Source organism: Pleurodeles waltl, chromosome 1_2, assembly GCF_031143425.1.
Source record: "Pleurodeles waltl isolate 20211129_DDA chromosome 1_2, aPleWal1.hap1.20221129, whole genome shotgun sequence".
Taxonomy (NCBI): Eukaryota; Metazoa; Chordata; class Amphibia; order Caudata; family Salamandridae; genus Pleurodeles; species Pleurodeles waltl.
In genome coordinates, this window is record NC_090437.1 from 316,596,257 (window position 1) to 317,749,689 (window position 1,153,433).

Consider the following 1,153,433-nt stretch of genomic DNA (forward strand, 5'->3'; position numbering starts at 1 on the left):
TTGCAATTTTGTTTGTTCCACTGGGCACGTTTTTTCAATTCATGTGCCTTCTGTTTACAGGGCACTAGAAGTTAAAATAAAAAAATAGTACCACAATCACATCGGGAAAAGCAACGGGCGCTAATTAAGTTGAATCAGTCACTGCTTGGTCCCTGCTCCATGGATGGGAATGATGATATGGCCTCTAGTGACGAATTACGGGGCTCTAAAGTAGAGTACCATGCAAGCCAACAAATGGTAAGCCATGGGTGGGCTACAAGCCCTTTTCTAACAACAACATTTCGCTATTGATACACGTGCACTAGAGCATGCTGTTGCAGGCCCGACCCTAAACAGTTAAATTGCTGATTCCTAGCCAATTCACATCTTCCTTATTCCTACTAGTCTTTTGAAAGGTATTATGCCATTTTTAACTAACATTCAGGTTATGGTATTGCAACTAAACATTCAAGTTACAATACTGGAATTCATAAGGCTTCGGTCAAAAAAAAAAGGACAACTGCTCATCAATAACGTGAAAAACAAAACACACTCCTCTTTTCAAATGTGGTGGAGTTTATATACCTGTCCCCAGCCCAGATAATGTTCAGAAAGGACTGCATGGATACCGTTTCTTCTGTCACTGTAGATTTTGAGCAGTGTGTCCTCTCACACAATAAAATAATCCAAAACTTGCTATTATCTTTTGTGCTCTGTAAATCTAGGACGCAGCTAGTGGCAAATGCCTCTGCTTTTAGTTGCCACATGATGCAAGTGTACGCCAAGTAACACATTTACGGAAAAGCAGATGCGCCTTCGCCGTGAGCATTTATTTTTTAGGACTTCCAGGTTCCAGTGCCCTAGTTCCTCAGTAAACGCAAGTAAGCCTTTTAAGAAACCTTTAACAATCGAAGGTGGCAGGTACAATCAGTCTTCAAGTCACTGTCTGCCATTTTCATATAGCTGTGGCACACCATCTGACCATGTTCTGTTTCGTTGAACAAATCCTGTTGAAATGTCATAATAAATTTCAAAATCGTTCCATTCCTCGTTTTTACAAAACAAGAAAATTAGGTCAACTATAAGATTCAGTGTGGCTCACAAATACACAGAAAAAAACAATAAATAAATACTCGTCAAGATGCAGTCTGATCTCCAGAACACCAGGAGAGCCTCTGGCTGCAGCACAGTACTCAATTCGGATCTCAGTTTTGGTCTTTTTTAACGGCAGGAAATGATCTACTCGAAGCATGTCCATCAGGTCGAGCAACAGCAGCCACCCTGAGGAACCACAGTCTCTCACATCTGTCTGCTGGAACCTCCCACTGAACTCCAACCATCAAATACAAAAAATCCAAGCTTGGATAAAGCCTTGTGAAGTGCTCAGTTAAAAGTCCCAGGGTCGAGGTAAGGGTAACATAGGAAATCGCCGAGTTTGTTGCCCTCCCCATCGTAATGGAGCATACGGAAGCAAGCATCACAGAACAGGCATGGGTCTTCCGGTGCAAGGCTGTCCTCGTTTGTTACCCACCTGTAAGCAAAATATGGACCATTATTTTAACAGGATCACAACAAAAGCTTATATACTTTACTCACACAGTATTTCAAAGATTCACGGTAAGCAACATATAATGTGACAGAAACAAAAAGAGCACAGTAATGGTAGGAAAGTGGGGCAACACTCGATGGCAAATGGCAACAAGCATTTGCAATTCAATAGGTGTTGCATTTTCTTGAGTTAGAGCTATAGGCATTGTAAATTCATAACTGGACTTTTCTTGCCAAATAATTTGGTCAACCCTGCCTCATAATTTTGACTTTTCCTGCCATATAATTCCAGTGGCCCAGAATTTAACTAAAGCACTTCCATTTACCTTCTTCCTCTATCTTAAAACATATACAATCATCATATAAACCTTTAGCAGAAATAAACCTTTGGCATCAGAGTGTAATGCTCAAAACACCATAACAAAAATATCATTTGGGACGGACTGGAGGGTGAAAGTAAAGAGGAAGTCTGGAGTAAAGATGGAGAGGGCAGGTGACCTAGTAACAGTGTCATGAGCCTTGGAGTAAGAAAGGAAAATGTCTGACTTCAATTTCGGTAGGAAAATGCAGCAGTAATTTGAGTTGAGTGAGGTCCATAGGTCTCTGGGCCCCGGTGCCACTGCACCTGTTGCTCCATTGATAACTAAGCCTTAGGAGAGAAAGCAGATGGGGCGGAAAAAGAGAAGTGAAAGGAATACAACAGACAAAAGGAAAAAAGAGGAGGGGTCACAAAGAAATAAAATAAAGAAGAGAAACAAAGAACAAGAAAATGAAAACACAACTAAGAGAGGAAATAGAGCAAATGTGTGAGACAAAAGAAAAAAGGGAAGGGAGCCAGCGAATGAAAAATAATGAGGAAAAAGTAATTAAAAAAAAGTGTAAAAAGAAAGAGAAAATGAACATTAGAGAAAAAAAGAGAGATGGTGAGAGAAACAAGCAGCAGGAGAACCAGGACATGTATGTACTGACAATTCCCACAGACACAGAATGGGAAAACCACTTTGACATTTTGGGTCCTGACAAGTAACTTGTGGCTTCCACATGGAGATGGAAAAAAGAGGGATTTATAGTAAAACGTGAATTGACAGATAAAAATACAGAAAAGAAAAAGAGAGAAGAGGAAAAAATAGTGCAAGAACGAACGCCTGATGAAAAAAAAAAAAAGAGAGGCTGAAAAAAGGAATGAAATATGTTTTTGCAAGTTTGAAAGGGGGGGTAGCAAGACGAACAGGGAAATATAAAAAGGGGCAGGAGATAAAATAAACTGCTGACAGAAAGAGAAAAACTGTTAACATGTGGATTTTAAAAGCTGGAAAGAGAAAAGTGGGGGAGAAAGAAAAAAAACATTGAGAGTACACAGATCAAAGGAAAGAACGGAGTGAGATAGGTGAAACAGACCCTCCCAAATAAAGATGGCAGCTAAGAATAAATGTAATTGGCTCCCCCACGTCCTCAAACAGAAGTCAGAGTGTGGAGCATGCAGGGGGCACAGCAGAACAGCAGGAGGTGCATTAGCAGAGTTGTATGTGAACCCCAATACAGCAATATTGGGGTGCTTCAGATCAGGATTGGGTGTGTAGACAGAGCTGTGTCCCCGCCTAGTGGTGGAATAACAGAAAGGCAGCGGGTGAGGGATGGGAAATGGAGCGCCGTGTAATTCCTGGTAATGGGGCGCTGCAGGTTAGGGTTGAGGTGCACTGACAGTTGTATGTGGGCTGCTGTACTGGAATAGTAATGGGCACACAAGGTCAGAAGTAAGGTATGTTAATGGAGCCGTGAGTGGAACTAGTAATGGCGTGCCAGGGAAGCAGTGTGTAAGCCTGGAGGTGCCCTGGCGAAGCTGCGAGTGGGACCCAGTGTGGGAGTGGCATTGCCTCTGAGCCACAGAAGCGAGGAGTCCTGAAGGACATGTGTGTGAGCCTTACTACTGAGAAGAAACGTGCACTAAATGTTAGACTTGATGGATTCTGGCGGAGATGTGGTGGTAACCATCAACAGTAGCGTTGGATGTTAGACTTGAGGTGCACTGGCTGAGCTGTGTTTTGCTCTTTTGGGTTGAGTATTGGCTTGGCAGTGGGACTGAATATTAGAATTAAGTTGCTGTAATGGAACTGTATATGAGCGGGGTCACAGTATAGGAAAGGAAGTGACCTCGCTGTGGTAGAACTGAGGTGTACTGATGGAGCTACACCCCAGATCCCAGTACTGGAACAGCAGTGTGTACTGACTGTAATAACTGAGGTGCTCTGGCAGAGAGCATGTGTGGGGTTCTGGCACGGGCAGGGCTGAAGGTCTTGGAGTGTGTGAACTGAGGTGCACTGGTGGATCTGCAAGTGGGATACCAGTATGGAGCAGAAGTGGGCACTGTCTCGAAGGATTTCAGAGCCCTAGTAGAGCTGAGTGATGGGTCCTGGCAGTGGAACAGCAGTGGGCACTGAGTGCTTGAAAGGAGCTGCTTTGGCTGAGCTTTATGTGGGTAGCAGAGCAGAAAGAGCAGGGACGCCACACAAAGGTTTCCAAGGTGACATCAGGTTACATCTGGGGACGGGCCTCTGGATGGGGGAATGTTCGTGTATGCTTGTTGGGACAAAAGTGGAGGTACCATTTTAATTTTCAACGCAACTGAATTACTTAATTAGGAAAGGTCAGACATCTGACTAAGAAAACAGGAAATGTTAAGCAGTCTGTTTACTCCAAAGTTCATGTAAGTGATTTGGTGGTGTGCAGATAGCACTGCAAATTTTGTTGCAGACCCTGATGTAAGAAGCCCTGGGTGACTTGGCCATATGAAATTACAAGCCATCCTCCCTTGCTCTCAGCACCAGGGACCACAGGCAGGCAGACCAAGATAACAGCCTGGTTTATAGCCTTGTTGACAGCTAAGTTCAGAAACTGAGGTGTTCTGGCAGACAGCATGTGTGGGGTTTCTGGCACTGGCACGGCTGGCGGCTTGCAGTGTATGAACTGAAGCTGTGCATGAGGTCCCTGTACTGGAGCAGCAGAGTGAACTGTCTGCGAGAACTTAGGTGCTCTGGCAGACAGTGTGTGTGGTTGCTGGCACTGACACGGCTGAGGGCTTGGAGTGTGTGAAATGCGGTGCACTCATGGAGCTGCACCCGAGGTCCAACTACTGGAGCAGCAGAGTGTACTGACTGAAAGAACTGAGGTGCTCCAGCAGACAGCGTGTGTGGGGTTTTGGCACTGGCACAGCTAAGGGCTTGGAGTGTGGAAACTGAGGTGCACTGACGGACCTGCGCCCATGTTCCCAGTACTGGAGCAGCAGAGTGTACTGACTGCAAGAACTGAGGTGATCTGGCAGACTGAGTGTGTGGGGTTCCTGGCACTGGCACGGCTGAGGGCTTGGAGTGTGTGAGCTGAGGTGCATTGATGGAGCTGTGAGTGGGATTCCAGTATGGAGCAGAAGTCGGCACTTTCTCTAAGGATTATGGAGCCCTGGAAGAGCTGTGTGCCTAGGCTATAAGTAATTACAAGCGAACCTCAGCTCTTGCCCTCAGCACATAGGCAGGCAAACATGGTAAAGAAAACCCAAGCCAAGGAAGGGTGGGAGGCACAGCACCAAGACCGCCCTCATCGCCTGCACCGACGACATCAGGACCAGGCTCGACAAGGGTGAAACCGTTGCCCTCATCCTTCTAGACCTCTCCGCAGCCTTCGACACCGTATGCCACCAAACCCTTCCCACACGCCTCTTCAACGCCGGAATTCGCCACAAAGCCCTGGACTGGCTCACCTCCTTCCTCTCCTAAAGAACCCAAAGAGTTTGTCTCCCCCCTTTCCGGTCTAAAGCCACCAAGATCATATGCGGAGTCCCCCAGGGATCCTAACTCAGACCCACCCTCTTCAATATCTACATGGCTCCGCTTGTCAGCATCGTCCGACCCCACAGCCTCACCTTTGTTTCCTACGCCGACGACACCCAGCTCATCCTCTTCCTCACGAGGAACCCCTCAACTGCCAAGAACAACCTCCACACCGGACTTCTCGCCATTGCTAATTGGATGACAGCTAGCCACCTCAAGTTGAACTCAGAAAAAAACGAGATCATCATCTTCGGACCCAACAAGTCTGCATGGAACTACTCATGGTGGCTGGCCACCCTGGGACCACCCCCGACAAACACCACCCACGCATGCAACCTCGGCTTCATACTAGACTCTTCTCTCTCCATGACCCAGCAAGTCAATGCCATATCATCCTCTTGCTTCAGCACCCTCTGTATGCTCCGCAAGACCTTCAGGTGGATTCCCATAAAAGAAGAACAGTCACTCACGCCTTCGTCAGCAGCAGATTGGACTATGGCAACGCCCTTTACGCGGGAACTACAGCCAAGCTCCAGTGAAAACTCCAGCGCATCCAGAACACCTCAGCACGTCTCATGCTCAACCTCCCTCGCCACAAACACATCGGCGCCCACCTGAGAACCCTACACTAGCTACCCATCAACAAAAGGATTGTCTTCAAAATACTAATCCACGCTCACAAAGCCCTCCACGACACCGGACCGGCCTACCTTTAACGACTGACTCAACTTCCACATCCCGACACGACAGCTCCGCTCCGCCGACCTCGCCCTTGCAACAGTCCCTCGCATCCAACTCACCACGTCCGGCGGCAAGTGTTTCTCCCACCTCGCCGCCAAAACCCGGAACTCCCTCCCCACCAACCTACGCAAGACCCGGGACCTCCTGTCCTTCAGAAAGCACCTCAAGACATGGCTCTTCGAGCAGTAGCACTCCCCCCCCCCCCTTTCTCAGTGCCTTGAGATCCTACCAGGTGAGTAGCGCTCAACAAATTTATTGATTGATTGATTGAGGCAGGCAGCTGAGAGGTAGGGCAGAGAGACCACAAAGACCAAATGTGACCAAGATAACAGTCTGATTTATAGCCTTGTTTACAGCTATGCTCAGAAGAAGGATGCTCTGCAAATGAAAAGGGAAGCTTCCCTGGACAGGAGCAGGAAACAAAGTAAAAAGAAAAGTCACCTACAGACCAAATAAACAGGACAAAGTGTAATTATACAGTAGTTGGTCCCTGCTCCCACACAGAAGGAGGGAGAAAGAGGCATGACTGACCACTAGCAAGCAAGGATTTTTAAACAACACTGAAACTAACACATAAAATAGCTGGAAGTATGCAGAAGAAGTATACTTAAAAGTATTTTCTTGTCAAACTGAAAAAAAAGTAAAATAGTTGACATAATATAGCCGATTCAATGCGCCACTGCCGTCATGAGCGTGAGCACCAGGGAGAGACTCAAAAGGAAAAAGAAGTTTGCTTGAAACTAAAGTTATCAGCAAAAGTGCAACTATCCATGTAACTGTGTCGATGGGCAAGGAGGTAATAAAACCGCCCCAAGGAGGGACAAACGTAAAGCATTTACCGATGAAGACAAAGGAGTTTTCAAAGGCAATTGATAGTGATGGGCGTGCGGTGGGCGTGGTTAAAAGTCCATATACAAACCAACACGTCGAAAAAGCAGCCCTTGCATGCTGCTATGCTCGATCTAAAAAACTTGAGGGAGCCTGCTCTGATTGTTCATGTATCTGTGAACCTCTACAGAGAAGGCATTCCTACCTAGAGTTGAGGATATACAGAATGTTAACAATTGATAGACAACTAAGTTTATAAATGTATGGTAAGATGGAGGGTTGGGGTAAGAGAGAAGTGGATTTTTCTGTTTGGTTTTACTAGGCACCTGTTGACTACAGATGATGGCAGCCTTGTGAAAGAAGGGATACCATCTTGAGCAGCATATACAAATACACCACTCAAACATCATGGAAACCACACACAACACGTACATACAGAAAACTTCATGTTTGTCACTCAAATGATTAAAGTAAGGGGCAACAATTATGGGGAATAGACAAACATTTAAACAGAAAGAGCTAGTAATTTTTTTGTCAGGTAAAAAGCATTTGCCCCGTGGCTATCAATTCGCTGACACCACCATCAGTCACAGCATTGCCTGAATGAGGGGAGGTACACAACGACTTTACATTAGCGCCCGCAGCGAAGACCTGAATAACTGCAAGGCCGCGCTGAGCACCAAGATGGCAGACGCTGCAACAGGAGATTGAGCGGCAGCTCAGCTGGGCCCATCAAGACTCATGGGTCTGGGTAAATCCTGTCCAGGGCCTTCAGCGACACCCCTGACTGGGCCAATAAGCCTTTGTGCTGGCTGCTGCAGACCCATCTCCTAGACTGACACCACTTCCCAAGGGTCCCATGGCATGAAGGATGCTGGCCTTGGGTCCATTGCCGCGACCAGAGAAAATGGTAGGTGCGTGGCACCACCAGGGATTCCTCCTGTCAGCCAAGGGAAGGGAGGCAGAGAGGAACCCCACCCCCTCTCACTTGTTATTTCCTCTGCCTCTGGCCAGATCCCCATCAGACTCGTGGGTCTGGGTGATTCTTGCCCAGGGCCTTCAGCCCAGCCCATGACTGGGCCAAGAAGCCTTTGTGCTACCCACCACGGGCCCATCTCTTGGACTGACACTGTTTCATCGTGGACCTGTGGCATGAGGGGAGCCGACCTCAGGACCCCCGCCACGACTGGAGGTGTGCTGCACCAACAGGGACTCCTCCTGCCAGCTGGGGGGAGGGGAAAAGGAGGAGAGGCAGGGGACTGGGAAGAGCCCCTAACCCCCTAATTTACCATCATTCCTGCCACCTCTGGCCCGATCCCAATTGTTAGAAATGGGGTCTCTACTTGGTAGTGGTTTGCACCCAGTCCATGTAGGGGCCCTCACTCTAGTCAGGGTAAGGGAGCCACACAGCTAAGATGATCCCTGCTCAACCCCTTGGCAGCTTAGCACGAGCAGTCAGGCTCATCTCAGAGGCAATATGTTAAGTATTTGTGCACACAGGGAGTAACATAGTGAAAACACTACAAATGAACACCACACCAGTATAGAAAAATAGCCATGATTTATCTAAGTAAAAGCAAGACCAAATCCAACATACACAAGCAAAGATATTATTTTTTAAAAGATTAAATCCCAATAAAGGGCTTTGAAACACAAAAGCTCCAACTGGGGCTATGATGATGTTGATGGAGTTGTTCCCAACAGTCCGACGCTACTCGCGAGGGAGAGTGGCACCAGTCACAGAGTCGCACGCATCCCCCAGTACAGTACCTTTGAAACAATGAAACAAAGATGTTGCATGGAGTCGGGGAAGTGAGGCGTCGCTGGAGTTGGTGCAACGTGGGTTCCTTACTGCCACTGGGGAGGTGAGGTTTGGGTTCCTTACTGCGAGGCAGGGGAGCTGAGACGTGGGTTCCTTACTACGAGGCAGGGGAGCTGAGGCATTGGTTCCTTACGGTTGCAGAGGAGGTGATGCAGAGTTAATTCCTCATGATCTGGCAGTGTCGAGGAATCCATTGGATCAATGGATGGGGCGATCTCTCAGCGTCAAGGTCACACAACTGGGCCAAAGGTGCCACAGCGGTGTAGGGTTTCACAGACATCAGTGACACGGCACTCAGGCCTCTCGGGGTCACGGTCACACAACAGGGCCACAGGTGCTACAGCGGATTAGGGTTTCACGGAAGTCAGAGACACAGCACTCGGGACTCATTTAGTTGCGGGACTTCAAAGGTGCAGCAGTAGCGTTGGGCCTGAGGGGTCAGTTGCGGTCTTTGCACTCCTGTGGGGACCATGGCTTCGGTACAGGCAGTGGTGTGGAGTTGGTCAGTGGGGCTGATTCTGGAGTTGTCCGGCGTCGATGTGTCTGGATCTTCTTGTTTTCACCAGAACTCACTTCCAAGGGACCAGGAACTGGATTTCACACCACTCGGCAAGTCAGGGCTCTGAGCAAGGAAGCACAGGTGCTGACAGATGAAGTATTTTATGTCCCTGAGACATCTAACAGGATGCAAGCTCAGTTCAAGCCCTTGGAGAACCTTGGAAAGCAGGATGTAGAAAGCAAAGTCTAGGCCTTTCACTCCCAGGGCAGAAGTAGCAGCAGCAGGCCAGCATAGTAAAGCAACAGGCAGAGTCGCAGGTCCTCATCAAGCATCCAGCTCTTCTCCCTGGCAGAATATCCTTAACCAAGAAGTGTTCTGAAATTGTGGGGTCAGCAGTCCAATACTTATACTCATTTCTGCCTCTGAAGTAGACAAACTTCAAAGGAATGTCCTTGTAGTGCACAAGACCCTGCCGCTCGCTGTCCTGGCTCCAGACACACACCAGGGGGTTGGAGACTGCTTTGTGTAAGGACAGACACAGCCCTATTCAGGTGCAATCGTTTGTTCCTCCCTCCACTCTAGCCCAGAAAGACCCATCAGGATATGCAGGACACACCTCAGCTCCCTTTGTGTTACTGTCTACAGTGAATTCACAAACAGCCTAAGGGCCTGATTACAACTTTGGCGGAGGGGGTTAATCCGTCCCAAATGTGACGGATATCCCGCCCACCGTATTACGAGTCCATTATATCCTATGGAACTCGTAATACGGTGGGCGGGATATCCGTCACATTTGGGATGGATTAACCCCTCCACCAAAGTTGTAATCAGGCCCTAACTATCAGTTTAACCCAGACGTGCATTCAGCAGCCAGGCAGAGGCACAAAACGGTTAAGCAAGAAAATGTCCACTTGCTAAAAGTGGCATTTTCAAACTTGCAATCTAAAAACCAACTTTACCAAAAGATGTACTTTTAAATTGTGAGTTCAGAGACCCCAAATGCCGTATTTGCATTTGCTCCCAATGGGAAATTAAACTTAAAGGCTATTTTAAGGCAATTCCCATGTTATCTTATGGAGAGATGGTCCTTGCAATAGTGAAAACTGAATTTAGCAGTACTTTACTACCAGGATACGTAAAACACACTAGTATATGTCTTACCTGTTAAATACACTGCACCGTGCCCATGGGGCTACCTTGGGCCTACATTAGGGGGTGACCTACAAATAGTAAAAGGGAATGTTTGGGCCTGGCAAGTGGGTGCACTTGCCAGGTCGACATGGCAGTTTAAAACTGCACACACAGACACTGCAGTGGCAGGTGTCTGAGACATGCTTACAGGGCTACTCATGTGGGTGGAACTATTAGTGCTGCAGGTCCAGTAGCAGCATTTGATTTACGTGCCCTGGGTACTTTTGGTGCACTTTACTAGGGACTTGCTAGTAAATCAAATATGCCAATTATGGATAAACCAATTACCAATCCAATTTAGACAGAGAGCACTTGCACGTTACCACTGGTCAGAAGTGGTAAAGTGCCTAGAGTCTTAAAGCCAGCAAAAACGTTCAACACAGGATCATGACAGGAGGTCAGAAGCCAAAAATACAGTGGAAACCATGCCAAGAACTGACAAGGTTAACACCAATCAAGCCGTGTGGACGCCGCGAAGCAGAGACTAAACTCCCCCCCAGCCCACCAAACCAGGACGGGGGGGGTCCAGTCCTTCCGAGACTAGAACTGCGCCAACCATCAACCCCTGAGGGCCTGGCATAGTGGAGTTCCACATACCCATACCTTGTTCACCGCCTGCACTGGGCTCTGACCCGACTCCCCCGGAGGGGCACAGGTCAACAATGGGCTACCCTCCTAGGAGCTTCGGATCAGTACATTTTCTGCACTCAACATGAGACGTGCCTTTCCTGCATAATCTGCAAGGGCACTTAGTCCCCTCACAATATGCAACCACCGTAATCATCCACACAAGACCCTAGGAGCTTAGCAGGACTGTGGCAGTTACTTGGGTCCCGGAAAAGAACAATGCACCTTTATCCCACTGGCTGGGACATACGCTCCTGGAGGACAGAGCCTGGGAGGTACCCTCCCCATCCCTTCCAGTGCACAGCATCACTCTGGGGATCCGGAAGGCCCCGTGAAGGACTGTTATAACTACCCGCAGCCATACTACTGGTTGCCCGCTTTTATGCTAATGGCTCCAGACTCCCCCCCATGTCCACTGCCAGTGACATGCTTGCCAAACCCACCGGGCTTACAGGTGAAAAGCAAACCACTTACACACGGCATGGATCGCCCAGGCAAAGCAGAAGATGGGGAAGGCCTGGTGACAAGGTCCTTCTTAGAGGCTTTTTTCACATCTCTCTGAGACTACCTGCAAGCAGTGAAAAAATACCTCTCCGCTGACCTACGTTGGTGAGACGTAATTTGGAAGAGGTGGGCGATAGGGTCTCTGCTATAGAAGATCAAGAGTTTGGATGAGATGACAAGGTCGAGTGGCTACAACAAGAGGTTCTGTACTCACCAGAAAAAGCGTTACCAAAGATAACAAACTTGTTCTTCTGATGCATACAACTACCTGTGGATTCCTCACCTTATGAAGAGTCCCAAAGCAGTACCACACTCGGAGGTGGGTGCCTGACCGGTCACACCAAGAAATCCTGCAACACAGAACGTGTAAAATGGCCGTCCCTCCTTACTTCTGAATCCAAGCAATAATGCTTCGTGAAAGTGTGGAGGGAAGCCCAAGTTGCTGCTTTACAAATATCCACCACTGGTACACCTCTAGCCAAGGCCGAAATGGCAGACTTAGCTCAGGTGGAATGGGCTCTAATACCCTCAGGAGGAACCTTCTTTGCCAGTGAATAACAGATCTTTATGCAAAGAATGACCCACCTAGATATGGTTCTCTTGTGGACAGCTTTGCCCTTTATCTTGTCCACATATCCAACGAAGAGTTGGTCATCAACACAAAAGTCTTTTGTCCTTTCAATATAAAAACTCAGAGCTCTTCTCGGGTCTTTGCGATGAAGTCTTTCTCAACTCAAATAACATCCACCAATTCTGGAGGGAGAGAAAAAGAACTGATTGCCCGTTCAATCTCCAAGCATGTAGGTGCAGGCTCTGTAGGTGTAGGTGTAGAACCTGCCCCAGCGACTGCAAGAGGAGGTCTGCCCTGTGAGTGAGACGGAGCGGAGGGCACAATGAGAGTTGGAGAAGGTCTGAGTATCACACCCTTCTCGGCCAAATCGGAGCTATTAAAATGACTTGGGCCTGGTCTTGGCGAATCTTCCTCAGAACACGAGGAATCAAGGGTATGGGGGCAAACGCGTAAAGTAACTGGCCGCACCAAGACATCTGAAACGCGTCCCCTAATGCTCCTTGCACAGGATACTGGTGGCTGCAGAATGACGGGCAGTGCACGTTCTCCCAAGTAGCAAACAGGTCTATCTGTGGAAAACCCCACATCCAGAAGATGTGAAGAACCAGGTCTGGATAGAGACACCACTCGTGATTGGCCAAGAAATGCCGACTGAGACTCTCCGCACGTGCGTTGAGAACTCCAGCTAGATGGTTTGCTACTATGCAAATCTGATGGTCCTGAGCCCAGGACCAGAGCAGCAGAGCCTCTATGCAGAGAAGGTACGACCCTACTCCTCCCTGCTTGTTGATGTATCACATTGCGGTAGTGTTGTCCGTCAAGACCTGAAATGACTGACCGCGAAGGGACGGGAGGAAGGCCTTGAGAGCCAGACATACCGCCTGCAATTCTAACAGACTGATGTGAAACATCTGTTCCACTGGAGACCAATGACCTTTGACCTTCAGGTACCCCACTTGAGCTCCCCACCCTAGAGTGGAAGCATCCGTTATGACCATGGCCACTGGAGGTGGTAGACAAAACGGCCTTCCTTGGGAAAGGTTGCCGTCCACAGCCCACCATCGTAGATCCGTTGCAGCGTCTCTGGAGATCATTATTGACTCTTTGAGATCCCCTTTGTGTTGAAACCACTGCTTGCGGAGGCACCATTGGAGAGCCTTCATGTGTTAACGTGCATGAGTGACCAACAGAACGCAAGAAGCGAACAAACCGAGCAGACGTAGGACCTTGAGGACTGGAACAACCGCTCCATTTTGAAACATTGGAATCAACGCCAGTTCAATGTTGTATCCTGTTGTATCCTCTACTGCCCCTATGAACAGGAGTCGTTGAGAGGGCTCCAGGTGAAACTTGGGCATGTTTACCATAAAGCCCAGGTTGAACAACAACTGTGTTGTCATTTGCAGGTGATGCAGCACAAGCTCTGGGGACTTGGCTTTTATCAGCCAATCATCCAGGTAAGGAAATACAGATACTCTCCTTCCATCTGAGGTCTGCTGCAACCACCGCCATCACCTTCGTGAAGACTTGAGGTGCGGAAGTAAGACCAAAAGGAAGGATCGCAAACTGGTAGTGTTGCGACCCTACCACAAACCGGAGATACTTCCTGTGTGACTTCAGAATGGGGATATAAAAATAAGCATCCTGCAAGTCAACACACACCATCCAATCTTCCTTGTTCAACGCCAGAAGCACCTGCGCTAGAGTCAGCATTTTGCATTTCTTCTGCTTGAGGAACCAATTCAAAATCCTCAGGTCCAGGATAGGTCTCAATCGACCATCCTTCTTGGGAATCAGGAAATATTTCGAATAGAATCCCTGACCCCTTTCCTGCTCTGGAACCAACTCCACTGCACCTTTTGATAAAAGGACTTAAACCTCCTGCTGCAGCAACAGGAGATGATCTTAAGAACAAAATGAATGACGGTGAGGGATGGGAGGGGGAAACTCCTGAAAATGAATGGCATAACCTTTCCCTACAATACATAGTACCCAAGAGTCCGATGTGACTAACTCCCACTTGTGGAGAAAATGAAATATCCTGCCCCCTACGGGAGAAGAATGATTTCAGATGGATGGAAAACTAGGGCTGCTTCCTTGTTGTACTCCCCCAGAGGAAGAGGATGAGGCAGAGTGCTGCTGGGTGGCTTCTCGTGTCCTAACCCTCCCCCACTCTCTAAAAGATCTATAGAGAGGGTTGGCAGGTTGTTGAGTGCTGGACTGAGGCCTTCCACGATAAGTGGATCCATGGCCAAACCCCCTAAGTCTCCGAAAGGATCTGAAGGGAGTAGATGCAGAAGCCTGTAGCCCCATAGTTCTCGCAGTGGCCCTGCTGTCTTTGAAATGTTCTAAAGCAGAGTCCGCCTTGGACCCAAACAACTTATCGCCTTCAAACAGGAGGTCCAATAAAGTTGCTTGGATGTCTGTTGAAAACCCAGAAGACCTTAGCCACGCATGTCTACCGGTGGCCAACGAAGTACCCATTGCCCTGGGTACGGAGTCCGCTGTATCCAGACCAGACTGGATGATCTGCTTAGCCACTGCTTGGGTATCCAAAAGGAGCTCATCAAACTGCCCCTGCATATCCTGAGGCAAGTTATGCACCAGAGCTCTAGCCGTGTCCATCAGAGCATGAACATATATACCCAGCAAACAGGTAGCATTGATTGATTTTAGTGCCATACTACAAGAGGAGAAAGTCTTCTTGGCTGCTTGTTCCATTTTCTTGGGCTCCCTGTCTGATGGAGTAACAGGAAGCCAGGTGCAGAACGAGCAGAACAAGAAGCCTTGACCACCAAGCTCTCAGGAGTCGGATGTTGGGATAAAAATCTGGGATCCCCAGGATCCAACACAAGTAAAAAGTGAGTCGGAGGACTCACCGGGGACTCAACCACCTCTATCAGTGATGGCACCTGAGAAGCTTGAGGACTCTGAGGTTGGGGAGTAACAGTCGGACTGACCTCCCACGTCGTAGTCTCGAAGAAGACCGAGATCGAGAATGATCTCTAGAAGAACGGTGTCGAGAATCATGCCGGCGCTGCTGCTTTTGTGATCTCGACGACTTATGAGATGAAGAGTCCCTTGTCTTGGACCTCCGATGACTCTTGTGTCCTCTCTTCGCTTTTGCTAAGAAAAGCTTAGCCTCTCTTTCTTTTAACACCTTTGGATTCATCCTTTGGCAAGACACGCACCCTTCCAAGTTGTTGTCTGAACTCAGACACTACAAACAGTCTTCATGAGGGTCTGTGACTGACATACTACCCCGCACTCACGACAAGTTTTAAAACCTGATTTCTTAGGCAGAGACATTGTAACAAGTACAATAAGACATCTTCGAAACAGTAGCTGTTCAAGAGCTAGGAAAAAAACGTTAGCGTCGAAGGCATGGAAAAAAGGGAACTGACGTCAGCACGCCGGCGAGGACCTCTTATTGTCACAATGATGTCAGACGGAGTCACGTGTGGAGCCGTGCAATTGTGACGTCCTCGTCAACGTGAAGAGCTGGGAAGAAAGTTTCTGTCTAATGCTGGCGCACTGGGAGAATTCATAAGGTGAGGAGTCCACAGGTAGTTGTATCAATCAGAATGACCTTCCCCACTTACTTGAAACTCCTATGCTTGCTACCTGCTCCAGATTCCCCAACAGCCCATCTCCCCTCACCGTCCATCTGAAATACCGCTGCTGTCCCCAGTTCACCTTAAACAAGACTGACTACAATGCCCACTAGTTCCACATACTTTCAGAAGGAATAGGAGGAGGGGGTTCGTTTTTGGGGTTTCTATCGTTCACATTGTTTGCTTGACTTAACGATGTAGCCCACCCCAGGGTCTTAAACATCAGCCGTGTACACCTTCCTCCTTAGTGACAATACGCTGCTGGCGCCTCGGGGTTGTAGGCTTATAGCTGTGTACCCTCCTACTTGCTTTGTGACTCTCTTAATAAAAAAAAATTGATCCTTAAAAAAGAAACAAAGGAAACATATCTTGAAAAAAGAGAGAGGTATACTACACAATATAGTACAGCACTGTTTGCTATCAGTAACTGCTGCAGCAAACATTTCCTAGAGGCAATGGTAACTCATATTGTTTCCGAATTGTGCTATATAAACAGGTCCCAACCACTGATCATCAATAAACATAGCAATCTTCATAGGGGCATGTTTCCTTTTTATGAAACAGTTTTAAAAATCCTTAAACATCTAAATGCATATATGAACTTGTCAATATAATTGATGGGAGGCTTTTCATAATGAAAATGACTTCCAAAGATAAAACATCCCAATTAACACTTCCCAAAGTGCCTGTGCCCAAAATATACTGAAGGGCCATGTGAAAGGGGTGAAGGGCATAAAGTTAGGTGTTTCAATAAGAGTATTAAAGGTTAGGGGTTGGGTTCAGGGTTAAATGTATACATTAAAGAGTTAAAGGTTAAGGGTACAGAGATCTAGAACATGGGTTAGGGATTAAGGGTATAGGGTTAAGAGGTTTGCATATAAGGTATAGAGTACAGCGGTATGAAGTTCTGGTTGACAGGTTAAGGGTACACTGTTAAAAAGTACATTTTAAGGGGTTAAGCAATGAGGTTAAACCTATAGGGTACAATGATTAGGGCTAAGACGTTAAAGCTACAGAGTTAAGGATTAGGACACAGGTAAAATAGCTTAATGAAATGGATTTAAGCGTCATGGCTTTAGGGTATAGGGTATACGGTTAAGGGGTTGGGTTATAGGGTTAAGGGAGTATGATGTAGAGGTTATGAGAAAGGGATAACAAGTTGGGGTTAACGGTCTAGGTTAAGGATTTGTTTAGAGTTAGGGGTAGGGTTAAGCATTTGGGAGATAGTGTAATGAGGTACAGGGATTAAGGTTTTAGGACTATAGGTATATGGTTAAGGGACATTGGTTTAGTTACAGGGTTATGGTTGAGGGTAAAACAGTTAAGAATGCAGGGCTAACGGTTTGTTGTTATAAGGTTAAGGGGTTAGGGTAAATAAATCTAATTAACAGGGTACAACCATTCAAAACAACTGGGTTTAAACTCCATATAAAGTGGAAATACCTGGCTATGTACATCTTGCAAACAAAGCATTTTCTGGTCAATATCCAGGGTTTCTTGGTGACCAAGGGATACATGTTCCGGTCCAGGCAGTCATCCTTATGAATAAGCCTTGCAAGAAGAAAAGAACCAAGGACATTACTTTTGTTTGCTCCTAAGATTCACTAACAAACCAACTACAAGATATGTACTGGAAAGACGATATTAGGTCATGTTTTAGAGGGTGAAAGTTACAATAAAATTTGAAACCCCCCCCGTCTTGTTCTTGCGGCACATGAGTGTTGAAATGGCTGTAGAGGTCAGAAGGCAGATGTACACATTAAGTAGAATCTAAGCATTGACTCTTTAGGGATATGCAACATGTGGAGCTTTTGTACCTATATCATCACTGTCCTTCTGGCTGCTCGGCCGAACAACAGTGGAGTGGGCATTTTAGGCAGCCCTCCCTCCCCAACTAGGGCCTGAGAGCTGCTGGACAAGAGAAGAAACCCAACAGTACCCACAAGGGCAATGCATGGCTGACCCCAGGCGAGCTCTTCTCTAAGAGTTTGACTAACAGCTCTGGCCAACTGCGTACAAGCCATGAATCCTAGAGTGCACATGTTGATGCCTGGTGAAGGCACAAACAGAAGACAGACTGCAGTATCGCACTCGTCTGTTAACACAGAACATTTTTACTGGAAAGCAGAAGGTGCTGTCTTTGTATTTCCAGTTAGCGAATCTGTGGTAATTTCAAATCTTTAAACCTGTTTGTAACCCAGGATATTTATTTCAAGATTGAAAAAACACTTTATGAATCAAACAAGATGTCTTTAAATTGTACAAATGTAAGGGGAAGTTTTGGCAGACATTTTTAGATCCCTTTACAAAGCCAACAAGGAAGCAAGGAAGCATGTGCACAAATAGACTGTGACCATAATCCAATGGCTCTTCTGCCTGAAACTCACAGTCATATAAATAAGATCAGGCAAAAAAGTCCTTGAATGTGATCTGTAAGTTTAAATGAAACACAAGAGCTTTATTGCGGGAACAAGGAGTTCAACCAGATTTAGTGTTGAGGAATGTTGTCAAACTAGCTAAGCGAGAACTCACAATTATAGTGACTGATCAAGCAGCCTATAAAACGATGAGATAAAGCTCACTAATGTATATAGAACCATGGTATGTCCACAACACAAGCAAGCAGCACAGTATGATAGCAACTGTAACAAATAAAAGAGGGAGCCGTTAGTCATGCTGGCACCATTCTTGCAGGACCAAAAGTGTGGTGGCGATGGTATGAGCTGAGCAGCTCATTTCACTTTCACTGCTTTGGTGCTTGGACGCCTGTCTCAGGCAAAACGATTTTCTGGCCCTCCCCTCCCTGGGATGAGCAGGGGGGTGGAGAAGGCTCACTAGACACCAAGGATTTGTAGTAGGGACATAAATGGGTGGGGGCAGCCTACCCAGGCATCGGGCCTAGCCCCCACCCTTCTAAGATTACCCCCAGGAGTCTTTCTGCCCTCCGTTGGGGGCAGATTTGAGGTGTTTTCCTCCAACATGTACCCCACTGGACCACTAGGGGGTGGAGCGGCACCGTTGCAATGGGCTAGTGCCCCTCAGGCCCGAAAGTCTTTCTGCCCCTCTTGGGGATAGAGACTGGCAGTTGCTACCTCCAATCTCCCCTGGGGGGGGCAGAAAGCCCACTATACCCCAAGGATTTTTAATAGGGGCATGAATTGGTGGAGGCGGCGGCCCACCCAGACATTGGATCTAGACCCCACCCTCTAAAGTAACCCCCAGAAAGTCCACTAGCCACCAGAGTTTTTTCCATACCATATAAAGAAGGGGTTTGAGGGTGTTCACTAACAATCTGTCCCAGAGGGTCCGAAAAACTGTTGTGCCCTCTGTGGACTCGGGGCAAGATGGCTGAGCTGCCATACCCCTTTTTATTTTTAGGATTATATTTCCCCTGATGTCTAGTGGTCTTTCTGTCCCCTGAAGGAAAATTTGGGGTAAACCCCCCTCAATCCACCTTTTCTGGGGTCAGGGCAAGGCATGATGACGAGGTGAGCTGCCCCATCCTCTTTGCGTTTATTTTTGGGAATACTTGTCTCCTGGTGTCTCGTGGCCTTTCTGTAACCCGGAATAAGATTTTAAGTAAACACCCTTCATCCACCCCAGGGGGCAGAAAGACTGTTGATGCAGGGCAAAAAAAAAAAAAAAAGATGAAAGGGGCGGGTCACACAGGAATCACAGCTTCCTCCCACGCCAGAATAGGTGCATCATTCTTTCTGCCTTCTGTCCCTGCCATTTCCCTAGGCTGGTTGAGGGAGTTTACCCAAAATCTTCCTACAGGGCACAGAAATGCATCGCGCCATGCTCCCACCCCAGAATAGGTGCATCAGTCTTCCTGAAACTAAACTTGCATTTCAGTGACATAAACTTCTGGAAACCACAGGAATCCACAAAATGCCTACCACTCTGACATCCCCCACGTGTCCCGATAAAAAAATTACCCCACTTGTGTTGCCGGGCCTAGAGTCTGTAATACAAATATGTCCCTTAACACAATGTGGAGAAATCGGCAATTAGGGCAGTTCCTGTGTTTGGATCCAGGCTTGGGGGCCACACGGGGAAACCTACCAAACCAAGACATTTCTGAAAACTAGACACCCGGGAAAGTCCAGGGTGGTGTGCCTTGTGTGCAAATCTCAAACTTTGACTAAAATCACACGTTTTTCTTGCAATTCTGTGACTAAAATGTCTGGAAATCTCAGGGAACCACAAAATTCCTACTACGCAGCGTTCTCCCACTTTCACGATAAAAATGCTACCCCACTTGTGTGGCTGGGCCTCATACCCCCAAAAGGCACAAATCAAACCAGGGTCAATGAGAGTTGTTCCATGAGACTCCCGTTGACCTTGGTTTGATATGTACTTGTCGCGGGCACTACAGTCAGCCACACATGTGGAGTAGCATTTTTATCGGGACAAGTGGTTGAACCCTGGGTGGAAGGAACTTTGTGGATTACTGCCCTCTGAATCACCTCCTGGTATGGGTACACACAAATTCAAAGATGTACAAATAACCACTGCTTCTAAACTCCATATCCAATGTCTATTTCAGAAATACATACTCTCACTTGATACCCAATTTTCACTCTATATTTTACATATGAATTGCTTTGTACTCGGTGCAGAATGAAAAACCATTGTAAGATGCAGTTCAGATATTGGCTCTAGCTACCTCGGGTTCTTGAAAAACCTACAAACACTACACATCTCTGCATCCATAAGGGTCTAGTAAACATAATGGTATATTGCTTTTGTAAATCAGCCATCCATTGTGACAAGAAGTTATACATGAAAACGTTGTTACAAATCAACTTTTTTTCCTACTAATTTCAATCTTTTTATTTCAAGTGAGTTTCTTTGTTAAAACCTTGAGAGCTCTACAGAAATGACACCTTGGTGAACCCACAATTTTGTCTACTTTTGAAATGTCTATAGCTTTCAGGGATCACCCAAGGGTTTTACCCGGATTCCACCACATACTGGAAGAAGGCTGAAAGCATAAAAATTAGGAAAATTGGTCTACTTCTTTGAAAAATGCCAAAACTGTGGTACAAAACAGGTTTTCTGATTCAGCTCTGCATGTTCTTGAAAGCCGAGAAGATAATGACTTGAGCACAGTAAAACATTAGTTAATGGAATTTTTTGCAGAAAAACTGTCACATTTTTGTGGAGCACTTTTTCCTATTCTTCCCAACCGCCCCTCCCCCGCACAAACTTTAGTTGTATTCTGCATATTTTCTCAGTCCCCACCAGGGGTATCTAAAACCCCTGAGAACCTTTAGAATCACCAGAATGCTGGAAGAAAAGGCTGAAAGTTTGGTGTGGATATCTTATGTGGAACAAACGTTAAGGAGGCCTAAGTGTGAACAACCCCAATTAGCCAAAAAAGGGCTTAGCATTTTAGGGAGAAAAGGCCTAGCAGTGAAAGGGTTAGGCAACACTGCCAAGGATTGATTATACAAATGTTGTTTGAATTGTTATGAATGAGCAGTTAAAATGAATTGCCCTATATTAAACTGTTCACTGATAGCTTAAATTTGATATTTTGAGGAGAAATAGATGCTAAAGCTAAGATACTGTTGGAGAGTAAAATTCTTATGTATACTTAATGGGGACTATGAGTGCAGTGAAAGATTAGGGTATCTGAGAGGATAAAGTGTTAAATATATTTGCTTTATAGTTTTCACATTACCACGGCTTTTGCTGGCACCCCCTTGTAATCACTGGAAATATCTGAAGGCAATGTACTTTCACAGCAGCGCAAGCACACGTTTTTTTCTGTCTCAAGGATACTTTTCTTATTTTTACTTGTATTCTTCTAAATTGTCTTACATATCTTCTTGAGTATTCATGTGAATTATTGCGCTTGTGTCAGAGGGTGAACGCAGGAATGAGTCAGTGTTTGGATGAATGCATGCGTGCAAACATGGGTATGATGACTTAAGTGCTTAAACTGATCTATGGCACACAAGACACTTCCCTTCATAAGCTAGCACTACTGGCATTGCCAATGCTTGTAGCGGATGAAGCCACACCAATGTCCATACCTGCATGAGCATTGCATAGTCCTTCTATGGCATTACAGCAGAACAAAAGCATTTGGGGATAAAGCCTGCTACATCTAAACATACGGTAAGGGACAAATTTTACCCTGACACCCAACCCTAGTTTGGAACAGGAACTACAGAAAATCTCCTATGGGCCAGCTAGGGATTGTATTTGCAGCTAAAGGCACTTGGAAAGCTTTGAAGCAGACAGTAGATGGAGAATGTAGATTAGATGGTGAAAGTGGACCTCTTTGTACTCCAGAGTAAAACAATGGGTGCATAGCAATTTGCAACAGAAATCTGGGGATCGGGTTGGGGCCATCGTTTAGCAGAACAAGATAAAATACCTTTCAAAAACATCTTTAAGGTGTGAATCGGTAGACCCTGGGTATGATTACTTGCTTAAGGGGAGCCCCCCTTAAATCCCTAAGATATTTTGCCTGGACTATGCAGGTTAGATAGTGAGAGAGGACCTCTTCGTACTCCAGAGTAAACTGGGTGCAAAGCAACTTGGGACAGAAATCTGGGGATCAGGCTGGGGCCATTGGTTAGAAGAACCAGATAAGATACCTTTAAGAAGCATCTTGTATGTAGGAATGGGTTGGCCCAGGGTACAATTACTTGCTTAAGGGGAACCCCCTTAAGTCTCTAAGACGTTCTGTGCAATAGTAATGCCGAACACAAGGCCTCTCATTATAGACAGTGATGTACGATGTGAATAGACTCCATAAAACAGAGGAACAGGGGTTGGGCAAAATTAAAGCAGGTTCTGCAAAGTTTGTCTGTGTGGTACTCAAGCAAGAGTGAACCGAAATTGGCAGGCCATACTACAGAGAACAAAAAGAAATGGCTAAGGCATGCAACCATGTGCATGCCCTAGCATCCCGTTGGCAACCATTGTACTAATGGGGCTGCTGGATTTGGGCCGCAGCATCACCTGAATTGTGGAGGAACTGAGTCCAATCCCACACCATGTGACAACTGTCGGCCTAATCCGTTTCCAACCAGCTAGCAGAGCCTCATCTCTGCCCTAGAGCAGGGACGATTTGTGGCAATCGGGCACATGACATTGTAACTTCTCAGGGAAATTGTGGTGGATCAGATCTCATCCTTTTCGCTCAGTTACATTAGTCTCACACATGCAAAGACAAACAGAGGCAGGAAATGGTTCAATAAGATTAAATAAATCAGCTGCATCTTAGATAAAATGGCACGAAATATGTGTGTTTCTGTGAATGTCAGATACGCAGTGTACCACTTGTGTCGACAATCCTATTTCAAGGCAGTCTTGAGGAAAGCACATAGTGAAAGATTGTCAAGCTAAGAAATGTAATGCTTTCCTAAGCGAAAGGACAACAAGATAAAGAAAAAAAAACACCATCGCAAATGTGGCTGATTCTAAAAGAATAAAATGAAATACAATAAAACGTTACTAGGCTAGAGGGCTAAAGCAGCAGGCCTAGTTGCTAAAATAACATGCCCACAGACGACATTAAAATGGCTCTACAACACTAGTTAAGGTGAAAGCCTACATTCTGGACAACCTTATTTTGAAGCAAAAGAGAAATTTGGCTTTGAAGAGTATCCAGACAAGATATCCCCAAAATTCCTGGTGGTTGTACTCAATAGGTGTGCAACTTCCTATGGTGGCCATGATGAAGGGAAATGTGATGCTGATGTAAAGAAAGTGAAGAGAAGAGAAGAGGTGAGCAAGCATATAGATCACATCTTTCAATTCAGCTCCTCTTATGGCTTACACAGAATGAATTTATTAATGCCCTTTTAAAGGGTGGCACAGTTTCTGAGGAGAAACTAAGCAACAACGAATTTAAGATGTTTGGGGAAAAACAGCAACTCCAAAATCTGCATAAAGGGGCCAGTAAGTACAAGCGTAGAATTTAGTCGGTGAAGAGAATTATTTTTTCAAATATTAATGTGATATCTTTAAGATAATTCTAATAGGTAAAGTGTTAATTTAAGGTTTTAATATTGTTATTTACTCTATACTGCTCGTAGAATTAAAATGTCCTTCTAAACAATGCTGTTGTTGACCAACATGATAACCTAAATGCAGTTACAGGCTTCAGTTATGTCGTTGGAGTGTTTGAAAAACAGAATACACAGCACTCAAATGTGGGATAACAAGATGAGGCTTGACCTTCAGTGTACCAAAATGGGGCACAGGCAGTATATATAAAAGGCCATCTATTTCTCAGCTTGAATCAGTGTCATAGAGGGAACACTGACATGCCGGATTAAAACATGTGATTGCAACAGCTCCATGTTTAGAAGGCAGATTGCTTTATGACCAGTCACTGGAATTCTCACATGATATCCCTTGGCATTATCCGCAAGCATGACATTGATTTAACTGTCTCCAAATCCACATCGTCAAGGCTCAATAGCATTCTCTTGATGTCTAAGATTAGAATTGGGCTATCCATGTGAATCAGCACATGTTGTCGTTTTACCCTAAGGCTGACATCCTGAGGAAGAACAAGATATATTACCCATGGCATGAGCAATTACACACACAGTATCTGTTCACTGGGAGAAAAAAGACAACTGATAGGAACATTTAATATGAATTTGTCATCACAGACTACTGTGCCCTAGAATTTTATGGTATTTCCAAGAATGGAATCCAGAGAGTTGATGAGGTAGTACGGCTGATGCTAAGCTGTGGAATCTTCTCCCTTATTCACTTGATCATATGTCCACTTTGTCCAAAACGTAAAGGTTAGGCAACATCAGTTTTATGGCTGCTTAACCTTAAGACATTATGGTATTTCCAAAAACTGTTTTATTTCTTTGCTGGCGTTTTATGCCTGAGATGTTAAATATCTAGCGTCTTCAAGCCAGACAGTTTCCAGCATTTGTGCACGACATCAAATGGATAAATATAAATACACAATAGAAGATAAACTGTGGATTGCAAATTTTGTAAAGCAGAATCTCTCCACATTTGAAGGACAGGCACCAACTGAGAAGAAACTCTTCTCTGAGCTTGCAGGAAATCTTCTGCCTGAACTCCAGAGGAACCAATGGACTGAACACATCATCCATGTTGCACAACCAAATACCCAATGCAAGAACTCTCAGAACTAGGGATTACAAGGAAGGCCCCTGTAGGTAACAACACTTTATGTTGTGCCAGAAACCACGTAGGAGTCAGTGTGCTAGATTTATTCCCAGTCATAACAATATCCACACATACAGTCTAATCTGTTCAGGAAAGAGGTTTTTTTGTCAAATTCTAACTAAAAACCTTTATTATTTTATAGGTTAATTGGGACAATATCATACTCTTCTGTTAATCAAATAGCTCAATATTTGTGTACAGGATATTCTTTGATATTTGATATTTAATAGAGTCCTCACTCACCCCTACTCTGAGTTCCTAGTGTCCAGGTGCCAGGTTCTCTCCTGTAATACTTCCTACCCTGAGGGAAATAATGGAGTGGAATAAAGTTGGTGAGTATCTCCTGCAACCTGCCCTAGTGTAGAAGTGATGGCCTTACGTAAGGGACAGGTAGCCCAACTACTTCCTGGCTGGACCTTAAAAAGACCTGATTGATCTGAGGAAGGCCCGACATGCCCTTGCAGTGATGTGGCCATTCTGGATTGGTCCCTAGTCTGGAGAAGCCCACCCTCCTCGCTTCCATTTATTCTGCAGAATGACTACTGAAAGGCTGCAAGACTGAAGAAAGTAGCCTACATGTAGGAATCCCAAAAAGGATTCCTAGAAGTCAGTGTATTCATTTTTCCAGAGAGGAAACATTCTCCCTGGGTCAAGGATATGAGGTGAGAGTATGGCAATGGAATGGGGAATAAAAAAAAAAAAGCTATTTGGCGAACTCATACCAAACCAGCAAGACCCACCCTACCTTCTGTCAAGGTCACCTGGCATCTTATCAGGGTCAACACCATGTCAGGTAGAAATGGGCCACTGCAGTACAGAGAACTAGTCCTAGATGCACAAAATGGGGCCACACATACATCAGCGAACAGGTTCACCTGTTCACAGTTAAAAACCAGTCAATATTTGACTAAAATGGTAAGAGAGTCTGAGTGTTTTGTAACTTAGATTTTAGTGGTTTGCAGACAATCTAGAAGAAACACCAATATACAAAGTCAACTGAAGGATTTTAGAGGGATTTTTTTAATTAACAAAAAGCTACTATACCTAAGAAGGACTGCATTACAACTTGAGATGACCAACAGTCATAGCCTCTGCATCTATACTATCCAGCATGAACATAAATGTTGTGGGGCACAGTGATGGGGTCTTGACTACAGGGTGCTGTCCATTAACCTTATCACATCACTACCCCCTCTTGGCAGAGTGTTAAAGTTTGACTGAATGGGATGAGGCCAGCAATCAAGCATTCTTAAACATTTGAAGATGGGCCAGTACCCAGGAGAGGAAGGGCAAAGTTATCCAGGAAACCAGTTAATAAGACAGCGGCGTTTACCGAAGGAACCCAAAAGACTGAAGCTTTGAGACCATGAGTCACTGAATCCCAGAAGCAACACCACCAGGGCTCAAGTCTCAGCAGAAACCAAATAAAATGTCTTTGTTACTGCAGACCTTATCCTAAGTTAAGTGTTAAGGAGCAGGTGTTGTCAAGCTATTCTTATCTTTTTCTATTCCAAACTATAATTAAACAACCTCTCCAACACACGTATCAATGTCCTGAAGACGAATCTAGGGAATCATTGTTAGTCAAAAGAGATGCCACGTGGTGACTGGTGAAGGGTTTGGTTATGACAATACCACCCTAATCTTGTTACCTTTTTCTAATTGGCTTCCATATCTCTGACCATTCTCCAACTTGGAACCTGTCTGTGAAGACCCGAAGAGTCCATTCTGTATGCCTTCAGATGGTGTCAGAAGTTGGCTCTTGAGGACTCCAAAAGAACATCCGTAATATGGATCAACTCATATTAACTATCACTATTGACCACAAGAAGCTGTAACCCAGGGATACCTTCAACTGAGATTTAAACGCCAGATGGAACTTGCACAACAGGAAATAAAGATATTCCAGGATGCTATTAAGTGTTAAGCTGCACAGGTATCACCATTCAACAAATGCAGGACATGGCCACCCCATACCTCACTGATCTGAATGCTACGTCTATGGTTCACCCTTAAGTACCACCCTCTGTATCGGGAAAATACTCTGTGGGATCATGATCACTTCTTCACAAATTTTTAAAGAGTTGCAATGAATGAGGCTTGGACTGGGGGGGGGGGACATGGGGTCAGTACACTGCCCCTCAAACAGCAGGGGAATAGACTAGGCAGGATGACTCCCTTCTGCCGACATCAAAAGGGCGATCTTAGAGAAACTTGCCCCTGATGAAGAGACTTACAAGACCTGGTTCAGGAACGAGAATGGATACCTGTGGAGAACCATCTAATGCCACAAACAAGACTGAGTTATCAAAGTAGCTGCAGCCTGAGATGTTCTTCTCCATAATGGATCTTGTGACTGAACTCCTTGCCCATGAACACCCAGAACTGGGTGATATGATAATTCAAATCACTTTTGTCTGATTAGGTAGAGCGTGCTATTGCATACCAGTGAGCTTTTGACTCACACAACCATCATGTCCTGCATTGGTCGTAACACTGAAGAAATAGAGTCACCCGAAGGACACCTGACAAAATCATGGTACAGAAACCCTGAGGCTCCCCTGCTCTAATGTTTTTCCTCAAGTATCCCAAGGACCCTAGTGCTACAGCGGTAGAGAGCGGGGACACACTGCTACAGCAGGTCCCTGAAGAATCGAAGCAGACCCAGTGGAAATGGGGTATGCCTGAAAGGCTATCTGGTATGTGGGCAGTGAAGGTCAAACCTTTAAACACCCACTCAAGAATCTATGATGTGGAGGCACTCTTAGATACCTGATGCCACTACACTACATAATCCATCCTCTGCTGTGAATTCAAGGATAAGGGTATTGATCACCTGTGTTTACAGTGATTGTAAATATTATCTCACTGCCAATTTAAAGATATAAATAAAGTAAGATATGTACATAATGAGGACTGGAGTAGTGCCCGCTTTGCCTGACGATTTACTTGTGAGTACAAATAAACCAAACTGCTCACTTGGGGCCATATGTACAAAAGCCTTTTTCCATAGACACAGAATGGGTAAAATCCTTTGGTACATCTGGCCCATGGTTATGTGAACACATGAGCCAACCCCCTAGATGACCAATGGCTACAAGAGGTGTCTGCCTTTTTGCCAAGAGGGCAGTAACATGGAACCTTCAAAGACGCAAGAGACACAAGAGACCAGAAAGAAGAGAAACAGCTAGAGAAAGACGTATTAGCTGGGAAGTTATTGGAGACAATGAGGACAGAACACCCAGTAAACTTTAGAACTGCATAAGAAAAGGAAGCTAATTTGCCATATGTTTTGCACTAGGTTGACAATCCTAATCCCTCAAGGATACTTTTGAAAAAAATAAAGGACTGTGGTAGAGGATAGGCAATTGCACAGGAAAAGGACAGTAGCTGGTTCTAGAACAATTTAGGTTGTTTGTGTTATGGCTGTCTATACCCAACCCACTGGTTGTCACTTAGGAAGTGAGAGTACCTAAATTACAAATTCTTCTGACCTGGATTTTGTACATAAATACTCATATCCATAAATATTATCAAGACTTCCCTGAGTGTTTATTATACAATACTTTGACTGATCTCAAGGCTGCCCTCCAACAACTCCATCTCATCAGTGTCCCCCAGGGGGACATAGTAAGCCCTCTACCTCCATTCACCAAGGGATATAGACAGATTCTGATTTTAGTGGTTTGCAAAACTAGATACCAAGAGATTGTTCCACTCAGAAACACCCCACGTTTCACAATAGTTAAGGTTGGTTAGTATAGACATTTTCTTGGTGGTGGGATTCCCAAAAGAAATCCTTACTGATCAAGGCATTCCTTTTATGTCCAAGATGATGGTCCACATATACAAGATATTAGACATGCAGCAGATTAGGGCTGCAGCTTTTCACCCTCAGACAGGTATGTTGGTAGATCACTTCAACTGCATCATTAAGATCTTGCTTAAGAAAACACTAGAGGGAGATAGGGGGAAAACTGGGTTGCGATGATACCTTTAGTGCGGTTTGCCGTTTGATGTAATTCCCAAAGTTGAACAAGGTTTTCCCTATTTGAGCTTTTGTTTGAAAGACTCAAATCCTGTTGGATATGGCAATGGGAGGAACAACAAGAAGAAAACACCCCATAGTAGAGTACGTTCAACAACTCCTAAGAAAAATGAATACAGAATGTCAGCCAGTTAAACAAAACAACAAAATATGTCAGGAACAAAAGAGGGAAAACACAAAAAAGGAGCTGCTATGACAAGGGGATTTTTGCATCAACAAAAGGTACTGTTACTACTCACTTCTGAAAACAAAATATTTGGCCATAGGCAAAGTGCCTTCATACAGTGGTAAAGAAAGCCACTCTTGTTACAAGAGGAAGACCCTTATGGAAAAAAGGGAAGTACAAACAAACTGTCTATGTCAATCTCTTAAAGAGATGGCTAGAACTCAGGATACAGGAGTGAAGTTCATACATTCTAATTTGTCGATACAGTGTTGCTCTCCTTCTGATGTTGTTCTTCCCTTATATTACACTATTATTACTGTTAGTTCACTTAATTAACACAATGTTATCTAGGAAGAGTGTCCTGGCACTACAAAGGACAGTATGCTAAAATAAGTGTAGAAAATACGGTACTTCAAAGAAGAGTGAATATTTAAATGGTATTATAAAATCAGCCAGGCTTTGAGCTGCTTTGTTAAGGGCAGCAATTTATTTGGCACAACTGTGTAGGAAGCTTGTTCCAGCAAACGACTACCTGAAATGTAAAAGAGTGATGCAGGGAAGTTGGAAAAGATGAACCGAGCAAAGTGCTTAGTGGGTTGATAAAAAGTGAGAATGTTTATATGATAGGTAGTGCAAGTTTTACATAAGGCTTTGTGAACGAGTCTTGCTGTTGGTTGCTTTCATGGAGTCAAAACAATTTGTTTAGGTGCTCTGAGATGTCTGCAGAGCTCAGAACTATCTGCAGATGTTTTGTAAGGTAGACAGGAATGGCCACAAACAATCCAAACAAGTGATTATTAATGCTTGGATTATGGTTTTGCTGATGTTCTGAGTGAGTCATATAAAGGGTTTCCTCACCATTTTCTAGGTGTCAACGTCAGTTGCTGCTACCTGAAAGATCTGTGAGGACATAGTTAAATCCTGGTTTAGTTAACCCCTAAGATTTGTAACAGATTCAGAGGCAATGAGCCTATCTCCCAGAATTTTCAGCCACCATAACAGGCCTCAAAGGAGTTGCCAAATTTAACTACTTCCATCTTACCCACTTTTAGTTTAAGGCATTTTGAGGAAATCCATCTGGCATCATCCACTATGCAGGGGTGAACTCTGGGTTGAATCTCTGTCAAATTCTATATGACGGACACAAATATGTGAGCATTGTCTGCATAACATAACACATTGAAGCAATGAGATCTTACAATTTCAGCTAAGGGAGTCAACAGATGTTGAACAAGATTGGACTCGGGGAGGATCCAGCAGGTACACAACAAGACAATGCTACAGAGGATGAACAATGTTGAGACAAATGTATGGATTGTTTCCTATCCGCAAGGATATTCTGCAACTATGTTAGTGGATTGAGAAAGATTTCTGTATCATGTAGGAGTTACAGAACAACGTGCAACATGTCAAAAGCTGCAGATATATCAAGGGGTATGAGAATTACTATTCCTCACTGACCTATTGTCATCCTGTAATCTGACCTATTGTCATCCTGTAATCAATGGCAGACAACCAGGAAGTCTCCATTCTGTGAGATGTCTGAAATCCCAAATGAAATGGGCCCCAGGAGTGAATTAGCTTCCAGATATTGCAAACACTGATTTTTTAACTTTCTCCAGCAACTGGGCTGAAAGAGAGAGAAGTGAGCTTGGGCAGTAGTGAGTAATTACCTTGGGATCTGCTTAAGGCTTCTTTAGTAAGGGATGAACCGAAGCATGTTACCAGGAAGAGAGGACAGGAGTATTTCAAGAGATAATTCACATAGTGATCCAAGAACAGTGGCTAGAGATTTAATAGCCATATAGAAAATAGTAAGGATAATGGTGATCCTAAGTGGATTGAGAGTGCAAGTCGGTGTACGTGTTGCAAGTCGGGGGGCTGGAACTCGATTAGAGATGCACCACTGGGGACATATGATCTACCTAAGTGAACCAAAAGCAAAAAGAACAGATGAAGGACAGATTGCTGAACAATGAAAACATTCACCCCAGTCACAAAGATCTGGGGTTAATCCATTGTTTTTTTGCCCACCATGCCACCCCAGTTTGGACCTAGCCATATGCATACCAGTCCTGACCCTACTCCCAATAGGAACAGTCCAGCCCAAACTGCCAAGCCAGGTCCTCCCTGGACCAGAAACAAGCATCCTGGAACCAGTTTCGGGGTATCACCCCATATCATCCAGTCTAGCTTGAATCCAGTGGCAAAGTAAGCACGGGACCCACATCTGCGCATACACTTCCCTCCTAGGGCGACAAAAGCAGAACAGATGATGAACGGAATGCTAAACAATGCAAACATTCACCCCCAGTCACAAAGACCTAGATTTAATCCATCTTTTTTTGCCCACCACACCACCCCAGTTTGGACCCAACCATATGCAAATCAGTGCTGACCCTGCTGTCAGTGGGTACAGTCCAGCCCAAAATGCCAATCCAGGTCCTCCCTGGACTGGAAAAAAGCATCCTGGGACCGGTTTCGGGGTATCACCCCTCATCAGCTAGGCTAGCATAAATCCAGTGGTGCAGTGAGCCCCAGACCAATGTCTGGACATACCCTTCCCACTTAGGGTGACAAAAGCAAAACATGAAACTGCAATTTTTTTCCCATTGTTGTGCCCTCAAAATTAGGTTTGTCCTCTTGATCTTCTCAATCAAATGATCTGGTAGAGAAGTGAGGAGGTGAAATGTAGGGTGGATAGCTTTCCAATAAGATCCGGGCTGAGCTAAATTATTTATGTCAACCAGTTGGTGAGAAGACTTACAGAAATAAGAGAAAATATTTAAGATACTTGCAATGCACTAATTTCAATTGTTTAAGGTAATGTCTCAATGTGGATTTCCTGCTGTTTTATGAGAACTGTTACAGAACTTTCCCCAGGATATTTTTAAGTTTTTACTTTGCCAACTTCAAACCCCTTAATTTCTCCAAATTCCAGGCTGGTGATGGTCTCTTTTTTTTGCGTTTGTGAGTTTTTAGTGAGGCAAGGTTGTCTAAAACTTTCTGCTCCACATCGCCTTCCTCTCCCTGTTTTGAGTTATCCTAGATTTCTGACTTATTCAAAGACGAGGAGAAAAACATCCAAACCCTTATCACTACTTTCCCAATTTGATTTGTGGAAGCAGCTGGCCTCAATTATTCACTGCAACGTCACATACTAAAAACTCTAGGTAGTGTCACATGTTTAAGACTATTGCATGCCAGAGGCCAGGAGATAATCCCTAGAGAAAGTGATAGAAAACATGCTTCAGGAAGGGTATCAACTCAAACAATTTTTCTGGTTGCTAAACTAGACTATAGTATTTGTCTCTGTATACATTTTAGTCAAGTAAACTTCATCGCCCAATTCTTCGCATACTCAATGCCACTAGTCAAGGTGCTGATCACATAATTAGACAATGCCCAGTATTACACCACCCTAGACCTCAAAACAGACCAAGAGAAAACAGCCTTTTCTACAGTTTCTGAGCCTCAGCCAATTTTTCAAAGACTGATGTATCATGTGTTATGTCCTTGCCAGTTTTAGTCTGATGCCTACCTCGACAATAACATTGTCTATAGTCCTGACTGGGATATGTATCTGACTCAACTACATGCCATTTTCCTGGCCTTACAACAACCCCGCTTAAAGCCAGTCTCAAAAAAGTGTCATAATAATGGACACGACAGGTCCTTGCTTCAGAGTCCGGGAAAGAGCTCAATCAAACCTGAAATATCATAATTTGAGGTAAGCTCTTCCTTTACCTTCCCAAGGGCCAAGAAGGCTTTGAGATAATTTTTAGTACCCATATAATACAAGCAAATGTTTGTTCTGAATGTTGCCATCTTAGACAGCTCTCCTGCAAAACTGTGTGCCACTTACTCTGCCTACGCCAAGAGAAGGTGCTTTGTTCTCATTTACCACTCTACAGCAATTTGCTTGCTCAGCCCCTGTTCTATGATAACAAGATTTTACCAAACCCTTCCACTTAAAGATGCTCCAGGCATAGTGGTAGGGGCAGTCACCTCCCACCATGATCCAAGGTGAGGGCACCACTCTATTTTCTAAGGTTCAAACTGTTCCCAAGAGGACCACATTATTCTACGACTGAACAATAGTGTTCAGCCATCAAATGGCCCACTGATGCCTTATGTATTATTTTTTGGTACAAACTTTGAAACTCTTTACTGATCATGCTCCTCCTGTCTGACTTTCACAGTAAAATGATACCAACCCCTGCATTATATGATGGTTCCTGGTCCTACAACCATTGTAGTTTAATGCTTGAACATCAAAGGAACTAATTGAGAAAGACATTCCTTAAACATGGTTTAGGTCCAACCATACTTACAGACAACATTTGGGGAGAATATCTTAGGAGTTTATTTCTCTTAATGTCAGTGCATCATTCGGATAAAATCTGTTACTCAGGGCATCACTGTACTTCCGACTTTGGGAGAAAGATGCCAGCACTTTACCCTTTTTTAGGTCCATCAGACTCTACACAGGACAAGGTAAAGGTGGGAAAATACACCAGTGTTTATCAGCAGGATCGCTTATCTTATTCATAATGTTTTATATTATAGTAGAGGATGAAGGGTTTTTGTTCTAACATCTACTAGGACAATCTGGATCAGTATGGACAACATTGGTCAAGATCTTCGCTCACAGGTAAGATCAAATACCCATACCTGTATTTTAAGGATTCGCATTCCATGTGTTGCTGACTTGCAATACAATGAATTGAAATGCAAAAGCACTTTGTAAGGCAATAGTCCTCTAAGTGGGGATATGTTGGGGTTAGATATTGGAGACTGTGAATCAGATGTAACTAGAAGAGTAGTTGTATGCTTGCGGGTTTCATGATGATCGGAATGATAAGTTTCAGAATTCTCAATGGGTGACTGAATCTTTTTTTTTTGTAAATAATGTGATACATTATGTTCAAATTCACATGTAGGTACTCTTGTACAGTTTCAGTCTTTATGGTGTATACTTATGTATGGCTTTTCAGTCTCCATCTCCCAATAGGATGTAGGTTGTTTATCTATGGAATGACACTCAATAAGAATATTAGTGGCACTCCTCATAGGGGATCTAACCACTGGCTGGCCTTCTTCCTGTAAGAGAGAGAAGGACTGATCAGGACACTCCTGTATTGCTCTGGCTAGTTCCCTGGTAAGTGGGTTATGTACCACCCAGTTCCTCTTGTCTCCTACCTCTCTACATTGATTAGTTCTAACTTTGGAGGACCTGCTCCCTTTATAGGCATGCTGTGCCCCCTGTTTTTGGGACAAAACCGTCATGGCACGCAATGGCCCAGCCAGCCTCAGCCTATGAAGCTGCTTATTTCTGGCAAACAGTCTAGGTAATTGTGGGTCGTGGAATGACACCCGGACCTGCTGTAACTCTACATCACACTGCTCACAGATGTCAGCATTCTACAGAGCATACCAGAAAGCGATGAAAGGGAAACACTACTTAGGGAAAGAATGTGATCAGCCACCTGCAGACTCCCAGCCCACCCACTGATCTTGCTTCCCAAATGTGGCAGTGAGACTAAGAAGACAATCATCAACATTAGTTCCTCTCAGTGGTGGTGCACAAAGCTGAAAAGCTGTCTGCCTTGGACAGTCTCTGTCCAGACGGTGCGGCCCTAGTCTACAGGGCTGTTCCCACTGACAAAGAAGCTAGAACATTCCAGCCTCCTTGAGTGAAAACACCCTGGAAATACATCAAGTTGTTGAGGGTGTGTGACCAGTAAAGCAGGAACAGCAGCATCAACAATAGGGCAGACATGGAATTCATGACTGCAATCACTGTGAAAACCATATGCAACAATGGTGTAGGAGACTCCTAGGGAGTAAAACCAGAACAACTGACTCAAAATTTCATAAGCTGGTTCTCTTTGGGAGGTGGCGGGGGTGGAGGGGAGGACAGACATTGGCCCCATGCTGACAAAACAAACTTCTTATCATAGACAACTAAGGATTAGGGACCGACAGGGAATCTGATTATGGAGTTCTCATCTCCCTCTTACTCCGTACGGTTCTAATTATAGTTGCAGAGGACAAACAGAGAAATTGTACTTCGTATCTTGCTACAAGTGCAGTGAACTCTTGCACCTAAACCGTTCATTTGATTTTGTGGTCAAGATGCTCCAAAAAAATTAATCAGAGCTGAGTCACAGAAGAAGAGACTTGATATCCCACCCACTCCCATGCTTGGTGCATTTTTTATTTAATTCATTTTAAATCCTAAGTATCCTTGGGGTGTTTCAAGTGTCTGAATGCCCTATACCAGGACCCTATACCAATGGTATTTTCTGCATGTAATTTGCTCACAGAACATCTGGTCAGCATCAGTAGACTCTTTATTTACATGCACAATAATAGTGTTAGGCTTCATTACTTACAGGACTCTACCTGTAATGACATTCATGGGGCATTTTTGGAATGCTCAAGGTGGTAGGGTCTCACACATCCTGAGGTCAAATAGGTAGACTTAAAATGCATCTCAGCTTTACTCTCAGTATTGCATATGGAAAATGTGTGTGGTCTGCTGTTCACGGAGCACCAATCACTTAAGTGTCCAGAAACCTTAGGGAAGCGAGATTACATGAGATGAGACCTTTTAATTACCAAGGAGCTAACAAACATTCCTAGTGTAGACAACAATGGGCTGGTACTACCCGTTAAATCTGAAACAAAGACTATAATTTCAGAAGTTGGCACCTGACCTGGAAATGGAGTTCAGAGTTTACAAGAAAAGAATGTACACTGTGGCCATTATATAGGGGAAATTCATTATGGGCAATTGCTACAAGGACTCAAAGGTCCTTAAACGTCAAGTGCTGTAACAAGGGAAGTGCTGCGGTGAAGACCCGGAGATCTTCAAAAGGAACGTTCTGAAGGAACAAGAAACAATAAAAAAAAATTACAACAAATTACAACAGGAAATCACTGTAGTATTAAAAAACTATCAAGAACAAAAGAAATCCTGCATCATGCAGTAGAGAGATTCAAAAGGTGCAAAGTCTCTTTGTTCATATTTATGTACCCTGCTGCTTTGTTTGTGCTGTAGCACTAACAACGTCCTTATTAGGAAAGAGGTTGCCTTACATGCATGAATCAATGAGCCAAGGGAATTAAACCTAGGTAAATATTTTAGGCTAGAGAAAGGTCAAACCAGATACCATGAGTACCTAACGTGTCAGAGACAACTCAGCACAGCCAGAACACTGAAGCAAGCAGAAAATTAAATATATTGTGTAGTGGGGAAGTATAGTGAGGAGGAGTACAGTGGGTTCTGCCACAAGGCAGTGGACACATTAAACATGCTCAGCCAATAATGCAAAGGGGACTGAGGAGGGAATATAACTGGCCTTTAGATATTAGATGTACTTCCACTCTTCCTTTGCACAGCCGCTAGGCCATAAGCTGCACTCAATGCAGTTTCCTCATAGACCAAGACAACTTTCACATTTTAATATAGCACTGAAACACAAGGTTACAAACAATACAAGTTAATATTTTCTAGTAGTATTGAAACAAGTGACAAAAATAAACCATGGTTTCCTATATTGTTGCAGAAAATAGGGGATCATGACAATAAGTGCGACAACTATGAAAAAAATCTTGTCCTACCAGCATGTAATCGGCTGCGATCTAAGTACTTTTAAAATTATAGTTTACCTATAGCAACCTTTGTATTTCTTTCACAGTTATGTGTACCCTAGAGAACACTTGACCAACTTCCCCAACCTAGCAGAAACTGTTTTAGTATAAATGGATTTAATGTCACTTGCAGGGGCAGCTCCTCCATATGGGCAGAGGAGCATTGCCCCTCCCGCTAGCTGCAGAAGCAGCAAACCTTTTAGAACGAGAGGATGATAAACTGTTTATCATCCTTTCGTTCTGAAAGGGGCGGGTATTGGGGGGTGACGTGCACTAAGGGAAAGTGCTTAGCACTCTCCCTCAGAGAGCACGTGCATTTGGCCGGCTGTCTTGGGCCAGCCTAACACACATGCGCAGTAGGCTGTCTCCAGCCCGGCAACCATGTGCCTGCAGCAGAAAGCAGCAGAGATGGAGGAGCGGCAAGTTAAGGTAAGTTTTTTAGTTTTTTAATAATTTAATGTATCCCCCGCTCCCACCTCTCCCTGTTCCCCCCTTCCCATTCCTATCGTGCCGCACCCGCCCTGCCCCTTTTAGGAGCTGCGAGCCACGACTGGTCGCTAGGACAGCCTTGAAATGGTCCAATCTTTTTCAAAAGAGAAAAGGTATGGACATTATTTATTTTGTCCTATATTAATCGGCAGAGTGCTTTTCACTCCATTGCAGTAACTGCATATTGGTATTTCTTGATATTGGTATTTCTTGAAGATTTTACTTTACCTTATATCTGTGATAAGAACAAGGTGCTCACAATCTCCTTGGTGACAGTACAGGTATGGGAAGCCAACTTTAATGTTCAAGTGGTTAAATGTGTGGTCCTCCATGCTTGCAGTTTGGAATTTTCCATAGCCTCGATAAAGAGATTCAGACCATTCGATTACTGTTCTGGAGGTTAGGAACAAAACAAATGTTATTTCTTATTGCTTTGAGAAATCCCACAACATTTTGTTTGAACCATTACTGGACGCCTCTTTACTGATATAATTTATTTCCACATTTCTCAACTATAAAATCATCCATCTGCAACCATGTATTTGTCCAGATAGCAATAACATCCATTTAGGAAAAACATCTACAATTTTAAGTGTTTCATTTATGCTATCAAGTTAAATAACTGAATGGTAATTATTGTATGGATCATAAATTCCCAAGAAGAACTTACATGGTAATGATTAGTTAGAACATAAAATATAGGGTGATTCCAACAGACACCCTGCATTGAAACCTCTGTCCAGGAGCCGAGCACAGTGACTGTGATGGGGGATAGGAACTCAGTGTCTTGTGGTAGGGCTTGGGGATGCATACCGGGACTCGCAGAAATGGTAAAGATCAGGGAGAGTTGTCGGTCAAGAAGGTCTGGTGGCAGACACCAAAAAGAAAACTATGGTGCGCTTGTTTTAACAGAGGAAGTATGTAGATCAACTGAATGACCACAATTAGATAGAGATTACTATTCTCAACAGGATTTTAATAGGAAAATAAAGCAATTTTTCAAGGAAATAAATCAGAATTGTGCGAGGGAACACAAACTTTAAACATTTCAAAAAACAATTCAGTTTAAAACAATAGGCTGCAGCTCTTCTGCCAGAGCGCCACACAAAGAATGTTTGAGGCAACAAATATTTTGAGGACTGGTCCAAAATAGGCATTTATGTTTTTTTAAACCAATGTTATTGTTTTCTTTAATACAAACATTCCACACCATTGAGAACAGAAGACCCACACGCAGGAGGGCTGAGACTCTGCAAGTAGGAGCATTAGTAAACAGAGTACAAGTACATGGGATATGGATACATGACAACAGTCATAACTTTGAGAGTTGTTCAGTGGAAGATAGAAGACAATGGTTAAGCAATTTCTCCCTCCCCCCTGCGGTGGCATAGGTGTCAGTGGCAGGCCTGGACCAGCTCTGCAGAGGAACCAGATCTTTTCTTATTGGTGTGGGCACCTTCGTGCTTCATACACAAGTCACTCCATCATGGCACAGAAGTCATTGCCCCTCTACCACTGACTTGGAGGCAGGGGGCTTCCGAGAATGCCACCTACACACAATGTGTCTCTTTGCTATTATACAGACAAGAACCACAAAGATGTGGCTGTGTCTGCAACCCGCCTTCTTCTCCAGTATCCCCAGGAGGGTGTCCTTGGCTGCAGCTTGGCCAGATCTCCCAGGACCTCCTGAAGGGCACCCTCAACTCTGCGCCAGAATCTTTCAATCAAAGGGCCGGACCAGACCATATATAAGAAAGTACCCCACTCCTTAACCTCACCTAATGCGCTGTACCCCATTGTCCATGGGCTGTGTAGTGTAAGGTATGTCCTGTGTAGATAAAATTGAGTTCGGTCAACCACAGTCAGGCTGAAATGGCCAACTCATGGCCAACTCCGAGTGCTATGCATGCCTTCCTCCAATCATCATCACCTAGGTCGCCATTGTCCTCCTGCCATCTGGCCCTCAGTGGGGCCATAGGATCAGGTGTGTTTAGTATAAGAGCTTGGTACAGCTGGGAAATGCCCCGTTTACCAAGCCTCCTATATTCGTTCAGAACCATAACAAAGTGGCGCCAGAAGACTACGCAGCTACAGGTTCCTGTAGAACTGCGAGTTCTGGAGTTCATATTCCGTTTTGAGGTCAGCAAGAAATGTCAGTGTGCTTCCTGCCCGTAAGGTAACCTAATGTAATCCTATGGGATAGATAATCCTTGCAATAGTGAAAAACAAACTTAGAGGTTTTTCACTACCAGAGCCTGTAAAACGTAAAAGGACATGTCCAACTTTTTTAAATACAATGCAACCCGCCCTAAGGGCTGTTTGAGGCCTATCTAAGGGGTGGATTATATGTACGAAAAAGGAAGGTTTGGGCCTGGCAAAAGGTTTCAGACCATTTGCACACTTTTGTAGATGCTATGATGAGGAAGAAATAAAGAAGAAATTTGGCAGCTTGTGGGACACACCCTTGATATGCTTGAACTCTTGGTTCTGTGTTGCAATGTTTGGCTGCCGGAGTCTAAATCTGTCCAAAAGGTACTCAACTTCAGAGACGAAAACTTCAACTTTGGGATTTCTACACTTTCAGCCAGTAACCACCTCTTTGACATCACTTGAAGGAATTGAGTCGAAGTTATCTAGCCATCCGGAAAGAGGGACGACAACCTGCAATCCATTTACTTTCATACTTGCCTGTGGCACAATGGATTATCAGTCATCATACTGACAACCATAGCCTTCAGTAGACACTGTGTGAAGGGTAGCAAGGAAGTTGATTGGAGTAGCTCTCTCGTTAGGTAATACACAGTGGTTGCAGGTGTATACCTGCGCTGATCTGTAGCCATCCTTCAGTCTCTAGGTTACTACAGCTTTTTTAATGCTACACTTAGCAGAGACACTCAGGATCACTGTGCGACCCACATAGGATATCCGAAAACAGAATATTACACTACCTGCTTAAATCTCTGCATTCAGGGTATCTCATGTCGTTGTAGAACACGCCGTTGAAATAAAAGAATGCCGATTTGAACAGGTCCTTGAAGAAAAGAAGACCAAGATAATTATTCAATAGGATGTCAAAGAACGTCGAGCTCATCCTCAACTCTTGTGCACCGAAGATTTGACTGCCATAATCGACAACAATGACTGACTTATAATCAAATATATCTCTTAAAAATCAAATGTCAAGCATTTAGGGTTTTCACTTCTGCTGTAAGTTTCTGTAATGAGACAAATTGGAATTTGCCAACTACTAACTTCTTCTAAATCTTTCATAACCTGCTTTAGAAGAATGCTTGGAAAATAATCAATTAACACTAGTGAACAAAAAAGAAAGTCCTTCGATGCTAACATTTAAACAGAATGAAATATGCAAAAGTAATTTTAAGTTACTTTTCAGATACTTGAGTAGTAACTATGTTACTCTAATACAATCATTTAAATGGGCAGGTACAGTTAGGTACCGAGAGCCTGCACTTCTTACATTTGAAAGAAAGAGTACAAGCACTTCTCAACAGCTAAGCAGCACACAAGTACTCTGGAAAAATGAGTAAAGGTCTTCTAGATTTCCAGTTCACACAATGCTATAAAAAGAGGTTGATGTTTTTATTTTTTTACAGTGGCTAGATCTTAGCCACTATTTAACTGCACTGAATTTAGCAACCTCTGAAAGATTCTGTTGATATACTCAAACTTGTGAATAGTAGGTTACCATGGATCATAGCAAGATCAACTAATTTAACAGAATTCTGTCACATGCAGTAATAACACTGTAGGCAAAGTAAGCACCTTTCATCACTTCATAAGCAGACTGCACCCTTCAACTTCAAGGCACACAAAATAAAGGCCTACCTATGCGCATGTGTGTGGACACATTGCCCCCGCTGCGCCCAACAGATTTCCTCAAAATGGCAGTTCTTCAACTATCCACTGTCAAGACACGTACAGAAACAGATTGGATGATAGACCACTTATGTGAAGGTAGCTCAAGACAACTGGCATTACTGCAGTGTGTCTTAGTCTCTATCCCTTCATATGTCTGAGGTTTCCAAGCACTGGAACTGCTAGACAGAGGTTGAGAAGCCCAGATATGGTCAAGCTGAAACTGTTGTTTAGCAAGGATGACCAAACTGTGCATTGATTATACAAAAGATGGTCAAAACGTTCATGGAAGCTGCAGAGAGATAACAGCAATAAAAACACGTCTCTGAAAGGCCGCTCAAGCAACCTGGCACCCAACTTCATGCACTTAGACTCATGAAGGAGATCCAAGACAGAGAAATGCCACTCTGGGACACAGGATACAATCTAACAGGTAGGAGATGCTTTTAACAGGCCCTAACTAATGTAAGGACCATTTGAAGCAACAAAATTGTCTATTAAGATTACATGATATATGTAAGACATCCATCATAAGCCTTCTAATTCCATGCTATCAAGACAAAAGTAGCACAAAGCTCTGAAGATCTGAAATTCAAAGAAGACCTTTACCATAAAAGTGAGAGAATGGATGAAAATGCCTTATCCTTACATAAAAAATATTTTAAAGTTCACAAGGTGGCTGATCCAGTATTGCACAGATCCTGAAGGCTAGGCCAAAATCTGCTGAAAATACCTGTTACCAAGTTAGCATCCCTGGGAGTCATGGGTTCAAATTACTTGTCAGACAACACAATCTCAAAAAAATGTAAATCCCATATTGGGCAGAAAAACCCAGGTCAACGTGTTTCAGGGCCCTATCAAACACTGCACACAATTAACCAATATTGAGATTTCTACACCTGTTAATAAAACATTCAAGTAAATTCTACATACACCAACATAATGCATAACAAATTACAAATCAAATTTCTGTATTTCGATTGGTTCATATCCAGTTATTAGCTCCTGAGGAGAATCATGGCCAGCACCTGAGACAAGCCTCATTACCATATAAACCTATCTATTGTTACACCTTCTTCCTCTAAAAGTTGCTTGTGGAAATCGAACTCTTCTGCTAAACAACTAGAGCGTTTACTTAGGCCACATAGTCTGACTGCACTGGAAAACACACTGCTAGAGAAAAATGCTTTCAAATTACTCACTTTCCTGTGCAGAAGACTGAATACGTACATGAAGATTGTTCTGATATCTCCTACAATTTCCGGAAACAAACAGATCTTCCTGTATGTTTGTACGGTACATTTATTGTTTTCCCTATCTTTGAAACCCAGCCATGCAGGACAGTTTGCACTGTTTTAAAACAGCAGCCTCGATGTTCTGTCCGATTTAATGTTACTTATTTGAAAATATCTTTTAATCAAATAACCTTGAATGCATTCCGAGTCATTCCGAGGGTCTTAGCACCTGCTGTAAGACAAGTCTATTCATTCAAATTTGTTTTATATCTGCAAATAGCACCTGCACCTCTAAAATATCTCCTCCCATGCATTTAAATTACAGATTAAAAAACCTTTGTCTACCAAAATATTGTCATTACTAATTAAAACACGTATAAAGCGTCAGACAGGCTAGATAGAGAAAACGGTGTGGAAGGGGGATGCTGGACTTGGGTAGGGAGATCAATTATTAACTAATTTTCATCAACTAGCTCTTTAAAATACATTTCGCCATAAAGGACTAAAGACCCATCATTCTCCTCACATATTTATCCAACTGCGTTCATATCTGCATTGACACCTCAATGCTCCTTTACTTCAGCCTCCTCCATAGGAAAGGCTTTAGATGCAACAGCCCCTATTCTGCCTCAGAGCAATTCAGGGATGCCTCATAATTGTTTGAATACAGAATGTTAACACAGCGCTACATTACAGCACTAGGGAATTCCAGACTTCTGCTGGTAGTACATGTTTTACTGAGTATGCCAACGTTTTTGCCGACATGGATGAGAAGATATATGTATTCGTTTTAACTTTTAAGAGCATTAGTCATCATTTCTATTGCTTAATTTACACCAGCCTCTTTCATAGGAAATGTTTTCTGTTCCACAGCCCCTATTCCTACAACATGACACTCATCTGTGCCTCAGATCGGTCATGGAAATAAAATGTAAGCTTTTTAGTTTTGTATTAATACTCTGCAGTGAGGTTCAATAGAAAAATGAGAAGCCAACAGGCAGGCTTATACTGCTTTCAAAGTACAGGCTATACTCAGAACGTCAGACTTTTCTCACACAGCCAAGAAAGATAGTCGGAAATTTATAAAAAAGGTGAGATTTTATGTTCTGGGGAATGTACCATAATTTCCATGAAAAAATCATGAGAGAAACCCTCTTTGTCTCACACATGGTTCATCAAATCTTAATAGAGGAACAGCATATTTCAAGGGGGATATAAGCTTAAAACTAATCACAATTCATAAAACAGGTTTAGCATGGCTGAGAAATGATTTCTATGGTCACTAAAACGTGTCATCACCTTTTCTCTATGCTACTTTTAGTTACAGCTAAACCCAGGTATCCACTATAGTGTATTGCAACAAAAAGACAAAGCCTTCTATAAAAACACACATGCGCCAAGTATGCTTTTTTTAAGATTCCATATAAGTAGATCAGTGAAACACATATCATCTAACAAACAATGTTGGGAATTTTATTCTATGATTTTAGAGCTCTGATTTACAATAGCAATATTCTCCACATTTTAGGGCACTCCCATGTAGACCCTGACCAGGATGTGGCCGGGGCCCTTGATTTTGGGCTGGGCCTCTGACTCCACCCTGCTCAATAACTGCCTGGAAGAAACCTCACCCTTAGAAAATATTGCCTAAATGTATAACTGTGTTTATCTAATAAAATGAATCCAAACCCCAATAAGATCTCATGTTATGTGCAGAATTCATAGTGAATCTATTAACATCCAAAACGTACCTTGCTAATGTTTTCTGGCACCAAGTCAGGGGTGTTGCTGAATTCTCCTCCTACCTGGAGGTCGCTGACACATGCAATAAAATCTCGAAGCTCTGTAAGTTTTTGACTGCCCAACACCATCACTCTCTGATATGGTTTGTGCTCTTTATGCTACAATACAAATATATAGGAACACCAACGATTATGGCATCAGGTTAAAACAACTGTGGGCTTTACATAGGCAGCTTTGGAAAATATAACCCATGGACAACATAACACAGTAAAACATTTCCCAGCAGTTCCTTTCTCAAAAGTAACATCTTTTACTAAGGCACGAGTGAGAGGTGCTCTGAAATGTCATATTCAGCACGAAGCGGGCTCCTCAATGTAAACATTATGATTTAAAAATATTCAATGTTTCTTAAGACAGTGTTGGAACACAGTCGAATCATGAAAAAGCTTTCAATACAGCAGAGTGGAATACAAAATAATAATTGCCTTACATACAAATATATTATTTTCCTGTCTGATACTGGGTTTTTAAAAACTTTTTGCAATTGGCCCAAAATTACAGATCCTTGATGCTATACTTTCTTCTGCTCTACTTGAATAGCATCATATTTTGCAACTTTTAAGTTTCATCTAACATTTCGTGATAAAACATTGTATTTTAATCTTCAAGAGAACATTAGCTGAAAAAGTGCTGTAGAATATGTCGAGTGTGGAGGCTGTGAGAATGTGATGATGCATGGGAAGTTGGTGCCAGTGTTCTGGGTGAAGCCTGGGAGTTGATTAGAGGTGGAAGGAAAAAGGAGCCTTTAAAAGACCTACCTGAAGTGACTTAACCTAAAGGCCTACCATGGAACAAGCTAGGATATAACACATCTTCTAATAAACAGAAACCGAACATGAATCCTCAGAACAAAACAAAACTCATAAAAACATGAAGTTGAGACACTATGAGCACCTAACACACAAGGCAATACAGATGATAAGAAGAACAATACTAAGCGAAGACATGACAAAATATGTAAAATGTGCTGATAACTTAAAAAATCGTACCAGATCCCAACCTGTGAATATCCGCACTTTGGTATCCAATTTCCCCCATGTGATCCTTCCATTTTCTTAGCATTTCCAGTTACACTGGTAGCTTGTTCTAAGTCTCACAACAGTCCATTCACAAACTTAACAGCATTTTTAATACTTCCACAACAACCATTTTCCTCCCATATCTCACTATTTCATTAGTGACCTTGAATGACTCTTGACACAAAAGATATTCCCATCTACACGAGAGCTATAAACACACTTCAATTTTCATACTTTTTGCTACATTTAACAATGCTCTAACAGTTTGACAGTGTGCTTAGGAACAATTAATTAGCAATATGCTTGATACTTACCTTTTCAAATATGATGGGATAAATAATATTTAGTGTCAAGACGAGTTCTCCTTCTTTCACTAAATCAGATGGATTCTGTGGTCTCTTTCCATCGGCATGTGACTCCTGAGGATTAAACAGTTTACATCATGAATGGCATTCAGACTAGGTTAAGAAGTATTATTTCGTGATACAGGCCCCTGTCCGTTCATATTCCAAGGGACACAATGTTCAAAAGGTGTTGCAGACCAGGATAAGAGAGAGCTTGTGTAACATCTTTGTAATCTATAATGAACATCAAGCTGGCTCATAAAAGGAAAGGCAGATCAATGTCTATGAACAATTAGGTCCCTGCGATTTGTGCCCAAGCTCCCTTCTGGGACACCACGCTAACTGATTTGGTCTCCTACCTGACAGGATCGTATTCTGGCCACCAATCTACAGTATACATGCTAAACGTTGACTATACAAAAACATAATATTAATCAGTGATGGGTAGAACCAACTGCAACTAATTTTCATCTCACTTCAACCAAACAGAATTAGAAATAAGATATTGCCATTCTACCCAAAGCAGGCTATGATGCTAGATTTTTGTGTGAGAAAGGGTTACACAATAGATCTCTAGGTTCTAGAAAGTGGAAACATCCACCATTTTATTGTAGAGCCAAACATGTTGTTGATGTAATACTGCATAAAAGTTCTTAGCAGTAACTAGAGATGGGCATACAAGTTTGTGCAAACTCAGAACTATATAATAAACTCCAGATCACATGAAATTTGGGCGAATTGCCATTAGCTGGAATTCTCTGATTATTAACGGCACAGTGAAAAACTCAGATGACACTGTCCACCTCACCATTTCGTAAGCTGTGGATTGAAAAATCAAAGCTGTTTATGCATGGAACTATTACCATCGTCAATTTTATATATAAAAAATTAGAATTAATTGTGCGCACTTAAGCCCTAATTCCGAACAGATCAAACCTGCTGCAATTTAGAGTAAAAAAATGGATGTTAAATTCCAAAACAAGTACAGTTTGGTGCGAAAAGTATTAATTCTGCATGTCTTGCACTTTTTAACAAAGAGTATTTGGAATCAAAGTTAATTATTACCTGTTAAATTCTGTATCCCATCCCTAGCCCTCTGGTATTAGATTGCAAACTGTGTGATAATTACATCAGTCTCATCTAAGGCACTCGTAATTAGGCCTTGTCTTAAGACTGTTTCGATAGGCGGCCTACAAAATAATTATTTGCAGATAGTATGAAACAATGCTACCATTAGAAGAAAAAAAAAACCTAGAGGGTTAAATACACACAAGGAAACTGTTTTATGACATGTAAGTCACCAATAGGATTCCTGGCTGTGCCACAGAATTATCTCTTTAGGCTTCAAATAAATAAATGTTAACAGCTAGTTGCGCAAGTTAGTTAATAGCTGTTGATTGCCCTTCATAGAAGTACGCGTTTAAAAAAACAATAAGGACATAAATAGTGGAAAGGTCAATTAATAATGATAATAATAATATTAACCATAGACACATACCTATTGTCCCCAGTTGTGTAAGGTGCCTGTTCTACAATTTAAATACACGAGAAGGCATGAAAACACTTAGGTCCTCATTAGGAGGGGATCACTCGGTCACAAACGTAATGGATATCCTGTCTGCCGTATTCCAAGTTCCATTATATCCTATGGAATTTGTAATATGGCTGACGGAATACCAGTCACGTTTGTGACAGAGTAATCCCGTCTGCTAAACTCGGAATGAGACCCTTAATGTCCATCTTCTAGGCCTTCTGCTGAGACAATAGCAGCATGCCACACACCGTATCTATCTATGTCAATAGCACCCATCAACATTACTCATTTTAAAATCTTTATATGCCTGGATGATGTGTCTTCCCTATTAAGGGAACCTTTAAAGTGCAGAAAGCCCTCGCAGAGATCACTCTAACCAAAGAACAGCTAGAGCTAGAGGAAGAGGTGGAAGAAACCTTGAGGTGATGCACTACAAAGTTGGTTGCCTCTTGGCTTCTTTAATATTTGTTATATCCATGCGTAATGCTTTTGATATATTTTGCCTTTATAAGGATGAAAGGCTAAGCAGTCCCTGCCCATATTTATAACTGTGACACACACAGATCTCTGAAGTAGGAGCCTCACCCCGCTACCCAATCGAACTGCAGAGGTTAACATTATGTGCCACATATTGCACTGCATGAGGCAGAGAGCTAAGAAACTATGCTTTCCGTGATTGTTCATTTGAAGGGATCCCATAGAACAACGTGACTGCACAGATGAAGGCTATCAGGAATCAAACCCCAACAAAATGCTCTGGTGGTTTTACATTTACATTTCGAACTTATACTGCTTTGCAAGAGTGTACCCAAAATGGAGGAGGAAGAATTTTTTTCAGTCCATTTACGTGGATGTAAATTATTTGTAGGACTTCATTACACCCATATAGGGGCAGTGCTTTATAAATAACAGGAACCAGAAGAAGCAAAACAGCAGAGGAAGTTAGAAGAGGGGTAGGTAAAAAGAACACAAGAAGGAATTGGTCCTTGAAAAGGTTCTGAAGAAGAGAAGTTTTTGAGGAATTTTCCAAAAGACGTCAAGTTGTGTATTAAGTATTGTAATAAAGGAGCTCGGGGTATGTTGTAACACTGCCTCGGTCTGGTTTACTCAGAGATCTAACTCGTGGATAAGTGCATTCATAGAGCCATTGTTTAGGGTCCATAAGCCCACATAACAATAATAATAATAGATGAGTGCACCACCCCACGCATTTATAGCACAAAATCTATAACAATATTTAGGTTTCCATGTAATGGGCATTAACACATTCCCTTTCTTCATTTTCATAGTAGAGGTTTATTAGCTATGTTTTTTGTTTATCCAGCCTCCTGTTTCCAGGTGTTGGAGGTTCAACAGCCAACACATGTTACACCCCACAATGGTACAGAGGCCTGAGGCTTTTTCGAGGTTGCAATTAAATTATTAAACACGTGTTCAGACAGGTCAAGAAATACTGTGCAACTGAGTGAGCACATTAGTGTAGCACTGCACTTGCGAAATTTCACACATTAAGAGGTGATTTTACACATGCACATAATGAGCAGTAAATACCTAGGCAACTAGGTCAGTCCAAATAGGTGTCTGGCTAATCCCCTTGACCTACTCATGTGATGACTATAGAAGGGAACAAAACCAGGTGTGTGGAATTTAATAAAATATCTACTTGTCCATGGGACAGGTTGCTTCTTAAATCTAAAGTGCCTGTAAAAAATCTACTTGTCCCTATGGTGCCATATAGTGTGGCAATCTCATTATGTAATAGCTCCGATAATAGCCGCTCTGATTATGCCAGGGCTACTACTTTAGTAGGGCTTGTATACTTGCAAATTCAATCCGTACTATAGCAATTTCCATATTTTGCCACCTTTCCGCAGATCTACATACTGGGGCTGGAGGAAGTAGCAAGCAATAGTTCCAGGGCTGGAATGCATTTGAGTCTGCAAACGTGCATGTTTTAAGGATTTTCACCAGCTCTTCTCTAATCTTTTCCCATAATGAGAAAGGTTGGAAATTTACTCCTAACAATGGCAAAAGCAGAAGCTCCTCCAAGATTGGGAAAAAAGGGGTTGGAGGGAAAGTGAATTAGCAAACGCTCAATAGATTTTCACATGAACAAATCTAAACATGCTTATTCGATCATGCTTAAATACAGTTCACAAATATTTTCTAGGAGTAAGATTTCCTAGTCTATTTCTGTAAGTTATTGTGAATTCATGATAGCCACTAATTCAAAGACATATTTCATGGGTGCACATTTGTGACTTTCTTTAATAATTGGGTCCCTAATTAGGTCTGGCATTAACAAAAACATTTTTTTTTTAATTAAACTTCTATTTCTCTCTCTATCTATTGGCTGGCTTTACTGGGTGTGATCACATTTTGCTCTTCCACAAGGAGCATATTGGCACACAAAGTAGTTTTGTTGGTGCCAGGAACTACTCTGGCAATCAGTGGCTTATCAAAGCTGGAGGGAGATCCCTTGCAAAGAACATGGTCCTTCCACCCCAGACTCACTCAGGGCAGGTGCTGTGCTGAGGGGGCCCCCTGGAGGGGGGCTGAGGGGCCTTTATTAGGCCACTGATGACAATGTGTGCTTTTTGAGATCAAAAACGTTTTTCTTTTCTTTTTGATAGTGTTTGTTACAATGGTGAGGGCCTGGCAGCTCCCACAACAATAAAGTATTTCAAAAGCCATGTCAAAACAAGATGAGCACTGACGAAACCAAAAGACTCACAAAATATGTCGGATTGGTTGGCTTTGCCAGTGCTTGTTTACTGTCATGCTTCCCATAATCTTATTAAAAACTGCTACATTGATTTTCCATTAGGGATAGTTTTTGGAAATACTAGCATGCATCAACATATTTTACTAAATGACGCTTAAAAAAAAATAAAAAAATAGCACATACAATTTCATAGTAGTGAAACATTTTTTTTCCTACTTGCATTTTTTTATTTCCATTTTGAAAGCAAAGAACCATTACTCTTGCTTGCAAGCTTCTGCAAACATTTGCAAGTAATCAGAGAGCATTCTGGGAGCATTATACGTAGCCTCATACTGTTAAACTTGTCAAATGTGTGTTCACATTTTTTATTTGTGTTTTTTTTTTTTTTGTTACTGGAACCACTATCAGTAGTGCAGTGTGAACTTAAAATGTTTACTTACAGTGCTCACCCTAATAATGAAGGTTTTTCATTAATGAACCATAAATACAGGTTCGAACAGCATTAACATATGGACACACATTACCTGAAATGCAGACAGTTCTCTTTTCTGTAAACTGGCAGCCAAAGGGTTTGTGCTGCAGGGGGTTAGGACTACTTGTCCCAAGGACAAAATAAACATGAAAACTAATTGCCCTTGACCCCAAACAATATGTTCCAGGCTTCGGGCGATAAGAATGCCCGGGTAAGGTAAGTCCATCGAGGGGGTGGGGATTAAAGTAAGTTATAATGCGTGGAAAATATAGAACTAAGAAAAATACCTTCACAAGATGCTGTGCCGAGCTGTGAACTGACGTTTTGAAGAGGGTCAAGAACTCTAGGTGCTAAGGTAAATCAGGAGTCCAAAAGTGGCAGAAGGCCAAGTTCGTCGTAATCCTAGAGTGAAGGTCCGGTTGGCAGGACTGAACTATCACACCTGTCAGCAATTCAATAAGAAAAGGGGTTTGCTATCGGCCCATAGTGTGTTCTGTAACTGCAGGACATGGAGGGACATGAAGTATTTATAATGAGTAATCAAGCATTAAGACAGCATATGTAAGTTGGAGTGCTTAGTCACGTGATAGCCATATTGGTTTAGTTATGTTTTAACAGCCATTGTGGAAAGGTGTATAGCTACAGAGTCTTACACTGAAGGGGAATAAAACAGACAATTGAGGAAACTGTCATAGTAATGTGGAAATAATGGGATGAGATGATGTGTTCCATATGGCAAAGAAAAGGATTAAGAATTTATATAGGGCAATGTGGGGACAGCTATAGGTTGGAGCAGATGGAGGCAGCCACATTAGTATTACTTTAAACCAAGGTGACAGTCATAAGGGCGAGGGAATGTTGTTTAATGTGGTAATTATAGGGATAGATAGAGTAGTGGTAATTATAAAATAAATAGGTAGCTGAGCATTCATTTAAAATGTAGGATTACTGTCTCTTGACATACATGTAAACAAACATTTTTCAAAGAGAACATTTTGAAATACTAGGAAGAAAAAGAGTTTCCTGAAATATTAAAGTAACCATTATACATTGCTGGCTATATTACAGGAATTTGGTTAATGCGTATTTTTTAAAGATATTATTTATAGAAAAAAATAGAAAAGTTGGAAAAAAGTGTGTTTCCTGAATATTAAGGTAACTTTTATACATTTCAGGCTATGTTATAGCAAATTGGCTCCTGGGCAACCACTGAGTAGATTATGTTAGTAAATAAAAGCAATTGAGAAGGGCATGGGGGTATAAAAAAAAATCAAAAGCAAATTAATGGAGGTACAAGTGTTAAATATAAGGGCCGTACGTGAGAGAATGTGAGCATGTTTCAAACTAGCACATATAGTTGGTGGCATAGCATTAGGACGGAGAAACTGGGCTATTTCATCTCTATTATTTGTCTAGAAATTGGATGAGGTAGTGTGTCTTAAGAAATGGCTACAGTTGTGTTACTGCCAATGGTGCATCTCTGCCTCTTTGTTAATTCTATATCGTATGAAGGCCAATTGTAAGACTTATTCACTCTCTCTTTGTTAGGGGTTTGTGTTTTCAGTTGCCCCCATTAGATTTTTAGGTCTATGTTCCAAGATGACAAATTTAAATTATCCTGCATGCTCATAATATTGAAGGTAGAACTCTATTCGTAGCATTTTTGCATCTGTTTTGTGGATGTTTCCATAGTGTTCTTGGGTACTGGTTTGGGACTGCTTTTAAATAAAGCTTTTTTTTTTAAATGATGACATCTACTGATGGAAGTAAAGAATTATTAAAGTAGATGTGGAAGAATTATTTCTCAGTTTAAAGAATAACGCAGTTATCCAATGTAATTTTAAAGGAAGTGTTTCAGAGTTTAATGTTAGTGAGTTTAGAGACTGGGTAAATTTGGATGTAATTGGCGTACTGATTAATGCAGATATCATCTTGAAGCATGGTGCCTAGTAGTTCCATGTAGATGTTGAAAAAGGTGTGGAAAGTAAATTGATCCTTCTGGTAGCCTGTGGTTTATAGGTAGTCTTCACAGTCCATTTTTACAAACACTTATTTTGAGGAGAGAAAGGACTGAAACTAATTCAAGGCTTTGTTTTGCATTCCCATGAGAATGATTCAGCAGGTTGTTGTGTTAAATTGTGTTGAGGGTTCCAGAGAGTTCGAGCTGTACGAAAAGGCATGCATCACTTTAATGCAGAATGTGAAGAACAATGCTGAGTATCTAGATTGTTACCAGTGTGGTGCTGCCTTTGGGATAGAACACGTGTTTAATAAGTCACTGCAAACATGAGCCAAAAGTTGTGTTAAGACTGTCAGTCAGTCAAATTTCTTTATTCGGCATATTGCCATAAAAGTACAAATTCATTATACACAGAAAAGAAAAGGTTAAAACACAGTTCATTAACTCCGGAGAAGAATTAACAAAGCATAACTCACATGACCAAAATACAGAGCTAAATTCAAATTAGTACATCAAAATTCCCATAATATTACCTAAAAGCAATAACAATATCATAATCAAGTAAAAAACTTATACTATTCCATCTTAAGTTAATATACAACTGCTTCCACCAGTTCATATCTGATAGCAATAGCTAATCTAAAAAAAAATTTAAACAGAGTAACAAATTTGAATTGACGGCAGTTTTTGGACATACATCAATGCATCCTTATAGGAAGTAATTTGTGCTTTCCGTAAAAAGGGCAATATAAAAGTACGTCTGGGGCAGAATAAAGTGAACAGAATAAAAGAAAGCTACATATGCTTTGCTTAGAAGAAGTATCACACGGACAGTTTGGGAGCACTTTTTGCCAAGTGCTTTGCTTTGGGAAGGCCACTCTAAAATGAATCAGATTTAGTCTAAGTAAGACAAGGAGGGAATATGACGAAGAGCTCGGGAACCAAGTTGAATAAGGTTCCATCAGAATTGTGGTTGAGATCTGGACATAGGGATCAAAACTTTTCAAATTCGAGGCTCCCTGTAATCTCAGATTCGAAATATACTCGATATAACGTATTTTATCCAGTGTCTTAGCATTTGAAGGCAAGGACTCTGGATGAGTGAACATGTTCTCCAGGCCTAAATTCCGGAAAAAATTTGCAAATATGTGAACCATGGGATTCTATTAAAATTGGCTAGTTGGATACAATTGGTTATACATTCTTGTACCAAACAAGCCGCAGGGTTTGACCAGGATTTCAACCACAGTAAGAGTGGGACAACACCAATCAGATCCTCAATATGCTGTAATCACAGCTCTTCCTAACAGATGATGTTTGCTACATTGTTGGGTACCAGCAATAGTCTATGCACAAATTTATTCTCAACACGTTAGAGAGAGTCTACTTTAGTCTGGCCCCACAGACCCGCCCCATAAATAGCTGCTGATACACATTTTGATTTATAAAGTCTTACTATTTGGGGAACTGGTCTATGGCCTAGTTTGCGAGTGAAGCGGAATATCGCCTCCAAGTTTCTCACCATTTGTTGGATCTTAATAGTGAGATGGGAATTCCATAGCATGGTGGAACATACATGCAAGCCTAGATAACAGAAATCTTTAACTTTATTTATATTATTTCCACCCATAGTAAAACGTTTGGATCTTGTATTTCGGGGCCACAAGTCATAACATACGTCTTCGTAAAATTTACTTTCAGGTCTAGGTCCTGCATGAAAATTTAAAAAGGTCTAACAAACTTTGGAGACTGTTAGCTGTACGGGCAATTAAAACCACATCATCAGCATACAGAAGGAAAGGGAGCCGTCTCACACCCATTCTGGGAAAATCCTTCCCATTTTTTACTAAGAAATCATAAAGTCCATTGATATATAACAAGAATAAAAACGGTGCTAAAATACAGCCCTGTCTAACTCCTCTCGTGGAGGGAAAAGGGGAAGATCTCTCACCATGGAAACCATACTGAATTGAAACCGTTAAATCGGTACATAAACGTTTGATTAACTCCAGAAGGTTCCAATCAACCCCAAAGATTCAAACATTTGCCAGAGCTTTGCTCTGTTCACCAGATCAAAAGCACTTGACAAATCAATAAAAGCCAGATGAATAGATTCTTTCCTAACAGTGACATATTTACTGAGGATAAAATGCAAGTTTAACGCTTGTTCAACTGTACCTAAACCGTGTCTAAAACCATACTGGATTGGGGAGAGGACCTTTGCCTCCACTGCCCACTCCAGTCAGGTCAGAATCACGCTCCCCAGTATCTTAGTCGTGGAGTCTATAAGAGAAATTGGCCTGTAGCAAGTTGGATCTTGCATATTACCCTTTTTGAAATGCCAAGTTTCCATGAGGGGGGAATATTGCTCTTTATTACACTTCTTAATACATTAGTAACTAAAGGACACCAAGAATCCGGCATACACTTAAAAAGATCAACAGGGACTCCATCCGGGCAGGGTGCTTTCCCTGATCTTGATCGCTTAATTGCTGTGATAACCTCATGTAACTGAAAGGACAAGTCTATTACAATCAGGTTAGATTCCACTGATCTCTGGTTATTACTTTCACCCCCCTCTAGTACAATGTCACCATCAGGCTGAAAAACCCTCGTGAAGTGGTTCACCCAAACCGCTTCAGGTATAAAACAATCGCCCTCCTTATTATCCTGACCCATAAACTAAGGGTGATTTACCACCCCCCAAAATTGTGTTCTATCCTTCAATACGGTGGCTGCCAAAAGCTCATCCCATGCTCTAGTTCTGAGTTCATTTTTCCGCTCTGTTCCCTTACCTTCCTAACTAGATCACCGGAAAAAGGAGTAGATCTGAGGGCTGTTTTTAGATCTTTATGGGCCGTTGTGCAAGCGGAGTTGAACCAACGACATACCGCTGGGCCCCGGGTGGTCCTGTCACTCACCAGAGCCTCAGAGATAGCATGACTTAATTGCTCATATTCCTCTACTAAACATTCATGGGTTAGTTGTTGCAGCAAGCATGAATTAATGGAATCCAATTTGTGTTCAATGATTTTCTGATGAAAACTTTTAGTGTCTACCCTTTCCCAAGAAAGTCGTTAAGACTGATTTCTCAATGGTCGTAGACTCTGGATGTCTCTAGCTCCTAAAAAAAAATTTCCTGAGGAGAGGAGCTATCTGAACGGATTTTAGTGTGTAGTGGGATCTGTGGTCTTCTATAGAAGAGCTATCACTTCTTAGAACTAATGTAGTAATGTGTTGCAAACAGGATTTTATTAGGATGACAGGGACTGGATTATTGGCAAAGGAGGAGTGACTGGTGTAGTTATTGATTTTGAGGAGTGTGTATCCAATTAACAGGATTACCATTTTAGGGTGGGTCGTTTCAGTATGTGAACAGGAAATGTTGTTTGAGAGTTACTGTTGACGTCCTTATGGAGTTTTTGAATCTCCAGGAGAAGAAGCTGGCAATGTCATTTTCAACAATGGGTAAGCTGGGTATTCTGTACTTTTGGGAAGGATTGGTGCAGTGTTTTGATAGAGAAATCATAGGCGGTTCACGATTTCATTTTCACGTTGTTTAAAAGTTCACTTTGGTAAGGAAAGTTAAGACTCTGGACTTTTTTAAACTAAAATTATGTGCATAAACATAAATGTAGACTTTTTAAAGAAAACATATTTTTAAGTGTTTATTTGTATTTACATTATTCTGAATTGATTTCGAATAAACCTCAATTTAATAGCATTAGTCCCTCTTCATCATCGTTTAGACACTTCTGTTATTGAAATTATTTCCGAACTTTGAGTTCTGGGAGGATTTAAAGTGATCTATTTTTACATCTGCAGAGTTTGACCTCTTCAGATGTGAAAACACCTAATTTGCACTCCAATATTCTCAAACTGTCACTTTTAATCCCTTGTTCATATTCTGTTTACTTTGCCCTCTTCTTCCAAATCTGACAGCTATTCCAGATTTTCCTGGACTTTGATTTCTTGCTTCCTCGTGTACCTCTCTTTGTCTTGTGGCTCAAGGTATTTCAAAGTCACCTCTCCATGGCCCCTCCTTTTCTTGCATGGTTTTCTTCTTTCAGGTCTACATCCACTATTCTTACTTCCAAACTCTCTTGGGGCAAACTATTTCTCTATTTCTTTGTTCCTTTACAAGCCCACAAGCTTGCTGTTGTCAAGGAAGCTTGCTTTTGCTACTATTTATCATAAAACCAGTTCTCGCAAACCATGTTTGCAACAGTACTAGCAAAACAATTAGTGCAACTTCAGAACACGTGCACTAGGCAACTAGCCAAAAAACATACAATTAGTGCTGGGGGCATAGCATAATTCCTTAGGCTTGATACACAGGTCCTTGGGATAATATAAATACCAATGACATTGAAATCTGTGAGAGCTCACAGAGTACTGTGGTCCCTGTCCTACTTACAAGCTTCCACCCAAGAACAAGCATTGGCATAGCCAACAGGTCTCGACTTTGGGGCCTTGCAAGTATTTAGCCATGCATTACATTATCCTGGATTCTCCAACATCTACTCTTCTTTAATGTGTAAACTTTGACACTAATAGGCACATTATAGCACTGCACTGTGAAGTACTGATTTAAAATGTTATTTTTGTACAACTGGTAGTCTGAACGGGCATATCTGGAAGTGCATTCATGCGCAATAATGAAGATGTTAGGGTGTAGTGGAAGCACTGCTGTGTGTGGTCAAGGGGTGGGAAGGCCTGGATGCTGATAAGGGGGCTGGGCACTGGGCCATGATGCATTTGCTGCAAGAATGAGCTCCCGCACTGCGAAAGCTGAAGAATCAGCAAATGTTCTGAGAAGCAGATAGCTGAGGGGAGCAAGAGGGTGAGAGAGGAAGGGAAGGAGCCTGCACAAGTACTGGCCACAGAAAAATACTAATACAATGCCGTGACAGCTGAGAGGAGCGGGAGAGTGAGAGAGAGATAGAGAGGGTCAGAGGCAGAGGAAGGGATGGATGGATGAAGGAGGCTGCACAAGGGCTAGCCACAATCAAGAAAAAAATACTTAATGTCGCAACAGAACAAAATGTGGATCGGAAACTAAATAAACAAGTGGGAGGAGGGTGTTTGGGGGACAGGAGAAGAAATGAGATAAGGACATGATTTACAGACATGAGTGTATTTGCTTTGGTAAGCCAACAAGCACAACATTTCTTGAACAAGAGCTAAGGCAACCAATAAAAGTAGTGCGCCAAAAGTAACTTAAATGGCCAGAAGTTAATTGAAACATGTAACAGGACCAGTCTTCATGGATTCACCACTAAAAAGCAAGGTATTTCTAAAGGCACACGAAAGAACAAATGAAAAGCATTGGGTGTGGTAAAAGCCCACAAAGCAAATATACATGTCTCAAAGAGACAGCGCATGCACAGCCTAGGCAAGACCTAAATATGACCAGTCCTAATGCCATCAAGATCTCCAATCACCATGAGCATATTTAGTAGATTATATGATCCAAAAGATGGACGCTTCTTATATGCCTCAAAACAAAAAAGGTCACAATGTTATGTGGAATCTAACCTGATGTATAATTATTCGGTCAATTTGCACAGTATCACTTTAAAGATTTGGGTGCAAATCATTGCTGCACCGAGCAGCCGGTAAGTGCAGGAACAAGGGAAGGACGTAAACATTAAGCGTTGATAGCAATTAAGAAAGAAGGCTTACCCAAGCATAGTTAAATTTTTCTTGTCTGCATATACGATCAATCATTATAGTTTCATCTCGCCGCTCCTGCATCTTCTTCCTAATTCTAATAGAAGATAAGTGAGATTAGAATTTAGCAATATTCCAGTATTTAGCAACATTTCTTGTACAGTGACTTAATTACTTCTGGACAGTTATCTATCACCGGTAGCTCGCAGGAACACTGCTACCTAGTACTGGTACCAGAAACTGCTTCTCAAGGCAGTCACCATAAAGCCAACTTCACTCTACTCATATGAGCTGGCTCTCTCGTCCTACAGATACGATGCACAATAAAATATATGAGATAAGCAAGTTAAGAAAGGTGACATCAGAAGTCAAGGACTGAAGTAAAAATATTTTTAAAGACCTTTTAGCTAACAACAAGAGGCACTGAGTGCAGTATGGGTACAGGGTACTCCATGTTGGCACCTTGAATGCCTCGGACAGATACATACCATGAGAGTTTAGCGCCTTCAGACCGGAACTGGTGATTAGCCGCGCTCTACAAGAACCCTGATTGATTGAGGGTTGGGTGGACCCAAGCCTTCTGGGGGCCCCCAACCCTTCAGAGAGGCCCATTTAGCCAAAAGCCAATAAATATATTTGAAGTATGAGACTCAGGGATTCTGCAGGGCGGCCCCATCATTTTGCATTACACCACTGAATGAGCACACATATTTAATAGAACAACATAGCATACTTGGAGTGTTAAATTTAAAATGAGGTGATACATTGAACCAGTGTGGTTATGGATGTGCGTTGACTGCAGCTACACTACCAAATATGACAAAAAGCTGGTCAGAAGAATGGAGTCCCTGGATTTTGTCCAGACAACATTGAGGAGTGTGTCAGACATTAGGGTGCATGAGGAAGCTGAAAGTCAAAAAGAAAAACATTGGTCGATTTCTACAGGCTTTAATCACTGCAAAATAAGATTTACAAGTTTGAAATTGTGTGCCTCACTCTGCCAAGTACCGGTGAATGAGAAGATGCTGTGTACACAGTAAATTAATGTGTTGTTCTTGGGGAAAGCCCAGTGACAGAATCCTCTTACTGGCTCCTAGAGTTTGTGGCGGATAGGCAGGTAGCTCCTTCAACAATTAAGTTATCAGAGGAAAGAAAGGTGAAAACTTGACACAAACTAGCTGCAGAGTAATAGGTGCTCAAGCTGAGAGACTGTAGGTATGGGCGGAGGACCCTACCCTAGTCCAGCAGCAGATCTTGCATTGGATCATGGGTGTTCAATGTAGATCCAAGAGGGCCAGATTCACGCCACATTTTCTGGATATTCATACAAGATAAATCTCCATTCGTTAATCTAAATAGAACCAGTATACATAATTGGTAGTGAGTATGAAAATCTCACATGGTCCCACAGTCCTTCTGGGCCTACACTGAATACCCCATCCTGAAGGAGATATGGACTGTCCGAGACCTGACCAACATGGCCAAGCTAGGGTTACTTGGATTACGACCAGCTTGGGATGTATTTGATTTTCTGAAGGATCCTCAGAACCCGACGACTTGGGGCAAGGCATACAGGGTCCACCCAACCCGTTTAGGTTTAAATCTGTCTATTCAGGAAGCACAGTTGTCACTTGGTGACCTCCTTGCTGGAGGACTACTGTATTGGTGAAGCTGAAGTGGTGCTGTGTATGGGTTCCGTGCTTACCTCTTGACTTAAATAAATCCCTTAAAACTGTGGTATGGGGTCGCCATTGCTCTGCGTGAACATAAGAAATGAAAATTCACTTGCAGACCAGTAAAGTACCGAGTGTTTGTGCTAAGGCGAAATACACAAAAATGCAGATCCACTGCTACAATCTGCGTTTGAGACAATGTTTATGGCTAGACCCTCGAGCCCTGAAGCATCGGCTGCCCGAACAGAGGGTGGAATAGGAGGAGAACAGAAATAAAAATGTAAAAGAAGGCAAGGCAGAAGCCATGTTCAACGGAATCAATGAGCATGAGAAGAGCAGCTATTTACAAGACTGGGAATATGCACTGGCAAAGCCAATAGGTCTGGCCTCGGCAAGGGTGATGTTTTGTTTTTAATGTATTATTTTCAAACATATGCAACGTGTAGAAAAAAGTCAAACATGTACAAATTAAGTAAAAACTATAGCACTATAGTAGACGTTCAAAAGCTCAGGTAAGCCAGGCTTGTCACTTAAGTGTACTACTTTTCAGGCAGCTCTGCGGCAGTGTTCAGGAAAAACGCCATCCCTCACAGTGCAAGCCAGCCAATGCTGTACATCACAGAATGTAGTAACAAAATGTCAATGGCACTTGAACAGATCAATATATGAAATGGGCGGAGCTATAACCCCTGCATGTATGTATGTACATATTTATGGATTTTTATGGAAAGCATGAAGCTAGCTAACTAATATCGTCACCTTCAGACCAGGCCTAATAAGGGAAGGTGCAAAGACGTGCATCTGCATAGACGGGAAGGGCGTGGACGCACATGATGTGTGTGATCGGGTGTCACACAGCTCACACAGGATTCAGTATTAATAACTTTGACCCGCAGTTTCCAGTCCTACCACAGGGTGGCAGGGTACGCACACAGATTAGGAATAGAAATTAACCAACATACAGGAGTAATAACACTTCGGGCAAAAACTGAAAATGTATTAGCTCAATTGAGTATAAGAAACAGTTAAAAAGTGCACGACATCTGCTGTCAGAAAAATTCTAGTGATGATTTTCACACAGTAAGTGAAGACATCCAGATTAAAAAGTCTTGGAAAATGTACTTTATCTTCCAACAGTAATTAAAAAATGGGTACTTTCCAAAATTTGCATGATAGACAGGTGTAGATTTCTACTTTCACCCTAGTTTGACAGCGCAACGAGCATCTAAGGGAATAAACACCAGGGCCGTGCATCAACAAACAGAAAAGAATAGTTCATGTTTGCGTTACTCTCGTGTGTACGCCGTATCAGGCAAGTAGTGTTACAGCAACCTACAAAATTTAGGCCCATATTTATACTTTTTGAAGCAAAACTGCGCCAACGCAGTTTTGCGTCAAAAAAATTAGCGCCGGCTAACGCCATTCTGAAGCGCCATGCGGGCGCCGTATTTATTGAATGACGTTAGCCGGCGTTAGCCGCCGGCGCTGTCTGGTGTGCGTTAAAAAAAACGACGTACAGGGGGAAAATGGCGTATGGGCGTCCAGAAATGGTGCAAGTCAGGCTGAGGCAAAAAAATCGCCACAACCCGCTTTGCGCCATTTTTTTACGACGCCCATCCCCCATTGAAATGACTCCTGTCTTAGCAAAGACAGGAGTCATGCCCCCTTGCCCAAGCCCAGGGGACTTCTGTCTCCTGGGCATGGTCATTGGGCATAGTGGCATGTAGGGGGGCACAAATCAGGCCCCCCTATGCCACAAAAAAAAAAAAAAAAAATACTTACCTGGACTTACCTTAATGTCCCTGGGGTGGGTCCCTCCATCCTTGGGTGTCTTCCTGGGGTGGGCAAGGGTGGCAGGGGGTGTCCCTGGGGGCAGGGGAGGGCACCTCTGGGCTCATTCTGAGCCCACAGGTCCCTTAACGCCTGCCCTGACCCAGGCGCTAAAATCCGGCGCTAATGCGTGTTTTTTAGTCCCGCCTACTCCCGGGCGTCATTTTTGCCCGGGAGTATAAATACGACGCATATGCATCGCAGTCATTTTTTAAGACGGGAACGCCTACCTTGCATATCATTAACGCAAGGAAGGTGTTCACGCAAAAAAATGACGCTAACTCCATGAACTTTGGCGCTAGACGCGTCTAACGCCAAAGTATAAATATGGAGTTAGTTTTGCGTCGAATTTGCGTCGAAAAAAACAACGCAAATTCGGCGCAAACGGAGTATAAATATGCCCCTTAGTCTTTTTGAAGGTCTTTAAGGTGATGCTATTTATTTGAGGTTTTTGTAGTTTATTCCATAGTGTTAACCTAGTCCACAAGGTCACCTGAATGTTTTACAAGATTGGGTGAGAGAAATGTTAACAATTTGTTAAAACAAACCTCTAGAAGTGTAACTGGGACAGAGGGTAGAATAGTAAATATTCTGAAGCAACAAACTAGGACCACACGTAAATATCCATTGGTATACTTGGGACAGCCTATGTGAGAGAGGGAGACGTGCAGCACTAGTTGGGGTACTCATGATATTAACAGAAGTGCTAGTCACAGTGTAGGGTTTCAAGTGCTGTATGGGGGATATGACAGCTTTATGACAGCTTGATGGCAGCTAGCAGGATAGAGCGACCAGGAAGAGAGGAAAGGGGAAAGATTATAAAAACAGGAAGAGGGGCATCGCGGGTGAAATTGGGACAAGGGGATGAGGGCTGGAAGGTAACAAGAGGAGGTGTCGAGAAGATGGACGGTCAGCGGAAATCCTAGACAGACAGCTAATCAGGCTTTTTGATATTTCGGGGTAACTGATCGAGAGCTATCCTGTCATTTGTTCGGACATGAGAGTGCATGTACCATCTGCGAGAAGACAGCTGAAATCGCAGGGGATTTCAAGTTTCATGGCGGACTGTAGTGAATGCAGGCAGTGACCGTGGGAAGATGATTATTGCACTAGACACTAGCCCCTTAAGCAGCTTCGAACCATCCTGCTATTTTAAAATTACGATTTTCACACATTGCCATGCCACAAAATTATGACAGCCAGGGTCAACGACCACGGCTGGCGGTGCTTCCTCTGTTATTCTGACCGCGGCTGTTTCCCGCCGGATTTCCCCCGGCTGGGCTGAATCAAGCAGCGCCGCCATGGAGATTCTGACCCCCTTCCCGCCATCCTGTTCCTGGCGGTAAAACCCGCCAGGAACAGGATGGCGGGAACGGGTTTCGCGGGGCCCCTGGGGGCCCCTGCACTGCCCATGCCACTGGCATGGGCAGTGCAGGGGCCCCCTAACAGGGCCCCAGCAGGATTTTCACTGTCTGCTTTGCAGACAGTGAAAATCACGACGGGTGCAACTGCACCCGTCGCACCCCTGCAACTCTGCCAGCTCCATTCGGAGCCGGCTTCCTCGTTGCAGGGCCTTTCCCGCTGGGCCGGCGGGTGCTCCTTTGGCGGGCGCCCGCCGGCCCAGCGGGAAAGCCAGAATGGCCTCCGCGGTCTTTTGACCGCGGAGCGGCCAAGTGGTGTTTCCCGCCCGGCGGGCGGCGCCCGCCGGAATCGGAATGAGGCCCTATGTGTTGACTTTTGCAAGCAAGATAACCCACCTGCTATATGTATAGCAGAGGCACACTGGCAATAGAAGATATTCATCTGACTTCGGCAAGCCACCATCTTAAAGGGAACTCCATTCACATACCTATTTGGGTGCAGGAATCTTGCCTGTTACCTGACCTCTTCATGTTGAAGTTGGAGAGCCACGTGTTTATACAAGAATCTGGAGCCACTCGCGTAGGATGCACGTTCTGTATTCCATGATAGGCCCTTAGGTTATAGCAACTGCAGGTAGGGCCTGTCAGGGCTCCATTCTCCCTCCAACTGTCCCCCTCTCTTAGCTTTTTGTCCACACCAACATTTTATTACATCATTCACTCCCCGCAGTCTAGACACCAGCTCCAGCACACAAGGAATGGGGCCACCCGGGGGACTACACACCCTCCTTTCTGACAAACAACACAAAGAAAGAAAAGACACTAATTTGCATGTATAAAGTACCGGACAATCATTCATAATCACTCAATCTCCAACATGTTTAGTTTACACATTCACCGACCTACAACCTGCTAAACTCTCCAATAACCAAGCAGATACAAAGACAACAAACAGCAGTCATAGAAACTCTGCAACAGGTCAAGACATCAAGCTCCCCACACCTCACGTCAAACAAAGAAACAAAACAAGAGCTAGGTTGTGACTACTTTTGCACAACGAACCAAGAAGTGCAAGTCTTGTAATCTCTTGGTCATGAGGCCCTACCAGCATGTGTCTGCACACATACACTGTTAGACCTGGCCCAATCAGCAGGGACACTCCCCAAACGTTTTGCCTTTTACCTTCCACTTTTTGCTGAATTCGTTTTTGTTGGCCTTGGCACTCTGCACTTTATCACTGAAAATCAGTGCTAAAGTGCTTGCGCTCTCTCCCTCCAAAACATGGCTAAATTGGCTTATACTGAATTGTCATACTGAATAAACTTATACGTCTCTTGTAGAGTGGTATAACATATACACACGGGCCTGTAAATTAAATGCTACCAGTGGCCCTACAGAACCTATTGTGCCACCCTCCTAAGTAGCATCTTAAAACATGCCCAGACCTGCCATTGCAACTTGAATGCAGTGTTAAACTGACAAGTCGACTTGGCGTTAAAGCCAACTTGCAAAATTGTAAACTCCCCTTTTATTAAATATAAGTCACCACCAAGATAGGCTCTAGGTTTCCCATATGGCAGGGTGGGTTCTAACTAAAAGGTTGGGTGTGAACTTTTAAGTTTAGTGTCCTGTTATTGAAAAACTCCTAAATTTGTTTATCACTACTGTGAGGCCTACCCCTCCCATAGGAGAACGTTGTGGATTTCTTATTAAATTTAATAAGCTGGAGTTAACAATTGGGAGCAGGTGGCTATGTCATGCTTGGTGTTTATGAAATTGTAAGGATAAACTCTTGATGGTGAAGTCATATTTTTCATTACAATTTTGAAAGTGTCACTTTTAGAAAGTTGCCATTTTCCTGCCCTTAGCCCTTATGTGCCTGGAGTCTGGCCTGGGTCAGACGACTGGGTGCAACTGACAGCTGGACTTTCTGATCTCCTCCTAGACTGTCACACAACAGAGGGATTAGATGTGCCTGAACGGGGCAGTTGCAGTCAGAATGTGGGGGGCGGAGCGGAGAACAGCCCCACTTGCAACTGAATAGCCTGTACTCTGCCTCCACACAAATGGCTAAGCAATCTCACATTATCATTGCAGCTAGCTTGGAGCCAGGGCAGGGAAGGCAGGAAATGTCATATTCTTCAAAGCTACTGCCTAGAAACTTCTCCCCTCGACTTCAAGAACCAGGGCACCAGGGTATAAAAAAAGGACCTCAAACACCAACTCTTCAGTACACTTATGCATGTGAGGATATTCTGCTAGGAAAAAGGATGCTGTGCTGCTGAAAAGACTGCCACACTACTGGCCTGTTGGCCACTGCCCTCTTTCCTGGGGAAGAACTAGACCTGCAACTTCACCCTTGAATACTTAAATCCAGAACACCAGAGTGGCTCAGAGGGCTAGACTGCTGGCCTCCTGATCTGAGCCTCAGGGACATAAAGACTCCTCAAAATCCTGCACCAGCCCCTGGACCCAGGTGAAGTGAGTTCCTGCCCCTAAGTGGTGCCCCTCAAGTCCTGGGACCTTGGTGTGGCTCTGGGAGCTGTATTAAAATCTATGGGCTTCTTGCGACTGCGAACGGGCCCATTCCTACTGAGACCTCACCACTCATGTCACAATTCAACACCAAGCTCTGGCAGCAGATTTCACACTACAGTATTGACCACTAGTGAAGACCACTAAGAAGAAGCTCCAGCATTGGCTTCCGCGATGCCTGGCCTTTTCTTCAAGCTCCCTGTTCCTCGTGGCCCCCTCCACTGCAAATGGGACCACTGCCACGAATTTGAGAAGCTAAAACTTCAGGTTGACTAACTTGGTGGCTGTAGCCAACTTGAGCTTCATTGCAGTCGGCCTGAACTTGTTACTTTCGTAGCCAAGGCATTTGACACCCTGGTATGGGATTGCCTTTGAGATGCCCTCGAGAGGATGGTGTTTGGTCCTAATTATATAGGGTGGATCAAGCTGCTGCTCTATTGTGAACCATTGGCACAGGTCAAAGTCAACTGAGTGTGCTCCAATCCGTTTAAGTTACACCTGGGCATCAGGCAGGGCTGCCCATTGTCGCTGATGCTCTTCACCCTAGTCTCGGAGCCCCTAGTGTGTTGGGTATGGGCGGACCCACTGGTGAGCGACTGGAATGGGGAGGGGCTGGGAGGACAGAATATCCCTGTATGCTGACGATATCTTCCTGTATGTGACCAGATCTGAGTCTACTCTCCCCAGCTACTTCATATATTCCATTTTAGTGGGACCCACTCAGGGGTTCGGATCAACTGAGGGAAATCCTTTCCTCTACCTCTTATGTGCGTTGAGTTACCGGTTGGCACCTCCCGGAAGGACTAGTGGTGGAGCACATGGGCTTTAAAATTCTTGGCCTTTAAGTTACAAGGCGCCCTGATCTCTCAGTCTAGGCCAATCTGCACTCTGTATTGGAATGCATTAGAGATGATGTGCAGCACTGGCGGAGGCTCCTGTTATCACTTCTTGACAGGGCAGCTATGTATAAAATGATGACCTTGCCAAAGTAAATGTATGTCCTACAGAATTCACAATGTCGGGTTCCGCCCGAGTTCTTTGGATGGGTCAACCAGACGGTTCATCAGCTTCTATGGGACAAGGGAACAGCAAGAATAGCACTCCTCAAACTCCTGAGCATGTGGTATGATGAAGGCATTGCTCTCCCTGATGTAGAAAAATATTACTGGGCTTCCCGATTGGTCCTTATTGACAGGTGGGTTTTCGCCCCTCAGGAGGAGCCCTCCGTTAGGGCAGATCGTAGAGCACTGGGCCCTCAGGGCTCTGGGAGAGCACTCTACTTTAAGGGAGGTTACAGGTCACTCACTCCCCTGATGAGTGTCATGGAGTCAGTGTGGTGGACAGCTACTAGATTTCTTAGCTGGCAGGGGAATCCCACAGGGATGACAACACTCTGGGACAGTGATATGCTGACAAAGGTGGGGAGGCTCAAAGGATTTGCTAGGTGGGACTTAATTGGGATTTCCGCTCTTAGAGGTGTGTATGGGAGGGACTGGTTGACTGGGAGATATTGTGGGAGGAGTATGACATGACACCTAGAGAGTTTGTCCAATACTATCAGATGATACATGCCCTGTTAGCTCATCTGGAGAAGAACATGCTATTGGATGATGCGTCACCTCTAGAGGTTAGGCTGTTGACTGAACGACTGCACAGGAGTGCAATATGCCTTACCTACAGTAAATTTATAAACAACGCCCATGATCCCCTGATGAGGCTTCAGGAGGCCTGGGAGGAAGATGTAGGAACTATGGAGGATGATGAATGGGGAGGAAGTCATTTGTTCACCCATGGAGGTGGCCATAAGATTGATCTTTCGATTAGTGCTATCGCGCTTTTAGCACAGGTCCTACTGTACGAGGATGCTTATGCATTGGATAGGATGGGCTCCCACCAACAGATGCAATAGGGGGTGTGGGTTGCAAGGTGGCTTCATATGCACTCTTTGGGACTGTCTGAGGCTGAGGGACTTCTGGGCTGGGGTCCCAGAAAGGCTTAGGCACGGGGCTGGTCTCTGTACCGAGACCACAGATAAAAAATGTATCGTTCTGAACATATGGGGGAAGAAAACCCAGGCAAGTTCCCACAGAAAAAAAAGATCTTTCTGAATATATGGAGGAAGAAAACCCAGGCAAGTTCCTCCTGGACTACTGTCCACTCTGAGATTTACAGTGGTGAAACACAAAGTTTGTGCACCTATGGGGGGACGCCGAACCACCAAGTGTGGAACAATGGCAAATGGATATGGGCTGGTGTAAGTGTAGGGCTGTGGAACGCCAGATGTTTGAGGGTAGGGGATGCCCCCGACAGTGGGAAAAATATGGCAAATGTGGGGAAGCTATAGGGGCCTCAGTGACAAATCGGTGGGGACAGAATGAGGGTATGTATTGCTCTTGCACATTGTGGATATAGAAAATCCTTTATATGTGGGGAAGAGGGGTTTTGAGGGGCTGGGCGGGCACATTCGGGGAACTGGCCAGATATAATGTTGTGGTATCCTGTGTGATTCACAGTGCCAACATGGGGTTTTGGGTGTGTTTTTTTGACAAAACAAAAATAGTTTAACAAAAAAAAAAACTTGTGACTTCAACCCGGTCCTACACGACCAGATATCAATAGTTGGAGCTTTGCCCTTTTTGGTGCTATTTTCACTAAAATCTTTTAAAATCCGATTCTGCTGGTTGGGTTTTTGTTGTTTCTGTGTCAAATAATGTATTAACATTTACTCTGTTGCTCTAAATTGGTTTGGATTTTTTTTTGTGTTGTGTTTCCACCTTATTACTGTTTAGATGCTGCATAAGTACATTACACATTGCCTCTAAGTTAAGCCTGGCTGCTTTTTGTGCCAATCTACCCAGGTTAAGCATAGGTTAATTTAGTAACTTTGTGGTTCACCCTGCAAGGGACTGTGGCTGGTGCTTGACTAGGGCTCACACCCCAGTCAACTAATGCGCCAACTTCTCACATATACCAAAACCATACAGCAATTATACATGCAGGACATGTAGTCACAGATGCTTAGTCACACAGCAAGCAGGGCTCTGGAGTATTCTTTTGATTGAAACGGACTCATAAATGTTAATATTATCTAGATATACTGGAAAATCTTCCATCTTTAATTATGTCTCAGACTTATGACTATCACGTCTTTAGCCCCAGAGGTTCATCTTTAAGTAGACATACCCAGTCCTAGTAATCACCAAACATAGAGACGCACAAAAGATGGATTTTCTCTCTGCTATGCGATAGGAAAAATAATACACTATGTTGAGACTTTAAGGCACACAATGTTTTTTGGGCCTTTTTTTATTATTTGGTCTTCATACTCTAAGGAATAGGTGGAAATATTTCTAAAAATAGTACATTTTGAAACATACTGGACCAATAACTTTGTTCACCCCTAAAGCAGGGGTGTTCGAAGTTGCAAAGCCAACTGCCTCATAATTTTGCATACTGTTTTGTAAATTCTGAAAACTTCGTGAAATGCAAAGCTTGTAAAGTTTTCCTTTGGAAAAAGGAGTTATTTTAGCAGCGATTTGTGATGGTGTAAACATTCTTGCTTGGGCTGTGGGGGACTAATGCTGCTCACCAACTGCACTCTAAATGGGGAGATTTGCATCACTGGAAGATTAAATGGCATGAATTTCAACAAAGGCATGGTCAAAAAACTTTTTCTACTTTTGCTGAGGGTGAAGTTTTCCATCTCGGGCTAACTTCATGGGCAAAGTTCTAACTTCACTCATCCCTACTTTAGAGACAACTTTACAGTTAGGTGGATCGCCATCATAGACATTTGGATTTAGTCTGTGGCAAACGCTGTGTTGACAGCTTTAAGCTTGATCAAAGCATCACTTAGAACTACATGGATTTCAAAAGCTTTTTGAAACAAGGGGTACTGACAAGGGTCCTCCTTACAAGGGCTAAATTTCGATTTCAAAGCACACAGAATTATGCACACGGGTCGGTATAAGGAGCTGTCTGCTAATTACGACACCATCGTGATTTTCCCTTGAAAGATTCTGGCAGGTAAAACTTTATGATATTTATTGGGGGGAAAGGCCCATAAAGTAAGAGAAAACATGATGAATTCAGTGTGTTAAATAGCAATTCTGCATGGTATGCCTCATTTGAAGTTGTAAACCAAGAAGAAGGTATTTACCCACAAGTGGCAGATAGCTTACTCTTGGGTAATGGTACTTACCACTTGTGGTAAGTAGACACACCCTATTCCGTCCAACCTGTAATGAAGACCATAATCATTTACTCTTCAAAATTACAGGCAGGCATGATTTAAAGAGTGCATGGATGTGCGAGCCTTCGCGTTAGGTCTACTTGACTCATTGGACTGGCTGGGGACTCTAGCTCCATTTCCATCCTTTAATTGGTTTTGCAGCAACCAGTGCACGGCGCTTCCGTTGTTTGGACCGAGGATCATGTCTTATGCTGACATCTCTCGTTGGTGGTGCTTCTACTGTCTCTGTCTTGTGGCTGCTGGAGAGGACTTAATCATCCATAAAGAATAGACATACTTCTCTCCTTACGTGCAGCGGGTATGTTGCGTAGACTCCTCAAGGTGGTACTCAATAGATAGCTAATGTTAGATGCACAGTCATGTATTCCTCTGAATGGTAACTTTAAAAGCCTGAGAGGTTTCCTTGTGTACTGAAAACTGAAAATGTTTATTTACAGAGGGACTGCTGAGCAGCACTGGGGGTGTAGCTAAAACTCAGCTTTACAATACGAGGTACCTTGTGGATGGTCAAGTGTAAATAAACGCTACACACGTATCATATCACCTCCATGTTAGAATGAGTACCTGCAACAGGTAAGCTATCCTTTTGAACAACAGTACAAACACTTCTAGGAAGGACTGAAATGCATTTATAGAGAAAGTTACAGCACTTCTTAACAAAAGCATGTAGTAACAAGCAACTAGGAGGGGTGGGGCAGAATTACATTGTTAGTAGAGTTACTAAACAGCAATATGGCAGAAATAACACTATACAGGTCTAAATAGAACTGTAAAACCTCCTTTGCAGACGGGTTCATGTTCTAGATTAAGGGCATTTTTAGAAAATAAGTGTAACATTGGGTATCAGAATGAACAGTAACATTGGTCAAAGGACAATGAGCTGCCAATTACTCTGAAAGACTCCCAGACTGTTGTTCCTGCTCATTTCACTCCTGTGGTCTCTTTCCGTTTCCTCTGTACCTCATAATCTCTGTCAAAAGGAGAGAGTGGTCTCCCTGGAAAGTTATTTTCTAAACTACATGACTATCATGTTATGTGTAGCCATATCTCCTATATTTCCATGATTACCACTACATTCCATACACACGCAGAGCTCGGCCGTCTTGAAAGTATACACAATGACAATTCAAGACCGCTAGCTGGTTGCCAATATAGGCCTTGCCAATGCTTGTGTTGATCTAACAAAAACAATACTAGCAACTATCAAGCATTGGCAAAGCATGAGCGACTGCCTTTGCCAAAGTTGATTTCTTTTTGTGTTTGTTTAACATGTAAAAGAACTTCTAAAAATCTAACAAATACACATTGGGAAAACAAGCAATATAACTTTGGCAAATTCACACCCGCGCTGCTTCGTAAAACTTACCCGAGTGTTACCAGGCTGGTATCATCAGGGATGATCTCTGGTTCTGCTTTGTCTTCATTTTCATATTTTAATGTGTCAATGCTGAAAAATGAATAAGAGGGTAATTGTTACTAAACTGTTTTTAGTCCCAATCACCATTTAATACATGTGAAATCCTGAAAAAAACATTTTTATTGTTTCAGATTCAGAGAAGAAAAGTGTGCAACGGCACAGGACTGCAGACTGAACAGATGGGAGAACTGGAGACTCAAACAACAGGAGACTTAGCTAGTAGACAAATAGGGTGAAACAGAAAGAGGGGCAACAGCTTATAGAATATAAATGGAAGGAAGAAAACAAGTGGGAGAGACTTTGGTACCACTGGAGAGCAGAAAACAGAAAGGAGGGCGAGAAACTGAATGCCAAAATAACATTTGCCAGACCCTCCCCTTAGCCTCCACTACTGGTTTCAATACTGAAATACCTACTCCCCGTTATGCCCCAGATTCATTGCTCCTTTGTAAGAACTACTGTGATGCTTATAATAGGGGACTGGGTGGTATAAAATGTATACGGTTCACCTCTACTATGTGGCCAGGACGGCTGTATATTATTATAGATGGTGTTAGGTTCTGATTCTATCAGATCCCTTTTTGCCTAGAAAGAACACCCCTTGTTTCCCTTGGAAATGTGTTCCACAAACTGAGTTTAGGGGGAATGACAACTGGAGCACCTAACAGTACACATAATATATACATATTACCAATTGGCGATCACCACTAGGTAGTTATAGTTAAGACCTAGTTTCTATGTAACAAGTGTTTTTTTTCTTTTTCTTCCTTAAATCTTTGTCACTGCTTGACGAATCTTCACAAACCTTTCCAAAAAAATGTGCCAGTCCTGTCAGCTGCTGCCAGGAAAGTTTCTGGGGGAGAGAGGAGGGCTGGCAAAAAGGGGGAGGTCCCAAAAGATGTTCTCCCCATTCATTTTTCGACAGGGATTTTGAACAGCAAAGGCGCAAAAACTACTGGACAGAATACACCGAACTTGGCAAAAAGGTAGGTCCAGAAAGCAAACCTTTCAGTTTTGGTGTAAATCTAGTCAGTAGTTTCTGAGAAATTAACGGGAAAACGAATGTGTATATCTATGGATGCGAAGGATTCACAACCCCTCCCGATCTCGTGCAGAGATCTGATTGGCTGATAACACTTCAACAACGGAAGTTGTTGAAGTGTTGTCAGCCATCTTGGGACTTAGCAGAAGCCAAGTCCCCCCCAAAAAAAAGTTAAAAAATAAAGAGGCCAGGGTTCGAACACCCTGACCCTTACCCCAACCCTTCCCGGATTAAAAAGCATTTTTTTATTTTACGAGCGGAGATTGGGTGGAGCCGCAGATCCGCCATAAAAAATAATAATAAAATGAAGTGCGGGCTCCAGCACTTCATTACTGTAAAGCCCCCGGGTGGGCCAAGTCCCGAGGGCTTATGTGTATAAAAACGAGTGGTGCTTCCTGGCCCCCTCCCGCTGCCCCAGGGACCGCCACCTCCCAGAAGCTTATTAGTTGTAGGTGGGGGGGGGGGCTGTGCCCCCCGCTGCCCTGGGGACCACCACCTTGCCAGGGCTTTTTTCTGTTATGCAGGAACAACCACCTCTCTGGGGAATTCACATATGTGGAGGGCCTGTGGTCACCTTGCACTTCGGGGACCACCACTCCCAGGACAAAATGTAATTTATTTGTGGAGGGGCACATGCCCCCCCCCCCACTGCCCCAGGGACCCCCCACAAGGCAAATCTCTAAAAAAAGAAAGGGGGCCCCTATGGTACCTCCGAGGGCCACCCCCCCTAGGGTATCAATACTCTTGGAGCCACAGATGGCCCTGGGGACCACCTCCCCCCAGAGTCGGCTCCTGCTATGTCACGGGGTGCCCACCCCTGGGACATAGCGGGTTGCTGTGGCTTGTCTGTAGTCAAACCACAGCAAACACTCTGGTTTTTGGTAGCAGGACCTGTAAAGTAGGTCCACCTGTCAAAAAACAGAGCTTTCACCAAGAAAGGCTCTCTTCCGCAAGCACAAAGCTGCTTTTCAAAGCAACTCCGTGCTTGCTGAAGCAATGGCAGTGAGGGGGAAGCCTTTAGGTTTCCCCTGCAGTGTCAGGTAGCCCGTAAGGGCTTTTGATTATTATTATTTTTTAATATATAAATAAAAATAAAAAAAATAGGGACCGCGCGGTAGCCCTGGAGGGCTCCCTTGTGGACCCAGAAAGACCATAAAGGGGAAAAAAATATATAAACCCCCACTGACACCCTCAGGCACCCACTCACAGACCCGTGCACACAATAGCACATCCACTAAAACGTTGATCTATGCACTTTCACACCCAGACAGGCAATCTGACTGCTACTCTCACCCTCAGATACACCCTCTCACACCTATTCTCACAACCAGAGAACCTGTGGCCAACTCCCGCACACATGGCCAAAGGGCTGGTCACAGTGTGGATTTCGGTCGTTACAGGGTGTTGGTCGCAGAGTCTTGCTGCAGGCCTGGACTTACGGGCAACCTCCCCAGCGCACGGGTGAAGGTTGGGTGCTTATAGGGTGTTGGCCTCAGGGCCTGGCCTTGCGGCGGTGGTTGGATTACCGTATAGTAATTAAAATTACTTTAAAAAAAAAAGAAATTCACTGAAAAAAACAAGGATTACAGGGACATTATAGTTAGGGAATAGAATTTTTCTTAAAAACATAGAAATTCACTTACAAAAACCAAAGGTTACAGGGACGTTTTAGTTAGGCTTACATTTTAAATATACAAAACCATAGAAATTCACCAGTTATAGTTAGAGTTACCTCAAGTAACTATAAGTTGTGCCCTAAGGTAACTATAACTCGCGCCCTTGCAGAGGTACACTATTTTCCCTAATTTTTGCGCTCTGAACCTATTTCCAGTGTGTGGTGGAAACCATTATAAAACCCATGGGTGAACCAGAAAAGCTTTAGATTTCTGAAAAGTAGACAAAATTCAGAATTTACCAAGAGGTCCTACGTGTAGAACTTTGTAGATTTTCCCCCAAAAAATAACTGTTGACATTTTGAAAATGACTGGGAAAAATCAGGCATTTGCGACTACATTTTCATCTGTAACTTTCTGCCACAGTGGCAGATTGACAAAAGGAGCATATCATTATGTCCACTAGAACATTCTGGTTGTGGGGATATATAGGGTTTGTACATTCTACAAGAACCCACGCTATCCAAACAAACAACTGAGCTGCAGCACACAAAGGCTTTTCATTGAGTACTGAGTACAGACCAAATCTTATTTCGAAATAGGCAGAGTGAAAATGGGTATCAAGGAAATGTATGTATTTCTGAAATGGGCACACGATATAGACTTTAGGAGCAGTGGTTATTTCTACATCTCTGAATTTGTAGGTACCCGTACTAGCGTTTTGTTTTGAATGGTATTTTTCAAAATGCCATTTTTCTTACACACTGGCTTACATTTGAAAGGCACAAATGCAACAAAATCCAACTGGTAATAACAAATGTGCTATCACTCTATGCTCCTACTAGTCTCCTGATAAAATGGCACCTCACTTGTGTGGGTAGGCCTAGTGTCTGTGACAGGAAACAGCCAAAACCCAATATGGACGCAGCACGTTTTTCCACCCAAACCTGACCCTCTTTTTGCCGATGTGGGTAGCTCTAGATTGTGGACCCTAGCTCAGCCGGCACCTAGGGAAACCTAGCCAACCTGTACATTTTATTTTTTAAACTAGACACCTACCAACCCTAGCACAGGAGGGAGGGTTAGGGAGGGGGAGGTCTGGGAATCCGTTCAGCAATAATACAAGACAACTCATCTTAGGTATCTGGTGGAGTGGTCCAGACCAGACTCGGACAAGCGCTGGCACCCCCCTCTGGAGGATCCCATTCCTATGGCACCGCCATTGACCGTGGGGCCTGTACTTGTCCCCCGTCACTAGAGCTACTATGGGGATATGGGACCAAACAGAGTTAACAAGCAACTTAACCTCCTTTCCCTCCCCCCGACACCCATAGTAGGGAACCAGGATTTCACACCAGGCCTGGATGACGGTGCCTACCGCTCTTGGACATCTCCCTCATGTCACTGTATTGGACATCTGTTTGACGCAGAGGGAATACTGCCCTTTGAAAACTTAAGAAGGACCCACTTTCTTCAGGAAACGGAGAGAATGCATTATCTTCAGATCTTCCACTGGGTAACGCAACCCTCAATTACAGAGAAGGCATGTAGACCTCTCACACAATATGAAAGCTGGCTGATGACAAATATGACAGACAAACATGGCATTTTAGAGCTCTATGATCCGCTCCAAAAGGCGGTCCAGATACCCAAAATCCCGAGTCAGGCACGCTGGATGACAGAGTTGGGAAGATCCATGACACCCGGGGATTGGGAGGCGATCTACTACTGGACGCGCCAAACAGCATGCTGCGCAACCACCACAGAAACTGCACTGAAGATCGCCACCTACTGGTATCTCACCCTGACCCGGCTCCATACAGCGGTCCGCTCACGATCACCCCTCTGTTTGAGGGGTTGCAGCGACCTAGGTACCCTGATTCATATTCTATGGGAATGCCTGAAGCTGTCTTCATATTGGGAGGGAATCTTAAATCTTGGGGATGGAAAAGCTCACTCTCACCCTCAAGATACGGAGGCAATCCTATAGGGAGCTATGGCACCCTTTCCTGTCCTTACTTTCTGGAGAATTTAGAGAACTTACCTGCCCTAAATACCTGCGTGTTCTCCGCTTACAAGACAGGGAGAGCCCCTAGAGTGAGGACCGGAGGGTAGCCCTGTCAGAGATCATACTCCTAACCACGCTGATGCGACAATACACTGGTGCAACTGGGGGCCAGCATAGGGGGGTTGGGAGGAGGGGGTGACGATGGCTGGTTGCCTGTTTGTCCTTATAGGTTTGGTCGGTGCTGCGACACCCCTTGAGTTTTCTTTTTTTTCTTCTTTTTTACATTGAAAACTAATAAAGAAATTTGAACCTTAAACTAGACACCTAGGGATATCCAGGGTGGGCTGACTTGAGTGGCTCTCACCACATTTTTATACCTTGAATCCCTTGCAAACCGAAAACTTTCACACACACACACAAATGTCCTCATATTTTTGTAATGAAAAGTTCTGAAATCTGTGGGAAGCCACAAGCTTCCTTCCACCCGGCACCCCCCCCCCCCCACCAATTCTCCTGATAAAAATGGTACCTCACCTATGTGGGTATACCTAGTGCCCACAACAGGAAATGGCTCAAAATGCAAAATGGACACAGGTCATTTTTCCAAATCTAACTGATTCTATTTTTCCGATGTGGGTAGCTCTAGATTTTGGACCCTAACTCAGCCGGTGCCTAGGAAAACCTAGCCAACTTGTAAAAATTTTTAAAAACTAGATACGTAGGGGAATCCAGGATGGTGTGACGTGCATGGATCCCATTAGGTTTTTTCACAGACTACGCCCTGCAAACCTAGACCACACACTCAAAAAAATAACTTGAGACTAATTTACCAAAATACTTCCAATGTTTAAAACCAAGATCATCAAAATTGGGTAACTACTTTTTAAGTTATGAATTTTTGAAATTTTTATAAAAATAGTCTTTTTGTGCGTAATTACGCACCATAGGAATCAATGGGGAAATACTTTAAAAAGGCATGTAATATCAGGCAATGCATTTACCAATGTCTTGTTTTGCAGGAATGCTGAGGTTCTTCAGTGGGCACTAGGGACTAGCTCCCGGTTTCACTGGGAGCAGCTGCAGAAAGTCATTGGTGCTGGTGCCAGGCCACTGCGGGGGACCACTAGGAAAAGCAGTGCAAACATAGACTTGAAAGCAAGTCCGGTGGGTCACCTTGGAGTGTCGATGTAGCAAGGGGTGGGGGACCCTTGAGGCACAGCTGGATTTTCGGTGCAGGGCACAGGGCGGCCAGGTGCACAGAAAATCAGTGAGCCAGGAGCTGTGCGCAAAGGTGACCTTAGAAGCAGGAGGTATGTCTCTTTGAGGGTCAAATGCAGGTCAGCGGGGGTACTCTGGTGGGAGGTCCAGATGGCTTCTGAAGTCCCTTGACTGGGGCTTCCTCCTGGTCCTTTTTCATTCCAGAGTGGACTGTCCTTCTTGGTGTCTGACGTGAGATGACCAGTACTTAGGGCTATTGCTCGGTTTGGCCACTGGAGTGCGCATGCCACCAACCTTGGCACACTTACAGAGTTTATCCTTGTGGTCATTCAGGTGAAGCTTGGTCCAGCTGTGGCGTCCGGTTTCTTGGTCAGCAGCCAGTCAGAGAAGTGGCCTTCAGTGTTAGGTTTATAGGAGAATGCTACCTTCACACTTGATGGAGATCTTTGGTGATTATCAAAGCATGGAGATCCAGTGGGGGTAAGTAGAGTCCGTCCGACATCTAAGCAACCCCTCAGCCGCGACTGTTGAGTCCTGGGTGCAGCAGGCAGGTTTTGGCACCTTTTCTTGGTGCAGCAGGACTTCAGTTTTCTAGCCTTAAGTCTTCTTTGTTGCTGGTCTTCTTTTGTCCTTAGAATCTGATTTTTTGGTCAAGGGATGTCCATTAAATACTGTATTTAGTGGGCATTTAGGTGAGTACCTAGGGGTGACCAATTGGTCATCTATCTTAGGGTGGCTACACCCACTAAGCGACCACTTCCTGTGAGCAGGGGTCACTTCCCTACACCTGATTGGCTATTTTCCTTCCATGCAAGATGGAGGAAAATTAAATGAAGGGGTCACCTCGCATGCAACACCTTTGGGGTGGTGCAAGCTGGGGCTGACCAATCCTCCCATCCTTTGTGCGTTTTCCCGCCGGTGTTCCACCCAAAAGTGGGGTTTTGCAAAGGGATTGACCATCTTCCTCGAGGAGTAGGCTTGGGGGTCGAGATTCAAAGACGGTAAGCCCTTCGAAGCTCATTAGCCGGGCAGTGCACATTCCTGGAGGGGGGGTGATAGCACTTCTGCCCAGGAAGGGCTTTGGTCTGGGACCCAGAGAACAGTATCTCTCACGCCAGGATTCCAGAATCTTGTCTGAAGGTGACAGTCTGATTGTGACCAGCCAGTAACCATGCCAGAGTAGTTAGCTTTTGCAAGGGGCACCTCTAAGCTGACCCCAGGGTACATTTTGGGATAAATCCAATGCCACTACCATCTTGAATTTATCGTTCTGATTTAGTTTGATATCAAACAACCCAGGGTTCAGAGTGGCCATCATGTAGCTGTGAAACTCGTACCGACCAGTGTCCAGCACATGTAATAACATGACTGCCCTGTTCACTCACTATGTCCCAGGTTTGGCAGGGACACAGTAGGGGCATATTGCTCATGCATCTATGCCCATATATACATTATAGTGCACCCTGCCTTACGGCTGATAGGCCTGCCAGAGGGGTGACTTACCTATATTGCATGGAGTGTGTAGTGGACAGGGCACACAGGCTGTGCATCCCGTGTTGAGTTTGCATTTTAGGATTGTAACAGAACACAGCCTGCAATGGCAGTGCTGGGTGCTTCTGGATGCATGGCCCTAGAGGGTGGCACAATCTGTGCTGCTGGCCTCAGGGGCCTATCCTTGGTACCCTGGGTACCTAAGCACCATTTACTAGGGACTTACAGAGGCAGCTAAAGGTGTTTCCAATTTTATCAATACCATCGCAGTTTTTAGGGAAGGAACATTGGCACTAGGGACCTGGTTAGCAGGATCCCAGTGCACTTCAGGCCAAGTTGCATCCTGAAACCAGGCAAAAAGTGGGGGAGGGGGGTACTGCCACAGAGTGTCACTTCACCACAGGCCACGTAGTATCAAGACTTACTGTCCTCTACTAATGATTTTTTACTTGACTGTGACCTCTTCTTTGAACCACAACAGGATAACTACCACCCGAGTACCATTCCCGAATTGCAACCCAAAATAGAACACTGTTGATCTGCGTGATCGCCATCCTTCTACAGCTCTACTCCTAATCATGCACAGAAAAATTCAACAGAAAGTGCATTACAGCTCTACGCATATCAAAGAAAATTTGAAGACATGTTTGGCTCCAACTTCAAACCAACAGAACACGTTCAGCCTAAGCTGTGATCACTTTATTGGCTTCCAGCAATGGCCATAAAGAGGTTTAAAGGAATATTTTTGACACAATTGTCTTACAGGCACCAAAGGCCATGCTTCCAAGCCTAAACCAAGGTGTGCTTTGAAATCGGCTTTCACAGAAACAACTCTGCATCTAAAGTACTGCAGGCAACAGCATAAGTGATGCAGAGGAGGGGAAGATCTAGTGTTGCACCTATATGTGATCAAGAATGATGCACTATTCAGACATTCTGAACCATACTGGTTTCAATAAGCTGAAGATCAACACTTGAGCCACTGATGTTGCATCAAAGGCATATGTTCATTGGATATCCTGTGAAAAGAAAAGTTTACCCTTTTACACACGCTTACATCATCAACATTTACCAACCACAAAGGTTTCAGAATGTCCCTTTGACGTCTGGGTGGCTTGTAAAGCCTATCATCCTATTACTCACTAGGCAGCCCCTTTGAAGTTTACACTTATGACAATATTTGAAATAAAAGTACAAAAATGTCATATTAGGTAACCAGTTTACAAAACAAATTAAAAAACTGACTGCTACTCTATCAAAAGGAATTAATCTTAAAAGAGATTTTAAACGCTTAAATCAGATTACTGCAAACTATTAACCAAAGACAAACGCAGGCCTTTGTTGGCTGAAACCCCTTTCACCGCAACACACCATGGGACTGAGTTAATCAGCATGGGAAATGCAGAACAACAAGTTGGATAACTACACACTGCACCAGCAGCGTAAACACTTTGTTTTTGACAGCTGTAAAACAAGATTGTGATTTTGAAATAGACGTCACCCACTGAAGAAAACTAAAAACATTCGAAAGAAAAGACATTACTAACCGGCAACCAAAACTCCACATCTGAAAAATTCGATGACTGTCGAGTAAACTTGCACATGCCATTATTGCACCTCAACTAACACCTTTCTGTGATGTGGGTGGCACTAAGTGGAAACCTGACATCAAGTCTTATGTGAGAAGGCTAATCACGTTGACTCATCCAATATAACTGTAGTTTTCAACTATTTAAAAATGTTGCTTCTGCAACAGTAGTTGTCACCGACAAACACTGCTACGGGAATTAAATGTGTGACTATGTCAAAAAATTGTACTGGCTCTAACTTGGCTCAAAGACAACCATCTGCTTGGTCAGTCCTTATCAATCAATCAATCAATCAATCATTAAATTTATAAAGCGCGCTATGTACCCGTTAGGGTTTCGAGGCGCTTGGGGGGGTAGCTGCTATCGTTCGAAGAGCCATGTCTTGAGGAGTCTCCTGAAGGTGAGGAGGTCCTGGGTCTGGCGTAGTGAGGTCGGGAGTGAGTTCCAGGTCTTGGCGGCGAGGTAGGAGAAGGATCTGCCGCCAGAGGTCTTGCGCTGGATTCGGGGGACGATGGCGAGGGCAAGGTTGGCAGAGCGTAGTTGGCGTGAGGGAACGTAGAAGTTGAGTCTGGTGTTCAGGTAGGTGGGTCCGGTGTTGTGTAGTGCCTTGTGTGCGTGGGTGAGGAGTTTAAAGGTGATTCTCTTGTCCACGGGGAGCCAGTGGAGGTCCTTCAGGTGGTGGGAGATGTGACATCGGCGGGGTATGTCGAGGATCAGGCGGGCGGATGAGTTCTGGATGCGTTGAAGTCGTTTGATGTCTTTTGTTGGGATGCCTGTGTAGAGTGCGTTGCCGTAGTCGAGTCTGCTACTGACGAGGGCTTGGGTCACCATCTTTCTGGTTCCTGTTGGAATCCACTTGAAGATCCTGCGGAGCATGCGGAGTGTGTTAAAACAGGAAGAGGATACAGCGTTGACCTGTTTGGACATGGTGAGAGCGGAGTCGAGGATGAAGCCGAGGTTTCGTGCGTGGTTGGCTGGGGTGGGTGGGGGGCCCAGGGTGGTGGGCCACCAAGAGTCGTTCCAGGCCGAGGGGGTGCGACCGAGGATGAGGACTTCCGTCTTGTCGGAGTTAAGTTTCAGGCGGCTGTTGCTCATCCATTCGGCGATGGATTTCAGTCCCTTGTGGAGGTTGGCTTTGGCGGTGAGAGGATCTTTGGTCAGGGAGAGGACGAGCTGGGTGTCGTCGGCGTAGGAGAGGATGCTGAGGTTGTGCTGGCGGGCCAGTTGTGCGAGGGGGGCCATGTAGATGTTGAACAGCGTTGGGCTTAGTGAGGAGCCTTGGGGGACGCCGCAGATGAGGTTGGTGGCTTCGGAGCGGAAGGGTGAGAGTCGGACTCTCTGGGTTCTGTCGGAGAGAAAAGAGGAGATCCAGTTGAGGGCTTTGTCTTGGATACCGGCTTCGTGGAGGCGATTTAGTAGGGTGCGGTGGCAGACCGTGTCGAAGGCAGCGGAGAGGTCTAGGAGGATGAGGGCTCAGGTTTCGCCGTTCTCCATTTGTTGTCTGATGTCATCTGTGGCGGCGAGGAGTGCAGTCTCTGTGCTGTGGTTGCATCTGAAACCGGATTGGGAAGGGTCTAGGATGGAGTTGTCTTCGAGGTAGTGGGAGAGCTGTGCGTTGACGATCTTCTCAATGACTTTCGCTGGGAAAGGGAGGAGGGAGATCGGACAGAAGTTTTTGAGGTTGTTGAGGTCAGCCTTAGGTTTCTTAAGGAGGGGTTGGATTTCTGCGTGCTTCCAGCTGTCTGGGAAGGTAGCGGTGTTGAAGGAAAGGTTGATGATCTTGCAGAGTTTGGGGGCGATGGTGACGTCGGCTTTGTTGAAAACGTGATGTGGGCAGGGGTCAGAGGGAGATCCTGAGTGGATGGAGTTCATGGTCTTTAGGGTTTCGGCGTCATCTACTTGGGTCCAGGTGGTGATGCGGTCGCCGTGGGAGGAGTTGTTGGGGGGGGGTCTGGCGGAGGTGTGGTGTTGAAGCTGTCGTGGATGGCTGCGATTTTCTGGTAGAAGAAGGTGGAGAGATCGTCGCAGACTTTCTGGGATGGAGGGACGTCGTTGACGTTGGCGTTGGGGTTGGAGAGTTCCTTCACGATGCAGAAGAGTTCCTTGCAGTCGTGAGCGTTGTTGTTAAGGCGTTCTGTGAAGTGGGAGCGTTTGGCGAGTCGGATCCGTTGGTGGTGTTCGCGGTTGCCTTCCTTGAGGGTAGCAAGGTTGTCGGTGTGCGCTCGAGGATCCATTTTTTCTTGAGTTTCTGGCAGGTGCGTTTGGAGGTGGTCAGTTCATCTGTGAACCAGGCTGTTTTTTTCTTTTCTTGGTTGACGGTGGGTCTCTTGAGTGGTGCTAGGATGTTGGCGCAGTTGAGGATCCATTGTTGGAGGTTGATAGCGGCGGAGTCCGGGTCGGTGGGGTCGGGTGGTGGGTTTTTGGCGAGGGTGCTGGCTAGTTGATCTTCGGTGACTTTTCCCCAGCGGCGGTAAGGCGGTAGAGGGGTGCGGTGGTGTTCGGTGTTTTTCTTGAACGTGAAGTGGACGCATGGTGGTGGTCGGTCCAGTGGAGTTCGGAGGTGTGGCTGAATGAGATGTGGTTGCTTGCAGTGAAGAGTGGGTCAAGGGTGTGGCCGGCGATGTGGGTGGGTGTGTTGACCAGTTGACGGAGTCCGAGGTTGGAGAGGTTGGTGGTCAGTGATGCGGTGTTGGCGTCATTGTTGTTCTCCAGGTGGAAGTTAAGGTCTCCCAGGAGGATGTAGTCTGAAGAGGCGAGGGCGTGGGTGCTTGCGAGGTCGGAGATGGTGTCGCTGAAGGGGGCTCTTGGTCCTGGAGGGCGGTATATGCGGGTTCCTCTGAGGGTAGTGTTGGGGTCCGTGTGAATCTGGAAGTGGAGGTGTTCGGCTGTCTTGAGGGTGTCGTCCGTGTGGGTGTGGATCTTGAGGATAGATTTGTGGGCGATGGCTATTCCCAAATTGGAGTGGGACAAGTGCGGCGGTTATGGCAGAGGCCGCCCCCAAAGGGGGCATCAGGGGCCGGCGCATTAACAGCCGCCAAGGACCCGGAAATTACTGGATCAAGCCACCTCAGTGGCAAAACAATAAAGGGATGGGCATCCCGCTCCCCCCCTCGGGGATAAGAAAAGCGCGCCAAGACATTGGGCCAATGATGGCCCCAGTAAGGACAAGGATTCTTTTAAATGCCCCAATGGGGGGACAACACCGCACCCTCAGCCGGGGAACGGGGGGTTAAAAGGACTGCACTGCCCCTACAGAAGGTACTTTGCGGATCAGGGGCAGCGCACAGGAGTTTCGAGACCCACACCAGAACAGCAGCAGTGTCGCAGGGCTGAAACAGCAAGCGAGCGGCGGTGAAAGGGGTACGTTGGTTGGTAAAGGAGGCACACCAGAGGGCGGTGTGCCGGAGAAAGGCCATTTACCTTGGGATGCCTTACGGCAGGGTAAGTAGGCCGATGGGGGAGTAAGCGGAGCACGGCACTCGCAGCCCAGACCCGCCGGTTGGCAGGGCACAAAATGGACAGACAAGGTAGCGAGTTGGGCCTAACAGCAGTAAGCGGCTACCCCCCTCACGATCAGAGAAAGAACCAACAAAAATGGATGACCCCAAAAGCGGCATGGAGGATGGCCTCAACAACAAAAGGGTCAGAATTATGACAAGCAAATTACAAGGACTTGATTGATTTATAGCAGAGATGATTTAGCATCATGCATGCAACTTGCACATCCCAATCCGTAAGGAGAAACAGTGTAAGTTGGTCTCAGCAAATATAGAATGTTACAAAAACACAGATGGGCAAAAAGTGCCAAATTCACAGAGGTATATTTGCAGCTGGAGTGCCCACATGGAAAAAGTTATGTTTATGCTTGGCTACATTCACAACATTAATTTGTAGTGGGCAAACCGATGAAGGTGTGCTAAATATCAAATGTGCAAGCACAGATTGACCATTCTCCCTCTGATCCACCATGACTTGGCCCATAAGTTCTGGAAAGGAAAGAACAATTTAGAGAGGGAAAAACGTATTGTGCTGGTGATGAATATAAGTATTAGGACCCAGGATCTGAGAATTTCCAGAAATCAGGTTTATGAACTAAATCTCAGATGTTTCACTGGTTAGGTCCTTTGCCCAGTGGTGTGCTCAGGGTGCTATGGAAATGTCCCGAGCACTGTGTCTGAGGTGAGGAGCAGAGGGGGAAATGGCCGTCCTCCTGGCACAGAGTTGGACCTATGCCAACCCCATCTTTTCAACACGTTTTTCAGCTCTCGATATTCAGCTGAAGGGCTGCCCCGGCACAAACACAGGACAAAATTCACCTAGGATATGGGGTAAGGAATGCACAGAACTGTGGATATGTTCAGAACGGTTAGCTAATATCAACCAGGAACTAGCACAATATTGCTTGACTAGAGGAGTCCTGCACCCAGTGAAACCTGGCAACACCATGCATTTCTGAAAAGTAGACAAACTGGGGAATCCAAGGTAAGCTGATTACGCAGATACTGTAAGGTCTCCCTATCCACAATGTACGTCCAAGGACAGAAAAACAGAAAATATTGCCGCTCTAGCTATACAATCAATAAAAACCAAAACAAACAAAAATATCAACTGTTCCCTCGAATCTACTAATAACAAGCACTGGCAAAGCCAGTAGGTCTGGTTTATGAATGAAACATCATTTTCTGCCATTGATGGGTTTGGGCACTCAATAAGGCTTCATGCATGCTCTCTGTCACTCATCCTTGCAATTATGAATCCATTTAACCATCCACTGACTCTTTCTTGTATTCACGCTCAGTTCTTTATAACGGCTGGTGCCATGTGTTGAAAATCAATTAAAAATCATCTAACTCCAAATTAATAGAGTGGCCAGGAGACATACATAAACGTGAATAAGAACGCACATGACTTCTCCATTAATTTGCTTTTGAAATGTAGTGGCCAAATGACACTTTTCACTCCTTTTAACACTTCGCACCGCAGGCCTATTGAACATTTACATAATCGTCAATCGCTCAAACTGTAAACCGAAGAAATTATGCTGCATCTTAAACTTTCCACTGAAAAGTATTTTACTGTGATGTTTATTAGAAATGAGGGTGAAATTAGGGTCAGCGCCTCCAAATGAAACCACAAAGTTTAAGATTGGTGAAATATATGCCAATATATGCTCATTTCTTATAAAGCATCAGTGTTTTTTTTTTATCACAGTATTCTGCCAGCTGCTTGATAAAATTAACCCGATTCCTCTGTGTTGCTTTATTGTGGTAGTCATCTAGGAGCTAATTTGCAGACTATGACAATGGGCGTACGGGGTTCTTAATCCCAGCTTCCTCATTTTATTTTAATATATATCAGTGGTTCCCAACCTGTGGTCCGGGACCCTGGAGGTCCAGGAAGCCTCCTCAGGGGGTCCGCGACTGCTTAGAAAAATTTATAATTTGAACATATCAGGTACCCAACTTTCAGTAATGACTCAGTGGGGGATCCCCAGAATCCAATAACGATTCAGTTGGGGTCCCTGGGTTCCAGTATTGATAAAGTGGGGGTCACAGAAGTCAAAAGGTTGGGAGCCACTGCATTATATGATCCTCGAGTAGTTTGTTTATATTGCTGTTTCTCACGTAGAACATCTGTTAAAAATATTAGTGCCTACAGGTAACTCATGTTTACTAGATGTGCTATACACAATAATTTGCTCAGTAGACGTATTGGCTGTCGGCATCCCACAGTGCTAACATTGGTTCATCAGTGATGCAGAACCAAACTGAACCATTGGTTCTCTATTACAACACACCCTGATGTAGCGTTGGCAAGAGCAATCCTCTTTTCTCCGATTGGTGCCCCTAAATGGATGGGAGAGATTGCATTAGCCTACCCCACGTGCCCGTTTGGAATTGCTTTAGTTTTCCTCTTTATTACTATGATTTACCTTTTCCAAGTGCAATAATCTTTCCTCATGCTGTATGCTTGTATGGACTGCACAGCAGTGTAACTGTAATTGTATTTATATAGCACTTACTACCCCTGACGAGGCATCAAATCGCGTTTCGGCGAGTAGCAAGCTACTCTGGAGCCCAAAAGGATTAGCGATGGATTAGTTTAGGGAAGTATGAGTATAGTATTAGTATAGAGAAATATGGGTGAACTTGAGTGCTGGACAAGTTAGTCGGATTGAATAGAATAATGGAGGGATAGAGGAGGGAAGAATCCAGAAAGTGTTAATTGGGAGATCATAGTAGTAACATGAGGTTCAGGATGAGTATAAGAGAGCTGGGGGATGAAAGAGTTTGAAGAAAGGGATTATAGAGATTATGGGAAAAAAAGTAGGTTTGGGATGAGTCAAAGGAAAGATACATGAAGGAGAATTTCGTAGGATTGCTCGGGATATCATGGTAGTAAGCTGAGGTTTGGGGTGAGCCAGGTGAGATAGAGGTGGGAAGAGTCTAGGGAGGTTTTTTTTGGGAGATCATAGTAGTAGAATTAGGTTTGGGATGCGTCAGAGAGTGAAGACAGAGAACAGACAGAGAGGTATAGGGTGAGACAGAGTAGTACATTGGAGATAGTGTTTTTTTCTTACTTTTTTCCTCTTATACAGTAGGACTAAAGTACTACATATTTAGATATATGATTACATAGAAAGGGAATATATGTATAAGGAAGATAAGTTATTGCAATCTAAAGCTGTATTGTATAAACACAGACTTTCAATGGTTGCTGTATTTGAAGGTAATTTATTTGTGTACTTTTTACAACATTATTTCTTACCTTATACTCAATATTTCAATAGTGAAATGTTTGTAGCTAAATAGTTAAGATTATATTTACCTATTGTGATAGATAAATTAAACATAGACTCATAAGTATCTAATCAAACAACTTACATAGAAACTATGCATTTATCTATGAACATGTTAAGCACACATATTATAAATATATATACACCTGTGAACAAGGTCTGGTGAGACCGAAACGCGTCAGGGGATTCCTGTTTGTTTGTTTATGATCTCACTAATGTATTAAAAGTTAAGGTATTTTTGGCACAACGACAGAGTGCGGTTTTCTCTTGCTAAAACAGAAAGAGAATCTTGTTTTTTGAAAATATGGTTGTCCTGCCTCAAACCAGCACCACCGGAGAATTAAGTGCGCCGTAACACGCAGATCAGGACATCTTTTCTTTCATATATATATATATATATATATATTTATATATATATATATATATATATTCACTTACACAAAGGTTACAGGGACGTTATAGTGACGCTCACATTTTAAATGTACAAAACCACACAACTTCACCAGTTATAGTTATAGTTATTTGAAGTAACTATAACTTGTGCCTGTAGGAAAGTACCATCTTGCCTGGCATGTTACCCCCATATTTCATTGTATATATGTTCTTTTAATTGTATGTGTCACTGGGACCCTGCCAGCCAGGGCACCAGTGCTCATAGGTGTGCCCTGTATGTGTTCCCTGTGTGATGACTAACTGTCTCACTGAGGCTCTGCTAATCAGAACCTCAGTGGTTATGCTCTCTCTTACTTTCTAAATTGTCACTAACAGGCTAGTGACCAATTTCACCAATTCACATTGGCATACTGGAACACCCTTATATTCCCCTAGTATATGGTACTGAGGTACCCAGGGTATTGGGGTTCCAGGAGATCTCTATGGGCTGCAGCATTTCTTTTGCCACCCATAGGGAGCTCTGACAATTCTTACGCAGGCCTGCCACTGCAGCCTGAGTGAAATAACGTCCACGTTATTTCACAGCCATTTGCCACTGCACTTAAGTAACTTATAAGTCACCTATATGTCTAACCTTTACCTGGTAAAGGTTGGGTGCTAAATTACTTAGTGTGTGGGCACCCTGGCACTAGCCAAGGTGCCCCCACATTGTTCAGGGTAAATTCCCCGGACTTTGTGAGTGCGGGGACACCATTACACGCATGCACTATACATAGGTCACTACCTATGTATAGCGTCACAATGGTAACTCCGAACATGGCCATGTAACATGTCTAAGATCATAGAATTGTCACCCCAATGCCATTCTGGCATTGGGGAGACAATTCCATGATCCCCCGAGTCTCTAGCACAGACCCGGGTTCTGCGAAACTACCTTTCCCGGGGTTTCACTGCAGCTGCTGCTGCTGCCAACCCCTCAGACAGGTTTCTGCCCTCCTGGGGTCCAGCCAGGCTTGGCCCAGGAAGGCAGAACAAAGGACTTCCTCAGAGAGAGGGTGTTACACCCTCTCCCTTTGGAAAAAAGGTGTCAGGGCTGGGGAGGAGTAGCCTCCCCCAGCCTCTGGAAATGCTTTGATGGGCACAGATGGTGCCCATCTCTGCATAAGCCAGTCTACACCGGTTCAGGGATCCCCCAGCCCTACTCTGGCGCGAAACTGGACAAAGGAAAGGGGAGTGACCACTCCCCTGACCTGCACCTCCCCTGGGAGGTGCCCAGAGCTCCTCCAGTGTGCTCCAGACCTCTGCCATCTTGGAAACAGAGGTGCTGCTGGCACACTGGACTGCTCTGAGTGGCCAGTGCCAGCAGGTGACGTCAGAGACTCCTTCTGATAGGCTCTTACCTGTGTTGCTAGCCTATCCTCCTTCCTAGGTAGCCAAACCTCCTTTCTGGCTATTTAGGGTCTCTGCTTTGGGGAATTCTTTAGATAACGAATGCAAGAGCTCATCAGAGTTCCTCTGCATCTCTCTCTTCACCTTCTGCCAAGGAATCGACTGCTGACTGCTCTGGACACCTGCAAAACCGCAACAAAGTAGCAAAGACGACTACTGCAACCTTGTATCGCTGATCCGGCCGCCTTCTCGACTGTTTACCTGGTGGTGCATGCTGTGGGGGTAGTCTGCCTCCTCTATGCACTAGAAGCTCCGAAGAAATCTCCCGTGGGTGGACGGAATCTTCCCCCTGCAACCGCAGGCAACAAAAGACTGCATCACCGGCCCTTTGGGTCCCCTCTCAGCACGATGAGCGTGGTCCCTGGAATTCAGCAACTCTGTCCAAGTGACTCCCACAGTCCAGTGACTCTTCAGTCCAAGTTTGGTGGAGGTAAGTCCTTGGCTCACCACGCTAGACTGCATTGCTGGGTACCGCGTGATTTGCAGCTGCTCCGGCTCCTGTACACTCTTCCAGGATTTCCTTTGTGCACAGCCAAACCTGGGTCCCCGACACTCTAACCTGCAGTGCACAACCTTCTGAGTTGTCCTCCGGCGTCGTGGGATCTTCTTTTGTGACTTCGGGTGTGCTCCGGTTCACTCCTCTTCGTAGTGCCTGTTCCGGCACTTCTGCAGGAGCTGCTTGCTTCTGAGAGGGCTCCTTGTCTTGCTGGGCACCCCCTCTGTCTCCTCACGCAAGTGGCGACATCCTGGTCCCTCCTGGGCCACAGCAGCATCCAAAAACCCTAACCGCGAACCTTGCAGCTAGCAAGGCTTGTTTGCGGTCTTTCTGCGTGGGAACACCTCTGCAAGCTTCTTCACAATGTGGGACATCCATCCTCCAAAGGGGAAGTTTCTAGCCCTCTTCGTTCTTGCAGAATCCACAGCTTCTACCATCTGGTTGCAGCTTCTTTGCACCCTCAGCTGGCATTTCCTGGGCATCTGCCCAATCTCGACTTTGTCGCTACTCTTGGACTTGGTCCCCTTGTTCCACAGGTACTCTCGTCCGGAAATCCATAGTTGTTGCATTGCTGGTGTTGGTCTTCCTTGCAGAATTCCCCTATCACGACTTCTGTGCTCTCTGGGGAACTTAGGTGCACTTTACAGCTACTTTTCAGGGTCTTGGGGTGGGCTATTTTTCTAACCCTCACTGTTTTCTTACAGTCCCAGCGACCCTCTACAAGCTCACATAGGTTTGGGGTCCATTCGTGGTTCGCATTCCACTTTTGGAGTATATGGTTTGTGTTGCCCCCATACCTATGTGCTCTCATTGCAATCTATTGTGACTGTACATTGCTATCATTGCTCTCTATTGCTATTACTGCATATTTTTGGTATCGTGTACATATATCTTGTGTATATTTGCTATCCTCATACTGAGGGTACTCACTGAGATACTTTTGGCATATTGTCATAAAAATAAAGTACCTTTATTTTTAGAATATCTGTGTATTGTGTTTTCTTATGATATTGTGCATATGACACTAGTGGTATAGTGGGAGCTTTGCATGTCTCCTAGTTCAGCCTAAGCTGCTCTGCTAAGCTACCCTTTTCTATCAGCCTAAGCTGATAGACACCTCTTCTACACTAATAAGGGATACCTGGTGCAGAGTGTAAGTACCCCTTGGTACCCACTACAAACCAGGCCAGCCTCCTACAGTACCCTAAGGTAACTATAACTCACACCCTTGCCTCACATCTTTAAAGGAGGGAAATGACTCCGGATACAGCTAGAGTCAAACCCTGAACTGTCAATGTGAAGATCTGTTACCTTCACCATTACTCTACTTTTTTTTTTTTTTAAGGATTATGTTCTTTGTCCTTCACCTAATTTTTTTTATTTTGTATAATGTTTGGTGGCCTTTTATGGACTATCTGGGTCTGGGGGTGGCAGGAAGCCTCAAGGCCTCGAACGTGGTCCCATTGCTCCAGCAACCAAGGAGCTGCTTCAAGTAGCAGCTCCATGGTTGCTGGAGCAATGCTTTCATCTCTGTTCCCTACACGTACGTCTGCATGCAGGGAACAGAGATGAAAACTCTGCTTTCTGACAGAGGGACCTGTTTGACAGCAGAGTCCCAGTAACAAAGTAAAAAATAAAAATAAAAGGGGCCACAGTAGAGACATCCTGACCCCTTAGCACTGGTGGGGGATGTCCCAAATGGAACACCCCCTCCCCAGAGCAAAAAAGCATCTTTTAAAATTAGCAAAAAATTCAGGAATTTGCGGCAACATTTTTTTTTTAAAGTGCTTGTTTTTTTTTTTTAAATAGGCCGGGGTTTTACCAGGTCCCGGGGGCATTGCTAATTTTGTGAGGGGGTCCTACCGGCCCCCACACAGCCCCAGGGACAACCATCTCCCAAGGCTTTCAATTTAATATATGCAGGGAGGAGGTGGGCTGTGGACCCTTTGTGCCCCGGGAACCACCACCTCCCCAAGGCATCCATTTAAAAATATGCCGGGGGCGTGCCCCCCTCCCACTGGCGCCCAGAGGACCACCACTCCCCGGGGCAAAGCTTTAAAAAAGTGAAGGGGGTCCCTATGGGACTCCCGCTGCCCTGGGACCGCTCCACCACGGCTTCTCGTTAAATATACGCCCAGGGACCACCACCTCCCTGGGCATTAATGAGCGTATATCCAGGGAGCACCACCCCCGGGCATTTTAAATAAAAACATGCGGGGGCCTCGGCTCCCCTGCGCCATGGGGACCACCACCAACCGGGGCAAAGCTTGAAAAAGGTGCTGCCTTGGGGGCCACCCCCCCGGACTTCTAGTTAGATATATGTGGAGGGGCACATTGCCCCCGCACCCTGGGGACCACCACCCCCCCAGGGCAAAGCTTGAAAAAAGTACCTCTGCCCTGGGGCCTGCCAACCCCCCAGGTCTTCTAGTTAAATGTATGAAGAGGGGGCCATGGCCGCCCCATGCCCTGGGGTCCACCACCTCCCTGGGAACTAATGAAAGTGTATCTGGGGGGAGGGGGTGTGACCCCCTGTGCCCTGGGGACAACCACCCCCTGAAGCTGCTAATTTAATACATGCAGGGGGCAACTGCCCCCGCGTCCTGGGGACAACCACCCATGGGACTTTGCTTTAAATATATGTGGGGGGGGACCTTGGCGCCCCGTGCCCACCCCGGGACAAAGCTTGAAAAAAGGGACCGGCACCCCCCCCAGGGCTTCTAGTTAAATATATAGTTAAAACGGCCGGGGACCACCACACTACCCCTACCCCCCCCCCCAGAGAAAAGACTGAAAAAAGTAAGAAATCTCACACCATAAGGTAACTATAATTTGTGCCTTTGGCATGCACATATTATATCACTGATGACATATTCTATGCCATCTTTCATATTCTCACTGCAACATTTGCAATAAAATTATTGATGAGACAACTGTGCATGGCGAAGGCACGAGGTAGAGATACCTTAAGGTGCACGTTTTCGTTACTTGAAAGAACTCTAACTATAACTGCTGAATTTCTATGGTTTTGAACAAGTATTTTCAGAACCTAACTATAACATTCTGTAACCTTTGTTTTTTTCGGTGTATTATATATATATATTTAACCTTAAGTAATGTATACATTTGTTAAGCAGGCCTAAAAAAGTATGTATATATTTGAGCAAAACATAGTTATTATACATATTTGTACAAAGAAATACACATACCTAGATATGTACAGATAATAAATTATAAATGTTTACATACACAAGGATATGAAGTACTTTGCTATTTAAGTATAGTGGTTATGTAGGAAAGAGCCAACTCTTGAGTAGTCTTCTGAAGATAAAAGAGTTATCATTGGATCTCATATTTGGGGCTAATAAATTCCATAGTTTGGTCGCTTGAATAGAGAAAGCTGTACCATCTATTGTCTTTTTCTTGAATGTTGGGGTTTTGAGACGGGGTGCCAATCTTGAGCGGAGGTTCCTTTGTTGAATGTATTAGGCGATATTTCATTGTGGATGATACAAAGCAGTTTGAAGGTGAATCTTCTGGCAACCGGTAATCAATGTATGGACTTCAAGGCAGGGGAGATGTGGGCTTGTGGCTTTTTATCTAGTATTAGTCTGGCAGCAGAGCTCTAACTCTGTTGTCGTCTTTTCATAGTAGATAGAGATGATCCATGGTAGAGGCCATCAGCGTAATCCAGTTTTGAGAGTACAAGGGAGATAATAGCCTGGACCTTGTGTGGAAAGCCCAGGTGGGGGAAGATGCATTGCAGAGTTTTCATGGTGCTGAAGCTTGATCTTGCTAATTTATCTACTTGGGCATTTATTGTTAACTTGGAGCCCATGGTAACTACAAGGTTTCTTACTTCCCTAGATACTTTAGGAGGTGGTCCCAGATCATCAGGCCAGGCTCAGAGTGGGTCATAATTTTTCCCAATCGCCATATGTTATTATTTCCATTTTGGAAGCATTCGGTTTGAGATGGCTCCATGCCATCCACTGATCAATGTGTTTCCAATGTCTTTGGGGCTTTCCACTTTTATGGTATCAGTTCTAACATGTGAGCTGAAATTAATTGATCATTGCCGGTAATGACTTCATGTAGATGTTGAAAAACATGGGTGAGAGGATTGAGCCTTGAGGGACTGCTACTTTTATGAAGTGCTGTTTGGATGACAAAGGGGGAGGATGAATGACATTTGTTCTGTTTTGAAGGTAGGATGTGATCCAGTCCAAAGCAGTCCCTTCTATGCCGGCTTCATAGAGTCTTTGTATTAGGGCTTCATCGTCCACTGTGTCAAAGCAGCTGAGAGGTCCAAGAGAAGTAGAGCAGCAACTCCACTGTGGTCTACTGTATTTTAAAGGTCATCCCAGATGGGGATGAGGGTAGATTCTATGTCTCTTCCTAGGTGGAATCATGTTTGGTAGTCTGAAAGTATGGAGTTATCTCCAATGAACTGACACATCTGGGCAAATGCTGCTCTTTCTATCAATCTGCCCAGGAAAGGTCCTTTTGTAATCAGTCTGTAGTTGTTGGGGTCATGCGGCTCTGGGTTTGTTTTCTTTAATAATGGGCATATGTATTACATTTTTAGGTTTTCTGGCAAGATTACCATAGTTAAAGAATTATTGATGGTTCTTCTTACTGGTTTGGCAGCAGAGGTAGATAAAAGAATGTTCTTGAAAATGTGTGGTCGACAAGGGTCTAAAGGGCAGCCAGAAGGCCTGCTTGCTTTGACCAGATCCATAAATTCACATTGTGATATTTGTTTGAAGAAATGCAGAGGCTGGGTTGGCTTACTCTTGAAAGGGATTTTTGGAAATGGGTTAGTGCTGGTGTTTTTCCTCTGTTTTAAATAGGAGTCCACCGTGTCTGATTTGGTTGTGTATTGGTTTGCCAGTTTGTCTGAATTCTTGAAAAATGTGACCTAATATTGTCTGACAGAAATATTGGGTCCTAAATATTGTTTGCAAAAAGATTGCCCCATTGGAGCCAAAGGCTTAGCAACTGTGCCAAAAGCCCTATTGCAAGCAATAACAGTGGGTCACTCAGCCCCTGATTTGGTAGAAGAAAACAGCTATATTTAGGGTGCAGTAAGCCTTTTAGACTACTGGGCCCAAGTGTCATACATTTGATGCACCATTGATAGCTATGCTCCTGATTGGAGTTAATTATAGGAAGTCTACACCCAATCAATCAATATTTTTGTAATTATATTTAAGCCATGATATTTATGTCAGATGATGATTTTGTTATTGATAGCTTGCCATCCTTAAAAAAAATAAATGGGTATGCTTGCGGCAATCAACATGCTGAAAATCCAGATTTCCCCATGCATGGACAGGCAAGCATTAATTTTGTTAAAGACAGAGATTAACTAATAATAATATAATAATAATTTATCATTTCAATTCAGTTTTATCTCATGTTCTAGCAAAAGTGACCTTGTTTAACCTTCCATTCGAGGCAGGCAAATGCTAACGGACTATTTTCATTTTTCATTCAGCCATCAAGGTTAGGCTAGTCCCTACCTCTTAAAGGAGGTGCTCTTGGGCTAGGTACCCCGGTCTGCAGGCTCTTCAAGAGCATGAGGCCGTTAGAACGTTTGAGTTCTGCTTTAACTCCTTTCGGGTCTTCAAATTGGGCTTTATGTTCCAGGGCTCCCAAAGGTGATTTAGAACTGAGAAGGTGTTTCTGTGTTTGGTTCATCATCTTAGACAACAATCCTCTGGACAGGTCTTTTGTGGGGTTTTTCCCTTATTAGGGACAGTGCTTCTCCCTGCTGGCAATGCCTAGGGGCTTCATTTATAGTTTGATGGGAACAGAAAATCTTACAATATCTGGAGACAGTGAAAAGCGTAATACAATCCACCAGACAAAATCCCTCCACAGTAATATCCTTGTGGTGGGGGAAATTCAACTGGTGGATTATACTTTGTATTTAGAGTGGACTCTGGAACTTGGAGGACTTTATGTTCCCTGAAAACTCTAAATGAGGACCTAAGACTCTTTCTCATACAGTCTTCGCCTCAATGTACTTCGTTAAATCAAACAGCAAAGACTCCTCACTCAGGTGCTCCTCAGCTTCTTCAGCATTCAAACCTACCTAATTCACCTTTTACTGCTGAAGGATATCGGGAATCAATCACTTCGCCTTCAGGTTTTAAACAAACTAATGTTGAGAAGAATCAACCTGACAAAAGGCTCAATTCTAGTCTCATAATGCAGTATTGCTAGACCATAACAGACAGAGAACATTCAAAATACCTGGCTTACAGAAATTCCTCATGATTTTGTTTCACAATGTTCTTGTCTATCCTGCCCAAGCAAAGTCTGCATTCCACAGGCCTGTGCCACCAAAAGACAGGTGCATGACTTACGTTAGGCAGGTCAACTTTGTTTAGTGACGCCAAGAGAGGTATTTCCTGATTTTACTTTCTTCCTTCTGCTTACCATAAAGGCACTGCTCGCCTACTGCTTCTGACCAGAGTCACCATCTGTTTACTCCTCCTCTGGAAGTTCCCCTCCAGTGCCCTCAACGGGCACATGCACTGAGAAACCATAATCATCTGTATTTCTCCCAGACTTCTGACAGCACTAGGGAATGCTGGTATTTCATGTTTAATACCATATGTAAACAGTTATCCTGGCTGATCTTCAGAATGTATCAGGATTTTTAATGTCTGGTCCCAGGTACCGACATGCACACTGTACTCTTATGCTGTCACTTTGTGCACTGTAGCAGAGCTGGCCATGAAAAGAACACCAAACTCTATGGGTTCTGCTCCAACAGCATCCTATAGCACCAGCCCAAGGGGTACGAGAAACTACAGTGGAATTACAGAAGGGACAACTGTCCAGGGTGCCCCCACTACAGCTGTACCACTTCATTTAACATATTTGTCTTGGGGAGGTGAAAGTGTGGCCACTGTTGCCCAGGGGAATGTGGATTAGCAGCATTGGAATCAGGTGGGACAGCAGGTGTGGCAGAAGCTCCTTAAAAAGAGTTGCATAGGTACCATTCATCTTAAGAAGCTTGCTGTCACACCCTAGCCCACCCACTTTGATTAACCTTTCACTGACTGGTGGGCTTTCACCGACTACCCTTCACAACAACCTAGCAGTTACATGGCACCAATCGATGTAAAAACAATGTTAAGGCTATGTCGTCTATCTTCCTCTATGACCTACCCTCCCCACCTATACATCTATCTACCAAACTTTTCTCTTCCATATTGCCTTCCTTTTCATCATCTAGATATTGTTCACCCAGTACCACTCTCCAGCACCACCCACCTGTCTCTAAAACACTTATCTTCTCTTCTAATGCCTGTTCTTTACACTAGCTTTTTCCTATCCTTCCCTCTACGGCTGCCACTTTCACACATCAATCCTGTTCGAGGCCAACAATGTGCCCAGGTTCACCCACTCCTTAATTCAGGGTCTGATAATATAGAGCAGCCAGACTGCACACCTACCCCGGTTCTTCCATCTAGATTAGCTCTCTATATTTGCTTGTCATGCCTTGCTTTATTGCTAACTAGCTAGCCACTTTCCCTGAGGGGGCTTGTCTGGGCTCTGCTCCTGGAGTGCTTCTTTAGCTCAGGGCACTCTATGCTTAGACGTGCTGGTATTGCTCCAATGCAGATTTACCTTAAATAAATGAAAGACAAAAGACGTTTGGCAAAGCAGAAACAATCTGTTTAATTAAATGCAACGGTGGGGTGAGTGCAGTACAGAGTCGGGGTCTGATGAAGGTCTCTCACAGTTACAGAGTTTTGAGTGTCTTTATACATTGTCTTGAAATGCAATAAAAAGATTGAATACATTTGTTGAAAAAAGGAATCCTGGACTAGTCACAAGGCCATAAATCCGACAATGTGATAAAGTGTGCAGGTGGGTCTCGACCTTGCGTGGACATAGTGTGGGTCAGAAGGTAACATGTCCAGATGTCCAGCATGGGGAGCAGGTGATCAGTGTGCGTAGTGTGAATGCTGTGTTCTGATCGGCTGTGGGTTCCTAACCTCATGTGACTTCGAACTTTATGGTGTTTTGGGAACGTGTACTCCTCTGGCCAAACGTGTTTAGGGGCCAATTTCCTAGGACCTTTGTGGTATTGCTGCTTGTCTGGGGAATCGATCTGGGTCTTTTCTGTTTTGCATGTTTATCTACTGGCTAAGTGTCACCCTACCTATGCTCTTTCAATCAGCTGATTCAGGCCTAGGTCGCAGGGCCTGCCTGACCACATATTTCTGGCTCGGGGTTGACGGGGCGGTCATGTCGGGTGGAATCAATAATAGCAAAGCAAGTTCACTGTTATGCCGACACATATTCATTTACATTGTTTTTACGCATATCAACACTGGCTTGCCTGGCTCTAAAGGTGGAGGCTACTTTTGGAGTATCTGGAGTTCACCTTAGTGCCACAAGGTCTCTGGCTGCTGCTCAATCTCCCTTCCAACAACCTGCCAGTCCATGCAGCATACCAAGTCCATGAGGAGAATGCTGATTCACAGAATGGTCTCTCAAGTCTCTGGAATTAATATTGAAATTGTGTTTCATTTTGCAAGACTGAATGTGTCAGACAAAAAAGAAGAATAAAAATGAACAGGGGGGTGCAAATTGTGCATTTAACCTTTGCAAGACAAATGTGAATTGATGTTAGTGCAGAGAACCAATGAATCAAAGCTCTATAGATGGAAATATAAACTAGAAATTCCGCCCGTCACATTCATCAGTAAAAACATGGCGTGATTAAAATAAAAGCTTTGCTTGAGCATTAAGGTCTGTTCTAGATGGACTAAACCAGAGGGGAAAAAATGGGCAAGTCAGGGCCTCTCTCTAAAAGCCCTTACGAACTACAGCCAACAGTTTAACTCCACGTGCTCTCTGATGGGAAACCAATGAATTTGCTTATACCATTTGCACAGTGCATACTCTAGGAATGGGACTGGTCACTGCATTTTGCAGGATATTAAGCCTGTTAAGAAAACAAGAAGAACTGAGTGAACGGGCTTATATTTACCTTTAATAGGGAGAATTAGAATACAAGACCAGGGGGCCACATTACAAGTATAAAAATATCTATGCCCAATGGTATGACTTTTCATAATCTTGTATATGTGTTTTGTCTATTACCTTTGTTGACTGGTTTGCAGAAGCTGTGCATTATTTGCTATAATTATGTTGTGAGCATTGTGTGTATCAGTACCTTTTTTATATTCCACTAGGTTTAACACATAAAACAATACAAATGTTTTTAAAAAGACACATCGGTAAGAACCACAACAATCAACCAGAAGATTTCACATAAAATGAACTTGATTTCTCAGAAAATTATTTGTAACAAATGTTACAAAGTCAATATTTATTTACCACACAGAGGGCTAAGATGTACATGCTGTAGAAGACTCAGAAGGATACAGGGCACTTGAAGATGGATGATAAACAGAGGATGAGAAGCAACGGTAAGGCTGATAACAAAACAGAATCGAAATACTTGGGCATGGATTTCTGTGTGGCTATGACAAAGGAGGGCTTCTGAGGTAACTACCAGAAAATTGTGATAAGAGGTTATTATAGGAAGCAAATACAGAAAATAAGAAAAATAGGGTCAGATAAAAGGCTGGCTGGTATAGAATGGGTCAACAGTATAAAAACAAGCTTCCTCTTAGAACAAGCAATGCTAAGTCAATAGGTCTCACCTATATGAGAGCTATTTGCTTTGCCTATGTGTTTTAGCCATGTGTACACCAGCTGGTTGTTGGTCAGAATGGCTAAAAGTGAGTGGTGAGAGGGGCGTGGAGTAGTAGAGTGGTGTGGAGCATAATGGCATAGAGTTGAGTCGAGTGGCACAGAGTGGGGTAGAGTGGCACAGCCAGAGTGGAGAGGAACAGAGTGGAGCGGAGCAGAGTGTAGGAGACTGGAATGGAGCAGAGTGTGGTGTCATACAGTGTCAGAGTAGAGTGTCGTACGCTAGAGTGGCATAAAGTGGAGAGGTGTAGAGTTATGTGGCGTGGAGTGGCATATAGTGGTGCAGAGTAGAGTGGAGTGGATTAGAGTGCTGTGAAGTTGAGTGGAGTGGTGTAGAGTGGACAGGTTTAGAGTGTCAGAGTAGAGTAGTGTCGTGGAGTGGCATATAATACGAATAGTGGGGTAGAGTGTCAGAGTGGAGTATTGTAAAGTGGTGTAGAGTGAATCAGAGTGTCACAGAGTGGATTAGAGTGCCATAAAGCAATGACGCATCATGGATTAGAGTGTTGAGTAGTGGAGTAGTGTGTCTTGGAGCAGAGTAGAGTGTTGTGGAGTGGTATAGAGGTGAGCAGCATACAGTGGAATGGAGAAGAGTGTCAAAGAGTGTCGTAGAGTGGGGTGGAGTGGAGAGTCAGAGAGCTGAGTGGTATAGAGAAGTGACATAGATGCCACAGCAGAGTGTAGTAAAGTGTTTGTGGAGTAAACTGGAGTGGTGTAGAGTGACAGAGCGGAGTAGAGTGTCATAGGATTGAATGGAGTATCATAGAATAGAGCAAAGTGGTATAAAGTGGGGTAAAGTGTCGCAGAGTGCAGTACAGTAGAGTGACCTGGAGTACAGCAGAGTGTTAATTAGTGGTATAGAGGGGAGCGGCATACAGTGGAAGGGAGTAGAGTTTCAGAGTGCAGTGGAGTGTAGTAGAGTATGTTGTGGAATGGTATTGGGGGATGCAGAATACAGTGGAATAGGGAAGAGTGTCAGAGTAGGGTGGAGTGTCTGAACGGAGTGGACTAGAGTAGAGAGCAGTTGAGTGGAGTATCACTGAGGGAAGTGGTGTAGAGTGAAATAGACTGTCATAAAGTGGAGGGCCATAGAGTGCCACAGAGTGGTGTGGAGTGTCAAAGTGGAGTGCCGTGGACTGGAGTGGAATAGAATGGAGTGGGTATCACAGAATAGAGTGGGGTAGAGTGGAGTGTTGTAGAGTGTAGCAGAGTGAAATGGCGTAGAGTGGAATGGAGTGGAGCTGTCCAGAGTGAAGTGGCATTAAGTGTCATTGCTGAGGGGCATAGAGCAGCATGGAGTGGAGTACACAGTTGCAGAGTGAAGTGGTGTGCAGTGGCGCAGAGTGTTTTGGAGTGGCATTGCGTATGATATAGTGGAGTGGAGTATGCATGGTATGGAAGCACACTGCCATTACAGACAACATATTTTCAATTGAAATGACCATTACATTTTCAAACATACAGTTTAATTGATAAAATTATACAGCACACAAATGATGATGTGTGGAAATCGTCATTATCTAGTGTATTAATTTGTTTTTACTGTATAACAATATTTGTTTCCAGAGTTTCAAGAATATGTTTAATTTGTGCTTTCCTAAGTCTGATATATTTTTAAACAATACAGTTCCTTTACTGGCATATAATGTTCTTGTGTGCTGGAAAAACATTCTAAAGCCTTTTTTTCACATCTCCATCAAGATTGTCACATAAAACCTCTCACTTTGCAGTCAAAGGAAGAAAAGTAAACAACAAGCACCCTGGAAGACCACATTTGACCTCTCTCTTTGCATAGTGAATGCAACAAGATAAAAACAAAATGTAAAGGTCTGAACTGCAGCATGGTGGCTTTGGGGATGCTTCAGCGCCCACTCACTCCCCTACTTCTGGTGCATATGGCATGGCCTGAAACTGACAAAGAGGATTGTTTAAGTTATGCTATTATATCAACAGAGGTCACTCCCCATCGCGCTGGAAGCACAATATTTTTAGGCATTTTCTGCTCTCCCTGGGGGCAGATCGGCCTATTATAATTAGGCATATCTGCCCCCGGGGGGGGGGGGCAGAAACTCCTAGACACCCGGGATTTTTTTTTGTTTACTTATGTTTTTATGTATGGGGAGTGACCCATTAGGCAAGGGTCGCTCACCTGAGGGGCGGGGGAATTGTATTTAGGCCATTTCTGCCCCCCTTGGGGACAGATCGGCCTATTTTTATTAGGCCAATCTGCCCCCAAGGGGGACAGAAACCACTAGACACAAGGGATTTTTTTGTTTTTAATACCTGCGCATAAGGGGAGCCTCCCCTTGCGAAAGGCTGCTCCCCAAATATTTTAGGCCTTTTCTGCCCCCCCTGGGGGCAGAAACCCCTAGACACCAAGGATATATATTTTTTTATTTACTTTATGTTTTTATGTATGTGGAGCGACCCCTTAGGCAAGGGTCGCTCCCCTGGGGGGCAAATTGTATTTAGGCCGATCTGCCCCCAGGGGGAGGGGGGCAGAAACCACTTAGGCACCAGGGATTGGTGTGTGTGTATGTGTGTGTTTTGTTTGGGGGGGCAGCCCCTTGGGCAAGGGTCGCTCCCCATGGGGCACATGGACGCTGCCATGTAGAAAAATCCACAAGACCTAGACACGTCTGAAAACTAAACATCTGGGTGAGTCCAGGGTGGTGTGCCTCACATGTACCCCGCACCATTTTCTTACCCACAATGCCCTGCAAGCCTCAAACTTTGCTGGAAATCACACATTTTTCCCACATTTTTGTGATGGAATCTCCAGGAATCCACAAATTTCCTGCCACCCAGCATTGTCTCATCTATACTGATAAAAATTCTGCAGCACTTGTCAGCCTAAAAATGTTTTTTTTCAAACTGCTCTTTGTGACCTGCTTTGGTTCCCCACAATTTTGACATGTTTTTGGCTCTTCCCTATCACAGACACTTGGCCCACCTACACAAGTGAGGTATCATTTTTACCGGGAGAGTAAAGGGAACGTTGGGTAGTAGGAAATTTGTCCCGGTACGGTGATCCCACACAGAAATGTGGGAGAATTTTGATTTTTAGCTAAATTTGAGGTTTGCTGAGGATTCTGGGTAAGTAAACATTGTGGGATCCACGCAAGTCACACCTCCCTGGATTCCCTCAGGTGTCTAGTTTTCAGAAATGTTTGGGTTTGGTAGGTTTCCCTGTATGGCTGCTGAGCCCAGGACCACAAACGCAGCCCCCCCTCGGCAAAAACAGGTAGTTTAGTATTTGATCATTTTGATGTGTCCACATAATGTTTTGTGGCATTTCCTTTCGCGGGTACTACGCCTACCCACACAAGAGAGGTACCATTTTTATCGGGAGTCTTGGGGGAACGCTGGGTGGAAGGAAATGTGTGGCTCCTCTCAGATTCCAGAACTTTCTGTCACCAAAATTTGAGGAAAAAGTGTTTTTTAGCCCAATTTTGAGGTTTGAAAGGATTCTGGGTAACAAAACCTGGTGAGAGCCCAACAAGTCAACCCATCCTGGATTCCCCGAGGTGTCTAGTTTTAAAAAATGCACAGGTTTGGTAGGTTTCCCTAGGTGAGAGCTGAGCTAGAGGCCAATATCTACAGCTACTCACTTTGCAAAAAAACACGTCAGATTTCAATGTAAAAATGTGGTGTGTCCATGTTGCGTTTCCTGTCACGAGCATTAGACCTACCCACACAAGTGAAGTACCATTTTTCTCGCGAGACTTGGGACAAACATAGAATAGCAAAACTGTGTGTAAAAAAGACGCCTATTTGAGAAATGTCCTGTAATTCAAATGCTAGTATGGGCACCCCGGAATTCAGAGATGTGCAAATAACCACTGCTTCTCAACACATTATCTTGTGCCCATTTTGGAAATACAAACGTTTTCTTGATACCTATTTTTCACTCTTTATATTTCAGCAAATGAATTTCTGTATACCCGGTATAGAATGAAATCCCATTGCAAGGTGCAGTTAATTTATTGGATCTGGGTACCTAGGGTTCTTGATGAACCTACAAGCCCTATATATCCCTGCAACCAGAGGAGTCCAGCAGACATAGCGGTATATTGCTTTAAAAAATCTGACATGGCAGAAAAAAGTTAGAGTAACACGTGGAGAAAATCTTAACGTCAATTTCAATATTTTTTTATCTCAGCTGTTATTTTCTGCAGGAAAACCTTGTAGGATCTACACAAATTACCCCTTGCTGAATTCAGAATTTTGTCTTTCTGGGATCCAGCATTGGTTTCATACCCATAACTGTAACTAACTGGAAGGAGGCTGAAAGCACACAAAAAATAGTAAAAATGGGGTATGTCCCAGTAAAATGCCAAAATTGTGTTGAAAAATTGGTATTTCTGATTCAAGTCTGTCTGTTCCTGAAAGCTGGGAAGATGGTGATTTTAGCACCGCAAACCATTTTTTTATGCCATTTTCAGGGGAAAAAACGCAAGCCTTCTTCTGCAGCCCTTCTATCAACTTTTCGGGAACAAAACAAAATGTTTGCTGTATTTAGGCTAATTTCTTGGTCTCCTTCAAGGGAACCCGCAAACTCTGGGTACCTCTAGAATCCCTAGGATGCTGGGAAAAAAGGTCCGCAAATTTGGCATGGGTGGCTCATGTGGACAAAAAGTTATGAGTGCCTAAGCGCGAACTGCCCCAAATAGCCAAAGAAAGGCCTGGCACCTGAGGGAGGAAAAGGCCTAGGAGCAAAGGGGTTAAAGAGCACTGATCAAAATAAACAAAGACAATAACAGAAAATGGTTCCACAAAGGCATGAGAGATTGATGTATTGTCAGTAGAATCAGTCAAGTAGAAAGATAGGCGGCAGAAAACCTTTTCAACGACATACAGCATGTTTACTGCTGTGAACTTGCAGCACACATGAGAAAAGTGAAAACACGTGTACTCTCCTGCCCATCCTCACAAAAAAAGAAGAAAGAGTTCCCAGAAAACAAGCACTTTGGAAGAATTCAAGAGGCTATTCAGAGAGGTGGTAAATGGGTTATGCTCTACAGGAGGGAATAAAGAATTCAGGACAGCCTAATTCAAATAAAAATAGTGAATAGAAAACAGTTACAAAACACCAAGCCAACTGTAAGCAATGGCTGGAATGTATTCTTAGGGAAGCTTTTAGCATGTCCCCAATATGTTTCTGCAACCCGACAGCTGTGCTATCTGGTAGGCTTCAACCTAAAAAGTGGTATCGATGGTATGTGGAGTAGGTGGCAAATCCCGGAAAATAAACTGTGTGCGTGGGACAAGACTTCTGGAGAGGTGAGGGGCAGCAGTAAATATAATAGAAAATATTTGGTGCATATAATATTGACAAATATAATTGTGGGAGTTATGAATCTGGAACATTTTATTTTCTATAAACTGCAAAAGCTTCATGAATAAAATAAAAATCCAAAAAGGCTAAAAAATATTTTTGGAGCATTTCAATGAAATCCTGCTTTAATTTGTTCACTGTCCAAGTAGTTTTATTTAAACGCCAACTGTATAAGTCTGCACTGTGTTCCCCAAGGGCTTGATATAAAGACGGAGGTCATTAGCAACAGTTGCAATCTCACCCCGTTATGGTATAGTGGGAGAGGAAAACAGTGGCCTCCTGGAACACTCTTTAAAAGCAATTGCGAGGACTAAGACTTGCAACCTCCAAAACCTTTTATTTTTAACTGAACATTTTATTGCATTTTTTCAACAAGGACTAATATAACCCATCATATAGCAGATAAGGTTTTGAGATTAGATTCTTTTGCTACACCCCCATATTTCTACTCCTGTTCTTTTTTTCAAGAACACGGTCACATCAAGGAGCGTTCACATAAAGTAGTTCCCTGAATGGTTCAGTGTTTGGCTTTGCTACAGAATGTGAAGCTGGTCCTTCAAATAGAATACTCCACCCCAAGGAGATTTCTCCTTACATAATCAACACACAAAAGGACCCCGGCCTAACAATGTGCCACCTTAGTGTTACACGATGTCAATTTGCTTCTCAATTTATTTAATTAATTCCAGGCTGCAGGGGCTTAGCACAATACGAAGCATAAACTATGTGCAACGAACAGTCGTGCAAATCAGAGGAACGGTACGGATCATGATTGATGAGAGTAACTACGCATTTGAAAGAATAATTACATCACACGACTGAGAAATAATCTACCATGAAGCCGTGCAGAGTCAGGTCGCACGCGTTAGGGCGTGGTGTTCTGTCTGCATCAAATAAGGCGATCAGCTAACATGCTCTTCTTGGTATTTATCCACGGGATTCAATTACCATGCTGTGGTTACAACTTCCGCATCTGATTCACGCGCACACTTAAGGAATGCATGAAGGCTACGGGAAACGACTGAAGACGTTTTTATACGTTTCATTGCTCTTCTGAAAGTAGGGAAAGAAACTACGCACGTCAGGGCCTGAAGCGTGTTCGCTAAGCTACCACTTACACTTTCAGGGCTTTCCTTTGATATATATTTCACTTAGTTTAATTAATGCCCGGTTAATCATGTCAAAAGCCTAAGTTAAACCATGGTCATCCATGGCTGGGCATGGATAAACCAAATATAACCTTGGTATGTGAATGGCAGCCCCTCTCGATACCATGGTGGATTTAATGGAAAGTTCATGAAACCATATTTCATTGAAAAATATAACCACTTACCTCCTCCTAAAACGCTCAACTTTGGTCAAGTTTTTACTTTTCATGTGGGCACATATGAATGTCAATAAAGGAATTTGGGAAATTGTTCTCTCACTAACTCAAGTAGTTCCAGCATAACAATACCAAATGTGTGCACTATGTCATGATAAAAAGACAACAAATGGTCCCACTGATCACACTGCACTTCAGAATCATAGAATGAATCATAGAATGGTCTTCAAGAAGTGGTAAGTGAGGCGGACTACTGGAATAAAGAGAAGAAAAATATTTTGGGGCCAATTCATATAGCTATTTACGCATGCAGTCTCAATCTACACATTAAATCACCCTTTTCAGAGTCCAAATCTATTCAGTTTTGCTATTCACCATACATGGTGTCAAAAGTAAAAAACAGTCAATTAAACATTTTTGCACAAGTACATTTTCTCTCAATGGCGGGAAGCAGAGGTTGCAGGTACGGAACGCGGTGGAAGGTTATATACACTTTTCCCCCTGTCCTTTTACAAACTGGCATTGGTCGGAAATGTAGTTCTATCCAGGACAGGAGTGAGTCTGTCTCAGACTGGGAAGTGGAAGGAAATATTACCAAAACTGGTGGACAGCTAGGGAAAAATATTCTGTCAGTAAAGAAAAGGAAACTCCAAAGTGTAATTGCACTCATGCAAGACACCTGTGTTTGTGTAGTGGTACACTATGTAAAATTACAGCTGTGGAAATGACTTGCCATTAGAATAAATGGATACATTTAAATGGAAATCCAAGAATGCTTCGTTAGGGTTGGATCGCACAGATTTGTGAAAATATGTACTGAGGTAATTTGTAGAGCCTGCTGAGCTTTACAGTAATGTTCTGCTCAGGCCAACATGTTGGCCACACCTGTAGACTTCAGACTTCGATTTGGAAATGCTTATAACATGAACTAATCGTTTGGGGATGTGGGGGCTGGCAAAGGGGGCTCTCTTTTAGACTAAAAGTGGACTTCAATCTCGTGTCATACCCCTCGAACCATACATGAAACAATGAAGTGACAAGAGCTCAAAGTCATATAATTCATATTCATTAAGTCAATGAAAAAAACTAACATGTTTCAAGTGATATTAATTCGAATGCATCAGATTTTTTCCATAAAGTTCACAACACTTTATTTAAGGTTAAAAAAAAATCCAATAATTATTTCTTTGGATACAATGAGAATCTAACTAGGCCATGTTAGAGATTCTATGTCAGGACAGGCGGCGAGGATACCAACAGTTCAAAGAACTAATATTCCTATGAACACTTGGTAAATTTCAAAAACAGTATTAAGCCAATAGCAGTCTTTGACGCTGTCTAATATTCCTCTTTCTTTGCTGCTGCAGCAGCTGACAGCTAAGTTCCTGTACTTTGTGAGCTATTGGTTGGTTTCACTTTGCGGGACCGAAGAAATGCCAAGCATGCCCCTTACGCGGCGGTAGCTTTAATTTTATATAGACGGGACCACGGGGTGTGATGCAGTCTGCCGACCCCACAGGGGTGGTCTGGCTTCGCGGGCAGCATTGTCCTCAGCTGTCCCCGATCGGCGCACGAGCTTCTCTCAGGGGAAAAAAAAGAGAAGTGCGCAGATCGCAGAGTCTACATTGCCCCGTTTCACCTGGAGTCCAACGTCTCTGGCAGTGGTCTGTATGTATACAAGCACCACGCCCGCAGGGGCTGTAATATTCTGATCTTTCTGTTGGGATACTGACCCAGGAGCATCCCTTGAAATATATGCAGGTCATATGTGTCCCCTGGGCATAGGACCTGATCAACGCCTTGGGCTTTCTTTAATGTGGCTGGCTCTTCCAGGTGCATTCAATTGGCCCTATCATGCAAGACTCAGTGGAGTCATATACAGAGGAGGAGATTCTCTCCTACTTAGGCTGGGGGGCGGTGACTTCTCTGAGGCAGGGGAAGCCTCCATACACAAGGTGGTATCACATGCTCTGGCCGCATGGAAAAGAAGCTCCTGCAACTGGAGAAAAAGGGCAGTCAACCCTTTAATGATAAGGAAGAGGGCCAACCAAAAGAGAATCCCTCCCACAAGGCTAAGGGTAAAAGTGGGTACCACAACAGTGAGCTAATAAGCTACAGCAGGCACTTCTGGCCAACCAACTACATGGTCAAGAGGACAGTTGCCCTGCAAAATGTCTGGATGCAGACAGAGGCGCACTGGAGAACTCAAACTCACACTCCCCAGTCCCTGGATGAAGGGGATACTTCCGGGGCTTTGGAGGACAGATGAGGCAGAGAATGGCCGTGGCGTTCTGACCCAGATGCCTCATCCCATCCCAAGGAGTGAGCCCCTGACAAGCCAGAGGGAAATCAGACAATAGACTTCAGGCTGAACCTGGACTATATCCTACATATCCCTGTTCCTCCAAGTGGGCCTCCGTGGACAAGATTTCAGCCTACGTTGCTGGTAGGCTTCGCAAGCCCTTGAATTAGCAGATCCTCAACCGCCTACAGTTGGAGTACCCCACCCCTCTTTAGAAGGAAAGGGTGCCCTTTCTCAGCAGAGGCCAGATGGTGAAACATGAACAATGGCAGGATCTCCCTAGATTCGGTGGCTTCTTCCAGTCCAGAATCTAGCCACAGCAGAGTGGTGCCAGAGGACACTTACGTGGTTCCGAGTGTGGGCAACGGTAAGTGTACTCCATTCTTCCCCGCTAAAGGTGGGAGGAAGGTTGGTTTTGCTAACAACAAGGGGGAGTTACTCTCGGATGCATGAATACTGTGACAATCCAAGGCTTCAAAATACAGTTTTAGGGGTCCCTGGTCTTTTCTGGTCAGAATGCCACCCTTAATAAAAAAGGAAATAGAATCCCTGCTAAGGATAAGGGCTATTCTCCCGTCCGTGTTGCCCCCCAAGGGTTTCCTAAGCAACATATTCCTGGAGGAGAAACGGGATGGAGAATTAAATCAGGTAATCAACCTCTGGGAATTTAACAAGAGGCTAATAGTCAGACACTTCAAGGTGGAGGGCATACACCTTCTGAGGGATTTATACCAACAAGTGACTGGATGGTGTAGCTGGATAGCAAGGATGCGTATCTCACGGTCCCCGTATTCCACCCCTCCACCACTGGTTACTTTAGTTCGAATGGAGAACTCAAATCTATGAGATCTTCACTCTTCCTTTCTGTCTCTCATCAGCGCCTTGGTACTTTACCAAGCTGCCAAGACCAGTGATGGAATACCTCCAGTTGCAAAGAGCATGTCTCATTATCTACCTGGATGACATCCTGATGACTGACCAATGCCAGGCAAACCTACTGAGACATCTTCAGAGGGCTTTCCCTGCTAGAACACCTGAGCTTCACTATCAACGTGGAGAAATCGCCTCTCAAACCCTTGGAACAAATCACATTTCTGGATTTTGTGGTAGATTCCGGTGGTGGTGATGCTCAGCCTCCACTCTAGGAAAATATTGGCGATCCGACAGGAGTACTGTAAAACGCTGGCTTGACAAACCATCGCATTGCAGCAGCTCGCCCAGTTGGTAGGCCTCATCTCATCGTTCATTCAGGCCATCTTCACAGACCCTCTTCATTACAGAGTCTTACAGAAACTGAAGGCCTGTCATCTGCACAGGGGACTCATGTAGTTGCAAAAGGTCTCTATATCACATGATTTCAAGGAGGTGAAAGGTTGGTGAATTTCCCATATGGAAGCACTGAACGGGAGGGAAATCTTTGGTTCCAACCTGGACGTGGTCATCAAGTCCAATGCCAATCATTTAGCTTGGGAAGCGTGCTATGGGGAGTTCTCTACTGGAGGAGAACAATCCACTCTCACGAGGCACCTACTCATCAACTGTATGGAAGTCTTGGCAGACTCCTTTGCGATCCAGTGCTGGACCAAAGAAGGGATCCAATGCAAAATCATCCCGAAAATGGACAACAAGGCAGCAGTGTGCTATATAATCCATCTAGGGGGGCACCAGGCTAAAGGACCAATCATGTATCATGAGAGCGGAGTATCTTCTTGGTGCATCCAACACTGTGGCAGACTGGAACTCCCAGCACTTGCATGACTCGAGCTGTCAGAAACTGAAGCAAAATGTCTTCAGGTACATAGCGATTCAGTGTGGTCCATTCACAGGGGACCTTTTTTCTTCAAGGTTGGACCATCAACTTCCCTAGTTCTTCAGCTGGAGATCAGACCTGGGTGCAGTTGTAATGGTTGCCTTTCTCCTGGACTGGACTAACGAACAGGGGTACACATTTTCTTTTCCCTTCTCAATGATTATGCATCTGACAGCAGGCGTGCGATGCCAGCTAGCATACATGGTGAGGGTGTCCCCAATTGAGAAATCTCAAGTCTGGTAACTGGTTTTGATGGAACTTTTCGGGGATTTTCCAGACTATCTCTTCTCCTGTATTCGTCAGGGTTCTTGCATCACCTGGTAATGGAGGGCACACTTTGTGTTATGGTGTGGCGGATTACCGGGAATGAAGGTCAGATCCCTGGGGTTTCGGGACACAAGCAAATATTCCTCTCCAAGGTGTGGGCAGAAGGAACAGTCAAATGCTACAGGACAGGTGAGATGGTTGGGTTGGTGCCTGCAGAGGGACCTATATCCTCTAGGGGCATAAGTTGTTCATATTCAGAACTTCCTAATGAGTATGGCAGAAAATGGCAAGGCATAATGGCCAGTTAACACCTTCACATCAGCACTCTCCTATTGAGGTCTACCAGCGGGAGAGAACAGGCTAGTACAGAAACTCTTTGGGCGTCCGTTCCTCCATCCCCTTGGAACCTTGTTATTCAACACTCTGGGTAATTAATGTCATAATTAATTTCCTGCGTTCTTGGAGGTCCAATAAACACCTCTCCATGAAGGAGATCTCTTGTAAGTTGGCAATCTTACTATGCCCGATATCCCAAGGGTGAGTCTCAGACATCAGATCACTGGATATTACAGGTAGCTTACCCCAGATGGGGTTACATTTTATCTTTCCCGGATGACAATGCATGGATCAAGGTGGGTGCTGTACCTGGCTTTTCAGGCAGACCCGAAGTTATGTCTGATACGGAGCCTTAAAGCATATGAATCCATGGCAGAGGAGCTACATACAGCAGGTGGGAGACAGATGTTGATTTAATTGAACAAACAGCATGGAGCAGTATAATCCTCAACCAATACTTGTTGGGTTCACTGGATTATGCAAGAGGAAGGTAATGACGGCAGAGGTTTTGGCACTGACTTCGTCAGAGGGGCCATGGCATCTTAGGTCTTCTCTTTAGGGGCCAGTTTGGAGAACATTTTGAATGTAGTGGATTGATTTGTGGACTCCACGTTTAAGAGGTTCTACTTCAAGATATGTTAGATATCGCCTTTTGGTGGCGAGTAAGTTTTAAGCAAGCATAATCCTCACGTCTTGTCCTGACACATAATGAAACATTTCCTAGCTAGTCTAACAGAAAGTTTAAATTCTATTAAGAACACAGATGTGAGGATTATCCCACTCAGGGGACAAGTTATGTCCAAACCCTCCCGCCTACACAGGAGAGAAATCCTGTGTGCCAATGTCACAGTTATGATACAGTGTAATTTATGGGCATACATTCTTAATTTTTTTGATGGCTTTGACGGTTGTTGAATACCTGTTTATGAAGCGGTGTTCTGTGTCACGATTTCCTCAACACGCATAGATGTCTGCTAATGCTTTTGTTCAGTTGATGTCCAATAGATCATCTGGTCCTTTTGCTATAGGAAACAAGGCGTAAAAACAGGAGGGACGGGGACCAAATGGACAATTCTTGTCACAGGAAGAAAGAGGAGTGGTGGACAGAACCCAAGGGCTACTGTACCAACCCAGGTGTTACTATTGGCTGAATACTTGTTCTGAAAGTTGCCAAGTATTCATGGGAATGTTAGTTTTTTAAACAATTGTTATATGGAGATGCTGGAGAGTTGCAATAAACAAAGATGAGCATATTCCTCACATGTGTGTCCTTACTGGAACTGAAACTTTCTGTTACGTTAGCTACGAAATGTTTCATTCTCATTATACTGAATTAAGTAAATATAAATTATATGAACCCAAGCTCTTTTTGTCTTTTTATGGATAGGCATGTGCATATTTTCTATTTTGATTCAGGGTGTGTTCGAGCTCACTTCATGAGAGTGTTGAATGTGTGCGAATGTCATGACATTACTAAATTCAAAGATCTCACGGACTCCTCAATTTCTATTTTCTAGCAGAGGGTAATTGGAGGATAGGAATGGGGCAGTATATCAAGCACTAGGTCTTATAAGCTACAGTTATGCACCAACTTAGCATGAAAGTTAGGGTACGACAGGGAAGTTTGTGTCTACTGAATGTGTCAACCTAGAAGCATAACCAACTTTTTTTTAAACAAAAATGTTAACAAGCAGGAATACTTACTAAAATAGAAGCCCAATGCACAGTGCACCCACTTTTAAAATCAAATGAGGACTTTTCTACAGCAGCTTTTATCCACAATTTTTGCCAGTATTTAGATAAGTTTATATTAGGAATGTCACACAACATTTATTCATCTCATAAAACAGACACCATTTTGTACCTTGTCAGAGGACTTTCTGTTTTACATAGCTACATGTTGTCACCCACAGTCAAGTATTAAGGGGTACCACTGACTGATCTCAGAATTACTATGAATGAAAGAATGAATCAAAGATTTATACAGCAGCACTGTTACCAAGCAGGATGCCCTAGTTCTGAGGTCTAAACTGAAAGACGGTCACAACTAGAACAGCATGGGTCTACAGGCTGAATAATAAAGTTTTTAGCTTTTTCTTAAGGCTGTTTCTGAATCTGATGGGTGAAGAGCAAGAGGAGGTGAATTCTAGATTTTGGGAGCTAAAATTGAGACTGTCCGCCCATAGGGGTATGCTTAACTTTGGAGTTACAGGTCAGGTATGTGTATGCAGATCTCCAAGACCTGGAAGGCAAATAAGGTTTTATCAGCTTTTGAATGCTCAAGGTACCCTTTTTTGGCTAGTGCTTTGAAGACTAAGCAACAGGCCTTAAATATGCATCTTTTATGAATGGCCCACCAATGTTGATTATTTATATTTACAGATACCAATTCATGGTGGAGACAAATTCAAGATTACACGTGCAGCCGGGTTTTGAACCATTTGAGGTCTGTGAACTAGGTAGGTGGTGAGGCCTAAGTAGAAAGAAGTACAGTAGTCTAGTCTCAAAATAAATAGGACATCTACTACTGTTTTCCTACTAGCAGGGTGTGGGGTTAGTAGGAATTCTTTAGAGTTCAGCAATGAAAACAAAGAAGCTTTTGTCGAGGACATCTCCAAACAAGAGGCTTTGAAACAGAAACCAAGGTTCCTGGCAAATGATGTAATCTGAGGGAGCTGACCTAGATCAGAGACCATCACAGGTTAGACCAGATGGAAGGCTGTTCCCCAAATAACAGAATTTCCATCTTGTCTCAGTACAATTTCAGCTATTGCTCATCCAATTCGCTACAAATGAGAGCCATGTACGGAAGTTATCTAAGGAGTCTAGCTGTATCCTACTTAAACATTATTATTATATCTCAATTTAATTGGGTGCTTCCCCAGGCAATGTGCTCTCTTCTTCACTGCATCAACTGGTGCAAACTTGGAGGCTTCTGTTTGTGAAGGTGATAGTTGTTGCTGCTGTCCAACTGGTAGAAAGTCAAAGGGCTCAATGCCTTGAAACTCTCAATGAAGAGGGACAGATCATTGGCAAAGGGGATTTAGCTGCCCACTGACTGATTACTATGAGAGGGTGATGACATATTCAGAAGACAAATAAAGTGACTTGTGAATAGTGCTGGTAAGCAGTTAGCATGCTTCCGACAATATATGCAATACATACTCAAATACAAGACTACATTTAATTTACATGCATTTCTTTGTGGGTGTAATAAGTAAGAAGGAGGATTATTGTAAGAACTTTCACCCACATTTGGGGACTACACATTTTGTGAACCCTCCTGCCATATAAACTGGAGACACCTAGTTATCCAACCTAGGTTTGAGCAATAATATAACCCATGCAGTAACATCACAAGGAGAAACAATGTATGGCTTTTGGAGCCGACGTTCACAGAAGTGGCATTATTAGGTATCAAATAGCTACATCGAGTGGATACAATGGATATAAATGAATGAAACCACTGAATTTACTAAAATAGCTTGAGGAGCTCTCCAAAATAGGTACCAATACTAAAATGTTTCTGATGTTAGTGCAAATCACAGCAAGTTTCATGATCAGTTATTAAAAGAATTAAGCCTTTTATTGTAGCCATTTAGAAATCAATGCAATTACCTTACAATTCAATTAATCCAATTCTGTAGCATAAAATCAATTTTGCCTAAAACTGCCATTTACCCTTCCTCACTTTCTCAAACGGAAATACAACTAATCCAAAAAGTGTTCCCGCATATAATGGGAGGGTAGGGGCCTGGAATAAAGTGTCAAAACATAAAGGCTGCTCAAACGTACCAGACCATAGTAAATAAGCTGCCAAACATCCCAGTGACCTGACAGTATACAGTCGATGTTCACAGTGCCACATATTTTCAGATTAACAGTGTAATAATGTTCAAGTTGACTGTGCCATATGATGCACCATTAACGCAAGTTTAAAGTGCCACAAAGTGCAGGTCCCTTATCTCCCAGCCAACCCAGGAGAGGGTCACTTTCATCCTCTATGCTAACTAGACAAACATCAAACCAGTCCAATGCTCTTTCCAAGCCAAGTATCACACCTCCCTCCAGCTGAAGCACATGCAGGCATTGGTCACTTCTCTCCCTCAACATCTTGTCTTTCTTCTATGCATGAGTGAAGTCTACAAAGCTGTTCCCTGGACTGAGACTGTTCTGTATGAGGGGGAAGCTTGCTCTGCTACTGCAAAGAGAGTACTTGGCCGTCTCCAGTAGAAGCATGAGCTCCTGACAGTGGTATTCTGGATCACAATGTTTGAAATACTGCTGCCACCGCATACTATTAGCCTTTCAGGGAATCTGTGTAGGAGGCTGTCCTGGCTTATAGTGGGTAACTTGTGGTACTTACACCCTGTGCCAGGTCCAGTTATCCCTTATTAGTAGAATAGAGGTGTTTCTGGCAGCTTAGGCTGATAGAAGGTAGCTATGGCAAAGCAGCTTAGGCTGAACTAGGAGACATGCAAAGCTCCTACTATACCACTTATATCATATAGCACAATATCATAAGAAAACACAATACTCAGAGTTACTAAAAATAAAGGTACTTTATTTTTATGACAATATGCCACAAGTATCTCAGTGAGTACCCTCAGTAAGAAGGTAAGTAATATACACAAGTTATATGTACACAAACCCAAAACAGGTAAGTAAGAGTAAGAAAAGTAATGCAAACAGTGTAGAATTACAATAGGATGCAATAGGTGAACATAGGTCTAGGGGCAACACAAAGCATATACTCCAAAAGTGGAATGTGAATCACGAATGGATCCCAGACCTATGGGAGCTTGTAGAGGGTCGCTGGGACTGTAAGAAAACAGTCAGGGTGTCCAAGATACCCCACCCCAAGACCCTGAAAAGTAGGAGTAAAGTACACCTACTACCCCAAAAGGACACAATAGTCGTGATAGGGGGATTCTGCAAGAACCACAAACACCAGCAAAGCACTGAAGACGGATTCCTGGACCTGAGGACCTGCACGGCAAGAGGATCAAGTCCAAGAGTCGCGATAGTGTCCGGGGGGGGGGGGGGGGAGCAGGAGCCCAGGAAACCCCAGACGAAGGTGCAAGGAAGCTGCCTCCGGATGGAAGAAGCTTAGGATTTTGCAACAACGAAGAGAGCTAGGAACTCCTCCTTTGGACTGAAGATGTCCCACGGCGTGCTGAAGGTTTCAGAAGTGTTCCCACGCAGAAATACCGCAAACAAGCCTTGCTAGCTGCAAGGGTCGCAATATAGGTGTTTGGGTGCTGCTGGGGACCAGGAAGGACCAGGATGTCGCCCCTTGGAGGAGGAGACACAGGGGGCGCTCAGCAACTCAGAGAGCCCCCACAGAAGCAGGCAGCACCTGCAGAAGTACCCGAACAGGCATTTAGAAGATATGTGAACAGGAGCTGGCTCAGAGTCACAAAGGAGGGTCCCACGACGCCGGAGTCCAACTCAGAGGGTTGAGCACTGCAGGACGGAGTGCTGGGGACCCAGGCTAGGCTGTGCACGAAGGAAATCCTGGAAGAGTGCACAGGAGCCGGAGCAGCTGCAAATCACGCAGTACACAGGTTTGCAGTCTAGCGTGGGGAGGCAAGGACTTACCTCCACCAAGCTTGGACTGAAGGATCACTGGACTGTGGGAGTCACTTGGATAGAGTTCCTTTGTTCCAGGGACCACGCTCTTCAGGATGAGAGGGGACCCAGAGGACCGGTGATGAAGTCTTTTGGTGCCTGCGTTAGCAGGGGAAGATTCCGTCGAACACGGGAGATTTCTTCTTGGCTTCCAGTGCAGGGTAAAGGCAGGTGACCCTCAGAGCATGCACCACTAGGAAACAGTCGAGAAAGCCGGCAGGATGAGGCGCTACAATGTTGCTGGTAGTCGTCTTGCTACTTTGTTGCGGTTTTGCAGGTGTCCTGGAGCAGTCAGCGGTCGATCCTTGGCAGAAGTCGAAGAGGGAAGTGCCGAGGAGCTCTGGGGAGCTCTTGTATTCATTATCTGAAGAATTCCCCAGAGGAGAGACCCTAAATAGCCAGAAAAGGAGGTTTGGCTACCAAGAAAGGAGAATTGGCTACCAAGAGAGGTAAGAGCCTATCAGAGGGAGTCTCTGACGTCACCTGCTGTCACAGGCCACTCAGAGCAGTCCAGTGTTTCAAATAGCTGAAGGTAAAGGTATAATCCAGTTTTGTTAACAAAAGATCAAAATGGGAAGTGCCCCGTTTATTTCCCATAGAAAAGTCATTTCTCAACTATGGTTGTAAGGCGTGAAATTATATTTATGAGGTCAGTCGAGACACGTTTATAGAGAGGAAATGCATTTATGCACATACATATTGGGACCTGTATAGTGCAAACATAGAGCTGTGATAGGTACCTAAATGTATCTTCATGTAGTATGTGGCATTCTTTTCTGAAGGCAGAAGAAACCACATTAAATTATGTTATTTTACATTAGAAGATAAATGTCGATTTTAAACTAGATTCGGAAACCTAATTTAGATGTGTTAAAGACTGTTGAAACTGTGCATGCAGAATTAGTAAAACAGATGCAGTTCTTAATAGTGGATGTCTCTAGCATGTGCTAACTAAGAAGTGCAGCAATATAGAGGGTTGTAGGATTAGTCAGTTAAAATACATCAAAAGATACTGCTGGACAGATTAATTCTAAAATAGGAAGTTCATTCCCACAAGCCATTAAAACACTTTTTGAAAACTACTATTGCTCAGTTAAAGATTCTGGAATTAGGTAAGTCAGAATTAAGAATCAAATCGCAGAAGGTAGCTTAAACCTACTTTTTTCCTAGCAGCTTGAAGAGAATGCATGTATGACATAAGGGATAAAGTACCCCCTGCTGTACGTTATAAGGCTACTGCAAGTCACAGAGGAGTTCCATAACCATTTAGAGAAACGAGGTTGAAGACCAAGGGCCATATGTACGAACACTTTTTCCCACAGACACAGAATGGGTAAAAACCTTTGCTACATCTGGCCCCAAGTTCCTTTACAAGGTTATGGAACTCCATGGTGACTCCCAATATACCTATCATGTATGCCAGGGGGTACTTTATCCCATATAATATATGGCCACACCAACACCTTTCCACAAACCACTTAAAACCTTGGTGCGTTGCTCTCTCATGTCAAAGAGTGAGCGTATTTGCGAACATGAGGAATAAAAATAAAAATCTCTAGTGCAGAATTAAATACATGGAAAACACTGCCATATTTGTTGCAAACATATATTAGAAACAATCTAATACAAGTCAGTTAAAAAAAAAGCTGTAGTAGTTACAATGTGTAGAAACATGCAGAAAGATTTTAACTTTTCTCTATCTGAAGAGTGCAAAAAATAAACATGCTCTGTCTGCTTCGTATTGTAAGCTATTAATATAGAGCAAGAGAAAGAAAAGCAATGTTCCATTTTTACTGCTTTACACAGCTGTTTCAGTTAGGCTCCTGTGACCTGACTTGCCTTTCACCTTGGCTACAGGTCCTGGCAGCAGGCATTGTGAAGTCAGAACTCAGCTGTAGTAACTTCTAATAGTCAAGTTGTGACGCCTTTTCTTTATAATTGGCGACTAGGTGTGTTACAAGTCGACGACTATAAAGAAATTAGAGACTGACGTTTATACAGGGATTACAGAATCCAATGGATAACAATGCAGTAAGGAAAAACTACAGGGAAACATACTTTGATTATTGTCAGTGTCCAAAGGCCGAGAGAGCTTGAGCTGCCTTTTAAAAGTCTCTCCTCTGTTTTGTTAGTAACACACCAGGGTAGCAATCTAGCAACAAGATAGTCCAGGCGTACATCTAATTAATGTTGTTCAATTTTCCTGTATTTTAATGCACCTCAAAAACAGTATTCACGTTTTTTGTTTGATGTTTGACACACTGATTGGAGTAGCTGTTTTAAAAAAAAGTATCTACTTTATGTCATTTTATCACTTCGAATTTCCACTTTCCACTTTCCATTTCATTGTATCGATTGTGAAACTAGAGGATGTTTTCACCAGACTAAACATGATTTACCATCAAAACATTCTAATCGCCGCTTTCCAAATTTCTGTTTGGTCCCTCAAGTATTTCCTTGTATGACTAACTACCTGTCCTAACACAACCATAGTGGTCCAGGGGGCTACTGTCTGCTTTCCGCAAACGTTTCCCAAATGGGAGTCCTTGTTTTTTTTACTTAAGCTGTACTCGCTCTTGTGAGGAACAAGAGCTGCAAGTTTGTTGTTTGGGGATGCAAACACAAGGATGGTGGTCTGGTGTTCCTTAGCATGTTTCAATGGTTTGCAGACACAATTCCAATCGCAAACCATCGATCAGTTACCAACATTTCAAAGGAGATAGTCACTGATTCACAAAGAGAAAAGTATTCTCCTGGGAGACTGTACCTTTTTTAAATGAGGCTAGCAGCCACGGGGTGAATAGGCAGTGGTACATGTAAGCACTGCCTGCTCCTCCTGAAGTTTTCCTAAGTGGAAAACATGTTTGAGTAGCATCGATTCCATTAAGGAATACAGGCTGCTAAAAAAAAAAAAAAAAACATGAGTTTTCCGTTTTGGAATGCAAAGATAGGGACTGTAGTCTGCTGTTCATTGCAGGTCACTGCCCCTGTGGTTGTAGCCAATCACAGGGGATATACAAATAGCAAACTGCCTAATTAATCTTCAAGTGGCAGGTCATTTTGGAACACTCTTGGACTGGACAAGTAGCAATGAGACCTATTAGTACATGAGATGCATTACAAAATTAAAGACTAGTTGTGAAATGTTGGGTCAATATGTGACCACGTTTCTCAAGAGGTCATTTGATACAATAGGCCCCACATACTTACTTTATTTTTTGTTATTGGGTTTCATTTTAAAGTTTGATTTATGAATAGTTATAGTTTCTTTTCAAAAGGGGAGTCCTGGGTGCATTCAGGATTGCTTGGAATTTTTAGGTCGAGCCTCCCGATAGCCGCAAGCTGTCTGGTTGCTAAAGACCTACTGTCAGCTTATCAGATCTCACAGGGGCATAAAGCATTCATCTTGCTTATCACTGGTTGGTGGTATTGTCACTCTCATTTGTTTTCTTCCTATTTGATGGCTTGCCTTGGCCATATAGCTTCTGCGTCTACCCTGAAACATAGCCTTCACTTGTTTTCTTCTACTGATCACTTTTAGGGAACTCCTTTTTTCCTTTTGCTTAAGCACTCCACAAAAGTGCATGTGTTTTCCAGCTGTCTGTCTCCTGTACTCCTCTGCTTCCTTCCTGTTCTGTTACTCTCGCACTCATTTGTGTGCTTTTTACCTCCCCCACAAAAACCCTAAATTCCATGTTGCTCTTTGTCTTGTGTGCGTTTCACACCTGTGACCCATATTCTTTTCTTCCTCATGTGCTTTTTTTTACCCCCAAGCCATGCCAGCTCCCTCTATGCTATGTTTCACATTCTCTCGTGTAGTTTTCACCACACTGCTTCCCATTGATTGGCTTCATTATCACTCATTTATATGCTTCATATTTGATGGTTTTGATGGGGTTTCCGTCCTTTTCATGTATTTATTTCTCTGCTGAAGCATGGATACATTACTGTGTCCTCCCACTGCTCCCTTTTCGGGTGCTACTTTTTTCTTTTTGCTAAAACACTCTACGTGAGTGCATGTGTTTCCCAGAACGGTCCCTAGTGCTTCCCTGTTACACACTGCTCTCTCTCATCGTGCTTCACACTCCTTTCCATGATGCACTTGACCTCGAGTTCTCCCCCACCCTCACTGCTTTCTTGCTCCTGTGTTTCTACCCTCACCCCGCTCTGTCGCTCTCCTTCTTGCCCGTTTGTTCTCCCTGCAACCTCTGTGTTGCTTCTGCCCCCACCTGCTTTCTTTTTCTTCTTCTGATTTGCTCATTTTGAGTTGGATTGGCAAATAAAAGGGATAACCACACTGGTGCTTTTTTGTAAGCACATGCATGTTTGATGAACGCGCCTACAAAATAACGCATTCGCCATTTATTTGTTATTTAGCCATGCTGCGCAGCTTTGGGGTTGTTGTACTGCACAGGTAAAAACATTTGACAAAGCCAATAGGTCCCAAAGGCAAGGCCTACTGGCTTTCCTAATGCACGTTTCCATTTCTTTTCTTGCAGCAGGTGGACCAGAGGATATGTGCCCCGTTTGCCTTATCCTTTCTCCTCTGCACCAAATGCAAGCTAGACTGTACGCGGGACAAGATGAAGGATTTTCTTCGTATTTAAGAGTTCTTGCATGGAAGATAGCTTCTTTTTTTTTTTTTTTTTTTTAAACAAGTAGAGGTTTAGGGAATCTCCTCCCAGCTGACAACTGGAAAAAGTGCCTACACACCTGGTCAGACTGAGCTCTCTTTAAAAGAACTACAGATCTCATCTGCTTTGACCAGTGCTTAATTTGTAAATAAAAACGTGCCGGTGCTCAAAGTCCTCCTCTTAAACCCGCGGCTGCTGCAATTAAATGTGGGAACACGGAATACCGAGGCAGCGTAATCTTGAAGCCATCTCGGGCCTCTTCAATCCATTTACAGCCTCTCTCTGCCCCTTCAGCTCACTCTAGCAGCTTTCTACTTTCTCCCTGTGTGACGCTTTTTCGTTTTTCCCTTCCTCAATCTTTCCCATATGTGTCTTTTGGTTGCAGTAAGTGCTTGAGGCAGAATAATAAGCCCCGGCCCTCAAAAATAAGAGCCGGTGCACAAAATAAGCACTGGCTTTGACAAAGGCAATGTTGGTGAATGAACCTGCGATAGGTGAACATGCTTTCATAAAACACAAGCTCCTTCTTGACACTACTTAATCATTCTATCACAAATGCAGTAATCGCTGAAGAGATTCATTGTGGATGTTAACGTTTTCTAGCTGAATGCCCTTCCTCGATGTGAGAATGGGACCTGGCCAGTCACCCAGATCTCCTTGCTCATTGTAGTTATCTATTGACTACCTGACTCCTACAAGACCTGCAATTTAGAATCTCCTGTGTCCTCAGATATCGTCTTGGAGCAAGTAATAGTGCATGTTGACATTAATCTTTAGGTGGATAGCCATATGAGCCAAATGGCCCTGCATGTTGCCTGCTATGTAGAAATTCGTAGGTACAAAAATGAACAATTGACCCGACTCACACTGCAGGCCGCACACGTGATGTGATTTTCGTCCCTTTAAAGGGCCAATGGGTGTACTATTTCCTTGCATACCATTTTGAAGTGTACCACTACTAAATTTGACATGCTTACTGCATACATAGTGTTATAAAACCTTCAAAGTGGGTCATAGGCTACCTATGATCACCTATCCCGGGTGATCACAGAGATTAATGGCTGCTTCAAGGCAGGTGCTCACTCTCATGGTCCCTCTCTTTCTGGGACCTAGTGTGTTCCAATAGGTGCAGTAGGGATTTAAGAGGAGTCTGAGAACTGCAAAGGACCAAAAGTAAATGGAGTCAGACATCATTAGGCACTGCTGCTTTTTACTCCATTAATTGAACGAAATTACAGAGAAAACATCTTTATGTGGGCCACAAACAAGGAAAAGCCACTTTGGGAGAGGGGTCTCAATGGATTGTGGACTTGAGCCTTCTTTTGCTTTCCAGATGCACTAGTTGGTCCATTACGATAAGTGTTGGCATTTACGACTGCCAGAGTTAGTGATCATATCAAATAAACATATCTGCGTGGTAGGATTTGCAGTTTTATACAAAAAAGCTACTGTTTGCATTTATTTTTTGCACTAAATGTTACTTATGATTTCTCTAGTACTGCTTTTATTTTGGGAAATGTTTGTGTTAGTGCCAGCTCCAAAAAAAAAAAAGAGCTGTGAGCATGAAAGACTTTTATACATAACAGTGGTTATAATTTTAAATGACATGACGTTCATACTCAGGCAAGAAAACCTAAAAACATGCATGACAATCTTTTATAGCAACGGCGTGAACCCAATAAAACCATCACTGGTGTATGCAAAAGTAGCCTCAACCGCACACTGGGCTGTTCACTTAATCATACAAACAAGCATTTGTACAGATTTTAATTCTTCATTTTTCTGCCTAACCTTGAAGTATTTTTGGCATCACTCAATCCACAAGGTATGTAAGTGCATGCCAAATACTGCACTGCAGCTCAAAACAAGTAAAGGACAAGAGATGTAAACAGCAACAATAACTGTCAGCCACCATCATTCATATATGTTGTGCCATGACATTAGCAAGGTGACCATATAGCTCATTCTAACATTTCCACGATAGTTTAAGTGGATTATGTGTTGGAAATTTGGGAACAGTTTACTCCATTTGTTTTGTAGACTGCATAAATGATTATAGGTACATACGCTTTTGTTCTTGTAATAGCAAGAAAACAGCATTCTGAACACTTCATACACTCTTTAATTCAGAGTTATGTACTTCGATCTTCATGGAGACACCAAAAACTGATGGGGTTTCTCAATTGTATAAAGAATACCAGAGGGTAATTAGATAAAAAAAAAGGTAATGAGCTGTAACTCAAGGAAAAAGGAAACCACACACCGATTTAGCAGCGCCTCCCAATGAATGGCTTGACAGCTAACCCAACCGGCATTAGAAGAGCTAATAGGGCTTGCATTTGAGACCTATTGACTCTGCCAATGCATTTTGTTCATGCTGTACAGCACTGGTAAAAGTTTGGCCAAGTTCCCTAGGAAGGTCATGGACTCCAAAGTGACATGCATGCAGAGGGTATTTTATTCCTTATAAAACATGGTCACGCCTTCACCATTCCCACAAGTCATTTAAATCCTTGTTGTCTTTCTCCTTCATATGAAAGAGATAATAGATATGCAGACAGATGGGATAAAGTACTCCCTACCACACATTATAAGGATCTTACAAGTCACCAAGCAGTTGCAAGGCCATATCGAAAAATGAGGCAGAAGTTGAGTTATTTTATACAGTCATGGACATCCAAGATGAAGTACAATACCCTTTTAATGTACGGCAGAAGGTATTTTTTTTCTCATGCCACATGGTCACACCATCATCCTTCCCACAAATCACTTAAATCTTTGGAATCTTGATTTTCCATGTTCACTAAAAACATGAAGAATAAAAGCAGAACCTGTCCTGTAAAATTTAACACAACAAAAAAGCAGTTAACATTTTTTACAAAAAGACATTAAAAAGAGTTTCATGTAAATCAAATTTAAAAATGTTTCGGCGCAGACTGTTTCTATTTACATATCAGGAGAAGTACAAGCCAGTTCTTTCATTTAGACTTCAGCTGTAATGATGTTCTGTGTAGTGCCTTTCACCTTGGCTGCTGGTAATAATTTATTACAGATGAGCAACTGTGTCATTTTTTTTTTTTTTAACTACCGGTGAATAGAGACATCACAACTCAACTGTAATAATGAAATTAAAAATGGACTTTTATATACAATTTGCAGGCTCCCGTTTATTAAATGAAGATTATACTTAGAACCTCCAGTACGAAATTAAAAACATCAAAAAGCACTTACTATCTAGTTGCAAAAAGATATTGAAACCAGTTTAATGTAAATCATATTAAATCAGATTAAAAATTGCGGTTGCTCAGAATGTGTAGAACCATGCAGAGATTTAGGCCTTCATTACGACCCGCCAATGTGGCGGTTGGGCCGCCGCCAATGTGACGGTCCGACATCCACAATTACGACAGTGGCGGTTATGCCACGGTCGGACCGCCGGCACCGCCACTTTTCAGCCATCCGACGGCCTGGTGGTGCTTGCGGTCCCAATCCAGCAGGGCAGCGCTGCCCTGAGGATTACGACCTCCCTCTCTGCCGACGTTTACATGGCGGTTGCCACGCCATGTAAAGGCTGGTGGGGATGGAGCTCAAGGGCCCCCATGGTCAGCCCCCTTACACTTTTCAAAGACCGCTTTGCAGACAGTGAAAAGCGTTATGGGTGCTGGTGCATCCTACGCACCGCAACATTGCAGCTGCTCAATTGCGAGCCGGCGTCAATGTTGTGGGATGTTTCCTGCTGGGCCAGCAAGAGGGAAACTCTTAATAGGGGCTGCGGGAAGGGGATCACACTGGCAGTAACCCGACCGCTGGAGTTTGGCGGGCCGCCTTTTCCGCCCGTGGAACTCATAACACGGGGCTTTATCTTTCCTGTAATGACCTACAGCATGGAAAAAATAAACATGTTGCCATAAATACTGCCTTACTCTTCAATAACAAAATAAAAATAAAAAACATTTAACAAAAAAAACAAAATCACAAGGACAAAAAGCCAGTTGTCGTTTTCCATGTTTAAACTGCAGCTTTGTAACCTGCTTTCACCTTGACTGCTGGCTCTTGCAGAAGCCATTATAAGGTAAAAGCTCCACTGTACTAAGTTATTACAAGTGACTACAGCAGTCACAACCCAAAAGTAACAAGGAAATTAGAGACAAGCTTTTATACAGGGATTACAGGCTCCCGCAGATTAGAACAGTTATTATTAGGTATTTAAACTGTACTGTAACAGTTATTATATGTACCCCATAATTTCCCATTTAAACAAATATACTTTATCCGACATGTAAATTCAAATTTTATCTAAAATTAGCTGTTGCTAATCGCACGTTTAAAAAGGCAATTTTTCAAACAAAAAGTAACGTTCAGTGTCAAAGAAATGTTATTTCCATACTTCAACCAATTATCCCTCTCACATAAAATACAGTATGTCATTCCCACTGAAAACATTTACAGTGCAAAAAAACGGGGGAATTTATTTTCCCTATTGACTTCAATTAAACAGGAGCAATTTCGGGCAAAACTGAGCTGAAATAAAGCCATTTTTGGCTTCGAAAATCAGGAGTCTTCTGTATGAAAATTGTCTTTTGGCCTGTATGATAAAGTATTTAAACATGTAGAGTAAACATCTCTTTTCATGCTGCTGATAGTGAAAACGACATGGGTTGATGGTCTGCATTCTGTTGTGTTCGCCTGTGGTAATGCGATGTAATACACACACGTACAAAATGAAAGTTCACTCAGTTTTTGGTATTTGTTATTGTCTACTCTACTGGATTTGTATAGCTTTATTATAAATGGCTGATAAGCATGTTTTATGAAATGAATCTCTGGCCGCTCATATGGCAGTGGTTCCTGCACTCATCGCTACCCTTTTGCAATTATGAGTCGAGACTTTTCTAAGAAAATTATTTAGACACTGATTTGTGGCACTACTTCCACTTACTAGTGTGAAATAGTAGCCGAATTTGGTAGAAATGCAGTTTAATCTACTGGGCCGATATGACCAATTAATGGCATGAGGTTCACGGTTGATGACTGTAAGAAACCGGACTAATTAAACTAAAAATGTTCATAAATTTGTTTTGAGTTTTTGTATTAAAAGTTGACCCCCTTCCTATAAAATAAATACATCAGTCTTAATGATCTTTTATTGTTTCACTTTGAATCAAGTATTACGATGTCATATGCAGTTCTTGTTCAGATTCTGCCAAAAAGTGTTTTATTCTATATATAGATTTATGTAAATGTTCATATGTTCCTTACTTTACCTATCATTTAATTAGATAAATTAACTTAAGACACACTTGCAAGGCTCCTATACCACCAGCCACTGGAAACACAAGGCATGGCCAGCCAGAACTCAGAATTTTCTCCATTAAGGAGTTTGTTTCTTTTGCCTTTTGGAAACGTAGTAACGCTTTTCTTTTTGTTAAAATGTTAGACAAAGGGGGGAGTTGGGGGTTGGGGATTATTTTGAAAATGTTGCCTTCTAAGAAACTGCCACTAAGGACCATGCAAACAGATTTCGTTTAAATGCGGCTATTTTCCAAAATTACCAAAAGTATATGCACACAAATGTTTTGCACATTAAGCAAAAGTGTAGCTGTGTCATACAGAAATGTGCATTAAATAAAAAAAAATCTGCTACGCTGAAAAACATAAATGTCACTCTTGCCTAAAAATAAGAAACTGGCAAACAGGTAAGCATAAAGGAGACAGCACTAAGACACTAACAGGGGCATCTTTAGCAAGGTTTTGTGTCTCCCTTGCACCACGGAAGGGAACGCAAGGACGACACAAAACCTAAATGCAATTTATCAGGCCACCTTGCGTGGCCTTGAGTGGCTTGATAAATCTAGAATAACACAAAGAATGGCAACTTGCCACCTTGCATTATTCTGCGGAAGGAAGGTGTACCATTGGTGGCGCGTGTATTCCTGTGCATCCACCCATGAATTATAACACACTCCCAGATTTATCAACATTGGTAGACATGGGAATGCGTCAGAACTGTACGCTTCCCCACAAGAACTGCAATTAGGAGAGATATCTTTATTTCTCCTTGTCCTTTCCTCTTTCCTTTCTAGAAAGAGGAACATGCCTTTGAGGATTGTTTTTGTGCAGGAAGGTCTCCCTTCCTGCACAAAAACAATCCTGCCTTCAATGCAGGCACCCTTGCAACATGACACAAGAGTGCCTATGTTGGCGCTGCACAGCAAAAGTGCACCAGTGCTAGGAAAGAAAGGTAATGCGCAGTATAATGGTAAATATGTCACATTCCTGCCTTTCACGCAGCACTACAAGATGGCTTATTGTGTTGCATGATTTTCTTTTATAAATATGGCCCTATTAGTCTTCAAGCATAAATATCCTATATGCAGTATGACAAGCATTAGCAAAGCCATTAGGTCTCGCCTATGCAATAGCTACTGGCTTTGCCAATGCATTTTGGCACTGTTGTTCACTAACGTGGCTGCTGTGCAGCATTGCTAAACATTACTGGAATAAAGGAGAGTGGCATGGGGTGTCACAGAGTGGAATGGTGAAGAGGTGGAGTACAGTGTTGTAGAATGGAGTGGCAAAGAGTGTTGTGTATTGTAATGGCGTAAGCTGGAGTCGCTTGGAGTGGCAAACACTGGAGTGGCATAGAGTAGATTGGAATGGTGTAGAGTGCATTGATGTAGGGTATTGCAGAGTATAGTGGTGTAGAGTGCAGTGGCATTTAATTCAGCAGCATACAATGAAGTGGAGTAGAAGGAAGTGGTGCAGAGTGGAGTGGCGCAGATCAGCGTGCAGTGGCACAGAGTGGAGTGGTACAGAGTACACTGGCATAGAGCAAGTAGCGTGGAGTGGCGAAGAGTTGAGCCATACAGAGGGCAGTGAGTAGAGTCAAGTGGCATAGAGTGCAGCAGCGTAGAGTGGTGCAGAGTTGAGTATAGTGTGATAGGGTGCAGGGGTGTAGAGTGCGGTGGCGTAGAGTGGAGTACTGCAGAGTGACAGAGATCAGTGTCGGAGAGTGCAGTGTTGCAGAGTAGAGTGTAAGACTGGAGTAGAGCGGCATAAAGAGCAGTGGCCTAGAGTACAGTGATGCAGAGTAGAGTTCATTGGTGTAGAGTGCAGTTGTTAAGAGTAGAGTGGCGTGGAGTGGAGTGGTGCAGAGGAGTGCAGTGGCGTAGTCAATTGTTTCAAAGCAGAGTGAAGTGGCATAGAGTGGAGTAGTGCAGGATAGAGTGCAGTTGCACAGAGTGGCATAAAGGGTAATGGCGTAAAGTGGTGTAGAGTGCAGTGTAGATTAGAGTTGGCATAGAGTGCAGGGGCATAAAGTTGAGTATTACAGAGTTAAGTTCATTGATGTAGAGTGTATTCGCATAGAGTGCAATGGCGTAGAGTGCAATGTTGCACAGTGGCATAGAGTGCAGTAGCCTAGAGTGAAGTTGTGTGGAGTGGATTGGTGTGGCCTAGACTGGAGTGGTGTACAGTGCAGCAGCAAAGAGTGCAGTGGTGCAAATTAGAGTGACAAAGAGTGCTTTGGCGCACAGTGTACAGGATAGGGTAGAGAGGCACAACGTGAAGTGGGGTAAAGTGCAGTGGCATATAGTGGAGTGCTGCAGAGTGCAGTGGATTGGAGTGGTGTTAAGTGGAGTGGTGCACAGTAGTGTGAAGTGGCGCAGAGATTTGTATTCACGGTGTGGTAGCACACTGCCTTTACAGACAACACATTTTAATTGAAATGACCGTTACATTTGCACAGACATACTACATGGCTTTAATAATAAAACTATACAGTGCACAGACAGAGCGCAGTTCTGCTTAATTTTGTCTTTTGTGTACCTCACCACTGCCCATTTACTGTATTTATATCCTCAGTGAGTTAGCCAGCTCATTTTTACCCTTATTTTTGCATTTTTCAAACTAACTTTGCTGCCCACTCCTTTCCTGCCCAATTTGCCACTCCTGCCACCCAGCACAGGGAGTTACTTAATGGAGGCCACAGTGTGACCCCATTAAGCAGATCTCCGATCAGCTCCCCTAGCGCTGCAGGTCTCCTCGGGTTTGCCCCACATTTCTGCTGCCAGCGAGCTGCTTTGTGCAGTTTTATCTGTTATCTGTGTCCTCGGTGAGTTAGACAGTCGTTTTAATCTTAGCCACATTGGTGCGAACTTTTCCTTTACTGTACCTCATCACTGCCCATTTACTGTTTTTGTGTCCTCAGAAAGATAGCCAGCATATTTGTACCCATATTTGTGCACTTTTGATTAACTTTTTCCTTTCCTGTAAAGCGCCTTTTCTTTAGGGAGTATTTGCTGACCCGCCTCTCTAGCCCAATTTGCCACTCCACCACCTAGCGCCATGCACCTCTCCCAGGACCTACGGCGGCACAGCGGGGCACACGCAACCGGCGCATCAAAGGCAAGTACATCTGCACCAATCTGAGCCCAGTGCCAGGAACCCTGGTCCTCTTGTCACCCACAGATATTCTGACGAAGAGATCTGAGCCCTGGACCCCAGGCGCAACAACAACTGCTGCTGCGCATCTCCGTGATCAACAGTCGGACCTTTTCCCTGCCACCGCTGTCTCTTCACCTGCAACTCAACACCTCCTGCTCTCACGTAAACACACACCAACCTCACTGACTGCGACTGCCACGGAACCACTCCACTGCCTCCTGCTCAATCACTCTGCAAACATACCACCGAAACCTGGGACACCATGACCATGCTCACTCTGACACTGTCTCCATTACAGAAACCTGACTCTCCTCTGTCACCCCCGACATCGCCACCACAGCGCCCAACAAGATGATACACAGGAACTGCACCAACCACATCGCCGTCATCTACAGAGAAACCATCCATGGCACCACCGCCGAAGATGATACCAGACCAATCATGGAGCACCTCAACTTTCAACTACAAACCGACAGCGGAACAACCATCAGAGACACTAACAAATACAGACCCAAAGGCCCACAGCCCGCCTTCTGCAACGCCCACACCCTCACTTCTGCAGCACCATTCCTGGATTCATCGCCCCACTCGCCATCGACTCTGAACGTTACATCTTCCTCAGTCACCTCAAATTCCACCTTGGGACACTAACACCCCCAACCTCCCGGAAAGCATGAACAACATCGGCCTCAACCTATTAGTCACCAACCCCACACACAGCGCAGGACACGGACACACGCTTGACCCAATCTTCACTGACAGTGACAGATTCAAGTACAGACATGTCACCAAACTCACCTGGACTAACCACACCATTGTTCATGCACTATCGCATGTGCCCCATGCATGGCCTGCAAGATCCCAAACCCCACACACCGCAGCTGGAACAAAGTGACAGAGACCCAATGGAAAGGTGCTCTCAACATCACCCATCCCGACCCCACAACCATCCCTGAACAGGCCATCAAGAACCTCTCCACCTGGATCACCACATGCGCCAACAAAGTCACACCTGTCACACCGTCCAAGACCAGAAGTTCTTCCAAACAAGCCAACTGCTACACACCAGAACTCAGGACCACGAAATGCAATTGCAAACACCTAAAGAGAATATGGTGTACCAGCAAAGATCCCATAGACAGAGCCACCTTCAAATCAGCCCTCAAAAAATACCATCAACACCTAAAAGATACACAAAAACACACCCTGGCAGACTGAATCAAAGCATGCTCCAACCCCAGCAAGGAACTCTTCGACATCGTCATAGGGTTTTCATGCTCGCCAGCAATCGAGAATACAATCCCCCCATCCCAGGAAATCTGCTACACCCTGGTGGACTACTTCCACAAGATATCCTCAATCTACAACAACTTTGAACCTCAACCAACTGACCTCTACAACTTCCGCATGCAATTGATGCCACTCTGCTCATCTCATGGGGACAGCTCACTACAAAGAGCACCACAGCCATCATGAAATCCATTCACTCTGGAACACCCATATGCCCCCACCAACCTCAGAAGCAAGGAAATCAGCAGCAAACGCACCTCCATTCTCAACTCATCCATCACCATAGCCACCCTCCCCAACTGAACTAATTTACCACATTTCTCATTTTTATTTCTATGTATAAATTATTTTGTTATTTAAAAAAAATAAGTCTATACTTATACATATTCTTATTGATACTGCCTCTGATGTAGTTTTTGGAACTGTGTTACAGGTGTGCTCCACTAGTTACTTTTTTTTTTTTTTACATTGTCAGAGATGGCCGCCATGTTAGGTGTGGGCATCCAGCAACGTAGCTGACTGGCGGAAGTGTTGCCTCCAAAACGTAACTTACTCTACATACGCTGCTCCCGTTCTCCTGTAAGGATTTCTTTCTACGTAGTAACCTTACCTGCACACCGCGCGAAGCTCCGCTGCAATTTCCATGCTGCATCCCAGCTCTTCTACCACTGCGATCTCTTCCTCCTCCGCCGCCTCCTCCTCCTCCTCTTCCTCCAAGGCGAAGTCCCGGGGTAGCAGCACCTCTCGCCACAGGCTACCCAGATATTCCACGTGGAAAGTTTTGCTACTAATATCCTTGACCTCATATTCGGGCACGGTGCACCATTCTCCGCGGGAATTCTCCTCCCCGCGGAAGATCTCTTCCATGTTGCTCTGCATTTCGATTCTAAGCCTCTGAGATAGGGGATCTCTGCGTCAACGGAAAGCCAGGCGCTTTGCATTGTGGGGATTATAGTTTACAAGTTTGATGGTTTGGCTATACATTTTAATGGCTGCCGAGGAAGTGACTAGAAACTGATCTGTATTTATTGAAACTGTTTTCTTCTTTTGATCATTGCCCATAAGTTTAATTGCTTATGAAACTTCCAAATGAACTGCAGTTCCCAAAGAGCACAGTGGGGCGTGACCGGGGAAGGGGGCTGGTTGTCGGAGAGAGAGAGGGAACCTAAGGAGTTGGCAAGAAAAGATCACGAAATCATACCCAGTTAACTCCGGTACCTGTTTAAAATGGTTTGTACCATCAGGGGGAAATCTTCCTGTTGGCAATAATGCTGACGTTAGCCCCTTATTCGGATAAATCTTCTTTGCAGGCTGAAGTTAACATCTTATTCACAGGCAACATTTCACACATAACATATTATTTTTACTGATCGTTAAATATGTAAACCAAGTCAGTTTAATCAGGATTTACTTTGCCATACTATGTTTTTCCAAACTGATTTAGCCTGTCATGCAATTTTCAAACAAATCGTAGGCCACCTCTACCATAATCAATATTTACATGAATCTTATTAAATGGAGCATCCCTGTATATTACCCGTATATGTAGTGTATGAACTTGTCAAAATATGTGCCACAAACCCTATAGTTTCATCTCAATGCATTCCAATGCTTGTCCGATAAGATCCAATTGGCTCACGTATATATTTTTTTCAAACCACATCCACCTTCAAGATCCATGAGGACTTAAACTGAGCCAAGCAACATTTCCACCTACCTAAACATGGGCCCACTGTGCCATCCTCCAGCCAATAAAGTCCTATGGAGTTAGATATAAATAGGTAATCATGAGTTCTCTCATGAAGCTCAACTTGGTTCACCAATATTCATAATAATCCTAAGAAATGGGCCATCCCTCCATACTACCTAAATGTAAATTGCCTAAGCCATTCAATATTTCTCACGACAGGTGGCACCAAACAGTTCACCCTTGCTTCAAAGCATTCCTATGCAGTTTATCCAAATAAGCAACCATCCTTTCTCACATGAAGATCAGCAATATTCATATTGATCATAATAAATGGAGCAACCCTCTACACTACCTGTTTGTAAATTGCTTGAGCCAATCAGACGTTGTCAGAACAAATGGCACCAGTAGGTAGCTCTCACCTCTATGCATTCATATGTAGTTACACTGGAATAAGTAACCATATTTGTCGTAGAGGAAAGCCACTTCGGCTTACAAATATTTATGTTGTTTTTCAAACACATTACATCCCATTACAGTACATGACGATTTAGCCGAGGATGTTTTCTGACCAAACATGGGCCAACCATGCAACCCTTCAGCCAATGTATTCCTTTGGGTTTACACACAAAGCCTTTCTGAAATGAAGACCAAATTGACTCACAAATTTTCATAATAATCTGAATAAATGGAGCATCCCACTACACTACCCATGAATAAATCGTCTGAGCCGAGTAAAACTTGTCACATGTGGTACCAAACAGGTCATTCACCGCAATGCATACCTATGAATTTACATCAGAATAAGTAATCATAATAGTCCTATATGAAAAGCACATTGGCTCAGAAATATATATGTTGTTTTTCAAGCATACCACATCCCCCCTACGAGGGAGGATGTGGTATGAGGATATAGTGTGAGCAATGCAATTTTCCCACCAAATCATGGGCCACCTGTGCCACCCTCCAGTCAATAAATTCTTACTGAGTTTTTAACCATCCTTTCTCACATGACGATCAACATTGCTTACATATTCATTGATATTGATACATGGAAAACCCTTCTACAATAAGTACCTTGCGTAAATTACTGTGCCAAGCAGGATTTGTTGCTTGGCAAAGGTGCCACCTAACGGGTGACACTCATTTCAATACCACTCTATCCATTGAAGTTATAATAAGTAACTGCTTTTCGTACATGAAAGCGACGTTGGTTAACAGATTTCTATATTGCATTCTTACTCACCACATTTTCTTACAAACTCCATGTGTTGGTGTGTGATGTTATGTAATGTGTTCTATGAATGTGATGTTCATTGTGTTTGCGTGGTATGTTTGTGTTGGCGTATGATGTTGCTTGTGTGGACATATGAAGGTAAGAGAGTTGGTGAATGTTGTCAGCATACAACGGTGTGTTCATTGGCAGTAAAACATATGTTGTTGGATGAGTTGTCATATGATGGATTTGTTGGGCCCTACCACCATTTCCTCTGTGTTCACTGCCTTCACTGCAGCACCTTTGTGCCTCTTCCACCTTTGCGGGCCCTTTTACGCCCCTATGCCCCCTGCAGATTTTCTGCCTCCCATGCATGCATTTTTTTGTTTTTTAGCCCACGAAAGGAGGTACGTTCCAAAGTAGTTCTGAAAGTGTAGACACCCCCTCTCTGCTTTTTCTGTATAAAAGAGGGAGATGCTGACCACTTTTTCTTACAGTTCCAAGAGCTCTATGGCCAAGGAAAGGGATGCTTCGCAGAGTACCCAGGGGACTTCTGTGCAGCCAGAGCTGGTGTTTACTTGTCAGCGAGCATCCTAAAAGAGAGGGGACATCACCTGCTGTCTAACCTTGATGAGAATTGTCTCCCTGTGCTGAAATTCCTGGAAGCTAACCTGTCTGAGAAGAAGAGAGAAGGAGTGAGCCAACTCTTCAGGAAGTGCTGACTACCATGGTGAGCTTGTAGCAGCTGATCCCCGACCTGTGGGTCTGTCCACTCAGAAGAGACTTGAGAGAGAGTGACAGGCGTGTTCCTGAACTGAAGCATTGCCTCTTTTGCCTGCACTGGCCTTTGCAGTTGCCCTATCCTGAAGCATGCCAGAAGCAGACTTCACCACTGTGATTCCAAATCAGCAGACCGTGGCACTGCCAAAGTGTGCCTAAGTGGTCTGCACCACTTTGTTAATGAACATTGTGCCCCAAAACGGACCAAGCGGCTGTAGCACCATAGAGAGTGTAGTAAGAGCATCCCTGCCACCAACGTTATGTTGCAGTAGTGCTCCTGTGACCTTTGGCCCTGCTGACTCACCACATGCCTGGAATAGAATCTGCCAATTAAGAACCATATGCGATTCTGGAGCCTGGCCACATTTGATCCCTGGGTAGCAGACCCGCAGAAGCTACTTCCAAGATCGGAACTGGAGTGCGGTTACATTCACTCTTCCACAATAGAAAATATATCAGACACATACTACATACCCACTACAGCTAACAGAGGATTATAATACTTTGATTGGGGAGATTGACATTGGGTTGAGAAACTATAAATCTGAGCACACTCCCTCTGAATGCCAGACAAGTAGCATTGCACCTGTACATGAAACCTACCACACTATCTTTACACAGAGTTAAAGAGAAGGTGGGGAAAATGGGTACCTTAAATCCAGAGTACAGTGGCCCCCGCCAGTGAGTTACTGCCTGTATACTGTAGTGTGCAGTATCTTGATTTTGAGTGTATTAAGGGTATTTTTTTCTAAAGGGATAAACACTGGCTTGAACAATCAGATATTGCACTGCTGGGTGATTGTTGAGTCCTAAAAATTATTCACCCCCACACTACCTCCTTGGGAAGCCCGTGATGACTCACCATCACTACCACTGTGAGTTGAGTGTGGAAGGGGTTGTACTTGCCCCAGTTTGCAAAGCCATAGTAAAAATTACCCCAGGACATCAGAGGCAAAGGACCCCAGGCCCTGCGGCTGAGGCCCAGTATCCTCTCCTTGCCCCATGACCCCAAATGGCATCTGACATAAGATCACACACCTCCCCAGTAGTGGGGCTTATATTAACCCCTTCTACCACTACTCCCATGTTTTTTTACTCTCTCTTCATGTTCAGAAATATTGGGAGAGGTTTGAAGAAACGTGAATCCAGGAATAATAGGACTGTTACTCTAACACAGGCTTCTCCAGCGAGTAAGTCATAAGCTCCTGGTAGCTCTCCAGATACCTGGAAGTAGCTTTCTTGTGGGCGGCCCGGCATGCCTAATTAGAAGCATTTGCTTGGCTATATATATATATGTATGTGTGTGTATATATATATATATATATATATATATATATATATATATATGTGTGTGTGTGTAAGAAAATTGAAAAACATATTTTCAAGCTGAATTGTGAGTATTTTAAGAACTGTTTTCAGAAGCTGATTCTTGGAAAAATGTTTGAATTTGTAAATTGTATTTAAAGCTGGTATGAGTAAATCATGTAGTGAGTAGGAAACTTTTTATTCATAATATTTCCTCTGTGACTAGGGCTTTGCAGCTCTGGCTCTTATGAATTACCCATTTGGAGGCATTCCAAATTAATAAAGTATTTTTTATTTACTGCTGCCAACCCTCCCTGATGCACTGAGGTGATCACTGCTGACAATCTTGAATGAGTAGTCACTAATGTAATCATGTTTAATATGGTCAGTTTTACAGTGCTAATAATATTAGTTGCTCAGGATGATTTTTATTGAACATAAGTAACTCTTATTATCAAAAAAGTTTGAGACCCTGCTCTAACACCACCCCAATTCCCTTAGCCTGTTTTGGTTGAATCTCTCCTGATATCAATGGGCATTGGACGAGATTAAAAACAGTGCAGTATGGTTTGAAATCAATCTCTTCCCCTGGGGGAACACTGAAGGTATTTCCCCCTCCCCCACATTGCCCAAGTGTGAGGTGTTATTTGATAAATTGTTCTCTCGACTTCCCCAAGGATGGTGTTAGTATTTATGATACCCCACCCCTTGTCCAATGGCGCTACAGATTTAAATTACCCTCTCCAAGTCCCAGGATCTGGTAGCCAGTGTGTGTGTGTCTGCCCGCAATTCGAGATAGGAATAGGCTAAAACTTTGAACGTGAGAAGACCACAGTGACAGTAATCTGAATTCACAGATTTATAGTTTTGGCCTATTACTTGCCTTTACTATAGACCCGCCCGCATATGTGAGATACTGATTTTATCAGTAGAAGTGAAGAAGCACTAGTGGATGGAACCTTTGCAGTTCCTTACAAATTCCAGAATTTTCAGTCACAGCAATATGGGGAAATTCTGTGTTTTGAAGTTTGCAGGATATTCTGAGCAAAAAAAAAAAATGGGTGGCGTTAACACAAGCACACCACCCAGGACTAGCCCGGGTCTGTAGTTTTCTGAAATGTCTGGCCAAGGTAGTTTTCTTTCTGTCTCATCGACCCAGGTGCCAAACACTGCAACTAGCAACATACTTAAAAATCAACCCAACTCCAAGCTTCCTTCTTGCAATATCCATGATTGCACTCTTGTACTTTTCACGTCCCAGAGGATAGGTCAAACACAGTTTGAATTTTTTCTTAGTCTTAAAAAATATGGGCCATTAGGGGAGCCAAGAAGTTACATCCTCGTCCTTTTTAGACACTGCCCTTCAGTATTTGATGATGAATTGTTCAGTGATGATAGTGGAACCGCCTCACTGCTATCAACAGTGACTAAGGTGGAGTACTATGAAGATGATCAAACCTAACTATGGAAAAAGGAGTAGAAGTTCCACAAAAGTTTACTTATGTAAACCTGAAGAAGGATTGGTAATGGTGGTGCCACCCAAACAACAGTTCGTGGCTACCCTCAGTCCCCTCCTAATTGCAACCACAAACAGGGACTGGCCATCCTCTTGCATGCGGCCTGTCACCATTGAAGTCATCACTACTAGCAGGTGCTTGGAAATCGGCACAAGGAAAACTCCACTACTGCCCCCCCCCCAAAAAAAACAAATCCTACCAAGCTGCACAAAACCCAGGGGCCAAGCCACATGCTTGGGGCTCTTCGTCTGGTGTAATATAGAAGCTTTCAAAGCAGTCTGTCTGCAGGGGTCCTCAGAGGGGAATCTCAGAGTGGAGTCCAGTCTAGGAACAGAATGGGGCTAGTCCCCCAATGGGAAAAATACTTTTTGTATTGAAGTGCATTACTGAGCGAAGCCTGAGAGGCCCAACCACTTACACCCTCTGTGTCCGAGCCTGGATTCCATCCAGACAGTATACTGTTGATTAAGAGAAATCATAGATGGAAAGCTTCTGGGTCAATGTGGGAGGAAAGTGACACTGTGTGGCGTGAAACTTTCGGGCAAGAAGCCCATAAGTGGTTTTCCGGGATGCCCATCCTCACTGTTTTTTATGCGGGTACATTTGGTTGCCAGGGAAGGACACGTAAGAGTAAAAACACTTAACAAACGTTTATCTGGGGCACTCTCTTCGAAGTTGATACCGGGAGTGTTACTCTTTGGTTATTTACCTGCATACATCTAATATAGCTCCAAGCCCCAACACACACACACACACACACACATATATATATATATATATATATATATATATATATATATATATATATATATATATATATATATATATATATATATATATATATGGGTATCTTTAGGGTTTAGGGAGGGTATGGGTTTTAGGTTGGCAAGGGACTTTTAGGCTTTACGGTGAGTATGGGTTTTTGGGTTGTTGGTTAATAAGCTAATATATATTTATATATGTGTGTGTCTATTTTAAAAATTATGTTTAAATATATATATATATATATACATATATATATATATATATACACACACACACTCATTTATATATGTGTGTATACACACACGCGCACACACAGGTTTATACTTACCTGTAAAATGTTTACTACACATATGCCTCTACCATTTACGCCTTTACAACGAAAATTCGGTGTAACGACATGTATGGTAATGGCAATGCATGGTAAAGGCAATTTGTGGTAAAGGTCACGTTGTAAAGGAATGTGTGGTAATGGCATGTGTAGTTCCATCATACAACCCCCTCTGTAAGCATTAGGAGCAAAAACAAGGTCGGCTGTGGAAAAAAAAACAAGGGGGACTGAAGCTCACAAACATCTAAGTGTTGTAGTTGGATGGGGAAGAGATTTGAAAACAACCTTGTGACTGAAGCAGAGTGCTTTGAATAGTGAGTAATAATGAAGTGGAAGCTAGTGTGTTGAGTTTGGGTGTGAGGAGATGCTGACCCTTTTAGGTAAATGCAACACAAGCCTGGCAGTGGTAGGTTGGAGATTATGGATCAAGCAGAAAAGGCGTCAAAGAAAGTGCATTGCAGTAATCAAGCACACCCAGGAATGCGTGCACTGGTGACTTGAGAGGGACAGGCGCCTATGCCTGATGGCTGGCAGTCTGTGGAACCAAGCAGGGGTCACCAAACACTAAAGTCTCAATCTTGTCAGAGTTATGTCTGAGGGATCTACCTAGCAATTGACTCCAGACAACTTTGGACTTTGCTTGAATAGGATTGGTGTTTTTGGTCTAGTCTGAGGATAACCTGTTTGTCATCAGCATATACATAAAAAAATTGAAAGCCAAAAGAGGCAATCAGGTCAGCCAGGGGGGCAGTTTAGAGGTTTAGAAATGTAGGGCTCAGTGCAGAGCCATGTGGCAGTCCACGGGAAAGACCCGTAAAAACAGAGTGAAAGGAGGATGATAACTGAAGGGACTGTGATCTAGGGGTAAGGAAAGAGGGGAACCAGGCTAGAACAAGGCCTCCAATCGCAGCAGCTACAGAAAGTCTGTTTGGAAGGATTTGGTGTGAGGCCCTGTCGAAGGCTGTTGATAAATGAATGGGGATGAGAGCCGAAGAGCCTCCAGTATCTAGTATTATACATATGTCATTGGCCGCATCAATAAACAAACTCTCAGTGTTTCTCACGGGGTGAAAACATAACTGAACGACATTCAGCAGAGAGTTATTTTCAGTGTGCTGAGAGTTAACACAGCTCTATAAGACTTTGGAGACAAAGAGCACACGAGAGGTGTGCCGATAGTTGGATACGATCCCTGAGTCAAGAGACGGTTTCTTCAGAAGTGGGGTGACATATAGCAAAAGTCAAACTAGTTATAAGTCCTAATACATTAGAACCAGACAGCATCTAGTCCTCTCTAGTACAACAGACCGAGCTACCTCCTCCCCAAGTAGCATCTCTTTGTAATGCTTCAGACACAGACGGCACACAATTTCATAGCATGTTTTTATGTAGAAAGACGGCACTAAAATGTTACTTGTGCATTAAACCAATAAGGCTGTTTATTTCCAAACCACCTGCTTGCAAATAATTTTCAACATACGAACTAACAAGAAATTAAGTAATAAATAAACAAAATAATCAAGAAATTAAACTTTCCAAAAATGACTTTTTCTGCGTATCTATACCAACGTAGCAACGGAGATCTCAGCGCATAAACTTGTAATGTTGGATTGGCTGAGGAAGTTAATGAAAAATGTTAATTCACGTACAGAGACAGTCTGTGGCTGGAGCTGAATTTCAAAGATTTTCTAAAAAGCTAAATAAAAATATTGCTTGTGCACAAAATATTAACATTCAGTTTTCATAATGTGGCCGAGGGCCAAACCTATACCTATGTTAAACATTTTTTTTTTAATGAAAATATTATTTCTTGTGCAAGCACGCCTGATCCATAGTAAGTAAACTTACAAGGGGACGCGTATAGGTCGATGAATGTTTTGAATCGCATGGAGTATCCTAGTCATGCAGTGACCACTGGAACAATAGGTAACATCAATAATTGAAAAACATTCTATGTAAAAGAACTCTAAACCATCATACTCAAGAATAACCACTACTCAGGAAAGAGGTAACAATTTTTATTCCCTATTGATTACAATTCTAATCATCTGTTAATTCAATCTCTATTAATAAAGCTTTATTAATCCATTAATAGCAAAACATTATTTTTAAAGGAAACATATGCGAAAATGTAATACCATAAGCTATGAATACCAGCAATTGATAATGTAATTCAGCAATTAAGTTAGTCAGTCATTTGTCACTGTCAACGTCACCCCTAACAGCCTTACCAACCAAGATTAGCATCAGCATGGGGGTCTTCATGCCAAAAATAATTTAGAGAAAACATCAATTTGGAAAAATTCTACCTAGTGAGGATCTCTAACAACAGTGCAGTTGGTACCTAGAAGAAAAGACACAAAATCGTCAGTCACATTTTCATAGCTACCTATCGAAGATGGAGCAGAAGCAATTCAGTCTTCGTCTTCTGGTCATCAATCAGTCAGCTACGGATCAGGCTCACAGAGTATGAACCCGATATCAGCACCTTGGACAGTGTCTCATGACGTCATCAATTTCTCCTCGAATTCTGAAGTCTTAGCCCTTTGTCATGACTTTTTATTAGGGTCTTCCGGTCCATCCCACTAATTGCTAGTTGGTCAGTCAGTAATCAGATATGACTTTAACCTATAGTTTTTGTTTACCGAATCTCCTAATTTTCCTACATTTCAAATCACAGAAAGCGGATTGGTTCTTCATGCGATGCCCTCACCATCCGGCTCTTCAGGTATCAAAATTGTTGCATATGGTTCTCCAGTCAGTGCCTCTATTGTTCAAGTCCTGGGAAAGTACATTTATCCTGCTCTACACATAATTGTATCAAATTGTCTTCATCATCTCCTGTCCGCCGGTACATTGCAGAATGTTCTAGCTAAGTAACTTGAACTTTGAGCGGTTCACGGTTGCAGTCCCTGGTTACCAGTCCTTTGCAAGACATTTGGTTTCTCCATGTTCAGAGTGTGCAAGGCCCAGTGGAACTAGGCCTCTAGTTCAGCTAGCTTAATAATACAAAACAGAGGTTATGCGTCTCATTATGACATATTACTACATTTTTCTTGTATATTTTCATTATTTTGCACATTTTAGTCGTTTTCGTACACATGGTGATTACTCCCCGAGGGCACATATTCAAACGTGCACATTATTTTCTGCACTTAATTTCTCTACACATTTTTCTAATTAGTAAATGTACATATATCATCAATAATATTCTTAATTAGCATATCTGCTTCAACAGTCCCTCCTCTGATGACTAAATATGTCATCACACCTTTTTAACATCACTTTTACAATTCTGTTTCAGATGTACTTAGCTTTCTCTGAGTTTTCCCTGTAAATTCATCTCCTAGGTGGTTCTTCCCTCCTCTGATCATTCTTAGATTTCCTTAATTTTATCTTTTGCCATAATTTGCATGTACCCCATAATCCTAATATAGAAACAATCACAATTAATATTCCCTGGACGATTTTCCATAATACCCCATTCCAAAATTAACTAAACTAATTACCCACAGAAGCAAATCCATTTCCAACCTTTTCCCAAACTCCTGGTTCCTTCAGTTCCTTCGAGTTCTTACTTGAATTAGTTAAATTAGTAAGTGAGGGCCAGATGTAGGTAGCCTTTTGCACCTCGCAAACGGCAAAAAACGCTGTTTGCAAGGCGCAAATGGCCTCACGTGATGCAGAATCACATTTTGCGAGTGTGATTCCGACTCGCAAATAGGAAGGGGTGTTCCCTTCCTATTTGCGACCGCATCGCGATGTAGAGTTGATTTGTGACCGCGAAAGCGGTCGCAAATCAACTCGCAGTTACCATCCACTTGAAGTGGATGGTAACTCATTCGCAAACGGGAAGGGGTCCTCATGGGACCCCTTCCCCTTTGTGAATGCCCAAAAAAAAAAAAATTCAGAGCAGGCAGTGGTCCTGTGGACCACTGCCTACTCTGAAAAAACCATAACAAAAAGGTTTCGGTATTTTTTCTATTTGCAGCTCGTTTTCCTTTAAGCAAAGAGAAAAAAAAAACGGCTTTATTTAAAAGCAGTCACGGACATGGTGGTCTGCTGTCTCCAGCAGGCCACCATCCCCGTGAGTGCCTAGACTTGCTATGGGGTCGCAAACTGCAGCCCACCTCATAAATATTCATGAGGTGGGTCTTTGCGACCCCATAGCGAGTCGCAGAAGGTGTCTGAGACACCTTTCTGCATTTCCTTTTGCGAGTTGCAAATTGCGAGTCGCTGGGACTCGCAATTTGCAACTCGCAAAAGGAAACCTACCTACATCTGTCCCTAAGTCTCTTATCTTCTCATCACGATCGGGTATGAATGAGCAACAATGCCTAGCATTAATCATTTTACATACTCTGTAATCTTTTGCTAAAAGTATGTCTAAAGCAAGCCTATTTTGAAGCGTCACAGCTCTATCCGCAGCCAATTCAGTATCTAACAGGAGTATTGCCCCTGTAAAGTTTGTCAGCATGTTACCCACAATAGTATACAACTTTCATATATTGATTGCGTTCAGAATTACTCCTACTGAAGGAATTACTGCATCAAAAATATCTCCCACAATTGCAAAAGAGGTCTCTCTCCTCTGTCGCTTATGATGTAATTCAGTCACTTTCGGGAATTTCTTTAAATCATCCATCTGATAAATTTTATGGAAAACTATCCCCAAATAGCAAGTCCCATACCATCCTGTAGGAAGACGGTAATAATCATTAAGTCCACAAACATAATAGATTCCAGGAATCGAAGGGTGCTGACCATTCAGCATAAAAGTCCATTTACTCTGGAACAAAAACACATGCCTACCTTCACTAGTTCCCACAAAATTGGTGTCAGTGCGTGATTTCGGCCTATATATACAAAGCTTCCCTACATGTAATGCATCTAAAGCTAATTTCCCTTGCGTTTTAATAGCAGTGTAAGCATAATCATTTTTATAAGTCCTTTACTCCAATCCTTTCTCTAACTTCTCCTTCAATGTCTTCCTTCTATCATCAGTATGCCCTATGAAGCTCTTCTCTAATGGGGTTAGTAAGCAGGTTAGATTATTCTTGTGAGCGTACGCTGTGCCAAATGTTAATGTCGGTTCAAAGAAGCCTCTAACTAATACTATATCATGCTCTTTAGCTACTTTACTCAAATATCTAATAACCGTAACAAAGGAAAACACGAGGTCATAGTTAGAATAAAAGTACTGGATATACTCTTGGTTATAGAATCTGGTTAGTAGTAAACTACAAGTTATGTCATAAGTTAAAGGCAAGCTATGGTACGTAACCCCTTCTTCCACAGAGGAAGGAATTTGCGTACACACAAGACAATTCCTTGCATCCATCGTCTCAACATACTCACTCTACAACCGATAGAACACATTAGAAGAAAGCTCTCCTTGAGCATGAGTATAGTCATGCAAGTATTTTTCATCTAACTTAAACCTCTCTAAAGCTGTTTGTGTAACAGTCTCAGGAACAGAAGCAATAGTAGCCTCCCTCATTTCATGAACAGACATACCCACAATCTTTATTATAAACTTTATTCCACACATAATTGCTATTCAAACACTCAAATCCCTACAATATCTAATATTTTTAACGCAGTCATTTAATTCAGCCATGATCTGTAAAGAATCAGAAAGTAGAATCAACTCTTAGATAAAGTGCAACAGAAAAAATAAAAAATGAAGAAAAGAAAAATATTTCTTTCTCACAGTTCAATTTCACACGCAGGAACCCTTTTCTCCCTTGTAAGAAAAAAACAGTTAGCAGCTTGTTACATCTGAGTTTTCAATTTGTCACATCAGGTTATCAAAGTCTTTTCCGGTTTTATTTCAACAATCTCTTTTCAGGTTTCTTCAGATTAGCTCAACAACCCAGTCTATTGATTCCCTTCAGGTTGCATCAAAATACTGATTCAGAACTTCTCTATCAAAACAAAAGGACATAAACTCATTTTGCCATTCACTTGTTGCCGCATATGCCCACTCAGGACCTGCGTATCGTCGACTTGCCACTCTTTTTCTTTTCAACCTTTGTTCTCCACTTAATTCTCTGTCACTCAGCTCCTCTTTTCTCGTAGCTCCACTTCCTCCTCTATTGGTTCATTTCTAACCAATTCCTTCTTCTTTCCAATTCGCGATTCAGGCCATTTGTCTCCTTTTCTCGTTCATTCAGTCAATATTCTTCTTAGAATTGGACTCTTCTCTTTTTCTTTTTCTATGCTGTTTTCTCTTGAGGGACCTGCAACGGGTTCAGGAGGAGTCGGACCACTTTGACTTTGATCCACCTAAACTCTTTCACCCTCTGGATCTGGCACTTGTTCTGCTTCTCTTTCAGCACTGTCTGCTTCTGGGAGAGCCCCTGCTGTACTTGGTTCTCCTGCTGTATCTATTGAGTTAGACTCTTGCTCACCGTCCTGTAATTCTGCACTCTGGTCTCTTACAGGGGTGATTGACCCATCTTCCACCAGCTCAGGATCAATCTCAGGTTCAACTTGTTCTTGTTCTGGCTCAGGTACAGCCACCTGTTGCATTGCTGTTGGTGCTCTCAGCAACACTTCTTCATGTTCTTGCGGACTCACCACTCTCTTTGTATGGCTCGCATGTATCCAATTCGGCAGTCCTGCACACTTCACAGCTGTCGTAGTTGCTAGCACCACCTGGTATGGACCCTTCCAACATGGTTCTAAACAAGTCTTTCGAACATGCATTTTGATGACGACCCAATGTCCAGCTCTCGGATTTGTGACCTGGGTCATGGATCGGTGGTAGGGTAACAGTCTGCACCTGCTGAGAGAAAGAGCGAACCACATCAGCCAGACCCTTGCAGTAGTCCAACACCATATCATCTGTAATATTGGCAAGAGCATTGGCTGGAATTGCTGGCAACCTCATTGCTTTGCCCATGAGAATCTCATGGGGCTACAGTCCTGTCTTCATGTCAGGAATATTTCGCATTGACATCAATACCAAAGGAAATGCGTCTGGCCATTTCAGATTAGTTGCGGCACATATCTTGGCAATTCTTGATTTCAATGTACCATTCATTTGCTCCACCAGCCCTGATTCTTCAGGACGATAACTGCAATGTAACTTCTGCTCTATGTTTAATGCTGCACACAAGAGTTTGATCACTTCTTTATTGAAGTGTGTCCCCTATCTGAGTCTAAAGAGATCGGAGATCCGAACTGTGGTATTAACTCTCTAAGCAACAGCTTTGCTACTGTGAGACTGTAATTTCTTTGGGTGGGGTATGCCTCAATCCAATGGCTAATACACACACAATCACTAACACGTACAAGGGTATCCCATGACTACCCCCTCACATTGGGAAAGACTTTGTCCAACTGCGGCTACTGCGCGCAGGCAACCTGGTAAAGCTGCTGCGACCGGGTCCAAGGTTGCTGAAAAATAGACTACTGGGCGAGAAGCACCTCCATGGACCTGTGTCAAAACAGAGAAAGAACAAGCACCACATTCAAGACAAAACAATGTGAAAGGCTTTGTGTAATCAGGCATTCCCAACGCTGGAGCTCTGCACAAACTCTCTCTCAGTTCAGTGAATGCTTTCATCTGATCTTCATCTAGGGTAATGAGATCTGTAACTTCCTTATGTGTCAACTGCTGCAAAGGTTTAGCAATTTCAGCAAAATTTGGAATCAACTGTCTGCAGTACCTGACCATTCCCAGAAACATCCTGACATCTCTCTGTGAAGTCGGGGGACTTCTCTGCAGAATCATGGTAATTCTCTCCCTGGAGATTCTCCTCAATCCCTTCTCAATCTGGTGTCCCAGGTATTTTACTGATTTTTGGCAATACTGCAGTTTCACAGGTGAAACCTTGTGTCCGAATTCTCTCAAATGATTCAACAGGGCAATTGAGTCATGTTTACACTCGTCCCTTGTTCTGGATGCGACCAACAAATCATCAATATACTGCTTTAGAGTCGATTGGTATGGCAATTCTCATGACTCCAGGTTCTTTTTCAAGATCTGATTAAACAGTGATGGTGACTCCGTATACCTTTGTGGAAGCCTGCACCAGCTGTAGACTCTGTATAGGAATTTGAAACTAAAAAGAAACTGACTATCCTCATGAAGTGGCACGGAAAAGAAAGCTTGTGACAGATCTACCACTGTGAACCACTCTGCATCGCAAGGAATCTGAAACTGTATCACTGCTGGATTGGGCACTACCGGACAACATTTAACCACCAAATTATTCACTTTTCGCAAGTCTTGAACAACACGCACTTTCCCACATGGCTTTTTCAAGCCCATTATTGGTGAATTACATGGTCTGCTCAACACTTCCTTCAGAGCTCCTTGTTTTAAAAAGTCTCCAATTATTTGTGCCACCTTCATCAAAACATCTTGTGGCATGTTATACTGTGTGCAAGGCCCAGTGGAACTATGCCTCTAGTTCAGCTAACTTAATAATACAAAACAGAGATTATGCGTCTCATTATGACATATTACTATATTTTTCTCGTATATTTTCATTATTTTGCACATTTTAGTCGTTTTAGTACACATGGTGATCACTCCCCGAGGGCACATATTCAAAAGTGCACAGTATGTTCTGCAATTAATTTCTCTACACATTTTTCTCATTAGTAAATGCACATATTGTAGGAGGCTAGCCTGGCTTGTAGTGGGTACCTGAGGTACTTACACCTTGTGCCTGGTCCAGTTATCCCTTATTAGTGCAGAAGAGGTGTTTCTAGCAGCTTAGGCTGATAGAAGGTAGCTATGGCAAAGCAGCTTAGGCTGAACTAGGAGACATGTAAAGCTCCTACTATACCACTTATATCATATGCACAATATCATAAGAAAACACAATACACAGAGTTACTAAAAATAAAGGTACTTTATTTTTATGACAATATGCCAAAAGAATCTCAGTGAGTACCCTCAGTAAGAAGGTAATGTATATACACAAGTTATATGTACACAAACCAAAATTAGGTAAGTAATAGCAAGAAAAGTAATGCAAACAGTGTAGAATTACAATAGATTGCAATAGGAGCACATAGGTATAGGGGCATCACAAACCATATACTCCAAAAGTGGAATGCGAACCACGAATGGACCCCAAACCTATGTGAGCTTGTAGAGAGTCGCTGGGACTGTAAGAAAACAGTGAGGGTCAGAAAAATACCCCAACCCAAGGCCCTGAAAAGTAGGAGTAAAGTGCACCTACTACTCCCAGAGAGCACAGAAGTTGTGATAGGGGGATTCTGCAGGAAGAACACATACCAGCAGTGCACTGACAACGGATTTCCGGACCGGAGTACCTGTAAGACAAGGGAACCAAGTCCAATAGTTGCGACAGTGTCGAGAGGGGGCAGGAGCCCAGGAAATGCCAGCTGAAGGTGCAAGGAAGCTGCCACCAGTTGGAAGAAGCTTGAAGTTCTGCAAAGAAGAAGAGGACTAGGAACTTCTCCTTTGGAAGACGGATGTCCCACGTCGCGATGAAGCTTGCAGAGGTGTTCCCACGCAAAAAAGACCGCAAACAAGCCTTGCTAGCTGCAAGGGTTGTGGTAAAGGTTTTTGGATGCTGCAGGGGCCCAGGAGGGACCAGGATGTTGCCACTTGGAGGAGGAGACAGAGGGGGCACTCAGCAACTCAGAGAGCCCTCAAAGAAGCAGGCAGCACCCGCAGAAGTACCCCAACAGGCACTTGGAAGTAAAGTGAACCGGAGTCCACGGGAAGTCACAAAAGGGAGTCCCACGACGCTAGAGGACAACTCAGAAGGTTGTGCACTGCAGGACGGAGTGCTGGGGACCCAGGCTTGGCTGTGCACGAAGGAAATCCTGGAAGAGTGCACAGGAGCCGGAGCAGCTGCAAATCATGAGTTACACAGCTTTGCAGTCTAGCATGGGGACGCAAGGACTTACCTCCACCAAACCTGGACTGAAGAGTCACTGGACTGTGGGAGTCACTTGGACATAGTTGCTGTGTTCCAGGGACCAGGCTCGTCAGGATGAGAGGGGACCCAGAGGACCAGAGATGCAGTCTTTTGGTGCCTGCGTTAGCAGGGGGAAGATTCCGTCGACCCACAGGAGATTTCTTCGGAGCTTCTGGTGCAGGGTGAAGGCAGGCTACCCCCAGAGCATGCACCACCTGGAAACAGTCGAGAAAGCCGGCAGGATTAGGTACTACAATGTTGCTGGTAGTCGTCTTGCTACTTTGTTGCGGTTTTGCAGGCGTCCTGGAGCAGTCAGCGGTCGATCCTTTGGTAGAAGGTGAAGAGGGAGATGCAGAGGAACTCTGGGGAGCTCTTGCATTCGTTATCTAAAGAATTCCCCAAAGCAGAGACCCTAAATAGCCAGAAAAGGAGGTTTGGTTATCAAGGAAGGAGGATTGGCTACCAATAGAGGTAAGAGCCTATCAGAAGGAGCCTCTGATGTCACCTGCTGGCACTGGCCACTCAGAGCAGTCCAGTGTGCCCCCAACACCTCTGTTTCCAAGATGGCAGAGGTCTGGGACACACTGAAGGAGTTCTGGGCACCTCCCCTGGGAGGTATAGGTCAAGGGAGTGGTCACTCCCCTTTCCTTTGTCCAGTTTCGCGCCAGAGCAGGTCTGGGGGATCCCTGAACCAGTGTAAACTGGCTTATGCAGAGATGGGCACCACCTGTTCCCATCAAAGCATTTCCAGAGGCTGGGGGAGGCTACTCCTCCCCAGCCCTTCACACCTATTTCCAAAGGGAGAGAGTGTAACACCCTCTCTCAGAGGAAATCCTTTGTTCTGCCTTCCTGGGCCAAGGCTGCCTGGACCCCAAGAGGGCAGAAACCTGTCTGAGGGGTTGGCAGCAGCAGCAGCTGCAGTGGAGACCCCGGAAAGGCAGTTTGGCAGTACCCGGGTTCTGTGCTAGAGACCCGGGGGATCATGGAATTGTCACCCCCAATACCAGAATGGTATTGGGGTGACAATTCCATGATCTTAAACATGTTACATGGCCATGTTCGGAGTTACCATTGTGACGCTATACATAGGTAGTGACCTATGTATAGTGCACGCGTGTAATGGTGTCCCCGCACTCACAAAGTCTGGGGAATTTGCCCTGAATGATGTGGGGGCACCTTGGCTAGTGCCACGGTGCCCACACACTAAGTAACTTTGCACCCAAACTTCACCAGGTGAAGGTTAGACATATAGGTGACTTATAAGTTACTTATGTGCAGTGGTAAATGGCTGTGGAATAACGTGGACGTTATTTCACGCAGGCTGCAGTGGCAGGCCTGTGTAAGAATTGTCAGAGCTCCCATTGGGTGGCAAAAGAAAGGCTGCAGCCCATAGGGATCTCCAGGAACCCCAATACCCTGGGTACCTTAGTACCATATACAAGGGAATTATATGGGTGTACCAGTATGCCTGTAGTGACAAATTTGGAAAGCAGAGAGAGCATAACCACTGAGGTTCTGGTTAGCAGAGCCTCAGTGAGACAGTTAGGCACCACACAGGGAACACATACAGGCCACAAACTTATGAGCACTGGGCTCCTTGCTAGCAGGATCCCCGTGACACATAACAAACACACTGACAACATAGGGTTTTCACTATGAGCACTGGGCCCTGGCTAGCAGGATCCCAGTGAGACAGTGAAAACACCCCGACATTTACTCACAAACAGGCCAAAAGTGGGGGTAACAAGGCTAGAAAGAGGCTACCTTCCTACACATATATCATCATTAATATTCTTAATTAGCATATCTGCTTCAACATTTGCAGTGGCAATACTTTTTAGATCTGGACCTACACTATGCCAGTGAAAATACTGTCATATCAATTTCAGTTCGAAGTATCTGTGATCCATTTTGAAGACATTAACCAACATTGTGCGGCTGGTGCACCAGTAGGACAGTTGAAGCTAAGTCATCTGCCACCCCTCCTGGAAGTTGACATATTTTTTACTTTCTCTAGAAATCAAAGCCAGGACATGCACAAACGTTCGAGGATGGAGTGATTTACTGTTATGCCAGTATTGGAATATTTGGCTAAAGTGTATTTTCAGGTACTGTGCTTTAGTGTTTTCAAGATCGAGTAAACAAACAGGCATTTACATGTGAATGCATATAATGGGTTACATGTTCAGTAGATGTGGTAGGCTATGGAAAGATGGAGCGCTTAAACCTACAAAGCCCTACATGATATCACCCTTTGAGAGGTTAGTTTCTGTGAAACTTACCTTGGGTTCCAGTTGAGATGGACCTGCAAAATCTTGGTGCACTTTCTGCTAGTGTTTTGCATTAAATTTGAATATGGAACATGAAGAACTGGGATTACAAATGAAGTCTGAAGAATGAATGATGTTGTGGCAGCTAAAAGTTTAGATGTGATTTTACTCTTACCACCTGGTAAAATAACCTCAGTACTGCACAATTACAAGAATGACCTCCTAGAAAGGGGAATTGTTGCACGAGGCTAATTGTTTTGGTTTTGGGTTCAAAACCAAACAAAATCCACAATTTTATGTTGTTTTACTGTCTACTTTCATTGCAAGCTCAGCGGTGGTAAATGTGTGCAACATGCCTGTGGGTGGGGCGGGAGGAAGGGAAGGGTTGTAGAGAGTAGGGTACCGTACGGGAAGCTTTTTTTTTTATAACATGCATTGCTGAATTCCTGTTACACAAAAAGCTCAGAAGGAGTCTCGGCTGGTGATGCAGCCAAAGTCTCAAGCAATTTTTACCAGCCGGAAAAATAGTGTTTGGTTCTCCCACTCCTGGTTAAACGAGGTGAGGAATAAACAAATATCTCATAATTATGTAAGATGAAATTAACGTGTTATTTAATTTCATATAACTTGAAATCAGGCCTTTACGGTCCTTGGGCACGGAAAGCTGAGCTCTAATTTTATAGTCTGCCAAATGGTTCTTACTTGGCTATTTTGTTGTTGTTGCTCTTTTCTAGATCCACTGGAACCATTTATAAAAGCCTTTCCGAATCTGTTAAGGTTGCAGATCACCTCGGTAATACCTTCCCTAGTGCCTATTCACACGTGTTTTCTAATCTACCTTTTTCCTTCATCTTCAGGGTCGGTCTGCCTTGTAGATCAGTCAGGCAGTGCCCAACATGCTGGTCTGAAAGGTCAGTGTGTGGGCCGGCTTTTTGGGTGTTTGTGGGCCTGTTATGGTCTGCCGAGACCGTTTTTACTGTTCATTTCCTGATATTAAAACAAATGTTGCGAGCAGCAAGCTTACATTCATGCAGTCTTCAATACCTTGCAAAACACTTATAAAGAGTGTCTTTATAGTTCAAAATTGCCCCAGTTTGCAAACATGGGTCACTTTTTTAGCCATCTAATTCACTAATGGAGTCTACTTTTATCATGATGCCCGGTTGTTTTTCTGTTCTAGTTCTAACCTGCTCATCTCAATTTGTTGGAAACCATGATTCCAGTTTCCCAGGCTCTTCAGCATTTACAGAGTATTAATGGTCTAGAATTTGGGCTCGGGTCTAGCAGCCATCAACGTCAACCCAGACTGGTTACTTCCCACATTTACTATTGGTAACATGAAATTTGATTTATTTTTAACTAGAACTCGAACTCATGCAACCAAGAAACGCCAAATAGAAGGAGGTGCAGTTGTGCTCCAGTTTTGAATCTGGAGTAGCGCTTAATGATCTCTAGCGCATACTGATATGCCCTTGTACCAGGCAGCTAAACCTAACCACATGCAAACTTTGCTGCACACATGTCCGATGGAGCATCTCTGACTACTCTGCCCTTCACTAGTCTGGCACTACGAAGACGCCTTGGTGGCTGGGCAGGCGGGTGGTGCTAAATAGCCGTGGCTGGGGACCTCTTCCTTCTTCAATGAACTGCTCAGTCTGAGTGGTGTGGATTTACCCTGAAAAGTCGGCGAGCCAATGGCATGTTCGGCCATGATGGAGATTCTCAAAAAGTAGTTAATATGTCACTAAGCCCAGCAAGCAGGATGCCGTACATGGTGTTTGAGTGTTGCAAGAGTTTGTCTTGGACCAGTCTGAGGGATGGCAATAAAATCAAGATCATAAACATGCAGTGCCTTCTTAAAGCAACAGTGACTACAGAATGACTTGAATGACGGGAATCAGCACACAAAGTCTGATTCTTGCAAGTGGTGGGGCAATCTTTGCACCAGATAAGCAACACTAAAATGATATGATATCAGACCTCAGAGGATGCACTGCCCCCAGGAGTAGCAGGAAAGCAGCACATAGTTATTAATAACAGTCAGAACTCCAATAAAAGGGCAACAATCAAAGGTAAAGGGAATTTCTTTGCCTACAGGCAGAGACAAAGAGGGAGATAAAGTGAAGGAGACGGAGAGGAAGGAAGAGAGAGACCAAGATGTGCAGCTAGATATACATATAAAGGGAATTATTGTAACTTGTTTAACACTCAGTGGTTCATACCACCCTTCTAGCGTTTCTACGTCATGTAAATAACAAGCACTGCTACTCCTCACTTTAATTTGTATCTGCATCATTGTCTCTTTCCTATTGCATTTTCACCCTCTAGAAAAGATGCAACAGAGTATTTTCTTTTAGAAAATAGTGAGATTAACAAGACAGGGGTATGTAAAAATAGACATCCTGTACATCATCATCAAACATCTTTATTCGGCTGACAAAGTTAGTCATTACAGTACACACAGTACAATCTATCCTCATCAACCTGTTTAATTGTGCCCTAAAACTGGAATGGCGGGCGAATGCAGAAGAGCATAAACCCACAGTGCTACTGATGAAGTCACTGAAGCTGTGCAATGAGTTTAAAGAGTTCTGACTTCGAAGGGATGGGTGTTAAAGTGTGAAAGAGACTGCATGCTTTTCCATACGTACTAATCCCGTTGTATGATTTGGCAACGTTTTCAGGACTCCTAAAACGGGATTTGGAATGGATACCGATTAGGTAACTGGAAGGAGCATCTTGTAGGTGCACCTTTCCAAGTAGCAAATCGATATCTAATGTATCAATGTATTGCAACAGAAATCCGGTTGCAAAACATTGATATTTAGCAGCACCTCAAAGGAGGTGGTAACACATTTGCTAAAGGTAAGGGACCCTAGGGGGAGGTAGGTCTGATTTTGACCCACTATGATTCGGATTTTTAAGAACGGAATTGTTAGTAAATAGCTTGGTTGTTAAAAATCTTTAGTGGTCACAAAAATACTGGTCATATTTTTTTACAATTATTTTGCAACCGGGTACTTGTGCATCTGGCCCTTAGGCCCTGAGTTTGAAGGGTTTCAGAAGTTGCTAAGCCTGAGAATCAGTCAGTTAATCAGCACGTTTGTGAATGCTAAAACCCCTTTTCCAATGTACTAATACCATTTAGCGCTTTGGAAAATGTGTTTTGAATTACCAAATGGGCTTAGACCAACTGTAATCTGCTCACAAAACTTTGAAAAGTTACAGACTCCCAAACTGGGTTCATAACTTATTCACAAATGAGAACGGGTATGCTTTGGACCCCTTTCCCTTCATGATGTTTGAAAAACGTTTCAAGGAGAGTTGTCACGTCTGGCCCATGTGTCCGCTCTGTGTTCTGTTCCACGAGGAAATAGCTTCCCAGCACGCTCTCTGCACTCTCTTAGGTGCTCAGCACAGGATGGGACCAGGGGCATTGTGTCCAGCTCATCATATGACATTGCACATGTAGAAAGCATGTCACTCCATAGGGGAACTTTGCGTCAAAAGTAGACTCCACCGGCACACTGTAATATTTGTTTCTCTAGTTTGCATCAACTATTACACCAAGTGTGAATTTTCCCAAAGGCAATGCTGTCAATAGCTTAACTTAGCATAGCTTTAAGTCATGCATAGTGTTATTGAACCTTATCAATAAAGATTCTAACCTTATTTAAAAATTACTTTGCCAAAGAAACAGTACCGTGCTGAATTAAATATAAATTTGTAGTCTAGAATTCTAATACACAACATAGGTACTCATCAAATGCATAGTCTATTAAATATATATAAACCAGAGCACATACCTTTGGGCCTGATTTAGAGTTCCGCAGATGGGTTAATCCGTCATGAATGTGACGGCTGTCCCGACTGCCTTATTACAAGTGCCAGGTAACCAGAACTCTAAATCAGGCTCTTTTTCTGAATATCATCTGATTAATGGTACTTGACACCAAGTTACCATACACATTCATTATTGGCAAAACTAATGTTAATGCACTACACCTCTTTATTCAGATTGCATTACAAACCTAAATAACTTGATTCACATAAGAAACATACATAACCCATATATTTGCCTTGTTTATACGCAACTACTAACCTCACTACATAGGCTTGTTGATTAAAACATTTTAATATATCCACAGTAGAACATATTAATTGCTGCATTTTCAAAATATGTAACTCACAAACATGGACACCAACCTAATAGAAATAATTCTGTTAATACTTTATGCTACTTTACTCCTAAATGAAGTACTGCAGGCGCACCAAGCTTGCTACTTGGCTTCTTGCCACAGACTACAGTTAATGCTTGCATAAAACCAAAAAGACAGCATTTTCTATATTTCTTTTCAAAGCTAAACATCTGTTCATGTCACTTTTCAAAACAAAACGTTGGCTTTGTTTTCGATCCTGAAGTTTATACTGTTTATCTTGGCACAGATTAAAACCTCATTTAATTTGAAGTGCTTTTATGTTGACCTTGCAATCCACACACATGCCTCATTTTCTGCTGCTCCCAAAACTATCTGCATTCAGTTTATTTGAACACATAAAATAACATTTTATTTTCAGCAGTGCTCCTTCAAATACGTGAAAAACAAAAAACCTTTTATTATTTAGCATTGCATGTTATCAAAATAAGAAACATTTTAATCTAAATGGCCTGTGGAGCTTTATGCACCTATTAGCGACCTAAGGAATCCTACTTGTGGAACGGTAATTGATTCAAATTAGTGATCAACAAATTAGCAACTCTGCTCTGCATGACCATGGTGGAATGTAATTAATCAGAAGACACTGACCGTATGGAGACACCTGTGCATCCAGGTTTAAAGGGGCTGATCATGAGTGGCAGAGCATTTGGTTTGTATATTTCTCCATTAATTGAAGGGTCATATGCCCAGTCGCTAAAGGATTTGTTGATAATTTAATGAGGCCACTTATGACTGGGGTTTTGCTTCTGATCTCTGACAACCATTAGTTTGAAGTTCCTTGCCCAGATCCCAGTCATTCTATCTCATTTGGAAGAACTGGCTGGAATCTCATCTGAGTTCCAAGTCCACCCTCAATGGTTTGTCCTCTCTCTTCTCTTGGTCAGTGCCTCTAGGTGAATTAGCTTCTAGCTTAACTCCTGCCATCCAGATAGTATGGGTTCTTTTCTCCAGATAAGGACCATTTCTCCAGCAAAAGACAACAGGATTTCGAGCTAGAGCCCAAAAAGCCCAATTCCTTCGCTCATTCCAGAACCAAAGAATTCCAGTTAAGAAACCAAAGACAACTTTCCAGCCTCAAAGACCAGAGCCCTCCTCTCTGCTTGCAAATTCTTATTTTTCTGCTATTTCCAACAATTCTTTGTCAATGGTAATCCCTATTCAAGTCTAGTTATTAAAGTGCATACCCCCTCTAGTGCATCAGGATTGTAGTCTGGAATATCACAGAAGGAATATCGAGTGGTCACAATATCATGACAAAAACATCGAAACGCAAAATATTGAGAATGTAAGTGGGCAGAGGGAGTGTAGGTTTACTATTCTTAACGCACATCTATATGTACCATGAAGCAATATATAATATATATATATAGTCAAGGTAAATATATTTGGAGTTATGTGCAGAAAATCTATACATACTTACCTGTCTGTATTTTGGGTTTTGATATTCTGGCGATGATGCCATGACCACTTGATATTCCTGTTTGGATATTCAGGTCCCACTTTAGGTTGCCGCCTGGCTGGTATTTTATTGTCCTACCCGGTACAAAAATGAGCAAAATCACCTAAAGCTGGTATTTTTACCCCTCATATAAACAGAAAGCACTTTTAAATATGTTCTTAACCAGCGTTAATGATCTCTGACTAATAATTAAAGTAAACAAAGACAGAAAAGTCATGTTGGAAAGAATACCTGCGACCTTCTTTAAAGTCTCATTTAGTATCACGTCTGGGCCTCTGCAGACTCCTAAAACGACAACAAATAGCCTGTACTTTTCTTTTGGAACGATGGCAGCCCTAATCCCACACCTTTATCAGCCAAGTCGAAACAGTTAATAAGTGATGTCAAAATTCTGCATTCTGTTCGTGAACAGATATGTCGCCCTTATTGGCAAAATATCAAAGCACCTGGCTTTAATTGTGAGCCTAACTTCACTACTTGCAGTCACATAGTTCATGTTGGTTTGACCCAGCTAGACCTCTCCAGGCTAGGAACAGGTGATGATGAATCCAGAAACTGTGAGGTGACGCTTGCTCGTTTACATCAAGCTTCTTGTTAGTTTACAATTTTACACTAAACAAAGTGACCGAATTGTGTTTATTGATGCTAGATTTGCAGATCAAGTCATTTTAATTGCAAGGAAATGTTTTGAGAACATCAGCCGCAGCGGCAGAAGTTTTCCGCAGTTAGGTCGTTACAGGAGTGACGTATACAGAATTCCAGGGGCTGCTTGGCAGATTCTAATTTACACTGTTTTTGAGTTCATGCAAATGTAATCCTTGGCATGATTTACACTGCCGGTCAGTAGGGCACTGTTTGGAAAAAAAAAGGTTCAGGCTTTGTCCTGATAAAAAACGCTTATTGAACCGTTAAATAAGACAAATTGTGTTCACTGTTTAAATCTGAAATATTATTCCGAAGTATTGTATCTGAAAGAACACTCCAAACATGGTTCACACCCCTAATTTGCATTTTAATTTGCTAGAACTTGTAAACGCTCAATGTCATTGTTGCGTTGGAAAACTACTTGCCCTGCTGTAGCTAAGGTACGGGTCCAGTCCAGTGAAGCCGTTTTAATAAATTGTTCAGGCTACAAAATAAAAGCTTTTGCGTGGAATACATTTTAGTTAATTCTAGGCAAGTTAGCCTGATACCATCCCGAAACCAAGTGAGAAAGAGCACCCACAACTGTAATACCACCTCCGTGGTTATTTTAAACGGGACTGTGGGCTTGAAATGAGAAACTTTCCATGAGACCCACAGGGACACGTTTGGATTCAGTTGAATTGATTCCGTATTCCAACAATGTGTGGTACAATGTCTGTATAATGCTTTCTTTCATTCCAGCAGTGCTAAAAGTATGTTTTCAGCAGAGTGATAGCTTATGGCTTTCCCCCATCCGAAAGGAATTCTTCTATTGTTGTTTGCTAGACCTATTCTCATAGCTAGTGGTTCTTTCACCAAAACATATAGTAGTGGCAGGAGAAAGTAGCTCTTTCTCACAACTTAACTCACTTGAAACCTGTAGTAATGAAGTCGCAAAACGTAAGTAGATTTCATCCAGGTTTATTTATCTGTAGAAACCACCGTGGCAACATATATGAAGGAAGCTCCTTAATCCAGCTTCTTCCGACGCTCTCAACCCCTTTTCTCCAACGAATTTGTTCGGCACGGAGCGTTGAAAGAACGCGTCTCGTGCCGAACTGGTTCACGAGAGCGGCGCGCGGATCAAAGAAAACACCGCGCGCCGTTGCCGCAAGCCACAACACTACATGGGTTTTCTTCCAAAAAAAACAAAAAGGAAGAAAAAAGATATAACTACACATTGAAAAACTATACGGAATACAGCACTAGTTCCATATGTAGTTATACTAACAACACTATTTATACAATTACAATGAAATATAAGTATTGACAAAAAAAAATATAGAACAACGAGAGGCAAAGTACAATTGAATTTATAACAACAACATTCCAAAGGAATACAAAAAAAATAATAATACATATATTCATCTAAATCTGTGAGGCTTACGTCTTATACGAGTACTTCTGCGTACCATGGAGAAATCATCTCGAACCTTGCCTGCATCCACACGCTCATTCGAACAATCATCCTGAAAATCACAATTTTTATGACGCTCAGCTTCACCAACTAACAGGCTCATATTGGCTGGACAAGGAACATTCACAACCTTAGACTTGTTCCACCAATGACCCCCCTCAACTCTGACAGCATTTCCACATAGTTTGTTGACTAAAACCGGTGACGAAAACTTAGAGTCACCTTTCTTGATGAAACCCCCAAATTTAATTTTCACGAAATCTCCCGCATTCACCTCCAAATCAGACACTTTCCTCCTTTCATCATAATGGAGTTTTTGTGAAATTTGAGCCCTTGCTACATTCCTTCTCACAAAATGATCTAAGCTTTGGACACACACCTCTTGTTTCAATAACTTGAACATCCACGCAGGCTTAAACTCAGTGGCTGGTTTCCTACCTCGTAATAATTCGAAAGGAGAAACCATAGTGGAAGACTGAGGTGTAGTCCTATAGAACCACAACATTGATTGAGTAGCAGAGTGAATGTCAACTTTGTTCTGTATGGCCCACTTAATACAATCACCCAGGACCCGATTAAAGCGTTCTACAAGGCCATTAGTTTGAGGGTGAAACAAAGAACTTTTTAGGTGTTTAATACTACTACTCCTGAAAAACTGTTCCACTTCATTGGAAACGAATTGCACTCCGTTATCAGAAACAATGTATTCGGGGAAACCCTCCCTCATGCACACATCTCTAATAAATTTCACCACCGCTTTTGAATTTGGTTCACTAATAAATCTGACCTCTGGCCATTTTGAGTAATAATCTAACAGAACTAAAGCAAACTTAGCATTTGACGGCAAGGTATAAAAAGGACCAATCAAATCAACACCTAGTTTCACCCAGGGTCGCTCCGGCAACTCAATGGGCATTAAGGGAGGTACACATGTTTTAAGAACTTTATCGCTAGATGAGCAAATAACACAACCCTTGACTAGGTTATCTATTTCCGTATCCATTTGGGGCCACCAGAAAAAAGAACGTACCCTACGTTTAGTGAAAGTCGAACCTAGGTGTCCCTCATGGGCTTTTGTTATTATTTGTTGTTTGAAAATATGAGGAGGTATCAACTTGTCCGATCTCATAACCAATCCACCCTCCAATGATAATTCTTCATTAATTTTAAAAAAAGGCTGAATACCCGGTTCCAAAGATTTCTCTTTAGGCCACCCCTCACTGATAAATTTAGAAACGGTTTTCAAGACAGGATCATTATCTGTAGCCGAAATCCATTCTGCTTCAGAAAATGGACCAGCATCATCCAATTCAAGAGAAGCTATAATACAGCTCTCATCGTCACATTCATCTTTTAAGACCTGTGATGGGGAAACCGCAGGGAACCTGGACAGAAAATCAGCTCGTGCATTTTTCCCTCCAGAAATATGCTGAATATCAAATTGAAATTGAAGGAGGCGAGCTGAGAATCTTGCAATCCTAGGTGAACAATTTTTCACATTCTTCCCACTTAATATAAAAATGAGAGGTTTGTGGTCTGTCTGGAGCAAAAACTTAGTACCCCAGAGATAAGTGCGGAATTTCTCTATCGCCCACCAGCAGGCTAAGAGCTCCTTTTCAATAACAGAATACAGGCATTCCGAATCTCTTAGGACTCTGGAAGCAAAACCCACAGTGTTTTCTCCATCAGGAGTTTGTTGCGTAAGAACTGCACCTAAACCCACATTACTGGCATCAACAGTGAGCACAGATTTGAGCTCAGGATTAAACGGTTTCAGTCCCACACATTTGGAAAGCTGAAGTTTAATCCATTCAAATGCTTCACTGCAATCATTATTCCAATTAAAATCTACTTTCGCTTTCAGTAAGTTTGAAAAAGGTCTAACTCTGGAAGCAAAATCTTTTATAAACCGAGAATAGAATTCACAAAGGCCTAAAAAACTTTTAACACCACTTTTATCAGAGGGAGGAGCCGCATAGAGAATGTTCTGAACCAAACCAGGTTTTGGTTTGACACCTGAACTAGAAATCATATGACCCAGATATTCTACCTCGTCTTTGAGGAATTCACACTTTTCCCTTTTTAACACAACTCCTCGTTGCTGAAAAATAGACAGAACTTGTCTGAGTGTGGCATCATGAGAATGACGATCAGGCCCAAAAATCAACACATCGTCTTGGAATATGGCTACTCTATCAATGCCCTTGAGTAAACTTTCCATTACTCTTTGGAACACAGACGCAGCTGATGCTAAACCGAAAGGTAACCTGCAATACTGATAGGTACCCCACGGTGAAACAAAAGCGGTGAAATGTCGGGAATCAGGTTCCAATTCAATTTGGTGGTAAGCAGATGCTAAATCTAATTTAGTAAAAAACTTAGCACCAGCGACAAGAGCTAACAAATCATTTATTTTCGGTAAAGGATGAGAATCTACCCAAATCTCTTTGTTCAGAGCACGTAAGTCTATGCATACCCTAAGCTCACCATTTTTTTTTTTAGCAACGACCAAAGGAGAAAGCCAAAGTGAAGATTCAATTTGTTCAATAATACCTGCCTTGGTCAAAGAAATCAATTCCTTCTCCAAATCATTCCGTGCACTAAAAGGTACTCCCCTCATCTTGAGTTTAATGACCAGGGCACCTTCTTTCACTTTAATTCTGTGCTTAAAACCTTTAATTTTCCCTAATTCTCCAGAAAAGACTTTGGGAAAATCGTTTAATAGATCTTCCACCATATCTGAATCCCTCACGGCGAGCACTTGCTCGCGTGTACCTGGTCTTAATATCATACCGAACAATCCTTGATGAAACCAACCAAGAATATTAAGACCCTTTACAGCTACATAAATTTTTCCATAAATAACTCTCCCTTTGAATTTCAGAACATCTTCAAAATATCCCAACAAGTAAATTTTCCGTCCTTCGTATGACACAGGAGATCTGTCTGGAGGATGAAGAAGTCTATCATTCCATGTATCTTGAAAAAGTTCTTTAGTGATCATTGTAATTCGTGCACCAGAATCAACTAACAGACGAATAACTTTGTCTCCAACGCCCAATTCCACATACAGATCAACACAGTCTGAAGGATCACGCCACTTGACAACATCATCATTAACAACTAACACCATGTCTTGTAAATCAGAGACGAGATCACTTTCTTGAAAATCCTGAGTTTCATCTTTGATAGCACCAACATTAATTTTATTACCATTGGTGCTTTGACAAACCTTAGCAAAATGGCCAACTTTGTTGCACAATCTGCAAGTAACAAACTTTGCTGGACAAGGTTTACTCCCTTTCTTGTGAAAATTATTTCCACATCTGAAACAAAAATTGGATTGAGAAAAAAACGATTTGGAGTTGGTGTTTTTCAAAGAATCTCCTTTTTTTTTAAAGACTGAGGTCTCTTTATAATATACAGGGCAGACATGTTCTTGAGGCTTGTCTTCAAGTTCCTTCACAGATCGTACAGAAGTTTCAATGCTTTTAGCAATTCTGATACACTCATTAAGGCTAGGATTCCCCAAAGTCAAGAGCTTCTGACGAATATTTTTGTCCAAACAGTGGCAAATCAAATTGGTCTCTTATAAGCTGATCTCTAAAATTATCAAATTCGCATTCAGCTACCAAAGATCTTAAAGCTGATATGTAGGTATCAATGTCTTCATTAGATTTCTGTATTCGTTTGAAGAATTTGTGTCTTAAAACGACTAAACTCGGGGGCTCATTGAACCTCAATTCCAGTTTGTTAACTGCTTCTTGGAATTCATCAAGTTCTTCATCTTGATGTGTTTCTATATTTGGTAGATGTTTAAACGTAGATCTCCCTTCAAAGCCAAGCGAGTGTAATAAAAGACATTTCTTTCTTTCTGGTCTAAATCTAGTAGCTCCTAACGCTCCTAAATATGTTTCAAAAGCATCAAACCAACGTTTCCACGTGATAGGTGGTTCACCAGGAGTTTCTAAGAAAGGTGGTGGAGGTGTAACAGCCTGCATACTGATTCCTGCGCAAATACTTTATGTAGGTAACAAACACCACTTTAAAAAATAAATCTTCTGCTTTAAACAAATAAAAGTTCAGAAATCTTTAGTAGAAGAAAAAAAAATGGCGTTTGTTCAGTTCCACATCAAATTCACAAAAAGAAGTTAGCGCTCTAGTTGTAACATGAGGCTTTGTTGGGGAGACCACAAATAATACTGAATTAAAGTCTCACAGTTAGCTGTCTAGTTGTAGGGGCAGAGTTTAGACTCACAGCACTGCTCCAGACGAAAGGAAAACACCTCCAAATCTTGACTTGTGGGTTCGCTGGGTGGTTTCTTACTCCTCGTCGCCACAAAATGTAGTAATGAAGTCACAAAACATAAGTAGATTTCATCCAGGTTTATTTATCTGTAGAAACCACCCTGGCAACATATATGAAGGAAGCTCCTTAATCCAGCTTCTTCCGACGCTCTCAACCCCTTTTCTCCAACGAATTTGTTCGGCACGGAGCGTTGAAAGAACGCGTCTCGTGCCGAACTGGTTCACGAGAGCGGCGCGCGGATCAAAGAAAACACCGCGCGCCGTTGCCGCAAGCCACAACACTACACAACCCTTGTAGACAAAACCACCCATTGTGATGTCTGTATAAATGTGTTTTTCAGTCCAAATTGAGCAGTCACCTCCTTCAAGTATAGCCAGTCCACACCATTGAAGGCTTTTTCAGCACTGTGGCCCTCATTATGACATTGGCAGTAAATCCCACTTACCGCCACGGTGACGGCTGCCAACATACCGCCACGGTGGCAAATATCTGTTCGCCATATTATGACACACACACACACACACCAATCCGACAGAATACTGCCACATGCACAAGTCCGCCAGCCCAAAGGTCAGTGGTAAAGTTTCGGTACCAACACCCATACCGTTATGCTAACAAAACAACGCCCACTACATCATGACCCACAAATCACCACGGCGGACATTCAACGGCGGTAAACCATTGGTGGTACACACTGGCGTGCTCAGAATGGACACCCAAATACTAAACTGCACAACATTGGACAATACCAAAAACACACACCTTACACTCATACAACACCACACCCACCCACCCACAGCCCTATAAAACACACACCCACATCACCCACAACCCTTTACGAATACAAATAATTGTCACCAGACGGACACCAAGACCACTGTGACAACTAGACACACACACCACATACACGCATACATCCCTCACGCACCCCATTATGCACACCCAACCACAGTACCCAGCACCCACACACTTACACACACCACACAACACCCATGTCCCCACAAAGGCACCCCCATTTCACAGATGAGGAGTTGTGGGTCATGGTGGAGGAAATAGTCAGGGTAGAGTCACAGCTGTTTGGAGTATAGGTACAGCAAATATCCATTGCCAGGAAGATGGACCTATGTCGGAGAATCGTGGACAGGATGAACACCGTGGGACAGCATCCAAGAACAAGGGACGACATCAGGAAGAGGTGGAACGACCTTCGGGGGAAGGTACGTTCCATAGAAGCAAGGCACCAGCTCGCCATACAGAGGACTTCCGGTGGACCCCCATCTACCCCCCCCCCCACAGCTCACAGCATGGGAGGAACAAGTCTTGGCAATACTGCATCCTGAGGGACTCACTGGAGTTGCTGGACGACTGGACACTGGTGAGTCAATATTTATCATTTATCAACCCCATACTTGCATGCCATCTCACCCTCACTTTCATCATTCCACTCCATCCCACACACTGTACCTACATATATGACTAACCCCAATTCCCAGCCCTGCATGCAATACCAATGCATGGACAGCCTTCCCAGCCCTGCATGGACACCCATCACTAAAGCATGCACAGCACAGAGGAACTAACAATACAGCAGCATACACAAACCAAGGTGGCAGTGCAACAGCTGCGATAGAGAGGAAGCTAGGGATGTACAATATGTCATAGCCATGAATCATAATTCATCACTTACATCCCGCAGGTGCTCCAGCCAATGTCAGCGGAGAGGAGGTGCCACCAGTCCCCCAACAGAAGATGCCCCCAGTGATGACAGAAACTGGACTTCTGGATCTGGATCAACAACCTGGCCCATCAGGGACCACTGGACAGTCGGTCACCCCAGCCCGTTCACAGTCCACCACAGAGCCTCCCCCATCAGTATCCAACACCACAGAACCCACCCAGCATCCCCACACCTCTGTCCCCAGTACACGTCAATCAGCAGTGTGCCCACCTGTACAGGGACCCCAGTCCACACCTCACACCCAAGACAATCAGGGACCTGGGGTCAGTGGCAGTGGGCACACAGTTCAGGGGACAGAGGCACAGGGGAACAGAGACACTGGGAGGACCACTGTGCGCCAGGGGAGGACAGGCCCAGGGAACCGACACTCCAGAAGGCACTCACCAAGATCCTGGGTGCCTACCAACAATCCCAGGACACGATGGGCCAGATCCTTGACAACATGCAGGAGAACAAGCGGCTTCCAGAGGAACACCATTAGGAGATCAGGGAGGTCTTGCAGGCTATCAACACCACCATGATGTCCATAGCAGGGGTGCTGGCAGACATTGACAACACACCAGCGGTCCCCTACCACTAGCCAGTCTATTGACCAGCCCACCACATCTGCTGCAGCTAATGGCCAGGAGGTCCAGCCACAGGACTCACAGGGCACCAGCACCCCTCCCCCTGCAGAAGGTGAACCACCCCATAAACGTTCCCTGGGACACAGACCCTTGCCAAGACCAAAACCACCATCAGGAAATTAGACTCTCCTGAATGTCCCCCTTGTGTCCCACCCTGTCACCTTGTCCATTTTGAACTGCCTTTGCTCCCCTTCCTATGGCCCCTGGGACACTGGACCTGTGCTACAAACAGACTGGAACAATACCCTGGACTTTCCTCTACCATCACCCCGTTCCATTGCACTTTACCCTCAATTTTATAGCACTACAATAAACGCCCTTGAACACAACTTGACTGATAGTATTTTATGTGTTGAGAATGTGCATTCAGGGGAACATCTGGTGCAAATGATATGAACACTGTGATAGCATACAATTAATGACCTGTGACTGTCTGTAGTAATCACATCAGGAGACTGTTGTCACATCACTAACATCTGTAAAATGACCAGCCATAGGTGACAGTAAGTTGAGATGCAAAGGAAGCAAATGTCATCATGCTACAGTCACACAGATGAACGCAATATTCAGAGAAATGATCAGTTCCACTGTCTCACCTGTGTCACTGGAAGTATTGACATATAACTAATGTTCTCCTGTCCACATCCTCATCCTCTGCCTCCTCATCCTCACTGTCCTCAAGGTCCACTGCTGCCACAGGGGCATCTCCAGTCTCCTTCTCCTGCAGAAAAGGCACATGTCATCTGAGGGCCAGGTGGTGCAACATGCATCATGCCATTACTGCCTGGCAGACCTTCTCAGGTTGAGTAGCACAGGGATCCACCTGTCAGATGAAGGCACCTGAACCTGGCCTTCAGGAGGTCAAAGGTCCTTTCGATTATTCTTCTGGTTCGCCCATGTGCCTCATTATAACGGTTCCCAGCCCCTGTCCTGGCATTCCTCACAGGGGTCAGGAGCCACAACAAGTTTGGGTAGCCGGAATCACCTGCAAGTATTCAGGGACAAACATTAGCCTAACACAATGCTATGGGGATAACACCTGAAGGCATACACTTGCATACAGTGGGTGGGGACTCTGGCTCACCTATTAGCTACACCCCGTGCCTCTGTAGTTGGGCCATCACATTTGGGATGCTGCTATTCCTCAAGACTAAGGCGTCATGCACTGACCCAGGATACTTGGCAGTGATGTGGGAAATATACTGGTCTGCCAGGCACACCATTTGCACATTCATTGAATGGAAACTCTTCAGATTCCTGAACACCTGTTCATTCTGGCAGGTGGGGGGCCGAACGCAATATGTGTTCATTCAGTCGCCCCAATAATATAGAGATATGCCCCATTGCATAGAATCCTGCCTTCAAAGTGGCCAAATCTTCCACCTGGGGAAAACAATGTAGCTGCATATGTGTTTCACCAGGGCAGACAAAACCCTTGCCAGCACGATAGAGAACATTGGCTGTGACACTCCTGCTGCCAAGCCCACTGTCACTTGGAAAGAACCCGTTGCCAGGAAATGGAGCACTGATAGCACTTGCACAAGATGGGGGATCCCAGTGGGATGACGGATGGCTGATATCAGGTCAGGCTCCAATTTGGCACATAGCTCTGTGATTGTGGCCCTGTTCAGTCTATAGGTGTTTATAATGTGCCTGTCCTCCAGTTTAGCCAAGTCCACAAGGGGTCTGTACACTGGGGGTTGTCTCCTCCTCCTATTCATCCACAGCGGTGGGTATCTAAGGGACACAAGAGTGAGTAGGCTGTCACAATTTGAACAATGGAACCACAACCTCAGTGTACATATTACATCAATGTGATGGGACAGTGGGAATGGCAATGTATGTCCAATTTTAGGCAATGACGCAGTTATGGTTTATTTGATCGCTGTCCACCACCATGAAATGGTGACCCCCTGTCCTGAAGCTGGGGACAGGTGGAAGTGAGGTAACTCCACCGACGTTAGGCGTCGTGGCGGAAGGCGGTCTTGCACCGCTGTGCAATTCCTCATTGGCTAATATGGGGCTCTATGGAGTACAGTGGGATCAGCGGCGGCAGTGATGATGTTCACCGCCGTGGACGAGACCGCCATTTTCTATCTAAATCCTCACTTGTTTCCTGACTTTCCACAGGACAACACCTACACTGTGCGTGCTGCTGGCACCTGTGTCTGGAACCTACCATGGCCTATGTTACCGGGGAAAGGGCCCCTGCCTTCACTTCGGAGGAGTTGGAGCGACTGGTGGATGGGGTCCTACCCCAGTATGGACTTCTGTGTGGCCTCCAGGCCAACAGGAGAGTACACCTTGGGCACGATGCATGTGGAAAGGATGCATGGAGATATGTGTGCAAGCATCGTGTCATCGGGGGGTGAATGTCTGGTGGTAGTGTACATGGTGGGCGCAGGACGATGTGTGTGCCAATGGTGATGGAAATGGAATTGGTGGGCCATATGTGTGGCAGGCTGGATTGTATGTATAATAGTGTCCTCCTGTCTACATTCCCTCTGCAGGTCAGTGCCCATCAAAAAAAAGGATTGTGGCGTGCCATCACCAAGGACGTGTGGACCCTGGGGGTCTACAGCAGGCAGAGCACCCACTGCAGGAAACGGTGGGAGGACCTGAAACACTGGGCATGGAAGACCGTGGAGGCCCATCTGGGGATGGACTTCTAACGAGGAGGAGGTGCACGTGGGAACTTGACCCCCCTGATGGCCTGCATACTGGTGGTGGCCTACCCAGAGCTGGATGGGCGCTTGAGGGCATCATAGCAGCCATAAGAGGGTGAGTACAGTGGGCGTTACTACAAAACTTTGTAGGTGGCATGGGATCCGGGTGGCGCGTGTGAGTTAGTGGGTGCCCCTTAATGCCAGATTAGACATTGCAGCGTGATCCAGCTCAAGGGTAATGTGTATATGGCAAATGCAGGTAACCTAGCTTGTTTGCATTCCATGTCAGTCAGGGCTTTGTGGGTCCCAGGAGGTGTGCAGTTGGTGGTGTTTGGCCCTCATCTTGCTGTGGCGTCTAGCCAAATTAATGCCAGTGCAATGCATAGTGCTCCATCCTGATCCCTGTGTGTGACGGTGCTGTGTATGCCAACTGTGGCGTTGGTGCGTAATTGACCCAGGGTTCCCTTTCCCTCTCTCCCCCCCTTTTTTTCTGTCATCTTGTCCATGTGTGCATCAGCATTATCTGGCGGAGGAGCAGGGGCACCGGCTACAGAGGGTGCTGCATCCCACAGGACCCAGGAGGCATGTGTGCATTAGCATCATCTGGCGGAGGAGCAGGGGCACCGGCTACAGAGGGTGCTGCATCCCACAGGACCCAGGAGGCAGAGTACACCAACGCCGAGGGAAACAGTGGGACGGAGGGCGAGGGGAGCACCACGGCAGAGACAGGAGGTGACAACACTGACTCAGATACCTCCTCCGATGGAAGCTCCCTGGTGGTGGCGGACACCTCTGTGACCACCCCAAATGAAGGTACAGCTGCGACCCCCATACCAGCACCGCCCTCCCAGTAGACCCTCAGCGAGTTGCCTGTGCCCGCTCACCCAGGAGGGTGGGCATCTCCTATGCCCCAGGCGTCCCAGGCCCTGCCCCAGTGAGCCCTGCTGCCCTGAGTGAGGAGGCTATTGACCTCCTGAGTTCCATCTCTGTAGGGCAGTCAACCATTGTGAACGCCATCCAGGGGCTGGCATCCCAGATGCAGCAATGCAATGTATTCCTGGAGGGCATCCACAGTGGATTGGCAGCCTAACAGAGATCTATTCAGGCTCTGGCATCCTCTCTGATAGCAGCCATTGTCCCTGTTCCTACCGTCCCCCCCTCCAACTACCACTTTCCAGTCCCAGTCTCCTCAACCCCAACCCATCCCAGGCACACATACAGATGAGCACGCACCCAAGACAACACACAAGAGTGGCACAGTCAAACACATGCACCACACTTCAGCCCACAAGCACTCATGCAAACACCAGACAGTTGCATACACAACCACATCCACTGCCTCCCTCTCCACCTCCCTCACAGTCACGTCCACACTCACACCTGCATGCACTGCTTCAACAGCCACCACCAGCACTACCACACCAAGCAGCACACACACCTCACTAGCAGACACCTCCACAACATCCATCCACGTGGCCCCGGTGTCCTCTCCAACCCTTTCTGCCCCCCCAAAGGACACAAACGCAGACACTTAGACACCCAACAGCCATCCACCTCACATCAGCACACAACCCATGCACCTGCACCCAAGTCCAGCAGTCGTACTCCTCCAACAACCAATCCCTCCTCCCTCATCCCACCCCACCGTCCCTAAAAAGCTTTTCCTTGCCCAACTTGACCTCTTCTTTCCCCCTCCGTCCCCCCGTCCTGCTCGTAAGAGCAGGGTCCCAACGACCCAGCCCAGCACCTCAGCCTGTCACGTAGGATCTCATTATTCTAATGAGACTACTGGATTTTGAGCAGCAAGATTGTCCATGGTGTGGGAGACTGAGTCTGACCCACTGCAGGTGACACTTGTCGCTCTAAATCCGGCTTTTGCTCCGGCTAACTAGCAGTGCCTCATCTCTACCAGGAGATAGGGATGATTGGGCAGCCAAGGGCATGAAATATTGAAGTTGTGGTCACTCAGGTCGCATCCGGTTCTCTCATTCACACTTCGGTCTCATATATAAATAACAATAAGAGGCAGTATAAGTTTTAATGACTGGTTTAATAAAACGACTGCATTTTAGATAGCAAAGCGTGAGCTGCAATAACCAGGACGACACAACATGACAATATTAAAATGGTGACGAGGAGAGTGAAGCATAAGAATAACGCTATCATCTCGTCACTAAAATTTATGGACTATTTCTTATCTAGGTCATAATCTGAGAACAGCATATTAAGCTCTAATTCTGCCTTTCAGGATCCCCCGGGAGGACATCAACCCTCATACCTGAGCAAAGGCCTGTAGTCTGCGTTAGCATCTGCAGCGAAGCATTCAGTTGTGGTTCCCTGGCTGGAATCTCCCTCTTAACGTGTAATGGGACTAGGAAGTGTTTTTATAATAATACAGCTGATGTTCCAAGAAAATGTCCCTACGTACGGATGTGTATTTTCTACGAATGTTGGAGACTAAACTTCTATCACGTTCACTGGCAATGTACTGAACTGTAGCCTTGACTGAAGCACAAAGTGATCAAGAATGTCTTGTTTGAGAAGACAGTCCTGGGCTAAGAAAAAACAGTTAGATAATAAAAAATAAAATAAGAACGTAAAACTGGTTATTTTAAAAATATCAATGCGAAGCCGAATAAAATATATCTAGGTCAAAGTGCACAGCGGCCTAGTGTGTTAACTAACGTGCATGGAGCTATAACTAAAATGGCTACACAACACCCTCCCCTTGTCGGTTGAAAGTGGTTCAAAGCCAAAACTAAAATTTCATTGCTAGAAGCTCAACCTAAGATATATATAAAACCCAGGTCAATTTTGACAAGTTAAAAGGACACACAAGCATGCTACGTGACAATTTAAAACATGAGCATGTGACTTATAACCGACTGGACGCATTAAATATTCGTCCCACGAGTTCACCAATGTGTCTCGGAAAGTTCGTATTTAACAGGAACTGTATTTCTGCTGATGACCTTGCCACTTGAAGTGCGTAGGTCTCGCGCGCAGATGTAAGAGCCACATGCTTTTGAAACAATAAAGCCTTGAGTCTACTTAACTTGTCAAAATTCACGTTTGAAGTAGCAATGTAAGGCCAAATATCAGCCACCTCCTTAAATTTAGTGGGGGGAAACAGTACGTTCCCGGAGCATGTAACGACCTTAGAGATCGAAACAACGTAAACTATTCCGGCCCCCATGCCACAACAACCTTCATTATTGAGAAGGACGTAGCTGCCGTTTGAAAGCACCTGGAACGAAGGTCTAATCAAGGGAACTGGAACTCCCTTAAGGTAACAAGCCAAGTTTGCAGCTGAGGTGTTACATGCCCCATGCAAGGACAGCTGTTTACAAATCATCGAATGGCTGACTGAAGTCTCGCATTCACTACCGCTAAGAAAGACCTCTTTTATGCCATTGAAGCATTTGTACGAGAAGGGAAGCTACCACACCTCATGAATGTAACTATCTCCCAGTTTTTAATTTCTGCCTACCGGAATGTGTTTTAATTAGGAGGTGAATTGTAGCGTGGAAATAGGCAGATTAATAACCCCATGTACTAACCAATCAGCCGATGGTATTTCGGCCACGGTAAAAGGCAACTTTTCTAATTTCTCGATGTTAAGCATGACATAAGTCGCTTCCTTCTTAGCCATTAGTTGTTGTTGTCGCGTTAAATTAAAAGAAGAAAATATCTCCCTTGCACTGACGTGCTGCCATGGAACGCGAACCGCCTTCAATGTTTGAAGCGTCCAACCCAACTGCATAATGGACCTGATCAGACTTTGTCCATGATGTAAGGAAGGCATATCGGATTGTATAATGTCTATAGCAGAAGAGACAATATTATTAATGGTATATATCTGGTCAGACAAAGTGTTAATCCCATTATCCACAACAGCTAATGCCTTTTTTAAATTTTCCTGGTCTATTTGCCTTAACCGGGCAGCAGCATCTTGTTGAGAAAGTTTCCAAATATAATTGTATACTGCATATAAAAAACACTTTTTACGTGGTGTTCTGGGGCCTGACAAGAAATCTTGTAAGTCAGTGGAGTTAGACAGGAGGTTCAGGTGTTCTCTAACCGCGTTCAGTGAGGATGATTTTAGCCACTGTTGGCATAATTTACCCACACTATGGTGGTCATTACAACCCTGGCGGACGGTGTTAAAGCGGCGGTAAGACCGCAAACAGGCTGGCGGAAAAAAAAGGGAATTATGACCGTGGCGGAAACCGCCAACAAAGACAGCCACTTTAACACTCCGACCGCCACGGCGGTAGAAACAAACAGCGCGGCGGTCACCGCCAACAGACAGGCGGGAGACAAAGTACAGCCCACAGTATCACAACCTACCAATCCGCCACCTTTTCCGGAGCGGATTCACTGTGGATTAAAAACACGGCGGAAACAGCCATTTCAATGGGAAAACGCTCACCTCTACACACTCCACGAGGAAGGAGGACACCATGGAACCGGAACTCCAAATACTCCCTGCGATAGTCTTCCTGCTCCTGTACGATCATCAGCAACGCCGGCGCCGAAGACAACGGTGAGTACTGCACCTACGACATAAGGGAGGGGGAGGCAAAAGTCAGGGACACACACACGCAACACCCCCACCCCCACCCCCACCCTCACCCACTACAACACACACACCAATGCATATCCAAACATCACAGTAACAACCCCCAAATCCCCCGGAGAATGCAAAGTCAAAAGGAAATGAGTGGAACCATTGTAATATATCAAAAATCAGTTAGCAAATATATACATATGTACTCTATTAACAAAATATACATCACAAATAGTATTCCAGGTAATGCACCATTCAATGTCCGTGGACCACTGGGCCCAAAATGCATGGGCGAGGCCCACACATGATACCTGAGCAAAACGGAGAGAACACTCCTGGGGCATCAGATAGAAATACAACAGGCACCTCAGGGGTAAGGGGGGGCACCTCAGCCGGATGACAGCACCACGCCAGATCCACGAGGGGGCTCCATGCCCATTGATGTATCCTGGGGAGTGCAAAGCCACAGTCTCTCAAGTCTCTACAGTGGGTGGCTTGCCCACTGCCATATCCTGGGGAGTGCAAAGCCACAGTCTCTCAAGTCTCTACAGTGGGTGGCTTGCCCACTGCCATATCCTGAGGAGTGCAAAGCCACAGTCTCTCAAGTCTCTACAGTGGGTGGCTTGCCCACTGTTCAATCCGGGGGAGAGCAAAGCCACAGTCTCTCAAGTCGATAACAGTCTCCACTGGTTCTGGAGGGGGACTGGTGCCCAGAGTGCTTCATCCTGTTAAGGACAGACGGAGTGGATGCTGTTCTCCACTGGTTCTGGAGGGGGACTGGTGCCCAGAGTGCTTCATCCTGTGAAGGACAGACGGAGTGGATGCTGTTCTCCACTGGTTCTGGAGTGGGACTGGTGCCCAGAGTGCTTCATCCTGTTAAGGACAGACGGAGTGGATGATATTCTCGACTGGTGCCCAGAGTGCTTCATCCTGTTAAGGACAGACGGCGTAGATGCTGTTCTCCACTGGTTCTGGAGAGGGACTGGTGCCCAGAGTGCATCACTCTCCCCGTGACGGTCCCAGTTCCGTCACTGCCCCTGCTGCACATGGGCTAGCGGTGCTTGAGTTGGCGGTGCTTGCCCTGTTCAGCAGTGCTTGCCCTGTTCAGCGGTGCTTGCCATGGCGGTCTTTGCCCTGTTCAGCGGTGCTTGCCCTGTTCAGCGGTGCATGCCATGGCGGTCTTTGCCCTGTTCAGCGGTGCCTGCCCTGTTCAGCGGTGCTTGACTTTGCTGTCTCTGACCTGTTCAGCGGTGCATGCCATGGCGGTCTTTGCCCTGTTCAGCGGTGCTTTCCCTGTTCAGCGGTGCTTGACTTAACTGTCTCTGACCTGTGCAGCGGGGTTTGCCATGGCGGTCCCTCATTGCCCAGCGGGGCTGTGGCTGCCGGGGCCCTCCTGGGCACTGACTCTGGCGGTGGCCTCCTGGCCACTGACGATGGGAAAGCCCTCCTGCCCTCCTGGGCACTGACTCTGGCGGTGGCCTCCTGGCCAGTGACGATGGGACTGCCCTCCTGGGCACTGACTCTGGCGGTGGCCTCCTGGCCAGTGACGATGGGACTGCCCTTCTGGGCACTGACTCTGGCGGTGGCCTCCTGGTCAGTGACAATGGGGCTGGCGGTGGCGTCCTGGGCAGCGGGGATGATGGTGGGCTTCTCTGCCGTGCTGCTCTTCCCAGACTTTGGTGCTTTCTTCTGCCCCTTCCCCACCTTGGGAGTAGTCACGGCTGAGTGGACAGTCCCCCCGGGACCCTTGTGAGCGGCTTTGCTGGCTGGAGTCTTCCCCCTATCCCGTCGGGCACTGTCCAACTTCTGGTGCTTCACAGGGGGGGGGGACTGGCTGTGCTGTGGCTCCGTGTCACACTGGCTGCCCAGGTGCCCGGTGCACTCCACATACCTCTAACAGGCACCACTGGTACTGGAGATGTTTTGGCTGAGGTGCTAGTACGGGACCTATAAATTGGAGGGGGGGGGGTGGTGGGAAAGAGGTCAAGGTTGCTCAGGAAAAGTTTCTGACGAACACTGGGACAGGTAGCTGGAGGGGGTCTGGGAGTGGAGGAAGAGGAGGTGGTTGTAGGAGGTGTAACTTTTGTTGATTTGGGTGCAGGTGCATGCGCTGGAGGCTGTCGTGAGGTGGATGGATGTTGGGTGGGTGTGTGGCCGCGTTTGTGTACTTTGGGAGGGGGCGTCACAGACACACTGGGAGAGGACATGGAGGACGTGTAAATGGTAGTGGGGGTGGTGAGTGCAGGTGAGCGGGGTGTGCTGGTGGGTGTGCTGGTGCAGGACATAGTGGCTGTAGTGGTAGTGCATGCAGGTGAGAGTGTAGACGACACTGGGAGAGAGGAGGGAGACGAGGAGGAGGGGGACACAGTGGAGGCAGTGGATGTTGGTGTGTCTGTATGTGTGTGATGCTTGCGTGAGTGCCTGTGGGATGTGTGTTGCTTATGCTTGCCTGAGCTTCCCTTGTGTGTTGACGTGTGTGCAGGCTGGTCTGATGGTGTGCTTGGGATAGGCTGGGGTACAGGGGATTGGGTCTGCGTGGAGGAAGTTGGAGGGGGGAGGCTAGAGACAGGGACAATGGCTGCCATCAGTGCTGAGGCCAGAGATTGCAGGGTTCGATGAAGGGCAGCCTGACCAGAATGAATGCCCTCCAGGAATGCATTACTGTGTTGCAACTCTCTTTCTACACCGGGATGGCATTCACAATGGTAGACTGCCCAACAGTGAGTGACCTGAGGAGGTCAATGGCCTCCTCACTGAGGGCAGCAGAGGTGACAGGGGCAGGGGCTGAGGTGCCTGGGGCGAAGGTGATGCTCACCCTCCTGGGTGAGAAGGCACGGGCGAAGGCTGAGGGGCTGGTGGGAGGGGGGTGCTGGTAGGGGGGTGGCAGCTGTACCTGTAGAAGTGGGGGGCACACATTTTGCCGCCACCACAAGGGAGCTCCCATCGGAGGACGAGTCCGTGTTGCTGGTTGCTGATCCTGTCCCCGCCGTGAAGCTCCTCTCGCCCTCCGTCCCACTGGTGTTTTCAGAGTCCATGTTGTGGCCCTCCATGGCCATGTGGGATGCAGCTCCCTCGTGCTCCGGTGCCACTGTACCTCCGCCTGATGATGCTGATGCACAAAAGAACAGGGAGAGCACAAAAAGGGGGGACGGGGACGACAGAAGAAAGACAGGTTGAGTGCATGGCTTACCGCTACCGTTGGCGGACAATACAGACACAGCAGCCCCCTGCACTACGCCGCGCTGTTGGGCTCTACTGATGCAGTTCCTGGGATACGGCCTACATGGCTATGGTGGATATCAGCACACATAGATGACACAGGGGCATGTATACCTGTACTTGGCACTCTACAGAGGTGGGGTGGAGTGCCACATGGCCTGCATTACGGAGGGGCCTAGCCTTCGTAACTCGCCCTGGCCTAGGGAAACCCACAGCCCTCCTCCCCCACCTAGACACCTTCACTGTGCGCAAAGTCCGCTGAATGATGTTGTACTCACCCCCTTTTGTCTGCTGTGATGGCCTCAAGCGCCCATCCAACTCAGGGTAGGACACCACCAGGATCCGGAACATCAGGGGGGTCATGGTTCGACGGGCACCCCTCCCACGTTGGGAGGCCATCCCCAGCTGAGCCTCCGCCGTCTTCTTGCTCCAGCGGCGAATGTCCTCCCATCTTTTCCGGCAGTGGGTGCTCCGTCTCTGGTGGACCCCCAGGGTCCGGACGTCCTTGGCGATGGCACGCCAAATATCCTTCTTCTGGTGGGCGCTGACCTACATGACATGTACAGGGGGAGAAGATAAGTCATTAGCAACTGCACCGTCGAGGTGAGTGGCCCACATCCCTACCCTTGCCATGTGGCACATGCATTCACAGTCCTTCATGCTCGCCGAACTCTGCCCCTTCCTTCTTACAACCAGCCCTCTCCACCCAGGCATAGCCCATACAACTTGCTCCCAGTGTACTCACCTGTTGGTCTGGAGGACCGTAGAGTAGCGTGTACTGGGGGAGGACCCCGTCCACGAACTTCTCCAACTCCTGTGCAGTGAAGGCAGGGGCCCTTTCCCCAGAATCACGAGCCATTGTCTCTTCCAGACCGAGGTCACAGCAGCACTTGCAGTATAGGTCCTCTCCTGTCGAAGATCAGGTATCGAGTGATTCAACAGATAGAAAATGGCGGTGACGTCCGCGGCGGTGACGTCGCCGGCGGTGCGTATCATCACCGCCCGCGCACTTCGTCATTGGCTTCTGGGACCCATAGGGTCCAATGTTAACCAATGCAGCATTGCGCAGCGGTCTTCGACCGCCTACCGCGACGGTGTACAACGCCAGCGCAGTTACCTCACATCCCATTGTCCCACTTTGGAGGTCAGGCAGCCGCCATTTCAGGGGCCCACATGGCTTCATTTTCAACTGCGTCACACATACCTAGGCCTGGACTCAACACACATACAGACTACTTTTTGGATTATGTTTCGTGTTCTGTGTAGCTATGGGTACACACCTCTGAGTTGCTTGACTCTGTGGTCACTGCTGGCCTTCCTAGGCACCGTCAGCTGGGTCATGTGAGGAGATGGTGGAATCCTCCGGTGTACCGACCGCTGGTCAACCTGGTGACAATCGAGGAGCGACATTTAATCATCACCTACAGGTTTGACTGTGCCACAATCCAGGAACTGTGTACCCAGTTGGAGCCTGACCTGATGTCAGCTATCCGCCATCCCACAGGGATCCCCCCTCAAGTGCAGGTGCTATCAGTGCTCCATTTCCTGGCAAGTGGGTCTTTTCAAACAACAGTGGCCATGGCATCAGGGATGTCCCAGCCTATGTTTTCCAACGTGTTTTCCAGAGTGTTGGCTGCCCTGCTGAAACACATGAGGAGCTACATTGTTTTCCCTCAGGTGGAGGATTTGGCTACTGTTAAAGGTGACTTCTATGCCCTTGGACATATCCCTAACATCATAGGTGCCATTGATGGGACCCATGTGGCTTTGGTCCCCCCCACAGGAGTGAACAGGTGTACAGGAACCGGAAGAGTTATCATTCGATGAATATACAGATGGTATGTTTGGCAGACCAGTACATCTCCCAGGTAAATGCTATGTTCCCTGGCTCAGTGCATGATGCCTACATCCTGCGGAATAGCAGCATCCCTTATGTGATGGGTCAACTCCAGAGGCACCAGGTGTGGCTATTAGGGGACTCTGGTTACCCCAACCTGTCATGGCTACTGACCCCAGTGAGGAATCCCAGGACCAGGGCAGAGGAACACTACAATGAGGCCCATGGGCGGACTAGGAGGGTGATCGAACGCACCTTCAGCCTCCTGACAGGTGGTTCCCTATTCTACTCACCAAGGAAGGTGTGCCAGATCATCATCGCCTGCTGTATGCTTCACAATCTTGCTTTGCGACGCCAGGTGCCTTTTCTGCAGGAGGATGGTCCAGATGACGGTGTTGTGGCAGCTGTGGAGCCTGTGGACAGTGATGAGGATGAAGCAGAGGAAGAAGACATTGACAACAGAGACTCAGTCATCCAGCAATATTTCTAGTGACACACAGGTGAGAACACTTTCTTGCCTACTACAAGTACTTTCACACTTCTACCTCTATCCTGTCTGACAATTTCAAGCAGTATTTGGTAACTGAGTTGTACATTTCCATTACGGTTTCACAGGTGTGGTTACCAACGTGTGTCATCTGCTTGCATTCTTCATGGACTTGTGATGTGTGACATAGGTATGTTGACATTACATTTGAGAACGGATTTTGTCACTGTCATAGCTAATACACATTTTCAAAACCACAGACTGACTCCAGATTGTTCTGTGCTTCAAGGGTGTTTATTGAAGTGCTCAATATTGGAGGGGGTGGTAAAATGGTGAGGGGTGATGGTGGAGGAATGTCCATGGCAGAGTCCAGTCTATTAGTCTCACAGGTGCACTGCCCATATGGGCATAGGAAGTGGAGCTGGGGCAGTTCCAATATGGACAGGGTTACAAAGTGGGACAGTGGGATGACAATCAGGGTGGTCTCATTTCTTGGCGGGGGTCTTGCCATTGTGCTCTGTCCTGTTCCTGGATCTCAGGGACCGCTTGTGGGGTGGTTCTCCATCTGCAAGGGGGGGGGGGTGCTGGTGTGGTGGTCCTGTGGCGGGGCGTCCTGTGCACTAGCGCCGGCGGAGGTGGTGGGCTGTTCATCGTCCATGCTAGTGTCAGGGGCCCCTTGGAGTGCCACGGTGTCCCTCATGGTGTTCAGTATGTCCTTCAGCACCCCTACGATGGTGCCCAGGGCAGAGCTGATGGTTCTGAGTTCCTCCCTGAACCCTGAATACTGTTCCTCCTGCATGCGCGGGGTCTCCTGAAACTTGGCCAGGACCGTAGCCATCGTCTCCTGGGAGTGGTGGTATGCTCCCATGATGGAGGAGAGAGCCTCGTGGAGAGTGGGTTCCCTTGGCCTGTCGCCCCCTGTCGCACAGCAGCCCTCCCAGTTCCCCTGTGTTCCTGGGCCTCCGTCCCCTGGACCGTGTGCCCACTACCACTGCCCCCAGGTCCCTGTTGTTGTTGGGGTGGTGGGTTATCCTGGGTTCCCTGTAGTGGTGGACACACAGCTGATTGACGTGTCCTGGGTACGGAGGTATGGGCCCGCTGGGTGGGTGCTGTGCTGGTGTTTCCAGAGGGTGGAAGGTCTGTGTTGGGCTGTGCCTGTGCGAGGGGAACCGACTGTCCCGAGGCCCACGATGGTCCGGGCTGGTCATCTGGATCCAGTTGGCCAGAGCTGCTGTCATCACTGTGGGCCTCTTCTGTGGGTGGGGTAGAGATGTCTGAACCCTCCTGTCTGGTGACGTTGGGTAGTGGTCCTGCAGGGGTGTAAAAGCATGATTATTGCATGTTTGTGTGTCATGGTGTGCAATGGGTGGGTGAGCGTGTACCCCGGTGCTAGCATTCCTGTGTGGGGGCTTTTGTGATGATGGTTGGGGGGGTGTTATGGGTATGTGCAGTGGGCATGCTTTAGTGAGGGGTGTCCATGCTTTGTAGTGTCATGCAGGGCTTGGTGTTGGGATGTGTGGTTTGTGTTATTAGTACATTAGTGAGGAGTTGGAGTGATAGGGGAGGGGTGAGGGTGGGGGTCTGTGATAGCATGCAGGTAAGGTGGGGGATATGATAGTTAAGATTTGACTTACCAGAGTCCATTCCTCCACCGACTCCTCCGAGGCCCTCAGGATGCATAATGGTCAAGACCTGCTCCTCCCATGTTGTTAGTTGTGGGAGGAGGTGGGGGTCCGCCGCCAGTCCGCTGTACCGCAATGTTGTGTCTTGAGACCACGGAACGCACCTTCCACCGTACGTCATTCCACCTCTTCCTGATGTCCTCCCGATTTCTTGGGTGCTGTCCCACTGCGTTCACCCTGTCGACTATTCTTCGCCATAGCTCCATCTTCCTAGCTATGGAGGTGTGCTGCACCTGTGATCCAAATAGCTGTGGCTCTACCCGTACGATTTCCTCCACCATGACCCTGAGCTCCTCCTCCGAGAACCTGGGGTGTCTTTGCCGTGCCATGGGGTGGTGTAGGTGACGTGTGGGGTGGTGTATGTGGTGATGAGTGTGGTGATGTGTAGTGATGTGTGGTGTTTTGTGCATGGATGTTGTGTGGGTGATGGTGTTGTGTGCCTCTGTGTGGTGGGGTTGTCTATGCTGTGCAGTCTCTCTGGCCTTCGTCAATAATTTTTGGTCGTAGGATTTTTTTGGGTGATGTGGGTGTGTGTTTTATATTGTGTTGGGTGTGTGGGAGTGGTGTTTGTATGTGTATCAGGTGTGTGTATTTGGAATTGTCCAATGTGGCGGTATTTTGGAGATGTGTGTGTATTTTGAGCGCGGCGGTGTGTACTGCCAATGAAATACCGCGTGGATTCGTGGGTCGTGATAGCATGGGCGTGTTTCTGTTGGCGTGACGGTATAGTTTTTTTTTCCGCCAGTTTATCACTGACCTTTGGTGTGGCGGACTTGTGTGGGTGTCTGAATTTCGCCGGATTCAGAGATGTGGGTCATAATAGCTGCGGCTGATTTTCACGGCCGCGGCGGTGTATTGGCGGTCTTCTGCACGGCGGTAAGCGGCTTTTACCGCCAGTGTTGTAATGACACCCTATATGTTCTAATTATATCTGCATGCTCTGGTGATATATAGCGAGGGTCTGGCCTACTCATCTTAAAACCCCCCGAGGAGCTAATAAAACGTTGATGGGACCCATTGGTATCTATTGGCCACAACAACCACCCGCCTGGACGTGTCAGTTAAGCATTAAACTTACCATTCTGGACCCACCCATCGAGCTCATCTTCAGTGACATTCGTATATTTTTGTCATTTGTAAAATTTTGCTGGGGCAGGTATACTAGGCATGTTTAATTCCCTGATTGTTGCTAAGACTAAACAACTTGTTTGTTGCACTGTTTCATTTAAAAAATAATTTGTACAGGAATGAGGCATGCTTTAAACAATGTTTCTTTTCACTTAATTTGCCAGTTTTTTGTTCCCCAGACACTTTTCAGATCAATTGATTTGGACCAATATTCATAGCCTTCTATCGATAACCAGGAAACAAAGGATTCCGAATATCTAAATTTCGTATTGGTCAATAACATATGTATATTCTTAGTAGGTGGTACCTTAAAATAATAGAACTCAGCATTCTTTTGGTTATGCCCAGAAAAATATGCAAACTTTTCAGAATAAGTTTTGGAACTCCCTTGCGGTGGAGTGGGACAATGTTCCCATTGTGTGTAATTAAATACAGTGTTTGGACTGCTCGCTCTATGTATGAAATGGTGCCCATAGTAATTATAACAAAACATATCACCATACTTTTCTTTGAATTGGTAAACATCTTCGTTTTCAAAGACAGTATAATATTGCAATTCAGTCATCATAGAATCAACTGTTTTCACATCCCAATCATCAGAAACAATGCCTGGTATCACTATATCATTCATTGATAATTTGAACACATACGGTATTTGAATAACTTCAGTGGGACCATATATATCAAACATTACTTTGTCCCACACAATCCCATCAGGAATTGGCACTGCGGAAATGTTCACAAAAGATAAGTCTCTTCGGACTTTATGTGAAGAAAAATGTGGTTTCAAAACCTCCTCCACCAGTTCAACTGTCGATCTTTCAGGTAAAAAATGACCATGTATTAATAGGAAAAAGGTAGTAACAAAACCAATCCATAGTAGAAAGGCTAGGACAGTCAAAGAGAGCCATAGATAATTCCATGGAAAAATAAAATACGTTTCTTGAAGCCAGTTTGTTAGCTTACGTGTACTTGACAGATTAGCTGACGAAGAGGCGAATGAGTCTGAGAGATCATCGTTAAAGTCGGCAAAATAACCAGAGGCAGTTCGTGCAAATGGTGGAGCCATTGTTAGTGGTGGAGTTGGTGTTTCCTGCGGTGGTACACTATAGACAGCACCATCCGTTTGGCTTGAAGTCGAGTTGACCTCGTCAAATGTTTCTAAATTAGTTGACGTTAGTGGAACTAATGCAAGATTATCTTCCACCCTCCCCAAGTTTGGAGAGGTGTTGGTGTTGGTGTAAACAACTTGTAAAGGAACTTCTTCGCCAGTAGTGAGAGGGATTCAGGAACTACTGAATGTTCCTCTTGGTCGGCTGTGCAGATCGGCCACATGGTGTAGTTTGACATTGTCAATGGAGGTTAAAACGATTTTCTTTGGCACCTTCCAACGGTGGCAGAATAACAGTTCTGGTACCGTGTATCCCTAGTACAGGGACTGGTGCTCGATAAGAAGGGCCAAATTCCTTTTTTACTGCGACTTTTCCATGTACAAGATCCCCAACTCTGGGAATCCAGCTGGTAGATGTTCCAGGCACATCCTTAATTCCTGTGGAGGCGGCACTTTTGGAAGAATTATCATCACTGAACTGTTGCAATTCCTGTAAGACAGTGACACGTTAATTTATGTCAAAAGATGTTTCTGCTGCCTCCACACCAGGGTCATCAAGATCCGGAACATACATTCGAGTTCCGAACAGGCACTCATAGTGAAGTATGACCCCCCAGGGACCTTCTAGGCAGGTTATTTAGTGCTCTCTGGACTCCAAACAGGTGATTAAGCCAACTACGACCCGTACCTAAGAGTAAGACTGGTGTTAAGGATTGCTTTAAATCACGGTTTAATCGCTCCACAATACTATTTCCCTCAGGATGAAATGGAGACGAGTACTGGAGTTGGACCCCTAACAAAGCCATGGCGTCCCTGAATGCCCTTGAAGCAAAAGCAGGGCCCTGGTCCGAATGGAAGGCCGCAACTGCATATGTACCGATAAAGACTCGCAAATCTTTAATAACAGTCCAAGCGTCAGCCGAGCGTTATGGCCACACCCATACAAATCTGGAGCATGAATCAACAGCAACTAAAATATATTTGTATGCACTATCAGGTGTTAAAGGACCACAGTGGCCCAAGTACACACATTGTAGTGGTTTGTTTGAAATTAAGAGGGGTGTCTGCGGCAGGCGCTTTGCAGTGGAAACTTTGATTTGTTGACAGATGTCACAACAAAGGACGTACTGCTTAGTCTCTTTGTAGAGACCTGGCCACCAATAACGGGCCTGCAAGATCAAAATTGTAGCCGCCACACCAGCATGGGCAGACGCCATCCCCTCATGTGATGCTTTAATCAATTGTGATCTTATGTCTTTGTTTGGGATGTCTCGTACACCTACGCCTGGTATCTTAACCTCAGTGTTCAGCATACCTCCCATACGATATTTGTTAGGAAATCCTTTAGGATAGGGCGTACCATTAGCCGTAGCTGTCACGGCAGCCCAGATGTCTGCATCCGGTTTTGAACTCAAACGAGTCACTGCAGCTACAGCGGCCACAGCCACTGCTGACTTTGCTGCTTCATCAGCCAGTGTATTTCCAGCAACGTGTATTCCAACGCACTGGTGTCCAAGTGTGTGTACAACATGGACATTCAGAAGCGTCTCTTTCAGGTCAGCTACTTTTCCCCCACAGTAGTCTGTGTTTAATGGTGTTGCCTTTGGAATCTCTGAACCCATTCTGGCGCCAATAATGCAGGTATTCATTAAAGGACTAGATACAGTAATACGAATTACAAACAATCAGCGTAGGCTGTGCCGGATTCTTGTATTCTAGTGCCATCAGCAGTGCTTTTAGCTCAGCCAATTGTGCTGTGCAATCCCCTAGGGTCTGTGTAAAGGTATGTAGAGGGCAACATTTATCGCCCTCCATATAGCCACTTACGACTGCGCAAGCAGCAGAATATTGATGTTTAGTTTTAATTGCAGGTTGTGAAGAGCCATTGGTGTACATGACTCTATGCTACTGATCAATGGGCAAAGTATTTGCTGGAACTGGATATTCTATTTCATATTGTAAGAATTCCTGAGTTTGTAGCTTTGGGTCAAAAATGAAGTCTACATCAGTGGCTGTCAGAGACGTAGCCCATTGTATCCAACGTGGATGTAATGCCTTTGCGTTTGGAATGCTAGCTTTAGTAACAGTCTATAGGGCTGGGATTGGAGAAACGACAATAATGCGTTTTCCTTGGGCAAGAGGTCTTTCTTTAAGGACAGCCATCTGTACAGCAGTGAGAATTTTCTCAGTGGGAGCAAAGCGTTGTTCTGCCGTTGAGTACAAGTGCGATTTATATGCAATCGGGACTGTGTCCCCTTCATTAAATGTCACATAGGTGAAACCGATGGCCCCAGCTATTACTCTGATGACCAAATGTGTTTTGTTGTCCCTTGCGTGTAAATGTTGTGCTGCAAGCATGTCTGTCTGCAACTCTCGAAGAATGCGTGTATGTTCAATTGTCCAGAATTTACTTGAAAAATCAGGACGTATTAAGTCATATAAAGGTTTTATGCGTGTAGCATAATCTGGAATGTAGGTTCTGCCAAAATTTTAAAAACCCAATAATAATTCAGAGTTTTTTTATCGTATTCAGTGGTTGTAACTGTGCGCACTTCTCTAAGAATTGCGGCGCTAGGCTCCTCCCTTCACTTGACAGCTCATATCCTAGGAACAGGATGCTGAGGAAGGCTATTTTTGTTTTTTTTAAGTTAAATTTGTAGCCAAATTCGGCAAACCCTACAACAATGCGGGCTAACCCTCTTAAATATTGTAGTAGTTCATCATCCGTGAGGTATATATCATCTACATAGGACAATGCTTCAGGGTCAATCTCATGCAATATAGCAGTGACACGAGCTGCGAACAGTCCTTGGCTGTTCTTATACCCCTGAAGTAAACAACCAAATTTTTTATGAGCGCCTAGTACGCTGAAACTTGTTAAGTCTCTAATCTCAGGTGCTATATTCTGGCAGAAAAACCCATTGGAAATATCTAGTGTTGTTTTGTGATTTTTACGTACTATGTTGCTCATTAATGCTGTGCTATGCAAATTTTGGATAGCATAGGTATGTGTATGACTGTTTAAATGTCTGGAGTCTAAGACTATTCTGTCTGAATGGTCTGGTTTAGCTACGGGGAATAATGGGTTATTCATTGGTGAGACACAGGGTTCAATCACCCCCTGGTACTCTAATTGCGTTAGTTTATCTCTCACTGGTGCTTTTGCTTCATGTTTTATGGGATACTGCGGTTGTGGCTGAGGTTCGTTTTTAATTGGTATTACATGGTAGAGGGATTCTTTATCCCATCCCATGTGATTTCTGTATAATGCAGGTGCTTGTGCCAAAGCCCATTCAATGGAATAGGATTCAGCGAGTTCCTCGGGAACAAGGAACTAGAAAGAAGGCTTAATGACATCATCTCCATATGGGGAGGTACGGACAAAGTCAGGCAGCCAATATTGTTCGGCCAACAAGACATCATATACTATTACTATGCGATCCCAAAAGATTGCGTCTATTGTGCGTTCAATGTCTCCTTCTAACTGTAGCGTTACTTTTTTACACCCTATCAGGCATGGAGACACGCATGTCCGCAGTTTCTACTTGTATAAAATCATCAGTTGCTTTCACCTCCAGATGCTCTAGAAGATTTCGGCGAACTATTGTGACCTCAGCCGCACTGTCTAGCAAGGCTAGAGCCCAATTCTTGTTCTTAAAGAGGACCCTCTTCCTGTGTGGCATGTCAAACTGCGACTGCTGCCACTTTTTTCTTTTTAAATTGTTGTTTTTGTTGGGCGGGTTTCTCTTCCTTTTTAACAGAAACCTCCGAAGAGCCTTGTGATTCCTGTCTCAGTTTCACGTACTCTGTTCTTCGCTCTGATCGCCCACCTCTCTCATTTCTTTTTTCCATTGAGTCCTGAAAGGAACGAGAATGGCGTGTATCAGTATAATGATATCTATCAGGCATTTTTATATTATCTCTGTTTCTGAGATTATACCTATTTTGTGGGGTCTCCATACGTGGAGATTTTCCCCTCTCTTTCTTAGGAGTTTTTTTTTTTTTATCCCAGCATTTCTTATTACCCTTAGGTGCCTGCTTGGGGGTATCTGTGTTTGATTTACCCTGAAATTGTGGTTTTGTGGTCTGGCCCCTAAGCTATCTCGACCAATACTTGAGTAGGTCTATGCTATTATTTTAGATAGCTCTTGTTCCTGATCCTGCTGTGGAACGTCACAAAGCAGCATGCGCACTGCAAGGGCGACTGCTTACCCTTTAAGGTTACTTAAAATGATTGAGGATACTGTGGCAAAATTGCCCATCAGTTGCATCCCCAAATCTAGGGCCGGGGCAGCCCCATATTCATCTTGAATTTGTTTCAACACTTCAGGTAAATTGGCAAGTGTTGGTGTACCGTGTGCGGTTGTGTAGAGCGCGGCAAATACCGTGCCCCAAGTATTACAGTTTTCTACTGCAGGGACCATCCCAAAGGGAAAGAACATCATTAATATTCTATGTTTATCCTGAGGTCCCGTATGGGGAAACACTGCCTCCAGCGTGTTAATTTTCTCTGCTAACCAAAACGGAGTTTCCTCTTGTTTGGCGGGTACTTTACCCATAATCGAATGTACAGTCGCAGGATTTATACCTGGCGTTACTGCATGTGGATGTGCTGGAGCAGCACGTGCTGGGTTTGTATTTAGTGTTTGCATCACAAATTGTACTAATCGTATATATATTGCTTTTAATTCAATATATAAGCGCCGAACCTCAGCTACTGCTAAATTTGCAACTGCAGGATGTGGTGTATAGGTGGGCAATAAAGGCCAAGTAGGACCGTCATTACTTAATGGACCTAACCTTACTGGTAATATTGTGTGGGGTAGGGCGCCATCAAGCCAATTATTATGTTCTTGATAAGATAGAGGTATCTCTAAATATGCGTATGCTCTGTATTGTCCAGACGCATTCGCAGGTGTATATTGATGAAATGTATTTGTGTTCCCATCAACTGCTGGAAATGTGACCCAAGAATAAAAAAGTTCTGTTCTATAAGCTGCATGGGTGTCCATCACGAATGTGACTGGACCTCCCTGGGCCGTTAGGCCATTTGCTAGTAAGTGTGCTGTTAGAGGTTGTCTCATATTAACAGCTATTTGTACCTGTTGGGGATTCGCCATGATAGTAACACTATGAGTTCAGAGAAGGCACACCAAAATAGGGTTTCCTTTTAAAGTTCAAGCTTGAACAACTGCCAGTTGTAGTAGGATTACCTACACAGCTGTGGTGGAACTCCTCAGCACCACGGACGTCTCCGCATACGGCATTGCGGTGTCATTATATATAATGAGACGGAGATACTCCGGAGTACCCGAAAATTAGAGCCTGACCAAACGTTGGTGGCGCCATGTCACGTAGGCTCTCATTATTCTAATGAGACTACTGGATTTTGAGCCGCAAGATCATCCACAGTGTGGGAGACTGAGTCTGACCCACTGCGGGTGACATCTGTCGCTCTAAATCCGGGTTTTGCTCCGGCTAACTAGCAGTGCCTCATCTCTACCAGGAGATAGGGATGATTGGGCAGCCGAGCACATGACATATTATACTTCTCAGGGAAGTCGTGGTCACTCAGGTCACATCCGGTTCTCTCATTCACACTTCGGTCTCATATATAAATGACAATAAGAGGCAGTATACGTTTTAATGACTGGTTTAATAAAACAACTGCACTTTAGACAGCAAAGCGTGAGCTGCAATAACCAGGACGACACAGCATGACAATATTAAAATGGTGACGAGGAGAGTGAAGCATAAGAATAACGCTAACATCTTGTCACTAAGATTTATGGACTATTTCTTATCTAAGTCATAATCTGAGCACAGCATGTTAAGCTCTAATTCTCCCTTTCAGGTTCCCCCGGGAGGACATCAACCCTCATACCTGAGCAAAGGCCTGTAGTCTGCGTTAGCATCTGCAGCGAAGCATTCAGTCGTGGTTCCCTGGCTGGAATCTCCCTCTTAACGTGTAATGGGACTAGGAAGTGTTTTTATAATAACACAGCTGATGTCCCAAGATAATGTCCCTACGTATGGATGTGTATTTTCTACGAATGTTGGAGACTAAACTTCTACCACGTTCACCGGCAATGTACTGAACTGTAGCCTTGACTGAAGCACAAAGTGATCAAGAATGTCTTGTTTGAGAAGACAGTGCTGGGCTAAGCAAAAACAGTTAGATAGATGAAAATAAAACAAGACTGTAAAACGGGTTATTGTTAAAATAACAATGCAAAGCCGAATAAAATATATCTAGGTCAAAGTGCACAGCGGCCTAGTGTGTTAACTAACGTGCATGGAGCTATAACTAAAATGACTACACAACAAGCCAAACAGTCCACAGGGACAGTGGAGGCACCTCCTAGTCGTGGAGGCAAGACAGTGAAGCATCCCACTCCACCAGCCAGGAAGGGTAATGATCCCACTCCACCAGCCAGGAAGGGGAAGGATCCCACTCCACCAGCCAGGAAGGGGAAGGAACCCTTACCTCCTGCCAGGAAAGGGAAGAAGCCCTCACCTCCTGCCATGAAAGGGCAGAAGTGCTCACCTCCTGCCATGAAAGGGCAGAAGTGCTCACCTCCTACCATGAAAGGGAAGAAGCCCTCACCTCCAGCTGAGACACAGCAGCCCTCGCCTCCAACAGAGGCTGCCTAGGAGGCCCCTTCCCCTGCTGAGACACAGCAGCCCACACCTTCAGCAGAGGCTGGCAGGGTACCACCACCACCACCAGTGGTCACGGAGCCCTCACCTTCACCTGAGACACAGTAGCCCTCACCTCCTGCAGAGGCTGCCGGGAGGCACCTTCACCAGCTGAGACACTGCAGCCCTCACCTCCAGCAGAGGCTGGCAGGGTACCACCACCACCACCAGTGGTCACGGAGCCCTCACCTCCAGCTGAGGCAGTGCAGCCCTCACCTCCAGCAGCGGGCATGTAGGCCACCCCCAGGGACTGCTGTACAAGGAGCCCCCTCCAGAACCAGTGGGCAAGTTCCCCACCTGAGAGACTGTCACCTTGCACTCCCCAGCACTGGGAAACGGGCATGGAGCCCCCCCCCCCAGAACCAGTGGGCAAGTTCCCCACCTAAGAGACTTTGACCTTGCACACCCCAACATTGGGAAATGGGCATGGAGCCCCCTCCAGAACCAGTGGGCAAGTCTCCCACCTCAGAGACTGTGACCTCGTACTCCCCAGCATTGGGACATGGGCATGGAGCCCCTTCCAGAACCAGTGGGAAGTCCCCCACCTCTGAGACTGTGACCTCGCACTCCCCAGCATTGGGAAATGGGCATGGAGCAAGTTCCTGACTTCGTCTGAGGTGCCCCCGACCCCCCTTCCCCCTGAGGTGCCTGCCCACTTCAATAATGATGCCTCTGCACAGTTCTGTGCTGATGCTGTCAGGAAACAAGTTGGGCCTTGGACTGTGCCCTGTGGTCATTTGAGCCCTTAGTACTTTGGACTGGGCATTGGCCCTTTGTGGACAATTGTACATATCTCTTTGTTTTCCAATTGGTTCTTATGGTGGCTTTTGCCTTTCAAATACATTTTCAATACTTCCTAACTCTAGTCCTTGTATTATTCTGCTGTGTGTCGTGTGCCATTGTTTTTCGTCTGCAGCTGCTTGTGTGTATGGTGTGTGTGTGTGTGTGTGCTGTGTGTTGTGCATGTGTGTGTCACTCTCCTTTTCCTCCCTCCCTCGCTTCTGTGCTAGGTGGCTGTACTCACTGTCGTCGTCTTCATCAGCGTTGGTGTTTCAGGTGGAGCATGGTGTAGAAGAGCATCAGGAAGACTTGCAGTTCCGGTTCCATGGCAGCGTTGTTCTTCTCCGTGTCCCTGATGGTGAGTCTTGGTCTTCAGTGCAATGTTTCTGCCAGGCTTTTGATGGCGTTGGTACCGACCCAGAAATAGCGGTGGATTGCAGTGTCATGATATGGTGGGAAGTACCTTGTCTTCCGCCTGGCTGTTGGTGGCTATCGCTGTGATGCATGGTGTTAACGCCCTGGTGGATGGTGTGATACATTGGCTGTCTATGGGAGTTATCACCACCATGGTTTAAATTTGGCGGTAATTACCCCCAGCCTGTTGGTGGTATTTCCACCACTTTATCACTCACCGCCAATGTCATAATGACCACCTAAGTGCCAAAAAACTGCTTTAGTTTCTCTTTTTTTGATAAAGTGAGCCATCCTTCATATGCTATCAAAAGTCTGTCCGCCTCCCACGAATCCTGATTGGTCCAGTGATGGAAAAAAAGGTGGCAGAATGAAAGAGTGATCAGTCTGTAGGCCAAGCATGCTTTGTGGTCGTTCCCTGGTTTGGGTATCACCATGATTGTGGCATCCTCTATCGATGGAGTGATTCTACCGGCAACTCTGAAGGACTGGAACATTTCTTTTAGTATTGGCTCTAGTTTGACAGCATTTTGGGGCTGATTACGAGTTTGGCGGTGCTGTGACTGCCACGTTGGCGGCCCGACCGCCAACAGTCTTGGTGTAGTGGCCGCAATATGAGTTTGGCGGGCGAGGAAATTGAAGTCCACCAGCAGTCCGCCACCACCGCCAGGCAGCACAGACCGCGACTGTCTCCTGGAGACACAAGCAGGCCGGCGGAGACCATGTTTCTGCGGGACTCATTACGAGGTTGCACACTGCCAATGTGACCACTGTGGGCCAACCACTACGGGTCAGCAGGTGAAAACAATCAGTATAAAGGGAGACACTCACCTGCACACAGCAATACACTTCTGGAGCTGCCATGGGGCCATTCGAGAACGTCATAACGCTGCTCCTACTTGCTGAAAGACAACGAATCCAAGGCCGACGTGGAGGTCACCAAGTACTGACACCTACCTCTATTATTAACATGGATAACAAAACCGTACCGCCACAAAACACATAATAGGGGTGGAGCGCCAAGGACAGCAGCTACACCTATCATACCTGACACACACTCACATTCTGAAACACAGACACCCACACATTCACAACACGCACTTATCAGCCAGCACACACACAATGCACAGCAGTACAACACACATATGCATGGCTACACAACACAGGATCAGGGATACTGAAGGCCACACAACATACACACACACAGCAACAAGAACAGAACTACTGCACATATACAAATACTTTCCACAATCTCATACCCAACAGTAGCCAGGAACTGCCCACACATAAAACACACAAATACATCCATCTACCATGGCACACCCACAATACCACCAAAAAACAACACTGCAATCAACACACATCACACACAGTCACAGCACAATAGACCAACAATGCCATGCCCAATGCACACAGACACAAATAGAGAAAAGACACAAAGTGCACCACCACAACAACACCTGCACAGCTGCGATAGGAGCAGCAGGACCATAATTGGGAGGAGACTGCATTGGGACACATATCATGTTGAACAAGGCCACAAACAACATGAACAGAGCAGTTGACCACAATTGATCATCCGGGACAATAATTACCTATATCAATTATCATGCACAGGCATACAAGTGAGGAAGGGCAAAGCAACAAAGCACACACATCTCATGCCCCATGGGACATACCTCTACAATAACCAGCTGTGAGGGACACACACCTAAATGGGCACATGTGCACACAAATGCTAAGCGAACTACCACAACTCAACACACTCCAGGTCTGCACAGAAAAAACTCAATAACACACACACCACATGTAGACAATAGCCATATCAGGGTGCAAGTCAGACACCATACATACCCTCAACACACCACACAAAAAGAAACACATATCACTACAAACACAACACAATGCCATGACACCAACATACAATCTACATACACATACCCATCACACAACATACACCATACCCTTAGGGGACACAGCACTGCACACAAACTCCCATACTTCTAAAAACACCACATGGAGCAGCAAGCAGCACAAACACACACAACTACAGGCACACAAGCAATGTCAGCCAGGAAGAACTGTAACCTAGGAAAGGAAAAGCAGGACAAAGGTGTATCCAAAACACCAACAAGAGGTAGGTTTTTATTAAATATATATAAAATGTGGAGAAATGCAAAGTCAAGGCCATAGGCCAGTCCTTACAGTCCAAGGGTCTAAAGGCACATTCCAGAGACCCAAACATAACTCCTGACTGCTAAGTAACCTCCACAGGTAGGGGCATCAAGGAGGCAGGGAAGCACGCCAGGGATGATCTGGGGGCAGGTGGTGTGGGAGGGGGGGTTTGGGCTGGGGGAACCTTCTTGGGAGGTGTAGACTCCTTGGCAGCAGAAAGGGCATGGGTGCTTGCAGGGGGCAGGGAAAGTCTTGGAGGTGGAAGGGATGGCCTTGAGGCGGGAAATGGACCTTTTGTGGGTGGTTCGGTGGTGGAAAGAACATGGGTAAGGTCATGGGCACAAAGGAAAACTTTTTTTGACACACGGGCCGTCACCAGAAGGGTGACAGGATATGGAGGTTGAGGGAATGGTTGTATGATATGTAGGTGAGAATGGCTTGGGTGCGTGTTTGTGGAGGTGTGTTTGTGTGTGGTTTGTATCTGGGTGGGTGAATGAGGGCGTTTGTGTTTTGGGTTGATGAGGGTGGAGGTGTGGGGGATGCTGTGGTGTGTGGGTGGGTGTCTGTTGCGGTGGTGACTGCAGATATGGTGGATGTTCTGCATGTAGGTGTGTCTGTGGTTGTGGTGTCTGCGGGTGTGGTGACTGGGGGATGTCTGAAGGCTGCTGGGGTGGTGACTGTGGGTATGATAGGTTCGGTGGCTGGATCAGTGACTGTTGATGCGGTGTCTGTAGGTGTGCCAGATGTCATGTGTGTGATGCTGGGGCTGGGGAGTGTCAGAGGAAGTCGTGACTGCTGCTGCAGGTGGATGTTGTTTGTGTGCATGCCAGTGGTGTGTCTTGTGGTGCTTATGTTTGTGTGCGCTAGCCTTGTCTGCTGAGGTGGATGTATGCAAGTCTGTCTCTGTGCTTTAGGTGGGTTCGGGAAGGGGGGATTTGGACTGGGAAGAGGAAGGCGGAGGGAGGACTAAAGACACAGGGGGACTGGCTGCCATAAGTGTGGAGGCCAGAGCCTGAAAAGATCTCTGTAGGCCATAAATTGCACTGTGAATTCCCTCCAGCAACACATTGCTTTGCTGGACTTGGGTTGTCAGTCCCTGGATGGCATTCACAATGGCAGTCTGACCCACAGAGATCAACCCCAGGAGGTCAATAGCCTCCTCACTGAGGGCAGCACGGCTAACAGGGGCTGGGGCAGAGGTGCCTGTGGCAAAGGAAACACCTCTCCTTGAGCTGGCCTGGCCAACTGGGTGGGGAGCACCAGGGAGGGTGTTGATAGAACAGGGGTTGCGAACAAAGATGGTACTGGGGGGGGTCCCTGATGCGTCCACCACCACTAGGGAGCTGCCACTGGAGGAGGAATCCGATGATGTAAAGCCAGATCCATTCTCCCTGTAGCACTTTCTTCCCCCTCGGGGCAAACTGTGGATGGTCTCGTGACCTGAGGTCCCGTGGCCCGATGCTTCCCCACTTGGCTCGGCCCTGTCTCCTTCACCTGCCAGTGCTGATGCTGCAAAAAAAAGTGGAGTAAGGTCATAACATGTACATGATGACACATCAATCATAACTTTGAGTCCCAACCTACCATCATGTCAAGTCGCCCACCGCATGAGCTGACAGCAAAGTATGGCACAATCATGTGCCAATACAAAACCATGCATGCCATCTGGAATCAAAAAGGTAACACATGAGCAAATAATGTCCTCAGATAACCACAACAGCATGGATGAATTCAGGGTACCACACTAAGCATAACACAACTAGGTGACCTCTCCACCTCAAAACTGTGCCACATACAGCACACCCCTGTGAACCAACACCGAAGAATTGGATCCCTCAGGAAATTACCCTACCGATTACACTGATACAAGCCCAGTCACACATCTAACATGCACCAAAATGATGTCTCAACAACAAGTGATGTTGGTAAGTAAAAGCAGACAACACTGGTTCAAATTTGCTATACCTGGAATAGGTGAAATGGGAACCCATGTCACACTGGACACCTCACAACAATGTACTGCTCCACAAGTCACACTTTTCCAAAATGAGTCAAGGAGGTAGAAGCAAGGTCACCCAGATTTGCACCACATGCGGCTATGTGTGGAACAACAATGAAGTCAGGTCCCAAACCTCATGGAGAGATGTATCCAGATTACACACATGAATGGTCCTGTTAGGCCCAGGATATCCCCCACCAATGTCTCACACCCATTTCCATGTTTACTTATGAGCGTGGTTGTAGTGTTGCGTAGGCTCTCATTATCCTAATGAGACTACTGGATTTGGGCGGCAGAATCACTTGCACTGTGGGAGACTGAGTCTGAAACCACTACAGGAGACACCTGTTGGCCTAATCCGTGTTTTACTCCGGCTAACTAGCAGTGCCTCATCTCCACCCCAGAGCAGGGATGATTGGGCAGCTGAGCGCACAACACAATTGACCCCTCAGGGGAATCGTGGTCACTCAGATCGCATCAGGTTTCTCTCAGTTACATTAGTCTCACATATACAAGGACAGTCAGAGGCAGAATATATTTCAATAAGGTTTTATTGAACTAACTGCATCTTAGATAATAAAGCAAGTACTGCAATAACAAGGGTGATAAAGCATGACAGGATTAAAATTGTGACAAGGAGAGTGAAGCATAACAATGACGCTACCATATTGTCACTAGAATCATTGAAATAATTCCTACCTAGGCTATGTTAGAGCACAGAATGTTAAGCTCTAATTGTGCCCTTCAGGTTCCCCTGGGAACATCATCCCTCATTCCTGAGCAAGAGGCCTGTAGTCTACATAAGCAGCTGCAGCTGCAGCGAAGCACTCAGAAATAAGCATATAGTCGTGGTCATCTGGCTGGAATCTCCCTCTAACGTACATGAGTCAAAGTAGTGTTTTAATAATAAAACAGCTGATGTTCCAAGAAAGGATCCCTACGTAAGAGTGTGTATGTTTCTATGAACATTAAAGACAAAGCGTTACCACGTTTGCCGGCAACCTCTTGTACTGCAGCCTTGAGAAAAGCACAGAGTGAAAGAAATGTCTTGTTTAAGAACGCAGTGCTGGCCTAGGCAAAGAAAAGCTAGATAGAGAAAATAAAACAGGACCTCAAATGTGGCAGTTGTTAAAATAATAAAACTAAGCTGAATAAAATATGTCTAGGTTAAAGTGCACACCGGCAGACCTAGTTGGCTAAAATACCGTGTATGAAGCTATAACTAAAATGGCTACACAACAGTAGTATACAACTGTACCGTGCAGGAAGGAGGGACACAGACCTTGCTATCACTATCAAGAGGATACCAAATTGTTGCTCAGTGAAAAACAACATCACTGCCCACATTTCAGATATGACAAGCATGTCATCTGTCTGTAGATGAATCCTTGACCCCAAACACATGTCATGCAAACATCACTGCAAGGCAATCCGTGATGCATCCATGCAATCAGGGTACCACTCCCAAACAACACACAGGTGCTGTGTTCCTTCAACCATCATACCACATCAAGGGTAAAAATCATCATCAAGTGAATCGATACCCTGCCAATACCTGTCATATCCATCATAGCTACTTCCGTTACACATGACTAATGACATACCATGAGGCATGAATGTTTCTAACTGTACAACCATTGTATAACAACAACATGGCCTCATGAACATATATGTATGAGTTTCTCATCATCAACCCATCTGCATGGCTAGCACAGGTCTACATCTGCCTCATAGATATGTATCCTAGTGGGAAAGGACCACATGCAGACAAGGTGGCACAAGGTATGTTTGCTACACTGATGACAAATCACCCATGCCAATGCACATTTCTTAATTAACAAGGGAAAGTGGTATGCTACAGCTGCTAAGCCTTAGCAATGTAAGTCATGTCACATCTATGATGGACACTAATGCATCACAAGCTGGTGTGAGGCACCAGCACCAGCACCCAGAACACAATGGAGAAAACTTGCACCTGGTTTGCTGACGTCAACCTACACATATCCCCAGACACATGTCAGAGGACACTGACCCATATCCTACTTACCTTTGGACTGTAACATTTGTCAGGAGTGATCTGTTGGTGGAACTTAATAACCACCAGGGCAGTTAAAACAGTTGATCTGTACACTAAACACAGTAATTTCTGCTCCATGCTGGGCAATTCGACTGAGGATTCACCTTAGTTTAGAACTAGGTCTCATCTCCAAATGGATAAGCATGACATTTGGAAACACATGGCCTGTCTACAACAATTTGATCCCAGAAGATATGTGACAGATGACACATGCCACATTGTCAGGAGGAACAGTCTGTCCCCCTCTCAATCACCTGCTCAAGGTCCAATCATGATTTTGCCATGTATTCACCCCCTTGTGGCTGCTGTGCTGGCCTCAAACGCACATCCAAGGTTGGGTAGGCCATTAGGGGGGTCATTGTCTGATGGGCACCCCGTCCTCGTTGGGAGGACATCCCCAGCTGGGCCTCTTCGGTCTTCCGGGCACAGCGTGCCATGGTCCTCCCACCTGTACTGACAGTGGGCGCTCCACAGGCTGTGGACCTCCAGGGTCCACACCTTCTTGGCGATGGCTCTCCAACTCCCCTTCTTCTGATGAGCTTTGACCCGCCTGGATGCAAAGGCAAGACAGATTATTATGTCCACAAGTCCCATACGAAATGGCTGAGTCACATACTTGTCAAAGCACCTAGCTAATGACATCCTGTCCTGACCATCCTGTCTACCAGTGGACATGACTGCAAACGCTTCCTATTAGGGTGCACTATATACCCCCCAGCTCAGGCCCTGCACTGACTAGGTAGAAAAGCTCTGACTTTGGTGGGACATGAGCCAATCACATGACATTGACTAGGAACACAATGGCACACATCTCACAAAGTGGAAGGTGACAGGTAAAGCACACTACGTACAATGGACAGAAACATCCACCACCTCTAAATGTCACCACTCCATACAGTTCTGACATGTCACAGCAGTACTACTTAGAGACCCATTCTGCTTCTAACACATTGAAGGAAGTGACATGTTGAGCACACAAAGAGGCAAGCCTGTCCATGTGTGGACAAGTGCAGATACATATGCAGGGACCTGCTACTTCTTGTGGAGGTGGTCTGCGTGTCACATCAACATTGAAGTACACACATCCACACATGTGTGTTCACAAAACCTATGGTACTGAAAGAGAAACCTGGCCATGCATTGTACACGTTCAGCTTCATTACCATAAGCACTGAGTCCAAACTCATGGCACATCACTCATCAGCACACTGCCTGCAGGTGTACATAATCAAAATTAAAAGGAGCTGGATGAAAGAGACAACAGGGCTGTGGGATCAAGGGATCTGTCAAGGCTATGTGACACACATTGTCAGAGGTGATATGAGCACATTAGTCACAGATTATGAGCCTGCCCCAAAGCAATTCCCATAGTAATCATTGGACCTGGGCTCCAAAAGTTGCATAATGGCAGTGAGGCATGATGCGGCACCATCACATGCTGTCCAGGGATCCAGGGTGTGGGCACAGTGTCACACTTGTGGTGGAAAAGGCAATCAGTACAAGGCCAGATGTCCAGTAATGGGGTGAGTAACAATATACAGTTCCCTTTCTATGGAGGCTAATCAGACATACCTACACAATACACCATGCCCATAAAATCTATTGCATCACTGTACATAATGCAGCCTACAGCCAATTAACAGTGGCCGTCTACATGCAGAGCTGAGAGGCATAGTGAGTCATTACCTGACTTCACAACAACAGTCCAACAAGGCCAGATGTAGCCAGAGATCACTGTGCAAACACAGGAATGGCTCAAATGGTGGCCAACCAACACATACAACATGTTTTCAACCCTCCTGCTGTCATGCAACCACATGTGACTACACATTACCCATTACAAACATCTAGGGGCAAGATTATGCTGGGGATGGTTGACTCAACACCTCACCTAACCATGTGCATCAAATGCAGGTTGGTTCTGGGAACACTCAATCACTCAATGCACACTCGCCACATTTTCTCAGGACTACATACCTGTCACATGACATTGATACATGCCATTTGACTCAACCATTAATGCACACTAACAGCACCTACAGAGCTTTGCAGACACAACCAAAAAACTGGGTTAAATCCTCGGCTGACTAAGCTAAGATAAGTAGAGGCACATAGTAGAGTGTGCACATGGTCACTTACCTCCTCCTCTGGTGAGAAGTCAGGGGCCCTATGAACTGTAGGACACGGCATGATAGCTCCCAGAGGCGGTACACAACAGCTCAGGTTGTGGAGGTCTTGCTGGCTGCAGTGTCAGGAGTCAAGTGAGAATTCTGTAGAAAATGGCGGTCACGTCTGCTACGTAAGCAACCATTACCGCTGGTGGACACTGCAACTGGGCCAAGAGCGCCACAGGCACCAGTGTTATCCTATGCCAGTGTCTGCCGCGGTGGCATCTGCCTACTGCTATGACGACTTCCTCAGGTGGTCGTGGGCGGTTCCAAGTGCCCAGGAGAGTAGATCAGACAGAAGCCATTTTAGAGACATACAATGCTATAAAAATTAAATATTTGAAAGTGTCAAAATAACACAAATGATGTCCTGGCGAAAATTGAGGGCTGGCCTTGTCCTGTCATGTAGGTCAATCATATTTGTCATCATGCAGTTATGTGGTTCATCAGACGTGACAGCATTATTAGGGGTACAGCCACCACCCCGTCCCCCATGTGTAATCCAGGATTTGGGCCATTGATTCACAGGCAGAATATGGAGTTAATTTGACATGAACTTGCTGTCCAAATAGAGGTTTTGTACACATATGTAGATAAGCAACACCTTAACCTTTCACAATGGTGCATGTGTTAGCCCTGGTGTGTTGTGTGTCATTTCAACATTGACATGTATAATTTAAATTGCCAGGGACACATTGAGTGACTGCCCTTGTTTCTTTTGGCCCACATAGTTCTTCTGGGAGGAGAAGGATCAGACACCCTCCTGTGTACCATCCACTAACAGACTTGCAGAGCATGGAGAACCGACAAGTCATTCCATCTGCCACCTGGATAGGCAGACAATCATGGATCTATGTCATCAGTTGGAGCCAGATCTGATACCAGCCATATGTCATCCATATAGCATACCACCCATAGTACAAGTCGTGTCAGTGTTGCACTTCCTGGCCACAGGGTCCTCCAGTAGCCCTGGCTGCTCGGATATCCCAGCCTATGTTCAGTTTGGTGTTGAAGGATGTTCTTTCAGCACTGTTGAAATACCCAGACACCTACATTTGTTTTCCTCAGCGTGAGGATTTTGCCCATGTGAAAGCAGAGCAAAATGGTTTGGCACACATCCCACATGTTGTGGGAGCCACTGATGGTATCCATGTAGCCCTAGTTCCACCGCATGGGAATGAACAGGTCTATCGGAAAAGGAAGAACTTCCATTTATTCAATGTCCAAGTAGTGTGTTTGGTGGACCTCTACATTTCCCAAGTATGTGCCCGATACCTGGGTTCAGTCCATGATGCCTTCATCACGCAGAACAGTGCTATTCCCCAGCTGATAACACAACTGTACCCAGAGAGGGCCTGGCTGGTTGGTAAGCCACATATGTCATGTGTGTTTGTATGCTATGTCTGCTGCTAGTGAAATGTTGCTCTGGACTGATGGTTGCACGCATGTCGCTTTTCCTTACAGGGGATTCTGCCTACCCAAATCGTCCCTGGTTGTTGACACCAGTGAGGAACCCAACTATGCCAGGGGAAGTCTGCTCAAATGAGGCACATGGAAGAACATGCCGTGCTGTGAAGTGGGCTTTTGGGCTCCTGAAGGTAAGATTCTGCAGCATAGACAAATCAGGTGGAGCCTTCCGCTACTCACCCGCAAAAGTGTGTAAGATCATTGTTGCCTGCTGCATGCTCCACAACCTTGCCCTGAGGAGAAACATCCCATAAATCCCTGATGAGTACCACTGTATTAGAATCCTGAAATGCCAAGTGAGGATGACAGTGATGAGGATGAAGGGGAAGACATGTGGGCAGATCTCATCAATCAGTACTTCACCCGAATGTAAGTATGTGATGTTCTGTGATTACTGTGACTGCATGGGGTACTGTAGGGGTCAGGATTTGTTGAGAAGGGTATCTCTGTCACCATGAGACAAGGCATCCCATGCTACACATCATACAGCCATGGTTTTCTGGCTACATCAGACTTGAAGGTGTGACTGTCTTGAGGATCTCCTTTATTTGGGGCAATCACGCTGCACTGTAAAAGAAAAAAACAGAAGCGTAAAATTAGTTTAGTGTCTCATTTGCCTGCCTATCCTCCTTGCATTTCACTGTTTAATTCCAGGTCTCTACACCATGCCATCCTCATGTGGCATGTCAGAGTTGTGTCATTGGCAGGTGGCTGTAGCTGGTCTGACATGTGAAGGGGACTTGAAATGAATTGATCCAGGGACTGTTTGCCACAAATTTGGGTTGTGTGAGTTCTATGCCCAGGCTGTCTGGACAGTGGGAAGGCAGTAATCTGAGCTACAGATCTGAACTGTTTGCCATGGTTTATTGGTCCAGTGGCTTCATGTGTGTGATCGTGTGGCTTAGTAACCTAACCCTGTGCAGTCCAGCCATTCTCCCTTCACGCTGTGTTGATAATGATCCTGTATGCCCTGTATGTAGCTGTTGATGTGTTTTCTCATTGGAGGCCATAGTGCCTGTGCCACAACTCTGACATAGGTGTGTAACATGCCAGTAGATGCCTAACGATTGTGATAGGATGGGCCTCTGACTTGGGACTGTTGTACTGTCCTCTGTCTGTGTCAGGTGGTATGTAAACTTGGATGGACCTTGTTTTGGTGTGATAAGGGTCAAGCTGGTAACAACATCCACCAATCTGTTTGCCTGTGCTATGGGACAGGGTCTGTCTAAGGCCTTTCTTTTGTCATCAGGAGGATGGTACTTTGAGATATCTAGCCATAAGCAACAATGTTTTCTCATTCTTGGCAACGACAGTCCATACATTGTTGCTGCCTATGGTCTGTACAGTATAAATAAACATTTTGCTGCGAGTGACCACATGTGTTGTTGTGTTGCTAGTAATCCTCAGCCTGACACTGCCTGTGACATATCCCTCCTTACATTACCATCTTAGTAGTACCTCATTTGCATCACATGATTTTCACATTGTACATCCCACAGTGATGAGTAATCAAATGTAGGCATGGATTGTGTGCTAGTTGTGTTTATTCACATGTGCTCAGAGCATAAAGGTGGAAGTTAAATCAAAAAGAGAAGTCAAACATTGAAGGGATCAGTCATGGTGGGTGTAATCATTAGAGTAGCTGTCACAACATTTGAAGTCCAAAGTCCAGTGTCCTCCTATCCTGGAAATGGTTAGTGTTTGAAGAACAGTCACCAGAATGAATCTGTGGCACACAAAGGGGGTCCACTAGGAAGAGGTCACTTCCTAGCAGTGGTTGAGGTCTTGGCATCGGCACCTCCTAGATGTTTGGGTGGACAGATGTTGGGGGGGTTTCTGCAGCTACAGAGGCAGGGGTGTCTGAGGCAGGCCCTTCCCCTGGCAGGGCCTCCTTTCTACTGGCTGCCACAGAGGTTGAAGGGGCTGATGTTACATGGCCAATGGGAAGGGTCTGGTGTTGTTCTCAATCCCTACTCAGGGTGGAGTTGATGTACCTCAGCATCCCTGTTAGGGACGGCCAAGGTGGCAGTGTGGGTCTCCCACTGTAGCAATATTTCATGGTGGTTATCCCTCAGCAGCTGCTTGATCTCCCTGAGTTCAGTGAGTACCTGGCCCATCACACCTTGGGATTGTTGGTAGGCTCCCAAGACTTGGGTGATGGTGTCCTGGCCAGACCCATCTCCATCAGCTTCATGCTGATGGCCCACAGCATCCCTCCCACGTACCCTACCCCCTCGTGCCTGCACCCTTGGCACAGTTTGGCCCCTACCACTGGGTCCAGATCCATCATTGTCAGAGGTGTCTAGATGTGACTCAGGTACCTGGACTAGGGGGCACAAGATTGTTGAATCTGTCCTCGGGCACAGGTTTGTGGGCAACTGGTTATCAGAGATGTTGATGCAACAGGGCTGGGAGGAGTCAATGTGGTCAGGGTGAGGCTGACAGATGTCGTCTGACCAGGTTCCCCAGATGGGCCAGTGCCGTCCTCAACGTCCACACATCCAGGAGTGATATCCTCACTGAGGGCTTCATCCATGGGGGAGGACTGGCAGTCTCTTGAGTGGTGTCTGTGTACTCAGTGGCAGGTAGACCTGTGGAAGTGAGAGACAGAATGTTACAGGTTGTATTGTGACATATACCACAAACAGTTTACTGAGACATTTGACTAGGGCAATGTAAACATTGGCATTGCATTTTTCACCTATGTGAGAGGCACACCTGCTATCAACTTTATGGACCTGACATTTGTGGAACAGACCAATTCCATTTCAAGTCAGCTTACTACAGGATGCCTGAGTATCTTGGCACCTGGATGTCTGTTCATAGACTCATACCTTTCCAGCAGTGCAGTCAAAACAGTGGCTGGGCATGATGTGGCTTAGGTCATCTCAAGACCTACTAGACTATTATGTGGGCAGTCCCGGATCTTTGTTGTTGTGTATATTAGTTGTCATCATGTGGTCAGTGCATTGTGTATATGTGTTTTGCCACAAGCATTTAGCTGAAGCATCTTGTTACCTTTGAGTTGTCCTTCATTCATTGAGTACAAAGGTTGGGCTGTCCTTGCTGTCCACATTACTTTCCTATTGGCATAGCTGTTCAAGATGGATCTAGTTGATGAGGCACATCACAGAGTGTACTATGATCTGTTTGTTGGTCTCTCCCAGAAAGGTGACCTGCATTCGTGATTTAACAGACAGCAGCACAATGTCAGTGTGGACAGTGTCCTGGAATTGGATTTGGAGGGACAGTGGCACTACTAGCAGAGAACACAATATTGGCTGGTAGTAGTGATAGTCCGAGTGCCTGCTGACCTTGGCATTGCTGTCTTTGCCTGTCCCACCCACACAAAATACAGTTGATATCCCCATAGATGAGTACCTGGCAAAGGCTGAGTAGAGGGGGAATGGTCCTAGTAGTAGAGAACATAGTATTGGCTGGTTGTAGTGACATTACCAGAGCGTGCTGACCTTGGCATTGCTGTCTTTGCCTGTCCCACTCATACACTGTGCAGTTTAAATCCCCTCAGGTGGATACACTCCAGTGTGGAGTTGACAAAGGGTGTCATTTAGATTGGCCTACACTATTATGGTACTGGTGATTGTAGGACAGTGCCTGCTGGGATTTGTAGTGCTGTCAACCCCTGTACTTCACTCACTATACAGAGTTGTTGTTCCCCCAGGTGTGTTTGATTGGCATATTGGAGGCCAGACAGTGGTTTATGGACAGGTGGACACTGGACTGTTGAGTGGGGTGACATTGTAGATGGGGAAAGGTGCTCAGTGAGCATGCATGCCAAGACAAATTCATGAGCTAATTTTGTTGCCGTGACTGACCTGATTCAACTCCCCCAGGTTTTTTGACTAACTTGTTTTCGCATGAAGACCCACATGCTGATGCTAATCTGAGATAGGTAGGCTGACAAAGGGTGACTATAGGGTGACTTTGACATAAGACTGATTGGCTCACATTGCTGAATTATTCAATAATTATGAATTTGCCACGCCTAGGTTAATGTTGATTTGCTTATTAATAAAATCTTGATGAATTATTGCTCACGATGCTAATAAAGTTTGAATAATCGTGGATTCATTGAATAAAGGTTTTGATTAGAATTGTAATTATTAGGGAATAAAACAAACTAACTTTTTGTGAGTGATGGTATTTTCTTAGTAGTCTAGTTTTTGGTATTGTATTATTGGTTGGAAATGTTTGTTGATGTTTCCCACTGGTCACCACTTGGCTAGGATACTCTATGCGATCCAAAAGATTCATCGACCTATACGCGTCCCCTTGTAAGTTTACTTACTAAGGACAAGTTGCGCTAGTAGTTTTTGGTAGCAGCTTGATGGTTAGTTTCCTTAGGGAACTAGTTAAGTGGTGAGTAGTGGTTATGGTACTAGTTTAAAGTTGAGTACAGTTGTTTGATTTTTATGAGGTTTGAATTTTGTTTTTCTGAAATGACAATGGTAGCAAAGATGATGACCACTTAAATCCAGAAATTACTTTCCCAGATCCTGGATCCCGTTGGTAAAATTGAGTATGTTCCCGGTGTGTTTTGAAAAAGTATGAGAGTAGTAGATTGCGCTTGCCTAGGCTGAAGGAGACCGCAGGTGAATTGTGATGTATGTGAGGTAAAAGTAGGGAGTCTGCGTACTCTGGTTAAGGGTTAGTAGGAGTGTGCGTACTCCAAAGTATGAGAGCAGGGAATTCGTCGAACTTCATTAGTGTGTGGCGCTTTATGCTCGAAAATTGTCCACATGGTTGTTGGTGATGTATGGACCCTGTGTGGTCTAAGACTCCGGAGTATATTGACAAGTGCAGGAGACACTTGGGTATATGTTGTAATCTGTCTGGTTTAGTAGGTTGATCGGGCGTGGTCAACAAGTCAGAGAGAATGTTAAATTAATAAAAGAAGCTTCGACTGAGATTTGGTGATTCCTATGTGCACCAGGACAGATCCAAAGACCAGTTGAGAGTAAAGTTTGCGGGTCGAATTTTACTTGCGAATGTGGGGGACTGAGAAAGTGGAATAGCTAGGGAATTAGAAAAAGCCATTAGTGAAAATCTGTAAGGTCCCTGAAGCGATTGTGTCCTTTTCCTGTAGAAAATCAGCAGGTTTGTTTTTGTTATTATTTGGTGAAGACGCTCGCAATTAATTGCAATAGTTGAGTGAAATTGAGTCAAGGAGGACAAGCCGCAAGACTTTGTCAGCCGCTGTGAGTCAGTGTGACGTCAGTGTGTACTGCGCTGGGATAGGTCGATTACTGAGAAGAGCCGCAACCGGATTGGCAGCCGTCCGTGAGAGGCAATTGGTTGAGAAAACGGGTGAAGGGAATCTTGGGAGTGAAAGTCATTTCATTTATTGAATTCAAAGTACATAACACAGGCAAAAATGAAGTTTTTCAAGGCATTAAGGAGTGCAATGAAGGGTGAATCTTACATTAAAGCATCAGTGGAGGAACCAACCCCTCCTGAGGACAGTCTAGCACATCTCATAATGACAGAGAAGGGCATAGCTTTGTGTCTTTGGTTAAAGCAATGGAGTGCATTGACTAAGAATCAAGGGACCTTAGCTTTTCCAGAGCATGGAACATTAAATTTGAGGGTTTTGGATCAGTTGCGATTATCATTGTATGACATGAGACCACTACCGAGACCGGCACAGTTTGAGGCTTTAGCAGTTTGGGAGCTAGTGGCAGACAGCAGCATGAGCTAAAAACCAACAGAAGGATAAAGAAGATAGAAAAGTCACTAGCTGAGGCTAGGTGGGATTGGGAACAAAAGAGATGGAGAATGGCAACCATGAAAGAGATTAAGAAGTTCCTTGCAATCACAGAAGGTGATGATTCAGATAAGGGGGATGATAGCAAGGAAGGGAAGAGCGAGGAAAGGAAGAAAAGGAAAAAGTCCTATGTGGATGATGACGATTCTGATGTTGAGGATTATATTACGCAGTTACTAAGAGATAGACCTCCACCTATGATGACTTATGCAGGGGGTCTAGGGACTAGTGCTGCAGCCCCTCCTGCTACTCCTGGGACATCCCAGGGAACCGCGGGTGCTGTTCAAGCAGAAGGAGGACAGATACCAGGGGCAGTGCAGAGTACACCAGTTGCAGGACGAGAGCGGAAGCTCAAGTGCAGGTACCTACACCTTCAGCACCGAGAATTTACCCAGACGTACCAACTCTTGAGACTGTTTCAAATATTGTGGTGCCGAGGGAGCAGGTGCATCCGCAGCCAATGCTAGTTCAGACTGACCCGACTCCAATGTTCCTGCCACCAGCACAGATGCAGAGTATGTCGGGGTTTAACCAATTAACAGGGACATCAGTGGATCTCACACCAGTTATGAATCAGGCAATGGGAGTACCACTTACACAAAGTACAGGTTCCAGAGCAGCCCCAGATGCAATATCACTACCGATCACTGTTGGTCCGGCGGTACCATTATATGCCCAGAAGAAGACAGAAGCCGGGGGACAGGTTGAGACATCACAGAATTTGGTAAGAAGGGGAGTGGGAGATTCAGTACAGATGACTTCATCCTCAAGTACTTGTCTGGGCGAGCTTAAATCTCCTGTGGGATTTAGTCCTCTAGTAGCATTACCAGATGCAAATCAGAGACTGAGACTTTTAACACCACAAGCTTTGGGAACAGGGGTACAACAGCTGCCAGCGACTAATGCGAGTAACATCTCATTACAAGGGTTAACAGCAGTTAACTAGTTGGCTAGATAGTTTAAATTCTTCACAAGGAGCCTCAAAAGGGGAAGAGCAACTGAATTGAGTAGGATTAAATATCGAGGCAAATTAATTAGTTGAGGGGACAATGAGATTGAACAGGTTGGAATCCTATCCTGAAGAAGAGCTGAGGTATTTGTGTCTGAGGATTACAAAAGAAGTAGGGAAAATACATCAGAAATTAGCAGAAGTAGCAGAGAAGCATGACATTGATCTTAAGTCAACAAAAAATGTAAGACAAAGCTACAGATTAGATTTTGAGGCAAAAGATTTTGAACACATGAGATCAGCAGGAATGAAAGCACATTTGAGGGACTTGCTGCAGAGTGCGCAGATTTGGGGAGCACTAGAAAAATGGGAAGGCAGATGGGCCAGAAAAAAAGAGAAACGAAAACGAGATTCAGAAAGAGAAACAGAGGGAGCTGAGAAAGGAGAAGCAGTTAAAATGCTACTGATTAGAGAAATTCCAGGAGGGCAGATTGTTCATGTCCCATGGCATCGAAGCAATATATTGTCTTTTACAAATGATTATCCCAAATTGAGAGAGAAGCCAGTTGAATGGTATTAGCAAACTGAGAGGTTCGTGAAACTTTCCAAGTGTTTGTGGGAAGACTTGAACACTTTGTTTGAGATAGTTGTGCCAGCTGATTTATGGGTCGAATGCAAAAGGGTAGTGGATTGGCCAACAAGTGAACGTGAGAGGAATAAGATTACAGGTGCACCGTCACCTGAGATAATGAAAAATTATTATAAGGTGATTGAGTTTCTGAAAACTAGAATTTCTCCCAAAAACATTGATTGGCAGAGAATTGACAGGACAGTCCAAGAAACTAAGGAGTCAATACATACTTATTATGAGAGATTGTTGAAGGCTTTTAAGGAGTACAGTGGCAAGGAAGCAGTTGAGCCTAAAGACATGCTGCATTTTGTGTTCAGATTTGTTGAAGGGCTGAGACCTGAAGTAGGGCAGATGATCAAGAATCATTTGATTTGTTGGCAGGCAAAGCCAATTGATGAGGTGTTGCAATTTGCTAAATATTGTAGCAATGAGATTGAATTAAAACAAAAGAAGTTGAAGGAAAAGGCAGTGGTGATGCAGATTAAGGCAGCACAATCAGGAGTGCAAGGAGCTTTAGTGCCGCCGATGCCACCGCAACAGAGAGCTATTGCGTTTCAGCCTCAAGTGAGGGGTAGAGGACGTGGTATGGATGTGATGCATGGTTCAGATCTGAGTACTGTAGTTGTTCAAAATGACATGCAGGGCATGAAAAGGATGTTGCCATGTCACCTGTGCGGAAACGTGGGACACTGGAAGCGGGAGTGCCCGTTGATGGTGCAGGAAGGAATGGTTTAGCAAGGTGATGTCAGTACAGTTCAGACTGTAAGAGTCACCAGAATGAGGGGCCAAATTCCGAATGTTGAAAACCGAGGTCAGAATTTCTTGCCGTACAACAGATGCAGGTGCCTCGAGCACAATTTACTTCCTTAACACCAGTACAGCAGCAGACTCCTATGGTGCCTAGACAGCAAATGCACTTACCCCAAGCCCCGATGGAGCAGCAACAAGTTATGCTTACTCAATAGGTTAATGGCCAGAGACCAGATAACAGTAGTAATACAGTACACCAAGTTCCATTTCACAGTGAGGATGTAATAAACGATGAATGGATGAGTGACATTTCGCATGAAGGAGCTTGCATTCTTGCCACATCCCTAGAAGTAGATCAGAGAGGGCCCTTTGTAAAAGGAAAGGTAATGGGACACAAGGTCTCGTTCCTGGTTGATACTGGAGCTACGCGCTCCACAATAAGGAGTGTGGAAGTACCAGATTTACCCCTTTCCGGAAGAACAGTGCAGGTTGTGGGAGTGGAGAATTGTCACGGTTTTCAATGGGCTTACCGTCGAAGTTGAGAAGAGTTGGGGAATGACCCCGGTTCCGGCAGGTTGTGCTCTGGCCGAGGTAGGGGTGACCCCTTCCGGTAGCCACGGTGCTGTTTGACAATAGCAAGCCACTACAGTCCGTGCCCTCCAGAAGGAGTCCCAGAGGAAAAACCCCAGTAGGGTAAAAAACCTCCAACAGGAACTCCCTGAAACAGAAGGAGGACACCATGGCGTTAGAGCTGAAGATCCGGAGTACAGGAAGACTGGAAACGAAGACAGGTCAGGAAATACTGGATTCACAGGAAGAAACCAGTCAGAGCGTGACTACCACCAAGGAGTGTTGTCCAATAAGGCCAAGGTTCTTTCTTCCCGGCCATCAGTTAAATGAAGGATAACTGGTAAAAGAAAAAGAGCAGTTCCTTCCTCCCTGGAAGAACAAATGGAAGGTATTTCACGATATCCCGTCCTCACCCTTCTAACTGAGGACGGGAGTTGGTGTTTCCCAAGGGTTTGGTTGGACGAATGGGGCAGGTGCGAATTAGGTGACCAGCTGCACCACAATATAGACAAAGCCCCTTCCTTCATCTATGTTCTCTTTCACTAGCTGATAAAGGTCCTCGAGCCGTGTCAATTTGCATTGGCTCTTCCTCGGTATTCCCCTTAGGTTCAGGACGGACTTCCTCGGTACGATGAGAGAAGGTGCGAGACGTCACTGAGTGAGATGGCAAACGACTCTTCTTTTTCTCCATTCTTCGTTCGTTCAACCGATATTCTATCGTCAGAGTCTGATCCATCAATCCTTTAAGGTTCTCTATTCTAGCAGAGTGCACCAGTTCGTCCTTAATGTCCTCTCTGAGACCTCTACGGAACAGTGTCACCAAGGTACGTTCCACCCAGGATGTTTCTGCTGCTAATTGTCTGAAACGGGTGATGTATTGTAATACATCTTGATTCCCTTGTTGGATTTCGCAAAGAGCTTCTTCTGCCGACGCCTCGAGTCCAGGGCGTTCAAACATCTGTTTAAAAGTAGTGATAAAGGTGGAATAATTAGATAGGCAAGGATCATTTCTTGTCACTAAAAGAGTGGCCCAAGCCAATGCTGGCCCCGATAAGGCGCTAATCAAATACCCCACCTTGGTCTTGTCTTGTACAAATTGCGAGGGGCGAAAGGCAAAATACACCGTCAAGGCATCCAGGAATTCTTTTAATTTGTTAGGATCCCCGGAGAAACAAGGTGTAGTGGCAGCTACTGAGGGTACATCTGTGGTCCTGGATGCAAAGGCTTGTCGATAGACGGTATTTTCAGTACGTAGCTGTTGGAGTTCTTGAGCCTGTTGTTGTATTGTCATAAGCATGGTCTGGCTCGTAGGTTCCGTATTTGCCACTGGATTATCCATGGTTCCTGACTGCAACTGGATTTTTGGGCGTTGCAATCTGTCACGGTTTTCAATGGGCTTACCGTCGAAGTTGAGAAGAGTTGGGGAACGACCCCGGTTCCGGCAGGTTCTGATCTGGCCGAGGTAGGGGCGACCCCTTCCGGTAGCCACGGTGCTGTTTGACAATAGCAAGCCACTACAGTCCGTGCCCTCCAGAAGGAGTCCCAGAGGAAAAACCCCAGTAGGGTAAAAAACCTCCAACAGGAACTCCCTGAAACAGAAGGAGGACACCAAGGCGTTAGAGCTGAAGATCCAGAGTACAGGAAGACTGGAAACGAAGACAGGTCAGGAAATACTGGATTCACAGGAAGAAACCAGTCAGAGCGTGACTACCACCAAGGAGTGTTGCAACGCAATGAACAAGCAGCTGAATTCCCCTTATATACCTCTAGACAGGAAGTAGAAACACCACCATCTTGGATTGGGGAAAAGAGTATAATAGTGAATCAGGTACATGAGTCTAAACAAAGAAAAACAATGCATGCTGGGAAGAGAGGAAGTGGGCAGCATGCTGGGAAAGGAAAAGGCAGGCATAAAAACACCACCATGTGCAAGGGTTCGGCTTTTGCCTGGAGACATTGGTAAGTGGTGAGCAGATGTTTAATTCATTAGTACAGGAAGACTTGATGTAAAGCGCACTAAATGCGCTATGCGCGGTCAGGCCTGAAACCCACTCGGGGTCTCAAGCCCTGCCGCGTCTGCCTTTGCGGCAGAACTTAAAGAAAGGGGCGCGGCGAGTGCCACGACCCCTGACCAGGCCTCTTGATCTTCCCGCGGCTTGCGCGCAAGCCGCGGCTTCTCCCGCGGCCTGTGCGCCAGCCGCGGCTTCTCCCGAAGCTCGCACACAGGCCGCGGCATGAAGGGAATGCCGCGCTGCGGCGACCCGAGCCCGTGGCCGCCGTAGGAGCCGCGGCGGCCGCAGCGTGACAAGAATAGGCAGTTAACGAACCCTATCACAGAACCAGTGCAGATCGAAATTAGAAATTATATGGGATTGCATCGATTTGTGGTATACGACTCAAGTCCTGTATCCTTGTTAGGCAGAGACTTATTGTGCAAAACCAAATGTTCCATAAATTGTACAGATGCAGGGATAGAAGTCCAGACAAACAGTGATGATGAGGAAGAGCAGGCTTCAGACATGGTTCTTAATGACGCGTTTGAAGAGTATCCTTTGATCGAGATTTTTCCAATGTTTACACTGAAGGAGTTGCATGCAGATTTGCAGGGAACAGTGAAAGAGAGAGTCTGGGATTTGACAGGGAAAGAAGTGGGGTTGATCAAAGGAGTGGAACCAGTTAAAATCACATTGAAGCCAAATGTTGAGTTTCTGAAACTTCCACAATATAATATGCCACAGAATGTGATGATGAAGGTGGCGCAAATAATTGGGGATTTCCTGAAACAGGGTGTTCTAAAAGAGGTGTTGAGCAGTCCATGTAACTCACCGATAATGGGATTGAAAAAGCCTTGTGGGAAAGTGCGAGTTGTGCAGGATTTGCAAAAAGTGAATGACATGGTAGTTAAGTGTTGTCCAATTGTGCCCAATCCAGCAGTGATACTGTTTAAGATTCCATGTGAGGCAGAGTGGTTCACAGTAGTCGATCCGTCACAATCTTTCTTTTCAGTGCCACTTCATGAGGATAGTCAGTTTCTTTTCAGTTTCAAATTCCTAGATAAAGTCTACAGCTGGTGCAGGCTTCCAGAAGGGTATATGGAGTCACCATCCTTGTTTAATCAGATTCTGAAAAATAACCTGGAGTCATTAGAATTACCTTGCCAATCAACTCTTGTGCAGTACATTGAAGACTTATTGATTGCATCCAGAACAAAGGACGAGTGTAAACATGATTCGATTGCCATGTTGAATCATTTGGGAGACTTTGGTCACAAGGTCTCACCTACAAAGTTGCAATACTGTCAGAAGTCTGTCAAATATTTGAGTCATGAAATTGAGAAAGGGCTGGGGAGAATTTCCCAAGAAAGAATTACAATGATTTTGCAGAGAAATCCACCAACTTCCCAGAAGGATGTGTGCATGTTCCTGGGAATGGTAGGATACTGTAGACAATGGATTCTGACTTTTGCTGAGATTGCCAAGCCTTTACAACAATTGACACATAAGGGAGTTACAGACCCCATTACTCTAGATGAAAATAAGATGAGGGCTTTCACTGAATTGAGAGAGAGTTTGTGCAGAGCTCCAGCATTGGGAATGCCTGACTACACAAAGTCTTTCACATTGTTTTGTCATGAACGTGATGCTTGTTCTTTGTCTATTTTGGCACAGGTCCATGGAGGTGCTTATCGCCCAGTAGCCTATTTTTCAGTACCTTGGACCCGGTCGCAGCAGCTTTACCAGGTTGTTTGCAAGCAGTAGCCGCAGTTGGTCAAAGTCTTTCCCAATGTGAAGGGGTGGTCATGGGATACCCAGTGATGGTAATGGTGCCACATTCTGTTGAAATTTTACTGACAAGAACAAAAACACAACATTTGACAGGGGCCCGACTGACAAGGTATGAGACGGGCATATTGGGAGATCCAAATGTTACTTTGAAAAGATGTACAGTGTTGAATCCAGCAACGTTATTACCGACTGATACTGCTGAAGTTGAAAAAGAGGAAGATATAGAGCATGATTGTCTTGAAGTGACAGACCTTTGCACAAAGCCTAGACCTGATATCAGAGACACCCGACTAAAAGAAAATGATCAAATTGTTTTTGTTGATGGTTCATGCCTCAGAGATGGAACAGGCACATTGAGAGCAGGATATGCTGTATGTACTATTACAGGAACCCTAGAAGCATCTTGGCTTCCTGGTGTATATTCAGCAAAGTGGCAGAATTGGTAGCTCTTACTAGAGCATTATGTCTCTACCAGACTGCAAGTGACAATATACACAGATAGTCAATATGGATTTGGAATTGTTCATGATTTTGGTCAATTGTGGTCACAAAGAGGGTTCATGACTTCCAGTGGAACCCCAGTACGAAATGGTGACTGAATAAAAGATTTATTGTATGCAATACAGTTACCGAAGAGATTGCTGTAGTAAAATGCAGTGCACACCAGAAAACACCAGACTACATTTCCTTGGGAAATGGTTATGCGGATCAGTTAGCAAGGTTTTGCGCCCTGAACTGTATATCATTCAAGAATAAGTGGGAACTAATGCAAAATGAAAAAAACAGTTGTGCAAATTTCGCTTTAAAAGTAATTGACACCCTAGAGGAATTAAAAACATTGCAAGAAAATACAGACCAGGAAGAGAAGAAATTGTGGATCAAGCTGAAATGTGTACAAAGACCAGATGAGATCTGGGTATCCGAGGAGGGCCAGATCGTATTACAGAATTGTCTATTGTCCCAGATGGCTCGGTATTACCATGGTCAGGCACTTATTGGAAGGGATGCCATGATTAGATTGTTCAAGGTTGACTGGTTCAATCCGAAATTTAGGCAAGCAGCTGAGGCAGTCTGTCACAGGTGTGTGATCTGTCAGCAACTAAATGTGGGAAAAGGGACAGTGGTAAATTTGAGCCACATTGGAAGAGCAGGAGGACCATTCAGCAGAATGCAATTGGATTTCATTGAGATGCCTGCATGCGGTGGACTGAAGTACGTGTTGGTGATTGTGTGTGTGTTTAGTCATTGGATTGAAGCATACCCCACACGTAGAAATGATAGTCTCACAGTTGCAAAACTGCTCCTCAGAGAACTGATACCAAGATTCGGATTCCCAATCTCTTTAGCATCAGATAGGGGAACACACTTCAATAACGAAGTGATTAAACTCTTATGTGCAGCACTGAACATTGAACAGAAGCTCCACTGTAGCTATTGTCCAGAGGCATCAGGATTGGTAGAGCAAATTAATGGTACCCTGAAATCAAGAATTGCCAAAATGTGCGCTGCCACAAATCTGAAATGGCCGGAAGCATTGCCTTTAGTGTTGATGTCAATGAGAAATGTACCTGACAGGAAAACAGGATTGTACCCACACAAGATTTTTATGGGGAGAGCAATAAGATTACCAGCAATACCAGCCAATGCTCTTGTCAATATTACAGATGATATGGTGTTGGACGTCTGCAAGGGTCTAGCTGATGAGGTTCGATCTTTTTCTCAGCAGGTACAAGCTGTTACCCTGCCACCTATCCACAATCTAAGAGCGGGAGATTGGGTTGTGATCAAAAAGCATGTGTGCAAGACTTGCCTAGAGCCACGTTGGAGAGGTTCATACTAAGTGGTGTTGACGACTACCACAGCTGTGAAGTGTGCAGGATTGCCTAATTGGATACATGCAAGCCATACAAAAAAGGTGGTGAGTCCTCAGGATCATGAAGAGGTGTTGCTGAGGACACCAGCAGCAGCAAAATGAATAATTCTACCTGAACCAGAGCCAGAACAAGTTGAGCCCGAATGGAATCCAGAGCTGGCGGAAGAAGGATCAATCACCCCGGTGAGAGACGAGGATGTGGAAAATCAAGAGGCAGAACGAGAAAGCAATGCAGCAGAAGTGACAAGAGATCCATGTATAGGAGAGGCGCTAGCACAAACAAAAGGGACTGAGACACAAAAAGATCCAGTGCCAGAGCATGAGGGGGAAAGAGTTGAGGCAGGTCAAGGCAAAAGTGTTCTGACTCCTCCTGAACCCGTTGCAGGGCCATCAAGAGAGGGCACATCAGACAAGGTGAAAGAGAAAAGTCCGATCTTGAAGAGATTGTTGACAGAAAGAGTAGGAAAGGGAGATCTTTGGCCTGAGACTCAAATAGGCAAGAAAAAGGACTTGGTAATAAATGAAACAATAGAAGAAGAACAAGACACTACAAAGAAAGATGAATTGAGCGATGGAGAACTACCAGGGGAAAGGAGGTTGTCAAGTCAAAAATACGCGGGACCAGAGTGGGCATATGCCACAACAAGTGATTGGCAGAGCAAATTTATGTCCTTTTGTTCTGAGAGAGAAGTTCCAAACCAGTATTTTGATGCAACTTGAAGGAGAGAAACACTAGACTGTGTTGTCGAACAAAAGAACAGAGATTGAGATTACTGATTCTACTGGAAAAGACATTAAAAGCCTTATGTGACACTTAGAAACCTGGAGATGACCAGCTGCCACCCGATTTTGACTATGGAAGTAAAAGGGTCCTGTTGTGTGAAGTTGAAACGTGAAGAGAAGAAGTGTATTTTTTTATTTTATTATTTTTCTATTTTTTATGTTGCATATTAACTAAGAGTTATAATTCTGCTTTCTGATTCTTTACAGATCATGGCTAGTTTAGATAATAACGTTAGGAACATTAGGTATTGTAGATATTTGAGTGTAGGAATGTCAATTGTGTGTGGAATATTGTTTATAATAATGAATGGGGGAATGTCAATTCATGAGGTGAGAGAAGCAAAGGTTACATCTGTTTATGAAACTACTACACTAACAGCTATAGAGAAGTTTAAACTAGATGAGCAATATTTGCATGATTATACTAACGCAAAGGGAGAGCTGTCTTCTAACATCTTTTATCGTCTATTGAGTGAGTATGTGGAAACGATAGATGCTAAGGATTGTCTCGTGTGTACGCAAATACCTTCCTATGTGGAGGAAGGGGTCACTTATCATAGTCGACCTCTGACTTACGGTATAATTGTTGTAGTTTGCTACTAACTCGCTTCTATAGCCAGGAGTATATTCAGTACTTTTATTCTAATTATGACCTAGTGTTTTCCTTTGTCCCTATAATTAGATACTTGAGTAAGATAGCTAAGGATCATGATATAGAATTAGTTAGAGGATTCTTTGAGCCTACACTAACCTTTGGTATAGCTTATGCGCATCGTAAGAATTTGACTTGCTTATTAACACCTATGGAAAAGAGCTTTATTGGGCATAATGACGACAGAAGAAAAGCACTTAAAGAAAAATTAGAAAAAGGGTTGGAAAAAAAAACCTTACAAGAATGATTATGCTTACACTGCTATTAAAACACAAGGAAATTTAGCTTTAGATGCATTACATGTAGGGAATCTTTGTGTATATATAGGCCAAAGTCACGCAGTGACACTTTATTTGTGGGAACGAGTGAATGTAGGCATGTGTTTTTGTTTCAGAGTAAGTGGACGTTCATGTTGAATGGGGCCGACCCTGTGATTCCTGGGATCTATTATATTTGTGGACTTAATGCTTATTACCGTCTCCCTAAGGGATGGTATGGGACATGTTACTTGGGAATAGTGTTCCCTAAGATTTATCAAATAGATGATTTAAAGAAAATACCGAAAATGACTGAGTTTCACAGAGTGAGACAAAGAAGAGAAAGAGCCTCTGCAATAGTAGGGGATATTTTTGGAGCAGTAGTTCCTTCAGTAGGAGTTATAATTAACGCAAACCAGATTCGAAAGTTGTCAGCTATAGTAGATAATATGTTTACTAATTTTACAGGAGCTATACTATTACTAAACACTGAGTTAGCTGCAGATAGAGCTATGACACTTCAAAACAGGCTTGCTTTAGACATAATATTGGCGAAAGACAGAGGAGTCTGCAAAATGATTAATGAAAGGCACTGTTGTTCATACATGCCTGCAAATGAGAAGGAAGTAAAATAACTACTTACTAATTTAACTAATGCAAGTAAGGATTTAAAGGAGTTGAAAGAACCAGGAGTTTGGAAAAAATGTAGGAAATGGATTTGTCACACTAGGCAATTGGTTTAGTCAAATTTAGGGTGGGATATTGTGGAAAAAATGTCAAGGATATTAATTGTGATCATTGTTATATTAGGATTATGGGGGGTATGTAAATTATGGCACAAAATTCAATTAAAAAGAGCTAAAAATAATCAGAGGAGGGAAGAACCACCCAGAAGAAGAATCTATAGGGAAAACAGAAACAGAAGAAATCAAACTGTAACTGAAAGTAATTTATGATTGACAGAAGAAAGGTGTGATAATATATTTAGCAACACAAAAGGATGATGGACGGAGTGTTGAACAATGCAAACACTCACCCCCAATCACAGATCTGGGTTTAATCCATAGTTCTTTTGCTCACCATGCCACCCCAGTTTGAACCTAGCCATATACAAATCAATCTTGACCCTGTCCCACATGGGAACAGTCCAGCCCGAACTGCAAAGCCAGGTCCTCCCTGGACCGGAAACAAGCATCCTGGGACCGGTTTCAGGGTATCACCCTTCATCAGCCAGGCTAGCTTGAATCCAGTGGCACAGTGAGCAAGGGACCCACGTCTGGGCATACCCTTCCCACTTAGGGCAACTTTAGCAACACAAAAGGATGATGGACGGAGTGTTGAACAATGCAAACACTCACTCCCAGTCACAGATCTGGGTTTAATGCATCGTTCTTTTGCTCACCATGCCACCCCAGTTTGGACCCAGCCATATGCAAATCAGTCTTGACCCTGTTCCATATGGGAACAGTCCAGCCTGAACTGCCAGGCCAGGTCCTCCCTGGACCGGAAACAAGCATCCGGGGACCGGTTTCAGGGTCCAAACTGGAATGGCATGGGCAACAAAAAAACGATGGATTTAGGCCCAGATCTCTGTACTGGGGTGAATGTTTGACATTGTTCAGCATTCCGTCCATCACTTGTTCTTTTTGCACTTGTCGCCCTAAGTGGGAAGGGTATGCCCAGACGTGGGTCCCGTGCTTCCCATGCCACTGGATTCAAGCTAGCCTGGCTGATGAGGGGTGAAACCCCGAAACCGGACCCAGGATGCTTGTTTCCAGTCCAGGGAAGACCTGGCCTGGCAGTTCGGGCTGGACTGTTCCCATGGGGAACAGGGTCAAGACTGATTTGCATATGGCTGGGTCCAAACTGGAATGGCATGGGCAACAAAAAAAACGATGGATTTAGGCCCAGATCTCTGTACTGGGGGGTGAATGTTTGACATTGTTCAGCATTCCGTCCATCACTTGTTCTTTTTGCACTTGTCGCCCTAAGTGGGAAGGGTATGCCCAGACGTGGGTCCCGTGCTTCCCATGCCACTGGATTCAAGCTAGCCTGGCTGCTGAGGGGTGAAACCCCGAAACCGGTCCCAGGATGCTTGTTTCCAGGCCAGGGAAGACCTGGCCTGGCAGTTCGGGCTGGACTGTTCCCATGGGGAACAGGGTCAAGACTGATTTGCATATGGCTGGGTCCAAACTGGAATGGCATGGGCAGCAAAAAAACGATGGATTTAGGCCCAGATCTCTGTACTGGGTCTGAATGTTTGACATTGTTCAGCATTCCGTCCATCACTTGTTCTTTTTGTGATGACATATTTAGTCATCAGAGGAGGGACTGTTGCAGCAGATATGCTAATATGAGAATATTCTAATGATTTGCGTATACATACTAATGAGAAAAATGACATTTGGATACCAATAATTTAGAATAACGTGTAATGTGCAAAATGTGCCCACAGGGAGTGGTCACCATATGTGTTAACAGTACTAAATAATGTGAAAGTTTTAATATTATGTATTAATATGTCATAATTAATGGTATAAATCTATGTTTTGTGATGCTTCGTATTCTTAACTTAGCTGAACTAGAGGGCTGGTCAGCGCTGGGCCTTGCTTGCCTTGAACGTGGAGATGCGATGATCTGCCGAGGATTGGAACTGGAGAAAAGGACCTTGAACTGTACAGAGTTCAGTGATGAGCTCTGCTAGAGAAATCTGCAAACTCACCAGCGGACAGGAGACAATCAGAACAAATTGATACAATTATGTGTAGAGTAGGCTAAATGTACTTTCCTAGGACTTGAACCATGGAGCTACTGACTAAGAGCTGGGGGCAACAATTTCGTTACCTGAAGAGCCGGATAATGTTCTCATCGACAGAAGGACCAATCATGTTAATGGAACTTGATGCTTGAAATAACGCAGACAAGTGGTAAACAAAAACTATAGTTTAGAGTCATAACCCCTGATAAGGTTGACCAATTAGCAATTTGTGGGACGGACTGAGAGACCCTAATAAAAGTCATGACATGAGAGGAGAAATCAGGACGGAGAGGCAAAAGTTGATGACGCAAGGAGACGCTGTCTGAAATGCTGAAATTTGGGCTTGCTCCCTGTGAGCCCGAGCCTAGCTGATGACTGAGGACCTGGATCCGAAGATTGACTCGTTGCTGATCTATCTTGGATAGGTAGCTATAACTTGACTGACTAATGTGTGCGTTTTCCTTCTAGGTACCAACTGCGCTGCTTAAAAAAATGTTTTTCTCTTTTAGTTAGATTTTTCCGAATTATTGTTTTTTTGACTAAATTGTTTTCGCATGAAGACCCACATGCTGATGCTAATCTGAGATAGGTAGGCTGACAAAGGGTAACTATAGGGTGACTTTGACATGAGACTGACTGGCTCACATTGCTGAATTATTCAATATTTATGAATTTGCCACGCCTAGGTTAATGTTGATTTGCTTATTAATAAAATCTTGATGAATTATTGCTCACGCTGTTAATAAAGTTTAATTAATCATGGATTCATTGAATAAAGGTTTTGATTAGAATTGTAATTAATAGGGAATAAGACAAACTAACTTTTTGTGAGTGATGGTATTTTCTTAGTAGTCTAGTTTTTGGTATTGTATTATTGGTTGGAATTGTTTGTTGATGTTTCCCACTGGTCACCACTTGGCTAGGATACTCTATGCGATCCAAAAGATTCATTGACCTATACGCGTCCCCTTGTAAGTCTGCTTACTAAGGACAAGGCGCGCTAGAAGTATCATGATAGCCTTCTGAGCCCTAGGTTTTAGGTTATTAGCTGACACGTGATGGGCTTTATCTCACATCTCAGTCACTTTTCTTTTTTAGAGTTAGCAGCGCTCTTTCAAGGCTCGCCCGATGGCCTCTTATTGCTCTGAAGGATTTTATGTCTGCCTTAGTGCCTGATTGTTGTGCTTGTTTTATGCAGCTTGTAATTCATTTTAGAGTTGAGTTTGTTTGATTGTGCTTTCCCTTTTGCCCCTCGCTCCCATGGTTATTAGTTTGCCTCTAATTACTGCTTTTAGAGCATCCAGTACATGTTAGGAAAGGTATCCACTATATTGTTTTTGTCCCTATAGTGATCTAAGGCATTAGAGATCTCCGCACTGTTCACTACTTTCTGGAGCAGACACTTCCCCAGCCTCCTTGTTGTATCTGTAAGTCTTTGCATAATGGGCATGATCAGAAACTGCTATGACACCTTTACCTATATCTGACTCAGGGTGCATCGATGTACTAGGCTTGAGGATCATGTCTATTCTAGAATAGGACTGGTGAATGTGTGACTGAAAAGTGTAATCCCTGTCTCCTGGATGTGTCACCCTCTACATATCAACCAACCCCAACACCCAAAGTTGTTATTAAACCTCTTTGGACATTTCCCTATTAGTGGACCTGTTAGGTGTGGAGCTATTGATTGCTCTGTTTAGGATTGTGTTAAATATTCCCATTAGTATTAGTAGCCTTTCTACAACTCTGGTGATTTCCATAGTAACTTCTCTAGGATCCTAACGACCTTGAATTGGTGTGCATAGGGTCACTATTGTAATCCTTTCCCCTTTATATGTGCCTATTATCATCATGTACCTCCCATCTTTATCTGCCAGTGCCTCGTGCATTATCACCTCAAAAGATGTGGTTAAGAGAATAGCCACTCCCCCTCTCTTGGTGGATGCATTCAAGTCTAATTGTCGGGTCTGATGTGGTTTCATCCGGTGGTTGTAATCGTAATGTGCTTTCTATTTAACATGTTTCAGTCTTGAGGTCTTACCTTCTTCACCACTCATGGGGTCTTGCATTTCCTGTCAGTCAAATTGTTCTGATGGGCTTTAGATGATGCATTGTAAAGGTGAATGTTGGACCTGGCCCTTTTTGCAGAGTCATCCCCAAACTTTCTGCCTTCCGTCTCCCGTTTTTCTGAACTCTTTTTGTTGGCTCTAGGACTCTGGGGACTTTATCACTGCTGATCTGATCACAGCTAAAGTGCATGTGCTCTCCCTTCTAAACTTAGTATGATTGGCTTACACCTGATTGGCACATTTAATTTACCTGCAAGTCCCTTGTACAGTGATATCCCTTATTCCCAGGGCCAGTAAATTAAATGCTACTAGTGGGCCTGTGGCGCAGCGTGCGCCACCCGCTGAAGTAGCCTTTCAAACCTGTGTCAGTCTACTGCCACAGTGGCTTGGCATCTAAATTTACTTGCTAGGCCTCCCCTTTTACTACATAAAGGTCACCCCTAAGGTAGGCCCTAGGTAGCCCTATGAGCAGTGTGCGGTGTAGGGAAAAGGTAGGGCATGTGCCTTATTGTGTGGCATATCCTGGTTGTGACCAACAGCCTATTTGGTTTCTCGCTGCTCTGAGTGCTGCCTCTCCCATAGGGTTGCATTAGGAAATGCCCTTGCCTAAGTCTAAGTGGTATCTTCTGACCTATGAAGAGCAGCATGGGCATGTTTGATATGGTTGTTATGGTAGTGCGAAATGCTGCATATTGGTGTTAGTGGATTTTTTATTACAATTTCAGAAATGCCACTTTTAGAAAGTGTGAGTTTCTCTGTGCTTATGACTTGTGCTAGGCAGCTTGACTCCAATCCACATCTAGGGAAGAGTGACAGCTGGGATTTCTGCTTACTTTCCAGACAGCCAGTACACAGGGAGGGTGGAGGTGTAACAGGTTTACATCTGCATACTGAATGGTTCCCCTGGGCTGGGAGAGGAAGAGATGGGGTGCACTTGCATTTTTATCGGCTGTGTCCTTCCCTCACACAAAGGGCATGTTTACCCCCTACTGATGTCTAGAGCCAGGGCTGATAATGAAGGGGGTGTTGTGCCCTTCTGAGGTTCCTTTGAAGTGTCCCCTGGGATCGAAGAGCACATGAGTATTAGTATAGGGAGTGTTCCCCATGTTGTTAGACACTGCATGGACCTGCCAGAGGAGCCTGTTATGCCGCTATGAGGACCCGCCATTAGAACTGACCTGCTTGTTGCACGTACCTGTGGCCTGCTGGGTCATAGGAAGAACTGTTGCTTTGCCCCAAGAACCCTTATGTGCTGGTCCACTGCTTGCTTGAAATTTATTTTCCTTTAGCCTTTCCTCAGTGATCTCCAGGGGCAGGGTGGTGTGTTCCCCACCCCCGTCCTGCTAAGACATGAACTTGCCAGTGTGTGCTTCTCCCTCTGGTCATCAGCGCCTGGTGAGTGCTGTAACCTGCCCGAGAGGGGCTTGCAGGGGTAGCTTTCCAAAAAAGAGGAGTCGCCGAGAATCCACCTGGGCTAACCGGCGTTTTGGCTCCTGGAGCGCAACGTTGTCAAGTGCGGATGAAGCATGCATCAGTGGGTGCCCCTGGGGCACAGACGGGCACTTATTTAGGACAATTCACCGCCGTGACCCGGGCAAGAGCATCAGAGGAGCCGGCCCACTGCTCAATATGCCGAGAGGCTTTACCGGGCTGGGTGGGCCCCCGAATAGCAAGGTATCAGTCCAGGGGCCCTGGAGGGCTCTGGACTTGCTCTTGGGACCTGTGTAAGGTGAAGAGTGAGCCGTCTGTGAAAGGCAGCTGCACGGCATGTTCGTAGGCAGCTGCTTTGGACTGCTGCCTATGCGGGGAGACTGGGAGAGTTCTCCCCGCTGACAAGGAAGGTGTGTGGGCTTTCTTTCTCCATTCACAGTGGGATTATCTGTGGACACGGGGCCTTGTTTGCGTGGAGGCTCACCACGGAAGCATATCTGGGGACTCTGGCTTGATGCAGCCTCGTGGGGGGTAGACCTTGAGGGAGGCTTGACCAGGGTTACCAGTTTATTTCTAAAAGGCGAGCAGCACCATCTGCTTTCGGACGTGGAGGGCCCTTCATGATCTGGTGACCTTATTTTAGTTGTGATAGATATGACCCTAATGATTACCTAAGGTTCTACAATCCTGTGATATGTCTCATGCCCTCGTAGCCCTGGTATGCTGTGTGTTATGACCTGGAGTAATTTATTGTGCCCTTTTGCGGTGTGGCAATAAGGAGTAGTTCAGAGTCTACAGTATATTTACACTTGGAGGGAGGATTTCATAATGACATAGGCAGTGGGAGGGTAATGTTCTGTTTATGACCTATGCAATATGGAAATGTTTCTCCTGGTTTTGCATTCATACTGATGACGGTCTGACCACTAGTTGCTTAGCAGGGTATTACTGATTTATTTAGTTTTTGGTCTAATGATGTTTTATGCAATACAGTTTATATCTATATAACTTGTTGTGGAGTTTTCTTTGTGGTATATTTATTGTGTCTCTGGGTTGTGTGTGTTATGCAAACACTTTACATATTGCCTCTGGGATTAGCCTAACTGCTCGTGCCAAACTACCAAGGGGGTGAGCAGGGGTTATCTTGGGTTTGTAACTCCCTTGCCCTGCCTAGAGTGATGGTTACTGCTTCGCTGGGGTGCCTACCCTAGCCAACCCGAAACCCTATTTCTAACAGTAAGATTATCATAGCTGATCTAATTTCTTTTTTCCTCTCACATTGGGGTTTTTTGTCGACCTCCATTGCACTGGTGGGGGAGCTGCCTCTGCTGTCTTCCCCATTCCCCCCTCCATAATGCTGTGACTGACTGTGTTGATGCCTTTGCTGAGTAGCTTGAGACTTTCCTCTGTCAGTATCCTTCACTCCAGCCATCTGGTGGCACTACTTGAAGACCTTATGTGAGCCTACTTCCACCATGAATGCTAGTTGTGAGCCTGTGCAGCACTTCAGTGTTCATTCATAGACTTTACAAGTCCTCATGGAAATCAGATCCAGTCTAGATTCCATTCCAGACTTTACTTAACTCCTAATGCATTATGGTACTTATATTCCTCACCAAGTGTGAGAGGAGGAGAGGTGCTTTTTTGTGAATCTTATTGTATTTGGAACTCTGTCTTACTGTTTCCAGCATGCCCATGTGCTCTCTTGCATCAATTCCTGCTATCTTCTGTAACACGACCCGATCCTTGTTCCACTCTGGATGTTTTTTTCTGCCCACTGGTTGTTTCCTATAACTTGAGTGCACTCCTTTAGGTGGACAGCTGTAGGAGGGACTTAAGCTGTAACCTCCACTGTGCTCCAGGTAGCTCACACCTCTTCTGAGTTCCAATCACCGTGTGTTGCTGTGACTGGGAGGAGGAATATAAGATTGAGCTCTGCATTTAGAGTTTGTATTTCAACTGCAGTTGCTAGGAGCTCCTATTTTCTTCTCGTTGCTTGCACTGCTGAACCTTTAAAATCCTGAGAGGAGTCCTGATTCTCAGTACTACATTTTGCAGTGTCCTGCTTTCCTGTGGTGTCCCTTGCAGTATTGTGCTTATGGGCTTTCCTTGCTTTACAGTCTCACTTTTCTTTCTGCCTATTATTTCTATCCTGATTTCATTGCTATCACTGTTGGGCTTCTGACCACGTATTCATTGAGGTGGCAGCGGTTTCCTTGAACTGATTTACTGTTCTGACCTTGCTATGAATTCCTATTTTTACTCTGTGTACCAGGGGTACATTACTTGTTCCATTGCCTGCTAGACACATTCTTGAATTCCTTGATCTGAATTCTAATTCTAGTTTTCCTGTACCAAGAGGGCATAATTCTTCTTCATTTACTGTCTAACATTATGCTGGATAAGGCACGGAAATCAAGTTCCAAATCAGCAGTCAAAGAGGCCAGGTCCTACCCATACTAATTTGCTGCTTCATTTTAGTAGTTTCCATAATGCATAACCCATCCGTCCTCAGTTTGGTGCTTCTGGTCGTTAGTGGCCTTCAAGAAAAGCTGCAAGGCTCCTATTTCATTAATGATTTTGCCTGGCATAGGGTTGTGGGTGAAGAGATGGGAGCAGGAGGATAATTCCTAAAATGTTTTGAATTACCACTAGAGCATGCCGGATGGTGTTTTAGCCTGGAAATGGATTCCAAGGGAACATTCATGCTGTGAGTTTTGGTATTAAGAGAAGTAAAGATAACCCTGCAGCTTCTTGTTAAGTGAAGGTGTAAAAAATGGAGGTTGTGCATACTTGGAACAAAACACCTTAATTAAAGTGGTCTATTTGGTTGGCAGGCAAAAGACAGAGGATGTCTACAACAATAGGTTGTTGAATGTAAAGACACTAAAAATCACAACTTGTGAAGTTCATCTAATGGTAAACTTGCTGTTAGGAGCAAGAAATGTGGGAGGGTCATGCCTGTGAACTTTGTTAGGGAATTATCTTGACCGCACTACCTGGAAGGAAGTGGACCTCAGGTCTGTTGGAAAGTGGGTTATTCGTAGTGGTAAGTATGAACCTACCACTGGCAATAAGGCCACTAACCAAATATAGGTTGAGTAAAGGTCTCAGTAAATTAGCCCCTTGCTCATCCCTTGGTAGATGTAAACGAGCAGGCAGGCCTAACTTAGGAGACAATGCTGTAAAGCATTCAAAAACACCAGTTCAGTAAATAAGTTAGACACAACACACAATAAAGATCCCAAACCAATTTATAAAAATAGGTAATATTTTTATGAGTAAATATACACCAAAACAACACAAATCCAATGTGGGGATCCGGGACATGACTTTTTAAAGAATAAACATCTTCTAGTGCTTAGAAACACAAAGCACCAGCTTTACCAAAATTCTCCAAACTTCAGGAGGTGTTTCCTGAAGTCCTCCTTGCAGGTACAGAGGGTCCAAAACACAAATCCAAGGGTCTGGAATCTCCTGGATAGTCCTTCGAAAGCTGGACCACAGTTATTTCAATGCACCTTGCCAAATCCTTAAAGGTACACCAGATGCACTCCAGGCTGGGGGCTCTTGCTTGAAATGATGCAGGTGAAGCTCTGTTAGCCAGTAGCTACAGGAAGTCCACTCCTGAGTCCTTCTTGAATCAAGGCACTGTTTCCAGGGCTGTAGTCCCAGTGTGCAGCAGGCGCAGTTCACTTAGAAGTGCAGGCCAAGGGTGCAGATCCAGATTTTAGCAGGGCAGTCCTTCTTTCTCTTGTAGCTTCAGGCTGCAGATGTGAAAGGCTATGCACCTCTTACATATTTATTCCCAGCTACTCGGCATAAGGAAAGGGTTACCCCAACCAATAGAATGCAGAGTGACACCCAGTTGAATGATTACTTTCTCCAAAGTGTGGCGTACTCCTGTCCCAGAAAGCACCACTCTTCCAAAATCCATGATGGCTAAAACTTCAGTAGAGCAGTAAGACCTGACTAACCAACCCCCAGTGTGTTCATTTTCATAGCTCTCCTCCTTCTAACACCCTTAAGCCTGGTATCTGGCTCAGGGATCCAGAAGGTGGGGGTTAGGTGATCTGGCATCCTCCACTGTCCTGCTCTCCTTTGAAGCTGTAGGTTTTATTACCCCTCCCCCTGCTCTGGCATTCCTGTGTAGCCCCAGAGCTGCCCTTCACCAGACAGGCTCTCTTCCCTAGACAGTGACTTATCGCTTAATCAAGCAGCTCTGCTAATCCTCTTAGCACTTACCAATCAGGAGATCTTCAGAGGACTGGATTTTGGATCACAGAAAGAAAAGCCTTATAACTTATTTTCTGTACAAGTTGTGATCAATTCACAAATGTCAATTTGCTGGATTTATCAAAACAAATCTTTCAAGTCCTTCAATGACTTTTCCAAGCTTTTCCTTTCCATATTTACAATAAAATACAATATTGCACTGAAAGCCTATGGAGCCCAGTATCTACAATGGGCGGAAAAATGAAACGATCAGTTTCAGCTAGCAGAGCCCAGGGCACAGTCAGACTCAGTTACCATCAGCACCAGTCAGCTACAAAAACAATGGGGGTGAACAGGGCAAAAAGATGACTTTGCAACATGGTCACATCTGGAAATGCTAGGGTTGCCAGAGTGAGTTAGTGGAACCATAGCTACCCTGAAAGGGAGTCAAAGCAGTCTGGAGCAATGAAAAATAACCCAGACAACTGCGAAGAGAGGAAAGGGCAAGGGACATGGGAAACCAGCCCCTAAATGTCTCATAGTTGAGGTGGATGTGGTGCCAGAAGGGATTGCCCTGGAGCCCATTGAGGTGGGCATTATCTCCCTTGGTCACCTGCCTGGACTTGTTGGATGGCAAGTAGAGGGGGACTTACCAGGGAGTTGATATGTAAAGCACAGAAAAAGTACCCAACCCTGAAGGGCATGAGGTGATAGGCCAAAGCCCAGTCAGCTGATAATTCCTCAGGCAGTCATCGCATTTATTGGGAGGATGACCTATACTGTGAGCTTAAAGCGGATGTGTGTGTGGCAACAAGAGTCTGGTGGTCACCCAATGCTACAGGGTTTTCCTACTGGGTCTGGTTCACACAATATACCCCTGGCAGGACATAATGGGCCATGACAAGACCTTTACAAGGCTTGCCCTCCACTTTTTCTGGTCCCAGATGAGGATTTCCTCTGATGCTTTCTATAGGATATGCTTGTCCTGACAGGCCAGTGAGAAGATAAGGCAGAAGCTGAAAGCTCCCCTGAATCAATTACCTGCTGTTGGAACCCCCTTCAAAAGGGTGGGCATCAACATTCTTGGGCCCATGGATCCCCAGGCAGTCTCTGGCCACAAGTTGATCCTGGTTCTGGTGGACAATGCCTCGAGGTATCCCCAGGCCATCATTCTGAGAACTGCACCTGCAGTGCCTAAGGCCCTGGTGGGGATTTTTACCAGAGTGGGTTTCCCAAAAGAAGTAGTGTCTGACAGGGGCACCAACTTTATGTCTGCTTGTATGCAGTCAATGTGGAGGGAGTGTGGAGTTCTTATAAGTTTTCCATACCCTATCATCCATAAACCTATGGTCTTGAGAGATTAAACAAGACCCTCGAGGGCATGGTCAAGGGTCTACTAGAACCTATGAGGCATAAGTGGGTTGTCCTCTTGCCATGGCTGTTCTTTGCTGACAGAGAGGTGCCACAGAAGGGGTTTGGTTTTAGCAACTTTGAATTGCTGTATGGACACCTTGAATGGGGACTTCTCGGCCTGGTTAGGGAGTAGTGGGAACAAGCTCCCAGGAAAACTCCCCCGGATGGGTTTAGCTACATTCTAGCCCTCTGGAGCCAGATGGACAAGTTTTGGAAGCAAACTTCTGAAAACTTAAAGGCAAGCCAGGAAGTAATGAAGCATTGGTACAACCAGGTGGCTACCCCTCTGGAATTCCAGTCTGGACAGAAAGTGTGGGTGATGGAGCCAGTGGAGCCTAGAGCCCTACAAGACCATTGGACTGGGCCTTATGAGGTGGTTGAGAGGAAGGTGGATGTCATCTAATCAGTGGACCTCAAGACCCTCAAACACCCCCTAAGGGTCCTCCATATCAACCGCCCCAAACCCCACTTTCAGAGGTCTGGGACCACCATGCTGTTGGTGACAGATGGTGGGCAGAAAGAGAAGAGTAAACCTCTCCCTGACTTCCTAACCTCCAAAGAGAAGTATGGGTCAGTAGAAATTGTAAAGTGCTCCCCTACCCTGGTTTCAGAACAGCACAGGTACTGTCACCAATTCCTGGCACAGTTCTCCTCTCTTTTTCCCATACTCCTGTGGTTACACATCTGTGTACCCACGACACTCATAAAGGAGACGGTCTCCCCCATCAAAAACAAAATATACAGGCTGTCAGACAAAGTGAGGGCAAGCATCAAGGAGGAAGTCTCCAAGATGTTGGACTAAGGTGTGACTCAGCCTTTCAGTAGCCACTGGTCCAGTCCTATTGAGCTGCTACCCCCGGACTTAGGTTCTGTGTGGATTACAGGGGGCTCAGTTCAGTCACCAAGGCTGATGCCTATCCCATACCCCTGGCGGATGAGCTGATTGACAGGTTAGGGGCTGTCCACCTCCTTAGTATCTCTGATATGACTTTAGGATAATGACAGATCGCCCTGACTGAAAAAGACAAGGAGAGGTCAGTGTTCTGCACTCCAGAGGGCCTCTACCAATTCAGAGTGATGCCCTTTGGAATAAACAATTCCCCTGCCACCTGCCAGCGGCTGGTGAACCAAGTCTTGACTGTTATTGAGGTCTTCAGTGGTGCTTACTTGGATGACATAGCTGTCCTCAGTAGCAGATGGAAGGACCACCTGTTTCACCTGCAGGAACTGCTTCAGGTTCCTCGAAATGTAGTCCTCACTATCAAGGCCAGTAAGTTCCAGACAGGGCAGAAGTCTGTAGTGTACTTGGGACACCTGGTGGGCAGGGGTAAGGTGCAGTCCCTCCAGGCCAAGAAAAAGACTGGAATGGCCTGGGAGTCCCCGAAAACTCAAACAGAATTGAGAGCCTTCCTGGGCCTCACAGGATATTACAGGAGATTTTGTCGAGGGATATGGCATCATTGTTGCCCCCTTGACTGAGCTGACTTCTAAGAACTGGTGCAGAAATGTGATTTGGACTAAGGCTTGCCAGAATACATTTGACTCCCTTAAACAGGTCATGTGCATAGCCCCTGTGCTCAAGGCCACTGACTTTTCTAAGGAATTTGCTGTTCAGACTGATGCCTCACAACATGGCATGGGTGCAGTGCTTTCACAGCTTAATTGTTAGGGTCTAGATCAACCTGCAGCTTTCATCTCTACGCAGTGACTTCCCAGGGAACAGAGGTGGAATGTTATTGAGAGGGAAGCCTTTGCTGTGGTCTGGGCACTGAAGAAGTTGAGATCATCCCCATTTGGAACTCACTTCCGGATTCAGACAGACCTCAGATCCCTCATGTGGCTATTACAAATGAGAGGTCAGAATCCAAAATTGTTGAGGTGGCCCATCTCCCTACAGGGATTGGACTTTACAGTGGACACTTACCTGGGTCAAACCATGCCAATGCTGATTGTCTGTCTAGGTTCCTATGCCTTAGTGATGAGACGTCCGAGGAGGCTGAGTAGTTCTCCTCACTTTCAGCTGTGGGGACAAGTGTTACACCTGACAGCCTTAGGGTGGTATTCCCACATACGTTTTGCCTCCTTACCTCCAATTTTCCTGAATTAATTTTTGTTGGCCTTGGGACTCTGTGCACTTAACCACTGCTAACCAGAGCTAAAGTGTTTGTGCTGTCTCCCTAAAACATAATTTGCATGGTATATACCTTATTGCCAAATTTATCTTACTTATACGTCCCTAGTAAAGTGCACTACATGTCCCCAGGGCCTGTAAATTGCAGGCTACTAGGGGCCTGCAGTACTGCTTGTGCCACCCTAATTAGGTAGCGATTTAAAACACGTCCCAGTCCTGCCATTGCAGCCTGAATGCAGTCTTACACTGCCATGTTGACTTGGCATTTAAAACCCATTGCCAAGCCTTAAACTCTCCTTTTATTACATATATGTCACCCCTAAGGTAGGTCCTAGATAGCCCACTGGGCAAGAGCTGTGTGAATAAAAGGAAGGATATGTAGTTGCAGGTTTTACATGTCCTGGTAGAGAAAAACTCCCAAATGTGTTTTTCACTACTGTGAGGCCTTCCCCTCTCTTATGATAACATTGAGGATTCCTTATTACATTAAACCAGCTGTAATTCCTGACTGAGAGAAGGTAAATTTGCCATGTTTAATACCTACAGAATTGTAATGATAAATCCTCTTTAATGGTAAAGTTGGATTTATTGTTATAATTTTGAAACTGCTACTTTTAGAAAGTTATTTTGAAAAAATGGGGCAACCCAGTACCCTGGGACCTGGGTAGATGAATAATGTAACAGAAAAAATGTTTTGGTCCCTCTGGGGGAAGGATATGAATTAACTTCCACGATAGTGGTTGTACCATAAAGAACTTTCTGTAACAATGAAGTTTGTGAGTAATATATCACATTTATTAGAAACTTAATCTCCACAATTTGGAGTAAAGTAATCAAGGTGCTCCTGTATAATGGTGCAGTGTGAGTGAATTATGTGTTAGTATAAGTGTTGCAGTGCTATTTACATGAAAACTAAAACCAAACTGTGGTTAAAAGCCTGAGGTCTCAGATAAGCACCTAGAACAATAGGTACTGTGAGCCTGCTGAATTTTTCAAAAGCCAATCCACATTTTCAAATGACTATGACATGCTGGTTGAGATGGGCAATAGCTTTGTCTTACAGCTTGAAAAGATTGAGTTGAGTGCCCTTGAGGTTCTAGCCATCCTCAAAATTACTGACTGAAAAAAAAAACAGTTCTTTGTTTTTCTAATGCAGAATTGCCTTACTTGCAGGAAATTTTATTTAGGCATAAGCATGCAGGGCGATTTATGAGTTTTTAGAGTACTCTATAACCTAGTTGGAAAAGTGGTTTGATTTATTTTGCTTCAGGTCCCATCATTAGTGTTAATTGGGCAGGTGTGCAAAATCTTGTTGCAACTGTCCCTAAAATCGGTTGTCAAATTTTGCTTTGTGTGCATATGTCTGCCAGGTTTTAATATTCAACTAAACTCGGTTACATATGAATGTTTGCTCGGAACTGTCATATGTTATACAAACCAAAGAAAAGAACCCCATTTAGACCTGTACTTGTGTTGGACATCTAATTACTTAAGTTATAAATAGCTTGACCTCTTCCAACTTTTTCCCTGCATTTTGACTTTTTTGTTCCGAATTTATAGTCACTGCCCAGAATTTGCTTTCGTGCTACGGGGTCACTCACCCTACTGATGTACCTCCCACAACTGAACAGATATAGAAGTCCAAGTGCATGGAAACAAATACCAAGCGCTCGAGTATTGAGCTCGTCTGTATGCAGCACAGTTAATGCTCACGCGCTGCCTGATGAGCGTGAAGTGAAGCAGGCACCTCCCATCTTGTAACGAAGGCCGGTTTGCGTGTGTCGCTGCCTTTTTCAAAGCCTGTTCCTTCTGTCGTGTCTCGGTTCTCCCCTCCCTGAAGGGAAGGAAGCGTGAGTGAATGAGAAGGTAGTGACAGGAGCACCGCCCTCCGCCTTGCCCCGGGGAGGGAGCAGGGCCGCGGGGAGTGCGTGAGTGAACGAGCAGGGAGCGGAGGAGGTGCTCTGCTGTCAGTGCCCTAGGGGAGGTGACGGCAGCGAGAGGCTTAGCGCTGCTCCTCATTCGGCGCAGACGGTGGCGCTAGCAGCAGCACTAGAACGAGAGGAAGAGGGTCCAGGGCAGCATCAGTAGTTGCTGGAGAGGGCAACGAACGATGGCGTTTGTTGGAAATGGGGAGATGGCGGAGCACGACGCCGACGAGGTAAGAGAGACGGGGGGGAGTGCTTGGAAGAAAGGCGCGCGGATGGGGGCACAGGTGGCTGGGTGTGGTGGAGCGACGGTACCTGGGGGCGCCTGGCGCCCAGGAGCCAGGGAGAGAGGAGCCTCCAGTGCCGACGAGGGAGGTCACCGGTGAGGACAGGTGCACGACTGTGTCCGATAGTGACCTCTCCCGTGAAGGCTCCTTCACCTCTAGGTGTGGCGCGGCTCAGGCGCCCGAGCGGTTCCTTTAAATGGCATCTCCGGCGCCCTGGGGAATGCAGGGTTTTCACTGCGGGGTGAGGGCTGACGGTGCCTGGACTCTCCTTGCCGGACGCCCCCGTAGAGGCGCTCAGGTTTCTTGCTCACCCAGTGTCATTTCCGTAAGCTGCCTCTTAGGGAAGCAGGGGGCGGAGGGTAATTCTCTGCCCTACAGCCCTCCGCGCCGTCAGGAGCGCATCCTTGGGCTGCGATAGACTAAGCAGCCTCTCACTATCACCTCGCGCCCCTTTGAATCAGTGTGACCCTCTGCAACCAGAAGGCTCTGCCAGCTTGCAGGCGGTGCGAACATTTTTTTGTTACGTGAAGTGAAACAGAAAGCGAACGACCTTGCAAAGGTGATGTATGCGGTTGCTAGGTTTCATGATTACATCTTGTATTTCCGTAACCGTTTCAGGAAGTTTATAATGTCTAGTAGTTTGGCTTGTGGTTCCTTCGTGAGGAGAGACGTTAGGAACGCTGTGACCTGGGCTTAAGTGATCTGCAAGCACAAGCTAACGTCCCTCCTATCATCCCCCCTTGAATTGACTTCATCATTTATTTTACCCCGACACAAAATACCCTTTCTAATGGCTGCAGTGCACACTGTATTGTTACACTTGCAGAACAGTGTGTTTTCAGATGGTGGACTGGTTGCGTCTCGCCCAACACTTTAATCCTATTTATTTCAGTTTTTGTATAGCATGAACTTGGCCCAACGATGTTAAAGTGCTTTACACGAGTACCAGATTATATAATGGAAGGTCACATTTTTTGTCGGTACAGGGGATCAAGGGATTTGTATCAGAAGCACAAGATGTTGAGCCGACGCAGAGGCTCGAACCTCGTTTCACAGATTCAAAGTCGGCGGCATTTGGCCACAACCCCTTCACCTTGATCCTCTGATAATACATCAAGATAAAAACGTTTACTCTCCAATTACATTAATTTACCTTGTTGAAAATAATAGTGATTTGGAGTGAAAATCTATTTTTAGTGAAGTTATTGAATCAATTCGTTTCTGACTACAACTAGGGCGGCTAGAGAGTGTTGTTTTCAAGTGACTTCTGAGAGCACCACAAATAATTGCTGTTTTCTGTATTTGCACAACTTGAAGTTCTGTTTGAAAGTTCGCTTTTAAAATTACACTTGCTTGCCTTCCTTCTTTTTTTGTGTTGTATACAGATTACTACTGTGTGCTTTATTTATGCTTACATCTCAGTTCTCTGAGTGGTGTATATTATTTCAGTTGGAGTGCCAACACAGAAGCTTACTCTGCTTAATATTCTAGTCAACCACGTGTCCCCCCTTCAAAAGGTAATAAAAAAATTTGAGCTAGACATTTTTGTTGAAATCTGCACGTTATCTGGAGATTGTGGCAAGTGTGGTAAATTTGTAATTATTCGGTAAACACTGCTTTTGCAGAATCACATAATTTAATTTGCCTTGACTATAGACTGCCTATTCTTGAGCTGATGCTAAAGTATTTGCTGGCCTAGATGAAAAGGCTCATGTGCACTGCCTACACAGAGCTTCATTTGTTAAAATGAATAAAAACCATTCTTTGCTCAAGGTTTATTTTTTTAAAGCTCATTAGTATGGTTGCCGTTCCTGAAAACCAGGGCTATATAGTTTTGATTTCACTTCATGCCTCAATCTTCCACTGTCTGTCTTTTATTCCATTGTTGCAAGCACTAATATATCCCTGCTGTCTTCCTTTGTCACTGTTTTCCTATCTTCATTTCTCCATTGTCCGCCCTTATCTCTTGTCCCGGATCAAGTTACCTTGGTGAAAAATAACCCTGATGCCCAAAAATGAGTGCTGGTGCCCATGGTCTGCAACCACTGGCATACATTACGTACATCTGTTACACCTATCCTGTCATTGTGCATGGGCAAGCACCCAGGAACACACAGAATGAGGAAACCCACAGATAATTATTCATATATGTATCATTAATCACTACATGGACTTTCACTCCAATGTGTGCACCCTGGCAATAGTGCAGCTAGGATAGGATGAAAGGGCTGTCTGTGATTAAATAAGTTTGATGGCCCTTCTCTCGTGCCAGCACAGGCATGTTAAAGGGGTAGGACCACGTTACTTGTTTGTGAGCCTTGACCTAATTTGTTTTTTAGGTTTTGTCACAGCAGTGCACTCTCTTGAGTGGCCTATATATAGTGCATCAGCTTTTGTTTGTGAGGACTGCTTTGTGTAGCTGTTCTGGCCTTGCCTCAGCAGTATTAGTTTTATTCATGGAACTGCTATAACGAGGGATGTAGCTTCAGTGGGGGTGTTTGGGGTGTGCTCCCTCCCTAATAAATATTTCCTCTAATAAGTCTTTGGGTTTTAGGTGCTTGCAGTGAGTGAGGTCTCTGTTGGATTTCAGATAATTTTTACACGCATGCACGCTGACAAGAACACACAGTCTGTTTCTCTCTCTTTTTCTGTTTTGAAGGTGTTCAAGAAAGTTGTTAATTTTGCAAAAGGTTGCTTCCAACTTAGTACCCCTAACAACTCACACGCCTCTGGCTTTCCACTGCCGCCTAAGCCCCCCTCATGCCCCACTTATCGCATAATATATTTTAATAGGCTGTGCCAAGGTGATTGTTGGAAAATCTGAAGCCCCCAGCCCAAACTCCACAGTCTTACCGACCAAAATTCGCCACTCGGTAAGACTTGTCCTTCATGTGAGACTGTCTACTTGAGTAGTGCCCAATCAGAAGGTAAGTCTTTGATCTATGTGTTGCTTGAAACTTGGTTGGCTTGTTTTATCCCCCAGTAATATAATGGGGTCTTCAATCTGGTTACTATGAAGGTTCTTACAATAAATTATCATACTTTATAGAGTTATGATTTCGGCTTTTCGGACATTCAGTACTGTGGTATTTTTATGGTGTGAACCTAGTCAGGAGGCGGCCCAGCGCTGTATAGGTTCAAAGGAAAAGATACAGTAAACAAGCAACTGGAGGGGAACTGGGTTCTGAGAAGGTAGGTGGACTGCAACAACATAATGAAATGGTGCTCTTGTGGCTCTTTCCCAAACATTTGGTGCAGGGTTGAGACATTCCTTACAGATACAGGGATCCAGTTCTGGGTGCATAGATGGGGAACGCTTGTTGATTTTCTTTTCTTTTTTCCTTTTTTTTAATACTTTTGTCTCCAGCCTGATGGTGTCCTGGCTGTTGGAGTACCAAGAGCCACTGGAGGTGGTGAGCTTCTCAGCATGATTTGTTGGGGTGCCAGACATGTGAGCTTTGTAGATGCTATTTCGACTGCTACAACAACACATTATATGTGTAGTCTAGCATGATGTGACCTCACTTAGAATATGCTTTTGAATGCAGCTTTTATTTGTATATAGTTTGAGTAATAACTGAAACCTACAGCGAGACAGCCTTTGCCACAGATGTTCATGTTTCCAATTCCTTGCTTGGAAAAGGTATGGCTGAAGTTTTCCTTTCACCCTCCGTGGTATCTTAGAGTAGCCCTTTTGTGAGGTCTCAAATTTGTTCATATGAAATCAGAGGGTGCGAGTTTTAACGAGACCAGATTGTTTGCGCTTTGCTGGCACCAGTAAACAGTATTCTGTAGAACGGGGGTGGGAGGCGAGGGTGTACACCTGTTGCTCATTTAGTAGCTATACTTGAGCTGAGCACGTGCATCGAGTCAAGGAGGTGTTTGATGTCTTGTCGGGCTCCAGGTGTTCAATTGAATTCACTGAGACCTTAGTGCAAGTTTGGTCGTGCTCCACTCGAGTTCTGGTTTATCTGGCTGCCGGGCCCCTATATGACGTCAAAGGAATGCAAAGAATTGTCTTCTCAGACTTATAATGGCAAATGTGCTTCAGACGCCATCAGGGTCGATAATGCGGAAGATGCTTCAGACGCTATCAGGGTCGGTCTGGCTCACATTGCATTCTGGCAGTGCCAGATGGACAGTCTGACAGGCCAGAGTGTCAGGGACATCTTAAGGATTTTGGCGGCCCTGGGACAAACGTCTTTTGCCCCCACCTCCTTTCGGACAGCTTTGAATTTATGATACAGTTTCAGCCCTTTCATGTCCTTTTTGGTCAGGTCACCGACAGTGACACACTTGTCCGAATTCTTAATGTGTTTACAGCTAATTTTCAGGGATATCGACGTGTGTTTTCAATAGTAACACGGCAGCAGCTCACCAATACTCCAACAAATAATCTGTGACATCCTTCCTTACATGTGAGGTCCCGTTTTGATCTAAAATAAATTTCATTTTATGGGTGTTGCATGAAACATACACACATTTTTCTCCAGAATATCTGTAGTACACTCTAACACATCACCCACATTGAGAATAGATTAAAGGAAAACGCGTAAGAATGTTTCAAGGTCACCAGGGCAAGACTGCAGTAAAGAGAAGGTGCGATCAGGTGGCTGCCTGGAAGGCTGGGGCCCTGGGGCAGAGCCTACTTTGCCCATGCCTTAAAATGTCTCTGCAGTGTGTAGGCCAAATTGGTCACTATTTGTGGGCTGCTGTTGTAATCATCCTTGTATAACGAGTAGGATGCAGGTGTACACAATGTGCAGGCAATGGTAGGTTGCTCTGGGTACACAGTGCAGCACTGGGTGGGCGTCTCGTATGGAGGGAGCTGCATCATGCACCGTGGGTGTGCCACAGCAGGTGGTGCAGTTCCAATTTCAAATAAATCAACTGCCCCCTGACCCATGGAAGCTGCAGCAAAGGTACCTTCCTCAAGTTACTCCTGCTCCTTTTCTATCCTTCCTGTACTGATGAGATAGCTAAATGCACTACCAAACAATGGCTATTGCCAAATTCCCCTTGAAACGCTAGCAGTGGCTAAATGACTGTGTATGGTTTTAATTCCTTTGGTGTAGGAGTCCCACACACGAGACATACTGGAGGAACCATACTGGGGGCTTTACAAATGTGGACCACCTTTTTAATCTTCTTTTTTTTAACTGCATTTGCAAATGGCGGGACCACTTTTTTTTATTTTGGTGTCCAGAGCTATTTCCTGTCCTAGTCCTACCCTGGTTGCTATTGAGGCAGTCATTTTATAGGCAGTGGTTCTCAGCCTTTTGACTCCTGTGGACCCCCACTTCATCATTGCTGGGACCTAAGGACCCCCAATGAATCACTAGTGGAATCCGGGGACCTCCCCAGCTGTGTCATTACTTGAAGCAGGAGATCAACCTAAGCATTTTTGATGATTGGAACCGCGAAACAATACACAAAATACACCAAATATTTAATCATTTTATTTAATTCACAAATATATATATATAATAATGGGAAGGTTGGACATGTCTCAATTCAATTGAGGCCACTAGTCGTCCATACTACAATCTGTTGGATGCACTTGCACTGCTTCTACAAATAAAAATGAGGACACCAGCTTAACTTTTATCCTCCCAGTTTTAAATTCCTTCACTTTTTATAGAACATTTTAAAATGTTCATAGTTACATTTTGAAATTATTAAATTTATATACCCTTTATTAATCTGTTAATATTATTTAATTTTCTAAGCAGTCACGGACCCCCTGAGTAGGCTTCACAGACCCCCAGGGTTGGGAACCACTGTTTTATAGCATGATGCTAGAAAGAACAGGCATTACCTACCCAAGACTGCAATTGAAGACAAGTGACACAAGCAGCTGACTCCTTCCTAAGTCACAAAAAGAGGTTTTTACTTGTTTGCCATGTGAAGAAGAGAAAGGTTTGTGCCTAAATAATGGCTCACCCCTGTAGGCCATGACCCAGGATCCCAAAATTAGGCTATTTGTGCCACTCGGGTGGCGGCAGGGTGTGATAGGTTCTAACTTGTAGTGGATAAGCAGTTCACACAGGTAAGTCAGTAGCAAAGCGGAGGTCATAGCATCCTGCTTGATCCCAGCCTAGCTAGATGGCCAGCCTGTCGCTCTAGGCATCAAGGATGGTTCCAAGGCAGGTCCACTTAGATCTTGTGTGGGGGAGGTTCTTCAATTAGCTGGATGTAAGCCCCAGCGTTTAGTCCAAGCCCTCTTCATTTGGGTAACAGCCCTCATTCCAGTGGAGCAAATTATATTTTCAAAGTTGTTTGTACAATCTATACATGATGGATTGAATGACTACACTGCTTCCTGCTCAGGGCAGCAGATGTGTATAAAAAGGCTGCTTCTCAGTCACCCTGGAGTGGAGGGGGGTTGTTTCTAGGCATAGGAGACTTCCCTGGCTTTTAGCGAGTGCTGTGGCCCTCACAAATCCATTCCATTGCCAGTCGCATATCTAGGGAATCTGTTCTGCATATTCAAACCAGGTAGTTCTCCTGAGGAATGTGTTTGAGATGGGCTCATCACGTTCCCTCCAAATCTGTTGATCTCTGTCCCTCTCTATCTAATATGTGTATACACTCGCAGTCGTCATGACTGTGGATGTATGGTTCAGCTGCACATTCCTTTGAACATTTTTAATTTGCCTGTAATTTTGCTCCCCCCCAACTGATTTGCATCAAATTTGGCGCTCACTTAGCATATTCAACTAAGGTTTACAAGGGGAAAAAGTTAAGAGCTCGGTCAAAAAGGATATGCTTCCCAATTTTAGCTCCCACAGGACATTTTACTTGTACCCACAGTCAAAACCACTAAACAGACTTACTCCAAACTTGAAATCAGTGTAGGTTTCCTTCCGAAAGCATGCTTTTGTTGGTTACATGTAAATTCATTCTGAACAATTTGATACATTAGTATTGGAAAAAGGTGCCCTGTGGGCTTGAAAGGGTTAAAATGTCTGTATATTTTGTCAGCCATTTGTTGATTTACTTAAACCTTTGCCACTGTTTGATCAATATGCATTAACATTGCCCGGCAGTATGTTTAGACTCATCTTGGTATTGTCAAACTCCTATAGATCTATCAGGGGAAGCAGAGTTAAAAAAAATAGGTTGTGGGAGAACACAAATGTTTTTTTGCTCAAAAGTAGGGTCCTGTGTGATGAATGTGAACTTAATTTTCCAGTAGATTGAAAGGATTCATTTTCCTCTTGTTACTGCAAATTTTGTAGCAATCCATTAAAGGGTCAATATTAAAAAGGGGGAAGAGTTAATAACTTTTTAATTTGCTTATATATTTGACTAGATGAATCTGCATTAAATGTGCCAAGCAGTTAGCAAGTTACACCCGGTGCGTTTTCGGTGTTGCAGAGAATCTCCCCAGAAGTTCCTGCGGTGGCGGCCTTACTCGATGCAGAGGAGGCCCTTGACTCACTGGAGCGGTCTTTCCTGTGCGCCATGCTTTTAAAAACTGGGATTACATAGATGGGTAATTCTCCCTTATAATGCTTCTATACTCCCAACCAATGGCCGGGATATGGTACCCTTACTGCTCCATTTGATATCACCAGAGGGGCAAGACAGGGCTGCCCCCATCCCTGTTACTCTTTATCATAGCCATGGACCCCCTCGTCTACCATCTGCAGGAGAAACATCTTCACCGTGACTTGCAATCTAAGCCCAGTCCTCCGCTGGTGTTCTTCTATGCGGATGACATTCTGCTATTTGTGCATCCCCCTGTGGAAAACTTGGACCCAATAATGTGCAAGATTTTACGATTCTGTCAGTTCTCTGGCCTAAATATCAATTGGGACAAATCTGAGCTATTCCCACCACTCCACAAGCAGGTGAATTCCCCCTAAAGCGGTCCCCTGATTCGGTTAAATACCTGGGTGTTTACATTCATCACAAGAAGGAACAGATCATTCAGCTGAACTACGGCCCTGCCATAGACACAGGTCGAGCGGTGGATCCGGCTGCCACTTTCCATGATAAGCCAGATCACCATCATCAAGATGGTAGTCCTTCCCCATTTTTTAATATTTCTTTTTACACGTACCCACCCCCTCACAATTTTTTTTTTTTGCTACACTGATATGGGCGGGCCACAGACCCTGAGTCGACTAGAACACATTGGTGTCCCCTATGAGTGAGGAGGTTTCAGTGTGCTGCATTTCCATCTCTATTACCTGGTGGCGCAGTGTCAATTTGCATACCATTGGTATCACAGGGATACGCGGCTACAGTATAATAAGCCTGAGTGTAACCAGGCGGAAGTGGTGCCCTTACACGCCATACTACCGCAAGGAATACTGCTAGACCCAACTGATATCCAACACTCTCAACCACCAGTTGGGCATGGTGCAGTTACTAGGCATCTAGTGCAGCTTCTAGGCAAAGATGTGCTGTACTCTCTCCCCCCTTAGCCCCTCGTTGACAACCAGTGCTTAGCCTCTGCACATGATTTGTGAGTCATGCACACACTGTCCCGTCATACATTGCACACGCTGGGCGATCTTTTCTCTGACGGGCACGTCATAACACATACTGCTGATGTTTGGTTTGCCAATGTCACCCTATGGACCACTTTGTACTAGGTCGTATTCATAGTGCCCTTGGCGCCCAGATCTCCACTTATCCTCTGGCTCCTGAAGAGTTTATCCCATTGACATCAATAGTAACTGACCCGGCCAGTAGGCGTGTGGTTTCCAAACTATATCATCTGGAGTTGCAATGTCCGCTTACGGACAAACTCTAGTACTGCTGTTGCTAACAACAGAGATCATATCTCCAAACCACAAACATAAGTTCATACATTTTAATTTTCTATGATGTGCATACACTACATCCTGCACCATGGCTAAGCTTGACCCCTCCAGATCTTCACATTGCCCTCAGTGCCAAGTAAAAGAAGCTGACTTTGCGCACCTAACTTGGACTTGCACTTACGTGGGAGATTTCTAGAGGTACGTCTTTTCCCATCTCTCCTGTATAATAGGAACTGCTCTGGAAGCTGACCCTCTTATTGCCCTGCTGAGGTATGTATGGGAAGTGCCACAGGGGTTCCGTAGGTTTACAGCAATGGCATTATTTTTAACGAAGTAGGAAATCGCCTTGCATGGGGGTAGCCAGAGACCCCCAACTGTCCTGACTTGGCTTAAAAGCTTGACCCACTGTGATAATCAGTCGTGAAATATATGCCACAATGGTGCCTCCCACGGCCAGACCAAAAGATATCTGGAGCCACTCGGGCATTAACTGTTGCAGCTAGAATCCCAAGAATCTGATTAAATTGCTATGTATAAACCGGGCTATTGCTTCCTGTCCTCTGCTCTATATTGTCAGATGGGGTGTGTGTAGGTATCAACAGTAATGCCTGTTATTGCACTGTTTATTTTTATACCATTGTCGACATGTCTTTTGCTCTCTATTAAAAATGTGGATTAAGCACGGCACACTCTATCACAGACTTTTCCTTCCTCCATCCTTTTGTTAATTGATGTTTTTGTTTCCACAATCCCTGTATTGGGCTGATGTTCTGTTTCTTAAATGTGTTATAAAAATAATACATAACATTTTTAAAAACAAAGTTGCACCCAATGCAAATATTTGGGGTTTATTGGAGATCCAGTGGGGGAAGTGGTCAATAATATTTTTGACTTACTAATAACTGTGGCACTATTTGATTGCTCTTCATGAAATGTGGCCGAGACTAAGCATGTTTAGCATTCTCTTAGCATTCTTACGTTTGTGCACATCCATTAAGGATGGGGCATTTAAAAAGGGGCAATGAGTTTGTTGGCTCATAACATTGGCACTCTGTGACTAATCTGCTCAACATTAGGCGGAAGCTTGGAAGTTTTTTTATTTTTTTATTATTACTATGTCAAGCTATGCGCCAACTCATAAAGGGGGATGGAAAGTTAAAGGAGGGGGGGGAGGATAACAATTCCTTTGTTTTACTTTAGTGCTGTTTAATGAATCTGATTTAAATGTGACAGGTAGTTAGCAAGTTACCCCCAGTGCGGTATCACTGGTTTAGTGCGTGGAGGAGGAATGGGGAGTAGAGGAAAGGGGTCAAAATATCTTTAATTTGATCATAATTTCGGCACCGTTTGGTGGATCAGCATGAAACGTTGCATAGACTTAGCATTTTTAGCCTATTCTTGGATTTCTCTATTTCTTGGCCCTGTTTGATGAACCTACATGAAATGTGACAACTAGCAGATTAAGCCCAGTGAAAAGGCAAGAAAGCCCTGCGACCAACTTCTGCTGCACACAGATGAAGCAGGCTGAGTTCGGTACCTGGCTGGATACCTTGCAGGTGAATGCAGTACATCTTGAAATTAAATGGAAAATCTGTTTATAAAGGTCAATTATGTTTTAGCTAACACAAAACCATGAAAGCCTTTATATTGTCCAGTTGTTATATTCACCATAACTCAACCCCCTCCCTATATTTTGCACATTTCAGGTCTTTATTTGGTTTGTTTTTGGCTGATACCTAGCTTACCTTTCTTTTTCAGTAGCTAATTTGCATTTTGAGTGCTGGAAGGGTCACTGAGTGCTGGGATCTGTTGGCCTTAGATTGGAGATGGTAGGTCTCTCAACTTCTTGGATGAAGGCATACTACAAAATGAGTGATCACTATCCCGAGTTAACAACACTGTGGGTTGAGGTAGACAACTCCCTTCACAGCAAAAGGACTCTTCCTCCTTTTCTAGAGGCACCTAGGCTTTCCTTTTGAAAAACTGAGTTGGTGTTAAGAAACTTCCTTATATTAGATATCACTTGAACACAAACAAAAAATAAGGGGCAACCTTTGGGAACATCTTGAAAAAAAAGCTTCCTTGAACAAATAGTTCCAACAACTACAGATGTTAGTTTTTAAATCTGAATACATTCTCCCCATTACCTTTTAGTATTGACCGTAGGTTGAACATATCTTCAAGGGGTGGTGGGATCATGGCCTTGTAAGCCAGTTATACCAAGTGAAGCTGACAAAACAATTACTAAAATGATAGCAAAATATAGATTAGGTTAAATGATCGTGTGTTGCATGTGCTTTTATGTGCCAGGATCTGCGTACCTGGTCTGCTTAGATGGTCGAGTGTGCGCAGGCCTCTGGTGGCTTCAATTTGAAAACGGAAGTATCAGCATAAAAAGTCTATTTAAAATGGGCACCAACTAAAGTACAACCTTAACTGGGTAGGATTGCACAAAATAGCTGAGTGAGCTGATCTGGTTCTTTTTGCACAAGACTGCATTCATTTGCAGTCCTCCACCCATGTGGATATTGTTGTAAAATGCACATACAAAGTGCCTACAAATTCTACAACTTGAAAGGATTTCAGAGTGGCGATTACATCACGAAGTTGAAAGTCTCACAAAAAGTTCGAGAAATGCAGATGAATGGATGGAGTCTGAAAAAAAGGAGTATAGTATGTTCCTGAAAACAATAAATAAGATTGTTGTTGGTCTTTGAAGAATCTGTTTAGAGCAAGGATTCTTCTTTTGTGGAAATCTTCACTTCTCTACAAATCACCGTAGATAGAAATAAATATAAATTTTCTTTAAATCTCAGTAAAGGCTCTCGTTTTTGCTGTCACGTTAGTTTAGTGTAAGCATTAACTTCCGTGCAGCTGTGATTGAAAGCTTATGCATGCTTTTGTAGCAGGGTAGGTGGAGTTTGTGCCATGGGGTCAAGGTTGGGAGATGTCTCACTGAACGGGAGCAAAAGATTTGTTGGAGAGCCCTAGGAAGCACATTTTAGGTCTCTCTTTTTGCTGTCTCGCCAGGCTATTGTTGGTTAGAACACTCATAAGAGTATATACATACATTAAGTGGCTTTTGGTCAGTATCCATTGGTCTGGTAAGTTGTCAGTCACACTTTACTCCTGCCCACCACGGAATGGGAAGATGAGCCATTGGCTGCCATCTGTCTGAGTGACTGGCCTTTGGTTGTCCACAGCGTGGTTATCACATCATAAAATAGTACACTTCAGTGCCAGGGATTGCAAGAGTTCTAATCATGACAGCTTGCAAGAGTCCTGAATTGGCCTTGCTGGTTCGTGTGACGTTTCATTAGTTCTCCAGAGTTTGCAGAATCCAACCGGGCTTTCATCATGCGAGGCACTGTTTATTTAAAAAAAAAAATGTGGGTGGTGTGGCATGTGTTCCAGGAGCTGCACGCTAATATTTACAGCACGTCCCCCACCCGGAGATGACAGTCTCCAAATATTGGCTTTTGTTAAGACCAGGGAAACACTAGCAGTCACGGGACTCCAGAGTACAGTGTTTGTTTATTTTCTCTGTGACAGGTCTAGCTTGCTAGGAAAGGTACATTCTCGCCCCTTAGTAAGGTCCCGTGCTTCCTTGTCGTAATCCCTGAAGCAGAACAGTCGTCATTCACAGACATTTGGACGTTTCACTTCAGGGTAGTAAAGCACTCACCTAATTTCTCTGTTGTACCCTCCTCCCACTACCAATGGCCTGAAACTTAAGACATACAACATGTGGATTCGGAGAGTCACTGGAGTGTTACAAGAACACAAAATGTAAGTATCGAGATTTGAACAGGACAATTTTTTCTCTGTTTTAAGGAGCGAGTATTTTTTTGTAAAAGTTCTTGAATATCAATTACAGTGATCTTGTGCCTCACGCTGCTGCTGTCCCTGCTGGTCCCCACCACGTACTGCACACATAAAACAAGCATTGGCAAAGCCAAGAGATCTGCGATCTGCCAAGAGATAATAAACTGTGTTTATTATCGTTTTTTGGGGGAAAGGGGCGGGGCCTCGGGGTGACAAGCAGTGAGGGGGAGTGCACTGTGTAGTCCTCCTCAAAGCGCTTGTATATTTGGCCGTCCGCCTTGGGCTGGCCAAACACACATGCGCAGTGTGCTCTATCCAGTTGGAGAGAGCCTGCACAGGCTGGGTGTTCCCAGCCAGTCCTAACGCGGCTCCAAGCAGCGTCAGGATTGGTGCAGGGCAGGCTGGGAGCCTGTGCCTGCAGAGGAGTGGGAGGAGCGGATGGAGTGGAGATAAGTTTTTATTTTTATTTTTTATTCTTTAATTAATTTAAATGTCATTCCCCCAGCGCCACCTGCCTCTTTTGCATGCCGTGAGCCGCGACTGGTTACAATAAATACAGAAATGCAGTTAAGAATGCAATTGATTCTGTTATAAAAAGAGAATTACTTTATAAAGAATTGATTCAAATGGAAATAAATTGGTATACACTGAAATAGCAGCAATCAGACAAAAAAGGCAGCTCCAAAAACATCATTAGCAAGAGTCAGGAACTGATAAAGCTGGAATGTGCCATGCGCTGTGAAGAACTGGTAGAAAGCATCCTGCTATTACATCAAGTTGTAAACACAGAAGCAGCACTAAAATGATAATTAAATACAAACAACTCTGCCACTGAAAGGAGCTGCCTTTTTGTATCGATGTGCTCCTTGTGAAAGAGCACAATGCAGTCACTCAGAATAAAGTTAGCCAGTGGCTGAAGTAGGCTGACCCATTTGTCCTTGTTGTGTGGGGTAGTGGGCGTAAGCCAAATGTAGATGACACAACAACAGACCAATGAAAGAAGAGAGCTGGCTGAAAGCCCTTTTAAGTATGTATACTATACATATAATGTTTGTAAAATCAAAATGTCCTGGCTAATGCCAAATATAAAAACGTGTGAAACGGTATAATCGTATGCAGTATAAATATATATCTCACTGCCTTCCTATTATATTATACGTTCATAATGTCTTTTTAATGGAACAGTTATGTTAGGAGTCATTGCAATATTTTTTTAAGTAACCCTTTGACTTAGTTACATTTAATCAGTTCTTTTATGCCCCTTGTTGTTCCTCATGCACACGAAGTGTAGTCTTTCTGGTTATGTTATATGTACAGGTTGCATATCAGCTATGTCTGTCAATGTATTAATATGTGCATATTGTGTGTGGTCATAATTATCAGTTGGCCATTTATAGAGCTACATTTTCTCTAATTGGTTCTAAATGCTATTGTCTGGGGTGACTCTTCGTCTAGCAGTGTTTTACTGTGTTGATATATTGCATGTTGTGTTTTTGTAATGATGAGTCATTGTATTATTTTAGACCAAAACACAAGCACCTGTGATATATACATGTATGAGGCATATTTATAAATGAGCTGAGTCATGCTTGCACCACGCAATGTGGTACATGGGTTGTGCAAACCACTAAGTCATATTTTTGAAGCCACAAAAAGCCACTTTGTGTGGCTTTGAATGGCTTCAAAAATATGGAGTAAGGCAGCAGCGCAAATTGCTGCATTGTTTTACTCTGCCCCAGAGAGGCGTTCTGTGGGCCTTGCGTGGGTGTTCCCACGCAACTCCAGTGATTTGTGGTGCATTCCCAGATTTACCAACCCAGGCAAAACTGAGAATGCATCAAAATCCTATGCCTCCAGAGGTGAGGCTTAACCAGGAGAAATATCTTAATTTCTCCTTTTCTCCCTCTTTCTATGTGTGCTGCATTCTGCACTGAAAAAGCCTCTCGTGATTGTTTTTGTGCAGGAAGATACACCTTCCAGCACAAAAACAATCCTACATACAACGCAGGAACCCTTGCACCATGGTGCAAGGGTGCCTGTGTTGGCACTAGGCAGCCAAAAGGGCACCAGGTGCAGGAGGGAAAGGATAGGAATGCACCGTATTGAATAAATACAGCACATTCCTGCCCTTTCCCCGTGGCACAGGGCAGCACAGCAAGGTAACTTGCTGTGCTGCCCTGCGCCACAAAGGCCATATAGTAATATGGGCCAAAGTATCGATGCTTACATATTTTTAGTGGAATGATGTAAAAGTTGTCTGCTGTGCTATAGACAATTAAAAATCCTCAATTCACTTTATAGACTGTGACACATATTGTACAAACTAAAAATAATACACTAAGGGTTCGTTTATGCGTATGTAATCTTCACTTCATTCACGATATCGTGCATGTAAGAAACTGGGTTATTGGTTGTCAGGGTGAACCACAAGTCTCTAAGTTAACCTGTGCTTAACCCACTGGTAGGTTGGTACAATAAAAGTTAGGCTTAACTCAGAGGCAATGTGTAAAGTGTTTATGCAGCACACAAACAGCAATAAAGTAAAATCATAACATCAGTAAAATCCCAAACCATTTGAGAAACAGAGTAAATTTTATTAAATGAAATGAAATCCAAATGACATACAAACGGTAGACCTGGAGAAGTGCAATTTTAAAGTTTTAGGTAGGCATGCTGCCTAAAAGAACAAAGCTCCACTCACGGTCATCTACTCATGCTAGACTAGGAGAACGTTATAAGTTCAGACTGGCCATGATGGAGAGCAAAATGTCCAGAACATAAGGATTTCTTTTTTTCTTGTAGAAGAGTGCATTCTGATGCCAGCCAAGTGTTGGGGGCCTTGGGAGGCACCAGTTGGGGATGAAAGACTCATTCTAGCTGGGTTCAGGCAGGTCTATTTGCATGTCCATTTGCAGCAGGGCTGCTGGGCAGTTGCAGTGAGGCCTGTGGAGCTTGTTATGTCCCCATAGCTCAGAACAGGAGGTTAGCCAACTGACCATTGGAGCCCCTTAGGTAGCTTGGGGTGAAGCTACCTAAGTAGAACTTTTCTTCTCAGAGAGCAAGGTAGCACTCAAGCAGCAGTTCAGTTCTTTGAAATACAAGGCAAGCAGCAGAGCAGACCTCTGGGCAGCAAGGCAATCTTTCCTCTGTAATATCTACAGGTCTAGGAATATACTGAGGGGTAGCTCAGGAGGTCCAATATTTATTCCTGGTGTTATCCTTTGAAGTGGGGGAATTTTCTAGGCTACCGCACATCTGGTTCTGGAAATTTCTTCCTTTCCACTGCCAAGGCTCCAAGAAGTCTGAGGTGACATAAGACTAGTGCCAGGTTCCTTGGTGTGTGCTAGAGGCAAGCCTTTGAAATGTAGGTGGGGCAGGGAACAGCTATGCTCCCAACAAACCTGGTAGGATGACCCATCCTGCCCACACTTAGTCATCTGGTAATCACTGTCTGGGACCTATAAATATTTTTAATGGCAGAGCCATTAACAGGTCCAGGTAGATGGAAACCCCTAGAAGGCCTTAGAAGCTTTTGGGCAGGAAAATGCCAACTTGCTAAAAGTGGCATTTTCAAACTTGTGATCTAAAATATGACTTTACGATTAAAAGGATTTTAAATTACAAGTAATTTAAGTCCAAGAATTACAGTTTTACCTGCTCCCAGTCACAAGTTAGCACTTATTAAATGTAACAAGGTAGCCCAGTGTTATCCAATGGGAGTCTAAAACTGCAATACCGGCTGCAATGGCGGACCTGAGCCATGCTTTGATGGGCTCCTGAAGTGGGTAGCACACTCAGTGTTGCAGGCCCACTAAAGCATTTAATTTGCAATTACATGAAGTGCCATATTCTAGGGACTTATAAGTAAATTGTGTGGGCCAATTAGAAGTAAGCTAATTTTACCATGTTTTAGGGAGCACGAGCACTATACCTGTGAAGTGCTCAGAGTCCTAATACAAGCCAAATCGAAATTCAGAAAACAGGAGGGGTGAAGACAATAAGTTTGGGGTTGACCTGCAGAAAGGGCCAAGTCCAACAGCGCACTCAACAAAGAATTGTATAGAAGGCAGCTAAGGGCCAAATTTAAGGTTTGGCGGATGTCTTACTCTTTCATAAACATTTTGGTTATCCCCCCTGCCTTATTACAAGTGTATTACATCCTATGGCTCTTGTAATAAGGTGGATGAGATATCTGGTATGTTTGTGATGAAGTACTCGTCTGGTAAAACTGTAAATAAGGCCCTTAGTCACTTTTTTCTATGAAGGCAGTAAAGGGATTGTTTATCAACAGTTGCTTTGCTTTATTAAAATAGGAGACATGCCTTGCATGTTGATCTCAAGAAGTATGATGGGGAGCCTACAAATTACTTTGGTTGCGCAGATGCCTTAAGAGAGGTTGCCCGCGCACCCACATTTCTTCATCATCTCCTTCTTCCTAGGTTTGGGTATCTAAGCAGGTGGTCTAGAAAAGGTAGATGGGTATGAAAGGTTTGCCATTCAAGTTCTGCCCAGTCTTTTCAAGTGCATCTTTGCTCTTACATAGTAAATAAAATTAAAGTGTGGGCTGAAGACTCTGATCATCACTTTCTCTCACCACTCACTCACAACCAATCAATACTACTCTCAAGCTCATCCTTCACCCAACAGCACCCCCTGCAGTGTCTTAAATGATTGATCATTCACAGCCACTTATCCTCGTACCTAGACACACCACTGTCACAACATTTGTTAGCCCATACCACTCAGTCACAACATTGAGTCACTTACACAATAGTCTTAGCATCAACTAAATATACTACTCAGCACCATATGCTTACATTGATTCATCCTGGCCTACTGCATCAACCAATGATACTTGCAACATGGCTCTCCACTTGACCCACTTCATATTCACTCACAGCCACTCGTATTGCAACTTAGCTGATGAAATCAGTCAGCTACTTGAAACATAGTCCTTAACAACAACACTCACCCATATATTCCCGTCATCACCTACTGTGTCAAAGCCAATTTCTAACTACCCTCACTCACAACCACTGTTTTACAACATCCCTCACTTTCAACATCAATCACATATTGCTCATCCATTTACCACACCACACCACAAAGTAACACATAGCCATTTACATAATTTATTTGTTCCTCAACACTTTGACTCAGCCACCCATATGCTTACATCTTCTCTTACTCATATTCAGGTCTGTGTGTCCTTTTCTGCTGAATGATTGGCTCTGCTGGTGTGGGACCTACACCAGTGAGGTTTGCAGTATATTGGATATATCTCTGCTGCTCATGAAGTGACGCTTCTAGATATACATAACTTAAAAATGTTTTGATATGGACCAACAGCCTATTGTAATGTTAGATAAGGCCAGAAGGGGCAGTTATACGGTCTAAAGACAATACCACTTTATCTGTTTGTCCTGGAGATATTCAGCAGTTTAGGGTGTCAGACTGTCAGATGTGAGTTACATTACTTATAGAATGCAACTGTGTGGCATGTGTATGGAAGGCAACTAAGGGCCTGATTTTAAAGTCCAGTGTCAAAAATTAAATAATGTTTGTATATGTGCCTCTTTAGGATTTGTCCATTTGCCTGGGTACCTATATGTGTGTCGTATGTTTGTGCATGCACTCATATAACACAACATAAAACACATTCACCTGAAATAAACCAGACCTTTTGGCTTTGCCAGTAGCTTATTTTTCCCGCAGGGGCCCACCATGCAGGCTGCACTTTCGCCTTAATGTGGGTGGTATCCCATACATACCTTATTTTTATTTTACAGTTCAGAATAGTAATTTACCACCTATATCAGTAACATAATAATCTGACAAAATAATTTAAGAATGGGCACCTGTGCATGTGCACCCACAGACAGCTATTGTAGGAAAGTGCCGTTGTTGCATGGTTACCCCCCACTTTTTTGCTTATTATTGATGCCATCTTTGATTGAGAGTGTACTGGGATCCTGCTAACCAGGCCCCAACACCAGTGTTCTTTCCCGAATTCTATGCCTTTGTTTCCACAATTGGCACACCCATGGCCCACAGTTGAGTCCCTTGTGAAAGGTACCCATGGAACCAAGGACCCTGTGACCAGGGGAGGTTTCCAAGGACTGCAGCATGTATTATGCCACCCTGGGGGACTCCTCACCAAGCACATGCACACTTCCATTGCAGCCTGTGTGTGTTTACCGTCTCACTGTGCCATGCCCTCAAATCACTGCCTGTGGCATAGGTAAGCCACGCCTCTAGCAGGCCTTACAGCCCTAAGGCAGGGTGCACTATACCACAGGTGAGGGCATGAGCAATATGCCCCTAGAGTGTCTAAGTCCATTCTTAGACATTATAAGTGCAGTGTAGCCATATTGAGTATATGGTCTGGGAGTTTGTCATTACAAACTCCACCGCTCCATAATGGCTTCACTGAATACTGGGAAGTTTGGTATCAAACTTCTCTGCACAATAAACCCACACTGATGCCAGTGTGGGATGTATTGAAAAATGCACCCAGAGGGCATCTTAGAGATGCCCCTTGTATGTTAGCCGAACTGCTAGTGCAGGACTGACTGGTCTGTGCCAGCCTGGCACTTCCAGATGAGTTCTGACCACATGGGTTGAGAGCCTTTGTGCTCTCTGTGGCCAGAAATAAAACCTATCCTGGGTGGAGGTACTTCACACCTCCCTCCTGCAGGAACTGCAAAGCCTGGTGGTGAGCCTCAAAGGCTAAGGCCTCTTGTTACAGTGCCCCAGGGCACCCCAGCTAGTGGAGTTGCCCACCCCACCTGTTGGTGGCAAGTCTGGCCGGAAAATTAGGGAAAGCAGGAAGGAGTGACCACCCCAGCTAGGACCCCCCTAAGGAGTCTAGAGCTGAGGTGAACCCCTCCCTGCAGAATCCTCCATCTTAATTTGGAGGTCAGGGGCCAATAGGGTTAGGTTTGTGTCCCCCTTCCCAAAGGGAGTTGACACAAGAAGGGTATGGCCCCCCTCAGGGAAAGTAACCATTGGCTACTGCCTTCTGACTCCTGTAACACACCTACATCAGGATTTAAGGGCTCTCCTGAACCCAGATCGTCAGATTCCTGGCGAGCACACAAGAAAGAAGGAGGACTGCTAAGCTGAACCCCCAGCAGAGAAGAAGAAAGACGGAAACTGACTTGGTCCCAGCCCTACCTGCCAGTCTCCTGCTTCAGAGAACCTGCAACAAGAAAGCGACCCATCCTGTGGGACCATCGACCTCTGCCAAGCTTCAGAGGACTGCCCTGCATCACAAAGGACCAAGAACTCCGATGGACAGCGGCCCTGCCCAAGAAGAAATGACCACTAAGGACTCCAGAGCCTTCCCAGATCATCGAGTCCTGACCACTGTGCAACTGGTGCCCACAGCTCGTGTCCAGGTGGCCCAACCAGCTGGAGGCGATTCTGAGCAAGTACCCACCCTGGATCAATCTCTCCTGCCCCTCACGACGACGCCTGCAGTGTGAATCCAGAGGACCCCCCCCACCAACCGCTAAAGCTCCGGACGAAGATATCCAATGCCTAAAGGTGCACCCGCAGCCCCCAGGCCTTGAAGAACCCGAACACCAGTGCAGCAATGTTCAGCAGACAGCCCTCCTACTTGTCCAGCCTGTAGTTTTCCCGAACCGACCACCTGGACCTAGCCTGCAGCATCTAAGTGACCTCTGGGGTCCCCTCATAGAAAATTATTGGGAGCCTGACACTCTGTTTGCACCCTGCACCTGGCTGCCCCTGTGCAGCTGAGGGTGTGTGTTTGGTGCCTACTTGTGGCCCCCCCTGGTGCTCCTCTAACCCCCCCCGAGGTCCGACCTCCGAAGATGCGGGTACTTACCTGCCAGCAGATCTGAAACCGAGTGCCTCCAGTCTCTATAGGAGCCCATGTTAAATTTGCCTCAGGTTTGACCTCTGCACCCGGCTGGCCCTGTGTTGCTGGTGGTGGGTGTTTGGGGTTAACTTGAACCCCAACCTGTGGACTTCCTAACCCACAATGACTGGAACTGTAAGTCAAATACTTACCTGTAAATGGTACTAACTTTTATTCCTCCCAGGAACTGTTTCTGAAAAGTGCAAGGTCAACTTTTTAAAACAGATAATTGCCAATATTTCAAAAACTGTATAATTTACCGAATTCAAACCAACTATTATTGATATATGTGTGACATACAAATGTATTGAAGTACTTACCTGTAACTTTAATGTTGTGGTTCTAGAAATAAATTAACAAAAGATATTTCTGCTATATAAAAAGCATTGGTCTGAAGTTGTCATGGAGTGTGTGCCTCTTCTATTGTCTGTGTGTGTACTACAAATGCTTTGTACTACTCTCTGATAAGCCTAACTGCTTGACCACACTACCACAAAAAGAGTGCATTAGTATTATCTACTTTAGCCTCTGGGAAATCCCTGGACTCTGTGCACACTATATCTCATTTTGATATACTATATACAGAGACCGCTTCCTACAGCCATCTTTGAACTTTTTTTGCAAAATCTATTACGAAATCATTCCAAAATGACTGCCCATACTTGTGCATACATTAGGGTCATCTTAGAATATTTTTCAATACGTTATTTTTCTTCCGCGTTCCAGGAAACCCAGCTCTTTCAGTGGATGACTACCTTGGAACAATGGACAAAGCAAAAGGCTATGGCGTAGCTTGGTCAGTAAGATTGGGGGGGAAGATGAGCTTCAGATATCCCAACAATGGCGCTGGCATAGAATGTTAACATACATTACTGTTCAAATCTGATGGACACTTCACCATACCCGACAGAAAGCACCTGTACCCAACGTTTTAGCAGAAAATGCATTTATTTGCGGGCGGGTGTAACTCCCCAAACAACCCCCTTGAAGCTACGCCCCTGGCAAAAGGATTTCAGAAACGTTCAAACATGGCTGTCCGTGCATGAGCACGCATTGGGGCTATCTTTGAATAATTTTGGAATATTTGACTAATCACTACTTCCCTCCAGCATTACAAGCACTGGCAGAGCCATGACCAGACCACTTGGCTTTGCTAACACTTGTTTAGATTTGGCTTGACAGTTCAGCTTTCCGGACGACTTAGGAATCTTTCACCTGATGCTATAGATTGTTTTGTGTATCATTCCACCTCCTATTGAGTGCTTCTGTTATAATGCATGAGGAAGTGCTTTAAATCTTAAAAATACTCCGTCACAACACGTTAAATTCTTCATCTCAGAAAAAAGGATTCTTTTCACTGAAGCAATGTTTTTTTTTTTTTGTATATATTTTAGTCAGAGCTCAAAATGCAAAACATACATATTGGCTTGTATCAGTGCCCCTCACCCCCTCTTTCCCTCACTCTCCCTCCCCCTCTATCTGCACCAGGGGTCTTCAAACTGGGGGGGGCAGGCCCCCCTAGAGGGGCCTCAAGTGATCCCAGGTGGGAGGGAGCTGTGGGGGGGGGGGGGTGCATCAGGGTCGGGCCAAAAGAAGCATTACGCAGATAAGTGTTTTGTTTTAAGCAGAAACCTGTTATTGCATTTTTTTAAAAAGGTAACAGTACTTAACTGCAGTGTTTAAATACATCTAGACATATTTAACCATTGCCATCTTTATAAAATATTTGTGAAAAAATTCTGAAGGGGGGCAATGATTTTTATTTTTCAACTGGGAGGGTGCGGCATTAAAATGTTTGGAGACCACTGATCTACACCGTCATGCCCCCCCCCCCTCCTACTTTCTCCCCATTCACCTCCCCCGACCCGTCCCCTGTCCCTCCCATACTAGCTATCATTTTACAAGGATAAGATTGGCCCTATTGAGGATCAGTTTGTAATTTTTAAACTCTGCTCGGATTTAATAACCCCGTGATCTCAGGTTCAGTTTCAGTACCTTTGTTATTAACTTCTGTACATGAGAAAAAGGTGGTCTGACCATATATGCCTATGTACACCCGATAGCGTGCACAGATTTACCTCTCCAGCGTTTCTCAGATAGGTGAGAGATGTGCAGTCCTTTTAACCAGAATGCCTTTCACCTTTTTTTGGTACGTCTTGGTTCACTATTAGTGATGTAACATTACATATCATGTAGAACAGACGCCGAGGCGATCACGTTACGAGTGCTTGCTCCGGGGCAGCCACGCCTCAACAGGCTCTTGAGCGATTTTAACGCAGGCTTCCATTTACAGAGGATTACAGAGATTCTAATGAAGAGGAATCTAGAGTTGTGCCTCTTGCAGAGATGGTAAGGGAGACTGGGATCTGCGTAAAAGGTGCACTCTACAGAATGGCTTAAAGTGCCAGGTGAATAAGAACTGAGAAAAGCTTCGAGTGTCCCAGTTTATATTTTATGAAGCAAAATAGCATTTCCTTTCCTAAAACGCACTGGCTTTGCTTCTGCCCTATTATTGTCTTCTGCAATATACGATATCTTTAATTTCCATATGTTGTCTGTAAATATCCGTTTTGGAGGTCCTCTATCTGCCTTAGCTCTACTTAAGTGCTTTTACTGTTGCTGTTTGGCAGGAATACACGTTTCTTGGTACATAGGTCCTATTTTATCAACTCCTTTAAAATTTTCTTGTAAATCTAATAATGTGGACTATGACAGCATGTGTATTTATTCCACTTTTTATTTGAATATGAAAATGAAATAGCGATATCTTAGATTTATTAAGGGGTTTTATATATATTTGTAAAGGTGTGAGGCATTTAGACTTACTATAAGGAAACGTGTTTTTTTACCGTGTGTCGTGCTTGCACTAGAATTAGCAGGAGGTCTCTCTATTTTCACATGTATTATTTTTTTCTGTTTCTATGAGTGTTGCCTTCTTTTTCCTTGAGCTGATGTATCTTGCACCTCTCCCACTTTACTAAGGAGATGATGGGTGTACATAGGGGAGACCGTAGTCCTTTGTTTATGTTTGGTATGCGCAGGATCAACAAACCAGTACTTTGAAACAACCGACCCACTTGTATTTTCTAAAGCTTATTCTGGGATGTCATGGAGAAACTGGTAAGATATTAGTGAGAATAAATTATCCCAATAAATATGACTACACATGTACCACTGATTAGTTATTCAACATTTAGTTAGTTTACAGCATTTATTGGTTGTCAGCATTGAGTGATTATTCGCTGAGACTGTCTTATAGGTATATTGCTTAATAATCATTCAAATCTTTGCTATGAATGTCTCTCTTCTAAGCCACTGGTGCGAAAGCCTATCTGTAGTCGCGTATTTGTGTCCATCTACATCATAGCTTGTTTTATGTCAATACAATAATTCTAATTCAAAGTTATTACGTAAGGCTCCTTATAAATGATGGAAGGGTCTATACACCTTTCCTTGACCATATATAGTGTGGGTCAGACTTAGCTGTCTGGGTGGATGGAGGGAACAGAGAGTTGGATGCTAGGGCTGAAGGAAGGAGGATAATCGGGAAGTGCCAAGCTGGGGTATATCAGTGGTGGTTATCGCTCTGGTGCATTGCAGTTGGCATTGTAGAGATGAAGCACCCTTGCTGAAGAGTCCTCTGACTTTAACTCCGATAAAGCAACAGGGATGAGAAATAAAGTTCACATGAGGTTTGGAGAGATTGTTATGAAAGCTGATGTGAAGAAAGCCGAGATGAGGATTGGGTTTCAGAGGATAAACAGGCCAAAGAGCACGATGAGCAAACAGGCTTTTGACGGCCAAAAGATGATGGCGGGTTTTGTGGTGGAGTGCAAGTGTCTTCAAAGATTGTGTGGTTGAGGTCTATCTACTGCAATTCTGGCAGTAGGTGTCAAGATTAGATTTAGACAGGAGGCAGAAAGATGCAAAGTTTGACTTGAGGGGAATTGCAGCAGCTTTGTGGTCCTATTGATGCAGAGCCAATGAAAAGGTAAGAGCACAGGCAGCCAACGAAGAAGAAAGTGTGGCATTTGGTTAAATGATGATCTCCTTTCAGCAACAATATCCTTCACAAAACTCTGTTTAAGACACTGTTTAAATGGCTCGGCTGCCTACCACAGTATTCAAATACCCTAAGTATGTGTTTGCTTTTCCAAAGTGTGCTCATCCATTTAACGCAAGCAAGCTCCCTGAGCTGGCCAATGATTCCACAAGCTGTATGATCAGGATACTCCTGACTTACATAACAGCAGTTTTTTTTATACTGTATAATGTTCAGGAAATGCAGAAGCAAGGAACACCCATTTATAAAAATGTGTTGTTGGTTATTTGCTCAAAACTGGCCCAGACTGGTAATCATTGAATGTATTTCCATTCTAACGGATAGGTTCATTTGCTCAATTAACTTCTGCATGAGCAGGAGTCTTCACTGATTTCAGCTCACACAAAACAGTCCATTTCATGACAAGTGTTATCAAATGCAAAAGGTCTAACTCTATCTGACCATTGCTCCAGAACATGTGGCTTTTGTATTGAGGGTCGGCTAAGCATATGCATTAGATCATACAAGTTAGATCTTTTCATTTGCGTCGCAGGAGGGTTCTGTAAATACTCTGTGTATGTGTCTTATGTACGTAAAACCTTCAGTCTCCTTCATCTCTCTTGACGCATCCTGTTCAACCCATGGAGTTGAAGGAGATCTGGTTTGGTTCCCATGCAGAATATTTTGATAGTGGGAATGCTTACCTGACTAACTCTTTAACAATCCATGAAGCATTGTCTCAGAAAAAGGCTTGTGTGAGCATCCCCAGGGGCACTCCCTATCTCCATTTGTACCCCTCTCTATCACCCCATTAACGTTTCTCATCTCCAGCCCTCCCATTAACACCACTAATGCAGCTAAGGTTCTCCAGAGCCCCTCGTACCCATCATCCTCATCAGGAACCACTTAATCCATGGAAATACTCTAAACTATTTTCCACCGGTGCTGCTCACTTCTTTTTAGCCCCCTCAGTTTCCTGTGCCCTGACCTATTCTCCTCAAGTGTTAAGGGTACTAGATGACTCTACCTGTCCAAGAACAGCATATTCCAGTTGAGTGTTACCTTCTAACAACTGTTATAATTTACAAACGTTAGTACAATTGGGTCGATGTACGTGCACTTCGTGTTGTTTTGCGCCCCTTAGTTATTTATTGCTGTGCAGGCCCTGTTTCAACTGGGCCTCCAAAGCCAAATAACAATAATTTAAGCTACATATCCAACCCATAAGGTAGTCCTTGGAGTAACTTCAAAACCTTCACATAACTGCTTCCACTCCCACTTCTCACACCCTTGCCACTCTTCTCCCACAACAGCCTCCGATTGCCAAACAGCAGCAGCCTTGTATCCTGTGCTCCTTTAAGGAGTTGCTGCTTCCTCCCCATTAAAAGACCAAACAAAACACTGACATGCGACTTTAAAAATATCGTTACAATCGAAATTCTTTTGCGCTTGCTGTATTTTATGCTGAAACCTACGCACATCTCAGTTCAGTCTGCACCAGCAGTCCTCCACTTCCCCAGTTCTCCCACAGTGCACTAACCCAGCTTCCCATTCTCTGAGAAACTAGGGCAGCCTCTCTCTTTCCCTGGGACCAGGAACCACCTGACAGCAGGAGAAGCAGGGACTGCAAATGGATCCTTTTTTTAAATATGCTGACTGAGAGAATAGTATTTAAACCATGCATGGCTAAGCTACTTTGTTTTCCCTGACAACATCCTAGATCAGCTGTTTGGTTTTCTCTAAGTCATTTCAGGAAACACAACCACATGAAGTGTACCTCTAAAGCACTGCCCACTGCTAAGGCCAGATCTAACAGTTCAAGTTTTTTCACTGCGGACACACTGTATCTTGTTCAGTGTCAACAGCCTTCTCTTCTGGCCTCATCCCAGCAATGACACACAGGGAAAATGGGCAAAAACAGTTAGCTTCCACTGTTTTCACAATCGCCCCCCCTAATGGCAATGGTAGCCAGGAGACTGGTAGCCAGCCTCGCCTTTTCTGAATTCCAGTCCTTTGAATGTTATTCCCAAGATTTGTTAACTTCTAACATTTCCTACCTACCAGGTTCTCCTATGATCTCAAAAATATAAGTAAATCACGGAGTCAGCTCCGTGCTGTCTGTATCAAATGAAAGGCCATCCAATCTTTCCTAAAAGTATTTACATATTATGTATTGCTTTGGTGCCTGTGCACAAACCAAGCATTTGAAAACCTACATAATTGAAATCTCAACACTTGAGATCTAGCGAAAGTACATAGATGATTTAATTTATAACGATGGCGAGGAATGTCTTCCTGCTAATTACCCCACAAACTACGGCACTTATGAGATCTTTGATAACATTATTGATAATATGAATGTAGTATTTGCAGTAAAATATGACAAAAAAACGATGCATGGCAGGGCACGAGTTATAGTTACTTGAAGTAACTCGAACTATAACAGGTGAATTTCTAGGGTTTTGTACATTTAAAATGTCAGCCTAACTTTATTGTCCATGTAACCTTTGTTTTTTAAGTGAATTTCAGGTTTTTGAAAATTCTATTTCCTAACTATAACATCCCTGTAATCTTTGTTTTTTTCAGTGAAAATATATATATATTTAAATTTTCAGACCTTCGGTGGTTGCAGGCGTGCACCAAACCGTCAATGGTACTTGGCCACAGCGATCATGCTAGCGCGTCTGAATATCGCAAACCTTGTTGAAATAACCACAAGACCAGCACTCCATTTGAGGTGCTTTATTTTCAATGGCTGAACGTTAGCATCTACATGTTTAGGGTGCACTCGCAAGCCTTGATCACGTGACCAAGGCCAGGTACAGCCAACACACAAATGCTAGCCTTAAGCCACTGCCATTGAAAATAAAGCATCTTTTGTAGCAATTAGAGTGTCGGTCTCGTGGTTATTTCAACAATGTTAAAAACAAAGGTTACAGGGAAGTAATAGTTGGGTTACTAATTTGTAAATTTACTTGCACAAAACCATAGAAATTTAGCAGTTATAGGTAGTTATTTCAAGTAACTACAACTCACGCCCTAAGGTAACTATAACCCGCGCCCCCGCCATGCACAGTTTTTTCTTCAATAATTTGACTGCTGATGTTTCATTGCTATTTTTATTGACATTATAAAAATTGTCCTGAGTCCTGTAATATCTGGGATAATTAGCAATGCATGGTGCGAGTTATAGTCAATGTAGGGTGCGGGGTTCGCACAAAATATCTACCCACGTGGAGTTCTTTCTGCCTCCTTGGGTAAATGTTCACTACGTAATCTACAATACATCTTCGTAGTGGACCATGAGGAAATCTCTCCAGCGACCTTGTGTGCGTTTGCCAATGTGATTGTGATTAGTGCATCTTTCCCGAAAATTCTGTGATAACAAGAGTCCTCCTATAGGGGTTGGGGGGTTGGCAGTAAGGTCCGGCTGCAGGCTAGGTCTTGCGAGCAACTTCCACTGTGCACAGGTGAAGGCCGTGCAAGGTTGGGTGCTTATAGAGGTTTGGTCTCAGGCCCTGGCCAGAGGCCAGACCCTGTGGCCAACTGCCGCCGCGGATGGCCATCTGCTGTGCATGGCGGTGGTTGGATTAACGTTTAGTAATGAAAATGACTATATGTTTAAAAAAAACATAGAAATTCACTAAAAAAAAAAAAGGTTAAAGGGACGTTATAGTTAGGCTCACATTTTAAACCTACGAAACCATAGAAATTCACCAGTTATAGTTAGAATCACTTTAAGTAACTATAACTCGTGCCCTAAGGTAACTATAATTGGCACCATCGCCGTGCACTGCTAATGACCCCACAAATTACGGCACTCATGACATCTTTGATACATCATTGGTAATATTAATGTAATATTTGCAGTACAATGTTTGACAAAAAACTGTGCATGGCGAGGCGGTGAGTTATAGTTGCCTTAGGGCACAAGTTATAGTTATGTGAGGTAATTATAACTGGTGAATTTCTCTGGTTTCGTATGTTTAAAATGTGAGTCTAGCTATAACGTCCTTGTAACCTTTCGTTTTTTTTATCAAATGTATATCTATATATATATATATATATATATATATATATATATATATAGTGTGTGTGTGTGCATATATGTTTTTGTGTGTGTGCATATATGTGTGTGTGTATATATATATATATATATATATATATATATATATATACATATTCTATTGACTTCACAAGTACGAAGATAAACCGGCCCTTCAAAATTGCTTTCGTACAGAAATTTATTTCAAACAGTTACAGGCGTAACATGTTTCGGCATAGACGCCTTTGTCTCTCAAGCCAGAGCTCCCCACCACTCCATAGAAATAAATATGGCTCCATTAACATAGAGAACCTTTCATTCAATATTGGTAGCCACAGTACAAAGGTGTAATATTTACATTACACAAAAAAGTATAAATCAGTAACAATGTCCTGACCACCACTTCATACAGCCTATGTAATTCATCGATTCATATTAATTCCTTCAATTTAAATAAAAAAGAAAATACACTGATTGCATCACATGGTCAAATACTCCAAAATAATACATTCAAAATACAGCCCCAGTGGGTGACATGCCCTTGTAATGTCACTATTGTCTGTAAACTTATTCCCAATCCATAACCTGAATGGAGGAGTATGTTACCATTTTTAAATTAATATATTGAAATATCTCAAGTTCATTGTGGGTGCACAATTTTTAATTAATATACATGTTCACAATATTTTTCATTAAAATCATAATGCACAATTGGGGAATTAGTGGTACTGAACTCCTAACAATCAATAAGTGTTACAAGGAAAAAAAGACACAAGAAGATAGGCCAAAATGAAATGCAGCCAAAAAAACTAAACAAAAATATAAACAGTGTCTTGAGCTGTTTGACCATACAGTTTTTAACCATCCATCAATCTGTTGAAATTAAATCCGAAAACAGAACTGTCAAATATGAAACAACAATACATCAGAAAGTCAGAGGAAAAAAGTGTATACTGATAGTTTCTCAACTGCATTATGACCCTTCGGGTACTTTGTATCGAGATCCAGACTCTATCTGTACTCCAGCTGTCTCAGGGTTTTCTCTCTATTATCTCCTCCTGTCATTCGCTGTACCGTGTCAATGCCAAAAAATTGGAAACGGTCAGGGTTCCGGTTGTGCTCCCTGCCAAAATGTCTTACTACATTGTATGCATTAACCTAATTAATTATGACGTGCAAGTGTTCTAAAATCTGTTTATGTACCAGATAGATTTGGCTTCTTATGTAAATGCAGCAACAGAGGCATTTTATCACGTATACACAATAATTACTAGGACATGTGATATGCTGCTAATTCTCTTTGGGTTTACCTGTAGATAACTTGAAAGCTTTGCAATTCATACAGAACCTACAGGCCTTACAATTATTACACTACAACCCTTCATTGGATGTACCCAATTAGTGCCATTGCTGGATTGTAAATAAGTAGATGTCATGATGACCTTCAGTGCTCTAACTTTGTGGTAAGTAATTCTAGAATTACTCAGTACGTCTGTATCCAAAAATTGAATCTGTTTTAACTAGATGCCAATGTTTTCTCATAATTTTACTGATCTCTTTACTCACCTTGTTGTATGTACAGATAAAACAGAGAGTGCCTTCTTCCGAATTCCCAGTCTTACCATGAGAGAATAAACATTGTTCCCTTGTGACCTTAGATATCTTTAATATCTCTCTCTCTCTATATATATATATATATATATATTATAACCAGATACATTCATATAAATGTACATATAGGTGCATATTTAGGAGTTCATGCCTGCTTCTAAAGCTGTAGGGAATGACATGAAAGCTTTTGCATAACTGGGCATTTCCGAGCATGTAAATATTATTGCTTCTGTGCACATATGGGTGTTTATGTAGAGGCGTTTCTCCAGCAAACACAAACTTACCAAATGTCATGTGCATATGTGTATGCATGGATTAATTTCAGGTTTTTTATACAGAAAAATACTAATTTCAACCTTTGTCCCATCCCTCCTCTCTCTTGCTCATCCCAAACCTTTCTGTCTACTCTGAACTCACAAACATCCTTCTACAGTTTCCCCTCGTTTTCTTTTTCTAGCCATGTCACCAAACTAACATGAACACATGATCACTATTTACCAAACCAATTTACTACTTCCTCTCTAAAATCCATTCCCATCATTTTATCCTTAGTCTAAACTACTAAACACAAAAGAAATGAAGAACACAAACCTAACACAACCACTGCAGAACCGAAAGAAACTAAAATTACTAATCTACTAACCTCTAATCTTGGGAAACAGAACAGCGAGCTACTTGCTGCAAAGTGCTTCAGTGCCTCGTCAGGGGTTAAAAGTGCTACATAAATACAATTACAATATGCATTGTTTCGCCTAATCAGCATATTTAAGGCAGTGGGATGGTGTTTAGCTCTGGGGTTAACTTAGACTTTTTGATGATACTAAAACTATATGTATACAAATATACATATAGGGGCATTCAGCTGCAGTCTCCAGCCATTAGTCTGTTGTGTCATTAACATATTTCTTCTGTCCACTGCAGCATACAGCATGGTCAGTGGATCAGCTCACTTAAGTCATCATTGGCTAACTTCTTTGTGAGTGATGACCTTTTGCTCCTTGACAAGGAGCAGATCCGCATTTAAAGCAGTTCCCTTTAGCGCCGTGGCTGCTGAAGCAATATGTGCTTTTTGTGACTGAATATTTTTGCCTTAAGCATATGTTTTTTTTATTCATTTATCTATTTTCTTTAATTGACGAGGGCCCTGTGGGTGTGCCAACAAAGATGTTTTGGAAAAACCATGACAAAACCACCATTTCACAGCCAGAAGGCTGGCAGACGACTATATACCTATATGCTTTTTCAGTGCTTATTCTAGGATTCTGTTGGGTAGATGACAACAGAAACTGGACCCAAGTCATGTAGCAATACTGTATAAAGAACTTTAACAAACTGGAACTGCATTCGAAGCCAATGTGCACCAAGTGTAGTGGTTACAAAATGGTGGTGCTATGTTCAAACCCATTTTACGTAGAGCTGCTCGCATTCCACTTTATGCCTACTATAGACCTGCTGCTATGTTTGGTCCAGTCGCATTAATGTAAGTTATTTATAGTTTGTGCCTTTTGTAAAATACTCTAGTCTTCCCTCTGTGCTGGTGAGTTAACTTCAGTGTTAATTGTAAAACATAAATGTACATTGTTCTTGTACGAGTCAGGCAAATATAGGCTTGGGCATATTATTTCACCCCAGAATTTGCATGGGGTGGAGGATGGTGAGGAGCCTGCCCCATGCATATGTCAGCATGCTGCTCTGTAATGCCCAGCTGTACTATGTACATCAGCTCATTTGGTTCTATGAAAGGGTGCATCCTATTACGCTGATCTAACCTGGGCACAGTAAAGATTACATACCTTGTTGCACACCTTTTGCAGCACTCCGTTGATTATGTTTTATTCTGTAGGGCACTTTCCCGTGGCTGCTTTCATGTTGATCCCTCTAGTTTATTTTTTGGTATTTGGTTTTGTGTGAAAGCACGAATTCACTGACTGTCTCTGTAGGCTCAGCAGAAATGAATATTCTGCATTCAAAGGTTAAGCGGTTTATGTATGCGTTTTATGTATTGTTGTACAACTGTAGCTGAATAATTTCTATAGCCCACCTGGACCAAAGGGCCTCAAGGCACATTACATGAAACCGAAGGGTTACGTCACTTTGTGCGGTAAATAATCAAACGAATCAACACAAGCAATAAACTTAGCACATTGTGGCCTTTTTCGGAAGAAACGCAATTTTGATAACCCTATGTATTTATCTTATGTCTAGGACAGGGATTGTCTGAACATGTGTGCTCGAGGTGTTTCTGAAGGCGATCAGTGGTGCTAATTTCAAGTTTTGGTGATGAGAGTTCTATGCTGCGGTGCGGTCTTCTAGAGAGATTGTTTTGAACAACTTTAGGTCCGGAGTCCTTTTGCACCACCATAAATGCAATTGTGTTACAGGATGGGGTCCAGGTCCCAGCTCTACATTTGTCCACCAACTCCCCCAAACCTCACCCAATCCCACCAAAGCTGTTGAATGTGCCAAGAGGCAACACAGAAAAAACACAATGGGGCATCTTCCCACATACATTTTTCGTTCATCTACCTTTCACTACAAAGCAGTGCATGTTTGAAGCAGTACACAAGCCTGCATTTTTGCTTTCAGTGTTTAAATTGGATTTTATATGTTTGTGTGTTTGAGCGTATTTATATATACACATATAGTTAAAGCTATATAAACATATCCATACAACGTCAGATTAAAATATATTACGCAAACACAGCCACCCTTTACAATCACCCTTTGCAGGTGGCCCACAAGTTTTATTTGTGGCAGTGTGTGCTCCACCTAAATATCACTTCTAGAAACGCAGCTACATAAATGTATGGTAATGCACTGGTGTATTAAGGGCAGGTGTTTTGGGCAGATTTTGAATTGTATTCTTACTACAACGGGGACACGATAGAGATCTCCCAGTAGGGGAGTGTATTGAAATAGCAATATTGTAATAGGCCCCATTCCTCAGTTATCTGAACTGTAGCGTTAATACTCTGGTAATAGCTCCCGTGAGACATTGTCTTATCCCTGTCGTTTCTTTATTTTTTAGCTTAAAAACTGTGTGTTAGAGACTGAACAGCTCTTGAAGCTATCATATGCTTTTGTTGCAATGCCCATTTACACACAGTGCAGCATGTGCTCGAATTTAGTATCCTTACTGAAAATCTTTAGTGTACTTCCGTTAATTTGGACTTTTCTTGGAAAACTCAGATTTTGTTTTTCCAGACTAGCTTTATGTGCCCCACGTTTAGCTAAACACCAGTAGTTAGCAAAGATTGTTCGAAATAGGGGACTTTCTGAGTGTGGCACAGAGTGAGTATCCCCTGTAGGTGCACATGGCAGGCACTGTATCTGTTTTGTAGATGAAGAATTGATTGTGCTGGTGATACTCTATGTAGAGGTGTAGTTGCATCACTGCCTTGCTCTTAGTTATAGCTGTTGTATGATGCCACCAGTTTCACCAGGTATTTCAGACTGTAAAATTGGAAGTCTAGCAAAAGCCAAATATTTGTAAATGTTAAGTTTTATTGTCGTGCCATTGCTCATAGTGTGTGTTTTCAGCGTTATAGTATGTTGGCAAGATTGGTTTATGTCTTTGTTTTTTTATTTATTCGTATTGGACAAAAGTTACATTATGTATTTCTAAAAGTTAAGAAGGTGTTCTCATAGTTCTGCTGCCACCTACTCCTTGTCCGAGGCTATGAAAAAAAGGTGTGATGAAATCATCAGCCCACATAGCCGTAAGTGCCCGGTTTAATGAGCCGCGTTCGACAGTTTCAGAAAGCTTTTTCGGCTGTGCAGTGCTCTGTTTTCGCATTTTAACCTTCTCTCTGCCCCCCCGACATTTATATATTTTAGGTTTTAGGCGTTGTCTTTTAATTTACTGTGCAGATGCAGTGCTATTGAAGGTTGTTTACAATCGATAGTGGCAGTTTTGGTTAGTAAGCCTTTTTTATTCTGTCTTTTCATATAACACGTACTCTTATGGTGCAGGAAGACCCGCCTCCTCTATTGTCCTTGGCTGATTGTGGCTATTATTATGATTCTGCCTCATATTTAGGTCTAGTCCGAGACTGCTTTAGTTGTCTCCCCAGGCTCATGTTATCTAAAAAAAATAGATCATATTTATAGTGGTAAACCAACATAAAAGAGCTTTAAGCCAGCTTCTTACAGCCATTTGTCTGTTGTAGTGCCATTCAAATGTTGGTTCACCCCAGAGGATAACATAAATACTGTGGACATTGAGTCGTCTCACCCCACCCCACACACACAAAAAATAAATGGCTTTATGGCCAAGGTCATTCACTATTTTGACTCAGCCCCTCAGGACAGCCATTAGGCATCTGTTGTGTCAGTCACTGTGAGTGATTACATTTTGCCTATTTGCTCTTCGAGTCCACATGTGGAGGCGTGTACTTCCAAAAAACTGAGACAATTCCAAACACTAGTTCTCTATTGAACTGTTATTTGCACATGGGGGGTGGGGAGACAGCAGCCTGCAGCGCTGCCTTCCCCCATCCACAGCATCCATGTTGGTACATATTGGCTCTGTAGCAGAAAATGGCAGCATACGTTTCATTTTGTGTAATTCTTTATCACCCAATCCAAAATGTCCATCATAGTCTTGTAACTTGTATTGCACGGCTACAGGGGACACAGGGACACGGGGATACAGGGGCCGTGAGCCTAAGAGGAAGTAAGCTACGGTTACTTGCTGTTGTAGAACATCTCAGACCAACCTGGGAGCCTGAGAAATCTCATCTCTTTGTTAATATGTTGCTCTTGAAGTATAGTACTTTATTTTAATACATTTCTTTAAGATACCACTAAATAAATAAGCAATCCACTACCAAAGCACACTATTAGAAAAGATTTTCAAATCTTCCTCTAACCTTGCCTCTCTAAATCGTTGTAATATAGTGATGGGCTTTCTACTTTAATATGGCCGTTATACAAGCAGTATTGAGGGCTGCTTTTTCCCATGCCCTAGATGGCACTAGATTAGTTAGCTGGGTGCCATGGGAGGGTGTGTTAGTGGTAGTTATGGACTTGGATGGGCGGTTGGTGATGGAGACATAGAGTGCTATGATCATGCTAGGTAGGAGAATTATGGATTTCATTTGCTCTTTTGCTGGGATAAAGTGAAAACTGTGTTTTCATTGGAGAGCTTTGGTTTAATTGAGACTGCTTATTATTATGGTAAAGGACTGTGAGGTGGTGAGGGAGGCGTTGAAGATGCTAGTGGATGCAGGTTGATTAAGGCAAGGGGTCTTGTCGCAGGCCTGGGTTGGCCTTAAGAAACCTAGAAGAGAAGTTGCAAGTGGGGTAGCGGGCGCCATTTTGGCATGCCCTCCCTCCCAAATGAAAAATTAAGGTAAAAAATTAAAGTGACGGGAGGAGTGATGTGGCAGTTGTCATGCCCTAGCGGCATGGTGCGATCCATGGTAAGGAGAGCTTACATGTTATATGCTCAGCGGTGGCGCAGGTTGTGGCTGTACATGGATGGGCTCGAAATTCTACTGGGAAGGGGAAGCAGATGTCCAGCATGGGCAGAGCAGAGACAGGAGGTGGCCGCGGGTGATTCCGTGGTAGGGATGGGTCGACCATCTGCATTAGCCACGGTGATGCAAGTTGGCCACAAGAGGGAACGTGCTCAAGTGAGAGCATGTTTGAACATATAACACACCAGGTGGCACTAGAGAGGTTATTTGAGAGAGCGTGCATTCACTACAAGAGATGCTGGGCAGATAATGAAATACAAAGAAGCCTTGGTGTATGTAAAACAGCAGGCAGCTGTGGGGGAAGAGATGTCCCCAGTATTTGCGAACCAGTGAAGTTGGGCAGATAAAATGTATATTCCATACAGCAAGAAAGGGAAGAAAGTGAAGGCTGAACCAGAAGTTAGGCTCAAGACAGTTTTTGAGAGATATGGTTCGGAGATTAACAAAGGGAAACCTGTTACAAAGATGCAGACTAGTAAGAATGTTGAGATTATTGAAGGTCAACTGGGGAGATGGATTTGGGTACCTATGTCAGGTGTGTTATTTCAGGGTGACCAAGGGAATATAGAAGGGTGAAGCAGTATCACAGTTTCCTCAGGTTGGAGCTACCTGGAGGGTGCTTCTGGGCCAGTCCTGGAAGCTGAGTCCACCGGACTGAAGAGAGGAAGAGGCTCAGAGCAGCCATCGTGACATTATGGGAAGAGAAGACACAACACACAAGTAAGAACCTCAAAGATTAATTGAGGCTATTTTGATTGTGGTGTGGGTGACTGAGAATGTCGGAGTGAAAGCATGGCTGAGTTGAGGCAAAATGATATGGATGAGGTGGTTGAGTTGGATTATGAGGATGAATTGTGAGGTCAGATTATGTACTGGCATGATGTGATTACTACAGGGAGGCCTATGGGATTGGAGAAAGGCAGGGTTACTAATGTGTCCCAGAGTACTAATATACTGCAGATATTGAAATTTACAGAACACTGTACAGTGACAACAACACAATCATGGTGTCGTGAGGTTCGGTAAAACAAAAATATTGAACTCAGGTGAGGTGGTGGCATTACTGGGGAGTGGAGAGAAACGTAAAGGTGTATCTGTGGTTGAAAACGGTGTGGGTATGGCTATAGCAGACAAAGGGGTTGAAACTTATGTCGAATTTCAGAATAAGTATTCTGACAGTGGGCCAGAGGATACTAAAGAGAACGAGGACAGGGGTAAGTTACATAAGGAGAGAAATACTAAGGATTATGAAGTACAGGTTAAAGATGGTGAAAGTAAGAGTAAGTTTGGAGGGTTTAAGAAGTTGCCTTTCATGGGGGTGGCTGTGACACTGGGGGCACACCTTTCTACGGCCACGAAAAAGTATGGAAGGGAGAACTTGTAGATGTCTACAAGCTACTTCACAGAGAATTACAATCAAAGGAGGAGGGTCTAAGGAAGAACATGAGTGTTTCCCTAGAGACCTAGTGTCCCCACCACAATTGACACATGGACATCAATGTTTTTGATTTACAAAAGTTTCTGTTGTGAAAACTTTCCAGACTGCTCACTGTCCATTTTTAAATACATGGACACGATCAGGAAGGCAAGAATGGACTTCAGGAGTTTGGCTTAGTTGCATTATGATGAAGAGTTTAGAGTTTTTCTAGGATTGAAACCGGGCAAACCTTGGGTGGCGGGGGTAGTGGACAATGGATGTACCAGTTGCTCCCATCCTCAACTTTACTTACAGCAAGTGGTTTGACAGTTCAACACTGGCTCTTTGTTGGATGACCACACTTGGAGGGATGGGGACATGGGATAGAACCCAGGAACATGCTGGAGTTTAAACAGAGGATGTTACCTAAGAAATCCCTGTAGTACAAGCAGTAATATGCTAAATGAGGAGGCCTTGCAGTAGGCATGTTTCCAGATTAGTGGACAAGGCAAAAGGTGGGAGGTGAGGGGGATATCACCACAGCCTGGGAACAAGGGCTTTTACACCAATTAAAATGTATGTATTGATTAAATAGTCTACATTTTATCCCAACAGAGAGGGGGCATTGACGTTTGATTTCTGGAAGGTTTTTAGTTGGGTTTCCAGGTGCAGAGACATAATAGGTTTGTGGACAGTTTGACATCTGATAGAAAACAGCTGGTGAGGGAAAACTTTTGTAAAAAAGTAGCAGAAGGGAGAACGGCTAGCCCATTTGATTTTGGCCAATGCAGGACCTAATGGCCATACCTCTAGGTGTTGTGCCTAAGAAAACGGCTGGTAAATTTAAGATGATCCGTTACTTGCCATTGCTCGAGGGTTCCTCAATAAACAACTTCATTACAAAAGAAGACACCGCTGTTCAATTTGCATCAGTGGATGTGGCAAATGTGAATTCAAGTGAGCCCTTCGGCTCCCTCCCCCTTGGTCCACCCTCTTGACCTATCTGTTTGTGTTTACTATTTTATTTTCTATACTATGTACACAAGGGACTACCCATGGATTGCACTGTATCTTGCAAATTATTTCAGACTTTTTAGAACAGTCATTCAACGGTGCTTTAGTATAAACAGGTCATGAATTGGTGACACAGTATTTGGATGATTTATTTGGTGTTGGTAGTACAGGAGAATGTGGTCTCACACTGCAGGGTTTTCAGCAGATGTCTGCAGAATTCAGGGCCACTGACAGGGGAGAAAACAGAAGGTTCAACTACCATCTTGGTTTTCTTGGACACAGTCCTGAAGGAGGCTAGATTGTGTCAGGCTGAAATTGAGATGTTGTAGTTATTGGATTAAGCAATTGTAGTGCCGAAATTACGGCTTCAGAAGGTGCAGAGGCTACTGGGTTACCCGAACTCTGCATGTTGCTTGGTGCGAGCAGACTCGACTTATTGTCGTGGACTTGGTTTTGCATTAGCTGACGCAGCCATGCCTCATCACTGCATATGAATATCGGCGGCAGTGAGGGCAGACGTAGAGGTTTGCCATATGTTTCTGTGGTGCTTCAGTGGAGTAACAGTGTGATCGTTGGAGGAGGATTTAGTGTGGCAGTTTCAGATTTTCTCAGGCGCAGCAGGACAAGAATTTTGTTTTTGTGTGAAGGTTGACGGTAATCAGAGTGGTGGCTGGTAAAATGATAAAAAAAAGGGAAGAGCATTGCCTTCAAATTTGTTCTGCTTCTGGTGGAAATTGCTTTATGGGACAAAGAACTGGTCAACAGGACTGGAACTTTTAATGTGGACAACAGCACAGTGGTGGCGTTGGTGAATGGTCAGAAAGCAAAGAAACTTCTGAAATTGTTGCAGCGTTTCATGCTCGGTGTTTAATGTTTAGGATTGTGTTTAGAGCCAAACACATTCCAGGTGTGGGCAGTATCATTGCAGATGCCTTGCCTTATTCACAGCTGCAGAAATTCCATGGTTTGGTGCCCAGAGCACATCTGTGGGAGACAGAGGTATCGAGGGAGATCTGGGAATTGGAAGAGTGAGGATTCTGCAACTTGTAAGCTCAGTTTCATCATAAATATTATTGACAGGGTAATTTCAGCAGTGAGTATCACTAAGAAGCTGGTTGGGATACGTTTGTATGGAAGTTTGTTCTGGGGATACATGCCAACGGCCAGGAAAAGGCGAAGGAGGCTATTGCAGGGGTGGTCAAAAAATAGGGTAAGGGAAAAGAGCAAACAGATGGCAAACTGAGGTTGATGGGTTTGGCCAAAGGTCTGATTGAAATATGTTCATCTACCTTTGAGACACAGTTATTTAAGACATACATGTTATATGGTTGTTTTATGGAGCATTCAGGATCCCTGAACTGAAGGATAAAGATGGGGTTTGAGGGTGGTGAATGTTGAGGTGAAGTCGGAACAATTGTGTTTGTATTTGAAGACATCTCAGGCAGATCAAACAAGGAAGGGATTGACAATTGTTGTGAACAGTATACAAAGTAGTGTGTTCCCACTTGAATTATGGCAGAGGTTTACAGCTGTAAGGGGAGCTCAGTTTGGTTGAGTTTTCTGCCATGAGGATGAGAGAAAGTTATTGGCATTGCATAAAAGTGCTGGCAGTTATAAGGAAGGGAAAGGAGACTTACACATAAAATGTTGCAAAACGAACAAAAAGAAGACCAAAGTGCAAAAATAAATGTCTTTTCAATGGTTGTGCCAATAGGGAGCTTTGGCTTTCGGCTGATTTTTCATGTCCTTTTTTCTGAATGTTTAACCCGGTACCGGCTGGTCTCGTCCTCGGTTCCTGTGTGCAGAGGACGAGACCAGCTCGTCCTGCACCTGGCCAGCGCTCCCCCTATGGGCCTCCCATCTACCCCCCCTTTCAAGGATGGAAGGGGAATTGCTTCCCCTTCCACCTCTTCACCCCCCAGTAACGTCTGATGACGTCAGCACGCAAATCGCACGCTGAACTCATCAGAGGTCACCTCCCATTGCGCTGGAAGCCGAGCTTCCAGAGCGATCCAGAAGATAAATTTTAATTAGGCCGATCTGTCCCCGAGGGGAACAGAAATCACTAGGCACTAGGGATTTTTTTGTTTTGTTTTACAGATCGGGAGTAACCCATGACGTAAGGGTCACTCCCCCTGGGGGGCAAATTTATTTTAGGCCTATTTCTATTAGGCTGATCTGCCCCCCGAGGAGCAGAAACCACATAGGCACCAGGGATTGGGGGGCGGGGGGTGTTTAGTTTGGGGGGGGTAGCCCACTGGGCAAGGATCGCTCCCATGTGGGCACATTACTGTTGGCCATTTCTGCCTTCCTTGGGGGCAGATCAGCCTAATTTTGTAAGGCCCATCTACCCCCAAGGGGGGCAGAAATCCCATTAGAGATCAGGTTAGATTTTTTTTCTCCAAAAAAGAGGGTGGGGGCATGGCCATACCCCCACTCCAAATAAATGGGGACAGAGTAGTTCCACTCACCAATTTTGATGTGTCCACATAGGGGGTGATTCTAACCCTGGCGGTCGGTGATAAAGCGGCGGCCAACCCGCCAACAGGCCGGCGGTCTAAAAAATGGAATTCTGACCCTGGCGGGAACCGCCAACACAGCCCGCCACATTAACACTCCTACCGCCGCGGCGGTGCAGACAAACAGTGTGGCGGTCACCGCCAACAGGCAGGCGGCAGACAATGTACCGCCCACAGTATCACAACTCACCAATCCGCCACCTTTTCCGGGGCGGGAGCCCCGCCGATGAAAACACGGCGGAAACAGACTACGAACGGGAAAACGCGCACCAAAACACACTCACGAGGAAGGAGGACAGCATGGAACCCGAATTAAACATCCTACCTGCTCTCGTCTACCTTCTCATCTACCACGAGTACGAACTCCGGCGCAGACGACAACGGTGAGTACTGCACCTACGACACACAGGAGGGGGGAGGAGGGAAGCTTACGGCACACACATATGCGACCCCCAAACTATGTACACACTAATGCAGAGCAACAATGCACAGTGACACCACCCAAACCCCCCTTAAGAATGCAAAGACAGAAATAAATTGGGCCGAAAAATTTATATAGAAAATAGACTCTGATATGGAGCGGTCAACTATGCAAAATATCCATAACAAAATGATACTATATACACTGCCATGGAGAACCGAGGCAATTAGTCCTGTACATGAAAGTTAAATGGAACAGTCCGTGGGCTACAGTGTAGCGACACAAGGGCAAAGCCCACACAGGAGACCTGAGTCCTTTGGAGAGAACACTGCAGGGGCATCTGATGAAAAAATTACAGGCACCTCAGGGGGAAGGGAAGGGGCAGGCACCACAGCCACATGAGTCCACGACGCCAGATCCACGAAGGGGCCACCATGCCCATTGATGTATCCTGGGGAGTGCAAAGCCACAGTCTCTCAAGTCTCTACAGTGGGTGGGTTGCCCACTTCACCATCCTGGGGAGTGCAAAGCCACAGTCTCTCAAGTCTCTACAGTGGGTGGGTTGCCCACTTCACCATCCTGGGGAGTGCAAAGCCACAGTCTCTCAAGTCTCTACAGTGGGTGGGTTGCCCACTTCACCATCCTGGGGAGTGCAAAGCCACAGTCCATCTGGTGGATGACAGTGTCCACTGCTCAAGGAGGAGGCATGGTGGGCACAGTGAACCATAAACAGTGCTTGAGAGGAAGGGCCCAGCGGAGCGGTGCTTGACAGGAAGGGCCCAGCGGAGCGGTGCTTGAGACGGCGGGGCCCAGCGGAGCGGTGCTTGACAGGAAGGGCCCAGCGGAGTGGTGCTTGAGACGGCGGGGCCCAGCGGAGCGGTGCTTGAGACGGCGGGGCCCAGCGGAGCGGTGCTTGGGACGGCGGGGCCCAGCGGAGCGGTGCTTGACAGGAAGGGCCCAGCGGAGCGGTGCTTGAGACGGCGGGGCCCAGCGGAGCGGTGCTTGAGACGGCGGGGCCCAGCGGAGCGGTGCTTGAGACGGCGGGGCCCAGCGGAGCGGTGCTTGACAGGAAGGGCCCAGCGGAGCGGTGCTTGAGACGGCGGGGCCCAGCGGAGCGGTGCTTGACAGGAAGGGCCCAGCGGAGCGGTGCTTGAGACGGCGGGGCCCAGCGGAGCGGTGCTTGACAGGAAGGGCCCAGCGGAGCGGTGCTTGAGACGGCGGGGCCCAGGGGAGCGGTGCTTGACAGGAAGGGCCCAGCGGAGCGGTGCTTGAGACGGCGCGGCCCAGCGGAGCAGTGCTTGAGACGGCGGGGCCCAGCGGAGCGGTGCTTGACAGGAAGGGCCCAGCGGAGCGGTGCTTGAGGCGGCGGGGCCCAGCGGAGCGGTGCTTGACAGGAAGGGCCCAGCGGAGCGGTGCTTGAGACGGCGGGGCCCAGCGGAGCGGTGCTTGAGACGGCGGGGCCCAGCGGAGCGGTGCTTGACAGGAAGGGCCCAGCGGAGCGGTGCTTGAGACGGCGGGGCCCAGCGGAGCGGTGCTTGGATGGCGGGGCCCAGCGGAGCGGTGCTTGACAGGAGGGGCCCAGCGGAGCGGTGCTTGAGACGGCGGGGCCCAGCGGAGCGGTGCTTGACAGGAAGGGCCCAGCAGAGCGGAGCTTGAGACGGCGGGGCCCAGCGGAGCGGTGCTTGACAGGAAGGGCCCAGCGGAGCGGTGCTTGAGACGGCGGGGCCCAGCGGAGCGGTGCTTGACAGGAAGGGCCCAGCGGAGTGGTGCTTGAGACGGCGGGGCCCAGCGGAGCGGTGCTTGAGACGGCGGGGTCCAGCGGAACGGTGCTTGAGACGGCGGGGCCCAGTGGAGCGGTGCTTGGACGGCGGGGCCCAGCGGAGCGGTGCTTGAGACGGCGGGGCCCAGCGGAGCGGTGCTTGACAGGAAGGGCCCAGCGGAGCGGTGCTTGAGACGGCGGGGCCCAGCGGAGCGGTGCTTGACAGGAAGGGCCCAGCGGAGCGGTGCTTGACAGGAAGGGCCCAGCGGAGCGGTGCTTGAGACGGCGGGGCCCAGCGGAGCGGTGCTTGGATGGCGGGGCCCAGCGGAGCGGTGCTTGACAGGAAGGGCCCAGCGGAGCGGTGCTTGGACGGCGGGGCCCAGCGGAGCGGTGCTTGACAGGAAGGGCCCAGCGGAGCGGTGCTTGACAGGAAGGGCCCAGCGGAGCGGTGCTTGAGACAGCAGGGCCCAGCGGAGCGGTGCTTGACAGGAAGGGCCCAGCGGAGCGGTGCTTGAGACGGCGGGGCCCAGCGGAGCGGTGCTTGACAGGAAGGGCCCAGCGGAGCGGTGCTTGACAGGAAGGGCCCAGCGGAGCGGTGCTTGAGACGGCGGGGCCCAGCGGAGCGGTGCTTGAGACGGCGGGGCCCAGCGGAGCGGTGCTTGACAGGAAGGGCCCAGCGGAGCGGTGCTTGACAGGAAGGGCCCAGCGGAGCGGTGCTTGAGACGGCGGGGCCCAGCGGAGCGGTGCTTGACAGGAAGGGCCCAGCGGAGCGGTGCTTGAGACGGCGAGGCCCAGCGGAGTGGTGCTTGACAGGAAGGGCCCAGCGGAGCGGTGCTTGGACGGCGGGGCCCAGCGGAGCGGTGCTTGACAGGAAGGGCCCAGCGGAGCGGTGCTTGAGACGGCGGGGCCCAGCGGAGCGGTGCTTGGATGGCGGGGCCCAGCGGAGCGGTGCTTGACAGGAAGGGCCCAGCGGAGCGGTGCTTGGACGGCGGGGCCCAGCGGAGCGGTGCTTGACAGGAAGGGCCCAGCGGAGCGGTGCTTGACAGGAAGGGCCCAGCGGAGCGGTGCTTGAGACAGCGGGGCCCAGCGGAGCGGTGCTTGACAGGAAGGGCCCAGCGGAGCGGTGCTTGAGACGGCGGGGCCCAGCGGAGCGGTGCTTGACAGGAAGGGCCCAGCGGAGCGGTGCTTGACAGGAAGGGCCCAGCGGAGCGGTGCTTGAGACGGCGGGGCCCAGCGGAGCGGTGCTTGAGACGGCGGGGCCCAGCGGAGCGGTGCTTGACAGGAAGGGCCCAGCGGAGCGGTGCTTGACAGGAAGGGCCCAGCGGAGCGGTGCTTGAGACGGCGGGGCCCAGCGGAGCGGTGCTTGACAGGAAGGGCCCAGCGGAGCGGTGCTTGAGACGGCGAGGCCCAGCGGAGTGGTGCTTGACAGGAAGGGCCCAGCGGAGCGGTGCTTGGACGGCGGGGCCCAGCGGAGCGGTGCTTGAGAGGGCGGGGCCCTGTTCAGCAGTGCTCTTCTCCACGGCGGGCCCTGTTCAGCGGTGCCCTTCTCCACGGCAGGCCCTGTTCAGCGGTGCTCTTCTCCACGGCGGGCCCTGTTCAGCGGTGCCCTTCTCCACGGCGGGCCCTGTTCAGCGGTGCTCTTCTCCACGGCGGGCCCTGTTCAGCGGTGCTCTTCTCCACGGCAGGCCCTGTTCAGCGGTGCACATCCAGTAGGTCAAGGGAGCCAGACCTGGCCTGGACTCCCTGCTCAGTCGCCCTCCGACCGTGATGCTTCTGGACCCTTCGGGGACGGAGTCCTGGGCCCTTTGGTGTCCTCCTTTCCAGCTGGGATGTGGCATGTGGGGCCCACCTGCTCCGCGCTCCTGCTGCCTGACTTCTCCGCCCTTGCCCTTACGCTCCTTAGATGGGGCTCTCGGGCCCTTGCCTCCCCTAGATGATGTGGCTGGTGAAGTGGGCGAACTTTGCTCCTTGGGGGCAGCCGTGTCAGTCCTCGCACGGCGGCCCTTGTGTTTCCTGGTCCTCTTGCTGGGGGGGGGCTGGATGTGTCCTTGCTGCTGATTGAGGTGTCACTGCTGGCAAAGGGTGGACTCCAGAACCCATGCACAACAGTGACACCCGAAGCTGGGCTGGTGGTGGCTGTGGTGCTCTTGGGACTCTTTGCAGATGGAGGGGGTAGGTCATCGGAGGGAAAGAGGTCAAGATTAGCCAGGAAAAGTTTTTTAGGGCCAAGGTAAAGGGTAGGAGAAGTGGTGATGGGAGTGGAGGAAGAGGATGTGGTTGTAGGAGAGTCAGGTGTGCTGTCATTGGGTGAAGGTGCTGGTGCTGTAGGCTGTCGTGAGGTGGATGGCTGTTGGGTGGGTGGCTGCCTGTGTTTGTGTGTCTTGGAAGAGGGGGTGACAGACACAGTGGGAGAGGACACAGGGGACGTGTAAATGGCAGTGGGGGTGGTGACTGCACGCGTGCGGACTGTACAGGAGGGTGTGGTGGTGATGGAAGCACTGGCTGATGTTGGTGTGCATGCAGGTGTGAGTGTAGACGTCACAGGGAGGGAGGAGGGAGACGAGGAGGAGGGGGACACAGGGGTGGCAGTGACTGTTGGAATGTCTGCATCTGGGTGTTGCTTGGGTGAGTGTTTGTGGGATCTGTGGTGCTTGTGTCTGGATGAGCTGCCCTTGGGTGTTGAGGTGTGTGCAGGCTGGTCATATGGTGTGGATGGGATAGGCTGAGGAACAGGAGACAGAGACAGGCTGGAGGCAGTCAGAAGAGGGAGGCTGGAAACAGGGACAATGGCTGCCGTCAGTGCTGAGGCCAGAGAAGTGAACGATCGTTGATGGGCAGCCTGACCCGAATGAATGCCCTCCAGGTAGGCATTGCTCCGATGCACCTCCCTTTCTACCCCCTGGATGGCATTCAAAAGGGTAGTCTGCCCAACAATGAGCGTCCTCACAAGGTCAATGAGCTCCGCACTGAGGGCAGCCGGGGTGACAGGGGCAGGGGCTGAGGTGCCTGGGGCGAAGGAGACGCCCGCCTTCCTGGGCGAGCGGGCACGGAGCGTAGGCTGAGGGGCTGCAGGGAGGGCGGGGCTGGTGCGCTGGGTGGCAGCTGTACCTGTAGAGGCGGGGGTCCCGGATGTTTCCGCCACCGCTAGGGAGCACCCATCCGAGGACGTGTCTGTGTCGCTGCTCTCACCACCGGTCCCCGTTGTGGTGCTCTCCTCACCCTCCGGATCACTGGTGCCCTCGGTGTCTGTTCCTGGGCCCACCGGGGCCTTGTGACTTGCAGCCCCCTCGTGCTCCAAAGCCAAATCTCCTCCGCCTGATGATGCTAATGCACACATGCACAAGAAGATGAAGAAGAAGGGTGGGGGGAGAAAAAAGAAGACCAGGTTGAGTGCATGCAATGTCAACACCGTTGGCGGAGAGGACAGACACAGGAGCCTCATGCACTAAGCCGCGCATTCAGGGTACACTACTCAGTACTTCTGACTAAGATAACAGGTCAAGAGACGACAAACGCGCAGATGTGTGAGGCTGGACCATCAATAGCTGTACTTGTCACCCTACAGAGGTGGGGGCCGGGAGCACAGGGCCATGCCTAAGGGAGAGGACTACACTACAGAAAGCGCCCTGGCCTAATGTCACCCACAACCCTCCTCCCCCACCCAGACACCTCCACTGCGCAGAAAGATAGCAGAATGTGCTGATACTCACCCCCTTGTGTCTGCTGTGATGCTCTCAAGCGCCCATCCAAATCAGGGTAGGCCACCGCCAGGATCCGGGACATCAGGGGGGTCAGGGTACGACTGGCACCCCTCCTAGGTTGGGAGGCCATCCCCAGCAGTGACTCGGCGGTCTTCCTGGTTCCGCGGCGGATGTCCTCCCACCTCTTGCGGCAGTGGGTGCCCCGTCTGACGTGGACCCCCAGGGCCCGGACTCCCTTGGCGATGGCACGCCAAATCTCGACTTTCTGATGGGCGCTGACCTATGTGACATGTACAGGGTGGGAAGGAAACATTCATCAACTTACTGCATGTTAGATGTGATTGGCCCCCCCTCCCCAACCTTGCCATATGGCACATGCTCTCATCTGTCGTGCGTTGCACTCCTCATTCGCCCCCCACCCCACCAACTTACATCCACCCCACTCCACACAGGCATCGCCCATTCCATGTGCACCCGGTGTACTCACCTGTTGGTCTGGAGGACCGTAGAGTAACGCATACTGGGGGAGGACCCCATCCACGAGCTTCTCCAACTCTTCAGAAGTGATGGCAGGGGCCCTTTCCCCAGTCGCAGCAGCCATTGTCACTTCCAGACCGAGGTCACAGCAGCACTTGCAGTATAGGTCCTCTCCTGTGGATGATCAGGTCTCGAGTGATTAGGCAGGCGGTGCGTACCGCGGCGGTGCGTACCGCTACCGCCGGCGCACCTCGTCATTGGCTCCTGAAACCCATAGGCTTCAATGTTAACCAATGCGGCTCTGTGTAGCGGTCTTCAACCGCCTACCGCCACGGTGTGCTCCGCCAGCACATTGACCTCACATCCCATTGTCCCACTTCACAGGTCAGGCAGCCGCCATTTCAAGGGCCCACATGGCATAATTTCTACTGCGACACACAGGCCTAGGCCTTGCATTGCCACACATACACGCCTTTCAAAACATAGATAACCGTGTGCTATGCAAGCTGTGGTGAACGTACCAGTGATTGGCTTGACTCTGTGCTCCATGTTGTCATTCCTAGGCACCGTCCGCTGGGACTTGCGAGGAGAAGGATGAATCCTCGCGTGTACCGACCGCTGGTGGACCTGTCGACAATGGAAGAATGCCACATCATACTACGATACCGACTGGACCGTGCCACTATCTATGAACTGTGTGCCCAGCTGGAGCCAGCCCTGATGTCCCCCATCCGCCAACCCACAGGAATTCCCCCTCTGGTGCAGGTTCTGTCAGTCCTCCATTTTCTTGCAAGTGGCTCATTCCAGGCAACAGTGGCCATGTCATCTGGAATGTCTCAGCCTATGTTTTCCAAAGTTTTGTCTAGAGTGTTGTCTGCCCTGACGAAACACATGCGGAGTTACATTATATTCCCTGAGGAGGTTGATTTGGCCACTGTGAAGGGTGATTTTTATGCCCTTGTACATATTCCCAACATCATTGGTGCCATTGATGAGACCCATGTAGCCTTAGTCCCCCCAAAAGACGATGAGCAGGTGTACAGAAACAGGAAAAGTTACCATTCTATGAACGTCCAGGTGGTCTGTTTGGCTGACCAGTACATCTCCCATGTGAATGCCATGTTCCCTGGGTCAGTGCATGACGCGTATGTGATGCATAATAGCAGCATCCCTTATGTGATGGTACATGATATAAACACGGTGATGGGTGGGGGTGGAGTAATGGCCATGGCAGAGTCCAGTTCTCAGTCTCACAGGTGCATTGTCCATATGCCTGTGGAAGGATGGAGCAGGGGCAGTTCAAGGTTGGACAGGGTGGCAATGTGGGACAGTGGGATGACTTCAGGGGGTGTCTCATGCTGGCGGGGGTCTTGACATCCTACTCTGTCGATTTTCTTGATCTCAGGCTCCTCTTGCAGGGTGGTTGTTCTTCAGCAGGAGGTGGGGTTCTGGTGGCCTGTCGTTGTGGTGGGGCCTCCTGTCCACTAGCGCCGGCGGAGGTGGTAGGCTGTTCCTGGCTAGTGACAGGGGCCCTGTGTGGTGCCACATGGTCCCGCAACGTGTCTTCTATCCAGTTGAGGGCCTGGACTATGCTCCCCATAGCGGTAGAGATGTTGGTGAGTTGATTGGTGAACCCCATGTAGCGTTCCTCCTGCTGTGCCTGGATCTCCTGGAACCTGGCCAGTACCGTCGCCATCGTCTCTTGGGAGTGGTGGTAGGCTGCCATGATTGTGGTGAGAGCCTCTTGGAGAGTGGGTTCCCTGGGCCTCTCCTCCCCCCCCTGTCGCACAGCAGCCCTCCGAGTTGCCCTGTTTCCCCCGGCCTCTGTCCCCTGGACGGTGTGCCCACTACCACTGCCCCCAGGTCCCTGTTGTTGTTGGGGTGGTGGGTTAGCCTGGGTGCCCTGTAGTGGCAGACACACCGCTGATTGACCTGTCCTAGAGACAGAGGCATGGGCCCGCTGGGTGGGAGCTGTGCTGTTGGTCCCAGAGGGGGTTGGGTCTGCTGTGGCCTGTGTGTGGGGAACCAACTGTCCAGAGGTCCCCGATGGTCCGGGCTGGTCATCAGGTTCCAGGTCGACAGAGCTGCTGTCATCACTGGGGGCCTCTTCCGGGGTGGGGATGGACATTTCTGGACCCTCCTGGCCGGTGTGTTGGCGTTCGGGTCCTGCATGGGGTAAGAGAGTATGGTTATTGTTTCTGTGTGTGCTATTGCGTGCCATTGATTGGTGCCCTTGTCCCCCAGTGCTGCCATTCCCTTGGGGGAGGTGTTGTGGGGGTGTTTTGGGGGGGGGGGTATGTGCAGTGGTCATGCTTGGGTGATGGGTGTCCATAGTTTGTGGTGGCATGCAGGGGTTGGTGTTGGGTGGGTTGTGCTGGAGAGACATTCTCAGGGAGGATGTGTGATGTGGTGGTGGGGGTTAGCATGCTGGGTGGGGGTGAAGTAGTTGAGATTGTACTTACCAGAGTCCATTCCTCCGTGTACTCCAGCGAGGCCATCAGGATGCAGGATGTTTAGTACCTCTTGCTCCCATGCTGTGAATTCGGGTGGAGTGGGTGGGGGTCCCCCGCCAGTCTTCTGCACTGCGATGTTGTGTCGCGAGACCATCGAGCGCACCTTTCCCCTTAAGTCGTTCCAGCGTTTGCGGATGTCGTCTCGATTTCTGGGATGCTGTCCCACCGCGTTGACCCTGTCCACGATCCGCTGCCATAGCTCCGCCTTCCTGGCTATAGTGGTGTGCTGCACCTGTGAGCCGAAGAGCTGGGGTTCAACTCTTATGATTTCCTCCACCATGACCCGGAGTTCTTGGTCCGAAAAGCGTGGGTGCCTTTGGGGTGCCATGGGGTGGTGTGGATGAGGTGTGGGGTGGTGTATATGGTGATGAGTGTGTTGGTGTGTGGTGCTTTGTGCTTCTATGTGGTGTGTGTGATGGTGTAGTGTGCCTCTGTGTGATGTAGCTCTCTATTCTGTGATGTGTCTCTCTCTCCTTCGTCTCTGATCTTCGGTCGTAGGGGTTTGTGGGTGATGTGGGTGTGTGTTTTATAGTTGTATGGATGTGTGGGAGTGTTGTTGGTATGTGTGTCAGGTGTGTGTATTTCAAATTGCCCAATGTGGCAGTGTTTTGGAGCTGTGTGTGTATTTTGACCGGTGCAGTGTGTACCGCCAATGGAATACCGCGGTTGAAAGACCGCCGCGTGGATTGGTGGGTCAGAATGGCATGGGCGTGTTTGTGTTGGTGTGGCGGTGGAGGTTTGGTCATCTCCAGTTTTCCGCGGCCCGCTGATGAGGCGGCCTTCCTTGGATGTCGGGTTTTTGGCGGATTCACAGTTGGTGGTCAGAATGACCGTGGCGGTTTACCGCGGCCGCGGCGGTAGTATGGCGGAGTTCTGACCGGCGGTATAGGCCTTTTACCGCCAAGGTCAGAATGACCCCCATAGTGTTTTGGGGCATTTCCTATTGCGGGCACTAGGCCTACCCACACAAGTGAGGTACCATTTTTATCGGGAGACTTGGGGAAATGCTGGGTCGAAGGAAATTTGTGGCTCCTCTCAGATTCCAAAACTTTCTGTCACCGAAATGTGAGGGAAAAGTGTTTTTTTTTTTCCGCCCCATTTTGAGCTTTGCAAAGGTTTCTGGGTAGCACAACCTGGGGGAGAGCCCCACAAGTCACCCCATCCTGGATTCCCTTAGGGGTCTAGTTTTAAAAAATTCACAGGTTTGGTAGGTTTCGCTAGGTGCCGGCTGAGCTAGAGGCCAAAATCCACAATTGGGCACTTCGCAAAAAACACGTCAGATTTCAATGTAAAAATGTGATGTGCCCATGTTGCGTTTTCTGTTGCGGGCACTAGGCCTACCCATGCAAGTGAGGTACCATTTTTATTGGGAGACTTGGGGAACACAGAATAGCAAAACAAGTGTTATTGCCCCTTGTCTTTCTCTACATTCTTTCCTCCCAAATTTAAGACAGTGTGTAAAAAAGACATCTTTTTGAGAAATGCCCCATAATTCACATGCTAGTATGGAGACCCTGGAATTCGGAGATGTGCAAATAACCACTGTTGCTCAACACATTTTGGAAATACAAAGGTTTCCTTGATACCTATTTTTCACTCTTTAGATGTCACCAAATGAATTGCTGTAGATCCGGTAAACAATAAAACCCATTGCAAGGTCCAGCTCATTATTGGCTTTGGTTACCTAGGGTTCATGATGAACCTACAAGCTCTATATATCCACGTAACCAGAAGAGTCCAGCAGACGTAACGGTATATTGCTTTTGAAAATCTGACATTGCAGGAAAACTTTATAGTAAAATGTGGAAAAAAATAGCTGTTTTTTTTCACCTCAATTTCAATATATTTTTATTTCAGCTGTTATTTTCTTTAGGAAAACCTTGTAGGATCTACAAAAGTGACTCCACTACTCAATTTAGAATTTTTTCTACTATCAGAAATGTTTAGCGTTCTGGGATCCAGCAGTGGTTTCGCACCCATTTCTGTCACTAACTGAAAGGAGGCTAAAAGCACAAAAAAATAGTAATAATGGGGTATGTCCCAGTAAAATGCCAAAATTGTGTTGAAAAATTTGTTTTTCTAATTCAAGTCTGCCTGTTCCTGAAAGCTGAGAAGATGGTTATTTTAGCACCGCAAACCCTTTGTTAATGCCATTTGCAGGGAAAAAACACATGCCTTCTTCTGCAGCCCTTTTTCTCATTTTATTTTTAAACTACATTTTTGCTATATTTTGGCTAATTTCTTTGTCTCCCCCAGGGGAACTCACAAAGTCTGGGTACCTCTAGAATCCCTAGGATGTTGGCATAAAAAGGGCGCAAATTTGGCATGGGTAGCTTATGTGGACAAAAAGTTACGAGGGCCTAAGTGCAAACTGCCCCAAATAGCCAAAAAAGGCCTGGCATCTGAGGGGGAAAAGGCCTGCCAGCGGAGGGGTTAAGGTATAATTCAGGACTTTGTGGCATCCTTGAGATTGAATTTAATAAAAATGGGTAACAAATTCAAATGTTGTTCTCAACATGAGCCTCAAAATGTGTCTTGCCTGAAACCCCTAAAATCCTTAAGATGGCACTGCTTCATCTTTCTTGTGCCAGTGTCACTTCTTTCCTTGGTTCCTTCCAATCTTTTCGGTCCCTGACTATTTACCTTAAATACCTCATGCACTTAGACTCTTGATGCCAAAGAAAAACTACTGGTTCAGCTCTGCGCATAGGTTTTCTGACCTGCCCACTGCATGTGCTATTTAACCTAAATGATCAGCTCTGAGAACTTGCCAATACAGTTCTGCTTATGTGCTCTGAATGAAAGCTGAAAGCACAGCTGCAGAAGGGGGAAGGAATGCCATCAAGGTGGCCGGGGTTGGTTAGGGATTGCAAGTAAGGTTATTTTACAATTTGGGACAGGGAGGATAGGCTATGTTAGGTAGAACTGCCTCATTAATCCTCTGCCCCTGTACAGCAGTTGAAAGCAGGGGAAGATGATACTGGTGGTGGACATCGAGAAGGCATTTGACAGCCTCGAATGGGATTACCTTTACGCGGTTCTTCTCCGCATGGGACTGGGCGAGGGCTTCGTCCGCTGGACAAAGCTCCTATACACAAACCCAAAGGCGAGAGTTAGAACTGGGGCTACTTTATCAGACCAATACCCAGTGGAAAGGGGTACTAGGCAGGGATGCCCCCTCTCTCCACTTTTATTTGCGCTGGCGATGGAGCCATTGGCGGCTCAGGCTAGGACTGGTATCAGGGGCTACAGCAGGGCGCATACCATTGCACTAAATGCAGATGATCTTTTGCTCTTTCTACAGAATGCTGGTAGTGAATTGAAGGGAGCCCAGTCCCTTTTAGCATTATTTGGCCGACTGACAGGATTAAAGGTCAATTGGCAGATGTCGTTCCTGTTCCCCCTTTCTCCACGTGATGACCTACCGGAAGGGCTGGAGAGTGTGCAATGGGAGCCACGATGTATGCCATACCTGGGGGTTAAAATATATCACTCCAGCTCCGACCTATTTGATGGCAACATCGGCAACGCCATAAGGCCTTGAAGATCCAGCATGGCTTTCTGGAGCACACTCCCGCTCTCAGTAGCGGGGAGAGTGGCGGTCATTAAGATGGTGGCACTCCCATGCCTGCTCTATTACTTTGCGACCCTGCTGGTCTGGGTCCCTGCAGCAATATTCAGAGAGCTGCACTCAATGCTTACGACATTTATTTGGGGGAAGGGGAGATGCACAGTGGCACTTGCTAAGCTTAAGCAACCCCAAGCGGCAGGAGGCTTGGCGGTTCCTGATTCTGAGTCCTATTATTTGGCTGCTCAGCTGCAATGGTTGACCCGATGGGAGGCAGCAAGAGGGGCCGGAGAGGGGGGCAAGGACACCTTTGCACCTCCTGAATCCTCGTTGGCGGGGATGTTTCTGGGCTGCGCTGCTCTGGGACTTGGGCTCTCCCCTTAGGCTGGAGTGCTGGCTCGATGCTGGAGGCGCTGTCTCTGGTGCTCCGGATTGGTGGTGCCTTTCGCGCCGGAGATCCCGATGACTTGGCTTCGATGGCAACCTAGGGCTGGGGACTGGAGAGGACTGCTGGCGTGGGAGGAAGCGGGAGCCCTGGAGATGGGGGACCTTTATAGAGAGGGTACCCTGTTGCCCTTTGTGGACTTGCGACAGGAACATGGCCTATCGCAGGGCCAGTTCTTATTACACCGGGCGATCACTCAAGGGGTTCGGGCATATTGGCGGATGGGGGCAGAAGAACCTGCCCTCCATCGCCTGAGCACCTACATTATAACTTTGAACAGCACGCGAAGGGCGATTACCAACCTATGCAGAGCAATTACTGCTGGGTCACAGGGACCTCTAGTGGATCTGAAGCACAAATGGGAAACAGACCTGGGGACCCAGATCCCGGAAGATGACTGGGAACAGGTCCTGGGAACAGGTCCTGGGGAGGGTCCCGAAGATATCCAGGAACTCATGATTTCAGCTCATCCAATTTTACATCATACACAGAGCATACCTCACCCCGCGGAGGCTCCGAGATCATTTTCAGATCCTAGATGCGAAAGGCCCTCATTGTGGGACAGAGGCAGCAGACTTTTTCCATATACTCTGGTCTTGCCCGAAGCTGGGGGCATACTGGAGCTCAGTGGTGAATGAAGTGGCAGTGGTTATAGACCGCGAGGTCCCTGTTGACTGCTTATTACACTGGTTTCCCCACATCCCCAAAAACAGAGCAGCTAGTAGATTTCAAGATCTAGCATTCATACTGGCCAATCGAGAATTGACAAAGAACTGGAAGAGCGTGGCTGGCCCCCACCTTCCTGGTTGGGGAAGGGAGCTTCGAAAGTGGTTGGAGAGCGAGGGCATGGCTATACACACAGACCTTAGGAGGGGTGGAGGTTCCCAAGAGTTGAAGGAGGCCTGGGACCAGCTCTTGATTAAGCTGCAGGAGGGACCCGGACCCCCCTCCGCGGGGGATGCAGAATTAGCTCCCACATCCAATGACTAACAAGACACCGCAGCTCCTGAGAGGGTCACTGATCACAGCAAGGAGCACACCTGATCATCCCACTCTGAGGGATCATTGAGACACAGGGGCAGTTTGGGGAGAGATTGCAGACTGTTCCTACTAGGGTGCAGGGAGGGGGAGTTTGCGGGGAAATAGAGGGGTGTTTAGAGTTAGGTAGCATGGCAGTTATACACCAAACACCAGACAACACCTCAACTGCATTAACTAGCACATTTGATTATTAATACTTGACAACTAGTGTGTGCGAAGAGAAGCAGTGGAGGTAGGCCAGCTTACAGGCCACGCGACCTGATCTTGACTTATGTAAATTGAGATGAATACCAATATTAGGATGTTTCCATTAATGGGTGTGATTAAACTGTCATTATTTTAGAATATTTTGCATCAACCTGAATATACGAGAAATTAATAAAATTTGTTTTAGAAAAAAAAAGAAAGCAGGGGAAGATGATTTTGAAGGCATACATAACATAAAATTGTAGATGGGTAAAATATGAATAATCAAGGTTTGTGTTTCACCTCTGAATTGTGATGTACCATTAAAGAGGATTTTGAATTATAATTCCTTAGACACCAGACATGACATTTCTACCTGCTCCTGAACCAAAATCATCACTTAAATGTAATAAGGTAAACCAATGTTATCCTATGCATGAGGCAGGCCTCACAGTAGTGAAACACAAAATTGTGAGTTTTTCACTACCAGGACATGTCAAACTTAAAAGCACAGTCCACTTTTTTAATACTGCACACCCTGTCCAATGGCCTGTAATGGGCCTATCTTAGGGTTGACATATGTATTAAAAAGGGAGTTTTAAGCCTGGCGAGAAGTTTGCTTTGCCAGGTCAAATTGTCTATGACAACATCATAGACAACTGGGGGTACACGTGTGTTGCCTATTTAATGTCACTCCAAACCCCTTGTTGAAAAACATCCCTGTTATTCATTGTTACCCATTTATAACTCTGAATATAATATAGCAGAACTCTGAAGTGAGTTGCAAATTTTTGTATGGCAGGGGAGTATTGAATTCCTTGCAGTTAACGGTCACACATACGTACCATCACCGTCCCAATAATCTAATGAGAAACATTCTCTGGGTGCAGGTATGTAGAAAAAAAATAAGAAATCTGTACTGTGTAAAAAAACTACGAAAAAACACCAATATGTAGTTTGTAATATGCCACACACGCTTATGTTAAAACAATTTAATGAAAGTCCTTTTCAATACGTGTGGTAATTTGCAGAAACAACTCCTGCTTTCTTTTACTGAACTCTAGAAAGCAATCAATAAACAAGCAACCATAAATTAATCTCTATGAACAACGTCCAGAAGAAAGCTCCTAAAGATAGCACTCCCTTTTGCTCTTCTGCTCTTTTGCTCTTTGACCTCCCGTTCATATTGTCTGCTTGCTCTGGAGCAGCAGGTGCTGTGACATCACAGCTCCATTATCAATGTTTACAGTTGAGTAGATATGCCATTCTCTTGTGACGCTCGACTCAACTCTAATAGGGAAACTGGAGACGTGTTGTAGAGAGATTGCATTCCATGTATTCTAAGATCATCATAGACAGGCTTTTAAACACTCATTGCAAACTTCCATGTATTATAGCTAGATCTGTGAACTATTCTGATTGAGTACCATGTTTAACCCATCAATATTTTCTTTCCTCCAAAAATTGAGTTGCAAGCATTGCATGTTTCACTTAGTCATGCCAGTAGCTGTAATAATTATTTTGAGGTGACCAGATGAATTCAACCTAAAACATGCAATAAATTGCTGTGCCCCTGTCGACATTGTAAAATGCAAATATCTATTTATTTGCAGCAGAGTAGTAATGCTGATACTGACAATGCAGAGTGTACAGGTCAACAGATTTACATTTTAGTGACAATCAGTAGATTTGTGTTGCAGCCCGTTTTCTGTGTTGAATAGATCATTGTTAATACTTTAATTTTCTCATGGTGAGTTTCTTAATGGTCTGTACAGTGATTTTACATGAAGTTTGTCTGCCCATCACTCTGTGTCCCCTTCCCTTTATAACTTTTATCTTCCTATCTGCCACTTTCCCAGTATGCCTGTCTGTGCATCTTTCTGCCTGTGTGAACATTTATACATAAGAGTATTTGCGTTGCTCTGTAGGTGTGTATGTGTCTGCATGTACATTCATTGGGTCTGTGTCTGTGTTATGCAACTAACTTATCTGCGTGCATGTGTGCTAGTCTTTGGAACAGGATGTGTGTGTCTGTGGTTGTGTGTGGTCATCTAAGACTATTCATAGCTGTGTCAGCTTGTATATCTGTGTGTCTATCCATTTTTGCTTTAGTCCATGTGTGTGAGCCTGCCTCTCTCTCTCTCTCTCTCAGTGGTTCTGGAACAGGTGTGCTGGCTATCAACCTCATTTATCTTGTAATAAGAGCTGTGAAAAATTCAACTGCTATTAGAAGATTGGGTGTACCAAAGAAGTCATCCCAGTTCAGTGGGATGGTAAGAGGGGTAATACAAAGTACAGTGGTTTGTTGTGGAGCATATGTTGATGAATATATGGCCAAACTTGATGTTGCGTTACTGTCATTTGTAGAGCACACACTCAAAATGTTTTGAGCCAGTTAGGCTTTGGGTGGTCTTCTTCCAAACGTTTTACCTTTTCTTCTCCTGTTTAGCTGAATTTGTTTTTGTTGACCTTGCGACTCCGTGCACTTTACCAGTTCTAAAGTGCTTGTTCTTATTCCCTAAAACCTGGTAAAAGTGCCTTACACCTGATTGGCATATTAAATTTACTGAAGTCCCTTAAGCCTGTGTGCAGTTTAAAAATCCCAATTTGACCTGGCAAAGCAAACTTCTCGCCAGGCTTAAAACTCCCTTTTTAATACATATCTCAATCCTAAAATAGGCCCATAACAGGCCATTGGACGGGGTGTGAAGTATTTAAAAAGTGGGCTGTGCTTTGAAGTTTAACATGTCCTGGTAGTGAAAAACTCACAATTTTGTGTTTCACTACTGTGAGGCCTGCCTCATGCATAGGATAACATTGGTTTACTTTCTTACATTTAATAAAGTGATGATTTTGGTTCAGGACCAGGTAGAAAAGTAATGTCTGGTGTCTAAGGAATTATAATTCAAAATCCTCTTTAATGGTAAAATAAGATTTACATACCAATTCTGAAATTACCACTTTCAGAAAGTAGGACTTTTCTTCTCCTAATCATTTGGTGCATGCAATCTGTCCCTCGCTTACATGATTAGGTGTAGTTGGCAGTTGGCCTTTGTGTATTGCTCCCAGAGAGCCACACAAAAGGGGGACAGGGTGTTGGCAGGATGACCTATTCTGGCAGGATGATGGGCAGAGCTCTGCACAAACTCACCTGCACTTCAAAGACACTGCCTTAGTTCATACACTTCAAACTTCACACTAGACGTTTGTGACTCCAGACCTCTTGCAACCAGAGCAAGGAGGAAGGAAATTCCAGACACTTATTTGGGGAAGACTCCAGAAATGTCATCCACTTCAAAGCTGGCACCAGGTAAAAAACTAAGACCCTCCAGACCCACTTTTCAGTTCACTTCTGGACCTGCGGAAGGACTGTCAGAGGACTGCTCTGCTGCCTGTTCCCTGCTCTGTACTTCAGAGAACTGCCTTACTGCACCAAGAGGACTGCCCTGCTGTCTGAAGCCTGCCTTGTACCCTCAGAGGACTGGCCTGCTGCTTGAGACATATTATTCTGCTTGCATACAGGAATTCCATAGTGACTCCAAGGGCTAGTGGGCTGGACTTCTGATGAGAGCCTCAGAGACAAAAAAAGACTCCAACCATCTTGACTTGCACCGGAACCCAACCTCAGTGAGTCCTGACTCTCCCAGTCCTGGACCCTTGGAGGTGATGTTAAAGGTGCCCAGTTAGCCCAAATCCAAAACTTGAAACTTAGATAAGTTTCAGCCAAAAAGTGCTCTGAGAACTGAGAGGAGACTGGGACCCCCCTGCTCACCAACCCACCTGAGGGGCATCACCAGTTGGTCTCAGTTAGCTGAAGCTCCCTCTACCTTCTTCTGTGTAGCAGCAAATCCTGTTCAGTGGCTCCTCGCAGAAGGGGTATCTGGCCTCGTGGAGCCCTTGTCAGCTACATCCTGCAGCTTCCTCCCGCTGGAGATTTTCGACTTCAGTACAAAAGACTAAGGGCCTCATTACAAGGCTGGCAGTCCTAGGATTGCCAGCCTTGCAGTGGCAGTGAGAGTGCCGCAGGTGTGGTGGTCTGATTGCCAAAATACAACTTTGGCAAGCAGACTCACCTAAAGACCACCATCCCCACCAGGATAATAGATCCTGATAGGGTGACGGAGGTTGGGCTTGTAATCAGCCATGGCGGTGCCGCCTGGCTGATTACAACGCCACCTTTCACCAGCCTTTCCATGGCAGGTACCCCGTCATGAAAAGGCTGGTGGAAAGCCAGTGCTGGGACTCACAGGGGGGCCCCTGTACTGCCCATGCCCAGCACCGTAGAAATACACACTATCTGCTTTGCAGACAGTGTGCTTTCTGAGGGTGCTGGATGGCTCCCTCCGTGCTATGATACAGGACTCCGCTCCCTTAAGGGAGCGGAGTCCCATATTGTGGCACAGTTCCCGAAGGACTGACTGGCGGGAACACGTATTACAATGTTCTGGCTGGTCAACATTGTAATACGCATGTGGAGACATCACTGCCATGGCTATTGATTGGTATACTTAAAGTAAATTAAATGAGTACAGTGGCCTCAGGAAGAATACTGGTTGATGTGCTTTGCCTGTTTGGAGTAGTGGTCTCATCCATGAAAAATTGTTACCAGTCAAGCATATACAGAAAGTTTATTCATTGTACCTCAGAGGGGCTGCTGTGCAATTATAGGTCTGTTAAAGCAGTTTCCTCTTTCCTGTTAATGAACCTTTCCATTGCAGTTTTCATGTATGTTTAGTATAACCACAATAGTACTACTAACATACAGCAAAATGCTATTCATAAACTATATGTGGCTATCTCTGCCCTGACTGCAGGGTCTATGTGCACTTAAGTATACGTTCTAGGAGTAAATATGGGAGAGACAGAGAGGAGTGATTGGAAAATAGTGAATACTTATGACTAAAGGGAAGAGGATTAGGGAGGATTAATGGGGGCTTAGAGAGGCCTGGTTAGGGTCTTATGGAGGGATGTGCATCCACCCACAAAAGAGTAAGCCTATTGCTTTTCACAGACTGCACTTATAAAAGTATTACAATCAAAAAGGGAATCCAAAACAGGAGTAAATTACTCCAGCTCAGAGTTGAAGTAAGTCCAACACCACACATCGCCATCCACTTTACTGCAATACTCTTCAATAGAAAATAACGAAGCTAGGAACTAAAAATAAACCCCCTAGGAAATAATGTTAATTAAATTAAATAGTTAAAAATAGAAATGCATATAATGTAATGTAATATATATATATATATATATATATGTCTTAAAATATTTTAATAGTTTTTCTAATCAATGAAACATTTTTTATTAAAATGTAATTGAACTAGTTTTAATTATTTATATACATCACTTAATAATTATTAATGCACAATAAAACAAATATTTATTTCCTCTAGGTGTGAACTTTTTATACATTAAACTGCTGCTAAATCATTTTTATTCTTTACATAAAATTTAGCGTTTTTTTTCTTTTGCTGTTCATTTAAAATAAATATATAAAATTATTTTACAGTAATTTGTAACATACAAATAACTTTACTCACATTTTTTCTAGTTAAAAACAGTTTTTTACTTTTCCCTGTACTTGACTATAGGGAGATGTTTGAGTCTTCCTATGGTAAATTATAGGGAAAATGAAAAAAGTCTGATCTTTTATCTTGTTCAAAGTGGTCGGTTGTCCGTTTTTGATATTCTCTCCATGATAGTGTCCCAGTCATTTAATGAAGTACCAACCCCTTGTTATTTCTGTTATGTTGTGATGACCCCCATCTTCTCCAACCATCTCATGACATCAGGTGCTTTGGGTGGCCTCCAATCCATAGAACGGTTGCATTTCCATGTGACCGAGGTTAGATGAATAAACGTGCATGCATTCCTGGCTCATTCAGTCTACCGAACATATCTATCTAATAGGTGGTTGAGCTGGCCTCAATACATGTCTAGTCAACTTCGAAAGGAAGAATATAATTGATGGCCAGTATTGTTGGATATCGGGGCAGTCCCAGACATATAGGAAAAAATCTTATAGGATTTCTCCACACCTGGGGCAAGAATGAGATCCTCCCAGGTAACTTTTTGCTTTGTTTCCATAGAGAAAGGTAGGTGTTATGCAAGTAGTTGAATTCAGTAAATTGCAAACCTGTGTTTCTGTTTATATGTCCCTTCTGTGTCAGTGAGTTCCTTACCTAATCTGTTCCCAGTCGTCTTCTTTGCAGCCCTAGGCAAATGTAATGTGGGAGTTAAGATATTACGATATCCTCTCTTTATTAACAGAAAATCAACACTCACTCCTCCATCAATTGGCCTCATGGCTTCCTCATTTGATAATCATTTCTTGTGTGTATCCCATGTTCAGATCTACAATAGAGGCTGGGTGTCTAAAAATAGGTTATTTCAAGGTTCAGAGGTAATGCCGTGAAGATGTAAAGCAGTCTAGGTAGTATTATCATTTTTTGCAATCGTTACCCTTCCTACTGGTGACAATGAAAGCCAACCCTAAAATGGCATTGTCTGCCTAATATTCCAAATAACTTTAGCCAAGTTACCTCCACCATGCATGCAATATATCGCTACTCCTAAGTTTTTGAAATTACTGGATTCCCATCTTAACAGACTCATTGTATCTGGTATCTGTTCCATTGGAGCCATTGGTGTCACGGAAAAGGCAGGATTTATCCCATTTTATTTTGAAACCTTATGCGACTCTGAAGTCCATCAGAACTGAAATTACTGTGATCAAATTAGCACCAGGGCCAACATGTATTCCCTTTTCATGTAAGCGAACACCTCAGGTCTTCACTAGAGTTCACAGTAGGGAAGCCAGTGGTTCCATAGCTGATAAAAATTAAATCATGGACAAGGGACATTCCTGTCTTGGACCTCTTCTAATTTGCTATCTAAATGAAAAAAACACAGTAACTCTAGCTAATCTCTCCCATCCTTGTCAGCACCACAAAAAAATAGGGCCACAATAAGGTGCCAGTGCCTTCTCTGTGAATAGATAAGCTACTGCTGGTAGTCTGTGCATTGTGCATGATTGATCTGTAATGTGAAATAGTAGTTGTAAGTTAATGTGTATATTTCTACCAGACACAAAACCACATTGCAAAATTTGTGAAAATTCACAGGCCCAGCACTCCCACTCCCATCCCACTAGGCCTTTTAGTTGCTTTTGCCTTCTATTCGTTGTTTTCTTTTATGTTGGAAAACACCGGCAAAACTCCTGGAGGTTTTTTGTTCGGCTCACTATCCATCTTAGGTAACTTGTGTATCTTTAATGAGTGTCTTATTTTCCAAAACTAATGGGGCGTACTGTCTCCCTTTCTCACGGCTCAAAGTTACACTCTTTTGAAATACATTGTCTTCAAGGTATAGTGAATTCCTGCCAAAAACTTCATAGTATAATACGTTATAGCTTATTCCGTGTGAGGAGAGGGAGAGGTAAAGTATCTGTGGTCAGTACTGGTGTTCGCAGAGACTTAACCTTACCCTCTCCTGACGTGGAATTGTAATTGGGCGAAACACGTGTTGGCTGGATTCACCTGGATTGAATAAATTCTGTAAATACCATGGCAATAAATAAAAGCGACTTCAAAAAAATATTACTGCCCCATTAGTGGTTCTTTTTCTCATACATTTGGGATACATAAGAGGAAACAAGAAAACATCAGGGGATTTAGCACCCCATAAATTTGGAAAACCAGACACCCATTAACCCCTTCACTGCCAGGCCTTTTCCCCCTCAGATGCCAGGCCTTTTTTTGGCTATTTGTGGCAGTTCGTTCTTAGGCCCTCATAACCTTTTATCCACATAAGCTACCCGTGCCAAATTTGCATCCTTTTTTTCGAACATCCTAGGGATTCTAGAGGTACCCAGAGTTTGTGGGCTCCCCTGAAGGAGAACAAGAAATTAGCTAAAATACAGCGAAAATGTTGTTTTAAAAAAAAAAAGGGAAAAAAGGGCTGCAGAAGAAGGCTTGTGGTCTTTCCCCTGAAAATGGCATCAACAGAGGGTTTGCAGTGCTAAAATCACCATCTTCCCAGCTTTCAGAAACCGGCAGACTTGAATCAGAAAACACAATTTTGGCATTTTACTAGAACATACCCCATTTTTACTCTTTTTTTGGTGCTTTCAGCCTCCTTTCAGTTAGTGACAGAAATGGGTGTGAAACCAATGCTGGATCTCGGAAAGCTAAACATTTCTGAAAAGTAGACAAAATTCTGAATTCAGCAAGGTGTAATTTGTGTAGATCCTACAAGGTTTTCCTGCAGAAAATAACAGCTTAAATAAAATATTGAAATTGAGGTAAAAAAACTGCCATTTGTCTCCACGTTTTACTCTAACTTTTTCCTGCGATGTCAGAATTTATTTTGAAAGCAATATACTGTTAGGTCTGCTGGACTCTTCTGGTTGCGGGAATATATAGGACTTGTGGGTTTTCATTCTATACTGGGTATACAGCAATTCCTTTGGTGAAATATAAAAAGTATCAAGAAAACCTTTGTATTTCCAAAATGGGCACAAGATAAGGTGTTGAGAAGCAGTGGTTATTTGCACATCTCTGAATTGCGGGTTGCCCATACTAGCATGTGAATTACAGGGCATTTCTCAAATAGACATGTTTTTTACACACTTCCTTACATTTGGAAGGAAAAAAATGTAGAGAAAGACACGAGGGCAATAACACTTGTTCTGCTCTTCTGTGTACCCCCAAGTCTCCCGATAAAAATGGTACCTCCCTCGCGTGGGTAGGCCTAATGCCAGCGACAGGAAACGCAACAAAGACACATCACATTTGAAAATTGAAAACTGACGTGTTTTTTGGAAAGTGCCTAGCTGTGGGTTTTGGCCTCTAGCTCAGCCGGCACCTAGGGAAACCTACCAAACCTGTGCATTTCTGAAAACTAGACACCTAGGGGAATCCAAGATGGGGTGACTTGTGGGGCTCTGACCAGGTTCTGTTACCCAGAATCCTTTGTAAACCTCAATTTGTAAAAAAAAAACAGTGTTCCTCCAGGTCTCACCATAAAAATGATACCTCACTTGTGTCTGTGGACCAAGTGCCTGCAACAGGAAAAGGCCAATAACGTGTAGAGATTGAGGGGATAGCACAGCGAGTTGAAAAGCACAATTTGTTCTTTTATACATTTTTAGACTGAGTCTGCTTTGGGGACCCACACAAGTGAGGTATCATTTTACTTGGGAGACTGGGGGGAACGCTGGGTGGTAGGAAATGTGTGCCGGCACGGTGATCCTAGAAAGAAAAGTGAGGAAAATATGCTTTTTTTAAAGCAAATTTTGAGGTTTGCAGAGGAATCTGGGTAAGAAAATGTTGGGGGATCCACGCAAACCACACCTCCCTGGACTCCTCTGGGTGTCTAGTTTTTTAAAATGTCTAAGTTTGGTAGGTTTCTCTAGATGACCGCTGCACCCGCGACCAAAAACACAGGTGACCCCACCTCCCCCTTGAAAAAAAGGTAGTGTTGCAATACATCATTTTGATGTGTCCACGTCCTTCTGTGATGTTCCAAACACTAAAAATGTGAAAAGAAACACACTTAGGTTATATTAAGAAAACCCCTCACCCACCAACACAGTTGGTGGCATGCTTCATCATCGGGGTCCCACCCGAGACACCTAGCATGTCACGGGTGTGCTCCGACACCTGATTACAGCGGAGCAGGTTTTGTCATTTTTACCACATAAAACTGGTTGGATTTGGCATGAGGGTGAGTGATGGTTCAGCAGATCATATTTTGTTGCTAAGAGATTTCACAAAAATGAAATTCACTGTTAATAATGGAAAGGCCAAAAAACTGAACCAATGACTCACAGCTCGTGAGCTGTAAAGCCGGGTCAAGGCATCAACCGCTTTACTTCCATTCACACACCTTTCTTGGATGACAAGCACAAGACCATTCACACCGCCATCCGCGGGCCCAGCACATTACAAGACTTGCATCAGCAGACAGCGCCATTCAAGGGCCCATCACTTACATACGCCCACATGCCTGATAAAGCGATCACACCAGCTAATGGGAGTGCGTGTACTGGTGTTTGGCTGGCAGTGTGTTACAATGGTGAACAGCAAGTCACTATTTATACTGCCGGCCAAGCGCCACTCTACGCACACCGCCATCACTTTTTTGTAAACAAAAAAGACCACTAGCTAATTACAAATAAGTACAAAACTACACACTCAAAAGCTCTAACTAAATGCATGACAGTAATGCCAACCATGAAACTGAAAAAAATATATAAAACAAAATAGAACAGACAGTTTTCACTCATGGTAGCTCCCAATAATTATTTTGGGTCTGGTAACTTTTAAAACAGCCGGCCACACACAGCCCAGGCTTAGAAGGACAATCAGGGCAGTAGTTCCGAGTCTCTCTCCGGATACCTCTTTGGGCACAGACTATACATTTCTTAGTGGGTAAGTCTTTTTTGGGAGTGGGAGGAATGTGATCAGGAAAGTGGCAATCTTTCAATCTGGTAGCAGTGGTGGAGGATGCGGCTATAGGAACTCTTGCCTGTTCCGCCACAATAAGGCTCTCTATCACCGACTCCTGAAATTTAACAAATTTCATCCTTGACTCAGGGAAACAATCCCTGAACACAATAAAAGCATAAAAAGTTGCTTAATAAAACAAATGGATGGCCAACTTTCTATACCAAACGTAAGACTTACGAATAGCAGTGTAAGGTTCCTACCTCTGGTCTACTCTATCAGCACCACCCATGTGCTTATTGTAGTCTAAAATGCACACAGGTTTGCGCACTTCAGCAACTTGACCCCAAACAGCCACAGGTGAAGTACTCTCATCATGTATGGTAGTTAACATGTAGACATCCCTTCTGTCTGCAAATTTCAGAGCCAGCAGCTCATCTTTCCGCAAGGCACTGCACTGTCTCCTCTCAGGTGTTTTACAAACAAGCTCCCTTGGATAGCCTTTCCGGTTAGAGCAAATTGTGCCACACGCAACAGTGTCCACTCTGAACAATTCTTTGAACAACTGCACTCCAGTGTAGAAGTTATCTACATACAAATGGTGACCTTTGTTAAATAGTCGTCTATTAAGTTCCCACACAATTTTCTTAGTAACTCCAAAAGTGGGCGGACAACCAGGGGGGGTCAACACTGGAATCCCTACCAGTGTAGACCTGGAAATTATACAAATATCCTGTATTACTTTCTGACAGCATATACAATTTAATTCCATACCGTGCCCTCTTGCTAGGAATGTACTGCTTAAAAACCAAACGCCCCCCCTTGAACAGGACCAAAGACTCATCTACAGATATTACTTTCCTGGAACATAAACCTCTGAAAACCAATCTACAAAATGATCAAGGACAGGCCTAATCTTAAAAAGACTGTCACAGGCAGGGTGTCTCGTGGCAAGGCTAAAGCATTGTCAACAAAATGCAGCATCCGAAGAAGAAGAAAATACCAATTACGAGCCATATTTGCAGGAAATATAGCCGTTGCCATCAAGGGACTAGTAGACCAATAAGAAGCCAGTGATGGCTTCCTTATCAACCCCATCAAAAAAGTAAAACCTAGGAACTTTTTCAACTCTTCCAGATTTGTGGAAATCCACTGGGTAACTCTAGACTGAGGCATAAGACTGGCAGCGTTGTCCCTCAAATACTGCTCCGCATACATATTAGTCTGCTTAACAATCTCTTCCAAAAATACGTTGTCCATAAACAACTGAAAGAAATTGACAAGCAAAAAGTTTCCCGTAGTGACTCTACACCCTGGGAGACCAGTAAATGCAGGTAATTGTGGCTGCTCCATGTTTGGGACAATCCAGGTGTCAGGTCTTCCAATGGGAAACCCTTCAGCCCCAGGCTGCTGCACTATTGGCACATCAGTGTCCTACTCTAAAACAGACCCTTCATCTGCACTAAGAATGGCTTCCTCATCAGAAGAATCCTCTCGGACAGAAAACTCACTGCCAGAAACTCTCACTTCCTCCTCTGCCGCAGATGCAGAGTCAGTCTCATAATCATGGTCAGAAGATGACTCAAAAAGCATGCCAACAACCTGCTAAGTGGTCGTTCTGCGGCTAGCCATGATCCTTTCTAAGAAGTGTACAATTACAAATGTGCCTACAACAACCAGCACTGTCTAAAATAAGTTATAAACAAAGTGTGGCTTTATCAAAAGAGTTATATACTCAGAAACTATACCAGTCACTTGCGTGAAAAAGCTAGACTCACCAGCAACTACTCTGCACAGACACAGCAATCACCAACGATATCCCACTAAAAAGAAAAAAGAAAAGCAAATTAAACCTAATACAACACAAATAGAATTGTGCAAAAATCTAAGGACAATTTCACACACAAACCTGCACTGAGTACACCACCTACAAAGATGTCATTCATGTGCGTCAACAATCGTTTGGAGTAAGTTGCTTTTACTTACCTAAAACATGCACTTATGCAAACCGCAGGTCAACTACTGCCAAAACAGCAAGGATCCACAGGAAAAAAAGCAAAAGCTTGGAACTAGAACAAAAAGGAGAAATAAACTGTTTTAATCTCAAATACTTCGACAGTTGACAAACACCCCGCTACCAAGCATTTCCAAATTTCCCTGGTGCTTAAGTGGATTTTGCCCCCCCTTTGGGGGCAGATGGGTCTACAGAAAATAAGCCTAACTGCCCCCAACGGGGGCAGAAATGGCCATCAGTCATGTGCCCCCTTTGGGGGGTGACCCTTGCCAAAGGGGACGGCCCCCCACAGAAAACACACACATACACAAGATCCCTGGTGCCTAAGTGGATTCTGCCTCCTTTGGGGCAGATGGCCCTGAAAAAATAGGCTGATCTGTCCCCAAGGGAGTCAGAAATGGCCAACAGTTCTGTGCCCCCTTTGGGGTGGGGGGGTGACCCTTGCCAAAAGCCCCCCCCCCCCAGCTCAAAAACAACAAAGGGGAACAAAAAAAGAAATCCCTGGCGTCTTGGTGGATGATGGGTCTACAGAAAATCGGCCGATGGGGCAGATGTGGCCATCAGTCATGTGCCACCTTTTGGGGGAGGGGGGGACACCCTTGCCAAAGGGGACGTCTCCCCGCACACAACACATACACAAGATCCCTGGTGCCTAAGTGGATTCTGCCACCTTTAGGGGCAGATGGCCCTAAAGAAATAGGCCGATCTGCCCCAAGAGGGACAAAAATGGCCAACAATTCTGTCCCCCTTTGGAGGGCAGCCCTTGCCAAAGGGGGTGCCCCCTGCCCAAAAAAAAACAAAGGGGGATAAAAAAAAAATGTCCTTCGTGTCTTGGATTCTGCCCCTGTTGGGGGCAGATGGGCCTAAATAAAATTGGCTGATCTGTCCCCAAGGGAGGTCAGAAATGGCCAACACTATTGTCCCCCTTTTGGGGGGGGGGTGACCATTGCCCAAGGGGTGCCCCAACACACAAAACACACAAACACACACTCACACAACACAATCCCTGGGGCCTAGTGGGCTTCAATTCCCCTCCCCCCGGGGGCAAGATCAGCCAGAAACTAAAACATTATAATACATATAATCCCTCGCCCGCGTTCGTGGAGCAGGAATCCATTGAAAACAGGCACAGGGGGAAAGGAACAACTCTTTCCTTTCCCCCTGTGTCTGTTCCCCCAACCACCCCCCGGTAGAAGGACTCGCCTTAATCATGTCCTCTCCCCTAACTATTTGCTTCCAGCTCGTCCCCGGCAGCATTTGATGACGTCGTGGCTCTGAGCACGCTGATGTCATCAGATTGCTGGGGGTGGGTCGGGGTGGAAGGGGAAGTGATTCCCCTTCCATCCCCGATGGGGGGGTGTGTGGGTAGGAGGCCCACAGGGCGAGCGCTGGCGCTCCCCCCATGGGCCGGGTGCAGGACGAGCTGGGCTTGTCCTCGGCACATGGCAACTGTGGCTGAGCCCAGCTCGTCGATGGCACCCGAGGGGCTAAAGATGCACAAAACCACATTAGTCCTGGTGTATCAAACCTGTGAGGTATGGAATTAGAAGAATGGCAATAATCTTAACCAATATTTTGCACTTGGTGTTCATCAGTGACACCAAGGATTTCGTCCTTGTTTAGATACTACAGCTAACATGACTTCCCTAGTCAACTCACGTAACATCCCTACATTAAAGACATTGATATACATGATGTGAAGCTCAGTACCAATATTTGCAATGTATGCAGTGCTTAATTTGAGCCGTTGATTTTCGGTGCGGGGCATCTGCACTTATTTTTTAGGGCTATCGCTTATTTTTCTGCCTCAAGCATTTACTGCGAGCAAAAGACACATATGGGAAAGATGGAGGAAGAGAAAAACGAAAAAGCTTCACAAAGGGAGAAAGCAGGAAGCTGCAAAAGAGAGCTGAAGGGGCAGGGAGTGGCTGTAAATGAGTTAAAGAGGCCCGAGATGGCTTTAGGATTACGCTGCCTCAGTATTCCGTACTCGTACATTTAATTGCTGCATGTTTCAGTGGAGCGTTTTGGGCACTGGCACGTTTGTATTTACAAACTAAGCACTGATTGTATGTGGTGTAAAATTCAAGGGGGTAACCCATCTACCCCTGGTGTTCTCCCTTTTTCCAGTTTATTAATTGTATTTTTAACCTCCTGAGGTACCAGAGCCAACTCTAATGCTAATGTTCCTTCAGTAATTAACTTAGTAAAAAGGCTCCTGTCTAAATTAGAAATTCCTCTATATTTTGAACTGACATGTTGCTGATGAGTCATTTACTTTGTGGTAATATGTAGCAAATGCTGCGTTTATTTGTGCCATGCATACTCAATCAGGAGTGGTAGTACACTTCCAGTCTGAAATAGGCAGTCAGGGGACCTCCGATTTGATTCGCCAGGCAATCAAGCTGCTTGCTTCATTGCTTTCTGGATGCTGCCTGTCAACATACTCGTAGTCAAGACAGTGCAGGGAATCTTAGAGCACATTATGGTTCTTTCTGCTCTCCAAAACCTCTTTCTTGGTCTTGCCATTAAAAACTGTACTCTTTTCAAGTGTGTAGGAAGATTGTTCAGCTGCAGTATGTCGTCAGTTCAAAATCCCTCTCATCCCATAAGTTGTTTTATTGCAAATATCCCTGATTATGACCTTGAATGTGTCCTACTCTATGGCTGAATCAGAAGACGTACTCTTGTTTTCTCTGAAACATAGGTCAAGATATTCCCTGATCATAGCTGTAAAATTGGGAATGAGCACAGTATTAGAATGGAGCCTGTATCTGGGTATAGCTGGCACCACCTTACGCTTCAGTGAGAGAAGCTTATAAGAGGAATCTGTACAATATAAATATTCTGTGCTGCATACCTTATGTACTGTTCCTACATTTTCCATAAACAGGTCTAGTCTGGTGTATATTCTGAGTACTTGGAGTATTCATGATCCTCTGGCTTGCATTTCCCTTCAAATGTCTAGCAACCCCAATCGTCTTGAGCATTGTTGAAATCTGTAAGACAGTGCCCTACATGATGTACTTCCCAGAGGGGAATTGATCAATCCTTATCATGATTGGAAACTACATTGTAATCATCACCTGAAGACTCTGGGTATCTATGTCCTAGTAGGGTGTGGCAACAGTGCATCTAGAAATTGCTCTACCCCATGTGTACGCTTGCAACGTTTAGGTGACTGCTATCCAAGGACCAAGGGGCCTCCTATGACTAAAAGCATGGATTCGGTATAATTTCTTGGGGTATCTCTAGTGATGCATTGATAAAGCAAAGCAGTCATGGGTGGTTGGAGGGTGTGAAGGGGTTATGCAAAGTCAGGTAACGTGTATTTCTATGACAGTACATGGACGAACAATGTAAGCTGGGAAATGCTAAATATCTAGCTATATCATATTGCATTGCATTTTCCATGGTTACAAAATAGTTTATGGTCAGGTAAAAAAATAAATACATTATCCCAAGTAATTGCTAAACACGCTTTGACCACCATAAAACAACTGTCATAAAAAGGAAACAGATATTGATTTGACCTATTTTTCAAAAATGAAATGATGAGGTTGACCTGCCATAACATACTGGTGCCTGTCCTACATGCCTGCATCCAACATGTATCATGGGGAGCTACATATGGAACCACTCCTGCTGTACTTGTCACTAAGTCCTTGACTACCAGGATCTACTTCAACTCCGAGGTCCATTTACCCTGGCAGTGCTAGTATTGAATGATATCTTTATCTGTTAGGGGTAACCAAAGGGCACCTCGTAGGGCCCGTTGTGCCTTCTGATGAGGAACTATTTGACCTACCCCTTCCAGAGTTTCCTAGTCACTGTTAGTGTGTTTTTGATTTGGACAACTCATGTTCTGGATATCTACCACAAAGCTGACCCATTCATTAGACACTTGTTCCTTATTTAGGCCTCTTGGCAGGTGGCGGGAGATGAGAACCTGAATACTTATTGTGATTCCTCAGCCTCCCATGGTAGTGTTTCTACATGTGAATCGTGTCCTCTGCTATCCAGCCATGTCCATGTATCCTCAGGACAGGTAGCAAGTGTTTTGTTCTCTGTGATGACATGAAGCTTTGCTGGGTATATCTTTCCAAATGTGATGTCAAGTGTCCTTATTGCCTGTTTAACTTTCAGAGGGCTGTTCTGTTTTCATTGCACCATGGCAGTATGCTCTGGAAAGTTATGCACCTTCTGTCCATCAATTTACCAAGGGCCGTATTTCCTCACCACGTGCAATATATTATCTCTATCATGACAGTTGAGCAGATGAGCCACAATCGGTCTGGGGGGGGACTTTGAGGCAGGAGAGCAACCCGACACTCGGGGCACCCTTTCTATTGGAACATTCACCATCACTTTTACCCTTTTTGCCATGAATTGATAGGGCTCCCCGAGCGCTGTTTCAGAGGCACATTTGCTATGAAAAATTACTTATGACCCCAGTAATGCAGGTCATATCTTCATAGTCCAGAGTGGGGACCGAGCAATTTCAACTGCTGAACAGCAGATCTCTATAGTAGTAGGTGCAGATAAAGGAGAGCACACTGGATTCACATGTATCTTGTTGCCCCCCGGTTGTGGTAATTATATGCCACCCTCCTCTTCCACCTCACAACTGAAGAGTATTGTATGCTCCCCTGTTGGCACTCACTCACTCACACCATCCACAACAACGATATGGTCTGGGAATAGAGACCGCTGCATTCTTCAACTTCTATGCTCCGTCTTCTGGGACTCTAAAATGCGAGCTTCCTCCTCCTCAAATTCTGCATAAGTTTCCTCTCACTCGATGGAGACCCAGCAGGCCAGTTACGATGGAGCCGCCGAGTAGATCAGGTAGAATACATGTGGATGGTGGGCGGTGGGGCAGGAGCTCCAGAATCTGCCTTCTGCCATTTTCCATAGCTGGCCACGCCTCCATAAGGTCCTAAGTCTAAAGGAAAACTATAGTGCTCTTATAGATCAGAGCAACAAATGAATGGTAAATTCTCATAGGAGAAGTAAATTTGCCTAATTCGTAATTAGGTAAGAATGAGACATGGAAAGATATTGCACTGGTACTGCATGGTTTTGTACATCTTTACGTTTATATTTACCACCAGCAGGTTTCTGGTGGTAAAGTGGCACTTTCTTGCATAAAAGCTGAAAGCGGCACCACGCTAGTGGGTTTACGACAAACTCAAAATGCACAAGGATGGCAACAGATGCAAATCCGGTTTCTGCCCATACTAAAATAATGTGGAAGGTAAATGGCATCATATATCAATAATGAATCACACGTAATTCTCATGTCACAACATGCACGTGTTTAGGGATTTGTGAAAGTAAGGCTTACGTTAAAGTGGAAAATAGATCAAAGCAGTTTTTAATTTGTGTGCGTCACGCAAAGTATAGCGATTGGGTCTTAGTTTGTTTTGAACCTGCTACAATATTTGTTACCTCACGTTTCAGGGCTAAGGCAGTCGTTTTGTTTGTATGTGTTAGAAAGCCTACCATGTTATTGCCTTCTCTTTTCACAGACTATTGTACCCTAGTTAAACTGTTATTTGATTCAGCATAGACATCGATACTAATTTGCAGGCAGAGAAGGGAAACCTAAAGGAAGATATCTGTGCCACAATAATTACCAGCTGTTTGCCCGAAACTGCTTAAAATTTGAAAATTTCTTTTGACAGATATCAAATACTGCCAGAGGAAAAAAAATGTAAATAGTTATTTGTTGTTTATTTCCTATTCCTGCCTCCGCAGGCTTATTTGGGGCGCTGCAGCATGCCCCACACCATTCATTAACTCTAGAGCACCTGGGCCCTGCTCGTTTTTGCCCAATTCTGGGGTGCCCATACTAGCATGTGAATTACAGGGCATTTCTCAAATAGACGTCTTTTTTACACACTGTCTTATATTTGGAAGGACAAAATGTAGAGAAAGACTAGGGGCAATAATACTTGTTTTGCTATTTATGTTCCCCCAGGTCTCCCGATAAAAATGGTACCTCACTTGTGTGGGTTGGCCTAGCGCCAGCGACAGGAAGTGCCCCAAAACACAACGTGGACACATCACATTTTCTCAAAGAAAACAGAGGTATTTTTTGCAAAGTTGCCTACCTGTGGATTTTGGCCTTTAGCTCAGCTGCCACCTAGGGAAACCTACCAAACCTGTGCATGTTTTTAAACTAGAGACCTAGGGGAATCCAAGATGGGGTGACTTGTGGGGCTCTCACCAGGCTCTGTTGCCCAGAATCCTTTGCAAACCTCAAAATGTGGCGAAAAAATACACTTTTTCCTCACATTTCGGTGACAGAAAGTTCTGGAATCTGAGGAGCCACAAATTTCCTTCCACCCAGTGTTCCCCCAAGTCTCCCGATAAAAATGGTACCTCACTTGGGTGGGTAGGCCTTCTGCTTGCAACAGGAAATGCCCCAAAACACTATCTGGACACATCAAAATTATCAAATAGAAAAGTACATGTTTTTTTGGGGGGGGGGCACCTAAGTTTTTGGTCCTGGGCTCAGCAGCCATCTAGGGAAACCTACCAAACCCAGACATTTCTGAAAACTAGACACCTGAGGGATTCAAGGGAGGTGTGACTTGCGTGGATCCCCCAATGTTTTCTTACCCAGAATCCTCACCAAACCTCATATTTAGCTAAAAAATCACATTTTCCCCACATTTCTGTGTGGGATCACTGCACCGTGACAAATTTACTACCACCCAATGTTCCCCTTAGTCTCCTGGTAAAAATGATACCTCACTTGTGTAGGTGAGCCAAGTGTTTGTGACAGGGAAGAGCCAAAAACACCTTGAAATTGAGGGGGAACCAAAGTGGGTCCAAAAGGGCAGTTTGAAAGAAAACATTTTTAGGCTGACAAGTGCAGCAGAAATTTTATCGGTATAGATGAGACAATGCTGGGTGGTAGGAATTTTGTGGATTCCTGCAGATTCCGTAAGGTTCCATCACAAAAATGTGGAAAAATGTGTGCTTTCCAGCAAAGTTGCAGGTTTGCAGGGTATTGTGGGTAAGGAAATGGTGTGGGGTGCATGTGAAGCACACCAACCTGGAATCAACTAGATGTTTAGCTTTCAGATGTGTCTAGGTCTTGTGGATTTTTCTACATGGCAGCGTCCCAAAGTAAAAAAAAGTGCAGCCCTCACCATTCCAATTGGGACGATTTTGAGAGTTACCAAGCTCTCATGGCCCAAATGTAAAACAAAAAAACAAAAAATCAAATGTCTTCTTGCTTGCCATGGGATAAGATGTTTTAGTGTGCGGGGAGAGCTGAATGACTGTTAGCCCCTCCAGTTCGGTGAGGGCATAACCAGGCCCATACTGGTTGGTAGTCACCACCCCACTATTTTTTTTTTTTTAATTTCATAGCAAATAGTAGACTTTCTTCCCCCGGGGTGTGGATCGGGGTAATTGCCCCATCTGCCCACTGGTGGGCAGAACAACTTTGACCCCATTTATTTGGGGTGGGGGTATGACCATAACCCCACCCTCTTATTTTGAAAAAAAAAATCTTCCCTGGTCTCTGGTGAGCTTTCTGCCCCCCTTGGGCTTTGTTGTTGGGGGGGGGGGGGTGGTGGTGGTGTTGTAAGTGTGTAAGTTCATGTTTGAAAGCTGTCACTTTTAAAGGGTGTCATTCAGTGCAGTGATATAATCTAATATGCCAAAGTGAAACCCTTCTGCATGTTAAAAAAACAATTTTTCCGAATTATGAAGAGACTATTATTTTTATAGGATGTTTCTGGTATGATGTACACAAGGCTTGTGCATTGGCTCTTAGAGCTAAGCCAGACACTTGGCTCCACGCTGGGTCGGCCCTCCACCGCTAGTCTCCCCTGACAGTACTTAATCTGTAAATAAAAACATGCTGATGCCCAAAGATCTCCCCTGAAACGTGGCTGCTGCAAATAAATTTGCGAGCACGGAATACAGAGGCAGCTAAATCCTGAAGCCATCTCGGGCCTATTTAATCCAATTACAGCCGCTCCCTGCCCCTTCAGCTCACTCTTGCAGCTTTCTGCTTTCTCCTTTTGTGACACTTTTTCATTTTTTCTCTTCCTCCGTCTTTCCCATATGTGTCTTTTTCTTGCAGTAAATGTGTGAGGCAGGAAATAAGGGATGGTGCTCATACCGGAAACCACCGGCTTAAACTAAACACTGGTGGGTGATCGTAGGAAGATGAATGACCAATGTCATGTTCCATCACCATAGTTCATTTTTTCATGTCTGTGAACACTGAAAAGGAGTGTTTGCTTTTTTGTTCTCTGGGAATGAGGGTAGGTCTGATTTTCTGGGTGGGACATGACTGTTGTAGGAAAGTGCCCCTTTTGGCATGGTTACCCCCCGCTTTGTGCCTGATGTTGATGCTGACTTGACTGAAAGTGTGCTGGATCCTGCTAACTAGGTCCCAGCACCAGTGTTATTTCCCTAAAACTGTACCATTGTTCCCACAATTGGCACACCCCTGGCACACAGCTAAGTCCTTTGTAAAAGGTACCTGTGGTACCAAGGTCGCTGTGACCAGGGAGGGTGCCTAAGGGCTGCAGTATGTAATGTGCAACCCTAAGGGACCCTCACCAAGCACATGCACACTGTCATTGTAGATTGTGTGTGCTGGTGGAGAGAAAAAGGTAAAGTCGACCTTGCATCCCTCCCAGGGTGCCATGCCCACCAACCACTGCCTGTGGCATAGGTAAGTGGCCCCTCTAGCAGGCCTTACAGCCCTAAGGCAGGGTGCACTATACCACAAGTGAGGGTATAGCTGCATGAGCAATATACCCCTACAGTGTCTAAGTCAATTCTTAGACATTGCAACTGCAGTGTGGATATATTAAGTACATGGGCTGGGAGTTGTCATTATGAACTCCACAGCTCCATGATGCCTTCACTGAAGGCTATGAAGTTTGGTTTCAAACCTCTGGGCACACTAAACCCACACTGATGCCAGTGTTGGATTTATTGTACAATGCACCCAGAGTGCAACTTAGAGAGGCCTCCTGTATTTTAACCAACCCTTTATTGTAAGGCTGACTAGTTTGTGCCAGCCTCCTACTAAAAGACGAGTTTCTGAACCGATGGGGTGAGGGCCTTTGTGCCATTTGGAGTCAGAAACAAAGCCTGCTCTCGGTGGAGGTGCTTCACACCTCCTCCCTGCAGGAACTGTAACACTTGGCGGTGTTAGTGGAGACGCCCCCGCCCCCCCCAGATGAAGCCCCACTTTTGGCAGCAGGTCTGACGGAAAAATTAGGAAAAAACACCCCTAACGTGTCCAGAGCTAAAGTGACCCCCCCACCACCCATGCAAAATCCTTGTTTTTGGTTTGGAGGACAGGGAATTTAGGGGCACTGTTTTGCTCCACTAAGGACCGAGCTGAAACATTCAAGCACTGACAAAAATCTCTGGAATGTGCTTCTTAGTCGAAAGAAGACATTTATTATTTCACTACGCAAGGTCCATAAAATGAGATTAGCATGTTGAAAGCACACGTTTAAAAATGGTCACAGCAATAATGTAAAAATAATTCTCCCCTGCAATATACACAGCAAATATATGTATCTATATAATAATGCAAAGCAAAAAATGAATTAAAAAGTATGCATCACCATGAGGCAAGGGCAACACTCCTTCATCTCTCTCCTAATCAGCATCAAATCACCAGATCCCAGAATTGATCGAGGAGAGAGAGAGATCAATTATCCTCACGGGAAGGATGGCACACTCCAGCGTCCTGGATGTGCCTGAGACCTGCAAACCCTCTCTGGCCTCTTATACTTTGAACAAACAAGAGAGGAAGATTCTAGAAATTCCCCCTCCCTGCATAAGTTTATTATTTAAAAAATTCTGATTGCTTTAGGCCTTCTTTGAAATTAACACGTTGGGACGTGGCCACAATTCCAAGGTGATAATCCAAAACAAGTCAGTTCCCTGCCGTCTGAGTACATTCTTATCAGCCTATGCTCTTGGTGGGAAAAAATACACAAAAACAAGATAGAGCACATTGTACAATGTGGAAAATCACTTGCAGCTGTTAACATGGCAGTGTCTAATGCGAAGATAAAGTCAATAGGCAGAATGAAGCTGGTGGTCACTAATGTGAGAATCTGATCTCACACTACAGCAACGTTTAGCAGGCGACCCCCCTCCTTGTCCAACCCGTGGTTTTTTGGAACTGACACCCCTGGACTCCGCCTGCACCCTACTTGTGAGTCCCAGGGTCCCCATATTGAAAAGCATTGGGAGCCCAACGCTGCGCTTGCACCCTGCTCCCGGCCACCCCTGTGCCGTGGAGGGTGTGTGTTTGGTGCTGACCTGTGGCTCCCCGTGGTGCTTCGCTAAACCCCCAAGGCCTGCCTTCTGAAGTCGCTAGTACATACCTGCTGGCAGATCTATTACCAAGTGCCCCAGTTTCCATAGGTTCCCATTTAAAATTTAACTTCAACTTTGACCTCTGCACCCTGCCCGCCCCGTGTTGCTGGTGGTGTAAGTTTGGGGTCATCCTGGACCCCAACCTGTAGACATCCTAACCCCTGGAGACTGGAACTGTAAGTTGAGTACTTATCTCAAAACTGCACTAAAACTAACCCCTCCCCACCCCCACAAGGACTGTTCTGAAAAATGGCACTATCAATTTCTAAAACTGAAAAGTGTTACTTGCCTGTAAATCGTTTAATGTGGCAATTCTAAACAAAGTGCTATTGATACATATGTTCGATACCTACTTGCAAATATACTTACCTGCAAAAAGATCCTTTTGTTTCTCGAAATAAAGTAACAAAGTATATTTGTTCAATATAAACACATTTGCCTGGAGTTAATCATTGAGTGTTTATCTCATTTATTGACTGTGTGTGTACAACAAATGCTTTGCACTATCCTCTGATAAGCCTACCTTCTCAACCACACTACCACAAAATAGAGCATTAGTATTATCTACTTTAGCCTCTGTTAAGCCTCTGGGGAACCCCTGAACTCTGTGCACACTATATCTCATTTTGATATAGTATAAACAGAGCCGGCTTCCTACAACTGTGAACAAAGATTGTCTGACATCCAGCCATACCACCCTTGGGAGAGGCCTCTGCCAGGTCATCAAGGTTTTCCAAGAGGCCTAAGAGTGTCCTATGTATGTGCACTCTTAAAAGCTAGTTTTTCATGAACATTTCATGTATTCTGAAGGATGGTATGAAATGACACTCCTGTTTTTTCATCTATTGGTGTTTGTGATCATGATGACCTTCTAACCGCCATTATTTTATTCTGCTTTTAAATGTTGTCAGGAGTATAGTAGGAGTAACACAATTTTTCCTAAGAACACGTTTTGGCCACAATTTTGATCCATAGCTTCCTGAAACCATGTCCGAATTAATTTCTTCCCATGCTTTATTGATTGAATGTCCCACGTCCCCTTTGTATGTGTGTTTGTTGTGTAGTTAAATTTCACTTAGGTGCTGCCGTTCATGGCTTGAGGCTGTGTGCACATCATTATGCCACTTTACTGCAAAGCAGTCCGTCATTATGACACTTGAATGCCTTCAGGTGCTCTTATGAGGTACACATCAAACAGAGGTCTCTGCTGAAATTGTTTGTTGATCCGCATATATAATGTAGGAGTTGCTTTTCCCTGTAAGGCCTGTTAGGAATCCTGTATGTCCTGGAAGATAAGCCCAACAGGACATGGTAATGGTGACATGCTCTTTGAAAAAAGCTGGCTAGATTATAAGGGACTGTGCACAAGAGACATTGGTGCCTTTGGGGCTTGTATACATGATGCTGAAATTTTATGTACCATGAGTATTGGTGCTGAAATGTCAGTGTTAGCGGCTTTAATATTGTACTTTTTTTACTGTAGTATATCGTATGTTATTTTTGCAGTGCAGATTCTGGTCAGTTGGCGTCCGGTGGTAGCTAGACAGGCTTGGATGAGATTCTCTCTGGTTGTCTGTATCTGTCATAATTTAATTAAAGTACTTGCTGATTAAACCGCACCTGTGTGGATTTGTAAGGTGCATTTCCAGTTTCTGTGCAGAGTGGGGTCTGTATGGGAGCTTAAAGTGTGGCCGCATTTTAAACCAGGAAGCCCCCTCTCTGGACAGCCCCTGGTCTGTAATATGTCCAGTCAAAGCCAGACGACTGAGAAGCTGAAGTGTCACTATGCTTGCGGCGATTCATATTAATTAGCTTTCCCTGTGAGTCAAATTTATTCTATCTTGTGTTTTTGTTTATATTACCGAGATGGTTAAACACAGGGGCGGCTCCTCCATGTGGGTGGAGGAGCGTTGTCCCCCAGCAGGCAGCAGCAGCTGCAAAACATTTACAAGGAAACGTTAACAAACAGTGTTTGTTATTGTTTCCTTGTAAAGGTGCAGGGCCACCGGGTGATGTGCTCTGAGGGAGAGTGCTGGGGGACTGCTCAGCACTCTCCCAGCACTCCCCCTCCGAGCGCATGTGTGTTTGGCCCACCAACACTGTTGCTGGGCTGGGCAGCGCCTGCAGAGGCTCCCAGCATGCATGGGGGGCGACCTGGCTAAGCGCTTCCAGCCAATCCTGAAGCTGTTTTGAGCAGCATCAGGACTGGCTGCAGGGCAGGCTGGGAGCCTGTGCCTGCAGCCATCAGTGGAGCGGCGCGGGAGCCAAGGTAAGTTTATTTATTTGTTTTTTTATTTATTTTTTAAATTGTATTACTGTTCCCCGCGTGCGCCACACCACCCTGCCCCCTTTCACACCTGTGAGCCGCGACTGGTTAAACACGCGTTTTATGTTTCTGCTGAAGTTCGGGTGTGACACCATAAAGGATGTCGTGGCAAGAAACAGGAGCTGCACTGAGAAGTGAAAATTACAAGCATTTTCAATGCAATAGGTCTCTCATATTTTGAATAATTTAATTTTCATCTTTTGACAACAGCGCCCACGAGTAAAAACAAACGAAAACATGAGACGAAATTAAGAAAAGACGACTTAGCAAAATAACAGAATGTTAGCTTTACAAACTAAAACTTTGCAATTTTGTGCCTGCTGGGCACGTTTTTGCCAGTCATAAGCCTTCGGTTTGTGGGGCACTAGAAGTTAAAAAGAACAAATAGTACCTCGATCACGTCGGGAGCAGCGGACTGGCACTAATTAAGTTGCATCAATTAGTGCTGGATCCCTGCTCCACACAGAGAAATGGAAATGATGCCAGGCATGCCTTCACAAATTACGAGGCTCTAAAGAAGAGTGCCACGCAAACCAAGAAATGGTGAGCGACAGGCAGGCTCCAAGCCCTGTACTGAACACAGCAGTCTTGCAAGTGAGACACATAGGCTAGCGCATGCACTCGCAGGCTAGATCCTAAAAACTGATGTTGCATATTTCTTTCTTAACCCCTTACCCAGCAGGAAGTGAATAAACTGTCTTGTTCTAAGAACAAGGGTCACTGTTGTAACTTATTTCAGTTATTCACTTTTATTCATGTTGTGAGAAGTTACTTAATTTTGTATATCTCTTTACCCTTACTAGATTTTTTATTTTGTCTGGGTCATTGTTCTTATTTTAATTAATGTTGGCACAACTCAAAATGATTTACGTGGCCAGCCTAGATTTTGACACACACACACTACCTTGGATCACTTCGTTCTTGTTATATTTTGTGTTAAACTCACTCTTTTCAAAATACTCTGTCACAATTGTTGCATCGTGGTATAAAAGATAGACCTGTTGCAGCAGTCTGTGTTCACTTTCGGCATGCTGCAGCATCCTTTAGTGTCTGCATCGCAATCGATCAATCAAAGTTCTTGTAGAGCGTGGCTAATGGACCGTTCAGTTCTCAAATCGCTGGGGTTGGGGGGGTTCTGTGGCTTAGTCAAATTGCTGGATGGTTGGTTCAGTTGAAGAGCCAGGTCTTGATGAACATTTCGACCATGCCATTTGCTTTTGGCCACAGTGGAGTTACCATTAGACTGATTTTGGAAGTCTAAGTGCCTCACCAAATCAGCAAAGTCCTGCCCTTTGAACGGGAAGGGGATGTCCTTTGTCTTTCTTGAGAAGTTCTGGAACTCCACATTCTGCGACTGTCTAGTCTTGGTTTGGGAGTACCATTCTTGCACTTGAGGATGCGGTCTGTTTGGCGATCAGGAACCATGAGTATTCATCCATCAAAATCAGTTTATATGTGACAGACTGTAACAGGGAGATGAATTGGATGGCAATGTTGCGGAGACATTTGTAGTAGTGTGGTTTGGGTTTTTCACTGACTAGTAGGCATTGATGACAGTACCACAGTGTTTCCTCCACCTCGTGATCTAGTCTTGGGTACAATATTCGTTCTTGCTTGGAGGCACTGCTCTACAATGTCCCTCATGGGCCGGGTCAACCACCTGCTTGTGGAGTGTCATTGGTACCAATGTGCGGGTGTCCCGTCATAGGATGCTTTGAGTGGTTGATGTGAATTATTCATAAATTTATGGAAGTGCCTTAAGCTATTTATGGTTCATTCCCATTGGGAGTATGGCTTCACTAGCATGACACCATACACCTTGCTGTGCTCTTATTTGGTTTCAATCAGTGTGGTGTCTGCATCTATATCTACTTTCTTGGAGCGCAGTGACATTGACAGCGTTACAGCGTGGCTTGTAATGAAGTTGAGATATTCTTCCACTGGTGGTGTGGTCCATCTGTGTGATGTTATGTGTTGTCTTGACCTGTAATCCGCTGGGTTGTCCTCCTTTCCAGATGGGGGTGGGGAGGTGATGGTTTCCTGAATAGTCTTGCAGCCCCACCTTTTAATCCACAGTGGCATCTTGGTTCTAGGGTTCCCAAAGATGGCCAGTAGCATTTAGCAGTCAGTCAATGGTTGAAGTGTTTCACATAGAGAAAGATGTGATTGTGCTCACAAGCCCACACTATGCCTGACTATCTTCTTCTGTTTGGGAGTAGAACACCACAACATATGAGAGACTGGGACTGACATAGGACACAATTTGCCACGGGTCATCACATCTGCAATGTTATGGCAGGATGACATCCTCTGTGAGCCTAGGGTATAGCTTCAGTTTGGAATAGGATATGGTGGTGGTGCAGCCGTCTCACCTTTTGATTTCCTGGAGGTCTTTTTCAAAAACCGAGGTTCCCTCCAACTTGTGCTCTTGGTTGTTGAGTCTCACAATGTGCCATTACTTGCGGTGTAGTACTTTATGTAAGACTAGCTGACCATTCCCCAGGAAAGCCTTGCATCTTTGGGAGCAATGATGTTGTTTAGGTCTTTGACTTTGTCTGGTTCTAGCTGTATTCCTTTATTTGAGAAGACGTACCCATAGAATTTTAGTTGCATCTTTTGGAGTTCACACTCAGCTACATTCAAAGTGAGGTTTCTTTTCCAATGGCCTTAGCACAAACACTTTAGTGCACAGCTGTGTTCTTGAGTGTGGTCTCAAATATTATTATATTGCCATTGAAGGTCAGTGCATTTACAACTAAACTGATGACTATGCAAATAACTACTTGAAAAATCTCAGTGGCGAGGATTCCCCAAAACTGAGACGTTTGAAGCAAGATAGCCCCAAGTGAGTGCTGTGAGCCTTCATGCAGTTTCAGTTGATGGTTCCTTTTGTTGAGGTCCAACGTGGAAAATATCTTTACCTCGTTCAGGAGTATGATAATGTCCGTGAGGTGTGGACTCTGGTGCCATTCCTTCTGACTAGGTGTGTTTGGGAGCCCCATGTCAACACAGTTTTTTCTTTTTGTTGGTATTGCACTTTGGGACTACTGCTAGCAGGGATACCCACAGGGCTGGGCTTGGAATTTCTCATTAATATGTGCTGCCAGGAGCACTTGTAGTTGTTTTTCAGTGGGCTTCTGTAGGTGAGATGGTGTCTTCCGGTGGTGCTTGGCTACTGACTTTAGTTTATGTGTAGTTGTACAGTGAAATCTCTCATTTTTCCTAGTCCTTTAAAAAGCTTCCGTTTATGCACAAAGGGTGGTGGCAGAACCACTAATGCCGAAACAACGCATACCTTAACAACGTGGTCGGAACCACAACTGCGTCATTTCCACGCATGCCTTTACAACAAATTTAATTATAAAAGCATGCCTAGTAAAGGCATATGTGGAAACAGCATTGTGGCTCTGTCATGCAACACCCCGTCCCAAAGCCCCAAACTACCCCCACCCCTAAAAGCAAAATTCCCCCGACACCCCCCACCCGCCCTGAGGCCCAAAACTACTGCCTCCCCTAATAGCTGAACTACCCTGACCCCCCCCACCCAACCTAAGCCCTAAAAAAAAACCTACTCTGTCCCCCATCTACATCCCTAAAAAAAAAAAAAAAAAAAAAAATACCCCAACACCTCCCACCCACACTGAGCCCTAAAACCTTCCCCCCACTCCTAATAACTCAACTACCCCAACTCCCCCTAAAAACGAAACTACCCTGCACCCCCAACCTGCCCTGACCCCTAAAATGACCTCCATCCCAATAGCTAAACTACCCCAACCTCCCCACCAACCCCAAGCCCTAAAAACTTAACCCCCCCAACACCCTCACCCCGCACCTAAAAAACAAACTATCCCCACCCACCCTAAGCCCTAAAAAAAAAAAAAAACGACCCTGCCCCTAAAAACTAAACTACCCCACACCCCTAATAGCTAAACCACCTGGACCCCCCCGCCCACCATAAGCCCTAAAAAATAAAACTGTGCCGACCCCCCCACCTTGCCCCTAAACAATAAACTACCTGCCCCCACCCTAAGCCCTACAAAAACTACCCCACCCTAAAAAATAAAGTACTCAGTCCCCCCCACCCACTGTAAGCCCTAAAAACTAAACTTCCCCAAACTCCCATCTCCTACAAAAAAATACCCTAACCCCTGACACACACCTATCCCAAGCCCTTTATCCACCCCACTCCTAAAAACTACCCCAGCCCTGCTGCAATCCCACTTACCTCACCGCATCCTCTCCTGCTCTCTGCCTTTCTCTGTGCCTTAACCACGCATATGCGTAGTTTGGCACATGTGTGGTTAAGGCACAGAAAAGGCAGTCATTGTTCCGGCAAGTGTGGTTAAGGACTTTTCCCATGAGTGGTATGTCCTCCACCATCCAGAGGACAGCGATAAGCTTCAGTTCCTCTACTGTCAGCAAACTGAGTGGCAGGATTCCAGAATGGTTCCATCCATCATGTGTATTTAAACCTTGACAGTGCGGTCTTTGTAGCTTGATGTCATTGTGAATTTGCCGATACATGAAGGGAGTTTCTTCGCCAGTTGTAGACTACAGCTTTGGTTTGGGCTTCATTTTATGGTACTTGACAATACAGATATAATTTAGTGGTGCAGCACTTTATAGCACGAAACAGGCAGGGTGGTTTCACATTAGAAAATTTAGTTGAGGGTACTTCTCTCTTGCACTATGATCATGGGCAACCATGGCAAATATTTGTCACTTCCTTGGGTATAGGAAGACATGGAATTGCTGGCAGAGTTGCTGGATGGTGATATCCTCGAACTTGTCCTGCTGTGTGAAGTTGCTCATGACCATGACGAGCTGCTGCTCTTGACCTTGACTGCTCTTGCATGGTGTCTCCGAAATTAGTCATTTGCTTTCTTGGGTATTCCACTTCGGGCTCGTTTGCATACTTTTCCAAAGTGATTATCATAGCCACATTTGTGTCACTCCTGCCCCATGATAGGGCTTGTTCCTTCGTGCTGGGGTTTGTTTGCAGTGAAAACACGCTATCTTCTTGTGTCAGCTGTGGAGTGTGTTCTTGCATCTGTGCCGGTCTTTTGATCTGGATTGTTGAGTATATTTTGTAGTTAATCTGCTGTGAGTGTAGTTCTATAACCAGAAAGCATGTTCCCTCTTTTCCACCTTCGCCACTTTTTTCTATTTTGCTTGCATTTCTGCTCGGTCGTTTATGCATGTTAGCTTTGTGATGTCTCCTAGGCTATAATTCTTTCTGAGTAGGTGATATTCAAGTGATTCAGACTGACAACCTTCTATAATTCACAGCCGGTTGTCCTCTTTATCTGCAAATTTGTTGAATTTGCAGTGCTTGACTAGGCAGTGCAGTCTTGTGACAAAGTAGGCTTTCCCTTTTCTTGAGAGGCTAAATTAAAGGTGTATCATTTGCAGTCCACCTTCTTCTTTGGTAAGGATTTGCCTTCAGGGGCTTTGCGTGCCTTTTGGAACGTGGTGAGTTGAGTCGGTGTCCACTCATATGAGTTTGTGAAGTTCCTTGATAATGAAGTTCTTCATTGTCAATGGATTGGTCTTTCATCTTTTGCTCTTAAAGCCACACTGAACTTGTTGATCTTCTAGCCATCTCTGTCCCATGCAGCTTCTGGATGTTGGAAATAGCTTGAATTACAGTGCGTATCCTCTTTCTGATTTTGTCCCTGTTGACATGGTGACAGCAGGGCCCACAACTCAGTGGTTCTTTCTTTCTGGACATTTGTTCTTTGTTCTTTCAACAGTGCTGGAGATTTCTCTTGTTTATTTGAGAATGTCTGTCCTCAAGATGGTGCCTTTGTTTTCTATGGGATTACTGACTGGCATCAAAATGGCTCCCTCTGCATTGTCCTGTGGTGGCTGCTGACTTCAAGATAGTGCTCAAGTGTCCTTGGTATTCAAAATAACTGCCTCTGTACTGTCCTGTGGTGGCATTTGACTTCAAGATGGCACTGGGGCTGCTTGAGTCTTTCTGCCGGTGTATCTGCTTTGTGCTCTAGCTTGGGCCTTTGTTTTAATTTGTGTGTCCAGGGCTTCCCACTTTGGTCTCCTGTCATGCTTGTTTTTTTGTTTGGATTGCAGATTGATGCTTTTGTTGATGACGAAGGCACTCACTCCGTGTTGCAATTGGTGTTGCTTGACTCTCCCACCTAGATCGTCTGTCAGGAAGGAGCAGGCTTGGGCTTCTGAAGCGCAGTCACACTTGGAATTCCACTGATGTCTGGATTGTGCTCACACTTTGCTGCATGTTGCTTTGGTGCATATGTGGTGCAGCTGTCTGGCATTCTGAGGCATGCGGGTCTGCTCCTCGCGCCTCTGCCAGTTTGAAGGAGACATGAGTTTGCAAGCAGTAAAGACTCTGGGCCTGATTCTAACTTTGGAGGACGGTGTTAAACCGTCCCAAAAGTGGCGGATATACCACCTACCGTATTACGAGTTCCATAGGATATAATGGACTCGTAATACGGTAGGTGGTATATCCGCCACTTTTGGGACGGTTTAACACCGTCCTCCAAAGTTAGAATCAGGCCCTCTGTCTCTTTACAATGGCCTAATAATGCCAGTGTTATTTTCCCACACATCTAGCTCCTTGTGTCTTGCCATCCGTATGTTCGTTTCTCATGAAGTTCCTCTTCGGGGCCTGGGCACTGGAAGTCAGGTGGAGCCGCCTCCTCAATGCCAACCTGATCAGATTTCTCTTTCTTGCATCGCTGACCAACGACATGAGAACAGTGTATTGTTTTTTGTGTTTTTTGTGGGTTTTTTTACTTAACATTTTTATTGAATTTCAGCCATACAGTCACAACCTGTGACATTAGCACTGTCGTACATTTCAGAACATTTTCAAGTCCTTGTCCCTGCCTTCCCGATCTCATATTAATTCCTTTGCTTTGTTTGTTTCTCTCTTGTTTCCCCTCAGAGGTCCGGCTGAGAACAGTGTATTGTTGATCATTTTTATGTCACGTTGTTTTAAATGCTCAATGTTTATTTGTGCATCTTTTTCGAAAATGTTATTCCTCTAACAGCTATAATAAACAGATTGGGCCAAAATAAATCCGATTTGCTCCCTTGGCAGTTTTGCATGTGCAACAGTCATGAGGATGCAAGACTCTTGCAAAACAGTACAGAAAGTAATATAAGATTATTTTGGGCAGAATGGTCTTTCAGCATGCAGTCCTTAAGCCATATTGTCACCATCTGGTTTCATTAATATCACAGGGTCCTATTTGTAAAGAGGTGTAGGGCAGGGCCACCTGGTATCCTTTGAAAGTGGTGGGACGAGTGAAGTGCCCCACCACTTCCCAAAAAATAATAATAAAACACCCCCTCCAAAACCCTAGAGTAAACCACGCCTCCCTAAAAAAGTCTAAAATAAAATGCCACCTCCCTCCAAAAGCTCAAATAAACACTAACACTATCTACAAAATAAACACAACCACTTCGCGTACATGTATTACACGTGTACATGCATTACACATTTGAAATAAAATAAAATTAAACAACACTTACCCACAGGGTGCACATCCTCCTCTGTGTTCTTCTGCTGTTCAATAGAGGAAGAGCTCCCCTAACTAATCTAGACACTGCTCTCATGCTGTTAACCAGCATGAGAGAAGTGCCTGAGTTGGATGGCGCAGGCTGGCTGGACACTCCTTCAGGCCCTGGAGGCTTGTACTTGGTGAGTGGAGAGATTCAAAGTGCACATGTCACTTTGGCCTGCGCAAAAAAGCCGACCAAAGTGACTTGCGCACTTTGGAGCGTCCAGTCAGCCCTGCTTCTGTGCTCTGCGGGGCTGGCACTGCTGGAGTGTGCACTGAGCGAGTAAAAATAAAATGGCAATGAAATCTTTTCAGTGCTATTTTATTTTTGCCTGCGTGGCTCGCACTGGGTGGGAGGGCATATTACTTCCTATAATCATGGCCCCAGCAGCGGAGTAATATACCTGTACAGTGCTATCAGGGGCCTCTGACTGTGTGTGACCTCTAAAAGCCTTTGTACATGTGTCCTAAGTAGTATCAAATGGAGGCCATGCTCCCTCCTCATTGCCCTCCTGGAAACCAGCTAGGAGCAAATTTGACAGTTTCCAGGGAGAGAAATCTCATACAGGAGAGATGGGAATACTAACAGCTTAAGCCATTGTGGATGTTTGTCTGCTTCCTTAGTTAAATCCTCCCAGAAATGACTGGAGCTTGATCCCTAACTCTAAACTTGCAAATGTGATCATTCTGCATTTGTAAGTGCACCTTAAGTTGTAAAATTCCACCGTTGGAGAATGGACATTGCAACTGTCCAGTCTCGTGTGAAGGTTAATTATGCAGGATGCTTTCAGCCTTAGGCTGTCTCTGTGAATATTCCATGTCTTTAGTTAACAGTATTTTCTGAAACATTCCTGCCTTTAGTAGTAGCCTCTAATGGATGTTATGTATGGCTCTCACTGGGCACCAGTAGCATGGACACCAGATTTTAAGTCTGGTTACTGACTGCAGTGACCTTTCAACAGTGATAAACCAAAACTGTTTCCCACTGTTGCCAGTCATAAAGAAATTGTTGACAGGGCTTTCAGTGAACCTACAGGTTCGGCAAAGACCCTTAGTTCTCATCGAGCGGAGAGCACACTTTTGGTTCGGGCATAGGGAAGGCACAGAGGGTGGTAGTGGTGTAAAGAAGGAGACCAGGTGTTTGGGACAGAGAGGAGAGGCTGGGTTATGTTTAGATTCCCAGTGACTCATGCATGCCTGTATAGCTCTTAGAAGCGGGGAAGATGATTTTGAAGCCATACATAACATACAATTGTAGGTTTGTAGCCAATGAATAACCAGAAAATTATTCAGAGGGTGGTTCTGAATGGCATGTGGGACAGATAGAGTTTGTTGGCTATTTGATGTCACACACAGACCCCTGGTGAAAAATATCCTGTTTTTCACTGTTACATATCTAGAATTCTATATGATTTCCACTGAGGGTTTTCAGATTACTCCAGGTAGACAACCGAAGTGAAGCTTGGTACTGACAACTAACCAACAATTTTATGTTGTGTAATTTCTCCTCAAATGCACACCGTAATAAGGCCATTGCAGGGGTAGAGGTATAATGGAAGAGCCATGCACAACATGGCCTTGAATTTTCCAGCCACCGCCACTCATACTGTGCTGTACTTTCAAAGGAAAACAAACATGGTGTAGTTCCACCCTCTCATCGCCCTTTGGAAATCTCACTGCCTAAATAATGCTAACCCTACTTGGTGTCCTTTCACTCTCTCCCCCCTATATTGGTATTCTTCACTCCTTCACCCAAATATTTAAAATATCCAGCCACCCTCAACCACCTTCATCAGCACTACCCACCCTCTTCCTGCCCAAAGTAAAACAGACACTTATCTGCATCCTTCCACCCTCCGACACCATCTTCTATGCATTTTATTTTGCTCTCACTGGCCAAAGCTGCAGTCTCTGCTCTCATTTTAAAGCAGAGAGCTGATGCTTTGTTCACAGTGGGTCTGTGGGAGCTGCTCATCGGTGTCTGATAGGAAAGAAGGCGGTTGTCTGTGTAAAATCACCACTTGTGTTCTGCTAGCTTCCTCAGGTCAGCAGAAGCCCAAGAGCAGCAGGAGAAAAATATGGCAAGATGGCAGTCAACTGTTATTGACCTCCATAAGGTCTCTGAAGACCTCTGGGTGCAGCGATCGCCATCCATCACAACAAGACTGACTTTAGCGCTGGTGGCGCACAGTACAATTTTTTATGGTGCCCACCATGACCGCTTCATGAATTTCCTCACTACCACTTTTCAACAGTGTACCTTATCACTCCATAGCCCCTCTCTGACACCCATTTCATTTTTTCATAGCGCTACTCATAGTTCACTCACATTCAGTTCCCTGATCTGCATGGTAGACGTTCTTTGCAACAGGCACAATAACCCTCTGCGCTACTTTATGATGAGCCATAACTGCCATTAGATAAAAGTTCTTATCTCTTACCAGTAAGAACATTAATCACCAGAGTTAGCTTGACATTTTTATTGTTTCCTGAAAACTGCTGAATGCACAAGGAAGTTCATGTGCTTTTAAACCTAAAGCTGTTTTTAAACATTGGTGGGGTGTGCAAAGTCAGTGGCAGGTGGGGCTGCACTGATTGCACCGACTTAAAGCCGGCCCTGCGTCACAACACTGGTTTTAAGTCAAGTTCCTGCCTGCTCTGATGTGAGGGCAGTAAATATCCAGGTTTCATATCCAGTGTTTGTTCACTTAATCAATCAGGTGTTAATTGTATAGCGCGGCTTGTCAACTGAGTGTGTATTGAGGCGCTTGCTGCAGGTGTTGAAAAACCAGGATTTCAGTCCCTTTCTGAAGTGGGTCAGCGAGGGTGCGGAGGTGGAGGGTGAGGGTGTTCCAGGCTTTGGCAGGGAGGTGGGAGAAGGAGCGTCCTGCGGGCAGCAGCGGCGTATGCATGGTATCTTTGCAAGGGCGATGTGTGCCAAGAAGAGGTTACTGGTCCCTTGGTAGAGGTGAAGGCGATGGTTCAGGTAGGCGGGTCCTTGGTTATGGAGGGCTTTATAGGCATGGGTCAGGAGCCTGAAGTGGAATCTTCTCTGGATTGGGAGCCCATGGAAGTCCTTCGGGTGCTGGGTAATGTGGGCTCTCTTGGGCAGGTTGAGAATGAGTCCTGGCAGCTGTGTTCTGGATTGTATGGAGTCTTTACATGACTTCTGTGGTGGTGCTTGTGTAGAGTGAGTTGCTGTAGTCTAGTCGGCAGGTGATGAGTGCCTGCATCACACTCTTCCTCGTGCTGATGGGGAGCCACTTAAAGATTCTTCAGAGCTTGCGGACTGTGTGAAAGCAGGCTGCGGAAATGGCATTGACCTAGTATTTCATGGAGAGTTTACTGCCGAGAATGATGCCAAAGTTGCGGGCGTGATGTTTTGGTGTGTGGGTGGGTCCAAACCCTACTGGCCACTAGGAGTTGTTCCAGAGGGTTGAGTGTCTACTGAAGATCAGGACCTCTGTTTTGTTCATGTTGAGCTTCAGGCAGTTATCTTCATCCAGACGGATACGTTCTTCATACAGTTGTGGAAGTTGGTCTTTGTCGTGGTGGGGTCTTTTGAGAGCGAGGGGACGAGCTGCATTCGTCAGTGTGGGAGAGGATGTTAATGTTGTAGGATCTCAGGGCCACATGTAGCAAAGTTCCGATTTGCGACTCGCAAATTGCGATTCAGAGCGACTAGCAATTTGCCAGTCGCAAATCCAAATGTAGGGTAGTGTCCTTGACACTAATTGCGACTCGCAAGAGGGTCGCAAAATGCTCACCTCATGAATAACACCCCTTCCTAATTGCGAGTTGCAAACCCGTTTTGCGATTCGGTAACAATGTTACCGAATCGCAAAACTGGGTTTGTGTAACGGGAAGTGCTTTTTGCACGTCTCAAACAGCCAGATTCGCTGTTTGCAAGGTTCAAAAAGATTCATACATGTGGCCCTCAGTGTCTGAGTGCGGCATCATGTTAGACGTTGAAGAATGTTGGGCTTAGGGAGGAGCCTTGGGGACACCTCAGATGGTGTTTGTGACCTGTGTGGTGAAGGACGGGAGGTGGACTCTCTGGGTGCGTCCCATGAGGAAGGATGCCATCCATCTGAGTGCATCGTCTGTGATCCCAATCTGGCATAGCTGGTTGATCAGTGTATGGTTGGAGATGGTGTTGAAGGTGGCAGAGAAGTCTAGCAGGATTGGGGCGGCTGCTTCTCTGTCCTGCTGGGTGCAGATGTCTTCTGCTGCGGCGATCAGAGCTGTCTTGGTGCTGTGATTGGCTCTGAAGCCTGATCTGGAGAGATCTAGCATGTTATTTCTCTCCATGTGTTCGTGAGTTGGAGGTTGATGGCCTTCTGCAGATTTTGGCGGGGAACAGGAGCAGAGAGATGGGGTGGTAATACTGGAGCTCGCTGAGGTCTGCAGAGGGCTTCTTGAGGCGGGATCTGATCTTTGCGTGTTTCCATGCTTCTGGAACAGTGGCCACGGCTAACGAGGTGTTGAGGATGGTGGTAAGCTGGTAGCTGATCTTGTTTCTTCCGAGGTGAAGATCCTGTGAGGGCTTGGGTCCGTGGGTGCTCCTGAGTGGATGGAGCTTAGGAGTGTGATCATGTTCATTGTGCTGACTTGTCCCCATGTGGTGAACAGGCGGTGGAGGCTGATGGGATATTGGGGAGGGCGGACGGTTGCGGATCGAAGGTACTGTAGATGGTTTCTGTCTTGTTGTGGAAGTGGTCGGCGAGCGCATCGCAGAGTTCTTGTGAGGGGGCAAGGAGTTTTCAATGGCTGATGTGCAGGCCAACTCTCTCATGATGGTGAAGAGTTCCTTGGTTTGGTTGGCGCTGTTCTTGATCCTGTGGGTCAGGGCATCTTTTTTTATCGCTCTGATGTGGCGGTGGTAGTTGTTGAGGGCTGTTTAAAAGGTCGCTCAGTCAGCGTGGTTCTTGCTGGTGCACCATCTTCTCTCCTAGTGTGTTTATTGGTTCCTATGAAAGACATCCAGAGCAGAAATAAATCGGAGCACCTTTTAGATAACAGCAATACAGGGGCCACAGTCTGACGATCTGTGAGCATAAGACAAGGCCATCATTTTGTAAGCAGTAGAAGATGGGCTAGATGGTCCCAGTTAATCAGAATGTCACCTTTTACGACTCTGGTTCCCAGCTCATTAGTTCTACTAAGACTGCCACATTCCTCAAATGTTCATGTCAGTAGAGAGTACTTCCTACTCATGATTCAAAATATAAGTCCAGCGAACACTGCCTACTAATTGCATACTGGTGGCAGGGCACAGGACCTTCACCCTTCGTCCTGTATCAATCTATACATACTGATGTGAGGGAAAAGTAAATTATGACTAGATCTAGAATGATAAACTTTACGTCAGCAGCCGGTAGAAACCATCTGTAGTAGTGCATGAGTTAACAAATATGTACAGGGACTGAATCTTGCCGAAAACGTTGTTTGGTGGTGTATTGATGGGCTTAATGGACCCTTTCTTAATGCAGATGTGCAAACGACATCATTCGCTTTTGTTTTAGTTTCCCCTTTTATGGACACACCAAAAATGTTCCAAAAACACATAGCATTGTTTGTTCTCTGGCAGCCAACAGTGGATGCGTACAGAACCGTGTTTCTCATAACGGGGGTGATATTTTCTCTGAGATGGAATCCTCTCCCTTACCATTGCTGGGATGTGTGTAAGATGTCACTTGACCAAGAAGTTCCCAAATGTGTGTGCTGAATAAAGCCGCCAACATATATGGGTGGCTAGTGAAGATGTAGTCGACTTCTGGGCCCATCCAGCCTGCTCATGGGCCCCCTACTGTAAACACTGTAGGCGGGCTTCATCCTTGCCTTAACTTTTACACCAACATTAACTTCTATGCTTTACTTAAACCTGGTAGTGATTTTACTGGTACCACTGCCCCGGAAGGCGGTTGTTTGCATTGTGGGCCTTTTCTGCAAATAACTTTCTTATCGCCTCTGCCACTCGGTATGCCACGTCTTATCTCAAGATCGCCTATTCGTGAGTCACACCTCCTCCATCGAGGCATTTAACTCTTCCTGTGCTGCTGCTGACGACACAATATTGTCATCACTCAATTCCCAACACAGTGGATCCACTATTACTATCGCAAGCTGCAGAAATGAACGAGTCCCTTCAACACCCTCTAGGGGTTCCGCATCACTGCTCCCAAATAAGGCAGATGAAGCAACGAATCCCGTTGCAGGAGGTAACCTCATCTTACACAGTATCAAAGTGACATCCTTGACATCACCTCACGGTCGTCCATGCTGCATTTCAGAACATAACCTCAGAAGGCACAGATGCTTGTGTGCCTCCATCTTCTCGGCCACCTCTCCCGCCCCTGGGTAGTGGAAGTTTCAGGGATTTCCTCTCCTGACAGTTAATTCTCATAGATTACGGCAGAGTCATATAGTTAAGTGAGAACATGGATGGCTAATAAGCCCCTTGGATCGAAGGGTTGGGATGGGAGAATGTCCTACCACAGGTCTCAGGGCACCCTGTAATTCCCTTTATAATGATATATAATGTGAGAAATATTTTATTCTAAGCACACCCACATGCAGCCAACATTTCTCTTTATCCAGTGCTGATGGTATTCCAAAAAAGAGTGGTTTACATTCTCAGCAAGATAAATTGTAGTATTCATCAAGATGAGAGTCCCCTTCATATGAATTGTTGGTAACAAGCACACAGTGCCTCCTGTGCGCTTCAGCCTGCACAGAAGGGACCATATATCGGCCCCCAGGTAAAATGTGCATAGAAAGCATAAATAAAAATGAACAGTTTCCCTTTCTCATGCTGGCAGAGATTCCTTCCTCGAGATTGTGAACACCATCCCAGGTGGGAAGGCCACTAGCAGGGATTCTGTGATAAAGCTGGGTGGCAGCGAGACCGACATCACAAACCAAGTCCTTGCCTTAACCAATAATGACTCACATATTTAGGTGTGGGGGAAGGGATCCTTGCACCCTCGATGGTTTTAAAAAATTAATTGATTGAGAGGATGCAGCATGTTTTCCTTCTTGTACTGTACATTATGCATCAGTTGACAACATGCTAGCTAGGCAGAAGGAAATACACCAACATTTACAAAGTAAACAGCACTTACCATACTTGATGTTGTCCCAAAATAAATTATTTGACTCCAAGGACAGTCAAGCACTGTCTGTATCCAGTAATCTTCAAGGATAAAGAAGTTCAATGCTTCGATTACAAGAAGGCTGCATGTGTGCTTGGTGTTTACCACACCTGGTAAATACCATAACTTTGGGTAATACATTTACTGAATGTAATTAAAACCTGTTATTCTGTGTTTTCACTTGAAAATGCGGCATAACACGCAGAATCGGGGTTTGAGGCGCCAATGTTTTGCGTTTTTTTCCAGCCTCTTTCCCGGAATAAATTTCAGCATGTTTGACCTGCCAAAATCCGTTAATGAAAACTGCAGGGACGTCATAACTGTTGTGTAGGTCAGATTTACAAAAAGTTTGCACAGAGTCAGGATTTAATCTCCAGTTTTTAATCGAGACCGAGAGTTTCGTTGCTTTGTCATAATTGAAAAGCAGGGCCTATAAACTAGTAAAGTAGAAGAAGGATGCTGCATTCATTTGTTTTGTGTTAGGATACCACAGGTGTAAACATTGTTTTTGAAAAATGCCCCCTGTGCTCTACGGTTAGACTCCACAGATTAGTACCTATCATCTGGAGTGATTTTGGTCACAACTGGAACGCTCATATGGCAGCATTTTGTTGCCTAAATATTGTTTACAAAAATATAGTCCTATTGGACTTAATAATGGAAAATATTTTTGTAAAGTCTATAGTGGATTCACAATATTTGTCAGACAATATTATTTGTTATCGAAGTTCTGCCCCAGCGTTCCTGTGAGCTCTTTTAAAAATCTCAATGAAGTTCAACGTCCTCAACGTGAAGCATTCTGCATGTGTGAGAGGCGAACCACAATAATTTACTGAAACCCAATATTCTACACACTTTTTCTGCCACAGCCAGTTCATCTCTGCAGTTTCTGTTATCTAGCGGCAAAAGACACAACCTTCCATAACATTAAACCTACTAGAGTAAAAATCAAATAGAAACTGTGACCACTTAATGACTGAGCTCTAGATCAAATGTATGTTTTAAAGGTTTGTTACTGAATTTTTAATATAAGCAATAAAACATACATTCATTGCCATCAAGGATCAGATACAGAACACAAAGCCAGAAAATAGAACACTATTTCCTATTTAAACAGTTTAATATCTCCAGATTCTAACTGTCAACCTCATAAAGAGTGCAGATAGTATTCTAAGGAAGAAGAGAAAGTCTCCGGTAAAATGGAGAGAGTCTAGGGCAGAAAATGAGCGGTCGCCCCAATTCTTCAAAACTGGCTTTTTATGCCCGTTTTAAGCATATCAATTAGCAAAACTGAAGATTCAGCATGGCATGATAATGGTTGGCTCACACTGGGCAAGCCAAATGCAAAATCATAATGGTTAAAACTCACAGCAATAACCCATTTCTCAAGGTAAAAGAAATCTCCTGTTTGCCTCCTCAGCAACTGTACTCTGGGGATGCGAATACAACATAAAACATTCTCAAATGAAAGGCTTATGCAAGTATGTTCCTCTACAAGCCTTCATCGGAATTTCCAGTGGGAGTCCTTCAAAATTGTACATATAAAACACAGTGGAAAGTTTCATTCACAATAGACACTTTCTAGGGACAATTGCCATCTACATCATAGCATTCTCTGCTCTGTGGAAACTGTGGGGAGATAAGATGTGCAGCGCACTACAGATTGGGAGGGGGAATGAGCAAGATGAGCAGAACACCAGAACCTAAACCTATTTTAACAAAATGGTGTCACGCACGAACATATGACATCATTATATACTACATTATTTATTGCACTTCTAAGCAATATAATTAAATTGTTTTAAGTGCAACATCATTAGTTCATCAGTTACAACCATATGCATCATCAAAATGACTAAATATCACCAATAATTATTCACCCGCAATTGCACATTATAAAAACAAATTCTACACATGTGACAGAATCTACAGCCTCTGCACTGAATGTGTGTGAATGTTGGTGAATCAAAGTAATAGTCTACTACCTCCAGGATTATATTTTACACCACCAAGTCAAACCCCGCATCTTTGTCTGTCTCATACATGCCTCTGAGATCAGTGTGTTAGAAATATTTTATTATGTATGCCTTGTTGAGTTCCTTAAGATTGCCCTGCCTGCCTCTCCAGCCTTTCATGATTATTCATCAGGTCTCAGCTGTTGGGCGGTTTGAGATTTACAAAACGATTATTAATTTTTGAACACTTGATTATCAATTTTTGAACGCTTAGAAAAATTGTTTTTTTTTAAAGAAATGTGCATAATCAAAACATGATTTTGTGTCTTTGTATCTTTTGTATTACTGGAGCAATGATTAATCACTACTATAATAAATTATTTAGCACATGACAATAGCATAGTCTCTTATGACATAATGTAATAGTTACAGGGCCAGATTGTCCATTTGTTCCATCGAGCAGTTCCCTGGAAGAGGGAGAATACTGAGTGGCTGGAGTCATTGGATGCTTAGTTTTGAAAGTCTGAAGTCTGGGGCCTCTAGGTCAATGGCAGAAGACCAAATCAGCAAGAGAGAGAAAGGGTGTAGACTAAAAAGAGGCATAAAGGAGCAGGAGCTGCTTTGAACATTTTGACACAGCTACTTTTGGTTACCAGTTCGGGCCTGACATTTGTCATTGCTATCTAATACGAGTGAACACAAAAGCTGTCCACCCACACAGACTATTACAATAATAAACGTCTAACAACTCTAGGCTAACCATGCACAACCAAACATTCAACTGAGATATGGCTCTCAGATTCCCACAAAGTTATTCTGATGAAGAAAGCACTATAACGCTATACTAATGTTGTATGACCTCAGTCCCAAAGATTAACAGATCATCCTGATACACCTTTACACCATCTAAACCATCAACGACATGTTCCATAACTCTTTGAAACACTGCAGCGGCAGATATTAATCCAAACGGCATTCTTACAAATTTGAACGTCCCAAAAGGTGTAACAAATGCCGTCAGATCTTGACAATCAGGATGTAAAGCAATCTGATGGTATGCAGAAGTCAAATCCAAAGACGAGAAATGCTCAGCACCATTCAAGGAACAAAGTAAATCACAAATATTAGGCAATGGATAATGGTCTACAATTACTGCTTTGTTGAGTTCTCTTAAATCCACACACAATCTTGCACTACCATTCGCCTTCCGTGCTACGACGACTGGTGACAACCATTCTGTAGCCTCAACCGTCTGTATGATACCATCCTTCACCAATTTATCCAGTTCCATCTTCATTTCTTGCCTTACAAAGAACGGAACATTTCTAACTTTAGCAACTTTTGGAGTAGCATTAAGTTTTAATTTTATCAAATGGCAATAACTCTTGAGACATCCAATGCTAGTAGCAAAAACCTCTGAGAATTCATGCATCCATCTCACGTTACTTTCCAACACACCAGCCACTGAATCATCTCCTGCCTTTATACCACACACCTTTATGTCAGACACTCGTCTCAGACATACAGGCCGATCCTCATTGGGATCTAAATACACATTAAGGTCACGTTGATGCATCCAACTGATGAGGGAGTCACCCTTCATTGACACATACATTTTCCCTGGAACTATTCTGTCTTTAAACTCTATAGTGCCCCAAAAGTATCCAAGTAAGGGTATAGGAACACCTCCATATCCCCTTGGTTTATTGTCCGGAGCAGATAACTGGACCTTGCCAGACAACTTTTGGTCAAAGAAAGTTTTGGGAATGAGAGTTATTTTGGCACCTGAGTCAAATAACATTTTAACAGAGCTGTTATTCACTTTAACAACTTCCAACGGGCCATTCCCAGAAAAACCTTTAATCTGAAAAATATAGTGCTCATTTTCTATCTTCTCCTCATTGTGTATAACATCTACCTCCTGCACTTCCCTTTGCTTCTTCATCGATCTGCAGCATCGCATGAAGTGTCCCTTCATCCCACAATTTTTTGCATTGGGCTTTCCAAACAGGACATATTTTACTATTGGTAAAATGTCCTTCATTCCCACACCAAAAACACTTTCCTTTCACTTGCTTCATGCTGCTGGTATCAGCCTCAAATGGTTGACGGAAAGGTCTAGAGTTCTTTACTACTTGCACCAGATCTCCTTTCTGATGTCCAAGTCCACTGTCAGTAGACTGTATGTCTTTTTTCAATACTTCTGAACATGCTTTTGAGTGTTAAAAAATTTTCGCCGCAACAATGACCTCCTGTAATGATGGGTTATTTTTGTGCCACATACTCTCCCATGGTTTATCTGATACACATCCTAACATCAACTGATCCCTCAATCTTTCCTCGAGGGAAGCTCCAAAGTTACAGGTAGATGCCAAGCTCCGTAACTCAGTGATGTATTCCTCTATGGATTCTCCTATGCGTTGTTGCCTGCGACCAAAATGAAAACGTTCAAGAATGGTGCTTATCTTTGGCAAGTAGTGCAAGTCTAATTTTTTAATACATATTTCAAATTAATTTAAGCCTGCAGCTTCTTGTTCCGATAGGTCAGGTAGATGCTCAAAGACTTCTTGACCTTCTGATCCTAAACAATGTAACAACAGGGATGTTTTTCTTTCTGCATTCAGTGAAGTTCCACACACCCTTGCATAGTGTGTAAACACATTTTTCCATTTGATCCAAGGGATCGGTGGGTTTCCAGGAGTTGTTAAAAAGAAAGAAGGTGCTGGAACGTTCTGCATTTTTTTTTTTTATATATATATTTTTATCTTATATACTTTATAGTTTAGTTTTATAGTTTTATTGCTTTTTTAGAATTGTTTATTGCTTTAAAATCTCCATTGAACTGCTTAAAAACTCATATATAACTCTTCCGTCTCGGCTCCGTCAGTCCGTTGCCATGGAGATGGTCACAAAGCTTCCCGTCGTCAAGGGAAACCACGCACTGTGCCGCAAGGTGCGCACGCGTTCTCGTGGAATGACGCGCGCAGCACAGTAACTCGGAGACCGAGGAGCGGTCGCGAGGTGAAGCGCTCGCGGAAATGGTTGGGCCGCGCGCAGGACAGAAACCCAGAACCGAAGTGTGGTCACGGGGAGGAGCGCTCGCGATGGCTGATCGCTAATCCCCAAGGTAAGCCACAAGGGTAAAAGCAAGAGATCGCGCAGGCTGACCAGGTCCAAAGAGAGTTCTGGTGGACTCCGATTTCTTGCCTTCACGGATCCTGTGGTTCCTGTCTGTCGCATCTTGTCTGCTCCAGGCGTTGGGGTTTATCCTAACCAAAAGCCTTTGACTCGTCAATGAGTTCGAACTCGTCGCCAAATTGTGTCCGGTAACAAGAGGCAGGACTAGCGATGGTTTCTTCACGATATTTATTTCTCAAGTTAGAGAGCAAGGATAAAAACCCCAGCCACCGCTTGAGCCTTCAACTGCCAACTGAAGGCCCTCAGCATTCTATCATTCTAATCCCCAGAGTTCCAGAACTAGACTGGCAGACAAACACCACGCTGTCCACCCACACAGACTATTACAAACATAAACGTCTAACAACTCTAGGCTAACCATACACAACCAAACATTCAACTGAGATATGGCTCTCAGATTCCCCAAAAGTTATTCTGATGAAGAAAGCAATATAACGCTATATTAATGGGTCATACACATCCTTATGACATGGCGTAACCCTATTTCATAATTAAGCATGAACATTTGAGTTACAGCCTTTTCCGTGGCACGTTCACAATTAAAATCTCACTGGGTCTCCATGAGATAAAGGCAGCAAACATGATTTTGACATCTGTGCTGTTGGTCATAGACACTGGAAGTAGAGGAGCTAGGGATGCTGCAGCACCCACAAAATAAATATGCTGAGTTAGGAAGGTGAGATCTAGTATGGGTAGGCAGTTGAAACAAATTCGGAGTGCAGTAAATCGGTGGCCTATTTTTTCTACTTCAAATTTGTTTCAACTGCCTACCCTTAGTATATTTCATCTGATTACTTGATGTGGGTGAAAGAGGTTCTGCCCCCCTCGGGGTACTGACTGTTGTCAATTTTAAATGAAGCCATTATAACGTTCGGAAGTACCAGTCCTCACCCCTCGTTGCTGCTTTGGAGTTCAGAAGAGATTGAGCAATAACGATGCCTTTACATTGTCTTACTATCTTGTCACATTTGGTGCTGTGCATTTAAAGGCACATGTCAAACTTCAGGCTATTTTCTGACAATAATCTACTTGTCATTTTAACACGAGATTGGTGTTTCCTTTTTTTTGTTTCAGTGCGAAGGATTTTGTAGCGTGAAATATCTGACAAGTGTAGAGGGAGTGTGGAAGGAAAGACTATAGAGTGTCAGTTTTTTTTCTAACACACAACATGTGAACACATTTATATGAACAGTATATATATTTCATAATAATATATCGGCAGTTAGTAAGGCACAAGTGACCAACATTGTTTCCATCACACTTCAGAACTACAAGCCAAGATTTTAATAAGATCAAAATAAATCAAGACACTTTATTTTGGGATGTGCAAATGGCTGAAACCTGATTTCCACACATTATCATTTGTTGGCTTCATATCTTTATCAGTAAAGCTGCATGTCGGTGCAGATTTTGTGGTCATTTCAATGAGGAATGTGCTGTTTGTAAATGGCGGTGCTCTACACCACAAAGCTTTAGTAATACATTTGTGACCCTGTGCTCCAAAATGCACAACCGGCTACATATCACCCCCTTACCACACTCCTTCTGAAAGGGCATGATTCTTTTGCTGCAGGTGTTCTTTGTGGGATGCTTGGATTTTTCACAGTCCATATGACTTCAGCGATGTAACACTGGTGGCAGCACCCACACTCTGAAAATTGTCCCAGCACCTCTTTTTGTGGTGCACACCTCTCCTGGTTATGCGCAGTGGAAGGAAAAGGCAAGCATTGACCTTTGAAGATTATTGTGAGTTAATCCCTTTCACAAGGCTGGCCGAGGTCACATTACCTATCCTATTCCACAGTGCTCTCATGTACCCGTTAGCGTTCATCATGTTGCACTTTAGCTCTGCGCAGCCCGTGGTGTTTGGAATTTCATCCCTCTTACTGCAGCCATTTCTAGTTTCCCTGGCCCTAAATACCTAGCAGGATTAAGGCTCAAGCAGTTGATAGCTGCCGCCTGCTTGTCGTTTGTTACTTACAGTCCTGAGCGGAAATCTGTTTTAAAAGTATGTAAGTACCCTCTCCGACCTTCCTTACTCTACAGAATCTTTTGAACCAATACTCAGTTCTCAAGGGATGCAGTATTTCCTTGTGGCTTTGCTTCACGATAACCAAATTCCATGCAGTTCCATTGATATCTTTCGCAACAGAAAATTATTTAGTTAATGCTCATTAGTGCTGTATTTGCAAAAAAAGAATGCAAAGTCCAGCGTTTTTCCTTGGAGCCCCCCTACCCATGCCGTTGAACGCTTGGGCTATCGAATTCCAAGGAGCCCACCATACACTTCTGTCATGCTATCTTTCTCTTGCAAATTCTTTTCATCCCTGCGTTCTGCAATTGTTTTTTTGTGTGTTTCTCTTCCTCCGCCTGTCACCAATTTCTGCTTTGTGTTTCATGCTCTGGGTGATGATAGAAAAAAGTCTTGGTCCCTAATAGGAGTGCTGGTGCCCACCACTTCCAACCACCGATACAAGTTAAGCACTGATTCTAGATCCATGCCCATGTATTTTGTGCCTCTGAAGTAAAAAAAATATTTAAGACACTACTTTTACACTGGTAACAAAAGTCTTTTGCTCTATGGTATTACGACGCAGTGGTTTAATTGTAGCAGTATGCACCAACAGCATGTTGCACTTTTACTGCTGCCGGCAGACAGCATTAGTCAGGCTGTACTTGAATTATTATCCAACTAGAAATATTTTGAGAAAGCAACAGAAGCTTTGTGATTATTTTTACAGATCATGTTAGGCTCTTTTCGGGACAAATGGGTGTTTTGGGTCACATGACGTGCTAGGTGATTGTAGGACTTAGGAGGGGGGAGTATGTTGTGTGATTATCTATACAAAGATTTGTAGGTGTCCATGTCCAGGCATCCGCTGGAAAAGTGATACATTGAATAATGTCCTTTTTGGATCTGTTTAGCCTGGATACTGGTATTCAAGGAGAAATGTCCGGAATGACTCCGGAACCACAACAACGTTGTTAATGCAAGCTGAACCGCGCTTGCGTTAACAACAACTTCCTTTTTCTCTGCCTTACCCACGCATGTGCTGAACAAAGCCCATGCCTGGATAAGGCAGAGAAAAGGAGAGTTGGCATCGGGAGAGGATGCGGACAGGTAAGTGGGGCTGGGGTTAGCTTTAGGGCAGTTTTGTTTTTAGGGCAGGAGTGGGGAAGTGCGGTGTAATTTTGTTTTTAGTTGCTGGGGTAATTTTGTATTTAGGGTGGGTTTCTATGGGTGGGGTTTGAGCTAATTTTGTTTTTAAGGGCGAAGAGGGGGTTTGGGGTAATTTTGTATTTAGGGTGGATTTCTAGGGGTGGGGGTAATTTTGTTTTTGGAGTTGGGGGGTCGGGGTAATTTTGTATTTAGGGCGAGATTTTAGGAGCGGGGTGGGGGTTGGGGTAATTTTGTATTTAGGGCGGGTGGGGTGTCCGGGTGGTTTTATTTTTGGGGGTGGAGGTCGGTTGTTTTTAGGGTGGGGGTTGGGGTAGGTTTTAGGGCTGTGGGTGGGGGGTATTGGGGTAGTTTTTAGGGGAGGGTAGGGGGTCAGGGTAGTTTAATTTTGTGAGTGGGGTCGGGGCTGTTTTATTTTTAGAGCAGTGGGGGTGTCATGGTAGCTTTATTTTTAGTGCGGGGTTGGGGGGACGAGGTACATTTTGTTTACGGGTGGGCTAGTTTTGTTTTTTGGGGTGGGGTCAGTTTTTAGGGCAGGTGAGAGGTTGGGTAGGTTTTAGGGCTCAGAGTGGGTGTGGGTATCGGGGTAGTTTTTAGGGGCGGGTGGGGGGGTCAGGGTAGTTGTGTTTGTAGCGTGGGTGGGGGGGGTGGCATTCGAAAACCAGACATGCCGTTCCACACATGCCTTTACTGGGCATGCCTTTACAACGAAAAATCGTCGTAAAGGCATGCGTGGTAAAGGCATTCGTGGAAACAACACAGTCACTGTTCAGTGGTTGGCGCATGCGCTGTTCCATCATACATCCGTATTCAAGTCCTCTGTTTGCTGTTCAATGCTTTCTGTTTTTGTAGTTGAGCCAAAATCTTTTAAATATTTAGCTTAGGTTTTCAACCTCACCCACTTTCCATTAAGTTTCAAATGATTCTAAATAGCGACCTACCGCTTCTTTTGTGTTCCTCGATTGTCTGAATTGTTCTAGATATACATTCCAGTGCTTCTTCTGTTGGCCTGAACTATACACAGCAGTTTCAATAAAAGCTTTCCTTTTTCACAGGGAGTCATTTTTTACATGATTTATCTAATGTGTTGAAGCAGTATCCAAAATCTAATTTTCTAATGGGGAACATGTCAAAAAATATTTCATGGCTACATTTGAAATCATGGGGTTCATTGTCATAACGAGAACCCCAAACCACTGTACACAGCTTTACTATTGCAATTTTTCAATTCCGTTTTTACTAATGGATGGTAAATAAAAACATAAAAGTTCCAATTTCCAGTCAGTGCCCAGTTAATTGCTCCTTTTAGAGAGGTTTCAACATCTCCCCCCTTCCACAGTCATAACGTGCTCTCTAACAAAGCAAAGGATGATGTATTTTCTGCACCCTTAACTTCATAATTGTTTTCTCATTTTTTCCAAATAACCAAAGTGCAGTATTTCCATCACTGTTTTCATTAAACACTTACGTGTTCAGAAAAACATGTTTGTTTAAGCCAACTATCCCGAAATAATGGTGAAACACAAAATGTATATATTGAACTATAATAACATCTTTAGGCTCTGATGAAACTTAAAATCCACTAACTCTTCAGCCTCATGGTTTGTAATGTCCCCAAGACCTTTCAATAATAATATAGGACCAAAATACTATTACACAATTACCCATTATGCATGTGTCTTTGTCTCTCACGCTGTTTCTCATACATATAGATAGTTATGGTAGGGTCAAAGTTTACATTGTAAAAGCATTTTTTATTTTCCTAATAACATTGGCACTTCAGACAAATCTTTGAGAGTAATTTCAATAAAAAATGTCATCCGATTTGTGTTTGGAATTGCAGAATTCATGCAGCTCCATCAAAGGATTGGCCCAAAACAATTTTAAGAGTTAAAATGACATTTCCCAAATTAATTATTTGCTTCTTGATACAGCAAAAAAATCTGAAAGGCATTACAGCAAACTTGGTAGAGTGTGTATGTGTTTTTGTGCGTTTATATATTTATATTCACTGAAGAAAACAAAAGTTATAGGTACGTTTCAGTTAGGCTCAGATTTCATTCGTACAAAACAATACAAATTCAGCAGTTATAGTTACCTGAGCTAACTATAACTTACACCCCCCCAATGCACTTCTCATGACCTCACATATTCCATCACTCATGACAGTCAGTGACATCAGTGATGACATCTCAAATGACATCATCCAGTGAGTGTAAGTGTTTTGAAAACATTTCTGATAATGAAATATAAATGATAAGCGACTTCATAAGTCAAATTACTATTCTTTCTGTACTACTGATGAGTGATACTATTTCCAACATATTTCATCTGAGTGTCTGAATCTGTGTGTGAGTGGTTGTGTGGGTGGATCTCAAGCCCATCACTTTCATTTGTTCCTGGCCCTGCGTTTCAAAAATCCTTTGATTTTGTTGCTATATGCTTTACAGTTGTCCCGTCTTGAGGCTGTTATGTTACACCTTACAGACTGATCCTGTGACATGGATTATTGCACGATCGGCCATATACTTTAGTGTGAGCGCACTACTTTTTTCTTTTGTCTGTCCCCCTCACGCGCCATGGCGGCTTTGGCGCTCTGAAGTTTCATTAGTCGAACCATTTTCATTGCCTCACAGTGGGAGTCACAAATAAAAAGACACATAAAAGCATCTAGTAAATTAAAATAAATAAAATATAACTGTGTATTTTCCAAACACTAAATGGCTATTAAGTTCAAGTTTGCAAAAACAAATCCAATCTTAACCAATCAGCACGCAACTACCATCAGTTGCTAGGTAGGTTATGCTAATGTCGGCAATTTGACTGTCTCAGCAGCTACCATTGTGACTGCATATGTGCAGTGCCTGCGGGGCGAGCCGGTGGTGTGCTGCCTGCACGCCGCCCCTTGGCAGGCAGCCTACGACAAAGACAGAGGAGCTGCTCCCGCTGCAGCCCCCAAGGATAGGGCTCACACACCCCAGCAGCTGCAGACATGGCGGCAGGAAGTAGGCCTCTGCTGAGGAGCACACGCTATGGGCAGGTGAGCATGGCACTGTATGCGCCGGGAACTTGTGTGGGCCACGGGCACTGGGCTGTGCCTGGACTAATTTAGTCACATGAAGAGTTCTTTCTTTTTTTTGTGTGCCCTTTGTTACCCCCCCAGTGCTTTTTTATTAAAGGGTTCCAAGTACAAGTCGGAAAAGGAAACTACAGTGTGAGATAATTATGCGCAGGCATTTATGTGAAAGGCCATGACATGCTGTATCATTCTGGTAGGGTCATTGTATAATTTTCGGCCATTTAGCAGCCACATGCATTATGGAGGTGGTAGTCTTGGCTCAGTTCACATGTTCTTAAGTATAAGAAACCGTGGTCTGGGTAAACACTCTCTGGCACAGTGTCTGGTAACAACAAACTGAGGAAGCCTATTCTGACACAATATTGTGCAGTCTCTGCCCGGTTGTGGCAGCACCGTATGCTTCAATTGTGTGCATTAACCTTTGCCCTCTGTGACGGGTGCAGGGGTCTCAGCTGCTCTGCCCTACTGTGTGGAAGCGGCAGAGGGTACGTAACTACCCCCCCCCCCAACTCTGCTGCAACACAGCTTGGCCTGACAGAAGAATGCATGGAGTGAGGCGGAGCAGTATGGATTTTCTTGGCGCACGCCTCGTGTATCTATCAGTTATGGTGACTCCGTTAGTTTTAATCGCTCCAGTGGAGAATTGTTGTTTCCTAATAAAATATAATTTAAAAGAACTCTAGGGCTGACAGCTGCAACAAGAGTCGTGTGGATTTGAAATGTAGATCCAAGCTTGCCATTCCCACGGGTTTTCTTTGCTCTCTAAACCTGCACGCATGTGCTGCTCTCTTTTCACTCCTATTCACCTACTTAACAAACACAAATTATCTATAGACCCCAGACCTCACCACAGAATTCCACACTACACAATTCTGCAACAAACAAACCCAAAACAACAAATCTCTAACTCGGTCTTCCACCAACCCTATCTATCATCTCTCCCCCACACGACTTGCCCCTCTTATCTCTCCCTCACACTGCCACTACCCCCTCTCATGTCACAATTCCACTATCCCAAAAAAAAGGGGGCATGGTAGGGACACCATGACCACCCCCCCCCCCTTTCCCCCCACCCAAGAGCAAAAAAGCATTTTAAAAATGTTCGGCAGGCGTTACAATGGATCCGCCGAAAATTAAAGAAAGGAAAAAAATGAAAAAGTGCGGGCTCCCTTGCTTGTTTTCATGAGGCCCCCCCGGATGATGGATGAGAAATAAGGATGATGTATGATGGATGAGAAGTAGGGACGATGGATGAGAAGTAGGGATGATGGATGAATAGTAGGGATGGGAAGCAGGGATGTTAAGTAGGGATGATGTATGGTGGATGAGAAGTAGGCATGATGGGTGAGAAGTAGGCATGATGGGTGAGAAGTAGGCATGATGGGTGAGAAGTAGGGATGATGGGTGAGAAGTAGGGATGATGGGTGAGAAGTAGAGATGATGGGTGAGAAGTAGGGATGATGGGTGAGAAGTAGGGATGGATGGATAAGAAGTAGGGATGATATATGATGGATGAGAAGTAGGGAGGATGTATGATGGATGAGAAGTAGGCATGATGTATGATGGATGAGAAGTAGGCATGATGTATGATGGATGAGAAGTAGGCATGATGGAAGAGAAGTAGGGATGATGTGTGATGGATGAGAAGTAGAGATGATGGGTGATGGATGAGAAGTAGAGATGATGGGTGATGGATGAGAAGTAGAGATGATGGGTGAGAAGAGGAGATGATGGATGAGAAGTAGGGATGGATGGATAAGAAGTAGGGATGATATATGATGGATGAGAAGTAGGGAGGATGTATGATGGATGAGAAGTAGGGATGATGTATGATGGATGAGAAGTAGGAATGATGGATGAGAAGCAGGGATGAAAAGTAGGGATGACGAGTGAGGAATGAGGATGTCCTAAAATGGATGCTGTAGTGCTGAGGGAGTAGCTTCATAAGATTCATTTATATGCCTTCTGGTTGTGTTTTCTGCAGTGGCATCTGGTTTTCTCCATTAAAAGCTGAAGTGCTTTGTAATTTCTTATGCTGTGTGAATCAAGGCTGTATGTTTATCGCCACCACACATTAAAGGGGAAATAGTCTTTTCTGCAAACATAGAATGTTAGTTATTATTAATTTGTCCGATTTCTCAAGCAAAAATCTGTACCTTTGCTGTTCCTCTGTCACTTTCTGTTTCAGTTCATAGCATAGAGGGCATCTCGTACGAAAACATATTACAAAAACCGTTCTAACAGTGTATTGAATAGCATACATTATTATATTTTCTTTTACAAAATGTGCATGTTTCTTTTAAAAAGTAGACATTTCTAATTGTCTGGTACATCTAGGATCGCACAATAGAGGTCACCCTGTTTATGTGGGGAGGTGGGGCAGAAAATCCTTATGTGGATTTGGAAATTTTCTCCAACTATGGAGCTTTTTAGAAATCTTTCAAAATGTGTCAGTGATCAATTGGACAACCTCCTTGAGAGCACCTGTTGCACCCCCAACCCATCACACACAATTGTCTCAGTTGCTGATCCTCTTAACACCCTACTGCTGCCAGATCTAACACACAAGGAATGCAGTGAGAGCCCTCCATGGTGCGGTTGCTGACAGAAATTGCAATCAGCTTCGGCTAACTTAGAATAAAGCGGAGGGCTTTCAACCAAAAATCGATGGCGACCTCTACCAAAAACAAAGTTGGTACTCACATAGACTTATCCTTCACTGCCAACAAACTCCCATTTCTATTGTTGGAGGGTGGGCATACGCAAAATTATTCCCGCAGTATAGCTATTATGGGCAAGCAGGACAATGGTCTTGTAAATATGTTTGCACCTTCTTCTGGAACTAGAGTAGGAAAAGCATACATCTTTTGTACCATGCCACCTCATACTTCTTACTACAGTTACTTTATAGCTGACCATCATGTTATGGTCTTGACTATGATGGTCATGGATCTCATGGACTTAACATCCTGGTCACGTTAAGTCTGTTAGTTCCAGAAGTTTCTCAAGAGATAACATTTGTAAGTTGTTTGCTACAGCTCTATTCGACTTCAGAGCATTGTTTGAGACTCATTCCTAGTAGGAAGTGTTCATCTTCTGCCCACACAGCCATCCATAAACTAAATACATAGCTAGCTTCACAAATAATATCTACTGTAAGAATACAAACTTTGGGTAAAACTGGAGAGGTGTCTCTCCTACACGCTGCATATTACAGCTGTAGTCCAGAGCTTCTAGTTATATCTTTAGATGCTTATGTGAATTGTTTGAAATTTAGTTTTCTCCAACAGATTAATGGAACTTCAGAACAAGTTAGGCTGATTACCTTAGTCACCCCAATATGTTTTATTGAATTAATTGCATAGTATGTATTACATTGAATCTTTTATTAAACTCCTTCAGATCAGCTGTACTTTATTTATTGCAGTAGTTTCCATTTTTACAGAGGGTTAAGTTTATGATCTTGAGCATTGTTGTCTTATCAGGATCCTCCTTCATGGATGAAAATGGGCATCTTAAGCCTCTGTCATAAGCCGATGATCTTTTGAAGAACACTTACTAAAATGTCCAAGTATTATCAAGGTTCAGATGCAAAGCAGCTCATTGTCCTGTTTGAGTGATAAACTCTGAATCACTAAGCCTTCATTAGCCAGGCAATGTTAAGGATATCTGAGAAAACTGTTATTTATTTACACTATTCTATAAACATGTAGTTTGCAAAGAGACGTCTCACACCAACATGGTTTAATTGGATGAATGCCCCTCTCTGTGAGTACTAAAATGGCATACCTAGCATTTGTTTTATATTAAACTACTGTGTCTCATCAAATGTGGAGATGCAATGTCCTTCCAATTGACTTTCACCTTTGTTAACTACTTCAGGTCATCAAGAATGTACAAACATCCTGGAAGTCTGCTCCAACGAGTAGCGTGTGAGCTACTGGTAGCTCTCCAGCTCCCTGTAAGTAGCTCCTCTGTGTGCAGGCCTGCCTACTAAATCAGAAGCTTCTGCTTGGATGAATATATATGAATACACCAATACTGAGAGTGTATATTCAAGACTTGTTTATTTTCAGACACATAGGCTGATATTTGAAGAAAATGGCTGAATTTCTAAAATATATTTCAAGCTGATATTTGAATGATAAATCATGTGGCATTGGGGAGAAGGCACTGCAGCTATAGCTAATATAGCCATATTAGCTATGTAGAGGCATAACTTATTGCCAAAGGCTTTTTTGTATTACTCCTGCAATGTAGTGATTACTGGCAGTAATCCTGGACATGGTGGCCAGTAATGTATTCTTGTCTGTTGTGGTCACTAATAGCATTAGTAGCTCTCTTTGAATATCATTGAACATAAGTAGCTCTTATTATAGAAAATGTTGGAGACCCCTGCATTAGAGGCTTGGAATGGCACAGGGCTACTTCTGTGTTAGAGGACAGGTACATCAGTGAACTGACTATAGGGTAAATAGGAGACCATAGTCAAGGATACATGTACAGGCCAGAGTGAAATATTTCAACATGAGCAAAGCAAGCTTAGCAGTTTCACAGCGTATGTTTCTATTCTGAGTAGGGCAGGATACCAGACGGGAAAGGGGCGTAGCTTGTAGCTTTGTCAACAAGATTAAGTGGGTTGGGGCTTGTGGGTTGGGGGCGGGTTGGAGCCTGAGCTTCAGATTTCCTAACAATCATGTTGGCATATAATGTTAACATACATTATATGACAAGCAAGGCATATGTGCGGGGCTTGAGGGGCAGCAGAAAGGGAGATGAATGCAGCCTGGCAGGAGTACTAAGTGAGAGAAAACGCATATTTTGCCAAATAACCAACATTTTTGAAGACTTTCAAAACAGAGAGAGAGAGAGACAGTGTATGTGTGTTTTTGTCTCTGTATATAAAACTTCTTGGTGGAACCTGACCAACACCTCGTCATACCTGAATGAAAGCACCTGTACCCAACTACTTACTAGAAACTACATTTATTGGGGTGTGTAACACCCCAAACACCCCCACCCCTGTGGAAAACCCAGGCCACCACCTCAAACTAGGCCAGCAAGGAGCTGAGAAGGAATGTGGCAGCATACTACCCAAAGGCATGAAGCACAGCAAGCTGCTCAGTAGGCAGTGGTGTAATAAAGGTCCCCGCGGTGCGGGGGCCCGAGCTCTAGGGGGCCTCCGCAGCACAGTATGCTGTGCACGGGCAGCATGCCCCTGACTGGATCCAGGGGGGAGTGGGCCCCCCTCAAAGTACTTTGCAGGGCGCCCCTTTGTTATGCCACTGACAATAGGAGAGAGGGACTGGAAGGAAACTTAAAACGGGGTAACAGAGAATGAAAAAAGAACACATGGGGAAGAGCAAACAGGTGTAAAGTTGTATGAAGCACAAAGCCGCAAAAACCAACAACATGTTTGCCATCCATCGTGATGTTATAAGTTTTGGGACTATTTCACTACTAAAAGAAAATCATATGAAAACTCCTTACATTCCTCCAGAAAAGGCCAGTAACGGAAGCTTCCATATTATTATCTTACATAGATGTGTCAGTTTATTGCACATAAAGTGGCATAATGTGTTAGGCAGCAGAGTGTTTGATATTGGACAATTTGTCAAAATATTAAATTAATGAGATTTATAAAATAAAGACTTTATATTGTGAATTTAATATTTTTGCAATAAAATTATATCTACTTAACCATATAAATATATTAACCATACTGGCTTAATTTAATCCCATTCACGATTTTACTGCAAATTAGATTTTTGCTAAAATCTTGATAGTCTCGCACTGAAAAGCTGGGTCGGGGCATAAGCCATGTTCTTGAAAAAAAGCTTTGTAGAAAAATAATGTAAGACTAGACCTTGATTTTGTTGCATATTTTCTGCGTATAATATACGTAGTGAAAGAAAAGTGAATGAAACCTGAGCAGTATGCTAAAGAAAATTACCCAAAGCACAAAGAGATAGATCGGCACTCAGTGTTGCATTTTGCATCAAGAAAATGTTTACCCTGCATACAAAATACAAATTCAAAACCAGGACATCAAATAACTTAGGTGTAAACATAGAAACCAAAAAAAAAACACTGGCAAAACCAATAAGTCTTGCCTATGTGAGAGCTGTGGGCTTTGCCAATGACTTTTAGCCATGTTGTACAGCAGTGTGGATCCTTTTCATCATGGCTTAAAGTTAAGAGCATGGCATGGAGTGGTGTAGGGTTGTGTAGAGTGGCATGCAGTGGAATAAAGTGGAGTAGAGTGGTATGGGGTAGTGATGTAGAATAGAGTGGCATAGAGTGGATTAGAGTGGCATAAAGTAGCTTTGAGTAGAGTGGAATTGTGTAGCATGGAGTGGCATAGGGTGCTGTAGTGTGGTGCACTGTGAAGTGGCATAGAGTGGAGTACGGTAGAGTAGCTTGGCATAAAGAAGTACAGTGGCGGGTATAAGTAACTAAAGTGTCAGTTGAGAGGGCACATAGGGTGAAAGCAACATAAATAAGGAGCCGTATGCCTGTGTTAAAAATAGAAAAGCACATTGCACATCCAGGAATAATACTGCATCGCTTTAAAAAAAAAAAAAAAAAAAAAGCCTTTTGAAGCAAAGAGCAGAGGCAAGGAAGAACACATGCACTTGGTCCGTGGTCCAGGGAGGAGCTAACACAAGAAAGAAATGGAAGGCTACAAGAGCTAAGCAATAAAAACATTGCAAATGAGAGTGACATTGTACAACAACTAATGATACGTTGTAGGCGGGCTCTAAACCCACTGGATAGTAAATAATATGTCTCATAGCACAGCAAATGCACTGTGTAGGCAAGACCTAAAAAATGGTCACATAGGGTTGACTTCTATTTGCTTCTTTGGGTGCATTAATACTCAGGGGTGGACCCAATGCCAGTGGGGAGAGGATGTGGTCTTACGGCCAGAGCTGTTGACTTTGCTTTGCAACAGGGAAGCCAGCTTTGAGTCTGTGTCAGCTCAACATCCTGTGATTGCCTGAAAAAAACATTAATTCTGCCATCTGTAATGTAACCAAAGCACTCAAATACCTTTGAGCCGAGTTTGTGCTATATAAAACAGCAACAAAAAAATCCTGTCTTATATTTAGAGCTCTTTATACTGAGGCCACTTTAAGAGGTCCCCTGCTGCTTGTTCAGCCTTTTTCCGGAACGATTGTTGTCATTTGCATGCTGTTGGGTGGCTCAGTTGCTACTGTTACAAATGCTGCGTCTCAAAGTGAGGAACAACAATGTATTATTACCTTGGTATTTCTATTTCTGTCTCCAGAGTCGTGTATGGGATTATCAGCGAGGCATACTGCAACCAGGATTTTTTTTTTCTGCAGTTTCATGAAGCGTGAATATGGATCCGTGGGCATTAGAGCTCTTTACACAAGAACCACACTACACTGGGCTTTGTTTATAGGCACAGGGATGTTAAGGGATTTGTCTAGCGTTACAGGAAGGTTAATCTAAGACCAGGATTCGAACTTGGTTCCCAATTCCAAGGTCAGCAACTCTAGCTACTAGGCCCCATCTGCTTCTGCAGGAATCCACTTAGTCTGTGCTTGTGTTTTATCGAATTACTCTTTCTACATAAATTATTTTTCGCGTGGGGCAGGGAATGTACCCGCACATTTTATTTAAGTCTGCTTGAAATACTCTATTTTGAAAGGGAATCTTGCTGGAGCAGTAGTCTTAATTATTTGCCTTTTCCCATACCTCCCAGTAGGAGCCCGAGCTGATAGCATTGTAGAGTGAACGGAAAGCGTTTCAAGGATGCCTTTGTTTATCTGTGTGCAATAGAATATTTGTTTCAACACAGATATCTTTCTGCTACTAGATCATCGTTTGTAACTGTTCATATCACCCCCATAAAACAAACTGCATCAGAACTTGGCAATGAAGTATATATACAGTGACCTGGAGGTCTCGAGTTCGAATCCTATAAGGCACACTAGCCCATCTCTTCTTCTGAGATGGTAAATGGAGCGCAAGTAAATTAGATAACTGTAACTCGTTTTATTTACAGTTCTTTCTGCACAATAAAGCGCTTTATAAAAACAAGCATTGGCAAAGCCAATAGGCCTTTCATTGGCCACCAGCCTTAGGCTGTGTCAGTATTTTAGTTTTGGCATGGTTTTTTGCAAAACTTTGCTGGGGGAGTTTCCACAACATCCCTAATATATAAAGAAAAGAACAGTGGCTAAAGGTAAAAATATTGTTTTTAGACTCAAACAGCACACTTTGCCGTAGTTGTTCCTAGCCTGAAGGGCGTTTTTTTTGTGTGTGGGTACTCTCCCTGTGAGCGAACAGAGTGCCATCACTCACAGTGAAGTTAGCCAATGGTCGGGCTTATGTATTTCCTCATGATGAAGTGGGCAGAAGAAAAATGTGAATGAAACAACAACAGATCAGTAAATGTAGAATTCGGGCTGAGAGCGCCTGCATGTCATTATATATAGTTTTAGTAAAATGAGGTTTTGGCCAATGCAGACTAACAACAGATCGAATTAGAGAAGTCCTAACTCACTCTTTTCTAAGAAACGATCAACAGTATGGAATTACTAGCATGTAACTGCTTCCGTGTAATGTGACACTACTCAGTGTAACCGTGCCACACATGAACTGTGCAAAGTCTCCGACGTGAGACGTAATAATAAGGGAATACGTTTTCTGCAAGTTCACCCCTTTTAAGGGCATCTTAAAGTAGGTGTTTTTTGCAGTGTCTAGGTGATTGGCCAGTGTGAGGTGCGCTGTGCTCTCAAGCTAGTTGTGCTGGCTAGGCTGTGTTCTATGTCCTTCGCAACTGCTGACGTGTTAAATGACAGTGCCACATGATCACTGGCACGCAATTCTCAAAGCAGCATGCATGTGGATATTCCTAGGTCTGATTCACAGAATCCGAAATGGTGGAAGTTTACATTTAGAAAGTGCACGAATGAAAGTTCCACCACTATAAAATAATTCACATTCACCATTTAACAAGTAAAGGCTGGACACCAATCTTCAGAGAGGTGCAGAGAGCTGTCTACATTAAGGTCATGCAAATAGAAGTGTCCATCTCACTTGGCTCAAGTTATTAATTTTAAAGTGCTTTTCATCATTTGTTAACATTCTGCAGGTGCTTTTTCAACACCCCATCAGTCTTTTTCCTTGCCCTTTCTTCTCACGCCCTGCAGCACCACCACCACCGCCTCCCCAACAAACAGTTTGGCACCAGTGTGAAAGCCCTGAGCTATGAGTGATTCAGGGGAGTTGGGTATCGGGGGAGTTACGATGTTGGTTTAGAGGCCAGTCATTGCTGATATGTTATTGGGCAGGACCTGACCTGTGAACACAAAAGGGGGTCCCTGCTGTCTCATTTTATTAAACTGCAGCATGGAGGTTGTCAAATGTATTTCTGCCCAGGGCACTATCATAGCAAATGCCAGCTTTGACTGTGGGTGGTTCTTTGTGGACACCCTGAAAAAGTTGGTTACCATGAGCAATCTTGTAAGTTCTTGGGCATTCGCATACCTCTTGTAGGTAGTTCACTCAACGGTGCCCGCTGCATAACCCAAGATGAAAATTATAAAAAAATAAAAAGAATTTACATTGCCTCCATCCCTGCCGCCTCCTGTTGCCTCGCACTACTCTTCTTCTGGTGTCCCAGCATTCACTGCTGGGACACCAGCACACCTTGCGTGAAAGCGGTGCCAGGATTGGTCTGAGTGACTGCCGCTCAGACACAGCCTTGGGGCCTGTGCAGTTTCTCCAGCCCGGCTCTGTACACAGCCAGGCTGGAGAAACCTAAATGAGCATGTGGGTTTGGCCGGCCTCAGATGGCCGGCCAAACACACATGCGCACTTAGGTGCACTCTTCCCTCTTCCCCCCTCTCACCTTCCATGGCCCAGCCCCGCCCCGCCCCTCCCTGCACCGTTAGCTGCGGCAGAAGCAGAAAAATAAAAATGATCTATCATGCGGCTGTGGCGTTTTTAGCATAATTATACATTTGCTGCATTTGTCATATAAATGCAGCATCATCTCCTGCATAATGTGCAGATTTTAACACAAAATATTTGTTTGTAGTTCAAACAGTTCAAAAGTTACAAAACATGCAGCAACGCGTGTTGGTGTGCAGTAGAAGGCCCTTTGCAAAGGTTGACTAGTCACTTTTATGTTGCTTATTTCTATATTTCGGTGCTAAACTAGTACTATTGAGGTGCCAGCAATGCCCAGACAGTGCTACCAAGTTAAAAAATGACGAACTGAGTAATACTATTACAAAATGTGCTGCATTATGCTGCGTACTTTATTCAAATCTGCCGCATAATTCGGCCTCCTGAGGCATATTTCCAGTGGCCCTGAGCAAAAGCCCCATAGATAACGAGGGTGTAGGGAAGATGATTCTCCACATGGAAAAATATTGTCCTTGTGCAGAAACAAAAAAACGTGGATCTACTACAAGAACACTAAAACCTTTGCCTCTGAGCGACACATGCATATTTTTTTTACCTGGTGAAAAATCTGCATAAGTGCATTTGAACACATAGAAGTTCAAAAATATATATTTACCTGGAATACTAAATTACCCTTTGCGAACCCCTGATAAATTTCAAATTCGTAAAATATGGAGCTACAACCATGCCTGTAACCATCCTCGCGTGTCCTTTTGGAGCAATAGTTGTACATGTTTGTCTGGTGTCGGAAACGATTTCCATAACGAAGCACGGAGCGCTCTAGTCGACAAGCCTGCCTTCCCAGCCAGTGGCGCGAAAGTGTTGTTCTATGGAAAAAGAATAAAGAAACAGGGGCCAGATGTAGCAAAGGCTTTTCTCCCTTCTGTGTCTATGGGAAAAAGTGTTTGTACATATGGCCCGAGGTTCTCTCGAACTGGGTGTACTCGGATGACGTCAGCATTTGAGCATGCCTAGGGTGACTGACAAAATTCCCAAAAGCAGGCATTTTTCTCAGAATCTGTGCTGGCAAGCCTTCTCAGCATCGACAGTTCCTCGTTCCTCTGCGTGTCTGAAACACGGTGACCCAACTCACGCACTCTGACCTGTAAAACCACACGGACGAGTTCATGGCAATTACTCTGTCGTTTCAAGCAGTCTGAGTCAGGGAGCAGGCAGGTTAAACACTCCTACAGGTAACTCGTATTCCATCACATGTTGTGGCAGGTCACACCACATGGCATGACATTCTTGCACCATCACTCACAGACAGCCTGCATTTGTATGCGTCTCCCACAATGTGCTGCTCAAGTGCTGTATGCAAATTCTCTGGGCTTAATACCTCAGTGCCCTTAAAAAAATTGACCAATGTCCTGCTTAGAGGAAAACATGTAAAAATCTCTCTTACCAGGAGCGGGCACACCGCCCATAGTCTTAAGAAAAGCAAAAATTAACAAGCATTTGCAATGCAGTAGGTCTTGCATTTTCTTGAGTTAGAGCTATTGGCATTGTAAATTCATAACTGCCCTTTTCTTGCCACATAAATTGGTCAACCCCGTCTCATAATTTAGTCTTTTCCTGACATATAATTCCAGTGGCCCAGCATTTAACTAAAACCTTCCATTTACCATCTTCCTCTATCTTAATCTATGCAATTATGTAAACTTTTATCAGAAATGCACTTTTTGCATTAGAGTGGAATGCTCAAAACACCGTAACAAAATTATAATTTGGGACAGATTGGAGGATGAAATGAAAAAGAACATCGGGAGTAAAGATGGAGAGGACAAGTGGTGTAGAAACTGTGTCAGGGGCCCTGGAGTAAGAAAGGAAAATGGTTGATTGGAATTTCAATAGGAAAATACAGCTGATCATTAGAGTTGAGTGGGGTCCATAGGTTTCTGGGCCCCAGTGCCACAGCACATGTTGCTCCATTGATAATAGACCTCAGGAGAGAAAGCGGATGGTGTAAAAAAAGAGAAGCCTAAGGAATAGAACTAAGAAATAAAAGAAAGAAGGGAAAAAAGAATGAGAAAATGAAAACACAACTAAGAAGAAATAGAGCAAACGTGTGAGACAAAAAAAAGGAAAGGAAGCTAGCAAACAAAAGAGAAAGAGGAAAAAAGAATGAAAAGTGTGAAAATAAAGAGAAAAATGAACATTGGAGGGGAAAAAAGAGAGATGGTGAGAAAAACAAGCAGTGAAAGAACCAGGGCATGTATGTACTAACACATTTCTCACAGACACAGAATGGGAAAACCTCTTTAGCACTTTAGACCCGGACAAGTAACTTGTGGCTTCCATATACAGACAGGAATAAGAGGGATTTATAGTGAAACGTGAATTTGCAAATAAAGATAAGAGAAAGGAAAGAAGGAAGAGCTAAAAAAAAAAAAGGTGAAAGGACGTATACTGAGTCGAAGGAAAGGGCAAATAAAAAAGACAAAGAAAGAATGAAGGGAAGAGAAAAAATAGTGAAACAATGATGAAGGAAAAAAAAAGAGGAACAAAACAAGGCAAGAAGTAACCAAGTTTTTACGAGTCTGAAAGAGAAGGTAGCAAGAGGAAAAGGGAAACAAAAAAAAGGAGAGGAGTGGAAATAAACAGTTGAAAGAGTGAAACTGTTGATATGTGCATTTTAAGAGCTGGAAAGAGAAAAGTGTGGGGGAGGGAGAACACATTGAGAGTAAACCAAGTAAAGGAAAGAACGGAGTGTGATAGGTGAAACTGACCCTCCCAAATAAAGATGGCAGCTAAGAATAGATTTAATTGGTTCCCCCACGTCCTCAAACAGAAAGCGGAGTGTGGAACAGCAGGGGCACTGCAGAACAGTAGGAGATGCATTAGCATAGTTGTATGTGAACCCCAATACAGCAATATTGGGGTGCTTCAGATCAGGACTGAGGGTATAGACAGAGCCCTGGCCCAGTGCTGGAATAACACAAAGGCAGCAAGTGCGGAATGAGAAACTTAGCCCCCTGTAATTCCTGGTATTGGAATAATGGGGCTCTGCAGTTTAGGGTTGAGGTTCACTGACAGAGTTGTATGTGGGCTGCAGTACTGGAATAGTAACGGGCAGACAAGGTCAGAAGTGAGGTATGTTAATGGAGCTATGTGCGGAACCTAGAATTGGTGTGCCAGTGTTGCAGAGTTTTAACCTGAAGTTGCCCTGTTGAAGCTGCAGGTGGTGCCAAGCATGGGAGTGGCATTGCCTCTGAACCACAGAAGTGAGGATTCGTGAAGGGCGTGTGCGTGAGCCTTAGTACTGAGAAGAAATGTGCACAGAATTTTAGAACTGATGGATGCTGGTGGATCTGCAGTGTTTCCCATCAACAGTGGCGTTGGATGTTAGACTTGAGGTGCACTGGCTGAGCTGTGTTTTGCTCTTTTAGGACCAGCATTGGCTTGGCAGTGGGACTGATTATTAGACTTGAGCTGCTGTAATCAAACTGTATGTGAGCGGGGTTCCAGTACAGGAAAGGAAGTGACCTTGCCGGGGTAGAACTAAGGTGCACTGATGGAGCTGCGCTCGAGGTCCCAGTACTGTAACAGCAGAGTGTACTAACTGTAAGAACTGAGTTGCTCTGGCAGGCAGTGTGTGTGGGTTTTCTCGCACTGGCACTGCTGAGGGTTTGCTGTTTGTGAACTGAGGTGCACTGATGGAGCTGTGCCCGAGGTCCCAATACTGAAGCAGCAGAGTGTACTGTAAAAACTAAGGTGCTCTGGCAGACAGCGTGCGTGGGGTTCCAGGCACTGGCATGGCTGAGGGCTTGGAGTGTGTGAATGGTGGTGCAGTGATGTAGCTGCACCTGAGGTCCCAGTACTGGAGCAGCAGAGTGTGCTGACTGGAAGAACTGAGGTACTCCGGCAGACAGTGTGTGTGAGGTTCCTGGCACTGGCAGGGGTGAGAGCTTGGAGTGTGTGAACGGAGGTGCACTGATGGAGCTGTGTCCAAGGTCCCAGATCTGGAGCAGCAGAGTGTGCTGACTGCAAGAACTGAGGTGCTCTGTCGGACAGCATGCGTGGGGTTCCTGGCACAGGCACGGCTGAGGGCTTGGAGTGTATGAACGGAGGTGCACTGATGGAGCTGCGCCCAAGGTACCAGTACTGGAGCAGCAGTTTGTACTGATTGCAGGAACTGAGGTGCTCTGGCAGACAGCATGTGTGTGATTCCTGGCACCGGGGCAATGAAGGGTGGGAGCCAGGCAGCTGAGGGAGGGTGCAGAGAGCCCACAAAGACCAAATGTGACCAAGATAACAGCCTGATTGATATCCTTGTTTACAGCTAAGCTCAGAGCAAGAGTGCTCTGCAAATGAAAAGGGAAGCGTTCCTGGACAGGAGCAGAAAACAAAGTTTAAAAAAAAGGTCCCCTACAGACCAGAGAAACAGGACAAAGCATTATTATACAGTAGTTGGTCACTGCTCCCACACAGAAGGAGGGACAAAGAGGCATGACTGACCACTAGCAAGCAAGGCTTTTTAAATGACACTGAAACTAACGAATTAAATAGTTGGAAGCCCACAGAAGAAGTATACTTAAAAGTATACAAGAGGTGGTTCTCTTACCCTCGACCTAGAAATGAATTAATACATATGCACTCTGAAGAGCTCTAATGAGAGCTAAACACGTGCAAAGGGTTGCTTTTACTTATTCGAGGTTGGCTTGGATGGTAGTTTACCAGTCCAAAGCTGTAATACTGTGCCTGGAGAGGTAAATGGCTTTTGTCATTTTACAGTTCGGCGAAGATGACACTGTGTCAATCCTATGCTCAAAGATTTTGCTGTACAAATGGCAAAATACTTTTTCACTATCTAGCTCGGCCTGAATAGCAGTGTGCTGATCCGATGCTTAAAAGCATTGCTAAATAAACAGACATTTGTGGTGAGCAAATCTAGAGTATCGCTGGTGTTGCAGGGTGCTCCTTACTGGAGCTGCTCTCCATCTAAACTTGTGAACTACCCAAAGTTCTCGTTCTTTCTCTAGATATATATATATATATATATATATATATATATATATATATGTGTGTGTGTGTGTCCATATACACAGTCTTCATGATCGCCCTTTATAGATAACCTCCCTGTAGTATCCGTTACCCATTGTGTGCCCACCCTCTACAAAATCACATCTAGAGACACCTCTGTAAAAGGACCTGCAAGGGTCCCCACAATTGGAGACCACATACATGCCTGAAAATGGAGGTCAGAAGTGTATGTAATTTATGGCCTAATGATAATGCAGTACACATTTGCTGACCTGGCAAATAAAGCACGACATACTTGGCGAATAACATTTAAATCTTCAAAATGTGTGCCTGGATTTTCTATTCTTATCTGAGACGGTGCTATTGACCTGTTTGGTACTGTGTTATTTGTTTTATTTTCCCCTCTTAACTTAAGTTTGAAGTTGATATTCAATATAGGTTCTGTTGTACTACCTTTGGTGCTTGTACAAAATGCTACACTGAAAAAAGGTCCCCATATCGTGTTACTGCATCTTGGCACGTCAGCCGAATTTGTGGGCCATTTTTGTTAATAAATTGCACGCATTGTATTTGGAAGTGAATGCACTCTTTTAAAGTTTAAGCTCATTAATTCGTCATGCCTAGTACAGTAAGCCACGCAAGAAAACTGAGGTTTGGTACTGTGACAAAAATATTACTGACCAAGAATTATGTTAATTTGATTGTTGGTGAATGTCAGAAATAATCACGAGGTGCATATAAATTTGATTCATCAGTATGGGCTGAAGTGTGTTACGTTTGAAATGTATTTTAGTAGTTGAAAGTCCGTTAAATAGCTTGTGAAACACGTTTAGATGACTAGCATGCACACCTACTACGCAGGATGCACAAGAACGAACGAACGAAATGGGATTTTAATAGAAGGCAAATGAGTTTGCTTGCAATTTATATCCTCTAAACATAAGCACAACACAGTCAACAAATTGTATTTTTGTGTAGTGCAACATTTACATAGCGCTTACTACCTCTACATGGGGGCACTGAAATGCTTGCCTACATGGACAGCATGCTACGCCATGTAGGGTGTTTTGTTGGAAGTGTTTTCTTTGTTTTTGATCCTATGTAGCAAGTGTTTGCCAGTCGTTTGTGATGACCATCGAGGTGCAGTTGTAGTGTTGTGGGATGCAGCACGTAGCAGTGTGATTGGTGAAGACGGTTGAGAGATGGAGGTGCAGTTCTTGCTTTCAGTAAGCTGGCAGATTTGAGCAGCTCTGAAAGTTGCTCCAGTGCTTAATTTGAGGCAGTGGTTGCTGGTGGGGCACACCAGCACACATTTTTGGGCACTTATTTTTACTCATCAGACTTTGGCCCAGAGCAAGTGAAATACAAAAAGGGAGAGGAAGAGGAAGACTGAAAAAAAGTGATAACTCAGGACTGGAAAAGAACATGCAAGAGTGAGATAAAAGGGCAGGGAGTGTCGCTGGTAGCTGCAGGAGGCATGATGTGCAATCAAAACTACGCTGTCTTGGTATTTGGTATCCCTGACTTTTGATAATGCCAGCCGCAAGCTTCAGAGCAAAGGTTTGGATGCTGACACTTAATATTTTACAAATTAGGCACTGTGTCCCTTTGTGGTATTTCATAAGATCACAGAACAATTAGCTGGTTACTGCACTGCTGTCAAATATGAGATATTTTCTTTAAAAGTTATGGTCCTCAATAGTCATGGCTAGTTTGAAAGAGGAGAAGTGGGAAGGTCTTCTGGGATGGACTTTGTTAGTATCATTCTATATCTGATTATCATTGTGAGATGTATGGAAGCAGTCATACTATGTAGCTAGTTCAGACCTACAGTGTTGGACTAGAGTTCTCCATTAGTGTGCTGGTGTTGAGTACTTAACCAACAATGGGTGGCTTTTGAAGAATGACTTGTCTGTATTTCTCAACCTTTACTCCTGACAACTTGTGGGGAAGGCTGGGGGTAGAATTTCCCACAAGATGGGGACTGGTTGGAGTGCACTAGTGCCCACAGTACCACTAGGAGTTTTTGGCAGACACTCCTTGCAAACAGCATATAGGTAAGCACAGACTGCAAAATGTTTTTTGTCTCAGGTGTAAAAAACGCTGCATTAATCCTAACTAAACTGTCAGAGATGGCTACGTGAACCAGACTGGGAGCTCAAAGTTGCCCTGGTATTTGTTTTCATACCAGGCAAGTGTTTCGAGCAACTCTAACCCTATTTAAAGTCTTTCAACTGCTCATTTGAGCAAATATTTTTTTAATGGATCTAAATGATAAATCTGAAAGAACATTTTCTAAAGTTGTTGAGTAAGAGCCAAAGGCTTTCCAGTCTGATAGAAAGAGAAACCCAGGAAACAGTCCGTAATTCCAGGTCAGAAGAGTTACTTTTCTGCAGGGGCAAAATATTTATGCGCCAGAAAGAATATTGTGTGCTGCTCCCTCAGACGGCTTTCAATGCTATGTGGGGTGAATCGGTCAGACCACCTAGCACTCAAAGCAGCAGCGTGTCTTGCAGCCTACCCTGTTTTTATTCCGTAGGTCAAATCTGGTATGCCCAGTCCTGTGAAAATGTTCAATATGAAACAATCCTTTAGAGCTCTTGATGTTACAATTGTATGATTAAGATGGCCATATGCCTTCCCTACAGAGCAAGGTGGCTGTAATGTAACTCTTATACTAGAGTTTTGAAAACATGTCACCCTAGTTTTTAAACTTGTTTTTCTCAATATTAAAATGTTATTGAAGCACTACATTTTATTAGAAAATTGGAATGTTGGAAGCTCCGTTCAAGACAATGGAGTGCTCTGGGCTTCTAATGGCTAGTAAAATCCCAGAGCTCCAGCATTCCAATGTTTTTACACAGCAACAGCGTGAACAAAGCCCGAGGGAATCCCAATCCTCTTGCGTTCCATGAGGCCTTTATTTCATTTATTGGAACATTTTGCCCTCTAGTGGTGGAATGTTATAATAGCCTTATAGCTCTTCATAGATGAGCTATACTGACCAAAAAAGGTCCCACTCCTTTGTTAAAGGCCCTTGCATTCAGGCGGTCATTTAATGCTGGAGCAGTCCTTTAATGGCCGAAATAGCCCGCTACAGGGACTATAAAGCTATATTAATCCCAATGTTTGCAACACCACACAGATTAAGGTCCTCATTAAGAGTGTCCTTGTAATTCGTGTTTGATAATTCCTACTGGCTGGATCGGGATTACAAGTTTGATTTAAAAAACAAAAAACAGAAAAAACAAACAAAAAAACGTGTGGAAATGGTAATGAGGAAAACTGCATTTAATGAGGAGAATGCATCATTCGAAAAAAGATGGTGAAAACATTCCTAAATCCATAGGATAAAATGTGCAATAGTACATAAATACTGCCCTTATTGTGCCACATGGTATTGGCAGTACCATGTGCTGTATTACCAGTAGGTTTAAGAAGTAAATGAAATTATGACTCAATTTTAGGCGCTTACTAGAGTTTGTTGGACTGCTGTGTGAACCGCCTTGTCCTCTGATGCCCCGGCGGACTACACCCGTACTTATTTAGGTTTCCCTGCCTGCCTGTGGCTTCAGAGGAGCAGCCATCACAGCGGCAGATCCTCTGAATGCACTGCAAGTTTTCTGGGCAGCTGCCAGGTGTCATGCTGTCATTTGCCAATTTTCGAATTCTCAAACCAAGATTCTGCATTAGAAAAACAAAAAAACTAATGGACCTCATACCCTGACAGTTTTCTCGCAGGGTGTATGGGTAAGTTAAATGTTGTTCTGTTCAGGACCAACACGTTTGTTTTGCCCATCCAGGACAGGAAAAATATACCTCAGAAAGTCTGTTGTAAATAGGTCAGTGACCTTAAGGCTGTGGGGCTGTTAGTGTAAGCTATTCACCAGTAGAACTTGTGGGAGCCATGGTGCAGAAAACATGACAATCCCCCTTATTTTAAATAGAGCGGGTGGATTGTCAGTTTAGCAGATTGGTACTCAATATTTGTGGCACATAACAAGTAATTAAATTACTCTTATCAGAGACTGCTTGGCTGGTTGTCTGTAATTCACTTTTTCATGTACGTGTTGCATCTGGGTGGGATTCTCTCTCATATAGTCAGTTACTCTTGTACCATTTCACTGGTTATAGGAGTTGAACATGGGTGCCATTCTTGGTGATCATAGTCCATTTTCCAAGGTCCAAGGCTGCTTCAATTATGTGAACAACGTCTTATCAAGGAGATTGTGAAACACCTTGATGCATGCAATGGTGTCTTTGGAGGAATTCAATTCAAGGTACTTCTGTGATGCATTTTAAAACAAAATGTCTTTTTTCATGAGATGGGCTAAGCTGTTCTTTCCTCCATCAAACATTGACATGGCAACGATATTTTCTTTGGAGAAAATAAAGAACAGTATTCACAATGTAAGAAACAGCCTCCCTAGAATACTTGCAGTTCTACTTTAGTTACTATGATACAACTTTAATCTTCAGTCATTCTCTGCTTTAACTTGATAGTTATTTAGAAGTCTGATTAATTAAGTTCTGCGATGAAAAGTTGGAAATATGTCTTCGTAGGCTAGCACCTATGTTTGCAGTACATTTCTGCCTTAGCTTTATACAAATAATGCACCTGTTATTCTGTAAATTATGGAGATTTCCAACAGTACTCATGATATATTTATACACACACACACACCCAGCAGCACCACATTGCCACATTTCAGTGACTAGAAGTATCTTGGAAAGAACATTTTCACTTGCAAATTCTACACCCCCCCAATTCCTGTGAAGAAAGAGATGAACACCTGAGTGGGTAGTTATGCATACTGAAGACATGCAGTTCCTTCTGTCTTTGTTGCCTTGCAGAATTTCACCTGCCTGCAATCAGGAAGTGTACAAATGGATAACAAATATTTTTTGTTTTTTGTTGTGATAATCACTTTGTGGCATTGTTTCTAATAAGCATCTTTTCAGTGCTGACCCACTATTTCTGGTGGATACATCTAACTGCAGATTCCTCACTTTAAAATACTTCTGAGACACCAGACTGAATCCGGAATTTTGTCTGCTTCTATGCTCCCTTGTACCTCTAGGTGGGGTTTGTTTTTACTCCATACTTCCCAGAAGTGTTGAAGCAGCACAAAGCCACCTCTGTACACTGACATCAGTTTCTTTTTTACCGCTTCTTCTGATGTGGCTCTGCAGTACCACTCCAAATTTAATTGGCCTTTTGATGACTTCCAACTCAAACCAGTGTGCTAAGGAATGATGTCCAGTCCTAAAACAACAGGTTTAAAACCATGGCAAGAGTGCAGAAAGCACATGTCAATCACAGACCGGCAGAAGATGTGTCTTTGGTGTTTGAACACAAGACACAGCTCTAATTTGTGCAACAAGTTAACCTGAAAGCTATCTGGAACTAAGACAAAAGCTGTACTTCTCAGAAAATAAGGATTCGTGATGGGTATGTCCATTTCAAGTCACAGGCATGGACCCAATAGAGCTCCTGAGGCCGTTCCCATGACAGGGCTTCTTTGTGGGTGAAAGCCTCTGCTAAGTTCAAACCAAAGTCTAAATGAACACATAGTGAAGTGGGTCTCATCCCCATAGCATCTCTCTGTGTGCAGAAAGAAAGATTGAGAGAGTTGTGATGTCATTTTTTCCCCAATCGCGGAGCTGATTCTCCACCTGATTCCAGTGTGGCCAGAGTTTCCCAGGCTATTGGTGACGCCGTAGCATATTGACAACTTCGAGGATGGTAATCTGTAGATTATTAGCATCCTTCTGGCTCCCTCTGGCATGCCTTTGGACCCCAAGCAACTGCAGGAATCTTCAGCAAAGTTACCGCTGCTGGATCCCAGTGCCACCTGACCCATTGGAACCCACTCCAGGCTATGTATTGACTGCAGTACAGGCACTCAGTCTGGCTCCACGACCTGTGTCGGGCCCTTCCTTATTGACACTGGTACTGATGCCTTCAACTATAAAAGAGGATCCAATGGGCATTCGGATGTTCAACACCTAAATGACTGATCCCGACTGATGTTGTGCTGTGAGCTTACAAAAGTGCAACTGGTTGTCACACTGCCTGATTCTGATACAGTGCCTGTACATGTCTGCAGAGGCTCCATTCTTTTTTTTGGCTCAAACTTTGAACATGTTACACCCCAAGAAGATGATGATGATAGTGGGGGGGGGGGGGGTTCTCCATCCTCCGTAAACAGTTGACTACTTCTACATGGACTTACAATGTGCCACTGGGCTTGACACTTCCTCGAAACAGAGTTTGGCTTACTACTTAGACCACCAACGGAAGAGAGTGTATCATTTTTAGTAGTCCAGTGGGCTGCTTAAGTCCTGGATTTGAACCTGCTGTCAATTGGGACCAAAACATAAGTGCATCAGGCAATTCTGCAGCCTGAGACAGCCTCATCTGAGCCCTGGCTCCCCTTTAATGAGTCCCTCACCACCTTGATAGTCACATGGTCAAAGCCCTGTACCTGCCCACCTGTGAATACCTTGGTGATTCTGATTTTCTCAATAAATATACTTCAGAGAGCCTGGTGCTTCAGGCTTCATCTAACAACGTGAACCCCAGTTCATTCCCTACCACTGCTCCAAATCGGAAAACGTATGTTCTGCTAGCCTGGCATTAAAATCAATCAGTTCTGTTTCTTAGGTTGCTACACGTATACACTCTGGGACCCGGCCAGCAAAATCTTAACAGGGGTTCCGGAACGCTTAGGGCACTCTGGCCCCAGACAACTCATGACATACTAGATGCAGACAAATATGTGATTTGTGCTGGCCTAGATACTACAGATTGCTTGGGAAAGACTGTTTGAACCAGAGTTGTGCTCTGCCATCATGCATGGATGCGTTCCACAGTATTTTGTGGAAATGTACAAGCCTTTCTCATAAATATGCCTGTTGATGGGTCATGCCTTTTTATTGAAAAAGTGGATTCTGTGTTACCGTGCTTTAGATAATAGAGCCACAGCGTGCTTGCTGGGACTCTTTACTCCTACAAAGCAGTTCCCACATCAGTTCAGAAAATTCACAGGCAATGCAAGGAGGTTGGCGTATTGCAACAGCCGTCTTCCACCCACTGTAGTCCTTTCAAGGCTGGAAAAATGTTTCTGGCACTCAACTCGCAGGTCAGTAGGGGCACCAGTCCTGTGTCCCTTCCGCAATGGCAACAGCCACAAGCTGCTTTAGTTTGACAATAGTGACACACACCTATGAGGGGCAGGGTTTGACACTTCGTCCAAGAATCCATCAAGGCTAATCAGCTCATGTGCTAGCTGTGGAGCCCCCCGTGCAAGCTCCCAGACGCACTTTACTTCAAACCCAAGGTTTTTTTTTGCAGCAATTTCATTTAATTATTTTGTACCCAGAGATTGTATTGAGCTATCTTTATTTACTTATTATCAGGTGATTCTCAATTCCCAATGCTTTTCGGGTCAATAACCCTTTATCCGGGGTATCTACAAGTTAAACAATATAGCCGTGTAGATGTTTACTACACCGCAATTGTCACTCCACACCACAAACCTTGTATAGCCTCCGTGTGACCGCTCTGTGACTGGAGTCAAACATATCACCCTTCTTTGTGTGAACGTCCATCATCGACAAAATAAAAAAAACAAGCATTTTCAATGCAACGGGTCTCGCGTTTGCTCATGTTAGAGCTGATAGCGTTGTAAACTCCTAACCCGACTTTTCACCTATCGGCAAAAGTGTATTTATGTACGTAACCGAAAAAGTGCAATTAACTGTGTAAAGCGCTCTACTTCTGCCAAGCGAAATCGCGCTAGTAAAATTGAGAAAAAGTAGTTCACGAGCCGGACAGAAAACAGCGAGCCTCGCATGTTTTCTGTACTTGGTCGAAGCGCTCGAGGAGGGCTAGCCACCGGAAAAGGCATGACGTGTGCATGCCTTCGACTAATGAAAGCAAGCGGATTTTAATAGGCAAGCCCATGAACCAATAAAAAACACTGACGTGATGTCGACAGGGCTCCAAGCCCTTTTCTAATAACTAAAGCACGCAACGCAGGCTCGACCCTAAAACACTGTGTGGATCATACAGACCTCATGCTGAGAATACAAGCTCAGCCTCTCCTGGTGACTCAAAAGCTTGTGCTTTAATCACCACTTGACCGGGGCATGGAATCCCCGTACATACCGAGGCTCGCATGTTGATGTGTCCACGTCTAACAATGTGAAAATCGTGGTGTTATTAATCTAAAGGAATGTACTGGTGCGGTGGTACGCCGGGGTGTCCTAAGCGTGCCGTGGTTTACGAGCATCGATAGTGTTCACATCTAACCACTAAGGGTAGTGCAGTGATGGCCTTATGCTGCGTGCCCCAACACTAATACCCAATCTTGTGGCAAATGCCGGTTCGTCACACACGTGCTGCGCCACCCCAATCGTAGGTGGCTCTACATAACTTTAAGTTGCAATGTCGTGCTAGTGAAAACATACCGGCGTTTTTTATTGCCACTTACTGTAAAGCATACTGGTAATTAAGCCGCATTGAATGCCCACAAAGCGTGCTCCTTCCCGTGGAAACCTTAGTGGTGGTCCATGAACCCGGATATTAAATACAGAGGCTAAATGGACCATTAGGCAGCCTTACCTTCAAGGGACGAAACCTCAAAATATAGATTTCAAATTTAACAAAACATGCACTGTGATATTGAAGGTGTGAATACAACGAAAAAAGAATAGTGATTATTATTGAAACGATGTATAAATACAGCACTATCCGTGTTCCTATGTGGCATGCTGTGTGTGTGGACCATGGTAATACCGATCATGTATCACTCCTCAGATTACCTCAATACCTCGGATTATGTATAAACACAAACCAAAATCCCAAAGCTAATGTGAAACTCTATATCATGATGCTTTAAATGTAAGAACATGTTCCTATCATGCTGATATGAATTAGTGCTAACTCAACTCAGTGCTTTGATCTATGAACGCAACATGAAAATACTTAAAGAAAGCACATTTTTTCCAGTTTGTCGTTCATCCTGTTGGGTTGCATGGTATCCAGTCTTTTTATCCGGTAGAATTCCATTTAGGAATTTCCATTTAGGAAAGCTTTTATGGTTGTCCATGTCTACCCTCACTGTGACAACTTCCAAAACCTGGAATCGTGGCTGAGAAATGTTATGACCTGCTGCTGTAATGCAAACTTTGATCTTTCTTTCTGTTTCTACCGTACATTTTGCCACATGGGCATTTTAAAGCATACACAGTATTTTTAGGTCTAACACTATATGATCATAGTGTAATAAATGAGTGCGCTGGAACAATGTTAATCCATCATGGCTGACAGATGGGTACTACAGATCGTTCAGAATTGCTATGCCCTACCCTTTCTTTTTGACCCACCAAGTCTTTCCAGCCCACATTAGAGCAAATTTCAAAGGAGCACCTGTCAATTCTGTTACAGGAAGTGCAGGTGCTCTTATCCTGAGGTGCTACTCAGAGGGATCTGGACTCGCAAAGAGGATGGGGTTGTTACTTTCACTATTTCTTTGTGCTGAAGAAAGACTGAGGTCTGACATATTTTGGACCTTTGACCTCTGAGCGCCTTCCTGCGGAATGACCAATTAAAAATCACACTGGCCCAGATCCTGTTTCTTCTGGATACTGAATAATGTCCTTGGACCTACAGGACGTGTATTTGAATATACCTGTCCTGCAATCCCACAGATGTTACCTGCGCTTTAAGGTAGTCTAGGAGCACTTTCAGTTTACTGTGCTCTCTCTACCTCACCAGAGTCCCTTGGATGTTCACGAAACTGATGGCTGTGGTCACTGCCCACCTTTGGAGGTCAGGTGTACCAATTTTCCCCTATGTTGACTGGCTGTTGAAGGCAGGCTCACCTGACCAGTCGTAGACTACCTCCAGGTAACTAAGAATGTCTTGACATTATTGGGGTGATCAATGAGCTGGAGTTCCACCTGACTACTTTGCAGAGTTTTCAATTCATTGGTGCTATCCCAGATATGGTGCAATGCAGGGACTTCCATTCACTGATACAAGTTCAGAACATTCAGATCTGCTGCAACAAGTCCAGGACATTCAGGCAATGTTTCAGTAGCAGATCTCAGTGAGAGCAGCTCTGAGGCTTTTTGACCTACTAGCCTTCTTCATCCTTCTTGAAGATTATGCCAGGTGGCACATGCCTTACAAGTAAGCCCAAAGTTCTGGTGAGCCCAGCATCCAAATTTCATCATAGATGTCACATTCTGCAGTGGTGGCTGCTCAAACGCAATTGGTCCAGCAGCAGGCCCCTCTCCTGGTGATGGATGCATTACTGCTCCGTTAGGGAGGTCATATGGAGGAGGTGGAAATCAGAGGACCCTAGTTCTTCAATGGAAGCTCAACTCTGTATTACTTTGTTGGAGTTGCAGGGCATTTGTCTAATTCTGGAGTTTGTTTGCCCTCCTTCCATCAACGAAAGACTGCTGCAGGTTCTCGTTGACACAACCACCTCTATGTGGTAAAAGCACGGTGGAGAGGGATCATGAGTCTCTGTACCTGTAAACTTGGTTGGAGTTTTGGGGCATTTTCTTGATCATGAACCACCTGGCAGTATCCTTGAATATCATAATGGATGAGCTAAGTAGGCAGTGCTTGGCAGATTACAAATGGTGTCTACATCTTGAAGTGACAAATGCAAAAAGAACAGATGATGGATAGAATGCTGAACAAATCAAACATTCACATACAATCACAGATCTGGGTTTAATCAATCTTTTTTTTTTTTGCTCACCACACCACCCTAGTTTGGACCCAGCCATATGCAAATAAGTCTTGACCCTGCTCCTTGCGGGACTGAAAACAAGCTTCCTGGAACCAGTTTTGAGGTATCACCCCTCATCAGGCAGGCTAGTTTGAATCCAGTGGCACAGTGAGCACAGAACCCATACCTGGGCATACACTTACCAGTTAGCGTGACAAATGCAAAAAGAACAAGTGATGAACAGAATGCTGAACAAATCAAATATTCACCCCCAGTCACAGAACTGGGTTGAATCTAAAAAATGTTTGCTCACCACACCACCCCATTTTGGATCCAGCCATATGCAAATCGGTTTTGACCCTGCTCCCCATGGTGGAGCATGGCATCTTCCAACAGTTGGGAGAACCCTGACTAGATCTGTTCACTCTGTCAAATGCACAATTTCATAAGCTTTGCATCTTGAAGTTTCCACAAGAACGCTTGTAGAAGATGCGTCCTGGCTGGAATGGAAAATGGGACTCCTATACTCCTGCCTCTGCCCCTCCTTCTCAGAATCGTGAAAAAGATCAGGAATGAATAGGTTCAAGTGATCTTAGGGGCTCCAGAGTGGGCCAGGAGAGTGTATTTGGAACTTCTGAGCGTGAGCATCTGCTCTCTGGTCAGGCTCTCCCTTTGAGAGTATCTTCTGTCGCAGCAGCAGGGCAGAGTACTCTACATGAACCTTTGCAAGCTACACCTGCTTGAAGCGAAATTGAGTGGAGGCAGTTAACTGCATTTGATCTGCCACCAGAATTGATGGATGCCATCCTCGCCGCCAGGCACCCAATCATGAACTCCATTTATGCTGGGTTAGTGGCCTTGTTCTGCTATCTGAAAGATTGACCCTTTACAAGCCGACCTATTGGGTGCTCTTACATTAGTTTTGTCTTTGGCTCAGCAAAGCCTTGTAGCGGGCACTATTAAAGGTTCTTTGTCAGTCCTTTTGGCCTGTCGAAGTTTGCTGACACACCTGTCCTTGTATAAAATATGTACGGTGATGAGGCTTTTAAAGGGCTTGATACACAGTTCCTCCCAGACCATTTGTGATGACAATGTACGACCTTAATTTGGTCTTGATGTTTCTCATGTGTATGCCCTTTGAGATGATGCATATCTTTTCACTGCATTCCCTGACTTTAAAGACTATCGTACTTATTATGATTACTCCAGCTTGTAGTGTGAGTGAGCTTCAGGAATTATGGGTGCAACCACCCTACACCACTGTTCTCCCTGGTAAACTGGTGTTGAGTACTTGGATGGCCTTTTTGCCAAACATCATGACTCCTTTCTACATTGAGCAATCCATCACTTTGCCAGCATAATTTGCCCCACACCACCACCACTACCACCCACTCCTCGAAAGGGGAGGGAAGGCTTTATTGGTTGTACCCCAAAATGCTTAGACTTTTATATTGATCATACTAAGCTTGTGGATGATCATCTTTTTGAGGTGACTAATGGAAGACTGTACAGAAGAGGAAGAGGACCCGGTTGAGGTGGCTAGTCTTCTGCATTAATATATGCACTGGCCAAAAAAGCAGCTCCAGGTAGGTTTGATAACCCATTTCTCCAGAGGGAAGGCTGCTACCACTTCACTAGCATGTGCGCTGCCTGTCTTTGATATCTGCCAGGCCACAATGCGGGCTTTAGTGCATAGCAGGAAAGGCATCTCACCTGCTTAGTCCTGCATTACTTTTGGTATGGGGAGCAGATGCTCACGCTTTTGTATCTGTACTAAGGTAAGAAATATGTGGTTAGAAGTAGACATCAGAAGAACAAGCTACTTACTTTAGGTAACACTCTTTCTTGTGGATACTCTATCGAACTGCAGATTCCTCACTACCACCTCTTTATGTGCAACCACCTTTCATCACATGTAAAAATAAGTCCCAAATTAGAAATCAGCACACTGGTACTAAAAGTTCTTCACGCTTGGCATCAGAGAAACTGGCTTCCGCTAGCAAGGAGAGAGCTTATAGGTGGCCCTATCACGTTCAGGACAGTAGAGAGCAACACAACCATATGGCATGACCTGGCAGCAGGAGGACGTATTGCTGGAGAAACGTTTTCAGGCCCATTGTGGAGGCTGGAGAGTCTACGGTTAGGAACCTGTGGTTAAATGGAGTATCCACCAGCAAGCTTGCATTGTTGGAATATTGTATAATGTAAATTCATAGTGAAGGTGTGAGCTGTTCATGGCATTTAGCGTTACATTATTTTTGTCAGTTTTGTTGCATCAGTAAACCCCACTTTTGATGAACTTTTTACTAATGATGTCTTGTCTTCATTAATGATAAGCCTCTGTCAGAGAATCTGTCTAATTTGATACTTTTAGGATATCCTACCCAGGTGATCGTGAGAAATATACTTTACTTTGTTGTATTCCATAATATGAGTGATTGCTATTTCGTGATTTAATGGTGTAAAGTATATATTAAAAAGACCTTTCCATTTCTGTACCACTGGGTACAGACTGAAGGCCATGCAAATTGGAAACCTTTTTTGTAATGACTACTAACCATGTGGTGTTCAGTTAAACTGTGCACTTTTGTTCCCTTTTTCCTGTGTAAATACAGGTTAACATAACACATACTAGGAGTTCTGCGACCACAAAGAGACAGACTTGCAGCCAATGGTGTTTATAACATCACTGACCTCTGCAAATTATGCAGATAATAGATTCTTTGGAGATTTTTGGCTACTTCTAGCACACAAGGGCCCATGTTCGATAACATTTACTGCCTACAAACCCGGGTGGTTAATGTAGCAACTAAGCTGTAAACCCCAGGGATGGAAGGATTCGATCCAGAAATCTCACTAAGTTCCTTCAAGGCATTTACTTCATCGACATTAACTAGGTAGAGTGGATGACAGTGACACTTGGTCAACTGTGCTTGAAAGAGTTGAGATCAATGGAAAATCACTAAGGCTATGGTCAGGGTCGTGTACTTCAAACTGGTTGAAAGTGTACACTCCCACTACAGTGTCCTTTGTCTTGTGGATGGTGCCCATCTTGTGCAAATAGATCTTCTCCATCTATGGCTTCTCCATGCATTGGCCCCAGTTCAGTCACCTCTGATTGCAAGATGATATAGCTTAATGATCTACTCCTGTGATGTATGGATGAGAAAGATATCTTCACACCACGGCATGTGTGCATTATGTTTGCATTTACTTCTTGATGTATTGTGTAGGTTGTTTTTACCGCTTTAAGGGTTAAAATGTTGGGTGTGGAATAGAATGTTTATTTGAGTAGAAGCAACAAGGGAGATGGTTGATCGTGGAAAGAAGCATGGTGGTTGGTAAGCTGCTCCTGTTTACCCTGCGCTTAAATACATTGTTCTGGAACCTGTATGAGGAACCTTTTCCATTGCTACCAGCCGCAGCCCGTCCTTTAGGGTGGAGGGTCCACGACCCCCCCCACCTTTTACCCCTCCTGAAGAGTGTCTGTCAGGCTGAGCAAAGGTCAGCGTGACCGACACTCTTCATGTTCAGATCAGGCAGCCAGGAGCGAGACATGCGCGTTTTGCGCAAACTCCTGGCTGCCTTAGCTGAACTTTGCTGGGCTGAAGAGGTCACAGCTCCTATGGACGTGACCTCCTCAGCTTAGCAAAGATGCCTCAAGGCCCTCCCTCTCAGTGACGAGGGGAAGCGTCACCCATTGACTTCTACCTGTGCGTTTCAGGTTTAAGCCCTGAAGTGCCCAGGACGAGTGTCAATCAGTGACACTTCCTCTCGGATTGGGGAGGGGTCAGAAGTCTTACTGACCCCATCCCACTCTATGACGAAGTTGGTACTGCTGACTTCCCTCATGGGCTGACCTAAGGTCAGCCCATGAGGGAAGGCAGCAGACCCAACCCTCCAGGGACCTCCGAGCTGAAGGTAAGTGTGTGTGTGTGTGTGTGTGTGTGTGTTTTTTAAATGAATGTTTGGTGCGTGCATGTATGTTTGAATGTTGATGAGTGTTGTGAATGGATGTGCATGCGTGTGTGAATGACTAAGTGTGAGTGTGCTTACCGGCCACCCCCTCCCTTCTAAAACTACCGGTCACCACTGATTAATACACGTGGCGATTAGCGGGAACTGGAAGGAGAGGCGAGTCAGGGGCAGTGTTCACCACTTCTTTTTTTAACTGCGGTTTACCATACTTGTCAGTACCTGTGCTTCGGTCTTCGCTTTACATTCGGTGTCTGAATGTCTAGGTAAGTGTCATCAGACTACAATTTTGTGGCTTAATAGGAGAAAGTAAGTTATTGTTACCAACTGTTTTGCCTCGTGCCCTTTGGATGCCAGTGCTCACACTTCTGTAGTGTGTTCCCAGGATGCAGAGGAGGTGCACGTGATGTCACACGATCATCCAACTTGGATTGGGCACAAGGTAAGGTAAAAGGTCAGGTTCATGCAGAACAAGCGCACATTACATTTTGGCAGCCATTTTGACTTGGGAGGAATTTCATTGATGAGTAAAAGTACAATGATACTGTGAGTTTCTTTTTATGCAGAAATGTTCTTTAAAGAAAGATGTTCAATTCAGACGTATACAAATTACATTTGTATTATCCAGTAGTTAATTTTTCTTGATATTTTTATATTGAATACCACCTAAGCCGATATAGCGCCACTATCTCTCTTTAAATATTTATTTTACAAATGAGTGGAGAACCTCTAATGGAATAGGACCTGTGGTATCCTGTATTATGGCAAATGTTGAAGCTTTGGAGGGTGAAGACTATTCAACTCCGAGGAAGCTAGCTTTATTGAAACCCTGATTATGTGGAGTAGGTTTAATGGAATTTAACAATTTACCACTTCTTGAACCTTGTAGTGATGTGAGTGTTTTTGAACTGCCAATAAAGAAGATGACTATAAGAGTTGAAAAAAAAAAATACGGTTATGAGAACATTTAAATTTTATTTCCATGCACAAAAAGAAGACTATATGTCTGCTTTAACAACATTGGCAGGTTTTTAGTGAATTTGATAGTATTCGTTATGACCAAGTTCTATGTGACCAATTAATGAGGAAGAGCAGGAAATACAACAAAGGTTCTGGACAGGAACTGAACTTATAAGCATAGCTAAGACTATATAAAAATCAGAGAAATTTTGTGAGTGATATTAGAGATTAAAATGTCCAAACTGTGGAAATAATTAAAGAGATCAGTGTTGTGAAAAATAACTTGTGTTAAGAATAGGAAGGATTTTGAGAACAAAAGCTTCAAAAAGAGAAGTGGGCGTTTGTGCTAAAGGTGTGGGAGTTCTTACCACATTGGGAATTTCCAGTAATGTCCTGCACTGGGTAAAGTGTGTATGAGACATAAAAAAGGAGATTTTGGAATGGTGTCTAGGGCTGTTGCGTCTAAAAAAATCAATTGTGTTACATGTGACGAATTGCAAAATTAATTGGGAAATTGTAAATCCATTTTGGCAATAAACAATATAAGGATTTCCCAAAATGTGTGTGGCAAATACATGGGAAGTCCATTTCTATGATGATGGATTTTTGTGCATGGTACAGTATTGTCGTAAAGCTTTATTTCAGAAGTTGTGTGACAATAAATTTTGTTGCCTTCTGACGTACAACCGATGGGTATTGAGGGCACAAGAATGATTTGGAATGGTATTTTTGTACAGAGTTAGAATTTAGAGGGAAAAGAACAAGAGGGAACGTTTTTGTAGTGAAAAAGGAAGAACCCATTTCAGGTTGGAATCATCATCAACAGGAGTTGGTAATAAAAATAGACCCAAATGCACCTCTTCCAGTGTATGTCATCAAATGGGCAGTGCGGGATTCTGATTTTGTTTCTTAAATAAAGTTGTTTCCTAGGTGATTTCAAAAGAAATTGGGAAGGTGTAAAGGCTTTAATCCCAAAATAATTCTCAAGAATGAGGAGATTCTTGTTAGACATAAGCTTAGGAAAATGCCTTTAGCGTATCGGGATAAATTAAAAGACAATCAAAAATGTGTGTGAGGAAAACAGAATTGAACCAGTTGAGTAGTCTCCATGGGTATATCTCCTGTGTAATTTCTGTAAAGAAATCTGGTGAATTACGCTTGTTTGTGGATTTGCACAGTTTGATTAATAAAATCTGGTTTGACAGACATCCCTTACCAATTTTCCATGAAATGGTGCTGACTCTCGAGGGGCAGTTGTTGATCTCACAAGTGGTTGTAATCAAGTTGAGTTTCATGAAGAGTCTAAATATCTCACAGCATTCGTGACTCCAGAGGGAATGTTCCAGTTTTTAAGAATGCCTTTTGGTCTGGCCAACGTGCATTAATATTCCAAGTTTCATGAAGAATATGCATGTAGAAGTAATAGGTGCAGTGGCTCTCCAGGGTGATATATTTGAGTTTGGAAAGTCATATAAGGAACGTTACAAGAATTTGTGTGTTGTACTAGAGAAACTCCAATTGAAAGGTTTGACATTAAGTTTACATAAATGCAAATTCAGGAGACTGAAGGTGGAATAATTGGGTCATTAGGTTTCCGAAAGTCAAATTAAACATAAACCAAATTATGTAGAAGCCATCAGTAACGCTAATGCACCTGTTTCCAGGGATCAATTATTGTATATTCTTGGTTCAACAGAATTTTATGACCAGTTTGTGCAAGACAATGCTCCCAAAGTTGTTTCTTTGAGACTTTTGTTGAAAAATAATTTAGAATTTGTATTGTATGCAGCTCAGCCAAGAGCTTTTAAGTGTTTGAAGACAAAAATATCTGAGGCACCTTCTTTAAAGTCTAATGTGGTGGCTAGGGAGTGTGTGGTGTCCGTTGATTCTAGTAGTGTAGGTCTTGGTGCAGTGTTAATGCAATGGGATACACGAAGAGAATGGATTGTGTCTTATTCTTTACACACTTTGAGGAATGCAGAGAGGAGTTATGCTGTGAATGAAAAGGAGTTGATGCTGTGCTCTTGGGCTGGACCACATTTTAGGCAATTTCCATGGGGAACCATGTTTATTTTGATGACAGATCACAAACCCTTTGTGAATATGTTATTGGCTGGGGGAGCAAGAAGTCTGACTGCACTGTTGGATGCTAAACTTCAAGTCTATCATGTGTGGTGCAGTGTGTTCCGGTACGTCATAATGTTAATGCTGTCTGTATGTCCCGTTTTCCAAGAGAGTCCTATGAGGAATTTGGAGATGCAAATAAATGTCATGTGGCTTATACTGTAAGTGATTTAAATGAAGGGTGTGAAAAAATTATGTCACAGTGTGTTATCACTAAAGATGCATGGAAGGAATTGTTTGGAAGGGATCAGGATTTAGTTTTGGTACAGAAACATTTGCTAGATGGATGGCATGAGGAACAGAAATTGAGTGGCCATCTTACCTCATTTTTTAAATTCAGGAATGAATGGATGAGCTGCGATTTGAGTATTTTGAGGATGGATAAGGAATGAAGAAAAAAAAATCTGGTGCATGAGGAACATCCCAGCATGTCTACTACCAAAATAGGGGGTTATGTGCCAAATGTCTCCAGTAATAAATAGGCAGAGGCTTGAGTTTCAGGGGTGCATACAATATAATATGCTGATGAACCATGAAGGAGGTTAGGTGTGGATATTTTGGGGCCTTTTGCTGTATTGCCCAAGAAATTAGCTTTTGCCGTTGATTTAGTTGATTACTTTACAAAGTGGTTGGAATAGAGAATAGTGGAGAAGGTGAATATGGAATGTGTGATTGAATGAAGTATTTTGAAGAGTACATTTGCCTGAAGAGTTAGTTTCAGATAATGGGTCACAGTTTATTAGTAAAGGTTTGTCTACTTTTTTATCACCCTCAAGCTAATGGTTGAGTGGAAGGATTTATTAGAGTTCACAAGGATTCTATACAGCTGCGACCAGGAGGGGACTATCGTGGAGGAAAGCTTTACAGGCCACACGTTTAACTTGTATGATTTTACCAAATTCTTTTACATATATGTCACTATTCAAGATGCTGAGTGGTAGGAGACCAGGGACTAGGGACTAAGCTGGTTCCATGGAAGAAAGTAAAACTGCATCAAGGAAAGGTGAATAGAATAGGTGAATCTAGTCAGAATTTTTGTATGATTGTGAGAGTAACTGTAGATTAAATAGGACCATGCTTGAATGTTATGAAGCATCAAGTAATGAATCTGATGCTGGACGGAAGAAGGTAGCCCATGAATATACTCTGGTATTGTCACAATCTGATGTTGATGGTGAAGGTGTCAATGATGGTGTAAATAATTCTCAGTTGGTTGGTTTTACTTCAGTTGACCAAGTTCAGTGCAGAAGTGAAAGGATTCGAAGATGTAATATGAAACTTATTTTTTGTTCATAAAGTTAAATAAGTACTTTTTCTTTTGTATGTTCATAAGTCATTTTCTTTTGGCCAAAAGGGGGAAAAAGTATGTTGTATTGTGTAGGTTGTCTACATTGTTTTAACGGTTGGAATGTTTAATGGTGGAATGGAATGTATGTTGGAAGGAGGGATAAGAGAGGCTGTTGATCGTGGAAAGTAGAAGGTGGTTGCTAAGCTGCTCCTGTTTACCTTGTCGTTAAATAAATACATTGTTCAAGAACCTGTGTGGGGAACGGTTTCTATTGCTACACTTCTGCGCAACTTCTACCTTTTTGAACCTCTTTGGAGAATAGCCTATAATTTTATATGGGAAAGGTCAAAAGGTTTTTAACAAACCTCAGTTTACTCTGAGTTCCATATTAGTTTTTTTCTAACTACACCTCCTAAAAAGCAAGAGCTCCTTTTTGAGTTAAAAAATCCACATAGTCATTTCCATGCTTTTCCACGAATATAAATGGCTGTTTGTGGTTTGATGGTTATGTTTTAGGCTTGTGTAGAATTTACAACTTTAAAAGATAATTTTGTTAGTGACCTTGCATGATGTACCAGAAACTCAAGAGGCAACAGAGGGGTTAAATGAAGATAGTGCCTCCTTTCATTGGTACTAGTCCATAAAGGTCTAGAGCCTATAGCTAAGTATACATATGTTTTGATCTAGTCCAAGAGTGCTTCTTCTCATTTTCAAGGCATCATAACACCAGTACCCGCCTGGTCACAATCTTCACACTTGGAACAAATCTGTGATGAGACTATCTGTGTACTACAAATACTAGGAATTGGCCCAACAACACTAAGTTTCTTCCCCTCTCAACAATTAGTGATATTCACCAAATATACCAGGAGAAATTATCTTCTTAGTGGTGTTCAACAATTCACAAGATCTAGCAAGTTTAAATTAGGTAGGACCATAGAAAATACACCTTTCTTGTGGTTTAGATTCAATTACCCCAAAACATTTGTTTGTGTTATTCCTAGGCAGTAACCAATGCAGTAGTTATGGCTTAGTGCAGAGCCCATTCCCACCACTTTCCTATACTAGCTTCAGGCCATGACACAAGGGGAACTTGGCATCCCGGGACTCGGACTGTCTCTGATAACCCTTAATCTGGCACCTCATGATGGATATGGGTGTGGTGGCAACCTTACCATATGGCTGTCCCTTGCTGTGCTCCTTCACCACCTTCTCTGTTATCTTTCGCACCACTCTTTCATTGATCTCTCTCTCCACTCCTCCTTTTGTTTCTCGTTTCATCTCTTCGCCTCCTCTGCTGGTATCGGTTTCTGCTCCATTTTCTCCTTCTCCTGCTCCTCAAAATCCAACACTAAACATACAGGAATGTATCTTATATGTATTTCCTGTTACAAGAAGACCCAGCCATTCCACTTCCTGGTCGGATTATAATGCTTGCAAGAGTGTTGGTAGGGTTTTCCTGCAATCTGGAAGTAGGGACAATCACTAGTATCAAGGGGTTGTCTGGGCTTCCTTCCTCTAGTTTCTGGCCAGAAAGTCTAGACCATTTCTGCATCGAGACAGTCTCTCTCCCACAGGAACCCTTCAGATGCTGAGCAAAAAACGCTTCAGTAGGAGCATTTCCTAGGGTCACTGGAAATAGAATTAAATGCTAAAGGAATCGGTGCTTCGGATCAACTGGTGAGTGTCATTAGGGGCTGCCTCAGCCATTTTGTTCAAGTTTGACCAGTGTCATAATGCCTCTGTCTGTAGAGAATTGGCTTCTTTCTGGCTGACATCTGTTCTTAGAATCAACTGATGAGTGTCATTACCAGGTACCTCAGCCATTCTGTTCAAGTTGACTAGTGTTATAATGCCTCTGTCTGTAGACATCTGAATTTGTTTTGAGGAGGGATAGTGTATATCTTCTGAGGTGACAGATAAACCTCAGAAAACTGCAAGGCTGTCGCAATGGGTCCTGTGATGTTTCAGTATCCATCCCTAAGGTGCAGTGAGGAAATGTAATTGGGGAATTCCATGCGTTACCCTGAATGTATAGACTAGTATGGCTTTTCTAAAGTGTGATAGGTTTGTAAAGTAGATCGGGGAGAGGACATGGCAATTAATCTGTTCTTGACCAATAGTGTATCTTTCAACCTGGCGATGTAGATCAGAGGTCACAGACCAGGACAGAGACCAGTAGAAAGGCTTTCTGTGCGATGATCCTGCAATAGGAATCAAAAGGGAAGTCTAACCTGCACTAGTGCCTCTGTGCTTGTAAGTCTTTCAGCGACCCTGGCAAACCATGCAATCTGATATGTATGCAAGCGAATTTAGCTAAGGTATTTCTGAGTAAGACTTTCTGGATTGCACTAAGTGGGATTACCGTGGATGGTTGCAGATCTGACCCCTTCTGCTTGGTTATGCTTCAGCATAACTAATTACATACATAGTTTTTCAGTGTCTCTGATTTCCAGACTCTAGACATGTGATAGAGAATTAAGAGAATTATTTTAAAAAAATCCTTTTTGTGAATAAGGATTTCCCCTCTTTTTTAAACTAAGGCATGCTGGTGCACTTATTCACATTTGCTTTACTATTTACATTTCAGAGCTGCTGGCACACACAAGTGCAGGGAAGTATGTGAAAGTCAACATCGCTTTGCTTCATGGAGTGTAAAGAAAGCGAAGTCTTTTAGGGCCATATTTATACTTTTTGACACAAAACTGCGCTAACGCAGTGTTGCGCCAAAAATATTAGCGCCGGCTAACGCCATTCTGAAGCGGCATGCGGGCGCCGTATTTAATCAATGACGTTAGCCGGCGTTAGCCGCCGGCGCTGCCTGGTGTGCGTGAAAAAAAATGACGTACACCAGGCAGCGCCGGCGTAGGGGGATATGGAGCTTGGGCGCCAAAAAATGGGGCAAGTCAGGCTGAGGCAAATTTTTCGCCTCAACCCGATTTGCGCCATTTTTTTCGACTCCCAACCCCCATTGAAATGACTCCTGTCTTAGCAAAGACAGGAGTCATGCCCCCTTGCCCAATGGCCATGCCCAGGGGACTTATATCCCCCGGGCATGGTCATTGGGCATAGTGGCATGTAGGGGGGCACAAATCAGGCCCCCCTATGCCACAAAAAAAATAAAAAATAAATACTTACCTGAACTTACCTTAATGTCCCTGGGATGGGTCCCTCCAGCCTTGGGTGTCCTCCTGGGGTGGGCAAGGGTGACAGGGGGTGTCCCTGGGGGCATGGGAGGGCACCTCTGGGCTCCTTCCGAGCCCACAGGTCCCTTAACGCCTGCCCTGACCAGGCACTAAAAAACGGCGCAAAAGCGGCTGGACGTCATTTTTTTGGACCGCCCACTCCCGGGCGTGAGTTTTGGCCGGGAGTGTAAATACGGCGCACATGCCTCGGAGTCAATTTTTTAGACGGGAACGCCTACCTTGCATATCATTTACGCAAAGTAGGTGTCCACGCTAAAACATTACGCAAACTCCATGGACTTTGGCGCTAGACGCGTATAACGCCAAAGTATAAATATGAAGTTAGTTTTGCGTCGGAATTGCGTAAAAAAAAACGACGCAATTCCGGCGCAAACAGAGTATAAATATGCCCCTTAGTATCTGAGTTTAACGTGAAGAAAACATGTCTGTGACATTGTGCGGCTATCCTAACCCGACAGCTGAGGAATTTCCATTGTGTTTGATCCGGATTCGAAGGGTTGCGTTAAACAAGCATATGTTAGAAAGTTATGGAAATCTAAACTTTGCCTAGACTACACTTGAGACTACTGTAAAGTATATTACCTGAATTATAGTTGGCACCAAGTGCAGCCTTGCTTGTGTGCAAAAGTAGCACCATAGGGGTCACTGACAAGGTGCATTGCAAACTAGAAATTCAGAACTATGTGGTCGCCCCTGTTTTCTGGCAGAGGTCCTGAACGGATGAAGGAAGGCCAAAGGTGTCAGTCAGGACAAGGTCTTTGGAGATGGAGATTGACAAGGATATATTTGACTATCTGTCTATCTCTACTTTTCTTCTTTTCTCTTGTTTTCTTTTTTCTTGTTTCTTTCTTTCTCACAAAATGCTCCCGAGAGTGCCCTGCCATGTCATTAATTTTTCAAATTAAAGATTCCTTTTTCATTCATTGTTTCATTTTCATTTACTCCGCTCTTTTCTCTTGATTTTTCTTCTTCGTTTCCTTTCTCGCGGTTTGAAACTGTTACACTCACACTTCGATTTAAGAGGACTGGCTTTCTAAATGCGTCATCTTGCTAGTTACAGCCCCCTTTTGAGGTCAAGTTGAGGTCTAGCTCTTTTAATAGAATGTACACCAGATTCATGCACACATTCATAAAACTATTACACAGACACATATCCTGAGTCACAGCATATCCTAAAAACCCAGAGGTAAACAGACAAATGTTTTCTCACAAAAGTTAGGGCCCTTTATATACGGTCTAAAAATCCTTAATGATTTCTCAAATTTCCACTTGTTTTTCACTGATGAAACTGATCTCCGTGGGAAAAGAAATCCCCTTTAAATTGAATTAATTGCGACTCTGGTATTTGCGTAGCACATACATCTCTTTAAGCGCTTTCAGAGTACTAACATCTTCTTCCTGTTTCCGGTTGATGTGAAGCTTCTTTGCCGCTCTGATTACTTTTGTAAACTTTCCTTTGCATGGCTCTAAAGGGAATGCGAAGCATGTATTTCCTGCCAGCACATCAAGAGCTATTTATTTTAATGGTCTGGTTTCTTTTCAGGGTATGACTGATAGTAATCGTATTAGGATGCTCAGTCGTGTTAAAATGTTGATACTTTTCTTGGAAGTATCAGATGGGATTTTACAATTTACCTGTGTGATGACGAAAGCTCTTGTGCCTTATATACGTGTACCTATTTGTTGAATTGATAACAAACAAAGGGTATGACAACCCGATGTGGTCCAATTTGATGCTCTTAATGCATTGCCAAGGGCCAGACTGGGGAACCAGCAGCCCTGGCAAAAATGCTCAAAGCAGCCCGGCTCCCTTTTCCTCCTCACTCAATCTCTTTCCATCCATCCAATCTTTCTCTTCTCCCTCTTTGATGCTTTCTCTCTACACCTCCCCATCTCCTTCCCTCTCTTGAAGCTTCCCTGTCCCTTCAACATTTATTATTTTGTGCTTAGGGTACTGACCGAGGCGCCAGGAGCTTCCCAGAGCTTTCAAAGACGGTCTTCAATGGCTCCGGCCCAGTGGGGAAATGGCCGGTGGATGAAAAGGAATGCCCAACTCTGCCAATGCCCCTTCCGTACCAAGAGCAAATGTTTTTAAAGGGCATTTGGTGATGATACTTTCGTTTTTTTAAATGGATAGTGCATATAGAAATTAAGCATGTTTCCCTTAAATGGCTCTTGTTTAAAATTGGAAATATATAAATAGTATATAGCTAATGTGAAAATAGTCGACCAATGCATTCTCTGCAAAGTCCGAAGAGTACTTTTGCAGACCTGACTGAGGCTGCGCGGTCTGTAGAAATACATTCTAATGAGTTGGGATTGGTCGGTTGCCATCTTTTAATTATGGCACATATATTGTGAAAGACACGTACCTCAAGATTAGAGGTAAGCAGTGGCAAAGCCTATAGGTTTAACCATTAACTGAGATGATGAGTGTATTTTGTTGCCTGGTGGTAAGGTGAGCTCTGACAGAGAATGTCAATCGTATATGAAAATGAGCTTAATTGTTACATGCCGTATCCAACTTGTCCCAGCAACTGTGCCCCTTTGTCCCAGTACACAGTACACATGATGCAGAAACTGTTCTTTGGGAGTTCCATGAGAACTGCGTGGCAGGTGGGTTTTTGTGGTATTCTGATGCCGCAGCATACGTTTTTGGGTGGACATTGAAGTATTTTATTAGGGCTAGACTGGTTGTGGGCACAGACTAGGAGCACCTGTATATGTTGGATTTAAAAGGTTTGGGGCCATGTAGCCGGGCGATCCCGGCTACGGACACAGCAAATAACGTATCGGCCGAAGCGTCTTACCGTTGTCAGGGAGACGCGGCCGGAGCGCGGCCGGCAGGACGGCGTTGCCCGGGAAACGACGTATGTTTCCCGGGTTAAAGAGGAACAAAAAGGAGACGCGAGGGACAGGAAGGGGGAGAGAAACGCGGAGAACGAGAGGCGAGCGGAGAGAAAAGGCAACACGGAGAGACCAAGGCAAGAGCAGAGCGAGGAGGAAAAGAGCACCAGGAAAGAAGCAGACGAGGAACTGGATGACAGAGAGAGAAGAGAAGAGCTCCCGAACCTGGAAACAGGACACCAGCAGGAGGAACACTACCAAGCCAGCCACGACCCTGGAGGGTCGTGGCTTAACAAGGTACGGTCCTTTTGGACAGGAAGAAGGGAAATTGGGGAGAAGGGACTGGGGAGGGGTCATAGAGGAGGGTTGGAAAGGGAGGTAGAGGGAAGGGCACTATAAGTAACTCACCGGGGTCACTTATTCCTACACTAATAATAGAAGTGTGCACACTAGTCCCTTGACCACTCCTCACTGGCACCAACCCCCTCCTTTTGTGTGCACCACCTCCCAGTCCAAAATTAAGAGTATAGGAAAAATCCTATTACAAAAACCACTACTTACCTTGGCGTTCTCCCTTCTATTTCCGGCACCATCCTGGACTCCGACGAGCGAGCAAGGCAGCTGGGTTACCTGTAAAATAAGAAGCAAGAACATACCATCACGAACCTGGGACAATACGAAGGAAGAGCAAAGTGACTAAGAAAGACGATAAAACTTGTGATTTTGTGCAAACTACTCCAACCCCCCCCCCTTATCATAAGAAAAATAAACCACTTACCTTCACCTAAAATACGCCTCAGTGGTCTTCATACTGTTCGACCTGCGACAGTGGTGTCAGAAGTGGGATTTAAACCTGTGTAGCCCCCTCGCAGTAATCGAACAGTATAACCATGAGTGACCAACCCTCATTGGAGGATATGATAAAGCAATTGGCCGAGGGCCAACGTCATCTCCAACTGGTGTGGGAGGCCCACCAGCGAGAGGCCAAAGAGGACAGGGAAGCATTGCAGTCGGCTTTGAAAAGTCAGGCAACCATCCTCGCGAATAATCAACTGGTACATGAGACGGCCATGAAAAAATTGACTGAGACCATTGCTAGTAGTAAAGTACATCCCAATGTCCCAAGTTCCGTGTTACAGAAATATCAAGACGGAGAAGACCCCGAAGCTTTTTTCACTAATTTTGAGAGAGTGGCGTCATCCGCCCAATGGCCTGAGGATAGATGGGGTCAGTATGTCGCCCCCTTACTTACAGGGATCTTACAAGCAGCATATCAAGCAGCAAACCCGGCTGGAACCACGCCATATCAAGAGATAAAGACTAGTATTTTGGAACGCGTGGGACATGACACGGAATACTATAGGGTTAAATTTAGAAAAATCAAATGGGGACCGAATGAAGACCCCCGAACCTTTTATTATCGGGTAAGGGACCTGGCCTTAAAGTGGTTGGGGTCTTCCGGAAATAGTAGGGAGGAAGTGATCCAAACAATCGTCCTTGAACAGTATTTAGAATCCCTGCCTACCCCCACTAAACACTGGATCCGTCAACATCCAAAAGTGACTACTGACATGGCAATTGATTTAGCGTGTGCTTATCATCGCTCCACTGATGTAAGAAATATGTCCACCCGACCCAGCCTAAAACCAGGACCTCCCACTCCTAAAATTGCACTAAGAACCTTTCCGGAGGAACCAGTACCTCACCGAGTTCCTAACCCTCTCTCGGTAGCAGGACCCCAATGTTACAGCTGTGGGGAATGGGGCCACATTGCCCGAATGTGCCCCAGAAAACAGGATAGTAGTGAGCCAATGGAAATCGGAGTTACTAGGCGACGGGTACTGTGTACCGGAAAAGGTAACCAAAAATTTAAACAGCTTCTGACAGTCAACGGGAAACCCATATGGGCCCTTATTGACTCAGGGTGTAGCCAGTCGGTGGTGAGAAAAGACGTAGTCCCCATAGTAGATGAAAAAAAAGAACGATGGGTGAATATATGTTGCATACATGGAGATAAGGAACAATACCCTTTATGTGACGTTACAGTCGAATGGGGAAAACACCAGGATATCTTGTCGATGGGTATAATGTCCAATCTGATTGAGGAGTGTATCATTGGAACTGATTATGAACATTTCCAAGAAATACTAGATTATGTTCGACAACCCAAACTGACACAGGATTGGTGGAGAGAAGCTCCTTTCTCCAATAGCAGTATAGAAAGCCCCACAATCCGGAGGAAATTATCACGCAGAGAGAAACAAATAGAAAAATTGACTTACTTGGGGAAGGAGAGAGCAGGACCGGACACAGGCATTATTGCAGAAACCCATGAAGTCCCTGTCAGTTTTCCCCATCAGCAAAGAATAGATCCTTCTCTCGCCCACGCTTGGAAGTCGGCCAGAGAAGAAGAAACCGAAGAGGTGGGTCCCTACTTCCTCATTAAGAAAAACCTCTTATATCGGATAACCACTACCGGTACCGGAGAACATAAACAGCAATTAGTGGTACCCAATCATTATCGAAATCAGGTCCTAACGATGGCACATTGTCAACCCGGGGGAGGCCATTATGGGAGGGAAAAAACAGAAGAATACCTTCTTAGACGGTTCTATTGGCCGGGAGTATTTGCTCACATACGTAAGTTTTGTTCCCAATGTCCCAGATGCCAACTCACTGAACCCGGCAGACTTAAGAAAGCCCCTCTGATACCCCTACCCATTATCGACATTCCCTTCAGCAGGATAGGAATGGATCTAATTGGACCTGTAATACCATCCACAAAAGGTTATACGTATATCCTAGTCATGGTTGACTATGCCACACGATACCCCGAGGCCGTTCCCTTAAAAAGTATGACAACTAAGACAGTGGCCCAGGCCATGATTAACATTTTTTCCCGAGTAGGGTTCCCGCATGAAATACTTACTGACCAGGGGACTCCTTTTATGTCCACTCTTATGAAGCAAATATGTAAAACCTTAGGTATTTCCCGAATCCGTACCTCGGTATATCATCCTCAGACAGATGGACTAGTGGAAAGATATAACCAAACAATAAAGACCTTACTGAAAAAAGTGATGGAAGAGTCAGGGAGAGACTGGGATCAAAAACTACCCTTAGTGTTATACGCTATTCGAACACATGAACAGTCCTCTACAGGACACAGCCCCTTTGAGTTGGTGTTTGGAAGACAGCCAAGATCTCTTCTTGACATGGCGATCGAAACATGGGAGGAAGAGGCCGAAGAAGGGGGAAGACCCCTTCTAGAGTATGCCCACAATTTAAGGTCGCAGCTACAAAATCTATGGGATACGGTCAAAGTAAATATGGAACAAGCTCAAGACACTCAAAAACGATATTATGACCGCAGAAGCAGGTTACGGGTTGTACAACCAGGGGATCAGGTCTTAATTATGCGTCCGACCTCAGAACAAAAACTAATTGCCAAATGGCAGGGCCCATATAAGATCATAAGAGCCGTATCTCCAGTTACCTACCTGGTTGAGTTATCGAGCACTCCCCAGAAATCACAGATTTATCATATAAATCTTCTAAAAAAATGGGAAGACCTAGACCCCTCGAACACTGCCAGCGTGTTGGCAGGAGTCCTATGTCCAAATAATAAGTCAAGTATTGAGTTCTGTCCAACCGAACACAGCAACGGGGAAGATCTACCCCCAGTAAATGAAACCTTAACAAAAGCGGAAAAAGAACAGGTATACAGAGTAATAGAACATTTCCGGGATTTCTTTTCAGCTTTACCAGGTAGGACCACCTTGATAACTCATAAAATAAGAACCATACCAGGGAAAATTGTGAGGTTACGGCCATATCGTATTCCTGAAGCAAGGAAACAGATTATGGAGGCTGAAATACAGAAAATGTTAGACCAAGGGGTGATTGAACCATCAAATAGTCCCTGGTGTTCCCCGGTGGTTTTAGTACCAAAACCCGATGGTACTATTAGATTCTGTATTGATTTCAGGAAGCTTCACGAAAACTCCCTGTTTGACACATATCCTATGCCCAGAGTTGATGACGTATTAGAGAAACTAGGAAAAGCCAAATATATGACTACCCTAGATTTGACAAAAGGGTATTGGCAGATTCCCTTAGACACAGAGGATAAAGAGAAAACAGCATTCGCCATCCAGTCCGGTCTGTATCAGTTCACTGTACTACCCTTTGGTTTACATGGAGCACCAGCTACATTCCAGAGGTTAATGGATAAACTCTTAAATCCCTTCCAGTCTTTTGCAGCGGCCTACCTAGACGATGTAGTAATTTTCAGTGAAACCTGGAATGATCATTTAAAACATTTACAGCTAGTTTTCCACACCCTTGTCACCGCAGGGTTAACGGCCAATCCAAAAAAATGTGTCATAGGAACTCCCGACATATCTTACTTGGGATACAAAATTAGTCAAGGGAACCTAAAACCCCAAACAAAAAAAGTAGAGGCCATACTAAATGCCCCTAGACCGACAACCACGAAAGAGTTACGATCCTTCTTAGGGTTAGTAGGGTATTATAGAAGATTCATACCTGATTATTCTACCGTGGCTGCCCCTCTCACGGACCTTCTGTCTAAATCCCATCCTAATAGGCTAGCACCCTTTTCGGCCCAACAGACGTCCAGCTTTGAACAACTAAAATCCTTCCTAACCAAAGACCCGATACTCCGTTGCCCAGATTTCTCGAAACCTTTCCATCTGTATACTGATGCCTCAGATGTGGGTTTAGGGGGAGTATTGGCCCAACCCGACGGGGACGGTAGAGACCACCCGGTAGTGTACGTCAGCAGGAAGCTGTTTCCCCGGGAACAACACTATCCGACCATTGAAAAAGAATGTCTGGCCATAAAATGGGCCGTGGATACATTACAATATTACCTTCTAGGCTGCCCCTTCATACTTTTTACAGATCATGCTCCCCTCACGTGGTTATCTGCCCACAAGGATACCAATTCTCGGATATTGCGATGGTTCCTTGAACTGCAACCATTTTCCTTTCAGGTCCGTCACATCCCAGGTCGCCAACAGGCCCCAGCTGACTATTTATCTCGCTTCCCGGACGCTGCTGCGGTCCTCGAGCAGGACCTTTCCTGGGGAGGGGAGTGTAGCCGGGCGATCCCGGCTACGGACACAGCAAATGACGTATCGGCCGAAGCCGATACGTCATTTCCGCGTCTTACCGTTGTCAGGGAGACGTGGCCGGAGCGCGACCGGCAGGACGGCGTTGCCCGGGAAACGACGTATGTTTCCCGGGTTAAAGAGGAACAAAAAGGAGACGCGAGGGACAGGAAGGGGGAGAGAAACGCGGAGAACGAGAGGCGAGCGGAGAGAAAAGGCAACACGGAGAGACCAAGGCAAGAGCAGATCGAGGAGGAAAAGAGCACCAGGAAAGAAGCAGACGAGGAACTGGATGACAGAGAGAGAAGAGAAGAGCTCCTGATCCTGGAAACAGGACACCAGCAGGAGGAACACTACCAAGCCAGCCACGACCCTGGAGGCTCGTGGCTTAACAAGGTACGGTCCTTTTGGACAGGAAGAAGGGAAATTGGGCAGAAGGGACTGGGGAGGGGTCATAGAGGAGGGTTGGAAAGGGAGGTAGAGGGAAGGGCACTATAAGTAACTCACCGGGGTCACTTATTCCTACACTAATAATAGAAGTGTGCACACTAGTCCCTTGACCACTCCTCACTGGCACCAACCCCCTCCTTTTGTGTGCACCACCTCCCAGTCCAAAATTAAGAGTATAGGAAAAATCCTATTACAAAAACCACTACTTACCTTGGCGTTCTCCCTTCTATTTCCGGCACCATCCTGGACTCCGACGAGCGAGCAAGGCAGCTGGGTTACCTGTAAAATAAGAAGCAAGAACATACCATCACGAACCTGGGACAATACGAAGGAAGAGCAAAGTGACTAAGAAAGACGATAAAACTTGTGATTTTGTGCAAACTACTCCAACCCCCCCCCCCTTATCTTAAGAAAAATAAACCACTTACCATCACCTAAAATACGCCTCAGTGGTCTTCATACTGTTCGACCTGTGACAGGCCATTAGGACACAGTGTTTTCATTTTTATGAAAGTGGTGATTGTTTGTAGTAGGATTACTGGGTGCCGCCAGAGGGATTTATTGCAAACAAGTCTGAATTTAGGCACCTGACATTTATTGTTGCCAGACTCTCTCTCTCTAATGGGAGAAGGAGCAGTGAGTACTTTGTTTTTTTAATTAGTGGCCATGAAAGTGAGGCCAGGCACCGGCCTGTGTGGGTGTTGGAAGAGGTGATGTTTGGGAGTCCTACATTCTAGCCACTGCGAACGCATGTAGATGGCAGACACTGTGGACCCCACTGATAGACTTATTAGTGAGAGGTAGGGATTGATGTTTAAAGACCAAGGGAACAACTGGGACACTGATTCGGGACAGGACGGGGGAGAAATGCGGTAGTTTTATTTGTGGGTACGTGTTTATGTTTAAAGGGAAAACTTGGGAAAGCATGTTTATATAGTACTCACTGTGTGCTAAGGCCTTTTTTTAACTAGGTCTTGTGGAGATTCTTTTGAATTTGGAGCCATTAAGGTACAAGGGATATGGAGACTTGCTTCAGCAGTGTAGCTTCACCGGGGGCGTTTGGGTTGTTACACCCTCTAATAAATGTATTCTCTCTAGTAAATAGTTGGGTGCAGGTGCTTTCAGTCGGGTACGGTGAGCTGTATGTTGGATTTCACTCGGGTTATTTACATGCACACCCCTAACAAAAAAGTTCAGACATGCACTCTCTCCGCTCTGTTTTGAAGATCGTAAACAATGTTGGTTATTTTACAAAATATTGTGTTTTAAGTACCCTAGCAATCTGCACTGCTGTCCCTTTCCACTGCCCCCTAAGCTCCCTCGTGTCCTGCTTCTCATGTATGTATTTTGCTATGATATGCCAGCTTCATTGTTAGAAAATCTGAAGCTCACTCTCTGCCCTGCATCCCGCCCCCGCAAGCCCCCTCCCCACGGCTGCGCCCCTGACTTATTTGTTATGGGACTTCATTGCAAAGAAAAATAAGGTAAGGAAAGACCACTTACGTTCATTGTGTGTAGTGTAGCAGATTTTTTTTAATTCTAGGTCTTGACCTCGCTGTAATTATTGAAGTAAGCCAGAAAGGACCATCCCTAAAAGACTCATTGTAGACCAAACAAATAAGCAAATCTGCAACCCTGCCCATGGGCAGGAACTGCATTTATAATACCTTATTCGCTTGTAGGTACATATGGCCGTAAGCGTTAAAGGAAATATGTACAGCCTTAACCCATGATCGAGGAATAGTGGCTTCATACCTCTAAAAGAGTGGTCTGTTCCCGGAGCTGTTTTAGCCTTCCCAGAGCCTCACATGGCACAGGGAGGTGACAAGGAAAAGGTTTTCCTCGATGGCCTAATTGATTCAAGTATCACCTGGTCCGATATGTTTTGTTCAAAAGGATGATATCAAGCAACCAGAGGCTTGTGATGGAGGTGCGAATGGTGGCTTAACTTTTCTGCATCCATTTTGTATGCAGGCTGCACCTAGACATAGGGCAGAGTGGCGGAAGAGGTCGGCAAAGTAGCCCATAAACTGGGAAAGTCAGCAAAATAGAACGACAGAAAGGTACGTACTTGAATCTCTTTTGTTCTGTTGAAAATGCAAGACAGGTTGCTTTCATATAAGAAAACCTCACCTCAGAATTCCTCTATCAAGGGCTAAACTCCAATGCTCTGGTAGATGTCTCCACACAGAAGCAGTCATTTGTGAAAAGTTCTCTCTCACATAATCTGCACAAGTGCAAAACATTTGAACCTGGCTTTTACTCTCTCCAATGGCTGATGTTGATCTTTAAAATTGGTGGGCTGTAATACTGGCCAGGAGTTCACCCCATTTTTTTTTTTAGAAATTTGCCTCATTCAGACTCCCTCCCTCTCACTTACTCTCTCTTCCTCACTCACTCTGACTCAGATTCTCTCACTTGCTCATTCTCGCTCATACTCACTCACTGTTACTCACTCACTAGCGTACTCATACTTTCTGACCCTAATTCTCACTATCAATCTCTCACACACATACTCAGACTCTGAGCGCTGGACCAAATTCTCCTGCTGCACCATTGATAGCCACACCGCTGACTCGCTTTCTCTCCTATCATAATCTCCAATCACTTGTTCTGACACACTCATACTGCACTCACTCCCCAGTACTCACTTTCACTTATTCATGCACTCTTAAACTCACTCGCATTCAGTTTCAATCTCATTGACACTCTCAAATACACTGAGACACACTTTCACTCAATCCCATTCACGTTTAATCTCTCACAAACACATACGCACATGCATAGAGAAATAACTTTTTTTTTTACCATGGTCACTCAGTTGGCAACTCAGAGGCTCCATGGCAGCAGCAAAGCAGGAATCTGGTGCTGGGCATTGGAAGCAGCAAGCCATGATTTTCAGTGAGGAGCCAGATGGAGCAGGAAGGCCAGGGTTGAAAAGGGCAAGGCCCGCCTCAGTCCCTCTCCCAGCTTCTTGATAGGACTGGAAGCAACACCATGTAAGGTGCTGAGATGGCGCTAGGGATCTTGTCCCTGCTGCTATATGTGGCTTTTCATTGGCTTCAGGGATGCACTGTTGTGCACCCTGCTAGACGCATTTTAACAGATAGAATATCTTCTGCCTGAGCCATGAGCAGGACATCTGCGAAAATAAAGTAGATTGTACCTGTGTAAGGAGATCGCAGTTGAACTACGCTCTTCAGAAATGCGTAATCCAGACATCCAGCTACAGAGCGTTATATTTTGAAGGAATAGTCTGTAGCTGGATTATCCCTCAGCCTCCTGCTTCTTCTCCTGTCAGCAGGAGCCTTGAAACGATAGAGAGATGGCTGACCTGCGCACTGCAGTGTTCATGAAAACACAAAACTTGTGTTTTTATAAACACTACTATTTTTTTTTTTTAAATGCACAGGGGGTCAAGGAAGTCAGGAGGGCTGTACCCTAAAGCCCCTGATGAGGAACTGCTGCTGACTTTCTTTAAGGCCTATCTCACAGTGGAGTCCCTGATGCATACATCGAATCTCTTGGCATTCAGACAGGTTTGTCTTAATGAAAAAAGTTTACCTCCATACTTAAAACATTTTGGAGGTCAAAACTCTTTAGTGGGCAAGGATGGAAGCTGTAGCCAAAAAGTGCCTAAACTAGGCATGCTTTTCAGGTTTGTGGTCCTCTAATCATGAGTGTCACTTTAAAAAGCCGAGAGGGCGTGGCTTCTTCAGGGAGGTATGGCACCATGTCCTGGTTCTCCAGAGAAATCCACATCGTGGAAAGCATCCATTAGCTTATTTTCTGATCGTTCAGAGTTCCCAAACTTTAGTGTAAATTTATAGAGGCCCTAGTCCATGTGTTCAAGTTGCAGGACCAGTTCAGGTCCAAAGCACAATGTCCAGTTACACTAGATTCTCACAATTGCTCCTCGGTAGTACCAACTCACTTTGCCCACAGGGCATTCTTTATTCCAAAAACAAGAGCAAGATGTTTTACCTGGACAGGAAATTGAAATGTCTAATTGCTTCAGGCCTACTGGTATTTTTTCAAGGCCGAGGGAGCATCTTATGTCTTCAGGAACTTTTGTGGACTCCGTATTCATGATAGATGTTCCATATGGCAAGAAGATTCCACTGGGATCCTGGCTGTGATGACATTGTGTTCCACAGCCGTTTTACCTGACATTACACTACATACAGCTGATGTTTCATGCAAGACAACTAAGTTTTGCTGGACCATAAATAGTTCCACACTGTGTATATTAATGCAGTGGTTAAAGGATTTGACTTCCGTCCCTCCATGCTCAATGACATTGTAAATATACAGCGAGTAGAGTTGATGAGAGCTCGAGCATAGATATTTCCAATGTGACCTACACAAGCCTGCCAAAAAACTCAGTATTGGTGCATGTACAAATCTGCACCCCATGGAATTCACATGAACTTATTAACAATAACACAGAGTATTCCTGGTCGAAGAATGTATATGTGTATAGGGGACTATATTGTGGCACTGGAGACCTGGGTGCCCTTACCCACACTTAGCCAGCATGCTTTATGCTGGGGCCCTGCACACACGGGTACTTAGCAGGGTACCGATTTTGGCCGCTACCCTCTTGGAGGGGTGCTCTTGATGTCTACTTTTCAGGATGGGTGTGTATCCTTGCATATAACGCATAAGTGTGGGTTTAGAGGTGACAAGTAAAGGAGTGGCAGAGGAGGAGAGTGCATTTAAAATTATCCCCTGGTAGACTACAAACCTTTATTTCTACCCACAATCGTAGAGCGAAAAAGACAAATGGGGTGTAAATAAACCTGAGAACCATGTTGACATGTTACTGCCTGTTCAGTGCCCTGTCTAATGAGATTCTCAGACGTTCGCCAGGACCTGTGCCCTCCCCATCTGTTCTTTTTTAACAACATGCTTCAACATATCAGTTTTTCCAAAAGAAAGTTCATCAACTTTGTAACTCCATCATGAGTTTTTTTTTTTTTTTTTGCTATGAGCTGTTTGAATGTGAAAGTAAACAATCTGAAGTTCATTGCAGACAAATAACTATAATTGTGTCCTCTACTATTTTCTTGCATTGACACGTGTTCTATTTTTGCATGTCCCAATTAAGTCAGTGTTAACTTGCAGCACAGAAAATCCACAGAATATCACCTTGCCCTTAAATAAGTTGAGCTGCGCAAGAACAAGTGTGTTTCCCGATTTAGCACTGTTTGCAAGGTGATAGTTACTGAATGCCAACCTTTGGGGTATACATTTTTTCCTTATTAGTGAGTGTTTAATATAGAGTGATACATCGTATTGACTATTGCTCTACCTTTTACAGAGTATTAGCGCATTAGCAATGATGCCTTTACATAAGCAAAAAAAACTTCCAAAGGTGATGTGACTCTTCACATGGAACTGTGGACTTCGAAGGTGTTGCTCATTGTATGCAACACAAAGGAGCTAACTTAAACTGTCACACAAACTTCTGTTCTTTGACTGACATTGTGTACTCAACACAGTAAGCTTGGAAAGCAGGGTGGGGGCTACTGAGGTTTAGTTAACTTTAACCATTGGAAACCTCCCTGGTGAATAAGGGGGTGACTCCAGTCAACTATCTAAATGTATCTATTACTCCTTTCCTACTGGTATAGCAGACTATCGTAGGTGCATGGCAGTCAGCATGGTCTTTTACCATTGGCTACACCTCGAGAAGATTTGTCAGGCCGACCAGCTTTGGATTAGGTTTCAGCCTTTTTTCAGGGAGCTCTGTCAGTTTTAATCATCTACGCTATGCTATGAAGGTCTATGTGTTTTGTTTGCATGCTGATGGCACATGAGTAGTGGCTACTATGGTCATAGCCTTACTCTACGCCTTTTTACACATCTTAATGTGACAATCCCTGCGCTGTTGAACAGTCCCTAAAGGTATGTGAGGTTTTAAACTGCAAATGAAATTTTTGAACTAAAGTGTTTTTCATACAGTGGCGATTGAGATCAAATTTATGTAGACAAATCTGTACAATCATGCCTTGTAGGATTACAATTTGGGTTTAAGTTTTGTATGGAAAAACGTTTTATCACTCAATACTTCGACAATCTAGCAGATGTTTTTCAAGGCACGTTAAATATTTGTTTGAGTGTCTCAGGCAAAGAATTCTGACCTATTTCGAACATAATTTCATTCGAAATGCACAGCTAAATGATTTTTAACTCCATTGGATTGATTTTAAAATATGAATTATAAGTTCTATTCAATATATGCCACATATTTCATTTGATTTCAGCATCAATCATTTCCAGTATTCCAGCATCCAATGTGTAATCCCCTACATGAATTTTCAATGTTGTACCAATCGAAGAATTATATTTTGAAATCCTCAACGTATTTTGTGCCTTGACTGGCACTTCAACAGACTGGTCCTCAATCTTTAAATGGTCAAAAACAAGTGATCTTAAATCTGCAAAAGTAAATACAAAGCATCTGTTACTTCATTCAGTCGTAAAGACGTTTCAGGAATCTTCTGTGGTGAAACTTGTCCACATCTTTCTTGCTGCCCACATATATTTACATGTCAGTCCAATTTTGCTGCTCTGTGCTTCACGCCTGACAGTACAAATGTCCCTTCACAATAATTCTTCTTTCCATTACCCTTGTGGTTCAGTTATAGGACATGTGAAAGGCCTACCTTTTTTGTTTCTCTCCCAGCTTCTCAACCTAAAAAGAAACTCCAATCGAACTGGTCAGTCGAACTGGAACCTTTTAGTAACAGTGCATCTAATGGTTTATTACAAAAAACATTGCCTTGCAGAAGGCTTTTCAACCTGTCTGTGCTATCATCTCTTTTCAGGATTACATTCAGCACCCGAAAACGTAGTTCATTCTTGTTCTGTTTAGTCTCACTGAAATGTGTAGAAACCTGGGACTTGGTATTGCCTTGTGAGTTAATTGAGTTGAACAATAATTTTCGTCTCAGTTTCTCCAGCGTAGGCTTAACATAGTAAATGTTCGCATGTTCTTCATACCAGCACTTAACTGGCTATTTTGATAATAATTCTGATACCACATCTGTTCAGTCATTAATTAAATGATATGCTCTTTACTCATGAGCCCAGTCCAAATAATTCCTTGGTCTTTGTTTGGCATTGGGAGCATTAATCTTTCAAGATTTTCCCACAGGATCCAAGAATCATCCCACAGGTATATGCGCAGAAGTAATCGCTATCATGCTTTTCATTTTATTTCTTATAACATGTGGCAAAGAATCGCCCAGTTGGGGTATTACCGGTAATTATGTGTAGAAGGAGCAAAGCACAACAGTGCAGCTGAAGTTGTGTGAGTCATCAAGAGAATGGAACAATTCTATCTCGGTCTCTACAAATTGCTCTGTCTCTCCATCTAGCTCCCTATTTTTGTCTACTCTTTCTAAGACGGAATGCTAACCTGAAATTTAGGCATGAGGATCTTAGGGCATTTGTCATTAATTATGGTCTGGTTGAAAAATTTGAAATTTATACTGCTTTGCCCAGTGTTTTGAAAGAGTATTTATTAAAGCGAGCTTGTCCGCATCAAATAATAATTAAAATTTCTAAAAAACAAACCCTTGCTTTGGTTATCTATTAGCTCTGGATATATTTGTGGTGCATGCATGACAGCACCAATTCCTCAAACATTTCTTCATCCAGCTTTCATCATTAATTGAATATTATCTTTGTTGTGAAGTTTCTCTTGCACAACACTCCTCACAAGTACTAATTTGTAAACGTTCAGCCTTTAGAACCACAGCATAAAGTGGAAGAATCCGTCCTCCTTTTTAATATTAAAGAGTGCATCACTGGTGCATGAGACCACTGGACCACCAGGTTGACACTCATATTATTAAATTGAAGCTGCGTTTTCTCTTCCTGACTATGTAGGATGCTTATTTTCAGATAGTACAAAATCTCTGCAGTTTTTTTTTTCATACTGAGCATGTTCGGCAGGAACTGAACAGTGTTAATAAGAAAAACTATGTATGTACAAATATGCATACTGGCACCACCAAAAAGAATTCTGTCTCCTAGGGAGGAGGGTGGGGGTGGAAAGAGATGCACATTGTCTAACAGTGAAGTCTTGCGTGAGATGCCTTGGGCGTATTGAAGGAAACCACTACTTGTAACTGGAGATGGTAGGCACCGCTGAAAATATGACTTGTAGCAATGAAATGAAGATTCAGAGAAATGCTTCATTCGTTAAAAGCTTCATTCTGCAGTGTTAGAACACGCAAGCGCAGGAAGAGCCTGGCTCGTGAGGTGGCCCCCAGTCCCACGTAAAACCAAAATACAACTGCATTTCAGTCTGTGCTCCTACCACTGACAAACGAACACAGTCTGGGCTCGGGTTACTTGGGTCTGACAAATAGTGTTTCTTGTCTATTCGTTTTACAAAGTTCTTATGTTTGAAGCCAACGTCTACTTGACACTTCAATGTGTAGTGACCATATGATATGCTTTGTTATGTATTTGTCTGTAGGCTTCCCAAGCAATAGTTTGCTTCTTCGTGATATTCGCTTCATTGCTAAATTATATTCATGACATCAGTTTGGCTGCGTAAAAAGCTAGAAAACAGGTGTTCTACATTTGTAACCTTTTATCTAGATAACTTCCTTAAAGTGGGTGAGTAGCATTTTTATGTTGAGAACACGAACATTGTCAAGAATTCTTTGTCTTGTGGGCAAGGATGCAAAGTTGTGTCCACCACACCTTATATTACACAAACGAACACACACATTTTATGGTCAAAATACTTGATCGCCTTGTCATTTTGAACTAGGTTGTGAAATGGTTTCATGGAAGCTTGGCTTGATAAAATGCTTCATTGTATCTTCCATATACCTGGCTTGACAGCACCGGTGTCTGCAAGATACATTGTTACCAGTTCTTTAAACTATACATTTAGTGGGCTTTCGTTACACCCAGAAGAGTATAACTCTCTCGCCTCATGATGTTGGCTGTATGGTGTAACATTTCACCTTCTAGTGAAATGCACGAAGGACTGTTTTACATCTGAAAAGTGCACGTAGGCACCGAATGTTAAAAAAGCAATACTTTTGCACCATTGCCAAAGGCAGTAGGGCAGACATTAATAGGATAAACAACATTTATGCATGCAGCACAGATTAACCACATTTATGAGTACCTTTGTTTACATGTACTTGTACATTAAAAGCAGGCCTATTGGCTTTGCCAATATCTGTTACTTGTGTTTCTTTCCACTTTGTTTAGCGGCCAAGTTGAAAACTGTACTACAAAAAACTGGTGCTGGGCTAGCTAACTTATTCCAATGAATGTTTTGCCAAATACGTACTACATTCCTTTTACAGCCCCTTCTGCAGAAACATTAATCCACAGATAATCAAGTACCGTTCCTGCAATAAACCCCACACAATAGACACAAAAGATAGTGCTTTTTTCCAGGAGCCAATCTCCTTATATGACCATAGGTGCTTGTTGAAAATGTGCGCTCGTCTGGTAGTAGAATCTTATCCGATTAATCATGCTCAGCACAGATGCACTTAGATGCATTTATCAATTCAACACAGTTGTGATTTCATAATGGCCTACAACAGTAGAACTGTATAAAGACACTGCACCAATCACCGGATGCATCTCTGCCAGAGAACAAACCTGTGCAACTGCTCATGGGTCAAACAACAAGAAGTAGAAGTGATTTCCAAAACTTTCATTTCAATTTGACACTTCTAGTTACTACTTGGTTGGATAAAAGTAAGTTTAGAGGAACATTCCATAAAGGTCTGCTTATTTTGAGTTGGACCCAGTTTAAAACCCTCGTCAAACAATCTACTATCCAGATTTTCATGTTTTTCTGAGAGTAACCATGGGTACTCAATGGTCATAAAATCAGTGGATTTTTGGTGGATTCTTGCCGAAAGACATGTTCTAACTAAGGGCCAGATGTACTGTAGGATTTTGTAGTTGCACAGCCTGAGATTCACAAAATCACAGAGTTTGCAAAAGCAAATTCCCCATTTGTAAAGTACAAAACCCGTCATATTTTCAACTTGTACAGTGTGTTTTACAACCCGTACTGTATCAGAATTTGGAAGAGACATGAAAGGGGCTTTTCTTCCAGTTGTGATTAAGTATGGTATGTGCCAGTTTTGCAACTGCAGTTCTGGTCAGAAACCATTGACCATTCATTGACTCCTAAAACAAGGTGGTAACTGATTCGAAAAAATAAAGATTCCTTTGGGATTCATGTTGACAGCCTCAGGTGATGTAGACAATGGTCCAGTTTGCTGCCTGCTCCTTCTGAAGGTTTCTGAAAGTGGAATCTTTTAATTGTTTTCAAAGTAGTACCAGTCCCTTTAAGGAACCCCGGCTGCTTTAACAAAATAAAACATGTTGAGCACAGAAACAGGGGGTCTGCTGGGCCTTCTAGGCCACCATCCCTGTGTTTGGAGCCAGTCACATGGCATCACAAATTGCGGCGTGCCTAATTAGTATTCATTAGGCGGGCTGTTCTAAGACCCCTTGCGATTGGTTCTGTTTGCGAAAGTCAGTGCACAATTCGCAAGGACCTTTTGTAAATGGAATCTTAGTACATCTGGCCCTAAGTGAAATAGGAAGCTGGGGCACCTTCAAATGTTCGTTTTTCTAGTACTCCTTTTTGAAAATAAATGTTTTATGACACCTCGAGGGAACCTCTTTGGATACTTAACGCCTGTTTTTCTTTTCTAGGAAAACTTCGAAGATGCGTTTGAGAGCATTCCAGTGTAAGTACATTTACACCTTACTTCTGTCTTTCAGCAATTATTTGGCTGTTTGTGGTGGTTAAAGTGAATCACTCTGTTACTTTCTCCCCTTCCCTCCTCGTGCTCAGTTAGTTAATTGATCCAAGAGCTAAAGGTAACGAGGAGGATTACAACCGTGAAACTAGAGACATGTAAATAGAGAGTGAGAGCGATTAGCAGTAGTGCATAAGCCTTCGTAGGTGGCTACTGTGTAAATAAAATATGAATCAGAGTTTGTTTGTGATTTCATCATGCGCTTCTTTCCGGGTCCCGTGTCACTATTACCTGTTAATATGTCTCTGCTTAGGTCAACTGCTGCTGTCTTTTGCGTTTCTTTTTTAGGTCGAGTGTGCAAGCGATCGTGTTGTAATCTATCTGTGGGCTTTTAACCACACTCGTTCATGGGCTTGCCTTCCAAAAATCCTTTGTTATCATTGGCAAATGCTTTACGTTTGTCCCGCCTTGGGGCGGTTTTGTTACCGCCTTAGCCATCGACCCTGTTACATAGATAATTGCTTGTTTTAAGATACATTTGACTGCGAGTGAATTTCTTTTTCCTTTTATGTCTCTCCTTCGTGCTCATGCTCATGGCTGCCATGGCACTTTGAATGGGCTCGCTATGTCAACTGTTTTACTTTTCATTTTCAATTTTTGTGGCAAGAGAAGTCTAGTTAGGATTTTACAACAGTAATCGCTCTAACTCGAGCAAATGCGAGACCCATTGCATTGCAAATACTTGTTTCTTTCTATTAAATGTTCTTGTCATTGGACCACCCAGACAAGAAGGACCGTCCCCTATTTATTTCCATGTTGTTTATTTATTTATTGAATGGTCCTACAAGCAGAGGGAGTTAGTTTAATTGGATGCAAGCTTTCCCTGTCTAATGCTCTTTGTTTGCAAACCTTGGTTGTAGGAAAGCTCCATTTCCTAAAGCACAAAAGTGCAGATCCTAGAGTGGGATTCAGCTTCATCTAGAGTTTGGGGCCTTGATCTCCAACGCATCTTCCTTTGTTTTAGAAATTTGAATTTTCTTGATGGAATCTGGTCAGAATTGGAAGAGTAAAGGTACTCGGCTGGCGTTAGTGAGGGCTCAATTTTTTTTTTACTTGTCCTAGATCTTGCCCCAATATGCTTTGCCCATTTTGTCTCCTGCATAGACCTTTTAAATACGTTTTTAATTCTGCCGGGAGTCAGTGGAGAGTTTTTAGAGTTGATTCACATGGTCTCTGTTCCTGCAGTTGTGGTGGGGTCTGGCAGCTTGATTGCACTGTTTGTAAGCTGTCATTAAAGTTATTGACTAGGTTGATGTATAATATATTTTGGCTTTCCTGATTTCAGTGTTAATTTCTGTAGATTTCAGAAGTGTTTTCTCAGTATTTTCCAAACCTTTTGAAATCAGTGTTTATTCAACTGCCTTGTACCCCAAAATACAAAAACAAAAAGGTGAAGGATGGAGTTCCTGCATTTCAGGGAGGACCAGGCCTGGCAGTTCAGGCTAGATTATTCATATTGGAACAGGGTCAAGACTGATTTGCATATGTCCTGGTACAAACTGAGGTGGCTTAATGCACAAAGTGAGGATGAACTGGGTTGCAGCCTGAGTAATTACCAGTGGCTGAGATTAATTCAAGCTTTCCACCCATCACTTTTTTTTTTTTTAATACTTTGGTGTGTCACCCTGAGTGGGATGGGTATGCCCAGACGTGGGTCATATGCACAGAGTCAATTAAACCAAGATGTTCCTGGCTGATGAGATCTAACTAGAGCAAAACCAGTCCTGGGTTGCTTGTATTCCAATTCAGCGAGAACCGGGCCTGGCAGTTTGGGCACGACTGTTCCCATTCCATTGGATGAGTGCCAAGACTGATATCCATATGGTTTGGATCCAAACTGAGGTGGCTTGGTGTTCAAAGTAACAATGTGCTGGGATGAGGCCCTGAGTAATTACCAGTGGCTGATTCAAGCATTCCATCCCTTGTGTTTTGTGTACTTTAGTGTTAACCCAAAATAGACAAAAATGAGTTTTTTTCATTGTTTACAAAACCCATTTAATTTTAAAGATGAGTCGTGCAGGAGGGTATGTAGTTGTAGTTTCTTCCCACTGGCTGTGTGTCCAGTGGACTTGTTAGACTGTTTTAAGCATAGAAAGTCTGTGCATTGCACTCACACTCACATTTCTTTACCCTCTCTCACATTTTATTACTTCTCACCCTCCCTCTGTCAGGACTATGTCTGGTTTACAGTACTACTAAAGGATTAAAAATGTAAGAGTGTAAATGTTTTAATTAACAAGCTTCTGGAGTCAATTGAGAGTCAAATTCACCTTGTTCTTACTGACTATCATGACTCAGACGGGTGGTCAACCCTGGCAACTGTATATGATACCTTGTGCAAACTTTACAATTTTGAAATAAACCAAATTCTCTGCTTTCTAGATATGTGATGCTTTAGGCATCACCATCACTGCATTCCTGCACTTTTGTCTGACTTCATTAAGACAGTGATGCTGTTGTGTGGACATTCATAGCCTCCAAGTGTTCTCATGGCAAGCGTTTCACTTTGTCAGTCCAGACCTTTTTACAGACAGTACATTGTATTCTGGGACTTTCCATTTTGATGTTAATATTGTAGAAATGGAGTCAAAAACCCCAGCGGCAGAAGTGCAGTTGGGTAAAGAGCCAGGATTAGCTGAAGATATCACACATATCAATGAGATACCATGCAGTTATGAATTTTGTTGGTTTGTGGAAAGTCTTGTATCAAGTTTTCACCACTATTCCATGAGCGCTCTTTTCACAGGTACTTGTCACTACACCTTGTGTTGGATGTTTACAGCTTGGGGTGTTTGCCAAGTGATCTGTTATCATTACTGATTTATGGGAAAGGAGGAAAGGTGTTTCAAAGTTTACCAATTATCTGTCTGTGACTAAATGTGTTAGTACGTATTGACCAAGATTCTTATGAGTCAGCCATTTCACCAAGCAGTGAAATAATTAACCACTGCCAATGGATCAAGTATGATCTTATGATTCTGAGACAGTCTAGAGTGTATAAAATAATAATATCATCCAAATATGATTCTAAACCCTGCACTTTTAACCCAACCACTGGAGGAAGCAAAAGGAAGAAGCAATGTTTTTGTGACATCCCTAAACAATAAAACTCGAGCAGAATAATTGTAGACCAGTCTTGCTTGCTTGAAATTGTGTTGCCGGTTTGTTAGAATTTGGGCCTCTAGTTAGCAGATGTATACACCCTGTCCAAGTAGTGATCACAATCCTAGTTAGGGTAAGTCACAACACAACCTAAATTATCCTGTACTCACCCTCAGGCAGGCTTAACTTACAAGGCAATGTTAAAGTATCTGTGCAATAATGCATACTGTAACACAGCGAAAAACACACAAACAGTACTCCACACCAGTTTGGAAATATAGATAATATTTATCGGAATAAAACAAGACCAAAACAAAAAAAATCCAATGTGCACAAGTCAAGATATCACTTTTTAGAGGTTTAAGTAAGTCTTAATCTATAGGAATCAATAGATGTATCTCATTAGCACAAAGTACCTGATATGTGTGAAAAATAGATACTAGGGGGAGGTGAGGCATTAGAAAGTAATGCAATGCGTCAGTTTTTTCGGCGTGGCCGAGATGATGTGTGTATTCTTTCCTCACAGGCAAGGTGATGCGTTGATTTCCAGGCATGCAGTCTCAACTCCTTACTGCGGTGCAGAGATTTATTACAAATTGATGCTCAGGGACGATGCGTGGAAAATCCAAATGCACTTTGATGATGAAACAGGCACTGCAACGATTCTGCAGGTGCTGCATCAGTTTTTCAGCTGCGAGACAGGCGTTTTGCCAATTTTTTCCAGTGCTGTAGGTTTTGTCTCTTAGGTGAAGTCTTTGATGGCCCTGAGACTTCTTAACAGGAGGCAAGCTGACAAGCTCTTGGAGATCACTTGTGGGGGGGAAGGCAAAGTCCTTCCAGCAGAGTCTGGGAGAAGCAGGCAGCATGGCAACAAGCAGGAGAGCAGTTCTTCCAAAAGAGCAGTCCAGATGAGTCCTTTGGGCAGCACTGCAGGCCTCATGACATAGTCCAGATGTTGGTCCAGAAGTGTCTTGATTTTAGGGGGTTACAGACACAATATATATATATCCAAAAGTGCCTTTGAAGTGGAGGAGACTTCAAAGAGTGGCTTTGAAGTGCACCAGTTCCCCTTTCAACCCAGTCCTGTCTGCCAGAAGATCTGCTGGGGCGAGGGTTGTTATCAGTCTTTTGTGTGGGGTCAGGCCACTAGAGTTTATGGCTGTCTGGGTTTAATGTGCAAAGCGAGCTGTCAACTAGCACAGATCAGATGTGAATTGGAGACAGGCTGTAAGGCATAGAGAGCAGTAAGTACAGAGAAATGCCTACTTTCTAAAAGTGGCATTTCTAAAATAGTTATGTTAAATCCAACTTCAGCAGTAAGCAGGATTTCTCACTAACATTCCGACCATAGCAAACATGCCAATGTCACTCCGTTCAGAACAGAAATGATCACTTAAAAGTATAGGGAATTTCCAAAGCTGGCCTATGAGAGGAGCAGGCTTCCCAATAGTGAAAAAATAATTTTGGGTGTTTTTCACTACCAGGACATGTTAAAACTTACCAGTATATGTCCTGCCTTTTACCCACACAGCATCCTGTCCTGTGGGCTACCTAGGGACTACCTTATGGGTGACATCTGTAATAAAAGGGGACTTTAAAGCTTGGAAAGTAGTGTTAAATGCCAAGTTGAAGTGGCAGTGAAACTGCACACAAAGGCCTTGCTATGGCAGGCTTGAGACTTGGTTAAGGGGCTACATATGTGGGTGGCACAATCAGTACTGCAGCCCCAGTAGTAGCATTTAATGTACAGGCCCTGGGCACATCTAATGCACTTTACTAGGGACTTCTAGGTAAATTAAATATGCCAATTGGGTAGGAGACAGTGTTTAGAGGAGAGAGCACAAGCACTTTAGCATGGGTCAACACCAATAAAGTGAGCAGAGTCCTAAAACCAGCAAACATGAGATCAGAAAAACAGAGGGAGGGAGGCAGGCAGAAAGTTGGGGAAGAGGACCACAAGGCTGTCAGGTCTAACATCCCTTCAGAAAGAAACAAGAACAACTAATTTTCTCTCTCATTTTCCTTGCTTTCACTGGCATTTTAGTCTATTTGTGGAGGTGTCTACACTGGTAAGGGCCGATACCTCTTCAATGGAGTTTTATCAGTTATAATAGGTTTAAACCTAAAACAGGATAGCCTAAATATGCTGCAGTACCCTAGGCTTGCCAAATCATAAGTTAGCTCAATGTGTGTTGGAAATGGGATAAAGAGTAAATTCTTCTTAACATGGATATCTTTAACTTCTGCATTTATCTGTGCTGCAAAGGGGGACCCTGCATAAAATATGAACTCTAGATTTTTTACTTTCTGGAAAGTGATAGGCCATGAAAAGTGGCATTTTTTGAGAAAGGATCCACTTGCCGTAAGGAATCCATTTGTGGACCCATTTAAGAAAAGTAACATTCATTTTTGGTGTACCTCCTCAAGGCAATTGGGAAAGTATGGGTGACTGTCTAAATCTTTCACATCAGATACTAGATTTATGTGTTGGCTCTGATTTGAGAATACAGTCAAATTGAATGTCTCTATATATGCACACAAATCAATTTACAGAAACACACCTGAGTACTTAAAAATACTATATCAACTTGTATCAGTGTCACTGAAAATTGCTCGTTAGTGATAAACACCTTCCACAACCTCTAAATATAAACCATGTTTTATCTAGTAGTGGGCAGTGTTTTTTTTTTCAAACTCGGGTACACACCCTGTGGAGCAACCTTTGTGAACTGTTGTGCATGGTTGAGCATTCCAGCAGATGCTGAAGACACTACTGTTCTAGGGAGATAGTTCAAATATATTTTATTGCACAAAGTGCTTGGATGCCAACAGAAAAAATAAATACATAAAGACAGTTATTGTTAGAAATGGGGTCTTTGGTTGACAGTCAGGTTACCCCCTGTTCAAGCAAGGACCTTCACTCTAGTCAGGGTAAAAGAGAGTCACCCTCAGCTAACCCCTGCTTACCCCCTTGGTAGCTTGGCAGAGCAGTAGGCTTAACTTCAGAGTGCTAGGTGTAAAGTATTTGTACCAACACACACAGTAACTTAATGAAAACACTACAAAATGACACAACACCAGTTTAGAAAAATAGGAAATATTTATCTAAACAAAACAAAACCAAAACGACAAAAATCCACAATACACAAGTAAAGTTATCAATTAAAAATCAAAGAGAGTCTTTAAGTAGTTTTAAACACACACTGACGCTGTCAGCGTGAAAAAGTACCTTGGGCGCATCAAAAATAACCCAGCACGGGCGAGTGCACGTCAAAAAGGGCTTGCGAGGTGTTGATTCCACTCACGAGCGGGACCGTGCGTCGTTTCTCCTTTCGCCGGGTCGGGCTGCGTCATTTCTTCTCTCCGCAGGAGAGCGATGTGTCGATCCGGTCAGCACTCTCGGGTCCAGGCAGGCCTTGTGTTGTTTTTCCACGCACAGCGGTACTTGAGTCGGAAATCCAGCCACGAAATGATCAGAAAACCCCGCAGCGCGGGTTGTGATCTCCCAGCCTCCGTCAATCAATCAATCAAGGATTTATAGAGGGCACTAATCACCCATTAGGGTCTCAAGGCGCTGGGGGGGGGAGCTACTGGTCGTAAAGCCAAGTCTTGAGGCATTTCCTGAATGTCAAGAGGTCTTGAGTCTGGCGAAGGTGGAGCGGTAGGGAGTTCCAGGTCTTGGCGGCTAGGTGAGAGAAGGATGGTGCAGCGGATGCGGGGGATGGAGGCGAGGGCGAGGCTGGCAGAGCGAAGATTGCGGATGGGGGTGTGGAAGGTGAGTCTGTCGTTGAGGTAGGCTGGGCCTGTGTCGTGGAGGGCATTGTGTGCGTGGATGAGGAGTTTGAAGTTGATCCTCTTTGATACTGGTAGCCAGTGAAGGTCTCTGAGGTGGGCGGAAATGTGGTCGCGGCGTGGGATGTCCAGAATGAGGCGGGCGGATGCGTTCTGGATTCTTTGCAGCTTTGTTAGGAGTTGTTATTCCGTCAGCAATGCTGCACGTCGTTTCTCCTGCTCTGTGCGTTGATCGTGCTTCCTGCGATCGTTGTTTCCCAGCTGAGGAGCCGGGGGCGTGTCATTTCTTCAGCCGCAGATCGGAGTTGCGCCGATCTTTTCCCCGCACGGCGCTCTGTGCGTGGATTTCCTTGTCTTTAGGCTGCCAGCTTCTCCTTTCAGGGTCCCAGGAACTGGATGGGCACCACAGGGCAGAGTAGGAGTCTCTCCAGAGACTCCAGGGGCTGGCAGAGAGAAGTCTTTGCTGTCCCTGAGACTTCAAACAGCAGGAGGCAAGCTCTAGATCAAGCCCTTGGAGATTTCTTCTCAAGATGGAAGGCACACAGAGTCCAGTCTTTGCCCTCTTACTCTGGCAGAAGCAGCAACTGCAGGATAGCTCCTCAAAGCACAGTCACAGGCAGGGCAGCTCTTCTTCCTCAGCTCTTCAGCTCTTCTCCAGGCAGAGGATCCTCTTGTTTCCAGAAGGGTTTCTAAAGTCTGTGGTTTTGGTTGCCGTTCTTATACCCAATTTCTCCTTTGAAGTAGGCCTACTTCAAAGTAAAGTCTCTTCTGAATGTGAAATCCTTGCACAGGCCAGGCCCCAGACACTCACCAGGGGGACGGAGACTGCATTGTGTGAGGACAGGCACAGCCCTTTCAGGTGTGAGTGACCACTCCTCCTCTCCCTCCTAGCACAGATGGCTCACCAGAAAATGCAGACTACACCCCAGCTCCCTTTGTGTCACTGTCTAGTGGGAGGTGCAACCAGCCCAACTGTCAAACTGACCCAGACAGGGAATCCACAAACAGGCAGAGTCACAGAAATGCTAAAAGTGGCATTTTCAAACACCCAATCTTAAAATCAACTTTACAAAAATATATATTTTTAAATTGTGAGCTCAGAGACCCCAAACTCCACATGTCCATCCGCTCCCAAAGGGAATCTACACTTCAATCAGATTTAGAGGTAGCTCCCATGTTAACCTATGAGAGGGACAGGCCTTGCAACATTGAAATACAAATTTAGCAATATTTCACTGTCAGGACATATAAAACACATTACTACATATCCTACCTTAACCATACACTGCATCCTGCCCTTGGGGCTACCTAGGGCTTACCTTAGGGGTGTCTTACATGTAAGAAAAGGGAAGGTTTAGGCCTGGCAAGTGGGTACACTTGCCAAGTCGAATTTACAGTTAAAACTGCACACATAGACACTGCAATGGCAGGTCTGAGACATGATTACAGAGCTACTTCAGGCCCACTAGTAGCATTTGATTTACAGGCCATGGCACCTCTAGTGCACTTTACTAGGGACTTATTAGTAGACCAAATATGCTAATCATGGATAAGCCAATTACATAGACATTTTGTAAAGGAGCACTTGCACTTTATCACTGGTGGTAGTGGTAAAGTGCCCAGAGTAACAAAAACAGTAAAATCAGAGTCCAGCACATATCAACAACCTGGGGAACAGAGGCAAGTTAAGGGAGACCACGCCAAGGATGAAAAGTCTAACAGTTATTATGATGATGCCTTCAACAAATGGGCTTAAATGTTTTATCAGTATCCGTTGAAGTCTTAGCCTGTTTGTAGTGCCATCTTCTGTTTATGTATTTTATGTTCCATTCTCCTGACGTTCAAAATGATGCTGAGTCCAGGTATATCTTCTTAGGTTGTTGTTTACCAACATAATCATTTCTGTATCCTCTGAGCAATGACATTTCTATGTTGCTCATTTAGGGCACAGCACAAGTAGTAAGTACCTATGCTACTTCATTACTGAACACATTATTTTTGAATAAATGTAGAGTTCAGTGGTAAAACAGCTTTGTGTGAGGTGTTAGTATATCAATGATACAGCAAAACTGCAACACGGCACAGTTATACCACATCACGTTACCATCAACAAGAGACTTATGGTCCTGGAGTAGAGGAAACCTGTTTCAAGAGCAAGGTAGAGGTGTTACCATGTATTATGTTTTTTCAGCACTACTCAAAGGTACTGAGGTAAACCCCTTAGGCAGCAGTAATCCTAGCATCAAGATTTAGCACCCAATGTTGTTCTGTCTTCTAAATAAGTCTCCAAGTAATTTGGAATCTCTATATGGTGCCCTAAGGAACGCAGTGTGTGAGAAACTCTTGATGAAAGTGGGACTGGGTTACAACTACACTGCATTCTATTTTCTACTTTAGTCTGGGTCTGCTTGGAGATCGGATTTCTGATCAGTATATTTTGGTATCTTCCATTTCATTGGGTCTGTCTTTGTGAATGCTATCCATGCTTTTGCTTGAGGAACAGTAACTTGTCTGTAATGTCATCACAGAATGATGAGGCAGAAGCTGACTGAAAGCTGGATGTGAGTCTCTTTGTCATGAAGATTGGGATAGAGCTGAATAGGAGAGAAGAGCATACCAGGACTCCTAAAGAGCCTTCATTTGTAGTGGCCCCAGGGCTAGAGATTTTGTTTAAGAATTTGACCTCACATCACTTTCATGTTTAACCAAGAGAAGGGTCTGCAGGTCCAGAGTTTTAACCTGCATTTGTAGAGCAAAACTCTTACATTAATTTAGCACTTTGAGATGAGAGGTGGGCCCTGTGAATCATCCAGGATGCCTGGTGAACCACCAGGTTTCCAGATTATGTAATTAGTAGATAGTATAATTCAAGATGTTGTCTGATGAGCCAGCAGATAGGACTGAATGATGAAACATTTGTTCTTTGGGAAGCCTGAACTCACTAGCATCAGGGATTAGGGTTGCTATGATGTTATTCTAGACTCAGTATAATGTAATGAGGCAAGTGTAGGTAAGAAAATGTGATGTTTACCTAGCACAAGCTTTGCACACAGCAGAGATTTTAATTGTTCCTCAGCAAACTTGACAACAAAGTGTCAACGTTATGCATGAACTACTGAAAGATACGGAGGCCAAAGTAAGTTGTGTTTTATATTTGCCTTGTTGGAGACAGATTTTATAGGTGATATTCATTATGAAGGAGAAACGCACAGATGACATTTATATGCACTAGGTGGCATGGCATGAACTTTGTAATAACAGATAAGTATATGATTTCAATGTAATTGAAGAGTCTTAAAAAAACTGTATGCTCCTCTGTGTGAAAAACAGTGGCAACTCTATTACCAAATTAATAAATGTTGGAAGGTGAAATTGAACTACTAAGGTTTCAGATAAGGGAGAACCTCCAGTTGTGTATGAATTCTGACTTCCTGCCTGATTGCAGGTCTAGATCTGTCCACTTGCCTTTCCACTGTATAGAAGTTCAGATCTTCTCCACACAGTATTCTGTTACAAAGGTTGGTGATGGCTTAAAAACTGTGTTTCTTCCTCATTGACTGCATATGTGTTGATCAGACAGAACTGATCCACATTGAGCTTGCTCGCAAGCATTAAAGATCAGTTTTCCTCATCTGTTGTCCATTTCTAAATGATGATGGGGCTCCTATCACTACTCCATGGAATAACTGGAATAAGGTGCCAAAGATTTATGTCCAGCCCTTGCATCTTTAGGCAAGTGTCTTTTGTTCTACTATCACAAGTTGTATTGTGTGTAATATTATAACATGCATCTTCTTCCTCTATTGGAAGGTTCAGGTCCTGGGAGGACTCTAATATTTCATGTACCAAATGTAGTGCTTCCTCTTTATGTTACTCAATGTTGTTCAGTCACATAAACCCACCCACATTATCACCATCATGAATTTGGGTCACTTTGTTATTATTTTTCACAAGACCTCATCTCTCACCTTTGTTCTCATCTGAATAATCTTATGTTTGCCTGATAACGTTTACTTCTAGTTTGGTATCTCCCATATATGCCCAAGACCCAGTGTTGCACATGTGTCTTTTTACCCCTTTAATCCATTACTTATGAAAAATGGTTTGTTCCATCACGAAGAAAGAAAAAAAGGATGAGCACAAGGGAGGTGCTTGTGCATTGCTAAAAGGGAGGCAAGAGATGACAAGTTGTGGAATGAATAAAATAATATGGTGTAATGAGAAATTGATCATACCTGAAATCATTTGGCATCTCAAATCCTTAATGTTTGTGTCTGAAAAATGCAATGTTTCAAGTCCAAGTTGAATTGAGATTGCCAAAGTGTATTTTAGAAGAACAAAGAAGAGCCAGGCTTGCTCCTTGCCATTCTTGTTGTCTTAAAAACAAAGCCTTAACTATCTGAAGCAGAAGGTTTGGGAGAAAGGGAGACTTGGGTGTAGACAGTTAAATAGTGTGGAAAAGGGAGAGTAAATACAACAGAGCCTGTGCTGCTGCAGTATAAACAATTGTGCAAACCATTCACTTATACTATATTTTAAGCAATTACAGCTTGTAAAATGTCACTAGAAAGTGTTCTTGTTGAGAAGGTTTACTTTTATGAGCACAGAGATTCATATTATGTGACTTCAATGAGGGAAAACATGTCTCATCCATCCTGATGAACATGTGTTGATTGCCACGCCATGCCTGCTGCATCTTCAAAACTTCATCACCCATAAGCCAGTAACAACCACTGCACTACCATATCGGAGGAAAAATCCTCTGCATTATACGAGATGAATGCAATGTAAGAAGTCACAACATTGCTAAACTTGAAATCAAGAAGCACAAAAAGGCAACCACAAAAATCAAGCCTTCTCATGCTATGCACCCAGAAACTGAAAAACCATCCTCTCACCAGGCTCACCCGTCAACGTTTTACATTTAGAAATAAGCTCAAAACTCGTCTCTTTCATGCCTCACTCATGGGAACCTTCTGAGAAAAAAGTGAGTTTTGTAGACAGACCTGTCATTTCCCCAACTTTCTTTATTACATGGCCTCCACATGAAAGGTCTGTTCCCTCAGTAAGAAGACCCAAAAACTGTAAAACAACTTTGTACTTGTATAGCGCACTACTCACCCGTTAGGGTCTCAAGGTGCTGTACGCATACCGCTGTGGAACCCCTCCTGGCTTTTCCCTGTGAGGTGCCCACTCCTGTGCAACCTCCAAGGTGAAGCCAGGCATCCCAGCGCTGTTGGGGCAGTTGTGGAGATTAAGCAAGCTATTGCCCAGAGTTACAGAGTGGGGCCCATGAATTAGATTAGGCACCGATGCGAGAATTATCAGGTCTGATGAAATTGAGCCCAAGACCCACCGAGGCGGGAATTGAACCCTGGTCCCGGGCCATATTTCTGCATCAGGGTCTGCCGCTCTAACCATTGAGCCACACTTCCCCAACACACCTTCCCCCTTAAACACTTTCATGGAACACATTACGACTTTACAGACTATAACATGCAAGAAATAGATTGTCTCAATAGACAATAGATGAACACGTTAATCTATATAAAATAATAATAACAATATAACTCTTTTCCACTTTAAATTTTATACTCCAACTTGAAAACACATACATTTTTAATTTGTGAATATTCTACCAAACATTATTGTAGTAACTGTATTAAATATTTAATACAAAATCACTTAATTTGATCTGAAGATGTTTTTTCTATGGGAGACTTTCAGTACACCAACTTTAAACCCTCTATCCAAACTTCCAGGTTCCCAACTCTTGTTTAGTTTTCCAAATCCATAATCATTGCCATCCTTTTTTATCAGAATTTATATGAACTATGAACATATTATCCTTGTTCCACCACTTACCACCATTAAATTTCACTGTACTCTTCCTCACGTCATCAACCCCTTAGAGCAGTGGTCTCCAAACTTTTTAATGCAGCGCCCCCCCATTGAAAAATAAAAATCATTGGGGCCCCCCTCAGAATTTTTCAAAATTATTTTATAAAGATGGCAATGTTTAAATATGTCTCGACCTATTTAAACATTGCACTTAAGTACTGTTACCTTTTAAAAACGCAATAACATGCTTCTGCTTAAAACAAAACCCTGTTATCTGTATAATGCTTCTTTTGGCCAGAGCCTGGCACCCCCCTTCCACCCCCTATTTGAAGACATCTGCCTTAGAGAGAAGAACATTTAGATTCCCAGTTAAGTAATACTCTTGAGATTGTAACTCTCACGTAACTTTAGAAACTATGTCCCTTCTCAATACACAGTTGGATTTGGCAATTATCCTTTTACTCTCAACTTCTTGCACCTTATTTGCTAGCATGAAGAATTTATCCAGTCAGAGATCTCAACAGTTTGGAAGTTGGAACTCTCCCTCTCTACAAAACAAAAGGTGATTGTAAGAAATTGGGTTACTTGTTGACTAGGGTGTGAGTCCTGGTCAAGCAGCAGCACAATCCGTGTTAGGGTAAGGCACAAGCAAACTCCAGATTAATTTGTCACCCCTGCTGGTTGGCACAAAGCAGTCAGGCTTAATTTGGAGCCAATGCCTAAAGTACTTGTACAACCCTTCAAACAGTAAAACAGTAAAAACACCATGCAAAAAGGATCCCACATCAGGCTAGCAGAATAGAGCCTAATTTAGTAAATAAAACAAGACCACAACAACAAAAATCCAATTAGTAGAACTGGAGTTATTGAATTTCAAAACTTTTTGAGAAAATAGTGTAAAGCGTTAACTGTAAATACTTGGTTCTACTGGACTGGGAAATATCAGAAGTTCAGGACGACTGCAGTTGAGTGTGAGCCGGTTACAAGGACCCTGTTAGGCCAGCTGAACAAAGTACCTTCAATCCTGGGTTGCAGAGCACTGCATGGATCTACGCCGAAGATGCGTCATGCAGTCAAAGCAATGCGTCAGTTTTGAGATGCGGTGAGGCTGTGATGTTGGGGCCTGCATCGTTGTAGAGGATCTCGTTGATTGGGCTTGCAATGCTAAGTTGTGGCATCGAGGATGCAGTGTGCAGTTAGGACGAAGTGCCAGTTTCGAAGAGCTGCGAGGCTGAGATGCACAGTTCAGCATTGTTGTCGAGGCTGCAAGGGATGAGAGGGCCTGCACTTAGAATGGGTCATGCAGTGGTGGTTCCAAAGGCATTGCAGGTTGTGGGGATGATGCTGGTAATTGCGACGGGTCCAATCGACTCAGCAGTGAAGATGCGTCTGTTTTGCTTGGGGTTTTGCCATACAGTGGAGGAGATGCATCTGTTCCGCTGGATCCACAGAGGCTGGTAAAGCATCTTAAGCACACTTTCAAGGGTCAGGTCAGAGGTGGCACCACTTGGCAGTGTAGACTTACAGATGGCAGAATCCAGGTTTAGATGCAAGGTTGTTGGAAACCTGTTATTTCCCCGAGGCTTCAGATCAGGAGGCCAGACAAACAGCCCTTGAAGGCATTTTAGGTTCAAGGGCTGCAGGTGCAGTCCTTCTTAACCAGGCAAGAGGGTAGCAGGCAGCAGGTCAGAATGGCAAAGCAGAGGTCCACCAGAATGTAGTGCATCACAGTGGCAGTCCTTCAGCAGAACAGCATTCTTTCTTCCTGGCAGTGTTTCCATTGGCCCAGTAGCTTAATGAAGTGGTGGTGTCTGAGGTCCAGCATTTATTCCCAGTTGTGCCTTTGAAGTGGGGGAGAATCTTCTAGAGGTTCCCCTCTAGATTCCCTTTGCATCCTTCCTTCCCTCTTTTGGCTCTGGGCTAACTACAGGGGGTATGCAGCCCATTGTGTGGAGACAGTACACAGCCTATTCAGGTGTAATCAAGGTTGTGCCCAGCTCCTCCTTCTTATTCTGTCAGTGATGGCCCATCCAAGCACACTAAAGCTCCCTATTATGTGTAGCTGTTTAGGAGGAATATACAAAGCTCAATTGTCATCTACATGCGTCCAGAGACAGGCCACAGGCACTAAATGGCTAAGGCAAGAAAATGCCAACTTCATAAAAGAGGCATTTTTGATAGTGCAATCTAAAATCCAACTTCTCAATAAGATAGGATTTTAGATTGTGGTTCCAGAGACAACAAACATGAACTGGTTATCTATTCCCATTTGGAAAATACACTTCTAAAATGTAATAAGGCAGCTCTAATGTTATCCTATGGTAGAGATAGACCTTGTAGCAGTGAAAAACGAATGTAAAAGTTTTTCAGTACAAGGATGTGTAAAACTTAAAAAGTAGGGCATGTACTTTTAAGTACCCTGCCTTCTGGCCTGTCCAGGGCCTGCCCCAGGTGTGGCCTATATACATTAAAAAGGGAGGCTTGGGCCTGGCAAAAGGCTTATTTTGGCAGGTCGAAATAGTCATTTAAAACTGAACACACAGGCTTCGCAATGTCAGGCCTGAGAACAGTTTAAGAGGTTACTGAAGTGGGTGGCACAATCAGTGCTGCAGGCCCACTCATTGCATTAAATTTACAGGCCCTGGGCATGTAGTGCCACTTTTCTAGTTACTTATAAATAAATGAATTATGCTTGTTGAGTATAAGCTAATGTTACCATGTTTAGAGCAGAGGGCTCAAGCACTTTAGCTGGTTAGCAGTGCTAAAGTGTGCAGTGTCCTAAGGCCAGCAAAAACGAGATCAGTAAAATGCAGGATGAAGGCAAAAAGTTGGGGGGGGGAAGACCAACCTAAGGCTGACAGGTCCTACAGTGATGCACATTTATTGTCATGTGAGGTAGTCCTAACTGCTCAAATGAGCATCTTTAAGTCTTCCATTAGATCTAAACCATTTATTTTAGCCAATTGTACATTATCCTTGATAACTCAGTTGAACCTCTCAACTAAACCATTACTTCTCAGTGATATAACGATGTTTTAGTATACTTTATGCCACAATTACTCTGAATCCCCTCAAACTGAGATGACGTAAATTGGTTATCATTTTCACTGAGAATTCCATCTGGAATACCTTCCCTAGCAAAAATAGATTCCAGGAATGCCATTATTTAGGTCTCAGAAACAACCTTTGAAATGTTTAGATCAGGCCACCAACTATAGAAATCCATCATAACAATGACATACTCCTGTGTGCCTTCCCAATAAGACTTTTGGTAATTCTAGAGGCCATATGAAACAATGTGCTGTCTTTAGCCCTTGAAGGGCATATTAGCATCTGTGCCATGAAAAGGAAGAGAATATTTTTGGTGGCCAGGGTTGGACAGAAAGTTTGATCACTTTGTACAAGATTGCATGTTTTGTGCCATTAGTGACAATTGGTAAGTTACAGTTCTCAGGCTTAAGGAGACAATTCCTGCTCCTAACCAAGCTTGGAGAAAGCCAAGTACGGACTTTGTGTGTCCACTTGTCTTATCACATTGAGGCTTTACACGCCGCCCGCAACACTCTGGCTGACTCCACTGAGCCTACATTAGGAGTAAGGATCTCTTTCAATTCCCCCAGAAGGTGGTCAGTGCACTGTCAGTCAATGAGGAGCCAGACTTTGAGTCTCTACACCGGGCATCGTCCGGCTGTTAAAGTCCCAAAGTGAGTTATGACCGGGGTGTGATCCGAAATGCCTTGGGATAAAATTTGGGACCCTGTGTAGTGCAGTAGGCTTGATGCTGGCAAAAACAGATAATCAAAGCATGCTCTTGAACAATGTGCCGTGGGTGTATTCCTATTTCCCTGGATTCCAAATGCACCATAAGTCACTGAGCCCCAGCCTCCCTACCCAGTCAGCCAGGCCCCTCCTGTGTCTTAGGGGTCTGTCTGTCAATTTGTGCCAGCTATGTGGTTCTCTAACATTAATGAAAACCCCCCTATACTGCCCTCAATAACTATGTATGAACCTTGGGTATCCCTCATAACATTTGTGATCACCAGGGGCATGGACTTATGGAGAAGGATGGCCACCCCCTATGATCCTTGTGAGAACCCCGCTTGGTATGTACTGTTGTATCCCCTTTGGGCTTGGAATGAGTATTTGTGAGCCGGTCCAACAGCCTGTTACATTTCCAAGTCATAACAGATTGGCCCCCCATGTTACCTCTGTGAATGCGGTACTAAGCATAGTCTCCTGCAGTGAGAGCCCCACCTTGTGATGAGGACCCATGGGGCCCATGTAGGCTGTGAAGTCAAGTGCCACGAAGATGCAGGTCAGGGGCGAACTGTGAATTCAGCCATGATGAGCGAACAAACTAAATAATTGACCAAAAGAAACACAGTAAAGCTACTAAACGCATAATCCCCCAACTCCCCCACCCTATGCATACCACCCTGAAGAAGCATCTGTCGCTCATGCCTAACTTAATACAGAACTAACTTGAGAGAGATGTTATTTAGTGGTCCAGATGGCACGTTCACCCGCAACCTTGTTATGCCCATGTCTGGTATGAGGATGCAGTGGTGCTGGCATGCTAAAAAAGAAGAGAATGACACTCCCCCACACACACTTTTCCATGGGGTTATGGAGAAACGTTAGACATCTTTGTGGTCCCTGGGCTGTGGCTCCTCCGTCTGCAATAGGCGGGTTAATCAAGGATCTTTCCTGATCGTCATCACCCCGTCTTTTGGCAATGTCCTACTGCTCCCCATCCAAGTCCGCAGAGGCGTCCACTTATGAAGCACCTCCTCACCCCTTCCGGGAACGTTTATGTCATTGGGATGCTTTTATTCCATCAGTTCTATGCCTACCAGCTTTGGAAAGTGTTGCCGATTGCCACTGTGGAGGTTGGTTCACAGTCAGGGGCCGTTGCTGGGTGAGCCAGGTCCAAGCCTCCTTTGGCCTGTTTGGAGTTATGGAATATGCACAGCCGGGCAGGTTAGAGGAGCATGTAGATTGTGTGCATCACACGTAGTTTCTGCTTCACTTGTTCGTATAATTTATGCTTTGTCTGAACCTGTTGAGTGTAGTCTGAGAATATCAGGAAGCGGCTTGAGTTGAATAGAAACTGCCCTTTTGATGCACACCACTCAGTACTTCATTTCTGTCTCTGTAATTCCAGAATTTTGCTATGGTCAGCTTTCGGGAAGCATCCGGGGGCGGTTACATGGCCAGTGATCTGTGGGTCATTTCAAGGATGAAGCATAGGAGCAGAGCTCTTGCCTCTATCCAGGATAGGATCCATTGTTCAAGAAATGTCTCCAGTGCGGTCTCCTCAGCCCCTTCTGGTAGCAGAGGTTATTCCATCAGGCTCTGTTCTCTGCATCCTCTGCCTGGTCTTCTAGTGTCTTGGAACCATGTCATCAATCAACACTCATTTGCAGAGATCTATTCGCCTTACAAGACAACATGACGGGTCAGAGATCTCTATCAGTTCATTTAACTCTAGTGGACATAGTGTGTCAACTCACTTCTTAACCTTAAGAGCACTCTTTGTAGTTTGGATCCCACTGTTTGCACACTTTTTTAAGATGAACTTATTCTTTTTCTTTTGGAGAACTTTGGGATACATATCGATCCACACTGACTTGTTAATCGGATCAGTCATTCAATATTCTTTCTCTGAAACGACCTATTCAGGGTTGTTAGGATCTAGGAGTATCACTAAATTCCTTTGGTCTGCCCATTCTAACAAACGGGAATCATCCTTGGCTGCGTATGCAACACCTTCAGTCAAAGTACTTTTGAAATTTAAGGCTGGTGTTAAATTCACCTATTACATCAGTTGGTTTAACACCACTACCTACAGGATGAATATGACAAATTTTCCAGAAAATGCCATTGAAAGCATGCTCCCAAACTTTTTATCCAATCAGAGCAAATGGCAAACAAGAATCAGCCATGACATTGACCTCTATCCCATCAATTTGTGTCACAAAATGTCCTTGTGTTGAGTGTAGTCATTGTGTCCTCTTTTTCCATTTTAATAGTTGATTTTACTCCTGATGAGCTTGCTAAGTCTATGATTAATATAAGTTCCTCTTCAAATGAAAGGATCTCATCATCCACTGTATTGTCTGATTTACCCTTATGGAGCTTTTAAGACAATATTTTGCTTGAGGAGATAGATCTGCAAACTTTGAAACAATGGCCCTTTTTAAAATTTGGCGCAAGTACTTTCAATGGCTGAACAAGATTCACAATTGCCTAGAACTCCAAAACCTGTTACATTCTAATGTCTTCTTGTTCCTCTCTACATTCGTTTTACTCTCTGGTTTATTTTTCTTTGAATTTATAGGTAATATCCCTGGAGTATTTTGCTTGGAATACCTTAAAATCACTTGTTCCATAAATAAGGTTATACGTTCTATGCCGACTGCAGTTTCTGTGGCTTTATCTGAAGTTAGATGGCATGTGGATAATGTCCTCTGAATTTTTTTGCTGGAAGTTTTTCCCCCAACTGATCTGCTATCATCTCCTCAGAATCTTTGGACTTGCATGACACAATTAAAATACTCAGTGCTCCTACAAAACATGCCACACTTTCACCCTAAACTTGTGCTCTTTTGTACAAATTATGCCTTTCCCTTATAACATTTTTACGTGCCTTAAATCTTATGTAATGAGATTTATTAACTGTAGCATACTCATCTTTATTGTCACCCGCTCCTGCAACAGACTCAGTATGCATGAGTTTCAAAATTTCCAGTCGTTCAGAACCAAGACAATGTTGTAAAATAGCATACTATTCCTTTTATGTAAAATAATCCCATTTTAATGCATCTACGCATGCCTCAAATCCTTCTTTCCACTGTTCCCCATCAGAATAAGGATTAATAGGATTCTGTGAAAAGGATGAAGGGGTACAGTAGACGGTTACATTTTGAATGACTACATTTTAAAGAGACATGCTAAATGATCAGAATACACCTGTATGATAAAAATTTGAGGGAAAATGTATGTATATGAAAGACAAAATATGTTCTTTAGTATACACTTATAAACCACCGGTGTGTGTATCACTGACAATTTCAGAGAAAGATATTCCCAGTATGTGCATAGGAACTGTTAGTGTGATATGTGCAGAACAGAAGATGACGTTCACTGTAAAGTTAACAAAAGTTGTGCATATCACTGATATGCTTAGGAAATGATTAGTACCACTCAGTTTTTATTTTACTGGGTGTGAATATCTCAGATGTGCAAAAACTATTAAGGTGTGGTAGCCTTGAAACACGGTATATCCTAAATATGCACCACAGGTGTGTGTATATCACTGACAAAATGAGAGAGAGCGATTCCCAGTATCTGAGCTGTTCAGAAATTGCACTACGCTTAACAATTGATGCACTACCGTCATGATGGCGTCTACGAATAAAGCGTGCATGCTCCACTGGCACACATGTGTTAGGAATTAATATTCGCAGTGTAACTCACAGCGCACATTGGTCTGCGCTGGGCCAAGAAAACCAAAGTTCTCAAACAGCCACACAGTACCATAAAGAAGTCTTGATCCCAACCCCGCCACTGCACAAACTGTTGCAATTGTGAAGGAGGTTTAGCGCACATCATCAGGTCAGCAAGCAGTGCTTAATTTGTGCTTGCTGTTTCTGGTGCTGAGCACCGGCACTTATGTTTGCGGGCCGGGGCTTATTCTTCTGCCTCAAGTATTTGCTACGAGCAAAAGATACATATGGAAAAGACAGAGAAAGGGAAAAACGAAAAAGCGTCACAATGGGAGAAAGCAGAAAGCTGCTAGAGTGAGCTGAAGGGGCAGGGAGTGGCTTTATATGGATTGAAGAGGCCTGAGATGGCTTCAGGATTACGCTGCCCTAGTATTCCGTGTTCCCACATTTAATTGCAGCAGCCGCGCGTGTTTAAGAGGAGGGCTTTGGGCACTGGCACGTTTCTATTTACAAATTAAGCACTGTCAGCAAGTGGGATCACAACATGGAATGAAAGGTCGTCTTGTAAAAAAGAAGCTGAGGTGTGTAGACAGGCAAGTAACTTTTTTATTAAGATACACAGATTACAAGATGAGAGTATAGAAGCTGCAGGAACCTCTTGGTACTATCTCCAACTGTGATTTCTTAAACATTCTGCATTACATCACCTCCACATGAAAGTTCCATTCCCTCAATAAGAGAACCTAACATCTCCGTTCTCGTCCTGCTTTTAGGCCCAACAGAGTCAAACTTCTCTCTTTCCGAAAGGCCAAATATAAAACTTGCCTTTTGTGATGCGTCTTAAGTGCCCTCCTCTGCAAATACGAAGCTTCTCTCTCTCGCCCTGAATCTCAGGCCTTAGTATGCGCCAGTTGGTACAGCATTGGTGCTTCCGATAATTCATCCTTCACTTTTACCTTTCATCCTTTTATCAAATATTTTATGGCTTATTTCAGCTACATTAATTAGATAACATTTTTTCAGCTGATATGTTTTTGGTATCGGGTGTGCTATAAACTGTAAATCACATTTAGACATCAGACAATATATTACTAGTTGTGGCCAAACTTTTTTGGTCATTTGATTGCTCCCAAATTCTGCGAGTGTGGCGTAATATTTCTCCCTGGGAATCCGAATAAATAGCTAAATATTGTAGCTTAGATTGCTGGTATCCTATCACGATATGGATTAGTGACCGGGCCTGGGAAAACCCACATTGCCAATGCCTTAGATGCCCTAGTGGGATCCATGTTGCGCCATTATTGCATTATTGTTGCTGTCCTGGCACTTAGCTCTTAAAATAGAAAGAATGAAGAAGCAGGTTGGCCGTTGTCAGGCCCTTTGCAATCACTGCTGGGCTTCTGGGACCCTCCTCCTCTTTTCAGTAATTCTGCTGACTTTGAAATATGGGCAAACATTCATAAAGTTGTGCACCTGTTGTAAGCACGAACCTAATGTTTTTACAGTTGCTGTTTAATAGAGCAGGGAAAACAGTAAGTGACAGGGTGTCAGGGTAACAAATAACTGGGAAATTAGTTGTGTTCTTTGTTTACATTATAATAAAAAATATGTTTTCCACTGTGGAATTTGAAGAATTAAGCCTAGGATGGGGCCGAGTACAGTGTGTTTGACTTATTTCTTGAAACTGATTATGAAAGTTTACTTCATTTTAGAAAAGCTGTGCAAAAACCAAACCAAAAATGTTTTACATTGTCGAGGCAAGAATGACTATATAAATATATATTAAACCGAGGTTCAGATCAGAGACCAAAATATGTAAGATTGCAGTGGTGCAAAAAAAGTATTATTTTTGATGATTGAATGGGATCAGGGCAAACAAATTTTGCTTTAGTGCATTTTACATAAATATTTTTGTTTATAGAACATGTGCAGAGTATGTTTTAAATAAAACGTTGGTCGATAAACCCTTCATAAATAAAGGAGCAATCTGATTTTGTAGTGTTTTGCTGCTCGTGCATATAGAAAGGATAACACTGTTCCTGCTGTCAGTTTAGCGGAATTTCAATAACAAATTGCAGGACGACACACGAAGTGGACTTTGGCACAACAGACTCGCCTCATTCAATAGGAATTAGCTCTTGAGTTGCAGCAGAACATGATCCCAAATCAGTGGCGGCCGGCAGCTTTAGGAGGGGTGCGGGGGGCGGGAAGCACACACACACACACACACGCACACACATCCATTAACAACACTCATAACATTCAAACATGCACGCAGCAAACATTCATTTTAAAAGATCACACACACTCATTCTTTCACACACACACGCATGCACATCCATTAACAACACTCATAACATTCAAACATGCACGCACGCACCAAACATTAATTTTAAAACATCACACACACACACACTCATTCTTTCACACATGCACACGCGCACATCCATTAGCACTCATAACATTCAAACGTGCACGCACGCACCAAACATTCATTTTAAAAGATCACACATTCACACACACACACACACACACACACTTACCTTCTGCCGCGAGGTCCCAGGAGGGTTGGGACTGCTGCCTTCCATAGTTGGCTGACCTTAGGTCAGCCAGTGGGGGAAGTCAGCAGTCACAGCCTCGTCACAGAGTGGGATGGGGTCAGTGAGACTGCTGACCCCACCCCACTCTGTGACAAAGTGTCACTGATTGACAACCTGGGCACTTCGGGGGTTCAACCTGAGGTGCCCAGGTCGAAGTCAATGGGTGACGCTTTCCTCGTCACCCAGGGGAGGGCCTCGAGGCACCTTTGCTGAGCCGAGTAGGTCACGCCCATAGGAGCTGTGACCCACTCAGCCCAGCAAAGTTCAGCTCAGGCAGCCAGAAGTCTGTGCAAATCGCGCATGTCTGCTCCTGGCTGCCTGACTTGAACATGAGCCTGACAGACACTCTTCATGAGGGGCAAAAGGTGGGGGGGTGGCGTCTCCGCCCTAAAGGACTGGCTGCGCCTGTCCCAAATACAAAGTTATCATAGCAGACGTCAGACAATTCATAAACCTCTTTCAATTGGAGAATTGTGATAGAGAACACAACAGAAATTCCGGTGGATGGGATTTATGAAAGGGATCAAAAGAAGTCTCCCATCCCATTAAATGTGAATAATACACAGCAACCTAAACAATTTTCATTCAAGAGACTGGATATCCTCTTGTGTTATTAGTGCACTATACAAACCAATATAATATAACATAATAATCAGAATCAAAACAGGGGCCTTAACAAAACAGTTCTATTCAATTAAAAATATATTAGGAATCACAAATTGGAAGGTTCTGACATTTGCAGTAAGTGAGTTAGAAACATTATAACACCATCCCGATTCCTGAAGAAAGCCCCGAAAATACTTTTTTTTTTTTTTTTTTAGGTCTGACATAAAGGCAACTTTTGTTTGCACAGTTTTTGAAAATACTACAAAAATAGTAGTACAATGAAAGGCGCTGGTGTAACCTCCCCCTACAGACATTGCTGAAGTTGTGTGCTTTTAAATGTTGGATCAACCCACAGTTACGTCATGTGTGGCTATGTGTCTGCCCCCTTGTGCATGGGCAGTATTGTCTGTGTCATTCACAATTTGTATCAACCCATGAAACAGGTATTTAGTGTTTGCAGTGTCAGTGATGGTTGAGTGACTGCATTTTGCATGTGTACCATCCTACTCTTCAGCCTTCCTTTCACCAGAGGTAAAGGACTCATTCTTCAGCTTCTCTGCATTTCCTCTGTGGAGCTGCAGCGAAGCCATAGACTGTGATACATCCACTGCAGTTTAGGGCAGCTGACTTACAGTTGTGACAACCACACAAAATGAGAGGTACACACAGTGTCATGGTAGCAGCTCATGTGGAGGTCGTAGGTGCAGAGAACGATCCAGGATGTACTTCAGTCGCACTTAACATAGTCAATTCCACTACAGTGATTACATTCTGATTATGCTGCAGTGTCAGAGCCCCTTTGCACCCCAGGGCATGATGCACTCTCCTGTCCGCTCCATAGGCATTGTGCTCAGGTGAGTGCATAGTCTATGCATTCGAGAGTCAAAAGAATAACTTGCAGTTCATGCCAGGTGCACACTGTAGTGGTCTAATGGGCTCTTAGTCTACCAGATGGCGAAAGAACACCTCAGGCGCGGCTCCTTACCATCTCATCAAATGTTGTCCTCCCCAGTTGCCTGGGAAAGTTTCGGGTGGCTGCGGAGGCACACAGCTACCAAGTTCATAGGTCCTGTTCAAGCTCCTTTGTGCTGGTGGCTAGAGCATTTTCACTCTTACATTGCGCTATGTCGAACTGCGATCAGACCTACATTATGTAATAGGCTATTTAGTGGCACTGTCCCGTTACATTATCAATGGATTCTACAGCCCTGGTTCATTTGCAGCAAGGCAATTGGATATAAGAAGCGTTATCTATGGGTGCGAGGAGAGAATAAGAATAAATATAGCTGCCCATGTGAAATGTATTCTCACTCTAGGTTTTTACTGTGTGAGGTATCTCTGCTGATGAGTTGGGGGTGGATGTGTTAGGTCTAGCAGTGCGTGTCTAGAGCAAAACAATCTTCAGTTATTTGATCATCAGCTTATCCTGCCTTGATTCACGTGTGCTGCTTCTGACAACACAGCATCGTTTTTGCAAACAGAGGGCGGTGACAATTGAGCTGCTGAAAAGATAATGGAGTTTTTCTGTTAATCGGGGGTGGGGGGGGCATTGGATTTATACTGGTACAGCAGAATGCCAATCACACACTCAAGTTGTTTGGGATTTACCGGTTATGTTGCTCGCCCCTCTGGTTGAGGGGATGCGAGCTAGCTAGTGGTCGACAATTGTAGTAATATGGTTAGTTTGGATATAAGAACAAATATAGCTTGTAATTCTAGTTCCTACTAACACTCATACTATAGTAAAGAAATATGTATAGGAGTTGCAGCTGATGTAAAATGGCCATTGGCATTGTTCCCGCAGAAGACAACTAGCTTGTCCTAAATTGGTGGTGCTTTCATCCTGTCCTTTGTTATTGCCTCTCCATTCCTGTATTAATAATGTGAATTCAGGGACCTGCACATTTACAATATTTGCGGAAACCCCCAGATTTTGGGCAGAACCTAAACACTTTGTACCATGTTGAATGCAAATCTCCTTTCTGGTTTTATCTTCTAAATCTTTAACTTTGCTGAACTAAGGGATGCTTCGGTCTCTACCATTGTAGCAAAATATAACTTTTAAAACACTCGAAAGCAGCATTTCAAACACGCACTAGCAAAGAGCATTTCTGGATGACCGTTTTTGTATGTGTTGGCACATAAAGTCATGACATATTGGCTTTGTCAGTGTCTGCTCATTGTATGGAAAGCACTCGTGAAACATTCCTAAAAGATTACCACTTAACAGAAATTATGATGCAGGCTCAAGGCTGTGCAACTACACCATTCTATAGTGTGGCCCAAGTGAAAACAATCTTCTGAACGGGAATAGAATATAATCTGGGCGCTAATTTTCTCTTTTTAATCATCGAGCAGCTGCTGGGTGCTTCTGATATTTACATTTTGATGTTCGGATGCGCGGTCTTGCTCGGTTATTAACTGCTGCGAATGTTGATCGTGGGCTGTAATTACTGGCGCACATATTATCTGGTTGTTAACTGCTGTGGCATGTGTGCATGAACTGCTCGCCTGCGGATAGCGCCTGTTGTGCGTCTTCTCAGCATCTGACAAACTTAAATGTAGAACATCTCTCGAATCAAGGGCGTGCTTAATTTACAGTTTCTATCCTGAGCGAATTATTTGTTTAAAAAATGAAAATAATCGAAAAATAATGATATTGGCAGTACAAATACTCCTAAGATGTACATTGATAGTTGCTTGCATACCTTACGATCACTGGGTCGGTATTTTCTTTGATAATTTTTTTATTATTGTGCCAAGCCCTTTAGTTAACATCTACAGTTTTGTTTAAAGTTTATTTGTGAAGTAGGGCATGAATGATCAAAAACGTTTTATTGCTCCCCCAATATTTATAGAGGTTCACAGGGTGTTTTTGAACTGACTCTCTAACCATCCATTAGAATTTATGATATATAATCTTGTAAGAAGATGGTCTGTCTACGTTGCTGTTGGACCCCGGTGTGCCAGGGTCATCACCAGACCTTTTGTCTTCCTCCTCCTATTTTTGCCGAATTCGTTTTTGTTGGCCATAGGACTCTGTGCACTTTACCACTGCTAACCAGTGCTAAAGTGCTTGTGCTACATGGTAGAATTGGCATATACCAAAATGGCATATTTATTTCACATGCAAGTCCTTAGTAAGGTGGCACTACATGTGCCAAGGGCCTGTAAATTATATGCTACTAGTGGGTTTGCAGCACTGGTTGTACCACTCACTTACATAGCACTTTAAACATGTCTGAGGCCTGCCATTGCAGACCCTCTGTGTGTAGTTTTAAACTGCAATTTCAACCTGACAAAGTACACATTTTGCTAGGCCCAAACCTTCCTCTTTAATGCATATGTCTCCCCTAAGGTAGGCCCTGGACAGTCCAGAGGGAAAGGTGCAATGTATTTAAAAAGTGGGACATGTATATGTTTTACATGTCCTGGTACTGAAAAACTCTCATGTTTGTTTTTTACTACTGTAAGGCCTGTCACTCCCATTAGTTGCCTTTTTACTTTTTAGAAGTGTGATTTCCAAATGGGAATAGTTGACCAGCTCATGTTTGGTGTCTCTGGCGTCACAATTTAAAATCGTAACTTATGGTGAAGTCGGATTTTAAGTTACAAGAGACAGCCATTGTAAGAAATGGGATATTTAGTTGACAGTGGCCCAAGTAGAGACCCTTGCTCTAGACCAGGTAAGGGAGTGACACAGCTAACATAACCCCTGCTCACACCCTTGGTAGCTTGACATAGCAGTTAGGGTTATCGCAGAGGTTAGGCACCAGAAAAGCAAAGTGATGCGCTGGTTCCTTACTGCGCAAGGGAGGTGATGCGTCGATTTATTATTATTTTTTTCCTCACAGGTAAATTGATGCATCAATTTCCAGACATGCAGCCTTGGTTCCTTAATGTGGTGCGGGTAGATGAAACATTATCACCCAGGGATGATGCGTTGAAAATCCAGATGTGCTGTGTTGATGAAAACTTGGTAAAACAGGCACTGCGTTGATCCTGCCGCCGTGAGACAGGTGCTGATTCTCCAGGCACAGGGCAGGCGCTGTGTCAAATTGCCAGCTGCGGGCGGGCGCTGAGTTGATTCTTCCGGCACAGCACGTTGATGCATGGATTTTCTCCTTCAGATCACCAGCTTGAACTTCCAAGGGACTGGAGTTGACACCACTTGGCAAACTAGGACTCTCAGCCGAAGAGCCCAAGCAGTGGCAGATGAAGTCTTTGATGTCCTTGAGACTTCTTAACAGGAGGGAAGCTCAGTCCACATCCTTGGACAACCTTTGGAAGCAGGATGTGGAAAGCCAAGTCCAGTCCTTTCACTCCCAAGGCAGAAGCAGCAGGCAGCAGGCCAGCACAACAAAGCATCAGGCAGTGGCAGTCCCTCCAGCTCTTCTTCCTTGCAGAATTTCCTCAATCCTGAGTCCAGAAGGATTCTAACTATGTGGTATCAAAGGCACATTACTTATACCCATTTCTGTCTTTGAAGTAGGCAGACCTCAAAGAAGTTTTTGTAATGCATAAGACCCTGCCTTTCCCTGCCCTGGCCCCAGACACACTCCAGGGGGTTGAGGACTGCTTTGTGTGAGGACAGGCACAGCCGTATTCAGGTGCAAGTGTTCACCCTTCCCACCTCTATACTTCATGAAGACTCATCAACCTGATGATGGGCCCCCAGGATATGAGGGGCACATATCAGCTCCCTTTGTGTTACTGTCTAGAGTGAATGCACAAACAGCCCAACTGTCATCCTGACTCAGACGTGTATGCAGCAGATAGGCAGAGGCACAAAGTGGTTAAGCAAGAAAATGTCCACTGTCTAAAAGTGGCAGTTTAAAACTTACATCATCTGGTAAAGTTGATTTTTTAATTGTATTTTTAAATTGAGAATTCAGAGTCTCCAAACTCCATATTTCCATCTGCCCCGATGGGAAATTACACTTAAAAGATATTTCTAGATAATCACCATGTTACCCTATAGGAGAGATCGGTCTTGCAATAGTAAAATACAAAATTAGCAGTATTTCACTATCAGCACATGTAAAACACACCAGTATATGTCCTACCTGTAAACCCACTGCTCTTGCCAAAAGGGCTTCCGTGGGCCTACTTTAGGGGTGAGTTACAGGTAGTAAAATGTTTTTTTGGGCCTGGCAAGTGGTGCACTTGCTAGGTAGACATGGCAGCTTAAAACTGCACTCACAGACACTGCCATGGCAGGCCAGAGACATGTTTGCATGGCTAATCATGTGGGTGGCACAATCAGTGCTGCAGTGCCACCAGTAGCATTTGGTTTACAGGCCCTGAGACCTACCTGGTGCACTATACCAGGGACTTACTAGTAAATAAAACATGCCAATCTTGTATAAACCAATCACCAATATAATATAGACAGGGCACACTTGCACACTAGCACTGGTCAGCAGTGATACAACGCCCAAAGTCCTAAAACCAGCAAAAATTAAATTCAGCACAGGATCAAAAACAGAAGCAAGATGACGGGAAACCATGGCGAGAGCTGCAGTGTCTAACAGCCACATGCAATGGAGAGCCTAGGTGTGACTCGATGGGCCATCACTCTCAGGATGGGTGGGAGGAGGTGGGCCCAGCCTCACTGACACCTGAAAAGGCTGCGTTCTGTCTCCACACAAAGGACAACATACTCCACGTAGTTAGTCTGGAGCCAGGGCCAGGAAAGCAGCACTTCTGTGCATTTCAAAGGCATACCTTTAGAGTTTCTCCCCACTTCAGAGGCACAACTGCATTTAAATACTGGACCTCAGACACCAACTTTTTAGTACACTTCTGGACCTGTGGCTACTCTGCCAGGAAGAAGGACTGCTGTGCTGATTCATGGACTGCCACTCTGCTGGACTGCTTCCCTCTTGTCTGGGCAAAGAAGAATTGGACCTACAACTTCATTTTGAAACCATAACTCAAGAGTGACTTTTAGGGCTAGTCTGCTGGCCTCCTGATCTGAGCACCAGGGACATAAAAGGCTCCCCCAACTTCCTGCACCAGTCCCTGGACTGCTGTAGTGAGTTCCTGACTCATAAGTGGTGCCTCTCAGGTCCTGAACCCTTGGCGTGGCACATGGAGGCTGAAATCATGCTTCTGGGCTCTTTGCAATTGAGAATGGGCCTGTTCGCACCAAGACCTCATCCCTCACACTGCCGAACATCGCAAAGCTCTGTCAACTCGACTCTTAGCAACTTCAGTATTGGCTGCTTATGGGGACCACCACCGCAAAGCTCCAACCACACACTCCTGTGATGCCGCCTGCCTCTTTTTGCTTTGCTGACAGCCCCCCTTGATGCTCTCCCTGCTCCTCCTAACCTTCTGCCACGTAAACAGGACTCTTGGCATGAACTTGAGAATGTAAAACTTTAGCAGACCTAACCTCATGACTGTATCTGACCTTCGCTCTATTGCAGCCGGCCTGAAAATGTGACTTTGACCCGGTCCAGCATGATTAGATATCCTGAGTTGACGCTTCATGCTTTTTGGCACTATTGTGGGATCTGTTTTGTGTGCTGTTTTCACTGCTTTACTGTTTGAAGTGTTGCACAAATACTTCACACATCACCTCTAAGTTAAGGCTGACAGCTCTGTGCCAAGCTACCAGGGGGTTGAGCACAGTTAATTTGGGCTTTGCTTGTGCCTCACCCTGACAAGGACTGTTGTTGCTGCTTGGCCAGGGCTCACACCCCAATCAGCCAGTATCCCAGGTTATCACAATTGCAAATCGTAAATGTGAAAAAATAGGAAATTAATTGAATGTTTTTACAGTGATTGAATTTGACATGAATTCTTATATCGCTACAAAGGCACTGAGTTTTTACTAAGCTGGAGGGATAACCAGTTAAGGTTGATGCAAAAGTACTCAAAATTGTTAGTTGGGTAGTTATGAGGAGCCTGTTTTCTACAGTTTTGGTCTTTAAAAGCACTTTTAGTTTGTGTTAACAATCATGTGAACAAGACCTGTGGGGGTCCAAGCGTTTTAGATCATCTGTGTGCCAGCACTCAAAATAAGACATATAAGCAACTCTTGAATAGCTAGTTTTTACCGCAAGGAGGATATGTGATACCGGTGAGAATTATTTGCATCTGGGTGTCTGGAATTTGCATTTCTCGTGCCACTGTCCATGGAGCAGTCAGTTTAACTTTACTGAATTGGGGATATATATTCACTTGAAAAACAAAGGTTACAGGGATGTTATAGTTAGATTTTGAATTTACTGGCACAAAGCCATAGAAATTCAGCAGTTATAGTTAGTTATTTTTTAGTAACTATAACTCATTCCCTAAGGTAATTAGAACTCGCGCCCAAACATGCACAGTTTTTTTCTTCAATAATTTGACTGCTAATGTTTCATTTATATTTTAATGATGTAGAAGTTGTCATGAGTGCTGTAATATGTCGGGTAATTGGCAGTGCATGGCTTGGTCATGTGTTACAGTTACCTTAGGGCTCGAGTTAATTAGATTTATTTCAAGTAACTATTACTGTTGAATTTCTATGGTTTTGTGCATGTAAATTCAGAACCTAACTATAACGACCCGCTAACCTTTGTTTTTTGTTTTTTTTAGTGAATTTCTATTGTTTCCTTTTGTTTTTTTAAATGCAATTTTAATTACTATACGTTAATCCAACCATTGCTGCGCACGGCCACAGGGGTTGGCTACAGGACCTGGCCTTTGGCCATTCGTGCATTTGTGAATTCAGTACAGTAATCGCAAATTTGTCACAAAAGATCCACGGCCCTAGATATACAAATTTATTTTCTCTTTAGTATCTCAAAATACTGAATGAATTTACAATAAAAAAACAAAAAGCACAATGTGTGGAATAAAATCTAGCTTTCTGCCAAATTTGGTGTAATTCTGTCCAGCGGTTTGGGCTGTAGACATGATCAAAATTCCTATGGCAATTAACATGGGAAACACACTTTTTTTCGGCCCCTACTTGACAGATCACCCCGAAACTTTCCATGCTAAGCAAGAATCACCAGCACACCTTTTTTGGAAAATTTCCTGAAGATTCATGAAATGACAAAGCAAAACAAACGCTGTGGGATAGCGTAACTGGATGGACGGAATGCGGAACCAATCAAACATTCACCCCCAGTCACAGATCTGGGTTTAATCCATCCATTATTTTGCTCACCATGCCACCCCAGTTAGAACCCAGCCATATGCAAATCAGTCTTGACCCTGTTCCTCATGGGAACAGTCCAGCCCGAACTGCCAGGCCAGGTTCTCCCTGGACCGGAAACAAGCATCCTGGGACCGGTTTCGGGGTTTCACCCCTCATCAGCCAGGCTAGCTTGAATCCAGTGGCACAGTGAGCCCGGGACCCACGTCTGGGCATACCCGGCGCACTTAGGGCGGCAAAAGCAAAGCAAAACAAACGCTGTGGGATAGCGTAACTGGATGGACGGAATGCAGAACCAATCAAACATTCACCCCCAGTCACAGATCTGGGTTTAATCCATCCATTATTTTGCTCACCATGCCACCCCAGTTTGAACCCAGCCATATGCAAATCAGTCTTGACCCTGTTCCTCATGGGAACAGTCCAGCCCGAACTGCCAGGCCAGGTTCTCCCTGGACCGGAAACAAGCATCCTGGGACCGGTTTCGGGGTTTCACCCCTCATCAGCCAGGCTAGCTTGAATCCAGTGGCACAGTGAGCCCGGGACCCACGTCTGGGCATACCCGGCGCACTTAGGGCGGCAAAAGCAAAGCAAAACAAACGCTGTGGGATAGCGTATCTGGATGGACGGAATGCAGAACCAATCAAACATTCACCCCCAGTCACAGATCTGGGTTTAATCGCCAAAGATTTAGGCAAGTCAAAAAATGCTTTGCTTATGGAAACATGGTCCTAACTATAACTACCTACTGACGACTGCCGGTGGGTAATGTATGAAAACATGGAAAAGGCAGTAGCCATAATTGTTTTGGCAGTCGTGCAATATAAATATATAACATATAAAGATCAAGTTTAACATTTTATGCAAACACATGTTGATAGGGTGATTCAATCAGCACCAATTTAGGAACCGCGGCCCGATGTATCAAGCAATTTTGCATTCACAAACGGTGCGTATCGCAAAGTTCGGCCATTTGCGAATGCAGAAATGCCTTCCATGATGTATGAACAGCATTTGCTGTGCAATTTTAAGGAATCGCTAAAATAGCGATTCCTTAAAAGTGCGACCCCATTTAGAGAATCGCAAATTGCGATTCTCTAAATAGGAAATTGCAAATAGGGAATTCCTATTTGCGGTTTCCAAAGCACATGTATCAAGCATTTCCTAAATACGAATTGGGCATTTAGGAAATGCAATTACCACCAAATCCAATTTGGTGGTAAGCATGTGCAATTTTTAAAAATACATTATAAATGCATTTTTAAAAACGACATGTAGCACACACATACCCCTAGGGAATGTGTGTGCTTCACATGTCCTCAAATATTCTTTGGGGTGCGTCAGAGGGGGCCTTAGGCCCCCAGCACCCTGGGGTTTCCATTACCTAATTTGCAAACTCCTAACTGGAATTCACAAATTGGGAAATGCAAAACCATTCGCATTTGAATGGAGTCCCATTCTCTAATTGCAATTCGATAATAGTGATATCGAATTTTAAGAAATCGCTATTACCGAATCGCAAATTTCATACATCCCATTTTGCATTTCTTAAATAGCGATTTCTTAAAATTCGCTATTGAAGAAATGAAAAATGGATCTTTGATACATCTGGCCCCACTAGTCTTAATTTAAATTAAAGATGCTATTCCACTGTTTATTTTAAGGGATATGAATTACTGGTTCAGATTATTAGTTGTCTTGATTATAAGCAATGAATTAACTGCTGTCTCAGATTCTAAAGGAGTTCCAAGAGAAGAGAAACTTTCATATCTCACTCTCACCTCAACTATAGAATACTTATTTACAGCCCTGCGAAGTGCCACACATTGCAGTTTAGATTAACTGGTGTGTGTCACATTCATCACCCGCATCTGTCTTGCTAACTAACTTTCCATACTTTTAATGTTAAAGACTTTAACTACAAGTCCCAAAATGCCTATTGCTGTTGGCTAAATCGGTCAGTGCTGGCTGCAGGTGTCACCCACTTAGAGAACTTGGAAGCTATCTAATTCAGCAGCTTGTCAATTTTATCATGATGCAGTGCTGTTGCACAGGCAACAGTCATGAAAAGGTCCAGCCCCCTGCAGACATAAGGCCTGATTTAAATCTTGGTGGTAACGGTCCCTCTATCATTTTTTCCACTTGAATTGGTGTTACCCAGATCAGAAACCAAGTCATTGTTATTAACATCTTATTAGAAGACCTGTTGAGTCATGTAAAAGTAAACTGATTTATCACACAATTAAGTTTAATTATTTTCAAATCAGTTGTCAAAACTCCTCTACACCCAACTGCTTGTTATTTGTAAGAGCAGGACCTTCATCTCTGATCTTTTTTATCTTCAGTCATTCTCAGTGCTTACTTTGTAAAACAATAGGTGCCAGGGCACTTGTCAAGAGAGAGCTGCAGCTTGCACAGCCAATGACAGTACCAACTCAACTACTAGCCATCACACTCCTACAAGTGTGACAATTCTGAATGTTCCAGTCCCCCAAAGCTATGAGAGTGGCTTTGGCTGCATGTATTAGTAATTTTTTATGTGCATTGAATTAATACATAACTGTTGTTGGACAAATAGCGCCACCATGTGGCATACTATCATAAGTGCTTGTGTTCACAACTAAGTGCCGGTGCTGAGCCCCGAAACCACGGTCTCAAATTAAGCACTGATCTTTGTGAAGATAAACATCAAAGGCGTGATTTCAAAGGGAAACACACTGAGAACAAATAAATCACTGAGCATTTAAAGTAACTAAATCTCCCCCACTGATCTGACGGCAAATCAAGTAAGCACATAGTCAATAGATTTGGCATCTTTATAGATGAAAGTGCTTCATTGAGTGTGTATTGTCATGTGGATGAATGGGAGGATGAACTGGTGGGTGGTTGGATAGGCGAGTACATATGTGACAGGATTAATTGATTGATTGATGGATGGTTGAATAAGTGATGGCACATGCAGGCTGATTGGAAGCTTTTGTGAGGCCGATGTTAAAGCTACATTTAGGGACTAGCTTCTTCCATTCATAGTAGGTGGCAAGAGCACCCTATTCAAAATTTAAACAAATGTCCTCCACGGAAAGAACTGTTATTCCTACTCCTTTATGCTACATCTGGCACCATCTAATGCCATTTCATTTTAGCTGCCTCATCATTAATTTATAAAAAAAAAGGTTTGGCTAGCTTTATATATCTCTAGATTTTGAAGCAGCAGCGTTAGGCCTGGGGTATAATGCTAAATTAGAAATACCCCCCAGCTATCCCGTCCTGGTCGTGGATACATGGATAAATGAGTGAGCAGTAGCTTTGTTAGCAGAGAACAGCTATTAGCGGCCAAAGGGAGCATAGTTTTTCCAGCACTCTAGCAATCTCTGCATTCAGTCATTCTTCATACTCATTCAGCCAGCCAAGTAATCACTCACTTATCACTCTTTCATCCATCCATGCACACATCTCTTCAGACATCCGTCCATTTGCTCACCCATTCATCCTTGCACTCACTTTGACATTCATCGACGTTCTCAATCACTTTTCTATGTGCTCACCCATACACACAAAATATGCATTCACCCAGCCATGCAGCCAGTTTCTCACCAGTAAATCCGTCCCTGAACTCATTCATCCAACCATACTTTGGCTCATTTTCAGTTTTACCCACTCAACAGTCCACAGAGCCTGACACAAAATTGACAATCAGTGAAGAATCACTTTTATGTATTACAAAAGCCAGGCCTGCTGGCTTAGTTAATGCCTCTTACTGGTCACTCTGTTTTATCTGGAGTTGTCCTTTGGGAATATCTACTGCTTTTCCTTTCCCTTTTTCACCCATGATGTTGTTTCCCTTGATGCTCATTTTCTATGTCCATGCCTCGTTGGTCTCATCTGGTTGCTTTCTTCTCCACAGCTGGTGGTCACGGCACCGAATTGAGCAAAACTTGGGTCCCCACCCGCTCAAAGTCTGTTGCAGCACAAAGAAACCTCTTCAGACAAGGCGCACCCTCCAGCAAGTCAGCGCCCCATACTGACAATGGAGCCCATTTGCAGAAAAGAGGGCTCTGTCTGCAGCAAGATATGTCTTACATAAAGACTTTGGAAAACTCATCAGTAGGGTCAGAGAAAAGACATAGAGGTGACACAGACCATGAGGGATCTCATGGCAGGGGAAAGAGACTGGCAAGTGAGGTATGGTGCCGTGGCATAACAAAGGCCTTCGTAGCCCCTGCGGTGCGGGGAGAGGGGGTGGCCTCCATGGGGCGTCCTCAGTACAGTACACTGTGCACTGGCAGCAGGCCACTGACTCATTCCAGGCGGGGAGGGTGCACCCACCAGGTACTCTGCAGGGGGTCAGGGGGTCAGTGTTCATTACGCCACTGGTATGGTGTTCCCTCTCTGGCATGATCAGTAGATAAATCTTGCCACAACCCAGACTGCTTTTCCGGCTTCTCCCACGCCACCACCTCATGGCAAAAGAAGACCTCGGGTGGTGAATTAGATCACTAGTATTCAGACAGCCCCTGAAGGTGGACTTCATGCCCCGTGAGTCTGAACCCCCTGGATGAGACGGCCGCCCTGTGAGGTGTACAGATTCAAAGCAAGTAGCACAAGTGAATGGTGAAAAGCTACAGGTATAACTACTTGTCACACTTGAGTAACAAAGACAGACATGTTGATGTGGCTGCAGCTCTGATGCCAGTATCGCTGGGGGGGTGGAGATGGAGGGCCCTGTGTGTGGAGAAGGGAACCGCCCTCTGTCGCGTAGGCTCTCATTATCCTAATGAGACTACTGGAATTGAGCGGCAGAATCGCCTCCGGCGTGGGGGACTGAGTCTGAACCTACTACAGGTGACACCTGTCGGCCTAAACTGGGTTTTGCTCCGGCTAACTAGCAGTGCCTCATCTCCACCCAACAGCAGGGATGATTTGGCAGCCGAGCGCATGACACAGTTGACTCCTCAGGGAAATCGTGGTCACTCAGATCACATCCGTTTCTCTCAGTTACATTAGTCTCACATATACAAGGACAATCAGAGGCAGTATATGTTTCAATAAGATTTTAATGAAGCAACTGAATCTAGACAATAAAGCATGTACTGCAATAACCAGGGCAATGAAGCATGACAGGATTAAAATTGTGACAAGGAGGGTGAAGCATAAAAATAACGCTACCATATTGTCACTAGAGTCATTAATATAATTCCCACCTAGGCTATGTTAGAGCACAGCATGTTAAGCTCTAGTTCTGCCCTTCAGGTTCCCTTGAGAAAACATCATCCCTCATACCTGAGCAAGAGGCCTGAAGTCTGCATAAGCAGCTGTAGCGAAGCAACAGTTGTAGTCATCTGGCTGGAATCTCCCTATAACGTGTATGGGACAGATAAGTGTTTTTATAATAAAACAGCTGATGTTCTGAGAAAATGTCCTACATAAGGATGTGTATGTTTCTATCAACACTGGAGATAGTGTTATTACGTTTACCGGCAATCTATCTTACTGTAGCCTTGAGAAAGCACAGAGTGAAAGAAATGTCTTGTTTAAGAACGCAGTGCTGTCCTAGGCAAAGAACAACTGTATAGAGAAAAATAAAACAAGACTGCAAATGTGGCTATTGTTAAAATACTAAACAAAGCTGAATAAAATATATCTAGGTTAAAGTGCACAGTGGCAGGCCTAGTGTGCTAAAATAACGTGCATGGAGGTATAACTAAAAAGGCTATACAACACATCTCCGCGCAGGGAGTTCGGGACGATAGTGTGAGTCCTTGCATCCACAGGGCATGCCCAGATGGAAAACACTTTTCCCTTTGCAGCACAAAGAAGATACCTTGACCTACACCCCTAAGGTGGAGCAGGTGCAGGCAGCCAAGGTAATCTTGGAGGCAGTTTCTCTCCTCAATAATGGTGACAGAGAGGTTCCTCAGACGCAGGGGTAGGATGTGAGTGAGGCCCAGGAGTGCAGCATCAACAGGGGTCTCTGCGATAACAGGTAGCTGCATATCTCCTCCCACGAGGGTAAGGTCGAGGTGTTCCCCAGGACAGTTGGGGATGGGGAGCTTTATTGAGCAAAAGAAAAAAAGAGAAGGTTGGCCAAAGGAAGGAAAGGACACGGCGCCACAAAAGAAGACAATGAGGAGCAGCAGTGACACACTCCAGCCAGAATGAGGCACAAGACTGGTACTGGGAGCATGGACGTCGATTTACCAGAATGTCAGGGGTAGCGGAAGTGACATCATATACCCTTTGACCTTAATGGTGTGACAGGAAGTGACATCATGACATTTGAGCCTGAATTTTCCTAGGAAGTGATGTCACATGACCTTAACCCAGATGAAACAATATTTAACAAAGCTGAACTTATGTAATTAATATAACACCACAACACAAATGTCTATTTTAGGTATCATCTATACAAATGTGCGTGCATGATATGTCAAGTGAGCAGTCAGCTGATTTGTAGTAAGCAGGCAAAGTGAGTCTGACATCTTCTAGTGGAGATCAAGGGTTGGGGGTTTCTCTCCACTGAACAATATTTGGAAAAATGGTCTCTACTAGTGCATTTTAACACAACCTAATGAAACTCTACAGTCCCCATGAGTTGACCTGACTGTGTTTTTAAAATGACCTAGGAGTGCCCCCTTATGTCAAACATTACTACCATTGCCAGGACTAGCATTCTGCCTTTGTGCCCCTTTTGTCCAAGCATTATATGCAATATGCCAGTGCCTGAATTGTGTTATTACTGGTGTTAATATAATATGGAGGACCCTTATGTCAAAAGTTACATTTAATATGTCGAAGACCACAATTGGTCATGGAATGCCCCCATGATATTGCCACTGTTGACCACTGTTGAATGTTTGGATGCCACAAAATGTCTTCCAGTGTACCAACACAATCAATTTTCCACAAATGCTACCTATACCAAGATTTTTCTTTACTATTTCAGCACTTGCATATGTTCGAGGGTGCCTCATGCCAAAATGTACCTACAGTTTGCTAGCACTAGCATATTGCAGCTGGTATCCCTTATGCAAGGATTGCCTCCAGTATGACAGTGTCGGCATTTTGCCAAGGGTGCCTCTATAAGCCAAGACATATGCCAGCTCCAACAGCAGATTTGCAAGAATAACAACGAGTTCTCACTCATGGTCTTAAATTCACTTACTCCCACTCATTCATTCATTAGCACTCATCCATTTTCAGGCAGTCTCTTGCACTCACTCGTACCTTGATTCACTCATTTACACTTACTCACTCTTACTCAATTATACTTACTCGTTTCACACATATACACAAGCCTACATAGAAACATATATGTTCACACTGCCAAATGCTCTCACTGAAACTCACTCTCACCCACATGCATACTCACAACGTAAATTTGAAGCCACTTTATTTTTCTCATCTAAGATGCCAGTAAAGGTCCTGCTCCAGATCTGGCTGCTGTACGTTTTATTACACTAACAGTGAATAATACACTATTATTCACTATTAATGTAATCGAAAGGAGCAGAAAACGAAGTTGGAACTTGACTCTGATAATGCAAGTCACCCCTGAGTTCTTGGCATTGATTTTGCTACCTCTGAGGGCAGGGGTTCCAAAGGCAATGCCACAGGTCACAGGGGACAAGCTAAGGGTCGCAGCTGTGACCCCTGGTGATCCCTAACTGATGTCTATGAATGGGGTGCAGAAAGTCCCCCATGAAGCCCCCACAGAGGAGTCCTCAGAAGCAGGCCCAGTGCAGAACTTCAAAGTCAAGGTAGAGAAGGGTGGCATCAGAGCAGCTGGATAGACAATTATGGCAGATGAGGGCAACTTGGGTAGGGTGGGCACCTTGAGGAGAGAGTAACCTGGCAGGGTATTTAGACTACCCATTTGGAAAGGATATTGGCATCTGTAACAAGGAGGCTCAAAATGGGGTGTGCAGCTAGTGCAGGATGGCCTGAGAGGTACATGGGAGGAGACGCAGAGCCAGCAAGAACTGCAGTCCCAGACTTCATAGGTTAGAGCCTGGAAAAGCAAAAAAAGCAGTTAAGCTCGAGACCATGGAAGGACCACAAGAGGAACAAGCATTGGCAAAGCCAATAGGTCTCGCCTATGCAAGAGCTATTGACTTTGCCAATGTGTTTTAGGCATGCTGTACATCAACGTGGCTGCTGTTCCTCGTGGCTAAAAGTTAGTGGCATAAAGGAGACTGGCGTTGAGTGTTGTAGAGTGTTGTGGAGTAGCAGAGAGTGTTGTGTATTGGAGTGGCATAGTGTGAAGTGGCGTAGTGTGTCATACACTGGAATGGCATAGGGTATAGTGGACTGGCGTAGAGTGCATTGGCATAATGTTGCAGCATATAGTGGCATAGAGTGCAGTGGCATTGAATTGCTGTGTAGAATCCAGTGGTGTAGATTTGAGTGGTGCATAATAGAGTGTAGTGGCGCAGAGTGGAGTGGAGTGGCGTTGAGTAGTGGAGAATGGAGTGGCGTAGAGTTGAGTGTTGCAGACGGCAGTAGCACAGAGTAGATTCGAGTGGCATAGAGTGCAGTGGATTTTTCTCTATTAGGGATCCAGTTTGGCGGTCATTACTGTGTAAATATGGGTATACCCATGGGGTGCTCGTGGCCTGTGTGGCCTTTGAAAGCTTTAGCAGGTTTCTGGGATGGGTGATAAGAACAGGACTGTTTCTGAGTAAGTGATTTACTACCTAGATGCCTTTTTCTTTGTGGGTTGGACAGATAGGGGGAGTAGGAATGGTTGAGGGCTACTGTGCAGCAGTTAACACATGACTTAGGCATGTCAATAGCAGAGGAGAAAACTGGAAGCCCGTGCCACAACACTGACTTTTCTAGGGATGGATCTGGACACCAGGGCTATGCAGTATTGGTTGCCAGCAGACAAATTGATGACCTTGAGGAAGTTATTGTGTGAACTTCGCATGCAGAGTGGTGGTACTGGGTCAGGCATTTTGCAGGCACATGGTCCTGTCCATGAAGGCAGTAACAAAACCACATCACAGGGCCTGAATAATTGAAGGGGTATGGGAGGATATGGAAATTTGGCTGAGATTCCTAGATGAGTACAAAGATGTGACTATATGGTTTCCCCTAGAGCAATTGTGAGGGGATGTCTGGATATTTTATTGCTAATGGGTTAGGCCTGTACTGGGAGGGGTGCTTATGTGCTGACATTTGGCCAGAAGATTGGATACGCCACAGAGATCTCTTTTCTGGATTTCTTTCCAATATTGCTGTCCATTCATCTCTGGGATGCTGGGCTTGTGAACAGGAGTTTGCTGTTCATGATTGACAGTGTGGTCATTGTGCATGTTATTAACAGGCTGCCTGTGGCTGAGCGTTGGGTGCTTTGATAGATGGTGTTGAGATGTTTGCGGTGGAATGTGCTCTTCAGAGCAAGGAACACACCCAGTTGGCGGATGTTTGTCTTGATTTTGGGTTGAGGTTTCATGGTAGGCACTGGAAGCAGCACAGGAAGGGGAGAAGGTGCCAGACGAGCTGTGGAACTAGGGAGATGAGCACATTAAGATGGAGTCACAGGGTCGGGGTGGAATAGAGGAATGAGGACATGGTGAAGTTTGTGATGTTGATGGTGTGAAAGGCAGATCTCCAATAACAATTGAAGGGGAAACTAGTAGAAGTGTAATTTTACTTTAAAAATGGTTTGGAGTCACTAACCACAAGGGGGAGAAGTTTTGAGGAGAATTGTGGGAGGTTGAGAACGGGAGAAGGGGACACGCATAAAAGATGAGCATAAGATGTTCACAGCAGAGGTTTTGGAGGGCAACATGACTCAGGTGATATTTGCATGGGCATCTGCCTAGGAAGTATGGCTTTTGCATTGATGTTTTTTGGAGCATTCAGAGTTTCGGAAGTGGTCACAACTGAGCACCCTGTGCTTTGGGGATGTGTAATGGAAGAATGTGAGATTATCAAATGGTGATCATTAGATACATTTGGTGAGAAGCAAAATCAACCAGAAGGGATGCGGGTCATGGGTGAAGATTGGCAGGTCAGTTAACAAGAGAATATGCCCATAAAGGGCAGTGAATAAATACATGTTGCTACAGGTGCTGAGCAGTGACAGTTGTTTCTGCATGAAGGTAGAAAGGTGGCAATGGATAGGCAGATTCTGGAAGTACTGAGGAAGTGCTTCAGACTAGAGGCCAGCTGGAATGGCCGATGTTAGGAGCTTGGCAGCCCATCCTAGAAGTGTGGCTACATGGGGACTACACACCCACTGGAAAACCAGTTTGGTCCCCCCTCTTTGTTGCCGCCGGCAGCCCATCTACCTGAACACAGGGCAGCCATTTACTCACCAAAGGCAGCTCCCCTTTCAAGCTTGCCTTTTAGGCCAACACCCTGAGTGGCTTTCTGCAAAGGGAAAGTATCAGCTTGGCCTGCAGCAGGCTGCCATTTTCTCTATGCCAGGGAGACATTCATTCACACGACTCCCCAGGAAGGAAAAATCTGACTGGTGGCCAGTGACCATATGAGGGCACTGGACAAACTGGGTCACAGAGTGGCAACTTTCTAAAAATTGCATTTCATTAATAGTGACATTAAATTCAACTTGGGCATCAAGCAGAGCCGGCTTTTGGGCAGTGTGAACGATGTGGCCGCACTGGGCGCTGACCTCTGGGGGGCGCTGTGTTTAGCAATAACTTCTGAAACTTGCGATTTAAAAGCACCTGCTAAAAAGTTCCTTGTGCGTCCAGCCTACATGAAACAATTAATATGTCAGGATACCTCTTGTGATTAATGTTCCTGCTAGGTAGAGAGATGGGAGTTTTGTCTAGCGGCAGCTTTGACTCAACATAAAGTAGCGTAGAGGGTTAATATGCCTGCTGCACGAACAGAACTATGGTGCATATTTAAGAAAAGTTGTGCTGCACATAGTGCAGTGCCGCTTTTGTTGCACCCCTTTGTACCACTTTGTAAATATGGCGCAGCGTTTTTGGCATTCTAACGCCACATTAGTGTAAAAAAATTACACTAATGTGGCGTTAGAATGGCACTAAGGGCTCTTAAATATGCCACTATTTTTTTTTAAAGTGGAGCTGCACACAGCGCTGCACCATTTTTCTTGCGCCCCTAAGCAGCCCACTAACGCCACCATGTGTGCGTCATATTTAAAATACGACGCACCATGTGGTGGTAGTTAGGGGACTAGCGTCAGAATTTTTACGCTAGTCTGGCGCTTTGCAGGATTAGCATCGAAAATGTTGACACTAATCCTGCAAAGCACCCAAAGGCCCATTGTAACCAATGGACGCCTCATTTTAATGCCTGCTCTGAGCAGGCGTTAAAAGTGCTGGAAAAGAATTACGCAAGAAATCTGTCTGGTGCAGGCATAATGTAGCACAGAGGGTTACAAAGTGGTGCAATGCATGCATTGTGCCACTTTGTAAATATGGCGCAGTGTGTTTGGCCTTTTAACGCCACATTAGCATAAACAAAATGAGGCTAATATGGTGTTAGAATGGCGCTAGGGGCTCTTAAATATGCCCCTATATTTTATGTGGATAGCTGAGTGGATTAGTAAAGCCAGCCTTTACAAGTGCTTTAAAACACATGAATGTATGTGAAAGGGGAGCGATGGAGAGATGAGGGGCACCTTTGCCAGGTGGTATTGAGTGAAACCGAGGGGGAGGTCATGGGGTGGGGGGTGCCAAAATAAACTGTCGCACAGGGTGCAACCAGTCCTAAAGCCAGCCCTGGCATCAAGTCTGGTTTAATGCTACAATTAATTTGATACTTTATAGTACCCATCTAAGTAGTCCCATTCATAAGTTAGCCAGGCTGGGGGGGTCAGCTGGTAACCCTGTGTTAGCCAATGGGGATATTAACCCTTAAACAGCAAAACAACAGTGTGAAAGTGTTGCTGTCACGACATATATATAAAATACATGGCCTCCTTAATAATATACAGCTCTTTGCCTTGGTGCTTGATAGGGCTTTCATAGGGGAGACATATTTTTAAGCGAAGTGGGGGCTTTGCCATTAGTTGCAATGGCAACGTTGAACTAGCAGTGTTATTACAGCCCTTCCAGTCTGCAGTGGCCGGCTGTGAGCCATTTTGTACTTTGTCACACACAGGGTTGCATAATCAGTGCTGCAGACCTGGGAGGACACTGTGTATCATGCCCTGGGTACCATGTATTACAGACCATTAAGTAAGTCAATATTTGCCATTGAGTAATCTGCCTAAATACCTAGAGTCTGGTTTTAAATTCTGAACTCTGATAAGTGCACCAGGAAGGAGGTTTACCTTCTGAACTCTAATAAATAGAAGAGGAAATGGTGTACTAATGAGAACTTTGTGACACCTACGATAAGAGAAAATGTCCTGTTGTGAACTCCCTGTCAAACACCATAGGGAGAGGTTATATTTTGTTTAAAAAGGCACCTTCTTAAACTGATCTCTAGCTCAAGTGGTGATAGAGAGGTTTTGTTTCACTGTGTATTCCTTAATAAATATGTTATTATTATTTAGTTGTGTCTGAATTAAAGTACTTTTCCTTTTTAAAAGTTAAAAACACTGGACATTACATCACATTAGAAATTATTGTGCACTGTGTGGAGTTATTTAATGTTTGTTTAACCCCTTCAGTGCTTTATTGTATTCTAAGCTGTTGTTATTCAGTTTCTGAAACAAAAAAAAACTTGCAGTAACACTGACTTTCCTCATATACTTCAGAAATATCTTGGTTCATTTGCATGTTTGATGGCTCATCACCTCTTGAAGTTGAATACAGATAGATCAGACATGTTGTTTCCCTCTAACAAAAAAAAATGTTGGTGTTAATATCATTGTAGATCTTAACCTATTGCCCACTTGCCAGCAAGAGCTCTAGTACATTTTACATGCTTTTGAATAACCTAAGGAAAAGTTTCTCTTTCCTCAATGTTGAAGGGAGCAGGCTGGTGATCCTGCCAGCTATCTCATACTCTTTGTATTCTAGGAATTCCGTTTTGTTGGCCTTACCCAAATGTCCCTCACTTTCAGACTGTGCAAAATGCATTTGCCATGTCTGTTGTTTGCTTTAGTTCAAGAAGCTTCTGTCGATCCTTGTTGGACTTCCTCCACGGGGTATCAGTGAGCCTATGCATCTTCTTTAAGACACTTTGCATGGTGCACAAGGCACTTGTTGGCACTGGCCTTGGCTTCAACCCAATATGCCCTCTGCCATAGTTCATTTCTCTTCTTCTGCACTCTTTATTATACCCATGTTGCATCACACCAGGGCAGATAGACACTGTCTTGGTTCTTACCCCTAATCCTTGTTCACCACTGATAAGACTCTGCCCATTTGAGTAGTGGAGGGTGAGTGGTGTATCTACCTGTGAGAGTGCGGGGCTCAAAACATTAGAACAAGGTCTTTTGGCATTGCCAATGCTTGTTTAAAGTATAGCACCACTTGGTAATTCCCTACATGAAATTTGATCTAGCGGAAATGTGTTTGTTATTATCACTCAAGTAAATTTAGACACATGATGACGTTTTCAAATCAGTTCTGAAGAATCCAGTTTGATGTTAAATGTTGTTTTTGTCACCACAGGGATGTGAATGTTAATAAAGGTGTGCATACCTTTCTTTTCTGTTGTACATGTGCTGCGGGGTTTGAAGAGTTTGTTCATCTTCATCCAAACATTAGCTGCACAATCTTAAAGATCTATGGGTGTATTCTGATATTTGTAGTTCTTGGTAATGGTTTTTTTTTAACCCTGTTTTTATTGCTTTTTAAAACGTGAAAACATAAACCACTAAAGGCATAGCAGTCACATATTGACAACACCAACTTCTCATATCTCATATTTGGGACCAAGAAGCTCATTTACAGTGGTGTGGTATTAAAGTGAAATCAAGACATTACATAATAGGCATCACCATATCCACGGAAGGGCCCCCTTCCCCCCCCCCGTGCCCCACCCAGGAAAGAAGTGAACCCTTCGCCTGGAGCCCCAATCCATAGTACGTCCTCCACCACCCCATATTTTCTCGAATTTTCAGGTGCAACCACTGCTGTGGTACGTTATTTTTTCAGCTGCCATATATAAATCCATTCCTGTAGAGTGCGGGCTTCGATGCACACCAGTACTTAGCCACATCTCTTTCAGCTACCACCAGGCCCAACTCACAGAAGTTAAGTTTGAATCAGGGAAGGTCCACGTCACTGGCGATCCCCAGCAACACAAACGTGGATCAAGCTGGGGTGATCTCTCCAGTGTAGCCGAAAGCTCTCCGATAATTTCAGACCAGTACGCCTGAATTCTTGGGCTTTCTCATAATGTGTGAATGAAGGATCCTTTTCTGCCTCACAGCGGAGGAGGATGCTCTTTCCATAAGGTGCAGTCTGCGGCGGCCAAAGTATATTCTGTGCAGTATTTTTAATTGTATTAAACACAGACGCATCTTAATAGCTACTTCTCGTGGGTGCACTAATGCTGCTTCCCAAATGAGACCTTTTCTTGTATAAGAGTTTTTCCTTTAGGAGGAGACCGATTCCTTGCTTCATTACACTTCCACTCATGACTGACTCCCAGCACTCCAACTCGAAGTATTTTAAAAGTACTCTGCACTATCTTATTTACAAACATTCCAGTTTCTTGTAAACACTACTTTATACTGATTGTGTCCATGTTGTGCAGATTTGTTTTCACTTGGTGTGTATTATGGATCCTTTGCAGTTGGCGACATGCATTTTCTTGGTTTAATCATGAGCAGAGTCTGCACCACCCTGTGAGCAGAGTCAGGGCCCTTCTGTTTGCCTTCCTGGTATAAAAGACAGGGCAGCAAACAACAAATCTACGTCTGTGGAACTGACTAATGTAGTACCCCTATTCTCGCAGGCTAAATCTGGGAGTAGTGGTGTTTATCTTGTCTTTACTGTTCCCAAATACTTTTAAACATGAAGAAATAACACATTGAAAGGGCCACCTTGGAGGGCTGCAAGAGGCACGTGAACCTGAAACCACAAAGTGATTGAGATAAAGGAATGTGAGTGAGACCTGAGCTCACTCCTGGGAAACAGGATTGGGGGATGAGCCTAGATGGCAGGAGCAGATGAGAGCAGTGCAATAGACTCTGCTACCTTGGCTCATTTTGCCTAGATGTTTTAAATTGTGTTGTAAGTGTATGTTTCAGATTGGGGTGAAGACCTGCAATAATAATAGTGCCAGCATGGGTAAAAATTCATAATTAAAAGATGCAGCTTGAGGGGCGGTTGAGGTGAAGTATTCCTCCTTCGTAAGAATAAAGTATCTGAGTAAGTAAGGTTATTGGAGAGAAATGAGTAATCCTCACTATGGCAGTCCATGGTCTGGTTTTCCACGCTTTGCTGGTTGACCATGGTTACCATGCACAAATGTGTGTTGATATACCTTATCCTCTTCCCCCACCCTTTGAACAAGCAAGTGCCACCACGCGCCCGTGTACTCCTTTACATAGAAAGATGAGTTACTAATTGACATGTGTAGTACACAGCTCAATATGATGTACAGGACCTGTGAGATGTATAGTCCTTGATTCAGCAAATGGGCTCAAAGGCCTTCAGGAGCCTGCGTTCCTAAAAATATATTGACCAGCCAGACGTGCATGGTTGGTCCTCTGCACATGGTAGAGTGAATGAGGAAGATCCTTCTCCTTTCTTCTAGTTGCTCATTTGCTCTTTAAAACACAGCAGATTGGAAGCTGGTGATCTCTGGGATATGCAATTCTCATTCTACAACTAGGTTTCTAGGCCCTGGTTATCCTGGGACTCGTATGCATTTTCTGTCCAGCTGGGTGGGTTTGACTGCTTTCCTGGACGTGACACGTGTAGGGTGTCCACTGCAACGTTTTCCTCATCAAAACTTGTTTGCTGTTTGGTTACAGGATCAAACTGAAAGTGTGCCTCTTCAATACAAATTGACCAGTTTGGCAAGTGGGCCTCCAGGCTCTGGATGTGCTGGAGCTCATTTGCAAATTCTAGTCAGTGGGTCTAGTTGCTCCACAGCCAATACAGGTTAACCTGGCAGCATTTACCAGGGGCCAAGTCTTCCCCGACCAGCTATGCTGTACAGGTTGAAGTGTTATTAAAAATTGTTATACAAGCATTTCAGTGTATGCTCCACTTCTTTGCCCCATATCAAGACCAGGTCGAGTTTTGGATTTAGATATGTTTTTTTTGTGGTTTGGCTCTAAAGTTAAGTCTAAGGATTCTTGCCCTCCAGTTAATTTAAACCATGGTGACTTCGAAGAGTGCTTTTAGGTTGTCTTTATCAGTTCATTAGTTTAGTGAAGTGTGATCATTGTTTGCAGCTTATTGCAAGTTAATCGTACATGGTGTTAGCAAGGACAGACTGGGCTTTTAAGCCTTTGTTTTGTCTTTGTTCTCGATGTTCAGAAGAATTTACACTCGGGAAGTATTCGTTTTGACATCCTTTGCGAAGTATTCTTTGGTAGGAAAAATAATTATCCTCAGTCGAACTACCACCAGGGATTAATTTAAAATAAAATAATTCTTCCACAGTGATCACAAACGAAGGAGCAAGTGACTATGGTAACAGTCGCATACCTGTTAGTGAGCCTGTGCTGTGGGGATGATTCAGTGCTGGCCAGAGCAATTTCCATGTTGAAACCTGTAGTTTCCGTTTTCCATTACATGCATAGTCCCACAAGCCTCAGCATGCAGAGAGTAGCTGACGAAAAACCTAGACTGAATAAAGATCACCCTCCTGACATGGGGTCAGTTGACTAAGCAGTGCCTAGTTCTTTTGGTTCTGTAGAATGTTGAGCATGACAGGAGCAACGAGAGCCATGTTAACATAAGTTTCACTGACAGGGCCAGCGTTTTTATAGCCTCAGTACTCAAGTGCTTGAAATGGAAAAACACAAGTGCAGGTACCGTGTACCACATTACATGCTTGTTTCTGAGACGTGCCCGTACTCTCCAATTATCTGTATCACACCTCTGCTGAGAAGTGTAGGTTCTCACTCCGAAAAATAAAATGCCAGTACTGAGTACTAGACAGTACTGGTCGTTTTAAAGCACTATGCTTCTAGATTGTGGCGGTTGTCCTAATTTCAGGTAAATCTGCTATGAGAATTTTTTTCTGGTTTGTTTTATCCTCATCGAATCTTTATTTTAAAGCAGCTTTCCCACTAGTATTGAGGTTGAACTTCATCCGATCTGTTTTGTTGATGGTAAAGTCAGTGGCGCGACACAAAATGATGGGGCTCCCTGCATAATATGCTGAGGGGACCCTGAGTTTCCCATATCTCACAGATATTCTTTGGCGTGCGGTTAAGTGTGGGGCCCTTGAGTGGTTTGGTTCCTCCTAACCCACTTCACCGCGCCGCAGGGTCTGTAGGGGCCTGGCTAAGGTATTTAACGCTGTTTCTGCAGCCGGGATGAATACTGGGGCAATAGGCAGCGTGTGTCACTGCTCACCTAGGGCAGCTCATTCTGTATTCCTCGCTCATCGCCTCCCCTCGTTGATGGATTAGAGTTAGGCTGCAGCTCGGATTGGGATGATCTCCCAGCATCCCTTTCGCTCAGAGACATTAGCTATCAGCACCGGCCGCCGCCGCCGCTTCAATTGACATCTCCTCGTAGACCGGGCTATGAAGAGCTCCCGCGATGCCAGGTGCTGCCTCGTGAACTTTGCTGTCGTCTTTTTTCTCTTTTTTCTAATCAATTAGCGCGCGCCCCATGGGTGTCTGGAAACCAAAAGAACATTGAATATTGTATTGGTGCTTGCGCCAAGCAGACATCAGAGGACACAGGAGCTGGAGAGGCAGGACATCCTCTGCTGGGACTGCAGTCATTCGACGCGACTACTTTGCCAGTCCGATTCTGTAAGTGCATTCGCTGCATCTAACCCAGATTTCGTTTTGATTATAAATGGTGGCTGTGTGGCGGCTGGAGGCAGCAGACTAACGAGAGGTGTTTGCAAATGACAGGTGCCGTGGTTATGCATATTACGGCATTTACCTTTCTATTTTCAATATCCGTGTTGTTGAGCTGCTTTACTTTCTGGGATTGTGTTTTTGGAGAAATCCTCAGAATAACAGTTTATCACAAGGACAGTGTCTGCCATCCTGCATTGTTCTCCAAGGCGTTGTGGTAAAAAAAAAAAAAAAATTATTCGCCCCTCCAGGTGGAAGGAAAGGCGAATGTGGGCCCCGGAAATCTTTAAATGTGTATGTTTTACGACGCTGCGCGCACTAGTGCATGGACGCTTGGGTGATTCGTAGGAATGTTTGCTGCTGTAGCCGGCTGGCCCTGTCCACCTTCCTCCTTTAGAACGGCGAGCCAGCTGCGGGGCCCCGGCTGCTGTGTGTGTTGGTAAATAGACGTCCGTGCAAGTGTTGTTCGGTCAGACGTGAGGGCGGTGGCAGCGGAGGGCAGGGCCCGGACAGAGTGCAGTCGCTCTCCCAGGAGACGGAAAGACAGGCTTACGGTGCAGGGCCGGCCGCCCTCTCTCATGCCGCTTTGTATCCGGGCCGGCAGCTGCGTGACGCAGCAGCAGCGGGACATCTGGCTCTTTCAGCGCATTAGTGATTGCATGTCACATTTCTAGGTGCCCTACATTTACGCACTCAATTTATGTACTCAGAATGTACCAACACTGTACATACTGTTTCACTATCTTTTTGAACTGTGATCAGAAGGGGTTATTTTCAGTAAAGTTGAACATATTGATAAGACTTGCAGCTGTGCTTATTACCAACCATAATTCCACAGCACCTAGTGATGAGCAGGTGTTTGTAAATGTCAAGCTATCAGAGTCCTGCTGACCCTGGGCTGTTGCAGGTTTCGTCTTCTGACTGCTGAATTGGATGCGGTTGCTTGTTAACCCATTAAGCAGCCTGGAGCGTCACTATTCCCTTCCTTTTCTGCCTGATTGCTGATGTATCTGTTATGTACCACCGAGCTCTTAAGTATGACCTTGGAACTTGCCTCTCCCCCGGTGCAGACTATTGCAGCAGTAATGCAGAGCAAGCAAAACATCCCAGTCCCCTTAAAGAAACATTACCCCCCTTCTCACACATACGCCATACTATTCTGACGCCACATAGGCTTGGAAAATAGGATACGTTGGTCAGAGGTCCACATGAAATATTTATGTTGTAACAGATTTTGAAAACATTGAAAACACACACTCTAAAATACTTTTGCACGATATGCAGGCCGGCTTTCTCGTTCCCTTGTCCTTATAAGGACTTTCCTGGCTCGCTGTTTACCGATATTGAGGACATGTCGAGATTGCCTGGTGTATGTGGTAGTGGTTTTTACATCCCACACCCCAGCATGTCATACCTATTTATATGAGGATTGACTATTGTCCTTCATGGTGCGTGTATTCACTATTGTAACTCCATGTACGTTTTTGATACTGTGGTAGTTACACAGCACACTAAAGCCAACATAAGTGTGCCTTTAGTTTTTTGATGCAATCACTTGAATGTATCTTAAGAGTCTGTATCGGGACTGGACCCCGCAGTGCTGTTGTTCTGAAAGAGACAGTGTTTTTCTAGATTTAGCAGCTCTGTGAGAACCTCTCTGGTCATCACAATATTTTAAAAGCAAACACACTCACACACTCTCGGTATTTGGGCTTTGCTTTGCTTTTCTTAATGTACCAGGTGTCAAGGACAAAGACAATTTCCCAAGATAGCAAGAGGGAAGAAGATTAGACAGCTGCCTTAAAATTACAATTCTGCACCAAGAACAAAAGATGTGTATTATGCTGACAATGGATATTTAAGTGTGAATGTCAAAAAGATAAAGCTGACGTCCATGAAACATGTGTTGGTTGAACATATGTGATTAGTCTGAAGCATTATTAATTTTGATGTGGAACCAGAACCGGTGCTTAATTTGTAACACAATAAGTGCTGGGCCCAGAGTTTTGGTCAGACGTCTGCAGTCGTTGCTAAGATGATCATGGGTGCTGAATATCAATGCTACACAATTTGAGACCGCCTTATGCCTATTTCTCCCCCACTAGACTCTCCATGCATCTTTAGCTCACTCTTGCAGGTTCGTTTACAACCTTGCTTTCTTTGTTGCCATTGTTGTTCTGTTTTTCTTCCCCCCCCCCACCCCCCAACACCCGTGCTCTTTTCTCTTTGTCCCGGCCAAAGACTGAAAGGAAAAATAAGTGCTAGGACTCAAAATGGGTGCCAGTGGGCCACCTGCAAACACCATCACAAATTAGGCACAGCCACAGACTAAAGAGGAAATTGGATGTTAAAAAGCTGGGACTAATGAATGACATGCACTTATGGAGTAACTGCATGTACTAAGGTGTAATCATTCTAAAGTGATATACTTTTTGAAAGTGTGATGATTCCAGTATAACTACTTGTCACTATATGGATGTCAGATGTGCCTCCTGTATTATGTTGTTTACATTGAGTGTACCATATGCAGTTTTAGTTCTCTTATACTTCACTGTATTTTACTTAGCCTCACACAATCTTTCTGTGATTTGACCTTCAACAGGTGCTTACGGACAAGGCGATAGGCCTGGAGAATTGTCATTGAGCACTCCATCACGGTGCTGTCTGAATTTGAACGAACAGCATCCCACAATGAGTCTCTCATGCAGTTGCAAGTGGCTTTGATTAATTCAAGAATTTCTTCCTTCACCATGTTGTTTGTTGTAGTAGGTGCTCTAAGTGTGATGGGTATGCCCAGACATGGGTCCCATGCTTACTGTGCTACAAGGTTCACACTATACTCATTGACAGGGCCCTCATAGGAAAAAATCATAATGGCGATACTTGTATTCCCATCAGGAGGTAACCTGGCCAGGCACATTATGCCCCCTCTTCCTATTGGAGCAGGACCAAGACTGATTTGCATATGGCAGTTCTCAGTCTAGTGTAGCATAGTTGGTTTTAAAATGATGGTCTAAGTGCAGCCCCGTGCAATCGCCAGTAGCTAAGATTAGTTCAGGCATTCTTTTCATCACCTTGTTGTTGCATCTGCCATTAACAACAGACCTATTTCTTACATAGATGACTTAGGGCCATATGTACTAAAGCATTTTTCCATAGACACAGAATGGGTAAAACCCTTTGATACATCTGGCCCTTAGTCCCTACTCACTTATTTAAAAAAAAAAAAAAAAATGACAGCTGACATTCTTGGATTAATCGCAGCAACCAGGAAATACACAAGCCACAGTCCAGTGCAACAACATGTTTGCCCTTTATAATACTGTAAATAATAAATTGCCATTTGCAAGTTATACTTCATCTTGCTCCAATAGGAATAGTCGAACTCAGTCAGACCCAGACCTTCTTGTTGGGAGCACAAAGAACTCCAGATAGATTTTGCTGTATTGGGCTTAATCAGTGAGTTGCAGCGTTCGTTGTGTAACAGAGTGAGCCCTGGTACCATGTTTGGGCACACCTGTCACATCTAGTGTGTCTTACCTTTGACATAAAAATGACGGATGGAATTTTGAATTAACCTGTCGCTGTTAATTACTCTGGACTGCAAACCACTGTATAGTATTTTCCACTGTGCCATTCCAAAGACCAGATATGTTCATATCAGACTCAATCCTTCTCCAGTAGGAACAGGGCAGCCCCAACTGCTGGGCCCGATCCTTTATTTAAAAACTGGTGGTTGGTTTCGGCATTCTTTAGTGAGTCCTGTTGCACAGTGAGACCAGAGCAAATACCTGGGTGTACCTGAAATGTGCTGTATCCAAAGGTGAGACCTTCCAAATAGTTCCCACACCTACATCGGGAACAAGAACTTAATCGCAATGTTTTATTATTCCATTGGGACTGGGAATACAGTATTCAGAATGCAAGGGGCCTCACCCACCTACGTGGTATGCTTCATCATTGGGCCCTGCTCCATGCTAAGCAAGCGGTACAAGCCCAGAGGGGCTCTCTTATGGGGTCATTTTGGTGGAGATATTTTTCCTGCCCTCTTTAAGTGAACGTAGGATGGGGGAGATAAAAGATGCAATTGCTTGTAGAGACCAGTGACTGTCCCTTTATTTACTGTATGGTGATCTACAGCAAGACTCAAAACAAAGGGACCATTTGAACCTAATTGTTCTTTGATTCTATAAACTGGCCTACATATTTCACACCTATCTCCCTATCCAGGTCAAGTGGCAATTCTTCAGGACCAGCACTGGAGTACCCTATTATATAGGCTGGTAACCTGAACTTCAGTTGTCCTCAAGCTAATTGTGAAAACATGGCCGGAATGTCCCACACAAAAGGAACTCATGTGATCCAGTATCTCTGCAGCTGTGGGATTAAGAGACAAACCAACATAAATATGTAACACCTAATTTGCTGTGGTGAACTGCCATTTGCTGACGCAAACCACTGCGTGATTAAACATGAGCAAATTCATCCCATACAACATGCAACTCTTAGTTGAACACTGTAAAATATGATTGTTTCTCCTGTATGCTCTAGCGCATAATGCGAGGCTATAGGTGATGGCTCATAGTCCTTACCCCTGTGTGACCCTACCGGGCCCCCATAGGATGCAATAATTCAGCACCCACCCAACAAATTAGCATAAAAACAACTACAGGAGTAAGCTTTGGGGAAATGTAATATGAATAAAAGCATCTGGTCTTGTAACATACCTGAGGGTCAAAGGGTAGTTTTTGACCCACTCTATCCTGACATTGTACCCACTTTATGAACCTGCCCCCTGTTGTTACGACTCAGTGTTGAAATACACTACAGGGCAGGTTTTTTATGTGCTTCAACATTAGACAGTTCATCGCAGCTGACTGTTTTCACCAACATGTGCAAACACATGAGTGCGCTTTAACACAATCTGGTGACCAACGTGATGGCCATATTGAAATGGAGCAATGTGTTCGTATAGTGTAAAAATCAGATCTGCATTTGTGTGTAGGTTAGTTTTAAATGTGTGATAAACGGTTTATGGTAAGTTATTATGTGGGTATTGTAACATTTTTTGTGAAGAAGTCCTAAGCCTCAGGTGAAAGACTATTAAACAACTTATCATGCCATTTCTTTTCCCCACTGTAGGTGTGGGCATTATTGGGAATGTCACGCCTTTAGAGAGAGAATTAAGTTTAGGGAGTGCTTATGACAGACCAGATCAACCCCACCCCCTCTCCTCTTTGTCTAGAACTGTACTTAAAACATGGCTAGGAGGATTGAGACCGTTCCAAGTGTTTCACCCATCACCTTTAGTTATTCTACATTTCCTTCAAGGCAGGCAACACAGCTTTATCTCGCTTGTCACAGACAGATGAACAATTCTTCACCTTTAGCTGTTCTCTGCTTTGCTGGCAGATTTTTCATTCACTGGAAACAGCGGAGCTTCTCACACGTCACTGACAGCAGAGCTATCCTGAACTGGTCATAGGCAGCGGAGTGATGTCTTCCTTGGTCATACCTAGCTGTCTGATTATCTATCTGGCTGTCTGTTTCCCCTGGCCACATCCATCCTTCCATCCAAAGCAGCCTGGGACATAGGTACTCAAGCAGTCGCATGGAGCCTGTGAATCGGAGGCTTTCTGGAAAGGGAACCTCAGACAACTCTGAGCCTTCCGTCCCTTATATGTACCCAGAGCTAGGAGTGCTATGACCTCACATAACTGATAAAGACCAGACTCACTCACAGCAATAGATAATGTCCAGATTCAAAGCCCAGATCATTGATAAAACCGCTGCTCACCTGGCATAATCCTCAAATCCACTCTATTCATGGTCATGATCAGCCCCACTCCCACCTTTAATTAACACTCTGACATAAGGGACACGGTGCTGATAATAACATTAACTGGTGGCAAATCGTTTTAGCCTGCAAATAATGCACCTACAATGCTAGAGCTCTTTCAGAGTCACCAAGTTCGTGCAGTAAGTGTCAGGAGGTATCACAGCCTAACACTGTTTACATGATGACTTTACCAGGCTAAGTATGTTACGATTGTGTTATTGAGCCCAGAAAATAAACGAAAACATGAATCATCCTTAGATTTTCACATAGTTTCGTTGTCCTCTGCTTCAGTTTTCTCCATTGGGGTTTAGCATAATTTTTCACACTGTGGCGTTTACATTGGATTTAGTGCAATGACACATTTTGAGAAAATACCACAGAAATGCTTCTTACGAAGTTACAATGTTAGCACTGTGCTTGATACGAAGATAAAAGCATTCAGCATGGTGCAGCAAGTTTGCAATAAATTCATTCGTGTTACTGTTGCACAACGCAACGATGTCGTATCATAATAATTGTACTCGTTAGGATTGTTCTGATAGGGCACCGCTGTATTATGAATTTAGTGCGCACTTGCACCTTGGTGAAGCCGTCAAATGGCTTTGGTTGGTAGGTCAGAAGTGGTCTGATCCTTCAGTTTACTCTCTGCTGATGGACTGTGCCGCTGGCCGGGTGTTTGTCTGAAACTGCAGCGTGATGGCAGGAGGAAGGAGCATTGCTTCCCACTGTCAGGTGAAGTTCTGACAGTTTAGACGGCACCTGACTGATGAAAATCTTTCGTGGTGCCTGGACAGTGGGCGGTCTGAGCGCACGCGTACAACTGAAAACTCATCTTTTGGTCCCAGCGTCTGCCACGACGACCTGGTGAGGGATTTGGTGATCTTTATATTGCTTTGCCCTGCCCCCTCCAGAGATGGAGAGTCACGTGACGATGGTGAGGTGGGGCGAGGGACAGTGGTAGCCCAGAACACTGGAAGAGACAATGGCACGCAGCTGTGCTGCGAAAAGCTCATTTCTTACTCTTCCAGATTTAGCGTTTCGCAGGCCCCCGGGGTAGCAGCTGCTATGTTTATCAGGTAATAGGAACAATTTCGCACGAGATGTCGCCTCAGATTGCACCAGCTGCATACCACCTGAGTTCAAGTCAGAGCAACAGTGACACCTGCCTTTGGTCAGACTGCACGACACCCGAGCCGTATTTTTGTGAGACGCTGCCAGCGCGTTAAACGGTTGGCTCGTGATATACTCACCTGATCTGTTAAAATGTAGATTCTTAAAGCAGCAACCCTTCAGCATAAGTGGTATGTATGGTTCACAGGGAAGCCATCAAACTTTCCAGAAAGGTTTTTAAATGTAAATTGTCTTTTGGTTGGCCTTAGTTTATACTGCTAGGCATGGACGCCATTTAGAAGTCGCCAGGGGTCGGTCGAAGCTGCGACCCCAGGCTTACCCCTTGCGACCTCTGGCATTGAGCCTGCGACCCCTGGCCACAGAGGTGACAAAGTCAGTGTCAGGATCACAGCGGCAGCTTGTCCTTATGGATGTTGGTTGGGTGTCCACTCCCTTGTTTTCAGTCAGTTTTTTTTTTAATTACACTAATAGCGAATATAATGTTATTCACTATTAGTACAGTAAACATGGAGTACAATTAGCTGGCATACGACCCTTCTTGGGGAGCTGAGGTAGGTAAAAACACTTTTAAATGTATGCTGTGCGCATGCTTGCGGGTGACGGTGTGCTTATTAAAGAGATAGTGTGTTTGAGTGAAAGTGTGTGTATGTTTAAGCATGTGTGTGTGAGTGAAAGTAAAGATGAAGTGGTGTGTGATGTCACTTCCGCTATCCCTGACATTTTGGTGAATTGACATTCATGCTACTAGGTATGTAAGAGCAGAGATAGGAGACCAAACCCCTCCCAGATGTGCGAGAGACCATCAGCCCCTTCCCAGCAGTTCATTGGATACCCCAGCTCCCCCTTTTTCCAGTGACAGAAACAGGGGAAGACATTACTGGGATGCAAACAGCCACAGTTTATTAAATTGTACATTACAAAACACATAATAAGATCACAATTTCTGTTTATACAAGTTCAGGGCATAATGAAGGGTCTCTATCCTTCAGGTTATCATAGTGTCATAGTGTTTATGTTCCTGACCGCAAGTTTTCCTGCACAGCCTTTTTCCACGACAGCCCTTTGGTAAGGTAGTCAGCGTTTAACAGCTCGGCTTCCCTTGCTACCAAATCACAGTGGGCAGCCCCTCCAGCCCGGCTTTGCCGGGGCAGCAAGTGCAGTGTCCACACGCTGCTAACCCTTATTTGCCTTGTCTACTCCCCCGTTTCCCTGCCGTGAGGCATCCCAAGGACACTACCTGAGCAGCTCTTCTTCTTTAGGCTATTGTGCTATCCGGCTGACCTGTTTTGCCTCCACCACGCTCCCTGTGGTTTCCCGACCTCTTGCAGCTCCCCCTTTCTGCTTATCCTACGAGAAACCTATTTGTTCTAGAGCTCTTAATATGTTTAATAAGAACATATCCATGCCTACTCTGGTCAAGTGAACGCCATCTGACTACTAAAACCACAGTGTCCAGAGATTGATTAACCCATGTCTCACAAGATCCCAAGAGTTTGCCCTGCATACCTTCACCATGAATATGTTCAGTTTTCTCCTGGATCGCTCTACTGCCCCATGATCCTTGGCACCCCTCCACTCTTGCCTTGCTATGACTTCGTACCACAGGGTGTCAACGAGGCATAACATCCGTGCTACCCGATACCATTGGTCCGAAACAAGTCCTTCCTCCCAGGCAAGTTAGGTTGTTTCCCCCCAGGGATATTACCACAGCGTCTGGCCTTCCATCCCATAGCAACGGGCTCTGCACAGTGGAAGCAGCTGGGCTCAGCTCATTCCAGGCTGTCCCAGCCACATCACAGATGTGTTTCATAGCCCAAGTCCTTTGTAGTTCTTTCACACTGATACCCACTGCTGTGCCTGCATGTGACATATGAGTGGCCAACAATCCATATTCGGAGGGGCTTCTGTGAGAGAAATGGGAATAAGCCTCAGGGGCCTGCAGGCCGACTATAACCCTTGGATTCGCCTGAAGCCCAGTGGCCTAACCTCTTTATTCGTTCATCACTTAGCTCACTTGCTGCCACTGTTGTGGCCATGCCTATGTGAAAGAAGTGGGACTCAAACCTGTCAGATGGAAGCCCAGCTTTGGTGATGACCATTTTTAGCACTGCTGTGAAATGAAAGCGATGGAGGGAAAAGCCGTCCTCATGCCAGAAAAGCAGTAAGCCCTTTTGGATGTTTAGCTCCATGTAATCCTTCATGCTGCACACCTAGTAGAGTGTGTCCTCGTCTAGGCAGTCTAGGTGAGAGTACTTCCCTTTACCCCCTTGGTCTGTCTTGGTCTTCCGCAGAGGACTGTCATAAACCTGTCCTCCATAAGCACATCCGTTCCCTGGAGGCACGCCTACCCTGGGTTTGACCTGTAGGGTGCAAAGAGCTCTCAGACATGATAGGCCCCAAATAAAGCCAGCATGAAAGCTGCCTTGAACAGCACACTTTTGTTTCCTGTGCTGCATACCTTCGGGTAGTGCTTCTACCAGGTGCTTAATGTGGAGAATTCAATGGTCAGGCGCTGGTCCTGTTGCTTTGGCTTTAGCCTTCCCCCACCCTTTCATGGCTACCCCGCAGCAGAAAGAATTGGTGGGGCCCATCTGTGCAGCCAGTTAAGCATAATACGAGACTGCGCTGTGGTGGGCCTGTGCCCATGCCTTGCTCCTCCCCCCTCTCGCCTGAGAAAGCCCAGTGTATGAACCTTTGCATTTCTTCAATAGTGACCCCGCCTTGACCCCTCGAGCCGGTGACTTTCTGGAAGATCTCCCAGTACCTACTCTATCTTGCTGCTTTGGGGCTAATGCGTTGTTCACCAACATCTTCAGGACGGGTCCACTAGTCCCCACAGCTGTCTGGCCACCGGGGTCATATGCGGGTCCGTGTGAGGTGGCAGCTCCCTGAACCTCTGCCATTTGAAACGAGATATCGCATCAGCTACTGAGTTATTTGAACCTGGAATATGGCAAGCCCTTACTGCAGTGTTGTCCCTCAGCTGACATCGCGTCAGGTGGCGCAATAGGTGCACAAGTAGGAGGCATCGGACTGTCCTGTGATTCATTGCCTGCACCACCGTGTGATTGTCTGACCATAGCGTGATCTGCCTGTCTGCAAGAATGTCCCCCATATGGTGAAGGCCATGACTATGGGGAAGAATTCCAACACCGTGATGTTCTTGGTCACCCTACCCAAAGGCCATAACCTGACCCAGCGTGCTGCTGTCCATGCTGATCCCAGTATTGCCCCGAAACCCTAGTCCTCTGCTAAAGTTCGAGTTGCCTTGTGGAGACCCAGGGTTCTCTCCAGATTAGTGTTACATTAAAGTTTTTCAGAAAACCCAGCCACTGTTCCAAGTCCCTGCTGACTCCTTGGGTGAGGCGTACCCTATGGTGCTTCTACTTGAGCCCCTTGCTTAGCCATGCTAAATGCCTGGTGAAAGGCCAGCCTGCCAGGAACACCTTGTTTGCGAAATTGAGTCTGATTATGAGCTGCTGGAGTTCCTCTAGCATCATCTTTCTATTTGCGAGCATGGCTTCAATGCCACACCATAGTTCTTCTACTTTGACTTGGGGAAGCCTGCACACTCCCTCTATTGTGTCAAGTTCTATGCCTATGAATGATAGGCGTGGGGACGGGCCATTCATGTCACAAAAGCCTGTTGCAGCTTCTCGCATTCACTGGTGCCTTCCCTCCCAATGAATAGGAAGTCATCTAGGTAATGCATGCACTCCCCTATTTTACACCTTGTCAGCAAGACACATTCCAAGAAGGTGATAAATGTTTCAAAATACACGCCCGAAATGGAGCAACCCATTGGCAGGCATTTATTGTAATAAAAATGGCCATCTCTGTGAAACCTCCACAGATGATAGCTATCTGTACGTACTGGTTGGAGGCGAAAGGCAGACCAGTATCAGTCTTTGCTAGCAACACATCCTTTCACATCACTTTTATTCGATCCACCGCATAATCCACCATTGCGTAGTATACTAAGCAGTTGCCTGGGTAAAGCCCATTGTTTATGGACCCTCCCGGGGGTACGACGGGTGATGAATAAGTCTGAGTTTACTTTCTTCCTTCTTTGGAAACACCCCAAGGAGAGATACTATGAAGTGTTCTAAGGGGGGGGGGGAGGTCCAAAAATGGGCCTGCCACACTTCCCAAAGAGAGCTCCTTCTCCACTTTCTGCTTAGTCATTGCTAAGTTGTTTTTGACTGTTGTCAGGTTTTTGCACATGCGATGACCTGGAGGACCCTTGTATGGAATGGTGAATCCTACCATGAATCCCCCTTCTCTCTTTCTGGGATACCCACCAAGTAAGTGTAGCAGCTGACCCATGCAGATGGGTATGGGTAAAGACACGGTGGTGCCCGTGGACCCCCTCTCTGATGATTCATTTTGTGGTGCTGTCCATCCCTTCACCTGTTTCTTTGGCTTTTTTGACCTCGACTGCTGGGTGCGTTCCTCCACAGTTACTGCAGCTATGTCTACATTTTCAGGCTTGCCCCCACTTGCATTAATCTTTGTCATATTTCCAACATACTGTCGAGCGAGGCTTGACCTGCTTGTTTCCCGGCTGGTTCCTTGCCCTACCACTATGTGTGAATCCTTGCTGCTTGCTTTTACCCACGGGGGTCGAAAATTATGCTGGCATGTGCTCACACCCTCCCTCTCTGCCACCACGTGAGTAATGAAACCTCCACATCCTGCTTGTCCCACTCAATAACTTGCCATGTCTGCATTTTCTCACACAACCCTTCATCATAACGCAGCTATGCATCGCCTTGGTGCTTCAACTGTGCTGCATGCACTCTGTGTAGGAATAGCTCTGCCGCACTCTCAGGGAATTTTTCTGCAAACATGCAGGCTAGGGTTTTGAATGCCTGGAGCCAATTTTCTATCGATCTTTCAACCCTTGGGCGATGTCTTTTCATTCCATCCTCTTCTTTTTTTTGTTGTGCGTGGTTAAGTCTAACCGAGCCTGTCATACCTCGAGGAGGGAGAATATAACTAGAAACTCTTTTCTCCAGATCCTTTTTCACTGTCAGTGGGATGAGACTAGCAAATCCTGTTTCTCTGATGGCTTTGGGCAGACCCTCCCTGGGAGGGTCTAATGTATTCGCTTTCTGGTTTTCCTAACCCCGTCACCTGGGTTGCCCCACCTGCCAAGGCCTTAGGGAGGTCGTCTTGAACTGCCCCTTGTCCATCCTCCCTGCTGCTATCATTGGTCTTGTCTTACTTGCTCCGAGATGTCTGCCTCTCCTTATTATTTGTATTGGACACTCCTGACTCTATCCCTGTTTGCCTGCTCCTTCCTGATGTTTGCTCAATGGTGCCCCCTCCCGCATCCTGGCCCTTCCAAAGAACCATGCCTGGCCAGCAGAATGGTGCATAGCCGTGGGCAACAGTCGGTGGCTGAGTCCACCACTGACTGCCTGCGGGAAATGTTGGAGGGTGCAGTTGCTGGGCCTATAATCCCATCCCTCTTGCCCATGGGCCTGTTTGGCTATGCTGAGCATGATTGAGGGTACCTTGTTGCACAGAAGGGTCCTGTTGGGTGTTGTTCACTACCCCCACCTGTGTGCCAAAGCTTGCTATGCTCCCATTATAGACTCTGTGCTGCACTGCATGTGACCTTCTTGCTGCGCGGATTGCTCACCCTCCTGCACCGTCTACTGCTCCTGAACTGGTTCTGTGGCTGCCACCGTACTGGCTCCATGCACCCGCTCTGATTCTCTTCCAGGTCGCTACCACTGCTCACCTCGCTTGGCCCCTCATTTTCCAGAGGGGCAAGAGGGTCATCCCCCTCCCCAATCACCTTGCTGTGGTGTGACCCAGCAATAGGTGGGCTGGGCCCTCACTGTGTTTCTATCTCCTTTGGGACCCTGGGCTGCTGTGTGCTTGACAAGAGGTGTTCTTCTGGCTGCAACCATCTTGCACCCTGAGCCTGTGTGAGGAGTGGTGGGCATTGCTCTCTGTGCCCTGCATTGTTTGTGTTACCACTCCCTCGCCCTGCACAATCATCTGTCTTTTCACGAGGCCCAGCTCAGGTGGTCCTAGTTCCCTTTTGTTTCCCAAGCCTCTACGTTGCTTGACCAGCAGCTTCTTCACTCTCCTTAATAGCTCCTCAAGGTCTTCATCCAATTCTGGCTGTGAGGTGTTTCTCATTGTGGCTTTACCCATTTGACCTCTAGCAGTTGTATTTGGCACCTCTGAATCAGCCCTGTTGTGTGGGGGGCACGTCCTTTCTCCTCCCCTGCCCACTGGCTTGGTTAATTCAGCGATCACACCAACACAGCGATCACATTCACACTAAAGCTCAGAGACCAGCTGGGCAGATGCCCTCCGCACCTCCAACCCCGCTATTGCCACTAACCTCGAACAGGGAGTGAAAAACTTCAACGCCTGGATCACCAATTGAGCTGGCAGCATCGCCCCCATATCATCTGTGTTGCACTGTAAACAGCTATCCGTTATCTCCATTGAGTACTCTCATGCTGGTTCCTATTCAACCGGGCCCAGTATAGAATTGTACCACCACATTTGTATCTGTATCTTGGAAATTGTCGTGTGTGGTGTGTTATGTGAAATTAATGTTTGTTAAGTAATATTTACCTTTTTGAGACAAGTTTATGCAGATATTGCATTGTCATGTTTAAACGTGTTTATAGCGGTATGAACTTAAATGAATGAAGAAAAGATTAATATAAATGAATTTCTAAGCAACACACCAGTTCTTTGTAAAATATATATACATATATAAGTGTGGCATTCCTCTGAGCTGGGAAGGATGGTTAAAGAATTTGAATTGATAGTTTGTAAATGAGTTATATTCTAATAGGAAAGTGCAAATCTTTTGGGTTACTGTTGGTATTTATTCATATTTGTCCCTATATTGGGACAGGTTATATTTAACTGTATCGAACTGGGCGCAACGCCAATGTATCATTAATTGATTTGATACCCAGCCCTAGATAGTGTGCCAATAGTGGGTTTCCTTCTCCTAATCTTAACAAAGGTCCTAGGAAATTATTTTCAACCTCCTGGGTCTTTTTGTATTTTCTCAGCCACATAGCCCTGCTCCATAATTTGCCTTTAGACCTGTAATATGGTTGTTATTGATTGACTACCTAAACTATGTGTGCATGGTAAAATTGCATTAATGTCCTGGCTTAATATGCTAGCAGATTTAATAATATGGGCCGCCAATCCAATTTGTGGCTAAAATGTATCCACGGATAATAAAAGTAGGTCATACTTTCCAATGGGTCTATGTTAATAGCAAACGATTTTCTGGGTAGCTGTGCTTTTTTCATAGTCAGCGCTTTTGAATTCCTAATATATATTGTTAAAACGTTATTACAATAATATTGTGCAAAACCTTAAATCAACTTGTGCATAGAATTCGCCGTTAGGTGGTGCTGAACAGCATCACCTACAGATAGCAATATGGGTATCTTTAGATTCAAGTTTTGGCACAGCAGCCTCTAATGAAGCCACATAAACTAAATCATGTATGAACAAATTAAAACGTAGCAAGGATAAGACACAAACCTTGTGAACTCCAGGTAAAACTTGGAAACTACTTGAACTCGCCCCATTCTCTTAATAGCACGTGCCCTAGTATTAGTTCCCTGGTATATACATTTCAATGCCTCCAATGATTTATTTTCGACCCCTTTACACTCTAGGGGTAGCCATAATTTGTCCCTACTGACCAGGTCAAATCCCAATATAAGGCCAATAAAAGCCAAATAGAGTGGCATCTTCTTGATAGCTACATGCTTTATACAGATCATATAAAGCCACGTGATCTGCTTCATTGAACTCAGGCATTTCCTAAAACTAACCTGTACACCCGTAGGACATCTCCTTGCTTCTACACAACCCTAAAAGTGGTTAAATATCACTCTACAATACATCTTTACAAGCTATCTTGTAGAGAGATGGGTCTGTAATTTACAGGTCAATTTTGTTATCTTTCTTGTGCAACAAAATTGTAATGGAAGATTGCTATGATGCTGCAGTCTTCCCTGTGTTGAGAACGGCATTAAATACCTTTTGTATAAGCCATGACCACTAGTTTAGGTTGGATCAATAAACATCCCAACCCCTGGCACAGCATGTGTCCCTGTGGCTTTGTTCGACTTCTGGCTCCTATTAGCATTTCTGCCACATGATAGAAACCCATGACGTTCCTATTCTTAGTTATGATTTCTTCTCTCCATACCCTCTTCTGGGGTGAAAATGGCTGGTTTTAATTCATTATATAGGGCTTTAAAGTGGCAAAGCTGATCATGGACAGAATGATGGTATTCCATAGTGCAACTTTTTCTGTGACGCCAAAATATTAGTTCCCAGATTTTTATTTTATTTTAATTTTGCTTGAGGTTTGTTTGATCTCTTTCCATGATCACTTATTGAAATTCATTTTCCTTCTCTAACTAAGCTTTTTAAAAATAATTTCTCCTTGCCGCTCTTAAAGCCGTTTCTTTTGTACCACTACACTGGTGTGTCGTTAGTAAATGGGACAGACCTTTTTTCATCTACCAAAAGTCCCTGTCAAACCATTCATATTTTGCGAATCTTTCAGAACTGTTAGGAGGTTTTGCTGTTGTCATATACCCGACTGTATTCTTCATTATTTCCTCAAAATAATACAAGATTGCCCCTAGTATACAAATTATCTTCGGACAAGCCTGCCATTAACATGAGTGCTCTTTTGTCATACATTGTCCTACTGTAGTGAGCGCCACTTAACACCACGACTTTTGGTTGAGAGAGTAAAATCTAGTATATAAAAGTGATCTTTAAACTCTGAACTAGGTATAGGTAGGAAGAATCTTTCAAAGATTACAGCCAATAGATTGTGATCACTCTCTTCCCTTTCACTTACATCCATGTTAATTACAAATAGTTTCACAAGGCTTTCAGAAATATGTCCTAAATGCAAAATAGAGCTGGGTACCTACACACGTGGTGGAAATGCCTGGATATAACTAGGTTCTGGAAATTGGTAGCTGACAAACTAATCTCTTTAACAGGCATAATGTTGCAAGTAAACATCCGTATGTGCTTGCTGGGTCTGATCCTCAGAAATATATTGATTACACAAAAGGCCAAATTGTTTGAGGTATGTTTTTCAGTAGCTGAGACATGCACTGCTACTAAGTGGATCAGTTCCGACATTGTAGCAATGGGACGATGAAAAGATTAAATGGGTGAAGGCAGAATGTGGAGTATGTAAGACGTTGTTAAACTGACCTGGGGCCAGGTGGCATGCTTGTATGAAATGAAGTGGATGTAGAGCTTGAGTAGCAGGAATTAGATGAGGAGGAATATTGAGATAGAAAAGATTATAGGGACATAGTTATTTGGAATGCAGCAATATCACAAGAAATGTTCCAAATGTTGAAATGAAGATATTGTACTGTTCAATGTTAAATCAGATAAGGATTGTAATCTGCTTTCTATTTAACTGGATTGATGGATTGAGCTCCCCATGGAATGGGAAATGCTGGATGGGGATGAGTTGAAATGTTTCTTCTTCAATTGTTTTCACATTGTCGAGAGCAATAAAACATATACAAAAATAAAATGGCAATATTCCTTATCATTCAGTATATAATCTATTGTGTTTGCCCTTTCACCAGACCTCTCTCATTGGTGCAGGAGTGTTGGCACTGGTTCGACCATTCAGAAATTGCACACCACTGTTCAGAATCACCTCAGTGAAACATCTACCTTCCCTAGAGCATTTTCCCCCATATCAAAACCGGGGCGAGGAATAGGCCAAGCCTCATCCATATCTCTAACCACATTCTCATATAATGCTCTTTTTGGGGCAACAATGAAATCTCTGCCTGCCAGAATTTTTTGTTTTATTAATGGATTGGCAGAGCCCTTATCCGCATTATTCGCTTTTGTAGCTCTCTAATTAGAGCTGTTCTTGTCGTGTAACTGCCAGGAGCAACATACATGTTTAGACTTTTTAATGAATCTGGATTTCATTGTACTTCATTAAGGAAGGTCCGTCATAAATGTTGTATATTATCAGGTGCTGACTTCAAATATAGCTTTTGCACTTTTACTTGGATTACATTCTGGATTCAGGTTAATGAACCACCAATAGATCAGCCTGACGTTTTTCTTGTTGATGGTATATGAAATGTACTAAAAACGGTTATCATTCGTTCCTCTATCAGCCATTTTCTTGGAAACAACATATATCAAAACTTGTCATAAACATGTGCCATCCATGCAATTTAGCCTGGATATGAGCCTTCAGTATTCCATGAAAGGAGAAGAAAGGAATCATTCTCGGAATAGCACTTCAGGCGTAAACCGCCTTATTTTCTTATCAAACGTGGAGACATGGCGTTTAATGGGCTAAAACCCAGACAATGTGGCCCCTGTATTTTTCAGGCAGAGATACGACGGAAGCCATATTTATTTATTAGCATCTTAAACTGTCTTTAAGTTGCCTCTTGTGTATTTTTAGATTTTTACAAATCTCCTATTGTCAACTTTCTAGACCACTATATTTGTTGCCACTTCTTGCGGTATGCCATCTACGCCCTCAGTTTGTTAATCTGTAGTGTTCCTTCTATAGATATTTAATCGAAATTAGGTGGAACATAGCTATCCTGCCTTGACCTGTCACAAGGGGATGATATCAATGCCTGTTACACAAAATTTGTGTACATTCTACATAATTGTTTTACTCACTTTCTGGGACTTCAGTTTGACCTCTACCACCTTGGCTTTCTCTTAGGCCTATGAATTTCCTCGGGGGTTACCTAACTCTTTAGTTGAACATAGCCTTAAAGGTGCAATATCGTAGAAGATAGTAAGTACCTGTGACCTTGTTTAGAGAGCTGGAATGTAGGTCGCCCTTAAGTAGGTTAATACATTCTAAGTCAAACCCAGTAGTTACAATGTCCTCCTCGTAGGCCACTTGTACTGCTGACATAGGTACGGAGAAAGGGCTGCTGTTTTATCCAAATCCCTTGCTGTCACATGCATGGAATGTGCTAAATGATTCGTACCATTTGAGGGTGTAGATAAGGTAACTAATGCCGCAGGGGCTCTTGTCGCACCACCAGTTCCATCTAATGACTCTGCTTTAGTGTATTCTATTACGAGTGTTGCAAACGGCACCTGACATGGGCCTTGTCAGGTTTCTTCATTAGCTGCTTCTGCTTTCGGCCTCTGTCCCTGTTGTGCACTGGTGCTGGTCTAGTTGTCATATGTAGGGGACAAATCTCCATTTCTGTTCCACACAGAGTAGTGGTAATATTTGCAGCCCCTTTTAGGAACAGTGGGTATAATTTAGGGCACAACTTTGGTTAGTGTTGATTTGATGATTTCGCTAGTTGCCCCTTTATTTTAGCTTTTAAAATAAAACTACTCATGTTCACCTCTGCATCCTTATACATAAGCTGATCTTCCCATTTCTCTTAGAAAGGGGACTTCAAGGTAGATATATGCTCGGCAGTTTCCTTGTCCTTCATGACCCCCTTCTTTCTCACCCCTTTCTTTTTATACCTACTTACTGTTTAATAATGGCCTCCATTTCCACATCAGCTACCCGTGTCTATACTGTAAGATACCCTTCCAATGAACTAGATGATTTATTGGCTAAATCGAGGCTGCACATACCTGTTTTCACTGATACAGGCCTCTTTGACCCACCATTTACAAGCACTTTTAACATTGAAAATCGATTGCTGCTGTGTGGTCAAATTCAATTATTGTCTTTCCTAACAGAGATAGGATAGAATTGAGGATATCCTGCAATGCTTGTTAGGGCTGAGATATAACCTGATACTGCACTTCTAGTTGCTCTAGGTGTTTGCTCTTAGCTGTAAGAACGCCCAAGAATAAAAGGTCGTAATCACTCAGTGTGGTATCAAGGTCTCTCTGAGGTGTTTTCCTTCTCTTCAGCCTGATTCGTTCCCTTTTCTACGTTTGGCGATGGCACCTTGCCTGAAGTTTCGGTTTGGGGGGTGTTAATGGCAGAGGAACCGGTATGCTTGGTAGGTCGGGAAGAGCTTTTGGGTATTCTCCTGATCACATAAAGAATTCTGCATCCCCTTTAAACTTGTTATACCTTGCACTCCAGCATCATCATCCTTGATGCTAATCCTGCATGCATTTGGGCACACAGGTGTAAAATGGATAATTGCCACAGTCCCCACAATCTCCATTTGCGTCGTTAGAGCATTATTCCCTGTTCCTCCACTGCCTTCTCCCCTGCCCCATGGATGTGTCTCCAGCTTCTGCTGGTTTGGTTTGTAAGCTCCTTAATTAAAGTAACTTTGGCAACTCTTCTTTTTCAGGTTAGAAGCCTACCAAGCTTCACCTTCAATAAAGCACAGGTCACCTCTGCTGCTTCAAAATGCAATTTAATCTACTATGTAAAGTTTTACATAGTTAGTGCAGTTTAGGTGATTATTGGTAGTTCCAACAAGTCCTTGACATTAACTTGATGGACTAAGTAAATATCGGGTAAATGTAACACATGTAGTCAAATACTGAAGAATTAGGAAGGATCATGGGGAGGTATGGAGGTGAATTAGTTTCCAAGTATTAGCGCACCAACCATTGCACAATACTCAGTGCTCCAAACTGTGTGCACTATCAGTGCATAATCAGTTGCCATTATTAGTGTACACAGCAGGCTTGCCATTCCTTGTTGCCTTTATCGTCCCAGTAGCTCTAAGGCATATGGATGCCGCACAGTATGATAATAGTGGCAGAATGGGAACCTGATGGCTCTGCTCCACTTCTGTTGTGCCACAAGCTGTCCCGAACACGGTCTTCTGCCCGCACAGTGCCCCCATCTCACCCTACTGCGCTACTTCAGCGGTGGCTGCTGCCATACCGGATGGATCCGCACCTGGCCACAACCCTCACCACCCATCCTGGGGGTACTAGCCACCTCTGGGGTCCGAGGGCTTTCATTTTACACAGCAGCATTAGCAGTATCTGTGGTAATTACTGTATGCACGGGTAGTCTGCAGCCTTTAAGAATGTCAAAACAGGCAGCCCGTATGACTGAAGGTGAGAGCAGTGAGAAAAAGCACATCAGGGACGCAGCAGTGTATCAGTTGGCGGCAGCAAGTGGCAGTCGGCAGACTTAACAACCAGGGGTGCAAACTTGTGCAGTCACTTCTAGGTACTCTCTTCACATAGTGACATGTGAGTGGCACAGGAAGGAGGAGCTCGCTGGCTGAGGACAACTGTAATTTTGTAGAGATCAGTAATTTAATGTCTGTAAGCCATGTGGTTGCCTTTCAAGAAAGAGTATGGTCAATACAGTAGGCATGAGATCATTATAATGACAAGCCAATGACAATGCTGTAGGCCTGATTGGCTTATTCAGAAAAGTTATGGCAGATGCCATAGATCTGACCGGTTTATTATGAAAAGGTTATGACAGGTGAAGTAGGCCTAAATTACTTTCAGTGAAAAACACATGCCAAAGGCAATAGGCCTTTCAAGATGGGTTGTTTTTTACACTTTGGTAAAGCCTGTTCACAGGTATTTTGTTACAAGGAATCTATCATATTATTGCAGTAGGCAAGGATTTTGGTGCAAGATTACCCCTTGCCAAATCATAAAGATAAAAAAGTATGCACCGGATAACCTTTGTTATGCTCTAGCTGGAGGTCTCATTGTATGTCCTTTGGTCAACTATAATTTTGAACAGATTTGTACTTTTTTTTTTTTTTTTTACTAATTCCTCATTGCTGCTTTGTGGGCATAAGTCTTTGATTACTAAGGTGGCAAGTCAATCATAGTGTATAGGACAGATTAGTTAATTGGTAAAAGTTATGCCAGATGCCATAGAAATGTTTATTATGAAAAGGTACGACAAAGGCAGTAGGACTGGTAGGTCTGACTTATTTTTTGCTAAAAGTATATTTTAAAGCCAATAGGTCTTTATAGGTGGATTAGTATTATATTGTGTTAAAGCCTAAAGAGAGATTTTGTGACACAGATTTTTACAGGTTTTGGTGTTGCTTCCCCGTTTGACAAATCCTGGGGTTAGAATATTTGCACTGTGATATTCCTTATTTGGCCCCTGAAGAGAGGCTGTACATTGTGTGTAATTTTGTACATATTTCTTTAGGTTGTGACTGCATGACTCATGCCTTCCTTGTGGAATACTTTATGCTTACTGCAGTAGGCCAGATTTCGTTATAGTAACAAGCTAACGATAAAGGTGTTAGGCCTGATTGGTTCACTGATAAACAAATATTTCAGGTGACATAAGTTGAACTGTTTAGTTATAACAAATGCAGTTGGCCTGACTTATTTATTGTAAAGAACAGATGTTAAAGCTAATAGGCCTTTAAGGGTGGGTTGTTATTACATTGTGGTAAAGCCTGTCAAGAGGTGTTTCGTAACACCAAATGTCGCAGCTTATCATAGGAGGCAAGAACATTGGGGTTTGTTTTCTGCCTTTGAAAGAACGATTGGATAGAAGATTTGCTCTGTGATAGTTCTTGCTAGACCCACTTGGCAGGAGTTGTATGTGCTTTTGTGAAATCTACGCTTTTACATATTTGTAATTTCTTACGTTGTATTTTGTTATTTGTGTATTAACATACTTTAGGTGTCTTCCAGCAAAAAAAACAAAGTCATAAGGTATAGCGACCTGCATATTCAAAGATGATCTCTGGATCATCCCTTTACAGCCATTTGTCTGCTTGAGTATCTTTCACATTTTGTTACCGCTCATGACAGCATAGAATGGGATAATTGGTCCGTCCATTTCTGCCATTCATTCTATTGCTATCTGAATGACAAGTTGGCTTGATTACGTGCCTATCTGCCTGAAATTGAATGTACTTCAGTGCCATGAGTGATACCCGGTCTTGCTGTTTTTTAGAGGTCACTTTTCTTGGTATTTGTGGGCCACATAGTCATTTACTGAGTTGTACTACCCAAACTGGGCCGAAGTTAACACATTAAAAATGTTTTCTTTGTGAGAAAGTAAATAGGTGCAAGATACACTTGAAAATACACAAATGAGAGCAACATGATTTCACTATAGAGATGACCTGATTGGCAAGTGACAAGGCAGCGACTGTCTTTGCCCCCAGGTTCAGTACCCAGGTAGACAACCTTGCTATCTGGCCAAGTGTTGGAAGAAATAAAGGGCCGAAAGTGGAAGGTCTTGCTGGACAGGAAACTCCATTTTGTCAGTTCAGTTTTGAGCAATTTACACTCATACACCACTCAGTTTTGGTGAGACAATCATATAATAGTGTAGCAGTGGCAGCCACATCCTGCGTTGTCTTTAGCACAATCAGTGTAAAGAAACAGATCCAAACCGCAAGACTGAATCGGGTGAGCCAGAGTGGTCATGTACATATTAAACAAGAAAGGACATGAGATATTTTCCTGCGGGACATCCTGACTGATGACATAAAAGCAGAGATTGATACTTGGTTTTCCAGCTTTTTGGCTAACAGGACACTCAGGAAAGCAGTATTTTTTACACTAAGTTAAGAGAGCCTGGTAAATAAGATATGATGGCTATCTGTCTCAGAGGCTGTGGAGAGATCTAGAAGGATTACTACACCTGGCATATTTCAGTCAGGGCAACGGCACAACTTCTGTAGAGCTGCAACAAGGCCAGCTCTGTAGTAGAATCTGATCAAAACCCCAGTTAGGCGGGATCTAAACAAGCTGGCTGTGAAAACACCTGAAGCTGCTGAAAGGCTGCTTGCTCTGAGAGTTTTATGAGGGATAGTAAATGAGATTTTAGTTAGTAGTTTGCCAAGAAGTCTGTATCCAAAGAAGGTTTTTCAATTGGCGATTACAAAACAGCATTGCTAACGATTCAGGAGCAGTGTCCCTCTTTGCACTACTAGACGCCTGCTCCTCATTCTTCTAACATAAGTTTGAATGTTATCTCAAAGTTCCTTAGATTAAATAATTTATGTTCCATCCATATTGATTAGTTGATCCCAAATTTGTTTATTTGTATTCTCCGATGGAAAACTTGATATACATCAATATGAATGATTTAATTGGAACATCGTTGTGTATATGTACATATTGAATAATCTCAGTGCATTTCGTGCTGTTGCCTTTTAGGGATATGTAATCCTATAAAGTAAACATGAAGAATGTAGGAGGCTGGCCCTCTATGTAGAGTGTAAAACTAGGCACACTGTGAAGGGGGTCCAGGCAACCACACGTTGGTTTCCAGAGCCAGAAACTAGATCACCTAATGCTCTAATTTGTGAGATAGCTTGGTCGAGCATTTAGGCCAATCTTGGAGAGGTGGAAAGCATTTGTTGTACTTACAGTATCAATCATGCATCTCAGATATTACAAGGAATATTTCGAGACCAATTTATAAAAATACTTCAGATTTTTATATCAATTTTAAGACCAAGATTATCAAAATTGGTTAAGTACTTTCTAAGGTATGGATTTTTGAAGTTTTAATAAATGTAGTCTTTCTGTGCGTATTTAAGCACCATGGGAATCAATAGGCAGTCACTTTTTAAAAATACATTTAAAATCGCACACTTGTGTTACCAGGTTCTGCTTTTGCAGGTTGGTCGGGGTCATCGATGGGCACACTGTGTCAGCAGGAGAGGCTCGGGTGGCTCCCGGTTCCGGCAGGAGCAGGGTTTGAAAGTCTCTTGGAGCAGGTGAGGGCCGCTCAGGGGGACCACTTGGAAAAGGGTGGTTCTTGCAGATTTGAAGGTGGTGCCTTGGGGTCCCCTTGTGTTGTTCAGGTTGCAAGGGATGTGGGACCCAGGAGGCACAGCTGGTTCCTTGTTGCAGGGCACAGGGGGGGCCAGGTGCAGTCCGAATTGTTGATCTAGGAGCTTTGAGCAACAGAGTCACTTGGAGTTGGAGGTAGTCCCATTGAGGGCTGCTTACAGGACAATGGGGGCACTCTGGTGGGAGTTCCAGGGTGTTCTAAAGTCCCTTGACTGTTGCTTCCTCCTGATCCTTTTTCAGCCCAGGGAGAGCTGGTTTTCTAGGGGGCCGATGTCAACTGTCCAGTGCCCAGGGCATGGTACGGTATGGCCACCAGGGGGCACAGTGCCACAAAACTTGCCACACTTGCAGGGTTTGTCATGGCAGTTGTCAGTGTGTCGTCTGGTCCCTCTGTGACTTCTGGTTCGGAAGATATCTGTTGATCAGTGAAGTGATCCTCACTGGGTTGCTGGTTCTTTGTTGGTTGCAGAGTGGTACCTCTACTTAGAAGGGAGATCTTGAGCGATTAGTGAAGCAGGAAGTCCTCTGGGTTTCTTGAGATCAGGTCGGTGTCCAGCTCCTCTGCAGTGGTGATTGTCTGGTCCTGGGTGCAGCAGGCAGGGTTTGGTGCCTTTTTCTTGTGCAGCAGGTCCATAGTTCTCGTGCCTTGGATCTTCTTTGGGCTAGTCTTCTTTGTCCTTTTGAATCTAATTTCTTGGTCCAGGGATGCCCACTAACTATGAATTTAGTGGTCATTTTAGGGGCAACCTGGTAGTGTCCAATTGGACACTTAACTTTGGGTGGCTACACCCACTATTGTGACCACTTCCTGTGGTAAGGGTCGCTGCCCTAAACCTAATTGGCCATTTTCAAACAGAAGTGTTCAGTAGCCTTAGGTGGCAGGAGTAGTTGATTTTTTTCAATAAAGGAAGCCAGAACCACTGGAGCCAAGGAAGGTAAAAACTGCATCTGTGTGACATGAAGTCAACATTACTACAATGTAAAGCCATCATTACCAAACGTATGCTTGCAGCTGCAATGAAACCAGACATGGCACAAACGGTCTGAACGAGGGTTGCAAGGGACAGTTTATTTTACCTGCTCTCGTGATGTTTAAACAACTGTTTCACTAACCGCATGTGATGGTAAAATGGACACCCTGTGGCTTGGGTAATAACTCAACAATGCGAACTATTGAGAATGTTTAAATGTCCACGGGTGAAAAGCAAATAATAATCTATGGCTTTTGAACTATGTGCAGATCTCGGCGAAGTGATGAAAGAACTGAAAGTGAACTATTAGTCCGTTTTTACTGACAATGATGGGTGCACCAATGAGAGCAGTATGAAACATTTAAAAGGAAATCAAATGTGAAATCTCTTGATTACCAATTGGCATTGAAAAAGGCAATGTTTGCCAAAACGCGCCTGCCTAAGCCTAAATAAATCGTAAATTGTGAATCCCGTGAGTGCTTGGAAGTTTCTTTTTGAAGTTTTGATGTAACTTGTGAATGCCACCTTCACGATGAAGTTCGGTACCCTTTGGTGGCATGAGTAGTGGGTGTATATATATATGTATATATATATATATATATATATATATATATATATATATATAGATCACTTTAGTGAACTTGTGTGTGGTTTCCCTGGGGGCAGCGATCACCCAGGTTACCCCATTCTGAATTCCCCTAAATGTTTAGTTTTCAAAATTGTATAGGTTTGCTAGGTTTCCCTAGGTGCCGGCTGAGTTAGAGGCCAAAGACCACACTAGGCACTTTGCACAAAACAGGTTAGTTTTCTTTGGAAAAAAGTGATGTGTCTACATTGTGTTTTGGGGCATTTCCTGTCACGGGCAGTAGGCTTACTAACACAAGTGAGGTACCATTTTTATTGGGAAGCTTGGGGGAATGCAGGGTGGAAGGAAGTTTGTGTGTCCTCTCAGATTCCAGAACTTTGCAGCACCGAAATGTGAGGGGAAAAGTGTTTTATTCGCAAAATTTTGAATTTTGTAAAGGATTCTGGGTAACAGAACCTGGTGAGGGTCCCACAAGTCACACCATCCTGGATTCCCTTAGGTGTCTAGTTTTTAAAAAAACGCACAGGTTTGGTAGGTTTCCCTAGGTGCCGGCTGAGCTAGAGGCCAAAGACTGCAGCTAGGCGCTTTCCAAAGAACACTTCAGATTTCAATGTAAACATGTTGTGTGTCCATGTTGCGTTTCCAGTCGTGGGCAGTAGGCTTACCCACACAAGTGAGGTATCATTTTTATCAGGAGACTTGGGGTAACACAGAATAGCACAACAAGTGTTATTGCCCCTTGTCTTTCAATACATTTGTTTCCTTCTAAATGTAAGACAGTGTGTAAAAAAACACGTATATTTGAGAAATGCCCTGTAATTCACATGCTAGTATGGGGACACCAGAATTCAGAGATGTGCAAATAACCCCTGCTTCTCAACACCTAATCTTGTGCCCATTCTAGAAATACAAAGGTTTCCTTGATACCTATTTTTCAGTCTTTATATTTTACAAAATGAATTGCTGTATAACCGGTATACAATGAAAACCCATATCAAGGTGCAGCTCATTTATTGGCTCTGGGTATCTAGGGTGCTCAATGAACCTACAAGCCCTATATATCTCCACAACCAGAAGAGTCCAGCAGACGTAATAGAATACGGCGTTTGAAAATTTGACATCGCAGGAAAAAGTTCGAGTAAAATGTGGGTAAACTATGCTGTTTTTTTTAGCTCAATTTCAATTTATTTTTATTTTAGCTGTTAATTTCTGTAGGAAAACCTTGCAAAATCTACACAAATGACCCCTTGCTGAATTCAGAATGTTGTCTACTTTTCAGAGATGTTTAGCTGTCCAGGATCCAGCATTGGTTTCACACCCATTTCTGACACTAACTGGAAGGAGGCTGAAAGCACAAGAAATAAATGCCAAAATTGTGTTGAAAAATTGGGTTTTCTGATTCAGGTCTGCCTGTTCCTGAAAGCTGGGAAGATGGTAATTTCAGCACCACAAACCCTTTGTTGATGCCATTTTCAGGGAAAAAACACATACTTTATTCTGCAGCCCTTTTTTCCCATTTCCCCCCCCCAAAAAAAAGATTTTTATTTTTTATTTTGGCTAATTTCTTGGTCTCCTCTGGGGAACCCACAAACTCTGGGTACCTTTAGAATCCATAGGATGTTGGGAAAAAGGACGCAAATTTGGCGTGGACAGCTTATGGACAGCTTATGTGGACAAAAAGTTATGAAGGCCTAAGCGCAAACTACCCCAAACAGTCATAAAAGGGCTCAGCACTGGGGTGGGGTTGGGTGTGGGCTTAGAGGGAGGATTGAGGTCCAGCAGCTAAGGAGTTAACAACAGCAGAGGAGATGGGACAATTCCAGTAGTCAGTGAACCATTTGCCACTGGTTTCATGGGCCCAGTAAACTATTGGTTCCCACACTGGATCAAAGAGTACTCCCCTTTAGCGCTTGGTTTTCAGAGTAGTGAGAAAGCACAAACCCAGGCTTGCTCCAAGACATGGTAGGGATTAGACACTCAGAACTCAAACACTGACTACCACTCACAGCTCTTTTCTTTATGAATAGTACTATAAAAGACATAGACATTAATGCTACATGCAAGGATGATGAGCAAAGAAAAACAGCTCTCAAGAGCTTTCCTGGCATTGAATATTACTTCATCCTATAACATGGCACTTTTGTCCTAAGCGCTTGGATGCCTGTTGCTCATGTTCTACTTTGGGCAGTTGTTGTGGCCCCTTTAGTAGCAAGAGTCACCCCATGATATGATGGTCACCAAGGTCATCAATGGGGAAAGTTACAACATGCTTGCAAGCATGGCCGAGGCAGCCAAAATCCCAGTGCACAATCTACGTGCTGAATTTCTAGTGTATGTAGCCCCCCACCAAATGGCCAGTGTGCGGATGCACTTCAAAGCATTGGTGTCTTTGTGATTACCTTGCTGAAATTGTGGCCAACAGTTTCAGGTTTGTTAGAGTTGATAATGTTGCAGAGTACAAACCCAGAAACCTCTTTTATGTGTAACCTTTTCCCTGCTGACATGCATTCAAACATGCAGTGGAGTGCCTAGTAGTACGTAGTCGCTGAAGGGTGGTGAAAGGAGAGCAACATCCCGTGTTGTCTGAGATCAGGGGTAGAGATGGAGATCGGGGCTGATGGTTCACTTAAGTACATCTAAGCCACAGTGCAACAGAATTAGGGGAAGCTGATGCAGCAGCCTCTGTGAAGCCTGGCCTAGTTACCTCTCGGACTTCTGGAGACTTTGCAAGGTTCTTGGAGGCATGTATAGGTACACACCCTGAGAAGATAACAGCAAGAGGAAGAGCCTTGCGAACAGTTGAATCAGGGACAAAGTAGCTCACCAAGTCATGATATAGCCTGTGACTTCTCTCCTGGGTCTAGGTCTCCCCTGGGTCTGGCATGATTGTCAGGCCAACTGACTGAAGAGAAAAAAACTGAGCACACTGAGAAAATGTGTTTTTGAGCAGGGGAGCACACTCTCCAGAACTATGCAGGGGACTTTCCCTCCCAACACTCTTGATGCACTTCTTCCTCCAGTATGATGTTAGTTGGGAATAGGAAAGACTCCGGAATGAGCTAAATCTGTCTTGAAGATAACCCTGGATTTCTAGTTCTGGGGTCCTGTCCAGTTAACAGAATCCCCTCCTTAACATCCCCATGGATCTTAGACGCTTGCTATGATTCTCTCTGTCAAGGGGAATGGGGTGGTGTGCAGTTGCACTAAAACGTAGTGAAGTGATGTTGGTTGCAATCATGCATGCACCACCAGCTGCACAACTTTCTTTATGAAGCAGTTTCAGGCACTCCCACTAACTCAAGTTGATATCAGGATAGAGTGCAAGAAATGGAAGTCCCCATTAATTTAACCTTCTTTTTAAGGGGTTATTTATTCGACGTAATGTGTAAACCATTGACACATGACCTTTTAGAAGACATGTTCAGATTGAGATCACTGTCACGTTTTAAGGTTGATGTGCATGTTCATTACAGCTTTGAAATATTCTAGAATATATACATAACATGTATTTGTATATAGCACGTTAATTCTCTGGGGCACCTTGGGGCTGGATAACAGGTGTATACTTTTACCCAAGTCCAGGGACGTATTTTACTAACCTCGGAAGGATGAAAGGCTGAGGGAATTTATTGAGATTCAAGTTTGTGGCCATGAGGTCAAACACAAGTTTCTGGAGTGAATGCATGTTGGATTGTTTTAATTTCTATTTGGGGGTGGGGGGTTAATTTCTATCTGGAGTGTGTGCATATCACCTAGGAGGGTATTTTAGCGCCTGTGAACTGGGGGTACTAAACTGTCTGGGGGTATGTTGGAAAAGATTATTTTTTTATGTTTCTTTTGAAATTCAGGGACTGAGATGGTGGATCCTATATGGCAGGGGAGTTTGTTTCAGGCTTTGGGGATGAGGTAGAAAAAAGCTGGATCTAAAGTTTATGCCCAGTGGATGCATGGGGTGCGGACGAAGAGAAGGAGTGTAGCTTGGTCGTCAAGGTGATTAGAGGAGGGGAGGGGCAGAAGGGGGGGAGCTTCAGATTTGCCGAACAATCACTCCACCATCTCATAACAAAATACATTAATGAGAAGCAGGACATGAGGTGGCTTAAGGGGCAGTGGAAAGGGAGAGCAGTGTGGATTGTTAGAGGTACTTAAAACACAATATTCTGTAAAACAGGCTTCTCCAACGAGTAGCTTGTGCGCTACTGATAGCCCTCTAGCTGCCTCAAAGTAGCTATCCTGTGTCCAGTCAGCCTACTAAATTGAAATATTATGCTTGAGCAAATTAATATATGTGGACCAAAATGGAAAAATGTGTTTTCACAATGAGAATGTGTGTATTTTCAGAAATGATAAGCTGATGGCTGAATTTCCAAAATATATTTAAAGCTGATATTTGAGTGCTAAATCAAGTGGCATACGGTAGGTTTATTGGTAATTGAATGATCTTTGTGACCTTTGTGCCAATGGCTTTCAAGCTATGTCTGTTCTGTTATACCCATGTAAAGGCATTTCAAATTGACAAAGCCTTTTTATTTACATTACTGCAGGCTACCCTGCTTAATGCAGAGGTGATCACTGAGGTTAATTTTACATAGGGTGGCCACTAACAATCTTGTCTTATATAATCATTATTATAATAATAATAGTAGCTCAGGACAGTTTTTATTGATCCTAGGTAGCTGTCATAACATAGAAGGTTGGAGATCCCTGCTGTAAAAGAACCAACATTTTTTATAACTTCAAAACAGAGGAGAGCGAGAATGTGTGTGTGCGTGCATGTTTTTGTCTGCGTGTACCAGGCATGCAAAAATCCCATGTGAAATCCAACAGACCCCACACCAGTGTTTAGTTTGTAAATAAAAACATACCGATGCCCAAAGCCCTCCTCTTAAACACGCGACTGCTGCAAATAAATGTGGGAACACGGAATACCAGGGCAGCGTAATCCTGAAGCCACCTTGGGCCTCTTCAATCCATTTACATCCACTCCCTGCCCCTTCAGCTCACTCTTGTAGTTTTCTCCCATTGTGACACTTTTTCGTTTTTCTCTTCCTCCGTCTTTCCCATATGTGTCTTTTGTTCGCAATAAATGCTTGAGGCATAAAAATAAGTGCTGGCCCTCAAAAATAAGTGCCGGTGCTCCGCACCGGAAACAACAAGCACAAATTAAGCATTGTCCCTCACCATACATGACTGAAAGCACCTGTACCAGTGCTTAATTTGTGCATATTGTTTCCAGTGCTGAGCACCAACACTTATTTTTGTGGCTGGGGCTTATTCTTCTGCCTCAAGCATTTGCTGTGAGGTCTTGTAGGAAAAGACACATATGGGAAAGACGGAGGAAGAGAAAAGTGAAAAAAGTCACAAAGTTAGAAAGCAGAATGCTGCAAGAGTGAGCTGAAGGGGCAGTGAGTGACTTTAAATGGATTGAAGAGGCCCGAGGTGGCGTCAGTATTACGGTGCCTCCGCATTCTGTGCTTGCACATTCAATTGCAGCAGCCGCGTGTTTCAAAGGAGAGGTTTGAGCACCGGCACGTTTTTATTTACAAATTATGCACTGACCTGTGCCCAATAATTTACTACAGAGTACATTTGTTGGTTGGGTGGGGGGATGTAACATTCCAAACACCCCATCTGAAGCTACTCCTCTGATGAGAAGGAGGCTGTTGAAGGTCAGCGCCAATGTCTAGCCAGGGTGTGGTAGATGATGGAGTTGTTGAGCCTACTTAGGCACCTAAATCAGGCCGATTAAATACATGATGAGTGAAAACAGAAGCAAATTACAAGCGAGTAAGTGTTGAGAATCGAATTGTTTATAATAAAATGAAGTTTCACTGCTCATTCCCTCGATACTATTTATTATCTGTGGTGCTCGAGGGTTATCCATTGTGCGGGATCGTTACTTTCCCTTGCTAAAACATTGTGCACTGTGTCTTTGCCGTCCGCAATGTTAAGAAGCCTCGTTTGTCCGCTCCAGTTTATCATGCTTCGCGAGGCGCTTTATTGATCCTGTCTGTGTAATGAGGCACAGCGATGTCATTATTGACAGAGACGCTGCAGCTTGAGGCCTGCGCCTCCCTTGGTAGCCTTTACTTCACGCGTTTCTCGTGCACTGTGTGTGGGTGGTTGGGCGGGCAGGGGATTTTGGAACAAGGTAGCTTTCATGTTATGATTTTGCTCCCAAAAAAATGCCATTGAGTTCCCTCCTGTAGTTGCCAAATCTTGCCCTACAAAGAAGCTCATGTCGGTCGTTTCTGACAGCATGTCTGTTAGCTGTATCTTTCTACAGTTGAGCCTTCTTGTCCACGTGCTCGTTTCTCCCGTTAGATTAGAAAGTGGTCATTTTTGTTCAATCTTTGGTGAAGTTTCGTGTACTATATTCCTGCATGCAGGCTTCCTCTCCTGCGTGTCGGAAGCAGAGTCACTCAATTATGGATTTGCCACATAATCTTTTCTCTGCTGCATAATCTGCCGATTTTTACCCAAAAACATGTTTCTAGCTCAAACGGACCAAAGATTAATAAAAGCATGGCAACACGTGTTTCTCGTAGGCCGTTCACAAAAGTTGACTTTCTTTGCTTATTGCTTTATCTGGACATTTAGATGGTTTTAATTAGGTGAAATCTTTTTGATAAAAGTGACAATTGATGAAGTAAACGTGCATCATTGGGTCGCATAATTTACCGTTTCTTGTTGCAAAATGTGGTCCCCTGCCGCATAATTACAGTGGCCCAGAGTATAAGTGACACAATATGAGGTTCGCTCTTGCCGTCCTGCAGCGACAGAAAGCATTAACAGGAACAGATGCGGCAGATTCCGTTGTAGTCAAAAGTTCCACGATCCTTTCAGTTTAATTATGGGATCAGACTCCACTGCGCAGGGACTATTTTAAGACCAATTTCCTAATATGTTATTCCGGACAGCCCGTAACCGAGAAGAGGGGGGATTACCATATCCCAGATTGTGCATAAATATGTTCCCCTTTCTCCCCCTGAAGGAAATGGGAAGCATATATGTCTCTGATGGGGCAAACCAAACCATCTCTGCCCTACCCTCCTTGCTTTGCATAATAAACTCTGTGACTGGAATCCCACAACACGATGCAGTGTAGCTTTTGCTACTGGGGGCCTTTTTTATGGTGCCTGTAAAGATTGAGCGGAGAGCCATGCGGGCTCTCCGTGCTTAACAGCGTGCTCGGCGAGCCCGGGAGGGGCACGGAGCACGAGCCTATAAATAAAGAAGGAACTGCGGTGACGCAGTTCCGAGTGTGGCAGCAACTCACAAGGTCTACGCGTGGTCATTTATAGCGCTGCGCCACGTATTTACAATGGCGACGAGCGGGATCCGTGACATCGCGCTAGCATTAAGTACAAAAATAATGAGGAAGGCATAGCGGTGAACAACGTACCCGAAACGTGGTGTAGTGTCAGCCGCTTTATCAAAAAAAAAAGAAGACCACGTGGTGCGGTGTCGGCCGCGGTGAGGAGGCGAAGGCCGCCGGTGGAGCCCGATCGCCTCGTGTTGGGCATCGCATCTGAGGAAGGTGGTGCTGCCCGGCTTCCCGGTCGGGGAAGCCCAAGATGGTGAGCCCTGCCCCGCCCCCAGACGAGGATTGGCCAGTGGAGCGGATCGCTCCGTACAGCGCCCTGCCTTCGGGCGTGTCCTTGCTGCCGACGAAGCAGCTGAAATTGACGCGCTGAAGTGGACGCGCGTGTTCTCTCAGCAGAGCGCTCTGTTTATGACCGTCTCTGTGTTGAGAGGATAAGGAAATCGGACTCGCGTCTTCCCCGAGGCCAGGGAAACCCTCGTTAAAATGGGGAAGGCGCGTAAATAAATAAAAAAAAAAAAAAAAAAAAAAAGGAAAGGAAAACAAAGACAAAGACAACGGGAGAGCACAGGAGGGGGTGTAGCTGCCAGGTGGACCCCCAGAGGGAGAGTGAAAAAACAATATACAGAACAGTTTAAAGGAAAAAAAAAAAAATAAGGAAAATACAGAAGGAGACATCATTAATGCTTGCAAAGCACTGGGGTGAGAGAGTGTGAAAATGAGTGCCCCACAGCAATACAATGCTAACAATGCCAATCCTCCTCAACCACCAGGGAATCCGCAACCCCCAGCACAGCTAAATAATAGTGTTCACTCCTCAATTGCTTCATTACCATCGTTTAGTCAACTGATTGACCCAGCCACAGCTGCGCCAAGGTGGCGTTTGTGGATAAATCGCCTAGAAAACTATTTTTGCGCCACCCGAGAGACAGATGGAGCAGTGCGTAGGTCTGTAATGTTGCTGATGGGTGGGGATGAGCTACAGGAGCTTTTTGATTCTCTCCCTGATACAGGAGATAAAGCCGATTTTGATGCAGCAGTGACCGCTTTGAATAGGCATTTTGATCCTCAACTTAACTCACATTACGAACGTTTTAAACTGAGACAGGCGCAACAGACCGAGGTCGAGTCAATGGACATGTTTTACGCCAGGTTGAGAAAACTGGTGAGCTCGTGCACAGGACTCAACCAACAAGAAGAGATCCGAGCACAGATCATTCAAGGGTGTCGGTCTAATGCTTTGAGAAAGCTTATTCTTCGGCAACAGGGCATGTCCCTTGATGATGATCTGATTCTGGCGAGGTCACATGAATTGTCAGCTGTGCGAGCAGATGCTATCTCGGCAGTGAGAGGTCAGTCGTTAGCTGCTGCGTCATCGACTCGTGCAGTTCAAGTCAAAGAGGAACAAGTGGATGCCGTCCAGACGCGTCAGGCAACATCTCGTAAGCTGAACCCCGCTAAACCCGGTGATAGAGCCTGTGGAAGCTGTGGCTATGAACATCGACCGAACGCAGGGTGCCCGGCAAAAGGGCAATCATGCAACCGCTGTGGTAAGCCAAACCATTTTGCTAAAGTGTGCAGGTCCAGGAGGACCAAGCCAGGAGAACAGAAAGTAAGAGACACGAATGTCAGAGCTGTATCCAGAAGTGCGGAGGAAGTAAGGGATCATGCGACAGCGAGTGGTCCGGTCTTGGAGGAAGATGAAGAAGAGGAAATTTTTGTAATATCCTTTACGGGAGGGAAACCAGAAAAAAAGACCGCCGCCCATGAGTGATGTTCACGTCAATGGCACACTGGTCTCTGTACTCATTGACACAGGAGCGTCTGTCAATGTCATGGATGAAACCCTTTTCAAAAAGTTAGTACCCGCCCCGCCACTCACCTCGACAGCTACTAAAATATATAATTATGGGGGGAGAGACCCCCTTCCCCTAAAAGGAACCGTGGAAGTGGCTGTAAGCAGTGGAGACAGATCAACGGAGGCAAAGTTTTATGTCGTGGCTGGGGATCGTGGCACCTTGCTAGGATGTCACACGGCTGAAGAGTTGGAGCTAGTGTTCTTTGCGCGTCAAGTATATGACACTCAAGTGGAACGCCTTCTCCATGAATTCCCGCAACTATTCGAGGGACTAGGACGTTTGAAAGGAAAACGCATTAAGTTGCACATAGACCACAACGTGATTCCTGTGGCTTTGCGACATCGTCGGGTGCCATTTTATCTACGGCCAGTCGTTGAGAAGGAGTTGCAGTTGTTGGAAGAGCAAGGAGTCATTGAAAAAGTGGATGGGCCTACGCCCTGGGTGTCACCGTTGGTGATAGCACCGAAACCTAAACAGCCGGGAGCGATTCGTCTCTGTGTTGACATGCGCCTGCCGAATAAGGCTATCCGGAGAGAGAGACACATAACCCCCACTATGGACGACATCATTGCGGATCTGACTGGGGCCCAGTGGTTTTCAAAATTGGATCTCAACGCGGGGTATCATCAGTTAGAACTAGATCCAGAGAGCCGGAACATTACTACCTTCTCGACACATGTGGGATTAAGAAGGTACAAGAGACTAAGTTTTGGAGTGTCCTCAGCTGCCAAAGTATGTCAGAACGCGATTCGAGAAACGTTGTCAGGATTACCGGGCGTAATCAACTTAAGTGATGATATCTTGATATACTCCAAGACTAGAGAAGAACATCATCGTCATGTAAGAGCGACATTGAAAAGGTTGACTGAAGCAGGGCTAACACTTCATAAGAAGAAGTGTGCCTTCTATCAAAACTCGGTGGAGTTTTTCGGATATGTGTTTTCAAAAGATGGTCTGCAAGTGGACCCACGGAAGGCTGAAGCAATCCGTCAAGCGCCTGTTCCGCAAAATCCAACGGAAGTTCGTAGTTTTCTAGGGATGGCCACATATTGCGGAAGATTTATACCACAGCTTGCCACCATGTCTGAACCTCTTCAACGACTCACGAAAGGGCAACACCTTTGGGACTGGACTCCGGACGCGCAACAGGCGTTTATGGATATTAAAAATGCGTTGCTCGATAAGGCGACTATGGCTTATTTCAACCCCAGTAAGAAAACTGAAGTAGTGGTGGATGCGAGCCCCGTCGGGCTTGGAGCTGTGCTCTTACAGGAACAGAGGCATCAAGAGTGGATCCCTGTTGCATACGCCAGTCGGGCATTGTCGGCGGTGGAAACACAGTATGCACAGATCGAGCGTGAAGCCTTAGCCATTCGATGGGCATGCCGCCATTTCCACCTGTATTTGTATGGGCATGAATTTCAAGTAGTGACTGACCACAAACCTTTGGTCCCATTGTTTGCAGGTAGCACACGTCTTGCACGTCCGAGAATTGAGCGATGGACTGTTCTACTTCAACCTTATAGGTTCACAGTTGTATATCGCCCTGGTGCTAATAATCCTGCAGATTATCTGTCTCGACACCCGTCTCCGCAGGTGTTTGATGTTCATCAAGAACAAGATGAAGAAAGTACTGAAGTTTTTGTTAGCATGGTTGTGCAGTCGGCATGCCCTAATGCTCTTCTCATAACTGACATTGTTAATGCTACCCAAGAATATGCCATGTTGAGTTATGTCAAAGAAGCATTAAGTCACAAAAGGTGGAAATATTTTCTAGAGAAGACCCACATGTCCTGCCCTGATCAAAAGGTGGCTATGCAGAGTATCTGGAAGGTACGCAATGAGCTGTCTACCGATAATGATGGGCTGGTTCTGAGGGGAAGGCGAATCGTGCTTCCACAATGTCTCTGGTCGAGAGTGATCGAGTTGGCTCATCAAGGGCACCAAGGGCCTCCTAAAACCAAAGCGAGATTACGTGCTAAGGTCTGGTTCCCGGGTATGGATACTCAGGTTGATGAGATGGTAGAGAGATGTCATTCCTGCATCATTACGTCAATAGAGCCTCCGAGTTGTCCAGTGGTGACTGAACCAGCCACTCTGAAACCCTGGACTAAAGTGAGCATGGACTTTGGGAGTTTCCCAGACGGGAGATTGACTGCTGTTCTGATTGATTCATATACCAAATTCCCAGTGGTGGAAGTTGTAGCGTCAACAGCGTTTGAGAATGTACGGCCAGTTCTACAAAAAACATTTGCCTTGTTCGGTCTGCCTGACGAAATTCGAACTGATAATGGTCCTCCGTTCCAAGGGCAAGAGTTCAGGTCATACCTTGACGGTCTAGCAATTCGTCATCGGAAGATAATGCCTTACTGGCCTCAGGCAAATGGGGACGTGGAGAGGTTCATGCGAACTCTGAACAGGGCTCTAAGGATTGGAGTGGAACAAAAGGAAAACAGTGAACAATGTCTGTATCAATTTTTGAGTGCTTACCGTCAAACGCCTCATAGCACCACTGGTTGTGCTCCCTCCTCTTTGATGTTCAAAGTATCTCCATGCGACTGTATTCCCTCAGGTCCTAAATGGAAACCTCCTGTTTTGGACGCAAAGGCCACTCAAAACCGTCGAGAAGCTACTAATTTGCGGGCGAGTGCCCAACGGCGAGCTAAGTATCGAGGGTTTCAAGAAGGAGATCGAGTGGTAGTGAGATGTCGGCGAGGAGGAGGGAAGTTTAGAACGCCATTTGAGCCTGATATGTGGGAAATAATTGGCATAAAGGGATCCATGATAACTGCCACGAGAGGGAGACAAAGAGTGACACGAAATGTATCACATTTTAGGAGGGCTGGTCTGAGAGAGTCAACCATTGAAGAAGGAGAAATCGAAGACATAACCTATGGTTCACCGCCAGTGGCTGAAGAAGGGAAGGGTGTTGCTGAGCCAATGATGGTCGAGCAAACCCGGCCTAGTTCTGTTCTTGAACATGGAACTGGCAGTGCTTTAAATGGGCCGGTACTCTTCGGTACTGAGTACCGGCACTTTTTTATTTTGAGAGTGAGAGTACCGGCACATCTCAAGAAAAACGTAATACTTTTAATTGGAGAGTACCGGCACTTCTCAAAAACAAGCAGGTACTCTGGTACAGAGTACCTGCACTTCTATTTTTCCATTTAAAGCACTGGGAACTGGTAGTACTAGAAGTGCGAGATATGACCTGCGCCCTAATCCTGTGCCGAGCAGTCAGCTGAAAGACTTTGTTTGTTGAATAGATTGCTTGGAAAGTAAATGTTGGTGTCGTCTGTTATTGCAAGCACACTGTGGGAAGAACGGTGTAGACAGTGTGAACTGACCTACAGCTGTTTAAAGCTGACTCTGTGAGCGACACGAGGATCTAGGGAGTTAAGAAACAAAAGTTAGCGTGTTTTCAGTTATTCGTTATTTGGGATATTTCTTTCAATTTTATTTTGAAACTTTTCATGTGATAATATTTTAATCGATGGCTTAAGTTTATCTTGTTAATCCCTGTCCATGTGGAGTAAAACATGGGGGGGATGTAAAGATTGAGCGGAGAGCCATGCGGGCTCTCCGTGCTTAACAGCGTGCTCGGCGTGCCCGGGAGGGGCACGGAGCACGAGCCTATAAATAAAGAAGGAACTGCGGTGACGCAGTTCCGAGGGTGGCAGCAACTCACAAGGTCTACAGGTGGTCATTTATAGCGCTGCGCCACGTATCTACAGTGCCCATTCTCTGAATCGCCGTCAATATAATTGTAATGACCTACTTAAGATTACATTTTTAGAAGAAATCGCCATCCAGTAAAGAAAGAATTCCCTGTTTTCATTTGTTGAAAGATGCTTTTGTTACAGAATCTCGCGCACCCATATCCCTGATGTGGGATGAGATTCCCATATTTATGATTAAAGCAGGTGATCCCTCTGTGCCCTAGTGTGGTCTGGAGTTTTTTTCACACACAGTTTCCATACTTGCCGACATGCTGGGACCAACAAATAAGTGGGGTCATTCTTTTTCAGAAATGGAAATGGGCCTAATATGACATCAAAGGAAAGAACATCACTTGATTTTTTACTTGACTTGTAACGACATTACAGAAAATGACATCAAATGGCATGTGACAAAAATCAGATTTGTAGGAAATAATCATAGTCCTATGAATCAGAGGACATTATAAAAAATTAGATTACAAAATTGGAATTGTGTAAAATCGGCAACATTAACATCTCCAACACAGCTCTTCCTGAACAAAAATACTAATGACAAAACCTGAGTATGCCGCCAGTAACGACTGCAAAGTAGTTTCCTTATTTGTACAAACAGTTGTTAGAATGGCTACAACTCATGACCTACAGACAGGGGCGTAGTTGAGGGATGTGTGGGGGTGCTGCACCCCCCTAATAAGTGAATTTTCTGATAAATAGTTTGGTACAGATGCTTTCAGTCGGATTTCACCTGGAATTTTTTTACATTCAGAAAAAAACGCACACGCTTGCTCCCTCTCAGTTTTTAAAATCATCAAAAATATTGGTAATTTACAAAATATAAATATTTTTTTTCTTCTCTTAGCACCCCTACAATCCACATTATTTTCTCTTTCCACTGCCAAGTAGGTCCCTCCCATGCACCCTGCTTCTGGTGTAATGTGTGTTTACATTATATGCTGGTCTGATTGTCGGAAAATCTGAAGCCAAGCCCCTCCAGTTTTACTGACCAAGCAACCCCCCTGCCTATAAAGAACCAAAAATCAGGAGTTTTACCTAGCTCTGTGGGGGCATAGCGAAAAAACACAATGTCTTATATAAATAAATCCCATTTTTGTGAGTTAGGCATCAGTAATTCTGAATCACACACTCAGAACTTTACCAAGTATTACTAAAAGCTGACACATCTATTGTAATACATTAGTCTGCCTCAGTCCCGACTGGCCTCTCTGGGCTTCGTCAGGTGCATTGAGTGAAGGGGTAATTCCTTAATGCCGTTTCAGTTTTCAATCTCATGTTTTGAGTCTGTTTACTAATGATACAGCAACCTATTCTGATAGCAAGGGTAATCTTCTTGTGTACACACAGTTTCTCTGGATTCATGTATTCATCACGGGCCACACAGACAGGGTTTGAGATGCAGATCACAGCATCCCGGAGAGCAACTTGACACAACCACCGGGCATAGAGTGGCAGCATTAAAGCCAGATCTTGAGTGGGTGTATCGGGTGGTCAGCTTGTAATTGCCACATGCTATGTCTCTGAAGCTACGCTCGTTTGATAGTGGTCACCCCCCTCGGACTCATCTTCATCCTCAAACCAAATGCTACCCATTGACTTGAACAAAGTGCCCACCCTGAAGACCTTCTTCGCCTTCCATAAAGTGTGTATTCTCTGTTGGTTTCAGTGGGCTAACCCTAGAAAACACATTATTTCACAAGTCTCAGGAGAATAAAAAGGTTGAGAGATTTTCTACCTGTACTGCCAGGATGCACAGGGCAAGATATTTTGTTAAATATTGCAATACCATAATTTCAGGAGTTCTGAAATTTACGAAAAGTAATGAGCCCCATGTAAATGCATTGCAGGGCTCTGAAAATCAAGTTGTCAACAACTGAAGTGCTCAGAAGTCACCAGCTTTAAAACCAGTGTGGCCTGCTGCCAGAGTCTGCTGAATGCGGAGTGTTTTCCCCACTAGCAGCTCGCCACCCGGTTGCTTGTGGTATTGCACCTGTGACTTGACTCACCTGAGCAGCGATGCCTTCCTCCTTACTGCATTTCTAGCGCCGGTCACCGTGCATGAAAAACAAATACAACCCTTTCATTTCAAGTTTTATCTTTAAAAGCCCTTTTCGCTAAACCCTAGTTTTTTTTTTTTAAGGATTTTTTTTATTTTCTTTTTCATTACAGGTCACACCTATATAGAAAATATCAGTTTTGTATAAAACGATACATTAATGAATCTGCAGTCAGCCGGTAACGATTATACTGTAAGATCTTATTCAGCACATGTAGGCTGTGTACCACCAATAAAACAGAATTCCAGTCATCCTTTTCTAACTACGATTCCAGACTCCCTTTTCTGCTTGAAGTCTCCCAGATCTTCCTGTGTAGTTCTGTTGAAAATGCTGTGATGCCCTTTTTAAATAGAAGTACTTTTATTCGCCACAGGTCAGTGGGGCACACTCTCCCGCCGGTCTCAGGTCTGGGTGAGCATTCTTAAAAGCTGTGCTTGCAGTTTTAAGGGTCGAGCCTGCGTTGCATGCGTTTGCGCATGCGTATCGCAGCGAGACGCTTTTGTATTTAGAAAAGGGCTCAGAGCCCTGTCAACTTCACGTCAGTGTTTTTTATTGGTTCGTGGGCTTGCCTAATAAAATCTGCTTGCTTTCATTAGTCGAAGGCACGCATACGTCATGCCTTTTCCGGTGGCTAGCCCTCCTCCAGTGCCCAAGTACAGAAAAACATGCGAGGCTCGCTGTTGTCCATCGGGCTCATGGACTTCTTTTTCTCTAATTTACGAGCGCGATCTCGCTTGGCAGAAGTCAAGCGCTTTACATAGTTAATTTCACTTTTTCGGGTTGTGTACACAAATGCACTTTTACCCGATAGGTGAAAAGTCGGGTTAGGAGTTTACAACGCGATCAGCTCTAACATGAGCAAAGGCGAGCCCCGCTGCATTGTAAATGCTTGTTTTTTCTTCTCATGTATTCTCTATTCCCTGAGAATGAACAAGTAGCGCCAAACCCTCGCCGTTAATGAATACATCAGCACTGCCCGTCGGAACTGTACACTCTGCAGTGCCGTGAAGCAACATTGTGCTGTTCTGGTGCAGTCTAAATCCAGCATAACATCGCAATGAGCCCATCGCACGCCGGTATCGTAGACTCCATTCATTTTCAGCTCTACAACGTGACCTGAACTGGCATATAGCTGCAAGGCAATAACTTTTTTTTATTTGCGCTTAACAACTTTGGCAGTCAAGAGCTGCTATAATTAGTGCTAGATTTATCCAACACAATAATGTTAATGTAATATTAATTGATGGAATGAAAGACTGTCAGCCCATAAAAGTGGCATTAATGCTGTGCACAAATGCTGGTAACATACATTTAACACAGAATAACTTGGCGTGACAGTATATGAAATGCCACAAATTTAAACACACTTCTATCAGAATACGTTTCCCTTACCTGCTTCCTTTTCTGCACCATAAAGCATGTGGCTTGTGTAGGAGGCTGGACTGGCTTGTAGTGAGTACCAAGGGGTACTTGCACCTTGCACCAGGCCCAGTTATCCCTTATTAGTGTATAGGGTGTCTAGCAGCTTAGGCTGATAGATAATGGTAGCTTAGCAGAGCAGCTTAGGCTGAACTAGGAGACGTGTGAAGCTACTACAGTACCACTTAGTGTCATATGCACAATATCATAAGAAAACACAATACACAGTTATACTAAAAATAAAGGTACTTTATTTTTATGACAATATGCCAAAGTATCTTAGAGTGTACCCTCAGTGAGAGGATAGGAAATATACACAAGATATATATACACAATAGCAAAAATATGCAGTATAGTCTTAGAAAACAGTGCAAACAATGTATAGTTACAATAGGATGCAATGGGGAAACATAGGGATAGGGGCAACACAAACCATATACTCCAAAAGTGGAATGCGAACCACGAATGGACCCCAAACCTATGTGACCTTGTAGAGGGTCGCTGGGACTATTAGAAAATAGTGAGAGTTAGAAAAATAACCCTCCCCAAGACCCTGAAAAGTGAGTGCAAAGTGCACTAAAGTTCCTCTAAGGACAAAGAAGTCGTGTTAGAGGAATAATGCAGGAAAGACACAAACCAGCAATGCAACAACTGTGGATTTCCAATCTAGGGTACCTGTGGAACAAGGGGACCAAGTCCAAAAGTCACAAGCAAGTCGGAGATGGGCAGATGCCCAGGAAATGCCAGCTGCGGGTGCAAAGAAGCTTCTACTGGACAGAAGAAGCTGAGGTTTCTGCAGGAACGAAAAGGGCTAGAGACTTCCCCTTTGGTGGACGGATCCCTCTCGCCTTGGAGAGTCGTGCAGAAGTGTTTTCCCGCTGAAAGGACGCCAACAAGCCTTGCTAGTCGCAAATCGTGCGTTTGGCGTTTTTGGATGCTGCTGGGGCCCAGGAGGGACCAGGAGGTCGCAAATTGGACCTGAAGAGAGAGGGGACGTCGAGCAAGACAAAGAGCCCTCACTGAAGCAGGTAGCACCCGGAGAAGTGCCAGAAACAGGCACTACGAGGATGCGTGAAACGGTGCTCGCCAAAGTTGCACAAAGAAGTCCCACGTCGCCGGAGACCAACTTAGAAAGTCGTGCAATACAGGTTAGAGTGCCGTGGACCCAGGCTTGGCTGTGCACAAAGGATTTCCGCCGGAAGGGCACAGGGGCCGGAGTAGCTGCAAAGTCGCGGTTCCCAGCAATGCAGCCCAGCGAGGTGAGGCAAGGACTTACCTCCACCAAACTTGGACTGAAGAGTCACTGGACTGTGGGGGTCACTTGGACAGAGTTGCTGGATTCGAGGGACCTCTCTCGTCGTGCTGAGAGGAGACCCAAGGGACCGGTAATGCAGCTTTTTGGTGCCTGCGGTCGCAGGGGGAAGATTCCGTCGACCCACGGGAGATTTATTCGGAGCTTCTGGTGCAGAGAGGAGGCAGGCTACCCCCACAGCATGCACAAGCAGGAAAACAGTCGAGAAGGCGGCAGGATCAGCGTTACAGAGTTGCAGTAGTCGTCTTTGCTACTATGTTGCAGGTTTGCAGGCTTCCAGCGCGGTCAGCAGTCGATTCCTTATCAGAAGGTGAAGAGAGAGATGCAGAGGAACTCGGATGAGCTCTTGCATTCGTTATCTGAAGTTTCCCCAGAGACAGAGACCCTAAATAGCCAGAAAAGAGGGTTTGGCTACCTAGGAGAGAGGATAGGCTAGCAACACCTGAAGGAGCCTATCACAAGGAGTCTCTGACGTCACCTGGTGGCACTGGCCACTCAGAGCAGTCCAGTGTGCCAGCAGCACCTCTGTTTCCAAGATGGCAGAGGTCTGGAGCACACTGGAGGAGCTCTGGACACCTCCCAGGGGAGGTGCAGGTCAGGGGAGTGGTCACTCCCCTTTCCTTTGTCCAGTTTCGCGCCAGAGCAGGGCTAAGGGGTCCCTGAACCGGTGTAGACTGGCTTATGCAGAATTGGGCACATCTGTGCCCAACAAAGCATTTCCAGAGGCTGGGGGAGGCTACTCCTCCCCTGCCTTCACACCATTTTCCAAAGGGAGAGGGTGTCACACCCTCTCTCAGAGGAAGTTCTTTGTTCTGCCATCCTGGGCCAGGCCTGGCTGGACCCCAGGAGGGCAGATGCCTGTCTGAGGGGTTGGCAGCAGCAGCAGCTGCAGTGAAACCCCAGGAAGGGCAGTTTGGCAGTACCAGGGTCTGTGCTACAGACCACTGGGATCATGGAATTGTGCCAACAATGCCAGGATGGCATAGAGGGGGCAATTCCATGATCATAGACATGTTACATGGCCATATTCGGAGTTACCATTGTGAAGCCACATATAGGTAGGGACCTATATGTAGTGCACACGTGTAATGGTGTCCCCGCACTCACAAAGTTCAGGGAATTGGCTCTGAACAATGTGGGGGCACCTTGGCTAGTGCCAGGGTGCCCTCACACTAAGTAACTTTGCACCTAACCTTTACCAGGTAAAGGTTAGACATATAGGTGACTTATAAGTTACTTAAGTGCAGTGTAAAATGGCTGTGAAATAACGTGGACGTTATTTCACTCAGGCTGCAGTGGCAGGCCTGTGTAAGAATTGTCAGAGCTCCCTATGGGTGGCAAAAGAAATGCTGCAGCCCATAGGGATCTCCTGGAACCCCAATACCCTGGGCACCTCCGTACCATATACTAGGGAATTATAAGGGTGTTCCAGTAAGCCAATGTAAATTGGTAAAAATGGTCACTAGCCTGTCAGTGACAATTTGGAAAGAAATGAGAGAGCATAACCACTGAGGTTCTGGTTAGCAGAGCCTCAGTGAGACAGTTAGTCACTACACAGGTAACACATTCAGGCACACTTATGAGCACTGGGGCCCTGGGTTACCAGGGTCCCAGTGACACATACAACTAAAACAACATATATACAGTGAAAAATGGGGGTAACATGCCAGGCAAGATGGTACTTTCCTACACAACCCCCCCCCAAACGAAGGACAATAAGACTAGCCATGACCTGATGAGTCTTCATTGTCTAAGTGGAAATATCTGGAGAGTCCATCTGCATTGGAGTGGCTACTCCCAGGTCTATGTTCCACTGTATAGTCCATTCCCTGTAGGGATATGGACCACCTCAACAATTTAGGATTTTCACCTTTCATTTGTTTTAGCCAAAGTAGAGGTTTGTGGTCTGTCTGAACAATGAAGTGAGTGCCAAACAGGTATGGCCTCAACTTCTTCAGAGCCCAGACCACAGCAAAGGCCTCCCTCTCAATGGCAGACCAACGCTTTTCTCTAGGGGTCAACCTTCTACTAATAAAAGCAACAGGTTGATCCTGGCCCTCAGAATTAAGTTGTGATAGGACTGCCCCTACTCCTAATTCAGATGCATCAGTTTGGACATAGAATTTTTTAGAGTAACAAGGGCTTTTCAGGACAGGTGCAGAGCACATGGCCTGCTTCAGCTCCTCAAAAGCTTTCTGACAGTTTGCTGTCCATAATGCCTTTTTAGGCATTTTCTTGGATGTGAGGTCATTAAGAGGGGCTGCAATGGAGCCATAGTTCTTAATGAACCTCCTGTAATACCCAGTGAGGCCTAGGAAGGCTCTCACCTGAGTCTGAGTGGTAGGGGGAACCCAATCAATAATAGTTTGGATTTTCCCCTGAAGTGGTGCAATCTGTTCCCCACCAACAAGGTGTCCCAGATAAACCACCTTACCCTGCCCTATCTGGCACTTTGAAGCCTTGATAGTGAGGCCTGCCTTTTGCAGGGCCTCCAAAACTTTCCATAGGTGGACCAGGTGATCATCCCAGCTGGAGCTAAAGACAGCTATATCGTCCAGATATGCTGCACTGAAAGCTTCCAGCCCTTGCAGGACTGTGTTCACCAACCTCTGAAAAGTGGCAGGTGCATTTTTCAAACCAAAAGGCATTACAGTAAACTGGTAATGTCCTCCAATGGTAGAAAATGCAGTCTTAGGTTTAGCATCTTCTGATAATTTGATCTGCCAATACCCTGCAGTCAAATCAAAAGTGCTTAGATACTTGGCAGATGCCAGTGTATCTATGAGCTCATCTGCCCTGGGTATAGGGTGAGCATCAGTTTTGGTTACCAAGTTGAGACCTCTATAGTCTACACAAAACCGCATTTCCTTCTTTCCATCTTTGGAATGGGGTTTTGGTACCAGTACCACAGGAGAAGCCCATGGACTGTCAGAGTGCTCAACTACTCCTAGTTCTAACATTTTCTGGACCTCTTGCTTTATGCAGTCCCTGACATGGTCAGGCTGCCTATAGATCTTACTTTTGACAGGTAAACTGTCTCCAGTATCTATAGTGTGCTCACACCAAGAAGTGGTACCTGGCACATTAGAGAAGAGTTCAGAGAATTGATCTAGGAGATTTATGCAATTATCTTTCTGCTCAGCAGTAAGACAATCAGCCAAAACTACACCTTCCACAAGAGCATCTTGTTCTGTGGAAGAGAAGAGATCAGGTAGAGGATCACTGTCTTCTTCCTGTCCCTCATCAGTTGCCATGAGCAGGGTGAGATCAGCCCTGTCATAGTAGGGTTTCAGGCGGTTGACATGGAGCACCCTAAGGGGACTCCTGGCAGTGCCTAAGTCAACTAAATAGGTGACTTCTCCCTTCTTTTCAACAATTGTGTGGGGTCCACTCCATTTATCTTGGAGTGCTCTTGAGGCCACAGGCTCCAAGACCCACACTTTCTGCCCTGGTTGGTACTGAACCAAAACAGCCTTCTGATCATGCCATTGCTTCTGGAGCTCTTGGCTGGCCTGAAGGTTTTTACTGGCCTTTTTCATGTACTCAGCCATCCTTGATCTGAGGCCAAGAACATAGTCCACTATATCCTGCTTAGGAGCTTTTAAAGGTTGTTCCCAACCCTCCTTTACAAGTGTGAGTGGACCCCTAACAGGGTGTCCAAAAAGAAGTTCAAAGGGGCTGAAGCCCACTCCTTTCTGGGGTACCTCCCTGTAGGCAAAAAGGAGGCATGGTAGAAGGATATCCCATCTCCTGCGGAGTTTTTCAGGGAGACCCATAATCATGCCTTTGAGAGTTTTATTAAATCTCTCCACCAGTCCATTTGTTTGTGGATGATAGGGTGTTGTGAACTTGTACGTTACACCACACTCCTTCCACATGGCCTTTAAGTATGCAGACATGAAATTGCTTCCCCTGTCTGATACTACTTCCTTTGGGAAGCCCACCCTGGAAAATATTCCCAGGAGGGCCTTTGCCACTGCAGGTGCTGTAGTGGTCCTTAAAGGAATAGCTTCAGGATATCTTGTGGCATGGTCCACTACCACTAAGATAAACCTATTGCCTGAAGCAGTAGGAGGGTCAAGGGGGCCAACTATGTCAACCCCTACCCTTTCAAAGGGAACCCCAACCACAGGCAGTGGGATAAGGGGTGCCTTTGGGGTGCCACCTGTCTTGCCACTGGCTTGACAGGTTTCACAGGACTTACAAAATTCCTTTGTGTCCTCAGACATCCTAGGCCAATGAAACAATGGAACCAATCTGTCCCAAGTTTTCATTTGACCCAGGTGCCCAGCTAGGGGAATGTCATGTGCCAGTGTTAGGAGGAACTTTCTGTACTCCTGAGGAATCACTAATCTCCTGGCAGCTCCAGGTTTAGGATCCCTATGCTCAGTGTACAAGAGGTTGTCCTCCCAGTAAACTCTGTGAGAGTCACTGACATCCCCATTAGCCTGTTTGACAGCTTGCTGTCTGAGACCCTCTAATGTGGGACAGGTTTGCTGTGCCACACTCAGCTCCTCTCTGGCAGGCCCCCCTTCACCCAAAAGCTCAGCAGTGTCTGCTTCCAGCTCCTCTGGTGTAGGTTCTGCACAGGGAGGGAATTCTTCTTCCTCAGAAGTAGAATCCACTGTAGAGGGAGGGATAGTAGGAAGTGGTTTGCTTCTACTAGCCCTAGCTTTAGGGAGCACTTGGTCCATTGTTCCAGGATCCAAGCTTCCCTGTCCTTTTTGCTTTTTGTCCTGAGCCCTTGTCAAAGCAAAAATATGCCCTGGGATGCCCAGCATTGCTGCATGGGCCTCCAACTCCACATCTGACCAAGCTGATGTCTCCAAATCATTCCCTAATAGACAGTCTACAGGTAAATCTGAAGCTACCACAACTTTCTTTGGACCAGTAACCCCCCCCAGTTGAGATTTACAACAGCCATGGGGTGGCTAAGTGTGTTGTTGTGAGCATCGGTTACTTGGTACTGGTGACCAAGTAGGTGTTGTTCAGGGTGGACCAGTTTCTCTATGACCATAGTCACACTGGCACCAGTGTCCCTGTAGGGCTGAACCTCAATACCATTTATTAGGGGTAGCTGCTTGTACTTATCCATATTAAGGGGACAAGCAACTAAGGTGGCTAAATCAATAGCCCCCTCAGAGACTAACACAGCCTCTGTGGCCTCCCTAACAAGGCCAACCCCAACTAAATTACCAAAAGTGAGCCCAGCTACTCCCTTGGATTGGCTATTAGTAGGTTTGCTCCCACCACCACTGCTATTAGTAGGGACACTAGGTGTAGCAGTAGGGGTTGTAGTGGTAGGAGCAGTGGTGCCTTTCTTTGGACAACTGGGATCTGTTGTCCAATGGCCTTTTATTTTACATAAATAGCACCATGGTTTCTTTTCCTTGTTCTGATTAAAGGAGGATTTGGACCCACCACCCCCACCAGAGTGTTTTTGTGGGCCTTATGAAGACTCATTTTTAGATTTGTCCCCACCCTTGTCTGAAGACTTACCATCCTTCTTTTTGTTGCCATCTTTGTCACCCCCTGTATGAACTTTTCTGTTCACTCTTGTTCTGACCCATTTGTCTGCCTTCTTTCCCAATTCTTGGGGAGAGGTCAGATCAGAGTCCACCAAGTACTGGTGCAACAAATCAGACACACAATTATTAAGAATATGCTCTCTCAGGATTAAGTTATACAGGCTGTCATAATCAGTAACTTTACTGCCATGTAACCACCCCTCCAAGGCCTTCACTGAATGGTCAATGAAATCAACCCAGTCTTGTGAAGACTCCTTTTTGGTCTCTCTGAACTTTATCCTGTACTGTTCAGTGGTTAAGCCATAACCATCCAGGAGTGCATTCTTAAGAACTTGGAAATTATTAGCATCATTTTCTTTTACAGTAAGGAGCCTATCCCTAACTTTTCCACTAAATGATAGCCATAGGATAGCAGCCCACTGCCTTTGAGGGACATCCTGTACAACACAGGCCCTCTCAAGTGCAGCAAACCACTTGTTAATGTCATCCCCCTCCTTATAAGGGGGAACTATCTTGTGCAGATTCCTGGAATCATGCTCTTTTGCAGGATGACTATGGGGAATACTGCTGCTGCCACCATGGGTTTCTAAACCCAACTTCTGTCTTTCCTTCTCTAGTTCAAAAGACTGTCTATCCAAATCCAGCTGTTGCTTTTTAAGCTTCAGTCTGGTTTGTTCCACCCTCAACTTATTGAGTTCCCTCTCTAACATTCTGTCATCAGGGTTGGTGGGAGGGACATTCCTAGATACAGAGGTATGATGGGAATGAACAGAAGGGGACCTGTCCCTTACAGAAGCCACCCTAACAGCTTGGTTAACAGAAACATTACTACCAGTATGGTGAGAATAAATGCTTTTGCTATGATGTGAGACAACACTATTTGTATTGTGTGGCTCATCATCATTACCAACTATGCTAGACTGTCTAGTAATGGGCAGGCTAGGAATTTTCTTTCCTGAATCTTTTCCTGGGGGAGTCCCTGAATCAGATTGAGAACTATTAGGTACTTTTTCAACCGATGAGGCACCTATGGTCTTATCCTGTTCTCTAAGCATGTTAAGTAACAGTTCCAAGGAAGGATTCTTCCCTACACTCAAACCTCTCTCTATACAGAGACTCCTTGCTCTTTTCCAGCTAAGGTTGTCATATGCAAGTTTGGACAGATCAACATTTTGGCCTGTGCCAGACATTTTTAGAGAGAGTTAAAGTGATAGTAAAAGATAAAAAGTTTGTCAGAGCTTTTAGAAAGACAGAGAAAATAAACTTTTTAAACTTTTTAGAACTTTTTAGAAAGTTTAGAAGTACTTTTCAGCTCTTAGTAAAGAGTGAAAAGAGGAAATGCAAAACTTTTTGGCTATGTGTATATACACTGACCTTCTTTTGTATATTTTTCTCTTATGAAAAGTACAATGACAAGAGTGGTAAGTAGTCTCAAGCACTTATCCCACCACTGCACAACCAATGTAGGAGGCTGGACTGGCTTGTAGTGAGTACCAAGGGGTACTTGCACCTTGCACCAGGCCCAGTTATCCCTTATTAGTGTATAGGGTGTCTAGCAGCTTAGGCTGATAGATAATGGTAGCTTAGCAGAGCAGCTTAGGCTGAACTAGGAGACGTGTGAAGCTACTACAGTACCACTTAGTGTCATATGCACAATATCATAAGAAAACACAATACACAGTTATACTAAAAATAAAGATACTTTATTTTTCTGACAATATGCCAAAGTATCTTAGAGTGTACCCTCAGTGAGAGGATAGGAAATATACACAAGATATAAATACACAATAGCAAAAATATGCAGTATAGTCTTAGAAAACAGTGCAAACAATGTATAGTTACAATAGGATGCAATGGGGAAACATAGGGATAGGGGCAACACAAACCATATACTCCAAAAGTGGAATGCGAACCACGAATGGACCCCAAACCTATGTGACCTTGTAGAGGGTCGCTGGGACTATTAGAAAATAGTGAGAGTTAGAAAAATAACCCTCCCCAAGACCCTGAAAAGTGAGTGCAAAGTGCACTAAAGTTCCTCTAAGGACAAAGAAGTTGTGTTAGAGGAATAATGCAGGAAAGACACAAACCAGCAATGCAACAACTGTGGATTTCCAATCTAGGGTACCTGTGGAACAAGGGGACCAAGTCCAAAAGTCACAAGCAAGTCGGAGATGGGCAGATGCCCAGGAAATGCCAGCTGCGGGTGCAAAGAAGCTTCTACTGGACAGAAGAAGCTGAGGTTTCTGCAGGAATGAAAAGGGCTAGAGACTTCCCCTTTGGTGGACGGATCCCTCTCGCCTTGGAGAGTCGTGCAGAAGTGTTTTCCCGCTGAAAGGACGCCAACAAGCCTTGCTAGTCGCAAATCGTTCGTTTGGCGTTTTTGGACGCTGCTGGGGCCCAGGAGGGACCAGGAGGTCGCAAATTGGACCTGAAGAGAGAGGGGACTTCGAGCAAGACAAAGAGCCCTCACTGAAGCAGGTAGCACCCGGAGAAGTGCCAGAAACAGGCACTACGATGATGTGTGAAACGGTGCTCGCCGAAGTTGCACAAAGAAGTCCCACGTCGCCGGAGACCAACTTAGAAAGTCGTGCAATACAGGTTAGAGTGCCGTGGACCCAGGCTTGGCTGTGCACAAAGGATTTCCGCCGGAAGTGCACAGGGGCCGGAGTAGCTGCAAAGTCGCGGTTCCCAGCAATGCAGCCCAGCGAGGTGAGGCAAGGACTTACCTCCACCAAACTTGGACTGAAGAGTCACTGGACTGTGGGGGTCACTTGGACAGAGTTGCTGGATTCGAGGGACCTCGCTCGTCGTGCTGAGAGGAGACCCAAGGGACCGGTAATGCAGCTTTTTGGTGCCTGCGGTTGCAGGGGGAAGATTCCGTCGACCCACGGGAGATTTCTTCGGAGCTTCTGGTGCAGAGAGGAGGCAGGCTACCCCCACAGCATGCACAAGCAGGAAAACAGTCGAGAAGGCGGCAGGATCAGCGTTACAGAGTTGCAGTAGTCGTCTTTGCTACTATGTTGCAGGTTTGTAGGCTTCCAGCGCGGTCAGCAGTCGATTCCTTATCAGAAGGTGAAGAGAGAGATGCAGAGGAACTCGGATGAGCTCTTGCATTCGTTATCTGAAGTTTCCCCAGAGACAGAGACCCTAAATAGCCAGAAAAGAGGGTTTGGCTACCTAGGAGAGAGGATAGGCTAGCAACACCTGAAGGAGCCTATCACAAGGAGTCTCTGACGTCACCTGGTGGCACTGGCCACTCAGAGCAGTCCAGTGTGCCAGCAGCACCTCTGTTTCCAAGATGGCAGAGGTCTGGAGCACACTGGAGGAGCTCTGGACACCTCCCAGGGGAGGTGCAGGTCAGGGGAGTGGTCACTCCCCTTTCCTTTGTCCAGTTTCGCGCCAGAGCAGGGCTAAGGGGTCCCTGAACTGGTGTAGACTGGCTTATGCAGAATTGGGCACATCTGTGCCCAACAAAGCATTTCCAGAGGCTGGGGGAGGCTACTCATCCCCTGCCTTCACACCATTTTCCAAAGGGAGAGGGTGTCACACCCTCTCTCAGAGGAAGTTCTTTGTTCTGCCATCCTGGGCCAGGCCTGGCTGGACCCCAGGAGGGCAGATGCCTGTCTGAGGGGTTGGCAGCAGCAGCAGCTGCAGTGAAACCCCAGGAAGGGCAGTTTGGCAGTACCAGGGTCTGTGCTACAGACCACTGGGATCATGGAATTGTGCCAACAATGCCAGGATGGCATAGAGGGGGCAATTCCATGATCATAGACATGTTACATGGCCATATTCGGAGTTACCATTGTGAAGCCACATATAGGTAGGGACCTATATGTAGTGCACGCGTGTAATGGTGTCCCCGCACTCACAAAGTTCAGGGAATTGGCTCTGAACAATGTGGGGGCACCTTGGCTAGTGCCAGGGTGCCCTCACACTAAGTAACTTTGCACCTAACCTTTACCAGGTAAAGGTTAGACATATAGGTGACTTATAAGTTACTTAAGTGCAGTGTAAAATGGCTGTGAAATAACGTGGACGTTATTTCACTCAGGCTGCAGTGGCAGGCCTGTGTAAGAATTGTCAGAGCTCCCTATGGGTGGCAAAAGAAATGCTGCAGCCCATAGGGATCTCCTGGAACCCCAATACCCTGGGTACCTCAGTACCATATACTAGGGAATTATAAGGGTGTTCCAGTAAGCCAATGTAAATTGGTAAAAATGGTCACTAGCCTGTCAGTGACAATTTGGAAAGAAATGAGAGAGCATAACCACTGAGGTTCTGGTTAGCAGAGCCTCAGTGAGACAGTTAGTCACTACACAGGTAACACATTCAGGCACACTTATGAGCACTGGGGCCCTGGGTTACCAGGGTCCCAGTGACACATACAACTAAAACAACATATATACAGTGAAAAATGGGGGTAACATGCCAGGCAAGATGGTACTTTCCTACAGCTTGGGACTATAATGATGAAGGTGGTGCTGATGTGCCTCATAACTATGCATGCTCAGTATCTGGTATGTGCCACATGTGCGCCTCGATTTAGAGGACAAATGGCCTCTAAGCGACACTACCAGCTGATGCACTAGAAATTCAGGTTTGAGGCTCCAGATAGGCAGGTTTAGATCATGACTATTCACTGGCCAACCAGAGAGCTGGTAGGTCATTTTTATGGAAACTTCCTTTAAATTGCATAATGTGAAGTAGTGCGATAAATTCAAAAATTCAAGTAGCAAAACGATGCATGAAATTTGAGTGACTTGTAATCGAGCAGATCCATATTTGGGCAGACCCACGTATAGTGCTACATAATATAAACAGGACAGAGTAAGAGTCTCAAGTGGAAGTTTCGGTATTGAAAACCGAATTAGTGAAAACTAATTCTAGACATTGCAAAGATGGATGCCAGATCAGAGCAACATTAGAGTGGGCAGCGTGAACTGGAGGATTACTAAAATAATAATATTTAGTGGAGTTTTAAGAAATGAATGGCCATCCATGAGTTGACAGCAAAGAGACAAGTGGACGCTCTAGTGTTAATGGAAACAGAAAAAGTAGGAAAACATAACGCGTGAATCATTGGCAAACACATGATAATAAAAGCTTAAGGACGAAATAATGAAAATCAAAGGAACAGCTCAAGGAGAAATAAGTTGGCTATGAAAGAGCCTCGTGGGACACTGTAGTGAGAGCAATTAACTTTGTTTAGGAACCTTTCCTTGAAGTGAGGGCGTGATCTTATGGGGAACATCAATCCATTATACGTGGAGACAAAATGCCTAGGAGAGAGAGAGTGAATTATGAAAAGAATAATATTGCACCGTTTCAACATCAATGGAAATGGTAAGTAAACAAAATAATAACTTGTCAGAAGCTTCATGGACAAAATGTTAAACTGACAACAAAATTATTTCTGAGGTATTCCCAGGTTGAAAGGTTGCAGGGGAGATAACATTTAAAGAGTGAAAAAAATGAGAAAACATGAGTCTGTAAATAGCAGTGAAATGGGTCAGACTTAAGAAACGGAGGAATGAGGAGAGGAATTTTAGTATAGGGATAGACCATAATGCATCCTTAGAAGCTGGAAAGATGGTAGGCGACTTTTCCATTTCTAATGATCTGAAGGAGGACAGCGGGTTAAGGGGTGGACATTGTAACAGGGGACTGCAGACACAGGGACTGAAGGGCAACTGTGAGTTGTCTATCTGATGATGTGCTGCTGCTGCTGCTGCTGTAGTCCTGCCCACCCTTGAACACACAAAGTACTACTGATGCCATTGATGGCTCCTCTGGTACAGATGCTGCCAGCCCCTATCAAGTTTAGTGTTCCTCTTTTGTGCGGGTAATCATGGTCACCCACAAACATTACACCAGGGGCAGGAAGGAACTCAGTAATTGCCGACCGGCAGTGGCATTGGAATCAATCCTGGCATCTTGAACTAGGTCTGAGATTGAGGCTCAGCCTCCATGCTGGGCTGTCGTCAGCCTGCCCTTACCCCCTGGAAGGTTGTGGAAGGTGAGCAGCAGGCTGCTGGTACTGCTCTACTGGCTGGCCCTCAAGATTGGACCTCACATTGTTCTGCTTCTTGCTCCTCGCTGCCTCATTAACAATCAGGTAGGAGTCCCCTTGTCAAGGTACCGCAAGGAAACATTTTGCATCTATTGAATAGAATGAAGTCATTTGGAACTGACTGAAGGTTAAGGACCTGTTGTGAGTTTGTTTCAAGTTCCTTCAACTGGATGATTCTCTGGACACAGGGGAGAAAAGAGGGGAGAACACTGTGGCAGGGCATCAGAGGTAAGTGTATTGTGCAGCTTTGTTCTATATTCCACATATTTTGCACAATCTGGATGAGCAGTGCAGTAAGTATAGTACAACTCAGTACAGGTTTTACAAACCATACTGGATTTAGGACTCCTTAGAAATATTCTCTATGCCTTGGTCTTTGTGCACAGTAGTTTTGATATTCAGAAAGCTCTTTTAAGTTAGTGCCAAAAAAACGTTAAACAGGACTGTTAAATGAGCCATCATGTGTACCCACTCCCAGAAGGGTGCAGTCTTAGCTCATTTAAGCCAAAGTAAAAACTAGTAGAAATGACTGCTCCAGCCAATTCACAACACCAGGCAAAACACTTGTATATAGGATATGATTCTACAGGGAGTGCAGAATTATTAGGCAAATGAGTATTTTGACCACATCATCCTCTTTATGCATGTTGTCTTACTCCAAGCTGTATAGGCTCGAAAGCCTACTACCAATTAAGCATATTAGGTGATGTGCATCTCTGTAATGATAAGGGGTGTGGTCTAATGACATCAACACCCTATATCAGGTGTGCATAATTATTAGGCAACTTCCTTTCCTTTGGCAAAATGGGTCAAAAGAATTGACAGGCTCAGAAAAGTAAAAAATAGTGAGATATCTTGCAGAGGGATGCAGCACTCTTAAAATTGCAAAGCTTCTGAAGCGTGATCATCGAACAATCAAGCGTTTCATTCAAAATAGTCAACAGGGTCGCAAGAAGCGTGTGGAAAAACCAAGGCGCAAAATAACTGCCCATGAACTGAGAAAAGTCAAGCGTGCAGCTGCCACAATGCCACTTGGCACCAGTTTGGCCATATTTCAGAGCTGCAACATCACTGGAGTGCCCAAAAGCACAAGGTGTGCAATACTCAGAGACATGGCCAAGGTAAGAAAGGCTGAAAGACGACCACCACTGAACAAGACACACAAGCTGAAACGTCAAGACTGGGCCAAGAAATATCTCAAGACTGATTTTTCTAAGGTTTTATGGACTGATGAAATGAGAGTGAGTCTTGATGGGCCAGATGGATGGGCCCGTGGCTGGATTGATAAAGGGCAGAGAGCTCCAGTCCGACTCAGACGCCAGCAAGGTGGAGGTGGAGTACTGGTTTGGGCTGGTATCATCAAAGATGAGCTTGTGGGGCCTTTTCGGGTTGAGGATGGAGTCAAGCTCAACTCCCAGTCCTACTGCCAGTTCCTGGAAGACACCTTCTTCAAGCAGTGGTACAGGAAGAAGTCTGCATCCTTCAAGAAAAACATGATTTTCATGCAGGACAATGCTCCATCACACGCGTCCAAGTACTCCACAGCGTGGCTGGCAAGAAAGGGTATAAAAGAAGGAAATCTAATGACATGGGCTCCTTGTTCACCTGATCTGAACCCCATTGAGAACCTGTGGTCCATCATCAAATGTGAGATTTACAAGGAGGGAAAACAGTACACCTCTCTGAACAGTGTCTGGGAGGCTGTGGTTGCTGCTGCACGCAATGTTGATGGTGAACAGATCAAAACACTGACAGAATCCATGGATGGCAGGCTTTTGAGTGTCCTTGCAAAGAAAGGTGGCTATATTGGTCACTGATTTGTTTTTGTTTTTGTTTTGTTTTTGAATGTCAGAAATGTATATTTGTGAATGTTGAGATGTTATATTGGTTTCACTGGTAATAATAAATAATTGAAATGGGTATATATTTTTTTTTGTTAAGTTGCCTAATAATTATGCACAGTAATAGTCACCTGCACACACAGATATCCCCCTAACATAGCTAAAACTAAAAACAAACTAAAAACTACTTCCAAAAATATTCAGCTTTGATATTAATGAGTTTTTTGGGTTCATTGAGAACATGGTTGTTGTTCAATAATAAAATTAATCCTCAAAAATACAACTTGCCTAATAATTCTGCACTCCCTGTATGGTTAACACAGCGCCTTGTTACATGATCCCAAATCTGGCTAATTTTTATTCTGACTCTGTTGATACTATTGATACCTTGAATATTCCTGACTCCAACTCTCCATCTCAGATATTTAACACATGAAAGGATCACTCCAGAGGCAAGCCCTTTCATGCGGGTTATTTCTGAAGTAGGTGGAAATCCAATAGCCTCAGGCTCTAATAAGAAATTGGGTATTGAGAAATGTATTCACATGACCCGATAAAGCTTTTTCATATTCAATTGTACTGCCTACTGCTCCCCTCCAAACTTGACAGAAGATCCCAGGTATCCATAAATGGCCTGTGTCAAACAAGTCTGTCACAGAGAACTCTACCGCACCAGGGGGGAATCCCTTCTGCCGTGACGCTTAATAGCTCTGAATCATACATGGATTTCCCAGTAATTTCCAGGACTTGACGGAGGTGAAGGAATCACTGATAAGACCTTATAGGCTCTGCAAGATCTCAGTCATTCCCAAAGATGCACCTTAGTCAATACACCCACAGTCTGCAGTGGGTACTTGGATCTGCAACTCAACGCAGGCAGGGGTGCCCCTGCATTCCTTATGTAGTACCAGAAATCACAGTATGAATGATGCTCTGCCAGCCTTCCTATTTCTCACAGTCCTGGGTGCATTTGCAAAAATGCCTTACTGTATCTCTTTATATATATATATATATATAGCCCAGACTCAGAAAATCGGTTTACAACTGATAGAGCGAAGAAGAATTGCTGATTCTCTAGTTAAACATCACTCACCTATGGAGTTGAAATTGAAAAGCTTGCCCAGCCTGGCCAGAAGTATTCATGAACACCTTACGGCTAATGATATTATAGATGAGCCTAAATACAAAGCTGAAAAATGTGTATCTTTTAGCAGAGCTAGGCAGGTAGGAGTCCCCTATCCCAGATGTCCAGTCTTGCTCACCCAGGATAGAAGCCGGGGAAATTAAACCCACCAAATGCTGGACAACAGACACCAAGACCACGTGAATTGATAGGACAATACTTTTTTTCCCACTTTTGGGAAGTGAACCTGGTCAGATGCCGGGGCAACTGATGCCGGGAACATGCAGAACAAGTGATTTTAGTGCTGTCCCATTAGAGCCAGAAATGTAACATACACTGAGGAAACTAGAGTGATAAGCTGCAATGGGACACTGTGCTAAGAAACAAGGATTTGGATAACGAAGTAGGTGGTAGATGGCTGTTTCCCTGATCTGTAGCAAAAGGAGCTGAGGAAGGTCCTTGAATTGATGACACAGTCGGATCAGTCAGCCCCATAGGGGAGTACACTTCAACCCACTTGGTAAACTATCCACTGCTGCTTCTGTTTCCTGTTTGCTACTGTAACACCCAAAACAACTGAGAAGGGCAAACTAAATCTGGAACCATGGCAATTGTCACCTGATCCCACTAATTATCAATCCTTGGGAACTCTGACCACCTTTTTTACCACCCTAGGTTGCATTTATAGGAAATATGGAGAAGGTGCTCCAAGGTGATACCCTACAAAATCTGTTGCACCCAAACTTTGCCACTGGCCTGGCCAACAAGCTGGTATTTGACACCAAAGACACTAATCGTACCCCTAATTTTAAGGGTAATCCTGCAAATCACACTATTTCTTTTAAGTTAGCCACAAGGCAAAATGCCAATGGAGTTTTCTCTCCAGCCAAAGTGAACAAAAATGCAGGTTCACCATCCGGGTAAGTTTGCACCCCTTGGGTCATAGTTGAGCAATTCAAACTAGATCTAGTTCCAAATTATATTTCAGAAGAGCCCCTTGATATCTTGAACAAGGGCTTATGCTCCAAGATGTGACCCCAAATGATGTTCCCTATATTGAGTTTTTTTGTCGTTTTTTTTGTTTTAGAGTGCTGAAGCAGGCAACAAAGAGAAAACCAGTATGTACTGGGTGTCTTGGGAACACTGCAGATTCTTGAGCGCTCACAGACTGCAGCTGTCAAACCTAGATACTGAGGTTAATATAGTGGCCTTAAGAAAGTATACTTTTCTTTTACTGTGGAGTCCTCAGAACAATCATACAGGCAACTTTAATTCCAACTCCAGTAACAGAAGTGGAAGTTCAGTTAGCAGCAGCTTTATCAACCGAAGTTACGCTGAACATGTTTCAACTACTATGGGTTAACAACTGCAAATAAGCTTCGGTCAATATAAGGTAATGAGGAAGAGACTGAATGACTCCTTTAGAGAAGACAAATGGGTAAATTCCTTCCTTGCTTGGAAGATCTCCATGTAGTCCCTAACAGATGCATTGGAGAAACATCAGCATCCCCTAACAAAGTTTTCATACCCCACGTAATCAAAAATTGTACACCAGACTTGCCTAAATTTAGTACTTTCCATACTATGTTACCCCTGTTTGTTGCAGTTCCCATGTTACTTTCGGTAGGGTAAGAGTGTGAACCTGTCAGTAGTTTGTTAAAAATCTTAAATTGGAATATATCCGGCCTCACACTGGAATTCATACTGTCTAACTGGTGTGATCTTGCATCACATTTCTCTGTATTTTCAAAGAAGCCTTGGTTGTTGTTTTGGTTCATAATTTAGGGTACACTCCATGTAGTATTGCCAAAGTGTAGAGTCCTACTGGCTCACCTAACCTGAGCACCTGGCCTGTAGGCATGTAATAGCAGAGCCAAATCAGTTTGCCTCGTATACTTTCCACAATGGTCTGTGTAAGTGCATTATAGATTACATAATTGTTGATCTCTTTAGCTTCACCTTGTCTTTGATTTGTGGCTGATTGAACACCTCGAAAGCGCTCACAACCCTTTAACTGTCACCATAATCTTTTATCTCACTATCTGGGAAGCCAAAAGGCCCCAGTAACAGCATATACACATAAACAGGAAATAATAGGAAAATAATCAAATGGGATGGGCTGCCATTTGAATTATTGTCAAACCAATAAATTATATTTGATGTATCAACAATACCTGAATCTCAACAAAGCATGAAACAGCACATGTCCATTTTCAATAAAGTAGCCAAACTTTCTCTAAAACAGTTGTTCACTGTTTGACAGTCGAACATGGCTGACACTTTTGGTTTGACTGTTGACATGTAACTTAACAATAACATTTTACTTATCGACAGTAGAGCAAGCAACAAGGGCCTACTGAATGGCAAAAAATGGCAAGGAACTGTTCTTAATGCAAGATAGAAAGAAGGCAGTATATTCAAAACATAAGAACCTTTTGGCATATTACACCCAACAGCAGTAAATATCTGGTAAAACCAAATGTTCATATGATAAAGAACATTGGTTTGAACATTTTACAGGTCTGTACCTTGCCTGTGAAGCACCGGCAGGGAATGTTAAAAATAGATCCTTAAACACTAAAATAAATCTTTCCCCTTATTATTGTAAGAGTGGCAAGGCTCTGCACCTTGAAAAAGTTTCAGCTGATTTATACAAATCAGACCTATCTCTATGACGTTCTACTTTCTTTGTCTAACAGCATATTAGGAGTGTCTCCAATATCACCTTCTTGGCTTAGTGCTGAACCCAATACTGAAAATGGTACCAATATACAAGAAGGGATATAGATGTTATTGTGACCGTTGTCACCCATGAGTCTTTTGGAGAATTTACAAAAAAAATGCCTTTCTAGTATTGTCTGGGCACGATGCATAGGCACAGTCCAACTTGATCTTTTTTATAAATCTGGATGGGTTTAGGAAAAGGATAGGCACACATGATCAGGTCCTTAAGTTCCATTTCATTTTGGAAAAGTCTGTAAAACTGAAAAGACTACCTTTATTTTCGTGGGTCTTTGATCCACTTTCAATAAAGTTCAAAGGTCCGCATTATGGAACTCTCTTCAGGAGATGGGTATTTCCCTGGATCTCTTAAACACCTTGATTCACAGCCACAGTAGACACTTTTCTACCATTAGATGGGAAGCCGCAGAGGAAACCATTCAATCTTACCTAGTAAACAAAGGCGTACTACAAAACTGTTCCTTGGCTCACCTCCTTTTTCTGTTTATAGAAAACAGGTATTGAGGAGGTCAGCCATTGGAAAAATGATATTCCCAGTCTTGGTGGAATAAAGATTGCCACCATTTTATGTGCTGATGATACTATTCTGGATTCCAAGTCCCCTATGTACAGACACTTCTAGATTAATTTGCAGGCTTCTGAAGGAATAAGGGTCTTCTGGTTAATGCAGGCAAGGTGAAATGAATGGGTGTTAGACTCCATGGTGCGCTGAAGCTGAAATCTTTTGAGCCTTACATCCAAATTTCAACCACAGACACTATGGAACCTTATTTTGCCTGGTTTCAGAGTCCATTAGTATGCGCTTGCCTAACTTTATTTAGGTTAAATCTAATACACTTTAGAGTGGCCTTTCCCACACGGTGTACTTGGCAAAAAGACCTGCCCACCTGCCCTTGTAATGCTCTGGCCAAGCAGAGCACATGCCACTTTCTCCTATTTTGCACACTATATACTGCCCCCTAGGTATGCTTTTAAACTGCCTTTGTTACATAGGGCAAAAGGTAGACACTATAAGGAAGCGCTGAGCTTTGTTAAAAAATTATCAGTCTATATTAAATTTTATTAGATCTCCCATTTTTATTAGGAAACAATATGAATTGCTCGATGTAGATGTATAAGTTGATTTAGATATAGGCCATGAATTTAAAAGGCTTCACTAGTTTCTTCTAGTATTTAGGAAATCTGTTTTGATGGATGACATTTTAACTTTATGTTTTGCTGTTTCAACCTTTTCTTATATATATGATTATTAATGTAAAGTCATATGTTTTCAATGTTCCAAATTTAAAATTTAAAATTTTTAATGTGTATTTAAATGGTTTTGTGATTTTATGGCAATCTGCCGATTAAATAAAATTGACTGACTGAATGATCTTCCGATCACATAAATGTGCAAGAAATGATTTTACTATGAACAACTGTAGTCTGCAGCAGGTGGATGTATTTCCCTATCTATGGATTTGCCTGTCACTGTGTGTCCTCTGCCCTAGATGTGTAGAAATGCACAGCACCAGAATTCAGAAAGTGGAAGTTTGTGGCTGTATGTTCCTTGCTGATCTATTGACCTGCGAAAGAAGATTCTTGAAAAGGTTGCTGAAACTTCCCTGTGTTTCACCAACATTTCTCTTTTATTTGGGCATCGTTGATATGACCTCATCTGCTAAATTTAGACCCCCATTTATATTGGGTAGCAGCATGGAGTACACCAGAACCTAGCCACCTTAAGGGTGCACTTGCTGATGAACTGGGTTATTCTGACAGTAGAGACTTGGGTTGGTCTAGGTATGTTAGGGACATGTTGGGTCAAACTGGTCTTCAGCGTCATAGGCAATGTCCTAACACGATCATTCTTGATAGCATCCCTGCCATAAAGTCAGCTTATAAGCTCTGGGCTGTGGAAAAGGAGTTTCTTAATACTCATCATAGCATTTTGACCAAGGCATTTTTATTGTAGAAATGTACGCCTAAAGTTGAACCATGTTTAGATTATATTACACCAGTTTTCACTGAAACCTGGTATCTCAAGTTCGCGATGTGCATTTTCTCATTGAACAATTTCATTACTAAATGGAGTCATTTTCTACTCCAAACTCCCTGTTGCCCAATTTGTACTGGTTGTGCTACAGATGAAGCTACAGTGTTTATGCTTTTCCTATCATATATTGCCCCAAAGCATAAATAACTGCTGCCCTTAATGAGAGTCACATTTGTTTAAAATTTGAAACCTGCTTCGGGGACGTTTACACAAAGTGAAATGGTGGCTCTTCACCTCTTTACAGCCTGGCTTATTCGGAGGCAGAGAGATGTCGTTTGATGCTGACGACTGTTGTAAAATGTTTAATGTATTTTTTTTATATCAGTTTCTGGTTTAGCTTTTAGTTTAACGGGTAGCACTCAAAATAAACATAATTGTATTTCGATGCAGGCCGAAAAGTTGGATGGATCCCAAAAAAATAAACGGATTTTATCAAAATGGCACGGAAATAATTGATTGGGAAACAGGTTGGGTTTAAACCCAGCGAAAGTAAAAAATGTCAGCCTTGTTTATAAGACACATGCATTCAAATTCTAGTATTTAAGAACTATATATTACAGGAGGGAACTGAAACGGATGAGAAGGAGATCTGTATTGCATTAGTTTCAAATTGAAATAAAGAACAAAGTCATCAGTCTGATGATGAATGAAAGGGCAGTTCGAGGACAGGAGCAAACAAACAATGGAAGGGAGAATCAGATGCTGAGGATTATAAAGCTAGTGAAGCTGACTTGAGTTTGGAATAACATGGCTTGTGTAGAGCAAGGACACACAAGAGGTTAAATAGAGATTTCTGTTCATTCTAAAGCAGGGATCTCCAACCTTTTCTGTAGTAAGAGCTACTTCTGTACTAAGAGCTACTTCTTTTCAGTGAAAAGTGCCCTGCTCAGACACTATTACATTAGCGGCCACACCATGCTAGATTACTGGTAGGTGCTACCTCAGTGCATCTGGCAGATTTGCAAGCAGTAATGTAAAAACAGATGCAATCAATTTGGAATGCCTCCACATAAGTTATACTTGACAGCCACAGCTGCAGTGCCCAAAGCACCAAGTTAACAGCATTTGTAATAAGTCTTCTGATTATAATGCAAATATCACTTTAAATATATTTCGGAAATCAATTTTTCTTAAAACATCACTTTATGAGCATATGATTTTATCCAAAATACATGCTTTTCAATTTTAGGATGCATATATGAATTCAACCAAGCAAAAGCTCCAAATGTAGTAGGCTAGACTGCAGGCCGGAGAGCTACTTGCAGGGAGCCAGTGAGCTACCAGTAGTATACGAGCTACTCGTTTGAGAAGTCTGTGCTAAAGTATCTCAAAATAGCTGTGTGACCTCTGTTGCCATAGCTTGGCTGATAAGATGGGGGTGTAAAGGTTTAACAGACTAATTAAACTATTTAGGAAGAAACTCAGCAGGCAGTGTAGAGGTGTAGAAGTGAAAACCCATGAGACCACACTACGTGAATCATGCCATTAAAAAATGTGCATCTACAGTAAGAAGACATAGATGAGGAACAGGAGGTGTGAATTGAGATGAGAGTAAATGCTGTTCAAAGGGAGGGTTGCAGGAAGTGTAGAAAGGATATAGTAAGACGAAATGTAGAGATCAAACGGTTCATTGGCGATTTTCAGAGAGATTTATTAGAGAGATTAATAGTTCAGTCACCCAGAAGAATGACTGCACAGATGAGAACAAATGCAGTGGAAGGAAGTTAGTTGATAAAGGAGGGAGTCTTTGGCTTGTAATGGAAATCATGAGCTTAGAATAATGTGTGCTGGAAATGAAGAACGTTCAATTGAGAAGTTCTTAAAACATACCTCGAAATAGTCTCTGGCCCCTTTGTATTTTACTTTGGTTCAAAATCCTGAAATTGGATTTATCTATGAAGTGGGGAGGCACACGCCTCCACCTGCATCACATAAAGAATAAGACGTGGTTTCTTTAGCCCCTCCATCAGCGTCCACTCCATGGAAAGGGAGGACAATCCAATATCTATGCACACCTAAATGGTAGATCACCTGTCTCTGGAGCAAGGGAGAATACTACGACATTAGTATTGCAAAACAGGGAAACAAATGCCACAGTGCATGGGTCCCTTCCCATACTGGCAGCCCGGATGTAAACAAAACTAAAGCCAACAAGAAGAAGGCATTGATATAGTGAAGCGCTGCACTTAAACTGTCCAAAGTATGGGCACAGAGGTGGTTTAGATCAGCAAATTAACAAAGCACTAGAGGCCGGAAAGGAATCCACGGGGTGGAAGGGCTTTCATGTGTGTGTATTTCTTAAATCATAAAACTCTATTAAGAATGTTTTTTACAAGATTTGCCATTATAAGTAAATACAAAATGGCCAATCTAAAATGTAGTTATTATCTCTGTGTTATTTTAGGTCTTTACTTTAAGACAAGATGCATGGTCTAACAGTATTTCTACAGCTCCGGGTATTTCCTGAGACACTAGTTAAAATGAAACCAAATACATATGTTTTAGGTCTTCACATTATTGTCGGACTAGTTCTCTTTTACTCTTTTCACACAAATCAACAGTTGTCACCCATATCTATGATTTACTTTTGATCTGCGTTACAAACCTATAAATTCTGCTTAATCATTTGTTACAGTATCTCAATTCAGACACCGGCTTCCAGCATCAACTCTCAACAGTTCATCCGTGTTCTTATTAGATTGTGGCGTGATTGGGATGGTCTTGATTGGTGCTTTTGATGCTAAAACGTGTCCTATTATCTGTGCTTGAGTCTTGTAATATGGTTGTCTTTATTCCATAGATAATTTCATGGGTCTAAGTGCAGTGCCCCTGACATTATTATTGCTCTCGGTGCTTACTGTTCTGTAACCTGTTTAGTAAACTCCCAATAATGTATGGCCTTAAAAAAACACGTGTTTGAAGCAGTAAAATCTGTCATATCTTAATCGGAGACGAGATACCGGAATGCAGTCACTAGACGGTTGCTTGTACAAACTTGCTAATCTTGCAAACAGTGACATCATGAGGTCACATGCAGTTTCTTTAACCCACACATAATAACATTAACTCCAGTTAAAATGCTAACCTCCATTAAGATGCATGCTGTTAAAGTGATGGAACCCGTCGGTGTGGGGTTTTTCACCCGGTAAGTGGGCCAAATGGATTAGGAAATCCTGCTATGAATGTTATTTCACGTTATGCATTCTTGTGCTGTTGTATATAGCACACGCCTACCAACTACTTGGGACCGTAGAGCTCTTGCAAACAAAAGTACAAGTCTGAAGATGTGTTTGCCTCCCTTCTGGATTATCAGTAAACACACTGTGCCTGCTATAAAGTGTTGTATTAGGTGTAGGGTTTCCATACTGATTGTCCGAAAATGGGGACGCCTTCTGGGTTGCTGATCACCCCGAATATCTTGTACTTTCAGGAGGTAAGAACTGTCTGTTCTAATATTTGGCATGAATGGTGGGCTTGTTATTTTGGTGACGGGAAAGAATAGTATCTGATGTCTTACAGTAGGTGAACTGTTTGTTGTTTCGCAGATGAGTGGTGTATTAGCTATTTGGATTTGCAGAAGAGACATATTTCTTTTTAAATGGTTAGTGTTAAGATGACATATTCGCTGGATGTCCTGTGTGTGCTTAATTGTGAATGCAGGGGATAAGGGAATTCCCCAGCTAGATGTATCTTTTATGTCAGTTTTCTTCCTACCTCAGCTGAGTGCTTCTATTTGGAAGGAGTAGAATGTGCTGGATTGGGGGGGGTAGTGGGGGTGTTGACTGGCTGAGTTAGGGTTATCATAAAAGTTTGTGGTGTAGTCCATGTTTACATTTATTTTACTGTGACTCAAAGGAGAGTGTATGGGATGGGTATTGTAGGGTTAGGAGAAGCGTTGTGACACATCTAGAGCAAGAAGCGTGATTACCCTCACTGTGGTTTGTTTGGTATGGAGCTTATGAGCGAATAGAGAACAGTGTATTATGGTGGTCAATTGAATTGTTGAAGAGGTAGTGATCATGTATGCAAAGTGGAAATACCTTTAAAGTTGTGGTTAATAGAGGTAGTATGGGGTTGTGTTGTGGTTGGGGTCTTGTATCGGGTAATATCCTGTAGCTTGGCTGTGTTGGGGTGTTACATGGAAAGGGGGGTCTTTGTGGTTGATTTAGAGTGATGGTTGGGCGCTATAAGAGTGGTCATTGTTGTTGAGTGACAAGGGTGATTGTATTATGTGGTACATCATATTATGACATACATGTGAGAGTGCATTACATATTTATAGGCAACTGCCATACTACAAACTAATCCAACTGACGTTTGTCTTCATTAGAATGTACAGCTGAAATGAGCACACAATCGACAAATAATGGATCTGCAATCTGAACTAGTTGCTCTTGCTTGTTAATTGTTTCTTGTTAGCTTCTATTAGGTAGAATAAACTGATTTAGTCTATACTCCATTCCAGTCCTTTCTACCATATTTCCTTGTGTGCAAATGTTTGGGTTACAAACATGACTATGGGCAGTATTATGATATGCCTTTGACAGTGTTAGGGGTATCAGGACTGCTGGTCCTCACCAAGAGGCATTAACACATTTTCTATTTTATCTGTCCAGTTACATTTTGCTATTTGACAGGTCTGAATCCTGATTGTTGATCTCAGTGTGTTAAATCTTACATTAAGTACAGGATACCTATCAAAAATGTAATATGTGGGTGCGTGGCCAAGCCGGCAATGGAGTCAGATGCATAGTCCGGAGCTCCGCTCGTCATCGGCCAAAAAAGGGGGGAACATCATCCTTGACCAGACTCCTTCTGAGCCCACAAATGCTGTTTCTGTCCCCTGCTGGGTCCCGGGCACCTGCGGAAGGGACTGTGGAGCTGGTGACTGAGAAAAGCGAATGGAGGCGGGTGCACTGTAGCTGACAGGGCTGCACAAGGGCTGCAGGGGCCCACATGGATTCAGTGGGGAGGTGGGGAAGTAGCGGAGGGAGGATCCATTTGCCCGGGCCAAAGCCCGGGGAGCGCTGCGCCACGGGGGTGGAGAGGAACCTTGGTGGCCTGCAGGGCCGGTGGTTGTTCTGCCTGGCAGCGCATGCAGGAGCAAGCCCAGCCAGGCCTGAGGAGATGTGGTGGCCTCGAGTTTGCTAAAACGGACCAGCGGAGGCCGGGGTACTGTGCTCTCCTCCTTCTCCCCCCATCCCCCGCTCTGGCGGGAATTAGCAGTGGATGTCTTCCTACCCCTCTCTTGGGACAGTGTCACATAGGGGCAGAAATTGAAGCGGAAGTCGTTCAAGCTTGGTGGCGGCCTCCACTCTGGCCCCACCCCACCGTACCCCCGCCTGGACTGCTCAACAGTACGTGACGCAACAGTGGCAGTTGCTTTGCAGGTATAATATGGGTCGGCCCAGGACACAGAAGAAGATCGTGGCCCACTGGGGGTGGCTGAGACCTGAAGGTGTGACCCTCAGCCCACCTGGGTTGCGGGGGGCCGCCTGGGCGAGTCCAGTCAGCAGTAGCAGAGCGCAGAAGATGGACATTGGTGCAGGAGATGCCCTGGCCTGGTGGGGGCGATGAGGGTTCCCTCCCATAGACCCACCTCCCATGGGCGGCCTGGTGGTGCCCGGGGTGCAGGTGTGAAAGGGGCTGGTGCTCCGTAGTCCCGGTGTGTGCAGGACCGGGTGTCAGAGGACAACGGTGGGGCCTGGAGTGTGGTTGGGCCTCCGCCCACCCCAGGAGGTGATGGTGTAACGGAGCCCTTGTGGTCTTCCTGACTGGGCTTCTCTCTTCCCCACTGGCTGAACTAGTCAGATACCACGTAGCAGCTCCCACTGCCTCATCAGTCAGGGCCCTCTCAGAAGTGGCACTAACGGAGGACCATGAGGAAGCTGTGGGCTGGCAGAGAAGCGCCGTCAGAGAGTGCCCCCCAAGGACACTCACGAGAAGCTGGAGACAAGAGTAAGGGTCCGGCACAGCATACAACAGCACTCTAAGAGGCAATCAAAGACACCAAGAGTGCCCTGGAGAGACAGGTTGCTGCGCTCGCGGGTGAGGGGAGCCTTCTGTGATTGTTGCCACAGGAGGCATTAGTCTGGCTGGAAACACATGGACTTCACCGCAAAGCCTGGCCAGGAGAGGAGGTCAGCAAGTGGTGGACAAGGCAAACAACAAAATGAAGGGCGCGGAAAGCCTGAAAGGGGTCCATCGTCACCCCAACACAGGACCAAATCAGGGCCGCACAGGCGAAGATTTTCCAAGATCTCAACTTGAAAAAAATGGGACCCCAACTAGCAATTGGTGGAGGAAGCTCCTCCCAACACGAGAGGCAGTGGTACAGAACATTCGGGATCCGAACAGGGGTCAGAGGAGGAACAGCTCCCAAAGGTGACCCCGATGATGACCAACCTGCTGGGCTGAGCAATGGAGGATCAATAATGCTTGAACTGGAGTCCCCCTTGAAGGGACATGGCAGAGGAACTTGACTACAGGTACCTGGGAGGTCTTTCACAGTGATGGCCTCTGGTCAGGGGCAACCTACTTTGCACAGAGAGTCAGTGACCATGCCCCGCTACAGGTAACCATGTCCTTGGGAGCCCTACCACCAGTGGGGGGTTGGAGGATGGAAACTTGGTGACTCCAAAATCCAAAAGTTGTAGAATGTCTAGGGAAAGCATGCCAATAATATTTCACGAAAACATAGGTTCAGTGCAGAGCCGATGACCTTATGGCAGGCGTACATGGCCACCTCCAGGGGTGGCTTTGACTAGGGAGGAGGGGGACAGGAGAGAGAGAGGCAGAAGAGAGTGCCTGGAAAGCGAATTAACAGTACTAGAGAACAGGTATACAGTTTCACCAAATCAGGAGACAGAGAGAGATATTGCACAAAAGGGAGGAATACAGCGTAGTGGCCAGAGAAGAAGTAAAATGCCAAAACCTCTTGAAAAGTAAATGCCTCCTTGAGGCTGGTAATAAAGCAGGCAAATTATTAGCCTGGACAGGTAAAAGAGAATGAAGGGACTCATTTATTAGAGAATCCGGGAGGAGGAAATAGACAGCTTCACCACTGATTGCCCAAGGGCACAGTTATCCCCTATCCAGAGTGCAGAGCCAGAGGATGATATCAATGAGGAAGAATTGACAGAGGCGGTGGGGAAAATGCAGGCAGGAAAAACCCCAGGATCTAAGGGGAACCCGGTAGAGTTCTTCCGAGAGCTCCGTAAGTGGACAGTACCACACTTACATGCAGCATTCCTAAAGGCATTTGAAACTGGGGAACTCCCTACGGATATGCGATAAGCAACAATCATTCAGATGCACCAACCGGGCAAGGCCAGAGAACGTAGTGTTTCCTATCACCCGATCTTACTGCTAAATGTGGATATTAAAATACTGGCTAAAGCGTTGGTGACCAGACATGGGAAAGTAATGACGACTATGGTTCATCCGTACCAGAGTGGTTTTATACCTGGCTGTTCCATGGCACTGAATCTCAGGAGGCTTCATCATAACCTGGTCCTGATAACAAACTCTGCCAAAGGGAAGGCAATACTCTCCTTGGACACTATCAAAGCCTTCAACTCTGTGGAATGGAGGTATAGATTTGGAGTCCTGGCAAAAATGGGCTTCGTCCCAAAATTCAGGAGGTGGATTAGGCTTCTATATGACAACCCCAGAGCAAAAATGAAGGCCAAAGGATACCCCTCATGAGAATTTAGATTATATTGGAGGACTAGACAGGGCTGCCCTCTTTCGCTGATGCTGTTTGCGCTGGTGATTGAGGGCCTGGGTAACTGGATTAGGACGGATGTGGGGACAGCTGACTAGCAGTGGCAGTGAAAAACGCATCTCTCTGTACGACGATAATATCCTGCTTTTTTTGACACATTCTCCCTCTTCGGTCGGATGTCTGGGAGGCATCTTCCAGGTATTTGGTGAAGTCTCTGGGTTTGGGATTAACTGGGACAAGTCATTGCTGTTCTGGTGGGCACATGGATGCCAAGTCAAACACTGAAATTACCTTTGAGGATTGAGCTAGACAGGTTAACATATTTGGGAATTTGGATTACTCACCCATTATTATGATACCAACCTGTCCTCCCTTCTAAAAAGGTTTCAAAAGGATGTTAAACACTGGTGGTCTCTCCTGGTCTCTTTGATGGGAAAGGGCCACGCTATTTAAGATGGTGACCTTCCCCACTTCCTTTATGTCCTCCAGAACTTCCCTTACCTTATTCCAGACATTCTTATTCAAAGTCAACGTACTAGTTCACACACTCATTTGGTCAGATGGACAGCCTAGAGTGGCCTGTCATTAACTGCAGAGGTCAAAATATGATGGGGCATCGCCCTCCCAAATATTCAGAAATTCTATGAAGCCGCATAAGTGAGTATAGTTAACCATTGGGCCTTTGCCCCATGAGAGGACCCTGCATTTCATGTGGAAAGGGCATAATAGTAGCAACCCACACTCTCTCTATGAGGAAAAACTGGGACCTGCAATCTGCCCAGCAACAGCAAAGGTCATCAAGATATGGCAGACGCTCACCAGAGAAATGGGATGGGCTAATCGTCTGACCCTGAAAACACCTATCTGGGGGGGGGGCACACGACTGCCCAAGGTGACTAATTTGCGTGGGTTTTAGTCCTGCGATGCTATAGGGATATAATCTCTGGCGGAGGTGTGGGACGCGAGCGAGGTGGTGCCATTCTTATACCTGAAAAAAGAATAGTAAATGTCAGATACACAATGGCTGCAGTACGCCTGGCTGAGAGCGGCTTTATACCTAAGCATCCCTGCAGAGTCAGAGACACAAGAGGATGCTCCCCTAGAGCTGAGACTCTTAGAGGGCGCGATACCAGGGAAACTAATCTCTTCTGCATACGTCACTATAATGAGAAATTCGCAACCCTCACTAAACACATTATGGGAGAGGTAGAGAAGGGACTGTGGGGAGCTGGAGGAAGCAGACTGTGTGGAGGTGCTTATGTTTCCTGCGGAAGTAGCCATTCCAGCATCGCTCAAATTAATACAATTCAAAATACTGCAACGTGTGTACTACATACGATCCTTGCTGCACAAAATAGGGAAGGCAGTGACTGCGGATTGCTTGTGGGGATGTGGGGACATTGGCACATTCTATCCACCCTATGGAGCTGCCCTGAGATTGTAGGGTTTTGGAGGTAGGTAGGGCTGGCCTTGGAGGATGCCACAGGGAACCCTCTGGAACTGAAACCAGAAACAGCACTCCTAGGAATATGGGAACAAACTGATCATATCAGGCATCAGAAGCTATTGATTAATCTTGGTCTCATGGTGGCTAAAAGAGACATAGCCAGAAAAAGGGCATCGGGGATATTGCCAGGATACAACAAATGGTGGGAAGGTATGGACAGATGCAAAATCCGGGAAAAGGAACTTGACAGGGTTAGAGGCAAGGAAAAGAAGTATGAGAAAATGTGGGGCGGATGGGAGGTGGCGTAGGTGAATCATTGGAACCGCAGATGGACTCCAGGACTTGGTGGAAGACCCCAGATATGGAGGCAGAGATAATGGCCCACATGGCAACCAAAGTACACTGAAGGGCCTGCGGAGGCTCAGGCTTACAGACATTGAATGTCCATAGTGCTAGATCCCCATATTTATGAAACTGCTGTGACAAGATGTACCAAAGGGGGGGGGGGGTAATATATGTATCTCTGTTTTTCTTTGCACTGCAAATAATAAAAATCAATAAAAAAAATAGTAAAATGCAATACGTTGCTCCAATACAACACAATCATAAGAGCAGAAGTTGCATTCCAGACATTATGTCCCTGATGATTTCTTTGGAAGTCATTAAATCAGAATAGAAAAATCAAACCTACAGTAAGAGTACATCTAGCAAAAAGATAAAACCCTTGTTTAGCTACCAACATATCACAGTGCTGCCGCTATGAGAAGGGGAATGGTTAATGTGCTTGCAGTGGTATTAGGTGTTGTTGCCATGAGTGCAGCATGATATGTTGGGGTACAGCTATATTATTTAGAGGATTGTGCTTCAATGTGCCAAGGTTACAGACATACACTAGTTCTTCTACACTGTTATGACAAAGTTGCTGTCATTATTTGACTGGAGTTCTTTAGTAGTATGGGATGCTGGTGGCATGAGCTCTAAGTGACACCCTAACTTGCCGTGGCTGGGAAAGGAGCACAGCAGTTATTTGGCAGGAGTTCTGTGAAATAAGCTTGGAACATCTCCTACCACAGCATATACACTGGTTACTAGAGCTCACTCTTTCTAATAAACAGGTCAAGCCAGGTCAAAATATCTTCATTTTGGATGAAGAATCCATAAAACTTAAAAACGTAAGAAATCTTATTATAGTTACATAAAATAAAATGTATAAAATGATTTCCCTTGTACTCGCATATCCCAAAGTTCATCATTTTAAAAATACAAGTTTGTTAACAACCATGCATTCTTTATGCAACAAAAAACGTGAAACAGCAAATGTGATCAGTTTGAAATATCAGATTTACATAGTCTCAATGTATTTTCATAGTTGCCCTTACCATTTGTACCTGGGTAAATCTTATCTAGGGTAGTAAAAGAGTGAATTACTGGTTCAACACAATCAAGGCAGTTACAACAGTTGTCAGACTGCATCATGACTTGGCAAACGATTCTGTTAGTAGTGTGCCCAGGTGAAATTAAATATAGTGTTTTTATTATTAGGGGTCTATGGTGTCTAATGCAGGCACACATTTAAATGTGAAAATTGCCCTTTAAACCACCTACTCACACGAGAATTATCTCTGTAAATCAAATTGATCAAGTCTTGACAGTACCTGCTTCAAACGACAAATTAGCGAGGCACAGTGTTCCCGAAAAATCCAGTACATTCTTAAACCAACCTCATTGCGAATGACATCAGATCCTGGTGCCTTCCCCCATTTTTTTAGTTTATAGCCCTCAAAACTTTGCTGAATGTGACATATCCTCTGGTTTGCATTCAGGATCCTGTGAAGAGTATAAAGACACCACACATGGTTCCCCTGAAGCTACAGAGCTGTCAGTGTATACATCTCCAAAATGCATGCGTCGTCTGCTTTCTGGTATGTAGATTTCTGGTTCGATAGTGGAAGCCTTGTCCCCCTTTGCAATTAGGAACCAAAATATATATACGTGCTATCATTTCTTGCCACCTCCATGAGATCCAATAATGGACTGTGTTCCCAGATGAATATCTTTTCATGGATCTGTAAAATGTTCTCTTTTTTCCCTCACATCTTCGGTGTACCCAGATTTTAATGCTGCCAACAAATTCAAATTAGCTTGACCGCATTCTAAATGTGCTACAAATGTAGATTGTTCATTCCTTGACCTTAACTGAAGATATAGACATTAACAGAGATTCAGATCATTCAATGCATTATTGCATGATGTGTACTGGTTGGGTTCAAATCGTTTATGATGGAGACATACCAAATGGAGCCAGTCTTTGAATGGTAGGGAGAAATGTAACCTTATTTAAAGAATTAAATTACAGTATTTTTCTATTACTGGTTACTGCTAATCTAATCACAATTTCGGATTTTATTTTATGGGTTCAAACAGGCTTCCTTCCAAGTACAAAACCAAGGGCGCATGATCATTTTCAGTGCACTCTCTAATCACCATGTCATCAATCAAGTAATACCTGCTTGGTTAATCACTAAATAATCTGTTTGGGTATGCCAGTTAACTAATGTGAAAGTCGGATGGTGTTGGAAATGGACCTTTCTGCGTGGTCACCACCAAACATTTTGCCTTTTACCTCCACTTTTTACGGTATTTTTTTATTGGCTTTAGGATTCTGAGCACTTTACCACTGATGACTAGTGCTAAAGTGCACGTGCTTCTCCCCTAAACATGGTAACATTAGTGTATACACAATTGGCATAGTTAATTTACTTATAAGTCACTTGCAAAGTGGTATACCATATACCCAGAGCACATAAATTAAATGCTACTAGTTGCAGCACTGATTGTGCCACCCACTTCATTAGCCCTTAACCATATCTCAGGCCTGCAATTGCCGAGACTGTGTGATGCTGCCACTTCAAACTGGCATTTAAAACCCCTTTGCCAAGCCTTAATATCTTCTTTTATTAGGTAGCCCATAGGACAGGGTGCTATGGAAGTAAAAAGAATTACATGTACTTTTACGTCTTACATGTCCTAGTAGTGAAAAACTCCCAAAGTCTTTTTTCACTACTGTGAGGCTAACTCCTCTCCTAGACCAGCATTGGGAATTCCTTAATGTACCTTTAAGCTGTAATTCCTGATCAGAAAGGAGTAGTTACATCATGATTAATATCTTTGGAATGGTAATAATAAATCCTCTTTACTTGTAAAGTCTGATTTAACATTACTATTTTAGAACTGCCACTTTAAGAAAGTTGGCATTTCTCTACTCTTACTGCTCTTTGTGACTTGCAGCCTATCTTCAATACACATCTGGAGCGGGTAACAGCTACACTTTGGCGGTCATTCTGACTGGGCCCGCCATGCGGTCACTGCCATTTGGCCGCTCCGCGGTCAAAAGACCACGGAGGCCATTCTGGCTTTCCCGCTGGGCCGGCGGGCGCCCGCCGGCCCAGCGTGAAAGTCCCTGCAACAGAGAAGCCGGCTCCGAATGGAGCCGGTGGTGTTGCAGGGGTGCGACGGGTGCAGTTGCACCTGTCGCGATTTTCACTGTCTGCTAAGCAGACAGTGAAAATCATGCTGGGGCCCCTAGGGGCCCCACGGCACCCGTTCCCGCCATCCTGTTCCTGGCAGTAAAAACCACCAGAAACAGGGTGGCGGGAAGGGGGTCGGAATCTCCATGGCGGCGCTGCTTGCAGCGCCGCCATGGAGATTCAGCCCAGACAGGGGAAATCCGGCGGGAAACCGCCGGATCCCCTTTTCTGACCGCGGCTTTACCGCCGCTGTCAGAATGGGCAGGGAAGCACCACCAGCCTGTTGGCAGTGCTTCCGTGGTCATCCACCCTGGCGGTCGATGACCGCCAGGGTTGGAATGACCCCCTTTGTGCATTCCCTCTGGACAGCCACAAACACAGGAAGGTTAGGTGTGCCTGAGCACTCATCTACATTCTGATGGGCCTTCCTGGGCAGGAAGGGTGTAGGGGAGCTGACACACTTGAATAGGGAAATGCCTCTCTCCTCACAAATGGCGGATTACCCCCTACTGATAGTTTGGGACAGGGCTGGGATGAAAGCGGGACCGGTGCACTTCAAGGAGCTGCTTTGAAGTCACCCCCACTTTAAAGGCACATTTGGGTATGGGTACTGGGGCTCTGACCCCACCAAGAAGGTACACTCCCAGACCTGGGAAGAACCCTGCTGAAGTAAAGACTGCAGTGTTGTAAGGATTGTCACTTTGCCAGGACTAACTGTTCTGAGGAACTGCTTTGCTGCTTTGCTGAGCTTCCCTGCTGATCTCTGCCCTGTTCAGCACAAGGACTGGACCTATCTCATTTGAACACAGAGTGATTCCAAGGGCTTGCTGACTTGCCTCCGGTTTTCTGAACACCCAAGGACACAAACAACTTCTTGCAACTCTCTTGGTGCTGCTGGACTCTGCCATCTGTAAAGTCTACCCTTGCCTGAGGTGCTCCCACCAGTCCTGGGTCCCAAACATTGATTCTGCAACTGCTTTCAGCAAAAACCAATGCATTGTCACCACTGTGCTTGTGAGAACCAACGCATCGCCCTTCAAAGCTGACGCAGATGCTGTTCGACAGCAGATCCACAGCCTGCGCTCCCCAACTGCGATGCTCTGTGTGGCTCGTAGATGACACATTGCCTATATTCCAACGGAGCCCGACCACGACGCTGTGACCTGACTGTGGGCAAAATCCACGCATCGTGGCCTCGATCTGGACACTTTGCTCCATCTAAGGTGCTTTTTCAGCAGATGCTGTGTGGGTTCTGTAGCCGGCCTACCCTCCATCACGTTCAGCCTGAACTTTGGAATTGTACCTTTCTCATGACCTCAAGTAACCTTTTGACCCCTAGTGACTTTCAAGCTCTATTTTTAGTTTATTCTTTAAAAAATAATATCTGAACTTCTGCTGATTGTTGTCGTTTTGGTTTCATTTTACTTAGATAAATATTCTCTATTTTCCGAAAACTGGTGAGGAGTCTTTTTGAAGTGTTTTCATAAGGTTGCTGTGTGTGTTTATTGCACAAATAATTTACACATTTGCCTCTTAAGTTAAGCCTATATGCTGTGTGCCAAACTACCAGAGGGTGAGCACAGATTAATTTAAAGTGTGTATCTAGCTTACCCTGATAAGGATTGTGGTCTCCACTTGGACAGGATGCATACCTCTACCAACTAGAGATCCAATTTCTAACATTTGGTGACTGCTCTATGTAGCTGTTATACTATTACATGGTTGAAGACCTTCATCAAGAGATATAATTGCGACCTAGTATCAAATTTAGACACTGTAAGATGTGAAGCAATTTTTAAATTTCGAAGGTTGTGTTTAATGTGCCTCAATCTCTTGTTTTAGGGCTTCCAAGATGGACCTCAAATGTGCGTTGGAGGAGTGTACAATGGCACTTAATTTATTTCTAAATAATAAATTCTCGGAAGCACTGGATTTGTTACGTCCATGGTAAGTTCATTCTGCTCAACAGTTTTATATGTTGGTGTTGATAGGGTTATTGGAGGTACTTTTTGTAGAGCCCCCTTTTTGGAGGATAAAGTATTATTGTAGGCCTTGCCATTCCAGCAGGCACGAGGGTGAGGCATACAAGTGGAAGATATTCAAACAAACAGAAAACTATAAAATGTAATTGAAAATGTTTTATCTACATTTGTCCATGAGTATACTCAGTATTTATCTCACAGGGATGGTACTCTAGGCTGTTCACCTCATTTAAATCTAACTGAACCGAAGATAACAAAATGTTGTTGCAAGTTTCACAGTTTAAGCATTTTTTACCTTTAACTTAATATTTATTAACAAACTTTGCGTTCAAGAAATTGCAATTCCTTATTTAAACTGTAATAATTAAATATTTGGGATTAATTATTCTGCATTCTTTCCTAGCTAGCCATTACACACAAGGTATTCTATTTAAACACACACCTTATGAGTTATATCTCCCACTGCTTAAATGTAAAATAAATCAACCTTCTTAAGAATTTTAATAGCAAATAAAATTGATTCATTAATATGTTGTGTTGTAAGATGCTTGTATCACTGCCCCACCCCGCTTTTAAAACTCCTTTTCATCATAAGCGATTTCCTCTTCTGCTTAACTCAAAACTTATTTAACAATGTTCATCTTTCACAACAAAAAAAGTGTGACGTAGTGTGGCATTTAAAGTTTAACAGGGCATTGGACAAAAAGCTGCGAACGCCTGGTTTGTTAAATTTGATATTCGCCCACCTCCATTTAGAGATGGTCAAAGTGTCTGGTGTTTGCTGGCAGAGTCCTGGCTGGCTCCACCAGCCAAAAGCTTCCACTGGTGGCCAGTACTACCTAGGGCAGTCACGATGTACATGTTTTTTCAGGGAAGTCGTGGAATTCCTGCGGTCCCAAACAGGAAACAGAAATTACTTACACACACCAGGAGAAAGTTATCAGCACATCTGGGTCATGGCTTTTTTTGTTGTGCAGAAATCGATGCTTTGAAGGTTTATTTCTGCACTGTCGAAAGCACCTCATGTTCAATATGTCTGCTTTCTTGGTTCGGGATCTCCAAGTATGGGAGGTGGTCTTCTGTTGAGAAGGGAGAGAGTAAGGTCCCTACCTATCTTGCAGAATCCCTGGCATGCTCTAAATGACCTCTTTGGTCTCCGACAGGGCTACTGCAATTATGTGGTGGGGAGGACCAAATTATTTGGCAAAGCTTACTAAATTAAGCAGTAAGAAAAGGCAAATTATGTGGCAGAATGCAGCATGTTTTAAAGCAGTATTATTTTACTATTATGCTATATTTACACATGCTAACACTGTATGGGCAAAGTTTTCACCTCATAATTATCAGTTTGATATCTCAATACAGCAATCTGCAATGCAAAGGGTACCTGTCTCTGCCAAAAAAGGGCTGCTACTGTGTGGCAACATGCGTGGTAGCATTCTTAGTAACCTTTTAATCTGCTTAAGCTAAAAACATATTTTCATTAAAATCTGCACATTTTGAAGAACACAATGGATTATGTGGCAAGTGCAGCTAATCCATAATTATGCAGAAAATACTGCAGCCGCAGAATCATAAAATTTCAGTAGTGATGATCACTATAAAAAAAAAATTAGACCTGTTTGACCTGCATATCTACAAACCTCTAGACCAGAGGTTCCCAACCTGTGGTCCGGGGACCCTTAGGGGTCCGCAAAGCCTCCTCAGGGGGTCCACGGACTGCATAGAACATTAAGTAATATTAACAGATTAGGTCCCCAGCTTTCAGTAATGACTCAGTGATGGGTCCCCGGATTCCAGTAATGATTCACTGGAGGTCCCCGGGCTTCAGTAATGATAAAGTGGGGGTCCACAGAAGTCAAAAGGTTGGAATCACTGCTCTAGACTGTGGAAATGTCAAGTCTCACCTCAATACATCCACTTATTCGACTAGGCACTGAGTCCTCCTCATCCTTTCAGCCTTTGCTTCCAATCCTTCTGTCTCATTCATTCCTCATACTCCTCACAGAACTGCGCCACTTTGTTCTGTCACTGCACTTCTACAGACTTTTGTATTACACTTCCATCATACATTATTTCCTTCGTAGTCAAAATGGACAATCTCTTCAACACACTCAAACTACTGTCTGTCGACCTGTATTGCTACCATGGTGTCTAGAGGCAAAAAAGAGATACTACTTATTTCCTCTGGAACAAATCCATGGCTATTCAAAATATCCCAAGGAGCAACACCGAATCACACCCTTTCTGACCACTTTCAGCACACCAACCCCATAACTATTAGATACTCCTAGCTTTATAGGTGTTTTAGGTCATATCACCTCAAATACTTGCATGAGTGCCCTGGAAAAATATCGAACCCATGAATCCAAATAAGGTTCCTCTAGAGTCCACCTTTACCTCACAGTTGCAAATGAACAGTCAAACACCATACAGAGACTGTTGGCACATTTCGTCATATGTAATCTTCATCTCAAACCACTATGGATTTGTGCATCCATCCAGATGACTCCATCATCTCATTGGACAGCAGAGATTGAAAACTTTACATCAGATGGAGTTTTTGTGTATAGATAGAATATTGCTATGCTAGCAGTGGAGACAATATAGTGTTGACGTTTTACAAAAAGTAGAATGTATTTGTCAAAGTTAAAAAGTCAAAAGTTAACAATAAGAATATTTGTTTTTCCTTTGATTTTATTAGAAATAGAATTGAAACATGCTTTCATCAAAAGCGTCTCTTGATTGACTGTAAAAAAACAATAATTCAAAAATTAATGGTGGTCGGTGGAAGTACATCATTTTTCTTAAATACCTTATGGTGTTATGAGGTCATATTTTCCGCAGTTGCTGCTGATAGTTTTTTTATTTCTTTTTTAAGAGTTTCTGTTGCGTGAAAATTTTAGCTCGCATTTGATGATTCTTAGATTTAGGTCACCATTCTATTATCAGGAAAGGAATTTGTATGGGCCATTTTTAGGGACGTTTACTAATTTATGTTGCTCTTTGGTACGGCATTCGTTCCTCAGTGAATCTGTGGAAGGAGCATGCAGAACATAAAGCAATCGAATTTGAATGACCTATTAGAAGTTAGCGCTCTAGTTTTGAAATGTCACCGGCCATATGCAAGCCCAACATAAACTATGTAGCAGGAAACCAGTGGCGACCAGTAATTTTAGGAGGGAAGGATGCGGATGGGACACACATGCACACATACACACTCATTCATTCACACACACAAACGTACACACACATCCATTCACAACACTCATTACCAAATATTCAAACCTACAAGAACACATGCACCAAACATTAATTGAAAAAAAAAAAAACACACACTTTTCTGCAGCTGAGTCTTGGGGGTCCTGGGAGGGTTGTGACTGCTTCCTTCCCTCATTGGTTTACCTTAGGTCAGCCAATTAGGGAAGACAGCAGTCCTGAGCCTCGTAGGTCCCAGGACGGTTGGGACTGCTGCCTTCCTTAGGTCAGCTAATGAGGGAAGGCAGCAACCCCAGCCTCGTCACAGAGTGGGATGGGGTCTGTAAGGCTCTGTGATGCTGATTGACACTTGGCCCTGGGAGTTTCAGGGCTTAAAACTGAAGCGCCCAAGTCGGAGTCCGTGTGTGACACTATCCCTTGTCACCAACGGGGAGGGCCTCGAGGACCTTTGCTGACCTGAGGAGGTCATACCCACAGGAGCTGTGACTTCCTCAGCCCAGCCAAGTTCATCCCAGGCAACCAGGAGCCTGCGCAAATAGCGCATATCTAGCTTCTGGCTGCCTGACCTGAAAATGAGGAGTGTCTGTCAGGCTGACCTTTACTCACCCTGACAGACACTCTTCCTAAGGGGCAAAATGTGAGGGGGAGCCCCAAAGGACGTGCCACGGTGTGAGAAGGTAGCCTCTTTCTAGCCTTGTTACCCCCACTTTTGGCCTGTTTGTGAGTGTATGTCAGGGTGTTTGTCACTGTTTTCACTGTCTCACTGGGATCCTGATAGCCAGGCCTCAGTGCTCATAGTGAAAACACTATGTTTTCAGTATGGTTGTTATGTGTCACTGGGATCCTGCTGGTCAGAACCCCAGTGCTCATAGGTTTGTGGCCTATATGTATGTGTCACTGGGACCCTGTCACACAGGGCCCCAGTGCTCATAGGTGGGCATGTGTATGTTCCCTGTGTGGTGCCTAACTGTCTCACTGAGGCTCTGCTAACCAGAACCTCAGTGGTTATGCTCTCTCATTTCTTTCCAAATTGTCACTGACAGGCTAGTGACCATTTTTACCAATTTACATTGGCTTACTGGAACACCCTTATAATTCCCTAGTATATGGTACTGAGGTACCCAGGGTATTGGGGTTCCAGGAGATCCCTATGGGCTGCAGCATTTCTTTTGCCACCCATAGGGAGCTCTGACAATTCTTACACAGGCCTGCCACTGCAGCCTGAGTGAAATAACGTCCACGTTATTTCACAGCCATTTTACACTGCACTTAAGTAACTTATAAGTCACCTATATGTCTAACCTTTACCTGGTAAAGGTTAGGTGCAAAGTTACTTAGTGTGAGGGCACCCTGGCACTAGCCAAGGTGCCCCCACATTGTTCAGAGCCAATTCACTGAACTTTGTGAGTGCGGGGACACCATTACACGCGTGCACTACATATAGGTCACTACCTATATGTAGCTTCACCATGGTAACTCCGAATATGGCCATGTAACATGTCTATGATCATGGAATTGCCCCCTCTATGCCATCCTGGCATTGTTGGTACAATTCCATGATCCCAGTGGTCTGTAGCACAGACCCTGGTACTGCCAGACTGCCCTTCCTGGGGTTTCTCTGCAGCTGCTGCTGCTGCCAACCCCTCAGACAGGCAGCTGCCCTCCTGGGGTCCAGCCAGGCCTGGCCCAGGATGGCAGAACAAAGAACTTCCTCTGAGAGAGGGTGTGACACCCTCTCCCTTTGGAAAATGGTGTGAAGGCAGGGGAGGAGTAGCCTCCCCCAGCCTCTGGAAATGCTTTGTTGGGCACAGATGTGCCCAATTCTGCATAAGCCAGTCTACACCGGTTCAGGGACCCCTTAGCCCCTGCTCTGGCGCGAAACTGGACAAAGGAAAGGGGAGTGACCACTCCCCTGACCTGCACCTCCCCTGGGAGGTGTCCAGAGCTCCTCCAGTGTGCTCCAGACCTCTGCCATCTTGGAAACAGAGGTGCTGCTGGCACACTGGACTGCTCTGAGTGGCCAGTGCCACCAGGTGACGTCAGAGACTCCTTGTGATAGGCTCCTTCAGGTGTTAGTAGCCTTTCCTCTCTCCTAGGTAGCCAAACCCTCTTTTCTGGCTATTTAGGGTCTCTGTCTCTGGGGAAACTTTAGATAACGAATGCATGAGCTCAGCCGAGTTCCTCTGCATCTCCCTCTTCACCTTCTGATAAGGAATCGACCGCTGACCGCGCTGGAAGCCTGCAAACCTGCAATATAGTAGCAAAGACGACTACTGCAACTCTGTAACGCTGATCCTGCCGCCTTCTCGACTGTTTTCCTGCTTGTGCATGCTGTGGGGGTAGTCTGCCTCCTCTCTGCACCAGAAGCTCCGAAGAAATCTCCCGTGGGTCGACGGAATCTTCCCCCTGCAACCGCAGGCACCAAAAAGCTGCATTACCGGTCCCTTGGGTCTCCTCTCAGCACGACGAGCGAGGTCCCTCGAATCCAGCGACACCGTCCAAGTGACCCCCACAGTCCAGTGACTCTTCAGCCCAAGTTTGGTGGAGGTAAGTCCTTGCCTCACCTCGCTGGGCTGCATTGCTGGGAACCGCGACTTTGCAAGCTACTCCGGCCCCTGTGCACTTCCGGCGGAAATCCTTCGTGCACAGCCAAGCCTGGGTCCACGGCACTCTAACCTGCATTGCACGACTTTCTAAGTTGGTCTCCGGCGATGTGGGACTCCTTTGTGCAACTTCGGCGAGCACCGTTTCACGCATCCTCGTAGTGCCTGTTTCTGGCACTTCTCCGGGTGCTACCTGCTTCAGCGAGGGCTCTTTGTCTTGCTCGACGTCCCCTCTCTCTGCAGGTCCAATTTGCGACCTCCTGGTCCCTCCTGGGCCCCAGCAGCGTCCAAAAAAACGCCAAACGCACGATCTGCGTGTAGCAAGGCTTGTTGGCGTCCGTCCGGCGGGAAAACACTTCTGCACGACTCTCCAAGGCGTGGGGGATCCATCCTCCAAAGGGGAAGTCTCTAGTCCTTGTCGTTCCTGCAGTATTCACAGTTCTTCATCCTAGTAAGAGCTTCTTTGCACCAACCGCTGGCATTTCTTGGGCATCTGCCCACCTCCGAGCTGCTTGTGACTTTTGGACTTGGTCCCCTTGTTCCACAGGTACCCTCAGTCAGGAATCCATCGTTGTTGCATTGCTGATTTGTGTTTTCCTTGCATTTTCCCTCTATCACGACTATTTTGTCCTTAGGGGAACTTTGGTGCACTTTGCACTCACTTTTCAGGGTCTTGGGGAGGGTTATTTTTCTAACTCTCACTATTTTCTGATAGTCCCAGCGACCCTCTACAAGGTCACATAGGTTTGGGGTCCATTCGTGGTTCACATTCCACTTTTGGAGTATATGGTTTGTGTTGCCCCTATCCCTATGTTTCCCCATTGCATCCTATTGTAACTATACATTGTTTGCACTGTTTTCTAAGACTATACTGCATATTTTTGCTATTGTGTATATATATCTTGTGTATATTTCCTATCCTCTCACTGAGGGTACACTCTAAGATACTTTGGCATATTGTCACAAAAATAAAGTACCTTTATTTTTAGTATAACTGTGTATTGTGTTTTCTTATGATATTGTGCATATGACACTAAGTGGTACTGTAGTAGCTTCACACGTCTCCTAGTTCAGCCTAAGCTGCTCTGCTAAGCTACCATTATCTATCAGCCTAAGCTGCTAGACACCCTATACACTAATAAGGGATAACTGGGCCTGGTGCAAGGTGCAAGTACCCCTTGGTACTCACTACAAGCCAGTCCAGCCTCCTACACACGGCTGCTGGAAATGCTGCGTAGCAAAGGCGGATGCCTGACTTTTCCTGTCAGTACAGGATGCTGGCCCTCTACTGACATGCATTCAAGATAGTAAGCTATTTAACTTTTGTACATCTGTGTATTACTTTTACTATAATAAATATGAAGAGCCTACTTTACATAACATAATTGGGATAAACTACAGTAATAATGATGGTAGCACCTCTAGTAAAGAAGCATGGCTCCTGGTAGTTATGAATTAGGAGCCAAAAGCACAGGATATGGGGTTCAGAGCACCTTTTATATGTACGCTCCCTCCCAGCACATTTGGTTCAGAATTTTGATGTTCTAAGCAAGGGTCAGTGGGACCTTATCTGCCTAGTAGAAACAATGTTGAACAAATTAGCTATACCTGAAAGCTTTAAGTTTTTACAAACAAATAAAACAGTCCATAGAGGTGATGGGACGGCCTTTATTTTTAGAGAAAATTGAAATTGCTGTTTAATTGACTCAAGAACTGAGGGAGACGTTAAATCCTTAGTCTGATAATGTTATAGCTCAGCAGAGCTCGCCTATTTTTAACTTCTTCTACATTAGCGGATAATTCTTGGAATACAATATTCGATATGATTGGTGTGTTTTCCTCTTCTATCAGAATATGAAACTTCTGGGGCTCTCAAACATACATTTCAGTGATATCAATGATAGTAAAGCACATCATTTCTGATCCACATCAATTCAAGTTACTTGTTGCTATGGGTGGATCACTCTTTGATTCGTTTCCAAACATTTGTGGATATTTATAAACCCTCTTGTAGGCCTGGACCAAAAGACATGTTTGAGCTTGGAACAAGCTCAGTGTAGAGTCAGTGTCTGTGAAAAGCAGACAAAGCTTTGGTTTCCTGAACTGTGACTCTGTTACTAATGCATAGCTGTGCTTGAATAAAAATGCCTTAGATATTTTAGAGCAAGAATTACCTGAAAAAGTATTTAAAACTTGTCGTAAATCAAAGTCCCTCAAATGGTATTCTGATTCCTTAAGGCAACCAATAATGATACTGATGCAGTGAATTATGAACAACAAATAAAAATGTACAATATGAAGTGATGAAGTGTGCTAGGTATAATTTGATTATTGAATTATTCTATTTTTGGATATTTAAATGCAAATAGAGAACTGGTTTCTGCTCTTTTAATTTATTCAACGTAGCTGTGCTACAGGAGCTGTAATATCTTCTAAAAGTTTATAGTGATGTAGCCGCATAAAACAAATTGTCGACCAAGACCTATTGGCTTTGCCAATGTTTTTTTTGCCATGTTGCACATGGCTGAAAGTAAAGATAAAACGCTTTGTGACACATCCAGCGTTGGCTGCACTATAGTGTTCTTTTTATTACTTTTAGCTATGCTGCACTGAAACCAGCACTGCTGTATGATCTATACTGTAGCATCCCTGTAGATCTAAAGTGTGGGGGCTGGAAGTTCACTCCTGAACTTTGCATGCGGCCCCCTGTTCAAAACGGGTAGGCATTTATTTACAAGTTAATTGACGTGAAAGAAAGCAAGTAACTAGGGTGTCCTGCACATTGAACTTTTAGGCCACCTTCATTTTTTATTAACATTCTGCATCAAACAAAAATATGGAAAGGTCTCCTCAAAAATTCCCTAAAAGTATTTTATTCACATGCAGAACTGTTTTGACTCAGTAGTAGCATTACATCAGACTAAATCAGTGCAAGTATTTTTTTTAAGGATTAGTTTTCAAACATTAATTTTGAAACGTTCATGCTTCCATCCACCATGATAATGCCAATAGTGAACTAAGAGGCAAGTCTGTTATGTGCACCCTTTGGATGGCTTGGGTTGCTATTCTACGTAGACAACATTTTAGTAAAACAAAAGTTGGCGAAGTTTTCGTACATTCATACAGAGCACATCCTGAAGGTATGTATTTCAAGATCGTATTATATGTAATGATAAAGGACATGCATTGGCAAAGCCTATGGGTTTTGCCTATGCGAAATCTATTGTCTTTGTCAATGTTTTTTGTACATGTTGCAGATGACTATAATAAAGATGTGAAGTAATCTAAAGAGCTGCTGACTTGGGGAATCGAGTTTGAGTCTTGGTGTTGGCTAAATCCATCAAATCATGTAATCTCCCCAGTGCCATAAAAAAAGTGTCTTTGTGCAATGTAACTGGTGCTCTTATAAAGCGCAGAAGTACTTTATAGAACTTTTAAGTGCTTTTTAGGTCTCAGCTTTAGACGGCGTGCATGCACTGTCTCAAACTGAGTCATGTTGTATCTACATCTCATCCTCAGCGTGCCCATAGCCTTCCCATTTGCTGGCAAAATCGTCTCTCCATTTTGCAGTATCCCCATTCGTCAAAGGCATGCATACGTCTTGCCATTTCCACTGTTTATCTCTCCCCGAGAGCACAGGCCAACTACTGTTTACATATGCAGCAGCCAGTTTTTAGCGATTGTTTTGGAACTACTTTTTTATTTTGGTTTCAGTGGGTGACCGGTCCCACCACACATTAGGAGCACTGTTGTTTCATACGGCTGCTTTCTTTTCCGAGTAGGCTTGAGTGTTGAACATTGCCATTTGTGTTTTATTAGCTGTGCCAATGAGTCTGTGAGATTGTAAACATGTTAAAGAGACAGTGTTTGCTAAAGGAAAAGTCTGTGCTGTTGTTCCGGTCGCTCGGTTTGTTTCATATGGCTGCTTTCTTTTCCGTGTACGCTTGGATGTTTAACATTGCTGTTTGTGTTTCATGAGCTGCGCCATTGAGTCTGCCTTTTGTTTGTACCGTTCATTTTCTGCTTGTTTCTTGCCCCCTGTGCCTTTCCTCTTCTTTCTTTCCTGTTGTTTCTGCCTTTCTGCTTCTGATCTATTATTTTGACCAGGCTCACAGTTGACTCTATGTAAGTGACTGTACCTTAGCTCATAGACTAGGGTGTTGTAGTTATTTGTGTTATAGGAGAAGTTGTATTTTGGTCCTGATGACACGTCAATGGATCCAGCTGAACCACTAGACGTGAAACATGTTGACCTTTAGATTAGAGGTTCCATGATAGTTTCGGCCTCTAAGTTATGTTTCCGAAAGTACATGAGCATCACCACTCAACTTTTACTTTCAATTTGTTTTTAATCTTGGCCTATATCTCATTCTAGCTGATTAAACCTGTGATGTTTTTTGAGACTTAGAGCCAATTTTAACTTTTTTTTTCTCTCCTGATTTTCTAAGTGCCTGTAGACAGGTGTTGACTGCGATATAGTCAATCACGTCAGTCACTATAAGAGAACTTCGGCAATGAGCCTTCCCCATTGGGGAGCCTGTCAGACATTGCAGCGCCGGTCTGACGAGGAGCATTCCCAATGATGAAGCTAAACATCCATTGTGATGTGTGAGGGCTCTTGCTCCTGAAGAGTCAGGTTTCCCTGTTTTTCTATTTTGGAACAGTGTACTCTTTTGGTTTTTGTGACTATAGCAATAGTCAGTGTTCAGTGGGTTTTCTAGTGTTTTTGGCCCCTGTTCCACTCCACCTACTGCACCATTCAAATCATAACCCTAGTGCCTGCAGGCAAGCAATGGGCAGAATGCATTCCCTGGTCAACTTTATGGAACTCCCCAATATGTCTTTCTGTGCTGTCTGGTAGGCTGCAACCTAATAATTGTTTCAAACGCAAAAATTGTAGTAGTCAATCATACTTAAACCTGCTAGGCCTGAAACTTTAAGGCACTGAAAATCTTACAGAAAATTGGAGAGTCAGCATAAGGCCCGATATTGACCTTTTGAGACTTTTTTTTTTTTACATAATGAATAGATGTGTGAAATATTTTTCTTCTTGTTTATACAGATGTTTCTACGTCTGGAAAGACTACTGCTAGCTAATGAATAGACTTGTTATTTAGAGGATTAGATATGAGCGTTCACATACGGGAATGCAGTCCTATATGGAAGGATGAGTCATGTGAACTTAGACAAAATAGTTACACAATAAGACAGTCATGATCTTAGATGTTGCTGTCTGAAGAATATTGTGTTCCTGTGAGAAGACATGGAGTGAACACGTTCCCATGGGTGCTTGAAAGATGATTGGTCGACTGAAGAAAGAAGAGCCCACATAAAGTTGCAACATTGATTTTGTATGTCTGTAAAAGTGTGTCTTCCTAGAGTAGGTCACTTACCTTTCCCCTTGATCCCTTTCATGCATGTGTTAGCATGTTGCATAGAGACTCTACTGAGTTTCTCAAATCTCTCTTCATGAGAAGTCCTACTTTGATTGATTACTTGAATTATTGAGATGACCTTCTATGCTGAAGTTTTATACTTTGATTTCTCTTGAATTCAGAACTCTTTATGGGTATCTGTACTGACACCTTTTCCTTCTCACTCCTTGAATAGGGATTATTTCCTGTATGGAAAGTGCTTAATGCATTTTATGATTTAGTAATTAATTAATTTTATCTTGTGACTCTAATAAAGATGAACTACTAAATACATTTGATTAATAAAGCCCTTTAACTCATAACAAACTTTCATTATTGACTGAAATAGACCAGAAATTGTTAAAATAATTTAATGTGATGCACAGCTCCTGATTAATATAAGCAAGCTTCAAAGATCAATCTACCCGAGAAAAGTAAGGCGATGGGGGTTAGTTCTGATAGCAGTAAACTGAGACCCTAACTGAAACGATCCTCTCACCAGCAGAGAAGTTGGTAGCAGGAGGACGGTTTACTTTGAGACAAAGAAGAGCTGTACGTTATTGCCCCAGCTTAGAGAAATGCCCATGCCTTGTGGTCTAAAGCCCACATTTTAAAGACTGACAAGGTGCGGTTTTAAAGGCAGTTGCAGTATTGGAGGTATAAGCATCAATAGAGTTATGCATCTCAATTGTTTTGTTGTTAAGTTTGCTCATGTGGAGGTGTATGTGTGTTGAACGAATTGGTAATGCTTAAGCGTTTAATGTTGAAGAGGTTATTGGACTCTGAAGCAAAGGCAAAAGAGTCACTGCATGCCTATTATCAGTGAATGCTGCAGGTGTTTAAACACACAGTGGGCAAGAAAATCCTGAAGGGAGTGATATGGGGTTCTGAGTTTAGCAATTTGTTCTTGGGTTGAGACCAACATTAGTATGCCCAAACAGCAGAACGTAATTTGCTGGCAGTTGAAACTTTTAGAAGAGATCCTGAGGTATGCAAAATACTGTAGTGATGAACAAGAGATGAAGCAGAAAAGGTTTACGGAGAAATTCATGCTTGCCCAAATGAAGTTTGCACAGAAGAGTTTTCAGAATCAGTAGTTTGCAGGGAACCAAAATAAAAAGCAAGGTGTTGCTTTGCAGGCTGGAGTCCAAGGAGGAGTTGGTGTTTTACAGGGTAGAAGTGTTCCAATTTCTGGTGTTGATGTTGCAACGTTGAAGAGGTCGACACCCTGTCATTTCTGTAACAACATTGAGCATTGGAGGAGGGAGTGTGAGGCTGAATCCTGATAGATTAAGTGCAGATGGCCAAATGAAAGTGCGGTTGTAAAACTTAGCTGTTCGGCAAAATGCAAGTGCCAATGCAGACACAGGCTCCAATGATGCAGGTACAGTAAGCTCTGATGGGCCCACAGAAATATGGGAACCCCTAGATTTAATGTGAATTGGATGCCCAGAGCAAATCTAGCTACATTTCAGAATCGGAACCAGAACCAGTTTCAACAGTACCCTATGTTGGACAGTGATAGTTTTAGTTTCCTGAGGTGGGAGGAATATTGCATACTCAGGCCAGTCTTAGAGGTAGACCGGAGTGGGCCAATTGTAGAAGAAATTAATGGCCACCAAGTGTAATTTCTTAGAACGGTGGAAGTCCCAGACCTACACCTCTAGGGAATTAAGATCTAAATTGTAGGAGTTACAAATAAACAAAGTGCAAACCCACTTAAGAGGAAATCCCTGTAAAAAAAGGTTATTTTAAGGAAAATTGTCAATTTGTTGTTGATGATTAGAGTCCTGTAAATCTCTTGGGAAGAGATTTGCTGTGCAAGGTATATTACACAATTTACTGTGCTACGGATGATGTTGAAATTCAAATACATGATGAAGATGATTAATTTAAAATGTCCCAACAAGGAATAGTATGATTGTAGCTGGTGAGCATAGTAGATAATTTATCTCCTGATTTTAAAGAAACTGTGAACCCACAAGTATTGGATTTTACAGGAAAGGACATTGGACTAATCAAGGCTGTAGAACTGGTCTGAATTACAGTGAAGCCCAAATGCAGTGTATCCAAGGACACCACCATATAATTTGACCCCTGAGACGGTGGCAGGAATAACACCAGTAATTAATGACATTTTGAGGAAAGAGATTTTAAGAAATTGTTGGAAGCTCTTGCAACTTTCTAATCCTGGGCTTACAGAGGCCAGATAGTAAATATTGGATTGTGCAAGATCTTCAAAAGATTAACAACATTGTTGTTCCATTGTTGTAGCTGTACCACATACAGCTACAATACTTTTTCAAATTCCATGCACTACAGAATGGTGTACTACTGTGGATCTCTTACAGGCCATCTTTTCCATCCCATTGCAGGAGGACAGATAGTCTTCTTATTTGTGTTCTGAGATTGGCATGGCACAGAGTTCCACAAAGGTATATTGAGGTCTTTTGTTTTTCAACTACATCTTGGAAAATAATCTTGAGTCTCTGCAGATGTCTTGCAGATCAACTCTTGTGCAATATATTGATGACCTACTTGTGGCATCAGAGTCATGAGAAGATTGCAGACAAGATATGATTGCTTTGTTGAATCACCTAGCTGAGAATGGACATAAGGTATCTCAGAGTAAATTGCAATGCTGTAAAAAAAAAAGTCAATTACTTGGAACATACTTTTGAGAAAAGTATGAGGAAGGTGTCTCAAGAAAGAGTGGAAACTACCCTTAGGATGAATCCACCAAGAACACAGAAAGAAGTCAGGATGTTCCTGGGAATGGTTGGCTACCCTAGACAGTTAATACCAAACTTTCTTTAGTGAGCAAGCCTTTACTAGGGCTGACGCAGAAGGATGTGTCTAATTTGCTTCCATAGGACAACAATTGCTTGAATGCTTACCTAGACCTGAGAGAAGGTCACTGTCGTGCCCTGGCTCTATGAATGCCTGATTACAGTAAAGTGTTCACTTTGTTTTGCAAGGAGAGGGAGGGATGTGCTCTCTGTGCTTACTCAAATCCATGGAGATTCAGAAAGACCTGTGGGATATTTTTCAGCTACTGTTGATCCTGTAGCTGCAGGACTGCCCAGTTGTCTTTAAGGGCTTGCGGCAGTTGGTGTCAGTATCAAGAGGTGTGACAATATAGCGATGAGATATATATTTTTTGTTTTAACTGTTATGGTCCCTCAACCCGTTAATGTCCTGCTTACTCAAACTAAAACACAGTATATGACAAATAGCAGACTTACAAAGTATGAACAACAGATTCTTGCTGCTGAAAATTTGGAACTAAGACATTGTCACACATTAAATCTGGCATCTTTTTTGCTGATACCTGAAACTGCGAATGATGATGTAGTACATGATTGTCTAGATGTCCCAGATTTATGCTCCAAGCCAAGACCAGACTTAAGAGATGAACCTTTACAAGAGCCTGATAATGTAATTTTTGTGGACGGCTCATGTCTGAGAAACAATGAGGGTACACTCAGAGCAGCCTATACTATTTAAGAAGTTGTGGAAGCTTTGTGGCTTCAAAGTATTACTTTAGCATAAGTGGCAGAATTGATTGCCCTTACAGGAGCTTGTAGTCTATCAGCATTGAGTGTGGTTATATCTACAGATAGTATGGTTTTGGTGTGGCCCATGACTTTGGACAGTTATGGTCACAGAGAGGTCTCATTACATCATCTGCCTAGCCTATATGAAATAGCGATCTACAAATTCCTACAGAAGATGCTGTAGTCAAATGTACCACTCACCTAACTGGCAATGATTATTCTGCAGTTAAAAACAGATTTGCGGAATAAGTTGCACAGTATTGTGCACATGTGGCTTGTACATTTAACAGGGCGGCATATGCAAATGAATCTGAAGAGGACACTGCTTTTTCATTGTTGTCAGTGTCTGATACTTGGGAAGAACTAAGGAGATTGCAGGAAGAAGTGTCACAAGTAGAACAGAAGGTTTGGATTAGAGCAGGATGTGGTAAAAATGCAGATGACATTTGGATTTTAGCAGATGGAAGACCAGTGTTGCCAGACAGCTAACTGTTTTCCATAACATTTTCATTGTCCTTTACATCCTGGGAGAGACACAATGGTGAGCTTCAGACAAAATTGGTTTAACCCCAGATTTAGAATGCTTGCAGAAGAAATGTCCCATGGATGTGTGACATGCCAACAGATGAGTCAGGAAAAGAACACCAGTAACATTGAGTCTCATATGAAGATCAGATAGTCCCTTCAACAGAATGCAAATGGACTTCATCAGTCTGCCTGTTTATAATGGGCTGAGATATGTCCTGATTATAGTGTACCAGAGATAGTGAAACCTAATTCTATACTTACTCCTGTGACATCTACAAACAATAGTTGAGGCAAAATTGAAGGTGTCATTTGTGAATTACATGAAAGAATATTATATAACAAATGTTTATTCTAGGTTAGTTTAGGAATACACACAAGCATTAGATACAAAGGATTGCTACATCTGTGCACACTTAATTCGGCAGCTGCAGAGGAGGTGACATACCATCACATACCTTTGTCATATGTAAGTACATGTGGCATTTTACTTAGTTTATTATATAGGCAAAAACACTTAGAATATTATTTTTCCAATTTCAACATGATTCTTTCAGTAGTTGTCTTGTGAAGAAGCATGAATCTACATTCACAGGCAACAGAAACAGGCACAGCTTGGTGTTAGTGTAGACCAGGGGTCTCAAACCATTTCTGTAGTGAGAGCTACTTTTGATCAGTGAAAATCATTGTGAGCTACCGAAGGCTAAACAACTTGTGTGTTATTACACCCCGATGCCCAGCTTCCTTGACTTTAAGCCTAATGTCCATAGAGCCTAATACTGTGGCTTGAACAAAATACTTTGACTAGGAGCACTATGATAGGGCTTCCATGTGTGTCAGTGAGAGAGTGGTCTTTGGGGATGTATGAACATGTGTGCATATAAATGCGATATATGTGTATGGGTAACTGAGACCCTGCATCGTATGTACTTGTGGCACAGGACATACCTTTTGCCATATGTGGAACCTTAGATGGATAACACAACCATGCAACCATTTTTTTTTTAAATGGGAGAAATTTTAAGTACAAAAATGTTCATAATGTGGGACATTTTTCTCCACTTTAAATTTCTCCCATTTAAAAAATGACAGCATTTTCAGTTAAAAATATAGCACAGTGTTCTACTGGGAGCAAGAGATCTGTGGTTTGTAAATGCAACACTTTGAAAAAATAAATTGAGAAAATTAAAATGAGACGTTAACTTGATTATAAGATAACATTTCATTTGAATTTTCTCTGATTTAAAAGCATTGAGAAACATACTTTTGTTCTCACCTTCAATACTGAGTTGGCAAGGACTTGTATTTAAGAGTTAAATACCTTAGTGCTTCAGTTCTTCACCTCTGTGCCCTGTGTCATAAATCTGTTCCAGCACTGCTCCTTATCAGACCCTTCTATCTGCAGCCTAATGATACGATTGTAAAATAAACACAGCCTTCTCTTAAATTTAAAAGGAAAATATGACTCTGTGCTTTTTAAAAATGAATTCTAGACTGTGACCGACTCTGAAAGCGTCTTGGAGCTACTGGTAGGTCGCTATCAACTGGTTGGAGACACCTGGTGTAGATCATCCACACCTATAGCTACAGTTAATGCATATGAAAACAGCTTGCCCTGCTTGATGAGACCATTAGAAAATGCATTTTTCGTGGCATTAGAAGAAAGGAGGGCACACATTTCCATAGTAAAAGCAAAGGGGAAGACATTTGGAAAATGTTTGGAAGAAGATAAATACATAAATAAAATAATATCTCATTAGTTCAGATTAGACAGACGACAAAAGTGAAAAATATGTATTTACAAACAAATCAGTTTAGAAAAAAAACTGTAGGAGTTGGCAGTTGTGAACACACATTCGAAATTATGGGATGTTCATGGCACATTTTACAAGGAGAAGAAGCAGGTATTCCAGGAGCTTACTTTATTTGTGTACTGGATGCTTATTTTCAATTACTAGCTGATTGGGAGGGTATTTGCTATTTAGCTTTGCTGTTTCCTAAGATGTATCATTTGAATAGTATAGATGCTTTGACAATGACACCATCACACAGACATATAGGTGGTATAAGTGATAGAACACAAGTAGTTGGAGACATTTGTGGAACAGTCATTCTACCAATGGGAGTTGTCTTAAATGATGAGAAAATTAGAACGCTATCAACAGTAGTTGATAAATTGGCAACCAGTACTTCTGGAGCTTTGTTGGTTGTTAACACAGAATTAGTGACTGTACAAAATTGCTTAGCCTTGGACATTTTACTTACAAAAATAAGTGGAGTGTGCAAGATATTGAAAGCACAGCATTGCTGCTCAGACGTATCAGACAAGAGTCTGAAAATGTTAGAATTAACAAAGAACATTTCTGAACATTTCTGATTTAAAACCTGAGTTAGAATCATTAGGAACAACTACTGTTTTACAGAATTTAGGTAAATGAGTTTCTGCAATTAGTGACTGGTTTGCTACCAGTGGAGGAGGAATTTACAGAGCTATATTTGTGCAAATACTAATAGCTGGGTTTTGCATATTAACTTTGTTTGCTTTTTATAAGGCCTGTAGATGTTATTTTGATGAGAGAAAGAACAGTGAAGGAAACAAACAGATTAGAAAAGAATTGGAATAACAAGAATAAATAATTCAAAAGCTTGAAAGGATCTGATAAACAGAGGATGAGAGTGTAATCTAGGGATTCATTGTGAAGAAAAGGTGATGGTATGAGAACCATCAGAGGGGGAATTATAAAAGCTTAAAAAGAATATTTTCAACAATAATGCTGAAATAATGTGTAAGCTAATGATGACTAAAAGAAAAAGAGTTAAAAATGCAAAATTCGTAGTAGCCAATCATACTTAAACGTGAATAGTTGTGCAAAATGTTTTTCTTCCCATTTATGCAGCTGTTTCTACTTCTAAAAAGAACACTTTTACATAATGAATAGACTTGTTATTTAGAAGGTGAGATATCAAAGTTCACACACAAGAATGAAGTCTTGTATGGGAGGATGAATAATGAGAACTTAGAAGAAATAGTTATTCAATAAGGCATAGTTGCGGTCTTAGAAGTTGCTGTCTGAAGAATATTGTGTTCATGTAAGAAAATGGAGTGAACCCATACCCATGGTCGCATTAAAATTAAAATGTGTTTGTTCAAATGATGAAAGAAGAAGCCACATGAAGTTGTAACATTGATTTTGTCTGTCCATGATAGTGTGTGTTCCTAGAGTACGTCACTTCACTTTCCCCTTGATCCCTTTCATGCACGTTGTTTAGAGACTCTGAGTTTCTTGAACCTCTTTTCATAAGAAGTTCTGCTTTGATTGATTATTTGAACTATTGAGCTGACCTTTGATGCTGAAGTTTTGCTTTATGATTTCACTCGAATTCAGAACTTTGTATGGGTTTCTGGACTGACACCTTTTCCTTCTTATTCCTTGAAATAGGGATTATTTCCTGTATGGAACACGCTTAATGCATTTTATGATTTATTAATTACTTATTTTAATTATTGATTTCTGACACAACTTTAATGAATTTTACCTTGAGACTTTAACTATCAAAATTATTTGATTAATAAAATCTTTTAACTCATACAACATTATCGTTTTGACTGATAGACTAGAAATTGTTATGATATTTAATGTTATTTACAACTCCTTATTAATCTCAATCCATGTAAAAGATGGCAGGGGCTAACCTTGATGACGGTAAACTGAGTCCTTCGCTTAAACGAACGCTGTGAAAGCAGTGATCTAGCCCAACATTTTCTGTGAAAAAGCACCACCTTTTATAGTTTCTCACTACACAAGACTCTTAGCCTGGTACTTTACTTTTCTTTACCTTAACTGGGCTCTTTTTCATTGGAAGAAGAAATCATTAGTGTCTTTATAAAGATCAAATCTCGCTCTCCTACTGCTCTCACATTAAGTGCACATGGCATTAGCTTCCTTTGGCACCAATATTGTTTATCTTTTATTACTGACAGGAACCCTCCCCAGTGATTGGAAGGGCGGGATTCTAAAATCTCATTTGGAAAAAAATACAATGTAGAACCTTTTATTGCGGATCGATATAGACCCATTAGTCACTACCCGTAAAAGTATAATAACAGATCCTGTGGTCTCTAAACAGTTGGCCACTCGTTTGGAGGAAAAGAACTGCATCAGAATAATAATTCCCATGATGCATAGCAACTGGCTTTTTACCCAGGAAGATGGACGGAGATCATCCTGACCATTATGCTAGATTAATTGCGGATGATTGCAGACAAGGACAATATTGCGGCCATGATCCTCTTGAATTTGTCTGCAGAATTCAATATAGTACAATTTGCTACACTAATAAAGCGTCTTGTGGAGTTAGGACTACGGGGTAGTGTGCTGAATTGGTTTGTTTTTCAAACTCTAGTGCTGCTCAGTGATAGTTTCTCCATTTCGACCTAATCTTAGAAGATTTGTGTGAGTACCATAATAGTCTCCTTGTTAAATTATTTGGGTGCTCTGCTGTCTTGAATGTTGATGACACCTAACTGTTTTTTTCGTAGTTGGACTCTTGCGCTAGGCAAGACTGCTGGTTTAAGGATGACAGTACTAATGTTTGTAGGTGACTATGCCTATACTGCAACAAGTCGCAAATGTAGTACAAACCCTTCCGCCTCACTAGCAGTACCTCACCAAAAACCCAAACAGTTAGAAGTGATTTGTGGCAGTTGTTACTCATGGACTCAAGAGTGTGACATCTCAGGGAGTGTCGTGGTTAAACGGAGATTACCGCTTTCTCACAGATACATCATGTCTCAACCAAACACAGGCAATAACGAAGATGCAGGAAGGTTTCAATAGTTTTTTATTCAACACAATCTGCAATTTGCGGTAAATTGCATGGGCTGTAATGATTAGGATAATGAACAGTGCAAGAGACAGAAGGGTAAAAACAAGTCATGATTATAAAGCCCCCCACCATCTTGCAGTAACATAGAAAGACATAGAGTGTATAATATGTCCTAATATCCTATTCTGATAGGCCTAACCTTCTACCTAAAGGAGAGCTGGGTATGTGAAACCTAATCTGCCAATGCCATGTCTCTGAGAAGAGCCCCCAACCCTTGTTACCTTGGATTGAGATCTCTAGCTCAGACTCTGTGGGAACACGAAGTCCGGGTCTGCGTCAAGGCAACGTGCAGCATCGATAGCAGCGATGGTATCTGGTCGGAATCCCTCTGATTATCTGTTTAAAGTGAGGTGTATTTATACAGATCTACCTGGACCCCTGATATAGGTTGTTCCCAAACAATAGATAACACAGCATGCTTGGGATGGCAATTAATATAAACAATTACCTCAAAAGCGTGAAGAGGGAAAGTCCCTAATGTGAACACCTACAGTTTGTTTGTCGCTTGATTTGACGCCTTAGCATGGTTGCACTGATAACATAAACCTAAACAAATGGCCTAACTATAAACAAGGTAGCCATCTTAAAAGAATTAATTAAATAAATGGGCTAAGACAGAGGAAGCTAAGTAGGTTAAAAGTCACTAGGTGACGGGGGCACGAGTCTTCAAGCCAAAGGCTAAGCTAACTCCTGTTATCCCATTAAAACAAGCTAGGATTCACTACAATTTCAAGATTGGAGCAAGAAGCCCCTGATGTTAGACCCAACTTGACGGGATGTTTGTTGGCAGTTGGTCATGGGTTGCAAAGCGTTCCCTGCTGCACAGTTCTAGCAAGACTGAGCTTCTGTTAGTGGGTTAACAGGTGACTAGATGGAATATTACCATCTGGGCAGGTTGCTGGGAACAAGGCCTTCAATCAAAGTTAAATATTTAGTTGTCCTTTTAGAAGATTGCCTCCAAATTGATCACCTGATCATTATTGTCTCTTCATCCTGCTTCTTCCAATTGAAGATCCCGAAAAAGATTTTCCCTTTCTTACAGTAACATATGCATTCACGCATGGTTTCTGCAACTGTTATGTCTAACATAGGCTATTGTAATGTACTATATTTAGGCCTGCTACAATCTTCTTTAACAGTTTTACACACAATTAAGAACTTGGCAGACTGGTTTGTGGGTTAAAAATATTTTTATCATGTTGTGCAAGCAAGAACTACATTGGATTGGCTGCCTGTTAAGCAGATGGTTGCATTTTTTTTTTTTTAATTTGCTTTCAAGTTTTTTTGGCCTTATAAAGTCTCCTTCAGTGGATCAATTGCAGTCCTACCATTCATGGAGAAATCTTCCTTCTAGCTCTCAAATACTCTTTGCAGTGCCGAAGATTAAAAAGATAGGAATAGAAGACTGAACTCTAGTGTAATTGGACATACGTTGTGAATAAGTTGTGAAAGAAGCTGCTAGTTGTGATTAAAGCAATCTCCTCATATATGATATTCAAGAAGGCGATAAAAACTTATTTTTGTAGTCAAGATAGTGTCCCCTTGTGTAGCCTCTGTCCCTGCTTCTATTGGTCGTTAGCGCCAAGATGACTTGAGGGATGAATGTTTGAACTCTATAAATGTTTCCTCTTTCTTTTACATTCTATTCTATTTATTGTAGACATTTTATCAAAACAGTCTTGTCCATAAAACAGTCCTGTTATTTGGTAATATCAGGATAACTAAAACAGCCAACACCTTTTCACCTAACCAAAGGACTTTTTCAACACTATTGAGAGGCTTTATGGCTCTCAGACTAGCGTCAGGAGTACCAATACTCATTTAAAAGCAGTAATCTAAATATTGGTGTTCGTCATAAGTTTAATATTTTTCTGAAATGAAGTTATTGTTTCCAGGTTAGTAGTGGTTAGTAGTGATAACAATTTGTAGTGTAGAAGATTTTTACTGTGATAATCCCTGTTCACCACTCTTCGTAGGTGTTGAATTCTTTTGTCAACTGTAATTTTATTTATTTGTAATTTAATGAGTGAATTTAATAATTTATATAGTGAATAATTTATAGTTTCCTTCATGGAAACGTATGCTCAGTACAGTGGGCCCAAGTTGTGTATGGGTAGCAGGACGGCTTTTACTCCTAACCACTCAGTTTAATTTGAAGTTTTTCTGGGGCCCTCTTCCACAGCAGTGGAACGTGGCTTATTTGGACCCTGATATAGGTCTCATCCACAGACTGCTTTGAGCAATGTTCACGACAGATCTCTTATGGTACATGGTAAAAACATACAGAAGGCTCAGGGGCTATCCATTGGTTGGCCTTGCCACTCTCATTTGCTTGCTGCTTATTTGATGGCTTGCTTTCCTCATTTTTCTCCAGAGGACCGCATATGTGGGGGTTTCAATACTTAAAGGTCTTACAATGTTGACAAGTGTATCATTTGCTCACTGCTCCTTGCACTGATCACCAGTGGAAGCCTGGATACAGTTCAGTGAGAAAGGTGTGGTCTCCCATGACCTTGGTAGAGAACGCTGACCAGCCTTAGCAAGAGTGTTGCTTGAACTTCCAGCTAGCTGGGCCACTTGGGTTGGGGTGGGAGGGTCACTCACTATTGTTATGGTGAGCAACCAGGAGTTACATCAGGTCTCACTGGATGGGGAAGTCATTGTTAGGTGTTTGAGGGGGTGACTCCCTAACCACTAACAGGCAAGTGTAATGCGCATGGACACTTACAAACCACCTTTCTTACGTAAACTCCTAGACATCCTATGTAACTGAATGTGTGAGTATTTAGTCAATCTGTGGAGCCTGTTATGGTAGGTGACCATCTTTTTACCGGAATAGCTATTATTATTTACCTCACTTGTTATGCATCCGATGGTACATGGTATTGTGTTGTCTGATATATTCTAATGTTATAAGAATATATACATTTACTGAAGAATGGTTACGTAAGTGAGATGCTAGAACTCAGTAGCTCTTTCTCTAGCCCTAAAGTCTAAATACAAATGCCAGCTACCCAAGAACGAAAGATACAAAGATGTTTCATGGTCAAGCTAGGCTCCTCTCTCGCTGTGATTGCACCAATTGTAACTAATATGACTGAGCGTCTGGAACAGAATTTAAAGTTTTAACGTGTGTTTTGCCTCTTTAGGGCTAAAGGCAGCATGTACCACGCTCTTGGTTACAGCTCCATCATAGTCATGCAAGCATGCATGACATTTGAACACCAGGATATCCAAATGGGAATCTCTACAATGAAGGACGCACTGCATACATGCCAACGGTAAGCTTGAATTCTGTTAGTTTTGGGGGTATTGCACTCACTGCATCTGTCATGTGGTACTCTGAGTCCTCAGTTGTTTTTTAGCTAGCTTATCCTGTTTACATAAGATAAATTCATCCTCTCATTTCCATACTTTGCACATTGACCACTAACATTTACCATGGAGTGTTTTCACCAGTTATTGATACTTTCAGAGCTTATAAATAGGGAAATGAGATAAGGGGGTAGGAGAATTGCAAGGAAGACAGAGGTTTCATGGCCTATGAAAACTGATCATCTTGTGAGGTCACAGATCGTCTATGAGAGAAGATAAGTGCATACTAGAGGTTTCTTTAAAATGAACTTGCTGCCTTTTGGTTTTTTTTTTTGCATTTGAATGAGAAGATTAGATTTTTTTTAAGAGAGGAAATATTAAATGCAACTGCTTATTATCTCCTCTCTAAAGTGCCTCCTTGGCTTAACATCTTTCATGTATTGGCATGATTACTTACTAGTAAGCTTCATCACTCCTGGTGCACGTCTTATCCATCACAGTCCTCCCTGCCCACGATATGCTCTACACCCAAAGACAGGTCATTTACAGATGAACACTAAAGCCTTTAGTCTTTTTTATGGTCTGGCTTGATAACGCAGCTGTTGCCAGACAATTATGTAAGTATCGCTATTGAGGGGCTTTTACTTCACCCACTTGGTGGGAACCAGGAGTACATGTTTTGATTGGGCAGACGTTGTGTGCGTCCACAAAAAAAGTGCTTGCCCTTGCACAGCTGTATTCATTTTGTTAATTTATCCAGCTGCCTGATCGTGAACTTTTAGTGGTACACTCTTGCCATTGGAATGCTGCTAAAATGTCTTAGATGACCAGATACATTTGGTGTTTCTCCCTGGCAGCAGCACAGATGGTAGGAGGGTAATCATTAACGCTCATGGATTTTTAAAGTCTGGCTTGACAATGCATTTATAAGCCAGACCTATCAGCTTTGCCAATGCTTGCTTAGTGTTGACACTGCACCTCTCCTCTTACCCATAATACTGCCCGCTTCCTCTACAGGCCGACCTGTGTTTTTTTTCGGTCTACAACATGGCAATGTGCCATTTTCCATTTTGTGGAGATTCTGTGTAATAAATGTGTAATATATTTCTACGCCATGCAACAGTGGGCTGGATTGTCCCGTGCTGGTAGCTAAGCAATTTTTTGAAAGCTCAAGATCAAGTGAACCAAGCACGTTGAAATCTGCAAGATGCAAATTTCTTTTCAATCTCTAGAAATCTCATTTACTGCCTGCACAAAATCGACTCTTCATGGAAGATTGGTTCTGGAAGGCCCTGTGAAAGGCATTGTCACTCTTCAAAACCAGTTACAGATGTTGTTAAGCAAACGCCTCTACAAGCAAGTCTTTTACAAATTCAAGGATACATGTCAATTACAACAACATTAGTCCCTTGGCCAAGATTATCTTTAGAGGCATTAGTCCAGCACATTAAATCCAGCCAGTGAGTACATGCCATCCTTAATTCCTGTAACAGAGAACTTGACTGGGCAAATGGCTTGGTGGTTGGGCAAGAATCGCTTGAGCAAGGGCACTCCATTGTTGCGCTATATCCAATAGCTATAACTAGGGAGGCCATTGCAAAAATCAGGAAGGTGGTTTTGGAGAGTAGATTTCAGGAAAAATGATCTCCAGAGGAACAGTTACTTTCCTGCAATTGAAAGGAATTATTGGCCAGGTGTCTGGCTCTACAGAGATTCACTCCTCTGATCTGATGAGAGCTGTTGTTCCTTAAGGCGTCTTACCTGCCATGGGAACAGAATGTAGTGAAATGTCAGTTGAGCTATCATTTTCCTTCATCGGTAGATCTGCAACTACATCCACAGGTTTTCATGAACATAACCAAATCATGGGACAACCTTTGCATACATTTATTTTCATTGAGGAAAAAAACACATTGCTTCCAGTTTTCTGCTCAATGACTCTGTCTGAATATGGAAGAGAGGACGGGAGGTAATAGGATGTCCCATAGCTTCTCGGAGGCACAGGCACCAAGCAAAAGAGTGTAATTCAGATTTCTACTGTGTATTTTGGTGGAGTCACCTATTTGTGCTTTACGAGTTACAAGCCATTAATGTTGGCTTGTTGTCTATTTTAGTACTATGTTTCTGTCAAGGGTAATTGTTCTATTTAAAAAAATATATATATTTGTAGCAAAACAAGTGAAATAACTGTTATTCACACTGAACCAAAGAGACCTTACTAGGTGTCACTTACCAGTCTCTGTTTGCCTAGTAGGGGGACACAGTGACAACCTATAAGAACAAACCAGGGACAGTTTTCTATTTTCCCATGGCCTGACTGTCACTTTTCCTTTCTTTTGCATACCAGTTGATAGCATTTATAGAGTGCAAGCACTTCAGATCTTCTGCTCGGTGCCCCTTTATTCAGAAACTTTGGAACATAGCAGTGCAAGATAAGTTTTATGAGTGAGGGTGCTACCATCAATGTTATATATTACTTAAGTTATTGAGATTGCAAAAAATACAAGAATCACACAAGAACCAGGTGTGACAAATGAACCACGGTCATTCAACCAGATAGTGGTAAGGGTGTGGCATGTAGTTGATGGTGGAGTGCACTGTCACAAATACGTTTCTAAAATATCGTGTGGTAGTACACTGTGATTTACAGAGAGCACATCTTCCAATGGAATAGCCAGTAAATTGTCACAGACTTAGTTTTACTGATAAAACACAATATAGCGCACACACAATGTGTGAGAATTGGATATTAGTGAATAATTATTATTTGAGCATTACCAAGTTAAATATCGAAATTTGTTTTGATCCTACTAAAATCTTTGTTTCCATCGCTCTTCAGAATTACAAGAAAAATGTGCTTCATTTATGCTTTTCTAACTGCTGATATATATTGAAATACATGCACAGATTATTTACAGGCATTTAAATGTTGTTGTGTGTTGGACAAAAATTGGCATCCTACAGCATTTCTTTTCAGACCTCTTATATCCCAAAAAGAATGTCACATAGTTCACTTTACAAAATGCTCCAACTTTGTAGTCGCAGAAAGTAAACATCAGTGTCCAAGTTTAATGAATAAGTAGCAGTTTGTCAGAAGGCAAAGCGAGACATTTGACCTCTGTCTTTGAAGACACAGCAAATGTGAAAAGATAAAAACAAAATGTAAATGCATCTTTATAGCTCATTCACCTTTTGAACTCAAGCATGGGTATTTTGGGAATGCCCCAATCCCCTTAGCCCTACTTGCAGCACCTATGCACATCTTTTTCTCTTTAATGTGATATTTAATTTTTCTAAAGATGTCTTGCTTGCTGTCCTACGTTGACTAATTTAATGTTTTCTCCACTATGTTTGTTCTTGAGGTACCAAATAAGCTGATATACTCACATGGTCGAGCCTTTCCTCCCAAGCTCCAGCCATTTAGTAAATCATTCCTCTTTGCTAACAATTTCCTTAATTGTCCCTTTTTCCTTACAGGAGTTGGCATTGTTAGGAGTGGCCAACGCACTTATTAATGTGCAGAAGCATAGGTTGTCTCAAATCACCTAGTGTCTCAGGAAGCCTGTCGTCTAGAAAGGGAATCAGGTCATCTCCCTTCTCTTGTTTGCATTTGTCATATACTGAATTTTTGGTCCTCTATTTGCGTTTGACAGTTCAACTCTCTATGACATTCTATTGAATTTGTGACTGTCACAAGTCCCTCTTGTATGCCTTTAATTTATTGTAAAGGTCATAGATTGCACACATGCCACTATCTGTTCCCCAGTTTCTATGGGTTATAGTGATCTCACTCACTCAGGTTGTTGACTTTAGTATTGGGCAGAGTAGTACTGTTGTGCCCAGCATTTCCTTTACAGTGCTTCTATGTGGAGAAACTTGGGGGATTACATCAAGCACGGAATGAGGCAAGGTATGACATGTATATGAGAGGTACAATAATGATTAGCATGAAAATGACACAAAACGAAATATAATAAAGTGATGTAGTATTGCTGACAAAAAAAGTAAATGCATCTAGAGGAAGCATTTATAAATGATGGAATCGTGTATCAATACACAACACACATAAAACATACATATCTTCGCTTAACAACATAACTAACCCAAATCCTTGAGGTTTGCAGGTCTATTATCTTACCTAGATCTACACCTCGGAGGAACCAGAGAAGCTGCAGTGGAGTTAACCCACATGACTTCTTTTCAACAGGAATCATCATGGCTCATCAAAGTATCTTCCCAGATTTGTGAAAAAAACGTATCAGAGCTAACACTGGAATCATACTAGTTCCCGTGGTAAACATGGGCGTCCCACATCATATGATCAGAACTTAAATCTGCACACACACCTTCGTGCAAAACGTTGACAACCCTACCAACATTCGACCAACACTAACTTGTCAGAAGAATGTGTTTTTATACAGCTGTTTAGTGTACATATATTTTAATAAACACATGCAATTCCTGCGTTTTTTTTTATTCTGACCACATCACCCACTCCAATGTTACTTTCCTTAACTCCAGCTTTTTTGTCATACCAATCCTTCATAACTTTGTCTCTTAAATTATTCTTGCACACAATATTTTACATACATGCACAAGCTTCCCTCTCTTTCTCACCAGCCAAGACGGATACAAATCAGAACATGTTTTGCGCTTCCAGAACATGCCAAAGAAAAGAACCCTCTAGTTTTTTGTGGTGTACAGTGATAAGACCACAGGTTGCTGTGGCACGTCAAAATTATGTTAACCATTGTCGACTAAACTATTATGTTGTGGAGATGACGTGCATTAGTACATTATTCCAAACCAAAAATAGAAATGTCTTTATGTTATGCAAGGTAAATTGCATAGCACTAGCTGTGGTGGTAGAGAAGGGAAAACCTTCTCTCAAGAAATGGTCTTTAAGAAAACTAGTAACTGTGTCTGTATCAATTGATTTAGTAACTGTGTCAGTATCAGTTGAATTTATACATTTCCATTAAACCCACTTTGATTAGTAATCCACCAACGTAAATAATGTATTTCTTGTCACCATTAAAGATGTAAAAGAGACCCAAAAGATCTAGACCTAAATGCCACTGAGGACGCATTGGAAAAGGCCTGGAAATCAGTGAAGGTCTGCAACATGAAAAAGATGTATCAGCTGTTGTATATTCAGATCAATTCTTAATAAAACAAGCAATCTATTATCCATATATTCCCAACATTATACAGCTTCCTAGCAGAACATTCACCAAAATTGCCCATGTCTGTGAGTTCTATGACCCTGTGCTGCAAACTAACAGGTGGACCATTGTCACGCTTCATCACAGCTCCAAATATGTCGAAGCTCTAAAGGCAAACATCTTTCCCTGGGCCAGTTGTCAATAATTAACCACTGACCCTGAGTCAAATTACCATGTTCAATCATACCTTTAATACCTTTTATTCACTTATTCCTGTCTAACATATTTCCAGCCAAATCATTGTCAGAAGCCGCAACAGAGTAAATAAAAAACAAAGTCACAATCATAAGCATTTGCAGACCGCTTCAACAAGCAATCTGCCCTTCAATTGTTCTTTCCAGAGACATACGCTATATCAACATTAAATTCAAATAACTTTGGCAGAATCCTGACCAATCTTGTGGACACATTTCCAATACCATGCTTTGAAAGAAGAAAAGTAAGGGGTCTGTGTCCAGTTATAAGAACATGATGCCTACCCAAAAGGAAGGTTTTATAGTTTTCAACCACGCACATGCGCCCCAAGGTCTCCTTTGGATGGTGGAATATCTTTGCTCCATGTGAGGCAAAACTCTACAGGCAAAAGTGACAGGATTAAAACCTCAAACTTGCCCATCAGCACATTTAGTGCAGCTCCAAGACACACAACGGTTGCATACCTATGACTGTGCAATTCTTTATTTTTAGAAAAGGTGTTAAAGTGGGGACAGTCACAATTTTGTAATCGATCAGTTAATGTCAGAAGTCATTTCACTTGTCCGCAAGAATTTGACATGTTCCTTCATGAGCACAAAGCTATACGTGAAGAAAACTGATCTACAAAGCTAGAATAAGGTTTACCAAACCAAGGAAAAGAGGACAATTGATGTCTGTTCTTGTGTAATTTCTCATCTTGTAGAGCCTGGACTAGAGAGCCTTTTGTTCTGATACTCTCACAGAATGTAGTGCCCCAAATACTCTTACTCCTTTCTCTGAAATTTGTGCTTATCTGTATATAAAGACATACCTTTATTTTGTAAAATGCTAAAACGTTTGTTTTTCCTATTGTGGTCATGGAGAAAAATACCCAAAAAATCAAGATTTCATCTTGAAATGCCTCAACTCCGTCCATGTCCATAAACAGTGAAGACATGAGTCTCTGGAACATGGACGCAGCCGAGGCTAAACCAAACTGCATGGAAAGGAAACAGAACACACCATCAGGGGGCAATAAACGTTGCAATTTTGTATTAAACAAATCTTATGATAACCACCTGCATGTCCAAAGTGGAAAAATATTTGATATGACACAAGTTAGCAAACAGTTCTTGAATTTTTAGGAGGAGATAGCGTAGAAACTTAATTAAATAAACACAGACAAATGCCAATATTTTATAAGTAGCTTTATATGTGAATTCATGGGGCCATGCATCTTACAAATGAAATGTCTAGTAAGAAAAACATTTGTCAGAACTTTTATGCATGAAAACCACAATGTCATGGAAACACAGTATGCAACCATGATACAGTAAAAGGTGCTTTCTTCATTACTATGGGCAAACACATGGTGTGATATTGATCACAAGATGCACGGAGTTACACAAACATTAAGCATTTAACCAATCACAGTAAAACAGCATTTTATGATGGCAGTGGGATATATGATGACCACAAGCGTGACATTCACCTAACTCAAATGGTTAGGACTTTCCAAGGCATCAACAAAACAATTTCTTCACAACCCCTGTCCAATCAAATGCAGGCTTTTGGCCTCAGATCTATGTGGACGTCAGATATCTGGCTGTTGGTGGGTAAACAAAGCTATACATTTAATGTGCGCTGTCTCTTTTGAGCAAGCCTTGCATTACAAGTTATTTGTCTGGGTACATTTATCTGCAGTCATTTCAATGAAAAATTTTGCAGACCATTGTCATCATTGAATATCACAAAAAGTGAACTAGTCATGATGGATTCCACACAAAGTAAAACATGCTTCCCAAATGGCAGAATTAGCTTAATCAAAGACTAGAGATCTGCACACAGCTCAAACATCCTGACGTTTTACAGGCATGAATTACAGGTGCAACCCACTTTGACGGATCAATGAGTTCTATAACTCCATCTTCACATAACTCTTTTAAAAGGTTGGACAAGTCCCCCGTAATGCTAAAACGGGCCTTACGCATTTTATGTCTGATAGGTATTGTATTATTGTTGAGTTAAATTTGATGTCAAACAGTCAACCTTTTACAATTTGCACTTCAACAAATCATTTTGTTCAAAAAGCATGTTGTCTGTTTGAGCTGAGGAACCATCAACCTACGAAATAGGTTTATCCGATCCTGGTAAAGGGATGGTTCTAAGAGTGCCATTATGATGCCATCTCGAGACTTGCCGAGCCTTTTTAGCAATGTATTCTTCTAAGGTGAAACTGTTATTAAAGCGAATAGTAGAAATCAGGATTCCAACCACGGCAATCCAATTTCTGGACTAGGAAAATGTTCTTACATCAGCATCTTGGATTGTTAGAGCACCTCATTTTTCTGTAATAACTTATCAGCAGTATAGGGAGAGTCCGAGTTTATGCAAACTTCAGCGTTATCCAGTGAAATGCAACGAATTAGAGAAAAATATGGTTCTTCATCCATGCCTTGTGATCGTTAGGAACTGTGAACGTTTTCCCATTGTCCGGACTATCCTACTCTGACAAATCTAAAATCCCTAAGATTACATTGATTTTGGAATACAATGGAACCTTGTCAAAACCTTGAACAGTGCTGATTTCTTTGGAGGAGGAGTTGCATATTGCCACAATGACCCAGTTAATGCTTTTTAGCTTTGTATTTGGCAGAATGCGTATGTAAGAAGCCATGATAAAAACATTTGCGATTCAAATTAACTTCATAAGTGTTTTCTAAACTATTGAAAATCAGTTTCACACGAATCCTGATCTTTGTTTTTGGACTTAATTACTTCTTCCGAGGCCTTCTTATAAACAAAGCGGAAATTCCTGAGCTAGATGAGTTTCAAACAATTGCTTCACTGAGCGCTTTGACATTCCCACAGTCTTAATGTCCACAGTTTCTTTCAGAGTGGGCTTTTATTAGTAATTGCGCTTGATTTCTTTTTTTTTATTATTAAAACATTGAGTAGCAATCTGCTCTTCAATGTAAAGTTTTAAAGTACCATCAAGCTCACATTGTAAAGCCAGCATTCTCAGAGATGCAATGTAGGAGTTGATTAGTTTGTTTAGAAATTGAACTCTTTTGTAAAACATATGTATCTGTAAAATATTGCGAGGCTCATCAATAAAGTGTGCTTGTAGTCTGTCAATTTTTTCTGAGTAGTCACCCAAATCACCTGCAGTTAATCCTTAAGGAGTGGTGCAGCTGGTAAATTTGGGCTAATGTTTTCAACCTCCTTTCCAAGAAGTGTTAAAAGTAAAGCTTTTTTCTCTCATAATCAAATGTTTTCCGACCATCGTCACTAAATAATTATTACATACCTTGAACCCAGAGTCTCATTTCATTAGGGGTCACCAGGTGAGCCAGGAAATAAATAAAGGTGAAGGACTGCACTACATTATAACCAAAAGTGCACACATGAACGGAATCAAGAAGCTGGAACAACATTGGCTGCAATACAGGTGGTGGCCAGAAGGTGGCAGTAGAGTCTAAAATAATAACAACACAAATGCACAGAGAAATTCATAGACATTCACTTTGGAAACAAAGATGGCACAACCCAAAAAAATAATAATCACTAGTAATTTAGGTGGGCGGAGTTGAAGTTAATATGTAAAAGTAAATAAGCAGGCAGCCAAATTTATAACAGAACAGCAAGATCCTGACAAGATTGTAATGTTGTCCATAAAAGTTTTGGCACAGGGGTGATCAGGTGGCACCCCGAAGAGTTTCTCAGAATGGTTTAACCTTGCGTGCTATACAGTGTTAAATTAAGGCATCGGACCCGACTGTTCCAGCAGTTGCATGCCGGATACCAGCCCCTCCAGCACTGTCTCTCCACATCCAGGGAGATCCTAGGGTTTGTGGGGCCCAGAACAGGAACCTGTGAGGCCCCTTTGAGATGTGACATCACAGGAAGTGACAGCATAGGAAGCTACATCAATTGAACATTAATGTTGTGGAATTGTTGAAGCAGCTTTGCAAGAAACTAAATACCTAGTGTGTATATCACTAAATGGCTTAAAATATAAATAATAATCCTAATAAAAAATGTATATATTTTTGAAGCTGAATCAAGTGGAAATACATAACATTAATGACACTGGGTGAAAAAGCTTGGCCTAGGTCCGAATGTCCTTGGACTATACAGCGGGGCTTCAGGGTGACTTCTGAGCCCCCTTTATGCTAGCTATGTGCTAGATAGGGTAAGGCACCTGCAAGAACGTCAGCAAACAGAATATAAAAAGAGGTGGCTAATATGTATTGGCAGGCAGAAGCACCAAAGGCTAGCCTGCACCTGCTCACAGAGCACTTAAACATAGCAGTTACTTTCAAACTCCATTTTTAAAAGATGCAAAGAACTGAAATGACTTAAAGATATGTACAATAATGGACGGCTTAAAGGGACAACAGTTTGTGACCTGGAACAAAAAGAGTGTCAAAGCTGTAGTGGGAGCCAGTCACTAAATAGATATAATAAAGCAACAAAACAAAAAGGGCTCAATAAAGTAGAATTTATACAGTCACTGTCAAGGTATCTAATCAATACACTTTTGGCCCAACCTCCAATGCAAGATCTCTCTCCCTGAACCTACTGGCTACCTATTTGCACAAGCTCAGTGTTTAGCAGATCACTCTGTGTGTATTAATGTACGCTATGGAATGTCCACTTGCTTTTCAGCTGCTCTCCTCTCCCTCCCCCTCTGTCTTCTGTACGCTGCTCTTTCTTCCCCTCACCATCCACAGTAGGCCAGTTCTAACTGAGTTCCTGAAAACCAGTCACTTCCTCCGGCCTACCTATCACTCATTGAGGTTTGGGATTGTTTGTTGTAGGAAGAGACGCCCATTATACTCTGCTTGCACAGACTGGCCCATTGTCATTCTGCGCATGACAATGAGCCAGGTGTCTTTGTGAGCACAGTCAGACGGACTCTATGCACACCAACCTTAAGGCTGTTGCATTCTTTTGGGTTGTGCCTCAGCGGCCAAGCCAGCCCAAGCAAGGAGTTTATCTACAGTAACAAAAACATCTTCTCACCAAGTGGCTTGACCATAGGCCTGTTAGTCAACTGTGGATTCTCTACCTTTTGTAGTTGAGTTTAGCCCCTTCTTTGTGCCCTCTACTTTGGGCCTTGCAACACTTAATTCTTGCAGGGTGACTGCTGTCCGTTATCACTTTGCGGTACAATTTGCAAACATAGATATAGTGTAAGATGTTTGTTTGGCACTGGGGGACTATTAGTCATAGAACACTTTTTTTGTTGTTTCATTTAATTTCTGCCTGCTCTAAATCAGTCCCTTTTTAAAAGACATAGCTAGGCTGGCTGAATAAAGTGCTAATCTAGTATGATAAATATGATATACAAATTTTGAGTTCCAATACAGTTATTACTTCCTGGAGTAAGCTTTGTCTGCTCGATATTTCCACTTTTGGAGAGACATTTTTACCAAAGGAATAATTCTTAAACGTATGGAGTGAAATAGTCCCAAGTTCTGAAACAGCATTCGTGAACAACGTACCTTCAACAGATGCTACAATTTAATCACCCATTGCCCCTGACCTAAGGAAAAGGTCTCACAATATACTTCAGCTTTTTTCCTTTTACAGAAAAATATTGTGGGACATTTGAGAAAAAAGGTAACAAAGAAATGTCAGACGACGCAGAGAAGTTTTGAGCCTGGTGAAGGCCTTTTGAGCAGAGAAACAACCACAACTTATTTAATTTTTACATTGGTAGGTACATATTACAAGGCAAGCAAGATATTGCAAAGGGAGGTGATGGCAGAAGCTGCGATCTCTATATCTCTAGTCAGCACATATGCAGGAAAGGATTACACTGGGGGTGAGATTTAAAAGAATGGTCAAGAGGTGTAATAGAATACATCGAGAGCAGGCTGAAATTCAACAAACACATTGAGGATGGTTCAAAATCACAACTCTTTCTGAAGGATATCATGCATTTTCAAACAGACATTTTTTACATTTTCTACAGGAAAATAAAGAGATTTGTTTAGCTCTTCTCCAGCATTCTACCTTTTTGCTTATTCTGCACACTTATATCCACCTCACCCCTCCACGCTCTACTTTTGACCTCATTTCTTGCCCAGCCTATTACCTACTTTTGCTGCTGAAGCCCCTTCTTATATCCACTCCGCTCCTGCATTATCTCATGTTCATGTATCTCTCCACAAGCATCTTACATTCTCCATTTGATCCTGCCACTCTTGCATCCATCTTTCCCCTCAATGCTCTACTCTTTTTTCCTCTCATCTTACCACCCAACTTCCCACCTCAACATGTTTGCTGGTTCTGCTCTCTTTACATCAATAACTCCCTTTAGAACCAGCCCCTCTTACATTGGCATCTTCTCTCCGTTTGTTGCTCTTTATCACTCTTCTCCCCATAGATTCTTACAATATTTCAGCAGTTTTCTTCCTTTGCATCAATCTCTCCACTTCCACCTTCACACTCTCCAAATTATTTTTTTATTTTGTTGCATGGATTCTGCCCCTCCTAACACAATATTATTATTTATTTTTTGGAAAATATTAGTTTTGAGTACCTAGAGTAATAAAACAAGTGCTGGCAAAGCCAATAAGTATGCAATCCAAGAGCTATAAGCATTGGCAAAGGTAATGCATTTGTGTATGGTTCTGAGGTTGGTTTTCTTGATATCCCAGAAGTAGTATTCATTCACGAGATGTGCCGCTCACCCCCGCCCCCAGACTCCCACATTACAACTTTCTTGCTTTCACTTTTGCAACTACTTTCACTTGAGCCTAAAGTGGCATGTTTTTGTTTCAATTGTGGGTTCCCTCATTCAAAATAAACACATGGTTCCATTCCTAGATGACACTGAGGTGGGTTCCAGAGTCTACTTCTGCTTGTGAAATTCTGCATAAAATAACTGTCCCAACAGATATTTTACATTTTTTAGGTTCAAGTGAAAGCAGTTGCGAAACTGAAAGCACACAAGTTGCATTGTGGGTTTCTGAGGCCGCGGTACACTGCCCATGAATGAATACTACCACTGGAATATCAATAAAATCAGCCCCAAAGACACACACAAATGAATTAACACTGCAAATGCCTATAGCTATTGGATTGTCCAGACCTATTGGCTTTGCCAATGCTTGTTAATTACTGCGAGGTCTGAGACCTGGAAGGACCCAGACCAATAACACTTCAGCAATATACCTGCCATTAAAATCAAAATAATCTTCAAACATCTATATTGGGAGCTGCTTTGAAAAAAATAACTCCAGGTGAAGCGCTCAAACTATCAGCATGGGACAGCAGCTGGTGAATAAAATAGGCACAGTCCGGCAGTGGGAGAAGGGATGCAACACACAGCAGCTGCTGAAAGAACATGGAGAGTGCTTATCACGCTCTCCACATGCTAATATTGCTTCTGGGTAGCTTTGTTAACCAAAAATATCCTTCCAGATTGTCAAACAGCGTGCCACTGTCCTTAAAACAAACAAAATGCATACTGAGGAACTACTTCTTAAAAAAACTGGCACTTTATAGTTGGGCATGACTGTTTGATCGTTCAGGTAACTAAAAAGAGAAGCAATGAAAAACATAATTATTGAATATAATGCTGACTTTGGTAACATACCTACAATTTAAAATGATCAAAAATAAGCCTTTAACTCAACATATTTCTTGCAACAGAGCAGAACAGATGAGAAGTCTGACCAGTTAAGCCAGAGTTTGTGCTTCTGGTGCACCAAGGCCATCTCATCAACATTTGCCTTTGGATGAACATCAAACTTTAAGGAAGATTAAAGCTAGTTATTGAGCAGTGGTGAGGTAATGTGCAGCAGGCAAAAAGCCTACCCTCTGAAGCCTACATATATATATTGGGTTACATCCTAAACGACTTGTCAACTGTGACCCATTAATCATCCATACAAAGTATGACCCTAAATCCAAGCGCATGTGAAAATACATAATGTTGAAAGTACACTTTTCTGTATTTCTCCACTGAGCCACTATGCCTCACGTGAAAGGCTGGGACCTGCTGCGAGGTTGGCAAATCATAAGTGAAGCAGGAGAGGCCGATAGCATGCAGGATCCCAGGGCACATTCCTCACGGAGTCTTGCACTAAAATCCAAGAGCAGGATGGTCCGAGAAACACAGAGCTAGCAGCCACTGGTGTGTGGGAGGGACCAAGCGACAGCAGGGGGAGGGTGATTGGGGGATGAGGCAATTCAGTTGGATGTGATGCGTGTGAGGCTGTGCCTGGTCTATGAGTGCGTGCTGAGGTGAAAGTGCCCCCCACAGCGCGAGGCTGAGTGTGTGCCGCAGCAATTGTTTACAAGTGTGCATTGAAGTGAATGTGCTTCCACAGTGTGAGGCTGTGTTTGTGCCAAATCGTGAGGTTAACCTGATGGCAGTGTGCATTAATGAGCCAGCAACAGCACAAAGGAAAGTAACCAAGTAAATAACTCTCAGCTGTTTTACAGTATGCAACGCTGATTAGCTTGCTTAATGCTAACCGGCATTTGATGGATGATCCCAGCTGGGAGCTGAGGAAGTAGATCCTGGCTGTAGCGGTGGACGAACAGCTGGTGGAACAAGCAGCGCAGGACATTAAGTAAACATGCGCTCTTGGAGAAACAGCGTCTGACATTTTGTCAGTCTTTGAATGCACAGCAAATCTAACAAGAACGAGATTAACAGACCTATTTACAGAAAGGAAGCGGAGCTTGGAGGGAGTGAAAACAGGTCTGATTGTGTGGATTGCTTTTCAAGAAAGAAAAAAGTTGTCTCTGAAACAGCAGCTAAAATGGTGACCAGTGGATGGATAAGCAGTTGTTTGCTGCTCTCTGGAATGGCTAAACACAGCAAGAAGCATGACAAATGCATGCCATGGACAAACGGGGGGAAAAAATATGAGAGTGATGATGGAGCCTGCAAATGGGTAGCCTATGGGCGGGCTGACACACAGAAAGTATGCGCATGCCTCGAAGAAACAGCACAAGCGTTGTCTAGCAGAGACCTAACAAGGCTTTTTTAAGAGAAAAGAAAGGAACATAAACAATGGGAAATAAGCATTCCATTGGAGCATACTAAAGGTTTGTGTTTGATCAAATGAAAAATGTTTTAACAGTATATCCGAAAGTCTAAAAGGGAATTAGAGTATGTTCTACCACTCTTAAAAAACTATAACAGCAAAAGCAGGCTTTCCTGTGGTACATTTAAGCCTATAAACCTTAGTAAAGCTCCAATGAAAGGGGAGATAGCTTTCATCAGTCCATATAGGTAAAAACTGAGAAACAGGATGGTTGTGCTATTCTGCCATTGAAACAGAGTGGACGCAGAGATGTAAAGGCAGCCGCAGATGCCACACCAGACACTGCTCCAGCCACTGTGTTAGAAGTCGCAAGGATGGAGGACCCTGTGAGGACCCTGCTCGTGTCAAGTAGCGAACAGCAAGAAACAAACAGTGAACGGTAGGTCCAGGCGGCCCAGGACGGTGCCCTCCTTTTCATTCGTGCACATTTGGGTGGCAGCTGTTGGGCGATAGCAGCAGAACGGACGGCCATGGATGGCCTGGAGGGTGTGAAGTGACTAGGCCTTGGCCTAGATGGGACTTTTAAGCTTCTGACTTGGGTGAGGTGTATGATTACACCCCTCCGGCCTTCCTGCATTGGACCCGTGACATTTCTCTGAGGGCCCAAAAACTCTATGTGGCCTCAAAATACTTGTGGAAGTTGGCAGGAGCGAGGTGAGCAGGGGTGGCAGTGACATGGTTGTGATTTTCCATTAGGGGGGTCCTCGCCAGGAGGAGAGTGTGTTTGGAAGCCGAGGCAGCTGTGCTTGGTAGCGGTGCAGCTTCTTGCCTTACATCTCACCCTCCCTGCCCCCTCTTTCCCTCTCTTTCCTACTCTTTGTGCCAGCAATAGAGGTGCCCCTACTTTTTGAATACTTGGAGTCTGGAATTAGGGAGCTAGTTGTGTGTGTGCATCGTTTGAAAGTTCCTTTTCTCACGCTCTTAAGCTTTGCAAATTTCATTCTCATAAAAAGGGGACCTTATAGCTTCACACCGTGCTGACCACAGGAAAAGTGTGTCTTACCCCCTAGTGTTTCTTAAAAAGGTGATTTGGCTTATTGCATAAAAGAAGGCCAGTCCTTAAAAGGCCCGTGCTTACTACCCGGTGTTTTAAAGACTAAGAAGGGACACAGCATAATCCCAGCATCTTTAGCTGGGAACTCAGAGAACAATGACAGCAACGATCTGGGCACCTGTTAGCAGGGCAATCTTGTGCAAAGACCAGAGCTATGCCCTTAAGTAATAGAAACCATTTGGTTACACCTTTAAAGGCAAGAATTAAATCTTCTCTCTCTGGAAAATAGAGAAGACACCTCAGTTGGTTAATATGGATACCATAGTATCAACAGGAGAGCTTATATGGCAGAGCGCAGTTGACCCTAATGTTGGTGAGACGGCCCTGAAAGCAACATACTTGGTGAAAGAGTATTCGCTAATTTCTAGCCAGGCCCCTGCCCCCGTCAAAGATATGGGCATATTATGCCAGGAGTATACACCCTCTCTTGAACCCTCTGACATGCCAACTTCAGCCTCTGCTCTAGAGGGTGTAGCAGCAGCGCTCCCATCAGGGGAGCCCCCGATCCCCTCAGAGAGTCACCTTGAATAGTTTGGTGGAAGATTTTACATTACCCAATATTGATCTGGAACTGTGTAAAAAATATGGATGTCAGGATAAGGTTTCTAAATCTCCGTGCCTAAGCTCTCTGCCAGTTTTGCCCATTGGTTTGCAATTTTTTTATCTTTCCTTTATCAGCTCATGTTAACTCCAGATTTGGATATATTAATTCAGAGTAGAGATCTCAATTTTATTTCTTCACAAAGCACAGGGGCTGGAACTAATCAAGGGTTTCTTTCTTTTTTAGAATTATTGTAAAAACTATCTTATAAAATGCTGAATGCTTACAATGTAGAAGAATTTGTTTTTCCGGTTCTAGAAGAAAGGGGTGGGTTTGATGTTGGCAAGTACTCTTCTCTGGGTAATGTTCAGAATAGAGACTTGTCCTTGTCCTTCCACAATAGGAAAACTTCAAAAGCCGACACCCAGGTTTTGCAAATATCCCTTGGAAAAATGGCAGAAGGGTGGATTATAGGGAACCTATAGCACCATTGGTCTAAAAACCCACAAGGGTATACAGAGATGGAATTGGTTGCCCGGGGTCATAAAGAGTGCCTGTATGAATAACCGTCCTCTTCGGTCTCATAATTAGCAATGAACTAAGAATTGTCTCCGGGAATACTGTGGCATAAAGAATAGTAGGGAAATGCTTCAGTTATTAAGTGCTTTACAAATGGATGTGATTTGTCTCCAAGACACATGGGGGCTGATTCTAACCTTGGCGGACGGCGGAGGCCGTCCGCCAAGGTTCCGCCGTCAGAACACCGCACCGCGGTCGAAAGACCGCGGCGGTGATTCTGAGATTTGCCCTGGGCTGGCGGGCGGCCGCCAAAAGGCCACCCGCCAGCCCAGGGCAAATCAACCTTCCCACTAGGATGCCGGCTCAGAATTGAGCCGGCGGAGTGGGAAGGTGCGACGGGTGCAGTTGCACCCGTCGCGTATTTCAGTGTCTGCTACGCAGACACTGAAATACTTTGTGGGGCCCTCTTACGGGGGCCCCTGCCGTGCCCATGCTAGTGGCATGGGCAGGGCAGGGGCCCCCAGGGGCCCCGCGGCACCCCCTACCGCCATCCTGTTCCTGGCGGGCGAACCGCCAGGAACAGGATGGCGGTAGGGGGTGTCAGAATCCCCCATGGCGGCGCAGCAAGCTGCGCCGCCATGGGGGATTCTAAGGGCAGCGGTAAACCGGCGGGAGACCGCCGGTTTGCCTCTTCTGACCGCGGCCGAACCGCCGCCGTCAGAATGCCCTGCGGGGCACCGCCGGCCTGTCGGCGGTGCTCCCGCCGACCCTGGCCCCGGCGGTCTTAGACCACCGGGGTCAGAATGACCCCCATGGTGTCTCTGATCTCATACATTGAGCGTGTGATCTGCTCAGCATTTTCCAGAGAACAGCTTGGTAGTAGGTAGGAGGCAGGTGTGATTTGTTTTTTTTTTCTTTTTGTTTTTTCAACTGCACATACTTTTTTTAAACTGCATTCATTCACAAGGAATTTATATGCCCAAACGCTGATAGGTTTTTACTGTAGTGAAAAGGTAAGGTAAAGATTGGGCCCATGATGGACATAGCTTTAAAAGCAGAGTTCCACAGTCAACGTATGCATTTATTTTTTAAAACAATCTGCAGCAAAGAAATTGCAACGGCCACATCACCACCCCCCTGCTTGAGAACCTTACCACAATCGGCCTCAAGCATCTGGTCACCTTGCCTGCACACATCACCAGACACAAACTCGACCCCATATTCTCCGCTGGCAACATCATCACCTTCGATAACACCTCCACGCTACACAGGACAGACCAAATACATTTCTGCATCACCACGCCCACCTCCACTCCCCACATAGAAAACGGAACGAGATCACTGAGGAGCAGCTCCCCAACACCCTCAACAAGTTGCCACCCTTCCCCACCACTGATGCAAACATCTCAGCACAGAACTTCCACCAATGGATCTCCGAATGTGCCAACACCCTAGCGCCACTCCGAATGACGTTGGGTAAACATAACCTCAAGAAGGCCAGCTGATTCTCCCCTGCACTCCAGGACTTCAGGCGCACCTGCAGACATCTAGAAAAAAGATGGGGAAACAGCAAGTCCCCAGAGGATCTCGCGGCCTTCAAATCTGCTATCAAATCTCACCACCACCTCATCAGATCCACTAGGAAAGCCGCCGTGCAGGACTGTATAACCACTACTGCCCACAATACCAAAGAGCTCTTTGCCGTGGTCAAAGAGTTTGCCAAACCCCAGTAGGGAGTTACAAACATCCCTCCATCTCAGGACCTTTGTGACAGTCTAACCACCTTCTTCCATCGAAAAATCAAGGACATCTACGAAAGCTTTGGACCCCAGTACCCTCCAAGCCCATAACAACCCTCCAGCTCGAATACTCCAAACCTTTGCAGATCCTACACTGCTGGGCCACCCTCACCATGGACGAGACCCGATCCATCATGAGCAGTATCCAGTCCAGAGCGCCTGCCACTGATCCCTGCCCCCATCACATCTTCAACAAAGCCAACACCTCCATCGCACCCGAGCTCCGCCACACTCGCAACTACTCCATGGAGACAGCTACCTTCCCCGAGGACTGGAAGCACACTAGAATCCACGTGCTCCTGAAGAAACCCATGGCCGCAAACACATCTCCCAACCAGGCGTCAGGAGCTACCACAGCACAGAGGCCACCTTCTTGCTGCCGCAGATGACATTCACTCACTCCCCGACCGAGGTCAAACAGCAGCCCTCATCCTACTGGACCTCTCGGCTGCTTTCGACATGGTCTCCCTTTGCTGCAAGACCCTAGAGTGGATATGCTCCATCCTGACTGGCAGAACACAGAGTCAGACTCCTGCCCTACTTGTCAGAACCTACAGAGATCAGCTGCAGAGTGCCCTAAGGCTCCATCCTGAGCCCCACACTCTTCAACATCTACATGGCCCGCTTCCATCCATCAACAGAAGCCATGGACTGAACTTCGTCTCCTGTGGTGATGACACCCAGCTGATCGCCTCACTGAGCGAAAACCCTACAACTGCCAAGAAGAACTTCCACAATGGGATGGAATCTGTCACCTCCTGGATTAAGGAGAGCTACCTCAAGCTCAACTCAGACAAGACTGAGATCTTCATCCTGTGGCCCTGCACATCCACCTGAGACGCCTCCTGGTGGCCAGCGACACTCAGCATCCCCTCAGCATCCCCTCACCCGAACAAACCACGCATGCAACCTTGGTTTCATCCAGGTAAACTGTTGCATCCTCCTGTTTCCACACACTCCGACTTCTCTAGAAAATCTTCAAATGGATTCCAAACAACGGCCCAAGACCATAACCCACACTCTGGTCACCAGCAGGCTTGATTATGGCAACTCCCTCTTGCTGGCACTACCCAGAAGAATTTGAAGAATCTACAGCACATCAAGAGCGCCTCTGCCAGACTCATCCTGAACATCCCCTGCCACAAACACATCACCAAACAACTGAGAGACCTCCACTGGCTCCCCTTTGAGAAAAGAATCAACTTCAAGCAGTCACCATTGTTACCTCAATTCAGGAAGGACCTTAAGACTTGGCTCTTTGACTGAAGCACAGAGGACCGAACCCCATAGTGCCTTGAGACCCTTACCGGTCATTAGCGCACTCTATAAATTCTGATTGATTGATTGACTGGTGTGATACGGAGATACAGTGTGCCGATTATTTCCTTGATTGTATATCTAAACCTTCTAGAAGTGGACATGCAAAGGGGGAGGTAGCATTTATTTTAACTAATAGGTATTTCTGGATGTATGAGTGCTGTAGAGAACCCTCTGATCTATATATGAAGTTAATTCTGCAACACACAGGTGGGTTGAGGGGATTTTCTCCCCTTCTATTTTTTAATGTTTATATCCTCCAGAGGCTATATATGATGCCCTTGTACATCAGGTCTTTTTCTTTATTAAAAATTATCTTGACAAGGACCAGCCTCCCCAAGCAATTTTAATAGAGGACTTGAACTGAAAACTCTCTAATTATGCTTTGAATCAATCACAGGATATTGAAAAAGAGGAAGACCTCCTAGTCCCTTCTATTTCTTTTCGGCCAAAAATTAAATCTAATAAAAGAGAGCTTCTCCTCTTAGATCACATGAAGAATAGAGATTGTATCATTGTAAATGGGAGGTTATGTTCTGATATTCCGGCGCTGTTCACACGTAAGTCCCTAAAGGGTGACCCTATTTTGGATTACGTGGTGATTGGTTGTACTTAATTCTATCTACTAGGTGATCTAAAAATAGTAGATGTTCCTATTAGTGATCACAGTTTGGTGATTTATACTCTGGGCTTGAGGATGACATCTACCTGTTCTTGGAGATTTGACAGGTCCCTAACTAAATTTAATTTAAAAAAAAACAGGAAGAACGCAGTGGAGTCATAGGATGCTCATTGAATTAAAAGACCTACTAGAAACCACTCTTGCAAAATTAGAGACTTGGGATGGGGCTGAAATGGAATGTTTTGTGGTTTTTATGAAGCTGTTACTAAAGAATGTGAAGCTAAGTCCGTTGAAAAGTAACTTTAAGCCTATCCCCCTCGCTATTCTGCTGCTGCACAGACAAATTAACAGCTTAGTCTGGAAACCATATCTGACATTTTCGCTGGAAAGGGAGGCAAGGATTTCTTTATAGAAGCAGAGAGGGAGTAAGCATGTGGCCACCTGGGAAAAGAAAGGCAGTATTGACTATGGATAGACTTGACAGAGGCAGTTTTGAAGTGGGGGATGAGGCTGCTCTGGTCCTTAGTTGCAGAGGGCTATGGCTCAAGAGTAAGGTCTTTACCTTCAAAAATAGATGACGTTAATTGGACCACCTTCATTACCGAGTTATATGAAGCAAATGGGGAAAATGATAAATACTTTGATTTAGAAAGGGTTAATTGTTCTTACCTTACCCCTTCAGTAAGAGAAATTGAAATAGCCATACAAGGGATGCGTACATCTGTAGCGATAGGGCCTGATGAAGTCTACATCTCAGTTATAAAGCAAGGTACGCTATTATGGAGTAAAATATTGTTCTCGGTCTTTAAAGGCTGTTATAAGAATGGTAATGCCCCCCCCCCCACCCCTTGGACAAGAAGTAATATAGTCCTGCTATATAAAAAGGAGCTGGAAATTCCCTAGGAATTATCGACAGATAGCCCTCCTTGATGCTATGGCTAAAGTGTTCGCAAAGTGTCTTCTGACTCAAATAAATGAATGGGCAGAAGACAATAATATAATTCCCATGGATCAAATAGGGTTCCAGAAAAATCATGGAACACATGATAATATAGTGGCCCTTCAGTTAATCATGAAAAGTATGTATAGGTAAGAGGGGGAACTATCTATGTAGCCTTTATAGACTTCTGCACAAAGTGGATCACCCCTTGCTGTGGAAGAAGCTGTTAAGGCTGGGAATGCCACACATTTTGTTAGAACTGATAACTGCTTTTCATTCCTCCACATGGTTCAGAGTGGTATTGGGGGATGATCAGGGTCTTTCTGCGAAAATAACTTCAAACGACCTAAAGCAAGCCTGCCCCTTAGCCCTGACCCTTTTCTCAAGGTATATTTGGACTCTCCCAGGCTATGTTTTGCTGAGTGTGGGCATCGCTCTGTCCATTGTCTGCCCACATAACCTACATTCACACAACCAAACTCCACTGGACTGACCACTTCTCCTTCGCCAAACCCCCCCTCACACCACCACCAACACACCACACCCTTCCGCATGTGGGACAAGATCCCCACAGAACACCTGAACGCCCAACTCGCACAGAGCCCCCCCCCAACACCGACGACCCAAACATTGCTGCCCATAACCTCACACAATGGATCACAACCTGCGCAGACTCACTCACCCCTCTTAGAAAAAACATCACCACCCACAATATCAAGAACGCCTCCTGGTTCACCACTGAACTCCAAGTGTGAATGCCGCAAGACAGAAAAAGCTTGGAGACAGGAACCCTCTACCAACAACTTCTCCGCCCTCAAAACCACCATACGCAAACATCACCAACTCATACGCACCACCAAGAAGGCATACTACAAGGAACACATAAACAGTAACTCACACAACAGCAAGGAACTCTTTACCATCATCAAAGAGCTCTCCAAACCCAAAGCCAGCAACATCGACCCCATTCACACACAACACCTCTGCGACTCCCTCTCCAACCATTTCCACCTCAAAATCTTAGACATACACAACAGCTTCACACCACAGGCACTCAACACCCCCACCACCGACACAATCAACAATGACTCACCCCTCTCCCCAACCTACTTCTCACCTGGACCCCTACCAATGACGAAGAAACCGAAAAAACTATGAATTCCATCCACTCAGGCTCCCCCACAGACCCCTTACCGCATTTACAACCAAGCCAGCCCAACCATCACACCCAAGCTTTGCACCATAATCAACAGCTCCTTCGACGCCGCCACCATCCCAGACTCCTGGAAGCACGCAGAAGTCACCACACTCCTGAAAAAGCCCAAAGCAGACCATGATAACCTCACCAACTACCGCCCAATTTCGCTTCTCCCCTTCCCTGCCAAAGTCACTGAAAAACTAGTGAACACCCGCCTGTCTCACTTCCTAGAGGAAAGCAACGCACTTGACGCCTCCCAGTCTGGATTCTGCAAGAACCATAGCACTGAGACCGCCCTCATCGATTGTACTGACGACATGAGAACCAGAGTCGACAAGGGTGAAACTGTCTCACTCATCCTCCTGGACCTCTCCGCTGCCTTCGATACTGTCTGCCACCAAATACTCGCACACTCCTCCACAACGCAGGTATTTAACACAAGGCCCTAGACTGGCTTGCCTCCTTCCTCACCGAAAGAACCCAGAAAGTCCACCTCCCTCCCTTCCACTCCACAGCCACCCAGATCATGTGCGGAGTTCCCAAAGGGTCCTCCCTCAGCCCCATCCTTTTCAACATTTACATGGCCCCACTCGCCAACATCCTCCGACCACACGGAATCACCATCATCTCTTAATCAGACTACACCCAGCTCGTCATGTCCCTCACCCGAAACCCTACCACCGCCAAAACCAACCTCCACGCTGGACTCCTTTACACCGCTAAATGGATGACATCAAACCACCTCAAGCTAAACTCCAACAAAACCGAAATCATCATCTTCTGCCCCAACAAAACTGTATGGGACGACTCTTGGTGGCCCACCGCCCTAGGATCCCCATCAACGCCCGCAAACCATGCACGCAACCTCGGCATAATCCTAGACCCTTTCCTCTCCATGACCCAGCAAATCAACACCATCACCGCCTCCAGTTTCAACACCCTCCGCATGCTACAAAAAAAACTTCAAATGGATTCCCACAGAGACCAGAAAGACCGTCACCCATGCTCTCATCAGCAGCAGGCTAGACTACGGAAACACCCTCTACACCGGCACCACACTCAAGCGAAAACTCCAGAGGATCCAGAACGCAGCCGCCCGCCTTACCTGGACCTCCCACGCCATGAACACATCTCCTCACACCTCAGAGCCCTTCACTGACTTCCAGTCGACAGGAGGATCACCTTCAAAATCCTCATCCACGCACACAAATCCCTCCACAACACTGGACCAACCTACCTCAACGAAAGAGTGAACTTCTACACCCCCACTCGCCACCTCCGCTCCGCTGACCTCGCACTCGCCACAGTCCCCCGCATCCAACACGTCACCCCAGGAGGCAGAAACTTCTCCTACCTTGCCCCCAAAACCTGGAACTCACTCCCCACCAACCTCTGCAAGACTCAGAACCTCCTGCTCTTCAGGAAACACCTCAAGACATGGCTTTTCGAACAGTAATCGGCCTCCCCCCCCCCCCTCCTTGCCCCCCTAGCGCCTTGACCACCTTATTGGTGAGTAGCGCGCTATATAATATTTTTTGATTGATTGATTGTGGGAAAAGAGATAGTTTGCGTGCTATACGCAGACGAAATAGTATTTTTAGACCTCACCCCCAAAGGTTTAAATAATCATTTGAAAACTCTGCAACAGTTTTGTGCTATTCTTCATTTGAAGATTAACAGCTCCAAAACTAAACTCATGTGCTTTCACAGTAGGAAGAAACCAACATTTAATAACTTCCCCTGGACAATGGGCACTCAGAAAATAGAAGTTGTAAAGCCCTATCCTTTCTTTGAGGGGTGGTGTAATGTGTAGTAACCGCAGCGATAGGTCCCACATAGAGGATAACAAGAACAAAGCCCGGACCCAGGCTAAAGGATTGGGTGCTCTCTATCGGGCTACAGGCAGAAGACACTTTCTTTACCTTTTAGAAGTATATCGGGCAAAAATTCCTGCTACTCTATTGTACAGCACAGAGACAATTGAGGTTCCCAAGTGTTTTAAAAAAAATATATAATGGAGGGACAATTATTACAAAATATTACTTCATTAAACCCTGCTACCCCAGTGATGTCCATGAGTCTGGAAATGGGATTACAAAGTGCGTATGTTCAGGGTCTGGCTGGGGTGGTGTGTTGGGTTGCTGGTATAGCAAGTAGTAAAGAAAACTGCTTATGGCACTTAATGCAGAAAGAACTATTGGATGGAAGAAAGGACAGCTTGTGATCTATAGAATTCTTTTATTGGCGAATGATCAGCTAAACATAGATCCTGACCTTGTCTTGTCACTTACAGTGGTACAATTAAAAGCTGCCCTAAAGAAGGCCACCTGGGCGTTAAGCTTCTGTTTGGATAGTGATAGGTGCCAAAAAATAGGGATTTTCAGCATATAAGTAATTTACTTATTGTAAAGAGAGTTAAACCATGCTTTGGCTGGTACTTACCCCATGGTTTGAGGTATTTTGCATCCTGTTGAGGCTGGGGATGCTACCGCTTAATGCCTTTCTGGCCAAGTTGTATCGGACTTCTCCAAATTGTAATCTATGCAGTAATGGGTATCAGGATTTGAAGCATGTCCTTTTTGTTGGCCCAGCACTTTTATCACTATGACTTAGATGACTGAGGCCAATGTGTTTGTGACTCTCTATAAGATAGGCCATGGAAGTACTACAGTCTCTTACCATGTCTCCCAATGACATGTATTACATAGTATTTTCAACTATTTTAAATGTTTTTTTAAATCTGTATTGATATGACTGAAATAGCTTGATTGATTTAGTGACAATTAGAACTATGTAGATTTATTCTGTGAATTTAATGTTTTTGTGATTATTGGTGTTTTTTATATTTCTTTTATGTGGACCTCTTCGGAGTTCTGAAATCATAAATAAAATCTTGACTTGACTTGAGAAACAGAATTCTATGCATTCCCATGGGCTAAAATGCCATCCTAATAGATGCAAGTATGTGGGAGTGTAATTTTTTAGTTTGTCGTAAGGAGTCAACACATCACAGCTATGTTTTAGAAGGAAACCAGTAGGAGGAATAGTCAAAATTTAGCCTGCTAGTGTTTTGACGTTGGGATTGTCAGTAAACACAGTGTTTCTTTTTTCCTTTGTTTCTCCCATTCTGGTTTGTTTGGAGTACAGATGCAGGGATTTAGTCCCATTTCTCATATTTATATAATGTATTGTTTTGTACCGCAGTAAGTTTGGGAAGATTAAAATAATGGTTCATCTTTTGGCAATTATTTTGTTCTCCCAGATGGCAAATGGCTGGTTGACAACAATCCTTGCTAAAATATAGTTTCCCACTCTCTGCAACCTTGTGGATGATAGCAGTGAAAGCTTAAGTCAGCACTTTTCACATACAAAGACATAGTACCAAGATTAATAGGTATTAGATGGTTCAGTACCATGTGTGACACATTCAGCCAAGTCTGGATTCTTAGTAAACAAGTACTTTTGAATGCAACATTTTTGACCTCATAATTTACAATGTCTAAATCAAAACCACAGTCCCAAAATGCAGTCTAAAGGCTTAAGTCAGGACTTACTGAAAGTGACAACCTTGACATGGACCCTAACTAGATTTGAATATCCAGACACAGCAGCACCTTTTCTATGCTGGCAGGGTAGGAATACAGAAAAGCAGAGGAAATTAATATACAATAACCATGTTTTTTAGGTTTTAGAAAGTCCAGGCTCACAGTAGATTAACCTGACTCTGGTACCAACTTGTGACCACCCATACAAAGTTAATAATATTTATAATAGTTTACCTAAATGACCTCCAACCAGTTGCAGACATTGTTGTTTAACAATGTCTGCATTAAACAAGGTATTTGAGTCATTGATAGTCTTATAAGCCACATAGCATTTTAATGGTTAGTATGAGAGGCATGCTTGTGGGAGGCAGTGAGTGAGTGACAGAGTTAGAATGAGTGTGATAGATCATTCAAACCACAGAGACTTTTCTTAGCACATTCAATTACAAGTCTATTGCACAAACTACCAAGGGGGAGAACACACTACCTAGCAAGCAATAGTCCTCCTTTAATTGAAATAATCATGTTACACACGCTTCAGTGAAAGCAAAATTATTTGGAAACACTGGAAATGCCCAGTGTTAGACCTGACATGCCTTAGGATGGTCACCCCTAACTTTTTGCCTGCCTCCCTCCACTTTTTGGACTCTGTTTTTGCTGGCTTTTAGACTCTGCGCACTTTTCCACTGCTAACCAGTGCTAAAGTGCATATGCTCTCTCCCTTTAAACATGGTAACTTTGGATCATACCCAATTGGACTATTTAATATACTTATAAGTCCCTAGTAAGGTGCACTGTATGTGCCTAGGGCCTGTAGATTAAATGCTACTAGTGGGCCTGCAGCACTGGTTGTACCACCCACTCAAGTAGACCCTTTACCTTGTCCCAGGCCTGCCAGTGCAAGGCCGGTGTGTGCAGTTTCACTGCCACGTCGACTTGGCATTTAAAAGTACTTGCCAAGCCTAAAGCTCCCCTTTTCTACACATAAGTCACCTCTAGGTAACCCCTAGAGCAGGGTGCTGTGTGGGTAAAAGGCAGGACATGTACCTGTGTAGTTTACATGTCCTGGTAGTGTAAAACTCCTAAATTCGTTTTTACACTACTGTGAGGCCTGCTCCCTTCATTGGCTAACATTGGGGCTGCCCTCATACATTGTTGAAGTGGAAGCTGCAGATCTGAAGGGAGTAGGAAGGTCATATTTAGTATGTCCAGAATGGTAATGCAAAATCCTGCTGACTGGTGAAGTTGGATTTAGTATTACTATTTTAGAAATGCCACTTTAAGAAAGTGAGCATTTCTCTGCACTTAAATCGTTCTGTGCCTTACAATGCACATCTGGCTGGGTTTAGTTGACAGCTCCTTGTGCATTCACTCAGACACACCCCAAACACAGGGTACTCAGCCTCACTTGCATACATCTGCATTTTGAATGAGTCTTCCTGGGCTGGGAGGGTGGAGGGCCTGCTCTGACACAAAGGACTGCTACACCCCCTACTGGGACCCTGGCAGACAGGATTGAACTGAAAGGGGACCTGGTGCACTCCTAAGCCACTCTTTGACGTCCCCCCCACTTCAAAGGCACATTTGGGTATAAAACAGGGCCTCTGCCCTATCACCTCAGACACTTGCTGGAGAAGAAACCTGCACCAGAACCTACATCCTGCCAAGAAGAACTGCCTGGCTGCTCAAAGGACTCACCTGTCTGCTTTCTACAAAGGACTGCTGCCTTGCTGTTGGCCTGCTGCCTTACTAAACTCTTGTCTGGCTGTAAAAGTGCTCTCCAAAGGCTTGGATAGAGCTTGCCTCCTGTTTTCTGAAGTCTCAGGACCAAAAAGACTTCTTTCTTTCAACTGGACGCCGTGTGCGCCGAAAAATTCTACGCACAGATTGTTCCGCAGTGAGAAATTGGACACAACGCCTATGGTGCGACCGGAACTTCGACGCAGGGCCTCGCCTGGACAACGCCACCCGACTTCCAGAGAGGAAATCAACGCGACGCCTGCCATGAGGAAGAACATTCCATGCACAGCTCCCCGGAACGACGCTCAGCCAGTTAACAAGTCTAGGATTCCACGCACAGACCACGGGACATCTGGTAATCCCGCAAACCATAGAAGGAGTCGACCCGCGTGCCGGAAAATGACGCACGTCTTCCCCGAGTGAAAAATAACGACGCAAGTCCATGTGTGAAGGGGCAAAACCAACGCACACACAGTTTTTCTTCCCACAGAACGACGCACATCTCCCCACGTGAAAAATAACAACGCAAGTCCGTGTGTCAAGGGGAGAAACCGACGCACACACCATTTTTCTACGCATCTCCTCCTCTGCGGCCCTCTGCGGAGATTTTCCACTCCAAACCAGGTACTTTGTGCTTGAAAGAGACTTTGTTTGCATTTAAAGACTTAAGACACTTTATATCACCTTTCAGTGATATTTCTACACATTCTTATTGCATCTTTTATTGTGTTGATCTACAAATATCCAGATAAATATTCTATAGTTTTCTAAACACTGTGTGGTGTATTTTTGTGGTTCTATATTGTGTTATTGTATGATTTATTGCACAAATACTTTACACATTGCCTTCTAAGTTAAGCCTGACTGCTCATGCCAAGCTACCAGAGGGTGGGCACAGGATAATTTGGATTGTTTGTGACTTACCCTGACTAGAGTGAGGGTTCTTGCTTGGACAGAGGGTAACCTGACTGCCAACCAACAACCCCATTTCTAACACCCAGTCTTTATTTCTTTTGACTCAGGGGTGGTGCTTCATTAGCACAGATAATCACTGATTTTCAGAAGTTCAGAAAACACAGTAAAAACACAACTGGAGCCCACAAAGAAAAATACAGAAGACAGAATCTACAGAAGAGAAGCTTAACCCATAAGTAGTATGTTTTATACTTTTTAATGAATTTTCAGACAACAAGCATGGTACAAAAAAATACATTTAATTCAATTTTGCTGTTCATTAAAATGTGGACTAAGCATAGGTGCATACATAAATATGGATCAGACAACATAGGCATATTGGTGCCTACTAGACATACCATGAGTGGGGGGAGGAAGGTGTACCGTAAGAGATGTGTGCGTATATGGGAGGACAGTGATAGCATGTAACGTACTAGACTAGTAAGACGATGAGGTCGTAGAGACGAGGGGAGGTGGGGAAGCTATTGCAAGTGATGAAGGGGGGAATTTTGGGGGTGAGCCAGGGTGTGTCACTAATAACTGATAGTTTATGGAGCAGATACAAAATGTTTTTAGGGCGAGAGGTAGGGGTTTGAAGCATGGCGTATAATTTACCCGTGGTGTCACAGTAAGCCAGGCTGTCAAGCCATGCTTTGGCAGAAGGGGAGTGTCGGGAGCTCCAGTGCAGGGCCACCTCACACTTGGCCAAAAGAAAAGCCATTGCAGTGAAGCTTGAGGGTGTCCTGCACGTAGCCAAGCAGGGCCAACACAGGGTTGGGAGTGAGTGTTCACTCTATCATTTGGGCCAACATATAAGCGGATTGCCAGTATGAGGCAATCATCAGGCATGTCCTGGATAGGTGAGCAAAATCCGCCATAGGATTACAACAGCGTGGGCAAGTGGGGGATTTGAAGGGTCTAGGCGTGCAAGGAAGCTGGGCGTAACATACATTCTGCAAAGAAATTTAAAGCGTAAACGTTTGTGGTAGTAGTTGGGCAAGGCGTGACTCTGTGCAGCAGGCAGACCATACTTTATCACTAAGCAGGTGCCCTAAGTTGGATTCCCAAGCCTGTCGGAGTTTAGCATCATGAGAGGAAAGTAGCACAATGCACATATGGTAAAGTTTGGACACCAGACATTGCCCACTCTCGTTCTGTTAGTGAAGCCAAGGGAAGAAACTCGGGTGGGGGCAAGAGGGTATGTTGGGATCACAGCACAGTGTGCACTTTAGAGATACCTGAGTGACTACAGGGAAACGGGTCTCGTCCGTTACATCCACCAAATGACCTGTGGGGAAGAGGCAAAGGTGTGTAGAACATGTTTTTGAAGGGTGCGACAAACTATCATTTCAGCAGTTATGGGCAACCAAGGGACACTGGATGACAGTGGTAACAGTGGAGAGTATAAGAGAGGACCCCCCTAGCAGGCATGTTACTTTTCTCCAAGCCCAACTAGTGGTTGAAAGGGGTTGGATGTCCACAGGGTCCACGGGACATCCAGTGGGGAATAGGGATATGAGTGGAGTGGATGATGCAAGATCAGCCTTAGGTTTTGTATAGGGGATCCGGGCATCTGGGGAAACCAATGGTGAGCATACTGGCACTGGCCCACCACATAATAAATTTGTATATGAGGCACTCTGAACCCACCATGCACAAATGGCTGCACCAGCGCATCTCAAACCACCCGTCGGCGATGATCTGCCTAAATAAGTTTCAAAAGAAGGGAGCGCAATCTGGGGAAAAAAGCATTGGTGAGCGGAATAGGGATATTGAGAAACATGTATAGGAATTGTAGGAGTATTATCATCTTTATCATAGCAATACGCCCCACAATTGAAAGGGGGAGACGTAGCCAGTAGTAGATTTGGGAGGTCAGCTTTTCAATGGCAGGACCGTAATTGAGTCTGAGCATTTGTTCCTTATCTTGAGGGAGCATAATGCCAATATATTTCACGAGCCTCGAACCCCAGGATAGGGGAAATTCCCCATGGATTTGGTGGAGTCGTTAAGTGGGAGCAGTGCGGACTTCGACCAATTGATGCAGAGCGCCCCAATGTGGATGGTTTCATGCAGAATCAGTGGGAGATTCTCAGTGGGGTGCAAGCCCAAAAAAATAGAAAATTCATCAGCATATAGGGAAAGAAGTAGGGGACCATTGTGAAACTGTAGTACGCAGTGTCTGTAGCGTTCTTGAAGGTGATGGATCAAAGAGTCCAGTGCAATTATAAGAAGGGGAGAAAGTGGGCAGCCCTGTCTGGTGCCTCTAGTGACTATAAAGGGCTCAGACAGGGAGCCAGTGATGCGAATGTGGGCTGTGGGGAGGTAGTATAAAAGTTTAATCATGGAGGTAAAGGTAGGTGGTAGTAAGAGTGGCGTACAAGAAGGGCCGTTCTAGAAAATCAAAGCTTTTTCAGCGTCTAGTAACACCACCACTGCGGGGGTATCATGTGATATATGATTGAGGACCGAAAACATGGTGCGCAGGTTGAGGGAATTTGAGCGATGAGGGACAAACCCAGACTGCACCGTTGGAATGATTTGCTCCATAAGTAGGGAAAGCCGGCTGGAGAGCACCTTGGCGAGGATCCTGTTATCAAAATTTAAAAGTGAGAGGGGCCAATAGGAGTTGCAGTTGCGAGGGTCCTTGCTGGGTTTTAGTAGTAAGTAATGACTGCTTCACGTAGTGTGGATGGCAAAGTTCCTGATGTTAGAGCCTCTGTGTACATGGCTAAAAGATGGGGGTGCAAGTAGATGCTTAAATTGTTTGTAAAAGATACCAGTGAAACCATCCAGGCCGGGAACTTTGGTTTGATCTCATCGCAGGATATGGGTTTGGCCAAGAATTGCTGGAGATCCCTAGTGGTCCACACCATAGCCACCTCCTCTCTGCAGGAGGCTAGGGAGGTATTGCCAGCAGGAAGCCTGGTGCAGTATAAATGTGTGCAATATCGCAAAAGAGTGGCCAGAACGTCTTCTCTATCCGTGACATGAGTGCCGTCTGGTAGCAGTAACTCAGGAATGTATAAGGACCTCCTGTGGGGGATGCAGGGGTCTAGCCAAAGTGCACCGAGGTCTCTTACCCTCATCATAGCTGCGGTCCCTATCGTATATCCATAGGAAGACGGATTCATATCCCTCCAGGTCCCAATATTCAGTCAACAGCGAGGTGCTTTGCATGGCCAAGGGTGAGCCACAGTGCTGTGGAGAGAGATTATCTATCTCCATCAATTGTGCCTCCACTTGCGCCAGGTTGGAGTGAAGATCACGTATAGATCACGTTCGGAGCAGAAAAGGTCATCATGCAGGGCCATGTCCGGGAACCTCCACTGCCAATCTATACAACTGCCATATGGTAGTCTGAGGGAGAGGGCCTCTGGTGCATAGTCAGAGAGTGTACAGGCCAGGTGGGTGACACCCTTTAGCAATGAGGTACGTGTGGGGGATAGCAGCCAGTAATGTAGGCGAAACCAAGTGTCATGGGGTGTAGAGTGGTGCATGTAGGCTGGGGTATTGGAACAGGGCAGTCACAAGGTGTCACAAAGTAGAAAAGTGTTACAGATATCACAGACTATTTGCATTGATTTGGGCTTAGTTGTTGGGTTTGTGGCAGTGGAATTTAAATGAGGATCCAGTAGGAGGTTAAAGTTACCCCCAGGAGGATATGGTCACACTCCTTGCAGCCGATGTGCACCATCAGAGCACTGAAAAAATCTGCGGTGTCCACATTAGGAGTGTATATATTGGCCAGGAGGACATGGTGTCCTGTCAGTGTCACCGCAATCAGGACACACCTGCCGTCATAATCTCCTAGGGACTATTATGGTGGAATGGGAGGCTGCTGTGTATGAGAATGCTGACCCCATGAGAATAGGAGCCATAACAGGAAAAACAGCGATGTGATCCCCTTGTGGATGCAAAGGAGTGGGATTTACCAGGGGATAGGAAGGAATGCCACCCTCACATTATGTGTAGTAAGATAGTGTGGTAGTTGCCTACCTTTGTGGTGGTCGTTTAGGCCCGTATGTTCCAAGAGAGTAGTGTTAAGTCTAGAGTCTGGAGACCACGGTCATGTTGCACAGACCTAAGCAGATTGGTACAAAATGAAGTGGTGTGAGAAGTGCCTCATGAAGTTTTGTGTGTGTGACAGCAGATAAATAATCAAAAGTGTGGAAAACCCAAAACTCCCAAACCACCACCCCTCCTCTAGACCAGACAAACAATAGCCTAGCAGTCCCTGGCATGCAATACCCCCACATCACTTAAGAACAAAACAATCCAAGAAGGTTTGTGTACCACTGGGTAGAGGCGACACCCCGGCCTCAGAAAATTCATGTATGGACCAAGCTGTAGTACTTGTGTGCGAGATCAAAGAACAGGAAATCTAATCGTACTTAAGATGTAAGTTTATGGATCACCGACCAGGACCTCAGGGATGGGGTGGGTGGCAAAGGGGAGGTTCGATGTCATGTCAAGTGGTGCCTCAGTCTGGTGGAAAAAGCTCTGTGCTGAAGGCAGGGTCAGCATCAGGCAAAGGGTGGTCAGGGGTTGCATGTCACAGTGAGGAGGCCGGCCTCGAATAGTGCTTGCAGAAACTCAGGGTGTCAGAAGGTGTGCCAAAAAAATGTGCCCTGCTTTGATCATCAACCCGCAGACATGCTGGATACAAGTCTCCGCAAGGCCAACTTAGCCTCTGCAAACTTGCGTCGGGCCTCCTGCACCGTCATGGTGAAGTCTGGAAAAATCTAAATGGCAACACCCTGCCATTGCAACAGGTCATGCTCCCAAGCCATACAGGGCACAGTGTCCCAGTCCCAAAAATTCTGTAGTCTGGCCATGATTGGTCTTGGTGCAGTTCAATGCGGGCTGGGAGGCAAAGAAATTGGTGGCTAAGTTCGACCATGAAGGTGGGTGTGAAGCTCTGGTAGTTAAATAGGTCCATTTGCAAGCATTCTACAAAGAGGTCTAGGCGACCAGTGTCTTTGGACTCCGCCACACCGATTATGTGAATATTACTGCATCACCCACAGGCCTCCAAGTCTTCATTTTTTATAGCCAATGTTATAAGCAATTTTTTAAGTTTGTCTATTCTTTTAGTTGCCGATGTGGCGGTGTCTTCAACACCGGAGATTCGGACCTCCGCCACCTCCAGTCTGGTTTGGTGCCTGTGCAGTCTCTTCCCTTTGCGCCGACCAGGGTGTCAAAACTGTTGTCCATGGAGTTCTGCCATGATGGCTTCCGTTCAGGTTTGTGGGGCACTCTCCGAAGCAGCAGTGAGCACCAGGTCCATCGCAGGGGGAGCAGCCGGTGTCTCTGTGACCTTGGTTGTTGCAAAAGGGAGTTTGCGCTGTCGGATGTTGCCACAGACCATGATTGGGTATTGAGCATGGCCAGGCCCCCTGGACATGTCCTTCAGCAGAGTAGCAGCTTAGAGGGCGCCTTACTCACAAGAGTCGAGGCCAGAGGTGGGGGTCCCATCTAGGAAGACAGGGAGAAGGAGTGTTAATGTAGGACAGGTTCATATCATAGGCCTACAACGCAGAAGTGTCACCAGTCAGCTTTATGCCCCAGTCGGGATGTTTAACAGTGGGTGCGGGTCCTGACCCTAAAAAGTGGCTGTGGGTAGCTGAAATGATAATGGCTGTGTGTGGAGCCAGAGCCGCACGGGTCCACACCATAATAGTTCAGGCCTCCCAGTCTCATCTGGTCCTGATGAACAGTATAAGCCGTTGAGCAGTGCAGATGGCGGTTGGCATCATCAAAGGTGGTGGGGCATCCCCCATCCAAAGAGTAGGACTGGCACGTGAGGTGAAGACACTCAGAAGCAGATGGTGATGGTGGCAACAGGAGGTGGCATACACCTCAAAGGCAACTGGTCACAGCACGTGTAGTATTTCTCCCCCTGCAGGCCCCTACATGCCACAGACTGGCAAAGCGGGCTAGTGAGGTCTGACTGATTCGCTGTACACATCCCCTAGAAGAGGGGGCCGCAATGTAGCACTCAAAGGCCCAACAAGGTTGATGATCAAAGGGAGGTACCCTAGGCCACACCCCCAGCAGGAATTGGGTCAGAGGTGGGCAGAGGTAGATGGCGGTAATCAGAGGGGCGAGGTGTCGGAGGCCCGTCAGCCTCAGGCTCATCCCCGGCCCCTGTCACCACTGGGCCTCTGATACGGGCTGGGCCTTCAGACATCACCAGCCGAGAAACGGGTCCGGAAGCATGGGACAGCCACCCTAGGGGGATCCAGTCGATCATAGCACTCAGTTCAATGCGCCACAATCACGATTTTGATGTTCCAGTGGTTTGGGTCCATTGTAGTAGCAAGGACCAGGCCCGCTTCATCTAAGCTCCGAATCAAGCAGCCATCTTAGCCGCTGGCTCGCCACGCCGCCATCCATGAGTAATTAAAAAAAACATCCATACACCCAATTGATGTTTTTCAATTTGTAAAATTTCAAAAGGAATTTGTAATGTCTAAATTGAGAACAAACGCTTTTAGTTTCAAAACATTGCTGTGATATTGGAGCTGATGGATTTGTTTCTTGCTTAAATCCATTATGGATTTTGAATAAAGATTGTCAGGAATATGTTTGCATTTCCTCGTGTCAATTACATTATCGTTCCGTCCATAACTGGAGATGAATGTCTATAACTAATGGATCTTCCATTTGTAGGTTCAGAAAAAGAAACACAGTCGTCGAATCACTCTCCAGCCTCGTCTCCAAGCAGTCAGTGGAACAGCTCTCTGAAGGTAAGCTGCTTCTGTGTCTTTGCCTTGCACGATTCGCAAAAAAAAGAGATATACTAAATTCACTCGTGTACTTTTAAATATAAGCGTGTTATTTTTGCATCAAGATGAAATTCCGTTGCATTTTATGTACTTCTGTCTGTCTTAACTGAAGGATTGTTACTGCGGTTGCACAGTACATTAATTGATGTGACCTTAACTTACGGATTTAATTGAACCTTTATATTACCTTGAATAAGAAAAGTGCCTACGACCTATAATATAAATGTCCCTCGTTTGGAGGAAATCATTGTAATACTGCGTAGAGCTCATTGCTATTAGGGTTGTGTGCAGTAAGTTCAAGAAGCGTTTTTCAAAACTTTAGAAACCTATCCCATCATAAAGATAGCAAAGTCAATCTCAAAGTTGAAAAAACTGAAAAATCAGATACTACAGTAAAAAAACATAATCATATACTGTTTTGGAGGCATTTTTTGAATACAGAATACATTTATGTGGGGGGGAAATGCTGGCAATGTCTCTTACAGGTGACGTTTTGTAATGGAGATAAACTGAGACCTCTTAATGCTAAATTTGTCGAATTATCAAAACCTCCCTAATGTCGTCATAAACTGCTATAAAGCTTTGCTATTGTTTTGGTGTAGTTGGGCTAGAAAAAAATTAATCTTCCACGGCCACGGTGATCGTTGATCTTGCAACCGTATTAAATAGACCAATTTAAAAAAAAATGCAGAACTGTGAGTCTTTAAGTCAGAAGTAGGACACATCAGTTGGTGGTTTCTGTTAGGAGGTTTGCAATTGTATTTCAGTTTGAATAAATGTTCTTTTACAAAGCCCTATCCAGACAGCAGCTATTCAGTCTGAATCGTTTAATTTCATTTTATTTTTTAAGGTTTCAAGAAAACTAAGTAAGCTTTTTGTTTACACGAAGAGAAACAAAAATGCTTGTGTCCTGGGGGTTATATTTGCCCGAATCCTAAATGCCACAATAAAGAACCCCCCCTTTTATTATTTATGGAAATGCAACATAGGTGTAAACTTGATGCACAACAAATTACATCATTTGATTGTTTTTAACCTTTCCATTGTGGTTGTGTATTGCACGAGTTACTTTTTATTGACCATCTCGGATGACCACATTTAGATATGTCCTCCTCTGTCCTTCAGAATCTGTTGCACATGACTGATGATAAATTAAGCTATTGTTTCTCTTTAGCATGTTACCATTTGCTAGCCTGTGTCTTTGGTGTGCAAAGGCGGGAATGTTAAAACAGTCACAATTTCTCTGATCTGGTCTTGAACTGCACACTCTGTAATGTACAGTGGAATTGAAAGCAGCATGATCTGTGTGCTCAAGGCGTTGGGCCACAGTACAAGTAATGGTAATTCCAATGGAACTGGTGATAGGAGTCAGTCGCCTCATCTCAGTCATGAAGTCTATTGTAATTCCAAGGATCAGGATTTTTTCAGCCAGATAATTCACCTGCTGTAAATGATGGCAAATGAAGAAATATTAGACGAATCAGGTGCAGCATTACTTATTTACCCCCTGTAAATTTTTGAGAGTACTTTGTTTATAGCTTTTAAGACCCCCAATATTCTCCCTGGAATTACATATTAATCCAGTTTTAGTAACTGCAGATGGATGGGAATATTGGGACAAAAACCATGACAGTCTCAGAGAGGCTTCTGATGTGTTCAGCCACTCGCCTGGAAACATTATTGGTATGGTTATTGTTTCCTTTAGTGATAACATAATCAGAAATCATGCCATGTGCTCCATTGGGATGAAAAGTAAAACCACAAATGGGCTTGACTGTTGACTGGGCACTGATAAGCATGATACTCAGACTCCAGTGTCCCAGGCTCTTTATTTGTGTCATCTGAACGAGGTAGCAATGAAATAATTCTTTTGATAATCCCATCTATAAATTGTTTCCACTGGAATCCAAAGTGCCAGTGGTTTGCAAAAAGTGAATAACTAGGTGAACAGGATGTGCCTGATCCTACATAGCTATGATTCTATCAAACTAACCCATCCTGGGCAGAAAGGCTGGTTACCTCCATAATATGTCAACTCGTGGGATTCCATCCTAAAACATTCCTTAGCATCCTCTCACCAGATCCTTGAGTGAATCTTCAGTGGGCAACAGACCAGAGGCAGATCACTTGGCATCTGTGACCCTAGTTAATGACACAACTTGAAACCTGATCTGTTGGCTAGCCACAGATGTCTGTATTTCAGGACACTTCCAAAACCTAAAGTGTTCACATTTACTTCTGACTGGGTACTTGATGCATCCATCAGGATGCTAACTTCTAATGAACATTATTTTATTTCAACACATACTCTGTTGTTGTTACACTGAGTAATCTGAAGTTGCGAGTGTGTGACATGCCACAAAACTCCATTATATGATAAATAAAATATTCCTTAAAATATGTTAGAAGGACACTGTAAGTCACTAAGGTCAGCAACCTAATAGATCAATAAGACTGAAGGATTAATGCCTTTATATGGTCATGGAATTCTGGGGCCATTTGTAATATTTTTTTATATTTATGATAGAACAGTACAGTGTTCACTTGATACGTGACCACATTATCTCACTTTCCTGCCTTCCCGTATTTCCATTTGTAGGATATGACTATCTTTGGTGTAATTTGGCTGTCTGTTTTGCTGGACTTACAACTATGTGCACTTTACCCCTGCCAAATAGGAGTAAAATGCCTTTGCTCACCCTTTAAAAATGGTTAAATTAGCCTAACCCTGATTCACATGTATAACTTGCCTATAAGTTCCTGATATATGGTGTAAAACAAATGGACCCAGGGCCTGGACGTTAAATACCCCTGTGGTCTTCAGAACATATTGTGCCATCCACAAAACATGAGTTCAGGCCTATCACATGTAGTCTGATTTTAGCAGCGTAAACAACTGCTGTCAAAACTGTCAAAAATAACTTTCTTTGACAGGTGAAAAACCTTGCTTTAAAATTTTAGGTCATCCCTAAGGATTCCTCAATGACCACAAGTATGGTGCCTCATATTTAAAAGTGGAACATGTGCAAAATAGAATTGGTATGTTCCTCCAGTGACTAGCCCCAAAAACCTATTTTATTTTCACTGACAGACTCTAGTTGGACCCTAACAAATATCAAAGTGCACAGTATAAAGTTTAATCTGTAACCTTGGACAGCAAGTGGCTAGATTAGTCATTCAAAGTCTATTGTTTGATATTGAAATCAATTCATTAATGAAGTTAACTTTTTAACAAATACTTTGGAAAATACACTTTTAGAAATTTACCTTTTCCATGGATGAAGCTCCTGGAGCCTAATCTGGTTTAGCCTGCAAGCACCTGCACAGCCAGTGGTTGACATTAATGATGTGTGAAAACTGCTACTAGAGCAGAGCAGTGGCTTTGGCCTGGTGACAAAATGGGCCTAGTATCGGGCATGAAAGGCTGCTGTGCAGGTTCTAGGACCCTCATTAACCTGAAAGGGGAAGAGATGATTTCTCTCCATTCATAGTTTAGTAGTTTAGTGTAAGGAAATCCATTCATAGTTTAGTGGAAGGAGAGACCTGAGAGGGGGAGACGTTTTGATCCCTGAACACGTGATAGTCAGCCTGGCTCAGTCCTCATAGGATGGGAAGCTAGCCTCAGAACCAGTTTGGTATAGCCTAGGAGGAGGGGACTACTCATTTCCTTAAGCACACCCCTGACTGGTACACAAGTCCATCCAAGGGCAGAAGGCCTGTGCCACCTTGGATTTTCCCTTGGAATGGTGCAGTGAGGATTAGTTTGGAATAAGGCCAATAGAATGAGCTGCAAAAGTGGGGAGAATTGTCTCAGGAACTTTTTCCTCATCAGTTAAGTGTCCCAAAGTCACTTCCATCCACCGGCTAGTAAAATCCACAAATCTAGCACCTTGTCCTCAGAAATCTTTCTGGATCTGTGGAAGATCAGTGTCAGGAAAACTATTGCCAGGGTTGCCTCCTTTTCCTTGTACCTACGTTGGTTGCAGCAGCATCCTCACTCCCGGTGACTCTTGCAGAGGCTGTTCTTAGAACTAGCTTTTTCAGGTTTAACTGCCACTCAAGATGGTGGCTGCAAATCTTTGTGAGGTCAGCACTCTAGTGTTTCTACCTTAGTCTCGTGCTGAAGCTTCCCTCCAGCTGTTTCTCTCTGGGAGCTGTACACTTCAACTGTCATCCTGAGGAGAATGAGCAGTGTTCCTGAGGCGCTTTGTTTCTTAGGGAATTCTTCCAGTTTTGAGTAATTAATTATTTTTCTTGTTACGGTGTGCACACCAGCTACTTTTCCCCTTCTGGAGATGCTGAATTGTTTCCTTCTTCCAACAACTGGCTATCGGCTTTCTGAAGAGAATTCTTTTTGGCTTAACAGAACTTTAATCAACTGCAGTAAGGAATACTTTTGGATGATTTCCAGACTTGCCAATATATTTATGTACATATATATTCAAAAACTCTTCGCCTTGCAGACTTGACAGTCTTTAACACAAACCTCAGTGCTCAGACTAATTCCTCGAGACTGTGATTGAGAAAACTGAACCTTGAGAAGGAGTTGTCTTTTCCTGTAAAAGACATTAGTAGATTGTATATTTGTGAACCTTTGAACTGTTCTCCAGGGAACCTTGGATACCTCTGACTCCTGGAGAAAATAAGATATTAAGTTAACATTGTTCTCTTAGAGAGAGGCTAGTCTCTCAAAAGATCCAGGTTAGGAGAACGATAGAATTGGGTGAATGTGAATGGCTGAACAGATGAATGTGCACTAGGAATGTACTTATCTATGCTCTTATCACCCGACTGCAGGTCCTTCCTTTAAAGAAATCCCAATAAGGAGAAAGGTGCAGGTTACAGAAGCACACACTGAATATCCTATCAAGTGGGAAGCACGGGCTGGAACTGGATCTGGAGGCGGTCTCTCTTTTTCTATTTCCATTCCCCTTTCCCCCTAGCGGATGCAGGGTTCAGATCATCATTAAAGTTTGAGCACGCATCTGTTGGAGGGAGTTGGGTAAAAGGCATCTGCTCCTGTGGAAGTTTGATTTAATGAGTAATCTCCTGAAAATCAGAAGAGGATTGGCACTGCTGTCTGTGTCCTGGTTGCAGAACTGAATGGTTCGCCCTGTTCCCATTCATACCCAGGACGTAGGAGTGGACTTTAAGAGTCTTTTGGCTGAGCTCGTATGCAGCTACAGGGACACAACAAACTACCTTTTTCCTGAAGAGACTGGTTGACTAATAACAACTGGACCTGGACTGGTGCCTGCTGGTGGTCCCTGCTGGAATGACCCCTGGCCCCTAAATTCTGCCCCTGAGGGGGCCTAAAAGGGACTTTCAGGCGCTGCTTCAGAAGCCCTGAAAAGTTGGTACTTTTAAATGTATTGAGCTTACAAGACCTCCAGAGTGTCTACAGGAACACGTAGCAGAGGTGTCTGATTTTGATGCAACATCAGTACGGCAACCCCAAAGCTGTATCAGATGGAGTATTTTGAGCTCCATAAAAATGTCAGAAAGTAAAATCTTTGACATAGATGAAAAAACTTGGTGTATCCAACCCATGCTGCATGGTAGTCAGCCTGAAATCACGCCTAGGTCCTGCTCTACTGCTGCATCCATAGACTGTCATGGGTGCTTAGTGCTTTTTGGTAGTATTTTCACTTAAGTATGTTTAAAATTGATATCTTGGTTCCTCTTATTGAATTTGTGTCATTTTGAGGTAATTTGTTTTACGCACCGTTTTCCCTTTTTTTCTAATTTGGTTTGGGATTTTTATTGTTTGGTGTTTTGATTTTGTCATTTGATCTCTCAGAACTATGTTACACATTGCCCTAACTTAAGCCTGTCTGCCTTGTGCCATAGCTACCAGGTGGTTTACCTCAGAATAATTTAGTGACCTTTGCAGTTTACCCTGATGAGTTAGTGTTGTTGTGATTCCTTGGTCGATTTTAAAGCTTTAGGATAAGCTGTGCGTCACATCCTGATAAATTCCTGCTCTACCATATCAACCACCACTGTGCAATACACCTAGAACCATGAAAACAATCACTCCTAGGATATTTTTGCTCTGCACTTAATCAGGAGCGGCTCGCGGCAGTAACAGAGGGCAGGACGGCACGCCGTGGGGGGGGGGGTGAGCTGGTGCGGTGAAATTACTTAAAAAAGAAAAAAATACATACCTGAATTGCAGCGGCCGCTTCCATCTCCACTTCGCTTCTCCTCTCATGCAGATAGGCTCCCAGCCTGCCCTGCGCCAATCCTGATGCTGATCAGAGCAGCTTCAGGATTGTCTGGGAGCTCTCAGCCAGGGCGCTTCTAGGCAGACTGGGAGCCTGTGCAGGCTCTCTCCAGCTCGGGAACAGTGTTGCCAGGCTGGAGAGAGCCCTGTGCGCATGTGTGTTTGGCGTGCATGAGACGGCCGGCCAAACATACATGCACAGTGAGGGAGAGTGCTGTGCGCTCCCCCTCAGTGCTCGTAAGAGCCTGTGGCCCTGCACCTTTTACTAAAAATGATAATAAACATAGATTATTATCGATTTTAGTAAAAGGTTTGCAGCAGCTGCTGCTGACGGGAGGGCAACGCTCCTCCGCCCTAGCGGAGGAGCCGCGCCTGAGCTTACATGTAACTCAATTAATAATCCCACTAACTTTTGTTTCTTACAAATTTGGGCTTTACAGTGGAGTGTGTCAAGGCTCATTTAATCAAAGGTGTTTTGGTTCCACCCCTATGTTGATTTTCTTTCACTTATTGAGCAGCAGTTGTGTTAGCCCATGTAGGTAGCTCTAGTTCTCATGACTGATAGTGACATTATTTGCACAGACCCTCAGTCAAAGCAGGAAGGGTCTTTGTGTGATGTAACCTTGTGATGAATACAGTAGGAAGGGGTTTTGCGTTGAAAACTCTGCCACATGCAGTAGGGAGTATGGATCGGGCATTGATTTTGCTTTTAGTGTTATTATGTGTTTTGAAGAGTTCAGAGTTTTGACCCTACACCACCTCTCTACCCTGTGGAGCAAGTGCGAATAGCTTGCACTTGATGCTCACTTTGGGTACAATAGGGAGGGGATCTCAAGGCTCTCTCTCTGTCCATGTGTTCATCTGGACTGGCAGCTGATTGGTTAGCAGTTTTGTTTACCTGCCTGTGAAGTTGTTCATTTTCTCATAAGACATTGCTAACTCTCACCCCATGGCAAATACAGTAGGGAGGAGCTTTGCATGGTGCAAATCTGTGACAAATACAGTGGAAAGAAGTTTTACAGGTTAAACGCTCTGAGGAATGCAAGAAAAAGGAGCTTTGCTTTGTTTAATACCGAGAAACCTTCTTGCACAAATCATTAGTTCAGGAGGGGCTAGAGAGATGGATACGTACATTTATAATTTTGTTTTGCATAACTATTTGGACAGCTGTGAATTTTACTATTACTCTTAATAGCTGTAAAAGCACTGATTGGGTCTTGAATTTTGTGTGCTCTATGGAGCTTTGAGTTTTAACCACAATAAACCTCCCTGAGTAAGCCTTGGACTGCTTTGCCTTTCTATCCAAAGGGTCAACTGCTAAACGTGTACTGTGTGCTCAGTGTGTGTCCAATAGTGGGATGGGCCAAATATTATCTTCTTTATGAGCATTCATAACTGATAGTGACATCGGTAATGCAGATTCTGTGTCAGATACAGTAGGAAAGGACCCTGCATGGTACAACATGACAAATAGAGTAGAAAGGATGTTTTTATTGTGAACTCCCGGCCAAAGACATTAATTAAGAAGGGGTTTTAAAATGTGAACTCTCTGATGATGACACTGTAGTTGAGTTCTACGTTATGAACTCTCTGGTGATTACTAGATGAAGGGGTATTGCATTGTTAGCGCTAACTAATGAAACAGGAACACATAAAATAGAAAAGGGTTCTACGCTGTGAAATACATGACAGACGCCATTGGAGAGGTTGCCACATTGTATAACACTGAAAGACCTCCTTACACAGATTTTCAGTTCATCAAGGGCAGAGAGGTCTGATTTTCATTTATTATTTAGACGCATTTGAATTAAGGCACCTTTTTTTGGAAGTAAAATAATTGACCTGGCATTGATTAGTAAGTGGTATCATGCGCTGTGTGATGTTCAGCGTTTCTAACCACAATCTCCCTAATTAAGCCTTCGACTTCTCTATCCTGCTACCCTGAAGGTCCAGAGCATCAGGTAGAAACTGCTGTGGAGCTGTTCATGTGAGACCATGGCCAAGGTCCTAGAGCAGATGGTGAGTGTGTGCGTACTAAGGGGCCAGGAAGGAAGGCACTGAGACTCTTTTCATTGGTGTAATAGATGCTCATTTTCAGTCCAATATTAAAGGGGCTTCAGGACACTAGTGGTAAAAGAATATAGTTGACTTGTTTGGAAGCCAGTAACCCCAAAGTGTCTGGACCTACCCCAAACCACTTTTTACATTCTCACATAAACTGTTTAGAATATGCATTATTATTGCATTTTGCCCCAGAAATAGCCAGCCTTTCTACTCCTCGAGGGCTTCCTGTTGTGCAGTAGCAAAGAGAGCCACTGCAGTGCCAGTCACCACTGAAAAACAGCAGTACTGCATCATGCTGCATTTGCAAGCAGTAAGGCCAGTGCACTGCGACATAGTACATCTTAGAATCTCTACTCCTCAGATGAATGCTGTGTCTAAACTTAGTGACACAATACGAACTGCGCTGGTCAACGGTGCATATTGCAGTACACAAACAAATGGCCGAGCAGCCTTGATGTCCTTCCTGCCTCCACCCTGCCGTAATCACAATATTTATTGTTTTGACCGTTGTGGTGCCTCCCCTATTGCTGTTGCCCCTTCATCCCAGGGGCAAATATAGTGAGGTATATTGTGCTACAATGGATTAATCTATTCTACTAATATGGTGCTCTTTGTTGCATGTGTGAGACTGTGGTCTTCAGCACAAGCACAGTATAATGATTCTTCCTGGTGGTGAGCCAGATGCTCCCATCATTGTCATTGTGCCATCTACACGCCTTTTGCAGGGTGAATTATTCACTAAACTTGACCATTGTTTGTCCATCTGAAGAGGGGAGCTGAAGTAGCATCAGGTTTGATGCACCAGGACTCTCATTAGCCAGGGTTAAAAGCTGCAAGACAATTCTGCAGAGGTGTACATGTGTGTCCAGAGACATAGTCCCAGAGCAGGGTTCAGTGTTTACAAGCATTAAGAAGTCCCCAACCTATGGGGCTGAGAGTCTGTTAACTGATGTAACTTGTGTTTGATGCCAGTAAACATAACCAGTTGTGCAGTGATTGGAGGACATTGGTCTTTGCCAGAGGGCAGAGGGGTGGTGTGTGGCTGGTGGCTGCCAGTGGTATCTAGTCAAGGGTACTCAAAAAATAAAAAGGAAATGGACGCCATGGACATGGTTACTTATGCCCCCCCCCCGTCAGGCTTTGCACCGTATTGTTAGGCAGGCAGTCCATCAAGGCTTATATTTGGAAGAAGAGGACTCCTCTTTAATAGTGGTTGTTGCAGGGCGGTTTCAAGATTAACACTTGTCCATTGTTAAATAAATACAAAGCAAATATTCAGCAGTATCCTCAATGAAAACAAAAAGGGGCCTGCAAAGCCCTTGTAGTTGGAAAGCAAAGCTTCCTAAAAACCAGTAGCACTCATCCCCTACAGGCTAGTTAACAATCTTACACGCCACACAGAGCGAAAGTAACACTACCAGAACAACTAGCTCTAAAGATGGCACTCACACACCCATAAGAAGCTGTCACACAATGCCAGAAGCACTCCTCCACCCCTCCTTGACTTACTGTCCAGCCAGGCCTAAAATGCTTAGTTAAAAGAACTACAAACAGTACTTCACTCTCTCCGTGTCATCAGTCAGTAGTTGCAGCCCACAATAGAGGCCTGCTTTGGCAAAGGCAATATGTCTGGCTTGCAGTTTGAATTATAAGCCAGACCTTTTGGCATTGGCAGTGATTGTTGAAGTAAAACATTGCAACTATTTGTGTTAGCCATCAACGCTAACTTCCCACATCTTAAGATGACATTTCTTTGCTGAAGCTTTCCCAAAGTGGGGAAGAAAAATCCAGCTACTTATTTCACCTTGTCTCTGTGTGAAAATATTCTAAAAAAAAACGATTTAACTAGGTTGGTGGCCTCCACAGTAGTGTGCAAGCAGTTTTAAAAAGTTTTGCTTTGTTCGTCGTTAGGTGACCTAACACTAGACCGCCAACTGAACAGCAAAAACATGTATACTTAGATTATTCACACGCTTTCGGGTGTATTTGTGGGTGTGGGACATTTTAGACTGACTCCTGATTATCTGTCAGGGCTTCCTTCGATAGGAAGATGTTTGTGTGACCAGTCGATCCCCATTCCAACAATCTTAGTTCGCCTAGTGTAAAGTTTGCCAGCCACGCAGGCTGCAGTGTGTCTAGCTGCAACTACATGCAACCTATGCCCCTTCCAAATTATCCTCCGCATAATTTGTAATCTCTATATGGATTTTCCATTTGGAAAGCAATTGAAGAAATGGACTCAGAAAGTTTCAAGTTTAGCAAAAATCGTTTTTTGTCTGTAAATGATGATATATACCTGTATGACTGTACTTGTAACTTTCTTTCCAGGGCTTTGAAAAGAATGTAATATCTAAATTCAGTTAATCAACATTAAGGGCCTGATTTTAACCTTGGCGGACGGCGGAGGCCGTCCGCCAAGGTTCCGCCGCCAAATGACCGCACCGCGGTCACAAGACCGCGGCGGCCATTCTAACATTTCCTCTGGGCCGGCGGGCGCTCTCCAAAAGAGCGCCCGCCGGCCCAGAGGAAATGCCCCTGCAACGAGGACGCCGGCTCAGAATTGAGCCGGCGTAGTTGCAGGGGTGCGACGGGTGCAGTTTGCACCCGTCGCGTATTTCAGTGTCTGCATGGCAGACACTGAAATACTTTGCGGGGCCCTCTTATGGGGGCCCCTGCAGTGCCCATGCCATGGGCATGGGCACTGCAGGGGCCCCCAGGGGCCCCGCGGCACCCCCTACCGCCATCCTGTTCCTGGGGGGAGACCCGCCAGGAACAGGATGGCGGTAGGGGGTGTCAGAATCCCCATGGCTGCGGAGCGCGCTCCGCAGCCATGGAGGATTCCCCCAAGCAGCGGAAAGTCGGCGGGAGACCGCCGACTTTCCGCTTCTGACCGCGGCTGAACCGCCGCGGTCAGAATGCTCGTGGGAGCACCGCCAGCCTGTTGGCGGTGCTCCCGTGGTCGGTGGCCCTGGCGGCAGAATGACCCCCTAAGTAATTAAACATGTAGATTCTGTCTATAATAAGGCACCTAATTGTAGGTGCAGACCACATGCCCCTGGATGATTGGCCAGGAGACCTCAGGGAGAAATGGAATTTCTGAAATTTCTGTTTAGTGTAAGAAAACTGAGCAATACTGACATTTCTCTGCTGCCGCCTTAACACCTGACTATGTTGATGAGGAATCGCTGCCCCAGGTATTCAGCAGATAGCTACCCCGAAGTACATGTGAATGAGCTGAAGTTGTTATATCTTTGTCACCCCCATCTCCAGCAGTGATTTTTTGATCTAAGTTTTGATCTGGGCTCAAGCATGAGACAAGGCTACAATCCTCAACCATGTGGTTGTTAAAGTTTAGCCATTGCACAAATAAAGGACTTAGGGTCAGATATACAAACATTAGGAATATAGATTTCCTAATTGCGATTATTTCCAAATTGCAATTAGGAAATCAGTATTCTTAATGTATGGAGTACTCTTATTTTCAAATAGCGATTCCAAGTAGGTCGCAAATTCACTTACCTCTTGAATATTAATATTAATTTGCGACCTATTAGGAATTGCAGCCATCACACGTATGGTGGCCTGCTGGGGTCATCAGTCCATCATGTTTGTAATTGCTTTTCAATGAAGCAATCTTTTTTTTTGTTTTTTAATGAAGCCAGATTTCCTTAAAGGAAAACGGGATGAGTTTAAAAAGAAAGAATGAAACTTTGAAGTTTTATGTTTTTTAAGAGTAGGCAGTGGTCCGTAAGGGTATGATGTAATAAACCTATCCACTACTGTAATATTGAGGAGTACAATTTAGCATAACTATACAGTCCTGTTTTATAAATACAAATATTAAATCCAACAAGGGAAGTTTGATGCACCAGTGTATTAAAAGTTACTTTAATGCAGTAATAAGAGAAAAAGTTTCTTCTATTGATAATTATTTTCAGCGAAGTAATGAGCTAGTTTTAAAACATTTCGCAAGACTGCATTCAGATTCCACCCTTGCCTTCCCTGGTGCACCTTGCAATGTACATCATCTCTAGGTGTCCCAATGCTATCACGGTTACCATTTGGCAATATAACTGTTCTCCTGCATTTGTAAATAGCTACCCTTAGCTATTCCTTTCTATGGGCATCTTAACTTGAGCCTAAAATTGCTACTGACGATCACTTTCCTGGTAAACTATCGGACTCCCCTTTGGCACTCTGAGGACCTGCAGGATATGCCTCCTGCATACAAAACTACATAATAGATAAATTAAACAAATGCATATGTATAGTAGAGTAAGGCAATGGAAAAGCGTGATCCATTAGTAACTATATTTAGTGTTTTTATTATTCTTGTGAATTAGTTGTCCCTTATTTGATCCTTGTTTTACTTTTCAGTCTTGTATATAACTATAGCCCGCTGTAGAACAAAGTGATTGTGTATACCTTTATACCTCAGTATCTTCCTTCTAAAACATTTTTTCCAGCAGGTAGACCCTGAATTGTGCCTCATAAAGTCACAAAATAAATGTGATAAATTTGCATTAAAGATATTTTTACCAATATGTATTTATATATAAAACTTCAGTTACATCTGACATCAAGGGTATTAGTGCATATTGGAATTGAGGTTACAATGGACATAGCTCCACCAAAGCATTTAAAGAGCACACGTTTGCTCCAAAGGTTGTCCTACCCCTGTTGAAGACTATCAAGCATATTACCCAACGGTGCTCCTTTTAGGAATCTTTAAATGAGGAAAGATTGTGTAGTCCCACTGGCACAAAAATCTGTTCCCATGTCTCAAGCACAGCTTTGTACATTGACTGTATTAGTCCAGTGAGCGAAATGCCATTTTTTATTTAAAAGCTGCGAAATTCCCTCTTTTACTTTTGCATGTCGAGGACTGCTGAGCAACAACCAGTCAATGGGTAGATCAAAACAACATCTGCTATCCTCAGTCTAAAGGACGTGTGAATATGAAGAGTAGATGGCTTTCCAATGAGGAGGTACCGGGCTCTCCACTGCATTGTCCACTGTGGGGATGATTTGTACAGTGTTCACGGCGCCCATTCATTGTTTCTGAGACCATGTGGAAGTGAGATAACCAGGGCTTTTGTAATACATCACTTCTGAGCAGCAATTGAGATGAGGCACACTATTGTGCTAGCAGAGGTGTGCTGCCCGTGGAGTCCCATTTGGCATGATGACTTCTCATAACAAAAGGTTTGATTAATGCCCATTATCTCAAATATTAGTTTGAAGAACAAGCCAAGCTCTCCATTTGAGAGGAAAAGGCTACCAGTACTGCAGTAGAAGACGCTGCAACAATGACTGATTTTGAAATGAGTTATTTGCTTCTCTGTGATGCAGCCACCATGATGCAAAGTGATGGTATACAACCTGTTTATTTTCTCTTATTTGTGAAAGAACTGCAATGGAAATGTTCTCAGTTTATCAAGATTGAGGCCTAAGTCTTTTTAATGACACCCCCGACAGTGCCACTTTCTATGTGTTCAATAGCTTAATAAAAATTGAGTGATCCTTTAAAGCGTTTAGTTTTTTTGGTGAGAGGTAACTAGTGAAATCATGGGGAATGGAATATTCATTTGATACCCAATTTGCGATTTCCTTGATTGTGAATTTCTAGGTGGGGTACAATTCTGAAATATTTTATTGTAGCATTTCTATAGCACTTTACTAACTCTTGCCGAGGACCCAAACAACTTTTTAGATGGTGGAGTCAGTAGTCACTCTCTTTATAGCACAAGGGTGTCAGTTGAAGTGGCATCTGTTAGTGCTGTGTTTTGGTATTGGGTGAGGCGTGGGAAGTGTGCTCCCGACTGTGCATCAGTGTGTAGGAGGATTTTATGCTTGGAGTTGTAAGAGTGGGAGGAGGGAAGGGGTGAAGGATACCTTTTCTTGCTGCTTACACAACTCAGCCAGGGTTATAGTCTGAGGTTCTCTTGAGTCCTGAATTTGGAGAGAAAGCCAGGCCGTTATTGTTTGTTTCTCTGCATTTCTCATGGCTGTTGATGGTCCATATTGTCTTTAGAGCATATTCCACAAATTACTTGTCTGTACTGATCAGGAGATTCCTCCTCTACACGTTTTGTTTTGAAAATGTGGAATTATCAGGAGTGAAGAATGTGTGCTTTGGTATTTTCCCACTGGCTGTAAAGTATAAGTTTGCATTGGATGAAACCTGGCCAGTCAAAGGATAATTTGTAAAATAAACAAATAAGTCCAGGGGCTCAAAGTTTTTCTTAAGAATCCACTGAAGGTGTTTCCAGATATCTGGATTATTACATTTCATTTTTTTTCATTTCAAGAGTGTTCCCTTGGGATTTTATAAAATAGGAACATTAAATCATATAAATAAAAAGAAACAATACATTGTATGGTACCATCAAATCAAGTGGAAATTATAGTTTAGGGTATAGCATGACGAGTCGGTCCACATTTACAAAAGTAGAGGGTAGAGATAAGTGTATTTGTTTGCAATGGTGAGGTTATTCAGTGTATGTATTGTGACGAGGGGTTTTTGATGATGTGGTAAATGATTAAGGTACCTCAGTTGTAGATGAATGAATCATAGTAAAAGAGCAGAGATGAGAGAAGAGAAGAAGACGGTGATGGGGGTGAAAAGTAGGCAGTACATGGGGGTGAGGAGATGGGTAGGGAGAGGAGGAAGTGGGCAAATAGAGATAGGAGGGGGAGGGTTAGAGAAAGAGTGAGTGAATGCATGAATGATCGAGTGAGACATAAAGTTGTCTAGTTTGCACCAGAGTTTACCATTCTTCATTGGTGTGGTCATCAAGTATAAGTTTAGTGAGACACAGCAATGCTTAATTTGTGCTTGTTGTTTCCAGTGCTGAGCACCGGCACTTATTCTTCTGCCTCAAGCATTTGCTGCAAGCAAAAGACACATATGGGAAAGATGGAGGAAGAGAAAAATGAAAAAGTGCCACAAAGGGAGAAATTAGAAAGCTGCAAGAGTGAGCTGAAGTGGCAGGGTGTGGCTTTATATAGATTGAAGAGGCTGGAGATGGATTCAGGATTACACTGCCTCAGTATTCCATGTTCGCACATTTAATAGCAGCAGCCGCATGTTTAAGAGGAGAGCTCTGAGCACCGGCACCGGCACCTTCTTATTTACAAGCTAAGCACTGAGTCACAGGCAGTTCTCATGAATTGGACCCATTCCCACCATGTGGGTGGATAGTTTGGATGAGTCTTTCCATTCATTGAGGATGACTTTAAGGCCAGTTGTGACTAAATTGCCCCACAGAAGACTATTTTTTTGTCCTGTTTAATATCAGTGGGGAGGATGCCCAGTGTAATAGAGGTTTAAGTAGGAGTCCAGTTTCTATGAAGAATTTGAGATATTGTATTACTGATGTCCTCCCAGAACTTTTTGGCGGAGAGGCACTCCATTAGCATGTGTTTTAAGTTTCCTGTTTCCTTCTCACAGTTCCAGCGTATGCTGAAGGATCGAGGCCTAGTGTATAAAGTTTGGCCTGAGTCCAGTAGGCCATATTGGCAATCCAGTATCTGCTTTGTGCTAGTGATGGAGTTATTATGTTGGAAGTGAGGTTACTCAAGGTAGATGACCAGTCCAGTGAGACTTTAGGAGTGTTGTTGGAGTCTGATAGTAGAGTTTCCCACTTGTCTTCTGCTGGTTTATTTAGTGAGGTTTTTGTGAGGGATAGGCGGGAGTAACAATTGGAAGCTAGGTGACCTCCTTTGGTAAATTTTTCTAATGTGTTCGGTAAGTCAGGAGGTGTTGGAGGCTTGTTTGGCTATAAGTGATTTTATTTTAAGGAAATTGTAAAAGTCTAGGTCATTTTAGTCAAATTCGTCTTTTATTTGAGAGAATGGTATGAGTTCTGAGGGAGTAGTGATATCTCTCACCAGGAGAATATCTTTTTCTGCCCATTTCTCTATGTAAACCCTTCTCCCTTCTAGTTGAAAATTTTCAATGTGCTATAGCGAGGCTAGACATGAGTGTTTAATTTTGTTTGGTAGCTTGTTGTCAATTTTTCAGAGTGCCTGTGATGTGCTGGATAGAATATTTATAGAGTAGCGTATTTAATTTTTTTTGACAGCTAGAAATGAAGTGGGGAATAAGGGTTTAGCGAGGGTGATTTCATTAGCGAGCCCTGGCGACAAGGGATTGGTGGTGGTTAGGAGCCAGTGGCTCCCTTGCTTCACTTGGAAGGCATGTTGGTATCTCCGGTAGTTGGGTACGTTAAGGCCGCCAAGTTTTTTAGGAAGTCTCAGCTTCTTTAGGGCAATTATGGGCTTTTCAGATTTCCAGAGGAATTCGGTTACTAGCGTGCCAATTTTAGTTTAAAAAAAAAAGGTGTCTGAGAGGTATATGGAGGACTTGCTGATTAAAAAGTTAATGATGGGGTAATCATCACTTTGAGAGATTCTATTCTACCCCACCAAGTAATGAACCTGGTTGACCATTTGTCCAAGCTATCTTTGATGTTATCTAGCATCTTTTTCTCATTGAAATCGATGGAGTCTTTAAGGTTATGGGTGAACCATGTACCCAGTATTTTATCTTTTCTGGGGCCCATTTGGGCCCATAGGGACTGATGTGTGAACTGGTGAAGTACACATTGAGAGGAAAAACCTCTCTCTTTTCCTTGTTGAGGCAGTAGCCTGACATGTTAGAGTAGTCTTTGATGGTGGATATGATGTGTGGCAAGGCTGAGTCTGTCTGGGTGGTAGGAAGGAGAATGTTATGCCTGTAGGTGGCTAGTTTTTGTGGGCCTAATGAGAAAGGGATACCGGGGATGAATGGATTTTCTCTTCTCAATATAAGTAGGGGTTCTAGCGGTAGTAGAAATAGTAGGAGGGAAAGAGGGCATCCTTGTGTGGTTACTTGTTGGAGGTAAAAGGGATTAGACAACTTTCCATTGATATTTATTCTAGCTTTTGGTTCTTAGTATAGAGCAAGGATCATTTTTGAGAGACCAGGGCCACAGTTGAAGGAGCCAAGTGCGGCTTCGAGGAAGGTCCACAATATCAAAGGCCTTCTCTACATTTAGTGCTATCCTGCAGGTTGGGTTTTGCAGGAGTTTGCCTATTTCAATCACATGGCTAAAAATTCCAATATTATCTGTGTTGAATCTCCCCGTGATAAATCCTGATTGAGAGGGATGTATTATGTTTTTGAGATTGGGCTCAATTCTGAGGGCTTGGATCTTTGCATATATTTTGCAGTCTGTGTTTATGGTGAATATGGGTTGGTACTTCTTGGGATTTGATGGGTTGTTCCCTTCTTTGGGTATAACAAATATGGTTGCCACCACAGCTGAGCCCTGAACGGAGCCAGTGAAGAAGTGGGTGAATGAGTCTTTCAAGGGAGTGATTAGGGAGGTACCCCAAGTTTGCTAGAATGACGCCAGGAAGCCTTCTGGGCCTGGGGCCTTCCTGGCTTTTTATTGTTTTGATTGTGTTTGATTTCTTGGCGAGAAATCAGCTGTTTTAGTGATTCTTTTATTGATTCATCTATCTTACTTACATAAATTTTGTTGAGGTAGTTTAAGCATATGTCATAACATATCAGTTTTGGAGTAGAGTGTATGGTAATATTTTTCAAAGGTATTTAGGATGTTGTTCTCGTTTGTCGATGTGACGCCATGTTCATTGGGTATAGAGGTTATTCTTGTCTTCTGACCACTTCTTCAAACCGAGGCAGAATAAATGAAGTGGTCAGCAACCTACAAAACATTGTCTAAACTAACTAACTGCACTTGCTAACCTACTAATAACCTAACAGTAAACCTAACAGCCTAATTTTAATCTTAACCAGTGGTAAGATTTCTCTTCTACAATGACTGGTACTGTATCTCTATAACGACCTTTAACCTGCTCTGGTTAAATAGGATGTTTTATAAATGCTTTCAACCCCATGATGGATTTATTGCAATGTTTCATCTTCTCACTTTCAACATAATTTAGATTTATCAAATCTCATATTGGCATTGATTAATATTGATACCAGCCTTACATTGATAATATCATACAAATCTAGTGCCATCCAACTTAGCTGTTGTTCAATTGCTATCGAAACTGCATTTTGACCCACAGGTTGAGCAATACAAAAATTACTAATGTTTGCCCTCACTATCTGCAATACAGTAACCTGGGTCACTCGACCGACTCATTTCGATATGTGTTGAATTGATGTTGAGAATATGTTGGCACTATCTGAACATTATGCTGGTACTAGGTTTATAATATGTTGGTTCTAGGTAGGCACATTACTGATAACTCGTTGAAACTCTGTTAGCTCTACGTTGACACTATGTTGATATTATGTTAGCACTATAATGACAGTAAATGGAGAATTTACTGTAAACTGTACATTGTACGCCATAATTATGAAACACATCGGGTACCATTTTTCACAACCCTAACTTAACTCAGCAGAAATAATGAGACATATGTCTCCAACTAACACCATTCCACAAATAGCCACCTCACTCACTACAAATATTACACTTTCTCTATATACTATGACTACTATACCTGCAAATACATTAATATAAATAACAGAATACACATTATTATCCACTCCCACTAAATGGCAACTAGCTCATTAGGAACCATTATGGAAACAACACCAGGCACTCCAGCCACCAAACAATAAAGGTAAACATAACATACTTAGACTCTTATATTCTATACAGGGCAAGGCAAGACTGCACTTCGGATCTAGGCTTGACCACTCATGGCCTCCATGGCCTCTCCCCAGTTAGATTTTGTCAGATACCTCTCCATGATATCTAGATTCTCAGCACAAATATTTAATCAGTCACTACACTATCATTTTCTTCTCCATTTTCTTTTTAACTTTCATGTATTTCCTCCTGTCCTGTACAGTACTAATCTACTATCCCCTTTCCTTCCTCCTTGCCCCCTCCCCTTCCTCTCTCATCCATTCTGTTTCCCCTCACCTATGCCATCCCTTCAAAAGCAACTCCCACCCCGCCCTCCTATCACCACCTCACCGGCAAGCAAGAACTGGCATTTAGCTGGTTACATCAACAAGAAGACTCCCCTCCCACAAAAATGCAGAACGTAAATGTACTCTCTCTTATAGTCAAGGGTCTAAATCATCCAACCAAATGACAGAAAGTCCTAGACTATACACATAAATTTAAGGAAGACCTAATTTTCCTTCAAGAAATCAAGGTGGCCAAGAAAGAGGCGATCCTCCTAAAAAATAAAATAAAAAAAAGCATGGGTTAGTGTCCTTGCATACGCCCCAGCCATGAACAAAAAAATGGGCTGTTCACCTTTATCTTGAAAGCCTCTGCCCTCACTATCCTGTCCTCAGAAGCAGACACTGAAGGCAGATGGCTTCTTACTAAAATACACGAGGACAACACTAAAATCATAGTCATGAACATCTATGCCCCCAATAACGACAACCCTACCTTTTGGATTAATCTCAATAAAAAACTCTCAACTTTAACTCCCAATTGCAGAATGATTCTATAAGGAAATTTCAATTTACAATGAATCACCACCCTTGACAGGAATTCTGCATGTCAATTTAAACTCAACAAATCCCATAAACAAATGCTAAGCATGTGCAGTTTTCTTAAACTTAGACATATGGGAGAATTTTCAATCCCACAGGGAAAGATTACTAATTTTTCTCCCATCCGCACAATACATTCCCTCGCATCGATTATATCTTAATTGACAAAACTCACATCCCAGCCACCTCTTTCCCAACCATTGAACCAATCCTAGTCTCAGTCCATGCCTGTATTTCATTACCCTATGGCATTGCTTGCAATTAATCAGGAACAAAAACATGGAGAATGAACGACCTCCTTCAAGGAAATATTCAAGAAAGTGGTTGATGAATTCCTAGAACTCAAAAGGTCTTCTGGTCCAAATGCACAAATCTGGGACACCCTGAAATGCACTAACCACTGGCACATGATTAAACGTATGTCAAAGAAAAACAAACTAGACAACAAAACCTTAGACCAACTAGAACTAAAAATAAAAGCCTTAGAGAAAGATATCAAACGCACCAAAGGATGAATGCATTTTTAAGCAGCCTCTTAATTCCAAATCATTCCTTCTCTTCTACCTCCCTACATGTTATGTCACTTTGTCTCAGTCTTGGGGGTTCTTTTTCATCCCTGCTTGTCTCCCTTTTCACTGTTGTCCTTACTTTCTCTTCTTCCCTTTCTTCTATTCTCTCTCTCTCATGCTCAAAGTCAGTCTAATGCTGAACTACACGTCCTGATCCCCAGACATGAGTGCCGGTCCCCATCACCAACACATATGAAGCTCTGATCACATCTTTCGCACTGACTGTGAGCAATGCATAAGGTTTTTAACACCTAGTCAAAGATCAGCCTTTTTTTTTTTTTACTTGAGGTGGTGACCAGAACTTTTTAAGAACAAAGAGGCAATATCCAATATCGATTGAATGTCCTGCCAGAGATTCAGGAGGCAGAGAGCTGCTACTTGAAATGGTACTGTGGAATGTTCTCATTTAACCACCAGAAGTGCCAATAACTGTGTATCAGTAGGTAAAAGGGGTTTGTATATGATCATGAGGGCAATGTGAACTCCAAACTCATAATTTCATGCTAGTAATCTCTTGCTTGGACTTTACCTCCATCACTTTTTTTCCCCATGCATAGGTGATGTGTAGTGGTGATACATTTACATTGTAGTTTGCGCTTCATTTTACAATATCAAAAGGTTGCAGCTGTTTCGGGAAGCATATCTTAGGTAATTTCAGTATTCCGCATAATGAATTCAATAAAAGAAATGTTTAAAACACAGTATCTTTCAAACTGAAAATAGCATATTTTCTTTATCTAATGAGATGGAATGTTCTCTTTTTCACCATGTGTTCCTCCAACTCTTTAGTCCCACCCCCCTTCAAGTCCCTTGTCTTATTGCTGCTGAATTCCCTTGAGGAGGACAAATTGCAAGAAGTGTTGCTGATGAGTGTAATGTGCGTAGCGCTTGTGCTCGATGAATGGGTATACTAGTTGCCTCACTGCTTGTAACACATCAATGAATGATCAAAAACTGTCATGCTGATTTGGTGATATGTGGATCCATTCATCAGCTAGGATTTGATAGCACCTATTATACAGCATATGTGGATCCACTTAGGTTTTATAAATTCCGGTGATAAATGCCATCCAGGATATAGTGTACAGAGGTGGGAGCCAACATGGCCTATGCCAATAATGATAGGCCATAGCCACATATGGTGCCCTTTCAGTGGACGTGTCCTTATTTAGGCCAGATGTACAACTGTATGTTTTGTGACTTGCAATTTGCGAGTCGCAAAACCAAATGTACAACAGTGTCAACTACACTGTTTGCGATTCCCAATGGGGTTGCAAATGACTTACCTGAACAATATTCATGAGGTAGTTCGAAATTTGCAACCGCATTGGGAATGACCTCACTCACATGGATGGTGGCCTGCTGGGGACAGCAGACCACCATGTCTGTGGCTGCTTTTTAAATCAAGCAGTTTTTTTAAATGCAGTCCATGGGACCACTGCCTGCTCTGAAAAAATATTTTTGCTTACATTCACAAAGGGGCAGGGGCTCCATTGCGAACTGCAGTTGTTTTGCTACTATAATTGCGGTCACAAAAGAATCATACATGCCATTGCGACTCGCAATTAGAAAGAGGATGCCCTTGGAACACCCCTTCCTAATTGCAAGTTGCAATCCCTATTTTGCGAGTTGGTATTTGCATGCCGGCTCGCAAAATAGCGATGGCACATTAGAAAAGGCCATTTTGCGGTAGCAAAAGGTGAAATTCTCCTTTTGTGACTTCAAAATCGCATAGTACTTCGGGCCCTTAGTGTCTACGTGTCAGGAAAACATATTTTTTATCATATCTGATCTTGTGATGTAACATGCGATGCAAATTGTTTAGTGCTTGGTGATTTTAGTGGTGATGTCCTCATCATTTTAACACCGTTGTGTTGTCACAAACGCTGCTCTGTGGGGAGAGTAATGACAGATGATGATAAATAATGACTTTCAGGTGTTGGAGTGATCCTGTAGCATCCGTTCCACTGCGATTTATTCAAGATTCTAGGAAGTAACTGAGCCCACAACCTTCCTTCGTCCCATCAGTTATGCTAGATAGTTGCTGCTGCACGGGGACTTTAATAAAGTTCTCCTGTTTGTCACACCACTTGAAAGTACTCAAGTAACAATATTCACAGAGCTTGAAGCTATGAGTAACCACATCAAGACAAAATGAGTTGACATTCTGGATGAAGTGTGATGTATTAAGCTCCTTTCTCTTTCTCAGGGCTAAGGTTCATAGCCACTGTCACATTCATGCAAAACCTAGGTTATGCATGTACACCAACCTAGAAAGAAAACCTAATTTAGGCAATCTTTGGGTGATCAATGACTACTTTAGAGGGCCTTCACTCGCTACAAGTTATAATTGTGTCCTTCTGCTCTTAGCATTACAATAGGTGGTATCAGTCCAAAGGAAGATGAGAGCATTACTGGTGGTCCTTTCTTGTCTGTGGTTTCATACAGCAAAGGTTATGATTGTGGGCGCATCTTTCTGTTTCTGTGCCTTCTTAATGCATTGTGCCACTGTAGTGAATGTTTTTCTATGAAGACGTGCACCATTATAAACAATAAGGTTATATTAATCCTGTAAAGCGGTGTGATGGGGCATGAAGGGTCATAAAGTGAGTTGGTATCCCCTATCATGGGTATTTCATAGTGGTTCGAAAAGGCCAAATCTTGGTTTGTACTACAGTTCCTACTCATGTGATTAACAAACAGTGGATCCGAAGGGGAGGAGTCATGTGCTGTTGTACAGTATGTGTTATTGATTACACAGAAACCTGTGTATCTTTTCTCAGACTATCAGCACTTGGCCATGCGCTCCACAATGATTCTTTCTTTCAACTGTAGTTATACCTGTGCTATGTGTATTGTAGGTAAATAGTGTTTAGCCTATGTAAATCTGGTCCAGTCTTTAATATATATACTTCTTGCCCCCTTCCCCTTTTCTCTTCTAGAGGAAATGCATGCAGAGCTCTGTTATGCTGAATGTTTACTACAAAAAGCCGCGCTGACGTTTGTGCAGGTAATGGAGGTTGAATTCTGGTCTCTAAGTTTACCCATTGGCAGAAAATTAATGCCAATCAAATGTAACAGTATGGACTCCATTAGTGAGATTGACACATACTGTACATAATACTGTTTTAGCCACACTCGCTTTGTTAATCCTGGATTTAGCTCTAAAACTACATCCTTCAGTCTCTTCTGCAGGTCAGTTGGACACGTCTATGATGCTGGTACGACAACATTTTGCAAATTCCCTTTTAAGTTTTCTTCATAAACATCAAGAAATAACATTGCATTTCAGCACTATTGTTTCCTTAATGAAGTTCAACTCCGATAGTTTTTCAGTTAAGTGCAGAGGAAAATGCTTATGGAGCCAAAAAACAGTAGTTCCCACCTTGATCCAAATTCCTAGCATTTATGTTGCCTTTTTGGAGTGGAGCTGAAGTTGTGAAGAAGCTTTAGAATCATTGTTTCGGGGTTTTGGATTGCAGTCTGTTTTGTAGGTCGTTTTAATAAAAATGGTTTACATATATGGTATTTTTTAAAAGTTCACTTTGGCAAGTCGATTTAACAGACTTGGACGTACAGTAGGGTCGGTTGAAGTGAGTTAAGTTTTTGTTCTAATAAACTAATATATAAAAGAAAATGCATATAAATTTTAGCCAAACATATATATATATGTGTATATATATGTATATATATACATATACACATATATATATATATATGTATATATATATATGTATATGTGTGTATATATATATATATATATATATATATGTGTGTGTATGTATATATATATATATATATATATATATATATATATATATACATACACGCACACATTAGTCAAAAGTAGATACGTCCTAGAGACTGTTCTAAAGGGCAGTTCCTAAATTCACCCACTATCTCATGATTTTCTACAGCACATTATGGGGGTCATTCAGACCCCGGCGGGCGGTGGGAGCCGCCCGCCTAGAGGGAACCGCCATATGGCCGCTCCGCGGTCGAAAGACCGCGGAGGCCATTCTGGCTTTCCCGCTGGGCTGGCGGGCGACCGCCAGCAGGCCGCCCGCCAGCCCAGCGGGAAACCCCTTCCCACGAGGAAGCCGGCTCCGAATGGAGCCGGCGGAGTGGGAAGGTGCGACGGGTGCAGTTGCACCCGTCGCGAATTCCAGTGTCTGCTAAGCAGACACTGGAATTCAAAGTGGGGCCCTCTTACGGGGGCCCCTGCAGTACCCATGCCATTGGCATGGGCACTGCAGGGGCCCCCAGGGGCCCCACGACACCCCTCACCGCCATCCTGTTCCTGGCGGTCGGAACCGTCAGGAACAGGATGGCAGTGAGGGGGTCGGAATCCCCCATGGCGGCGCAGCAAGCTGCGCCGCCATGGGGGATTCCCAGGGCAGCGGAAAACCGGCGGGAGACCGCCGGTTTTCCTGGTCTGACCGCGGCCAAACCGCCGCGGTCAGAATGCCCTGCGGGGCACCGCCAGCCTGTTGGCGGTGCTCCCGCATCCCCGGCCCCGGCGGTCCTTGATCGCCGGGGTCGGAATGAGCCCCTATGTTCATTCTCATGCGCCACTAGTTTACTATGTTTAAATGTGCTCAAAGGCGCACATGTGGCTTTACGTATTCCTGGTTTTACTGGTTAACATTATTTCCTTCATTTTAATGTCGTTGCTGAACTTCAGCACATTGAAAGCTTCCCCAAATACTGAGAAAAAACTACGATGACAAACAATCTTCTTCAAATATGAAATTCTGCATGAATATTGATTGCTGTCTTATGCTATATTGACTGCACTCTTCCCCTGTGACACTAGTCAGTGTCCTGTGGAGGACACAATGTAGCCTTCCTCGTCCCTTTCTCCTGACCACAGCTTTGATCTATCTCGGCCATGAAAATGGGTGTGTTACCAGAAAAGAAGCGAGATGGGCAAGATCCATACATACGTAGTGAATGACATAATTTGCATGCACTGTCATTGTTTTATTTTGAATGTTTTTTGCATCACCCCTTCCCTATTCCAGCATCTGTGTCCTAAAGGATTGGTGATTTATCTTCGTGACGAGTATGCTACTCTGTGTTATAGTATCTTGCATGGATCCCGCAAACAAGGCATATAGCAATATGTGATGATTTAACAGGTGGTCTGCATGTTTATGTTGGGTTGCCTCATGATGTTCGTGAAACATGAGTCATCTTGCCTTCGGTTGTATTATATTTTGAAACCACGCCAAGACATCCACTGTTTCAGTTTTTTATGTATTTATTGGTTTCATCCAATGATAAACTACATGATATCTAACTACAGCATAAAGAGCCTCTAAAACATCGCTTCACGCCTACAGCGTAGTGTCAAATCTTCGATAATCATGGAAAGGTAATGCAAAACAGTGAACTCGCAGGTACATATTAGGATCACCCCGCAGGACCATATCCTCACTGGGATATCACTGCCCATCAAGCACACTAATTTTGAATACCAGATGCAGTGGTAATGGCTACGATAGGGCACTCCGAGGTGTATCCCATCAGACTCTCCCCCTCACTGTCTGTTGACACCAACTGATCACCTCCTCTGTGCCTCCCAGAATTCCTCCGGAGGGGTGGCAATCAGTCTAGTATCTCCACATGTCCATCTGAGATTGCACTAGGTACAGGTTCCCATATATCTCTGGGTCAATGTGCAGAGTGGAAGGGGTAGTTCTGCATCCGTTTCGAGTTGTTCATTACAATAGATCATTGTTAATAGCCATTGTTTAAGTTCACTGGACAAGAATACGCCAGGTATAGGACATTCGACTTTGGTGCCCCACACCTTAGACAGTTAGAATCTGCTCATAGACCGAAGTGGTGCAGAGTTTTGGGGGATGTAATATGCTAGGTTCCAAAATGTAAAAAGGATAATCTACTGCTGGAAGATGCCCAGCTTGTTTGTGTACAGCAGAATTTCCAGTCATTCTGGACAATTCCATCCCCCTGTAGACCTCCAAGACCATCTTTGCTGACTGCTCTTTTTCCAGCAGGTCCTCGAGCATTGTTGGGTGTAAAGGTGTTATTAAATGTTTAGTGGATATGTTGGTAAGTAGTGCTTCTAGGGCCAGCAACGACTTTGATTCAGAAGGGAATCCAGTATAAGTTAGGCAGCTCACACCTCTCAATCAGAAATATAAGAATATATCTAAGGGGCTAGGGCTAGCTGGGGTGCCAAAATGTGAATGTTAGGAATGTCCCATTTTTACATTAATCATCTAAACTCCAAACAACAGAGTTGCATCCATGCTCTAGGTTCATGTGTTACCATTAAGGGTGGCTGGTCCCACAGTGAAAGTTGTGGGGAGTATATGATATTATGTGAGGTTTGCTTCTGAATGCCCTCCCAGACCTTTCTCGGTACAGGCCGCTGTAGAGTATTTATAAGGAAGTTGTGAAATAGGTTTTTGTATTAGTGAGGTAAGTGAAGTGGGCCTGACTCTGTTTTAACTGTCATATGCGCTGCATACGGGGTGGGGTAGTGCCAGTAGTGTCGCATGTGGGCCTTGGTGCCTTCAATAGTATAATTTGGGGTTTGTGCCGCCAAGGTGGTAGTGAAGTGTAAGTGTTTCCCAGGTCACTCTCGCTTGTTTCCCGTCCAAACACATGCACGGTTTGCTTAATTACATTTTATCTGGCATGATCTTTCACACATTTGATGTGACTGTGGTGTTGAATGGGTTTTGCCCTAGTCCCTGTGGTCTCATGAGACCCACTACCACAAAAGTGTTGTACTGCAAGCAACTTTGCCCTCAGTGATTAAGTAGACAAATTTCAACTTGACATTTTAATTCTGTTGCTATGCCATCTTTTAGCCAAGTGTAACCTGTACATCATGATGCTCTAATCCGGTGGTTCCCAACCTGTGGTCCGGGAACCCCTGGGAGTCAGGGGGCCTGTGAATGCTTAAAAAATTAACTAATATTAACTGATTAATATAGTGTATATAAAGTGGCTACATGTAAAATTGAAATTTTTAAAACATACTGTAAGTGTCAAGGAATTATAAATTGGAGGCTAAAAATTAAATTAGTATCCTCAGATTGATTCGTGAGGTGCATCAAACCGGCTATAGTATGGACGATGATAGCTTCAATTGAATTTAGAAAAGGTCCAACCTTCATGTAAAACTTTTTTTTTTTTAATTTTTGTTTGCAAACTGAAGTGTTATCATTTGTGTGTGTATTTGATGGAATGCTGGTTTCTGTACCTTTTGCGTATTGTTTTGCTTTTCAAATCATTGACAATCTTTAGGCCTTGTTCCTGGCTTCCAGTATTGACTCAGTGAGGGGTCCCCGGATTCCAGTAATGATTCAGTGGGATCTCTGGGTTCCATTGATGATAAAGTGGGGATCCACAGAAGTCAAAAGGTTGGCAACCACTGCACTAATCCTTCAACATACGTACTTTCCTGAAACATCTTTACTTTACCCTTTGCCTTCAAATTTGGGTGTCTGCATGGCTGACATAGCATTATGTTTCATACTGCTTAGATTTAGTGCAGTATAAGTTTTGTGTTTGTTGCTGCTTCTATGCACATGGGTAACTTTTATGTTGGTTGGTATATCATTTCTGCATTGTCTGGGACAGCCCATAAGTTGTGGCAGACTTTATGCTATGCTCTGTGTTATTTTATCAGGTGCTATATCAAGAACCAGGATTGTAGTAGTTCTCATTTGTGTTTTTGCACTCCTTTTGAGGACCACATGCTATCCTTCTCGTTTTGCTTTTTTGCCAACATGTGCTAATTGTTAGTCCTTTTAATGACCCATAATGGGGTTCTCTATCTGCCAGTATTGTTTGCATTTGTACATTTCTCTTACATTTGTGTTGTTTTTGGAATGCGGTTCAGAGTGTTCCATGCTATTACAGGTATGGGAGAGGCTTGAATACTCTTGGTATAGTGTCCTCTAGTCCCACCTCATGGTTCTTATATTTCTTGATAGCATGAGTGACAAGAGCTAGGTCAATTTCTCTGAAAACATCTCTTAAGTTTTTGGTTTGGCTAATGAACGTTATTTTTTTCATGTTCTCAGGATTGCAGGCGGGTGTTTAGTTATGATTAGAGGAGCAGAAAAGCCAGTTAATACAATAAGATGTTGTTTGAAATGTGGACAGTTTTTGGCCCTGATGCACGGAAATCCTACCTGTTTTTTTTTATAGATTTAAGGACCAGATGTATGGTGCATTTTACTGGTTGCAAAGGGCCATTGGGTGGTTTGCAACTGGCAAAATGTATTTTGGCATGTACCAACCCTTTTTTGTGAGTTGGTAACCTATTACCGACTCGCAAAGTAGGGTTTGCGAATTGCTATTAGGAAGGGGCATGTGAATGTAGTGCGACCAGGAGTGCGGTTGCAAAACATTCATACCTTATCGACTCCGTGAAGGAGGTGGTAACCCATTCACAAACACGAAGAGGTCTCCACGGACCACTGCCCAATCCTAACAAAAAAAATAAATGAATAGAAAACTTTTCATTTTTATTTTTTAAATACATCCCTTTTTCCTTAAAGGAAAACAGGGTGTTTTTTTTTTTTTAATTGTTTATTTAAAAAGCAATCCCAGACATACTGGTTTGCCGATTACATCAGGCCACCATCCCTGTTACTGCAGGCCATCCCCAATTGCAATCTCCCTCATGAATATTAGCCAAGTCCTGTAAGACCCATTTGAAAAATGCAAACAGTGTCTCAGACACTATAGTACATCAGTGTTTGCTACTCACAATTTGCAAGTCGCTAAAAATCGCAAATTGCGGGCCGCAAACACTGAAGGTCGTACATCTGGTCCTAAGTTTCTTCTTAGAGATTGCTGCATTTTGAATTAGGTGTTCTAGACTTTATAACTTTAGTATCAGAGATTTCGATTTTTCACTTAGCTGTAGCTGCATATTTATTGAAAGATTTAGGTACTTCATAAAGCATAGTCCTGACTCCAGGGTGCAGAAACACTTTACATAGTGCTGTACCTAGAACAGTATGATATGTGATTTATGGATTACAGAAATCAGGATGTGATTTGTGTGGGGGGCGAAGGGAAATAAGGATTGTGAAAATGGTTAATGTTAGCACAATGAAAGCTCAAGTATGAAGAGATCTTTACAGAAAGAGCCTGTGATCAACTTGACCAAAAAGCTAAATCCGCCCTCTCATTTTAGTAGGATTTTACTAGTAAAACTGTTAAACTTGAGTAGAGTGTCCAGCCTCACAACAAGTATGTTCCACAAATAAATAGAAAACTGCAGTCATTTATTAGTCAGTGCTACCCCAATTAAGATGGACAATGCCATAGTTCATCATAAGCAATGTCTTACATTTTAAGAGGCAATGGAATTTTACAAAATATTTTTTTTACTTTATTCATTTAAAGACCTAACAAAAACAGTATTAGAAATGTGAAAAGAAATTCTGATGTATATGGATACTGGTCTTCTTTCACAGAATTTTGTTCATGAGAACAATTAATTGAAAATAGAAACTAATACAAGGTGTAAAAATAAAGATGTGAATACATCTATGTAGAAAGAGGGTAAATATGAACACAACCACCTCAACAATTACCTATATTCAATAAATAATTGAAAATCTAGCTCACACCTGCACACTCCCACTCAATTGGATTGTTTGAACACTGATAGGTTTGTTTCCTACAATCTAGCTGGACTGCTGTAATGGTATATGCTCAGATGTGGAGTATATCATCTGTAATGATATGGGAATAGAGAGAGATAAATGATGTTAATGAGGAGAGCTCAATCACAGAGCTTTGGAACTCTATTGACTGAGGATCACCTTTAGCTTATTGAGTTGTTCTCTACATTTAAGCCACGTAGAAGAAAGCAGAATACCATCTTATGTTTCAGTGGATTTTTAATTTGCTTGGCCATAATCTAACAAATTGATCCTATCCTGAAGAAGGCACCAGAAACTGATGTAACAGCCGAAACGGCATAGATGTGGCCAGCTTGTTACCTTGGCTTCACATTTCTTATGTTTCCTTTGGCTCGGCATTCAAATTAGTTTCTGCCAAGGGATACCCCCTCGGTGTAAATCAGCATGTACGAATGCAAGACAGGACTGTTAATTTTTCAAAAATTGCTTTTTTTTAGGTGCTGGTTTGCATTCTGATTTAGTCATATTTCACATGTTCACAATTCAGACAAAGGGGAGACAAACCAACTTTCTTTGAACCCTGCAATTTTTTGATCCAACATTTTAGCTTGATTAGGACCTAGGCATCTAGGATCTGGGAGGCAGTTGTGCTCTTTGTTCCCCTTATGCTCTGAGTGGTGTTTGGAGTAAACCACATCTCAAGAATGTTTCTCAAATGCATGCAGTGATTACATTTTTCTAGCTGCTGGGTGTTAGGGCATGAAGCACAATTGCTGTATGCAGACATTGAATACTGTTTGTAAACAAAGCTGGTTTTAATGAACTGATGTGTTGTGGGATATTTAATGTACTGGTTGCATTTATGTAGGCAGGTGCATGAGTCCTTAGTCAAGCTTTTCATATGATACCTTCTTTTTTGTTAAGTCTTAGAGGACAACACTTGTGTTTTGGGCCCTTAATTTCAATTGGTTATCAACTCTCCCCTAATATGATCATTATTTCAAATTTGCATAAATGTTGCTTAATTTTTCTTGCTCTTTGCCGTATTTCTTTGGGAGGAACACCAATAACTAGCTTGTTTCTAACTATTTTGACCATCAAACTTGGTCATATATGTTTCACGGTTGTACATCATTAGTTTTGCAAAACATTTCTGTTTGCTAGAAGTGTTAATTCAGAATTTTAGACTGAATTATTTTACGTTTCTTCGTGTTGATATTAAGGGAAGAGGATTCGAAAGTAAGTGCATTTGGACTTTCCTCGTATCTTGAACAGTAGAAAGTAGAGTAAGTTTCAAAATAACTATTAAAATAACTTAAACCTATGAATGATTTAGCGGTCAGATAGAATTGTGATGCAACAAATGTTGGGGCTACATTTGTTCTTCTATTTTGTAACAGCATTTGTAAGTGAGCCCATGAAGTAAACTTGTTTTCCATTTCAACTACAGCGTATTCTCCCTTGTAATTTTCTTTAATCATACAAGGTAGGATCTGTATGCTTTGTCATTTTTTTGTTTTGATTGTAGTGCCGGTGTCACTAAATGTAATCGGTGAGTAGAGTCATAGCTGCAAGTGTTCCCATGGCAGGTGTCACACTTTAGGCCTGCCCTGACTCGTTTGTCAACTGTATTTAAAATTCTGGGACTTCCTGGACCATAAAGGGTGAAGGAAAATCTCTACTCCCCATAGTGCAAATTGATATTGGTTAAATGCTATAACAGATTGGGATGTCACAGTTGACACTGGGCTATTTGATTGCTATGACTGGGAGGCGTATACATATTAGTGTTATGATTGTGTTATGCAGATTTAATACAAATAGGTTCACTACCACCATGTGAGAAAGATGATCTATCCAAACCTCCATGAAATTCACTTAGGTAATTTCCTGGAAATCTAGAAGGGCAAATCAAATGTTTGACCATTGCAGGTAATGAGGGCATCGTGGGGAAAGATGTAATGAGGCATGTTGTATATATAGGACATATTAACACATGCAGAATGAAAGCTGTACGTGAGAATTCTCTTCCCTTTAAAAGAAATGAGCTTCTCTGTCATCTGAGGAAATAGCATTTGTATCCAAACCCACCTTGAGGAGCCAGCAACCTTGAGTTTTCTTCACTTAGGAAACCAGTGGGCATTCTGAAAACTTTAGCATTTGGGTTGGCTTGTACAAACTGATGTATGTGGATGGCTTGTGCACTTAGTTTGAATAAGTCAATTGAAATAAAGCTTAACAGAGTCCCAGTGTGAAATAGATGATGATATTCGAGCTAAATTATAATTACTCACATATGCATTAGTCATTATTTGAAGGTTGGTTTTCACTGCAAGGCAATAACTTAACTAGAAGTACTCACCTTTTTCGAAAGCACTGGCATCCTTTGTGAAAGCCCAAGCTGGAATTCCATATCATTAAACTGTGCACCTCTCCTAGCTACCCACCTTTTTCACTCAAACTAAGCACTCCTCTTTTGAACCTATACTAGCTTGTAAAGAAGCTAATTCCACCTGGTTTAATTCCAAAACTGTACTAAAACCATATTGTAGCCTTCTCATCCCTGTTCTCTCATATCAACTGGAATGTAATAACGTGAAATAAGATGTAACACTCTCTTGTCTTATATTATGAATTTGTGGTCCAGTGCCCTCTTGAGCCTGGCACATGCCAAAACAAACATTATCATGAATATTACTAATAATGATCGCAACACCAATAATAATGCCTCTGACACACTGCGGAAAGACATACTACTTAGTCTTTACTACTTAGCATTAGTGAAATTGTTTGCCACTCTGTTTTCTATGAGCCATCAGCATATTCTCAAAGCCTGTTTATTTGCTTTGCACTCATGATTCTATTGTATTATTTTTTTGCAAATTCTCATTACTCTTCATGTGTTTTCTTGTAGAGTGTACTTCAGTTCTTTCTTTACGCTGTAATTAATATGCGTCAATATGGAGGGAGTGAGCAACCAGCCCATGTAACATGCTTTATTCATCAAATCTCTTGATTGTCATGATTAATTCATGTGATTTTATTAATCTATTTTCCAGTACTGCATTAATTTTAGTTGAACCTTTCGGATCCAAAAAGTGCCCTTTCCCCATGATACATGTTAAGGTGAAGGTTTTATTTGCATATCTTTTTCCTCCCAGTGTGCTTCCTCCTCTGCATCTCTTCCTCCATCCCTTTAACAATCATTCTATCTCTACTACTATATTGTCTCCCCATACCTCCTGTACACATCATGTTTTAATATGTTTTAAAACAATCTTCGTTCATTTATTGGAAAACCATATGCTTGGGTGCAGTGTCCTCCTCAATCTGTGTTAATAAAACTTCAAGAACCACATATATTTTGAACAGGAAATTCATTAAATATTTAAAATGGGTTTTGACTTTGGCTGCTTTCACTATGCAGTCTTCCTAACCAGTGTACACAGCATGACACACGGCTAGTATCATGTGTCCCTGTGTGCATGTGCATTGGGACTGGAGGGGAACCCAGGTCACATTTTGCAGGCAGTTCTTATTGCAAAACTTAGTGCTAGGCTGTGTCTGGGTGAAATGTCTCAGCTTGCTTAGCAATGTAAAACAGTACTACTGCAGGTGAATCTGAAGGTGAGTTGCAGATTTGTTTTGTGTGTGTGCACCCCATGGTGATATGAACAGGGGTACACGTGGCGAGTGTCACCTAAGGAAGTGGCTTAGTAGTGTTTAAAAGTTCAACCAAGCACTGTTTTTGAGGCTGGTGATTGAAGTAGAAAAGGCATGGTTTCTTCTGGGTTGGTTTGCTACTACATTTGTTCTATTCTGAAGGAACGCATGTTTATAGAATTATTTAATCTGGATTATACATTAAGTAAACAAATTGTGGTTGAAAAAAAAACGAAGTTTGTTTGTGAGGAAAATTGCCTCATAAAATAATGTTTTTTTGGCAAACCCATCAACAAACTTGCTTTTAGAGTGGGAATTCTCTCTCAAAAAATATTTTTGGGGGATCTGTTTCTGGAAAAACATATAGGAAATAGCAGCAGGTGGTGATTTGTCAACTTGACAATCCTCCCTTACTGTATTTTTTATCTTTAAATTTGATGAGAGTGCTTACTTTGTCTTTCTTCAGATAGAAGTATTTCTTTTAGGAGACCGCATTTGATGGTTAAATGTTTTTCAATTTAGTCTTTGTTTTTCAGATTTCTTTGTTAAAAAAACTTGTCATTTCTGGATATTTGTTTCAGAAGACTGTGCTAACTTGGATTGATGGAAAAGATGAGGGATGGCTCCATCATGAGCTTTTAAGTAATGGATTCCTCTATGAGATTGGAGAACTCAGGACATATGGCAAAAGGGCAGAGGGAGATTGAGAAAATAATGACCTAAATGTGACTTTTGAAATTTGTTGAAAATTAAAGATTCCAGCCAAGAAAATGATTCTTCTTTCTTTAAGACGGTCAAAACTAATGACAGTCACAAATTTATTCAAGGGGCTAAGATAGGTAGGAAACAATTTATTACCATGTTGACAAGCCAAAGTTAAGGTTGGGTTTAGTTTTTGCCAGGAATGATGGATTTCAAGAGGGTAGAAATGTTAATGTTAAGATCACAGTACAGTGAAGGGTTGATTGTTGACAGTGGAAGTCCTCCTTTGACAACTCCTTAGAAATAGAATAGAGTATTACTATTTGTGAGACATTGGATAGTTGTCTGGGGAGTGTGAACCCATACTCAAGCAACAGCCACAATTCTCCTCAGGGTGAACCACAAAAAAGTCACTAAAGTTCACTAAATTAAACTGTGCCTAACACAGTTAGCTTGGCACATAAGCAGACAGCTTTAATTTAGAGGCAATATGTAAAGTATTTATGCAGCACTTAAACAGTAATCAAGTGAAAACACATCAAAAGAGAAAGCCCATACCAGTTTAGAAAACTAGAATACATTTTAATAAATTATTTGACACCAAAACAACAATAATCTAATCAGTAGAGCTGGAGTTATGAATTTTTAAAGTTTTAAGTGACAAACCGCGCCTAAAAGGCCCAAGCCCCAAACGCAAGCATATAGTTGCTCGAGACCAGGGCAAAGTCGAAAGTTCTAACTGACCACAGTGGAGTACGGTTTAGATACACAAAGTGAATTGGGCCCAGTCTCCGATTACCTTAGGACTTAGCAGAATTTTTGTAGAAACATATCTCCAAAGATAAGATTCAGCAAGGCAAGGCAGCGGGCGGTGTGCAAGGAAGAGGTATCTTCATCGGGGAGCCGTCGGATTAAATTGTAGTGATAAATTCTATGTTTGCACTTGCGCTGTTTGATGGAAGTCGAAAATCTCCAGCAAGAGAAAGCTGCAGGCTGTAGCCCATAAGGGGCCAACGAGACTGGATACCCCTTCTGAATGGACTGTTGAATAGGATTTGCTGCTGGGGAGAAGAAAGTAGTGGAAGCTACTGCAAAGTCAGGCTGTCAGCGATACACCTTGGGCTGATCGTTGAGCTGGTAGGTCCCGGTCGCCTCTTGGTTCTCAGGGTAATTTGTGGCTGAAAACTTTTAAGTCCCAAGTATTGGATTTGGGCTATCTGGGCACCTTGAAAACACTTCTAAGGGTCCAGAATGTGAGGCGCTTCAATTGGAGGATGAGGACTCACTCAGGCTGGGTCTAGGTGTGGGTTTAAGATATTTGGGGCCTTTTCTGTCCCTGAGCTCTGATCAGGAGGCCAGCCAACTTGCCCTTGGAGTCATTGTGAAAGTCCTTGGTTCAAGCAGAGAAGCAGGTCTCGTGGTGCAGGCAGTCCTCTGAGGGCAGAAGGCAGGCTTCAGACAGCAGATCAGTCCTCTTGGTGCAGCAAGGCAGTTCCTTGAAGTACTTATCAGGCAACAGGGCAGTCCTCTGAGAGTCCCCCAGTTCCAGAAGTGAACTGAAGAGTGGGTCTGAGGGTCCTAATTGTATACCTGGCACCAGCTTTGAAGTGGAAGGAACTTCTAGAGTTTACTCCCCACAAATGGTGTTGGAATTTCCTTCCTCCTTACCCTGGTCACGTGATATCTGGGGGCACAGAAGGACAATGTGAAAATGTTTGTGTGTGGGCTGAGACAGCTTCTCTGAAGTGCTAGTGGGGCTATGCGCAGTTCCACCCCTTCTATCCTGTCCAGATGGCCCATCCTGCCAACACCCAATCCTTCTGAGATATGACTGTTGAGAAGAATACATACAACAATGCTAACTACATTTAATGATGTGACTCAGGAAACAGGCTGCAAACACCAAATGATAAGGACAAGAAAATGCCAATTTTCTAAAAGTGGTGTTTTCAGAATTGTGACATAAAATCTGACTTTACCATTAAAGAGAATTTCAAATTACAATTCCTTAGACACCAAACATGGCATTTTGATAACTCAATTTTATCCTATGGGAGAGTTAGACCTCACAGTTCCGAAAAGCAAATTTGTGAGTTTTTCACTGCCAGGACATGCTAAACTTAACAGTACATTTCCAACTTTTTAAATGCAATGCACCCTGCCTATGGGTTGTTTATGGTCTACCCTAGGAGTGACTAATTTGTATTGAAAAGAGACCATTAGGTTTGGCAAAAGGTTTATTTTGCCAAGTTGAATTGATCGGTTAAACTGCACACAGGCTCAAGGCCTATGAAAACAAATTCAGCACCACTAGCGTGGATAAGGCAAAATATTTGGGGTAAGGCCACTCTAAGACTGACAGGTCTAACACCAGTGTATTGATTGAAGGGAACCTCTGGATTAGCGAGTGGGACTCCATGTAAATTTGAAGATCCTAGGGGTCAGGAGGGATATTTGGCATAACAACATTTAACAGTGTTGAGGAAGGAAAAGAAATAAAGAGAATATCCTTTAGGTATTTATGGAAATAAGGCAACCCCATGGTGTTCGTACCCGTGCCCATGGTATTTATAGAGCTAAGCTTGCCTCCATTCCAGTTTTTCTCCCCATCTCCAATAATTTCCAAACCTTTTTTTACACATCTGGAAACAGTGGTTTATAGTCATCTGGAGAATTGTTTGTTCATGTTACTTGTGAAAGAGTGACCATCGTTTTCTGCATACTGTGACGATCCAAACTTAAACTTGAAAAATCAAAACAGAACCTTTTACATCTGTCTTGACTGTGTGTCCTGGGGATAGGGTATTTTGGCCTTTTCCCCAACGATCCCTCAACTATTTGTCACAGCACCACCTGCAGATCCTAAAAGTGTAAAGAGTGTAAACATATTTGGCTCCTGGTAACTGAATACGTTGCCAGCTCTTGTTCAAACGTACCTCGTTGAACTTGTTTAAGGACCCACCTTAAAGACAGCTGTAATTCTGAAATTAGTTTTTGGAAGGTAAAAAGCACAGGTCCAAGTTTCACTGAAAAAAAGAATTATGACTTGGAGCAAGATCTGTTTTTTTGCATTTGTGTGATGCTGATCTGTCCAGATTATTCTGGGCAATCATTTACAACACATTCCCTTTTGAAATGTGAATAGGAGAGGCAACGTTTACGAAATAAATGCTTTATAACTCCAATCACGTTCACCCCAATCCTACATAAGTAATAATCGCCACAAGGTATCTGCATGATAACCACCATCAAATTCGTATGTAGTGTCCTCCATGGGTTGAGAAAATGTGGTTCTACATACATTGTTAATGGCTCCCACCAGCCAGTAGTGCTGTGGCTGAACTCTCTTCTTGGCCCTCCTTTACACACACGAATTCTGTTTGTCAGCAGAAAGGATCTCAAGACAATTGTTTCTATTTCTTGAAAGTATTTTCTGGGTTTTTACTTTCTGTTAGTATCACACTCGCAGTTGTCTGGGGCTAGGCATAAAACTCCACAGTCTGTGGATATCTTCATTTTCTTAAATTTGGTGATTTGACAGAATCGTAGTTATGGTTGTATTCCGTAAAAAGTGGAGAACATAGAATCCATATGAGGAGGGGTTTGTCTCCAATCTCATATTTTTCTGCCCTAACACATTTTTCTGGTGTTTTCCTGAAGGCATGCTGGAACAATCAATTTCCAGACATTCCCTGATGCACATATCTTTTATATCCCTCTAGCTTGGGCTTACCACATTCTGCCTTCTTCATCCCAGTATTTGCAAGGTCCTGCCTCCATGTGTCATCAGTTTGATAGCATATTTGGCTATGAAGTTTGCTTGTGGCTAGTGCAGGATCTGGTAAGTCATGGGGCCGGTCATAGATCTGTGTATGTCTGCAGTGATATTGTGTAGCGCAGTGGAAAGCAATAGAGTACGGAACAGCAGGCAGGAGTTTGTGAGGGCAATACAAACTGGTACAATGCAAAAGTTAACAGGTAGGGGTTTGGGTGGGCGGGTTTATAGGTGTGTTTGTGTGTTTGTGAATTGAGGGGGTAATGCTCCATAATGAGATGCCTTCAGGTTTTATCTGAATTGCAGGAGTTGGTGTATTTATATATTTGGTGTATTTTTCTACACCTTTTATGCGTTATGTGGTGTGTCTTAATTAACTATCACAGGGATTTGCCAGCATTACCAGCACCCCTGCTTATTTTGTGGACATGCCCACCATCTCTGGTGTTGACCGGAGACTAGCAAGTGTAAAAAAGAATGAAACAAGCATTGGAAATGCAAAAGGGCTTGCATTTGAATGAGTTAGAGCTATTGGCATTGCAAATTGCAATATCTTTTACCTGTGTGTTATGGAGTGTATGTATGTGGTGTGTAGTGGAAGTACGGGGGTTGGATTGGATTAAATAGTTGTGGAATTGTGTGTCAAGGAATTGTATGGTGTGGAGTCGTTTTGTGTAGTGGAATTATGTAGCATGGTGTTCTGTGGAATTATGTGAATAGTAATTATGTGGTATTGAATGTACTGTAATGTGCAGTGGGATTGTGTGTTATGGAGTGTAATTATGTGGAATGGTATTTTGTGCTGTGGGATGGTATGTAGTGGAGGTTAATTATGTGGTGCGCTGCTGAATTTTGTGACATCATGTGGAATTTTGTTTTGTGGATTGAATGTATGTGATGTGTTTTGTAATTGTTTTGTTGAGTTGATTTATGTGGTTTGGTGTTAAATTATGTTGTGTGGATTGGAAGTATGTGGAGTTGAATTGTGTGACATGGAACTCTGTGGATAGTTTTGTATGTGTGGTGTGGGAAAAAACAGATATGTAGGATTGCTTTAGATCTGTGTCTTTTGGTTTCAATAAAATTGAAAAACTGATGTCTGGACACGCAAGTGGAGCCTTTATGGGGCTGTTTGTCATTATGTTCATGTATAGGATGGAGTAGCTACAGATGCAAATGGTGCCACCTACCAGAGTAAAGGAGGCATTGAAGAGCTACCACAGAAAGAAAGAGGCAGATGCTCCCACCTACCAGAGCAGATAAGCTATTGCAAGAAGGTTGCCATATAAAGTCACTAATAGCGAGAATTAATGACTGCAGCAAAATGGTATCACGTATAAACGAAATAGCATTTTTCTCATCACACACCATTCCCTTTGCCCTAACATATTGAGGCAGATTTGCACTAAATAAGCAGAATTCCTGTAGTAAGAATAAGCAACAGTTTTACACAACCCATACTATTCAACCAAACAAGAACATTTCTTTAATGCATGGATTCTTAAAGCTGATAGTAACAAAAGATTAATATCTTCATTCTGGTATATATATTGTATGTTAAATGTACATATTTCTTTTAATGCCTGCATTTTTTGGTGCAGCCAAGATTTGCAAATATTATGTACAGGAAAGGTGTGGCGCGTGAGAAAAATTAAACCCCTCCACAAATAAGGGCACTCAGAAGCAAACGTGTTGCAGATGAAATATAAAGCACATTTAGCTACTATCTAATACAGAAGAAATAAGATAAACATCCACACCAGTCAAAATCAAATGAAGACGCATGTCCAGTTTTGAAACTTCAGTAAACAATGGCGAAAGCCTGCTATTTATCTCTATCTTTGTGTGATTTCAAAGGGGATGGCAGACAGATTCAGTGCAGCACGAGAATACTTGTGACAACAAAACCAAAAGGAAACCAGCAGTGACGGGCGGGTAGTGAAGGGGGGGTGGCAGAGAAGGGCACCGACACGAGCAGGAAACAAAGAGTTGCACCAAACAACTGATAAAGAATCAAAGGGTAAGGAAACTATAGTTAGTCCCTGCTCTGTGGGAGTTAACTAAAAAGAGAAAGGTGGGAGGAAGATAGACCATCAGCAAGCAAGGTTTCTTAAAGGAGAGTGAAACAAACCAGTGAAAAGCAGTGGGCGGGATGTAAGCCCACAAAATGAATACAGCGTACTCGATAGACAGCGCATGTCCGCTGCCTGTGCTTGACCTAAAAAGCAGCAGGTATTTTCCATATATGCATCCAGAATCTGGAACAATATCCTTATATGCATCAGGCAAGCCCCAACGCTACTCCAAACTAAGCATGAGCTGAAGATGCACCTCTTTAAAGAACACTGCATCACAATGCAATAACAATCCAAAAACCAGCTACCTATCCTAATACTCATTGACTGTATGCTTGCCTTTGCCCCTGTGCAGTGCTCGACTGCCTTTTTGGCTAGGTGCACCCTATACAAATACCACGTACATATATAAATGCATGCATGCATACATACATAGTGTAGGCCATGTATGTTGTAAAAAAAAAATAATTTGAGCCTTGCTTTTACTCGGAAGCAAAGGAATAATTTCACTGTTAATGTCATGTGGTGACACTTGCAGAGGCTCAAGCACATTTTGGGCACCTGATTTTGAAGCCTTTGAAGAATGTGGACAAGTTGCTTTGAGAGTCTGGTTTTACAGTTTTTGCTCAGTCAATCTCATCATGTGGGTTCTTTACAGCTCCATTTGGTGGTCAATTTGACAGAATCAGAATATGCACAGAGCAGTAAAAGCGCAAGGTGATGCCAGGGTCCATTGCCTTGATTTAAGGAATGAAGCGGAGGTCTCAGCTGAACAAGTTTCTCAGATTTATCACTTTCAGTTCTGTGAGTGGAACCACTCCAAAGATAAGCAGTCAGTTATAGGATAGTGAATGCTTCTGCCCCTCCAACATCAGGAACATCGTCTTGGACTAAGAGTGTTCCAGACTATATTTTCTTTCATCCAGGAAACATGCGGCGATGATGCACCGGTTTATGGTACTGTTTTCCAACAGGAAATTGGTTTAGGTGTCATCAGGGTACATTTGGAGGTTGAGTTGTCATTGCCAAAAAAACTGTGTCAATGGCCATGCCCTGCACTCCAGATTACCTTCCTACCAAGTCAGTAGGTTAAGAAAAGCACAGAACACCACAATTAGTTTAATTTGTGCCCTTAAAGACTACCAACAGTCACACTCCAATGCAAAATAGCATCAATCACCACAAATCAACTCACCAACTATTTTCTGACAAAACCAAGCTCCAAATGATCCCTGGGAACAGTTGTACCAGCAAAGGCAGTAGATGCCGTTCTCAGTCAAAGGTTCTCGCCTCCCGAATGAACTTCTCCAACATCCACAAAGACCCTTAGTTAATAATGGCCTAATGCAAAACTAACCTGCTCTCACCTCATCTGTCACATTTCAAGCCACTCACTGAATAGCCTCCGTTTGCCTTGGACATGCTGTGTACTTTAAAACTTTGTAACCACGGACTATCTGTACTCCGTAACTACATAGCAAAAGAAAATCTAATAACATACTTACACATATACACTAACATATAAAAAAAATTAAATGGTGTGATAATGCCCCGCCAGTATGATGTATGCTTCTTACATATGCACATAGAAGCAGTTTAGTTAAGCACTGACTGTAAAATACAAATATAAAACCAATAGACATATGGTTATTGAATAGCAGTCATAAAAAGGATGACTCATTTGCCACTCCATGTGGCACCATTTCTGATGATTTGTTTGAACCAATCCTTTCTTGTTGCTCAGTTCCTAAATTTCAGTTATGAATAACTTATCCACAGCATTGTAGTCTGCTAAGAGTAGGAGAGTGGAGGGCTGATTTTTATTCTTCAGCCCCAGAAGTGTCAGAGTTCATGTCGAATGATAGGTAGTTCAAGGTCCGTGCCTAGTTTGAACTGGGGTTAATGGTTGAGCCGCATGATTCCATTCCACATTTCCTTGAAGTTATGTGGTAATCTTCCTTTCTGTGCGCTAACTGGGGCTAGGATAAGCTAGAGATCATCCAGTGCTTAGGCATGACATTTGGGTTTCCCAATTGTTGCTTCAAAAGAGGCATTACAATTGTATGTTCAATAATGTTGTCATTGGCTGTGTTTGGACAGGACTCTACAGTCAGCATAGACACTAATTTCTGTGGTTCCTTAGTTATTGGTTGAAGCATGGTAAATCTTGACCGAAACAGATGTGTGATTACTGGAAGCATGGTAGTATCGGTGATGGAAGAGGTATGGTGATAATCCTGAGTTATAGAAGATGGGGAAATATTGTTCGACCATATAGCTATTTTGTTAGCTTTGTAGTAGTATTTTTGGGATATTCTTGGTAGCGATTGAAGATGCAGGTGTCACTACGGCTATTCCAGACATGCTACTTCTATTTGTAAAATATATAGGTGGTCATTCCAACATTGGCGGTAAAAGGTGCATACCGCTGTCAGAAGACCGCCAACATACCGCCGCGGCCGCGGTAAACCGCCACGGTCATTCTGACCCACAACACGGAAACCGCCAAAATACAGACACCCACAAAAGTCTGCCACACCAAAGGCCAGCGAGAAACTGGCGATAACCAAACCGACACCGTCACGCTAACAGAAATACGCCCACACTATCACGACCCACGATTCCACGCGGCGGTCTTTCAAACGCGGTATTCCATTGGCGGTACACACCGCCGCGCTCAAAATACACACACACTTACAAAACACAGCCACATTGGACAATTCCAAATACACACACCTGATACACATACGCACACCACTCCCACACACCCAATTAAATATAAAACACACACCCACATCACCCACAAACCCCCACTCCTAAAAAATCGGGACCACGCACAGAGAAATAGAGAACCGAGCACCTAGACGCGCATATTACCTGCTGGGCACACAATTCCTGAATAGTGGCACGGTCAAGCCTGTATGTCAGTATGACATGTCTCTCCTCCATTGTCGACAGGTCCACCAGCGGTCTGTACACCGGAGGATGCCTCCATCTCCTCCCATGTCCCAGGGGACGGTGCCTATGAAGGACAACAGCGAGCACAGAGTCAATCAACCCACAGGTACGTAACCACAGCTTGCACAGAACACGATTCTTAATCCATAGAATGGCTTGTATGAGTGTTGATGCAAGGCCTAGGTATGTGTGACGCAGTAAAAAGTAAGCCATGTGGGCCCATGAAATGGCGGCTGCCTGACCTGTAAAGTGCGACAATGGGATGTGAGGTAACTGCGCTGGCGTTGCACACCGTGGCAGTAGGCGGTCGAAGACCGCGGCGCAATACAGCATTGGTTAACATTGAACCCTATGGGTCTCAGGAGCCAATGACGATGTGCGCCGGCGGTCGCGGTACGCACTGCTGCGGACGTGACCGCCATTTTCTATCTGCTTAATCACTCGATACCTGATCTTCGACAGGAGAGGACCTACACTGCAAGTGCTGCTGTGACCTCAGTCTGGAAGAGACAATGGCTCAAGCGACTGGGGAAAGGGCCCCTGCCTTCACTGCGGAGGAGTTGGATAAACTTGTGCATGGGGTCCTCCCCCAGTACGCGATACTCTACGGTCCTCCAGACCAACAGGTAAGTACACAGGGAGCATGCTGTATGGGCAATGCCTGTGTGGAGTGGATGAAAGATAGGGGGGGTGAGAATGAGGTGTGCATCAAACGACGGTGAAAGCATGTGCCACATGGTTAGGGTAGGGATGGGGGACCACTCACATTGAGGGTGCAGAAGGTAATGACTATTCTTCTCCCCCTGTACATTTCATATAGGTCAGCGCCCACCAGAAGATCGATATTTGGCGTGCCATCGCCAAGGACGTCCGGACCCTGGGGGTCCACCACAGACCGGGCACCCACTGCCGGAAGAGATGGGAGAACATCCGCCGCTGGAGCAGGAAGACGGCGGAGGCTCAGCTGGGGATGGCCTCCCAACGTGGGAGGGGTGCCAGTCGGACTTTGACCCCCCTGATGTCCCGGATCCTGGCGGTGGCCTACCCCGATTTGGATGGGCGCGTGAGGGCATCACAGCAGACACAAGGGGGTAAGTACACTCTCATTCTGCTGACTTTGCGCGCAGTAGAGGTGTCTGGGTGGGGGACGAGGGCTGTGGGTATCCCTAGGCCAGGGCGATTTCTGTAGGCTAGGCCCCTCCGTAAGGCATGGCCCTGTGTCCCCACCCCCCACCTCTGTAGGGTGCCAAGTACAGCTATTCATGGCCCTGTGTCATCTATGTGTGCAGATGTCGTCCATAGGCTTGTAGGCCATGTCCCAGGGATTGAGTAGTCGACCCCAAGTGCGTGGCGTAGTGCAGGGGGCTTCTGTGTCTGTCCTGTCCCCCAACAGTGTCGCCAATGCATCCACCCCCCACCTCTGTAGGGTGCCAAGTACAGCTATTCATGGCCCTGTGTCATCTATGTGTGCAGATGTCGTCCATAGGCTTGTAGGCCATGTCCCAGGGATTGAGTAGTCGACCCCAAGTGCGCGGCGTAGTGCAGGGGGCTTCTGTGTCTGTCCTGTCCCCCAACAGTGTCGCCAATGCATGCACTCAACATGTCTATATTCTGTTTCCCCCCCCCCCCCCCCCCCCTTTTTGTGGTCTTCCTGTTCATGAGTGCATTAGCATCATCAGGCGGAGGAGAAGTGGCATCGGAGCACGAGGGAGCTGCATCCCACATGGCCATGGAGGGCCACGCAACAGACTCCGAATTCACCAGTGGGACGGAGGGCGAGGGGAGCTCCACAGCGGGGACTCAGGCAGACATCAGTGACACCGACTCGTCCTCTGAAGGGAACTCCCTTGTGGTGGCGGCAACATCTGTGCCCCCCGCAACAACAGGTACAGCCGCCACCCACTGCACCAGCACCGCCCTCCCAGCAGCCCCTCAGCGTTTGGCCCGTGCCCGCTCACCCAGGAAGGTGGGCATCTCCTTCGCCCCAGGCACCTCAGGCCCTGCCCCAGTCACCCCTGCTGCCCTCAGTGAGGAGGTCATTGACCTCCTGAGGACGCTCACTGTTGGGCAGTCTACCATTTTGAATGCCATCCAGGGTGTAGAAAGGGAGGTGCACCAGAGTAATGCATACCTGGAGGGCATTCATTCTGGTCAGGCGGCCCTTCAGCGATCGTTCCAGACTCTGGCCTTGGCACTGATGGCAGCCATTGTCCCTGTCTCTAGCCTCCCCCCTCCAACTTCCTCCACCCATACACGATCACCTGTACCTCTGCCTATCCCAGACACACCATCAGACCAGCCTGCACCCACCTCAACACCCAAGGGAAGCTCAGCCAGACATAAGCACCACACATCCCACAGGCAGTCACACAAGCAGCATCCACATACAGACATACCAACACCCACTGCCTCCACTGTGTCCCCCTCCTCCATGTCTCCCTCCTCCCTCCCTGTCACCTCTCCGTTCACACCTGCATGCACAACATCTTCAGCCACTACGTCCCTCAGCAGCACACACACCAGAACACCCCTCACACGTGCAGTCACCACCCCCACTGCCATTTACACGCCCCCGGTGTCCTCTCCCAGTGTGTCTGTGCCCCCCCTTCCAAGATACACAAACGCAGGCAGCCACCCACCCAACAGCCATCCACCTCACGACAGCCTCCAGCCCAAGCACCTGCACCCAAAGCCACCAGACTTACAACTCCTACAACCACAACCTCTTCCTCCACTCCCATACCCACTACACCTACCCGTCCCACTGCTCCAAAAAAGTTTTTCCTGTCAAAACTCAACCTCTTTCCACCAACTCCCCCACCCCGTCCATGTCATAGGACTACAGTCAGCACCTCAGCCATGACAAAATCGGCCCCTGTCATCACAGTCTGCCATGGACAGTGGAGTGCCCCACCCACCAGGGCAGCCAGTTTGGTGTGAAGCCAAGGCACGGGCAGCACACCCCCGGAGAAACATCCCAAGATAGGCAGTGGCCGGCGGGAGAGGGTGAAAACACCAGGGACTAAAACCCCTACCAGGGCTCCGGCAGGGAGTGTGGAGACAGCTGGCACACCGCCCAAGGTCGGGAAGGGCCACAGGCGATCAGGGAAGGCTGGAAGGGCAGCACGCACGACAACACCGCCATCAGCCCAGCTGGCCAGGAGGGCCCCGCCAGCCACAGGACAGATGGGCAGGAGGGCCCCGCCAGCCTCAGGACAGGTGGCAAATGAGCACCCCGCTATGGCCGGGACCGCTGAACTGGGCACCGCCGTCTCAAGCACCGCTGAACTAGGCACCGCCGTCTCAAGCACCGCTGCACTGGGCCCTTCATCTCAAGCACCACTGAACTGGGCACCGCCGTCTCAAGCACCGCTGCACTGGTCCCTTCATCTCAAGCACCGCTGAACTGGGCACTGCCGTCTCAAGCACCGCTGCACTGGGCCCTTCATCTCAAGCACCGCTGAACTGGGCACCACCGTCTCAAGCACCGCTGCACTGGGCCCTTCATCTCAAGCACTGCTGAACTGGCCACTCCATCGCAGGCACCGCTGGCCCATGAGCGGCAGGGGCTGGGCTGCATCTGTGTCGGGCAGGGCTGCACGAGGCACTCTGGGCACCAGGCCCCCTCCAGAACCAGTGGAGACTGTTATCCACTTGTGAGACTGTGGCTTTGCACTCCCCAGGATTGAGCAGTGGGCAGCCCACCCACTGTATAGACTTGTGAGACTGTGGCTTTGCACTCACCAGGATTGAACAGTGGGCAGCCCACCCACTGTCTGGACTTGTGAGACTGTGGCTTTGCACTCCCCAGGATTGAACAGTGGGCATGGAGGCCCCTCGTGGATCTGGCGTCGTGCACTCATCTGGCTGAGGTGCCCCCCCTTCTCTTCCCCCTGAGGTGCCTGTAGTTTTGCTATCTGATGCCCCTGCAGTGTTCTCTCCGTTAGAGTCAGGTATCCTGTGTGGGCTTTGCCCATGTGATTTGGGCCCAGTGGTCCACGGACAAGGCCTGCTACAATGCTCGGACTTGTACATTTCTGTATATAAGAGTTTTTGATGTGTATATATATTTTTTGGCAGTATTGCAATATATTTCAATGTTTAAAATCATTTCCTTTTGTCTTTGCATTCTTCCGGGGGGTTTGGGGGCTGTAACTGTGATGTATTGCTATGCATTGATGTGTGTGTTGTAGTGGGTGAGGGTGGGGGTGGGTGTGTCGCGTATGTGTGTCCCCGTAATTTTTTCCCTCCCCCCTCCCATGTGTCGTAGGTGCAGTACTCACCGTTGTCTTCTGCGCCAGCGTTCGTGCTCCTGGTAGAGGAGCAGGAAGTCTATTGCTGGGAGTATGTGGAGTTCGGGTTCCATGCTGTCCTGATTCCTCGTGGGGTGTATGGAGGTGAGCGTTTTCCCTTCGAAATGGCTGTTTCCGCCGTGTTTTTATCGGCGGGGCTACCGCCCCGGAAAAGGTGGCGGATTGGTAGGTTGTGATACTGTGGGCGGTACATTGACTCCCGCTTGTCTGTTGGCGGTGACCGCCGCGCTGTTTGTTTGTACCGCCGTGGCGGTCGGTGTGTTAAAGTGGCGGTCTCTGTTGGCGGTTACCGCCTCGGTCGGAATTCCATTTATTTTACTGCCAGCCTGTTGGCGGTTTTGCCGCCGCTTTAACACCGACCGCCAGGGTTGGAATGACCGCCATAGTCTCTTATTGAGTACATAATCGACTCGCCCAGTGCAACCATCTAGAAAAAATACAGAGGCCATTAATAGATAATAATTTTGTTATGGCAGGTGGGCAGCGGTGGTAAGAATGCCGGGTCCAATTCACAAAGCAGAACAAAAAAACTCAAAAATCTATTCCTGTAGTTTTTCCTATGTTTGGAACACATTTCTCTCAGCAGTACGTCTGGAAATAAGCATGCAATCTTTTAAAACGAGCTCACTTTGTCACTGTTATGGATTGCACATATATATACTGCCTTTAAAAAATTAAGGGTTACAGGGACTTATAGTGAGGTTCAGATTTTACACACCCAAAAACCTTGGTAATTCAGCAGTTATTGTTATATTTACCTCAAGAAACTATAACTTGTGCCTTAAGGTAACTATACCTCGCCCCCGCCATGCACTGCTAATTACCCCACATATTACATCAGTCATGATATCGTCTGTGACATTATTGATAATGTCATTGCAACATTTGTAATGAAATTATTGGTGAGAAAACTGAAAACTATAACGTCCCTGTAACCTTTGGGTTTTTTAGTGAATGTCTAAGGATTTTTTTATTCTATTTCCTAACTATAACGTCCCTGTAACCTTTGTTTTTTTCAGTACATTTTTATGTTTTTTTAATTCTGTTTCCTAGCTATAATGTCCTTGTAACCTTTTTTTTTGTGGTGAATTTCAAAGGTTTTTTAATGCTATTTTCTAATTGTAACGTCCATGTGACCTTTGTTTTTTTCAGTACATTTTTACGTTTTTTTAATGCTGTTTCTTAACTATAAAGTCCTTGTAACCTTTGGTTTCTTTTCAGTGAATTACTAGGGTTTCTTTGACGTAAAGTAATATTTAATTGCCATACGTTGTGAGTGGCTATATGAATTTGTGAATCAGTGTGAGTGGCTGCATGGGTGTGTGAGTGGTTTTCTGGGTCTCTGAGTGGATGTGTGTGGTTTGGTTTTGTAAGTGGGCGTTTGATTATGTGGTGGATGTGTAAGTGGCTGTTTGAGTGGGTGTGTCAGTGGCTGTGTGGGTCCATGAGTGGATGTATCAGTGACTGTGTGGGTTTGTGAGTGGGTGTGTGAGTGGTTCTCTGAGTCTGAGTGGATATGTCAGGGACTGTACGGGTGTGTGAGTGGCTGTGTGACTATGTGACTGAATGTGTGTGAGTGGTTTTCTGGGTCTCTGAGTAGGTGTGTGAGTGGCTGTTTGGGTGTGCAAGTGGGTGAGTGAGTGTGTGGTAGATGGGTGTATGAGTGAGTGTGTGAGTGGTTGAGTGGGAGTGTGAGTAGGTCTGTAAGTGGTGTATTTTTTTTTTTAATAGGGGTGTGTGTTGGACTTTTCTGCTTATGCAGGGTCATCCCCAATCTTGTTGCCTCCTGCCTCCTATTTTTTCTGACCTGTTGCTGTTGGCTTTTGAACTCTGAGCACTTTACCACTGCTGACCAGTGCTGAAGTGCATATGCTCTCTGTGTAAATTGTGTGGTTGATTGGTTTATCCATGATTGGCATATTTGATTTACTAGTAAGTCCCTAGTAATGTGCACTAGAGGTGCCAGGGCCTGTAAATCAAATGCTACTAGTGGGCCTGCAGCACTTGTTGTGCCACCCACATAAGTAGCTCTGTAATCATGTCTCAGACCTACGATTGCAGTGTTTGTGTGTGCAGTTTTAACTGTAAACTCGACTTGGCAAGTGTACCCACTTGCCAGGCCTAAACCTTCCCTTTTCTTACATGTAAGACACCCCTAAGGTAGGCCCTAGGTAGCCCCAAGGGCAGGGTGCAGTGTATGGTTAAGGTAGGACATATAGGTGGTCATTACAACCTCGGCGGTCTTTTAACAAGACCGCTGAGGGACCGCCGTGCGGAAGACCGCCAGTAGTGGCGGTTTGCCTCTCGGCGTATTATGACTGTTGGCTGCTCTCCGTCCTTTTTACGACAGAGAGCCGCCAACAGCCATACTGGCGGGGAAGTGGAGGTTGCTCCACCTCCACCGCCACGCCAACAGAACACCGCCCAGCGAATCACGTCCTGTGATTCGGCGCAGTGGTGTTCTGTTGGCGGTGTGGTGTCGGCGGAGCAGCCCCCATGGCTCCCGTCCCCTCCCGGAGGATCGACGGACAAGGTAAGTCGATCATCCGTTAGGGGAGGGGGGTGGGGGAGTGTTGCGTGTTGTGTGGGTGCATGGGGGTGTGCGTCTGTGTATGTAGAGGGGGGTGTGAGTGCGTGCATGCTTGCGGGTGTGTTGCGTGTGTTGGGAATGAGTGCGTGTATGTCTGTATGTATGTATGGATGTGTGCGTGTATGTCTGTATATGGGTGTGCGTGTCTGACTGAGTGTGTGGATGTAGACATGTATGTTGGTGTGTGTGCATGTATGTGTGTTGGTGGTGCCTGCGTGCGTGTGTGTGTGAGTTATGTGATGTTGGGGGTGGGGAGGGGGGCCCTGCCACCTTTGGGATGTGGCACGGGTGGTGGGGGGTGTAGGGGAGGGAGTCGAGGTGGGGGTGGGGGGTGGGGAGACCCCTATCAGTGCCAGGGAATTCCTTCCCTGGCACTGATAGGGCTTACTGCCATGGATTTCATGGCGGATCCTACCGCTGGAAATCCACGGTGGTAAGCCGGGTCGAAATACCGGCGGCGGTATTGTGACGGCCGCCGGGCTGGAGACCCAGGTCTCCAGCCCAGCGGTGGTCTTCGCCCTGGCGGGCGGAACGGTGAAGCGGCGGATGACCATGGCGGTAACCGCCATGGTCATAATACTAAAAAAAAGACCGCCAGCCTGTTGGCGGTCCTACCGCTGCTTTAACACCGTCCGCTAGGGTTGTAATGACCCCCATAGTAATGTGTTTTATATGTCCTGACAGTGAAATATTGCTAAATTCGTTTTTCACTGTTGTAAGGCCTGTCCCTCTCATAGGTTAACATGGGGGCTACCTTTAAATCTGATTAAAGTGTAGATTCCCTTTGGGAGCGGATGGACATTTGGAGTTTGGGGTCTCTGAGCTCACAATTTAAAAATACATCTTTTAGTAAAGTTGATTTTACGATTGTGTGTTTGAAAATGCCACTTTTAGAAAGTGGGCATTTTCTTGCTTATACCATTTCTGTGATTCTGCCTGTTTGTGGATTCCCTGTCTGGGTCAGTTTGGCAGTTGGGATGGTTGCACCTCACACTAGACAGTGACACAAAGGGAGCTGGGGTGTAGTCTGCATTCCCTGATGAGCCATCTGTGCTAGGAGGGAGGGGCGGAGTGGTCACTTACACCTGAAAGGGCTGTGCCTGTCCTCACACAATGCAGTCTCTGATGAGTGTCTGGGGCCTGGCCTGGGCAAAGCAGAATTTCATATTCAAAAGAGACTTTACTTTCAAGTAGGCCTACTTCAAAGGATAAATTGGGTATAAGAAGGGCACCCAAAACCACAGACTTTAGAAACACTTCTGGAAACAAGAGGAACATCTGCCTGGAGAAGAAGAAGAGCTGAGGAAGAATAGCTGCCCTGCCTGTGACTGTGCTTTGTGGAGCCATCCTGCAGTTGCTGCTTCTGTCAGAGTAAGAGGGCAAAGACTGGACTTTGTGTGCCTTCCATCTTGAGAAGAAATCTCCAAGGGCTTGATTTAGAGCTTGCTTCCTGTTGTTTAAAGTCTCAGGGATAGCAAAGACTTCTCTCTGCCAGCACCTGGAGTCTCTGTTAGAGACTCCTACTCTGCCCTATGGTGCCCATCTAGTTCCTGGGACCCTGAAAGGAGAAGCTGGCAGCCTAAAGACATGGAAATCCAAGCACAGAGCGCCGTGCAGGGAAAAGATCGACGCGACTACGATCTGCGGCTGAAGAAACGACGCGCTGCCGGCTCCGCAGCTGAGAAACTATGCTTGCAGTAAACGTGACCGTAGAATCGAAGCACGGAGCAGGAGAAACAACGCGCAGCATCGCTGACGGAGGCTGGGAGATCACTACCCGCGCTGTGGGGTTTTCGGATCATCGTGCGGCTGGAGTTCCGACTCAAGTACCGCTGTGCGTAGAAAAACAACGCAAGGGCTGCCCGGACCCGAGAGTGCTGACCGGATCGACGCATTGCTCTCCTGCGGAGAGAAGAAACAACGCGCCCTGACCCGGCGAAAGGAGAAACGACGCACGGTCCCGCTCGTGATTGGAATCAACTCATTGCATGCCTGTTTTGACATGCACTCACCCGTGCGGGGTTATTTTTGACGCGCCCAATGTACTTTTTCACGCTGACAGCGTTAGTGTGTGTTTGAAACTACTTAAAGACTCTTTTTGCATTTTTGTTGATAACTTGACTTGTGTATTGTGGATTTTTTTCGTTTTGGTCTTGTTTTGTTTAGAGAAATATGTCCTATTTTTCTAAACTGGTGTTGTCATTTTGTAGTGTTTTAATTGAGTTACTGTGTGTGTTGGTACAAATACTTTACACCTAGTACTCTGAAGTTAAGCCTACTGCTCTGCCAAGCTACCAAGGGGGTAAGCAGGGGTGAGGTGTGGGTGATTCTCTTTTACCCTGACTAGAGTGAGGGTCCTTTCTTGAACTGTGACCTGAATGTCAACCAAAGACCCCATTTCCAACAGTGTGGATCTGCAGATCCACTGTGGATTCACAAGGCGGGCTATTTTGGTCAATTTCTTGCCCATAAGGAGTCTCTCACGAACCCCTTCATCAGTCCCATGTGGTCAGATTATCTCCAACCTGGCCTGTTATATCTGTTTACCCTTTATTTTCCCCCCGAACCGTGTCTTGATTCACAAAATGGCGACCGCAACTTTTCTCTCAGGTTGTGGACAGCCAATCACAGCATTGCTGTGGGCGCGTGGATCCGCGGATCCATTGTTGTGGATCTGCAGTAGATTTGTGTCTCTGGATATACATAAATCTTTTTTCTTTAATAACTCCAAAACTACTGAACAGATTTACACTAAATTACAAAAGGCACTCTTTCTGGACCAATATCTACTTTCTGCCTAATTTGGTGTAAATCCGTCCAGCGTTTCAGGCTGTACTTGTACCCCAAATCCCTATAATTGCAATGGGGAAAACGTGTTTTGGGAGCCCCCTTTTTTCTTTGCCACCCGCTTGACAAATCATCCCGAAAATTTCCAGATAGCAACTGAAATGACTTGCACACTAGTTTTGAAAATTTCATGAAGAAATATAAAAACGCTAGATAGTTTACTCTATGTAGTTATAGTTTCTTTAATAATTTTGGCAGTTATTGGTGAATCTGCATGAAACTGTCCAATAACGATGTTCATCCACTTTGGCTCAATCATGGAATGTGTTGCACTGATTCCTCAAACAAGAGGTCAAGGAAATGGTAGGAGTGTCAAAAGTGTGATTTCCCAGGGTAATTCCCAAAGGAAACTTTGCTCTCTTATGCAGAAAAATGGGCAGACCAGACTTTCAACAAATTTAGCAGAAAAGTTCGAACTTTACTTAGAAAGCATGCTTTGTGTGATTTTGTTTAAATCAGTTTAGATAATTTTGAGAAATTAATGTTTACAGAGTTGCTCAGTGGGCATGAAGTAGTTGACACCTGCATTATCTGGACAGCAAGATGTCAAAAACGATGCTTTGTATGGCCCGTTTGAAGTCTGTGGATCCTCATGGGCTTGTCACAGCATGGAGAATATGTTGTTGCAGCCTTTACAGGACTTGTTAAAAAAAATATGAAAGGCCACATAAGGGGGCAGGGTGGGGACACCCTCCAGGGCCATGTGAGAGGTCAGGAGTCACGACGAGACCCCCTGCTGGTAGCTAGAGCAGACCACCAGGAGCAAAAGCACCCAAAAAGGCCTGTGAGCAAAAAACACTGAAAAACACTTATTGCTGTGAGGGCTGATGCCCTGGAGAGGGCCAAGCATCTTTGGAAAGCACAAGGAAATTTAAACAATGATAGAGGGTAGGAGGGAGTTTGCCCCCCTACCCCCACTTCTCTATTTGCTCTAAGTGGCCCCATCTTGCTGGGAGTCATGGAATGCAGTGCGTGCAGCCATGCTCTTTAATTTTGTCTCTCTTGAGGGTCCAACATGTAACTTTGGACCTAGATCAGGAAGAAAGGCTGAGCACTCTCCCAACCTCCATGCCATGTTTTTCGCAGTGGGAAGCACAAGGCCTGAAATTTCCTCCCCATACTTACTTTGTTAAAATTGCATTGTTCTGCCCTCACCAGTCGGTGAGAGCAGGATCAGAGAAAAGATGCCAGCTCCCGCACAGAACAGCTGCGCCCTGCATGTGGGAAGCTGGCAGGGTCCACATATTTGTAGGTTTCCCCTGTGTCCCCCAACACAAATTTCAACCATTCCTACAATTTTGACATTTTCTCAAAGGTGTGAGGGCCCTGTGGTGGGTCCTGTGGGTCCTGTGGCTCCGCTTTTGGCACACTAAAATTAAAAGACTGATGCTTATATTTTGAAATTGTGATGATTCATTAAAAATGACAAAATTCACAGTGATATCTCTGTATCTTAATAATGATAAAAAAAAAGATTTTACTAATTATCACTAAGTTAAAAGTGAGTCTTTATATGTTTTGATGAATGCCGTAAGTAGGCCTGTGTAAAATTTAATTTTGGCTGGTGGAATTTTCTGTTATGCTTGTTTTGTGATATCCCCAAATTACTCCTCTTCACGTAAGTATACTTCATTTGCAGTAAAAAATTACAACCGAATGTGAGCAGCTGTTTGCACTGCTTTTGTATTTTTGCGCTATTTTGTTCGAGCTCAGAATGTGTCCTCACACCAAATATTGAAATGAGCACGGTTTTTGCTCTAATATAGCGTTAAATGGTGGATTTGTATTTCACGTAATTAGGCGTAATTTTGCCCACATTTCACATAATTGTGCAAAAAGCAAATTATGCTAATTTTGCATGCCCATAATTGTAAGGTGGTACCATATCTTACAGTTTTAATGGTATTGCACTGGTTTGGCAATTTGTTTCTACTTTTGTGAATGGGGTGATTCCATGACAAAGCCAATAGTCCTGCCTTTTGATAACTACACCCCCTTTAATTCTATCTAGTAAATGTAGGAGGATCTGATCTTAGGGTTCTGAGCTCTCTAGGCTTGGGGACTATTAGGAGGGTGTCACCTCCTGCCTACTTTTACATATTTGTAAAACAATATGCAGAGTTAAGTAGTGTGTGCATAATAAAGTACTTTACTTTTTATCATTAAAAGTGCTGGGTAGACAGTGACCTCTTCCTTCCCACTTACTTTTATGGGGGGGGGGGTTGGGACAGGGCCTCACCAGAAGCCAGGCTCTGTCCCAAACGGCCCTCTGCACATGGCATAATGACTTGCGCAGTTGAGAGATTGCTTGCATGTGGAGGGGTGGGTACTGGGCCTGGCCAGATTTCACACCCTGTGGCCAATCCTTCGCCTGACTGGCCTTATTAACTCCAAAAGCTTTGGCTATAGAGCCTGGCTTCTAGCCAAGCCATGTGCCCTGACTTTCATATCAAGGCTACCTCTTCATTGCAGCTAGCCGGAGGATTGGTCATAGGGCCTAACCACCTGCTAGCAGTCAACCACTCTGCTGCACATAGCCTGCAGTCATGTACATCAGAGGGCCGACTTAAGGCTCTGGCCACTGGCCAGTGTCTGCACTCACCTCTGCAGAACCAGGCTACCTCTCCACTGCACATGCCATTTGCCCATGCACATTGGAGAGTTTGCGTGCACCCAATCTTCTGCAGCTAATCTACCTCTCTGCTGTGCTTCCTCTGCCCACCCTTCCTCAGCCAGCTAGAGGGTTGGCCAAAAGGTTAAGCCTCTGTGCAGGACCTGGACTCTGCTGGCACCAACCCTACAGCTTCAGCTGTGTGTAGCAGAGGGCTGTCTGCAGCCCCTGTGTCCTGCCAGGTCATACGCCCACGCCTCTGGAGCCAGGGTACATCAACTGTGCACATCATTCAGCCATACTTGAGACTTGAGTAGGCCCTGCTCCCAAACCCCTCACTAGCACCCAACACCCAATGGTGCCAAACCACCAGCCAGACTCTATAACTATCCACCCTCAATGTCTAAACCGCGCTGTGAATGGCCTTCGGACATAATCAGCAGTGGTGTGAGTGCAGAGAATTGCCTCTGGTGAGGCCCGGCATATATCTCCCTGTAGGTAACCAACCCCACTGCATCCATCTCCTCAGAGGCACCACAGGATACCCAACACCACGCTGGTGCCCAGCAACTGGCCACACATTGCACTCTGCCCAATGTGGGTGTCAAAACCAGGGTGATATCTCAAATGACATTGATGCCCTCAATGATGGCATCATACAGTCATTTTGACACCATACTCTACGGTTTGTGGACTTGAAGTAATTCAACATGCTACACCTACAGATAATTTTGTATTCACCTTAATGGAATTACCCTCTTAAAGAATTCACATGATCTGCAATTTTAAGTCAGTAGGTTAACAGGTGTAAAGACACTTTCTGTCAGACCCAGTGGATGATGCTCCATAGTTTAGCAAATTACACTAGGCACATTGCAGAGATGGACATATAACCTTGGAGCCATGCTTACTACACCAGTGTAAAATGAACCACTGGTAAGTGAGACACACCATCATTCTACATTATTCAGTAGTTGGCAGTGCCTCAAAATCATTGTCTATATCACTGTATTATTTTCTAATATTTAACATCGCCACATGCCTAGGTATCCACTGATGGATAATGCATTATTAACACCAGCTTTGGCCTTTTCTATAGGTCAGGCTTTGGCTGTAAGCCACAACTTTCAAACATACCTCCGCAACCCACATAATGTGCTCTCAGCTTTTATCTTGTTTAACACAGAGCACTTCTTCCACCCCAAACTTTAGTGATTTGTAGAAAGTGTAACATATAAATTTTAAAAAGCCCAATTACACTTTTCTCCAGGGCTTACACTATTTCCATCCAATTGACCCACACATGTACATTCAGATGCTCTGTACTCTATATGACTATGGTGTTATCACTGATTTAATCTGTGATGTCATCAATTATGTCATTTAAGATATCATTTAAGATTTCATGATTTATCTAATGTGTGAGGTTATAAGTAGTGAATAGCAAGGGCACAAGTTATAGTTAGGTCAGTAAACTATAACTAATGAATTTCAGTGTTTTGTTTGGTTCTTATACTTTTTTGTATTATTTTAACACCCAACTATGACACCAATGTAACCTTTGTTATTTTCAGTGTTTTGTTTGTGGAGTGTGTGTATATATATATATATATATGTATGTGTGTGTGTGTGTACATATAAATATATATACATATATATATATATATATATATATATATATATATATATATTTATATATATATATATATATATATTACCTATTGGTGATAAATAGTTATAGTTAGGACCTATTTTTTAAAAATTTTGCCTGACTGAACGGAATTACACCAAATTTGGCAGAAAGCTAGATCTTGGTCCTGAAAGACCTCATTTTGTAAGTTGGTGTTAATCCCTTCAGTAGTTTTTGAGTTATTAAAGAGAAAAGAATATCTAGGGATGCGGACCCTTCGCAGATCCATTCGCGGAGGATCCATGGATCCCGAGGAAAAGCAAGGTCATGATTGGCTGGCCACAACCGGAGAAGATAGTTGTGGCTGCTATTCTCTTTCTCGCATCGGGCTGTGTGGTGGAGAATGAAAAACTAACATAAGGGGTCAGGATACAGGTATCCTGACCCCATAGGAGAGATGAGGGGTCCCGAGGGACCTCTCATGGGCAAATATTGCCCCAAATTAGTTTTGCTAATCCACACAAAAGTGATTCTACTGCCGGCACTCAGTGCACCCCCCCCCATGTAAACATGCATAGGATCCGCAGATCCCCAAAAAAGTGGAAAAAAACACCCACTAACACACCAAAACGCGCTGCGCACAGCCAAAGGCTGTACGCAGCATGGGGTTGGACGCATATAGGGGGGTTGTCTGCAGGGCCTGGCTGCAGACCGTGCGCCGCAGTGGTTGTATTAATGTGCGGTAATTCAATATTATTTTACGTTAAAAAAAAACCATACAAATTGACTGAAAAACAAAAGGTTACAAAGGCTTCATAGCTAGGTTGATGTTTTACTATACAAAATCATGGAAATTCAGCAGCCGAAGGCCTTGCAGAGCGTGGGTTGGCTGCATGAGGGGGCTGCCAGGCCCTGCAGCGAATGCCCTGCCCTGCATGGCCTTGCGGCCAGTACCCCGCCATGTGGGGTCAGCTGCATGCACAGCGGCAGTTGGATTGATGTTTGGTAATTAAATATTATTTCATGTTTAAAAAAAAAAACACCTAAAAATTCACTGAAAACAAAGGTCAAAGGGATGCTATAGTTACAAAATGGCATTAAAAAGGTAGAAAGTCACTGGAAAAAAAAACAAAGGTTACAGGGGCGTTACAGTGAGGTTCAGATGTTACACACACAAAACCATAGAAATTCAGCAGTTATAGTTACTTAGTACTTACCTCAAGAAATTATTGCTCATGCCCTTAGGTAACTATAACTTACGCCCTTACCATGCACTGCTAATTACCCCACATATCACATCAGTCATGACATCATGTATGACATAATTGATAATAACACTGCAACATTCGCAATAAAATTACTCATGAAAAGACTGCATGGCGGGAGCAAGAGTTATTGCTGCCTTCAGCACCTTCCTTGAAAGCTTAGTGGTGACTAACAGAAAGTGGGGGCCCCAAAACATTGATTTCCCATGCTAATTACCATAAGAAATTTTGGAAAGAGATTCAGAAAAAATGGGTGAATGGAATTACACCAAATTAGGCAGAACGTTAGAACTTTACTCAGAAACCCAGCTTTTTAAAAAAATATTCAGACATTTTCAGGAAATTCACATTTAAAGAGGTGCTTGTACAGTCATTAAGGGCTTAAAAAATACGTACCTGTAGTAGGGGTGGGTGGAACTCACGGAATTTGACTCTTTGGAATTCTACAAAGTTGCATTAAAAGTCTGTAAGGTTCCACAGAGTTCCGCCAGTGGGTGGAACTAGGCTGCCCATACTGTTATTTAGTGGTGGTAGCGCGTTCTGCGCTGAACAATCAGAGCAAAAGGCACCACATGGTGCACCAGAAGGTGCTGCTACTCAAGTTGATTTTGCTGCTGTTAAAGTGGTTTTTCTGCTCGAGCGGCAGCCTTTTGACCGCAAATGCTCACAATTGCCCACATTAGAAAAATCTCACTGGATGTCCACCTAGAGACAGAGACCAGAAATTGTGCTAGCGGATGTCATATGCTGCTCACTCACTTACCGTTGTGTAGCCATGCATGAGAAAATAATTCTGCCACATAGCAATTGGTGAAATTTAGCATGAACTGAGTCAGTAAAATTCCACCAGTTCCTCAGGCAGGACTGAATATTCTGCCCACTCTTATTATATAGACTGTTGGTGTCCAGATATGATCTGATTGGTCACTTTAAAGGGGACTAGTCAATCCTGATTGGCTAGCCACAACCCAAACAGTATGTTGTGGCAGGCATCACAGGACTTGGGGTCTTGACCCCCAATGAATTACATACATTGTGTTGATTGCCAGGTTTTGGCAAGAGCACATGTAAGTGGTGATAGAAGATTTTAGTCACAATATAGATCATTTGTCAGTAGCACCTGAGTTTACGAATTGTAGTGTGTACTAAGCTGATTTTACCCAGTGATAAAATGCTGATCCTCTGCATATATTTGATGAATCATGTTTGAGGGGAAAGGTGTTTTCCCATAATTTTCTCAGAGGTTATGGAAGCTGCTCCAGAAGCTAACATGAGAGCACATTTTCTATAAATTCACACTATCACCCGAAGCCATGTGAGAATTAAATCTATTTATGAGAGAAGAGTGGAACAGCCAATGTCAACTTTATGGATTCACAACTGTAAAACTGCAAGCATTGACTTTACAGATGAGCAGAATGAGGGGGTTTATTTTGTCATAGAGGATTTGGTTAATGCCCCCTCAGATTAAAGTGAGGAGACATTTTCTACAAGTTCTCAAATGTATTTTTCACCTATATCAGAAAAGCATTCTGGTATGCAGACTGAAACATACTGCAAACATTACCAGCAGTCTGCCAGTTAACTTCCCATTGTGCTATTACAGCTTCTAACTGTGCTCTAATAAACAATTAGAGCACTAACATTTATATTTCTGTCACAAATGTGGGGCTCATGAAGCCGTCTTGATTACATCATAGCTCTAAAACCTAAAACATTTCCTTTAGAAGTGAACAAAATGAGGAGGTTCTTTTGTCATAGAATTTATGCTTGGTGCTCTAAAAAGATAAATAGAGTACAAGCAGGTGGAAGGACCAGTGGCAGCACAACAAACTGTGAGGAGCTGGGGCAGAATGCTGACCAGGGGCAGTATGCTGATCATAGAGGCCAGGTCGGTATGAGCAGGGGCAGCAAAACAGACCACAGAGGGCAAGAGGAAGAGGGCAGGGCCACACACATGGAGAACAATAGGCAGGGGGATGAGTCTGTGCAGCAAGCTGACCACAGAGGGCTGGCTGCCAGGTGCAATAGACTGGACCACAGAGAGCAGGAGGGAGGGGTTATGACATGCCAGATGAGGGCAGGGGCTGCATGCTGACCACAGATGGCAGGCCAGTTTCGACATGGGCAGCAAGCACACCACAGAAGGCAGGTGGGAGGGGGCAGGTGCATGCAGTTGGGGAAAGGAGGTCAGGTTTGCAGAGGCAACAAGCTGACCACTGAGGGCAGGGCAGCATGGCAATGGGCAGCAAGCTGACCATGGAGAGCAGGAGAGAGTCGGTAGGGAGGAGGGCAGCAAGCACACCAGTCAAGGCAGGCCTGAATGGGAGGGGCAGCACATCGGAACAAAGATGGAGGGCAGGCAGTAGCAGCAAGCTGATCATGGCAGGCAGGCTGGCATAGGCAGGGGCAGCAGCCACATATGCAGGAGGGGGAGTGGGAAGGGGTAAACACACACAGAATGGATGGCAGGTGAGGAGTCAGTGGCAGGACAGCGAGCTGTCCCCTGCGGGCAACAGTGCATTTGCATCGACAGAACAGCGTACCACAGACAGCAGGAGAGAAGGGGAAAGGGCGTGCACAAAGAGAACGTACAGCAGGCGGAAGGGTAGACAGGAGCATCAAGCAGATTACAAAGGACAGTTGAGAGGGGGCATTGGCTTGCAGGCAGAGAATGGAGGATAGGCAGGGCAGGGGCAGGGGCACCAAGCAGACCACAGAGGCCATGCTGCTGTTGGTTTGCCACCCACAGGGAGATGGGCCTAGGACAAGCCCCGCTGTGAATGGCTGAAGGTGGTGCACAGCAGGACTGTTGGCTGAATATGATAAAATAAAAACTGAAATTCACTGAAAAAAAAGAATTATAATCTGTATGGTAATATGATCTTCCCTTTAAAAAAACCCAGAAATGAACTGAAAAAAATAAAGCTTAACATGACCTTATAGTTAGGTGTTGAAATGAGGTAAAACCTAACATTTATTTATGAATCTTAAAAATCACCAGTTATAGTTCAGTGAACTAAATGTATCTTGTACCCCTGCCATGCTCTGCTTATGACCTTATATATTACATCCCTCATGACATGGTAAATGGCATCTATGAGAAACCGTGTTTTTTGTTTTGTGTGGGGAGTGATTCTACAACCACAATCCCTTTCAAGCTGAACCACAAAAAGTCACTAAATAAACCTGTGCTTAACCCTCTGGTAGCTTCCCAGAAAGCAGTCAGGCTTAAGCTAGAGGTAATGTGTAATGAATTTAAGCAGCACCCAAATAGCAATAAAATGAAAGCACAACACAAGAAAAGTCCCTAACCAATTTAGGAAAAAGGAGTAAGCTCTAAAGTATTATTGATACCAAAATGACAACATTCCAATCAGTAGAGCCAGAGATATGCAGATTTAAAGATTTAGGGGGTCATTCTGACCCTGGCGGTAAAAACCGCCAGGGCCAACGACCGCGGGAGCACCGCCAACAGGCTGGCAGTGCTCCCATGGGCATTCTGACCGCGGCGGTACAGCCGTGGTCAGAAACGGAAAACCGGCGGTGTACCGCCGGTTTCCCGCTGCCCTGGGGAATCCTCCATGGCAGCGCTGCTTGCTGCGCCGCCATGGGGATTCCGAGCGCCATCCTGTTCCTGGCGGTTTTGGCTGCCAGGAAGAGAATGGCGGTATGGGGTGTCGTGGGGCCCCTGGGGGCCCCTGCAGTGCTGGTCGCCTGCCAGCCCAGCGGGAAACCCAGAATACCCGCGGCGGTCTTTTGACCGCGCAGCGGTACCGCCAGCTACCGCCCCCGGCCAGGGTCGGAATGAGGCCCTTAATGTAAGTATTACGCCTAAAGAACAAAGCAACACTAGTGACAATCTAGTCGTGCAATACTGGGGGGAAGTGACAAGTTCTGGCCAACCGCTTTAGAGCACTGGCTGGAAACAAGGAGGCCTGCTGAAAAAGTTACTTTCTAAAAGGTGGTGTGAAGAGTTACATTTGTGATGGAGGAAGCAGCGAGGAGCAGGGATGGTTATCACTGTAGCACAAAGAGCAGGCTAAGTGTTGTGGACCGTCGTCGCTATAGTGCGCTGATCCTGTTGGGCATCACTGACGGTCATGTCTGGAGTTTCATGTTGACTGTTGATGCTCTAGTGTGAAATCCAGATCCTGTGTGGCTGGTTGTCACTGGGTGTTGCTGTAGCGCGAAGAGTCTGGTTCACTGGAGTTTTGTGTTGCCCATTGGCACGGGAGATAAGATCTTGGTGCAAACGGACCTGTTTACTGTTGCGAAGTGCCCAAAATTTACGGATTTCTCCTTTTTCTTCAAGAAGTTCAGATGATGCCATACCAGAGGTTCAGGGCCTGACAGACACCTCTTAGGGATCAGGAACTCACTCCAGCAGAGGCCAGCAAGGCTCAGCCAGGTCCATTTGCAGGTCCAGTTGCAGAAGATCAGCTGGGCAGTTGTAGAGAGACACCTGGAGGTTGTTGTGTCTCTAGGTTAAAACAGGTCGTCATCCAGCTTGATCCTAGGAGTCACTTCAGTCTGAGATGAAAAGTGCAAGTCCAGATTTCTCATCTAGGGGGCCAGGCCTCAAGCACTATGGCAGTAGGACATCCTTCTGTAGTATCCACAGGCCCAGGCGTGTACTAAAGAGTGAGTTTCAGGGCCCCCCTTTTATAACTTTAAAGTAGGAGAAGCTTCTGGAGTTTTACCCCCTACATTTTTGGTGAGGGATTTCCTGCCTTTCCGTCCTGGTCCCAGTCTGTCTAGAGGCACAATAGGCTAGTGTGAAGTCCTTTGTGAGTGAACAGAGCCAGTACCTTTGAAGTACTAGTGTACTAGGCATCAGCTCTGCCCCCTCACCCTGCCAGAGATGGCCCAGCCTACCAACACAATGACCCTCTATTGTGACACTGTCTGGGAGGAATACACAAAGGCCGTCTGCCAACTACACCTAGTGGTGTGACCCAGGAACAAGCTGCAGGCATCAAATGGTTAGGACAAGAAAATACCAACTTTAAAAAAATGCCATTTTCAGAATTGTGACTTGCAATCCAACTTTATCATGAAAGAGGGGTTTCAATTACAAATCCTTAGACACTAAACATGACTCTCCTACCTGATACCAATCAAAAGTTTACACTTATTAAATGTAATAAGGTAACCCAGTGTTAACCTATGGGAGAGGTAGACTTTCCAGTAGTAAAAAAAACAAAATTGTGAGTTCTTCGCCACCAGGGCATGTCCAACTTAAAAGTGCATGTCCAACTTTTAAAATACAATTCACTCTGCCACATGGGCTGTTTCAGGCCTACCCTATGTTTGACATATATGTATTAAAAAGGGAGTTTTAGGCTTTGCAAAAAGCTTATTTTGCCAAATGGAACTGGCAGTTTGAAACTACTTACAGGTTGCAATGGCAGACCTGAGAGGTGAGTAAAAAGGCTACTTAGGTGGGTGGTACAGTAAGTGATGCAGGCCCACTAGTAACATTTATTTACTGTACCTGTTACATGGTATACCACTTTACCAGGGACTTATATGTAAATTAATTATGCCACTCCGGTGTAAGCCAATTTTACTATGTTTTTGGGAGTGAGTACAAGCACTTTAGCAGTGGTTAGTAGTGGTAAAGTGCACAGAGTTCTAAGGACAATGACACAAATTTAGCAAAGGAGGATGGGTTAAGGCAAAACGTTTGGGAGTGACCCTGCAGAGAGGGCCAAGTCCAACATCATCCATGGCATCACTGATGACATCATCCAGTGAATGATATTCGAAGGTATTCTGTGACATACATCTAGACACAGCTTTCTATACCCTATGTAGTGCTAAAGTATGTGACCTTTCGTAACCTGCAGAACATGAACCATGTCTGCAAAATAACCTACAGTAAATATTATGGTCCTTTGTTTTAGGCATTCAGGTGTGTAAGATAAGTAATGTCTCTGTAGACATTAATGCAATCAGTAACTTATTAAACATTGTATGCCATTAAGAGTGTTTGATTATTTACCTTAAAGAGATGTACCTCTTAAATCCCTCCTCTGATATAGAATTGTAAGTCAACTGCGTCACTTCAATGCATTAGACACTGATTAGGCATTTTCAACCAGATCATATGTACAGTCCAGCCCTCTATATTTTGTATAAATACCTCTCTTATATTCCTGAAATTAGCAGAATGGCATACACCACTAGGACAGTACTTAATCATACTTTGACCTGAACCATTTGTGAGTTAACCATACATTACATACACTTCAACAATGTATAATGTCTCTGTTTTCACCGAACGTCTGGAAATATCTACACCTAGTAAATCTCTAGCTAATATAGACTTTATCGATAGCCCTACATGACTCCCAAATGTCACGATGTGCACAGAAATCCACAGGTGAATAATGTATTGTAAGTATAAGCACAAAAAGACAGCAACCGCCACACAACATGCACCTGAATTCTGCACTCAGCAGCACAACACAACTTACACAACAACATCCGCACCATATGCAAGTGGCACACATACTGACACAACCCCATTACCTACTACACCTCCTTCCACATCACACTGCCAATCACATTGTGCATACACATACACTTATGAGACTCACACACACAACTTGCAGCACAACATTACAGGTACAGGTCCCCTTGCAGTGTGCACATGTCGGCACAGTTGACAAGTGTGAATGTACCGCCATTGTGGTGCCAGCATTCATTTGGCAATGAATACTGATGTCATAATGACAATTGTGTGTGTGTTTGATATGTGTTGTGTACCAGTGTGTCCCCATCCATGTCTGACCCACCCTCGTACCTGACATATGCATGTCACAGGAATTTAAAAAAATTACTGTGACATGTATGTCTGTAGTGGTCCCGTGCTCATGTGCAGTGACCCCCCCCCAACGTACCCAGTCAATGCTGGTTGCCTACCTTCATGTCCAGTGATGGGGTGGGGTCGTGTTTTCTCCATGGTCCCATGGCAACAGTGACAGAAGGTCCTGTCCAGTGGTGTCCTATGCAGTTGTGTCCACCCAGAAACCAAAGTTGAACCAGGAGAAAAGGTGAATTTTCACCCTCTTTCCCCCACCGTCTGCCAAGTCAGAAGTGGAGGCTGGACCACTGGTTTTTGCTTGGTGGTAGAGCAAATCTAGATCTGCTCAGCGGTAAGTGTGGCAGGAGTTCCGCCGTAAGCCACACTTTCCAATGGTTTCATTGCAGGGGATGGGAATGCTTGGCAGAGTTGACAGGACTCGAACAGGTTAAAGTCTACGGGGCCACCAACATCTAAATACGGCGGGCGGACTGTCATGGCGGCAGATGGGTTTTCAGTCAAAAATGCAACGGTAGGACTGTAGCTGCCAAGATCTAAATCAGGCTCTTAGTGTGGTGCAAACAGTATTGGCTACCTTTTAATTTTATTAGGGCTTTCATTACCCAAGTATATATTGTGTTGTCGTCACTGTTGTACTGCAGTATACCATGAAATTAGTTTGCTGTACTGCATCCTAAGTATTTGTGCCTTATCATTTTAAAACTATGGAGCCACTTTAGATCTGCTAACAGAAACGACCTTTTATATCCTATGATCTATATTTTTACCACATTTCATATTAATCATTCAGCAATTTACCTGCTATGTCTGTTTAAATGACTCTGAGATATGATACACCTCTCCATTCCACTGTATGACATGCCACAGCACTCTGACACATCATACCACAGTATCACCTGCCACTTTTCTTGACAGCATGCCACTCCACTCTATAATACTAGGCACCACTTTGCTCTGGCATGCCAATCCACTTGATGACATGCCACTCCACGACATCCCAGCTCACTCTCCGCCACTCCACTCTATGCCCATTCACTCTAAGACACTGTACTACATGCCACTCTGACACTCAACTCTACTTTAGTGTACCACACACCGCCCTGCTCTAAAGCATGCCACGTCACTCTTCCACAGTCCACTCCACTCAGTGACACTCCACACCACTCTAGTTTGACACTCCATTCAATGACACCATTCTACTCTATCACACGCCACTCACCTGTATGACATGCCACTCCACGCCACTCCAATCTGTGCCCCTCCACTCAAACACTATGATACGCCACTACTTGACTCACTTCTCTACTCTACTGTGTGGAGTGTCTCTACACTCTATGCCTCTCCACAACACTCTACTCCACTCTATGCCCCTTCTCTGTATGCCACTGTACTCCACTCTACAATACTCTACCACATACCACTCCACTTTATGAAATGCCACTCCACTCCACAACACTCCACTCTGACACTCCACTCCATGCCCCTCTGACACACCACTCCACGACACAACACTCTGCTACACACCACTACACTATGGCATGCCACTTCACTCTACACCATTCCACTCTAGGCCACTTTACTACACTCTGCTACACTCTCTGCCACTCTGACTCTACTGCAACCCACTCAACTCTACGGTGCTCCATGCCACTCTACTCTACTCTATGCCTTTCCACTGTATGATTTGACACTGTACATCACAATACTCTGTCACAACACTCTACCACAACAATCTACACCAATCTGCTCCCCTCCACTGTAAGACACTGACACGTCATTCTATATCATCACACTCCACTTTTATACATCACACTCAACTGTACTCTTCAAGATACCACTCCACTCTACCCCACTCCACACCATACCACTCCACTCTACCCAGCTTCACTCTGTACCATTCCATTCTGTGCCATTATACTCTATGATATGAAACTGTACACCACTCCACTCTGTGCCACAACACTGCCCTCTACGCCACTCCACAACAAGGTACGTCACAATACTTTGACAAGACACTGTACAACACACTATGCCACCCCATGACACTATTCCATTCTGACATTCCATACCCCTCCTCTCTCCCACACTGTACTGTATGCTGCTCCATGCTACACAGTCTACTCCACTCTGTGTTGCTCCATTATACCCCACTCTGACAGTTTCCAACACTCTGTGCTATGTCACTCCATGCTTCTCTACTGTAGAACATGCCACTCTACTCTGACAGTGTATGCTATGCCACTCCACTCTACACCACAATTCTTTACGCCATGATAAAGAATGCCACGATACTCAATGATATGAGATTGGATGACACTCCACTCTGCCACATTCTACTCTACTCTTTGGCACTCCACTGTCCGACAGTTTATTCCACTCTTTATGACTTTAACACTGTACTCCACTTTACAATACTATGCAACTCCCTCTGTCATTCCAACCCATTTTACTACGCCACTCCACTCCAGTCTACTTTATGCCCCTTCACTGGAAGGCAATGTACGACATGCCACTCTTTTACATTACACTTCACTCTATGAAACACCACTCCACCCTGTCACTTCACTGTTTATCACTCCCCTCTCTAGCACTCCACTCTGACACTTTACTCTACTTTATCCTACTCCATTCGATACTCTAGTCTATGCCAACTACAACACTTTTACTCTACTGTGTGACACTTTGCAATTCCCTTCAGGCCACTAAACCCCACGTTACTCTAATCTACTCTGACACACTACTGCAATCTATGCCACTCAAGTCTACACTTTGCCACTTGACTCTACCACACTCTGGTCTATGCCATTCCACACTAAAACACTCTACTCCATTGTATGCCTCTCCACTCTACTCCACAATACTTCCAACACTCCACTATACAACACGCCACTCTAATTTGTGACTCTTTACTCAACTCTATCCTGCGTCACTTCACTGCACGCCACATAGCTCTGCGACACACCACTTCACTCTAATACAATTTACTTCACTCTGCCATTCCACCCTGTGACACTCCACTCTACTCAATGGCCATCTACTCTGTACCATTCTTTTACATCACCCTTTGACATGACACACTGCTCTGCTCTACTGTATGACACTCTACTCCACCCTATTCCACTACGTGCCACTCCACTCTACAACACTCTACCTTGCTCTATGCCATCTGCCAAAACTCCACACTGCGACACTCTACTGTGTGAAACTCCACTATACTCTGTGATATGCCACTTCACCCTACCTCTCCACTCTAGAAGACTACTCCACTGTATACCCCTCCACTTTGTACTACTCTATGACACTCCACAGATGAAACTTCACTGTACTCTACGACATGCCACATCACTGTACGCCACTCCACTCTAGAAGACTTCAATCAACTGTACGCCAATCTACTTCAATCTGCTGCACTCTTCAACACTGTACCACATTTCACTGTATGACACACCACTCTACAATACTAACATTCTTCTATATTACACTCTATGGCACTCTCCTCCACTGTACTCTGACAATCCACAGCACTACAGTTGATGACTCAACTGTACGATACTCCACTCTAAAAATGTTCCACCCTGACACAAAAAAAAAAGGGTTAAATCTTAGTAATAATTGTGAAAACATTATGTATTCTTTCTATACAAAACCAAATTAAACTACACAAACATTAGAAATTCTAAAGTTATAATTATAACTTAGAACTTCCACATCCAAAACACCCTATAACTCGCACACCTCCATGCAGTTTTGTGAGGTCGCTAGCCACACAACATTAGCTGTAACTTGGCATTCTACCATATACAGTGTTCTCATAAATGATTTCATTAGACATATCATAAGTCTTAGTAGGAGTACTATCATTTAACATGCTGTAAGTGATATAATACAATTTAATACGAAAGGGTATGAACAGTCCATGGTAAAGGCATGAGTTTTCGTTATGTGTAGCTAGCGAGTTCTCAACACTGTGTACCAAGGTGCATGACTTATAGAACATTTTGGATGGGGCGCAAGCTATAGCTCTAAGAAATAACTATAATATTAGAATTTCCAAAGTTTGTGTAGTTTAAATGTTTTATTGTATAGAAAGAATAAATAATGTTTTCATAATTATAATTAAACTTTAACATTGACTTTTTTCAGTGCATATCAAATGTATGTGCTTACTTCATATGTGTACCCTGGGGCAGCATGCAGTTTAAGATTTCCTAGCTCTATTGCCTATTTTAGAGAGGCTTCTGCCTCCCCTTAAAGAATCACCAGCTTCTCCCAACTTTCCGGGCTTTCCTTAATGCTATCCAGAGACCGAGGAGGGGGCAGGGTTGGTTATTATGTGCTTTTGATGCCTTTCACAAATACAACACATACCCCATTGGCTATATGATGAGATCTGAACTATGCTTTATGGCACAAGTGGACATTTCTGCCAGTTATTTTATTTTCTCACCTTAAGTACCAACCATTATTTGATGGATTATTGTGCTGTACAGACCATAAAATTACAATGATATATATAAATTATTAAGAATGGGTATAGATGAGAAGTCAGCTAGTAAAAGAACAAATGCATACAGATGAGTCTAATGTGGCCTACCTTGACCAGGTAAGGCCTCTCCCAAATGCACCGCACAGTGCTGCAAGCACGACACACAGTCACTGCTTATGGTGGTATGCAGAGTGACTAAATTCCATGTTTATTTATAATTTAAGGTCACTCCTGGCCCTCAGGTTGAGTGTTGGTTACAATGTAGTGTAGAGGCCGGGTGGCACTCTACATTCCTCCCAACTTTTACTTATGTAGCATTTTGGCTGTTTATTCACAACCCTGTAATATAGCACACATAGGCCCTCATTACGACCCTGGCGGACGGCGGTATTTTGGAGAACAGTACTTCCAACAGGCTGGCAGTACCTTTCCCCAAAATATGACATTGGTGGTATGGCTCAAGCCAAACCACCAATGTACCACTCCGTCTACCAGGGCAAGGCGGCTATCATTGTCCCACCAGCAGGATTATGACCCCACCTACCACCATAGTTTTCGTGGCTTCCTTACCTCCACGAAAACCATGGCGGTAGGCACTATCAGTGACGGGGAATCCCTTCCCTGTCACTGATAGGGGTCTTCCCCGCCCCACTCCCCCTACCCAGAGTCTTCCCCCACCCTCCCCCTACCACTCCAGACCCCCCCACGACATACACGCACATTCACGCACCATCATACACACGCATACACACACTCATACCCACATTCACCCACGCATGCATACATCCATTCACCCACACATCCACACACACTGACATACATACAAGCACACACGCATTCACACAACACACAATACACGCACTCACACATCCACACATGCACACACATAGCACATGCAGCGCACACCCACATTCACGCACACACAGACATAAACACACACCCCCACACACACACACAAACACCCCCTGCCCCCTCCTCTGTCAGAGCACCCAATTTACCTGATTGCAGGGGGTCCTCCAGCAGGAGACGGGACAGGGCGCTGCTGCCAGCAGCAGCGTCCGCCAGCAGAACAACGCCAGGCCATATCATGGATCATGATAGTCTGTGGCGGTCTACTGGCGTTGCGCTGCTGTTGGCAGCTGCGCCACCTTATCGCCGTCTGCTGCCATGACCGTAGCCGGGATTCCGCCATCCTTCTGGCTGAATTCCGGCTACGGTCATAATATGGTGGTCGGCTGGTAGCCACAGCAACGGTCTTTTGGCGGCCGTTGCTGTGGCGGTAGGCGGTTTTTACCACCCAGTCATAATGAGGGCCATAGTCTCAAAGGGCCAGATGTAGCAAAGGGTTTTACCCATTCTATGTCTATGGGAAAATGTGTTTGTACATATGGCCCTTAGTCTCTTGCTGGGTGCAGAATTGGGCCATAGTCCAGACTTCTATCTACAACCTCCAACTTCCTGGTTTCTGACTTGCCCATCGTCATTGTTTGCCTGGATAGCGGATGTTTGGCCACTTGGCTTTTGCAGAACAACCCATGCTGGACCCGAGCCAGCAGGCACGGCGTCCATGCTGGTGTTGAGCATATCCATTTCAGGCCTCTGGTCATCACTCACTGCTTCCTGCTGTTGTCTTGTTCCCCTTCCACTGGCTTGACCTTCTTGAATCAGAATACTTTTCTTTAGACTGTGGACAGACCGCGTTGTACTGTTACCATAGTCCCTTGGACTTTGAAGACTTCCCTCACTTCCTTCTCAAGCGGGGTGCAGAACTTCCATCCTGAGTGTCAGTCCTTAATGATTACCTTGTCCCCAACTGCAGCTCTCCAGTCCTTGCTGGCTTTGTTGTTCATTGTTTGACGCTTCTCTTCGGTGGCTTGTGTATCTATAACAGCTGGATTCCAACTGGGCCCACTGGGATGATATCAGCCGGCCCATTGGAGTACTCCGCTTGGGGCTGTGCAGCGTCTGCTGGTAGGCTCTTAAGAACTGGTGCAAACAGTATTCGGCATCTTCCACGCACTCCACCCCGATTTTTAGTGCTCTGGTTAGGGTGCACATGAAATGCTCCACTTTGCTGTTCACCTGGGGCCACTGTGATGTTTTGTGTTCAGAATGTGGAGAAATGACTAGAATTCTTCCCCTTCGAAGGAGGTTTCCATTGCCTGCACTCTTGAGGGTTCCTGATGAAATCAAGACAAAGCCATTTTTTAGCATGGGCTTCACTTATTCAGATGCTGTGAAATGCAGTAGCTCCGCCACTGAGTACTTGGTGTGGCTGTCCATTATGATGGCAGTGAGGCAGCCGTTGGGGAAAACTGTCAAAGTTCATACTGACACACGACCAGGTTGTGGTGCGAACATCTTCTGTGATCACTAGGGCAGTTGGCGGGGTACCTGCTTGTGATGGTGCACGAGTAGCAATTCCTGACCTTTTCATGTACTAGCATGTCTATGCCAGGAAACCACAACTTGTGTCTTAACCTGGCTTTTGGTTTTCACAATGCTCTGGTGTCCCTAGTGTGCTAGCTCCACTACACGTGACCATAGTTGTCTTGCCATCACAATCTGTCTACCACGGAGTAGCAAAGCTTCTTTGCTCATGCTGAGCTCATCTCGCATGCTCCACAAGGAGCTCATCATTCCTTGTTCCTATGTGGTGAGGGCTTTCGCTCCATCTAAAACGTTTAGCCAGTAATGTTTAAAGAGTGCCTTCTTTGCTTTAGAGATTCTTGTGTCCTTTTTGGTGGCTTCCTTGATCTCTTCAAATGATAAAGACATTATTCATGTGTCCTGAACTATCATCCTCATGAATTCCTCAGCGCCCTTATTCTCCTCCAGGTCGCTGTGGCTAGTTGTTGGTGGGTGTCTGGACAGGTAGCCCACAGGGTCATTGAGCCCTGGCCGGTACATGACTTTGAAGAGTACGGCTGCAGCTGCACCGACTATCGCTTGATGCATGGTGGTCCATTCCGGGCTGTTCTGGTAACCAGCGGTTTGTGATCGGTCACTGTGAGAGCCCGGCTGGTGTAAGCCATTAGGAGCTGTAATCCTTCTTGTTTTTCTTGCATCAGGACCGCACCGAAGCCTACCGGACTTGCATCGACGACCAGCAATGACTTATGTCTACGACTGAAATATACTATTGTTGCAGTGTCCAGGAGTGCCTCTTTCACACTTCTGAACCCTCGGTCGGCCGCCTTGCCCCACTCCTAAGGGCGAGTATAGTGTTGGAGGCACCCTATCTACTGACTCCAGTTTTAGGGTGGCTACCGCAGGGTCTGTTAGCTGGCTGAATGGCGGTAGTGCAGCAACAGATGAATGCTCACACTGTGGCAGGGCAGACGGTGTGGCATCCTGTTGCTGGGCTGACATTTCTTTGGGACGTGCATTCCCTTTGTTCCTTCCTTCTCATCATTTCTTTCTGAGTGATGCAGTTCTGGTAGCTGTTGCAATGACGGGATACGCGGGCATGGGGTGCACGGTCTAGTAGGTGTACAATTGTGTGATGATGTGGGCTTGCGATGGTGGTGCATGCTGCAGCCTACCAATGCATACCGATGTCTCTCCCTTTACTCATGATGTTTCTCTCTGTTTTTTTTTTCCAGTGCTGAATAGTCCCCCTTTCTGATGTGGCAGATGCAGTTCTCCCACAGCCCCTGGTACCTGGTATCCGTTGCATTGTCTCTTATTACCTTTTTTCTTCTTGGCAGTGCTGTGTCACAGTCCCTTCCTTGTTGAAATCCTAAGGGTATGTCTTTTTTTTTCTTGTAGGATTCTGTTCAGCCAGGCGTCCTACAATAGAGAATATGGCTGATGAGTGCCCACAAAGTCCTAATGAGTGCTGGCAAACAATCGCAAGCTCTCCCTGAGCACACAGGCAGCCAGACGCTCTTCCAATGTTTTCTAGGCCTGGGTGGGTGTGGTACACCGTCCAACCGCTAGAAGGTGCTGCCTTATCACAACCTGCAGGACTTCCCTGACTTTACCGCTTACTGAGCGAGACAGTAGCTGGATTGATGAAGAGAGGCACACAGAGCTGATGCAGTGGGAAGCAGACAGGGCGTTTCAGCCGTGCGATGGTGGGCAGCCATTGTGGTAGACAATAGCTTGCTGGGCCGCAATCAGCGCACTGAGAGCAGGGAGATGCAAATGACCCCTGCACGCGGGGTAAAAACCGACATCATTGCCAGTGTAATGTGGGTTACCTCGACCCAGTAAGGGCTCTTGCAGACACGTCGCTGTAGGCACAACTCACGGATACTGCTTATGATGGTATGCACGAGTGGTCACTCTGCAATTATTTATACCTTCAGGCCGGACCTGGCCCTCAGGTTTAGTGTGCTTACAATGTAGTATAGAGGCCAGGTGGCACTCTACAGAGAGTATGACTATCATGCTTGTTATTGAAGACATCAGTAAACAGCAACATTTAAGGCGCCACCACAAGTACGACGGTCAGGTTGCACGTCATCAATTGACCGAAACCTCTTTGTGACTTTAGATGGAAAAGGTATTTAAAGGGCTTACAGTGCCACCTATCGGAATATGGCAGTTCGTGATATCTATGATGTAACTGACATCACTGTAAAGCAAACTGAGCTCAACCAGCCATTTAAAAAAAAAATCTCAAATCATTACAATCATTACAACCCTCAGCCCCCCGCCCTTTTTAAAAGTATATGTTGACACTGGATATTTGTGACTTTTATTGATAAAATGTGCTATTCCCTGGCAAGGAATTTGTCTTCCTTCTTGAAAATTAAATACAGGTAGAGAATAAAGAATACAATGGAGAAAATAATATCATTGTGTTCAGCGTAACAAAAATTAGGGTGCACATTGACTAAAATAAAGTTCAACAAATATCTATGAGATTACACAGTTAAGTACTAAGATAGTTATTTTAGGAAAATATATAAAAATACTGTTTTTAATTACAAATAAGAGGATCATTCATTTCCTTCTTTCTACCTGGTGACGGAGATGGGACTGTTTGCTGTCCCTGGGCATTGTACCAGTGGCAGCTGCTGCAAATCTCAAGCAAAGGGGGGGGGGGGGGGGGGGGGAGGAACAGGGAGGGTGAGGGGGAAATAAACAAAACAAAAAAAAAAAATACTTACCTTTTCCTGTTGCTGCAGGCTGCCTCGCTCTTCTTCTGGTGGTGCTGGCGTCCCAGCAGTCCCTGAGACACCAGCACTGGCTCTCCATGCAATCCTGGTGCTGCTCTCATGGTATACCTAGCAAGAGAGCAGTGCCCGGATTGGTCTGAGCGACTTGGTTTGCCACTCAGACACTGCGTTGGAGTCTGTGCAGTTTCTCCGACCTGTTTGTGCAGTACAGCCGGGTTGGGGAAATCTAAGTGTGCATGTCAGTTTGGCTGGCCTGAGACGGCTGGCCAAACTGACGTGCACTTAGTGCACTGACTCTACTCCCCCTCCTGCCCCCTACCATGGACCAGCCCTCCCCTCTCATGTCCTAGCCCCTCCCCTCCCTGCTGGCTGAGCCAGCAGCTGACAAGATAATCACAAAACATAGTTTTATTTTTCAGCTGCAAGCTTTTTAGCCAGGGGGCGAAGCTCCTTCGCCATTGCGAAGGAGCCACCCCTGCATTGTACCCAGATTTCATCTAGATCACAATAATGACTCATTAGCGTGTGACGCATTTGCTGTATCCTGTGGTTCTGACTTTGAGATCATGAGGTCGGCTTCCTCTTATCCTTCTGAGCCAAGTCTAGTAGATGTCTGTGAACTGGAAGGAAAAACAGAAGTGCCTGCATTCGTAATGGAATATATAATAGGAATATTGCTCTGAAGAGGTCAGAGAATACTGGTTTCTGAGCTATATAATAATTGCTGTTTTCATACGGTGATTAGTCAACACCACTGTCTACATCTGTAAATATATTTGGGAACATATACAACTGTTTCTGTTTGAAAGCACTGCAGTATTTAGTTGTAATTGAAAATATTTAACTTCAGATGTGAGTTCGAAAGATCTCTGTTAATGACATTGCTGGTCACCAAATACACATTTTGTGTCTCGGTCCAGTACAAATAAGAGTGCATTATATAACAAATCTTTGAAAAAAAAAGACACAAAGACCAGTAGTAATTTATGGTTCTACTGTTTAAAGGTGATGCCACAACAGTGTAAAACAATGAAATCTGACCTAAAATAGGTACACAGAGCAAGCAAACAGAAGGCACAGCGTGAACACACAGCCCATGTACATATTCCTACCAATAGTAATTGTATTTACAAGTTCATACCCCCAGAATTCCCAAGGCACCAGAATCTTAAACTGGCTAAAGAATAAGCTGTCTGGTGTGGCTTTTGGTAACTATCAGTTTTATGTGACAATGACTGAAGAAGTTACATTTCAGGCATATACCTGCAAGAACTTGTAGCACCATTCCTAATAGTCATGCACATCCCGGGCAGATGCTACCCATCCCCGTTAATGATAGGGCTCAAATACCAGCACTGGCACATAATTATTGTTTCCCCTTTTTATGGAGCAGATCAATATATGCCATTGTTATTCTTTGTAAGTTATTTTCTTCTGTAAATCATTAATCCATTTCTCCTCGGATATACACAGCTTCAGGTATATACAGTGTTTATAAAGCCATCTATTCCCTTTATTGAAATAGGAAGTAAACTGCAAGATGTCCTTATTGTGAACTTCTCAAACGGCCCCAATTAAAAATTATTGTCAAGGTGAACTAGTTTATTGGGAAGTGTCTGCCAGAACTTCACATTTGCAAAACTGTTTTTTAAAGTATTGTATTTTCTGTGCCTTTTTTGGGCATCTGGAAGCCTCTCAAATGACACTTCAAAGTGGCCTTCTGGACGATGTGCCTGCTTATGTCGTGGGAAATGTCTGTGCACTGTTGAAAATCCTCTTATATTCAAGACCTGGCTGGTTCAGACCTTCTGAATCTCTCCCTGTGTGAAGAGGTTTGTGGAAAATTCCCTTTTACACATTTAAAATAGCCACCAGTTATGTTTTAGTGAAGATTCTATTATATAGTTGCTGCACCATAAATCTCGATCACCATCTCTAGAGACAAATCTCTCTTCTGAAAGTGGGTGGGAGGTTGAACAAAGAGGATTGCTTAAAAACACAAGCCCTTTTACGATATATTTATCAGTTGCTCAGCTCTTGACTCAAGGGGTTGAAGAAGATCAAGACCTGTTTCAGAGAATGGGATATAAAATCTTCTATAAAATAATATGTTATTTGCAGAATTTGTTTGATACAAATTTTGTTAATTTTTACAGAGTAGTCAAACAATTCAAAAGTTTTAATAAAGGGGGTAGTAGTATTGTGACAAACCAGTTTTAGGCAATAAATGCTTCCATGTGAAATTTTTGTACATGTGCAACTTTGGAACTGATAAATGGATGGGCACCACATTTCCATTGCATGGCAGTTGTTCCATCATAGTTTTTCAAACGCTTCGTGGAAAACAAAAGAAAAGGAAAATCGAAAAACCTTTAGGGCAGAGGAGCATCACCCCCTCCCCCAACGGCCAGAGCTGCCAAAAAGGTGGAAAATAAAATGGTAATAAAATACATTTATTACCATTTTATTTTTCCCTTTCTCCAGCCGAGCCATGTTTGGAGGCAAGGCCACTGCTGCTGATTGGCAGCAGGGGAGTGATGCGTACTCCACAGTTTGGCCGGCTGTCTTGCGACCCCCAGCCTGACATACGCAGTGTAAACCTCACCACTCAGCTGTCGAGAGCAGGCATAGACCCCCAGTGCCTGTGGAAACATCGAGACATCGTGCTCCAGCCAATCCTGGTGCTGCTCTCATGCTACTAACATCAGCAGCATGAGAGCAACACCTAGATTGGTGTGGAGCATTCATTTGCTGCACTTAGAGGGACGAGGGCTGGAGGTGAGCCAAGGGGTAAGTTCATTTTTATTTTTCATTTTGCACATGCGGCTGGTACTCTAAATGTTCGGTTGGTTGCCTCACCAAATGTTTAGGGTACCAGCCGCTGCTGTTGAAAAGAAGCACGGTAGGATAGTCAATCCTGTATTTTTTCATTATCGAGCAGGTTAGCCACAGAGAGATGAGAAGGACCACTTGTCTCAACACCCTGGGTCTGGAACAACTAACTAGGTGGGCTATCCAGAAAACCCCAGGCCTACCTCAAGAGCAAGGGGAAGTTAATTGATTCTCCCCTTACTCTTTCTTAAAGCCTGAGGTTCATTGCCTCCATCGCATCCTGCCTTGCCCAAGGATATCACAGCATTTCAATATTTCACTGGAGCAGTATTAACAGCCATGTTGTGTGACCCCTTCCCCCCCCCCTTGCATTGGTAAAAGTCAAGGGGCGGTTTAATAAAAAATCCTCATCTTGTCCAAGGGTGAGTAGATGGAAATTATCTAGTGACCTTCCCTTCCACATTGTCAAAGTGTGGGAGGTACAGCCGCAGTTATCACTACTTTACATTGGCATAGGACAGAGAGGTAAAAACTCTGAACTTCTTCCCTCACATTGCCCCTTCTTCCGTTACCTTGCTCAAGGGTGCTGGAGGGCTTTACAAAATAAAACAGGGAAGCAACTATCTGATATATTTTGGCCATCTTCCTTGTTGTCTTTGGTCATCCACTCTTCCAAAATAAGAACAGTACAGATAATTCACAAAACGAAACTGGGGCAGTAGCAGGCACTGTCCCAGCCGGGCCTGAAGGATCTCATTCCATGGATCTAAGGTTTGTGAAAAACTCTTTATCGCGTTCAAGGCTGTAAATATGGAACAATATACTCTGTCAAAGTTGTGGTCTTAAGACTATTTTTTGTACTAGTTAAGTAGTTTACTATAAATTTCCCACTCTGGAATGTACAAAATCTGTGGCATTGCATTAGCTGGTGATGCTCAGGTAAGTAGTTCGCTTTTGTTTTAAACAGCCCTTGATATCAATTGCCACTATTTTTGGCTTAGTCATATTGTATGTTTTTTGCTATAGAGTTCGTGACTGTCAGTAAGATAAAACCTATTACTGTTCCCGTTTCTTATGAAAGCATAAAATTATGCCTACTTGTTTTTATAAAATTGACACTGGATTGGATTTCTTCCAGGATGAAAATATGATCAACTTTATCAAAGGTGGCCTCAAAATCAGGACAAGTTACCAAATGTACAAGTATGTGCCTACTGCTTGTAACTTATCTTTAAAAATATATATATATATACTTTCTGGACATCAATGTTTTCAATGAATCCATTGTTGTTCATTTTTTCATTTTGTGTCTAACTTGTTAAATTCCCTCTTTTCCTTTAAAAGGGAATGTCAGCAGATACTGCAGATGATGCCAGGTAACAAAAAGAATAGTGAAACATATCATCAGTTCGAAGGGGGTGTGAAACTTGGTATAGGAGCCTTCAATTTGGTAAGTTTTTCAGATGAACACCAATACTGAAACAAGAACGGACACAGATAATTGGATAAATGAACTACGTTTTTGTATTAGTAATGAAGTAGCTACTATTGCTGATGTTCACTCACACTGTAATGTTCCACAAAAAAATGTTCTCAAAAAGGGTATTTAATTTCTGTAATAAACACATCAGACTATCAATGCTCAAGAAATATTAATTACAAGGAAACGTTCAGCTTCGTCACAACATTTTTAGCGGTGAGGTCATTTTTAGGGTCGAGCCTGCGTCGCATGCGCTTGCGCATGCGTTGCTTGGGAGACACTTTAGTAGTTAGAAAAGGGCTCGGAGCCCGTCCACGTCACGTCAGTGTCTTTCATTGGTTCGTGGGCTTGCCTGTTAAAATCGGCTTGCTTTCATTAGTGGAAGGCACGCATATGTCATGCCTTTTCCGGTGGTTAGCCCTCCTCGAGGGCAGCGACCAAGTACTGAAAACATGCGAGGCTCGCTGTTTTCCGTCCGGTTTGTGAACTACTTTTTTTATTAACTTTTGTTCGCAGCACGATCTCGCTTGGCAGAAGTCGAGCGCTTTGCATAATTATCTTTTGTTCGCAGAGCGATTGCGCTGGGGTTTACATAGCGCAATCGCGCTGCGATCAAAAGATAATTGTACGGATCACCGTCCTAGTTAACTTTTGTTCGCAGCGCGATCTCGCTTGGCAGAAGTCGAGCGCTTTGCATAATTATCTTTTGTTCGCAGAGCGATTGCGCTGGGGTTTACATAGCGCATTCGCGCTGCGAACAAAAGATAATTGTACGGATCACCGTCCTAGTCCTCTCTGCATGTGCTGAGCTCAGCCAACCCAGTGCAACATCCAGCTGTGAGTACTGTGCTGTACTGACCCCCACATCGCCGAGCTCAGCAAGGCTCTGGACAAGTTCTGGCTCTGCACCACTGTGTACGCACCTAGCACTCACTTCACGTGCACAGCGCCGAGCTCATCAAACTCAGGGTGAGATCTGTGCTGTCCTGTACCCCAGTATTCACTGTATGCAGCTTGTATGCACCACCCCATCAACACCTAGCACTGTGAGTACTGCGCTGAATTCCATGTTTACTGTGAGGGCTTTGAATGCGCCACCCCCGGTAAATAGCGCTTTGTGTGCACAGCGCCCGCCTCGGCCGAAGAGCGCAGTACTGTACCCCAGTGTTGACTGATTTTACCTGCACCTCCCTCGCCCAGCTTCCAGTACCACATGTCAGCGATGGGCTCAGCAAGGCCCTGGGCAGCCTCTGGCGGCGTGTACTGTACTATATCCCACACCTTGCACCAAGTACTCACAGTACGTGCCAAGCGCTGCGCTCTCCCCTAACATCGATGTTTAAATATCGACTTTCACGTATTAGGAGGTCACAGTATCGACTCTTTGGGTAAACAGGTGTACTTCCGTATATATGCGCACCTTGGGAACGCATGCAGTCGATGTTTAGGACCTGTACCTGTGTAAGTTGTACTCCTGCCACACCTGCACAGCGCCAAGCTCAACAACGTCCTGGGCACGCTGCGCTGATGGTGGGTACCAAAGTGCAACTGAGGTGGCCTCTATCACAAAATATACCCCGACCTTGAAGGACACTGTTTGCACCCACCTGCGCCCCATTCAGCACCAAAGACCACGTTTGGAACACAGGTCAGCAAGGCCTAGGAAGTCTCTGGCAGCGAACATGCACTGTGCGTATATGCTCCCTCCGTGACACAGACACCATTCCTGGCATGCACCAGCAGTGAGCGCTGGACCTGCACCCCAAAATCAGACGCATTCACGTCTGCTCTAGTGCACATTACTGAATGTGTGAACACATTAGTGAAAGCGATCGTGGTCATGTCAGGCCCCAGTCACACCCTCACCGCGTCTCACTCACCCTCTAGTACTTACTACAGCCCTCACTGCAACGCCCTCTCACTCCAGCACTCACTAACCCCTCCACTGAAAAAAACCTCCCATTCCAGTCACGGAGTATTCAGTACAGCCCTCACTGCAGCGCCTTACTGCTCCAGCACTCACTAACCCCTCCACTGAAACATACTCCAGAACTCACTACATCCCTCACTGCAACGATCTCTCACTCCAGCAATCACTAAATCCCTCAGTGCAGCCCTTAGGCAGACCTCTGCACTGGCGCACCTCAGCTGTAAGCGCACTGGCTTCAGCCCTCTGTCCCTCTCCAACCCTCAGTGCACCCTCCCAGATCTCACTCTTCTTGCTCTGTCTAAACTCAAGCTCACTGCCCACTTCTTGCCCCACACTAAACTTTGTCATCTCTACAATTAAGACAGTTACGCAACCCCACCCTCTACGACCCTCAGTGCATCAATCCAACCCCCGTGAACCATCCCCCGCCCTCACTATCTGTCCCCCTCCTCAGCCCCAGTAACTGTCTCTCTCACGTGGGCATTTGTTGGGGACGTTGCGGGAGGCAGAAGGGAGCTGCCAACTCCATTTTACCCAATAAAGTCCCCACCGCCCCCTCTACCCAGTGAAATAGGTGCTGCATTTTTCTTTTTTGCTTTTGTGTGGCAAGAAAAGTCCAGTTAGGAGTTTACAACGGTAATAGCTCTAAATCGAGCACATGCGAGACCCGTTGCATTGCAAATGCTTGTTGTAGATGCTGTGTCTTTTTATGTAACGTTTATCGTTACGTAAAGAGTTATAGTTTGGATTATGGCCATTAGTAGGGCAGTGACTAGGAACATTTGGACTTTAGCATAAGGTTTACACCTCTGTTTAGGTGACTGTAAGTTAAAGGGTGTTGGCTAAGGCGGCATTACTGGTTAGGTTTTGGGTAAGGACTACAAGGATGAGAAGGCAATGAGTTATGTTTGGGTTAGGCTTATAGACAGAGTTCTGGGTAGTCATGGTGTGAGTCTCAGTGAGTGTTTCAGTACAAAAGTTTGTCAGAGGGGAGCTGTGGTGGCAATTGTGAATTAGATTATTTGTTGAAGGCTGTTTGTGTAAGGGATTCTGCTTGATTGTCATGACATTCTTTGTTATGCCTTAGATTCTGCTAGCAATCCCAAGGACTAATATTGTCTAAATTAAGTGACTAGACATTGGTTTTTTTGTTTGTAAAGTGGTATTAAAATAATTTCAAGAATACACTAAGATACAATGGTAACAATCAGGTGAAATTAAAATGTGTGAGCCAATTGCACATAATTTAATAAGAGAAGACAACAACTATCTGTGTTGTAGCTTATATAAACAACAACAATATAAGATCAAATGACATTTTTCTTTTTTTAACTTTTATAAGAGTAAGTAAAAGAATAAAGAAAGTTAACGGAGAGAATGAAAAAATATAAAAGTCCAACTGTATGACCATTAACAGCAGGGTCTTAAGTGTAATAAATAAGTTATTTATTATAAAAAATAGAAGTATATCTATCTTTGTATCTAAAACTTCTGAGATATTATAAAGATAACAATATAGAAATAAAGGGAATGGATTCATAGGAGGTTTTTAAACCTCACAATTCCTATCAATATTATCTAAAGATTTAGACAGTAGTAAGTGGTAATCATACTGTATTGCAAATTGTACCATTTAAGTTGAAATGTATGATGGAAAAACAAATGCTAAAACCACCCATGCCTGAACAACCCGGTTGGAACAGCGACTGCGTTGTTACCACAAATGCCTTTACCATGCATGCCTTTACAACGATTTTTCGTTGTAAAAGCATGCCTAGTAAAGGCATGTGTGGGAACGGCATGCGTGGTTCTAGCATGCGACCCCCAACCTGTCCTAAGGCCCAGAAGTACCCCACCCCAATACTAAAACCACCCCCACCCCTAAAACAAAACTACCCTGGATACCCCCCCCGCCCACCCGCCCTAAAAACAACTGACCCCTGCCCCTAAAAACAAAACTACCCGATCCCCCCCCAACCCCCAATAACCAAGCTACCTTGATCCCCTGAGCCCCCTACCCCCAAAACACAAACTACTCCACCCACAAAAACCAAACTACCCCGATCCCCCACCCCACCCCCAAAAACTAAACTACCCCAACCTCCACCCTAAATACCAATCTACCCTGACCCCCCACACCCAAAAACGAAACTACCCTGACCGCCCACCCCCAAAAACACTAACTATCCCAACCCCCAGAAACAAAGTTACTCTGACCCCCACCCCAAAAACAAAACTACCCTGATTCCCCCACCCCTAAAAACCTAACTACCCTGATCTCAGCACCCCCAAAAATCAAACTACCCCGACCCCCACCCCAAAAACCAAACTACCCTGACCCCCTCCACCCCCACATCCAAAAACCAATCTACCCCAATCCCTCTCACCCCCACTAACCAAACTACCCCACCCCTAAAAACCTAAGTACCCCGATTCTGATGACACAAAATGCTAATTCTATGTAACACAAGGAAAGGTAGGAAACAATCTGATATAAAAGTAAAAATAAGTATGTTTGGTGCTAGGTGCTCAGGATGTGGAATATATTTTAGGCCAAATTCTGTCTCACTTAGCTAGTTGCAATAGATTATTAAGGTAATCTTTTCATAGGAGTTCTACTCTCAAGAATTCGTCTATTACTGTTTAAGCGCTTAGGTATTTTATGTGTTATAGATGCTTTAATGCTACAGCGAAGTTTGGTGTGTTCAGAGAAGTGTTGTATATATCATCATCTGTGTCATAGTCAGTAGGTAAGGACTCTTTTATTGAAGGTATGAGAGCATTATACTAGTTATTAATGAAAAAACCTTGGAGTCCAAAAATCTCATCAAATTCCTGAAATTGAAGTCCTGTACTATTCTGGATAAGTTGAGAAACTGAACATATTCCTCTGGATATCCAGCCTTTCTGTTATCGACTTTATTGCTTACTTTAATTTTATTGTTATACCATAAAGGGTGGATTTCATTTTTTGTATCTGAAAAACAGTGATTGTTTCTGCTTAAAGGCGTGAGTGGCTCCCTGTTAGAGACATCATACCAATTTGTGTAATGCCAGTTTGTTTAGAGAAAAACTAATGAAAATATGAGTTTTCCAGTTTTGCCAAATATTACATCTAATCTCGTTATTGCACATGGATTTTTAATATTTTTTTTAAACCATAGACCAATGTTACTAAATTAATTCAGGAAAATTGACTTGTGCATTTGATTTTAATTTCCTAAGTTTATCCAATTAAATTCTTGCTCTTTTCCCATTCGATAAGAACTTGGATAGTAGGGAATCTGCTGTCCTGAAAAACTTTAAATATACATAAACAATTGATAAAGAAAAGAAAAGACAATAACTGGAAGAATCATCATTTAATTGTGTTCAGTTTTCCCTGGCATTTCTCTGTCAAAGCCATACCCTTACATTTACTTTCAGCTTAATTATATTTTTGTGTTATTGATAGAGCTAGAGTACCGTGTTCCTAAATATTTTATTTTAACACTATTCCATAATAATCCAAATTCATTACATTGATCTTTGAAACCAGAGGGTAGAACCTCTGTTATATCAATGTTCATCCTACCATGAACCTTAAAACAAAACTCCACTAACTCTTTGGAAAGTCTGGGAAAGTATAATGCATTTCAGATTTATGTAATAAAGTATCATCTGCACATGCAGAAAATGTTACTTCACTCCAAGGAAGCCTGGATTGATCTACGGTTTCCTGGTTTGGCATTGTGCATTTCAGCCACTAAAATTATATATTTATTTTACTCATTTTACACCAAATGGTAATGCTTCGTGCTTAATTTTTTAAGACTCTGAATCAGAACACTGTTGTGTTAAATAAATATGTGTATGAAATGTTCATTCAAATTGACTCCACAGAGCTTTCGAGAACAAAATACAGAGTTAAGTGAAGGGAAGCATGATACTGTTATTTTGATGTTGCTGCCATAGACTTCACCTTACTTAACAAAGAGGTGATTTTAGCAGAGGCTCAGCACCTCAATGAGGTGAGTTATACATATTAGCAAAGCAAAGGATTTGGGATATTTAACAGAGTTCGCTTCAACACAAGCGAGTTGCGCAGCCTTGCTGCAGAAACACGTCATGTAGATCTCACACCTCTGGGCTTTTTGAACTTATCCCTTTGGGTGATGGGGAGAAGCAGCAGTTCATCATGCTGATTGTCACGACCTTGTTGAATATTATGAAAGTGCTTGGAGTGGAAGTGTTTACAAATTAGCAGATCTCCCTCCAAGCACATTTACAGAAGTTCCACAAGAGTAGAAATTGTGATCCTTTAACAATTGTAGTCGCTAAAAACCAATTGCATCTTTCTGGCTCCTTTTTCTCCAGCCCAGCTCTGGACCGCCAACCATAAAGTTTTTATAAGGATTTATTTTGGAAGTGTGAGGCCTTCCGGTGCTTGTCCATCAGGAAACATAATTGGGCTTTTCTTAGGTCTGTGTCCCACAGCCGTCAACTAGTACAACAGTCATTTCTGAGGGAGCAAGGCACAATCGAGTGCTTATGGACCATACACATTAAATGCACCCTCGCTTGTGTTGTCTATGTATTCTACAGTGTGCCAGTCACAATTGCTTTTGTAACATTGTTTTTTTTGTTTCTTGCAGATGCTGTCCCTTCTACCAGGGCGGGTTCTTAGACTTCTAGAATTCATAGGCTTCTCGGGAAACCGGGTAAAGTTTACTTACATGATTTTATTTCCCAAATGCATTTTCACTCTGGGTGTGAGAACGTAAAAATCATGCTTTCTGAACCTATAGTTATGAAATATATTATTTTAAGAGGTTTAGAAATTGCTGTGTCAGTCTTAATACTATAGGCTCATTAAGGACACGACAGAAGCAAATTATAGAAAGCACCTTAGAAGTATCATATACACAAATTCATACAAGCAGTTTTCTACGTCACAAATTTACACCTGTATGCAAAAATAGCAATAAATAAATAAATAACTGGTCATAAATATCTTTGAAATGAATACCATCAAACTAGAAAAGAACGAAAAATGATAGTTTAAAAATCACAGAAGCATGAAACAAGTAAAAACAGTACATCCACCATGCACAGAAATACAATTCTAAATGTAATTGTAAAAGATTAAACAATGGACAGTGAGGACAGCAGGAGCAGGCATTGGCTGGTGCTTCTGGGCCACGCCCACGTAACGTGTGCGCAGTATAGTGCAAGATGGAGGAGGCTAGGTTTTTTACAGAACGACCCTCGGTAGTTACAAGACACCTGTTCCAGCCCTCTCTTATTGCAGCAGCTAGGAGCTATGTGCATGCCTGCCTAGTTTCATTAAAGGTGCTATCTGGAACTTCAGGTGCAGCACTATAGTGCCCCTCTCCTGCAAGAGCAATGAGCGAATGCCCTGGGGTGCCCCATGATGACCTAGAAGCAGACAGTGCTTTTAGGCCCATTCTCTGTAAGGGACCTCTTACACATCTAGCAACTAACAAACTCATCTGTAGGATGCAAGAAGGCCATGGCAGCCATGAGTTATAGCAGATCTGTTATAACACTGGAAGATCTAAATGAATGTGAAAGATCACAGCCTCATTGTCAGAGATAAAGCACCGGTAAAAGAGTCTGTTCACTCAAAGTGCTCACTACTGACAGCAAATGCATATTAACTATGTAATATTACAAGGCCATGTTCAAGATCTAAACAAATTGATAATACACTCCCGTGACTGCTGCAAAATGAAACACAAAATACAGTTGTTTGATCCATTACATGAATTTCTAAGAACAGTTAACTCCATATTGCACTTTTATGTGGATAGCTCAAGGTACGAGGACATGGCTGCAACTGCTCTTAAACTCTAGGTCACTAATACAATTCTCACCAGTCTTAAGTGAACTGTATTTACTGCTATCTCCGTGTTGCTTGTTAGGCTGGTCTCCGTTCAGTTCACAGTGGCTGGTGTCCACAGTGGCTGGTGTCCACTTTGTACAAACCACCTTGATGATTGCCTCAGTCAGGCACCTTGCTTTTAAATCTGAGTAGAGGCGAAAGAATATGTTATTACACGAGGTTTGAGTCAGTGAAAATCCAGCAAAGGGATTCAATAGCCTCTGTTATTTCATATAATAATAACATTGCAAAATCAATCGTTTAAGAAACAAGGCAGATTAATCCTGTGTCAATTTGGAATCCTTTATCCACGATCTAATAGAGCTGAGGAAATTGAACATAGCATTTTCTTAACTGAAATGCGTAACTTTAGTTATTTTTAGCCTGATATCAGAGGCTACAGATATGAGATTGATAAAAGGTTTGCTGCCTTACATCTATAAAGTACTACAACAGTGTTGCCTTTAAGGAAATTCGGGAAACTTCTTCAGAGCGTGAGGTTTTTTAAGTAGTAGCCCATTGATTTCCATTACGACAGAAAACAGTATCAACTTTTTGAGATAAATTGCCAGACCGCCATTCATGACAGTCTAGTTTTCCTCGTTGGTTTCCTATACCTATCATTTCGTGAAATAATAATAATAATCATCATCATTACAATACGAAGTTTATAGAGGACCCCAACACCCTGAAGGACATTCCAGTTCTGGTAAGGGGCAACAAATTGGAAGTAACTGCTGCCCACCAGGAAAGAAAGATCCTGTGGTCACACTTGACTCAGAGAAGTTGTAGAGTTCCAATGTTTGTATTTTTTCGGAATGCCTCATATTTAGGTAACTTTATGATTATCATGGAAACATGTAACCTACGGACGAGCTGACTTAAAGACCGATATTCAAATTGAAATAACCATGCACTGTACGTAGGCTGTGACTATTTAAAACAAAAATGTGGTTCCAGGCTTCCCAAACTTTGGAAGGAAAATAATGTCTCCTATTAACAGCTCCCAAAAGGTTAGCATTTTACCCCACTTGTGTCCAAAAGTGATGATCTGCATGCAGCCTAGGGTAGACTTGTTGATACGCATCAAGCACAGAATGTGGGATGTTGCACGCTCTACGTCTGTAAAGCATAGTCAGAGGGAGAAAAAATCCAGATTTTCATACTCTCGCGAACTACTGGCAACGAAAGAAAAATTAACTTAAGTATTTGCAAACAAAAATATAAGTATTTGCAAACAAAAATATAAAGAATAGTTAATATAACATCATCATGCATAAATGCACTTCCTAATTAAAACAAGAAAAGAAGACTACACATCGGAACAGGCTCCCCAAACAATACAAGGAAAATAATTATTGTGAACAACTTAAACCTCCAAAGTAATCAGCAGCTTCTCCCTCTTTACACTCGTATGTTTTAAGTGTTTTCCTGTGTTCATAGCCTGCTTACAGCAAGTGTTTAAATTAAATTTCAGAGTTTTAAGTCTTTGTAGAATCTCCAAAAAGGGGTAAGTTATCATGCCTTCAGGATGAACTGCTAGAACAAGCTCCCTTGTGGGATCCAAAACTTTAATTTCCCTCACTCTTTCTTTGAATAAAATGAGCAAGTAGATTTTGCATTATTTATGGTGCTCTGTGATACTAACTGGTGTAAAATATATTGCCTTAAACTTAAAAAACGTTTCATCTCTTCACGCTTTAAAATTGGCGAAACATGAATGTAGCCGCAAGACTGCAGTACATTCTGTATTTTACATTTTTTGTCCAGTGCAAAATGTTTATGCGGACTACCACAAACCTGGTCCCTGGACGCCCTGCCACACAAGCAGCGTCCGCAATGCAATGGTCACTTGCTCTATATTGTACTTTTGCAAGCTTTACTTAATTGGGACATTCATGAGCATTTAATGGATTCGCTCTTCCCATTTATGCCAGAATCAACTTTTGACTATCATAAGATGTCTTTTTTAATGCGCATCACAAAAAAACATTTCATACCTCGTTTTGTCTATATTTGTGCTTACAAATCCACATTGCATGGTATTATGTCTTGTCGAACAAAACTTTCCGGAAGCAATTAGTTCTTAAACAATTTTTCATGAGTACATTTTGTAGTTTGTTTTAATGCACTCCTTTCCTTTTATAGGATTCACGCTTACAGATAACTCACATTTACTTGTGAGGGTCCTTGAGTGCAAGCAATGTGGAATGTAGTGTCTGGCTACCTTTGTATGTCGAACGAGCGCAAATACGCCAGAATAATTTGCATATCACTCAACCCATACATTATAGGCAGTGAATGCCAGAATATGCATTTTTACACTTTATCATGCTGTATACTAATTCCGTTTCCCTACATGGCATACTTAATTCAGTTTGATGTTGCCCAAAATTTGTATTAAGAATATTTCTTAAAACCGTGAGCAACATATTCTTCTGTTTCAGTTAAAGCAACTTGCAAGGATTTGACCAAAAGGTCCAAGATTGTTAGAGACATTCTGCTGACAGGACTTTTGTACAGTAATAAGAATATCACAAAACCATTGAAGTCGACTCACCAGCATTCCAGGGGATGAGAGATCATGCACATGTTGATTACCAATGACATAATTTGGTTGATCCTTTTGAAGCACCCTTTGATTATCCCCATCGTCCTAGTGGGTGCTGAGGAGCTAAATGGAGGGCACGTAGTGAAAAATGGAGAAAATAGAGTTTACTTACTGCAGATGCCTTGATACACTCTGAAGCCAGAGATGTGAGGGCATGTATGCAAGCAATTTAGGGGTAACTGCTACCCCTGGTTACGTGTCATTGACATCAATGTACACCACTCAATTTGTGTAGTATTTTTTTCACAAATTCATACCAGACTAGTGGACTTTAAAGCTTTTGAACAAGAGACCTCTCAGTATTTATGCAGTTTATGATCTCATTTTAAAGTTTAAAGGCATTGCCCAAAATATAGTCAGATCCAGCCTAATATTGTGTTAATTTTGTTTGAAATTTGGTCTCAATTCAGATTAGTGCCTCCGAGTTAGAGAGTACTGTATTCTCAGTATTCATTATTACATTGTTGGGGATTTATAAACATAAATATTTCATATTGGTTGGAAAATGACTTTAACAAGTTTTTTTGAATTTTCTAGGAATTGGGCCTTTCTCACCTTCGTGAAGGAGCATACGGTTCTAGTCTCAGAGCAATACTATGTATTCTTACGCTGCTGCTGTATCATACATATGTCTGTTTAATTCTAGGTAAGGACACTTCCATTCTGTTCCTTATGATGTCACTAAAATTATGGTCCATGCATTTCAACTATCTATGACGTTTACCTTGATGTTCATATGATAGGGAGTTAGTCGATCGGCCAAGACCTGGGACTCAGGGTTTGAGAACCTCTATAAGAAAGTGCATTTAGGACACTTAGAAGTCATTGCTCTCAATTCACTTTGATCCTTCTTTACAGATACATGGACATTTAATCAATTTAGAAGTCTAACCTTTGTTGTGTACTACATGTTGCAGGATGTTGTCCTAAAGATCCACCTGTTATGTATGTTAAATGTGGATTAGATTATTGCATTCCAATAGATTACTGCATTCCAAAACAAAATTTGGGCGTTAACCCCTGCTGTGTTTTCCTTCTAAATATTTATTATCTCTAAGGCTGATTTATTTGCCTTTCTGATTAGGTACAGGAGAGTCCAATCTCCAGGAAGCAGAGGCACTAATTGAACCCTACCTCAAGAAATTTCCAAATGTGCGTACTCTTTCATATGACTAACACAACCAGCAAGCATTCCTTCTGCAAGAATTTTTCTAAACAAGGCTTTTCTTTTTAATCTTTCTAGGGTTCCATTATTTTATTTTATTCTGCCAGAATTAATATATTAAAAGGGGAATTTGAGAAGGTAAGCCCATATTTCATTATACTTTATTTGAAGCCAAGAGGACTGGATTCATGCCATATGTTCACTTTATCTACATAGTGTCTGTTTAGAAATAGTGACTCTAAATAGGAAATGTTGACATACTCATTGCCCTGAAAATATGGGAGGGGTCTGAACCCCGGTGGAGCAGCTTTGGACATTCCTGATGCTTTCCAATGATAGATAGTATGTTTAGTGCAGATAGATATTAAAATATTCCTCTCTGGAAGCATGGAACTAATTGTTGTATTATCCAATTAATTTGCAGGCTCAGGTCATTTTCCAAGAGTGCATTGATGCTCAGAAGGAGTGGAAGCAGATCCATCATCTTTGTTACTGGGAGCTGATGTGGTGCAATTCCTTCCAGCAAGATTGGCTCCAGGCATATCATTATGCAGACTTGCTTTGTAAAGAAAGCCGCTGGTCCAAGGTAAACAAACTGGGAGGGCAGAACCCATTTTTCCCTTCCCAGAAAGCTGTCACTTCATCAATGTTTATCAAAAATATCACTGGTGCAGCGAGTGAATACGAATAGGAACATGTTATCAGTTGAAATTTATTGCTATGAGGTACATTTCCTGTGACCAAACACTCAACATAATCCCCAGTGCTATTTTATTAAAAGCCATTCTTTACTCAAAAGTTACTCAAGTTAACCTCTGTATGTACTTTAATTTTGGGACAGGGCAATGGTAGTCCTCTTCATGGGGCTTGAGGAGGTTTAATGGCTGTGGAGATAATTTGAAAGAATGTTTAGCCACTTCTGCACTGTTATGTTTTAAAAAGAAAGGAGATAAAGTGAATTGATTGAAGGATGTTGAAAAGATCTAAAGAAAAAAAGGTAAGGACTATCTTTGCACTAACTTTTAGAAACACAGCTCAATGTTAATTAGGACCACAGTTTCCACAGCATTTTTCATTGAATGTCGAGTGAGTTACCCAAATATTTATTGAGTCACAATTGCAATCTGTTGGCACCAGGCCATCCTCCCACAGAATGAAAAAATCAGTGCAAAATTGCACTATTGGAGTTCAACCCACATTCTGAAATTTGTTTGAATCTATGTTTAACGGAGAGGCATATGCCTACTAGGTGGCTAGTGCTTTCATGGTAGCAGGATTATTTTCCTCACTGCTTGGGTATCATTGGAAACTGACTTAAGAAAATCCCTGAAACATCTGTTTATACTGTGATAACAGCAAGTTTAATTTGTCTTTGGTCATCCGCTCTCAACTAGCACACTGAGGTACTTCATGATAGTTTAATGTGCACTTTATACAAGAAAGATGCAGTAATAACCTCTAGAAAGAAGTTAGTTTTTGGGCGATTTTCAATCAGTTTTCAAGTGAGGCAGAAGTATGAAGATGGTTGTGAGTGAAGTTTTTCTGAGTTTGGTGAAAGGAAGGGAGGTGTCAGTATTATTCAAATTACTAAACCGTATCAGCTACAATTTATTGCGGTCTTGGGTTCTGTAGGATGAGTTTAAATAGTTCAGGTTTCAGTTACCTTTGTTCCACGTCCAACCAGGCAAATTCTTGTCTTCCCAAAACACTTCTTACTCATAGACTTCCTCAAGGCTCATCCTCATGACCACTTCTCTTTAACACTTGGGAAACCATCAGAAAGTCTGCTTTATGCTTGAGTGGATGACTGAAATGCTCCTGTGTGATGCCAACTATATTAGCCTCAATAGTAAAACTTTGAGACTTAGTGTGAGTAATAAGCAAACATTCCAAAGTTTCTTTTTCATCTTTTATTCTTGAAACTCACCAACTGCAGTATTTTTGTTAAGCAATTATAGACAGCTTTTGCACACTCTCATGAGTTGCCTTTGGGGGTAACTCATGAAAGTAATTCCATTATTGAAACCAGTCATCTTTCGAAAATGTACCACATTTTACTTTTTGCCCTTGGTATGTTTTTATGTGGTGGTAGATGGTAAATCTCTAGCACTAATCCCAGTTAGTCAGTAAAATGCCATTGAATGTTGGGAGTGCTTTTGAAAAGCTATATCAAACTGAGCTGTCTTGTGTATGCTTGAGGGTTCATCCATTATATTACAGTAGATTTATAAAACCTTCTTCTAACAAATGCATTTTCCACAGGCAATATACATGTACCAAAAAGCTGCAATCTTAAGCATGCTTCCTGAAGACAGTCTGAAGATGACTGGAGAAAATGTTGTCTCGTTATTCAGGTAAGTTAATTAAAGGACTCTGGATAGGGTAAATCATGTTTCCTTTATTATTGTTCCTGAAAAAGGGGTATTCATTGAAAAGTTGAGTTGAACGTTTATTTTATTTATGTGACAGAACTCCGAAGAGGTCCACATAAAAAGAAGACATTCAAATTGCCTCACATAAAATATGTTATGTACAAATTCTATACAGCCTTGAAATTCATGAAATTTGGTTATGGCCCATATGGAAACAAATCAAGAACCCCCAGTACACAATAAGATCAATATACGTTAAAAAAATAATACTTAAAGTAACAAAACTGGCAATAGAACAGTTCTTTGGGGAGGTCATAAAGTATTCGAAGAACTTCTGAGAAGGTTCGAATCCGCAGCTTCAAAAATATTGGCCTCAGCCATTTTCGGTGATGCAACAGAAGTTCTGGACAGATTAATAAAATATGATTTAAGTCTTGGATCCATTCTGCTAGAATTAAGTTTCCGATGTTCCGTGCCATTTAGCTGTAGGACAATTTATTGGAAGCTTATTTAGCCGCAACAAGATCCACAATCTTGTAAAATGCCGTAACCCTCTTGTGTATAAGAATTTATTTTCTCATGCAGTACCTTATTGTATTGTCTTCACTCCTCTTGAGGCAAGCCACTCAATGAATCACACCCGCCAGACCCTGGGCAAAAACACTTTTAATTCCCATTTCCAGCCGTAATGCTGCCTCTGAGATTGAGGTATTACAGGAAGTGAGATTTCTTAACACTTTACCTTCTATTTTATTCTTAAAACCCCAATATTCTCCATTGCATAGAGCGAGGGGGTGGGGGTTTAGCCTGATAAAGCTCTAAAGCATGAGAAAAGTGTCTTATGCATCTGGCCCGATAAAGCGCTCCCAAACCCTTGGCTTGGGACTTTGCTTTACACATGTTATTCACAATGTGATCCTTATCGCTCATATTACAGCACAATATTTTCCCCAAGTAGGTATAGGTCTTCACTACTTTTAATTTTTGGGCCCCCAAATGCCATGGGAATTTTACATATTTGTTTTTATTTCTTGCAGTGGAAGCAAAGTTTTGTGCTTTTAGAAATAATAATCTTTGGATGGTGAGCATTGGCAAATTTGCTGCAATACCCCCAATCAACTATTAAAGCCTTTCAGGGTGGAATCCTACATTACTATGGCATGCTACTGATCTTCACCCAGTAATTGTGGCTATGCCCCTACTCTGTGTAACAAGAGCGGGCAAATCTGAGGTACTTAAGGATTAGAGCAGCAGGACTTACAGACATCCTTGTTTTAAACCATTCTCTGTTATTATTTCCCCAAAGAGGCCCTGATCTCCACCTAGTAATACTCTAAACCAGGTAGAAGAGTGAAGGGCGTTAACTAAGTGCAGTAGGCACCCCTGGCATGCCTAAACATGCAAGCTTTTTCCACAGTATTCATTGATCCACTTTATGAAATACTGTAGAAAAATCTATGATGGTGGCATAGATCATACCACCTCTAATGGTTACATATTTCTTATTGAGTAATTGTAGGGCGGTTATATTATTAATGGTTTCATGATTTCTCCTAAAACATGCCCTAAGGGAATGATTTTATTATCTTCTGCCCATGCTCCTAACTGAGATAATAAGCATTCCGCAAAGACTTTACCCACAGCATCTAGTAATGAAATGGTTCCCTTTATAGAGGATTGCTGCAATATACACTACAATGTGTGGTACACCGACGGAGTCTTCCAGAGATGTTAAAACAGATAAAAAATTAGAATGGGGCAGCCCCTGCCCTCAAACAGGGGATGAAACTGATGTGTATTTTCAACACAGTCTCCTCAGTTATTATAAGCAGCAGCATTGGCAATTCGCTAGTGGTTCTGGGACATTCCTCAACTGGATCAGGAACTCGAGTTGTGGAAGATGATTTCCGAAACTGATACTACTATAGGTCGAGAGAGTCTGGGGGCCCTGACCAACTAAACCACAATGACAAAGTACGTTCGGTAAGGAAGATAGTAAGCAAGTATAAGAGAGCTCTAAGAAATGCTGGGATAAACAAAAATCTAATAAAGATAGACTAAGCCAAATAGGAGAATCTCTGCAACTGGAGACCTCAGGCAAAAGATACAACTGTAGAAATAGGGAAACTTTTTAAAACTTCTGACAGATATCAATATACTGACAGTCACCCATCTCGTTCCTTTAAGGACACACCGTATAAACTGGGTGAGAGAGGAGGGTGGTCAGAACACTGAAGTAAGTAGGTGAAGTCAAATAAGGGCTCAACATTTTTCAGAAACTTTTAAGGAAGAGAAACTTCCACAACCAAAACCCCAATTTAACCTGTTCTGTGCCTTGGACGAGATCATCTCGTCCAAGGCTACAGTTCCCCTGTGCCTTGGACGAGATCATCTCGTCCATGGCACAGGGGAACTTGGGGGAGCGCAAGCGCGCCCCCCGTGCACCCCCATCCCCCCCCAAGCCGGGGATGGAAGGGGAAGACCTTCCCCTTCCACCCCCGACCCCCCCCCACCCCCGTGATGTCAGCGCGCGAGCGCGCGCTGATAAGTCACAGGGGCCTCCCCCATCGATTGAAAGAGAAATGCTAAGCATTTCTCTTTCAATCACGTGGGGGAGGCCTGGAGGGGCTTCAAAGGGAAGGAAATGTATTTCCTTCCCTTTGAAGTCTCTCCGAGGGTTTCAAAAGCCGGATTGCTTGCAATCCGGCTTTTGAAACCCCACTAGACACCAGGGATTTTTTTTTTCTTCACTGATACTGACAAAAGGGAGCGACCCCTTGGGCAAGGGTCGCTCCCGGGGTGGGCATGTTTTCGGTAAGGCCTTTTCTGTCCCCCCTGGGGGCAGATCGGCCTATTATTAGGCCGATCTGCTCCCAGGGGGGGCAGAAACCTCTAGGCACCAGGGATAATTATTTTTATTTATTATTTTTAACGTTTTTTTTTTTTTTTTTTTAGGTGGGGAGCGACCCCTTAGGCAAGGGTCGCTCCCCTTGGGGGCAAATTATATTTAGGCCATTTCTGCCCCCCTTGGGGGCAGATTGGCCTATTTTGATGAGGCCAATCTGCCCCCAAGGGGGGTAGAAACCACTAGACACCAGGGAGTTTTTTCTTTGCGTGAATTTCACGCAAGGGGAGCGACCCCTTAGGCAAGGGTCGCTCCCTGGGTGGGGGGCAATTTATTTTAGGCCATTTCTGCCCCCAGGGGGGGCAGAAACCTCTAGGCGCCAGGGCACATTTTATTTTTGAGTTTTTTTTTGTTGTTGTTTTTTTTTGTTTTTTTAGAGATGGGTAGCGACCCATCAGGCAAGGGTCGCTGCCCTGGGGGGCAAATTGTATTTAGACCATTTCTGCCCCCAAGGGGCAGAAACCACTAGGCACCTGGGATTTGTTTTTTGGCGCCAATGTCACGCAGGGGGAGCGACCCCGTAGGCAAGGGTCGCTCCGGGGGGGGGGGGTAGGGGGGGCAAATTTATTTTAGGCCATTTCTGCCCCCCCCCCTTGGGGGCAGATCGGCCCATTATTAGGCCGATCTGCCCCCAGGGGGGGCAGAATCCTCTAGGCGCCAGGGGAATTTTTTTTTGTGTGTTTTTTTTTGGTTTGTTTGTTTTTTTAGAGATGGGGAGCCACCCATCCGGCAAGGGTCGCTCCCCTGGGGGGCAAATTGTATTTAGGCCATTTCTGCCCCCCTTGGGGGCAGATTGGCCAATTTTAGGTCAATCTGCCCCCAAGGGGGCAGAAACCACTAGGCACCTGGGATTTGTTTTTTGGCGCCAATGTCACGCAGGGGGAGCGACCCTGTAGGCAAGGGTCGCTCCGGGGGGGGGGGGTTTGGGGGCGGTGGGGGGGACAAATTTATTTTAGGGCATTTCTGCCCCCCCCCCTCCCGGGGCAGGCTGAGCTAAAGGCCAAACTCCACAGGTAGGCACTTTCCCTCCCAGGGGGGGCAGAAACCTCTAGGCACCAGGGATAATTATTTTTATTTATTATTTTTAACGTTTTTTTTTTTTTTTTTTTAGGTGGGGAGCGACCCCTTAGGCAAGGGTCGCTCCCCTTGGGGGCAAATTATATTTAGGCCATTTCTGCCCCCCTCAGGGAGTTTTTTCTTTGCGTGAATTTCACGCAAGGGGAGCGACCCCTTAGGCAAGGGTCGCTCCCTCGGTGGGGGGCAATTTATTTTAGGCCATTTCTGCCCCCAGGGGGGGCAGAAACCTCTAGGCGCCAGGGCAAATTTTGTTTTTGTGTTTTTTTTTTTTTCTTTCTTTTTTTAGAGATGGGGAGCGACCCATCAGGCAAGGGTCACTCCCCTGGGGGGCAAATTGTATTTAGACCATTTCTGCAGAAACCACTAGGCACCGGGGATTTGTTTTTTGGCGCCAATGTCACGCAGGGGGAGCGACCCCGTAGGCAAGGGTCGCTCCGGGGGGGGGGGGGGGGCAAATTTATTTTAGGCCATTTCTGCCACCCCCTGGGGGCAGATCGGCCTATTATTAGGCCGATCTGCCCCCAGGGGGGGGCAGAACCCTCTAGGCGCCAGGGCAAATTTTTTATTTGTGTTTTTTTTTTTTTTTTTTTTTTGTTTTTTTAGAGATGGGTAGCGACCCATCAGGCAAGGGTCGCTGCCCTGGGGGGCAAATTGTATTTAGACCATTTCTGCCCCCCTGGGGGGCAGATTGGCTGATTTTAAGTCAATCTGCCCCCAAGGGGGCAGAAACCACTAGGCACCTGGGATTTGTTTTTTGGCGCCAATGTCACGCAGGGGGAGCGACCCCGTAGGCAAGGGTCGCTCCGGGGGGGGTGGGGGTTGGGGGGCAAATTTATTTTAGGCCATTTCTGCCCCCAGGGGGGCAGAAACCTCTAGGCGCCAGGGCAAATTTTTTATTTGTGTTTTTTTTTCCCTTGCCTGATGGGAGCGACCCATCAGGCAAGGGTCGCTCCCCTGGGGGGCAAATTGTATTTAGACCATTTCTGCAGAAACCACTAGGCACCGGGGATTTGTTTTTTGGCGCCAATGTCACGCAGGGGGAGCGACCCCGTAGGCAAGGGTCGCTCCGGGGGGGGTGGGGGGGGGCAAATTTATTTTAGGCCATTTCTGCCCCCTGGGGGGGGCAGAACCCTCTAGGCGCCAGGGCAAATTTTTAATTTGTGTTTTTTTTTTTTTTTTTTTTTTTTTTAGAGATGGGTAGCGACCCATCAGGCAAGGGTCGCAGCCCTGGGGGTAAATTGTATTTAGGCCATTTCTGCCCCCCTTGGGGGCAGATTGGCTGATTTTAGGTAAATCTGCCCCCAAGGGGGCAGAAACCACTAGGCACCTGGGATTTGTTTTTTGGTGCCAATGTCACACAGGGGGAGCGCCCCCTTAGGCAAGGGTCGCTCCGGGTGGGGGGTTTGGGGGCAGTGGGGGGGGGACAAATTTATTTTAGGGCATTTCTGCCCCCCCCCTCCCGGGGCCGGCTGAGCTAAAGGCCAAACTCCACAGGTAGGCACTTTGCAAAAAACACCTCTGTTTTCTGTGAAAAAATATGTTGTGTCCACGTTATGTTTTGGGCCATTTCCTTTCGTGGGCGCTAGGCCTACCCACAGAAGTGAGGTACCATTTTTATCTAGAGACTTAGGGGAATGCTGGGTGGAAGGAAATTTGTGGCTCCTCTCAGATTCCAGAACTTTCTGCCACAGAAATGTGAGGAACATGTGTTTTTTTAGCCAAATTTTGAGGTTTGCAAAGGATTCTGGGTGACAGAACCTGGTCCGAGCCCCACAAGTCACCCCATCTTGGATTCCCCTAGGTCTCTAGTTTTCAAAAATGCACAGGGTTGGTAAGTTTCCCTAGGTGCCGGCTGAGCTACAGGCCAAAATCCACAGGTAGGCACTGTTTTCTTCTAAAAATTTGGATGTGTCCACGTTGCGCTTTGGGGCGTTTCCTGTCGCGGGCGCTAGGCCTACCCACACAAGTGAGGTATCATTTTTATCTGGAGACTTGGGGGAACGCTGGGTGGAAGGAAATTTGTGGCTCCTCTCAGATTCCAGAACTTTCTGCCACAGAAATGTGAGGAACATGTGTTTTTTTTTAGCCAAATTTTGAGGTTTGCAAAGGAGTCTGGGTAACAGAACCTGGTCCGAGCCCCGCAAGTCACCCCTCCTTGGATTCCCCTAGGTCTCTAGTTTTCAGAAATGCACAGGTTTGGTAGGTTTCCCTAGGTGCCGGCTGAGCTAGAGGCCAAAATTTACAGGTAGGCACTTCGCAAAAAACACCTCTGTTTTCTTCCAAAAATTTGGATGTGTCCACGTTGCGCTTTGGGGCATTTCCTGTCGCAAGCGCTAGGCCTACCCACACAAGTGAGGTATCATTTTTATCGGGAGACTTGGGGGAACGCTGGGTGGAAGGAAATTTGTGGCTCCTCTCAGATTCCAGAACTTTCTGCCACAGAAATGTGAGGAACATGTGTTTTTTTAGCCAAATCTTGAGGTTTGCAAAGGATTCTGGGTAACAGAACCTGGTCCGAGCCCCGCAAGTCTCCCCTCCTTGGATTCCCCTAGGTCTCTAGTTTTCAGAAATGCACAGGTTTAGTAGGTTTCCCTAGGTGCCGGCTGAGCTACAGGCCAAAATCCACAGGTAGGCACTGTTTTCTTCCAAAAATTTGGATGTGTCCACGTTGCGCTTTGGGGCGTTTCCTGTCGCGGGCGCTAGGCCTACCCACACAAGTGAGGTATCATTTTTATCGGGAGACTTGGGGAACGCTGGGTGGAAGGAAATTTGTTGTTCCTCTCAGATTCCAGAACTTTCTGCCACAGAAATGTGAGGAACATGTGTTTTTTTAGCCAAATTTTGAGGTTTGCAAAGGATTCTGGGTAACAGAACCTGGTCCGAGCCCCGCAAGTCACCCCTCCTTGGATTCCCCTAGGTCTCTAGTTTTCAGAAATGCACAGGTTTGGTAGGTTTCCCTAGGTGCCGGCTGAGCTAGAGGCCAAAATCTACAGGTAGGCACTTCGCAAAAAACACCTCTGTTTTCTTCCAAAAATTTGGATGTGTCCACGTTGCGCTTTGGGGCTTTACTTGTTGCGGGCGCTAGGCCTACCCACACAAGTGAGGTATCATTTTTATCTGGAGACTTGGGGGAACGCTGGGTGGAAGGAAATTTGTGGCTCCTCTCAGATTCCAGAACTTTCTGCCACAAAAATGTGAGGAACATGTGTTTTTTTGTTAGCCAAATTTTGAGGTTTGCAAAGGAGTCTGGGTAACAGAACCTGTTCCGAGCCCCGCAAGTCACCCCTCCTTGGATTCCCCTAGGTCTCTAGTTTTCAGAAATGCACAGGTTTGGTAGGTTTCCCTAGGTGCCGGCTGAGCTAGAGGCCAAAATCTACAGGTAGGCACTTCGCAAAAAACACCTCTGTTTTCTTCAAAAATTTGGATGTGTCCACGTTGCGCTTTGGGGCGTTTCCTGTCGCGAGCGCTAGGCCTACCCACACAAGTGAGGTATCAGTTTTTATCGGGAGACTTGGGGGAACGCTGGGTGGAAGGAAATTTGTGGCTCCTCTCAGATTCCAGAACTTTCTGCCACAGAAATGTGAGGAACATGTGTTTTTTTAGCCAAATTTTGAGGTTTGCAAAGGATTCTGGGTAACAGAACCTGGTCTGAGCCCCGCAAGTCACCCCATCTTGGATTCCCCTAGGTCTCTAGTTTTCAGAAATGCACAGGTTTTGTAGGTTTCCCTAGGTGCCGACTGAGCTAGAGGCCAAAATCTACAGGTAGGCACTTCGCAAAAAACACCTCTGTTTTCTTCCAAAAATTTGGATGTGTCCACGTTGCGCTTTGGGGCGTTTCCTGTCGCGGGCGCTAGGCCTACCCACACAAGTGAGGTATCATTTTTATCGGGAGACTTGGGGGAACATAGATTAGCGAAACAAGTGTTATTGCCCCTTGTCTTTCTCTACATTTTTTCCTTCCAAATATAGGAGAGTGTGTAAAAAAGACATCTATTTGAGAAATGCCCTGTAATTCACATGCTAGTATGGTCACCCCGGAATTCAGAGATGTGCAAATAACCACTGCTCCTCAACACCTTATCTTGTGCCCTTTTTGGAAATACAAAGGTTTTCTTGATAGCAATTTTTTACTCTTTATATTTCAGCAAATGAATTGCTGTGTACCCGGTATAGAATGAAAACGCACTGCAGGGTGCAGCTCATTTATTGGCTCTGGGTTCCTTGGGTTCTTGATGAACCTACAAGCCCTATATATCCCCGCAACCAGAGGAGTCCAGCAGACGTAACGGTATATTGCTTTCGATAATCTGACATTGCAGGGAAAGGTTACAGAGTAAAACGTAGAGAAACATTTATGTTTTTTTCACCTCAATTTCAATATTTTTCTTTTTCAGTTGTTATTTTCTGTAGGAAACCCTTGTAGGATCTACACAAATGACCCCTTGCTGAATTCAGAATTTTGTCTACTTTTCAGAAATGTTTCGGTTTCTGGGATACAGCATTGGTTTCATGCCCATTTCTGTCACTGACTGGAAGGAGGCTGAAAGCACAAAAAATTGCAAAAATGGGGTATGTCCCAGTAAAATGCCAAAATTGTGTTGAAAAATTGGGTTTTCTGATTCAAGTCTGCCTATTCCTGAAAGCTGGGAAGCTGCTGAGTTTAGCACTGCAAACCCTTTATTGATGCCATTTTCAGGGGAAAAACCACAAGCCTTCTTCTGCAGCCACTTTTTCCAATTTTTTTGAAAAAAACTAAATTTTCCCTGTATTTTGGCCAATTTCTTGGCCTCCTTCAGGGGAACCCACAAAGTCTGGGTACCTCTAGAATCCCTAGGATGTTGGAGAAAAAGAACGCAAATTTGGCTTGGTTAGCTTATGTGGACAAAACGTTATGAGGGCCTAAGCGCGAACTGCCCCAAATAGGCAAAAAAAGGCCTGGCACAGGAGGGGGAAAGGCCTGGCAGCGAAGGGGTTAAAAGAAAAAGGTTCTTCTATTTTGGAAAAACATGCCAAAAATATTGAGAGCACTAGTGAGGAACAGGACGTGGGAGGTGACTCTGCTGACAACGCAGCAAAAATCACAATAGGTCACTAGAATCTTATAGATCCTCTGGATGTGACACCGACTAACAACTTCCTTGAAGTTGAAACAGTCGACTGGCATGTCTCCCCACCCAACAGGGTCTACAAACTAAAGATACAGATTGAGGGAGACATAGAACGCACCATCAAAGTAATCTTCGAAGACCAACACTAAATTATGATATATTGTTGGCAGAAAAAGATTGGCCACATGAATTTGTCTGCATGGTCCCACAAGGGGAAGATGTCATTTTGCCTTCTTTCTCAGTCCTACTTCCAGCACAGTAAAAGAAGCTTACGCCGCACATTGGGCATTGGTGCAAGCACCAGCGCTGTACCGTAACCATGTAGGGTGGGATAGAGATTCCCCCTACCATGTTATTCCCATAAGGATCTGCAACACAGATCCATCCTCAATACCTGATTAAACATGAGGCTAAAGCATCGGTGAGAGAAGTTCTCACACTACTCGAGTACCAGGGAGTAATCGAACCCTGCGTCCATGCAATGAATAACCAATTATTTCCCTTAGCAAAACCTGACCTTTCATATAGAATAGTGTTAGATTTCAGATGCTTAAACAGTCACACATTTGCAATACACAATGCACACATCATGGCACTTATTAACAACATAGGGCACAAAATATGCAAAACAACCATGGATAATTCCAGTGATTTTTTTCTGCTAAAATCTAGCACCTGAAAGCTGGGACTTAAGCACCTTTACAGTGCTTGGCTCTCAAAGGAAATATTGCCTGAACAGTCCAGGATTGTTTTCTGCTTGTGTAACATCGAGAGTCTGAGGCGTTGTCCAGTGTGGATGATATCTATCTCAGAGATGACGACCTCAATGCACACATAGTCAGGGTGGAACGCACTGTTTTGCCATTCGCCTCACAAGGCTATAATTCAGAAGAAAAAAAACAGCTTTTCTAGGTGTCCTATTTTTAGGATACAAATATGACGGCAGCAGCCTAGCCCCACACTTTCTACAAAAATGCGCACAATTACTACCTCCAAATACTGTCAGAAAGCTACAGTCACTACTGGGCGTTTTTTAATTTTGGCAGAAAATACATTCCTGGATATGCAAAATGCATAGAACCTCTTTATGACTTAATTTGTCCAGATTGTTTGAGCAAACATTGGACACCCTAGCATACACGCATTCTCAGAGCATTATAATTGGACATGCTTGAAGCAAAACATTTAAACACACATGACAACAAAACAAAATAATTCCTGGTGCTATCGGGTTCTCCTGTGTCACATTTAATGAGGGTGACACTGTGCCCATAGCATACAAATCACATTTGTACTCTAATGCAAAACAACATTTCACACCAATGGAAAAAATACTGACTGACTGTCATCAAGGAGAGGCTCTTGCCCAGTGGAAACACATCATTGTCGTCACCCCAATACCAGCTCTTGAGCCACCTACCAAGGCTAGCATCCCGAACACGAAAGCGCTACATCCAAGTTGGATTTAATGGGCTACCTCTCTGACTGCCACTGATGTTGATTATGTATTCAACCCAACACTTCAGACCCAAGAGTTCCTACAATATGAACTTGAGTACCCCATGTCCACTAACATATTGTTTCTTGACCAATATAGAATCATATTTTACACTGATGTTTCAACACAGCCAGGTGTAGGTACCAAACACCAGTACTCCATGGCTTGTGCAGTGGTCATTTGAGTAATGAGGGATGGTGAATTCTGTCCTTTACATACCTACAAGCAGACCCTCAGAGACTGCATAGAACAACTTTCAGAGCTTAAGGCTGTAATTTTGGCATTGGAACACACTATCCTGAACTTTCTACTTTGAATGTGTGTGATTAGTACTACTGTGGCCAGTCTTTAAATGAATACTTACATTACTGGTGCCTTAATGGGTTCAGAGTTAGTGAGGGGAACACTATCCATCACAACTTTTTGTGAGGGAAGGTAACTGATCTTAAGGAGAAGCTGCGAATGGTCCATGTAGTTCATACTTTGTGTCACCAAGGTGTAGGAATAGATGTTGTAGGTAACATTTAACTGATGAATCTCCAGTATCTACTGCTGCTGTTGCTGTGATTACTCTTTCTCAGACAAGAATAGATGATGAAACACTGGCTGCTGTGAAAGCTTCGGCTGACAGCAGGCCCTAACTAAAAGCATACCCTACTAAATATTCCTACCACTTGAGTGCCCAAAACATTGCATTTGCAACAATTCCAGGGAAGGGGGGGGGATGATTGTGTGATCCCCAACCAAGACCAGAGATTAGATCTCATCATATCAGCACATGAGGGTGTTGCTTCTGCCCATGCTGGTGTGAAGGCTACTATCTCTAACACAAAAATACAACAGTCCAAACAGGATGTGCTTTGTTGTGACATCTGCCAACAAATTAAAGGGTCCATTGTCAAACCTCTTAGTTTCAAACCACTTCAATGTGTGTACCTGGACCATTGCGGTCTTTACAACCTGATGGTGCATACAAATACATCTTAGTCATTGTAGGTTCATGCTCCAGGTTTCTGTGGGTATGGCCACATCAATCAGCTGACGCTTGAATTGTTATTAAAGATTTGCAAGTCTTCTACGGGACATATGCTGTTGCAGCAGTCCACTTTGAACAGGGCCCTGCTTTTGCCTCCAGGGCATTCAGGGACACCATGGCAGTGATGAGTGTTCAACTTACTTTCTCATCTATGTACCATCCCAAAGGAAATCTGTTGTGGAGTGAAAAAACGAAATTTAAAGCAATCCCTAATCCCTTAGCTTCTGGGCCTTTTTCCCCCCAGTGCTTGGCCCTTTTTTGGCTATTTGGGGGTAGTTCACAGTTAAGGCTCCTTAATTTTCTTTTCCACATAAGCTATTGATGCCAAATTTGTGTCCTTGTTTTCCAACATCCTGGGAATTCTAAAGGTACCCTGGGTTTGTGGATTCCCCTGGTGGAGACCGAGAGATTAGGCAAGTTACATCTAAAATGTGGGTTTTTGGGGAAAAATGGGAAAAAGTGCTGCAGAAGAAAGCATCTTTTTTTCCCTCTGCAAATGACATCGACAAAGGGTTTGTGGTGCAAATATCACCATCTTCTCAGCTTTCAGGAACAGGCAGAATTGAAAAAAAAAAAAAAAAAATTTCAAGCACAGTTTTGGTTTTTTACTAGGACATACCCCATTTTTTACTATTTTTTGTGCTTTCAGCCTCTTTCGTTTAGTGACAGAAATGGGTGTGAAACTAATGGTGGATCCCAGACAGCTAAACATTTCTGAAATGTAGACAAAATTCTAAATTTAGCAAGGGGTCATTTGTGTATATCCTTCAAGATTTTCCTATTTAAAGTAGCTGTTGAAATTAAAAAATATTGAAATTGAGTTGAAAAAAACAGCCATTACAGTCTACGTTTTCATCTGCAACTTTTTCCAACTATGGCAGATTTTCAAAAGCAATATAGCGCTATACCTGCTGGACACTTCTGGTGTGTGCATATATAGGGCTTCTGAGTTCACGAAGAACCCACGGCACCCACAGCCAATAAGTGAGCTGCACCTTGCAGTGGGTTCTCATTGTGTATTGGGTATACGGCAATCATTTGGTGAAATATAAACAGTGAAAAATAGGTATCAAGGAAACCTATACATTTCTGAAATGGGCACAAGATATGGAGTTTAGAAACAGTGGTTATTTGCACGTCTGAATTTGGGGGTCCCAAAAGTAGCATGTGTATTACAGGGCATGTCTCAAAATGACTTCTTTCTTAATCACTGTCTTACATATGGAAGGCAAAAATACAGAGAAGTACAATTGGTAATAACACTTGTTCTGCTATTCTGTGTTCCCCCAAGTCACTTGATAAACATGGTACCTCACTTGTGTGGGTAGTGCAATTGCCCGCTACAGGAAATGACCTACAGGAAACGACTCAAAACGCAACGTGTTTTTTGCAAAGTGCCTAGCTGTAGGTTTTGGGCTTTAGCTCAGCGGACACTTAGGGAAACCTAGCAAACCTGTATATTTTTGAAAACTGGATACCTAGGGAAATCCAGGATGGGGTGACTTGTGGGGCTGTGATCAGGTTCTGCCACCAAGAATCCTTTGCAAACTTTAAGCTATGTCTAAAAAAAAAAAAAAAACATTTTCCTCATATTTTGGTGCTACAAAGTTCTGCAATCTGAGGGGACCCACAGACTTCCTTCCACCCAGCATTCGCTCAAGTCTCCCGATAAAAATGGTACCTCACTTGTGTGGGTAGGACTAGTACTCGCGACAGGAAACGACCCAAACACAACAAGGATACATCACATTTTCTTACTGAAAACAGATGCATTTTTTTGCAAAGTGCCTAGCTGTGGATTTTGGGCTCTAGCTCAGCTGGCACTTTGGGAAGCCTAGCAGACCTGCATAGTTTTGAAGGGAATCCAAGATGGAGTGACCTGTGGGGCTCCCACCAGGTTCTTCCACCCAGAATCTTTTGCAAACCTCATCATTTGGCCACAAAACACTTTTTCTGCACATTTCGGTGATGGAAAGTTCTGGGATCTGAGGGGGAGGCACAGACTTTCTTCCACCCAGCATTCCCTCAAGTCTCCTGATAAAAATTGTACCTCACTTGTGTGGGAAAGCCTAGTGCCCGCGACGGGGAAGGTCCCAGAATGTATTATGTCTCTAATGATAAGTAAGGTTAGTGCATTAATTAGTCCTGTGACCAGGAACCATTTAGGAGAAACCTATTAAACCCAGACATTTCTGAAAAGTAGACATTAGGTGGAGTCCAGGGAGGTATCACTTTTAAGGATTTCCCAAAGGTTTTTTCCCCAGAATGCCCTGCAAATGTAAAACGTTAAATAAAAGCACTATTTTCCCTTGCATTTCTGTGACGTAAACTACAGGAATATGCAGGGATCCCCAAACTGCTTACCACCCAGCATTCCCCAACTTTTTACAATAAAACCACTACTCCTCTGGTGTGCCTGGACTTAGTCCCTGGGACAGAAATGGATCATACAGTGGTCAATGGTAGTCCTTACATAAGCTACCAAGCTGTTGTCCCGCTGCACAGACTGCTTGCGAAGGGACAGCATGACTGTACTCATTGTCTCCCTCAGGATCGCTGGAACAGGAGTCGTTGGATGGGACTCCGCTGACTTAAAAATCACTCCCAGATTCTCCTCCATTGTCCTCTCACTCAGATGCTGTCTAATTATCTGCTGTCACAGTCTCTGATCCTGCCTCAGAGCTGTCCTCTATAACCCGAGTTAGGGCTTGAGCAACAGTCATCCAACAAGACGCCATTTCTGCTTCTGGTTAAACTGTCCCGCTAAAACATTAGCCTATGTAGAAGGCAGATATAATCACAAAATTGCTGATGGGGGGTGGGTGTGATGTGTGTGTGTGTGATGTGTGCAACAGTAAATGTCAGTCACCTTACCTTCGCTTCTTTACTTAATCAGCAGGTTCTCTGAAGACACTGAAAAAAACAACACAGACACTATTACCTCACCTTCCCACATACCTATCATCACAGCCTTTAGCGCTGGTGCCGCCCAGTCCGACAACCATTTTTGGTGCTCCCACTCCCATGACCTCCTCCTCGGATTCCCTCACTGCCTCCCAGCAAAAGTGCCCTTCATGTCTCCATAGCCCCCCTCACATACATTTAATGGCTGGCTTTACTAATCCACTCTGCTATTAACATAAAATACAGATCTGTTCTTTGTAGCAGGCATATATACCTTCTGCCCTACTTTATGGTGTTAAAATTGCCACTAGACAAAAGTCCAATCTCTTTCTCTAGCAGGAACATATACACAAGAGTTACCTTTATGTTTTTATTGCTGCCTAAAAGATATATATACAGATATATATATATGGCACTTCGTGCAGCGTAACTTTTCTGCACCTCAGTGCCGGTGGTGCCGGTATCGGACGCGTGCCACCACATCTAAATATTCTCATTTGCTTTTTATCATAAAAAAGATTCAGCACTCCACAAATGAAAAGATCTTAAAAGTCAATTTTGTTGACACGCAGGAACGCGTTTCAGAATTTCAGCCTTTGTCAACCTAGCGGTCGCCATTTTGAGTTTCCTTTATATATCACATGATCAATTCATCTCAGTGACATCATTCTTTTTTACTTTCTTGTACATATATACAGATTTGCCAATCTTTATAATCATCAAAACAGTATTAGCATCTCTCACATTGTTTTTCAATTATTTTACCACAACTATATTATCGTTCGTAAAACCACCTAATCAGAAAAACACAACAATGTGGATAGTGACATAATATACATGTTAATTCAATCACAATCTCACACACAGCTAAACTTCATACTTTATCATGTATTTCTTTTACTTCTTTTTATCCAAAAATTAATTTGTTCCTTCCTAATATCTATAATAAAATGTGATTCTTATTTACACTATCACCACTTCTGATATCGATTTTAAATTACATTTAACTACATACCATGTGGCCTACCCATACATTTTATAAATATTTTCTGATCACAAAGCCTACTTCCTGGTTATTTGCATTCATTTCTAAGGACATAGATGACAAAGTGTCCAATGTCAAAACCAGCCTCTATCACCTTAACATGTTTACGTTATTCCCTTACCTCCTTCTCACTTCATTAAATCTTATATAGTTCTCATTACAAATGTATGTGAAGCTCCTCACTACTATTTAATCTATTCAGCTCTTTGGTATCTAGCATTATTATATATCTTGATTCCAAACTTCTTCATTTCTTCTCTCTATTTTCTACCCTAATATCTTTCGCTATCCCATCTATCACACTGTACTTTATTTCATCCACCCTTCCATTATGTCTTTCATGGATACGGCGAGCAACAGGATACGTTTCATCCTTTTTTGAATAGCTCTTAGATGTTGTAAAATCAGTGTATGTGCCTGTAGTTTAGTGCTTCCTACATACATCATGGGACAACTGCACCTCAAAATATATATTACAAAATCACTCTTGCATGTATATCGTCCCCTAATCTTATGGGTCGTTTTTTGTCCCATCACCAATGACTTGATGTTCCCACCATTTTTACATGCTTTACATTTTGAACATGTTTAAAATACATTCTGTTGTTGCAACCAAGTATTATCTATTTCTTGTTTTCTAATGTCACTCTTTACCAGTACATCTTTCATGGATTTGCTCTTCCTATATGCCAACTGTGGCTTATCGATATTAGCGCACCTATAACAGGATCACTTTTCAACTTGTGCCAGTGCTTTTGCAATAGCCTTCTAATTTGCATATGTGCAGTGTTATATGTCGTTATAAACCTGTGAGTTCCTGTTTCTGTCTTACCTTTTTTTTTTCTTTATCTTGCACTTTAAATAAAAGGGAATATCTAGGACGTGAATTCACTTTTCTTCCAGCCACTTCCAATGTTGCGTCCGAATAGCCTATCATTTTTAGTCTCATCATTATATCTTGTTGTACTGACCCAAAATCTCTTTCAGTGCTACAAAGTCTCTTGGCTCTTAATAACTCCCCTAAAGGGATACTCTTCTTCAGTGGTTGAGGATGAAAGCTTGCTGCATGCAATACACTATTCCCTGCAGTGGACTTTCTATACACTATGGTTTCCATTTAACCATTTTCTATCCTAATCTTGACATCTAAAAACTCTATCTCTTGTGTATGTATATTTCCTGTGAATTTCAAATTCAAATCATTCACATTAATATCTTGAATGAAATTTCTTGTACTTTCCACATCACCTTTCCATATAACAAAGATATCATCGATGTATCTCAGCCACATAATAATGCAGTCATTCCATGAATCTAACCGAGGGCTATTGAGCACCTGTTTCTCCCAACCCATATATAAGTTTGCATAACTTGGGGCGAAACAGGTCCCCATCACCATTCCACACCTTTGTTCAAAGATTTCATTGTTGAAGAAACAAATATTGTGTTTTAAACACTAATTGATCGTAGTAATCAGCATTTTACTATCAGCCTGACTTGCTTGTCAACATCAACATCTTTGTCTCTCTAAGTATATTTGAATTTGCTTTTAGTGATTTAGCTTTGAAGTGTTGTTATTTTCGATCCTGGGCCTTTCACTTTTGTTTTGATAATGGGGAGGATTTATGGTTTAAATCTGTTTTATTGTTTATAAACAAAGCCATTGCAGCATACTTCCACCTACACCCAAAGGCTGATGGGGTATAAGAAAAATAAGACGCAGTAACTGGGGATGGATAGGAAGGTGGATGATAAGTGTGTGGGGGGTAGGAACGGTGGAAAGAGTAAGGGGAGAGGGATAGGGGAGGTAAAGGGAGGGAGAAAACTTCCTCAACAGCTCCCAATGGGTAGAAGTGTAACACAACTAGTGCAGAAGATTGGGAAGATATGGGGGAAAGCCGTCCCCAGTGTTCATTGAGTATTGCGGTCCATGTGGGTAAGTCCAAGGACTCGTAGGTAGGCCGGACTTGCTAGCTCCCAAAATTCATTGGACAGGAATAGCACACCGCACCCCGAGTTTTATCAAAGCGCAGTAATGTATGAGAGGCAGTGTCTGTCAATTTCTCCATTCCCACGAGATCCCATAGCTTATGGAGCCAGTCTAGGTGCCACGGCACCAAGTCCAAGCCCCAGTGTTTCAATGGGACCTCTTTGGCTGCCCCAAAGCCCCAATATAATAGCTCACCCCCCTCGGCGACTTCAATGGGTAAGTGGGTGGATTCAGCAGGCCTAGGAGGATCTAACTGTGGAATCCGGTAATATCTGTATCATAGATCTTGTTAATATCAGTCAGTACCTCTGCTCAGAATGGTTGTACCTTGAGGTAGTGCCAAAGCAAATTTGTAGGCCTACCAATCGGTCCCAAGTGTCTCCAACAAGTTGAATCACTGTTCTGTTTCCACTTAGCCAACCTTGCTGGTGTGTAGTACAAGTAATGCACAATCTTGAGCATCATTTCTGTACCTGTTGCACTACTTGCATAGGTGCGGGCTCTGTGCCAGATGTCACCCCATTCTTTTGTGGTGAAGGTTCGTTCACAATCGAGGTCCCAGCGTTTTTACACCAGAGACTTGGAGAGCACTAAGGGGGTGTTAAGGAATTTATAGATGTCAGAGAGTATGCGTTTATCGGATGAGCAAGTGATGAGCCATTTTTCAAAGGAGGTCAGCTCGAATGAGGGTAGATGTAGGGCCGTAGAAGCTAATGTCAAAGGTCCATGTACTGCCAGCAGGCATTCGAATGAAGGTCATTATTAAATTGGAGTTTTGCAAAATCCATGATGCCACCAGCCTCAACTGGGTCACCCAACTTTTTGCAGCCAGCTGCCTGCCAGGACACTGGCGGAAAGTCGTGGTTACCTATAAAGGCAGTCGGGGACGATAAGCGCATGGAACATTTGTACCTGATTTGTACAGTGTCCCCAAATTTCTAACATGGCACGACTCACTGGAAAGATATACACTCCTGAAGGCGAAAGGGTTTAGGCAGCCATGGTATTTTCCCGATGTGTTTGCCAGCCACAGCTTGATCTATGAAGTACTGGTGCTTCTCCGTGTATGGCCTGGCCCATTCTACCATGTAGCAGAGTTGTACCACATGGTAGTATCTTGTTAAGTGAGGGATGCTCAGTCCACCCTCTAAGGAGGCCAGGTAAGCCTGCTTCTTCGCAGCACATGCCTTTTCCCCACCCCAGATGATCATCGATGAGGCACTGCAACCTGCTGAGGACATGTGGCGGAGGGAGGGGGCTGCAGCGTTAGAGTGTGCATTATATATAGAATCTTTGGTAGAAAGGTCATCTTCACCTCCTCCAGCTTCCCTAACCACAAGATGGTGTAACTCTTCCAGGAAGAGAGGTTGGATCTGGTAGTGGCCATGAGCCTTGCATAATTGCTTTCAGCAGTGTTGGGAGTACTTGAAGGCCCTGGTATCTCACATCCTGAGCTGCCCAAGAGAAGGGGAAGAGGTGTTCCAAGTAAGCTTAGTCTGCCTTGAGGAGGGTGAGGTTGAGAATATCGGACTTCGGAAAGTTGATTTTGAAACCTGAGGCTCATCTGAATGCCTCCATCTCCCTCATTAGTGTGGGGTAGAGAGGAAAGAGGCCTCATCAATACTGTCATCACATCATCAGCATGGAGTGCCAATTTATGCTCCCTGCCCCCTATCTGTAAGCCTCTGATGTTGTTGTTTTTGCATATCCATTCAGCAAAGGCTTCCACATAGAGGGCAAAGAGTTGGGGGTATAGGGAACATCCTTGACGAGTGCCCTTAGTGATATCAAATGCCTGTGACATCAGACTGTTGACCCGAACTGCTGTCTGAATATCATACCCAGCGACAAAACCTCAGACCTAAGTCCATTTTGGGGCAAGTTAGAGATATGGCGAGTGTACTCAGTCGAAATACTTTTTATTATTGACGGAGAGCAGAATGGCTGGGGTGTGAAACCATAGTGCTTTGTTAAGGAGATGGCAATGCCGCTTGGTGTTATCACTGCAGTTGTGTTCAGTTATGAGCCCTGCTTTTCAAGGTCAATGAGGTGTTGCATGCAAGGGTCTAGGCGGGCAGCCAATATACCTGTAAAAATTTTGGCATCCACATTCAGCAGTAAGATAGGGCAGTATGAGTAACAATGAGCAGGTTCCTTACTGGATTTGGGGATAACTTAATGGTCGCCAATTGCAGTGTTTCAGTGAGTGTACCAGTTGTGCTAAGTGAGTTGTACAGATTAGATAAAATGGGCGCTAGGATAGGTGCAACTATGTTATAAAAGCCTGCTGTGTATCCATCCAGACCCGGCGCTTTACCTAGTGGCAGCAACTATATAGCCACCAGTACTTCAGAGGCTTCGATGTCCCTATCATGGCTGGAGGAGTCAGTTGGGGGAGACAGGTCAGGGGCACCTGTGACAGATATGATTCAGCATCCTTCAAGCTCAGGGCTTCAGCTGTATAGAGCGTGGAGTATAAGTGTTCGAAGGCCTGGGCTGTGTTCATCTTGGCCGGTCATGTTGCTCTGAAAGTCCTCTACCCCTAATATCCTATGTTGGAGAGTCTGGACCCGAGCCTGTGCACAAATAGGCAGCCAGCCTTGTTGCTCCTGATATAGCATTTCTGCTTCAAGCGCAGGAGAGCGTATTCGGCTTTGCCAATATCAAAGGCTTTGAGTTGCTTGTGGGCAGTTGTATGCTGTCTCCACGCCCTGAAGGAGCCTGTATGTTTATTTTCTGCGTCCAAGTCCCTCACCTTCTTCTCCGGCTGCGACCACTTATGCCTCTTAAATTTGTTCATCTGGGTTGCTACCGCTGTAAAGAAGCCTCAAAGTACTGCCTTTAATGAATGTATCCTATAGTAATTCTATGGAGGGTCTCAGGGGTGTTGTTGGCATGCAGAAAGTCACTGATGGTGCTCATTTTTTCATCGACTGTGACATCATGCCCTAGAAGTGCGTGGTCAAGGCATCAGGCACGATGTGGTGGTGTGGGGCCCAGCAGGTGGCAAGTAATGGATATGGGACAGTGGTCGGAGAGTGTGGCACTTCAATGTCAACTGCTTTAGTCACGGCTGCCAAGCACTGGGAGATAAGGAAATAGTGAATTCTGGCATAGGATTGGTGTGCCTTGGAGAAAAATATATAGTTATTCATAAGAGGGTCGAGCTGGCACCAGATATCACCCAGGCTCACACCCATCAACCACTAGTGACACGCCGGTGACAGTGGTCCCGCCAGACCCGTCCTCTGAGTTGACCTATCTTGGAAGCATCGGGGACAAAGTTGAAGGATCCCCATACTATAATATCTGCTAACACTTGCCCCATCGCTTCCTCGTAAAAGGCCTCCTGGTGGTCTTTGGGAGCATATAGATTTGCCAGTGTAACCCTTTTTCTCAATGTGTAGGGACAGTAGTCTGCCAGGTATTTCAGCCTGGGTCTTAAACGCCTTCCCTGGAAAGCATATAGCCAGCAGTTCCATCACTCCAGCCCTATTCCCCAGCCCTGAGGAGAAATACTGGTGGTCGAGCCATTGGGAGTGTAGACGATTCCAATTTGCCTGGAGGAGATGTGTTTCTTGAATGAGGCATACATCGCAATTCGTGTCTCTGAGGAGGGAGAGAAGTGCCAGCCATTTCACTGGGGTGTTCAGACCACTAACATTAATGCTCAGAATCTTAATCATGTGGCATGAGGTGTACAGACTTACTGGTGTGGGGGTGGGCTAGGTCCCTTGTCTGTATTAGTGTGTTAGTCAGCAGACTGAATAGTGTCGGACTATCATCTAACCTGGTATGAGCTGTGAGTGCAAGGGAAACAGGAACAAACAATAAACAGTTAAACTGGGTCTTCCCCACCTGGGAACATCCTTTTGAATCAAAGTCTGAGGGTCTTTGTCATCAGTGATGCCCATTTTAAGCCTCCAGCAGGGTGGAGAGAGGGGCTGTGCCACTGATGCCGGAAGGCAGCGGGTAAGGGTGTGAAGCTCCTGGCTCCTTCAGTTCACCAGTAAGGAGAAGGACAATCCTAAGGAAAGTGGACGGAGGCAGCAGAGATCAGGCACAAGAGTGATCTCTACCCTAGTCATTGTCTGGGTCAGAGGCGCTGCCCGTCTTCTGGAGTTGATGCAGTAGGGCGACCGGTTCCTGGCAGCGTTCTTGAGCAGATGGTTTGCGGAATCATTTCTTCTTAGAGTGGGGGGGTATGAGTCTCTCTTATGATTGGGGATGGTGGGCATCTGGGCTGAGACTGAGAAGGTTCATTGGGCTGCAAGCTGTCCCTTCCCAAACTTGATCAAGCTTCCTCCAGGGTACGGAGGCTGCAGGTTTCCCAGTTCCATATAAAGGTGATGCAGAATGGGTGCACCCATTTATAACTGATCCCTCTATTGCGAAGGAGACTGGTGAGGGGTTGGAAGGCACTGCAAGGTAATAGATGACAAGTCTCATTATAGGCACACCTTAACACCTTCAAAATCAATAGCATTTTTGTCCTGCACTGCAAAAATGATGGCTTCCTTCTGTCAGTAATAATGAGGACAGGTGAGAATGTCCTGCAACTGTACAGGGGGCTGGGCGACCTGCTCTGTGTGTGCAATCTAGAACAATCTCCCTGGTCAGCCAGGGCTGGAGCCACTTGACGAAAACGGCAGAGAACATAATCTTCCAACTTCCCTGGGGTCTGTCTGTAGCAGAATGCCTTTAACGTGGATATTGCAGTGCCTCTATTGTTCTCCAAGCCCTGCAGTTGATAGTTGAGATCAGCAGTTTTGTCCCAGAGGGTGAGAAATTCATGGCAATGTTCCTCCAATTCTTTGTTGCGGAAGTCCTGGGCCTATTCCAAGAAATCGAGCCTCTGTTCCAGTACAGCCATATTCCTCCTAATATCTAATACGTCGACCACTAGTTTCTGTTTCAGGACAGCTACATCGGCCCTTAGGGCACTGAAGAGGCTTTCCAGGAATGTCTGCGTGACTAGAGCATCCTAATCACAGGGGCCCTCCGAGGCAGCTGCGACAAGGGCAGGCACCTCTGCAGATCCACCCCCCCCTAAGTCGCTTTTCTTAGTGGAGCTTTGTAAGCATGTCTTTAATGGAAGAGTTTTTCAGAGCTTGGCGGGCCATTGACATAATAGTGAAGAAATATTCTCAGGTCCCGGTGAGGGCAGAGTGTGAGCCTCACTGGCTGCCTTCTTCCGCTTGTCCATTATCCATTATCATCTTTACCGTTAATCAGTACCTTCAAGATCGCAACAACAGTGTCTTGGATGGTATCAGCCCCCCCCTATGAATTTTTCCAGTAGAGCTCAAATAAAGGATAGAATTCTCTCTAAGCAACATAGCTAAGCAGAGACCTTAGCCTCCTGACCAAGTGGATTATACGACTGATTACCAGTTAGTTCAAAGTCTGGCTTAGCCAGTGTTTGAGGGCATGCTGCTGAAGAGTTGCAGACCAATAGCCAGTGTCACTGAAAGTGGAAACGGGGAATGCAGAGGAATATCCTTATCTTGTGACCCACCTTTCCTGCAAAAATCCAGATCTATATCCAGAACAGTAAAAACCTTGTTTAGTTGGTAAGACCTTTCCCCTTGAGGCACAATCTCTGAGGGTATTACTATTGGTTTATCCACAAGGGGACTAGGTGACAGTGACTGCTCAAGGTGAGTATCACACTTTGCCCTAAAGATGATTTCCCACTTTCATTCAGCTCCTCAGGTGCTGTTTTCTCTTTGCCCCAAAAGGAGAAAATCTGGTTCTTACCTTTCAGTGCATTAATAAGGGGTGCTCTGTTCTGCAACAGGTTAGATCTGGTTTTGGTAAAGGCCCTCCCCATAATCAAGCAACCAGATCTTAGTTTCTTTGCCCTCATTTTGACCATTATCTGCTAGAACCAATTAAGTTAGCGCACTCCTTATAATGGAGTAATCGATGGCCACAATATTCTCTGCTGATGGAGTATTTCCCAGGGGATCTGACTGGTAAAGTGGGGGGAGGAGAATACTCCGGAGAAGCAAAGCACAAAGTACAATAGGTCCAACCAGCCACCACAGGCTTGCTGGGCCTTCTGGGCACCACTTCAACTGGTCCCATTTTTGACCATACTTCAATGCTGCAATGCAGGCATCAATGCAGGCTGTGAATCCCTCTAGTTATAAGATTATGAGGCAGGTAGGTTTCAAGCTGCACAGCTGAGAGTTGCTTATGACAGTATCAGTGCTTAGCGATGTTGAAGATGTTCTACAATGGAACGGGATCAGACGGGATCAGGCAAGCAATCGCAAGAGTAGTGGCTGCACGGACTAGGAAGAGCAGAGTTGGTGCTTGGTCCTTCCTTGGTAAGACACAAGCCACACTGGCCTAAAGCCGGCCATCTCCACACCTACCAGCAGTGGGCCACAGCCCTAGGGCCTTACCTTAACTCCGCTCACTGCCCTCACTCTGGTCCACAAGAGCCACTGGGCTCACTGGTTGGACTGTGGCTGCCGTTCGTTAGGCCCACTCTTCCTCTCTGCTCAGCTCGATGGCTGGGGGTGTGGTGATCATCCAGTCTCTGAGGTCAGGGCAGCTGACCTTCTGCTCTCACCAAACTCGGAGCCCGTAGTAACGGAGCAAACGAAACTCGTGGTCAGCAGCCGAGCCGATGGACCTGGCAAGATTGCTGGAGTGATTACTGGCAATCTTGAAGTCCACCGAGGTCCTTTGTGATTTCAGGTTGAGGGTCAGGCCTGGCTACCAAACGCCAAGCACCAGAAGGTTCACGCCAAGCTGGACCTGCTGAACAGATGCCCCGATATGGGCTCCATCGATGCCCTCGCTTGTCACTTCTCGCTCGTTCATTCAACTTGCTCCCCTCCAACCGGAACTGGAAGTCTCATTTTAAAGTTGTCTTTGTAAAGTTTACAGTTCATTTTTGAATAGTGATCATAACAGTCAGAGATCTTAAATGAAGGTTTTGGTTTATGCAATATATTGCAAGATATAATGTTTGTTTCACGTAACTGTTATCTAAGGATTATTTACTACCATAAAGCCTCATTTTATCAAATATTGTTTTTTACTCTAGTAAAATAGTTTCTTCTGTGGTAGGGTTAGATCAAGTCCATTACTTGAATGGTATGAATGTAGTAAACATCACAACATTTATTACCGCAAAAAGAGTCTGGATTGTTATTAAAATTATATAGCAGACCGGCAGAAATGGGGTTCACATCATTCAGTATGCTTTGCGAGGTAATATTTTATAAATAATGCAAAATGATAAAACACTTACTCGGTCAGAAATAGGCTACATTTTATTGTTTAAATTGCTGTGTAGAAAAAGGTGGAAGCTAGATGATACTTCCTACTATGAATATAGGAAGAACAGAACAATAGAACCGTTTGTACATTTAATTGTCAGGTCACAGTTCTGCCAAATATTATAATATCATTATTTTCCTGCCCGATTGTTGGCAGTGACTTTTAGATAGTGTTGCTGACACCTGAATCTGATAATTGTTTTCATACTATAGTCTGTGACACATCCGTGTGTTTAAATATGCGTGATATTCCCAGTCTTGGAACCAATCAGCATCATTGCTATTTGAATTTAGTTTGGTAATTTTGTGTCAGATTCACATGATATCATGATTTCCCGTTGTTTTACATTTTCTACCTCTAGAACTTCCTTCTTGGGGATCATTACCTGCACACATTAGCTGTTTTTTTTTTTTCCTGCTGCAAACCACTGCATTTTCACCACTGACATCACAGCACTGCCTATTGTCTCATCCTTCATATCTGATGTAATTTCATGTTTTCACATTAACTAGGAACGTCGCTTTCATTTCAAGGGTGAATTTAGTGATACCTACTCTTTTGAAGTTCAGTTGAGGGCTGCATGAGTGGTTACATTAATTGTTCTTAAAACCTGTTTGCTTAGGAAAAGGTTACTTATTATTAACTGTGCTTCTTTTAGTACATAGCTACTTACGCTCAATGGATAGCATCACATCAGTACAGCCTCAGCTGAAAGTTTGGTAACCACTGACTAAAACAGTTAAGGCAATAAGAACAGCATAAAAAGATGTTGTGTGAGGACCACCTAGGTGGAACATGTTTATATAATGCACTGCTTTATGATCAGCTTGAAAAGAAGTCTTCTCTGAGCAAAGTTGGTTCATAGAAAAAGTCATATTGACTATTGAAATATTAAATAACCACACATAATGATACGGAGTGGAAAAGTTGAGCTTTGGGTCAGGTAGCTTCTGAAATCTGAAGTGTTGTCACTATTTCTTAAGCAATTATCATTATAACATGCTACTGAGAATGTAAAACATACAAAGGATATCGAACAGCAGGGTGGTCAACGGCTTGATGAAGTAGACTGTTTTTATTCTTTTGTTGGCAGAACTAGTATAAAAAATTGTATTATCATTTGTAAATATGCCAATATCGATGTCTTATTTTCACTTTCTTGATCCACCTACTTTGTTTTGTGCAGACAGGTAGAAGGCTTAAAACAGAAAATTGCAGGAAAATCCATACCCACAGAAAAGTTTGCTATCAGGAAGTCCCGACGTTATTCTGCTCCTAACCCCGTGAAGCTAGTGCTGCCTGCACTGGTAAATATTACAGAATTCTTTGGTCTCCTCAAATTTGGGAAACTGAATTTCAGTAGATGGATGTTCTCTGTCAGTGCCCACACTATATTGCAGTGTCCTTCCTATCACAGTAGAAGCAGAACAAGCATCTTAAAGTCATATGTTGCAGCACATACTCCTCATGTACATTTATCCAAGTATGAAAAAAACTTTGACTTGTACACATGCATGTATTTTACCCTGATATATCCTGTTCCCAGTTTGTTCATCTGCTTGAAATATTACATTATTTCACATTAGGAAATGTGAGCATGGATTACTATACTTTTTAGGTGTAATAGTGAGACCTAGTTATAACATTGCAGGAGTTATTTGTTAGTGTTAACACAAAAGGGATTTTCTCATGCAATACAATGGTAAAGTATTTATGTCCTCTAGCCTATGCAGGTTGTCTGATCAAAACACTGCACAAATACCTGCAATACTAATCTAAACCTGCTTATGATAACACACACAATCCAATAGAATGCAGATTCTGAACCTTTGACTCATACAGTGCTTGTGAAGAAGAACTGATGACAATACAAACATGTGCTTTAATGTCTTACTTGTGTGCTTTAATGTCTTACTTGTAGACTAGAAGTGTTTTTCATCCATACATAATGATTCAAAAGTGTCTTTTTGGTTGATGGCTAACTCCTAGAAAGTCAATGGCTACAACAAAGACCAAGAAGATCAAAGATAACCAAAGAAGTAATAAAACCATACGGAAACTAGAAATGCATGACTAGTGGAATCACAAGTACAAAAAAAACAAAACTTTTCTTCTTATACTTTCATGCCAGATTAGATTTATCAGTTGTAACATACTGTCTACAAATTGTCAAGCAGAAACATCAGTTATGTGTTTGGTAGGTGGATTATTGATAAACTTTTTTTTTTTTTTTTTTTTTTTTTTTTTACAGGAAATGATGTATGTATGGAATGGCTTTACAATTGTAGGGAAGAGACCTGACTTCACAGAAGGTCTTTTGGTTTTGATTGAAAAAGAAGAGACCGCTTTGCAAAATGAAAATAGTAAGTATTATTGCCAAATCGATTGAAGTTATAAACTAATTTACCCTCAGACATTTAAGACATCCTTGCAGTAATTCTTCCATCTGGACAAGGATAGTCACTAATGTGCATTTTGTTTTAATCATTTTGTGTATCTCTTGTGCCACGAGTGGTTTTACTGTGTGACATTGCTTCAGCAGGTACACATATTAGTAATAGAGTTTACATTTCATTGCTTAAGGGGACAGCTTGGGTATGTTATGATGGCACAGCCAGGGCATCACAGGGGTGAAGTCTTGTAGCTACTGGTTCAGTCTCATGCACTGATTTTCACAGTTCTAGAGTTGTAAATGTTTTTGAAGCAAGTGCTCATTAGCTTTTGTGAGTGGTGGTTCAAAGTCCCACAGGCAAGGTAGAATGCCTCTTTAAAGACTCCGTCACCAGAGGTGGATTCCATATGTCTTGAGATCTCTACTAGAGTGGTTCTCAGAATCCTTGCCGGTAATTTTATCTTATAAGATATTAGCTACATAAGCATTTGTTCTGTAGGTACAGTAATTGGCAGACAATACATGCATATTTTAAAGGAATATGGACCATGGTATTCATTTGAGATACTTGATCCCAATATCTGATATCTGCTAAGATAGTCACAGCCTCCAGGTCTTGTTCTTGCAGACTTGACTACCAACATTAATATCACTCAGACAAGGCTTTGCACTGCTGCTGCACGTGTAGAAATCTAGCCCTATTGTACTCATACTGGACCCAGCAATACACACTGCATGCCTTTGCATACACACTTCAATTACACAGAACTTTCTGACATTCGCACTAAATTACATTGCAGCCACACTGCACCCTGTACATATATAATTAAATGTGCTGTTTCACCCTTTTCCCAGCATAATTTGCAGTGCAGCACACAGCATTCACAATGTGAAATACATCACTGGACAATATTCACACTGTGCCAAACTGAACTTACTCTGAACCCCGCCACACTAGCATTGAACATTGAACTCACAATGCACCATGACACTTGTCTGCTTGCATGGCTGTCTCAGTGACACTGCGGACTCACTAGTGAAGCATAGTTGGATGAGTTCCAAAAATAGGAAAAGTATGTGTCATAATTGAAAGTTCAAGTATAACCAGTACATCTCTAAAACCTTCAGGTTGCACTTTGGTTGACTCTTATTAAAACACCTGGGAAAACCAATGCTCTTACAGGATTGCTTGTAGTTCAACCTCAAAAACAACTGGATGAACAAATTATCTGGATTCTGTGGGTGTATACTGTACACATGAATCAGGTTGAGTGTCATGACTTGTTCATTATAATAAGAGAAACAGTTGTCAAGGTGCACTCATCTCACAATCCAGATCTGGTGTGTGTGTGGGTGTGTGTGTGTGTGTGCGCGTGTGCACGTACTTCCACACTTCTCTGAACACTCTGTCAACTACAACTAATAACATGTAGGTTAGAAGCACTCCTGGGAAAGGAGAAAGGGACAAAAGAGAAACAGAGGCACTGAATATCACCATCCTGCCTGGTTGCATAGCTGAGCTTGAGTTGCAAGGAAGGAGCATTAATATCTAAGAACAAGGGAAGACTTTTAGTATTTCTTAGATGCTTTCTTTTGTATTCAACTTCTGATGTTGCATACCATATACCTGCAGACAGCCTCTTTATTTCCAACGGTCTTTGGTGGAATAAAACTCAAATCAGGTGGAACAGAATTAAAGTTTAAACACTATGGGCCTGATTCTAACTTTGGAGGACAGTGTTAAACCGTCCCAAAAGTGGCGGATATACCACCTACCGTATTACGAGTTCCATAGGATATAATGGACTCGTAATACGGTAGGTGGTATATCTGCCACTTTTGGGACGGTTTAACACCGTCCTCCAAAGTTAGAATCAGGCCCTATGTGCTGGGATACATTGTTGTTTGTTAAAGAGACCTACTTTCAAGATTGAGATAACATTTTGTGAATCTGATTACGTTCAGCATAATTGGTTGATAACTGTAATATGATATATACAACCAGCAAACATAAGCTCGTTCAGACGAATACCTTAATACCAAACATGTTCATAATAAGGATATAAACAATGAGCAAGATGAGGTTCCTGTAACTTCTCCTGTAGGAATAATGCAAGTATGGTATTGAATTCATAATCCTAGTGGATGTCTCCTTTAGTAAACAAACCAGTGGAAGAATCTGTGTGAATAAAACAAACTTGCAAAACAGTTCATAACCTTTAATAAAGAAGTCTTGAAATGTTCAAGGGCAACCCATTTCCTTTATCCAGAGTGCTGTGTTAGAATACTTTTCTGACTACAATTATGTCTTTGGCCAACTTCCAAGAATAACAGATTGGCAGGATTGCAAACTTCTGAAGAACAGGTCGTGGCTGCAGCAACTATGATTCCCCATTGCCTACCAAGTACACTATGTATCAAGAGGAAAATATACTCTAAGCATTTAAAATGGTAGCCAGCAATTGCAAGTATTGTGAGAGTGTGGTGATTTCATGATACCATGCAGTTCTTCTCGTTTGCACTCGAGTGTCTAGCGTAGTGCATCAGCTCAAGATGCAAACCCACATTTCAGGCTGTGGTTGTGCTCTGTGAAGCCACCATCCTTTTCTTTTTCTGAAGACGCAATTGGAGTAGCAAGTCGCCACACTGGCTGGTATGGAGAAGTAAGAGCACATCCTAACAATAATAGCCTTCCTTTCTGCACCCAACTTTCTTAAACACCTCATAGTGCAGTAGGGACTGTTAATACCTTTGAATTATTCTTGGCCAAAAGTCAGCTTTTATAGCTGTTCTATTTATGTGAATACAGCTCCAGCTATGTTCTTGGCAGAGCCGTAGTTTATCACTGGTGGAATGTTTGTATTAGTAAACTATTTATAATATTACTTTTTAGTAACACCTGTTCATGTAACTACGAGTATAGGAAATATATTAACCATAAAAGCATAAAAAAAGACATACAAAATAGATGACTCTTGAAGTGAAAGATCAATTTAAAAAGAAATGTTTCGAACTTGATTAAGATCACCTTAAAGATTCCCATTCATAATTTAATATAAAATAGTTTTTTATGGGTTTTATTAAGAAATTCATTTATACTTGACCTTTAGTGGTTTGTGTTGTCCATAGTTCTACAAAATGAAATACATAATAAAGCATGGAGGGCTGAATTAAGTTTGGGAATTCGATAGAGCACACCACTTGCAGGAGCACTCTTTCAATACATTTCCAATACCATGCTGTGTAAACAAGATTTGTGTTTGCCATAAAAAAAATATGAGGGAAAAGTATCACTTTTGAACAAGTTTGTTTTTTCTAACTGGCATAATTCTGTTCCAGTGTGGAAGACCAAACCTTTCTGTAGCTATATGTTCGATGACATGTGTAGCTGCAGATACGCATGCTGTGCATTAGCATATTACAGCAATAAGTTTTGAACAGGAGCAATTTGTGTTTTTTGAGGAACTATTGTATCGTAGCAACTAAACAAGAGGTTTCTAAGATAGATACAAATGCTCAGTGCTCAAGAGCCATTTCAAAATGGGGCTGAGTAACCTGGTCAGGTGGCTGATATTCTTTCTGCCTGACCTGCCTTATATATAGGGTTATGGTTCATTTAATTTAAACTTCTAATCTTCATTTGCATTATTTTCTTGAGCAAAGGATGGAGCCCCTTCGGACTGCCCAATTTTTAATTGAGGTATTTGTTGTATCAAAACCACTTACTTATCAGACTAAGCTAAAATAATTACCATTCTTGGAGGGCAAACCAGCTGTGTAATGCACTCCAAGATGTGTAAATCTCAGGTATTCAAATTCCAAATATGGGAACTCATGAAAGACCTACTCCCTTTCATTTTCCACCTCAAGGCCTAAGAAAACAGATTGATCCTGCTTGCACATTGAATAAGTCTTGAATATAGACCTCCCCACCCAAACCATCAAACATTTAATGATGGAGCCTAGAACGGTGGTGTTCAAGGGTGATAGAATACTATTTATTTTTGCCATTTATCGCAAATGTTATATTAGATTTCATGGTTGTTTTTCTGTGTTGTTTTCCCTTGTTTTGTCATATCTTTTGACTTTGTTCGCTTACTTAATTAAGCATTCTGTCCTCCTGCTGTTTCATATAGTAATGGCCATTCGCATACCCTGGCCTTCTTTTGAGTCCAGCTAGAATCTTTTTAAATCAGATTTATTGATTATTAAAAATACAGTTTTTAAATGTTTAGTTTGAAAACATTATTACCTCACTTTAATGTTCAATCTTGTAGTAGACTTCTTAGTCTATTTGTAGGCCAACTGTTGATCTCTTGCTGGATGCACTCCTTGACGTTAAGTTTACTAAAGTACAGAGTGTGAGAAAAGGCCTCTCTTTGCCTTGGTTAGCCCCCCACTTTTTGCCTGATGTGTGATATAGCCTAGAAATTGTATTGCCCAGGGCCCCTGCTAACCAGCTTCCCTGGGTCAGTGCTCTTTCCCTAAAACTGTTGGGATGCCTTTGCACAATTTGACACACCCTAAGCTACCACTATAAGTCCTTAGGAAAAGGCTACTTAGGTAACTGGGGAAGGGGTTATTAAGCGTAGGCCCCTGAGGGCAGCAGCAGTGATTGTGCCATCCTCTAGGGCCATGCATTCAGATGCCCCAGCACTGTCATTGCAGGCTGGGGGTCCTGGTGCAAGCCTAAAACAAACTCAACATGGCACACTGTCTGTGTGCCCTGTCCACCATACACTGCATACACTACGGATAAGACACCCCTCTGGCAGGCCCACCTGCCTTAAGGCAGGGTGCCCCTTATTATATGTGAAGGCATATCTGCATGAGCAGTATGCTCCTGCTGTGTCCGTGCCAACCCTGGAACATAGTGAGTGAACAGAGCAGCCATTTTAATACATGTGCTGGACACTGGTTAATACACGTTTCCCAGCTACATGATGGCCACTCTGAACCCTGGGTTGGATTTATCCCTAAATATACCTAGGGGTAACCTTAAAGGTGCCCCCCTGCAAAAGCTAACTACCCTGGCATGGTTGCTGATTGGTTCTATCCAGCCTGCCACTCCAGACAACCAATCCACAAACCTTAGGAGAGAGATCTCTCTCTCTGGTTTGTGGAACAAAGCCCTTCCTGGTTGGAGGTGCCAACACCCCCTCCCTCAGGAATATGCACTGCCCTGGTGGCGAGCTGTAAAGGGCTAACTGCTTTAGAAACTTGACCCCCATGCCTGCTGCTAGCAGCAGATGTTAACCTCCATGCAAACCCCCACTTGTACTGGGAGCAACACCCTTAAACTCAAAGGGAAAAAGGAGTGGCCCCCACCTGGCATGCACCACCCCTATGGTGTTGCCTGCGAGGTGGGCGCTCCATTTCATCTTGAATGGAAGGAAAATAGCCTATCAGGGATAGGAAGTGTTCACTGTAGTGGGTATAGCCACCCAAAGTTAGGTGACCCATTGGCCACTACCAGGTTTCCCCTAAAGCATCCTCTAAATTCAGTTATTTAGTGGGCATCCCTAGACCAGGAAATCAGTTTCAATGGACAAAAGAAGACCAGCACCAAGAAGATCCAAGGCACAAGAACTGTGGACCTCCTGTAAGAAAGAAAAGGCTCAAAACCCTGCCTGCTGCACCCATTACGCGACAGTCGCTGCTGAGGAGCTACTGGACCACTGGAAAAACTCTAAAGAACCCCAGAAGACCCCCAGCCTTCAGAAATCGCCATAGAACTCCCTCCAGAATGGAGGTACCACTTTACAATAGCAAGAAACCAGCAAGCCAGTGAGGGTCCCTTCACTGACCAGTTGCTAACTCCCAACCTGGAAGTCGCAGTTGGACCCAATGACACACCGACAACCGGAAGGACAAACCCTGTAAGTGTGCCAGGTTTAGTTGCACTGCACCCTCCAGTGGTCAAACCGTACCAGTACCCTGGGTATTGGTCAGCTAATGTCAGACACCAAGAAAACTAGCTTGCCTAGGGCTGAAAAAGGACCAGGAGGAAGCCCCAGTCGAGGGACTTTAGGAACACCCTGGGCCTCCCGCCAGTGTCCCCGTTGTCCTGCAAAGGACCCTTGAACCAACCTAACTCCTGCTCCAGAGGACATCCTTGCGCACAGCTCCTGGCTCACCAATTTGCTGTGCACCCAGCTACCCTGTGCCCTGCAATGAAGAACCTACTGTGCCCTAAGGATCCCCCAACCCTTGCGACCTCAACACTCAAGGGGGGGGGGGCAAGGAACCATCTTTGACCTTACCTGTGAAGTGTTTTTCCAAGTGGTCCCCCAGAGTGGCATTGCACCAGCTCCCGAGACCTTTCATCGGTGCTCCTGCCTGAACCGGGAGCCCCCGAACTTTTCCAGCTGGTAAAATATGCCCACTGACGGCCTTGACCAACCTGCATAGGAAGAAATTGATAAACCAACTGTACGATTTTATGTGTTATTTTAAAGGTGATCTTCAGTTGGTTCCTGTGGTGCGTAATTACTCCAAAAATTCATGTCTAAATAAGTGGCTAACCAATTTTGATAATCTTGATCTTAAAAATTACATAAAAATCTGAAGTATTTTTATAAATTGGTCTTGAGTTTTTCCTTTGAGTGTGTGAGCTGCAAGATTGATGCTGTGAGTACAACAAATGCTTTACACTTCTCCAAGATTGGCCTAACTGCTCGGTGAGCTGCCTTACAAATTAGAGCATTAGGTGGTCTAGTTTGTACCACTATAAACCAATGTGTGGTTGCTTGGACCCTCTGCACAGTGTGCCTAGGTTTGCAAACTACATGGAGGACCAGCTTCCTACACAGAGTAAAATGTTAACTTTAAGAGGGCTTTGATTGCTGAAGCTGTACCTGCGTTTGTTATTCATCTTTTGCTCTCTTTTATGCTTTAGACCCAACAGAGTATCATTCAGATGACCAGTGCTTAGTGCAGCTACTCAAAGGCCTCTGTTTGAAGCATCTAGGGCGACTTTTGCAAGCGGAGCTGTGTTTCAATCAGGTTATTCAAAGGTACATATTGATTGTGCACAAGAAAAATACGTAGTTGAATGTTTGTGTCAAACATAATGTACTTAACAAAGTGTGTTGGAACTATTACTTTGTGTGCTACTTGTACCTTCTAAATACAACTTATGACCAGAAACCCTTTTGCAGCACTTCCATCCCCCTTGTGTGATTATCATATTTTGTTGTGCAGCTGTGTCTTCTCCCCCATTTACATCAAAAAACATTTTTTTTTCTCCCACAAGGTCATTGTAACAAACTGAAAATCCTTACCCTGACTCCATATATAATGCTATTTAACTCTCAATTCGATGCTTAACCACTACAGCCACAAATCCTTTTGGCATCTTTTCTCTTTGAAAATCACAAAGCTCTGTTTGCAACAAATGAGCTGCCATACATGTTATATGTTTTTATTGACTTTCATTGTCTTTTGTTTCCTGCTAAGATGTGGATTGATGACTGACAGTTTATTATAATTAGAACAACCATTTACTTCTTAAATAATTCTGTATATTGATTAAATTTACTGGAGAAATGAAATAAATAACTCAGCCAACAAACATGAATGCTAACATATGCACTTCACAATTTCTTTACAAAATTTGACTTGTATGCAACTTAAGTGAATGATATAGTATCTATTCTTAATGCAACTTACTACATTTTCATTCCTGTGCCTCCCAAAACGTGATGCCATATGGGCATCGGTGGCAAAATTTTGACTGGTTATCTGACTTGCTACAACATTGATCAAAAGTAGCCAAAATAGACGGATTCCCACTTATGTGACAATACTACATATGTCTATTGTTTTCTATATGGTTCCTACTGTTTCTGTGGAAGTTCTTGGTGCCTTGCATCAAAAGGCAGCATAACTCTAATAAGAAAGAACAATCACAAACCACAGGGATACTGCACCCAAAACTATTAGTGTAGTCCAATTGATCCTGAATAAAGTGATTTCTCACCAGATAATTTTGCTCCAAATAGTTTGACAAATGTATTGGTTCTGTTTACTGCACCTTTACCCATTGTATAACCTTCTGCTGATGAGGCTGGATACACGTCTTGTTGCTGTGTCTCTTCTTCTTCCATGCTTGGCCCTTAACGGGGCGTTGGAATCAAAACTAGTTGTCACCATTAGATCTCCATTCTTAATACCGTATGCCTCATGTGACCATGCATGCTCTTTTTATGCTTGTATCTCTAAAGTTGCTGCATGTCATCATGCGCTATGATTAGAAAGGGTCTTAACTATGTTTTGGTTCTTGTATTGTAGATTCCTTTCTGTAATATCTTAGCATTATTGTGTATAGTAATCAAACAGATGTTAAATTTACCAACCATTTTTTTTTACCTGTTATCTTAGTGAGAAACGAATAAAATATGACCATTATTTGGTACCGTTTACATTGTACGAATTAGGACTTTTGCACAAACAGCAAGGAGATGTGGACAAAGCAATCAAGTGCATCGAGACTGCAAAGTAAGCATGGATATTTTCTTCTGTGTACATTAACATATTTCCAAACCTTTCTTATTTCTCTGAAATTGAAAGAGAATGTTTGTGTTGTGGGTAATATTACTAAAGTGTGCAATGATCTTATAGCCTATGAATGAAGGGGATAACAATTAAAAATTGCTACATTCCCAAATGGTTAACACAAATATTGCCATTGCTATAAATTCAAAGTAGGTCTATAGAGGCTGCATTTTATTAGTATTTGTGCATAAAAAGTAAAGGTATGGATAAAAGTTCAGTGATCTAAATTCCTTTGCAATAATAAATGTTGAGAATGTCTACCAGGCTACCGAAAAATAGTACACTACATTCCATAATGAAACTGGATACACCAAGTTACAATAAATCATGAAACTAATTCCCATCAAACCCCCACTTTTCCTGCAATATTGAGATTAGCGAGGAGATAACTGACTCCTGCTTTATTTTTCCTTCCTGTTTCACTTGGCCTTACTAAGTGATTTGGTATGTCCTTATATATTCTATTGTTCCGGGTTCTTGAGCACTCTGGTTTTGCCTGAATTGAGATAAATGAGGCATTTCCATTTTGGTCACTGAGCTCCAAACTTTGAGCACTTCCAGGTGTAGACAATTTACTACTATTCATCTTATGTACAGACTAGCCACACTATACTCCTGTATTCTTAATGTGGGGAATGAAGAGCAATGTACTTGTTTTTTGAGAACCATCTAAGTGTTCAGTGACCATGTGAGGGCATTTGGCCAAGTGGCTGAGTTCCTTTCTAGGCTAAAAAACTAAAAAACTTTAAGGTGATTTTCTGTTTGTTTCTACTAACATTCCTGTCCCACAGTTTTAATAGATGGTTTCTTGCTCTTTATCATTTTTTAGTATTTTTTTGTTTATCACATTTATGACAACCAATGTTAATTATAACCATTAAAGTAATATTAACAACATAAACCTCATCACTACCCCTCCCGTCCCGACATCTCCACCTGGTTCCCATTCCCCATAATGTTCCATTGTATCATCATGTCTTCCCTTAGCTATAAAGTCCGGGTATTCGTATTAGTAGCCCCAGCAGGGGGAAGTAGTTCTTACTTGGAGGAGCCCATTTCATTAAGGCCTTTTGCATTATCCACCCTATATTTCCAAGTTCCTATATTTTCTCGAAGTTGTTCACACACCCACGTCCCTTATACACCACTTTTCCAGCACCCTACAGTATTCCATTCCCTTTTCCCATTCTGTGTGTGGGGGGGAGTGCCTGATCCTACTCTGTGTGAGATATCTCGTTTCTCTACAATACACCCCAGGTTAATCAAGTATTTATGATATTGTGTGTGATCTGTGTACTCCCACACTCCCAGTAGTGCCAGCTTCGGTGTCAAGTTCAGCTTATTGCCTGTGACTTCTACCAGGGATCTTTCCACTCCCTCCCAGAAGGGACAGATGCACAGGCAACTCCACATTGTATGCAGAAAGCTTCTAAGGCAATGTGCTTCCACTGTTTTGCCCATCCTATGGAGCAGGGCACAGTTATAGTATACCCTTTGTAGAACTTTAATTCAAATTCATCGGAAGCTAGCCTTAATGGCCAACCGGCAGGGTGCACCACTGCTTCTTGCCAGTCCTCCTCATCTAATTCCCCCAGGTCCTGCTCCTATTTGGCCTGTAAGGGCAGAGGAGATGTCTGTGTATTGCTCATGAGGGTGAGATAATTCATTGAGATAAGTCTCATTTAATTTGCCATTGAGGAGTCTAGCTTCTAGTGGGGATTCTTCCTGTGTTTCAGTGTCTGGTGACCATGACTTAGTGTAGCATATTGTAACCACTGTGTTCTGGCATCTTGTAATTTAGTCATAAACGTGCAAAGGGCACTACTTCTGGATAGACCTATGGCATTCCATCCTGAAAATCCCTGTATTATCACAACTGGATTGAGTTTGAAACCCTCTCATAGTGGTGTTTTTGGGGTTAGTCTATGTTTCCAGCCCATCTCCGACACGAGTTTTTACCATATTGTTACTACTTTTTTGGTTGCTGGACAAATGTTTGGTGGTAGTTTACCCCCATAAAGTGCATCGTGTGCCACCTCATAATGTTTCTTAATATTCGGCAGGGCTATGGATCTTTGTAGTACTCTCAAGGCGATTGTGAATTGTTCCCCCCCACCACCCAGAGTAGGGTACGAAGCAGGGAGTCCACCCTAATAAAGAGGTGCCCTGGTATCCAATATGGATTGACAGAAAGCTCAGGAAAGCCACCGTCATAAACATAGCTGCTTTACCTAACAGTGAGAGGGGGCGCGTCTGCCAGTGGCTTAGCTCCTGTTCTAAACTTTTTACCTGGAGTTCGAGCTTGGCCGTGTAAAACATGGCTGGGTCTTGGGTAATCCATAAGCCTATTTATTTAAACTGCAGCATCTCCACCCTCAATGGATGATTTGGGTAACAATGCCATGTCCCTTTTCCCAGTGGAAACAGCAGCGATTCATCTCAGTTTATGGCAAAGCCAGAATGTTCCCCAAATATTCTAAAGATTCCTTCCAGTCCAGTAGTGGATTGAGGCAGGTTAGACAGGTATAGCAAGATATTGTCTGATATATTGAGATGTATTTCTCCTCACCCCATCTAGTAGGCCATCCCCACACCTGTGCATCTACTTGCCCCCATGCTGCCAACGCTTCGATGGTAAGCGAGAAGAGCATCGGGGAGAGTGGGCATTCATGCCTCTACAAATGCGGATTGCCCTTGACAAATGTCCATTACCTTTTACTCTAGCCGTGGGGCGGTCATACAAAAGTCTGACCCACTGAATATATTTAGGACCGAAGCCCATTTGGGCCAATATTCCAAAGACCCTACCGAGTCGAAGGCCTTGTTTGCATCTCATGGCGCAATAGCTCTTCCCATCGGTGAGTCTTCGATCATATCCAGATTATTATATAGTCTGCATAGGTTCAGCTTGATTGACCTTCCCAGTATAAATCCTGTTTGATCCAGGTTTATAAAATCCCGTATTACATCTCTTAGTCTGTTTGCCAGCACTTTGACCAGTATCTTAATGTTGACGTTCAGTAATTATATGGATCTGTGGGACCCCAATTTATCCAGCGGCATGCCTGTTTTTGGAAGCAATATGATTGTTGCAGTACGCATGTTCTCCACTAACTTTCCTTCCTTAAATGCTTGCAGAGCTGTCATTCTGTGTCATAGTTTCTTGAATAATTCAAGTGGAAGTCCATTCAAGCCTGGGGCCTTCCCTGAGTGCAGTTGTCCCACCGCAGAGCCTATCTCCTCTACCATTCTGTCTCTCTGTCTGTCTCTCCAACCGCCTCACAGGGCAGTCTTTTATGAAATGCAACACCTCTTGGTTGGTAACTCCTAGTTGGGGTCCGTAAAATGACTCCAGATATACTGCAAATGTCTCTGCAATACTTCTGCTGTCTTTTACTAAGTCTCCTGCATTCGTATTCACCTCCCTGATTGTCATATTTTCTCTTCCTTGCTGCCCAGCCATGCCAGTAATTTACCTGTCTTGTTTCCCCCTTCATAAATGTGTTTTTGCTTGTCTAGATAGGGCGTCTTCACCTTGTTTCTTGCTACTGACTGATACTCTGCTTTTTTAAGATCCATGGCATCTTTCCGTGAGGGGAGTGGATTATGCAAGTAGTCCCTTTCTAGATATGTCAGTTCCTCCTCTAGGATAGTCAGTCTTTCACACCTGTGCGTCTATTAGCTATTTCCCCCGTGATTATAGCCCCTCGTATTGTTGCTTTATATGCCTCCCACAACATCCGCGAACTTTCCACTGAGTGTTTATTTGTTACAAACTAATGTTTGCTTACTCTATCTAGTCGTTAAACCTCTTGCTTGTTGGCGAGGTACCAGGTTTCCATCCTCCATTGCCCTTTGGGTTTCCGAGACTTGGTGCCGATCACTACCACCAGCAGAGGGTGATCGCTAGTACCTCTTGCCTTGTACTCAACTGATCTAAATTTAGAGTGTGCATCTCCTGTAGTGAATAAGTAGTCTATTCTGGAGTGCATGTTATGTCCCCCTGAGTAGTAAGAGTACCCGATATCCCATGGGTGTAGTGACCTCCACACGTGCCAGAGTCCCAATGCCTGGGCTAAACCTTCTAGTTTCCCTCTGGTAGAGTCCCCCTCTAATTTATTACTCCCCCGGTCCATGGTAGTGTCCATCACCAAGTTAAAATTTCCCCCCTACAAGACCGGGTCAGGTATGGCCTCTGCCAGCACACCGCCTAGTTTCATCAGTGTCTCCATTTGTAGCCCGGGACAGGCATACACATTAACCAATAATATCCTCTTCCCTTACTGCTCAACCAGAATAGCTATGTAACAACCGGTTGCACTGGCCCATGTGCGTGATACATGAAATGGGAGTGTTTTCCTAATCAGAATCATGGCTCTGCATGAACCTGAGGTACACTTTGCAGAACCAGCCAGTTTGAATCTACTGTGAATCTACCATGCCCTATACTATACGGTGTGGTGTATTATCATAATTAGCTCCTCTGTCCCCCTAACCAACCCCCTCCCTACCTCACTGTGCTGTGATTTTAGAACTAACCACCTCCCCAATTCACAGTATGTATACACCCCAAATAAACAATTCACACAATTAGCTCTCATCGCTCGGGAATGGCTGTCCACCACATGCGCCAAGCAGTCTACTTTATCTCAGCGCTCGCTGTGGTACCTCTATTTTTTAGGGGAGAGCAATGTCATTGTCCCATCTCCCCTGCCCCTTGCACCCTATTATGTCTACCCTGACCATGCTATTTATCAGGGGGGCTTTCACCCCAGTTGATCCGCTGTCATGGGCGTAACCACCGGTCTTTCATCCTCCTCCAGTGCAGTCTCCGTGTGCTGTGGGTCACTGCCACGTTCCACCGATTCCAGGAGGTTACATTTGTTGATGCTGAGGACATTAGTATATCAATGCAGCTTTTGAACCGCTTTCTATTGCGCCGCTTTGATCTGTGCCTTTGTGGGGGAGGATACCATGTTTCTTCCCGGTCCTCCTCTGCTCCCCTTGTTTTTTTTTTTTTTTTTTTTTTTTAATGAGGCACTGTTCTCCATTACACTTCACCTCCTGTTTCTGATAGCTCGCTTTTCCCAGCCCCTGATTCTCAAGCCAATTCCAGGCATCCTGTGTATTCGTAAAGAAGAGGATCTTCCCTTTGTGTTCATCTCACAGCTTTGCTGGGAAGAGTAGAGAATATTTAAGGCCCGCTTGTCGTAGTATTTTCTTAACTAGTACAAATGCACCACATTGGGTTTGCACTATATCATCTAATCCTGATATGTGTACATTGTGGCCACCTGTTGGCCAAGGGCAATGATTCCTAGCTGCTTGCAGGATTACGTCTCTGTCCCTAAAGTTAATGAGTCTTACTGTTATTGGATGTGGAGTTCCTCCCGGTTTTGGCAGATATGTTGGAATCCTATGTGCCCACTCCACAGAGGAGAAGCGGGAAGGCTTACCTTGTAGGACCGTCTTGTCTAGCCATTCCATCACAAATAGCTCAGTGTTTGGTCCCTCTGCCCTCTCTGGTGTTCCAACTAATCTCACATTGTGACGTTGGGGTCTGCCCTCTGCTTCTTTGATCTTGCCCGCTAGTCATTTTAGTTCTTTGTTCATAGCTGCTCGTTTCCTAGTGAAATCTGTCGCTTGTGGTGTGACATTGTTGATTTGATCTTCTGAGTCTTTAACTCTGTCTGATAATTTCCACTGGCCATCCCTGAACAGCCCCACCTCACTCATGACTGCAGCTATTTGGCTTTCCAAAGATAGTTTGGTGTCTTTGATAGCTTGTAGAATGGTGGCTGTGTGAGCCGCCAGGGGCGTGCTGTCCTCTATCCCACTCAGTCGTCCAAGCCTGGGCCCGTCGCCCCTCCAGCTGGGCTCTCTGTAACCCTGATTTCACACCATCTTGTAGTCTCTTTTGCCTCAGTATGCTCTGCCTCTTGGCGTGGGGTGTGCAGTGGCAATGGAAGGGTGCACACATTTTTGGTTGTCGCTCTCTTAGGATAAACTGGCAATCAGGGCATTTCTTGTTTTCTTTCACGTTTAAAGTGGAGAAACGTTGGTCTGTTCTGCTTCAGAGGGGCCAAAGTAGAGCATGTGCAGGCATCTCTGGTTAATTGAAGTGGAAATAGTTGGGGGAGAAGTGGCCGTTTTCCAGAGCTTCTTGGTGCTCCCTCCTCACATTACCCGCTCCAGTAAGTGCGGTTTTGGGCCGGCGCTGCTGGTAGCACCTAGGCCCCTCTTCTCCGCCGTGTCCCAACACCACAGCATCTCTCAAACCCATTGCTTGTCTCCCCTCCGTCTCCCAGTGCACCCCCCACCTCTCCTGCCTGTTTGTTCGAGGGTCTCCTGAGGTGTCAGCCGGGACATAGCACCCTGCTTCAGATAGGCTACGAGGAAGGACACCCCCTGCTCCCTACCTCCTCTCCAGAGCTGTGTAAACTGCAAGTGCCATCTGCAAGTCAGGCAGAGCGGCATTCCAGGTTACAGGGAAGGGCCTGGGACCTTCTGCTACTGTCCCATGGTAGCGTATATCCGAAGTGCTTCTTCGTTTCGCTTCTGCCGTGTTCACCACTCATCTCCTCACCTCTCCTTTGGTGTGATGTGCACTGCAGGTGCCATCTTATGGTCAGGCGGAGCGGCACTCCTGAACTGTGAGCGCTGTTTAGACCTCCTCACTCCTCCTGATGGTTTATGGGGGGCCCCTGTGGTCTACAGGATGGCATCGCAAATTTGGCGGGGTCCTCAACAGTTTGTATTCAAGATTTTGGGGTCCCCGAGGCTCTGGGATCGGGAGCTCGAGGAGGCTACACCCTAAAGCATGGGTGCTCAAGCCACACACCCCTCTTTTTTTCTTTTTGATACAATGTATTTTGGGTTTGCAGAAATCTAGAACATACATGGAGCGTATTTTGTGTAAATCCACTTGAACACAGCATAGGTTGCTGTTTGTTACATACAACTATGTTAAACCGATTAATCATACTTGATGTTAGAGGCAGCATTGTGGTTTAAAATACATGAAAATATTCCGCTAAAGTCCTGCATCTCCATTTCCAACCACCTGCTTTGTAAATAAAGGACTATACTTTCTTGAATATTCCTTTATTTAGTAGTGTGTGTGAATTACAGGGGAATGAGGGGGAACTGGGCGGTTTGTCACCCCTTTGAAGTCAAATGTGGTTTTCCACCTCAGGAGCAGCTAATCAGACTGGTCTCTTGTTCGAGCAGCAGATAGTATGCGATTGCAACATCACTGCAATACAGTTTTTGAGGAAGTTACTGATGTCATGTTTATCACAGGGAGTAGTAATGACACAAGAGAAATAGAGGCTTTTTGCTTTTATACAGGTTTTGCATGATGCCATGTATCATAACTGTATACTGTCTTTTAAACGATGCCCAGTTCATACAAATCGTGGAAATTAGATGAACAATTGCATGCTTTAATAAGAGTAAACTCATACTTATCATTTTCCAAAGACGAAAATACAATCTTAAATGGATTTAGTCGCACATAATATTATACTATGCTGGTGTCATTTCTAAACGTTCGAGTGAATATGCCCTCTGATGGCAGGTTGTGAGAGTGTAAATTCACATTCAGGGGCGTATCTCCATGGAGGTTTTTGGGGTATAACATCCCTCCTAACAAATGTATTCTGTAGTAAAGAGTTTGTTACAAGTGTTTTCAGTCGGGTAATGACTACTGCTTGTCGGATTCCACCCAGGATTTTTACATGCCCACACTGACAAAAACAAAAAACACTCTCTCTTTCGTCTATGTTTTGAAGGCCTTAACGATGTTGATTAGTTTGTTTTTTAAATTGCCTTTTAAGCCCCCTAATAATCCGCTCTCATGTCTCTTTCCACTATCCCATACACCCACCTCGTGTCCTGCTTCTCAGATAATGTTTCGACAAGACGCTCCAGCGTGATTATTAGGAAATCTGAAGCTCAACCCCCACTCTCCCTCAGTCATACTCACCAAGCTACACCCCTGCTCACATTTTGTGAACGCCAAACGTGAATTTATACTAACAAAAACCCCTTTTGCACATCAACATTCAGCTTAGGGTCGCAGATGGCTTTGTGAATCGGACCACTTATTCTTTCATTGAATCATTTGGATCTGACCTATGATAAAGTTAAACCCCACCAGGAAAGTACTCCAACAATGTTAAGTGGAATCGTGAATGAAGGTCTGAACGGTGTCGTTGCCCCTGTATTCGCACTCAGTGGCATTTAGAGACTCTATTTCAAGACAGTTCGACCTTGAAAAGAGAATCGCAAAACCCATCTCAATGCATTTTTTTAAAAGTGTGCCCTCTACACATTGTTTGTCTGCGGGGCATCCTAACTAACTATTCAAACATGCATACATATTTTAAGAGGTGAGTGCTGAATGAATTGCGAAGTCTGCTTTGACTTTCAACAATGTCACATTGCAGGAAATAGAATTTTGAAAATGTTTACTTTGAGCGTATCTGCTATTCTGCCTAAAACTTACTTGTGGTTGTTAGGAATGCGCTTGCAAGTCTAAACATAGTAATAGTTAATTCCTCTTTAGCACATGTTATTAGACCTTAGGAACTTGGTGATTGTTATGGAGGACCAGACCCAGTTGGTCTAAGGGAATTCACACAGTAACTATTCTCAAGAGAAATGTGCACAGTCATTGGTATTAGTGAAAAAGCTATCTGTCTGACAAGCTCATGGATCAGTAGTGTCTATTCATACCGTAGCACATTGACACTCACCGATGGTACCAGAAATACTTAAGAATTGCAGATTATTACAGTTGATGATAATGTGTGCACAGTGTATTTTAGAATGTTTTTTGTATATTCTTATTTACACTTAAAACGAGACTTGTTGTGCCCTCTAGGAGCGTCTCCTAGCACTCATACTTCAGTGTTGTAACTCTCATTGTGTTGCTTTAAAAGAAAGCCCAAGCAGTAAAGAGTCTGATTTATTATTATGTTACAGGATTAATTACAAGGATTACTCCATGGAGTCCCGTCTACACTTCCGAATCCATGCCGCACTCAACACGCTGAAGGGATCCCCGGCATCAACACCGCCATAGCATGCTCATGCCAGTGATATTTGAGTAGAAATCTGAAATCATGTGAAACAAAGGAAAAAAGAAAGATTGACATATAAAGTATACATATTTTTCTGACTCCCCCCGTGTGATTTAATGTCAATCCTTTAATAGATGTTCTTTTTATATGGTGATTGTATCATAAATATTTGTTCTATACTGTACTTTAAAAGAAGAAAGTTCATATATTTTGTTTCAAATATAAATACTTTAATGTTTCTTTTAACTTGGATGAGAATTTGGATGAGAACATTTGAGGCGGTTGCTTGTGCAATAAAGTAAGATCCAAAGAAATTGTTTTTTGTTATTTTTGGAGAATACGGTGATCCATAGTGCTATTATGTATGGTCCTGAATCGGAATTTAGAATGATTACCTCATTACATAACCATGTTGTTTTCCATTCACTCCACAATTTTTCATACATAAAAACTGCAATGTAATGTATGTATCTTATCATATTTTAATGCAGTAGACCATATGCTAGTGGTAGTGTTTACAGCTATCCTGCCCTGAACTGATTTGCATTAAGCCAAGAGTGAAGCATTCATTTCCTGTTAAAATCTGTCAGTAACCTACAGGTTACAAATGTAAATCCTGACGGGGTAACTTTGCCCTTATTGTCTTACATTGAATACCTTGGGTATTAGTGAAACCTGTTCTTTTCAGCACTAGGAAATGGTTAAAACCTGTGGTGGTGCACAAAATTTAGAAAACAAATACTTTACAAATGGTGCATGGCAAAAGGTGCAATCATCAGTGCATTGAGATTACACAGATGCGAAAAGATTCACAAAAAGGGAAGGATCTGTACTAGCTGAAGATATGAAGACTGGAGTGGAATGGTAGAGGGATATAGGAGGATTGGATGGTGGAGGAAAGTTGGTCAAATGCATTTGTGTATCGGGATAAGACACTGGCATTAACTGTAAAAAATAAATTTAAAAAAACAGGAAATCTGTACCACTTAAATTACTAGAGGGGGACAGGTTAAGGGAGTTGAAATTGATACGATCCGCACAAGTAAGCATTAACGTACAGACTGAAAATACTTCTGGGTTCCAGTTGGTGAAGTACTCATAGAGAAATTGTGCAATTGAAAAAGGAAATGGCCAGTTTGTAGCCTAACATGAGTTGTCAGGTGACAGAGGGTACAAATAGAAGAAGGATGGATCTCAATTTGGCCACCTAACAAACATCAAGGGCCACATGTACGAAATTCAGGTTTTGGTACTTGCAAATTGCAAGTCAGAGCGACTCGCAATTTGTGAGTCGCAATACCTGATGAACAACAGTGTCAATGACACTGTTTGCGATTCCCAATGGGGTCGCAAATGACCTACTTCATGAATATTCATGAGGTAGGTCGCAATTTGCGACCCCAATGGCAATGGCCACCCTCACAGACAGCAGACCACCATGTCTTTGACTGCTTTTAAATAAAGCAGTTGTGTTTTTTGTTTTGAAATGCAGCCCGTTTTCCTTAAAGGAAAACGAGATGCATTTCAAATACAAAAAATTAAAAGTTTCCGTAGGACCCCTGCCTGCTCTGAAAATATATTTTTACTGCCATTCTCAAAGGGGAAGGGGGCCATGGGGACCCCTTCCTGTTTGTGAATGGGTTAGCACCAGTTTGATACTGGTGCTAACTGCGATTGTTTTGCGACTGCATTCGCAAAACGATCATACATAGGACTGCAACTCGCAATACGGAAGGGGACACCCCTTCCTAATTGCGACTCGCAGACCCTTTTTGCGATTCTGTAAATTACTGAATCACAAAAAATGGGTCTGTACATCCCAAGTAGCATTTTTCAAGTCGCAAATGGCCCGATTCGCCGTTTGCGACTTGAAAAATGCTTCGTACATCTGGCCCTTAATGACTATGGTGATGTGCACTGAGGATGATAAATAAAAGGGGATCAAAAGTGTGTGTTAAGAGTGAGATGAGCGGATATTACATGTGTAGAGTCTCAAAAGAGCACAGACAGGATCAAAACATCTTTCGCAATCATGAGCTCAAAAACAGACAAGAATGACATCTAGACTGCAGAGGAAAGCTTTAGGCAGTAAACCTAAACTATGTATGTACCAGAGCCCCCTCTATAAACTCTGTGTAAATTAAAAAGAAAGAACAATAGCAGCTAAACAGAGGTGAGTGAAGCAACCAGAATGTTTTAGGTGCACACAGGAGTAATGGTAGTGTGCTCAAAGACCGTCGTTATAATCTGGTCAGGGAACTGGAGTTAAAAGTACAACATAAAAAGACAGGAAATGGGGTGAGTCTTAGAATGTGGTCACTGGAATAGGTACTGTATCAATGGGATCAAAAGAGCATGTGCCCTATATCCATACTGATACAGTAGCTACCAAGTGGACCATCTAGGTAAGGCATGAAAAAGGAGAAAATATTTCAGCTCCTTCTTGAGTAATACTTATTAAAGTTTGACACCTTGGGAGAGCAGTCTAAGGAGAGACAAAGATAAAATATTTAAGAAAGCAGCTTCATATAGAATGGTTGGAACAAAATCAGTGAGAATTTCCAGCCTTCTGTTGACCTTTTTAGGATTGATTCACAGAACATTTTCAAAATTGCAGCTTCATCTCTCAGACGATGGTCTTGTGGTGCTTTGGTAACTCTAGCCATCTGGGCTGAAAGAGTATTGCTGCTACTGCATGACTCGGTCTTTTTAAGATGATGACCTTCATCACTGAAGGCTGTCAGAGGATGTTCCTCTTCAAATTGGTTATTTCCACTCCCCGTATCTTCATCAGTCATAGCAGCAAAGATACTTCAAAACTTATCACCAGAGTCAAATTAGGACACCTTGGCAAATATCTCCGCCGACACAGGTGTGCATGATCTCCCCACATTCTAGATTGGCAGAATAATTTCTTCAAGGAAGCAAGTCAATATTCTACTTTCGGGGGAAGCCTCCGCTGAACATGTTCCAGCTTAATATTTTGTTTAATTAAGATATGCTTTCATATGAGTATTGTTTCTCTTCAGCCTTCTTTGCGTTCTTGTAAAATGTTGATGTGATCTGTAACTGAGCACCTCCAGTACCAAACAAAAAGCTCCTCAGAGCTACAATAGTTTCAGTGAGCGAAACAGCAGTTTCTACTTTGGAATCTTGACCCAAGGCAATAGACAGTTCTCAGTAGAATTGTGGGTAAGTGGTGTGTATACATTTTAAGATGTACAACTTAAATGTACGTAAAAGATAAAAATGAATAAGAGAAAGTAAAACTTAAGACAGATGTATAAGGGATAGTGGGAATAAATAGTGCATGTAAGGATAAATTTCCCTTAACTTTTGATAAAGAGAATCTTTTAGGCTTAAGAATTCCCTGGTACTTTGTTTAGAAGGTGAAGGGAATAGATGAAAATATCCAGTACAAAAAATCTTATAAAAAACAGTAATGAGAAGGGAACAGTGCTCTAAAATATAAACTATAGAATCTTTAAAAAAGTGTTGTTCCAGGGTCAGACTGGCTCATGGGAAATCGGTTGTTACCACGATGCACCCTTTTTTCACTAGTGATATTGCAGGTGTTTTCGGTTATTTTCTTATTTTCTTTCAGTAATGCAGAGGTAAAAATAGACATACCATGGCATTCCAGAATAGCTAGACAGTATTAGCCAGCAAAGAAAGATGTCCTACTGCCCCTCAATTGCAGTGCAAAACATGCCAATTTGTGGAATCCGTTAGTAGAATGGGTGTGCAATGCAGTACAGATGTGTGGGGGAAAATAATGCAGTTCATGGGCCGCCAAAATCTAGACGGAGACACTAGAATATGATAGATAAGGCTTGGGAACTGAGGGCTTCAACACCTTTCAGAAACCATGCAGCAGGCATGGGAGTCAGTGTCCAGGATTTATTCCCAATTGAAGCACTATTCATATGTACAATCTGGACTGTGTGCAGGAAATAGTTTCTTGGTCCAAATGTAACCAGAAACCCCTATTGCCCCTGTACCAGGTGCAGTGGGTAACTTCTTTTTTAACCATGTACCTCAGTCTTTGTAAACAGGATTTTGTCCCCTGAATTTCAGAGAAGTTCATACTCGTCCTTACTCTTGGGGTTCATAGGGTCTAGGTGCCAGGTTCTCTCCTGTAATATTTACCATCCCTTTGGCCTGTGGGGTGGAATGGAGTACTTTCTTCAGCTCCTTTTCGCTCCTCCCAAGATTCAACTGTGCAGACTTACCCTTTCCCTCCAGTGCTCAAATACCGCTGGGGAGAAATGGGGTGGAGTAAGACCACCATCCTGAGTAGCTTCTGTCTCGCCATGGTGTAGGGGTTCTGGGCTTCAACAAGAGACAGGTAGCACAACTCCTCATTGGCTGGACCGCAGATACCATCTGATTTGGTAGGGAAAGCTACTAAAACTTCATGCAGTGATGTTGCTATTTCCGATTAGTCCCTAGTCTGGAAAAGCTCAGTGCTGCTTTAAGAGGCAGATGCCTCCCATTTATAAATCTTTCTGTGGAGTCACTGTAATAAGGCTGCAAGTTTAGAGAGTGGAGCCCTGAATCAATGGACCCAAAAAAATGCCTTTCAGTTCTTGTACTCATTTTCTGAAAGAGGAACTAATTTCCCAGGGTGGGTACATGAGATGAGTGTTTAGCAGGGCAATAGGGGAAGAATAGTGGGGTGGCCACCTCCTACCCAACCGGAGCTGTAAGGGCCACTTTACCTACTGCAGAGGTCACCTGGCATTCTAACACTTCTAGGACAGTTCATCCTAGATGCACACGACAGGCCATCACAGACATCTGTGGATGGGTCCACCCATGCACAATGTCCTTTTAGTGAGGTTACAAAAGGAAACTTAGTGGAGGAAAGGGAGGTTCTGAGCATTAGTGCAAAATGGGTGCAGGGTGATGGTGTGGCCTTGGATTGGGGCAACATTGTTGAATTGTAATGATGACCACATGAGGTGTGAAGAAGGGGAGTTTGTTGAGTGTGGCATGGGTTAATAAGTGGTGGAGGCTGAGTGGAATAAGTGAGAGGCAGGAGTAGAGGGGTTGAAAAGGAGAATTAACATTAAAGTAAGTTTTAGGGCATTACAGATGCCAGAGTCAGGTCTGACAACACAGAGTGGAAATGAAGAGCAGCAGAAAAGAAAAGGTCTAATAACGGAGCAGAGCTGGAGGTACAGCTCTGGCCAGGTAGTATAAAAGAGCTTGCTAGTCAGTTTTGGAATACGGATGGTCAGTGTGAGGTCAGAAAACGGTGGTAAAAATACCAACAGAAGTTGGAGAAGGTCTGGCAAAGAACACAAAGACTCATGATTGGGGTGGTAAGCTGATGGACAAAGTTGTGTGTACAGCAGGAAATACGAAGGTGAGAGAGTGGTGGTAAGTTGTTAGAGATGCCCCCTGAATACCAGTGCGACTCCTAGTGCTAGGCTGAACAATTTATGCCAGCCTGCCACAACCAGACGAGTTTCTGGCCACATGGGATGCGTGCCTTTGTCACTCTGTGGCCAGGAACAAAGCCTGTACTGGGTGGAAGTGCTTCTCCTCTCCCCCTGCAAGAACTGTAACACCTGGTGGTGAGCCTCAAAGGCTCATGCCTTTTGTTACAGCACTTCAGGGCATCCCAGTTAGTGGATAAGCCCGCCCCTCCGGCCACTGCCCCCACTTTTGGCGGCAAGGTCAGAGGAGATAATGAGAAAAACAAGGAGGAGTCACCTGCCAGTCAGGACAACCCCTAAGACGCCCTGAGCTGAGGTGATCCCTGCCTTTAGAAATCCCCCATCTTGGTTTTGGAGGATTCCCCCAATAGGAATTGATGTGCCCCCTCTGCTCAGGGAGGAGGCACAAGGAGGGTGTAGCCACCCTCAAGGGCAGTAACCATTGGCTACTGCCCCCAGACCTAAACACACCCCTAAATTGAATATTTAGGGGTGACCCTGAACCCAGGAAATCAGATTCCTGCAACCTGAACAAAGAAGGACTGCTGACCTGAAAGCCCTGCAGAGACAACAGAGACACCAACTGACTTGGCCCCAGCCCTACCGGCCTGTCTCCAGACTCAAAGTACCTGCACAGCGACGCATCTGACAGGGACCAGTGACCTCTGAGGACTCGGAGGACTGCCCTGAACCTAAAGAAACTCTAGAGAAAAGCGGCACTGTTCAGAAACTGCAACAACTTTGCAACTTTAAAGCAACTTTCAAAGAACTGTCACTTCCCGCCGGAAGCGTGAGACTTAACACTCTGCACCCGACACCCCTGGCTCGAGTTCAGGAGAACCAACACCGCAGAGAGGACTCCCAGGCGATTACAACGACGTGGACACCCTGAGTCGACCTCCCTGCACCCCATAGCGACATCTGCAGAGAGGATCCAGAGGCTCCCCCTGACCGCAACTGCCTGGTAACAAGGAACCCGATGCCTGGACCAAGCACTGCACCCGCAGCCCCTAGGCCCAAGAGGAACCACCTACCAGTGCAGGAGTGACCAGCAGGCGGCCCTCATCCTAGCCCAGTCAGTGGCTGGCCCGAGAAGCCCCTCTGTGCCCTGCCTGCGTCGTCTAAGTGACCCCTGGGCCCCTCCATTGCTTTCAATGGCAAACCTGATGCCTACTTTGCCTACTGCACCTGGCTGCCCCTGTGCCGCTGAGAGTGGGTTTTGTGGGCTTGTGTGTGTCCGCCTCAGTGGTCTACAACCCCCCCCCCAGTCTGTTCCCCGAGGACGCAGGTACTTACCTGTAAGCAGACTAGGACCGGAGCACCCCTGTTCTTCATAGGCACCTATGTGTTTTGGGCCCTCCTTTGGCCTCTGCACCTGACTGGCCCTGTGTTGCTGGTAGTGTGGCTTTGGGGTTGCCTTGAACCCTGAACGGTGGGCTGCCTATGCCAAGGAGACTGACTGTGTGAGTGCTTTATTTACCTGAGAAACCTAACCAAACTTACCTCCCCCAGGAACTGTTGATTTTTGCACAGTGTCCACTTTTAAAATAGCTTATTGCTATTCTATCCAAAACTGTGTGTACTAAATCAAAGTTCTGTACTTACCTGTGTAAAGCACCTTGCATTTTATATACTTACCTCTTGTGGTTCTAAAATAAATTAAGAAAGGATATTTTTATATATAGAACCTATTAGCCTGGAGTTAAGTCTTTGAGTGTGTGTTCCTCATTTATTGCCTGTGTGTGTACAACAAATGCTTAACACTACCCTCTGATAAGCCTACTGCTCGACCACACTACCACAAAATAGAGCACTAATTTTGCCACTATCAACCTCTAAGGGGAACCCTTGGACTCTGTACACACTATCTCTCTTTTTGAGATAGTGTATACAGAGCCAACTTTCTACAGGAATATTGCCTCAATCATCATTTGTCATGGCATGAGGGCAGTTTACCACAGGTGCGACTCCTCCTCAGTGGCGGCGGAGCATTGTCCCACTGGCTAAGAGCCAGCAGCAGAAAAATAAAATGTAATTTTATTTTTGTTTCATTATTGTTTTATTTTTCTGCTGCGGGCAGCCAGCAGGTGCCGGGAGGGGCAGGACTGGGCCATGGGCGGGGGTAGAGGGGAGGGAGAGTGGAGCCTGTGCACTAAGTGTGCATGTGTTTTAGGCAAGCCAAACACACATGCACCCTTAGGTTTATCCAACCTGGTTGTGTTGCACAGCTGGGCTGAAGAAACTGCACAGACCCCAGCGACAGTCCAAGCTGCTCAGACCAATCCTGACGTTACTCTCATGCTTGGTTTAGCACGAGAGCAGCATCAGGATTGCTGAGGAGCCTGTGCTGGTGAGCAGAGGAGCAAGGCGGGAATGGTAAGTATGTTTTTTTATTATTGTTTCACCCGTCGTGTACCCCCCCTTAACAATGGCGTCGGTAGCTGCTGGTTTTTCAGATTATTTTATTTCACTTGAAAATACATTGTGCACTACACCAGTGTGGATGATTTCATATGGTTGGTTAAGGCTTCAAGGGTCGGGCAGAATTGGCAATGTGTGAGGTAAAGTCAGCTTTTCATCTGGTTGTTGATGGTGTCCATGTAGGGTTCTTTGAATTATAGTGTAGTTTAGAGGTAGACCCTTGCAAGGTGTGAATAGTAATGTTGCAGATGCTTTGTTTCATTTACAGTGGCAGACATTCTGTGGTCTGACGTCAGGGGGTCAGAAGGGAAAGACAAGAAGCAGAGGAGCTATGGGCTCTGTGGATTTAGGGGTTTACATTTACTGAAAATGTGTCAGCCTTAACTAGGCAGATAAGGCTGATGTGAATTTTTAAACAGTGGGACAAGGAGGAGGGAGCTTTTTCAGAAGCTAATCAGTTGAGGCACAGAGGACTGGTGAACATTATTTTGCAGACAAAGGTTAATTTATCACCTGTAAAAATTGTAGGCAGGGGTCAGTTCCTGTAGGAAATGTTACTTGGGTTATTACCCAGCAGTTGGAGAGACAGGCAGTAGAATGTTGGCTGGTTGAGAGAAAGAGAGTGGGAAGACAGGGTAGAAAGTGACGCATCTCTAAAGCCCTAAGTTGGAGATACTGAAATATTCAGCTGAGCCTTTGCATTTTTATAAATTTGAGGCCAGGCTGTGATCCATTATATATGCTTTCCAAATTCCATCTGTGCAGGTTTTTATTTTGTGTCTGTCTCTGAGGCTCCTTTTGAACTGACTGGATTTTGTACAGAGTCCTAGGGGCATATTTATACTCCGTTTGCGCCGAATTTGCGTCGTTTTTTTCGACGCAAATTTGACGCAAAACTAACTCCATATTTATACTTTGGCGTTAGATGCGTCTAGCGGCAAAGTTCATGGAGTTAGCGTCATTTTTTTGCGTGAACACCTTCCTTGCGTTAATGATATGCAAGGTAGGCGTTCCCGTCTTAAAAAATGACTCCCAGGCATGTGCGTGGTATTTATACTCCCGGGCAAAAATCATGCCCGGGAGTGGGCGGGGCAAAAAAACCCGCATTTGCGCCTCTTTTTAACGCCTGGGTCAGGGCAGGCGTTAAGGGACATGTGGGCTCAGAATGAGCCCAGAGGTGCCCTCCCCTGCCCCCAGGGATACCCCCTGCCACCCTTGCCCACCCCAGGAGGACACCCAAGGATGGAGGGACCCATCCCAGGGAAGAAAAGGTAAGTTGTGGTAAGTATTTTTTTTTTAAAAAAATTGTGGCATAGGGGGGCCTGATTTGTGCCCCCCTACATGCCACTATGCCCAATGACCATGCCCAGGGGACAGAAGTCCCCTGGGCATGGCCATTGGGCAAGGGGGCATGACTCCTGTCTTTGCTAAGACAGGAGTCATGTTAATGGTGTCTGGGCGCCCCCAAAAAATGGCGCAAATCGGGTTAGGACGATTTTTTTGCCTCAGCCTGACTTGCCCCATTTTGGGACGCCCAAATGCCATTTTTCCCTACGCCGGCGCTGCCTGGTGTACGTCGTTTTTTTTCACGCACACCTGGCAGCGCCGGTCGGCTAGCGCCGGCTAACGCCATTCAATAAATACGGCGCCCGCATGGTGCTTCAGAATGGCGTTAGCCGGCGCTAATTTTTTTGGCGCAAAACTGCGTTAGCGCAGTTTTGCGTCAAAAAGTATAAATATGCCCCCTAATGTCTGGAGATATTACATCAATGACCCGTTGACATGAAAACACAATATTTTGGAAGGATACAAAATTGTGAAGTGATCTGCTCTACCTCTCGCAATCACGAGAATTACAGATATTTTGGAACGTTTAGTGCCGATGTATTTCAAGGAGCCAACGTTGTTCTAAAAAAAAAAAAAAAAAGGTGCTTCCTAAGGAAATGTCCACTTAACAATAAATACAGTCTGTACTGCTGACTATGGACAAGAAAATAAAACAACTTTAATGTCTAAACTGCCTAGTTTACATTGTTGTAGTATTTCCAGACTTAATGTAACTGGGTTCTTGGGATTTTGTAAATCCACTACCCTGCTGTACATTAGACAAAATATGAAATCCCCTACGAACAATTATATTTTTAAAAATGTAATATCAGTTACACACAAACAGACGCACATCATGTCATTTTTGCAATCGCAGAAAAACATGTAGCAAAATTAGCACGTCCCGCTAACTTCTTTCTTACGTATCAAAAATGATCCTTAAAAATGTTTAATCTGCGAAAACACCGACGACATACCACGTCATTCTTGCTTGTTAATAGCGAATTATGCTGTCATTGTTACTAACAATTACAGTGTATTTTAATGCTTTGGTGAGTTCAGCGTTGGTAACTCTCGCACTGTTTACGATTCCATTATAATGAAGTTTATTACTTTATTTTAGAGCGCGCAATGTAGGTAACTAATGCATGCGTCCTCTGTGGACGCAGAAGTTCTCTTTTTCGCCACTAGATGGAAGCGTACACAAGGCGGAGTAGAGACCCGCGATCCTGTACTTCCAAAGACGCACTTCGACGGTCTGTTCGGATATTTTTGTTAATACTAGGCTGTGCTGTACTCGAACAGGTTACCTGTCTAAAGAAAAGGATGTTGCTTCAAGATCTCGAAAGCGCCATTGCTAAAAATGACACTTCTGTAGTTTTAAAAATACTACTCTCCAAAAAGGAACATTTTCAAAGTGTTCCTAACATATATAAAATAAACGATAGAGTGAAAGTGGTTAAAGCATTAAGGGTTTAGGATTAAAGGTTTAAGAGTATTAATATAGATGTGAAGATTAGAGGGTTAACGGTTTGGTGTACAGGGCTAAGGATTTGACGTGTAAGATTTACATTAGGAAACTAAGGCTTCGGAGTGAAGCGTTTTGGGTAGAGTTAAAAGTATGTGTTGGGCTTAAAGGTATAGCTTTAAGGCTTCGAGGTAAAGGGTTAAATTTTTTTGAATGCGCGCAGACCGCCTACTAAATGAATACGCCAACACCAAGTTATTCTCTGCCGCGTGGTCGGGTGCGGCCTCGGCGGACATCGGGACATACATACGTGACGCTCTTGTTGGTGTAAAAGGTCATTTTATTAGAACAGGATTTAAACACAAACAATACTTTAAACCTTTTAACTGCATATCTTTAAAGCAGACTTTAACTTTTACAAAACTCCCTCGCCTTCATTTTCTCCTCAAATGTCTCCCTTCAATTTTCCTGCCGTATATGCTCCCCTATTCCGCCCATGCCTTCCTTGCCTGTAGCCTACCCCTCCCCGCTCTGATGCTTCACCTCCTTGTTTTCCCCCTGGAAGGGTGGACAAGCCCGCACCTGGCTCTCCACCCTCCCCCATCTCCTCCTACCTCTTTACAACTCACCTGTCCTAAATGACTGTTGACCCCCCCCTACCTGACATAACTAATATACCTAACTAAAAACCCTTCCTCCCCCTGTCTTCCTAGCTGGGTGGGTGGGTGGTACCTAAATTACACCTTCTTCCCTCCTAGTCGGCGCGCAAAAGGGCCGACCCCACCCTCCACCCCCCTTATAAACCTAGCTAGAGAACACGCCCCACTTACCTTATGTCCAATCGGGCGCCTTGCGCGCCACTTCCCCCGTCCCGAATCAACCCGCGGAGAGACTAGACTGCGTCTCTCTCTCCGCGGGTCCCCTCATCGGGACATACATACGTGACGCTCTTGTTGGTGTAAAAGGTCATTTTATTAGAACAGGATTTAAACACAAACAATACTTTAAACCTTTTAACTGCATATCTTTAAAGCAGACTTTAACTTTTACAAAACTCCCTCGCCTTCATTTTCTCCTCAAATGTCTCCATTCAATTTTCCTGCCGTATATGCTCCCCTATTCCGCCCATGCCTTCCTTGCCTGTAGCCTACCCCTCCCCGCTCTGATGCTTCACCTCCTTGTTTTCCCCCTGGAAGGGTGGACAAGCCCGCACCTGGCTCTCCACCCTCCCCCATCTCCTGCCAACCAGAGAAACCCGTGAGGCGTTTCGCTGCCCCACCCCCCCTATTTCCGGGTACACAAATTTGTACCCCATGCGCTTTCTAGCATCAATCTCAACTCTGTGATATAATATACCATACCATACCATACTGAGATAAATGGACCCCATCGTCTCGAAACAAAACTTGTTCTTGTTCTTATATGTCCCCATGTCTCAAAACTTTAATCCCCTGGGCCCAGCAGAAGACTCTCATAGCTCTGTTCAATTTTTTCCGAGCCCGCTCTATGGCTCCGTGATTGATCGCCCCTCTCCATACCCTTCTTGGCACAAATTCCGTCCATATCAAGCATGTTCCATATAGTTTTTGTTTTAAAAGTTCCAAATCCCTCTGCATCAATTGAATCAAAGTGAGCCCCGATAGCTTCACCAGATCATTCTCCCCCAGATGTATCAATAACAAATCTGGGCATCCCCACTGAGGCAAGTTACTCGTGATAAATGGAAGCAGGCTCCCCCACCTCATACCGCTCTTGCCCCACCAACGCACTTCATGGCTTCTGCTGGGCAGTCCCAATGATCTGCCGTAAACCTGCTTCTCTGCGAATTTCGCTGCCCAGTGCACAAACGAATGGCCGACCAACCATGTCGTCATCTTTCCCGTCTCCGGCCCGGCCACACAGCCTGTAAAGAAAAAACATTGTAACAAATGCCTGAAATATACAAACCCCCCCCCCCCTTTTCTCTTGCTTCTATCCGCTCCGTGATCTTCAAGGCCTAACATATCTCTCACAGCACCTAGACTTCCATCTCCCTATAGCCTTGATCTTTGCCCAATCCCATCCCAAATGTGCTGCCTCAGTTGCTGCGCCAATCCTAAATGAGTGTGTTCCATAGTCACCTGCGCGCCGCCCTATCCTTCCTAAGGCCATCCTCATAACTTGTAAAAGTTGATAACTCGTTAGCTTCTTCCCTGACGCATGTATAAAAACCCCTGCTTCACCTGCCCCTGGCCATCTCTCTTTGAAAATGACCCATTCCTCGACCGGGCAAGCTAACTCCACACACCCTTTTTTCAACCATATCCACTTGCCTTTCCCCAGCTGGTCGGTTTTTGACCGTCTTAGCCATATCCCCAGCCTGTCTCTATGCACGCATACCTCTTTCCTTCGTACCCCGATTTCTTTCCCCACCCCCAACAATTCTGATACTCTAAATGCTCCAAAAAACATCCACAACATACATAGCCTAAATAAACTCGCCTCGTAGTCATCCCTACAACAAACTGGTAGCACCTGTACCATCTCTACCAACATTTAGAACGTAATGGGTTCCCTTGCTGGCTTGTCACCGCTCGCTCTAACCCTGCTCCATCCTTTCAGCATTTTACCCAATAAATCATTGCGCGCTGGGTCATAACCGAAAAACAATTTGCCATAAAAAGACACGCCCGCCAATTTCCCCCCAATTGTGGCTGGAGATAAACCCTCCCCGATCAGAAACAGCACGAAACGTCTAGTCCTGGCTTCCAGCATTGGCAGGCTTTGTGCCCAAAAATTGCCCCAAAACTGTTCAAAAGATTGAAACTCCAACCATGCCATTCTGTAATTACGCCGCATGGATACTGCTAATGACATCTCCACCAGCCCCATGATCATCATGCCCCCCATTCCCAGATGTCTGCCGTGACCACAGTCTTGATCTGATCCGCTCCAGGTGCCAATTCGCGGAAACGCCGCCACTGTGAACGAGATAGTGAGTCTGCAATCTCGTTGTAAATCCCTGGTATATGCGCAGCTTTAAAAATAACATTCAGAGACAGGCATAACAACATGAACTGGCGCAACAAGCGCAAAACTCTGAGGTCCCTTGCTCTCTGTCTATTGACTAGTTCTACCACTGCCATGTTGTCTATCTGAAAAATCACTGTCCTGTTAGCTAATTCTTGTCCCCACACTGCCAGCGCAACTAACAGGGGAAAAAACTCCAAAAACGCAATGCTTCTTCCTTGATGCATCCAAGATGCCGGCCATGTCTCCGCACACCACCTCCCGTCCCAATACAAACCAAAACCTGCTGCACCTGCCGCGTCTGAAAATATTTGTACTTGCCATACCGTGTCTGACTCCCCAAAAGACATCGGCACTCCATTGAAATGTCTCAGAAAATTCTCCCATACTCTGTCTTCTCGTAATGTCAATGATACTCTTATCCTGTGGTGCGGAAGTACAGCACCTGACATGGAAAGTCCCAAACGCCTACAAAAGGTTCTACCTCCCCTAACTACTCTGCACGCAAAATTAAGGTAGCCTAATAGCTTCTGAGCCGTTCTCAAGTCCATTTTATGCAAGGTGCGTACCTCCGCTAGGCAAAACAGCATTTCTCCCACCTTTGCCGCTCGCAACCGGGTGACCAGGTCTTTCGTATCCAATTCAATGCCCAAAAAAGTCAAAATCGGCACAGGGCTTTGGCTGACCGCAAATTGTCAGCCCATCTCCGTTGCCGAGGGCCCTGGTAACCTATTCTAAAACCCTCTCTAAAACCCCATTCGAGTAGACGCGCTTTTTCCCTGTCTGGGGATCTATGTAACCATGGTAACAGGAATTCCAGTCTAACTGGTGTAGGCCCCTTTTTGCTCAGGAGTGCCATGTCCCCCTCTCCCTCTGGCGGCCCTCCACTGTTCAGCTGGGCTGGACAAGGAGAAACATTGGGTGACTGGGTGACGGCCCCCGCACTTGGAGCAGTCGTGCTTGAACCTGCATTGTGCCCTGGAACAAAAACCTTTGTTAAAGTTCCAACAAGCCCCTGCCGTTGTCCCTGTTGTCTTAGTGGCATTGCCCGCCCCTCCCTGGGCGGGGCGAGCTTGAAAGGGCTTGTAAGTCACTGGCAGGCCACTCGCGGTGTGAGTGGACGCCGCTGTCTGTGCCGATGCCATCCATTGCATCCACAATTCGGGGTCCACGTCACCCCATGGTTTTTCCGGATTGACACTCACCCGGGCCCTGAATTCCTCATCGTAACTGAGCCATGCGAAACCTCCGAAATGCATTTGGGCCTTCCTAATTATATCCATGTATTTAAAAAGTGCAATGGCCCTGTCCGGGTATTTCTCGCAGTATATACTGGCGAATATCAAAAAGGCCGATGTCCAGTTGTCCATTGTTATCGGTACCCGGGGCCTACGTGCTAATTCCCATTCTTCCTCTTTGGACCCTTCCTTTGCCTGTATGTCCCTGTGTAACAGTTTAAACACATCTACATATTCGTGTTTCCATATTTAGTTTTTTGTTTTCTCGGCCACATGCGAGCCTAGTGGCATGGCTAAACCCATGTACGGCAATCTCTTTCTGTGTCCTCCCCCTTCCTTGTCGTCTCCCGTCTTTTCTCCTGTATCCACCTTCCCTGTTGTGTCCGTCCCACTCGTGGCGGTGCCTTCTTTATCTTTGTTCTCTACAGTCTTCTGAATGTCGCTGTCACCTGCCTTCTCTACTACTGACCCTTCTCCCACCCCAATGGACCTTTTCGTGTTAGTCTCTCTTGTTGTCCCGCTCCTTTCACCCCACACTGACCACCAATTCTTACCTCCAGCGGTGTCTCCAACACTCCTTGGTATTCTTTTTTGGCTTCTGCCACGCGGCGTAAATTGCCGAACACCAGTGGGGCCTTCCAGCGGAGCCGTAACCTGCAAAACAGAGCTCGAAGAAGAGGATGCGCCGCTCTTGCGCCCTCGCCCGCCACCCTTTTTCACAGCGCTCACCTCCCAATCGCGTATTTCACCGTCCTCCCATTCATCCCCTTCCTCCTCGTAATCCAATTCCAACTCATCTTCGCCTTCCCACTGGCCTTTGCTTTGACCCACATCTCTCACATTGGTTGAGGCACTCTCGTTTGCCTCCCTGCCCGCATAAAGCGTGTCCTCTTGGCGTTGTCCTCGGTCCCTCGGTGTGGAGAAGGCCGCCGTAGACCCCTCCAGCGCTTCGTGCCAACGCGTTTGGGCCGTCTTGCGCCCAGTCAGCGTGTACCTCCTCTTGCCAACCTCTGTCGTTAGCATTGCTGCCTTGCTGACCCTGTGACCGTCTGCGTCACCGGGCTTCCCTGCGCCGACTAACCTTACGGCCGCTCTAGCCTCCTGGCCCTGTTCTCCTCTTACCTGCGGCACCCATACCCAGGTCCCTCTCTCTTGCCCTGGCTGCCGCATACCTGGTTGCCCGCTGGCCTCTCTAGTATTAGGAGTTGTCTCGCTGTGGGCACACACCTCTTCCCTGTCTTTGCACAGCTGTGCCCACCTGGCCTCTGTCTCCAATACCGCCCTACGCTGTTCCCTGATTCTGGCTTCTAGGTCCCATGTATCTGCCTGGTCCCAGTTCCCCTGTGTGTGCGAACTCTGGCTCACCACGGCCCTTGGTTCCTGTGGTGACTTAACTTTCCCCCCCCTAGCCTGGTGGGGCGCCGTCTTGGCCCTCCCCGGCCCTCCCCTGTTTTTCCCGGCGTACTTGCCTCTTTTCTTGACTGGCGCCCCGGACCAACCTGTGTTGGGGGCCTCCCCTCTGTGGTATGACAAATCTAGGGGGGCGCAAACCCCGCTAGTCCCTGGTATGGGTTGCTCTGCCTCTCTGCCTTGCCTTTCAAACCCGGCCCCCCCCGCTGCCTGCCCGCCCGGGCCAGCGGGGTCCAAAGCTGCCTGTGCGCTGTCTGTGCCCTTAGCCTGGGGGGCTTGTGTCCCCTCTCCAAACATCAGCGGGCTCTGTGCACCGTGAAGTGATTGTTCCGACGTGCCCTGTCCGGGGGGTATCTGCCCTTCATCCTTTTCCCCTTCGGATTCCTGAGACTCACAGGCCGCAACTGCGGCCGCGACCCTGCCCGATGCCGCCCTGGTGGGGCGTGCCATCCCGACCCAAGCCTGGTCTAAAACCCCTGGCCTGAGCAAATCTGCCCTCCCTGCTTCGCCGAGTATGCGCAGCGCAGCCCTCACTGCCTCTGCGTCGTGAACTGTGGCCATACCGCCCGCCGACCCGGCCCAACGCCGTCCTAATATGGTCCTGTTCTCCCTTCCCCGGGCTCTGGGGGGATGTATCTGATGACTTTTATAAATAAACCGGGGTGAGTATTTAACAGCTATTATTTTTTTTTTATTTTTTTATTTTTTTTGTTTTATATGTGTATATATATATATATATATATTTTTTTTGGAGCTGTCCTGCCCTCAATTCTACTCCCAGTGGCCCCTCGCTTGGGGGAGGGAGGGTGTGGGGGCTGAATCTGCCTTTCCCAAGGCCTTACAAAAATATATGTATTTTTCTCCTTTTTTATTTTTATTTTTTATTATGGTGCCCCACGCCGCTTATTTGCTTTTTTCCCCTTCTGGGGGGCCCCCTCGGGGGTGTGGGGGCCGCTGGCGCCGCTGGGCCTGCCTCAGCCGGCCTTCCCACAAATTAACGCGGCCTCCTGGAGTTGGCCTCGATCCAGGGGGCCGCCTCGTGCTGCCCCGCGCGCTCTCCGCGCGTTAAAATAACTTTGAAATTGCCCGAGGGGCCGGCTCCCTCCGCTGCAGCCCAAGGAGTGGCTTCCCCCCCTCCCGGCTGGTAAAAACGCCGAGAAACTTGCCCGCGGGGCCGCCCCCCCTTTTCTCCGGCGCTCACCTGTTTCCTCCCGGCCGCGCCTCGGTTCCTTGGCAACCGGGCAACACCCACGCTGCTTCGGGGCCTAGCTGGCCTAAAACTACCTAAATTAAACCTACCTAAATTACACCTTCTTCCCTCCTAGTCGGCGCGCAAAAGGGCCGACCCCACCCTCCACCCCCCTTATAAACCTAGCTAGAGAACCCGCCCCCACTTACCTTATGTCCAATTGGGCGCCTTGCGCGCCACTTCCCCCGTCCCGAATCAACCCGCGGAGAGACTAGACTGCGTCTCTCTCTCCGCGGGTCCCCTCATATTATTTGCACAGCCGCATGTGCTTCTCCTAACTTCTATTACGCCTCTGCCCCTCTTTCACGCCCTTTATTACTTTTATCCGTTTACCCCTGACCTCGGGGTAAACAAAACACTATTGCAGCAAGTGGGGGTATACATTGTCACGGGCGCGTGCGAGGATTATCCCTCTCGCCAAGCCCCTTCTACATTGGTGGTGTTTTGGGAACAGTTGCGTCACTGGCCCGCAACACCACAACATTTTTGGGTGTGGGGAAAACGTTTTGGGGTATAGGGATTAGGACAGGGTTAAGAATTCATAAAATAGTGCAAAGAAATCGAGGGTATGAATTTAGGGGTTGGAGAGCAGGGGAATGGTTAAGGATATAGGATTTATGGTTTGGGTTATTGGATGAAAGAACTGAGAAATAACATTAAGGGTTCGAGGTACAAAGATAATGTTCAAAGGTTCCGGATATGGGGCCAAGGACAGGCGTTGAGAGTTGGGGTAAGGGTTTTGGGTATATTGTTTAAGACTAGTAAGGGGCATATTTATACTCTGTTTGCTCCGGAATTGCGTCGCAATTCCGACCCAAAACTAACTCCATATTTATAGTTTGGCGTTAGACGCGTCTAGCGCCAAAGTCCATGGAGTTTGCGTCATTTTTTAGCGTGGACACCTACTTTGCGTTAATGATATGCAAGGTAGGCGTTCCCGTCTAAAAAATTGACTCCGAGGCATGTGCGCCGTATTTACACTCCCGGGCAAAATTCACGCCCGGGAGTGGGCGGGTCAAAAAAAAATGACGTACGGCCGCTTTTGCGCCGTTTTTTAGCGCCTGGACAAGGCAGGCGTTAAGGGACCTGTGGCCTCGGAAGGAGCCCAGAGGTGCCCTCCCATGCCCCCACGGACACCCCCTGTCACCCTTGCCCACCCCAGGAGGACACCCAAGGCTGGAGGGAGCCATCCCAGGGACATTAAGGTAAGTTCCGGTAAGTATTTTTTTTTTTTTTTTTTTGTGGCATAGGGGGGCCTGATTTGTGCCCCCCTACATGCCACTATGCCCAATGACCATGCCCAGGGGACAGAAGTCCCCTGGGCATGGCCATTGGGCAAGGGGGCATGACTCCTGTCTTTGCTAAGACAGGAGTCATTTCTATGGGGGTTGGGAGTCGAAAAAAATGGCGCAAATCGGGTTGAGACGAAAAATTTGCCTCAGCCTGACTTGCCCCATTTTTTGGCGCCCAAGCTCCATATCCCCCTACGCCGGCGCTGCCTGGTGTACGTCGTTTTTTTCCACGCACACCAGGCAGCGCCGGAAGCTAACGCCGGCTAACGTCATTGATTAAATACGGCGCCCGCATAGCGCTTCAGAATGGCGTTAGCCGGCGCAAATTTTTTTGACGCAAAACTGCGTTAGCGCATCAAAAAGTATAAATATGGCCCTAAGTGTTGTGTTCTGGCAGTAACTGCGTCGCTTACCAAATAAATGCTCTGAACACACGTTAATTTTGTTATGCAGGAAAACTGAGGCGGAGCTCGAGGTCTGCTCTATAACACGCTCGGCGTTCTCAGTGACCTCACCTCCCTCCCATCCTCTCATTTATTAACTTTAAACCGTGACCCAGGGTCATACCAATAAAACATTGACCCCTCTTAATGGCTCCTCTTGGTAGTGGCCACGCTCCCGTTACCTCACGGGCGCGACACTACATCCCTTCCAAAATTTACACAACAAACAAACAAATACGATAAGATTAAATTAAAGGCAAAGTCTAATATTGAGTTAGCTTCATTGGATCATATCAGGAAATCATGCAATTTAGTTGAGGGTGCAGGATTACTTCTCAAGTGGTATCTTGATTGGCAAGTTCTTCCATTAGATGAGCCTATGTCGTTGGGGTTAGTGTCAGAGTTCCTGTCAGGTCTTTCACATATATTTTCCATGTCATTAGGGGCTGGGTTGGTCGGATTGTGTTCCGGCTCCTCGTCCTCTTCAGATCCACCCACCTCTATTGCCGGGGTATTATGTTGTAGACTGACATCGGGTGACTCTCGTGGAGCTTGAAACCTCTTGAACCAGGATATGTTCCTCGCAACTTGTTTGGACCCTCTTTTTGCCACCACCAACGATCCTTGGTGACTGGTGACCATCCATGGTTTATCTTCGAAGGGTAGACAAAATTTGCTCCCTGGGAACCGGTCTCTGATGAGTACAGAGTCTCCTACTTGAATATCCGAATGACATGCTTTCCTGTGGCGGCTCGCCATGCCATTTGACCGTTTCCTTTTGGCGTATTCCTTTGTTGATAGGAGCAGGCTTCCATGATTCATGATGTGGTACAACGTCAGTCACTACTCGACCCATTGACAGGTGGCTCGGAGCTACTTCAGTGGTAGAGTGGGGTGTCATTCGGTAATCACAGAGGAAAGAGTAGACAGCTCTTTCGGGTTCTTCGTTCTTGGCCAGTGCAATTTGAACTATTTTGTTCAAGGTCCTCATAAATCTTTCAACCTCTCCATTGGCTTGAGACCATGTGGGTGTGATCTCTCTGTACTTGATGCCAAGTGATCGTAAGTATTCTCCAAACTCACTTCCGTGAAATGGCGGTCCGTTGTCAGTATTGACTTCTCTTACTAGCCCATGAGTGGCGAACATCTTCTCCATCTTCGAGATTATTTCAGACGCTGTCAAAGTTCGGACTACTTCCACCTCCGGGTAACGAGAATAGTCATGAATCATGACCATCACATGATCTCCGTTAGGCAGACTTCCAAAATCAAGGCTGGTAGATACCCATGGCTTGTGGGGGTCGTTCCTCGGTCTCCATCAGAACCGGCACATTGGGCATTCCAGTCGTTTGGCACCAGTGGCATGAACGTACTAACTCCTCTAACTTCTCATCCATCCTTGGGAACCATACCTTTGTCTTCACCCTGCTTTTGGTCTTCACCATTCCCTGGTGGCCAGCGTGTGCGAGCTGAAGTACTCTATTTGTGAGGCTGGAGGGGATCACTAACCTGTGACCTCGGAGAAGGCATCCATCTTCACTGATCATCAGCTCTTGCTGCACTCGGTGCAGCCCTTCCATGACCATTCTCGCTTCAGGGGTTAGAGATTGCCACTGTTTCGGTCCGGCACGCCAGCTGTTGTTCTTCATCGCCTGTATTACTCTCTGGAGATTATCGTCCACTTCCGTGGCCAGTCTTATAGTGTCCATCGAGATGGGCAGAGGTCTAGATCTCTCTGTAACGCATTTGACGTACTCCTCTGTTTCACGGGCTTCACTTTACTCTCTCGGGGTGGCAGGTCTGGAGTGTCTTGAGAGATAATCCACTGGGTTGTTTACTCCCGGGCGATATTCTACTTTACAGTTGTATTCTTGCAACTGGAGCATCCATTTTTCAATGCGTGGAGGTGGTTCAGACGCAGTGTCTTGAAAGAGCGGTGTTAGTGGTTTGTGGTCCGTAGTGACAACGAATGGGTGCCCATACACATGTAGGTGGAAATGTTTACATCCCCAGTGGATAGCAATTGCTTCTCGCTCAACCTGAGAATACCTTTTCTTAATATCGGTCAGCAAGCGGCTTGCGTATGCAACTGGGGCCCAATCTTCTGCGTGGACTTTTTGGAGGAGCACGGCTCCTAGCCCCGTCAGGCTGGCATCTACCGCAATGGAGGTTTCCCACTGGGGATCAAAGTATCGTAGGGTCGTATATGCTGACAGCGCTTCTTTCGTTGCTTGAAAGGCTTGGTCTTGTTCAGGGCCCCAGGACCATGTTGATGACGCCTTGGTGAGGTCCCTCAAAGGTTGTGTTAGTGACGTGAGGTTTTTTATGAAGCGGCCGCAGTAGTTCACCATCCCCAGAAAGCTTCGAACTCCTGATACTGTCGTAGGGGGGTGGGCGTTTTTGATGTCAGTCACCTTTCCAGGATCGGGGGCAATGCCGCTTGATGAGAAAGTGTATCCAAAGAATTGTATTGTTTCTTTTAGAAATTCACATTTCTCCTTGTGCAGAGTGGGGCCTGACTCGTGGATATGCTGGAGGACTCTTTTAAGATTGTCATGATGTTCCTGGATGGTTTTTGCAAAAACTAGTATGTCGTCGCTGACGTTCATGACACCTTTCAAGTCTATCAGCAACTCTCGTATTGTATTTTCGAAAACTTCTGCTGCACTTGAGATCCCAAAATTTAGGCCCGTATTTATACTTTTTTTGCGCCGCATTTCCGTCGTTTTTTGACGCAAAAACGGTGCAAACTTGCAAAATACCATTGTATTTTGTAGGTTTGCGCCGTTTTGCGTCAAAAAGCGGCGCAAATGCGGCGCAAAAAAAAGTATAAATACGGGCCTTAGGGCCGTATTTATACTCCGTTTGCGCCGAATTTGCGTCGTTTTTTTCGACGCAAATTCGACGCTAAACTAACGCAAACTAACGCCATATTTATACTATGGCGTTAGAGGCGAATAGCGCCAAAGTTCCCGGAATGTGCGTCATTTTTTAGCGTGAACCCCTTCCTTGCGTTAATGATATGCAAGGGAGGCGTTCCCGTCTAAAAAATGACTCCCAGGCCTTTACGTGGTATTTATACTCCCGGCCAAAAGAGACGCCCGGGAGTGGGCGTGGCTAAAAACGGCGCATTTGCGCCGCTTTTTAACGCCTGGGTCAGGCATGGCGTTAAGGGACAAGTGGGCTCAAAATGAGCCCAGAGTGCCCTCCCCTGCCCCCAGGGACCCCCCCTGCCACCCTTGCCCACCCCAGGAGGACACCCAAGGCTGGAGGGACCCACCCCAGGGACATTCAGGTAAGTATTTTTTTTATTTTTTTTAAATAATTTTTTGTGGCATAGGGGGGCCTGATTTGTGCCCCCCTACATGCCACTATGCCCAATGACCATGCCCAGGGGACAGAAGTCCCCTGGGCATGGCCATTGGGCAAGGGGGCATGACTCCTATCTTTACAATGATAGGAGTCATGTTGATGGGGGATGGGCGTCGAAAATAAATGGCGCAAGTCGGGTTACGACGATTTTTTCGACGTAACCTGACTTGCCCCATTTTAAGACGCCCATGCGCCATTTTCCCCCTACGCCGGCGCTGCCTGGTGTACGTGGTTTTTCTCGCGCACACCAGGCAGCGCCGGTCTGCTTGCGCCGGCTAACGCCATTCAATAAATACGGCGCCCGCATGGCGCTTCAGAATGTCGTTAGCCGGCGCAAAACTTTTTGACGCTAAACTGCGTTAGCGCAGTTTAGCGTCAAAAAGTATAAATATGGGCCTTAGTCTCTTGTAGCGGCGGAGTCCCACATGTGTAAAGAAGGTCGTGATATACCTAGACTCCTCTGCTAGTACTAGTTGGTTGTACCCTGACCTGAGGTCCAGTTTTGAAAAACATCTAGTCTCACTTAGCTCTCCGATTAGGTCGTCGATGGTAGGTGTAATGTGTTGTTCTCTTTTTATGGCCACATTTGGCAGTCTCATGTCGACACAGATCCTAACTTCTCCCGGTTGTTTGGGTTTCTTAGCCACCACAATCAGAGATACCCATGGTGTAGGGCCATCCACTTTCTCGATGATCCCTTCAGATTCCAATTTGCAGAGTTCCCTCTCCACTTGGGGTCTGAGGTGAAACGCTATCCTTCGATGTCTTAAAGCCACTGGTTGGACTGACTTGTCAATGTGCAATGTAATTTCCTTATTCTTTAGGCACCCTATGCCTTCGAACACATGTGCATATGATTCTAAAATGTCACTCAGGGACTCCATGTATATCTCAAAAGTGAAGGTCAAAAATACCCAGGGCTTCCGCAGTGTGGCATCCTAGTAGAGTTCGCTGTCCTTCTGCTACATATATGTATGCCTCAATCTCCTGGGATCCATGAGCCACAGTAGTACGGAATTTCCCTTTCATCGTCAGTGGTCGCACTTGACTATACGCAAACACTCTGACATGTGTTGGTGTAAGGGGTGGAGATGGCTTTAACTTTTGGTACGTCATTTGTGCCATGATGTTGATGGATGCTCCAGTGTCTACTATGACTTGTACAGGGCATCCAGCCACTTGTATTTGGCACTTGGGCAGCCTTTCCTGTCGACGTGTTGCCTTACTGATGGTGAAGAGAGAGTGGACTATTTGTATTCCTTCCTCATCATCATCCATATCACTGCCTCTGGGTTGTGCTTCTATGGCAGTGTTTACTGTGGTTTGGGTGTTTGTGCCTTTCATTGCGCTGCATACTTGGTTAAACCTTCCACACCCTACGCATTTCTTTCCTTTGGCGGGACAATTGACGAGGGGGTGGTTCATTCCTCCGCATCTCCCACATGTTTTCTTTGACTGTGGTGGCTTTTGCATCCTTGGATTGGAGGAGGCCACGTCATTGCTGCTACCTGTTCTGTCTTGATCGGGGTCTGAAGAGCAGCTTCCATGTGGGATGCTCTCGCCTTTGACAGTTCTTTAGTTCTCCCCATCGTACGAATGTCTTGTAAGGACCGCCCTGACCCTTAAAGGATCCTTTCTCTTAGTTTGGATGATGCACAGCCTTGAATAATTTGACCTCTGATCTCATCATTTTCATTATGGAACGTGCACGAGGCCGTAAGCTCTTTTAATCTCAGATAGAACATGTTGATGGATTCGTCAGTATTTTGTCGAGCTTGTCGAAATATGAATCTCTCAGAGTCAACGTAGACCATGGGTGCAAAATGCGTCTGGAGCACTGCAATTCGTGTTAAGTGCGTCTTTGGTTCTGCTTCATTTATTGTTCTCGATATGCGGTATATGCCTTTTCCCCCTAGGTGTACCACCATTGCCCTCTTTTGCTCATCTTAAGTTTTTGTGGCTTCAAAATAGAACATCAGCCACTCCACCCACTCATTCCATCACAACGCATGTGTGAATGGGGCCCCTTCTACTATAAACGTGTTTTTTTTGAGGTGGAGACAAAACCTAACTTGCAGTCTTCTTTCCTTGAGACCAGGGTGCTGTCCCTTTATAAATGGTTTGTATGCCTTCCTCCTTGTTTTTTTTTGGTTGCTGTCTCTTTAATTACAGCCTGGGGGCAAGGCTTGGCGTTGTGTTCGGTGTTTGTTGTGCAGATGAACACGTGACTGAGGGCCAGCAAACTTACCGGTGTGTAAGCTTCGCGTGTGGAGTCCTTCCTTTTTTTTTTTTTTTTAGATGCAGCAGCCGGGATCCAATGTCTTTCTGCAGCGATATGCGACCGCCTCGCCACGTGGGGTGACCGAGACACGAGCATCGCAGTCCTTGACAGCACAGAGCGATCGTCGGGCAGGTAGGCTGTGCCCACCCTCATCGCCAGTGTTGTGTTCTGGCAGTAACTGCGTCGCTTACCAAATAAATGCTCTGAACACACGTTCATTTTGTTATGCAGGAAAACTGAGGTGGAGGTCGAGGTCGAGGTCTGCTCTATAACACGCTCGGCGTTCTCAGTGACCTCACCTCCGTCCCAGCCTCTCATTTATTAACTTTAAACCGTGACCCAGGGTCATACCAATAAAACATTAACAACGGGGTTGCCGTGGCAACACCCCTCTTAATGGCTCCTCTTGGTAGTGGCCGCGCTCCCGTTACCTCACGGGTGCGACACTACATTAAGTTGGATGTTGTGGTTATGTGTACAGCAAAGGGATGTGGGGTTAAGGATTTAGGATAAAGGTTATTGACAGATTAAATGAGAGTGCAGGGTAAATGGTTAAGGGTGCAGCGTTTAAAGGTAAAAGGTTTAGGATATTTGATTAAAGGTTTGGAGAACAGGGTTCAGAATTGTGGGATAAGGTTTAAAGAGTTAGATGTTATGGGTCTATGAGTTAGAGGTATGGTTTAGGGATTAGATGTTGAGGGTTGTAGTGTATAGGGCTAAAGGTACAGAGTTAAGCGTTTAGTGAATCAAGTGATGAACTTGGGGTTAGGAGGTAAGATTTTAAAGGATGGGGATTAAGTGTGTAGTTATATTGGGTTAACCGCTATGATTACATCTGTTACTGTGTTTATTTTAACCCCTTAGCTGATGAGGATTTTTCTGCCTCAGTGCTTGGCACATTTTTGTAATTTTCTGTGGTGCTTAAGGCTTCGTAACTTTGTTTCCACAAAATGTATCCAGACCAAATGTGTGCCCTTTTTCCCCTCATCTTGGGGATCCTGAAGGTGCCCAGGGTTTGTGGAGCCCCCTTGAGGGAACTGACAAAATACCCAAAATATAGGCACTTTTTGTTTTTTTTGTTGGAAAATGGAGAAAAGTGCTGTAATAGGGAGCATATCTTTTCCTAAAAAGTATCCACAAAAAGGTTTGTTTCTGGGTTTAAGATCATATCTGCTCTCAGCAGCTTTCAGGAACAAGCAGAACTTTAAAAGAAAAACAGTTTTTACCACAGTTTTTGCATTTTTATAACTGGTATTTGATTGTTCCTATTTTTTGTGGCTTCAACCTACTCTGCATTTTGTGGTGAAATCAGGAGTGAAAACCATAGTTAAACCCAGCAAGATTTATGTTGCTGAAATCTAGACAAAACAAGAACTCACCAAAGGCTCATTTGCATTGATTACTCAGGGTATTTCTAAAAAATACTATTGTTGCCATAAACAATAATGAAAATAGGATGGATGAAATGGCAGTTGATGACAACATATTTATCTGTAGTTTGGAACATGTTTGTTTGTCTGTAGACCCTTTTGGGTGCATGGATATATCATGTTTGTTGGTTCTCCAAAACTATGTGAATCATGGAGCAAATGAGTGAGTTTCAGCTTGTAAGGATAGTTCATTGTGTATTGACCATTCAGCGATTCATACAGTAAAATCTAACGAATGAAAAAGAAGTATGAAGGAAACCTATGATTTTTTAAATGTCCACAAGATACCCAGTTTAGGAATAGTGGGTATTTGTACATCTCTGAATTTAGGGAAACTCAAACTGTCATGTGATTCAGTGAGCATTTGTCAAAACGTGTTCCATATTGCACATTGGAAGGCCAAAAAAATTGAGAGAAATCCAATTTCTATTAACAACTATTTCTACTTCTCTGTGCTCCTATATTTTTCCTGATAAAAGTGGTACCCCCACTAGTGTGAATAGGCCTAGAGCCTGTGACACTCAATAACTGAAAATGCAATGTAGAGATGCCAAATTTGTGGCATGAAAAATAACCCTTTTTAGTTATGCAGGTAGGTGCAGAGCTTGGGACCAGACGCAACTGCTACTCAAGGAAGCCACCTAAAATTTGATATTTTGGAAAACTAAACACCCAAGAGATTCCAGGTGGTGTCACCTGCGTGGATCCGTCTGTTACAATTACATTATGTTACCCATTATACCTTGCAAACCTCAAACTTTGGCTACAGTCATGCATTCTTCTCACATTTCTGTGATGAAAAGTTCTGGAATGTGTGGGGATCCACACATTTTTTTCCCCACAGCTTTCCCATACTTCTACTCATACAAATAGTACTGCATGTGTGGCTGGGCTTAGTGCCATTGACAGGAAAGTTCCTGAAAAGCAAGTTGGCAACATCAAATTCCTGGCATGCTCCCCCCGCATCAATCGAAAGAAAAATCGGACTGTGCTAATGACATGGTCTTCTTTCAGTTTTTCTAGGTTTCATTTTTTGTTACATCACTGCACACAGCACACTGCAAACCAATTAAGATGAAACATTCTTGATTTCTGACTTTCATTATCAAAATGAAAATGCTTTTAATCTTAAAACAGAAGCATGTTCTTTTGTAGTAAGGGGGGGTGACTTATTGACATCCTCCACACTGCAGAGGTAGGCACTGGATGTCAAAAAGGCCTCTTCCGCTCTATGGGTGGTTAAGGCGTTTTGAGGAATCGTAGTTTTAGTCTACCTACATGAGAGATAAATCAAGTTTTGCTGTCTACGTTAACATTGCTCTTGATTACTGTCTATGAAACATACAACAATTATGAAGTGATATCATTAGAAGTGTTCAACCAAACGTGTTATATTTCAGTAAAAAAAAATGAATTAAAGCGCAACTAAAAGTGCTTTGCTTGTTGACTTCATTCATAAGATATGAGAATGATTAAGAGCAAATGCCTCTGCCCTTATCTCATATAATTCAGTACAACTGTGTTAACCTTTAGGTCTTCCTTATAAACAGTTTTTAGCTGTCTGATCTTGAAGACCTATTGTGTACAATACTTACACTGAGAATGGACTTTGGGTCAGCCCATTGTGTACTCTTTGATGGGTTTTTTTTGTCAGTCTTAGTAGCTTTCTTCTGATAATTTAGCTTTCTTTCTGCTTCATGTGCTTGTGCATCCTCTAAAGCATAGTTGCTTTACCAATGTTTTGGTTTTATGACAAGGGGGAATTACTGTATTTTCTCTGAGCACTCTATTTCTTATCTCGCCACCAAATGCTGCTTCCTTCTTCAAATCCCCATCCCCTCTGGTCTCCCTATTGCTCCCCAATCCTCCAAGCTCATCTTTAAAAGCACATCAATAAGCCAGACTTCACTACAAAGCACACTTTATTTTGTTAGTTGTCTCCTATTTCCTGCCTGCCACATGTTGCATGAAAGCCCAGGCCTTGCCACACAAAGTAAGCACTGTAGCACTGGAGATGGGGCAAGCTGCTGCCTTTTGGGGCAGAAGATAAACTTAGGGTGATTGGAAACATATCTATTCTCCTGAAGGCCTGCGCTCCCCAGGCTGCTACAGTGCATCAAATGGTCAGAGCATTTGTTCTAGTTCTGAATCTAGTGACTTTGAACGTACAAGGCAAATGTTTTCTTTTAAATGTTAATACTTCTTCAGACAGCTTTTATGTTTTGTTAAGTACCTACTGCTAGCCCTCTGTGCTATTTTTAATCTTGTATTAAATGCAAAATGCCTTTTAAATTTAAATTCAGTTCAGTGTTTTACAATGATTGAAAATATTGAATTCAGTGTTCAGTTTGACCTATCTTAAGATATAGGGTTGCTATTCTTCAAATATTTGTAGGTGTTTTTGTCTTTTGCTTTTTTTTTTAAAGAAATGTTTTACAAACAGGCATTGGCAAAGCCCTCTTTTTTTTTTTTTAAAGGCGAGACCTATTGGCTTTGCACTACATGAGGTATATCACTCACTCATTGATATCAACTTGCATTCCCTCCAAGACTAGGAAGTCATCCTTTTATTTATTACTTTTTCAAACAATTATCCTACATTTATCAAATGCTTAGAAAGACATACAGGTGCAGACATTTTATTGTCCTAGAGTACCTGCTTTCTTTTGAGTAGTGATGTTCTCCCCCATTTGAAGCATATCACCTCAGCCACAAAGTACCAATGCTGTCATGAAGCTCTAATGCTAGGAAACAGACAGTGCCTCCCCTTTAAAAGCATTGGACCTATCATGGTTGCTGCCATTGGTCCATGTGTGATGACTAGTTTATTTTATTCTGCTGTGTGGTGTGGCCCTGAACCTTTTTGTCTCCATGTCACTGCATTATGTTAATAAAATATTTTTACTTGTGTGACATCTCCTGAAATCTCCTATTAACTGCATTTTGCAGCTCACTATATTGTTACCCGGTTTCAATTAGCACTTTCACTAGTTTATATTCATGCTGGTGCTATACTACCTGTCTCCTAACTGTGAAATCCCTCTTTGAGGAATTGTTATGGTCTGTCTTGACAGTAAAGCTGTCACCAGACAATTACACGAGTAGCACCAGGAGAAGGGCTTTGGCTCTTCCCATATGTTGGGAGCCATGAGTACATGTTTTGATTGGGGAGATGTGCTTGCCTTTCACATATCTGTGATCATTTTGTTTATTTATGCATCTGCTGAGATTGAACTCTCAGGGACACACAGGCCACTGAAATGCTATTAAAGTGTCTTAAATAACCTGATCATTTATGGTGTTTTTCTGTGGAAGCAGCACAGATGGAAGGAGGGCAGTCATTAACACATTGATTTTTAGGTCTATCTTGACAGTGCATTCATAAACCAGACCTATTGGCATTGCAAATGCTTGTTAATTAGGGTGCCTAGTTACTTTTTCTTTTTTTTTTGCAATTTTATATCGTGCAATCTCCACCAGAACATATTGGACCGCTTTACAAGAGCCCCAGTTACATTACACAAGAATGTAGGAGGCAGGCCCTCTATGTAGTGTACAAAGATAGGCACACTGTGCAGGGGGTCCAGGCAACCACATGTTCGTTTACAGGGGTACAAACTAAATCACCCAATGCTCTAATTTTAAAGGTAGCTTGGTTAAGCAGTTAGGCCAATCTTGGAGAAGTGCAAAGCATTTGTTGTACACACAGCATCAATCTTGCAATATTCAAAGGAATATCTCAAGACCAATTTATAATAATACTTTAGATTTTGTATGTATTTTTTACGACCAAGATTATCAAAATTGATAAAGTTCTTTTTGAGATATGAATTTTTGAAGTTTATTAAAAAAATAGTCTTTTTATGCGTAATTACGCACCATTGGAATCAATGGACAATCACCTTTAAATATACATATAAAACGGTACAGTTGGTTTACCAAGTTCTGCTTTTGCAGGTTGGTCGAGGTCGTCTGTGGGCACACTATGTCAGCGGGAGACGTTTGGGTGGCTCCCAGTTCTGGAGGGGTACAGCCATGAAACAAAAGGTCGTTGGAGCTGGTGCAGGGCCACTGCGAGAGACCTCTTGGAAAAGCACTGCACAGGTAAGTTTAAAGATGGTTCCTTGGGGTCCTCTTGGAGTGTCAAGGTTGCAAAGGGTAGAGGACCCTTAGGGCACAGAAGGTTCTATGTTGCAGGATACAGGGCTGCCGGGTGCAGAGTGCATCAGGGAGCAAGGAGCTGTGTGCGGGGATGCCCTCTCGAGCAGGAGGTAAGTTGGTTCAAGGGTGGTTTACAGGACAATTGTGGCACTCTGGCAGGATGTTCGTGAAGTACCTCAACTGGGGTTACCACCTGGTCCTTTTTCAGCCCCGGGTGGGCTGGGTTTTTTGGTGTCTGACATTAGCTGACCAACCCCCAGGGTATTGTTAAGGTTTGACTGCTGGAGGGGACAGTGCCAATAAACTTGGCACATTTGCAGGGTTTTTCCTTGCAGTCGTTGGTGTGTCATTAGGTCCAACTGCAACTTCCGGTTCGGGAGTTAGTGGCTGATCAGTGAAGGGATCTAACTGGTTTGCTGGTTTCTTGCTGTTGTAGAGTGATACCTCCACTCTGGAGGGAGTTCTATGAAGATTTCTGAAGCCTGGAGGTCCCCAGGGGTTCCTTAGAGTCTTTTCAGGAGTCCAGCAGCTTATCAGCGGTGATTGTCGGGTCCTGGGTGAAGCAGGGTGTGGCGCCTTTTCTTTGTTGCAGCAGGTCCACAGTTCTTGTGCCTTGGATCTTCTTGGTGCTAGTCTTCTTTTGTCCATCAAATCTGATTTCTGGTCTAGGGATGCCCACTAAATAGTGTATTTAGAACCCGGTAGTGACCAATGGGTCATCTACCTTTGGGTGGCTACACCCACTAAAGGGACCTCTTCCTTTGGGATGGGTCACTTCTCTATCCCTGAATGCCTATTTTCCTTCTATCCAAGATGGAGGGAAATGAAATGGAGTGCCCACCACGCAGGCAACACCTTAGGGGTGGTGCATGCAAGGTGGGGCCACTCCTCCTACCCTTTGTTTCCTACCGTTGTTCCCACCAAAATTGGGGGTTTGCATGGGGCTACCATCTGCTGCTAGCAGCAGGCCTGGGGGCATTGAGTTTCAAAAGTGGTTAGCCCTTTGAAGCTTTCCGCCAGGGCAGTGCACATTCCTGAGGGAGGGGGTATTGGCACCTCCACTCGGTAAGGGCTTTGTGCACAAACAAGAGAGACAGATCCCTCCCCCAATGTTTATAGATTGGGTGTCTGGAGGTGGCAGTCTGGATAGAACCAGTCAGCAACCATGCCAGGATAGTTAGCTTTTACAGGGGGCTCCTCTAAGGTGACCCCTGGTCACATTTAGGGACAAATCCAATACTGGTACCAGTTTGGTATCAAACAACTCGGAATGATAAATCCAAACAACCCAGGTTTCAGAGTGGCCATCATGTAGCTGGAAAACTCATTTTGACCAGTGTCCAGCATGTGCATTAAAATGGCTGCTCTATCCAGTCACTATGTCCCAGGTTTGGCAAGGACGCAGTGAGGGCATATTGCTCATGCACCTATGCCCCCACATATAATATGGTGCACCCTGCCTTAGGGCTGAAAGACCTGTCAGAGGAGTGTCTTATCCACAGTGTATGCAGTGTATGGTGGACAGGGCATGCAGGTAGTGTGCCATGTTGGGTTTGTGTTTTAGGTGTGCACTAGGACACCCAGCCTGCAATGGCAGTGCTGGGGGCATCTGGATGCATGGCCATAGAGGGTGGCATAATCAGTGCTGCTGCCCTCAGGGGCCTTCCCTTGGTTCTCCATACCCTGTGCACCTAAGTACCTTTTACTAGGGACTTACAGTGGTAGCTAAAGGTGTATCCAGTTGTGCCAATGCATCACAACAGTTTTAGGGAAAGAACTCTGGCCCAGGGAACTTGGTTAGCTGGAGCCCTGGGCACTACTATATCTAGGCTACATTGTACATCAGGTAAAAAGTGGGGGGCTAACCATGTCAAAAAGAAGTATTTTCTTAAAAAGAGGACATTCATTTTTCTGTTTTCTAGGCATAGAAGATGAGGGGACTTTCCCAGAATCACAGGATGTTGAGCCGACGTCCATACTGTAACCAGGCCTCAGCTGGGTTTGTGGAGTTCTGCTATGCCAAAACTTTCTGTGAACTCCATCTAACTCTGAAAATGGGTGGAGCTGTGCTTGGCTGCCCCATCGCGCTGATTGGTGTGAGTAGCGCACTCTGCATTGCTAAGCAAGTACAAACTGTAACACGCAGTCACCTGCGTGTAGCCATCTTGTTTTTCCTATTCAGTGCATGGTACTGCGCCTACTTTTAAATCTATTCCATATCTTTGCAATCCTTACTTTATCCTACTTATCTTCGCCTGTTTTACACTTCTTTCATTAGTGTGTGTATTTGTGTTGGTGTATTTTACATTTTTGCCTTTTTTTATTTTCTGTGACTTTTTTTTTTTTTTTTGTTTCCCCTAACATCCTCCTCACTTTTTCTATTTCCTTCTCTTTCCTCCTGTCTTTTAACATTTTTTTATTCCTACCCAGCGTGGGAGAGGCAGCACCGTTGCAGGGGGTGCAGCAAACCACTCACCCTGTCGGCATCACCAGGGGGTGCAGCCTGCGACAGTGTTGGCTGCTGTGGGGGAAGGTATGCTGTTGTGTTCGCAGGGGAAATGAGGTTCGGGGCATCCAGCATCAGCTGACCCACTGTTTGGCTGACTTCCTCGACTGGAAACAGGTCCTGCTCGACCTGCTGGGCGTTAAAGTTGTAGGGCTTTGGTGAGTAGTAATTATTGCTAACGCACATAAGTAATATGTGCTGGTAAAACCATGTCCCTGTGGCTTTCCTAATCACATTAAAAATTCTATTGGCCCTAGGGGACCTGCAATGTACTTATACTGTGCCACTATATAATTTAAAAAAACAAGTGTTTCAGCATTTTTCCAGTCACCAGGGAAGGTGCCCGTGCTGATGGAGCAGTTGATTGTGTTACAAAGCTAAGGGGGCGATGGATGCACTGGCTCTGATGTATATGTGGTGTGGGCAGGAGTTTGAGGGGGTTCCGGAGTGGGTGCTGTTCATGATGTTGACTGTTTCCTCTGTGGTGAGTATGGACCAGTCGTGGATAGTCTGGGTGGTAATCTTCTGCTGCCTACTCTCAGCCAGTCTGTGCTTTTATGTGAGGCATGTGCTGGTAAAACCATGTCCCTGTGGCTTTCCTAATCACATTAAAAATTCTATTGGCCCTAGGGGACCATCAATGTACTTATACTGTACCACTATATAATTTTAAAAAACAAGTATTTGCACAGAGCATGCTTTACAATTTGTCTTTTTTATTTATTTTTCTTTCTTGATGTAACTACTCCTGCAGGTCGGCCATCACCACTGACCTGGCAGGAGATTGCAGCCGGCGGTTTAGCTGGAGGCCGCCAGGGTCCAATACCAGTAGCTGGTGGACGAGGAGGGCCAGGTACATGCCCCAGCCTCCATGTCATGCCACCACCAGCACCGCCCGCCGGCAGCTTGGAGGTGCCCGACCCCGTAGCACCATTGCCACCCCCCCCATCAGACCAGCTACACCACGGCCAACTGCTACACTTGTATCATAGAATGGCACTCTTCGAGGCTGAGACCCAACACCTTCGGACTCTCATCAGGAATGGCCTCTTCTAGCCCTTTTTTAAATGTTTTTTGGTTTGGTGGGAGAAAGCTTTGTTGTGGGTGTAGAGGGTAGAAATTTGGGGAGGACATTTTTTCTTTTTGGACATTTGGACATTGGTTGGGGATTAGGTCAAATGTGGGAGAGTATGGAAAGGAGTTGGACTGTTGTGGCTGGAGAGGGTGGATTTACTTTAGTTTTCTCTGTTAGTAAAAGGGACATTTTTCTAGTCTATTTTGTCTGAAGATTCTTATTTGTGTTTTATTTTAACTTTGCAGTGATGCCTATTTGCCCATCTACTTTTCAAAGTGTATTTCTGGTAGGAGGGTGTTCTGCCATTCCCTGTATTTCCTACAGAAACCTGGATAGACAACTACCTCTCATCTGCAGTAGAAGTTAGTTATGTACTAACTAAAGTAGTTCATTTCACCCCATAGTTCTCTTACCTGAAGAGATGAAGTAATGGCTGTATGCTGCTCCCTCTGTCAATGTTCTAACACCTTACCGGAGGGTTTCCCAAGATGCCTTCTTTATGGTAGTGTGCTAACAGGGAAGGCATCAGAACAAGCGAGGTCCCACTACCATCTAGATCTCCAACTGTAGGATTGATCAAAAGGATTAACCATCAGAGGCAACTAAATTGAAAGAAAAACGAAGAGTTAGTAGGTTATGCATATACATGTATGTTATACTTTAGAAAGACTGAGGACAAACTACTACCACCACGACACATCAAAGAATACCACATATTATAACCAAATCTAGCAATAGTAAATTATTCTGACCAATGGTGAACATGAAATTTAATGATAACCAAAGTTATGAAATCCTCAAGTCAGGAAAAATGTACTCAATGTCTGTACTCTATAGTCGACAAGGTTAAGCGTTTATTTAACAGAGGGCTGAATGATGTTGACGTTGAGGATTGACGTTCTTACTTCTACGTGGTTATGTAGGTGGGGCTGGTGTGGGCTATCGCTCAGGTAATAGAAGATCTGCAATGAGTTGGTGTCACATTTAACCCCAGTGTGATTTTTTTTGGTGTAAATTAAGACACACCTCAAAAAATCATGCAGCCTGGGGAAGTGAGGGGATGGGCTTGATGAATGGATGGGAAAGCAGGTTTGGGGAAATGTGTGACAAAGATAAACACAACAGAAGAACAATATTCATCAAAGCAATTAGCAGCACATCATCAATCTGTTGTGGAAGGGAACAAAGGATTAAGTATGACACTGTTCAGTTAAATGCATTGCAAACAGTCCTTTTGGACACTCAAGTTATTAGATATCTAAATGTTCTGTCTTCTAGATTTGAAAAAATCAAATTATGGAAGAGTGAATTAAACCCACCCAATTCTAACAAAAAACATATGATTGTTAAAAGAAAAATGATATTGTATTGCAAAATTGGGTGGTGCATCTGCATTCTCCTTGGGAATGTCCATCACTAGTATTGCCTGTTCTCAGGAATGTCCATCATTAGTATTGCCTTGTATTGGATGCCTGTCTGAACTAGTTTGGTTGGTAAGGAGGAGCGTTGAGCTCAGCTTTCGCCTTTTGTTCTTGCAGAACAGCAGAAGGCCTGCGGATGCTAAAACAAAAACTATATTGTAGAGTCAAGGAGAAGGACAGAAGGAAGAGAAACGTCATGAAAAGTTTACCAGGAAGACTCTGAGTCAGAGCAAAAACAAGAGGAGTTTCACGCTTGCCGCCAGTGCATCACACACACTCATCAGCATTTCCCAAATCAACCCACCTTTCTCCATTCCATATAGCTAAATAGTAGGCCTCAGAGTTGTAGTTTCCCTTTGAAGTTGATAACTAACTTCTTCTAGTTGTTGAGGTAGTCCTGCCCTGAGTCCTTCCATCCTCCTCCTGACTCTGAGTAACTCTGTCCCAGTCCCGACCCGAACAAGATGGAACTGTAGTGCACTGCTGTTGAAGAACCAGTGGAGAAACAGAATTGCATTATGTTGTATAGATTTGTTTTTGTTAACAAAAGTGACTGGTCAAGCCTCTGAAAAACAAGAAAAAAGGAGTGGACCCTACAGGTAAATACTTACTTCGATAAGTAAGTTTGGAAAGGCCAATCACCTTTGGGGAAAACAGTTCACCCATCAGGCACCAAACATTGCAGTTAATCAAAGCCCAGGTTTACTATTAATTGAACACCCTCCCTCACTGTCTGCCACCACATAAATTATCAATCATCACTCACAATCACTCACTCATAGGTGCAATAGTTGTAGTTACCTCTTCCAATCTAAGCATGGGTGAGTACACAATTGTATCCTTGACACAGGCAACACATTGGAATTTGGTATTGGCACTCTTGTAAATCAATGATCTTCTGGGGCGGATCTGTTAAATGATGCAATAAAAGGATAGGCATGCAAGGGAAGCAGGCATTTTCAACAAAGTCATGAAGGAATTGTAGAGGCCTCTTCACTGCACACTCGTCCAATTTCAATCCAGCCACACATCAGACACAAACATAATGTTCCTCTAGCTACATGTTTTTGCAAAGAAAGAAGTTCAGTGATAAAGAAAAAGTTCTATGGTAGCACTGGCACACTCATTCTAGTAAGCAGAATACGTCCTGAAACTCAGGTGTTTCGCCCAAAAGTTGGTCAGCTAATATACTTGATTCTGACCAATCTTCCTCCTCCTCATGTGCTGTTTCATGATCAGTGTAATCGTGTGGTATGAAATGTTGGTATCATGGTCAATCTCTCTATGTTTTGTGGCAAGAGACTGGTCCTTCACACTATAACTGCACGAGCTGCACTGAACATATGCTCAGTGGACACACTGGCTACAGGACAAGCCAGATACTTCATTGCCAGCCTGCTGAGCTCTGGCCCTCAGAACATCTTCCCATGCCAATGCACCAATGCGTTTTGATCCCCTTAGACCTCTTTTGGGTCATTCAGCTACTCCTGGAACATCCTCTGAATGGTCATTTGGGCTCCCACTTGCTCTACCTCTTTTGCCACACCTCAGAACTGTGGAGTGGGACTCTAAGTCCCAGCCGTTCCTCTTCCAGGTCTCCAGCTTGCTCAACAATCACCTCTTGTATTTTTAAACACCCCCTTCAGAAAAAGGAATGAAAGTGCCAGATTCTTTTTTTGTACCATGGCTGAAGTAGTGTGGTACATATGTACTCTTTGGATGATATGTCATTTTGCAGCCTTGCGTTACAAGCCAAGCGAAAGATTAAGCTCTCAAAGAAGGCATGTTCTTCTGGGTTTTCGTTCACACCTGCGATTGCGAACCTTTCAGATGCCTTCTTTAGTTGGTCCTATAGCAGATGCAGCAAAGAAATAGCTTGGCCCATTGTATTATCCTCCTTGCTAGCTTCCCATTTGAAAACCTCTCAGGGGAGTAGCATCTGTGTTAGGCATTTGACTAGGTCCTATTAGTTCTCATCCATGGTCATAGCCTTCACAATTGCATCCCCTCCTCCTTGAATGACATAGTCATTGATCTGTCAAACAGATGTTGCAACATGTAGTAGGTTGAGTTCCAATGTATTGGCACCTCCTATATAAGGGCTTTAACTGGTACCTATTAGTATGCTGAATAATCCACAACTGCTTCTGGGCTTTAAAAGAATGGCTGAAATGAGTGCAGATTCTTCTGCTTGTTGCTGACTATTGCCCTCATTACAACCCTGGCGGTAATACCGCCAACAGGCCGGCGGGAAAAAAAATGGAATTATGAACATGGCGGTTACCGCCATGGTCATCTGCTACTTCTCCACTCTGACCGCCAGGGTGGTGATGACCGCTGGGCTGGAGACTTCGGTCTCCAGCCCGGCGGCTGTCACCAGACCACCGGCGGTATCACAACCCTGCATACCGCCATGGATTTCGGGTGGTTTGGAACCGCCACGAAATCCGTGGCGGTAGGCACTATCAGTGCCAGGGAATACCTTCCCTGGCACTGATAGGGGTCAACCCCACCTATCCCTCCCCTACCCCGAGTCCTCCCGTCACAGCCCCCACCCCCCTGCCACCCCCCAAAGGTGGCACGACCCCCACCCCCACCCCTAGCCCCAACATGCAGAGACACACACTCCCTCCCCACCCCTACCCCAAACATGCACAGACACACAACCCTACATGCACACATACAAACAGACATGCACACAGACCGACCCGCACACATTTCCCATACACACAACACACCCCCTGCATGCATACACGCACTCACACCCCCCCTCTACATACTCACACCCCCATGCACGCACACAACACCCAACACCCCCCACCCCCTCACCTAACGGACGATCAACTTACCTTGTCCGGTGATCCTCCAGGAGGGGACGGGATCCATGGGGGCTGCTCCACCGCCAGCTCCCCGTTACCAGAACACCGCCACACCGAATCATGGGACGTGATTCCGTGGGCGGTGTTCTGATGACAGGGCGGTGGAGGTTGAGCAACCTCCACTTCCCTGCCGACCACCAGTATGGCTGCCTGCAGTCATAATACGCCGCGCGGAAAACCGCCTGCTCTGGCGGTCTTCAGCACGGCGGTTCCTCTGCGGTCTTTTTCAAAGAGGTCGTAATGAGGGCCTCTGTCTTCTTTCTCGAGAAACATTTGCACAACCAGGTTGATGCAATGCACCAAACACAGAATCCTGAAATAGCCACCATCTGCCATGGCCTTGTCTATGTTCTTGCCATTGACTGTGGTAACAAATCCAATTCTGAGACCTCTGGGTCACAGCCATTCAGACACCTTGCTGTTAAATTTGTCCAAGATGTTTGCAGCTGGATGTTATTTCTGTATGGCGAACATGGCTGAAGCTCTTAAGACTTCCTTCAGGATCAAGACCTGTAGATAAATGTTGCCTTACCCCCTCAAAAGAGATCAGTATGTAGTGATGCACATATAATTAGTCACCTGACAACTAGTCCATATGTCTGTCGCCAGACAGATAGTGTGAACAACACTTTGCTGCAAAGCTTGTCCAACCAATTGGAGCACATCATGATGCAGCGTTGGAACAGCAACTATGGCAAAATAGGTCTTTCTTGGAGCCTTCAGTTTCAGGCAGATGGCTGCCACAAATGCTAAGAATCCAACTTGTTCCACAAAAGAAAAAGAGAGGTGGTCCAGGACTCACATTTTTGCCAGCCTCCCATTATACAAATGTGCCGTTTAGTGGTTGCAGTCCTTGGGCCCCTCCTGGATTTTCTTCTTTTCTGGGGCCATTGACGCAGGTGACATTTGAGTGGCAGGTGATGGTAGACTCAGTGCCCATCATGGGGCAGTCACTGTATGCCCTGATGTCGCCATCTGACTCCGATTCTTCTTGTGCCACTGTGAGGTCGCTGAGGTAGGTATTTCTGGTGCACTGTCAGGGACAGGGCTGCTTTGCGTGATGAAGTTACCCTCTTCTTTTTCATAACCTACTACCATGATACTTGCAGCTGATGTTTCTCTTCTCTCCTCACCTTCACAACCATGACCAGGTTCAGCATTTTCTTAAGGTGTTCCTCTCATCAGATTGTGTTTACTTTTCATATTGTTCATTGGGCCTCCAGTACCATAATGTGAACCAGGCTTACCTTGACTAACACCTGCATGGCAAATGAAGCATGTTGCAAAGTTCTCCTCAAGCTTGCTAAGCGTAAAAAAAGTCCCAAACTGGGGAGAAGTGCTTTCTTTGTGGGCCACTGCCAGTGCCTCAAGAAGAAATGGAGGTAGGTGGATGGTTCACCGATTGCCTCTCTGCAGTGCATACTTCTACTAAGGTAGGGGTTGGTGCAATTCTCAGCTGGGCCTTACACATATGGGAGCTGGTGGTGCTACCTGTGCCACATCCATCAGAGCAGTTGAATAGGAGGAATAATGCTGGACTCCTCTGTGCCAGCTTCCACAATGACTGTCTCGTCGTTGTCATTCTTCTCATCATCCTGTTCTATAATTCTAATGCTTTCAGAAACTTTTCTTTTTTGTTGCATCTACTGGCATCTTCCAGACTCTGTCGGGCTCCACTACATGTTCCCATCATCATCATCATCAAAAGTGGTGCTTGGAGAAGATAGTGGAGTGTCCTTCCTTTTCCTTGCTGGAGAGCCAATGCTTTTAAAAGAGGAGGTTCTTGCTCTGGAGGAAACTCAACCTACTGTTGTGCTACAACTTCAGGAAGATCTACTATTGCTGGCTGCTGGCTTCTGTCAACTTTGCTCTGTTTCCTGAAATGATTGGGTACTATTTTGCGAAAGGGACAAATCCAATTCAATTTCATTCCTCATCAGCGTCACCATGATTACAGTGGCTGCCTCACTGACAGACATGGTCTTGGGCTTAGGTTGGGGTGGTGCTATTTATGTGGGAGTGTTTCGCCCAGGTTTCTCCCTGGAGGCCGGTGTAGCAGGCATATGTCCCCTAGAAAAAGGTTTTGGTCGGCATGCCACTGGAGGAAAGCTGCTTCTTCCTACTAACCACTTTCTTGGGAGCAACTTTCTTTGGGGCCATCTTAAGCTCTCCGTTGGCAGTGAGACTAAGCTGCACAAGCGGAAGAGATTAGAGGACTGGCATCACTGTAGAGGCTTTCTGTTTGGCATTACTGCAGGTGATCTCGCTTCTCTTGTGCACCTACAAGCAAACAAGCAAGGAAAACATTTAGAGAAACGTGGCATTTTTGCAGTTTAAATTAGTACAGACAAAGGCAGCATTAGTATGGTTGGTTACTTACGTAATAATGAATCAACCATTTTAAAGTCAAGCCACGCCATCATACCATAAAATTTAATTTCCAATCAGGATAACACAACTGCTATTTGCTTTATGTCCATATGTTCTAAAGGAGACACCTCCGGCAGTCAGTGAAGTTCATGGGTAAATGGAATAATCCTTACAAAAATTAAGGTTGGTGTGCGCTATTGGCAGACAAAGTGGCTCAGGGGGAAATGGAATAATCATTTAAAAAAAATAATTATGCTGATCTGTCTTCAGTGTACCACAGGCAGAGTGTCCAGGAGAAAATTTAATTATACCCAAAAAAATGAATGCTGTTGTGTGGCTGTGTGCCTATGGTGGCTAAATGGATTGAGGCAAAGTGCAAAAAACTAAAATAAAAATAAAAAAGCATAATCAAATAAAAAATTAAAATAAAAACATAAAAGATTTGTTTTTAAAGTAAAATTAAAATATAAGAAATCAAAAATTAAATTAAAAATGATAAAATGATAGTTGCTGATGTTTGTATGGCAGTATGAAAAGAAACCTATTGTGAGGCAAGAAGGTGCAATTGAAAAATACTAAAAATGTGTGTAATAAAAGTACTGTTCATCATAATCATATTCATAATATGCATATGCTACAAAGATCATCAGGCATAATATTAAACTGATATCACATCGGTCCATGCAAGCCTATGGCAAAAGCACACTGGCTGAATGCACTAAATGGCCACCAGCCGCATGTTCAAACAACAACAGCGAGCAAGGAAGCATGGGGAAAAAGGACACATGCAAGCCTAAGGCAGAGGCACACTGGCTGGATGCACAAAATGGCCACATGGGCAAACAACAACAATGAGCATGGAGGCATGGAGAACAAAGAACACATGCAAGTCTATGGCAAAAACACCCTGGCTGGATGCACAAAATGGCCACTAGCCACATGCTCAAACAACAACAGTGAGCAAGGAGGCACGGGGAGCAAGCCTGTAGCAAAAACACACTGGCTAGATGCACAAAGTGGCTCCTAGCCACATGGTCAAATAACAAGATTGAGCAAGTAGGCATGGGGAACAAAGAACACATGTAAGCCTATGGCAAAGGCACACTGGTTGTATGTACAAAATGGCCTGCCAGCCATATGGTCAAACAACAACAGCGAGCAAGTAGGCATGGGGAGCAAAGAACACATGCAAGCTTATGGCAAAGGCACACTGCCTGGATGCACAAAATGGCCTCCAGCCTAATAGGCAAACCAGAACAACAAGCAATGAGGCATGGAGAACAAAGAACACATTAAAGCCTATGGCAAAAGCACACTGGCTAGATGCACAAAATGGCTGCCAGCCACATGCTCAAACAACAATTACGAGCAAGGACTCATGGGGAACAAAGTACACATGCAAGCATACGGCAAAAAGCACGCCTTCTGGCTGCACAAAATATCAACCAGACACATGATCAAACAACAACAACGAGCAAGGAGGCATGGAGAGCAAAGAACACATTCAGGCCTATGGAAACAAACTCCACAAAATGACCCCTGGACACATGGCATTGAGAACAAAGACAAATGGTGGCCAATACAAACACACACACACTGGCCAGAAAAAGGAGGCATCGTAACACCGAAGAAAACACTGCCATTAATTCAGCAATGCAAAACATGTAAATTAACTGAGCTATACAAATTTTGCAACAACACACATCCTCCTATGGCATCAAATATTACCCCAAATATACATTTTACAATAGAATCAAACAATTGCCAATTTGTAATTTAATCCAATACCATCCCTGCCCTAAAAGATGTTTTTAAAACAAATACCACAGAAACTTTTTTTTCATGCACTGATGACTAGTACTGGGCCTACTGGCTGGATGGTCCTTTGGAAGACTAGGACACACAGAAAAATAAAATACTATTGTAAATGTAACAAACATGGAGAAAAGATACTGACCTGTGCAAGATCTTCCCTTTACAAAATGTGAAAAATTAAACATATAACTAGGCACCTTCTTAAATTCCAAGCCACCCACGTCAATGAAATTTAAAAATCAAATAAAAGTATAAAGAAATACCAGTGCATCATCTATTAAAACAAACAACTTCCTTATACAATAGTTTTGAACTTACTTGTGTGATGTAAAAGAAAAAAACTAATGCCCTTAAGTCCAAAGGTATATAAACCATCGGGCGAAGAGAGTGATCCTTCCACCTCGAAATCCAAGTAAAAAGTGACCAGTGGATGAACAAGCACAGGGAGGAGCCTGCTGGATAGGAACAGGAAGACTGAGCCTCTGGGGAACTCCCTTCCTGTTGGGGGAAAAAAGTAAAGAAAACAGGGCTTCTTGCACTAAAAAACAATTTGAACGCAGCGCTGCTGGAGAAGAAAATCCTCCCAAAATGTCTTTCTGAGTAGATTTAGCTGCTTCTCAAGTAGAAAATCCACTCAATGTGCATTGACTCTCACAAGAGGCACTGTATTGATGTTGTTGTGGCTGTGAAATCTCGCTCACTCACTGGCGGCCTGAGAATACTGTGGTGCTTGCGGGCACCAAAAACAAATCTCATACGAGCAAACACAAACAAAGAACTCGGCTTTGCGCTTATGCCGGAATTCGTGAATCCGCTCTACGATTTCCGAAAACTCCATGAGCGAAGCAGAGTTTACTGACCTAACCTAACTGAAACCTGTTTCCCCAGTTCCAAATTCGGCTGCTCAGGTTGCTGCACCATATCCTCTTGTGTTGACTTGGTATGGCAATGAAGTAAAGGCTTTCCTTACAGTTTGGGGAAAGCAGAGAATTTCACACAGAGTACCTACACATATGGTTTTAAAGAAAAGGTATGGAAACCTAAAAAAGAACACAGAAAGGGTGCAAATAACAGTGGTGTAAAAAGTAAAAAAAAAAAAAAAAAGTCAAAACAATGTTGTGGACAAGGTACTGGGACTAAATTAGTGACTCAAGCTGAAGGTACCATGAATGTCCCTAATTTTTTGCTGTCCATACTTGACAAGCCTCTTTATTTGTTAGTTTGATTTTGAAGACTACTATTTCTGTAAATGGTAAACCTAGTAAGGGGTCCCCATGCTTTGCCTCACTGAGATGTGCACTTCGGCTTCAGCACTGAGATTTTGGCCATATTGCATTGTTTGCTTCTTTATACACAATTCTCAGTTATACATTTATGATTGATGAATATGGTGTAGCTGATTTTCAAGAATGGCTCGTTTGGTAACTTCTGTTTGTCAACTTATTGCCTCTAATTTGTTAGCAGTCATAGAACCATTACCAAGAAAATTGCTGAAATCCACATATCTTTTAAGATGCTTTTGAAGTGTAGAAAAAAGTAACACTCTTGCTCAATTACACAGTTAAACGAATAGGTGGTCCATTACAGGATGCCTGTGACAATGGTGCAGTATTACTACACCTGATATTACTGTTACTAGTCAGTATTACCATTTCCAAGCAATTACCACTATCAGGCCCAGTGTGGAAAAGAAAATGCAGGATGTGTTAGTACTGGATCTTTAGCTGTATTTTTTACGCAGTTACCCGTTATTAGCAGCAGGATATATTCCCGATATATCGAGCCACTCATTATACCATTTCAGCCGTAATCGGGTGTTTTTCCGCTGAAATTGGGGTATTGACCGTTTATATTGAAGATCACAGTATATATGGTGGTGCATGTTTAGGAGTATGTGTAGATGTGGTATGTGTAGGCAGTGTGGTGTGTAGGTTGCTTAGGTGCTGCAGCTTGTCTGTTGCAGGTGTATAGGTTTTAAGTTTGAATGATGTATGATGCAGCTGGAAGTTTCAGGCGCCGAGTGCGTGTGGTCTATGATGTTGGTAGTGGTATGTGTGGAAGTGTTATATGTGGTAGTGTCGGGGAGTGTAGGGTGTACATGGGAATCTATATTGAAGTTGGAGGGGCTGCAAGTGGTGATCTAAATGTACAGTGGTGCTGCAGGTATTGATGTGGGTGTAGGTGTTGTAGGGTGTCATTCCCTAATGAATGCCAAACTTTCCAAATAAGGGTCTTGTGAGTTATGTCTCTCTGGCACAAGCTTCAATCCAAAAGAGGGGTAGAAGGCCAGGCCTGTGAAATGAGGGCGTGGGAACCCTGAGCAAGCTCCTTTCTGTCTGCCTTGCGCATGTGTGCTTTGTTATGACGATTCTATTTTATTGAAGTGCTAGTTCAATGTGAATGTTCTCCTGAAATCTGAAGGACCACAAGAATATTCCTGAGTGTAAGCAACTGCTGACAATGTGAATAGCATCCATGTCTGAACATCACAATGAGAGTCTTAAAAGCAATACTCTCCCATGAACCAAACCAATATCTCTGACTCCCTCATCTGTAAACCTGAGATAGCACTCATCTCAGCAAACCCTTCCACATAGCCCCCAGCCTCAATGGTTAATGTTATTGGCTAACACAGCGTCACATAAACATTACACATTTCTTCATACAATAAGGTTTAACTCCATGGTTACTTCTATGAAGGATCTTGTCACAAAATCAAGGGTCCGGTGCGCTTTAAATACCAAATCATGAGGTAAATCAACATGATGAAAAAACCCACCACTTGGAACATTTAAAACTCAAAACCTTACTCCACACCCTAAAATACCATCAAATGTCCAACATTAAATGTTAGTAAATTCACTTGTCTATGTATCTCTGCTACAACAATGCGAAAGTAATCTGTCAGACCTCAACAAAGTAATTAATGACAGACCTATACTATGAAAAAAAGTACCCTTTTATTGCAGGACGTGGTGGACAATGTCTACCTAGAAGCTCAGTGTAGTGTTTCCTAGAAAGAGGTAGAAGCTCAGTATAGTGTTTCCTAGAAAGCAGCATCTCATCTTCTGCAGTACAATTACCTCTTCTTAGTATACACCCGTGGACAATGCCACCCCCTCTCTTGAATGTAATGTACTCGACAAACAGTGGAACATTGGCTAGTTGGTTGAGCAAGGTTTATCAAATGCTCACGATGATATCACAGCCACCCTTCAGTACATAGTGCATTGACCTAGAATGCCAGCAGCCTCAAGTCTCTCCCACAGGGAATTGAAGGTACCCTCATTGACATGAAGGAGGCTCATGCTGATAAATCAAACTACATGGATATCATCAATAAACCACAATGGTATTTACATAGCCTTCCTACAGCTATGCTTCAGGACATAAAGTCTGTGTAAGACAAGCATGTTGAGGCAATACCTGCTCTGACCCAATATCAGCATTTTGATAGTGGAATTACATCACATGTCAAGAACCACTGACAAAGTTGTGTCAGTAATTATCCAGGTTGCTGGTGCCATGAAATAACTTGTTAGTATTCCACAACCTCACCTGTATTGCCTCAGCAACACACATCAGCAGTGTCCCCAACATCTGATACCACAGAATATGGTCTTGTGTTTTCAGATGATGACATTTTTTCAATCCACAGTGTGCGTCTGATGCGACCTACACTAACTTCTCTTTGCTTCAGTAAATAAATATGTATTCTTGATTGCATATCTAGTTATTTGACATTGTGTGCATGATACTGAATTCCCACTGTCTATCCCAGATGCTCTATTTACCAAATGAGACACCGTGATGCTAAACTTGAGCCAAGAATTGTCGTCACCCTGTACCAATCGTTGACAAACTGTGGTCTCCCCCTCTTTCCTTATTTTGTTCCATCTTTTCTCTTGGGGTCTGCACTAGGTGAGCCTGAACAAGATGTAGGGTAGGAACAAACAGATAAAACAGCAGTGCTTGCAGTGAAGCTGCTTGCTGATTATCTCAAACCCTAGCCCTGGTCATAACATGATCCCTGACTTGAATCCTCCAAAACTTATATCCACATCTTCCTGAGGAGGATTCATCTTCCAGAACTGAGTGGTCTGTTGACCAGACCTACATTTTATTAAATGTTTTTTTCTCTCTTTAGCAACCTGTACGTATTTGGCACTTGTATGGAAGATAGCATAAATGGATGTATGCATGACCCAGCCCTGTCACTCGGGCTTTCATGTGGGCATCTGGGAGGCTGTACGGTATCGCTAGGTCATAAGTTGTACAAATCATTTGTATGTTACCAAGAGCTATCTTTGTGAAATAGATAATAGTCATTAAATAACATCGTTATGAACTAAAAGGGAGAACACCATTTGTAGTGCAGTGTCTGCTTCATCATTGCCCTGTGGCTTTAACAGTAAAATTGTGGATTTCAGTTTTATATATAGAATATCGCTATGATGTGCTGAGGATGTTCACTGGTACCTTAATACACAGATGTCACACAAGGTGTACTACATTATATGTTCACCCCATTTGTACATGTAATCTGATATGTTACACCAAATTACACACAAGGCATCGAGAAAATGTTATTTGCTGTATTGCTGTAAAAAACGTAATCCCCTCTTTCTTAAGGTACTGTCATGTTTCCAGTTTCACAATAAATAGTACTTTAAATTTAAAAAGTATTGTTGAACATTGTGCCCTCTAAAAGTGGCATCTAAGGACACTTGCATGTCATATACAAGGTAAAAATATCATAACCTATATCACTTAAAGAATCTGTTTCATTTAGGATGGTTTAAGAGGTGAGCATCCCTGAACAAGTTTGGTAAATGGTATTTGCCATCATGTATTGGGAATGTAAACCTGTATGTGTGAGTATTTTTTGTCCCTGTGTTGGGTCTTGTAGAAATGTCCTAGCACATGGTTGACTGAAAGTATGCTCCTGGACACGGAACCATATTAGTTTAAAACCAAACATGTGTTTTCTTCAAAGGCATCCTAAAGGAGATGTCCTGGATGAAAAGGGGTAAGAAGGGACACAGCTGTGCTGTGAATCCCCCAACAGTAAGCATTGAGATACAGGGGCATATTTATACTCCGTTTGCGCCGAATTTGCGTCATTTTTTTTTACCCAAATTCGACGCAAAACTAACTCCATATTTATACTTTGGCGTTAGACGCGTCTAGCGCCAAAGTTCCTGGAATTAGCGTCATTTTTTTGCGTGAACACCTTCCTTGCGTTAATGATATGCAAGGTAGGCATTCCCTTCTTAAAAAATGACTCCGATGCTATTGCGTCGGATTTATACTCCTGGGCAAAAATGACGCCCGGGAGTGGGCGGGTCTAAAAAACCTGCATTAGCGCCGGATTTTAGCGTCTGGGTCAGGGCAGGCGTTAAGGGACCTGTGGGCTCAGAATGAGCCCAGAGGTGCCCTCCCCTGCCCCCAGGGACACCCCCTGCCACCCTTGCCCACCCCAGGAGGACACCCAAGGATGGAGGGACCCACCCCAGGGACATTAAGGTAAGTCCAGGTAAGTATTTTTTTTTTTTTTTGTGTGGCATAGGGGGGCCTGATTTGTGCCCCCCTACATGCCACTATGCCCAATGACCATGCCCAGGGGACTGTAGTCCCCTGGGCATGGCCATTGGGCAAGGGGGCATGACTCCTGTCTTTGCTAAGACAGGAGTCATTTCAATGGGGGATGGGCGTCGTAAAAAAATGGCGCAAATCGGGTTAAGACGATTTTTTTGCCTCAGCCTGACTTGCCCCATTTTTAGACGCCCAAACGCCATTATTCCCTACGCCGGCGCTGCCTGGTGTACGTGGTTTTTTTTCACGCACACCAGGCAGCGCCGGTCGGCTAACGCCGGCTAACGTCATTCAATAAATACGGCGCCCGCATGGCACTTCAGAATGGCGTTAGCCGGCGCTAATTTTTTTGGCGCAAAACTGCGTTAGCGCAGTTTTGCGTCAAAAAGTATAAATATGGGCCACAGTAACTTCCCTGAAGGGATCATTCAACCTACATTAATTGATACATTTATAGTACGCGTCGTCAACTTTGTGACATGTTCTATGTGTGTTCTGTATGCACACTATTAAAATGTTTCCGTTGAACTTACAAGTCCATTCCCATTGTACTTGGTATAAAAGATAACAACTGAGATTGTTTTGTTTTTTAAATAGTACTGTAATTTACAAAGATCTTCAAAAATATTAAATCTACCACTCACCTCTCCCCAACAATACCTACGTAAAACGTAGTAGAAATTGTACCCCACCAACCCCCTAAAACACAAATAGAAACAACACTATAAACAGAAAATCGGACGTTGTAGACCACCCTCATGCTAAAACACAAATTGAAGCAACACTATAAAGAAGGTATGTAAAGGAGTCGTAGTCAAAAACTAACTTCAGCCATGGCAGAAGTATATGAACGCCCCCTAGTGCCCTAATTTCTAATAAAATGCTGTTTAAGGGATGTTTCCCCTGCCCCCCCTTCCGATGCCCAGCCCTGGTAACCCTCTCGTGTGTCATGTGCTGATGGCTGCTGCAACCTCCGCTCCGCCCTGCCCTTGGTTGTGGTGTGGGTGGTTGATGCTTGTTTTGGTGCCTGGCACTTCGCCCTCCGAGTTTGTCTCTTTTCCTTCAGGTCACTCGTCCTCCGAAATGAGAAGACAACAGCTTGCATATGCAGACAAAACCTTTGGCGTGCTGCAGCACATCTCTGTAAAATGCAGAAAACAATGGTTTCTTCTCATTCACTTGGGAAAATACTTGCGATTAATAATAAGGAGGGGCTTTTTCACTGCACACTCACAAAACCGAAAGTCCTTCAGTGCACACGTAAAATCAATAAATCAAACAACCTTGATCAGCTCTCGTCTATGAGGCATGGCGAGTGCATTGATGAATAAGTAATCAAGCATCTTCACACATACAGCCCATAGGTACCATTTCAGTCAAAACGATTTTAAGTGTGATGCTTCAAATCACAAAAGAGGCCCAGTAGAAGTGAAGAATGAACATTGTGAAAAAGTGCACAACAAAAGGATATATATATATATTTATATATATAGATTAAGTCAGTTCAAAGACAATGTTAGCGTTGACATTTTGACTCTAATGATTTCAATGGGTCTTCCTCAGGGCAGAAAAAGGTAGCACCATATACATCGATGTCACCAAAATGTTTAATGTAAACAATTGCTGTTAGCCTGAATAGACTCTACCTCATTCATTAATCTAGGTCGAGGATTAACGGACCAAAGGACAAAGGACTACTTTGATCTGTGGATGGGTCTGAGAGGCTGGCAGGGTCCCCCAGCTATTTTTAATATGAAAATATTCGATTTCTCAACAGTCTCATTCACTTTAACGCAAATGTAACATTTCAAGCCGCGAAGTGGAGACTCCAATCATTGAAGGAGCAAAGTGGCACATTGGTATTAAATTTAAATATTATTTTTGATTGTCATTCTAGTGTGTCTGCGGTGATTGGCTCACCTTAAGTGTGCAGTCACACACTCACCTGAGAAACAGTGAAGTGACATTTACTAACTGCAGTGCCTGATGTAACACACTCACCAGGCAGAAGATTCACCAAGAGACACCCTTTGAATAGTACTGTAAAGTACAAAACAGATGCATGTCAAACATGTTAGTTTGTGGTATTTAGAATTTTATAAGTTATTTGTGCATCTTTTACTCTAAGATATTTAATAATAGAAATATTATTATAATATTAAGAATTTGAAGTATTCTAGTTGGTAACACCTCCCTTCTTTCTCTCATCTCTAGGCAAGCCACCTTTACTTTGGTTAAAATGGAAAAAAGTATTTGGTCATTATGCACATGTATGTGGGACTTCTCTTAGTGCTGAGAGAAAGACCTCCTTACTCATGCATCGCTAGGGTTCAGAGGGTAAGGAAGGTTTCAAGCAGCTTCCTGAACTTTCACTGAGTGATTCCCGAGGGTTAAATGAGTATGAAATTTGTATTAGAAAACTTGGATGTGCATCATCTTCCCAAAGTCAGTACTGCACTTGCACGTTATCACTTTGGGAGCAGAATGCAATGACAGGAAGAAATAGTGGAGCAGTACATCACAGAGTTATGTAGATTAGCATCCATGTGTAATTTTGGAGGCTCCCGGGAGGAAATGCTAAGGGATCACTACTGTTGAGTTTGAGTTTTAGATAAAAAGAGGGAGATTTTGTGGCAAATCCATAATCAGTCGCTACAAGTAGTACGCATTGTTGCCAAAATACATGGACACTTGAAAGCTTATGGAGAACCATCAGTAAAGATGTTTCAACAGATAAAAATGACTGGTCTGTGAAGGTGGTTTAAAATAGTAGATCAACCAAGAACAAGTCAGGAACAGATGTAAAACCGTCTTCCTTGAAAATATCACAAGGCAAATGTTATCGTTGTGCTAATTCTGGACGTATTGCCAGTTTCAAAGATTGTCTTGACTGGAAGGTATTGTAATAATTGGGAGCGCAAAGGCCATTTCGCAAACAGCTGCAGGCCATCTAAAAATATATAGAAAATAAGCGAGGTTAATCTTAATGACGAAAGTGTGGATGAGGTCAATATCCTTCAAATTAAAGAATTGTCTGGTGACGGACCACTAGATGTAGTTATGATCAATGATGCACCTGTAAAAATGTTTGAATCAGGAGCTAAAATAACTTTAGTACTGAAAATCTTTTATGATCAACGTCTGTTGAACAAAGTTAAAATATTAAAACCTGACATAAAATCAAAAGGGTATGGTGGTGAACCCATTGTCTTGTTGAGGTATTTTTGGGGCACAATTGAATTTGGAGGATAGATTGTTCCAGTAAAACTGTATGTTTCCGTGAGTGGTGACTCACTGATAAGTTGGTTTCACCAAAGAGATTTATGTGATTTTTTGGACCCCAAAGAATGTCCCTCTGTTTGCCTGAAGGATCTGCCACCAGTTGCATGGGACTAGCTGCTCCTGATCATTCGCTTAATCTATGGAAAAAAAAAAAAAATATGAATGGTGAAATGTGACTACGCAAGACTCCTCATTTCTAATTGGAGTTTACAAACATTCTAGGGTGTGCCGTGGTATTTTGAACATTGTACCAGTTGGATCAGTGTCTGGTGGGAGTGAAATTTAGATTAAGGAATTTCCTGAGTATTCCTCAACAAACTAGGCTGTCAGCAAAATTATGTCCACCTCATAAAGCTTAAACATAACATGACACCCAAAGTAGCCAAAGTTAGGAATGTTCCTATATTGGTGATAGAGAGCATGAAGATAGAATTAAACAAGCTAATTGAGAATGGCATTACATAAGATGTTGAAGCCACTGAGTGGTTATCTCCAGTCGTTATTGCCCGGAAGGCCAATGGAGAAGGCAGACTCTGTGTTGACGTAAGAGAACTCAACAAAGCAATAGTAGTAGATCATTGCCCACTTCCCAATGCCAGTGAGTTGAACCTACCATTAAATAAAGTTGCATTCTACATCACAGTATCTAACAGCTTTCATCACACCTTTTGGCGCCTACAGATTTATTAGAATGTCCTTCAGCTTTATTTCTGCTGCCTCAGTGTTTCAGAGGGTGATGGAGCACATTCTGAAGGGTGTGCGGGTTGTCAAGGTGTATTAAGATAACATACTTTTCTTTCGTAAGGATCTAGAAGAAAAGGATTGCAGTCTGAGAGGTTTTGTTTTGTCAAGATTGCATGAACCTGATTTCACTCTTAGAGCAGACAATATACAAGAGATTGAATATTTAGGACATTTGGTGTCAGCCACTGGCATTGAACCAAAAGGTGCCCTAGTGGAGACCATTTGTAAATTACGTGCACCTCAAAGCGAAGAGGATTTAATGAAGTTCCTCTGGATGACAGAGCTTTATATTAAGTTTGTCCTAAACTTTGCAGAAGAAACTAGCTATATGAGAAAACAACTTAGGAAGGGAAAATAATTTATGTGGTGCAAAAACTGTGACAAAGAGTTTGGGTGAATAAAGCAATGTTTGTCTGAGGCACCCAAACTGCGAAGCTTTGATCCAGTGAAAGAGTCATATATTAAGACTAATGCCAGCTCTAAAGAACTGGGGGCCATATTTATACTTTTCGACGCACAACTGCGCCAACGCAGTTGTGCGTCAAAAAATCTAAGGCTGGCTAACCCCATTCTGAAGCGCCATGCGGGCGCCGTATTTATTAAATGACGTTAGCCGGCGTTAGCCGGCGGAGCTGCCTGGTGTGCGTGAAAAAAAATGACGTACACCAGGCAGCGCCGGCGTAGGGGAATATGGAGCTTGGGCGCCAAAAAATGGGGCAAGTCAGGCTGAGGCAAAATTTTTGCCTCAACCCGATTTGTGCCATTTTTTTTAACTCCCAACCCCCATTGAAATGACTCCTGTCTTAGCAAAGACAGGAGTCATGCCCCCTTGCCCAATGGCCATGCCCAGGGGACTTCTGTCCCCTGGGCAGGGTCATTGGGCATAGTGGCATGTAGGGGGGCACAAATCAGGCCCCCCTATGCCACAAAAAAAAAAAAAAATATACTTACCTGAACTTACCTTATGTTCCCTGGGATGGGTCCCTCCATCCTTAGGCGTCCTCCTGGGGTGGGCAAGGGTGACAGGGGGGGTCCCTGGGGGCATGGGAGGGCACCTCTGGGCTCCTTCCGAGCTCACAGGTCCCTTAACGCCTGCCCTGACCAGGCGCTAAAAAACGACGCAAAAGCGGCTGGACGTCATTTTTTTTGACCCGCCCACTCCCGGGCGTGATTTTTGCCCCGGAGTGTAAATACGGCGCACATGCCTCGGAGTAAATTTTTTAGACGGGAACGCCTACCTTGCATATCATTAACGCAAAGTAGGTGTCCACGCTAAAAAGTGACGCAAACTCCATGGACTTTGGCGCTGGACGCGTCTAACGCCAGAGTATAAATATGGAGTTCGTTTTGCGTCGAATTTGCGTAAAAAAAAACGACGCAAATCCGGCGCAAACGGAGTATAAATATGCCCCTGGGTTTTGTAGTCATGCAAAAGGTTGATAGAGAAAGAAAAAACTATCTGATTTATTTCCAGATCTTTGAGAGGAATGGGGAGTAATTATTCTGTTATTAAGAAGGAGGCATTGGGTGTTTTCTGGGCTGTGTGAAAATTGAGACAGTTTCTTTGGTGAAAACAATTTGAAGTGTTAACAGATCACAAGCCACTCAAGGAGGAATGTACCAAGAAAAGCATAGTCTTTGTTTCACATCGTATACGAAAGTGGGTAGTTGTGTTACAAGAATTTGACTTTGTTTCCTATTTGCCAAAACACGTTTTCCCCATGTATTTTCCTGTGAGTATTTTGAACTGAACTACAGCCCGAACCACTGGACAGAATTAAACCAAATTTGCAGAAAGCTAGCTCTTGGTCCAGAAAGCGCGCTTTTAGTGATTTGGTGTAAATTTGTTCAGTAGTTTTGGCGTAATTAGAGATAAAAAATATAGATATCTAGTGACACAGATCCTTAGTGGATCCAACTGTCCCCGTGCTGATATCTGGTGGGCTGCCAACACTTCAACACTTCAACAAGGAATTGTTGGCAGCCACCCTGGGACACAGGTAGAGCAGAGTCCCACAAAAAAAGCAACAAAAAAATGTCCAGGGTAGGGTCACGCTTAGCCCCCAGCCTTGGTCTTGGAACCCCTGACTAACCTCACCAGGGCTAAAAGGTGTTTTTTTAAAAATAAATCTCAGAAAAATCCATGGATTCGGAACAGTGTTTTTTTATGATATATATATTTTTTTTTAAAGACTGTCTCGAGTGCTTTCTTTTTATTTGGCCCCCGGGTGGGTCAGGTCCTGGGGGCATAGGGGGATTGAAAAAGGAGGGAGGGTGAACGGGGCCCACCTCCTAGGGCTTATTTTAGCCCCAGGGACTACCACGCCCAGTCAAAATCTTTGTTTTATATGGGGGATATCTATACGTCCTCCCCTATAGCCCTGAGGACTGCCACGTCCCTGGGGCTAAAAACATAATTTGTGCCAGGGGTGTGCGTGCCCTACCCTGCAGCCCTGGGGACTGCCACCTCCCGGGGCTTAAATCTTTATTTTATATGGGGAGGCCCAAAAGCCATCGTCCACAGCCCTGGGGACTGCCACCTTCCTGGGGCTAAATACAGAGTTTGTGCAGGGGCCTACGTACCCCCCCTCCTGCAGGCTTGGGGACCACCACCTCCCCCGGGCAAATTTAAACGTTGGAAGGTGGCTGCATGGCCCCGCTCGTGCAGATAATTATGGCCCTGGGGACCGCCACCCCCAGGGTGGGCTCCTGCTATGTCCAGGGATGCCCACCCCCAGGACATAGCTGCTTGTTTTGACTTTGCAGGAGCTTTGACAGTTCCGGCTAAGTCAGAGCAAATACTTTGCTTCCAGTGAGTGAGAGCTGTCATAGTGCCCTCGCCTGCTAGAAGCAAAAGGTTTCATCTCTTTTCCTGCTCACAAAAATGCAGGCAGGTAAAGAGATGAAATAACTGCTTTTGTACAAAGGGGCCTGAATGTTTTTTGTGCAAAAACAATGCCGGCTCCTATAGGAGGTGGGGAGACAGCTGGGACCACAGGGCCTTGAGGCTCCCCGTGGTCCCATTGCACATTGGGTACACCTGGGGCACCAGAGCAGATGGTCGGGCCCCAGGGGATGGGGTCCCCAGGGCCAAAATCTGTTCATGGAGGGGGGGCTGCATGGCCTGCTCCTCTATTCAATGAAGGCCAGGCCCCAGGGAATGTGGTCCCCCATAAGCTAGTAGTGGGCCCTGGGGCAAAAATCAGTCCTGGGAGGGGGCAGCCTGGACACTGGCTATTTACCCAGTGAGGTATCACTTAGTAACTAACCAGTAGAAAGTACTCCAGTTGGGTGGACATTTTGTGCAAAACTGTGGAATCTTGTTGGATAAACGAGCAGGTGAGCTTCAGTTCTGGACTTGATGCTCATTTCACAGAAACTAAGGCCCATATTTATACTTTTTGACGCTAAACTGCGCTAACGCAGTTTAGCGTCAAAAAATTTTGCGCCGTCTAACGCCATTCTGAAGCGCCATGCGGGCGCCGTATTTATGGAATGGCGTTAGCCGGCGCAAGCAGACCGGCGCTGCCTGGTGTGCGTGGAAAAAAACCACGTAGACCAGGCAGCGCCGGCGTTGGGCAAAAATGACGTTAGGGCGTCTTAAAATGGGGCAAGTCAGGTTGAGGCAAAAAAATCGTCTTAACCCGACTTGCGCCATTTTTTAACGACGCCCATCCCCCATCAACATGACTCCTATCATTGTAAAGATAGGAGTCATGCCCCCTTGCCCAATGGCCATGCCCAGGGGACTTCTGTCCCCTGGGCATGGTCATTGGGCATAGTGGCATGTAGGGGGGCACAAATCAGGCCCCCCTATGCCAAAAAGAATTATTAAAAAAAAAAATAATAATACTTACCTGAACTTACCTGAATGTCCCTGGGGTGGGTCCCTCCAGCCTTGGGTGTCCTCCTGGGGTGGGCAAGGGTGGCAGGGGGGGTCCCTGGGGGCAGGGGAGGGCACTCTGGGCTCATTTTGAGCCCACTTGTCCCTTAACGCCATGCCTGACCCAGGCGTTAAAAAGCGGCGCAAATGCGCCGTTTTTAGCCACGCCCACTCCCGGGCGTCTCTTTTGCCCGGGAGTATAAATACCACGTAAAGGCCTGGGAGTCATTTTTTAGACGGGAACGCCTCCCTTGCATATCATTAACGCAAGGAAGGGGTTCACGCTAAAAAATGACGCACATTCCGGGAACTTTGGCGCTATACGCCTCTAACGCCATAGTATAAATATGGCGTTAGTTGGCGTTAGTTTAGCGTCGAATTTGCGTCGAAAAAAACGACGCAAATTCGGCGCAAACGGAGTATAAATACGGCCCTAAACCTCAACAGAAAGCACTTACAAATATAAACATAGCAGGTGCCACAGTTGAAGTTCCACTTCTGGAAAGGACAAATGATCCTAACTCCTGGGCTTGACGAAGGCAAAGCAAGTGTGTTTACTTCGCAATTCCATATTGAAAAATGATCTGAAATCCTTTGTGGAGGTGAATGCATCTTTTATCTATTCGAGTGTAACCTGTATGTAACTGTGTTAAGTGAGTTCTTTCTTGTCCTCTCCTGATGAGAGCAGAGTCCATGGTTCTCCCTTTAAATTGCTAAAAGTATGCAAATGTACAAATCTCCTGGAAGGTCCGCCCAGTTGGTCCCACCCTGTCCACCTTAGTAGTATGCAAGGTCTTTCCGCCTTTTGCCAAGATAATGGACAGTTTACAAAGGCACTCCCAGTGCGTTTGCCGGTAATTTTGGTGGCACGTTCTTGATGCCGATGAATATGAGAATACCCCCACCAAACAAAGAAGCACTTATGTCATATAGCTAGGATTAAGGACCCTGGTTTGGTGGAGATTTACGTCTTTTTAATCTTGTTGGGCTCTCTATAGGAGGATTCATGTCATCACAGAATTCTGGAGAAAGACGCACATGGAACAATCACATTGCCAAATGCACACAAAGTTGCTAGAGACATTTCTTCTTGGTTCATTATGCAGCTGTAATGTAGATAACACTGTGGACATTTACCCAATGAGATAGTACTTACTAACTGACGGGAAGAAAGTACTTCCATTGGGTGGACATTTTTTGCAAAACTGTGGACTCTTCTTGTTGGATAAATGGTCAGTTGCGGTTCCTTTGTGGCGAGTCACTCATGCAGCTACTGACACACCCACTTACACACCCATTCATAGATGCACTCAGACACTCATGCACCCACTTACAGACCCACTCAAACATTCACACACCCTCTCACAGACCCTTCATGCACCCATTAATAGACCCACTTAGACACTCATGCTGCACCCACACACAGACCCAATATGTTATTTATGCACCCACTCACAGACCCTCTCAGACATTCATGCACCCACTCACAGACCCACTCAGGCTCACACACCTACTCACATACCCACTCAGAGACTCATGCATTCACTCACAGACCCACTCAGAAACTCATGCATTCACTCACAGACAAACTCAGAAATCCATGCAGTCACTTACAGACCCACTCAAAAACTCATGCACTCGCTCACAGATGTACTCAGAGACTCATGCACCCACTCAGAGACCTACTCAGAGACTCGCACACTCACTCACAGATCCACTTAGACATTAACGCAGCAACTCATAGTCCCACTCAAAGACTGGTCCACCCACTGACAGACCTACTCACACTCAGACACCCACTGACAGACCCTATGAATAAATTTCAAAGAACCTTAGAAATTCACTTAAAAATCAAAGGTTACAGTTATGTTATAGTTAGGAAACAAAATAAAAAAACCTTAAAAATTCACTGAAAATACCAAAGGTTACCAGAACGTTTTAGTTAGGAAATAGAATGAAAAAAACAAAGGTTACAGGGACTTTATAGTTAGGCTCACCTTTCACTCATACAAAACCAGTAAAACCAGGGTGTATGAGAGAATGTATAGGGGTGTGAGTGGGTATATGAATACCTCTGTTGAAGATGTCATCATTGATATCATTTGAGATGTCATCAGTGATGTCACTGACCATGTAATGAGGGATGTAATATGTAAGGTCATAAGCACATTAGCAGTGTATTGCATGGGCGTACGTTATAGTTAGCTCAGGTAACTATAACTGCTGAATTTCACTGGTTTTGTACGAGTGAAATGTGAGCCTAACTATAACATCCTTGTAGCCTTTGTTTTTTTCAGTGAGTGTATATATATATATATATATATATATATATATATATAATTTTCCGAAGTAGACCTTTTGCAGGTCTGTGTGTGGCACTCTTGAGGGTTTCACTGTGGTGGTGCATTCCTCTACAGCACACTTTTGCCACATCGATTTTCAACTTCCTTCTCAGTAAGCCTGTGATTAAGTACAGGAGACTGAAAGCATTAGGTGAGTTTGCCAATTAACAGACTTTCTGCCACTTGAGCCTGTGAACTTGTTTTCTTCCCTGATGGAGAAGGAAGTTGGGTTTATATATATATATATATATATATATATATATATATATATATATATATATATATATATATAATGTAAAACAACAAAATGTGAGTAACTATATTGACTATTGCAAAATAACCTTATATCAACTTAAAAATATTTGATATTATAGCTAAAAACAATTACACAAATTACTCACATTCATGTGCATCTGCGCACACATCATTGCAGCCCTCAACTCTCAGACACACACACACACACTAAAGCAAGCTTGCACCGCTATCTATTCTATATTTCTGCTGCGTTCTGGCATTAACGTTTTGTGCATGCGAAGGAAGTTTCCTGCTTCACATGGTACCTGTCCAGTTATGAAAAAGCGTGCACTGCTGCTGCTTGTATTGTACCTGTTCTGTGTGCAAGAAGGAACCTGGCATTGGTGTTCTTGTGACCTATCAAGTGCTTGCCCTTTGTCCTTTGTGACAGAGAAAATGACACCTCTGGGCAGATGCCCTTTCTGTGTTGTATATAGTGATGCTTGGTAAAAAAAAAAAAAGTGCATAAACAAAACCTTTTCACTATGTAAAAGCCAAAACGACTGTCATTGTCAGTGAATCTTGAGACTTTTTCAATGTGAAAAAGCAAAAATGAGTAGCGTTGTCAGTAGATGTTGAAAATCGTTGCTATGAAAAAGTCACAATGACTAGCATTAATAATTGCAAATGGTTGTTGACTATTGTACATGTACCCACGATTTCCTTAATCACCTGAACCACATTTTTCTGGTAAACTACTTTCAATGTAACAATGAATTGTAAAACAGCGCATTTCATGAAACTCTACATTAGACTGACAGATACTCATTTTCTCACTGAAACAAGAGGTCACGCTTTTCGGAATTCAAGTTGTTTGCAGCGATACCAGGTGCTGTGAAAAAATACTCAAGCTTGAAATTACCTTTTTATTTGCCAAATGTACACTCTTTGGCGTGGAAACACACTGTTATCCGTTTTTGTTAGAAATTTACCAGTGAACTTTATTGTATCATGACATGTGAGGATTACACAGCTTGTAAACTGTAATTTGAACATGCGAAGCAGAGGCAGGCCTAACTATGCCTTTTCTCTTCTAAAACAGGTGGTGGGGTTAATTTAATGAGCAGTGGCTGACACTGTAGACAGGATCACGAAAGAGCTGCTCTGTAAGGCTCCCATAAAGAGCTTTCAATCCAGGAAGCTTTGTAATAGGCGTCTTTCTTTTCCCACATTTTGTGTATATTTGGTTTCAATAACTTATGGAGGAGGCAGGTGCCCAAACAGCCTCAAATTTTCATGGTGGACTATACAAAATAACGAAATGAAGAACTAAACATGCAATTTCTAGTTTTTTTTTCTCATTAATCACAATGCATTCACCGTCCATAAACCAGTCTCCTCTACCATCACTTCCTGATTTATAGTTGTCTTTGACCCTGTGCAGTGCTTAAATGTATTTTGGCCGGTTTCACGCTATAGAAATACCATATAAACGCGGCCACTGTAATTAAGGGGTATACGTTTTCGCATAATTACAGATTTGCTGCATTTGCCACATAATCCATCATTGGCTGTATAATCTGCAGATTTTAACAAACAGAGAACATAATTGTTTCTAGCTCAAATGGTTCAAAGGTTGCTAAAAATGAAAGGATATGTGTTGTTGCAGAATGGAAAGCCTTTACACAGGTTGACTGGTCACCTTTCTGTTGCTTATTTTTGTAGTGGGGTGATAAACTGGTACTAATGAGGCACAGTCAATACCCAGACAGTGTAAAAATGACAAAATAATAGAGTAATACGATCAAAAAACGTGCTGCATAACGCTGCATTATTTGCCTTTTCTTGTGCATAATTTACTCAACCCTGATGCAAAATGTTGCTCTCTCCTCCTACATAATTCTAGTGGCCCTGCATATAAATACATACATAATTATTACTGTATATCTAATGAGGCAAACATATCTGCTACACTACACAAAGGATGGTTGGTTCTGTGCATTAGGGCAAGATATCTTACAAAGCATAGAGATAACTGCAGTGCTTAATTTGAGCCAGTGGTTGCCAGTGGGGGGTCACCCACACGTTTTTTTCCCCATGTCAGAGGTTTCCTGAGAGCAAGAGAGGGAAAAATATACAAATCACAAAGGTAGAGGAAGAGAAAGCTGGAAAGGCTGTCACAAAGGGAGAAAACAGGCAACTGCAAGAGAGAGATAAAGGAAAAGAAAGTGTCTGGTAGTGATTTAAAGAGCATTGAGGTGGAGTAAGACTATCAGCCGTGGTATTTGGTGTGCCAACGTTTAATTGCACTAGCCTTGGGTTTCTGACCAAAGCTTTCTTTTACAAATTAAGCACTGCATACATTTAAGAACTTGAGAAGTCCACAGAGAATAACATGACAATAACTTTATGAAACTTGTGTTTCGCTATTAAGGTCAAAAGAAAGTGAATCAGTATACAGCTTATCTAAGGAAAAACAACACAAACAAAATGTAGATGCAATCAAACTTTATTTTACTTGTTAAGATTAAAAAATTAAATACCAGCTATCAAATTAAGGATGTAGCTAAGTATTAAAATGTAAATCTGCCAGGTCCATAGAGCCCTGCATGGGTCAGGCCCTACCTACCTCTCCAAACGTTTTACAGTGTAAGGTTGACATCATCGTCATTAACATTGTCTCACAATATCCGCTTCATCAATGAAACAATTTGGAGGCCGTCCCCAGAACCTTCATCAAGAATCAAGATACTAACATCTTACCCTTCCCCAAACATCTGAAGACTCATGTTTGTATCTTGATTACAATCCTCAAGACAAATTCCACCTCCTCACCCTTATTTATGGAGCTCGGTAGCTACCTATTGGTCACAAGAGCATTTAATAAAAACAATAAATAAAATAAACGTTATGACAGAGTCAGCCAACCTGTTAAAGAAACTGGTGAACGTGTGCCAGAATTGCCAGAAAGTCTGGTACTTTAATCGGTTAGCTTGCTGAAGTGAAAGTAAAAATACTTGTAAATGACTAATTCTCTCTTGTACTAGTATATTTAATAGTTTTGACTGGGTATCGAAATTTGGTATCCGATTCTCACAAAAAGGTGAATTTAGCTTTTTTGTGGACCACCAAATTGCGCTGCGGGGGAGTAGAGATAGTGTTCTGTCAAAGGGACGGGAGGTGTCAACTCTGAAGGTGTTAGAACAAACAATTTATTCTGGGATGTAATAGAAAAGATGAGGTGGGCAAATTATGTATGCACATTTTAGATGTGAAGGCAAAACAAATCTTTGGGCCAAATCACTTTTTTCATGATACGTTTCATCTTACTGCGCACTAGAAAAAATAAGCGAAAATAGCCCTGTTTTATCTTGCAGAGAAGAGCTTGCCTGTCTTTCCCTTCGTTGGCTGTCCATGTTGAGATGCTTATGTGGTTGAAGGGCAATGTTGAAAGGGTTGTTGACAGCTAAATAGCTTACTATTTGATGTTAGGATTGGCTGCCCTCAGCCAATCAAAATGTATTTCTGTAGTTGGGCCCTGCAAATTACATGTTGGCAACTCATTCAATCAGTTATTCAATGGGGGCTAGAGCACCTCTGGACTGTTTCACATTAGGAGACTGGTGAACAACCCAAAACACAGTAGTTTTCCTGTGTCTGTCAATAGAACCTGTATTTCTTCTTCTCTTCCTGAAGAGTAGACTTTTGATTTCTTTATGTGTGATATGCTTCACGGGCAACCTAAATAAAGTAGGTATATTTGCCATGTCTGCATTTTAGTGAAAATTTTAATCTGACACCCATGAAGACCATTACATAGTATAACCCTTTTTGACAGAATTGTTTGATACCAAATTACGTGACTTGCGAAAAGATTCCCACCTGCACTAACTTGTGCATGGGTGTTTTACCACATAGTTACACTTCATTAGTAGTAATACCTCCAACTTACTTTGCCCATCTAAAATATGTTTACAATTCAGAATAAAATATATTCATGCTGAAGTGTTACACTTTTTGCAAATAAGACAATAAAAATGTGTTCTTTGGCATGTGCCCTGCACCTGTATAGCACTAACAGCAGCAAACAGGCTACACTTGTATACACAATAAGTACAAGCAGCAGTGCATACTTTAGATATCCACAAATTATCAAGGGCATCTCGAGCTGACTACCAGCTAGACTCTGAATGTTTGCTGTGACCTCTTTAATTTTTAGGTCTCGCTTAAGCAGCGCTTGCACTGTCTCTTCGAGGCATGTTGTATTCAGTCTATAGGCTTTCGAGACACTCATCGCTTTTGGTTGGTTGTTTGGCCTGCCTTTCAAAATTCCTTTGCTCTGGTTGGTGAATAGTGTACATCTGTCCCACCTTTAGGTGCTTTGCTCCCTCTCAGCAGAATTCATTATTTGATCCTTTATGTTGGCCGTCTGTTGCCTCCTCGCTCGCACCTCTCCCTCCCGTCATTGCTGATGTTCTTCCTGCACTGCTGCTTGTTTCGAAAGGGAGTTTCCTTGCATTGCTTTTTGTTGGCCATCTTTTGCCATCTGTTGTCTTCTCGCTCGCACCTCCTCCCTCCTGTCATTGCTGCTGTCCTTCCTGCGCAGTTGCTTGTTTTGAAAAGGAGTTTCTTTGCAGTGCCCCGGGGGATGATATTTCCTTTCCTCCTGTTCTCAGACACAAGGACTTAATAAACCGGTCATTCACGTGCACCTCTCGTGTAGCCTCAATCCATAGCCTCGATCCATGGAGCGTCTCAATCGTCATGCTGCCTGCTGCTTGCACTGCCACCTTCACATTCAGTTATCATGCCAAAGAGTTATAATCCATCACATTAACGTCTCACTTGCAGAAAACCGTGACTTCAACAAACGGCTCTTACCCTCTCCTTCTCTTTTCCTTTATTTTTTCCCTTGTGAAATGGATCCAAAAAGGATAGAAACACTTTTGCTGCAAATGTCATGTTTTTCTGACATTTTTCTATTCCAAAGTGCAGCCTCGAGAAAGAGAGAAATAAAAAGATTTAGAATACAAACAATAAATAAAAAACAAAATAAAGCAAGACAGAGTGGTCGCAAAGTGATCAGATTGTTTGGGGGTTTTATTCACACCCACACACATTATTGCCACTTTATAAAGCTTGCTAGTGAAGCACTTCTTTCATTGAAAAACATTGTTTTTCCTGGGGGTGGGGTGAAGTGCACCATTCCTGGGTGGACTGCAATACCTGGTTGATGTGTACAGTTGAAAACGTTCAATGTCATCCTTATCAACTGTTTTCCTTTGCGGAGAGTTCAAACGTGTTACAACATCCTGCTTGCTTAATGTTACCTGCTTTCCTCACTTGCTTGAAGCCCTAACCATCCCCATGCTGCATACAGACAGTAATCCCCTCTCTTGAAAACACTAAGGGTGAGCTTTAGGCACTGCTTCAACAATGCCGAAAAACTGAATGAAGCAAGACAGAATGGTCGCAAAGTGGCCAGATTGAGGCCCATATTTATACTTTTTGACGCTAAACTGCGCTAACGCAGTTTAGCGTCAAAAAGTTTTGCGCCGTCTAACGCCATTCTGAAGCGCCATGCGGGCGCCGTATTTATGGAATGGCGTTAGACGGCGCAATCAGACCGGCGCTGCCTGGTTTGCGTGGGAAAAAACCACGTAGACCAGACAGCGCCGGCGTAGGGGGAAAATGGCGCATGGGCGTCTTAAAATGGGGCAAGTCAGGTTACGTCGAAAAAATCGTCTTAACCCGACTTGCGCCATTTTTTAACGACGCCCATCCCCCATCAACATGACTCCTATCATTGTAAAGATAGGAGTCATGCCCCCTTGCCCAATGGCCATGCCCAGGGGACTTCTGTCCCCTGGGCATGGTCATTGGGCATAGTGGCATGTAGGGGGGCACAAATAAGGCCCCCCTATGCCACCAAAAAAAAATATAAAAAATAAAAAATTATACTTACCTGAACTTACCTGAATGTCCCTGGGGTGGGTCCCTCCATCCTTGGGGGTCCTCCTGGGGTGGGCAAGGGTGGCAGGGGGGGTCCCTGGGGGCATGGGAGGGCACCTGTGGGCTCATTTTGAGCCCACAGGCCCCTTAACGCCTGCCCTGAGCAGGTGTTAAAAAGTGGTGCAAATGCGCCGTTTTTTGCCACGCCAACTCCCGGGCGTCTCTTTTGCCCGGGAGTATAAATACCACGTAAAGGCCTGGGAGTCATTTTTTAGACGGGAACGCCTCCCTTGCATATCATTAACGCAAGGAAGGGGTTCACGCTAAAAAATGACGCACATTCCGGGAACTTTGGCGCTATTCGCCTCTAACGCCATAGTATAAATATGGCGTTAGTTGGCGTTAGTTTTGCGTCGAAATTGCGTCAAAAAAAACGACGCAATTTCGGCGCAAACGGAGTATAAATATGGCCCTGATTGTTGTCACTCCCACACACATTAGCGCCACTTTACAGAGTTTGCCAGTGAAGTGCTTCTTTCATTTTCTCATCTTTCTTCCAACAACGTTTTCCACAGGTGGGGAAGTGCAACATTTGCTGGAGGTACTGCAATACCTGCGCTTGATTTTCTTTGTTTGGTGGGTTCACTCCAGCCCCCCCGCCTCCAAATGACTGAGGCTTATTGGCTTGTAAGATATTAGAGCGCTTTTGTTCGGCTGACAGACGGAACACCGTGAAATGTGACTTGTGGCACCTCCTCTTTGCTTTTACTTTTTAATCCAAGTTTGGCAGGAGCTGTTTGGGCTTCCTTTCTTTCTTACCTCTGAGTGTCAGAGGGTTTTTGTCCGATTCATTTTGTTATTGCTATTTAAAAATATATATATATTGCCTTATGTGAGCTCTTTTGTTCTGCTGTTTCATATAAAAGTTTGATATCACATATACTATTTTTGACTGCTGCTAATCACACAGTGCCTATGAAATATAGCAGCCGCTGTTTGCGCGTTTTTTCTTCCCGGTTGTGAATTCCCTCTACACCTCTCTGCCTCCGAATGATAAAGGGCTTTTGGGCAATGCGTTTTCTTAACGTAAACTTTTCGGGAAAATAATGCCATATTTATGTGCTTTTGAACATTAATTGGTAACGGCTGTTCAGGTTTCCTTTCCTCCCCTTGGCTCAGTACAGCGCTTTCGCTAAGTTAGCAAATGGGACACAGCAGAACGTGTATGACTTATGACAGCTTCTCTTGCCCTTTGGTTTTCAGTTGAAATTGTTTTACGACTTGGCCGATATTACAAAAAGCCTGCCTTTGCATATCGCTTTTGCTAGGCTGATCCACGGAACCCAGTGGATTAAATACGATCCTGTTACATACTTGGGATGGTGTGGAAGTCTCATCTTCCTGGTGCATTTAATGGGCTTCACAAATAAAGCTACATGAAATGCGTTGTTGTGTATGGACCTACTTTAGTGCATTAGTTATATGTAGGGAAACTGGAATTATGTGGCAGAGAGGACCAAATTATGCAGCAGGGTTGACCAGTTTATGTGGCAAGAACAGTCCAGTTATGCGTTTACAACCACAATAGCGATACCTATTGCATTGCAAATGCTTGTTGTTGTCTGGTATTCGGATGATGTAGGTAGGTCATTGCAATGTTCTGTAAATGCTAAAGGCATTTTTTTTAGCTTTATGGACTAGCCACATTTTCTGTAGATTATGTCCTGTGAGAAAGATATAAGGACACTGCACCCAGACATCCTTCCAAGTCCAAAGCAGGGACAATGAGTACCATTTCATATCCGAAGATTGTACAGGAAGCAGGGAAGGAGTAGTGCAGGGGTGGCATGGGTGGTGCCCCGCTCCCCACACGGTAGAGGCTCAGTTCACCGAGAGGGCTTGTGATAATAAAGATCAGAAGGATATACATACCAATCTCAGTGTCCTCTGTTTCCAGCACACAAAACAACACAGCAGATCAAGAAGTAGCTTTTTAGTCACAGTTGGCCAAGTATTCACTTTTCACCCCTCGCAAATTTTTTATGAATATGCCTGCGAAAAGAAGAGTTGCAATTGGATGACCGCAACCTGACTACAAAGTTGCGTCTGCCATTTTATTTCACCGGATGTGGTCCCCAAGTGTGAAAATCGAAATAGAGAGTGGCATAAGAGGTCAGGGTGAAGGTACCCTGACCACAGGGGTGTGATATAGGTGTGTTTTAGGTGCAAATTATGGGTTTGAAATAATTTTGCTTAACAATGCGTGATATTCATGAAAATTCGTGAATTTTTGAGAATAGGGAAACGTTTGAAAGAAATGCCACAGACTTATTCATACACTAATTTATTCACTCATACATGGACTCAGAAACTCATATGTCCACTCACACACCCACTTAGACACTCATGCACCCTCTCACACTCACTCAGACTCACATACCCACCTTCAGACCCACTCAAACACTCACTCACCCACTCACAGATCCACTGACAGAGACAGGCCCTGTGGCCAACTTGCGCTGCCCACAGCCAAAGGATGTGCGTGGCATGGGGTTGCGTGGTTATAAGGGTTTTGCTGCAAGGCTTGGCTGCAGGCCAGGCTTTGTGATCAACCCCTGCCGGTGGGGTTGGAATAATGTATAGTAATTTAAAATTGCTTTATGTTAAAAAAAACATAGAAATTTACTGAAAATAACAAAGATTACAGGGATGTTATAGTTAGGTTCTAAATTTACTCATGCAAAACCATCGAGATTCAGCAGTTATAGTTAGAGTTCTTTTAAGTAACTATAACTTGCATTCTAAGGTAACTATAACACGTGCCTTCACCATGCACAGCTAATTACTCTACATATTATATCATTGATGAGATCTTGTATGTCATCTTTGATATTATCACTGAAACATTTATTGAAAACTGTGCATGGCAAGGGCGCAAGTTATAGTTACCTTAGGGTGCGAGTTATAGTTACTTAAAATAACCTAACTAAAACATCACTGTAAAAAAATTTCAGTGAAAAAAAAAAATATATATATATATATATATATGTGTATATATATATCTACATATATTACCCAGTGATGCTTGCCACTGGGTAGTTATAGTTAGGATCGTGCTTCTATAGGAAATGCCTTTTTGTGTTGCTAATAACGTTGGCGCCGTTTGACGAATCTCTACGAAACTTTCCAAAAAAGTACTCATTTGTCTCTAGTATGCACATAGAAAGTTTTGGGGTGATCCGTGAAGTTGGGGCTGAGAAAAAGGAGGTTTTCCCTATTCATTTTTCCATAGGAACTTTAGACAGCGCTACAGCCCAAACCACTAAATGGATTATTGTCAAATATGGCAAAATATTAGATCTTAGTCCAGAAGGAGTGCTTTTTGTGTTTTGGTGTAAATCAGTTCAGTAGTTTTGGAAAAATTAAGGTTAAAAACAATTTTATACATCACACCGTGCAGGATCCGTGGAGCCAACAGATCTCATCCTGAAATTTGATTGGCTGCCACTACTTCAACCAGGAAATGCTGGCAGCCATCATAGGACTTGGGACTTGGTCCTGAGTCCTAAGTAAATTGGAAAAAAGTAGACATCATGGAACAGGGCTGCAATGGGGCCATTCTGGGACCCCGCCTGGGGCCAAAAATATTTTTTAAAACTTTGCTGCAAATATGCAGAGAATCTAGATCATTTAAAAACAACTCCCCTCTCCACGGGTAGGCCAAGGCCGGGTGGAAGGCGTAGCATTTATTTAAGAGGGAGGGAGGCACCCTCTCCAAACATCCATGAGGCCCTGGGGACCTTATCACCCGGAGCTCATAATTTCATGAAAGGGAGAGGGCCGAGCAGTCCCACTCCCCGGACCTCCATTAGGCCCAGCGCCCCTTTTCCCCGGGACTGACAATTTTATAAAAGGGGAGGCGGGACTACACAGCCACCCTCCACGAGGCCCCGGGGACCTCATTTTCCCAGGGTCAATAATTTCATAAAGGAAAGGGGTCACATCGCCCCCTCCCTGAGCCTCCACAAGGACCCGTGGACCCCAAACCCCTGGGGCTGATATTTTCTTAAATTGGAGGGGGTGATGCAGTCCCCACCCCCTGACCCTTCATGTGTCCTGAGAACCCTATCACTCAGTGCAGATAATTTCATAAAGGTAAGGGGGACCACACAGCTCCCCTCCCTGAGCCATACAGCCCGGGACTGGTACAGTGACAGTGTCCTGGGGTCCCCATCCCCTGAGACACCATCAATTTCTGTGCCTGCAAGCACAATGCTTTGATTGCTCCCACCCTACGGAAGCAAAAGAAAACTGCTCCCGCTGGGTTGGAGCAATGCTGGCCCACGGTGGGTGGAAGCAGGGATCTTGGTAGGGCTGCAAGGGCCTTGGGCCACACCCCCCAGCTTTCAACGAGGGACGGACTATGGGTTGTACCGGTTGGACAGTGGGGCATCAGACGTACAAAAAACAAACAGTAGTAGTTGTGGCATGTCACGGGTGGGCACCGGGGTATGCCATTTTATTAAAATAATAATAATAACAAAATGCCGGTGGGGCCAGGTGTTCCCCCTGCATCTCCATAATAATAATGTTGTGGGGTGCCATGGGTGGGAGCCGAGGCACCCCTTAGATACAAAAAAATGCTTCAAAATTAACATCTATTAGAAGCAGGAGTCAGCAAGAAAAATGTGTTTAATTCGCAAAAAAACTATGCATTGCATGCGTATTGCAGTGCACAGCACACATCTAATGCGTGGAATCCTTAAATGTGTGTCTAGGCATAGGAATGTGTTCTGGAATGGTTTTCTCTTGGTACAACTTCTACGCGACACAGCACACATTCACCTCTACACCAATGTGCGAGGGAGGCTGTGTGTCAGACAAGACAGCTGTCAGAGCACGAGTTAAGGGATGACAGCAGCAGACCAATCTTAGTAGCAGCGGTGGCGGCCGAGAATTGCAAGGGGAGGGGGCAGACACGGAGGAGAGAAAAGAAAAAAAGAAAAGAAAATTAACTTACCTTCAGGGATGCCACAACCTCGCTCGTCGTCCTCTTTCGTCAATGTGTTGTTCAGGCTCCCCAGAAATCCTGGTGCTGTTGACAGTGACTGCCGCTCAGATGCAACCCTGAGGCCTGTGCAGTTTCTTTTTACCGGCTGTGTACACAGCCGGGCTGGAGAAACCTAAGCACACATGTGTGTTTGGCTGGCATCAGACGGACAGCCAAACACACATGAGCACATAGTGCACTCTCCCCTCTTCCCACATCCCATGGCCCAGCCCTGCCTTCCCTGCATTGCTGTGCCAGAAGCAGAAGAATAAAACAATAGAAAACTATCATTTTATTTTTCTGCTTTTGGCTCAGCCAGTGGGGTGACGCGCCTTCACCATAGCGAAGGACCCGCACCTGCTTAGTAGCGTTGAGTGTTTTGCACTGCATTGTAAAAAAGGGAACACACAACACTACGAAGCAGGTGCGGCTCCTTTGCTATGGCGAAGGAGCGTCGCCCCACTGGCTGAGCCAGAGCAGAAAAATAAAACGATAAAAAACTATTGTTTTATTTTTCTGCTTCTGGCTCAGCCAGTGGGGCGACGCTCCTTCGCCATAGCAAAGGAGTGCAGCAAATTTGCTTGCTGCAGTGCCTTGCAGAAAAAATGAGTGAATCTGTGCCAGTATGTTTCACAACCAGGGTTAACCTTCTTCTCTATCTGAACACATAAAACAGTTTAAAAGTGAACTTCCCTCTTTGTGGCAAGGTCATACACAAATGGAATGTTGTTTTAAAGGCTTCCTGTACTGTGCATTGTGTTTATATATAAGCAGCTGGGATGTGTCTGGACGTGGCAATAATTAGTACCTTGGGTGGATGGGCTTATCTCAAGCCTCGTGAGTATGAAGGGGACCATTGCAGTATAACAAAAGAATGTGATATAAAAAAGAAGATAATGTACCAGGTTTCAAAGTTTATTGCGGGTTTTTCCAGCAGCTAAACTCCATTTAGCAATCTGAAATCCATTCAAATCCAATCTAAAAATAACAATTCGGGGATTTCAATCATCGTGTCCCTACATTTTTGTTTAGGAAGTAACGCTTTAGCATTTGTCATTGGCACCCTGTACCTTGCAGGCTAGGTTAATGAAAAAGATAACATGATTATTTTCTGACTTTGTTTTCTTTGAATATATTTACCTCATGTTTATTGTGAAACTATGCACATAGAGATAAGTATTTGTTCAATAACCTTCTGGAACTTTACTGATAACAATTTTGCTTCTCTGATATGGTGTTTTCAAAACGCATAACTCAGTGTACACCAAGTATAGCCAACCTTTTCCATAATAAGAAATAATAAAAATAAAAATCATCCCAAGCTACTAACACAAATTATCAGTGTTTCGACAGCCTCAGACAAGATTCTACTAGAGGCCGTTACATGCAGGATTGAACACCTCAGCGCACGAGGCAAGGTCACCAGCAATGATGTCAAAAAAGCTTAATCACTTTTAATTTTGATTGCGTCTACATGTCATAGCAGACATATACACAGTGCCCTCATAACCTTAGAAAGAGCATCAATAGAAAGCCACCTCAAAGCAGAATAAATTACTATATTAACATTGACCTAGATATAATAGCTTTTCAGTTGTGAACATACACAGATTTACTTTAAAATGTACCTTTTTAAATTTTGGAAAAATCTAATTCAGTCAAGCCAAAGCTTTTCATTTACTAGGTTGGCTACATATATGGGAGCTACTCACAGGTGGCCGGAAAGCTGCTAGTAGCTCCAGTAGCTCCCGAGCTGCTAGTTGGAGAACGCTGGTGTACACAATTTTATTTTTGATAACATATTCCTACTGTACCAGGCTTTGAGTTTTGTCTCTCCAAATATTATTTTTTTCCATTCATTCACTGTTATGAAAATTGTTGGTGTTCCTAGTTTTGTATGATATATGCTGCTTCTTTTGTATTTAAAATCTATGCAATCCTGACTTCAAGTCATCCCTCCCGGCTCATTTCTCTTCCTACTCAACCAAACTTCTACCTAAAGGAGTAGTCAGAAGATTAAAATACCCACCACTTCGATCCATTCCTTGAATGTCATTGCGTGAGACAAGTGAATAAAGTCTACCCATCCTAGAAGGGGCCCCTTCATCCTTACTTTGTCCATTTATCTTACCATCCTTTAGGCATTTCATCTATCCATCCATTCATCCATCCATTCATCCATCCATTCATCCATCCAGTCATCCATCCAGTCATCTTTTCACACTTCCATCCTTCCGTCACCATTCTATCCATTCACCCTTTCATTAGTAGTCTTCATTCATCCTTCCACTTATACTTTCATTCATCCATCTTTTTAGCCATCCAGCCATTCTTTCTCATCATCCATCATTTCACCCTTCTTTTATTAATTCATCAATCTGTCCTTTCATCCAGGTTTCCATCCATCATCCATTCATCCCATCTTTTATCAGTCCTTCCATTCTCTCTTTCACTGATACACGCAAATGGTCTTTTAACATTCCATTCATAAGACCTTTCACCCTTGCACTCATCCTTTCGGTCCTTCTTTCTTGCAACAGTTTTTCTTTTTTTATGTCCTTCCTTTCTCTTTTCCTTCATGCCCTCTCTCTCTGGTTTTCTCTCGCTCGTTCCCGCTCTTCCTCTCTTTTTCTTTTCGTTTCTCCAACTGGGCCTCTTTGACTATGATTGATTTTACCTCCCTTAGGTTACGGGTTTCCCTAAGTTCTATTTTAAGAGCTTTTGTCTGTAGAGCTGCAGATAGAACAGACCCCCTACATTATCAGCGTTTGTAGTGTCAACACAGCCCCCACTTAAGCTGCTAAAGCAGGGATTCACAAATCCACTTCTTCTACCTGATTCAAATGCAAATGCATTTGTTGGCATTGCATGTTATACAAGTGTTACCCAAGTACGATTTTGATTGTTTACTTCACTTGGCCTGTCAGAGAAAATGTTTACACCCTAATTTAAGAGATGGCACATTTGGGTCCACCACAGGGCACTGGTGAGGCTGCTAACAACTGTGTTGAGCTGACCAATCAATTTAGAATGGCTGATCCGCCCCCATTTTCGATGTTGCCTCTTAGGAAGATTGGCATGTAAACCATCTCCCTTACAGAGAAAGACTTGGAGGTACCCCTGACACTCTGAGCAAAAAGTCCATATTCCAGGGTCATCTATGAGATGGATACACTCACATTTATTGGCAGCAAGCCCACCATGCTGCAAGGATTTTCCACAAAGGCAACCTTCGCCTTGGTGGCTGAATCTGCCGAGCCTCTGTGGCGGGCATGTTTAAACAGGACGGACCATCCTCAGTCGGCTGGAATGTTTACCTCAACTATACAAAATGATGTCCTCGAATGCAAAAAGGTTAACCAAGAGCTTATATTTAGGCATCAATATGAAAGGTGTGGGCAAAATGGTGAAATAGGTGAGAGTGTAAAAAGGAGCAGACCAGTGGAACTCGAGAACTAAAATATCTAAAGGTGCAGAAGCCTCAGCCTCATTAGGGGGCCTCGGCATGGCAGTCCTTCAGCCCCCCCCCCGGACACTGACAAGCAGGCCAAAGTCACTGACCTAGAGACACCCTCACCCAGCTAGCAGGACAGCGCCCCATTGCCATCATATCGAAAAAACGGAGGGGCCCAGACACTGACGGCAGAGGAGGACCTCGATGTACTTAAAACTGAGAGCCAAGACACTGACAACAGACTATAGAACCTTAATGTCTTTAAAATGTAAATCGTATGACACTGACAGCAGTCTAGAATCTCCGTGCCAATAAACGTGTGGGCCAAAGCATCGAAAGCAGGTTAACAATTCCACTGTCATTGTAACCGAGGGACCAAGACACTGACAGCAAGCTGAACGTCAGTGCCATTAAAGTGTGTGTGTGTGTGTGTGGGGGGAGGGGGAGAGGGGGGGAGACACTGACAGCAGGCTAGAGTTCCACTGTCATTAAAACTGATGGGCCCAGATGCTGACAGGAGGTTAAATCCTCAATATCATTCGCGGCAAGAAACTGATATCAGGCTGGAATCTCAGTCTCATTAAAACTGATTGATCAAGACAGTGACGCCAGGATAGAGTTCCACTACCGTTAAAACTGAGGGACAGCAGCCTAGAACCTAAAGGGCAAAACAGTGACGCAACCTACAACCCAAATGTAATTAAGTAGTAGTTGTAAAAAAAATAGGTTTGTTTAAACCAAAGGTTTGTTAAATTGTACAGTAACATTTCTCATCAATAATCTTGAAATTTCCTATCAAATCCAGCTACGCAATTTAAAGCCAATTAAAAGCCTTCCCACCGCACAAATTACACAAAAAACTGCAGGTTAAATACAAGTCACATAGCATTCCTCATCGACAAAATTACGTTTCTTAACAACTCGTTTTAAAAAATGTCCAAAAGATAAAAAACAAGAGCAGCACACACAAGTCACACCTACAGTCCCCTTCAGCATCCCGAATAATCATCTTTCCCTCATACAGTGAAAAAGCCGAGTTTAACCCCATGGACTTCATTTTGGGGTCGCAGCTGAAACCCCTGGCTTGCCCCTTGCGACCCCTGGCACTGACTTTGCGACCTCTGGCCTCAGAGGTAGCAAAATCAGTGACAGGTAGACAAGGGAAGCACCACTTTCCTTTTTTTTGTCAATCCTTTATAACATTAATAGTGAATAATATTTTATTTTTTGAAACTAGTGTAACAAAGAATGAATTACAATTTGCTGTAATATGACCCTCCCTGGCTGCTGAGGTAAGTAAAAAATGATTTAAAATCTATGGTGTGTGAACCCTTGCGGGTGAGCATGTATTTATGTGAGAGCGAGTGTGTGTATTTGTAAGCATGCGTGTGTGAGTGAAAGTAAAGGTTAAATGGTGTGTGATGTCACCTCCGCAGCTCCTGCCATTTTTGTGAACTGACGTTCATGTTTAACCCTGTTCAAAATTGTTAAATTACCATGTTGGACAAATATGGGAATGTTATAGCATAGCATTTTTATTTTTCAGGATTCTCTAAGAAAAGTGGTGGCATTCTTAGTATCTCGGTATTTCAAATCTCTGCTCCTTAGCCCCACTGCATATCTCTCCTTTAACTGCCTTTTTGATATCTGTAGTGGGACACCCATTTTAAAATCCTGTATGTTAAAAATATTGTTCCAATTTTACCAATCAGTCTTTTACTGGCACCGCCCTCGCTTGCTCACTATAACATATTTCCTTGGTGCACAGCAATGACACTTTTATTTTACAAGTTTCTAACTGTTCTGTCAGAAACGTAAGCTTTGGGAGTATGCAATGGTGTCAGACGCAGCTCGCGGGAGGGAGAAGGGGCGGGTGGTGTTGGGATGGGGTCGTGACCCAAAAAAATAAAAAAATAACAATAATAAAAACGTACCTGTTTCACCGCGCCACCTCAAACCACTCCTCAACTACAGGGACAGGCTCAGGCTCCCAGTCCAATCCTACCGCTGCTTTCATGGTGCTGGTATCATGAAAGCAGCAGTAGGATTGAACGGTGTCCCCTGGTTGGGCGCTTCGAGGCAGAGTGGGAGCCTCTGCCTGCTCTCTCCATCCCGGCACAGCGTTGCCAGGTTGGACACAGCCTACTGTGTAAGACGGCCAGCCAAACATACATGCTCACTGAGGGGGAGTGCTGTGCACTCCCCCTGTCCCTGTAACACCTGTGGCCCAGCCTCTTCTGCAGTAAAAACATAATAAACATAGTTTATTATGTTTTTACTGCAAAAGTTTTGCACCTACTGCTGCATGTGGGGGGGGGGGGTTTGGGTGACACTCACCGTCATAGCAGAGGAGCCGCCTCTGAATGGTGTTCCAAGAGTTCAGCTTTGGTTCCACTCTCACTGCATGAATCATATATTGAAGATCAGCCCCAAACGATTTTAAGACAGTCACCTTCCAATTTCCCCGGTCATATCTGGACCCAAGTCGTACGACCTCTGGCCCATAAAGCAGTACCATCGCTTTGTAAGCTGTAAGCACAGGTTCATTTGATGGTCCCCAAAAGTCTCTTTTAAATTCTTAAAGCCCACCCACTGTGGATAGCACCTGGATTTTTAAACTACCTAGGTGCAAATTACATTGTAGCTTATTATTGAACATCATACCTAGATATTTATGAGGAAGCCTCTTTCATGGACTTTTCCCCAATTGTTCACTTAAAAGGCTTACTTTTCTTTCAACTATTACCAACGTATTCTTTTTCTTTGTTAATAATCAATTTGTTAGCCTGACAGCAGTTATGAAAGACAAGAAAGACCAGCAGTTTTCTTTACAACCCTACCTGCGTTTCATTCAAGATGACTAAATCATCTGCAAATATTAAACATGGTATATGCCATTCTCGAGGAGAATTAATAATTACCCCAGGTCCTTCCATTCCTGTCCCATTCATTAATTATGGAGAAAAATCCTATCTCCATGACAGAAAAAAGAACACAAGGAATGCTGGGCAAGTAGATATCGGCATCAGGTTACGCCTGTGGCGAGAAGACAGCAATGACTTAGCCCTGTTTTTTTGGGCTTGCCTGCCTTCCTGGTGCATTTGCTGCTTTTGCAGAGGCAATGCTGCAATGCTGGGTTGGGCCCATGCTGGTGATGAAGCTACAGCATTTCCTGCCTTTGGAGGAGGTATTGGATGCCTTACAAAACAGGGGCCTTAGGGGCAGTGGCGTAGCGTGGGTTGTCAGCACCCGGGGCAAGGCAAGTAATTTGCGCCCCCTAACCCGGGGCAAGGCAAGTAATTTGCGCCCCCTAACCCGTGGATTTAGTCTCTTCCAAGATGTTGCGCCCGGTGCGGCCCCCCCTGAACCCCCCACGCTACGACACTGCTTAGGGGTAAGTACCACATAGCGGAGTCTTCCTTTTGCCATTCTTTGCATTCAGGGAGATTGTGCTGCTTTTTGGCCTTTGTTTTTGTGGTGGGCTTCTATTAAGGCTAAGGGAAAGCATACACATAAGTGGAAGCATGTGTCTGAGTTCTCCTCTGCCTCCGTCAATTCCTCCTCAGTCTAAAAAGTGCAGGGAGAATGAGGATGCGTGTTTAAGAAGGCTTATTAAAGAGATCTTTCTGGAGATGGGGGACTCCTGCAGGCCATGGAATACTATCCCTGCAGTTGCATCTAAGTCCTCAGGATCAGATGAGGAGTGGCCAGGTCCAGAGGAACAGAAGTCGAAGTATGTCTTCAAGTCGATGTTGCCTGACCTCATTAGCCACGTTAAGGCAAACATGGAGTTCCCAGAGGAGAAGGTACTGAAACTATATTGAGGTTTTTGCTGCATCAGTTTCAGAGCACAGCCCATGAGGTTCTCAAGCATGAGTGGAGAGATCCTGACAAAATTCTGCTGCCCCGCTTTATGGCCAAGTTGTATCCATTGCAGGATATGCAGAAGGACTTGCCGGACTCCATCCTCATTGACTCCTTTGTGGCCAGTTTTGTGGGTTGGACATTGTTGACTGAGGGTGCAGAAATCAAAAACCCTGGGACAAGACGGTGGATGTGTCCCTGAAGAAGGTGTATTCAGGTGCCCATCTGGCCCTTCAAGTGGGCATCTATGGCACGCATGTGGCTCAGTCCCTGATTGTGGATTTGAAATCCCTGTTTAGAGCTGTGGATGATTCCTCAGACTGCCCGGGGTTACTGGAGTACATTGAGCGCCAAGTGGAGTATCTTTCTGATGTGTCCTTTGATGTGGTGAGTGCTTCAGCTCTATCTGGTGGGGCCTGTGTGGCAGCTTGTAAGAATCTGGTAATGAATTATTGGTGAACAGATGTGGCCTAGAAATCTTTCACCCTTTGAGGGAATTGTGTTGTTTGGGGCTGGGCTAGACGAAAAGCTTCACAAACTGTTCAAAGAAAAGAATCATTCCTCCTCTCTGAAGTCAGGCTCTGGTGACAGGCAGCCTTTGAAAGGCAAGTCTCCTCTTCGTCAGCCATCACAGAGGTATTTTGTCCAGTCCCAAAGGAGGTTTCCTGCTTGGAGCAGTCAGGATAAGAAAACCAAGTTTCCCCCTGCGAAGCCCCATTCCTGGTTATATGGTAGTACAGGACTGTGCAGTAGGGGGTCGCCTGCAACATTTCCTCCGGGCCTGGGTGGAGTCTACTTCAGATGTGTGGGTGTTGGGAATCTTGGGACACTGGTACAAGATCGAATTTGTGGTAGTCCCTCCTGCTTCAGGAGTGCATCTGATTCCTTGACCCTCCAACTCTGTGAAAAGTGATGCCTTGTCTCACAGGAGTTTCTCTCTGCTTCAGAAGAAGGCCATTCTGGAGGTTCCTTCTCTGGAGAGGGGCAGAGGGCTCTATTCCGTAATCTTCCTAGTGGAAAAATCAACCAGAGGCGTCCGGGTGGTTTTCGTCTTGAAAGCCCTAAAACAAGTTTGTGCGTCATGTCCCCTTCTCGATGGAGAAGCTGCAGTGGATCATTCTGTTGGTGATCAAGATTCATCTAATGTGCACCTTGGATCTGCAGGACCCATATTACCAAGTCCCAGTCCATCTTAACTTCCAACAGTTTCTTACGTTCTATGTCCTGGGAACTCATTACCAGTTCAGAGTTCTGCCGTTCGGTTTTCAATCATCTCTGAGGGGTGTTACCAAAGAGGTGGCTCCCCTGGTCACTTCTCTCCATCTCCCGGGGATCCATCTGTACCCTTATCTGGATGATTGACTGGTTCATTCCCTGTTGAGGGAGCAGATTGTTCAGGATCTCCAGGTGATGTGTGCCTCACTCAGGAATCATGGTTTCCTGCTGAACTGGGAAAATTGCTAGCTGGCTCCATCTCAAGATTTAATGTTTATTGGGGTGTGGTTTCACACCAACTTGAACAGTTTTTCTTCCTGCTCCCAGGGCAATGGCACTGCTGTCCCTAGCGCAGGAGGTGATGGTCTTGTCTTTAGTTTCAGTCCGCAAGTGACTTTGTTTATTTGGGTACATGGAGGCTGCAGTTTTCACGGTCCCTTGGGCTTGGTTTCCCCTCAGGCCTTTGTGGACTCATCTTCTGTCATTTTGGGATTTATGGTCCAGGGACTTCGAGCTGTTGGTCTTTGTACCTGCGGCAATTCTTCCCAAGTTGGAATGGTGGACATTATGCGACAATCTCTCCATGGGTGTTCCATTGCAGCCAGATCCTCCTCTGGTCCTGACTACAGATGCCATTGCCTTTGGTTGGGGAGCAACACTGAGGAATAGGTATCTGCAGGCTCGATGGTCTATCCAGGAGGGGAGATGCTTGTCCAATTGGAGGGAACTAATGGCTGTCTTCTTGGCAGTTATGGAGTTTCATCATCTTCTGGTGGAGCACAACTTGGTAGTACACTCTGACAACCAATTGATGGTGGGGTATCTCAACAACCTGGACCCTCACCAGGTCCCTCAAAGCGGTGGCTCAGCCTTTATTTTAGTAGGGGGAGAAGTATCTTGAGTCTTTGGTGGTAGTTCATGTGAGGGGGTGGACAGTGGGGTGTCAGATGCCCTCAGTCGGGTCTTTCCTCCCTCGCAGGATCTGTCTCACTTGTGAGATGTTTCTCTAGGTGTGTTAGAGGCTTGGTGTCCCTTTCCTGGACTTCTTTTCTTCCCGGCTCCATGTTTAGCTTCCCAGGTTTTGTGTTCGCAGCCAGCAGGGCAGTATCTGAGAGGTCGATGCTCTTACGGTTCCCTGGACGGACCATTTTTTTTATTACTTTCCACCAATTGCTCACATACCCAGGTTTCTGGCTCAGTTGATGGGGGAATCACAGGTGGTGATTCTGGTGGTGCCGTTTTTGCCACGTCGCTCTTGGTTTCCCACTGTCAAGCTGATGGCAGTTCAGGGCCCATAGATGATTCCTTGCTCCCCTACTCCTCTGCGGTCAGTTCCCTCTCTGGCTCTACCGTGGCTTTGATTTTTGCTCTGGAAGTTGGAAGGAGGGGGATTTAGAGCAAGGGGGTCCCTTGTCACTTATCAGTGGCTATCCAACAGTCCCATAGGCCTTCCACTTTTAAATCATATGTCAGGCATTGGGGTCATTTCAAACATTGGTGCGAGCCTCTGCAGTTGTCCCCTTTGGAGTGTTCTTTGACGGATGTGCTACAGTTCAAGGTGGTTTTCTTGGTGGCTATTACTTCCACCAGGCACATTGGTGAGTGGGAGGTGCTGATGGCTAAGGAACGCTTCCTGTCTTTTTTAGAGGATGGGGTGGTGTTACGCTTGGATTCATCTTTTGTTCCCAAGGTGGCTTCTCAGTTTCATCATTCCTAGAAGGTGGTTTTGCCTGCGGTGGTTGCCGAGTCTGAGAGGGACTTGGCTTGGTCCTTGTTGGATGTAAAGCAAGCTCTACAGGTGTATTTGGAGAGGACCGGGTCCCTCTGGAAGACAGATTTCTTGTTTGCTTCTTTTGGCACCTCCTCTGCTTCTTTTGGCACCTCCTCCAAGGGGGATAAGGCCTTCTCTTTGTCTATCAGTCGATGGATCAAGCAGATGATCGAGTTGACTGGCGTTCCGCCTCTGGTGGTGCTTGACCAAGGGGGTGGCAGCTTCCTGGACTTAGTTGCGGGGTGTTCATTTCTTAAATTTGCCAAGTGGCTACATGGGCAGCCACCAATACATTTGTTAAGCATTAACGTCTCCAATGTGTTGGGGGAGGATGCTAATTTTGAGTTGGAGGTTTTGCAGGCCATCAGCTCCTGACGTGGCTGTGTTATGCCTGTGTGTTTTCTATTAATAAATCACTTTTGGGTGCTGCTTCTGTTGTTGTGTCTTTTTGTGATTTTCTGTTTATGAAGGCTGCTGTTCTGGCTTGGGTATGTTCCTTAAGTCATGAGTGGGACGAGGACTGGAGGGACACGGGGGAAATGCCCTATCACTTACTGGTAAACTTCATTACTCCTGGTCCTGTAGTCCTTGTCCCATCCATTACACCCCATTGTCCCTCCCGGGTGGCCGACCTTCATGTTAAGGGGCTAGGTAGTTCCGAACGAATGCTGGGTAAGCAAGAATTAAGTACTCTCGGTGGAAGGGGGTGGGGTAGGGGTTCCACCATTCCTTGTGTTCTTTCTTCTGTCATGGAGATAGGATTTATCTCCATAAGTAATAAATGAAATGAGGACTACAGGCAGGACCAGGAGTAATGAAGATAACTGTTAAGTAATAGGACAGTAGTCTGCACGGTTGCAGGCAGGGCTGAGAGATACAGTGCAAATAGTCTTGGGGTCAAAACACACCCATGCCGTAAGCTGTTTTTGATTAAAGTTTTGATGGAAAGGGAGCCCTTATTATCCAGCACTACTGTGGCCCAATGCCTATGCTGTCACTCTTGTAGTATATTTGAAAGCTTGGATTGAGGACCAAGACCTAGTTTCCAGTGGTCAAGATGGCTTTAAAGAAGGGCACTCAACGATGGGCCATTGCTTCAGTTTACATTTATGGCTACGCCCAAAACACAATGGAAACCAGCGGGAATTTTATCTAGCGCTTTGTCAATTTCTGTTGTGCCACTAGACTAGTAGAATGGGCTATTCTTTGGGGAAAAGTAGGTAGCACGAAAATCCACAGCAGCCTAGAGATAAAATAATCTGACACTAGAGGTGGCTGGCCTGACACTGAAGGAGGACAAATGCGAGCTAGGAAAAAGAGAACTTGTTTTCTTTGGACACATCTTCTCCTGGAAAGGGATGCGGCCAGACCTCAGCAAAGTAGAAACACTATGCAAAACACATCCTTCTGCGGTCATAGCAGAAGTGAGGTTGTTTCTAGGCCTAGCGAGTTACTGTACTCGATACACAAAAGACTTTGCACACTGTGAGCATCCCACTTTGCAAACTGACCGAATAAGTACCACCATTCCTTTGGACCTCGGAATGTGACAAGGCATTTTGAGAACATCCGACATGTTATCACAGCCTTAGACCACCTTGCCTATCTTGATGCTTCTCTGTGCACAGAACTCACTATAGACGCCAGCCCGGTAGGGTTAGGAGCCGTTCTTGCCCAACACAAGCTCGGAAGAGATTCACCGCAACATATTGTTGCATACGCAAGCAGGAGCTTGTCGGACATAGAAAGGGCTTACTCTCAGCAAGAGAAAGAAAGCCTAGCGGTAGTATGGGCATGCTAACATTACCACAAGTTCATTTACGGGAAACCGTTCACTATCGTGACAGACCACCAGGCGTTGGTCACAATATATGGCAACCACAATGCAAAAATACCACTGCGCATAGAAAGATGGGGAATACGCCTAATGAACTACGACTTCAAAATAGTGCACAAGCCAGAGAAAGAACACAACCCCGCTGACTACATGTTGTGACATCCCCTGCCCCGGACAACAGAGACATCACCCATAGTCGAAGAATACCTCAACTTTGTGTTTAGACAGATTACACCTGCCCCAATCACAATGGAGAAACTTGTGCAGGAGACAAGTACGGACGTCATGGTACAAGCAGTCAAAACAGTAATGCAACAACAGAAGTGGAGACCTGTGACCACTAACAGTCCAGTGGGTGAAGGAGTGAGGAAAGAGGAACTACTAGCATTCAAACAAGTGCAGGAGGAGCTGTTGGAAACGAAGCAAGGAATACTGCTAGGCAGCACCAGAATAATAATACCGACAGCACTTCGACAGCAGACAGTCAACCTTGCACATGAGTCCTACCGAGGCATGGTGGCAACAAAAAAATGCTGAGGGAGGAAGTGTGGTTCCCGGTACTTGACCGTCTGGTAAAGGATATTATTATGAACTGCCATCTCTGTCTAACAGGAAGGCCATCCAAGCCAAAGCAACTATGCATGCCTGACCTCACTGAGGTGGTATGGACAACACTGGATGCAGACTTCTATGGGCCACTGGACACTGGTAACTACCTACTGGTTGTCATCGATGAATACTCCCACTTCCCAATAGTGTACCAGGTGTCATCAACATCAGTCACCGCCACTCTACTGATTTTAGATGACATCTTTGCAGCTTGGGGCGCTCCTCTAATACTAAAGATAGACAACGGACCTCCATTTTTGGTGGAAGAATTTTGCAAATTCATGGCATGTGGGAGTACATCATAGGAAAATAACACAGCTGTGGCTGCAAGCCAATGGCATGGTGGAAAGGTTCATGGGTAACCTAAAGAACGCTATCCAACAAGAGAAGTTTGCACAACTTTCTGTGGGAGAAGCACTGCCAATAACTTTGGGACTACTGCAACACCCCCGCATAGTTCCATAGGGAGGTGCCCATCAGAACTGGTGCTGGGAAGAGTAGGTAGGACTCATCTGCTCCGACCGGAAACAAAGGCACCGTCAGAACACAGCGACACTGTCACACATGTCTAAGAGGAAAATTAAACAACAACCTGAAACTCGGCGTCACGCTACAGTGCCTGGACTACAGCTTGGAGATCAAGGGCCATATTTATACTTTTTGAGGCAAAACTGCGCTAACGCAGTTTTGCGCCAAAAAAATTTGCGCCGGCTAACGCCATTCTGAAGCGCCATGAGGGCGCCGTATTTATTCAATGACGTTAGCCGGCGTTAGCCGCCGGAGCTGTCTGGTGTGCGTTGAAAAAACCGACGTACACCAGGCAGCGCCGGCGTAGGGGGAAAATGGCGTATGGGCGTCCACAAATGGTGCAAGTCAGGCTGAGGCAAAAAAATCGCCACAACCCGATTTGCGCCATTTTTTTACGACGCCCATCCCCCATTGAAATGACTCCTGTCTTAGCAAAGACAGGAGTCATGCCCCCTTGCCCAATGGCCATGCCCAGGGGACTTCTGTCCCCTGGGCATGGTCATTAGGCATAGTGGCATGTAGGGGGGCACAAATCAGGCCCCCCTATGCCACAAAAAAAATAAAAAACAATACTTACCTGGACTTACCTTAATGTCCCTGGGGTGGGTCCCTCCATCCTTGGGTGTCCTCCTGGGGTGGGCAAGGGTGGCAGGGGGTGTCCCTGGGGGCAGGGGAGGGCACCTCTGGGCTCATTCTGAGCCCACAGGTCCCTTAACGCCTGCCCTGACCCAGGCGCTAAAATCCGGCGCTATTGCGGGTTTTTTAGACCCGCCCACTCCCGGGCGTCATTTTTGCCCGGGAGTATAAATACGACACATATGCATCGGAGTAATTTTTTAAGACGGGAACGCCTACCTTGCATATCATTAACGCAAGGAAGGTGTTCACGCAAAAAAATGACGCTAACTCCATGAACTTTGGCGCTAGACGCGTCTAACGCCAAAGTATAAATATGGAGTTAGTTTTGCATCGAATTTGCGTCGAAAAAAACGACGCAAATTCGGCGCAAACGGAGTATAAATATGCCCCCTAGTCCTTGTGTGTCAATGGCAGATGCGGAAATGAGACAGCCCCTTTTCGATCCAACCTTTGAGGATAACAAACATCAAAGGGCCAATGACCACAGCAGGGGCAGGGTCCTACTCCGTCACCAGAAACAACTCTCACTTCAAAAAGTTCAGAGTGTTGGATGATAAGGAAGGAGAAACAAGGCCCAGTGCTGGACAGAAGGCTCCAAGCACAGACACTAGTGGGCCAACCCAAGTGGTTCCACCAACAAAGGGGGAGGCCCTCTGAGCTGAAGAAGTAAGAGAAGAAAAAGCTCAGGAAAAGGAGACATCACACCCAATGAGAGCGAGCAGGAAGCCCAAAAAACTGATTGAAGAACTATGATGACTGATTCGAAGAACAACTGCCGAAATGGTCGACCATGACACCTTCAAATCTCTCTCTCGTGCTCACTCCCTCTGTGCCTCTCCCTGTCTCCACATACATATTTATTAGTTGCATGGAGAGAACATAAAACATACCGTGTATCACCAACAAAGGCAAACGTGGGGAATGTGTACATACTTGTGATCTCTGTTTCATTTGCATCGTTTTCCGAGTTTTCTACTAGAGATGTTTAGCCCCAGCATTTCTAGGTGAAAGGGGCTCAAACGCTTTCCATCTAGGATCTTACAGAGCAAGTATATTGCTGTATGTGTGATGGAACACATTTTTAAAGAAAGTATGTTTCATGGCTTCAATATTTTGTTACCTTGCATGTTTCAATACTTTTGCATAACAGTTTTTCGAAGGACGTTTGATATTCTTTAGCCCTGGATCCTACTTCTTGCCAAGCAGTCATTTCAGGATACAAATTCCTTCAGTCTCTTGGGTCGACACAGCTTCCATTCATTGCATGTGACGTGTCACCGTTTGTGCAAGTGATCTGAACAGGAGTGATTACGCAATCCGCCTCTAGGAGGGCGCTCTGGGCGCCCGGGAGATGTTCAGAAGCCTTCTGCACGCCTTCTGCACAACAGAGCCCAGGCCTGTAGAAGATGGGGCGCTACCCACTATTGCAAGAAGGATCGCCTCATGAACATTGAACATGCCACAAAATATGCTTGCTGCTGTCATGTGCGGCAACAAATCTGTGAATGACTCGACAATTAGGCAAAGTTAGTCAGCGTTGCTCGTTTTCTCATTGTTTCCTTCATTTTAATATAAATTACTTTTTTTGCGGGAAAGGCTGATGCTTGGAGGCAATCTTTCATTTTATTTTATTGATTTAATAGTATTTGTAATCAAATAGACTTAATAGACTTTGTCAACCAATGCTGAAGTATGCTTGATGCGCTGCTCATAAGCGTATACAATGACGCAACACGTGTCTGTCCTCTTTTCAGGATGTCATGCTTCTCTCCCTTTAAGAATGATGACATTTCATTGATGCACAGTTTGAACAATCGGTAAACAAGAAGACATTTCGGGTTGACTCCAAGTGTTACATAGAATATCTGAGTGAGTTTTCTCCGATAACATAGCTCAACTGAGATCTTAGCGTCCTCATCATTTTTAATAATTGTAATCTTCAACAATAATACCTTTTCTATACAGTGACTCATAACCATTGTTTTGCTGCTTCTTGGCACTGCAAAACCACAGCACCGAGACCGCCCTCATCGCAGCCACCGACGACATCCGAGCCCTGCTCGACAACGGGGAGACAGCGGCCCTCATCCTCCTGGACCTCTCCGCAGCGTTCGACACTGTCTGCCACCGCACCCTAGTGCAGCGCCTCAGCAACATCGGAATCCAAGAGAAGGCACTAGAGTGGATCATCTCGTTCCTCGCCGGAAGAACCCAGAGAGTCCACCTCCCCCCGTTCAGATCCGAGGCCACCGAAGTCAGCTGCGGCGTACCACAAGGATCATCACTCAGCCCCACCCTCTTCAACGTCTACATGAGCCCCCTCGCAGCCATCGCACGCCAACACAACCTCAACATCATCTCCTACGCCGACGACACCCAGCTGATCCTCTCCCTCACCAACGACCCAGCCACCGCCAGAACCAACCTGCACGAAGGGATGAAAGACGTAGGCGAGTGGATGATGAACAGCCGCCTGAAACTGAACTCAGACAAGACGGAAGTCCTCATCCTTGGATCATCACCCTCTGCCTGGGACGACTCCTGGTGGCCCCCTGCCCTGGGCAGCGCACCCAAACCAACGGACCACGCACGCAACCTGGGCTTCATCCTGGACTCCTCCCTCTCGATGACCAGACAAGTCAATGCCGTCTCATCATCATGCTTCAACATCCTACGCATGCTCCGAAAGATCTTCCGATGGATCCCCACCGAAACCAGGAAGACGGTCACCCAGGCACTCGTCACCAGCCGACTGGACTACGGTAACACCCTCTACACCGGAACCACGGCCAAACTACAGAAAAGACTCCAACGCATCCAGAACGCCTCCGCACGCCTCATCCTTGACATCCCCCGTCACAGCCACATCTCCGGACACCTGAGAGACTTGCACTGGCTCCCCGTCAGCAAGAGAATCACGTTCCGTCTCCTCACCCACGCACACAAGGCCCTCCACGACCTGGGCCCCAGGTACCTCAACAACCGCCTGACCTTCTACACTCCCACCCGCCAGCTACGATCGACCAGCCACGCCCTCGCCGCCGTGCCACGCATTAGAAAAGCCACCATGGGAGGAAGATCCTTTTCCTACCTGGCAGCCAAGACTTGGAACTCCCTCCCCATCCACCTCCTCCTGACCCAAGACCACCTCTCCTTCAGGAAGCAACTCAAGACCTGGCTGTTCGAGCAGTAGCGGTTCCCCCTCCCCCAGCGCCTTGAGACCCTCCGGGTGAGTAGCGCGCTATACAAATTTCTTGATTGATTGATTGAAACAATTGTTACTTCTTTCCAATTTCATTCCATTCAGTTTACCGACCTCAGATGAGTGAAAGTTAAGCTAGGTTTGCCGAGATTTGAACTCCTTATTTTTAGGCCACGGATGTCAGTTGTTCACGTTTAACTCACCGAAGCATTTTGTTAGCAGCTTACTTGGTGGGAATTCAGTGATGTTTTCTCGTATGTACCCCATACATTTGTCTGGGTATTATGTCAAGGAGTCGAGAGTATATAAGGAATGAAGTGAACAGTGAAGGCTGGGATTTTACGTCATTCAAAAATAAAGGCCTGTAAACAACGAGTCATTTGTGGGACATTACCCCTGTTCCCCCATGAAGTGGTGTATGTTAATTAATCTCATTCACTGATAGTCACTTAAGGCTGCTTTCCCGTCCATCGTTTTTTGTCCACCATGCCACCTCATAGGAGCCAACCATATGCAAATCTCTCTAGGTCTTGCTCCAATAAGAACAGTCCAGATCGAACTCCCAAAACACTTTCCCTCTGAAAAGGAACACAAGCAACCCCAGACCAAATTCAGCCTATTTGGGTCTCTTCAATAGAATGTAGCTTGAGTACCATGGCACAGTAAGCATGTGGGTCTCATGCTCTCTGTATCGCTGCAACCAAGGTGCATCCAAGTGAAGAGGCCCAATTATGCTGAAATCAGCTTTGTTTTACTAGTGTTCCGGATTTCAATCGAATTCCAGCTAGAGATTCCTTCCCCTTTTAGTGAATAAGGTCTGTAAATGAAATTAAGAATCTGAAGTGGGTGCACAAGTGAAAGGGAGATAGAGGCAAAAGGAGCAATCCATTAGCGTCTATGCCTCCTAGCTCAAGAGCATGAGCTATTGGAAGGCGTATGATAAGGACGCTAATTCTCCAGTGGACTGACTGGTAATCCCTGTAATCCTATTAAACAAGTTACCATTAACCTAATATATACTTGTACAACAACATACAATGTCTTAAGAGTATCAGGAGAATAGCTTATCAGGGTGTGGAAGTGGAGAGCACATCACTAACCCCCAGCAGGCCAGGTTACAGACTGGGAACTGAATACAGAAGTCTGCCTCCAATACTAGATATGCCTGGAGTCAGGATAATTTAGGGTGTTTAAAGTTGGAGCTGAAATTCGAGTTCCACAACAACATCAAGCAAAGCTCAGTGTATAAGTAAGGGAGGGCTAACCGGAATTGCCCTAGGCACCCAAGGGCCCCAAAGTATAGAAAAACAAAAAAGGTTCAGGTAATGCAAACTGTGCTATCAGAACCCCTTTCAAAAGGCGAAAGGGACAAGCTGGAGCTTTTAGGCCTAACCATGAGAGTTGAGGCCTTTCACTCCTAATGTCCAGGTCCCAAACCTACTATGGGATGAGAACAACTGGGCCATGTACTAGCTCTTCAGTACTTGACTGGCGGTGGTAGCGAGTGTCAAGCAGTCCAAGGCTCTTCAGGGGAGGTAGGTGCAAGGTATGTGAGGGTTAATGACTCAAAATGCACACAACTCCCCCAACAAGATGATTGTTCAGTCTAATACTGATTTTAGATTAAAGGCAGTATTTATTAGACAAGCTAGATGTGACACAAAATAAATATGCAAACTCCTTTTCAGACTAGTGTCCTAATGCTGAACTGGGCCATATTTCCCCCTGCAGGTCTCTTCTCCCCTTCTCTTCTCTTCACTCTGACTCTACATCCCTAGGTGGAACTCAGGAGGTGACCCCCAGGTACAGCTCACACGAGCGTGCGCATTAAAGTCTGGCTTTAAATGCCAGCTCTCAGGCATTGCACAGCTGAGCTGGCACAAGTCCCCATTTTTGACATTCAGCCTTGCTATAGTGTTACGTGACTGCAGTCATAGAAATGTCCGAGAGCCGGGGTTCCTCTGTACATGCACTCTGACAATGAGCAGCAGGCTCCATGTTCTCTCTTACTCAGCGGGGCAACAGTCACAAGGCAGTTGCAGACAGTGGCAGCCTCTGGGGGCAGCAGCTCTTTCTTTGTGTCCTTCCTGGTAATGGGACAAACTAGAGGTCATAGTCAGGGCCACTCCTGGTCTTGCTGCTGAGTCCTTCCTTGGATTGCTGGGGCTTCTCCGCCATGGTAACAATCCTGACTGTCCTAGTGGCTCCCTCCCAGCATCCAGGGATCACAGGCACAGATAACGCTTCTGATCCGGTCAGAAACTTCAGGTGATGGCCCTTCCAGTCTATTCGGTGGTCCCCTCCTGGCACACAGAGGGGTCACAGATATGGGTGATGACCCACAGCAACAGTTGCAACGGGTGACAGTTCCCACAGTTTCAGTGGAAGTAGGCAATGACCCCGGCAATCTTTGGTAGCCCCTTTTGGCACATGGGGCATCACAAGCCCAGACAACGGCCCCAATGACATCAGTGACATCAGATGGCAGCCCGCAACTTCACAGCAACCTCGATCAGGGTTACCGACTTCTGCCAGAGAGCAGACTGTTCTCAACACTGGTCTTCAATGGACAGAGCCTCACACTGCTCACAGAGGATCCATGTGCCAGGATCCCTGCAGGGCCTCGCTCCCTCTAGGCTCTTTACTTCTCCTCCTTACAGGATCTTGGCAGGCAGGTTTCTAAGCACTCTATTCCTCCTTATAGAAGCAACTGGTCTTGGCAGGTAGACTGCTGGTACTCTAAGCACAGGGCAAGAAATCTTGGCTTTTGGGGGTGTAGTGTGGTTAGTTTTACGTATTCATTGCGCTTTAGCTTCAGGCTTTAGGCCTTTGTGCACTTTGCCCTGAATATATTTTATTCATTTGCTGACAGCTTAGAGCCTCTGTGCACTTTACTCTACATGCTTTTTATTAGGCTTCGTACTGTTATTTTTCAAATAGCCAGTTCTACGATGTTGTTTTTATTCATATCACACTGTTTTGCCTACTTCAGCACTGGAGTTCTCCATAACATATTTACTCTGTGCTTCAGTCAAGGATACAGTCTGGTACATTGCCGATAGACGTGGTTGGAGTTTAGACTTGGCATTCCTGCGTAGGGACATTTTGTGATCACGATGACATGTTAGTTATAAAATCACTTCCTTGTCCCAATACACGCAAGAAGGAGATTCCGACCAGAGAACCACAACTAGACGCTGACTGCCTCGTTGCAGATGCTGAACCAAGATCACAGGTCTTTGCTCAGGTATGAGGGCTGATGTCTCCACAGTGATTCTAATAGGCAAGCTAGACGCTTAACATGCTGTGCTCTGAATAGAACAAGCAGAGGGAGAGTAGAAACTGTTAGACAATATGATAGCTTTGTTCTTATGTTTTACTCTCCTAGTGACTATTTCAATCCTACTGTGTTGTATGGTTCTGGTTATTGCGGCTCACGCCTTAATATCTAAAATACAGTCGTTTTATTAAAACATTATATAAAACTTATACTGTCTTTGTCATTTGTATATGAGATCGTATTGGAAATAAGAGAGTTGGTTTGGATCTGAGTAACCACGACTTCCCTGAGAAGTTCCAGAGATGTCATGTGCTCGGCTGCCGAATCATTCCTTCCACATGGGACAAATGAGGCACTGCTAGTTAGCCGGAGCAAAAACCGGATTTAGGGTGACAGAGTTCTTTACACGTGGGTCAGACTCAGTCCCCCACACCGTTATAGATCCTGCTGCCTAGAAATCCAGTAGTCTCATTTAGAATAATGAGAGCCCACGCGACATGGCGCCGCCAACGTTTGGTCTGGCTCTAATGATTAGGTCCGACTGACTCTCTTGGTCTCATATATAGTTTGACTCCTCGGTTCCGTATACGGAGACGTCCGTGGGGCTGAGGGTTTCCGCCGCCACGGCATAGGAGCTTCCTATTGCTTAGTGGTTGGTTGTTCAAGTTTGAACTTTGAAAGGAAAACCCCGATATTGGTGTGCCTTCTCTGACCTGGAGCTATTTTTTATAAATGGCGAATCCTAATGTAGTGAATATAGCAATTAATATGCGTCACCCGCTCACAGGACATCTGTTGACACATGGACTGACAGTCCAGGGGGGTCCAGTCACTTTTGTGGTGGACGCCCATGCAGCTTATAGAACGGAACTTTTGTATTCTTGGGTCGGATTTCCAGCAGTGGATGGGGGAACAAATACTTTTCACGAATACACTGTTGCGAATGTCCCTGGACAATACAGGGCTTACGCTTATTTAGAAATACCTCTATCTTATCAAGAACACCATAATTGGCTTGATGGCGCCCTCCCACACACAGTAGCACAAGTTAGGTTAGGTCCGCTGAGTAATGATGGTCCTACCTGGCCTTTATTGGCTACATATACACCTCATCCTGCGGTTGCTCAATTGGTAGTGGTTGAAGTTCGTCGTTTATATACAGACTTAACGGCTACATATAGACGATTAGTTCAGTTTGTCATGCAGACACTAAATACGAATGCAGCGCGTGCTGCTCCAGCGCACCCACAGGCTGTGGTTCCGGGTAATAATCCGGCCACTGTGCACTCAGTTATGGGTAAAGTACCGGCTAAACGAGAGGAGACTCCATTTTGGCTGGCGCAAAAAATTAACACGCTGGAAGCAGTATTTCCCCATACGGGACCTCAGGATAAACATAGAATTTTGACGATGTGTTTGCCGTAGGGGATGGTTCCTCCGGTGGACCTTTGTAATACCTGGGGCATGGTGTTTGCCGCGCTCTACACTACGGCACACGGTACACCGACATCAGCTAATTTACCGGACGTGCTTAAACAGATTCAAGATGAATATGGGGCTGCCCCTGCCTTAGATTTGGGCATGTAGTTGTTGGGCAATTTTGCCACAGTTTCTTCTATTATTTTGAGTAATCTCAAAGGAGAGGCAGTAGCACTAGCAGTGCGTATGTGTCTTCGGGATGTTCCGCTGCTTAATCAGGAGCGGGAGCTTCCGAGAATAATAGCGGAAACATATTCTAGTATTGGTCGTGATAGCCTAGGGGCTAGACCACAAAAACCCCAGTTATAGGGTACAAAAAATAAAGATAATGCTAAACAGCAACAACCTGAGGGTTCGAAAAAGCGCTGGGAAAAGAAACAGCAAACACCTAAGAAAGATGGTGGGCAGTCTCTGCAACCGGAGACCCCACAGAATAAGTATAATCTCAGGAATAGGGATACTTTGAAGACGCCTGATAGATATCAATATACTGATACACGCCAATCTCGTTCCTTTCAGGACTCCTCGGAAAAGAGAAGTGAGAGAGGTGGGCGGTCAGAGCGGAGGACGGAGTACGTGAAACCGAGACAGGATTCACAACGCTCAGCGGAGGTTTCTATTAAACAAAAAGAGAAACCGCTGCAACAAAAACAGCAATTTAAAAAGAAGAAAGTGGCAGCAGTCTCAGTTAGACATGCCGCTCAAGAAGAGAGTTCTCTTGACGAACAAGACGTGGGCGTTAGCACTGTTAGACAGCGCGGCAGAGGTCACAATAGTTCGCCGGAGTCTTCTAGAGCATCTGGAGGTGAAAGCAACTGATGACTTCATACAAGTCGAGACGGCGGACATGCGAGTCTCTGATCCTGATAGAGTATATGAAGTGACTCTACAATTAGAAGGGGACATTGACCTTATTATAAACGCCATTTTTTGGGACCATGTGGTAAAATCATATGATGTTCTGTTGGCCGAACAGGATTTGCCACCTGACTTTGTTCGCGACTGTCCTTCTCACCACTTGTTCCGAGAGAACTAGTGGAGTCCTAGTAAATCATGGGCTCTAGCACAGGCTCCCGCCCTGTATAGAAATAACGTGGGGTGGGATAGACAATCACCTTATCATGTCATTCCGATAAAGGGCGAACCTCAGCCACAGCCGCAGTATCCTATCAAATTTGAAGCAAGGGCATCGGTTAGGAAAATTCTTACACATTTGGAGTATCAGGGTGTAATTGAGCCCTGTGTCTCGCCGATGAATAATCCATTGTTTCCGGTTGCTAAACCGGACCATTCATATAGGATAGTGGTGGATTACCGACATTTGAATAGTCATACACGCACATATGCAATACAGAATTCACATAGCGCAGCGCTTATGAATAATATCGTACGTAAGAAGTACAAGACAACATTAGATATCTCAAATGGATTTTTCTGCCAGAATATAGCGCCCGAGAGTCGGGACTATACCTGTTTCAGTGCGTTTGGCTCTCAGAATTTTTTTGTTGTTTGCCTCAGGGGTATAAGAATAGCCCAGGACTGTTTTCGGCTCGTGTCACTGAAATGCTGCATGAGTTCGACCCTGAAGCGTTGTCATATGTTGATGACATATATCTGACAGATGATGAGATTCTGCAACATCTAAGGCGTGTATCGCGCATTGTTGTGGGGTTTGCTGATATTGGCTATAAGTTTAATTTTAAGAAATCAAAGATTGCCTTCCTCAGCGTCATTTTCCTGGGATATGAGTTGTCGAGTGAGGGCAAGAGCTTAGCGCCACATTTTTTGGAGAAATGTGCTTTATTGCAGCCTCCTAATACGGTTCGGAAGCTCCAGTCATTGTTGGGGTTTCTGAATTTTGGCAGAACTTACATTCCTGATTATGCGACGCGTATAAAACCCTTATACGAGTTGATTTGCCCGAATTATTCGAGTAGATTTTGGACGATTGAACATACACATATACTACGAGAGTTACAGAGTGATCTCTTAGCAGTTAAGCACTTACACACACGGGACAATAAGACACATTTAGTCATCAGGGTGATACCTGGGGCTGTTGGGTTTACTTGTGTCACCTTTAATGAGGGGGAGACAGTCCCGATTGCATACAAATCTCATTTGTATTCTGCTGCAGAACAACGATTTGCACAGACTGAGAAAATTCTCACTGCAGTACAGATGGCTGTTATTAAAGAAAGACCGCTAGCCCAGGGCCAACGCATTATTGTCGTTTCCCCAATTCCGGCCTTAGAGGCAGTTACAAAAGCGAGTGTTCCAAATTCGAAAGCTTTTCACCCGCGATGGATACAATGGGCTACGTCTTTGACAGCCACTGATGTAGATTACGTATTTGACCCTAAACTGCAGACTCAAGAATTTCTTCAATATGAGATGGAATACCCTGTTCCTGCTGGTACGTTGCCTATTGACCAATATCAAGTGGTCATGTATACCGATGGCTCTGCGCAACCAGCGGTTGGGACTAAACAACAGTATTCTGCTGCATGTGCGGTGGTGAGCGGCACTATGGAGGGGGAAGTGTTCTGCCCCCGACATACTTATACTAAAACCTTAGGAGATTGCACGGCCCAGCTGGCTGAGCTCAAAGCTCTATTGTTAGCATTGGAGCACGCGGATCTGGCGACTTTAACCTTGCTGGTCTGTGACTCCTACTACTGTGTTCAGTCTTTCAATGAATATCTACACTATTGGAAGATGAATGGGTTCAGAGATTCTAAAGGCAACACCATTAAACATAAAGGGGCATATTTATACTCCGTTTGCGCCGAAATTGCGTCGTTTTTTTTTTACGCAATTTCGACGCAAAACTAACTCTATATTTATACTTTGGCGTTAGACGCGTCTAGCGCCAAAGTCCATGGAGTTAGCGTCATTTTTTAGCGTGGACACCTACTTTGCGTTAATTATATGCAAGGTAGGCGTTCCCGTCTAAAAAAATCGACTCCGAGGCATGTGCGTGGGATTTATACTCCCGGGCAAAAATCACGCCCGGGAGTGGGCGGGTCAAAAAAAATGACGTACGGCCGCTTTTGCGCCGTTTTTTAGCGCCTGCAAAAGGCAGGCGTTAAGGGACCTGTGGGCTCTGAAGGAGCCCAGAGGTGCCCCCCCATGCCCCCAGGGACACCCCCTGTCACCCATGCCCACCCCAGGAGGACACCCAAGGCTGGAGGGACCCATCCCAGGGACATTAAGGTAAGTTCAGGTAAGTGTTTTTTTTTTTTTTGTTTGTGGCATAGGGGGGCCTGATTTGTGCCCCCCTACATGCCACTATGCCCAATGACCATGCCCAGGGGACAAAAGTCCCCTGGGCATGGCCATTGGGCAAGGGGGCATGACTCCTATCTTTGCTAAGACAGGAGTCATTTCTATGGGGGTTGGGAGTGAAAAAAAATGGTGCAAATCGGGTTGAGGCGAAAAAATTGCCTCAACCTGACTTGCCCCATTTCTTGACGCCCAAGCTCCATATCCCCCTACGCCGGCGCTGCCTGGTGTACGTTGTTTTTTTTAACGCACACCAGACGGCGCCGGCGGCTAACGCCGGCTAACATCATTCAATAAATACGGCGCCCGCATGGCGCTTCAGAATGGCGTTAGCCGGCGCTATTTTTTTTTACGCAAAACTGCGTTGGCGCAGTTTTGCGTCAAAAAGTATAAATATGGGCCAAAATGTTGTGGGGTAAGGTTGCGGATCTGAAGGAAACGCTTCTTAACGTCCATGTTGTGCATACACTTGGACACCAGCGCGTTGGAATACATGTTGCTGGGAATACTTTGGCTGATGAAGCCGCGAAATCAGCAGTGGCTGTCGCCACTGTGGCCGCAGTGACTCGTTCGAGTTCCAAACCAGACACAGAAATTTCGGCTGCCATAAAGGCTACGGTTGATGGCACGCCCTTTCCTAAAGGATTTCCTTCAAAATATAGTTACTGCTTGAATGGTGCGCTGAATGCTACTGTTACAATTCCAGGCATTGGTGTACGTGAAATTCCCAATAAAATTGAGAGACCTCGATTAATTTCTGCAGCACATGAGGGGGTGGCTTCTGCACATGCTGGTGTGGCTGCCACGATTTCACTTTTACAGGCTCGTTACTGGTGGCCTGGTCTCTATAAAGAGACGAAGCAATATGTCATTTGTTGTGACGTTTGTCAACAAATTAAAGCATTGTCGGCTAGACGCCCGCAGCAGACGCCCCTTCTGATTTCAAATAGACCATTACAGTGTGTGTACTTGGATCATTGTGGTCCGCTGACATCAGATTGTGCATACAAATATATATTGGTTGTTGTAGATTCGTGCTCCAGATTTGTGTGGGTATGGCCACAACGCTCGGCTAACGCTCGAACTGTTATTAAAGATTTGCGCATCTTTGTCGATATATTTGCAGTTGCGGCTTTTCATTCGGACCAGGGCCCTGCTTTTGCCTCTAAGGCATTCAGGGACACCATGGCTTCGTTGGGGGTCCAACTCCAATTCTCGTCTCCATTTCATCCCGAGGGAAATTCTGTCGTGGAGCGTTTAAATCGTGATTTAAAGAAGTCCTTAACGGCCAGAGTTATGGTACGGGTCGTGGTTGGCTAGCCCACCTATATGGAGTACAGAGAGCACTTAATAACTTGCCTAGAAGGTTACTGGGGGGTCGTACTTCATATGAGTGCCTGTTTGGAACACGAATGTATGTTCCTGATCTAGATGGTCCTGGTGTGGAGGCGGCAGATACGCCCTTTGACATAAATGATCGTGTCACTGTTTTGCAGGATTTACAACAATTCCGTGAAGATAACTCTTCTGCCAGTGCTGCCTCCTCAGGAATTAAGGATGAGCCAGTAACACCTACTGGTTGGATACCCAGGATTGGGGATCTAGTGCGTGAAAAGGTCGCAGTTAAAAAAGAATTTGGTCCTTCTTATCGAGAACCTGTCCCTGTGTTGGGGGTGAGCGGCACGAGAACTGTGATTTTACCGCCGCTGCGAGGGGCCAAAGGAAATCGCTTTGTTTCCATTGATAATGTCAAGTTACAACATGTGGCTGATTCTGCACAGCAGACCAAGAGGGACACCCAGTAGTTCCGGAATCCCTCTCACTACTGGGGAAGAAGTCCCGCTGCAGGTGATTTTCACCGACATTGTTTCCTCTCCGAGCTTGGGGAGGGTGGATGATGATCTTGCGATTGTTCCACTGACGGCGATTAATATGGAATCTTTTGATCAAATTGCTGTACGTTCTACTGATGTTTCTGAACATGTGGTTTATAGCGTGCCACGGCGAGAGCCTCCATCTGCTTCTTTGTTCACAGTTGCACCTTTTGCTAGAACTGCTTCTGGCTGCTTCAACGACGCTGATAATGATGTGTCCGGCTCCTCGTCCTCGATGTCTTCTGTCCACGGTCCACGACGGCTACTGGGTTGGCTTAAACGCACATATTTTGTTTTTCCTTGGAACTATTTTTGGCTGTTTTTGGCCGTGATGACTCTTTTTTTATGGTTGGGATTTGTGGTTACTTTTTTTCTGATAATACATGGTAATTTTCTTCCTGATCGATCTGACATTGAGCACGTGGAGACTGTGTTAAAACCGCATTTTTCGTCTCATATGGTTCGAAGAGACTTGTCCACTGTAAACATTTCTGCAATACCAATTCTGGATGGGATTGTGTGGGATAAAGTAATGTTTGATATATATGGTCCCACTGAATTGATTCAAATACCGTTTGTCCTCAAGTTATCAATGAATGATATTGTTATACCTGGCATTGTTTCTGATGATTGGGATGTGAAGACAGTAGATTCTATGCTAATGGGTTTGCAATAATATACTGTCTATGACGATGAAGATGCTTACCAGTTTAGAGATAATCATGGTGACATGTTTTGTTACAACTATTATGGACACCACTTTATTCATAAATCTAGTAGCCCTAAGTCCATGTTTAATTATGTGCAATGGGAACATTGCTCGACTCCTCCACAAGGGAGTTCGAAAATGTATTATGATAAATTTGCATATTTTTCTGGGCATGATCAACGAAATGCTAAGTCCTACTATTTTATAGTTGCACCGTATTCTAATAAGCAAATGTTCTTGACCGATACTAAATTACTGTATTCAAATTTGTTTGTATCTAAACTTTCGGTCGAGGGGTATGAATACTGGTTTAAAACTGTTGACTTGAAAAGTGTTTGGGGTTCGAAAAATTGGCAAATGCAAGGCAGGGACACGTTATTTAGAGCATGTATTATCCCTGTGCAGATGATTTTCCTCAATGACACAGTACAACAGACTAGCTATTTGGGCTTAGCGACAATTAGGGAATTGACTTTGCCTAGTACACCTGTCCCTTCTAAATTAAAAAATTGGCAGCACTATGTGAATGCTACTTTTAGTGACTTTACACATTGGGTCCAGAATGGTACGCTTAACACTTCATTGTTACATCCAGGCGGGTGGTTATTATGGCCTGTAGACACTAATGTGTGTCATCCACGTTTTGTCACCTCTTCAGGGGGGTTCAGGACTAGTAGGGCAGACCCTCGTTACGTATCACCAGAACATGCTGATATTATAACTACATACAGTGTGGGGAAGCTTTGTCAGCAATGGTTGAAGTCATCCACGCTGGATGCAGTTAAGTCACATCTCAAGTTACTGTCTAATGATACTGATTTACAAGATTTTTTGTCAGGTCCCAAAGTACCACGGAAGAAAAGGTTCTTATTGGAAGCTTTCACAACAAGAGGCTGTTGCAATTTACTTCCTGTTTGAAGCACATTCCGGTGGGTAGATATGAACCATTGGGAGACAGTTACATACACGAGGTGTGGGAGCTTCCCTTTCAGTACAGATGTGTTAATGGTTTGAAGGAGGTTTTTCTTAGCGGCAGCGAATGCGAATCTTCTGTCAGCCATTCAATGGTTTGTAAACAGCTGTCCTTGCACGGGGCGTGTAACGCTTCGATTGCTAACTTAGCTTGTTATCTGAAGGGAGTTCCAGTCCCGGTTATTAAAAACACTTTCCAGGTGCTTTCTAACGGCAGTTACATTGTTCTTAACAGCGAACGCTGCTGTGGCATGCGTGCCGGAATAGTTTACATCGTCGTTGACAACAAGGCCGTTACGTGCTGCAGGAATGTGTTGTTTCCCCCCACTCAATTTAGGGAGGTAGCAGGCATCTGGCCTCATATTGCTACTTCCAAGGTTGATTTCGACAAGTTGAGTCGGCTAAAAGCTTTATTGTTTCAAAAGCATGTGGCCCTTACATCTGCTAGCGAGACCTACGCACTTCAGGTGGCAAGGTCATCGGTGGAGATACAGTCCCTTTTGAATACTAACTTTCCAAATCACTTCGGTGAACTTGTGGGACGTATATTTAATGCATCCAGCACTGCTGGTATTGCACATTTTTTCAAAGTCGTTGGTGTTGGTTTTGCTCATACCTTCTCTTCCATATTCGGTTTGATACCTTCGGCTATACATTCTATTTTCTGAAGCATTTTTGGGGGTTTCCCGATTACTTTGGCTTTATTGGCTGGAGTCTTGCTGTTGTTGCTATTTTTTCGCAATGGCTGTCCCGTCACGACGAGATCCTGTAATGCTGCTCCCGTCAGCGCAGCTGTGTTGTGAACGCATGATGCAGCATTTTGGAGCAACACTCCTGGGACATTTTGAGTGTGACTGTTCTCTGTCATTCAGACCGGTTTTGGATTGTGTGCAACCCGTGTTTCGATGCCTTTGGTGCTCGTTTGAACATGCACTGGCTCTCTGTCTCTCACTGCAGCGCCCTCCACTGGTCGATACTGATCTGTTGATGTTCCCGATTAGGGCTAATTCCCAGACTTGTGCACTACGGATGCGCTTGCTTCGTGAGGCGGTTTATGAGATTCCCTTCCTGGAGGAAGATGGTATTGTCTCTTTCATAGGCCCTGCATGGGGTGCCACCCTGAATGGTTTTGGGGCTTTGGATCACACCTGCTCCATGGTACTTTGTGACGTGGATCTTCCGATATTGACATATATCGAAGTAGAGGAACTCCTGCGTTCTATTGCTTCTGTCTGACGATTGGATTTTTACGAAATTGACACTAAATTGAATTTGACTTTATGGTCACATGTTACCTAAATTTATGACTTTGTTGTCTTCTCACCTTGTCGAAATGATTGTTTTAGATATTGTTTATATTTGGGGCATCCTTTTATATTATTGGAACCACTTGCTACCGACAAGGGGAGGGTGTAGTGTGGTTAGTTTTACGTATTCATTGCGCTTTAGCTTCAGGCTTTAGGCCTTTGTGCACTTTGCCCTGAATATATTTTATTCATTTGCTGACAGCTTAGAGCCTCTGTGCACTTTGCTCTACATGCTTTTTATTAGGCTTCGTACTGTTATTTTTCAAATAGCCAGTTCTACGGTGTTGTTTTTTATTCATATCACACTGTTTTGCCTACTTCAGCACTGGAGTTCTCCATAACATATTTACTCTGTGCTTCAGTCAAGGATACAGTCTGGTACATTGCCGATAGACGTGGTAGGAGTTTAGACTTGGCATTCCTGCGTAGGGACATTTTGTGATCACGATGACATGTTAGTTATAAAATCACTTCCTTGTCCCAATACATGCAAGAGGGAGATTCCGACCAGAGAACCACAACTAGACGCTGACTGCCTCGTTGCAGATGCTGAACCAAGATCACAGGTCTTTGCTCAGGTATGAGGGCTGATGTCTCCACAGTGATTCTAATAGGCAAGCTAGACGCTTAACATGCTGTGCTCTGAATAGAACAAGCAGAGGGAGAGTAGAAACTGTTAGACAATATGATAGCTTTGTTCTTATGTTTTACTCTCCTAGTGACTATTTCAATCCTACTGTGTTGTATGGTTCTGGTTATTGCGGCTCACGCCTTAATATCTAAAATACAGTCGTTTTATTAAAACATTATATAAAACTTATACTGTCTTTGTCATTTGTATATGAGATCATATTGGAAATAAGATAGTTGGTTTGGATCTGAGTAACCACGACTTCCCTGAGAAGTTCCAGAGATGTCATGTGCTCGGCTGCCGAATCATTCCTTCCACATGGGAGAAATGAGGCACTGCTAGTTAGCCGGAGCAAAAAACGGATTTAGGGTGACAGAGTTCTTTACACGTGGGTCAGACTCAGTCCCCCACACCGTTATAGATCCTGCTGCCTAGAAATCCAGTAGTCTCATTTAGAATAATGAGAGCCCACGCGACAGGGGATGGCACCTCACCCAGATGGGAAACTGTCAGGCCTTCGTCGCCAGTCGTGGTTCCAGCAGCAAAGAAGTCTTGCTGATCTTTCCCTCTCCTGATGAGATGGTGTTGTTCAGAAAAGTACAGAGCACACAATTCCAACTTTATAGTCCAAATGTAGATACATATGTGATTTAGTGTCTGGCCTTTGAAATTAACATTAAGGGTTTCAACTACTTAGATGTTATCTCTCCTTTGCACTGCATTTTGGCAAAGGAACAGTTTGGCACCAATTATGAGTGCCCCACAACCCAGGCCAAGGGACAAACTAGGGATCATACCTGGCTTTCAGCATTCAATGAAATATGCCTCATAAAGGTTCAAAGGACTAAGCCTTCCTCTCTGTCAGATTCCCTGGTAAAGCCAACCTTATCAGTCCCACCTTCTCCCTGACGATGATCGCAGGCCTCACTAACTAGCATTTTTTCCTGTAATGTACAAAAAAGATGCCCTATGCCAGCGGTCCGTGACACATCCCCAGGGAGTCTGCAGGCCTGGGCTAGCAGGAAGGCCCTTCTCCAGCTGGGGCATCTGACAGAAAAGTGTGTTTTTAAAAATATTTATTACTTCCTTTATGCAGCAGTTTTCACAGCACTGCAAAGCCTTGTTTTGGCAAAAATAAAAGCATCAAGATAACTCTGGTGATTAATGTATCTGCTGGAGAGAGATGGGAGTTTTGTCTAGTGGCAGTTTTGACTCAATTTAGGTAGTGCAGATGGTTAATATGCCTGCTGCAAAGAACATGTATCATGCAAAGAACAGCATTTTATGTGCATAGCACAGCCAGTTACTGCTTTTGTTGCAGATATTTTTTGTTACTGAGCAGTTCATAAGTTAAAATCTTAATCTAGCACAGTGAGATATAAACTGCCATCAAAGAGCTTCATGCAAACTGTGTGGCACAAATTATAAAGTTATGCTTTTCACAGTCTTTCATTTTGCTTATGCTGCTAAAAAAGGTTTGCTTGCGTAGTAATAAGTCATCGCTAACTACTATATTTTCTGAATCCTGAGTTTTTGCTTCTCCAGACCAAGCACTCTTAGAAAATGCCTACCAGTGTGGATGACGTGAATCCTACTCCTTGTAGTTCCTGTAAAGTGCTCTAACACCCTACACTGGTATGAGAGGTGCTATAAAACGAATCACATGTGACAAAGAAGTTATGGAGAGTAGAGAGGGCCTCATGGTTTTACTTTCTTTCCCCACCCACATATTTATGTGAAAAAGTTTTCTCAGATCTTATCTACCTAAAAAAAAAAAAAGTTGGGAACTATAGAATCTAGCCTGAGGATTTAGCTTTCCTAAATAAAACGAAACATTGAAAAGTTAGTCTCCAAGTTGCAGTGCCAACCTTCCCATTAAACTTTTTTGATTTTTGCATATTTTTTCAATATAAAATAATTCTATCTTTAGTAATTCGAGTATTTGTTTGGTGTGTAGTTGTTTGTGTATTTTTTGTGAATTACTGTTATAATGTTGAAATTTAAATCATACAAATTGCTTGGGGGTCCCTGGCTTCCAGTAATGATTCAGTGGGGGTCCTCAGAAGTCAAAAGGTTGGGAACCACTGCCCTATGCCTCTCCCCTCAGTGTGTGAAAAGCTTAGCTCTCCAGATTGTTAGCAATACAGATCTCCTATTTTGGGGGTGCAGTCCTCAACTCATCGACCTCCATGCTATGTAGCAATCACTGGCACACACGTGCATCCCAGCACACGTGGAAGTATCACACCCTGTCCCAGCATGCACACTCAAGTATCACACACTGTCCAGCACTTTACACAACCCATGCAGGCCAAGGGGGAGTTAAGTATACAGCTAAGGAACTTTACACGAGTAGGCCAGTAGCCCATTCCTGTGATACAGATAAAAACGCCTTTTCACATTTCTGATTCTTTTGAGAGCAGAAATGATTTTACTGTCAGCACCATGCCCGTGTATTTTTTTACTCTATTCAAGGGCAATGGTCCTCTACCTTTATGAATGTATCGCTTGGTGCACCCCTCCCAGTATAAACAAATTATTTTGTGATATAGGCTTAATTCATGGTCTACACCATGGTACATGTTCGGTCATGACCGAAAATCAGTAACCAGATATTGTGGCATCTGGGGCACTCAGTGTAGGGGTGCATGTCTGCCATCATGCAGAAGACTATTCTGTCCTCACAGATGTGAACCATGAAACAGGAATAAAGACTCATCAACTACTTTTGCCAGGCAAAATGAAATGCTGTAACTGTTGCTTAAACCATCCTAGCTCTTACTGAACCAGAAGTGTCTGGAACCTTCTGGTTCCTTTTAGAATGCTCTGGCTCTTCTAGAATGTTCTAGCTCATTCCACCATGCCCAACAAGTACTGATCTGTGTTACCATGTGACTACACCATCCTTCACCTCCTCAGCTGCCACTGGGCCATGTGCCACAGTCTCCAAGACTGACCCACAGCAATCTTAAATCATGAAACCTGAGAAATAAGGCTGCACCCCTGCAACACTTAACATGATCTCTGGGGAGTATGAACTCCAGAATTCATGTCAAGTTCAGAGAGGACCTGGCTTCATAGTTTGGGCTGGACTGGTCAACCTGGAGCAGGGCCAAGGTATATTTGTATATAGATGGGTGTAACCTGAGGTGGTATGAAGGACAAAACAAATTATGGTCTGGGGTGCAGCTCCGAGTAATGACCAGTGGCTGAGATTAATTCAAGCATCTCACCCAACAGTTTTTGTATTCTTCATTGAGATTTTGACAGGTATGCCCAGAAGTGGGTCCCATGCTCACTGTGTAATTGGAACCAGCTGCACCAGACTGGAGAGACCGAAAGCAGTCTTGGATTGTTTGTATTTTGGTTCACAGAGGACTTTGCTTTTCAGTGTTTCTATTGGAACGGGATCAAGACTGTTTTAAGTATGGCTGACTCTAGTTGAACGTGGCAAAGTGGAGGAGGCAACTCAATGGACTGCGTTGTAGCCCCAAGTATTTACCAGTGGCTGGGATTCATTCAAGCATTCCAGCCATCACTTTTTTGTACTCTTCAGTATCTATGAATTGGCACTTCAGTAGATACAGTGAGATTGCACTAAATAAACATACAATGCGAGGGAGATGCATTCCTGCACCTCTGTTACCTGATTTTGTAGGTCTCATACAGTTGGACATAATGCTTCCAAGAGTGCTTTGGTATCCAAAACTCCACCAAATATCACCTGCTGGACTGTTAAGAGCAAGTCAAGGTCAACAGCCACTGTGTTTATCCTAAGCACATGGGTTTAATGTGTCTACATTATTGCTGAAATCAGTACAACACGTTTTTTATTGGGGGTATTATCATCCATTTGATGTTTTGGTGGTTCCCCTGGAGTTGTTGCCTGGTTTGTCTCTTCCTGGGATGGCATTGTGGGTTTTGTTGCTTTAAGCTTGCTCATGCTGTACTTGCAGCACAACTGTTTAGGGGATGGTGTACCCAGTGGCCCTAGGTATAGTGTTGCACCTGGACAAGTCAGTGTGTTGAGTGCTCTTAATTTATCTGGCACCCCTTGCTGTTGGTGTGTCTGTTACACTATGCTCCTCTACACGTGGATAAAGAGTGACCAGTTCTGGCATAATCACTGATATCCTACTCTGGGTTCCCCCACTTTGTAGTTCACCCCTTTAAAGTTGTCTCACTTCTGATTCCTCTAGTATTCCAATGTTTATTCAACCATGAGACAGAAAGGGAAGGAAGTATTGTAGAGTAGGGTGAAGATGTAGGAGTAGTGCAACATAGTGCCCTCAGTCCTGCCTTTACTGCCAAATAATGCTTTATTTTCGGATCACCACACAATTACTGTAAATTTTTGATACAACCACATTAATTCACATTCGTGCCCCTTTTTGTTACTTCGACCATGCAGCCTTCTTCACTGCCTAGTGGTTTGTGTTCTGGGATAGTGTTCAGGTCCACTCCAAACTTGATCTGCACCTTGTTCGCTATTTCCTTCACCAGTGCTAAGCATCAGCGAGATTCCACTCAGCCATCTTCCAGTACTCTGTCTTAGACCCCAGCTCCTCTGAGTGGGGGAGGGTCTTACAAGCAAAGCCTCCCAGCAGTGCGGTAGACCACACAGTGCCCACTCCTCTGCCACATTGTCTGCGAAGCCTAGTTCCTCTCTTAAGCCAGAGAGCTCCTCTTCTTTTGGGGGCAACATTCTCTCTCTCTCTGGCCTTGATGTCACACCTGTGCACCCAGTGCCAGAAGGGCTTGAGTTCTCTCTTCTGCAGTCCTCCGGTTTGAGCATCAAGTATGTGCAGGCCCACTACCCCATCTATCACCAGGCCATGCACCTCCAACCTTTCAGTCCCTTCTGATGTACTACCTGTGTGCACTGGTAGTCCTCCATGCAATCCACACTGCTATATGCCAGTGCTCCAGTGGTGCACTAAGTCAATTCCATGGTGGCTACTGGTAGGAAGTCAAAGCCTTAAATGTGGCGTGTCATATCAGTTTAATATAAGATTCTTTATGAGTGGGCTGGAACAACGGGGTTGAGGGACTACTCTGCCATCATACATGGCCACCCTGTTGGGGTGTATGGTTACCTAGGATGTCTACTTCTATCGTGAAGATTTTGTTTTTGAAAATTACATTAGTGTCTTGCAATACTGATTTGAGGTGGTGGGAACCCCTTTGAGAGCATCTGGTTCAGTGACTTCCTTTCCCTCGTCTAGAAGAATGCCTGATTCATTTGCTGAGCGTAGTATTATTTCTTCACCTTCAGCATTAAACTGTGGTATTCCTTCATGTGTTTTATAGGTCTTCTCGTGATTTGTTCATTGGAATTTTATTTTCTATCATTCTAATTTCTACCTCACTTGATTCATTTTAGCTCCATTCAAGGTTGAACCAATGGTTAGCCTTTTAATTACTTGATCTTAATTTACTTGATCTTAGTTTTCTGATTGGCAAGGGTCTCACCACATCCAGAGGTTTAAAAATGTTTCGATGTAGAATCTGTAGCAAGGGTTCTGGGCTAGTGACTGCATTGAGTTTGTTTGAACTGACCATGTTGTGAAATTTTACATTTGTGTACTTACACTAGGAGCTGGCTGAAAAATCAATCAGAACAGTCAGTCCATGATTTAGATTCAGGCTTTGGCCACAGTCTTTGTGAAGGTATTCTTACAGGCCACATGCTCAACTGTCCAACTTACTTGAATATGAAAAAATTCTTCCTTGGTTTATTAAAGGTCTTGCTGATTCAAATACAGACTCCCTGACTAGAGTGGTATGGGGCCCAAGGAAGGCATCTCACTAATAGCTAATAATGTCCATCATAGCAACCCATCTTTTTCCTCTCTCCCCCAGGGTTAAATGAGATGCTGCAGCTATGATAGACTTGACAAATGAAAAATAAGGTATTACTGTCACTGTTCCCTCTAATTTTGTTCCTCTGTCTGCAGTAATGAATGATCTCTGTGCACCACAGACTAAGCTGTGTGCACCTGTTCTGCTTTCCCTCTTATCTCATAACCGAGCTTACAGAACCTCTCTGGAATGCACTTCTCAGTTTAAAGAAGACCTGTATTGTTATTAATTCCCCACCGCAAGGTTCCTGAGAGGTGAAATTAGTAGATTGGAAGCACACTTTCAAAAGTAGTTGCAGCAATGAAAGCAAAATATATCAAAGTACTTCTCAGTTGCAATGTACACAGCAAATAGATGTGATTATATTATAGCATAACTTCAAAGCAAAGCATAAAAGTCAAAATTCATCACCGTATGGGCAAGGGTGTAGGGCCTATATTCAGCTTCATCTTTCTGGAGTCTGCAAGTTGTTGACTCCGGTCAACTGCGAGAAAGAGATTTTCTACCCAAACGGGAGACAGGAAACTGACGTCTAGCTCCTGTCTGAAGTCAAAGCAGATTCAATCTACCTCACCGTAGTCCAGAGTCATCCTTAAAAGCAAACTCAGTGTGAGAACTGAAGAAACTTGGAGAGTGGCCAATTCTCCTGAGCTCCCTCGCTCTCAGACTGGATTGCGAGGTAAACACAAAATCTACGTGCTCTTATCAGCTAAGGTCTGGTGTGAAGAAAACAGCTTGGTCCATCTTGTGGAAAAACACAGCTTGGAAAAACACAGCTCATCTGCAATGTCTCAACTGCAATGTCTAACCCCACGTTAAAGCCAATAGGCAGCTAACCTAAATATCAAATGTAATGTCTAATGTCATGTCAAAGCCAATAGGCAGCTAAACTGAATACAGAATGTAGTGGCTAATGCCATGTCAAAGCCAATAGGCAGCTAAACTGAACAAAACATATAATGTGCTACTGGTGAACATTGAGCAACTAATATGCGCAGTGGTGAAACACAATGTCATTGGTCAAACACAATTAATAGCATCACAGCACCAAAGACATGGAGCAAATCCTTTGCAAGCGAGTGCAAAACACAGGGCCAGCTTTAAGGCAGTGCGAGCGGTGTGGCTGCACCAAGTGCTCACCTGGATTTTGGGGGGGGGCGCTGACCTCAGGGTGGCACTGTGTTTAGCAATGACTTAGAAACTTGCGATTTAAAAGAACCTCCTGTAAAGTTCCTTGTGCGTCCAGCCTTCAAGAAGCAATTCAAATGTAAAAATACCTTTTGTGATTAATGTTCCTGCTAGGGAGAGAGATGGAAGTTTTGTCTAGTGGCAGCTTTGACTCGCCATAAAGTAGCGTAGAGGGTTAATATGCATGCTGAAAAAAACAGAACTATATTTTATGTGGATAGCTGAGTGGATTAGTAAAGCCAGTCATTACAAGCGCTTTAAAACAAATGAATGCATGTGAAAGGGAGGCTATGGAGAAATGAGGGGTACATTTCCCAGGTGGTAGTTAGGGAATCCAAGGAGGTCACAATAGGGTGGGGGGGTGCCAAAAAAGACTGCCGCTCTGGGCGCCACCAGCACTAAAGCTGGCCCTAGCACCATATAAGCTACCAAATGCAAAAATTAGAGCTTTTGATTTACACTGCCATCTAACTGTCTATTACAAGGCAAACAGATTTACATTCACTTGACAGCTGATCTGTCAATCCCCCCACCCGTATTGTCTCTAGACTCGAACAGTGGAATATTTAGGATCCAGCAAAATAAAAAAAAACATGAAAGAAAGGTTCTTTCTCCATTACGTCTGTCTATTTCAGTAAATCACACATTGGTGGAAACTTTTTTTGTCCAGACATCAATACTTGGGTTCACCCCCATGACATGAATAAGCTGCTTCCTAGTAGTTGTAGAGTCTGTCCAGCCATGGAGCCAACTCATCTATGGCTGCAGTGTCCACCTACAGCAATAAAATCAGCAAGAACTGTAATGTTGAAAGTTTCATGTTGGGACTGCTGAGAATCCACTTAGTGTTTATCTTAATAAAGATAATTATTAACCATCTAAAACCCCATGCCCAATAAAACCTGGCTACTACTTAACTTGTGATCCATCAGGTGCAGGTTATAAGATGCAAAGGAACATATATGCCTACTGTATTTCATTCACATTCACTCTCATGCGTAAACACTACTAAAATTTAACCATTATAGCACAATTGGAGCACACCTTCAAATCTCATGCACTACACTACACACACTACACATAGTCTACACTATATAATAATACTCTACCCATTATACATCACTACTAAGTTATTCAACCACCCAGGAAGTGGTTTGGGGGCCCAGGGGGGTATGAAGCGCTACATAAATACTATAATTCAATATTATTTAATACAGTACTTATGCCTCACTCTGTTAAAGTCAAACCCTTTGCTACACTGGAGGCACTGTTGTGGTCATTGAATTCTCCCAATTCAGTGAGATCGCTTGAAATTATGTTGCATTTCTGAGGACTATGTTGGGAGTAGGGAAATCAACATTCACTAGCTGCATAGCTTAAGGAGACACAGCTTAGATACAAACTGGGGGTGAAGTCCTTAACTGGGAGACAGTGGATGACTCCACGTGCTGATGAGACATGGTCTGACCTAATCAGCCATTGAGTGATATGCTTTCTGTGTTATGTCCCAAATTAAGACATACGTTGTAGGAAGTTGGCTCTGTATGTGCTATTTCAAAGTAAGGAATAGCATGCACAGAGTCCAAGGGTTCCCCTTAGAGGTAAAATAGTGGTAAAAAGAGATAATACTAATGCTCTATTTTGTGGTAGTGTGGTCGAGCAGTAGGCTTATCCAAGGAGTAGTGTTAAGCATTTGTTGTACATACACATAGACAATAAATGAGGTACACACACTCAGAGACAAATCCAGCCAATAGGTTTTGTTATAGAAAAATATCTTTTCTTAGTTTATTTTAAGAACCACAGGTTCAAAATTTAACATGTAATATTTTGTTTGAAAGGTATTGCAGGTAAGTACATTAGGAACTTTGAATCATTTCAATTGCATGTATACTTTTCAAGTTATTCACAAATAGCTACTTTAAAAGTGGACACAGTGCAATTTTCACAGTTCCTGGGGGAGGTAAGTTTTTGTTAGTTTTACCAGGTAAGTAAGACACTTACAGGGTTCAGTTCTTGGTCCAAGGTAGCCCACCGTTGGGGGTTCAGAGCAACCCCAAAGTAACCACACCAGCAGCTCAGGGCCGGTCAGGTGCAGAGTTCAAAGTGGTGCCCAAAACGCATAGGCTTCAATGGAGAGAAGGGGGTGCCCCGGTTCCAGTCTGCCAGCAGGTAAGTACCCGCGTCTTCGGAGGGCAGACCAGGGGGGTTTTGTAGGGCATCGGGGGGGACACAAGCCCACACAGAAATTTCACCCTCAGCGGCGCGGGGGCGGCCGGGTGCAGTGTTAGAACAAGCGTCGGGTTCGCAATGGAAGTCAATGAGAGATCAAGGGATCTCTTCAGCGCTGCAGGCAGGCAAGGGGGGGCTTCCTCGGGGAAACCTCCACTTGGGCAAGGGAGAGGGACTCCTGGGGGTCACTTCTGCAGTGAAAGTCCGGTCCTTCAGGTCCTGGGGGCTGCGGGTGCAGGGTCTTTTCCAGGCGTCGGGACTTAGGTTTCAGAGAGTCGCGGTCAGGGGAAGCCTCGGGATTCCCTCTGCAGGCGGCGCTGTGGGGGCTCAGGGGGGACAGGTTTTGGTACTCACAGTCGTAGAGTAGTCCGGGGGTCCTCCCTGAGGTGTTGGTTCTCCACCAGCCGAGTCGGGGTCGCCGGGTGCAGTGTTGCAAGTCTCACGCTTCTTGCGGGGAGATTGCAGGGTTATTTAAAGCTGCTCCTTTGGATAAAGTTGCAGTCTTTTTGGAGCAGGTCCGCTGTCCTCTGGAGTTTCTTGTCGTCGTCGAAGCAGGGCAGTCCTCAGAGGAGTCAGAGGTCGCTGGTCCCTTTGGAAGGCGTCGCTGGAGCAGAGTTCTTTGGAAGGCAGGAGACAGGCCGGTGAGTTTCTGGAGCCAAGGCAGTTGTTGTCTTCTGGTCTTCCTCTGCAGGGGTTTTCAGCTAGGCAGTCCTTCTTCTTGTTGTTGCAGGAATCTAATTTTTCTAGGGTTCAGGGTAGCCCTTAAATACTAAATTTAAGGGCGGGTTTAGGTCTGGGGGGTTAGTAGCCAATGGCTACTAGCCCTGAGGGTGGGTACACCCTCTTTGTGTCTCCTCCCAAGGGGAGGGGGTCACAATCCTAACCCTATTGGGGGAATCCTCCATCTGCAAGATGGAGGATTTCTAAAAGTTAGAGTCACCTCAGCTCAGGACACCTTAGGGGCTGTCCTGACTGGCCAGTGACTCCTCCTTGTTATTTTCATTATTTTCTCCGACCTTGCCGCCAAAAGTGGGGGCCGGGGCCGGAGGGGGCGGGCAACTCCACTAGCTGGAGTGTCCTGCGGTGCTGTGACAAAGGGGTGAGCCTTTGAGGCTCACCGCCAGGTGTTACAGCTCCTGCCTGGGGGAGGTGTTAGCATCTCCACCCAGTGCAGGCTTTGTTACTGGCCTCAGAGTGACAAAGGCACTCTCCCCATGGGGCCAGCAACATGTCTCTAGTGTGGCAGGCTGCTGGAACTAGTCAGCCTACACAGATAGTCGGTTAAGTTTCAGGGGGCACCTCTAAGGTGCCCTCTGGGGTGTATTTTGTAATAAAATGTACACTGGCATCAGTGTGCATTTATTGTGCTGAGAAGTTTGATACCAAACTTCCCAGTTTTCAGTGTAGCCATTAGGGTGCTGTGGAGTTCGTGTAAAACAGACTCCTAGACCATATACTCTTATGGCTACCCTGCACTTACAATGTCTAAGGTTTTGCTTAGACACTGTAGGGGTACAGTGCTCATGCACTGGTGCCCTCACCTATGGTATAGTGCACCCTGCCTTAGGGCTGTAAGGCCTGCTAGAGGGGTGTCTTACCTATACTGCATAGGCAGTGAGAGGCTGGCATGGCACCCTGAGGGGAGTGCCATGTCGACTTACTCGTTTTGTCCTCACTAGCACCCACAAGCTGGCAAGCAGTGTGTCTGTGCTGAGTGAGAGGTCTCCAGGGTGGCATAAGACATGCTGCAGCCCTTAGAGACCTTCCTTGGCATCAGGGCCCTTGGTACTAGAAGTACCAGTTACAAGGGACTTATCTGGATGCCAGGGTCTGCCAATTGTGGATACAAAAGTACAGGTTAGGGAAAGAACACTGGTGCTGGGGCCTGGTTAGCAGGCCTCAGCACACTTTCAATTGTAAACATAGCATCAGCAAAGGCAAAAAGTCAGGGGGTAACCATGCCAAGGAGGCATTTCCTTACATACGTGTACAAAAAGACCAAGGGCTTGATTTAGAGTTTGGCGGAGGGGTTACTCCGTCACAACAGTGATAGATATTCTGTCTGCCGAAATATAAATCCCATTATATCCTATGAAATGTATATTTCGGTGAATGAGATGTGATGGATTAACCCTTCTGCCAAACTCTAAATTAGGCCAGAAGTCTGTTATTTAGTTAGAAGGAAATAGTGTTTTAGCCCATCAGATACCGATGGTAAACAAAAATATTAACTACAGATTTGGCCCAGTAACCACTCACTTGGCCCAACCCCTTGGGAAGTCCTCCTAAATAACATTTAAAATATATCATGCTACCATAATATAGTTTAATACTATCAAGCCCCAAAATCTCAACAAGTAAACGATACAGGTAAATGACAATATAGATATATTTCTTGGATTTTTGTCCCTTTACACTGGTTTGATGAACCTCCGTGTAACTTTGCAGAACCTTTGCACATGTTTTATTGATGGAAGATTAAAGGTTTCATGGTGTTTGGTCAAGGGGGTGCAAATAAAAAAGGGGGTTTCCAAAACACGCAACATACATTTTACATAGACTTCTGTATTTCACTTAGTGGCAAAACAGCTCAATGAATTGCAATGAAACTTCACAGCAATATACATTAGACCATGGAGATGATTCTATTTGCTATTGCAAGCGACATTAAGAAGTGGTTATGAAGTTACAAGGGCCAACAACTTAGTTGTATCTTGTAGCACAATACTGATAAAGAAAACAAGGAAGCCCAAAAAGTAAACTAGACTGCATATGTTAAGTTTCAGATTTACTACATGAACAACTGAAAGACTCATTTATGGTCACATGTTAATGGAAACCTATGAACAAATACATACAAAATAGAATAGGTCCTAATCTACATACGTTTTATTTGCATCCTCACTAGCTCACAAAACAAATCTGGACCAACAAACCAAACAAATTTTTCTTATGTACCCCATGCAACAAAATTAGAAAATGCCCTAGCAGAGAATCATACAAACCACTATTTAGAGGACATGATAATTGGCCACTCAGAAAAAAATAATAACCTTGATTTTTATAACAATGCTTGCCTTTCATTCACTTTGGCCTTTATATATAGCACAATCCTACTAAAAAGAGTAATGAAACCCAAACATAAACTAGACTGTATATGTAAAGTTTCACATTTACTACATGAATACCTGAAAGGCCCATCAATGGTCACATGCTAATGGAAACCTATAAACAAATACATAACAAAAAGAATATAGCTGAATTTATTTACATTTTCATTGCATGCTCTCTTGCTCACAAAAGAAAATGGTGTCCTTGTGTGCTCCTGTGCAACAAAATAGAAAAGTGACCTAGCAGTGAGCTATACAGACTACTATATGTAGTACATGATAATTGGTCATTAGGAAAAAAAAAAATCGTAATTTTTATAACAACAACAATTGGCTTTCTTTCACTTTGGGCTTCATATGTAGCTAAATCCTACTAAAAGTAGCATGGAGGTCCAAAAAATAAACTAGATTGCGTATGGAAAGTTTTAGAATTACTATATGAACAGCTAAAAGACACGATTATGGTCACATGATTATATAAACCAATAAACAAATACATAACAAATACAATAGATGAAAAGAAATCACAATAAATCTGATTTCCACTCAGTAATTATAGTTAGTATTCCCAAAGATAGGAATTCCATGGATATTAGCTCCCTCATGACTTTATACTCATTTGATGAATAACCAAACAACTTTCCAGACCTATAGCATTGTCTACATTTTGAGATGATGTAAACGTCTGTGGTGAATCGTTAAGGGGTGCAAAGATAAAAGAGGTCCCAAAATGTGTTTTCCACCAATGTATTTCCACAGACTATTGTATTTGATGTTGCATGAAAATGGCTTAATGGATTTACATGAAATTTGGCAGGATTATACATTATGGTGCAAAGATGATGCTTTTGGGGTAATGGAGTTAAGTAGAGTAAGTATTTTTTAAGTTATAAGGTATTCAAAGTTAGTGATAACCGTCACTGTGGCACCTTCATGGAATTTCAAACATTTTTGTGAAACTACCACGGTGTATGGTCGTAAACTTATTTAAAAACATATGAAAGAAATAAATACATTTCCTTACCTACTGCCACTTTAATAAAGTGGTAATATGAAGGGACTTACTGCTTACCTATGTCTAAGGCCGTAACACTGAACACAACCAAAGTGTAGTAAAACACTATGGATGCCATTTTATTCTCTAAAAACAGCCATTACTCAATTATATACCGGCTTGACATCACTATGTACCATGGTATACTGCAAAGTTATCACGTTATACCATGGCCCAAAATATAACTAAGGCTAAAGCCTTATGTCACTCATGGTGTCGCATGGGCAAAGCAATACTTAAGTCAGATTTACAAAGGAACACGAAGCCACCATGCATGGTTCTGCATTGATTGGTAAATCTAGAGAAATGCAAGGCAGCGCAAATCACTGTTTTGCTTTTCTCTGAACATCTACATTGCTGCTAAATTTCACATACATCCATATGCCTTGCCACTGTATCCACTCCACTATGCGCTATTGTACTCTATGCCACTCCACTCTACATATCTCCACAGTATGAGACTCCACTATACCCCAGTCAACTCTATGCTATTACACAATACACAATGCCACTGTATGCCACTACACTCTATGCTCTTACATTGTACGCACCTCTGCTTTATGCCACTCTAGTCTACGTCACTCCACTGTATGCCACTCCACTAGATGCTGCTCCACTGTATGCTATTCCACTCTACACCTTTTCATGGTACACACTCCACTCTATTCTATCCAACTGTATGCCATTCTACTCTACAACATTCCACTGTACACCATTTCACTGTATGCCACTCCACTGTACGCTACTTCACTCTACGTCACTCCAGTGTGTGGCATTCCAGTCTATGCCAATTCATTCCAAGCTATTCGATTGGATGCCCCTTAAATGTATGCCACTGCACTGTATGCTATTACACTCTACGCCACACCACTGTACACCACTCCAGTCTATACCACTCCATTATACGCCACTCTATGCTACTCCACTATACAGTATTACACTTTACGCCACTGCACTGTACAACACTCGGCTCTAGACCGCTCCACTCTGTTTGAATACACTGTAAAAACTCCACTCTACATCTTTGCACTGTACGCCAATGTACTGTATGCCACTCTGCTATACGTTTCTTCCGTATATGCTATTCCACTCTATGCCATTCCACTGTATGTCACTCCACTGTATGCTATTCCATTGTATGCCACGCCACTCCAGTGTATGCCACTCTAATCCACCCCACTCCATTTTACGTTACTCCATTGAAACCACACCACTGTATGCAATTACACTCTATCCCATTTCAGTATACACCACTTCAGTCTACACCACTTCACTGTACTTCACTGTACCGTAAGCTACTCCACTATCCGCTATTCCAGTCTATGCCACTCTACTATATACCACTCACTCTACTCTCTTTTACTGTATGCTACTCGACTATACCCTATTCCACTCTATACTACTCTTGTGTACCCCACTCCATTCTATGCTAGTTTGTTGGACACCACTCCGTTCTAAATCACTCCCCTATTTGCTATTTCCCTCTACCCCAATTCACTATATACCACTCCAGTCTACATCACTCCACTGCACGCCACTCCACTCTATGCTAGTCTACTCTACGCTAGTCCACTCTGCTTTTCTACTCTATGCTATTACATGTACGTCACTCCACTCTATGCTATTACAGTGTATGTAACTTCAATCCTTGCCCTACTACTGTATGGTATTCCACCCTACCCCACTCCACTGTGTGCCACTCCACTGTATGCTATTACACTCTACATCACTCCACAATACACCACTCCTATCTTCACTACTTCACTGTACGCCACTCCACTGTATGCTACTATACTATAGGCTATTACACTTTACGCCACTCCACTGTATGGTACTGCATGAAGCGCTATTACACTCTAAGCCACTCCACTGCATGCCACTCCAGTGTATGCTACTTCACTGTACGCTTTTCCACTTTATGCCACTCCACTGCACGCTACTCATCTCTGTCACTCCAGTGTACTCTCTTCCACTCCACAAATCTCTACTACACTCTATGCCACTCTACTAGACTCTACTCAACTCTATCCCCGTACACCCCACTGTCCAAATTTATACTTGACTCTATGCCTGTGCACCCTTTTGGTCAACTCTCTACTCCACTCTGATGGTTTTCAACACTGTACGACACAGCACCCCACTCTACTGTACAAGATTCCACTTATAATAGTTTCCTCGACTACTGTTCACCACGCCAATGTGTGCCACCTCACTCCACTCTATGCCACTCCACTGTAAACCACTCCGCTGTACACCACTCCACTCTATGCTATTCCAATCCACTCTTCTACACCCCACTGTACAGTATTCCACTGTAAAGTATTCCATTGTATGCTACTCCACTTTATGGTAATCCACTCTACGTCACTGCAGTGTACACCACTCCACTTTACACTGCTCCACTGTCTGACACTCTCTACTCTATATAACTCCTCTCTGTAAAAGTCTACCACACTTCATGGCATTCTACAAGATTCTACTCCACTCTATCCCCATGCACTCCACTGTTCAACTCTATACTACACTTTATGCCTGTACACTCCAATGCAACACTCTATTCCAGTATATGACACTTTTTTATACAACACAGCACCCCACTCGACCCCACTCCAATTTATAACAGTTTACTACCTATGCTTCGCCAGTACACCCCACACCAATCTACTATAAGACATATCAATTCACTCGACTGTACTTTACTCCTCACTTCTTTACACCATTCCACTCTACCATACTGTACGAGATTTTACCTCACTCTGCTTCTGTACAACAATCCACTTTATGCAGCTCCACTGTTTCACACACTACTGTACTCTCTGCACTTCCACCGTACAACACTCTACTACACTGTATGCAACTCTGACACTTTACTCCTGTCTGTACCCCTTCCCTCCGCTGTACAACACTATACTATACTTAATGCCACTGTACAGCACTCTATGATACTCTAGTCCACTATACTACACTGTACACAACTTTTTGTATGCCACTGCACCCCACTTTACTCCAACCTACTCTGACACAGTACTCCACTCTACTTCATTACTCTACTGTATGCCATTCCACTCTACACCACTCAATCCATTGTAATCTATAACACTGTATGCTAATCCACTCTATCATACTCTACAACACTGTACTGTACACCACTCCACAAAAATCAACTAGACTGTATGCCACACTATTCTACATCACTTTAAAATACTTTACAACACCCCACTAGATGTGACTGTACAACATGGTACTCCACTTTATGACACTATACTTCACTGCGTGCTACGCCACTCCATTTTACTGCACTCCACCACTACAGTCTACGACACACCACTCCACTTTGATACTTTTACTCCACTAAACACCACCCTACTCTTTTAATACTTTTTTAATGGATGTCTCTCAGTGCAGTGATGTAATGTGAGGTACTAAGGTAAAATGTGAAAGAAATACACTTTATTAATTTTGAAAAGTCTTTATCCTATTTCTATGAGGTGTTTCTTGCATGGTCTACAGTTTAAATCTAACGTTTTCAAGGCTCGGCACCTCCCCCCACCCCCTCGGCATGTTCCTCACCCTCTGGCTAATCGCACAGCTTTGCTCCTCTCACAGTACAGGACATCTCTGGCCCATTCCCAGCCGGGTTTCTTCATCTTCATTCCCTTGCCGTTGAGCAACAGATGTAATGCCTTTCACCCATGCGCCTATTTAACCAATTGCATCTAGCAACAGAATGATCTTTAATGGTTTCTGGCGTGGCCCACACGCTCCGTGAGAGACACCGGGCCAGGAAGGGTGTACCCTTTCTTCAGTTAAGTTGAATACCTTGAGGTAAGAACCCCGTTTCAAAAACAGGCAGAACACTTGAAACAAGACTCTTGGCATGGATCTCTTATGCAGGGAAACCTATTGAATTACTGGAAAGAAGGAAACGAGGAGCCAAGCTGCACAGGGTTCCTGCCCTGTGGACGTTTGACCATCCATCGCCCGTTGCATCTTACTTTCCACTTCCCCCACCACTTGCACCACATTTACCCAGTCACCATTTTTTGTACCTTTTCCTCAACATCATGTCACCCCTCATATTTTCTGCTGAGGCAACCCTGCCTTCTTGCTCAAATACTTCCCTTTTCCCAGTCATCTGCATCTTGTGCCTCAATTGCTTTCTAGACCATCTGCACTTTGCACCTCATTGTCATTGCCCCGCCCTACCGAACCTGTGTGCAGTGCTGGCTTTCCAGCGGTGCGACCGGTGCCATCGCGCTGGGTGCCATGGTAAAGGCGGCGTCATATTGAATGACAGGCCGAGGAGAGAACTGAACAACCTGCAGAGATCATTGCGTGTGCTGCTGTTTACAGTCCATAATAACAGCAGCATGCCAAACGCTGGTGATTAATGGCCGTTTATACAACATCATGGGGAGCCGTGTTCAATATGCGACCAAGTATTTTAAGAAAATCCTGTTTTTTTATTATTCAATAACTCCATTGTTTACTGCAAAAAACATGTATATAGAGAAACACATATATAGAGACACAATTTTACATAGGATTATATTCCACATACATTTTTCATTGGATTCATATTATAGATGTGCTTGAACTGGAGCAGTTTGAAAACCAATGGCAATCTGGGCTCTTAAATTTATAACATCTATCTACTACCTTTTTTCAGGTGAGCTGACATTTCTTTGCTACTGTGGAAATGCGACCTGTGCATGTTGCTATAGGGCATCTTCTGCACATTGAGCCTGATTAGTGAATGATTATGTGTTATTAGTATGTTCAGGGTGAGAATCTACAGATCTGAAAACTAAGGGGCATATTTATATTCTGTTTGCGCCAAATGTACGTCAAAGATTTTGACGCACAAGCGGTGCAAACTCTGCCCCATATTTATACTTTGACGTCCGACCCCGCGGGCATCAAAATTCCACCATGTGCGTAAATTTTTGGAAGGGGGAACCAGCCTTGCGTTAATTATATGCAAGGTAGGCGTTCCCTTCCAAAAAATGACTTTAAGGCCTGTGCCCCATATTTATACTCAGACGTCATTTTGACGCACAGGAGGGCTGGGCCATAAAAAACGGCGCACAGCCTGATGGGCGCCGTTTTTTAACGCCTAGGTCAGGGCAGGCGTTAAGGGACCTGTGGGCTCGGAAGGAGCCCAGAGGGGCCCTCCCCTGCCCCCAGGGACACCCCCTGCCACCCTTGCCCACCCCAGGAGGCCATCCAAGGATGGAGGGACCCATCCCAGGGAAGGAAAGGTAAGTTCGGGTAAGTATTTTTTTCCGATTTTTTGTGTGGCATAGGGGGGCCTGATTTGGGGGGGGGCGCCAAAAAAGATAGTTACTCTGGGAGCCACCACAGCCGTTCCTGCCTACGTGTACAATGCAAAGGGGAACACCTCAGCCATGTCCGAACAGGAGCCACCTGTTCCCACAAAGCGAGTTGAAGCTGATGTTCCATTTAGTCGTTTCTTTCTGACTGTAACTTGCACTGCAACTTTCGTGTTTTTTTCTGATGCGTGTGTGAGTCAAGCTTGAACTTCTGTTGTCTATGCTGTATCTCTGCGCAACAGGGAGGTTTGAACTGTTGCTCCTCCCCGGGTGGTGACAGCAGTCTGTGCCTTATTGAATCACGAGCCAATCTTCTCGTTAATCCAAAGCAAAAACCGTTGGCTTTCCAATGAATTATTGATGAGTTTGCTGGTGACTATTGGATACCGGGACCCGAATTTTACAGAATGACTGCTGGGAGAAACCTCAAATCATAAAAGAAGTCCATTAGGTGATTTCGGGACACAACGTGTGCTGATCCCTGCAATTTAGATTAAACCACCGTTACTCAGGTTCGAAATTGCCTGGAAACACAACTTCCTGCCTTTCTGTTCTGGGAAAAGAGGAGGAGAACATCAGTTTAAAGATGTTAGCACAAGTGTGAGACTGCAGGCTGCTCTGGCATGCTTCCAGCATTTCAGAGTTCAAAGCAAAAAGAACATTAAAAACCTCAATTATGTGGGCGCTTAAGGCAGAAAGAAACCAGCACTTAATCCGACATTCTGAGTCAAGCAAACCCTGGCGGGTCACATAAGCACGATTTATTGAGGCTTTAGCAAACGCATCCTTCCAAAGTAACAATAGGCCCCTAACTCCAGTTGACACTTGCAGAGTCGAGCAAATAGTATGCGCCGGACACAGGAGAGTGAAACGCGATGGATAAGATGTTTTAGTTTAGAAACCCCACTGACTTCATTTTGAGATCAACACTCTCGAAACAATCCGTTTCTGTTTTCAGATTGTTGATTCCAAAACAGCTGGTGGACTGGTGCAGAGAAGTAAGAAAGTAATTCAAGGGCACCTAATGAGAACACCCTGCATTCATTGGAAGAATGTCATCATGGAATCTGCTTTGTAAAACACAAGGCCCGTTTGGAAGAGATTCCTGAGGCTTTCCTTTTACATGACATCAACACAACCCTGACATTGTATGGCAAGAGCTAGCATACACTTTTAAAGATGTTCAATGGCAACACTAAATTGGCTATTGACCTTGAGGAATAGAATAGAATGAGCCAATTTGGCTAAAGGAGCAAAGCAAAGAACAGTAGCACTCGTATTTATACTTTTTCAGCGCCGCATTTGCGCCGTTTTTTGACGCAAAAGCGGCGCAAACTTACAAAATACAATTAAGGGCCATATTTATACTTTTCGACGCACAACTGCGCCAACGCAGTTGTGCGTCAAAAAATCTAACGCCGGCTAACGCCATTCTGAAGCGCCATGTGGGCGCCGTATTTATTCAATGACGTTAGCCGGCGTTAGCCGGCGGAGCTGCCTTGTGTGCGTAAAAAAAAATGACGTACACTAGGCAGCGCCGGCGTAGGGGAATATGGAGCTTGGGCGCCAAAAAATGGGGCAAGTCAGGCTGAGGCAAAATTTTCGCCTCAACCCGATTTGCGCCATTTTTTTTTACTCCCAACCCCCATTGAAATGACTCCTGTCTTAGCAAAGACAGGAGTCATGCCCCCTTGCCCAATGGCCATGCCCAGGGGACTTCTGGGCATGGTCATTGGGCATAGTGGCATGTAGGGGGGCACAAATCAGGCCCTAAAAAACGACGCAAAAGCGGCTGGACGTAATTTTTTTTGACCCGCCCACTCCCGGGCATCATTTTTGCCCGGGAGTATAAATACGGCGCACATGCCTCGGAGTCAATTTTTTAGACGGGAACGCCTACCTTGCATATCATTAACGCAAAGTAGGTGTCCACGCTAAAAAATAACGCAAACTCCATGGACTTTGGCGCTAGACGCGTCTAACGCCAGAGTATAAATATGGAGTTCGTTTTGCGTCGAATTTGCGTAAAAAAAACGACGCTAATCCAGCGCAAACGGAGTATAAATATGGCCCTAAATATTGTACGTTTGCGCTGCTTTTTCGTCAAAAAATTACGCAAACGCGGCGCTAAAAAGTATAAATATGGGCCTAAATAACGAGCTGTGAGGGACCCATGACAAATACATTAGCGAAGCAAGAGCTATAGTTGTAGTTCAATCCAACAAATACGAAGAGACTGGGAGATTTTGTCCACAAATAGGCCCGTATTGTCCATCACATGGAGCCTGAAAGAAGACCGATTTTTAATAGTGTTGGAAGTCACAGAAAGATCCAGAAGTATCATGATTACAACATGGATGACATCAAATATACGATGGAAGTTGTCCAGATGGATAACCAGGACATATTCTTTGCATCATGATTGGTGGAAATCAGTCTGGGCTGGGCCAGGGAGCTTGGATTTTTCTGCAGGAGTTGACATTTCAGCAGTAACAGTGTAATCCCTTCCGTGGTTGGTTTCACCAGCTATGTCCCGGGTATCTGTATTCTGTATTTTATTTTCTGTATTCTCACCCCATTCTGCTGTCTTTGTTTAAGTGTAAGTTCCATGTTGCTCCATGTCCTGTGTTTAAACTGCTTAATTTAACAAACTTCCTACCCACGTCTAGTCTCTGGTTATTATTGTGTAACTGTTGCCTAGTTTCACACTTACAATGGCCTGGAAAAAGCGCTGCAATGCATTCTCGTTATACAGAGGCTATATTCCATTTATTTACTGCAAGTCTTCAAAGTAATTCTGGATCGGTCCCCAACTGTTGCTGTGGCTGCGATTTTCAGAAGACATGTGAAAGACCCCCATTGACGCAGATGTGTTTGTTATCACGTTGGCAACTACTCTGTCACCAAGAAATCCACAGCTCATGGATCTAAAACCCGCATGCAGTTATCGAGCTGGCAACTATTGAATGACAAAAGCATCCACATTTCAAGCCTATCTCCGCCATTTTTAAGCTTTGACTTTGTTTCTATGCAACAAGGCAGGTCTTAGCAAATTACTCTGTACTGGCCTATTGCTGTTTTATTGTGCCACTAAGTGGAAGCCTCCACACAATTGAAGGCCCAATGTGCTTTGATGCAAATGCATTGCCATCATAGTGGATTGGACTTACTGCGGTAGAGAAACCTAGCATAGCGCAGTGACACTACGGTCTTTTTGCCTTTCAAACTTGTTTTCCTTGTTATATGTCAATGGGAGCTAGTATTAGTTACATTCCAACTTCCGAAGTGAAAAAAGATTAAAAGGACTGCACTCAGAATATGCACCAACGTTGTCGCACTAAAATTCCATGTTATGCGCACATTAACACGTTCAAGGAAAATTCGTGTCAGCTCAAGTAAAGATAGCAGTGCATGATCTGGTACTGTGGTTCTTCAGTGAAGTGTGCAGCTATGTGGTCCCACTACTTACTATAACGTTTCCATCAGACTATTACTGCTTAGGGGAATATTAAACATCAGCTAAAGTCAGTGCTCGCACTCATCTCAGGGCAGTTACGCACCCATCTAAGGGGCTGATTTAAAAGAGCCTCTAGCGCCTCCTTGACACATGACAGAATGCAATGCCACATTAGCGTCATCTTTTTACGCTAATGTGTCCCAACGAGGCCAAAATCGCGGCACCAAATTTACAAAGTGTCACAATGCATGCATTGCGCCACTTTGTAACCCTTTGCGCTACATTATGCCTGCGCCAGGCATAATGTATGCAACGGGGCTGTTCCCCTGTTATTTAGGAGGAGGTGAAAAATGTCACAAAAAAATCTAAGAGATTTCTTTGCATCATTTATTTCGGCACTTTTAACGCCTGCTCAGAGTAGGTGTTAAAAGGAGGCACACCATTATTTTCAAGGGGCCTCAATGGACTTTGGGGGATTAGTGTCAAAACTTTTGACGCTAATCCTGCAAAGCTCCGAACTAGTGTCAACATTTTTGACACTAGTTCCCCTAACTACTACCATGGTGCGCCGTATCTTAGAAATGGCGCGCACATGTTGGCGTTAGGGGGGCGCTAAGGGGCGCAAGAAAAGTGGCGCAGGGCCACTCTTCTTAAATCAGGGCCTACGTTTCTCACTGGCTAAACCCAAGACAGTTATGATCTTCATTCTGTCATGTGTCATATGCAGAAATAGTGAGCTATTTAGCAGTAAGTTGGAGACACTATCCATTCCATTGATCACATTTTCTAAATAAGAATCATTAATTATGTGTAGGCGAGAGTTTCCATCTCTGTGGGCACCCTTCTGCCTAACTTTCTGCTAAACCCTGATATTCACTTCATGCAATGCAGAAAGTTCAGGCATCTCCATTTTTTCAAGCCCACATCTTGTCGCCCACCTTTGAGATGGTGAAAGTTAAAAAAGGGTTTAGTCTCAATGCTCGAATCTGTTACAAACTCTACATTAACTTTTTTTAATGCACTGTCTCAATGCAGAGGGCAAATACATTTTTGACATTCTTCCTTGATGAAGATAATACTGTAGATTTGAATCATGTATTAAAATACTTGATCTGCATTTTATCTCCAGATCAGTACCATATTTTATCATTACTCTTTCGGGCACAGAACTCAGTACGAGTGGGAATGTGTAGAGCCCTACGGAAGTTGGCATCTTTCTGGAAGTTTGGCGAGTGACTTGAAGAACACAGATCAGTTTATACTGCTATGCCAGTCAGATAAACTTTGTGAAGAGCTTAGTCAAAAGGGTGATCCCACATTATTTGAAGTAGTTGAATTAAATATGTCTCATGAACAAAGTTCTAAAGTCAGCAAGTAATTTGTTTAAGTGAAAGGGTCACTTTGCAAAATGCCGTAGGTCCAGGGTCGGACTGGGACGGAAAATAGTCCCAGCACCAACATAAAAGCGAACCAGATAACTAAAACAAGCACTTGCAATGCAATAGGTCTCGCTTTTGCTTGAGTTAGAGCTATTGGTGTTGTAAATTCCTAACTGGACTTTTCTTGCCACATAAATTGAAAATGAAAGTAAAGCAGTTGACGTAAGCAAGCCAATGCAAAGTGCCATGGCTGCCATAAGCGTGAGCGCGAAGGAGAGAAACAAAAGGAAAAGAAGTTCACTTGCAGTCAAACATATTGGTAAATGAGCCTTTATCCATGTAACATGGTGGAAGGCCAAGGCGGTAACAAAACTGATCCAAGGAGGGACAAACGCAAAGCATTTACCAATGATAAGAAAGGATTTTTGAAAGGCAAGCCCATGAACGAGTGATAGTGATGGGCATGCGGTGGGCTTGGTTAAAAGCCCACAGATAGATTACAACACGTCAGAGCGCTTGCACACTCAACCTAAAAAGTGGCCCACACTTGTGAATCGGGGCAATTTTGAACTTGTAAGCTGTAGAAGTACTTTGCAAGGTATCAGAGACCACAACAGGCTCACAAACAGCTAAAAAAAAGTCTCACACACTAATTAGTCAGATCAGCCCTTCGAGGACTGCCTGATTGCCCTAAATCCAGTCCAACCCTGTGTAGGTCTGACCAAAAGAGGGAAGATAAATGAAATTTATGACAAAACTAATGGCACGGTACTGCAAATTTAACCCATCAATGCGTTATACCTCATTGAAGACGTAGTTTATATTGATGTAAAGGATGTGGAAGTAGTAATAGATTTGGAGGTATGGTTGACATTGGTGTCAGATGAAGTGTACATTAAAGAGTTCAAGGATAGAGTGAAATTTGTTAAGTCTGATGTTTGTCCTGGGAGCTTAGAGGAAAAACCTATAGAGTTAGAGGGTTTCTTCCATGCTAATACAGATTTCAGAAGGTCTCCGAAAAAGAAGAAATGTTCAGAAGAAAGGAGTGGTTGTGAGCAATACTAATTGGCTCTGAATACTAGCCTGGTGATGAAGCTTAACAATGATGTGAGGAGTTAAAATGATGTGTTTGTGGTGGACAATGTGTGTGGGGAAGAGTGCAGGATTCCCAGAGTATGCGTAAATCTTGAAACGTTAAAGAAGGTTTGGGGAGTGTAAGGGCTCACTTGCACAGTACCATGTTGAAACCAGGTTCTATCCCCCTGCAAATTAAGGTGAGGAGAATGTGCTTTATAGTTAGAGAATCTGTTGTTGGTGGGCTTGAATGGTAACACCAAGATGATATGATCAAGTCTTTGGAGTGTGGCGAGTGATTGACCCCTGTGTTGGTGAGATATACGTAGTCAGGTGAACTCGCTTTTGCATTGACATTAGTCCTCTCAACAAATGTGTAGTTGCTGACAGGTTTGCATTTCTGAATAAAACGGAGCTGACTTCATCTTTGGCTGGCTGAGATTCTTTTCCCACCTTAGATCTCACTTCAGCGTATCATTCAGTGAGGTTCCATGATGGTTCAAAAGACCAAACCGTCAGATTCAAATGGATTCCCTTCTGTTTGGTCTCAGTGTTCCAGCAGGATATGATCTCTTTGGTGAGTAGATGGGCGGGATGAAAAGTTACCAACCTGTTATTTTATTATATAGTTGAGCTGAAAAAGAAAATAACAAAAGAGTAAGGAGTTCTTATATAATTTTAGAGCTAATGTTTTATCATTGAATAAAATATGATGTAAGTTCAGAAGGTGTGAGATAGAATATTGGGAGCATGTGATTTCTTTGAATGTCTCCCACAAAGAACGTAGAAGTGTCATCATCCAAAGCCATTGGGAAATTCCTTGCCAATTTTACCAGTGGCCTTGCAGGAATGCCAGAGGCAACTAGAAACCTGCTAAACACATTTATAGATTGTTTGCTGGTGAGAGGAGTGAAAATGAAATAATTATAAGATTGAAGAGAAATTTGAGGGGGAGGTTAAATTGCTGAGCTTTAATCTCAACAAGAAATACAACAATGGAACTGAAGCCAGTTCCAATGGATTGAGGGCAAAGTTAGTGTGAAACAATGAGAGTGGTGTTAACAAGATGGTAGCTTTTCCTTCTAGGAGTCATGGGGAATCAGAGGCGAATTACTCTGTAATGCAGAGACGGGCATTAGCTGTCTTCTGGGCACTTAAAAAGTTTAGGAATTTTGTATGTCATATTCCATACAAACCTCTCATAGATGTATTCCAATAGAAGGGTCTGGATGCCATTTCTGCAATCTGCATGTATAGGTAGACAGGTGGTTTCGTTACAGGAATGTGATTTTGATGTGGTTTACGTTCCGGAGAGCGATAAAAATGCATTATTGCTTATCAAAGTTAGTTTGCAAAAATAGTACTGTTGTTAAGGAAGACGGCATAGATGGTGAGGAGGGGGATTTTGGTAAATTTTGTGCCTTCAGGTGTCATTTCTTTTGAGAAATGGAAAGAATGTCTGGACACAGATAGTATATTTCAATACGTGAAAGGCAACATTGTGGGTGTTTGGGTTGTAAGTATGAGGTGTGTTCCAGAATCAAAATGTTGTTGAGAGGTCAGGAATAAATTGTCAGTTAAGGGGGCTTAAACATCTACTTTTAAAACAGAGCAAAAAGCAAAAACTATGGGCAGCATAGAGAGATGATTGGGTCACAAAACCAACAAACCCAAAAACAGTTTTATATCACGGAACTGAAGGACCTGTAAACAGCAAGTACACAACCCACTTTTGAAATAGACACAAGGCTTATTTGATAGGGGACATTGTCTGGAAAGTTCCCTTCATTTCCCCTATATCTTAACTTGGTTTCTCAAGCATCCTAAATTTCTATACTCAGACTCATCTGCCAGAGCATATCGGTCTATCCCTTAAAGCCATTTGTCAAGTGAAGGGGCAGTCTGTGCTTGCAGTAACGACCGATATCCCTTTTTGCCACTAGTAGGCCCATTGTCACTAGCATTTTATCTCCCTGAGATCCATACCAGTCTGATTGTATACCCAATATGCCACAATGAGGTTTCCCTACCAATCAATCAATCAATCAATCAAAGGATTTATAAAGCGCACTACTCACCCGTTAGGGTCTCAAGGCACTGGGGGGGTGGGGAGTTACTGGTCGTAAAGCCATGTCTTGAGGCGTTTCCTGAATGTCAAGAGGTCTTGGGTCTGGCGAAGGTGGAGCGGTAGGGAGTTCCAGGTCTTGGCGGCTAGGTGAGAGAAGGATCTTCCTCTGGCGGTGGTGCGGCGGATGTGGGGGACGAAGGCGAGGGCGAGGCTGGCGGAGCGAAGATTGCGGGTGGGGGTGTGGAAGGTGAGTCTGTCGTTGTGGTAGGCTGGACCTGTGTTGTGGAGGGCTTTGTGTGCGTGGATGAGGAGTTTGAAGGTGATCCTCTTTGATACTGGTAGCCAGTGTAGGTCTCTGAGGTGGGGCGAGATGTGGTTGCGGAGTGGGACGTCAAGAATGAGGCGGGCGGATGCGTTCTGGATTCTTTGCAGCTTTATTTGGAGTTTGGTTGTTCCTGCATTTCCATAGTCCAATCGGCAGCTGACCAGGGCGTGGGTGACAGTTTTCCTGGTTTCGACGGGAATCCATTTGAAGATTTTGCAGAGCATGCGGAGAGTGTTGTAGCAGGAAGAGGAGATGGTGTTGACCTGCTGAGTCATGCTGAGTGTGGAGTCCAAGATGAATCCCAGGTTGTGTGCATGGGTGGTGGGTGAGGGTGCGGATCCTAGGGAGGTGGGCCACCAGGAGTCGTTCTATGCTGAGGGGTTGGTGCCAAATATGAGGATTTCTGTCTTGTCTGTGTTTAACTTGAGGCGGCTTGATTCCATCCAGCTGGCGATGGCGTGAAGTCCGGTGTGGAAGTTGTTCTTTGCAGTTGTAGGATCTACCAGAGGCTCTCCTATTGATTTGTGTAGGGTATTGTGAATGTGGTACCAGTATGTTTGTATCCTGGGGCAATCCCAGATCATGTATAACCATGTGCTCATCACGGACTGAAATAGAGTACAGTGGGGCTTAGCAGCTTTCCGCATTTTATGTAGTCTATCCGGAGTGTAGTATATTCACTGAAAGAATTAAAATTGTATGATACAGTATCATCAAGATGGCTGACACCTGGCAGCCATCTTGGTTTCCAACCATTATCATCATCAATGCCCCCCAAATTTGAGTTCCCTCAAGATCTTAAAAGGGTCTGGTCTTTTGACCACAAGGGCCTGGTAGACTCTAGACTCTCCCTTCACAACCATCTTTTCTACTACCAATTTGGATTCTGCGGGATTAAAATCTGGAATACCCTTGTAGCCTCCCAGTTCATGTTGTTAAGGATGATGTAGTTTTAGAAGCACTTATGTGCTCTCTAGAGGAGAATTGGGAACACATCTCATTGCCCTAGGCCACGAATAACATCAAGGAGTGTGAAAGGCGAAGAAGAAGCTGTAATGTCGGTACTGGTGAACAAGTATTGATACAGAGGTAGTGAGAATAGTAAGGTTATGTCTTGTCAGTGACAGTATTCATAAGGTATGATCTCCACCCAAGGGCTGAATAAAACTGCCATCTGAGCCAGGGGATGAATTAACTTTGGATGTAATTAAACCAGTCCATGACAAGAGGTCATCATGGTTTGTAATGGCCTTGATTAATTTGTTTTCCTGATGGCCAGAGATTTGTTTAGTAACCCGAGTTGAAGGGAGAGCTGTTTCGGATTTCATTGATGACATATTCAAGATAGACGTGTTTCAATCCAGTTTTCCTACAGAAATGGAGTACCATTACCCTCTGGGGAAATGCAGGAATTTCTGGATTGCAGGACTATTGTTCACAAGAGCTGCACCTTATAAAATTCCGAAGGGACTGGACTGGTTGAAAGATTTACCTCAACCAATAAAGAAGGAATACAACTGGCAATGTGTGCAAGTAAGAATTGGTGGAATGAGATAGTCAATCTTGTTGAAGCATATAAATTGACTCCACATTCCTCCACAGAGAAAGTTCCTTTTGAGTTAATGATGAAGTGTCCCGCCGTGAGGAAAATGACAGAAAAAAGAAGTTTGTAATGGGATGATAAGGGGAAAAAACAAGAATTTCAAAGGATGGTGCAAAGGAAGGCAGGAGACATGATGGTGGTAAGGCTGTGAGAAGAGAGGAAGTGCAAGCGAATGATTTAGCAGTTTTAAGAGATCTGCTGCCTAATAAGAGTGTTTCAAGGTTTACTAAACCCATTGGAGTGATTAAAGTATTTAAACGTGCCGTTAAAACGAAGGATGGCAACATTTGGAACTTGAATCATGGTTTACTTGTGAGATAAGACAGAGTTCGTTTTTTTGTTTGGTTTGTTTTCTTTCCACATGCCATTGTCATTCTTTAAGTTTTTGTTTTTGTTTGAAGTAGGAGGCAATGGCAGGTGGCTTCAGCTATGGTCTGGGAGTCTGTATTCTGCAGTCTAATTCAATTTTGTTGTCTATGTTTAAGTTCCAGGTTTTGGCAGTTTTTCCTGCCGTTTGGATACCCCATTAAACTGACTTCCACCCCCACCTCTCATCTCTAGATCATTATTGCGTGAACCGGTGTCTATTTTCAAAAACGGCTTTCCCATAATTTTCATTGGAATGTTAGAAAATGAGATGGCATGATAGAACGATCAGAGTAGTCCATTGACATTTTGTTACTTGAAGGTGCCAGGATGGGCGCAGCAAATACAATTAGAAGGGGCAAAAAATATATAGCATTTTTTAGGTATTTGATTGGGCAAGGGTCAAGAGGAGGTGTGCTTTTAAAAGACATGATAACTTCATTATCCTCTGCGGCATTCATTTCCGGGAACATAGAAAGAGCTTTGTCAATAGAATCAAGTATTTCAGTATTAGCTGAGCTATGAGCATTAAAGGTGAAAAAAGAAACTTGCTACCTGAGCCTTAGGAAGGCTTTCTGAATTACAGCAATTTTCAAAACAAAATTCAGAGAGGTTAACACAGAGTAGAGGTGAAACAAGAGGGCGATAGACTTCAGAGAGCTGAGGGAGGACTTTGAAAATCAAAGGGTATTAGACACAAAGGCAACTTGAAAATGATAGCAGCCAGGACAGATTTTGCAAGCTCATGTTATTTCAGTTTTTCCGATGTGGCATTGTGCCTATGATGTGTGCGTGCATCTACTTTGCAAGAAATCCTGGTTAAGCCCACATATTTGTCACACAATGGGTCGTGGGTGGGGTAGGGCGAGGGGGTAATGCTTGATCTTGGTCGTTCTATTAGGAGACATTGAATCAAGTGCAGCGGAAGCCCAGTTATAGTGATACTGTTTCCAGACTTGGACTTTTGAATTACAGCCTAATGCATTCTGTGTGTTGTAGTCTGCTTTGCTTCAATTGAACTATATAGACCAACATACACTATATCAATAATTTGTAGGTGAATATTTTCAGGCTGCAGACAGTATTGGTGAAGGTCTGGAGCGATGTGGACACTTAAGTCCAGTTCCTGTAACATGACACAAGGGGGCATATTTATACTCTGTTTGCGCCGGAATTGCGTCGTTTTTTTTTACGCAAATCCGACGCAAAACTAACTCCATATTTATACTTTGGCGTTAGACCTGTCTAGCGCCAAAGATCTTGGAGTTTGCGTCATTTTTTAGCGTGGACACCTACCTTGCGTTAATGATATGCAAGGTAGGCGTTCCCGTCTAAAAAATGACTCCGAGGCATGTGCGCCGTATTTACACTCCCGGGCAAAAATGACGCCCGGGAGTGGGCGGGTCTAAAAAAATGACATCCAGCCGTTTTAGCGTCATTTTTTAACGCCTGGTCAGGGCAGGCGTCAAGGGACCTGTGGGCTCGGAAGGAGCCCAGAGGTGCCCTCCCATGCCCCCAGGGACACCCCCTGCCACCCTTGCCCACCCCAGGAGGACACCCAAGGATGGAGGGACCCATCCCAGGGAACTTAAGGTAAGTTCAGGTAAGTATTTAAAAAAAAAAAAATTTGTGGCATAGGGGGGCCTGATTTGTGCTCCCCTACATGCAACTATGCCCAATGACCATGCCCAGGGGACAGAAGTCCCCTGGGCATGGCCATTGGGCAAGGGGGCATGACTCCTGTCTTTGCTAAGACAGGAGTCATTTCAATGGGGTTTGGGAGTCAAAAAAAATGGCGCTAATCGGGTTGAGGCGAAAATTTTGCCTCAGCCTGACTTGCCCCATTTTTTGGCGCCCAAGCTCCAGTTTCCCCTACGCCGGCGCTGCCTGGTGTGAGTAATTTTTTTTGACGCACACCAGGCAGCTCCGCCGGCTAACGTCATTCCATAAATACGGCGCCCGCATGGCGCTTTGGAATGGCGTTAGCCGGCGTTACATTTTTTGACGCACAACTGCGTTGGCGCAGTTGTGTGCCAAAAAGTATAAATACGGCCCAAGGTCCTTTGTGAGGGCAGACGGGCCTCAGAGAAGTATGGTTGAGTAGAGGTAGCATTACAAAGTAGAACCAATTTTACATTTCTAAAAGGATGTATAGAGCAGCACATACATTAACACTATTCCCTTAATTGGATTAATCTGATTTATTGGGTGTTTTCAAGCTGGTTTTCAGATTTCAATTTGGTAAAGTTTCTAGTACAGGCTATGTGCCTCATGACCTCCCTCCTGAAGCTTATCACCGTAATGTCACTCTTATATTTCTCTATTGCTTCTAGTGTCACAGACTGGGTAAGTGTTTTGCCCGCCTTTAGTGTTGCAACTACTTTTCAATACCTGAGGTCAGTTTGTGGCATTTCTGTGGCCGGTCTCCTACTGATCCACTTCAAAAGTTCGGGGAGGTCTTTCAGCTCATACGCTAGGTTGTGATATGAGCTCTATGATAGTATTGTATGTAGGTTAACTGAGGGGTAGATGCTTTTTAATTGATGAGCAGGGCCATGTGGATGATTCAACTAAACATCCATGGACATTATCTTTTAAACCATATTGTGCCCACCAGATTCACAAGGCTGTCTTTCAATGAGTAGGTGTCATTTGCTGCAAATTTAGTAGTAAGTCATGCTTAAGGGCATCATTTTGAGTTTCATGCACTGGCTATTTCATCAAAAATTTGATGGATGTCCCATCCACCAAACCTGTTTTCCCACTCTATTTAGAGTCAAGGGAACCTCCAGGTTTCTGAAAGCAGGTCCTACACTGACTCCGCTGGTGGAAACGTTTGTCCGGCAAGCCATTGAATTCTGGCCATCAGTCAAAATACTACAGACCATTTTCCCTATTTAGGGAGAACGCTCTGTGGTACTTTATTCCTCTTCAGGTCTGTCTGGGATAGCCTTGCATTCCTGAAAAGGAAATCAAAGCAATGAGCCTCACACTCAGGAAGAAAACCGTCAGCATTTCAGGGACATTTTGGGGCATATTTGAGAGCCCCTAGTGCCACCGAAGCATCACTTTTAGTGATGCTTCGGTGGTGCTATGCCCTGTGCCATATTTACAAGGTGGAGTTAAGCCACTTTTTGTATACATCCATGTAAATACGGCCCCTTCACACGCAGCACTTTGCATCAAAGGGGCGTGCAATGGGTGTTGCTGTGGGTATGCCACAGCAACACCCATTGCACTTTGACGCTGCCTCAGATTTATGAGCTTTCGTAAACCTGAGGCAGCGCCAAAATCTAACGCCACCCCAGGGGTGGTGTTAGCATGGCACAATGAGGAGAAATACTTTTATTTCTCCTTGTTCTTTGATCGTTCTGTGTTTGCTGCACACATCGAAAGAGCAAACCAGCAATTAAGATTGTTTTTGTGTAGGAAGGTATATCCCTCAATGCAGAGATCCTTGCACCATGGTGCAAGGGTGGCTGCGTTGGCACTCGGCAGGCAAATTTAGCGCCGGCACAGGGGGCAACACGGGGGTGTGCCATATTATATTAAATAAGGCGCATCCTGCGTTGTGAAAATGATGGAGCACAGCACTGCCTATTTTGGCACCGTGTTGCACTCCTTCATTTTCTTTTAAATCTGGGCCTTTGTTTTTTTCAAGACCAAAAAAAGAAAATTCTACTGAAGTGATGTATTAAATATGGCGCATACTCAGCAAAGTTTCAGTGACTTCATCGGCCCCAATCAATGCAGCTCTGCTGAAGGCACAGAGATCGTCGCCTGCCTAGTGGAGATCTCTAAGTATGGCAGTTGCTCTTCCTCGAAGGCAGCAGAGTACATCCCTTCTCTGCCATGTTGGACAGACAGACCAGCTGCCATACTGTAAAGAAGGGCCTAGGTTTGCAGATTGCCACACTCACTAAGGCCAAATTTGAGGAAGGCCTTGCGCCATCTAATGCGACATTAGCATAATTTTTCGGACGCTAATGTGGCGTTCGATTGCCAAAACCACTGCTCCATATCTACAAAGTGGTGCAATGCATGCATTGCACCACTTTGTGATTCTTTGCACCACATTATGCATGCGCCATGCATAATGTATGCAACGAGGGCATTCAAGCGCAAGGAGGCCCGCAGAAATGGTGCAATGAAATCTACAAGATTTCATCGCAACATTTTTGGCGCCATTTTTAAAGCCTGCTGAAAGCAGGCATTGAAAGGGTGCACCTATTGGAATCAATGGACCTCCTTGCACTTTGCTCCACTAGCATCAGAATTTTTGATGCTAGTGGAGCAAAGCGCCACAAAAGCATCATAAATTTTGACGCTATTGTTCATAATATCGCCATGGTGCATCATATCTTAAATACGGCGCTCATATGGTGCGTTAGGGGAACGCAGGGGGGCACAAGAAAAGTAGTGCTTCACAATGTGAAGCACCACTTTTCTTAAATTTGGGCCAAAGTTTTAAAAACTGTGATGTTCTAGGCAAAATGCTTTGTGCAGTTGAAATACAGTTTACTGATGATTTTTGGCAGCAACAACGACAAAGCACAAAACACCAAGGGCCCTAATGCATTGACAGAAATGAGTCCAAATGCCCTTATTTGGTAGTAAAACACAACCACTAATTGGGGATAAATGGGACTCTCACACCCCCGGACCTGGCACCAATGCACCTGCTGCACCATCAATATCTAAGCCCTTGGGCAATTGCAAGTCGCCTCCATATTTTGATGGTTTGTACTTCTCACCTAAAGATGTTTTCTTCATATGCTCTTAGTGGGATCCAATTAGAGTGCTGGCTTTTCACTGTGTAATGTACTTATAGGGGTCTCTTTCCATCTCTTTGGAAGCAGGTGGCATGTTTTACAAGTCTGCAGCCCGATGTAATCAGAAGTAATACTTCTTCCAGAAAAGCTTTTAAAGTAAGTTCGTAGCGATGGGACAGCTATAAATGTTCTATATTTACACGCTTTATTTTTATCTTAGATCTCTTATGTTTGCCCTCTTAGGTCCCGATATTTATTGTAAAAGCCCCAGGGAAATAAGGGATTTTTCTTTTCTTCTCAGCACATCGCAGTAATGAAGTGTCTGTGTACTTGTTGGCTGAGAGCACACATAGGGGGTCATTCTGACCCTGGCGGTCGGTGATAAAGCGGCGGCCAACCCGCCAACAGGCCGGCGGTCAAAAAAATGCAATTCTGACCCTGGCGGGAACCGCCAACACAGCCCGCCGCATTAACACTCCGACCGCCACGGCGGAACAAACAAACAGCGCGGCGGTCACCGCCAACAGCCAGGCGTCAGACAATGTACCGCCCACCCTATCACGACCCACCAATCCGCCACCTTTTCCGGGGCGGGAGCCCCGCCGATAAAAACACGGCGGAAACAGACATTTCCAATGGAAAACGCTCACCTCGAGACACTCCACGCGGAATCCGGACAGCATGGAACCCGAATTGAACCTCATACCTGCTCTCGTCTACCTGCTCATCTACCACGAGTACGAACTCCGGCGCAGACGTCAACGGTGAGTACTGCACCTACGACACACGGGAGGGGGGAGGAAGAAAGGTTACGGGCATACACATATGCGACCCCCCCAATATGTACACACCAATGCAGAGCAGGAAGTCACAGTGACACCACACAAAGACCCTTTAAAAATACAATGACACAACCAAATTTGGAATAAATTTTCATGTACAAAAAAAGCACCAGGAAATAATTGAGCAACCATGAAAAATATTTACAAAAACCAAAAAGATATACACATCAGTGTATCACTGAAGTAACAAGTCCTGCACATCCTACGAATCTAACATGTCCGTGGGCCAAGGTTCTGCGAAACAAGGGCAAAGCCCACACACGAGACCTGAGTCCTTTGGTGAGAACACTGCAGGGGCATCTGATGTCAAAACTACAGGCACCTCAGGGGGAAGGGAAGGGGGGGCCACCACAGCCACATGAGTCCACGACGCCAGATCCACGAGGAGCCACCATGCCCACCGTACCATCCTGGGGAGTGCAAAGCCACAGTCTCTCAAGTCTCTGCAGTGGGTGGGTTGCCCACTGGACCATCCTGGGGAGTGCAAAGCCACAGTCTCTCAAGTCTCTGCAGTGGGTGGGTTGCCCACTGGACCATCCTGGGGAGTGCAAAGCCACAGTCTCTCAATGTCTCTACAGTGGGTGGGTTGCCCACTGGACCATTCTGGGGAGTGCAAAGCCACAGTCTCTCAAGTGGATTACAGAGTCCACTGGTCAAGGAGGAGGCATGGTGGGCACAGTGAACCATAAACAGTGCCTGAGACGGCGGGACCCAGCGCAGCGGTGCATGACATGGCGATGTCCAGCGGAGCGGTGCTTGAGAGGAAGGGCCCAGCGGAGCGGTGCTTGACAGGAAGGGCCCAGCGGAGCGGTGCTTGACAGGAAGGGCCCAGCGGAGCGGTGCTTGACAGGAAGGGCCCAGCGGAGCGGTGCTTGACAGGAAGGGGCCCTGTTCAGCGGTACCTGTCTTCACGGCGGGGCCCTGTTCAGCGGTGCTCTTCTGCACAGCGGGGCCCTGTTCAGCGGTACCTGTCTTCACAGCGGGGCCCTGTTCAGCGGTGCTCTTCTGCACGGCGGGGCCCTGTTCAGCGGTACCTGTCTTCACGGTTGGGCCCTGTTCAGCGGTACCTGTCTTCACGGCGGGGCCCTGTTCAGCGGTGCTCTTCTGCACGGCGGGGCCCTGTTCAGCGGTACCTGTCTTCACGGCGGGGCCCTGTTCAGCGGTGCTCTTCTGCACGGCGGGGCCCTGTTCAACGGTACCTGTCTTCAAGGCGGGGCCCTGTTCAGCGGTACCTGTCTTCACGGCGGGGCCCTGTTCAGCGGTGCTCTTCTGCACGGCGGGGCCCTGTTCAGCGGTACCTGTCTTCACGGCGGGGCCCTGTTCAGCGGTACCTGTCTTCACGGCGGGGCCCTGTTCAGCGGTACCTGTCTTCACGGCGGGGCCCTGTTCAGCGGTACCTGTCTTCACGGCGGGGCCCTGTTCAGCGGTACCTGTCTTCACGGCGGGGCCCTGTTCAGCGGTGCTCTTGCAGTATGTCAAGGGAGTCATACCTGGCCTGGACACCCTGCTCACTCGCCCTCCGACCGTGCTGTGTCAGGCCCCTTCGGGGAGTGAGTCCTGGGCCCTTTGGTGTCGTCCCTTGCAGCCGGGATGGGGCTTGTGGGGCCCTCCTGCTCCGCGCTCCTGGTGGTTGTCCTCTCCGCCCTGCTGTCCTTCCGCTCCTTAGATGGGGCTCTCGGGCCCTTGCCTCCCCTGGCTGCTGTGGCCGGTGAAGTGGCCGGAGTCACCTCCTTGGGGGCAGCCGTCTCTGTCCGCTCACGGTGGCCCTTCAATTTCCGGGTCCTCTTGCCTGGGGGGGGGCTGGCTGTCCCCTTGCTGCTCACCGAAGTGTTACTGCCGCCAAAGGGTGGACTCCACATGCCATGCACCACTTGCACTGTAGAAGTTGGGCTGGTGGTGGCTGAGGTGCCCTTGGGACTTTTCCCAGTTGGAGGGGGTGGGTCGGGGGAGGGAAAGAGGTCAAAACTGGAGAGGTAATTTTTCTTGGGACCAAGGTAAGGGGTAGGAGTAGTAGTGAGAGAAGTGGAGGAAGAGGATGTGGTTGTATGAGAGCCAGGTGTGCTGTCCTTGGGTGCAGGTGACTGGGACGTAGGCTGTGGTGAGGTGGTTGGCTGTTGTTTGGGTGTCTGCCTGCGTTTATGTGTCTTGGAAGAGGGGGTGACAGACACAGTGGGAGAGGACACAGGGGACGTGTAAATGCCAGTGGGGGTGGTGACTGCAGGTGTGTGGACTGTAGTGGAGGGTTTGCTGGTGGTGGAAGAACTGGCTGATGTTGGGGTGCATGCAGGTGTGAGTGTAGACGTCACAGGGAGGGAGGAGGGAGACGAGGAGGACGGGGACACAGAGGTGGTAGTGACTGTTGATATGTCTGCATCTGTGTGTTGCTTGGGTGAATGCTTGTGTTTTCTGTGGTGCTTATGTTTGGATGAGCTGGCCTTGGGTGTTGAGGTGTGTGCAGGCTGGTCTGATGGTGTGGATGGGATAGGTTGAGGTACAGGAGACAGAGAAAGGGTGGAGGCAGATAGAAGAGGGAGACTGGAGACAGGGACAATGGCTGCCGTCAGTGCTGAGGCCAGAGCAGTGAACGCTCGTTGATGGGCAGCCTGACCCGAATGAATGCCCTCCAGGTAGGCATTGCTCCGATGCACCTCCCTTTCCACCCCCTGGATGGCATTCAGAAGGGTAGTCTGCCCAACAATGACCGTCCTCACCAGGTCAATGAGCTCCGCACTGAGGGCAGCAGGGGTAACAGAGGCAGGGGCTGAGGTGCCTGGGGCGAAGGAGACGCGCGCCTTCCTGGCCGAGCGGCCACGGAGCGAAGACTGAGGGGCTGCTGGGAGGGCGGTGCTGGTGCGCTGGGTGGCGGCTGTACCTGTTGTTGCGGGGGGCACAGATGGTGCCGCCACCGCTAGGGAGCTCACAAACAAGGACGTGTCCGTGTCGCTGGTGTCTCCACCGGCCCCCGTTGTGGTGCTCCCCTCGCCCTCCGGATCACTGGTGCCCTCGGTGTCTGTGTCAGTGCCCACCGGGGCCTGGTGACCTGCAGCTCCCTCCTGCTCCGACGCCAAATCTCCTCCGCCGGATGATGCTAAAACACAAGAAGACAAAGATTTAGGGTGGGGGGAGAAATGAAACAAAGTTGAGTGCATGCCTTAGCAATACCCTTTGCGGAGAGGACAGACACAGGTGCCTCGTGCACTAAGTCGCGAACTTGGGGTACACTACTCAGTACTTCTGACTAGGCAAACAGGTCTAGGGACAACACACGCGCACATGTGTGATGCTGGAGCATGGGTAGCTGCACTTGGCACCCTACAGAGGTGGGGGGTGGGGGCACAGGGCCATGCCTAAGGGAGCGGACTACACTACAGAGAGCGCCCTGGCCTAATGTCACCCACAGCCCTCCTCCCCCACCCAGACGCCTCCAATGCGCATACAGATAGGAGAATGTGCGGATACTCACCCCCTGGTGTCTGCTGTGCTGTCCTCAAGCGCCCATCCAAATTAGGGTAGGCCACCGCCAGGATCCAGGACATCAGGGGGGTCATGGTGCGACTGGCACCCCTCCTAGGTCGGGAGGCCATCCCCAGCAGTGTTTCTGCGGTCTTCCTCGTTCCGCGGCGGATGTCCTCCCACCTCTTGCGGCAGTGGGTGCCCCGTCTGTTGTAGACCCCCAAGTTCCGGACTTCCTTGGCGATGGCACGCCAAATATCGATTTTCTGGTGGGCGCTCACCTGTTTGACATGTACAGGGTGGGAAAGAGAAACCGTCACATATCTGCATGTTTGGAGTACATGCCCCCCCCTCCCCAACCTTGTCATGGTTCCCATTCTCTCATCTGTCGTGCGTTGCACGCCTCATTCCCTCCACACCCCACCAACTTACATCCCCTCCCCTCCACACAGGCATAACCCATTCAATGTGCACTGAGTGTACTCACCTGTTGGTCTGGAGGACCGTAGAGTAGCGCATACTGGGGGAGGACCCCGTCCACGAGCTTCTCCAACTCTTCTGAACTGAAGGCGGGGGCCCTTTCACCAGTAGCAGCAGCCATTGTCACTTCCAGACCGAGTTCACAGCAGCACTTGCAGTATAGGTCCTCTCCTGTGGATGATCAGGTCTCGAATGATTGAGCAGATAGAAAATGGCGGTCACGCCCGCGGCGGTGCGTACCGCGGCGGTGCGTCCCGCGACCGCCGGCGCACATCGTCATTGGCTCCTGAAACCCATAGGCTTCAATGTTAACCAATGCGTCTTCGCACAGCGGTCTTCGACCGCCTACCGCCACGGTGTGCCCCGCCAGCGCAGTGACCTCACATCCCATTGTCCCACTTCACAGGTCAGGCATCGGCCATTTCAAGGGCCCACATGGCTTAATTTCTAATGCGTCACACAGGCCTAGGCCTTGCAATGGCACACATACAAACATATCAAACCATACATTTACCTGTACTGTGCAAGCTGTGTTGTACGTACCTGTGAGTGGATTGACTCTGTACTCCATATTCTCCTTCCTAGGCACCGTCCGCTGGGACTAGCGATGAGAAGGAGGAATCCTCGCGTGTACCGGCCGCTGGTGGACCTGTCCACAATGGAAGAACGCAACATAATACTACGATACCGACTTGACCGAGCCTCCATCCATGAACTGTGTGCCCAGCTGGAGCCAGCCCTGATGTCCCCCATCCGCCAACCCACAGGAATTCCCCCTCTAGTGCAGGTTCTGTCTGTCCTCCATTTCTTTGCAACTGGCTCATTCCAGACAACAGTGGCCATGTCATCTGGGATGTCTCAGCCTATGTTTTCCAAGATCTTATCCAGAGTGTTGTCTGCCCTGATGAAACTCATGCGGAGCTACATCATTTTCCCAGAGGAGGGTGATTTGCCTACAGTGAAAGCTGATTTCTATGCCCTTGGACACATCCCCAACATCATTGGTGCAATTGATGGGACCCATGTGGCTTTAGTCCCCCCAAATGATGATGAACAGGTGTACAGGAACAGGAAGAATTACCATTCAATAAATATCCAGGTGGTCTGTTTGGCTGACCAGTACATCTCCCATGTAAATGCCAAGTTCCCAGGGTCAGTGCATGACGCGTATGTTATGCGAAATAGCAGCATTCCCTATGTGATGGAACAGCTACAGAGACAGCGTGTGTGGCTAATAGGTGACTCTGGTTACCCCAACCTGCCGTGGCTATTGACCCCAGTGAGGAATCCCAGGACCAGGGCAGAGGAACGGTACAATGAGGCCCATGGGCGTACTAGGAGGGTGATTGAGCGAACCTTTGGGCTCCTGAAGGCCAGGTTTAGGTGCCTGCATATGACAGGTGGATCCCTAATGTACTCACCAAAGAAGGTGTGCCATATCACCGTGGCGAGCTGTATGCTCCACAACCTGGCTTTGCGACGCCAGGTGCCTTTCCTGCAGGAGGATGGTCCAGATGGTGGTGTTGTAGAAGCCGTGGAGCCTGTGGAGAGTGAAGAGGAGGAAGACTCTGAGGACGACACAGACAATAGGGACAGAGTGATACAACAGTATTTCCAGTAACACACAGGTAAGAATCACCCACGCCATTTCACAATTGCTTATAGCCTCCTGCATCTGTACTTTCTGTAGTTCCCCACAGATGTTTGTCATTAATTTTTGCCTTTCCCTTCCCTTCTCAGTGCTGTCTGACTCAGTACCTGACTTCTGCTTGGTTCGCCCATGAAATACAGCGTATTGACATTGGTATGTTGTCATGACTAATTGACAGAACAGAAATTGAACAGTAAAATGTAATACATTTGTTAATAATACAGCATGACTCAAAACAGATTTGTGTGCAAAATGTGATTTATTTACAGTGCTAGATATCGGTACATGTGATTCTAAGGGTGATGGGTGGGGGTGGAGGAATATCCATGGCAGAGTCCAGTTCTCAGTCTCACAGGTGCATTGTCCTTTTGCCTGTGGAAGGATGGAGCATAGGCAGTTCATGGTTGGACAGGGTGGCAATGTGGGACAGTGGGAAGACTTGAGGGGGTATGTCCTGCTGGCGGGGGTCTTGACATCCTACTCTGTCTTTTTTTTTGGTCTCAGGCTCCTCTTACGGGGTGGTTGTTCTTCAGCAGGAGGTGGGGTTCTGGGGGGCTGTCGAGGTGTTGGGACCTCCTGTCCACTAGCGCCGGCGGAGGTGGTAGGCTGTTCCTGGTCCGGGCTAGTGACAGGGGCCCTGTGTGGTGCACCATGGTCCCGCAACGCGTCCTCTATCCTGTGGAGGGCCAGGACGATGGTCCCCATTGCGGTCCCGATGATTCTCAGCTCCTCCCTGAACCCCATGTAGCGTTCCTCCTGCTGTGCCTGGATCTCAGTGAACCTGGCCAGTACCGTCGCCATCGTTTCTTGGGAGTGGTGGTATGCCCCCATGAGGGTGGTGAGGGCCTCTTGGAGAGTGGGTTCCCTGGGCCTCTCCTCCCCCCCTGTAGTGCTTTCCTCTTATCTAGTTTCTAAGCACTAACATAACACACCAGAAATGCACTTCTGAGGTCAAAGAAGACTTTTATTGTTGTTAATTCTTCCCCAACCCCAATTTTTATGTATGACGAATTAGTAGCTTTCAAGTCCGCGTTAATCAAACAAAATATATCAGTTTGCAATATACACAGCAGGTTATATTTATAAGATATTGAATGCAAAGCAAAACAAATACTTCACCGTGTGGGAAACTATCTACAGCTTCATCTTTCTAAGGTCTGCAAGCTGATGACCCCTGTCAGCCGCGAGAAAGAGATTCATCTACCCACAAGGGATTGCTGGCAGCTGGCGCCAAGCTCCAGCACGAGGTCCGGCAGATTCGAATCTGACTCTCTGCAGCCTGTTACATTCGTTACAAAGGTGTGCCCCCTCCTCTCAGACCTGGGAAACTGAGCAAGCCTTTTGGAGACTGGCCAGGTCTCCAAGACTACTCCTGTTCCCAAGCTCAAGCGAAGAAAACAACACCCATGTACTCTCTCTTATCATGTCTAGTCTACTGTGAGAAAAACATCTTGGTTCTCTGGTGCAAAAACACAGCTTGGAAAAATACAGCTTGGATTCTCAACTGCAAGATCTAACTCCACGTTAAAGGCAATAGGCAGCTAACCTAAGTATCAAATGCAATGTCATGTTAAAAGCAATAGGCAGCTAACCTAAATATCAAATGCAATGTCTAGTGTCATGTCAAAGCCAATAGGCAGCTGAGCTGAATACAAAATGCAATGTATAATATCATGTCAAAGCCCATAGGCAGCTGAGCTGAATATAAAATGTAATATATGATATCATGTCAAAGCCAATAGGCAGAATATCTAATAGCATGTCAAAGTCAATAGGCAGCTAAATTGAATACATCATGTCAAAGCCAATAGGAATGCAATGTCAAAGCCAATAGGCGGCTAGACTGGATACAGCATGTCAAAGCCAATAGGCAGAATACAGAATGTAATGGCTAATGCAATGTCAAAGCCCATAGGCGGCTAAACTGAATAAAACATACCATGTGCTACTGGTGAACATTGAGCAACTAATATGCGCAGTGGTGAAACACAAAGTCATTGGTCAAAACAAAATTTAACAAATGGCAGTACACCCCCCTGTCGCACAGCAGCCCTCCGAGCTGCCCGGTTTCCCCCGGCCTCTGTCCCCTGGACGGTGTGCCCGCTACCACTGCCCCCAGGTCCCTGTTGTTGTTGGGGTGTTGGGTTAGCCTGGGTGCCCTGTAGTGGCAGACACACCGCTGATTGAGCTGTCCTAGAGACAGAGGCATGGGCCCGCTGGGTGGGAGCTGTGCTGGTGTTGGCAGAGGGGGTCGGGTCTGATGTGGCCTGTGGCTGCCTGAGGGGAACCGACTGCCCAGAGGTCCCCGATGGTCCGGGCTGGTCATCAGGTTCACTGTCGACAGAGCTGCTATCCTCAGTGTGGGCCTGTTCCGGTGGTGGGATGGACACTTCTAGACCCTCCTGGCTGGTGTGTTGTCGTTCGGGTCCTGCATGGGGTAAGAGAGTTTGGTTATTGCTTCTGTGTGTGCAATAGCGTGCGTGTTATGGGTGCCCTTGTCCCCCAGTGCAGGCATTCCCTTGAGGGAGGTGTTGTGAGGGTAGTTAGTGGGGGGGGGGGTTAGTGCAGTGGTCATGCTTAGGTGATGGGTGCCCATGATTTGTGTTGGCATGGAGGAGTTGGTGTTGGGATGGGTGGGTTGTGCTGGTGAGACATTGTCAGGGAGGATGTGTGCTGGGGGGTTGGGGGTGAGGGTGGGGGTGTGGGTTGGCATGCTGGTGGGGTGGGGGGCATATAGTAGTTGAGATTGGACTTACCAGAGTCCATTCCTCCGGCTACTCCTGCGAGGCCCTGAGGATGCAGGATGTTCAAGACCTCTTGCTCCCACGATGTGAATTCGGGAGGGGTGGGTGGGGGTCCGCCGCCAGTCTTCTGGACCGCGATGTTGTGCCTGGAGACCGTCGATCGGACCTTCCCCCGTAGGTCGTTCCATCTTTTGCGGATGTCCTCCCTATTCCTGGGATGCTGTCCCACCGCGTTGACCCTGTCCACGATCCGCTGCCATAGCTCCGCCTTCCTAGCTATACTGGTGTGCTGCACCTGCGAGCCGAAGAGCTGGGGTTCCACTCTTAGGATTTCCTCCACCATGACCCGGAGTTCTTGGTCCGAAAAGCGTGGGTGCCTTTGGGGTGCCATGGGGTGGTGTGGGTGAGGTGTGGGGTGGTCTATGTGATGATAAGTATGTTGGTGAGTGGTGCTTTGTGCTACTATGTGGTGTGTGTGATGGTGTAGTGTGCCTCAGTGTGTCTTGCTATGGATTGTCTGCTGTGTCTCTCTCTCCTTCTCTCAGTAATTATGGTCGCAGGGGTTTGTGGGTGATGTGGGTGTGTGTTTTATAGTTGGTTGATTGTGTGGGAGTGGTGTGTGTATGTGTATCAGGTGTGTGTATTTCAAATTGTCCAATGTGGCTGTGTTTTGGTGCTGTGTGTGTATTCTGACCGCGGCGGTGTGTAGCGCCAATGGAATACCGCGTTTGAATGACCGCCGTGTGGATTCGTGGGTCGTAATGGCATGGGCGTATTTCTGTTGGCGTGACGGTGGAGGTTTGGTCATCTCCAGTTTCTCGCTGCCCGCTGATGTGGCGGGCTGCAGTGGAGGACGGATTTTTGGAGGTTTGGCCGTTGTGGGTCAGAATGACCGTGGCGGTTAACCGCGGCCGCGGCGGTGTTATGGCGGTCTTCTGACCGGCGGTAAGGGCCTTTTACCGCCGAGGTCAGAATGACTCCCACAGTCCGCTTTCCAAAATTCTGAGGTATCACATATGTTTGATCAGTTTTTTCTTACAATATAGACTTCATGCTGCATACAATGATTCCTTCGTGTAGTCATATCCGTAAGAAGTGCCGTCGATTGACTACAGGCAGCAGCAGCAGTAATTGTTCCGAGTGATTCTTTTAGGGAACCAGCCTGTCCAATGACATTGGGAATGCTGCCAGGACATCACCTGTCTATAGAGGTACAGCGAAAGAACTCTTTCCTTTTTAGCCCTGTTTCAAATTGACCACTTTTTGGGTGGTCCCACACTCATCCCTAGTTTTTCATTTTTTTTGGGACTCACCTGCTGGCAATCTTTAACTCTAGCACTGGGGTACTGCTATCCAGTGCCTGGTGTGTGTGTTCATATCCCTAAAACATGTCAAAAGTGGTTGATAACTTGATTGGCATATTTAACCTTCATTTAAGGTCAAAATATACAGAGCAGATATAGACCCATGGCATCGTGGACTGCAGCACATATTGTGCCATCCACTACAGTGGCACTGAAAACATATATATATTTCTTTTTTATTGAAACCACCTCTCCAGGGCTACTCTGTGTAGCCTGCCAACATCAGCCTGAAACCTGCTGCCCAGAATGTCAAAATCAACCTTTTGACAGGTAGTGAAACATGATTTTAAATATTTTGAGGTTTCAGTGTATTACCAGCACACAAGATATTGAAGTTCATTTTGAGCACTTATCATCTCTGTCATTAAACCACCCTTAGCCGTGGGCACTGCATGCTGTTTGGATGCAGTGGTAATGTACCCTTCTAACAACTGGGGGAAATACATGCATTGCACTCTAGATTTTGTATTCCTTTGATATTCTTATGCAACTCCTGCTCGTCTCTATTCCTTAGTAGTTTAAACACAGATGAAGTGGACTTGGGTTGTTCACTGGGCTTCATGCCTCACAGAAACCACGAACAAGGTTGTATGCATTTTATCAGAAAGGTTTTAATTATAAGGGCCTCATTACAAGTTTGGCAGTCGGACTGCCGGACCACCATGTTGGCAGTCCTGAAAAGACTGCCATGTTGGCAGTCTCCCATGCAGCTATATTGCGAGTTATACAGGCAGGACTGCCGCCGCCAAACAAAAAAGGCAGACCGGCAGTGGTATAGAGGCCTGGAAATAGGCAGTCTGACATCCAGCACCGACAGCCCCGCGACCAACCGCTGACCGTATCAAAAGTACAAAGTCGCAGTGGCGGGCACCCATGGCAGTCAGTCAATGGCAGACAGAACCACGGCGGACCGCCGTCACCAAAGTAATACACAACAGCACATTGCACATTGCCACACTCAACATGCTCTCAAATCACACTATAAAACACACCCCTTCACACACCACAATCTTCTGCTTCACCAACACCAAACACAGAAGCGAGAGCAACTCTTTTCTTTAGATTATGTAGATTAGGCACCCCTTTTATCACCAATCCATTGAATACTTTGCACACGCGTTTGTTGAGTCACACCCTTTGGCACTACCCCTCTTAGTAAGTCACTGTCGCTCTTAAATAATTTATTTTTTCCCACCACGTTACAGATGAAGATTTAAGAGTCATGGTGGATGAAATCATAAGAATAGAGCCACAACTGTTTTCAGCACAAGTGCAGCACAGTACTCTCAGTAGAAAAATAGAAATGTGGGAAAGGATAGCCAACAGAGTCAATGCTGTAGGCATCACTCTGTGCACGAAGGAGGACATCATGAAGAGGTAGAATGACCTCAGGGGCAAGGACCGTTTCTTGGTCTCCAGCCACTATCACCTGCAGGCCAGGAAGAGTGGCGGTGGCCCTCCCAGTGCCTCATTGCAACTCTTTCCCTGGGAAGAGAAGGTCTTGGGCATCCTGCATCTTGGGGGCTTGACAGGAATACCTGGGAGAGTGGAGTCTGGTAAGTCACAACAAGAAAAATAGTACCAAAATGTAATGTCATGCATGCTTACTGCCCACCTTGTGCTACCTTCACTGTTACTCCACTCAGCCAGTCCAGTGTCCTCTGCCACAAAGACCCCTGTTTGTCAACTTCCAATTGAAGTATATTCACCAGGGAGAATAACATTTGTACAGTGGGTGTAGTACAGGGACTCGCAGGACTGTTAAGGCCAGGAGGCTCTGCTACTGTTACTCCACTCAGCCAACCCAGTGTCCTCTGCCCAAAAGATCCCTGTTTGTCAACTCTCAATTGAAGTGTACTGACCTGGGAGGACACCATTTGTAGAGTCTGTGTAGTACATGGACTGACAAGACTACAAGTCACAGCAGGCACTGTTCCTGTAACTCTAAAAAAAAAAAGACCGGTGGTTACTTGCACAAAAACATCTGTTAGTGAACTCACAATTGAAGTGGGCCCACTAGGGGGAGAACATTGATCAAGTGTGTGTACTAAAGAGAGTAACATGACTGCAACTCACAGCAGGCCCTGTATCTGTAACTCCAAACACCAGAACAGAGATCCCTCCTCCAAAGACCACTGCTTGTCAATTACAAAATGAAGTTAACTCGCCTGGGGGGGATAACATTTGTCAAGTAATGGGGAGTAGTGAGAGTGACAGGACTGCCATTCACAGCAGGCACTGTTTCCCCATCTCCAAATGCCAGACCAGTGTTCTCTCTTCAAAAGACCCCTGTGTCTTATCTCGCTATTGAAGTGCACTCCCCTGGGAGGAAACCATTTATAAAGTGTGGTAGTACAGGAAGTTACCCGACTGCTAATGCCAGGAGGCCCTTTTCTGGAAAACAAAACACCAACACAGTGTCCTCTTGTCCAGGGACCACTGTGCCTTAACCCTCAAGTGAAATGTACTGACCTGTAAAGATACCATTTGTACAGTGTGTAGTACAGTGAGCTATACGACTGTAACTCACATTTGGGTCCCTTAGTGATACTCCAAACACCAGCCCAGTGTCCTCTTCCTCAAAGACTTGTGTTTGTGAAACACAAAAGAAGTGTACTCGCCTGGGGGGAAGATAGTTCCCAAGTGTAATGAAGTAGAGGGAATGACATGACTGCTAAGGCCAGGAGGCTCTTTCTCACCAGTTCCAAACACAAGCCCAGTGCACACTTGTCCAAACCCTTGGTCGTTAACTCACAATGGAAGTGTACTCCCTTGAGAGGATAATATTTGACTGGTGTTGTGAACTAGGGGAGTGACCTGAATGTAAAGCCCAATGGGCTCCATTTTGGTAACTCCAATCACCAGCCCAGTGTCCACTTGCCCCAGTGCAACTGTCAGTGAACTCCTAAAGGAAGTTTACTCACCTGGAAGGAGAATATTTGGCTGGTGCTAGGAACTAGTGGAGTGACAAGAATACAACTACCAGTAGGCACTGTTCAAGTGACTCCAAATAGCTGAACAGTGGTCACTGGTTCAAATATCCTAACCTGATACCCTCAAATCATTTTTGCTGACCTGGGAGGGACCAAGATACAGATCATGTCCTCTCAGATATGTGGGTGGCCACCTAGCTCTATCTTGAACTGCTAAGCCAAGTTCAAACTATTGAGGACAGGAAGGACAGCTCACACAGTGTGCAACATAAATGATCAACTAGGACTCAAGATGCATCACCAAAATGGTATTGGCTGCAAACACATTCACAATGCACTGACTACATGATGACTCCAGTAACATATTCAACAAACTTGTGCTTCTGCCTGCATAACATTCAACCAGGCCTCAAAATGGTCAAAACCACATACTGCCCAGTCACTGTTTTGTCAGAGGTGCTGCACATGTAAATCTCTGCCCATCCTCTCAAGTGCAAATGTACTGCTAAATTCAGCAGCTGCGGGACTTTAATGTCAACACTGTACCCCTTTCCTTGGCACAGCAATACCAGGCCCATCAACATCGGTGCCAGCCACTGGAAGGGAGGCCCTGTCAGAGGAAGAACCCACCACAGACACCCCTGCCTCTGTAGCTACAGTTCAACCCCCACACAAGCGGGGATGTCCAGCAAATAATTCAGGAGGTGCAGATGAATAGACACCAAACACTGCCACCAATTGACCTTTTCCTGAAGGAACTCCTTTGTATGGCACATTTTCACTCTTTTGACTGTTCTTCAACCACCTTCCATTTTCTATGGAAGGAGAACACTGAACTTTGGACTGACAATGCTGTGGCATCTACTCCAATGATTTGATCAACCATGAATGCACCCTTCACTTTCCTTTTTCATCATGTCCCAGTGTCAGTTAATGCAAAATGTTCAATAAATCCACCTATCAGAAAGTATGTGTCTGTTTGCTACTGTTTCAATTGTTGCTATGTAGAGATGTAAGAGCATGTGATGCAAATGATGAAGTCACAAGAAACTAGTGCAGGGAGGGATGTGTTACAGGTACAATGTTCTGCTAAGGATTACTACCAACACACACCAACACATTGCTACAAGTGTTTAGTCACACCAAACATTCTATTGCACCATACAGCACATAGGCTGTCCATATGTCTGGACTGTCAGAGCCAAGAATAGCTAACTCATATTGGGTCACAGTAGATATACGGAGGTACAGTCCCACAGACCACAGACAGGAAGGGCCTTGTCAGACATTGTCCTGTAGAATAGGCAAACAGAAAAGTGAATCTTATTGCCAGCTTGAGCCTTCTCACATACCACACCAGAGTAATCCAACATCACATACTCTAAGGTACAGACAGAGGGCAGTACTACAGTCCCTGATCACAGGTCCATCATAATCCAATGACTATGCATCTGGTGGTATGATACTAACATATGTCAGTGTTGTGGCACAGGCAAAGTGGCCTGCAACAATGAAACACGTCTACGACTAGATAGAGGTCATGCAAAACTAGTGTTTAGCCTATGGAAAGGATGAATGCCTGGCTTGCACTTGCAGACAACATATTTCATGGCCATATGTTCACACACATGTAGCAATGGGTCCACCACAGCACACTAGACAAGTACAATGTGCACTTCAGTCCTTCCACCCGCACACTGCCCGAGCTGGTTTGGCACAGGTCTCATATACCCCAAATATGTGACCCGCTTTATCTGGAACAATCCATGTCCACTTCCTATGTCGGAACAGCATCAAATACCTGCTAATGTCATAACTCTGAAATGCCCACATGAGAATGTTAGGGTGAAGGAAACTGTACAAAGACAGAACAAGAAGAAACGTATTGGAAACCTTTCTATTACACAAATCACATAGCAAGCATCTGAAAATGAAGTTACAGTGCAATGATGCTGACACAAACAAAGCAACATCATCAAGTGGGGTATATGTCAGAGTCTAACTCTAACTTAGTCTCCTTTTAAGTAATGGGACATATGTCCCTCATATCAAAAATCCTCACCAGACATTTCACACACATAAACAGTACTGATGTCCACTCCTTCATCTTTACCACTGTCATCCTCACTTGGCAATTCAGGAGGCTCACCTGGTGGCCCTGCAGGATCCCCCTCCTGGGATGTATGGGATGTTCATCTCAGGACAATGTTGTGGAGCATGCAGCAGGCCACAATGATCTTACACACTTTCCCGGGTAAGTAGAGGAGGGCTCCACCTGTCCAGTTCAGACACCTAAATCTGGCCTTCAGGAGCCCAAAAGCCTGCTCCACTACCCGCATTGTTCTTACATGGGCCTCATTGAAGCGACTTCCCCTGGCTTAGTGGGATTCCTCAACAGTGTCAACAACCAAGGACAGTTTGGATATGCTTAGTCTCCTTTTAAGTAATGGGACATATGTCCCTCATATCAAAAATCCTCACCAGACATTTCACACACATAAACAGTACTGATGTTACTTATCAACCAGCCAGGTCCTCTCTGGGTACAGTTGTAACATCAGCTGGTGAATTGTGCTATTTCCCATAATGAAGGCATCATGGACTGAACTCTGGAAACAGACACAGACGTGAAATATAGAGGACTGCCAAACATACAATTTGGACATTGATGGAATGGAAATTCTTTTGGTTGCTGTATACTTGTTCATTGGCATGCGGTGCAACCAAGCCCACATGTGTGCCATCAATAGCTCCCAGAACATGTGGGATGCGTGCAAAACCATAAAGGTTAGCCTTCAAATGGGCTAAATCCTCAGGTTGGGGAAACTGGATGTAGCTGTCCAGGTGTTTCAACATTGCTGAGAGGACATCCCTCAACACCAGACTGAAAATAGGTTGGGACATACCACCAGTTTGGACTACTGTATGTTGGAAGAACCCTGTGACTGGGAAGTGCAATACTGACATGACTTGTACAATGGGTGGTATGCTGTTTGGATGACTAATAGCTAGCATTAAATCTGGCTCCAGATGATTACATAGATCCACTATTGTTTGCCAACTCAGACGATATAGGAGTATAACATGTCTTTCTTCCATGGCCTCTAGGTCTGGCAGGGGATGGTTAATCAGTGGTTGTCAACATCTTCCAACTCCCATGGTACCTAAATATGACAGGAAATGAGTTCTTACATTAGTCATTGTGTCCACAGCAACATACATGATGCATGTCCAGGTTAACATTTGACAAGACATACTATTGGAGGTGGACATGGCAAACAGTACACATCACAGCTGTCAATGACACAAGGTTCATGTTAGCCCCTTGCTTTGCCACACATATAGACCACATGTAACTGGAACTAAATCCAAATTGTGCATCACAAATGTCCCTTGGTATGTGACTGGATGTACCAAGCACACTAATGACCATTAACTAGGCCTGGGAGGAGTTCACGGTTTCCGACTCCGTGTAGTTGAATAAAACTCAGTGGAACTCTGCAGAGATGGAGTTCCGTGGCCTGAAGATTCCAGAATGTGCCAGATCTTCGGAAGGGCTAAGCAGGGTCCGATCCTGCTAATCGCTTCCAAGATCAGGTGCATTTAGGAGGACTGTAGGCTTGAAAACTGCAGTTTCAGGCCTCTTGTGCACCGGCCTGTCCTATGTGCAGTGCACACAGGACAGGCCGGTGCACAAGAGGCCTAAAATGCCAGCTTCAGCTGCCTAAGGCCCTGGCCCGAATCTGGGCCTGGACCGTAAGCAGCTAAATCTCCCAGGTCAGTTGTGCACCAGCCTGCCCTGTGTGCAGTGCACACAGGGCAGGCTGGTGCACAAGAGGCCTAAAATGGCAGCTTTAGCTGCCTAAGGCCCTGGCCTGAATTCAGGACAGGGCCGTAAGCAACGTATGCTGCCATTTTAGTCCTTGTTTGTGCACCAGTGTGCACAAATAACAACAAAAAACAAAGAAAGAGATGAAGACTTAACTGGGTCTTCCAGGGGGTTCTCCTCTCCTTGTCGTCATCTCGCCTCCCTCTGATCTCTCCTCCCGGGCTGCCTTGCACACTGCAGCCCAGTTATGGGCTGCACAGAGCAAGCCTAGACTGTCTGCACTTGTGCTGTGCAGCCCATACAGAGCTGCAGAGTGCACTGGGTGAGCTCTGCTCCGCTGGCAGGGCTAGTGGAATTTCTGACTAGCTCCAAGCGGGGCACGGAGTTCCAAAAACTCTGTTAGCTCCACCAGAGAAGCAGAGCTGCCAACACATTCCTGCCATTAACAGGGGTGGACTGCCCCACTGTGAATTACCATCTGTGCCCTGCAACATACAACAATGGTGTTTGAGTAGTAGAACCTACATGACAAGGCAAGATGAGCAGGTATTTGTGCAAAAAAAGACAATTTCAGATGTGTGACACAGTGCTAATGTACCAATCCAGCATTTCAGTCCTCTAAAATGGCAGTTGCCTGACCTACTCCACTGGATATTAGGAGCCTCCTGTGACTGCCGGCGGAAGTCATCATGTCGGTAGGGGGTTTCAACCGCGTCCGACAGGTTTTTAAATGTTTGGGAAATCGTAGTAAGTTGGGGTCATTCTTAATAACCAGCGCAGTGCATTCCAGGCTTTTGCTGCACCTACTGTGAAGTGTCTGCTGCCCCAGGAGGCCCGCTTAAACCTGTGGACAGTGATCAGTTTGTAATTCAAAGACCTGAACTTTTTCCCTAGAGAATACCAGGCGCGTTTGTCACACAGGAATTCCGGAAACAGGCCATGTAGGGCCTTGTCAATGTGTGTCCCTAACTCCTGACTTGCCACTTTCTCCCACAACCCTGTTGTCACATTCATACAGGTCATGTCTGTGCTGTGCAGGCTTATTGCGTAAATGACAGTACCACAGTGTGTTCATTATAGGGAGACCATGATGTTTGACTCTGTAGCTTGGTCACCTAGGAGAAACTGGGCAATGAATGTCTTTGTTTTTTGGATGCCATCCATGTAGGATAGACACAAATGTCCAAAAGTGTGTTCTGTGGTACAGGTAGATACCACATAACCCCACCCCCTGAAGTGGCATGGGTCTGCATTGTTTATTGCAAATGTCCACACATGGACAGGGTAAACACTTTCTGTGCCCATCATGCCAGCCTTTTCTTTGTTACCCATGAGTGATTTTGGAGTTTGTACTCTGATAGTAGCCTGTAGGGACTGTATGCAGGGAGTCATCATCAAAGAGTGGGAATGGGTTGGTCCATTCATGCCTAAGGAGTCTTCCTTGCAGTAGCCACAGAGGTGTGATGTGTCTCACAGTGGCTGACATTTCAGTCAGGTTGCTAGGGCACGTCCCACAGATGTCAGTAAGCCTGTCTATTCATTGTAGGGCATGAGCAGGGTGGTGGGTTGATCTCCACATTGGGAAATGTATGCCTTGAGTCATGTCAATATACTTGGCTTGTATGTGTCACAATTGGGGAGTCTTGACAATGTTGGAAAGTTATATCTTGATGTAACTGACACATATGTGACTGAACCATTTGTGATGATATTAGCGTTCATGATCTCATGATTTGTCTTTTGCATCCATGCATGTCAACACCCATCAGAAGAAAGGGATATGGAGAGCCATCGCCAAGAAGGTGCAGATCCTGGGGGGTCCACAGCCGGCAAAGCGCCCACTGCAAAAAGAGGTGGGGGACCAATCTGTAATGTGGAGGTGTACATCATACATGTGCCATTGCTTACATTGTCCTTTGAGTACAGCTAAGGATCACTACTTTCTCTTAGTGAGTGGGAAAAGTCCATTGACATGATTTATGAGTGATCACTGTTGGCAACATCCTTGTGCCTACATGTCAGCATCAGCATGTGTCCCTTCCTCTTTAGGAAACATTTGTAAGCTGAAGTTTAATGGATGGTCTACCTATGTTGATGGGATGATGTGTGTATATTCCCTCACCTATCTGAGCATGTCAACTTGTTTGTGGAATAGTTAATTTCAATGGGTTTACATTTCAAGTTGTGCCACATACAGGAGTGTGTCACCACTGTTCATTGCCTGACACATTCCCTCATGCGTCATAACATGTTATTTGGCATGTGCTACTGTAGTTGCAATGAGGGACATGACAGGTAGGCCTAGAGTTCAGAGCCACAATGTGAATATCTTTGAGCTTGATGAAGCATCATGTACAGAAAATGCACTACACCATTGTAAAGGATAAGGTATGTGCCCTGACTGATGGCCTGCACCATGGAGGGACTTGCAGTTATGTTGTAGACACAAGTGTTTGGGAGCAGGCATACATCCACATACAGACATCTGGGTTTCCATGACCACTATGGGGATGGTGATGTAGCTTCCCCTTGGGAAACATGTTGTGTGACTCCTAGAAGCCGTTGCTAAGTCTGTGTCTCTCCAAAATGCAAAGGACTGATGACTTCTACTGAAGCACTGAGAGCAGGTGTGATGCTATTCTTTGTGTTTGACCAATGACTTTGTGTTTCACCACTGCGCATATTAGTTGCTCAATGTTCACCAGTAGCACATTGTGGGGGTCATTCCGACCCCAGCGGGCGGCGGGCGCCGCCCGTCGGGCGGAGACCGCCAAAAGACCGTACCGCCGTCAAATGACTGCGGCGGTCATTTTGACTTTCCCGCTGGGCAGGCGGGCGACCGCCAAAAGGCCGCCCGCCCAGCGGGAAAGCCCCAGCAACGATGAAGCCAGCTCCGAATGGAGCCGGCGGAGTTGCTTTTGTGCGACGGGTGCAGTGGCACCCGTCGCGATTTTCAGGGTCTGCTTTGCAGACACTGAAAATCCTAATGGGGCCCTGTTAGGGGGCCCCTGCAGTGCCCATGCCAGTGGCATGGGCACTGCAGGGGCCCCCAGGAGCCCCACGACACCCGTTCCCGCCAGCCTCTTCCTGGCGGTGTAAACCGCCAGGAACAGGCTGGCGGGAAGGGGGTCGGAATCCCCATGGCGGCGCTGCTTGCAGCGCCGCCGTGGAGGATTCCCTGGGGCAGGGGAAAACCGGCGGGAAACCGCCGGTTTCCCTTTTCTGACCGCGGCTTTACCGCCGCGGTCAGAATTGCCCCTGAAGCACCGCCAGCCTGTTGGCGGTGCTGCTGTATGTTTTGTTCAGCCTAGCCGCCTATTGGCTTTGACATTGCATTAGCCATTGCATTTTGTATTCTGCCTATTGGCTTTGACATGCTGTATTCAGTTCATCTGCCTATTGGCTTTGACATGATATTATATATTACATTTTGTATTCAGCTCAGCTGCCTATTGGCTTTGACATGATATTAGACATTGCATTCTGTATTCAGCTCAGCTGCCTATTGGCTTTGACATGACATTAGACATTACATTTGATATTTAGGTTAGCTGCCTATTGCCTTTAACGTGCAGTTAGACATTGCAGTTGAGAATCCAAGCTGTATTTTTCCAAGCTGTGTTTTTGCACAAGATGAACCAAGATGTTTTTCTCACACCAGACTAGACCTGATAAGAGAGAGTACATTTGGTGTTTTCCTTTCTGCTCAGGCCTGGGAAGAGGAGCAGTCTAGGAGATCTGTCCAGTCTCCAAAGGCTTGCGTAGTTTTCTGATGACTCGGGCTTCAGAGAATTAGATTCTTTTCTGCCTGACTTCGGACTGGAACTTGGTGCCAGTTGCCAGTCTCCCGTGTGGGTAGACAATCTCTTTCTCACAGTTGACCGGAGTCATCAACTTGCAGACCCCAGAAAGATGAAGCTGTAAATAGTTTCTCACACGGTGAAGTATTTGTTTTGCTTTGCATTCAATATCTTATAAATATAACCTGCTGTGTACATTGCAACTGAGATATACTTTGTTTTAATGCTGTGACTACTTTTGTGCTTGAAATCTATTAATTCGTCCCTCAAGAACTTGTGGGTGGGGAGGAATTAACAACAATAAAGGTCTTCTTTGAACTCAGAAGTGCATTCTTGATATGTTCTGTAAGCTCTGATACGAGATAAGTAGGAAAGCAGAACAGCAGGTCATTGTAAGGCGTGACAGACATTAGTGGCTATGACCCTGGGGTATTCTGAATCAGTGTGCGTTTTTTAAGGACATCTCTCCCTGACATATTGCATGTCTGCAGTGTTCATCACCATGCCACATGTGTGGCCTATCTGGACGACATTGATGCTACCTCCTTGTCTCTGTTGGGACAATAATCACTTGGTGAGGTGTAAAATGTAGATAGTTTCCCCGTGTGACATGGGTATTTCCTTGTGACCTTCTCCAGGCTATTGTACTTTTGCCATCAACATGTCTGAAGTTTGGACCATCATTTCTTATTTAATGGTCATGGTGTATGTGACATATGGATGTGCCTATGGCCTTGTGTGGGATCTGTGGGAATGGACTTTGCATTGAACTACATTTGTATGCCAGCAGGTAATTGAGGCCTGCTCCATGGGGCAACTCTTTGTGGGTCATGTTGTCTCCAAATGGTTGACTGGTCATGGTCATTACACAACCTCAGCCATGCAATAGTAGTGTTGTGAGCTCCTGATTTACCTGTGAGCAACTGTTGACAGTTCATATGTCATGCATGAATATGGTATGGTACATGTATGGTCCACTTAGGTGGTGTTTGTTCCTGGGGCCTACTTGACATCATGATCATGTTTGCTAATCAGAGCTGTTGTTCAAGTGTGTTCATGGACATGTGATTACCCTATTCCTGTTTGTCTTTGCAGCATCAGCACAGGCAAGCGAAGGAGGAGAAGCCGAGCCAAATGGTGAAGCATCTGGCCATGGGACCTTGGGTAAAGGCCCCACAGACACAGAGGTACCCAGTGGTCCGGAGTGCCACGGGGAGACAGAACATCCTTATCATCAGATTCCTCCTCCAGTGGCCACTCCCTAGTGGTGGCGGACCCATCGGGGCATCCCCCTGTACCATCTTTGTGTGCCCGCCACACCCGTTCTATCATCGCCCTCCCTGTTGCTTGTCACCTAGTTGCCCGTGCCCCCTCACCCAAGAGGGTGGGCGTCTTCTTTGCCACAGGCACCTCCTCCCCAGCCCCTGTTAACCCTGCTGCCCTCAGTGAAGAGGCTATTCGACCGCCTGAGAAGTATCTCTGTGGGTCAGACAGCCATTGTGAATACCATTCAGGGATTGGCAACACAACTCCAGCAAACCAATGCATTCCTGGATGACATTCATGGTGCAATGGCTGGCCTCCAGAGATCTTTTCAGACTCTGGCCTCCTCACTGATGGCAGCCAGTCACCCCCCACCCTCCGTTCCCCGCTCCACCTCCCTCTTCTTACCCCAAATCCCCCCCTCCCCTACCTACCCAAAGCACACAGACTGATCTGCAGACATCTACCTCAACATCCAGGAAGTGCACACACAAACACAAGCAGCACAAAACAAACCGGCACACACACAAACAACATCCACCCACAGACACAGCAACAGCCACAACTTCCCTTGACGCCCCCACCTCCCCCAGCATCACAGGCACCACACCAACTTTCAGTGACACACCCACTACACCTGACAAACCCACAGACTCCACCCCAGCAGACCCGCAGACATCCACCATAACACCACACCTGCAGAGACCACAACTACAGAGATATACATCCACCACATCCACCATACCTGCAGTCACTACAGCAACAGCCACACACTCACCCACCACTGCATCCACCCGCACCACTGCCTCCCAGGCCCACAAGACACACAAACGCCCTCACTCATCCACCCAACAGACACCCACCAAACACAAGCAGACTTCCCATGAGCACACACCACCAACATCCACACTGACACAGTCTACAATCACTCCCTCAACCTCCAAATCCTGACCCCCTTCTGATGACAGTCGTTGTGTCCTTATGCAACTTATTTTGTTAGACCTTGACCCTGTTTCCTCCACCACTCACACCAAACCCAAGAGGCTCCCACCCACCTCTCAGGCTGTCCCTTCCATCTTCAAGGCCTCCCCTATCCCCCTTACAAGCACCTTTACCTCTACCCCCAAGAGCCCACCCCTCCCAAGAAGAAGTCTACCCTTCCGAGTAATATGACCACCCCTCCCAAACCCAAGCCCAGCCCCCTCCCAAAGCTGACCCCCCATCTCCTCCAAGATACTCCCTGAGGTGCCTGTCTGCCCCCTTCATACTTCTTCCTGTGGAGGCTTCATGGCCTCCATGAGAGTCAAGCTTAGGTTCAACATTGTGCAATAATTGCTCTTGAATATGAACTGGCCAATGGTATTTGGACTTTAACATATTTTGGAAGTTAATAAACCCAAACAGTTGAGTTTGTTTGGGTATACATTTGTTGTGTGGCTACAGTTGTGTGTCCTTGAGCCTACTTGATGCTCCATTTGCTGTTATTTACAGTATGTGACTTTGTGGGCAATGCTGGTATCCCTGAGAGAAGGGTATATGTTGAGTGTAAGGATATGTGAGTGTGAATGCCATTGTGTACTGTACAGGTAAGTTTTCATCTTATGTTGTCCATTGTGAGCATGTATGGTGTTAGACTTGCCCCCTGATATGGCTTATGTATCCATCTGATGTGTGTCAGCTTGAGCTTTGTTAGAGCAGACATGGAGTGTGTTCAGTTGTGCTAGCTTTGCTAGCATTTAACTGTGCATGTCTACATTTAGGTGTGTGTCCCTTTCAGCTACGTCCTGTATAGGTATGTCCCATATAATTGAATTTGTTTGTGCTTGTTGGTTTGCACTTCCACATTGTGCAGATGGGCATGTCATTTGTGTCTACTATTGTTTGTCCTTGAGACACATGTAGGGCCCTTTCCTGTACAAATGTTGTTTTATGCGCAGTTGCAAGGTGATATGTGTCCCATGCAGCCACCTTCCCTGAGTGTTCCTAGTGCCCCCATCCCAATTGTGCAAGTATTGTATGCATAGTGCTCTTTGTCTATTTGTCTCTCTGTATATTGTGCATGCCATTGAGCTTCCATTGTCATGTGTGTGTCCATTTTAGGGCTGTTTCTTGGTGGTGTTGTTTGTGTTTGATGACACATTGATACATTTGTGTGTTGTATGTGATGACAGTCCCTGGCCTGTGTGGAATGTCAGTGCGTCAACATTATTTGTACATGTCATGTCTGTGTGTAATTGGTGATGTGTGGGTGAATGTTGTGTAGACTTCACTGTGCCTGTTGCAGAGATGTGTGGCTGTGTGTTTTGTGTGGGATTGCATTGCAGTGTGATTGAGCTGCCCATAGGGGCGTATTGTGACTGTGAATGTGTCCGTCTTGATGTATGTTTCACACTGTGTATGGGATGTGACTAGGGTCGTAGCTCGATCAGTAAGTTTAGGGGGTATGATTTTCAGATTTCCCAATATGCTTGCTGGCACATAATAAGGGAATAAGGGGCAGCGGAAAGGGAGCAGAATGCATATTTCTAGGGGTAGTAGGTGAAAGAAAGCACATCATTTTGTGAAATAACCACAATTTTTAAGTCTGTCCAAACAAGAGGGAGTGCATGTGCATTTTTGTCTCTGTGTAAAAACTCCTGGTGAAATCCGACAGACACCTCACCATACCCAACAAAATGCATTTATTAGGCGGGTGTAACAGCCCAAACAACTCCCCCCCTAAAGCTATGACATTGGATGTGATATGTACTTGGTGCCCGTGACATGTCCCCCTATGATGTGTACGATGGCACCATCATTTGTTATGAAGTGTTTTGATGCGGGTAGGTGAGTGTACTTGTGTTTGGTAGTGTCCACGGCTGAGTTGGTTTGGTGCACGTTTGAGGACCATCAGAAGCGGCAAGACATGTGTGATGGGCTCAATGGTGGCATTGGATGAGTGAGATTGCCTGGAGGTGAGTGCAACCTTGTAATTGGTCTGGCGGCAGTACAGGATCCGCTGGCCTGTTTGTGCTTCCTCATGACCGCAGCGGTCTGTGCTGCCTGGCGGTGCTGGCGGAACAACAGTGATCTTTGCTCCATAGGCCAGCAAGACTCGTAATAAGGCGGTCCGATCACCAAACTGACAAGAGTCAGACCGCCACCACCACCATGGCAGTCCACGTACCGCCAAACTCATAATGAGGCCCCACATTTGTTTCTATTGTACAATGAAAGACTTTGGGGAACTTTGGGGAGCTGAAAGTGTAATTCAAAAACAACTATTTATTTCTGTATTAACATGTATTTAAAACTGTATTTTTTGTGAAATACACAAAACAGTGTTTCGGACATCAAACAGCATAATTATCAGTTGTTGAAGCACTTAGGTAGAATTTGTAGGAAGCAATACGGTCATGTTATAGATCTAACAAAGTGTGCTTTTCACCCAGCACACATTCTCAATTGCATGGCCTCTTGGATTCTGTACCTCATTGCTCATGATGGATCCCATTGTTTTGGAATTTGTTTCATTGGACTACAAGTTCAAGAAAACAAAAATTGCTTTTCTTAGTTTCCTTTTTTAAGGATACAAACTTTTAAATGAGGGAAAAAGCCTGGCACCACACTTTTTAGAAAAATGCGCACAGTTCCAGACTCCAAATACTCTTAAGAAACTACAGTAATTGCTTGGTTTCTTTAATTTTGTCAGAACCTACATTCAGAATATACAGAAAGCATAAAACCACGTTAAGACTTAATTTGTCCAGATTTTTCAAGCAAACATTGGACACCCCAACACACACGAATGCTTGTGGCATCACAAATTGACATGCTTGAAGCAAAACATTTGCACACACATTGCAACAAAACATATTTGGTAATCCGGGTAATACCTGGTGCCATCGAATTCACTTATGTTACATTCAATGAAGGTAACACTGTACCCATAGTATACAAATCACACTTAAACTCTAATGCAGACCAGCATTTTGCACCCACTGTGAAAATACTGACTGCAGTTCACCTGGCAGTCATAAAGGAAAGACCACTCGCTCAGGGAAAATGCATTACTGTTGTTATCCCAATACCAGCCGTTGAGGCTGTCACCAAAGCAAGTGTTCCTAACGCTAAAGCACTACATCCACGTTGGAGCCAATGGGCAACTTCCCTGACTGCCACTGATGTTGATTACGTTTTTGATGCCACACTTTAGACCCAAGAAGTTTTACAATATGAACTAGAAAATCCGATGTCCACCAACATTTCCCCTCTTGACCAATATCATTCACATTGATGGTTCGGCTCAACCAGCTGTAGAGACCAAACACCAGTACTTCACGGCTTGCACAGTTGTTTGTGGAGTGATGAGGGATGGTGAATTCCACCCTTAACAATCCTACATACAGACCCTAGGGGACTGCATAGCACAACTTGCAGAGCTTAAAGCCTTAATTCTGACATTTGAACACACGGATTCAGAATTTTCTACATTGATTGTCAGTAAGGGTAGTAGGTTCAGAAGTTAGTTAGCTTCGTCACCGGTTTGGAGTACAGAGAGAACTAAACAATCTGCTCAGAAGGTCCTTGGATGGATGTATCCCTCATGAAGTCCTGTTTGGGATACCTATGTATGTCCCAGATCTAGATGGCCCTGGCACAGTGGCAGCAGAAACACCTACTGACATAAATTAACATGTCACTATAATGCAGGAATTACAACAATTCTGTGATGAAAATTCATCTGCACATGCTTCCACCTAGGAATAAGGGATTTGCTAACATCCACAGGCTGGATTCCTAAAGTTGGGGATCTGGTTTGTGAAAAGATCTATGTAAAGAAGTAGTTTGGCCCATTAAATAGATCACTGGTACCAGTGCTGGGAGTACCCAGTACCAGAACTATTATTGTACCTTGTTTCAATTGACAGCATCAAATTACACATGTGACCGATCCTGCACAGTAAACCAAAAGGACGCCCAAGTAGTTCCTGTACCCCTCTCACTGCTTATCAGGATATACCTCTTCCAGCACTTAACTATACTGAAATTATTTCTCCTCCCGTGGGGAGGGCAGAAAATGAATTTTTGTTGATTCCTGTCACCATTTCACCTACAAGAAAGAATTCATATTTGTATTCTTCAAATGCACCACAAACGGATAGAAACATTTATTACAAACCACCAAGGATCACATCTACCCTTTCTCTTTCACCTGCACCGGCTTCAGTTTTTGCACAGACTGCTTGGTTACTTTGCCGATATAGATGACTTCTCTTCAAACTCTTCAGCATCAGCTATGGAACCTGTATCAAAAACACATAGGGGCATATTTATACTCCGTTTGCGCCAAATTTGCGTCGTTTTTTTAGACGCAAATTCGGCGCATAACTAACGCCATATTTATACTTTGGCGTTAGACGCGTCTAGCGCCAAAGTATGAGGAATGAGCGTCATTTTTTTGCGTGAACACCTTCCTTGCGTTAATGAGATGCAAGGTAGGCGTTCCCGTCTAAAAAAATGACTGCGACGCAAATGCGTCGTATTTATACTCCCGGGCAAAAATCACGGCCGGGAGTGGGCGGGGCAGAAAACCCCGCATTTGCGCCTCTTTTTAACGCCTGGGTCAGGGCAGGCGTTAAGGGACCTGTGGGCTCAAAATGAGCCCACAGCTGCCCTCCCATGCCCCCAGGGACCCCCCTGCCACCCTTGCCCACCCCAGGAGGACACCCAAGGATGGAGGGACCCATCCCAGGGACATTCAGGTAAGTTCAGGTAAGTATAATTTTTTTTTTAATTTTTTATTTTTTTGGCATAGGGGGGCCTGATTTGTGCCCCCCTACATGCCACAATGCCCAATGACCATGCCCAGGGGACATAAGTCCCCTGGGCATAGCCATTGGGCAAGGGGGCATGACTCCTGTCTTTACTAAGACAGGAGTCATGTAAATGGCGTCTGGGCGTCGTTAAAAATGGCGCAAATCGGGTGGAGGCGATTTATTTGCCTCAACCTGACTTGCCCCATTTTAAGACGCCCTAACGCCATTTTTCCCTACGCCGGCGCTGCCTGGTGTACGTGGTTTTTTTCCACGCACACCAGGCAGCGCCGGTCTGCTAGCGCCGGCTAACGCCATTCAATAAATACGGCGCCTGCATGGCGCTTCAGAATGGCGTTCGCCGGCGCTAATCTTTTTGGCGCAAAACTGCGATAGCGCAGTTTTGCGTCAAAAAGTATAAATATGGCCCATAAGCTTTTCAATTGGCTTACATGTAACTATCTAACTTGTTCATTGTCCTATCTGTGGATATTTCTAACTTTATTTGCCTTTCTTCCTTGGATTGGTTTGGCCATCAGTTATTTCTGCTGATACATGGTCACTATCTTCCTAAATGCTCCACTGTTGAACTAGTAGATTAGGGTTTAAAACCTTACCTATCCTCACATAAGGTCAGAAGAGACTTGACCCTTGTGAACATTTCAGCTGTTTCAGTTCCTGATGGTATGGTTTGGGATAAAGTACTGTTTGACATATTTGGCCCTACAAAAATGATGCAAATTCCATAGGTATTTAAAGTATCAATTAATGACATTATTACACCAGTGGTTGTTTTGGATGACTGGGATGTAAAAACAGATGATTCTATGCTTTCTGAGCTTGAATATTACACTGTATTTGAAATTGAAGATATATATATATATATATATCACAACAGTGGATTAGAGGAAAAGGTTTTGTTATCACCATTACAGACATCATTTTCTGCACCGAGCTGGTACCCGAAGAGTAGTTTACAATTACACACAATGGGAATATTGTCCAACTCCATCGCCAGGGAGTTCCAAAACATATAGCAGACAGACAAGGATTGCAGCAAGCTCATAGACAACGCACTATCCCTATTAATACCCAATAGTAAAGAAAAACAAGTAAAAAACATAAGTGCTTGTGGCAGACTGAACGGCATAAACCAGACTGAGATCGGATAGTAGGGTAAGTAACACGAGAGTTTATTTGTTTTCTTCCTTTTCTTTTCCCTTTAAATCCAATCAAAACAAAAACCAAACGAAAATTATAGTCCACACTGGGGTTCTTTAGGGTTGTGGGTTCTTCCTTCCTTGTTACACTGTATTCCTTCTTTTCTCCTAGGTCGGCGAATGCGGAGTACTGCGGCTGGCTCCAGTGGATTACCGGCAAAAGACAAACAGAACAATGCCAAGGTAAGTGGTGGGTTGTTTTCTGGGGTTATTTTCCTTATAACGAGGGGGAAGGGTTGTGAGGAATAAGGTAAGGTGTGGGGTAACCGTGCACAGGACAAGGAATCGCAGTGATGGGGGTTTTATCGTGCACAGCGGGGTTTTAAAGTCTGCGTGTGAGAGTCCGTCTCCTTTTCCTTAACCCACTTCCCCTTGTGGCCCCTCCTTTATTGCCTTCCCCAACTCCCCGGTTTCCTTCCCCACTGTCTTCTTTAATTTAAACTCCCCCGTTCCTAGAATGGATCGTACCTTTGTAAGCCACGACCCTCCGGGGCCGTGGCTGGCTTCTGGGTGTTCCTGCTCCGGTCTTTCCTTCTCCGTGGCTCCTCCTTCGGCTCCTTCCTCCAGGGATTCGGTACTCCGCTCCTCTGTCTCCGTCCGTTGTACAACCTCTGTCTCCTCGCTCCACACGTCCTCCGTCTCCTTTCGCTGTATGTCCTCTGTCTCTCCTACTTCTCTCTCCCCTGGCTGTCCTCGGGGTCCCCTTTTACCGTTCTCGGCGTCCCGGATGTGTTCTGGCGTTTCCCTGGCAACAGGGAAACGCGTCAGCAATGCCGAGGGCGTTCCCAAGGCAACCTGAAGACGCGGAAGTGACGTCTCGGATTCATCCGTCCCAGAGACTGTTGCCGGTGAGAGAGGTGAGTTTGGCTCGGCCCGACCACAGTGCTACTATTAGCTTACAGTAAGCGTGCAACTACACCATAGTTCCTGCTGCAACAAGGAACTAAACGGGGCTGAAACAGCTCCACTGGTAAATACTCCAAAGGGCGGTGCACCGCAATCTGTACAAAGAGATACACATGAAAAAGGAAAAGTTCCATGTTCTGACAGTACAGATGAACAGTCCTTTCTTTTTAATATTTCATTACAAGTCCAAAATGTTGATTCCACACAATCCCGTGGGTGATATAAATTAGGACCAAGAATAATAAAGAAAAATAGCCTTGTATTCTTGCAATTCCTGCAATTCCATGGAAAAATGAAATGTTCAGGTTAAACAGCCAACGCGTTTCGCCCAACAAAATGGCTTCTTCAGGACTGTAACATAACCAGAAAAAACATAGATATACTATGCTATCCATTACACAGAAAGTGTAACTATATGAGTAAGTGTAAAAATACACATCACAAGAGTGAATCAAGGGAAAACAATACTGTGTACCAACACATTAATGGAAGTGATGAGCCCATGCAAAACATGTTCTAAACCATGCAAATACATAATTATGTTGTGAAAAGTATATGACAAGTGACCAAGCAATGAGTAAAATGTATATAAAGTTGGAATAATTGTCTAAAGATGTATATGTCAAATGTTAATAAGTGTAATAAAAAGTGAGATCCCAGAAGAAAAGGGGAGGGGGGCATCCAAGTGTCAAATTAGGCAAATAAAGCAAACTCATGAAAAACATACCATAAATGGTATCCAGTCAGTAGTGGTAGTAACAAATATATTGATAAATCTGTAACCTGAAAAGACGAGACCAAGAAATAAAATGAAATAACCTGTGAAGCAAACGCTTCGAAGTATCAAGGTCCAGAACACGTATTTACATAAACTAAGTTAAATCAGTGGAATAAAAGAAAGAGCATCCATCCAAGTAACGCTCCAAAACTACAGTGAAAGCGAAAAAATCCACAACCCATGATAACTAAAACCCCAAAAAGATGTGAGAATAGATAACATATGAAAGCAGGTAAATTGCCCCGTAGATCGAATTAACAGAGGCATACCCAAAACATATATTGAAAAGTTTTCATATTTCACTGGGCATGATGTTAAAAATGCTGAGTCCTATTATGTTAAATTGGTCTCTTTCAAAACAAGGAAAACATTTCTAACAGAAACTAAATTAATTTACTCAAGTTCCTTTGTTTCCCATTTGGCTGTAGAATGCTACGAATATTGGATGAAATCGATTGATTTAAAGAGCGTATGGGTAATGAAAGATTGGCAAATACTGGATATCCAGTAACCAGACATTTCAAGGAGTTTCATGTCCAAATGATTAATTTGTTAAAATTTGTAGGTCTGGATAGAATTGCAATTAATGAAAGAGGAGGAAATAGAGTCTTGTAACTAAGAAGACTGGAATCTAAATGTATTAGTAGTTTTAATACACTCCACCCTACACGTCTTAATACGGATGAGGAGATGGCAATACATGTCAGTGATTATAAAGTCTCCTGTTCCTTATAGATATAATTTTCAGGCTATTTGTCTGCAGTAAGATTGTTTAGAGTATTGTTTTTATCTGTTTTTTAATGCCTATCATAAGTTTGATTTATGTCATAGTTACACTGGTGGTGAGACATTGAAGGACACAATAGCTGAATTATAGTCCCAATTCCATTTAATTGATGAAATGCAAAAGAGCTATTGTATCCTTTAAAAATAGATCCCTTTTGACTTAAGTTTGAGTTAGGATACTTAAGATCATTTTTGATTATTTAAAATTATATAAATATATAAGCTCAATCAAAGGATGTGGAATATTATGCTTTCTATTATGATGTAAAAATTCTGTACATTTTAATTCAAATTGCAATTAATGTATTTTTAGGAATTCTGCCCACATGGGCTTGATTGTAATTAACAATGCAAATTCAATTTATTAATAGCCTCCGTTTTTTTTTTTAGAAAGATTGGTATAAGATGCTTAATACCATAATTGATAAACTCTTATTTAGGTATTCTGCCCACTAGGGGGAAATAAGTTTAGAATAAGAACAGTCACGAAGTTGCTATAAAAAGTCATTCAAAGATGGCTGAAACTGTTTGGTCAAATGTGGTATTGTAGCATTTTTTTATTATGTTTGTGTTGTTAGTATTGCGTTATAGACTGATGTAACATTCATTATCCTTTGTTATAGTATTTTGCCCACTTGGGCTAGATTAGAATGGGGAGGAGTATGGATTATATGTCACCCTTGTTACTAAGCTGGCACAAATATCTATTCAAAGATAGCCGAAATTGTTTTGCTTAATATCTAACTGTTTTGTAGTACCTTTTCAATGGCGATGAGGTGTTAGCACTGAACAATAGAAATAGAAACTGTAGTAATGTATGTCACCTGTGATCAAGGAAACTTTGTTTCCGAAACGCATTGGGTTTTTGCACCATTAAATATATTCACTTCAGCAACAAATTTGTGACTGAGACTTTTTCTCTTCTCTTGGTGAAGAAGTACGGACCTCTAAAACTGGAGGAATTGTTTAAAAATATATACATATATACATATATCTAGATATATGTGTATATATATATATATCTATATATATATATATATATATATATATATATATATATATATATATATATATATATATATGTATGTATGCATAAAATATAGTCTAACTTTGTCCCCAACACTTTCGGGGCCAGTGCGGAATCCCATAAATATCTCAGCAAATTAGTGTCACATGCCTTCCACGGACACCAAACTCGCACTCCTGAACTTGGTTTCACCACACAAGTTTATTCTGGCAACGTGTTTCGATCTCAAGGATCTTCTTTGCAGCCAATACGTGTATATGTGAACACTCTCCTTTAAAAATGTTTACCAAACCAAAGTAGAAGAAAGTGAACAAAGACTACTGTATCTTGCTTATTGTCAACATTCTCATAAACACTGACTCAAACCACAATATCCCTTTTTTCGAAGTCAAATTGGTGAGAAATACATAAGTGATACCATAATTACGTAAATCAGGTGGATAATATTGCAAAATTGCATATACATTCCTTCATTTTAAATCTACATAATCGTCCCAAATGAAAGCAAATTAAATAAAATATGCAACATCCCCAAAATCAGTCCTTGATAAATAAATAAAGTTTTCCATGATGTATGTGGGTATATAAGTCTAATGAATGCCCGAAGGATTAAAATGACCAAGGAGAATTGATTGGAGTAATAAATTGGAATTTTTTTCCAAAAGACTTTGATGGATTACAATTCTTATTAACACTTACAATATTCAAAAGACTATGGTGGTGCATTGACTGAATGTATGGTGTTTTGCTGGGTCTTCTGATATGCATGGGGTATACAAGTCTGTTTGCAAATGTTATTGGCAGGAAAACAAAATATAAACAACATGGGATGCTGTTATCCATTCTTCTCCTCATAATGCAATCTGGGCCATGTGGCCAATGTACACCAATACAGCAAATAAGTGAAATAAAATGAAACAAAGCATAAATCAAAATAACCATGAAATAAACCCTTTTCCCATGTTCACTTGTAAAAAGTGTGCACAGCTAATCTAAAAAAGCACCAGGACTACCTGTTAATGTAACAAGCATGTTGATGCATTAAGGTATTGGAAATCTAATTGAACAATCAAAGAACAGCCAAAACAGGCTCAGGAAAAAATCAAAGTAACTCCATCAAATCTAGACATCATAAATGCAGATTAAACCTGAGATCAACCAAGTCACTTAAAAACCTTGTTAAAAATGGGGCAAATCAACCGATGTGTACAAAAAGTTCCTAGTTCAGGTTCAAACCTTCTGGTGTCCGACTATTCAATCTTAAGATGCATTCAGATTCCAGGATTCTGAATCTCCTCTCCATGCTACCTCCTCTTGTTTTGAGGACAACCCTGTGAATACCATAAAAAGACAAGGTGTCAGCGTTCTTTTTATGTACCTTGGACCAATGGAATGGATCACAGTGCCTAATAGCCCTCAAGTTTTCCAAGATCCTCTTCTTCACAGGAAATATGACACTTCCCACATAAATGAGGCCACAAGGACATATCAATATATATACACAGTAATCACTGCTACAGGCAATTAACTTATTCACACGTCCTGTTTTCCTATTCGGTAGGGGGTAGGTCTTCATGTTCTTGCTAGATTTGCAGGCTTTACATTTCCCATATTTGTAAAAGCCATGTCACTCTCTTAACTATCCCTGCTGTCCCTTCTGTGTGTTCATATGGCTATGTACCAGAATATCCACCACGGATCTTGATTTCCTGTATGTAATTGAGGGGTATGGTGGCATCCTAGGTCCTATAACTGGATCTGATTTAATGAGATGCCAGTGTTTGGTGATCATGTCCCCAGTCTTAACGGATTCTGCATTATAGGTGGTGGTCAAGCACACCTCACTGGGCTCCTCCCTTGTCCTGACCCCAGTAACCAGGAACTCGTCTCTGGACTGGGTCCTAATCTTGTCCATAGCTGTTTTAAGGACAGTGCTTGGATAACCTCTAGCCCTGAATCTCCTAACCATCCTTGTCTCCCCTGATTGATAAGACTGTGGTCTGCTACAAATGCTATTAGTTCTTAGAAGCTCTCCACATGGGATACTCCTTTTCAACCTTGAAGGGTGGTGGCTATGAGCATGCAGGATACAATTTTCTGCTGTATGTTTGCAAAATGATGAGGTGTGGTCCGAACCGTGTATAATTTGGGCACGCAGATCCAAAAAATCAATTTATTTGTCACAAATCTTTCAGGGGAAGGCAAAATTAAGATAATTCTCAGAAATATGTGGTAGAAAGGCTCATAGTAAGCTCTTAGTCGGCACAAATGATGAACAAATCACCAATGTAACTAGTCCAGAAAATATTGTGTTTTGTCCACTTTTCATTCCACTCTGTCCATACAAGTTGTTCCTCCTACCAACCCATGAAAATCCCAGTGTAACTTGGGGCAAAACAACTGCCCATTGCAGTCCTGACTAGTTGTCCATACCATGTCTCATTGAAGATGAGATTAATTTTATTGTCAAGGCAAAATAAAAAAATCTCTAAAGGCATCATAGAATGATCATAAAACTGAATGGCTTTGTCCCTGAAGAAATGACTACATGCTGAAATTACCAAACTATGATCAATGCAGGTGTAAAGGGAAATTACATTTATATAACAAGTAAAAAGGTAGTTTGCCAAGGTATGTCATTGATTGTTGTAATACAATCCATGCTGTCCCTGCAGTAATATGCAAATTGAGGACATAGGGTAGTAGAAAGAAATCTAAGTAAGTGGATGTGGGTTCAAGAAGACTATTGTTGGCAGTGATAATTGGTCTGCCCAGAGGACTTGTTTTATTTGAATATATTTTTGGTAACATGTAAAAACAAGGGGCTACTGGCTTATGCACAAATATATACTGGTTTTCTTCATGACTCAAAAGACCTCTATCTCTCCACTCCTCAAGCAAAGTATGATATTTCACAGTCTTTTGTTTGTAGACAGCATAGGTGGTGAACTCATAATCACCTGATCTGATTAAATGACTCTCAGCTTCTTGTGCATAATTTGTATGTCCTATAGTACTACAACCCCCTTCCTTATCTGAGGGTTTAATAACAATACCAGTATCTTGTGTCAGGGAATCTAGAGAAAATTTCTGTTCTTTAGATAAATTCTCTGCATAATGATTCTTGTTTTTACGGCAAGTATGCGTGAGTTCCCTGACTATTACCTCATGATAGGTCTCAATGTTCTCATGCGGTGTGATAGGATTGCATCTTGATTTGGGCTCAAAAGGGTTAGTGGATGTTCTGTCCAACTCCAAATTAAGGTGACACAATAACTCCTTCTACGTGGCCCAGTCCACCCCACAGCATTCAAGTTCCCAAAGTGCCACCAAACCTTTAATAACACCAAGGCTAAGATTATCAAAAGCCTTTTTCATATGTCAAAGGAGTGGGTATAGTTGTCCTATGTTTATCCTCCTGTTGCATAAACATTTTCATTAGTTTAAGTTTGTGAATGAAAAGAAATGAAAAGAAAACTATCAATTTGTGTTTTACAATTTTCCATGTTAGAGACAGGGCAGAAAGAAAGCCTCAGTTCTAAAAGAGGCTGTTCATTGTTAGTAAGTTCATGTGTAGACAAATTAACAACAAAAAGTTCCTCACCCTTATTTCATTTTGGTATGCCGAGTTGTTCTCCCATGCTGCACTGTGTTTCTGTTTAAGCTAAGGCTAAAAATCAAAGAGAGAAAAGAAAAGGGGACACGGTATTAATACCCTAACTCCTCAGCCTAGGTCGAGGAACCCCCCAGTTACCTTGCCAGGGCGAAACATATTTTTTATCTCATGGCAAAATTTGTTAATGTTCATGAATTTTGCTGTGACTTTATGAAGGAAACAAGAGGGGTGTTCAGCGCTTGGTTTTAATTTTTCCCCCAGGTGGGCCAGGTTCCAGAGGCATTCCCAGCATATTAAATGTGGAGTGGGGTGCACGGGGCCCCCATCTTAGGGATTTCAAAAGCCCCAGGGACCACTACATCCCCGGGGCTACATGTAGTAAAAATACAGATGGAGACACTGACCCTTCTGGGCCCCAATGACCTGGGGCAACAACAATAAAATGATGCGGTGGCCTTGTGGACCCCTGGGCCCCAGGAACCATCACCTCACAGGGGTTACAACATTGAAATGATGTGAGAGGGCTCCATGGCCCCCCAGGCCCTGGGGACCAACAACTACCCTGGGCTATACAAATTTAATAATAATAGGGGGGCTGTGAAGACCCCCCCAGGCCCCGGGGACCACCACCTCCCCACGGCAAACAAAACATTGCTATTGGGGGCCGCATGGACCCCCTTCCCCCATAGACCATCACCTACCCAGGACCATTTGACTTTTTAAAGAAGTGAGGGGGGACACGTGGCCCCAATCCCGAGCCATACAGGACCCCAGGGACCACCATCCCCCCGGGGCCGGCCCATGCATAACACAGGAGAAAGCCATATATTGCCCTGGGTACCGCCAATCCCCAGGGTGGGCTCCTGCTGCCTCCTGCTACCTCCCGAGGTGCCTACCCTCAGGAGATAGATGTTTGCTTTTGCTTGATGGGAGCTATGACAGCTCCCACCAAGCAAAAGCAAACACTCTGCTTCCCGCAAGCAGGAGCTGTCAAACTGGTCCTGCTTGTTGGAAGCAGAAATGTCATCTCTTTCCCTGCCTGCAGACATGCGGGTAGGGAAAGAGATGAAAGTATTGATCCTGCATGCTCGGAGCTGTATTTCCAGCAGCTCCTTGCATACAGGAGCAAAGCCAGCTCCCACAGGAGGTGGGGAGCTGGCTGGGACCACGGAGGCCTTGAGGCATCTCCTTCGGTCCCTGACAAAACAAAAAAATTGAACCAACCCTGCATATTTATGATAGATAAATATACTGGGCAGGATTAATTTGGCTCAATGGTCAGTTCACAGAAGTTTGACCTCAAGGGGAGGCACTTGTAGATTGAAACAAAGGAGGTGCCCAAATTGAAGCTCCACTTCTGTAAAGTACTACTCATCCTAACTTCGTGTGCATGACCAAGGCAAAGCAAGTATGTTTTCGTTGCCTTTCCACTGTGAAAAGTTATCTGTAAACCTTGAAGGAGGTGTTTTTATTCTTGCTTTCTTTGAGCGCAATATCTCATGTAGTGACTGTGACGAGTAGGTTTTTTCTTGTCATCTGCTGCAGAGACCAGATATCGTGTTATCCCTTTTTAAAAATACAAGTATATAAAATGACCTAAAAGACCCCACCTGTTTGGCCCTGCCCCATATACATTAGTGAACGCAATGTGTTCCCCCCATTTTCCAAGGAAAATTGATAGCTTACTAAAAGGGCCCCCAATGCTTTGACACAGATTTTAGAGACACGTTCTTGATGCACAGGAATCTGATCACATCCACACCAAACAAATAAGCATTTCATGAGTGCCGTGGAGTAGGCTGCAAGGCCTAGCCTCTGGCCCAGCCCTGTGACCAACCCCTGCTGCGCACAGCCGAAAGCAATGTGTGGTTGGATTAATGTAAAGTAATTACAATTACTTTTTGTTAAAAACAAAGGTTACAGGAACGTTAGAGTTAGGAAATAGACTTAAAAACAGAGAAATTCAATTAAAAAAAAACAATGCTCACAGGGACTTTATAGCTAGGGTCTGAATTTACTAGAACACAACCAAAGAAATTCAGCAGTTATAGTTATGATTATCTTGCATAACTATAACTTGCACCCTAAGGTAACAATAACTCGAGCCTTCGTCATGCACTGCTAATTACCCCAAATATTACAGCATTCAAATTAAATTTTAGTGGTCTATAGACTATAAATGTACATATCCTCCATAGATTCACAAATCCCCAGATAAAAAAAAAAATCTAGTTAGAAACCGTAAAATCACACCATTGAATTATGGAGCTTTTTCTGCTATTGTCCATTGCAAATTTACGGATCTGGATGAGGATTCACAAGTCCTCCCTGCTGTTATTGGCTGGCCATCACAGAGAAATTTATGTTGTGGTGAGCATTAGGCTTTGTCAATGTAATCACACTAAACAGGAAAGACCAAGGCCCAGATATACTATGATTTTGCATCCTGGTTGAGTAAATTTTTGTGGAGCAGCCCGGATACAAAATCATTTTTGGCATTGACTACGCCACACAATGCCACTTTGCCTAGCTTTGTGGAGTTTAGCGAATACAAAGTAATGCAACACAGTGCATAGCGCTGCCTTGCATTACTTTGTGTCAGGTAGGGTAACATGGATGGAGCACCCAAGTATTTTGACGCAAACCCAGATCTACAAACACTGACAAAACTGGGTTAGCACCAAAATGGTGCACCTACCCGGTAGAGGCTAAAGGAGAAATATAATTATTTCTCCTTCGTACTTCCTATTTCCATATCTGCTGCAGGAATATGCCTTTAAGGATTGTTTTTGTGCAGAAAGGCGTGCCTTCCTGCATAAAAACAATTCTGTCTCTGCCCTACTGTGCAAGGGTGACTGTGTTAGCACTAGGCAGCACATAGTGTACCCAGACAAATTGAGAGCAGAAATACTCTACATCTCCTTAAATATGGAGCATTTTGGGTCTCTCCCTTTCATGCAATACAGCACAGCACGTTCCCTTGCTGCACAGCGTTGCATTAAATTATAGTAAATGTGCCCCCTGGTGTCTTGGACAATTCATTCAAATTTGTTTAACTAGACAGCAGACTTCAATACCACTGAAACCTTGACCCAGGACCTCTGCCTAAGGAGACCCAATAGATCTTCAGGTAGAATTAATGCATTTAAACTTTAACAACTCTCTCTTGAGTAACAAATAATAACTTTGGTTAGACAGGGGAAAAGCGTGTAGCTAATAACAAAGGACTCTCAGCCAAAAGTGAAATTCCAGCAAAATACAATTTTTTACTCTCGGGGGGGGGGTAGGGCACAAATTCATTGCTGTACTTGCTGCATGACCCTTGCTTGCAGAGCAACCATTGGGTCCATGTGTCCTCTACAAGGGTTAGCCACCTCAGGGGCTCTACACAACTGACACCCCCTACATGAAGCTCTGACCTAGTACTCTCCTGATCTGGATCACCTGCATATGCTTCCTGGTGACAGGCTCCACCATTTATCACCAACAGTCAGGGCCCTCCTAAACCCAGGCTTAATTGATTTCAGTTTTTTGTCCTTCCTGCACAGATCTTTTCTAGATAGGTTCCCCTCTTAAAACCCTTTTCCACAGAACATTTAGCCTGTTCCCTCAAGGTAGATGCCACTTTTCCAGTAGCTTTAAGAATCAAGTCCCTTGCACACCTTTTTAGTCACCAGGCAGCTGGGTTGATGACACCACAAATCAGGCGTCTCTTCTTAGGTATGCAGTCCAGCAATTTCATTTATTCAGCAGTTTGTTTCTCCTTCTGCAGGCACCGTCCCCCACTAGGGACTTGCTCAGGTTGCTGCCATCTGGAAGGAAGCTGGCAATCAGAGATCCTACTTCTGGTGCTCAAGTTATTCCCTCTCACCCTGCTGCAAGAGTCCTGTAGAAGCATTTTAATTACTGAAAATTAATGCAGTTAACATGTAGAAATAATGTGTAGGCCCTAGATGAAAAGCCATATTTTAGAGCAAGTGAGAGCACTAGGACATAGTTTAACCTATTAAGTTTGAATAGCTACAGAATGAACTTTTTACAAAAGCTAACCTAGGTTAAGAATGTGAAATGTTAAACTTTCATTGAAGCCAATGTGCTGAGAAGAGAATGATTTTATGAAAGAGAAGTTATTTTTGACCATCCCTGGGCATGTTTTGTAAAGATTATAATTTATTTATTTATTGGATTTATATAGCGCACAGCTACCCGGAGGTTTCCCGGCGCCGAGACAGTGCAAGACAAAAGGCAGGGTCACGAGATCAACTTGGGCGATTACTGGTTAAAAAGCCATGTCTTAAGCTCCTTACGAAATGTAATGAACACCCTTTCATGCCGTAAGTGAAGAGGAAGAGAGTTCCAAAGAGAGGGAGCTAGGAAGGCAAAAGAACGTCCCCCCATTTTGACACGTCTGAATCTGGGCACCTGGAATTTGTGTTGATTGGAGGATCGAAGAGAACGAGAGGGCCGATATAGTTGGACCAAAGTTTTAAGGTAGTTGGGAGCTAGGCCCATAGTAATTCTATGCATGTAGCATAGAGCTTTGAATTTGATACGATTCTCAATTTTCAGCCAATGTAGTTCACGAAGTGCACCAGAAGTGGGAGCAATTCTGGGAAGTTGACAAAGAAGCCTGGCCGCAGAATTCTGAACAACTTGAAGTTTGTGTAGTACTTCTTTATTTGCACCCAGATAGAGCACGATTCCGTAGTCCAGTCTAGAAGTAACCAGCGCTTGGACCACGGTTCTTTGAGCAGCCACAGGAAGCATCCAAAGAATTTTACGAAGCCACTTTAGGATAGCAAAGCAGGTAGAAGCTACTTTGGTCACCTGCTGTTTCATAGTCAACTGGTCATCAATAATGATGCCCAGGTTAGATGCAGAAAGAGAGGGGATTGGGGGGGCACCCATCTCAGAGGGCCAGTGTTGGGGGCCCCAAAGTGATTTTTTGTTTCCAAAAATGAGGAGTTCTGTCTTTCCTCCATTAAGTTTGAGTTTATTAAAATGCATCCAATTGGCTATCTTAGATAATCCTATTTGCAAAGAGGGAGAGTTAGAGGTTTCTTTGGGAGAAAGTGAAAAAATAAGTTGAGTATCATCAGCATAAGAATAGATAGTTAGACCAGCTTGTTCTGCTATGCTTGCCAAAGGACTGACATATATATTAAAGAGTAGTGGACTAAGAATGGAGCCCTGAGGGACTCCATAAGGGGATGCGTGAATCAGAGAGGAAGCTGTGTAAGAGAAAACCTGAAAAGTCCTATTGGATAAAAAGCTGGACAGCCACAAGAGGGCTTTGCCGCCAATACCCTTGATGTTAAGAGTTTTTAAAAGAGAAGAGTGAGATACAGTATCGAAAGCTGCGCTTAAATCCAGTAGGATAAGAGCTACTGTTTCTCCTTTATCAATTTGTTGACGGATATTTTCAGTCACACCCAGTAGAGTCGCCTCCGTTGAATAGCCGGCACGAAAACCAGATTGGGAAGGATGGAGGATATTACTGGTTTCTACAAACTGGGTCAATTGAAAATTAACATGTTTTTCCAGGATTTTTAAAAAAAGAGGAAGGAGAGAAATTGGGCGAAAATTAGAGAAAATTTCCGGATCAGAGTTAGTTTTCTTTAATAAAGGAAGGACCATAGCGTGCTTCCATAAAGCAGGAACATAAGTTTCCATAAGTGACATGTTAAGGAACTGCATAATGGAAATAAGTATGGGAGGGTCAAGCTTTTGAAGTATCGTAATGGGGATAGGATCTTGCGGAGAGCCAGACTTGATGCTTGTAAGGATCTTAGAAAAAGATGCAGTATCCATGGGGAGCCATTTATTAAGTAAATTAATATTATTAACTTGAGTCATTTCTTGAGTGATAGGAAAAGATAAAAGGTGGTTGGATTGAGGTTTAATACTAGTGCTGGGATTGTTAGAGTCGTTGTGGAATTCAGAATAAATTTTGTCAATTTTATCCACAAAGAAATTTGCCAGATCGTTGCATTTTTTAGGGTCAAGATCAGGGGGCTTAGATACGCGGGAATCACCAGAAAGTTCCTTAACTACTTCAAACAGCACTTTGGGGCAATTCTGAGATTGTCAAATAATCTCGGTGGCATGTTCGGCACGCGCGATGTTACATAGTCGGTGATAGTTAAGAAGGGCTAGTTTGTAAGTGGATTTCCGGTCAGGATCATAGTTTTTACGCCATTTCCTTTCCTAGTTCTTGCACTTAGTTTTTTCTATTTTGAGTATTTCTGAGAACCAAGGGGCGGGAGGATGCTGGTAGCCCTGTTTATTCTTTTTATTAGATAGAGGAAGACATACATCAATTGCAGAGGTTAGCCAATCACGGATAACCCCGTCATCTCTTATACTCATAATCGATGGTAGGGTTTTTTTCAACATTAAATTCAGAGTCTTAATATCTAAATTTTTCCAGTTTCTATAGGTGCTGGATTTGGCAAGGGATACGGAGGGAGTAGGACCCCGTGATTGTGCAATCGTAAATTCCACCAAAAAATGATCTGACCATGGAATAGGAGTGGCTTGTTTACATGAGATGGTATCAAGATTGGAAAAAATGGGGTCTAATAAATGTCCTACCTTATGCGTGGGGCCTGAATTATGTAAGAGAACATTTAATGCCGCTAAGTTAGCTATAAGAGTAGAGGTCGTAGTGCAAGATGTGTCATTGAGATGTAAATTCAGGTCACCTAAGAACAAAAAGTTGGTGGTTTCTAATAGAAGAGGAGCAATCAGGTCAGGAAGGGTCGATGCCCAAAGACCCGCAGGGCCAGGAGGACGGTACATAAGGGCCCCGGAAAGAGTAAAATTAGGTGATAGGTGAAGTTTAAAAAACCCAGCTTCACAATTTTTTAAATCCAGGTCTACCCATTTACATACATAGTCAGTTTTGAAAATTAAAGCTATACCCCCACCAGTTCGGTCAGTGCGATTTCTTCCATGATAGGTATAGTTGGGAGGAAGCGCATACGCCATATCGGGTCCGGAACTCTCATTAAGCCACGTTTCAGTTAGAAAGAGGGCATCAGGTTGTAGCTCCATAAGAATATTCAGAATATCGCCCTTATGCTTAGGTAGTGAGCGGCAATTAAGACTGAAAAAGGTAAAGGGAGTAAGGGATAAGTTAGTCTTGTTGGTCAAAGGAGGAGTTCGACTAGACTCATGGCGAATGGAGCTCCAGTGAAGGGGGGGAGGAAGGGTAAAGCTACAACACAAGCAGCTGTGTGAGGCTGTATCAGGAATAAGGAGTGAGCAAAAAGGGTTGGGGACAGGTCGTAGGGTCAAAAGATTATTACGAGTGTATGCAACAACATTTTGGGCAGGGGTTTTAGCCCCTAGCCCCGGATGGCCGCGGACGGGCGCAGACGGGCTTGCCTTAGGCGCGCCTTCGGCGCGCCGACGGCGCGCCCGCTGCACGTGTCCGCTGCGCGTCACGAGAGGCATCTAAATTTAAGCAGAATCTGCAGCTGTAGAGCTACTGATTAGTGGGCGACCCGGAAGTGATAAATCACTTCCTGTTGCACTAATCGTCCCTCCACGCAATCCAAACAATTGGCGGTGGATCGGGGACACAGTGCAGGTAGGACAACGATTAAAAACTAATAATATGCTCACCAATAGTTCGTTAAAATAAATAATTTAATAATAATGTATTAAAGTGTTTAGTTTAATTTCTGTAAAATGTTTCTACATGAACAATAGTTTGGTCAACTGACATACACAGGAAAATTAGGATTTAATAAAGTGATGTAAAGGTCTAACCAGAACCGTAGTTTTCTTATAGTAGAGTAATGGTGGGAACTCTCTTGTTTCAACAATATGATTCACAAAATGTTTCATTTGAATGTTGATATGTCTAGACTATTGTCTTTTAACTGTTTAAATGACGGAAGCTTTCCTGTCCCCATGAGGACACCTCAAGTTGATTGAATGAGCCGATTGAATATGAAACAAAATGTTTCAAATGTTTGACATGAAAGCTTACATAATTGTGCGTTCCTGTAGTAGGCAGCAGACCCCTTCTCAGACTGTTTCTCAGACGCTTGACTTATCTGCAGAACTCTTTGCCGAGACGCTTCTCAGATTCATTCTGAGAGACCTTTCCCTGTCAGAATTTATGCTGCTCTGAGACTCTACTAAGTTTCTTAAACCTCTCTTTATGGGAAGTTCTGCTTTGATTTCAGATTTGATGCCAATGCATTATGCTTTCCCCTCTCGATTTTGAGCTCATTATGGGTTCTGACTGATATTTTCTCTTGTACTCTCCAATCTTAGAATAACAACTTTTCCTTTATGGAACACGCTTAATTGCTAACATTCTGTTATTGATCATTTATAATTGATTAATTGCTCTGATTGAATTAATGTGATTAATATTGATACTAATAAAGATTAAAAGAAATTCTGAGACTTTAAATGAAGTTTGAAACTCACACCAACTCTCATCATTGACTCCCACGAGATTGAAATTGAAACTGTAACTGTGATGACTAATTGATTTGACTTGCAGCATATGATTAATTCTCACATACAACCAAGGTCATGTGTCTCCTCCTTCACCTTCCTCTCTGTGAACACAAATGTTTTGTCCACCTTGACAACAGCTGAATGCTTTAACATAACTACTTTTTTATTTAAACAATAACTAAGAAAAGTCTTTATCTCATAAATATAGGTTTCTAGAAGTCCATTTAATGTAATGGTTGTAAACAAACTTATTGCAGTACAATTCTGTGATAATTATTTTGGGTGAATTATTTTGTTTCTCGTTTCTGAACAAAGCAGTGACACATGCAGTAAATATGTACCTCTTCTTCCACATTGTTGCATATGAGGGGTTCCAATATTAAACAACTAGCCTGGTTTTAGTCAAAGTTTATGCTTAGAGATGTGGTGGCTGATAAGCAAATTTTAAGGGGTTTCCCATCAATTATGTAAGCAAGAAACACACCACTTTTCTCTGCATCTAATCTTTCCCAAATTTAAAAGGCTTGGGGCCAGATGTATCAAAGATCTGGCTTGCATTTCTTAAATAGCAAATTTTAAGAAATCGATATTTAAGAAAAACAAAATGGGATGTATGAATTTTACGATTCGGTAACAGCGATTTCTTAAAATTCGCAAACACTATTACCGAATCGCAAATAGAGAATGCAACTCCATTCAACCCTATGGGCCTGAAGGCCCATAGGTGCGAATGGTTTTGCATTTCACAATTTGCGAATTCCAGTTAGGAATTCCCAAATTATGTAATGCAAACCCCAGGGTGCTGGGTGCCTAAGGCCCCCTCTGATGCACCCCAAAAATATATTTGCGGACATGTGAAGCACACACATGCCTTAGGGGCATGTGTGCGCTACATGTCAATTTTAAAAATGCATTTATAATGAATTTTTAAAATTTGCACATGCTTACCACCAAACATGAATTTGTGGTAATTGCATTTCCTAAATGCCCAATTCGCATTTAGGAAATGCTTGATACATGTGCTTTGGAAATCGGAAATAGGAATTCTCTATTTGCGATTTCCTATTTAGAGAATCGCAATTTACAATTCTCTAAATGGGGTCGCAATTTTAAGGAATTGCTATTTTTGCGATTCCTTAAAATTGCACTGCGAATGCCTTTCATACATTATGAAAGGCATTTTTACATTCGCAAACTGCCAACTTTTGCGATTTGCACCGTTTGCCAATGCAAAAATGTTTGATACATCTGCCCCTTGGTCTGTTAAGGGACACAAAAACCTTAATGAACCATGTTGCATCTGCTTAATAATGGAGAGGACTCCCCTTAATACAAACCTATGGCAGATACATGTTAGGATTGCTAGGGTTCTCAGAATGAGAGGGGGCAACTAACTATCCCATGCCAGAGTCCTAGATCTTTCCTTACAGACCATAATCGGGTACACAATTTCTATCCTCTTCAAATCGAAGTATTTGCTGTACAAACGCTTCATTAGTCCAACATATGACCTTGCGTACTTGAAGGACGATTCTTCTTGTCCATACCACAGCTGCAATCCCTCTCTTCATTGTTGTCTTCTTTTAGAGGAGAAAGGACTAGATATCAAGCAAGGTTTGGCTGAGATAGAGTTTTAGGGAGTACATAGAGCACCCCCGCCTCTCCTCTCTTTTGGACACCACCAGGAAAGCTTGCTTCTTCCAGGGGCTACTCACAGGGGAACATACCCTAAATGGGATTCACCTGTGTCTTGTGTTTTTTAACTCCTCAGGATTTCCAGGCACACTAAAATTAAAATACTGCAGTGGTACTATACAATAGATTCCAATAGGCTGCGTGCTAATATGATTACATTTCATTTTCAGTTAGTTTCATATAAGGTAGGCAGAACTGGACTTTGGCCCTCATTACAGCCCTGGCGGTCAGTGATAAAGCAGCAGTAATACCGCCAACAAGCCGGCAGTAAAAAAAATGGAATTAGGACCACGGCGGAAACCGCTCACACAGACAGCCACTTTAACACACCGACCGCCACTGCGGTAGCAACAAGCACCACGGCTGTAACCGCCAACAGCCAAGCGGAAGACAATGTACCGCCCACACTATTACAACAGGCCTCTTCGCCACCTTTTCCGGGGCAGTACCAACAACATCAAAAGCACGGCAGAAACAGTGCACAGAAGGGAAACGACTCACCCCTGGAGACTTAAGGAAGAGCCACGCCACCATGGAGCCCGAGTTGCAGGTGTTCCCCTTGCTCGTCTATCTCCTTCTTCACCCTGAATACCAACGCCGGCGAAAACGACCACGGTGAGTACTACCGCCTAGCACACGTGGGAGGGGGGAGGAAAAAGAGAGTGACACACACATGCAACACCCAACACACCCACCCCCACCCCCAACACCATAGACACAAACAGATGCAGTAACATTACATATCCACCCTGTACCCCTCAGGAATAATGCAAGGACAAAAGGAATTGATTAAAGTGAGTGTAATAAGATAAAATACTAGAAATACTTCCTTCAAAATCAAAACAGTATATTCAAATGGAGGGACACTGCCCAGTCCACAATGTCTGTGGGCCACAGGGCTACATCACATAGGTCAAGGCCCCACTTGACTCCTGAAACAACACGCAGAGAACACTGCAGGGGCATGAGGTCGAAAATACACAGGCACCTCAGGGGGACGGGGAATGGGGAGGCACCTCAGCTGGAAGATGGAACAACACCACTGGTCCTGGAGGGGGCTACATGCCCATCACACTGTCCTGGGGAGTGCAAAACCACAGTCTCTCAAGTTGGTGGTCTGCCCACTGCTTGGTCCTAGGGAGTGCAAAGCCACAGTCTTGCAAGTGGGTGGTCTGCCCACTGCTTGGTCCTGGGGAGTGCAAAGCCACAGTCTCTCAAGTGGGTGATCTGCCCACTGCTTGGTCCAGGGGGGTGCAAGGCCACAGTCTCTCAAGTGGATGGCTTCATCACTGGTTCTGGAGGGGGCTTTGTGCCCAGTGTGCTTCATCCTGGCAAGGAGGGGGTGAGCGGATGCCTTCTTCCACTGGTTCTGGAGGGGGCTTTGTGCCCTGTGATGCAGCACATGGGGAGTGCAAGGTCACAGTCTCACACCTGGGTGTCACACACACAGGATTTGCATGGGCCAAGATGCACTACAGTCCATGGAAGCAGGACTACACACTGCCCGCCGGTGGTGACAGCTACTCAGTGGTGGCAGTGGCGGGGCTGGTGTCAGGGATGCCACTGGTGGGGGGACGCTCCTGCCTGTCCCCTGCAGCCTCGGACCGCTGCCCACTCGGGCTGCTGGCGGTGCTGGCAGTGGTGGGGGGAGGCTTCAGCCCATCCCCTGCAGCCTCGGACAGCTGCCCACTGGGGCTGCTGGCAGTGCTGGCAGTGGTGGGGGGAGGCTCCAGCCCGTCCCCTGCAGCCTCGGACGGCTGCACACTCAGGCTGCTGTTGCTGGCACTGCTGCAGGCAGTGATGCTGGTGGTGGTGCTGGTGTCAGGAATGCCCGTGGTGGGGGAGGCTCCAGCCCTTCCCCTGCAGCCTTAGACGGCCGAACCGCCATGGTTGGTGGTGGGGGCTCAGATTCAGTCCCTGCACCAGGCCTCCTGACCTTCCTGCCTGCAGGGGCAGGCCCCTTGCCCTTCCCAACTTGTGGTGCCTCTTTGTCCTTCACCTTGACAGCCGGTGGTGTCTCCTTGCCCTTGTCCTTCACAGCTGGTGGTGCCTCCTTGCCCTTCGCAGCTGGTGCTGCCTCCTTGCCCTTCACAGCTGGTGGTGCCTCATTGCCCTTGCCCTTCACAGCTGGTGGCGCCTCCTTGCCCTTGCCCTTCACAGCTGGTGGCGCCTCCTTGTCCTTCTCTTTGGCAGCCGGTGCAGGCACACTGTCAGTGGTTATGGCTGGTTCCCTGGAGCCTCTCCCACCTGCAGTAGCTGCCGACACTACTGTGGCTGTGGACTGGGTGGTTGAGGTGCTAGCCTGGGTTCTTACCACCCTGGCCCGACGTGAAGGACGGGGAGGGGAGGGATAGGGAAGAGGTCAATGGCAGAGAGGAAAAGCTTCTTAGGGACAACTGGGGTGGGAAGAGGGTGAAGGTCTGGGAGTGGAGGAAGAGGGAGTGGTTGTAGGAGGTGTCAGTCTGCTGTGTTTGGATGCTGTTGTGAGGTGGATGGCTGTTGGGTGTCTGAGTGCTTGCGTTTGTGTACTTTGGGAGGAGGGGGCACAGACATAGTGGGAGAGGACATAGGGGACGTGTGCATGGATGTGGGGGTGGTGACTGCCAGTGAGGGGTGTGTAGTGATAGGCGTGATGGTGATGGAGGTAGTGGAAGAGGATGAAGTGCATGCAGGTGTGAGTGGAGACACTACTCGGAGGGTGGTGGGGACGAGGAGGAGGGGGACACAGTGGAGGCAGTGGATGTTGGTGTGTCTGATTCTGCATGGTGGTTGCGTGAGTGCCTGTGGGATGATGTTTGGTGCTTGTGTTTGCCTGAGACACTCCTGTGTGTTGTCTTGTGTGTATGCTGGTCTGAATGTGTGCTTGGGATAGGTTGGGGTTGAGGGGAATGGGACTGGGTAGAGCAAGTTGGAAGGGGGAGGCTAGAGACAGGAACAATGGCTGCCATCAGGGAGGAGGCCAGAGCCTGGATTGATCTCTGTTGGGCCGCCATGCCAGAGTGAATGCCCTCCAGGAATGCATTTGTTTGTTGCAAATAGCCTGCCAGCCACTGGATGGCACTCTATGGTTGACTGCCCAACAGAGATGGATCGCATGAGGTCAATAGCCTCCTCACTCAGGGCAGCAGAGCTGACTGGGGCAGGGCCTAAGGTGCCTGGGACGAAGGAGATGCCCACCCTCCCGGGTGAGTGGGCATGGGAAACTTGCTGAGGGGCTGCTGGGAGGGCGGTGCTGGTACGGGGGTGGTGGCTGTACCTGTAGTTGGTGTTGGCACTGAGGTGTCCGCCACCAGCAGGGAGCTTCCATCAGAGAAGGTATCACTGTCAGAAGTGTCCCCTCCTGTCTCCATCGTGGAGCTCCCTTCGCCCTCTGTCCCACTGGTGCCCTCACTGTTGGTGGATTCGTCCTCCTGGGTCATGTGGGATACAGCTCCCTCCGTCGCCGGTGCCTCTGCTCCTCCACCAGATGATGCTAATGCACACAAGGACAGGGTGACAAAACAAAAAGGGGGGGAGACAAAGGATACACTTGGTCAATGGCTGCCCCAACACCACCTTTGGCGTACACAGCACACTCACACAGGGAACAGGCCTACGTACTATGCAATGCACTGCAAGTCACAATGCTAGTCACCAGCCCTAGGACAGGCATACCTAAGGCCAATAGCAGCACACCTGAGACCCACAGACCCCTGCCCACTAGTGGAGGCCTACTAGCTCGGTTGGAAGACTTTCACATCAGAACCCTGCCCAACATGGGACCTCCCATGCAATGTCCTGCCTGGCCTAGGGGCACCCACAGGCCCACAACCCCCAACCGGAGACCACCCCACCACGCACAATTTGCAGATTTATAAATTGTACTCACCCCCTTGTGGCTGCTGTGATGGCCTCAAGCGCCCATCCAGCTCCGGATAGGCCACCGCCAGTATGTGGAACATCAGGGGGGTCAGGGTTCGACAAGCACCCCTTCCTCGTTGGGAAGCCATCCCCACCTGGGCCTCCGCCATTTTCCGTGCCTAGCATCTCAGGTCCTCCCGCAGTTTCCGACAGTGGGTGCTCCGCCTGCCGCAGAGCACCAGGGTCCGCACGTCCTTGGCGATGACACGCCCTGTACCCTTTTTCTGATGGGTGTTGACCTTCCAGACAAATAAACATACAAAAAGGTATCAGCCATACCGTCCGGCCTCTTACACTCATGGCCCACCATATCCCTCACATCCCCTTACTCACACACATTGCCCACCATACATGCATCAAGCTGCCCAGGACCCTTCCACCCCCCCTACAAGAGGCCCTCACACACAGCACTCCATGCATTCATGCCCCATGTATCGTGCTCACAGTGTACTCACCTGTTGGTCTGGAGGCCCATACAGAATTTGGTACTGGGGTAGGACCCCATCCACCAGTCTCTCCAACTCTGCAGCGGTGAAGGCAGGGGCCCTTTCCCCAGTGACATGAGCCATGGTCAGTTCCAGACACAGGTCACAGCAGAACTTGCAGTGTAGGTCCTCTCCTGTTGAAGGTCAGGTAGCAAGTGAGAGAACAGATAGAAAATGGCAGTCACGTCTGTGGCGGTGAGTACTGTCACCGCCGGCGTACATCACTGTAACCCATAGGGCCCATAGACAACCAATGAGGAGTTGCACGGCGGTACTCGACCACCTCCCGCAATGGCGCACAACATCAGCAGCATTACCTCATTTCCTCCTGTCCATCCACATAGGACAAGCGGACGCCATTTCGGGGGGGGGGGAGGCAGGCCATGGCACCTAACTGTGTCATAGTGCACCTAGGCACCATTTGGGCCTATCCAACAACATACTGTTTCAGTCACAACATGAAATGCAGTGTACAGTTTGGAAATGTGGAATACGGACCAGATGCTCATTGTTTTGCCCCCTAGGTTGCAACCACTGCGGATGAATAGGAGATGGAGACATCCTCCCATGTACAGACCCCTGATGGACTTGGCAACAATGGAGGACAGTAACATTATCCTCACCTACAGACTTGACAGGGCCACAATCCAAGAGCTGTGTGCCCAAGTGGAGCCAGACCTGATATCTGCTATCCGTCACCCCACTGGGATCCCCCCTCTTGTGCAGGTGCTATCTTTGCTCCAATTCTTGGCAACTGGTTCTTTCCAAGTGACAGTGGGCTGGGCAGCAGGAATGTCACAGCCAATGTTCTCAATAGTGCTAACAGCTTGTCTGCCTTGATGAAACACATGCGCAGCTACATTGTTTTCCCCCGGGTAAAGGATTTGGCCACAGTGAAAGCTAACTTCTATGCAATAGGACATATCCCCAACATTATTGGGGCCATTGATGGTACACATATTGCCTTTGTCCCCCTCCCCCCAGAGAAATGAACAGGTGTTCAGAAATCGAAAGAGCTTTCACTCAATGAACGTTCAGATAGTCTGCCTGGCAGGCCAGTACATCTCCCATGTCAATGCAAAGAATCCTTGCTCTGTGCATGATGCCTATATCCTCAGGAATAGCAGCATCCCATATGTGATGGCTCAACTCCAGAGGCACCGGGTGTGGATAATAGGTGAGCCCATGGTTCCCACCCAGGATATGCTGGTGTATGGGTATGGGGTTGTCCCTAAAGGTTAGTGTGTGTCTAACAGGTATCCCTCGATATTTGCAGGTGACTCTGCTTACCCCAACCTCTCATGGCTACTGACCCCAGTGAGGAATCCCAGGACAAGGTCAGAGGAACGTTACAATGAGGCACATGGGTGAACAAGAAGGATTATAGAGAGGACAATCAGCCTCCTGAAGGCCAGGTTTTGGTGCCTCCATCTAACAGGTGGTTCCCTGTGCTACTCACCCAAGAAGGTCTGCCAATTCATCGTGGCATGTTGTATGTTGCACAACCTTGCCTTACGTCGCCAGGTGCCTTTTCTGCAGGAGGGTGAGGCTGGACATGGGTGTGTGGCAGCAGTGGACCCTGTGGACAGTGACGAAGAGGAGGCAGAGGATGAGGATTTGGACAACAGAACATCAATCATACGACAGTACTTCCAGTGAGACACAGGTAAGACACCGGAACTTCACCTTCCATTGACAGTTATGTGTTGGATATTGTCACTGGCAGGCTGATTTTCCCACTTCTAGGGCCACTTACTGTACCCTTTGGCATGACTATTTTCAGATATCTGTGCCCCACTCTGGCTCCTGGTGTGTTGACTGCAGCCAACTACAGGTTATACCTATGTATACATTACTGTACAGTTGAATTGCAGTGTTTACAGCTTGTTAAACGAATACATAGTTCAATCAATTGACAGACTCCATACTTGTATTTTTTACAAGGGTGTTTATTTATGTGCTAATAAGTGGAGAGGGCATTGCAATGGGCTGGGGTGGTGGTGAAGGAGAGTCCAGGGTAAAGGTCAAGCCTATTTGTATCACAGGTGCACTGTCCAAGGGAGCATAGGAAGTGGAGCAATGGCGGTTAAAGGTGGACAGGTTGACAGAGTGGGACACAAGGGTGACATTCAGGAGAATCTTATTTCCTGGCGGGGGTCTCGGCAATATTCTCTGGCTTCTGCCTGGATCGCAGGGACAGTTTTCGGGGTGGTTCTCCTTCTGCAGGGGGAAGGGGTGCTGATGGCCTGTTGTACCTGTGTCAGGGCCTCCTGTCCACTCGTGTCAGCGGAGTTAGAGGGCTGTTCATCAATTTGGCTAGTGTCAGGGGCCCGTTAGTATGCCATTGCCTCCCTCATGGTGTTGGCCATGTCTGCCAGCACCCTTGCAATGGTGACCCGGATGGTGTGGATGTCCCTCATGTTCTTCCTGATCCCCAGGTACTGTCCCTCCTGCAGCCGCTGGGTCTCCTGCAACTTGGCTAGTTTTTGGCCCATCGTCTCCTGGGAATGATAGTATGCTCCCAGGATGTTGCTGAGTGCCTCGTGGAGAGTCGGTTCACTGGGCCTGTCCTCCCCCCTGTCGCACAGCAGTCCTCCCAGCTTCCCTGTTGTCCTGTGCCTCTGTCCCCTGGACTATGTGCCCACTGCCACTAACCCCAGGTCCCTGATCGTCCTGTGTTTGTGGGATGGCCTGGGGTCCCTGTAGTGGTGGACACACTGCTGATTGACGTGTCCTGGGGACAGTGGTATGGGCCCGCTGGGTGGGTGCTGTGGTGGTGTTTCCTGAGGGGGGGAGGCTCTGTGGTGGTATTGGACAGTACTGGGTAACCGACTGTCCGGGGGTCCCTGATGGGCCAAGTTGGTTATCCTGATCCAGGTGTGCAGAGCTGCTGTCATCACTGTGAGCCTCTTCTTGGGGGGGGAGGAATGGATGTTGATGGCACCTCCTCTTCGGTGACATTGTGTGGTGGACCTGTGGGGATGTAAATGCAGTGTTATTGTTTCTGCGTGTGCCATCTTGTGCATGGGTGTGTTGCCCTCTATGGTTGTTATTGCCCCGGCAGCTTAGGCTTGTGTGAGTGATGATTTGGTGGGCTAGGTGATTGTCTCAAGTGTACATGCTTTGATGATGGGTGTCCATGCAGGTCTATGATGGGTGTCCATGCATTGGTGTTGCATGCAGGGCTTGGTTGTGGGAGGGGTGGGTTGTGATGGTGGGGTGTGTGGGAGGTGGTGGAGTGATGGGAGTGAGGGCGAAGGTAAGGGTGGGGGTATGTGATGGCATGCAGGTAGGGGGGGTGAAAGTAGTAAAGATTTGACTTACCAGAGTCCAGTCCTCCTGCTACTCCTTCCAGGCCCTCATGATTCAGTATTGCCAAGACTTGCTCCTCCCATGTTGTTAGTTGTGGGGGAGGAGGTAGGGGTCCAAAGCCAGTCCTCTGTACTGCTATTTGATGTCTTGCTACCAGGGAACATACCTTCCCCCGTAGGTCGTTCACCTCTTCCTGATGTCATCCCTTGTTCTTGGGTGCTGTCCCACGGTGTTGACCCTGTCCACAATCCTCCGCCATAGCTCCATCTTCCTGGCAATGGATGTCTGCTGCACCTGTGATCCGAATAGCTGTGGCTCTACCCGGATGATTTCCTCCACCATGACCCTTAGCTCCTCCTCTGAGAACCTGGGGTGTCTTTGTGGTGCCATGGGTGTAGTGTGTGTAGTGTGTGTGAGGGTGTGTGGGGTGATGTGTTAGGGTGTGTGCTGTAAGGTACGTGAATGGTATATGGGTGATGGTGTTTTGTGGCTCTGGTTTTGTGGGTGTTATTGATCTGTCTCTCTCATTTGGCAATATTTTTGAGTTGTAAGGGGTTGTGGGTAGTGTATGGTTTATATTTGTGTGGGTGTGGTGCGTGTCTGTGTGTCAGGTATGTGTAGTTTGAATTGTCCAATGTAGTGTTGTTTTGTCAGGTTGTGTGTATTTTGAGTGCGCCGGTGTGTACAGCCAATGGTTTACCCCGGTTGAATGTCCACCATGGTGATTCGTGGGTCATAATGCTGTGGGCGTAGTTCTGTTGGCGTAATGGTGTGGGTTTTGCTACCGCCAGTTTATCACTGGCCTTTGGGCTGTCGGACTTGTGTGTGTGTCTGTATAGTGACGGATTGCTATGTGTGTGTCATAATATGGGAAGCAGTAAACCGACCACAGCGGCGGTATGTTGGAGGCAGTCGGCATGGCGCTAAGTGGGACTTACCGCCAATGTCATAATGAGGGCCTTTATGTCCACTTGTGGTTTTTTTCACAGACACAATATGACACTGTCTCACTCTGAGGGGAAGCTTCTTACCACCATTGCAGACCCTCACTCAATCACCTTGTGCCCAGGTAGAAGTGTTTCTAATGGCTACCTTCGAGCGGATTAGCAAGCCTTATAAATAAACAAACAAATAAATAAATTAGCTAATACTGACAGGCGAAGATATTCATCTCTCAAAAATGTCCAACAATTGCTGTCACGTTTTACTCTGTTTTAGCGTGAAATATCTGATATAATTTAATTGTAATGAAGCACAAAAAGATAAAACCATACAACCTACACAACTAATAGTAAATAGATTGGGAAATAATTTTTGTGGTAATGTTTCTTTTCTACTACACGTTACAGTGCCAAGTAATCCTATGTCCTGTAAGCAGAAAAAGAGAAGTCATATTATAAAGGTTGTTACATTTGTCCCTTTGAAGAGCATTGAAACTTCATCCAAATCACTAGCCGCTGAGCACCTTCATGCTTCTGCTTTAGATAAAAGCACTAGGACCCAGTCCTCAAACTGCACCTCGATAATGTGTAAACTCTTGGTTATTAGATCTATCTGAAGAGTCCCCAAAATTCCTCTAACTTACCCACCACTATGCACTACTCCTAATGGCAATGTAGAATGCACATATTGCCACACTCACCATGCACCTTGTGCACCCTTGACACGCTTTCCCAATTCTGCCTACATTTTTTCGTGCTGTCAACCCTGTGCTTGTTCACACACTGCTGCTAACCACACAGCCTTGCTAGGCGCTCTCTGACCTATTTTGCCTCACCCTATCCTATGTCCACTTTCTTATCTTCTTCCTTATTGTATGTATGTATATATGTGTGCACTTGTCCAGCACAAATCTAGCCAAAATGCAGCATAGCACTGCACAGGGTCAAAGGCAAAGAAACAGTCTATCAGGCATTGGAGGGACCGCTGGTTCTAAAAATGAAGGTGGGCTGTTCCTTCATTGTTTTGGAGACTTCTTTAAGGAGGTGTGTCTTCTTTTTGTGTTTAGTTGTGTGTGTCTGGTCCTTGTGAGGAACTCATTAAACTACTCCATTATGTCATGTGGAAAAACACTCTTAATTGATAGAACGCTGGACAACTCTTCCACCTTGGGCTGAGTGGCACATGCCTAACTGACCTCATCAACTTACTGACAATTTGTTACTAACCTAACCCTGACCCTAAAACAAAACCCCTCTTTAACATTCCTCCCCTGATCCCCTAAACAATGATGACACGCCTCAATGTCATGTAATAAGCTATTCATGCATTATCCTTTCTGACAATCCACGTACTTGCTTGTGTGACCACCTGGCCCAAACAGGGTCTTCCTCATTTTTGTCTCTTTTCCATTGTCTCTTCCCCTACTTCTTCTGTCCCCACTATCTCCTGCTCAACTATCTCTTTGGCTTTTTCCCCTCAACTGCCACCAGAAAAATTCTCACCTGAGGTGTGTTTTTTGTGTTTTTCCCATGTACAGCAAAATTCAATCTTTCACTTTCTGCATCAATGTCACCAAATATCACTTGCTTGGAAAGGTGTACCCCCATTGTGGCAGAACACTAGGCACTCATAAACTATCTCCTTGGCCCCCACCGCCTTGGATTTGTAAAACCTTCAACATTCCCTATTTACCCCCCACCTTCTGTACCCTGCTAATCGCTGCCAGCTTCCAGCCCCCTCTCTGCACCCTCCTGGGCAACAATTGTGCCCCTTTCCTTTCCTTTTTCATTTTCTTAATCAGCTTGTAACCCGTGGACTGGAAGAAGGAATTTTCCCTAAAGTGCAACATCACTGCATCAGATTGCAGTAATTTCTCTCTGAGTTCTCATGGCATGGGGAACAGCTGCCTCCATCTCATCCCACCTAAATCATAGCACTACTTCTTCACTTTTTCATGGTCCAGACCCAGCTGTTAGCCAAATAATTGTTTTCCCGCCTGTTTCCTGACCCACTTCTCAATCTGCTGCCTACATGTCCAAACTTCCCTTTTTCTACCTTTCTCCTTTTTCTCACCTTTGAGATAAGAGCACAAACTGTTAGACTTACCTAGAACTTGCTGTCACCCTGCCTCATACATCCCTACATACAGTCGCTCCTCCATCTCCCCAGGTCTCTCAGCCCATTGACACTCATCCTTAAACAGTAACATTCCATCACCACATCTATCCGGAATTCTTAACGCATCTGACATTTACATTGAGCCTGCCTCAGGCATTTCCTCATGACCCCCAGCACCTGACTGGTTAGGAGTCTCTCCTCACTCTCGTGTCTAAACACTAGCCCATCCCCAAGCCCTGCACCCTCAAAAACACAGCCAAGCCAGATTCAACCAACGAGTTTTCCACCATATGCAGTGCTCTCACATTCCAATCTCCCACAAATCCTGTGGAACACTCAAGCCTCTAAAATTCATTCCAAAGGCTAAACCATGGAACCTACCTACTGAGAACAAGAAAACTTTTCAGCCACCCCATTCTCTAATCTAGCAATACCTATGGCTCCAGGCAGAATGGGCATCATTCTGATAATCGCATGTACCACGGCTTGGCTATCAATTACAAACATTGTGCAACTCCTTTCCTCACAAACGCACAGCAAGCACCATCTGGAAAGATTCTAGGAATGCAATGCTATGGTGTTTGTCCTTCCATGCCCATTCTAATACACTCCAAAACTAGCAGTGCCTGAAGCAAAGGATCTCAACATCCACATCAAAGGGTCTTTTTGGAAGCACAATGTCAACCATTGTAAGGATACCAAAAACTGCATCCACATCCTTAAGACCTATGTCACTTTCTTTGGTGTGGTTTTGTTGCCCCTCTCAAGGCGAATACCAATTGCCTACAAAACGCTCTACTCAGGCCATTACCTTGCATGCGAAGTTTAAGTTCCCATGTACTTATTGCAGTTTCCTCAACTCACATTTTCTCCACCCTGTCTCACTTTTTCCCCTGCCAGATGTAACACCATGTCTGTGTAATCTAGCTCTATGGTGTCAGTCTAGTGTTCAGTGCTTCAGTCTCTTCTGCTGCCAATGGTATGTCAAATGCCTTTGCAACCATTTTCAGTGTCTTCATCAGTGTGTGACATTTGTCTGTTACTCCTGTCCTGCTAAACATCTAAATATCATCAAAGTAGTGCAGCACCTGCTACGACCTTGCCACCTCTCACACCAGCTGCTCTACAAATGTGCTGAATTTTCCAGAAACAATAGATGCCACTGAGCACCCTAGTGGGATGGACTTGTCCACTTAGTAGAATTTCTGGAACTGAATCCCCTGTAGCTGAAAGTGACAATGGCGGATCGGTACTAGGCAGAACATTGATTTAATGTCAGCCTTGCAAATCTTAGCTTATTTACTGCACTTCCTCAATCGGTCTGTGACTGACTCAATGCTGACATATGCCACTGTACTGTCCGATTGGTGGGTGAAGTCATTCACTGATGCCCTTCAGACCAGCAGAGGTAATAGATCAATCAAAATTCTCCCATTTTCTTTGGTACTAGGCACGCCAGTGACACAGTGAGGCTAGGTGTTGGAGTGGTCTGTAAACATGCCTGGCGTTCTATATTTTCCCACTTCCTCGTCTAGTGTTTTTGACACCACTCTGGGACCCTCCCTGCAGGAGCTGAAGCTCTCTGTTCATTTACACTTGCACAGCCCCTTGTAGGGAATCTGCAAAAGCTGTGTAAAACCCTCCCACAGCAACCTAGCCACCACATAGTCAGGGTATCTTAACGGCCAAGAGTTCATAGCTTCTGGTTTTACCAGTGTAGCTAGTTTTTCCCACCACCCCTCTCATCTCTACCCTCCTTGCTGTGTTCCGGCTTCTGTCTCCACGCAGTGCAAAACTGGGTGACTGGGTGTTTCTTCCCACACTTGGAGGATTCATAATTAATTCTACAGGGATACTTGAGTCAGGCTTCCCTGATGAAGTTCCTGCAAGCTCCCTCTGTGCCCTGCCTGACTGTTCCCCCTACTGCTGCTGGGGTGGTATGCCTGTGAAAAGGAAAATAAGACAATGACAATCTACTTTATATGTGAGCTGCTTGCAACGATCTGGTGGGGGCCATGTATTGTATCTATGATTAATTATCTAGTTTCCCTAATGTATTTGTGGATGTTACACTCTTCCAAAGCCAGAATACTTCCTCCCTCATAAAGGGTCCATGCCAGGCCCCTGAAGCCGATACTGGCCGGCCCAGTGACTTCCATATGCTTCCATGGGACCAGGCTGCACGCTGAGGATTTCTCATATATGATACTCGCATCTATAGTGAAGACTGCTGCACAAGTAGCAATATAGTCAGCAACTAAGGTGACCTGGCTAGCTCCTGTTCCTCTGCTCTGGACCGAATAGTAGTAGTAGTTTGAATATGCTAACAAATTAACTTGCCTATATCCTTTCCATGTTGTTCAGCAACAGGAGCCCGCTTAGGAGATCTGCTATCCTCACATATTGTAGCTTTCCTGGCTATTCTAATGCTCCCACTTTTGTTCCAGTATTGTCTTGCCCGCCTTTCTCAGCTTCCTTTCTCTTAGACCCTTGTTTCCTGTCAGTGTCTCGGCCTCCATCACCCTGTCCCCTCTATTTTTTGACCCTTTGCTGGGAACTTCCCCCTTTTGAGCTGACTCAGCTGCCCAGCTCCTAAATTCCCCTTTCCCCTCTGTCAACACTGATTAAGATATGGTGCTGTGCGGTTGTGCTAAAACAATTGTGCCATGATTCCCACCAAACTTTCTGCATGCTTTCATACCCTTTCTCACTCTGGATAGCAGACACTCTAGGGCATATTTATACTCTGTTTGCGCCGGAATTGCGTCGTTTTTTTTTACGCAATTCCGACGCAAAACTAACTCCATATTTATACTTTGGCGTTAGACGCGTCTAGCGCCAAAGTCCATGGAGTTTGCGTCATTTTTTAGCGTGGACACCTACTTTGCGTTAATGATATGCAAGGTAGGCGTTCCTGTCTAAAAAATTGACTCCGAGGCATGTGCGCCGTATTTACACTCCCGGGCAAAATTCACGCCCGGGAGTGGGCGGGTCAAAAAAAATGACGTACGGCCCTTTTTGCGCCGTTTTTTAGCGCCTGGAAAAGGCAGGCGTTAAGGGACCTGTGGGCTCGGAAGGAGCCCAGAGGTGCCCTCCCATGCCCCCAGGGACACCCCCTGTCACCCTTGCCCACCCCAGGAGGACACCCAAGGCTGGAGGGACTCATCCCAGGGACATTAAGGTAAGTTCCGGTAAGTATTATTTTTTTATTTTTTTTTGTGGCATAGGGGGGCCTGATTTGTGCCCCCCTACATGCCACTATGCCCAATGACCATGCCCAGGGGACAGAAGTCCCCTGGGCATGGCCATTGGGCAAGGGGGCATGACTCCTGTCTTTGCTAAGACAGGAGTCATTTCTATGGGGGTTGGGAGTCGAAAAAAATGGCGCAAATCGGGTTGAGGCGAAAAATTTGCCTCAGCCTGACTTGCCCCATTTTTTGGCGCCCAAGCTCCATATCCCCCTACGCCGGCGCTGCCTGGTGTATGTCGTTTTTTTCCACGCACACCAGGCAGCGCCGGCGGCTAACGCCGGCTAACGTCATTGATTAAATACGGCGCCCGCATGGCGCTTCAGAATGGCATTAGCCGGCGCTAATTTTTTTGACGCAAAACTGCGTTAGCGCAGTTTTGCGTCAAAAAGTATAAATATGGCCCTCTGTATCTCCTTCCAATATCCTTCTCTGCTCCTCTCTCTCTTCCTCCCACTCCCCCAATGAATTAATCTAGTCCTCCCTGTACTCACATCCATAATCGTTCCCGCTGAGTCTCTGATTCTCTGCTCCCCTGGGATGCTTCTCTCTCTGTCCTTTGATCTTCAGCATGTTCCTCTGACCAGTGCTTTTCTCTCTGGGCACTGCTGTCCCTTAAGGACCAGGCTGCCCCCTTTCCTGGAATCACTACTCTAATCTAACCTCCCTCATATCAATCATGTCGCTTTTGTGCGCCACCCTCAGCAACTAAACTTTTCTTTGATATCTACACCCCACTGTACTCATCCTCTACCGATTCCTCTCTGCTTCAGCTCCCTTCTTTAATGCCCACGTTATCATCTCACACTACACAGCAATTTCTCAGCTTTATCCCAGAGCACCTGCCAATGCTATGCATCACATACCGGCACACTACCTGTCCTCCCTTCCTTCTCCCCTACCTTATCCCCCATATCCTGCAGCATTTACTGCTGTCCTCAAACATGGAATCTCCAGTGTGACCCTCAGGTGCTCCTGCCTCCTTGGCCATCGCCAATCTATGTTTCAACTTTTTTCAAGGATGCATGTTTACTACCTGCCAGGTACCTCTGCTGCAGGGCTTGAGTGCAAAATACAGGAGGTCTGCCAACTCCTGTTGCTTTCTAGATATTGCCACATTGTGTGTGTTGTATTATGAGTAGAATGTTCTAATGTGGGGATGGAATGCGGCTGTCTCCCGGCAACGGGTGAGGGTTCTAGAGGAGAGTGGAGAGAGGAAGCGGTTGGCGTGGATGACAGCCGGGCCAGGGTTGTTACATTGAATAAAACATAAAACTGTTTCAACGAAAGAAACTCTCACCGTGGTCTATCCTTCCGACTTATCATTGGCGAAGAGGGTGAGTCCGAAGTCCCGAGAATCCATTGAGGATCGTCGACCCTGGAACCGGGTAAGAGCAGTATGGCGGCGCGAGCAAGAAGAAAAAAAAAAAAAAACGAATAAACCGATCGCATCGGCACAGTAAGGCTCGACGTAACATCAATTACATCGGTGCAGCGAAAGACTGTCAGTTTTCGGCCCACATTTAAAAAAAACTGCTAGTGCGTGCGCGCGACGCAGGCACGCACTAGAAAAAAAAAAAAAAGGAGAGCGACCGACGCTAAAGGTTGCTTAGCAACGTGCGCCCAAAGACGAAGACACTGTTAATCAGTAACAAGACACAAAGTCAACGCGTTAACGGATATGCAGGCATTTGGAAGATGTTTTTTAATGTTTTTAAAGCGGGAACCTTGATTTCTCAAGCTACAAAGTGATTATTACTGCAGTATATAAGAAAAAAAAGAAAATAATACAAACAATATTTATACTGTGACCTGAAAGTGAGTGATGGCAGCACAATTAATAAATTCACCACCAGCATTTTTGCAGCTCCCAGGAGAGCCATGCATGGCCTGTGAGGATTGGAAAGATGCTTTTACCACATATTTGGAAGCTATTGGAGGGGAAATGTATGTAGAAAAAAGGAAGTTAGCAATTTTTAAGCATTGTCTGGGGGTGGAAGGAAGAAAAGTATTGAAGACTTTGCCGTTACAAGACACACAAGGAGGAGATTCGGATCAAGAGGAAGATGTATATGAAAACGCCATGAAGGCGTTAGAAGAAAACTATGGAAAAAAAGTTAACATTGTAGTAGAGCGGCACAGATTTTTCTCGTGTGTTCAGAGACAAAATGAAACAATAGATCAATGTGTAAATAGTCTACGAAGATTAGCCATTACTTGCAAATTTAAGGATCTGAATGATGAGATCATTCGGGACCAGTTCATAAACAGACTAAAAGATATTAAAATACAAGAGAAGTTATTGAGTTTAAAAAACCCTACCTTGGACAAAACGGTGGAAGTCGCAAGGCATATGGAAAATACATCTCAATACGTCAAGGAACTCAACAACGCAAATTCTGACAGTAAAGAACAAAGTACAGTGGGAGAAGTGAGGTACTCCAAGCAGAAAGCAAATAAATTTGACGAATGCTTCGGAAAAAAAAGAGAATGTTTTAGGTGCGGAAGTAGCAAACATTTGGCAGAAGCAAAAAGTTGTCCAGCTGTAAACACTAAGGCGGTCATTCTGACCGCGCCATGCGGTCACCGCCATTTGGCCGCTCCGCTGGAGCACCAAAGGAGCACCCGCCGGCCCAGCGGTAAAGGCCCTGCAACATAGAAGCCGGCTCCGAATGTTGCAGGGGTGCGACGGGTGCAGTTGCACCCGTCGCGATTTTCACTGTCTGCTATGCAGACAGTGAAAATCATGCTGGGGCCCTGTTAGGGGGCCCCTGCACTGCCCATGCCAGTGGCATGGGCAGTGCAGGGGCCCCCAGGGGCCCCACGACACCCGTTCCCGCCATCCTGTTCCTGGCGGTAAAAAACGCCAGAAACAGGGTGGCGGGAAGGGGGTCGGAATCTCCATGGCATGCAAGCAGCACCGCCATGGAGATTCAGCCCAGACAGGGGAAATCCGGCGGGAAACCGCCGGATCCCCTTTTCTGACCGCGGCTTTACCGCCGCGGTCAGAATGGGCAGGGAAGCACCGCCAGCCTGTTGGCGGTGCTTCCGTGGTCATCCACCCTGGCGGTCGATGACCGCCAGGGTTGGAATGACCCCCTAAGTGTTTTAAGTGCAGGAAAATCGAGCATTTTGCGAGGGTGTGCAGAATGTTTGGTGAAAACAAATTCAAGAAGTCAGTGAATGCGGTAAAAAGAAATGAAACGAAAGATAGTAGCACAAGTGAGGATGAAGTGGAAGTTTTAGTGGTAAAGGAAGGAGCCACGGTGGTATGCACTCAACTTGGAAGCAAGACTAGGGAGTACAATCCACCTAAGTGTGTTGTTGAGATAAACGGGAAACGAACACACATGTGGGCAGACTCATGTTCACCATTCACTTTGATTGACGAACAAGTATGGGGAAATTTGAAGGATAAGAAACTTAAACCTACAGACGTGTCACCGGAGGGGTATGGTGGAGATAAACTGCCAGTATTGGGTTATTTAGATGCAGAGCTTGGATTTAAAGATAGAAAAGCACAAGGGAAGATATAAGTTGTGCGTCAAGGACGATCATTACTCGGATGGAAGGAGCAACGTGCACTGAACATTGTATTGGATCCTAATCATCCTGAACAAGTGTTATTGACAAAGGAAGGCGTGGAAGGAAAATGGGTGGCAACATTCCCCGAGTTGTTTAAAGATAAATTGGGTTGCCTCAAGGGATTTAAACACCAGATTGTTTTGAAAAAGGACGCAGCGCCAAAGGTGCATAAGGCACGGGTGGTACCAATAGCACTGAGAGATAAGTTAAAGGCAGAACTTCAAAGGTTGTGCAGGGAAGGCGTAATCGAACCAATAGAGGTGTCTGAATGGCTGAGCCCAATAGTGATAGCAAGGAAACCTGATGGTAGGATCCACATGTGCGTGGACTTGAGGGACCGGAATGACAATATATTGATTGATAGGTACCCGTTACCAAGAATACATGAGATGTTAGCCAGTGTCAGGGGTGGGAAGTACTTCACGACACTGGATTTATCGAATGCTTACCACCAGGTGTGCTTGTCAGAAGAATCCCAACACTTGACGTCCTTTATCACAACCGAGGGGGCGTTTCAATTCGTTAGGATGCCTTTCGGCTTGGCATCCGCCTCTGCAGTATTTCAGAGGGTTATGCAGGGTATATTGAACAAAGTGAATAACACATTAGTATTCCAGGATGATGTGCTGGTTTGGGGGGAGAATGAACACGCACATGACAAAGTACTGGCGGTGGTATTAAGGAAACTGGAGAAAGCTGGACTAACCATTAGCAGGAACAAGTGCAAATTTGGTGTGGAGGAAGTGGAATATTTAGGGCACACGCTGAATCGACACGGTGTGAAACCAAAACTGAAACTGATAGATGCCATAGCAAAAGCTCCTGCTCCACAAAACAAAGATCAGCTAAGATCATTTCTGGGCTTGGCTGAGTATTACACGAAATTTGTGGATCACTTTGCGGATAAGGTACATGTACTGAGAAATTTGATGAAAAAGGGCTGCCATTTTAAATGGTCCAATGACTGTCAAGAGGCATTCGATGTGATCAAGGAAGCTATTGTGAAAGCCATCACATTGAAGCCATATGATCCAGATCATGAAACAATCATCGTGGCAGATGCCAGTAATTATGGATTAGGAGCAGCACTATTGGAAAGACACGAAGGAAGAGAAAGAGTGGTAGCGTTTGCGTCACGTACATTGAAAGGAGCAGAACCAACATACTCGACTATTGAAAAGGAGGCATTGGCATGCTGGTGGAGTGTGCAACATTTTCGTACATATGTTTGGGGCACAGAATTTGAGCTACGAACAGATCACAAACCACTGATAGACATTTTCACCACCAAGGGTCCAGTAAAGCTACTCCGAGGATAGCAAAATGGATGTACAGGCTACAAGAATACACGTTCAAAATGAAATATGTAGCGGGGATAAAGAACATAAATGCAGATTGTATGTCTAGGTTACCGGTGGACAATAATGAAAAATTTGATGAGGATGAATGGTTGGTGGCAGACATATCAGAGACCTGGGAAGCCATAGATTGTATGGAATGGGAAACTGCTGTACAGAAGGACATGTGGATGAACAAGATAATGAAAGAGTTACCAATAGTGGGTAAAAAACGTTTGGATGATGATATGGGCGAATTTAAGCACGTATGGGAGGAATTGTCGGTTTTGGATGGTGTGTTGAGAAGAGGGGACAAATTAGTGGTACCGGAGAGTTTGAGAGAAAGAGTGTTAAAGTTGATGCATGAAGGGCATGGGGGCATGTCCGCAATGAAAAAAAAAGTTTGGGCGGATTTTTGGTGGCCAGGAATGGACAAACAGATTGTGAGATATGTAAGAAATTGTATTGCATGCACATGTAGTGACAAATCGCATCAATTATTGGAAACAACCATCAAATCGCAAGAATTACCTGAGAAAGCATGGGAAAGAGTGGCCATAGATATATGTGGACCATTTGAGTGTCTTGGTTGCTCGGATAGATTTGCTATTGTTATGATGGACTATTATTCAAAGTGGCCGGAGGTGACATTTGTGAGAGAGGTGAAGACAGGTAACATAATTGCGTTTTGTGAGGAAATATTTAGAAGGGAAGGGTGTCCCGGAGAAATTGTCAGTGATAATGGTCCACAATTTACTTCGGGTGAATTTATGAGTTTTCTCAAGAAATGGGGAATCAAACATTACAGGACACCTGTGTATCATCCAAGAGGTAATGGTATGGTTGAACGGTTTAATCGAGTGTTGGGAGAAAACATTGAGCTAGCCCTATACAACAATTTTTCATGGAAGTCTCAAGTCAGGGACATGCTGTGGAATTACAGAACAACACCACATAGTGTGACGGGTGAAACTCCATTTTTGTTGTTGAAGGGGAGGGTACCGTACACAATGGCGGTGCCAGCGTGGATGGGAAGAAATAGGAAAAAGGTGGTTAATCTTGAGCAGATGAGGCAAAAGGTGAAGACGTACCAGCAACAATATGAGTCGAGACACAACAATAAAGTTAAGAGGGAACAGAAGGTATATGAAAGTGGCGAGTGGGTGAGAGTTATGGTAGGAAACTTGGCAAGAAAGGGTGAATCTAAGCTATCGGAACCGAGATGTGTGTTAAAGGTGAAAGGAAATTGCGTTAAGTTATCGGATGGAAATTGGTGGAATGTGAGGAGGACAGTGAGGTGCTCGGAGGTAGAAATAAATGATTGGTTGAAAAGGAAGGGTAAGAATGAGGTACGGCTGGAAAGTGAAGTAAAAGTGACCAAAAGGTCCAGTAATAGGGTGAAGGAACCATCAAGGCTATTGAGGAATTTCGTATGCGGTTGATATGTGTACATAGTTAGTGTAATCACATGTTAAGAAAGCGTAGTTTTATTTTAGCAATAGGTTTATTAGAAGTGGGGGCATAATTATTATAGGATTGGGGATGTGTTGTATTATGAGTAGAATGTTCTAATGTGGGGAAGTAATCCGGCTGTTTCCCGGCAACGGGCGAGGGTTCTAGAGGAGAGTGGAGAGAGGAAGCGGTTGGCGTGGATGACAGCCAGGCCAGGGTCGTTACATTGAATAAAACATAAAACTGTTTCAACGAAAGAAACTCTCACTGTGGTCTATCCTTCCGACTTATCAGTGTACACCCGCTCTCAGCTGACTTCCTGGATGTGTTGCCTGCTCTGTATCTGTGGTAATCCCCACCTTTGATCTAGCAGCTCTTCCAGCCTTCCTAAAAACCTCCCTGCATCGCAGGGTATTACTTCAGAAGTTGACTCACCTGCGCTTCTTCCTCTCCACATGGCAAGTGAGTGCCCAGCCTCATTCTCCTCTCTTCGTTCGCTTATCTGTGACACCTCCTTGGTGGGTGCCTAAGGTGCATTGCTGTTCTTGGGTTCACCCCTTCTAGGCCTTGTCTGGGGCTAACTGCCATCTTCTTTGCCAGGGGTGGACTCACACATAAAGAACCCCTTGGTCCCCTGCTCCAGAGTGTTGTGTTCACAGCCTGGCAAATGCTAGGGTAGGCCTTACAGTGTTGCACTGTAATAAATGATCAGGCACTGACTGGTTTGTACTACTCAGCAGTGGCCACAAGTGACCATGCTACTATTTACTTATACCTTTCAACCAAGCCTGGCCCTCGGGTGTATGCAGATACATTGTACTGTAGAGGCCAGGGGGCACTCTGCACAGAGGGTGCCAGACACAACTTTTACCCCAGTGCTCCTCCCCCAGTTAGGAGGGAGACACATGCCATTACGGCTGCTGGGACCCTGCGGATGTCACCCACCATGCGCCCTCTCCCGTGCATTAGAGGGGGATTTGGAGTTTAGGGGAACTGACATTTTAGAGGACAAGTGGCCTGCCACCTGCAGGACAACCAGGAACTTTTCTACGTCTGCATGGGTAGGAGCAGCAGAGAACTGCATCCTCGTACTACAGCAACATTGAGAAATTGATTTGGGAGATATGGGTGCGGGCAAAAAACACTGACTACCCTGCAAGTGTGGAAAAGGCCACTTTATTAAAATAGGTGCTCAAAACCTGGGCAACTCTGCCTTATAAAACTACAACCTCACTAAACCGTCAGTAAACTAACTAAAAACCCTATTCCCCACCCCTACTGTCCCACCCGCTAATAGTTCACCCCATCACAATTTTTATACAACTGCAACTTTTTCAACTTAACAACGCTAGTCTAACCCTCCATCTTAAAACAAAAACTACAAGAATTAACTTAAACAACCAATTTCTTAACCTTAACTCCTTGTCTACTTTCCCTTTCTCATGTTACCCACCAGCAATATCATCTCAAGTTCTGTGAACCTCCTGGCAAACTTTCCAGGTCACTGACACCCAGTAAAAGGCACGCCCTAAATTTTTCTGCCCCCCCAGTGCTGATGTACCACTGCTCATATCCTGATATTCAAAGCCCGTGTCTCCACTTCCTTCACTTCCAACAGATAAAGTTCCATGCCTATCCTTGACAGATGCACCCTGTCACTTCTGAAAAACTCCACGCAATTGTATTTTATGTCTGACTGGCAAATGTAACCAAACCCCATCGCCCTTCAGAAATGGCTCATTTCCCTATTAACTTTCCTGTGGGCCCTGTCCACTGTAGCTGGTTTTCACAGAACCCCTCCACTGCCTGCAAAACTTCAGTCCAAAGGACAAAACAACCTGACCACCTGGCCTTCAACTGTCTTAGATCATGCTTCATTGCCCTTATGAGCACTACACACTTCTCTGGAACCAGGTTATTCTCCCCAAGATGTATCACTAAAACATCCAGGCACCTGCCGCTGACCATCTTAGAATAAAGACAAGCAATAAGCTCTCTCCATCTCATTCCCCCCTCCTTTCCCTTCCATTTGAAAGAAAACAGGTATTTGTTGAAACCCAAATTAGTCCTAGCATCCACCTGGGCCACCTGGTGCTCCACCCATTTGACGAATGAGTGTCCTATGACCCAGATGGAAACCTCCACCACTGACGACCCCACCACTGAACCTGAAACAGAATAAAATGTACGTTTCTGCTATTTCACAAGCTCTGCACGTAGATCTCCCCCTGTTGCATGTGCACATATCTCTGCTAGCAGTCTGAAGCCCATCTCCCCAAATGCATGATGTCTTCCCTGGACCAGCCTCTGTAACCTGCATCTGTAGTCGCTGCTAAGTGGAATGGATGAATCCCAAATTCCAATTTGGGGGCCCCTGAACCTGCTATTGCCTTTTGTAATACAGAAATCAGTTGGAAAGCAGACACTTTTGCCCCAGAATAGCATTGAAAAACCATACCCCCCACAATCCGGGGGTGTGCTGCCCATCTGTTGCTCCACAATACTGGGCACAGATTTGAACCTGGGATAGTCTGCAAGCCAATGTTCTTACCCACATGCCTCTAGTCAGTTTTCAAACTGTGCAGACTCACCACCAACCTGTCCTCCCTTCTGGAAACCTCCTCTCACCTTACCCTTTTTCTCCCTTTCCCACCCAATAACTCAGACAGTCTAAAGGCCCCGGAAAACATTGAGGACATTAAAGTGGAGAAGATAAATATCTCCTCCCTCTTCCTGGGGCAGATGACGTATGACCTAGCCAAACAGTCCCTATGTAAGTGGCCACCTGGGTCTCTCCCTATGTCCTTGTTCCCGTGCTCACCTTTCAAGCATCCTGTGCCCCAAATTACCAGCCGATGGGGCATATCCTCATAACAGTTTACCCATAATGCCAATTCCTGCCAGTTTCCCTGCTATGGTAACTCTTCAAATAAAGGTCCAAAATAAATTGCACTACATCTTCCATCTTGTGCCACCCCGGCGGCCTGCACTTTGCTCCTGAATACAAGAGCTCTAACCAAGCCTGTCTTTATGCTCTCTCAGTAGATTATGCTATCAAGCCTAAAGCCAGCTGTACCATCCTTTGATGCCTACTGAGCAGAGCTCTGCTTGTATTGGCGTCCTGCATCTGTCTGCCTCTTCGGCCAACCCATTGAATCTCGAAACAGAGCATCTTCGATGTAATTCTCAACCATCTGGACTTGTCGCGCTTTGAAGCAGATGCCATATCGCAAGCAACCCAGTCCAAAAACTCAAAGCAACTTTAAGACCTGCTCGCCCCTAGCTGACTGCCTGTTCATGATCTGCATTACCGCTATATTATCTACCCTGAATAGTACTGTGTGGCAGCTGTTCCCACCAAAGTGAATGCCACCACAAGGCGAACAAATTCCAGGATCCCAATGCTTCTGCTACCTGCCTTCCAATGTCCTGGCCACTCCTCTGCACACCACTTTCCCTAGACCGAAACCCGAACCACCAGCTGCATCAGAGAAGATCTGTATGTCCTAACCAAGGTCCTCCTATCTAGACTTTGGAAAGCCATTGAATTTGTCCAAAAACAAAGACCACATCCTAAGGTCCTCCTTTACCCCGACCAGCAGGCGTACATGATGGTGTGGCAGCTTACCTCCTGTTAGTGCTAGACTCAACCTCCTGCAGAGATTTCTTCTCGCCCTGACCACTCTGCAAGCGAAACGTAGATGGCCCAATAGGACTTGTACACCCCTCACCTGCCCTTTTTATCTTGCCCACATGGTGCCAAACAAAACCTGCATGACCTCCTTTTTCTCTCTGGGTAGCCTCACTTCAGTTCTGTCAGTGTCCAATTCTATACCCAGAAAAGACAGCACTGAGCTAGGACCCATCATTTCCTCGGGTGCTAGTAGTACCCCTCATTCACCAAAGAGCTCCTGGAATCTTACCAATGCTTGCTGGCAATCCACTGAGCCTGGAGCCATCACAAACACAAAATCGTCAAGGCAATGGATCACCATGCTATGGCCTGTCTGCCATGTTTACAACCATTGCAGGAAGGAACTTAGGCACTCAAAAAGTGAACAGGAGATTGCAGAGCCCATTGGCAATGCCTTGGCTACATACAACTTCCCATCAAAATGCATTTCTGAGAGCTGGAAATCATCCGGGTGCATAGGGAGTAACCTGAATGCGACTTTATGTCACATTTCGCCAACTGAGCTCCTCTGCCCGCTGCCACACTAGGGTCATGGCCACGTCCACTGGTGAGTGAAATACCGCCATCCTTTTATCTGGTATAAAGTCATTCACTGAGCTGCCTTCAGGCCAGGACAAATGTTGGATTAAGCTAATTTGGCCCTGTTCTTTTTTGTGTACCACACTTATAGGGGAGAAAATCAGGTTGTCTGTAGGCCAATCCTCAATCGTGCCAGCCATCCTCCCTTCTGCAATTTCTTTGTCTAGTTTTTCCTGCACTGCCTGTTTGCGTTCTTTTGCGGAGCTCAAGTTGTCTGCCCATCTCAGCTCCCCAGGGGCCCTCGCAACCTAGTCTAAAACCCTGTCTAAAGCCATTCCTCAAAAGTTGTGCCTCATGTGATCTGTCATAGAAATCCAACCAGTATTCCAACTTCTACAATTTAATTGGTGTAAAAGGCTTTTGGGTTAGGTCCTTGCATTCCCCTACCTCCCCTATTATTAAACTGCTGCTGTTGCTGCTGATTGTCTGGGGTTGCCTGTGCTGTTGCCAGTGCCATGTGTTTGCCCCCTGAGAGCTGGTAGCCCCGCTAGTACAGTGAATAAACGTGTGCTTCCCTGTACACTTACAGCATTTGTGCCTGAACCTACAATATTTCCTAGTGCATGAACCCTTGTTAAAATCCCAGTATGCCCCTTTAAGTCCTTCCTGCTGCTTTCGGAATTGTCCCACCCCTCATCGGGTTGGTTGCCCTTGAAAGGGCTTATATACTATAGGGAGGCTGCTTGCTATAAATATTGTCCAATTTCACAGGTCCCATGATGTGCTGCCAGAGATCAGTGTCTAATTCTCTCACTTTGCTTCTGTGACCTATGCCAAATTCTCCCGGAATTCTTCACTGTATTGGGCCCATGCCTAGCCCCCAAACATCAGCTGGGCCTTTCGAATAACATCCATGTATTTACACATGGCCACACAGCACTCCAGATTTTTTTTCCAATAAATGCTGAGATAAATTAGGAATGCTGCTGTCCAATTTTCTATGTTTAAGGGGACCTTCGGCATCTTAGCTAACGCATATTCTTCTTTCAACCCTTCCTTTGAGCGCACCTCCCTGTGTAGCAGTTTCAGCATTTCTATATGCTCCCTCTTTCAAATCTTTTCTTTTGTTGTCAGCATTAAATGCGCCCCCAAAGGCATGGTCGTACCCATGTATGGTAATTGCTTCATCTTCAACTCCTTACTCTTGGGACCCTCCTTTTTACTATCCCCTTAACCTGACTTTAGTGTGCCTGTTGCCTCTTAGTCCCCTTCACTAGGCCCTGTTTTTGTCCTTGTGCCTCGTCCCTTTTGACTCTGCCACTGCCGCAGAGGTCTGTTCCACCTCTGTGCCTAACCCCACATCTGCAACATACTTACCTTTGGGAAATCTGCCCTCCTCCCCCATATCACAAACCACACCCAAACCTGTGGATATCAACTCGGGCCAATGCCCTTTCCAAAGCTCCTACCTGGCTCCAAAGATGGTGCCTGTGTTGCTGCATTCCCCCTCGCCAGTGGCCTTCTCTGTTCTGGGGCTGCTCCCTGTTCCGTCTGCAAAACACTAGACAAAACATTAGTTGTACCCCCACCCTCTCATCTCCCCACTCATGGATTTCGCCTTCCTCAAGGCTATCCTCTACATAGTCCACCAAGGACACACCCAATGGGTCCTCCTCTCCTGCCCCGCTTGGACCCCCTCGTCTATGCCATACTAGGAATGAGGAAATAGCTCCAAATGTGGGCCTGCACCCGGTGTCCAGGAGGGGCCGCTAAGGCCCCACCATACAAGTCCTTCTTTCCTTCTATACCACCGCCTTACCTGAGTGTTGGCTTGGACCAACCTAGTGTAGGAGCCAATGAAGTCGTCTTGGACCTGTTTAAATTGGCTGTTCTTGGGCCCCGCATTTGTTTCCGGCGAGCTGTGCTGGACCCAGCCTTCTCTTTGTCCCGACGCATTGTAGCCGCCCCCAGCTCAGCCGAGTCAGGACAAGGCCGACCTGAAAAATAGAAGAAATGACTGGTGTGCTGGTGCCCCATTCCCAAGCCTCCGTACCTGTGCCTGAGTCTAGGCCCTGTGCTCAAAAGTTCTGCTTGTCCCTCTCTTGTGTACCACCATGACCCATGTTCCCTTGAAGGGTTGACGGCACCCCCCCCCTGCCGCTGCATGGAAGGTGCTCCCCCTAAAAGACAGCCCCTCTTCCTCGTCTCACTCCATTCCAAGCCCACTGCTTCAACCTTTGATGACATTACCTTCTGCACCTCGGTAGCCTGACCACCCCACCCTGACATTAGGGGCCCTGTGTCGTAAGTCCTGCCTTCGCCTTGCCCCAGAAGGCCCCCCTCCATCAAAATGACTTGTGCCTCCTGTGCTATCTCTTGGTGCCAATTCCATCTCCTCATCTGCCTCTTCTAACAGGGTTTCCCAAGCATAGTTGTATAGCGGGCCCCTTTATTTAGAGGGGGATCCCGGCTATCAGCCAACCGATGCTTCCTTGTTCATACCACCCTCCCACCTCCCAAAATGTGTCTTGCTGTGAATGTCTCCCCAGGCCTCCCATCTGACTGTTGGCCTGTGTTAGCCCCCATTCCCTGCAAGGGAAGATCAATGCCCCCACCACAGGCCATCATAGCCTCCGCCATCCCCTGTAAAGCCTTTCTCCCCCGCCGTGCCAAATCTTTTTGAACCAGGAGGTCCATGCGGCCCACTTCACGCAGGAGCCACTTGACCTCCACAACTTTTTCTTCTGCAGACGCCATATATGCACAAAGAAGACTGCGCTGCAGACCAACCCATGAGAAAAAACAGAGAAAAAAGCAGGGGCCGAAAAAAAACCCAGCCATCTAGTCACCTTTAATAAAATGGTGGCTGGGGATAAGTAGCCTACACGCCAAACAATATCTATTCATTGGGCTATATGGAGCCCAAGCCCCTTTGGCCCAAAACGATGTGGAGTGCAGTCACTTTTGTCTGCACCTGCATCCAATGCTCCCCGGAGGGGCAGATCTGGTCGGCTGCCTTCCAAAACCTCATTTCCCACATGCCTGGCTAATGATGTGTTCCGGTCACCCACGTCATGCCTGCACTCTTTTTCCCATGCCAAGCTCCTGCATGCAGAGGAAATTTCTTGCTCTCCGTCCTGGTCCCTAATTTCGATATTAAGTTTTGTAGGGTTCGCCCTTCCCCCTGCTGCTTGCCATAATCAGTGTACAATTGCTACTCCCTCTCACTTTGCTGTTTTGCACCGTTCCGAGTATACATGCATCTCTAGCTAGTTATCCCCTTCTGCAGAGACATCTTTTTTAAGGCATTGGCAAAGTGGGCCCCAGCCTTTCAAGGGGACCCCTGATAGGGAGAGAGTTCTGAATAGAGTCCTGCCCTGATGACCTTGAATAATTGTTACACAGATTGTTTAAAACAGCGATTTCCTTTAATTTATTTTTAATGTGGGTGAAGTGCAGGATCTATTACAGACATTTTTCAAGCAAATGTTGTATTTATGTTTCTTGCAGCATTCATATAAAAGTTTCTTTTAGCTCAAAACAGGAACTTACATATGAGACATGTGATGGTGCCACAGAGATTATTTGCAGTAATATTAGTGAGCTATTGCTGTTTTACAATATTGAAAACATACATCACTATCCCTGAATAATAGATGCAAACACATTTAGAATTTGGATCAGTGTGTCTGTGCACTGTCAGTGACCTGGCCAAAGAGGCTTTAAAGAGCTGAAACTGGATCATACACAAACAGCTGTTCCGAACAAGGGCCCCCAAAATACAAGAGACTACAGACATTACAGCGCTCATTTGTGTGGTATTTAGATTCACCTGATCCAAATCTATACACATGCATACTAGCATGCACAAATACACATTATTAGAGACGCCACAAAAATGTTCATAGTCGCATCAAATTAAAAACCTGAGACAAAGATTCATGTCAGTGTACCTGTAATGATTTGCTTTCATTTTGCCTTCAAGTATGGAAAAGTGTTACCCAGTAGACTGAAGTTATGGATTTGGGGAAGTAAACATGAAGCAATAGCAATAAAATTCAAAGGGAAGTGTATGCGTGTGAATTACAGCAAACAAACCCCTCGGGCTTTAAATTCCGCACACACTGTAAAACTGCAATACCTTCAAAACCTTCAGAACAGAAAAAACACAAAGCAAGGCCACTTTGTAATTAACTGGCGTCGTCGCATGCTAAAACTGTACATTCCACAGCGACTTTTATCCAGGATAACCTCATAATACTCAAAATACGTCCCTTAAGAAACCGAATCCAGCCACTGGGGGCTTTGTTTTGCCCTTAGTAACTAGAGAAGGCAAGCAATGAAGAAAGGTGTTCTTAAACAAAAACACAAATTAATCAAGTATGTTTTCCTGCAGACACAAAATTGCAACCCAGTGTTCATTTTTTGCACTTAAGAGTTTTGCACTGGGTGTACAACAACACATTTTCTAAAAATAATTGACTGCAAGGCTGTTTGCCAAATTAGTCAACTATGGCCCATATTTATACTTTTTGACGCCAAACTGCGCTAACGCAGTTTTGCGCCCAAAAAATTAGCGCCGGCTAACGCCATTCTGAAGCGCCATGCGGGCGCCGTATTTATTCAATGACGTTAGCCGGCGTTAGCCGCCGGCGCTGTCTGGTGTGCGTTAAAAAAAAACTACGTACACCAGGCAGCGCCGGCGTAGGGGGAAAATGGCGTATGGGCGTCCACAAATGGTGCAAGTCAGGCTGAGGCAAAAAAATCGCCACAACCCGATTTGCGCCATTTTTTTACGACGCCCATCCCCCATTGAAATGACTCCTGTCTTAGCAAAGACAGGAGTCATGCCCCCTTGCCCAATGGCCATGCCCAGGGGACTTATGTCCCCTGGGCATGGTCATTGGGCATAGTGGCATGTAGGGGGGCACAAATCAGGCCCCCCTATGCCACAATTTTTTTTTTAAAAAAATACTTACCTGGACTTACCTTAATGTCCCTGGGGTGGGTCCCTCCATCCTTGGGTGTCCTCCTGGGGTGGGCAAGGGTGGCAGGGGGTGTCCCTGGGGGCAGGGGAGGGCACCTCTGGGCTCATTCTGAGCCCACAGGTCCCTTAACGCCTGCCCTGACCCAGGCGCTAAAATCCGGCGCTAATGCGGGTTTTTTAGACCCGCCCACTCCCGGGCGTCATTTGTGCCCGGGAGTATAAATACGACGCATTTGCATCGGAGTCATTTTTTAAGACGGGAACGCCTACCTTGCATATCATTAACGCAAGGAAGGTGTTCACGCAAAAAAATGACGCTAACTCCATGAACTTTGGCGCTAGACGCGTCTAACGCCAAAGTATAAATATGGAGTTAGTTTTGCGTCGAATTTGCGTCGAAAAAAACGACGCAAATTCGGCGCAAACGGAGTATAAATATGCCCCATTGTATTTTGTATGTATGCGCCGCTTTTTGCGTCAAAAAGTGACGCAAATGCGGCACAATAAAGTATAAATATGGGCCTATGTTTTGGAAACGCCACACAGAGCGACTGTAATTGGCTATGTATAAAATTCTTATTTGCTCCTTCAAGTGGGGAACAGCCTTAGGTCCCCATAAAACGGAAGGTTAGGATGTTAACGCAACCCATAAAATCCGATACCCCTAAATTTTGAATTTATTGTTTGTGACAAATTCTATCGAAGACAAGGGTCTGTGAAAATGAGTTATAATATGAGGATTTTATAGTTTAGTAGTATATACACCTTTTTTACCAGGTACTTTTCAACAGGTTTTACCTGCTGAAATCTATCAGGAAACTTTACCCTGTAACTCAGAATTACAACCCCTTTACAGGTAGCAATTTTTACAGGGAGTTGGAATGTACTAGTGTACTTGTAATCATTCACTGAGAGTCCAGTTGGGTGCAAGAAGTAATCCCCTTGGGGGTGGTGCCAGGCTAAGGCCAAAAGAAGTATTATGCTAAGAGCAGGACTTTGTTTTAAGCTAAAGAACATGAGCAGCATTAAACTACTCTGCAATTGGCCATCACTAACATTTGTTGTCATTTATATCCTAGTTGGGAGTATGTTTCAAAAGGAAAATTACTCCAAATACTCTTCAAACCTCCACCCCCCATTCCTAATATTCACACTGTGGATACTTTTACATGTAAGGCCTTCCTGACCAGAATAGTATGTTTGACATCATCTATTTGATTCCATTTTTACAACAGCACCAGAACTTAACTGCAATGTTTAAGTAAGTGTAGACATATTCAAACGTTTCCAATTTAATAGAATAATTGTAAAAAATCCAGAGGGGGGCTTGGTAGTGATTTTTTTCCACTGGGGAGCTGCAGCATTAAAAAGTTAGAAGGCCAATGCAATAGGCCCTCATTAAGAGTGACTAAGTGGGGGGTGCAATAATCATCACAACTCGTAAAATCTGATACCCCGCGGAATGTAATGTAACAGGTGCAATAATTATTGCCTGGTACAAGTTAAGCCCCTTTTAAAGTTGACATGACAGCACATATTACAATTAATCAGGCCACTCGTAATGAGGGCCTACATCCCAATTTCTAATTATCTCTAACATATAATGATAATATAATTATATTCACTTGAAATAATCAATAGGAAGCCTTTGGAAGTAAAGTAAGCATCATTTATATAATTATAATTTTTCCACAGTACAACTCCATCACTCAGCAACATTAATTATGTTGGCCAGAGTTCATGTATTGTACTTACATTTCCCACAATGTAGCAATGTAATTCTGGATCAATGATTTTGAGAAGTCCAAACAAAATGGCAGCTGACAATTGGGTATCCCTCCAGTAATAAGGCTATTGTTGAGACTATTTGTTGCAATTTGTAGCCCTCCTTGACTTTATTGCAGTGGTGATGTGAGATAGATCATTGCAGTGGCCTTAATGTAGCAAAAACATTTCAGCATTATTCAGTTGGACTACAATTGACTTCCTTACTTACCCCTTTATCCCTCAAGTGGGAATATCATTGTGAGAGGAAAGTTGTGCAAATTCCGAATTGTCAATGGGAGACAAATGATACACGTTTTGAAGATGCCAGAGGGGATCCAGTGTTTACTGAACCAAAGTTAGTGGCTCTACTACTCTGCAATGCTTTGAAACTGAGGATGGTAAAATGGTCTCCATGGTTAGGGTTGTTGCACCATTCAAGCAAGGAACTCACAGTGCAGATGAAAAGGATACTACTTTGGGTTGTTGTTGGTTCCATAATCCTCTCAATTATTTGAAAAAGCTGTGCTGCTCTCCTGTAAACATTCTGCTGGAGTGCAGAGGCCTGAATTTAAGAAATGGGGTGCTGCATCCAATGCAGCGCCACTCTTCTTGCACCACTTAGCGCCCCCCTACCCCCACCATGGCGCAGGGCAGGGGCAATAGCGTCAACATTTTTTAGGCTATTGATGTACTGTGCAGGATTAGAGTGAACATTTTGGCGCTAATCCTGCAGAGTACAGAGGGGCCCATTGAACACAATAGTATGCCCCTTTTTAACACCTGCCCTGCGCAGGCACTAAAAATAGCCGCAAAAAATGGTGCAGTGGAATCTATGAGATTCCACTGCACCATTTTTGCGCTCCCCCTAGCGGGGGAACGCCCCCATGCATATATTATGCCTGCTGCTGGCATAATGTGGCACAAGGGATTACAAAGTACGCAATGTATGCATTGCGCCACTTTGTAAATATGGCATGGTGAATTTGGCCTCATTGGGCCACATTAGGGTCATAAACAATAATGCTAATGTGGCGCAAGGATGCGCTAGGCTCTCTTAAATCCAGGCCAGAGTGTTTTACTTTTAGTGAACTTGAGAATATTTTGAGTCAACTGGAGAGGATATATGCCATTTTGATTATATGACAGGGAGACACAACTTGTACTCTGTTTTTGAGAGAATGGCCACCCCTCTCCCAACTCAGGCTAGGCGGTGACTGATGGTGTTGGTAGCATGATCCTAGTCAAGCCGCACAGGTCTTTTAACCTGTACTTGTTTGGGGAGTTTGCCTACCGGTTCTACCCATTATAGGTCTGTCCATTCACTATAATTGAGGTCCTTTCCCTTCATCATGTCTCGGGTATAAATGAAGGATATATGTTGAGTGTGAAGGATGTGTGGTTCATTAGCAAACTCTTCAGCTATGGTGTCCATTTGGAATCTGTTTTAGGAGGCTGGCCCTCTATGTAGTGTGCAACACTACGCACACTGTGCAGGGGGTCTAGGCAACCACATGTTAGTTTACAGAGGTAAAAACTAGATCACCTAATTATCTCATTTTTATGGTAGCTTGGTCGAGAAGTTAGGCCAGTCTTGGAGAAGTGCAAAGCATTTGTTGTACTCACAGTATCAATCACGCAGCTCACACTTTTGACGGAATAACTGGAGACCAATTCATAAAAATACTTCAGATTTGTATATAAATTTTAAGACCAAGATTATCAAAATTGGTTAAGTACTTTTGTAGATATGTATTTTTGAAGTTTAAAGAAAATAGTCTTTCTGTGTGGAATAACTCACCGTAGGAATCAATGAAAGTCACCTTTAAAAAATACATATACAATCACACAGTTGTTTTCCAAAGTTCTTCTTTTGCAGGTTGGTTGAGGTCATCGGTGGGCACACTGTGCCAGCTGGAGAAGTGCAGGCGGCTCACGGTTCCGGCGGGAGCAGTGGGGAGAACTCTCTGGGTCTGGTGCAGGGCCACCGCGAGGGAGCACTTGGAAAAGGGCTGTTCAGATAAGTTTATAGGTGATCCCTTGGGGTCCCCTTGGAATATCAAGGTCGCAGGGGGTGAGGGACCCTTAGGGCACAGCAGATTCTTTGTTGCAGGGCAGAGATCAGCCGGGTGCAGAGCGAATTGGTGAGCCAGGAGCTGTGGGCAAAGATGCTCTTGGGATCTGGAGGTAAGTCACTTTGAGGGTCGCTTGCAAGACAACGGGGGCACTCTCATGGGAGATCTAGGGTGTTCCTGAAGTCCCTTGACTGGGATTTCTTCCTGTTCCTTTCTCAGCCTGGATGGGCTAGCTTTCCTGGTGTCCAGTGTCAACTGACCAGTAACCAGCTTATTGATAAGATTCGGACACTGGAGAGTGCAGTGCCACCAAACTTGGCACACCTACAGGGTTTGTCCTTGTGGTTGTTGGTGTGTTGTTGGATCTTGATGCAACTTACGGTTTGGGAGTTAGTTGCCATTCAGTGAAGTGACCCTCACTGGGTTGCTGGTTCTTTCTTGGTTGCAGAGTGGTACCTCCACTCTGGAGGGAGTTCTTGTGTGATTGATGAAGCCTGGAGGTTCTCTGGGTGTCTTGAGGTCAGTCCAGTTGTCCAGCAGCTCCTCAGTGGTGATTGTTTGGTCCTGGGTGCAGATAGCAGGGTTTGTCGCCTTTTCTTTGTGCAGCAGGTCCACAGTTCTTGTGCCTTGGATCTTCTTTGTGCTGGTCTTCTTTGTGTTCTTCGCATCTGATTTCTTGGTCTAGGGATGTGAACTAAATACTGAAGTTGGTGGGCATTTTAGGGGGAACCTGGTAGTGCCAATAGGACACTTACCTTTGGGTGGCTACACCCACTAGAGTGACCACTTCCTGTGACTGCAATGGACCAGATACAAGGACCAAGTTAAGCCTGCTGGTGAAACTACCTCAAATCCCAGTTTGCGGAGTGTTGCTAGGTCCTGCGTCAAGGATGGGTTGCATAGTGACCATTCTAAGGAAACTCTGAGGCTGCGATGCAGACTCCTGCATCATCGAAGATGTGGTAGACGATGGGCTTGGGGTGCGAACTCCTGTTTTGAAGATGCATTGCGCATTGGTGGCTTCGAAGAAGCTGAGGGGCTGTGATGTAGAGTCCTGCATTGTTGACGAGGATGACATCAATGAGGGGTTTGTAATCCAGAGGCCTGCATCGACAATGCACCATGCAGCAGCTGTTCTGAGGCGACTATGGGCTGCAGTATGAGATCTGTGTCAGGGTCACGTTGCACTGATGCAGTTCCAATGCAGCTGTGTGGAGATGAGTTGAGTAGCATTGTTCTGCTTACTGGGCCACAGTTTGGGTGGCAGGGCACCTTTGGGCCCACTTCCACGGATCCAGGACTGGCGTGATGGCAAGACCTGCAGCAAGTAGAATGCAGGTGCTAGTTTCAGAAGGGTTGGAGCCTTTTCTGTCTCTGAGGCTCTGATCAGCAGACAGCCAACTAACTTTTGGAGTCATTCTGGTGGTCCTGGAATCAAGATGTAGGTCCAGTCCTTTCATTGATGCAGTAGAGCAACAGAATAGCAGTCTGTGTTGCAGAGCAGCACAGTAGTCCCTCTGACTCTTCCGCAGGTGCAGAGGTGTACTGAACATTTGGGTTTAAGGGTTTATTATGTATACCTTGTACCCACTTTGAAGTAGGAGAAGGTTCTGGAAGTTTCCACTCCCAGAGGTATTTGGAATTTAGGTCCTCATTACAACATTGGCGGCAAATGCTGACTACTGCTACGGCGATGGCCGCCAACATACTGTCACCGTGGCTACCAACCGTCCACCAAAATATCTTCAGGTTAGTTAGCTTTATTCCGGTAAAATAAAATACCATCAAAGCACATAGAAAAAAATACATAAATACATCATAATTAAAAAACAAGTAATAGTAAAACTTCTAGGTGGTAATGGCAAGCAATAAATATAACAGTTCTGCCACATCACAACCCTCATTAAAAAATATAATAGATTATGATAAAAGAGATTTAAGAATACAATGACAATGCTAAAAAAAATGGCTACAAGCCACAACACTTAGGAACAAGTTCTCATCTCCTCGCCGTGGAATTGGCTTTCAATTTACAATTGCCAACTCATGGCAATAATAATATTAAATGACATACTTATGGCTTCAATGATTTACGTCTGATAGGCTAGATTGCCTCCAAAAACTTTGCCAATGAACATGCCAAGTTACCATGAGCATTTGATTAAAAAATCCTAAAATCTGCAAATCCACTCCCAAAACCCATGGATCTACAAAGTGGTGTGAGCCAACGTGCTCGCTGCTTGGAATAGGCGGGGCAGCAGAATAAAACATGGGCTGTATGTTCAACGACTCCACATCCCATTGGACATAAATCACTGTCAGTGCCAAAATTAGACCATTTGCGAGTAAACGAGCGAAGTGGTAATGTTCCCAACCTGAATCTAATATAAAGTGCAAGTGCTGTAGGAGATACAATCAGGTCCATAAAGTGCTCAAATTCATAATGACATTTCAAGGATAAAAAACTATTGGTTAAACTAAACGAGGGAACCTCTGCTAATGTTTTAATTTGTACCCTCAGCCAATATGCTTCTTTCGCAAGCTTCACAGCATTTTTTGGAAGATGAGAGGGGTCCGACCAGAGATTGCTCAGTTCAAGATCAAAAAAAGTTTCTTTCATGTAATTGCACCACCTAGCCGGTATTTTTAATAGCATTTTCAAGAAAGAGTTTTCAGCTTTCTCAGGTCATATAAGTTGCAATAGACCCTTAACTCTGCACCATATAATACTCCTCCCCTTGCTTGGGCTTTATATATTTCTATTGGAGGAGTGATTGCAAAGCTAGGAGATTTGGCAACATATCTCAGAATACATCCAGATTTTTGTTTTAAACTCATGGCAGACTTTAATAAGTGGGCCTTTCATTTATGGGAATCCTCCAATCTTACTCCCAGATAATCAAAATCAGGTACTCTTTCCAAAGCCTCTCTCTCCAAATATATCTTCCTTCTTATTTTTTGTTTAAGATCACCAAACACCAAATATTTGGTTTTGGAAGTATTAATTTCCAGGCCATGGTCTTTGCAAAAGCACGTGAACTTTTCATGCAGATTAATAAGACCTGAAGCAGTTTGAGATAATAACAAAGTATAGTCTGCAAACAGCAGACAAGGGATCCTTGCTCCCTCTATCTTGAGTGCATCACTGTCACAGTCCATATAGGGGATGCAGGCATTAATGAACACTAGAAAGAGTGTAGGAGCCAGCACACATCCCTGCCTCACTCCTCTATGTACTGCGATCTCATCTGTTAATTCCCCTTGTGTCCCCCATCTAATTCTGGCATAACTCCCTGAATGCAGCTCTTGAATTAGATTTAACAAAGGGCCCGGCACTCCAGCTTTGTTCAGGACTTCCCAAAGTTCCCTATGGGGGACCAAATCAAAGGTGGACCTGAGATCTACAAATGCAACAAACAATTTTTTGGCCTCCAGGTCCACCACCTTCCATTTGATCGTGAGGAAGCGGAAAGCCTGGTCAACCGTACTAGTCTTCTGTCTAAAGCCAGCCTGTAAATGACTCAATATTTGATTATCATCTATCCTACTCAGCCTACTCAATACCTGATAACAAAATACTTTTTGTAAGTTGTCCAAGAGACTAATAGGTCTATAATTTCCCAGTACCCCCGTATTGACCTTTTTTGTAAATAGGAACAATGATTGCTCCCTTCCAAGTTTTGGGGTGAGTGCCACTTGCTAGAACGGCATTTGACACCCTTTTAACATAGGGACCCCAGTAAGCAAGATCAGATTTAAACAAGTCCGCGGGTATGCCATCCAGCCCAGGGGCTTTGCCTGTTTTTTAGGCCCTAATAGCAGTTTCAGTTTCCTTGAGGGAGAAGGAGGTAAGGCTAGATATAAGTGGCACCTCCTCAGTAAGTTCATTCTCAGAGACACAGGGAAAGGCAGGCTCATGACTATACAATTCCGAAAAGTGGACAGTCCAATCTTCAGAGGAGATGTGGCAGTCAGGACTAGAGTTTTCACTACACCCATTTCTGGCGACCAGGGTCCAAAAACCATGGGAGTCTTTGTCCCTGGCCGCCACTAGAAACTCCTGCCACGATGTTTCTTCCCATTGATGTTTACTAGTCTTGATTGCGGATGCATATTCATGCCTAGCATGAATTATCTCAGTTCTATCTTTCGATTTTATTGCTCTCAAATGTTTGCTCTTGGCGTCTTTACAAATCTTACCAAACTACCTTAGATGCAATTCTTTCCCCAAACGTTTATTTCCACAACTAGATCTAGTAAATAACTCTCTTACAGCAAGAAATAGATCCCGATGTAGGTCCATTACCTCATTCGGGGAGCATGGAGAAGAGCTAATAGGCAGTTGGTAACTGAGAACTAATTGGCAAAAAAAATCCCATAATTTAGTTGAGTTTCTAAATGAATCCCATTTCAAGGTATGTTTATTAGAAGATACTTCTAGGGAAAAAGGGAGTTCATGATGTGGTTCTGCAGCTTTTTCTAAAAAAAAGTTGCCTGTTGTATGTTACCAAGAGAGGGGCGTGAGCACTATTGTATTGATCACTCACCATAAGATCTTTAACAATATGCCATAATCTCACATCAATGAGTGCAAGATTGAGAACGCTACTATAGGACCCTCTAAAATACGTAGATTTTGCAGGGGCATCAGATGGAAAACGACCATTCCCTGGACGAAGGCCATGAGTTAACATAAGATCAATAATTTGCAAGGCCCTAACGTTGGATTTTGGCTGCTTTCTCAGGGATGTGTATGGTGGGATGTCCCATATCCTATCCTCTATCTGAGTAATTTCTAAAAAGGCAAAGTTAGGCTCCAGTGATACATTAAAATCGCCAGCTGCAGTAATAAAATGGATCAAGCAATGGTCTAGCAAAAAAGCATTCAGAATCTGAATTGTTTTAGACGTTTGGTTTGGGTGATCTGGTCTGTTATATACATTGATACAGAGTAATGGCAAATCTTGCTTTGTCTGAATGGACAGGGCTAGTATATCAGGCAACTCCATGAGGAGTTCTTTAACTTTACCCACCTCCGATATTCTTATCCAAGTGATAAGCCCTCCTGCTACTCTACCCGCAGGGGACCGCCTGGCTTCCTTACAAAAGGAAATAAACCCCTGTCTATATATATTTGGGGTAGCAAGTTTATTGAAACAAGCATATACTGAATTTGTCTATGTACAACCCCCAATCAACATCGTCTTTTTTTATTTCTCATTCCTGCCACATTCCATGTTATAAAATGTGAAGTTCATGTCTTATGGGCCCTAGGGTTTTCATGAGGGATCACAAGAAGGCTCGCTCCAACCTGACTCTGTATGAGTTGTGGCTTGGATATAATATCTTTAGATGGCAACACCAAACTCTTCTGAAGGGAAGGATCTAAGGTCCGATCTCTAGCTACAATTGTAATGGTTTTAGAAATGGATGAAATTCTGTCCTTAGAAATTGTCGAAGATGACAGCCAATCAATATATGATAGTGCTTCTGATAAATCTGGCACACATGGACTAGTCCACTGCTCTGCAGAATCATGTTTCCTAGTTTGAGACTCATCTGATAAAAGACCTTCCATAATCTTGTGACTTTGGATTTTGGTCTTGGCTAATAAGTCAGCTCCCACCTTATAGGGCCTAGTGCTTATAAATGGAGACATTGTATTCTGCATAGAGATATTCTCAGGTCGAGTGTTTTGAAGACAGATACTTGACCCATTTTGCATGGGATGACGAGCTTCCATGGATAACAATCCCTTTACCAAGCTTGAACTGGCTAAGGTTAACCTAATAAAGTCCCATCGACCTAACTTTTCAGTAAAGCGCTTAGCCAAAATTGTGTCTGAATAGATAATAGAACCACATTGTCTGGCATGTCTTAGCCAATATACAACCTTATTTTTCAGGGATAAATCATCTTCACGCGAGTTTGAAGATAAAGGAGGTACCTTACACATATAAAGGGAATCATTCTCACTAGGGCACGTGCAAGATGTTTGAATAACCGTAGAGTCCCACTTCATTGTTGCATGCAATCTTGGCCTAGATAATGCTCTAAGATGGTCCTTAGAACACAATGGCCCATTGGGCTTGGTTGGATATTCTCTTGTGTTATATAGTGGCCGAGCACAAGCACTAGTGCCAACTGCGTTCACAGTGGGTCCTAATTGTAAAGGGGAAGGGATATTGATGATCGAAGATCCTTTTTTTTGTGCAATTACCGTAGCCCCCGTCTAACTATTTGCACGCAAGATATTTAATACTTCTGATAGTGCTTGCTTCAGTTCCCTAACCTCTTCATGCAAACACAGTATAAGAGAAGTCCTGAGAAGAAACCATAGAGAGTAAATGGTCTGGAGATCGAGAGTTTAAAAACGGGCCCCATGATCACTTGTTTATACTTGTGGATCCAATGGAAGGAAGCGATTGGAGCATGGGATGTTATCAGGCATAAAATCATTTGAGTTTAAATGTGCCGTGTTCCGACCCATATATTTTGTATTTGAACCATCAGGCTGAGATATAAGAACGGACGAAAGGTCTTCATTTGAGGGGGGATTTCCTCTAGACGGGTGACTTGCAGTCAAAAAGGGAACAAGGGAGACAGATTTTAACCTTTTCTGTGGGATCTTCTCTTTTTTTTCATAATTTGGATTCAGCCTCTTCTATCAGATTGTCAATCTTGTTTGATATGCAATTAGAGAGGGCCTGTGATGATTTGTGAAGCCTCTGGAGTTTAGGTTGTGCTAAGCCCATAATAGGGCTTCCTTTTGCCTTACGCTTCCCCATTATAAACACTGGGACTTTACACAAATTTAAGTGCCAGGCAGGGACCTCACTGCGTTCTTACCTTAAAATCAAGGGGGGTGGCCAAGCCCGGCCTCGCGCGGTCTCAGACGGGCCCGCCTGGGTGCTGCCTGCACGCGTCCTGCACTGCGGGACAGTGCGACGCGCTACAAGCGCTGGTTCGTGGGCTCTGCCCCCTCCTCACTGCACGGGGCTCCTGGGACAGAGAGTCCCCTGCTGCTGCTGCCACTCCTTGAATCCCGCGCTGCAGGACGTTGCGACGCGCTACAAGCGCTAGTTCGTGGGCTGCGCCCACTAGTCACTGCACGGGGCTCCTGGGACAGAGAGTCCCCTGCTGCTGCTGCCACTCCTTGAATCCCACGCTGCGGGACGGTGCGTCACGCTATAAGTGCTAGTTCGTGGGCTCCGCCCCCTCCTCACTGTACAGGGCTCCTGGGACAGAGAGTCCCCTGCTGCTGCTGCCACTCCTTGAAGCCCGCGCTGCGGGACAGTGCGGCGCACTATAAGTGCTAGTTTGTGGGCTCCGCCCCCTCCTCACTGCATGGGCTCCTTGGACAGAGAGTCCCCTGCTGCTGCTATCAATCCTTGAATCCTGCGCTGTGGGACGGTGCAACGTGCTATAAGCGCTAGCTCGTGGGCTCCGCCCCCTCCTCACTGCACGGGGCTCCTGGGACAGAGAGTCCCCTGCTGCTGCTGGCACTCTTTGAATCCCCACCAAAATATGACCATAGCCGGAATTCCACCAGAAGGCTGGCGGGATTCCGGCTACGGTCATGGCGGCGGACGGTGGTAAGGTGGTGCTGCTGCCAGCAGCAGCGCCACACCCGCAGAATGCTGCCAACCGTATCATGACACAATACACCCTGGTGGTGTTCTGCTGGCGGACGCTGCTACTAGCAGCAACACCTCGTCCTGTTTCCTGCTGGAGGACCCCCTGCAAGCAGATAAGTCGGGTTCTCTAATAGGGGAATGGGGTGTTGTGTGTGTGTGGGGGGTGTGTGTGACTGTGTTTGTATACGTGCATGCGGGTGTGAGGCATGTGTAATGTGTGTGTGCATGAATGAATGTGAGTGTACGTGCATGTTGTGTTGTGTGATTGGGTGTGTGCCTGGATGTATGTTAGTAAGTGTTGCTGTGTGTGTGTATGAATGTATGCATGTGTGGGTGAATGTGGGTATGCATGTGTGTATGAGCGTGTATGTATGTGCGTGTCTGTGTGTGTATGTCAGGGGGGTTGGGAGAGGGATGGTAGAGGAGGACCCTGGGGAGGGGGCGTGTGAGATCCCTATCAGTGCCAGGGAAGGAATTCCCTGGCACTGATAGTGCCTACCACCATGGTTTTCGTGGCGGTACAGAAGCCACGGAAACCATGGTGGTGGGCGGGGTCATAATGCCATGGGCGGCCTAGTGACGGCTGCCGGGCTGGAGACTGTAGTCTCCAGCCTGGCGGTCCTTACCGCCGTGGCGGTCGGTGTGTTACATTGGCGGTTTGGCTTTGGCCAAACTCCCAATGTCATAATATAGCGGTATGTACCGCCAGCCTGTTGGTTGTACTACTGCCACTACTGCATCGACCGCCGGGGTCGTAATGACACCCTTAGTGCCTCCCTGTCCTTGCTCTAGCTTGTCTTGCATCACAATAGATTAGTGTCAAACCCCTTATGAGTGTTCTCTGGAAGAGCCTTTGTGATATGCGGTAGGTGAGTGCTCTCCCCCTCATCAAGTCAGAGATAGTTCATCCTGCTAAAAATATGCTCTTTTGTCTCTCTGTCAGGGAGCAATGTACAAAGACTAACTGCCAGCTACACCTAGTCACATGACTCAGGAAACATATTGCAGGCACCAAATGTTTGGGACAAGAAAATGGAAACTTTCTAAAAGTGCCATTTTTAGAATTGTGACTTAAAATCCAACTTCAACATTAAAGAGGGTTTCGAATTCCAATTCTTTAAGCAGCAAACTTGACATTACTACTTGCTCCCAATTGAAAGTTAGCACTTATTAAATGTAATGAGGCGGGCAATTGTTATCCTGTCGGAGAGGTACGCCTTGAAGGAGTAAAAAAACAAATTTAAGAGTTTTCATTACCAGGACATGTAAAACTTAAAAGTACATGTCCAACTGTTTTAATACAATGCATCCTGCCTGCTGGGCTCTTTAGGCCTACCCTATGGGTGACTTATATGTATTAAAAAGGAAGGTTTTTTTTTCCATATAAAAATCGCAGTAAAACTGCACACACAGGCTGCAATGGCAGGCCGGAGGCATGTTCAAAGAACTACTTAAGTAGGTGGTACAATCAGTGATGCAGGCATAGTAGTAGCATTAAAATTTACAGGCCCTTCATACATGTAGTATGACTTTACTTTGGTCTTTCAAATAAATTAAATGTGCCAATTGGGTGTAAGCCAATTTTACCAGGTTTGAAGGAGAGAGCACACAAACTTTAACACTAGTTAGCAGTGATAAATTGCACAAAGTCCTAAGGCCAACAAAAACGAGATAAAAAATGAGGAATAAGGCAAAAGTTTGAGGGAACACCACCCTAAGGCTGACAGGACTAACACTTTACTTCTCTTAAAGCCTGAGATAGTTGGTTACTATGCTTGTGTAAACCCCAGGTCTAATACCAGTTTTGTTATGTTCTGCCTGGCTTGTTTCTCTTTGTCTTCTGCTTCCCACTGCTAGCAGCTCCAAGGCATGCACCACAGCCTGTACAAACTCCACATAATGCCACTCTAATCCACTCAGTGCCACACAATTCCTCTACACTCCATGCCACACAATGCCACACAATTCCATTATACTCCACGCCACACAATGCTTCACAATTCCACACCATGCCATACAATTCGACTCCATTTCACGGTACTCCACTCCACTGCACACTACACACTCCTCCCCCCAGCACACATGTATATGGTGTGATTGTAAGACTGGAATAACTCACCAAATCACTGATATTTGCATAGTTCACAGAATGTGGCATGTCTTAAATTGGAAAAAAAATAATATATATATATAGGTATATATACATATACACACATAAATATGTATATATCACATTTGTATAAATATGTGTATATGTTTTACATATGTACACATAAATAAACGTACATACATATCTATATATATATATGTATATATATATATATATATATATATATATATATATATATATATATATATATATATAATTCACATAAAAAAGTCTCGGACTGCAGGAACTCCACACAGCGTTCCTGGGTGGGCTCCGAGAGGCCCTCATAAATCTTCCAACACTCCTTCAAATAACAGGAGACCCAGGACACCTCCAAGGTGCAAATCAAATTATTTCAGCACACAAATCCAACTCGTTTCGGCAACAGCCTTACTCATGGATACATCATTGTTACAGTGCTCCAAGTTAAAAAACCATATAATACTAAACATAAAAGACAGACAAAATCTCAGATCCCCACCAAAGGACTCAAAATGTGGCGGCCATCTTAAAGTGCATCTATAAGTAAATTTCACAGTAGTTCGTACCATAGTTCTTTGAAAATATGACTCTAATCATTGTTCAAATCCATCAAAATCTTTAAATTAATGAGATATCATACTTCACACAATAAATAGAGTAAAATTCAATTACCAAAATACAAAATGTAAATAGAATAGTTCATTACACTATAAAAGTTTGTTAAATATAAATATTTTCAAAATTTTAAATTCAATATATCACTCATAAATCTTGAATAATACTACCTGTGCTTAAATTATTCACATTTCATCCTATACCATCCAAATAGACCTGTACATTTGCACAAAACTTCTGGAGGATCGCATATTGGTATGTGGAACCTATCTACCCAAGTGGGTAAACGTACAAATTTTACTACTGTAAAAATCTTATAGAACCCAAAACCTATTCCTTTATAATAAAAATCAATAAAAATCAAAAGAATCACCCCTACTCCACGTGATCTATCAACCGGCCACCTAAACAAAATATTGATTACCCTAGATGGATGCTCAGCTCCTCACTCAAATTTAGCCCTACAGGTTCCAACGTTTCAAAGTCTATTATATATTTAGACTCTAAAACACGTAACAACCTCTCTCTATCGCCTCCCCTTCTACTCGTCCTTATTTGGTCAATAACTACAAACTTCAACAGATTCTCATTGCCAAAGTGGTGGCTGAAGAAGTGCCTAGCTACTGGATAGTTTTTATCCTGGTTCTTAATAGCTCGTCTATGTTCCAAAATTATTTTCTTTGCATTGTGTATTGTACTGCCCACGTACAATTTTTCACATGGACATATCAGACAATATACGCAATAAGACGTATTGTAATTACCTCTAATTACAAAGCTGTCTAACCTTCCTGGAACATTTGGGGGGTTATTCTAACTTTGGAGGAGTGTTAATCCGTCCCAAAAGTGACGGTAAAGTGACGGATATACCACTAGCCGTATTACGAGTTCCATAGGATATAATGGACTCGTAATACGGCTGGTGGTAAATCCGTCACTTTTGGGACGGATTAACACCTCCTCCAAAGTTAGAATAACCCCCTTAGTGTCTTGCAGCTATTGCTGGTCTTGCAGGCTTTACACTTCATACAACAGAAGAAACCTTCCATTCTCGTATTCTGCATCTGTCCTATCGATGTTACCTCATAACGACACAGATTGTCCTTGAGAGATCTGTTTCTCCTAAACGTTATTTGTAAATTTGAGGAAGAGATCACTACTAAAAAGCAGAGAAAATTCATACGGGATTTTAAGGATTATCAGGCAGGTCGCATTTTAACATTCCAGCGGAAATATGATCATATGTACAACGAGGGAGCTACTGAATTAAATTCAAGGGACTTTGAACAGATCAGCCAACAAATTGAGGAACAGGAAGAAAGTGACATTTCTGATGGGAATCTTTCAGATGTATCAGACACTGCTTTGGCTGGGGTTTCGATATCGGATAAAGAAGTGGACAGATTGAATTTTTTAAAGCAATTCAGACTGTTGAACCAGGGAAGGATGGATCAACACAAAGGAGTGCACCCCCAGAGAGGCAGAGGACGAGGAGTCAGAGGAAGAGGGAGAGGAACAGACAGGCCAAAAAGAGGGGGCGTAGGAGACGATACAAGACCCCAGGGAGTGGTAACCCGAGCTCACAAGTGATAACTATGAATATTATAAATCTCTCCAGCAGAGTGTTGTCTGCTGTTGAAGAGGACCTCTTATCTCTGGGCCTGTCATTCTGCCCAACTAGTGGTTTTAACTATACCCAGACGAGGATTGACACCTTTAAGTTCATTAGGAAGCTAAAATTGAAAAAGTGGTACCACACTAAGGTTAAAAAGGGTGAGAAAGTGGGGGTGGAGTCAAATGTGAGTAATCTATGTATCTCTGATATTGATGTATTACATACAGCAATGGATTTATGTGAGGGGATGGTTCCTCATGAAGATCCTATCCTAAATCTGATGGGAACTGGTATTGCTTTAAACAGCAACTGCCCAAGTAATTTTAAACCAAAATCTACCTTTCTACCTGCCATTCAATGTGATGCCCTTGAGGTCTTTGAGCGAGAAATGACTAAAAAATTGAAGAAGTTGAGATATAGTGTGACGAATGTGAGAAATAGCAACCTATCAGGTGAACAGTGGCAAGCCCTCCGGAAGTTGAAAGAAGACCATACCATTGTGATTAGACAATCCGATAAGGGGGGCAATGTAGTCATTCAAGATACCACCAAATATGTGTCAGAGGGAATGAAACAGCTAAGCAACACTTTGTGTTATGAAGAAGTGAGTTGGGGAGATGTTAAATCAATGAATGAGCAATATATTGATATGCTCATTGATTGGAAAGATCAAGGGATGATAGAATGGGATGAATTCCTGTTTCTTAAGTGTGACCATCCGAAGATTCCAGTTCTTTACCTTCTCCCCAAAATCCATAAGGATGCGGTGAATCCACCAGGGAGGCCTATAGTTTCGGCTATGGAGTCGCTCCTGGAAAACACATCAAAATATATTGATTTTTTCTTACGTCCCTTTGTTGAATCAATACCCTCTTATGTCAGAGACACCACACACTTTTTAAAAATCATTGAGGGTACCGTATGGGAAGATGACTTCTTACTGTTAACCTTAGATGTGACTAGTCTCTATACGAGTATAGATCATGGCTTGGGTGTGAGAGCTATTAGACATTTTCTCAGAGCAAGGTCACTGTCTTTCTTCTTCCATTCGGAAATGCTGTGCACTATGATCGAGTTCTGTCTTAAGAACAATGTGTTCATCTTTGATGGTCATCTGTACAAACAGCTGCAAGGGACAGCTATGGGCACCTGTTTTGCCCCCAGCTATGCAAATTTGTTTATGGGCTGGTGGGAGGAACAGGTGACAGAAGAGATTACCCAATTCGATACCAATGTGGTTTTGTGGTGTCGTTTTATTGACGATATTTTTGTAATTTGGAGGGGTAATGAGGAAGCAGCTATGCAATTTGTGCGAGATTTGAACACTAACAAGTGTAACCTAAGATTTACGGAGCATTTGGATTCGAAGTATATTGAGTTCCTCGATGTGGAAATTTCTGTGAGGGGCAGTAAATTAGTGTCCAAATTGTACAGGAAGGCAACGGCCGGTAATAGTCTGCTAAGTGCTCACAGTACACAACCGGGGACTCTAATACGGAGTATTCCGTTTGGAGAATTGCTGAGAGCCCGGAGGAACTGCAGTGAGGAAGCTGATTTTCACCAAGAGTGTAAAGTGATGTGTGAGAGGTTTAGGAATAGAGGCTATGGGGCTAAAGTGATCGATCAAGCCAAACGTAAAGTGGTGACATTGAAGAGAGATGATGTCTTGTATGGAACTAACAAGAGGCAAGAGAAGGGAAGTGAGTCCATCAGATTCATTACAACTTATAGCAATCAGTCGTATAAAATACGCTCAATACTGAGGAAGAGTTGGCACATTTTGCAGACGGACCCTGTATTGGTAAACTGGATCAGCGACAATCCCCAAATAACGTTTAGGAGAAACAGATCTCTCAAGGACAATCTGTGTCGTAATGAGGTAACATCGATAGGACGGATGCAGAATACGAGAATGGAAGGTTTCTTCTGTTGTATGAAGTGTAAAGCCTGCAAGACCAGCAATAGCTGCAAGACACTAAATGTTCCAGGAAGGTTAGACAGCTTTGTAATTAGAGGTAATTACAATTGCAATACGTCTTATTGCGTATATTGTCTGATATGTCCATGTGAAAAATTGTACGTGGGCAGTACAATACACAATGCAAAGAAAATAATTTTGGAACATAGACGAGCTATTCAGAACCAGGATAAAAACTATCCAGTAGCTAGGCACTTCTTCAGCCACCACTTTGGCAATGAGAATCTGTTGAAGTTTGTAGTTATTGACCAAATAAGGACGAGTAGAAGGGGAGGTGATAGAGAGAGGTTGTTACGTGTTTTAGAGTCTAAATATATAATAGACTTTGAAACGTTGGAACCTGTAGGGCAAAATTCGAGTGAGGAGCTGAGCATCCATCTAGGGTAATCGATATTTTGTTTAGGTGGCCGGTTGATAGATCACGTGGAGTAGGGGTGATTCTTTTGATTTTTATTGATTTTTATTATAAAGGAATAGGTTTTGGGTTCTATAAGATTTTTACAGTAGTAAAATTTGTACGTTTACCCACTTGGGTAGATAGGTTCCACATACCAATATGCGATCCTCCAGAAGTTTTGTGCAAATGTACAGGTCTATTTGGATGGTATAGGATGAAATGTGAATAATTTAAGCACAGGTAGTATTATTCAAGATTTATGAGTGATATATTGAATTTTAAATTTTGAAAATATTTATATTTAACAAACTTTTATAGTGTAATGAACTATTCTATTTACATTTTGTATTTTGGTAATTGAATTTTACTCTATTTATTGTGTGAAGTATGATATCTCATTAATTTAAAGATTTTGATGGATTTGAACAATGATTAGAGTCATATTTTCAAAGAACTATGGTACGAACTACTGTGAAATTTACTTATAGATGCACTTTAAGATGGCCGCCACATTTTGAGTCCTTTGGTGGGGATCTGACATTTTGTCTGTCTTTTATGTTTAGTATTATATGGTTTTTTAACTTGGAGCACTGTAACAATGATGTATCCATGAGTAAGGCTGTTGCCGAAACGCGTTGGATTTGTGTGCTGAAATAATTTGATTTGCACCTTGGAGGTGTCCTGGGTCTCCTGTTATTTGAAGGAGTGTTGGAAGATATATATATATATATATATATAAAGTACATATATCCTTATTAACCCACAACTCATTAACCCTTACCCACCCTAACTCCTAAAATTACTCCTGCCACCCAAAAGCCAAACCCACCCTAAACCCTAAAAAAAACCTTTCCACCCAAAAGCCCATACCCACCCTAAACCCTAAAAATGCCCTTGCCAACCCCCCAAAACCCATAACCACTCTATACCCTAAAAAACCTTTTCCTAATAAATAAATCTATAGATATTATATATATGTATATATATATATATATATATATATATGTGTGTGTGTGTGTATATATATATATATAGATACTTACATTCACGAGTAAAACCTTCACCACACAAATGCCTTTATCATTCATGCCTTTACAATGAGATTCATTGTAAAGTCATGTGTAGTAAAGGCATAATTGTTGTAAAATCCTGTGGGGCAAATCCTGCGTTGTAACTACTGTGGTGTAATGGCTGTTTCCCTTCTACATAATGTCACACAATTCCACTTTACTCTGCTCAATGCAACACAATTCCACTCCATGCCACACAATGCCATACAATTCTACTCAACACAATGCCACTCAATTACACTCCACACAGTGCCACACAGTTCCACTCCACACAATGCCACACAGTTCCCCTCAAATCCACACTATGCCACAGAATTCCACTCCACACAATGCTGTACATTTACACTCCTAACTGCTCCACCCAATGCCACGCCATAAAACACATTACCACTCCACCCCTCCTCACTCTACCAAAGCCAGTAGATTTCACATAAGGGAGATGTATTGGCTTTGATAAACTTTGTTCTAGCCTAACATTTAGGCGGTCATTACAACCCTGGCGGTCCAAGACCGCCAGGGCTGTTGTGACGGAAGCACCGCCAACAGGCTGGTGGTGCTTCCAAGGTCATTACAATTGCGGCGGTTGCGCTGCGGTCTCACCGCCGGGCCGGCGGTTTCCCGCCACATTTGCCCCGGCGGTGATAATCCGCCTGGGCAGCGCTGCTTGCAGCGCTGCCCAGGGGATTATGAGTCTCCGACCGCCAGCCTTTTCCTGGCGGTTTGAACCGCCAGGAAAATGCTGGCGGTATGGGGAGACGCGGGGCCCCTGGGGGCCCCTGCACTGCCCATGCCTCTGGCATGCCTCTGGCATGGGCAGTGCAGGGGTCCCCTGACAGGGCCCCATGCAGCTTTTCACTGTCTGCTATGCAGACAGTAAAAAGCGCGTCGGGTGCAACTGCACCCGTCCCACGGCCGCAACACTGCCGGCTCCATTTGGAGCCGGCTCCTGTGTTGCGGCCGAGATCCCCGCTGGGCCGGCGGGGATCTCAAAATGACTGCCGCGGGAGTGCGGCCGCATTGGTGGGAGTGTGGCTGCATTGGCGGCCGCCCGGCGGTCAGATCTTGGCGGGAGGCTAAGGTCATAATGAGGGCCTTAGTTTGGCATCATCCACTTAAGATGGACAAATATTCTTACCACACATTATTACCTCCACAAATCTATTTTCATAATAAGGTTATTCCCCTTAAAATGACAAATATTTTCACCATACATTACCAACCCCACAGATCTGTTTGTGGTAAAATGTGTTTGTACCAGGCACTGCCTTACTTACCACTACAAATATATAATAGCTCCAGCCAATAATGGTTTGTTATTTGGTTCTTAGGCCCATATTTACACTTTTTTAGCGCCACGTTTGTGCCGCTTTTTTGCTTCAAAAAATGACGCAAATGCAGTGCTAAAAATTATAAATATGGGCCTTAGGGCCATATTTATTATTTTTGACGCAAAACTGCGCTATCGCAGTTTTGCGCCAAAAAGATTAGCGCCGGCTAACGCCATTCTGAAGCGCCATGCGGGCGCCGTATTTATTGAATGGCGTTAGCCGGCGCTAGCAGACCGGCGCTGCCTGGTGTGCGTGGAAAAAAACCACGTACACCAGGCAGCGCCGGCGTAGGGAAAAATGGCGTTAGGGCGTCTTAAAATGGGGCAAGTCAGGTTGAGGCAAATAAATCGCCTCCACCCGATTTGCGCCATTTTTAACGACGCCCAGACGCCATTTACATGACTCCTGTCTTAGTAAAGACAGGAGTCATGCCCCCTTGCCCAATGGCCATGCCCAGGGGACTTATGTCCCCTGGGCATGGTCATTGGGCATTGTGGCATGTAGGGGGGCACAAATCAGGCCCCCCTATGCCAAAAAAAAATATTTAAAAAAAAAAAAATTATACTTACCTGAACTTACCTGAATGTCCCTGGGATGGGTCCCTCCATCCTTGGGTGTCCTCCTGGGGTGGGCAAGGGTGGCAGGGGGGGTCCCTGGGGGCATGGGAGGGCAGCTGTGGGCTCATTTTGAGCCCACAGGTCCCTTAACGCCTGCCCTGACCCAGGCGTTAAAAAGAGGCGCAAATGCGGGGTTTTTGGCCCCGCCCACTCCCGGGTGTGATTTTTTCCCGGGAGTATAAATACGACGCATTTGCGTCGCAGTCATTTTTTTAGACGGGAACGCCTACCTTGCATCTCATTAACGCAAGGAAGGCGTTCACGCAAAAAAATGACGCTCTTTCCTCATACTTTGGCGCTAGACGCGTCTAACGCCAAAGTATAAATATGGCGTTAGTTTTGCGCCGAATTGGAGTATAAATATGCCCCTTAGTGTTTTTTTATTTTTGGATATGGCTAACATGCAGTCAAAACCCTATAAAGTGTTAATTTGTCGTAAAATTTCATTTAGAACGTGTGTCAGAGGAAAGAATACAGAGAATAGATCAAAATACGAAAAAATGGACAGGCTGCGTGAAACACATTCGCTGGAAAAATAGAGCAATTTATTAAAGAAATGCAGCTTTGCAAATTCCAGGCCAAGATTTACTATTATCGGAGGAAAGTCATTTTGTTTGGCTTATGGTTCAGTGACTTTTTCCCTGCGCTTTTGATTAATGCCCTTTTACCAACCACCCGCTAGGAATGTTAAAAAATACCGCCATTAGCTTCATGTAAACCATTGGAACAAGGGAGGAGGAGACATTTGGCTAATGTAACACCCTCCCCCCCCTGCAACTTTCCATGTGGGATGAACGTTCAGTGTCTGAAACAAAACATGTGGCCATAAATCACAGCCAGCCCTGGCTGACAATCGGACTCCTCCGCCTATCTGCTTTTTGTCAGGAATACTCGCGCTACAAGACACATCTGTGGTACTCAGCCGTTTTCAGGGAGGGGAAACGAGTGCCTTCTTTCCTAGGGTCACGTTTCATAGCACTTAAATAATCACGAAACCTGATTAAGTGCTGAATCAGGGTGTTCATAGAGAAGTTTATTTACAAAGCCTGTGATATCTGTCGAAAGTGCCAGCAGCCTGGCCCATGATTAACTCCATCGTATAGCATGCTTGAAAATGTCGCAGATGGTCTACAGAACAAATCAACTCATCATTCACTCAATACACATAGTTACGAAACTGACAAATGTTTAAAATAATGCACTAATACAGCCAATGTCCTAAACCTTAAAATACTAGATAGTAAAAAAAGAAACAGGAACTCATGTAAAGTGATAAATCTAATTCACAAAGGTATTTTTGTTGATAAAAATGAGATTACAGCCTAAAATAAACGGATTTACGCATGGGATGTGTGCACAAAAGGACTACCTAGCAGATTTAAATCCCCTCACACATGTACAATTGTGTGTCATGGCTGCATACAGTTATGTTGGTGTGAAAGCGAGCAGTGCAAGGGATCGGCAGTGGGCACGACTTTGGGTGACTTGCCTTGCGAGATTGTAAATTCCCATTAATATTTAGCTAGTGGCCATTTCCAAACTGGTCTCTGAGTCTGTCCCTTCCAGGAAATGGTCGGATATTTGCGCATGGAAAGGGCTGGAGTAAATCCCTTTCCAGGAAGGAAGAGAAACAGAACACCTTCGCAACCCGGTGGGGGAGAAAAGGAAGGGATTTCTCCATGGTGAAAAGAAGTTTAATACATGGAGAAAACAAAAGAAACACATACATCAGCACTTGAATTTCTCAAAACGGAATCGTTTGTATTTTGAAAATGTTTGAAAATATTGACTGGAAAAGTCACATGACTTTTCACGGGACATGCCTTTGAAACATGCGACCGACGCAGCTTTCCAGACGAAGCTGGCGAATAGAAAACACATGTAAAAGAATGTGCAAGCAGAGGTGTAAGCCTCCTAAGTACTTTCACATTTTGATTTGTGAATCGCGCCTAGAAATCTCAAAACTCGCTTCTTGCACTAAACAATGGAACTCCTTTATAGTTCAGGGGAAATGGAGGAAAGGGCTACACCATACAGAAAAATATTTTCTGTGTTGAGGAAAAAAAGGTAAAAGAAAAAAAATGCTTTTTGCACAGAGGTGCTGGCTTTTTACAAGGTAGAATGTTATTGTGTGTAGTGCTCCACACTGACAAAATGCCACTGCAAAAAGAATAAAAGTCACGTGACTTTCCAAGGAGTACGTGACGTCTGCATAGCTGTGACTAACTCTCCTTTCCATTTATACTGTGCAGTTTGTGTGAGTCGAAACTACTCATACATGTGCATCACTCAGGTACGTAATACTGCCGCAGTTATGTTTTTTGTGAGATGTGTGCAGTTATGTTTTTTTGCGAAATGTGTGCTTCAGATTTTAATCAAATATGCAGTTCAGAGTCTCTGAGGCCCATTATTTATACGTTTTAGCTCTGCATTTACGTCATTTTTTGACGCAAAAGCGGCGCAAACTTGCAAAATACAATTGGGGCATATTTATACTCCGTTTGCGCCGAATTAGCGTCGTTTTTTTCGACGCAAATTCGGCGCAAAACTAACGCCATATTTATACTTTGGCGTTAGACGCGTCTAGCGCCAAAGTATGAGGAAAGAGCGTCATTTTTTTGCGTGAACGCCTTCCTTGCGTTAATGAGATGCAAGGTAGGCGTTCCCGTCTAAAAAAATGACTGCGCCGCAAATGCGTCGTATTTATACTCCCGGGCAAAAATCACGCCCGGGAGTGGGCGGGGCAAAAAACCCCGCATTTGCGCCAGATTTTAGCGCCTGGGTCAGGGCAGGCGTTAAGGGACCTGTGGGCTCAAAATGAGCCCACAGCTGCCCTCCCATGCCCCCAGGGACCCCCCCTGCCACCCTTGCCCACCCCAGGAGGACACCCAAGGATGGAGGGACCCACCCCAGGGACATTCCGGTAAGTTCAGGTAAGTATAATTTTTTTTTTTTTTATTTATTTTTTTGGCATAGGGGGGCCTGATTTGTGCCCCCCTACATGCCTCAATGCCCAATGACCATGCCCAGGGGACATGGCCATTGGGCAAGGGGGCATGACTCCTGTCTTTACTAAGACAGGAGTCATGTAAATGGCGTCTGGGCGTCGTTAAAAATGGCTCAAATCGGGTGGAGGTGATTTTTTGCGTCAACCTGACTTGCACCATTTTTAAGACGCCCTAGCGCCATTTTTCCCAACGCCGGCGCAGCCTGGTGTACGTGGTTTTTTTCCACGCACACCAGGCAGCGCCGGTCTGCTTGCGCCGGCTAACGCCATTCAATAAATACGGCGCCCGCATGGTGCTTCAGAATGGCGTTAGCCGGCGCAAAATTTTTTGACGCTAAACTGCGTTAGCGCAGTTTAGCGTCAAAAAGTATAAATACGGGCCAATTGTATTTTGAAAGTTTGCATTGATTTTGCCTCAAAAAGCGGCGCAAATGCGGCGCTAAAAATAAATAAATATGGGCCTCAGTTTGTAATCCCATGTACACATGGGGCGAAACATAATAACCCTGAAGCACATGTGACCAGGTCTGTTACAGGAACTTAAGTACATGTTATGTCACAAGCAGAAACTCATTTGTGCTGCAGACATTCATCAATTGTATCATGCGGATATGGATTCTTTAGATCAGTGGAGCAAACAAAATGCTTTTGTAAAAAAATGTCTAAATTGGGCAAAATAACCAGAGAGGTAGAACTGATTCCATCACAGATTCACACACAAACAAGCATTTGCAATGCAATTGGTCTTGCATTTACTCCAGTTAGAGCTATTGGCATTGTAAATATCTAACTACACTTTTCTTGCCACATGTATTGAAAGTGAAAAGTAAAACAGTTGACATAATCAAGCCGATTCAAAGCACCATGGTAGCCATCAGAATGAGTGTGAAAGAGAGACACAAAAGGAAAAAGAAGTTTGCTCACAGTCAAACATATCGGCAGTCGTGCAATTATCCATGTAACAGGGTCAGTTTGCAAGGAGGTAACAAAACCTCCCCAAGGAGGGATAAATGAAAAGCATTTACCAATGATAACAAAGGATTTTTGAAAGGCAAGTCCACTAACGAGTAAAAGTGATGGGCGTGAGGTGAGCGTGGTTAAAAGACCACAATATTTACAACAGGTCAAAGCGCTTACACGCTCGACTTAAAACGGAAACTCACATGACTTTCCAAAGAGTACATCCCGAAACCTATGACTTCCTCAGCTTTTCAGATATAGTCAGAGAAAATGATTGGTAAATTGGCAGACTGGAAGAAATACTGTTTGGTTTCAAATTGGCATAAAGCAAGTGCAGCTGGGGTGGAGGAATTTCATCTAAATACTCCTCTCTGTCAATTGCTAAGTTCATTAAAAATCTAGTCAACTGGTTGTACTATTCCCAGTAATATAATTAAATATTTGTGCAGCGTTTGTAGCAGCAGATTATGGGACCGGCTCAAAAAAGATAAGATAGCCGTCAGTGGTTCACACAGCTAATGCATCCATTCCAGTGATTTGTATTTGACCGCAAGGCCACTGGTTCCAATCTAGTCTCTCATCCTCTCTTGATAAAATAAGTACCATTGAGTTGGGTAACAATAAACATTTATTATGTCAGTGACAAGAGACCCAAGATATGGGTGGATTCTCGTTTTATAAGTACATGCTATCATATAAAGCAAACAAATTATAAATCATTTAGGAGGTAATATTTTGTTAGAGTCCAACAAAAGTTTTTTTTTAAAGTTACAAAAAGTATTTCTCATAATGCTCATAAAGCAATTTATTGCCCATTCTGATGGTTCATCTATCAAGTGCCCTTGTTCAGTGTTACAATCAACACGTGTCATGGGCGTGCCACTTTACTCAAGACTCTTGATAAAATGATTTTAAAACATTTCATAATTACATAAAATAACACACAATTTAAAATTAAAATACAAAGGTTATAGTCACCATTACCAAAATATCCTAGCAAAAATTGTTTTGCTATACATTTCCATAACATAACACACATCAATCAAATCATATATTTCCATAGTTTAAAAATTATACAAAGCAATTTGTGACAGTCGCACTCCTATCAAAGCATAAACCACATCATACATTAGTAGGAGAATCTTGAATTACTCCTTTAAGATGATCAATATTTTTACTGTGGGTCAAAGGAATCCCTATAGCTCTAAGAACAAATGTGTTCTTGATAGCATGTAAAGAATCAACATTCCCTTCCTCATTATACATAATCTGTATATTAGCTTGTTTCTGTAATGACATTTTTAACTGACAAACGTATCTCAGTCACTGATTGAACAATCTGCATATATTACTTATTAGTGGGTTCTATATACATATTTCCTAACATAGTTGTTTCAAATAGAAACTCAGCATATTTTCCTTTGTTAAATGGCCGGCGACCAAGCAGATATAACATTTGTTGTTAATGGCAAGGACCTCACATATTCCAAATACAATATGTGTTCAATAACCTCAATATTCTTGAATAGCAATCATGCACAACACCCATCAAAACTCAATTTTAACATTACTCCCTATTGAGTCCATACTCATAATTCAACTCATGTTAATATTTCCCTATAAACACACAACAAATAAATAAAGAATCACACTTCACTCATTTACTTTCCAAGGAGAATTCAAATTGTCTTGTATATAGTGGTGGGCACAACTTGCAGAGTTTCACTCTGCAGAATTCTGTGGAGTTACATGAAAACTCTGCAAGATTCTGTGGAGTTCCGTGAATGGGTGGAAATCGGCATATTGCACTGCTCTTACCTATTTTTTAGCACTGGGATTTTGTTCTGGGTTGAAAAATCAGAGCAAACTACATCACGCAGCACACCACTGTGCACAGCTGCTCGAGTTTATTTTGCTACCGCTCAAGTAGATTTTCTCCTCGAACGGCAGATTTCTCACTGCAAATGGTTGCGACCACTCATGACGGTTCAGGGTGAGAAAATCTCTCTGGGTGCACTCCTAGTGCCAGAAAATTGCACTAGGGGATGCCACTTGTCACTTATGCTTGTCAACTTACTGTTGGCGAGCCATGGAAGAGAAAAAACTCTACCATGCGGTGGTTGACGTAATTTGGCTGAAACTTTGTGTTACATGTGTAATGCGGAGTGGTCAGAATTCCACCAACTACACCGGCAGACCGGTATTTATCACCCACGCCTACTTATATATACAATTATTCGTAATCTCCTAATTATGTAGGGATACGGAAATTTGAAAATTAACTTTCACCAAGAAAAATCTAGTGAAAAAAGTACAGTTGTTTTCACAAACACCAGCCAGTATTTATAACTTAATAACTCATCAGATTTAGTGAATGAAACTCAACATAAGTTTAAGAATTATTAAGCCACCTCACTCAATCAATGGCATCTATAGAAAACAAGCATTTGCAATACAATAGGTCTCACATTTACGTGAGTTAGAGCTATTGGTGTTGTAAATGCATAACTAAAATGTCTTGCCACATAAAACATTCAACCCTGCCACATAATTTGCTCCTTTCTGCCACATAATTCCAGTGGCCCGGCATGTAACTAAAGCACTTCTATTTAACTTCTTCATCTATCTGCAGCAAACAATGAAAATATTGCCATTTAGCATCCTAATTTAAACCTGCCACGATCATTAGAATAGAATACCACTTTCACCGCCCCACCGTCAGAGTTGCTGGCTGACTAACAGAAATGCTGGGGGAAGTAGAAATATGAACAAGTGATCATATAGATTACATTTTCACTATTACAGGTCATCTGTGTTCTTAACTCTCACAGGTTTTTCAATGCCTATGTCAACCTCTTTTGGGGTTATTGTAAATAGAGAGATCTGTATGTTGTTTGTTCACAGGCTTGACTCATCATAAATACTTTAGAGGGTTAATCTGCATATCACTTGGGCTGTTTTTTTCATCTCTGTTTTCTCCTTTTATCACTGTTTCCTGTCTTCCTTTTCCTCCTTTCTGTCTCTTGAGCCGAGTCAAATTCTAATTAAGAAAATTAAGCCGGGACCTGAAAGATGAGTGCTGATTCCCTGCACTGGCACAAATTCACTGATAGTACCCCGAGTGCGCGATCACCTCCATTCTAGCAGATCACAGTAAGGCAGAATTTGTTGATTTGGAATCAGGAATCCCTTGGCTCAAATGAAGGAAAGATGCACTAGCATGTGGGAGTGGGGGGTGTGATAGTCTGAAGAAGTTTCTAAGCGGGCATGTGCCTGCTAGTCAACACAGTTAGTGGTGCCAGCAATGGGCACTGCAGCGACAGGCAGACTCCATGTTTTGGCATCCCAGCTCTCACCTCCTGGAGTGAGTGAATGGATGAATGAATGAAAATACTTGCACGAGACCACTCGACAAACCCCAGTGCCTAGAAGAGTGAAGTGCACTTCTGAAAACATTTGTATGCATTGGTTCAGAAACAAGTGTCGAATACCCAGACAGGACAGCTAAATTCTGACCACTGACAATGCTCTCATAGTTTCCGAAGCATTGAACGTCGCCTGATGAAAATGCACGTGGTCTGTGTTAGGAAAACAAAAAAGCGATCGGTGAAATACTTGAATTAACTTCAGCCACTGGTAATTGTTCTGGGCTGCATTCTAGTCCATAGTTTTTTAGTTCGCTGTTTGATGGAGTTCTGTGTTTCGGTGCTTGGTATTTGAAATTTATGGGACCCAGGACTTTTTTGAACAGAATGCAAATTCTGAAAAAAATGTTCCTAGTCATATAGAGAACCCAAGCTGTGGCAAGCACACATGTGCTCATTATCTGCCTTCTCCCAAGCGAACTTCAGCCAGCCTGCGCCTCCCTGCATTGGGTTGCCCATGTTCTCCCATTTGCTGACTTTATCCCTGATAAAGAGGCGAACAGTAATCTTCTTGAAACGGATACTCTCTCATCAAACAGCTGTGAAAAAGATCACAACTCTAAGTGCTTTGAGCATCGCAAAAGAGAAAACGAAACAAATAATTTACGTGCTTATTTATTGAAGAGAAGTAAAACTGAGCACGTATTTGGAGCACAGCCATGTTTCACTTCACCGCTCTGCTGCTTACTGCTGTGGCAAGCTGACATTTTTCAGTGCCTTTCTTGCACTCAATTATTTAAGAGGCTGCTCGTGTTTCCCTTCTCTAGGGATGCGCCCCCTAGGGGAGGAGAGCAGAGCTTAAAATAAAAACCCAGTAACTTCGAGGACGGTGTGCTAACACAAGCAAACACGCAGATGGACACGCGCCCAGGAAAAGCACAAACACAATTACTCAAAGGTTTATAAACTCACCACACATAAACACGGAGATGAAAACAGACAAACACGTATACAAACACCTGCAATACCTCTGCGCGAGTTCGTAGTGCATGAAGCTTGAAAGCAACATGGAGTGCAACGCGAAGGGGAGTTGGGAGTTTGCGCTTGAAACTGCCATGGCCGCGGAAGGGGAGAGACAAAAGAGAAAAGAAAAATGGGAAAAAAGAGCGCTGATACAGTTCACTTGTAGTGAAACCTATTAGCAAAAGTGCAATTATCTACATAACTGGCAAAAGTGCAATTAACTATGTAACAGGGTCGATGTCATGCAAAGCGCTCGACTTCTGCCAAGCGAGATCTCGCTGCAAACATTTTTTAGAAAGTAGTCCACAAACTGGACGGAAAACATGGTGCCTCGCATGTTTTCAGTACTTGGTTACTGCGCTCGAGGAGGGCTAACCACTGGAAAAGACATGACATATGCATGCCTTCCACTAATGAATGCAAGCAGATTTTAAAAGGCAAGCCCACGAACCAATGAAAGACACTGACGTAACATGCACGGGGCTCTGTGCCCTTTTCTAACTACTAAAGCGTCTCGCAAGCGCATGCGACGCAGGCTCGACCCTGAAAAGAAGCAAAATATAGCTAATGTTATAACCTCCAAATTAGTTGCAACATAAACTTAAATCCAAATCTTCCCCCACCTCACCAAAGGAGTCTTTTGACAGCGCATCTATGTACTAATGGACAATAGAGGATCTCTTCTGTTATCTCGGTCTCTAATATAGCCACCAAGATTCCCCTCAAACATAGTAAATCAAGATGCATCACCCAGAAATGCAAAACACCATTATTTCTTGGTAGCTGCCTGAATCACCATTTTGAAACAGTCACTAACATCTCAGGTTCACCTTATATGCTTAGGAATACTGCATTAGAACCTATTTTTAACTTCAATTTTTATGACAACAACAAAAGATGTAAGTATATATAAAAATAAATATTCAAAAATATTCAAAAATATGCACCCACTAAGGCTCCGAGCCATTTTTGGATTTTCAGAGGGCATCTACCTATCAGTAATTCATAATGAATAAATACAGAAACCTTGTAGAAACTTTTCATCAGGCGCTCTTTCTTGTTTTTTTTTATTTAATGCTGAGTCAAATCACAATCTTAAAAGATAGTAATGAGTTGGGAATAGTAATTATGCTATACTTTATGGAGGCCATATACAAACCTCAAACCTGTATCACAAGTGGATTCACATACCAGCTATCAACACTCTATAAATGACTAAACATATTTCATCCAGCAGATAAACCAGATCAAATTCATGTTGGATAAGGGTAGCGCTACCTTTTAATACTAAACTTCAAGAACAAAACTTAACGAGGGTTAGTCTAAGTATATAAATGCTTGCTATCTAAAAATAAAGCACATAGAGAGCCCCAAAATGACATTAGTATGTTAATTTATATAGTAAGGAAAGAAGATGTTCTAGACCCATTAAATAGAGCTATAGTGACCTGATTATGAGTGAGTTGTAACTGGTTGAGGTGTTTACCTCATCTAGAAAATACAGATACTTCAGGTAGCAATATTTATTGGGTATGATAAATCATTCATTGCTGATCCTCTTGGAATAGGGAATTACATGTGAAAATACAATCTTATTCGCTAAGCAATGAAAACATTGGGTGGAAGTGTCTTGGTAAATAATCATGTAATGAATAGTGAAAAGACAAAAGTTGTCATCTTTGGACAAAAGAAATCAAGTTGTTGGTGTGTAGAGGAGAAGAACATGCATAGAGTTTCACAGCATAAAATTGTGGGCATTAGCCCAGTGTCCTCTGTCTGCTCTTGTGCGGCCTCCCATATACTACCTCACAATAACAAATTTGCTAGGAATTCGCCCTGCAAAGGCAAACTTATGCTCTTGAGTTTCAAAAAGTTTTATGTGGCAAGAAATGAATGACATCAAGCCTCCCTTCACCTATTTGGAGCATGTTGTGCTTTTGAATTTAACTGCCAATTGGGTACAGCAAAAAACCTGCCATGGCCCAGACAACAAATTCCTGTAAAGGCAGCCTTTTAAAATGTTACAATGAAGAAGTAAGCAGGAATGGTAGCCCAGTCATATAAAACAGGTTTTCCTCAGCAATATTTTCGTATGCCTGTGTCTCCAGGTCTGAAATGTAAATTAATTTGGCCTTCATTTAACTTGTTTTCTCTGAACGCTGACAAAAATAGTGTTTTGACTAATTAGTAAGCTTAAACCCTGCTTTGCTAAAGTAAGGAAAGCCTATCTTTAGGTAGCAGCTTACCAGACGGTGCAGTTATCTGGTTTGCTAAAGCCATGTGGGAACATTCAGAAAGCTGGCCTAGGAATGCATTCTGCCTGCTGCTTGCAATTGGCTTTGTGGTTTGTAACACATTTTCTTGCTTTCCATTTGCTGGCTTTATTTGTGTTAGGCTATCCAGCTTGAGTTTGGACCTTCTCTTGCCCAAACCTTATTTATAACATCCTTCTGAGCACCCTCTTTCTGTAAACAGACCTGTAAATCTTGTTTTTATCTCGTCACATTTGTTATGCATTCAAATACTGAAGTCAAATTTAAGGTGCTGTCTTCTGAGGGCACTTGTTTACTTTTCTTTCTCTTCCTTCAAAGTGAGAGGATTTATGAGACAAACTTGATGCTTACTCGGGGAAGGAAAAATATTTTTTCTAGCACACAAGAACATTTCAAATAACTGTGTAAGTATTTCAGAATATATCAGAATTAGGTACACAAATAAAGCACATTTTTGTTATTTCTGAAGTGTATTGGCAACAAATACTTTAATACTGTTAGAAATGGAGTCTCTGTTTGGCAGTGGTTTACACCCTGTTCCTAGTAGGGACCCTCACTCTAGTCAGGGTAAGGGGGTCACACAGCTAAGATAACCCCTGCTCAACCCCTTGGTAGCTTGGCACAAGAAGTCCCACTTATCACAAAGGCAATGTGTAAGGTACTTGTGCACACAGACACACAGCAACACAGTGAAAACACCACAAAAGTGCTCCACGCCAGTTTAGAAAAATAGCCAATATTTATCTGAGTTAAACAAGACAAAATGACAAAATCGGACATGCAGACATTTTTAAAGATTAAATCTTAGTGAAGTGCTTAGAAACAATAGCTCCAACTGGGGCTGTCACAGCATCAGGATGGAGTTGTTCCCAACAGTATGATGCCATTCGTGAGGGAGTGCGGGCCAGTCACAGAGTCACACAGACCCCAGGTACAGTTCCTTGGAAAATACAGACGTTGCATGGAGTCGGGAAGGTGAGGTGTCAGTTCCTTACTGCTAGGCAGAGGAGGTGAGGTGTTGGTTTCTTACAGTTGCAGGGGAGGTGATGCGGTGTCAGTGGCGAGGCATTGATTCCTTACCTCAAGGCAGGGGTCAATGAATCCAGCAGTCAAGATGCAAGGCGAAGACTTTGCAGTGTGGCAATCACACCACAGCGCCACAGGTGCTGCAACGTAGTCGGAATCCGGTGTCCCAGAAATCAGGGACATGGCACTAAGGACTCACACCGTGGCAGGACTTTGGAGACACTGTGGCAGCATCGGGCCTGTGTTGCAGGTCACCGTTGTTGCACTCAATGGGGACTATTTCTCAAGTGCAGGCAGCGGCGTGGAGTTGGACAGCAGTGCCAGTTCCGAAGTTGCTCTGGAGCCAATGTGCTTAGTTTCTTCTTGGTTGCACCACAGCTCACTTCCAAGGGCCCAGGAACTGGATTTGGCACCACTTGGCAGGTCAGGACTCTCAGCAAGAGAGCCCAGGCACTGGTAGGTGAAATCTTTGTTGGCCCTCGGATTTCTTAACAGAAGGCAAGCTCAGTTCAAGCCCTTGGTGAACCTTGGAAAGCAGGATGTAGAAAGCAAAATCCAGTCCTTTCACTCCCAGGACAGAAGCAGCAGGCCAGCACAACAAAGCAGCAGGCAGAGTGGCAGTCCCTCCTACAGCACCAGCTCTTCTTCCTGGCAGAATGTCCTCAGTCTGGAAGTGTTCTAACTATGTGGAGTCAGAGGTCCAGTACTTATACCCATTTCTGTCTTTGAAGTAGGCACACTTCAAAGAGAAGTCTTTGTAGTGCACACGACCCTGCCTTTCCCTGCCCTAACCCCAGACACACTCCAGGGGATTGGAGACTGGTTTGTGTGAGGACAGGCACAGCTCTATTCAGGTACAGATGTCAGCTCCTCCCATCACTCTAACTCAGGAAGACACATCAGGAAATGCAGGGCACACCTCAGCTCCCACTGTGCGACTGTCTAGAGTGAATTCACAAACAGCCCAACTGTCATAGTGACCCAGAGGTGTATTCCAAAGACAGGTAGAGGCACAGAATGGTAAGCCAGAAAATGCCCACTTTCTAAAATTGGCATTTTCAAAACTATAATTCACAAACCAACTTCTCCAAAAGATGTATTTTTAAATTGTGTTTCCAGAGACCCCTAAACTGCATATCTCTATCTGCTCCCAATGGGAATTTGCACTTAAAATGTATTTTAATGCAATCCCCATGCTACTCTATGGGAGACACATGTCTGGCAATAGTGAACACCGAATTTAGCAGTAGTTCATGATCAGGACATGTAAAACACACTATTATATGTCCTACCTTTTAAATACACTGCACCCTGCCCATGGGGCTGCCTTGGGCCTACCTCAGGGGTGACTTACATGTAATAAAAGGGATGGTTTGGGCCTAGCATGTGGGTGCACTTGCCAGATCAAAATGGCAGTTTAAAACTGCACACACAGACACTGCAGTGGCAGGTCTGAGACATGTTTACAAAACTACTGATGTGGGTGGCACAATCAGTGCTGCAGGCCCACTAATAACATTTGTTTTACAGGCCTAGGGCACACATGGTGCTTGCACTTTACTAGAGACATACTAGTAAATCAATATGGCAATTATAGATAAACCAATCACCAGTACAATTAAGACAGGGAGCACTTGCACTTTAGCACTGACCAGCAGTGGTAACGTCTCCAGAGTCCTAAAGCCAACAAAAACAGGTTAAAAAATAGGAGGAAGGCAAAATGTTTAGGGATAACCCTGCAAAAAGGGCCATTTCCAACAAATTTGATCAAAACACATCTTTACTCTAGGTGCTGCAATTTCCACATATTTTCACCTGTGCATTGTATAGTTGTATTAGTAAAACTGTATGTCTGTGCAAATGTGATGGATGTTTCAATTTAAAATGTGTTATCTGTAATGGCAGGGTGCTAACACACCATGAATACTCCACTCTATGCCACTCCACTCTGTTCTGCACCACTTCACACCACTGCAATCTGATCTGCACTACTGCACTTTACACCACTCCATGTCACTGCACTCTGCACCACTCCACTCTATTCCACTGCACTCTATGCCACTTAATGTTACTTCTCTCTACTCTATCTTGTACCACTTTACTCTATGTCATTGCACTCTTAGCCACTCCACTCTACACCACTGCAGTCTTCGCCACTGCATTCTACACCATTCCAGTCTAGGCCACACCAATCTATTCTGTGCAACTTCACTCTGTGACACTGCACTTTACACCAGTGCACTTTATGCCAATACACTCTACGCTAATGCACTTTATTTTGTAACAATCAACTCTATGCCCCTGTACTTTACGGCAATCTACTGTGTGCCACTACAATGTACTCTCCACCACTGCACTCTATGCCACTGGCCTCTATACAATTTTACTCTATCCCATTACACTCTATGCCACTCTATGCAACTACTCTCTACTCTGCACCACTCCACTCTACACCACTGCACTGTACTCTGAAACAATCTACTATGTGCCAGCACACTCTATGACACTCTACTCCACTCTATGCCACTGCACTCTACACCAGTCTACTCTTAACCACTGAACTCTACACCAATTCACACTTCACAACTGCACCCTATACCACTGCACTCTATGCCATTTTACTCTACTCTGCATCCCAATACTCTAGGCCACTGCTCTCTAAGCCTCTCTACTCCACTCTACACAACTGCACTCTGACACTCTATCTGCAAAACTGCACTGTCTGCCACTGAACTCTCCACCACCCTACTCTGCACTACTCTATGCTACTTGACTCTATGCCACTGCACTCTAAGCCACTGCACTTTACAGCACTATACTCTACTCTGCATCACTCTAACCTACTCTACTCTGCACCACTATAAGCTACTGCACTCTATGCCACTCCACTTTATTCTGTGCCACTGCCCTCTGCATCACTCAACTCAACACCACTCTACTCTCACCACTCTACACCACCACACCCTACACCACTGCACTCTACACCACTACCCTCCACATCATTCTGCTCCACTCTGTGCCACTGCACTCTGCACCACTGCACTCTGCTATGCACCACTCTGATCCTCTGTACCACTGCACTCTGCTATGCACCACCCTAATCTATGCCACTGCATTCTATGACGCTGCATTGTATGCTGCTGAATTAATTGCCACTGCACTCTATGCCACTATACTCTGCATCACTCTACACCAGTCCACTCTACCCAATACCACTCCAGTGTATGCCACTCTATGTGAATCCACACTATGGGCCTGATTCTAACTTTGGAGGACGGTGTTAAACCGTCCCAAAAGTGGCGGATATACCACCTACCGTATTACGAGTTCCATAGGATATAATGGACTCGTAATACGGTAGGTGGTATATCCGCCACTTTTGGGACGGTTTAACACCGTCCTCCAAAGTTAGAATCAGGCCCTATATCACTTCAGTACACAGCACTCTCTGCCACTCCACTCTATAACACTCCACTCTTCTCCATTCCACTCTACACTTCACGCCACTTTCCTCTGCACCACTAACTTTTAGCCATGCTGAACAGCAGTTACGCCGCTGATGTACAACATGGCTAAACACATTGGCAAAACCAGTACCTCTTTCATAGACATGACCTAATGACTTTACCAATGCTTGATAAACATGCTGGTTTTCAAGCTGTAAAGACGCTGTAATTACTTGCTTGAAATGAAATTCAACCAAACTAATGTGGTGGCTTTTTAGGGACCATGTTGAGCTGCAATTGAAATAAAAAATAGTATATTTTCTATTTTTAATATATTTTAATTCATAAGTGCTCCCTGTGCTTATATTATGGCTCTGTGACCAACATACATTTTATTTTATATGTGTGGGAGGCAACAGGATGTTGAATAGGTGCATTATTTATGATGTAATGGGATGTAATCATTTGCTTACCACGTGGTCCGTGTGATAACGTATTTTTTATTTTCTGTTTTTAGGACCACTGCTAGGTGTGCATTCATGCTCTGTAAGGAATCTTTATTTAACCTTACATTAACAAATTAATTAAAAAAATTAAAAAACGAAATCAGGTGTGTACTGCCCATAGTTCCATATTTATCAGAGTTTTACTGCATATTTTCCCCACTACATTTCAGCAGGTTTAACATGGGTTGAAATTCAACAGCCCACCCAGGGCCTTAGTGGGTTCTGAAATGATTTGCCACTCGAGTTAAATTAAGTCCTGTTCCAGTACAAAGGACAAAAGACTAGCAATACTGACAATGCCCTGGGAGTGGCAGCTGTAGCCAGATAAAAAAAAATACATATTACAATGGAGGCTAACAAGTGCAATTAAACCATCCCTATTGATCTGTGCTGTCATTTGACATTGTCTACTTGAAAACTATCAAAAGTCTGCAGCTTTCAAAGAACCTTTTATCCTCCCATACTAGAAGGTGCAAGCACAAAAGCATTCTTACATTTTTAGGTTTCATCTACAGACATTAGACCTTAAAATGTCCAAGTTGGGTAAAGACCTATGGTGGACAATATAAAACAATTACAGTAGGCTTTGAGCCAGTCAATTACGTTTGACTCTCCACTGGAACATAGCTTCTTTACCTTTTTTGGATAACATGTTCTTCCACTGCACACATTCAGGGAACTACTTTTTTTATTTTAATTTCAGCACTCCATGGAATTGCATGAGCCTGTTTGCTCTCTCTCTTATGTGTTGCTTCTCCTTCAAATATCCCCACCACACACTCCGTGACGCTCTCTCTTCCTCTCAGGCTCATCTGTACTTCCCCCACCTTTTGCTTGCCTTTTTTGCGCGTTAGTTATTTGTTTTCTCCCCCTCCTAAAGCTCCACTGTTGCTCCCCTGCCACTCGCCAACTCCCTGTTGCTTCCCTCCCCCGGCAGATTTCTCCTTAAGTGCTCCCTCGTTGCTCTTCTACCCCTGCTGTTGAGATCTTTTGTGCATGTTTACATTTTTTATTTATTTACCCTTTAATGATTGACATCCGCCATCTTCGAACAGTAATTTAAAAAAAGCAAAATGGTGGCGACCTCATGCCATATGTTTGTGCATGAATTGTCACGCATGCATATGGGTGCCTACTGGGCTGCCATAGCATCACAACACATATGTTCACATGTGATGATGAATGCTTCAGTATAAGTCATCACATGTGTTTTGCCTGATGCTGCACGGACATAAACAAAAAACATTTATTTTTACCAATGGTCAGCACATCGGGGAAAAAGCATTGCCAACGCTTTTGCCGATGACTGAACACGAGACGTACTGGCTTTGCAAATGCTTGCTAGCGTGTGGGGCCAGCTCCCAGTTTGAGCTACTCACATGCCTGGGCAATCAAACGAGGCCGTTTGTTCTACCTGTGCACAGGTAGGTTTCAGACTGTGTGTTAGCTTCAACTTAATGAAACTGCATATGCTAACGTGCAGAGTGCCAAAAGATGTAAAACCAAACAGAATGGAAGGCAGACTGCTTTCTGTGCGGGCCAACAACATATTAATGTAAAGGTGCAAGAATACAGAAGGATTTCAAAAGTTTTTTGATACGTTGATAGTGTTTTCTATGCCAACGTGTCAGAATCAGAAAATGATGTGCCACTTTGGAATGGAATGGTAGAAGTATCCACAACTATATGTGGGCCATACAAGTGTAGCCCCAAAGTGGTGGCACATGGTCAGTGTCCACATAATACAACTCTCCCTACCATGTTGAGGACGTTAAGAGCAACTTACCTTACACATATGTGAAAGCCAGCCACGGTTTCATTGGAGATCTTTCACAGAGACAAATCTGCTAGAAATGGCGGTGGACCAGCCGTACTTACATTTGGTGGTTGATTTTCAGCCATTTCTGGTGGAATTAGCTCCCACTTTGGTGGACAGGTTGGCGGAGTCTTCCATTTTTGGAATTCTAAACAGATCACTTATGTTGCTGGGTTTTTCCAACTGGGGCTGTGTACAGGCAATCTAGCAATGTTACCGTGAACCCTCCATTACTTCCTTCCTCTAAACTAGACCATGTTTGCAGGAGTTCAAGAATTTGTTACTGATGTGAAGAAAATAGATGCCTGCAAAGAAACATTGGAAACAGATATTCCTGCTCTTCTGGGTTCCTAGGTAGAGAAGTCAGCAGTTTCCAATGACTGTAAGTTACATACTTGACAGGACAGTCAAGGGATCTGCAAAAGTGAGGACAACATTTGGCCCTCGTTTCTTGTACCATAAGCAACAAAGGAAATACATAAATGTGACTCCTGAACATGAACAACTCCAATTTCTATTTGTGTGGTTGACATTGAGGTGTGGGTGCAGTACTCAAAGACCTTTGGGGAAGAAAATGATAATGTATGATGTTGAGCAGAGCAAGATGATATATAGATGGAATTTGCAGCACTACACATAGCCAAGGATTTGAACATTTGCTACGAGAAATGGAAACAAGACCATCCATTCCACAGGCCTGATGAAAGTGGCAAGTAAACAGGCTAAGTAATGGATATAACTCCTTGAGTGAGAGTTAGAAACAGGTTGAGGCAGGTTAAGTAGTGCAGCAATAAGCTGCAGCCCTTTACAAGCGTCCCTTGCTGGAGTGTTAGTCTTGTTATTGTAGACTTGGGCCCAACTCCAAAGAAACACCACAGAAACAGCTCAGCCACCTTTGGCAAGCAGTAAAAGGCAGCATTTACTCTCCACAAATTAAGATGAAATTCATTGATACAGAATCTAAATGGAAACCTTGTCCCAAAAAAATCCTACACATAATTAGAGCCCTTATCTTGACCCAAAGGGTAGATTAACAATCCTTCCCGGATCTCCCTGTACAACTGACTCTTCAATTTAGACTAGTAAATCAGTTGACCACTGTTTCCTTATTACAGACTGAAAAGGTGTGTCCATCTCATAGACCCTTCGCAAATGTGGCTATGACCTGGTGGGAATCCTGGCCCAAGGTAAAAATAGCAGTAAGCTACTTCCCCTCTAAAGGTCACTTAGAAAGCAGACAGAACCTTATCAGATGGCTCCTGCATTTTCCTCCTCCTCAGAGACACCGGCAGGTGCCATCAACGCCTTATTGTCAGGAAACAAGAGCCTACCCAAAGCATAAATCAGCTAGAGCTCATCCTGAGCAAAAAATCTATTTTTAGGGCACTCTGGAAGTCAAAGGGCCCTACCTTTAATGGCCTTCCTGGTGCAAGCAAAGCTCACTGGTGCTCCCCAAACTATCCCCAGCAAGTCTTGGGCTGGCTAAGACCCTGCTAAAATTTCTCTGGATTCCCTTTTGGCTTTCTCAGCATCAGGATGGTTAAGTTTTCTGGGCTATGTGCGCTGGGACTTAGGGCACGAGTCTTGGCTGCTGCTGGGCACCGGCCTCAAGGATTCTACCCATGAGTTGGAACAAAACCTATGATGTCTGCTGTAGCCTTACTGGGCAGGGATTTAACGCATTTCACTTTGTAGGCTGTGTAAAGCCTACGAGGATAAATGCATTGAATAGCTGCCAGTGGCATTAATTGGATTGTGCAAGCTTTCAAATTAGGCAAGTGCTGTGCATGCCTGCTCGTCTTAAAGCTGTGAAGCAATAGTGTTATGGGCTCCCTATTCCCACTGATGTAGAAGTGGATGGTGGAGGAGGATATCCCACATCAGTACCCGGTAGGAGGGAATATGGGCCACCAATGGCACTGGATTCTTTCCCTGCCAAAAAGCTCACGTGTAAAGAACTCTGTCACCCTAAATCCGGTTTTTGCTCCGGCTAACTAGCAGTGCCTCATTTCTCCCATGTGGAAGGAATGATTCGGCAGCCGAGCGCATGACATCTTTGGAACTTCTCAGGGAAGTCGTGGTTACTCAGATCCAAACCAACTCTCTTATTTCCAATATGATCTCATATACAAATGACAAAGACAGTATAAGTTTTATATAATGTTTTAATAAAACAACTGTATTTTAGCTATTAAGGCGTGAGCCGCAATAACCAGAACCATACAACACAGTAGGATTGAGATAGTCACCAGGAGAGTAAAACATAAGAACACAGCTATCATATTGTCTAACAGTTTCTACTCTCCCTCTGCTTGTTCTATTTAGAGCACAGCATGTTAAGCTTCTAGCTTGCCTATTAGAATCACTGTGGAGACATCAGCCCTCATACCTGAGCAAAGACCTGTGATCTTGGTTCAGCATCTGCAACGAGGCAGTCAGCGTCTAGTTGTGGTTCCCTGGTCGGAATCTCCCTCTTCATAGACAGTATAATATTGCAAATCTGTTAGCATAGAATCTACTGTCTTCACATCCCAATCATCAGAAACAATGCCAGGTATAACAATATCATTCATTGATAATTTGAGGACATACGGTATTTGAACCAATTCAGTGGGACCATATATATCAAACATTACTTTATCCCACACAATCCCATCCGGAATTGGTATTGCAGAAATGTTTACAGTGGACAAGTCTCTTCGAACCATATGAGACGAAAAATGCGGTTTTAACACAGTCTCCACGTGCTCAATGTCAGATCGATGAGGAAGAAAATGACCATGTATTATCAGAAAAAAAGTAACCCAAAATCCCAACCATAATAAAAGAGTCATCACGGCCAAAAACAGCCAAAAATAGTTCCAAGGAAAAACAAAATATGTGCGTTTAAGCCAACCCAGCAGCCGTCGTGGACCGTGGACAGAAGACATCGAGGACGAGGAGCCGGACACATCATTACCAGCGTTGTTGAAGCAGCCAGAAGCAGTTCTAGCAAAAGGTGCAACCGTGAACAAAGAAGCAGATGGAGGCTCTCGCCGTGGCACGCTATAAACCACATGTTCAGAAACATCAGTAGAACGTACAGCAAGTTGATCAAAAGATTCCATATTAATCGCCGTCGGTGGAACAATCGCAAGATCATCATCCACCCTCCCCAAGCTCGGAGAGGAAACAGTGTCGGTGAAAATCACCTGCAGCGGGACTTTTTCCCCAGTAGTGAGAGGGATTTCGGAACTGCTGGGTGTCCCTCTTGGTCTGCTGTGCAGAATCGGCCACATGTTGTAACTTGACATTATCAATGGAAACAAAGCGATTTCCTTTGGCCCCTCGCAGCGGCGGTAAAATCACAGTTCTCGTGCCGCTCACCCCCAACACAGGGACAGGTTCTCGATAAAAAGGACCAAATTCTTTTTTAACTGCGACCTTTTCACGCACTAGATCCCCAATCCTGGGTATCCAACCAGTAGGTGTTACTGGCTCATCCTTAATTCCTGAGGAGGCAGCACTGGCAGAAGAGTTATCTTCACAGAATTGTTGTAAATCCTGCAAAACAGTGACACGATCATTTATGTCAAAGGGCGTATCTGCCGCCTCCACACCAGGACCATCTAGATCAGGAACATACATTTGTGTTCCAAACAGGCACTCATATGAAGTACGACCCCCCAGTGACCTTCTAGGCAAGTTATTAAGTGCTCTCTGTACTCCATATAGGTGGGCTAGCCAACCACGACCCGTACCTATAACTCTGGCCGTTAAGGACTGCTTTAAATCACGATTTAAACGCTCCACGACAGAATTTCCCTCGGGATGAAATGGAGACGAGAATTGGAGTTGGACCCCCAACGAAGCCATGGTGTCCCTGAATGCCTTACAGGCAAAAGCAGGGCCCTGGTCCGAATGAAAAGCCACAACCGCAAATGTATCGACAAAGATGCGCAAATCTTTAATAACAGTTCGAGCGTCAGCCGAGCTTTGTGGCCCTACCCACACAAATCTGGAGCACAAATCTACAGCAACCAATATATATTTGTATGCACTATCTGGTGTCAGCGGACCACAATGATCCAAGTACACACACTGTAATGGTTTATTTGAAATCAGAAGGGGCGTCTGCTGCGGGCGTCTAGCCGACGATTCTTTAATTTGTTGACAAACGTCACAACAAAGGACATATTGCTTCGTCTCTTTATAGAGACCAGGCCACCAGTAACGAGCCTGTAAAAGTGAAATCGTGGCAGCCACACCAGCATGTGCAGAAGCCACCCCCTCATGTGCTGCAGAAATTAATCGAGGTCTCTCAATTTTATTGGGAATTTCACGTACACCAATGCCTGGAATTGTAACAGTAGCATTCAGCGCATCATTCAAGCAGTAACTATATTTTGAAGGAAATCCTTTAGGAAAGGGCGTGCCATCAACCGTAGCCTTTATGGCAGCCGAAATTTCTGTGTCTGGTTTGGAACTCGAACGAGTCACTGCGGCCACAGTGGCGACAGCCCTGCCGATTTCGCGGCTTCATCAGCCAAAGTATTCCCAGCACCGTGTATTCCAACGCGCTGGTGTCCAAGTGTATGCACAACATGGACGTTAGGAACCGTTTCCTTCAGATCCGCAACCTTACCCCACAACATTTTATGTTTAATGGTGTTGCCTTTAGAATCTCTGAACCCATCCATCTTCCAATAGTGTAGATATTCATTGAAAGACTGAACACAGTAGTAGAAGTCACAGACCAGCAAGGTTAAAGTCGCCGGATCCGCGTGCTCCAATGCTAACAATAGAGCTTTGAGCTCAGCCAGCTGTGCCGTGCAATCTCCCAAGGTTTTAGTATAAGTATGTCGGGGGCAGAACACTTCCCCCTCCATAGTGCCGCTCACCACCGCACATGCAGCAGAATACTGTTGTTTAGTCCCAACCGCTGGTTGCGCAGAGCCATCGGTATACATGACCACTTGATATTGGTCAATAGGCAACGTACCAGCAGGAATAGGGTATTCCATCTCATATTGAAGAAATTCTTGAGTCTGCAGTTTAGGGTCAAATACGTCATCTACATCAGTGGCTGTCAAAGACGTAGCCCATTGTATCCATCGCGGGTGCAAAGCTTTCGAATTTGGAACACTCGCTTTTGTAACTGCCTCTAAGGCCGGAATTGGGGAAACGACAATGATGCGTTGACTCTGGGCTAGCGGTCTTTCTTTAATAACAGCCGTCTGTACTGCAGTGAGAATTTTCTCAGTCTGTGCAAAACGTTGTTCTGCAGCAGAATACAAGTGAGACTTGTATGCAATCGGGACTGTCTCCCCTTCATTAAAGGTGACATAAGTAAACCCAACAGCCCCAGGTATCACCCTGATGACTAAATGTGTCTTATTGTCCAGTGTGTGTAAGTGTTTAACTGCTAAGAGATCACTCTGTAACTCTTGTAGTATGTGTGTATGTTCAATCGTCCAAAATCTACTCGAAAAATTCGGGCAAATCAACTCATATAAGGGTTTTATACGCGTCGCATAATCAGGAATGTAAGTTCTGCCAAAATTCAGAAACCCCAACAATGACTGGAGCTTCCGAACCGTATTAGGAGGCTGCAATAAAGCACATTTCTCCAAAAAATGTGGCGCTAAGCTCTTGCCCTCACTCGACAACTCATATCCCAGGAAAATGACGCTGAGGAAGGCAATCTTCGATTTCTTAAAATTAAACTTATAGCCAATATCAGCAAACCCCACAACAATGCGCGATACACACCTCAGATGTTGCAGAATCTCATCATCTGTCAGATATATGTCATCAACATATGATAACGCTTCAGGGTCAAACTCATGCAGCATTTCAGTTACACGAGCCGAAAACAGTCCTGGGCTATTCTTATACCCCTGAGGCAAACGACAAAAAAAATTCTGAGAGCCAAATGCACTGAAACAGGTATAGTCCCGACTCTCGGACGCTATATTCTGGCAGAAAAATCCATTCGAGATATCTAATGTTGTCTTTTACTTCTTACGTACTATATTATTCATAAGCGCTGCGCTATGTGAATTCTGTATTGCATATGTGCGTGTATGACTATTCAAATGTCTGTAATCCACCACTATCCTATATGAATGGTCCGGTTTAGCAACCGGAAACAAGGGATTATTCATCGGCGAGACACAGGGCTCAATTACACCCTGATACTCCAATTGTGTAAGAATTTTTCTAACCGATGCCCTTGCTTCAAATTTGATAGGATACTGCGGTTGTGGCTGAGGTTCGCCCTTTATCGGAATTACATGATAAGGTAATTGTCTATCCCACCCCACGTTATTTCTATACAGGGCGGGAGCCTGTGCTAAAGCCCATGATTTACTATAGGACTCCGCTAGTTCTCTCGGAACAAGTGGTGAGAAGGAAGGTGTAATAACCTCCTCCCCAACCGGACAGTCGCGAACAAAGTCAGGTGGCCAATCCTGTTCGGCCAACAGAACATCATATGATTTTACCACATGGTCCCAAAAAATGGCGTTTATAATACGGTCAATGTCCCCTTCCAATCGCAGAGTCACTTCATATACTCTATCAGGATCAGAGACTCGCATGTCCGCCGTCTCGACTTGTATGAAGTCATCAGTTGCTTTCACCTCCAGATGCTCTAGAAGACTCCGGCGAACTATTGTGACCTCTGCCGCGCTGTCTAACAGTGCTAACGCCCACGTCTTGTTCATCAAGAGAACTCTCTTCTTGAGCGGCATGTCTAACTGAGACTGCTGCCACTTTCTTCTTTTTAAATTGCTGTTTTTGTTGCAGCGGTTTCTCTTCTTGTTTAATAGAAACCTCCGCTGAGCGTTGTGAATCCTGTCTCGGTTTCACGTACTCCGTCCTCCGCTCTGACCGCCCACCTCTCTCACTTCTCTTTTCCGAAGAGTCCTGAAAGGAACGAGATTGGCGTGTATCAGTATATTGATATCTATCAGGCGTCTTCAAAGTATCCCTATTCCTGAGATTATACTTATTCTGTGGGGTCTCCGGTTGCGGAGACTGCCCCCCATCTTTCTTAGGTGTTTGCTATTTCTTTTCCCAGCGCTTTTTCGAACCCTCAGGTTGTTGCTGTTTAGCATTGTCTTTATTATTTTTACCCTGTAACTGGGGTTTTTGTGGTCTAGCCCCTAGGTTATCACGATCAATACTAGAATATGTTTCCGCTATTATTCTCGGAAGCTCCCGCTCCTGATTAAGCAGCGGAACATCCCGAAGACGCATTCGCACTGCTAGTGCTACTGCCTCTCCTTTGAGATTACTCAAAATATTAGAAGAAACTGTGGCAAAATTGCCCAGCAACTGCATGCCCAAATCTAAGGCAGGGGCAGCCCCATATTCATCTTGAATCTGTTTAAGCACGTCCGGTAAATTAGCTTATGTCGGTGTACCGTGTGCCGTAGTGTAGAGCGTGGCAAACACCGTGCCCCAGGTATTACAAAGGTCCACCGGAGGAACCATCCCATACGGCAAACACATCGTCAAAATTCTATGTTTATCCTGAGGTCCCGTATGGGGAAATACTGCTTCCAGCGTGTTAATTTTTTGCGCCAGCCAAAATGGAGTCTCCTCTCGTTTAGCCTGTACTTTACCCATAACTGAATGTACAGTGGCCGGATTAATTCCCGGAACCACTGCCTGTGGGTGCGCCGGAGCAGCACGCGCTGCATTCGTATTTAGTGTCTGCATGACAAACTGAACTAATCGTCTATATGTAGCCGTTAAGTCTGTATATAAACGACGAACTTCAACCACTGCCAATTGAGCAACCGCAGGATGAGGTGTATATGTAGCCAATAAAGGCCAGGTAGGACCATCATTACTCAGCGGACCTAACCTAACTTGTGCTACTGTGTGTGGGAGGGCACCATCAAGCCAATTATGGTGTTCTTGATAAGATAGAGGTATTTCTAAATAAGCGTAAGCCCTGTATTGTCCAGGGACATTCGCAACAGTGTATTCGTGAAAAGTATTTGTTCCCCCATCCACTGCTGGAAATCCGACCCAAGAATAAAAAAGTTCAGTTCTATAGGCTGCATGGGCATCCACCACAAAAGTGACTGGACCCCCCCTGGACCGTCAGTCCATGTGCCAACAGATGTCCTGTGAGCGGGTGACGCATATTAATTGCTATATTCACTACATTAGGATTCGCCATTTATAAAAAATAGCTCCAGGTCAGAGAAGGCACACCAATATCGGGGTTTTCCTTTCAAAGTTCAAGCTTGAACAACCAACCACTAAGCAATAGGAAGCACCTATGCCGTGGCGGCGGAAACCCTCAGCCCCACGGACGTCTCCGTATACGGAACCGAGGAGTCAAAATATATATGAGACCAAGAGAGTCAGTCGGACCTAATCATTAGAGCCAGACCAAACGTTGGCGGCGCATTTCCGCCGCTTTTTCATGCAAAAAAAGCGGAAACTTTCAAAATACAATTGTATTTTGCAAGTTTGCGCTGCTTTTGCGTCAGAAAATGACGCAAATGCGGTGCAAAAAAAGTATAAATATGGGCTATAGTATGTTACTACTTTGAGGTTCACCATTGTGATCTTCCACAACATCACAGCCACTACACCTACCTAACACTAGGTCAACATGACAAGTTTTTAATGTTATATGCCACGATGCAAACACTACTACATTGACCACATCACATCAACTTTACATGTACATCTACTTCAACTGCTATGTTAATCATAAACCTAAAACTTAAACTAAATTTAACCCTAATCATAAACCTAAAACCTAGTATAAATTTAACCCTAATCATAAACCTAAAACTTAGACTAAATCTAACCCTAAACCTAAAGTTATTCGTAGCCTTACCCTAACCTACTCCTAACATTAAGCCTTCAAATAACACCTACCTCAGGCCCTAGCCCTGATCCTTAACCCTTAGCTAACCTCATGTCTAATGCTGATCCCATTACTAATCCTGGGCCTATCCCATATCGTTAGCCGTATTCAATACCTAACTCTTTACTTAATCCCATCTCGTAACTTAACTCCTGCCCTAACCAAATGTCTATTTTAATAATATACCTTATCTAATGCCAACCATAAGCCTAATGCTAAGCCTTATCCTAACCAAAAGAGTATCAAACTCATTGCGAGGCTGGCGATGCCACAGCTGTGGCACTCCGACCGCCACATTCGAGCTAGGCAGGTGGACCCGCCTAAAGACATCTGTCCCCACCAGGACCACAGATCCCACTGGGGTGACGGCGGTCTTGGTTTTAACCAACCAGGGCGGCACTGAACTCAGCACCACCCTGCTGATTACAACCTTGTTCTCCGACACCCTTTTCAAGGTAGCCTCCCAGCCATGAAAAGGCTGGTGGAGAACAAGTGCAGGGGGACCCCCTGCCCATGGGCCCCCCTGTCCTCTTGCAGACAGAGCATATTCCGTGGGTGATGGTCGGCCCCCTCTGTGCTACGAGATAGCACTCCTTTTAGGGAGCCGAGTGCTATCTTGTTGCACTGTCCCTGCTGGACTGACCAGCGGGAACACCCTAGTTCAAGGTTTCCACTGGTCAGCCAGGACAGGCCGTCGGAAACCTTGTGGCGGGGGTGGGGGGCGCCACTGCCATAGTGGTGGCATCCGCCCCATGAGTTTGGAGGTCCCGCGTTGGGACTGCCAAACTCGTAATGGACCATAAATCTTATCTTGTCCCTAAAGTTAACCTTAGGCCTAATTCAATCCCTAAACCTTATCTAAGCCCTTTGCCCAAGACTAAACCTAACTCTAAGCCTACTCCTTAAAGTAAACTAAACATACCCCTAAAACTTCTCTAAATACGTACCCTAACCATAATCCTAACACACCACTAGCTCCACCTCTAACACTTAACCTACTACTAACCCTGACTTTGACACTTATCCATATACTCACCTCTATTAATGTATTGTTATTTACCCATATACTTACCTCTATTAATGTATTGTTATTTTGAAAAGTGGTATTTTCGAGCAGCGTCTCATTGCTGTGGTGGGTCAAGATAGTGTATTTGAAATTATGGGGTCGCGCTAGTAAGGGTCCCAAATGTAGACGGCAGATGTTTACACACTTTTCTGAGTATTTTATTTCTGTTTCTGCTATAATATTGTACATTTTGGCCCTCATTATGACATTGGCGGTAAATCCCACTTACCGCCACGCTTGCAGCAGCGGATATCTGTTCACCATATTATGACACATACACACCAATCCCACACAATTCAGCCACACAAACAAATCCGCCAGATCAAAGGTCAGTGATAAACTGGCGGTATATAAACCCACACCGTTTCGCCAACAGAACTACGCCCACCACATTATCACCCACAAATCACCACTGTGGACATTCAACGGCGGTAAACCATTGGCGGTACATACCACCACGCTCACAATGGACACCCACATACCAAACAACACCACATTGGACAATTCAAACAACACACACCTGACACCCATACACACACCACACCCACACACCCACACCACTATAAAACACCCACCCACATTACCCACAACCCTTTATGAATACAATTCATTGCCAACAGAGAGACACCAAGACAACTGACACAACTAGAGCCACACACTACTCACACCTATACACCACTCATGCACTCCACATAACACACCCCAACACATTACCCAACACACCCTCACCAACACACCTCGCATTACACCCATGGCACTACAAAGACACCCCTGTTTCACAGAGGAGGATCTAAGGGTCATGGTGGAGGAAATTGTCAGGGTAGAGCCACAGCTATTTGGAGCACAGGTGCAGCCGATATCTATAGCTAGGAAGATGGAGCTATGGCGGATAATCGTGGACAGGGACAATGCCGTGGGACAGCACCCAAGGACTAGGGATGACATCAGGAAGAGGCGGAACAAACTACGGGGGAAGGTACGTTTCATATCAGCAAGACACCAGCTTGCTACCCAGAGGACTGGCGGAGGACCCCCAGCTTCTCCCCCACAACTCACAGCATGGGAGGAGCACGTCTTGGCAATACTGCATCCTGAGGGCCTGGCCGAAGTTGGAGGAGGACTGGGCTCTGGTAAGTCAACTCTCTACTGTTATCACCCCCATACCTGCATGCCATCTCACCCCCTCACCCTCACTCCCATCACTCCACTACATCCCACACACTCCACCCTCACATCTCACTCATCCCAATGCCAAGCCCTGCACACTGTACCAATGCATGGACATCCCTCACAGCCCTGCATGGACACTCATCACCAAAGCATGCACACCATAGAGAACTAACAATCCCACCATACACTAACATACACAAATGAAAGCTGGCAGGGCAAATCCAACCATAGAGGGGAAGCCACGGAGTTACAACATTAACCATAACACATCATTTACATCCCCACAGGTACCCCATCCAATGTCACCGGAGAGGAGGTGCCCGCAATCTCCAGTCCCCTAAAAGAAGAGGCCCACAGTGATGACAGTAACTCTGGTCTTCAGGATCTGGACGACCTACCTGGCCCATCAGGGACCACTGGACAGCCGGTTACCCAAGCCCAGTCACAGGCCACCACAGAGCCTCCCCCATCAGGATCGAACACCACAGCACCCACCCAGCGTACCCACACCTCTGTCCCCAGGACACATCAATCAGCAGTGTGCCCACCTCTACAGGGACCTCAGGCCACACCTCGCACACAAGACAATCAGGAACCTGGGGTCAGTGGCAGTGGGCACACAGTTCAGGGAACAGAGGCACAGGCCAACAGGGAAACTGTGAGGAGTGCTGTGCGCCAGGGAGAGGACAGGCCCAGGTAACCGACTCTCCAGGAGGCACTCTCCGAGATCCTGGGAGCCTATCAACATTCCCAGGACACGAAGGGCCAGATCCTGGACAACGTGCAGGAGAACAGGTGGCTGCAGGAGGGACAGTACCAGGGGATCAGGGAGGACTTGCAGGCCATTAACAACACCCTGATCTCCATAGCAGGAGTGCTGGCTGACATGGCCAACATTATGAGGGAGGCAGTCTCACACCAGCGGGCCCCAGCCACTAGCCAGACATCTGAACAGCCTTCCATTTGCGCTGCCGCTAGTGGCCAGGAGGCCCTGCCACAGGACTCACAGGCCACCAGCACCCCTCCCCCGCAGAAGGTGAACCACCCTGCAAACGTTCCCTGCGATCCAGACAGAAGCCTGAGACTCTTGCCAAGACCCCCACCAGGAAATGAGACTCTGCTGATTGTCACCCTTGTGTCCCACTCAGTCACTCTGTCCACCTTGAACTGCCATTTCTCCCCTTCCTATGTCCCCTTGGACAATGCACCTGTGCCACAAACAGATCATCACCCAATCCCATTGCACTTGCCCCCTATATGTTAGCACTTCAATTAACGCCCTTTGAAAAAAATCCATTTGGAGTATGTCATGTATATCAAATATGTATTATGTGAAACAGGCACTAACATTGCAAATTAACTGTACATAGAATAAGCATAGATTAATGACCTGTAGCTGGCTGTTGTGATCACACCAGGAGTATATGTCAAGTCACCAACATCTGCACAATTAATTGCCAGAGGGAACAGTAAGTGGGCATAGAAGTGGGAAATATCAGCATGCCATTGCCACACAGATTACAACCAAAGTCATTGAAATGTAAAGTTAAACTGTCCTTCCTGTGTGTCATTGGAAGTATTGTCGTATAACTGATGTTCTGCTGTCCTCATCCTCGTCCTCTGCCTCCTCATCCTCACTGTCCACAGGGCCTACTGCTGCCACACAGGCATCTCCAGTCTCCTCATCCTGTAGAAAAAGGACATGGCGTCTGAGGGCCAGGTTGTGCAACATGCAGCATGCCACAACTATCTAACAGACCTTCTTGGTTGAGTAGCACAGGGAACCACCTGTTAGATGGAGGCACCGGAACCTGGCCTTCAGGAGGCCAAAGGTCCTTTCAATGATCCTTCTGGTTCGCCCTTGTGCCTCATTATAACGTTCTTCTGCCCTTGTCCTGGCATTCCTTACAGGGGTCAGCAGCCATGACAGGTCTGGGCAATCAGAGTCACTTGCAATATTGAGGGACAACATTTAGCCACACCATCCCATATGGCCCACACCATACCCATACACCAACATCTACTGGGTGGAAACCAGGGCTCACCTATTAGCCTCACCCTGTGCCTCTGTAGTTGGCCCATCACATTTGGAATGCTGCTATTCCTTAGGACAAAGGCATTATGCACCAACCCAGGATACTTAGCATTGATGTGGTAGATGTACTGGTCCGCCAAGCACCCCATCTGAACATTCATGGAGTGGAAACTCTTACAATTCTTGAATACCTGTTCATTCTGCCGGGGGGGGGGGGGACAAATGCAATATGTGTACCATCAATCGCCCCAATTATGTTGGGGATATGTCCCATTGCATAAAACTCAGCCTTTACTGTGGCCAAATCCTCAACCTGGGGAAAAATAATGTAGCTGCACATGTGCTTTATCAGGGCAGACAACACTCTTGTCAGCACAATTGAAAACATTGGCTGTGACCTTCCTACAGCCAAGCCCACTGTCACTTGGAAAGAACCAGTTGCCAGGAAATGGAGTACAGATAGCACTTGCATAAGAGGGAGATCCCAGTGGGGTGACGGATAGCAGATATCAGGTCAGGCTCCAATTGGGCACACAGCTCTGAGATTGTGGCCCTGTCAAGTCTATAGGTGAGGATAATGTGCCTGTCCTCCAGTGTTTCCAAGTCCACCAGGGGTCTGTACACAGAGGTATGTCTCCATCTCCTATTCATCCACAGCGGTAGGTATGTAAGGGACACAAGAGTGAGGAGGTTGTCACAAACTGAACATTGGAGCCAAAACAGTAGTTTTCAATCTGTACACTTGTAATGGGTCAGTGTGAATTGTCCAGTATGTGCCTATTTCTCCTGTGACGCAGAACAAATCCATAGGGCTGCCCCCCTGAAATGGCGTCTGCCTGTCCTGTGTGGAGGGACAGGTGGAAGTAAGGTAATTCCGCTGATGTTGTGAGCCGTGGCGGGAGGCGGTCAGGAACCGCCGTGCAACACCTCATTGGTTATTATTGGCCCCTATGGGGTACAGTGGCCAATGGTGATCTACGCCGGCGATGACGGTATGCACCGCCGAGGACGTGACTGCCATTTTCTATCATATTCCTCACTTGCTACCTGACCTTCCATAGGAGAGGACCCACACTGCATGTGCTGCTAGGACCTGTGTCTGGAACCTACGATGGCCTGTGTGACCGGGGAACGGGCCCCAGCTTTCACTTCAGAGGAGTTGGAGAGACTGGTGGATGAGGTTCTACCCCCGTACGGACTGCTGTATGGGCCTCCAGACCAACAAGTGAGTACACTGTGGGCACAATGCATGGAGATGCGTGTGTGAAGGCCTCGATGTAAGGGGGGGTGCATGTCTTCTTTGCAGTGTACATGCTGTGTGCTGGGCTATGTGTGTGCCAATAGTGATGGAAACGGATATGGTGGGCCATATGTGTAACAGGCTGGACTGTTTGTCTGATAGTGTTTTCCTGTGTGTATTGCCACTGCAGGTCAACGCCCATCAAAAGAAGGGTATATGGCGGGCCATCGCCAAGGAGGTGCGGACCCTGGGGGTCTATGGCAGACGGAGCACCCACTGTCGGAAACATTGGGAGGACCTGAGATGCTGGGCACGGAAGATGGCGGAGGCCCAGCTGGGGATGGCCTCCCAATGAGGAAGGGATGCTCATCGAATCCTGACCCCTCTGATGGCCCGCATACTGGCAGTGGCCTATCCAGAGCTGGGTGGGCGCTTGAGGGCATCACAGCAGCCACAAGGGGGTGAGTACAGTGGGTATTATTACAACTTAGGGCTGGTGGGGTGGTATCCGGGTAGTGGATGTGTGTCATTGGGTGTCCCTAGGCCAGGCCCGACATAGCAGCATAGGTCCTCTGGTGGCTAGGGTTCTGAAGGGATAATCCTGCCTACCTAGCTTGTAAGCATCCACTACTGGGCAGGTCTTCATGGGCCCCAGGTGTGCTGCATTTGGCGGTGAGTGCCCCTCCTCATGCCTTGGTGGCTAGCAATATCAGTGGTGGTGCAACAAATAGTGCGTAGGCCTGTCCCCTGTGTGTGAGGGTGCTGTGTACGCCAACAGTGGCGTTGGTGCAGCCATTGACTCAGTGTATCCTTTGTTTCTCTCCCCCCCTTTCTTGTTTTGTCATCCTGTCCTTATGTGCATTAGCATCATCTGGCGGAGGAGCAGAGGCACCGGCGATGGAGGGAGCTGCATCTCACAGGACCCAGGAGGCAGAGTCCACCAGTAGGATGGAGGGTGAGGGGAGCACCACGGAGGAGACTGGAGGGAACAATTCAGACACAGATACCTCCTCCGATGGAAGCTCCCTTGTGGTGGCGGACACTTATGTGACCACCCCTGCTACAGGTACAGCCGCCACACCCCATACCAGCACTGCCCTCCCAGCAGCGGATCATCAAGTTGCCTGTGCCCGCTCACCCAGGAGGGTGGGCATCTCCTTCACCCAGGCACCTCAGGCCCTGCCCCAGTTAGCCCTGATGCCCTGAGTGAGGAGGCTATTGACCTCCTGAGATCCATCTCTGTAGAGCAGTCAACCATTGTGAATGCCATCCAGGGGCCCAGATGCAACAATCTAATCCATTCCTGGAAGGCATTCACACTGGATTGGCGGTCCAACAGAGATCGATCCGGGCTCTGTCCTCCTCTCTGATGGCAGCCCTTGTCCCTGTTTCTACCGCCCCGTCCAACTTCCTCTTCCCGGTCCCATTCGCCTCTACCCCAACCCATCCCAAGCAAACAGCCAGACGAGAATGCACACAGGACAACACCCAAGAGTGTCACAGGCAAACACAAGCACCACACTTCATCCCACAAGCACTCACACAAACAATATACAGTTGCAGACACAACAACATCCACTGCCTCCATTGTCTTCCCCTCCCCCCATCACCTCCCTCCCAGTCATGTCCACACTCACACCTGCATGCACTACATCATCATCCACTACCAGCATCATCACAACACCAAGCAGAACACACACCTCACTGGCAGACACCTCCACAACATCTATGCACACGCCCCATGTGTCCTCTCCCACTGTGTCTGTCCCCCCTCCTAAAGTAAACAAACGCAAGCACTCAGACACCCAACAGCCATCCACCTCACAACAGCATACAACCCATGCACCTGCACCAAAATCAGCAGACAGACACCTCCAACAACCACTCCCTCATCCTCCACTCCCATTCCTTCTCCCTCTTCCCACCCCAATGTCCCTAAGAAACGTTTCCTATCCACCTTTGACTTCTTCCCTACCCCTCCCCCGTCCTGCACATATGGCCAGGATATCACGAACCCAGCCAAGTACCTCAGCCACACAGTCCACGGCCCTAGTTCCATCCGCACTTACTCATGGTGGAAAGGATTCCAGGCCACATGTACTGAATAGGAAGGAGACTGTACCAGCAGGCAAAAAGGGCAAGGAGCCTGCACCAGCAGGCAAGAAGGACCAGGAGCCTGCACCAGCAGGCAAGAAGGACCAGGAGCTTGCACCAGCAGCTGCCACGGAGCCCCCACCACCAAGCATGGTTGTGCATCCATCCGAGGGTGCAGGGGATATTCCGGAGCCTCCTACCACCACCACCAGCACCAGCACCACCACAGTGCATCCATCCGAGGGTGCAGGGGATGTGCAGGAGCCTCCCACCACCAGCACAACCACAGTGCATTCATCTGAGGGTGCAGGCGATGTGCAGGAGCCTCCCACCACAACCACCAGCACCATCACAGTGCAGCCATCACAGCTGGTGGACGCAATGTGATCCTGCCTCCATGGGCTGCTGTGCGGGCTGCCCTCTCCAGAACCAGTGTGGGAGACACCCACTCGAGAGACTGTGGCCTTGCACTCCCCAGGACCAAGCACAGGGCATGTTGCCCCATCCAGAACCAGTGTGGGAGACACGCACTTGAGAGATTGTGGCCCATCACTCCACAGGACAAAGCACAGGGCCTGTTGCCCCCTCCAGAACCAGTCCGGGAGACACCCACTTGATAGACTGTGGCCCATCACTCCCCAGGACAAAGCACAGGGCATGTTTCCCCCTCCAGAACCAGTGTGGGAGACACCCATTCGAGAGACTGTGGCCTTGCACTCCCCAGGACCAAGCACAGGGCATGTTGCCCCCTCCAGAACCAGTGGTCTTGTTTCCTCATCTGGCTGAGGTGCCCCCCTCACCCTGAGGTGCCTGCCTATTTGCCAACTGATGCCCCTGCACTATTCTCTCCATATTGATGCAGGTGACAATTGGGGCCTTGGACTTTGCCCTGTGGCCATGTGGCCCACGTGAACTGAGGACTGGGCAGTGTCCCTTTTTCTGTATATGTGTAGATATCGGTAACATTGGCTAAACATTTTTTATACTGTGTTGATATTATTACACTCAAAAGTATTTTTGTCCTTGCATTATTCAGCTGATTTAGGAGGAGTAACTTGCTTTCTTGTGCATCTGGTTGTGTGCATGGTATGTGCGTTTGGGGTGTGTGTTGTGCGTGTGTGTGTGTGTCACTGTCTTTTTCCTCCCCCCCTCCCTTGTGTGCTAGGCGGCTGTACTCACCGTCGTCGTCTTTGCCGGCGTTGGTGTTTGTGGTGGAGAATAACATAGAATATCATTGGAAATACATGCAGTTCTGGTTCCATGGCGGCGTGGTTCTTCCCTGTCTCTCCAGTGGTGAGTCCTTTCACTTCTGAGCTCTGTTTCTGCCAGGCTTTTGATGTCATTGGTACCTCCCCGGAAAAGGTGGCGGTTTGTACGGTCTTAATATGGTGGGTGGAACATTGACTTCCGCCTGGCTGAAGGCGGCTACCGCCGTGGTGACTGTTGTTTCCGCCCTGGCGGTCAGCGTGGTACATTAGCTGTGTTTCAGAGATCTTTCCACCATGGTCATAATTTGGCGGTAATTACCGCTGGCCTGTTGGAGGTATTACCACCACTTTATCACCGACCGCCAGGGTCGGAACGAGGGCCTTTGTTTCCACGTCAAATTAATTGGGCGGCTGGGCAGGGGATAAATCGCCTGTCTTGTCTATAGTGACCAATGAAGATAAAAGAACAGAAGTGTTTAGCCTTCTGTTTGTGGTGAACATGTTTTCAATGCCATAGACATTGCAAAAGTATGTGCATTAAGGAGTAAGTGTTTAGCAGTTAAACATGCATTAATTAAAGAAAGGAATACAATTATTGTTGAACCCATCTTACATCATTAGTTCTACATTTTTTAACAACCGTAAAAATACACATACACTTATAGACAATAAACTCTTTATTTCTTTCACTTTCAGATTCGTTAAAAAGTGGACTGCTTTACAGAACTGCCTAGCACAAATATTGGGAAATTAATGGAAATGAGCGTTGAATTACAAGCTTGTGCAAACCAGCCAGTTGAGGAAATGTTTCTGAAAAGGAACATGCCCACAAGAATGTGACATAATCGGTTATAAGTTTATGCAAACATCTGATTAATTTACAGCCTTGACTCCCACCTTCCGTTTGACTTCAGGACCTTCCTTCACTCCTCCGTATACTATAATGAGTGAGCAATGTAAAGATTCCTTAGAATGTGACACTCTTGCAACAAAAAAACCCACATATTTTCGTGTTCTTTTTATCAATGCCACACACACATACATATTTATTCATGCCACGATAGTGAAAATAAATGTGGCACAATAACGATATTTAGATCAACTGTATTAATAAGCGCGCATTTACACATTTATTACTGGCTGAAAATAAGAAGAATAAGCACTATGACGGGACCTTCTCTGGCATCATATTGCTTATTTTTCGAATTTTTAGTCACGCTCCTGAACCACACGGCTAAAATACTTTGACAAAGCCAATACCTCTTGTATAGGCGAGACATATTGGCTTTGCCAATGTTTATTAGTTTTCCGAATAACAAGGGTGCTAGTCCACCAGGGGCAACCCCTCCACGAAAGCAGAGGAGCAACGCCCCCCTAAAAAAAAATGTCCCAAAGATGCCCCAGAGCTGAAAAATAAAATGGTAGTAAACTTTCTTTATTACCGTTTATATTTTTCAGCACCCCGTCCTGAAAGGAGTGTCAGGACGGGGCGGGGTGATGTCTGCTCTGCTGCTGAGTGACAGCAGCAGGGAGATGTGCACTTTAGTTTAAAGAGCGCATGTCCCTTTGGCTGGCCGTCTTGCAACGGCCAGCCAGACATGCACACTTTAAACATCTCTAACCCAGCTGTTGTTAGTGAAGGCAGAGGCCTCTAGTGAGCACTGAGAGGCCGCTTCCACCTATCCCAGTGCTGGCTTCATGCTGGTTACCAGCATGGGACCAGGGTCAGGATTTGGTAGAGCTGTTTCCTGGTACCTTCACAGGAGCCACGAGAGGAGGACACCATAAGAGAGAGGGAGACCCATTGCATCAGGTAAGTGGCTTTTAAACAATGCCCCCCTTCAGTAAATACAAACCATCCGTCACTGTAGTCAACGAATCTGCATCAAACGTTCCAAAAAACACACCATCCTAGTTGGGTTCTTTGCAGCAAGGTTTGTACAGATAAAACCACTTGGGGGTGAGGTGATGGAGTGGGATGCAAGTGCAACATTTCAAATTTTACCATCTTTGAGATTATTTGGTCCTCAAAATAGAAAACACAGCTGAATGGAATTACACTAAACTTGGCAAACAGGCAGCACTTTACTCAAGGAAGTGCTTTTGCTTAGTTTGGTGCTAATTTGGTCAGTATTTTTAGATTTTAAATAGTGTTCCTGCCTGGTCATGAAGTGACTGCATTTTAGAGATATCTTGACAGTTGAAAATGTGTATTTTTTCCTTGATCTTAGCTCTTTGTGAATTTGCCAGAGGTGTGGCAGATGCTTATCGTGTTTACCTACTCTTGGTATTTTTTAAATTAGTGTAGGTTTGCCAAAAAGACACATATAAATCCTTGTGTTTAAATGTGTTTAGTTTCTAAAAACCATGGCACTATTTAATGAATCCACATAAAATTTGGCAGACATTTAGCATATTTAGATTTCTATGTGTAGGGCAAGTTTCATGCAGATCAATCAAGGGGGTCGAAGGGCAAAGTTAAAAGCGGAGGAAAAACAATTAAGGGGGTCATTCTGACCCCGGCGGTCATGGACCGCCGGGGTCAGGGTTGGCGGGAGCACCGCCAACAGGCTGGCGGTGCCCCGCAGGGCAAGCGCTGCGGTCAGAAGAGGAAAACCGGCGGTCTCCCGCCGGTTTTCCGCTGCCCATAAGATTCTGACACCCCATACCGCCATCCAGGATGGCGGTATGGGGTGTCGTGGGGCCCCTGGGGGCCCCTGCAGTGCCCATGCCAATGGCATGGGCACTGCAGGGGCCCCCGTAAGAGGGCCCCACTTTGTATTTCAGTGTCTGCTTTGCAGACACTGAAATACGCGACGGGTGCAACAGCACCCGTCGCACCTTCCCACTCCGCCGGCTCCATTCAGAGCCGGCGTCCTCGTGGGAAGGTTGATTTCCACTGGGCTGGCGGGCGTCCCTTTAGCGGTCGCCCGCCAGCCCAGTGGAAATCCCAGAATCACCGCAGCGGTCTGACGACCGCGGTGCGGTGTTCTGGCGGGGGTACTTTGGCGGGCGGCCTCCGCCGCCCGCCAAGGTAAGAATCAGGCCCTAAGTGTTCTAATACCTTTGCTACGCTTTAAATAATCTGTATCAGATTTGGCATGCTAATACCACACTAAGCCCAGTGCAGTAATCTCAGATTTCATACAGACCACAAATAGGTGGTAAATTTAAATGAGGGGTTGAAAAGTATTTATTTTGCTAATAACTTTGGCGCTGTTTCACAGATCTGCACAATACTTGGCAGATACTTACCATATCTAGCTTACTTATGATAATTTGAGTTTCATGCAAGCATATCAGAGGGGAAAACACACAAAGGGCTGGTATAAAAAAGCAGCATTACCCATTTTAACTCTAACAGGAATCTTTGCTCCCCACCACATAGAGAAATTTTAGCCAACGTGGCATGAAACTAAAGCTTTACTGTAGGAAGTATAATTGCTCGATTTGGGATAAACCCTTTCAGTAGTTTTTAAGAATCATTGGTATCATGTATCTGTGGGCCTGAAAGAGTTTAAAGGGAGAGCTATCTAGACCATTAGTCATTGGACAGTCTTCTAACCCAGGGTTGAAGGCTTATCTGTGGACCTAGATTAAAAAATAAAAGCTCCCAATTGAACAAATAATATTTTAACACTTGTTGTCCATTTTGAGTCCCATTACCAAAGTGTGGTAAAACCCTTAATACAGAGTCCATGTGTTCCTAAAAAGTACATATAAAATAACTGGCCAGATTAGCTTTGGTTACAACAACTCAAAATATGTTTTCTAAATAAAACCTTAGAAATTCACAAATAAATCCAAAGTTAAAATATACAAATACTTATCATTGTAGGAGCACAATCCATTACTCACTCAAAAGCCATGCAAGTTATAACACGCACACCAAATGCTACGCTTATGATCTCACAATATTTATACCAATAAATAAAAACATTTAAAAGCATAATTTAATTAAACAACAACAGATAACCAAACCAGTAAATGAAATGACATTCCTTGTCATCTCTGTCAAAGTATTAAGAGTAATTGGATATATATTCTTATCTGTAAGGTGATTTACATGTGTAATTACCATTCCAGGTCCTGCAGTCAACTCCCATTGCATAGGGCCAACTTTCGGCCCCATCATGCACTGTTTATGATCTTGTATATTTCATCACTCAAGACATGTTAAATAACATAATGGTTAACACCACTGATGACCTCTCAAATAACATTGTTGATGACTTCAGCTTTTCTCCCTTGAGTTCTTTGCACAAAATGTGGGAATGGGGGGAGTCGGTGGGGAGACCTTCAGTGGTAAATCTTTGAGAATGCCATTTGTTTGCAGATTGCTCAAAAACATCAAACGTTATAAGTTGCATACCAAAACGTCTATCTTTTGCAAACAAGACAGTTTATCAGTGTGTTATGCTGGAATGTTTGAACAAGTCCATCATATTGTCATGGCACAGCAACTTATCTACAATTCAGTGCCTTTACTTTGCGTAGTGTATTTTCATTGGATTGATTTCATTCATTGAGTTGAATTGGCAATAGAGATCATTGAAAACGTTTGTGATCTTAGGAAAATAATAGTGAATCCTTTGTGAACAATAAAAAACATTGAAAATGTGCATGTCCCTTTTGGGCACTAGTGCAATGGACATTCAAATCTTCCCATCCACACAATGTTGAAGTAATTGAGATTAAAGCAAATTAAAAAACACAAAGTAGCCTACCCAGCATGCCGATGCTGCAGGACCTTGCGCCTGACCACTGTCACAGATTTCTTACTGGCTTGCCATATAGGCTGGCAAGAGATGAATAAAAGTAACTTCTTACCTCAGCATCCCGAAGCCTTGCAAGAACCAGAAGGGATTAATAAAAGCACCTGGTCTTCTTAGGCTGAGAAAAAAAATACATTCCCCTTATTCTTGCTGAGTGACTGGGATAAAGAGTTTGGTCTTCACCTTTCTGAATGCTGACCTCCACTTTGTCCATAAGCGGTGGGCTCTTAGCCTTTCCTAAGGGCCAGGGAGGTGAATAGCCTCAACTTTCCTACATTCTCCAATGGAGGGTGGTAAAAAAATACCAAAGTAATTTCATCTCCTCTGGCATTTTGAGGGTTATGGATGAGCCAGTCAACTCTCAGCTACCCCAATTCCATCTTTAGATGTGCATAATGACACCAGTGCAGCTGATCGGTACCCTGAGAAAATAATACCCCCTCAACTTTGGGCAAGATCAGTGTGTGAGAAATACCCACCTCTCCCTGTGGACAATTGAGATGTTGTTTTAATGGATACCTCTCACCTTTGTTAAGGTACGGGTGAGACATATCCATGTCTGTCTCTTGGGCTAGATGTGCATGTTGTTATTTAAATTTATTTCCTCCCACCTATGTATTTGACTAAGGAATTTAATGCTCCTAATTCTATGCCCACCATTGGATAAGGGAGGAGTAAACAACACCTGGATTTTTATTGAATAAACCTGGTGTGTGCAAACATTGGCATGGGGAAGCTAAAAATATGTAACTCTACTTGAACCCCATTGACATGGCAGATCTGTGGTTGCTCTCCTTTGAATGAGGCCGGGCCACCATGTTGGGCTGTTCAGAACGGGAAAAGCCATCTTAGCAAAAATCCCTGTGCTCACTCACAAACGTCTGAAACAGGTTTAAAAAAACAAAAGGGAATACAGATGGGTGAAAACATGCCATGGTGGGGCTGAGGGGTAAGCAAGATGTCAGCAGCCTAACTGCTGCCACCATGTTTCACAAGAGCAATCTCCAGCTCTACCCCTCTGTTGTCATCTTCTGTAGCCTTACTGTAGTAATGGACAATACTATGAACAATACTATGCACTGCAGCTGCAGTAAATTTATAAACCTGCAGTAATTTCATGTCACGAATATTGACTACCAAGATATTGTTATGGTAGAGGTGTTGAACATAACATATCTATTCATAGCTACTTATATTTACCTTAACAATATGTTGGTGGTTGATATTCTGGACATTCCATTACTGCAGGTTGGGAATAAAAACTTGATATTTTGACATACAAAAATGTCAAAAAGGTATTAAACTATTGAAGGGCCAACTGCTATACTAAACTGGGTGAATGACAAAAATGTAATTTCAAAAGTATTGAGTTGCATGAATAGCATGTCATAAATATTCTCAATTCAAAAATATTACGGAACAGAGCATAGATTTTAAGAATATTGCTTTTTTATGTATATGATATCATACGAAATAATGTTTGCTGTAATATAAGTATATTAAACATAGTTTATTATTGTGAGTCCTGTTGTTTCTATCTTTTCTAATGTTTTAAAGGTTTTTGAAATACCCGATATTGTTGTGGGAGGGAAAAGTGTTAAACTGCAGACTTGTGGCCATGACCCAGTGCCCTAGTCTTTTTTAGACTGTAAAATTTGTGGCTGTGTTCCAGTGGCTTAGTTTTTCTTCTTCTAGAGACGATTAGCGCTCTAGTTTCACCAAGGCCATTCTATAAAATGCTGGCCAGTGCGAGGAGACACTAAAAGGATTGTGAGTGCTGTTGTTTCTATCTTTTCTAATGTTTTAGAGGTTTTACATTTTTAAAATACCTGATATTGTTGTGGGTGAGGGGTGAGGAGTGTAAAACTGCAGACTTGTGGCTGTGTCCCAGTGCCCTATTCTTTTAGACTGTAAGATTTGTGGGCATGTATTGTGCCTTAGTCTTTCTTCTTCTAGAGGCAGTTAACGCTCTAGTTTCACCAAGGGCATTCTATAAAATGGCAGCTGGAGCAAGGACACTCTGTGGAGGGGCACAGCGGACATGCTGCTGGCGTACCTAAGGCAAGCCTGTCCGCGACTGAATGGGGCGGGGGTCCAGGACCCCCACTTGTTCAGAACCAGACAGTGCAGTAAGTACAAAAGTTTTTAGGATTTCACTACACAAGTGTGTAGCTGAAAAACCTTAAGCCACAGGTAAATAAGGGGTGTTGGAACTCAGTGGATCCACTGAGGGGGGCGATGAGATGCCCAGAGTGTGGGAATGGTGCAGATCTATACAAGGGGGAGAATTCAAGGGAAAAGGGGGCAGCTCGGAAGGCTGAAGCTAGGTGGCATATGTATCTAGTAAACTGTAGGTCTCTTGGAAAACATAACCTAGACCTATTTACTTTAAGAGAGGAGAAAAAACTGACAGATGTGCTTTTGACAGAAACATGGCTTAATGAAGCAAGTGGTCTGGGTGTGGCAGGGGCCCTGCGTCAAGGATATGCAATGGTAAGGCAGGACCGGGGAAAAGCAGAAAGGAGGGGGAGTGGCCATAAATATAGAAGAGGAAGAGGGAGGTACATTTAAGACAGCCAGTATCCCTTGCAGTGAGAGTCTGGCTTGTTCGATAAAACTCTTTCACAATTTTACCTTCTCAGGAGTATTGAAACATCGGCCACCATAACCACCAAGAAAGGTTATGAAAGAAGCACTAGATATTTTGACTGCAATGAGTCTTCAGAAAGCCAACTTCACACTTCTGGGAGACCTAAACCTTGATGTAGAGAAATCAGAGTGCTCCCAGACAACAAATTTTGTGCACCCAATTGGTGAAGCACCCAACACATGACAAAGGGCATACTACAGACCACTACTTAATCCCTTTTTCGATCCCTATAATGGGGAAACAGTCTCCCAGAATTGAGCAGTCAAAAGTGTTGTGACAATGGTCAAAACTAGATAAAACCAGCTGGGAGCTGGCACTAGCAAACTCAGCCCCAATTTATATCATAGATGAAGATATCTCTAGGGTATATAGGAAAATCAGACAGGGGCTCACAAAAAATTTAGATGAGTTAATTCCTCTGCGTGCTAATCAAAAAATGTGATCCCGGAAAAAGAACACAGGGTACTCACCAGAGTTCAAACAATTACAAAGAGACTGCAAAAAGCTTGAAAGGAAATGGAGAAATGGCTATGATGAGGAAAACAAATCAAAGGTATAAAACCACCCTAAAATATACTACTATCAAATCCTCACAGCTCGGCCAAATGACCTTTCAGAGAGGATTGAGCAATCTGGGAACTCGTCCAAAGAGATATGCAAACTAGTAAACATGAAGCTCCAAAAGTTGGACCCATAGCATCAGAATGATACGAGGTGCTTGCTCATCACTTCCTTGAGAAAGTGAGTGACATTTATGACTTACTGGTAGTCTCAAGAGGGAGCACTAGCATGGAGGAGGAGACAGCAATAGATAATAATGGTCCTACTCTTCTGCATTTCACCCCATTAACAAAAGAGGATGTTAGAAGGGTTGGAACTTCAGTAAAACCGGGGTCCCCAGCTGACTCAGTTCCAATTGATATTTTATTAAAAGGTGGTGAGAAGATGGCTGAAGTGCTGGCAGAGATGTATAATCTCTCCTTGGCAAAAGGTAGTGTCCCTAAGAACTCAAAGCAGGACATCATCTGTCCGTTATTAAAAAAAAAAAAACAATTTGGATCCAAAGTCTTTTGGAAATTACAGACCAGTCTCCTTATTACCAGGATTTAGTAAATTTGTAGAGAAATTAATCAATAAAAAGATTACTGATCATCTTGAGGCTAACAACTTGCTCCATCATACCCAAATGGGCTTTCGAGCAGGGCACAGTATTGAAACTGCTCCCGTAAGAGTCACAGATGACCTGAAAATGACCATGGACCAAGAGGGATCAGTGGCACTGATCCTATTGGACCTGAGTGCTGCCTTTGACGCAGTCTCATACGCCACCTTGCTCTAGTGGCTGAATAGAGTAGACCTCATAGGGAAGGCTCAAAGATGGGTTGCCTCCTTTCTGGAACATTGTACCTTCCAAGTCAGTAAAGTAACGAAACGGTCATCTAGTTATCTGCTGAAGTGTGGTGTACCACAGAGTTCATCCTTAAGTCCGTCCCTTTTTCACATTTATATGTGCCTACTTGGAGACATCTTTGGCACATTTGGATTTAAGATGGTATTCTACGCAGACGACACACAGATGGTGGTCACACTATCTCCAGTCATTGATGCAGTTTCGTTAAGATTAAAATGCTATTTGGAAATGGTGTATGAATGGATGAGAACATGTTGCCTAAGACTCAATGGGGAAAAAACAGAGGTGTTGGTGCTGGGATGCAACACTGTGCTCTTGGACAGGATTGTGTGTCCAACCTCCCTAGGGGATCGACCATCCCCTAAGGAAGAGGTAAAGAGTCTGGGAATGACTCTAGACAAACATCTGACTATAGCCCCACATGTAAAAAATATATCAATCAGTTGCTTTGGCCTTTTGAGAGCTCTTAGGAAGGCATTAAGATAGCTCTCAATGTAATCATGCAGAGTGATGGTCCAAGGGATGATTCTGTCATGCCTTGACCATGGAAATGTGCTCTACCTAAAGACTCCCAAAGCAGTGCATTTAAGTCTCTCCACTGGCTGCCTGATAAAATACAGAATACAATTTAAGGGTCTTTGTATTCTGCACCAGGCAAAGCCTAGAGCAGGCCCCACCCTCATTCAACAAATGGCTGTGCCCTATAAGATGTGTAGGGATTTAAGGTCCAACAAGCAAGATCTGCTAGTCATTCCAAAAATCCAAAGAGCAAGAACTGGAGGGAGATCATTCTCATACTTAGCACCTAAATTGTGGAACACATTATGAAAAATCTGTAAGAGGATAACAATCATCTGAGTTTCAGGAAAAAGCCAAAGACTGTTCTTTTCCTTTAGCTTGAGGGTTAGGTTTCTGCATTCCTTTTCTTTTTACAGCGCTGGGAAACCTGAATTTCGGGTAGCCATGCACCTTACAAATGGTGTAATAGTAAATGGTGAAGTAGTTTTTAGATTAATTTAATATATTTTAGTTATTATATTAATTGTAAGTGTTAGTTTTCTGAATATGCTTATTTTAATTTTTTAGTATAGTTTGTAATTTTAATTGTGTAATTATGTTTTTCTAACATTTAATTAGTAACTTAAAATTTAGTAACAGGTTGTTGGCTGTCTAGGGAATAGGATAGAAAGTTATTTAAATGATAAATTATTGCTTTTTATTTTACACTTCATATTTATGGTAATTATATCTTAATTGGTAAAAGGGCCTGATTTATAGTTTGGATGAGAGGATATTCTGTGGCAGCGGTAATGAAGTAACCTCTCTGCCTAACTGAAGGTCTGCCTGCCTCATTTAGAGGTGGGCAGACCTTCATTATATCAATGGCAGGGAACAGTGACATAACCTTCTGATGGCCTAAAAGAGTAATTGCCATCAGAGATTTGGCCATGTGTCCACTCACCTGATTTAAAGTGGGAGAACAAATGTCCAGTTTCCTCTGCCGGTCACAACCAAGTAAAGTCTGGTGCCAAGGGGTAGTGAAAACTGCAAAATGCCCCTTTGCCATAAGAGGAAAATCCCATGATGAGGGGGACATTGCTTTATTTGATTTTCCCAAACAAAATTCCACTTTGGGTTTTTGTTGTGAAAAATAAAAAAAATTGTAAATTTGCTGTGTGGCTTTGTCATGTTGATGGAGCCGTTCGTCAGACTTACAATGCATTGACAGGAACGGCCAGCGGACATCGCAAACTTCAGTAGGGGGACTCTGTCAGGGCGAAGGAGTACTTTACTCCGTTGCCCTGATGAAGAAACCCCATCCGCCAAACTATAAATCAGGCCCTAATTCATAAGTTAGTGGCGGGTTTTAAGGTTTTCAGAGGGGTGGGGGGATTATTATTACATTATTTTTGTTTTATTAAATTTAATAATATTTATTTATAAAGCATATTGGATTTATTTTGAAAATGTTTTACTAATTCCATGTGGTTAGGTAATTAAATGTTTTTGAAGTATTAGAAATTGGAATGGTATATCTAACCCTTCCTAACTCCAGTACTTTCCCTAATTTTGTTTACTTTGGAGTGGGGATAGTCAAGCTAACACCTCAAAAGTCCAACACTTTCTCTACAGTTGCTTAAATTGGAGTAGGAATACTAAATCTAACTCTGCCAAGGTCCAACACTTTTCTTGTTTTTGCTTATGTTGTAGTGGGAATAGTAATTCTAACGTCTTCACAGTCCCACACCCTCCTTAGTGTTGCTTACGCAGAAATAATATATCTAATCCTTTGAAATTCGAACACTTTTATTACTGTTGCCTACGTTGGAGTGGGAACAATGTATATAAGCCCTCCAAAGTACAACAGTTTCCCTGATTTTGCTTATGGTGTTGTGGCATTAGTAAATCCAACCACAAACCCCCACAGTTATTTTGAAATTTTGCTTAAATTGGAGCAACAGTAGTGACTCTAAGGGGGAGACTAGCTCCTGGGGCAAAGCATCACAATGCCAACAGCGGCACACCAAGTTCAAATACTTAGGTATGTACTTCCCACTCACCTCACAAACATACTATTATACCATGGAATTAACTGAATATGACCTTAAAACATGGGTTTTCTCTATTATTCATCATGGGTAGAATTGCCCTATATTAGATCATTACAGTTCCCAGATGGTTATAATCTCTAGAGAGCTTCCCCTTTGAAATTCCTTTTTTACGTTTAAAAAATTGCAAACTTCCTATTGGGCAGGTAAGCAAACCTGGATATTTCTTGACAAAACATTGTGGCATCCCTTTAAAGTGGGTTTGGGGTAAATCAATGTCCAACTTTACTACTGGGCAGGGCACTGGCTTTTTGAGGCTAGGAATGACTCTGCCTACTGTCCAGAACTACAAGAGTTTGGGGTAAAGGTGCACTAAACTTCACTTACAACACTAAGGGTCTCATTACGAGTTTGGTGGTCCATGGACCACCATGGTGGAGTTTGCGTTCCAACCGATGTCGGGTTGGTGGTTGGACCGCCATATTACGAGTCTTTGGGGCCTATAGAGAAAACACCGCTGTAGTCCCGCTGGCACCACCAGGCAGCTCAGACCGCACAGTCACGAGACAGCACAAACAGGCCAGCGGAGACACACTATGAGGTTGCATACCGCCATTGTGACAGTGGTGGTCCAACCACCACATCACAGCAGGCAGAAACAAGGACTATAAAGGGAGACACTCACCTGCAGGCAGCCTCACATGTCCTGTGCTGCCATGGAGCCCATCACACACATCCTGCCACTGGTGATGATCATCGATGAAGCAAAAAATCCATACCACCATGGACGCAACCGACCGCAAGTACACATACCTACCTGTGTCATTACACTCAACAACAGATTGTTGCACCGTCAGCCACATTATATGGGAGTCATGCTACAGGCTCCAAGTACACTTGTCATTGTGTCCTGTGTTGGAATCACACACAAATAAGGACACATGCACAAAACACCCCCATTGGGCAGGTCACTCACACTTCACTGCAACACTACACCAAAACACACATCTGGCCATCTCAGGCACAGGGACAGTGAAGTGTACACAACATTGTGTCACACAACACCAACAACACACCTGCAAATACAACTCAAACACTAACATTCCTCACATGCTATGGACTGTTGTCCCATTCAAATCACATATGTATGGATATTGCATGGAACACAAACAGCACTCCCATTAAACAGCCCTGCAATGGACACACACATCATCCACATTTCAAAAGAATGGAAGGTCAATGGGATGCACAATAGACAGAGAGACAAATATACAAAGATCACTATGCAAACAATACCTGCACAATAGGGATAGGGGCATCTGTAACACTCAGGGATGGAGTCTTCACTGGGACACATATCACTTTGTGTGTGCCCTTTAAACCACATTTGCACAGGAACTGGCCCCACAGGTATCTCAGGGACAAACAATACTAGCCCCAAGTGGCATGCCTATCTGCACAATGTGGAAGTGCAAGTCAACAAAGAGCATACAACTCCAACTACATGGGACATACCTCTACATGAAGTAGCGGCAAGGTACACTCAGCTAAATTGACTCATGCACCGTCAAATGCAAACAAAGGTAGCACAACTGAACACACTCCATGTCTGCTCAAACAAAACTCAAGCTGCCACACATTAGATGAATCCATAATCCATTTAGGGGGACAAGTCTAACACTCCCATTGGACAAGACAAGATGAAATACCATAACAAGCAGTACACAATCCCAAGACACCACCATTGCATTTATACCCACATATCCATACAGTCAACATGTACCTTTGTCTCGTGGGACACCAGCACTGCCCACAAAGTCAGACACTGCATACAACAGTAAATGGATCAGCAAGAAGGCTGAAATACACACAACTGTAGGCACGTAACACAAGTTACTCAGGAGCAACATAAAGGTAGAAACGGAATTGCAGGACAAACGTATATCCAAAAAACAACTGTTAGGGTTCATTAAATGCAATTTTCTGAAAGTCCAAGACCATTGGCCAGTCCATATGTCCTTGCACAGGCACATCATGGTACCGTCACTTGACTCCTAACTGGCAAGGAACCTCCGCAGGACGGGGCATCAAGTGGACAGGCAGGCACCTCAGGGATCATCCTTGAGGGGGAGGGGTCGGATTTGGGAGGGGTGGGTTTGGTCTTGTGTTTGGCAGGGATAGACTGCTTCTTTGGAGGCATTGGCTTCTTCTTAGGTGGGAGGGGTATGGGTGCTTGCGGGAGGCAGGTGTGACAGGGGAGGACTTGGAGGTGGAAGGGAGGGGTTGGGAGGTGTGTCGGGGCCTGTTAGGTTTGGGACGGGGTGGAGGGAACAAAAAACTTTTATAAATACATGGGGACGGCCAGCAGAAGGGGGTGGAGATTTGAAGGTCCAGGGATTGGCTGCCTGTTTTATCAGTGTGGATATCGTGGGTTCGTGCATGTAGCAGGTATGCTTGTGTTCGGGTGGTGTCTGTTGCGTGGGTGAGTGTGTTTGTGTGTCTTGGGGAGCTGGGAGGTGGAGGAGCTGGGGATGGAGAGGTGGATGTTTGTGTGTCTTTTGGTGTAGTGTCTGTGGGTGTGCTGGTAGTGGTGGATGTCTGTGTGTCTGTTGGGGTGGTGTCTATGGGTATGGTGGGCGTGGTGGACTTCTGTGTTTGTCTGTTGGTGTGGTGTCTGCTGGTATGCTGGGTGTGGTGGGTGTGCTACTGACTGTTGTGATGGTGCCTGTGAGTATGCTTGATGTTGTGTGTGGTATGCTGGGGAAGTAGTAACTGAAGTTATGTCTGTTGTTTGCTTGCATGCTGGTGTGTTTTGTGGTGCTTGTGTACTAATGTTGCTCAGATAGGCCCCACATGTGGCATGGAAATGGACACTGTAGACATCATGTACAATATGTCAGAGAGAGATGTCCTCAAAATCCACAACACAATGAATCAGCAAGCCCCAGTGTAATCATCACTAATGTCTGGCACCCCTTACAATAACATAATCTGAGTGCATCAGTAGACACCATTAGTCCTTTGGATGTTGGAGAGGCCCTGAGATTTACAAGTACTTGTTGAAGGCCCTGAACATGATGCCCAATTGGAAGCTACATAATTGTCTCCATCATGGTTGTGCAGACCCAGATGGCTGTCTGTAGATGAATGCTTGTACCTGAACACATGTGATTTCAACATAACTGCAAGTCACTCCATGATGCATGCTAATAGGCAGGTCACAAACCTTTTTCATTACACCTGTGCAGTGCGCTTTGATACATGCTACCACATCAATGACATAGAAATGCACATTGTGGCTCAAAACTCTAGGTCTACCTGTCATGTCTCTCATTGATACTGAAGTTATAAATGCCAAATGACATTCTATGATGCAGGAGGGAATGTGTCAGCCATTACCACATGAAATGTGCCCCCATTGTAAATGGCTTATTCCACACACGGGCCTCAATGCACATATATGTGAGGGAATACAGACATCATCCCATCAACACAGGGAGACCACACATGGCACATCAGCTTCAAATGTTTTGCTAATGAGAAAGGGACACATGCTGGCGTGTAGGCACAAGGAAGGTTGGCAACAGTGATGGCACATAAATTATGTCAATGGACATTCCCCACTTACCAAGGGAAAGTAGTGATCTGTAGCTGCACCCAAATTACAATGTATGCTCTGTAACATGTATGATGACCATCTTCACAATACAGATTGCAGTGAGGCACCAGTACCTGCCATACGCTGAAGACAAGTAGCCTCCAGGTGCCTCCAGATGATAGATGCCAATATGCTCATTTATCCAGACACATCGTTGAGGACAGTGACCATCACTTACCTTTGGCCTGTAACGTTCTGGAGTAGTGGTCTGTTGCATAGAATTTACATGCACCACAACAACAAACAGTACTTGTTTTATCACTGTACACAACCATATTTTGTCTCTGGAGAGCAAGTGGTTGTGGATTATACAAGTGGTTTGTGGATTATACACAGTTCTGTCGTACAACCTTGGTCCAATAGGCACAGCACATCAGTATACAACACGACATGTCTACACAAACAATCACTCATCTACTGTGTGACACATGGCTCATCTCTAATTGTCAGGGGGAACAGTCAGAACCTACACATTCACTTAGCAATGTGAAGGGCAGTAATATGCCCTGTACTCACCCGCTTGTGGCTGCTGTGCTGTCCTCAAATGCCCATCATGCTTTGGGTAGGCCACCGCCAGAATGTGGGCCATTAAGGGGGTCATGGTCCAACTGGCACCTCCCCATGTTAGGAGGACATCCCCAGCTGGACAGGTGCGGCCCGTCCTTTAGAGTGGAGGGGCCACCCCCCACCCCACACCTTTTGTCCCTCATGAAGAGTGTCTGTCAGGCTGAACAAAGGCCAGCCTGACAGACACTCTTCATTTTCAGCTCAGACAGCCAGGAGTGAGACATGCGCGATTTGCGCAGACTCCTGGCTGCCTGAGCTGAACTTTGCTGGGCTGAGGAAGTCACAGCTCCTATGTGCGTGACCTCCTCGGCTCAGCAAAGGTGCCTCGAGGCCCTCCCCTGGGTGACGAGGAAAGCGTCACCCATTGACTTCGACCTGGGCGCTTCAGGTTTAAGCCCTGAAGCGCCCAGGGCGAGTGTCAATCAGTGACACTTCGTCACAGAGTGGGGTGGGGTCGGTGAGACTCACTGACCCCACCCCACTCTGTGACGAAGTTAGGATTGCTGCCTTCCCTCACTGGCTGACCTGAGGTCAGCCAATGAGGGAAGGCAGCAGTCCCAACCCTCCTGGGACCTTGAGGCTGAAGGGAAGTGTATGTGTGTGTGTGTGTGATGTTTTAAAATGAATGTTTGGTGCGTGCATGTTTAAATGTTATGAGTGTTGTTAATGTGCGTGCATACGTGCGTGAAAGAATGAGTGTGTGTGTGATCTTTTAAAATGAATGTTTGGTGTGTGCGTGCATGTTTGAATGTTATGAGGGTTAATGGAGGTGCCTGCGTGCTTGTGTGAAAGAATGAGTGTGTGTGTGTGTGATGTTTTAAAATGAATGTTTGGTGTGTGCATGCATGTTTGAATAGTATGAGTATTGTTAATCTATGTGCGTGCGTGAATGCATGTGTGTGTGAAAGAATGAGTGTATGTGAACTTTTAAAATGAATGTTTGGTGCATGCGTGCATGTTTCAATGTTATGAGTGTTGTTAATGGATGTGCGTGTGTGCGTGTCTGTGTGTGAAAGAATGAGTGAGTGTGTGGGTGTGTGTGTGTGTGTGCTTCCCGCCCGCCCCCCTCCCTCCTAAAGCTGCTGGCCGCCACTGCAGCTGGACCTCAGCAATTTCCCTGGTCCAAGTCTTAGGTCCTCCCAACTTTTCCTGCAGTGGGTGCTCTGCAAGCTGTGGACCCCCAAGGTCCACACCTTCCAGATGATGGCTCTCCATAGTGCCTTCTTTTGATGGGCGTTGGCCTGCATGGATGCAAATGGTGAGCCACATGGTTGTTCTTACAGGGGTAGGACCTCATTAACTAGCCTCTCTAGCTCCTCTGGAGAGAAGGCAGGGGCGCTATGACCTGCTGGACATGGCATGATTTCTCCCAGAGGTGGAACAGAGCAGCTCAGGTCATGGAGGTGTTCCAGGCAGCAGTTTCAGGAGTCAAGTGAGTGAATGTGCTGAACATGGTGGGCACGTCCACTGTGTACTTGGGCATCACTGCCAGCGAATAAAGCCATTGGCCCATGACTACCACTGGCAACAACGTTAGCCTATTGCTGTGTCTGCCGTGGCTGCAACCACCTACAGCTATGACGACTTCCGCCAGCGGTGGTGGGCGGTTTCTAAAGTCCAGTGCAGTAGGTCAGGCAACCGCAATTTTGGCAGCCTGATATGCTGTATTGGGCTACATAAACTGTGTCAGACCTGCGAAAATTGATTTTTGCCCTCACAAACATGCGTATCCTGTCTTCTTATGTAGGATCTGCTACTCAAACACCATTGTAGTATGTTGCAGAGCAGAGATGGCTTTTAACAGTGAGGCACAGTCCACCACTGCCAATGGTCATTTTGGCAGCACAGGTATCCAGTCATATTTTGAGGGACAATTGTATTGCACATCTTTGAGTTTGGTCCATATACATGTTGTGACCATATGTGTGGAAAACCATGGTGGTCACATGTGACCCTTATGTTCTTTGCAGCTGTGATGTGTACTGGTTGCCATGTCTATCCATTTAGAAATGCCTTGTCACATGATATCATTGACATTCATCATGCATGTTTCTGTGAACACAATGGCTAATGTTAGAAATCATGTCTTGTCATACATTGGTATCCAGGGAGGGGGAGGATGTGGCGACCTTCTGTCTACCACCCACTGCCAGACGTTCAGACCATGGAATAACAACACATAATCCTGTTGTACTGTCTATAGGCAAACAATAGTGGATTTATGCTGCCAGTTGGAGCCAGATCTGATGCTAGCTATTAGTTATCCAACCAGCATACCACCCATTGTACAAGTCGTGTCAGTATTGCACTTCCTAGCGACAATGTCCCTCCAACATACAGTGGCCCTGGTATGTTCCCACCTATGTTCAGTCTGGTGTTGAAGGATGTCCACTCAGCAATGATGAAACACCTGGACAGCTGTTTCCAGTTTCCCTGACGTGAGGATTTAGCCAATGTGAAGGCTGAATTTTATGGTTTTGCACACATCCTACATGTGGGAGGAGCCATTAATGGCACACACATTGGCAAGGTCCCACAGCAGGCCAGTGAACAAGCATACTGCAGCAAAAAACTTCTATTCCATCAACGTGCAAGTTGTCTGTTTGGCGGATCTCTAAATTTCACAGGTCTGTTCCTGTTATCCAGGTTCAGTCCATGATTCCTTCATAATGCAGAACAGTACCATACCCCAGGTGATGTCACAATTGTACCCCGAGAGGGCCTGGCTGGTTGGTAAGACACAACTGTCCTGTTTGTGTGTGTGCAATGTCTGGTGCTACAAACATGTAGTGACTCATTGTTGCACATATGTCCCATTACTTAACAGGAGACTCTGCATATCCAAATCGTCCTTGGTTGTTGACGCCAATAAGGAATTCAACTATGCCAGGGGAAGTCCAATTCCAAGAGGCCTATGGAAGAACAAGGCAAGTAGTGGAGCAGGCTTTTGGGCTCCTAAATGTCAGATATAGGTGTCTGGACCAGTCATGCAATTCCCTGTCATGTAACTCCCTGTACTACACACACTATACAAATATTATCGACCCAGGTGAGTACACCTCAATAGAGAGTTAAGACACAGGTGTCTTTAGAGAAAAGGACACTGTGCTGGTTACAAAAACAGGGCATCCTGGGAGTTGCAGTCAGGTCACTCTCAATACTCCCCAATACTTGACAAATGTTGTCCCCCCAAGTGAGTAAAATTCATTTGGGATTAAGTTGCCGAACAAGTGTCTTTGGTGAAAAGTACAATGTGCTGTTGTTTGGAGTTACAGAAGCAGGGCCTGCTGGGCGTTGCAGCCAGGTCAATCTAACTACTCTCCAATACTTGACAATTGTTACCCCGCAGGTGAGTAGAATTAATTTGGGATTGAATTGCCAATCAGGGATCTTTGGAGAACATAATACTGTGCTGGTGTTTGGAGTTATAGAAACAGGGCCTGCTGGGAGTTGCAGTCAGGTTGCTCTCAATAGTCCCCTGTCCTTGAAAAATGTTATCCCCCAGGTAAGTATAATTCATTTGGGATTGAGTTGCCAATCAGGGGTATTTGGAGAAGGAAACATTGTGCTGATGTTTGGAGTTACAGAAACAGTGCTTTCTGGCCTTCGCAGTCATGTCAGTCCCTGTAAAACACACTATACAAATGTTATCCCCCCAGGTGAGTACACTTCGTTTGTGAGTTACCAAACAGGAGTCTTTGAAGAAGAGAACCCTGGTCTGGTGTTTGGAGTTACAGATACAGGGCCTCCTGGGAGTTGCAGTCATGTAACTCCCTGTACTACACACACTATACAAATGTTGTCTCCCTGGCGAGTCCACTTCAATTGAGAGTTACTAAGCAATGATATTTGGACAAGACAACACTGTGCTGGTGGTTGGTTTTACCGATACAGGGTCTTCCTGGCCTCAGTAGTGTTGTGTTGCCATTTTAGTTATAGCTTCATACACGTTATTTTAGAAAACTAGGCCTGCCGCTGTGCACTTTAACCTAGATATATTTTTTTCAGCTTTGTTTATTATTTTAACAATAGCCACTTTTGCTGTCTTGTTTTATTTCTCTCTATCTAGCTGTTCTTTGTCTAGGTCAGCACTGCATTCTTAAACAAGACATTTCTTTCACTCTGTGCTTTTCTCAAGGCTGCAGTAAGGTAGGTTGCTGGCAAACGTGGTAACGCTTTGTCTCTAGTGTTCATATAAACATACACATCCTTACGTAGTGACATTTTCTCAGAACACCAGCTGTTTTATCATAAAAACACTTCTCTGTCCCATACACGTTAGAGGGAGATTCCAGCCAGATGACCACGACTGTATGCTGATTGCCGAACGTTTCGTTACAGCTGCTTATGTGGACTACAGGCCTCTTGCTCAGGTCTGAGGGATGATGCCTTCCCAGGGGAACCTGAAGGGCAGAACTACAGCTTAACATGCCGTGCTCTAACATAGCCGAGGTAGGAATTATTTTAGTGATTCTAGTGACAATATGGTAGCGTTATTTTTATGCTTTACTCTCCTCGTCACTATTTTAATCCTGTCATGCGTCATCGTCCTGGTTATTGCAGTACATGCTTTATTATCTAAGATGCAGTTGCTTCATTAAAACCTTATTGAAACATAGACTGCCTCTGATTGTCCTTGTATATGTGAGACTAATGTAAATGAGAGAAATGGATGGGATTTGAGTGACCACGGTTTCCCTGAGGAATCAATTGTGTCATGCGCTCGGCTGCCCAATCATCCCTGCTCTTGGGTGGAGATGAGGCACTGCTAGTTAGCCGGAGCAAAACCCGGATTAGGCCGACAGGTGTCACCTGTAGTGAGTTCAGACTCAGCCCCCCACAATGCAAGTGGTTCTGCTGCCCAAATCCAGTAGTCTCATTAGAATAATGAGAGTCTATGCGACATGGCACCGCCAATGTTTGGTCACGTTCTAATTTTCGGGTCCTCCTGAGTATCTCTGTCTCACTATATACAATTACACCTCAGTACTATATACGGAGACGTCCAAGGTATTGAGGATTTTCCTCCTCAGCTAAGTAGGGAGTACCTAACTAACGCTATAGGTTGTTCAAACTTGAACTCTTAAAAGGGTAATCCCCATTTGGTGTGCTAATCTCTGAACAAAATTAACCATTCATCATGGCGAATCCGCACCAGGTATCAATTGCAATCAATATGCGACCACCCCTTACTGCACATTTACTGGCACATGGCCTAACGGCCCATGGGGGGTCGAGTTACATTTGTTGTTGAGGATCATCACACACATGACCAATGTTCTCCTCCATGTGAGTACACTTCAATTGAGAGTTCACTAACTAATGTATTATAACATGTGACCACTGGCATAATGTTTGTAGTTACATGACAAGTGCCTCCTGGGAGTTGTAGTGTTGTCAGTCCCTGTACTATACACTCTATAGAAATGTCATCTCCCCAAGTGAGTACACTTCACATGTGAATTGCCAAATAGAGCTCTTTCAACTGGTGGACACTGGGCTGGTGAGTGGAGTGACAGTAAAATTGGCAAAAGGTGAGCCGTGGGCATGCATGACAGCATTTTGGTGACATTTTAGTGTGGTGACTTACCAGAGTCTACTCCCCCAGGTATTCTTGTCAAGCCCTCATGTGCAGGATGACCAAGACCTTCTTCTAATAGGGAAAGAGATGTAATGGGGCACTGGGATGGCCATCGCCAGTCTTCTTGGCCTGCAGCTGGCCCCTGGAGACCAGGGAACGGACCTTTCCCCTGAGGTTGTTCTACCTCTTCCTAATATCTTCCCTTGTGTGCAGGATGATGCTACAGCATTTACTCTGTTGACTATCCTGTCCCACAATTCCATTTGCCTGCTGAGAAGAGTATGCTGTACTTGTGCTCCAAACAAGTGGGGTTCTACTCTTATGATTTCATCCGCCATGACTCTTAGCTCATCTACTGAGAAAAAATGATTTTGTAGATGTGCCATGGTGGTAAAAACAAAATGGTAACAGTGACTTATTAAACAGGGGAAGTACAAAAGTGTGTGACTGGACAAAAGTGTGTGCATGGTGTTCAATGGTATGGTGATAAAAAGGGGTGCCCAATCCTTGTATCGTACAAAATAAGGTGCTTTGGCTTCTGTGTTTGGTGTTGTAAATTCAAAGGATTGTGGTGTGTGAAGGGATGTGTTTTATAGTGTCCTTTGCAGGTGTATCCAGTGTGGCAATGTGTACCAGCTGTGTTGTTTTCAAATCCATCCAGTGTACAGTTGTGTATTACTTTGCTGACTACGGACCACCTTTGGTTGACTGCTGTGGGGGCCCACCACGGCGACAGTGTCTATGTAATACGGTCAGTGGTTGGTCGCTGTGCTTTCAGCGCTGGAGGTCAGATCGCCTATTTCCAGGCCTCCACACGACTGCCAGGTGGTCCTGCCTGTGTAACTCATAATAGGGAGATCTGAAAGACCTTCATCATGGCGGTCTTTTCAGGACTACCACCATGGCGGTTTGACTGCAAAACTTGTAATGAGGCCCTAAGATCCCTCTGTCCCTGCTAGATCTTACAAGGGATACAGTGTGAGCTTGGAAAAGTGCCTTACATCATCATTACTAGTACAGAACACCCACCCTTCAAACACCACTCTGGGTTAGAGACTGGCTGGCTAGTTCAGACAGAGCATGCAATTTTAGATGGTGGAACTCCAACTAGCTGTCCAAACTGGGAGACATGTGGTCAGGTAAAACCATGAGGCCCTTGACAAACTCAAGAGAGACTACGCACTACACAATTTGCAGTTTTACAGATACCTACATTTTCAAATCATCCTTGAATCTCTGTGGTGGTCGCCGGTTGTCCGTTTGTATTTAGACACCTGGAGGCTAAGTTGACACTTGAATCCCTAGAATCCCATGGAAAAGCTAGACCTTACCGAGCTGTAATAGTTAACTCTCCAGACTCCAGAGAGGGCATACATTCCAGGTGGAAGGAAGATCTGGGGACGATAGATGATGATGAGTGGAGGGAGATGCAGATGTCTCACCGTGGCTTGGTGATTTCTGCCCGCCTCTGATTGATTCAAATAAACTATCTATACAATACTTATTTCATGACAGAAAGGCTCTGGATAATGGCCAGTAGGGCAACTCCCAGTTGCACCTGGTTCCCGCGTATAAGGGAACATTCTTGCACATGATCTGGGGATGCCCCGCTAGTAGGAGGTACTGCAGAAAGATAGAGAGAAACTTGAGTGAAGTATTGGGAAGTCTGTCCCAGTTTGGTTCAAAGGTGACTATATTGGGAATCATGTAGGAAATGGAGGGTCTAGGTACAGTTGTATGCTAGTCAGAATTTGTGTCCTAGCCAAAAGAGATACAGCACATAGATGGTTCTCCAGGGATGGTCCAACTATATTCCAAAGAGGGATGGATCATTGTACCCCTATGGAATGGGAGGTGTATAAGGCCAAAGGGTGCCCACATAAGTATAAGATAATTTGGGGCCAATGATACACCCTCTTAAAGGCAGAATTTAAGTGCCATTCTACAGACAAGACCCTAGAAAAACCAAGTGAAGGTTGCCATTATATGTTTCCCGGGCATGTACATCCCATTCTGGTTGGAGATGTACCGACAGGCATTTGCAAAAAAGACTTCAGGTGAAGTGGGAGGCTGATTGCTGTGTTTCTCTTCTTGTCTCTCAGAAATGTAGGAAGATATCTCGCTCTTATTTGGCCTGTGTGTGTGGAGGATTTGTACCACCTGTAAAGTGGTCAGAACAACCTAATGAAAAGTCTTGAAAAAAATAATAATCAATTCAACTCCTATATAAATATATATATATATATATATATATATATATATATATATATATATATATATATATATATATAAAGATATATGTGTGTGTGGAGAGAGAGGTAGAGAGAGAGAGCTCATATATCTAGGTCATAGTATTAATAAAAACTATTTTTATATTAATTTTAATATTTCAATTGGGTTACATAAATGTTTAGATATGTAAATACCTGTCAATTTTTACTTGTAAGTTATTGTTAATATTTTTAATTTGAAGGTTTGTAAAAATTGTGTAACTATTTTATTGTCAGATTTTTTGAAAGATAAAGCTGAATGTATATTTAATTTACATTACCTATTGAAACTATTCATATTTAATTATATTATTATTGTGTTGTTAATATTTTACTAAAACAATTTAGAATGCTATACATTAATAATTCAGTATACTCACCTTTTTCAATGATATTCTGTTCAGTGTATTTGTGACTCAATATCTTGTTAGTTAACATACAAAGTATGTGTTTTTGTAGATGATTTTTTCCACAATATTCTGGTATGTCAATATTGTTGTTCTCAATATTCTGTAATACTGCCCAATTTAATAATAATTGATCTAAAAGGTGGTTTTATCGAGTGTGTGAAAAAAGTGAAAAATCGTAGCCTTGACATTAAAAAGCAATCATAATAGAAAATGTATAGAAGAATTTACTACCCAATAAAGTGAACATAGTAGTACCCTAGTGCAGATAATACATCTGCAATTTATCAGTTTTTCAACAAAGTCCTTCAGAAGTTTATTTTTCCTAAGGAAGTAGAACTAAGCATTGCCCAGAAGGTCTTGGTTTTTGTGCACACACTATGATCATCTAATCCAGCTACTGTATAGAATTCAGCTGGGCAACGCTTGGTAAATTGCTGTTGGAGCTCTTTTTGAAATGTTGTGACAGTAACATGTTTCTCATTTAGGTAAATTATATTCTGAATGACAACCTATACCAGTTGTGGTACTAATTAAGCTCAATGATTGTTTTCTTCTTCCGTCACCTGCTCAGGATGATGTGGGATCAGTCTTAGAAAATCACAATTTTTGTATGGTATCTCTCCGATTTCTTTCCAAGACCTTAATTTGTACACATGTTCTTTTTGATTTATTCTCATAATCATTACATTTTTCTGTTTGAGGTTGCTGCATTCTTCCATTTTACACTGTAATTGAGAAACTTCTGCCTTAGATATCTTCAGATGAACCTTTCGGTTGCCTTGTTGGCATCTGTTGTCATCAAAGACTCAGGATGTCCAATGTACTAATATCTATAACCTTTATTAAATCTTGGGTAAGATTGTCATAGTTTGGCCTGGTATAAACCTCTTCTGGTTTACATTACCCACTGCAAGTCATTCTCTGTTTAATCTAGCCTGCTAACAACTTGACAAAGTTTGGAGTCAATAATCAGTAATGAAATTGAGTAAAAGTTACTTACCAGACTTCAAAATATGGGTAAATGTTCCCCAACCTGATACTGGCTGAATGACTAGGTAACACACAGATCTGTAATTCACACATCTTTATTCCTCTGCATGTACCTGTGAACTCCAACATTCTAAAGCAAGTTTCCATTACATTTTATTCTAACAATTATGTCATACAGACACAGAGCCCTCAGGGAGCCAGAAAGGTTCTGTTCCAAATCCTGCAGGACACTACAGGTAATCGTCACTACTTTCAAGCAACTAGGTGGTGCACCACACTCTGATACAAAATTGAATATCTTCTTGATACATGGTAGGCTATTCCAGAGTTGGCCTTAATTGTATGTATGTCACGGTTTACTGTGAATTTTATCAATAACTTGAGTGTGGTGAAATGGTGTAAGAAGACTTCAAACTAAACAGTAAGATCTACCTATTATGTTCATGAGCCCTACATCTGATTTAGTATGAGTATCTACACATGAGGTGGTGGGTCTAGGGAGCCAGTGAGAGAGAGGCTGGGTTGAGAGAGGCAAAAGGCGAATGTACAAAACATATACATGAATGGCCTCAGAGGCTGAGAGTCTCTGGATGAGAAGGTTGCACGATTTAGGGAGATAAAAGACAGGAACTAAAACATGAGCTATTGAATGGGTCAGTGAAGGAATAGCACCCCAGACAAAATCTAGCAGAACTTCCTAACACAGTTAATAGTAAGCCATTCAATTTTTAGAACTTAAGTTCTCTAAATCAAAGAAATGGGCTGCGGAGAAGCATTCAAAACTTGGCCCTAACCTAATGTTCCTTTGAAAGAAATATATGTGGCCAGGATATGTCAGATCCAAATTAAAAGCAGGGTGCTTTGTGTGTAATTCAATAATACAGTAACAGAGCAGAGGTATTGGTTCTAGTAAACCAGAAGTGTCCTTTATACCAAAATGTTACAAGAAACTCTAAGGAGAGCAACATATAGTGGCGAAGAGAAGGATACTTAAAATATTTCTACTGCAATCTCTTTTCATGCCGTAAATCTCAACCAGGAAGGTTTCCTGACAAATGTTTACTATAATTACGTTTACATTAAAGAAGAAACACAGTAGTAGTTGGATATATGGAACAGGTAATTTGGTGTGGTGTTCTTATCTACCAAAATAGTCTTGAATAAACTTAGAAATATAATCAAAGATACAGACTTGGAAGAAAGAGATAATACCTTTATAATGTATGTTTGCTCATTGAGTTAACAATAGCCAGAGTCCCACTCCCGGCAAGGCAGGTTCACTCTTAATTCTTCCAATATCATTTAACTGAGTATCAATAAAGTAGGTAATATGAACACCCAGTATCTTACAGTATGTAAAACCAGCAGAAGTACTGTGGTATAAAGTGATATATAAAAAAGTTATAGATTAATAATAAGGGAAAGAAACAAAGCGCCAAAGAAGTGAAAATTGTCATTAGGGGAACATTAAGATACGTTTCTTGTACATGCCATTATACTGTTTTGAGCCAAATCTCTTTGGTTCCACGCCTGTTGAAAGAAAGAAAATATTTACAGAGTTCAAAGAGAATACCTCTAAGTAATGAAATTTTAAATGTAGCTGTTAAAAACTAAGAATACGTCATTCTGAAAAAGGTGATGGTCTTTGAATGAATTACCATAACTCCAAAGTGCAATTTCTTTTAAGGAGTCAATATTTGAGGCTTCAGGAGTAGAGATGGTCATACTGAGGAACCTATCTATATCATGGATGTGATGAATAATCCTAAACAAAATGACTGCTCTCCCCTTCCTCTCTTACTTGCCATATGTCACCAATCAACTCCCCTGGATCCAAACACACATGATTAAATTTGGTTTGGTAAGGAGATAAACCCGTAACGTACAAGGATGTACTGTACCCAGCCAAAGAGGAGGTTGAATGTCCTAACTTTCCCAAGAACCCATCTTACTTGTTTATTGGACACTCAAATGGAACAGGTCATCCCCCACAGGAGCAATAGGCAGCAACCCTTGGCTACACAATGACCAGAGACCATTGACCATTGAACTGCTGAAAAACCCAATACCCAAAGTAACATTAAAAAGATTAGACAAGATGAGCTATACTACTCTCCTCCCCCCTTTTCATTAAGGCACTACATTTATCAGTTTTCCTTGATTCACGAAAAGGGAACAAAAGCAGTTCTAAAAAAATGTTTTGCTTGGAGCAGGAATTTTGTCGAGCAATCTTACAACGGAATGTGTCTACAGGTCAAGCATAGATCAACTGTGGCGCTGCAGCCCCTCACGCTTGGGGGCATATTTATACTCCATTTGCGCCGGAATTGCATTGTTTTTTTTAACGCAATTTCGACGCAAAACTAACTCCATATTTATACTTTGGCGTTAGACGCGTCTAGCGCCAAAGTCCATGGAGTTAGCGTCCTTTTTTAGCGTGGACACCTACTTTGCGTTAATTATATGCAAGATAGGCGTTCGCGTCTAAAAAATCGACTCCGAGGCATGTGCGTCGGATTTATACTCCCGGGCAAAAATCACGCCCGGGAGTGGGCGGGTCCCAAAAAAATGACGTACGGCCGCTTTTGCGCCGTTTTTTAGCGCCTGCAAAAGGCAGGCGTTAAGGGACCTGTGGGCTCTGAAGGAGCCCAGAGGTTCCCTCCCATGCCCCCAGGGACACCCCCTGTCACCCTTGCCCACCCCAGGAGGACACCCAAGGCTGGAGGGACCCATCCCAGGGACATTAAGGTAAGTTCAGATAAGTATTTTTTTTTAATTTTTTTGTGGCATAGGGGGGCCTGATTTGTGCCCCCCTACATGCCACTATGCCCAATGACCATGCCCAGGGGACATAAGTCCCCTGGGCATGGCCATTGGGCAAGGGGGCATGACTCCTGTCTTTGCTAAGACAGGAGTCATTTCTATGGGGTTGGGAGTGAAAAAAAATGGCGCAAATCGGGTTGAGGCGAAAAAATTGCCTCAACCTAACTTGCCCCATTTCTTGATGCCCAAGCCCCATATCCCCCTACGCCGGCGCTGCCTGGTGTACGTCGTTTTTTTTAACGCACACCAGACGGCGCCGGCGGCTAACGCCGGCTAACGTCATTCAATAAATACGGCGCCCGCATGGCGCTTCAGAATGGCGTTAGCCGGCGCTAATTTTTTTGACGCAAAACTGCGTTGGCGCAGTTTTGCGTCAAAAAGTATAAATATGGGCCTTGGTTCGCAGCCGTAATTTAAGGCTCTAGATCTGGGCAGATGCAGATTATGGCCCTCATTATGACCCTGGCGGTCTTTCGACTGCCAGTGTTAATGTGGCGGTATCACTGCCAACAGGCTGGCAGTGTTTACTGCCACATTATGAGTGTGGCTGGTGGGCCACTGCCAACCCGCACACATCTCCACTTATACTGCCCTGGCGGTAGGAACCGCCAGGCAGGAGATGTGCATCTCCGACCCTGCGGTCGGCAGCAGACTGCCGGCAACATTATGAGCCAGCCTACCACCATGGTTTCCGCGGCAGTAGCACCGCCACGAAAACCATGCCGGCAGGGCTACCGGTGACAGGGAATTCTTTCCCTGTCACCGGTAGACAGCTCCCCCACCGCCCCAGCAGGCACCTGACCCCTTCACCCCCTACACAAATAGCGCCCCACCCCTGCCGCTGTCACAGCACCCCACCTCCATCCCCGCATACATGCACACATACACACACCACGCATACACCCATTCACTGACACTTCCATACACCCATTCACTAACACTCATCCATACACACATTCACTCACACATGCTCACACGCATTCACTCACATGCATTTACTCACGCATTCACTCACGCATACTCACACGCATAAAGGCATGCATACACACATACATCCAAACATGCATACACACTGACATGCAGACACGCACTCACTTCAACATTCATACACACACTCACTCACACGCATACGACCACGCTTACACCACAACACTCACAGTCGCATTCACACATGCACCCATGCACACACATTCAGACACACCCAGACACCACACACTCACACACAATACCCCCCCCACCCTCCCACCCCCTCTCCTGTCGGATGCCTGACTTACCTTGTCCGGGGGGAGGCCATCCGGCAGGGAACGGGAAGGGACACTGCTACAGCCAACAGCGCCCCACCAGCAGGACACTGCCAGGCCGTATTAATGGTCTTAATACGGCTAGTGGCGTCCTACTGGTGGGGCGGTGCAGGTGGTAGCACCGCCAGGCGCCCCTGCATGCCAGCATGGCTACTGCCGGATATCTGCCCTAAATGTGGCAGAAATCCGGCAGTAACCATATTACGGAGGGTGGAAGCCTGCCAGCACTGGTGGTCTTATGGTGCCCGTGGCTTTGGCGGTCTCGGTTAGAGACCGCCAAAGTCCTAATGAGGGCCTATGTATGTAAAGAATTACTTGTGCCATGTGCAAAAGCTGAACTGTTTGCTGTCACCTGCTAATATTGGGCACTCTTGATCTCCGAATAACAATTAGCAGGAACCTGTCTACATTATTTCTCGTCTCCTTGTTTTGGTCAATGGGAACAGAAGGCACAGTTGGAAAAATACTTTCAAATTATTTTATTTTGAGATTCTGTTGCTGTTAAAGTCCTTAAAGTCTTCGAGGCACGATTAAGTGTTTCCTATTTTGGGGTCAACTGTAAAGCAGTTAAAGATTTTTCTAGGTACTCAGACCAGATGGATCTGATTGTATCCTGCTTATCTACTTTAAAATTGCTGTCTTCAGGTACCCCTGGTTTGCGGACCAAAGCCTGTAACTCCATTGCAAATAGTATCAAAAGCCAAAATTGTAGCCTTATTTGGCCCTGTATTACTGCCTTTGGCGATATAAAAAAAACTGAAATGCTCTGCATTGGATCTTATTCATCCATTTGGGTGGACGATGCAGAAATGTGACATGCCAATATGTCAGACCCATCATTAAATTAGCTGAAATTGCTTTTAGAATAAATTTGAGTGTGAGAGCAAGCAAAGTGCTAAGTAGACGATAAAGCATATGTTAATGTGCTGCCTAGTTCTCATTGTGCATTGTGGCATTTTTAAATGCCGTCTCCTCAACCCAGATTTCAATATACTTATTTGTAGATAGAGTCACACCAGTGGGAAGCCACCCACGCACAAAGGATGACATATGGAAGAGGTAGAACAACCTGAGGGGGAAGGTCCAGTCCATGGCATCCAGACACCAAATCACCCTCTTGAAGACTGGTAGTGGGCCCCCACCTCCTCCCCTGGAGATAACATCATGGGAGGAGAAGGTCTTCGCGATCCTGCACCCTGAGGGTCTCACAGGCATCCCCGTAGGACTGGAAACTGGTAGGTCACCTATAAACCCTTTGTATCAAGTATACCTGTAATACATCCATCCCCATCCCCTGCATGGCCACACTACCACACTAACACCTATCCCTAATTCTACACACCCTAATGCACCCAATGCATGTACAGCATGAAGCACCACATCTCCCACAATGCATCACCCTTTAGCCACCTAACAATGCTCATTCCCCTTGCATAACTACACCTGAGTACTGAGGCATGACATATATCACTCACCTCACTGTCCCTCTAAAGTACATCAGGCAAATATGAATAACAATCCCTGTCATCCACAGGTGCCACTGAGAATGTCATCAGACAACCAGTGCCACATACAGCGAGTCCTCCACCAGATGAAGACCCCAGTGATGACAGCGACACAGGATGTCTGGAACTGGAAGACCTACCTGTCTCATCCAGGCTCTCTGGGCAGTCCACCTCCACCAGCCTCACCCAGGACATCAGAGAGCCCCCCACAACCTCTGCCACAACAACACCTGTTGCCCAACGCCCCCAAACCAGTGTCTCCAGGCTACATCAATCCATAGTGAGTCCACCTGTACAGGGACCTGAGTCATCACCCACCACATAAGGCGATGAAGTTCCTGGTGTAAGTGGGAGTGGGCACATTGTGCCTGAGACAGAGGAACAGGGGGCTAGAGCCAGTGGGAGGGCACCTAGGGGCCACAGGGTGGGGCAACCCAGAGAGCCACATGCCCATGAGCCACTAGCACAGGTCCTGGGAGCATACAACCTATCCCAAGACAAGATGGGACAGATAATAGACATGTTGGGGTTAAACCTGAGGCTGCAGAGGTAGTACCACCAGGAGGCCATGCAGGAGTGGCATGCGCTCAGTACCACCATGGCCTCCATGAAAGGCTTGATGCAGGAGCTCATCACAGTCCTGCATGTGTCCTCTACCCACCACCAGCCCCCTCCCACTAGCCAACCTAATGACCAGCCCTCAACATCTGCTGCAGCTAGTGGGATGGTGGCCATGCCTGAGGACTCACAAGCCACTACTGAGCCACCCCTGTAGCTGAGGAACCCCCACACAAATGTGATCACAGAGCCAGACATCTTGTAGGGACTGAAGCCAAGACCAACCCCACTGCAAGGAAATGAGCCTCTCCAGAACTGTCTCCCTTGTGTGCCACTGAGACACCTTGTTGACTCTCTACTGCCATAGTCCCATTTTCAGATGCCACATGGATACTGGACCTGTGCCACAAACTGCTTGGCCTTACAGACTGATGTTATTGAACACTATGGTCCCCCTGCTTTGCACCCTATCCACCCTTTGGTATACACAATAAATACACTTACACACAAGTTATGATGTTTTGTGTTTACTCATTGTAATAGTGAAACAAATGTGTGACATGCCACAGAAATTAAGTATTAATACACAGTGAAGATGTGGATGAATCATCCTGACATCCGGTTTCCTGCAGCAAAGTCAGTGTCCACACATCCCTGGGTCCCCAGGCAGCAGAGAGGGAAGAGTAGTCAAACATCATCCACAGCACTTCTGCAACTGATAGCACAGAAGAAACATCACATATAAATTGCACTGTTGCCAACAACATGTACCTGCACATGATGATGGTTACACGATTTGCACTGTAGGTTTACACATTGCTAGACAATCCAATGCTATTGCGCACATAACCAAAACTCTGTTCAGGTACTATGAGACAAGTTAATCGTTGCATCTAACAGTAATGAACTGAGTAAGAGACACTCATTGTAGTTGTACTACACTGTTCATACCCTTGTATTCCAGGTATTTACATCAATTGAAGTCACAAGAAGCAGCAAACTATGCCAATGAACATATGATACCAGAAAGTAGAAGTCACAAATGTGTGAAGAAGTAGATAGGATGTCTAAGGTATATGCAACACAGACAAATGAACTAGATAAGATCATAGTGGGACTGTTGACCTACTTGTCAGACCACTCTTGTATACACTCATCTTATACCCAAATGAGATCAACACCCACTCGTATCAGGAATGGATAAGGATGTACACCCAACCTGTACTCCAACAAGAGAGATGGTAAATATAGAGATTACCTACTAGAAGCTTAGCTGAAGTACTGCTGGATGAGCTCTGTCCTTGTGCCTAGACCTTCCTCATCCCCATCTTCCTCATTCATTACCTCCCTCCTCTGCCACTGGATTGTCCCTAACTCCTTCCTCCTTCAGCAATGGCATTTTCCTCCTTAGTGCCAGATTGTGGAGCAAGCAGCAGGTCAACACAATCTGGCATACCATCTGTGGTAAGTACTGCAGGTAACCCCCAGAGATGTGCAGACATCTGAACCTTACCTTCAACAGACCAAATGTCCTTTGTATCACCCTTCATCTCCTCCCATGAGCCTCATTGTACTGTTCTTCGTTACTGGTCCTTGGATTCCTCACCAGTGTCAGTAGCCAGGAGAGATTGGGATAATGTTAATCACCTGTGGATAGGGTAAACTAACATTTATAATCCACTATGGGCTTCATTACAACCCTGGCGGTCAAAGACCGCCAGGGCTGTTTTGGAGATTGTACCGGCAACAGGCTGGCGGTACAATCTTGCGGACTACGACCGCGGAGGAAGCGCCGCGGTCGCACCGGCGGGACCGGCGGTTTACCACCATGGTTGTCCCGGCGGTTTTAATCCACCAGGGCAGCACTGCCCAAGGGATTTCGAGTCCTCTTCCCGCCAGCCTTTCCATGGCGGTAGAGACCGCCATGGAAAGGCTGGTGGGAAGGGGAGTCGCAGGGCCCTTGGGGGCCCCTGCACTGCCTATGCGCTTGGCATGGGCAGTGCAGGGGCCCCCAGGCACAGCCCCGCACTGCTTTTCACTGTCTGCACAGCAGACAGTGAAAAGCGCGACGGGTACAGCTGCACTCGTTGCACGTCCGCAACACCGCCGGCTCCATTAGGAGCCGGCTCCCATGTTGCGGCTGACATCCCCGCTGGGCTGGCGGGCGGAAACTCTGTTTCCGCCCGCCGGCCCAGCGGGGATGTCAAAATGGGGCCGGAGGGAGTGTGGCCGCATTGGCGGCAGCACAGCGGTTAAACCTTGGCGGGCGGCGGTGGCCGCCCGCCGAGTGTAATGAGGCCCTATGTCACATGCAGACAGATTAGGAAGGCTGGGGTAACAGTAATTACATATACACTAAACATACTCACCGAAGAGGTAGACCTTCACTCTTTGTAGAAGCCCCATCAACTGTGGGACACTGCTATTCCTCAGTATGGGGAAACTGAATGTAGCTTTCCTTATGTTTCACTAAGGCGGAGAAGACATTCCTCAACACATTGCTGAACATTGGTTGAGACATGCCTGTTGCCATTCCCACTATCCCCTGGAATGAGCCAGTGGCCAAAAAGTGGAGGACAGATAGCACCTGCAGAGTTGGAGGAATGGCTGTAGGTTGTTGAATGGTTGGTAGCAGATCATACTCCAACTGGGTACATAGCTCCCTGATTGTAGCATGGTTCAGTCAATAGTGGGAGATGATGTGGCGTTCTTTCATCGTTGCCAAGTCCACCAGGGGCCGCTACACAGGTGCATGCCTCTCCCTTCACAGTGGTTGGCATCTACACATAGCATACAACACAAAAGTGTCAACAATTACACTTCATGCATCCTACTACATGATCACAAATGGAGAATCAACATCACATCTGCTACCACTTGTTGCATGCAAATCAAACTTCAAAGTGCCGATCTGTTGAAATACTCATGTTAGTTGTACATATATCTGGGATTTTCAAAGGATGACATGAGTAAGATGGTTGTCTGTCACGGCTAGTGTACAGTCACCATCAATATGTAAGTTCAATTCCCATCTGCCATGATCCCATTTTCTGTATCTGTGCACACTCAAAGTTTTCACTGCCTGATTGAAATATACACAGTCCCAGAGCGTAACTTATCACAAGTCCATGATGGAAATGTGTAGTGACACTTTTTTATTATGTTTCATTAACAGTAACAGGGTAAAATGGCTGCTGCCTATCCTGCATGCAGGGGACAGATGTCAGTGAGCTCATTCTGACAGCGTATGCCGTCATGGCGGTAGGCTGTCGGAACCGCAGTGCAACTCTTCATTGATTAACATAGATGTCTATGGCATATAGGGACCAAAGACGATTACCGCTGGCGGTGACGGTGCAGACCGCTGCTGCCATGACCGCCATGTTCTACAGTGTATCTTACTTGACTCCTGACTCTCCAGCCATCAAGACCTTCTCTGAGTGTGCTGCTGTGTCGTGTAATGCCTACCTAGAGGGCATTCACAGTGCCTTGACTCACCTACAGAGATCATATCAGGCTCTGGCCTCTTCACTGCTGGCAGACAGTGTCCCTAGTAATTCCGGCCTCCCGCCTGCTACCTGTACCCCATCCCAAAGCCCTCTCCCAGCCAAGCCACACATGCAGACATGCACTTACCCAAAGCAACAGACATGGTACGCAAAGTCAAACACAGGCACCACAAATCACATCACAAGCATGCACACACTCAACACACAAAAGCAGACACAACATCAGCCACTACCTTCCCTAACTCCCCCAGCACCTCCTCCCTTACAGTCACATCACCACCCACACCTGCCAGCACTGCATCTTCACTCCCAGTTTGTGTCTCAGCTTCTGTGTTGTCCTTAGTCACCCCACAGCAGACACTCATACATGCACCACATCTGCACTCACCACAATCACCATCACTGACACATGAAGCACACCCACCTTACACGCAGACACCATCCCACCAGTCTACACGACCTGTCTGTCCTCTCCCAGCCTCTCTTCCGCCTCCTACCAAAACACATAAACGCCTGCACTCAGACACTCAGCATTCCTCCACCTCACACATAAATGCTCTGCATACATCTGCACCCATATCCAGCACACCTAGACGTTCTACAATCACTCCCTCTACCTCCTCTCCCAAACCAGTTTCCCAATCCATCCCCCTTGTTCCTAAGAAGCTCTTCCTTGCCCACCTTGACCTGTTCCCTGAGCCTGTCCCACCTGAGTTGCCCCTCGCTGTCATGGTTCCCTCCTAAGGCCAAGTCCCTCCACCTCCAAGTCTTCCCATGACCCCCCCTTCTACCTCTGCTGCCCCTCCACCCGCAAAAAAGCTTCCCCTGTCCCTACAAAACACATTGCCCCAAAACATAGCTCCAGAGCCCCTGCCCCTTCATCCAGAGCAAAGGTGAAACCCCCACCCCCTCCCAGAACGTGTGTATGTGACGTGTGTGTTTGGCATAGCTGTGTTTTGTGGGCATGTATAGCCCACACTGCAAGGTCCTCATAGTATGGGTAAACACTGTCAGTTCAAGACAAACACTGTCCTTGTGAGGACCGGTGTGTTATGAGGACCGGTTCCCATAGTGTAATTCAGTAGTTTCGAGTGAGTGTATAAAAAAACTAAAAGTGCAGTTATATTTGCCTCGGTCTGCTTTATAACCTTCCCTACTATCAAAGCGCTCGTGGAGTAGTAAATACGTACTTCATTACTCATAATTATAGATATGTCATGTTGTGTGTGTGTGTCTCGGTACGGGTGATGTGTAGCATATGTGCGCGTTGGAGTCCATGCATGATGTGTATGTTGTGTGTGGGTGTGTAACTCTCCCCTTCCGCCTTGTGTGCTCTGAAGGTGTACTCACCGATGACGTTGGTGGTCATAGAGGAGGAAGGCGAGGAAGAGCGCTGGAAAGATTTCAAGGTGGCATTCCATGATTTCCGCGGGCCGTCTGTGTCCCTGGAGGTGAGTGGGTCATTTTCTACTTGCTGTTTCCACCAGGCTTTGGGTGGCGGTCGTCCCGCCCCGGAAATCCTGGTGGTCTGCAGTGTCGTAATAGTGTGGGTGGTGCAGTGGCTACCACCGGCCTTGTTTTGGCTGCCGCTGTCCTCGATGGCCTGGCTGCACCGGCGGTACTGTCAGCAAAATGGCTTTGTTTCAGTGGGTTGCAGTCGTAATATGGCGGTCTGCACCACCGGCCTGGCGGCAGTCCGACCGCCATTGCCAGTGTGGCGGGAACGTTACCGCCAATGTCATAATGAAGGTCCTAATGTATTTTGGGTGTTTTAATATGGTATATTTAGATGCTCACATTGTTTCCCTGAAAGTGTTAGTGATTGAAGCACAATGCTGCTCGAATGCCTTTGTCTTCACTGCAGTATCATCAAAAATGTATGTTATCTGTAGGAATTCAAAATAGATCGCCCGGTCTTTGTGATTGTCTGACGTGGATTCAGTATTAAAGAGTGGTAGAACAGCGGTACAAGTGCCATAATGAATTGAATCAATTTGTGAATGACCATCAAAATTCTAAGGCAACACCCGGAAAGCCATGCTTTTGCAGATGTACTCATTCTTCTTTATAATTACCTACTCAGTGCAGGCAGTTTATAGATGTAAGTATGGTGACATGGGCATTTGACTTTCATCTTTTTTCTTTTATCTTTTGGCCAAACTGATATTTTTTCCATTTGGTAAAAAAAATATTTTCCTCCTGAGGAATATGGTCTTCTAGGCTTATACAATCTCCATTTGCACAGCATTTTTCATCGCAATAGTTTTTGGTAAAAACTTAGGCCCATATTTATCAAGGTTTTGCATCGCCCTTGCGCCATGCGCAAAATCTAAATGAGATTTACCAAGCCACACAAGACGACCTTGCATGGTCCTGCGTGGTTTGATAAATATAGGGTATCTAAAGGTACCTCAAATTGCTGTCTTGTGTTACTCTGCGGCAGGGAGGTGTGCCGGGGGTGAAGCATGGGTGTTCTCATGCATCCACCCACTACTGGTATAACAATAGGCCCTGCTGTGCTCTGTGCACGGGTGGCGGGCCACTGGATTAAGAGCTTGTGACTGGGTCCAGAGCATGGGTCCCCCTCCATGTATTTTTCAGAGGGGGACCCCTCAAGTTTCATTACGCCACTTCCACCCATGCATTGTGACACATTCCCAGATTTACTAACACTGGTTGACCTGGGAATGAGTCAGAATTGTACACCTCTCCATCAGAGGCGCAACAAGGAGAACTTTATTTATCCCCGTTTCATCTTCCTAAGGGTGCTGCATTTTTCATCACACTTACAAAGATGAAACTGACATTGAGGATTGCTTTGTGTAGGAAAGAGCCCCTTCCTGCACAAAAACAATCCTTGCTTCAACACAGGCACCAGTGTACCTTGGTGCAAGGGTGCCTTCATCAGTGCTAGGTGGCAGTTTGTGCCAGTGCAGGCAGAGAGCAGGAATGCATTGTATAATGTTAAATATTTTGCATTCCTGCCGAGTCCCTTTCACCAGGAAGGTGGCTTGTTGCATTGCGTTAATAGTTGATATATATGCCCCTGAGTGTGAAATGTTTGAGACCGTCCCTGAATACCCACAAGTTACAATTTCATTGTTGCGCACTGAATTCCTAGTAGTTAGTCCTCTGAAAGCACCCATGATCCCACACCAAACCCTTAGATTACTGCAGACTGCTGACTATAATAGTATTTTTTACACACTTGTGAAACTTTCACTCTGCATTATCCTTAGATCTGAATTCTATAAGTTCAGAAATGGGAACTTCCAGACCACAGATTCAACTTTTTGTAACTGCAGAAATCTTTAGGAGGAGCGTTAAGACACCAACCATTCATATTTATCAGTGGCAACCTGTAATGTGCAACATGGTTAGACACACACATGCACACTCTTTCACACACATACACTCAAAGGCAGCACATACACACATTCACTACATGCATGCACGCACAAATACACAAATTCAGTCATCAAACAAACTTTATTTGTTAATGAACATTCATACAGGCACACCTGCAAGCACCCAACATTAAAAAAAAAAAAAAATACTGGGCCATGGTGATGATCTCGGGTGGCAGGAGGGAAGCCACTATTGTTTCCTGGTTTTCTTGGAGACTTCAGCTAAGGAAGGGGTGAAAAGAACATCCTGCCATCTGCTCTTATTGGCTGAATGTCAAAGGTCACCCAGTGAGATGAGGACCTTCCTTTCCTTGTCACAGAGTGGGATGAGGTCAGTGAGAGATGCTGACCCCACCCCACTCTGTGACAAGCGTCATTGATGGACACTAGATTATGGGCACTTCAGAGCTTAAAATGAAGTTCCCAGGTCTGAGTCTAGTTGTGACACTCCCTCCCATCATGAGAGGAAGGCTCAAAGAAAAGGACATGCCACTGGGCTGTGAAATGTTCAGCCCAGCAAGTTTTGGTCAGGCAGCTGGGTGCCTGTGTATTTAGTGCATATACAGTGTCTGGCTGCCTGACACAAACATTAAGGCCCTCATTACGAGTTTGGCGGTCTGTGGACCGCCACGGTGGAGGGGGCGGTTGTATGTACTGCCACAGCCCTGGCGGTGAAGACCGTTATATTATGAGTCTGTGGAAGGCACCTGCAGAACACAGCCAAGTTTCCGTCCGAACCGCCACTGTGGACAATATAAAAGGGAATATTCACCTTCAGGAACGCAGGCACGTCCATCGGCACCATGGCACGCATATTGCAAGTCTTCCTAATGCTCCTGCTGGCCATTAACCTCCAGGACCAGCGATGCTGACCAAGACACCAACCGTAAATACACCAGCCTAGCACACAATGGAGGGAAGGACATTAGTACACACACACACCACACACACACAAAATCGCACATGTTGAAGGAAAGCCAGGACAAAGTTGTTACCATTGACACCAACAATGCAGTGGTGCAGATATATGAAAAAGAGCAATTAGAAGTGGCTGAACTATGAACAAGTCCAAAATTCTTGCAGTGCCCTGAGCACACTGGGGAAAGAATGACACCCCAACTTGACTGCAAAGTGCTAGCCGCCACAGGGCAGCGGCATCATGCAGGCACCTCAGGGTTGAGGAGGGCATGTAGGGAGGGGGGTTTGAGCTTGGAGGGGGGTCCTTTGGTCTGGGCTTGGAGGAGGGGTCCTTGGTGGTGGATTTGGAGGGGGTCCTTAGTCTTGCCCTTGGAAGGGGGAGCTTTAGAGGGGAGGTGGGGGACTTGCACTTGGCCTTGGAAGTGGAGGGAGTGGGCTTGGCTTTGGGTATGGAAGCGTGTGGACTTGGTGGGGGGGCAAGTCTTAGGTGGGGGAGGGGCATGGTGAGGACCAGAGGAGGACTCGGAGGTGAAAGGCAGGGGTCTGGGAAGGGTAGCAAGGCACTTGTGGGGAACAGGGACTGGGCCAGTCTTGGGAAAAAAACTCTTGCTGGAAACGTTTCTTAGGGGCACAAGGTGGGTCATGGGAAGGACGTTTGGGAGTGGATGGAGAGGGAATGGTTGAGAAGTGTGTACTTGGAGGTGCCTTAGGTGCAGGTGTGTGGGTGGATGACATGTGTGCTGGGTGACTGTTGTGTGGGTGAGTATGGGTGTTTATGTGTACTGGGAGGAGGGGGGAGGAGATGCAGGGAGATGGAAGGGGGATGTGTGAGTGAATGTTGGGGTGGTGTCTGCAGGTAGGGTGGATGTGCTGCATGTGGGATGTGGGAGTATTGATTGTGGTGATGTGTGCACATGTGGTATTTGGGGTGCATGAAAGGGGGTGTGATATTATGGTGATGGTGGCAGTGAGAGCACATTTGGCAGGATCTGGCACTGATAAGGTGGTGACTGCAGGTGTGAGTGGTTTTGTGACTGAGAGGGGGAGATGGTGGTGGAGTCGGTGGAGGGAGTGGATGTTGAAATGTCGGCATTTGAATGTGGTTTGTGTGCATGGCGGTGGTGGGATTTGTGGTGCTTATGTTTGGCCTTGCGTACCGTGTCTGTTGATGTGGATGCATGTGAGTCTGTAAGTGTGCCTTGGATAGGTGAGGGGAGAGGGATGTGGGTTTGGGAACAGGTGGCTGGAGGGAGAATGGAAGAAGAAGGGACACTGGCTGCCGTCAAGGAGGAGGCCAGAGCCTGAAATGATCTCTGCAGGCCAGCCAGGGCACCATGAATGCCCTACAGGAATGCATTGGTCTGCTGCATCTGGGAGGACAGTACCTGAATGGCATTCACGATGGTTGATTGCCCCACAGAGATGGACCTCAGGAGGTCAATAGCCTTCTCATTGAGGGCAACAGGGCTGACTGGGGCTGGGGCAGAGGTGCCTGCGGCGAAGGAGATGCCCACCCTCCTGGGTTAGCAGGAACAGGTAACTGGGTGGGGAGCTACAGGGAGGGCAGTGCTAGTAAGGGGGGTGGTGGGCAAGGATGATGCAGGCCTGTGTCCTGATGGGTCCACCACGGCCAGAAAGCCACCATCTGAGGAGGAATATCAAGATGGTGTGGTCGATCCTGTCTCCCCCATAGCACTCCCCTCGCCCTCATACCACTGGTCCCCTCGGCTCCACTGGAATCAGTCTTCTGGGTCCCGTAGGCTGCAGCTTCCCCACTCGCTAGTGCCCCTTCTCCTTCACCAGATGATGGTGATGCACACAAGACAGAGGAGGAGAGGGAGGGAGGGAGGGAGGGAGGGTGGGAAAGAGAGAGACGGGGTGTAATCAGTCAATGCCAGCACAACAGTCACAAAGAGTAACTACAACATCCTCTGATGCCATGCCATTCCACGCCATGCACTCACCTACACATGCTACAACAATGGAACACCATGGGGGAAATCACAGGAATGCACATGTGTACGGCTGAAGGTGACACAGATGCAATTGTGTACATGATGTGAGGCATACCTGCCACAACTGCCCAGTACCTGCCCACTTCCCATGCCCATTGAGACACACAATTCCTGGACTGCTGAACCAAGTGAATTCTGCATGGGTAGTTGGAATGCCAACTAGGCCATTGTCAAATTGCACAGTGACATCTTGGCCCACCTTACCTCACTACACATACAGTACCTGCCAGCAGATTCAGGACTCTACTTTTACCCCTGGCTCAGTGGTTGGCAAGAACTGATTACAATGGCCTGACGCCCCAGATACAATACACCTGTTGGCATGAGCTGCCTAGTTCATCTTGGTAGTAGGTGACAACATAGATACCACATTGGAGGTAACTGCCCTGCAATTCACTAACTGCTTGGCATGGCCATACATCCATGATGCCAATCCTGCCTGGTTGTTGAATACCTATAGTGGACATGAATCTACCTAGTACCCACTCTACAGCTTTCCAATAGTGGACACCCAGAGGCACTGTGGCAACACAGATTGTAAGTGAGAGTGTGTACTCACCCCCTTATAACTGCTGTGTTGCCCTCAAGCGCCCATCCACCTCAGGGTATGCCACTGCCAAAATGAGGCCCATTAGGGGGGCCAGAGTCCTACGGGCACCTACGGGCACCCCTCTCTCATTGGGAGGACATCCCCACCTGGGCCTACGCGGTCTTTCTGGCCCAGCGTCTGAGGTCCTTCCACCTCTTTCTGCAGTGGGTGCTCTGCCGGGCATGGACCCCCAGGGTCCGCATTTGCTTGGTGATGGCACACCATATCCCCTTCTTCTGGTGGGTGCTGAACTGCATGGGTGACACAGACAGAAGGACAAATTCATGAAGCATGGAGTCACAGGGACAGCACACATCTCACTACCATGCTCACATGTCATAAATCCACTTATCCTCAGACTGCTCACCCATGTCCATTCTCCAGTCACACTGCCTCGTACGAAGGCCCCCATCCCCATACGCACCACTCACAGACAGGACAGAGACATTGGCCTCACCTGCTAATCTGGTGCCCCATACAACTGTCCATACAGGGGTAGGACCCCGTCCACGGGCTTCTCTAATTCTTCCTGGGTGAAGGCTGGGGCCATATCTCCTGCAGTACATGGCATCTTGGCTACCAGAGTCAGAACACAGCAGCACACGCAGTAGAGGTCTTATGTGCACAAGTGTCAGGAGTCAAGTGAGCATGAGCACATTGCGACCGCCTACCCAATGACATGTTACTCCGGTGGGATGGGCTCACTTCCATCTGTCTTGTGCATGCAGGACAGGCAGTTGCCATTTTACATGTGCAATGTGTATTGAGGGTGCATTGAAGGTGCGTCATGAGTGACATTTGGTGACCTGTACACAGCTCAACTACATCCACACAGTCGATGCTGCACATCATGATTCCTACTCCCTCTTATTCTCAGGTAAGGTGGAAGATTGGGAAAGAGGAATGCTCTGGTTTACAGGCCCCTAGTCGACCTTGCCAGCCTGGAAGAGCGACACGTCATTCACACCTATTGTCTGAACCATCAGACCATCATGGAGCTGGTGACCCAGTTGGAGTCAGATCTGTTGCCTGCCATTCGTCATCCCAATGCCATTCCACCCACAGTACAAGTGTTGACAGTCCTCCATTCCCTTGCCTCAGGGTTGTTCCAAATTACAGTCGGCTTGGCAGCAGGGATATCACAACCCATGTTCAGCAACATCCTGAGGAGGTACTATGTGCCCTGCTAAAACATCTGCCCAGCTACATCAGTGTCCCTCAACGTGCTGATTTGGGCACTGTCAGGGCTGCCTTTTATGATTTGGCACATGTGCCTCATGTGATAGGGGCCGTTGATGGCACTCACATTGCCCTGGTGCCACCCAGGAGGAGTGAACAAGTGTGTAGGAACCGTAAAAACCTTTATTAAACCAATGTGCAGGTGGTGTGTCTCGCTGACCAATATTTCACACAAGTGACGACCATGTTCCCTGGTTCTGTGCATGACTCCTACATTCTGTGGAACAGCACCATCCCACATATGATGGCACTCCTACAGAGGGACCAGGCCTGGCTCATCGGTATGTATCCTTTCATATGTGTGTCCCTCTGCTCTCAACACTTTTCATGACCTTCCCTATCACCCTCCCGGTCTTGACATGGCTCTTACCTCTGTGCACACAGGTGACTCTGGCTATTCCAACCTTCCCTGGCTCCCCACAGCCATGAGGCATCCAACTACAGCTGCTGAACACCATTTCAATGAGGCCCACAGTAGGACCAGACGAGTCATTGTGAGGACCTTTGGCCTGCTGAAGGCCAGATTCCAGTGTCCACACATTTCTGAAAAAGCCCTACTCTACAAACCATTGAAAGTGTGCCAGATCATTGTTGCCTGCTACATGCTACACAATCTGGCCCTAAAACGTCACATCCCATTGCCGGATGCAGAGAGGGTGGGAGCTGTACCATTGGCTTATGAAGGGGACATGGGGAGTGATGAGGAAGAAGATGATGAGGATGCAGCTGACTCCAGCGCACAGCTGATAATACAATACTTGACTGAGATACAGGTATGTGTCAAATGTATGCTATTTGAACTGTAGAACTGTCTGCCTTGTGCCATGCTACCACCTTGTGTCTGTAATCACTGGAGGTATTGGGTGCAGCTCTGACTGTGGGTGGGTTGGGGGGTGTGTCACATGTGCCCATGAGTTGGGTTCTTACAGTGCACAGGTCAGTGCTATTCCTACCCTGCTGTTGCGTTGCAGCACTTGTGACGCCTATGTGCATGACCATTGTTCCCTGAACTGCCAGATCCAGTGCAATATGTGTGCTACACTAGATGGTTTCCTCTGAATTGCATCCTATCCTGGGAGTCGACATTGGAGGGCTGTGCAACATTACTGTTTGTGGCAGTGGGAACTGTCTCATGTCTGGCTCGGTTTGCTGTGAGGGAGTGACCATTGGGGAGGTATGTCTTTGGTATGTGGGTTTGTTATTGCCATATGGTTGGGACTTGGCTTGCCATCTCAGCCTTGGCATCCTGTACTGACAGTGCATGTGTGTTGAGTTGGCATATGTCCTATAGTGATTGCTGTCCCTGTTCTACTTTCAGGACATTGTTGTGGTGCACTCTGGTCCCTGCCTCACCTGTTGCCTCCCTTGACACATGTCTGCAGTCACTGCCTGCTCCACTGTAATCCTTGCTGTATATTGCTCCCCCTTCTGTCACTCTCACATACATTGGCAGGAGAATGGGTTGGCTGTTGCAGATGTATTGGCAGTATCTTTCGCACTCATGACGATTAAAGACGTAGGCAGTGACTGTGCTCAATGGTGTTTATTTGGGAGGGAAAAGTGCAAGGGGTGATGAGTCTGGTCATGGCGGGTGGGATCATCAGAGTACTTAGACCAGCTGTGGGTAGTCGAAGTCCAGTATGGTGGCCATGGGACAACAGAGAGTTGACAGTGGACAATCAACAGGGTGTCTAAGTGACACAGAGGGGAGAATGTTCAGGAGAGGGTCACTTCCTGGGGGTTGTCTTGGTCTTGGCATAAGTTCCGGCTGAATGTCTAGTTGGACGTTCTTGCTTGCTTGGGGGCTCATCATCTACAAGGGGGAGGGGTGCTGGTGTCCTGCGGGTCATGTGGCAGGGCCTCCATTTCGCTAGCTGCTGCTGATGTGGAGGGCTCAGATGGGATGTGGCTATTGAGGAGGCCTGCTGGTGGGAGGTGGACTCACACAGGATGGTGGTGAGTTTCCTCAGCACCCCTGCTATGAAAGCCATGTTGGCATTGTGGGTCTGCCACTGCTGCGTGGCCTCCTGGTGGTGGTCCCTCTGCAGCCCTTGGCTCCCCTGCACAGTGGCGAGGATCTGGGCCATGGTGTCCTTGGGTTGGTGGTATGTACCCAGGACTTGGGTGAGGGCTTCCTGGCAAGTCTGGTGTTGTGGTCGCCCTGTCCCTTGGACAACAGATCCCCTCCCGCTACCTGTAACCCCCTGTGCTTGTGCCCCTGGCAGAGTGTGCCCACTCCCAGTAGCACCAGGCCCTTCATTGTCTGGGGTGTGTACCCTTGACACTGGCCCCTGCACTGTGGGGCACAGTTCTGATTGAGAGGTCCTTGGGGCACAGGTTTGGGGGGGAGGCGGGCTGGCTGACGTGTTGTAGCCACATGGGAGGAGGAGTCTGGTGTGCCCAGGGTGGGGCTGCTGGGAGTGGACGGATCAGGCACACCAGATGGCCCAGGCAAGTCATCCCCATCCAGACATCCAATGGGACCTTCCTCCTGGGGAGGGCTGTCTGACCCTGGCATCCTCTGCAGGGTGGCAGTGGCAGGTTTACCTGTGGATGGAAAGGCGGAGAGTTTGTATTTGGATGTGTAGTTGTCATTTTCATGTGTGGTACATGCAGTGGCTCAACCTGCTTCCAGTGATGGCAATGGCAGCTGCAGCACTTCAGACATTGATTTGGGTAGGGGATTGTGTCATGCTTCCATGTGGCATGGTGGGTTGTGGATGGTGGTTGGCATTGCTTTCATTGCCATGTGTTGGTACGCTGTCCTAGCAACTAGTAGGTGTGGGCTGCGGTATGGTTGCCCATACAGGTATTCCACTGTGAAGTAGGACTGTGAATGTTTGCTGTGTGGGGAGTGATGCATTGAGGGAGTTGTGGTTCTTCACATTGTGATTATTATCCATGCATTTGAGTGGACTGTGTGGGGATGGTGGGAGAGGGGTGGTGTGGCATACAGGAAGGGGCTTGGGGTGATTGGTGGGGCAGTATTGTGGGATGGGGTCGATTGGGGAGTGGTGGGGAGGCATGCTGTACAGGAGTGGTTGGTGCCTGCAGGGTATTGTTGACTTACCAGAGTCGAGACCTCCGATGATATCAGTAAGGCTCTCTGGATGCATGGTGTCCAAGACCTTCTCCTCCTAGGATATTAACTCAAGTGGATGAAGTGGGCCAACTGCCAGTCTTGTTTAGGGCGATCTGGTGCCTAGACGCCATGGAATGGACCTTCCCCTCTTCTTGATATCCTCCCTTGCCCGTGGATAGGTGCTGACTGTGTTGACCCTGTCGACAATCCTCTGCCATAACTCAGTTTTTCTGGCCAACGATGTTTGCTGAACCTGTGCTTCCATCAGTTGTGGCTCTACTCTGGCGATCTCGTCCACCATGACTCACAACTCATTGTCTGTGAACCGTGGGTGCTTCTGGCGTGACATGTTGTGGGTAGTGTGCTATGCGGGTAGGGTGCAGTGCGGGATGATTGGTGTGTGGGTGCTGGTGGGTTGTGGTGGTGGTGTGTGTAAAATGTGCAGTGTGAAGGTGTTTGTAGTGCATAGGATGTGCTAAGTGGCTCATGTCTCTGTGGCTGGTCGTGGGAGTTGCAAGGGATTGTGGGTGTGTGTCTGGGGGTGTTTTATAGTACTGTGAGCAGGTGTGTGTGGTTTGTGTATGTGTTTCAGGTGTGGGGTATTCAAACTGTCCAATGTGGTGTTGGCTACTATTGTACCACCACAGTGCGAACTGTCAATGGTTTACCACTGTGCATGTGCCGGTGTGTTGAAAACTGACTCGTAATAGGGTGTTCAGAGTGGTGTCAGCATGGTGGGGCCGGCGGTTGGACAGTCACTCAGAAGACTTGGCAGTGTTGGTTTTGTGGCTGGATTTGAGTGGTTTGTTCTTTGTGACTCGTAATACGGTGGTCGCTGTACCGCCACCACTGGTGGTATGGTGGCGGCATTTCACAAAGACCGCCAAAGTAGTAATGTGGGCCTAAGTGTCTTTCAGGTTGACCTCTGCTCAGTCTAACAGGCAGTCTTCCTCCATCAGAAAAAGCTGATGTGGTGGGGCCTTAATGATGGCCGTGGCTGCTATTTATCACTGTGAGGGGTTCAAAGAACCATCAAGACACAATCCATGTAGAAAAAACATCTATTCAGTACAACCCTGAAAAAATATTGTCTGATGATAAAATGCTTAATGGAGGAGACTGTTCATTCCCCTCTCAGAGGAATGCAGGTGCATCCATGTACAGGTTTATTTGTAATTTTAACAATTTTACTGTGGTGACTACTGGCAAGGTAATTCAGTTGTATGGCAAAGAGAACGTACTTGCGTTGTTTGCAGCTAGCGCACTTAACAGAATTGGTGTAGAAAGACACTGGGTCTGCAGTTTTTAGCATAGACATGGGAAAGCATTTCTGAAGCTGGTAGGGTGTGAATGCTGGGTTGTGAAGCTGAGGTTTTTTTGCATATGTAATTTGAATACCAGAGATGTGCACCAAGCCTGAAGCAGCAAGCATTCTGCACATTTAGATTGATGGTTTGTTGATCACTGCTTGAGGTGGAGGCTTGATGTGAATGTGTGCAGTGTTGATGTGGCGAGCGTTTGTGTATATGCAATTTCTTTGATTTATAACCAAACATGGACTCTGATCCAGCACAGTTACGAGTAATGTAGGACTATTTGGTCATTTATTCAATGGATAGCATCAATTTGGATTTGGACAGCAAAGAATTGTCACAGTGGATGACTAAGCCAGGTGACCACTGCCATGTCTCCTGAATGCTGTCTATTCATTCACAGTGATCTTGCATTAGGTATAGAACTATTGCTTTGTTCAGATTCACTCACACGAAGGCTTGTCATTGCAGGAGATTGAAGTAATTCAGAATAGCCTTGCCTTTAGACCTTTATGAAAAAAAGGGAAAATCATGAAGTTACATGGTGCAGACCAGGTGGGAGTTCCAGAATTGTGTTATCTTAAATCACAGTAATGAGGTGATATTTGTGGCCTGTAGGATGTCAGGATTGTAGTTGATAAATGGGTAGACAAGTGAAGCCAATGGATCTGCAATGTTCTTCTGAAAGAATGAAGGTCCTATTTCATAGTGTGTATATGGTGGGCCATTCACTGGGCCCTGAAGGGGACTCTATCAGATACAGGTATCCTGTACAACAAGCAGACCGCTAGGCTATTGTGGTCTCATGGCTGAAGATGCCAGATGTCTTACCACTTTTCGTTGTAGTCTACGAAGCAAATGTTCTGAAGAATCAATGCAGAGGGCATTGCCGTAGCTCAGACACAAAAGCTCAAGGGTAAAAGTCACCTGGATCCGATAAGGGAAGCACATAATTAATGGATGTACACAGTATATGAAATAAAGAAAACAGGATTGGGGTGTTTTGACCTTTCTTTAATATCTCTTGTTACTATGGTTCTTTTGGACAGATTGCTTGGTAAGGGCACAGATAGCAGCTAGAGTTCCATTTGTCCTTCTCCTTCTAGGTACAAAGGAGTGAAGCAATAACTCTCTACTACTGAAGGGAAATAAAATTGCCAGCCCCAGGGACTTTGGTACAAGCCTCCCAGAGATGCCAATAGAGTTAAATTATTTGATAGCACGAGGTAAGTATTAATGTCAGGATGGAGGTCCCTGTGATATCCCTAGACAAAGATTCAACAGATGGGAAATATTTCTAGGTATCGCTTCAACGAGGTCAAGTTGGTTTAACCCATATTCCTTTTATGTTTTTGTACTGTGTGACATTGGTGAAAACTGGCATACCTACGTTCAACGAATCACAAAAGTTCTAGAGAGGGTGCAAAAACACCATTGAAAACAGCGGAGAAAGGTTTTTTCAAAAAGGAAGGTATCAAAGGATACAGTTTACCAAATAATAAATTGTTCCCTAAAAGTAACCCATACCCTTATTGCTGGACGGTAGTCCAGGTGTACTCATTAACCTCAAATGCAATGTCCCAATTGGGTTATTTATGTGACACACATGCACTTTATTGGTGTCATGCTTCATCATTGGATCTCATCCTGGTCCCTATAAACCAGGATAGGCTCAACCACATTCCAGGGAGACCCTTCAATATTTTCTATGACTGAGATCTCCTTGATAAGAGATAAAAATACATATCAGGTGGGGGCATAGCTAGCCAGCCAACATGGCAGACACATAAGCTCATTTCTCTGCTCTGGCCCCGATAATTATCCTTCAGCATCATAGAGTCAGGGACCCATCCAAAGCAGCTAAAGCTTCGTACTGCTGAGAGCAGTGATGCTGAGTGGTCTGACAGGGAGAAGGAGGGAGCAGAGCATTTTTTAATGGATTGACAGCGGTGACGGCTGTGGACTGGTCCTACCTTGGGGCGCAGAGGAGTGCCTCTAGAGACTGCCTCAAGGCATGGACACACAAGATGGCAGCAGTTGTGACCAGTGATCAAGCTGCATCTGGGGGCAGGGGGCACTGGTGCTCCGGCCAGCAAAGACAGGAGAGCGAGGATCTGAGGCAGCTGGAACGTGACCAGCCCCAGTAGGTGGGGCGTGAGGGCCTACTTGCAGCGACCGCCTATTGTGGACGGGGCCCCTGTAGGCATGCGGCAGACAGTGGTGGCTGCCAGGGCAGTGATCATGCAAGGTGCCTTACCTGGTGCCCAGGGGAGCTGAGCGCCTGGAAGGACCCATCTTGCTGTCAAGGTGAGAACTGCCCGTGGATTTTGGGCTAAGTGGCTGGAAGAGAGAGAGGCATTGCCACGTGAGGTGAGAGGGCCTGTATTTCGCTGGCTCATTGGTGGGATCCAGACTGCGCTGTGCTGTGAGTGGTAGACACGCTGCTCCCTAGAGCAATCCTAGCGATACCTTGCTGTAAGCGCTGCAGGCCTGGCCAGGAGATATGGGTGAACCCTGAGGATGATGTGTGCTGCTTGGAGCCGCAGCGCTTTGGTTTGACACTGGCCCCCTGCCCTGAGTACACTTAGCGCCTGCCACCTGACTACTGTGGGAGCATGGAGACCGGGGTGGGCAGACAGAGGTGACAGTGCAGACTGCTACTGGTTCAGTGGTCCTGTGGTGCCCGATACCCAATTATAAACAGCTGCTGAGTAATTGCCCGGGCACTGTAGAGGCCCACAAGTAATGAGAACAGGGGGCTATGGAGGAGCCTGCAGCCCCTGGGGTAAATTTGAGGCTGGGCACACACATCATTGTTTCTTCGACCCCACAATAGCCACGGGGTGTGGAGAACACTGCCTTGCAAGTTCAGGTACGACTGGATAGCAACCTAGGCTTTGCTGCAAGCCCATCTGAAACATGGGGAAGGCCAGAGCATGGACACCCAGGTAGGGGCATCAGGGTCCAGACCGCCCACGCAGGAAGTAGTGGGGTACCTAGTAGATACAGTCCCCTCACTGCAAATGCAATTTGATAGATTACTAGCTGCAATTGCAGACACAAAAGCTGCACTTCAGCAGGGCATTGGGTTGGTGTTGGTGGGTCTTGATCTACTGAGGGCTGAACACCATAAGCTTCTGGACAGAGTAAAGGAAGTGGAGTCTGCGCTCAAGGAAGTACGTCTGGCACACTTAGATCTAAGGTGACAAGGAAGGCATTGACTGACATAGTACGTGTACTGAAGCACAGAGCTGCAGATGTCGAAGGACGTACTCTGCGGAATACTGTTCGCATAGTAGGGCTTTCTGAGAGAACATGTGGTGGCCCATCTGATGGCTTTTTTAAAAATCTTAAACGCACACACAGAGTGTCTGCCACACCACCAGCCCCGCCCAGTGGTTGTGAAGCTTCTGCACTTCAAAGATCGGGACTCCCTCTTGAAAAAGGCCAGAGAAGATGGCCCATACAATATTGGCAATGGTAAAGTGACTCTGTTCCCAGACTACACAGCAGCAGTACAGTCCAAGCGGGCCTGGTATATGGAAGTGAAAAGAGTGCTCCGAGAGGTGGGATTCCAATACTCTTTGATGTTCCCGATCTAGCTGAAGATTATGCTGGAAGGCAAGACTCATTTCTGCGAGGGTCCCCAGGCAGTGTGGGATCAGCTAGACATGTTTAGAGTGGGTACAACCCCCCCTCTATGCCCCATGGATTAGTGGGACAGAACATGCGTGGACTCAGGAAGAGGTCTCAGAGGGCGCGGACCAGAGGAATCCCTACGAAACTGTCCAAGATGGAGACAAGATGGAGGCAGACAGGGACAGATTGTCGGCTATAAAGGCAACTCAGACATTAAGAATAAGATTGGGTCAGAATCTGAGCTGGAATCATTGGTAGATAAACAGACAGCGGACTATGAACCAGAAGGGTCAGTACTGACGTGGGGAGAACTGCTTGGAGTGACCCCGCAGTCAGTGGAAGACCTGATTTGACACTGAGAAGTATCAGTCTGTAGCCAGGGTGGGTAAGAACCACAGTACTCCTGTTATGGGGTGTACAGCACTTTCTGGAGGGGTTACACATTGCTTTGCTGCTCCCCATCAAAACCAAGGTACTGATATGGCCTGAGCTGGGAAATGGCTCTGTCTTGGCCCCACCGCTTGAAATGATTGAGGTCAGAGTTGGTCCCTAAAGTGCAGTCATGAGTCGGCCGGAGTGGATTGTGGCACTTTATTTTTCTCTTTCCTCCAGCACCCCCCCACTTGACCCCTTGCAGGAGTTTGGTGGAGTTGGATCAATGACTCTGGTTCCTGGTTATTGTAAGTTTAGATTGCCCGGCCATTGCTGAGTGGACCTGGGGAAGGGAGTTTTATTTGTCTCTGGGACACTGCAACTGAGACGACAAGCAGGGGGCACTGGACACACCAAGGATGGGTGGGTGTCGGAGACTCACGACTCCCTATGGTTACCAAGAACACTGGGTTGATATGTATCCCCAGAAATATACAAGGTATGGGTCAGCCAACAAACGCTACAACCTCCACTGCTACCTGAAACGCAGAGGGGTGCACAAAGCCATGCTGCAAGAGACTCACCTAACAGAAGTGGAGGGAGAAGATTATGCCGTCAATGGTGATGTCAACTGTTCGCTACCTCCAATTCTACTTCTTCCCAAGTACTTCTTGGACTTCATCTCTGATTCTTTGTATTGATCGTTTCTCCTTGCCGGTTCTGTTGATCATGTATGACTTAATATTGGTCCAGACGAACACATTATTTATATCCTTTCTTATTGTATTATTGTTGTACCTTTACAAAGCAATTCTGTTTTGTTACATGTATGTAAAATAGCATCTTGTATGTTAATATGTTGTAGTTTTGGTACCTTACTTATGTTACTATATTATCCCACTTTTTCATAGTTATATGTTACTTTGCAGCCCTGAAGAAGCCCATCTGTATAGGGCGAAACGCGTTGGCTGCATCTTTTTCATGAACCTTATGTCGTAACAAGTTCTTTACGACAATAAAAGTCTTCAGGATGAAACTAACAGAAGTCTTGCACCATTATTAACTTAACAGTACTGGACTCTTTCTGCTTACTGCGTTTTGTTGGATGTTTTGGAGTGGTGCGCCCCCTAAATGTTCAGCCATATATGTTTATTCACCACAAGACATAAATCAGGAGTTCAGGCAATACTATGAAAGGCTGGATAGCAAGCCGATTGCCCCCTTGGACCACATGCTAGATGATTTCTTGGGAAGGCTACCCTCCCAGCAATGCCTTCTGAAGTGAGAACAGACTTGGGGTGCCCGATAACTGCTCCAGAGATTAGACAGGCCATCAGGGAGATGGTCACTGGCAAAATCCCAGGTTCGGACGGACTTCCGGTGGAGTTACATGGAACATATTTTGGCCTGCTGACCACTAGATTAGAAACACTTTATGCCAAATATTTGCGGAAGGGCTGCCTTCTTGACACCACATGTAGTGTAACAGTTATCTCTTTCCCCAAAACTAAGACCCTGGGGGCATGGGTTACCACATTTCGCCCGTTGTCCATGCTTAATATGGATTTTTAAATCCTAATAAAATACTAGCAACCAGATTGCTCCTTTACATGCTGACCCTCATCCATAGAGATCAAAATGGTTTCATCCCCCAGCAGAACACTTAACTCAATTTTAGGAGACTGTACCATGTCCTCTATCATCCAGAGGTCCAAAATCTGCCAGACACAATGCTTATGTCAGTAGACCATAAGAAGGCCTTTGATTTGATAAGGTGGGATTATCTGACAGATGTTATGTGCAAATTGGGGCTAGGGGAAGCCTCGATCTGATGGGCCACCCTGCTATACGAGAGACCGACTGCAAGGGTTGAAACAGGTGCCACTATCTCTGACATGTATGATATCTACTCGGGCACGAGACAGAGCTCCCCACTGTCGCCTTTGCAATTCGCCCTGACCATAGAGCCATTGGTGGAGTTGTTCAGACAAAGAGGGGTGGCGGCATCACGTGAACATGAACACATAATTTCCCTGTATGCCAACAACATACTCCTCTATTTGTCGGGTATTGCAGATGGGGCCCGGAAGGAGGTCTGGCTACTCTGCGACTTTAAGGCTCTCTCAGGACTGAAAGTTAACAGGTCTAAAACATGATACCCCACCACTGCTGGACCACCAGGAGGGACTTGTCTGGACCTCAGTGACCTTTAAATACTTGGGAATCCAAATTTATCATCAATTGGAGGACATGAAGGAGGGAAACCTGGACAGAGCTTTACGCTCACTATGTGCCTATGTTACTTTCTAGAGATCTCTGCGCTTATCACTCATGGCCAGTGTGTCGATCTCTAAAATGGTGATGCTCCCATGGCTGCTATATTTCTTTGTCAATGTTTCTGTAAAAATCCTGGGAACATGGTTTAGGCAGTTAGATGTCCTGCTTCAGGGGCAGACACAGATTAGCGCTCGGGGTGTTATGAAGACCATTGACACAGGGAAGTCTTCCGGTCCTGGATTTTGAGCTGCACTGCTTAGCTGCTCAATTGCAGTGGGTGACCAGGTAGCTGGGGGATACCTGAGGACATGTCCTAGACTTCATGGGTCTGGCTCTACACCAGGGAACGCTGCTGAAAAAAGCTGTTATTGCCCAATATCCTGATCCCACAGATGAACATTATTTTGCAGGTCACCCTCTATGGATAGCACTGATGTATAGTAAGGACGCAGAGGGCACAGTCATATGCACCAGCAATCCGGCTAGTGGGCCTACCCCACAGAACAGCAGTCAGTTTTTTTACTATGGCCCAACTACAAATGTGGACTGCGGCAGAAGTGATAATGAAGGGGAATTGTTTTGAGATGGGGGCCCTTATTCCGCCTGAGGAGTTACTAGACCAATTTCAAATACCCAGAGACCAATTCCTAATGTATGAGTCTCTGGTGCAATCCTATAGTGAATTATAGGAGGTGGGCTGAGAGGAACCTCCACAAAACTCAGTACTTCAATTGCTACTGTCCCTTGGCTCTAAGAGATGACATTTGACCTGGTTATACAAGACGATGAAGGATATGGGGCAAGGACCACTGGGGGCTCTTAGAACTTGGTGGGCGGGAGTTTTAGGACGTGAAATCCCAGATAGGCAATGGGACAGAATGCTTGCCTACCCTCAGAAAGTACCACGGAAAACATAAGACTAAAATACACCCAGTTTAACAATCTACATGTGACATATCTCACTCCCCACAGGTTACAGGTGATATACGGGGGTAACACTCTCTGAGGTGCCAAGCATCGGATGTGGACTTTGCACACATGACCTGGGACTGCCTCACTCTCCGGAACTATTGGAATGCTGTCCTACAGCACTTCAAGGAGACGCTTTGTTTACCTTGCTGTGCATGATAGAAGCATGATTTTTGTGGTGCTTCCTGAGACTGAAGAAATGTAAGGTGGGCTCCAGATTTCTGGATATGACCTTTGCTTTGGCCAAATGCAGGATCACACCAGTTTGGAAGTCTCAGATGGGACTGGTAGTGGAGACATGGGTGGGGGATGTTTCCACCTGGGCTAGGGCAGAAGAAAGAAAACTCAGTCAAGAAGATGTGAAAGGACTCATTACCTATAGGAGGAAACCTATAGCGGTACTGTGTGTGGAGGTACTGGAAAGATGGTACAAACCAAATGGGGTTTTAGGAGGCAGTGAGACTGACCTAACAGACAATGAAATTGACAGCCAAGAACGCAGCATAGTGGGGGATGGGGATGGAGCCCAGATCCCGAATGCTCAGGACTGACGACACAGGAGGCCGGACCTGCTGCCTCGTGCATATATGCAATCATCATATATTCTCCCTGCATTAGGAGAGTATACCACATTGAGATAATTAATCATGCCCTAGATGTAAGCTTGGATTAGGTGCCCTCCCCCTGGCCATGTAAAATGTCCCACATGAAACCCAATTCCCAGAAACAACCAGTTTACTGTTTAAATTTGGAAATTTCAAAATAAAATATACATGAATACTATCCTCTCCCCACAGACCACACCCCCTTTCAGCTAACTTAGAACACTGCACACTTAAGACCCTACAGGCCAAACGAGAAATCCGATGCCTAACTCTAACACATACTCTAATCTGTACTGACACAGATTACTTTGTCCCTTCTAGAGATTCACAAATCCAGATGGACAGCCGCTAGGTTTTAGAGTAAGTGGTGGAGTTTCAGGGATGTACGCTGTTGAGGAAACAAGTTTGATATAAGTCTTGACAGAATTCTGACAACTACCATATGCTTTATATGTTTGGTACAAATGTTTATCCTTATTGTTACAGAATATTAAAATAATGTAAATAACAATAAAGATATATTGAAAAGAAGCTAAAAAAATACCTAGGATGCACCCCAGTGTCCCTTTAATGTTGGGCGCCTGCGGGATGGTTAAAAATTGAGTATTGTGGGCGTTCTGAAAAGGTTATAATGTCCTTGCACCCTACTGAGGGTGTGTTGGCATGTAATGGTGCTATGATGATCAATGATTCCAAGTGTGACTTTTCTGTTGGTATCCCCACATATTTCTGTCCGTAGCGGCAGAGGATCAGATAAATTACATTGGAGGAGTTAAAATTTGTGTGGCACCTCTGTTCCCAAAGATGCTCAAGTCCTAACTCAATTCTTTTCAGGATAGGATGGGTCTATTTTTTTATGTGCGGCGTTCTCTGCTCCGAATGTGGAGTTTCAACAGTGCTAAACTTACAATTAACTGTGGTTTGTGAATAGCAAAAAAATAGTAAACTTACACAAAAGTGTTTACCTTTGTAAAACACAGCCTGAGACCAGAAGCTACCAGGATAAAATTTGAGATGCTCCTGGGAGCTCAAAATGCCCAAGGGAAGAGCAGAAAAAATGTATGGAAGTTGGTAGTAGTCGCAAGAAAATTCTTAATGGGTCAACAATTCTGGTAAAACAACTGAAGGATTCCAGAAAAAGTCTTGTTAAATCTGTTACGACGCGAACTATAGTCCCGCTCAGCTTGGAGGAACATAAAAACAAGATTGCTTGAAAACTTTGCTGCTGTTCCTATCATGTCTAAAACAAATCAGCGTAATCTAGAAAATGTGTTTAGTTTTTTTCCAATGGAAAATATCAAGTACATATTACTAATTACCCATTTAAGCAACTACACCTTATAGAGTATGGTTTCATGCTCAAACTGACACTGACACACATTATTTTTATTACGATATATGTTGCCACTTGCATTTATTTCTTGAAACTTGTGAGTGACAGGCTCAAAGCTTAAACTTTTATTTAAATTCTTTCTTTTTGGAAAATACAAGATTAGGGCTTTAACATTCGATTTAGAATTCGGTTTATGCGAGAACAAAGGGGTCAAATTTGCACTACAAAGTTATTCAAACTGGACAATAGTTTTGACCGTTGTAAAATGTTATTGCTATTTGTAGTTAATTGAAAAAATATGTTTAATTTAATCTATACATATGTTCAAAGGCAAGTTGTCACCGTGATCGAAATTACAATTAATTAAGTTGAAATCTTTAATGGGTTCAAATGAACGATTATGTGAAAAAGTCTTTCCTAACTTACGTCAACTCTGCCGCAGGTAAGAGTTTTCACTTGGTTCAAGATCGGTGTCAGTATGCCTTATATTTGTGCAGGAATTTGCAAGCCTATTTTATTATTACAATTCCTTCGCAAAGCCCCCCCTTTGCACACACCCACTTGAAGAAGAGACTTGCAAAGTTGACATTGGCCGGGCACAGTAGCCAATATTCATTGGTCCTCTGTGACTGTTTTTTAGAGGAAACCCCGGGTGGCAAGAAAGGCATCACTTCTCGGAGTACCAAGGCTGGCAAGATGAACTCCAGAAATGATCATCATGCCTTTTTTATATACACTGGATACACAGTATCAAATATATTTAACTGTTCTAAATACAGTGGAATGGGGCAACAAACACAAATCAGGAATGAACTCTGGTGAATATATACCCGCCTGCCTTATGAATACAGTACATAGAAACTATGGGCCATATTTACTACTGTTTCACATAATGCAGGAAAGTAAGCAAAGTTGCTGTGCTTTCATTGCGTAATGAAGGAACCCATGGGAGAGCAAGAGGCATAGCCATTCTCCCCCCGGGGAAATTTGTGGAATGGTGCTGGCCAGGACAGGGCATAGGTAGGGATAGAGGAAATGGTGGGAGTTAGGGATAGCTATACGGGGGTCAGGAAGGGCAAGGACAGCCTCTTTCTGAATCCTTGCACCACCCAAGCTGCCAAGCTGAGGGAAGTTTAGCAAAGGAAGATTGGGTAGAGGTATGTCAGACAACAATGCAGTGTGTTAAGACCTGCGCATTTCGGGTGCGGCAGGATGGACAGACTTGCTCAGACCTGGTGCCTTGGACCAGGCTAGGGTGGGTTTGAGCTGCCAGGTACTTGTGGCGTTGGGCAGGGTGGCGGCCCCAGTATTGACTTCCTCTCCTTCATGGGGGAGGCCCATAAAGCGGAGGGTGGGGCGAAGCGGTGGCTCACTGCCTGTGGTGGTAATAAAGAGACTGCCTGGGAGGTGACACAGACGTCTGTCTGAGGCTGGATGAGCGTCAGATGCAGGGCCTGAAAAAGGTCTGGTTCAGAGCGATGGGGCGGGTCTAAGCAGGAGTAGCTGTGCGCTGGTCGGCGCAAAAGAAAAAACCAGCACAGTGGCTGCCCAGGCAGCTGGGGGTGATATTATGCTGGAATAGACTGCCAGGGCAGTACAGGAGGGGCTGGTGCAGGCGGAGGAACCAGTGGCCTGCCAGGCCTTTAGAAAGAAAGGGGAGAGTTCTAAAATAAACAGTTGGATGAGGCAGGGGTGGGTTGCTCAGGCCTGGCACAGGCTGCAGGCACAAGGGTAGAGGCTGTGGAGAGGCCGGCAGGGATGTGGACAAAGTAACAATAGAGGTGGCACTGGGGGAGTGGGAGGCAACAATATAAGAGTATCAGCTTTTGCAGGAGGCAGAAGAGAGATATGAGCTCCTATGCAAGGAAAGGGAGATGGTGCTAGAACAGAGACACCCGATGAAAAAGGTCAAGGGCATGCCTGAGGAAGGGGGGCTGCTGTAGGCCTAAGGGGTTTCAGAGGGGTGGCATTGGCTCAGGGTGCCAGAAGGGGAAAAAGGGGTTTCAAGGATGGCTGGAGCTGGTGCGGTTCGAGTGGCCGGTGGGGCAGGAAGCCTGACAGGTTGGTGCAGCCTGGAGGGTGAGAGACCAACGATTGCACTGAGAGTGATTGGCAGTTAGCTGGCGAAGCTAACAGGGTGCAAGACGAACCCAGGATGTTGGACTGAGGAGGTTGAGGGGCTCTGTGGCGATCCTTTCTGCAAAGCGGGCTCAGTCACATAGGATACACATGGAGCACCACAGTATGACTGACTGAGAGATGCCTGGAAGACGCAGAGTGGTGCGATTGCGAAATGGGATGTGAATGATGTGGGCCTATCTGGAGAGGTTTATTTGGAGCTTGAGTACAAAGGAGGCAGTGATGAGTGGTAGGAAGGTGAACTGCATGATGAGGAGGAAATGGGGGAACAAGCTTCATGAAAAGATGGAAGATGCAACAGAAAATACAGTTAAAGTAGTTGATGTCTTTCAGACAAGCAGAGCAGACAGGAAAAGCACTGCTGGAAAGCAGTCTGAGTCTTTGCGCGGACATTGTGTGGACACACATGACGTGGTGAATTACCTTCAGGTAATAAAGGATGGTTATCGGTAGGGAACCAAAGGAACTGAGGACAGGTTCACAGGTTTACAAGTCTATGGCTGTAAGAGTGGGGTTATTAAGGGAGTTAGTAAAAAGGGAAAGAGGCACTGCAGGAGAGGACTGCACCAAAAAGGCAGTGAGGGGTAAGATTAAGGAAGAAAAGTGGGACAAGACAGATGACACGAAGGTGGCAGACATTACGGGGGGGAGAAGACAGTAAGGAAGATGATCCACATAAAAAGAGGCTTCCATACATGAGGTTGGCAATGCCCCTAGCGTCACACATATCTGAAAAGATGAAGAACAGGATCAGAAAACATGAGTATGTGGATGTCTTCAAGTTGTTACATAGAGACAGTCAAGCTAAGGAGTAGTCTAAGGAGGAAGAGTGTGAGCGGGGACAGCAGCATAGGTTGCCAATTAATATTGAAAACTGGACGTCTGCCTTTGTAATTTATGCCAGCATTTATTGTGAAAAACATGCAGACAGGGTAGTTGCACTTTTCATGTATATGGATATTATTAGGAGGACGCAGATGCATTTTGGGCGCTATGCATGGCTTAGTTGTGATGAGGAGTTCAGGGCTCTAGTCAGCATTAACCCAGATAAGCCATGGGGATTTGGATTCTGAATTATGGCTGCAGTAGATGTCATCAACACAGCCAACGGCCACTACTCATTTGGCTAGTGGCTTTCCTGTCATGTACCGGCCCTTTCAGCCATATCCCTCTCAACAGGGGTGGGGTATGTGACAAAAAGTACAGGAACCAATTTTGGGGCATGCTGGAACAGTAATGAAGGTTTCGGCTCCAGACACCTATGCAAGTTCAAGCAAGAGTGTTCCAAATGTCGGGGGAGACACCCAAATACACATTGCTTCACCTTAACCAGCCCCCTGGAACAGTGGCGGGCACCTAGAGGGAGGAGACAGCAGGGTCCAGTTGGGCTGAAGGGCTCCTATGTCAGTTAAACCTGAGGGCTTGCTTCCTGTGTTCGCAATACACCCAGATAGAGAGTCAGCCTGGAGGTTGGAATGGCGTTTTCGGGAAGGTTTTTGGGTGGGCTACCAAGGCCCAAGGGACATAGGTGTGCGGCAACTTATGATCAGCTAAGGCAGCACTGGAAATGTTGGCAGAGAAATTGTGGAAGGAAGTAGAAGAGGGGAGAATTTTAGTTCCTATCCATGAATGGCCCCTAGTGGATTTGATCATTTCCCCACTGGGGGCGGTGCCCAAAAAAGTAGAGGGGAAGTTCAGGATGATACACAACTTGTCAATTTGGAGGGGCCATATATGTGGACAAAGTGTTGTCCATGGGCTGTGCTATCTCTTGTGCTTTGTTTGAGTCTTTCAGCACCTTTTTGTAATGGGTGTTTTCAAAGGGGAGTGGGCACTGGGAGGTGTCACATTTCCCCTCTTATTTTCTGTTTGTAGGCAGACAGGAGTAGGAGGAGTGTCTCAGGGCTCTGAGGTTCTTTGAGAGGTTAGCAGAAGACCTGAGAGTTTCCTTAGCACCGGAGAAGACGAAAGGCCCTACTAAGGTGTTGACATTTTTGCGCATTGAGTTGGACATGGAGGTGTTGGAAGTGAGCATGCCCCATGAGAAGGTGTGGGAAATCTAGCAGTTTTTGGACAAGGTGATTGGGGGGAGGAGACTGGAATTGAGGAAGGTACAGAAGTTGCTGTTTTCTTTTAAATTTTGCATGTAGAGTGGTGAGAGGTGGACAGACTTTTTGCAGGAGGTTAGGCATGTCTATGTCAAGGGCGGTGTTACTCCATCACAGACTGTGTATTTCTTAGGCAGTGCACGCGGAACTGTGTATCTGGAGTATTTTCTTGGAGGATTTCAAATGAGTGGCAACGTTGTTTCTGGAGGTAACACAATTAGGTAGGTGCAGATTTTCTCAGATGGACATGGTTTTGGCCTTTTCTGGGACGGAAGGTGGTGTGTGAAGCGGTGGCTGCCACACTACTTGAAGCAGGAGAGGAGCATTGCCTTCTTGGAGCTTTTTCCACAGTGTTAGGGGTGGGAGGGAGGTTGGCTAAGAGGACGGTGATGTTTAACATTGACAACATAACGGTAGTGGACTTCGTGAACAGGCAGAGGGCATTGGACCTTGGAGCCCTGAGATTGTTGAAGCAGTTTAAGCTGGGTTGTTTCTGACTGAACATTGTTTTCAGGGCAAAACATGTGCCAGTGGTGAACAATGATACAGCTAATTCATTATCTCATTCACAGTGGCAACGTTTCCGCAGCCTGGCACTGGGAGCGAAGGACAACAAGACACCATTAATTCAGGCGTAAGGGTAGTGAGAGTGATTGGGACGCTATGAGCATCAGATCCAGTCTTGAGGGGAGACTACAGATCCCAGAAGGTCCAGGGCCCCAGGAGGCGGTCCCAGGCCCACCGACAGTGACTCGCACTCATACGCGGTTTCATTCCCCTGCAGCGTGGGGCGCGCATGAGACACATGCAGGCTGTGCCTGGGCAAAGCCCGGGCCAAGTGCAGGCTTGCCCACACCCGTCAGAGCCTGAAGGAGACTGGGCTGGGCCAGCCCCCTAACATTTTCTATTAAGCGGATTTTTGTAGGCCCCACTGTACTGTTGAATTTATAATCGGGACTCTATTATTGACTTACTTGATCATCAAGGCCCACCCATATATTGAATATAATATTAGCGATGGGTAAAAGGAAGGCGAGGGCAGGGCTGGGGTGGTGCACAAGCAAACACATAAGAGGCAGAAACATGCAGCAAATAATTGTGTAATGGAAAAGCTTGATAATCTCCTGGTTGAATGTGAGGAAATATGAACCTCTCCCCCGATAATGTCTCTGAAGGCACCCAGAGTGCACGCTCCCCAGCTAGCGTGGGGTTGTATCACAGGAAAATCACAGATATGTTTAAAAAACATGAGACACAGGATTCAGCTCCCTCAGGGCAGAGGGGTGCATGCTATCACCCACATTCCCTCAGTACTGGCGAATGAGCCATCATATGTTGATAGTGATGTCCTTCACTGTAGCAATCACTTTAGCCCTTTAAATGACATTTCAGATCCACATGATGATCCTGCTATAGGTACCATGATGGAAAGTGTGACACTATATGCAAATATAAACCCTATTGTGTCTGAGGCCCAGTACACTTTCCACATACAAGAGCTAAAGTGTGAGGTGGGCAAGCTTAAATCTATAGTAAATATTTGAATTTCTATGGTTAAATAGTTATTGCCAAGAGATGTGACTACCATTTTGGATTGTGTCTATAGCTCCACACACAGTCCTTCAGGCCTCCTGACTCAGTCACCTAAATTGCCTCTGTCAACCTGCAATAAGAATCATACTTGTGTTACCTGTCCTGCTGCCGTAAACTTGGTTCCCTGTTTTGGTCACTATGCAGCCGGCAGCAGCACTGGGAACTCTAAAAAGGTTCCCACATGTAATTGTCCAGGCTCGGTTCAGGAATCAATAGCCTGCTGTCAATTTTTCAAATCTGTGGATGATAATGTCTCCAATCATGTTGTACACCCTACTGGCGATTGGTCCACATTTACCAATACTGTCTTGATGGTTAATGTGCCCAAATTACATCCAGCGGCTTCTAGGGAGGGGGGAGAATCTGTCAGAAAGAAGGCGATTCATTTGATCTGTCATGTGAGAAGTTGTTACTCTGTGATATGTGAGGATATAATTGAGGCAGTTAGATGGTCTGATTCTGACACACATTAAGATATGATTGAGTTAACATTCAGGGACAAGAGTATGGTAGACAATGAGTATGGTAGACAATTTGGTGGCCCTAGATGCTAGGACAAGTCCCCCTAGGCATTCTTGCAGCCAGTTTAAATACCCTAGGCTTTTCTTGCATCACAAGACTCGGCTTACCCCCCCATTTGGGGTGTAGCTCATCTGATGTAAATGTGAACAAATGACTTGGAGTACTATCTGAGACCCCTTTAGATCTTCCATCTCGGGTTCCCTCCTCATATGATGTGATTAGTTCTGGTACTGGTGTTCCCCCTACTCCTTGCTTTGAGAATACCTACTCCTGTTCTCCTGATAGATCTTACCAGTCAGCTCAGGATCATCTAGCCAATTGTGCTAACATTACATCAATGGCCTTGGCAGCTTCTCAAAGTGTTGGGGTGCGATATGCTTCCTGGAATGTGGCAGGTTTAAGATCAGTTGTCTCCCTTCCAGCCTTTATTTCTTTCATTGAGGACCATGACTTCTGTCTTTTTCAGGAAATCTTGGGCAGTCGATCCACTGTTTCAGTCTGGCTACTTAAACATTTACACTCCAGTACTTTCTAGTAATAGGGGTTAACCGTCTGGCGGTTTAATTATATGGGTCAGAAGATCATTAAACTGCTACATATCTTGGCTATCTATTGACTCCCCTGACATATTAGACATCTGGTTACTATTTGGGGTAAACTTGGACGTGATTGTTCTTAATATCTTTGCAAGAGGGGTTAGGAAAGGTTTGGCTTCTGATACCCTCTGTGCTTTGAAGACGTTCCTAAGGCAATGTCCCCAGCACTTTAAAATCATTGTGGTAGGTGATTTCAATGTCACGTTTAAACCTCTTAACTGAGATTATCTTGGGTTTACTCATGAGAAGGATAGGGCGTGGTCAGTACCTTCTTTGGACATTCCACCCCCAAAAAAGTGTCACAGTTGCCGTCCAGCTGGGGGGCGTGGTCTGGAGTCCAGGGAGTAACACGCTTTGAGCAGGGCTCCCGGTTGCCTCCGGATATCCACCAGAATCCTGAGTCCCCTGCCGATCCAAACTCCTCCCAGACACCCGGCACCTAGAGCAGTTGTACTCTGGGTCTCACTGGAACCAATTACCTGACTGGAACTTCCTCATTGGACCTGCGCTGACCGAGCGGGGCTTGAAGCCGTCAACCAAAATGGCGGTACATGGAGAATCCGAAAGTGAGGGCCGGGAGAGGTGACGACTTGACCGCATCATACGGAATGACGGACCGCGTTCCGATGAACTTGAGGGCGCAGTGGACTGCAGAGCCTGATCGGGAGCCAGGAGACGAGGGCCTGGAAGATGACACAGCCCCCCCAGGCAGGCCAGAGGGCCTGCTTCGGTTGGGCAAGGGAGCTGCCAGGAGCAGACGGAGAGGACCGAGCAGTAAGACAGACAGAGTGGGAGAACCAGAGTGGCTACAGTTGGTGAGCTACCCAACGGTAATGCCTGCTGGCTATCAAATGCCAGTGGAGAGAACAGTGTTGAAGTTCTGGTGAGTGGGGATGGGTGCTGCAGGCACAATACCGGCCCAAGGAGCACGGCCGCATCTGGACCGGGCCAATGGTGGGCTGTGGCGGCACTTCACATTCTCGAGGAATGTGCCAGGACTTTAGCAGTGACAGGGGAAGAGTGAACTGAAGGCAGGCCCCTGGGACATTTGGGAAGAGAGCGAGGGGGGGCAGATACTGAGTTGAACCCATAAGAAGTACACAATGCCCCTCTCCTACAGTGCCGCATATCAAGCGTAACTGCCAGGAAGTGCAGAAAACAAATCATTGAAGTCCCCCCTAAACGGACCGTGCATACAAATTGACACAGTAATTCCCAAACCTTGCACAATATGGACAAAATGAAAAACAGGGAGTGAACGGACCGAGGTGCTGCACTGGGCCCGCATGACGAGCATGTAAGCACTGGACCGGCAGCACCGAACCGGGACACGCCTCCCGAAACAACCCTAGACACTATAGTCCAGGCCATAGCAGCGTTCCGGAAGGCCCTTAAATAGAAAATAAACACGATCGCCACTGACGTAATCCTCCTGTGGGACGATCATCGTTGGCTCTCAGACTGAGTCACTGCTAATGAAAGGTTCCTGGAAGAACTTACCCCAGATTGCCGTCAGCTGAGTACTAACATGGCCAAAATGGAAGCTTGAATTAAAACACTGAAGACACAAGCGGAAGAAGCAAAAAACAGAGCGTGAAGAAGCAATTTACGACTAGTGGGTCTACCAGAAAAAATAGAGGAGAAAGCGACAACTATGACTGCATTCCTGGAACAATAGATACGCAACAAAGTCGCCCCTGAGGGACTCTCCCCCTACTTTGTGATCAAGTGAGCGCATAGGGTGCCGTCCCAGCCCCAGCCGCCAGGCGCAAGACCCCAGCCGGTGGTCGCTAAGCTGCTCCACTTTAAAGACCAAGATCACATCCTCACCCAGGCCAGATTGAGAGGAGAGATAAAAATAGAGGGCCACCACATAATGATCTTTCCAGACTTCACAAAAGACACTCAAAGGCAAAGAGCATCATTCGCTGAGGCCAAAGAAAAGCTCAGAGACTTGGGAATTCAGTACACTATGCTGTTCCCCGCCAGGCTCCAGATCAACGACAACAATAATGTATTCTTCTTCACCCCTCCCCAACAGGTATGGCAATGGCTGGACTCAAATTTCCCTGCCTTGGGGAAGGAACCGAGAGCCAACCAAGGTCCACACAAGGGTCACAGGAGGAAACCAAGACGAAAAACAACTGCGGTGGCACCTCCACACTCACAGGCATTGATGGAGATGCAAGAGGCAGCAGAGATAGCGGCGTCCCTTAACAGACAGGGGCCAGGCGCGTCCCTCCCCACAGATATTTTGTCAGACGGGGACTCGTTGTCGGAAAGTGCCTCTGTCTCCTCCCAGGACATGACTGACCCACCACCAAAAGTAACACCTGACACATCAGACAAGATAATGTAAAGGTGATGAGATCTAAGTCACATAGGCTGTTTAATCCATCTTCGGAGTCTAAGGGAGAACTGTCCAATAATACAGGAAAAGCTCTTGATCCACAAGAGTCATCTTTGACACACTTGAGTAGAGGACCCCACACTGCCCTCAACCGTGGGAAAAATAGGACAATGCCACACCTCTTGGGCGGCACAATCGGCTCTGAGACTGCATGAGGTCAATCGTCACAACGGCTGGGGAACAGAGAACCATCCTGATGATTCGGATTGCATGGGGCATGCTCTGCGGAGTCTGCTCTGGGGTTCCTTGTACAGACACCCCTATCTGAACTGTTGTAAAGGTTATAGGAAACTTTGGACGGGGATGGTTCTGATACTGGTCCTGGAAAAGGGGAGTTGGGATGTTTGGCTACCTGTTTTGTTAGTTATATGTTTGAACAAAGGGGTTGCATCTGCTCAAACATTAATGTACATGTGCACTAGTGTCGCAACTGAGAATTCTGGAGGCAGATCACAAAGGCGGAGTGACATTCTCAATTTCCGGGATTGGACAGCATGGCTAAACGTTAAAAAGTCTACTCCCAACTCAAGAGATGAAGTATACATATAGCAGTTATCCAGGAAACACACCTCACAGGTCCAAAGGCCAAGGCTATCGCCAACAGATGGAGTGGGCAGGTATATGCTACCACATACTCAGCATTTGCCAGAGGGATCCTAATATGGATTCGGCCTGGGGTCCCCTTTCAAAAAACGAATAAAACAATAGACCTGGAGGGTTGCTACGTATTGGTTTCTGGAAGACTAGAGGGCAGACACATCATGATAGGTGGGGTTTACGTACCGAACCATGATCAGGGATCCTTTTTGACATCACTTTCACATACAATAGGGACTCAGCTAACACAGGCAACTATTTTAGGAGGGGACTTCAATTGTGTCTCAAACACAGAGCTCGACAGATCATACCCCCCCACTGCCACGCTCCCCTGCATGACCAGCAAAGTGTGGGTTAAGAAGACACTTGAGAAAGAAATTGAGGACAACGGAGATAGACTTTGAGCACTAGAACGGAAGAGACCGGAAGTTCTAGAGCTGTCCCCATTGCTTGTAGAGGCTAGGGAAAAGGTTGTGGTAGCAGTAGAAAGACTAAGATGTTTTGATCATAGAATTTATATGACTCTGATGCATGCAGAAGGGGACAAATTGGGAGCTCTTCTGGCCTGGCTGTTGAACCCTTCCTGACAAAACTCATTAGTGATGGAGTTTGAGGATGGAAAGGGCACCCAGCTATTCCAGCAAGAGGAGATAAATGCCAGATTTACTGAATACTATACCTTGCTCTATGCCCCTCTGGCTGAGGACATATCCCCCACACAACTACGATGCCTGGAAAAACTACAACTTCCACAGCTAACCGAGGCAGAACGTCAGGCCATAGGAGGTGATATTTCCCCCTCGAAATTAGCACAGCCTTAAAAGCAATGGTTAGGGGAAAGGCGCCGGTGGTGGATGGGCTACCAGTGGAATTTTATAGTGCATATAATGATTCACCAGCTCCTCGACTTAGCACACTTTATTCGGAGGTCTGAAGCTGGGAACGTTTCCCCCCCTTCCACAAACAAAGCCATAGTCATACCTCTTCTAAAACCCGGGCGTCCTGCTGAGGATGTGCGATCCTACCGCCCACTATCCATGATGAACATGGATTATAAAATATTAAGTTAGATCTTAGCCACACGCCTTCTACCATATATGACCAGGCTGATTCATCCGGATCAGACCAGATTCATTCCTCATCGGAACACGGCCATCAATATCGGGTGCTTATTTCCTTCTTTTAACTTCAATTCCCAGAATCTAAGAAAGCAGTGATAATATCGATTGATATAGAGAAAGCCTTTGATAGTCTTCGATGGGACTACTTATACCATGTGATGGAAAAGATGGGATTAGGGCAGGGATTTAACAGGTGGATGAAATTGCTATACACGAATCCAATGGCCCGTGTCCAGATAGGTCGCTCAATATCATAGCCATATTTAGTGGGCAGGGGAACCAGACAGGATTGTCTCCTATCACCCCTATTATTTGCCACGGCGATAGAGCCTCTGGCTCAAGCTGTGAGGACGGGCGGCTACTACAGTGGGCTGTGCATCGAGGGATGAACGCACAGGATAGTGCTATATGCGGATGATATGGTGCTCTTCCTACATGATGCTGACCAAGAGTTGAAGGGTGCGATAGAGCTGCTTGAGAAATTCGGAGACCTCTCTGGTCTGCGCATTAGCTGGCAGAAATCCCATATCTTTCTACTGCGGAAGGGCATTCCCCCAGTAGAGGACAAGCAGGGACTCTTGTGGGTGGCATCCCCTTTTTGTTATCTCGCAGTCCAAATATACCACGAGCCTGATGATTTACTTGAGGGCAATGTGGGACGGGTGATTCAGAAATTTTAATTGGATGCACTGTTTTGGAAATTGCTTCCGTTATCGGTGGCGGGTGGATTGCCCTGATTAAAATGGTGGCCCTACCTAGACTAACATATTACTTTGCAACTCTACCAATATTTCTTTCTAGCTCTCTATTCCAGGAGATTAACTCATTAATGATCATACTATTCTGGGGCTCAGGAAGATGCAGAGTGGCCCTAGCTAAACTTCAGCGTCCCACCAACAAGGGAGGGTCGGCAGCAACTGATGTGGAACTTTGTTATTTGGTGAGCCAGCTACAATGGCTTGCACAATGGATGCATATAGAGACACCACTTCACAGACCGGGGCAACAAACGAAAACGTCTGATAATAGACTGCTTTGGCTCCTGCTAAACCCTAAAGGGCTGGACCCTGCAAGCCCACTGAAAATGCAAATAGTGTGAAACTGTTGGCTACACAGCTTACAGTGCACAAGGACCGCCTTGCCCCACGCACCTTGAATGCCCATCTAAGGACTCTCCACACTCCTGGGAGGCCAGACCCTTGCGGGTGTATCACGGCTGATGGTGTACAATGTTAAAACAATGGGGAATCTGTACAGAGATGAGGAGCTATTATCTTTCAACACTCTTGTGTACAATTTCAAGCTTCCCCAAGGGTTGTTTCTACTACACAGGTCACTGATAATCATAATACAGCGACACTGGAAAAGGGGGGCAGCAGAACCACCAACACGGGCAGTATGTCAGGCTCTATGGACCATCACTGGTGAAGTGAGGGCCATATTCACTTTGTATAGAGTACTAAGGAAAGACACAATACTCCCACTAGACACACTGAGGCTAGCGTGGGAAGGGGACATTGGGGCACTTATAGATGAGAACCAATGGGCCAGAATCACATCACACATATACAGTCTCCAGAAATGCTTGCTTCAAATTGATTAGCTTCTACGTGTTCCATAGGGCAAATCTCACACCTAAAAAGATATCCAAGATGTTTGACACAGTAAATAGTGGGTGTCCCTGATGCACAGAGCAAGGGGCAGGACTCGTACATATGTTATGGGCATGTCCGCAACTTAAAGACCATTGAAAGGGAGTGTTCCAAAGCATTGCCGAGGTAACAGAACGTAGATTGCCTGTCTCTCCACTGGTAGCTCTGCTGGGTGAATTTCCCCACCCCAAAACTCACAAGGTAACAAAAAAAATGCATTGACCTAGCCTTGATACTAGCAAAGCAAGAAATTACCCTACATTGGAAGGCTCAATGGGGCCCACACCTGGGAAAATGGAGGGACACACTGATAAGATGGGCAGAAGCGGAGCGAAGGGCTCTACATCAAGAGGAAGCGAAGGGCTGCAGCCCAACAGAGACTTACAGAACTTGGGACTACTTGAAAGATTGCTTAAAAGATTCTGAATCTGCATCCCTGAATTCATCCACTACATCCTTAGTGTTCAGCGGGCAAGGGGATCAGGAGCAAATGAAACTGCTGATCAAGACACACGGTTTCATGCCAGGGTCACAGAAGCTACAGTACCTTGAAAACGGGGAATAACGGAGTGAGCAGATACGGGTGGGGGGTGGGAGGGGTGGTAGGGTTTGGGCGGGAAGAATCCTCCTGAAGGTGCCTACTCACTAACAACCGCTGACAAATACTTTGGGTAACACCTATTGTTAGGCTACGTACTACAAGTGCACTGTTGGTCCCAAGGGGTTTATATTTGGTTTTATGTGTTTATGTCAAAATATCAATAAAAATATGGTTAAAAAAAAAAAACGTTGTCGTCCAGCTCAAAACCTTGACTATTGAATTTGGGCTTAGAGCACTCAATGGCATGACAAAATCTGACATAAAGGGTTGTCTTACTTACTACAAGGTTAACCACACAAGTAGAATCGACTATTGTTTAGTTGATACTAAGATTTAGTAGATAGTTATTGAGAGAACCAAGTTCGATCACAATAAGCTCTAGGTCTAAATGCTTGCCCTGTGTAATCAAATGTCTATGATTAATATCCCCACTATACCTTCACTGGGTATTAGTATGACTAATGATAAACACTACTTAAAGTGGAGTTAGGTATCAGCACGGTCAGATATTATAAGCACTGCAAATGCTGCTCTGAGGACTTAACTGGTGCATTCAGAGGTGGGTCTTGCAACTACCGGTGAGCAAATAATTACATCTCATGTTTTATGTTTTGAGAGTATTGCGGCCCACTTTATAGCAGGCATTGGCTCTGGTGGTGGAAGGGCCAAGAGGAAACATCACTGGTTCAACAAGGAATGTCGAGCTTCAAATAAACTCTTGATCTAGGCTGTCAAATTCAAGGATGCAGTTGCTATCCGCACAGCTAGGAAGTCCAATAAGTCTGCTATTTGTAAAGCAAAACGCAAGCATGACGACAAGTGGCGGACTGTATTAAACGACGCTTCGCATGAGAAGAACTGTACTAAATACTGGTCTTTGGTTGCGTGTGGTCTGATAATAGTGTATTGAATGTTACAACAAACCTTGCTGCAGCAGAGTGGGTAGACCACTTTAGCCAAATGTATTCTGTTGATCATCTTAGTATGCTATGAAAATCTGATAAGGTCTCCCTACCACTACTGACCAAACACCTAGCCCTTTACCACAGCAATTGTTTACTCTTTTGGATGTAGTGCACTCATTGGGTACTTTAAAGCTCGGCAGGGCATCTGGTCTAGATGGCAGTCCAGAATATTTGTTTCTAACTGATTTTGAAATCTGGTTGAGATACATTACTATAATATCCAATGCAATAGCGGCAGGGGCACCAATTCCTGAGTCATGGAAGGGTGCTGTTGTAGTTCCTATTTTCAAAAAGGGTGATAGAGCCCTACCTAGGAACTACAGGCCAATTAGACTATTGAACTGTGTGCAGAAAGTTTTCTGACCCTGCCTTGTGGGGAAGATTCAGGATTGGATGTCTGAGCATGATATACTGAGTCCATTGCAAGCTGGCTTTCGCAAGAAAACTTCCACTATTGATCAAGCTTTGAGATTTTTGCTTCTATATTGGAAGATGGTTTTTATTGGTAAGGGGAATCTGTATGTTTCCTTTGTTGATTTGAAATCCTTGTTTGACTTAGTGCCTCACAATAAGATGTGGGAAGTTCTCTCTGGGATGGCAATCCCCACCCACATTCTTTCCTTGCTAGTAAGGCTCCATGAGGGCAACTATGCAAATGGCAGGTGGGGCGATTTGGGGCAGCTTACTGATAAAATTCCAGTGTCAAGGGGAGTACGCCAAGGGTCTGTCCTTGCTCCAACTCTGTTCTCTTTATATATCAATTACATTGTTTCTTCTTTATTCAAGGCGGAGGCAGTCGCACCCTTCTTAGGCACACATAAAGTTCAGGTCTTGCTATTTACAGATGACACCCTTTTGATATCTAAGACCCCGAGTGGCTTACGGAAACGCCTTACGTGTTTTGAGGAATTCTGTTTCTCTCTGAGATTGGACATCAACACCTACAAAACCAAAATGATGACATTTAGTCCCCGTATATCTTTTAAAGGGAAGGTTACACTTAGAGATTCTCCCCTTGAGAAGGTGAAATCGTTTAGCTATCTTTGCCTAATGCTATCCAAGAACATGTCTTGGAAGCCACACATTGTTAAGCAGGTGTTGAAGCAAAAGCAAATCACAGAGGTTTTAATCAAGGGTTTTGGCCTTTTTTTACACTAAGCTGACACGTCCAGCACTCCAGATTTATGAAGCGAAGGCTGTGAGTTCTGCTCTTTATGGTACAGAACTATGGAGCATAGCCTAAGCCCAAGAAATATCAATTGTTGAGAATACCTTCCTAAGAAAGCTCATTTGTCTTCCATTGAGCACTCCATTGCTTCCTCATTTAAGGACTTTGGCATTAAGAGCATAGGTTTCAAGGCCCACCTGCGCCCTCTCTTGTACTGGAGGCAGCTTTGGGCTACACTGGAGCTTGCCCCCTACACTGTAGCCCTGCAGGCCATAATGGAAGCTGATCGCTCCCTTAGTATTCTATGGCTCAGATACATCAAACAGTCACTATACATGTTTGGGCTCAGTGAGCTTTGGGATTCTCCAACCATTGCTCCCTTCCTGTCGAAACTTGACCTTAAAAAACAATACTGGAGGGTGGTACACTCTGAGGAGCTGGGGATAGCACTTCACTCCAAATTGTCACACAACTTTTTTGATCTGAAAGATATGTGTAAATATGAAGCTTTTTGAGATGCAATTCTGGTCCCCAAAGACAGGAAGTTGTACTTCCAGTTTTGTGCAGGAACCTTACCATTAAGATAGTTTACCAGTCAATGGTCATCTGAGGGGGTAACCACTTGTCCAGCTTGCAATGCTCCCATCGAAGACCTGCCTCATGTTTTATTATTTTTAAAAAATGTATTGTAATGACTTTATTCTTATATTTATTTATTTATTTTTTTATTTATTTATTTATTTATTTTTTCATTTATTTATTTATTTTCTGTACTGCTATGTGTTTTTATGGCTCTTGTGGCTGAAGTAAAGTCTTTTGATGATGATAATGATGATGATTGGGATGGTGGAGAGATCTTTAGCGGATTCTACAAGGAGGGGCTATCATCTGGCATGGCACGAATTTGAGAGCTTGAAGGGAGCACACAGAGACTGATGATGCAGGATCACAGTAACAGGGAAAGGAGAGTGATATGTTTTGTTCTATCTTTAATTGATAAAGGTTTATTGCCCACGACTATCGCTGGCAAATTGGCTGGCATTTTGTTTTATGGAAAATTGGACTGGGTTTTGACCCAGCAAGGGATGAGATTTTGGGGAACATTCTGAGAGTATAATAGAGAAAAGGGATGGGGGTTCTAGTTTAAGAGAAGCAATGACATTTGATTTGTTGTAAGGCATTATTACAGTTTTGTCCAGAGTGTTGTTATGATTGGTTTGAAGTGCCGGTCTTCAGATTGTGCATGATATGGATTTTTTTTGGTGCATTCAGGGTGTCTGAATTACTGGGGCCCTCTGTGACATGGGTGTTTTCTATAGCAAGATCTGTTTGGAGCAGGGCCAATCGAGGATATAGATTAGGTAATTCAAGACAGACCAGGTGGGGAGGGAGAAGTGGGTGTGGCTGAAGGAAGGAGTCAGAGTGGAGGTGTGACCGGTGAATGAGTGGAGCAAGTTTTAGGACTGGCCAGGACATAGGCAGGAGGCGATCGTTTGTAACGAGGGAGGGGCAAGGGTTACTGCCTTTCAACTGTTGTCAGTGCTGTGCAGATTCAGTCAAAAGTAGGGGGATGCCCAAATCACCCTCTCAATCCTTGGGCCGTATGAAGCTAAACAATATGCACTAGTGGCTTGTGAGGGTAAGATATCTAGAATGAATCAATCTACAATATACTTTAATTATTATCAGAAAGTAAGATTTTATATTATTTATTATTTCACATTTAGATTATCAATAGATCAATCATCCAAACAATGGAAACAAGTTTGTTCACTATGAAAAGATGACCAAAATCTTATGGTGTTTATATAACCAATGTGTAAACTAACACATATCACCGCAGTATACAAAGACATATTCCATCAAGGACAAATACAATACAATACAATCACAAAGTCGATATTCACAATGAACAAATAATATACTCTCCTTCTGGGGTGCAAACTCCTCAAAGTAGTTCATATCTGTTTGGATGGTCTAGTCCATCCTTTTCTTATCTTGATCCACCCCAAGGTAGTCTGAATCCATAGACCAGATACAAAAGTAGACAGTCTCAATGTAATCTTTGTTGTTAGTCTGGTCTATTCACTACTTGTTGTTTTTACTTTTACTTTTACTTTTTGAGTTATTGGACTCCTTGCTGATAAATGTCGATGCATTTCGGCCTTATTCTTGTGGCCTCCTCAGGACACAATGAGGAGTATGAACCTAACTCTACAAAACAATAATTAAAACATAATCAAAAATGTATCCAAATCACCTAATGTCTATTTCTAGAATTTCAAGACAGTGGTCAATGTGGCTGAAAAGAGTGGCACCACCATTAAAATGGTGCATGCATATATCTTTTGCATACATCATGCTAGGGGAGGGGGAGTTAGTGTGTGGGAGAACTGTGATCCTTGTGCTGTGACCCCAAAGCACTGAGTGGTTATCGCCTTATGTGCATCTCCCATTGTGAGAATTACCAAGTGAATGCTTAATCTGCCATAACTCCCTCCATGCTGTCTGCTGGTAAAAAGATGTGCCAGATTCTCATCAACAATCATCACAGTTGCCTACCTCATAATGAGGATGAAGTGAAATGTCCCTGTTGACCTGAGGAGCGGGCAAATAGCGGTAACCAAACACACCACTTAAAGAATGAAGCAAGCTGCCTATATGGAGAGAAAGCACAGGAATCTCTACCAATGACATTAGATGGAGGAGGAAATCAATCACCACTTCTTACTTTCTTGTTATATAAGGCCATGCAATGCCACAATGGCTCAATTTTTCCACCAGTTGTTTGTGCTGCCTAAGCATAGTACATGCTCACCGGCAGGCCAGTAACCGACTCGTCTACACTACTCCGTACAACTTAATTGTTCATCCGGGAGCATGCCGTCTCATGGACACATGCCTGCATTGGCCTTTATAAACTGTGTCAACCCTTAAGGGACCATCTGGAGCACTATCCCATCGCTCTCTTCTGGGAGTCTGCTCTACTCATGGGTGCCATCTTGTGATGCCACCTCACTCCATAAGGCACAACGAGTAAGTAGGTAAACATTTACAGTTAAAACAAGCATGCACTACCTCTATTGCTCGAATATTAACACCTTAACTATCTTTAATGTAAAGGATATCTCTTAAAGTTTTATTTACATTTAAAGCAAGTAACCACTATCCCTATTGCTCAAATGTTAGCACCTTAACCTCCAATAATGTGGAAGATACCCTTTAGACTTAAAAATAGGCTGGGCATTTGTGGTGACATTTTTAAAGGATGAAGCACACAAAGATCTAGGAAGGACATATAAATCCAAAGCGTGCTAAAGGTAAGAACAGTAATCCCCTTGTGAATGGAGCATTATATAGAACCAGACTATAGGACCGTTTACATATCTCAATCTTATCTATGTACATAATCCTCTGATTGAATGCTGTCAATAGAAGTTAGTAATGTATCAAATCTTTTGTTAGACTTTAATCAATGACCATAGATCTTCTTGTTCATTCAGTCCTTTGGTTATTGTGTGGAATTTGTCAATGAGACGGGATTCTGTCCTCAAGAACGTTGTCTCTATAGCATCCTTTTTTCTTTTTGGGACAACATATAGGATAGACCACCTGATATTCTCTGTGTGTCCCATTGTGTCATAGAGGTATACCAGAGGAACTCCTTGTGTTTTACATGTGACTCAACCTATGCTGAAAGATCCTACTTTTATCTTGTTGTGTTGTCTGCCCAATGTACACTTTATCGCAGGGACAACAGAAGCAGTACACAACATGTTTGGTGTTACAATTTGAAAATATCTTTTGATGCCATATTTTCTCATTGCTTTCAATACTATTCTTTTAAAATGTGAATTCTGTGCAATTGTTACACTTGTAATGTTCCGTCACAGTTGGTAGGCCTAGCATCTGAGGCAATAATACTTATTCTTGATGTCTAACTGCCCTCACCAGTAGCTGACGCAAGTTTTTTCTTATTTGATGGTAAACATAGGTCTCTGGATTTCAAAAGAGGCTAATGGTTTTAGGTTGGAGATAGAGATTTTCTTGATTTTATTTACCATGTTTGAGAATGTGAGTACACGTGTTAAAGCTGTGTCTGTATTTTTCAACTTCAGGTGCAGGGCATTGAATAAACTGGACAGGATCTAGCTAGGTTTGAAACACATTCTTTTAGGATTGGAGCAGCTATGACAGTGGCACCACCAGGATTGTATTAGAGCCAGATTCATAGGATAGGCAGGTGGAAATCCAGTTGCTGTGAGCGCTATGTGTGTATATAAGGGAGTTGGTGGGGGGTCAGGGAGCATGTCAACTACTAACCCCTTTTTTTTTTACTGTGGGGTGCATGAGCGGACCAGGGAAGAGTAAGCTGGTGACCTGGATAGATGGACATTCTTTTGTGTATTGGGCAGCTAAGTATGCAGACCAGCAGATTTTTGGAGAGAGCCTGGGATTATCCAGTAGAAGGCATGAGGTGCTATGGTGGAGTGGGATGCGCCGGGGCAATTTGTTGCAGTTTTTACCAAAACTGGTTCCGCAGAGGGGCTCCTTGGATATGCTCTTTATTCATTTAGGGGAAAAATATTTGGTCCAGTTGTCGGGCTGACATTACTGCATCACATGCAGCAGGATCTGTAGTTGATCAAAAGCAATTTTGCGGGGACATGTTTGGTCTGGGCAGAGTTCATGAGTAGGCGACAGTGGAGAAGAGCGATGTAACATGTGGCCATTGACAAGGTCAGGAGGAAGCTCAATTGACCAATGAGGGTTTTTTGTATGTCCTTTAAAGTGATAGCCCATGGGGGCATCACGGAGGAAGAGCACTTTCTCTTCAGGAATGATGGGATACACCTCTCACAGTTTGGAAATGCTTACTATATGGTTGAAATGAGGGATCTGATTAGAAAAAAATGGAATGAGAGGATTTAGTGCAGAAGAATGTACCAATAAATATCTTGGTAAGAAGCAGCGGTGAGGGGACAGTAACGCGCCCTATCGGGTTTTCCTGGTTGGTGGTAGTTGGTCGGGTGTAGAGTCAAATGTGGTTGTTCCACCCCTCTGGGATGAGAAGCGCACAGGCAAAGAAGGACAGTGTGCGGGGTTCGTGGAACAAGACAAGGAGTCTCCACTGGAGGATGTCTGGTAGGGTAAGTGAGAGAGAGATATTGAGGAATGGAAAGAGGTAAGTGAGTGACAGGGACAAAATGAGGCACGTTATGAGGCGTTGGGGTGAAAGCTTGGTGCGAGGTGAGAATTGTTTGGTGAAGAAGGGGGTGATGTATCAAGATGTTTGATGTTATTTTAACATTGTTTTGAGGTTACCTAACTGTTTTGCAACAGTGTCCTAATAAAATGGCCTTTTACGCTTCATGGTGGTATGGTGTGTGATTATTTCATGAAACTGAGAGAGCAGAAGTGCTTCATATTTACAAAGACATGAAGCATTTCTGCTTTCTCCATGCGCTGGACCTCTGTGTGCTACCTAGCATCAACGCAGACACACTTGTACAATAGTGTAAAGGTGCCTACATTATGAGTAGGATAGTTTTTGTGCTGGAAGGAATGCCTTCCTGCACAAAAAACAATCCTTAGAGGTATTTTCTTCTTTCAATGTGTAATGCAGGATGCATCATGCATAGATAGAGGAAATAACGAGGAGAAATAAAGATGTTTCTCCTGATTATGCCATCCTCAGGGAGGCTTACCGATATCTCGCAATTCCAGGTTGACTAACCTTTGTAAATCTGGAATTGCATCAGATCCATAGATGGATGCACAAGAACGCCCATGCTCCACACATTGAATGCCTTCCAGGTTCAAATGGGATGTAACACAGCGCAAACTGTTGTGTTACGTTACATTTTTCAACAAAGCCACAGGCGGGACAGATCGTCCTTTGCGTGGCTTTTTACATTTTACTGAAGCCTCTCCGTTGTCCTGCCCCGTCTTCCGTGATGCATGAACAATGCCAAGGCTTGGTAAATCTGGGCCTTCTTGTGTAATCCATTCAGACCCCTCGTACATCCTACCTGCGAAATCAACGCATATTAGTAGCAAGTGAATATGTGCCATTTTGTGAATTCACTTTGCACAACTGTGGACGTGCACATGCTTGTACCTCCGAAGCAGTTTATTTAGTCTGCATACTGGTGAGGTTTTTGACATTGTAGTACTCCACTCTGGACAAAGATGAAAGACTATTTTGGAGTCATCCTAATAACCTGACTGCCTGAAACACCACCCCTTTTGACTTCCGCAAAGAGGGGCTGAGCAAATATATTTTTTGTGCAAATTATGGAATATGAAAGCATAGCTGATTTGAACACTGGCAGTTAATTTTTCTAGTAAAAAACTGAAAACCTTGATTGGTTACAACTCATTTTTTAATTCTGCTTGTGGAATCTTTTTAGGTTTGATCTTATGAATGTGACAAAGTGACATTGTTATTCTTAGGCACTCCTAGTGTCATGCTTGCAATTGATTGTGCTTCTTCACGGCATGCTTTCAGTGAAATATGCTGTTCTCATTGTTGAGGTATCTGTAGAAAGTAAGTTATGTCAGCAAGGACAGCATTCTGGGGAGGGGTTCATAACCTGGCAAATGTTCAACGATTCAATTGCATATTTATAATTTGTTAATGCCACTGACATAATTTATTTCAAGGGACTCTTATTGCCTGGATAGAAAGTAAAGAACAGCTACGAAAAGATTTAAGAAGCAAGAAAAATTAAAATAATTGAAATTGCTAAGTTTTCTGTGTTGCTCTCAGCCCCCTAGTCCACATGATATGTGACAGTGTCAGCCAATTGTAGCTGTTTAACAACAGAACATTGCAATCTCCGACTTCCAGTTTGCTTTTTAATTAATCATAGCATAAGATATACTGCTTGATAAAAAAAATACAGCTTGCAACTATGCCAGTGTGTCAGTAAACGGGTTGTATGTGTCACTATGTGTGGCCTTTGTGTTATCTGTGTATATTGGTCAGTGCTTAATTTGGAAATGAAAACGTGCCGGTGCCCAAATCTCTCCTCTTACACACGCGGCTGCTGCATTTAAATGTGCGAGCACGGAATACTGAGGCTGCGTAAATCTGAGGCCATCTCGGGCCTCTGCAATCCATTTAAAGCCACTCCTTGCTCCTTCAGCTCACCTTAGCAGCTTTCAGCTTTCTACCTTTGTGACGCTTTTTCGTTTTTCTTTTCCTCCGTCTTTCCCATGTGTGTTTTTTGCTCTCAGCAAATGCTTGAGGCAGAAGACTGAGCGCCGGCCCTCAAAAATAAGTGCCGGTGCTCAGCACCGGAAACAACCAGCACAAATTAAGCACTGATATTGGTGCGTGTACAAAACAGACAGTACTGAACAATGTATGTAACCAAATTATTTCGCTTTAATTTCTAGACTCCATTTAAGAGGAAAATCTACCAGGAGTTACAGATTGTAAAGAATAAAACCGGATTGGATTGGCTCACGTTTGAAAGTAGACAACTTGAGATTTCCCTGAAATCCCCATGTGCCCGACCTACTACATAACTAGATGTATCTCCTATTGCACATCACGTGTTCCCATTGTATGTCAGACTTGTTCCCAAGTAGCACAAGTCCCTTTGTCAAATTATGCACACAGCCCTGTGCCTTGAACTGTATATCTTCAAGTGCTCATCTTTCAGACCCCAACCCAACATTCACCTGTTATGTATCGTTATGTTATTCATTTGTGTAGCACACAAATACTTCGAGGGAGTGTTCAGGTGCAGTTGTGTAGGTGTGTGGACACTAAGATGCTTGTTGAAGAGCCAGATCTTCAGCTACTTCTGGAACTCAAGAAGTGAGAGGAGGCTATGATGTGTTGAAGGAGGCCATTCCTTGTCTTGGGTGCAATGTAGGACAAGTAGCGATCCACGGTTTTGCTTTTTTCAGATGCTGTGTGTGTGTGTGTGTGTGTGCGCACATGCGAGTGAGAGTGAGGCAGAGCATTGGTGTCTGGTGGGTTGGTGAAATAGTATGCAGATGTTCAGGTGTTCTGGGCCTGTGTTTTGTAGAGCTTCCTAGGCATGTGCGAGACATTTGAAGTGGCTGTGCATGTTCACTCACCATTACTCTGGAGCATTTGACCCAGTGCTGCCCTACGGTGCATTGTCCAGCGCAGCTTTGAGGCACTTCGCCAAGTGCTCCACTCAGGTATATCATTCAGTGCTTCACTGAGATGAATCCAAAGTGCTCCCCTATATAACACACTGTGATATCATCATGGTCTTATTTGCTGTATGTAACACTGTGTCCTCTATGCACATTACAGTGAGCACCCAGCTGTTCTCCTCTGATGCAGACCACACTTGGGCCCATATTTATACATTTTAGCGCCTCATTTGCGTCATTTCGGTGCAAACTTGCAAAATACAATTGTATAAATAAGGGCCTTTGTTTCCTGCTGCAAAGGGTTTTCTGTATGAGTCTTGTTTGTAGACAATGACGCCTATAAGATGGTTGGTCGTTGTACATGGGTGCATGTTTGTCTGTTTTACTTTATTCAAGAGTATCTCTGTACAAGTGACCTGTTTGTGTGGATTTGCGCTAAATGTTTTGTGTCATTGTGTACATGGATAGTAAAAGAAACGCTAAGCACATTGACCTGATCAACACTTGTAGTATTAAACACGAAGGAGAATCATAACTAGAGAATAAAAAAAAGAATAACCGCCATCAAAGCAATTCACTTTAATACCAAAATCATGAATAATGAGAAAACAATTTCAAGTACACAGTCAGGCAATTAATGGAAATTAATTGCACCCCAATCCCACGTTCCAAATAGACGAATGCCTGAAAATGTGGGGTTCATTCAGTTATCAATTTGGAACGAAATTCGCTCTAGAATTCCTTTCATTCTCCTTTAGTGAAATGCAATTTGTTAGTCAATCCTTCTGCAAAGAGCTGTGACACACTGACACATAACAGTTTCAGAAGCTCTGGCTTTATTTTGACTGAGCTGAAGACATGCATATATGTACACACCTAATCGGGTAATGGAGGACTGGTGCAAATGTATTCTTTTTAATTTGATGTAATACTTATACCTTTTGATTTTCCTCGGCGTACTCCCCAAAAATGAAACTGAGATAAATTGACAGTTTTTAACGTATTTCAGCCTTTCTTAAGAAAAACTGCAGACTCCTAATTAAAGTTCAGTGCAGTGGAAATGATGACTGATCCCTGGAGACTTGCTTCTTAGTGAACAAACTCCCCTTTGTCAGTGCCCTGTATTAAGTTGCAGTGAACAGAAACTCTGGGAGGATTTCATGTTTATGTTTCAATTCACCCCCACATGCGATGCTATCCGTCAAATGCTGGAAAGATAAAACAGACAAAAAGCCCCCGCGTTGACAGTGTGTGAATACCTGTGACCAACCAACCCCTGCGTTCTTTTTCTGTGTTTTTAGTAGGGGATTTCCCATAGTGTAGAGCTCACAGTTAATTATAATTTTGTTACTGGAAAGGTTCCATGTCCTCGCATGGCAGGGCCTATACAATTACAGCAGGGTAGTTTGTCACTTGGTCCAAGGATGTGCAGCTGACAGCTAAACCATCGAATTCGTGCTTTTAAGAACAAAGACGACCATCTAACTTCATGGCTTATCTGAGCATCTGACTGCTGCTAGGAAACGCATGTATGAAAGATACAGATCCTTTGGAAGACATCAGGTACTAGTAACAAAGGCACATTGGAGTACATAAAGAAGTACTCCTAAAGTACTATTTCACCTATTCTTTCACACCTTTGTGAACTGACCCCAAAACATATTTAATGTTAGTAAAATAGGAATTTTCAGGGACTATTCAAATGCATTTACTACAATAGCAAGGATTATGACCCCTTTGCTCTTATACTAACAAGGCAATTTGATGTTGGAGTTTCATGAATGATTCGGAAAGACATGTAAGAATACGTAAAAAAGTTTTCTTGTGTTACTACTTTACGTACTCGTAAATGGATTTGTAAATCAGCCCCAGTAAGTACTAGTATTCTGAAAAAAACAATAAAAAATGCTTGGGCTTTGTTGTTGAATGTATACAAAGTATATTTCAATACTAAAAAATCTCTAATCTCAGTCGTCACAAGAGACTGCACTATGAAGAAAGTTGTTAGGTCCTGTGTACCAAAGGTTCATTGATACTTTCTGGAAGACGATTAGTGGTAAAGTATGTGCAGCGAAACATTCATTCAGAATTGGGAGTTTGGGCCTCCAGTGCACCAGGAAGTGGTGTAGACATTAGTGGAGGAGTGCAATGAATTTCTCTTAGGTCAGCCAATCAGATATCAGTAGATGCCCCTGGGCACTATGAGGTGAGAGGTTTGTAGGGCACTCTGCCGACAGATCCATGAATTCCAAGATGCAGAGGGAGGATCATTCTGAAAGCCTAGCGTCCCATTTTTGGGAAGGGAAGACCAGAACAATTTGGTCTGCGATCCTTCATTAGGCAGTTCCTCAAATCTAGATATTTGTAATGATCCAACATAGCTGAACTGCAATGGCCATTTCGACTCTTTATTCTCTGTTTCTTTTACTACTCGTCGCAACTGGTCAACGCAAACAAGAAAATCCTTGTTAGCAACTAAGAGACAGATTTAAGAAAAGTGGTGCTGCACCCAGTGCAGTGTCACTTTTCTTGTGCCCCTTAGTACCCATCCTTAACGCCACCATGTGTGCACCGTCATTAAGATACGGTGCACCATGATGGTAGTAAGGGAACTAGCATCAACATTTTTGACACTAGTTTGGCGCTTTGCAGGATTAGCGTAAAAAATGTTGACGCTACTCCTGCAGAGTACATAGAGGCCCATTTTAATAAATGGTGTGCCTCCTTTTAACGCCTGCTCAGAGCAGGTGTTAAAAAAACGCCATTAAAAATGGTGCAAAGAAATCTTTTCGATTTCATTGCAGCATTTTTTTGCCCCCCCCACTAACGGAGGAACTCCCCCTTGCATCCACTATGCCTGGAACTGGCATTATGTGGAGCACGGGGTTACAAAGTGGTGCTTTGCATGCATTGTACCACTTTCTATATCTGGAGCGGCGATTTTTGAAGCCTAACACCGCATTAGCATAAAAAAATGACGCTAATGTGGTGGTAAGTTTCTTAAATCTAGGCCAAAGATTCTTAACAATACTTTCTCTTGTTTAACAGTATGCTTAATGGAATGTTTCTTCAGTATAATTTCATGGCAGGGTGAGTTATTGACTCACTTGCTCCTTTACACTTAAAATTACAAAAGAAGCAAAATGTGCTCCCCACTCTCTTTAAGCTCTCATGAAACACATCCAATTATGGAGGTTTGAAATCACTTCGTGTCATATTCTCCTATACGCACCATAAGTCAATCTTAGATGCTATCAGAGTGTAATGCGCATGCTATTTTTCTACCATGTGGGAAAGGGCAGTGACTCACAAGAAGTGAAGCCAGTGTGCCATGGGAGAAGAATATTCTCCAGGGGCCAGGTGTATCAAGATATTTTGCATTTGCAAACGGTGTGAATCGCAAGATTCCACTGTTTGAGAATGCAAAATTGCCTTTCACAAGGCATTACAGTGCAATTTTAGGGAATCGCAATTTTTAGAGCTTCCCTGAAATTGCGACTCCGAGTAGGAAATCGCAAATAGCAATCTCCTAAATAGGAAATCGCAAATAGGGAATTCCTATTTGCGATTTCCTATGCACATGTATCATTGATTTCCTGAATGCGAACTGAACCCCCCGCATGCAATCAACCCGACATTATGCACGGCCTCTGGTTGTTTGCATTGGGCCCTACACCGCAAACGGCTTTCAACTGTGAGTGGCTGGGGATTAGCCTCCGGGCCTGGCCCTGGAGACACTATGGCCTTTTTTTTAAAGAAGAGAGGGCTGCGTGCCTCCCCCAACCCCTTCCTGAACTTTGTAAGGCTTTGGGGGCCCCATCCCACAGGGCCCCTATTTAAGATTAAGGGGAGGGGACATCCTGCACCCCTCCCTGGGCCAAATTCGGTCCCACAGATCTAAATTCCTGGTATTGAAGCTGTTTTTAGGGAGAGGGGGGCATGTGGTCCCCTCCTCGGGCCACATTTGGCCTTTGATTAATGCACATTGACTTTACACTCAGCCTGCTCCAGAATAATACCTAAATACACTGTTAGTGGCCACAACTTTATTTCTATAAAATGGCTCAGCAAAATTGATTTATATATCTAATTATGTAAGACAGAGCTGCCTTGATTACTGTTTTATGGAACTGGAGGATGGCAAAATGAAAGTATTTCCACTATGTTTGTCTTATTCAATTCATGTGTAGAGTAGAAATGTTGGTTTAATTATGGCACTCTTTCAGTGAGACAAAGGCTGATCAAACAGCTGAAACGCGTCCTATGTTGAATGCTGCCTGCACTGATCCCTTGATCGTCTCCAACTCGTGAGGGCAAAAGAAGTATTCAAAAATTGAATATCATCAATATTATTCCATTTAATTAGGTCACAGTTTCCTGCACAGAATGTCAACGCGTTTCGGCAAACGCCTTCTACAGGACAAACTTGGCCGAAAAAAACGGCATCTTATACACATAATTAAAAAACATCATTTGTTTCCATGTTATACTTGTGCAAACTAATGGTGCGGCCATCTTGTAACATGCAAATACTTTCAAATGGACCTGCATATGCAGGACAAAACACTTCCTTAACAACAAATAACATATATTATTCTTTCTGATCTGGACACCAATAAAATGTATAATAATTCTAAAAGCCTTCTTTTGTTATAATAGATGTCAACAATAAACTAGACCAAAAGCTATTAAATTACAATCAAATTAAATTAAATTAAAATGCTACCCAATGTCAGGAGCCCCCAGCAAAAAAAGATATCTTCATTAACACAATGCCATAACATATTTGATATGTTTAAAAGTTCTTGTTGTGTGTTTTTGACCAATTATATCGATTGTTGTTAATTAAACAATATTAGATTTTTGTTTTTTATATTCATAAAAATTGTTCTTAAATATAAATATTACGATATTTTAAATACTTTTAAATACTATCAAATATTACTATTTTAAATACCCATCAAGATGTTAAATTATTAATAAGTATTTATATATCGCCTAAAAAAAACATTATCATACAAATCAATATCAAAAATAAACATTCATCATCAATTGAATCACAAATATATAGAATCACTATTACTTTCCAAGATGGTAATTTAAAAGATGCTAAAGTGTCAAATGCTGTAGGTATTTTATTAAATCATCTGGCTGTATTGTGAAACAGTGATGGAAAATTAATCTCCTCACCTACTATCTTAATAATAATGAAGAAGAAAATGTTCAAGAAGTCACAATAGAAATCAAATATATACACATTCTGTTGTGTGATTAGCAAGGCAACATAAATCATACAAATCACAGCTTATTGGTGACGAATCTAAATATTATTCTCTCTGCAAGATCCAATAAATGCTAACTAGTGCATAAATCAATAGCATTTTCCACTGCATTCTAATTGATATACATTTCCCATGCTGCATCATAAGTGAACATGTAATTCAGCATCAAGATTGTGCCCCCAAGGCGATTCAGAACCAAGTAATAAGATCATCTTAGATTCCATTTGTCTAAGTTCAAATGTTCTATCACCTGCCCTGGAATTATTTTTAATGAATTTGATGCTGTAAAATGTTAGCGTACTGCAATCCCCATTGTGTATATCCCAAAAGTGTTTGGCCAGGGGATATGTTCTGTCGTGATTTTTAATGGCTCTAAAGTGTTGTAGAAACCTAATTTTCAACTTATGAATAGTACTGTCAACATATTTTTTGCGACATCCACATTCAACAACATAAACCACATATTCAGTATCGCATGTAATCCTTGATGTCACAATGGTGTTCATCAAATGTTTTATAGTTTTGCATGTTGTGTGCATATTTACATGCCTTACAATGGCCACATTTCCAAAATCCCAGACTTTTCTTGCTCAATCATGATGTATTGTCTTTTGAGGTAAAAAAACTCCTGGTCAAATGATCTCCTAATGAGCGAGCCTTCCGATAAGCTATAGAGGGATGTTGACCAATTACATCCCTAATATTTTGGTCATTCTGTAAAATATGCCAATTGTTTTATAATGTAGTTTTCAATGAACCATGCTGTTGATTGAATTCCAAAAATATTCTAGGGGGTCATTGTTTTATCTCATTACTAATCGGTGTGTTCTTGAAAAGTAGCTCAACTCTACCTTTCTTTTTAACCCTGTTCTGTGCATCCACCAAGATTTTTAAAGGGTACCCTCTACTTAAGAATCTTTCTGTCATTGTCTTGATTTCTGTGTCATATCTACTCTCATCAGAACATATTCTGCGAGCCCGCAGATACTGACTGTAAGGTATGTTCCATTTTAATGTCGTGGGATGTCCACTATTGGCATGCAGAATGGAATTGCACGTGTGGGTTTGCAATGGATGGTAGTCTCTAACCGATTGTTTTTTACTTCTAGTAAAACATCTAAAAATTAATTTGTTTCTCTACTGTAGGTGGGTTCTAGGTGGATATTAAACTCGTTATCATTCAATCTATTTACATAGTCCAAAAGTGATTGATCAGAGCCATCCCAAATAATAAAAAGATCGTCACTGTATCTCACCCATAGTACAACTTTGTCCATGTAGATATTATTGTCCTCAGACCAAACCCCCTCTTTCTCCCACCATCCCATATATAAATTGGCATACATGGGCGCAAAGGAAGCCCCCATAGCCGTCCCTTGTTTTTGCAAAAAACAATCATTGTCAAATATGAACAGGTTATGGGTCAGACAAAATTGTAACATTGACAAGAGCATTTCTGTATGTTCAAGCATTTCAATATGCTGTGTTCTTAAGAAGTATCTGCAGGCTTGTACCCCATACTGATGCTTAATGGAGGTATAGAGAGAAGCCACATCCATGGTAACCATTAAATAATCTTTATGCCACGGAATATTGTGTATCTTAGCCAAGAAATCATTAGTATCACATAAGTAAGAGGATAATTCAGTGACAAAGGAAACAGGTCTAAGTATCTTGAAGTGTTTTCCAGTAGGAACTGGTTCATACTGACTATAGGTCTACCAGGGGGACGTGATTTATTTTTATGGATTTTAGGCAAAAAGTAAATGCACAGAATTTTGGGATATATATATATATTGACTGAAAAGACAAAGGTTACAGGGACGGTATAGTTATGTTCTGAATTTACACATACAAAACCATAGAAATTCAGCTGCTATAGTTGGTTATTTCAAGTAGCTATAACTCATGTCCTAAGGTAACTATAACTTGCGCTCCCTCCATGCACAGTTTTCTCATCTATAATTGTATTCTAAATATTGCAGTGATAATACCAATGATGCCATAGAAGATGTCATCAGTGATGTAATATGTGGAGTAATTAGCTGGGCATGGCGAGGGTGCAAGTTATAGGTACTTTAGGTCTGTTAGATGCATGTGGAGGTTAGCCACAGGGCCTGGTCTGCAGGCCAACCCCCATAAGCATCCAACCCCCAAACTATGCACAGCCTTTGGCCATGCGCGGTTGGCTGCAGGGCCTGGCCTGTGGGTGCGCCCTATGGCTAACCCCCATGTTTTGCTTCAGAAATGACTGAGATGAAACTCTCATGCACTGACAAAAATCTCTGGAATGAGCTTCTTAGTCTAAAGGAGACACTTATTAAATCACTCTGCAAGGTTCGTAGAGGAAATTAGCATGCTGAAAGCACATGTTTCAAAATGGTCACAGCAATTAAATAAAAACACGTACAAATGATTCTCCACTGCAATATGCACAGCAAATGTATATATATATATATATATATAAATGTCACAATGCAAAGCAGATAACAAGAATTAAAAAATGCATCACCTTGAGGCACGGGCAAATCTGCTTCATCTCCCTCCTTATCAGCATCAGACAGCCTGGTCCCAGAATTGATCATGGAAAGAGAGATCAATTATCCTTACAGGAAGGATGACACACCTCAGCGTCCTGAGCATGTCTGAGATCTGAGTCACTCCCCGGTCCATCTGGTCTCGGCCTCTTATGTACTTTAAACAAACAAGAGAGGAGAATTCTAGAAACCTCCTCCCACTCCAAAAGTTTGTTATTCAAAAAATGCTGACTACTTCAGGTCAGTTTGAAAAGAACACGTCGGGAATTGGCCAAGATCCCAAGGTGACCCCTCTCAAAACAAAACTGTTCCCTGCTGAACCATAAACATCATTCTAGTACATTCTTATCAGCCTAAGCCCTTGGTGAGAAAGAACACGCAAACATGCAGAATCAAAACATGAGCACATTGTGTAAGGTGAGCATGGAAAAATACTTGTAGCTTTTAACGTGGCAGTGGCTAATGCTAAAATGAAGTAAATAGGCAAAATGAAGCTGGTGGTCACTAATGTGATGGTGTGCTGCTAGGCTAAGTGCAACGTGGAGTCAGTGGTCAAAACACAAATATCATTGCACCCCCACTTGCATGTAACCCTGTGCCATGCACAGCCTTCGGCCTGTGGCCAAGTCCCGCGGTCAACCCATCCTAGGCAATCTGAGGGGGTAGGGTTGAGGTATAATTTCTGTGAAATGAGCATCAGTGCCAGAATTCATCCTGACCTTCTTATTTATCCAAGAAGGGGCCACAGTTTTGCGCAAAATATCTACCTAACTTGAGTACTTTCTACTGACTAATTAGTAAGTGCTATCTCATTGGGTAAATATATAGTACACATTGCACACTTCAGCTGTGTAAAGGATCCAGAGGTAATGTCCCCAATGACCTTGTGTGTCCTTAATTTAGGCAATGTGATTGTTCCTCAAGCCTCTTTATCCTGATAACATAAATCCTGGTGTAGAGAGGACGACAAGACTAGAAAGAGTCAAATCTCCACCAAACAAGGGTATATATAGTATGTACCTCTTTGTTTGGTGCAGATGTGGCTCGCGGAGGGAGGCGCACACAATGCCCCCATTTCCCCCAGAGCAATCTTTTCATCTGTTTCCCTGCCCGCCTGAGAGTTGTCAATAAAACAGATGAAAACTCTGCTCACAGATAGCGGGAGCAGTTTTCTTGCTCCCTCTTGCTGGAAGTGGAGTTACTGTTTGCCCTCACTTGGCGGGTGCTGTCAAAGCTCCTGCCAAGACAGAGCAAACTGCTATCTCCCGAGGGTGGGCACCTCAGGAGACAGCAGGAGCCAGCCCTCAGGGGTGGTGGTCCTCAGGGCCATTAGTGGCTCCAGGAGGGAATCTCTTCATCTGTTTCCCTGCCCGCCTGAGAGGTGTCAATTAAACAGATGAAAACTCTGCTCACAGCTAGCAGGAGCAGTTTTCTTGCTGGAATTGGAGTTATTGTTTGCCCTCACATGGCGGGAGCTGTCAAAGCTCCTGCCAAGACAAAGCAAACTGCTATCTCCCGAGGGTGTAATTACATTAAAGGTCAATGCAAGGGGGAAGTAACCTAGACTTCCACGGAGTATAAACGGTTTAGGAATTTTCTGTGTACCATAAATGTAATACAAAAAGAAATTTATTACTTCATATATTACTTTTGATCATATTAATCCAGACGTTTTTCATGTAAATATCGGTTGAACATGTAATTTTGTTTGCGAAAGAGTATTATATTTTTACATTCGAGGGTGGGCACCTCAGGAGATAGGAAGAGCCAGCCCTTAGGGGTGGTGGTCCCCAGGGCCATTAGTGGCTCCAGGAGGGGAGCTGCGTGGCCCTCCTCCTTTGTTCATAAGGGCCAGCCCCAAGGAGGTGGTGAGCCCTGGGGCCATAAATGGTCCAGAAGATGGGCCATGCGGCCCCCTTCCCTTTGTAAAAATTGGCCATGCCTCAGGGAAGTGGTGGTCCTCTGGGCCCTTAAGGAGCTCATGGAGGGGGGTCCCTACAGCGGTCCTTGGGACACTTTTAAGTGCACTGAGGGGTGCAGCGTGCACCCCCACCGTTACAATTACTCATCCATATGCCCCCGGGACCTGGCCCATCCTAGGACATACACAAAAACAAGCGTGGGAAACCACGCTTGTTTTTTTTCCAAACATTTCACCAGATTCGCAGATCCTCCATGATTTTTGGCAATTCTTTTTTTTTTTAAATGCCCTGGTGGGTAGGGGGGCACCAGAGCTAGGGGGTTCGGATATTCCTACACTGCCCCCTTTTCTTTTTATTAACTTTTGTTTTGGGACTTGGCTGAGCTGTGTCCTAAAATGGCTGCCAACACTTCCTGTTTGAAGTGTTACCAGCCAATCAGATCTTGGCATGAGATCTCTGGGATCTGCAGACTCTCCGCGTCCCTCGATATACAAATTTGGTTTTCCTTTTACTACTCTAAAACTACTGAACAAATTTACACCAAAGGGCAAAAATGCCTCTTTCTGGACTACAAGCTACCCTTCTACCAAATTTGATGTATTTCCGTCCAGCGGTTCAGACTCTATTTGTGTCTAGAAATCCCTATGGAAATTGCACGGGGAAATAAAGTGCTTTGGGACATCGCCTTTTACTGGACTCCAAGAAAATTTTTTGAAAATGTTTCAAACGGGGTCAAAGTTATTGGCAAAAAAAAAATGCTTTTTCTATGGAAACTAGGTACTAAATATCCTAACTATAACTACCTACCGGCGACCGCCAATAGGTAAAAAAAAAAAATCACCAAAGAGTAAAGACACTGCACTCTCGTGGAGCTTAGATTCAAGTTGATTTATTCAAAATCGTTATTCCATTACCTACACGTTTCAGCCATTGGGGCCTTGTTCACGGCGTCAAGTCTGTTATCAATTGCACTGTTGATTGCTCTTCCTTTTATCACTGACTTTATTTTAAAGGCATAGTTCATGCCTGATTTACAGTCTTTTATGCACATCTCACTTTACGAAACCTCAGAAATTCAGCAGTTATAGTTAGAGTTTTTTCAATTAACTATAGCTCGCACCCTAAGGTAACTATAACTTGCGCCCTCGCCATGCACTGCTAATTACCCCAGATATTACAGCACCCATGACAACTTCTATAACATTATTAAAAACATAAATGAAACATTAGCAGTCAAATTAATGAAGAAAAAACTGTGCATGGCAGGGGCGCGATTTACAATTACCTTAGGGCGCGAGTTACAGTTACTTGAAATAACTCTAACTTTAAATGCTGAATTTCTAAGGTTTTGTAAGAGTAAATTCAGAACCTAGCTATAACGCCACTGTTACCTTTGTTTTTTTCAGTAAAAATAAAAAATATATATCTATATTTTTATCTCAGTAAAAAAAAAATAATAATAATAATAATATATATATATATATATTTTATTTTATTTTTCACTGAAAAAGCCAAAGGTTTAAGTTCTGAATTTACTCGCACAAAGGCATAGAAATTCAGCAGTTATGGTTACCTGAGCTAACTATAACTTGCGCTCCTGTAATGCACTGCTTATGACCTCACATATTACATCACTCATGATATGGTCAGTGACATCACTGATGACATCTCAAATCACATCACCAATTACACCAGTGATGACATTATCAACTGAACCACTCACACACCCAGTCAAACCGTCATAGAAACTGTCATAGAACCATAGACATACAACTACTCACATACTCATTTAAAGATCCATAAAACAACTGACACACATGCATTCACACACTTACACATCCACTGACACAATCATTCTCTCACCTACACAGTACTAACTCAGCCATTCACACTGAAATACAGTTACTCACACAAGTCAGAGACCATTTCAGTCACTTACCCAGCCACTACTACCCCCATACAACCACTCACACACTTATACACCCACACAGCCACTGGCATATCCATCACTCTCCCATATAACCCCTTGCACACCCACACACTACACCATTTATTTACTAACACACTACTCAGTCACTTATCCATCTTCTATCTCACCCACTAACACAGTCATAAACCACTTGTACAGCCAAACTCTCACATATAAAGTCATTGAAATAGATACTAACTCACATATCCAGAAACTATCACATAAACACACTCACCCATGCAGACACTAACACACCCAGTCACTCACCGATACAGCTATTCAAACATCCACTCACCCTCCGACACAGTTACTAACAAAGTCACTCACTTATGACTACTGCCGCTCATACAACCACTCACTCACCGATACAGTAACTAACTCAGCCACTCAGTCAACAACACTGTCACATACACAACCAATTACTTAACTATACAAGCACTCTCACACCCACTCACATACCCATACAACCACTCACACACCAAGTCAACCACTCCACCCATTCACACAACCACTTTGTCAGCTATATAGCTTCTTTCACATCCAGTCACTCTCCCACAAAGTCACTGACACCTACACACACTTATGCATTAAGGCACTGACATACCCACTAACTCACTGATACAGTTAAAAAACACTCCATAACTCAGCCATACAAGTAGTCACACACACACACTCACCTGTAAACCTGCTCACACACCCACTCACTTAACCAATGCATCTACTCAGAAACACACTCACTCACCCATGCAGATACTTAGAAATCCACTCACTCTCCCATACAGTGACTGACTCTACCACTTTCTCACCCATAGGCCCACTCACACATCCATCCATCCATTGGTGCATGACCTTTGCGCAACAGAGGTTGGCAACAGGACCCCGATCTTGGTCCCAGGAACTCCATCCCCCACGGCCTGGCCATGTGACCTGGGTGCACCACAGGGCACCCAGTCACAATGTTGGGGACAGTGGGGGGAGTCTGAAATGCCCTCATGTGGGAGCCAGCATTTCTTTCACAGAGAGGAAGCTGAGAAACATGCATCTCTCTCTCTCTGTGAGAGCAGTTTCCTCTGTCTCTCTGCCTGCATCTCCATGGGTAGGGTAACAGAGGAAACCTCTGCTTGCATTGAGGGGAGCTGTTTGACAGCCCTCCCTCGCTGCGAGCAAAGTGTTTGCTGTGGCTTGGCAGCAGCTGTCAAAGCTACAGCCAAGCCACAGCAAGCAGCTATGTCATAGGGGTGGGCACCCCGGGACATAGCAGAAGCCAGCCCTGGGGGGTGGCAGTCCCCCGCGCCATCAATGGCTCCATGAGGCTGGCCACTAGGCCCACCTCCAATGGAAATAGCTCCAGGGAGGTGGTGGTCCCCAGGGCTGAGGGGGTCTGAAACCGACCCCCTTTTAGTTTTTAACAGTAGCCCCAGGGGAGATGGCAGTTCCCGGGGCTGTGGGTGGGATGCATGCCCCTGCTCACAATTTGAGCAATATCCTGAGGAGGTGGCAGTCTCTGGGGCTGCAGAGGGACCACAGTCCCTCTCAATAAAATGTAAATGCCCCCGGGATATGACCCACCCGTTAGCCTCACAGAAACAAGCGTGAGACCCTCCGCTTGTTTTTTTTTCATTTTTGCCACTAATTTTGTGAATTTGCGGCAAAAAAGTTTGTAAAAAGTGCTTTTTTGCCCTGGGGAGGTCTCTCTGGCCCCTTTTCCTTTCTTTTCACATTTTTTAGAGGAACTCAGCTGAAGCCGAGTCCCAAGATGGCTGCCAAAACTTCCTGGTTTGAAACGTTGGCAGCCAATCAGACCCCTGCATTTGCCGTGTACGAGCTCTAATCTTCGCAAAGTTGTTGCGGCCAGAGATATACAAATTTGTTTTCCCTTTAATATCTCAAAAACTACTGAACTGATTTACACCAAATAAACGAAAGCACAATCTGCGTACCAAAAGCAAGGTTTCTGCCAAATTTGATGTAATTTCATGCAGTGGTTCGGGCTGTAGTCATGTCTAAAGATACTGTGTGAATTAATGGGAAACACAAATTTTTGAGCCCCCCTTTTCTCAGCCCTTGCTTGATGGATCACCACAAAACTTTCCATGCACAACAAGAATCACTGGCACACTTTGGCCCTCATTACAACCCTAGCGGATGGCGGTATTTTGGAGAAAGGTACTGCCAACAGGCTGGCGGTACCTTTCCCCAAAATATGACATTGGCGGTTGGCTCAAGCATAACCGCCAATGTACCACTCTGTCTGCCAGGGGAGTAACAGCCGCCGGGCTGGAGACTTCAGTCTCCAGCCGGGCGGGCATCACTGTCCCATCCGTGGGATTATGACCCCGCCTACCGCCATGGTTTTCGTGGCTTCCTTACCGCCACAAAAACCATGGCGGTAGGCACTATCAGTGCCAGGGAATTCCTTCCCTGACACTAATAGGAGTCTCCCTGACCCCCCTCCCCCTCCCCAGAGTCTTCCCCCACCCGACCCCCTCACGACATACACGCACATTCACGCACCAACATAAGCACGCATACACACACTCATACCTACATTCACCCACGCATGCATACATCCATTCACACAACACAACATACATGCACTCACACCCATTCATGCACACATGCATTCCACACACCAGCATTCACGCATGCACAGACATACACCCACATCCCCACACCCCCACACACAACACCCCTCACCCCCTCCCCTGTTGGAGCACCTGACTTACCTGCTTGCAGGGGGTCCTCCGGCAGGAGACGGGACGTGACGCTGCTGCCAGCAGCAGCGTCCGCCAACAGAACACCGCCAGGCCATATCATGGATCATGATACGGTCTGCGGCTGCCTACTGGTGTGGCACTGCTGCTGGCAGCAGAACCACCTTACCGCCGTCTGCCGCCACGACCGTAGCTGGAATTCCGCCAGCCTTCTGGCGAAATTCCAGCTACGGTCATAATATGGCGGATGGCAGGTAGCCGCGGTGACAGTGTTTTGGCAGCTGTCGCCGCTGCAGTAGGCGGTCATTACCACCATTGACATAATGGGGGCCTTTGTTTGCAAAATTTTGTGAAGATTCGTCAAACTGTGGCAAAGATATAGGCAAGTCAAAAAACGCTTTTTCTATGGAAACATGGTCATAACTATAACTACCTAGTTGTGACCGCCACTAGGTTATATATATATATATATGTGTATATATATATATATATATATATATATATATATATATATATATATATATGCTCACTGCAGCCAACCCCCATAACCACCCCACTCTGCAACATGCACAGGGTGTCTTTGGGCTTCAGAGTGGATGCAAAAGTGTCTGTCTGGTTGTGAAAGTGGGTGCTTGGCGGTCTGAGTGGATCTGTGAGTGGATGTGTGATCATCTGTGTGAGTGGATCTATGAATGGGTGCATGAGGGTGTGACTGGGTCTGTGAAAGGGTGCATGAGGGTATCACTGGGTCTCTGAATGGGTGTGCAAAGGTCTGAGTGCATCTGTGAATGGGTGCATGAGGGTCTAAGTGGATCTGTGAATGGTTGCATGAGGATGTGAGTGGGTCTGTGAATGAGCGTGTGAAGGTGTGACTGAGTCTGAATTGGTGCGTGAGGGTGTGACTGGGTCTATGAATGGGTGCATGAGGGTGAGAGTGAGTCTGTCAGTGGGTGAATGAGGGTTTGAGTGGGTCTGTGAATGGGTACATGAGGGTGTGATTGGGTAAACAAATGGGTGTGTCAGTGTGTGAGTGGATCTGTGAATGGGTGCATGCAGGTGTGACTGGATCTGAGAATGGGTGCATGATGGTGTCACTGGGTCTCTGAATGAGTGCATTAAGGTTTGAGTGGATCTGTGAATGGTTGCATGAAAGTGTGAGTGGGTCTGGCAATGAGTGCATGAAGGTGTGAGTGGGTCTGTGAATGGGTGCATGAGGGTGTGAGTGAGTGTGAACTGGTGAGTGAGGGTGTGAGTGGGTCTACGAATGGGTACTTCAGAGTACAACTGAGTCTGCAAATGGGTGAGTGAGGGTTTGAGTGGGTCTGTGAATGGGTGCATGAAGGTGTGACTGGGTCTGTGAATGAGTAAATAAGATTGTGACTGGGTCTGTGAATGGGTGTTTGAGGGTGTGACTGGGTCCACAAATGGCTGCATCAGAGTATAAGTGGAGCTGCGACTGGGTGCATGAGGGTGTGACTGGGTCTACAAATGGGTGTGCGAGAGTGTGAGTGGGCCTGTGAATTGGTGTGTGAGAGTATGACTGGGTCTGCAAATGTGTGCATCAGGGTGTGAGTGGATCTGTGACTGGGTGCATGAGGGTATGATTGAGTCTGCGAATGGGTGCATTAGGGTGTGAGTGAATCTGTGAATGGGTGTGTGACAGTGTGAGTGAGTCTGCAAATGGGTGCATGAGCTAATAGCACAAAACTCTCTAGAGCCTCCTTGTTGGAAGGGAATCCTACTAACCCAATGAATGGGTTTATACTCCATCAGTTACACTGCACACTCCCTGACATTTTATCTACCTACCCAGAAGAACTCCCAGAGTTAACCCCACTCACAACAGTGATTACTGTGCCGGACAACTGAAACTTTATCTCCCACCTATACTGCCTTTCGGTGAAGTTCCACCCAATAGGTGTTGAACAATCACAATCTGCCTGGGAGCAGGATTTGGGTCACTCCATTATGGATTAGACTTGGGGGCACATTTAAGAGCCCCTTGCGCCACTTTAGCATCACCATAGCGTCATTGTTTTTACACTAAGGTGGCGTTAAAGTGGCTTTTTCCATGCACCATATTTACAAAGTGGCGCATTGCATGCATTACACCACTTTGTAACCCCTTGTGGCACATTATGCCTGTGCCAGGCATAATGAATGCAAGGAGGTGTTCCCCCATTATTGGGGCCAAAAAAATGGTGCAAACAAATCTAAAAGTAGATTTCTTTGTGTCATTTTTTCAGCATTTTTAACACATGCACAGAGAAGGCATTACAATTAGGCTCCCATTGTTTTCAATGGACCGCTAGCTGCTTTTCAGGATTAGCGTAAAAAATCTTGACACTAATTCGGAAAGCGCCAAACTAGCATCAAACAATTTGACACTAGTTTCCTAACTACCGTTATGGTGTGTAGTATGTTAAATACGGCACACACATGGTGGCGTTATGGGGCGCTAAAAGGGTGCAAGGGAAGTGGTGCTACACTGGGTGCAGCTACACTTTTCTTATTTATCACCCTTGGCGCTACTGCTGCGCCCAGGCCAAACTCCTCTACAAAACTCCACACTACAAATGTTTACACTGGGCCAATACCACCCTAAAGCACTAGCTAAACTGCCCCCCCTTTGGCCACACCCTTGTCCAAAATGCAGGCCAGAGCAGGCTGATTTCACTCATCTCACGTGAAACTGTGTGCAGACCAAAACATATTGGGAACAAATCTAAGCTACAATATCCCATAGACCCAGATCCTATGATGGCCTCACTAGGATACATCCAGCCGTTACCCACTGGCTCAAGGCAGCTCACTGCCATTGCGCTACTCTTGGCTAAACTGCAGTTAGCGCTGCATTGGGGCAGTCACGTCTTTCCCACTATCACTGCATGGCTGCAGGACACGTCATACTGTGATGCAAACTCTGAATTGTCTGCCTCCCTGCAACTGATAACCTCTAGGCTGAAAGATATATGGCAGTCGCTTCAAGATTATTTATTAATAACTGCTCCAGTCTTGGTGCCTCCATTACCCATTGACCACATAATTCCCCTTTTCAATTGATCTAAGCTGAGAGGGCTACTTGTTTGGCACTCACTTTGTTGGAACCTGCCTTCTCTGCCCTGCTCTATCTATTATACATTTTGCACTTGAATGGTCAGCGCTCCTTTTTACCTGAAGTTAATTTTACTCTTTCAATGTTCTTCCACTATCTATTTGATTGCTGCCCTCAATATTTCATTTTTATATGTCTCATTACCTATGTATCCACCGGATGTAGAATGTTGGATGCATATGTTGCTATTTGTGGCTTGTTGTTATTGATGCAAATACAACCACTAAGTAAAGCGATATAATGGGTGCATGATGATGTACCTGAGTCTGCGAATGGGTGCGTCAGGTTGTGCCTGGATCTGAAAATGGGTGTGTGAGGGTGTGACTGGGTCTCCTAATGGGTGCGGCAGAGTGGGACTGGGTGAATGGATGCATGATGATGTCAGTGGATCTGTAAATGGGTTCATGAGGATGTGTCTAGGTCTCCGAATGGGTGCCTCAGGGTGTGAGTGGATCTATGAAAAGGTGAGACGTACATAAAGAGACTACATCTGTAGTTACCAACCGGTACCCTTCTTGCCATCCCGTCTCGGCTAGTATTCTTAGGAAGTAGCCAGTATCCTTCACATACGAACTGACAGTAGATACAATGGGAGTTACACCAACCTTACCATGGGTAGGTGGGAAAAACATAGATTGAGGAGAGGGGACAGCAGAATATGTGGAGAAAGTAGTGATCTGGCTTCATTTCATAGATGATTTGTTTCTCATATGGAATGGAACGGAAATGGAGTTCCAACAATATTTTGAAATACTGAATAAAAATGAGGTGGGATTACAATTTACATGCAATATAAGTACCACTCAAATTCAATTCTTGGATGTGCTGGTATATATAGAGGAGAACAAGATCCAAACTACATTACATCGGATATCAGCATCAACAAATAGTATCCTACATGGATCCAGTTTTCATCCCAAGTCATTAAAAAGAAGCATTCCATATGGGGACATTATCAGGACGAAACAAAATTACTCGACAGAGCAGGAAATAGAGGCCAAATTTGCTGAAACCAAACAAAGATTCATCCAAAGGGAGTATAAACACTGAGACATTGAACGAGGTGATAAAAAAGGAAGATCCTTGACAAAAACTCAGACACTGATTAATAAACTAAATCACAGACACAAAAAAAAAAGAACAAACCAGAATAAGAATGGTGATGGCATACAGTAAAGAGAACCATCTAATTCTAAATAGTCTACACAAGTACTGAAATGCATTAAAAAAAAGATCCAGATATTGGGAACTCCCTGAGAGAGAGACCCAGTGTTACATATGGAAACATATCATAATTGAGAGACTTATTGGTGAGAAGTAAGTTCCAATTGAAGAAACCTCTAGTCTAGCTGAGTAATCAAGGGAAAGGTTTTGTCTGCTGTGAAGAATGTAAAGCGAGCGACATAGGTGTCAACATGAGGGAGTTCCAAGACTCCAAAGGCCAAAAATAAGTATTAATGAAAGGATTACATGTGACACTACATATGTGGTATATGTGATTGAATGCCATTGTGGGCTGAGATATGTAGGTAGCACCAAATGTCCGCTGAAGAAACAAATTTTGGAACACATAAGAGCTGTACAGAACAAGGATACAAACTATGCTATGACAAAACATCTATTGACACACCCGGGTAAAGATTGGTCAAACATGCAATATTTTGGAATAGCGAGAATCGGTAAAAATGAGAGAGGGGGAGATAGAGAGTTGAGACTCATACATCTGGAGTGGCGATTTATTTTAAAGTCAAGGACTAAGACACTCAATGGATTGAACGGGGATGAGGAGCTACACAGTCATTTATACGTGTGTAATCTGATATATCTCTAAAATATAAGGTGACATATAAGAAGCATGAAATTATTTAATCTAAGAACCCAGTGACAGCATGGGGGAAAAAGGGAATGTGTCATGCGAACAGCAACGAGGTAGAAATGGTGTAATGATGAAAAATGATTCAGAGCTCTTTTCTCTCAAATTAGAGAAAGAAATAAGACAATATGCACAGTAGAGTGGTATACTGCAAGATTGAAACTACTTGACACTGTCATTGAATAGGGCACTGAGCCCTAAAATAAGGAAATCTTATGAAGGGTTGTATCCAAGTTATAGATGTGAGGGATCCTGTTTATAGATATGTTAAGAGTAACTTAGACCCAGATAAATGAATATGTTAGTTGAAGAAAGGTACAAGGAATTACATACAAATATATAATAGAAAATATAATGAGGCACAATTTGCATATAACTATAGAAGTATTATACATGAGATGATATGATTGATAATCTATGACAATGAAGAAATGTATATACCCAATATGCATGCAGATTGGAAATTATTTTTTTGATGATTTCTTTTAAAACAAGAACTACGGATCCCAGAATGCCTCATTATGGGTACATGTGGGAGAATATAAATAGTAGACATAGAGAACGCACTCATTAACCGTGAGCAAGACTTGGGAGTTGAAACACGTCAGTGGTGGTTTATGTGATGAAATAATACTGAAATACATTTATAAAAACACCTTCCTGGAATGCAGCGTATTGGGAGCATAAATATATATATATATATATACACACACACACACACACACACTACAAAGAATAACGCTGCACTCCCGAAAGCTTCAAGTTTTCAAATGATTTAATGACTCATCGTGTGCACATGACATCACACCCAACACCAACGCGTTTCAACATCAAGGGGGTCATTCCGACCCCGGTGGGCGGCGGGCGCCGCCCGCCGGGCGGAGACCGCCAAAAGACCGTACCGCAGTGAAATGACCGCGGCGGTCATTTTGACTTTCCCGCTGGGCAGGCGGGCGACCACCAAAAGGCCGCCCGCCCGCCCAGCGGGAAAGCCCCAGCAACGATGAAGCCGGCTCTGAATGGAGCCGGCGGAGTTGCTGGTGTGCGACTGGTGCAGTGGCACCCGTCGCGATTTTCAGTGTCTGCTTTGCAGACACTGAAAATCTTAATGGGGCCCTGTTAGGGGGCCCCACGACACCCGTTCCCGCCATCCTGTTCCTGGTGGTTTTTACCGCCAGGACCAGGATGGCGGGAAGGGGGTTGGAATCCCCATGGCGGCGCTGCTTGCAGCGCTGCCGTGGAGGATTCTCTGGGGCAGGGGAAAACCGGCGGGAAACCGCTGGTTCCCCTTTTCTGACCGCGGCTTTACCGCCGCAGTCAGAATTGCCCCTGAAGCACCGCCAGCCTGTTGGCGGTGCTTCCTCCGTCCCCGGTCGGAATGACCCCCCAAGTCTTAATCATAGTGAGCCTTTTTTCTTTTATTTCATCTTGCTATTTATATACTCACATAAGCTCCTATTGATGATGTCTTAGCTCACAGGGAAATACAATAACTCTTCCCAAACTGCACAGACACTCAAGCCCAGTTTCAGCTCAGAGCCCTTATCTTGACTAGTTGGTAACCTCTGAGCAACTGAGAACAACTGCCACCTTTCTCCTTTCACCCTCTGAGCATCCAAAGCTCGATGTTTATTGAAACCTCATGATTTACTACAATGCGTCTTTCATTGCATATGCTGTTTTCACCTTGTTACAATACACACAAATATCCCGTTTCCTGACTTGTGCCTTTCACATCCATTATATCATTTTCAAGTAATACCTCTTAATGGCTACAGGGACAAATGTATAAATAGCAAGATGAAAAAAAGGACTCACTCGCCATGATTAAGACTTGACGTTGCAACGAGTTGATGTTGGGTGTAATGTGCACAGGATGAGCCATTAAATAATTTGGAAACTTGAAACTTCTGGGAGCGCAGCGTTATCCTTTGCTTGTACAATTAATCAGGGGAGTGGTCAATCTCCCTCAATTGCACCATCAGTAAGACTGCGCTGCCTTTTTGACCATTAGTATCTATCTATCTATCTATCTATCTATCTATCTATCTATCTATCTATCTATCTATCTATCTATCTATCTAACTATCTATATATATATATTCACTGAAAAAACAAAGGTTACAGGGATGTTATAGTTACTTTCTGAATTTACTCGTACAAAACCTAAGAAATTCAGCAGTTATAGTTACCCGAGCTAACTATAACTTGCACTCCTGTAATGCACTCCTTATGACTCACATATTACATTACTCATGACATGGTCAGTGACATCACTGATAACATCACTGATGACATCTCAAATGACATCACTGATGACATCATCCAGTGAGTGTAAATGTTTGTAGCGATGTGTGAGTGGGTGTGTGAGTGGAGCTATGGGTGAATGAGTGGTTGAGTCATTTGCTGTATGGGAGAGTAAGTGGACGTGTAAGTAACTGGATGGGTGAGCAAGTGACTGAGTAGCTGCATTTTGTTGAGTGAGTGGATGTGTGGGTGGCTGTTCGGGTGAGTGAGTGGGTTTGAGAGTGATTGTCTGGGTAAGTGGTTGGGTGTCACTGTATTGGTGAGTGAGTTGGTGAGTCAGTTACTGTATGGGTGAGTCAGTGAGTGTATGATGGCTGTAAGTTTAACTGAGTGGTGTGTCTGTGACTGTATGGGAGAGTGAGTGGGTGTATGAGTGGCTGTATCCTAAAGTGAGTGGGTTTTATGTGGGAGAGTGAGTGGCTACAATGGTGACTGAATGGGTGTATCTGTGCTTGTACATGTGAGTGACTGGGTGTGTGAATGGTTATATACTTGAGTGATTGGGTGTGTAAGTGACTGTATTGATGAGTTAGTGGCTGTGTCAGTGATTGTATGGGGGAGTATGTTGGTGTGTGAGTTGTTGTACAGCTGATAGACTGGATGTAGCAGTAGATGAGTGATCGGTTAATGGGTTTTGTGAATAATTGTATGGTGTGTCAGTGGCTGTGTGGGTGTATGAGTGGGTGTGTAACTAGCTGTATGAGTCTGTGAATACGTCAGCTAGTACAGTATGGGTGACTGAGTGGTGGTGTCAGTGGCTGTTGAGTGAATGAGTGTGTGAGTAGATGTATGTCTGTGGATATTCAAGAGTTTGTATGTGTGGATGAGTGGGTGAGTGTTTATGTGGATGATGTCATCAGTGATGTCATTTGAGATGTCACTGACCTTGTCATGAGTGATCTAGTATGTGAGGGCACAAGCAGTGCCTTACAAGAGCGTGAGTTATAGTTAGTTCAGGTAGCTATAACTGCTGAATCTCTTATGTTTTGTACCAATAGAATCAGAATGAAACTATAACGTTCCTGTAACCTTTGTTTTTTTCAGTGAGTTTGTAAGGTTTTTTAATTCTATTTCCTAACTATAATGTCATTGTAACCTTTGCTTCTTTCTGTGAATTTCTAATGATTTTTTTACAAGTATTTCCTAACTATAACGTCCCTGTAATCTCTGTTTTTTCATTGAATTTCAATGTTTTTTTAGCATATAGTAATTTTCATTACTATACGTTAATCCAACCACCAGCACGCACAACCGAAGGCCGGCAATCACCTATAAGCACCCAACCGTACACTGTGCATGGCTTTCACCCATGCGCAGCAGAAGCTGCCCGCAAGACCTGGCCTGCAGCCATACCATGAGGCCAACCCCCCTAACCACCCAACCCCATGCTGTGCATGGCCCTTTGGCCATGAGCCGTGGGAGTTGGCTGCAGCCTCTCTGGGTGTGAGAATAGTTGTGAGAAGTGGGTGAGAGTGGCTGTGAGAGTGTCTATCTGGGTGTGAAAGTGTGTACATCAGTGTTTTAGTGAGTGCGTTAGTGTATGCTCAAGTCTGTGAGTGGTGCATGGGGGTGTCAGTGGGTCTGTGAGAAGGTGCACAAGTGTGTGAGTGGGTCTATTAGTGGGTGCATGAGTGTCTGAGTGGGTCTCTGAGTGTGTGCGTATGTGTCTGAGTGGGTGTTTGAGTGGGATAAAGACTGAAAGAGATAGAGATAGAGAGAGAGAAAGAGAGTGAGAGGGAACAAGATAGAGAGTTTTTTGGGCTTTGATATGTGATATACTTAGAATGAGCTAGTTCTGCACAAATTAAAAAGAAAATATATATTTGTCATTTAAAAAGAGTAAGATTACCTTTCAGCATGAGCCTTAAATGTTTGTAGTAAAAAAACAAAAAGAGGGAAACGAGTCCAGCGACTCAAACCCTCAACGCTCAGTGTGAAGGTCTGTGACCTTCACACTGAGCTAATTATTTAAAAACATTTTTTTAGCCCTTTGTGGGCTATCTGGGACCACAGGGGGCCCTTGAGGGCTCCCCTGTGGTCCCTAAATGTAGTTTGTTTTTTATTTTATTTTATTTTACAAGAAGCCCTTTACGGGCTATCTAGCACCGCAAGGTAAGACTCAGTGCTTACCTCACTGTGCCATTGCTTCAGCAGAAAGGAGCTGCTTTTAACAGCAGTTCTCTGCTTGTTGAAGCATTTCATCTCTGTCCTCTGCATGCATGCAGGGGACAGAGATGAAAGGTCTGGTTTTTGATAGCCAGTCACAAACCGTAGTGTTTGCTGTGGCTTTGCTGCAGTTTCAAAGCTGCAGCCAAGCCACAGCAAACAGCTGTGTCCCGGGAGTGGGCACCCCGGGACATAACAGGAGCTTGCCCTGGGGGGTGGCAGTCCACAGGGCGATCAGTGGCTCCTCGAGGAGGGCCATGTGGTCCCTTACCAACATAGAAGAAGCCCCTGGGAGGTGGTGGTCCCCGGGGGTAATTGGTCTGAAACTAACCCCCCTTTACATTATTTTGTATTTGCCACGGAGAGGTGGTGATCCATGCACCCTATTGCTTAACTACCCTGGGGAGGTGGTGGTCCCTGGGGCTGTGGGTGGGGGGCTGGAGTGGACCCCGTACCTAATTTCTTAAATGCCCCAGAGGGGGGTGGTCCCCGGGGCACGGTGGTGGCATTGGCCCCGCTATATTTCAATATTTGCCCTGGGGAGGTAGTGGTCCCAAGGGCTTATTAAAGCTCAAGGAGTGGAGCCCAATACGCCCCCTCCTCTATTAAGCTCCAAATGTCCACAGGACCTGGCGGACCCGAGGCAAGAAAATAAAAACCACGTTTAAAAAAAAAATATATATCTGAAAAAAAATCTGTGGTTCCATCAGTGCATTCTTCCTATGGTTTAAAAAAAAAAAAAAGTTTTTTCGCCCTGGCAGGGTCCCTAAGGGACCCCAGCACCATGGCTAAGGCTTCCTTGTTGAAGTGTTGGCAGCCAATCAGATATAAGCATGAGGATAGTTGGCTCCATGAAGGATCCACGTCCCTAGATAACTCTATTTTTTTGCCCTTAAATCACTCCAAAACTACTTATTGGATTCGCACCAAACTGTAAAAAGCATAATCTGTGGAACAGAATTTAGCTTTGTGCCAAGTTTGGTGTAATTCCGTTCAGTGGCTCAGGCTGTAAGGGGAAAACTTGTTTTTAGCCCTCAGCCCCTGCTTGACAGATTTCCCTGAAACTTTCAAGATAGAAGCTAAACTGACCAAAGTATTGTGAACATTTCATGAAGATTCGTCAAGCAGCGCCAAAGTTATAGGCAAAAAAAAAAATGCTCCATCTCTGGATACTATGGCCCACAGTTATATTTTTTTGCGTCACATTTGCATAATGTTTTGACGCAAACACAACGCAAACGTAAAAAATATTATTGTATTTTGTAAGTTTGCGCCGTTTTTGCATCAAAAAGTGATGCTAATGCAGGGCAAGAAAAGTATAAATATGGGTCTTGGTCCTAGCAATCTATTTTGGCAACTGCCACTAGGTAATATTCATATTTATATATATATATATGTATATATATATATATATATACATATATATATATATATAGTGTTTTGGGACCATTCTTTTTTCGGCCCCCCTGGACAGATCACCCTTAAAATATTTCAGGCAGCAGCTGATGGGATTGGCAATTTTTTGGGGAAAGCTTCATGAAGATTCATCAAGCAGCACCAAAGCTATAGGCAATTAAAAAAATGAAACTAGGGCCCATATTTATACTTTTTGACGCTAAACTGCGCTAACGCAGTTTAGCGTCAAAAAGTTTTGCGCCGTCTAACGCCATTCTGAAGCGCCATGCGGGCGCCGTATTTATGGAATGGCGTTAGACGGCGCAATCAGACCGGCGCTGCCTGGTTTGCGTGGGAAAAAACCACGTAGACCAGACAGCGCCGGCGTAGGGGGAAAATGGCGCATGGGCGTCTTAAAATGGGGCAAGTCAGGTTACGTCGAAAAAATCGTCTTAACCCGACTTGCGCCATTTTTTAACGACGCCCATCCCCCATCAACATGACTCCTATCATTGTAAAGATAGGAGTCATGCCCCCTTGCCCAATGGCCATGCCCAGGGGACTTCTGTCCCCTGGGCATGGTCATTGGGCATAGTGGCATGTAGGGGGGCACAAATAAGGCCCCCCTATGCCACCAAAACAAAATATAAAAAAATAAAAAATTATACTTACCTGAACTTACCTGAATGTCCCTGGGGTGGGTCCCTCCATCCTTGGGGGTCCTCCTGGGGTGGGCAAGGGTGGCAGGGGGGGTCCCTGGGGGCATGGGAGGGCACCTGTGGGCTCATTTTGAGCCCACAGGCCCCTTAACGCCTGCCCTGAGCAGGCGTTAAAAAGTGGCGCAAATGCGCCGTTTTTAGCCACGCCAACTCCCGGGCGTCTCTTTTGCCCGGGAGTATAAATACCACGTAAAGGCCTGGGAGTCATTTTTTAGACGGGAACGCCTCCCTTGCATATCATTAACGCAAGGAAGGGGTTCACGCTAAAAAATGACGCACATTCCGGGAACTTTGGCGCTATTCGCCTCTAACGCCATAGTATAAATATGGCGTTAGTTGGCGTTAGTTTTGCGTCGAAATTGCGTAAAAAAAAACGACGCAATTTCGGCGCAAACGGAGTATAAATATGGCCCTAGGTACTAACTATTACACCCTGACCCCTTAGCTCTGGTGGTGGGGTCCCAAAGAGACCCTCCCAGGGCTGAAAAGCATTTTTCTTACATTTTACAAGCTCAGTCACAGTGGAGCAGTGGATCTGCTGGAAAATAATTTAAAAAAACAAAGCAGGGGCTCCTGTGCTTTGCTCATATAATGCCCTGGGAGGGCCAAGTCCTGGGGCCTTTTCTGTGAAACAACAAGGGAGGGCCTCCTAGCCCCCTCCCACTGCCCTTAGGACCGCCACCTCTCGGGGGCTTTTCATCCTTGTGAGGGGGCAGCGTGCCCTCTGCCCGGGGGACTACCACTTCCCCAGGACAAATATTACATATGCAGGTGCCGAATGCCCCGTCCGGCCCTGGGTACCACCACCTCCCCAGGGTGATTAATGTAATTAACCACAACCTCTCGGGACTACACTGTATTCTGAGTGGGGGGCCGGGTGGTCCCCCCGCTGCCCAGGGACCACCTACCCCCGGGGCAAATATTCAAAAAAAGAAAAAGGGTCGCTATGGGACCCGCAATCCCCGGGGACCCCCCCAGGGCTATGTCCTCATTGGAGGAGGGGCTGTGTGGCCCCCCTCTTGGAGCCACAGATGACCCTGGGGACTGCAACCCCCCCTAGGGCCAGCTCCTGCTATGTCCTGGGTTGCTCACCCCCAAGACATAACTGTTTGCTGTGGCTTGGCTGCAGCTCTGCAGCCAAGCCACAGCAAATACTCAATTTTTTTATAACGGGACCTATATAGCAGGTCAAACTATCAAAAAACAGAGCTTTCATCTCTGTCCCCTGCTCCAGTTCAACCAGAAACTGGAGGAACGTTACCCAAGAATCTACCATCTACAAATTCAGTTGACCTTATTCATGACTCGGCCCACTCCACTCTACCCAAATCTATCACACTCCACTCCACTTCAATCTACCTCACTCCAATCTACCTCACTCCTCTCGAATCTACCCCACTCCATTTTAATCTAACCCACTCCACCCCAATCTACCCCACTCTATCTCAATCTTCCCTACTGAAATCTACCCCTTCCCAATTTCCCCCATCTACTCCACTCCAATCTACCCCACTCCAATCATCCCTCTTCATTCTATCCCAATCCAATCTACCCCACCCTATTCCAATTCACCTTTCTATAATCCACCCAATCTACCCCACTGTACCCCACCCTACTCTATCCCACTCCACTCCACTTTTCCTCAATCATTCTCCCTCCACTTCACTCCAATCTATTCAGCTCCTGTCCACTCCACTCCAATCTACCCCCACTACACTGTACCCCAATCTAACACACTCCATTCCACTCTACCCAATCTACCCACTCTACTTCACTCAAATCTACCACATCACCCAAATCTAGTCCACTCCAGTCCAATCTAACCCTCTCCACCCAAATCCACCTAACTCCAATCTACCCTTACCCACTCCACCCCAAACAACCCAACTCCAATGTACCCATCCAATCCACCCCACTCCAATCTACCCCACCCCAATCTACCCCTCTCTAATCTGCCCCACTCCACTCTAATCCCAATCCAAACTATCACACTTCTAGCTATTTTACTCCAATCTACCACACTCCACTCCATTCTAACCCACTTCACTCCAGTGTAACCAGCCATAATCCACCTATTCTATCCCAGTCAAATCTATCCCAATCCACTCTATTCTACCACATTCCATTCCAATCTACTCCACTGCAATCTACCCCACTCCACCCATCTCAACGCCAGTCTACATCACTCCAGTCTACCCCACTCCACTCCAATTTACGCCAATCCTCTGCGCTGCACTTTTCCCCAATCTAGCCCACTCCGCTCCAATCTACCCCAACATATCTCATTCCAGTTTACCCCTATCTACCCGAAATCAGTCCACCTCACTCCACTCCAATCTATCCCACTGCACCCCAGTCTACTCCACTCCACCCCAATCTACCCCATTGAATCTACCCCACTCCCCCAAATCTATCTCATTCCACTCTGCTCCACTCCACTCTATCCCACTCTACCCCACTCTACGCTACTCTACCCCATTCTACTCTAATCTCCCCCACTCTACCCAACTCCAGTCTACCCCACTCTACCCAACTCCAATCTACCCCACACCAGTCTAATCTACCCCACACCCCTAGTCCCACTCAATTCTACCACACTCCACTCTACCCAAATCTTATTGTGATGGGTGATTTGGGGGTATTTTTGGGAGGCACAAGAATAGACTCAACCGAATCTTATACTGGGTGGATTTTATTTAAGTTGTGTATGTACAGGTAAGTGATCTTAGTCCATTTCCTTTCTTTATCTCTTTTCACAGTCTTTCTCTCTAGTCTTGTTTAGAGTTGGGTTTCTCTATTGGTTTGTTCTGAGGTCCCTTTGTTTTTCTCTTCTTTTAGGTATAGAGCTTCTTGAATCACCTCCAACGTCAGTAGGACCATGCGGACAAAAATAGAACCAGGAGATAAAGGTAAGTGGACTCTTTTCTCTTCTTTTATCGTTATTTATTAAAGGGGTGGGGATAAAAGGACAAATAGTGAGAGGGGAAAATCCCATGTGGGAAAAGAAATAAGAAAAAAAATATATAGTATGGACATCTTGTTGTGCGCATGAGAATAATGTACTCTTATGGCACAATAGTGCTTCATTGAAGTCTCCTTTCCATGAAAAAAAGGAGAGATAAGGTGGAGCCCAGGTGTACAGAAATACTTTCTCTCTTACTTCAGGCCTGCTCGTTCTTTTCCCGCAAAATGTCCTTCCCTCCTCCCCATCTCCACCAATATCCCGTAGGATTCTGTAGACAGGCATGTACCTGCATGAGCCACGTCCCTGGAGGTTCTTTCGCCTTGTGCCGTGCTGGGGATTTCTCTTTCACGTCAGTTGATCCTTCGTCCTCGCTCGTCCCGGCCGTCTCTGTCCGGGTAACCTCGTTGTCTCCTCTGGTCGGTCTTTCTCCTCCTTCCTCGCTCTGCTTGGCGTCCTCCTTCTCCTCCGCATCTTCCTCCTATCTGGCTCTCTCTCCCCGCTTTAACCCGATATCCGGGTTTGTGAGTAGAGTCCGGCCCTCTTTTCTCGCTCCAGTACCCCTGCGGTATAATAATATGGGCCCCACTTCCTCGTTGCGCCGTAGGATTGTAGCAAGCCTGTTACACTTACCCACTCATTCCACTCCAATCTACCCTACTCCAGTCAACCACACTATGCTCAACTCTACTCCACTACACTTCAATCTAACCCACTCCACCCCCGTCCACCCAACTCCACTTCACTCCAATCTACCGAACCCCACTCCACCCCAATCTACCCTACATCTACCCTACTCCATTCTATCCCACCCCAATCTACCCTGCTGCAAACTACCCCACTTCAATTATCCCTCTTCAATCTACCCCACTCCAATCTACCTCACTCCACCCTAATCTACCCCACTTCTCTCCACTGCAACCCAATTTATCTCACTTCGCTCCAAATTCAACTCCACTCCAATCTATCCAACTTCACTCCATCCCACTCAACTCCAACCTACCCCACTCCACTCTACACCAGTCTACCACACTCCATTCCATTCTACCCAATTTACTCTACTCCACTTCACGCCATACTACCACATGCCACTCAAATCTACCCTGCTCCGGTCGAATGTAACACACTTCATCCAAATCCATCCCACGCCAGTTTACCTTACCCCACTCCACACCAAACTATCTTACTCCAATCTATCCGAATCTACTCCTGTCAAGTCTACTTCACTCCACTCCAGTCTACCCAACCCTAACCCAATCTACCCCACTCCAATTGGCCGCTCTCCAGTCTACCCCACCACATCCCAAATCACCCCACACCACTCTATTCAACTCCACTCCAACCAACTCCACTCCAATTCACCCCACTCAACTCCAGTCTACCTCAATCTTCCCCATTTGTTTCTATATCACTCCAATCTACCGCACACCATCCTAATCTACCCCACTTCACTCCAATGTACCCTACTATAATCTACCCCACTTCAATGTACCCCACTCTCCTCTAATCTACCCCACTTTAATTTACCTCACTCCAATCTACCCCAATCCACTGCATTCCGCTCTTCCCCAGTCCACTGCACTCCACTCCAATCTACCCCAATATATCTCAGCCAATCTACCTCCTTCCACACCAATTCACCATATTAGTCTACCAAACTCCCTGACTTCAGTCTACCCCAATCCACCCCATTCCATTCTACCCCACTCTACCTCACTCCAATCAACACCAATCTACCCCACTCCACTCCATGCTAAACAGCAGACACACTGGTGTACAGTATGGCTAAAACATAGGCGAGGCCTATTGGCTTTGCCAAAGCTTGATTTCTACATTGTCCCAATGCCAGCACCGCTTGAACTACAAGGAGCCCTCTATTGTTAATTATTTACCATCTTGCTCTGTTTCCTGTTATAAAATATCCAACAGAAAATATATCCAATATTTCAGATTTTGTCATTGCTATAACCATTACTCATTTATTGCATTATTCTTTCTAAAGTCCCAGTCCCATGCCCTCTGTAAACATTTAATTATGTTTCCTTGATCCTTTGGTCTGGTTTCAGTCTTTAAATGAACTATATTTACTAATGAAGCCTGGCCTAGCTGTATGTCCGACATTAACATGCCTTCAATCTCATAAGTGAATTCCTGCAAGCATCTGTTTTTCTTCATCCTTTAGAAGCTGAAAGCTGTTCATTCATGTATCCTGTAAGTTAACTTATACCCCAACAAATGTTTTGTGGGAAGTTTACTGGTCCGATTCTGGTAGGGACTCTGCGCTGTGGTTGCTGAGCAGAAGTAAATTGTGCAACTTTATCAAATTAATGGTATTTTGATGGCTTGTTTAAATAGCGCGACTGTCAAGTTTGTGCAGCCCTTACTGCAATAATGTACGTGAGCACTGTACAAGGCAAAAGATTGTGGCATCCATAATGCCATGCATTGTGCAGTTCAGCTGTAAAATTATACTTGCACCACATTTTATTGTTAAACCCTGCTAGTAAAATCTGCACACTATAGTGGTGTAAAGTATGGAACACTTGTAATTTTATGTTATGTTTTATTGATTTGTATAGCCCACTAATCACCCAAGAGGGTATCCAGGCTCTTGTGTAGGTGTATGGTCCTCAAGTTTCTTATATAGAGTCAGGTCTACAGCTTCTTGTGAAACTCAATAAGAGAAGAAGAGGCTCTGATGTGCTGAGGGAGGTTGTTCCATCTCTTGGGTGGGATGTAGAGAATGTGCGACCTCCAGTTTTCTTTTGTAGATGTAGGGAATGTGTATGAGTGAGAGTGAGGATGACTGAAGGTGTCTGGTGGGTTGGTGAAGGTGTATGCCGCTGTTCAGGTATTCTGATCCTGTGTTGTGTAGGGCATTGTATGTGTGCATGGAAGTTTGAATTGGCTGCGCTTGTGAATGGGGAGCCAGTGAAGCTTCCTGTGATCTGATGTGATGTGGGTGCTACGTAGGAGGTCAAGTATGAGTCTTGCAGCAGTGTTTTGGATGGTCTGGAATCTGTGTAGGAGTTGTTAGAGATTCTGACATAGAGAGTGTTGTTGAAGTCCAGCCTTCTGGTGATGAATGCTTGCGTGATGGTTTGCCTGGTGTTCTGAGGCAACCGTTATGAAGATCCTTCGCAGCATATGTAGGATGTGGAAACAGAAGGTGAACACCATGTTGACTTGAGCCATCGTGTTGAGTTTGTCATGTAGGATGATTCTTAGATTTCTTGCATAGTCTGTGGCTGTGGGTGTTGGTCGTAGCTCCAACGGACACCAGGTGGAGTCCTGTGGAGAGGTCTTGTTGCCGAAGATCAGTACTTCTGTCTTGTTGGAATTTAGCTACAGGCAGTTGGTTTGCATCAAGCCTGCGACCATAGCCATGCAGTTGGTGAAGTTGATTCTGGTGTTGGCTGTCTTGTCCATGAGGGAGAGGATAAATTGGGTGTCATTGGCATAAGAGATGACTGTGATGTGCTGTGTTCAGATGTTGGTGAGCGGTGTCATATGTATTTTGAAAAGGGTGGGGCAGAGGCAAGATCCCTGTGAGACTCTGCATATCAATTTCTTGGTCTCTGATATGAAGAGTTGCAGCCTGACAGTTTTGAGTTCTTCATGTGAGGAAGGAACATATCCATTTGAGAATGGATTCTTGTATGCCAATCTTGTGGAGTCTTGTCAGCAGAGTATGTACACGTTTCATATTATTGTAGTAGTAAATGGAGCTGCTGTCAGTTTCAAGTACATGAAAATGTTGGGATTTCTTGGCGTAATCTGCATTATCCGTAGCCCCCCACCTCCTTGTTGTCATTCTCTTTCTGTCACACATAAACAAATGCATCCTTCTGCTGTCCAATATGATCCAGAACCAGCAACCTCACTTCCTCTAAATGTTGCATAAGAATATGCCTCATCAGCAATTGGAAGGTGACATGGCCACTAGGAAGAGAGGAAGCATAAGTGGATTACACATAAAGAGTATTACCTCAAATAATCCAAATATTACCACTATGTCTTCATGATCCCCGTTCTTTGCTGACACAAAAAAAAAAACATAAATGCAGATATACCAAGGGATAGACTAATACTGGTTGATGCCTGAGACAAATGAACTTTATTAAACAGAAAAACTAACAACAAAAATTAAACAAATAAAATGCCAGCACAACCTTTTTTACTGCCAACACAAAGTCATGCAGGATCTGTAGGCAATATGATGAACACATGTTGAAGGAGTTGACCAGGCAGTGACCATACACACATCTGGCAGTGGGACATAGGAAGCAGAGGTCCATGAAACACCTCTAGTAGACCATCCCTGAACCAATGGAAAAAGGTCAACAGGTACTAACTTGTAAGTACGGGAGCTGAACCCCAATATTTTCTTGCACCCAAAACTTTAAAACATCCAAATTTTACTTCAGGTGTTCCGCTCCAGCACCTTAATCTAACCCTAAAAGACACCATCTTCCTCATAATTCAAGTCAATAGAATGAAATTAATAAAATATTAATCAAACTACTCAAGACACAAATGCATAGTACATTGTCAGAAATCAGATTAATTATAAGCCCATCAACACAGAAAACCATTAAGAATGGACAATTAGTCAGTCAGAGTCCCTAAAGTCTAAGGAAAATCTATCAGGATCACAAGGAGCACTGACAGCATCTCTCGTAGAAAAGTAAAGGTTGTTCACAAATAGACAGAGTCTCGAGAGGACTCCCTAAATTATAATAGTCAGTATCACAACGGAAACCAACAGCATCTCATACGTAGCTGATGAGAACATATCACAACATTAACCAATTTCAAATAAGCATGTCACAAATGCTAATGCAAAACCCTCACTCCTTTCTACATGCAAGACCCCACCAGTTCCTTTTGCAGTCTGGAGACGTACTGCATGTTATATTTCATTTGCTAAACGTTAAGTATTTTCAAGTAGGCTGGGACAGGTAGCTAGACAGAAGGCCTTCAGAACTGATTACTTTACACACACAGAGAAAAGTTTCATTTACAGAACATGAGCTCAAGGAAAATAACCAACTACGTCAAGGTGTCCTGTGTGCTCTGCAAAGTCTGCAGAAATGATGTCTAGAGAAGACATTCATGGGGGCATATTGGGATGGGGAAATGAGCTGGAGCAGTTTGAACAGTTTATCAGAAGCAACATCCATTTTCTGAAAATGGTGTCCAAATAGGAAACGTGACACAAATAAAACACAATAATAAACACAATTCTGCATGATTTATGAATTTTAATTCAAGTGCATTATTATTAATTCAGCAGTTATGAATAGATCTCATCATAAAAATCATTAGTACTCAAAAGAATTTGTCACACAAAATTGCACATTTAAAAAACAAACTGAAATTCTATGACCCCCTCTGAATACCCCATAAATATAAAAACACATTAAAACATCTTTAATAATTAGTCATTAGTGTAAAGTTGTGAACTTCATATGCATTCAAAAGTTTTCTTCTGCCCCCTTCATCTGGTTGTAGAGATTCTCCTTCACATATTGCAGCTCCATCTCCATAGACCTTTTTCTCTTCTTCAGCCTATTACCTTGACCTCTTTTAATGACCCACTTAATCAATCTAATCCATAGAAAAAATAAATAGAATTATAGCACAAATCATTACTATTATTACAGGGGTTGAAATACATTTTAGTGCATTACCTCCCATTTCACCGATCCAGTTACTAGCTTTTACCAAATTCTTTCCTAAATTACTAAATCAAGAACCTACACTTCACCATAACCGCGGTTCTACAAGTGAATTAATCACATTAGAAATATTAATACAATTATTTATATAAGCCTCTATAACTTTACCATTATCGGGCATATATACACAACAATTCTTAGCCTTTGTTACCTTGCAGACTCCTCCTTGCTTTGCCAAGATAATATATAATGCTAGATGATTTTATGTAACTGTTGCCCTCATTGCAAACATTTCTTCATTAACATTTCTAAAAGCTCCTGATGTATCCTCTGCCATTCTACTCGCTAAAGTTGAAAGAGGCCTAATATTAACAGCATTTATAGCAACCCCTACTGAAGACATAATAGCTCCTAAAATAGCAATGAAACAAACATATTTGTGTTCTACTAGAACTAATTGCATCATCAATCTCTTTGATATGATAAATCCTAAGGAAATGCTAAAGCCATGTTGCATGTACCTTCCCAATTTCTGGGCAAATTAAAATAAGTCTAGTCTAGTCTAGACTCCAGGATTTAGAACTTCCCATCACTAAGTAACATTCAGGTCACGCAAACTAGCTAGATAACATTACTTGAAGAGAAAAGTTTTTTACATTTTTCTAAATTTAAGTTCTGATTCAGTCTTCCTAATTTGCAGTCGGAGAGCATTCCAGAGCTTAGGAACAATATAGGCAAAGGAACTCCTGCTTGCCCTAGCTTTCTTCATTCTTGGCACTGTTAACAATTGCAGGTTTGTTAAGCGCAGCGGTCTTAGCGGGAGGTGGAGTCTCAATAATTTCTGGAGAAGTTGGGATCATTCATTATGTACTCCTCTATGGGCCACACAGAGTGCTTTAAAATGTATCCTTTTTGTACTGGTAGCCAGTGCAGGGTTGTCCGGGCTGCAGTTACTGACTGAAGTTTGTAGATTTTCAGCAATGTTCGGGTTGCATTTTGTACAACCTGCAGTCTTTTTATGACTGACTTGAGACTACCTGAATATAGGGAATTCCTATAGTCAAGTCAAGAGATGAATAGACCTTGGACCATCACTCTTTGTGTTGAGTCTGACAGCCCTCCTAGTAATCTTCGCAGAGTCCGTAGAAGGCCAAAGCAGGTAACTGCCAGTCTCTTAACTTGGGTTTGCATAGTAAGCTTCTTGTCAATCAAAACTCCAAGACTTTTCACCTCCTCCTGACGGATGGGTTGGCTACCCATGTAGGTGGGCCAATTCAGTTCCATCCACCTGGAGGGATTATTTCCTACTAGCAACACCTCTGTTATATCTCTGTTTAATTTGAGGCTGCAGGTGGCCATCCAATCTACTATATGCCAAGAAGGGTAGAAGTACTTTCTGTTTCATGCGAGAAACTGATGATGATTTGTGTGTCATCCACACATGATATTGTCATAAAACCATATTTTTTTATAACCTCAGCAAGTAAAAGAACATATACATTAAATATCGTGGGGCTACGAGAGGAGCCTTAAGGCACTCAGCACTCCAGAGAAAAAATGTCAGACTGTTTATCTTTTTCGAAGACTTGACTAGCTCTGTGTTAAATAAAAGAGGACAGCCGCTTAACGGCTGTCCTGGATATCTCTACTTCTGCCAGCCTAATAACCAGTGTGAAATGCAACACAATATTGATACCACGCTTAGGTCCAAAAGGATCAAGGCTGGAGCTCTGCCTTCATCCAGGATTACCCAAAGTTATTTTGTGGCCCCTAGAAGAGCTGTTTCTGTGCTGCTACCTGCTCTAAGTCCAGTTTATGAAGGGTGTAAAATTTCATTTTCCTCTAGATAGCAAGAGAGGTTTTTGATTACATATTTTTGCAGGATTTTACTAGGTCCTTGCAGAAGGGAAATGGGGAAATAGTTTTCTCAGACTAGCAGGTATGCGTGTACCTTTTTTTAATAATGGCCTAAATATAGTGTGTTTCCACACTGCTGGAACCATACCAGAGTTTAGAGAGTGATTAAAAATATTCGTTAAAACTGAGATAATGGGTGTTCCCCCTTTAAGCATGATGTCAGGTGAAACAGGATCTGTAGGTGACCCTGATGTGAGGGATGCTAGAATCTCCTGGTTATCTTCCAATGTCATTTCTGGGAAAGTGCAGTTTGCTCTGACCCGGCTGGGGAGTTACCTTTAGTCCATCGTTTCTTCCCAATGTCTGAATGATATTATTAAGTTTTTACAAGCAAAATGTTCCCAGTGTGTAGCATTGTACCTCTGAATGTGGGGGACCAACTTTGTTTTTTGTGGCTTTCATTAAGATACGCAATACTTCGTGTGATTCTTTTGAAGAATTCAGGGCATTACCAACTTTAGCAGCAAAATAGTTGTCTCTAGCTTCCCTAATGGCATAATTGTATGTGTTTTTGCTAGTTTCATCGTAGTTTTTCCTCCATGCTCTTTCCAACTGATTTGCCTCTTTCTTTCAGCTGCAGAAGATCTGTGGTGAACCACGGTGCTTCCCCCCAAGGTGTAAGGCTTTTTGTTGTTTGAATGGCAATACTGAGTTCAAGGTATTCTGCACCCATATCTCGAAGGTATTGTACCTATTTGCTGAGTCACCTTTCATTTCAGAAATAGATTAGGTGAGCAAGTTCTACCAGCCTTTTGTGTTTATTTTAGACCAATTCCGCCCAATCCTGGCCTTATTGGGTTCGGTAACTGGGTTATTACACATGGTCAGATGAAAAGGTATTATTTTATGATCTGACCATGTAATCTCTATGAATCTGCTTTGACTAAATCCTATGAGTTACAGAATATAGAGTCTAGAAAATTACAACGCTTACGGGTGGGGGCATGTACCTGTAGCGTAAGTTCAATGTTTTATGGATCAGTTATGAAATTCTTCAAAATGTCACACTTGTTAAGATCTCCTAACACAGAGAAAGTTGCTGTTGTAGACTTTGTTCTGTGACAACATTTAGAAGGGCATGTATGAGCTGAGTGGCTGAGCCAGGTGGTCGATAAATAAGTAGCCCTGAGAGAGTAAAGGATGTGGACAGTTCCATACAGAAAAGCAGACATTCACAACTCAGGAGTGCTAAGGGTTAGAATTTCCCTTTAATCTCCTCTTTATAAATAATCGCTATTCCTCCTCCTCTTTTCTCTCCTTCTCTATCCTGCCTGGAAATAGTGTAACCTTTGGAGAGAGTTATTACTACATCAGGCGTGAGATCCTCCTGCAACCAGGTTTTGGTAAGGAGCAAGCAGAAATAAGCATTCTTCCCACACACATAACAGATTCTCCTCAAGATCAGCTTTCCAACTAATAAAATATCACCCTTTATTATATGGTTTTGTTCACTAAAAGCCCTCCACCAATTATTCTACCTTATTTCCACTCTTCCCTCTTAATATCAAACACAATTCACCCTTTCTTTCTTACGCCATTCTCAATTTAGGATGCAATTTCAACCTTCTAAATTCTTCCTCTCCCTTCATTTGTTCATCTACAATGCTTCCTTCCTCTGCATTCCCCACAATTTTAAATTTAACTTATACTTTTTGCTTTTGCACTGCAACAGCTCTTCACTCTGTATTTCTCACACATATAATTTTAATTTATACTTTTGGCTTTTGCACTGTAGCAGTTCTTCACTCTGATCTCCACTTTGAAACTTGATTTCAGAATTTTCAGCTTTGTGTTCAGAACCTTAAACCTAGCTGAAATTCAAACTTTCTCACTTTATTGCTTTCATTGTTTTCTAATTCACCAGTTTCAGAATTTTCACCCCCATTTGGATCCACACTTCAAACTCTAGTTTGGCTAGAGTCCTCAATTTGTTGTTGACTCTGCACTTGACTCTGTGTACTCAATACTGGACAAGCTGTTTCATCCACTTCTTCAACTGCTCTCACTCTCTTCATGTGAGCAGCATAGATCCACTGTGGCACGCCTTCACATTGAACTGCAGTGTTGGTCATCAAAATCACCTGGTGTGATCCATCATCTCTGCTCCAGGCAGCTTTTTCTCAAAACTTTGTAGACATTAACAAAGTCCCCATGCTTCAGACTACGACATTGGACATCTCTTGAGCTCACTCTTGCATTTTTGTCAGTCTAATCCTATTGTATTTGTCTTGCATTGCACAGTATTTTGCTATTTTATCTGCAAAGCTATTGCCAAGTGTCACCAAATCCTTTCCAGGTTTGGGGGCACCACATTTAACTAAGCATTTTCTTTTGGTTTCAACATTGCTTTCAACAAATCCAAAATATAAGCACAATTTTTAGTAGATGCTCCTGAAAACATCATAAAGCCCCTCTGTGACCACAGATGACCAGAGTCGTGCACAGCTACAAACCCATACTGGCTGGCTGTCTATATTGTCACATCCACATTTTCTGATAAGAAGCAAGCGCTTGTCAATGCAACCAACTCCACCACTTGTGCTGAAGTAACGTTTGGCAATGAAGATGCTTCCAAAGTCTTGGAAACAATGCATGCTGCATTGACAGCTATCAATGCACCATATTGGCCTCATAAACAAACACCATCAACAAATATTGCCAGAACAACCACATCAAGATGATTTGTTTTTTATCTGACCTTGGTTGTGAGCATAACGCTGTCACTTTGAGACAATCTTGCTCTGCTCCACTGTCCATAACAACATCTTCCCTATCTTCACAATGTTAGAAACAGAAAGTAGTGTTGAAGAGTTTAAAACATTATGGGCTAGATGTATGAAGTCCTTTTACCAGTCGGGCCGTTTCTGACCGGTAAAAGGCTGTTTGGCATGTACCATCCCCATTTTGTGAGTCAGTAACATATAACTGACTCGCAAAATAGGTTTGTGACTCACTATTAGGAAGGGGCTTGCTAAGGGGGTCCTTTCCTAATAGCAACCCGCAGACACATGTGTGATTGTTTTGCGACCGGGAATGCGGCTGCAAAACAATTGCAATTACAACAAACTTCAAGTTGGTGGTAACCCATTCGCAAACAGGAAGGGGTCCCAAAGAGACCCCTTTCCCTTTGCGAATGGGGGTGTGAACATTTTCTAAAAGCAGACATTGGTCCCAGGGAACCCTACCTATTCTTCAAAAATTGAAAAGAAAACTTTTCAGTTTTCTTTTTGCAGTCCATCACGTTTTCCTTTAAGGAAAACAGGTTGTATTACAAAAAAATGCTTTACTAAAAAAGCAATCACAGACATGGTGGCCTGCTGACTCTAGCAGGCCACCATACTTGTGATTATAGCCATTCACAATGGGTCGCAAATTGCGAACTGCCTCATGAATGTTGATGAGGCAGGTCGCTTTGCGACCCACGGAACATCGCTAACAGTTTAGAGGACACTGTTGTACATTTTGTATTGCCACTTGCAATTTGTGATGGCCCTACACCTCTTAATAGAGATGTTCTCAGCAGCAAGTATCACCTGCTAATAACAAGTCAGTCGACTACCGGTTGTATGCTGTGTCCTCATTCTTGTGTACAAAAATTTACCTTAATGTGGAACTCAGACACTTAAAGTGTGTCCCATCAAGATACCTTCACTCTGTTCAATGGTTTCCCAAACAGCTGCAACCAATTTTAAACATCCTGGAAAACATTTGGCTACTGGATCGCACACAGCTGAAAGAAAGGCAACTTGGAAATCAAATGTCCATGCTTTTGTGCAAGAATTGACAGTGCACATCCATCACTTTCATGACAAAATAGAAGAAATGGTAAATTGTAATTTGGTATCCCGACTGCAGGGGCGTAACACAAACTCTCTTTCAATTTTTTAAATACATTACAGCATTCTTTGTTAAGTCTTACCATATCTTGGACATCACTGTAGGTTAATCTAGCTAAAGGTTTTGCAATCTAGAAAAAGTTCCATGAGGCTACAAATACATATAAGAATGGAGTCAGTTGCAGACCCCCAGCCCCTGGGACCACCACTTCCCAGGGCAAAATTTAAATGAAGACGTGGGGCCGCACAGCCCCCCTTGTGGAGCCATATATGGCCATGGGGACCATCAACCCCCCCCCAAGGGCCAGCTCCTGCTACCTCCTGAGGTGCCCAGTTTTCTCCTTAATAGTTTTACTGCAAAGATTACATCCATATTATCAATGATGTTATGAAAGATGTCATGAATGTTGCAATATCTGGGATAATTAGCAGTACATGGCAATAGTTTCCTTAGGGCACGAGTTATAGTTACTTGAAATAACTCTAACTTCTGAATTTCTATGGTTTTGTACATTTACAATTTGAGCCTAACTATAAAGTCCCTGTAACTTATGTTTTTAAGTGAATTTCAATGGTTTTTTAATTCTATTCCCTAACTATAATGTCTTTGTAACCTTTGTTTTTTCAGTAAATTTCTATGATTTGTTTAACATAAAGTAATCTGATATACTGTACGTTAATCTAACCACTGACATGCATGGCTTTTGGCCATGTGCAGTGGAGGTTGGCTGCAGAGACTGGCCTGTGGCCAGGCTCTGCAGTCAACACCCTATAACCACCCAACCCTGCGTTGCACACAGCTAGTCACTATATGAAATATTGTGCTCAAAAAAAGAAAGGATGCACACACCTCCATCAAGGTTTACAGATACCTTTTAAGTAGAAAATGCAGAGAAAAAATACTTGCTTTGCCTTGACCATGCGCCATAAATGTAGATGATTAGTACTTTACAGCAGTGAAGCTTCAACTTGAGCACCTGCTTTGTTTATATCTGTAAATGCTTCACATTGAGGATGCTATGAAATTAGCATCCTGCCAGAATGAATCCTGCCATGCCAATTTATCCAAGAAGAGCCACCATTCTGTGCAAAAGGTTTACCCAACTGTAATACTTTCTTCTGGGTAATTACTGACTGCTACCTCGTTGAATATATGTATAGTTCATCTCGTACACTACAGCTGCTTAAAAGACAATGGTAATGTCTTCAGTGACCTTGTGTGTGTAACTTTGCCAATGTTATCATTCCTTGAGTGTCTTCATCAGATATCTTTTTAAGATGGAACTTCAGATCCGCCGTTCCACCTTGAAAGTATTTATATTTATTTTATTTTATCATCTAGGGGACCTCGGGGGATCCTCAGGGCCCCCACGGTCCCAGCCAGCTTCTGTCTCCTGAGGGAGCCAGCATTGCTCCTGCAAGCAGGAAGCTGCTTTAAATAGCAGCTTCCTGCTTGTAGGACCGATGTTTTCATCTCTTTCCCTGCACGCATGTTAACGTGCAGAGAAAGAAATGAAAACTCTTCTTTCAGCAAGTTAGAGCTGTTTGACAGCTTCCCCTTGCTGAAAGCAGAGTTATGCTTGCTTTTGCTTGGTGGGAGCTGTCAGCTGCTGCCAAGCAAAAGCAATCAGCTACCTCCTAAGGGTGGGCCCTCTGGAGGTAGCAGGCCCTGGAAGGTGGTAGTCCCCAGGGCCATGTCTGGCTGCATGAGTGGGGCCTCACGGCCTCACTCCTTCATTTCAGTTTTACCCTGGGGAGGTAGTAGTCTCTGGGGCTTGGGGGCTGTGATGCACCCCCTTCTTATACAAATCTGTAGCCCCAGGGAGGTGGCGGTCCACAGGCCCAGAATGGTCAGCAGGACACCTTATTATTTATTTTTAAATATTGCCCCGGGAAGTTGGTGGGCCCAGGGTGCGGGCGACTTTGCATCCCCCAGGCATATTTCTAAATCATAGCCCCAGGGAGGTAGTGGTCTCCAGGGCCAGAGGGGTCCCCAGGACTCCCCCCTATTAAATTTATATGTTGCCCTGGGGAGGTGGTGGTCCTGTGGGCTTGTGGCCCAGGGGAGGTGGCAGTCCGCGGGGTATTATTTATTATATCATTTATTTTTAAATGTTGCCTTGGGGAGGTGGCAGTCCCCAGGGCTGGGGTGGTCTGCCGGACTTCCCTATTAAATTGATATGTTGCCCTGGGGAGGTGGTGGTCCCTGAGGTGCGGGGGGAAATGTGCCTCCCTGCATTCTTTATGAACATAGCCCCGGGCGGTGGTGGGCCCTGGGGTTTCTATAAGCCCTAGGAGGGGGGTCCATTTACCCCCTCCTATTTTTCCTGCAAAGCCTCCAGGACTTGGCCGACCTGGGGGCACAGTTAATTAAAAACAAGCACAGGAGTCCGCACTTGCTTTTTTAAATTCAATTTATGGTGAAATTCACAAATATTTGGGAATTTCGCCGTGAGTCAAAAAAAAGCTTTTAAGCCTTGAAGGATCCCAGGTGGACCTTTGTACAAAGGCTAGGGGGTTTGGGTAAATGTAAAGATTTCGAGATATTAAAGGAAAACCAAATTTGCATATCTAGAAATGTGAATACTTCACAAATAGACCCAAGCTTGTGCAGGGATTTGATTGGCTGCCAACACTTCAATCAGAAAGCATTGGTCAGCCATTTTGTGGCTCAGCTTCAAAAAAGAAAAGGGGCAGGGTAGGAATACCCTAGCCCCCTAGCCTTGGTCCAGGGCCCCCCTGAGACCCTGCTATAGCAAAAAAACATTGTTTTAGATTCACAGCGAACTTCGTAAATATTTGCGAATTTCGCCATGAACCAAAAAAAAACACAGTCTTCCATGCTTGCATTTAATTTTGTGCCCGGGTAGGCTAGGTGCCAGGGGCATGCTGAATTTAATTAATAAGGAGGGGGGGCTTTAAAAGCCCCGGGGACCATCACCTCCCCAAGGCTACATTTTGCAAATATGCAGGGGTTGGCCGGCTCAATGGGATAGTAGTGCAGCATGTCAGATATGTATTGTGTCTGTGTAAAGCTGGTCTTTATCAGCCACCACCTGACATATGCACAATACAGCTATTAGAGCCCTCTTCAGCTGCAAGGCAATATTACTGCTGTTACAATGTAGAAGGCTGGCCCTCTATGTAGTGTATAAAGCTAGGCACACTGTTTAGAGTGTTCAGGCAACCACTTGGTGCTTTACAGGGGTAAAAACTAGACAGCCTAATGCTCTGATTTTTATGTAGCTTGGTCGAGCAGTTAGGCCAATCTTGGAGAAGTGCAAAGCATTTCTTGAACTCACAGCATCAATCCAGCAACTCACACACGCAAAGGTAATACTGAAGACAAATTTATAAAAATACTTCAGATTTTTATGTAATTTTTAAAACCAAGATCATAAGAAATGGTGAATTACTTTTTGAGATATTCATTTTTGAAGTTTAATAAAAATAGTCTTTTTCTGCATAATAAAGCACCATAGGAATCAAGGGAGGATATCTTTTAAAAATGCAGATAAAGTCATACAGTTGGTTTATCAAGTTCTTCTTTCGCAGGGTGGTTGAGGCCATCAGTGGCACACTGTGCCAGCTGGAGAAGTTCAGGCGGCTCCCGGTTCCAACGAGAGCAGCTAGGCAATGTCTCTGGAGCTGGTGCACGGCCACTGCGGGGGACCACTTGGAAAAGCACTGCACAGGTAAGTTTAAAGGTGAATCCTGGGAGTCCTCTTGGAGTGTCAAGGTCGCAAGGGGTGGGGGACCCTTAGAACACAGCTGGATCCTCGGTGTACGGCAAAGGGCGGCCAGGTACAGGGTGAGTTTGTGAGCCAGGAGCTGTGGATGCCCTCAGAAGCAGGAGGTAGGTGGGCTCGAGGGTCGATTGCAGTACAACTCTGATGGGAGGTCCAGATTGTTTCTGAAGTCTCTTGACTGGGGCTTCGTCCTGGTCCTTTTACAGTCCTATTTGGGCTGTTTTTGAGATGTTCAAAGCAGGTGACCAATACTCCGGGTGTTGGTACGGTTCGGCCACTGGAGTATGCAGTGTGACCAAACTTAGCACACTGGCAGGGTTGGTCCTCGCAGTCGTTTGTGTGAAGTTTGGTCCAGCCTCAGTGGGTAGGGTTGGGGCCTTTTCTTTGGTGCAGCAGGTCCACAGTTCTCATGCCTTCGATCTTCTCGGTGCTGGTCTTCTTCTGTTCATTGAATCTGGTTTCTTGGTCTAGGGATGCCCTCTAAATACTGAATTTAGTGATCGTTTAAGGGGGAACCTGTTAGTGACCAATCGGTCACATACTTTAGGATGGCTAAACCCACTAAGTGACCATTTCCTGTGGGCAAAAGTCACTTCCCTACATCTTATTGGCTATTTTCCTTCCAACCAAGATGGAAGTAAATGACATGGAGAGTCCACCTTGCATGCAACACCTTAGGGAAGGTGCATGCTAGGTAGGGCCACACTTTCTGCCCTTTGTTTGAGTTTCAAAGGTAAGTGACCTCTACAGTGACCCCCTGGGTACATTTGGTAATACATCCAGTACTTGTACTGTCAGGAATCCCCAAGGTGCCTCCTGCGTTATCTGTCGGCATCCCAAGGGATTGGGGTTAAATCATATCTCTGTTCTTGGTTAAACCTTCATGTTTCTAAGTAAACATAATGTGCTGTGTTACACAATTGGTTTTATCAATGCTTGTTTTTACCAATGCTTGTTTGCTATGAGAGCAGGTGTAGACATGTGCTTCTAATTTGGTGTCATGTAGACATGTGCTTCTAATTGGGTGCGGTGACTCATCTACATGTGGAAACTCAGCTGCTTTCCTGATTGGCTATAAATAGAGAGTGACGCATGCCTCCCTGCTTGGCTTTGTTTTGCTTCCTGATCTCAGCATCAGATTTGGCAGTCCAGCCCCTGCTGTCATCCCCATATTCAGGACTTTTGAGGCAATTCTTTTCTTCGTTCCTGTACCAGCTGACACCAGGCATTCCTCCAGCACTCCGGAAAAGACTGCAGCTAAGTGACGAGTATTCTCCAGGGAGTTTGTTCTTTGAGCGCCGCGCTTTCCTAGAATAGCTGATGTATTTCAGACATTGTATTTTGGCAGAGTGCTTATCTTGAAGAGACAAATGCATTTCTGAACATTGTACATTATTATTGTAGTTATTTGACTAAATGTGCTTCAGGAAATCTGTTTGAGCTCAAGTACTACAAAAAGTGACAGTGCAATTTTAAAAGAGCATTTACATGACTTTTCTTTCTCTCATAGCATAACTCTTGGATTTAAATTGCGTTATTCATGCCTGTGTTTCAGGTTTGGGGAATTTGTTTTTTGAAGGGTTTTTTCACACACAGAGTGAAACCAAACCAAACTGTGCCACCCTAACTGTTTGAACCCAGAGTGGACATTTGTATTTCTTGGATTGTTTTTTGTTCCTTTTAGTTTAACCCTATGCATGCAGGAAAGTTATATGTGATATAATTAATGCCCTTGTTTGTCTTTCTTGTGCATGATAAGTGCAACCACAGTTCTAATTGTAGTGTGAAACAGTGAATCTCTGTGAAGCCAGCCCTAGTGTTGCAATACTTATTGTTATGGTACTCAGTTTGGGTTTTTGGTAATGCAGTGTTAGTAATTGCGCCAATAGTTATTATTATCCAAGAAAAGTGCTGGAGCATCCCGGTGTTCTTCTACCGCTCCTGTGCCCATATCAGAAAGAGAGATTCAGTTTCAAGGAAGTTGAGTGCACTAACTCTACTATCACTCTGTCAACAACGACCTGCCCTCCGAAGATACTGGGTGCCTGGCTGGACCGGCAAGACGTGGCAGTGTTTTGTCTCTTTCTCTTCCACTCCCCCTTTCCTTTTGGGACACCTGCCGGGATTTCTGTGTCCACCAGGAAGTGCAGAGAGGTGTTTCAGGAGGTCGGGGGCATACCATTGACCCTGCAGACACCCTGCTTTTCAGGTGAGTGGCCCCGTCTCGACAGGTACCAGTTTGGATTTATCATTCTGAGTTGTTTGATACCAAACAACCCAGGGTTCAGAGTGGCCATCATGTAGTTGTGAAACTCGTACTGACCAGTATCCAACACATGCATTTAAAATGGCTGATCTGTTCACTCACTATGTCCCAGGTTTGGCAAGGACACAGTGGGGGCATATTGCTCATGCAGCTATGCCCTCACTTGCAGTATAGTGCACCCTACCTTAGGGCTGAAAGGCCTGCCAGAGGGGTGACTTACCTATATTGTATGTAGTGTGTAGTGGACAGGGCACACAGGCAGTATGCCATGTCATGTTTGCATTTTAGGTTTGCATCAGAACACTCAGCCTTCGGTGGCAGTGCTGGGTGCACCTGAATGCATGGCCCTAAAGGGTGGCACAATCATTGCTGCTTCCCTCAGGGGCCTACCCTTAATACCGCCTGCCCTGGGTACCTAAGTACCATTTACTAGGGACTTATGGTGGTAGCTAAAGGTGTCTTGAATTGTGCCAAGGCATCACAACAGTTTTGGGGAAAGCCCTGGCCCAGGGAACCTGGTTTGCAGGGGCCCTGGGCACTAAAAACATCTAGGTTACATTACATACCAGGCAAAAAGTGGGGGCTAACCATGTTAAAAAGAGGCCTTTTTCTCACATAAATGCAAACAAATGATCCACAAAATTGTTTGTTTTCATGTAAAAGCTGTAATATGTTGAGCAATAGTGGCAGATCGAGGCAGTGGGTTAATGCCCTGGCGTGTCTTATGGGCAACTGCCAGTGGTTATTGAGTTTCATTGTTTCTCTGACATTCATCTACTACAAAGCAACAACAACCACAGTCCTGACTATTTGGTCCGTCTCTGTTAAAATCAGTTCAGGACTTTTTGGCATCATTACTTCTGAGACTCATGAGTACTGGCTCCTGTTTCGATTATAATCTGGTTCTCTGCTTGCAGAATCTGGAATGAGCTGGGCACCATGGTCCAGGACCTGATGTATAGAGCATTATAGGAAGGTATTCAGCACGACGTCCAGAAGAAAACACTGATTCCAGTGCCTCCAGCAGAATGAGGAGGAGAATTCTACTCCATATTGAGGGGCATATTGAAGAGCCCCAAGCGCCACTGGAGTGTTACGTTTCGTGACGCTCCGGTGGCGCTATGCCTTGCACTGTATTTACAAGGTTGTGTTAAGCCACTTTTTGTGGATTAACGCCACCTTGTAAATACGGGCCCTTCACATGCAGCACTTTGCGTGGAAAGGGCGTGCACTGGGTTTTGCTGTGGGCCTGCCACAGCAAAACCCATTGCATTTTGACGCTGCCCCAGATTTACAAGTTTTTGTAAATCCGAGGCAGCGCCACCTTCTAGCAACTAGGAGTAATACTTTTTCCTTGTTTTTTTCTTTTTCTATGCGTGCTGTATTCTGCAGCACGCATAGAAAGAGCAAATTGCCTTTGAAGATTATTTTTGTGTAGGAAGGTGTCCCTTCCTGCCCAAAAACAATCTCCCCCCTCAATGCAGCCATCCTTGAACCTTGGCGCAAGGGTGGCTGAGTTGGCACTCGGCTGCAAATTTAGCGCTGGTGCAGAGGACAATACAGGGGTGCACTGTATTCAATTAAATATGGAGCATCCCTGCATTGTGAAAATTAGGGAGTGAGGTGCTGCCAATTTTTTATGAAGTCACGCAAGACCTCCTTGCATGGCCCTGAGTGGCTTGATAAATCTAGAGTAACACAAGTCAGTGCAAATCGCTGCCTTGCATTACTCGGCCCCAGGGAGGTGTTCCGTGGATGGAGGGTGGGGGTTCCCACGCGTCCACCCATGAATTTTGGCACATTCACAGACTTACCAAAACTATTAAACCTGGGAATAGATCAAAATGCTCTGCCTTCCCAGGGGAGGCTCAATGTGGAGAAATATCTTTATTTCTCCAAATTGTTTCCTCTGCATTCTGCAGCACACTTGAAAAAACGAAAATGCCTCTGAGGATTGTTTTTGGGCAATAAGGTACCCCTTCCTGTACAAAAACAATCCTGGCTGCAACACAGGCACCCTTGCACCATGGTGCAAGGGTGCCTGCATTGGTGCAAGGCAGCACATTGTGCATCGGCACAAGGAGAGGACAGGGATGCACCGGATCATGTTAAATACAGCATATTCCTGCCCTTTGGCAGGTGACTTGCTGCACTGCGTGAAATAATTATAAATCTGGCTTAAAGTGTCTAAATGCCTGGACCTCAACCTCCATTTCAGCCAGTGATTCTCATGGTGCAGCCATTGGATTACATGGCATTCGTGGATCTACAAAATGCCTGTCATCGTATTCCCATTTGGAAATTGTGGTGTCTTGGATGGAATCTGTGTCTGTGGAATGTTGTGTGGAATTTTTCCAAGCTGTCCGTTGGAGGACAGTTAGCCCTGTCCGGTGTAGGCTGTGTTCTTTGGTTAATAAAGCTCCACTATGAATAATACTGTGTGTAGATTTATAATTTCACACATCAATGAATCAATCAATCAAAAAAAATTGTAGAGTGCGCTACTCACCCGTGAGGGTCTCAAGGCGCTGGGGGGGGGAAGGGGACCCGGGGGGGGGGGGGCAGGGAGGGTCACTGATCGAACTGCCATGTCTTGAGGTTCTTTCTGAAGACCAGTAGGTCTTTGGTTTTGCGAAGGTAGGTGGGGAGGGAGTTCCTGGTTTTGGGGGCGAGGTAGGAGAAAGACCTGCCTCCTGTGGTGGTGCCCTGGATGCGAGTTAACTCTTTCATTGAGGTAGGTTGGGCCGGTGTTGTGGAGGGATTTGTGTGCGTGGATGAGGATCTTGAATGTGATTCTCTTGTCTATGGGGAGCCAGTGAAGGGATTTGAGGTGTGGTGAGATTCGTTTGTGGCGGGGGAGGCCAAGGACGAGGCGCGCGGCTATGTTCTGGATTCTTTGGAGTTTTGGTTTGAGTGTGGTGCCGGCGTAGAGGGCGTTACCGTAGTCCAGTCTGCTGCTGATGAGTGCGTGGGTGACTGTCTTTCTGGTTTCTGGGGGGATCCATTTGAAGGATTTTGTTAGAGTGCAGAGTGTGTGGAAGCAGGAGGAGGTTAGAGCATTGATTTGCTGTGTCATGGAGAGGGAGGGGTCGAGGATGATGCTGAGGTTGCGTGCGTGGGTTGCAGGGGTGGGTGCGGGGCCTAGGGCGGTGGGCCACAAGGAGTCGTCCCATGTGGTTTTGTTGGGGCCGAAGATGATGATCTCGGTTTTGTTGGAGTTAAGCTTGAGGTGGTTAGTGGTCATCCAGTTGGCGGTGTCGAGGAGAGCGGCGTGTAGGTTGGTTTTGGCGGAGGTGGGGTTGCGGGTGAGGGAGAGGATGAGTTGGGTGTCATCTGCATAGGAGAGGATAGTGATTCTGTGTGCTCGGAGGATGTTCGCTAGGGGGATCATGTAGATGTTGAAGAGTGTGGGGCTGAGGGAGGACCCTTGGGGGACTCCGCAGGTGATCTTGGTAGTGTTGGAGTGGAAGGGCGGGAGGCGGTCTCTCTGGGTCCAGTCGGTGAGGAAGGAGGTGAGCCAGTCTAAGGCTTTGTGGCGGATTCCTATGTTGTGGAGGCGTGTGCAGAGTGTGTGGTGGCAGACGGTGTCAAAAGCTGCGGAGAGGTCTAGGAGGATGAGTGCGACGGTCTCGCCTTTGTCGACTTTGGTCCTGATATCGTCAGTGCATGCGATGAGAGCGGTTTCTGTGCTGTGGTTCTTGCGGAACCCAGATTGTGAGGGGTCAAGGGTGTTGGTTGCTTTGAGGAAGTGGGATAGGCGGGTGTTGACTAATTTCTCTGTAACCTTGGCGGGAAAAGGGAGGAGGGAGATGGGGCGGTAGTTGGAGAGGATCTCCGGGTCGGCTTTTTTTTTTTTTAGGAGAGCGGTAATTTCCGCGTGCTTCCAGGGGTCTGGGTAGGTGGCGGAGTCGAAAGAGGAGTTGATTATGTTGTAGAGTATGGGGGCGATGGTAGGGCTAGCTTTGTTGCAGATGCGGTGTGGACAGGGGTTGGAGGGGGAACCGGAGTGGATAGAGTTCATGTTTTTTTCAGTTTCTTTGTGTGTGGTGGGGGTCCATGTGGATAGTGTGGTGGGGGGTCTTGAGTCGGGGTGGAGTTGGGTGAGTGAGGGGTATGTGTGGTGGGTGTGTGTGGTATGAAGCTGTTGTGGATGTCCAGGATTTTGTGGAGGATGTGGTTGGAAAGGGCGTCACATAGGGGCTGTGTTTGTGTGGGGTCTATGTTGCTGGCTTTGGGTTTGGCATGTTCATTGATGATGGTGAAGAGTTCTTTGCTGTTTTGAGAGTTGTTGTCAAGGCGTGTCTTGTAGTGATCTCTTTTGGCGGTGCGTATGAGTTGGTGATGGGTGCGAATGGTGGTTTTGAGGCTGGAGAAGTTGGTTGAGGAAGGTTCTAGTCTCCATATTTTCTCAGCTTGGCCGCATTTGCGCTTGGAGTCTTGGAGTTCAGGGGTGAACCATGGGGCGTTCTTGATGTAGCGGGTGGCGATGTGTTTTCTGAGGGGGGCTAGCACTTGTAGTGATCCATTTGGAGAGGTTGTGTGCTCCTGCGTTGGGGTCGTTGGTGTGGGGGGTTATGGGCCAGTTGGGAGTTTAGTTGTTCTGTGGGGATCTTGTCCCACATGTGGTAGGGTGTGGTGTGTTGATGGTAGTGTGTGGGGGGTTTGGTGAAGGAGAAGTGGACGCAGCAGTGGTCAGTCGAGAGGAGTTCGGTGCTGTGGGTGTAGGCTATGTGTTGGCTTGAGGTGAAGATTGTGTCCAGCGTGTGTCCTGCTGAGTGGGTGGGTGCGGTGACCAGTTGTTTGAGTCTGAGGTTGTTGAGGTTGTCTATGAGGGAGGTAGTGTTGTGGTCTTGTGGGTTTTCTAAGTGAAAGTTGAAATCACCGAGGATGATGTAGTCTGTGGAGGTGAGGGCGTACGGGCTGATGCTGTCTGCGATGGTGTCGCAGAAGGCGGGGCGTGGTCCGGGTGGTCTGTAGATTAGTGTACCTCTGAGGGTGGAGTTGTTGTTGATGTGGATGAGGAAGTGCATGTGTTCAGTGCTGCCGATAGTGTCTTGGGAGCTGGTGGTGACTTTGATGGTGTCTCTGTGTAGGATGGCGATGCCACCGCCTGGCCTGTTGAGGCGGTCTTTGTGTTGGAGTTTGTATCCTTTGGGGGTGGCTATGGCTATGTCGGGTTCTGAGGAGAGGTTGGTCCAGGTTTCCGTGAGGAAGGCGATGTCAGGTGAGTGTGATGTGATGAGGTCCCAGAGTTCTATGGCATGTTTGTTAAGGGAGCGGATGTTGAGGAGCAGGCAGTTCAGGTGGTTGTGGTGGGTGGCGTTGGTGTGGTGCGTGAGGGTGTTGTTGCGGGGTGTGTTCAGGTTGTGGGCTGGTGTGCTGCGGGGTTGGATGGTGGGGCAGGGTGGGTGAGTCTTGTGTTGGGGGTGTTGTGTTTGTTGAAGGTGGGGTCGCTACGGTTGGTGTGTGGTGTGAGGGATGACGAGCTGGAGAAGTGGCAGGTGTGGCAGGTGAAGGGGCCATGAGTGTGTGTGGGGCTAGATGTGGTGCATGTGGGGCGGGGGCCTGGGTTGAGAGAGCGGAGAGTGAGGGGGGAGTAGGTGTGTCTGAGAGGGCCAGGGGTTCTGGCGCATCATGAAGTATATTCCGTTTTCCGTGTTTGGCAACACTTTCAGTTAATGGTGTTAATTATGTTGTCCTTTGCTTCTCTACATTCACAAAGATCTTAGCTCTATAGATTATTTTTGCATTCAGAGGCTGTCAAGGTATGCCCATTTATGGATGACTGGCTAAGCCACACAGTCTCATTTCAACTGACAGCTCTTCATACACAGAAGGTATGATCCAATTACTTCAGTTAGGAAGGCTAATCTATGTGCAGAGGTTTTAGCTCCTGCCGACTCAATCAGTTTATCAGGTCAAATTTTCAAATGAATCTAGGCAGAGCATTTCTGCCAGAATAGCATGTGTTGGTTCTCGAGTCCCAGATGACATCATTATTGGAGATAAAGATGGCTCTAGCTCAAGACCGGCTCAGCTGAAAAGGTACATGGCCTCAATGGTATTTCTGGTGCTGTGGGCTCACTATCATCTTCTGACGTTTTTAGGGTGACCAGATTTTAAGAAGCAAAAGCTGGGACAGGCCGGGCATAAAAGTAGGACCAAAGCCTTTAGTGTTATTTCTATGCCTTGCCTGGTATTTTCACAGCCTTGTAAATGTGTGCCTAATATGTATTAGGCCACATGTACACGGCTATATGTACATGACATTAGCTATGGCAGGAGTTCTGCCCTGAGCCCTCTACCCTCCTCCCCACTATGTCTCCCCTCTGCTGAGAGAACAACGTCGACCTCCTTCTGAGCTGCCTGAAAGAAACAGATACATGACTTAAATTATTTTAGGCTTTAGAGGTGCCTGTGAAAAGGAGAGATCATTTGAATTCTTCTTTGCAGGATGACTTGACTTTAGTTCCAAAAACCTGGGCAAGTATTTAAAATTAAAAAAAGTTTTAGGACGCACAGATGTTCCTCTGAGAACCATAATCCAAGACTTCTGGCCACCAATGTTTTGTTGAACCATCTCTTTTAGGGCACAGAAGCTGACATCAGAGAACAGGGATCTGTGGATGGCAGCAGTGTCTCCTCTCATTAATTATTTTCAGTGGTGGTTGCATCCAAACCACTTAAGGAAGGGAGTGCAATTCCAGTACCATATGTCTTTACAATGAATGCCAGTGCCTCATGTTGGAGTGCGACTCTGAACAACTTGAAAGCTAAAGCTCTATGGATCAGAACCGATAAGCCTCAATCTACCAACTAGAGGGTACTTCAAGCAATCCATGGGCATCTTCTGGCTTTTTTAATCTGTTGGAGATGTCTAGGTCCACCAAAATTAGTCAGGACAGACAAATGTTTATGACAACCACCAAAGGGGAAATATGTCTCAACCCTTGGGGCTGCAAGTATCAAAGATTATAAATTAGGCAGAGGAGACAGTTCCTTCTTTGTTAGCAGTTCAACACAAGGAGGTAAACAGTCTGAGAGCAGATCTACTCAGTAGGGTGTTTCTGTCATCCCAAGACATCTGTTTCTCACCAGCAGAGTTCAGGAGGATTTACAGCTAATTTGTTCAACATTTTTAGATGTGTTTGCAACAAGGAAACCCTGCATTTTCGGTGTGGATGTGCTTTTGATACCATGGCCAAAGGATCTGTCATTTGCATTTCCTCCATTTCCATTGACTCCTTGGATATGGCAGAAGATTCAGCAGGAAAGGGCTGTGGCATCGCTTATTCAGAGGGAATGGGAATGGTTCCCTCTTGTGGTGGAACTACCAATAGTCCTTAATTGGTCCAGGATGTAAAACCTAGCCCACTGGCCTTTCCTGTGATCTCTTAGCTTGAGTTAAACCACTTGAGGGTAAAAGCCTGGGAGTTTAAATGATAGAGCCAGAGCACTTGCGGCTCATGAATGCAGTAGCCTTAGCAGTTCAGGAATTCAATACCTTTGTACTAGGACAGCTTATACTCACCGTAAGGTCTCCTTCAAATCCAGGTGTTTTACTAGATGAGTGCAGTACTCATATTGTCCGCCGCCCCTGATTCTTGATTTCTTACTTGATAGTTTTCATGAAGGGATATTTGTGGCCACTTTGATCATACAGTGGCTTACAGGCAAGGCCTTCCATCAGCCACGGGGCGGTCTAGAGATTTTGAATTCATTGATGCTCGTGTTGCTAAATTCACAACATTAGGTAATCATATATCCCTAGGAATTCTCTTGGTTTTACAAGCCCCACATGTTCACCATTTTGAGCCACTTGTCCAGATCCATCTGGATCTACTTCAGTCCCCAAGTTGGGTTCGGAGTGGTTGTTTTGCCCTATAGGTGATTATGGGATTTGGGATCTCTGATGTGTTCTGAGCCCTATTTGCGTATTATACCAGATGCATTACTTTTGTGTCTTAATTTTTTTACAAAGGTTTTCTCTCAGTTGCACTGGGAGTGGGAAGTCCTATTTCCAACACTTGTTGTGAGAGACTTTGGTGACCTGGTAGGATTGGATGTGAAGTCTGCTGTTCTGACTTATTGCAATGGAACAGCAAACTGTTGGGGTTGTAAAGCACTCTTTGTGAATTTTGCCTCAGATGTGGTTGAAAAATGGTTACTGCTTCATGCTGATAGTTGCAGATAAAGATTTTTGCAGATGGTTGCAGGCACTCATTTGCCATGCTTATGTGGTAGGTTTTTTAAATGTGCAATTTTGTGGGACAAATTATTTTGAGTATTAATGATTTTTATGGTGAATTCCAGTTGTAACCGATGAATTAATAATAATGCTCTTAAAACAAACTTCCTAAATCATGCAGAAGTGTGTTTAGTAATGTGTTTTAGTTGTGCCTCATTTTCCTGTTTGGACACCATTTTCATAAAATGGATGTTGTTTTAGATGAACTGTTCAAACTGTTCCTACTCATTCCTCCTCCCAAAGAATGTCTTCGCCGCTCATGGTTTCTGCAAACTTTGCACACAGGACAAAGTGACGTAGTTGGTTAGTTTCATCAAGCACATGTACTGTGAATTAAACTTTTCTCTGTGTATGTAAAGTCATCAATTCTGAAGACCTTCCAGCTGTAGCTTTCAACATTGCCTAGTTTAAAATGCTTATTGTTTAGCAAATTAAACATAATGTGTAGTGCATCTCCAGACAGCAACAGGAGCTGAAGGATCTAGAACGCAGAAAGTGGTAGGGGCTATTGTATTCAAATTTGTGACATGTTTATTTGTAACTGGTTAATGTAATATCTGTGCTCATGTTATGTTGAATCTGCAGTTTTTCCTCATTAGCTATGTCTAATGTGTGTAAAAAACCCTGGTTTTGGGGGTAAGAATTTGACTTTTCCTCCAGAGATGCTGTTGGTTTCCTTTGTGAGACTGACTATTATAATTTAGGAATACTTCTTGATTTCCTCCTGAGACTCTTCATTTGGGAAAACCTTTACTTTTCCAATAGAGGTTCTGTCATTGTTCCTTGTGATACTGACAGAGATGTTCCTTAGACTTTAGGAACTTTGAATGATTAATTGTCCATTCTTTAATATTTTCCTGAATTGATGGGGTTAGCATGATTTCTGACAATATATTGTGCATTTATGTCTTTATGGCATTCATCCATTATTCTGTACCGCTTGATTAATGAGATTCTGTAATAAAATTATTTAACTTTCCCTCCGATCTGAAACTCAGTAATTGAATGGTCCAGTTACTATTTTATTAATGCCATTCTAATGAATTAAATGGTGAGGAGTGTGGTGTATTTTACAGTTAAATCAAGGATGCTTGTGTGGAACTCCTGGGGTAAATTTTGGGGTTTTAAGTTTGGGGTGCCACAGAATATTGGGATTCAGGTCCCACAATTTTGATGGATAATGTGTGCAACCTAAAATCACCCTTTTCTTCTTGAGGGTCCTCCCAAAACATCCTTAGAGTAGTCTTAAGATATTCCTGACCCTCTAATGCCCAGTCCAGAGGATAAAAGGGATTTGGAATTTTGCCAAGAGGTCTGGCATCAGAACGGAGACGCCTTAGAAGTGACAAGCAGTATGTTCCTTAACAATTTGGAGTGTAAGTATGAATAGGGTGTATTGATTATAAGAGTGTGCAGGACAAAGCTTTGCTTTTTTGACATTTGATGTGATTCTATTCAGCTGTACTTTCTAAAACGCTGTCCAAACGTCCTATGGGAAATTGCATAGGAAAATTTGTTTTGGGAACCCCTCTCCCCCTCCCAGTGTCACTCCCCCACCTGGTGGGTCACCATGAAACTTTCCAGGAAGGAGCTAAGGTGGATAAACTGTGTTTTTGGAAAGTTTCATGAAGATTCTTTAACAGTAGCATCACAGTTAAAATGCTCCTCCTATGTAAAGTCTGACTTAACTATAACTAAACAGTCTCAAAACACAAGTGGTCCCCAAGGGGGAAGTATAGCACTTGACTTCCACAGCAAAAACATTGAATGGCACCCTTCTCTCATGTAAGGATTGCTCAAACACTCAAAGTAATTTATTCATATTTACAACCAATCAGTGTAAAACAATCAATTCTTATCTTTGAAAAAACACAATCAATTCTTATATTTGAAAAAAACAGTGCTCCTATAATGTGATGGCGCAGTACAAAATGACAAGGTGAATACAAAGATACTACTCATAAAGTACCTGTGTGAATAGCAAACAATTGTAAACTTACACAGAAGTGTACATTTACCATTGTAAATCAAGCCCTAGAAGTGTCATGTTGCTACTACCAATTTTACGAGTGGAGTCTTTACAGTCGTAAAATTACTTAAAGTAAAGTTACACTTGAGGTCGTTATATACCAGAATTGTAGTAAGATTACTACAAAGTGTAAGTTTACCTTTGTGAATCAGGCCCAAAAAGTGTAAGGCATGACATGAGTAGAAGGTGAGTGATAAAAACCGAGCACAATGAGGACAATAATATGTTTTTTGCTTTTCCTTTGATTAACAGTAAGGTTGTGGTTGTTTTCGGCAAATATATCGAATGGTGTAGCTGAGCTGCCTTGTGTCATTTTGATATATCCTTATACATTATATGAACATGATTTTCTTGTAACTGACAAGGTCTGATGTCAGACATAACATATAAACAAGCACTGGAAATGCAGATGGGCCTGGCTTCCATTTTCAGTTGTGTGCGCCATACATGGTGGTGTGTGGGAGTGTGCGATTTGTATTTAATCCGTTTCACAGCGGCAGGAGGAAGGAAGCTGCTAGTCACTCTGGACCTGATTTATACTTTTTTAGCGCCGCATGTGCGTAATTTTTTGACGCAAAAGCTGCGCAAACTTACAAAATTCAATTATATTTTGTACGCTTGTGCTGCTTTTGCGTCAAAAAATGACGCAAATGCTGCGCTAAAAAAGTACAAAATAAGGCCCTAAGGGGCATATTTCTACTCCGTTTGCGCCGATTGTGCGTCAACAAATTTGACGCACAATCAGCGCAAACGTTGCCCCATATTTAAACTCTGACGCCCGAGCCCGCGGACGACAAAATTCCGCCGTGTGCGTCATTTCTTGGATGCGGCAACCCGCCCTGCGTTAATGATATGCAGGGTAGGCGTTCCCGTCCAAAAAACGACGCAAACGGCCGTGCGTCATATTTATGCTTCCGGGCAAAAATGACTCTCGGCCGGGAGGCGGAGCAAAAAAATTACGCACAGCCCGATGTGCGTCAAAATTTAACGCCTAGGTCAGGGCAGGCGTTAAAATGGGGCAAGCACACCTGTATTTAATCAGAACACACAGAACAAACAGCAGAGCAGCAGAGCAGCAGAGCAGCAACAGGGAGACATGGAGGTGATTCTTATCCAGCGTGCACGTAGACGCAGAGCCCAGCAGCAACAACAGCAGCTACAACAACACCAGCAGGGACCCCAAAGGCAGCGCAGAAGGCAGGAGAGGATATTCCGCCCAAGAACAACCCTTCAGGGCCTCAGGGAACATGACATCATCCAGAGGTACCGGTTGAACTGGCAGGCCATCCAGCAGCTGCTGCGCAACATTGAACAGCAGTTGGCCACCACTTTGGTGACACCCCGCACCATACCAACAGAAACAAAGCTGCTTGCCATACTTCACCTGCTGGCAAGTGGCTCATTTCAAACAACTGGTGCCCTGGTTGGCGGAATTTCACAACCATCATTCTCCGCATTTCTGCCAAAAGTACTGGATGCCATCATTCAACTGACACCCCGCCACATCTGCTTCCCTAACACACTGCAGAAGCAGCAGGAAACTAAACAGGGGTTCTACGCAATCAGTGGCTTCCCACACGTCCTTGGTGCAATCGACTGCACACATGTACGCCTTGTGCCACCTGCTGCGACTGAACACCTCTACCGCAACAGGAAGCACACACATTCCATCAACGTGCAGGCCATAGTCGATCACCAGGGATTGATCACCAACATCGTGGCTAAATATCCTGGGAGTGTACATGACTCCTTCATCTTCCGTCACTCTACCATCAACCAACACTTCCAGGATGGACGATATGGCAATGGACTACTTGTTGGTAAGTACAAAAACCTACTTATATACACACTGCACAGCAACCCTCTAGGACACACAACACATACACCACAACAGCAACATCTAGACAGGAACACACTGAGGTCCTGACATCACTAGCCATGTTTCTTAAGTCACCATTGAACCTGTCACACATCGGAAATTACTGTACAGCCTAATGTGAAGACATTAATGAGTGTGGTTGCCTAAATGTCACCTTGCAAATTGTAAGTGTCCCAATGACCTTTACATTAATACATTGCATAAGTTTCAAGGTATGGGATGTCCAGGGTACTTTGATATGAACGTGTTAACAACACTTTCAATTTTAACTGTGCATGGAACTATCATCTCACCCTCAGTGAAGACACACGGACGCCTGTATCACAAGTTACAATGCTAGGGAGGGCACAGTGTACTGAAAATCCTAAAACATACTGCTGACAAATGGTTAGCAGACAAACACTTACTCAGCCAAGGAAACAACACAATGCAGATGGTATAGCCTACAAGTATAGGATGTCACATTAGTACACAAAAGAGTCACAGACAACACAAGACAACTACTGCCATGAAAGGTCTTTTCAATAGTGCCAGCTACATCAACATGATCCCATTCTGTGTTTTTCTTTCAGCTGATCAGGGGTATGGCATCCAGCCATGGCTAATGACACCATTTGGGAACCTGAGTACTGCTGCAGAGCGGACATACAACGACGCCCATAAGAGGACACGCAGCATTGTCGAGCTGACCTTTGGGATCCTCAAATCAAGGTTCCGCTGCCTCGACATCACTGGCGGTAGCCTACTATATTCCCCCGAGATGGTCTGTAGGATCATACTCACATGTGCAATATTGCACAACATTTGTGTAAAAAGGAACATTCCCCTCCTCGAACCAGACCCATAGATGCCTGAAGACGAAGAAGAGGAGGATGCTGGCCTGCAACAGGAGGGGGAACAACCAAACACGGCTGCTGGAGTGCGTAGGCGCCAACACATTGTAAATAATTTCTTTGCATAATTATCACCATCACCACTTAATGCACTATTGTAAATAAACACTGATAACAAACACCACATTATGGTTTGGACTATCCATTTCTGCCCACCTTTAGCTTGAAATATCTGAAGAAGAATGTCATCTCATTGAGCAATAATGATATAACAATCATGACACAAAAAATTACACCACAAATGTAATGACCACCATACAATGGTCACATACACACACAATGTAAATGACAGACATCCTGTACAGTATACCTTTGAAGGGCAATAGCTGAGGACCACACATATGACACAAATACATGTAGTAAACATGGATCATCGCAGTAGATGGCACACAACTAAAACACCATCACTCAACTAGGGGAAAACAGGCCTCATACATCAGGCAGTTCACATGCTAATGCTTCAGCAACAGGAATGTAGTACTAGACTCTTGCCAACAGTAATTCCAACTACTTACTATCTTTGCAATGACTATCTGTCACTAGAGTTACATATAAGCAGAACAAACACAGCACAAGTGCTACACCTATGACAAGCATCCAGCACATCACATCCCATTTACATGTCAGCCCTTTTCTAAAAACATTACACACACTTGCAGCTGGTCACACCCCACCTGTCTGAAGAGGTCCCTGGAATGCTGATTTGTGTACACTGAGATTCCCTCATCTACATACACACACTCACAAGAGTCATCCAGTGTGCCACACCCTTTCCTATGCCACCATTGTCATAGTACCATCTCACTGCATGGAACTCAGCTCATATAATACACTGGCTTGGAGTTTTTAAGGCCTGGAATCACCTGTAGATTGATTCTTCTGTGAAAGGTACTGTAGGCTAATTTTCAGCAAATCCCATCTGACAGGACTAGTGAGACACTGATGGAGGCCACACCAGTGATCCCCTCCATGCACACCACCCAAATGTACATGCCCGTCCCTGCTGATGCCTCCTACTGCATACATGTTGGAATTTGAGCTATTACATCATTAAGCATTGCTACTAATGTTGCCGTAGAACACTTTATCAGGGTTCATGTGTCACTTTCAAAACAACACAGGACATACACAGTGTGACATGTCAACTGTCTACTGCCCCCTCTGACCAGTCCTAGTCAGAACACTGATCATGTAATTACTGAAAGAACTTGCTCCTGATTGAACCAGCATCCTGTCAGCCTGACTGGCACCTGTCCGTGGGTCACTCTAAAGATACCTGGGGTCCACCTATGGACCACACGTGCTGTCCAAAACCTCTTGTACCTCAGACACTAATTTGTCATTACCCTCATCAATGTATACTCAAATACATAGTACTGCATCATCTGACTGTTATTTGTATCAGATTTGTGACAGTGCCCTTGAATAGCTAAATCTTGGCCCTTCCGTTGCCTGGCCCTCATTAATGCCTAAACTACAAAGTGTGACAGTGGACCTGGACCATAGTGTTTGATGGTGTAAGTGGCCTCCATCCAAACCAGCAACCTCAGATAATGTCCATGAAAAGTCAACACATATGAGGACCCTGACTGTTCAAACGCTGAGTAACATTGTTCAAATAATAAAGATGAGTCGTGTGTGTTGAATACCAGCCATTTACTTCTGCACAGAGGCTATGATGTTTCCTGATACATTACCATCCACAGAGGCCAACTGGAGTACAAATGTTGCAATGACACATGCCGGATCCAGACACCTGAGACATTCTCCCACTCAGCACACCAAGGTTGCCCAGTTGAAAGTCTCATTACACGTTTTCAGTGACAGGGTGGGACCATCCATGTGTAGGTGACCATGTCCTCAATGGATTTTCTCAAATTTTGCTACAAACGATACCCAATAGAAACAAGATTAGCTGCCACTAACTCATGAGGATACCTGGACGTTACAGTGACAACATACACTCTGACAGTTGATACTGGATCAATATTGGACCACACACATGTACATGTACCATCCAATCAACAAAATGTTTGCAAGCAGCCGATCACAGTAGTGTCCCAGTTGTAACCTAGCAGGAAGAATGAAACATGCCACTAAACCAGGTAATGCATAAAGGGCCACATACATCAACAACCTATTTGCTATCATGACATGAGGAACGTTGAGATTTTGCAAAAAAATCAATGCAAAATGGTATGTCAGAATTCTCCAAAGAATCAATAGGGCAAACGTAAAATGGGCAAATGGGTTTACAGAATAGCAAACAGTGAATCATACCCTATTTGCTTCCATGGGCCTGCTGCTGAAGGTTTAGCATTACTGAATTTGGGTAACCCTTGGATAAATTTGCAAGTCTGGAAGAGCAAACCCTAGGGTGCTGGGGGCCTAAGTCCACCTCTGCTGCCCCCCAAATATACATTATTTATGCACATGTGAAGCACACACATGCATAAGGTGCATGTGTGCCCTACATGTCAAAAGTAAAACACATTTTAGATACATTAACTCGTAACTAGGACATGGTTACCCCCCAAAAATGTTTAGGCGACAATTGCACTACCTATTTGGCCTTTATATAATTTTGATTAGCTTGATAAATGTGGACACATTTTTGCTAAGGAATACATCCTGGTATCCCATTCAAATTTTCAAAATAACAATCAGCAATTACCTACATATGTGTACAATTATGAGTAATATCCATTCTGGCCAATCATTACCATTGCACTATGAATACCTTCTATACATCCTATAAGGGACTTTTGCCATAACTAACCCCAAATGTGTATCACTTAGCACCGTTTGGTCATGACAAAATTCATTTCTCAATTTGACAAATGAAAGACATATTTGTCATAATACGTCATATTTCCACGCATACAGCTTGTGCGTCATAATTTTTGACACACAGGAGTGCAGATAATGCAGAGTCAAAAATTAATTTCAAAAATAGATATCATAATATAATGCATAACATGGCCTCCACTTTTTTCCATTATGCGTCATATTTCCACGCATACAGCTTGTGCGTCATCATTTTTGACACACAGGAGTGCAGATAATGCAGAGTCAAAAATATTTTTCATATTTAGATATCATATTCTCCAGCGGCTTAATTTTCAACTCTAGAACTGTAAAATATGCCTCAAACAAATATATTCGACCAATGAAGAATTTTTTTTTGACTCTGCATTATTTGCACTCCTATACGTCAAAAAATATGACGCACAAGCTGTATGCGTGAAAAAATTACGCATAGCGGGGAACAAACGGCGGCCATTTTATGCAGGATGTGATGTAATAGCATATCCTGTTTACAGAATCTGTACCTGTACAGTGGGTGTACTTTCACTTTCACTTTGCAGTCTCAGATTATTCTAGACTGTGTGGCTGTGTGCAAAGTGTTGTCCTGTGTATTAGTGCTTTTGTGTCCAGTGTACCATCTCAATTGTGCTTTTGTCATCATTGTCTTGTTGTTGAATACTGTCTGAGTCTGTGTTGTATTATTTTGTCAAGTCCAGTGTTTTATTTATTGTCTGTGGGAGTCTGTTGTGGGTACTGTAATATAGGGGATAGTTGGGCTCTTCTTCTTAAGTTTTCTTTGTATTTCACCACTCTACCTTTCCCCATTTCCCCCTTTTCCTTTTTCTACAACTTTTTCCCCTTTGTCAGTGCTGATATGTCTGGTAGGCCACGGCTTTCCAGGATGGGTGAGGAGGAATTGGGGGGGGTTTATATGGCTTGTTTGCCATTTCCTCCCACTCATGCTGGAGGCTGGGCGTAGGGTGATACAGGGGTATCACACGGAGGCCCGTAAAGTCCGGTGGGGGAAGGTGCGCCATCACTTGGTCCGTCTATATGGTAGCCAAAGGAATGACCATCAATTGAAGCACCGCTGGGCTGATCTGATATCCAGGGAGCAAGATCTGCTGGACCACCTGGGAATCAGGATTGGTGGCCATGTTGGTGAGTACAGATCAATTACATGTGCACAATTTAAAGCTGTATGGTGACATGTGATGATTGTTACCCAATCTGCCAGATAAGTAGCTGACTGTGTGTAATGCTAGGGAAACCTACTGGGTAACTGATGCACAATGTGAAGGAAGACAAATGCTAGCAGTCAGGTAGCTCATGTTTTCTATACATACTGGTTGCCTGTAGCAGAATGTAATGTAGTGCTGCCTTTGTGTCAGACAAGCGACACATTAATGACGCAATTAGGACTCTACAGGTCACAATAGCCAGTGAAAAATGGATGTTGAAACATCATACCTACATATGTAGACGCCATAGCTAGACTGACATTTGTAAACCCTACATGATACTGAAAATGAGTGCTGCCTTCACGTCAATTGAAGTTAGCACTGTTGTCCACACATATGTCACATGTGTGTCTGGTTGGTGTGTATGGAAAATGTTCTTGGAAGTGCCATGCCTTGTCGTGATAAATGTGCTCCTTCACATCTAAATGTTACATGCCTGATCTGAGCATGTACCATATTTGTTAAGGACTCAGGTGCCCTCAGCTAACATTTAAGACTGGTATTTATTGACACTTGTGCCCAAATCAGAATAGGGATTGCAGTCCAAAGGTATGGACTAGGGTACAAACATCTATGTTTGGTGCCAATCACTATTGTTAGGACACATCAATGTATGAAACTGTAACAACATGAGGTATTGCCAAAGTACCTGGCCCTCTGTACTATGTACCTATCAGTCACATATGTGTCATGACCACATAGGCTGTTTGAGTTTGAGAGGTCAGGCAGTCCTCAAGTAACCATCTTTTGGATGTCTCTGTTGGATGCACATGATGAGATGAATGCACCCCTATATTGTTGCAGCATACTAATGGAGGTGCATCTTTGCCACCACATGACTGTCCAGGCCACTGCATGTGTGTAGTAGGGTGTGTAATTGTAGCAGGAGACTCATCCGATGTAAATGTTGCGCATGAATAATTCCATGCAGTATGAGCATGTGTGAAAGGGTTTCTTTACTCATGTCATATTCTCACATTGTCTTTGTAATTGCAATTGTTCGTCAGTGCACGGATTCTGAGTATATTCTTCCTTCCATGCTTTACAGGTGGACCTGCACCGTACACCGTGGGAGAGGTGGCTCATTTTGAGGACCCCGACACCTACAGTGAGTGTTGCATGTGTGGTATTTTTAATGTTTGCTGGTGATGCATAATGGACTACTGTGTGTTCAACAGATTTCAAGGTTTGATGCGCTGCCCATTCATTAGTATTGTTCCATTATTGGGATTTCAGTTATCACTACATTTTGAGTTGACCTATGCTTATCCATTTCTCTGATTTTGGGTCTGTAGGCCATTCCTGTAGGGCCCGCTATGGGGAATGGGGTGAGTCATGTGGAATACACTAGTTAATGTAAGAGTTGCTCTGGGACTTGTCTCGGACTGAGTCTGCATTTCAGACTGACATTCTCCCAGATAGCTTCTGCAAATGGCTTGTCAGAAATCTGCTGCTTCCCTAGTTAACGATGGACTGAGTACACTGTAGGTTGGATCTTCCGGGGGCATGTACTTCCACAAGTTGTACTAGAAGTGTGTGGGACTAGAGTGCAACAGCCTAGGTGTACATGCTACTCATGATCATGGGTGTTATTGCTCCTCTGTGTCTGTAGAAAAATATGCCTCACTGGTAGTATGTGATGTTGGCCTAAGTGAGTACATTTTGACATGTGTGGACCTTGGATAGGACAAGGTTTAGATGACTCCGATTTGTTGCTAGCCCTTCACTGGTGGTGTGTGTGTGGAGGCAAAAACATGTTGAGCTTTATATACACTCCTGGGTGTGCATTGATTATGGGATTGTTGGATGTTCTTCCCACCCCCCCCTCAAAGTCAGCCATGTGTTTGGGAATAGGGTACCTAGGACTGTAGCAACCAGTATGTTACACATACTTGTGACCATTTGAAACTTTGTTTTGAACCTAGTGTACACACTCGGTTATGGCACATGAGTTCTATACTAGCAAATCCAATTACAAATCTCAGATATTGAGGGTTGTGATTGTTATCACATACACTGACATATGGAGTCCAGGCAATAGGCGGAGGAGGTGCAGCCATAATGTCAGCTGCATTAGTAATTTGTATGATGAGAAGTTTAGGCTGATGTCACCCATCATGTAGATAATTGTATATGCTATGTGTGAGATGCCCTTTGTATGCAGGCTTCCCATGTACTTCCTCTGAGAGTTTCAATGATCTATATGGTGATATGAGCTGTTACAACTACAGTAAAAGTAATTTCCAATTGACCCATTGTGCTATTCCACCCAATGCATTTCCTATGGTAAATAGTTGCCCTTTCTCTTCACAGCTGCAAACATGAGTGCCGCACAGAGGCATGAATTTGAGAGGCGGGCCATGAGGTACCGACACATCCTGCAGGTGCAGTCGGGGTTCCGACGGATGGCCCGAAAATACCAGGCGGATCGGGCCTCCGGAGCATGGTGGGCCTCACCACAGGGTGGCCCAACGTTGCCCACTACAGCCACCACCACCACAACCACCAGTTCTCCCCAAGTGGTCCCAGCAACGGCGGGGACAGTTGTCCCTGCCTCTGCAGCACGACCAGGACCCAGCAATATAAGAGCTGCAGGACAGTACAGTGGGCTACAATCAACTCCCACGCAGAGCACCTCTGCCGGCACACAGACAGCAGCAGCACCCCCAATTGACCCTGCGGCATTCCAGGCTTTAGACCGCAAAATGGACAAGTTCATTAGGAAGGTGGACAAGCTGAGCCAGGATGTGGCCTACATAAAGAAGCGGGTCAGGTCCATCAGGCGGACCCTACGGAGGGCCAACCTCTAGGACCTATATGGTCTATTTTAATTTATCCCTCCCCTCCCTCCTCTTTCCTTTTTATCATGATAGGTGGGTTTTGGGGATTAGTATTAGGTTAGTATAGGTTGTTAGCTTAGTTAGTGTTAGGGAGGAGGGTGGGGGGTCCTTATTCTTTCTATTTTTCATTATTGAGTGTGTGGGTGGGTGGGGGTCAATGTTGGGGTTCCTGTCTGTTTAGAAAAAAAGAAAAAAAAAACATTATTACAAAAAAAAATACAAAAAAATATATGATTGTTTAGGATAGTATAGTATGTGTGTAGGTTAGTATGTGTTGTCCTGCATGTGTCCTGTCTCATAATGGTGGGTGGGGGGGTTGATGTTTAGATTGATTTGTTATATGTGTAGAGTAAGTTTAGCTTAGGTTAGTTAGGGACAGTTGTGGGTTAGGAGTAGTCAGGTTGGATTAGTGTAGGTATGACTTTTCCCTTAGTTGCCTCTGGTGTAAATACTTATGAATAAATATATAGTTAACCCTTTGCATTATGTGTTAACTGCTACTTGATCATGGCCTTGCCATCAGTGTAGTGATTGCTGTTCTATGACATTTGTGTCCTATGCTACAAACCAAAGAAATAAGAGGTTTAAAATGGCGCCTACCCCTGTGCTAACTTGGTAAGTATCCACCATTTGATAGAACCACCATTTGGAGTTTACATGGATCCCAAAGGATTTGTGTTGATGAGTATGTTTTCAACATCACATAGTGTGCTTCCAGACTTGGTATTGTGGGGAATTTTTTAGGTCGGACTGCAGTGTGATGTTCAGGGACATCTTTGTAGATGAGGTGTTGTTAACACTCTTGTCTTCTTGTCCTCATTACTGACATAGATCATGTGTGCAACAATTCAGCATGACTTCCCTTCTTGGAAGTTTACTCAGAAAGGGTGATTGATGATGTGTTTAGTTGTGTTTGCTTAGATTAGACTGCATGATTTAATGTTTTAGTATTGCATGGTGTCCACATTTATCAGCCACCATTAGTTGACTTTGATTGCTATTGATGGAGTATTATTCTGTCCAACACAGCATGATTGTGTGTGGTTTCTCCCTTCATCAGTTATTCTCCTCAGGATGGTCAGGCTATGATGCAATCCTGGCCACAGCACAGATGTATCAGACTACATGATGTCAGGACAGTTGTATTGACAAGCTACATGGTTGTCACACAGGCACTTTTGAGTTATCTACTGCACAGTTGATGTGTCAAATTACACAGAGACATATTAGGTGTGCAAGTGCTATTTATTGATAGGTGCTGTAGTGGAAAATGTACATTGTCCATGTTTGCTGAGTCCGTTATAGTGCAATCTTACATGGTGATCCTACAGAAGGGGTGTGGATGATGCTCCCGACATGCTGGGGTGATGTTACCAACAGTGCTGAGGGACAGGATTTGCCAATTAGTAGGAGAGAGACATTCACTGGCAATGCTGACAAGTCATACAGTGGTTAGCAGAACAGTCTTTGAGTATAGTTGTAGTGAGACTGGCAATTGACAAAACATAGGACCTTGGTCAAAGTAGGCCATGGTGCAGGGACTAGTGCTTCCGGGTACTCTTCCGTGTGAATGTGATCTGTTCCATGTCTTCTTCTTCTGATGTGTGTGTTGCCTGCTTTGTCCTTGCTGTTGTTGGTTGTGAAGGGGCAACACACACCTCAGTGTTAGAAGACGTGGAGTCAGACTTCCCGGTGACGGCTCCCTGTGAAGTTCTTAAGGGCAGTACTGCAGCAAGGAGGGCCTGCTGGTTTTTGAGAATAGCAGCTACATCACAATGGTAGGCAGCCAGGTCGGCCCTGAGGGAGTCATGATTGCATTCGTGCATGCAGTGGAAAGTTTGGGGTGCGAGGTGTTGTGGCAACTCCCTTACTGCAGTGGTGAATTCCTTTACAGTTTCTTGTAGTCCTTGCAGTATGGATGTTAGGGCTTGCATAGCTGCTGCCTGATCTGCAGATGACATCATGCATGAGCGCACCCCCTCAAGGCTGGCTGCCATATTTTGCATCCCCACCCACACCTCCTTGGCCAGCTCCCGCTGTACTCCAACTACGGTTCTTTCAAAGCTGGTGCCAGTGTCGTCAGAGTCCTCAGCTGTGGAGGAGCTGACAGGTCTTGCAATTGGGGTGGTGGGTGGTTCTTCTGTGATGGCTGCTTGTTCTGTGCTCCTCCTTGTGACTGAAGGTGGGGTCTGGAGGGTTTCAATGACCTTTTGAATGGTCTCCTGGGGAATGTTTATGGGCTCGTCATCCATGTCATCAGGGAAATCAGGGACAGGCATATCGGCAGGAGATCCATGTTCCTCTGCAATGAAACAGGGTACAATTAGTGTGTCTGTGTTGTGACAATTTTGACGTAACATGCCAGCCTTTTGATGAATTTACTTTGTGATCTTGTTTGGTATTGGTATCTGCTGTCCTTCATATGGGCATTGTTATAGGCCTATGGCCCACCTGTGTGTCACATGTATGATATTGAGTCATCAGACTTGTCTGCCTAATCGCCTCTAGGTGTTGCTTTGAACCAAATAGGGAATAGCCATCTTTTTGTCCAATCCCTGATTGTTCACATTGACTTTAATGTAATTGACATGTGGCATATCCTATGCATGGCAATGTTATGATGTGATATGGATGTAGACATTGTAAATGTGTCCTGCTGATGTTGGGTAATGTGTGTTACATTGGATTGCCCTGATTATCGTATCAATGTCCTATTTGGTCCTCTGACTGTGCAGGTGTATTTAAGTGACCAGTTCCAAGTGTCCCCTCCTCAATGCTGTTGTCTGAGCAGTATTACATTTGTGATGTTGCCTTGTTAGCCAGGCACGGTAAGGACCCTGAAATATGCAGCATGTGTGTAACCTTAGTGCTGTGTCGCTCCTATTGATGTTTACTTTGGCTGATGTATGTGACAACTATGGGCATTGACATATGAGTGTACTGGGGCCTTTGTCTTGTATCAGGAGATTGTTGCAGATGTCATCCTCACCCCCTAATTTAGGTATGTATGTTCCATGGGGAGGTTACTGCCATTGGCTACTATAGCTGCACAGAGATCAGAGGTGGTAGTGTCAACTGTTGTTGCAGTTACATTGCAGTTGTTGTTTTGGCTAGAGGATTGGTGATAGGGCCCTAGTTCATGTAGGAGATATTTTGGCTGACCAGTGCCAGGATGTAAGTTTGACGTAGTGGCCTTCCCTCCTGTCGAGGCTTTCCCTTTGCTCCATTGTTGTCATGACAGGATGCCCCCATGGGACTGTTGTTGGTGTTGTGTTATGTTGTGCCCCAGCTTCTGTAGGGGCATGCCCCCCTGCCATACTCCTTTACCCATGCCACTCCATGTATATGATGACTTACATGCAATGTGTAGTAGGTATTTCCCCCCCTGCTTACAGTCAACATTATAGTATTTTTAATCCCCATGCGACTTACCCTGCATGTGGGTTGTCTCGTGGTAGTCTGCACTGTCCTGTCCTTGAATCCCTGTGACGATCTCCTCGGGGATGACGGCTGCGACCATCTCCTCCCTATGGTCCAGGGCCTCCTGGTGTGCTGGACTCCCACCTCCTGTCTACAGTGCTGCCTTCCTGTTCCTGGCCATTTTTTCCTTTGTCATACGTTTGCAGTCATGCCAGCGTTTCTTACACTCTGGGACTGTTCTGCGTACTTCTGCCACACTGTTGATCTTGTCAACAATTTGTTGCCATATGGCCTCTCTCCTACTGATTGGCAACTTAGAGGTGATGAACAGTTGGTGCTGGTGTTCTGTCACCTCTTTAACCAGAATTTCCTGCTCCTCTGCACTGAAGCGACACTTTCTTTTTTTTCTATATATGTCCTGGTTCTTGTATGGATCATCCTGGCTGGTTCCTGGTCTGCTGTCATCTTCCTCGGGTCTGTAGTGGCATCTGGGATCCATTTTGGCTCTCCTCTGCTGAAAGGGCAGTGTTCGCGGGTATTTTTGACGCTATTGCGTAAAAAAAACGGCGCATATCCGGGTTGCGGTGTCGTAAATCGACCCACAGTCATTTACGTTGCGTTAACGTCGTTTTCCTTTACGACTTGACGCCGCGATGTCCGTAAAAAAAAATGACTCCCACCTGTTGATTGCGCCGCCGTGTGTCAAAGTATAAATTTGACGCCCGCACAGCGCATCGAAATGGCGTTAGCCGGCGGTAAACAATTTTACGCAAAACTGCGGCCACGCAGTTTTGCGTCAAAAAGTATAAATATGGCCCTCTGTATCCTATCAGTTTTTGGTGCCCAGTGATTGCCCTCTGATGAGAACCATAGAACGAACAGCATTCCACGTCTCCAGTAACTCATTTGTTTTGCTGTCTGGTGAATCAATGACGTGCAGTGAAAAAATAGCAAAAAATGACTTCTTTCTGAATGCAATGCCTGTATGAGATAAATGAATGTGATAAGGCATCTAGGCCCATATTTATACTTTTTGACGCACAACTGCGCCAACGCAGTTGTGCGTCAAAAATTTTACCGCCGGCTAACGCCATTCCAACGCGCCATGCGGGCGCCTTATTTATGGAATGACGTTAGCCGGCGCTGCGGACTGGTGTGCGTCAAAAAAAATGACTCACACAGACAGCGCCGGCGTATGGGAAAATGGGAGTTGTGCGTCAAAAAATGGGGCAGGTCAGGTCTGAGGCCAAATTCAGGCCTCAAACCGGATTTGCGCCATTTTTTTTTACGCCGAACCTCCATTGACATGACTCCTGTCTTAGCAAAGACAGGAGTCATGCCCCCTTGCCCAATGACCATGCCCAGGGGACTTATGTCACCTGGGCATGGTCATTGGGCATAGTGGCATGTAGGGGGGCCCAAATCAGGCCCCCCTATGCCACAGAAAAATTCTGAAAAAAATACTTACCCGAACTTACCTTTATTCCCTGGGATGGGTCCCTCCATCCTTGGGTGTCCTCCTGGGGTGGGCAAGGGTGGCAGGGGGTGTCCCTGGGGGCTAGGGAGGGCCCCTCTGGGCTCCTTCCGAGCCCACAGGTCCCTTAATGCCTGCACTGACCCAGGCGTTAAAAAAACGGCGCTCATCAGGCTGTGCGTCATTTTTTAAGGCCCACCCCTCCTGTGTGTCAAAATGACGTCAGAGTATAAATATGGGGCAAAGGCCTTAAAGTCATTTTTTGGAAGGGAACGCCTACCTTGCATATAATTAACGCAAGGCTGGTTCCCCCTTCCAAAAAATTACGCACATGGTGGAATTTTGATGCCCGCGGGGTCGGACGTCAAAGTATAAATATGGGGCAGGGTTTGCGTCGATTGTGCATCAAAAATTTTGACGCACATTCAGCGCAAACAGAGTATAAATATGCCCCCTAATAACTAAAGGTACTTTTCATTTGTAAAATACTCCCTCATACGGTCTAGAATAATACAGCAAGCAGCCAATCGCTTGGTGAGTGAAAAAGTATATTCCGGTAAGATGATTCAAGTTTCGATCGTGTGGGGATACAAGCCAAGTAAGCCAGTGGTTGAAGGGGCTGACCCAAAGCTCACCCTATGTACATTGTAAACAATAGGTCGCAGGTGCTGGCAAGTCAGACCCATAGCACTATTTTCGTTAAGTTCTGAGGTCAAAATGCTTTCTGTCAGAGGCACACGTTTTTAGACATAGTTTGAGTCATTTCCCAGAGAAAAAAGCTATTCCCACATGTGATAAAATGAAGGATCGTCGTGTGCTTCGTTTCACATCGCTTTGTTCTCACAGGTTACAATAACTACGTGATGAGTAAACAGTTGGGGGTAGGTCAGGAAAGCAGGAAATAGCATGCTCAGTCACATTTTAAAGCAGACACCCAGCAGTGAAAGTAACTGAAATTTACTGTATCAAACAGTATTTCCTATCTGCTTAATAATTGGTTTGATTCACTTTTACAGAGAACTATACACATCTTCCAGCGCCCCCTTCAGTCTCGGACCCTCTTAAAACACGGATACGCTGTTAGCTGATTCTAGACTTCTGATATCCATATCTAATTCTATCCTTGTCCTGGAGGGAAAAATCACCGACGGTGTTGGTTTATTTAATAAATGGATTACTCACACAGTGAATTAAATAGCGCCGGTAGCCTCTCCTAAAAGGAAGCCAAATCACAGCTCCTTGGTTTAATCAGCCCAATGCTTGTGTTGCTACAATTGGAACGAAAGTGGCCGGATGCCTGTAACCTGGAGGGCCTTCTCACCTTTAGACTGCAATTACAAACCTATCATAAGCTGATTAAGTCGGCAGAAAGGTATACTTTTCCACTCAATTTGCGGAAGCTCATTCCGATCAAAAGATAATTTTCAAGCTCGCCAAGTCTTTTCTTAAAACTAATGGGTTGGCAAGGGAGATCCCAACCTCCCAAATGCCATGCAATCAGGGCCCTTTTTATTTGTAGAAAAAGTTTGAGCTATCCAACTAGACTTTACAAATCAGACACCAACGATAAATGATAGGATCATAAACGATTCCTCGAACGAAGGGTCCGACACTCTATGAGACTTTCAAGAAGTTACACTAGACCAATCCTGTCAGCCCATCTTGTCCTGTAAAATGTGATCGCCAAATGACCCCTGTCCCCCCTGGGTTTTTCATAGGGTTGTCGATATAGTCAACCTTGTGATGAATGAGATCTTGAACAACTCACTAGCCACTGCATAGGTGCTTGCAGAGTGGAAGCTGGCAGTTGTAAAACCCCTGTAAAAAAACGTTAGTGGGCCCTAAGAAGCATCCAATTCGCGGCCAATCTTTTACTTCCCACAATGAGCAAAATGATTAGGAAACTGGTCAATGACCAATTAATCTTGTTCTTCGAAAATGCAAATCTATTCCATCCATGACAGGTTTCTACCTGAAACACTTCACTGAATCTGCTCTGTTAGAAGTAGCTGATACATTGAAATTGATGTTGGATTCAGAGAACAATGCAGTGTTGATTTTGTCACACTTATCACTGCATTTGATACCATCTCCCATGACATCCGGCTCCACAGGATCAGAGAGTGCAGGATTTCTGGATCTGCACTCTCCTGAATAAAATCGTTCCTTACAGGTCGAAGACAAATAGCCACACTGTGGCCCTTTTCTTCTGCAGAAATAGCAGTAACCTTAGGGGTCCCTCAAGGCTTACCATTGATCCCGGTGTTATTTAACATCTACATGCCCCCCTGATGTCTTTGATTACCTCCTTTGGCATAGATGCTATTTCTTATACGGATGATACTTAGCTGACCCTATGGCTGGACAAAGCATCCTTTAGGTCAGAGCTGAATTTTAAAAATTGTCTCACAGCAGTCATGCAGTGGATGCAAGTCAACCATCTGAAATTAATACTGTTCGGCAAGACCAATTTTTTGACCCCTTCCAAATGGTGGCCAGAACCAGCCCCCCCCGCCACCGTGGAGGTGGCCAGAAATTTGGGAGTAAAATTTGACTCCTCCATATCTTTCCATCCTCAGGCCCCTATAGTGGCTAGCACATGTTTTACCTTAATAAAATCACTGAGGAAATTCTTTGATCTTCTTCCACTGCCAGCCAGAAAGGCTTTGGCCCACGCGCTCATAACTTCCAGACTGGACTACTGTAACAGTCTGCATGCTGGATCCTCTAAACAGACTGTTCAGAAGCTCCAAGTTGTTCAGCATGCAGCCTGTAGATTGGTTCTAAAACTTCCCAGATAATCTTCTGCTTCAGGGGCCCTGAAGGTCTTACACTGGCTGCCAGTACATAAGAGGGCACTGTTTAAAATTCTCCTGCTGACTTTTAGAGCCTATAAAGCTATGGATCCGAGATATATGGCAGCTAGGTTCACTCACTACATTACAAATAGATTTGTTAGATCTACACACGCAAATCTGCTCAAGCCAGTCCCCATCTTATTAAGAACTAGTGGAGGTAAATCTTTTGCAGTACTAGGCACCAACACCTGGAATCATCTTCCCAGTTCATTAAAATTTATTGATTCCAAAGCAACCTTCAGAAAGCAGTTAAAGACATGGATCTTTGCAATCCCCCATACATTATGTTACTCTCTTATTCTCTGAAGAAGGTGCTTCTTAGTGTTCTGACCTTGTACGTGTGTGAGTTGTGTGGCCTTCTGTATAACACCAATATGCTCCTTTGAGAGTGGTAGTGCACTTTATAAGTATTCAATTCAATTCAATCTGCTTTAAAAACATACAGCACAGATATATCTTTCCCCTGAGTGACTATGACAGCAAATTTTGAGGTTTGTGGTATCTGTCCTTGATCCTTTAAGTGATTAGCAATATCCTTATAGTGTACTGTAGGAGTGTGTTACAGCATAGATAACACAGATAACATTGCATTAGTTTGTTATAACAATGACAGGGAACCTTAGTAAGTTTCTTTTCAGATGGTACTCCATCCACCTTGGCCACCATTCACTACCTTAGCCTTAGATCAGATATCTTCCCAGTGCCTAATTTGTGGAGGCGGTTGCAAGTGATTGGAACAGGTAGAAGCTTTTGGGTAATAAGACTTCATTTTTCATCTTCAGTCTTTGACCATGAACAAGACCAAGAAAGCAAAAAAACTGGAAAGGAAGAAAGAAGAGACACATAGGAAAAAAGTGACAAATGGAAATTCGAGGAATAGAACATAGACTGCAAGAATCAAATAAAAACAAGCATAGGAGAGTGGTATGAAGTTGCACCAGACGGTGGTTGGTAACCTCAACATTTAGCATGTCATTGACAGACCCATTTGCTCCCCTGCATTTAGTATTATATTTTTTCAAATGTTCAAATTGAACACTAGGTCTTATTACGTAGACACAATTGCTGGCTAAAAAGGAATGGAAATACCTCACTCCTTTCACACTAAAGAGGAGAAATGAGGGGCACCTTCCAACACCAATCCAGCACCAAACACTTAGATCCTATTGCACTACCTGTTTAGAGAAAAAATACCCAATCTGACCCTGCCATATAGTAGTCTTAGTACCTGATAGTTGGTAAGTCCTACCTCTGTCATGCAAGACCTATCTCAAGTATCTCTGTGCAATGTACCCATCACAAGTTCCTTTGGCCTGGATCCAGGTGTTGGTTCACCTAAAGCAGAGTGTAGAAATTCAGGGGCATATTTAAGTAAAGTGGCTCTGCACCTAGTGCAGCGCCACTTTCCTTGCGCCCCTTAGCACCTCCCTACACCCACCATGTGTGCGCCATAACTAAGATACTGCACACCATGGCGCAGGGTAGGGGGCAATAGCATAATTTTTATTGATGCTTTCGATGTACACTGCAGGTGTAGTGCCAAAATATTGGCGCTACTCCTGCAGGGTACATTGGGTCCCATGATAAATAATGGAAGCCCCCTTTTAACGCCTGCTCTGAGTTAAAAGTACCGTAAAAAATGACACAAGAAAATCTGTTAGATTTCCTTGTGCCATTTTTTTGTCCACCGTAATGGGGGAATGCCCCTTTGCATACATTATACCTGGCGCAAGCATAATGTAGTGCAAAGGGTTACAAAGTGGTGCAGTGCATTCATTGCGCCACTTTGTAAATATGGCGGAAGGATTTTGGCCTCGGTGGGCCATATTAGCATAAAAAATAATGACGCTAATGTGGCGCAAGGTAGCGCAAGGGGCTTATAAATATGCACCTCAGTGTTTAGGGCTAAAGCCAGAGAAGGGTCCATGAGTCAATAGGGGCAACAGTCTAAGACTAACTCATAAAGACGTACTCAAGCACTCCAGGCTCCTCCTCCTCCAAAGAGGCAGCCCTAGCAAGTAAAACGATAACGTTTCCTAACATTGCTAATATACAAACTCCCACTTGCCTAGACTTCACATATTTTTCCTCTTACGGTGCATATAGTCTAGCATAAGCTTCTCCTTAGGCAAGAACTGCAATGCATGGGGAGCATAAAGCATTTCACCTGCGTTTCTTGGCCACCTGTTGATTTGCAGGCCATTTAGGCACTTGGGTTGAAAAAGAGACAAAAGACACAATTGGAGGTCCCTGAAGACATTACAATCTTCTAGAGGTATGTGAAGCCCAAGGATTGGGAATCTGAAGACTTGTTTAAGTGACCACAAAGTAAAAGCAATATTGTTTTAAGGACTAGTATTATGAGGGATGAACAAGCCACATGAAAAAGAAAGCACACATTGTCAATGTTGTGATATTTTAGGCAAACAAGGTTTCATTACAGAGCTTTTGTTGAGCGTGTTATGTATTTTTTATTAGGGAGAGCACAGTATATGCCAAACATTGCAAAGTACATTTGATATTTCCACTTTGTGATTTGACAAGTATACAAAGTTATCTTCGAATCAATTGTTATACGTGTGCTTTAATGTCTTTCTAGCACCTTAAAATAAAGAAATGCATGGCTTTTGCTAACTATATTTTACTACCTCAAAGCCTTCATTTCATTACAGTCAGCTGCTTCCTGATAATTGCATGATTCCATTAATTACTTTACCATCCCTGATAATCACGAACATTACAATGAGTGTAAATGCCAATGCGAAATGTTAGAAATGGGGTTTGTGGTTGGCTAGGGTGAGCACCTAAGCCACTCTTCTCAGGACAAGTAAGATACACACCGAAGATAACCCACGCTCAACCCCTGGTAGCTTGGCATAGAGCAGCCAGGCTTATCCTCAGAGGCAATTTTTGAAGGGTTTGCACAACACACTCACACCAGTTTCACAATCAACACACCACAAAAGAGACTCCACACAGGATTATAGAAAAATATATCATATTTTGTACACATCATAAGACCAAAACAACATGAATCATGATTACTGTGCAGATTAGGCACATTTCTGAGATTATACTCATTATCCTGACAAGACAAGTCAAAACGACATGCATTGGCATATCAGGGCATGAAATGCAGCAGTTCATAGAATAAAAACAGCTGCGTCATCAATACTGCACATATTATGTAAATCCTGACAAGGCAAGAATCACAACAACATCCATTAGGATCCTAGTGCAGGTTTAAGGCATGGACATCCAGTTGCTTACGCCAGAGCACATGAATCCTCACGAAACCCTAGGGCACAGTGCATCTGGTGCTCCTATTAGTTATCATGCAGTAATTTGTAGAATTCTAAAATGGAGGCCTCCGCCAAGGTCTTTCCCTGTCATGCCCACACCTAGTTCCTGGGCATCAAGTGCCCGAGCACGTGCAGAAAGTTGGGAGGGGGTGCATACACACCTGTGAAATCATGTGGAGAGGCCTCTCTGGTCCTCCCCACCATTAGGTTCCCAAGGAAAAGCAGCCACTCTACCCCCCAAAATGAGGAGAGGGAATGTTAGGGGATCCAAGGTGGGCCCCTCTGATCCGAGTGCAGTAGCGATGGCAGTATAACCAGTTGTGAGGGGCATAGCAGGACCACCCAGCAGAACGTGGACAGCGGGTCCGCTCCAGTTAAAAACAAAGGGGCCAACAACTCACTGGGGCCGCTTCTGGTCCACATGGTAAAGACAAGCCTGTCTCTGGTGTCGCGCTAAGGCTCCTCAGGCTGGGCTTTGCCACAGGCATCTTTAGCGGCTGTCAGGCACTTTCCTTGTGAGAGGAGGGGCCGCGTTGAACGAGGTTCTCACACGGCCGACGTTGCTCTCCACTTGAGCGGCTTCTCTATAGAAGGGGTCCCCTCTGGAGGATTCCACACGACCGGCAAAGGTTTCCCCCCACCACGAAGATGGTGCCACTGGATGGCACTTTTCCCTTTTAGGTGTTGTACATTGTGGCCCCCTCACTGGGGGGGCACATTTGTCGTAATACACCAGCTGCTCCTCGTGAAATCCAGACATGTAGCAGTGCTCAGGGAAACACTGAATGGTGGGGCACGTGTTGTTACCATAAAGGTGAAGCGTTTCAGTATGAGCTGGTTACAGGAAAGTTGGAACGCTCAAAACACGCTAGTAGAGTAAGGATGAAACGCTCACCAGGCGCTATCTTGGGGGAAACAGTAAACACAAAAATGAAGAACTCACCATGCGCTCATATGCAGGGGAAGCCAAGGAGCAAGAAATAGCGTTCCCTATGCACAGGGCGCCTTGGGGGGTATTTGGGGGGCACAGATGGGCATGAAGGCCAGCACACTGAAGCAAATAAGCTTTCTGGTGATTGCTCCTGGCAACTCAGCAGGGCTGAGTGCCCCCAAAGTCAGGGAACAGCTGGCAGCAGGGCAACAGGCAGACAAACAATCCAATAAGTCCTTTATGCCACCCAGAAGACAGCAGGCAGCAGGGGGACAACAGCTGCTCCTCGTGAAATCCAGACATGTAGCAGTGCTCAGGGAAAACACTGAATGTTGGGGCACGTGTTGTTACCATAAAGGTGAAGCGTTTCAGTATGCGCTGGTTACAGTAAAGTTGGAACGCTCAAAACACGCTAGTAGAGTAAGGATGAAACGCTCACCAGGCGCTATCTTGGGGGAAACAGTACACAGAAAAATGAAGAACTCACCATGCGCTCATATGCAGGGGAAGCCAATGAGCAAGAAATAGCGTTCCCTACGCACAGAGCGCCTTGGGGGGGTATTTGGGGGGCACAAAGGGGCAGGAAGACCAGCATACTGAAGCAAATAGGCTTTCTGGTAATTGTTCCTGGCAACTCAGCAGGGCTGAGTGCCCCCAAAGTCAGGGAACAGCTGGCAGCAGGGCAACAGGCAGACAAGCAATCCAATAAGTCCTTTATGCCACCCAGGAGACAGCAGGCAGCAGGTGGACAACAGAAGAGCAGTCCAGTTGAGTCCCTTGTACAGCTTAGCACTCCTTCTGACAGAAGTTCAGCCCCAGTTCCAAAAGTAGTCTTCAAATCATGGGGTCAGAGCCCCTGTACTTATACTAAAAAATGTCTTTGTTCAAGAGGTGACTTCAAAAGGACCCTTTCCAGTAAAACACAACCCCCTTCCAACGAACCCTGTCTCCATACATCAGAAGGGGGTAATCAGCCCATTGTGTGAGGGCAGGACACAGTCTATTGACATATAAGGTGTGAACGACCCTCCTTCTCCTCAGCCCAGGATGACGATCAGTATGCAGATGCCTCTTCTGTCTCACCCATCCCCTCCTGTGTTGTGGCTGTCTCGAAAGCATGCACCAAGTGTAGCAGTCACTCCACACTGGATGTGGATTGGAGTCAGGATGCAAAGCACTTAGAGTTATAAGCACAGAGAAATGCCACTTTCTAAAAGTGGCATTTCTAAAATAGTAATGTAAAATCCAACTACACCAGTAAGGAGGATTTCTCACTACCATTCCAAACATACCAAACATGCCCACGCTACTCCTCACAGATCAGAAACGTAGACATATATAAGGGATTTTACACTGCTAACCTGTGAGAGGAGCAGCCCTCACAGTAGTGAAAAACAAAGTAGGCTGTCACTACTAGGCCATTTAAACATATAAGTACATGTCCTACCTTTTACATACACAGCAGCCGGCCATTAGGGATATCTAGGGCCTACCTTAGAGGTGACTTAGGTATAGTAAAAAGGGAGTTTAGGCCTTGGCACTTAGTTTGACTTGCCAAGTCAGTGTGGTAGTAAACTGTGCATGCAGGCCTTGTTGTGACAGGCCTGAGACAAGTTTGAAAGGCTACTTTAGTGGGTGGCACAATCAGCACTGCAGGACCACTAGTAGCATTTAAATTACAGGCCCTGTGTACATGGTATATCACTTTACAAGGTTCTTACAGGTGAATTAAATATGCCAAACAGGTGTAAGCCAATTATGCCAAGTCTTTGGGGAGAGAGCACATGCACTTTAGCACTAGTTAGCAGTGGTAAAGGGCCCAGAGTCCTAAAGCCAACAAAAAGAGGGCCAGAAAAATAGGAGGAGAAAGACAACAAGTTTGGGGATAGCCCTGCTGAAAGAGCCATTTCCAACACAGAATGACACACAAACTGTTTACACACATTTCATTGCATATTGGGCCTGATCACAGAAGAAACATTAATCAGGTTCTGGCAAAAAACTCCAGTTCCTGGCCAAAACATGATTACCAGCCTATAGCTTTTGTCACACTTGGAATGGAATTACAGGGTGCTATAAAACCCATTTGGGTTATGGTTGCAGGAAAACCATAACCCAACATCTTAATCACACCAACATTTGGGCATCCCAATTGTTTTTAGTTTAATATGTTTATTAAAGGAAGAAAAAAAGAGTAGATGAATTCCAACATACCAATCCATAAGCGAAGTGTTATACAACAAAGAAGACAAGTAATGTAACATGTTCTAACAGCTAATAAAAAGATAATACTGCTTGTCTTGAAGCAAGTCTTAACAGAAGGTAATTCTAAGAAGTAATGTTGAGAAGAGTTGACAGGAGAGTAAGGTGAGGAGAAGGAGATGTAAAAGAAGGAGAGGAGAGAGAAGAAAAAAGATAAATATTCAACAATAAAAACAAATCAACAATAAAAACTTCCTGAAACAGTGTGTTAACATATCAATGATAAACATATCATGAGAAGGACATGGTAAATACGCAGAATAGTAATTTACAAACATTATACTGTAACTTAGTAATTAGTTAGGCTGTATCACAGGAAATTGAAGACAAACATCAAGAAAGTGGTTCCTACAATGCACCACATTTGGCATATTAAAAGGTAAAATGTAGATTATTCTGATCCAGTTGATGCTTATGACAAACCAAGTTTCACTATGTTAGAGAGTAATATTGTCTCTAGATTTCCATTTGGAGGTAATCACCTGTAAATCAATCACGATTAAAATGTATACTAATTTGTTGAACATTTTATTATAAGCCCATAGATTACTCACACCAGCCTGGAATAAAACAACCATTGAGAATGGAGTACGAATGCAAATAATGTCCCCTATTCCAAACATGCACCCACAGTTGAGTTAGCTTAGGACATAGAAAAAACATATAGATGCAGGTTCCTGGATTGGTATTCTAATACCAACAGATTTCTTGTTTGAGCAATTGTCATTTAAAAAGATGTGTTGGGGTATAAGAAAGTCTGTTGTAGACATAGCATAGCACTTGAGTAAGGTTGGCTGGATGTGCAGTAGTATGAATCTTCTCTCAAATGTTCTCCTATATGGGTATAAGCTATCTAGACTGTAAATCAAATTCATTTAAGAGTTTGAGTTTGGATTTCAATCTGTCTGTTAGAGGCGTTCTCCATGTTTTATCTATAAATGCAGCTTTGAAGGGGTTGGTGATGGAGATGGGGAGATCTGCAAACCATGACCCGGAATGGGAGAGGATAAAAAGCAGCCAAGTGTGGCAGTAAACATAGGTTTTAATAGATGATATTATTTCAGACCCTTTGAAAGGAGATCAAAGTAAGAGAAAAGTGTTTCAAATTGAATGGCTGAGTTATTCTGGTGTAATAATTGAGACTGTAAATAAACCTTTGTTTAAACCAATATCACCAAAACTGCAATTTTCCATTTTCGGGAGCCATTTTTATACCGGATTGGACTTCGAATAAAGTGCTCATATGAGGATAGGTGAGCTACCAAATATGGCTCAAATATTGAACAAGAATGGGATATAACTGAGGGCATCGAATATTTAGAGGGATGAGACATATGAATGATGTATGTATAAGAGCAAAGAGAAATCGTGAAGAGTTCCAATTGATACCACAATTTGGATTGGGAATCTGGTGGGGTCAGAAAAACAGCCCTGGCCCTGCTTAATACCAAAAGCTTCATGATAAAGGGAAAAATCAGGCAAATGTACCCCTCCTGAAGCCTTTGGTAATTTCAAGCATTGAAAAGATATCCAAGATACTTTTCCGTTCTAGAGAAATTGAGATACAACCTTACCAATAGCTGTGAAATATTTCCCAGGAATTTTAATAGGTATTCATAAGATAAAAAATAATGATAGGAAGTGCCATCATTCTGATTATGTCAAGGCGGCAACACCATCATAGAAATAATGGTGACCAGCCCTGTGTAAGTTTAACAATTTTAGAGAATAGAACATCCATATTAGATTGTTGTATGTCTCCAAGGTTATTGTGATACAAGATCCCCAGGCATTTTTTCTTGTTAGATTTCCGGGATAGGCCCATTCCAGCAAATGGGGTTTTGAAACAGAACTTATTCAGAGGCATCACCTGAGAATTTTATAAACTGGTGCAATGCAAGCATCTTGCCACTTTGTAAATACAGCACAGCAGGACAGGCCTCCTTAATGCCGCCTTAGCGTAAAAAAAAATGATCCAGAAAAAGTTAACAAGAGAAACAAAATAATTGCACAAATCATTTTAATTGTTACTGTGGTTATTATTCCTAAATTATCAGTCCATTCATCAACCTTACTGAAAGCCTTCCCTATCCCACTAATTTATAATCCTACAGCTTCCCATAAGCCACACTCTTCATAAAAATGAGCTCTCAAGAAATATTAGTTAGATTCGTAAAGGTTACTGACATGACTGTTATCAGGTATGAAGGTACAACACCTCTTAACTTTTAATACTTTGAAAACACTGCATTCCTTTGCAAAAAGTATATCTATAACCAGAGCCCCATTTGCTATAAATTCTGAATTTATTTGAGCTAATGCCCCGCTGAACTTCTGTCAAATTTATCCACTAAAGTAGAGAACCATCTAATCTTCACATCATTCGTCAACACACTCATAGGTGGAATAATAGTACCTAATGTTTATAAAACTACCTCCCCAAAACCTTGCATTGCTCACTTCAAACCAACTGCTTCATCCATTTGGCTCGCATATTAGACAATAAGAAACACCTGGGCAAGAAAACAGGATCCAATCCAATTGCATGGCAGATTAAAATAGGTAGGATTAGTGCACACAAAATAAACCCCTCTCATCTTTGGTTCTTCACCAATTAAATAATCGCCACTCAAAATATAACCTCTTTCACCCAAACTCTTCCCCACAAATTTAGCCTTACCACCTTTTAAGATGTTCACTATGCACAATGCACATTTCTCTTGTTCCATTCTCAGTCTAAGATGTAAACTCGATATTTTAAATTCTTTCTCCTCCTTAATGTGCTCTCTTATAGCCTCATCATTTCTCCAGTCTCTCACCTTACTTTTCTTTCTTTATACTCCCTAACGAGCTCATGTTCTTCCACACTCAGACTACACACAGACCTCCTTTTAATTATTTAAATTCATGCTTAATCTGTTCACATATTCTCTCAATTTTGCCAAATTAATACCGTTGTTTGCCTCTCCACTGTGCGAAATATTCAAATTCTCTAATGATACAGAGGCAAGGAGACAAAAATGAATTGTTATTAAATATGCTAACAAGCACTGTACACAATAGTCCATACAAGATTGAAAGCTGTGAATAGGTAACGCATTCACCGGCAGAAGAAGGAAGAGAAGTGCAGAACACCAGTTTTTAGCCCTCATTATCTCTGAATATTCATGTACCATTTTAGCATAAATGTTATCTTAACATCCACTTACTGAACTATCCCTATGTTTTATCAGGTCATGTTTCACTTCACTATGTATTGTAGTGAAATCAACCCTTGTCGAAGCATGTCTCACCAGAGATAGTAAGCACAACATGCTAATTAAAATCAATAATGTTATTAATAGTCCTATGAAACCAATAATTGTACAGCATCTTCTGTACTCCATTTTCTACTATGACATAAATGTGATTGGGAAGCTCAAAAACTCAAAATTAACAAAAATTGTCTTTAAAACATCAATGTATTCTTCCTTTCTTCTTTAAAATAATCATTAAAAAAATCAAAACCAGACCCTTATTATTTTCTTTTGAAAGTCTTTCAATTCATGAATTCTCTTTTATCTGATTTATTTTGGACTGAACTCAAATTTCACAGTCTCTGTATTCATCAAGTTGGTTATTTTTCTACCTCTGATTTACTTTCAAATTCACTTTCAAAACTGCACTGGCACCGATTCAATTGGCTGTGGATCTCAGCCTCTGATTCTTCTTCTTCTGACAATGCAGCTAGATATATCCATTCAGGCGATGCATACTTTTTGTTTGATATTCTCTTCCTCGCTGATGGTTTAGCAACAGGTGGTTTTTGAGTCCATTTCAATTATTTTAGGATTTTCATTGATTGACTGTGGCATCTCTGATGTCTCCATCTGGCTGTGTTTTCTCTTGCAGGTTCTTTTTAGTGACTTGATTTCTTCTGCCTTTTCTCTTTCGCCTGCCTTTTCACTCAATGACGAACTTGAACTTTGATCAAATTCAACTGTACAACTCACTGTAAATTGTTTTCTTCCTCTGTCATTTCTTCTGACTCAAATTTTCAACTGCAACTTTTCATTGTTTGGATCAGAGACTGCTTCTTCTTGCTGCGATGCGTGCCTTTGTCTCTCACATTGCAACAGCTCTTCACTCTGACCCTTGCTTTGAAACTGGGCTTTATCACTACCGTTAGAGGTACCAGGTTCTTCACCAGAACTCCTACGTTCACTGATCTAGACTTTTATGACTCCATGTTCATCAGTTCCAACATTTTTACATTTTCACCCCCCTCTGGATTCACACTGCAAACGTAAGCTTGAATCTTTGAATCAGTGGTTGTTTTCACCATTTCTTTATATACTGCCTTCATTCTTTTCGTTTGAGCAGCATGGATCCACTGCAGGATTCCTGCCCACTTTATTGCAGTGTTTGTGGTCAAGGCCACCAGATAAGGTTTACACCAGCACATTTCAAGACAACTCTTCCTGGCATATTTTTTTACCAGTATCCATGACATAATATGCCTTTTGTTGCTTATGTTGTCACATCCATCTCCTGATGGACACATTTTCCCACATCAGCCAGACCTTTGCAGTGATCTAGTACAATGCCATCAGTGACTGACACTAAAGCAGCTGAAGATATTTAAGCCAATTTAAAATGCACTGCCTGTGATTAATTCATGGGGAGGCAGACCAGTTGTTTTGTCAGGTGCATATCTGATGTTCATTAAAACAAGGGGAAGTGTGTCAGGCCTTTTATTACCAGTTTATTACCTCCCCTCCTCACAAATTGCCAAAGATGATGAAGGCATCACTCCACAACATCAAAGAACCAAAGACACAGTGAAGGCCACTTCACTGACCGGCTGCTGACCAAGGAACTGAATGCTACAGCCAAACCAAACTTCGCCTATTGGACCATGAGGACAACCCTGTCAGTGTGCCACGTTTGGTGGCAATGCGCCCTCCAGTGGCCAGACCGTGCAATAGTCCTAGGTACCATTCACCCCACGCTGGACACCCTGAAGGACAGTTCAGTCTGGACTGAAAAAGGATCAGGAGGAAGTCCCAATCATGGGACTTGAGGAACCACCTGAACTCTCACCAGAGTGCCCCTGCTGACCTGCAAGTTACCCTCGAAGAGACCTACCTTCTGCTTCAAAGAGCACCTTTACGCACAGCTCCTGGCTCACCGATTAGCTCTGCACCCAGCCGCCCTGTGCCCTGCACCAAAGATCCAGCTGTGCCACAAGGATCCCCCACCTCTTGCAACCTTGACATTCCAATGGAACCCCCCGGACTTACCTTTAAGTCCACCTGTGCAGTGCTTTTCCAAGTGGTCCCCATCAGTGGCCTGGCACAAGCTCCAACGACTTTCTGCAGCTGCTTCCGCCAAAACCGGGAGCCACCCAAACTTCTCCAGCTGGTCCATAGTGCCCACCGACGACCTCAACATACCTGCAAAAGGAGACATTGGTAAATGCACTGCCTGATTTTATATGCATTTCATATATTTTCTCCTCTGATTCCCATGGAGCGTAATTACACACAAAAAGACTATTTTTATTAAAAGTTCAAAAATTCATAACTAAAAAGTACTTACCCGATTTTGATGGTCTTGGTCCTAAAATATTTATGAAAATATGAACTATTTTTGTAAATTGGTCTCAAGTTATCCTTTTGAGTGTGGGCTCATTAATTGATACTGTGAGTACAACAAATGTTTTGCACTTCTCAAAAACTAGCCTTACTGCTCGACAAAGCTACCATAATAATTAGAGCATTGGGTGGTCTAGGCTTTACCTCTGTAAACCAACGTTTGGTTGCCTGGACCCCCTGCACAGTGTTCCTCGTTAGGCACACTACATAGAGGGCCAGCCTCCTACAACCAGACTCTGACACATTTGTTCTTGAGAGTTCCATTTACTTTCTCTACCACCCTGGAAGACTGTGGACAATAAATACAATGAAACCTCTGATTTATTTGAAAGGAAGACAGTGTGCAGAAGGAAAGGTAGAAGTGTAGATTGTTTGCAAAACCTAATTCCTAAAGTGTCAACCACATTCTGTCTCAATAGAAGTTGAAAGGGCGAATCTTGGAATCAACTCCCTCAACAAAAATTTAGCAACTGTATGGGGTATGCTTCATCCCATTTAAAAAAAAACAAGCAGACAATGAGCAAGATATATGTTAAGGCATTACAAACTGGCATCTCTACAAAGTCTGCTCAGACTCTTGTAAAAGGGCCTTCTGATTTGTCAATATGATTCATCACAGTTAATGTCTTCTTTCCCTGATTATTAAGCTGACATTTTAAGCACCTACACCACAAATCTTCAGCAATATTTCTAACATGTGTATCTTCCCAGTATTTTCTAAATGTACGAATCATACTGTCTTCTTATGAGTGTGATGAGGTGTAAAAGTATAGTCCAATACGATACAGCGTGGCATATTTATTCTCAGAAGTAACATATACATCTTGATAATTTTTCTTGTTACCCAACTTCTTCCATATTCTTTTCTCATCTTCTGTATCTCCTCCTGAAAGTCTCTCAACTCACTTACAGAAGTTTGGATCAAATTTAAAAAGAAACAGTTCACATTTCGCTCTGTGTTCTGTATATTATTTGTTCTTGATTCATCATTCTCAGTTTCTTGAACCACTGTTTCGTCCTCAAGTGCACAACATATGGCTACGTGATCAACATAGTTATTTCCAAGCGTAACCAAATCTTTTCCAGCCTTATGCTGAGCACACTAGATCACAGCAATCTCCTTTGGTTGCTGGATTGTCTTCAAGAGATCAAGTATATAGAGACTTTTCTTTATGTGGGTCCCAGAAGGCGTCATGAAACCTCTCTGCAACCACAGTTGCCGGAAATCATGCACCACAAAAACCATACTGGCTTCCTGCATACATTTTCACATTAAGATTTTCTGACAGGCAATAAGATCTTGTCAATTAAAACAGTTCTGCCACTTGAGCTGAAGTTATATTCAGTAGCTAGTTTGCTCCAAGGACTTCACACACAGCTTCCAATGCTCCATATTGGTCTCTCAAACAAGAACCATCAACAAATAGAGTCAGATCAGCCATTTGTAAAGGTGTCTCTTTTATATCAGGTCTTTGTTTTGTAGATAACTTGAAAACTGCAATAAAGTTTCACTCACTCTTATTGTCTTCATCCTCTTTTTTATCAGTATCCCTGTCTTCACAATGTTTGTCTGGAATTGGAAATAGAGTTGTTGAATTGAGCATATTGTTCCTTTTAACTTAAACATTTTTAGAACTACTTGCTCATACCTGGTGAATCTACTGTTTGTCATGTGTTGAGTCCTTCTTCTTGTCAATAGAATCTCAACTGAATGTGGGACATATGCAATTAAAGTATGGCTCATCACTATTCCTTTACTCTGTTTAATAGCAACACAAACAGCTTCAACAAATTTCAGACAACTAAGAAGACTTACCATTACTGGATCCAATAAAGCTGAAAGATTTGTGACTGACCTCATCATCCCACCATGTTTCCACGTAAGAATTGATAAAGCACATCCACCCGTCTCATGATAATACAGAAAGTCAAATTATACTCAGGCATTTCAAGGGTGGGTGCATAACATAGACTTATTCTTAAAATGGTGAATCACTCTGAGCATTCTTTGTCAAATGGTACTGAATCTTTTATGTCACTGTTTTTTAACATTATAAAGGTTTCACAACCAAGGAAAAGTTTGGAATCCACTGACAACAGTAATCATCAATTCCGAACAGCATTCTCACCTCCGAGTGGTAGGAGGATTCATTTTCAGAATTGCAGAAACACATTCTTTTGAGACTTTCCATGCATCTTTTTCAATATGGTGATCAAGATAGATTAATTCCTTTTTACAGTACTGCATCAAATCTGGGGAAACTTTATAGCCACTGGCAGCTAAATGATTCAACAAAGCAATTGTGTCAAGTTTACAATTCTCTTTTGTTTGGTTTTAGAAACAATTAATAAGTCATCATTATAATGCACAGGTAGGTTTGGGACTTCCACAGAATGAAATGTAGAATTGTCAGCCCTGTATTAATAAAATGGGGTGGCCATTAACTTAACCTTCAATGTATGGGCCACTATGGTCTACCACTAGGATTGCTCTAAGTAAGCAATACTCCTCCCCTCCCATCACCATCATTGTGAATTACCCCCTGAAGAAAACTGAGATGAATCATTATTGAGAATCAATAAATTGTGCTGGTCCCCTGCACAAATTGATATCTAATTCTTAATATTTTGCTGCAAAGCTGGGACTGGAGGCATTGTCATGCAAATCGATTTCTGATCAGGCATTCCCTGCACAGAATTCAGTTGACTCATGACAATGTATTTTTATGCATCTGGGGTACAACCTCCAGAATCCTATCTAGATGTTTTTATCATTATTCTGGTTGTCATACAGCAAAAGGGTGTTTTTTATATACAATTAGGTAGCGTTGGGGTATGCCTAGGTCTTCATATTGTTAGATTTTACTGGCGTTTCTCTGGTTGTCTACGTGTTCTGGCAATTAATTCTTTTAGGGTTGGTATACTAGGCAGTTGGCCTGTTGCTTGTTCAGGATCATTTGGTTATAATATGGTAACTATCAGTTCCGTTAGCTCTTCTCGTTCAGGCCATTTTTAGATTCTGTAAAATATATCTGACTTCTATTTCAGTCATAACAGGGGATGGTTATGTTCCCTAATGCATTAAACTACTTCATTTCAAGTGGTAGCCCTGCAAAAGCATGCAATTGAATAATATTTGGTGCATTAGCAGTGTGTTGTTTTCACTGCTGGTGCTCTTCTTCCTAGAAGTATATCCTCTATTATTTAATAACATCTTCCATGTTTGTGATTTGATTTTATCTGTGGGTTTTAGAGTACAGAAAACATACATTACATTACA

At 44.4% G+C, this 1,153,433-nt stretch overlaps 2 protein-coding genes across 4 annotated transcripts; one reads left to right on the forward strand and one right to left on the reverse strand.

Annotated features, from left to right (window-relative positions):
* Positions 1-537: 537 nt before the first annotated feature.
* On the reverse strand, positions 538-131,150 carry SNAPC3 (small nuclear RNA activating complex polypeptide 3). Its single transcript, XM_069238771.1, has 9 exons — positions 130,832-131,150; positions 70,952-71,032; positions 57,947-58,031; positions 45,541-45,645; positions 44,156-44,305; positions 40,242-40,324; positions 37,522-37,686; positions 17,189-17,296; positions 538-1,510 (listed from the first exon to the last, which is right to left on the reverse strand). The coding sequence occupies exons 1-9, from the start codon at positions 131,098-131,100 to the stop codon at positions 1,363-1,365; spliced, it is 1,194 nt and encodes a 397-aa protein (XP_069094872.1). The 5' UTR covers positions 131,101-131,150; the 3' UTR covers positions 538-1,362.
* A 99,590-nt stretch (positions 131,151-230,740) lies between these two features.
* Positions 230,741-717,554, forward strand: TTC39B (tetratricopeptide repeat domain 39B). 3 transcript variants are annotated; one of them, XM_069238785.1, is made up of 20 exons: positions 230,912-231,139; positions 341,081-341,159; positions 393,588-393,622; positions 519,994-520,098; positions 543,488-543,619; positions 579,031-579,107; positions 602,493-602,560; positions 658,041-658,105; positions 658,247-658,352; positions 664,947-665,012; positions 669,345-669,453; positions 669,892-669,959; positions 670,051-670,110; positions 670,397-670,558; positions 672,235-672,326; positions 698,393-698,513; positions 699,458-699,569; positions 706,497-706,614; positions 707,981-708,097; positions 717,143-717,554. In XM_069238785.1, the coding sequence occupies exons 1-20, from the start codon at positions 231,108-231,110 to the stop codon at positions 717,240-717,242; spliced, it is 1,824 nt and encodes a 607-aa protein (XP_069094886.1). In that variant the 5' UTR covers positions 230,912-231,107; the 3' UTR covers positions 717,243-717,554. The 3 variants fall into 3 exon arrangements, with proteins under 3 accessions (XP_069094896.1, XP_069094886.1, XP_069094906.1); XM_069238795.1 differs by lacking the exon at positions 341,081-341,159 and having other exon boundaries at positions 230,741-231,139; XM_069238805.1 differs by lacking the exons at positions 230,912-231,139; positions 341,081-341,159; positions 393,588-393,622 and adding an exon at positions 442,787-443,083.
* Positions 717,555-1,153,433: the final 435,879 nt, after the last annotated feature.

What these genes read in the sequence shown, in the direction of transcription:
- TTC39B (XM_069238785.1), top strand. Translation starts at nt 231,108, where the DNA reads ATGGGGAGATGGCGGAGCACGACGCCGACGAG. An exon ending in ACAAGTTACCAAATGTACAA is followed by an intron (nt 658,106 to 658,246) that starts GTATGTGCCTAC and finishes TTCCTTTAAAAG; the next exon opens with GGAATGTCAGCAGATACTGC. An exon ending in ATATGTCTGTTTAATTCTAG is followed by an intron (nt 669,454 to 669,891) that starts GTAAGGACACTT and finishes CTTTCTGATTAG; the next exon opens with GTACAGGAGAGTCCAATCTC.
- SNAPC3 (XM_069238771.1), bottom strand. Translation starts at nt 131,100, where the DNA reads ATGCAGAGCAACATGGAAGAGATCTTCCGCGGGGAGGAGAATTCCCGC. An exon ending in GAGCTTCGCGCGGTGTGCAG is followed by an intron (nt 71,033 to 130,831) that starts GTAAGGTTACTA and finishes TTCATTTTTCAG; the next exon opens with CATTGACACATTAAAATATG. An exon ending in TGCAAGATGTACATAGCCAG is followed by an intron (nt 1,511 to 17,188) that starts GTATTTCCACTT and finishes TTTTGCTTACAG; the next exon opens with GTGGGTAACAAACGAGGACA.